The following is a 1,153,433-nucleotide window of genomic DNA, read 5'->3' as shown; positions in this document are numbered from 1 at the left end:
ACTGCTTTACAAGTGCTTATGGCAAATTTGCTTCTGTAATCATAACTTGAACCCATCTGGGGATGAGATTGGCTGCTAGCTTAGTATTTCCACTTAACATATTCATGATTAGCATGCACAGAAGGAGCAGAATTAGGATGAATGTTTTTGGAACAGTACAGATAAATCCTCATAAATGTAGTACAACAGCTCTGGAAATGCACAGTGCTGAAATGTAATGAAGCTGAACTCTGTGGAGAGCTTGGTATTCTCAGTACCATGCCTCTCCTAATGAACTCATTTAGATTAGAAAATGGATTTAATATTTTATTGGAATTAACCTGAGCCAGTAAAGAGGATTACAATTTCTTTCCATATATATGGTGATATTACAGGGTAAGGTAGCATGTTACATGAATATTAAACATTTTATGAGTATTGTCATGAAGCCAGAAAGAGTAGAAGGTAATTAAGCTTTAATTTAGTGATACTGTTCTTATAATAATTAAATTTGAAATGTAATAAAGTATATTTATATGCTTTGTAGATGTAAAATATACAAATTATATAGGTTTATATAAATAAATATTACAAATATATACATATTATATACTCATATGTTTGCATTATGTATTTATAATGTATTTACTGCATTTATAATTTCTATTTAAATCCGCTTGCAATGAAACTTACACTGTGTTTTTTCCCCAAACAATGAATTTCAACAGTTGTTTTTTTAAACCTGGAAAATTAGAAATATCAGAGTTTCTTAGAGTGGAAAGCAAGACAGGTTCTAGGGAGGAGAAAGAAGATAAGTTTATGCCATTTTCTTTATACCAGCAGAAGAAAACATAGAAATCGGGGGAATAATCTTGATATATATGCATTATGCAATGTGCAGAGACTGGATGGGGTGCTTGGTGCCATGGTTTAGTTGGTTAGATGGTGTTGGGTGACAGGTTGGACTCGATGATCTCAAAGGTCTTTTACAACCTGGTTAAATCTATTCTAGTCTATTCCACTCTGCTCTATTCTATTCTGTTCTGTTCTATTCTGTTCTACTCTGCTCTATTCTATGCTATGCTATTCTATTTTAATTTGCCTTGGGAATCCAAAGGCTAGTAGAATAGAATAGAATAGAATAGAATAGAATAGAATAGAATAGAATAGAATAGAATAGAATAGAATAGAATAGAATAGAATAGACCAGACCAGGTTGGAAGAGACCTTCAAGATCATCATGTCCAACCCTTCAACCAATCCAACCCACCTAAACAACTAACCCATGGCACCAAGAAGCCCATCAAGTCTCCTCCTGAAAACCACCAATGATGGTGACTCCACCACCTCCCCAGGCAGCCCATTCCAATGGGCAATCACTCTCTGTACAGAACTTCTTCCTAACATCCAACCTAAACCTCCCCTGGCGCAGCCTGAGACTGTGTCCTCTTGTTCTGGTACTGGCTGCCTGGGAGAAGAGACCATCATCTGTCTGTCTATAACATCCTCATACTGTTCCTTCTGTCTGTCAGACTGTTTTTTATACTCACAAACATATTCTTAATCACAGTCTGTGTTCCTATACTTTTGAAGGTTATTTACTGGGGGGGGAAAAAAAACCATAATAAAAGACTGAATCATTGTTGTCTTAGTTATCTTTATAGGTGCCACCAAAAAAAAAAGGAAAATAAAACCCAACCCACAGAGTGAGAGTACTGCAAAACCTTACTGATATTTTTTGAGCATTAATGCAAAAGAAAACAAAATTAAATTTTATTTTTTAGATTAAATTTAGGGCCTGAAATTGCCTTTCAATATAAACCCTCTGTAAAAATTATGCCCTGCATATCCAAACAGTCACCAATTTTAACGGCTGAAATGTAGTGTATGCTGGGCTGGAGAGTATCTCTGAGCCTGAGGGAAGTACAGAACAAATACAGGTGAAGGTGAACAGTTCAGAATAGCTGGAATGTGATATGCAGGCTGACACCATCAAAGCTTTTCACTTGAAATGCCCAAATGCACAAAATTAATTTGTAAGGTCACTAAGAAGGATTGTTGATGTTGTAGGAAACTTTCAGCGATTCAGTTCAACAGCAGAGTATCATTTACAAGTTGTTTAAGTTATGGGAAAACAGAAACAACAGGAACCCTAGCCCAGTTAGTCCTCAGGGTGATGGGTTCTCTGCCGTTAAAAATATTCTTCAATACAAAGTGTTGGGATGGGAGTATGGAAAGAAAATAATTCTAACAAGTAGGATCTTTCTGAAGTGGACAGGGAGCAGCTGAAGTGGTTAAAAGGAAAATATAGTGTTTCATGGTTATGGTAATTGCATAAAATGAAAGTTCAGTAGCGCTATTTAAAGTGATGCTTTTCTTTTTTTCCCAGTCAGTCCCAAAATGTATATTATGTGACAACACAGAATCTGCTCCAAGACTGCATGTGTTTAATCACTGCTGCCTGGCCAGGGATTCATGTAGTTCAGGAATTCTGAGTCCTAAAACTCAAAATTTTGCTGCACTGAAATCTGGGTTGAGTAATGGCATAAAAATGTAGAATTGTAGAATCATTAAGGTTGGAAAAGACCTCAAAGATCATCAAGTCCAACCTGTCACCCAACACCTCATGACTACTGAACCATGGCAACCAGCACCAGAACAAGAGGACACAGTCTCAAGCTGCCCCAGGGGAGGTTTAGGCTGGGTGCCAGGAAGAAGTTCTTCCCAGCAAGAGAGATTGGCCATTGGAATGTGCTGCCCAGGGAGGTGGTGGAGTCACCATCACTGGAGGTGTTTAAAAGGAGTCTGGATGAAGCACTTGGCACCACGGTTTAGTTGATTAGATGGTGTTGGGTAATAGGTAGGACTGGATGAGCTTGAAGGTCTTTTCCCACCTGCTTAATTCTGTATTCTGTATATAAGTACATCACTTATTTTGCATTACTGCCATATTTCTGAAGTGAAGTTTCATAATCATATATATATATATATATATAACATTAGTCTATTTGACCAGCAATTAATTATGGCACCTGTCCTTTATTTTATTGTGAGTGTTACCAATCTCAACACTTCTTCAGGGAATCTGCTTCACCAGAATTAACTCTCCCATTTCTCCAGCCAGATACTGTGGGTAGTGAGAAGGCAAGGAGAACAGAGTGAGAGAGATGGAAAGTAATGAAAAGACCTGCTGAACAGTTTCTTCTTGCTCCTCTCTCCTTAACTTTGTTTATATAATTTAATTTGCTTACTGAGCCAGTTCTGACAGCAAATTGTTCCTGAAGAGGTGGGAAAGTGGCAACAACAGCCTCCCCAAGGAAATTTGCCTCAAAACAGGAATGAATTTCTTCAGAAGGCTAAAATATTGTGTATCATTGTATGAGTGGCTTCTCTTTGCAGGGAAATCTCGAGAGGTGGCACATCTGTTTTAATGATTTCTGATCTCCCTATGCTTCAAGTATAGTCACAGGTAAAGTGCTTTGGACTTGAGCAGTAAGAGAGTAGCTTACCATGACAAACCATAGAACTAGAATTTTAGTAACAACATCTTAATAACACAGCATTGAGTTGTAATTGTCCTTTTGTCACAAGTATATTTTCTTCCTTGGGCTTTTATCTCTGTTCTCACACATATTTCCCCCCCCCCCCTTTTCATAATTAATTAAAATGGCAATGTTCTATAGCCAATGATTGAATTACATGATATTACTTGCCTAAGGCGATCAAAATTAATCAAAATAAGGAGTGAAAGTTTTGCTATTTTTAATACAGCTGATTTGATTCCTGGGGTTTTGATCAAATTAAATGAAGGCTCAAATTAACCAGTGATTAAATTGAGTAATAGGCTCTTTGCATGCCTGAAATATATTTTAATTTAATTAATTTTAAGACACAAAATATTAACCGGTGTTTTAAAAATTCATTTGTATCTCACTGTTTAATTTTCTAGACATTACTGCCTTCTCAAGGTTAGAATCTTCTAGAAGAGAACGAAAGAAAAGAAAGCCCCACTTTAAAAATATTTTCCTGCTTAATCCTTTTTTGTTTTCCCCCACATTTTTTATGCTTGTAGAAACCCCTTTGCGCTCATGAACTCATACTCCAAAGCTTCTGGACTCAGCCTACAAAGACCTGGCGTGCCAAAGGCCAGTTTAGCAGAAATCTGAGTCTCCCTGGAACAGAAGAACATGTTCACCTGAGCAGGCAGTTTTGCCTGCAAAAGATGTGGAGCTGTGGCCATCTAACCTAAACTTTTGCAGACGTTTTACCATTTTCACAGAATCACAGAACTGTTTGGGTTGGAAAAGGCCTTTAAGATCATCAAGTCCAACAGTTAACTCCGTGCTGACAGGTCACCACTAAATCATGGCCCTCGGCACCACGTCTACACAGCTTTTAAATCCCTCCAGGGATGGGGACTCCACCACTGCCCTGGGCAGCCTGTTCCAGGGCTCTGCAACGCTTTTGGGAAGAAATTGTTCCTCAAGTCCAACCCAAACCTCCCCTGGCACAACCCGAGACCATTTCCTCTTGTCCTATTAGCAAGAGCAGCAAAGGAGGCTGAGGGAAGACCTCACTGCTCTCTACAACTAGCTGAAGGGAGGTTGTAGTGAGGTGGGTGTTGGTCTTTTCTCTCTACTGTCAGGTGACAGAAGAGGAGGAAATGGCCTGAAATTGCACATAGAATTTCATTTATGTTTTGTCACAGGCAGTTCATACCATGTTTGTCAAAGGACATGGATAGATTTTTACTGTACACCGTTATAGGTCTCTTACAGTGCAAAAATGTTCCTTCACATTTTTTGTTTGTCTGTCTTGTAAAAAGACATAAAAATGCTTGAAACTGCACTCTAATGGAAAGTAACGGAAAGTATCCTGCACTGATGGAAGGCAGCTGACCTACCTAGGGCACAGCTGCAAGTTAAGGCTACCAGTAATTTTCTTAAAGGGGGTTTTTACTCAACATTTAATGTTCCTCCAAACCAGAGAATAACATAGCAAAAAGGCAAGGTGAAGAAGAGAGTTCAGTTTTGTAAGTTACAATAGGTAAGAGCCACCATATATTGAAATGCTTCTTTTCTGCTCTTTACTACTAATAGCAGTGAAATAAAGCCACAAATGTGCAAAAATGTCAAAGATTAATACTTTCATATCAGGGCTGAGTGTATTTATGCAGTTGAGGCACTTAAAGATTTCAAGGAGAATGTATTGGTTGGAAGTGGAGACTAATCTCATTATTCTTTAAATCCTGGAAAAGGAATAACTAAAGGATTAGATCTATTTAGTGTGATCAGCATGGTCAGTGTGTTCCAGGTGCTTTTGATTAATGCATTCTCACAAAAGGAAAAAAAAAAATGGTTTAATGGGAGGAAAGAAAAAAATGAATATAGCCACTTAGAACAGTGTGAAGGTGCTATCATACTCAGAGTAACATTTCATAGTAACTTGTGGTGTCATTTTGAGAGTTATCAAAAGGTGAACAACTGCTGTAAACTGCATCCTAGCTTAATCTGTGCTTCTATGCTCAGAAATGATGATCACTGGGGAACAGAAGCTGTGAGATACAATGTTGACAGGTTGATAGTCCTCGTGATAACCTCAGAAGCATATAAGAAAGGAAAAGGCACAAGTTGCTGAACAGTTGAGAGATTTATGTCTGATAGAGCCAAAAGTTGGAAAAGCAACAGAGAATCCTAACATAGCATAGTTTATAAATATCGGGTTCTTGGCCTTGAGGATAAGACCAGCATTAACTCTACTATCTTATGTTGCATGTACTGCTCAGGACTCAAACTTTAGGATGAATGCTTTCTTTGGGTCTCTGTTTAACGTGGGTATTTTGAGACTGAGAGGAGCTATTCAAGAAGGACCTTGGGATTTATGAAAATCTGAATATGAGCTGGCAGCCAGAAAGCTAACCATGTCCTGAGCTCCCTCAGGAGAAGCATGACCTACAGGTCAAGGGTGGTAAATCTTCTCTAATCTGTGTTTCTGAGACCCTACCTGGTATACTGCCTTGAGCTCAGGGGCCCCCAGCATAAAATCAACATAGTGGGTTCAGAGTAGATAATTAGATGGTGGAGCAGCTCTGCTGTGAAAACAGGCTGTGAAAGAGTTGTCATTGTTCATCCTGGAAAACACAGGGCTCTGAAGAGACCTTATAAGAGTCTTTCAGTACTCAAAGGGATCTTACACACAAGGAGTGTAGTGATAGGACAAGGAATATTGGTTTCAAACTGTAAGAGGGTAGATTTAGATTAGATGTAAGGAAGAAATTATCCACTGAGGGTGATGAGCTTGCCCAGAGAAGTTGTTGAAGTGTTCAAGGCCAGGTTGGATGGGACTTTGAGTAATGTCATCTAGTGGAAGATGTCCTTGCCCATGGCAGGGGGTTGGAGCTAGGTGATCTTTAAAGTCTTTTCCAACCCAAACCATTCTATGATACAATTCTATTTTTCTGTTTTGTTGGGATGCACAGTGCATACATGAAAATGAGAACATGGCCACTGGTGGCAGCTAAGTCTGCAGGCACCTGCAGTTTTCCAGAGCATTTTGCTTCATAAAAAAGCATGGTCTTTCAGAAAACCTACATGCAGGATCCCTTATTGAATCTGAATTGATTTTATGTCACATTTTTTATTTATATCTGATAATGAATGTTTAATTCAGTGGGAAAAACATTTTGAGGTTCCTCTTCTGGCCTTACTATCAATTTGGAATAGGGTCTGGACATGCATTCCAATAACTTTTCCTTTCTATTCACTGACCTGCAAAAATGAATATAACTGTGTTTATTTTTTTTTAGGTGGCACTAATGCATTTTAAGATCCTTGGATCCATCAGCAAAGTGCTTTTACAGTGCTTGCACTGTGCATTTTAAAACTCCAAATAAAATATTTGGAGAATTTGGTTTATTAGTGTTATCAAAAGTATTTTGAGAAATGGTTGGAACTGCAAGCAAGGTTTGATGCAAAAGGTCAGGTCCTGTTGTGGTTTAACCCCAGACAGCACGAAGCACCACGCACCCACTTGTCCTGCCTCCCTCATGGGTTTGCTGGTAGAGCTGGTAAGATGGATAGGATAGGATAGGATAGGATAGGATAGGATAGGATAGGATAGGATAGGATAGGATGGGATAGACCAGACCAGGTTGGAAGAGACCTTCGAGATCATAGAGTCCAACCCATCATCCAACACCATCTAATCAACTAAACCATGGCACTAAGCACCCCATCCAGTCTCCTCCTAAACACCTCCAATGATGGTGTCTCCATCACCTTCCTGGGCAGCCCAATCCAATGGGCAATCACTCACTCTATGAAGATTTTCTTCCTAACATCCAGCTTAAACCTCCCCTGGTGCAGCTTGAGACTGTGTCCTCTTGTTCTGGTGCTGGTTGCCTGGGAGAGGAGACCAGCCCCCTCCTGTCCACAAGCTCCCTTCAGGTAGTTATAGAGAGCAATAAGGTCTCCTCTGAGCCTCCTCTTCTCCAGGCTAAGCAGCCCCAGCTCCCTCAGCCTCTCCTCACAGGGCTGTGCTCCAAAGCCCTCCCCAGCTTTGTTGTCCTTCTCTGGTAAAGAAGGTAAAACCTGTGGGTTGAGATAACAACAGCTTAATAAATGAAATTAAATAAATTTCAAAAAGAGAAATAAAATCCAACCAAGTGATGCACAATACAATTGGTGACCACTTGATGACCAATACCTGAGCAGCAATTGCTTCCCTGCAGCCAGCCAGATCCCCCATTTCATATTCTGGGCATGTGTCAGAGTTTGACTTTTAATCTACTGCTGATCATACCATCCTGCCTCATGCCAGTTTCAAAATGAAAGTGCTTTAAGCTATTACAGCATGACATCTTATGGCATGGACTATCCCTTTGGCTAGTTCAAGTCAGCTGTCCTGTCCATGCTCCCTCCTAGCTTCTTGTGTACCTCCTCACTGGCAGAGCATGGGAAACGGATAAGTCCTTAACTCAGCATAAATGCTACTTAGCAAGAACTAAAACATCATTATTCTCACACCAAATTCAAAACACAGCTCTGTGCCAGCTACGAGGCAGACAATTAACTCTATCCCAGCTCAAACCAGGACAGGCATATAAATAATGTTTTATTGCCTCCTTGACAACTAGAACATCTTTTGTACCAGTTTTAACCTTGAACATCAGTTTTATGACACCTATGGGTTCCTGAACTTGGTTCAAGATTTTATCAAATCTCTCTGGTTTATCAAAGTATTTCTTCAATCAGTCACATTTCTTCCATTAAACTTATTTCTTCCTACTTTCTACTTAATTTTAGCAGTAAACACTATTTAAAATTCCACTACCTACCAGTTATTTTCTTGTGTTCTTTCTCTGATGGGCATAATCAACATTTTCCTGCTTCCTCTTTGGTGTTATGTTCTTTACATGACATCTAGAGGCCAAAATTGATGTGAGATGTAATTAATCATTCTGTGAGGCATTGGGAAAGCAGAGATAGGAATCACACTGTCTGCATACATAAAATTATTGAACATCCCCAAACAAATCTGCATTCAGAAATGGTATTTCATGGTGTCATCATCCAGCAGATGTAAAAGATCTGCTGAGGAAAAAAAAGAAGGAGGTATGAAAAACAAAGGCTACATTTGTTTTATGTGCTATCCCCTGTGCAATTCATTCATTTAAAGGTTGTACAGTAATCTAATTAGAGCATCTGACATTTACCTGTGACAGTCAGAACCCTTCAGGTAATCAATAATGCTAATATAAAGTGCCTGATTAAATGCACCTTCATTTCCATCTGTATTCTCAAGCTGATATGCAAATGCACGTTTGTTGTATAATTTCTAATACCTGTCTTCTGATCCTCGCTTTTAACTATACCTGCTACACCCATCAAAAGTCTAAAAGCACCAAATTTCACTATATAGAGCAACATAAAATATGCATGTGCAACTTCATATGCATTCTGTGAGCTGCTTCAAAACATCTCACTCAGTAAGCTCGACTTCCATTAAGTCATTGTTATGTATTTGTAAACTTATTGCTAAATATAGCAAGTAGAAAATAGCTCAGGTTCCTAAATAACAACTCATATGCCTTTAGAGTTTAAGTTTACATAGCCCCAATATGGATCACAAACAATTACTTTCTTTTAATTTTAATTTTTCTGCTTTATTAACAGGGGAGAATAAAGATTCATTCTGTGATGATGCACACAGGAAGCCTTCCCTCTTATGAAGAGAAAGAACACTGCAGGTGTTCAAGAGGAGACTGGATGAGGCACTTGGTGCCATGGTTTATTTGATGAGATGGTATTGGGTGATAGGTTGGACTTGATGATCTCGAAGGTCTTTTCCAACCTGGTTAACTTCTCTTCTCTCTTCTCTTCTCTTCTCTTCTCTTCTCTTCTCTTCTCTTCTCTTCTCTTCTCTTCTCTTCTCTTCTCTTCTCTTCTCTTCTCTTCTCTTCTCTTCTCTTCTCTTCTCTTCTCTTCTCTTCTCTTCTCTTCTCTTCTCTTCTCTTCTCTTCTCTTCTCTTCTCTTCTCTTCTTTTTTCTCCTCTATTCTATCCTACTCTACTCTACTCCTATTCTATCCTACTCTACTCTACTCCTATTCTATCCTACTCTACTCTACTCCTATTCTATCCTATTCTATCCTATTCTATTCTATTCTATTCTATTCTATTCTATTCTATTCTATTCTATTCTATTCTATTCTATTCTATTCTATTCTATTCTACCCTATTCTTTTCCACCCTATTCTTTTCCACCCTATTCTATTCTACTCTATTCACATGTCAAATTAGAGCAAAATGGAACACTTGGTTCTGAGTCACAATTTCTACAATCTCTGTGGACACAGTGCTGCTTCCCCAGCAAGGGAATGGCGTGAAAGGGAGTATTTCAGGAAATGTTGCCCAGGTAGGATGTGGCCATGTAGTATTCAAATGCTATGAGAGTGCAGCTGAATACTCTCCATGTTATATTTCTAACACCTTTACCTAGTCTCCTTCAGACTTGATAGATTACAAACATCAGAACTTTTGCATGCAAATTTTGTTGACTGTGATGTTGCTAAACCCTACCAAGTATTTAATCTTACTGTGGTTGTATAAAATTAACTAATTATAACAGATAATAAACACAGCTTTTAATTTTTACGTGAGGATTGTGTACAGGAATTGAACAGGTTTTAAAAGATAAACTTCAAGGGTGTATAATATTTTCTTTTTTAGTTCATTAGTGGAAAGAGACTGACATATGCTAAATGCACCAACACTTCTTCTAAAGGAGTAAAATTTTAATTAACTTTAACTCAGATTAATTAACTACCTTTTAATTTCTCAGAAAAAATTAATTGCCCTTACAGGCTGTGTAGCAATTTCAGGGATAATGGGCTGCATTCATCACTCAAAACAAAGTCCTTGCAAGATGGAACTTGGTCAATAGCAGCAGTGCCACAAATGAGATTCCCCTTGAGCCTTCTCTAGGCTGAGAGTTCCAGTTCTCTCGCAACCTATCCTCACAGGAGTGAGGCTCCAGTCCCTTAAGTTTCTTTGTGGACCTTCCCTGGATTGTCACCATCTCTCCATCTCTCACTTGTACTGATAATCCCAGTACTAGGCATAATATTCCAAGTGCACTGAATAGGCAGGAAGTATCACCTAGCCTGTTTACAAACATTACAAAGCTTTCAGGAAATAAATGTTTTCTCTGTTAGTGACTTGGAGAATCTTCCACAGAATCAGGTCAATATCATTGGGACTTCTTTTGATTCAGTGCCTCTTGGTAGGCAGTGGCTAAGCAGAATGTACAATGTAGAACCTCATTGCTCTCTACAACTACCTGAAAGGTGGTTGTAGCCAGGAAGGGGTTGGTCTCTTCTCCCAGGCAACCAGCCCCAGAACAAGAGGACACAGTCTCAAGCTGCACCAGGGGAAGTTTAGGCTCGAGGTGAGGAGAAAGTTCTTCACTGAGCGAGTCGTTCGTCATTGGAATGTGCTGCCCAGGGAGGTGGTGGAGTCACCATCCCTGGAGGTGTTCAAGGGGAGATTGGATGTGGCACTTGGTGCCATGGTCTAGTCATGAGGTCTGTGGAGACAGGTTGGACTCGATGATCTTTGAGGTCTCTTCCAACCTGTGATACTGTGATACTGTGATATAGAATATAGAATAAACCAGGCTGGAAGAGACCTTCTAGATCATTGCGTGCAACCTATTATAACACGATGTCAGTTAATATATGGTTAATGTCAGTGACAGTAGATAAGTGTTCTCCAGATATAGCCATAAGGCCATTTTTTGCCTCCACTGTATCAAGTTTTGAACTAAATTCTCTTTATTAGAAAGATGTATTGAAAATTAAGACATGCAACATTTAGGATGAATTCAATTGACTATACACAGACATCCAGTAACATTTTAGCAACATAGAATACCCTGGGGAGTAGCATATATTTATTCACACTAAATTCTTAGTTAGAAACATACTCTCAGGCAATGTATCTTTCAAGGTGAAAAAAAAAGTATAATACCCAACTTATCTCATTATTACATCTTCCATAGATATTTCAGTACTGTGCAGTGTAAGGAAAAGTACAAAACTCCTTTGAAGAACCTCGAAAGGACCAACACCATTACAGAAAAAAATAATTTCTACAGATAAAAGTAAAACATTGCAGTGCCTTATTTCCATAGAGCTAACACAAGCAAATATTGACTCAGAGGCTGACCCAATTAAAGGCACAAAGTCCTCACACTGTGCAAGTGAAGTGCTGCAAACCGAGGAGCTAAACTAAGAGATGTCAAACCAGAATTTATGTGTAAAAACAAACATATACAGGACCTGAATAGGTAAACAGTTTACCTGAAAATTGCAGAGACAAGACGATAGCAATATCCTACTCTATTACTATTTCAAATGTGGAAATGTATATACACTTATTTGAGTGTCTTTACGTAAAAAGGGGGAAAGAAGACAGAGTTTCACTTGGTAAGTAGAACAGAACAGAACAGAACAGAATAGAATAGAATAGAATAGAATAGAATAGAATAGAATAGAATAGAATAGAATAGGACCAGACCAGACCAGATCAGGTTGGAAGAGACCTTCAAGATCATTGTGTCCAACCCATCGTCCAACACCATCTAATCAATTAAACCATGGCACCAAGCACCCCATCAAGTCTCTTCCTAAACACCTCCAGTGATGGCAACTCCACCACCTCCCCGGCCAGCCCATTCCAATGGGCAATCACTCTCTCTATGAAGAAATTCTTCCTAACATCCAGTCTAAACCTCCCCTAGCACAGCTTGAGACTGTGTCCTCTCGTTCTGTTGGTGGTTGCCTGGGAGAAGAGACCAACCCCCACCTGGCTACAACCTCTCTTCAGGTAATTGTAGAGAGCGATAAGGTCTCCCCTGAGCCTCCTCTTCTCCAGGCTAAGTACTGAGATCTGATCTCATAGACCCTAACCCAAAATTGCATCAATTTTTTCTTGTAACCTCAGTGGATAGTGCCCCTACCATACAATTTTATCAACTCATTTCCCCATGTTCAGATAATCATATGAAGCCAAATTCTAGCATAGGAGGAATTCATAAATATGTTAATATTATTTACATCATAAACAGAATATCTTATTTAAAATATTGAACTGTGTCACAAATAATTATTCCTGCCATCCTGGGATACATGTCACTTCTCTATTTTATCATAGAAATTTCAGCACAAGTGATGTGATAAGTAAGTAGATCTTTCAGGAAATTTATATTTATTTATCAAGCTGGTAAAAAGTTTCGTTATTTCTACATGAGTACCATTTGCTTTTGGTATTCTTGATTATGAACATTAAAACCAGAACTAGACTGGTCACACTAATTCAGTGTTTCCACTAGCACACAAATGAAAATAGGTAGTTGAGTAAGTCATGGAATTATAGAATCAATAAGGTTGGAAATTACCTCAGAGAGCATCAAGTCCAGCCTGTCACCCAATACCTCACGACTAACTAAACCATAGCTCCAAGGGCCACATCCAATCCTTTTTGAACACCTCCAGGGATGGTGACTCCACCACCTACCTGGGCAGCACATTCCAATGGCAAACAACTCTTTCTGTGAAGAACTTTCTCCTCACCTCAAGCCTAAACTTCCTCTGGCACAGCTTGAGATTGTGTTCTCGTGTTCTGATGCTGGTTGCCTGTTCCCAAAACAGTTTCTCTCTTCTCACTTCTTCTCTCTGGGAGACACTAGCTTGCTTCTGCTTGACCTTGGCTGCATTGTGTTGGCTAAGTCTAACTTCTCTGCTCCTTTCTCTTCTCCTTATTATACAGGGGGGTAAGGGGGAGGCAGAGAGGGAAAAGCTACTAGCTTCCCCTGGTCCTTGGCCAGGGGGATCCTTGTGCTGTTTATTAATTGTAAATACTTGTAAATATTGTAACTCCTGGATATTTTGTACAGGTGAATCAATTATTACAAAGATCCCAACCTTTTTTGATGCTGGGCAACTGTTCATTGATAGACCAGGAAATGTTTTTGGTGTTTTTCTGGTTACCCATGATTGCAGTGTCTTAAGTATAGATGGAAATTTTGAAATTGAGGGGAAAAGGAAAAAAAAGAAGTTGTAAATTATGAAGACAATACAGAAACTTCAGTTCAATACCAGCCAGAATAAAGCAATTAAGATACAAATGAAGACTTCCCCATTTTCAGGAGGCTCTTAATTTAAATAACAAAAATGAAAGGTCAGTGGTACCCTGCTTGATGCACCTATAAAGAAAAATAAAGATATGGAAAAATTTGAGGTGCTGTATCTCTATACTTATTGATGTAATTAATTATATTTCTACTAATGCAGATTAGTCATAATACTGGATCATCAGTGGTGGGTAAGCAGAGCAAGATGATGTGGGTAAGGTGGCTTTGGAAGTCCCATTTATGAACAAGCAGATGTGGGCACTTGCAGATGTCAGTAGCTGCAGCTGCATGTGAGGAGAGGAATTCACAGCACGGTAAATGAGTTAAAATTAGAGTTTTGTTTTATGAGCCAGCTGTATTGTTTCATGAGGAAAAAAGGCAAGAAACCTTTGAACGAATCTATAAAGGAATAGAGGTGGTAACTCAGTTCAAGATCCCCTGTAAAGCAGATTCTGAATGCAGCTAACCCCACAGTCTTCTGTTTATTGCAAAGCAAGCTGTGTTTTGTAGGCTGTAAAGACTCAAGGATTAAAGGAGAGGGAGATGAACTTGACTGCTTATTAGTGCCTTGAAACCAGTGAAGAAAGAAATCCTGTGTGACACAAGTGTGCCTTAACAAGGGTGAGAGGTTTCTCCAGTTTAGGATTTTGCTACATGATTATTGTCTGTTTTCTTGAAGGATTTTCAGGAGTATTCATGTCTGTGAATTTGGTTTGGAAACAGAGCAGGTGTGTTTGTAGTGATCAATTAAATAATAAAATACAATTATGAAGGAACAAAGGCATTTTGATTAAGTTTTATATTGAAGGATGTTGCTCAAAGATGTGGTGTGCAGCTCTCTGTGCAGAATCTTGCAGGGAGAAACTTCTAGCTAGCTGAAGACCTCTGTGTTTGTGCAGTCATCTTTATATACACAGAAGTTAATTTTCTGATATCTGAACACATGGAACAATAGTGTGGACAAAAGCAAAGTTTAATTTGAATAGTAGTAATTTTAAGCAGAATTTGTAAACCTGATATAATTGCTTAAACATAATTTCTTCATATATAGACCATGCATATTAAGTCAGGAAGATTCCTTCTAAAAAGTACATTTCCTATGCCTAAGCATATTTATTTTCAAAACCAAAAGCCTGAGAAAAGAATCAAATGCAGTAACAAATATGACTGTTGCTGAAGGGAGGCTATAGCCTGGTGGGGGTTGGTCTCTTCTCCCAGGCAACCAGCACCAGAACACGAGGACACAGTCTCAAGCTGTGCCAGGGGAGGTTTAGGCTGGATGTTAGGAAGAAGTTCTTCCCAGAAAGAGAGATTGGCCATTGGGATGTGCTGCCCAGGGAGGTGGAGTCACCATCACTGGAGTTGTTTAGGAAGAGACTGGATGAAGTGCTTGGTGCCATAGTTTGGTTGATTAGATGGTGTTGGATGATAGGTTGGACTCAAAGCTCTTTTCCAACCTGGTTAATTCTATTCTACTCTGTTCTATTCTACTGGTACTTACAGTGTCAATAATATACCTGGAAAGAGTAAATAACATCTGCAACACTTGCAAAGATGTTATTCTGCAACCTTCCCTGTCTGAGTTATCTTAGAGTAAGTCAAGAAAAATACTGGAATTTTGCAAGTAGTTATTCCATCATATGGATTATGTTTTGTTTCAATACATAAACCAGATTGATAGCAACATTCTTGGCTTAGTACAGTTCAGTTGCAATGTGTGCTGCATCAGAAGCCTTTACCTTATATAAGGCCATATTCTTTTTTCCCCCCCTATAATTTTCTAACCAGCTCTCCATAGTATTTTGTGTATTTATGCCTTCTGTCAAATAGTCCTTGCTTCGCTATCTTTCATTTCAAAATGAAATAAAACTTTACTGGGCCATGTCTGGGAGGTGTTTGGGTCTAACAGTTTATTAGCTTTTCCCTGATGAATTTTGGAGGGTTCACTTCTTCCACTGAGATAGGCTTGCAGGGATCGATTAAGTGCAGTCATTCCCTAAGCGGAAAATCAAATTAAATGCAAGCCAGGAAAACAGAATGGTGAAACCAGGCTGCTCTGAGGTGAGCTTGAAGTGGGTATGGGAGCAGGGCTGTTATTCTTGAAGATGCTACTGTGAACATTTCCTTTTCTTTCTTGCCTATATGATGTGACGCTCTAAATAGTGGCATCTTTTGATGCATTAGTATTGTGTTGCTTCTGCACATAGAGCTGACTTGCTAATCATGCTGGGTTCATCTCACACAGAGCAGCAGCAGCTCACCTGCAGCATGGAAATTGAGAACTGTTTGTTTGGTTTCCACACTTTTGTAATACTCAGGTATATATGACCGAAATGGAAGAGGAGGTTATTTGAACTTACTTAATCATCCAGATGATTGAATTTTTGTTCAAAGTTTACACATAGTTTGAAATTATTTACAGTTTGGAAACTCAGCTTCTGAAAAGCTTCTCTTTAGGAAAAAAAAAAAAGGAGGAATAGAAGAACACTGAAATACAGCTCCTTCTGAAGGTGCAATATTGTCAGCACTCTTCCACAATGTCTGGCACAGTGAATTCAACTGCATGTTAAACTAAGGAGTCAAATTAATAGCCATAAATGTGCCAGTGATTTTAAATAGCCAATTTTCTGGGCTAAGTACAAAGCTATTTTAAACTGCTATTTCTCCTAAAGCTTTTTTTGAGACAAACACTGGAGAAATGAGGTACCCAAAAACACCTTGAGAATTATTAGGGGTCTGATGTAAAGATAGGAGAGTCTCAATTAATTTTAAAAAGACACAAGTTAACCTCATTCCATGGTGCTATTCAGGCTGAATTCCAAATCAAATTACCTTGTAGTGGTTATATTCTGCATGCTAGAAGCAGAAGTGTTCTTTCTGAAGAATATTTTCACTTAGCAGTGAACTGCTAGTCAAAGTTAAGCAGACAAGAAGACTGAGTAATGCATAAGACTTGTGACACAAACAGGGGTACAATCCCTGTTTCCAGGACCCTAGTCTAATACCTTACCCATAAGATTATCTTTTGCTGTCAAGATTGTTTGTCTAAGAATGAATTAATAGAAGTAGAAAATATAGAAGGGAAATCAACAGAGCTATAGAATGGCTTCTGTATAAAGAATAATCTTACAGACAAGAATTCTTCAGACCGATAAAGAGAGCAATGAAGTGGGGTATCATAGAATCATAGAATCAATAAGGTTGGAAAAGACCTCAAAGATCATCAAGTCCAACCTGTCATCCAAGATGTCATGACTAACTAATCCATGGCACCAAGTGTCACATCCAATCCTTTTTGAGCACCTCCAGAGATGGTGACTCCACCACCTCCCTGGGCAGAACATTCCAATGGCCAACAACTCTCTCAGTGAAGAACTTTCACCTCACCTCGAGCCTAAACCTCCCCTGGTGCAGCTTGAGACTGTGTCCTCTTGTTCTGGTGCTGGTTGCCTGGAAGAAGAGACCAGCCACTCCTGGCTACAACCTCCCTTCAGGTAGTTGTAGACAGCAAGAAGGTCTCCCCTGAGCCTCCTCATACATAACAGAAAACTATAAAATCAGGACTGTGATAAAGACAATTAATTAATTATGTTTCTCACAAAAGAAGGAGGGAAATGATTGTTAAATGGAACAAAGTAGATGCTTATTCATGTAACAGGTAGATAAAGAGTAGGATTGCCATAGGATGCTGTGGCATTAGGCTGATTCTAAGATGCTCACAAACATTGATGAAATAAAAAAGCAATTCAGTGCTATTACATGTAACTATTTTAAACACATAGATGTCTGCAAAGATGATATTTAACATTTAATCTGTCTCAGAAAGTCAATGAACTGTAGAAAACTGGAAGATACCAGAGTACCCAGCATAGTTTGAGTGCTCTGTCCCTGAATGCTTGTCCAGAAATCCTCTGTTGTGAACTCCCAAGTGACTTGGGTAGTGGGCTAGGAAGGCCTTTGAAACTCACTTTAATGGGAATCTGCTAGGATCTGATCCTGAATGTAGGCTGCTGATGACTCACTAAACAATATATTGGAATGAGAAATTTAAATCTTGAAACTTAAATGTTTGAAATTAAATGTGGAATGAGATAGCACAGTAATTATTATCTCAATAATGTTGATTCTGTAGGAAGTGACAATTTGTCATCTGTGTAATTATATGCTTATCAATTACATGCTCATTTAGCTACAGCGGCTGTCATTCCAGGCTTATGATGTGATGATACTCCATGGATATTTGGAGACCCTTTATGTGGATTATTGCTCAAATCTTAGTTGTCTAAAACATTGTTTAAATTTTCAGCATTGTTAAGAGGAATATCCATAGAATTATACCAGCTGTTCTGCCAAGAGCTGTTTTTCATTTCTCCTTCCAAATACGGATTAAGGGAGAAAACTCCATGGTTTTGTGACATGGATTATGTTTTTTGGTTTAGTTTTGAGAACTTTAGTGGAACTGTAAGGCTTTGTTCTTAAAATTAATTTGAGCTTTCAGGTTGATGTGTTTTGCCTAGGTCACTCTACCTACTTCTTTCTGAAGTGGGTTTTGAGAGGAGATGAAAAGATGAAGAACAAGGTGCACTTTATCAGCCATCCCAAAAGAAAAAGATTGGAAAACATTCTGTAAAAGCCTCACTGTATATATATGAAATAAAACTGGCCATAAATTAGAATGTTTCTGAGCTGTAAGATTGGTATCCACTGGATCAATCCAGTTAGTCCTGTACTCTGTTTTGGAAAGTGACCAAAACAGGCTGCCCAGGGACGAGGGGAAGAAAAGAATGATCAGGCACACAGTAATACACCCTAGAATGCTCTCCCAGGCTCCACCAGCTTGCTGCTCAGGGACTGTCTGACCCAGGAGTGTCTGTATGGAAGTGTATAGTTAATAATTTATTGTGGTCCTCCACTTTTTGTGAACTTGTTCTGTTTTCCCTTGGCATTGTGTAGCTTTTTAGCATCCATCACATTGTTTTCCCTCTTGGTCCTTTCCTCACCATTCACCCCTTTCAAGACTACAATTGTTGTGCTCAACACATGGTACAAATAAAAATGTGAACATAGATACTGAACACTTTAAGTATGAGTAACTGTAGTTATATGTTGAACAACACAGAACATTTAAGGACAATAGTGTTAACCATAGTCTCTGTCATGATGTAACCCCAGCCAGCAACTAACCACCGTGCAGCTGCTCACTCACTCTTACTTCCTGTGCTGGTGCAACGGGGAGGAGGAATGAAACAAAAACTGTTTTAATAATAATAATAACAACAACAACAACAATAATAACAATAAAACCAATAAATCATTATTGTTGTTGTTAATAATAGCAATGAAAAGGAATGCAACAAAAAGGGAGAGGAAAATAAAATCCAAGAATCATAGAATCAATCAGGGTTGGAATGGACCACAAGGATCATCTAGTTCCAACCCCCCCTGGGCAGGGGGGGCAGGGACACCCCACAATAGAAAAGGACAAGTTGTGCACAATGGAACTACTCACCACCTGCTGACTGATGCTTGAGCAGAAATTGCACTCCCTGCCCAATTCCCTCCATGATGATCTACTGTATGGAACAACCTGTTACCTAGTTTAGGTTATGTGTTTTGGCTACACTTTCCCCCAGCTTCTTGTACTTCTGCACACCAGCAAAACACAGAAAAGTCCTTGATTTCCCAGCAACAACTGAAAGCATTCAACAGTCACCTAGTACTGAATCCAAAATGTGCCAGTATTCTAGCTACTAGCAAGGTAAAATAGCTCTATTCTGGCCAAAGCCAGCACTATGTCAAAGGTCATTTTACATCACCACTTTTTCACATACAGCTTTTGAAGGCATTGGTCAGATGCTGAGATCTGCCTCCAGGGCCAAAACCACCCTTGTGTGTGTACTGGTTTGTCACTAGGGCTAGCCTGCCTGCTCCCCCAACACAAAAATGATGGGAAGAGTAACACACAAAACTCAGGATTTGAGACAAGGAGATAAGAGCTTAATATAACATAAGATATCATAATCACAGTGTTAATAATCTAATTAATCCAATCATAGAATGCACGATCACCTTATCTTGGCCTATTTGCAGAAGCAGCACAGTGAAATACATAAAACAGAAAACCTAAGCCAGCAGCTACCCAACTCCCACCCATTCCACTGCCATGCCTGCATAGAAGGGCCCAGACCCAAGAACTCAGAACCCAGAAGCAGCGACTGGAACAGGAAGCCTCCCATGTTGCAAAGTGAACTTCAAGCCCTATAATACTTTCCTACAGTTAGCGTTTTCATTCATGTTCAGGTTCTTTAGGTCTTCACTTGCAGTGGGCAGGCTTTAATTTTCCAAGTTCTTACTTTTACCTTCTGTAACTTGGGCAATTGGTAAGAGCATTTGCTGGTGAAGACTGAGGCAAAGTCATTGAGTACTTCAGCCTTCTCCTTATGCCAGATGGTCAAGACAGCTGTTTCCTTCCAGAGAGGGCCCACATCTTCCCTACTCTTTTTTTTCCTTTCTTTCTTCTTTTTTAATTTAATCACTGCTATAGCTATAGAAGCTTTTCCTTTTGCCCTTGATGTCCCTAGACAGGTTGAATTCTTTCTAGGCTTTAGTTTTCTAGACAAATCTGTGCTCCTTTCATGATATATCTCCACCCTCTGTGTGCCTCCTTTTTGTGTCAAACACCACCCAGGAGTAACTTTTTCATTCACACAGACCATCTGGTGTTTTTTGCCTACCTTCATCTTGGCTGCAACACTTTGCTTTAGTATTAACCAGATTTCTTGGGCTTCTCTGCCCTCCAGGGCTTTATCCCATTGTACTCCTCCTAGCATGTCCCTGGAGAGGCCAAAGTCTGTTCTTTGTGTGTTCAAAATAGTGAATTTGCTTCTCACTCTCCTTGTTGACCTAAGATCCTGTACTCCACCATTTGGTAGCCACTGCAGCCAAGTCAGCCTTTGAGTTTCATGTTCACCACCAGCCCTTCCTTGCTGGAGAGAGCAATTTCCAGCATAGCACCTTTTCTCATTCTCTCCTCAACCACTTGGAGAAGGAAACTGTCATTAAGGCATTCCAGGAACATCTTGGAGTGTGGCACTTTCAGGTGCAGTTTGAGAGATCATTGAGGCCAACCAGAACATTTTTTTTCACAGAGACAGACTTACTGTTATTATGTGGGAAGTTTTTAGAGTTTGAATGCAACCAGCAGCTAAATACTTTAATCTTAGGTTTAGAAGAAGGAACAGGACAAAGCCACATGAGAAACTCTGCGATAAAATAGCCTTATGATGTAGCAAGTTTAATTTAAAGGTTGTACTTAAAATACTGTTTGCAATATTCTGGGACTATTAAATGCACATTTGTCAGGAAATTTCTCTGCCTTTTCTGTGCAAAGGATTTTACATATGCTAATACTGTATTTCACTTGTTGGATTATTACTGATTTTTCATATGGTTTTAAGATAACCAAATTCTACCTTATTCTTCAAAAAATGTGTGTGTGTGTGTGGTTTTGGCAAAGGGCAGTGTAATGACACTGAATTCTAGGTAATGTTAAATACTGACCTCCTCTTTACACAGTATTATGTCTGCAAGGATTGAAAGTCTAGTCATTATATGGTAGAGAAACAGATCATAGTGAATAGTTATGCACTGAAATTTCAAATGACAGCCCATACCTGAGTTTCAAACAAGGTTTGGTTAAAAATATGCATTTTAAGCCACAGTAACAGAAGATGTCTTCTTTCTCCTCCTACATTTCTGAACATGAAACATAGTAAGTTGGATTTTATAGATGAGAAGAGAGAATATGTCACTTCTACCCACATGATTTGTAACTCAGCATTGCAGATCTCCAAGATTTCATAATAATCTAGGTATGTATATGTATGAGAATACAAAGGTAAAGAAAAGGAAGGATGACAGGATAAATATACCTACTTTGCCCCTACTGATTAGCTCCAACTTCTTTCTGGAGTATAGTATGGAAAAAAATCTCTTTTCTTAGGAACTTAGGAAAGGAATGACTGCCTAACTTCTGATAAAAGAAAAAGAGGTTTTAAACCCCCAAATTCTCAAGGTATTGCTACATCTCTTATGAAAGTATCTTGCATTTCTTCCAGTATGCAATCTCAAATTTATAAGGTAACTATGCAAAAGTAAATTATTATTTTTCTTCTGATGATGATTGTAAAGTTTTGTGATTTAAAACAGATGGGAGATTTGCTCTTCCAAAATTATGATTTCCACAATCTTATCCTTCCAAAGTAAGTACTTTTGCAATTAGTCTCCATATCTCCGTAATATAAAGGGGGAGCACTAATTATAGAATCATAGAATCAACAAGGTTGGAGGACCAGAGTGAAATAAAGTCTCTTCTTTCCCTGGCCTTTTCCTACCTCCTGCAGAATTTTGAGTGATGCCGCAGAAACAAATGAAGTTCAGTATGGGGCTGACAGGAGAAAAGCACGCAGGCTCTTCCGAAAGGAATGCATTCAATGCCAAGACTTCCCATGATTTTCATTGCAATTGTGGATTTACTGCTAATAGTTGTATTGTTATTGTTTAAAATTTCGTTTTACATCAGCACAACAGCTGTGAAAACCTTTTTCTGCAGTCTCTACTCCTACAGCCAAAGCTTCTAAAGCTTGAAGGCAGGAGGGAATGTTTGAAGCCCAGACCAAGCTTTATGGTGATCTCTAGTAGCATACTGCATGCAGACTTAATCTAGAGGGAGATATGATCAAATTCTTTGTTGGGACTTTTTTTTATTATGGGAGTAAACAGTGGAAAATGTACAGTAGAGTTCTTCAGTGTCAGGATCTAGACCAAAGGTCTTAGAGCCTTGACATGATTATACACAATATTCTACAGAAAAATGGTTTCCCTCCACCCTGTTTTGTCTAATCCAAAATAGATGACACTAACAAAGCAGTATGTTGTTCTTCACAGAGAGAGTTGTTAGCCATTGGAATGGGCTACCCAGGGAGGTGGTGGAGTCGCAGTCCCTGGAGGTGTTCAAAAAGGGATTGGACGTGGCACTTGGTGCCATGGTCTAGTAGTCATGAGGTGTTGGGTGACTTGATGATCTTTGAGGTCTTTCCCAACCTTGTTGATTCTATGATTCTTGCCACCTACTCAGGTAGGCATATTAGATTTTCGGTTCCCTTCATTTTACTTTTCAGAGATTCACTCAGGAGACACTGTTAATGTTGACAAAGAGCCTAGTGCCACTAAGCTCATGCTAATAAAGACAGACGAGAGACAGGCTGTTCCAAAGCTTGTTTGAAGATTAAATACATCTCAGATCTATACCAGGAGGTTTTTGCTTTGAAACCATGTAAGGTGCAGTGACTCAATGTGAATCAGAGATGAGGCAGCCATAGCTGCCTTCCATCATTAAGAAGTATTAATCTAGAATGCTGTTACACAAACTCTTACCTACTTCTAATGGAAGTGCCTCAAGCAATTATAGAAATAATACTTGGAGCAAGAAGATCTTGGAGTTATTCAGAATACATGGACACCATATCATCTTTTGATGGTCAAAATCCAACTAGTATTCAAAGTGAAGAATGGATTTAATTTATTTGAAAAGTTAGAAATGTAAGAGGTAGAGATTGCAGTAAAACATCCAGAGAAAGTTAGCACTGACATTCTGTTTTCATTATCTACCTTATTAAACTCACAGTATCTTTTGGTCTCTATCAATGAATCAAAAGTTGAGATAAAGACTGCTACCTTCCATTCATATGAGCCAGAGAAAATAACCCCATTCATGTTGATGAGTACAGATGATGCACTGTTGCATTTATAGTGAGTAGCAAGTTTCAAGAGTAGGCTATCCGACCAAACACAAGCAATAATAGGTTGATTCTCCTTCACTGACAACAAAAATTGTACTTGCTTATGTAGTACTAAGTGATACCAAAGTGGTCAATTATGCATACCAGATGATGAAGTAGAGTGCCAGCCCAAACAGTGGTTTTCACAGTGAATTCAGTGTAAAGACCAGCCAGTGATATTAGATATGCACAAGTTTCACAGCTCAATAGGCGATTCTGTGCTGTTTTACAGAACAGGCAATTTGAGAAGAAGTTTCTGCTCTTCCTAATTACCCCTCAAGATTCAAGTTTTCCCTGACAAGACAATTTTTCTTATTACTTTGTGGCTTACTATTCTTCAGAACAAATTAAGACAGCCAATGGCATCCTGGCGTGCATCAGGAACAGTATGGCCAGCAGGAACAAGGAGGTCATTGTGCCCATGTACACTGCACTGGATAGGCCACACCTCGAGCACTGTGTCCAGTTCTGGTTTCTTCAGTTTAGGAAGGAGGTTGACGTGCTGGAGCGTGTCCAGAGAAGGACACAGAGAAGTTGCATTCGCCTTCTTGGCCAACTTTTCATATTACAGACAATGGCACTGTCAGTGGAAGGTTAATTCTTCAATATTCAAACATCCTATGTTTGCAGGTTCCCCATTTTTCATTAACCTCTTAATTCCAATAGGAAATTCGAGTAAATAACATGTTATTTCCATTATATTAATATCTATTTATGTTCTGTGAATCCATCATTTGATTCTACTCATCTCTATGATATTCTGTGAATTCATCATTTGCTGCTATTCAACTGTATGAAATGTTGTTGATATAATTGCATCTGCTATCTATTTTCATCTACTTAGCCATCCCTCCCCCAGCAGCCCCCTATCATTTAGCATGAAACCCAAACATGGTTTTTTAATCATTTGTGGCTAACCATCAGTAGTTCAAATGATTATTTCTATTGCTCCACAAATATTTACTGTTTTCATTATTATGCTTCTCTTCTCACCTACCTTGACTTGTAAACTTCTTTCACTTTTTGTATCATCTATAGAACATGTCACACATCTTTCATGCAAAAAGTAGAAGCTTCTTTTATCATTCAAAATCATGAGTGCAGCTGTAATCAGAGATTACAGACTGCAGAAAATATTGTCTTTTTATGGCGGCCAGTTACCCATTATTCACAGAGGATTTACTACAGTAAAAGTGAAGGCTCTTCTGGATAACCTTTAAAGTGTTGTTTCCACAAAGATTGACTCAAATTCTTACTGAGGCTAAGTGTTCCAGCAGTGGAAAAACAAGAAGAGAAGTTCTGAATCATGGGCCCATGCCACATTACCTTGCAGATATCACCATTCACACTTCAATCTGTCAAATGTTACTATGGGGAGTAGACACTAATGCAGCCATATCCTGCTAAGGACATAAAGTCAAACATTTTATCCTGTCACATATTGAAAAGGGAAATACAGTTAAAGATAACCTCTGGACACTTACCATGTAGCTGGGTTATAAAAGGCAAACACTGAAACACTATGTGAGTGTTCACCACTGAACATATTGTTAAGATTGGATGCTTCTGTAACCAAAATGGAGTTAAATGAAGTTAAAAGCAGGTAAAAGTGAAATCAGGTTATCTTGTTTAAACTGCAAGAATACATGGTCATATGACATGGGTGTGAGGTATGCAGTTAAATCTTCAAAGCACTCTTGTGCATTACCCCCAGCCATGCCCATTGTGAGCCAGAGGCTTTCACCATGAAGAACTTCCTTTTTGAAATTGAGATTACAAACTTTGGCATAAGTGTTGCATCATCTACTTCTGCTGTAGATACAAAACATCGCTTTCTAAGGGTAATAATGTGATATGAAGACTTACTGTTCATAGCGAGCTAGCTTCCTTTCTTTTCAAAATGGAGTGACTACTTCAACAATAGTTTCAAGCAGGATGAAAGATCAGTATAGGAAAACAACCTGTGCACTTTGCTATGTAGGTTGGAGAACTTCCATATATCTTGCTTCCCATTATCAGCAGAAGCTTTTGGGAGAATTTAATTGAGCTTCAATCAGGCTATCATTTCATTTATTTATTTTTAAAGAATCCCTACTTAGAGGCTTTGATTTAAGGGCTATCTAGGTTTCAGAAAACGCTCTTGGAGAGTGGAATTTTGTGAGTGAATTGCGAGACTCATTGACTGGAGCGACCCCTTTGTAAATCCCTGGCACACAGTTGACTGCAGGCAACTTAAGAGCCGCTTTAATGGAGTGATATGGAGAAAATGGAGCTGAATTTTAGCTGAGTGACAATCCTACATTCCTGATTTAAGTCTAACACAGGAAGAGGTACAAAATGGACTCTGGTTCTTTGAAGTTATTTCCTTCAATATATTTGTAAAGGTTATATTATTAGACTGTCTTAATGCAAAATGATCAGCTGAAACTAATCTCACTAATGAGGTTCATTTGTTCTTTGACAAAGCAATAAATAGTTTTCTCAAGAAAAACCTTAACTAATAGTTTAGCCACAGCCTTATAATTAATTTTCTTCTCCAGTGCTAGCAAGCATGGCAATAAACAGTAAATTTTTCATTTATTCATCTCTTTAGAGCAACTGTTTAGCACAGATATGCTTGATTAATGGATTTAATTTGTTCCTTTCTCCCATAGTCAGTTTTCATATTACACTGGTTATCAGAGGCTAGGACAATAATGTGGGCACTCTCATTGTACTGTATTCCATCAGTGTCAGGGCTGCCTTCTAGCTCTGGGTCTGCATCTTTAACCTTTGCAGTCTTGACGAATCTTTCATCAATCTGTGTTACAGTCACCTTGGGAAGGAAAAGCAGAAGCACTCAGTCAGCACTTACAGGTAGTAAAGTGTGTCATTATTTCTTACAAAATGCTGGCAGCAGTGCACCTTTCATTTCCCACAGAAATATGATTTGTGAGATGAGCAGCCCTACAGTTAAGAGAGGAAAATGTAAGTTAATAGTCTGCTTAGTACCTGCATTTTGTATTTGTATTTATGAGTGGGTGGGTGGGTTTGTGTATACCAATGTATTTGTAAGAATAGAACAGAATAGAATAGGATAGGATAGGATAGGATAGGATAGGATAGGATAGGATAGGATAGGATAGGATAGAATAGAATAGAATAGAAAAGAATAGAATAGAATAGAATTAACCAGGTTGGAAAAGACCTTCAAGATCATCCAGTCCAACCTATCACCCAACAACATCTAATCAACTAAACCATGGCACCAAATGTATGTGTATAAATCATATCTTTTGTTATTATTTTTTTTAACCTAGTGGGTTTTTATACCTGTATGCATGCTCTATTTTGATGACTCTAAAATTTATTGCTAGTATATATTTTATATGCCTGGTTTAAGTAGCACTATAAAAAGTAAGATGGGCCTCAAAAAACTTCCCTTTCAGAATGTTACTTCCCTCCCAGTGGAACACATAAAATCACCGAGACTTGCTAAGGTTATTCCAGGTTTCAGGCCAGCAGAGTGCTGCATAATTAGAAGGTGCCATGTTCCTTCAGTTTCTATTATATTCAAAGGCAGTTTAACTGACTTTATTGGAAAATATAGCAGGTCTGTAAATGGCATAGTGCATGCTTATACAGTAAATCAGTTTTAACAGATTATTAAGAATTACTGAAATAAAAATACATTTTAGAGTGCCACTGTAGGAAGGCATTCTTTGCATTTTTTTTGATGATGGCAAAAAATAACTTTAGTGAACTTGTAATTTATTTCCGTAATTTAGTATTCTGCATCTATATAAATGAGTTCCATGTCTTCTGGTGTGTCATATGCATTTCAGGGCTGTGTACTGAGTACTGTGTCCAGTTTTGGGCCCCTAAGTTTAGGAAGGATGTTGAGTTGCTGGAACGTGTCCAGAGAAGGAGAGATTCAGGCTGGATGTGAGGAGGAAGTTCTTCACCATGAGAGTGGTGAAGCCCTGGAATGGGTTGTCCAGGGAAGTGGTTGAGGCACTGTCCCTGGAGGTGTTTAAGACCAGGCTGGATGAGGCTTTGGGCAGCCTGATCTAGTGTGGGGTGTCCCTGCCCATGGCAGGGGGGGTTGGAACTCGATGATCCTTGTGGTCCCTTCCAACCCTGATACTATACTATGAAGGGCGGTAAAAGCTGGAGGAGAAAAAGGAAGTGGGAAGACATTTGGAATGAAGTCATTTGACTTCCCAAGTCATCATTATGCATGACAGGGCTCTGCTTTCATGGGGCTGGATGAACTCCTGCCTGCTGATGGGAAGTGATGAGTGAACTCCTTGTTTTGATTTGATTGCATGCACATCTAAATCAGAGAATCACAGAATCATGGTAAGGGTTAGAATGGATCTTTGCAGTCATTTAGTCCAACTCCTTTGCTAAAACAGATTTACCTAGAGCAGGTTGCCCAGGTTTGCACCCAGGCAACATCTCCAGAGAATAAGACTCCACAAGCTCTTTAAGAAGTCTGTTCCAGTGCTCTGTGACCCTCCAGGTAAAGAAGTTTTTACTTAAGTTCAGATGGAACTTCCTGTGTTCCCGTTTGTGCCCGTTATCCCTTGTCCTATCACTGGGCACCACTGAAGTGTCTGGCCCAACCACCTTGATTCCCACCCATTAGATATTTATAAGCATTGATATGATCTCCTCTCACTCTTCTCTTCTCCAGACCAAACAGCCCCAGGTCTCAGACTTTCTTATAAAAGAGATGCTACAGTCCCCTGATCATCTTTGTTTCCCTTTGCTGGACTCTCTCAGGTAGTTTCCTCTTTCTCTTGCACTGGGGAGCCCAGAACTGGACACAACGCTCCAGATATGGCCCCACTAGGGCAGATTAGAGGGGGAGGAAAACCTCACTAAACCTGCTGGACACACTCTTTTTAATGCAGCACAAGATATCATTTGCCTTCCAGGCCATAAGGGAGCATTGCTGGCTCATGGTTAACTTCTTGTCCACCAGGACTTCCAGGTCTTTTCCCCAGAGCTGCTTTCCAGTGGGCCAGCCTGTAACTTCTACTGGAGCAGGAGGTTATTTCTCCCTAGGTGTAGGACTTACCCTTGTTATGCTTCCTTTTTGCACAGTTCTCTAGTCTGTCCAGGTCCTGCAGTCTTCCAATGTATCACCTATTCCTCCCAGTTTTGGATCAGCAAAGTTACTCCATCCCTTTTTTCAGGTCATTGATGAATATGTTGAACAAGACTTGATCCAATACTGACCTGAAGTGAACACTGCTTTCAACTAGACTCTGCCCCACTGATTACAACCCTCTAGGCTCTGTCATTCAGTCAGTTTTTAATTCACTACACTGTCCACAAACTCATTTGACCCACACTTCCCAAGCTATACGGATGTGTCCTGGTTTTGTTGGGACAGAATCACAGGCCAACTATGGGCTGCGGGCCACTACGAGTCAGTCAGGATAGCTGACTTGAAGTGGTTCATGGGTATATTCTATACTGTGAACATCACACTCAGCATAAAGGAGATTTGTTGAGGAGAGAGAGGCTTTCTACAGGAGCCTTCTGCTTGGCCTTTTCTGATCTTTAGGACTATTTTCCTGGATATTGCTGTGCTTTTAGAATAGAATAGAATAGAATAGAATAGAATAGAATAGGATAGGATAGGATAGGATAGGATAGGATAGGATAGGATAGGATAGGATAGGATAGGATAGACCAGACCAGACCAGACCAGACCAGGTTGGAAGAGACCTTCAAGATCATCGTGTCCAACCTATCATCCAACACCACCTAATCAAATAAACCATGCTGGGCTGAGAATAAATTTATATCCTTTTTCTTGACATTGGTGCCATTTTGGCTGTTTTATTAAATCTTAGTTTCTTTTTCCCAGGCCTAACCCTAACCCTAACCCTGAATCTCTTCCTAATTCCTCTTTTCTGCTGAGGAGGGGTTATTGGGTGATGGAGCAACTCATATAATTTAACCCCATGTACAGTCTAAATATAGACAGGGTGTTATGGCTGAGAGTAGCAGAAGCCTTGATGAAGTTAAGGTAGACAAGACTCACTGCTCTATGTTCATCTGCCCCAGCCAGGCTTGCCATCATGGCAGACTGGGCAAGCATGATTTCCCCTTCCAGTGTTGAGCACTGTTTTTATCTCAACCTAACAATTTTTTGCATTTTTATGATTTGAATTGTCTTGCTCCATCTCACTCTGGGGGAAGAGAGCAAGAGACTGTGTGATGCTTAGCTGCCTACTGGGATAACAGCAGAACAAAATATGAAAATATATATCCTGCTGAGTATCACACAGTAATTGTGAGATACAACACAAATGCTTACTGCTAAATGTTTTTCATCCCTACCAGAGGAAATGAAGAATAATATAAGAATTAAATTGTATTTCAGAACCATGGTTCTGCAACTTTCCAGTTCAGGAATACTTTATCTGAGGAGGTTGGTGATGCCTTTTTTTTCATGTGACACTGTGTGTGCCCATCCCCCTGAACACATAACCTGACACCTATTCGAACTCTGTCATTATCATGAGAGCTAACAAGGTTGGAGATGACTTAGTGAAAGGTCAGGTGCTTCATTAAAACCACTTGTCAGCCATTGGAGGATTCTGCACAATTAACTCTACGGAAATCAGAGGCAATTTAGAAGAACAGTTGTGGGACTACTCAAGATGAATTATACTTCTCTATATTAAACCAAAGTACCCCACTGCCTGGGCAATTAAAATACTCTAGTCTGTATAGGAATGACCATTGTGTCAAGCACCTTGGGCCTGTAATCCTCAGTCAAAAACCAGGATGCTTTTCTCAGAAAAGACTATGGAAATCAGAAGCACTTCTACCAACATCTAAGTGCTGGGTGCTGCACTTTGGTCACAACAACCCCATGCAGTGCTACAGGCTGGGGGCAGACTGGCTGGAGAGTGGCCATGCAGAAAGGGACCTAGGGCTACTGGTTGATAATAGGCTGAACATGAGCCAGCAGCTTGCTCAGGTGGCCAAGAAGGCCAATAACATCCTGGACTTTATCAGGAATAGTGTGGCCAGCAGGAGCAGGGAAGTCATTCTGCCCCTGTAAATAGCACTGGTTAGGCCACACCTTGAGTCCTGTGTCCAGTTCTGGGACCCTCAGTTTAGGAAAGAGGTTGAATTGCTGGAAGGTATCCAGAGAAGGGCAACAAAGCTGGGGAGGGGTTTGGAGCACAGCCCTGTGAGGAGAGGCTGAGGGAGCTGGGGTTGCTTAGCCTGGAGAAGAGGAGGCTCAGGGGAGACCTTCTTGTTCTCTACAACTCCCTGAAGGGAGGTTGTAGCCAGGCGGGGGTTGGTCTCTTCTCCCAGGCAACCAGCACCAGAACAAGAGGACACAGTCTCAAGCTGCTCTGGGGGAGGTTTAGGCTGGATGTTAGGAAGAGGTTCTTCATAGAAAGGGAAATAATGCAATTTTTCCACTTAGATAAAACTTTTTGCTATTGCCTTTTGTAGTAGCACAAATGCACATAACAATCAAACACAGAGGGAAAAGCAGGAAGCAAATGGAAAGAAATGTCTCTCTAAAAAAATTTCATATTAACATTCCTGGAAATAAATTGAATTTATTTTAACAATCAGAAGTTGCTGCCATATAAGAATATACATATAAAAAATACATGCCTGTGGAGTTAGGTAATGTTCTTGACACATTTTTCAAGCTCTCTTGACCTTTCTTTCTAATGGTATGGGAATTTTCCTTTTTTTCTTCTTCTTTTCCCCAAAACCTGAAAATTCAAATTAATTAATATGGCATTTTCACAGCCTCACTATGATTCAGAAGCCTTTTACTGTATGCTCCTCAACTTCAGCTGTATTTATTTAGCAGCCTGCAGAGTTCTCTCTCAAAAGTAATATTGAGATGAAAAATCATAGAAAAGACAAAGAATAAACCTCCCTCTTGTTCCCAAAGAAGCTGCAAGTGCCAAAGAACTTTTCCTAAGCTTCATCCCATCACTTTCTTCTTCAAATATACTGTTTGCATTTGAGAACAGAGGAAGACAGATGATACTTTAATTAGTTGCTTTTTTGAAACAGATGTGAACATGTACAAATCAAATAATAAAAGTCTGCTTTCTATGATGAACAAAACAGTAAGAAAACCTCTCAACAAAAGGTCACATGAGTCCTGACCAGAGCCATATGACTGAGGAAACCATCAAGAGGAAAGAATAGAATAGAAAAGAAAAGGAAAGAATAGAAAAGAAAAGGAAAGAAAAGAAAAGAAAAGAAAAGAAAAGAAAAGAAAAGAAAAGAAAAGAAAAGAAAAGAAAAGAAAAGAAAAGAAAGAAAAGAAGAAAGGAATTAACCAGGTTGGAAAAGACCTTTGAGATAATAGAGTCCAACCTATCACCCAACACCATCTAATTAACTAAACCATGGCACCAAACACCCCATTCAGTCTCTACTGAGTACCATATGGCCACTCAATCACTTCTATCCACCCTGCTGGGAATGGGAAGAGAACTGGAAAGAAAAGTAAAATTTATCTGTTGAGAGAAGAACAGTTTAATAACTGAAAAAGTATGTAACAGTTATATAAACAATGACAAGGAATATAACAAAAGCATAGAGAAATAAAGAACCAGAATGACAAGCAAATCTCAATGCAATTACTCACCCCCTGCTGACTGATACTCGAGCAGCCAGCTGTAGGCCACTTGACCAGCCCCCCCAGTATATATAGCAGGCATGATATTTTATGGTATGGAATATCCTTTTGGCTGGTTCACATCAACATGCTTCTTGTGCTCTCCCTTGCCAGCAAAGCATGGGAACCTGAAAAATCCATGGGTTAGGATAAACACTACTTAACTAGACCTAAAATATCAGTGTGTTACCTACATCATTCTCACACTAAATCTGAGACATATCACTTTGCCAGCTACTAGGAAGAAAATTATCTCCCCCAGCCAAAGGCAGAGCAGTTCCCACTTTCACTTTTCTGTGAAAATGCATCTAGAAAATATTCTCTATAATGCTTTTGGTATTGTTCTTATTAACCAAGAAATTAATCTTGTACTGTTTGCTTAATGATGTATTTTTTATGGAGAACAAAGACTTTTATGAGTCGCAGAGGCTATTTATAATGTGTGTTTATATACTGATACCATTCTAATAGGAACTGCAAAGAAAGATATTTTACAGGCAGACTTCATTTTGGTTTATTTTACTTCTACAGAAGATAATATTAATGTACAGCTTTAAACTGAGGTGAGTGAGATCTTGTCAAGGATCACAGTGAAAGCATGACTATGCTCACAGCATATCTCCAAGCAAGTGCAGTCCCTCTTATGAATGGGAACAGTGACATGAAGTGTGATATGAGGCAGATTAGCTGCATCTTGGTGTCTTCTGGCAGCACATTATGTTCATGTCATGTTTCTGAATTTCAGTTGCAGATAAGCTCTGTGAGTAATTGTAACATGCATCTTAAAATTGTAATCTATAAAATTGTAATCTAGTGTTGATGTATGGAAACATAGGAAATTAGATTGAGAGTATCTTTGAAATGACTTTGGATGTTATTTATCTCTTCAACACACATTTTGTTCAAAAATATTTTCTTTCACTCCTTCTCTTTAGGTATTCTCAGTCTCCTGTCAGCCTATAATTTAAGTTAAGAGGAATAAATTTGTGGCCACCAGGCTTTTCAGTAGGTTTCTCTTAGTGCAATAAGGCTGAGGTTGTAGCCAGGTGGGGGTTGGTCTCTTCTCCCAGGCAACCAGCAACAGAACAAGAGGACACAGTCTCAAGCTGCCCCAGGGGAGGTTTAGGCTGGATGTTAGGAGGAAGTTCTTCACAGAAAGAGAGATTGGCCATTGGAATGTGCTGCCCATGGAGTCACCATCACTGGAGGTGTTTAGGAAGAGACTGGATGGGGTGCTTGGTGCCATGGTTTAGTTGATTAGATGGTGTTGGATGATAGGTTGGACTTGATGATCTGAACGGTCTTTTCCAACCCGGTTAATTCTATTCTATTCTATTCTAGTCTAGTATAGTCCTTCAACTATGCAAACCACTGATGCAGGCTTTTTCCTCTTCCATGCAAAGACAAGACATTGTAGGAGACAAAACTCTTTCATGGTTAATTTATATACTCCATTGTTGGGGAAAATCTTTCTTTACAGAGCAGTTTTCTATGAAAATGTTTACCATTGTCAAAACCAATCATGCTATAAACTCAAGCCTTCAGAGAAGGTGTCATTTGATTTTAATCAGACCAGCATAAATTCAGTAAGTACCAATGATCTGCTTTAATATAGCACATTGATGCATACTTTACATTTCTGAGACAGTCCCATACAGCAGTACAACAGCTCTGGGAACATGTATCATTTGTGTATATAAAATAAATAACATTTAGAGGGGGATTTTGTACATGTAGATACATACACTTTGTTTATTAATGGCTATGATTTGATGAATTACAGATATTCATATTTTATTTGTACAGGAAGAGCACTTTCAGCTTCTAAATCTTAAGTTAAGCTGCTGTGGACTAATAAAAAAAGAAAAAGAAGAAGAAGAAATAAATTCTGCTGAAAGAAATTGCCTCTGAAATAGATTTAAACTTTTTAAGAATTACCAGTCTCTTACATCTAGTGGAGGAGGCAAAGTACGAAGGAACCAGTAAATTCATGTCTTAGTGATTACAAACCAGTATTTCTGTACAGATTGAGTTGCACCTGCTGCTGTTATTCATACCAGGCCAACTTCAAAAAGTGGAAGTGCTAAGTAGAGCAAAGTATTATAGTGCTTGAAGTTCAGAATGCAACAGGGGAGGCTGCCTGCCCTGGTTGTTGCTTCTGGGTTCTTGGGTGTGGGCTTTTTCCTGCAGGCACGGTGGTGGAAGGGGTGGGAGTCAGCTAGCTGCTGCTTTTCTGGTTTATGTTGGTTTTTTTTCATCTGTATTTCTTCTGCAAATAAGCTAGGGTTATCTTGCATTGCATTATTAATGAGATTATTAGCTAGGATAATTATGTATTGTGATTATAATATTTTATATTAAATTCTGATCTCTTTATCTTTGTGTGTTACTTTTCCCCTCACTTTAGTGCTGGGGGAGCAGGGAGTTTAGCCCTTGCACTAAACCATTACCCCGCAGAACATGATATTTCAACCCTCTGAGATGTCTGCAATGCTGAGGAATCTGTAATGACTAAGGGAATTAGCAAACAGATTAAGGATTAGGTTTCTTACTAGAGGGGCTAAAAAAATCAGTTACTCTCTCACACCCGAGGGAAAAAAATGCATAGCCCAGACTCCTCTGTGAAAGATGGAGAATGAAAGAGTTTATCATAACAGAGCAGTTCAGTTTTATGGATTTGTTAAATAGACCAACTCTTGTCTTTCTCCCCAGAACAGTGTCACCCAGCTGCAGACTGTTTTGGATTCAGAAAGAATTCTGCAAAGTGTTGTTAAAATATAGAAATAAATGCAACTGAATCATCAGTATATTCTGAGCATATTCGTTCAGAAAAGCATGTGACGCAGAAATCTTGATGCATGCAAGTGGGTTACGAATACTTTTGAAGCAAACAGTCTTGTTTGGGTTTTTAGCCACAAGATTATTCAAGAGAAATCCTGTATTTACTCACAACTTTTTCTCATAGACAAAAAAAATGCAACCACATAATTCACGTGTACTAGAACAAATGCAACCTAAGGAAATGGCTTCTAGTCACTAGTTTGAGAGTAAATTGAGAAGAAAGATTGCTTTGAAGCACAATACTAAGTGTTGACCCATGCTTGAAAATATGGAAGATATTTCTGAGCAATAATGGTGATCACATTGTGAAATTACAGGTTCAAAATACTTCTATTCCATTAGGGGCTCTAGCACTAGTTATATACACTATTAGGGCCAAACAAAGCATCTATGCACCCTTATTTTCCTTCCCTTGTGACTCCATAGGTTATGCTAGCACCTGTGAGGTAATCTATCTGTATTGCCAGTTAGCAAGGAAAATGGATAAAATCAAGCAAACCATGACATGTGGCATGCAGCACATCTATATTAGACGAAGCACAATATCCTTACTATGTTTCAGGCTGACAGCTCACACACACATTTTGTTTCCTGTATATGATGGCAATAAATCCTGCAAATTGAAATATATTCTAATTAACGTTTTCCAATTGTTTTTTGCCACAGGTTGGAGGATCACACTGATGCAAAATCACCCAGCTGTAACTTGGATAAATTTCTATATTATGTTGCATATATGTGTGTATTAGTTCTGAAGGTACAAGAAAAATGAGAAGAGAAGCCATTGGTCAACACTTAAATTATATGTTAAGAAATCTGCTCTATTTTCTTTTATCCCATTCTTTTCAGTTTTTCTGTCAAAAAATCACACAGAAGAAGACAGATGCCTTGAACACGTGCATAAAAGAAATTACTTCAAGAGCAACAAGGCCCCAGAACCATCTCTTGAATTTTCTCTTTCCTCTCTATGCCTCTAAATGTATTTGTAAACACAACTCTATGTCAAAACTGGAAGCATATCCTCTTCAGTCTGCTTCTCAGACTGGAGGCATGGAACATTTAGCAGCTTAATGTTTAAAACTGCCTAGCTATCATGAACTTTCTAACCAATATGATCCATGATGCTTGTCATTGTTTGGATTTAACTTGAGAGTAGTATGGCAGATAAGGTGGAGTAATTTTTAATCCTTTTTTGTTGCTCTTGATTGGCTGGGGTTTGTGTTGTTTTGTGGTGGGCTTTGGGTTTGTTTGCTTGTGGTTTGTTTGGGTTTTTGTGGGGTTTGTTTGTTTGTTTCCTTAACATGAAGGTAGACACATAACGTGTGAACTGAGGGACCTATTTAGTAGGAGAAAGGAAACCATCACGCTGTGTACAGATGTTAAAGCAGACAGGATGCTTGGAAGTGACAATGACTCTTAAAGGAAAAGTCATGCTAAGATATTTGACTTAATCTTTACTCCATAGGAATTTTAACTTTTTTCAAATGATAGCTAAGAGCCCTGTCCATAAACCTGCATATTAGCTGAGAAATTCTGTCTCTCTCTCTGTCTTTCTGAAATTAATTAGTTCCATTACTGTTTAAAGGGTCATATAGCTTGAGCAGAAAGCAAAACTCACTACTGCAAGAGATGACACTGTCACACTGTCATGCAGCAAGACTGATGCGAAACCAACATAAAGTGATCCCCAAGTGTGTAATGTCTCCTCTCCCTTTTAGTGCATTAAATGCAGGATATTTGTTTTCACACACTCTCAGCTTAAACAAAGTGATACACAGATCCTCTAGCTGATTTGTACTCTCTCCTTCATGAGGGCACACTTGCACCAAGTGACCTCAAGAATGAAAGATGCCCTTCTGTGGGTAGTCCTTCTTGTCTTGCTCAGGGAGAAGAGCATGACAGAGGAACAATGACAGAGAGAGGAGTACCAATATAACAGTCTGCTGGAGCTGTGGCCAAGTGGAATTCATCCTTTCTCTCCAGCCAGCTGTACAAAAGGATTGTTGATTTTTCTGTTTGTTTTAAAACTCCATTTTACTTCTAAAATGGATGATGTGCAAAGGTAAGTGGCTGCCCCACAAATGCAAACTACATCGGACAATATCAGTAACCTTTGTAATTTACTCCCTTCTTGAATACTGAGATTTACTTTCTGCCTTTATCATAGATACATAGATTCATCATGGCCAAGGAAGTATCAACTGCCCCTAGGCAAGCTCTAGTACAGAGGTTGTGAATACTCTCACAGCTCTGATCTTTCCACTGATTCCTGCAATAATGATGTTTATGTCTTATCCAGAGAGGCATCTTGTTTTGTGGGAAAGGTGGTTGTGACCAGTAATCATTATACATCTGCACAGTAATTCACATCCCTTCTCTCTGAAATTCAAGTGAAGAATGGAAGCCTGAGCACCAGAGGTGGTGCTAGCCTGAGGGAGATTATTGACTCAAAAGATATAAACAGTTCCCATTTAAAGGGGAACTTATCCTCATTAACTATAATTTTACTGATACTAATCTGAGGTCAGATCACATGCATGTGGTCAGTTTGCATTTATAGTCTTCTTCTGACAACCTCAAGTGAATTACTAGGGAAAAACCCCCGTAAGCTATGTTTGTAAAAGAAGCAAAGCTCTGAAGCAAATGGCTGATAATTTACACAGCAATTTATTTTGGTTTGGTTTTACCTCTTCAAATACAAATTTTTGTTCCCCTGTTCACTGCTGCATCTGATATTTCCTGCATTGTTAAGTGTGGGAAGGGTATTCAGTAATGTGCTTACCATGTAGTGAAGAGATAAGAAACATGGATGCTTTGGCTTATTAGCAGAAGAGTAGATTAAGAGAGCAGTACTTACTTGGTCATGAGTGTTATGGTACAGGAGTATATAAAACTAGAATTTTGAGAAACTATCCTTTTGTAAATGTTGATGGCATAAAGCACTATCTTCTTGCTATGGATTGTGATGGTGTCTCAGAGGCTAAAACCTCCAGAATGCCCTTCAGGCCTGCAGTGGGCAGTAGTGTCCTCCCTACTCTAGTCATGAGGTCTGTGGTGACAGGTTGGACTCGATGATCTTTGAGGTCTCTTCCAACCTTAGTGATACTGAATAGTACTGAATACTGAGAATGAAACCTGGAGGTATTCAAAAGGGGATTGGACGTGGCACTTGTAGCCGTGATTTAGTAGTCATGAGGTGTTGGGTGACAGGTTGGACTTGATCTTTGAGGTCTTGTCCAATCTTATTGATTCTATGATTCTATGAAGCATAGAGGAAACCATTTACAAGTATTCCTAAAGACTTTCTAAATCCACTGAGTTTTTTGTGCAATTTTAATGTATATGATTTTGAAAATACCATTTCTGATAATTAAAGCAATGGATAAGACCACCACTACAAACATAAATTTAAGGGAGGATGAGATAGGAATAGAATAGAATAGGAATAGGAATAGGAATAGGAATAGGAATAGGAATAGGAATAGGAATAGAATAGAATAGGAATAGGAATAGGAATAAGAATAGAATAGAATAGAATAGAATAGAATAGAATAGAATAGAATAGAATAGAATAGAATAGAATAGAATTAACCAGGTTGGAAAAGAACTTCAAGATCATCAAGTCCAACCTATCAACCAACACCTTCTAATCAACTAAACTGTGGCACCAAGTGCCCCATCCAGTCTCTTCCTAAACACCTCCAGTGATGATGATTCCACCACCTTCCTGGGCAGCACATTCCAATGACCAATGACTCTTTATGTGAAAAACTTCTCCTTAACATCCAGCCTAAATCTCCCCTGGTGCAGCTTGAGACTGTGTCCTCTTGTTCTGTCACAGGATGCCTGGGAGAAAAGACCAACCCCCACCTGGCTACAACCTCCCTTCGGGTAGTTGTAGAGAGCAATAAGGTCTGCCCTGAGCCTCCTCTTCTCCAGGCTAAGCAACCCCAGCTCCCTCAGCCTCTCCTCACAGGGCTTGGGCTCCAAACCCCTCCCCAGCCTCGTTGCCATGAAGCATTTAAGTACATTTTAAAACATCCTATTTAGCTAAAGCTGAGTTTCCTCACAGGAAAATTATAGACACGGGAAGATGAACAAAATTTGCACATAAATTATCAAACTGAGTCTCTTTGTAGTATGTGACACAGTAATAAAGCCATCTAAATATAATATATACTGTCTTACAGCAATTAAGTACTTGGAATAAGGAGTTTTGGGTTTTTTCCCCTTTAAATTGAGTATTTTAATTTGATCAAGTCTTGCCCCATCACTTATATACTTAAATTAAGACTCAAAATAGAATCAAAAAAGTTTTTAACTTCTGGAATGATTTCTAAGCATAAAGAAAATTTGCTTTGAATCAGAAAAATAATTAAGGTAATTAAGACAATAATAAGAATAAGGGAAAAAAAAAAGTTTAATGTGTGTATGTTTTGAAAGGTATTTTTTTCCTGTCTAAAATGGGGATTGATTTATTGCAATCTTCTCCAAGATCAAAATCTTCGACCTAATAAACATTTGAAAGGCAGTATCTGGAAACAGCTCTGCATCTATCAATCCCTCTGGGACAGGACTGAAATGATCCTGATTCTAATGAAAATTCACTGAAGTTAATAACCTTCTCAGATGGAGATGCTGAGTGCACTGAAAACAGTCATTTTCAGGTAATAAATTCTCCTTCCACATGGACAAAGATTCTGGCAAGTATTTTACTTTAAAAAGTGTACCTAGGACTGGGCAGGAAGCCCAACTGTTTTGGTTTATGGTTTTGCTCCCTTCTCTCAGAAAAACAAAATGCAGTAACAATAATTATATGAGGCGCTCTCTACCTTTATTATATGAGGCTCTCTCTGCCTTTGAGCCAAAGAGGAACACTCTCCTCCTCCTAAAAAAAAAATAATATTTGGATTTGATGTTTGAATCTAACTTACAGTCAGGTTTGCTACAGCAGCATAGAACCACAGAATGGTCTGGGTTGGAAGGGACCTCTGAAGATCATCTAGTCCAACCTCCTCTGCAGTCAGCAGGGGCATCCTCAACTAGATCAGGTTGCCCAGAAACCTGTCAAGCCTCATACTGAATATCTCCGGGGATATTCAGGTTACCTGTCCCAGTGTTCCAGTACCCTCATGGTAAAGAACCTATTCCCAACATCCAATCTAAATCTGCTTTTCTCTATTTTGAAGCCATTGCCCATCATCCTATCTCTTTCCATCCTTCTTGTAGCCCCCCTTCAGGTACAGGAAGGCCACTGTTAGGTTTCCCCAGAGCCTTCTATTTTCCAGGCTGAACAACCCCAGTGCCCTCAGTCTGTCTTTGTAGCAGAGGTGCTCCAAGCCCCTGAGCAGAGTATTGCTGTAGGCAGAGATGTTGAGTTGCTGGAACGTGTCCAGAGAAGGGCAACGAAGCTGGGGAGGGGTTTGGAGCACAATCCCTATGAGGAGAGGCTGAGGGAGCTGGGGTTGCTTAGCCTGAAGAAGAGGAGGCTCAGGGAAGACCTCATTGCTCTCTACAGCTACCTGAAGGTAGGTTGTAGCCAGGTGGGGGTTGGTCTCTTCTCCCAGGCAAGCAGCACCAGAACAAGAGCACACAGTCTCAAGCTGTGCCAGGGGAGGTTTAGGCTGGATGTTAGGAAGAAATTCTTCACAGAGAGATTGGCCATTGGAATGTGCTGCCCAGGGAGGTGGTGGAGTCACCATCACTGGAGGTGTTTAAGAGAAGATTGGATGAGGCACTTGGTGCCATGGTTTAGTTGATTAGATGGTGTTGGGTGATAGGTTGGACTTGATGATCTTGAAGTTCCTTTCCAACCTGGTTAATTCTGTTCTGTTCTGTTCTATTCTATTCTATTCTGTTCCACTCTACTCTACTCTACTCTACTCTACTCTACTCTACTCATCTCTGTAACAACCCAATCAACTCTGCTGGTTTTCACTTCATTTTTCAGGTGTTTTAAGCCTATAAGGGTACTGTGGATGCTGTAGAATGGGATCAGAAAGATGTAAGATAAAATAGAAGGCAAATAGGAAAATGAAACAGAAGGCCTGGGAAAAGTGACTAAATAATGTCTTTTGACTGGGAGGCATTCTTTTGAAACTTTGAGGGGTTTATTCTTTTGGTGTACTGTTAAGTTACTGGGAAAAGTCTTGATTTAAAGATTGAAGTCAAGGAAAGATTATCACCCACAATGGGATGCTTCAGTTTTGATTCTAATTACGATATTCTGCAGGCGAACTGGTCTAGAAATAAAGATTGCTGTACACAGTGTGAATGAGATTCTTTCTGTTATAATTCATGTCTGACTTTTCCCAAGGACTTCTTTTTACATCTGCAAGGTTTGCAAAAAAATCATAATTTAAAAAAAAATATAAATCTATGCATACATAACATCAGCCCTTTCTGATCTAATAATGGAATAGGGAGCTGTACAGATTCAATTTAATGAAATCTATTTCTTTCTGGATTCCCAGGTTGCACTTGTGAAACATATTCACCATTCAGCCTTCACAGGCTACACCATAAGCAGAGAGATGTGTACTTTATTAAAGTGCCCCTTGACTGTAATTCTGAAGCAAAGTGGGCAAACTATTCTTTTTTTCTTTCTTTTTCTCTTTTTCTGAGTTGTACTTTCTTTGCTGAAACCAATTACATGTTCTGTCACTGAAAACCCAGTTCAACTTTTATAGCTTTAATGAAAAGCAGCACTTTTTTTCAGGATGTTTTGAAGAAGGATGTGATTTTCCCTCAAATCTCCTTAGATTATCTGAAGGAAGCATATTCCCTGCCCAGGCAACATGTTGTCAAGGTTGCCACAGAAAGCTGACTTTGGTCTCAAGGACATGCTCTATATACCCCTAGTATCTCTGGGCCTTTTCTTTCCTCACTCTTGAGTGCTAAGTACAGGCATGGGAAAAACCACATTGACAAAGGCACTCTTAATTTGAGTTGTTTTCACACAATCATAGAATCACAGAATGGTAGGGGTTGGAAGGGGCATACAGAGCTCATCCAGATGCCCCTACTAGAGCAGGTTCACCAGGATCAGGTTTCACAGGAACATACCCAGACAGATTTTGAACGTCTCCAGAGAAGGAGAATCCACAACCTTCCTGGGCAGCCTCCTCCAGTGTCTCCTCAAAATAATGAAGTTTGTCCTTATGTTTAAGTGAAATATCCTGTGTTCTAGTTTGTACCCCTTGCCCTTCATCCTATCACTGGCCACCACTTCAGAGCCTGGCCTCATCCTCTTGAGTCCTACCCTTTAGATATTTATAAGCACTGCTTAAATCACCTCTCAGTCTTTTCTTCTCCAGACTAAAGAGCCTCAAGTCTCTCAGCTTCTCCTCATAAGAGAGAAGCTTCTGTCCCTTGATCATTTTTGTGGCTTTCATTTTGACTCCTGCCACTAGCTTCCTGTCTCTTAAGCTGGGGAGCCCAAAACTGGACATGATATTCCAGATGTGGCCCTCCTAGGGCAAAGCAGACAGAGAGGACAGCCTTGCTCAATCTGCTGGTCACACTCTTAATAAACCCCAGAGTACCACTGGCCTTCTTGGCCATGAGGGTACACTGATGGCTCATCATAAACATGTTTGCCTGCCAAGACAAGAGCAAATGGCCTGAAATTGTGCCAGGAGATGTTTAGATTGGACATTAGGAAAAAAAATATTTATGGAAAGGGTGGTCAGGCATTGGAATCGATTGCCCAGGGAGGTTGTGGAGTCCCTGTCACTGGTAGTGTTCCAGAAATGTGTAGGCATGGCACTTTGGGATGTGGTTTAATGGCCGTGGTAGTGTTAGGTCAATAATTGGACTCAGTGATCTTAGAGGTCTTTCCCAACCAATTATTCTGTTATTCTATGTCTCCCATGTTTCCTGATACATTGATCTGGGAAGGAGAACAAGAATAGAGGATGTTTCCATTGCCATGAAAAGTAAAGCCTTCCTGAGCTTACTGGACACTGGCTTCAGATACAGAGCTCAAAACCCTGCCTTAAGTTCCACAAAGGCATATCTATGCAGCTGCCACATACAGATCTGTTTGACAGATGAAACTGGTGAGGATGTTTTGAAAAAGCACATTAACAAGGTGAAATTCAATTAATTTATTGTGACTAATTTCTGCATGTACTCTGAAATGATGTATTTTTCCTTCTGAATGCCATCCTGAATGAGTGTTAACATTTTCTACAAACTCCTCCTGCAAGTCTATAATGGAGCCTGGAAGAGTGTTTAACGCTACCTTTCCAGTCATTTTTTACTTTGACTAATGACTGTCTATCTGATCCGAGAAGAACAAATGTAGCTTGTGTTATGTGCTGCAGACTTTACTGGTTTATTGTGATAACTTTGAAAACTTAACTAAAAAAGGCCATTTCTGTAGGGCAGAGATACTACAAGGTGAAATCAATCTTGCTGCTGATGAAAGAAATTGTATGCCACACAGTTTGCACTTTAAATTATTTAGAGTGTTAAGGCTTCCTTGCCAGCAGACATAATTGATTTGAGAGTTGGTTCACTAAAGACTAGCAACATGTTATGTAAAATTTGTGAGGTATTCTATATTGGCAGCTCACCATGCTTCTAGGCTAAAGAAATTGCTTAGAATTGCTGCAATTCATAAAGGAGTTCCAGGCAATGTCACTGTGACAATAATACAGCAGAAATAAAATGGTCACTAGCTCTCCATGATGCTGGAAACAGGGTTTCAGTCTGCTCAGTAGACTTCCTGCTCCCAACCATCCTTCAAACCACTGGTAAGTTGTCTCACAGATGTAGGTCCTAGAGCTAGAAAGGAAAGTCAGGCAATCATCAAATGGAACGGAATGAAGTGACAAATTTCTCTTTGGCTCATCCCCTCAATCTAGATGACTGGAACACTCAGCATGCAATAAGTTACAGCACATTTAAATGATTTCCTGTCTGTAGGCCAGATGAAAACAAAAGTACATGTTACTCCTTGGAAATCTAAAATGGCAAATGGTTAGTTTTTCAGTCCAAAGGACAAGCTATAGCCAAGCTGATCACTCCAGCCTTTGGCTGATGAAAGACTGCCCATCAGGTATCTGAACCAAATGAAATGGAAAAGCCTGAAGACTACTGCTTTCATTGCATGTACTGTATAGATGTCTATCCATCTTGTCACTCAAAAAGGCTGAGAACATCTATATTTTGTGACTTATCAGTAACTCATATCTAAACCATATATATGCCTTCCTGTGCTCTTGGAACTGCTGCCATATATTTGGCCCATCAATTCCAGCTGTATATTAACCCAGAAAGAAACAATTTGAGTAAAAATAGTTGAAATCTGGTTTCATATCTTCTCACTATATGCTTATTAGCTTAACTAAGCCATTTGAAGACCTCTGATCTCTATTCAGGAAAAAATCCTTTTACACATACTTTACAGAGAGGATTTTCACTAGGTAATCCTGTGTTGGGCATAGGCTGAGTTTGTCAGTGTTGTCCAACACTACAAAGACAATAAGTTGATTAGTCTGTAATAAATATGTGTTTAGGAAAGAAAATAGAACAGTGAGAACATCCAGTTCAGCAGTTTAGGCCTATGCATGTATTCAAGACTTAATGAAAGATAGTGAAGCATGTCATGGCTGAATGCAGATCTCAAATAAATAATTTACTTGTCCATTTGGTCTCATTAAATCTTCTTTCTTCTCTTTCCCTTGTGACAATGTCATTACTCCCACAATTTACTGTTTTTATCTGTCAGTCTTTATAATTGTCTTTCATTATATTGGCTGTTCAGATGAAGCAAAACATTCAGAGCACAGGGTTGCTGATATGACCAACAGAGTTTTTGGTTCCTGCCTGTTCTAAGCAATTCAACAGTAAAAAAGTAAATTAAAGGTAAGAAACAGCAATTGAAAAATCAGAGGGTGGATGGTAAGGTCTATCCTTTGTTCAGTTAGTATTATCTTGGAATATTGAGCTCTTCAAGGTTTGCTATAGGCATAAAGCACTAAGCCTCAGCAGGAAATATTTTTTCCACAGCTCGTAAGTAACTCTCTCCGATTTTCTCCTTCTCATGCACGCAGACATCCACATCCATATGCATACATATTGCAGGTACAGCAAGAAGCTTGGTAATTTTTGTGGCGCTTCTCCGGACCCTTTTCCTGGAGCCATGGTTAAACAAGTGATTGCATTTGTTTAATTGGGGTGATGATAGCAAGGGGACAGGTAAGAGCAGCAGAGAATGGGATTTACTTGCACCACTTTTGTTATGATTCAGTGATCATTCCATATCAGCTAGAACAATTCCAGGGCCTGGAAGACAACAGCAGGTTCTATAACCAATCTGAAAGTTTGCTGAGTCAGCAAACTACTTTTTGTACAGTTCAGAAAGAGACTGAACAATTTAGATGAGCAGAAAAGAATCAAACCCGTCTGTTTGCTTTAATCTTAAACCAAATCTCTCCGATCCACTGTCTGTGAAATTCAAATTCTGCCTTCACCACACTAATAAGATTACTAGATTTGCATGTTTTATTAATTGTAAAAGCTTCTTTTAATTTGTATAGCCTTATTTACTTTCTGAATTAATTGTATGAGGGATGTTCAAAGTGTACATAGCTGATACTATCTTTATTATTGCATAATGTTTACAGTGCAACAGAGCCACAAATGATTGATGTCTCTTGTGCTTTAGATTATGAATTCACATGAGAGGAGGTGAAAACAGGTCTGCACACTTAGACAATACCTGGTTAACTCTCCTCTCCTCTCCTCTCCGAACCTCTCCGAACCTCTCCTCTCCGAACCTCTCCTCTCCTCTCCGAACCTCTCCTCTCCGAACCTCTCCTCTCCGAACCTCTCCTCTCCAAACTTCTCCTCTCCTCTCCAAACCTCTCCTCTCGGAACCTCTCCTCTCCTCTCCGAACCTCTCCTCTCCTCTTCGAACCTCTCCTCTCCTCTCCTCCTGAAGAGGCCAAAGAAACAGAGCAAATGAAGAAGTTTCATAATCTTGTGCAATTTTAGGAAAAGAAACCTACAATAACAACAAAACAGCTCCCAACAAGGAGTCGTTTCTGTGGTGAGACATTTAGATGATACATAACTTAAACCAGCATACACAAGTATAAAATCTTTATTCTAGTAAAATTTTTGTTTGAACTAGAGCTAAAATATGTCAAAATACAGAAAGTGCTGTCTTGGAAGTGTGTAGGAGAAGGTATGGCCATAAAGAAACTCTTCCTTGACAAGAAGATTATACAATAGAAAAAAGTCTCTGGATAGTTAATTCAGAAACTGTCTATTTCAAAGAATACATGCATGGATGATGTTATACTTTTTATATACATATATATATACACACACACACACACAGACAGAGACACACACACACACATATATATATATTGCCCAGGGAGGTGGTGGAGTCGCCATCCCTGGAGGTGTTCAAGGGGAGATTGGACGTGGCACTTGGTGCCATGGTCTAGTCGTGAGGTCTGTTGGGACAGGTTGGACTTGATGATCCTTGGGGTCTCTTCCAACCTTGGTTATGCTGTGATGCTGTGATAAAATCTGTTAGGAAAAAATTCTCCCAGGGCTCAACTCTTACTTATTAAATGTTTCTCAGTATTTATGTGCTCAATACTGAGTTAGGCATCATTTCATTTAAATCAGTGTTTGAAGATGAAAATTTGAGACAGAGATTCTTTGTTTAATTTGCAAACAAACACACAGTTCTAGTTTAAGATTGGAAATGCCATGATCTCATTGCTTTCTAATAAGGTCAGGAGTTGTTTAAACTTTTATGACCTTCAAAACATTAGAAAACTGTGGCCACACTCCAACAAAATAAAAGTAATTTTCCCAAGTGGGAGCTGAGGTATTTAATTTATAAGAACCTTTAGTGTTGAAACTTCATTGCATAAACATAAGGTATTTTCCATGTCAGGCAGAACATTTGTCTTGTTAATTGCTTAAATGATGTCCTAATTACAGTTGAATAATCCACTGAGGTATGTGCAGACTTGAACTTATGCCTATTTCTCTAATCAAAACTCTTTGATTAAGCTCACTCCCTGTAAAAGGCAACAAAAAAAAAAGTTATCAGAAAATGCTATTTTCTTGGGGTATATTTTCTGATTTGAGGTCTAATCACATGAGGCATTGAAGTTCCAAAGATTTCTGCAGTGCTTAGGTACTAAGATTTTTTTTTTCCCTGATTCTCTGAAATGCATTTTCAGTGTTCACCTTTTAAATTATTACTAAATCTCAATTTAGGTTGGAAAGTTGCTCTGTGCTACAAGCGTTTGACTTATGCAATGACCTGGGGAAAATATGATTTAATGAAAAAGGGAACTATGGCCCTCTAATCTTCCTAGAAGTTTGAAGAGGCTCTGAGAAGCCCCTCCCTTTTTCTGCCTCTCTATCCTCTCTCACTTCTTCAAATGCATCTGGCAAAGCTTATTATTGTAACCTGTGTTGCTCATATGAAAATTGCTGATGAGTTAGGGTAGGAAGTAGATAGGGGCAAACATACAGTGCAAAGCAAGTTTTAATAGTGCTTTTAATAATCTTTTGGGGTTCCAGTCTTATAAGCCTGGCTTTTGGATCTACCTCCTTTCCCAGTAACCCACAAAAAGAGAGAAATCATAGTAGCACTTCTACATCATGATGAGCTGTAGGCACTCAGGGAGATTCTTGGAGTGCCTCCAGGATAAGTTTTTAAGTCAGGTAATAGACAGCTGTGCCTGATGGGATTCAATCTGTGACTTGATGGTCACAAGTGTAAGTGAGCTCATCAGTGATGTCAAGATTGGAGGCAGCCTGGACTGCAGTGATCATGCATTGGTGGAGTTCACAGTCCTAAGAGATGGGACAGGTGAGGAGTTTAGTCAGGAAAGCAAATTTCCAGCTCTTCAAGGAGTTAGCCAGTAGGATCCTCTGGGAAATAGTCCTCAGGGACAGGGGAACAGAACACAGCTGTTGGATCTGTAAGGATACCTTACACAGAATGCAAGAGCTCTCAATCCCCATGTATAAAAAAATCAGGCAAGGAAGAGAAGGACATGGCTGAGTTGGATCCTGCTGGTCAGAATAAAGAGCAAGAGGGAACTGCACAGACAGTGGAAGGGGGGACAGGTATCCTGGAATGAGTAGTGGAAAACCACCTGGCTGTTTAGAGATGAGGTCAGGAAGGCCAAGGCATGGCTAGAGATGAACTTGGCATGAGATGCAAAGAACAAGAAGGGCTTCTACAGGTACATCAACCAGCAAAGAAAGTCCGAGGAGTGAGAATGGCTGGTGCCAACAGAAAAGGAGAAGGCTGAGACACTAAATAACACTTTTCCCCCCTTCGTCTTCACTGCCAACCTCTCTCCTCACATCTCCTGAGTGGATGGACCACTCAGTGAAGACCAGGAGTGTAAAATCTCTCACTGAAAGAGAAGATCAGGTTAGGGACCACCTGAGCAACCTCAGCATAAATAAATCTATGGGACCAGATGAGATGCATCCGAGAGTCCTGAATGAATTGGCTGATGTAATTGCAAAACCACTCTCCATGATGTTTTGATGGTCTCAACAGTCCCTGCTGACTAGAAGAATGGAAACATTGCACCCATTTTTTTTTAAAGGGTAGAAAAGAGCACCTGAAAATTACTAACCTATCAGCCTTACTTATGTGCCTCCCTTTGCCTTGCAACAGGTAAGAAACTGTTACCAAACACACCATAGAGTTCTATAACACTTCAGAAAGTATGTGAGTTTCTCTCATTTACAAACAGAACTTAAAGCTTCTGCCTTCTGTCAGTGGGTAGGTAGCCAGACAAACCAGAGCAAACAAACAAACAAAAACTCAGGCAAAACCAAACCCAAGTTTGTTTAGTCAGTTTTAGTCAGTTACAGCCTTGTTATCAGATCGGCATACAGACTTACTGTGGTTTGGACTATATGATTTATGAGGCAGTACTGAAGTGAGGATTTTCTCAACAACCAGGCTGTACTGTGAGCCAGGACTACAGTCCAGTGTCTTGGTCCAGAGAAGGAAAGATTTTCTCAACAGCCAGGCTGTACTGTGAGCCAGGACTACAGTCCAGTGTCTCAGTCCAGAGAAGGAAAGAGCCTCAGTTCTTTTGAATATTCCTGTGGTATGAAATTCGAGGCACAAACGAGGCCAAAACATCAACAGCCCTTGAGGCTATTTATTAACAGAATAAAGTGGGCAGAATAGAAGGAGGGAGAAAGAGAGAGGAAAGATAGAAACAGGGAGAAGAGGGAGAGAGCAGGGAAGGGATTATATTACTGTTGGTCAGAGGTGGAGAGAGAGTTTCCAGCTTGCGGTGTCATCTTCTTTCTGCCAGTATCACTCGAGTCTTTTTATACAGTTTTTAGTCCTTAGGTATGTGTCCAGCTATTGTCCCCCAGGAAATCTTCCTGTGTATTCCTTGTGTTTGTACTGGGGTCAGGATGAAGTAGCGGGGGAGCCCTCTGCCTCCTCCTTCTCCATTTACCTGCCCACACACATAATACACATCATGGACCAGGTGGTGAATCCATTGTCCTCGCACCATCCTCCCTTTCCAGAGTACCTGATGGGTGGAAATGATCTTGTTTTACGCTTATTCCATAGAGTTTTAATAGCAGTGGTATCTGCCCATTGTTGTCAGGGCAGCTGCAGTCTGGTGAGTCTTCATCCCTTGTTGCACATCTCAGTTCATGATACAATCACAAGGTGATTTGCATCCAGGATTTGCAGACAGGATTCCTACATCCAGTTTCCAATCTTTCCTGCATGAAGCCCACGTGGCATGTATTAGAAGCTACTACTGCATTGATAGGATTTTTATTATCCAGCATGGTCAAGTTTTCTTCTAAAGACATAACTGTCATTGTGTATGAAACTTGTAGACATCCATCATGCCTTTTTTGACACGTATAGGTGCATGTATATATAAAAATAATAAAATCCAGATCCTTTGGCAGCTCAGCAATTCCAGAGCAGCAACTGTTCCTGTTTTATTTTCTTTTCTTTATGCTCCAGCACCTTCTCAAGTGATGCTGATTCTGCAGGTTCAATTCTGCTATTAGTGGCAACATTTATAAATTACAGTCATCAAAGCAGGAAAAAGCACTTGTCCTATAGTTGTCCCACTTTGCAGCTGAGACCCCAATCCACTCAATAGGCCTACTCTGATACAGCTAAGTACCACAGACTTCCAAAGGACCCATGATAACACTTTGTCATATCTGTAATACAAAAAAATCATTTAATCTGATACTGTAATCTTCAGGCTGGAAAACTGCAGCTCTTAAATAGCACATAGAAACATTACACAACAATTTTTGTACAGGAAATTAAAAGCAAAGTCTTATCCAGATAAAAGTGTGGGGAAAATATAGATGGGTAGGAAAAAATTATCACTTGTGATTGAATTTGGCAAGGACAGGGAGGATAACTCTACTCTTGTGAAGAGTACCACGGGATCTTTAATGATCAGTCACTAAGGGACCTGAGTTGGCTTCATTGCCCAATTACTGTACAGATTAATGGAAGATAAGAGTAATCAAATATGCTTCTCTCTTTAATTCTGCTAATGAATCTTATCTCCTACCATGAATTCCTCTGGTCATAAATTTAAAACTTTACTGGGGGTGGGGAATATATTCCTTTTGTTACCTTTCATAAGTTTTGTGAATGCTAATTCTGTGCCTGTGGCAGCAGTGCAAAAGGAAGCACAGTTTTTTGGGGGGAGTTTATCACTCAATAGTGACTGTTTTCCCATAGAGCCCAAAAAAATCAATTGCTGCTCAAAATGCCTGTGCAGACAGAAAAATGCATTGAGTGTCTTGCTAGTTAATATGTCTATGTGATGGGGGGGGGGGGGAAATCAATACATTTGTCTTAAAAAGGGTTACTGCAAGAAGAGAAAGAAGTTTATCTCTGTCTGATTGATGAAACTGCATCAAAGTCAGTTATTCACCATTAAGCTACATATTTATCCTAGTCACCTTTCAGACTGCTGGAGTTCAGTTTTAGGCCAGTACTTCCATTACATTATAAGCCAAAGTTGGGAGAACTTGGAAAACTTAGGGGAATTGGAAAGTTTTATTGAAAGAAATGTTAGAATGGGAAGCATGGGAGATTTAAATAAGTATAAAAATAAACATTCTAAGGGCCAGAAAAGAAGACAGAACCTTGGCAGGCAGAGGTTACTGAATTTCTCAGGAGATGATATATTCATGGGTTTTCGGACAGCCTGCAGTCTCAGGGATATTACTCTTGTGAATCTCAAACTCATCTTTGCTCCAGAGAGACTTGGGGCTCTCCACTCATTTTTTCACTGAAGAAAACTATTGACATACCAAAAAAGGAGAGTTAAAGACAGTTACTCATACTACTGGAGTGACTTTGCCTTAGCTTTAAGCTTCCTTCACATATATGCTGTAAAATGTTGTAAGAGACTAAATCTTGTTTCGCTTTGTCTTTGCTCCTCCCCCAAACAGCTGCCCAGGAAGGGGATAGTGAAAAGACCCTCCAGAATGTCCAACAAAAGATAAGATTGTTGTGAAGGACCTGCCTGATGGCTCAGCTCTGCCTACTGACAGCGCATCTGGCAGTTGCATATGCGTTAATGTGACTGGGGTGTGGGCCAGGGGGAGCTGCAATCAACTGAATAAAAGACACTCAGCCTTAGCAGCTCGGAGAGAAAAGGACTGAGAGGAAAAAACATCACCATGAATATGAACCATGAACATGAACCATGAACATAAGGACGCAGGACAAGAGGACACAGTCTCAAGCTGCACCAGGGGAGGTTTAGGTTGGATGTTAGGAAGAAGCTCTTCATAGAAAGAGAGATTGGCCTTTAGAATGTGCTGCCCAGGGAGGTGGTGGAGTCACCATCACTGGAGGTGTTTAGGAAGAGACTGGATGGGGTGCTTGGTGCCATGGTTTAGTTGATTAGATGTGTTGGGTGATAGGTTGGACTTGATGATCTTGAAGGTCTTTTCCAGCCTGGTTAATTCAATTCAATTCAATTCAATTCAATTCAATTCAATTCAGTGCTGTGCTATCCAACCTAGAATAAGTAAAACTGAAGGGTTTTGGTACAAGAGGCAATGTAAATTGCACAAATTTATGGGGAGCAAATTGTAAGTTTATGTAATTTGTCATAATTTGTTTGATGTCAGTTACATATTACACTTGGTAAAGACCTAGTCCCACATCAGGGTTTTGGGTTTTCTTGTCAGCTGTGTAGTAATGCATCTGAAAATAAGCCTTTACTCCTTAATATTTCTTAAAATTTATCTTTTCAATTTTTTTCCTCCCTTCAAACCTCTATCCTACTGCTTCCACATCTTCAGTCAGACCCAGAAAATGCCTTAATTCCATGTTTACCTTCTTTCACGCTGTGTAGCTTTTGGTATTGCTGAGCAAAAATTGCTATGTAGAATAATGTGGGATAGAGTATTATGTAAGAAAGTGCTCTTTAAAAATAGGTCCTTGTACTGTACAAAGTAGTGCAGGGAAAGAGATAATTTCCTACACAGGGAAATAGGTAATGGTAATGATGATGGTGATAGGAATCACAATCGTATAGGAGGATGAAACAAATGCCCGGAAAGCAAAAATTAATTCACCGGTTTGAAAGCCTCCCTGGTCTATTGTGAGCCACCCAAATGTAAAATGACATCAGAAATTATCATTTGAAACACTGTTTTTAATTACTAACAGACACATTGATTGTGATGATGTATCTGTTTATCCCCCAACAAAATAGGTAAATCATAAATTCTATTCAACTTTCTCATCTTAACTGCTCTCGGGGTTTTTTTGAGTGGATGAATAAGCTACCTCCTAATTAATTTTAGTTATGTTAATAAATAGCTATTAGACTACAGTGAAGCTATTTGTTAAGAAAAGCTGTTATATTAATTAAGAGCTTGTAGCAACCCTAAGTATTCTTATTACAGATCTGTGTCTATTCAGATTGATAATAGGAAGATGAATGTAGTTTCTGCAACACTTAGAATCCTGTAAACACTAGGCCTGTAAACTGGCTGAAGCTCAGCCTCCAGCCAATCTCTTTTGCCCAGTCTGCTGAAATTCAAGGCTTACCTTTGTGACTAAGAATAACTTCTTGTGGTACTCAAATAAAAGTGTCTGATATAGAAGAAGCATGATAAAATTACTAGAAAACCATTTTCAGAGGGACTAAAACTCACCCAGCAAATCTAGGCTCTTAAGGGATGTGATTCCACAAAATGGACATTGTCTACAACTACCTGAAGGGAGGTTGTAGCCAGGTGGGGCTTGGTCTCTTCTCCCAGGCAACCAGCACCAGAACAAGAGGACACAGTCTCAAGCTGTGCTGGGGAGGTTTAGGATGGATGTTAGGAAGAAGTTCTTCACAGAAAGAGAGATTGGCCACTGGAATGTGGTGCCCAGGGAGGTGGTGGAGTCACCATCACTGGAGGTGTTTAGGAAGAGACTGGATGGGGTGCTGGGTGCCATGGTTTAGTTGATTAGATGGTGATGGGTGATAGGTTAGATTCAATCATCTTGAAGGTCTCTTCCAACCTGGTTAATTCAATTCACTTCAGTGCAATTCAATTCAGTTCAGTTCAATTCAATTCAATTCAATTCCTATTCTATTCTATTCTACTCTACTCTATTCTATTCTATTCTTCCATTCTATTCTTTGCTTAACTTGATTGAACCTAAAATTTGGAATATGGAACAGCTCAACTACTATCTGCCCCCAAAACTTTCTAAAACACACCAGCATTACACAGTGAGTTCTGCAACCATCTGAAACTTTCTAAGAGTAGGACAGGCTGTCCCCACAGCACACCAAAAGCCTGGCAACCTATACACGTAAAGCATGCAGCTTCCCCCCGTTTAAGCTGGCAGATCAAAACATGCTTTTTCTTATTGTGAACACTGCCAGTACAAGACAGTATGATCTACACACAACAGATTCCTGCCATGTAGGCATAGCCATGCTCTTGTTGATATTCAACCATGCATGGCTTGTCTAAAGCTAAAAGAAGATTACTATGATACCTGTGATGGGAACAGCTAAAGGCTATGCTCATTCCTCTTTAGGTATTAAGTGACCTTGGTCTTTAACAGTGGTCCAAATGAATCAGGTTCAAGTACTGATAAGTCCAGGCATCTAACTGTACTTATCAAATACTATGCTTCCCAGCATGCTGGTCTCCCATGTCCTAGTTCAAAAACCCTGTTCAACAGAGCAACAGTCTGAGGTGGGACTCTTTCACCTCTAGTGGTGTTCAGTTATGAATTAATTATGATTAATGAGAGAAGCAGAAGAGCAGAGCAGATTTTTTTGCTAAAAGGTTGTAAGACTGGATCTCAATCTTTGCTCCAGTTTAACAAAGGTTAAGTTTGTTCCCCTTTCCTGCCTGATGTATTTTAAACATGGCTAAAATTGTACTTTGCTGAAAGAGTCAGGAAAATATGATTTGAGAGATGGTGATTCATGTTCAAGAGAGGCAGCTGACAAAGCCTTTGCCTTAGGCAGCAGTGGGAGGCAACAGTTCCAGCACCTCCTCTGCAACACAATCTGAAAATTAGCAGGAGCAGAGGGGCTAACATTCTGCAGTTTAAGATACAAGATAGCTATGAGACAGGATACATGTTATATAAAAGTGGAATGAGTGGAGATGTGCAATAGGAGGGAGGAAAGGTCAAGGAATGTGAGATGAAAAACTTGATTGAAGGATGCAATGTGTAGGAAGTAGATGAGTGAGGAGTGGGGCAGAGGATGAAGAGAAGAGGTAAAATGTAATCTTCATTCACTGAAACACATGCACATGAAAATCAGCAGTTGTCTTCTATTCAGGGTCATTCTATTTTTAGGGAATTCAGTATTTAATAGAAAAATGCAATTTGAGGTACAAATTCTCACTTATCCTTTTGAAATCTTCATTCTCTGTAGATAGCGAATTCCTTTCACGGTAGCTGCCAGACTTCTGTTCCTGCATGGGGAACAGCTATGAGGATTTAATCTGTCAACTGATAGGATAAAGTCAGAGTAGGAAGAGAAAATGCAGATTGGAGGTACTGAATTTGAAATGCAAATAAAGCTTTAGAAACAATAACATAATTTCAGAAGTTATTGCAGTAATGTGTTTAGACACACTAAATATTACATAGCATTAAAGCAAGATGGCTCACTGTGGCTCTTACAGTAGCAAGTATTTCCAAGGGTGATCAAAGGAATAAGAAGACCAAACCAGAACTCCAATGATTCTTAAAGGTTTGTTGAATTTCTCACAGCTGTAGTCCTGTGGGAGAGGGGTTTTTTTTAGCTTCAAATAAGGGCTTTAGAGTAGGAAATTTCCTGCACATTTATTTGTACAGCTGTTACATGGATGTGATTCATGTAGGTTTCTTTCCCAGATTCCCCTCTTTGCTGCCCTTCTTCACTTCATCCTCATATACATATTTTGACTACACTTAGAGTAGGATATCAGTTTAACATGATATATATACACACCTATGTAATCTCCAGTGCATTTAGATCCCTGTTTAAATGAGTTCTAATAATTCCATGTAAAAAATAAATAAATCCTACAGATATTACACCATGAAGTGGAGGGAGGGGGTGTGTGTCTGTGTGTCACAGATCAGAGCACGCCAGGATGAATTATATATCTGCACAGCCTCACGTGGCTGTTCAGCAGCTGATGAATGTATACTGGGCCTCCTCCAAAACACCTTGTTCTTGATGGGAAGCAAATGTGCAGAAAGATATCCTACTGTTTAACAATCTGTATCCATGCTGGTTTGTACAAGTATCACTATGCTAACCTTCTTTCTTGGCTGATTTTAATCTTCTGGCTCCATCACGCAGTTAATTGTTTCTCATTTATCCATATTAGGGGAAGATCATATGAAATCCATGTAAATTAGGCTGTGAGAGCTTCATTGAGGATATTTACCAAGATAGATTTTTGTCAACAGGGCAGGCTCTTAGCCAGTGGCCTCTTTTTGAGCAAGGCCAGCCTGGTGTGGTGCGTGCCCCACGTTGCATACTCAAGGGTGATGCCCTGCAGTAGTTGTGCTTAGAGTTTGTTGCACTAGGAAAATTTTCTTAGTTGACTGTAGCTTGCATTTACCTGCTTCTTCCTCTTGTGAATATGACCTTCTTGGAAAGCAGTGGCTTTCAAAAACTGAACCTATTATCCTTGCCTGGAAAACACCTTGAAATAGAAAAAAATGGCATCACTTTCTATGGGCTTCTGGTCCTGCAGGGAGCTCTGTGTTAACTGTCATTGAAAAAAGCTAGACAGAGCACTGGAAGGAAATGTCTGTACTTTCTAAGCAGAATAGCAGGCAATTTGGACTAAACTTACTAGTGCAAACCTATAAACAATGTCAAAATTCAATTTCATAGAATCATAGAATCAATAGGGTTGGAAAAGACCTCAGAGATCATCAAGTCCAACCTGTCACCCAACACCTCATGACTAACTAAGCCATGGCTTCAACTGGCATGTTCAATCTCCTCTTGAACACCTCCAGGGATGGTGACTCCACCACCTCCCTGGGCAGCACATTCCAATGGCCAATCTCTCTTTCTGTGAAGAACTTCTTCCTAACATCCAGCCTAAACCTGCCCTGGCACAACTTGAGACTGTGTCCTCTTGTTCTGGTGCTGGTTGCCTGGTTCCGTGTTTGAATTGTTTTGGAGGTGGGGTCTTGGGTTTTGTTTGGTTTTATTCTTTTCTTTTGGGCTGGTTTTATGTTGGGTTGATGTTTTTATTGGTGTGCTTGTTTTGTTTTGGGGTTGGGGGCGGGGGGGGAGGTGTTTGTTATGTTTTGGTTTGTTTCTAATAGCTCTGATTCTCTGCTGTCTTTCAGTGTGTGATTTTCTGACTGAGTTTGTGCAGCCTACTTGTGATGCCTTAGTCCTGGGGTTTTAAATTTTTCCCCCCCTTCTACTATAAACAGATTAAATATTGATACACAGATAGTGAGGAAAAAAATCCCTTTGATCTTAGATTTTTGGGGGGCTTGAGATGAACTTTGCATATTCTGAAGCCACTTCACTTTTTTCAATTAAAGCCTTATGAAGACATAAAAGCTTAACATTTTACTTCTGCTTTACAAACCATGATAGTAAAGAATCTGTATCTTTTTTTGCCTTATAGCAGGCAGAATCACTCTGTCCTAAATTTTATAGTTGCCTAAAAATGCCCACATTATTTCTATTTTTCAGGACTGACTAGGTCTATATAATTCTTTCATTTTGGAAGAGGAATTCTGAATATGGATTCTTCCTAAAAGAAGCCCAATGCTGTGTATTAAGTAAAATGATGGATTTAGAATAGAATAGAATAGAATTAACCAGGTTGGAAAAGACCTTCAAGATGATCGAGTCCAACCTATCACCCAACACCATCTAATCAACTAAACCATGGCACCAAGCACCCTATCCAGTCTCTTCCTAAACACCTCCAGTGATGGTGACTCCACCAGTGAGACTGAACACCCTGCTTTCCCCTACAAACAATTAATTGTTTGTCTGTCTTAGAGAGAAGAATGTAAGATTGGAAAGCCTGTGGACTGAGATAGACTCAACTTCAGGGTTGTAGTAGGTCCATAACAGTTTTTTTATGCAATTCCTTCTTTTTGGTGTTTTTCCTCCACTCCAGCATGCATCCACAGGTTCATAGGCTCATAGGATGTTAGGGGTTGGAAGGGTCCATTGAAGACCTTCAAGTCCAACCCCCCTGCCAGAGCAGGACCATAGAATCCAGCACAGGTCACACGGGAATGTATCCAGATGGGTCTTGAAAGTCTCCAGGGAAGGAGACTCTGTGACCTCTCTGGGCAGCCTGTTCCAGTGCTCTGACTCTCACAGTGAAGGAGTTCCTCCTCATGTTGAGGTAGAACCTCCTGTGCTGTAGTTTATATACATTACCCCATTTCCTATCACAGGGTGTAATGGTGAAGACCCTCTCCCCTTCCCCCTGACACCCAGCCCTCAGATATTTATAAGCATTTGTTAAATCCCATCACAGTCTTCTCTTCTCCAGACTAAAAAGCCCCACAGCTGTCAGGATCTCCCCATAGGGCACATGCTCCGGTCCCTTAATCAGCCTGGTAGCCCTCCATTGGACTCTTTCCAGTAGATCCCTGTCCCTCTTGAACTGGGGAACCCAAAACTGGATGCAATATTCCAGGTGAGGTCTCACCAAGGCAGAGTAGAGGGGGAGGAGAACCTCCTGCTGGACACACTCCTCTGAATCCACCCCAGGATCCCACTGGCCCTCTTGGCCACAAGGGCACATTGCTGTCCCATGGATAACTTGTTGTCCACCAGGACTTCCAGGTCCTTCTCCACAGGGCTGCTCTCCAGCAGATCACTTCACAACCTGTGCTGGTGCAGTTTATTATTCCTTCCCAGATGAAGGACTCTGCATTTATCTTTGTTGAACCTCATTAGGTTCTTTGCCCAGCTCTCCAGTCTGTCCAGGTCTCAGGTTGTAGTTCTTCATAATAAACCTGCTTTTGCATATGCTCTTTGTGGCCTGTAGCTTCCTTCAGTGCACATCCACCTGTTCTGTCCACAGGCTGCAGTGTGGACATCTGCACCATTATGGTCGTCTCTACAGGTTGCAGAGAAATGCCTGTTCCATCATGGTCTGCCAGGGACTACAGTGGATCTCTGCTGAGACACCTGCAGCTCCTCCATGTGGGGCCCACAGGTCTGTTTCTCACACTTTTACCCTCTCCCCAGGCAGCATATTGCCTTCCCTTACACAGGCTTTCCCAAGGCACCACCATTGCAACTGCAGGACCCAAACATGTCCTGTGATGGGTTTGTTGGAACATATTCAGAGAAGCTCTCCTGCAGCCTCCCCTGCCAGCACCTGGGCACCTACAGAAAATACTGTGAATTTCCAGCATTTGCAGAGCCTTAAAATCAACTTAGGTTTTTAAAGTAGCTTTACTTTTTCAAATCAAGATGATGGAAAAGCCAGTACTTTCCTAACTTAGAAAGATATAATGTTCCCATTATAAGCAATAAAGACAAAGCATTCCTGAGAACTCAACTCATTCACCCAGAAAGGAAAGGTGTTCGCATCCAATGTCCCTGAATTTGTGCTTTCATACAGAGGTGCCCTAGAGAACAAAAAGATGAAAACAGCACAGGTAAGAGGTTAGTGGAACATATAATGACTTTCTCAGAACAAATAAAGGACTTGGAATAGGCCTCCTGTCCCATTAGCCTGCTTCTTTTTATTGAAGGTTTAGCCTTTCCTAACCTCTGCCTGTGGCTGAAGCACACGGCTAAGCACGTCTGTGTGCTGCTCCCACAGTGTCTGTCAGCCTGCCTGGCTGCAAACAAAGACATAGCAATATATGTGAGGTGGAAATTCCTGGAAACAACTTTAATTTGCCATGTTTGAAGAACCCAAGGAATGGGAACTAAGAGAACTGCCACAGTCACATGGAACAAGTCAGTCATCACACTAACTAATGTTCTTATCCTGGGTTGATGCTGATATCTCGTATTATCCGTGAAGAAATTCTCCTACATAGTATCAGTTCCCAGTCTGTGTTCAGACAGGCTATGATCACAACAGCAGTGTGCCCAGCTGGCCAAGAAGACCAATGGCATCCTGTCCTGCATCAGGAACAGTGTGGCCAGTAGGAGCAGGGAAGTCCTTCTGCTCTGTACTCAGCACTGGTTAGGCCACACCTTGAGTCCTGTGTCCAGTTCTGGGCACCTCAGATTAGGAAAGATGTTGAGTTGCTGGAAGGTGTCCAGAGAAGGGCAACAAAGCTGGGGAGGGGTTTGGGAGGGAGAGCAGAAGGGCAGGAGAACCTCTCCTGACCTCCTGATCCCACCCCTTCTAATACCCCCCTGAAAAGCATTGGCCTTCTTGGACACAAGAGCACATTGCTGGCTCATGGTCAATAGTGTATATATATGTGTTCTCTAATTGTGTTCTGTAATGTACCTTACTTGTTCCATATTCTATTTTAGGCTGGATGTTAGGAAGAAGTTCTTCACAGAAAGAGAGATTGGCCATTGGAATGTGCTGCCCAGGGAGGTGGTGGAGTAACCATCACTGGAGGTGTTTAAGATAAGACTGGATGGGACAATTGGTGCCATGGTTTAGTTGATTAGATGGTGTTGGGTGATAGGTTGGACTTGATGATTTCGAAGGTCTTTTCCAACCTGGTTGGTTCTGTTCTATTCTATTCTATTCTATTCTATTCTATTCTATTCTATTCTATTCTATTCTATTCTATTCTATTCTATTCTATTCTATTCTATTCTACCTTATTCCAATGCTGCTTCTATCCTAAGAACTGAAAAAAGACAAAAAGAGGGACTATGGATATATTCTTACTGCACCAGATGTATGCTAGATAAATATTGCACCAAATGTACACCAGATAAATCTTGCCATTGTATTTTTTTTTCCTTTTTAACACAGGGGGAAGGTGTTTGTATGCATGCAAGGTAGTACAACCACTATCTCATATCTATAGATATATAGGAAGGAGTTTTTATTGATTTTAATGAAAGTAGAGTCAGACCTTGCATTTGGCAGCAAAACTTCACACAGTAAAAGCACAATTTATAGATTTTGTTTTGCCTGGAGTTTTAGCTAGGTATGGCTTATTGCAATTCTCAAACTGCACCGAGGTTCTGCTGGATGCATTAAATCAGCTCTATGGTTGGCACCATTTATTTTTCTAATCTGTGTAACATGGACTTTTGTAACACAGCCTTTCAAGCTTTTGTGACTTCAGGGTGGTGCGCTAACATCAAAATACAAATTATTAGCCCAGAGCTGTTTAATATTTCCACAGACTTTAAAAAATATTTCAGCAATCTCAGGAAGAGAAAGAATTTATGATTTTCAGCAACTGCAGTTGCTCCTACTGGTTAGCACTAGCGTTGAGCTCAGAAAACAAGGAGTTCTTTTTCCTTATCCTTTTAAATGCAGCATTTAAACAACCCAAGGCAGCAGAATTGTTTTACAAAGTGTAAGATGCAGGAAGGGTTAAAGCAGTTCTGCAGAATCCAGGCCCAGCCACATCTTGCCAGATTACACTACTGTGTATGTTTTGATGCATGCAGATTTTTGAGAAGACACTAATTCTATTCTTGTCAGGCATAAACTACTTTTTGGGCTGTGTCTCCCTCCAGAGGCACGTTCATAAGAATGTGTGCCTATTTTTTGATTTCATGATGTTGAATGAAAACAGGAAAATGATAGCTAGTTCACAGTGTAAAGGGTAATTATTTATCCAGCAAAGTATTTTATTCACATTATGGGGACTTCTTGAAAAATAATTAAAAAGAGATAAATGGAAGGCTGGGGGGAAGACAAACTGCAATTTATAGGCTAGAGGATGGTATTGCTTGTGGTAAGAATGAATTAAAGGATATCACTTCATGCTTCCTATGGAGAGAGATACTGATTTATAAAACTCTGTATCAAACTGGTATGTAGTACTCTTTGTGGAGATAGAAATGCCTCCTTTTATTCCCTTTCTGATAATGTGATCCTAAACACACCAAAGACAGCAAGGATCATGGACCTACAGGTCATAAATGAACAAGGAGTGAAGGGTGAGGAGTCAGGATCCACCAGCGGCAACTGGATCGAGTCACCATGTGTCACTTGGTGTAAACTGCGTAATTTCTCTCTCTGTTCAGTACTTGAGTTTTAAATAGTCACAGCCTGGCAAGAGAGTGTTAAGGCACTTCCATGGGTCTGAAAGCCCTATTTGATCTGTGAAATGGACACCAAAATGGTTATGGTCTGTTTCAAGGAAGACGAAACGTGGTCTGCCCAATGGCAAACGGCAAACTGTCCACACCCAAGACATGCCTCCTGTGTCTAGAGCAATGGCACCACAAAACCAAAGAAACTGAAGAGAAAGTACTAGAGTTAGCAAACCTGTCAGACTAGTGAGCTCTTGAAGATAAATGGCATGGTTTCAAAGAAGAAAGGAAGATGACTGGTGGTAGGGTGTGCTTAAGTGGCTCAGATTTAAATCCATTGCTACTTCCAGGTCACAGAAAGAATGTTTTCTGCTACAGAGAATTCATCCTGTCTAGTACTGCTGTATATTTTGTCCAATGTTATTGTACTTCTATTACTTGCCTTAGTAATACAAGTAGGTTCATCATGTTCATATTTATTCACATGCTCACCTTCTAAATGTCCACTCCTGATTCTGAGAAAAACAATAAATAACTTTGAACACATATCTTAGGTTCAGCAATTCAGACACATTTGTTCTTTCAGTAAATGGTCAGAAAATCATGCTTTTTAGCTGAAATTACGTGTAACAGCTTAGGGCAACGCACTCCTATGCCTATACTGCTTCAGCATGAAAGGAAATCACCAGCTGCCCCATAGGTATGTCTAGTTAAATATGCACTAGCACAGTTGGTGTCACTAAACTGAAGTTTAAAAGCAAATCTTGTATTAAGCATTCCTCTAGCTCTTGGCTCAGTGACCACCTTTTTGTCCTTTTTCCCCCCTGCTTCTGACTCCCCTCTCTGCAGCAATGCATCTCTGCAGCAAACAGTTCATCACAGCTGTCACTCTAAGAACTTTTTGGAATTGTGGAGTTTTGATGTCTCAGCAAATCAGACAGTACTTTCAATTTAGTACATGGCAGAACGTGTTTTAGAAGGGACTGGAAGACTTGGTAATGGAATATGAAGCCTTTCAGCTGCTTAAATCTATTTCAGGTTGATAGTGACAGAAAATTCATTACCAGATCTATTGTGAGTAAGTGCAGATATTTGGAGAAAAGAAGGTCTCCATTTTCCTTCTCCCACTATACTCGGATTCAAAGAGGTATCACTAAATTCAGTTTTTATCATTAGCCAGTACTTGTCTAACTTTAAAGTATGCTAACTAATGATGTTCTTTCCAACCTTTCAGCTCAGGTATGGATTCCTTAATGGTCTGGGAATTAAGCAATGTCAGTTCTGAACTGGACCTAAGAAGTGCAAAGAATATTCCCCTTCATAACTTAGAGGGCTGAAGTCATGGCATAGCTTGGGTTCAGGGAGCAGACCAAAAAATCTGATACTTGTGTGCCCGTCACTACCCTGAGAACTCTCAAAATCACTGCATTAATACTGAGTCCTCTGTTCTTGTATGATTGTGTAGGTGCTACAATATTTTTCTTTCCACATATTTCCTTTGATTTGATTTTGATACTTCCATGCACAATATTTCCTCAAAATCTGAAGGATTTTTGATCATCATATTCATCACTTAATCTCAGAGCTCTTCCTTACTTTTAACGGAGGAGACTCTGTGTTTCTCTTCCAGAGTTATGCAATGGGCTTAAGGAGGTCAAAGTTTTGAGAGTACACATGGTACACTCAAACTTAGCTGATGGAGAAGAAAAATTCGGACTGATCATGGCAATGAATCCAAACCCCTTTTTCCCTCCTTCCAACCTCCTCCCCTTTCCCCTGCTTCCCCCGGGGAGTTGGGATGAGGGTGACAATCAGAAGCTGGGAAAAGGGATAAGGAGAAAAGCTGAAACCTGGGCCCCTTCCCCCAGGTCATGACAGGGGCAGGTGATGCAGAACCTGATGCTGATCATTTTCTTGCCCTTTTTTTGGCATGTGAAATATGATCTGTGCCATCCACCACACAGGACACTTGGGCCATGAGCAGATATAAAATGGGTCTGATAGAGAGCACTGCAGGTCTCTACCTGGGATTTTCTCCCACACATGTGTGGATCACACACCACAGTTCAAAAAGGATTTCTCAAGCAACAGAGACACCAAGAGGACTTCTAACAACTGGAACCAGTCTTCTGAGTATATTTGGAACTTGTCTCAGTCCCTGGGGAATACCTTCTCTTGTTGGTAGGGGCAATATATAACTCATGGATTCAATCATTTTCCAAATACTGTTCTTTAAAACATTTGTAGCCCTTCCTATACCCTGGGAGACATTGTGCAACTGAGAAATGAACCTGTAAATAGTATTTTCCTAATTTGGTGGTGGGATTTTTAAATTAATAGATAATTTGGTGCCATGGTATGGTAGTCAGGAGGTCTTGGGTGACAGGTTGGGCTTGATGATCTTTGAGGTCTTTTCCAACCTTGTTGATTCTATGATTCTAAAAATCACTGATTGACATCTATTTTTATTCTTAAATAAAATAGAAATCTGCCCCTTTTTTGCTTTAATCCTCTCCCCTCTATTCTGTGTCAAAAGGCCAAAGGAAATGGTGCCACAGGTAAACTCTTTTGTACTGTGCATCTCTCTCAATAGCTTCACCAAACTGAACATCAAGTTGTGTTTGCTGTTTGTCACAATGTAATTTCCTTCCCCATGCTACCAGTCCTGCCTCCCCTGCCACTACTTATTGCTATGTAGAGCTCATTCCACTAGTTGTTGATAGTCAAGGTCTGATGATATGGATTGCATCCCAGTTCAAATTAAAACCCATACAATTGCAAGTCTCCATACTCAGATGTTCTGGGTGAAGCTTCAGCGGCAATTTCACTGCAAAATTAGAAGAAAAAACTTTGAGCATGGTTTGTTTCATGCAACCCAAGGAAAATAGGTGACTAATTCTCATGTCTCAGCCTTTGGACTAAGGATGAATGATATGTCCATGCCCGTGCTCCCTAGTTTGAGTAACAAAGCTTTAGCTATTACTGTGCACTTCAACCAAATACACTCTGCAAAGCAGCAGGGAGGAAAACAGCTTAACCCTACCTTAACACAGATGGAAATGTCGCCATCAAACTCTCCTGGGAGATTACACAGATTTCCTATATCCCCTAGAGGAAGAAAACTTAATGAATAAAGCTTTAATTGTTATCTCCAACATTTACTGCACAATGCAGAGAGGTGTGGAGTTTGGGAAAAGGTCTTTTCAGTGTATCAGTGATGTCTGGCCCTGAAATAGATATGAAGGGAAAGTTGTTAACCACAACTTACCAAATCGTTTCAGTGCGTTTCCCCTCATTAGTGCTGTGACAGCCTTCTGCTATAGCACATTAAACATCCAAATTCTATAGTTTCTGTAGGACAGTAATTTGTGAATTGATAATTTAACTCACCAGCTTTATAAATGTGTATGATTTAAAGATGAGATGAAATATATTACTTGAGTTCTTAATATTGCTGGCAGTTGCTAGCCTGTCAATCACAAACCTGAAGTCTTTAAGATGTTTCAAGCTGCAGTGGACTTTGTTTCAGTCTTTTTAGCTGCATTTATTACAATGCCCAAAATTGTATGTATGCTCTAAAAGAAGTGATCATTTCATCTGACATCATGTATGTGTGGTGGTTTGGCCCTGGCTGCATGCCAGATGCCCACCAAAGCTGCTTGTTGGATGGGCAGGGGAGAGGAAAATATAATCAAAGAGCCAGTGAGTTAGGACAGAAGTAATTTAATAGGATGAAAAGCAAAAGCAAAGGCCATGTGTGGAAGCAGAAGTAAATAAAAATATCGTTATCTACTTCCCATCAATGTTTGGTCACTTCCTAGGAATCAGGGCTTCAATACCCATAGCAGTTGCTCCGGAGGACAAATGCCATCAAAGAAATGTCCCCACACTTCCTTCTTCCACTTGGCCTTTATATCTGAGTTGATGTTCTGTGGTATGGAATACCCCTTTGCCCCAGCTGTCTCACATCCCAAGATCTTGCATATCCTTCAGCCTACTGTAGGGGGGGGAGATGTTGAAAAAGCACAGCCTTGGTGCTTGGCTCAGTAGTAGCCAAAACGCTGTTATACTATCAACAGCCAGCTACAGCACTACAAAAGATAGCAAAGATACCCTGGGGAGAATTAACTCCAGCTCAACCAAACCCAATACAGTATACTGTAGTCCTTTCAATTATGTTCATACAAGCCAAGTGACTCTTTTCAGCTTAATCACTGAATTATCTCTTTGAGGCTGAGATGACAATGTCACATCTGGCAACAGCAAGGTGTTATTAGTATAAGTGACCCAGACCCACTCCTCATGTCTCTGATACCAGAAGTATCTTATACATTTTCTCTTGGTCTACTTCAGGTTTCTAATTTGTACCATTATGTCATGCGATAAGATTCCTGCTGGGTTCACCATGTCTCATGATCAATCAAGACTAAATTCATTGACTTGTCATAGATGTATTTCATATCCAAAGTTGCTTGCTTAAGTGGCAAAGTTTTGGTGGGGATTTATTTGTTGCTATCCTGCTTTGAGCTTCCAGCTCAAGAGAGAATGTAGAATTCACTCCAGAGCTCATCTGCCAGGAGGGCATAGGGACACTCTGCAAGCACCATCCTAAAAGCAAGGGTTGCTCAGCCTTTTCCTTATCTTTTCCTAATCTAACAGAACTACTTTTAGCTACTGGAATATTTTTCAATACTGTCTTCTGTTGTTGGGCCTCAGAGGTCTTTTCCAGCCTCAATAATTCTGTGATAATTCTGTAACTATTGTGTGGAGGGATTATAAAGGAGTTGACATGGTAGCCTGCATGGAAAGCCAGAGTAGAGTCTCCAGAAGCCTGTGAAGAGAGGACACATTCCTCTTGAGCGCTTTCTGTAGGTGTAATGGAAACATCAAAATATAGTTCATCTGTGTCTTGCAAGCAGTTCCACTAAATTATAGCCCAGCTATTTTCCAAAGTTCATTTCTAGCACAAACTATCCAGAATGGCCTGCTGCTAACACAAATTAATTTCTCTGTAAGGCTCTACAGCCAAACTACACAAAACAATATTTTGTCTTATTTTTGAGAAGAAAATGAACTGTTTTGGTTTAAAAAGGAGAGAATGCTGAGAAAGATGTTTCCTCAATAATTATCTACTGATGCAGATGAAGAAATTGCTATTAAGATGAACAACATTAGTTGCCACTTGCCAAAAGAAGAAGAAAAATGCAATTTTGCCTCCCTTTCCATTCTAAAATGCTTGATGTAGCAGCTGAAATCTAATAACTCCAAAAGCAAGAAATTCAAGCATTAAAATTCTGTCTAAATGCTGTATTGGTTTGTCCACTCATCTCACTATACCAAGACTCCTGCAATTTTTCTTTCTTAAAGCTGATTTGCAAATAGGATTCAGAGAGCTCCATTAGCTCTAGCATAACATACAGAATAATGCATCAAGCACTGTGTCAGGGTTGAGAAAGGGTGCTCACATGGACTTGAAACTTCATTTTTCATATTTTGTTTTCTTTCTGATACAACAAAGACATGGATCACTGCTCTCCTCTCTGTGTGACGGCCCCAGCATGCTCTCTGCCATGTAGTTAGTATTACACCTACCTTGGAAAATCACTGGACCACACAGCTGGCCCGTGGGAGTCAGACAGGTGGCCCCTAATTAGTGTATTGCATGGCTTTGCAGTTTTTCTAAAGCTTGCAAGTGCTGTGGTGGTATTTATCACTTCAATCATTAGGCTGGTCCTACTGAAAATCAATAGAACCAAATGACATGACTACAGTAAGAATATTCATGTACATGAGCTTCCGTTGGGTTATAAAGGATTGGCACAACAAGGACTTCCAGCCTGGGGTTTTATTTGTTTGTTTTCTCTTTAGTTTTTTTTGTTGTTATGGTTTGGGTTTGGGTTTGTTTTGTTTTGTGGGTTTTTCTGTGCTATTTTATTATTTCATCTAACTGAAATCTAATTTATGTGATTAAATAAAGAAATCTCTAGCATTAGCAAACAAGCCACAACGAGGCCACAGATTTGGGCAGCAGTTTGTCTCCAGTTGTTTAGTGATTTGTTTGCACAAGTGTGTATAGCTTTTTATATGGGGTAATTATACAATCCTTAGCTATGTCATTCAAAACAGCTCATATATACCGTGCTGTGCAGGCTGTGTTTCCCGACAGGCTCTTTAAAGTCTAACAGACCGAGATAGCCTGACACTGGACAAAAACACTGGGTTAAAGGAAAGCATGTTCTGCCTAGTACACCTCTACCATACATCTGCTTTTTCAGATTTTAGTGCCCTTGCAGAAAGGATACCTACAGAAATTCAAAGTGTCACTGAAAGCTTTCGTATGGGAGGACAATAAGATTTCTATTCTATCACTGAAACCATACAGGAATCTCATAACTTAGGCCCATGACTTTTTTTTGTCCATTTTTTGTTGGTCTTTTTCTTTTTTTTCCCCCCTCAGACACAGGAGCTAAATAAAAGTGAAGTTTCTCATTTCCTCTCATAAGGCTGCCAGAAGTGATGCCTATTATATGGAATAATAAACTTTAAAGTGAGGCTTCATGCAGTTTGCAGCCTCCATGCTTAGTGGGCATAAATCAGGCTGAAGGTCATTATTCCTCTTCAATACAATTAGAATCACATCATTAAAGAGAATTTTGATAGCTTTAATTCACACCTAAGAATGACATCTCAGCTGAATGTATTCTGAAGCAGACCACAGAACTAAGTAGATTTTCTTTAATATGTACTTCATTTAAACTGCTTTTCTACAAGTCTCATCACTGTGTGAAAAAAAAAAAAGAAATCTTACACATTGTTCCAACCTCTTAATTTTCCTCTAAGCAAGTAAAGGGATAAAGACAAATGCAGATTTTATATCTTTTTGGAGGACAGGGGAGCGTGGGCACCAGAAAACCAAATGCCCTTCCACTGTGCATATAACTCATGCTGATGAGCTAGAGGTATCTATAGTTCTGGGAGGAGCAGTATTCCTAGTCAGTAAGCTTATAACTCGATACAGGTAAAAGGCAACATCAGAATTAATCAGGAGCATACCAGGAGGAAAGGCAAATATCTATAACAGCATTGCCAAGAAAGAATTGCACAAATTCCTTGAAACTCATAAGGCCAATATAGGAAGATCCCAACTTCAATAATTAGAGGCATGCTGTGCACATAATTGAGCATGTTTCAATTTGTAATTGAGGTTAACTTTTAAACTATGTGAAGTGGTAAAGGTTTTTGGATGTATGCAATAACTCTCACCATTAGGAAACTGCTGACATTGCTTCATAGCAATACATTTCTGGGTTTTGTCCCCATGGTTAAACTTTTTTCTTCTTTTCTGTGTTTTCCACCACTCCAGTCTTTCTGATGGCCAATTTATAAGTCTCTTGAGAAGTGAATGATTTGAGGCTGCTGCTATTTCTCTCAGTGATGTGCTTGATATATGCAAAGTAAATTTTGTTCTCTTCTTTGAAACACAATGGAGAAGGGATTTAGCATTCATTGTTATGCTCATTAGCTCCTTTATTACCATTAGAAAGGCACAAGCTCTTGGCACTGGGTTTTGTTTGTTTATGAGTGATTGCACATTGGAATGGGCTGCCTGGGGAGGTGGTGGAGTCGCCATCACTGGAGGTTTTTAGGAGAAGACTTGACAGGGTGCTTGGTGCTGTGGGTTAGTTGCTTGGGCGGTGTTGGATTGGTGATGGGTTGGACGCGATGATCTTGAAGGTCTCTTCCAACCTGGTTTATTCTATGTATTCTATGTATTCTATTTATTTATTTTCCCAGGCTGTGTGCTGTGTTTGAATAGGTGTTGTGTGGTTGCCTGTTGGGTTTGTTGTCTCCTGCTTGGGGACAAGCAGATTTTTCCTTTCCTCTTTTTGTGTATTAACTGAGGAGTAGTTCTCTTTTTGGGTGTTCCTTTCCATTTCTGTATGTGGTAGATAATTGCAGGTCAGGAGACAGAGTTGGTGGTATAATAACGGGCATACATGAAGAAATACAGTAAACAATGTAATTGTTCATCTGCCAGCAATGCAGTCTGGAGGGAGAGAAAATGAACTACCATGAAAGCAGCTGTTGTATCCAAGAAAATAATAATAATAAAAAATAGGCTGTGGGAATATCAGGAGGCAAAGAAATGGACTGTTTTTCATCTGTTTAAAGCCACCATATCCTTGTATGCTGGGTCTTTGAAATCTGTCTTCTGTTTGTCTTCCAGCTCTCAAAGGCTCAGTGGATAGTATTCTGAAAACAAAGTTTCTCAGATAAGGATAAAAAAGACATTTTATCTTTCCTAGTAACCTCTTGCTGCTGTCCTCTTGTCTATGAAGTGACTTGAGTGGACTTTAGGAGCAGCAGAATACACCTTTCTCTTAGCCTTCCAAGCTTTCGTTGGTCTACAAGGTAATTAAAGTACAGGCTCTGAAATTTGAATTTCCCTTATAATTAATCTGCTTAAAGAAAAGGACTCCAAAGAGAGTCTGACAACAATATAGATAAAAGGAATACCCCACCTTACATTTGATGCACAGAACTCTAAGACATCATGCTCCTAATTCAGGCCACAAATCAGCATTTTACTTTAAGGCAGGAAGGAACCTGCTGCATTTCTGAACTACTGATTATTTTTCCTCTAAAATCCTAGACACTGGGCATGTTCAGAAATACACATTCTTAGATATTTTCTTTGACTTTCAAGTCTTTATGTTTGCTTCCAAATTAGGATCAAGTGTGCCAATTTTTTTGTAGTGTACCCCTGTCTGCATCAGCAATGGCTGTGTTAACATTCCAGAGACTCTGTGGTGCTCTATTAAGCATCATCAAAGGGTAAGCCATCATTTATGAAGCTTACAATGAATAAAAGTCTGTGCCGAAATATCTGTCTCCATAGCTGGTTTGCTTTACAGGCATGTCAATGCAATACAGGGATGTGAAATAAATCAGTATGTAAACTGCTGTAGCGATTTCTTCCTTGGGTTTTGAAATGCAGCCATATTTTGGTAAGATACCAGCATACATACCTGTATCACATTGTGATTCAGGAAAAAGAACAAGAGGATATAACACAGAGAGAATAGAACATATAGCTTGCAGTTTGCATAGTCCTCAGGGACACTAAATACCAAAAGTTTTGCTACTGCCTTTCTAAACAGCTGCAATGCTTTTAATTCATAGTTTGAATACCATTATCTTGTGATACTCTACCTCCTATATTAATTAACAACTGCAACAAACTGTATCAGTTCAAAGCTGATATGTTTCAAACTAGAGCTGTGTTCAAAGTGGCCTTCTTTAAAACAAAATTCAAAAGCCTTATTCAAATCTCACATACTGTCTACTATTCTTTGATGATATATGAACTTCTTCCTAACATCCAGCCTAAATCTCTCACAGAAATCACAGAAAGAGAGATTGGCCATTGGAATGTGCTGCCCAGGGAAGTGGCGGAGTCACCATCCCTGGAGGTGTTTAGGAGGAGACTGGATGGGGCACTTAGTACCATGGTTTGGTTGACTAGATAGTGTTGGGTGATGGGTTGGACTCGATGATCTCGAAGGTCTCTTCCAACTTGGTTAATTCTATTCTATTCTATTTCCATAATATCCAAAACTAGTCTGTAAGAAAGGATTAAGACAACAACTGCTTACTGCATTAAGATTAATTCAGTACATTAACCCGTTACTATCCATTAATTTCTACAAACATAAAGTGTAATCATGCACATTGGATTACAAGCTAGCAGTTTAGAACAGCACCATTTAATAACCACTACTTTGTGACTGCAGGATTGTATTTTAACCTTGCTGCTGTTGTCAAAACTGCTCCATCAGTTTAAATCCACTAAATGTTATTTTCAATTTTTTTCACTAATATGGAAAAAGTTATTGAAATATTTCAGAAAATTCCCACATTCACACTTTATTGTAGTCCATTTATTAGATTTCAATTTGTTTAACTTCATTTCATATTACATGAATTTATTCTGTAAGCTTATGCATCTCAGACTATTTCATGAGGGCTAAAAGGTTCCTCCCTGCAAAAGATAATTTAAATTATTTCTGAATAAGTAAAGTTTAAGGGAGTGATAAGAGGAGCATGGAAAACTGTTGGCTTACACGGCTGGATTAACTTAATTTCCTGATATGTTCTTAGAACTACTAGAAATGTCTTTCTTTATATGCTCCACATCTGAACCTTTGTCCCTCCTGAGTTGTTCCATATGCTAACACGAGTGAAGTTATGATTATAATGAAACACATATGGTATATGTCAGGAGCAGAAGGGAGTTGACAAAAGGTAAACTCAAGAGTTGACACAGGATTTTTAAATAGAATGGATCAGTTTTAAGTTGTTTCTGGTTATGCGACATGCAGCTCTCAGACACAGCTGCAAGCAACTCAGTGGGACTTAAACCTCAATAAAGGTTAAAACAAAGAGCAGAAAGTAATAAAGTAGCATATATGTCTGTTACAAAAAGGACCTTTGATGGAATAATCCAGAAGCACATTTTTTGAGAAACCATTCCTAAAATGCATTTTAGAAGTTTTATTTCTTCTTTGTGTCCAGTTGTGGGCCCCTCAGGTTAGGAAAGATGTTGCTTGGAACGTGCCCAGAGAAGGGCAACAAAGCTGGGGAGGGGTTTGGAGCACAGCCCTGTGAGAGGCTGAGGGAGCTGGGGTTGCTTAGCCTGGAGAAGGGGAGGCTCAGAGATGACCTTCTTGCTGTCTACAACTACCTGAAGGGAGGTTGTAGCCAGGTGGGGGCTGGTCTCTCCTCCCAGACAACCACCAACAGAACAGGAGGACACAGTCTCAAGCTGCACGAGGGAAGGATTAGGCTGGATGTTGGGAAGAAGTTCTTCATAGAAAGAGAGATTGGCCATTGGAATGTGCTGCCCAGGAAGGTGGTGGAGTCACCATCACTGGAGGTGTTTAGGAAGGGACTGTATGGGGTGCTTGGTGCCATGGCTTAGTTGATTAAGTGGTGTTGGACGATAGGTTGGTCTCGATCTCAAAGGTCTCTTCCAACCTGGTTAATTCTATTCTAAACACTTTTTCCCGTGCAAGTTATACTTTTCTTACTGTATCTGCTCCTTTGATAGTTGTTGCAACAAATATTTGACTTAGTCTGATTTCAAGTGTCTTTCATGAAGAAATGTTGGTAATCCCTTCTGCTTTGTGTGGCTCAGTTTAAACAGATTAATTTTGAAATTTCTTTTATAACCTGTAAGTGGAACTTGTGGTATGGTTTCACATTGCAACCCTCAACACCTGGAACCACCCCTGGAGATTCCCTGACTCCTTCATGAACTGAGCCAGGGACTTAAACATGCCAAACATTAATTTTACCTGACAGGACTGAAAAGTGCACTTTGCACTGATTCTCTGTGTCATGTCATTCTTGGGCAAGCTCTGGTGAAATCAAAACGGTAGAAATACCAGGCCAAAAATGGGCCTTTTCAATGGCAACTTGCCATTCAATCCTCTAAGCTATAGCTGCAAAATGTCAAGACTAAGGTTATAGTCTCTGTGAAAAGGATACCTCAACATTTGAATGAAAGCAAAGTAAAAGCTTTTGGCCCTAGGTGAGGAAAAGAAATACCACAGCCTTTGACAAGCTTCAAAGAACAAAGAATCATTTTCCTTCAATGTGCTTCAGGAATTGTAGGCATTAGTATGAGTATCAGTACCAGAGCTAGCATTGTGCTCATAAATGCATTCATCAGCAACAACATAAGCAAATTAGCAACTGAGCCTTTATTACCAGCTGTTTGAAGAAATAACTGTCCTTTGAGGGGATGTATTGAGTACTTGCACCTTTCTGATAACAAAGTTTCCATTAGCTGTGTGTATGGGTCTGCAAGCATCATAATTTGTCAAAGCACTGCGTGATAGGAAAACAATTTCAGGTTCACTTAGATCATTTATCATCTTTAAAATTGTCTGCTTCATCATTTCATTTTTTAACCTGAGCTTTTTGTATTAACAAAATAAGACTAGAAGTTATTTCCTGTATACTCTGACAATCAGTTACTATCTTCTTTTGTTTTCCTAGAAAGTGAGTCAAAAGTTATCTAACCATCAGTTGCTCCAGAAAACAGTATACAAAGCAGCGTGATAAAACAAGCTGCACAGAAGAGATACACATTCTAATCAAACTGTTTAGATCATATTTTTTGATGCAAACATGTGAATGTTTTCCAAAATAAACGAGCCTTGGATGTTATCACTTTGTTTTCACAGATGCATTTCATCTATATTCAGCTGTATTTTCCTTTTTAAGTTGCAGTCAGTTATCTGCTTCTTACAACCATTCCTCATCTTTAGAGAAAAATCCACATACAGAATGAAACATATCTTGTGACCTGCAATGTTGTCAAATAAGGTAATACATTCCTGCATTTTTTTTCTTTTAGTTCATTCCTCCCAATCTAATGAATATTAACCTTAGTTCATCTCTGTAGTCAGATAGACTAGTGTGGGTTGGCAACCTGTGACAGAACAAGAGGACACAGTCTCAAGCTGCACCAGGGGAGGTTTAGGCTGGATGTTAGGAAGAAGTTCTCCACAGAAAGAGAGATTGGCCATTGGAAGGGGCTGCCCAGGGAGGTGGTGGAGTCACCATCACTGGTGATGTTTAGGAAGAGACTGCATGGGGCACTTGGAGCCATGGTTTGATTGACTAGATAGTGTTGGGGGATAGTTTAGACTTGATCTCAAAGGTCTCTTCCAACCTGGTTAATTCTATTCTATTCTATATGTTGATCCTGGGCCTGCCTGTCTCAACACAGAGAGCAGAAATACAACTGATGAACCAGTTGTGAGGAGGTGACCACTGCTGCAGGGTGGGCCAAATGGCCCAGACCCACAGAGCCAGTATCTATTTATTGAGATGCACATGAATGTTGCAGTTCCCCTTTCCCACAGCCTGCCTCATTAAGCCCACTGATTTACCTTTAACAGGTATCTTCCTCCCCAATTGCCTTCCCATCTTTTTCAAAGATGTAACACTTTGTTAGCTTTTACTCCCATCCTTTTTTTACATGGTTCAAAGGTATAACATCTCTTATCACATCCAGGACCTCACAGACATGAAGGCCATCTAAACATTTCATTATCACTCCCTTTTTTGGGTTCCCACAACTAGCATGGCCAAGCTTACAAACTGAGTTAGATGACTTCATTTTTATTTATCTGCCAGCTCCAGATAGAAGAACTTCATTTCCATTGGTCTAAACATGAAGAAATATGTCTCTGTCTCTAACAAGTTAAGTTAGAGTTAGCCCAGGTTTCAGCCATCTGTTGCAAAGATCTATATGGAATTATGACTATTGCCCTCACAGTAGTCTTTTTGCCTGATAGCTTTTCTAACACAGCAATTATAAACACTGTAATATTTGAATCTATTCAGAATTAACATATCTGAACTGGAAATTTTCCTTTTCTTGCATGCATGCATATTGGAAGCAAAAGGAATTATTTGTATACTCCTAAGTTAGTTTCATTTAAATTTAACTAGCTCTTATTAAAAAAATATCCATATAATTAGATACAACCTTGTAGCAATCATAAGAGCCTGAAAATGACACATTTAAAAGCAGGAATATAGTGCATGAAATATATTTTATTAGAATAAATAGGCAGAGTCATGTGCACAGTATACAAATATTTGTTCCCACAGGAGAAGAGAGTCACTCAGCTGGGAATGACTTCACAAACTGCATGGTACAACAACTCCAGAGCTGTTCTTTCAACTGTACCAATAGTAAAATAGGTCTAATGTATCTTAGAATAGAATAGCCCAGGTTGGAAGAGACCTTCAAGATCATCGTGTCCAACCTATCATCCAACACCACCTAATCAACTAATCCATGCAACCAAGCATCCTGTCAAGTCTCCTCTTCTTTAAAAGTTCACAGGAAGAGAGGGTCCCTTCATAAGGACTGTAAATCACAAGTGTCAGTGAAAGCTTCTCTATATGGTCAGTAAGATGCAGGTCATAAAAATCTTGCTTCCACGTCTTTTCTTTCCCTATGGAATCTTCTTGGAGGAATCTAAGATCTTCCTCAGTGTCCCAGTGACTGTCACAGGTTGTCACATTGTAGTATTTTGAGAATAACAAATTTCTTAGCAGTGCCAGATACAAATACACAGCCTGTCAAGAAAGTTGAGAATCAATAGCATATCCAGAAACAGAATACACCTGCTGAAAAATGTGGCACTGCCTATTTTGTGGCTATCTTTCTGTCCTTTCCTCAAAAGACATCAAAGATCCTTGATAATTAATATTTCATCTTTTCTCATTTATGTATGTGTATGCATGTATATATATATATGTGTATGCATGTATATGTATATATGTGTGTGTTTTATTTAAGCATTTGGCTGATCTACTGTATTACATAACTATCACCAGGGAACATGTTCTTTCCTCAGAGAGACAGGGTAGAATAGCCTTAAGGCACTGTCAGTTTGCTACTATTACACAAATAAAACAGAAAACTGAACCCTCCATAGAAAAGCTGGTACAAATGTGTGAGGTGGTACTTGTGGTACATTATTTGTTTATGACACAAAATGCAACATAAGGAGAGCTGATTTCTAAAACATGTGCCTGCATAATACACTCACATTTCCTTATCGCTGTAACTCATTGCAGTTTGTTTGTAGGAGTTAGAAGCTGAATGGGTGGTAACAGAACTGCTTCATCATGACTGATGAATTTACCTTTTAGGAACTGAGCCAACATTGATGAAAGCATTGACATTCAGAATTGCATTTCAGCATATTCATAAATATCATACCGATTAGAAGCCCTAGCATTCCTTACCATGACCTTTAGTTGTACTTAGCATTACTAACAAGATCAGCTGTTAGTGTTTGGGTTTTCCCCTGCTGTATGTGTTATTTGTTCTAAGGAATGTACAGGGAAAAACACATTGCAGGAGAATGATGGAAAGATGAAAATGTTTCTCCTATGGGTTACTCTCAAATGACCTATCTGATAGCCTGTGTCAGATAAACACCTACTCTGAGGTGAAGAAAGAACTTTTCCTTCAGCTGAGACTCTCTTAAGAATCTCTGAAACATCATAGTTAGAGTTACATCTGTTCTGACCATGCTGTAGGACAACTGAAGGGTCTGAAGCTAGCTTGATACACTTTTTATGTTGTTTGGGGCTTTTTTTCCCCACAGAAAAAGTGCTATGGGGAGAATGCTGGCTCTACAGTGTCATCCATGTTTCTGATTTTGATCTAAATTGTAGTAATGTAGTATTGAGCATTCACTTGTCCCATTTACAGCTGCTGAAGTCTAATGTGTCTCAAATCTCAGGAAATGTAGTTGCATCAGAGAAGACATGAAGAAAACTTACTTGAATTTAATAGCAGATTTCAAAACCTCCTTGCCCAATAGCTGAAAGATAGGGTTGCACCTCAAGAAGATACACTCAAAGTAATCTCAGGCAAGCCTATGTAGACATTAATAACAATTAAATCTGACTTCTGTAATATTGTTTAATCATCTAGAGCAACAACATACCTTGCTCCTGCTTCCTTCACATGCAGGAGAGTATCACTGAAAGATGGAAGTTCCATGAAATTCTGTTCTTCAGTGAGGTCTTAAATAAAATGATCTCCAACACTCCTGAACTGTGGAGTTTTAGGAAAATTTGTGAGCCTTAGATAGTTTTTAGCTAGAATCATTTGGCCCAGCCAGCACCCGTGGATGATATTGGAATGGCAATCAATTCTCTTCCTAACAACCGGGGGGCCACCAGGCCCCCCGGCCTTTTGTCACCACCACCATCACCCAGTGTGCACCATGGGCACTCACCAGTGATGAGAGGAGGATCCTCAGCCCAGATGGGCTCAGCTTAGGGCTGCTGCCCTTCCTGTGCTGGATTAAATAGGGGAGTGGGTGGGGAGGACAAAGTGGCCACACCTGGGGTGGGAGGAGACTGTAAGAGAGCCCAGGTGCTCTGGGATTTAAGGGGCAAAAGGGGGAAAATGGGGCAGGTGAGGGACTTTTAGTATGTCAGGTAATGATAAGACTATGGGGAATGGAAGAAAAATAGAAATGGGTAGATTCAGATTGGATGTTAGAAAGAAGTTCTTCCCCATTGGCCATTGGAATGGGCTGCCCCGGGGGGTGGTGGAGTCACCATCACTGGAGGTGTTTAAGAAGAGACTGGGTGAGGCACTTGGTGCTATGGTTTAGTTGATTATATGGTGTTGGGTGATAGGTTGGCCTTGATGATCTTGAAGGTCTTTTCCAACCTGGTTAATTCTGTGATATTTGGGTAGAACCATTCATTCATTCCTACCCACATCTTTCCTTTTGTTTTATACTTATCCTCCCAAGGAATCCCTGAAATTTGAAAGGGTTTTGTTTTAATCTTAGCTGGATAATCAGACAGATGCCCTGCAGTGACACAGTGGCTTTTGAGGCAGCTTCAGGGTATATTAAAGTTATTAGAAATGTTTTGATTGACTTCTCAGGACTGCAGATTGATAAAGCTTTGAACAAGGTCTTCAAACCCACACACCTCAAGACACTTTTCCAAAGCTACATTAAAAAACTCAGGACATGCAAAAAAACAAATCCAGTGTGTGTTGGGACTTTGCTTGAATGTAAAGCTCGATAACTATTTGCAGAGGGCACATAAATTACAAAGCCCTTTGGAATAGTTAGAATTATAGAATAGAATAGAATTAACCAGGTTGGAAGAGACCTTCAAGATCATCATGTCCAACCTATCATCCAACACCACCCAACCAACTAAACCATGCAACCAAGCACCCCATCAAGTCTCCTCCTGAACACCTCCAGTGATGGTGACTCCACCACCTCCTCAGGCAGCCCATTTCAATGGGCAATCACTCTCTCTGTGTAAAACTTCCTCCTAACCTCCAGCCTAAACCTCCCCTGGTACAGCCTGAGACTGTGTCCTCTTGTTCTGGGGCTGGTTGCCTAGGAGAAGAGACCAACCTCTGCCTCTCTACAACCTCCCTTAAGGTAGTTGTAGACAGCAATAAGGTCACCCCTGAGTCTCCTCTTCTCCAGGCTAAGCAACCTCAGCTCCCTCAGTCTCTCCTCATCGAGTCCAACCTATTTCCTGACAGAGACAGTACAAGCTAAAAAGGAAAAAGCAAGGCGTTTATTTTTATATTTGAGCTGTCCCTTACAAGCATAATTGTGAAACCCTAATAGCAGTTCGAGAGCGATTTGGCATACTAAAGCAAAAAGGGAAACCCGTGATACTTCAGTAAACGGACAGCAGAGGGCACCAGTGGCCTGCAGTGGAGAAAAAAAAGGACCGCCTGTAAATTTCTCAATACATCCTTTTTTTTGGACTTACCAGCTTAATGCAAGCGATATGTCAGTCTTTACAGATTCTTCAGGCTGACTGTTTCGGGTGTTTCAGATATGTGTGTGTTATGGTGGGGCAATTTTCACCATCTGATGCCAGAAAGAAACAAGGAAAAATATCTAAGCATTGTTTATCAAAATATATTGCTTGGACGTTTGTTAAAGTGTAAACTCTAAGTCCAAGATCTTTTTTGCTTGGGATTATTTTAGCCTTTCTCTTCCCCCCCCCCCCCCCCCCCCCCCCCCCCCAAAAAAGGTATTTATTCCATATGCAAAATATTTGGTGCTTTATTTATTTGCAACCTCACAAGTTTTAAAGCCTCAGCAAATTGTGATTTTTGATAGTTATTTTCACACAAACTAACAAAAACAGGTGAGAAAGTATTTTGTGGCTGAATTCTATGCATAATTTACTGACATCTCCACAAACTAAAGCAGACATGGTTGCAAAAGCTAAGAAGACACAAAGACTGTTCTTCGCCTATTTGATATTAATATACATGTATGAATAGACAGCACCTCCCATCAGAATATCAGCCTGCTGTAGATCCCTTGTGCCTCTAAGACATTCCACTGTTGTCAGGTACAAAAGGTGAGCAGGATGTGCTATAGAATCTGTGTATTCCTATGAATAGTTCGAAACATATCATGTGGACAGTTTAAGAAGGACATTGAGACACTTGAACGTGTCCAGAGAAGGGCAACACACACAAGCACAACCCCTATGAGGAGAGGCTGAGGGAGCTGGCGTTGTTTAGCCTGGAGAAGAGGAGGCTCAGGGGTGATCTCATTGCTCTCTACAACTACCTGAAATGTGGTTGTAGCCAGGAAGGGGGTGGTCTCTTCTCCCAGGCAACCAGCACCAGAACAAGAGGACACAGTCTCAAGCTGTGCCAGGGGAGCTTTCTCCTCAAGGTGAGGAGAAAGTTCTTCACAGAGAGAGTTGTTAGCCATTGGAATGTGCTGTCCAGGGAGGTGGTGGAGTCCCAATCCCTGGAGGTGCTCAAGAGGGGATTTGACGTGGCACTTGGTGCCATGGTCTAGTCACGAGGTCTGTGGTGACAGGTTGGACTCGATGATCTTTGAGGTCTCTTCCAACCTTAGTGATACTGTGATACTGTGACATTTTCTTGCATGCTTTTATGGTATTGAATTCTACTTTCAGGTATAGGCACCTTTGCACATGTTTACCAAACAGTTACTGTATTGTATTATGTTTATTTGCATGGTGTCCCTAACCAGATGAGAGTGGAGCACATTCTTTGCATACAGCATTGATGCTGGGTACTATTTAGGCGTGTACTGTGATACTGTATGCAGACAGCACTGAAATCATCAGTTACTGCAAGGCCAGTGGTTGAAAAAGGAATAAAGAAACCCATCTCTTATTCCTTTGGCCTAATACTATTTTTATTATTGAATTTTCATATTTGTTTATTGAAAATAGCCAGGTGAAGATAATGAGCTGAAGATTAGTCTTCATTTCTTGGCAATCTCAAGCATCTAGTCTCCGAGGATTTCAAAGCTGGCATGCTCTAATTTTGTAATAAAATACCCTTTTAATTGCTAAGTATAGAAAATATTACTTTTATAAATATTTGATGAACAGAGATGCTTTATCTATTCATTAGGCTCCAGAGTAATATACGTTCATTAGCAGAAGATGAATAACAGCATTTAATAGTCATTGTTTAGAACAGAAGGTCACATGGAAGAATATATTAATATGTAAGTTGTGACCTTCACACTTTGTCAGTTTTAACAACAATGGGTTTGGTTTTTTTCCCCTTTGTGTGGTCAGATTTGTGTTTGATTTCCAGCTTTAATTAAAGCAATTAAATTCCCCCTCTGTGACAGGTGAAATTCATTATGATTGATAAGACTGATTTGGTTGCTTATAGTCTTAAAAAAAAAAAAGAGGAGAGAGTTGAAAATCCTTTTTAAGAAGAGAATTATTTGTTCACATGCCACAGACTAAAATTGCAATTTGATAGTGATTACATGAGTTATTAATATCAGAAATAGTAGGAATTAGGAATAACATCAGATTAATTTTCTATACAAATATATACTTTAGTAAGAAATCACTATCATAGGAGACAATACAGTAGGTCTCTTGCATGGCTTATCTCAGGCCTGAGTCATGGACAAACTCCAGGTTCACAAAGCCACCAGACAGCACAGCTCTGTTTAAAATTGTATGATTGGCAAGTGTATTACACTTACAGCTTTCAGGCATGGTTTCATAGAGCACAGTAGGGAGGAAAAAAGAAACAGTAGGCTAAAAAGAAATGAGGCTTAGAGCTCATCAAAAGCTGATTTTGTCAGATTGGTTTTTGAATGGGATTGTGATTTCTGTTAAATCATGATGTACTTGAAAATTTTACTCTGCAGTTATTCTTGGGAACTGGAGCCCATCCAGACAACAGGCTAGAAAAGAATCATGGAATCACTGAGCTCAATTAAAAAGGCAAAACAAAATAAAATGCTATTTTTCTTATACTGATTTTAAAATGAAAAGGAAGTAACAAAGGTAGTGTTTCCTCCATGATGCACATTCAAATGTCAGATCAACAAGTACTGAAAATAAGTAATTCTAATAATAAGTTTGACTTTGTGGGAGGTGAGCAAGGCAAGAACTCTACCTGTGGCACAAAGGCTTTCTATAATATATTTTGTTAATAGCACAAAGATCTCAACATGTTCTGCTTTTTTTCGTATGAGAGGCTGAGGGAGCTGGGGTTGCTTAGCCTGGAGAAGAGGAGGCTCAGGGGAGACCTTATTGCTCTCTACAACTACCTGAAGGGAGGTTGTAGCCAGGCGGGGGCTGGTCTCTTTTCCCAGGCAACCAGCACCAGAACAAGAGGACACAGACTCAAGCTGTGCCAGGGGAGGTTTAAGCTGGATGTTAGGAAGAAGTTCTTCAGAGAAAGAGAGATTGGCCATTGGAATGTGATGCCCAGGGATGTGGTGGAGTCACCATCACTGAAGGTGTTTAGGAAGAGACTGGATGGGGTTCTTGGTGCCATGGTTTAATTGATTAGGATGATAGCTGTTGGATGATAGGTTGGACTCCATTACCTCAAAGGTCTCTTCCACCCCGGTCAATGCAATGCAATGCAAATGCAATGCAATCCCCCAACAGAACAAAGCAAGCCCTCCCTTATATTTGTTTTGCTCTGATCCAGACTTTTCTGTTGCATGAGACATTTAATTCAAAATATTATTTTTTATGCTAAAAGGCCCAATAAAATGTCCACTCCTTGTATTTATCATTTTATATCCCTCTCTAGATTTGTCTCATTGAGTTTAGACTCTCAATAGAAACCATTTATGGCTTTTTGTATTTAAGATATAGGATTTGTTGTCATGCTGGAAGTGAGGAGAATTAGTTTTTCATATCCTTAGGCCACAAAACAACAACAACAACAACAAAAGAACTATCAGCTGAGACACAGCAGCATGAAGGATTATTATTAACAACAAATAAAGAAATCAACAACAATAAAGAAGGTGGACACCTGCCATGATATACAACAGGAAATTCACCTCAAAGAGTTTTCATTAGAAGCAATGCCTGCAAGTGCAAAAGCTCACCTACCATTCCAGAATGTCCAGGGGACAAATTTGACCAAGATTTTTTGGGTATTTTCTTTCCCCTTCCTCATTATTTCTAACTGAATAAATGGTTAGGTTTTTTCACGATGGAGCTTAATAGCACATTTTGGATATTGGCTCAGCTTTGAGATACTGCCACTCTTTTGGAAAGAAGCAGGATGCATCCAGGCTCGTTACCTGTGACAAAAATATTAGCAATTCTGATGCATTTCCAACATGTAGAGAGGATACATGAAAGTGTAAATGGTTTCTGGTGTGGAATTTTTGGGCTGTCTTCGTGGAGATACGTGAAGCATGCCTTGTTTGGGTACAGCAGAGACAGTTTGTCCAAGGTTATTCTTAGCACAAAGATCTGTGCATTTGGGTATGCATTTTGGTACATGTACCATAAAGGTAAGTAATTCTTCAGCAACATCAGAGCAACATGTTGGGTTTTTGTTGTACTAGATCTACCTGCTGTCTGCTCTGCTGCCACTTGCTTTCTTAATGGGACTGGGACAAGGAAAAGTAATAATGCAGATGCTCTGTAATGGCTTTTGCAGCATTACAGGTAAGACAGTGGATGAATATGCATCCCCAGGAAGTTCAAGAGAGTTTACTAAATGCTAGGATTTAAATAAACAGAGGACAAATGAGAGCATCATTAGGGTACTACATAAATGGCCTCCAGATTTTGGCCATTCTACGTAGTTCTGATTTCCTCATTCAAAGCTGCTACAATAGAAAGAGCAAAAGGGACTATCAAAGATAAGCAGCAATTTCTCTAGGAGAGATGACTACACTGACCAGGATGTTTTTGTATGGAAAACATGAAATGACAGAAAGTATGATAAAAAGTCCATATAAATAATCTCCAGGCAGATGTATGACATCTTGGTGTATAAAATCATGACAGGAATGGCAAAGGTGAGTGCAGGGAAATTATTCACTGTCAGTTCCAAGGCAAGAGCTTGAGACCATCAGGGGAAATGCACCACTGGTACCCGGAGCTGAGGATTGTGAAGCACGAAGATGCACTTTGGAGAAGTTTGTCTGCAAGGGAATCTCTGATGCAAGTATGTAGAGACAGGCACTAAGAGTATCATAAGTGGAACTTATGAATGGCTGCTGCCTTTTTTTTTAATCTTTTTTTAAAAATCATAATCAAGCAGAAGTCAAGATGATAGATTCAGTTTTCCTTTTGAATTTTCAGTAATAGCACATATTATGGAATAAAGTGCATGTGGTGAAACTAGAAATGTTGCCATAACATAACTGTGTTAGAGTAGAATACAAACCAGTCTGAGTTAGAATAGAATAGAGTTAAGCAGGTTGGAAAAGAACTTCGAGATCATGAAGTCCAACCTATCACCCAACTCCAGCTAATCAACTAAACCATGGCAACAAGTGCCTCATCCAGTCTTCTCTTAAACACCTCCAGTGATGGTGACTCCCCCATCTCCCAGGGCAGCACATTCCAATGGCCAATCTCTCTTTCTCTGAAAAACTTCTTCCTAACATCCAGCCTAAACCTCCCCTGGCACAGCTTGAGACTGTGTCCTCTTGTTCTGGTGCTGGTTGCCTGGGAGAAGAGACCAACCCCCGCCTGGCTACAACCTCCCTTCAGGTAGTTGTAGAGATCAATAAGGTCTCCCCTGAGCCTCCTCCTCTCCAGGCTAAGCAACCCCAGCTCCCTCAGCCTCTCCTCACAGGGCTGTGCTCCAGACCCCTCCCCAGCTTTGTTGCCCTTCTCTGGACACCTTCCAGCAAGTCAACATCTTTCCTAAATTTCAGGGCCCAGAACTGGACACAGGACTCTGTATATGTAAAGCCTGAAAAACAGTCTAAAGCATAAACATTTAGTGCACAAAGCAAGAAAAGGTACTACAGATCCAGGACTGAAAAATGCTGTTACTTCAGATCTTTTCAGCAATCAATATTCCTGAAAATGGACAAAAATAACAATTTTTAAAGTCACTACCACCAAAAGTGAAAAAGTGCTACAGACTGATGAAAAAAAAACTGTTAACCAATGTTTTATTTCATATGTTTTTCAATTAAAACACATACAGCAAGATTTATTAACACTTCTGTCTGAGAAAAGAAAAATGCTTAAAAACGATAAAGGGTAGAAAAAAAAATACCCTTGTGAGAAATTCAAGATTTATGTTAAAAGTTCTGTGAATTCTTTTAAGATGCAGAAGAATATTCAATAATCATGTGTAAGGCAGTTTGTCAAAGTCACTTGCTTTGCTGGAATGCAAGCTTTAATATGCAAATATCAAGTGAAATCGTTACTACTGCTGCATATAAATACTATCACTCGCTTTCTTGAACTTAATTTCTGTGTTGACAATGGAGAAATAAGAGTGTTTTTTATTTAATATAGCTTGTTTCATTATGGATGTTATTCAGCTATACATTCTTAAATGACAGTTTGATTTGGTTTCACTTGAATATTTTGAAGCTTTTTGAACTGTAAAGCTATAGTACGCAACAGAGGAATGCTTTATCTGCATGTTAATACTCAATATTATGTTCACAAATTGAATTAGTCAGAGAGCTGCAACTCCCACAGTAAAGCTTCTTTGTATAAAAGATACAGCTTAGTGCAGGTTTTGTGCTATCAAGCAGCTTTACTGTGGCTTTGTTTACCAATTCTATTTATTATGCATACTTTCAGATGATAGTTCAAAGACAGCTCTGATGGAGCAGCCTTAGAAAAATAAACTTCTGTATTATTTTTGAAAGTATGAAAGTCATTGGTACTGGAAAACATGTATTAAAAGTACCTGAAATTCCATGTTCAATAGCAAGTTCTTGCTTCTGAGACAAAGCTCAGTGAATCATAGAATCATGGAATTGCTCCAGTTGGAAAGGACCCCAAGGATCATCTAGTTCCAACCCCACTGCCACGGGCAGGGACACCCCACACTAGATCAGGTTGCTCAGAGCCACATCCAGCCTGGCCTTAAAAACCTCCAGGGATGGGGTAAAAGAAAATAATTGGTTTGACTCTGACCAGCTTGAATTCAGGCTTCAAACAGTGAAAAGCAATTCAAAATACTTTTCATTGACTAAATGTTTAACAAACAGAATTTTAAAGGCATATTCAGTAAGGATTTCATTCTGTGACAGTTACTGCTCTTTTTTTTTTTGGCAGAAAATGAGGACATAAGAGGGGACAGCCTGTAGCCCACTCCCCAAGGGAGAGTCTGCCTGAAGATGCCCAGGTAGGTCAGCAACTCCTAACAATTGTCCATATTCCTCCTGACTGCAGTTCCTCAAAGTCTCTAGCCACTTTGAAAACTCTCAAGCTTCTCTCATCAACTCTGCAGAATGAGTTCTCAGATTTCCCTGTCACCATCTTCAAATTCTCATTTTCACCTTTAAGTGTTCTAGTCAGAGCCCCTCCCAGCCCTTCTCTCACTCCAATGTTTGACTAGTCTGTTTCTAACCAAGGTATAATTCCTGTGGGTATCTTGCTTTCTAACTATCCACTCTAAACCTCTTCTCACTTCAGAACCTTCAGGTTTCATGTCAAAGCCAGGCCATATGTTCCATAATTTATTACAAAATAAGGACAGAGGAAAGGCAGAGAGTTAATAAAAATATAAATTATTAATTCAAACCCCACCTCCCAGGTAACAATATACAAGTTCTGAACATCATATACAGGGTCACTACTCGGTGGTGAATGTCTTCAATGTCTAGAAAGGTTAAATAACTGAGGACTGATATTTGGAAATGATAAAATCCACAAAGCAGTGTACATTCCCACTAGTGAGACAGGCTTTCCCCACAGACTCTAGGAAACTCTCAAATCTTTACTCATGAGGTGCTGTTGGTAGCTATGAGAATTCCTCTTACAGTTTCCTATTCTTGGAAAGTCTTCCAGAACTTCATACAGTCCACCCACACATTGCAAAACAAAGCCAGGCTGAGCGAGCAAAACCGAGCGAGTGCAGTGCTGCGAGGAAGCCCTTTCCAGCATGGGAACAATTGCTGGAATAATATTAACAAAGAACACATAAAAAAGCTAACATCAGCAAAAAATAGATTATTATATGGACTTTCCTTCATCCTCAGTTGCTAACTCATACTGTGGGTGCTGAAGGTCACTCTAACCTTACATAAAAATGTTAGAGTAGAGTAGAGTAGAGTAGAGTAGAGTAGAGTAGAGTAGAGTAGAGTAGAATAGAATAGAATAGAATAGAATAATAGAATTAACCAGGTTGGAAAAGACCTTCAAGATCATCGAGTCCAGCCTATCACCCAACACTATCTAATCAACTAAACCATGTCACCAAGTGCTCCATCCAGTCTCTTCTTAAACACTTCTAGTGATGGTGACTCCACCACTTCCCTGGGCAGCACATTCCAATGGCCAGTCTCTCTTGCTGGAAAGAAATTCTTCCTAACATCCAGCCTAAACCTCCCCTAGTGCAGCTTGACACTGTGTCCTCTTGTTCTGATGCTGGTTGCCTGGGAGGAGAGAACAACCCCCTATAGCAACCCAGGTGTGCCAAAATGCATGGCATGGGGAAGGGTCCATGTGTATGGACACTGTCCCCAGATGGGAAGGCACCTTTCTCCTGCCCCCCTTTCCCACAGTTTTCTCTTTCCTCCATCCTGACTCCTCGAGGGGGAGAGGGAAAGGAGAGTTTTTGAGTGCATTACCACACCATCCATTTGTTGCTGAGCTGTAAGTTAGTTGTCCTCTCAGATGTTTAGTGACAGAACCCAATATTGAACTGATTGCCAAAGACTGTGTCATCCTTGTGGTTGCCATAGACTGTGGAGTTCCTCCTGCCTCAGAAACTTTCCTGTTTCTAACCCTTCTGTATAGCCCTTGCCTGAGGAATAAAATAACAAATAAATTTGACTACGGTCAAAATAAAAAGGAGCACTGGAAATAAAAGGAACACTGAAGGAAAAAGGAAGGGAAAAAAAGGAAGCACAAAATAAAAGGAACACAATCCCAGAACACCTGCTTTCTGATACATGTAGCATACATTTCTTTTCCCTCTCTTTCCCTGTGCAGGCAAGCCCCATTCTCTGCATCCTGCTTCCCACAGGGAGAGTAATGGAGATCACCTTTGCTGTGTTGAGGTCTCACAAAAGAGTTTCACCAAAGCTACAGAATAAAGTCATTGAAGGGCAGACTTTTCATGGGTGGTTCATCTTGAATTGCCAGCCTAGAGATCTAAGTCTGTTCTCGGCACCCTCATTCAGGCAGACTCACATAGCATACTATTTCCAATTTTCTCCAGAACCCCTGTGCAGAAGGTCTCTAATTTCCAACTGTTCCCTCCTGCTTGGATGCAATTTCTGATCCACTGTGGCCAGGTCAGAGAAGTGCTTCTCAAATCTATCCTTTCTTTCCTGTCTCCATGCAGGTATGTATTCATACTTACATAGAAAGATGAAGACTACCTTTGAGGACTAACAATACCCCAGCATCACCATATAATTTAAGTTCTGTAGCAATTTAGTTTTAGAGGAGGAAAACTTTGTGTGAACTGCTGTTTCAACAGTCTAGAGGCACCTCCTTTAGAGAAGACTTCAGCTGCAAAAGTCATAAAAAGTTAAATGCAATATTTCATGTGAACAGCCTCTTATCACATCATTAAACACTGAAATTATGAATTGAAATGTCTTTGAATAGCAACAAAATGTTGAATATGAATGACTTCAATTTGGAACACAACTTTGAAATTAGTATTAGTTACAACTTAACTGTACTTAGAAAGTACAGCTTTGTACTTAGTCACAGAAGAGAACTTAAACATTAACTAGAAATATTCATTATGGTGTGAAGCATTGATGTGTTTAAAGACAACCTGATGTTGACTGAGTTTTCTGTAACATGTAATTGTGGTAATGTTATCATATTGTAAGCTTCTGAGCTAATTATAAATAATTCAGAAAGCATGAAAGCCATGTACTATTCATTGTTTTGCTTTGAAATATGTGATGTTAGATGTTTATTTAATGTTCCCCATGATCAAAAATAAACCACAGAAACCAATCAAACAAACCAAAAGGAAACAAAAAAAGCAGGATTTTCTCACTGAAAAGAAATAGAAAACATTTTCTTGCAGTAAGAATTTTAAATCCTCATTTTTCTGCCACAGTTTTAGCAAGATCCTATAGAAAGACCGAAGTGAAGTACATAACCTTCTCTACAAAATGAACAAGAGGCACTTAAAACAAGTTGCCATTATATGCAGAGAAAAGCTGCACAAATTGATGTCTTCAGGGTCTTATTGTTGGAGAAGAGTTAAATAGTTAAGAGATTTAATTGCTGCCTAGACAGAAAAAAGCCTGTATTATGCTATCAGTGGCAGGTGTGCCCCTTTATACTAATTTGTGCCACTGGGTTTTAAAATATTCACATCTGTGTTAGAATAATCTGAACAATTCTGCATCTATGTTTATTCATAAACTTCTACCTGGCTGCTGAGTTGCCAAAAGGAATGGAAACGGCCCAATTTCCACCACTCTCACGCCAGTCTATCCTCAATGAGTTCAAGTCTTCAGCAATTTTGTGCTAGACAGAATAAGAGGAGGATCGATTAAATGACTAAAAAATTAAACCTAATATCCTCCCATCAATTAGCTCAAAAGATCAGTGAAGACATTTTAATGTGTACAATGAATGTACACAAAGAAATCTTAATGTATAGAAAAAATATCTTTTCATGCACATAATACTTCTGCTTAATATTATGCAATCAAAATTGGCAGTGAAACTTGTTTCTGGACTTTTCTTACAGTCTTCAGATACACATCCACATGACATTTTTACCTGTGCACGTCTCAGTTCACCTCTATGGCTGAAAACTACTAGATCTTTAAAGTAAATAATCACAAACTTGCATATTATTTTATAGGCAGGCCTCACTCTCTATTTAATTCAATATTTTTATTTGTTGGGTTGTGGGGTTTTTTAGATTGAAATATACATATTCAAGTGTTCTCTGCCCAGAAGGTAAAAAAGGGGTGAGTAAGAGGAATAGGTGGTTTGTTTAGTTTGCACCACTTGGTTAGGTTAGAAGTACTGATCATCTAGAATAGAATAGAATAGAATAGAATAGATAAGGTTGGAAAAGACCTTCAAGATCATCAAGTCCAACCGATTGCCCAACACCATCTAATCAGCTAAACCATGGCACAAGAGCCTTATCCAGTCCCATCTTAAGCATCTCCAGTGACGGTGACTCAAACACCTCCCTGGGCAGCACATTCCAATGGCCAATCACTCTTTCTGTGAAGAATTTCTTCCTAACATCCAGCCTAAACCTCCCCTGGCACAGCTTGAGACTGTGTCCTCTTGTTCTATTGGTGGTTGCCTGGGAGAAGAGACCAACCCCCACCTGGCTACAACCTCCCTTCAGGTAGTTGTAGACAGCAAATAGATAAAGACAAAATCAGGTCAACATCTACATTACCTCTGCAGTCTTTTGTTACATATGCATTCAAATCAGCAAATAGAAGTTAATCCTCCCATGTGTTGAGAATTAATGAACATAGCTTTTTAGACTCATGTCAAATAAATCTCTACTAGTTAGTGAGATCTCAGAAATGATTAGTCCTTAAGTGAGGCTGTGATATTGAGGATTATTGGGGTTTTTGCTTCTCATGGGTATGGGTAGCACAGAGTATATTAGGAGAGCAAATGACAAGGTAAAGTAACACAAAAAAACCCACCCTCCAGGTTGAAATAAAGAGCTTTACAGGAAAATGAGATGCTATAACTCACAATTACCTTAGCCTTTTTCAGAGAAAAAAATGCAGCAAAATACAGAAGCAGCAGCAGAATCCAGAGACCAATCACCCCCCTACACCCAGCCTGCAGCCAGCCCAGCGGACAAGACCTGGAAAGTAAAAGCAGCATCTGGAACAGAAGCCTCTCATGCTACAAGCTGCTACAAGCCCCATGATTTTGTGTTCCAGACAGCACTTTCATTTTGAAGCTGGCTTGACAGGAGCATGATACTGAATATCAGTAGCAGATTCATCTCAACCCAGGACACTGGTATTTGATGAATGTAAGTTTCCTTGGAGTTCCTGTGAAAAACACCAATTTGCTTGAGTGTTCATGTAAAACTATAATGAAAAGGAAACAAATACAGGAGTATTTTATTGGTGTGGAATTCTGTGAAAATTCATATTGCAACATCAGCCTGGAGAAGAGGAGGCTCAGAGGAGACCTTATTGCTCCCTACAACTACCTGAAGGGAGGTTGTAGCTATGTGGGGGTTGGTCTCTTCTCCCAGGCAGCCAGCACCAGAACAAGAGGACACAGTCTCAAGCTGCGACAGGGGAAGTTTAGGCTTGAGGTGAGGAGAAAGTTTATCTAAGCAGTTTATTTTTAGTATATTTTGTATTAAAAAATGCTAGGTTGTAAATACCACAGAGTCATAATTGGTTGTAAACACCACCATAATATCACAGAAGCTGGCAGAGCTATTCTACATTGTGTCAGCTGAAGGCTAAATATAAATATGAACACTTATTTATCTTGAATGAAGAGAGCAGACCTCAAAATCTAGAAGGCAAGTGGGTCCACATGGCATGAACCTCACTTTAAATCACTTGACATAGCTAGATGGGAATGTACTGGAGGAGCTTAGTCTGGATATTAGAAAGAAATGCTTTACAATAAGTGTGATGAGACATTGGAACAGGTTGCCCAGGGATTTTATGGATGTCCTCTTCCTGTAGGTGTTCCAGGCCAGGTTGGATGAGGTATTGCAGAGGTTGCCCCCACAAATAGGAGGGGAGTTGGAACTAGATGACCTTTAAGGTCTCTTCCAACCCAAGCCATTCTAAGAATCTATGAATCTACTTCTTACGTAAGATTTCTAGTAGTGCTGAACATTTTGACACTTCTTATGCAAAGAATCCAATAACAAAGTGAAATTTAATTTCCTAATGTTCAGAAGTAATTTTTGAGGCCTTGCATTGCATTCTATTTTTGTAGACCTTAGAGACCTAAAGGTCTCATTTAGCTTTTCTGTTTTTCATTCATGTAGATAATTGATTTTATTTTTCTGTAGACTATATATCTAGCAAAATGTAGGTTTGATTTGGTAAGCTTTATGATTTTCTTTTTTTGGCATAACAATTTATTTAATGGCTCTGGCAGCTTTGATTTAAAAGTAGCTTAATTAAAAGAATAATTAATTTTCTTTTTATATGGTAGTTAATACCTTCTTGTCTGGAAAATCATTATCTTGTTTTCCCTAAAACAAGGGTCTCTTCTGTCTGCAGTCCATAGGACATGTCACTGAAAGCATAACCAGAGCATATGCCCTTTGTGCCTGCATAAGGGAGATACTCCAAGGACCATTTGGTACTGAGATCTATGAAAACACTGCTAATTATTGCTGACCCAGTGTGTGACACTATGAATTAAATCACGCAGTTTTGAGCATAAACTGAGAAACAAGCTGTATCATTATACATCCCTTACCCTCCTCCTTGGGACACTGTGGGAGAAGATTAAAGCCCATAACACATTTGGAAGGCATTGTGCATGACCTCTGAACCTCGTAGTTAATCTCTGTTGTCTGAGGAGCAATAAAAAACCTCTTATAATCTGTGTTTTTTTAGCTGATATCATTTATACTGTAATAGTATTTTCTGTTCTTTGACTCTGGAGAGAAAGGTTTATGAGCAGAAAGAGATGGAAAAAAGGGTATTATAAAACTAATCACTCATACAAGATTGCAACTTCTATTTATATTGGGTATGATCAATAATAACTTCTGCTAGTTTTTTTTTCTCCCCCCTCACAAGACTATATATTGGATTTTTCACTGGTCTTTCCATAGTTATTCTATGAACAATAGGAAACATGGTTGATTTTTTCCCCTTCATTTTAAACGATATCTATTAATTATACAGTTTGTGTCATTGTGGCAAGCCTGGAGCTTTCTCATTCTTTGGATTAAAAAAAAACAAAGGCAGCTCTTTTGCAGTCTCCAGGTCCTTGGAGATGCTTGGGGTTATTCCCTACCAGTTTGTAGAATAGAATAGAACAGAACAGAACAGAACAGAACAGAACAGAGCAGAATAGAATAGAATAGAATAGAATAGAATAAACAGGTTGGGAAAGACCTTAGAGATCATCAAGTCTAACCTATCACCCAACACCATCTAATCAACTAAACCATGGCACCAAGTGCCATCTCCCTGGGCAACATATCCCAATGCCTGACCACTCTACTTGTAAAGAATTTTTTCTAGTATTTCAGGACATTTCCTCTTATCCTGTCACCTGATAATAGGGAGAAGAGAGTTGTAGAGAGTAATGATGTCTCCCCTCAGCTTCCTTTCTCCAGACTAAACAATTTGAGTTCCCTTAGACGGTTTTCATAAAAGTTGCTCTCTAGACCTGTCACCAGCTTTGTTGTCCTACTCTGGACATGCTCACATGGCAACACAGTGTCCTTGTCCACCTTTGAAAGGCCCAAGATTGAACAGAGTATTCAAGGTGCAGCCTCACCACTGCCAAGTACAGAGGCGTGATCACTTCCTTACTGCTGCTCACCACATTATTCCTGATACAAGCCAGGATGCTGTTGGCCTTCTTGGCCACCTGAGCACACTGCTGGCTCATGTTCAGATGGCTGTCAACCAACACCTCCAGGTCCTTTTCTGTTAGCCAACTTTCCAGCCACTCTTTCCCAACGCGATTCAGCATCATCTGCAAAGGGTGCATACAATTCCTTTGCCCAGATGATTGATGCAGATAGTAAGGAGAACTGCCCCCAATACTAAGCCCTTGGGAACACCATTAGTGACTGGCCACCAACTGAATTTAACTCTATTTGCCACCATTCTTTGGGTCCAGTCATCCAGCCAGGTTTTAATGCATCAAAGCATTCACCCATCCAAGTCATGTGCAGCTAGTTTCTCTGGAAGGATTGTGAAATTCCTGACCAAATAGAACCCTCACTGGAGGTGTTGAAGAAGAGACTGTTAAGTTACTTACTATATATTTTTAAAGTGAGATGACATTTTAAAAGGTGATTGCTTTCCTCCAAACAGCAATGGGAGAAATCCTGTATTGTCAGTACGTGTGGATTCTCTTTGAACAAAGCTTAATGGTTTCTCTGATGGTATTGTCATTAATTTCATTGACTGATCTAGCCTTCCAGGTTTGCCAAAATCAAGGCAATTAAAATCCTCTTACAAACAACAGGGATAAGCTTGCAGAGTCTGGAGCATTTTGGCCTAGAAACCAGGGAGATGAGTTATTAATTAAATGAGCCATTGGATGGTAGTCTTCCATGAATTTTAAATAGAGTTCTCTAAAGTTCTCATGGGTAATAGGATGTGAAGTGACTTGTATTGACTTATCAAGAAAACTGCAAGGTACTTTAGCAGAACATTAGCTTAATAAAATAATTAAATTTGTGAATACACCTCTCCAGAGTTGGTTTACATTAGCTTTCTGGTTTAATTTCTGTTCTCACAGTTGATGTTATTCTACAAAGCGGACACTCTTACCATAATGATACTCCTAAGGTCCAGCCTGGGTAGTGATGCTGTATTTCACCAAACTCAATTGCCTTTCAACTTTCAAGTGAGGACTAATCATTGCTCTTCTCAGGTCAACCACAACAAGTACTGAAATTAACGGGATGACTCCTGAGGCTCCTAATTTCATCTTTGTATATGCAAAGTCATAGCATCATAGTATCACAGTCATAATGAAGACTTAAACAAAAACTGAAAGAATCAGAATGTGGCCCAGAGGATCTGTCCTCATGAAAAAGATGAATAAGATTAAACTCTTTTTATAAAACCCATCTTTACATCACTTTTCTGGTAGGTAGCATTGATGTTTGCAGACAAAACAAAAGGACACAGTCTCAAGCTGCACCAGGGAGGTTTAGCCTGGATGATAGGAAGGAATTCTTCACAGAGAGATTGGCCATTGGAATGGGCTGCCCAGAGAGGTGGTGAAGTCACCATCAGTGGAGGTGTTTAGGAAGAGACTGGATGAGGTGCTTGGTGCCATGGTTGAGTTGATTAGATGGTGTTGGGTGATAGGTTGGACTTGATGATCTTGATGGTCTTTTCCAACCTGGTTAATTCTTTTTTATTCCATTTCTATTCTATTCTATTCTATTCTATTCTATTCTATTCTATTCTATTCTATTCTATTCTATTCTATTCTATTCTAAAAGTGAGATTTCATACAGTTAAACAATTCCAGAATGTAAAAGATAACAGATTACAAAACCTGATGCTGAAAGTTCATTATTATTAATAAATAAATGAAAAATGTATTTCATAGTTTCAAAGAACCGTACTACAGAGAGACTTTAGACTAAAAATGGATGAATTTGCCCTTACTGTATTCTGAAAACCCAGGCTTCTTTTTTTTTTTTTGGTAGGATATAATCCTTTCATTTCCACTGAGTTTTGTCATTTTACTGCACAGAATTCCTTTGGCATATATTTTTTTTGTCTCCTTTGTAAGTATGTGATACATAGGATCACACAGGGTACTGTATATTTAATAAAGTCTTTTAAAAGTAAATGTTCCCAGCTTTTCTTTTTTATTCAGTCTCTTCTTATAGGAGTCTAAATGTCTTTTGAGGCAAAGTAAAGTTATGCCCTGTAGCAAATGAGGCAGTGCTTATGAAATGAATAAGCATATAAAGTCTTTATCTAGAGAAGTGTGTTGTAATCTGTACACACTGTGTTTCAGTTTCCTAATTCAGCTTTGGTGTCTTTCATACTGGAGATGAATGACTGAACTTTAAAAGGCCAAATGAATTATTTGTTGATGGAAGAAGTTATTTTCAGGATTTATGGAATATCATTGGATTTCACATCTTAGCTAAATCTTAGGAGAGAAAGTGTGGTTTGTGATCACAGGTAATTACAGAAAGCAGCAGAACAGCAGAAACTGCCATTTGCCCTCTCAGCTCTGAGAATCAAAATTTCCAACTCAAGGCACCGTACAAAAAATGGTTTTGCTGATGAATTTGAACAGAACTACAGCAGAGTCCTGCAGCCAGTTTGGGTTAATCAGAAAAAATGTTATTACCTTTTTCCCCAAGGATGCCATTAATATAACACTGGCAAGCTATCATTAGTGCTGTGTGAAATGACTAATTTTCCCTCAGGAGGTGCTCACATATGAAGCATGGGGTTTTCCATGAGAATTCATGGACCTCTGTGAATCACAGGTAAGACTTTTGCTGCAAGTGCTAAGAAAAAGCTGCATATGGATTGCTGAGATTTGAAACACTTACTGCAATATCAAAATTCAACCTTCAAGATTAACTTGAAAAAAATAAATAAATAAACAGACACCTTTACATCTCCAGAAATGATTGCCCTTGCTCATTCATTTCCTACTTGCACCTGTGTAAAAAGACCCTCTGCCTCCTTCAGGATTCTGCTCAAGCTGAGGACTCTCTCTTTTTTTTTTTTAAGCAAAACTAGATGATAAGAATAATAATTAAAAAAAAAAAAAGAGAAAAGAAAGAGAGAGAGCGAGAGAGAGAAGATAAACTCAGCATCTAAAGAATAAACTTCTGCTTCCTGTTTGTCAAGGCTTAGGTCTGGGTCAGCTGCTAGACAAATGACAGATGCTGTCTGTTAACCCACCCCCTGCAGACCTTAACCCACAACAGGGTTTTTGATTGTTTGCTTTAAATAATCTTGTTTCTATGGAATTACATAAGGATAGAACAGTTCACATAATTCTGTCCCCATCTAAGTACACCTAAAGTCCATAGAAACAACTGCAAAACTAAACCAGGACTTTCCAATGATAAGCTTGAATAACTAAAGGTTTTCAGATTCTGATTTTCAGGGTTTCAGCACCAAAGGAGAGATTGTTGGCATGTCTCCTGACAAACTTATCCCACACCTAGCAGCAGAACTGGACTACTTAATGTGCCTATGACGCACCTGGAAAGCAGGGTAATGGAGTTTACAGTTTCAGAAACTTTGGAGATGGGATTATGAATCCTGTTGAAGTGCTTCTAGCAAAACAGAAACCACAAGAAGAAAGCACAGATATTATTGAAACTAACTCACAGTAAAAGTTAAACTGCCTGAATTTCTCAAATGAAACGAGTTCCATTTGTAAATGCCACTTTGAATAATTTCTCATTATTCTTTTGAACACTGTTACTCAAATCAGTCTGCATGTTGCTCACGTTTCTTTCTCCAGAGTGGCAGCTGCTTCCTGCAACAGGCTGTGGGAAAACACTTTTTCATCAAAAGAATCTAGGATAAAAAACCCGAACCTTTTGATTAAAGCCCTGCTTAGCATACTGAAAGAGAAAGGACACATGTGAGAGCTGATTAGCAAGGGGACTGAGGTCTCAAAAAGCTGCAGAAAACAAGCCTGGAGAGAGAGCGGAGATCACTTGCTCTATCCTCTGGTGTATGCAGAAAGACAGGTAGAATGGGAGTTCCCCGTTTGGAAATGATCTGGGCCTGAGGTGCCCATTCACAAACCAACCCTGAGGGTATCTGCTCTGGTCTCTCAACGCTGTAGTCATTGGCACTGGTGTACTGCTGCCTGCACGCAGCCCCTCTCTAGAGCTGGAAGATGATGGAGCTGTGCTGCTCCAACCCCTCTCTCCTGGATCCCATCTCCACTTCCCCACTGCCTCACAGTGAATGGGTCAGGGCAAGGAGGAAACCCATCTCCTGCCTGCTTCCAATGGAATTCCTACAGGTGTCCCCAGCTCCCAGCAGCTCCAAAGGATCACACTGAGCATTAGTACCCACAGGGACCATACTACTATGTCTCAGGAGATCTGGACCATAACAATTTCCTTTTGCCTGGAGGTAAACAAAACTATTTTTATATTATATTTCTTAAAACGGAAATGCATTTTTAAATGCAGGAACTCCATTGTGATGAAACCATTGGGATGGTTTCAACTTCTTAAACACATTTACCATAGATTTTATGGAAAGAAATTACATCCATCAAGTTAGTTGGTGTGTGTTTGATCAAGGCTGAGTGGTAGATAACATGGTGCATCATATATACCAGTGAAATAACAGAACACTGGATTTTAAACATCATACTGCTCTTTCCTGCAACAACATTGTCTTCTGTAGTGAAAGTTTTGACATTATTTCGGTATTAGAAGATTTAAACCAATGTAGAAAATATCTGAATGTCAAGAGATACTGTTTATAAAGGATCCTAGAAGCTGAGTCAGCATGTATTAAAACAATTAAAATAACTCTATAATTTTTAAAGAGAGAGATCACTAAACATTTTTGATTTATAGAATTCTGGTCACTTATCTTGAAAACAGAAAACGACTCCCAGGATGTGGTACTGAAAGGTATGAACATCTGGAGATCAGACTGAAAGGCTTTGGTTTCTTTGTTCAGAAAGCAACAAAAGCATTGATAGATGAAGGCACAGATGAGAAATACCATCTCTTTCTGTATTTTTGGCATTGTGGATGACACTGATAACCATGCTAATAGTGAAATTGCATGGTGAATCCATTGCATGGTGAATCCATTGCATGGAATAGTTAATCTGATTTATTATCTCACTACTCTGTGGATTTTGCACACTAAGATAATACTGGAATTCTATTAAAGATTTTATTTCTTTTTCAGGGAGGGTGACACTCTGCATAACTAGGCTTTAAAAAGTTTACCATAAACAGGCTAATTGCCTGTGAAATATTGCTGAGATCACTCTAAATAAATTGGGCACTGTATGGATACTACTTTGTGAAAACCTTGGCGCTAATGTCATCTAATAAATGCCCCTGTAGCTTGACAATTTCCAGTCACAGACAATGAAAGCACACTGCTTGGTTCAGAGACAAACACTGCAGACTCAACAATATTTTATCTTAATTTAAACCTTAATCCATTTAAATAGAATCTGCACTGTAATAGTAGCGTTAAATCACAGGAACAGGAATAGTGTTAACAGCAGGACATTATCTTTTATTGAGGGCAAGCAGTGGGGTTGCTGCTAATGAGGACATCATCAATTTATCAGTTAAAGGTCAATCTAAAAGGATTTCTGCCCTCTGCCCTTCCCCCACCCCCCATGTTTTCCTCTCTATGCTATTGCTGTCTGGACACTGAATCATTTTTATCAATCTCTCTCTGCTATGGCAAGAGACATCTCAACACAAAGTCCACATCATGTTTAGAAGTAGTACAGATTTGTGCAACCAGGAAATACTACTTTCCACTTCCTCTCATCATTTACCAGCTTCCTAAAATACCTCCTGCTCCCTCCTTATTTCAAAGGTTAGTTAAATATTTTTTCTAACCTGCCATTTTTATCCTAAGTTGCTGGCTGCTTTTAAATCTTACTATGAAATGAATCTTTGATGGTGTGAGTTTGTTGGTGACTGATATGTTTGTTGGTTACTGATATGTTTTACTGGAATAAATCTTGCAAAAGGATTCATCATCCCCCACATATTTTGTGCCTATCAAAAACAAGAGCTTCTTAATTCACTATTGAAAATGACTGGTGCTTATCTTCAAAAGGGGTTTTCTTTGATTGCAAAAATATCCAGTAAATAATATATGACTAATTGATTACAGTGGTATTTTAAAGATTAACGCATTCATTCCACAGTAAAACAAAGTTTAGATTTTATCATAAGAATTTAATTATGTTTTCCCCCTCCCACGCTTGCACCATGTATTAGCTACAGCATGGCAACAAGAAAGAAAGCAATTTTATGTTTCTTCAGTGGAGCTGTTAAACTCACATGATCCATTTTCACAGTGCATGCTGTGTGGTGTGGTTTTGCACGTGCCAAGGAACAAGACACTGAGAATGAACTAAAAGAAATAGTGTGCTTCCTTGCACCTAGTTGGTAAAATATTGTTCAGTTTGAAGTTGCAAAGCAGCTAATCACTTGTAATTTCATCATCTCTGGACACAAGGCACTTGGTAATGGTGATGCTTCTGCTTTCCATAGAATCATTGAATGACTTAGGTTTGAAAGGACCTTTGAGATAATCTACTCCCACCTCCCTGCCATGGGCAAGAACACATCTAATCTAGACTTGGTTGCTCAGGGCCTTATCCAGCCTGGTCTTAAACACTCGCAGGGAGAAGGTATCCACAACTTCCCTGAGCAACCTATTTCAGGTCTTTCCAACCCGGTTAATTTCTATTCTATTCTATTCTATTCTATTCTATTCTATTCTATTCTATTCTATTCTATTCTATTCTACTCTACTCTACTCTACTCTACTCTACTCTACTTCTATTCTATTCTATTCTATTCTATTCTATTCTATTCTATTCTATTCTATTCATTTCTCATAAGTACTACAGTGATCCTAATTCTGTCTTGCTGCTCTCATCTCTTAAAAAGAATTTGTACATGCACAGACAATTCTTAAACAACTGTTTCAGGTCCAACATGTGTACTGTCTCACTGACTTGATGCACCTCTGAGGTAACAGGTCAGCACTGTATGTTGTACCATTCAGTGAGTGTTCCCATTCTGCTACGTGCTCGTGAAATCTCAGTTCCTATTTCTTTCAGAAAACAGATCTACAGTCTGGGCACATCCTAGCCTAGAAGAGAGTCCTTTTCTTTCTAGATACAAAAGGGTAAATAACAACCTTCCTTCCTTACTCCTGCCTGCAGGTAGGCCATTCCACAGTAGGCTGGTGTCTAGTCTTATATTATGTATACTAGGCTGATAGATTGTTTTAGGAGTGTGCTAGGGTAAGTCCAGCCCAAGAGAGGGTGAGCTGGGAAAAAAAACTAACCTCAGGTGGACAAAGAAATTTGACCCAGGTGGACAGAGAGACTTGGACCCCCTCCCGGGGGAGGGGTCCCCGGGTCAATTTCTATTCCATTCCCACCTCCTGTCCACAACCCCTTTTAAGGGAGAACCATTTCCTGCCTCCCTCTCTTTACCTGCCCTAACTTTGCCAGCATCCTGCTGCTGTTAGCTGTTTAACCACTTGGCTGGGCATGTTCCATGCTGTTCCAGACTCCTAAGGGAACTGCATCTAAAGAGAATCCATCATACATCCAGAGAATCCTTTGGCAGCTGCATCTGGTTTTGTGTATATTTTTATTTACCCTTTTTCCTTTTACCTTTGTAACCTTGATTTTACTCAAATGCTGTTTATATTGTGTTAAACGTACTTTTTTTCACTTCCAAATCAACTCAAGACTGTTCTTTTGTAATTTTACCTCTCTTTTCTCCTCCTGCATTATTTGCTTCTCTACCAAGAAAAATGGGAGAGGAAGGAAACCTAAATCTGTTCCATTTGGGGCTTTTGGACTCTGGGAAGAGCTTAAACCACAACAAGGAGCTTTGGCAAATAACACTAAGGTTGAGCTTGTTCCCAGGTAAAATGGCATAGTTGGATAAAGGCCTTGCAAAAATGCAGGACTCCAATCTGAAATAAATTGGTAGTATAGTAGAAACTGCATGCAGAGGATCCATTGGTTTTTGCTTGGTGGTTTGTTTGGGGGTGTTTTCCTTTTGTGCAAAGCCAGAAGCATAACTGCTGCTTGGTAAATCTCAATGATAATAAAGATCAATACACATGAGCATATTTATTGCTGTTTGTACACCAAAAGTATAAAATAATACCCAAACTGCTGTAAAAAGTGTTGATGAGGCCCATTAAATTCATGGAGATGGCCGCTATTTTGATTCAGTGGTGGCACTGGGATGACAGAAACATACATCTTCTCAAATTTACATTTGCAGCAAAATAAGAGTCCCTAGAAATATGGTTTTAAGAGTAAGTTTGCTGCTAGTTTACAATAGCAAAATCCTATTTTCATTGGATTGATAATGAGAAAAGCTCCCGTTTAAAATTTCAGTCCTGCACAGCGTGTCACAAGTGCCAGGAGAATGCTGCAGATGAAACTGGGTGCCAGTGCCCCTATAGACACAACATGACAGAGCAAATACAAGTGTAGCAGGCTTCATTTTAACAGCTTTAGATAATTTACTGTGGCAGATCCAGTTGTGGATATTTCTCATCTGAACCTCCCAAAATCTGAAAAGGGCAAAAATTCACAGATACTGCAGTCAGAAAGAGGAGTTCCTTTTTAGACTCCTTTTCAGTTCTTTCCCCCATTTCTTTTTATATACATTTCAGTATCTAAAATGGTGCACCCACTGCTCCTCTTGGCTCCCCAACACCTCTCTGTCCCCATCCTATCAGGAGAGGCTGAGGGAGCTGGGGTTGCTTAGACTGGAAAAGAGGAGGTTCAGAGGAGACCTTATTGCTGTCTACAACTACCTGAAGGGAGGTTGTAGCCAGGTGGGGGTTGGTCTCAGGCAACCAGCAACAGAACAAGAGGACACAGTCTCAAGCTGTGCCAGGGGATGTTTAGGCTGGATGTTAGGAAGAAGTTCTTCACAGAAAGAGAGATTGGCCATTGGAATGGGCTGCCCAGGGAGGTGGTGGAGTCACTGTCCCTGGAGGTATTCAAGAGGGGATTGGATGTGGCACTTGGTGCCATGGTTTAGTCATGAGGTCTGTGGTGACAGGTTGGACTCAATGATCTTTGAGGTCTCTTCCAACCTTGGTGATACTGTGATACTGAGATTCCAACACCTCCCTGGGCAGACTGTTCCAATGCTCTGTCACCCTCAGAGTAAAGAAGTTCCTTCATAAGTTTAGATGGAACTTCCTATTTTTCAAGTTTATGCCCATTGTCTCTTGTCCTGTCACTGAGGACTGCTGAGAAAATTCTGGCCCCATCTTCCTGACACCCACCCCTTAGATATTTGTAAGTATTAATAAGATCCCCTCCTTCAGTCTCCTCCAAGCTAAACAGACTCTGAGCCTTTCCCCATAGGACAGATGTTCCAATCCCCTAATAATCTTAGTGGCCCCGCACTGGACTCTCTTCCAGTAGTTCTTTGTACTTTCTGCCCTCCTTTCCAGTACAAGTAGGGTAAAGGTATCTTCCTGGAAATGGGATGTGGGAGTTTAATCTACCAAGAGAAAAGAAGGAATGGAATTGATGTTTTCTGTATTTGTCTACTGAATTTTGATGTGCTAACACATTTCCTATTCCATTCCAAACTCATCAGGGTTACAGCACTTGTGCAAGGCATCTGTTTGATACATGTGCAACTCTCTCACAGCAACTTGTTCCCAGCTCCCCACCGCACAAGAGCTGAAACCTAGGGAACAGGTCAGCCTCTGATCTTTACATGCCTGTTAAGTGTTTGACTGAGGTTTCTGTAATTAATTCAGTTAGGGTTACAGCCTGTATAGAATCTCAGAGGAAAAGTGAAAAGCTGCAACTCAGACAAAGCTTTCCAAAGATAAAATCCCCAAGCAAAAATAATAATAATACAACAAAAAAGCCCAGGAAAACAAACAAGCCAAACTGCTGACCTTGTTGCTTGAGCAAGTTTACACCTAGTAGCCTGGCTTCTCAGAGCTCACTGGGTACATTCTGATCCTCTGTATTTCTTAAATCCCTTGGCTCAGGTCTGTGATTCCATGTAGAGACTACTGCATGATATGCACTAAGCTGTGGATATTGCAGAATGCAGAAGAAATGTAAAACCCAGGACATATTTTAGAAAGAGGGCTGCTGTTGCATTTGAGGGAAAATGGGAAAGTATTGTTTTGAGCAGAGGCTTATCGATGAATGGGAAACTCAAGTGTTTGGTGAACTAAAATCTTATTGCATTGTAAGAATCCTCATTCCTGCCTAGCAAGGCTAAACATGGTGAATTGGAAGAGAATTGGAGATCTAGAATGTTAGAGATATTTAATAGAATTCATTCTGAATTTATTTTAACATGTTCAAACTTTCCTGGTTCAAACACTTCATAAAGTTTAGGGTATTTTCTTCTTCTGGTAGAAAACAGCTGAACTGATCAGTTCTGTTCTGTGAATCTCTGAAATTGTTGCTGTTTGGAACTAATACATTGCAACTGCGTGACAGCTTCTAAATGAGACCAAAAACAAATCAAAGCTTTGAAGGGTTGCCTTGGGCACCTACAGAGCCTGGATGATTAAGTGAAATTGAGTGAATAATGCATAGTGAATAATGCATTCACATAACCGTTATCCTTTTATTATTCTTTTCTCTACTGTTAATATAACTGCAATCAAATTGTGATTTGTACAGGTTTCTGTTCATTTTAGTTGGCTCTTTCCTAGCAGTAAGTTGGTTTGTTGTTTTTATTTTATGGGCACATTGTAGTTGCTCCTGTAGCACAGAGAAATCTGCTGTAGTTATAGTTGAAAGTGACTGACCACTTAGGCCTGTATTTGTAATTTTCTTTTGACTAGATGTGAGTTAGGATAGATAATATTTGTAATTTTCTTTTGACTAGATGTGAGTTAGGATAGATAAACACATACATATGTTTTTTTTAATAACCATTTTGATGAATGCCTTTGCAGAACATGCAGGTTAGGATGAATGCCTTTGCACCACTACAGGTTGGGAGGCGATCTGCTGGAGAGCAGCCCTGTGGAGAAGGACCTGGAAGTCCTGGTGGATAAGAAGTTATCCATGGGTCAGCAATATGCCTTTGTGGCCAAGATGGCCAATGGGATCCTGGGGTGCATTAAGAGGAGTGTGTCCAGCAGATCCAGGGAGGTTCTCCTCCTCCTCTACTCTGCCCCAGTGAGACCTCACCTGGAATATTGTGTCCAATTTTGGGCTCCCCAGTTCAAAAGGAACAGGGATCTGCTTGAAAGAGTCCAACAGAGGGCTAGGATAGTGATTAAGGGACTGGAATATGTGCCCTGTGAGAAGAGGCTGAGAGACCTGAGGCTTTTCAGTCTGGAGAAGAGAAGACTGAAAGGGGATTTGATACATGTTTACAAATATCTGAGGGCTGGGTGCCAAGTAGGAGGGAAGATGCTCTTCTCAGTGGCACCCTGTGGTAGGACAAGGGGCAATGGATATAAACTACTGAGGTTCCACCTCAACATGAGGAGAAACTTCTTCACTGTGAGGGTCACAGAGTCACAGAGCAGTTGAACAGGCTTCCCAGAGAGGTTGTGGAGACTCCATCTCTGGAGACTTTCAAGACCCATCTGGATGTATTCCTGTGTGACCTGCACCAGATTCTAAGATTCTGCTCTGGCAGGGGCATTGGACTTGATGATCTCTGGAGGTCCCTTCTGAGCATTAACATCCTGTGATCCAGGATTATCCAATGTCATGTGTTTATGAAAGTGAGTGATACTGACATCAGTATCTTCAGAAACAGCTGTAATCTGGTTGTGTTAGCCAAGTACTGCAGCTTTAGCATTTTTGTCTGTGTTCTGTAATGGCAAATTTCCTGGTCATGAACATGCCCCAGAGCATTTGTCCTGTCACTGAAAAACACCAATAAGTTGTTTTTTGCTCTGTAGCATTTGATGGATAATGGAAGTAAGCTGTCCACAAGTCCCAGCAGTATGCCCTTTCTTTGTACAGACTGGTTTAAACTTGACAACCAAGTTGAAAAAAAAAGGTAGCAGTAGGAGCTCAGAGTTAACAGCAAAACTGGATTTGATGAATGGAAAGAGGGATATGTTTGGTTTATTTTTGGTCCTCTGTTATAAAATATTCCCATCAGGAATGAGCAACAGAGATGGCCAGAGGGCTGGAACACCTTCCTATGAGGACAGACTGAGGTAGCCGGAGCTGTTCAGTCTGCAGAAGAGAAGGCTCTGAGGAGTCCTAATTGTGGCCTTGTAGTGTCTTAAGCAGGACTACAAGAAAGCTGAGGAGAGACTTTTTAGGGTGTCAGGTAATGATAGGATTGGGGGGGATGGAACAGAAATTGAAATGGGTAGATTCAGATTGGATGTTAAGAAGAAGTTCTTCATCATGAGGGTGGTGAGACACTGGAACAGGTTGCCCAGGGAGGTAGTAGAAGCCCTATCTCTGGAGGTTTTTAAGGCCAGGCTGGATGTGGCTGTAAGCAACCTGATGTAGTGTGAGGTGTCCCTGCCCATGGCAGGGGGCTTGGAACTGGATGATCCTTGAGATCCCTTCCAACCCTAACAATTCTATGATTCTATGATTGTATGTAGGGGCATGTCCTGGCAATATTTGGGACACAATTTTGGACATAAGCATCGTTCACCACATCCTCTTAATTTAATATCACACTGATGCAATCATTTCTATGGTGCCACAGGAATGGCAGACATTTTGTAGGCAGACAGTAAGAGAGGGTCTTGGCCCCAGCAAACCTGCAATTCAATTTAATATTCCTTCAAAGTTCAAATAAAGGTCAATGCATGATATAACTTTATTCATGCTTAGGGAGTCAGTGAATATAAATTGCAACTACATTATATGTGTATTAATTCTCTTAGTGTTTTGCTCCAGGTTTAAAATAGTAAGTCAATATTTTGTTATCACTGGAGTACAGCCTCAGAAGCAGTGCAATTCTGATTTTAATATTGATTTCTCCATTGTGCAAGAATTAACATGTGTCCTGCTTCTTGAATCACAGATCTTATTTCCTTTATATACATCACAGAAGAGAATTGGAATATCAATGAGTTGTTTCTCATTTTACCGGTTTAAATGGGGGCTGGGCATATGGCAAACACAGAAAATGTAGACATGTATATTTTCCCCACAAAATATCATGAATATGTTTTCCATGCTAGCTGCAAGAATAAATAATGTCTCTGGTTTGGCACAGCAATTGTCATAATTTGTCCGAGTCTGTATGAGTTGACTTAAAACTTGGCTTGCCAGGAAAAGCAGAGTAGAGTAAGGTAGAATAGAATAGAATAGAATAGAATAGAATAGAATAGAATAGAATAGAATACACCAGGTTGGAGGAGATCTTCAAGATCATTGAGTCCAACCTATCATCCAACACCATCTAATCAACTCAACCATGGCACCAAGCACCCCATCCATCTTCTCCTAAACACCTCCTGTGATGGTGACTCCACCACCTCCCCAGGCAGCACATTCCAATGGGCAATCACTCTCTCTATGAAGAATTTCTTCCTAACATCCAGCCTAAACCTCCTCTGGTGCAGCTTGAGACTGTGTCCTCTTGTTCTGGTGCTGGTTGGCTGGGAGGAGAGACCAGCCCCTGCCTGTCTACAACCTCCCTTCAAGTAGTTGTAGAGAGCACTAAGGTCTGAGGCTGAGGGAGCTGGGGTTGCTTAGCCTGGAGAAGAGGAGGCTCAGGGGAGAGCTTATTGCTCTTGGTGTTTAGGAAGAGACTGGATGAGGCACTTGGTGCCATGGTTTAGTTGATTAGATGATGTTGGGTGATAGGTTGGACTCGATGATCACTAAGGACTTTCCCAGTCTGGTTAATTCTATTCTATAAATAATGGGATGATTCAAATTTTTTTAATGTAAGTCTTTGCCTGTGCCCAAATGTTCCAAAAATATGCTTTTAATATCTATACTTTCTTAAAATAGACTACTACATATAAAGAGGCAGTACTTGGGATTCAAATTCTCTGGTAACCTCATGTAATTTCTTGGTTCTCTCAGTGTTAGGATGACATACCTCCATCCTGCTAGCCCTCTACTTCTCCTGTAATGTATCAGGGTGTAACTGCTTAAAAAAGACAAGCAAAATTTAATTGCTGCCCCAGAATGCATCCTGGTTCAGTACAGTTCCTTCTCTTATTCCTGCAAGAACAACTATCTTCAGAGAGATGGAGGAAGAAAAGTTCTACGATCACCCCCTTTTTCTCAAATCACACTCTCCCCAGGAGACACCAGCTGAATATTGCATCTGGAGGGAAGTATATTTGGAAGCTTAAGAGATTCCCAAAGAGAATCCACCTAATGTTTCAGAGATGACAATGAACTTTAAATCACTTCTCAGGGACATACATCTGCAGGTTTGACTGTTGAATTTCCCCTTTAAAATGTGGCATTTTATCAGACATGCTAGACAGATGCTGATTCTTTATGCAGTTTAACATTTCCCTTCAAGGATGTGTTGTTTCTATAATTAGTGCTATACTTTTGAGGCATCCAAGCATAACTTTCTGTTGTATCTCACATTTGTTTTCATTAGGTTGCCATGGAAATCTTGGAAATCATTGACTTATAATGTATTTCTTCCAAGTTCAGCAGCTATATAAGTAGATGTGAAGCATTCTAGCTAGGATTGCTTCCTCTAGATTATACAATGCTACCCTCTAGTTCTTTTACACTACAATAACACCATCCTTCAATTCTTTCTATTGGTGTAACAGGCTAAAAATATGTTTAATAAATCTGGATTAATGCTTTTTTGTGTGCGAATTTTTGCTGTCAGCTCTGAGGACCAGAATAACACTACTTCAGTGCATCTAGTGTTGAAGGAAAAGAGCTTTCCAAGAAGGTTTGTCATCAAAATTAGAAATGAAAGTTGTTGAAAATGTTTGCTGCTGTGGGAGGACAACATTAACTTGCTGCTTGTCTTTTGCTGTTGCAAGCTATCTGAAGACAAACAATGAACAAATGCTTTCCTCATACTTTTGGAGCTGTGCTGATCTGGCAATGTTGCATTCTCTACTCTTCCTCCTGATAAGCGTTCAGCTTTCAGATCCAAATCTTTTCAGGAATAGCAACAGGAACTAAGGTAACCTACTGCCAACACTACCTTTTTAATCTAGTTATGAAGTTAACTTGAAAATAAAGTGAATTGTTGATTTCATGAACTACCTTTATAGGTAAGAATTGTTCAAACATAGTGGTTTTCAAGTGTTTCACACAATCAATATCCAGGTATTTTGGGATACTACATAGTATCTCCTGTTGTGCTTCAAAACTTGAAACATATGATTAAAATCATTCTGTACTATTGATCAAGATTTCATGAAAAGAAGGTGGTCACTCATCCCTTTTCCTATTTGTCTCACTACTCTGGACATACCAATATGGCACAAATCCTTACAAGTGCATAAACCCCCTCCAGTCAGATACTGTTCACTCCTTTGTATATCACAAAACAGAACAGCTGGAGAGATTTTCAGAGAAAATAACAAAAATAACACAGTGGATATGCAGGGGTTAATATTCAATTACTACAGTGTCTTATACACACCTTCCTTCTGCAGGCTGGGGCACTCTTTGTTGGTATAAAAAAACATTTGAAAAACAGTATTCACCCTTAGTGTAAGTCTTGAAAACACCTTGTTCAAATTAGTTTCAGCACAACAATGTTCAAACATAAGCTCTCTTTACCTTTCACTTGAGAGAAGCCACCTGGAATACCAATGATTTGCAGAAATGTAGTAAAGTGGAAGGAAAGAGAAATCTAGTGTTCATTTTTTGAGAGCATCTGAGTATTTAATGTCAGTATTTGAGATTTTTAATTTTCTGAACTTAGAAAAAAATCTAACTCTGTGCTCAAAAATACTGCTGATAGTTTTACTAGATTTAAATATCAATGCATGCTGCCTTTTCTTCTATATACACTTCCATGTTGGGGCTTTTGGAGTGCATGTTGTACAAGTGGCTGAGGGAGCTGAGGTTGTTTAGCCTGGAGAAGAGAAGGCTAAGGGGAGATGTTACTGCTGTCTAAAACTACCTGAAAGCAGGTTGTAGTGAGGCCAGTGTTAGTTTCTTCTTCCAAGTAATTAGTGGACAAAAGGAAATGGGTTTAAGTTGTGCCGGGGGAGGTCCAGATTGGGCATTAGGAAAATCTTTACTGAGTGGTGTGGCATTGGAACAGGCTGCCCAGGGAGGTGGTGGAGTCACGATCCCTGGAGGTGTTCAAAAAGTGTGTAGATGTGGTGCTTCAGGAGATAATTTAGTGGTCATGGTAGCTGGGTTATAGTAGGTCTTGCTAATCTTAAAAGGACTTTTCCAACCTTAACACTTCTATGATATGATTCTATAATGACAATGTTCCTCAAAATTGAATTATATCATGGGGGTTTCCAGTCTAAAAGCAAAAAATAACTATTTGATGAAATTAATTAATAATAATGTTACTGGAATCATTAATAATAGCAATAGTTAATAACAGTTAACAAATAACTCTCTAACAATTTAAGATTTGGCTCAAAATTTTACTTGAAGCTATGTAAATCTATTCTGGGGCATACAGTATTGTTTAGGATTTTTTTTAAGGTGCATCCTGCATCCAGCTGTCCTGAAAAACATGTTTGCTGAGTGCTGCTATTTCAGTGCTCAAGCTCCAGAGCTACTGGGAACTTTAAGGTATAAAGGTACTGCAAAAGCAGCATGACTGAAACAAAGAATAATGGGTGATCATTTGGGGGGTGGGGGGAGGAAAAAGTTAGCAGGAATTTCAGATGAGAGTTTGGTGTGTACTGGTTGTCTCAGTTGTAACTGAGAATTAATTTGGTGCTGTATAATGATTTTTTAGAATGGATGGACTGTCTCAGACTTACATTTTGATAATTTTTCAAAGATGACAGTTTTAGCCCTCAGTTTTAGCCCCTAATGTTGAAAAATCTGGACTTGATGAAGTAAAAGCATGTGAAAAATATAGCTGCTTGGATTCATCCATCCTTGATTGTCTTTTTGGCATGGGACAATTGTATGGGAAAGCAGCAATCAGCTCACAAAAAGATCTCACTTGAATTATTACAAATGGTCAAAGAAAGGAGGGACAGATTTGGAATTTGGCTGTTACTCTTCTTCTTTGGTTGATTGGTTGGGTTTTACATAGATGAGACGTCTGTTAAGCTGAAAACCTTGTTTATTTGTTGTCTTTATATGCTCCATGTCTTCTGACACACAGTACTGTGCGTGCAGAAGTGCTAATGATGGCAGGCCCACAAGCAGGAGATGAAAATCATCTTGAATTTAACTTCTTTATGAAAAAAAAAAGAATATTAATGGTTCTGCATCAAAAGTTCAATTGAATTGAGGTGGTGTTTAGAATAGAATAGAATAAACCAGGTTGGAAGAGACCTTCAAGATCATCGCGTCCAACCCATCAACCAATCCAACCCACCTAAACAACTAACCCATGGCACCAAGCACCCCATCAAGTCTCCTCCTGAACACCTCCAATGATGGTGTTTCTTATTGTTTGTTCAGAGACAATCAGAAAACCATGAATTATGTATTTTGACTCGTGGCTGTTTCAGCAGTATGTGTTTGCCAGTAGTTTACAAGGCACTTCCACCTTTTGAAAAGCTGCTCATCTCAGGGGATATTTTATTTGGACCAAAAAGAAGAACAATAATGAAGTACTGATTGATGGTTCAGGGTCTCAGGACAAAAATCTAACTATCAGATGATCTATTAGATAAGTGTATATCTACAGAAGACAAAAACTAACCTTGTTGAGTTGAATATTAACGTTCCACTAGCAAAGTCTAGACAGAAGGCAGCTGTGGCTGTGTGTAAAGGGATCAGTGAGAGATGGTTACTGCACCTATGGAGCTGTAGTGAAGTCAGCAGCACAGGTGCTGATATCAGTGAATTAAAGGGCAGAATCACATACTAAGGAGTGATTGAGAAATTGTCTGAGACTAGTTACTATATTTTGATGTTGTATTCTTTGGCAGGAGAGAAATTAATCATGGAGTTCTACAGCTCCATGAACATCATCTCTCCTAGTCCCACAGCAGAATTTTAATTCTCATGCCAATGGCAAAAAAACCACAAACATTTCCTGTAGATAGATGGATCTGGGAGTTGCTGAAACCCTCTGAGACTCCTAGCTGCAAAGAAAGTGCAATACAACTTCTCTCCAGTCTTTTCTTGTTCTCTTTGCTTTCTGTTGTTTACTCTGCTAGCTCGCCTGAAGCTGTTTGTTCTGCTTGGTTTGTATTTGCTTTAGAGGATGTTGCTTAACACAGATCGTGTCGTTTGCTTTTATAATTCAAACACCATGCTGCTCTCAGAGTGAAAAAGTTGTCTGCAGTGCCAAGAATTCAGACAACTCATCCTGAAAAAAAAAAATAAGATAAAAAGTCCCTTTGATTGTGCAGGAAACGAAATGTGGTAGCTTGCACAGTTTCAACATGCTAGGCAAACTCTAACTATGCTGAATATTTGTCTAATAAGGCAAACAGAACATGGTATTTCTATTAATATTTTCCAAATGGCTTTTACTCAAAGGCAGAAATTGTATCACTGGTTTTGTAGCTGCAAACAGTGAAGCAGTACTTACTTGTTTCTTCATGCTGGGGATGTCCAGCCTGCAGCTACCGCATGAAATGCAGCTGAAGAACAGTTACGGTACAGCTTGTGAACTGCAGGGCTCTGGGGCAATTTCTAGCAGGAACCTGCACCCAGGCCTGTGGGGGGTTGTGGGTGGGAGTGGGTGTTTGCTGCTGTTGCTGCTATGTTTAATTCCAAGCACCACAGGAAGCCATCTAGCAGGAGCTGAGGCACTGAGCTGCATGGCCAAGCCCTTTGCCAGCCCACAGGAAGGCAGTGAGACTGCGAGGAGCCAGCTATCTCTTACTTCTGAACTACCGTCAGCTCTCGGTGCAAGGAGATGGGGCAGCCATATCACTGAAGCTCGCACCACAAGCCCTGTCCCACATGCTGCTCCGGACTGTCCAGTGGCACAACTCTGACAAGCACCATGTGTAGTGCAGTGGGAGTGCAGCGGGGTTAATTTTAAAGGTCACACAGATTAACAGTGCTAAGAGCTTTTATGGACACAAAATTATTTTATGTCAGCATTAGCTCCTTTTGGTTAGCTATCAGAGAGTTCTGTGAATTCTTCCAAGAGAGCAGAAGAAACAGATAATGAGCCTTCAGTGCTATGTGGATAAAAGTCTCAGGAGTAAATCTACTCCCTTCATTTGCTTTGGTGCAAGAGATGTGTATCACAGATTAAAAGCAGGAAAATGACAACATCTCTAAATGTAAAAAATCTTTGCAGTCTCTTCCAACCTTGGTGATACTGTGATACTGACCTCAGAGATCATCAAGTCCACCCTATCACCTAACACCACCTGACAACTAAACCATGGCACCAAATGCAACATCCAATCCTTTTTTGAACACCTCCAGGGATGGTGACTCCACCATCTCCCTGGGCAGCACATTCCCATGGCCAATCACTGTTTCTGGGAAGAACTTTCTCATCATCTCCAGCCTAAACCTCCCCTGGCACAGCTTGAGACTGTGTCCTCTTGTTCTGCCACTGGTTGCCTGGGAGAAGAGACCAACCCCCGCCTGGCTACAACCTCCCTTCAGGAAGCTGTAGAGAGCAATAAGGTCTCTCCTGAGCCTCCTCCAGGCTAAACAACCCCAGCTCCCTCAGCCTCTCCTCATAGGGCTGTGCTCGAGGCCTCTCCCCAGTCTCGTTGCCCTTCTCTGGACACGTTCAAGTATCTCAATGTCCTTCTTAAACTGAGGGGCCCAGAACTGGACACAGGACTCAAGGTGTGCCCTAACCAGTGCTGAGTACAGAGGCAGAATGACTTCCTTGCTCCTGCTGGCCACAGTATTTCTGATCCAGGCCAGGATGTCATTGGCCTTCTTGGCCAGCTGGGCACACTGCTGGCTCATGTTCAGCCTACCATTGACCAGTACCCCCAGGTCCCTTTCTGCCTGGCCGCTCTCCAGCCGCTCTGACCCCAGCCTGTAGCACTGCGTGGGGTTGCTGTGGCCAATGTGTAGAACCCAGCACTTAGATGTGTTAAATCTCATGCCCTTGGACTCTGCCCATCTGTCCAGCCTGTCAAGATCCCTCTGCAGAACTCTCCTGTCCTCTAACAGATCAATTCCTGCCCCCAGCATGGTGTCATCTGCAAACTTACTGGTGATGGACTCAATTCCCTAATCCAGATCATCAATAAAGGTATAGAATAGGATCAAGCCCAACACTGAACCCTGGGGGACACCACTAGTGCCTGGCTGCCAGCTGGATGTGGCACCATTCACCACCACTCTCTGGGCACAGCTCTCCAGCCAGTTCCTAACCCAGCTCAGAGTGCTGCTGTCCAAGCCATGGGCTGGCAGCTCGGCCAAGAAATTGTTATGGGTGAAGGTGTCAAAGGCCTTGCTGAAGTCCAGGCAGACTACATCCACAGCCTGCCCCACATCCACCAGGTGGTCACCTGATCATAGAAGGAGATCAGGTTCAACCGTATGTGCTTCAACAGAGCACCTAATTTTCGCTGCACCTCAAATGATCATTTCCAGTCTCCTCAGCAAGTGTCTTCCAACCCTCAGTTTGAAATACGGAGTGACAAGCTGATCTTGTGGAGTAGGATGTCTATAAAACATAGGAATGAATGATTAATATATAGATTATTTTTTTTAACAAGGGCAGAAGACTATTTTAGAAAAGTGGTGTTCAAAACTGGTTGTGCTGCACATTTGTATTACTTTTGGATAAGTCATGCTATTGTATGAACTATGTTCCTAAAAAAAAAGAAAAAGAAAAGAATCTGTTTAGCTGTTTTCCATCTTCACTCCTTTACTGGACCCAAACAAAAGAGAAAAAGGAGAAAAACTAAAAGTAGGAAAATGGCATGTTTCAGTATGAGAGGAATGAAAGGTTATCCCAGAACTTTGTGCATTTATCATTTGATCATCTGCAAACCTTGTTCAGTGCAGGGATAAACAGAGTCACAATAAATTTGCTGTGAGATCAAGCCTCTGACAGTGCTCATTTTATCAACAAAGACAAATGAAGGAGCAGAAATTGTAACACAGCCTCTACTGTTTCATCACTGTCAACCTTAAATACAAGCATTCACTGCTGATAGGTTTTTTGTCTTCCTTCTCCCACTAACACTAAGCTGTCAGAATCCTTCTTGATATGGTCCAGAGCCTCAATAGCAGTGATTAAAAAAGAAGCAATGAAATTAGCTTTTTTAAATCTCTCTTGATAAATATCCTATTTTCAGAGAAAAAAGCTCTGAAATTTTCCCTGTCTTGTTGTAGCTGCCATAATCATCAAAAAGAAGTCAAAATAAATAGCAGAGTGATTTGACATTAAAGGTGTATAGAAACTGGTGATGAGAGGTATCACACATTCTCTGAAAAGATGAATACTGAAGAAGAGTAGAACCTCATTTATCAGCAGATGTTCATCTTCTGCAGAGAACTCTACATGAAATAGCATAGAGAAAGATACAGACAGTTAGAAATTGCCCAGGCCTGATTGGTTTTTCTGGTAATGAACTACATTGACAGATTGATCTAATGACTCCAAGGAATTACCTCAGAGAGTAGCAGCACTTCAGCATAGAGGGTCATAATCTGACCCTAAATAGAATAGAATAGAATAGAATAGAATAGAATAGAATATGGAAATTCCAGTGTTTGAATTATTTTTCTTTCCTTTTATTTGATTTTTAAGTTTTCCTATCAAATAATGGTTTGCTTGTTTTTGATCTTTCTTTTGATAATGGAAAAAATGTTGATTGACAAGCTCAAGAAGCTCAAGGATAAAAATTACAGAGTTTGCCAGATCAGTCTTTATCTCAGCTACAAGCTTACACAATCCAAGCAGGTGTTAAATATTGCCTTTTCCTTGCATAGGGAAGATTGGGTCAGGTCACATTTATGATAAAACAAATTAACTCAGGCCAGGCATATTTCAGAATTACCTGTCTATCTTACCCTTACAAATCAGGATATGGTTTGTCATTAGACTGTTCACATCTTGGGTGAGATAGCTAATACAGAAACCAAGAACAAAGATGTATTTAAACAAATTTGCACACGTTTGCAAATGACACTAAGCTGGGTGGAAGTGTTGATCTGCTTCAGCATAGGAAGTCTCTAAAAAGGTATCTATGCAGGCTGGATCAGTGGGCCAAGGCAAATTATTTGAGGTTCAGCAAAGCCAAGTACCAGGTCCTGCACTTGGCTCACAGCAGACTCATGCAGCATAGTGTGCCCAGGTAGCCAAGAAGGCCAGCAGCATCCTAGCTGGTACCAGAAACAGTGTGGCCAGCAGGACTAGGGAAGTGATTGACCCCCCATATTTGACACTGGTGAGACTTCACCTCAAATACTGTGTTTAGTTTTCAGCCCCTCACTACAAGAAGGTCATTGAGTTGCTAGAGTATGTTCAGAGAAGCACAACAAAGCTGGTGAAGGGTCTGGAGAACAATTCTTATGAGGAATGGCTGAGGAAACTGGAGTTGTTTAGCCTGGAGAAGAGGAGGCTGTCTCTCTTTACAACTACCTGAAATGAGTTTGTAGCAGGACGGGGATCAGTTTCTTCTCCCAGATAACATGCAACAGAATTAGAGAAAATGTCTTCAAGTTACATCAGGGGAGGTTGAAGATAGGATATTTGGAAAATGTTTTCATTGAAAGAGTGGTTGAATTGCCATCATTGGAAGCATTTAAAAAAATGTATAAATGCAGCACTAAAGGATGTCATTAATCATAGAATCATAGAATAAATAAGGTTGGAAAAGACCTCAAAGATCATCAAGACCAACACCTCATGACTACTAAACCATGGCTTCAAGTGCCACGTCCAATCCCCTTTTGAACACCTCCAGGGATGGTGACTCCACCACCTCCCTGGGCAGCACATCCCAATGGCCAATCACTCCTTCTGTGGAGAACTTTCTCCTCACCTCAAGCCTAAACTTCCCCTGGCACAGTTTGTGACTGTGTCCTCTTGTTCTCCTCTGCTGGTTGCCTGGGAGAAGTGACCAACCCCCACCTGTCTACAACCTCCCTTCAGGTAGTTGTAGACAGCAAGAAGGTCTCCCCTGAGCCTCCTCTTCTCCAGGCTAAGCAACCCCAGCTCCCTCAGCCTCTCCTCACAGGGCTGTGCTCAAGACCTCTCCCCAGCCTCATTGCCCTTCTCTGGACACATTCAAGAGTCTCAGTGTCCTTCTCAAATTGAGGGGCCCAGAACTGGATACAGTACATTTAGAGGTGAACTTGGCAGTACTGGTTAACAGTTGGACTTGATCTTGGAGGTCTTTTCCAACCTTAATTATTCAATGATTTTGTTATTCTGTAAATAACACACAGTGAGTTTGAAAGATCCTGCGCTTTGCAAATGTAAAGAAAGGGTCAAACAATCATCTGTTGCCACAGACTACACAAACTACCATGTCCCACAAATTCTGACTAAACAATACAGAAAGCATGTGTTACAGTTTGAGGTTGATACTTTAGCCTAGTGTCTTAGTTATAAACAGCAGTATGAACTTTCTGGACATCTTTGAGTAAAAGGTAAATACAGTAGGGGATTTGATACAGAATAGTAATATAGATGTGTCTATATCATTGCATGGGCTTGCTGACTAGGGTATAGCTTGCTGCACAAACTATTATCTTTCCATTTCACTGCTTCTCTCTGCGGCTTTGCATGGCTTGATCCCTTATCTCTCTCCTGACCTTGCTGCCGCGTATTGTGCCTGTAAGGTACCGGGAAGGAAAAAGTGGGTTGAAGGAGGCTGTGAGCAGCCCTCTGGGCTGTCCAGGGGTGTGTGGTTCTGTGCAAGGGGATCCTTGCATTTGTTTTTCAAAATTGTGAATATATGTAAATATATTTTGCACATATTCATTGCATTTTTATCCTTCTGGATTTTAGCTTACCTTTTGTAAATACAACTTTCTTTTTGCACCCAAATTCTGAATTTGGGGTTTTTTTCTTTGGGGATTTACTCTGGGGGTAAATTCCAATTAGTTGGGGGGTAATCTCAACCCACCACAGCATAATATCATAGAATTCAATCAGTTACCATCACAAACATTTGGAAGAATTTTTCTCCACAAGCTGAAGCATGTGGTAGTATATTAAGTGGGCCCCTCAGTTTAGGAAGGATGTTGACTTGCTGGAGCGTGTCCAGAGAAGAGCAACAAGGTTGGTGAGGGGCTTGGAGCACAAGCCCTATGAGGAGAGATTGAGGGAGCTGGGGTTGCTTAGCTTGGAGAGGAGGAGACTCAGGGGTGACCTTATTGCTCTCTACAACTACCTGAAGGGAGGTTGTAGTGAGGCAGAGGTTGGTCTCTTCTCCCAGGCAGCCAGTACCAGAACAAGAGGACACAGTCTCAGGCTGCATCAGGGGAGGTTTAGGCTGGAGGTTAGGAGGAAGTTTTACACAGAGAGAGTGATTGCCCACTGGAATGGGCTGCCTGAGGAGGTGGTGGGGTCGCCGTCGCTGGGGGTGTTCAGGGCGAGGCTTGACAGGATGCTTGGTTGTATGGTTTAGTTGATTGGGTAGTGTTGGATGATAGGTTGGACATGATGATCTCGACGGTCTCTTCCAACCTGGTCTATTCTATTCTATTCTATTCTATTCTATTCTATTCTATTCTATTCTATTCTATTCTAAGTGTCCACAAATTACTTCTCATTTGTTGTCTATTTGCCTACATTTAAAAATTTCCCATAGCTCTTTTAGGCCTTAATTTTCTGCAATTTTTATAAAGCTCAAAATGTAGCTTCATGACAGGGTTCAGAACCAAGTTCAGTCACAGTTCTGCATCCACAGATAGCAGCACAAAAGTCCTGCCAAGTTTTGCTGAACACATTTCAAGGGAGATAACACCTGATGTTACTGTAACTTTGCTTCAAGGATTTGCAGAGGTGAAGCAAATTAAGGGTGACATTCACCTCCCAGCCTAGAAGGCTGCACACCTCACACATTCTTTTAAAGCTCCATTCAAAGATTTTAAGCAGGGTTTAAGTGATGCATAGGCCCTGTTCAGGCTAAGAGCACCAGTGTGAATTTCACTTGAATGACCTGCATGTCAATAGAGTTAGACTAATATAAGAGTGGAGATTCACTTAGAAGGCCCCTACGATACTGAAGCACTATGTGTTATTTAAATGTGTTGCTTTGCTGTGCATCTGTATTAAAATAAACAGATTTCTCCTCCACAGGATATAACAGCTATACAGAAATATTTAAAGGGCAATTATAACACCAAAAGGCTTTTCAGATTTAGGATTTTGTTGTTAACTCAGAGAATAAACTGACATTGAGTGTGAGTAAAAATTATGGTTTTCAATAGTCAGTACTGGTTTTCATCTTTTAAAAATTAATGTTCTGGCATACTTGTTGCATGTTAGCACAACCTCTTGTTAAGCCTTCAGACCAGCTTCAGAAATGTCTTAGTAACTGAATACAAATGCTGACATCAGCCTCAGACTTCCAGGATGCAATATCAGAGGAATTAAAAACCACTGATATACTTTCATGCAAAACAATGATTTTAAAGAAAGAGGAGTAGAAATAGCAGGTACCTTAGGTCATGTAAACAATGAAATGGAACAGATGAATTTACTAGATCCTAAAAACCAGCCTGATAGTCATGTAATGGTTGCTGAGAATTATGTCTACATTATGAAAGCCACTACTAGAATGAGAAGATAATCTTTCTGTGGTGGTTCAGCAGGCAAACCTAGGGCAATACCGAATGAAAGGCTGGGTGTCAGGCTGAATGTGAAATCAAAGATAGGGCTTCTTCTGAAAAGAATAATTAAATGTCTCAAGATGCCAGCCTGTGAGGTTTCATTGAAATGTAAGGGAAGAGAATTATTTTTCTTCTCACCTGGGATGGACCACTGAAAATCAAGGTGTGATATTTTTTCCCCCATTCTTTTATATCCAGGGACTTCTCTAAGAATATGCTTATTTCTGTGGAATCATTATCCAGATGGAACTACCAGTAGGGTACATGAAACAGTTTAGTTCATTGAAGTATTCTGAAAATACTGATGCTTTGTTTTGCTTGCCAGCTCCAACATGCAGCCATCTTGGCAAGCTTAGTTAACTCATTAGCATGCAAATAATGGAGACACAGAATAGAATAGAATAGAATAGAATAGAATAGAATAGAATAGAATAGAATAGAATAGAATAGACCAGACCAGACCAGACCAGGTTGGAAAAGACCTTTGAGATCGTCAAGTCCAACCTATCATCCAACACTATCTAATCAACTAAACCATGGCACCAAGCGCCCCACCCAGTCTCTTCCTAAACACCTCCTGTGATGGTGACTCCACCACCTCCCTGGGCAGCACATTCCAATGGCCAATCTCTCTTTCTATGAAGAACTTCTTCCTAACTTCCAGCCTAAACTTCCCCTGGCACATCTTGAGACTATATAGTACACTATTTGATCCAGTTTTACATGTTTCTTTATGATAAAGGCAAACACCAATATGCTTGATGAGTGGAAACTCTTCTGAAGAAGCATGTCTCAAAAGAGTTGCTTGGTACTATTGTGTTTTGTGGATTATAAGAATTCACTAATTAAAGATAACTAGATAACTAATGCTGTGACCTGTCCCTGGCTGCCAGTTTGAGGAAGAACTATTTACTACCAGCCTCTGTGTATGGCCTGTCAACCAGTTCCCTACCCACAACACAGTCCACTTATCTAGGCTGTAATATATCAGTTTCACTAGGGGGAGGTTGTGGGGGACCATATCAAAAGCCTTGCAGAAGTTCAGACAGATACTGTCAACTGCTCACCCTGCATCACCTGAGTGAGAACTGTTATAGAAGGTGATCAGGTTGTCAAGAACGATTTGCCCCTGCTGAGCTCATGTCGGCTTTTCCTAATTATGTGTTTCACTTGACTTGTAACAGTCCCCCAGAGGATTTGTTCCATAACCTTCCCAGGGACTGAAGTGAAGCTAATGGGCAGATAAATACCTGGGTCCTCCTTGGAACCCTTCTTGTAGATGGAGGTGACTTTAGCCTTCTTCCAGTCTTCAGGGATGTCTCCTGATCTCCATGAGTTCTCAAAGATTGTGGAGAGCAGCCTTGCAACACCATTTGCCAGCTCTCTACCAGCTCTTTTAGCACCCTTTGTGTGGATGGCATCCAGACCAATTGATTTGTAGAGGTTAGGTTCCTATAATAGTTGACACATCAACTCTTCCATCACTGAAGATGGTTTTATTTCCATTGTCGTTTTTTTGGTAGTGGTGGGTTTGGGGCTTTTTTGGTTGGTTGGTTTTGCTTGTTTGGTTTTGCTTGGTTTTTCCTTTGTTTGGGTTTTGTTTTTATCCAAAGAAAAGTCTGTGCAGGGTTTCATTCAAAAATTTCTCTTCTGTAAGGAAAAAACTATTCAAATGCACATTAAAACCCACAGTTAAGTGACAGCTGTGTAACACTACCAAATTCACTTGTTCTTTGAGAATAAAAACATATATAAAATATTAATTGTTTGCAGATCAAATGTCTATATTCCTGGCTCTGTATGAACAAATGCTGGGGAAAGGAAGCTCTGTATTTGATGTTGGCTTCAAAGGATATTTGGGTAGCCTCACCCTTTTTTTTCCTTCCAAATACTGAAGCAGCTCTTTAGCTGGCATAATTTGTCATGAGTCCCTGGCTGCCTGTGGATCTACAACTGTTAATATCAACTGGCCAGGGAAATTTTACACCTCAGTTCATTCTCAGTGACTAATCCCTGGTTAATCTAATGCTTGTAATTTTTCCAACATGATTTATTATTGGGGTTTTTTTTAATGCAAATACCCATCAGGAATGTTAAAATAGTTTTACAGGGGAAAAAAAATAAGTGTAAGAGAAAAGATCACATTTCTCTCCATTGCCATACTGTTTGGAATATGCCTGTCTTCTTAGGATAGAGCAGAGGTTATCTTCAACCCCTCTGTCATGAGCAGCAATGAGTAAAGGATGGAAGCAGAAGGAAGGGGAAAGGAGAATTGCAGAGGAGGCATGACAGGAAGGTCATGAAGTTAAGCTGAAGGATTAGTCAGGAATGGGAAGAAAGGAGTCATACATGGAGGGAGAAACAGAGTTGTGTGATGTACTAAAATGTTATAAAAGGGACTGGAAGTAAGGAAAAGGGATTCTATGAGGTATGGATGGAATAAAATTAGAAGGGTTTCTGGAAGATAGATAGGCAGGTAGATAGATCAATAGATGGATGGATGGATGGATGGATGGATGGATGGATGGATGGATGGATGGATAGTAGTTTAATGGGAGAGAGGGGGAATGTTCACTATTACTCATAGAACAGAGAGGGGGGGGGGAAAAAAAAGAAAGAAAATATTGCAGTCATTTGGACATTTATGCACTGGGAGTTACCTGCAAGAACATTTTCAGATGCCTTTTTACTTCCCATCTGCATTTTTCCAGTTCCACTGAGAAGCATTTAATTTTCAAATCCTTAGCATTCTGGCTTCTGCATTTACAAGAGTAGAAAACTAACATTGTTTTTACTGGTGAAATTTCTAGAGCATAATGAAACATTAACTTCACATTAAATCTGCTCAAACTGGGACAGTTTAGCATATTCTTTCCCAATATTTGTTATTCTTAATAATTCCTGTTGTGTGGATTATTTGTCCTTGCTTTATTGCACCAGGAAATATTTCAACTTTAAGGAGAGCAGCTCTCTCTCCAAATGGCTCTGCCTTTTAGCTAATGATCCAGTAAGCTAGAGATTTTTTTATGTGTACATATTGTGTTTCAGGTCTCAGTGGGAAGTTGCCAAGACCTTTATTGAGTGGTAATATTTCCCTCTTGCTGCTTTTGGATTTCTCTGAGGATCAGCAGTTAACATAGTGTTTTCTGTTACAATTAAATTAAAGTGCCAGAGATTTGGTTTTCCTTCATTCAATTTTTTTAATTGGGTCATTCCTTAAAAGGTTATCTTAATATAGTAAATGCACTACCTCTGTGAATGAGGCATGCTAAATGATGCATGGATTTTTGCCATTAGGGCTCTGTACAAAAGACTTCTTTATATAAAAAGTCACACCCTGGCAGAAGTAATGAAACCAGTAAGTTACAGAACAAAGTAGACTGTCCTTCACAAGTGCTAACCTCACTTGTAAACAACATGAAACACACAGAAATAAAAAGAATATCCTTAATCTCTTAAGATCAGTGGCCTGTCTCTAGTACCAATAAACTGGTCTGTGCCCCTTTTGGTAAGCAGTTTTGTGTTGGCTTATACTAATTATGGATCTCCCCTAATGGGCTGTGCAGTTGGTCACTTTGGGTTTAGTATCATAGTATCATAGTATCAGTGAGTGTTGGAAGGGACCACAAGGATCATCTAGATCCAACCCCCCTGCCATGGGCAGAGACACCCCACACTAGATCAGGCTGGCCAGAGCCTCGTCCAGCCTGGGCTTAAACACCTCCAGGGACAGGGCCCCAATCACCTCCCTGGACAACCCATTCCAGGGCTTCACCACTCTCATGGGGAAGAACTTCCTCCTCACCTTCAGTTTAGTTTTCATTGATACTGCTTCAACATGTGAACAGCTGCAACATACAGCATGAATGTTTTGATTGGTATAGTTTTATACTCTCGTGACAGATCTTTATTTGAGTGGTAGTTGTGACATGTTTGGGTTAGTTGAATAAAGTTACTGAAAGCTTGCAAGCCTATCTGGTTTAGCCTAAGTTGCAAACTGTTACTGCTTTTGTTTGCAGATCCTCTTCAGTCTTCGAGTTTTGTCTCTCTGCTAATATAAAGAAATAACTATAGACTGGTGAAATAAACCCTCAGCCTTCACCAAGCATCATGGATTGTGTTCCTGCTATATTGCATAAGCCTTTTTCTCAAATTAAGCATAATAACCATACTGTAATCCCTCAGGCAGTTCAAAGCATTATATTGTCAAAAAAGGTATCACAGAATTACAGAGTGTTAGGGATTGAAGGGACCTCCAGAGACTGAGTCCAACCCCTTGCATAAGGAGCAGTTGTATTGTCTGGGTCCAGAGAGGGAAAGAGCCTCAGTTCTTTTGAATATTCCCCTGCTATGAAATTAGAGGCACAAACGAGGCCAAAATATCAACAGCAAGGCTATTTATTATATAAATAAAGTGGATGGATCAGAAGGGGAGAGAGAGAGAATAGAGAGTGAGCGGGAGAATAGAGAGTGAGAGGGAGAATAGGGAGAGAGAAGAGAAAAGGAATTATATTACCACACCCCTCATCCCTCCAGGACAGTTTAAGTCTGTGGAGGAAAGGTGCTGCAGGTTGGACGTAGAGGAGATGTTGGGTCTGTAGAGGAAGGGTGCTACAGCTTTGGCTGTAGAAGAGATGTCCTCTGAGCAGCCTCTTCAGCTCCATGAGTTGTAGCAGGCAGAACTTAGGACATGGAGAGAGGGTTCTTCCAGGCTACATGGTGATGTCTCTGTCTGTGGATATGTTGAACTGTGTGCAGCTAGACTAATGTATTTACAATAGTCTTGATAGACACAAGTGAGAGGAAAATTAGTCTGTAAATATACTGACTGGATGGAGCCATTGCTTACTTTTACTGACTTAATCATCATATTGGATCAAGCAACTGAATGGGTCAAAGTCCATCTTCAAAGAGAAGCTCTAATGGATACTATGGATCCACTGGATGAAAATTAGTTTGGACAAAGTTTGTGAAATGTTGGCTGAACAAATTAAGGGACAGGTTCTGACACTTTTATATGTGTGATAAAGTCACAATAATTATTTTTTGTCATGAAATGTTATAAATGGAAACGTATTTAATGCATTTGTTTGGCAGTGGAAAACTGTTTTATGTGCAGTACTTAATAGCATTTAGTCCACTCTAGATTAGAAGTCCAAGTGATGAAGCAATACATAATTCTTCCTCATCAGATATCTGAGCATTGTCCAAAATATCTACCAGAGCTTTGTGAAGTTCTTTTCAATGTCTAGTTTTCAGCAATTCAACAAATGAATTGCATTTTCTCATATGCTTATCAAAAGGTTGGTGGAAAGCATCCCTTTTATACTGTGCTGTATTGAAAGGCAAATATTGTCTTTGTCTTCCTACACAAACCATATCTGTACTCTTGGGGATTATCATTAAATCATTACAGATAAGAATATTTTTTAATATACCATAGACTCTGTGTTCTGCTTACTAATAGAAAATGTAAATGCTCCTTCCTTATCAAAAGTGTCATTCATAATGTTTCATTTTTCTGCCCATTAATTCTATTCTTCTCAAATATTTAATAAGTGCAGTAATGATTTTGAGTCCTGATACAATCATTCTAATAATATATTTAAAATATAATCATTTTAGCTAACTATTTTAAACTCCTGTACATCTCTTTCTCCTTCTCTGTGTATGTTGCAGGTCCTGAGAGGATTCAAGGTGATAAGCCCTTGAGAAAACCATGATGTGATTATCTTGCAGAGAGGTGCTAGAATAAATAAGATTATCCATAACAAGCTTAGCCACTGATGAGTTCAAGCTGTGCTGATACAGAATGTCCTGACACAATTGTAAGGTAATAGAAGTGTGTGTTTGCAAAGGATAGAATACTGCTTGAACTCTGGTACTCCCATGATTAATGCAAACTCACCTACCGGCTTTTACATACAAGCTACTGTATTATCCCCACTTCTTTCATATACGTATCCCAGTGTGGGGTTTACATCTCTGTATGCATATCAAAGCTGATATTGTTTAAGGTGTAATAATTTTTATCTAAATTCACTTGTTTGATTGACTTTAAGAGCATTGCAACCTTTCTTTGAGTTTGGAGTTACCCCTAATCTGTATTTGTGGATAAACACACCATAATAATGAACAGATTTTGATAAACTGTGTTTATATGATCACACAGGTCATAAAAACACCCAAGCCTGAAGGCACCTACTGACTGTTCATAGAATCATTGAATCAATAAGGTTGGAAAAGACCTCAAATATAATCAAGTCCAACCTGTCACCCAAGACCTCATGACTACTACACCACAGCTTCAAGTGCCACATCCAATCCCCTCTTGAACACCTCCAGTGATGGTGACTCCATCACCTCCCTGGGCAGCACATTCCAATGGCCAATCACTCTTTCTATGAAGAACTTCTTCCTAACACCCAGCCTAAACCTCACCTGGCACAGCTTGAGACTGTGTCCTCTTGTTCTGGTGCTGGTTGCCTGTGAGAAGAGACCAACCCACACCTGGCTACAACCTCCCTTCAGGGAGTTGTAGACAACAATAAGGTCTCTGAGTCTCCTCCAGGCTAAGCAACCCCAGCTCTCTCAGCCTCTCCTCCCAGGGCTGTGCTCCGGACCCCTCCCCAGCTTTGTTGCCCTTCTCTGGACTCATTCCAGCAACTCAACATCTTTCCTAACCTGAGGGGCCCAGAACTGGACACAGGACTCAAGGTGTGGCCTAATCAGTGCTAAGCACAGGGGCAGAATGACTTCCTTGCTCCTGCTGGCCACACTATTCCTGATACAGGCCAGGATGCTATTGGCCTTTTTGGCCACCTAGGCACACTGCTGGCTTATGTTCATCCTACTATCAACCAGTACCCCCAGGTCCCTCTCTGCCTGGCTCTTCTCCAGCCACTCTGACCCCAGCACTGCATGGGGTTTTTGTGGCCAATGTGTAGAACCTGGCACTTAGATGTGTTAAATCTCATGCCCTTGGACTCTGCCCATCTGCCCAGCCTCTGCAGAGCTCTCCTATCCTCTAACAGATCAACTCCTGCCCCTAGCTTGGTGTCATCTGCAAACTTGCTGATGATGGACTCAATGCCCTCATCCAGACCCTCAATAAAAATATTGAACAGGCTGGGGCCTGGCACCGACCCCTGGGGGACACCACTAGTGCTTGGCTGCCAGCTGGATGACATTATTACAGAAGAGAAGGAAGTGTAGATGAAGTGTAGATGATGCTGTGTGAACCAGCAATTGACACCATTCTTTTTGTTTCTGAAGTAAAATATTTAAGCAGTTCATAATATAAACCAGAAAATAATATTTTGACAAATGTGTATTTTGTTGTTGTTGTTTAAAAAGATACACTGGAGGGCATATAACACACTGATATCTTTGCAGTCAACTGAAGTGTGAGCATGGTCAGAGTCAGAGTACTCTTGGTGAAAGCCGCTGTTACTAGACTGCTGCAGAGGCTTTGGACATTGGATGTCTGTTCATTACTGTCTGCAGAGAAATATGTGGCCATATAGACAATCAGCATCCATGGCGAGGTTACATAGCTGCCACCTGGTTCTCTAATGAGATGGAAGGCAATTAAAAATAATTACCACTGCAAACTCATTAAAATTCTGTAGGTTTGTTAACCTCTGACCCCTCATAATTGCTGAAGAACATTTTAGTGTATCTCAAAAATTATAGTGAAATTCTGTGCTATTTTAAATGAGCAATTGAGAGCATGAATCACAAAGGTTCATTTCAAGAAGGTACTTCATAATTACAAACTGTTATGGTATGGTACTGAGAAGATGAAGCTCTTGATATTACTGGAATGGTAGGGGTTTCATCATCTAACCAAATTTGAGTCTCCCTGTGTAATATTCTGAGGTAAACTCTTTTGTATATGCATGCCCATAGGCACACACATGGTTTTGGTTCAAGTGCTTTTAAAAGTAAAACTACTCTAAAGTTTTTAAGTTTTCAGTACAATGTAGTAACAGAAAATATAATGCACATGTTAAAGGAAGAAAAGCACATAACTTGCCATGCAATCGTTTCTGCAAAGTGATTCACTAGTGATGTTGTAAGAAGAGGAGGCTCAGAGGAGACCTTGTTGCTGTCTACAGCTACCTCAAGGGAGGTTGTAGCCAGGTGGAAGTTGGTCTCTTCCCAGGCAACCAGCACCAGAACAAGAGGACACAGTCTCAAGTTGCACCAGGGGAGGTTTAGGCCGGATGCTAGGAAGAAGTTCTTCATAGCAAGAGTGATTTGCCATTGGAATGTGCCCAGGGAGGTGGTGGAATCACCATCCCTGGAGGTGTTTAAGGAGAGCCTGGATGAGGCACCTGGTGCCATGGTTTATTTGATTAGATGGTGTTGGGTGATGGGTTGGACTTGATGACCTCAAAGATCTTTTCCAGCCTGGTTAATTCTATTCTATTCTATTCTATTCTATTCTATTCTATTCTATTCTATTCTATTCTATTCTATTCTATTCTAATTCCATTCCATTCTATTCTAATTCCATTCCATTCCATTCCATTCTATCTGTGGAAGGACTCTTATTTCAGGGACAATGGGAAAAGAATGTCCCCTCCAGGTAAGACTCTAGTAAGTGCAGCCTCAACATGGGCTGCTCTCCAGCAGATCAACTTCCCGCCTGTACCGGTGCAGTTTATTCTTCCTCCCCAGATGCAGGACTCTGCACATGTCCTTGTTGAACCTCATTTGGCTCCTCTGAGCTGAGCTCTCCAGTCTGTCCAAGTCTTGCTGGATGGCCACTGTGTTGCAACAGCCAGGGAGACAGTACAACCTATTAGCAGGAGAATGCAAATGCTCTTCAGCAATGTGTGAGATTCAGAGAATGGAAGACTATTTTAGTGGGCCTTTCATAGTTATAGTAAACATGTTACTGAACAGTAACAGTAGTGGAACACAATTCCAAAGGCCTGATAAATTAGCTTTTTCTGTGCCTCTGTTGAAAATACTACATTCAGCAGTTTCAGCAATGGCAAACCCATCTCATTAAATTAAGTGCCTTAGCCACCAGCGCCAACAACACTTCATAAGGTTTATGCACTGAAGTTTTGTGATATTGCTCATCTGGCACATATCCCAAAGAGATGATCATATGCATTTTAGAGAACTACAATCACATGCAATAAATACTTGAGAGTCACCAAAGGTAGACAGGAGGTTTCTGCATTGTGGTGAGGAAAAATGAAAAATGTGATGAGTTTTCTAGATTTGTGCATAGAATATTGTTATACATCTCTCCAAGAGGAGTGTTCAGTTTATATAAGGCCACATTTCATTGCTTTTATTCATCTTAAGACATAGTGACATTGGCTTAAATGGTATTTCTCTTGCAGCAAAGTGCTCTTCTCTGTTACTGTAAAGGGAGAAATACATCTTTATGTTAGCTCCACTATAAATACATTTGGAAATGTAGACATAAACCTATTTCAGAAGTACTCCCATCATTTCACTCGGATGAACTGTAGAGAAAGGCAGGGTATTGTTCAGCTGCAGCGTATGAAGCACGGTGCCCAGGAGTTGGCATGGGGGACCGCAGGGCAGTATCTGTGAGGACAGGCCTATAAATATCTGAGGGGTGGGTGAAAAGATGAAGGTGATGGTTGCTTTCTGGTGGTGCCCAGTGATAGGGCAAAAAACAATGGGTACAAGAGAGACCACAGCAAGTTTCACCTCAACACCAGGAGACACTTTATGGTGAGGGTGATGGAGCACTGGAAGAGGCTGCCCAGAGAGGTTGAGGTTGTGAAGTTGCCTTCTCTGGAGACTTTTGAAACCCACTTGGATGTGTTCCAGTGTGGCCTGCCCTAGGTGGTCCTACTTTGGCAGAGGGGTTGGACGTGGTGATATCTGGAGGTCTCTTCCAGCCCCTAACATTCTGTGATTCTGTGAGTAAATTTGATCCGGGGAAGGGATTTTGAATTTTGGTTTTATATCTCACTCTTTTACTACGTTATTAATTGGCAATAGATTAATTTTCCTAAGTAAAGACTCTTTTGCTTATGATGGTAATTGGTAACCAATCCCCCTGTCCTTATGATCTTTTCCAGCATATTTTCTTCCCCTCTCTTACCAAGGAAGGGTTGTGAGAGCATCTGGGCTGGCCTTCAGAAGCAAGCTAAGGTCAACTTGCCATAACTGAGAAACTTCAGGATTTGATTGCAAGTGACATTTCTGGAGACACCCAACCTTGTGATTGTTTGAAAAACTGAGAACTGGTGAGTACAAGGTGTCTGAAAACTGAGTGAGAAAACTTAGATGAATTTGAAAATGGCTACTAAAATTGCAAATTTGCTATCATAGAAAAGGAGTTTCCAAAGTGGATTGTGATCTTAAATTCTCATCCTCCTTGCAAGAGGAAAGCAAAGGAAATGTTGGAAATTCCCTGACTACTACTTCAATTTGCAGAGTGTTTAACTGTGGGAGCTGTCTGTTGCACTAGCTAGGTGACTTCTAATTGGAAAGGAAATCTTAAAGGCATCTGTCATTCAATTAAGGTGGTATAAGTGCAGCAAGTGTAAGCACTTCACATCTGAATAAAAGAGTAAGCAACTAGATTTTAATGCCTGAAAGTCAACTTTCCATGTGTGTCACTATTGTGCTTAAAACACAAGCTTTACATGTAGGTACCCTGTAGGTACCTGACATAGGTAGGTACCAAGCCATAAAGTTTCTTAGCCAGGCCATCACCTTGAAAATCTGAATCTAGATGATCCCAGGGGCATCTCCCCTTTCATAATGCTAAACAGCTCCCCCACTACTTGGCTTTTGATCATAGGTTTTCCTTCCAGATACCTTCCCAAGGGTCTCAGGGGAGATAGGCATTGACATGTCCACTTACAATCCTACAATTAGAATCTGCAGCAATCTCACAGGCTCCAAAAGGCAGTCAGGTCTGAAGATCCACCTCTGAAAATAGACCTTGAACTGAACTACTCTATCACTTTATTTCACTGTGGCCCATTAGGCTTACCTATTACTGGTCAAATTAAGTCTTTAGTGATTTTTGAGTTAATCTTTAACCACAGCCAGATGAAAAAATGGGAATGTCCTGTTTGATTTTTCTGTAGACTCCTCACATAAATCATGCCTGAAGGGACTGATAAAACTGATGAGGAGATTCTTCTTCTTCTATTTACTTAACAGAACAACAATACCACATTAATCAGGAGACTACAGCTTTCCTCAAGTTTATGGGTTTTGCACTGCCAGATTTTTATATCCTTTTGAATCTCTAGCTAAGGAATCCTGGAGGAAAGGCAAGTTGTAAGTCAGTGCTCTAGCATATGCTAAGAGCACTGCTAGCATGCTAGCCCTTGTTATGAATCGATACCCTCATGATCAGCCATCTTCTTTAAAGGTTTCCTATTATGTTTTTCTGTTTCAATAAATTTTCTTCCTTTACTCTTCTCAGGCTTACCAGTACCTTTTGCAGAGCATGCATAGACTGTAAAAACAAAGGGTAGTTCTTTTGATTTTATCCGACTGATGTGGTGATGAATTTGGGGGTGCTGGTTGATAGTATGCTGAACATGAGCCAGCAGTGTGCACAGGTGGCCAAGAAAGCCAATGGCATCCTGGCCTGTATCAGGAAGAGTGTGGCCAGCAGGAGCTGGGAGGTCATTCTGCCCTGTGCTCAGCACTGGTTAGGCCACACCTTGAGTCCTGTGTCCAGTTCTTGGCTCCTCAGTTTAGGAAAGATGTTGAATTGCTGGAAGGTGTCCAGAGAAGGGCAACAAAGCTGTGGAGGGGTTTGGAGCACAGCCCTGTGAGGAGAGGCTGAGGGAGCTGGGGTTGCTTAGCCTGGAGAAGAGGAGGCTCAGGGGAGACCTTATTGCTGTCTATAACTACCTGAAGGGAGGTTGTAGCCAGGTGTGGGTTAGTATCTTCTCCCAGGCAACCAGCACCAGAACAAGAGGACAGTCTCAAGCTGTGCCAGGGGAGGTTTAGGCTGCATGTTAGGAAGAAGTTCTTCATAGAAAGAGTGATTGGCCATGGGAATGGGCTGTCCCGAGAGGTGGTGGAGTCACCATCACTGGAGGTGATTCTGTTCTGTTCTGTTCTATTCTATTCTAATTCTATTCTATTCTACATAACACACCAGCAAACTAATCCATGTCAGCACTACTGAGTAACATCAGTTGCTTTTGATAACCAAAGACGATTGAGTATCCCATTCAATTGTCTCCAGTCAGTCTTTCCAATGACTTAAACCGGAATTAGCCCAGGAGGACATAGGTGGCAAATGGGAAAGAAATCTATAAGGGATGTGGAGAAGTAAAGGTGTGCTGATATTTATCAGACAAGGCAAATCCAGAGTCACAAAGGTGGGTAGAAGGAACAGAACTGTCATCACCAACATTTCCCCAGACAGAGCTGCAGAATCTGTTCAACAGGAGGGAGCAGCTGCTGCCACAGCAGGATCCATAGTCACCAACCAAACAGCACATTAAATCATTCCAGTTGATGCCAGTGGTGGCAGATGTATCTCCAGCAACCTGAATGTCCCATAACATTTAAGTTCATGTCTTTACAAACTTTAGGATATCTAATACCACACAACAGGAATAGGCACTCTTAGGATTTCTACATTTAAAAACTGTCATTGCTGACTCTTAAGACTTCCTTGCTTTCCAAAACAGAATCCTTCCAGAGGCTCATTCACCTTTGATAAACAATGATTCTTCAGATTGGGCATGCTGATTCATTTCACTAATTTATTTTGGAGTATTTAATGGCATCAGATACAGATAGAAGCATACTTAGAGAATAATGCATGCTCCCTGCAAGTGATCACAGTCTAGATTACATATGAAAGTTAATGAGAAATACATTGATCAATCTAGTGGCTTTCCACAATGGAGTGACTACCTCAGTGGATGAGGAAAGGGCAATAGATGTCATCTATCTGGACCTTGATATAGTCCCCCCACAACATCCTTCTCTCTAAATGGAGGGATATGGATTTGATAAGTGTATTGTTCAGTGAATAAGGAATTGTCTAGATGGTCACATCCAGAGGGTAGTGGTCAATGGTTCGATGCCCAGATAGAGAGAGGTGACAAGAGGTATCCCTCAAGGGTCTGTGTAGGGTCCAATGCTGTTCAATATCTTAATCAATAATATAGACAGTGACCAAGCTTGCAGATGATACCAAGCTGAGTGGTGCAGCTGATAAGACTGAAGGATGGTATGCCATCCAGAGAGACCTGGACAGGTTGGAGAGGTGGTCTGGGGAGAATCTCATAAAGTTCAATAAGGCAAAATGCAAGGTCCTGCAAAGCTGGGGCAGCCCTCAATATCAATATATGCTGGGGGATGATGAAACTGAGAGCAGCCCACAAGAAAAGGTCTTGGAGGTACTGGTGGATAAAGTTGGAAAAGACCTTTGAGATCATCAAGTCCAACCTATCAGCCAACACCATCTAATCAACTAAACCATGGCACCAAGTGCCCCCTCCAGTCTCTTCCTAAACACCTCCAGTGTTGGTGATTCCACCACCTCCCTGGGCAGCCCATTCCAAATCTAATCATATCTACAATACAGACTTCCTACAACATCGATATTATAGAGAGTTTTTTAAGAAGAGATTAAAGGTTACTTTATATAAGCATAGATTGAGTCATTATAGGAAGGAAATAAGAATTTTAGTGCGGGATAGATTCTGATATCTTGAGAGAGGATACTTATTAGAAGGACCTTTTTGTGATGGCAGATGTCATAGATTTATGACTGTTTTTTCTGATAGTAATATTAGGCATTGAAGAAAGCTTAAAGGAGGTTCTCTGTCAGTATGTGTGTCAATGAAAGATCCTACTGTCAACAGGACTAACTCAGTCCTCAGGACTTAAAAAACCAATATAAAAAATATTATTCCTTTTAAAAATGCCACTCAGTTGAGCAAGACTTATTTCAGTTGACAGCATTTTCAGCCTACCAGCAAAGAAGAAAATGACACCTACAGAGTCACAATTACAGTAATCAAAGATTCCAGTTACACTAGAATTCACTGCTACTGTCAGAATGACCACAAATAAATAAACCAGCAGCTAGTACAAATTTCACGAGGGAAAAGAACTCTTCACTTACAAAACATTGGTAAAGAATTGCTAAAAGTATAAGAAAATTCTTCCATGTCAATAGGAAGAAGTGGGAATAAAAAAGATGGATTTTCCCATAGCTTACTTTTTTTTTTTCTCCTTTCCTCCAGTTATTAGGTTGCTGTTGAGATTAGCAATTAATTCTAGTATATTTCACATTATAATGTGACTGACTGATGATCCTCTGCCACTGAAGAAGTCTCAGAGGAGGTAGGTGAGGGTGGTGTTCCCCTGGAGCTTGAGGAGAGATGCAGGTGGAGACCTAGTGCACATATAGTGCAAAGCAGCTGCTGTCTCAGCACAAAGGGGACAGACCCAGGAACATTCTTTCCTTGTGATATACAGCCCTGTCAGCTGTACAGATCAGCTGGTGGCTGGAAATATTTCTCCCTGATTCATTAGAAGAATGTGCATGTCTCCCTGAGTTAGCCAGGCCATCATGGAGGCAGTGTATGCATGGCTCAGCCTAACACAGAGCAATGATTAACCAAATAATTTGGAAAAGAATGTCAGGATTGAGCTGGCTTCAACTCACATATACCATAGAATGGAATGGAATGGAATGGAATGGAATGGAATGGAATGGAATGGAATGGAATAGAATAGAATAGAATAGAATAGAATAGAATAGAATAGAATAGAATAGGTTGGGAAAGACCTTTGAGATCATCAAGTCCAACCTATCACCCAACACCATCTAATCAACTAAACCATGGCTCCAAGCACCCCACCCAGTCTCTTCCTAAACACCTCCAGTGATGGTGACTCCACCACCTCTCTGAGTAGCCCATTCCAATGGCCAACCACTCTTTCTATGAAGAACTTCTTCCTAACATCCAACCTAAACCTCCCCTGGTGCAGCTTGAGACTGTGTCCTCTTGTTCTGGTGCTGGCTGCCTGGGAAAAATCCTTCACAATGTCACGACAATGGAGACTGATGTGTGGATACCATAGGTATGGTAATTGTTGTGTAACATCCAGTATCATCAATTGAGTGTATGTGGTATTAAATAATACCCCCTTCACATACAGAATATCTAAAACAAGGTCAAAAGTACTGGACCTCAGGGGAGGTTTAGGTTGGATCTTAGGAAGAAGTTCTACACAGAGAGAGTGATTGCCCATTGGAATAGGCTGCCTGGGGAGGTGGTGGAGTTGCTGTCATTGGAGGTTTTCAGGAGAAGACTTGATGGGGTGCTTGGTGCCATGGGTTAGTTGTTTAAGTGGGTTGGATTGGTTGAGGGGTTGGACGTGATGATCCTGAAGGTCTCTTCCAACCTGGTCTGGTCTATTCTATTCTATTCTATTCTATTCTATTCTATTCTATTCTATTCTATTCTATTCTATCTATTCTATTCTATTCTATTCTATTCTATATGACTGACATGGAGAATTTCACTGATACAATTTCCTGATTCACTGAAAATAGAGCCTTGTTTATCAATGCATCTATTAAAGAGATTAGATTTTCCATGCAAAAAGTCATACAAACTGAATCCTCTCATTTTCTAAAATGCACCGAGAACAGCTTTTTCTAGACCATTGTTAGCATATTATAGAAGTCACACAGCCACTGCTTGTGTGGAGATCACTTGGTGTAGCTACTACCTGGAAACCTGCTGATGACTTCGAGACTTGCCAATTTTGGTACATTTTGGTTTTTTTCAGTTTAACATGCAAATTATTTCTGAGACAATGCTTTCTTTAGTAAGAAGTGAGTCATTCATACTCTACATAGAGCAGCAGTGTATTCGATGCAAAAGAGGATGATTAAGATGTACCGCTTTAATTAGCAAAATGTCTCCAAGAACAAAAATAGAACTGTTTTTAAATCCCCTTCTAATTTACAGTCTGAAGGGGATCAATAGCATCTAACAAAAGGCATGCACTGCTCTTGAAAGTGTCTCTAACTCTGCCTATTGTTTGTGTATGATCAGAATCGATGACTGACTGCTGGCTGGCTTTTCATGTGTCTGAGTATATTTTTTTTACATAATTAGTGAAGAGATGTCAAGAACTAAATTTATAACATATAGCTATTTTAATGTAGCTCAATACTGCAGACAGCTCTGAGTTTTTTCTTTTTTTTTCCTTTTTTTATTTTGCCTCCATGCTGGTTTTGCACTGGCCAGCATAAAGGAACACACAAATATTTCATGCACAATTAGTTAATAAGTTTAAATAGGTATGGTTATTATTGTAGTCCATAAGTTATTGACAATATGGATAAGTGTAGGAGAAGGCTAGGTTTAGATAGCTTTGGAAGGCTGTGGGGAAGATTTGCCTTTGTTTGAATTAGAGAAGGCTATGTTTAGTCTTTGACTCAGAAAAGAATGCAAACGTCTTGTAACTGAAGGAGAGAAATTGGGCAGAATGTGGTAGGAAGTGTTAAAATATTGTTTTGTTATTTTAGCCTATTGTATGCCTTAATTACACACATGCCAGTAGAAAATGATCAGTTAAGATGTGACCCATGTGCCTTCTGATGGACTATACAACTTTGCTGTGTAACATACTAAATGTCTTCTCCTGCTTACATCTTGTCCTGGAAGCTGTGCTCAGGGTGAATCGAACATCTATACAGCAACAGATAAGCATCAGGGCTCTGTATTTACAGTGCTGTCACATCTCACCATTGCAATGTTTTCAGTATTGAGGCAATGCATTGTCTGCACAACCCCTGTTAGTGTTTTGGGTTGGTTGAAAAGTCTTTTTTTAACAATAGGGAGGATCTTGAATTCTCCCTGTACACAATCCTTCATGAACTACTGACTATAGGAAGGGAAATTAACCTTGCTAAACTGAATTAGTTTTCATGAATACAGCCTTTCCATCATCTGTCCTTCATCAGATCACAACCATAGCTTACACAAAACACAAAGCAAATACTCCAGTGGATGCCAAATATTATCTTTCCCTCCCAAAAGTGATGGTTGCTTACCAAGGTAATGTTTTCAGTAGAGTTGTAAGAGTAATTGGCCCCTTAAGAGCTGAAATGCTGCAGCATGAAAGCTGTGTTTTCATTTAAGGGTAGGTAATGAGTCCTGATCAAATTATATGAGTAACTGTTTCTCACAGACAATGCCCTTAACTGCTTTTGTTGGCTTACTGCATTAAAGGCTCATCAGAGTTATGGCTCTTAACAGTATTAATTGCCACTGGAGAGCCTCAACTGGGACAATCACCAGGGTATGTTCACAACATCAAGAAGGTGAAGCATTTTGTGAAGAAGGTCGGCATTATCATTATTGCATTATCATCTGTAAGACAGCAGTTCTACTCTATGATTTGTGAAGTGTCAAAGACATGCCATGACTAACTTGATATGCAACAACTGTCTCAAGCATGCATCCCTGCAGGACTTCTCATTTTAAGAAATCTACTTGTCTTTGAGGCCCCTACATGTGCATTAGGAACATTAGGAGTTTCACAGAACTATTAGATTTCTAAAAGAGCAATGTTTTATTTTTTCCTTTCATTAATATTTAAGTTGGTAGAGTCATATCCACTAATAGAGTGGTAAACAAAAAAGTGACTACACTTACGTGCTTGATATTCAGAGGACTGAAAAATATATTATTGCCCAGATTGGACATGCACAGAATTCTGTCTACTTGTGTTTAGTCTGGCTGAACCTTTACCTGCAGCAATATGCAATAAATGTATCATAGTATCATAGTATCAGTCAGGGTTGGAAGGGACCACAAGGATCATCTAGATCCAAGCCCCCTACCATGGGCAGGGACACCTCACACTAGATCAGGCTGGCCAGAGCCTCATCCAGCCTGCTCTTAAACACCTCCAGGGATGGAGCCTCAACCACCTCCCTGGACAACTCATTCCAGGGCTTCACCACTCTCATGGGGAAGAACGTCCTCCTCACCTCCAGCCTGAATCTCCCGACCTCCAGCTTCATTCCATTCCCCCTAGTCCTATCACTACCTGATATCCTGAGCAGTCCCTCCCCAGCCTTCTTGTAGACCCCCTTCAGAAACAGGAAGGCCACAGTAAGGTCACCTCGGAGCCTTCTCTTCTCCAGAGTGAACAGCCCCAACTCCTTCAGTCTGTCCTCATAGGAGAGGTGCTCCAGCCCTCTGCTCATCCTCATGGCCCTTCTCTGTGAAAGCAGTGTGCATAACATAAACACATCTGACATATATCACTGATTAGATAGAGCTTCCCTGGTAGATGTGATCTTTTTATAAAAGATTGTGTGTGTGTGTGAATAGAATAGAATAGAATAGAATAGAATAGAATAGAATAGAATAGAATAGAATAGAATAGAATAGAATAGAATAGAATTATCCAGGTTGGAAAAGACCTTTGAGATCGTCAAGTCCAACCTATCATCCAACATCATCTAATCAACTAAACCATGGCACCAAGCACCCCATTGCTGCTCCTGTTTGAGAGTGCAAATGTATCTATATCTGTTTAAAATATTTTACAGATGCAAGCCTTCAGAAAAGAGGTATGATCAATAAGTTTATAGTTGCTGGATTACTTGGGAAATGATTTAGTTCTTGAATTTTTAGATTTTAAGTACCTATTTACAGACAATAACAAAGTTGTTTTTTCCCCCTATCTACCTTTTCCATACTTGTCTTTGTTGTTTATAAATCCAGAGTCATGTAACTGTATGTAATGATTAATAATTTTATATGAACCAAAGTGATTCTTTTATTTCTTTTAAAATGCTGGTTTATGCTTTAGGATGGTAGGCAATCTTTTATTTATTATTTGGGTTTATAACAAAGGGTTTAGAAGAGATGCTTATCAGGACTATTAGTGACCCTAGGGTTCTTTTGGCCAGGAAAGCAAGCCAGAACAAAATTATAAAACCCCAGCATGCCTTCAATCAGCTGCAGCACACCCTCTGTGGGCTCAGAGAACATGGTTCTTTGCCAGGAACTTCTGGCTTTCCAAAAGCTGATAATAACTTTGGGATTCCTGTAACAAAACCAGACAAGAATTATAAACCCAGAAGTATCTTATGCATTTTTTGTTTGTACTAAGTGAAAGAAGTTTCATTTCTTTAGGGATGAAGATCAGAATGGGAAGGGCTTGCCAGTAAAGCTGGCCTAAACAAATTATTCAGCAGATACTCCCTGCTGCAGCTGGAAGAAAAACTTGATTCCAAGTACTTACCCATTCTTACTCAAAAACATTAAAGGCACAGCCATCCTGGTAATTATAGTTAGAAGTGGTTCTGCAGGCACCAGGAGGTTTGATTTTTACCTTGATTTACTAAATACATTGACATCTGTACAGCACAAGCATGCAGCAAGAAGAGAGAGGGGGTTTTATAAATGTCATTCAAAAAGGAGCATATCCTGTTCTGTAAGCAGAATAACTAAATAAAAATAAAGCAAGTTCATGACTGAAAGAAGCTCGCTCTTTGTACATTCTCTAGGGATTGATTCCACTCTCAGTCCAAGCACTGTCTTGTTTCAAGGTATGATGCATTTCATAGAGGACTTGCTCACACAGTTTAAGTTTTGCATGCACTAAAGTAACCTGCTGCATCAGGGTCAATGTCCTGTGCATACAGGAATATCCATCTGTGATGCAAACATTGTTACCTGCACGCCATAGGTGTGAGGTCTTTTAAAGTACTATGCAGTATGTTTTGTCACCACCAGAATTTAATGCACTTTTTCTTTATTTCAAAATAACTGAAATTTTTTAGACTGTTATCAAATGCCTCCCTGAAGGGAGGTTGTAGCCAGGAGTGGGTTGGTCTCTTCTCTCAGGCAACCAGCACCAGAACAAGAGGACATAGTCTCAAGCTGCACCAGGGGAAGTTTAGGCTCGAGGTGAGGAGAAAGTTCTTCACAGAGAGAGCTGCTGGCCATTGGAATGTGCTGCCCAGGGAGGTGGTGGAGTCACCGTCCCTGGAGGTGTTCAAGAGGGAATTGGATGTGGCACTTGCTGCCATGGTTTAGCAGCCATGAGGTGTTGGATGACAGGTTGGACCTGGTGATCTTTGAGGTCTTTTCCAACCTTGTTGATTATATGATTCTAATGTATTGGTAAAACACCATTTTTTCTGTGCATACAGATGAGTGACTTTTGTAAGTGCAAAGGAGAATGCTAAATTGTACTAAAAGCATTATCAAGTTCTTAGTACAAGAGTCAACTCGGATCTTTCACTGAGAGTATATAGATTTGCCCTTGCTAGAGGCTGTAACTCTCTGCCAAGTAATGCATAGTTATTTGTATAGCAGTTGGAATGATGGCTGGAATCAGGTCTTGTGCACAGCAGGAAAGCTCTTCAGCCTCAGAAGGTTGTTAGGCAGACAGTGGCAGTCCTGTGTGTGGGAGAGTGACACACAATGAAAGGAAGACTGAGGCAAGTGTGATTAAGTGCATCATCATTTATAAGACAAGAATCCAAATTTGCTAGTGTGTGTGGGTGAAACCTCAAAGGCCTCAGTAAAATTTGTCATCAAATAACTGTTGTAAATTAACAGTAGCTTGTGAATATGGATCTGAATTCTGTGCACATACTTTATAAGCAGGCTTTTCTGAACCATAGCTGCTTGCAGAAACTAGGTGCATTTTGCATTTGGGAGAATGTTTAAGTCTTAATTTTTCATCAAGTGGTAAATGTAACCTGAGTTAAGAGGTAAATATATCCTGAGTTAAGAGGATTTCTTTAATGTCCAGGGGTTAATTTTTCTTGTTCTTTGCTTGTTTCATTGCTTACCCTCTTTTCCCAACTACACAACATAATTCTTTGGGTATTTTTCCCCACAGGATCACAGAATGAAAGTCACTAAAGCTGCCTCCTTTTTGGAGTTCAGTATATTCTTCATTTACATAGCAATAAACTATGGCTTGTGGCCTTTCACTAGGAAACACCTTATAAACTATTTACATTTTGGGAGATTTGAAGACTTACAAACTAACTTCTAATTAACTCTCATAAGAAATATTATATTCTGTGTTGAGCATAACACAGAGCTACTTAATAGTACATTCCCCATATAATTGTTAAAATTCACTGTTTTCATCCCTTTACCTCTTTTCTGGTTTTCATTTCTACTTTTATCATTCATCTTGACAGTGCCTCAGTTCAGCATAGCACTGGATTATTGCATGCTAACAGCCACTGGTTTAGGAATGATGTTTTCCTAATCATAATGGAATGAGTGGCTAAGTATCCTTAGCATAGCTGTTTCTTTAGGCCCTACTGAAAAACATAATTGGATCTGATGTTTGAAGTACTGACCTGGGTGATCAGAAGCCAAGGAATAAACAGAATTGACAGACTTTAATATGACTCGTGATTAAAACCCCCGTATATATATGTGTGTGTGTGTGTATAAAACTAGTAATTAAAACAAAGCTAAACAAAAAACACAGCACAATGCAAAATGTTTCATTCCCCAAGGCAATTCTATCAAAACTCTGAGTATTTTTTTAAGAGAGAATGTGTCAGTCTATGAAGTGTTCTTTCATAGCTGATGTTTTCATGACCTGCTGGCTTTAACAGCAACACGTGAAATTACTGCCTCTGGTGGGTTTCAGTTTTCTGTCCCACAATGGTTGATGTAGTTGTTTGCAAACTCACAGATGAGACTAGATTAGTGTGCAGATTCCAACTTCAACCTCTTATTGTGATCAAATTTATTAGCTTTTCCACATAGTGTTTTTTTTTTCACTGTAGTGAAATGACTGGCAGTTTGAAATATGGAGACAGGAACGAGAAGTCATATTCAGGAAAGTAATTCATTATGCTGGCATTACCACAGAAAACAGTCTTGGTGGCAAAACAAGGGGACACAATTTTTTCCTTCTTTCAACAAAACTGTCAAATACAAAGCAACTGTGGAAGAAAACTGAGCATCTGTTGACAGCATCAGGAACCAAAATTAGCTGTTCACTTGTGGCTTTCTTCTTTGATTCTTTCAGACATAGCCTCTCATCCTCACTTTATAATATCACCTGGCTTGACAGTCACCATTACTAATCATCATAAGGCCAGAAAATCTTAGGTATGGCTGTACTGGGTTAGCTGAGCCAGGTATGACGAAGAGTGCCCTGTCTCCAGCAATAGGCAATGGACACAACTAACAAAGAGCATAAGAGGATCAAGATGTTGTAAGACTTCCATTAATAGTCTTCAGCAAAGTGCAGTTCTGAAATTTGCAGAGCCAGTGGTATTTTTGTGTTGTGTAGCCTTCACTGGGTGGTTCTTTTATGTTGTTTGCCATTTTTTGCAGATGTGCTGCACAGCATCAAGCCTCTGGACTATTCAGAAACAAATCTGCGATGCAGCAGGTGGAGCCTGCCTTGAACTATAGCTATGAAATTGATTTTATAATGAATCAAAGATCTTTTAAAGATATTAGTATCTGTTTCAGTATTTGAAGTGTTGTTCACTATCTCATTTTAGTAGTGCTTACCTGTGTCTCTAAACATATATTGGAACCTAAAATATGCAATAAAAATTGCTGTGTAATAATCACACAGGATTAATATAGAATGGAACAATAATAAGAGTAACTAATGAAATTACGTACAATTGAATTAAAAAACTGTTTCTCCTGTCACTTGTACATGACCAAGTCAAATTTTGAATCTCCAGAGAAGAAAAATTGATTCTTCACAGCCTGTGCTAGTGAGAGGGAAGGCAGCTTTTGTGATCGAGGGAGCAAGTGACTGATGACAGCATTGTCTGGAGCCAAGTATAAATTGAGTAGCTGCAATGCAAGCTGCCAGACAGAGTACTAGTCTGTGGTTGTGAACTATTATTCTGTGTTAGTCATTTAGTAGCAAGTGAGTGATGTGATTTGGTGCACATACAGTGACACAGTGGCTTTTTTCTAATTGAGACAATATTAGAGGAGTTTTCTTTTGCTTAGTGATAAAGGACAATCTTTATTGTACCTAGCTCAAAAAAATACACAATGGAAAAACTTATGCCACATCTAGGCACACCAGATTTTTCTTTCATTAGGCCCTTGGCAGCTTGGGGAAAGAGAATCTACCATGCTAAGCACACACAGAAAGTCCTGACATAGTACTCCAGGTGAGGTTACACCAGAGAAGTGCAGCAGAATCACTTCTCTCTACGTGCTGACCACCATTCTTTTGATGAAGCCCAGGATGCAATTTGCCTTCTGGGGTACAATACAAGTGCACATTGTAGACTAATGCCAAACTTCTTGTTTACCAGTCCCCCAAGTCGTTTTCTGCAGGGCTGCTCTCAATTTCATCATCCTCCAGTTCTAGTTTGTGCTCTTTGCCCCTTGTCCTATCACTGGGCACCACTGAAAAGAAATGGTTCCCATTCTCTTGACACCTGTCCTTTAGATATTTATTAGCATTAATAAGATACCCTCTCAGTCTTCTCTTCTCCAAGCTAAACAGTCCCAGCTCTCTCTCAGCCTCTCATCATAAGAGACATTCTCCTTTTTAGCAAGAACAGTCAAAACACAACTGAGCAAAGCAATATATACCTTTGCAGATATCAATAATCTCTTAAGCCAGTGTCACTGGCACCAGTTTTAAAACTACTTAGATTGGTCCTCAGAGTTTGACTTCGGTTGCAGAATGACCTCTTTAGGGTGACTGTGCTCTTTTTGCTAAGTATGGCTGAAAGTTTGGTTGCTTACTCAGGCTTCTGCTCAGAATGATTTGTTCTTCACTGCTCATAAAAGTGAAATAAACTGCATGACCCTGTCTTCCATATAACTTCTCAGGTTACTTTTGGATTTTCTTTCAGTTTTTCTGGGTTCAGCATGTTCTCATCATTAACACAACTCTCTCAAGATTCAACGATTTTAAGAGATATCGGCAATAAAATATCCGCTTGTGTTTAGGTGGACAAAGTCCTCAGCCCTGTATTTTCAGAGACAGAAGATAGTAGATGAAAGTGGAAATGCCAAATCACAGACAACCCCTGCCCTGAACAGTGGCACAAAAGCCCAGTGCCACATGATGGCTGTGTGCTGACAGCTTCCACCCTGCATATCTGAGTAATCCTGCACATAATGACGTGTAGAGATATAGCAGAACTGCTGCACCTGTACAGGGCAAACAGCCAGCATGTACACAACGAATCTGACACATCCTAGTCACAGATTGACTACAAATAATCTTCTGTGAAACTGGAGGGGCTTAGGGGGCTCCAATGTACTACTCACAGAGCTAACTCCCTGCTGCACTAGGCATGAAGCGTGCATGGCAGAACAGAAGCACTCTGGCACAGTACTGTGCACACACTAGACATTTAAACTCTGCCATCTGTTCAGGACATAAGGGCTTTGAGCAGCCTGACAGACATTCTGAACATCTGGAAATTCTGGACTGAAGGGCTAAAGTAGATGGTGTTAAAAGCTAAGAAATATAAGACCCTTAGTCTTTGCCTCAATCTACAGTATTCTGTGACCACACAGCTTCACAATCCTCTGTTCATAAATGACTCCTGAAGTATGAGATAATGTTTTAGGACATTTTTTTTTTCTTGTGAATGAATACAATGAGGGTGTTTTTCTCTCTTTTTTTTTTTTTTTTGCAGCTTACAAGCATTTCAAAAGTCATGCCACTTCAAAATCCATTCTTATTCTATGATTTATGAGGCATTACATCTCATTATTACCTGATAAGATGCATGAAGAGAACAAATCCTCTAAATAAATTCATCGGCTGATGCTAAAAGGATTCAATTTTTTACAGGGATAACCCAAGCTTAGAAATTCTTTAGAAAATTCCCTAGAAAACAATGATCTATGTGCATTAGTAGAACATTTTCAAGCATATGAATAGGTCATATGTTAAGTTTCCTTTTCATTGAGGGGACACAGTCTCAAGATGCACCAGGGGAAGTTTAGGCTCGAGGTAAGGAGAAAGTTCTTCACAGAGAGAGCTGTTAGCCGTTGGAATGTGCTGCCCAGGGAGGTGGTGGAGTCACCATCCCTGGAGGTGTTCAAGAGGTGACTGGACATGGCACTTGGAGCCATGGCTGAGTTAGTCATGAGGCGTTGGGTGACAGGTTGGATTTGATGATCTCTGAGGTCTTTTCCAACCTTATTCATTCTATGATTCTATGACTCTATGATTTTCTGACTGAACATCCTCCAAGTCTACATCCAAATACTTGTAGGAAACATACCCAGTGTTTTCAGATCTTTTGTATGATGCCAAATGAGCCCCATATTGTATAATAATTAGTACTCATGGTTCCAGACATCTCAGGTCTGTAATGGGCCCTTTGTATAATATTTGGTAACACGGAAATTAGAATAGAATGGAATAGAATAGAATAGAATAGAATAGAATGGAATAGAGTAGAATAGAATAGAATAGAATAGAATAGAATAGAATAGAATTAACCAGGTTGGAAAAGACCTTTGAGATCATCAAGTCCAACCCATCACCATCTAATCAACTAAACCATGGCACCAAGTGCCTCATCCAGTCTCTTCTTAAACACCTCCAGTGATGGTGACTCCACCACCTCCCTGGGCAGCACATTCCAATGGCCAGTCACTCCTTCTATGAAGAATTTCTTCCTAACATCCAGCCTAGGCCTCCCCTGGTGCAGCTTGAGACTGTGTCCTCTTGTTCTGGTGCTGGTTGCCTGGGAGAAGAGACTAACCCCCACCTGGCTACAACCTCCCTTCAGGTAGTTGTAGACAGCAGTAAGGTCTCCCCTGAGCCTCCTCTTCTCCAGGAGGACTCCAGACAGTAATGGACTATTCCAGTCTGTCACAGCTAAAGAGATAGCTTTAAGTCTTTTAAAGCAAATGTTCCTCCTTTAAACTTAAGCTGTGTGAGAGCACTTTTAAATGTGACTATCTGAACAAAGTAAGTTTTAATTAAGGCAACTCACACGAACTGCTCAGGTAAGTTAAAGACTTTGCCTAATCCCACAGAGTTTTCTTACTCAGAACCATTTCTACTTTATTTGAAAAATCCTTCACATAGTTCTTTGGTGACATTTAATCTTTTTTTTGTCATCATTAGCCAATTCACCAGAGCACTGCACTGTTGCAGCAGAGCATTGTCCTCCCACTTGTTATTTACAGAAGTCTTAAGTATTAATCTTATGCTTATCATCTAGAAATGGACTTTGACAAATTAATTCCAGGGCATCTTGCTCCAGCAGCTTGGTGTGAATACACAGCAGTCTGCTCTGCCAGAGATTACCATTCTAGTGGCAGAACCAGTAGGAGAGACCTTCTGACCATGGCTCATCTGCTTCTGTGCGCAGTCTGTGAACCTCCTGTAACTGATGCTATTATAGTGATCTGAAATCCAATATAAATAAGTTACAGTAGATGACAATGAATGCAGCAAGCCACTTGTCATAACTGCAAAGTATGTGCAGCTTTTCAAGCGAAAAAATGGGGCTAGGGTTATGAGGAAAACCTTACAGTCAGTGTTTGAAGGGACTTACCACAAAATACAAGAGAGAGGCTGTTTTGTTCATGACTTGAAAGCATGAAGAGCAAAAGAAAGGAGAATTTATGGAAATACATAAAACGTGGAGTGAGAGACTGTGGAGGCTGTGAAATAGTAATGAAAAAGAAATTATGAAAGCTGCTGCATTTAGTGCTTTAAAATTAGATTTTATGAGGTAACACGGAAGGAAAAAGAGGCAAACTGATAAAAGGAGCACTCTAATTTCTTAATCCTAAGGCTAGCTGAGCTTCATTTATGCATCTTAACAACACTCACCTAGACTGATCTAAATCACATTGATAGCAACAGCTCCCAGTACACAAAAGGCATGCTGCTTCTATTGCCAGGCTGACAAGAGGAAGAACAAAAGATTTTGAAATGAGTGTTAAATTCACCTAATGTAATTCAAATAGATTATCCATTTAAGGACTGTTTCACCTTCTCAAGGTGGCTGGAAATACTGGAACAAATTTCTGTTTTAACGTCGCTACTCACAGTAGAGATTCATCAAGTTCAAGTTTGGGCTGCACCAGGGAAAGGGAGTGGCAAATTTCTCATGGCTTGCTCCGCGGTGGGTTAGTGTTGAATTTGCTCAGGCCTTTGCTGGGTTAAAGGTTATTTCCCCTTTTCAATTTATGTGAAAACATTTTAGAATCTGGCTTTTATTTTTCCCATCCTGTTCACTGAGGAAATACTCAAGAAGTTTTATTGGAATACGGGAAAATTTGCAGAAAACCAGACCAAAAGTGAAAGGTTATTTTTCACACAGCTGTTACTACTCAGAGGGCTACCCCTGCTCTGTAGTGACTTTGTACTGTCTGCACTCTTGGCTATCTTTCTATTCAGTGAGCTGAATGAGTAGTCAGTTTAGTTTCAGAGAAATCATGATGAGTTATCATGCTTCACTGCTTCCTTAGAAGAGCTTGCAGAGAAAATTGTATTTGATGCAGAAAGAAAGAGAATGCAATTTACCCTGCTTAATTTTTCAAAAGACATATAAATTACAGCCAAAAAAAAAAAATAGTAAAAGATACCAAATAGCCTTAATTAGACCAGAAATATTTTTTTGCCAAAACCAGACCATGGTTTCTTTCAAAGGACTTGTGGAACCAATGAGTTCAGTAAAAGTTACCAGTATTTCTCCAAAAAATTTATTGTTAAGGGTGCAGTATATTAGCATAGAATAAATGAGAGGATAAGAGGAAGCTGACTAGAGGCTCAAAGATAAAGAGCAAATTGATTAAGAAAATATTTTCTGGTGGAATTGCAGAACTGGTAAAAAAAGTTCAGGTTTAAATCAGTTTTTATTAGTTATAAATTTCATGTGCTGCTTGAATAAAAATGATGGAAAATTATCTACTGAATCTTTGTTGGCAGTACTAACCAGAGCAGATGCAGAATATTTTAAGCAGATAAGAGGACCAGTGAGATTCTTCTCTTGAATAGAATAGAATTAACCAGGTTGGAAAAGACCTTGGAGATCATCAAGTCCAACCTATCATCCAACACCATCTAATCAACTAAACCATGGCACCAAGCACCTCATCCAGTCTCTTCCTAAACACCTCCAGTGATGGTGACTCCACCACCTCCCTGGGCCATTCCAATGGCCAATCTCTCTTTCTATGAAGAACTTCTTCCCAATGTCCAGCCTAAACCTCCCCTGGCACAGCTTGAGACTGTGTCCTCTTGTTCTGGTGCTGCTTGCCTGGGAGAAGAGACCAACCCCCACCTGGCTACAACCTCCCTTCAGGTAGTTGTAGACAGCAAGAAGGTCTCCCCTGAGCTTCCTCTTTTCCAGGCTAAACAACCCCAGCTCCCTCAGCCTCTCCTCATAGGGCTTGAGCTCCAGACCCCTCTCCAGCTTCGTTGCCCTTCTCTGGACACGTTTCAGCAACTCAACATCTTTCCTGAAGTGAGTGGCCCAGAACTGGACACAACCCAGTGCTTTCTGGTGGTTTAATAAAATGCATAAAGGTTGTGTTGAATGACAATTAAGTGGAGGACATCATTCCACATGTCTTAGAGTCATAGAATCATTAAGACTGGAAAAGACCTCCAAGATCATTGAGTCCAAGCATTGAAATATGATCTTTCTTTGGTATCTTTGAAGAGCAGAGAAGAGAAGAGTGTGCCATATACTTGTTAGTCAAATGAGACCTGAGGGAGGGAGTTAAGCTTCTTTTATATAATCTTCTTTTATATAAATGTTAATCAGAAGGAAGGAAAAAAACTATTCTGCAGTGCCACCTACATGTTAATATTACAAGTATGAATTGGTAATAGTCTCAGTGCTTTAGTCCATTTCTGATGTTTGTCTAAATGGCTTTTGTTGCTACAATGGTCATAGAAGATGTCTCTGTTGAAAACATAGCACACATTGTGCATATTAACTACTTCCACATTCTTGGAAATGCTGAAAAATATTACTGTCAAATGTTCCTCTTTTTGGCATCTGACATAAGCAAAAAGACAGAAAAATGAATGCTGTCAAAAACTCAAAAAGTGTAAATTAGATGGATTGAAACTACACAAATCTGAACAACTCAAGAGAATGGTCATTCAGAATTTGTTCTGCTGGAAAAATATGGTTTTTTAACAAGTGCAAGCCTGTTAAACTACTCCATTATAAGAAACTGATGCTATCAGAACCTGAACAGCAACATTTCTTTAAAAAAGTCTGCCTACAAGATGTAATTGTGGTCACAACCTCCAAACTGGGAGACTAGGTCAGTAACAAAAATAGTACTAAGCTGAAAAAACAAAGATGCTATTTCTGTGAAATGAAAAAGAAAATAGAAGAGATGCAAAGCAGAAGATGATGTGTGGTAAAGAATGCTAGAAGGAAATGATAAGTGCAGAAGCAGGTCATTCTGGTTCCTCTGCTAAAGAAGGATTCTTGCTCTGCAGTAACCAGTGGTTCTTTAACTCTTTAGAAGCTCAAAAGGGCTGTCAATTTAGCCAGGCTCCCTCCAAACTGAGGCATTGATCTAATCATCAAAACCCCACTTCCTTTCTAGAAAGGATTGTTATTCCTGCCCAAGGAAGCAGGCAAGACTCTATTTGGAGAGGCAGAAGACTGTAGCCCAAGAATCTTTTGAACCATAAAATTAACTTTTCTGGTATTATATGGGACTTCAGACATTTACTCCTGCAATAGATAAAGCACACTAATAGGCACACCTAGATAGACACACATAGATAGAGGGTGGATACACCTTTGAAACAGACCCAGCTACACAGGTGGATGATGCACACAAAGTCCCCTTCCCTAAAGTCAGTGTCAGTGGGAACAAGTGAGAATTTGCAGGTTGAGTACACAGTACACCACAGTAGTAAGTCCCACAGTAAGTCCTGCCCAGAAAGCATATCATTGAAAGTGATAGCATCTTGGTTACTTGTAATGCTTGGACCCTAAGCTACAGTTCAGAAAATCTTAGTAATTAACTTTTTTGTATATTTTATTTTTATTTGTGGCCAATCTAAACACTCCTTGAACTACCACATTTAGAAAATACTCCTGATTAGAAATTGTTTTAAACGTGTTTGCTTCTGCTAAAACCGGTAAGGTAGAAGGACATATTTAATGCTCTCACAAACTTAAGTAATTTACTAGATACTGCCAGTACAAGTTCAAAATAAAAATTGAAAAAAGAAATAAAAAGGAAAATAAAAGGTAAGAAAAGAAGAAAACTAGCAGTAGATAAATAAACACAAAAATGAATTGGGAAATTGTGTACAAGCCCTACAAGGAGAGGCTGAGGGAGCTGGGATTGTTTAGCCTGCAGAAGAGGAGGCTCAGGGGAGACCTTATTGCTCTCTACAGCTACCTGAAGGGAGGTTGTAGCCAGGTGGGGGCTGGTCTCTTCTCCCAGGCAGCCAGAACCAGAGCAAGAGGACACAGTCTCAAACAGGGGAAGTTTAGGCTGGAGTTGAGGAGAAAGTTCTTCACAGAGGGAGCTGTTAGCCATTGGAATGTGCTGCCCAGGGAGGTGGTGGAGTCACCATCACTGGAGGTGTTCAAGAAAAGATTGGACGTGGCACTTGAAGCCAGGGTTTAGTAGTCATGAGGTGTTGGGTGACAGGTTGGACTTGACAATCTTTGAGGTCTTTTTCAACCTTGTTGATTCTATGATTCTAACTTCATTCACAGCAGTTTAGATCAGAGCCTGCTTCACTCAAGTCAGTGGAATTATAGTCAAGTGTGAAATCAGGAATGATTATATTTGATTATGCCCCAAATTATTGACTATTCTGTAAAATGAGAGTAAATAAGATGGGAACAATTTTCTGCACCTGCTAACAGAAGAATTCGCTGTTGTCTCTGGGTCTTCTTGAAAACCATTGAAGGTAATTATAATCTTCCCAAGAGCGGTAGTTCACTTGTAGTTGTGCTTTCAGGAAGGTGTCTAAAAGACAAAGAATATACAGAAAAATCAGTCTCTTGAATGTTTTTCCAGACTTTCTTCCTTGCACTTGCATTGTAATGCGGATGTTTGAGCAACACAAAACTGTAAATACATCCTTCAGGAAAATGACCTATTGATGTGTTTCCCCCAAATCCTCTGCTGACTGTAGTGTGGAATTTAATGCCAATTTTGGTCTGGAATTAATTATAAGTCCTGCAAGGCATGATGAAAAATTGCATTTTCTGTTTGGATATTTTTATTATTTATTAGTATCAATATATTTATGTTGATTCCTTTTGAATTGTGCTTACAGTTTTACTGGTAAGAACCTTCAACTGGTGACACTGGTGAGGCAACAATAAGCAGTGTGAAACATACCTGAATGTACTTGCTAATGGTTTATGATTAACTGTACAAAATACCAGATTTTTGAACAGCTTATCTTCCTCTAACATCCCTTGTTGTGTCTCTGAGGGCTCAGGTTTTATATAGTAGGGACAATATATGCTGCTGCTCTTACCATGAATAGAAATTAAAACTACAATTTATTTACAGGACATTTTTATCACTGTGTATAAGTGTGCTGCTGGTCATAACCCTGTATAAGGCTGAACAAAAATGATTTGACTGTAAAATATGTTACACCTGGTATCATATGGTGAGATACAGCACTTCATAGAGTGCATTAAAAAGTCACCTCCAATACCCACAATATTTCTAATAGAGAGAGGATTACATTTTCCATCTGTATAGGGATTTTTTTGTACTGCTTTTTTTAAGAAGCTGTCTGTTAAGAACTTAGGCTTCAGAATATCAAACATAATGCTTTACCCATTTTTAAAAGAGCTTTTGTTGCAGCCCCATCTAGCCTCAGAGCTTTTTCACTTTCAGATGGCCCCAGGCTGAGTGAAGCATCTAGGGTCAAGGCTTTTTTCTCAGACCGGGTAGCTTGACTTTGCATCCAATATCTGATGTACTAGAGAAGACTCAAGCTCCTAGGCTTTGAAGTTCTGGAACACTTGAAAGAAAGCCCTAAGGCAATACCACAGGAAAAGAAATTAAATCTGGTTTGGAGAGGTGAAGCAATATCCCATAGCCACCAAGGGAGGTTTCATTGCCAAAACTATGTTAGCTTCCTGTTCTGCCCCAGACCATCCTCTCATGTTCTCTGTCAATAAACTTGCCAAAACCAATTCCAATGAAGCCCTTCATTCAAGACATAGCTTCTATTTTTTTCTAAACAGATCTTTTTAACTCAATTGATCCTGTTTAAGAAACAAATATCCAGTGTAGAGATAAAGTAGCAGCAGAATGAATAAAAACATCTTCAATATGCTGGGAGAAGAGATATAAATCAGAGAAAGAAGGAAAACCATGATTCTTTAGTGCTCTGCCTTTTACAAAGCATATCGCTGCTCTGATTAGCCTCTTCCACTCAATGGTCCATGAAGTCTTATGTGGTTTCCAATCTCTTGTGGAAATTGCTGAATTTCTACTTGCCCATGACAAAACACTGACCTTGAGGAATAAATAAATAAATAAATAAATTACGTATTACATTTATCCACAGGGATGATGTTGGAACAGAGCCAGCCAGCCAAAAAAATACGGACATTAGGCAGTTCTGCAGCTTAGTGTCCAGGGCACCTCTGTACACAAGTCCTTAGAGAAAACTACCAAAGTATGAAAAAAGTTGCAGTCAGATTTTATTTTTTTTCTTGCTCTCAGCTTCTTTACTGCCTCCAATTTTGTTTTCCTCCCTGAAATTGTTTTTCCTTCTGCCTCAGACTTCTCATTTCGTCAGGTGGCTCCATCATCTATTTAGTTTTTGTTGGTATATTCTCTTTCCCACAACCATTTATCAGTCTTTTCTCCCAGAGTCTCTTGTTACCAGTCTTTCAAGAACCATACAATCCAAAACATTTCATCATGGTATACCACTGACTCGAATTTCTGGAATATGAAGGACAGCTGCAAAAAAACCATTTTCTTATTGTAGGAGCACTGTTTGTTTGATCTGATGCAGATCCTGTCACACACGGAAACACAAATTCTAGATATTCTGCTTACCCCCTTTTATTCCACAGATAAACACAAGCATTTTCAGCTCATATCAGTAACAACTTCAGCACTGGACATTTCTTTGGGTTTAATGACCCTTTCCATGGTTATGGATCATTGGCTCCCAGGAGAGTGTTAATTCTCACAAAAATCTCTGTTCCTCTACTGTCATTGCTTAAATAACTTGTGTGTAGAATTGCTCACTGCCATGCAGCATAAATACTGGAAAGAAAAAAATAAGGCAAGTTCCCAGCTGAGCAGAAACAGGCATGTCTGAAATTAGCTATACCTTATGCTATCTGGCAGCTGGATATTAGCAAGCACACACACTGTCCATCCTTATTTTAAGAAAAACAATCAGGACATAAGACTGCCATTTACTTTTCCTTTATAAAGGACCTGGAGATCAATTGTCCACAAAGCATCAGATGCCTTTTTGAATCATGAAATACATAAAGCCTAACAACTAATTTTGGTCCAGTTATGGGCCCCTCAGTTTAGGAAAGATGCTGGAAGGTGTCTAGAGAAGGGCAACAAAGCTGGTGAGGGATTTGGAGCACAGCCCTGTGAGGAGAGGCTGAGGGAGCTGGGGTTGCTTAGCCTGGAGAAGAGGAGGCTCAGGGGAGACCTTCTTGTTCTCTACAACTACCTGAAGGGAGGTTGTAGCCAGGTGGGGGTTGGTCTCTTCTCCCAGGCACCCAGCACCAGAACAAGAGGACACAGTCTCAAACTGCAGAAATCCCTCACTTCTCACTTCTGCACCCCGCTGTGCAGCACATGGAGCTCCTGCAGGCACACACTGTGCCCCAAGCCCAGGCAGTAAGGGAGCTGGGGGAAGGCACAACATTCCCAGGCTCCCAATCTGGTTATGAATTGCTGTGTGATAAGAGGGGCCAATAAGAGCTTCCATGTGAACATAAGGAAAAACTTTTCCACTGTGAGGGTGCCAGAGGCCTGGAGCAGGCTGCCCAGAGAGCTTGTGGAGTCTCCTCTGGAGACATTCAGAACCCCCCTGGATTTATCACAGTATCACAGTATAACTAAGGTTAGAAGAGACCCCAAGGATCATCAAGTCCAACCTGTTCCAACAGACCTCACAACTAGACCATGGCACCAAGTGCCACGTCCAATCTCCCCTTGAACACCTCCAGGGACGACGACTCCACCACCTTAGCCTCCTCCAAGCTAAAGAGCCCCAGCTCCCTCAGTCTCTCCTCATAACTAAGATATTCCACTCCCTTCATCATTTTCATGGTTCTGCACTGGACTCTTCCAAGCAGTTCCCTGTCCTTCTAGAACTTAGGGCCCCAGAATTGGACAAAATATTCCAGATGTGGCCTCACCAGGGCAAGTAGAGAAGGAGGAGAGCCTCTCTTGACCTACTAAGCACACCTCTTCTAATACACCCCAGAATGGCATTGGCCTTCTTGGCCACAAGAGCACATTGCTGGCTCATGGTCAAACCTCCCATCCATTAAGACTCCCAGGTCCTTTTCCCCTTCACTGCTCTCCATCAGGGCAGTCCCCAGCCTACAGTGACACATGGGGCTGTTCTTTTCATGGTGGTGGAGACAAAATCTTGGGTTTTTTTCACATGTGCCAAAAGCTTTCCAGAAAAGTCCAAAATATACCTTGACAGTCTGGTAGCAAGAAGATTATTCATCAGTTGCAAATAGTTCTGACCCAAGAAGATGGATTTTCAGTGTCTTGCAATATTACTGCTTTGGCTAGAATTCTTTCCTCACCAATATTTTTCATTCTTTGTTACAAAATCTAATTCCTCTTAGATGAGTTACCTAATTAAAAATAATCCTTAGTGCAAACACGAAAATGAGATTTTCTATAGCTGCCCACTGCTTTTCTGCTAAAGAGAATAAATGTAATGATGTACATCATCTATCAGGTTCATATGACTAGTGACAAAAGCATTAATTCCAAACACATTTCTATTTCAGCCACTTTTTTGCACCCTGTTGAGGCATGACTGTGGAGTTATGGTGACATCAAGTGGCTAGCTAAATGATCCCTGCAAATATAGTAATATTGATATATACTCCACCTGTTGGGGTGGAAGACATATAAGGAACTATCAACAGGTAATATTAAAATAACTTATGTCTGTGGTATGTTAGTGAACTTCCAGCTGCACATGATGGATTGAAATCTAAATATTAGCTGTACCATCAGGGCATGTATCATTAAATGCCATTAATGAAAACCAAACCATCATATTTCATTCTTGAGACAGAGTTCAAATGCAATGGGCTCACACTGGGATGAAAAATGGTGCTCAGTACCAAATCATTGGATCTACTCTCTTTTACCTTATGTTAAAACATGGCTGGACTATTCAGTCAGGTGCTGTGCACTCATGAAACTGGAGAGCATGAAGATCATCTTCTGAAAGGATTTTTCAATTTCTCTAGGGTTCTCTGCTCCCCAAACTGATACTTCTAACCCTTTTCAGACCACGACTGATTCATGACTATGAAGGTATGCATTTTAAGGGTTTCCAGTGAAAGAATTTGCTCAATGAGCTTGTTTTCACTTTCTTAGTGGAATGACTTTTCCATTGGCTCTCCTACAGTCAGATCTTTCTTCTGTATGCTACCCTTAACTGCTCAAAATGAGCACAATGGATTTGATCACTCACCACCCTGACACTGAAGGTCAGTGTCATGCTAGTTTTGTACTTCAGTGCTTGCTGGAGTCCACTTCTTTGGATGGCCTCCAAGAGAATTTATCTGCAGAATGAACACTGAATATGAAATCAATAAAATATATGATTTCTGCAGACCAAAGAGGAAAAACAGAATTTGGACTCATCAGAATATTGCCAAAATGGTAGGTCATCTCTAACCACATGGAAGAAAAGAGGGTCATTACGAGGTGCCAACATGGATTTCCTAATGGGAGATCATGCTTGACTAATCTGATAGCCTTCTATGAAACCATGACCAAATGGGTAAGTGAAGGAAGACCTGTGGATGTCATATACCTTGACTTCAGTAAGGCTTTTCATACTGCCTTCCATAACATCCCTGTAGAAAACCTCAGGATATGTGGCATAGACAATTGGTCTGTAAGGTGGATTGAAAACTGGCTTGACAACAGAGGTCAGAGGGTTGTGATCGATGGCACAGAGTCAGCTTGGAGGCCTGTGGCCAGTGGTGTTTCCCAGGGATCAGTACTGGGCTCAGCTTTGTTCGGTGTCTTTATTAATGGCCTGGATGAGGGGATTGAGAGTATCCTCAGGAAGTTCACTGATGGTACAAAACTGGGGAGGGTGGCTGACACCCTGTCAGGCTGTGCAGCTGTCCAATGAGATCTGGACAGGCTGGAGAGCTGGGTGAAGGCAAACCTCATAAAGTTCAATAAGGACAAGTGCAGGGTCCTGCACCTGGGGTGGAATAATAGCAGGCACCAATAAAAGTTAGGGGCTGCCCTGCTGGAGAGCAGCTCCACAGAGAAAGACCTTGGAGCCCTAGTGGACAGCAAGTTCTCCATGGGACAGTAATATGCTCTCGTGGCCAAGAGAGCAAATGATATCCTGGGGTGAATCAAGAAAAGTGTGTCCAGCAGGTCTAGGGAGGTTCTTCTCCCCCTCTACTCAGCCCTGCTGAGACCACACCTGGAATACTGCATCCAGTTTTGGGCTCCACAATTCAAGAGAGACAGAGAACTGCTGGAGAGAGTCCAACAGAGAGCCATGAGGATGATTAGGGAACTTGAGCACCTTCCTTACAGAAAGAGACTCAGAGACTTGGGGCTGTTTAGTCTTGAGAAGAGAAGACTAAGAGGGGATCTGATCAATTCCTATAAATATCTGGGGGGTGGGTGTTAAGTGGAACTTTTCAGTGGTGCACAGTAATAAGACAGGGACAGCTTCATCCTGTGCCTCTGAAACTTCCTTCTTGAAGAAAACTTGACATGAACTGTGTACTTTTTAGTGGGGACTCTCACAAAAATATTGTGTATGAGAAGCAATATGGAACAAAAATCACATGGCTACATTACTTTGGAAGACATACAGAAGAAAAAGCATTAATCAGTCTGCCCACAAGACTATTTAAACCAGAGATCACATGAAGTGCTTAAATTGATTTACTCCTCCTTCTCCCAAAATAATATAATAAAATTCCTCAAATGTCTATTAAATCAGACAATAAATAAAGGCAGATAAGTAAAATCCTTGGGGACAGGAGGAACCTTAAGGCCATCTGATTCATATTTCATATCTCTTCCATTTCTCCACTTATTTCTTTTGTTGTGGTTTGGTTTTTTGATCCTCGTTGAAATTCATACGTACAGGGTGTCATAAGCTAGTTTCAGTTTGGATTCAATTTAGTTTACAAAGAAATGAAATAATAAAAGCCACCACAATTCAAGTGAGCTGAGACTAAAATACTCTAGTGAAGTAATGGGATTTTTTTCATTTATATTCACTGCCATGTCTCTCCACTGAAGTTAATGCATTTCCCCTGAAAGGTAATTCATTTCAATTTAAATCAATACAGTGTCTTTGAACCAATGCTTTCCAGAGCTGCCATGTTTGAACAGTGCTATTTTTGTGTAAATTATGAAATTTTTTGGTAATTGTTTAAAAGAAGAAATGTTCAGGAAGAGCTTCTGCTTCTAAACAATACAAAGCATGAATATAAACCAAAATTCATTTTGCTTTGTTTTTAGTTGGTGTTCAGGGACTTTAATATAGAGGAGGGGAGGAAAAAATGTTTTATATATCTAAATGCAATTAGTTACAATCTTGCCTAAAAATGAGAAACAATACTGAGATAAAAGTTCATAGTAAAGAGCAGTATTTGACCAACATCTCATAGACTTCATTATAGAATAGAATAGAATAGAATAGAATAGAATAGAATAGAATAGAATAGAATAGAATAGAATAGAATAGAATAGAATGGAATAGAACAGAATGGAATAGAATAGAATAGAACAGAATGGAATGGAATGGAATTAACCAGGTTGGAAAAGACCGTTGAGATCATCAAGTCCAACCTGTCATCCAACACCATCTAATCAACTAAATCATGGCACCAAACACCCCATCCAGTCTTTTCCTAAACACCTCCAGTGATGGTGACTCCACCACCTCCCTGGGCAGTCCATTACAATGGGCAATCTTGTTGTGAAGAACTTCTTCCTAACGTCCAGCCTAAACCTCCCCTGGCACAGCTTGAGACTGTGTCCTCCAATTCTGGTGCTGGCTGCCCGGGAGAAGAGGTCAGCCCCCACCTGGCTACAACCTCCCTTCAGGTAGTTGTAGAGAGCAATAAGGTCTCCCCTGAGCATCCTCTTCTCCAGGCTAAGCAACCCCCTACTTCCATGAAAGGAGTGACTACTTTTTGAGTTCAGTTTTTTTTCTATACATTTCAACCTACTGGGGAAAACTGGCCAAGGCTAGTGCAGGAAACCTAAAAATCCACCTTGTTTCAAACCTGCACTTCCTAACAAGGCATAACACTTCATGAGAGAATATAGGGATGACAGTCTTCTTACTTTGTCACTTCTTGTTTAGCACAAGCTAGTAATGTGTTCAATGAACAAAGAGACAGGAGAGACCCAATTTATAAAATAGTTGACTGTCATCCTCAAGTTTCTCATGCAAATAAACTGAAAGAGTTTTCCTTTGAGCAGTGCTTCTCAATCTGAAAAATATCATCCCCTTGGAGAGATTAAAGGGATTATAAAATGCTGGGCAAAGTTGCCAATCATTCTGTTCCTTCAAGGGAGCTGAGGAAAGCAGCGACTGCATTTGCTGGATGAAAATGCTTGCACTAGCCAGGGAACCAGTAACTGCCTACTGGCATTAGCTCAGTGCCTCTTGTGACAGGGGAAAAAGAGGGTATGCCATTTCTAATTTTTTTAAATCCCAGTTCTGGACCCCTCAGTTTAAGAAGGACATTGAGATGTGTCCAGAGAAGGGCAATGAGGCTGAGGAGAGGCCTCAAGTGAGTCACTCAAAATCTCAAGTATATACTTCATCCTCCAGTTTTCGTACTGTTATCTCCTTCAGCCCATCATTCAGCCATCATCCTTTCCTAAGATGGAGAAAAGGTGCAGAGGTGTGGTGATGTGAAACATATTCTAAGTAATTTTTTTTCCCATTACTCTATTTTTTTTTCCTATCTCTCTTTTTGTGTCCAGTTCACTGTACGGATGGGTATTGATCTTTAGTACACTGACTCTAAGTCTTTCTGTGTGCTTTCAACAGCTTCCTTATTTATTAATTTTACCTCTTTTTTTAAGAAACCAGGAGCACTTACCACAGCTCTTCCTTGAGATATCATTAAAATATGCTAACTAAGGTAAGTGTGTAAGAGAGAATGCAGACATTTCTTAAGGTTATGATCTGTGACAATACTTCTTAGCTTTGAAGTTAGTTTAATTGAATTAATTGTAGTGTAGAAGAAGCTGAATAACAAAGATAGCTCTGACTCTGAATATATTAACAGGAAATATTTGACCTTTTCAATATATTACATTTTGATTGGCACTGCTTTCATTTAGAGCCCTCTTAATGGTAATTCCTTTCCTCTTTTTTTCCCCTAAAAATGAGGTAGGTGTGTCAAAAGGCAAAGTATATCCGAGATAATTGGAAAGATCCAAGAGGGGAATTGTGTGAGTGTATGTGTACACATCCTTCCATAATTCAGAGGACACTAGCAATGGGGGTTTCATTTTGTTGGCAAAGCTTTTAGTGAAAAGAAAAAGGCAGACCAAGACAAGCTTCATTTGCTGTGTAAGAATGATAATTTCAGGCTCATTTTGGTTTGCAGAATCTTAGAGAGGCATTTCTCCATATGTTTATTTTTTATCTGATAAAGTCTGTTTCCAAGAATATGTAAGAATAAAAAGCAATTGTCATGTCATTCTGGTTGTTTACTAATAGATCTATCTATCTATATATCTACTAATAGATCCATCTAAAGGCAGAATTACCTTTTAAATTTGTGTTACTTAGTACATTTTTTAACTCTGTAACATTTAATCAGTTTTCTCAAAAGCATTAGGAGTTTCACATGTCATGACATTTACCCCAGCCTATAAATTTTACTTGTACCTCCTCCTTCAACTTCATTACTGGATATGTACTCATCCTGGTTTTGTATTTTGTTTCTCTGTGTGCCAGTCCCTTGCTTCTCATTGTTATGTGTGTTATACAAGAGAAGAATAGAATAGAATAGAATAGAATAGAATAGAATAGAATAGAATAGAATAGAATAGAATAGAATAGAATAGAATAGAATAAACCATGTTGGAATAGACCTTCAAGATCATTGAGTCCAAGCTATCATCCAACACTATCTAATCAACTAAACCATGGCACCAAGCACCCCGTCCAGTCTCTTCCAATCTCTCTTTCTGTGAAGAACTTCTTCCTAACATCCAGCTAAACCTCCCCTGGTGCAGCTTGAGACTGTGTCCTCTTTTGTTCCTGTGTCCTCTTATGTTTCAGAACTTCAGTAAGTGGCCCCTTGTCAGCCTAGGAGAGTTAGCCCTTTTCCCCTTCAAGTTTATATAGCCTTGCTGTAGTCTGAAGACTTCAAGAACAGCTCCCACAATATGCCATAGCTACTAAGGGGGAAAAAAAATCAGGGAGAAAAGTTTCTTTACCCTGTGCACTGTTTCCTTTCTTTAGTTTCTAGCAGAAAACTTTACTGCTGAATTTTTTTACATTTTTCTCATGTTAAAAGAAAACAAAATGAAAGGAGGCAGTGTGATGGCTTCTGATATTTGCTGGTTTATTGAGAACACCCAATTAACGCTTTACGTACAAATCTTCCCTAAAACCTCAGGGGTTAGGAAAGGTATATTTAAACACAGCCAATATCTCTTTCTGTAGTGCTGTAATTCTATGCAAAACCAAGCCACAAATTATTTTTTCTTATACAGATTAAAGCATGCTTCAGGCAAAAATCTGGTCTTGTTTTCAGATGATGAAGATTTTGTTTGTGAGCTACATAAACATGATATTCCTGGGCTGCTGATGCATCTCTTTAACATCCCTGCAAATGGTTTAGAACAAAGTACTCAGTTTTGTTATCTGATCAGTATTTTCCCCATGAGGAGTTGAAAGGTCACTAAGTGTATTGAGCTGGTTCAGCTTAATTTATTGATACTTCATTTCAAATTGCCAAAACATTCACAAATAGCCTCAAAGCATGCCTTTGCTTGTTTAGGAAGGATAAATATATTGTAAATAAATTTCCACCTTCATTTTAAATTCCTGTCTTCTGGACTTCACATCCAGCCCATCACCAGAGCATTTTAACCTCTTTGAAAATGCATTTCAGGAGCCTTGATATATCTCTTGCTGAGCAATTGACCTTGTGAAAGTGTATTCTTCATGGTAAAGGAAGTGCCACATGCCATGATCTGTCAGAAAGTGAACAGCAGTTGCCATGGAAGGTTGAAGCAGATCATTTAGCATTGTGGCATTATTTGTGAATTTGGCACTAGAAGAGAAATTTTTTGTCTTGAATATGGTTGATGTTGATCACAGAAACACAGAATGTTAGGGGCTGGAAGGGACCTCAAAAGATCATCCACTCCAATCCCCCTGCCAGAGCAGGATCATCTATAACGAATCATAGAGGAACGCATCCAGGAGGGTTTGAAGATATGCAGACAGGGAGACCACAACCCACCATGGGCAGCCTGTTTTAGAGGGGCTGTGCAGTCTCCCATTCTGGAGACCTGAGGGTATGAACATGACTGGCTGTATCCCCAGTGTCTGAAGTGTTCTGAAGTATTCCTTCACCTAAAGTTATCTAGGCCGCTGTCTGAAGCCTTTTAAGACTGGGACTGACAGCACCTCCTGCATGTGGTACTCCACTGAAGAGAACTGAATGGTTGTGATGCCTGTCCAATTCCCTGCAAAGCAATTTGGAAGGAACCTAGCTCCACTTTTATTAACCCCAGAGGTCTCTCCATTTGTTTAGCTTTACCACTCTGTATCCTCCTTTCACCATTCAGCTAAATTGACAGAGCACAGAGTCCTCTTTCATACAGCATGTGTCTTTGTAGGAATCCCTTTAAAAGCTGTAGCACTTAAGAAAAATCAATAGTGCTTATGATGTCTTGCAGGCCTCCCCTCTCCTGCACACTAAATTCCTGTCAGCCTGTTATTAGCTTGCCTTGAGTTACTGTTGGAAAAAAAGAATAAACATTGCATCTTAAAAGCACTCATATGGCATTGCACTTGAATAGCATTGTCTATCAGTCCTTAATGAATTTAGTTGAGCTGTTGTTGGTGTATTTAGGAAGTGAAAGAAGAGTTGTGCAAAATGCATTGAAGACACAGAGCCAGATATATATACACCCATTATATACAAATTCACTATGTTCATTGAAGTAAAATGAGCCTGTACAAATACTGATATTTTAAATGCAACTTGAAAATGTAACTTCTATTTTTACTCAAATGCACTTTTAATAAAAGAAAAACCAACAACAGACACAAAACCAAAGACCTGCAAAATTAACCTGTGATTTATTACAGAAAAGAAAATGTAGACATAGAAAAAATTAATGAGTGAAAAACTGCACTCAAAATATTTATCAGTGAAAACCACGAAATGCAGAGACAAGTTTCAAACATCCAGCTCTCAAGTGTTATTTTATGGTTCCTAAGCCTGGGAAGATTTATCTTTTCTTGGGAAGAGATCTAGAAGAATTTAACTTGGGCCACATTCCTCAGGACAGGAATTAAAGCTGGAGATACTACATCAGGATTTTACGTGATTTACCTGCTGTTCAAAGTTCAGAGTGCCTGCTTGTTTGTCATATACAGCCTTTACATCTCTACATGGATGTCATTCCTTCTTTTTTTCTTCCTTATTTTTTCCCCTTCATGTAGCATTGCGGTGGTTAGAATGGTATCGTAGACTATACAGGTCCCAGTTTCAACAGGCAATTTGCTTAATAGCTTCAAATCATAGAATTAGGCAATCAGATGGGTCGAGAGGGATCTCTAGAGGTTGTCTAGTCCAACGCCTCTGCAGTGGGCAGGGACATCCTCAACTAGATCAGGTTATTCAGAGCCCTGTCAAGACTCACCTTGAATATCTCCAGGGATGGGGGCCCAACCACCTCTCTGGGTACCCTGTTCCAGTGCTCAACCACCCTCATTGTAGAGAACTTTTTCCTAACATACAATCTAAATCTACCATTGTCCCTCCATACTGGTATTTTACTTGTAGCACCAGGCACCAGGTGATATGTACAGCAAAAGCACATTAAAAGTACTTCCATGCCCACTGCACTTTGTCACTATCATTTATATTGCTGCAAGACCTATTCTGTGCTCTAAACCTGACCAGAAGGAATCCTTTAAAACAGATGCTTCATGAGAGAGTTTTAGTCAAAAAACAATAGGCTCAGCTTGAACATTGAAGATTTCATCTCAGCATGAGGAGAAACTTCTTTACAGTGAGGGTGACAGAGCACTGGAACAGGCTGCCCAGGGAGGTTGTGGAGTCTTCTGCTCTGGAGACTTTCAAAACCCACCTGGATACATTCCTGTGCAGACTACCCTAAGTGATCCTGTTTGGCAGAGTGGTTGGACCTGATGATCTCTTGAGGTCCCTTCCAACCTCTAATATACTGTGACACTGTGAGATTATAACTATCTACATTGGCATAAGTGAGAAATTTGAGGAAATGGCCCTCTGTGTAGTAAAAACATATGGAGAAGGCTTCACAAATGAAGAAGCTGTAAAGTGGAATGACACCTTCAGTTTATTTATAGCCTAAACCTAGCATATTTACTGTCAGACTAAAATGCAGAGTGAGATCTCTCCCTGAATCTGTTTCTTGTGGAGCAACATATTTTTTCTCTGGCTCATGTTACTTTTACCATCAATATTGGCAATCTTTTCACCTTTTTCTTAAATGCTAAAATGAATGGCATTTCACGCCTACCCTGCAAAACCAGTAGCTTTTAGTGTTTCCTATGCCAAAGAGTGCAATGAGAAGCATGCCTAAGAGAGTTTTTGGTTGGTAACTATAAGGAGCACAATTTTTCAGACATCTTTGCTGCCCTACTGACAAGGATTTGCGTTGACAGTAAATTTAGGATCAGTTGCTAGTTCCTTCATGTGTCATCTCATTCTTTCATATGCAATATAAACTGTATTCAATATTGCCCACGCCGATACACCACAATGGTCTGCAACATTCTGAACTGTCCCAGATTCAATTCCAAATCAGGTTATGATAGTACCTTAAATAATAATAATAAAAAGGCAATTTGTTCTTCTTTATAGAGCAATTTCATAGAATCATAGAGTAACTCAGGTTGGAAGGCACCTCAGAGATCATCTACTCCAGCCCTTCTGCCACCCTCGTACTGAACAACTTCTTCCTAAAGTCTAGTCTAAACCTAACTCTCCTTCCATTTAAAATCATTCTCCTTAGTCCTGTTGCTGAACATCCTTATGAAAAGTCCCTCTCCAGCTTCCCTCTAGGCTCCCTTCAGGTATTGGAAGGCAGCTATAAGGTTCTTCAGGAGTCTTCTTGAGGCTGAACAACCCCAGCTCTCTCAGCCTATGCTCATGGCAGAGGTGCTCCAGCTCTTCGATCATCCTTTGGGCCCCCCTCTGGACTCCAACAATTCTATGTCCTTCCTATGATGGGGACACCAGGACTGGATGCAGTATTAGACATGGGATCTCACAAGAGCAGAGTAAAGGGGAAGGAACATCTCTCTTGACCTGCTGGCCACACTCACAGAATCACAGAATTGTCAGAGTTGGAACAGACCTTAAGGATCACCTAGTTCCATCTCCCTGCCATGGGCAGGGACACTTCCCATCAGATCAGGTTGCCCAAAGCTACATCCAGCCTGGTCTTAAAAACTTTCAGGGATGGGGCTTCTACCACCTCCAAGGGAAGGGAAGGGAAGGGAAGGGAAGGGAAGGGAAGGGAAGGGAAGGGAAGGGAAGGGAAGGGAAGGGAAGGGAAGGGAAGGGAAGGGAAGGGAAGGGAAGGGAAGGGAAGGGAAGGGAAGGGAAGGGAAGGGAAGGGAAGGGAAGGGAAGGGAAGGGAAGGGAAGGGAAGGGAAGGGAAGGGAAGGGAAGGGAAGGGAAGGGAAGGGAAGGGAAGGGAAGGGAAGGGAAGGGAAGGGAAGGGAAGGGAAGGGAAGGGAAGGGAAGGGAAGGGAAGGGAAGGGAAGGGAAGGGAAGGGAAGGGAGCTCTGAATTTTCAGTATTGTCCTCCTATCCTCAAAAAAATCCCATTTTCCAAGAGTTGTTAGGAAAATCTAACTTGTCTCAAGCCAGACTACATAACTGCAAAAAAAAATCTTGTTCTTCCTTGTCATCATCGTATCATATGTATGCTATCCAATCATGTTTATTTTTCATCTGCCTCTCATGGATATTATTTTACACATATTACAAGGTGAAAATTTCTTCCAAATTCTTCTTCTATGTGTACAAGAATCATAACCACTCTCTTAGTGTGCCATGAAAAGCGTTTTGTTACATAGATAAATGTCTCTCCAGATCATAAACTATTCATTCCTCTTGAAACAGCTTCTCCAAATCAACTTTAAGTCCAAACATAAAATAAATTGGTTTATTTTGCTCAGATTGATCTCCAGTATCCATATCAACACCCCATTTAACATGATGGGTAGTATTTGTTTAGAGGAAACTCAGGTATACAGCAGAGGCATATCAGCAAATATGTTCAGGGGTAGTTCACCAGTGTCCAGTGACACCAACACATCTTTCATAATATTATGAGAGTAATAGAGAAAAAAACAATAAGAACTCAAAAAACCCCCATCATATATAATATCCATCTCTCTTTGTTCTCTGGTTTTGTTGCTTTTACTCCATATATTGATTAAGGTCAAAGACTGCCAGTTTAAATTTTGTGCAAACTGACAAACTGATTTAAACAAAAAAAAATAAAGAAAAGAAAATTACTTTCAAATCTGACAGACAGACAGTAGGCAACCTACTGCATCATTGGAGAATATCACAAACTGTGACACAAGATTGTGTGAAGGGGTAAGCCCACATGTTGTTTTCATTGATGTTGTAGTATAACATCAACAATTTGGCAAAGTACCTCTGCTGTTTTATTATTGTTGTAATACTGAAACAAGCCAGTCTGCAGCCTTTCCAACACAGAAGATGCAAATTCTCACAGCAGCTTTCCAGAAGGTTGTTTTATATGTATTTATATACTGTACTGCAGGAACATTGACTTACCTCTCAGTGATGGACCCTGCCTTTCCTTTACAAATGCCTAGGTTAAACCAAAGTTATTAAGCTTTATTCATCCATAGACCTTCTAATCAGATCAACTACTGACCAAAAAAACCCCACTCAAACCCAATGAAAACAGAAACAGGAAAATCTCCAAACAACCACACAACAAATAGGGAAATGAAATATACTGGGAAAACCTTGTTTGTCTTCCTCTGCCATTGTTCTGCCCACTCTGATGGGTAATCATTTCGCACGGCTTCTCCAGATATCTTTTGCCCTGTGGGAGAGATGACAGTGCTTTTCATCCAGTCTTCAAACTAGGAAAAATGGTGGTCAGATATTCACAACTGCCAACTTCAAAGCAATTTTTTCCATGGCAACCATACCTCAAAAGCCTGGAGTTGCAGAACTTGCCAATTAGCAACTCCAAAGGGGGCCATTAGCTCCTTCAAAACCAGAGCGGACACTGTTTTTAATCACCGGTTGTTTTCAGCAGTACAGCAAACACTACGTGAAAGCTAACCATACAAGTGTGAGTCTGACTACTTAGAAAGCAGTTGATGATGCATGAAAAGAATAACACATATCAAGCTCCATTTATTAGAAAAGAATAATTACCCCCAGTAAATCATCACTTCTAATTTATTGTTGTTTAATTAAAGCAAGTCATATTATCTCGTTATTGACCATGGTAAAATGTGTGTAACAGCCACAGGACTTGCTTTCAGTAGGAATGCTCAGATATAATGCTGCTTGAGAATGAACAAGTACCATAAAACAAGGTCTATCCACATAAAGAGAGACCTGCAGAAGAGCCTGACTAGCTGTCTAAGGCTTCTTTACAAAAAGGGGAGACAGACTGGAGAAAATAAACATACAAGAGTTAGTAAATATGGACATCAAGGACAATGGCTCCTTAGCTCCTAAAATCTTTCTGACTCCTTTGAAGTCTATAGAAAGTTATGCTAATAGAATAGAATAGAATAGAATAGAATAGAATAGAATAGAATAGAATAGAATAGAATAGAATAGAATAGAATTAACCAGGTTGGAAAAGACCTTTGATGTCATTGAGTCCAACCTATCACCCAACACCATCAAATCAACTAAACCATGGCACCCAGCACCTCGTCCAGTCTCTTCCTAAACACCTCCAGTGATGGTGACTCCACCATCTCCCTGGGCAGCCCATTCCAATGGCAAATCTCTCTTTCTCTATGAAGGATTTCTTCCTAACATCCAGCCTAAACCTCCCCTGGTGCAGCTTGATACGGTGTCCTCTCGTTCTGGTGCTGGTTGATTGGGAGAAGAGAACAGCCCCCACTCGGCTATGTTTCCACGTGCTTGTGCAAGTAACCATCAAAGATTGTTTTATAATATCAAAATCAGCTACATGCTCTACAGGCAGGTTTAGCTGTGAAATGCCAGTCACAGTGCTTCAACACACACACACACACATGTGAAATGAAGCTGATGAAATTTCCTAACAATTCAGTTGGACAGATAGTGCAAATTTTCTTGTGTGTTCATTTCACTGTTAGCTGCCTAGCTTCACAGAGGAGGAGATATCATTGCTAGTCCACACCATGGGATTTTAAAAAATACAGTTCCTATAAGCAAAGCTTAATGATGTACCCTTTCTCTGAGGCTGACATGTGGTGCTGGAGTCAACAGAGAAAGGACAGAAGTCATAGCAGCATGCAGGCTGGAAATGGAAGCCTCAAGACCAGGAAACAACTTCTCAATGGGAAGCATTTCTCTTCTCCAGATAGGGAATGTATTTTGACTGGTAATTGTATTATTTTTGTAGTGCTCTCACTTAACTGCATGTGATAGTATGCTAGCAGGCCCTAGCTGTATAAAAGCGAGACCATGATTTACTTGAGGGGAAGGTTAAGATTGTCTCACCCAGGCTTCCTTTTAAATGAAGTTCCTAACTCATGTGAGTTTTTCACTCTGAAAGAAGATTAAAGAAATGATCAATAAAAGAGGGGGGAAAAAAATCACTTTCTTCTTTCTCTGCACTCTGTCTTCTCCTCATAGTTGTTGTTTTAAACATATTCTTACTTTGAGAGAGCAGGTTGGAGAAGACAGTAATGAAGTTTTTAAAGAAAACACCATGCCTTTTAAAGACTAAAGAAAATCAAACAAGGAAAAAAAGCAAACAACAAAGAAAACAACCCACAACTTCCTGCAAAACTAGCAATGCCAAATTAATAGAATACATAATCTTGCTGCTGTGATTCACGGAAATCTGCAACAAAATTGTTTTCCTGAAGTTATGCTACTTATCCAGGGAAGGTTATGGATGCCATCATAGGCCAGTTCTGTGTTGCCTTTGTGTGCCTAGTTTAAACCTGTTTCTTCTTAACTGAGGGTGTCTTCAAATCCCATGAGAACACTGGACAAATGACTCTTAAGGAACTGTGCCCCAATGATTCTGTAGTCTGCCAAGATGCAGGTAGAAAAGAAGAAATCTGTATTTGAAACATCATCCTTTGCTAATAACAGTTCTGCCCCAGACCCAACCTTGTCTTCTCTCTCCATGATATGGTAGAAGCAAAGAAAGATGAAATATATCCTGAGAAAAAGCAAAAATGTTGTCTCAAACTAGTAACAATGCCAGCAAAGGACAGATGTGTGCCTCACTCAGCTGTGCTCAGGAAAACAACTCCTGCCCTGAAGTTCTTTGTCAGTGCTTCTGCTATAAGTTTGAACCTTGACCAATGTGCCCCAGCAAATTCAAGATGCTTTTCCATGAAATATTTAAGCATTTACTGGACCAGAACTAACAGCTACGTGTGTTAAGTATCTCAAAGGAATTACCTAGGTCTGATCTAAAGCATCTCTTTGTGCTTTCTTTTATGTCTCTTCAAGTAATTAGTGAAAACTGGAACGGTCTCCCCCTGTGATATGGGAGCATGACCGGCTTGGTGGGTAGGACATGCATCTGCCATGTGGTCCCAGTTGTCTGTTATCTGTTATTCACATAGCCCTTGGTGGAGGTAATTAAAATCCAGTGGAAACCTTTCACGTGGTCTTTCTATCATCATATTCATTACTCTGTCTAGAGAATATTCATTTTATGCCTGTGATATGATGTTATACAGCACTGCTGCTTAAAATCTATCACCATGAGACTCAAGAGGAGCATGTACTACCACTTTAGTCCCAATGCATATGTAGCAATCATCTGCCTTTACAGTACTGTGTTTTTCCTATATCCTGTTCCTGACAAATGCAGGAATGTGTGTTACATTTAGCAGTATGCAGTATGCTGTCTTCTCTTCTACATGTGCCCTTACACCTCATTTCTTTTAAGGTTTCATTTATAGCATAACTTTATATCAAGTGCCAAATATTTCTAAACATATTTCATCACTCATGTGAATTCCTTCATCATGAATCAATAGCAGAATCAATCCCAGGCCATCTTGATTGCCCTCACATCCTTTTATTTCTTTTCAGTCACAGTGCCAGTAATTCTATTAACCTTCTTGCAAGAGCAGTGTGAATTCGCTATCACATTCAGTACATCTTGCACCAAATATCTGAATTTCACTTGCCTTGTGGGGCAGAAATAACCTTAGTAGTGACATTGGAACACATAAGAATTAAGAGAAAAATATTCCCTGTGTCTGTACCCTTGACCTGTGCTCTCCCAGTCTCAAGCTGCACCAGGGGAAGTTTAGGCTGGATGTTAGGAGGAAGTTCTTCACAGAAAGAGAGATTGGCCATTGGAATGTGCTGCCCAGGGAGGTGGTGGAGTCACCGTCACTGGAGGTGTTTAAGAAGGGACTGGATGGGGTTCTTGGTGCAATGGTTTAGTTGAATAGACAGTGTTGGGTCATCGGTTGGACTTGATCTCAAAGGTCTTTTCCAACCTGGTTAATTCAATTCTATTCTATTCTATTCTATTCTATTCTATTCTATTCTATTCTATTCTATTCTATTCCACTCCACTCCACTCCACTCCACTCCACTCCACTCCACTCCACTCCACTCCACTCCACTCCACTCCACTCCACTCCATTCCATTCTGCTAAAGCAATCAGCAGATATGTCATGGGATCAACCAGCATAACCAGCTAATGATATTTGATTCCATGTTGACATCATGCCATCTTTATAAGGAAAGGGCTGGCCACTATTCCCCCCTCCCCCCCCCCATACAAGACCTGCAAGGTTTTAAGAACAGATAATTTATATGTTCAAAGTGCTACCAAAGTTGAGAGAAAACCAATTAAGAGAGGCAGATTAAATGGATTTATCACAGACTCTGGAGACATGTGTCATTGTAGATCTCCTGGAGCTTTTCTATTTCATTCAACCTATTTAAATCATGTTGCAACCACTAAACAAAAGAATCATTTATTTGTCTAAAAATGTTTTATAAAAAATTGGAAGAGAATCAAAAGAAAAGGCAAATGATGGGATTTTGGAATCCCTAATAGCCTAACCACTAAAAGACTTTGATGAGTGATGTGGTTTCTAAATATATGAAGGGCAAGTGTCAGCAGGATGGAGCTCTCCTCAGTGATGTCCAATGACAGAACAAGGGGCAACAGGTGCAAACTGGAGTGTAGGAAGTTTCATAAGCAAAATCTTTTTCACAGTGAGGGTGACAGAACACTGGGATGGGCTGCCCATAGACATTGTGGAGTTGTCCTCTCTGGAGACATTCAAAACCCACCTGGATGCACACCTGTGTGACCTACTCTAGGTGATCCTCCTCTGGCAGGGAGGGTTGGACTCCGTTATCTTTCAAAGTTCCTTCCAATGCCTAATGTTTTGTGATTCTGTGATTCAAGACTCCTCAAGTAGGGGAAGGTTTCAAATGTAGGTATGAAGGTGTGAGCCAAAGTATTCCAGACCCAAGACAAACAAATTAAAGAGACGTCAGGAATCCCTTTACCTGTGTTGTATAACAAAACTGAAAATAAGAACAAAAGAGTTATTCTCAAACCCAAAACCAATATGTGAACATTCTTTAAAGAAAACAAACACACAAAACCCCACAACCTTTTTGTAATGTAGTGCTCATCTCAGCTGATTTCTATGCTATGTGGATAGTTCTCTTCTTGCCCACGCCAAATAGTTGGCTCCACAGATTCAAGCATAATCCTGTGATGTCCTCCATGAAGAATTAATATAGCACAGTAGGAAAAACACTTTTAGCTTTTCTGTATGCATTCTAGACATATTTAACTGTAAAATCTTAATGTCAAAATCATGCATACCTAAGTGTCCCAACTGTTCTATAGTTGAATGTTCAATTTGTTGCTGTCTCAGCACGTTCATGTAGGGTTTTTTCAACCATTTCAAGTCACTTTGTATATAATTATGTGCATGATCTTGTAGGTATTTTTTCATTAGCTCTCTCTGTTATTTTTATGTAAGGATAACTTACCCTGATAATCACAGCTACTGGAAGGAGATCGCTAAGAGAGTACGATCACAGTGCAATCTAGATTGGAAAAGTGACTTTTTAGAGCTACTGACTTCTCCTTAGGCAAGACAAATGTTCTTGATAGCAGCCCTAATGATGACACCTGGTGTCTTATTAAACAACTGCAGTGAAGATAACTCTACAAGTTATTTTAATGAGTGTACAAATGTGATTAATAAGTCCAGTTACCCTTATGCAAAATGTAATTTGCATGTTTATTCATAAGTCTTAGCTTTCTAAATAACTGCACAGACTCAGTACAATACCTGGTTCACTTGAAAACATGGCATGAGTCTGTAATGGAGAAGAAAACAGTAGGCATGATATCATGGAATGGATCAAATACTGAGTAACACCCGACATTCACATCCCCGTGAGTGGTAGATGTGGGCTGATAATACCCTATCAGACACAAAATGAAATCTGCAGTCATATTCTGTCATTTCACCTCAGTTTTCAGGAGATTACCACACCAGGTTTATCATAATTCTTCTTGCAAACATGTTGTTTATGTGTTAGTGTGGCTTTTTCAACAATCTGTTTGTAGTGAGCAACAAAAATTAGTTGTGAGTCCACTGTCACAAGGAATAGAAATAAAAGGACAAACCTATGCAGACTGAGAATTGGTGTTTATTGCTTACATAAGAAATTGTCTTTGAGGTGGACAGGCAGAGCAATGAATATTATTAAGGGATACAATTCAGCAGGTTGCTGGAGCAGACCACTTTCCTGCAACAGCTGTGACTGATGCTGTCCTCCATGTCAGTAAACATTTACCAGGGACCTAACATGACCCAGGCCCAGCAGGGGTTTCTCCACAGCAGTTGTGATAAATTGTTCTTTCATTTGAACAGAAATCAAAATTTTGATGCCTCTTACCTGTGAAACTGTTTTTTTGCTGAATCCTGCCTATTTGTAGCTCCCCTACTATCTGCAAAACTTTTACCTCATTCTCTCCTCTTCTCCTTTTTCCATAATTTTTAGATAAACAGTCATGTTAGGACCACCGAAGAAAGAATCTTAATAAAAATCACATCATTAAGACTCTTCAGGTATTCACAAAGTACTGAAATATGGATAATGGCTGGAACATGTCAGTAAAATGATAATCTGTCTCCAATTAATATTGATGTATTGCAGTTGCATAGGCTTTTAATGATCCCATTACTAGGAAATTATTGCTGCACATACAATTTGTCCTTATAATCATGTATTTATCATAGATGCAAAAGACAAGCTCCCCAAGAGGACTATTGAAGCCCATATTCTGCTGATTCTTAATTGGTAGAGAAGACAGTCTTTACACTTATGTGGGGAAAAAATGTCTTTTTGTCAACACAAGTGCCTCTTTTTAATTGCAGTATATATATGCTGTACTCACTGTATGTTTTATGGGCACGGGATGTAACAACACTTCTAAAAAACAACTGTATGGTGTGGAATAGATAACCACTTAGGCAAGAATCAGCCTGAATAACTTTCAGAAATTGCCTTTAGAGAGGAAAGGGATGAACTAAAAGTATTAATAGTGTTTCTTAGCCTGCTTCAGGGACTAGTTCTATATGTGGTTATTCAATCACATAATACTTGTGTAACTCATGGCTACAGGAATGGGATCCTGAAGTAATGCCACAGGTATCCAAATGGTGTGCTCAATACACTAGATAGATTTCAGGCCATTGAATTTTATAGGCTTAAAGATAAAATGAGGGCACCATGGCTAATCACTAAATCTTACTCTGCAAAATGGGTTCCCTTGTCTGATATAATTGCCTGACCGACTCCATAAACAGATTACAACAGTGTCGTATCTTCCATCTGGTTCTATCAGTAAATTAATAATATACATGGCCATGCAGTATACTTTTTATTATGATTAAAAATCCTGGAGTCCTGAAATTACAGTTTGTTGGGTATGTAATTTAGAGAGCTGTCTGACGGAGCCTTTTCCTCTGCAATTGCAAAATGTGTCAGACTTGAGGCCTACTAACTATGAAATTCACTGGTTTTGTTCCTGCACTCCTATGGCAGAAACATATCCATCAGTCTCAGAGAGTTATTTTGCTTATATGGACTGCAGTGCCACACACAACTATAAAACAAGAACTTTGAATTGTGAAGTTACTTTGCAGATGCCCTTTTCTTTGGATTGACTAGTGTAAGAAAAAAGCTACTGGTTAAACTCTGGTCTAGTGATGTTCATGGTCACTTTAAATATTAAAATGAACATGCAGAGAATGCAATTCTCTATTAAGCTTTCTAATTCTGAAATTTCCTTTGGTTGCATGCTTGCCACGATTCATTCAGATCATTTCTTACAGTGGAGGCAGGAAATGCCTTCAGTGCAGACCTGAAAAGTGGATTAAGGCTGCTGTTTGCTGATACATTACACCTATGAGGGAGATGGGGAGAGAAGCTTGGCAGGTCTCAGCAATATCTTGGGATATTCCCGTTTGGCATATGGCACTGGGTTAACATAACAGCCACTCCAGCTTGAAGAGCCAGGGGCAGATGCCTGTTCTCACTGCTCTGCCCAGAGTTATCAGCAGGTGCTCATGATCTGCACTTGCCAGAAACTGCCCTCATATGAACAGTAGTCTCCATTTCTGCTTTGTTAGCTGTGTATGACAAGCCAAATGATAGTCTTTTCATCTACCATCTCCCTGCCACTGACATTATTTCCCAGACAGTAAGGAGACTGTATGTACCTTGGTCTTGCAAGGTCTCGCATGAAATCACCAACCCTCCCTTAACCCTCATAAAGATCATTTGGAAGATTGACTGCATCTTTTTTTGCCTTGGGTTCTGTGCTTTTATTATACAATGTTCAACCCTTTTTTTAATATAGTTCTTTATTATAAAAAATACTTTTTTATTATTATGTTTTTCCTTGGGGATGGTTTTATTTCCCCCTGTGTTTACCTCTAATTGTGTGTCTAGATTCCCCCAGGGAATTCAAGTGGACTCTTCTACAACATGTGTCAAGCTTCATCAGCTAAGATTATAGGTTTGTTCTGTACTCTACTTCTACCTAAGATAAGTTATTTGCATGCAAGCTTTCACACACATGCAGATTAATTGTCAGCTACCATAATTGTTTCTCCCTCAAAAGTTGCCAGGATTGTTTTGTTGTTTTTTTGTTTTCTTTCATAAATATAAAATACACATGTCCTTACAGAAATTGCAACCTTCCTTTAGAAAAGAAACAAAATGGCTGATAGTCGTCTAAACCCCAATGAAATCACTTAAAGCTCAGCAGAAACCTAACTCAAGTCTCTGCAATTATCATGCTAACCAACACTGGCAAAATGTTTTCATGATGCCTGAAGATGGAGAATATATTTTACCTTCCAAATGGAAGTGTGAAATTATTCCTAAGTATATCTAAACATTTTTTTTCCCTCTCTCTCTCTAAAATAGCAAACTTTAAGCAAAGCCATCAAAACACAACATGAAAGAAGGAAATAACAAAGCAAACCAACCAAAACACTACACCCCCCACCACACAAACAAATAAACACCCCCCACACACACAGTACTGTACTGAGAGCTTATATACTTTGACAAGTCACAAAATAGAGGGAAACCAGAGTGACATCATATTACTATCTAGAGTAGGACAATCAGGATGTTTGTTCCACCAGAAGAATTTTCATTTTGAGGATATCAAAACAAAAGTGTCATTCTCAGACTAACCAAAATCATGTTCTTACCCTCTAGTCACAGCATAACCTATATCAGCTGGTCTCAACCTTTCCTGCTGACATGACAATTCAACATAAATAGATAAGATCCCAGGTAAGGATCTCAGTTGTAAGGTTAAGGAATCACACTAACCTATCTGCTCATGGGTTCAGTTAACACTGGTGTTATAACCCATCTTCAGCAGGAAATATTGCAGCTATCGTAGTTCTAAATGCTCTGAAGTCTGTTTCATATCATAGTTATACAAGGAAAGAGATGTTGGGTCAAATCCTTAACCTGAATAAGATATTGCTTGTCTCCCCTTGTGCAAACTTTTTCCCAGACCTGCTTCTGCTGCACAATATGAGATGAAGTTACCCCCTGCATTTTGTTAGAGTGGAAAATATGTTAAGTATGCACTGAGGTACTGAGGAAGCTTGGGGATGGCTGAATGAATGACTGATAAACTCTTTGAGAGGATTAGCCAGGAAGAGTGTAACCTTGTCTCCCAGAAAGGCAGAATCAGAAAAGTAGAACCAACGAAGAATTGGTGTTAGAGATCTTGATAAAGATATTGAAGGCTTCAAAAAAAGAAGAATGCAGGTTTACACTAAGCCTTTTCTTCAGGACAGAAGACACAAGTAAAGTCTCAAGTATGGCTTTCAAAACTTGAAAGAGTAGTTGGCAGTTCTGTGCAACTACAGAAGCTCTGTTTATTATCAGGAAGGCAAGGTTCATTTCCAACTAATACCTCAGAGACCCGACTAGGAGCTTGACCTTTTCACAGCTGAAATTAGAAAAAAGTTCTTCTATCACCACACATTTACATACAAATGCTTAAAACCTAGTAGAATAGAATAGAATAGAATAGAATAGAATAGAATAGAATAGAATAGAATAGACCAGACCAGGTTGGAAAAAACCTTCAAGATCATCAATTCCAACCTATCATCCAACACTACCTAATCAACTAAACCATGGCACCAAGCACCCCATCCAGTCTCTTCCTAAACCCCTCCAGTAATGGTGACTCCACCACCTCCCTGGGCAGCACATTCCAATGGCCAATCTCTCTTTCTCTGAAGAACTTCTTCCTAACATCCAGCCTAAGTGTGAATGCTCTCTTTGTATCTGTGCTGTCATTTTTCACGTGAAGTCAATATCTGGCCCAAATGACACTGAATTAAAGCAAAACAAAAAAACAAAACAAAACAAATGAACAAAAAACCCCACCAAAAAAAAAAAACCCAGGAAAGAAGCCATATCTCTCCTCACAAACATTCTAACTTTCAATATTCATTTCCAGTGTACCCTTTTAAAAAGAAGGAGACATTAACTGTTTCTTCTTGCAAAGCAGAGGAATTAATAGCAGTTACATTTAAATACTGCTTACATTGTTTAACTGGCAGCCTTTTATAATGTCAGGTTAATGAGATTGCCAATCAGGGAGAAACACTGTGTGTTAAAATATGCAAATTATACATTAGCATAGTGAAGTTGTTGTCGTCTCTGAATTGTGCAGCCGGTGCGAGAACTTTTCAGGAAATGACCAGATTTCAATGAAAAAGACAAACCTAAGTGACTACTAAATCCACAGTGTTTGTTAGTTCCATGACATTTGAGAGAAGAAAGTAAAGCCAGAACATGCTCAAGCATCATTTCAGCTTGTGTAATGGGAACAAAAGCCACAGTTCATGGCGTCTTTAACATAATGTGATTGCAATTGAGTAATAGTTAAATTTGGGGGGAAAAGCTAACCAGTCATCTCTGAGAGCCATGAATTACAGAAATGGCTTATAGTGGCACATTTTGTTTGTATTTCAGGAGCTGATTTATTGCTTTTTATTTTAACCAAGTGCTGAGAGAAAGTAGAAGCCTCATAGTCAGGTTCTGCAGCAAGGAGTCAGGAAATTCTCCTAAGATTAAGAAAGCTGGGCTCTGGTGAAGCTCTGGGCTTGTCAGAGGTTGTGCAAACAGTTTTAGCTAAAAAAATCCTTTCTCCAGGCTCTGCACAGAGATGTTTATATTACTGTCATTTAATAATTAACTGTCAAAGCGAGCTAGGTTTGCCCTGGTGAACAGTAATTAGGATGCATCATCTGCATCCTGCCACGTAAAAATCTAGTCCTGACTTGGCTTTTTTTTTGGGGTACTCTTTGAGTGGGGAAAGCAAAGCTCTGAAGACCCCTGTGGCTTCATGCTCTACAGAAAAATAAACTTTTGGACCAAAGGGCCTGACATATATCAGTTGCAAAGCTACCAGTTCCCAAAAACTCAAGGCTTGTGAGGTTCTGGCTTACATCTTCAGAGCTCTATTAGCTCTATTAGGATATGTGTGACATAGTATACAACAATTTCACTTGGCTGTACCTGATATTTTAGTTCAGGAAATATTTTACATTCCAAGGAATCCAAATTTATTTAGTTGACTTGAGGAGTTTGTCTGAATGTTTGTTTTATTCTGGATTGAAAGCTCAGAAGTTACTGCCTTGCATATTCACCTGGAAAATCTGTTTCTGTCCCTCATTTATTTACAATTGTTAAAGGGAAATTATTGATTTTAATGCCAGCTGAGTTCAGCATGATTCATGTTCTAATAAATGCCAAAAGGTACCCTCATGACTGTCTTATTATGTTAAAGAGCTTCATTATCAGCAAAATTATTATTTTAATATGGCCTCAAATGTCAGCTGCTTAACACATATGCTTTGCACACATTATATGCATTTAACTCTTTAACATAAATTTTAATTTAAACCTATCATACAGTTCCCTGCTTCAGCCACACATAGCCCTCCTGCACTTCCTTTTTTAATACAACAGGAATTTTAGGAATAATTCCATTTTCTTACAATATGGATGAAGAAAGACTGCTAAATCCTTCAATGTATTTTTTTTCCCCACTGTGGAAAAAAAAAAAGAAAGAGTCTGTATTTTATAGTTCAGCTTAGATTCTGCCACCTCATCAAGCAGGTTTCTTTTGTGCTTTTCAACAATATTGTGTCAGTAAAATAAAACGTGGGAAAGATGGAAATGGTTGCAGGTCCCCTTCTGTAAGAAATGTGTCTTCAGAATTTTCTCTTAAGAGAGGCCAAAATTCAGTGTTTATGTCAATGATGACAATGATGAATATATTTTGTCAACACTTAGTATTTGTCAGTACAACCTGAATTAATCATCCAGTGGTGATTTATCTGCGTTCTACATCTTTCTGTTCAAGATCTGTGGAAAAATTTCTAGGCACAGCCTTAAACTACCACATTCCCTCTTCCTTCATGGTGCTGGGGAGGCTATGAAACTAGGAAACTTGAATAACATTTTTAAGTTGCAACTTTACCATCCTATTTTAAGCAGGGCAGTGCTAAATGCCCTGGATGTCAGATACTTGCCAAGCGCTGATCATTTATTTATGCAAAGGGAATTTTGCATCAATTTTGTTAGAACTTTATGAAACCTTTTTAATTTTAAAATGATATTTCAAGAGTTTAGAGTCATGTCTTGTTCAGCAGCTGTTATTTAAAGGATCACTTCTCGCCTGCGGTTTCAGTTCTCAAAGTAGTTTACAGCTATTCTCAGACTGGCACAGGACAGCAAATACAAGAGAGAAGGATTTCAGTAGTAAGAAGCCTATAAATGATGACTTTGGAAGGGGATAAAATGATAGCATAGCAATTTTTCTTTGGGTTTCTATCACTGTATATATATATATATATATATATATATATGAGATTTTTTTTTCTGAGCCTGTGGACATTTAAATATTAAGCTGATGGAGGACTATTATGGGAAACCTATGCCTACAGTCTGGTTCTTAATTCCAGTCTGCAGAGGATAGACACAGTCTGTGATTCATCAGTAAAGTAAATGTGTATTCTTAAAATAAGACACAGTATAACATGAAGACCACTTCATGTTGGCTGAGTACTTGAATCTGATTCAAGCAATCCTAACCACAGCAGATGAAAGAAGGAGAGACTTCATTCCACTGACAGTCTGTGTAAGCTTTCTTTGTATTTTCTGGAAAAGAAGGAACTTTGTGTGGGAAAGTAGAATGCCATGGATTGAATTGACCTGCTGCTGTGATTCATACTATGCTGTAGTCATGCCAGCTTCAAAAACCAACGTGCTAACTGGACCAAAGCATTATGGAGTTTGCAGTTCAGATTGCAGCAACATGGGAGGCTTCCTGTTCTGGTTACTTCTTCTGGGTTCTGTCTTCTTGGATGTTAGCTCTTTTCTGCATTCAGAAAGAATGGGAGTCAGGTAGTTTCTGGGTTTGGGGTTTTTTGTTTTATGCATGATTTTTGTTGTTGTTGGGGATTTTTGTTTGGTTGGGTTTTTTCCCCCCTGTATTTCACCGTGCTTCTTCTGTAAACAGGCTAACCTAAGGTAACCATGCATTGAATTATTAGTTAGATTAGTAGCTAAGGTAATTACACATTGTTCTTATGATATCTCATGGTATACTGAACTCTTAATGTCTTTATCTCAGCCCTGAGTTGTGTGTGTTACTATTCCCCTCACTTTTGTGTTGCGGGGAGCAGGCAGGGTAGCCATTGCACTAAATCATTGCATACACCCACCCTAGAATAGAATAGAATGGAATGGAATGGAATGGAATGGAATGGAATGGAATGGAATGGAATGGAATTAACCAGGTTGGAAAAGACCTTCCAGATCGAGTCCAACCTATCACCCAACACTATCTAACCAACTAAACCATGGCACCAAGTGCCTCATCCAGTCTCTTCCTAAACACCTCCAGTGATGGTGACTCCACCACCTCCCTGGGCAGCACATTCCAATGGCCAATCACTCATTTAAGTAAAGAGAAAGAAATTCCTGAATTGAGAAAACACTAGATTTCAGTTTTCCAGTGCAAACTTTTATTAAATCACTTATGTGCCACTTAGGAGGAAATTTTTAATTAGATGACTACCTTGTGTATTTTTCCATGAGGTTCCCCACATCTGCACACAAGATAAACCTGTGCTGGTGATTAGGGAGGGTATGCAAGGTCAGTCAGTTTCCTTGCTGACAGTAGAATATACTTACAACACTTGTCTGACATGCCAGGTACTGGAGGAAAGTAGCCCACAGTGTATGTATATACTGTTTATTTATCATTGTCTTATATCCATCCACCAAACTTGATTTTGAGCTCTGCTTTATTCTATCTGATCTAGTCTTTTGTCTCAAATATTCCTATGTTGTTCCTCAATCAGCTTGCTGTAGTCTCTTAAGTTCTCAGTCAGCTACATCAAGGAGTTTCTCTTAGCTATGTGGGCAAGGTGTCTCACTTTCACCTAGTCTAGCTCCGCTCTTTAAAGTTCCATATGTCCACTCTCCACATCCTAGTCCTTGCCCCTATTTGCCTGCCCTTCTACTTTCAATTGTTCCATCCAGTTCCTCCCCCGCCAGGGGACTTCATCCTCAGAACTGAAAAGTCTCCAATACCTTTAAAATTCCTCAGCCCTTAAATGTCAGGTCATCACTGTCACAGTCATCCTTTGTTAATCCTCCTCTCACCTTTCTTTCACAAAACCTACAGCCTTTTCTATTCTCCCTTTCTGTGAAATGGTATATTCTTTCGTGTTGTGAACTGTCTACCTCCTCTCTATTTGTCTTTTTAATAATCATTCTCCATCATCCTGCAGTCACTGCCTTGCCTGCAATAAGGAAAGGACAGAAGATACAAATGGGAACCTAATCTGCTGTGTCCCATAACTCACAACACACTTGACTGTCCTGGTAAGTGACAAAATGGACAATGAAACTATTATGAAACAGTGGAAAATGTCTGATTTCCTGCATCAGCATTCAGCACTTTTAATAATACTAATAGCATGAAAAGGAAAATGTGTAATTGTTACACCCATGGATCCATCCTGTGTTTCATTTTATTACTCTTCAAGCTCTCTTTGCCAGTGAGGGAGGCTAGATAACCTCAGTGTCTTCTCAGCCATCCTTATCACAAATGATCATTCTGTATGTCCTGTGTTAACAATCCTCACCCATCTCCATCTCTCACTGTTACAATAATAGCTGTCAATTATGCACAGTTATTGTTTACACAATCTCTAATTCCCTTCATTAGACTAGTGAGTGGGCATAATTATTATTAGAAGTTAGCCATCCATTTTCTCAAGGACAGTGAGAAACGCAGCACAACATGTGTATGGTTCCACAATAACATCTTTAGAGTAATAAAAAAGAAACTCTGACTCTACAGAACCCCATGACATCCAAGGGGAGCATTATTAATCTCTTCTTCAAGTCTGTGTGTTCAGTGTGTAAATTCATCACAGTTTTTGAAATCTGAGATAGGACACACAGAGAAGAGACACACATTTTTAATTTGAGTATCACCACTTGCCATTTTAATGGGAAAAAATATGAATGCTAATAAATTTGTGCTTTAGTATGTAACAGCTAAGACAGATAATGAGTAGTGGCAAGGGGCTCAGTCTTTCTTAGAGCAATTTTGAGAAAAGCTGGAGGCTAAAGGTGATAAGAGGACACACAAAGGGACACATAGTTTATTAACTGAGACAAGCAATCAGAAAACAGTTACAATTTAGCTAAAAATCTTGGTGAATTGTAGGAGCACTGCTTTAGAAGACAATAAAAAAAGGAGATTGAGACACTTGAACGTGTCCAGAGAAGGGCAATGAGGCTGGTGAGAGGCCTTGAGCACAAGCCCTATGAGCAGAGGCTGAAGGAGCTGGGGTTGCTTAGCCTGGAAAAGAGGAAGCTCAGGGGAGACCTTATGGCTGTCTACAACTACCTCAAGGGAGGCTGTAGCCAGGTGGGGGTTGGTCTCTTCTCCCAGGCAACCAGCACCAGAACAAGAGGACACAGTCTCAAGCTGTGCCAGGGGAAGTTTAGGGTTGAGGTGAGGAGAAAGTTCTTCCCAGAAAGAGTAATTGGCCATTGGAATGTACTGCCCAGGGAGGTGGTGGAGTCACTGTCTCTGGAGGTGTTCAAAAAAGTATTGGACAAGGCACTTGAAGCCATGGTTTAGTTAGTCATGAGGTGTTGGGTGATGGGTTGGACTTGATGATCTTTGAGGTCTTTTCCAACTTTATTGGTTCTATGATCCTATGATTCTATCTGCTTCATAATATGACTCTGTTAAAGGTGTATAACTTTTTCTGTTTCTCCATACTTAGGAAAGCAATAATTTCCATATTCACACAAATGTGGCTTTTCAAAGACAGAGAATAAACAAAGATGTCCATTCTCAAAGACATGTCTTCATAAGGGATCTATTCCACAGTATCACAGTATAACTAAGGTTGGAAGAGGATCATTGAGTCCAACCTGTCTCCACAGACCTCATGACTAAACCATGGCACCAAGTGCCACGTCCAATCTCCTCTTGAACACCTCCAGGGACAGTGACTCCACCACCTCCCTGGGCAGCACATTCCAATGACAAACGACTCACTCAGTGAAGAACTTTCTCCTCACCTCGAGTCTAAACCTCCCCTGGCACAGCTTGCGACTCTGTCCCCTTGCTCTGGTGCTGGTTGCCTGGGAGAAGAGAACAACCCCTTCCTGGCCACAACCACCTTTCAGGTAGTTATAGAGGGCAATGAGGTCACCCCTGAGCCTGTTCTTCTCCAGGCTAAACAACCCCAGCTCCCTCAGCCTCTCCTCATAAGGCTTGTGCTCAAGGCCTCTCACCAGCCTTGTTGCCCTTCTCTGGACACGTTCATTCCAATAAATACAAGCCAAAAACTGTCCAGTATCTGATCTGTTCACACAGAAACAACAAACATTTGATTCATATTTCTCATCAAGAGATTTTCTGAAATTAAAACAATGCAACATATTGAACAATTAGTTAATAAGTGGAAATCTCTCCATAATTGCAACACAAAAAGAGATGATTTACAAATAAAATGGCTTGGCTAGTCCAGCAAAAAGGGTGACTATTTTGTAATTGATTATTTTTTACCTGAAGCTTTCTTTTGCTCAATATATAGAATCAAAATGCACCTGTAAGTAAACCATCATGTAGAGATCCTTTCACAAAATGGGAAACAGATGAACTTTCCTTGGTAACTATTCAATTAATACTTTAAAAAGTTAACCCTGGTTTATATTTAAGGCAAATCTCAATCTATTAACGTTCTATTCTGGTTTTAGTCTTTAATGACTGTCAACTACTTTTCCTCATTTCCTATTCAAATAAAGACAGTGGCCCATATGCTTCTCCAGTAAGACGAGTTCGCTGCTGAGCATTTGTGTGATTTGACTCCTGGGACACTCTGCAGACAGATGTTAATTTTGGAGTTTAAAGTTACTGGAAATTTTACCATTAACTTGTACATGATGTAGCAGGATCATGTTGCAATGGGCAAAGCATATGGGGAAATGCTGTCAGAGAACCACTAAACCAGAGAAATCCGTGTAATTTAGACAGAGGATAACTGTTCCTACATATAAGGTCATACAGAGAGTTGCCAGCTGTGCACCTGACACCCAAAATTCCTGATGTTACAGGCTATATTAGTCTCTTGGCAGTTCTCACTGCATGCACAATGTTGAGTGATTCCTCGAAGCTAGACTACTTTTGAGGTGAAGAGGAAACACAAATAAAATGACAAAGAAATGAACTGTTTCAGATATCTTCTGTGTAATCTACAGCGATTAAAATCTTGTCTCTGCAAAGTGGTTCAACACTTCTGTGATCTATGCTCTAGGCTTTCATTTAGGAAAACAAGATCCACCAGGATGGATCCCCACCAAGCCTCAGCCTGAAGAAGACTACGTCTGTTGATGAGAGCAAGGATAGCTCAGGACACAGAAGTCTCAAAACAACACATGAAAAAGTAACAGATCCAAAGCCAAAGGACTACAGATGGTTTAGTGAAATGAAAGTAGTGCATAGAAATAAATTCACACTAGTGGACTTATCTAATGCTGAGCACACTTGGCATGCTCAGTAAAGGAGTGTTTCAATAAAGGAGTGCTTCATTCTTTGATAAAATATTTGAGACTGAATCTGAAGATATGTGCAGAAAGAGGTGTGGGAGACAAATTATTCAAAAGGCATGGGAATTAAATACCCCATAAATTAATTTCTAATTGAAGAAGCAGTAAGCACTGACCAATTAAAGATGATGAACTGTAAGTTAAATAGCTCTAATTCTGATAGGGCTTTTGCAAAGTAATATTTTTGGGTATGCAATATATGTGTTAATATTTTGAGAACTGCTGCATTACTCTTAAGTTCATTTGGATTAGCAGAAGCTCAAATGACTTGCAGCTGATTAAGGATGGCATTTAAAAGAGGAATGCTTTCTTCATTTGTTCAGGCCTTCTGTTTTGAAATGACAATGTTGTCATTATCTCAAAAGTGTCTTTTGGGGTTTTAGGATTTGTCCCCAAAAGCATGCATTCCATTCATGCACTTGCAGTGGAAACCTGTATCAAGATATTACAGCTACAAAGTCTCATTTAAATGTTATTTAGGGCAACAAAATCCACAGGGTTAATTAAGACAGCATTATATAGTCCACTACTGAGGAATGGACTAATGACTCCAGACCTTAGGGGACAGAACCAGTTACACAAATATAGGACCTAAGAGGATAATTTAATGGGAGTAGTAATAAAGTGAGAGCAGAAAATGTTTACTACCCACTGAGGGTCAATAGTCTTCCTAACACAACATCTGTGACAGCTGGGATGATTGTGATTACCAGCAGTCACCCTGAGTTAAAAATTTGGCTAAATAAGACTCCCAGAATTTTGTTTGTTTGGTTGGGTTTTTCCTGAAGCCAATAAGACAGTCTGAAATTCTGAACTTTGGTCCACGAGGAACTCACTTCATTCTGTAAAAATTGTTGAACCAAATAAATTATTATTCATAGAAGGACTGGGAGTCAAGAAAACCATGCTGATTTCATAATCTGAGTATCTGGTCTACTAATCTAGAACGGAAGCAAGCTTTAAGAACAGTTTAGAGCTTGAGCAGTTTATGTTGAACTCCCAAGGACATAATTTCACAACTAATTATTCCTTTTTTAATTGTATGTGAAAAGCATGGGCATTCAAACCCAGAAGGCTTAACTTTGGTGTGCAATGGACAGACAGTAATATAAATCTGTGCTGACCATATCAAAATTATGAGATATATTGAAAATACATTTCCAACCAAAATAATGATATTTATTATTATCTTTTTATTCTAGTAAGACCTGGAATTTATGGAGTTATATTTCTTGCAGACATTTTCCTCTCCCAGTCCTCGTGTACATATTCATTGCATTCCATATTTCTAGATTGTAGTTTTTCTTGTAAATGCAGCTTCATTTGCTTTCAACAGAGCTGGTCTGGCAATTTTATGTTGGGGGTTATGTCCAACACCACACTGCCTCAGACACTATTGCTATAACAGTGTTGGTCACTAAGAAATGTTTGTTCAGGCCAGTTATTGTGGGATATTCTCAGATTATCGATTATCTTCTGAGGGGAGACCTTATTGCTCTCTACAACTACCTGAAGGGAAGTTGTAGCCAGGAGGGGGTTGATCTCTTCTCCCAGGCAATCAGCACCAGAATAAGAGGACACAGTCTCAAGCTGTGCCAGGGAAGGTTTAGGCTGGAGGTGATGATTCTATGACCGATGTCAAATGAGTGGAATTTCCCTCTGCTGTGTCCCCTTGCTAAAGCTGTGACCCCTATGATCTGTCTTCTGCTCTTCTATTGCGATTAGCTTGTGAGAAATTGAAAGGTTATCTTTCATATTTGCATATTTTAGGCAAAAGCACACAGAACTCACTGGATAAAAATGTCTGGCTCTCCTGGTAATTTCCTGAGATGTAGTAATGGACATCAATCTTTCCACAGAAGAAAAAAATAACCATAAAGCACTGCTCATGATTTTAAAATGACAGATTAAAACAGCTAACAGGCTTTAAAAGGACATCTAAATATATCATAAACCTTATGTACTGATAATACTGACTACCACATAGACATTGATTGTGGAGCATGCAGTGACAAGATCAGGGCAGTGGCTTTGCAGTACCAGCTCTACTAGGAATCATCTGGACATCCTGAGGTAGTTTTCTGGAAAGGGAGAACAGTGTCTCAGTATAGACCCAGGCAAGCATACTAAACAAAATTGAGTTGTTCTTTTTCCTCATTTGTAAAACAGAGGTCCAAACAGACTGCTCCTAAAGTAGTGCATAATGTGCCAGGTAAACCTTGGACTGCTTTAAATGTATAGAATCATAGAATCAATAAGGTTGGAAAAGACCTCAAAGATCATCAAGTCCAACCTGTCACCCAACACCTCATGACTAATAAACCATAGCTTCAAGGGCCACATCCAATCCCTTTCTGAACATCTCCAGGGACGGTGATTCCACCACCTCCCCGAGCAGCACATTCCAGCGGCCAACAACTCTCTCTGTGAAGAACTTTCTCCTCACCTCAAGCCTAATTTCCTCAAATATTCTAACTTAAATAACACTTTTTAAAGAAAAAAAAAAAAGAAGTAATTTTAGAATGAAATAACCAACCAAACTCCACCAAAATCCACATATGTTTCCTGCTACTGTCAAAATATTTGATAGTGTGTAGCATCTCAGAGTGTCAGAGTGGCTGGAGAGCGGCCAGGCAGAAAGGGACCTAGGGGTACTGGTTGATAGTAGGCTGAACATGAGCCAGCAGTGTGCCCAGGTGGCCAAGAAGGCCAATGGCATCCTGGCCTGTATTAGGAATAGTGTGGCCAGCAGGAGCAGGGAAGTCATTCTGCCCTGAAGGGAGGCTGTAGCCAGATGGGGGTTGGTCTCTTCTCCCAGGAAACCAGCACCAGGACAAGAGGACAGAGTCTCAAGCTGCACCAGGGGAGGTTTAGGCTGGATGTTAGGAAGAAGTTCTTCAGAGAAAGAGAGACTGGCCATTAGAATGTGCTGCCCAGGGAGGTGGTGGAGTCACCATCACTGGAGGTGTTTAGGAAGAGACTGGATGGGGTGCTTGGTGCCATGGTTTAGTTGATTAGATGGTGTTGGGTGATAGGTTGGACTCGACGATCTCAAGGTCTTTTCCAACCTGGTTAATTCTGTTCTATTCTAATCCTAAGAAAACTGTAATTCCGAGGCACTATGGTGGTAATAATTCATTTCTGACACTGTCTGTATTTCTTGTAATTTTAGTGGGTTTGTGGGTTCAGCTGTTGAAGTTATTTCAATACAGAGACAAGTTCTGCCTTCTGTACTGGCGATCTTACACAGCTGTTGGCAGGCTGGAAGTACCATGCATCCAGGGTTTGCAGAAAGATGATCCAACTGTTTTGTAAAGAATGAAGACAAACAGGAAACATTCCACAGAGGACGAATAACATAAAAATTCAGTAGCTGTGAGTTTGTCATACCCACTCCTTGGGCTGAAGAGGGAATATCTGTCTGATATGTTTGTTCAGCTCCTGGCAGATGGGATGCTGTGCCATTTGGCCTCTAGATGGTACCAGAATATAAAGGTTTAATAATAGATTCTTTTATATATTTTTTTTGTCTCTTGAGTCAAGACTTTCTTTCAAAAAATCTATTTAAGTCAAAAATCCCTCAAGTCTGTGGCTTTTTCTTTTGTGTGTGTGTGTGTTCTCTACAGCTCAGTAATTCTTACTTTGCTGCTAGTGTTGTGTCTTGCTTCAGTTAGGTTTGCTTGCTTGCTTTGTAAATGTGAAAACATTTTGGTCATCTCAGAACAGTTCCAGAGAGCCACATTTGCACACAACAGAAATCACTTGACACAGTTAAAATTAATTGAATGCTAACATTTTAAACATTCATAAATTGCTTAATTGTATGGTCTTTCTCACTCTGAGATACTCCTCAAAACTTATAGGGGAAAAAAAAAAAGGAGCTGAATTAGTGCAGGATTCTGGGCTAGATTTTCCCCCTGTTTTAAATATACTATCTTTATGCTTGCTGCTTCCCTTCTTAAACACATCCTAAAATGTTTGTGTGTCACACAGAGATCATTTAAAATTCTCATTACCTACTTCAGCTCATAAGAGAAGGGCAACAAAGCTGGTGAGGGGCTTGGAACACAAGCCCTATGAGGAGAGGCTGAGGGAGCTGGGGTTGCTTAGCCTGGAGAAGAGGAGGCTCAGGGGAGACCTTATTGCTCTCTACAACTACCTGAAGGGAGGTTGTAGCCAGGTGGAGGTTGTTCTCTCCTCCCAGGCAATCAGCACCAGAACAAGAGGACACAGTCTCAAGCTGTGCCAAGGGAGGTTGGATGTTAGGAAGAAGTTCTTCAGAGAAAGAGATTGGCCATTGGAATGTGGTGCCCAGGGAGCTGGTGGAGTCACCATCACTGGAGGTGTTTAGGAAGAGACTGGATGGGGTGCTTGGTGCCATGGTTTAGTTGATTAGATGGTGTTGGGTGATAAGTTGGACTCAATGATCTTGAAGGTCTTTTCCAACCTGGTTAATTCTATTCTATTCTATTCTGTTCTGTTCTATAATGTTTCTGTGTTTGTGTCTTTTGCTTTGATCTTGATCAGCATGAAGCCTTTGTTTCCACCAGTAGCTTTTGGGATACCTTTTGGGTCAGGCCTGTTATACTTTTCATCTGTTGCTAGCAATTGCCTTAAAGCACATACATTTCTGTGGCAAATTTGCTTTCAGAGTCCATCAACCAATTTCAATCATTAATGAGTAAGAGGGAGACTAAAGAAAAATGAAGTAGTCAACTTGATGTTTTAACTTTGTTTCAATCAGATAATAATCAAATGAATACAATATTGTTTCAGTTGCAACATAGTGACTGAGTGTCTTACAGGATCATTTTTGTTACCAAAATGTCATATGTGTTAGATGTTTTAATACATTTCAGTTCCTCCAGTGGGTAGTTTGATAATATTTTCCCTCAGGGACAAAAGGAAACCTGATCATCCTTATAAATCTGACCTGACATACTGAGTTATCCACTTGAGATAGGAAATGCAATGGAAGCAAAATGAAGTTAAAAGAAAAATATTAATTGTCCTCAGATTTAATGGTTGCATAATTGAACAAACAAAATGCTTCAGGTTTTGAGAGTAAAATATTCAGCTGTGAATCAGAAGGATCTCCTGGTTTTAGAGCTATCATTCCACATTTATACTCTCATAAACGAGAATAACACCTAGCCTTTGTCAAACCCTAATGACATGTATAGATCTTCATCTCCCACTGCTTTTTGCTGCCTTGAGCTTTTTCATCCTGAAAGAAGTCTCATGTGGAACAGGCACATTATGGCTCAGGCAAATCTCCACTCCAAGTCCCATTTACTAAATAAAATTCAATACCCTTTTTCCCCGTGTTTTCTCTTCAGGATAGGAAATTCATCTCACTGTCAGCCAGAATGCTTTTAGAATTCTTCACTTCAATGTATCCCTGTCCCTGCTTTAGAACACCTGAATTATGAAGCCATGACATTACCTTTCATTTGAAACGTAGTTTTGCCTTAGCAAAAAGATCCTGAATGCCATATGTGCTTGAAGACAGGTATATTTTACACAAAAACAATGCTTATATTTTCTCATCAATTGCTTGTTTTCTAGCACTGCTTTAAGATTATATAACAATTTCTGACAAAAGAATTGCATATATATTATCCTGGGTAAAAATGCCACGTAATATGTGCTCAATTTGCTAGTGAAGCAAAGCCCCCATTTCTTTTCCCAGCTGTCAGGTCAATTAACTGCAGCTCACAGATCAGCTTATTCTTAATTGTGATATGTTAAAGACACCATTGGATGGAAGCTGAAGATGGAATATATACTAATTAGCCTACATATGATCTCTAGATAGCACAAAACTAAATCCAGATGGAAAGAAAGAAATTGGACATCTGAATTCCTTACAGTCCAAATGAACCTGTCACCATCATTGGATGATCAGCAAAGCAGGATTTAAGGGAGAGCTGGACCTGTGCACTCAATGTCCATTCCCTGTGCAGCCTGATGGCACATTTTGGAACATGTCTGATGTATCATGTTTGACCTGCAGAAGCAATGACACCCAAGGTGTGTCATACTCAGTACCTTGCACTGTGGGTGTGCGTCAACCCTCTGTGCAACAGCCAGCTCTCTGCACAACACAAGTGCACGTTTATCTGTCCAGACTGAAGGGAGTGCAGTGATTGCAGTGCCCTCAGGCAAGCTCCACAAATGAAGCTGTTTGACTATCCATGGGAAATCAGTCTACAAAAGAAATCTGAATCTGTAGTCACTTTGGGCAGAGTTCATTTACTTATTGCCTATTTTACTGCAGATTTACTGTCACTCACTAATATTTCAGCAACAGGAACACAAATCAATGCAGAAATTCTGGTGCCTTAAGTTGCCCAGAAGCAGATAGGTGTAGAATTTTGGGGCCTAAATGATTGAAATATTTTAATCATAGCATGTTGCTGTTATTACATCCTGGAACATGTAGAACAATTTCAAGTATTATTAGCTTTCTTCCTCTGTGGAAAAGCAGTCATATTTTGATTAAATATAGCACCTGGATCAAAAGAAAACCCCTTTTTTTTCTAGTAACTTTTTCTTTCCTGTTTTTCTAACTTTTTTGGTTTTCCTCCTGTGATTAAGCAGACACTCTCTCACCTTTTCATATAAAGCCCAAAGTACAACAGGTCAAGCTTGCTTAAAATTGCATCACCTAAACACCTTTCAAAGAAAAACAAAGGGAACAAGAAAAACACCTAAGCACGAGGAAGCATGTTTGACAGATGTGCAGGGTATATAGCATGTGCTTTATCAGTGTCACTGTTTTAGCACATACTAGTGGCTGCAGAAAGGATCTGAGTTGGAATGGAAAAGCAGCAATATGCCATGGAAAGGCAGCAATATGCAAGCAAAAGCAGACAGAGACATCTCTTTGTAAATATGTTGTTGTCGTTGTTTGGTTTTGGTGGTTTGGTTTTGGTTGTGGTTTTCTTCCTTTGGTTTGGTTTGTGGGGTATTTTAGGGGAGGGTTGTGTGGGGGTTTTTTTGGTTGGTTGGTTTGGGTTTAGGTTTTTTTTTGGTTTGGGGTTTTTTTAATTCAAAGTGCAGTCTTAAGTTTTACATGCAAGATATTGGTTGTACGAGAATACTGCACAGTCTCTGTCATTTTAGAGTCATCCAAACACAGACACTGCAGATTCATTTTAGTGTTACATTTATGGACTGAGTAGCAATGTAAACTGTACAAATCCAACAAGTACTAGAAAGCCTAAGGCATTTTCCCCCTCCCCCTCCAATGGATAGTGCATTATAGATTTCTGAGAAAGAAACAAACAACCCAGGCAGGAATATAATTGGGCCAAGGAAATACTCGGAGGGTGCAGAAGAATGATCACCTGGCAGATATATGTGATGGCCCTGATGATTGATACCATGTCTAAGAGCAGGAATAGGAGACATCAGAACAGAAAACATTTCCTATTCTCATACTATAAAGAAAGAAATATGTATGTAACATTGTGAATCTTATGAAAGGTAAGAGAAAGATATGGCTTAGAAAGAGAAAGAACAGGGAGTAAGATGAGCATTTCTAGTTATAATAAGTTTAGTAAGAGGAAAGGAAGTTAAGAAAAGTTCTTTCAATGGTTTCTATACATTTTTATAATCTATAGTATGTATGAAGTTCTTGTTCCCCATTTAGCATCCAAAGGACTGGTCAATGTTAACCTACAAGAGGTTTTAAACAAATCAGGCAACAGTCATACATCTGATTGTATCACCTGATTCAGAACATTGTTTCAATCGCTATAAAACTGAAGGAAAGGAAAAAAAGGAAAGAAAAGTAAAACAAAAAGGCTGTGAAATGAAGCATGGGGAAAAAGAGCTGAAGTGACACACTTGTATTTATAGACATCACTATTGTTAAAAGCTGGCTGATGGCTTTGGCTATTTATTAGGTTACTTAAGAGACTGTTCAATTTATCTGAAGGTTCTCTAGCCTCTTCAGAGAAAAAAGGCCCTGAAAAGTAAATGAAAGAAAGCTGAAGAAGTGCATCACAACTGTTTATCTTTCCTCTATGTAAGTTCATTCAATTCTCTCTCTCTCTTGAAATGATGCAATTTTGTTTTCTTCTCCAGTCAAGCCACTTCCAAATATAATGAATAATGTCTCTCAGTTATAAGCAATTCTTCAACAGCAGATCAGTATGGACACACAATGGAAGACAAAATATTAAGTTTAAATATTTCTAAAGCATTAGTAATGAAATGAAAAATGCCAGGACACTGTTAATGTTATCTGGCATTATATTCACAGCCTTTTGGGCATTCAGACCACTAGTAAAGATTTTCATTTATCAATTTACAGTTCTGATCACTTGGGTCCTAGTCATAACAAGGCATTTGACATGTCTGCTAAGGAGCAGTACTGTCTTCTGGCTCAGGAATCCCCATGAAGAATGCTTTAAGTGCTACTAGTTCCCATGAGTCAAGCCTGGGAAATGTGTGGTGTAACTTAATGATACGAATAAAACTCTCTGAGCTCTTCATTCATAACTATGCAAATACTCAAAGTAACATTTTTTTAACCATATGTTGCCTTTTAAGAACCTGCAGTTAAAGAGAAACAGCTATATCTCACTCATGTGATAAATCTCCCTATGAGCAGAGGCTGAGGGAGCTGGGGTGGCTTAGCCTGGAGAAGAGGAGGCTCAGAGGAGACCTTATTGCTGTCTACAGCTACCTGAAGGGAGAGTGTAGCCAAGTGAGGGTTGGTCTCTTCTCCCAGGCAAACAGCACTAGAACGACACAGACTCAAGCTGCACCAGGGGAGGTTTAGGCTGGATGTTAGGAAGAAATTCTTGGCAGAAAGAAGAGATTGCCCATTGAAATGTGCTGCTCAGGGAGGTGGTGGAGTCACCATCACTGGAGGTGTTTAGGAAGAGACTGGATGGGGTGCTTGGTGCCATGATTTAGTTGATTAGATGGTGTTGGGTGACAGGTTGGACACAATGATCTCAAAGGTCTTTTCCAACCTGGTTAATTCCATTCTATTCTATTCTATTCTATTCTATTCTATTCCATTCCATTCCATTCCATTCCATTCCATTCCATCTTCTTTCTCTGTTGGCCTGTAAATAATGGGAAAAGTCATGTAATCCACGTTTGTACTTATGTTTGTTTTTCAAATACAATTATGACAGACCTGACTTAGTTGAAGTGGCTTCCAGACTTTAACTTTTTGAGAACTTTTCATTCACTCTTAGAAACATGTAAGGAAACTAAAGTATAGAATTGATATTGAAAGGTCTATCAGTATGTTATAAATGGCTGCAATGCTTTAAGGAAAAAAATAGCCATTAAAGAAAGAATGATCAGAAAAATATGACAATTAGCAAAAATACACTTCTTTGAGGCAGAAAATATGACAATAAATATGTTGGAATGAATAGAAAAAATACATTTGCATTAATACAACTTCAAAAAATTGCTATAAAATATAAGCAATTTTACTCTTCTATTTGTATTAGTCACATGACTGTGTGGTTAATATGACAGGAGATGGAAAAGGGACAAAAAAGGCCACTGATTTAATTTATGTGTTGCACAATGACAAACCCTTGATTTCTGGGTTTGGAAACTGCCTTAATGGATGTAGTCTCTCTGTCCCTTTCACTCCAGGTAAGAAGAGCTCTCTTTGAACTCCAATGAAGAATTGCAAGTAACTCTGTACAGGGAAAACTGTGAAAAAGAAAAAGTGACAAAATATGCTCATTTTTCTAGTGGTTTCTGAGCCAGGAAATGGAGGGCACCTTTTTCACAGATTCATTATCATTGCTACAACTATATCTGAGGACACTGTGTATATTGGTACAGCCTTTAATAAGCAATAGCATTCTGACTGCATTCAAAGCAGAAGCAAGCAAATCTCTGTGGGTCTAAGAATTATGTTGCTGAGATGCATGCATTGGGCACAATTTTTTATTGGCACAAAAGGAATCCAATTTCCAGGTTCATTACCCAAAACAACATAGACGTTTGAAACAAGAAAACATTTTAGTGCTTGAACTATAGATCAAACTATAATTCATAGGCCACATTCCCTCATGGATTGTGAGGATAAGGAGAAGGCAAAGGAAAAAAGCAATTTTTCTGACCACTTGATCGATGTTCTATTTGACCTCTGAAATGCCCTCTTGCCACAACCTTTTAAATACCATCTGCTCTTTTTGTGAAGAGTGTGATGGGAAGGAGTCACTTCCAGACAGCAATTGATTATAAAAGCATTAATCAAGAGCATGGATTATCTGCAGCATGACATTGTATGCTGTAGTTAAGCAATTTCTCCTTAAATGTGATTGGAAAGGTTAATCCCGTTTCTCAAGACTAATTCAGACTTTGTATCAAACAACACAGGACATCATGAAAACAGCTGCAGCAAACAGGGACTGAAAAGTTGTCATTTTCCATTATAAAGTCTTGCAGACGTTGGATCTGAGAATGGATAAGCAGTAGGTCTCTAATCATGTTCTTCAGGTTTTCAAAACTGGACTGAAATTGCCATCTTTCCCTCTCAAGTAACTGGAATTGTTCTTCCTTCTGCAAGTCAAAGTAAATCCTTTCCCAATACCTGATCTTCTTGAGTAACATGAATTGTTTTCTACCACTGAAGGATTACAAAGTCTTTTCTGTCATGCATTTACCCCCAGAACACCTAGCACCGACTTCCCACTGGGCCTACTACCTAGGTGGGCAAATCTCAGCAGAGGCAGGTGTAAAGGACATAGACAAGGCAATATTCAGCACTGGTGCCATAAAAAACTGGCAATACAGATCTAGTTCCTGGGGCTCTGCTTTAGCTGCACTTTATCATTAACTTTGTCCTTCACGTTTTAGGGTGATGTGTGAGAAGCTAGCTCATGTAAGTATGGCAGTTGCTGATAGAGAATACTGCAATAAATATGTGTCAAGTATATTGTAAGGTAGAAGTAATAGGTTTTTTTTAATCTGAGAGTCCAAACAGGCTGATTATGCTATGAAAAATTAGGATATTCTGTACCTTTCCCAATATCTGTTGTCACCATCTTCAGATACTGCAATTTGCAATTAATAAAGGGATCTGTCATTGCTATTACAGTTAAGTAATCACTAGGGAGCTTGGCAATTTTCAATTCAGACAGCTGTAGCAGGAGGAAGTGCACGCCTGAATCAAAGGACAGCAAAAAATAGCACCAGCCACGTTGTACAGGTTCAAGGGAGCTGGATCAAGGGAGAAACACAGAAGCTCTAACTGCTGATAATGGCTAAAGTCACAATCTTCCTGGTTAAATCGCCTTCCTCAAGTGCTTTGCCATTTCTTCATGTCCATCTACTGAAGCTTACCTTGCTTCCCCAAGAACCATTGGGTATCGTCACGGAATTCAGCCTTCTCTGACCAACATAAAATAATACTGACAAATAAATATACTGCAGGAAATAGGTTGTTTTAATCTTCATATCTATCTTCTGTTTAATTGCTTAATTTCCTGTTCCTGCAGGCAACATCAGGGCATCTTGTGGTCTGTAAATTATGGGTATGTTTCACAAATGAAAGTCCTCACCTCAGAGACATAAATATCACAGACCAGAAGCAATAAACATCAGAAGAGTAAATGCCAACACAGCACTGAGAGTGTCAATAACCCTTCTAAATGAAAGTCCTGTATCCTCATTATATTATCCTATATATATACAAAAGCAATATAAAACTTCTTGTAGAGCAAGACTAAATGCTATAATGTTGCTCCCAAGAAGAAATGTGGAGCTTGGTGTCATTTACTATTTCTGTTGATTGATTATTTTCTAAATTGAAAGCACTGTTCTACAATAAAAACTAGAAGCTCTCAGCTCCTTCACATAAAGCAGATCAGTTAGTAGCACCTCAGATTTCTCAGATGTGACAGGAAATCATGGTCCCAAAACACCCATTGCTGCAATTTCTCTTTCTTTCTGGTCTTTTTTTTAACTTTTCTTTTCTCAGTTTAAGAATAATGATCTTTATACGCGTTCAGCCAGCATAAAGTACATCTTGAACACAGCATCAATGTCAATGCAGTCTTCCTCTTGAGAACAAATTTCACTTGTAGATGCAATGATGGATACTGACAGATACCTAGTCAGTGGTGGATTTTCTTAAAGTTGATCTGTAAGATGCAGGCTTCATGGAGAAGAGGAGGCTCAGAGGAGACCTTGTTGCTGTCTACATCTACCTGAAGGATGGTTGTAGCCAGGTGGGGGTCAATCTCTTCTCCCAGGCAACCTTAGACAAAACAAGAGGACACAGCCTCAAGCTTCACCAGGGGAGGTTTAGGCTGGATGTTAGGAAGAAGTTCTTCACAGAAAGAGTGACTGGCCATTGGAATGTGCTGCCCAGGGAGGTGGCAGAGTCACCATCACTGGAGGTGTTTAAGAAGAGACCTGAAGGTGTTCAAAAAGGGATTGGACTTGAAGCCATGGTTTAGTAGTCATGAGGTGTTGGGTGACAGGTTGGACTTGATGATATTTGAGGTCTTTTCCAACCTTACTGATTCTATGATTCTATGGTGAAATGACTGCATAACATTCAGGGCAGTAGCGGAAAACTGGATCCTTCCACTGAAGTGGAAGGTCCTGAAGTTGTATAGCCAACAACCTGACAAATGAACTTCTGCTTTTCTTTCCTGTCAGTGTCTTTGAATTTAATTAAGCAAGACTTGTAATAGAAATAATACACCTTCTACCTCAAGTATTACCTTTCCATTTAAAATTGTGTTTTAATTGCTAGGTATGTACCTCTGCCTGCAACAACTGTCTGCTTGCAGGTGCTGGCAGAAAACTGCAGGCAGTCTGTATGTCCATCTGTCAGAAAGTGCTAACACATAGCTGGCAACTACAAGTGTGTGTGTGTGTGTGTGTGTGTGTATGGTATCTTCTTTCTTGTAATCTTTTGTTTTTAGAGCACTTTCCAATGTCTTTTAGAACAGAGAACAAACAGATTCAGGGAAGACCAGAAAAGAGTTTTCCACAATAAATTACTTTCCACTTTTTCTGAATACACTCTTCCCACAGAGAATACCTTTTAAAATTCCTCAGAACAGTCTGGCTACATTGACAAGTCCTGTAATTAGACCTCAGACAATAGAAGGCAAAAAGAGCCAGTGGAGCTGCAGAAATACTTGTACAAAGGAGCATAATTAGAAAGCTAAACTAAGGAGCAATGAACAGCTGCATAAACGAACTACAAAGTCATTAAAACAGTATTCTACTGTTCACTTAACATCTATTACTGAAAAACAAACTATGCAGGTCTCCACTGTTGATATTGCCATTATTCATTATTTAGGTTGTTGACAAGAGGAGTTTAAAAGTGTTCACTTACTGATACGATCTACTCTATAGAGACTGCGGACAAAGAGCCACAGTTAAATATCAGAGGATGTCTTAACAAAGAGCTGTAAGCAAATCATTACTATGTATTTCTAGGTGTGGGCATTTTTCACACTTTTAAGTTTGACTATTAAGGTATGTTAAGGTAAAAAAAGTAAAAGACAGACTGGGACTATTATGCCAGACTGCAATAAGTGATTGCAAAACAAAAAAAAAGCCCCAGAATGTTGCCATCTCTTGCAAATTGAATTTTAGATCTTATGCCAAAAATAATGCATTTAAGTAAGTGCCTGTCAAGTAAGCAATGTTTATTCAGCCATTCTAAATTAATGACTCTCAGATGCTTGTCATAAAGTATAAAGCTGGTAATATGAAAAACTATATAAAGCAGAGAAAAATGATCCTGAAATAAAGTTATAGATTTCTGTAACCGTGAGGGAGAGTTTACATGCTAAAAGACAGAAATATTAAGCCAACCCTAATAATGCCTATTCTTCTTTCATTGCAGCATATGTTAATTTCAGGGGGTTGCCAACTTCAGTGGGCAGGTATCTGGGGATAATGCAGAGTCTTTGCTGAGTATATCATGTGGCCAAGCAGCCACTTAGTGAATAACAGGGGAGACTCTTCTTTGAACAGAATGAATTCAAGTCAATACTTCAAGGTATGCTGCAACCTTGCTGTGAATCTTTTGACATGATGATGCTGTGACAACCTGAGATACTTAATGCCTTTTTTCTTTCACGTTGAGAATCTCTCACAACTTCTTAAGACGTTTTTGCAACACTTCATGGCTACTTGGGGTAAACTCTCATTGGAACATTGCCTGAAAAATTGTTTTAGTTACTCAACCTAACTGGAAACTTTTTGCTCACATAACACAAGCATCATATAGTTGTTACATGAAAGAGTGTCAAGATCCTGATTTTCCACTTAAAATGTTCAAATCCAAATTAATATGGCAGTAAGATGAGATGCTAATTAGCCCTACCTCTGCTATCCAGTATGTATATATATGTATATGCATAAAAATAATTTAAAATGATATATACATCTATACACATACACACAACACACCCCCCATAGATGTGTATACATATATGGTGATTAAAAGTGTTTGTGTAATTTCTGGGGTTAATTTACATCCCAGCATAGCAATTACACATGACATGACAAGGCAGGATTGGGATGCCACTGAGTTACCCTGCTCAGTGAAGCATCTGTCATTTGAAACATTGACTATTTAGCAGGTGAATGACAGAAAGCCTGGAAGGGAAGTGAATATTTCACAGGCAACCACAACAGGAAAAACCTTTCTTCCAGCTTTTAAGTAGGGTTACCATCATAGTAGTACTAATATTGCAGAAGAGAAGGCTCTTTTTCATTTGCTTCTTAAATGAAAAGCAATACAAGGTGGATGTTAATTGTTGGGATTTTTTTGGGTTGGTTGGCTTTGGTTTTGTGGGGTTTTTTTATTGCCTTTTTTTTTTTTCCCACTAAAGAAGCTTTAGATTTTATACGGAGTGGGAGAAAGGGAACAGGGAGTATGCCAGATAAAAATGCCAGAGGCCAAATCAAACAAATGTCTGCACTTGGCACACAGATATTACTGCAATAGAAATATTATAGATTTTTTCCAGCTCTAAGGACAGCTTATACCTTTTCACTAAGTCTTTGGATATGATACATATTGGCATGTACAATAGAAGCGCAGCTTTTCTTCTTGTAAGACAGTGCCTCCTCTCTCTGTGATCCCTGCATTCTCGCCCATGTGATGGTCCCCAAGAAAAACAGGGTGCCACAACTATTTTATCCTATTGTGTGGTGAGAGCAGCACCCTGGCTGTCTCACTGGCAGACGTGAGTTTGTTCATTGATATGAGCTAGGCAATCAGACTGAGCAAGACCTGCTGTCCTTACTCCCCACTTCCAGACTCAAGCCACTGAGATCCTGTACAGGAGATGGGCATTGTAGTAGTAATAGTAGTAATAATAATAATAATAATAAACAACCGGGTTGAAAGAGACCTTCAAGATCATCACGTCCAACCCTTCAACCAATCTAAACAACTAAACCATGGCACCAAGCACCCCTTCAAGTCTCCATCTGAACACCTCAAATGATGATGACTCCACCACCTCCCCAGGCAGCCCATTCCAATGGTCAATCACTCTCTCTCTATAGAACTTCTTCCTAACATCTAACCTAAACCTCCACTGGTGCAGCCTGAGACTGTGTCTTCTTGTTCTGGTGCTGGGTGCCTGGGAGAAGAGACCAACCTCCACCTGTCTACAACCTCCCTTCAGGTAGTTGTATAGAGCAATAAGGTCCCCCCTGAGTCTCTTCATCATGAGATTTGAATGAAAAGGATTTACTTTGAGGTGAATCTGATTATTTTGAGGTGTGTTAACCATGATTCAGGAGACTTGGAAGTGCAATGTGCAGGTTATGAATCCCAAAACAACTTTAGACTGCAAGGTCTGCAACTTGAATAAGGTCACACTGTCTTTCATTGTGTACACTAAAAGATTAGCATTTAGGTGACATCTTACAACTGGCATATATAAAATCATCCAGACTTATAAAGTTTATGCATTCTGAGAGCCTGAATCCCTTGAGGGCAAAGCAGACCTGAGGGTTTGAAAGTTTTAAGCTTAAAATGGCACATTCTTGCCTATAAGCATTTGCGAGGCTTAATTGCAATTCCGAGCACATATTTCTTTCACTTCCAAATCTATGTCAGTAAATTGCATTTGTAGCACCTTATTAAGATTAGTAAGAAAAGCAAAAAACTCAAACCACACACCAAAAAATGAATTTTAAACTAACTCCCCAAAGTGTTTTGCTGGGGAAAAAAAAAGAGGAAAGTGATTGAGGTCATCAGCCAGAATACAAATCAAATCAAATGGTGGTGTAGAAAATTATAGGCTCCTGCGGCTTAGCGAAATACAAAGTAATATATCTGAACATCTGAAAAAAAATAGAGGACTCTCTGTGGTTTTTCTGAGCTATCTAATAGTCAGACTTTCCTGGCTAACAATACCTTCTTTTTACAGGGACTAAAACGTTACTTAAACAATTATATGCTATTAAGTAAAAGATGAATTACACAGAAAATTGCACCATTAGTAAAATTTAAGTTCTTAACTTCATGTAATAAAAGATGGTAACCTTTTTGTAATGGCATTTCAATTTACCATTTATTATCAAAGTCTAATTTAGAAGGCAAAATGAATTCTGGTCCCAGTCTTATTATTCTGGCTGTTACTTTTCTATGCAGGTTTTAACTCCTAACAAAGCTCCAGCAAAATTAATGAAGAATATTTTATAATAATTTAAGATCTTCATTTCAGCACTGAAGTATACTAGAGATAATACCCTTGATAAAAAAGGTAAGGCAATTAATTTATGCATAAGGAATACGGAGCACTTCTGGTAGCTAAAATACATCTCCTATCAGTCTTGTTTTGTTCTTACGAGCCTTTCAAAACATCATGTTGCAGTGCAGTGTTACAGTAACAGCTGACAGCTTGGTTTCCTTGTTCTTGCTATAGAATCATAGAATCAGTCAGGGTTGGAAGGCACCACAAGGATCATCTAGTTCCAACCCCCCTGCCATGGGCAGGGACACCCCACACTAGATCAGGCTGGCCAGAGCCTCATCCAGCCTGGGGTTAAACACCTCCAGGGATGGGGCCTCAACCACCTCCCTGGACAACCCATTCCAAGGCTTCACCACTCTCACAGTGAAGAACTTCCTCCTCATGTCCAGTCTGAATCTCCCCACCTCCAGCTTCATTCCATTCCCCCTAGTCCTAGACCTGATATCCTAAGAAGTCCCTCCCCAGCCTTCTTGTAGGCCCCCTTCAGATACTGGAAGGCCACAATTAGGTCACCTTGGAGCCTTCTTTTCTCCAGACTGAACAGCCCCAACTCCTTCAGTCTGTCCTCATAGGAGAGATGCTCCAGCCCTCGTGGCCCTTCTCTGGCCCATTCTCTATGAAATGTTATTTCTAGTATTAGGAAGTTAGTTAGTCTTAGAGAAAATAAAAACTTAATGAGTAATTGTTTTAATTTTAAAGCCCTCATTATTACTATTAGCTTGAAAATACCCTTCTGTCTCTTTCGAGGATCCTTTTTTATTAGTCAGTTTTGCATATGAGAAGGGAGGAGGGATGGAAAAGAGGCAACCATTTCAGATAGCCTTTTTCCTGTATGAACTGAAGAAGAGTATTTTGATCAGAGCCATCCAAAGTTTTTTGAAAGCTCATCTGAGCAAAGACCTGATTCAGTGCAGCCACAGTGTGTGAATATGGTAAGCTTCATTAAAGTAGCTGTTAAGAAATGTGGCTTTGGCTGAAGAGCCAGAGGTAAGCTAATTGTAAAACAGGCAAGCCCTTGATGTTATTTCTACTGCATGATTTGAGACTTTTATTCTACCCTTTCTGCAAAACACATTTTGAAACATTCCAGAAATTACTGTTTAGAAATAAGGAAAGGAAAACATGAACCAGGGAGCAGCAACAATGGTGTGAAGTCTGAGGCACCCCACTTGCTCATATCACTGTAAGTACATTTTCTCACGTGTGCCAGGGTTCTGCTGACACCTAGGTCTTTTTGGCTTCTCTGCCTGCCAACCTCTAGGCTACCAGGGGATAGAGAGGTGGCCTGTAGAAGTGTTTTGATGGACCAAATGTCACTTTGACTTATAAGAGGTTCATGGCACACACCATTGCCACACCTACAACTGCCCACCACACTCCTTTTTGGTTGGTGGGTTGGACACGATGATCTTGAAGGTCTCTTCCAACCTGGTTTATTCTATTATTCTATTCTATTCTATTCTATTCTATTCTATTCTAAGGCAATACCTGCAGCTGTTGGAAAGGAGCTCACAAGATATAATTTTCAGTGTCTCCTTTGCTAACCCACACCTCTTGCTTCCTTCTGTCATTGCAACAGTCCAAAAGGGAAAATGCATGTTGAAATCTAACCTAAATAACTATTTATTTAGAGTTCTAACAGATTATTTCTGCATCCAGAGATCTGTAGGAGATTTCAGTGGGTTTACAGCAAGGGAGATGCATTTCACAAACCGAGTCATCTTTATTTTCACCATTGCCACATTGTGGTGCACCTCCTGCATACTTTATAATGTTAATAGCACCACATTAATAAAAACAAATGCATCCAATTAAAAAAATAACTCATATTTCTGAATGCCAAGCCTGAAATTCTTCCATAGTCAAATGATGAAGTAGGAATGGTGCCTGAACCATCTCAGACTGAGTCTCCATGAATCTGTCACCAGTAAAAAGACACTATGAACACACCCATGTACCTGAGACACCACAGCATGTTACAAGAGTTCTGATACTAGAGCAGGTAATGACCTTTGGTATTTCAAAGCTATTTTTGGAGTGAGAGCATACACATACATACTGCACCATCTTAAAAGGCTGACTTTTTAATGCTGACAGGTATTCCTTGGTGAAATCTCACAAAACAAGGCAGGGTAGTTTCAGATCTGGCCAAAGAATAGTTTGGAATAAAAGGCAGAAATGTTATTTCTGCTTGCCAGAGAGTCCTCTGTTTCTAACACTGTGCTTTATGTTTATGGGGACTCAAAACATAATAGCAACTAAATATTGGTGATTTGTTTTCAGTATTGTAAGCTGACCAGAGTTAGACTATCATATCTATCCTGCCCATTGCTGAGGAGAGCTTTAACATCTGATTTCTCCTTTTGCTCTTTAGGTTGTTTACAACACCTAGCAAATAGAAACTTAAAATATTGCAAAGATATACTAAAAATGAATTTTTGTTTCTTTGGGCTTTTTTCGCTTGGCTGTTTCACTTTGGGGGGGGCTTTTTTTGGTGTTTGTTTCTTATTTTTTTATTTACGTTAGACCTGTACCTTGGCAATTATAGTGTGTGCTTAGAGTAGAGAATTCAGTCCACTGGCTTTACAGGTTATACAGCCATATGACCAGGGAAACAAATGAAAAGAATGTAGTTTAATAACCTCTAAAATTTAAGGAGAAGGTCATCAGCTTTGCACAATGAAAAGATATGTTCTTTGCAATCAGGGGCTATACAGTCATGGTTACCTTCAATGGCTCCTCTCTACATAATCCTTTTCCTTTTCATGAAGAGACATGAGTTCATGATATTGGTTTTCCTATGTTGTTGTCATTTTTTACAAGATATATATTCATCAGGTTATCACCCTGGTATAACTGTGATTTGCTCACAAGGGCAAATGAATAATGCTAGCACCATAATTCTTTACTGGACCATCCTCAGGGGTGCTTTATACTTATGCAACTCCTGATTTCACAGAACAAAGCAAACTTTGTCATCAGAGTAAGCAAAGAGATGCAAGAATGTAAAAAAAGGATTTTTTTCATCAGTGATATGAGAGTTGCTGCTTTTGAAAAAATCTTTTAAAGTCTGAGTTTAAATGGAATGGAATAGAATGGAATGGAATGGAATGGAATGGAATGGAATGGAACAGAAATAGAATAGAATGGAAATACCATAGCATAGCATAGCATAGCATAGCATAGCATAGCATAGCATAGCATAGCATAGCATAGAATAGACCACGTTGGAAAAGACCTTTGAGATCATTGAGTTCAACCTATCATCCAAATGTGGGTAGGGATATTCCAACATCTTATACAAATGGAGCACTAAAGACTTTTCCTCAGTCCTTCTTGACTTTATTATAAACTAGAAATCTTTCTTACACAGACTCCAGCAAACCAGTCCCACTCTAAGGAAAACCACTCTTCAGCAGAAGCCTAACAGAAGTTAATGTCACTATCTGAAACCATGGGCTACTTTTCATCATTCCCTGTGTGATAAACTCTCAAGAATCACTTTCTATTTACCGTAGAAAAGTGAGTGCAAGTAAGGAGTTACCACGGAAGAGCTTACATGCTATGAAATTGAACATTTAACGTCTTTAATGTGACCATACACTACCATACCTACCATTACAATTTTGCATTTAAAAGATTTTCTGCATATTAAAGTAAGATGTTGTACTTCTGCCCAGGGAGGTGGTGGAGTCACCGTCCCTGGAGGTGTTCAAGAGGGGATTGGATGTAGCACTTGAAGCCGTGGCTTAGTTAGTCATAAGGTGTTGGATGACAGGTTGGACTTGATCTCTGAGGTCTTTTCCAACCTTACTGATTCTATGATTCTATGAAAGAATGAAAAACCTCCAATACTGGGGGAAAAAAATATTTGAAAAGCCCACAAAGAAACACCAACAAAACCCACAAAACCAAAACCAACCAACCAAAACCCCCAAACACCTCAAAAGAACCCAAACAACGCCACATTCCCTGCAGTGTCTGTCCCAAGCATCTCTAATTGTTACCTAATAGAAAGTGTTTCAGGCCTTTACTTATTTACCCACTTAGAAATGCAAGCACTTGACTGTAAAGAGAGAAAGGCTTCCATAAAGGCTATTTCAAGTCATTTTATTGATTTAATATGCCTGATATTGATACAGCTGGTAACATTAAGCAGAAATAAAGGTGTGTTTGTTTACTCATAACTGCACAAAGAGGTCAAAAATTACCGGAGTGTTTTGCAACAGCTATGCATCTTGACAAAAGAAATATGCAAATATTCTGGTGCATGTGAAGATAATCTGACTTCCAGTCATGTAAAGAAGTTATAGATTGGATTAAGTCCTTTTTTAAGCCATAAAGGATGTATTTGTCCCTATTAGGGTACTCAGGTTACAAAAGCATAGGTCTGGGAAAGATGCTGGCTTCTTCACTCATTGCTAATACCACTCTAGATCAGGAGTACAAAGTATAAGGCAGTCACACTCCAGTGACCAGATGCTGTGTTGATATCAGACATCCCAGACCACCTGTTTTCACATCCTTGCACACTTTAGTCTGTCATTCAAAACAGTCTTGTGCTGCAATTTGGCATCAGATATGACTATTGCTCTGGCAGTGAGCCAGGCTGAAGCACAATGCTCTCTATCTGTCAGTAAAATCTAAGCAAAGCTATGCAAAGCAAAACTTCCATTTTTTATAAGCATCTGTTTGCAGAGAAAAAGAGAGGAGGAAGATGACTGATGGAAAATAAATGAAATGGTTAAACCTCTGCAGTTACTTCATAATCCATTCTTGTTAACATTTGAAATTTTCAGGTTCCTAAACATCTCAGACACTCTGTTTCTCATCATTCTCCAGATGATCCACAAAACACATGCTTGTCACAGCTCCCATGAGCTTGCTGCAAACCTGGGAGCATACCAAGGGAAATACCAGCAAACTCTCTTTGCTAATATGATTCTTAGAGACAAGAAAATACATTAGAGCAAGCTCTCTTATGCTATATACCAGATATACATATTAAGGAAAATCTTTGTAATATTCTAGCTTCCTGGAGCATAGTCCAAGTCTGGGCTTAGGTACTTCTATCTGTAAAATTTCAAATGGATAGATAGCTAGATACACAAACATAGCTGAGTAGCTTGTGAATAGTTAATCTGCATATGCAGAAGGCAAAGGCCTCTTTTCTAAGACTTCTGGAAGTAGGAATAGAATAGAATAGAATAGAATAGAATAGAATAGAATAGAATAGAATAGAATAGAATAGAATAGAATAGAATAGAATAGAATAGAATTGAATTGAATTGAATTAACCAGGTTGGAAAAGACCTTTGAGATCATCAAATCCTACCTATCACCCACCACCATCTGCATCTCAGCAGAGGAGAAAGTCCATGTATTGTGAAGCTCAGCTGCAGCAGGGCTGTGTGGCGTCTAAAAACCCTGAAGGAACAGTGAAATTGTTTGAGGCTCTTTTTGCCTAGGCAAATCAAAGTCTGCCATCAGGGTCTAGTATATCATAATTTCCTCAGAGATGCTCTGTGTAAGATTTGCAGATGTTGTTGCTTAAAGCAGCCTAACTGTAAAGTGTATATGCTCCAATTGTAATCCATCTCTAGCTCTACCTTGGATAAGTCATTGCTAAGTTATTTAAGCTTTTGATATTTTAGTTACTTAACATTTGTTTAGGTGAGTCATGGTACTGTTGTTACACCTAAGTCTCAGCAAGCCCTAAGGGTCTGTTCCCAAATCAATGACCTATCAAGTCACATGGTAAACAGAAAATAAAAGGAAGCAACAAAACAAAACACAAAACAAAACAGAAAAAGATATTCAAGCTTAAAGCTTCAAAGGACTGGTTTCATTTCTCTCTTGTTCAGGCTGGATGTTAGAAAAAAGTTCTATACAGAAAGAGTGATTGCACATTGGAATGGGCTGCCTGGGGAGGTGGTGGAGTCGCCATCACTGGAGGTTTTTAGGAGAAGACTTGACAGGGTGCTTGGTGCTGTGGGTTAGTTGCTTGGGCGGTGTTGGATTGGTTGATGGGTTGGACGCGATGATCTTGAAGGTCTCTTCCAACCTGGTTTATTCTATGTATTCTATGTATTCTATGTATTCTATGTATTCATTTTCACATGAGGAGGAGGGACCTGAGGCTCTCTTGCAAAAGTCCATGCCAAACAGTAGATTAGTATCTGCCAGTGTTCCTTTGTAAGGCTGTTTTACTTTTTATAAACCAATCATTATTCACTGGGGTAAGAGAGAGACTGATCTGGTCGTTCTCAGCAGGTGGAAGTGAGAGAGTAAGAGATTCCAGCCCTTGTTCTCACCCAAGATGCATTGTGCTGAAGGGCCACATTCATCATCTGAATACAAATAGAGATGTATACTCTGAATTAAGGCTCTCCTAGACTTTAACATAGTGATCAAAGTGTTCATGCCATTAAACATTATGGGCCACAGTTATTTAATCTCTGTGGTTTTCCCCTTCTTTCTACCACGTGCAGCTTTATTCTAAAGGAAAGGGTTAGGGAAAAGAGCTAATTGTCTTCCTTCACATAGTTTTCTCATCTTACCAAAAAGTTGTGGGGAAAAGCTTATTAACTACCTCTCAATCTTTCTTTGTTATTGCTGTAGGCATTTTTTCTTCATTCATTTAATGATGGTTTATATAACCTTTGGCCTTGTGTCTAGAAAAACCTGCTTTAAAAGCCAGTTGTAACTTCTTATATATTCTATTAGGGGTAAATCTTCATCTTTTCAAAGAAAAACTGAGTGTTCTTGTGTCCTGACCAATGGTGTTCACATTAATCAAAGTCACATTAAATAATGAGGAAAGTAGAATGGCTAAAATTGGTACCACACTCCCAAGATGAGGCAAGCACTACAGAGCAGACAGCCAAGAGTCAGGCTTCTGCTGAGGGCATGATGCTGCCACTTAAAAAAATTACAGTTACAACAACAAGTAACTAACATTATTCATCCATGTCCAGGTGGAGGCCAGTGACAAGTTGAGTCCCTCAGGGAGCAGTACTGGGAGCAGTCTTGTTTAACATCTTTATTGGTGACATGGACAATAGCATTGAGTGCACCCTTGGTGGGTTTGCTGATGACACCAAGCTGTGTGGTGCGGCAGACATGCTGGAGGGAGGGGATGGCATCCAGAGGGACCTTGACAGGCTGGAGAGGTGAGCCCATGACAACCTCATGAGGTTCAACAAGACCAAATGCAAGGTCCTGCATCTGGGTCTGGGCAATCCGAAGTACCAGTCTAGGCTGGGCAGTGACTGGCTTGAGAGCTGCCCTGAAGAAAAGGATTTGGGGGTGCTGGTGGATGAGAAGCTCAACATGAGCCACCAGTGTGCACTTGCAGCCCAGAAAGCCAATCACATCCTGGGCTGCATCAAGAGAACCACAGCCAGCAGGTCAAGGGACATGATTCTCCCCCTCTACTCCACTCTGGTGAGACCCCACCTGGACTACTGCCTCCAGTTCTGGAGCCTCTATTACAGAAAGGATCTGGAAGTGCTGGAGCATGTCCAGGAAAGGGCTACGAGGTTGATTAGAGGGCTGGAGCAGCTCTCCTATGAGGAGAGACTGAGAGAACTGGTACTATTCAGTCTGGAGAAGAGAAGGGTCCAAGGAGACCTAATTGTGGCCTTCCAGTATCTGAAGGGGGCTACAAGAAAGCTGGGGAGGGGCATTTCAGGGTGTCAGGGAGTGATAGGACTAGAGGGAATGGAACAAAATTAGAAATGGTTAGAAGCCTCATCCCTGGAGGTTTTTAAGGCCAGGCTGGATGTGGCTCTGAGCAACTTGATGTAGTGTGAGGTGTCCCTGCCCATGGCAGTGGGGTGGGAACTAGACAACCCTTGAGGTGCCTTCCAACCCTAAACAATTCTGTGATTCTATGATTATTCAATTACACATAAATGAGTGTTTTGTACTATCTCATGTTGTAATTCCCATAAAGTAGTCACAGAATATCAAACTAATAGATGAGGAAGAAAATTTTGTGGATTCTCTAATAGGTCTGGTTATGAAACCAACTATGAGTTCTTAGACAAGCTCTCTCAAGGCTTGTGCACAACAGGTTTAACTGTAATCAGAGGGTAATAAAGTTCAGAAAAAATTCTATCAGAGAAAAGAGTCTTCAAAATAGAGATGTGGGAGATTCTATTGAATACTTTAAATTAGATATAGATTAGTCACGAATCACTGAGAGAGCTTAACAAGAAATAAAAATCACTTTCTCCAGTATAGAAGCTCCTTGTCAATACATGGCTCACTAATGTGCTACCTGATCAACATTTCAATGTATTCCACCCTACACATCAAATGAAACCCTGGATGAGCTGATGTGGTATGTTCACTCTTTGATTCAGTGCTCAAACAACAGTAAACACTCTAGCAACATTATGGTGCTAGAATTTGGGTGTTTTAACCACTCTGTCTCTTCTGGACTACTACCAGATAAAATATTTGCAGGAGTACTGTTCACATTGGATTTTTTCTATCCTATGAAAGCATATCACAAACATGGTCTGATCCACAGTTTACTTTAATCACCATGAGATTTCTATTTGTCTTGAGAGGTCTCTGGATAAAAGATGAAGTATATAATATCATTTTTATGCCATTATCATTCAAAATACACGTGCCCTTAGTTCACCTCAGCCAATTTTCCTATAGTCTTTTACTCTCCAGCTGGATTATAAAATGATTCAGACCTCCTAAACATGGAATAACTTCCTCCATTCCTTTAAGCTTGAAAGATAGGGTTCACTTGTCATAGAAAACAATGTTTCTCTGATGATTTGAACTTACATGGCAACTCACTTTTTGAAAACCAATCCAAACTAAAATCAAACCAACAAACTAACAATAAAACCCCAAACAAACCAAAACCAACCAACCAACCAGCCAAAAAACCAACAAAAAACCCAACAACAAAAAACCACCCACAACACCCACCCACTCAAAAAAAAGGCAAAAAACCCCAAAAAAAGTAAACTTGGAGTCAAAAATAGAGAAACTCTGAGTCACACGATCATCTGAAACTCCAATGTCAGATGTGATTTTATGCCTTCAGCAGAGCCTGCCTTTGCAAGATGCAAGTAATTTAGGCTACATTTCAGAAAAGCATTTTGTATTTTACATTAAATAGATAAAAAATCCCATTTAACATGGAGTTATTCACTCTAAGGTGCCTTATGTTTTCCTAGCTCCTTCACCTCCCTCTTCTGTGCAACAGATTTCCCAGTAGGGTTTTCTAGCAGCTGGTGCAGCTTTAGCTGAATTCAGATTCACAGAAGGCCAACATGCTCCATACCAGAGCTGTGCACGAAAAAGGACACTGCCAAGAGCCCACCCAGATTTCTCAGATCTAATATCCACTTTTACCTTGAATACATGCCTAATTCCTGTGGGCTGCACCCACGACAGGGTAAAATACACAGCATGTCAGAGGAAAGGGGAGAATAAAGGACATCTTATCTAAATGATAGAGAAATTATTATCTGCAGCTGAAAATCTAATTGCTGACTTAGGCAGTAGTTAATTTTCAATGATGTATTTGTTAAACAATAGGATAGGTTCAATCCATTAGAACAGAAAATGTCAGACTGAAATATTGCTAATGAGCAGATTTGAGCTATATGCTAGGCAATAAGCAGGAGTCAAGCTGGCTGGGTGCTGAAACAAAACTGAGAGATTTCTCGGTATGTAATCAGTGTTCTGTCAATATATCATTAACCCAAACTAAACAATACCAATTAAACTTTTGCCTCATGTAGCATGCAAGCAATAAGTACATTTTGAATGCCATTTGCTATCTTTTTTTCTGTTATACTGTTAGTTTTTAAGTGCTTCAGGACTATTTCTGTAAGCACAAAATTGTGTATCAGAGGGGAATAGTATGCAAAGGTAGAATTTTGAAGTGAATAAAGTGTTCTTAACAGCCATTAGTTTGGGGAAAGAGGCAACATAATGCCAGGTTTGACTTTTTAGGCTTTTTTATGCAAAATAGGTATTTTTAAGTCATTCAAGCAGGCTCAGTTTAGAGAGACACAATTTTGTAGTACTTCAGGAAGTGAGAGAGACTTACATTAAGACTTCTGAAGGCATGACTTGATTTTTTTAGCCCTTTGTCTTACACTTCAGTACAGTCTTGACCTGTCTGACTATTCTGGATTTCAGTGTTACTTCTAAGAACATGGTAAACAGGAACTGGTTTCCTTTCTTCCATTCACCACCAAATATTGCTCTGCAAGCTTAGCCCCTTAGCTCATTTAGTTTAAGGAACCCAAAATCTGCTTACAACCTGGTCTTTCCAAGATGATCAGACTACCAGGAATATAATTCAAGAGATGCATCTGATTTACTGGCAAAAAGACTTTTCAGTAAGGTGTACTTTTTATTGAAATGAGAGCTACCCATTCAGATGACTACTTTAGATGTCTTTTAGATGTCTATTTCAGTTTGTAGTGTCCATCAAACTTCTTCACATAACACTAGCAAGAGAATGGTAACTTTTTGCTTGTTGACAGTGACGTTTTGAGAAATATTTATGAACATTTGGCTATCTTGAACAAGAGAACTGCTACATAAGCATAGTTTCTATTAAGCTGATGGAAGCACTTTCATAACCTAATATTACTATAAAGTTTTGATTTTATTTGCTTAGCTTATGGTCTCTTCAGGAAGGCTTATACTTTGTCTCATAAGTCAAGAGTGAAATGTTCAGAGCAGTATCTCTGCATAAAATAACTTCTTTGTAAAAGAAATAGGGTGCCCCACATTCATCTTCATCTTTACCATTCACTTCTGTTACACAAAGGCTGAAATATGCAAGTAGCAGAGCAACAAAGAAGAAAATAACTTTTATGAAAGGCATCCTTCTGTAGAGTGATGGATAAATGGAGTGGGACATTTTTTTTTCCTAAGGCAATTATAATAAAGTTGGGTGATTTACAGGAGGGATAAATTTGGTTCACTGTCTTCCACGCACAGATGAATTCTTTCATTGAGAGCTCCTCTTAGCAACTGTAGCCACAGTCTCGTGGCAACAAATTGAATCTATGATAAACTTACTATAGAATATAATTGAAATGAAGCATAATACCTTTCCATACTAGACTGTTATTATGGAGGTTCTTATCTGGAATAATCATGATGAGGTAGAGAGGGGAAAGAAGAAAAAAAACCTACCTCATTTTTGGAAGTGGAGAAGAAATCAATGAGGTAGTGCTTTTCATTTCTATTCCCATTAAAAGGCATCTGACCTTACTTGCCACATCTCTGAAGAGAGACTCTTAAGAGAGAAAATATTCACTCTACAATGTGGAAACACTTTATTGAATATTGATATCAGTCTGTAATAATTAAAAGAAGGGTGGAAATGACATTTCATTTGGAGAACATGACTGACTTATCAATCATTCTTGTGGGAAAACCAAAATAAACCATCTCCAGTGGCATCTTTTGAAGACTATCATTGCTCACTGAAATTTACACAAAAATAAAAAGCTGTAGCAATCCCATCCTACCTTTCTCCTCCTACCCTATTCAGGTTTATATTTTTGGGGTTTGATTTGGATTAAAGCTTTTACTGCACTACTTCTTTTGTCAGTGTTAACATGCTTACTTAGGAGTTAGGATTTTCCCTCCCTCCCCATCCTATAGTCTGTCACAGTGGCCTGACAGTGTCTCTCTGTGCTGAACAGCTTCGAGGTCAAGTGAGGAGTGGGATATTACTTGGCCTCTGTAGTAATAAATACTGACATTCACAGGAGAAGTCAATATTTAAATATTTGAATAAATTAACAAAGAATGAACCAGGGGTAGGGTTGGGGTATTTCATAGCATAAAATGTGAAAAATAACTCAAACTTTTAAACACTTATTTGACTTTTTGGAGGACCTCTTCAGTGGAGGAGTTGAAAAGAAGGGCTAATCATCACACCACTATTAGTCACCTTTGAGGCTTATTTTATACATTATTTATTCTCCACAAAATCCCCCAAGAGAGGAGGGGGGGAAAAACCCAAGCAACAACTTCCTCTGAAGGACAATTCAAAAAGGTTTTGATTTGCTTTTTTTGGCCATCCATTCTTTAGTGAGTATGGAAAGCCTGAGGAAATCTGGACTGCTAATGCATGTGCCTGCTGACATATTTCAATAATTTGCCCAGAAATGACAAAAATTCCCCCAGTTCAGCAGGTTCTGGGTGATGCTGTGGTGATGGGCATAACACAGAGGCAAGCAGCAAAACATTTCTTGTGCAATCCAACAATTCTGAAAAATTAAGTTGTCAAAAAGCAAAGCTAATTGAGTCCAGAGTGGATTTTTCTCTGTGATGATGGTAACTTGGCATAGAGGTTCATGCATAAACCAAGTAAACGTGTGTGTGTATAAATATGCATGTGTACATGCAGAGGTAAGGCAATTTTATATGGCTGCCTCAATCACAGCCTCCTTCCATACATGTTCTGGCTTATATCTTAAAAGGATAATAAGATCATAACCTCCTTCAGATGTGCCAGGCACACAGCTCTAGCAGTCCTGTCCTACACTTACAGGATATAAAATACAAGCCTATCTGTGATACCTAGCTCATAAAAATGGGCTTTGTACGTCCAGGATGGCCTCATGCATTCATTTGCTTGCACAAAGCAAGCAAGGCACACGGTGAGCAGCTCTTAGATTTAAGCATTTTAAGACCCAAAGGGTGCGCAGATCATTTGTGTATAATGCAGGATGACTGAATAAAGGAGGATGTTACCCCCTCTAAAAGGAATTAGTATTATCCCAAGACTTTCACATGCATGAAGCTTTGCCAGGGTCGTGTCTGTCAACTCCCCACTTAGCAGCTCAGGTAGGTGATCATTTGCTTGGTTTCTGAGCACAACATATATGACTGATCACATCATTCCAAAATAATGTAATGTTTTGAACCAAAATTAAACTAAAACCTCTCCTATATTACCTAGTATTTTGCTGAAATGTAGCATTGTTAAAAATAAACTCTTTTAGAAGCATCATTACTTTTTAGTTTCTGAGTTTTCATGTACCTATCATAATAAAATGTAAAGGGTGCTGAGATATTTCCAGAGATGTTTTAGCATGGCAGATGCAACAGAAATGATCAGACAACTTCCATTTTTTTCCTTCTTTCCTTTCTCCCCATACTATAGTTTGGTCATTGACATTTCATAGCAATGCAAAATTTTCCATCATATAGGAAAAGGATTTAAACCAGTGATTCTCAAATTACAGTCATCTGCAGTACTCTGCAGTTGATTTGACTGGCTTGCAGTTCATTACCAAAACAGTTAGTAAGATCAAGGCTGAACTAAAGCAAAAAAAGCAAAAAAAAGCCCTACTGAAGCTAAGCAGAATCTGTTTGAAATATTTGGCTAATGTATCTCTCACTACAGTGATGTCCTTTACAATCCATATTCTCACAGTGCCCTGCTTTTCCCATTAGTTCAGATAATTTGTCCAGTCAGCTTTGTACTACTTCACTACTACCAAGCCAACACACATTAATTCTTCACCCAGCTTCCCAGCTGGCAAACTACTTTTGGTTATTTCTATGCCAATGTTAATAGTCCACATGAATTAAACATTTTGGATAAAAAAAGGGGAAAAAGTGAAAAAAAAAAAAACAACAACACAAAAACCCAACACCCCTTCAATATTAAATGAAATTCACAACTTACTGCTGTGTATACTTCTCCAGTATTGAATGATGTTACAAGCCTAACATATTAGAGCTGAGATGAAAATGAGCTACCTTAATGTGATGTTTGCCAAAGTTACTGTAGGGACTCCCAACAGCTTTGTCACCAGCCTGCAACTGCAAGGCACAAAAGAGAGACAAAATAGCACAGCCCATGATGAAATAACTCTAATAAAAAGCAACAAAGAAAAACAATTGGTTATGGAAATTCTTAAGGATGGCATTGAATATTATGCAAAAATGCCAGCACAAAGGGAGGTGATTAGGACTGTGTGTATTCCATGCAGCAGAGTGGATCTCAAGCTGTTAAGTGTCAAGAGTGTATCCTATAAATTATTTCTCAGTGTCTAAACAGAAATACAGAAATATCACCACCATTACACTTGGCTTTACTACTCAAGGTATCCTGATATGATTTATGAATATCAGTTTTAGACATTGACCTCTTTCTACAGGTAAGCAGAGTGAAGAAAAATGGAAAGAAACTGACTGAAGGTTTTAAAACCAAATAATCTTCTGTGCTTTCAGCCTTTGAGGCAAAGGAGATTTTGAGACTCTCTTGTAAAAACATATACCAAAATCTCTCCCTTGTTACCAGATAAAATAGTTTTGAATATTTCTTTTTGCTTACATGCAAGTTTGTACTTGCAAGTAAAATGTTTGTTTTCAGCATAGAAGCCTGAAGATAGCATATTTGAAACCCAAAGAAAATATTTTTAATAAAGAGAAATATTAATAGGATAGAGGGGAGCAGGAAAGATGTTAAGATAAAAAAATAAATGTGTGAGTAGTAGACAAAGTGTTCCTCACTGGTTCTTAGAATCATAGAATCAATAAGGTTGGAAGAGACCTCAAAGATCATCAAGTCCAACCTGTCACCCAACACCTCATGACTACTAAACTGTGGCACCAAGTACCACATCCAGACCCCTCTTGAACATCTCCAGGGATGGTGACTCCACCACCTCCCTGGGCAGCACATTCCAATGGCCAATCACTGTTTCTGGGAAGAACTTTCTCATCACCTCCAGTCTAAACTTCCCCTGGTTCTGCTGGAGACTATGTCCTCTTGTTCTGGTGCTGGTTGCCTGGGAGAAGAGACCAACCCCCATCTGGCTACAACTTCCCTTCAGGTAGTTTTAGACAGCAATAAGGTCTACCCTGAGCCTCCCCTTCTCCAGGCTAAACAATCCCAACTCCCTCAGCCTCTCCTTGTAGGGCTTGTGCTCGAGGCATCTCCCCAGCCTCATTGCCCTTCTCTGGACACATTCAAGAGTCTCAATGTCCCTCTTAAATTGAGGGGCCCAGAACTGGACACAGGACTCAAGGTGTGGCCTAACCAGTGCTGAGTACAGGGGCAGAATGACTTCCCTGCTCCTGCTGGCCACAATATTCTTGATGCAGGCCAGGATGCCATTGGCCTTTTTGGCCACGTGGGCACCCCTTTAAACTACAGAAACAGTGTCCCTGATAATGATGCTAATGGACCTGAAAAACATATCATAGCTAATATGTGTCCTAACAGAACACATTCCTAACTACGGAAACCTCACTTCTTGTATCCAAAACAAGTGATACAATATTCTTCTCAGCATTAAAACGTTGTTAGCGGTTTCTAAACTGCTCGAAGTTTGCAATATGATTATTCATTTATTTTCAGTATGTAATAAAGACTTTTTTTAAGGAACATTGTTTATGCAAAGTGGATATCAATCATTTAAAAATAGTAATAATTAACAATTAAGATACTGAATAAATAATAATTAAGATACTGGGGGAAAAAAAAACACATTTCAGTGCATTTGACATGATTTTTTAAGATAATCAGGAGCTTTTCATCAGCACCAAAAATGATGACAAATAAGCAGTCAAATGGAATTGAAATGAGTGCTTACTCTCAAATACCAATCTTTCTGCTCCTTCACAAAAGCTTAGATTAAAAGAAAAACATGGAACTAAGGGTCAATTGATCTGAATTATTTCAGGGCAGGAAGAAAAGCAGACTCCATCCACAAACCTCTCCATAATCTACTGTCTTTGAGTTCTCAGCATGCCCTGAAACATGTGTCAGGAATTAAAGCTCACACTCTACCCACACACTCTTTGGAGCTCTTTTTGTCTTTAAAGAAACATAAAACCAAAAATTGCCAGGGTCTTCTGCCTCTCTAAAGCAAACTAATCAGTGCAGCTGCAACACGTGAAGATGTGTCCCAGCAGTTTCAGAGATGTGGATGAAGAGGAAGATTAGACTATATTGACAAACAACATTTTAGTGTAAAACTTACATCAATTTTATAGTTCTTCTCTAATCCCTTCTGTGTCCCAGTTTCAGCATAGTCATATTCTAATCTTATATTGTTATTGATTATATGACTTTTTTTCCCCCCCCCCAAGATAGTTTTAAAATACACACATCTTGATGGCTGAAATGCTTCATTTGGAAATTGGTGCAGGAGACTCTTAGCACCTCTCCAATTATATCTTGTGAAACAGACCCTCAGGGGATTTTCTGTAAAATGTTCCTTCATTATCACTCAAATTACATCTTCACATTCATTGACAAGAATCCTGAAGAGGGTGAGTTTCTGCTGCAAGTCAGCATTCACCATCAGGAGTAAGGATTTCAAGACACTGTATATTAAAATATAAACTGCAGAAATCAGAATTCTTGCTCTGAGGAATGCTACTGGGTAAGTGGCTATTCTATAGCACAGATCACGGTGTCAATGCTGGAAATTAATAGCCTTGTTTACCATCAAACAACATTCACAAGCTGAAAGATGTAATGATGGGTTATTAGTTAAAAATCTCTTCACAGATTCATGTAGGGAATAAATAAAAACAAACAAACCAAACCAAACCAAAATCACCCAGGAATAAAACCATGACCAGATTTTGAGCTGTGTTTCAGCAGGAATTTCTTTTGTTTGCTGTAATAGATTTCCATTCTTTCAAAGATAATATCTTTCATTTGGGGCACCTGGGGAAAGAGGCACATAGAGACACAGGCATTTAAATGGGTTTCTAGAATGAACTTCTGATTTTTGCTACCTACTCCCAAACTCCGCAGAATCCTTTTAGGATGTGGTTTGACAAACTTCCACAGCCTTCTCAGATTCATCCAGACTCAGAGTAATTTGAATTCATGTAATTAAAAATTAACATCTCAGCTGAAATGTAAGGGGCTTTTTTACTTCTCATTTGACATTTAAGTAAACACATTTAGCACACAAGGAAAGGACAAGTTAAAAAAAAATAGCTTTTGTGAAAAAACCACCAACCAACCAAAAAACAAACTCAAAAAGCACACTATTTTAGCTGTGTAGGAAATTAATTAATCTCCTGTATTAAAATAAAATTTGGATACACTTTGTATAAAGAGTCTCAAACTCCAGAAGTTTCATCTAAGACTGTGCTGGAGAGAATACAATAGAATAGAATAGAATAGAATAGAATAGAATAGAATAGAATAGAATAGAATAGAATAGAATAGAATAGAATAGAATAGAATAGACCAGACCAGGTTGGAAAAGACCTTTGAGATCATTGAGTCCAACCTATGATCCAACACTATCTAATCAACTAAACCATGGCACCAGCCGCCCCATCCAGTCTCTTCCTAAACACCTGACCCAAAGCAGGAAAGTAGATTGATTTATTTTTTCCATTCAACTTAAAATAAACTTTTTTTCTTAGACTTTTTGCTCTCCAGTCATGATGACATCACAAACTCATTATTCACATAACTTTCACTGTAGTGTCATGCCTTTACAAGTTAATTCCACCTTACTAGAGCAACTGCAAGGATACAAGTTGGAGAATAACTTGTCTTTGACATAAAATTATTATATAAAATAGCCCTGTTCCGTATTTTCTTTCTGAGAGACTTTATTTTTATTAAAGTGAGAATGACAAAGATGTTATGCTGCAGGTCTAATCCTGCCAAGTAGCTAATAAAAGGTGATGCAATATGAAACATGACTACCTTATCATATGTGACAAATATCAATCCCACGATTTGTGCTTAAGACTCTTAGTGATTTCAGCAGACACTTTACATGACCAAAGAGGTAATACTGCATGGGAAACTGCTGTGACCCCAGAGATACTGGTGCCTGGCAACTGGTTGCCAGTTATGTTCTCAATGGCCCCTTGGGGAACTCTCATTTCTACTTGGCTGGCAAAAAACTCTTTAGCTCTAAATTCACCTGGTCATCTTTTTGTTTTATTGTGGCTGACATCTTCCTTATAATTGTTTATAAAGGGTAATGAAGAATCTTCTCTGGTTTTACTGTGAATCTTGGGGGTTTTAATACTGTTCATGAAGGTTCACAAGTTTGCAATCTGTAGAAGTCTCAGATTTTTAAGTGCAACCTATTTTTACTGTTGGGCTCACTAATAAGCAGACAATAGCTGAGCATAGGTTGGCTGTCATTTTTGTTAGTTCACAAAATACAGACATATCCCAGGCTCTTCATGATTTCCTGGTATTTACCTGCTTTCAACTGGCTTTCTTGATGATGTACTTCCCTTTCCTCCTAGCTAGCTTTTCTCTAACCATGTCGTACAATATTAGCAAACTCATTTAGAATGAGGCACCCACTATTTTACTCTCTGTCATTCTCGTCAGTTACAGTGGCACATGGATCTCCTAATCTGAAAGAGAAAGAGAGGGAAGGACAAAGAATTGATGTTAACAATGAGGTAGGTGTTAACTTAGGAATCTTTGATTCTTTTTCCAGCACTCTTTGGCCAGGCTGACTGTTCAGACTATAAATCCTACCTCTTCACACTACTGTAAAAGAGGCTGTACAAGATGTACATCACTGAATGCACCCAGAATGGTCAAGAGAGATTTTACCATCACAGAATTCAGAAAATCCATGGGCTAAATAAGGGGCAGGACACATATATTACCCCTGTCTAAACATATGATGACAAACTAGCAGGAGAGAAGCAATATTGCATGAGCCTTCATAAAGATATAGACTGAAAAGACGTAGCCCTTTCCAGATAGTATTTGGTCACATTTGCAAGGCCAACAAGGTGTGTTAGGCTTTTCAGTCAGGGAGAACATCTGACCCCAGAATGCCAGGACCCAGAATGGACTAAAGAAAGTAGCACTTAGCAGCCGGAAGATGAAGTAAAATGCTGTGGGGTGACTTGGAGACAAAGAAGAATCTAGGGGACAGGCATCAGTCCTTAAGGGAAACATTAACTTAGTCAGCTCCTTCACAATCCTGCTTGTCATCTACAATTTTTGAATACTAATTATTGAACACTGATTTCAATTCAATTAATTCATCTCCCCTCTTTGAAAAATATGTGTGAATCAGGCCATCAGGTTTTCAGGAGCAGTTATCCATCTGACTGAGGAAACCAGAGGTTGGGAATATCCGGGTGTATATATTGAAGCATAACCTTGGCTTTCATTGGCCTTTCTTAAGAGAGATTGATTGGTATGTCTCAGCAGGTTGTGATGTCTGCGTGCAAGAAACCAAAGCCAGAAAGTGGCTATAAATTGCCTTTTGGGATTAGTCCAGAGAATCAGGTTTTGCTGTTATCATCCTTACAGGACAGAGTTCTCAGCTGTGCTTGAAGCCAAAAGGATCAGTCCATCGTGTGTGGTCTTTAAATCTCCATTCTTATTCTGAATTAATTTCTAACATATCATCAGCTTACACTGGCTAAAACACAAGATGTATCCAAGTAAAAGCTTGATAATCAATTCACTTCTCTTTAAAATACTTAAGAAAAGTAACTGAGATGAAGGAGGTTAACAACAGAGCAGCAGCAAGATGAGCAGCTTCAGACACCTCTTTATGTTGACATAATGGCATAATGTTGTAATTACATTAGTTCAAACACATAATACCTGAGTAGTGGAAGACTAATCTGACCTCTCATGTTGAGCTGCACAAGTATTACTTGAGCCTTCCTCCCATGCTTTTCTATGCTACTGCATATATGCTAAAGAGAACGAAAGACTTGTGTTGTGACATGGTTTCATAATCAGATGTCATTCCATACAGAAACCAGGCTGGGAAAGACATGCAACCAGTCAAATAACTAGATTTTCAGTATGTTATCCACTGGATGTGAAAAACAATCTAAGCTGATTACCTTTTAGTTGTTTGTCTGTTAGTATCTTCATTAGCTATAAAGGATCACTTTGCTAAACTTGCAGGGAAGCAAGAAACCCAAACAGGCTGCTTCACGTGCAGGAGCTGGAGTAACTGAGAATGCAGTAACGGAATCACAATATTCATTAAATGTGATTTACAAAGTATGCAAAGATTATATCAAAAGTAGGTAAAGCATGGGTCTACTATTATTTCATTGGATTATGGTAAATGCAGTGGTTGCAATGAGCCTTTTTATAATGCTATAAAATATTCCAATCTATTTTAAGAGCTTTATTAATAAAGGACCTCCATGGATTCAATTGGAAAATACTGAAATACTCAGGTTTATAGTGTATAGGTTCCTAGAAACTGTAATTTTAAAAGGCTTTGAATAAATTGAGCTTAACAGAGAGGTTGTTGGATTACTATGACTGTGACTAAGCAAAGTACTTTTATGTCTAGGTTTAAGTGTGATTTTAATTGCATGCACAATTTTAAGCACATACTTAATGGTTTGATATACAAATATATGCGATTACTTTAGTGTTTAGCTCATCTGTGTATTATCCACTTCTTTTGTGACCTTGTGTGTCAGCAGACACAACCATTTATTTAAATTAACGCTGGATGGGCTAGATTGGCTGTGTGAGGCTAGAAATAACACGCAGATTTGCTAAACCAGTCAGAAAGAAACTGATCAATAATGATACATTGACCAATTTTGACTCTGCTGCAAGAACATCAGACTGAATGATTCTATCTACATCAACAATTTAATACAACAAAAGCAAAGTAGTAGTAAAAGCACATCATTACAGAATCATTATTTTTTCCTACTTTGAGGCTAGTTTTCTCAGAAAATGCTGCACTTTCCCCAAGAAAATTCTGCAATCAGCATTCCAGGCTGTTTCATGCAAAGTTAAAGTTTTAACAGCATTAAAACAGAGTTTCCTAAGAGTGTCCTTTAAAATGCATTTTTCATATGCTTTCCACAGAGGAACAGAATTAAATTCTCTTACCTTTCAAGCAGGGGATGTAAAGTAGTCATATACAAAACCATTCTTCCACTCTGGATGCTGAATATTGCTACTATTTTTCATTCCTCTCTTATTTCAGCCTTTTTTAAGCTGACATTACACTTTCCTGCCATACAGAGAACTAAGCCAAGATTAGAATTTTTAAAAAGGACTTCTTAATGGCTTTTCATTTTTGTGGTATGTCATAAATCATGCTAATTAAAAAACATTGGTAGATACGGTAGAAAATGCTACTCACTCTTCAGGATAATATTGTGTTATGAATATAGTGACCAGAACCATTAAACACTGCAAACAGTCTAACCTAGACACTACTATTTGCTTCATCCTTGCCAGGTGTCAATTAAAAACATCCATGCTGCCAGCAAGGAAAGCCTTTTCTTGTCAAAGTCAGAGAGGCTGCAGGGAAGGGAGTGAGTCTCCACACTGACAGCAGCACAGTCATGAAGAGGTCAGCAGCCAAGGAAGTGACTAATCATGCTTTGTTTGTTTATGTATCTACCTAATCTTTCTGAGCCATTTTTATGGCACAGCTATTCTATTACCACCAAAATTATAACACAGCTGACATATGTTAGGTATGGAGGGTAAGTTTCAGAGGTACAAAGCTGAGGCCACTAGTTAAGAGTGTTTCTGGAGAATGACCTCTTTTCCGTTCTCTTTCTTTTCTGTGCTGCTCTATAAACAACAGCTGAGTTGAATTTTCTTAAAAATCAGAGAAATCAGACTGCAGCAACTGAAATGCCAGAGTCAGAAAGATGGCAACTAGGCTACAAATAAAATTCAATTAAATCGTTAAAAGATTTAACTGGGATTAAGAAGAATGTAGTCAGAAAACTTTAATTTTCACATGACATATCACAGACAATGCATTGTTATTTGGTGAAGGCTTTATATTGCCTAATGAAATGGATTTTCTTTTAACTTCCATACAGAAAAGCTTTAGAGAAGCTTCCAGTGTCAAGCTGTGTCAAGGTTGTCTCCTTGCATTTCAGAAGTGACCCTCAGTAAAGAGAGAGGAAAGTATTCAGGCTGGATGTTAGGAAAAAGTTCTATACAGAAAGAGTGATTGCCCATTGGAATGGGCTGCCTGGGGAGGTGGTGGAGTAGCCATCACTGGAGGTTTTCAGGAGGAGACTTGATGGGGTGCTTGGTGCCATGGGTTAGTTGTTTGGGTGGTGTTGGATTGGTTGATGGGTTGGATGCGATGATCTTGAAGGTCTCTTCCAACCTGGTTTATTCTATGTATTCTATGTATTCTATCTCTGCTCTCTTAAGTATCTCTGCTCTCTACTACTACCTGAATGGAGGCTGTAGACAGGTGAGGGTTGGTCTCTTTTCCCAGGTAGCTAGCACCAGAGGGCACAGGCTCAAGCTGTGCCAGGGGAAGTTTAGGCTGGAGGTGAGGAGAAAGTTCTTCACAGAGAGAGTTGTCAGCCATTAGAATGTGCTGCCCAGGGAGGTGGTGGAGTCACCATCCCTGGAGGTGTTAAAAAAGGGATTGGACGTGGCACTTGAAGCCATGGTTTGGTAGTCATGAGGTGCTGGGTGACAGGTTGGACTTGGTGATCTCTCAGGTCTTTTCCAACCTTTTTGATTCTATGATTCTATGATCTTACAGCCACAAGTGTTTTGCAAAGAAAGCAGAACAAAAATCTAGAAAACTCTGAAGTTTATGCAGTGTGCTTATGCCATAGTGTACTTCTGTCTGGGCACAGGCTATGCTAACCTCAGCCAGCAACATTTTGTGGATTGACTTTTGCAAAAACTAACATCTTATCATGCTTGTTCCCCAGTGAAATATTCTTTACTTTTGCCCTAGTTTTAGAATTTGTGGTGAGCAGGCTGGCTTCACTGCAGTCTGAACGCAGTAACACAGTCATATGCAGACAGCATTGTAGAACTTCGGTTTAACAAGGCATGGCATAACACAGAGCAAAAGTAAAATGTGAAAGTCAAGATCTAGGCATCAGAGCAATTGTTCTTCATGTGAAAGGACTGAACTTTGTATACACCTACTGAATACTAATAGATTTTGTTGGCTTTGTTTCCACCAAGACACAGATTGTTTTTTGGGGTCATTCTACCTGCTTTATTTCTTGGGCAGTGTATACAGAAAACAATGAACTATTGGGCAAAAAATACAGATTGCATTCATGAATTATATGCATTGCTATGACAAATTAATTCTGCTATGGTTTTTTTCCCAAACAATTGTGTCAATCTGTATTCTGCCAAAGATTTGTTAGAGACAAGCTTTTATTCAGTACTAATACCCCCAAACACTGTTTTCTCTTCCTTTTTATGTCAATCTTACCTTTCACTATGACAAAAAGGAACACCTTTCTATTTACAGTAGTGGTTTTTAACCCCCTTCTTTGAGAGTGTACTTTTTTCCCTAAATATTTGCAGTGGTTAGTGGCCTCTGTTAGGATGTAGGCAAGACATTCTGTGGACTCTTTGAATAAAACATCTCTTTTCAGTTGCTTTTGACTGTGAGAGTAGGCCTCAAGTGCTTCTCTCAATCCTATTGCATATGAACATAAAAGTGCAACAACTTATAGTGCTTTTTCTCTCAGCAAGACAGCTTTTAATGTCAATACACTCTCACCCAAGCTGTAATGGAAGCAATAATCAAACATATCATTTGCATTGTTCGTTGCACATCTTCTTCCTCTTTAAGCATGGGAGATTAGCTAACACAGCTGTTTGGTACTTTTTTTTCCTGAGCTGAGCAAACAAAAGTCCCTGCTGTTGTCACTTCATCACATCTTCCCATGATGGATCAATACTTCCCTGCCAGCCTGTCAGGGGAGAAGAGCAGCAATCTGGACTTAGACTATAGAGCTCTCAGGAGAGAAATGTTGCAAAAAAAACACCCCAAAACATAACTGTACACAACTGCTTGTCCTGTCAGCTGTTAGTTAAAAAGACCAAGCCACTTCACAATATAAGACCCTAACAGTAAAGTCTGTTAATGGAGGAAAGTCACAGATTCTGTTCATAGATTGGCTGTGCTTCCAGAAAACTATAGTCTACGTGAGCAACATATGCGTTTGTCCCCAAGTGTCAGATTGAAACCGAAACCTGCTCCAAAAATTGCCTGGAATTTACATGTGAATCTACCTCCCTGCTCCACTAGAAATTATCAGTTTGGGCACTTTGCTAATTACCCCAAGTAACAAGGGTACATTTTTAGACTCCTGCAGTCTAAACAGACTTCTCTACTTATACAAGTTCCCAGAAGTACCCACTGATGGGTACTAAGCAGCAGCAGGAAATTTGCCAACAGCAAGTTACAGAAACAAAGGATATGGAGGTATTGGAGTCACCATCATTGGAGATGTTTAGGAGGAGACTTGATAGGGTGCGTGGTTGCATGATTTAGTTGATTAGGTGGTGTTGGATGATGGGTTGGATGCAATGATCTTGAAGGTCTCTTCCAACCTGGTCTATTCTATTCTATTCTATTCTATTCTATTCTATTCTATTCTATTCTATTCTATTCTAATCATCCTCAGTTTAACAATAAATTATACCTAGAAAGCATATTCTACCATTAGATCTAATATTGGCCAAGGATGAACACAGGACAAACACTGAAGGAGAACTCCTTTGAAAATTTATGTCCTAATCTAGACTCTCAACCCTCCACAGACAGTGTCAGAACAGGGTGGTCTGAAAGTGAAGTTGAAGATGTGCAGAATACGCCTCTTTGTCTGCAGCTCCTGCCTGTCTATTACACTTACAATAAAAATAAAATAAACAAGCAAACAAACAAAACAAAACCAAATGAAACCAAAATGAACAAACAAACAAAGTGCAACCAAACAGAAATAGTTTCTTTGATTCCTGGTGCACCTCCTCATTTTCCATAGCTAAGGGTCTGCCTATGAGTTTTTAGAATCTACCAGTAGCAAGGACTGATAAAAGTTAAATAGCTGTAGGCAATCCCCTGCCAAATATATGTAGGTTCTCATATAACAAAGTAAAGCTTTACAAGTTACTGGACACTTCAGGAAAAAGAAAATTAATTACATTTAATCTGCTCCTACTTGCAATTGATTCTTCATCTCAGGAAAATGGGTATGAAACATCAGAATTTCCTTTAACCATACATTATTCACTGCTTTTATACTCTTTAGGGCTTATGAGGTGTCACATGTAAGAAAAGTTCAGAGTTTGAGATTTGTTTTCATGTTCCACTTCACAGCTGCATTTGTTAGTGTAAAAACTCATTAAAATTCCCTGCACATCTCATGGACACTATGCACATAATGTGAAAAGGAATAAATCAATTTATGTGAATGTTGTAAGTCCTAAGAAGGGAAACACTGTTTCTGTAGTTGTAGAAAATTTGTATCTCATATATGAATGTTTTCTATATTACTTAAAACCCCCTTACAAAGCCACAAGGACTACTGCTCATATTTTGTAGTAAGTCAATCTTTCTTTCAGACATCAAGAGATGACCTCTTAAGACCCAAAGATTTATCAAGTCAGCAGTTTATTCCCTTAGGCCACCATCTTCAGCCTCTTCCTCTTCTAGTCACGTCTATTGAAGGACTTTGCAAACCCCCATGAGGAAATGGACTAATCTACTTCTTTCTAAAGGACAGGAATGATGCCTATACTGACTGCATTCTATGGGATGAGAAAGCTAATAAAGGGAAGGAGACTACGTCTATTTGTGGGAGATTCAGTGTGATGTTTGTATTATAAGAGACAGAATTCGAGCGCTGTACCTGTCAATCAAAAAAACAGATACTGTTGCCCAGAATCAGCCACCACTACTGAGAAATTTTCAAGGAAGTTCATTTGTCATTTTACTTTATAAGCACAAAACATTCCTGAACTAATTGACAAATCAAAGGCCTGTTTGTATTTAAAAATAGAGGCTTTAATCTTTCTCTTCTCTCCTGTAAATCACTTGATTCCTTCATAGGTACATACACATGATAATTAAACAGAAAGCCTCAACTGTTTTTTTTTAGAACATAACTTACTCATTTCCAGCATGTGATTGTCCATAAGTGTTGGTTGGTTGGTTTTTTCCTGTCTACTTGGAAAAAGTCACCTATTCATTTCACATTGCTATTTGTAAACATTGCCACTGTGTAAAAGAAGTGGCAATACATGCACAGCTGTACCTTCATCAATGTATACACAAAGTAATTTCCTACATGCTGAGATAACCTGGTCAGGGAATTATAAGCAAAACAAGAAACAAGAGACTTTGTCTCTTTTATCCAATCACTACTTGCCAATAAATGAATTCACACAAACTTTATGCATGTTAAATGAGTGAAAAAGCTCTGCATTACTCTTTTCAAACAGTTGCACAGGTTGATCTGTTTCATGATTAACTTCATGTGCATGTCCCTCTATTGTTAGTGCTGACTTCCTGTGTTATGCCACCTGCCTTCTTTCTAAATACAAACAAAATTAACTTGATCTCCTTTTCTTCACATTCCTCCACCAAGACATTTTTGGTTTTAGTCATGGCAGACAGCATCTGATTTTCAGGTTCAGAAATGCCCCATTATCTACTCTGCTGGCTGCTACTGTGCTGAAAAAGTGTTACCATGGGGAAGGATAGAGATCAACCTGCAGGGCTCTGATAAGCAATACTTTCTGTTTATTTTTAAAAATTCTATGTACCCTTTCAGTTGGAGAACCTAAGGTATGAAAATATCTGAATCTAACCAGCTGGAATTTAAAAGAAGAAAAAAAGGGTGGTTTGGTTGTTTCTTGTCATGTTCAGGTTTTTTTTCGTCTTACTTCAGATTAATATATAGTGGATCTTACAATAATGATGAAGAATCTTCCTCAGGGAAGGCACAACCATGCAAAATAGTTTAAGCTGAGGAGTTCTGGGATGTGCTGTGAGGAGCAAGAAGGAGATCAGATTCCCCACTGCCAAGGATGGAGAGACAGAGGGCATCAGTTGAAATAAAGTAGCAATGACAGCAAAGACAATAGGGCAAACAGCATCATGTTTTAAGCATTCAATAACCATGTTCTGAATCATGTTCTGTAAATCATAGTAAACAAGCAACTGTGCTACGTCAATACTTACATTTTCATTCCATTCTGGGTAATCTTCTACCCTTTATAGAACGGTATTCCTCAGGGTCAGTATGGGGACTGGCCTTCTTTAACATCTTTGTTGGTGATGGGGACAGTGGGATTGAGTGCACCCTCAGCAGGTTTGCCAGTGATGCTAAACTGTGTGGTGCAGCTGACAAACAGGAGGGATGGAGTGCCATCCAAAGGGATCCTGACGGACTTGAGAGCTGGGGCCGTGCAAACCTCATGATCTTCCACAAACCTAGGTGCAAGGTCCTGCACATGGATTGGGGCATTCCCAAAAGCAAATGCAGCCATTAGGTTGATGAGTGTATTGAGAACAGATCTGCAGATAAGATTTTGTGGGTGCTGGCTGTTGAGAAATCAATGTGTCCTGACAGTGTACACTCACAGCTTTAAAAGCCAGCCATGTCCTGGGCTGCATCAAACGAAGCATGACCAGCTTCTACTCCACTCTCACAAGACACTCTGGGGCTCCCAGTATAAGGAAGCCATGGACTTGTTTGAGCAAGTCCAGAGGAGAGAGGAGTGCCACAAAGATCATTGGAGGTCCGGAACATGTCTCCTCTGAGGACAAGTTGAGAGAGTTGAAGTTGTTCAAGCCACAGAAGACTCTATTGAAACCTTATAGCAGCCTTCCAGTACCTGAAGCGGATCTACAGGAAAGCTGGGGAGGGACTTTTCACAAAGGCTTCTTGTGACAGCACAAGGGTAATGGCTTTAGACTAAAATAGGGTAGATATAGATAAAATGTAAGGGAGAAGCTCTTTGCAAAGAGAGTGGTAAGGCACTGGAACAGGTTGCCCAGAGGCTATCCATTTGAGTAGTGACAGCTCCTTAAAATCAACTAACTGAACTCATCAGCTTTCTTTAGCAGATTTATTGTGAAATAGTCAGATTCCTGCTTCTTTCAAATTTCAGAGAACTCTGGAGGACATACTGATGTCTTTCTACAATTACTTGTCAATTAAAGACAAGCAGCTTAAATTAGAATGAATGTTGCTAAAGGGAACATTGTCGCTTACTAGGAAGGAGTTAAAATATAGCAATGTAAAAAACAACATTGTCAGCCGTGTTCCCATTTCCTAACTAGACACAGCAGAAGATGTTTACAAATACACAACATGCATACTAAAATCATACAAACCACCCATAAGTGCCCAATGTTAATTAACTTGCTAGATACATAGAAAATCTGGTAATCAGACAGAAATGCTTGGGTCAGTCAAGTTGAAATTGAGGATCCATTCACAAACATCTAAAACCAAATAAATTGGTGAGAATAATATTTAATTTATGGGTAGTGTTGGTTTGTATTCTGTGAAGGTTTTTTTAAGTAGATCACTGCCTAAGTTCATTAATTTACAAATTCCAGTCTTTGCTGTCTCAGACACCAGTAAAAAAATGTGTATTTTAGTTTAACCATATGACCAAAACATCTGTTACCTGTTATTATGTTTTGGACCTTGAAAGCTGCCTCTTTTTCAATAGGTCCCCACTACGTGTTTTACAATCTGCAAGTGGCACAAAAGTACATAACAGATGTTACTTAGTATTGGACTGCATGACTTCCCGTTATCCAAGGCAGCAAATCTTTTTTTAATTCATCACAGAACATAAGGATGCTTCCATAATCCAGCCTTTAATACAACAAAACCATCTAAAGAGACAGTCATGGCTTACAAATGCCTTACAAAAATCCTCTTTTCTGTGTTTTGTTCCCTGAGAGCAGCAGTCAATAAAATAGCTGTCTCTGCAGTCCTCCCACCAAATAAGTCTCTCAAGCCCTTTTCTGCATATTCACCATTGACTATAACAAATTTGGCTGGATTAAGACTTTTAATGTATTTTGGCCTGCATCTCCTCTATAAGAATCATGTTTATTCTGGTTCACTGTGATCTACATTCTCAGCAAAAGGTAGAATGAGAAGTTGATGTTATCACCAATAAAATTCTACCACTGTATGCTAAATTTGCAATGAAAATTGTGTGTTCAGCTAATTAAATCCCTGGGTTTCATTAGGAAATTCAGGAAAAATGTTTACTGTTTTACATCAGTTCAAAAGAGCTGGAAACCCATTCTCTTAGTCACTTTCTGGGCCCTTTCAAACAACTAGTAACAACCAACTGAAAGGTGAAAGGAAGCAGCCTCCTAAGATGCATCTCAGTTGCAACTTCTTCCTCTATTGTGGTGCATTTATGATAAAATAACTATTTTTTAGACTAATTTCTATATCTATGTCTACCTATCCTACCTGCTAAATTGAAGTATTGTTTTTATGATGACAGGTCAATCAGCAACCCTCTGTGGATGCATTCTTTACAGAGACACAGCATTGTTCCAAAAATTCCCTGTCTTTCAGATGCAGCTTATTAAACTGATGTGAAATACATTAGCACTGAGATAATGGAAAGGTCATTTTCATTTATCCTCCTTTACAATATTTCCACTTGCTTTTGTGATTTTTTTCCCCCTTTTTATTCTTTTTTAGATATATAATATTCCAGAATTCTGCATTCTGGAGAGTTTGTTCTCTGATCTGCAGGCCTTCCTCCATATTCTCCAATGTTTTCACTTACACATGCACTGCCTCACCTTACTTTATGTTACCTCTATTTTCAAGCAGTGATTAATGAGAAATCCTGTCTATTGGGAGAAAACTACTAAATGTTTGACAAAATAATATCAAGAAAAACATTCCTAGCCATCTAAAGAGTCAGTTGTCTTTTGTTAGTTGCTGAACGATCTTCATCAGCTTCTGCATAGGGAATGGAAGTGGCCATGCTCTGTTTCTTGAGAGCTAGTATTTTAGCCAATTTGTTCAATTTTTGGTGGGACACAGCAGCAGCTGTATCATTAGAAACACCCAAGAGAAGGCTTAGGAAGTGATTTCATTCTATTATTTGCTGTCTTTTAAGTGAGATAAATGTCTGGTTCCAAAAGTGTGACTTGACTTAGCTTAAATGTGTATAGCGATGTAGCTACACACGCTCAGGATGCTGAAGAGCTTATTTTGAAAGAGCTAGGGATAGAGAGCTTCACTGCACAAAGGACAAATACAGTGTGATATATTTTTTTTTAACAGCTTCCAAGTGATTTAAAGTCTAAAATGTTTATTGTCTTCCAATAGGATTTGCATTATTTGTGCCTACACATTCGCAGGCATTCAGCTCCCCAGCCCCCAGTGAAATCAAGAGATCATTTCAGGCTATGAAAAATACATGATTGAAAACATGTTAAGTAGATACTTACCACTAATTCTAGACTCATTAATTTTTAATGAATGTGTGTGTACATTTTCTGCTGAAATAATGAAGGACATGATAACTTAATAACTAAAATAGCTCTTTTCATGCAAAATACTCTGGTAATGCAAATTAATCAAGCAAATGCTAGCACAGGCAGAATTCCTGAAAAATCATTGTTCTAGAAGTACAGAGATGTTGTTTTAGTTCTTAGCTATATCAAACTGGATTGTTCAGCTTTGGGAAGGTAATTAACCAACATCTAAATCTATGTTTAGTGGAACTGAAATTATTCTGAATGTGGTACTAATTCTTGTTTACAAGGATGCCTTTCTAAGAAGGAAAGTATTACTCTCATACCAGTGTTTGCTAATTTGAGGATTCCACAGGAATTCAGTCTGACTAAAATTACTTCTTTATGAAAGTTGGGTTTTTTTCTTTAAATGGTAAGCAGAAAGAATATTCCTTCCTTATCCAATCTTTCATTCTTATTCAGGTGTCTGATTGATTTTTTTCCTTCTGAAATATAACAACTTCTAGAACTTGATGAAAACAGTAAAAAATCTGAGGTCTTTAGGCATTTCTTAACATTTGCATTAGTTAACTAATAGAACATTAATCTTTTCTTCAGGGTTCCAAAATGTCAATAAGGATGTCCTGTACCAAAGGGAGTACTGCTGAAATGGAATACAGCCGGCATTCTGGTTGGAGACAGTTTTCCTTGGGGGCCTTTTCATTGCTTTAACACTAATCTGTGACAAAAAGGCCTTGTCCAATTCTTATTGCATTTAAGAAGCTTTTGGTGAGATTTGTATTGATTTGGAATAAGGCAACTGACAACACTGCAATAAACTTTTACTACTTAGTACTGATCAATATGGATTTTTTCAACCTTTCTCAAGAAAATTGCTTTGTGTTGCTCCAGATATGGCCAAGCTATTCCTAAGTTAATTGTATCTCATGCAACAGGTCATGTACTTTATCTAGTTCTAGTCTCTGAAATGAAACAATTTAAATTTTTTGTGCCTATACCTAAAAAAATCTGAAAAGCTGCTGCTCTAAGAGGACTGTGCTAGTAGCAGTCTCTCATTTACTGCAAAATGTTGCTGCTGTATCAGAAAGTGAAAATTTCTGCCACTAAAAAGCTAACCCACACTCTTCAAGGTTTTTCCCTAGTGTTTAATTTAAGTGTGATTTATTTTACTCAACTAAGGATACTGCAGCAGAGTTTATGCAGCACTGTAACTCTAGCTGGAAGGTACCCAGCTGTGTGTAAGAACAGCACATCTGTGCTGTCTGGCACTCAGTGATGTGGAGATCTCTGCCCAATCAGCTATCAGGACTACATGCAGTATTGAATCATTGGCTGCCTTCTGCGTGAGCAAGTAGTGTGGAGCTGGGAGCACATATGACCCACACAGAGAAAACTTCTGTGTTAAGGAGCTGACAACTATACTATCAGCTATACTATCCTAAAATCCTGTTGAGTTTACTACATTGGGCTAACTCTGGTCTGGTTCTGTATACTTGACATCTATTCAAGGTGACAGTCACTGGTAGTGTATCATTGAGGTTAGTTTCATCATAAAGTAGAACAGTTTGTATTCACCAAAGCACCCATGGCAAATCAAAGCACAGATGGGAGCCTGAGATTCTTTCCAAAAGTAAGCTTCTGTTCCATTAAAAAAATGCTACTGGGAGAAACCTGTGTAGGCCAATAAGCAGCTTATTCAGACACTGCTTGGATGATAATGAAACAAAGCAACAGAGGGAGGCATCTTGCATTTTATGTCAAAGTGTTTAAAGTTGGCTGTTAGTACATCAGCTCAGGTATTGCTGAAGTGCCAATACCATATAATCTAATGCTATCAAACAGACCGCAGGACATTTCACTTAAACTTATAGAAAAGCATCTTTACTTTAAGAGGGACAGAGCACTGGAACAAACTGCCCAGAGAGGTAGAGTTTCTTTCTCTGGAGACTTTTTAAACCCTTCTGGATGCATTCCTGATCTAGCTGAACCTGCGTTAGCAAGCAAGGTTTGACTAGATGATCACCAGAGGTCCCTTCCAACCCTTACCACTCTGTGATTCTAGCCTTGTTCCCATAAATAAATGGCACATGACTTCTCCTCTAAGGGCACAGCAATTTGCAGAATATGCACCATAAAAGTATAAAATCCTGAGGCCAAAAGGAAGACATTTTTGCTCTGCATAATCAGCAATTTCATATTCCTTGATGATCTAAATGTCTCACAACTGGCAAAATTGTCACAATATAGTTAAGTTCTTTGGGGAGAAAATGAAGTCTAATAACTATGCAGCCAAATTGGAAACCACAAGAAAAAAATCCTGTTCAGTCAGTAAAGAAAAATAAATATAACTTCTTATGTGTGAAGAAAAGGGGGAGGGAGGTGGAAAGAAATATTGCAGAGCTTTAATATGCTCAGCAGGAATTAACAGTATTCTCATTGACTCATGAGGGACATGGAGGCAGATGGGTGTTCTCAGAAAAGCACAGGAAAACCTAGTCATAGTCACCACTTCAGCAGATCTCATGATGAATGGATCAGTTAATAGGGGAAACAGATCTTTTATTTGCCCTTCTTCAGCCACCTGTTACTACACCTGAGTAGACTGATTTTAGAGAGTAAAATGAGCTGCTTGCCACGACATCAGAGAATGTCTAATCAAATAGCTCACACAGTGTCTAAGTTAATGATGAAACTCTTATAAGCACTATATAGAATGTGTCTTATATGGATTTATCAGTTCATCTTTAGGAGGGAAAAAAACACACAAGAAACATTATTCCTTTAGAAAATAGTATTTTAATTGAAACACTTAAAATCTATATCTATTGCATGAAAAATAACTGTCAAACACTGCAGTTTGAATTCCTGACATCTGAAATTACAGTGACTGCAGTAGCAGTGGCTGTGTCACTGTATGGATATCCATTTTCTTATCTATCAAATTCCATCTAATATCATTTTCACTCAGATCAGAAGAGTACCCTCAAGCCCCAATTTCTCATCAGACAGATGTGGATGTTTGCTTTGACATGACCATAACCTAGTTCTGAGAGATAAAATGGGTTACTTCAAATTGCTTTTGTTGGTTTTAAACAATCATATTGTCAGTTGGAGCAGGTGTATCTCAAGATGCAGCTCAGTTGTGGCTGCCCCTTGTGAAGCCAAGCACAGTAGAATTGTATCAGGCTGCCACAAGGACCTCTTCTCTTGTTAACCTAGTAAAATCTGTGAAAACAATTTGAAGAATATAACAAAAATTACTGTTTGAGATAAAGTTCATAGATATGCTTTATTATAGCTCAATTTAATTTGAAATACAATAATTAATTAAAAGAGTTTCATTTCAGTGGTGTTTTATAGATGAGATAGTAAGTAAAACTGACTTCTGGGCATCTCTTGGTGGAATGTTGGAGCTGTTACCAAAAATCAGACACAGACCAACGTTAGTTTCATTTCTCTAAGCATATAACCCGATTTACTGAAGACAATTTTTTATGCTCTTTCTCTCCAACTAAAGAAGCTGTAACATATCTTGTAAGGCTACATGCTACAGCTTGCCTGTCAGTTCACTTTGTTCTGGTAAAAAGAGGCTTTAGCCTTTACCAGTTCAAACTTGAATTCATGTGTATAACAATGCATACAAAAGATTGTGCCAGATGAGATGTGCTTACTGGACTGCAAGCTTAAGTCATTAAATAGTGAGGACTGAATTCATTACTTCATAGTTAACATAGCAGCAAGGTAAATATGAAAGTTAGAAATACAGGAAGTGAAACAGAACAAAAATAAATATGGAAAATACAGGCTGAATGAGAGTAATTGTTTTAACATTCTCCAATTTCTGAACAATGCTGAATAAAAGAAGGAGCTAAGTCAAATTCATCACAGTGAAATGCTGTCCCCAAAATATAGCCCTTTTCTTGTTAAGGGAAAGCCTCACTGCTGCTGCTGCAACCAGAAAACATGAAGAAGCTGGAACTGCCTCAGCCAGCAGGGATTTTCCCTCCTTATTCTGATTGCTCTGAATAACAACCTGGTAGCTTCTGATGCAATTTACCTGCTCTCAAGAAGACGCACATGAAGGAATGGCAGAAAGTAAATGGAAAGACCATCATCACAGGGATAACAAGTTCTCATGCCCAATCATTCCTCCCTGTCAGAGCAATCTCTATTTGAAGCATTGCTCACATGCAGGGAAATCAAAAGCATTTACCTTGAAAATAATTTTTAAATCTATCTCAAAATGAAGGCTTAGTGAGTCAAGCATAACTTTTTCTTTAGCATTTTGGCTCACTAACAAATTTCTTAGTGTTCAAAAGGGGTGATTTCTCTCAGTATTTTATACCAAGAAAGGTATCTTGAGTTAGCTTGTCTTGTAGGACAACTCCTGGCTTGAGTTAGAGCTCCAGCCTACCACAGCCTAAATACAATTTAATTTTAATTTCATTAATAAATTGTACATTATGGCCTGAAAAGACCAGAAACCTCCAAGGTAAGAGTCACAGGTTTTTTCCAAGTTCCATGAGTCTGCCTTTTTTCCCTAATACTATAGCAAACTGAGCTGTTAAGCAGGATAAGCAACACTTGGAACAATATCTTCAGAAACAGTATTTATCAAACCTTTATAGTATCAAAAATCTGTGGTGGATAAAACGAGATGCAAATCCAAAGATATACATGTAAGCCTATATTTCTTCATATAAGTTGTTAAATAACTCTCCAAGATTCTAATCATAATGAAAAGAAAATATATTAACAGTCTGCCATTTTACCCACAGGCAACTCATAATGAGACCCCCACTAATTAAGCCAAGACTTCATTAAAGTGTTTCTCATTATCATTTGCAATATTTTATGATAATTATCTGCCTTTTATATAACAAATTAAATTAATGCTTTTAATAACACCTTTAACCTTAGCTTAGGTAATTTTGCATGACAATGTAATGAGTACACTTAAATGCATATTTTAATTGCCCATCACATTAATTATTTTATCATGAAATAACTTAGGCAACTTATTCTCATTATTTGTTCCTTTTTTTTTTTCCATTGCAATTAAACACTCGATATGCTTCATGAGCAGTGTTAATACAGGCTTAAATCAGTTCAGCTGCATTAGTCTCTTTCTAAAATATCAACATGGAAGGATTTTGCAGGTGACATTTAACATTTCTATTCCTTTTACACTGTTAAGATTGCATTAGATTGTGCTAGAGAAGCAAAATGAAGGTTGAGTCCCACTTTTCCATCAGATAATAAGCTATGGCATCATCTCAGTAAAACACTGCTGCCACAGACTAGTGACAACATTGAAAACTACCAGACATGAGCACCTTCCCAGGGAGGTGGTGGAGTCACCGTCCCTGGAGGTGTTCAAGAGGGGACTGGACGTGGCACTTGGTGCCATGGTCTGGTCATGAGGTCTGTGGTGACAGGTTGAACTCAATCTTTGAGGTCTCTTCCAATCTTGGTGATACTGTGAAAAGAAAATGAGCCTTCTGTGACTTAGACCTAAATCATCTATTTTGCACACCATCTCTTTGGATCTCCTGTAGCTGAATCATTTGAATTCCAAATCTCAAAAGACCCTGTGGAAAACTGAGGTTTGCCCAGACATGAACTGTTTTAAGGTTAAGAATCATAAGGCAGAAACAAGCAAGGTCTGACCTTGCTTTCAGGCTCATTGAAGTAACTTCCCCTCTACCTCCTCAACAGAGAACAGCATCTTATCAAAATCAGTCCAGTATGGAGCTTAACATTGTGTTACTCAGCTGATAGTGTAAAGTTATTTCACCTAACCAGAAATTTATTGGGTAGCAGACAAATGAGAAATACTGCACTTTAATGATCACATTGGCATCTTCTGAGTACAAACAGCAGCTTTAAGAAAAAAAGTTTAAGAAGGTAAATGAAAGACTGAAATCCTTTTTCATCCTGCCAGAAAACACAAAAGCAACACATTGGCAGAACTAGAATAAAGCTAACAGAATGGCAACTGCAAACTAATTCAGGGAGGGTTCAGGAAACAAAGAGTGTAAGATGTAGACAGTTTCTTTCCCTGACATTTGCCTGCAACAGAATAGTAACAATAATATGTAGATTACATAATAAGATGCAGATTTCAGGTTTTATGTCATGATCCCAGCTGAGCTGCTTGTCTCACCAGAACTGACATTAAATAGATACTCACATTTTTAATGTCCAATTCTACATATCCCTCACTTGAACTGGCACACAAACTGGATTATTACTATTCATTTAGTTAAGTGTCAGATATTCCACTCACTATTTTTGGAAGTGAAAAAAGCAGTAAGTTTCCATAGGCAAATGTGCAAACCTTTAAAAGGATTGGTCAACTCAGGTAACATTAATTCTCATCAGAGCTAGCTGTTTCATTTTACCCTACACTGAAAGGCTTTCCCCTGTTGTGCCAACTTTTTTATCGAACGGCTATTCCACTAATACAGAAGCAGTGTAGATTAAGTTTGTCTTGACTTTGCTTCCTCAATATAGGTAGGTGAAAAATGACTTCTACTTGACAACATTCTTAATGTTACTGCAGCAGCAGGTGTCACCAAGCCATTTGCTATTTTCTTACTTACTTCAAATCCCAAAATATTTGCTGTAGGATTTTCTCAGAGATGATTTATGAGACACACAATTTGTAACAAGGCATTTCAGAAGAAGGTGTAATTGCAACTCTCTGTGAATATCAATCAGCTGATCAAAAGCACTCTTCATACTAGAAGTGCAACTGCTTCTCAACCACTGCAAAATGCATTCTAGAGTATTTCCAGAAGTCTTACATCTCAAACATTTAACTGATTCTAATATCTAAATATGTCCAGACATAAGCTGTAAGTATCTGGACAGACTTGGCCATAACATATACTGATGTCCATTTCACATAAACCTGTCAGTTCTATGAAAGAGCATCCCCATGTTCATCACAAAGAACACAGACATAAATAAGAGGTCTTACAAAGAGCCTACTTATATACATGTGATCAGTGTACAAAAAAGCAAAACATCTTTTTATTCTCTCTTCATGCAGTTAGAATGATAAGAATGATACATTGATTCAGCATTTCTTGAGTGAAGAGCTGTTTCATTGTATATCTAGACTGAAATGAGACACCTCCAGCTGGGCTCAGGAACTCACTCCCTGTTAAAGCCAACAGAGAAAAGCAAATACTTTCAAGACAAGGCACTTTTGGTCTACTTAAGATACTTATTCTAGAGTGTAAACAACAGTAGGTAGGGGTGCCAGCACCTTTCACTGATACAAAAAAAATGGTCAGCTGTAGATATCTACATGTTAGATATTCCCACATACTGTCTGTTCTTGGAGTGATGATATGCATGAAACCCCTTCAGCTCTCCTTACATGCATCAACATACAACCTCATACATAAATCAACATAACATGGAAGGTTGAATGTTTAAGCTTATGAAATTCCTCCCACACTTGTGGGAGGAAGAAAGGATGAGAACAGAGTATTGTTATCAAGAATTCAGTTTGGGACACAAAGTAAGTTACAAAGGATCCTCCTTCCTGCTCATATGACCAACCATAAAGATCTTGTGCTTCTCAGGATTACAGAAGTGCCAAAGATCCCAAGACTTCTAGGAATCCACAATCTCTTCTCATCGCTAATCCTGCAGATTCCCTATTCTTTAAGATAGAAGAAGGATAAATCGCTCCCCAAGAACATGAGCAGCATGTGGAAGGAGCAATACAACCTCCCCCCCTCAGCTTTTGTAAACAAATATGGATGAGGATATATAAAAATAAAAAAATTCTGAAGTATCTTTTGATAAATCTTCATTGAAAATGTTCCTTGAAAGAAACAGTGCTCAAATCTGCTTCTGACCTGTATGTTTCCTTTAGGTTAGAGGAAACTATGGTTAGGTATTGGTATAACCCAGTGTGGTATTAAGTACGTGGTTCATAGTTCTAATCATTGCTGTATTATACATAGTTAATTTTAACAGAAAATAAATAAACTTTGGTTTTAAATTGTAATTTTCAGCATCTAAGTGAAGCAACCAGAAGAGGATAAGACCTATAAGGACACTTCAGAAGCCTCCTACATGCTGTCATCTGATGAGAAGACATAATTCCAATTGAAATATCTTGCCTCACAGAGATATAAAAGTAAATACACACATGTGCATCTACATGCATACATATACAGATTCATACCTACACGGATACCTTCAGAAGTCTCAATGTTTTCATCATTTATTAAAATGAGTAATAAAATCACTTTTCTTCATTGAAAGGAAATGAGAGCAAAGTTTTGAAGCAAGATGTAAAACAACTTTCTGATGCTGCCTCTACATTGGTCAGTAAATAGATCTAAAAACTAAGTGTTTATACACACTTAACCTCAAACGTAAGTAAACCTCCCCCCCCCCCCGAAAAAACCCACAGAAAATTAAAAGCAGTTCATGTCATTTTGTGTAGGTATATAAAACACATTAAATTAAACAATAGATGCAGAACTGAATAAGGTATAGAACACATTATCCATTGTTTTCATGGTGCTTTTTATGCAAGATGCTTGGATATTGCCAAAAGAGTCATGTATCCACATGGAACATCAACCGCTCATATGTACAAACTGTCTTGTGGAATATTCTGTGAATTCATTACCTTGGTCAAAATTGTGACTCAATATGTCTAAATCCTGACCTCAACATTCTGTCTCTGGCAGTAGACAATTCCTGGTCTTGAAGAACCTTCGATACAATCCAGCATGGTTCCTCTGTTCTTAGGCACAGCCCCCTGCTATGGGCATTAACCATGAACTCTGAGGGATGGTAGGCATGGCCAAGTTAGAGAAATAAGCCTTTCATAAACCACAATTAGGAGAGAGATAAAAAAAACAATGGCTATTAGTTGTCCAGCTACCCATCACATTTTCTCACCCACTTAAGTAAATCTACTCTTCTGTACTTTCATTTAAATCCTCCCAAAACATTTACCCAGAAGTGGCAAGAATTTATATATGAAATTGGGGTTTTCCTCTTTTAATCCCTCAGTTACATGAGGGATTAAAGTTAGGCAGTTACATGTTACCCTAGTTATAATTTTTACAGTATCTTCCTGAAATTACCCAGGTGCATCAAGGACCAGAATGCTGACCCTTGCAGTAACTCATGTTTAGCCAGAATTAAGTCAGCTGGCAAATTAGCATCTTAACTTTGAAATACACATAGTAAGGTGTATTTTGCAAATATTTCTGCAAGTGCTGTAACAAACAAACAAATTTCATTGCTTTGTGTCTGGTTGTTAGATGTGACCATCAGAAAAGAAAAAGCCTTTGAGGGTTTGTGGTTTTTTCTTATTTTGATTAAGTAAGTGTAAAATAAAAGCCCTGATATGGGGGATGAGGATGGAATACTTGCAAAAGTACTTACAGCTTGGCCCTGGATCTATGTTCCAGTATGCAACCTCTGTGTGTTTTCAGACACAAAGTAGCTGATGTCATCAAATTTCATGAAAAATAGTATTAAGTTCATTTCCAACTTGTAGAAATGCAACTTTAAAACTTTAGTCTGTTACAAGCTTGCAATTATTTCTTCTGTTGTTGTTTGACTGTCTAAAGGATATATCCCCCTCAAGTCTGCATTTCAATGGATGGTCAGCACACATTCACATCCATGCACTGGCATCTCTCTTGTTTGGTTGGGTTTTTAATCCTACACATGCAGTAAACTCTGTTGTCTTTTCAGACAACTGATCACCTCTAATCTGTTGTGACATCTAATAGGAAAGCCTCAGCAGCTGGGGTCATATTCACAGCATGGAAAAAGGACAAAAGCAATATCGGACTACAGTGGTGGAAAGAGAAAGTCTGATACAAAAAGAAATCAAAGAAGGAAATGCCTAGCTGCAAAAATTATGTGTTATTAGCAAGTATCATGAGAAGACACATTAATAATTTGCCATATAATAGAGTCCTTATCTCTGTAACAAGCTTATTTTATGATGCCCTGTGAGTCTCACCTTCTAAAAGGTCAGTGGCAGAATTCCTGTTTAACAAACTGAAGAAGGGTATTAGAAAAATATCCCAAGAGCAGTAAATTGCACTGCATCTTACATTCTATTCCACGAAAAAAATATGCTCCAGCTTCATTTTTGCTCCCTCAGATTTTGACTTTAAAGAACATGAACCAGGTTTCTTTTTAGTGCATGTATAAGATTTCCCAGGCAAGTAGTGAAACTCCACCGTAAAAGGCAGCTGTACAAAACACTAAAAAGGCTTCTGCAGGGATGTAGCATCTGGAGTTAAAGACCTCCAGAGCCTGTTTGTTTTTCCCCTTTTGTGAGAGGCATAACTTCCACAACCATCACTCATTAGAAGATTAGGAAAACAAATACATATGTAACCTTACTCAAATACTTCCTGGATAATTATCACAGTTCACCCAGATAAAATGTCCTCTTAGAATAGTCTTAGAGGAAGATTGATTACGCTCATGAACCACATGAGGATGAAAAGATTTAATCTAATTAATAATTTCCTTTAATCCTAAATGTTTCACTTTCCAACCTGCCCCTCTTCCTGAAGGCTTCCTGTTCAGAGTTGCTTGATAAGTGAATGTGTTGTCCAGATATGCTTTATTGCTTTTTCCCCCCCTTCTTTCCTTCCTTGTTTCTGAAAGGAAGTAGTGAGGGGAAAGAAATGGTCTGTAAATGAGGCACAAAAGCAAAGATTTACTGAATGATGAGAGCAGACTCAAGGAGCCTCCAGGTAAAACCAGTGTAATTAGCATAATGTCATCTGACTAAACAGGTCCTGCTCCACCACCATCATTCTTGCACCCATCCCAGAGCCAGGGGCAAGACCCTCACCACCCAAGATACCACACAGAGGAGCTCAGCCCCAGCAAGGAACCCCAGCCAGCACCCATGGATGATAGTGGAGAAGTAATCAATCACTGCCCTACCAAACCGGGGGGCCACCAGGCCCCCCGGCCTTTGTTGTCACCACCACCAACACCCAGTGTGCACCAGGGGCACTCACCAGTGATGAGAGGAGGATCCTCAGCCCAGATGGGCTCAGCTTAGGGCTGCTGCCTTTCCTGCCGGGGATTAAATAAGGGAGTGGGTGGGGAGGACCAAGTGGCCACACTTGGGGTGGGAGGAGACTCCACCAGAGCCCAGGTGCCCTGGGATTTGAGGGGAAAAAGGGAGGAAATGGGGCAGGTGAGGGACTTATAGGGTGTCAGGGAGTGATAGGACTGGGGGGAATAGAAAAAAAAATAGAAATGGGTAGATTCAGATTGGATGTTAGGAGGAAGTTCTTCATAGAAAGCGTGATTGGCCATTGGAATGTGCTGCACAGGGAGGAGGTGGAGTCACCATCACTGGAGGTCTTTAAGAGACTGGATGAGGCACTTGGTGCCATGGTTTATATAATTAGATGGTGTTAGATTGGACTTGATGATCTTGAAGGCCTTTTCCAACCTGGTTAATTCTGAGATGTCCTTTTTCATGCAGATTTTATCAAGAGCTATTTTTAACTAGTTAGAATAGATTTATTACTTTTACTCTAGAAAAAGGCTCTTGGGTTTTTTTCATCCTTTATGTTTGAACCCTAAACGAAACAGGGCAGAGAAACTCGTTTCCTGTCTTTCAAACATTAGTATGCCATTTAAAATATTTCAGTATGCAGACAGTCCTATTTTACCTACCATAATTTTTAATCCAATATATGCAAAACTCCAATGTCATTGTTCTGTGACACCTCTATTTACACTAAAAAGTCATATCTAGACTTCTATGTATCACACAAACCTGAGCAATCAGTTCTGGCTGACCCTGCTACAGCTGGGGTTTGGATCAGATCTGCAAATTCAGCTGTTCTGTGATTTTGTAATTACTGCAAAATGAGGGACAAAAAAAAAAGTTGGTGTTTTTTTTTTGTTGTTGTTCCATATTACAAAAGAAAACAGGAGCAGACACAGAGTGACTTTTCAAAGCCCCTGATGAGCTAATATATATGCTTGAAATCACTGCATTGTGATTTTGAAGTTATATACCATTGCAAGAGTTTCTGCAGGATATTTTCATTTACTTTTAAAGTGAGGTTCTGCAGCAGATGCATATGTTCAAGTCAGCTCTCATCAAAATACATTCCACTTCATTTTTGAAACCAGATGTTACACTCCCAGAGTTCAGCATATTGAACGCTTTCTGCTGAGATGTCCTGGTCAGTCTGAGAAACAAGAAAGAGACCTCAGTATATTTCTATTCTATGCCTCATCCACAGCTGTTAATTTATGTGAAAATGTCCATATAAGGTATGAATGTTTGTATGGGGAGGTTTTGTTAGATGCTATGAATCTCCTGAATTCTTTTGTGTCCAATAGTATACTGTTCTGTTCACAATAAGAAAAATAGCAAGCTGAGTAGGAAAAGCAAACACACCATAATCTTTGCTAGTTTTATACTTTGAGAATTCCTTAGGCATAGTACATTTTTCCCCAAGCAAACTGTGTTATTAATAGCAGTAATCTTCTGGTACTAGTTCAAGGGATCCACTGTAATGCACTTGTTATTTCTGACAGCGAGACTTTTGAGCAGGAACCCTATCCACTGAAAATGACTGGTCGTGCTACACATAAAAAATAATTGTCATTAGAAGTGCCCTTTGGAAACAAAAACAACAACAACAAAAAACCAACCCACAAAACAAACAAACCCCCCCCCCCCCCCAACCCACCAAACCAAACCACAACAAAAAAACAGGGAATAAAAACCAAACAAAACCAAACAACAACAAAAAAGAGCAAGCCTGCCTTTCATTCCCAATAACTAAGTTAAATATAGCAATTAACATTAACTAGTTAGCTGGCAGATCTGCAGTGATCATCATCTTTTCCAAATAGGTAAACTCGTCACTGTGTATTTTTCAGCTTCAAGATTAATGTATTCCAAGAACACACTGCAGAATAAAGGTACTTCATGGCTGTCTGATTTCAGGCATCCTCCCATCATCCTAAAGTGTAATTCCCTGGAGTGATTATGTGTGAATAATTTAGAAAAGTGCACAATGCCTGAGGTTTACAGGCATAATGTAATCCAATATTTGTTCAGTGGCATGTCCAGAGCACTCCAGATAGACTGTAATGATCTTGCTGAGAGTGCAGTAGACAGTCCACATACATAGGCAACAATTTTTAACCTGAGAGCCTTGTCTTGTCTTGATAAAAACAAGGACTGCAGTATAATGGCTATCAAACTTTCCTGTAGTGTATTACAAAGTAAATAAATCACCAAAATGTTGCCTAATAAAAATTATAGAATGTAAAAGAGAAATTGAAAATAAAACCCAAACAGCAAAGAGATTAAATCTAATTTTCAGTCTCCTTAGAAGCTTAAATTCCACTGACTTCTAACAACAGGGTTCAAGTGCTCGAGTATCTTTTGAAAGTGATGTGACCTCCTGTGTCACATAGGTGATGCATTATGCATTTATTATTCTTCATTCTGAAGTGAACTTTGCACAATGATGTTGCACTGTCACAGTATCATTGGAAATAGCTTGTTTAGTTTCCCTCCTAGATGCCCGTTTGTGGGACTAAATCTCCTTCCATTTAAAATAGAGCATTTTGTTCAGAAATTGCACAGAATTTCATCTCTACAGATGCCTGAAACACCAGTTTAAATCTCAGTTATGTATGGAACTGTAAGGAATTAACATGAAAGGGGGATGAACACTCAGGAAGAAAATTTATGCTTGTGAATGGACTGGAATGGACTAGACTAGACTAGACTAGACTAGACTAGACTAGACTAGAATAGAATAGAATAGAATAGATTAGAATAGAATTTACTAGGTTGGAAAAGACCTCAAAGATCATCGGTCCAACCTATCACCAAACACCATCTAATCAACTAAACCATGGCACCAAGCACCCCATCCAGTCTCTTCCTAAACACCTCCAGTGATGGTGACTCCACCACCTCCCTGAGCAGCACATTCCAATGGCCAATCACTTTTGCTGTGAAGAACTTCTTCCTAACATCCAGCCTAAACCTCCCCTGGCACAGCTTGAGACTGTATCCTCTTGTTCTGGTGCTGGTTGCCTGGGAGAAGAGACCAACCCGTACCTGGCTACAACCTCCCTTCAGGCAGTTGTAGACATCAATAAGTTCTCTTCTGAGCCTCCTCCTCTTCTCCAGGCTAAGCAACCCCAGCTCCCTCAGCTTCCCCTTACAGGGCTTTGCTCCAACCCCCTCACCAGTACACTTAAATTTCTTTGTTCAGTATTGCTTTACACTTTCTACATTAATAAAACATTAGAAATTTTAATCAAGACTGAGACATTTATAGATAATCCCAAAGTATTATCTATTTTGTCTAGTACTATGTACTATTTTTACATGTTAACAATGAGCTATTGACTGTGAATAGAATAGAATAGAATAGAATAGAATAGAATAGAATAGAATAGAATAGAATAGAATAGAATAGAATAGAATAGAATAGAATAGAATAGAATAGAATAGAATAGAGTAGAGTAGAATAGAATAGACCAGACCAGGTTGGAAGAGACCTTCAAGATCATTATGTCCAACCTATCATCCAACACCACCTAATCAACTAAACCATGGAACCAAGCATCCTGTCAAGCATCCTGTCCTGTGTTGGCATATTCTTACCTAGAAAGCACACCAAAAAAAATTCTTTATATCAGAACAGCACCAACCAAAAGACATATCTGGTTTTCCTTTGCTGCAGTGTGCAACACCTTCTGAAGTTCCTTTTAACTCAGGAGCTGTAGAAAGGATACATACTACCTTTGATACCTTTTTTTTAGGTTACTTGTTATCTAAATGAAACAAAGGTAACATTTGACTTAAAATACTTTGTGTTAGCTTGCCTGTAGTGACCTGCATTACAGTCTACTGTTCTACTTGGCTTATCTGAATTAGAAAAGGTTTATTTCTCATGATACCACAGGAGTTTAACTGTTACTTGGTTTGCTGAATTTTCACCCAGTGAAAAGGGAAAGGGAAACCATTAGGGTTATGGGAACACATCCTCAGAATTCAAGTACTTATTTCAAAATAATGTATGTTTTAGCTGATTTCTTTTAATTTTATTTAACTGTTTGAGGTGTTTTTTTACCATTTTAATGTTTTATGTTTATTCAATCTCTGTAAAAGACACAAATGACCAAAAGAAAAGGAAAAGAGGTTCATTCTGGAAAACAAAGATTTATACTCTCTGTCTCTGACTTCTAAATATATTGTTTGTAAAGTTTATTTTAAATTATTTTTCCTCCTTTTTTTTTTGCTTTATCTGTCTAAGCAAAGAGATGATAACATACTCCATTTTCTCATTCACATCAGTTTAGATTTTTCTTCAGTTCCTGGGATGGCCTTAAGCCATCCTCTGTTGAAATAGGTAATTTTGAACTGTCATCAGCTCATTTCACTTCTTTTTTGTTCAGAGAATTTAATCAATACACGCAATTCTTTGTGCAACAATGACACTTGCAGTTATAAAGGGAATCTCACGTTGGATTATCTATTTTTGCATTACAATCTGAATAGGAAGAAATATTCCTAGCCAACAATATTTGCTGCTGAACACCTTATTAATTGCAAGGACTATTACTCTGCTTAGCAGAACCAAGTTCCATCCAACACACACCTGACCCTTGAGCAGTACAAAGAGAGAGGAAAATTCTCCTACCTTGGAGCAACCTCCCAAGCCCCACATTGGTCCCTAATAACTGCCAACAGCCCAGAGAGGGAGATCCACATGGCAGGGGGCTTTTATCCATGTCTCCTTTATAACAATGAGGATGGCAAATGAGGATGGCAAATTATAGTCTTGGGCCATGAATAGAGCTGCAAGTGAAAGTGGAAAATTTCCCTGGCTTTCACACCCTAGCTGAAAGACTGGTTTGGGGTTTTGTTGTCTCCAGGAGCAAAGAAAAATGACAGAGCTCCACAGATTCACCCTGGTCTGTCATTTCTCAGTGGTGCTGAATTCAAAATTCAGATCCAAATCTAGCATTCTTGCTATAGAGATCTGGGAGTTGCAAATAAGTGCCAATGTGTAGCATTGGTTGGATTTATAGGAGCTCTTTCAGCACCCTGATGTCTTCAAAAGGATGCCGTGGGCCCCAAAATCAGACCCACTGAAAAGCCACTACTCCATGAAGAAAAAATGTCTTAAAAACCACTTTGAAGCCTTTTGACAGAGTTTCACCAGGTGTAGTTGAAAGTAGACTGGGTAGAATATATAAGGTAGAAGTCCTTTCAGTTACAGCTCCTTAGAAGTGTTAACAATAATCACTCACTTTTGTCAAAGCTATGGGTGATACTGGCTTGCCAGTTTTGAGCATGGATTAATGAAACATGGCTTGATCCTTCCCTTGAGCAGTGTTTGCCCAAGAAAGTTTATTCAAAGATCATGTGGCAACACTTCAATTACTCTCAGATAAAAAGTAAATTAGAGTTCAGGAAGCTAATTACTCCACTGTTTGGGCTGTCTGTCAAAGAATCTGTTATGTTTTAAATACAAAATCTTGGATTCAATCCATCTTACACCTTCTGGGCCTTGAATGACAAAGCAATCTAGCTTCCTTCAAAGGTCAGTTTATAGCTCTGACTTTCCAACAGTGCAAAGAAGTGTGGTAGACTTCAGAAAGACATAAATTACAAACAAACAAAAATCCTCAAACAAACCACACAATTATTCTTTGATTGACACCAGGCAGATATAACTTTTGTGTATTTTGCCTTGCTATACAACATTTAGAGAACCAGCAATATGTTTTGATCTAGGACACATTTTTTCTCTCCCCTCCTTTCTAAGCTGCCTTATTTGTATGTTATAGTAGCAGACAGCTCTTACAAGTGTCATCCCAGCACTCACAGGGAAGGAAAAACCCTGGGAAACATTTGCTAAGTTTTGTTACCTCAAACATAGAAAACACAAACCCATTAACTGTAATGTGCTTTCAACAGCACACAGTAGGATAATACTTTTTATATCTTGGGTAAGATCTACAAGTGGCTGCAACATGTGACTATCCTTTGCTTATAAGTATCCAGTTCTGGGCCCCTCAGTTTAGGAAGGATGTTGACTTGCTGGAGCATGCCCAGAGAAGGGCAACGAAGTTGGTGAGGGGTTTGGAACACAAGCCCTATGAGGAGAGGCTGAGGGAGCTGGGGTTCTTTAGCTTGGAGAAGAGGAGACTCAGGGGTGACCTTATCACTCTCTACAACTACCTGAAGGGAGGCTGTAGACAGACAGATGATGGTCTTTTCTCCCAGGCAGCCTGTACCAGAACAAGAGGACACAGTCTCAGGCTGCACCAGGGGAGGTTTAGGTTGAATGTGAGGAAGAAGTTCTATACAGAGAGAGTGATTGCCCATTGGAAAGGGCTGCCTGGGGAGGCGGTGGAGTTGCCGTCATTGGAGGTTTTCAGGAGGAGACTTGATGGGGTGCTTGGTGCCATGGGTTAGTTGTTTAGGTGGTGTTGGATTGGTTGATGGCTTGGACACGATGATCTTGAAGGTCTCTTCCAACCTGGTTTATTCTATTCTATTCTATTCTATTCTATTCTATTCTATTCTATTCTATTCTAATCATGCACATGCTACCTCATAAACATACACAAATGTAATGGGAAAAGCTACACATGATAGCATCAACTCTTCTTTTCTTCCTGCAAGGTTTTCAGCAATACCTCAAATCTGTTTATCTAGAGTAATTAATTAATGGCATGTTTAAACTTCTAAGCAAGATTGAAACTTGAATCAATTTCAATAGATGTTCAGTAATTATCATTACCACCACATGAGGAGTGCTAAAATGAGCACTTATTATTCTGTGCACCTACACAACTTCTTTCTTTGTACAATACATAATGCTAAATCCTTCATTCAACCTTCTGATCTTCAGAGTTATAAATCTTTGAGCAAGCTACAGAAGAAACTTGGCTAGAAACTCAGTTAGCCAAGGTGTTTAATCACAACACAGTCTCATAGATCAGAATGTTCAGAATTTATCACAGTTTCAAATTTAAAGCATGGAATTCAGCAAAGATTATTTGTTTCCATTGTTCCTGACAGAAAGCTAGCTGAATTTTCATTGCTTATTTTGTTCAGTGGTAACATAATAGGCTCACAAGATTTTTTTCTTGAAAAGGGGGGGCATCTTAAAATCAACTGAATATGAGGCTGTAACAATGGAGAATTAAACATAGAACTATCTGAAGAGGACCTAGGAAAGTTCATAATCTATGTAAAGAGTAAATAAACTGTAAACACACACTAACTAAACCTGGGTCTAATGAATGAACTCTGAGTTCTTGCTCTACTGACTCTTCAGAAACTGCCTTTTCTTTCTCACAGTGTGGGTTTCAGTGCTCACAGCCCAACAAACTGACTAAAATCTGGGCTCAAGTTCTGATTGACACCATAGCTCCTGACTCATCTGGCTGTTTTATACCCTGTTGCCTGGCTCTGTCCTGCACAAGGACAGAGGATCTGCCCCATTAGTGCTTTGTGACCCCTGGAGCCCCACAAAATCTCCTAGAGCAAAACCAACCTGCCTCCCCCAAAGACCCCAACACCAGGCTACTGCACAGTGCTCATTTGACAAGGAGAAAGATGTTGGGCAACTTAACAGAGCAACAGACACAGAAAGGACTTTGTTACCTTCCCCAGCTTCTTCACATACTGTAAAAAAAGCAGAGCCTCCTTGCCCCACATGTTGTTGCTGAAACCTGCCTTAAATCCTATAACACAAGTTTAGTTTTGGAAAAAATGAGGGAAATAGGAACTGGTGGGCATCATATTTACCACCCCTCCCCCACTAATAAGAAACCAGATATTATGGTATGCTGCCTTATCAAATGCTTTCTTGGGGAAGGGAATAAAAAGAAGGGGGGACTTGGGGGGGGGGGGGGGGGGGGGGAAGAGGGGAAAAAACAAGGAAATCAAAAGGTGAGTTAAAGAAAATAGAAATGGAGGCAGCTATACAACTAGAATCTTTGACACACATAGACCAGACCCCATGCAGCTCTGTAATAACAATTGTCTCCATTTCTGATTGTTCTTCTTTCCCTTGGTACTCAATCTGAAAGTCCAATTTGCCAGAATAATGTATCTGGTGTGAGAGACAATTTCTGTGACTGAAGTAACAGTTTCTTAGCAACCAGAAATGCTCTAGGAACAGGTTCCTTTTTCCCCCGAACCCACTGAGAAACAAAACAATTGTCAGGGTAATTATAATACATTTGTGATGATTTACATAGCTGTTATATAATTATTTATAGAATTACTCAGTAAAATGAAAAGGTTAATTGACCACAGCAACCATGATCAGCACGATTTGCAGATAGCCACTAGAAATCAGACTGAATTACAGATTAGAGTTACAGTTGGCTATTATTTTTACACATTGCTTTGCCTTTTTTTCCCTTTTTTTTTTCAATCACTGTAATACTGAGAGATATTCTCAACCTCTTCCTTACCCTGCCTCCCCTGAGGTCACAGTGCTCTTACATCAGGCACTGCACACAGACATGCAGAAGAGCAGCACATGACCTAGAAGCCATATGAAGCACAGGAAAAGGAGAGGGTTTTCCTTCTCAGCTTACAGACAGAGAAAACAAAGAGACCTCAGGGACCAGGAACAGGGTGATCTTGGACAAAAGTTCAACAGGTGGTTTAGGAAGCTTTGTAGTTCCAGCTTTCACTGTAGGAAATAACCTAAAATATGTTCCTCAGTCAGATACTACAGCTGGGGTCATGTAGATGAACATCCCCGCTACATCAGCTGTGGCCCCAGGACACTCCAAGATGGTTTTACTGAAGCTGCTACAGCCAGCTTTGCAGTGGTTGAAGGCATGTTCCTTTCTACTTGCAACTGGGTTGCAGTGTGGTAAAAAGGTTCAAGGAATGGATCTGGTAGGAAACGAAGTTTAGGAATGGTATTGAGCTGCTGGGATGTGTCCAGAGAAGGGCAACACAGATGGGGAGGGGTCTGGAGCACAGCCCTGTGAGGAGAGGCTGAGGGAGCTGGGGTTGCTTAGCCTGGAGAAGAGGAGGCTCAGGGGAGACCTTATTGCTCTCTACAACTACCTGAGGGAGGTAGTAGCCAGGTGGAGGTTGGACTCTTCTCCCAGGCAACCACCAACAGAACAAGAGGACACAGTCTCAAACTGTGCCAGGGGAGATTTAAGCTGGATGTTAGGAAGAAGTTCTTCCCAGAAAGAGAGATTGACCATTGGAATGTGCTGCCCAGGGAGGTGGTGGAGTCACCATCATTGGAGGTGTTTAGGAAGAGACTGGATGAGGCACTTAGTGCCATGGTTTAGTTGATTAGATAGTGTTGGATAATAGGTTTGACTTGATGATCTTTGAGGTCTTTTCCAAACTGTTTAATTCTAATTCTAAAATGCAGTGAAAGAGAGCAAATATGTCATCAGGTTGGTAATGTGGTGTAATTCACTGCATAATTACTGATGACACATAGTGGAGGCTGGAATGTCTCATAGGAACAGAATGAGAAGACAAGCAAGTTCACTCATTTTCATATCATCCTAGTTTGATAGCTTAAGCATGTGACGTATTTGTAGGTCTACAGACATGGCCTTGTACCACTGCATGATGCAATACCTAGCTCTTAGTATCAGAATAATACATACATAGAATACATAGAATTAACCAGGTTGGAAGAGACCTTCAAGATCATCACATCCAACCCATCAAACAATCCAACCCACCTAAACAACTAACCCATGGCACCAAGCACCCCATCAAGTCTTCTGAAAACCACCAATGATGGTGACTCCACCACCTCCCCAGGCAGCCCATTCCAATGGGCAATCACTCTCTCTGTATAGAACGTCTTCCTAACATCCAACCTAAACCTCCCCTGGTGCAGCCTGAGACTGTGTCCTCTTGTTCTGGTACTGGCTGCCTGGGAGAAGAGACCAACATCCGTCTGTCTACAACCTCCCTTCAGGTAGTTGTAGAGAGTAATAAGGTCTCCCCTGAGTCTCCTCTTCTCCAGGCTAAGCAACCCCAGCTCCCTCAGCCTCTCCTCATAGGGCTTGTGTTCCAAACCCCTCACCAACTTTGTTGCCCTTCTCTGGACTCGTTCCAGCAAGTCAACCTCCTTCCTAAACTGAGGGGCCCAGAACTGGACACAGTACTCGAGGTGCAGCCTAACCAGTGCAGTGTACAGGGGCAGAATGACCTCCCTGCTCCTGCTGGCCACACTGTTCCTGATGCAGGCCAGGATGCCATTGGCCCTCTTGGCTGCCTGGGCACACTGCACTTATGTGCTTGCAGTTACAGATCAACCACAGTGGCATTTGGGACTCCTTTTAAATAAAAGCATTTCAGATAAACAGGTAGCTAGGAATTCAACAGTCAGTACAAAAAGAACATGCCAACATTGTTTCCCTATTTCCTTTGAATAACAAAAACCCAAACCCAATATGAACAACAAACCCACAAAAAATCAAACAAGCAAAAAGAAAAGCAACCAAAAAACAAGCCAAAGAAAAAAAAAAAAAAACAGAAAAGGAGACAACATACAACCATGGAAAATCTCATGAGCAAATGCACAAAATACAAGACATGTATCATTACTAGATGAGAAAAACAATGCATTTCCAACAGCTGAAACAATGAAGACACACATTGTACCATTACAGTTGTGAAAGGCTGCTAAAATCCAGGAGATTTATCTACACAGAGGTGTTCTCTTTTCAGAGATGATAGAATGGGACCTCCTTACTGTGATAGGAATCGTTCCTGATGCCAATGTTTGGGGGTTTTCAGCTAGTACAAATCTCCAGGATGAAACTAGCACGCAGAATGCTCATGCTCAGTCTGCAGGGCATTTACTCTTTCAGGTGGATATGACAGACCTCTCAATATCCATGAAGACAAACATCTCTGACTGTGCCATTACATCAATATGATTTGCTTAAAGAAATTTAATTGACTTTCATATTTTGACTGGGTTTGCTGCTTTGCCCCTTACCTCTCTTATGATTAGATCCCCAAACAGTGTGTTACTACGTTATAGCTTCTCTCTGGGTTGCGTGCCAAAATGGCCCTGGGCTCTGGTCTCCCAGGTAGCTGTAATATCCTTTTGTAAACCTTCTGTGAATGATTATGGTAAACCTTGCTTGCAGCACTTTTGTGTTCCCTCTAGCATTTTTCCCACCCTCCTGCTTGTGCTTTTCTTTGGTGTTTTGCTTTGGCTTTGTTTTGTTTTTTATTCTTTCTTTGATTTTTCAGTTCCCTATTTTACCTCATACCCTATAGCTTAACAGGGTGTCACAATACACCTTTTTCTTCTGCTATTTCTTTATGTCAGTGAAACAGTATGATTTTTCAGACTTCCCAAGCTAAGTAATTTTTGTGCTAAAAAACAAAGGTACCAAGCATCCACAAAAATCATATCATGGAAGTAAAATCATTTTAGTAACAGTTTAGGTGCTGCTGTTCCTCTGAACTGCACTTCAAATATGTAACTGTTCTTCTTCCTTTCATTGAACTTCTGTAACAAAGCCAACAGCTCAAGTGCTGAAGTAAAATTGTTGCCCAAGTTAAGTTTCATAAAGTCTGAAAGTACTTTACAATGTTAATAGTGATTATTTTTAATTGTTTATTTATAAAGGGGGAAAAAAAATCCAAATTGTTTAACTCAGTCCAGGTGGATACAAACCTACCACAGTTGTGCCAGCTGAAAACTGGCATGTAATACCAGCGTTTAACAACAAATATTCAACACTTTGGGGAAAGTGGGGAACACAGCAGACTCGAGCATCTTGAAGTACATGATCTGCAAATTTGGGGCCACTCAATTTAAGAAGGACACTGAGACTCTTGAACATGTCCAGAGAAGGGCACTTGGTGCCATGGTTCAGTTAGTCATGAGGTGTCAGGTGACAGGTTGGACTTGATGATCTCTGAGGTCTTTTCCAACCTTATTGATTCTCTGATTCTCTCTGATCTTTCTGAGCTGCTCTGGAATTTTAGTGACAGAAGACATGGTAGGGCCTCATCTCCATACTACAGCTGGGGGACTCTTAAGACAATTACTAGTAAAAATTGCCCAAAATACTGAAATAGCTGAAACTTATAATCTTCAAAATCAGCAAAGAAATAAAGGACAATGACTGCTTATTCAGTCACTGCCTAGATGTTTTCTTATGTGTCCTCAAAGCATTTTATGTAAATATAAGTGATAAGTGTAGAGGAATCACTTCAATTACATATGAAAGCAATTGTTTCTAGAATGGAATACAGCACCTGATTAATATTAGGCATCATTGCTCCAAAATACTTTTAGTTGCAACAGTCTCCCACACTCAAAAAAATTACATGGATTAATTGGGTGGGGAATGGAATGGAATGGAATGGAATGGAATGGAAGAATAGAATAGAATAGAATAGAATAGAATAGAATAGACTAAACCAGGTTGGAAGAGACCTTCAAGAGCATCATGTCCAACCCATCATCCAACACCATCTAATCAACTAACCCATGGCACCAAGCACCCCATCAAGTCTCCTCCTAAACATCTCCAATGATGGCAACTCTACCACCTCCCTGGACAGCACATTCCAATGGGCAATCACTCACTCTATGAAGAATTTCTTCCTAACATCCAGCCTAAACCTCCCCTGGCAAGGGGTGGCAAGTAGCTGGGTGTCAGATGAGAGTCTCAGACTAAATATGCCTTGTGAAACCAGAAATGTGAAAAAAGGAATGATTCTCAAACAGAAATGGACAAGTTAGCAATAAATAAATAAGGGCCTTAATTATTAGCTACATATCTCAGAAATACAAAATAATATTGACAATGGATTTTTGGTTTCAAAAGTAGGAGTGAAACTGATTTTTCCTTGTGTCACAAAAGCTAGCTACATAATATGTATACAAAAGTAAGTGGAACGATTTCTTTTGTGGCCTCTTCGTGAGACCTATTTTAGTCAGTCGGAATGACTGCTGAGTTCTCTTAATTTAATCTGTTGATGTGGACTGCATGCTGTTGTCATAAGCAAGAGATGGCAGCCAGCCACGGACAACCCATCAGAGCACCATAGCTGTTTGGGTAGTGTAATGGGCCAGCATTCATTACATGGCTATTTTCTAAAATGGACTACTTCTGCAAATTTTGATTGTGTCTTGCTCCACATTAAATCACTGCCCTGGCCATGTGCAAGTTGGAGCTTTATAAGCCTGACATTCTTCTTCATTTCCGAAGTCTGGGACTTTGTGTACTTCTTAAAGGATATGCAGAAGATTTATACCTAAACAAGACCAGCAGTTAAAGGCAAATATTGAATCATAAGCCAGACTCAATAAAATGACAATTTCACTTAGTTGCAGTATTGGTTTTGAATTTTTCACTTTTGAAGGCAGGAAAAAAGCCACCAGTTTAAGTGATGAATACTTCATTTAAAACTTCTTCTCTAAAACTGCCATTTATAAAGTTAGCTACATAAATCATTAGTGCTGGAAATCTGCTGAAGCATCATGTTGAAAATTGTCAGTACCTTTAAAGATCTGCACTGTGCATTCTAATCCAGGATAATGCCAAATTGGATAGGATATAAATTTTGATTCTGTGCAGTCAGAATGAAGCCTGACATCCACCATATATTCCACAGGTGTAGGCTATTTGTGACATTATGCATTAAGGAAGCAATTAAGTAAATGCCTCATAGCCCTGGGAAGCCAAACCAGGGAAGCAGGGTACAAAGCCAATAGCTCTGGAAATATGGTTGCTGCACTGTTGAAACAGAACAAAGTGAAATCCCACAAAGTGCTTGCGCTTCTTCATCCCAAGCAATGGAAACCAGAGTGCAAAGTAACTAAAGAAATCAAGAAATTCTCAGTACACAGCAGAATAAAACTTTAAGTCCTCAGATACTGCGAAGCTGCAGCTACAATGGGCAGTAGCAAGCCTTGTGCAGGTATGTTGAGCATTCAGGGAGAAACATCTGTTACCAGATTCCTCCCAGGTACTGCAGGTACTTCTAACCAGAGTATTTTGTTCAGCTTATTTTCTTGCTTACTTTCAGCTGTGATAGTCATTCCTTTGTTGTTGTTGGCTTCTTGCTCTTCACAGCTCCTTGAAAGATACCTTTTCTTCTCCCAGAAAACAAGCGATAGGACAAGAGGAAACAGCCTCAGGTTGCACCAGCGAAGGTTTAGGTTGGACATTGAGAAATATATCTTCCCTGGAAGACTGGAACAGGCTACCCAGGGCAATGGTGGAGTTTCCACCCATGCAGGAATTTAAAAGCTGTGCAGATGTGGTATTGAGGGACATGGTTTAGTGTCACTGGCAGCGCTGAATTTAAGGTTGGACTCAATGATCTTGGTGGTCTTGACCAGCCTTAATGACTCTTGTGTTTCTCTTGCCCTTACCCTTATTCAAGAGAGAATTTATTCAGTGAAGACTTAGATAACTTGTTAGAGACAAACAGTAAAATCTCTGAGAATACTTTCCAAGTGACTGAAGCTTGGCTACTCAGACTGTTCCTAGATATTGTCACTTTGTAACTATATGATAGTGTCGACACTAATTGATCTTCTGCCAAAGATAAGCCACTTCTCTTTTTCACATAGATTTGATTTTCCTCTTAGCCACTCTGCCAACAACTATCCATTTTCTATATACACTGAGGCAGTGATGAATAAGCCATGGCAATTGTTATTTTTCACTTAATAATTTCCAGTGAGATAAATATTCAGTTGGGTTTTCTCTCATTCAGCTCAGCATTTATAATGAAGCTTCCCTTTTGCTTTCAACCACAAATTAATTGACAAAAATGCCCTCACTTCTTATCCATGACATTTTTTTTTCTTAACATAAAAGTTATAATTTAATCTCATTTTAATTTAATTTAATTAAATTCAAGGCTCTTTACTGACTACTGATATGCTATCCCAGCAGTGGTTGACTCCTTCAGAGAACACAGACAGATTTGTGAGTCATGGCTTCCCTTTACAGAAGCAATATTGACACAAGCAATATCACTCACCTTTATTGTCCTCTTCTCAAGGTCTCAGTTGACACTGTAAAGAGCAGTGACTGCTTTCTAAAAACACCCTCTGCAGTGCCTTACTCTCAACCTGGCTCCTTTATTTTACTCCAGGTTTTTCAGTTCAGTTGTGCTCATTCTAAAAATGGTTTCCCTTATTACTTTGCTGATGAAGCTGCTGATGGAGCACAGCCCTATGAGGAGAGGCTGAGGGAGCTGGGGCTGCTTAGCCTGGAGAAGAGGAGGCTCAGGGGAGACCGTATTGCTGTCTACAACTACCTGAAGGGAGGTTGTAGCCAGGTGGGGTTGGTCTCTTCTCCCAAGCAACCACCAACAGAACAAGAGGACACAGTCTCAAGTTGTGCCATGGGAGGTTTAAGCTGGATGTTAGGAAGAAGTTTTTCACAGAGAGATTGGCCATTGGAATGTGCTGCCCAGGGAGGTGGTGGAGTCACCATCAGTGGAGGTGTTTAGGAAGAGACTGGATGTGGTGGTTGGTGCCATGGTTTAGTTGATTAGATAGTGTTGCGTGAAAGGTTGGACTCAATGATCCCAAAGGTATTTTCCAACCTGGTTTATTCTATTCTATTCTATTCTATTCTGTTCTGTTCTGTTCTGTTCTGTTCTGTTCTGTTCTGTTTCATGATTGCCACTCACCAGTTCTATTCCACAGTGAGAACAATAGCTGCTCCACCAGCACATCAGCCTTCTCCTCTCACCCCTCATGGCAAGAGAGCGTGGGATGACATTTAATCTCAGGAGAGGAGACAGAGCTGCAGGTTCCAGGGCAAGAGCTGAAGGAAGCACTAAATATATGCTTCCTGGGGCAGGAAAAGGGAGTTAGTAGTGTAAGAATGACAGACTTGCAAAGTTGAGGGAAGAAAATCAATAGAAAATAAATCCCATGACCTGACAAATAAAAATCCCAAGCCGCAAACCTAAGGGAAGAAAGGAGAGGAAACAGAAGGAGAAACTATTAAATATGTAAATTAAAGTATGTCTTTCTCAATTAATTTTCCAAGGAATATTTCAGTCACCTTTGACATTCAATAAAAATTGTTTCTAAAATCTTTCAAGCCATGTTTGGATAATATTGGAATTCTCCAGTCCATGAAGATCTGCCTGCCACTTGAAACATGGAGTTCGCTCAATTGATGATACTTAAATATATTTATTTTTCATGATGTAATCTTTCTTTTTCAAAATATTCAAAATCTTTGCTAAAAATTGAGACCATTTTTCTTCACCTGCAGCCTTCTGTGATACTCTTGTTTATTTTCTCTATAAACTAACTTTTCTTCTTCTTCTACTTCTTCTTTTAAATGGCTTTATCTGGAAATCCCTGCTAAGAGTTTTGCTGCTTTTTCATTCTGAGGTAGTCTAGTTATCTTGTATTCATAAATATGCATAAGGATACATGCAATTAGCAGAACTATTAGCACTGAATCTATTTTATGCCTCTGTGAAGATTGGTAGAAAATAACATTGATTTTGTTTCATTATAAGTACTGTTGCATATAATTATCTCCATATTCCTCTTAGAATGCTCATCAATACATACTGCATATTCTACAGTTATACCAGTATATGCTTCTGACAACTGTAGCCTTTGAATCTATGTCAGAGCAGAAGATATTAATTGATTCACACTACACCCTAGAAGCAATTTGGAATTGATGCTCATCAGATTTTTAATGCACTACAGTTTCCAACTGTCATTAGTGAAGAAAGAGAACCCATGTGTGTTAAATGCTCACTGAAAACTCTACACGAAACATGAAGATATAATTATATGTGCTGCATTCTGCCACAAGCTCCAGTACAGCCTCTTTGTACAGCACACATTGCACTGATACTTTGAAGTTATTCTTATCATTTTCAGAATAGAATAGAATAGAATAGAATAGAATAGAATAGAATAGAATAGAATAGAATAGAATAGAATAGAATAGAATAGAATAGAATTTACCGGGTTGCAAGGGACCTTTGAGATCATCGAGTCCAACCTATCATCCAACACCATCTCATCAACTAAACCATGGTACTATGTGCCCCATCCAATCTCTTCCTAAACACTTCCAGTGATGATGACTCCACCACCTCCCTGGGCAGCACATTCCAATGGCCAATCACTCTTTCTGTGAAGAATTTCTTCCTAACATCCAGCCAAAACCTCCCCTAGTGCAGGTTGGGACTTTGTCCTCTTATTCTGGTGCTGGTTGCCTGGGAGAAGAGACCAACTTGCACATCAGGTTTGCATCTGTCTAACTAGCTAAATCAGTGGTGCTGCATAGGATTTGTTCATAGTTGAGAAGAAAACTAAGCTTATTTTCCGGTTTCTTTTCAAGGTTAGTGATACATAGTGATGCAAAGACCTAAATTTAGTACTTTGTTTGGTGGCTGTAATGAGTACATTCTAGTTCCCAAAACTCTGTTGTAGAATATGGTAGAACAAAGAATAAAATTTCCAAGACTGCTGTGTTTTTTTCATCCTTATGATCAGCACTTAGATGTATTCCCAGTAAGTTTGCTAAAGATATCATATCTGAAAAGACAAAGCACATTTGCACAGCTCTGGGAGAGACAGATGGAAGCTCAGGCATCCTCCAGTTATCCTCAACTTTAAAAGAAAGACTTGTCAACAACTGCCTTAGTTTAGGCAAGAAAACTAATTCCAGTTAGAAATAATAGGGGGAATATATGTTAGAAAATTATTAAGGCTTTGGAGTTTTTTGTTTGTTTTAATGTAGTTCAGAAGAGGGGAGAATCATAAAATCAATAAGGTTGGAAGAGACCTCAAAGATCATTAAGTCCAACCTGTCACCCAACACCTCATGACTACTAAACCATGCCACCAAGTGCCATGACCAATCCCCTCTTGAACACCTCCAGGGACAGTGATCCACCACGTCCCTGGGCAGCACATTCCAATGGCTAACAACTCTCTCTGTGAAGAACTTTCTCCTCACCTCCAGCCTAATCTTCCCCTGGCAGAGGATCCCTTCTTTTCCCTGTGCACGTACTCTTAAGGACAGTAACACAAACAAGCCAGGCTTTCACATCTCTGAACGTTTCCAAGGCCTAGAATACTCATCAGAATTTATTAATAGCTATGCAGTACTTTTATGGATTAGTATTGCTCTTTCTCCATTATTAGAAGCAATATTGCTATTCTTTTTCACTTCCCTACATCTTTATGCAGCTATTCACAGATTCCAAGGTCACGAGGTGGTATAGAATACATTGCAATTCAGTTATTCTAAAGTTGCTCTTCTTTTATTGCTGGAGTGCATTGCCCTTTATTCTTTATATTCCCAGTGATGTGTCATCCAGTAGATTTCCAACTAGACCCAAAAATAGCAATAAGATTTGTCAGTTTTTGTCAGGATTTTTCCGCTCAGCAACTACATTCACCTTGGAAAATGAGGCAACTTAAATAAATTAGATAATGGCAGTCCTTTTCCTCATCATGGCCAAAATTTCAACTATGTTGATTAAATTAAACCCATTGTTAAAAATAGAACACTTTAGCTGTATTGAAAGAGATGGCAGCTGCTCAACACATCTCTGGAGTCAAGTTAATGGAATTTAGATTCTGGAAAGTCTTGGCATCATTATCTCGAGGTTTGAGATATCAAGCCTCCCCAACACCAGTATTTTCTGGTAATTGTTTGCAGGGAAGAGCAACATTCTGAAGCTGACCTTTGTCAGAACTGTGAGGGACAACACAGCTACTTAATAAATCCCAAAGGTGGGTACCATCATTTTATGAAGTCCTGAGGTTGTATCAAAGGCACCTTAATAATTGCAGACGTGAATCACACAGTCCACTTGCTATGGTCATAAAGACAACTGAAAAAAGCATCACTGCCGTCATCCTCTTTCAAATTAAACTGTTGCTAATTTAGAATTATTTTAAATGAGGCAGTTTAAGTATAACAAAAGCCTAACAATCATTAATTAAAGAGCTTTTTGGCTGTCTCGTGCACCACAGATCTGATGGTGAGTGTGCTGTAAACATGTGTAGGAATTTGAACAGTTGCCTTTTAGGTTTGTGCAATAGTTGATAATAAGCTTTGCAATCAAGTGGTAGTATATAGTTTCAAGAAATGTAAATCTGAGTTTAATATTTCTGCCCATTTTTGTGAAGAAATTTTGTTTAGCAAATAGCCTGTTGAAAGTGGACAGATTTTTATACTCTTTGTCACTGACATAACACATCTGCAGTGTGTGATTTATATGAGTGATCAGGTGTAGGATCATACTGACAAAAGAAATAAAAGGTCTACTTCTTTCCACTGAGTGACAGCAGAACTAAGCTTTGGTGCCATGGGGTATTTTAAACTCTGTCTGTTGACACTGAAGGAATTAGTCAGTCATGCAAGAGTAATTGCTGCTACTGATGGGATTTTTATTGTATAGTTGACCGTGGCATAGTGTTATTAATATAAAACAAAGCAGGCATTTAGTTGATATGAGGTGGCATGATGCTTCCCCAGGAACATTCTGCAATATTTACTCCTGTCCTTTGAGCTCCCATGCCAGTGCTTGGGAAAACAGCTGTCATCAACCTTCCTCCCCTGCCCTGCCCTCCCCTACACTCCACTCCCTTCCCCTCCCCTCTCTCCTCAGTTTTAATTTTTCCTTCAATCTTTTGGAGCATACCAACAGTTCTGTGTTACTGGAGATGTTAAAGACTGAAGCATGAGTGATAAATCTCTCTTTTTGTGTTGTCATCAGTACATTCCCTTACATTTTATCAATATGCTCACAGAATGAGCAACAAGGAGAATTTTGAATAGTAAATTAAATCTGAAGATGGATTCTTATGAAAGAAAGAAATCCTGTACATCAGCAGACAAACCACCTCGTTCTGCTTCTGCCTTCTCTTGTAACTAAATTCCCAGCTGAAGTCCAAAGCCTGGAAGCTTCAGGAAAAATAATGAGTAGTGTCAGATACAGAAGGTTAATTCAAATCTGACACTACCTAAAAAAAGAAAAAAAAAAAAAAAAACAAACAAAAAAACCCCAACTAAATAACAAATAAACAAAGAAACAAGAAAACCCAAGACCATAAACAAATGTTGTGGTTAAGACATTTTCTGTTAAGTTTTGAATATTTTCTTCATACTTACTTTCTTATAGCACAAGCAGTTGAGGGGATGAAACTGAAATGCCTGTTTCAACAAGCTCTCTGGTGGGTATTTCACTTTTGTTCCTGTGACTTTCACATTCATTACTCGTCTGTGATACTGCACAGACAAGAGAAACTGTAGAGGTAGATTGCTGCATTCAGACCTTTGATATAGTTGTTTTATTATTTTGGTTGATTCCTTCTTTTGTACAGTGAAAATTTCAGCAGCTATGATAGGATCCATCAAAACAAGTGGATTAGGATTCCCTAATATAGACAGGTGTACCTGAGTTAATCATTCCAGTTTCCCTCAGAAGATAAAAACCGCTACTTTAAGGCTATATTCCTTACAGCTCTGAGCAGATAACAATCTAAAATGATTTGTTTCTCCTTTGAGAACAGTATGACATGACTGGTTCAGATGTAGGTACTGCATTGTAAATACTTAAACTGTATTTTAAAAGAAAATACCACATTTCTTTAAGCTTTCTTTCCTTCGCCCTGAAAATTACCTCATTTTGTTTTCAATAGCTCAGACTTTGTACTGGATAGGCCAGTATATTCCCTGTGATTTTCTTGGCTTCACTGGAGCTGTGATAATTTATGCAATCCATTAAACAATCTTCATCCATAAGTACTCCTACAAGCTTTGGAAGAATTACACCAGAAATACCTGACTTTACAGTGTGAGCGAGAAGAGCAGGAATGGCTCATGTCTAAGGAAGTAGCTTTTTTGCATGCATCATTCAGGTGAACTTAACACTACAGGTATGCATTATTTCTGCAAATGGTGCCATCAATATTAACCCAAATTAAAAATGAGACAAATAATGATGTAAAATTTAAAAAAAAAAGGAAAAAAGGATAATTTCCTTTCCACTTTCACAGGGTTAAGGGTCCACTGCACACTGGGCTCACCTTCTGACTTCTAAACAAAACTCCTCAAGCTTGTTTTTGAATATTAGGGAGATATTTTCTGACCTGCTGCTGTACAAGTGTATAATTATTTCCATTAGGAAAAGAATAATCAGAACAACAAAGAGCAGAAAAACTGGGAGCCAGAATTTAACTACTAAATAATGAATGCCTATTCTTAATTTATAGTTAATGAACTAAACTCTCCCAGTCCACATATTAATATTTCATAGAAGTTGTGAAGAATTTAAAGAAACATTGAGCATGCTTGCAATTTACAGCTGGCTGGTAAAATCAAAGCTGAGTATTTCATGTACACCTAAATCAATCTAGAAGTCAGTGTATGAGGCAGAAGGAGCATTTTTAATTTTTTAAACCATATAATGTATTTAGTTGCTGCTTTGGGAATAATTTCACTTTAAAAATGCAAAGAGCTTTTCCACAGTGTTGCAGAAGCAACAGAATAATTAAGTTTCCCAGCCTTTCTGCTTTACATTTAAAGTTAGAAATTAAGGAGTGTGTTTCACTGAGGTACATGATTCTTAGAAATGTCCTTTTCCAGCTATTTCAACAACATACTGCGTGCATATGTTTTCTAAGGGCTTGCAGAATATGTGTCTGTTTGTTTTGGTTGGATATTGCAGGGCATGCTTGGAACATGAAGGGGTTTCCAAAGACATGGAGTTCAAAATGAATGACATGAACTGAGATGTCTTTCTGGATGGAGATGCAATTGAAAACATAAAATAGGGTAGGATAGGATAGGATAGGATAGGATAGGATAGGATAGGATAGGATAATTAGACTAGACTAGACTAGACTAGAATAGAATAGACAAGGTTGGAACCTGTCATCGAACACTATCTAATCAAGTAAACCATGGCACCAAGCGCCTCATCCAGTCTCTTCCTAAACACCTCCAGTGATGGTGACTCCACCACCTCCCTGGGCAGCACATTCCAATGGCCAATCACTCTTGCTGTGAAGAACTTCTTCCTAACATCCAGCTTAAACCTCCCCTAGCACAGCTTGAGACTGTGTCCTCCTGTTCTGTTGGTGGTTGCCTGGGAGAAGAGACTAACCCCCATCTAGCTACAACCTCCCTTCAGGTAGTTGTAGACAAGGTCATCTCTGAGCCTCCTCTTCTCCAGGCTAAGCAACCCCAGCTCTCTCAGCCTCTCCTCATCAGGCTTGTGCTCCAAACCCCTGCTCAGGTCATATGCCTTTCTTTTGAGCTCCAGCTTTCTTTCCCTTTACTTCATTCTAATTCTGTTACTTACCTTTTAGTCCTTCACAACACTTACAGTCTGCAAATGGTCATATGATAATATTACAGCTTTCATGTGCCTAGCTGAGTCACCAGGATCAAAATGCGTTGAATATTACCCTAGCTGGTGCAATTACCAATACCACTATTTCTCTGCATCACAAAGAAACACTTGAATCCCATATTTAGTCAGCTTTAAAGTGTCATTCATTTAAAATATTCCCACTTGCCTGAAGCAGAGTTCCTAATTCCAGTACAAGCACTCCATATATGCCTCAAATCCTTTCCTCCTCTGGTCATTCAACCTTCACTTTTCCAGCCTTTTTCAGTTCCTTCTTTACTTACGATCAGCAGAAGTAATTTAGCTCTCCTTAGAGACTCCACAGTCTAATTTAAGGTATGAATCAAAAGTGTTACTGCTCATTGTCCAAAATAATCTAGCAATCATCATCATTACCCATCATCACCACAGTACACTCCAGGTGACCAGCTTTATGACAGCCTTTGAAATGTTTTGCATTTGAACTTTTTAAGTACTTTTGCTCAACAAGTATATTCATTACTTATTCTGCAGATATAAGGCTGTTCCAATAAAAATTATTGGAAGGCAGGATACAGCTCACAAAATAGTTTTGCCTGTTAATCTGAAATTCTAAATGTGACATTTTCCCCAATAGTTACGGCTGCCGTGGCTGTAAATTGTGAGGCAGTTGTGTTAGTGATGTTATAAAGTTAAGCTGTGCTGCATCTTTCTGTTTGTGTGCTCAGGAAGAAAAATACAGTAAATAATTTCTGGTTATATAAAAAAAGGCCTCAATGTGCTGTTGCATAAAGGGCAGCGCTCACACAAAAGTTAACTTTTCTCTATTCTTGTTAAAAGAAGTCGTGGATAAAAAGAATTCTGCAACAAATATGAAAGTCACTGCGTGTTAGCTGTTTCATCTTTGTTTGTTTCCAAGCTTAAAGAAAAAGAATGATTGATGAATCTGTGAGAACAATATTCCTGCTACCAGTCCTGCCATTCAGCCATCTCTCTGTGCTTTTGTGTTGTTTCTGCTAAGCACAGAGGTCAATGGGATACTCATGAAGATGTTTATGGTTACCTCAATACAATATTTTACTTTTAAAATTCTATGAATTCTCATTGTAATGGATGCAACCACAAAAAATAGATAGACAATGCAGCATTCCAGCCTTGGTTAATCCACAGAAACAATTGCGCTGGACTAGGGAAGCACAGATGCATTTGCATTTGACCTTTCTCAATAAAAAACCCCACTCTGATGTGAATTATGGCTTTTTAGACTCTGTGTGTGGTTATAGTTAAACATTTTTCTCTGTTCATCTAGGAATAAATAGGGAGATTCAACCAAAACAGAGAGACTATTTCCATCAGTGAGATGACTTGCCCTTGTAAGATATTAGCATTTTATCCAAGGGAAACTGCCTTTTGCTTATCCCCCAGGGATCAGTGCTGGGCCCCATCCTGTTCAATATCTTTATCGATGATCTGGACAAGGGAATTGAGTCCATCATCAGTAAATTTGCAGATGACACCGAGCTGGGGCCAGGTGTTGATCTGGTAGAGGGTAGGAGAGCTCTGCAGGGGTACCTTGACAGGCTGGACAGATTGGTGCAGTCCAATGGCATGTCTTGTAACATTTTTCTGCCTGCAGTGCAAGCAGCACTTAATGGCTCTTCTGTGTTTCAAGCCATCCCAGATTATAACATCTTCAGCTGGGCAAGAAAATCAGTGAGACTAAGAGCGGAAGAAAGAAAACTCAGTATTTGTAGTTGAACATTCATTTACATTTCTCAGAATAGCATCTATTAATTGCAGAGGCTAACTAGATGAAATATATGATTTTAAAAGACAAAGACTGAAGGATTTGGTACGTGTCAAAAACGTAAGACAAACCTCCTGAAGTGATATTCTCGGCTCTTCAGGCATTCTGCTTGTGTCATTTTTGTTCTACTTTCTGTGGACTTTTTCTCACTTATTAGCAGGTTATATTTGTAAGAAAAGGACACATTGAAAAAAACCACAAACAGAACTAATAAAAATAGGCTGAAGGATAAAATACCCAAACAGATGGAAAGAGGCCAAGCAGATCTGCAATACTGACTGCTTTATACATTTCACCTTGGTTGAGTTAATGGTTTCCAAGTGAACTGATCACAAGTTGTCCTCCTTATTATTATTAGGGAAGAAAAAATGTAAAACACATGTGGCAAATAGAGCTGTTGGTCTAAAATGACTTGAGCCATTGCAAACAAAGGATGCTACGCTGTACATATAACACTTCTGCTATTTTTGATTCTTTTACTAAATATAGTACCCTATCTATTTACAAGAGGTACGCTCACATTTTCAAGGACTGTGCTGTGTAAATCTGTAGGGCCTTGTTTCCTTTCTGCTATGCTTCTGTCATGTAATTAGTCACAGGAGGAGAGAAGGAGAATGTATTTCTCCTTGAAGCATACCAAGATTCACATTCTGAAGAAACAGTTTTGCAATCCTGAATTATTAACTGATCACATGACCTTGAAGCTGCCTGAGTTAGGAGGCAGTGCCCATTAAAAAGTTGACAAAATACCATCTTTGTCTATGAGCAGCAGCAGAACACTAAGATGTAAATGTTGCTCAGCAGCAATCAGCCAAGCTGTAAGCAACTAAGCAAGTTTCATTCTGCTCAGGACATATCACAGTATCACAGTATAACCAAGGTTAGAAGAGACCCCAAGGATCATCAAGTCCAACCTGTCCCAACAGACCTCACAACTAGACCATGGCACCAAGTGCCATGTCCAATCTCCCCTTGAACACCTAAGAAGCTGGCAGACAGCTGCAGATGTGCTGTTCTCCCAAAAAGGCAACTCTTGCACCTGCGGGAAGGCTTGGCCTCACTGCCTTCTCCCAGTAAATGAGGCAAAGACTGCATTCCCAGTGTTGCATTCCAGGTCTGTAAAAAGGTTTCCAGTGTCAACCTCAACAAAATCAGGAACTTCAGAACATCTAGTCTCAGTGGGGGCTATGTTTGCCTAGGCTCTTCAAGATCCAGCTTTATATTTGAAAATGACCTTTCTAAAGAGAAAAGTACGCTGCTGAGAATATGAGTTCTATTAAAAATAAAGGGCCCAATTCTTCAGCTCATCACTTCAGGATTACATTAATGAGTTTCTATGGACTTAAAGCCTATGAAAAACTCTCCAGATTTGCACCATCATAAACCTTGAGTAATATACTGTGGAGGGTTTTGCCCATTATGTGTGGGGAGTTATGTGCGTAGCTGAATATTTTCCAGGATGAAAGGCAAGGTTTGGGTGGGAGTAGAAGAGTGGGAGTAAGCCTCTATCTCCTTTTCCATTCTCTTCTTTTTTTGTGTATTATGAACATTATGTGAAATTAATTTGGCTATCAAGTGTCTGATGAAAACACCATTTTAGTTACTCTATGAGTTACCTGCTTGAATAAATAATTTTTCACAAAGTGAAAGCAAGCAGGAGCAGATGGCAACTGCATGAATATCTACACAGTATTATCTCTGATAAAGTTGGCATTCATTGGAATGTTAGACTTTACAATGCAACTATTTTAACAAAATGTTAGTGCAAGGCAGCTGATGGTTTATTTTCAGGACTTTGGAAAAAAATATAGTTTGAAAATCTGTTGTTAATGTTTGACTGTATAAGAGGAGATAGCTTCTTTGGCTATAACAGCTTCACTTACTGTACTAGACTACTTCTTTATTTACTATGTGGAAAGGAGTACAATATATTCACCCTCTTCAATGGCTTTATTCACATCACTTAATTCAATATTTGGAAGGCAGCATTTATGAGATTGGGTCATAACACACAATTCTACCACCAAGTCAGAAACAGCAGGAGACAGAGAGGAGAAGTCACTTTACTGCACCAAATCTGCAGCAGTAACCTCTCTGAGCAATGAAATTGAACTTGTGGCCAGTTTTACAGATACTATCCCTTGGTTTTTCATCATAGCACACAACAACTAAAATTAAACTACTCCTGGAGCTATCAGACCAGTAAATATTTTTCTTAATGCAAGATAAGGCAAGACTAAGATAAGAAGTTTCATCCGTTTTTGGAAGATGAAAGTGTGTTAGTGAAAGTGTAACTTTTTTTTCCCCCTTATACTTCTGAGGGCTGAACCTGAAATTGGTTATTGCAAGCTGTACACAAGACATATGAATAGAAACAAAGGAAGCCCTTGGAAATGATGAAAGTGCACTCAGCTGATTTGTCAGAAGCATAGAGTTTTTAGTGTAAATCTACTGCAAAAATCTTTCTCTCACCTGTTTTCCATTTCTATGGAGCAAGACTGTTGGAAACATGAATAGCATAGGAGCAGTCAATACCAGCATGGGTACCAGTCAGTTCTCCTGGAAACAGCCCATAAGGTGCTGAGAATTGTTTTTTCTCCATATTGCTCTACAGTAGCAAAAGGATATTCAGATGGTATTCAGTCAATTTTCTTCCAGATGGGCAATGATATGAACATGTAATCTCACACATGGATACTAAGTACACAAAGGAAATTATTACTGCAAGGTGCTGCATTAAGGCCCACATACTCTGAACTTTTTAGTCTTACACCACTGACAGGATGAAAATCAACACCTTGAAGAAGAAAACCAGCAAGGAAAATGTCAAAAATAGACCATAAATAAAGATGCAATTACTTGAGTAATGATTTGAAAGCAAAGAAAATGGGAGCATGGTTTGGTCAGTACATTTAACAAAAAGATCAACATCTAAAAGCAGAGTCCAGATTCTCTGGTGGTTGCTGCTATCAAATGAATAATCCATTGAAGGTTTAAAAGGTATTAAAAACAATTGACAAGCCTGTGGTTTAACAATAAGGAGTATAAATACGTGTTTGTATTAATAGAAACAGACAAAGGCTAAATTTGAATATTAAAAGAAAAGTCTCCAGTTAGATGAGGGAGGCAGGAGCTAAAAAATCCCATTACCACAAACAAACAAAACCCCCACTTTTGTCTTTGTTAAAAATAGAGACAATCAAAGAAAACAAAACATATCTTTATTCTGCCTGTTAATAAGATAATTCATAATGTCTTCTTATTCATATGTCTTCTTATTCAGGCAATAATGGCCCAGAGGAGCTGGTTCCTCAAACACTGTAAGTGACAGAATATAGGTCAGTACACCATGGGAAAAAAACATCAATAGAGTTGTTATCACTTTAAAATAGTTGAGGTTCTGGCTTTACCTAGGGATACACAGAACACATTAGTTTATGCATTCAAAGGAGCCACAAGAACCACACATGGCAGCACATCTATAATGTTCACAAAACATGTTGTGCCATACCCTTAAAAACGGGCCTCTTCAGGAGTAGTGGATGACAAAAGCCATCAAATCAGCAAATCTACCTCTTCAGATTAGGAGTTCTGATGATTTTGATGAACCTCTATCACAAGTTTTCACACATTATGCAGCATGAGAAGTGAGGAGGAAAAGAGCAAATTAAAGCAACAGTGCCTACATGTGAATTTCTCATCAATGAGCGTGAGGATGGAAGCATCAGCAGTGTGTAATTCCTAATGGAAACACCTCAACTTTGCAAGAAAACTCCTTGGATCACAATTCCAGCTCTGACCCCAAACGGACTAAAGCTATTAGCAACTGTTGTGAAGGGAGCCTATGACCAGAAATACGCCCCAAATATTGTCAAAACTTGTCTCAACACGTTTTGTTCACATCCCCCATTCCCCCTCCTCTCTGGAGTGGGCACTCAGCCCAGGGCCAAGGAAACAAAGGACCAGGCATCAGCAAGCCGGGGTAAAGAACCCAACCTGTCTTTTCAGCATTAACAAGATGGTGCACCCACCTGATGGGATGCTCATGAAATGCTTATGTTCTTCCAAGTTTGGGCATAATTCTAGCCACACGTTTTGCCATTGGCTAAATGTATTACCAAATTTTGACTATTGGCCAAATTCAAGCCTCCAGCAGCCTATAAATATTGCCCCAAATTGGAAACAAGTTACTTGTTGCTCTTTGCTTAAGCTCTTTGCTCTTAAGCTTATTGCTTTGGCTATTAAGTACCACTGCATGTGCTCTGCCCTCATGTATGTCCTGCCATCTGCAGTCCAGAAATAAATCAGCAGCCAGGGAAGCACCATCATGTCTCAGTTTACCCAGAAGCCTGGAGGTGTTTAGGAAGACTGGATGGGGTGCTCGGTGCCATGGTTTAGTTGATTAGATAGCGTTGGATGATAGGTTGGGCTCGATGATCTCAAAGGTCTCTTCCAACCTGGTCTATTCTATTCTATTCTATTCTATTCTATTCTATTCTATTCTATTCTATTCTACCCTACTCTACTCTACTCTACTCTACTCTACTCTACTCTACTCTATTCTATTCTATTCTAATTAATTGCTTTTCATCAGACTTCCTGGAAAGGAAAATGAAAACATTGAGTTGGTTTAGAGCTGAATACAAGTTTAAATGTGGATATTCCAAATGATCATGAATGTTTGCTCTTGAGCTGCATGAATTTTGTGAGCAGTATGTTGAAAAGTTGAGTCAGTAGGGTTACTTGTTTTCTTTTAAGGCTGCAGCTAGGATTGCATGAAAGGGCAACTTTGAAATAGTGAAGACAAATGTCAATCTAATTAACCTTTTTTTTCCTAACAAAAAATAAGCTGTTTAGAGACTTAAAATAATATTTTCAGTGAAAAAAACCCACAACAATGAAAACTTATTGACAAAATGTGGAGGAGGCAGGGTGCTTGTTATTTGAAACTTCTACAGGAAAGTTCAAAGGAATAAAATGCCTGCATGGGTCCAGGTTCTTTAGGTTGTGGGGGAGCTGATCTCTGTGTACCTTTTGTTGAATTGCCCTGTGTAGTGCAGTCTGGCACTTGGTTTTGATACCTGTTAAATGCTGAAGTGGTTTTCTAAACAGTTCCAAATAATAAAATCCTCTGTAGAAGGTGGGGGGAGCAGGGGGGGAAGAGAGTTTTTTACCACAGCAAGGAGACAATTCCTTCTTTACAGCAATTTAAAAGAAAATTTGAGGCCCTGGGAATGGGGGTGGGGAGGAAGCCTCATGTTCCTGCTTATTATTTATTATCAAGCAACTTCTAAAACTGAAGGTTTTGGGTTGGGTTGGTTTTGGTTGATTTATTTTTTAAGACTTTACTCTGAACTGGAATTGTATGAGACCACAACATGGATGTAACTTAGTGACTACCTTTTGAGTTCCATGATGGGTAAATTTGTATCTGCAGAGCCAGTCATAGCGTAGTTATGAACTGAATTTCATGGCAGTAAATGTCTGTCTTCACCGTGCTTACACATGTAGGACAAGCAAGTACAGAATTTGCCTTGCTGAACACTGCACACACAGAGCAAAATAAATTATTTTGGGTGTCATAGATCAAATTCCTGAACTGCTACTAGCACTGAAAAAGAATCAGATCAATTTTGTTCTCAATAAGATAGTGAATAGCAATCTCATAATCCGGTAGGCACATTGTCCCCAAATTCTTACCCCAATTTCATAGTCTTTCCTTTTGTCTTTACATGACCTATATCTTGGTCCAAAACATAATCTCCACTACATTTTCCAGCTGTGATTTTATATTTTACTATTCTGCACTTCCTTTGGGGCTCTTTCTTTTCTAATTATCACACTAAGTAGATCTGGCTCTCTTGCTCACAGCTTGATCACTTATTTCATGTGTGATACCATCTGCCTAATAGGCCTCCTTATCTGGTTTAAGAGGGGGGCTGCTCTTGTAGATTCTGCTGTCTATCCCCAGAGATCTTAATCCATGGGGTTTTATTATTTTAAAAAAAAAATTAAAAAATCCCTTCTCATTTTGTAGCTGATTTCAGCAACAAGTATTTTCAGCCTCACATAACAGAATATGCCTTTTCTACAGCACGTGCATACAAAGTTCATCACAAGACTGTAGATGGTTATAATATTTTCTATAGCTTCAAGCAGAGAGGATCCTCCTACGCATACCCCAAAAGACACATTTATTTTGTCTACTGCTAGGTTAAAATTCTCACTTAACACAAATCAGTCAATCTGATTGATTTCATAGATTTTAGCAATGAAATGCTGATTATGAGACCAGACCCTAATAATTTTCTGATGATTGTTTCTGTTATACTAATTAATAATAGAAATTCTCTGAGAAATTAAATACTCAGGTGCCAGTGGGGACTGTGGGTGCCTGGGGCTGAATTAAGATGAGCCTGTACAATTCCATATCCCTTCTAGAAGAAGGATTCTGTTCTTTGTGTGCAACAATGCCTGTGGCATAAGAGCCAGTATATTACTGGCTAATTTATTTACTGCATGATTCATTGATTAATCATTTATTTGTATTTAGCAACACCGAATGCTGCAGAAATCTTTGTTAAAGCACATTGATACAACTCCCCCCCAGCAGAACTGCTTTTGCATATCAGGAGAACTGTGTAGAAATAAAGCAGACAATAAATAGCAGAAAAACATTATTCTGCACACAAGGAAATGTCTTAGTGTTTGACCTTGTGAAGGAAGTTATAACTGATACTTGGAAGTAAAACTCAATATAATTCAGCTTGTAACAGAATACAAGAAAATAAAGAAGGAGCATCCTTGTTTTCTGAGGCTCACATCAACAGTTAACAATTAGAAGCAGTTATCACACTTTTCTTCACCCTTTATGAAATCCTAGCCCGCTCATATTCAATGACAAAGTCCCTCTTGATTTCTTTTTAATAAATGCCTACAAATGCCATTATGCTTATATAAAAACTGTGTTAAGGACACAGCTGCAAATACCTAGCTTCAACTAAAGAGTCCTCAACAAGAAGTGTGGCTGAATTTTTAAGGAATATCAAAACACATATGCAAGGAAATGGTACTCAGAGAGACATCATTTTATCACATTAATGGATGAGCAGCAAAAGGGCTCTGGAAGGCTTCTCGGCGGGTCTGATAGATGAGATAGGGCATCTATAATTGTTCAGATTTCAGTTGTGTGGCATATGTCTTACAGGCACTTGCTTTGATTGAGGTCATAACACAGATTAAGATTAATTCCTTGCTTTGACTAGTGAGGATGTGTAGAATCATCATTTTCTGTTTGAATTGATGCTTTCATGTTGGAAGAAATCCATTTACCACACTTAGCGCAGAGTTTAAGCCAAACTTGTCCTCATTGCTGTTTTAACCCCAATCAGGCAACCAGTATAGACACATACTGAATGGCAAGCAGAATGATCAGTCAGTGCAGACAGCATAGGACTAGTGCAGGAAAGTCACAAGAATTTGGTGAAGCTAACTATTTCTTCACCTTATGTGGAAATGTAGTTCTGTTCCAGTCATCTCTGCTGTTTCATCTGAAACACACTGCAGTGCACTATGCAATTCCTCTGCCATCTACACAGTGCCAATACAATTAATACACAGGGAATTTGGATATAGCTACAAATACATTAATTGCAGTGGTAACCCTTTTTCCCAAATCAATACTGCTTCAGCAGTTCCTCTATCCTCTAACCTGAATGCAATGCAACAGAAGCCAGTAAATCTTAGTTATTCATTAATTCTGTCATCAAAGGTTCCATACATAGCTCCATTTTCATTACTGCTGCTTTATTTGATATCTCTGTGGATATTGAATAGATTCTCATGAGTATTCTGAAACACTCTACTGAATTGTTTGACTTTCCACCCATTTTTCCTTAGAGACTACAGTCTGACATAATTCAATATCTATTACCTGTAGGTTAGCTTGAGTCCCTGTGAAAGATATTCCTTCATTTAGCTTTGACTTAGAGAAGCCTGCTAATTTTAGAACTGTATTGTGAGTAGGCTATCTCATTGAGTAGGATATCTCAAATTTATATCATAGTTATTCAAATATTGGACTCCCAATGTGTATTAGATTATGGTCAGATACACTCCACTCTTAATTTATCCACTATCATACAAAAATAAATGTTTTTCTGTATCATCAGGAAGATTGGCCTAAAATTCTAGATGGGGAGATTGGAGATTGTAGTACTCAGAGATAATTCTATTATTAATTGTTTTTTAAAGATGACTATTTTCCTTAGAGTCCTGAATTTTACAGTGTACCGTGGACAACATTTTAGCATTTCTACTGACCTCAGGTCTTCGTAGCACAGATGAGCTGTAACTCCTTAGCCAACCAGCTCATTCATGACTTTCTTTCAATAGCTTTTGCAGCAAGCTGCATTCAACCTCAATAGTTCAGAGTAATTAATCTTTCTTATGCTGTCCATGACTGCATTTGCTCAACCTGAGAAAGCCAAGATATTTGTCCCTTTCCTCACTGCAGTGTTCTGACATATTTATCAGTATTTATGGCTGCATTTTGAAAACATTTTAAAATCTGGCTTAGGGTCTGGAACACAGACTCTAATTGAACTTCTGGCATTGCTTATAATATCACAGTCCCCCATCCAGGAGGAAGTCTTGCATTACCAGTTTAGTCAGGCATTAAAAAAATGTTTCATCGGTAAGCACATAACAGAAGTGCTGTCATTAAAGTACTTTTCTCAGGGGAAAAAAATAGATTTATTTAAAGTAGAAAGAAAGAATTTTAAAATTAGTTATTCTTTTCTTTGACCATATTCAAGTAGATTGTTGAAAACAAGAAAGAAAGAAAGAAAGAAAGAAAGAAGGAAAGAAAGAAAGAGAGAGAGAGAGAAAGAAAGAAAGAAGAAAGAAAGAAAGAAAGAAAGAAAGAAAGAAAGAAAGAAAGAAAGAAAGAAAGAAAGAAAGAAAGAAAGAAAGAAAGAAAGAAAGAAAGAAAGAAAGAAAGAAAGAAAGAAAGAAAGAAAGAAAGAAAGAAAGAAAGAAAGAAAGAAAAGAAAGAAAGAAAGAAAAAGGAAGGAAGGAAGGAAGGAAGGAAGGAAGGAAGGAAGGAAGGAAGGAAGGAAGGAAGGAAGGAAGGAAGGAAGGAGGGAAGGAAGGAAGGAAGGAAGGAAGGAAGGAAAGAAAGAAAGAAAGAAAGAAAGAAAGAAAGAAAGAAAGAAAGAAAGAAAGAAAGAAAGAAAGAAAGAAAGAAAGAAAGAAAGAAAGAAAGAAAGAAAGAAAGAAAGAAAGAAAGAAAGAAAGAAAGAAAGAAAGAAAGAAAGAGAAAGAAAGAAAGAAAGAAAGAAAGAAAGAAAGAAAAAATAGACCAACAAAAAACCCCCACAAACAAAACCCAAAACCCAGCAAAACCCCTGTTGTTTTCATCCAATTTAGTTTATGGACTAAATGGAGGAGTTACTGCTGTTAAGTTTCCTCAAACATTCTATATATTTTAGGTACTTTGATTTGCTAAAGGGGCCCACTTGCCAGAATCTCCATCACACACAAATGGCAGATATGCAGTGTTACCATAGAAATGGGGCAGCAACACAGAAAGAGACATATAATCATGTGTATAGAACTGAAGGCACATAACTATGCATGGGAAACCAGCATGCTGGGATTACTTCCTCAAATGATCATGGAATTGCCTCTAAAATTACTATTCATGATATCTGCAGTGTTTACAGTGATTGACACCAAAGCAGAGTACAAAAGGGGAAACAAAAGAAAACCTTCACTGAGACTCCATACTGAGGATACATACAGATAAGGAAGGAAAGACCAATATATGTAAATGTAGCAAATGACAGGCATTCAGTTAAAAAAAACCCAAATATTAAAAAATACTAATTTGAAGAATGAGAAACTGAAGAAATTCTGAGAGTGAAAAGGAAAGGGAATATAAGCAAGAAATGAAGGGAGAGTGGAGGATAAGAAACCTAACAGCAAGACAAAATGTAGAGAAAACAGATGTGAATGGGAAATAGAAAAATGAGAGGCAGTGCTGGAAAGTGGACAAAAAGAGGAAAAACAGAGATGAGAATAATAAGGGGAAAGGCCCTGGGAGAAAATGATGGCTAATGAGACAGTGAGAGGAAAAACAGAGGAGGAAATGCCAAGATATAAAGAAATTGTAGCACAGGCTGATTTCATGAGGAAGCTACATATCCTATACTTTGAAGGCATAAAACTCAGCAATAATTGTGGGGGTTGTTTGTTTGTTTTTAATAATAACATAGCAATATTGCAACTACCACTCTCAGGGGTTTTCCAAAGATCAGTATTATTTAAAAAAAGCCAAAAAAACCACCACCAAAATTAGAAGAGTTTGCAAAATGTTACCACATTTTCTATTCTGGAAAGCGATCATCTGTGTTTCATAGAATAATTATCCATGTCTCTGACTCCTATTAATTTTGCTCATGGTTCTTCCATCATTTAAAAACCAAACAAAGCCTGTACCCTCCCAAAACCAACCCACCAAAATGGACCAAAAGCAAACCAAAACAAAACACCCCCTACCCACCCACACAAGAAAAACAACCCCAAACCCTGCAAACATAAAAATTTCCACTGGTCTAAACTTAAACCACTGAACACATATTGAGATCCTACATACCTGTCATCTTTTCTGATCTTTTAAGGGCCCTAATGGGAACTGACAGCAACAACAGCATGTTTTTTAATTTTGATTGTTTATTTACATGTGCAATTAAAAGATATGGGCTCTCTGGGGTTTTCCATTTCCTTTCTTTTTCTTAAGTTTAGGTCTGAAAATTACACGGAGAGTGAGGATAAGAGATTGCAGACAATTTTTAGATAAGCCAATAAGTAGCTTAGCTTTTTTTGTTGCTATTAAAGACTAATCTATTTATAATTTTTATCTTAATATCATCCACTTTTACACTTAGGAAAATGATGTGTGGTGTGTTCATGAGAAGGTTTTTCAGCTTCTCTCTTGGATGTTGCCTGTAATTTTTGTTGGAAAATAAAAAGTTGGAGCACAAGCCCTGTGAGGAGAGGCTGAGGGAGCTGGGGTTGCCTAGCCTGGAGAAGAGGAGGCTCAGAGGAGACCTTCTTGCTGTCTACAACTACCTGAAGGGAGGTTGTAGACAGGTGGGGGTTGGTCTCTTCTTCCAGGCAACCAGCAGCAGAACAAGAGGATGCGGACTCAAGCTGTGCCAGGGGAGGTTTAGGCTGGATGTTAGGAAGAAGGCCTTCACAGAAAGAGGGCTTGGCCATGGGAATGTGCTGCCCAGGGAGGTGGTGGAGTCACCATCCCTGGAGGTGTTTAGGAAGAGACTGCATGGGTCACTTGGTGCCATGGTTTAGTTGATTAGATGGTGTTGGGTGATAGGTTGGACTCGATCTCTAAGCTCTTTTCCAACCTGGTTAATTCTATTTTACTCTATTCTATTCCATTCTATTCTATGTTACACTTATTTTACTTCTAATTTGTTGAGACTCAGCTGGTTTCCTTGACTGGAGATATTTCCAAAACTTCTGTGTCTTTTAAATGTGTGTCTTTATGAAATACAGTGTCATGAAAAAACTTTTTTAAACAATTAAAATTATCTGAACCTGTGGGTTTCATAGATTTTCAAATATTTTAAAAAACAGTGGAAAAAACAAAATTAGCAACCATTTAATGCAAATTTTCTTAATCCAGCCTTTAGAAAAACTAAATACAAGCATGAAATTAAATAGTTATAGCTGCCTGGTTTTAGTATTACTTTTAAAGCAATAGAATAGAATAGAATAGAATAGAATAGAATAGAATAGAATAGAATAGAATAGAATAGAATAGAATAGAATAGAATAGAATAGGAATAAACCAAACCAGGTTGGAAAAGAACTTCGAGATCATCAAGTCCAACCTATCACCCAGCACCATCTAATCAACTAAACCGTGGCACTGAGTGCCTCATCCAGTCTCTTCTTAAACAGCTCCAGTGATGGTGACTCCACCACCTCCCTGGGCAGCACATTCCAATGGCCAATCTCTATTTCTGGGAGGAATTTCTTCCTAACATCCAGCCTAAACCTCCCTTGGTGCAGCTTGAGACTATGTCCTCTTGTTCTTTTGGTGGTTGCCTGGGAGAAGAGACCAACCCCCACCTGGCTACTATTCCCTTATAATAATTTATTCTTTTTTTGACATAACACATTGAGGAAATTAAGTCTGGAATATGAGACAGTGAAAAAAATGAGGCTTAATGCATATATAGCTGAAGGTCTGACAAATGATAAATTAGGAAGTGAACCAATCTGTTAACTTCTCCCATGTTACACTCAGGCACAAATCTCTGAAGACACTTGTTCTGTTGTCAAAGTTTCATTAAGACACAGAATCCTTCCCAGGGTTCTTCAGGTGTCAGTTTGATGGATGTGCACTGCATGATGTGTTTCTGGGCACCGAAGTGGGTTTCAGTACCTACTGTACAGCTGTCAGGTGTTTGTTAACTTGAGCTCTTAAGCACCAATGGCCATGTAAATGCAGGCTAAAAATGCAGAGTAAATAAAGGTATAAAGTTGTGCAAGAAGAAGTCCATAAGTCTGAAGAATTAAGATCATTATAGGGAGAAATTAATTTTCTGTTTCCACTATATTTGTAAGATATTCAAAAACTGGGTTTGAACTATGACTTTTACAAGTTTTTATATAGATTGTTCAGAAACCTGAATTCATTTGCAATACAGTCTTAATCCTCAAAAGCATCAATTCACTGCTGCTCCAGTTTTACCTAGTTATAGCCTTGTTATATAAAGAAAAATCTAATGAAAATGTGTTATGTGATAAAAAAAGGTGTTAAAAAATTAATTATTAAGTTACAAAGTTACAAGTCATTTTCCATACTGTCAGGTATGAAAAATAACATTGCTGGAAGAAAACTCAGCCTAAAAATACATACTTCTGTTGGTGGTGTTAATTATCTTCCTAGTAATAAAGAGAGTAGTGATAATGAAGGCTTGCCCTTCTACTTGGATAATCAAATATGCAAGAGCAATATTCCTTTTCTTCAATTCCTATCACTTTAACGTTTATAATTGAAAATAGATTTGTTTATTTAAAGAATGTGGCTCCATTATTAAAGGTTGAATGAAAAATGTTATAGAAATACAGTAATATAGTTGTCATTGCATATCCCTGTGAATAAAATTAATCACGGTGTGTAATTAATTTGTAACCACTGTAATGAACACCATCCCAATGACATCACAAATATACTGAGCAGAATTAACAACTTTGGAAGACACAGCAGTTATGTTAGTGGCCTTGTTACTCAATTAACATGTCAGAAGAGAGAAAGTATGTGAATGGATTTTAAAGGCCTCAGCAATCTTGTTTCACTACCAACAACCTCTAAGAGTAGGATTTACTCAAATTTCATTAGATGGAGTTGGATGATGGGTTGGACACGATGATCTCAAAGGCCTCTTCCAACCTGCTTGTTTTTTTTTTATTATTATTATTATTATTATTATTATTATTATTATTATTATTATTATTATTATTATTATTATTATTATATTCTAGTCTATTCCATTCTATTCTATTCCATTCTATTCTAATTCTATTCTATTCACATTTGAAACCCAGGTTATTTTAGAGAATGCAAATTCTATTGAAAACAGCCTTTAAACTTTGAAACACACATTGAACATTTTTGAAGTCTACTTACAGTATGTGCCTTTGATCCAAGCAAAGAAAATTTGTTCATTAGTACCACATAAAATATATTTGGTGCATTGAAGTGCACTGATCTATTTGAATGAAAGTAAACCACACTTAAACTCACACATTTCAGCTTTCGAAAGGGCAAATGGAGGTGCTCTTGCTGAAAGATGAAACACTGATTTATAAAGTTTTTAGCTGAAATATCCTGCTGCACATTCAGACTCTCAAGAAGAAGGGAAACAGCTGAAAAGAACTTTTTCCTGCTTTAGGTGAGTACCTCAAACAGTCCCTTCTGTTGTCTTGCAACATAATACCACATCCCATTACATTCCCAACACTTACTTCCTTCCTGTTATTGCTCTAAGCATTTGAAAGGTGCTTTTAATTTTTATATTTGCTGAGATTATCTCTATTTGTCCTTTGACAAATGTTATCTTTTAATTGAGAAGAATTTTGACCTTCTCCATCATGGTCTTTCATAAATTGCTTTTATTTTGCTAGGCCCTTTCATTGTCCCCATAAACAAGGTTCCCACTTCCTCAATCATTGTCATATACTTTTACTAAATCTTCTCAAACACGAGCAATAAGAAATGCACACAGTGCTGCGAGTGATATCTCTTCTGTCTTCTGTATTAAAGAGCTAGAATGTTCTATTTGTGCTGGAAATAGCTCGCTCAATACAACTTCCAGAACATCAATCCTATCCAGGAAACAAACTCGCCTCCCTGCCATGGGCTTCAATTCAGAGACAGGGATCTCTGATGAAGGTCTCAAAATGCTGGGCAATACAATACCAGTGACCTCAGAAGGTTTGGGGGACTAACCCTTGTATTCTGTCCTGTTTTCTTCCTCTCTGGTTGTTTTCTGTCTTCTGAAACAGACATAAGAATCATTCTCTTACATGCAGGGCTTTCTTCCTGTATCCAGTATGTTGCTGCTGGTGCAGCTTCCCCGAACTTGGAAAATGTCTGTGTGCTAATTCTATGCTTTGTTCATGCTCTGTGTCTCATAGCACACTAATTCCTGTGGTTATATATGGCTTCCTATCTGTTCTTCTCTCAAATGATTCAAATTACTTTTCCAAAAGTTACTGAAATTCTGTGGTTGTTTTGTTTTGTTTTTCTCATTTATTTCTGTATTTATTTCTGATGCCACTCTGATGCTTCCTACTTTGGCACCAAGCCAACAAATTTGATGGGGCATTAGTGTATATTTTATTATCTTCTAGTCTGCAGTAATTTTTGCAACATCTGCTCATCTCACAAGCTTTCTGATTTTACATGAGAGAAGATTATGTTGCCATAAGAACAACGCTCTTAAAGAATTACATAGAAGACTGTTGTTTCTCTAAATGCTCCTCCTGCCTCATGGACACAGACAATTCAAAATTCTGAACTCAACACACTGCATCACAAAATTGATATGAGGTAATATAAAATGTTATGAGCAAAAGAATCCATGTTTTCCTCTATTGTTACACATAAGTGCACAAATCTCTACTCATATTTATAAATACTTGGAATATTTGACTCTTCAAATCTCATTCAGAAGATTTTAGATTTGCTGTTTCTTCATAGTGATATCAGCTAAGGAAGACATCTGTTTAGCAAGAAATTACTTAATAAAGTCTATTTATATCTTGAGAGATCAAAAAGGGATATATTTTTAACTGCCTGTTGGATTTATATCTGTACCATGTCATTTACTGAAACTCAGATGGAAAGTACAAACTAACGTTTACCAAGCTCTTCAGAATCCACTGTGATTATTCCCTAGAAAATATTTCTTGTGAGGAACCACGTTTTCTCCCAAAAAATCAACATCTGACACCTGTATTTGTGATTGAACTTCTGTAAGACAATAAGTTGTTTCATGGGGTGGGAGTGGCAGTGCAAAGCAGGTAGGGTTTAGCCCTTAGCTTCCAAAAACCCTTCTTCCCAAATATGCTGAGCACTGTCTGGGACTCGTGCTTGAGCTCTCACTGGAAGGAAGAGAAGGGAAGAGGGAATGCCTCCAGCTCCATCTGTGCCCTGCCTGCTGGAACAACTTAGAAATAGGAGAAGTGAATTGTAGGATAAATGCAGCTTTCCACTTCCTGAGCAAATACTCTAACCATTATGAAAACAGATAAAGAGTACTTTACATGTATAAAATATGGATGCTTATAATCACAATCACCACATTATCTTAACAGTGGTCTCATTTTAAAGGGAAATGTGATACATTACAGCTGCGGATATCACATGGTGAGGTCTGGAATCCATCTTGGTCCAAGTGTCCAGGAAGGAGGGTGAAGTACATGTCAGTTTTTTTTGCCATTGCTATTGGTTTTGTTTGGTTTTCATCTGTGGGGTGCTTTTTGTTGTTGTTTGGGTATTCTTTGTTTGTTTGCTTGCTTTTTCAGATTTTGGGGATGGCAGTGCCAGGTCATATGAACAAACTAACGTAACTAGTGACTTTGGCCAAGTATTTACAGTCTGTGTCATTTTGTGTCCAGGAGTGTGCAGCAAATGTTACTAAGCATGTTGTCTGACTATGGTGTTCAACAGCTGTAGATAGATCTCCCCATCATGCTCTAGTTTGAAACCATTGCCCGTTGTCCTATCACCACAGGTCCTTATAAATCATTAATCTCTCTGAGCTACACTACTTAGTCACTTAATCTTCAAGTGCCATTAAGGCCAAGTACCTAAAAAGTAGATGTTGCAGCACTCAGCCAGTAGATGCATACATTGCCTAGCCCTGGGATGCAAGTGTTGGGGGATATTTTACCTGTAACAAGTACCCCCCCACAAAAATGATCTATACATCATGAATTGGTCCCTTCCCCATGAAAGGAAAAAAGCTGAGGACTTAAAAGTGTGATTTTATGCAGCTGTTAATTTTTGGCAGAGATGTAGCCACTACATACTGTGAAGAAATACCTCCCTAAACAAATCTTATGCTTTTTACTGCGTGAAGCACTTTTTCCTTCTTGCTTTGCTGCAAAGAGATGCTCAAATGTGCTTTATCCATACCTCTAATATTCCCCAACATAAAGATCTTAGCAGAGCCACATTAGATGTTAGAAAAAAGGATGGCATACATCCCATCATACTTGAAAGGAGACTTAAATTTCCTTTGTAATATTCCCTGGGAGAAGGATGATTAACATCATTGGTATGAAAATTATGCCTGTCTATTTTTCACAATGATTAGTCACCACAAAAAGTTGTTTATAGGCTGAATCATAAGCAGCCTTTCTTTTCTCTATTTCCATTTCAACATGGGTGTAAGTGTACGGGTTCTGATTGTAAAACATCTGCAGTGTTTGTCCATGCCTCTCTTACTGCTTATTTCAAAGCCTTTATATGTTTACTGTAAAATAATGAAGTTAAATATAATAAACCCATTCTCAGAGTGCTCTTAATAAATAATCTGAATTACATTCACCATTTTACAATTCAGTAAGAGATGAAAAGCAATAAAAGTGATAAGAAAGCTAGGAACTCTAGGAACATTTTGTTCTATTATAGTCCATCATGGTGGTATTTTGCACATTGATGTTACTGAATTTTAAAGGAGTGACATTTTTGTCTGGGCAGTAATGTTCAATTTATGCCAGCAGATTTTTCTGACTTCTTTAGCAGGGACAAAAGTTTGAATTTAATCTCTGACTCAGGAATGTCAGGCACAGCACTGCAGATTGAGTCTGCTGCAGGGAATTAGAACATCTAAATTGTAATAGAATGGGATCAATTTCACTGGTTATAGAGAAGAAAAGTTACTTTCTGGTACAAAAATAAAAGGAAGAAAGAAGAAAAAGAAAAAGAAGAAAGAAGAAAAAGAAAAAGAAAAAGAAAAAGGAAAAGAAAAAGAAAAAGAAAAAGAAAAAGGAAAAGAAAAAGAAAAAGAAAAAGGAAAAGGAAAAGAAAAAGGAAAAGAAAAAGAAAAAGAAAAAGGAAAAGAAAAAGGAAAAGAAAAAGAAGAAAGGACAGAAAGAGGAGAAATAACCCTGACCCTGAGAGCTACTTTCACCCTGAAACCATCACCTGAGTCTTGGATAAAGGCTAGCAACTCTATCCAAACTGTTCATGACAGTTTTCCATTTTACCAACACATTTTCTTCATGTTCCACAACACCATGTATGGAAATCAAAGAAAAGAAAAAGAATGATATGAAAATGTTGTACAGCTGCATGTATACTAGGAAATCTATTTAGAAAATTGCTCTGAAATGTTAGTATCACTTCTTCCTTTAGGATAAGAACAACACAATCAACTAATCTATGGCACTAAGTGCCTCATCCAGTCTCCCCTTAAACACCTCCAGTGATGGTGACTCCACCACCTCCCTGGGCAGCACATTCCAATGGCCAATCACTCTTTCTGTGAAGAACTTCTTCCTAACATCCAGCCTAAACCTCCCCTGGTGCAGCTCGTTTGAGGGAAACATTCACATTGAAAACAGATAGACTTCTAGATCTTTTTAATCATAGAATCAGTCAAGGTCGGAAGGGACCACAAGGACCATCTAGTTCCAGCCCCCCTGCCATGGGCAGGGACACCCCACACTAGATCAGGCTGGCCAGAGCCTCATCCAGCCTGGTCTTAAATACACCCAGGGATGGGGCCTCAACCACCTCCCTGGACAACCCATTCCAGGGCTTCACCACTCTCATGGTGAAGAACTTCCTCCTCTCATCCAGCCTGAATCTCCCCACCTCCAGCTTCATTCCATTGCCCCTAGTCCTATCACTACCTTAGATCCTGAGAAGTCCCTCCCCAGCCTTCTTGTAGCCCCCTTCAGATACTGGAAGCCCACAATAAGGTCACCTCGGAGCCTTCTTTTCTCCAGCCTGAACAGCCCCAACTCTTTCAGTCTGTCATCATAGGAGAGGTGCTCCAGCCCTCTGATCATCCTCATGGCCCCTTTTACATACATACAAGCATTGTGTATGTCAACAAATATAGACAATACATACAAATGTGTGTATAAACACACATACTCCTATGGCATTCAATGGCTTGTTAAAACCATGGCTGGTTCAAATATTATCTCCAGAATGGCCTTCTACTGCCTCTTGCCTGCAACCCAACCTGCAGAAAACCAGGGAACCTATCAGATACTGTCTGTACTGGAACACTAGTCCAAATCTCACTTTGAAAGGGCCTGCTGCAGTCCACAGAAACATGTTCCTGAATATGTGTTCTTTATTATTAGTCATAAAGCTATGATATAGATCAGATCAAGATGGTAAAGAATAACATTAAAATTCCTAATACTTATATAAATATTTTCACCATTAAATCAGTAATAACAAATACAATTCAAAGGGGGAAAAAATGATGAAAAATAAAGATGTCCATAACAGTATTCATAACCAATTTTTAATGATCTAGAAAAGGTTTCTTAAAATTATATTTTGCAGCTAAGGGAAAAAACCTATAACCATTGTATACTAGAATAGCATAATCTAAGAAATGGTAAGCAAATTACTATTTACAGAAAAATACAGTGACCTTTTCTCAATTAACTAATGAAGAGCACTACTACCTATTCTACAGATGCCTAAAAGTAAAACATAAATGTGCAAGAGAGAAGAGAAGCGACCATTAAAAGACTTCTAGTATACGAACCACAGGAGGCTACAGTAGGTGTCTGATGCAGTTGATGATTTTCAAAAGAACAAAGAGAATGTGAGGGGCTGTTAATACGTTTTTCAAGAGAGCTGGACTTGAGCCACAGTGCTTGGTCTGCAAATACTGTGTTTTAAAATCAATTCTTTGCTTCACAGGAAGCCAATGTACTTTTGTCAAAATTAGAGCAACACGAGCATCTGTCTTGGAACCAGTTAACCATCTCACTGCTTGTGTTTTTCTGGTTTCTCCCTTTCCTCCCATAATAGAGGGAGTGGCACTGTAAACAGCCACAACCCCCCAAACATTAATACATTTACAGCAGTGCTGCTGTATGAACACATTTTAGTGTGTTTTCTGCCACTGACAGTGAGAGAAAATACAGACGCTCATCGGCGCAAGAGGGAACTTGAGCATACAGGGTCTCAAAGCAGAAGCTGAAGCCTGAATAAAGTTAAAAGCAACAAAAAAGTGCTGAGGATCAATGAGAAAAGAGTAATTTGGATGTCATTTCACATTTTCTTAATTACCCCTTAAAATAGGACAAATATTCTTTTAAGAAGAACCAGCTACAAGATGTTGATGATAACGTTTATCTTGCAGTGTATGCTTTCAGTTAGGTGTTTTTTCCCAAATACAGGCTATGACAGAAATTCTGGGGGCTTTTTTAATTAATTTTTTTGTAGACATAAAGACATTAATAAAGGGGGGGGGGGGGGGGGGGGGGGGGGCACACTGTATTAACAAAAGGTTAAAAAATAAAACCAAATCAAGTAATGAACCAACACCGAACCACAACAGCAAAAGAAGGAAGGGTCTTCCTACCAGGAATCTGTTTTGGTTTCAATATATCCATATCCATAGTCATCATCCAAAGGACTGAATGCCCACTACTACAACCATTGCTCAGTGGATGATCCTTGTCCCCTTCTTGGGGAACTCACATGTGGATGCAGATGCCATGGTTAAGTGCAGTATGATCAGATTCAGCTCTACTTTCTGAATTCTGCCCTGGAGACCACCTGCCTAAATACTTGCATGTGGCTGTCATTCCCAACAATGGTATTGCTACTTCCTTCTCTGGGGCAGGATTTTGCCCTAGCTATTCAAAAACCATTTTGATGCCATGTTTAAACTGTGATTACTGTGTCATGAGAGAGAGAGGGAGGGATGCAAGTTAAATATTCCTTCAGCAAAGCTATCACACTTGGGACTGAAATAGGACAGAAGGCTGCTTCTTGAACCTCACCCTCTTAAAATTCTCAAAACCCCTCAGCAAGCTGCAGCTTTAATACCTCAGCCTCAGTGGAGCAGACCCACCATGAATATTGTTTATCACTGGGCATACAAAGGGAAGAGATGAGATGCTTGATCTCAAGAATACATCAAATTCTCATGCAGCACTGCCTGACCCAAACTAAAGTTTGAAATAGTCACTGCCACATACACCAAAGGTATGCTTAGTTCCCATTGCCTCAGCCTTCATAAACTACAACCACTTACACACCTGGAACTGCATCTGTTAGAAACCTTTCAGTGCAGAAAAGGATTTGTAACACAGAAGAAACACAGCTACCGGCTGGCTTGGCTGTCCCTTGTACCTAAGAACAGTCAGATAAAAGAACCTCATGAACATGCAAGCTCAGGATTTAGCTGTGCTTCTGTGATGTAGTTGGATTCTTGTTCTTTTTCAGGGATGTGAAGAGAATAATGAAACTGAAAAGTATATTTTGATAGCTTGCACTATCCTTTCTTCTTACTGGAGGGACTGAATTGCAAACGATTCACTGACAACCATCAAGCTCCATTTCCTCCCGTAGGCACCTGCTAAAGAAATTTTTACAGTATACTGATCATAGCTCTTTCTCACTTGGAAACCAGCTTCTGCTGTCTTTCCAACTCTTCTCAGTTAATAAAGCAAGCTAATGAAAAGAGCAAGGTGCAAATACAGATCCTTTGACTGCCTTAGCAGAACTGCACTGTCTTATAGCAGAGCACAGTATTTCCATCTCTTCCCTGAGTGCTAGCTCATTAACCATTTTAGAGTAGTCTTTGCAACTTAAAATTCATCATTATACCACACCTTTTGGGAGAGTCCCAGAATTTTATAACTTGGGGCATTTGATGTTAATAATAAAATACATTAATTTTTCCTCCACACACAAATAAGCAGAGAAGGCAATAAGCAGGGCTAAAGGAATGTGATTATGACAACTTGTCATGGAATATTAAATAAAGTAGCATTGATATAATTAAGGATCAGAGATAGGGATACATCAAAATAACTTATGCTAATTATTTCATTTGAGAGTTAAGAAATATTGCATATGTATCTAGGCTCATGTTTGTGTCCTTATTTACATATTTATAGCATTTTAACTATACTAGGACAATGGCTATTTCCATTTTGCTCCTTACAGAGCCTCCCTGCAGCGCTAATCAAATCCTGACATCTGACTCTAACACTAAGAGTTTTAAGATAATTAAGCACTTTAACCTAATGAACTTGCATTTTAATCCACTGTATTTGTTTAGGGAATACCCAGGAGACTAGTAATGAGATATGAAATTTTATATACTGAATGTTCAGTTTAAGCCAAGGTCAGGAGCAAGACAGATCTGAAACTTCATCTTGTGGTCATAGCACAGCACAGCGATGGCAGAGTACATTAAACAAGATTAGATTTTCCTTGCTCTAATGCAATGCATTAGTTGTTTCGATATATTTCTGGCATACAGTTCCCCAAACTAAAAACCCACTGCAATTGACTTTAATTGATGCTCTCAGCAGGCCAAACACTGAATGGAAATGTAGCCTGCATAAGTTTTTTATGACTGTGGCTCTGTCAGAGAAAGTGTGAGTCCTGCAGATGACACGGTAAAGGGAAGCTCGCAACTGCCACTGTCATGTTTTTGGATATCAGTCCAAATGTCTGTTTCATCATCACTGCATTCCTTTACACAAAACAATATTGCCAAGAGCTAGAGGCAGGCCTCTGGCATGCTCAAATCCATGCTAGTGGGCTGAGTTTTCAGGAAAAGAGCTCCACGGGGAAATTAATTATTTGCCTATTCACAGCAAGGCTCACCAATGAAAGGGGATATAAGCTGGCTGTGTTTCCTCAGCTTCATAAAGACTTACCTCTCCTAGAGGAAAAACAGCTCCAGAAAAGAGATTGCTTTGCCATCCAACTTTTCTTTTCTTTTCTTTTTCCCTTCATTCCACAAAAAGTTTTAAAAATTCATATATTCTTTTGTTCCACTGCAGCAAACCAAGACTTTTGACAAGGAAGATAAGAGACTATCTGCTTTCCAAAATAATTACTGCTCTGCGTATGATTCAGAAAGAGGAGCTAAACTTTATTCTTATGCCTCATGGAGGCATCTCCAAGTGAACAGGATGTGTTTATTCCAGCATGAACTCTTTGGAGATTTCCTCTTAGGAGCTCTTCTGGGTTTTTTAACAATAAAACATTTTTCATCATGCTGACTCTCTAGCCTCATAAAACACTGATGCATACGAGACAGGCTGAAGTCGTTGCAGCTGCAAGCTGGGACGTTTCTGAGACAGACTAAGACATCTATACCGCTGAACACCCAACAGCCTGACAGCTGGACCACTCCCCTGGGCTACAGGAGACTGGTTTAAGTTACTGTGCTCCTTCAGCACGTGCTTTTAGGCAATTGACACTAAGTTAGGATGTGTAGTAAGACAGCTTCTAAGCATTCAAACGTAGCAAGCTGATCCCCTCTCCTTCAGCACCATAATTCTCACGTTACTACATGTTGTTCAGTCTGGAGAAGAGAAGGCTCTGAGGTGACCTAATTGTGGCCTTCCAGTATCTGAAGGGGGCCTACAAGAAGGCTGGGGAGGGACTTCTCAGGATATCAGGTAGTGATAGGACTAGGGGGAATGGAATGAAGCTGGAGGTGGGGAGATTCAGGCTGGAGGTGAGGAGGTAGTTCTTCACCATGAGTGGTGAAGCTGTGGAACGCGTTGTCCAGGGAGGTGGTTGAGGCCCCGTTCCTGGGGTCTTTAAGCCCAGGCTGGATGAGGCTCTGGCCAGCCTGATCTAGTGTGGGGTGTCTCTGCCCATAGTAGGGGGGTTGGAACTGGATGGTCCTTGTGGTCCCTTCCAACCCTGACTGATACTGTGATACTATGATGCTACTATTCCTGGTTGTCTGTTTTCTTCTTTTAAGGCTACATTTTCAAAACTTTCACCACTACCCATGAAAAGTGGAAGATTTGGGAACTTCTGCATTTCTCAGCTAAACCTGCAAAGCAATTTCTGGATTTCACTTGACAATATTTTAGTGGGTTTTTTTTATTAATGAAAAGTTTAAGACTCTGTAAAGAAAATAATGACACAAATGTGAACTGATGGACTGGATGTGGAATTCCTCCTTCTGTAGCATACTGTACAGTCAAAGGTGGGAGGCAGTAGGAAGTAGAAGCAATCTTACCACCAGGTGATCATGCAGTAAACTCTAGGAAACACTCAAGCATCAGAGATTTGCCTCTGCTTGCAGTCAAATCCAGTAAGCTGATGGTTAAATATGATGTTCTCATTAGCTTTATACAATACATTTTCCTTTGTTAATTTTGGGGGGAAAAAATTTGTAGTTCCAGGATTTGCTTCAGTGGAGAATGTCAAAGGAAGTTTTGCTTCATTCTGTTCTGTGTCAAAAAAATGAATAAACTATAATAGAATCATATAGAATAAACTATAATGAATCATCAAGATTGTTCATTGTATTAGTACTAAGCTTCTTTCCCGTCCTGAGATGAAATTCATTATATATTTTACTCTTCATTTTCCAGTGTTCTTTATTTTTCTGAAAGATGAATATACACTATATCTCTTTGATATATTTGAGCTCCATATTTTATACCAGAACAGTCTGGGTTACTTCTTTAAGTCTGTCTCCCACAGCTAAGCCAGGGAACAAACCTGCTGTTAAACTCTCCTTTAAGTTTGAAAATAATGAGCAGAGAGATCCCCAAAAGTAACTGCAACAGGAGCAAACTGACTACAGAACATTAAATATTTGTACACACAAGTTAACGAGCCAATGTTAGCTGGTGTTCTTATTGTTCATGCCATCACTCAGGTTTTGATATAAGAATTGTGGCCTGCTGAGATCACTACAAAGAGCCAAATGTTTCCGATAAGAGCGCTTAATGCGGATTATCCATTTATACTGTAGCTCAAATAGATTATCTAGCAGAAATATAATCAAAGACCTCTCCAGCCTAAGTTTCTTGCAGATTAAGCTAAACTTTCCTCCCCCCCACCTTTTAACTCCTTTTCTTTTCTTTTTTCTTAAGCAATCTTAACATTGTGATCTCTCTCTGAATTGCCACCCACCATCACCACTGTCACAAGCTTGCAAGGCTAGCCCAAGCATGTGATCTAAAGTGCTTGTGAAAAAAGTGTTTTAAGGATCATACATCAATAAATGCACCTATATGCCTGCATTAGTTTTAGGGGAAAAGTGGAATTACAATCTCTCTGGTCATTGGCTGAAGCTTCCTGTGACAGAACAAGAGGACACAGACACAAGCTGCACCAGGGGAGGTTTAGGCTGGATGTCAGGAAGAATTTCTTCACAGAGAGATTGGCCATTGGAATGTGCTGCCCAGGGAGGTGGTGGAGTCACCATCGCTGGAAGTGTTTAGGAAGAGACTGGATGGGGCACATAGTACCATGGTTTAGTTGATGAGATGGTGTTGGATGATAGGTTGGACTCGATGATCTCAAAGGTCCCTTCCAACCCAGTAAATTCTATTCTATTCTATTCTATTCTATTCTATTCTATTCTATTCTATTCTATTCTATTCCATTCCATTCCATTCCATTCCATTCCATTCCATTCCATTCTACAACTTTTCTTGATGTTTGTAATTACAAAGACAAAATTATTTCAAGATAAATACAAAGAATTACATCCAATTATGAAAACACAGACATATTAAAGGTGAAGTGGCTGTGTTACTGCTGCCTGGTATTTATGTGCATATGTGCGTGCACACACATCCATCCATATATTTCTTTACTTTGGAGTTTTTAAGTCATAACGATTTGAAGTTCTAAAATGCATTTCATTATGTCATCTCCAGTGAAAATACACATCTTCTTATTCATAAAATTGTGTACCACTTCAGTTTTTTGAGACAAATCATTCTAGTAATGAAGCTGTGCTATTGAATTTTACATTGAGCACTGACTTGAGACAAGTCAATGGTGTACATGATCAGAGCAGTACTGAGTAATCTCTGGCATACTGTAAAGAAGGTAACATATTTAAAACACAGAAGTGTTTCATTAATTTTTTGTAGATTAATGGTGTAGCAAACAGTTGTTTGTTTTCATTTGGTGGTGATACCATGAAACTGTTAGAGGTCCAGCTCCAGCTATTAGTCACAACTCTGTGACAACAGAGCTCCAGAAAAGCCAAATGCAGCACATCATTGTGTTGTGCTGCACTGAAGAACTGATTAAATATTAATCACTCAGGCTCCACATGCAAAATGTAACAAAAAAGAAAGTCACAATAAGAAAAGGGGGAAAAAAAGGCACAGCAGGGGTGCTGTATATTAACATCAACAAGCTACTTTGAAAGGCTAAAGCAAAATTCACTAACCCTAGCCCCACATGTTTGTAATTTTAAGACTCTTTGTCGTAGCTAAGTAAAAGCATGGCCACAGCAGGATACACCAAAATTAAAGGTAAAAGCTCTCCTAAGGGGTGAGGAGAAGATGTAATAGTGCCAAAACAGTCACTGGGAAAGCCATTTAGCACGTTTTGGGTTGGTGGTTGTTTTTTTTTCCTTCTTCTTTTTTTGAGAGAGAGCTCAAAACAGAACTAGATTCATTACAAAGATTCATTTACCGTTATTATTTTTTCCCTTTTTGTCTCCTGAAAGCCTTTGACTATTACTTGCTGTCGTAGACATTTGCCAAGATGTAGGCATTTGGTCACTTAAACATATGCCAGCTCTTACTGACATGGAAATGAGGAGCGCTCTGCAAGTGACACTCATCTCCCCAGCTCAGGGACTGGTTTGGATTAGATACTTCAGGAATCTATGATGACTTACTTAATTAAAAAACAAACAAAACCAAACAAACCAACCCACAAAAAAAGAGGAACATAGTGGCTGCAAAAATGTTGATGGCAGAAATTTTGCAAGTCTTTATGTTTCTTAATGCTTCAAAAATGAGAGATAAAATAATCATTTGTACCTTGTCCCTCTCCTCCAAATGTGCTGCTGACAAAATATTTCAAGGGCAAGCTAACACCAGTCTCATTTCGATTTCATGATTTCACCAATTATGTAGTCCAGCAGTTACACTGTCCTTTGATTTTCTGAAGGCTCAGATGTCAAGAAAACCTTTCAAAATTCCTTCAGAAGAGACCTCTCATTTTCCTACCTTCATCAGAAGTTTTGTTAACTATTACAAAACTATTGCATTAGATAATGGTTTCATATGATGATATAATTTTCTAAATACTAACCTTGCTGGCTCCTCAGTAGTGAGTAGACAGCAAGTATCACCCCATTCAGGCCATCATCTTACTCTTTTTAACTGTCACAGTTTAGGACACAAGGCTGTTTTCCATATTTTCTAAGTGAAAATGTTCAAATTAGATGCACATCATTGTTCTCAAATGGCACTTGGATCCTAAAATAAGTCAATACTTATAACATTTCAGCCTTTCAACACCATCAGGATTTGCATTAATCAGTCTTGCCCCTTCCTGTGAATCTAATATCTAAGAAATAGCTACCACAGACTTTTCTAGGTGTGCTTATTCAATGGGGAATTAGATCAGCCACTGAGCTTTTCCAGATACAAAGTTATATAGGAGGATATTTGGACACTGTTCTCTTGTTTAAGTGCTGGCCTCAGTCATACAGAACTCTTTTACATGAGAGTTTCATAACCACGTGTTGTTATAATAGGACCATCACTTCTCATCTTTGTATCTTTACATAAAGAACCAATAAACAGAAACAATTTCAGTCTAGGATTATTGCCAGTGTTCATTGGTGCTTGGAGGATCTTTACTGATTGTGAAATTCCAGTTACAGTGGAAGCCATCAGTGCTATGAGCGGCAACACAGAGACCACCATTTCACACAAAACACAGATTTTGAATGAACATTGTGGGAGCTAAACATTTGTGTCAGGTTATATACCAACCCTGCTCACGGCTAATTAAATTTAAAGTGCAAGCAGGTTAGCATTAATGTGAGGGAGAGGAAAAGTAAACACAGGTAGCAGCTGTGTCTTTGTTAAATTATGCATTGGTTTAACCAAAAGCTGGAAGGGAAAAATAGTCAGTGTGCATTAAACTTCAGTTTCATATAAGATTCAAACAAATGTTAACTTCACTAAGGCATAAACTAGGTGCTTATGAATATAATAAAATGCATTACAGGTAGAGGAGGGAGGAGAGCTTTCTTGATTTACAATGGTGTTTTTTAACTATCAATCTAAGCTGCAGAATTTCACTGTTCTCTGTTATTTTCCTTCTTTCTATTGCATTTTTTTCACTCAGACAGGGCTTTCAAATGCACAAAAAGTAGTAAGAAAGAAGGCAGTTAAATAACAGAGACTTTTTTTTTCCATTGTGTGACTTACTATTGGCTGCTAGAATGCAATATAGGAAAGGTGACAGTAAAGGGACACCATAGCTGGAGAAGCAATAATTAAGGAACATCTAGGGAAGTGTCCAGTTAACTTGTAGACAACAGTGAAAATCCTCTTTTTCTCTGATACCAGCTTCAATCTTAATTTCTTCTGATAGCTGATTATGAAGCCTCGACACCTCTCCAGCTAGACTGATTTTGTTGCCAAATACATGAATGAAAGGGGAGCTTTCAAAGGAGGGAAAGCATATCAGCTAGAGATATGCAAAAAAATATTATAATCCCCTTTTTTTATTAAATTTAAACTCTTGTACAACTGGCACACCAAAGGCTCCAGCCATTTGACCTCCACCCTATCTGTCAGTTTTAAACCATTTAGATATTAAGCCAAAAGCCTGGAGATTTTGCAGATTTCTTGCAGCCCATAAGATGTCATTCTTTTACATTTCCCAATGAAAGGACCAGACTTGTATTCACCTGACAGCACAGGGCCACAGGGCTTGCATGGGTTACATTATCACAGTATAGCTAAGGCTGGAAGAGACCCCAAGGATCATTGAGTCCAACCTGTCTCCACAGACCACACGACTAGACCATGACACCATCTGCCATGGCATTTACTCCTAGCAGTAAAGGACTCTGGAAGCTAATGAATTGCTGAAAGCCCTCATCCTCCATCCTGCTGAACCTTTGAGAGTAGGAGGGGACCTCAGTGGTAATTATAGCACTGAAAATCAGGGTAGGAACTAGCAAATTTTTGCATAAAAAACTTACATTCTCATCAAAAATGTTTCTCTGCTTTAATATAGTTGAAAGCATTAGTACAGATGGTATGATTGCAAATGGACTGAAAGTAACCATTTGGATTTTTTTGATCAAGACATCATGTTTTAGTAATGAATTGTCACTATGGGGAACTGTATTATTTTTGAAGGCAAAAGAAGTTTATTTTCAATTGATTTCTCTTCAAATCAAGAATGAAATAGAATAGAATAGAATTAAGCAGGTTGGAAAAGACCTTAGAGATCATCAAGTCCAACCTATCACCCAACACCATCTAATCAACTAAACCATGCACCAGGCGCCTCATCCGGTCTCTTCCTAAACACCTCCAGTGATGGTGACTCCACCACCTCCCTGGGCAGCACATCCCAATGGCAAATCAGTCTTTCTGGGAAGAACTTCTTTCTAACATCCAGCCTAAACCTGCCCTGGTGCAGCTTGAGACTGTCTTCTTGTTCTGGTGCTGGTTGCCTGGGAGAAGAGACCACCCTGGCTACAACCTCCCTTCAGGTAGTTGTTTCTTTAGTTTCAGTTGCCATCTAAGATTGGCATTTCAGTAGGTTAAATACTTTTTATTATGTCACTAAACAGCTGCACCTTGAAAAATAGCAATTATTTTGTAACATCTAAAAGTGTAGAAGGCATGTGGTAGCTGCACCTTGAAACCATCTTATGCATTGCTGCAGCTCAGGTTCAGTGATCTTACCTGCAAATCTGAAGAGACTTTCCCTGCAGCAAATAGGTTTATATCTCAACGGAAATACAGTATACACAGTTACCATATTGCCTGTTTACTCATCCCAACTCCACACATGGAGAACACATCCAGCAGTCAATACTGTCACTTTGCACAAGGACCAGTAAATAAATCTGAGAAGGGCCTGGTTATAAAATGATGGTCTGGACATCCCCAGTTTCTAATCACATGAAAATCAATAACAGTTGACAAGTATGCCACAAGTACAGCTTGACTACTTTAAACTGCCCCCTCATGTGCTTTTTTCTATAGTCTTCCTTTGTTATTGTGGATCTTCAGATACTAAAAAGGATCATGCTTGATGCTGCCCTATATTGATTTTATGCACCTATTTAGTAAAATCTGTAAATTATATTTAACCATTAATAATTCTTAATTTGTTTAAGAAATGCCCAGTAATGCTTTCTTCCTGGGTGGTGAGGTAGCGACTTGACTTGAAAAGGTTCCAGCTCATTAAGAGACTTGGTGTGGTAAACCATGGCTCATCTCATATTGTATTTGGATTAACTGGAATTGAAAACAAAATCCCAAGAATACATTAAATGGGAAATAAAAAGAATTCAAAAAGGAGCAGTCTCTAATATGAGAACCTCAGTTTTGCCTTTTGTTCTTTTTCACCTCACCTAGCATGCCCACCTTCACCAATAAAGTCTTGGCACTCACACAGGAGATCAGTCTGGATGAAAATATTTTATTCTTGTAATCAGTCACCAGTCCTTTGCCCCAGTTCATTATGCAGAAACATTAGAAGTGTGCAGTCACCTTCAATTATACCACATGCTTTGACTACTAAAAGGTAGGGATGAGACTGAAGTCTCAGGCACCCATGAGAACAAACAGATTTCTGTCAGGCTCTCTGGTGGTAGGAGCAATGGCAAAACAATCTATTGACCACATCAAGCTTGCACAAGAAGATTCCTTTTTCTCTTTGAACTTCTGCCTACAGAACAAAGAGAGTGATAGTTTGTTGGGTTTGGGGAGGTGATTTGCATTTTCTCCAAAATCAAAGCATTTTTTTCCTCTCATGTCACAATAAAAAAAAGGCTGATCATCTTGAGATAATATATGTGTGTGAGACAGAAAATTTATAGTTCACAAAGTGTTATTTTAATAATTCATTCCTTGGTGCTCAAGGGGAAGCCATGCTTTAGAAGCTCCTTTTCCTGCATGGTTGTCAGCATGAAACAGGTAACATTACAACTGCTCTAACATTACAACAGCAACTGTTGGGTGGGCTCTCTTGAGTACTGAAACCAGGCCTTTTTGTTGTTTACAGAAAAAATTTACCTGGAGTCCACCAAGACAGAAGCAGAGAAACAACAGCACGTTTGCAAACAGACCTAAGCCCAAGCATCAGCTCACAGGTCTAGTCGTGAGGTCTGTCGAGGCAAGTTGGACTTGATGATCTTTGGGGTCTCTTCCAACCTTAGTTATACTGTGATACTGTGATTGGAAGTCACACCCACAGCTGTTGACTCCTGGTAGAGTCTACACCATCAGATGTCTGATGAGAGCCACTACCCCTTTCACATTCTGAAGGCAATGCACTGGGCTATCTTGGGGTCACCTCAGTATCTGTTGGCCCAATGGAGACTTCCTAATACAGTGGAAAGATGGCAGAATCAGCCCACATGGATGCTGGCCCAGCTGCTGCAGCTGGCATTTCTGTTTAGAGCCACCCCAGAGACTCGCTGGTTAAAATCATCAATGGGAGATTATGACCCACACTGTTTCTCATGGTTGCTGCTGGTGACATGCTGTAGGTGCTATAAAAGCTACTCTTCTTGCAGCAGTGAAAGAGGAATGCAGTGAAACAAAAGATACTTTTGATGCTTGTTTCCTTGGTAGACAGACCGTTGTTGAGCATATTTGGGACATATTTAGCAGAAGGCTAAAACAAAAAGAAAAAAGAAGAAGGAACAACTGCAGCTGTTATTGCAGCACTTTGCAGTCCTGCTGAATGCAGCAAATAAGGAATTTTAGATGGCTAATAAGCAGGAATGCTGGTGAAACAATAAAGAAGTTTTTATCAGCACAGCTTCCTCTTTTGTGCCATGACTCTACCTTAAAAATAACAACCAGCTGTAAAGTACTACAAGAACTGTACTCTAGAACATGTGAGGTCACATTCTAAAACATTTATAGATAAATGCTTAGTTTTGTCATTTTTCAGAGCCAGCCAGCAGCCAAGCCCCATGCAGCCACTCATACAACTGCCCCCCATCTGTGGAATGGGAGAGAGAACTGGACGAAAATGGTAAATCCCGTGAGTCAAAATAAGGAGAGTGTAGCAGAACTGCACAAGGAGATAACAACAATGAGAGTAAACAACAATGCTAATAAAATGGCATACACAGTGAGTGATAAAAAAGCAGCATTGATTGCGATGGTCTGGCCTGATCCTGTCCCATCACTCATGCCACACCACAATTACCTGCTCAAAGGCCCCCTTGGGAGCCCTGGCCTTTTAGCACCAGTACTGTATCAGAGAGTATAACGAAACCTCATTGTCTGGTTCAGCTGCCAGTCTTGGTTGTGGCCCCTCCCAATTTCTTGTGAAGGGAAAAAAATACTTTCAAAAAACCTCACAAAAACCCAAACATAACCAAACCAAACCCCTTCCCCCAAAAAACCAACCCAACCAACCAAACAGACAAATGAACCCTACCCTAGCCATACCCAGGACAAATTTTTAATCATATAGGCCTTAGGTTATTGAAAATTAAAATGGCAGCATACAGAATTAGCAGATAAGGTACAAAAAGGATGGCTTCAGGAAGTGGCTTTACAGCTCAGCAGAAAGGTAAACAAACAAACAAACAAAAGCCCACAAAACCCAAGCAAACAAACAAACAAAAATTCTTAATGCAATGATGTGTTCACATAAACTTACAATTCTTGTTCCTTATACAACTCATTCCTTTTCTTACAAGCATCTTAGATGCCTGGGACCACTTAAATGGCAATCAGAAATGTAAATGCTAGAGACACAAGGAACAGAATCTAAGAGGCAGTGTATGCAAAAAAAAACTCCAAACAAACAAAAATAGGCAAACCAAACAAGCCACAAACCCCAAATCACAACCAAAACCTGTGATATCAAATTAAATTAGTGTCTGCAAAAAGCAGAAGGAGGGGAAAAATATTATTTTAGGGCCTAGGCTAAAGTGCCCTGCAGTCTGTAGAAACACTTCCTCTGACTTCAGTGGTCATTTACTTGTATACTGAATAGAGTACTAAGAATCTTATTCTGGATATAACATTCAAAACTCTTCCACTAAACTGAAATTAAGCAAAAATCACAAAAGAAAACTCTATTAAACATAAACAAAACTTCTCTTAAAATCCCAACTACTTTACCTATTTAAAAAAACATGCACTGCAAGGTTTTGAATAGTAAGGGGAGCAGTCAAGCTGCCTGACCTCTTGCAGAGAACAGCTTGTTTCCAAGATCTGCAAGTGCAGTCTATTCCATGGATTCTTGCCAGTTGTGAAAGAGAGGAAAAAAAATCCATCTGGGACCAAATAAAGTCATTTAACTCATCTAATTTTACTATTTTTGTGTATTTGTTCCTGATTTACTAGTAAATCCACGTCCACAATTGGAGGAATTGTAAGCTATAACATTACAGCTTTAAAGTGCACACAGGTTAAATCTGAAAAATACCTGCTCTTTAAAAACCCTGCATTAGTCAGTCAAAAGGATGACCTTAGAAGTTTGACTTCTTTGCAAATTGCTGAGACTTGATTAATTTTCCTGATGAACAGGGGGAACAAAAGCAAGCGTGACTAACCATCAGGAGGCAGAATCTCCAACCAAGACCAAGGATCCAAGATCTGGCGCTCCTCAAAGGATGCTAATTTGGCCTGCCCGGTTCCAATAACTGAAGCAGAAAAATTGTCCTGTTTAATTCAAACAAAATATCAAGATAGAAAAGGTTTTACAGTTTTACAGTTTTTACAGTTTGGAAATTTAGTTACAAACCTAAAAAACTCCTGTTCTAATTTCACTCTTCAAATTTGGATCTAGAGCTGTGCATCAGCCACACCCAGCATAAATTCTCTGAGACAGCAAGTTGGAGAGTAAGTGCTTTGAAAGTCATTTTGTTGCATCTAGGTTTCTAAGGACACCATAATGCAAGTGTCCAGTTCTGGGCCCCTCAATTTAAGAAGGACATTGAGACTCTTGACCGTGTCCAGAGAAGGGTAACAAGGATGGGGAGAGGCCTCAAGCACAAGCCCTGTGAGGAGAGGCTGAGGGAGCTGGGGTTGCTTAGCCTGGAGAAGAGGAGGCTTAGGGGAGACCTTATTGCTGTCTACAACTCCCTGAAGGGAGGTTGTAGCCAGGTGGGGGTTGGTCTCTTCTCCCAGGCAAGCAGCACCAGAACAAGAGGACACAGTCTCAAGCTGCACCAGGGGAAGTTTTGGCTCAAGGTGAGGAGAAAGTTCTTCACAGAGTTGTTAGCCCTGGAGGTGTTCAAGAGGGGATTGGATGTGGCACTTGGTGCCACAGTTTAGTAATCATGAGGTCTTGGGCGACAGATCGGACTTGATGATCTTTGAGGTATTTTCCGACCTTATTGAATCTGTGATTCTAGGATTCTAAGTGTTCAGCTCCAAGACAGATACAATACTACAAACAGTGCACTAAGTGAAATCAGATTTATGCCCAGTACCTGTGGACTCCTGCTCTCAGTAAAAAAAATCAATTTTCCTTAACACAAATGTCCTTATCTCCTGCATAAATTAAATGAATACATAAATAAGTACATCTCTTTTTTTTGGTAATGAGAAGTTCTCTGAAATTAATGGTTCTGACTTCCACTGAGATATGGAAATAAGTGGGGAATTAAACACCAGAGTAGAGGTCAGGATTATATCAGCACAGTGTGGAAGTATTTCTTCCTTCTAGCACCAACTCACAAAGCAATAATTAGGGGTAAGAAGCAGAAGAATTAGGGGAAGAAGCAGAAATGGTGCAAAACTCTTGTGACTTCTGTTTCTCTGGGCAGCCTACAAGCTAAACTGTGCAAAGTGTCATATTGTCAAATTTATCAAGCAACTGATACACATCCTGCCCTTCCCTACATCCCTCATGAGTATCTATAAAGTCTGTTCTGAGTCTGCCACAAAGCAAAATTTCTGGTACCAAGGCAGTGCCCCAGGTGACTTTAATATTATGAACTTTGTATATGCAACATGCCCACCAACTTCTGTGGGGCTGTGGCACATACAGCAAAGCCACACACTTTGCCTCCTGGTTAGGTTTTCAACCTTGTGCAATGAGACTGCAATGGCTGGAATTGCTAAACTCCATTGTGCAGAAAATGACTATGACTGATTATAGTGGGATAACACCTGAGCTTAATGATAGAGATAGGCATTCCAAGTTATGTATCATGGCTTTGAGAAACGTTAGATACACTTTCCCTATGTCTCAGACAGCAACTATGCCCCAACCAGCCATGCATTTAATTCCCCCAGGTTGGATCAGGGAAAGAATCACAGGGGTAACAGAGAAAAAAATCATGGGTTGAGATAAAGATAGTTTAGTGGGTAAAGTAAAAGCCACAGGAGCAAACAAAGCAAACCAAGGAATTTATACACTACTTCTCATCAGCAAGAAGGGGTTCAGCCATCTCCAGGAGAGCAGGGTTTCCTCACACAGAGTGGTGACTTGAGAAGATAAATCTCATCACTCCCAATGTCTTTCCTTCTTTCTTCCACAGCTTTTGGTGCTGAGCATGACATCATATGGCATGGAATCTCCCTTTCTTCAGTTGGAGTCAACTGTCCCAGTCCTGTCCCACTCCACCCTCTTGGTGGGGGGGGTAGGGAGGGTTGGGTAAGAAGCAGAAAAAGGCTTCTGTGTACCCACTGCTCAGCAGTAACAAAAGCCTAAGTCCCCATGTTATGATCACTGTTTCCAGCACTAATACAAAATACAGCCCCATCCTATCTACTATCAGGAAGTGCAACTCCAGCCCAGCCCAAACCAGAACAACTTTAACAAAATAACAAAATTCTGCTAAATACCTTCTTAACTGTAATGGAGGCTATTTGCCCTTATAACAACAATAGCAACAACAATAGGAAGTTACAGAAAAATAGACAAGGAAATTACATCCAAAATTTATGTTAAACATAATTAACATAGTGACATAAACTGACAAAAGCCAGGAAATTGAAAGCTAAGGCTGATTCTTTATCTATAATGCTCTCTGTTTTCCCATGACATGACTTAAAGCCAGAGTTACAGCCTTTACTTTAAATTTCCTGTCTTTTGTTCTTTTATGTCACAACATTCGTGCTATTTAAATATAGGGTTTGTGCATTTGGTTCTATATTGCCTTTTGCTGCTGATTCACGTTTCAATAAGCTTCTTTAAATAGGTTTGAAAAACAACTTGTATGAGTTTGAAGTTGTCAGTCTTGCATTTGATCTTCACTGCCTTTCTCACATTTAAGTTAGCAAAAAATCTTAACTTTTTTTTTACTACATTGTGAAAACAGTTATTTTATGCTGTCAAATGTATTCATTTCCTCTAGAAACAACATGTAAACAAAATAAATCTCTAGGAGAAAATAGCAAGATCTATTTTCAGTGGAGAAACCACGTTTCTTTATGACAATTAATATCATGATTCCTATATATTGCATTTGTAGATCCATCTCATATTAACAATTTCATTTTCTAGGGTAAAAAGGATGATAGCAACAGTTTCTGTGGAGTTTGGTATTCACAGGATCACAGGAAGTTAGGCATTGGAAGGGATCTCTGGAGATCATCAAGCCCAACCCCCTCGCTAGAGCAGGACCATAGAATCTAGTGCAGATCACACAGGAATGTGTCCAGATGAGTGTTCAAAGTCTCCAGAGAAGGAGACTCCACTACCTCTCTGGGAAGCCTGTTCCAGTGTTCTGTGACCCTTGCAGTAAAGAGTTCTTCCTCATGTTGAGATGGAACCTCCTGTGCTGGACTTTATATATATTGCCGCTTGTCCTGTCACAGGGTACAACTGAGAAGAGCCTCTCCCCTCCCTCTTGACACCCAGCACTCAGATTGAACTGAAATTAGTAATTCTCTACATCTCTGGGACAAGTTTTTACAAGCATAGACACTGCCCATAGACACAGTATCCTTTTAAGATTTTTTTTTACTGAGCACTAAGTTTACAAGGTGTGTACAAATAATAATTATTTCTTCACCATGAGTATCATGAGGCACTGGAACAGGTTGCCCATGGAGGTTTGGGAATGCTCCATCCCTGGAAGTATAGAACATACATAGAACATACATAGAATAAACCAGGTTGGAAGAGACCTTCAAGATCATAGCGTCCAACCCATCAACCAACCCACCACCACCCAAACAACTAACCCACAGCACCAAGCATCCCATCAAGTCTTCTCCTGAAAACCTCCAATGATGGTGACTGCACCACCTCCCCAGGCAGCCCATTCCAATGTGCAATCACTCTTTCTATGAAGAACTTTTTCCTAACATCCAGCCTGAACCTCCCCTGGCGCAGCCTGAGACTGTGTCCTCTTGTCCTGGTACTGGCTGCCTGGGAGAAGAGACCAACATCCATCTGTCTACAACCTCCCTTCAGGTAGTTGTAGAGAGTAAGTACTTAAGGCTATGTTGGAAGGGACATTTAGCAAGCTGGTCTAGTGAAAGGTGTCCCTATCCATGGCATGGAGGTTGAAACTATGTGATTTTTAAGTTCCCTTCCAAGTCATGTCATTCTGTGATACGACTACAAATACTCTGCATTGACCTCAGATTTAGAGTATAAATAAGATGCTAGCCTTCAAGAAAAAGTTATTACTGTTGCGTTCTTTTAAAGCAGCAAAAACAGACAGTGTGCTTCTAAACAATGTCAGCAGTTCCAAAGCAGCAAAGACAGAGACAGTGTGCTTCTAAACAATGTCAGCAGTTCCAAAGCACCACAAAAACTCAGTAATATTTATAATATATTTTATTCTGTTCTCAGTAAAGAAAAAGCAAGACCAAATTAATTCCTATCATCTACATTGTTGTTCATGACTTACTATTTTACTCCAGAATCTCACTTTTTCCCTACCTCTTTGTAGATCCTAGGGTAGCACATAGAGATGCTAATTGAAAAAAATTAAGAATATAGCTTTGTTGAGCCACACTACAGGCTGCAATTACAATTGTTTGGTATAGGCATCTATATTTTCTAATAAAAACTCATCAAGATTTTAAGACAACCTAATCCTTATTTACTGCAAAATATTTCATAGTTTTAAAAGCAGTGTAATGTAACAGAGTAATAATGTTGGCTGTGTAACAAGAAAACCAGCTGACACCATCTTATTATTTCTAATTCAGACAGTGAGTGGATAGGAAAGAGCACATTAGGAATCTCCTTCTGCAGGCCAGTAACATTGTATACGAGGAAGCTAGACTACTTCATATGTGATCAAAGAGACACATTTATTCAGTGAATTCATAGGAATTACATCAAGATTCTTCCTTTGAGAATAATTTTACCTGATGGTGCAGATCTTTCTCGGGTATAAATCCCAAAGGCTAATTTGACTTGAATTATGAATGCTAGGAATGAGGCCCGTTGCTCCTAAAGAGCAGAATTTTTGTTCCTCATCACCACTGCCAAGATGAAAAGTAAAGGAATCATAATTGTAGAATTGGGTAAACACTTATTTTCCCTACATTTATTTATCTAGTCAGTACTTTTTGAATAAACAGTTTCTGAAGGCCTGAAGAATGTTACACATATTTAAAAATACAGCCTGCTAGATAAAATAGAATGTAATAAATTAATATATTTCTAGAGGGGAAAAAAATCTCTTTGACCTTAAAGAAAATTCATTCACATCAAACCTCTGGATACTCCAAAGTGCTCATGCACACAGGATGTGTCTAATAAGCAGGCAAGTCTAATAAGATAGTCCAAGGTTCACCTACCCAGAGCATACTTAGATCCAAAGACGAGTCTCTGTATATCATCCCATTACCCGAATACATGGCATCTGGCCCGGGCTTGACTGCTGGTAGCTGAATTCCAGGACAATTTGCATTCTCTGAAGAGTTCATGTGTATAGTAAATGAAGAAATAAATTAAGAAAACAATTCAGCTGTGCTGTCTCTCAGCTCATTTGCGTTCACAGCACCAACTCAGTAGCGTGACATACCAGTGGCCATGGGAGAAAGATTCACCTGGCCAATGTAAACACCAAAATCTGAGCTTGCCTCTCTAGGCTGCCTCTAGCATCAATGGGAAAATGCAAACACTAGCAGCATTCCTGATGCAGTGCAATTGTCAAAAACAAGTTAGCTGACTTACTGGAAGTGTCAGTTCATCTCTCTTGACTTAAAGGCAGGTCAAAGTGTCAAGTTCAGGTACAGATGATAAAAATTGCACCTTAGGTAACTGAAATTACACCTTTTTTTTTTCCTTTTTTTTTTTTCCCCCAAATGCAAGTAGTTTAAAGACACATGCAGACATGTTTGAAAGTTTGTCTTGTTCTTTAGTTTTGTCTTTCAAAGTCCTATGCTTTATTTCACATCGTTGGAAGACTCCGCCTCCTTAGCTTTTGTCCATAGCTTTGTACACACTACCATTGCAGAAACTGATGGAGGAATGGATTGAACAAATGGCTAATTTCAAATAGAAGCTGCAGTGTATGTGAAACATGCTTTCTCCAACATGATGCAGAATTACCTTTGAATTTACATTAAGGACATAACTGATTTATATGTAAAATCTATGCTTTTTTTCCTCCCTGCAGACCACTGTTGGAGAGCCTGTTCTTTCACCAGTTTTGCAAATCTTTCATGTGCACTGAAGATTTTTTTGGCAATAGTTGAGAGGCTTCCTCCCTCACAACTTCTTATGAACTCCATCTGGCCAGAATGAAAGAATCTAAGTCGAACAGTACATAGAATCCCCAAGTGATATACTCCTAAATCCATTGTTTCTCCTAATGTTTTGAAGGATTGTCCTTGATGAAGGAAATTGAAGGGCTTTAGAAATACATTGATAATTAACACAGCAGATGTTCTGTAAGTCTTGGTTACAACAGCTTTTCTTTCTGAAAAGAAATTAAGTGTATTAAATAACAATAAGGATATTTTAGTGCCATCATTTTAGTTTGGTTGGGTGGTTTTTTTGTTTGGGTTTTGGTTTGGTTTGGGGGATTTTTGCTGTTTATTTGTTGAGGTTTTCTTAACGTAGTTTAGCCCTATACATAGCTTATTTCATGTCTAAAATGAAATAAACAGTCCTCACAATCTGTTGGGTCTGGGTTTTTTCGGTCTTTTTTATCTGTTTTACCTTTTTCTCTTTTTTTCCTTTTTTTTTTTGGTCTTATTTCATTTAAGTTCAAAATGAATCCATATTTTCTGAGATTTATTGGGTAACATTGCAAGAAAGGCAAGACAGTAACCTCAGGCAAACCATATGTAGTGAACAGGTTCCAGAGACATTTTATTGCCTTCTACCAGTGGTAGGGTAGCACTGGCTGTCTTCCTTCTGAATAGGTTACAAGTGATATCAGATACATCTGTTCAGCATTTTACTGCAAAGGGAATGAAATGCCAAAATATTGCTAGGCTTGGATTGCCCATTTCCTGAGATTACTGCTCTCAAAAAGTTCACATAAAGTTTTTCTCTCTGCAACTTTAACATCTGACAAACAAAATCTGAAGCAGTATTTTCATTTCATACATTATCCATAAACTTCTGCAGCAAATAGTATAATCACTGGCATCTGCCAGAAAAAGAAATAATAACAATAATAATAATAATAAAAGATTCCAGTATGTTTTTTGTTGCAGTTGCTTTATAGCCAGGTGGGGGCTGGTCTCTTCTCCCAGGCAACCTGTAACTGAACAAGAGGACACAGTCTCAGGCTGTGCCAGGGGAGGTTTAGGCTGGATGTTAGGAAGAAGTTCTTCACAGAAAGAGTGATTGGCCATTGGAATGTGCTGCCCAGGGAGGTGGTGGAGTCACCATCACTGGAGGTGTTTAGGAAGAGACTGGATGAGGCCCTTGGTGCCATGGTTTAGTTGATTAGATGGTGTTGGGTGATAGGTTGGACTTGATGATCTCGAAGGTATTTTCCAACCTGGTTAATTCAATTCAATTCATTTCTATTCTATTCTATTGTAATGTAGAAAGTTTATATTGCTATGCTCTCACCTGTTAGAATTTTCTAGTCAATTGCTTATGTTATTCTAATGGAGAAATAGTTTAGACTTTATATCACAGAATTTAGCTGTTTTCAATAACATTTTTAGAGGGATTTTATTTCAGAACTGACAATCTTAATAGAGTATTTCTACTCTGTTTTGACAGCATAAGCCCACACAACCTTACAAGCACACCTCAGACAGTCCTCATGTGCTCTTGACAAAAAAAACCCATTAAACTAACAGTTAAGGCAACAATCACATTAAAGTCAGTCTCACTACATATATCTTCCTAAATGTCAGTGTCTTCCCCTCTGTACAGAAGATCATGAGACAAAGGGATTAATGGAGGCAAAGCCTGTAACCTGGTGGCAAGATGAAGGTCAGCTCTGGAAATTCTCCCAGTGGCTTTCTCTTGCTGTGCCCCTGCAGATTCAGCGGCTCAACAGAAAAGAACTGGGTTTTATAGTCATGACTCAAATAGTTTACATACGAATACCTAGTGCCAGTTTTAATCCTCCCAAAATTAACTTTGTAAAGCACAGGTAATTTTTTTATTTAGCTTTTTAATTACATGAGTACTCACTCTGGTGGTACAACACCTCCAAACAGATGGCCAGCTGTAGTTTGTGCTAAACATGTACACGACAATGCATACACAATGCCACTGGCCACATGTGGGACAGGGACCTGCACCATCTTTGTATCTGTCAGGGCTCAGCTACTGGTACCATCCTGCACAAGACAAATCACAAATCACACAATCCTTTCTCATTTTCTGACTTCTCCAGCCTCCACATTTCACTTTTGACCCACTGCTGGGTAGTGTTCCATCATTTTGTGCAAAATGAGACATAATGAACAAAAAATACCTGAAGAATGATCAGAGCAACAATTTTCCTTTTATATTCCTGCCTGAACCCTGTGTCCCCATACAAGTGAACTGGTGACTGAAGGAAACAGAAAATTACTCAAAGCAAGGCAAGGAGTCATCTTCCAAGGTGAGATGTACTAGTTTTAGCTGTATTTCCAACATTTAATTTAAGACTGGAGGACAAATAGTCCTGCTCTTCTAAGAGAAACATAGAATCATAGAATGGGTTTGGTTGGAAAATTATTCTATCTCCATCAGAGGCTGAACACAGTACTTACATCTTTTATCTCCCATTATTACTCTGTACCAGGTTTTCCTGGAAGAGTGGGAAATATATAACCTGGAGTGAACAACAAGACCTATACATTATTATAGATATCTATAATTACTAGCACTTCCATTAGTCCAGAGTGTGAGATTTCATGAATGCAATTTTTGTGGGCTTTCAGTGAAATAAGAATACTGGCTATAGATATTGCTTTTTTAAGCGCAACATATTTTCTTCATATGAAAATTTCCTGCTCCCTCTGTTTTAGAGGAAATATTTTCTTTGGTGACCCAAAGATTAAACAGTTCCATAGCATCTCAAATTAAGCACAAACTCTTCTCAAAAGTATCCTGCCAGCCCAGATGCATGTGTGGTGATGTACATCTGCTGGAGCAGCTGACAGATTTTCCATGACCCTTAGGAACGAAGCTTGCAGTCCACAACCCCTCAGATTCAGAAAAGCCAGAGGACAGGCATGTATAGTTATATTCTGAAATGGAAAAAGGACTGGAACAAAGCTTTCTCTTTTCCTGTTTCATGTATATAATCTACACAGGAAGCCAAATCAGTTTAGTTTGAATTATGTTGTCCTCTCAGTTTAAAACTTGTCCACGTTCCTCTTCATACTACAGAAAATTTACCCAGAGGATATCAAGAGCACATGTAAAGACTCACTTTTAAATACACTGTTAGTTGTTCTTTTCAGAAATAGCATTTTTGTGATAGATAATCTTGAAGTTTTAATTTCCATAACCCTCTTGAAAAGCAAAATAGAAGAACACTACATGGTGTATTTACCATGATGTTCTAATAACAGTGGGCAGTCAACTAAGAGGACAGTGATCTAGAAAGCTACCAAGGTTATGGTGACAGAAGTGTCCAACTGTGTTCTTTATGCTAATAAATATTTTTAATGCAAATATAAATATTCTTTATGCAAATAAATGTTTTACATCAATATACATTAACCTCATTCAATAAAGTATCTGAGATTAACATTTGCTTTAAGTCAGTTTCTGTAATGTGTTGCAAATATATTTTCCTTCTTGATTAGAATGCTTAAAACTGAGTTAGTTCACAGAGTACTCAGCAGTAGCTGTATCTCCATCTGCTTCACATGAAATAAGAGTTTAGGACACATTTCTTGGAGCAGATTTCTAATGAATGACCATGCGTTGACTGATACCTGAGCAACCCTTGAGAATTACTTGCATTTCTTTATCACTGTGACTATATGTCACCTCTACTCATCCAGTTAAAGTTGTAACTATCGTTTCAATCAGTTATATAAATACAGAATCACAGAATCTATCTGGCTGGAAGAGACCTTAAAGACCATTTAGTCCAACCTTTGACCCACCAGGTCCACAAGCCACTTGAACACCCCCAGAGATGGTGACTCCACCACTGCCCTGGGCAAACCATTCCAGTGACGAAGTACCTGTCTCTGAATCAGAGAATTCAATAGTAATTGTATCAGTGCCCCTCAAACGGTCAGGTACATTAGTACTGCAGCTAAATAAACTTCCAGGAAGGATTATTTTGGTTTTTTTCCTTTCTCATAAGAAAATCTTTGCAAATTGTCCGATACAGCAATTCATAAGCCACTGGCAAAATCATACAAGGCAGTTAACATCCTCAGCTTCCTATCTCAGTGCAATTCAAAGCTGATATTCAGAGAAGCACATTAGGCATGCACTCAAATTATATCATAAGGAAATCAATTGTACTTGAGCCTGTTCTCAATGTTTTTTTTCTGAAGGCTTGATTTGTGCATGCTTGGCCTCAGCATTTGTGTGGATCAGGATCTGCGGGGCAGTTTTGCACTACTCAACATGGCTCCTAATTAGTGGCACACATATATCCTAGTCCAAAGAGACTCACACGTGCAAAACTGAGATGAAAAACAGGACATGCTCCACTCTATGTTAACATAGTTGGTCATAAGCAAATGGACACTGTCCTGAAGCCACAAATTAGACAGCAGCAGTAAAACAGGGAGGCAGTGTCCTGAATCCTAAACCCTAAAGCCCCAAAAGAGCCTTTCTGATTCACCCTGCTTATGCAAAAAAATGTTGTGTGAACATTCATTTTGAAAGACAATACCACAAGTACTGACTAAAGCCTAAAAGAAACTAATTCACATAGCTTCACAATGCAACAGCAAACTAATACTAGTGTGGCTGAAATTGTTAGTAATTCCTGTGGTACCATACATTGATTAATACCAAAGTATACATAGGTGACCCACTCTGGTTGAAGAATCTGAAAGCCAGACTTTTTTCTTCTTGTTTTCTTTTGGGGGGCGAAATCCAGAAGAGGTTAAATCTTTCATAGCCTGGATTGAAATGCTTTCTACAGCAGAAAAAGACATTTTGGCATCTGTTTTCCTCCTAAAAACTATGCAGATAAATTGCAGATTATATTAAAAAATTTTAAAACAACATTGAAAAGGCCAGAACAAAAGCGTGCTCTAGATTTTAGGTCTACATGCCAGAACTGTTGAAAGTTCATCCAGTGTGTTGATATTAGAGGAAGGAAATAATAAATTCTATCTGTGATCAGGCATGGACCTTGTATACAAGGTCCATACAATAAATCCTCTTGATTTATTGTAGATTTTTTAAAGCATTTTTTCATAAACAGTGATTAGTGTAATGTAAAGCAGAACACTTTGCAAGTGAAGCATGCCAACTGACGTGAGACCAGCCTAATCTCAGACACTAGACAAGCTGTTAATAGATATTCAAATCTCAGTGCAGCTACATTTACTTTCCCCTGCTAAGTATAAATGTGTTTGGTATTCTCTGCAGCTGGTGTTACTACAACGATGCTAATGCTAGCTTATCTGCTTCCCACTCTTGCATAGCTCAATCCCTATACTTAAATCAGTGATGCCAAAAAGAAAATTATACAATATATCCCAGATCTAGACATGAGGGAGCTGGGGTTGCTTAGTCTGGAGAAGAGGAGACTCAGGGGTGACCTTATTGCTGTCTACAACTACCTTAAGGGAGGTTGTAGACAGGCAGAGGTTGGTCTCTTCTCCCAGGCAGCCAGCACCAGAACAAGAGGACACAGTCTCAGGCTGCACCAGGGGAGGTTTAGGCTGGAGGTTAGGAAGAAGTTCTACACAGAGAGAGTGATTGCCTTCTGGAATGGGCTGCCCAGGGAGGTGGTGGAGTCACCATTATTGGAGGTGCTCAGGAGACTTGATGGGGTGCTTGGCTGCATGGTTTATTTGATTAGGTGGTGTTGGATGATAGGTTGGACATGATGATCTTGAAGGTCTCTTCCAACCTAGTTTTTTCTAGTCTATTCTAGTCTAGTCTAGTCTAGTCTAGTCTATTCATCTTCAGCTCTGGAATCACCCACTTGAATGTGCAAAAATATTCTGCCATTTGGGAGATGCAATTACTTTCATAAAAAACTCGTATAGATTTCTTCATTATCTCCTTAGACATTGACTTTTACACCTCTGATTGAGCAAAAAGAAAAGTGGTTGGTTCTATTGCTTTCCTTTCCCTTCCCCTTTGCTGGTAAAACTAGTTTGTTGCCTTACATTGTATATTGCTTACAGGAATTTGATTTTCATTAGTAAACAATCTGAAGCCTCTCATGAATGTTAGGACCATGAGGTATTTGTTGAAACTTATCCCTCTGCTGCTTCCAGATCCATTTTCTTATTATCAGTTTCTCTCTTCTAAAACCAGAAGTTTCTCTCCCACTTTAATGTTCCATTACTGACAGGAATTTCTCCACAAGATAATCTCTCTCCAGCATCTGAACCAGCTCTGTACAGTCAAATGACAGATGTAATTTTTGTTTGTTTGTTTGGCATCAAGACAGATTGTTCAAGTTAATTTCAGGATCATGCAGATTTCAGTAGTATGATTCAAACTGATTATCTCCATTCAAACGATGTCAAAGTAGCTGTCTGCTAGGGTAGGAGTAGCTATTACACCTTGATAAAAAATAAAATGTGGCTTTTGTTTCCTCCTTTGAAATTGTCTTTTTTCTATATAAATACAGTCTTGATTGAACACAGTTGGACTTTGAATAAGTTCTTCCAGATTCGAGGGAGGTTCAAGTGGAATAAGGCTCTTGCAGGAACCTACTTGATTTGTCAAAGCTACTATCACCATTACAGAGCAAAGACAAGGAGGATATGAATAGAGGCCTAATTGTATAGGCTTCTGTTTCTTTACTGTGTGAAAAAGAGTCTTGACATTTTGGGACAACTTGTAGTTTCTCAGTCTTACCTGCCTCATGCCACCCCAGGTCCAGGACACCACAGAGTTGACCGTCCAAGCCTTGATGGAGGACTGGGCTTTGTAAGCAGAAACTTGTTCCCTTTCAAATCTTGTTCAACTCAGTAGTGAAGCCACCATTTTCCACAAATCACCACTTCTTCCACAGTCAGCTCAAATCACTAGGCTGAAATCCAAATAAATAACTAACTAAACAAATTCATGTTCTCTGTTCAAACTGATTTCAGGGCTTTACAGCATCTTAAGAAACCTCTAAATATGGCACCCTTCCAAAAAAACTCCAGCAGGGTTTTTGTAGAATTTCTTTTAAATATACACATATATAGATTGTATGGAAATTACAATGCAAGCCTGCAACAGAAACATAAGACCTGCAGCCCAAATGCAGAAACTAGAAGCAGCAACTAGAATAGGAAGCTTCTCATGTTGCAATCTGAACTTCAAGCCCCAAGATACTTTGCTCTAGCCAGCACTTTCATTTTGAAATTGGCATGAGAGCTGCATGATATTGAATATCAGCAGCAGATTCAACTCAGCCCATTACAGATACCTAATCTGGTCCTAGACCCAAAGTAATATGCTGAGCTACAGAGGTGTGTCAGCCTTCTCAGGGACAATGCATTGTGGCTGCTGCAATACAATATATTTATTGAATTGCTCTATACTGTGCACCCCAGGGATATCCTATAGACTGCTGAAATCGTCATCAGTCCTCTTGTCTATTCAATCCATCCCATAATTCCTATGCAAGTATACATAAAGAATGAGTCATTAGCATGGTACCACTGATATGACATTATCTGGAGCTTAGATATGGTAATTTTGACTTAGGAGGAAAATACTACAAACCTGTTACCAGAGCTTTAATGATATTTCTGTACAATCTGAAGCCTTATCATGTAACTAAGGCTGATCATGCAAATAACATGACTGTAGAAACAAATAAATATGTTTTAAATCATGCAGATTACAACTGTCATTTTTTATGTAATCCTCATACACTCAATTTCAGTTTCAATGCTGATTGTAACCCCAACACATGAGCAAGCTACACAGCTACAATATACAATTCATTTACAAAAGACAAGTAGATGGAAACACGTATTTGTTCTATAACAGTTTGGCAAATTTTTGCTCACTGAACTTGCTGAAATCACAGAATCACAGAATCATTGAGGATGGAAAAGACCTCCGAGATCATCAATCCAGCCTATGACATCAGCTAAGCCATGCCACCAAGTGCCACATCCAATCTTTTCTTAAAGAACTCCAGTGATGGCATCTCCACCACATCCCTGGGCAGTCCATTCCAGTGCCCAATCAGCCTTTCTCTGAGGATGTGCTTCCTAATATCTAACTTAAACCTCCCCGGGTGCAGCTTCATAGTCACCATCACTGGAGGTGTTTAAGAGGAGACTGGATGAGGCACTTGTTACCATGGTTTAGTTGATTAGATGGTGTTGGGTGATAGGTTGGACTCGATGATCTCAAAGGTCTTTTCCAACCGGGTTAATTCAATTCAATTCAATTCAATTCAATTCAATTCAATTCAATTCAATTCAATTCAATTCCATTCCATTCCATTCCATTCCATTCCATTCAATTCTATTCCATTCAATTCTATTCTATTCTATTCTATTCTATTCTACCCATGCCATGCCCTCTTGTCCTGTCACTAGTTACCTGGGAGAAAAGTCTGAGCCCCACCTGACTACAGTCCTTCCTCGCCCCACCAGTCTCATTGCTCTCCTCTGGACCTGCTCCAGTACCTCAATATCCTTCCGGAAGTGAGTGGCCCAGAACTGCACACAGTGCTTGAGGTGAGGCCTCACCAGTGCCAAGTGCAGGGTCAGAATTACATCCCTAGCCCTGTTGGCCACATTATTCCTGATACAGGCCAAGATGCCTTCCGTGCCACTTGGGCACACTGCTGGCTTGTGTTCAGCTGCTGTCACCCAGCACTCCCAGGTCCCTCTCAGCTGGGCTGTTCTCCAGCCACTCGTCCCCCAGTCTGTAGCACTGCATGGGGTTGTTGTGGCCAAAGTGCAGAGCCCTGCACTTGGCCTTGTTGAATCTCATACTGTTGGCCTCAGCCCATTGACCCAGCCTGGCCAGGTCCCTCTGCAGCATGACTAATACTTTGCAATGCAGTGAATAAAAATTATTAATTCACCATGATGATTGATTACTGTGAAAACAGCAGAAAAAAAATAGACATCTGCATCTGTGCCAGTAAATTTTCTTGACAATTTTGCAAGGCTATATTATGCAGTAATGTGAAAACAATTTGCAGTAAATCAATTTCCTACTCTTCCCATTAAGTTAAAATTGGTTGAAGTCAAATATTTTCTTGACTCACACTTACTGAAATACCCTTTTGTTTTCCTATAACTGCATCCATGTACATTCACTATTTATCCACATTATGGGTTTCACTATTACCAAAGGAATTTGCCTTCAACCAACCATAAGGCTTTTGGGGTTTGTTTGTTTTTGTTGGAATTTTGTTGTTGTTTGGTGTTTGGGGGGGATTTGAGGGTTGGGTTTGGTTTTGGCTTGGTTTTGTAAGAGAACCAAACCATGTTGTGAGGTCGTGGTGATGGGTTGGCCTTGATGATCTTTGAGGTCTCTTCCGACCTTGGTGATTCTGTGATTCTGTGAATTAGAGCCTGATAAAAATCCACAAAGAGAAAAGGAAATGATAATCCATGTGTTGGTTAGGCAGCTTTACTCAAGTAACCTTGAACAAGATAGTTTTACTAGTATTATTTCCTAAGAGTTCTTGCCATTGGTGTCTCAAATAACCATCTCCTTGGTTGTTGTATGATATTAGATCTTTTTTTAGTATAACATGCTATGGCTTCAGCTGGCAAAGGAGAAACAATTACTTTTCCTTCACTTTAAATTTCTGTTTCTGTAAGTTCTGATATTTCCATGCTGAAAAATGGTGGTTTAAACATCCAAACTTTTATAATCCCAATGCAATGATGAAAGCTGAATATGAGAAAGCTCAGGAGATGAACAAATGTTTAATGAAAAACTACAAAAAAATGCAGGTTTATACAGGGATGTCCAGTATGAAATAATACATCATGAAAGTGTATTCTTTGAATGCCATCTGGAGCCTGGGCTTTTAGGTTGTGTTGTTTCAAAATCAAAAAAAAATTAAAAGGTTTTCATGATTTATCAAGTAAGACCCAACAGATTTACAGCATGTTTTATCTTGTCCTTTCAGCCATCAAGCAAATATTAGGCAGGAAGACAATGAGAAGAGTCTGGGAAAAAAACATCTAACATAATATTAGAATTATCCAAATATTTTATAATACTGATTTTACTGAATGATTTGGTAGCATAGTAGATAAATAGGTAGATCAAATACACACTGATGCCTTGTGTGTAATTATATTTCTATTCAGATAGACATTTTTGGGAGTCCTATTGCAGCTAAGTATAAGGAGGATAATTAATTTTGTGTTGTACAAGTTTGTTCCCACTTTAAAATAGCAATATGAAAGATAAAATAGGAAATACAGTTTGATAAAACTCAAGTCTACTTTGGCAGCTTTATGAAGCTTGGCTTATGTATCCTTTGTAGTTGACTATATTAGTTTATGTGGTGACACTCAATGTGAATACAATTGTCTTATTCTGTCACATGCTCTCAAGATAATTCAGCAATCTGGGCTAACATAAAAGAATGAGAACTTTGTCATTTTGAGGGGCCTGTTTGCACAGGGCTTTTGTTCTTTAGTGGGCTGAGAAGTACTCTGTTCAAGGTTTACATTCTCTCACTCATTCTTGAGATATATATATATACACACTTAGGCTAAGTTTAACCTACTCTGGGCTCCTCAGTTTAGGAAGGATGTTGACTTGCTGGAGCGTGTCCAGAGAAGAGCAACCTGGTCTATTCTATTCTATTCTATTCCATTCTATTCTATTCTATTCTATTCTATTTCAGGCTTTATGATATTAGAGGAATCATCATCTAGCAAGCTCCAGCTTCCTTTTGGACATAATAGCAAGGTCAAGAGAAGTCCTGGCCTTAAAACAGAGAAAGCAGCACACGGTTAGTGGAGTAGTAACTTTTTTTAACTAACTGCAGTAAGTTTTCAAAAGCATCACAAGGCTGGAAAGGAAAAACTGAAGCCTTTCAAACAAGTGATTTTTTTAATATGAGCATATGCATTACTGCAGCTTTAAATCACATTTTGTTTGTTACTCTCAAAGAAATACATATGAATTTGTCAACCAAGAAATATGCTGGTTGCTTATTTGCTTGATGACAATCCTTTAGGCCAAAGCTGAGAATTAGCAATGATACAAGACCTGAGATGCAAGGGCCAGACGTTGAACAGAGAAATCTGCTGTAGCCAGTTACCATTGCTTGTCAGTCTGAGTAATGATCTATATTGCACAGAAAGGTAAATACCATCTCAATATCAGGACTGAAATGTTTCATACGGACCTCTCAGAAACAAAAAGGGATGCCTACTGTCTTCCAGTTTGTGCAAATTTTATGACTGTGCTAAAGCAGTGTGAAATACAGCTTTTCTTTCTTGATAAAGTTTTAAGCTCTCAGGTTTGAAGTGCAAGTGATGGTAGATGGCAATGGTCTAGGAGATGCTGCCTCTTTTACAGACTGCTTCTATATTTCCTCCTTTTTTTTTTTGCTTAAACTACCTTAGGAGTTTGGAAATAGGATGATGGCAATTTCTGAACTTGGAATGCACATTGTGCACTAATGAGCTGTAGTAATACCTACTTAGCATACTTTACATGGATTTATTTCTTATTCATGCCTGTATATTTCAAAATAAGATGCTGATAAGAGAACCAAGTTCACACTGAAGGTAATTATGAGAGGTTTTTAAACTTTAATTCTATACAGACAGATTCAGAGATTTCTCTCTGCAGCATTGTCTTTATCTACAGAGCAGGCCCTAATTTTTCATCTGCTGTTGTCATTTATGTTAATGAAATCTCTTCCTCCACTTTTCTGCCTTATATATATAAATATATATATATATACACACACACACACACATATATATGCAGAAGAAACCATCAACCTATTTGCAATTTTAATTTAGTGACACAGACAAACTCCTTTGTACCAAATGATGAGATCAGGCCAGCCAACCAAAAGCTAAAACATTATTTTCGTTCAATCTAGGGTGTCAGAAAGCACATTTCAGACTTTGGGGTATATCTGTGGTTCCTTCAGTCATTTTACAATGCACTGTCAGCATTAGGACTTCATAATGCCTTAGGCTGGCAAAACCAAGGTTTGCAAAATGCCTCCTGACCCCATGTTAAAAGATGTACTGGAGCTATCAGACCTTTGGCCCCAGTTCTCACAGTTCTGTTGGAGCAAATGCAGTCTTTGCAAAAAACAGTATGGCACTGACTGTACATGCACAGGTTGGGAACCTGAGAGTGAAAGGAAATGAGCTGTAGTGCTGAAGAGCAACAGAGGAGTATTAGAATGCTTGGATTCCGCGCAAAGTCCCTTCTCATTCTCTTATGCACCATATTCACATGTCCCCATGTAATGCTAGAATATAGTGAATAAACAGCTGTTTGAGAAACATACACCACCACATTAATTGAATATATGTTTCAGCTGTGTTATTTAACATAGTAGGGGAAATCTGTGTCCAGTTCTGAGCCCCTCAGTTTAGGAAAGATGTTGACTTGCTGGAAGGTGTCCAGAGAAGGGCAACAAAGCTGGGGAGGGGTCTGGAGCACAGCCCTATGAGAAAAGGCTGAGGGAGCTGGGGTTGCTTAGCCTGGAGAAGAGGAGACTCAGAGGAGACCTAATTGTCGTCTACACCTACCTGAAGGGAAGTTGTAGCCAGGTGGGGGTTGGTCTCTTCTCCCAGGCAACCAGCACCAGAACAAGAGGACACAGTCTCCAACTGTGCCAGGGGAGGTTTAGGCTGGATGTTAGGAAGGAGTTCTTCACAGCAAGAGAGATTGCCCATTGGAATGTGCTGCCCAGGGAGGTGGTGGAGTCACCATCACTGGAGGTGTTTAGAAAGAGACTGGATGGGGTGCTTGGTGCCATGGTTTAATTGATTAGATGGTATTTGGTGATAGGTTGGACTTGATGGTCTCAAAGGTCTTTTCCACCCTGGTTAATTCTATTCTATTCTAGTCTACTCTATTCTATTCCATTCATCGAAGAAGTCACATCCTTCCATTTCATATTTCATTTAAATTTTGTTATCTGACACTTCTGTTCTCTACTGGGGAAAAAAATAAGAAACATAATTACTTAAGCACTTTCAGATCTTGTTAGGGTTTTTAAATGTCATTCTAAAGTGTAAGAGGCTAGCAATGCTGCTCACTAGTGAATGTAGTGCTCCATGTCTTTGTTGCATAACCTATATTTCTTTAGTTACAGTTTCTCTTGTGTCTGCATTCACTGTAAACTTACAGCAACTAAAAATATCTATAACCTGATCCAGATGGGGGGTGTTCAAGGCAAGGTTGAATGAGGCTTTGAGCAGCTCAATCTTGTTGAGATGAGTCCCTGCCCATGGCAGGGAGTTCAGAGCAGATGATCTCTAGTGCCCCTTCCATAGAAAGCCATTCTATGAAGTATAGGACCAATCTTAGAAACGGAGGGTCTGGACCAAAAATAAACAACCGAAAAACCCCAACCAACCAACCAAACAGGAAAGCTGATTTGATTTGTACAAATACTGGATTTTATCCTGCTGAGGTGGCAGCTCAAATTATGACATCCTCCTGCCCAAAAGAGCTAATAATTTGCTTTGCTTTTCCCCTTCCTGATGACAAGATTTCTTTCACAAAATCATTCTAGAGACTGATATGGATTATCTCTGACAGTTCAGACAGGATTTTCTCAGTTAGATGAAGGAATGTAGATACTTAACATCCCACCTTAATTTCTACATTTACTGGATGGCCTATAGTTTTTTGTGTCAGTTAACAGCGCACTTCTCTGACTTCAACACACGGTCAAGAGGTTTCTATTCTGTGCTTGAAAGTTTCTTTTTTTGTCTGCTTGGTTTTGGTTTGTACAACTGCTAAAGTATCACCCTAATATAATTATCAAGGATGACAAAGATTTAAAGGAGAAATCTAAAAATAGGTTTAAACAAGGTCAGTGAAGGATACTTACTTTGGAACACAACTATACCATGGTCATAACCATTTACTGAGATTCTTTGCATGGTTTTAATCTTTGCAATTTAATAGACTTAAACCTTACATTTCTGTTGGCACAAGACCCAGTGGTAAAAGTAACACTATATACATTGAAATGTCCTTCCTTCTCTTTACAGATTATGAAGGGGAAAGGGAGGGAACCATACTTCTTTAAATGAAAACAGAGTTTAAATCCAAACCCAAACAAACCAGATCTCCGGAGCAGCAGCTTCCTCTGGCTGTTTGTAAAAAAGCCTGAACAGCTACCCAAGGTCAAAACAGTGTAGTAGGAAGGGATTTATATTACATATATATATATATATATATATATATATATATATATATAAGATTGGATGTTTAAGTTCAAGGTCTAGACTTTTTCATTTACATCTGCAGTACCTCTGGCAAAGAAAACAACCTGTTCTTTTTCACAGTTTATATGACCATGTACATACTATTACGTTTCAATACACTAGTGTGTTTACAAGCAGGCAGTAAAATACTAAGAAAACAATGTTAATAACTGTCCAGATATCAGGTTATACATTAAATCTTCAGTTATTACAACTTGCTGTGGAAACACAGCAATTTAAGTGCTGAGTATTAAACAGTTCGTGGTGTGCCATAAATTTCACTTGCATTTATATTCTATAGTACTGTGCAAATCACAATCTGAAAGTCAGTTTCATTTGTGCAATGTGTACTTTAGTGGAAGAAAAACAGCTCAAGCACGCATGTCTTCCATTTTTATAAGGATTATTTAAGTTGAAGGAAAAGCAGCTTCTAATGAAATTTGAGCTATAGTATGAAGAAAGGATCACAAGCAACAGCTGTGCTGGCTAAAGACATAGTGACCAATTTAAATACTTCTTTTAAAATTCCATTGGAGGAGGGACACAACTAAATTTTTTTTATGAGGTACTTGGAGCAATGCTGTCACATAAATAGTTCCACCTGGCTCTGTGTTTTAAGGGATGCTGTTCAAGTCCATTCTCAGCTACTGATTATTTCAATTCATGGTTGCTTTAGTAAGCAATATAGCTTCGATTCCTTCAGCCACAGAGGAAAAGTACCTTCCTTGGTTTTGTCTGCAAATAAAATCCTGGGTAATCTGGGAAGAGAAAAGATGCAAAAGGAAGAGAACACTTGCTTCATTGCTTGCTCTTTGCCTCTTAAGAAATCCCCCAGTCAAGACAAAAGAGAGTGGATCCAGCAAGAAGCTAATTTCCACAAGAAGCACGCAGAGGACCAAGCACTGTGCTGATACCGCTGGACATTGAATGAGCTTCAAAAAGCAATTCAGGAATTGCTCTGCCTGTTGCAGAGGCAAGCATTACAATTTCTATTCTATCCTATACTACATAGAATAAACCAGGTTGGAAGAGACCTTCAAGATCGTCGTGTCCAACCCATCAACCAATCCAACACCACCCAACATCTAACCCACGGCACCAAGCACCCCATCAAGTCTTCTCCTGAAAACCTCCAGTGATGGCGACTCCACCACCTCCCCAGGCAGCCCATTCCAATGGGCAATCACTCTTTCTGTTCTATTCTCTTCTAAAACATACTTTTTTTTTCCTGGTAATTCTAGAGCACTCCATCTTTTTCTTTTGGCAAAATCTAAGAAAAATAATAATTTTTTAAAAAGAAAATAAAAAGAGGGAAAAGAAGGGGGGAAAACCTTAAAATCAGGAAAAAATGTGTAAAAAGGGGAAAAAAAAATCCCAGCAACAATCAAAAATCCCAGAGGAACTTGGCAGGGAGTGGGGCAACACCAGTAAAAAACACCTATTGGGTTTGGGTCTTTTCAGGCGATCAAAAGATCATGAACCAGTGGTAGGGGAAATTGAAGTGTTGTACCAAGATGATTCAGCATCTGAATTGCCAGCCCTACACAGACATGTTTAACATTTCTTGTGGCAATACAGGAACTAACCAAATTTCTGACTGAAGTAATCAGACAATAATGACATTGTTGACTTGGTATAAACGTATTTAGCAAAATATGCATTTAACATTCTTCACGCTATAAGGTGAATACATCAACAGTGCTGAAGCTGTAGCAGTTAGGGAGCAAACCCCCCAGAGGCAACAAATGATTGGTCTGTGAGGAATGAGTACTTAAGACCACCACCCCCCCAGTCATGGAGATCTGAGGGTAACTAAGATTTGGGACCAACCACAGAGAAGCAGTGTCAGAGACCACAGCAACTAATAAGTGATTTACAGAAAGAAGCCCCACCTTCTCTCCCAGGTTACCTTAATATCTCAGCTGGGAATCCCCCACAGTGGGAATGTGGATTTGCCTTGTTGTCCCAAAAATGGATTCTTCACCCAGTGTACAAAGACCAATCCCCAAACAAAATATGAGATATCAAGTTTATTATGATCCTGAGTGGGATCAGATGCTAGAAGGGTGATGTCAAGAAGTTAACATACCCTCTAGGACATAAACTGCATCTTATATGCAAAATAGTAGCAAAGCAGGGAAGTCACTTTGCCACTCCAAACTTCACACATGAAGCCAGAAATCCACCATTCCTCTACCTTAAAGCTTCTGTTATATTATGGCACCACCCAGTTTACTGGTTGCAAAATATGAAACCTTTGTTAACCCTTTTCCTCTTGAGGATAGATTGGTTCTGAGGGGTGAAGTACTCACACTGTAATCAGCAAGAGAAATGGGTAGCATTCCAGCAATCCACATGCCATCTCCTCTGTTCACAGGACTCTGTCCTTTCCCAAGTCCAATGTCCTCAAGGCTTTTCCTGTCATTGTGAAACATCTTAGTCTACTCTCCAGCAAGGCCAACAGAGGAGTCTTGCAGACCTTTGCAAGCTGGGAACACTTAGCAAAGAGGAACATTGTGGGTGCCTGTCATAGTTTATGTTACTGTAATGCTAAAATTTACCAGAGTTATGAGCCAACAAACATATCCATTGCAACCGTTTGTGACTACTGTTCCTGAGGAATTGCAGGTGTGCCTTGCAAGGCTTATGCCATTATAGGATCACTGCCATGTATATTTCTATCTTATCATGGTCTCTTTCTTCCCTGGATAATGACATTCTTGTGCACATTTTTGCCTCCAGCCATCTGTGTGAATTGTTCTTCAGCTAGTAATTTCAAGGAAATAGAGATTGGTTTGCATTTGTATCGTCACTCACTATTGTGAAAAAGGATGTGTTTTCTCATGGACAAAGGTCCTGAATGTTGCCTCAGTTACAGGATCTGGCCAAAAGAAAAGGATCCTACATAAAACATAGCCTGGTAAACTTTAGAAGCAAGCCAGTTTATTTATTTTTAAATAGTCCAGGGCTCTTAAGGAGAAGGAATAACACTGCACTCCTAGTAGAGCCAGCCTGACTGGTAGATTTGAAACAGACCACAGAAATATTTCTTTTATCCTGTACAAGACTTCTGATGTTTTGGGATTAACGGCTAAATTCTAGCTAGCTGCACTGCAGAAATTAACACTCGCCCACTGTTCTTTGCCAGCCATTATCATTATCACAAGAGAGTCAGGAGAAACTGTCAGTGACAGAGCATTTAAGCTAAGACAGTATACATGTTTGCTCCTGCTAACATTGCTGAGAGGCAATAAACTCATGGAACAGAGTGCAAAACTGAGGTTAAAACCTAAACTGCAATGCCAAGGTTTGCCAGTGCTTGTGAACAGCAGTAGGTAAACATGTTAATTCAAAGTCACTTTACAATAATGCAGAAGTTTTATATATATTAAATGTTAGTCAAAATGTATAGCATTAACAAAGCACTGGTTCACATGAGTAGAAAAGAATGCAGCACCTTCGGATAACTATCCATCTAACAACACTTGAGAGGCAACAGAAGGGCTGACCCCTTGTTGAACTCACTCGACCAGGTTGTCAAAGAGGAAAGGCCAGAGAAAATGAGGAGGCAAAGGATTTATAACTGTTTTGAAAAGCTGATTCTTCTTTGGAGAATGAAAACTTACTGTTAAGAAATTGCACTCAGATCAAGACCATTTCTACAGTTTATAAAGAAATCCAGATTCCTAGCTTCCAAGGCAGGACTGGGACAGACTTGAATAAAATCATTGTGAATGTAGAGATTTTGTTTGTGGCCACTGTTAGTGTATTGTGGTCCCACCGTTAAACAATGTTTTGAGACACTGCCTGGTCACCATTTTTGTCACTGGTTATGAACTTGAAAAACAACACTGGAAGTTTAACCTGCTCTAGGGATTTCCCACACCAAATACCAAGTGTGTTTACATTGTCTGCCAGGATCAATAACAGCCCAGACCTAGTCCCCATTGAGGTATGATCAAAAAATGAACAAAAGTAAAAATATCTCTCCAGCCAGAAATGAACTTTGGCAAATGATGTTTGGATAGTACTTTTCATCCGGGAGTGCCACCTTTGATAATACTACAGAAACCAATTGTAAAATTAGCCATGCTTCTGTAAGGTTTGCTTCTTTGCCTTATGCAATTTAATCTAGAAAATAAAATCACTTGCCATAACAGCCTTCATTGCCCATGATAGCCCATGATAGCCTGGAGAAGAGGAGACTCAGGGGTGACCTTATTACTCTCTACAACTACCTGAAGGGAGGTTGTAGACAGACGGATGTTGGTCTCTTCTCCCAGGCGGCCAGTACCAGAACAAGAGGACACAGTCTCAGGCTGCACCAGGGGAGGTTCAGGCTGGATGTTAGGAAAAGGTTCTATACAGAAAGAGTGATTGCACATTGGAATGGGCTGCCTGGGGAGGTGGTGGAGTCACCATCACTGGAGGTTTTCAGGAGGAGACTTGATGGGGTGCTTGGTGCCGTGGGTTAGTTGTTTGGGTGGTGTTGGACTGGTTGATGGGTTGGACGCAATGATCTTGAAGGTCTCTTCCAACCTGGTTTATTCTATGTATTCTATGTATTCTATGTAAAATTTCCTCATCAACACCCCTGATATTCCTTTCTCATCCTAACAAGATGTCCTCAAGCAAGTCTGTACTAGCTTCAAGATTAGGGCTGGTGATGGTCTGGAGTAAAAAATTGTTTTCTATTTGGAGTATTACATATTTGTGTTATGCACTCAGCACATAACATCCTTGAAAAGCATTTTAAAAGCATAAAAAGATTCCTGTGTTCTCAAGCAGATTTATCACTCCAGAGCACAGAATCACAGAATGTTAGAGGTTGGAAGGGACCTCAAGAGATCATGGAGTCCAACCCCTCTGCCAAAGCAGGATCACCTAGGAACGCATCAGGAATGCATCCAGGTGGGTTTGGAAAGTTTCCAGAGAAGGAGACTCCACAACCTCCCTGGGAAGCCTGTTCCAGTGCCCTGTCACCCTCACTGTAAAGAAGTTGCCTCTCATGTTGAGATGAAACCTTCTATGTTCAAGTTTTTATCTGTTGTTCCTTGTCTTATTCATGTGCACAACCAAAAAGAGATTGGTCCCATCCCCTTGACACACTCCCCTCAGATATTTATATTATATTATTCAGATCAGATTCCCCCCTGAGTCTTCCCTTCTCACGACCAAACAGCAAAGCAGATTGTATATTTTTCCAGGAAATTTAAAAGTTAAAATAGATTTTCAGTCATTAATCAAATCTCATCCTTGCAATGGAGATATAGAATAAGCCTACAGTTCAAATTATTTAAACTTAAAAACCTCTTAAGCTTCCTTCTCTGAAACTATCATCTGTTGTTAAGTGCTTTTGTAAATAAATCCACTTTCAGAACCTGGGTCATGTTTTTGCTGTCACTTGGGGACTGAACACACTGATGAACCAGTACAGAGCTCTGGATGAAAACAGCTGCACACCCGGGCCAGGGGACTGAATTTCCAGCTCACACGACAAGCAGCGTGCGAGTACTGCGGCGCTGATGTTCACGCACCTGATTCACCCCACTTGAAAACAACACCAAGGATTCTGGCAGATCTTTTGCAGCCACTTCCAGTGGTTATTACAATATAAAAGTGAGCAACCAACTGAACATAGAGCCCGATGGCTGACAGATGATAGGAATAATTTTTCAAGCAAATCTTTGAGTGGTGAATCTTGGAATATAAACTATTAAGCCTGATTTAGTTGACTGACAGGTTTTAGTATCCGAGTAGTTAAAGAGCTGTGAAAATTCTTCACTTCATAAGCATTTTGATAGTGATTTCTGACATATAAACTTTTGGCAGCAATTTTCAAGAGGGTCAGCTAAAATGACTGATATAGTAGTTAGTGTGATGCAGGCACAGCACATTTAACAGTCACTGAGCTTCAGATATGACACAGTATGATCCTAATTGCAGCACTGCAGCAAGACATAAAGGAGTTGCTCACAGTGCTTGACATATATTTTATGACTATAAAAGGAGAAAAAGGCTTTAACTGCTAAAATCAGGATATGGTACAATACATCTTCTACATTTTACAGATGAGAAAATGCTATTTATTAGCATGACCAAGGCCATTAAAAAAGAAAAAATAAGATAAAGCCCAACTTATTTTAGTGTTTTTGTTTCCTTTTCTTAGATGCTAGGTCACATATATTCTATTCTCAAATGTCACAAAATTATTGCAGCATACAGTTCAGGTTTTTCTATTTGCTAAGAAATATTGAAACTGAAGCAGTTAAGATTTGGATTCTAGGATGAGCTCCCATGCTGTGCCCAACTTCAGTGACGTGAAGAATTGCTTCTTTTACGTGTTGGTTTGCTGTGGCAATGCACATGATTTATGCCAGCAAAGACCTTGGCTCTGTGGTTTTAATTCAGTGAATTCCAGTGAATTAAAGAATTTAATTTAGTTCCACTGAATTAAAGGTTTTTCACTTGAAGTACTCAGTGCACATGAACTCCGTGAGCTGTTTTTGTGAGGAGTTTTGCAGATACCAAAAGGCTAATCGGATTGCACCATTAAATTCCACCTGGAAATACTATTTCTGAAGAGAATCTGGAGAGCCTTCCCATCATGTTCTGCACAGGTATGCAATGTGTGAGGTCCAGGAAAGCTACCTGTAGACCCACACCCTGGAGGTGTTCAAAAAGGGACCGGACATGGCACTTGAAGCCATGGTTTAGGAGCCATGAGGTGCTGGGTGACAGGTTGGACTTGATGATCCTTGAGGTCTTTTCCAACCTTATTGATTCTATGATTAAACCAATGAATGGAAAATACTTCAAATCTCATCATGTCTTCTTTGCTGAAGGTATTGCCAATGAAGACTCCACACTATATCTTTGAAAACTGATAGTGTATTTTCTGATATGCAAGTTAAAAAAATAAAATTGGCTAGAGCAAGCCTTCATGTTTGTTTTCCTGTCTCACTCCTAAGAAATTTACTATTTAAGCTTATGACTTTATTCTGATCTTGTATTTTCTTCAGCTTCTCAGAATAGAATAGAATAGAATAGAATAGAATAGAATAGAATAGAATAGAATAGAATAGAATAGAGCAGGTTGGAAGAGACCTCTGAGATCTTTGAGTCCAACCTATCACCCAACACCATCTAATCAACTAACCCATGGCACCAAGCAGCCATCCAGTCTCTTGCTAAACACCTCCTGTGATGGTGACTCCACCACCTCCCTGGGCAGCCCATTCCAATGGCAAATCATTCTTTCTGTGAAGAACTTATTCCTAACAGCCAGCCTAAACCTCCCCTGGCACAGCTTGAGACTGTGTCCTCTTGTTCTGGTGCTGGTTGCCTGGGAGAAGAGACCAGCCCCCACCTCCCTTCAGGTTGTTGTAGATGCCAGATTCATTATCCTTTTGAGGATGTTAGTTCAGAGTTGGGCTGGTAGAACTATAGGAAGTCATGGTGATATGTAAGCACAGACTCCATAACGTTCTGGTTTGTCTTAATTTTCCATACTTATGTTTACAGATTTGTTTGAGGACTAACAAAACTGTGAGCAATAGTCTTTTCTGTGTCCTTTTTCTTCAAACTGCTCTTTCATTCTGTGCTAAAATTCCTCTCCATTACTGTGTTGGCCCAGTAATTTAAGGTATATCAGATTTGTGTTTATCTTTAAACCAGAAGTACTCTGCCAGACTCTCTGAAGCAGTATTTCCAGTGCTGATTCATTCACATAGACACTTCTGTTTTCTCTGCTAGTAATTGGGATCAGTATTGAGCCCAATCCTGCTCAATATCCTTATTGATTAGAGTGGAATACTGCATTTTTATGTGTGTGTGTGTGAAGTTTCGGATTACAAATCAAGTCTATTCATGCACAATAGCAACAAGAAGCCCCTACTCATGCATCAGGACACTGTGCAAAAAGATGGTCCCTGCCTCAAATCAAATCCTAAATGAAGATGAGGACAGGGGAGTCAAAACTGTGAGCTTTAGGGGAAAATAATTCAAACATAATGTTCCATATTGGTTTTCCAGACACATTTTAATCTGATTATTTTTCCAGTGCTGTGGAATTTGCTAAAGAAAACAGGTTTCCTCATTTTAATATGGAGAAGGATAATGGTTTTTTTACCCTCCAGGGTGCCCTATTAGTTTAAGCTGTATTTTAATCATCTTATTTACTCAGAGCATCTTAAACATCATGAAGCCTTGTCATGTATCCCAATAAGCCCATGATCCAATGTGAGCATATAGAAGCACATGGATAACCAAATCAAATTAAATCTGTGAAGATAGTTGCACAGAAGCTGCATAAATGAGATCTGTGTATCTGGAAGGCTCATGGGAAGGCTGAATTATTTCAAGATTGATGCAATGCAAAGACACAAACTGAACAAGCTGAACTATTTTTCTCACTTTCAGCTTTCCAAAATGAGAGACAGTGCTGACTCATGAATTTTCCAGAGGTGATAGACACATGGAGAAAAGTGAAAAGCAAACAAACAAACAAAACACCAAAAAATAAGGTTAATTTAAAACCATCCATTTATTCAATACAGAGGAACTGCTGGTGGATGGAAGCCTCATTGCCCTAAATGTTTGTCTCAGACAGACTGTTTCTCTGGTATCTTTTCTTTGTATTCAAGCAGCCATTTGTGATCACAGGATCACAGAAAACCACAGAAACATTCAGGTTGGAAAAGACCCTGGGGATCACCAAGTCCAACCAATAACCCTACTCTACAAGGTTCACCCCTAAACAATATCACCAATCATCTCATCCATAAGACCTTTAAACACATCCAGGGTTGGTGACTCAACCATCTCCCTGGGCAGCTCCTTCCAATGCCTGACCACTCTTTCCATGAAAACTTTTTCCCTAATGTCCAGTCTAAAACCACCCAGTCAAAGCTTGAGGCTGTTCCCTCTTGTTCTATCACATATCACCTGTGAGAAGAGACCAGCACCAGCCTGCCCACAATATCCTTTCAGGTCTCTTCTCAGCCTCCTCTTTTCCAAACTAAACATCTAGCATCTACTTAAAGTATCCAGGAAATAATTCATAAATCTGAGTGTATGCATTTTCTATGCATGTTCATATGCTTTTGCAATATAATTGCAGGTTATTTCTTCATGAAACCTTTTGTGTTCTCTGCTTGTCCATTTCTTGAGATACAGCCTGCCCTGATGTTACTTTATCTGAAATGAAAAGTGTTCTCAAGCAAACACCAAGGAATTCCTTCTAAGAAAATACTTTTCTTCTGTATGTATTTATGGTTGCTTCCATTGATAGGCACATAAGTTTACTAACCCAGAGGTATGCATTTACTCAACTGAAGGTAAGTTACCAATTCAAATGCACTATTAATTTCCAGATTGTATTGACATTAGCAAAATATTTGAATATATAGAATAGAACAGAATATTAGAGTAATGTATGGACATTAATACCAGCAAGGCTTGCAAGACCACCAGGACTTATAGAATATAATAGAACAGAATGGAATAGAATTAACCAGGTTGGAAAAGACCTTTGAGATCATCAAGTCCAGCCTGTCATCCAACACTACTTAATCAACTAAACCATGCAGCCAAGCACCTCATCAAGTCTCCTCCTAAACACATCCAATGATGGTGACCGCACCACCTCCCTGGGCAGCCCATTCCAAAGGGCAATCACTCTCTCTATGAAGAATTGCTTCCTAACATCCAGTCTAAAGCTCCCCTGGTGCAGACTGAGACTGTGTCCTCTAAACGTGGGGCTTCTAAACGTAGGACTGTGTCCTATCAGTTTGCCATTTCTACCTAGTATTTTTCTCAATGAAATATAATCTGTTGGATAGTTATGCATAAAAAGCAAGGCAAATGCATTTTAAAAATTACAACATTTATCATTTTAAAGAAATAGAACAGGTTTATGTTTTTTCCCTTAAAAATAAGACCCTTGTTGACAGCAGCTGTAGTTACCATCAGTACTGCAAACTGTCTTTGGAAACGGCGATCAGCAAATCTGAACTACAAAACCAAGTCAAAACCCAGAGACAAACGTTTCCAAAACTGGTGGCAGAATTCAAGGATGTTCTAGGAATCCTCAGACACAATCAGAGTTTTGGAAGTATTTGGGTGTCAATCCCACCCTGAAAGCTTTCAGGGTTCCATTTAGCAGCTTTGTGCAAGCCACGTTCCGTTGGTATGCTTTTCTCTATGCAGGGAACAGTGTACGCCATAGCAGGCAGTTCTGCCTGGCCAGGCACATAGGGCTGTCAGTCCTGGGATGCTGCTGAAGCCAAGTGCCACCCAAGCTAACCTGTGGAAGCCCTGGCCAGAGGCAGTCACAAGTGGGTAATGAACAAGCTTTTGAGAATGCTGCTGCTGTCCACTCTTAACTTATTTCCCATCTGCTCATCAGGCCTGCTTGAGAATTTCAGGGGTCAGGCTTCTAAGCCACCATGGGGTGTACTGGGCAAATGATTAGTGTCTGAAGCTACCTCCAAAGAACATTTTATTCTATTAATTCTAGATTGATGGAAGATGGAGTATTTGCTGTGAGATCTCACTCAAAGGTCCTAATCTGGAACTATAGCCTGAGACCCATAGGTACTTATGCACCACTAGGTTCCAAAAAGGATTAAATCCTATATAAAAATTAGCAATTTATTTCCCCCTCAGTGCTCGTAGGAATAACAAGCTTGCTTTTCCTTTCAATGGCAGTACTTCATGAACTGTTGTTTAGCTTCTTTGACCAGCTAAACCTGATCCAACAGAAACATTCTGAGAACAGAGAAGAGAAAACTGTATACAAAAGTTCCCTGGTAATGGAGTTTCTTTTCAACTATTTACATGAATCAAAACATTTATTATAACTATTGACTCTAAAGATCTGGTTTGTAACTCAGCAATGTATCCAGAAACCAAAATCTGTTTTCTCGGTAGCTTCATTATTTTCAGTTAAAATAAAGGCAATAACAAAACCTGTACCTTTAGGCTCACTTTCGTTGATACATGATAAGGAAGAGAAATTAATCATGCTGTTATTTTCTGGGGCCAGATCACCTTTTTAATTCTTTTTTTTACCTGGCCTAGGGCTGGTGGGACTAACTTTCTCTATTACTGACTAACCTGCTGAAAAGTAAGCAATGTCATATCTCATCAATAGGTCAGTAACAATTTCTTTCCAGAAAAACAGGTTTCCAATCCCACAAAATTACCTCAGGAGAGTGCACTGACCAAATACCACTTTGCTTTGAGTTGCCACAAATGTCATGCAACAGTCCTTAATCCAAAGTATTTCAAAATCACTATTGATTTATTAGATTTCTCTTTTCATAATAAGGAAATTTGTCATAGAAACATTTATACTGTCTAGGTAACTCAGTTATTGATATATTAGGATCCATATCTTTGGTGACACCATGAGTTTGTGGGGGTTTGGTTTTTTCCAAGGAGATACAGACACAGACATGCAATAACTACGTAGCGTTTCATCCTGCTATTGATCTGTGCTCAAAACTCCCATTGATATGCAGGATCAATCATATCTTTGACAGATGGGTTTTTCCCAGCCTAACCCCTTGGAATTCCATAGTGCTATGTAATGGCAACACTTACAGCACTAATAAAATAAAAAACAAGTAACAATGACATTTCATTGTAAGCTCAGATTTGGTTAAATCCTCAACTGGACAGTCCAGGAGAGAATGATGTAAGACTCATGTGTATTGTTATATATAACAGCCTCTCCCCATCCTCACACAGCCAGAAGGATTACAAACCAGTGTCTACCCACATCACATTGGCCTGACTCACAAAAAAAAAAAAAAAAGGAGTATTTTATTTTCACATCTATTTACTTTCTGCCTGTCAGGCTGTCAAAGAGCAACCATCTGTGACTATAAGGAAAACCAGTCCCCTGATCAAAGTACTGAAGTACAGTGAGCAGAGAAGTGGTAACATCAAAATGATGATTATGAAGGTCCCCATAATCTAACATGAACCACCTGTGAATTTTCTGGATTAAAATGAGAGTAGGAATAGTTCAGCAGGTGCCTTTAGGCTGAGAGATCAGCACAGCTGAAAAAAAATAATTGGTCCCTTGGCGTTCACATGACTGCAGTGTTTTTAAGCAGTGCTGTCTTCTTTCAGCAGGCTCTGCTACAGGATTAGCCTTTTTCTAGGTTGTTATGGTATTGGTCTGTTGTATTGACTCTTAACATTATTTTCTGTGAGATCCCACAGCTGGGAGAAAATAAGAGCTTTTCACCTTCTCTTATGTTTCTGCTGTACTGAAACAAAAGACATTCCTCCCCACACCAACATACCAGGTTACCATTCCTTGTATACTGATATTTTTAGGTGGTAACACCAGTTGAGTATTCCCTAACTCAAATTACCCCACTGATGTTCTCTAGCCTGATAAAGAGAGAAAGAGGCACTCAAGGGTGCAGTTCCTTGCCATATGATACCTTTTGACTGCAATGCAGTTGTTTACATTGTCTGCACATTACCCAGTGCAAAAACTGCAGACTATGAATTCCGCCCGTGTACTGTTCTGCCCCAAGGGAACAACCAGACCACAGGAAAATCAAACAAATGACGACAATCCCAAGGCCAGGATGACCTTCTGCTTAGGCAGGATGAATGACTTGCACTTCTGAAACTCCATCTCTGGTGACCTGAGTGAATCAATTCCTCCTTCCCATCACTTACCAAAGCCCAAGCGTGACAATGTCTTTTGATCTACCAGTGGTCTAAATGGCACCACTGCAATAATGCCACTGGTTTATTGGGGAGTCATTAATTATTATTGAAGGGACTGAAACACAAAAATAAATATATAATCTATTTAACATTAATTCTTCAGCAAAAGACCTGAGAGTTCCTCTCCTTAGCTATATTCATATCACTTTTGGCATACCTTAAGACACATAGGACCTGAGCAAAGGGGGAGCACGTATAAACATATAGTCAGATTGGAGTAGACCTGAGTATACTGGAGCCACACAGTTCAATGAAGACTCAGAAGCATCACTTTGGAAACAGCATATTGTATATCACCATAGGATTAGTTAACAGAACTCCTAGGCTTGTCCTACCCCATACAGAAACAGTCCTGCACATTCAGTTTTGAGGATGGTTGAGATTTCTTTGGCATCTGTGTTTGGACACAAAGTTACCCTCTTCAGAGTAAAACAAATATTCAGTACCTGGGCACACTGCTGGCTCATGTTCAACCTACTATCAACCAGTACCCCCAGGTACTGCCACTGGACTCTGCCCACCTGACCAGAAGTAAATGTCATTCTGAAAAGTATAATATATGGACAACAAACAAATGCTGAAGAATGTTTCTTTTCAGCCAAAGATCCTCAAAAAGTAAAATTGGCCTTGAATTTTCTAAACTGCTGTCTTGGATTCTTCTGGCACCACCCTACCATATTTCAGTCAGAAGTCTTTTCCTAGCTTTTCCTTTTTCCTTTGTAACTGAGAGCCTATGTCGCAGAAAGCTCTAGGATCAACATTTTTCAGAGACCAAATTCTCGTCTGTATTTAAAAAGTGTTCATTCCAAAGCCAAGATTAAGGTCTTGGGCAGGGCAGGATTCAGAGGATTCAGTGGCTGCATATCATTCTGGGCTGGTTTCATGCTGCTGCTAAGATTTTAGTTGCCATGAAAACACTATTTTTCTTCAGTCAGAACACACAGCTGGAAAAAAAAAAAGAGAAAAGAGAATAGGGGCAATTGAATTTCTTAAATGGGATTGCTAGATTCAAAAGAAAATTGACTTGGTTACACCCATACAATATTATGTAGAATGTAAATACCTTTACTACTAATAATGTTTTTATGTCTCATTTTTACAAATCTTTAAAATCTTCAGTGAATTCTCTTCCCAAAGACCCCCAATCCTTGCATAAAATCTCAAAGACAAAAACGTATTAACAGACAAAAATGAGACATTTTTTCACCCTTACCTAAAAGCTGTTTCCTTTCATCTTTCTGAGTGCCTTTTTAACCAACACAGCTCACATCTGCACTTGAGGGACATGGAAACAGAGGCTAAAATTTCTAGCATAATAAATAGTCTGGGTTAACAAACAGTGCTGAAACTCATATGACTACAGAGTGCCCCCAAACTCAAACAACAACATCAAAACAGCAGGCTGCACTGTTAACAGCCCAGGTCATTGCCAACTGTGGCTCTGCTCTGAGACGTAAACACAACAAAGCAAACAATACTCCAAAGACTTTGCAACAGCAAGAGGTCAACTGGTCAGCACAGCAATAAAGGACATCTACTAACTTAGAAATACACTGCAGCATTTTTAGAAAGAGGCTTGTGTGTCTTTTCCTCAGTCTAGAAGTTTACTGGTTCACTATTGGTAATGGAAAAGCAATTGAAGGCTAATATTCCTGAAGTAGTATCATGCTCCTCTGAGCAAATGAGGAGGCAGAGGGAGAGGGTTTCTTGCACAGGCTCTCTTTGACAAAACTGCTATCCACTATGGTCCAGATAGGAAAACAACTGCTTGCAAAGCACATTGCAGCTCTCCTGACCAGGTACAGTTATGATGTAAAAATAGATCAGCACATACTAGGCAAAACTGAAGACTGAAAAAAGGCCATGTTGATTTTCCTGATGAGCTGCCCTGTATGCTCCTCAGCTGTAACAAACAATTAAAGCTCTATAATCTAAATTCCAGTACATACCAACATCATCTTTGTTGTACACTAATTAAGATTCTTTCTTCTTTTTCATGCTTAGTTTTTTCATTCCAGTTTTATCTTACACTTAGCATATTTCACTTTGCTCAGTTCCTGAATGGCAGTGAGGCACAGGCCTATATGGCACCAAGCACTGTGGATGTTTAGAACAGCCATGGAGAGCTCGATCTAGGAGCAGCAACAGAATATAGCGTCTGCCTACATGAGCCTCAAGGTGGATGCTACCTCATTTTGAACTTCAAAAGATCCTGGTCATTGCCATTTTTTATAGAAGGGTGATAACTGAAACTCATCCTATATCCAAGCTACTTCAGGAAAAAGTACCAACAGCAACAAAAGGCATAGGAAAGGACTTTGCTCTGGAAGATGAGGAAGACTGATGGCAGGCTTCTCAGCATTTATTGAAAGTAATGTGCTAGAGTTATCAATACATTGAAGCAAAACAGAAACAGAAGAAACTGTTTGAAAACAACAGATCTGGGAGGGGGGGAAGGAAGGAGAAAGGAAGAACTCTAATGAGGCAGTTTTCTATCTCAGTATCAGTCAAGAAGGACATTGAGACTCTTGAACATGTCCAGAGGAGGGTAACAAGGCTGGGGAGAGGCCTCGAGCACAAGCTCTGTGAGGAGAGGCTGAGGGAGCTGGGGTTGCTTAGCCTGGAGAAGAGGAGGCTCAGGGGAGATCTTATTGCTCTCTACAACTACCCAAAGGGAGGTTGTATCCAGGAGGGGATTGGTCGCTTCTCCCAGGCAATCAGCACCAGAACATGAGGACACAGTCTCAAAGTGCACAGGGGGAGGTTTAGGCTCGAGATGAAGAGAAAGTTCTTTACAGCGAGAGTTGTTAGCCACACCATCGCTGGAGGTGTTCAAGAGGGGACTGGATGTGGCACTTGGTGCCACAGTTTAGTAGTGATGAGGTCTTGGGTGACAGGTTGGACTCAATGATCCTTGAGGTCTTTTCCAACCTTATTGATTCTATGAATTCTAATAAATCATACTGAAATACACAAAAACTAAGATGTAATTTGTACTTGAAATGTAAGCCTATGGTTGTGTGAAATATTCACTGTACTAAAGTGAGTATAGCAACACCAATATTAGTGTTCCATACAGCATGCACAAAATAGGTTTTACATTACATGTTTTCTTGCATATTTTGCCTTCATACCCACAGCTAAATGAAAGGCAGGGAAAAGCCTTGATATCTCCCTGCTTCAGCATATGAACAGATTGAGAAATGTATCATCTGCACATGTTACTGCAGCAGCCTTCCCTTTGTTGTCAAACTCAACTCGGATTCATTCCAGAATATCCAAGTCCAAACCTAATTTCTGGCAGGACCTGCAGGATCAGATATGTCTCCTTGGCATTCATTTGCTGCGAGAAAGCCTCAAAAGGACAATGAATGACAGCCAAACTGATTACCAGTTTCAGTGAGTGAAGGTCAGTAAGTGTAACATCTGCTTTGCTGGTGCTTTCCTACATATTCATGCACAACTTTCTGCTCATCCAGAGGTCACAAAAACCTCACAGAAGGAACAGATCCCCCTGGAACACTCTGCTTCCACTGACATCCAAATGTTATAATTTAACTGACTGAAGGAGCTACATGGGTCAAGATTACTCTGGATTCAGATTTTATTGTTTTTTATTTGATGATGCAAAGATTGGGAGGAAGAGGATGCCAGGCATGTCACAGGAATATTTATTCCACCTTTTATTCCACATAGTGATTCACTAAGACAAGAAAAATTACTATTATTTCCACAGTGCCTTTCCTACAGGAAATGGAACAAAACAAAACAAACACACACCACGGCAAAAAGACAAACAAAACCCCCCAAAAAAACACTTGCAACCAACCAAACCACAAAAATTATATTAAAAACAACCCCCAAAAAAAGCTACCTGGAACACTTTGGATCATACTGCCCCTATAAGGGCAACAAAGCTGGGGAGGGGTCTGGAGCACAGCCCTGTGAGGAGAGGCTGAGGGGGCTGGGGTTGCTTAGCCTGGAGAAGAGGAGACTCAGGGGAGACCTTGCTGTCCACAACTATCTGAAGGGAGGTTGTAGCCAGGAAGGGGTTGGTCTCTTCTCCCAGGCAACCAGCACCAGAACAAGAGGACACAGCCTCAAGCTGCACCAGGGGAGGTTTAGGCTGGATGTTAGGAAGAAGTTCTTTCCTGAAAGAATGTGCTGCCCAGGGAGGTGGTAGAATCACCATCACCAGAGGCGTTTAGGAAGAGACTGGATGTGGCGCTTGGCACCATGGTTTATCTGATTAGTGTTGGATAATAGGTTGGACTCAATGATCTCAAAGTTCTTTTCCAAGCTGGTTCATTCTATTCAAGGGCCCAGACATGGATTGGCATACAGTCAGCAGTGGAGATGAAGTATCAGTCAGTACTGCTCTGTTTTGAGCACATTTTCCACCATGTTGCTGGAAAGTGGCTGTGTATTTACAGAGTCTCCTCAGCACCCCAGCTGTGAGAAAGATGATCAGTGTGAAAGATGATCATTGTTAAAAATGGGAAAAACTACAGACATCTCAATAAATGCAACTGTTCTAGAAGCTCTTTCTTGAGGGATCATTACATGTTCTCATTCCATTTCATGCTTTCCCAGTATTGCTGCTAAACAAATTAAGGGAAATTCTGCTCATCAACATGGGAGATGAAATGCTTTAGGTTCTTGATGAAGACTAAAAGACATAAGACAAAATCATATGTTTGTTAACTAAAACTGAGCATTTAACAGCTAGAAAATGTTTCTACCTACATTTGGCATATTGAAAAAAACATAAGTATGTCTAAGTGCAATTAGAGTACTATAAAAACAGACTGTGGAAGGCATATGCAAAATGAGACATTAGGAGTTGTGTAAGGCAGCTCCAGTAGACTGGCTGGAAAATTTTGTTTCCTAGAGATTGGTGTAACTTATCTCATGCCTGAGGCAACAACAAAACCACTTCCCTTTCTCAGACAAATTTTATATTCTTATAAGGTGGTGACATTTCCTGGTTTTGTATTGTATTATCTAAACATAATAAAGCCAAGAGACACCAAGATGAGACAGACAGGACTAATGTCACATCTCCATTTGCTGTAAGGCATACAAAGCACAGCAAGCGATATGCTTCTCATGAAGTTAGAATGCACAAACCAGAATACTTTTTCTTACTTGCTTAATGTAATTTCACACACACACACCACAGAGCTTGAGTGTCCTGACTCAGAAGTAAATGAACTTTTTCATTAAACAGGTGTAGCTTTCCCCTCCCAAGTCCTTTAATGCACGCCACAAAGCTTCACAGAAGCTTCATTTACAGTAAATTATGTGAATGTCATGTTCCTTTAATCTTTATCCTTCAAATAAATTAATGAGCAGCTTTGATTAATTACTAAAGAGAAAGTGTTTGTTATTAATGGTCATTCCCTTGTCATTGTCCTGGATTATATCAAGTGTTTATTAAAGGGGAAAAAAAAAGAAAGTCATTATTAATAGCTGTGTTTATTATGGCAAATTCTAATTAACCTATAGATAATGTACTCCAGTGTTGTAACTGCTTAAACACACAGTATAAAAGAAAGATATGTAACATAAATAAACTGAAGAATGCAATTGCAGGAGCCATCGTGGCTCCACAATGTGTCAGGAATGCTTTATTTAGCAAGGATTACCCAGCTGGAAAAGTAACAAAGGAAGAAAGGGCGACTTCACCAGAGGAAAATAGAGGAGACAGGAGAGCAACATGGTTTAAAGTAGAGCTGAAGAACAAAGTCAGGTAAAAGACAGCAACCAGAACAGGAAGCCTTCTATGTTGCGATCTGAACTTCAAACTACTTTGCTCCAGTTAGCACTTCGACTTTTTGACGCTGGCTGACTGCAGCATGGTATGAATAACAGCAGAAGGTTAATTCGATCCATGACAGGAGCATAGCTCCTTGCCTGGTGCAGGCAGTAAGGGAGGAAATTTTGATTTCTCAAGCCTTTGGGGCAGGTATGCCTGTCTACATGGTGTTTGTCAAGACTTATTTGAGAACAACTTCTGTTCTAGTCCACCAGACTCTCCCTCACCTGCTTAACTGCAAATACCTCAGTGGAGCTGGGAGGGTTGAGGGACGTATATGCTTACCTCCTAGCTCATGACCAGTATAGGAGATGGTTTGGGAATGAGGACACATCAATTAACCATATGCTGTAAACTCTTAGATTTGGTTTTCAGGTTCATTTCCCTAAGTCTTTGTAACACAGCCCAGTTTTTCTCTTAAGCTAATGAGTGGTGAAAAAAGAACATTAATGCATTAGGAAAAATCTATTCTAAGCTAAGCATCCTATTAAATCTTAAAGTCTTCAGCTGAGTAATTTATATGTAGTGCATGAGGTCAAAAAATTTACTTTTTTCATGGTTAATTACAACTTTTGAAGGAATCTAAAAGGCCCTCATATTGTGTGTCTGCTAATAATTACCAGTAATGTAATTAAAATCATGTTTAATGCATATCTAAATTAGCTCATTACCTTGTATGGATGTTTGAAAACCTCCAAAGATTGAAAAACACTCAGCTTTCATTACAGTACTGATATTGATCTCACAGACTGTATCTACAATATTCATTACTCCCTGCATACACAGTACTGTATGGAACATCACTTGTTTCAAACCAATTAGTATGCAAATCCCAATTTTGCTTGCCACTCCCTGGCAACAATCTTGTTTGGCTTAAATAATCATTTGGGAACCATTTACACTGTGAATGAATGTTACAGATATTGTATAGTAAGAAACTATATTTCCTTTCATAAGAAAGCAACAGGAAGCAGCAAACAGCAACCAGGAGAATATTTTCATTTTCCCTGCAACTAAGTTCTGTTACTTTGCTGCCCTTTTCTGGATATGTTATTAGATGAAAATAACAGACTGGTCTAGGGTAGTCTTTTTTATGCTGCCTATTTTTCTCATACTGAGAAGTTTCTTATCATGGACCGATTTCAGTGACAATAATGAGAGGTAAGTGCATTTGATAAGAACTTGATAACTTTATTGCTATTTCTTCCTCCTAAAAATATAAGACGACAGTGAGAGAGAGATTTTCTTTATCAATAGGCTTGTGCAAAAATATGATAAGACAACTTCTGTCTTGTAAGGTCACAGCAGATGCATAATTCCATATCAATATAACATAAAACTCTTTTCATTAATATGTGCAAATATATACCTATATACATTTGAAATTGTTAGAGATATTAAATGTATTGTTTATTTTAATGCCTTTTTTTCCAGTTATTCTGCATGACTGTTTGAATAAAACCTGCATTTTGTTCTCAACACCAAAGTTTAATCTGTATATGAAATGCAGTCTTTAAACCAAACCCTTTAGAGTTTCTTCAGAGTAGTTGTTTAAAGCATAGATTTATGATCATATGCCATTTGTCTATTTTTTTTTCCCTAGAATAAATTTTATATCATACATGCTAGAGTTCCTTTTTTTAATTAATAATGTATTTAAGGGGGGGGAGGAAGAAGAAAATAAAAGACAATTTAATATCACTCATTAAAACCACAAATTAAGATATAATTAAGTAGATTTCTGCTGGCAAAGCACTGCAACAAATTAATAGAGGAAAGCTTTTTGCTCTAACTTCTCCATTGCCAGGAGAACATTAACTGTATAAATAGTGCTAAATATGTAGCTGTAAATTTTTTCAGCATCCAGAACTGCTGATGTATCAGTTTGTTATTAGGTAAGCCTCCAAACTTTAATGTGTGTTTTATTTGTTCATCCTCATCTCTAGCTATTTCTAAGAAATGCTCATGTCATGAGCAAATTTAGCAACCAGTTGTCAAATCTTTACAGAAATAAAGCACATAGCTAAATCTCTTCCTCTGTACTACCACTGGTTCCCACATTTCAATATTTTTTCTTCGGAATAGATGTAGGTTGCATTTTATTTAACAGCCTGAATCATTTCAGATCTAAAATACAATACCCAAAAAAAAAGTCTGTAATTCAACAAAACTAATTTTGTTGCCTACTAATCATTATCTTTCCAGACATAATTCAAACATGATCCATATAACCATTAAAAAAGAAAATAAAATCCACCAATATTACTACTCTATTCAGATGGAAGCAATTTGTCTTCAGTATCTGTCCACTTCTAACTCAGGATCATTCCCAATCCATGACAAAGCTCTTTCAGAAGTGATCATCAAAACCACATCTTCTAATCTTTGCTGTGTAGGTCAATAGTACTTGAGGTAATTGAGAATGTCTCACCTCCTGCAATCAGGAATAGTCTCTTATGGTTCTTTCAAACACTTCAATTTAGATGTAGTGGCTATTTCAAGAATTAGTAGAATTCACATCAATCTCTTCTTGTTCCCTCCCTTCAATGTGGCTTTTTATAAAATGGAAGGACTATTGTCCTGGAAATGATAGTTTCTGGTTTTTCTCAGTAAAACATTCTTGAGCATTATAGCATGCACAGGACCCAACTCTTCCCTGAGGAAGAGAGTCCATCTTTGTTTTATTTCAAGGTTCAGTTTTCATATGCCCTTTGTGCTATCTGTACAAAGTAATTATTTATAAATAAGAAATAGTTTATGTATGTTATCCTTCAAAAAAATACTCCAAGCCATTTTGCCTGCATGCTTATGCAGGCTAGAAAATACCTAAACAAAAATAATGGGTTCTACACAGGATGGTATACTGCTCTGACTCAAGCTTGTGTTTGTATTTGGATCCTATCACTACAAGCCCTTGTAAAATATCTCTTCCCAGCTCTTTTCTAGGCCCCTTTCAGGTTCTGGAAGGCTGCTTTAAGCCTTCTTTTCTCCAAGATGAACAGCCCCAACTCTTTTAGCCTGCCCCCATAGGGGATGTGCTCCAGCTCTCTAATCATCTTCATGGCCCTCCTCTGTACCCACTTGAGCAGTTTTATGTCACTCTTATTCTGGGAGGCACCAGAACTGCATGCAATAGTCCAGGTAGGGTCTTGTGAGAGCAGAGGGAGAGAGCCACCTCCCTCCTCCTGCTGGTGACACTTTTGATACAGCCCAGGATACAGCTGGCCTTCCGGGCTGCATGCACATGTTGAGATTCTGTTCAACCAATATCCCCAAGTCCTTCTCTTCAAACCATTTCTTGCCCAGCCTGTATTTGCATTTGGGATTGCCCCAACTGAGGCATAGGACCTTGCACTTGGCCTTGTTGAACTTCATGAGTTTGGCTTGGAACCACCTCTCAAGGCTGTCTAAATACCTCTGGATGGGATTCCTTTCCTCCAGTATGTCAGCTGGACTACACAGCTTGGTGTCGTCTGCAAACTTGTCAAGGGTACACTCAATCCTACTGTACTTGTACTCATTGACAAAGAAGTTAACACTGCTCCCTGAGGGATGCCACTTGTCACCCCATTTGGACACTGAACCATCAACTGCAACTCTCTGAATACAGCAATCCAGCCAGTACCTTATCCTGTAAGTTGTCCACCCCTCAAGTCCATACTTTTCCAATTTGGTGACCAGGATTGTCACAGGCTGAGTTGAATCTGATGATAACATTCAATACCATGCTGCTGTCATGACAGCTTCAAAATGAAAGTGCTGGCTGGAGCACTTTCCTGTTCAGGGTGCTGCTTCCAGTTTCAATTTTTTTGGGGGTGCTTGTCCTTTCTGCTGGGCTGGCTTCTGCATGCTTGGGTGCGGGGAACTGTTTTATTGTTGCTTCTGATTTTGTTGCTCTTCTCTGCAAATAAGCTCAGGTAATAGTGAATTTATTGAGAATACAATGCACAATCTCAATCAAATTTCAGTATGTGTTACTTTCCCTTTCATCTGCATTGGGGGTGGATTCTGGTTTTTATTATATATAACCATTCAAAAAGCCACCCAATCATTTAAATGACAGCTGCAGGTTCATTGAAGACAAGGTGCTTGCATGCAAAGATCATAGAATCATAGAATTGTCAGGGTTGGAAGGGACCTCAAGGATCATCTAGTTCCAACCTCCCTGCCATGGGATACCTCACACTAGATCAGGTTGCTCAGAGCCACATCCAGCCTGACCTTAAAAACCCCCAGGAATGGGACTTCTACCACCTCCTTGGGCAACCTGTTCTAGTGTCTCACCTCCCTCATGGGGAAGAATTTCTTCTTAACATCCAATCTGAATCTACCCATTTCTATTTTTTCTCCATTCCCCATAGTCCTATCATTCCTTGACACCCTGAAAAGTCCCTCCCCAGCATTCTTGTAGGCCCCCTTACAGATATTTTGCAATGGTCATAAAGCTTGGTTAGTGTACTTATAAGCAGGAAACCTTAAGAGTGGCCCAAGATACTTGCTTCTCATTTGTCTATAACAATATCTTTGCTTTACTGTGAGGAAAAGACATGCATAAAGATTGAGGTACCCAGAAAAAAAGCCGAAGTGGCACAACTCAGAAAATGACACACCATCAGTCATTGTGTTATGACCTAAAAACATTGCCTTTAAAATAATACCTTTATGAATAGGAGTAGAATCATTTAAAACCAGTGTGACAAATATTTCACTTTCAAAATATCTTTCAACTGCAAAGGCTTCATTCTTTGACTGTTATAATTCTCAGCCTACTTCATTACCTCAAGACAGAGAGACCATATAATTAAATTAACTGTGACTTTGCAACTAACATGGATGTTTTTAAAAACCATATGGTACCTTTCATGGGACATTTAATCTGTTCATTTATTAAAAACTTTGACCCTGCAAGTATTTTCCTCAGTCAAATTAAAAATCTATTATACCATTAGTCCATGTATCACTGTCATGTAGTTATCACTACTCAACACAAGGCAAACATAGTAGTGGAGAGTTGAGGAAACCTTGCTTTAAATGCAGTATCACAGCATGAAATCTTCACAGTGAACACACTGTCCTCTTTCTTCATTTTTTTGCAAGGCAATTTGGAATGTTTAGCATTATTTTCATTTTTCTGAGCACTTACAAAGTCCATATGATCACTGATGAGTGCCAAAGTCTCATGAGCCTTTAAGAAAACACAAATGTCTGGAGCATTATATTGGACCAGAAGAAACAAGGGTGAGTCCATCATCAGTAAACTTGCAGTTAACACTAAGTTTGGAGCAGGTGTTGATCTGTTAGAGACTAGGAGAGCTCTGCAGAGGGACCTTGACAGGCTGGGCAGATGGGCAGAGTCCAGGGGCATGAGATTTAACACAGCCAAGTGCCAGGTTCTACACACTGACCACAACAACCCCATGCAGTGCTACAGGCTGGGGGCAGAGTGGCTGAAGAGCAGCCAGGCAGAAAGGGACCTGGGGGTACTGGTTGACAAGAGGCTGAACACAAGCCAGCAGTAGGCCCAGGTGGCCAAGAACCCCAATGGCATCCTGGCCTGCACCAGGAAGAGTGTGGCCAGCAGGAGCAAGGAGGTCATTCTGCCCCTGTACACTGCACTGGTTAGGCCACACCTTGAGTCCTGTGTCCAGTTCTGGGCCCCTCAGTTTAGGAAGGAGGTTGACTTGCTGGAACGAGTCCAGAGAAGGGCAACAAAGCTGGGGGGGGTCTGGAGCACAGCCCTGTGAGGAGAGGCTGAGGGAGCTGGGGTTGCTTAGCCTGGAGAAGAGGAGGCTCAGGGGAGACCTTCTTGCTGTCTGCAACTACTTGAAGGGAGGTTGTAGCCAGGTGGGGGTTGGTCTCTTCTCCCAGGCAACCAGCACCAGAACAAGAGGACACAGTCTCAAGCTGTGCCAGGGGAGGTTTAGGCTGGATGTTAGGAAGAAATTTTTCACAGAGATTGGCCATTGGAATGTGCTGCCCAGGGAGGTAGTGGAGTCACCGTCATCTTTAAGAAGAGACTGGATGAGGCACTTAGTGCCATGGTTTAGCTGATTAGAGGGTGTTGGGTTGGACTCAATAGTCTCAGAGGTACCTGGCTGATTCTAGTCTATTCTAACAGGTAGCCTAAGTAAGCAGTAGAAGCCCCACCCTGGAGTTTTTTAAGGCCAGGGTGGATATGGCTCTGAGCGAACTGATCTAGTGTGACAAGACTCTGCCCATGGCAGGGGGGCTGGAACTAGATGATCCTTGAGGCACCTTCCAGCTCTAGCAATTCTATGATTCTATGTGGGAATAACCAACAATTCTCTTCCTAGCTAACCGGGGGGCCACCAGGCCCCCCGGCCTTTGATCCCTCCACCAGTCACCCAGTGTGCACCATGAGGACTCACCAGTGATAACAGGAGGAGGATTCCCTCAGCCCAGATGGGCTCAGCTTAGGGTCTCTGCCTTTCCTGGGGGGGATTAAATAGGGGAGTGGGAAGGGAGGGCAAAGTCTCCACACCTGGGGTGGGAGGAGACTCCAGCAGAGCCCAGGTGCTCTGGGATTTTACACTGGACATTAGGGGGAAAAAAAATTACAGCAAGAGTGGTCAGGCACTGAAATGTGCTGCCCAGGGAAGTGGTTGAGTCACTGGCCCTGGATGTATTTAAAGGTCGTTTAGATGTGGTGCTTGGGGATATGGTTTTGGGGTGAACTTTGCAGAGTAGGGTTATTGGTTGGACTTGGTGATCCTGAGGGTCTTTTCCAACCTGAATGTTTCTGTGATTCTGTGATTTCTGTCCCAGTCTTTTCTTCCTTTCCTCTTTCATCATCACACTTCCACTTATTTCCTTGCACTGTTGCACGCCATTGTCAGTTTTCTCTGCTCATTTATGGCTGTCTTTCTAATAAACTTCCTTCCTTGTCATTTCTGCTGGGGTTTTTTTGGTCATACCTCCTTATTCTTGGAGAGAGCAAAATCTGGAAGATTATTACCCCCCTGCTTCACTGCAAAATAAACTCCATTGCCCTGCTGCTTACATAAGCTTCAGACTCAATATTCTTTCTTTTTTCTTTTACTTTTTTTTTTGGTTGGCTCTATTTTATTTTAATTTCAGTGGTTTAAAAGGGCTAACAGCCTTATAGCTTCTCTTGGGTTTTGTGCAACATCTCAAACTTCCCCCAGAGAATCGTGGATAAGATTTTATATTATGACAGGCTTTAAAACTTTCAACTTCAATGTCTCCAATTTAATCACATGTAATGGGGAAAAAAACAACAACCACAACCAACCAACCAAACAAACCACAAACAAACCAACCCCTTCAATGTCTGCAACCTATTGCAGAACTGCTATGCAGATTTACACTTAGACAGTGAATGTTACTTAGGGCAAACCCTGTCACACATGTTATCTTTTGTAATAATCTAGATAAAATTTGATGTATGCAAAGGATTTGAACACAGAGACTAATTTGGATGCTCTGTGAACGTGGGACAAAATACCATTTAAAGTGTCTCAGAAACAATAAACAGTGCTCAGTCATGGCAGTTTCCAGAACTACTACTGCATTGGTTTTGTGATTATTTCTAAGGAGTGGATATGTAATCAAAAACAGTGCACCACCTCCCTGAGGCAGCCCATTCCCATGGGCAATCTCTCTTTCTGTGAAGAACTTCTTCCTAACATCCAGCCTAAACCTCCCCTGGTACAGCTGGAGACTGTGTCCTCTTGTTCTGTCACAGATTGTCTGGGAGAAGAGACCATCCCCCACCTGGCTACAACCTCCTTTCAGGTAGTTGTAGATGTCAGTAAGGTCTCCCCTGGGCCTCCTCTTCTCCAGGCTAAGCATCCCCAGCTCCCTCAGCCTCTCCTCACAGGGCTGTGCTCCAGACCCCTCCCCAGCTTTCTTGTCCTTCTCTGGACACCTTCCAGCAAGTCAACCTCCTTCCTAAACTGAAGGGCCCAGAACTGGACACAGGACTCAAGGTGTGGCCTAACCAGTGCAGTGTACAGGGGCAGAATGACCTCTCTGCTCCTGCTGGCCACACTCTTCCTGATACAGGCCAGGATGCCGTTGGCCTTTGTGGCCACCTGGGCACACTGCAGGCTCATGTTCAGCCTCCTGTCAACCAGTCCCCCCAGGTCCCTTTCTGCCTGGCTGCTCTCCAGCCACTCTGCCCCCAGCCTGTAGCACTGCATGGGGTTGTTGTGGCCAGTGTGTAGAACCTGGCACTTGGCTGTGTTAAATCTCATGCCAATAATATCTACTCTAAACTATATCATTCAGATAATCAGGATATCGTTGGGGAAATAATTGACAAATGTTGCAAATAGAAGCTTCTTCATGAAACGTGCCTGAACTCAGAGAATACTTCATTTTGGCCTAAACAAGAAGTCTTAAAGAGTGGGGTGACCTTACAGCTGCCTTACAAAGGGCCAGTTGATGAAGATACCATGCTTTTGAAAAGGTAAATCAAGTGCAGATGCAGAGGAAATTCTCTGGCATGTAAATTCTTACTGTCCAACAGGTCACTGGTAAATTTGATAGATAGGTAGGTAGGTAGATAGATAGATAGATAGATAGATAGATAGATAGATAGATAGATAGATAGATAGATAAAATTTGAGGCCAAAAGGTAGATGATTCTGAAGAACTAAAACCAAAATATTAAACCAGAGCAAAACTGGAAAGCAGAGAGAACAAAATCCCATTTAGTTCTGGCAAGAATCTGCAGCCAGTGAGGAAACATTGCCAGCTGGATATCAGCTGTAGATAGAAATATGTTCTAACAACTGTTCTGGGTGGATTCATACCAAAACAGTTTCTTCTCTCTTCTAAAAAGGTACTTTTCTTATGGTGAACCATATGCACACATCCCCTGAAATCTATCCATTTTAGGGAAAGTTAAATTTTAGGGAGACCCAAGAAAATGGAGAAAGTGTCATGAATCAAGGCAATTACAGGCAGCCTGTGAAAACTGTGTGTTGCAGCAAAATCACCAGGTCTCACTTAGAGGCTTTCCAAAGTTCCCATCAGAAATTTACCAGAATGATATTCAACATGAAGCCAATTTCTAAACCTCAGGGAATAGGAATGATTCCACATACGATACAAAGAAGGTCAACTATACCATTTTCCACGTGGTTTCCAGACAGGGTTGTATTCAGGACAAAAGAATATTTACCATTTTCAGACATGGTACATTCCTGGAAGAACATGGGAACATAATTTTCTAACCACTGAAAAATACCCAATAAAAAGAAAGGCAAACAGCAGGAATCATTTATTTATAATTCAGTAAGCAGATAACACTCAAGAATTGTTCATGGACTTTACCCTAAAACTGCATTGCTACACTGCACACAATCTATTTATTTAGGTGTTTTATACATCCCTAAGCAGCAGTATTCAGGATCAGGTTTTCAAAATACTGGAAATACCTATAAACATCCCACTTTCTGTAATGTATTGGAAGCATGTTATTTGAATCCTTTAATTATTGTTAATATTTATCATTCCTTGCAGGATTCAGACATCACCAAAAAAAAAGTGTGGCCCATTGATAAAACATCTTTGAACGATTCACATTTGTAGCTATTCACCAGTGCATATTCTGTCAGTTTGCAACTGACAGATTGCTAAGAATATATAGTAACCAACCCTGAAGACTTTCGAGGCAGTCATATAATTATTTCCACTTCTCAAATATTGTCAGACCTATTTATGAGCAAATGAAAGGCTTAAATCTCTTCCCATGCAGACCTAATACTTCCAGCAACCCCCCTACTATCATTTTCTACTCTCTTCAGGACACACTGAAAACCACCAGGCTAAAGACTATAAGCTCCAGTATTTGGTAGGATTTGTTAGTGCATATAAGCTAAAATTTTCATTACTTTTTGAGTGCATCTGTGCTTGATTTTCAAGAGGGCTCAGCTTCTGTTTCAGCTTCAGGAAAAAGTAGTTACCTGTAAACAGGCAGTTGGCACACTGAATGCTGAGCACTTAGGAAATCCCAATCAATTTGCAAACATTGAACACTTGCAAACCTGCATGTGCAGATTAAAAAGAAAATCTGATTTCTTGGTATAGATTAAAACATCTGCAGCTCCAGTTAATGGAACTGTTTTTTGTGTGATCATAAACTGATCATCTCTCTCCAGCCCTGACCTCTGACAGAAGTTCTATTTCTGTCTTCGCCTCAAATCTCCCTGCTTGTCATGTAGTTTCAGAAGCACCTTTGATATGAGCCATGGGACAGTCTTAAGTAATTGTTTCTTTTCCACAGCACCTGCTCAAAACTTTCCCTTCTTACTAAATTGAAAGAGGAAGCCATAAAGATGGAGGAATATCTTCTGCTTCCTTGTGCTGTTATGGAATTTGCAATAAACTAGACTAAAATTCAGGTAAGTTTCCCTCTGCATGCAGAAGTGCTTACCACCCTCTATAAACGTGAGATTCATCCACCAAAGAAAGAAATACATAAAAAGCTGCAAATGAATGAGCTGCTTACACCTTTCTGGTCATTTGCCCCAGACCTTCTTCCTAATATATAGCCTGAACCGCCCTGGCACAGCTTGAGACTGTGTCCCCTCGTTCTGTTGCTGGTTGCCTGGGAGAACAGACTGATTCCCAGCTGGCTACAACCTCCCTTCAGGCAGTTGTAGACAGCAATGAGGTCTCCCCTGAGCCTCCTCTTCTCCAGGCTAAGCAACCCCAGCTCCCTCAGCCTCTCCGCATAGGCCTTGTTTTCCAGGCCCCTCACCAGTTTCATCTCCCTCCTCTGGACACATTCCAGCACCTCAACATCTCTCTTGAACTGAAGGGCCCAGAACTGGGCACAGTACTCAAGGTGTGGCCTGACCAGTGCTGAGTACAGGGGAAGAATAACCTCCCTTGTCCTGCTGGCCACACTATTCCTGATACAGGCCAGGATACCATTAGCTTTCTCAGCCCTCCTACCCTCCAACAGAACAAGACCTGCTCCTAACTTGATGTCATCTGCAAACTTACTGATGATGGACTCAATCCCCTCATACAGATCATCAATAAAAATATTGAACAGGATCGAGCCCAGCACTGATCCCTGGGGAACACCTGTGGCCCTTTACACATTTCTGTTGCCTGGGAGCAAAGGTGATTTTTGTCTTTTGTGATTCACATCAAGAGAGACAAGATTTAGTCTCTTACAAATAGGAAAAGGAAGAACAGGGAAGGTGTGGCTCTGCTGAACGAGAAGGCAGTCCTGATAACTTGGTGATCCTGAGGGTCTTTTCCAACCTGAATGTTTCTGTGATTCTGTGAAAGAGCAGACATTCTTTGTCAACTTTGTAATGCTCAGTTTTCAGACAAGAGGGGAAGCAAAAGATGATGAAAACATGATAAAGCTTGATCTACTGTGAAACAATATAAAAGGTTTTTTGCTATTTGCAAGACAGCACACTGCTTTCACAGCGAGAGAGTGAAGCAGTTTGGAGGTTGAGCTTCCATCCCAGCACAGATTTCAAAGATTTTGAAGATAGTAGATGGTTAGAGAGAAAGGTAGCAGAAATAGCTTTCTTCTGAATTTATACTTTAAAAAGGCTTGCAAAGTCTCTATTGCTAGAAATGCCTTTGCAGGACTAATGCTTTCTGGGTGACTTGGAGTTCAGACACACCTTTGTATTTTTAATTTTAAGTCCTCCCATCCTGGCTGCTGACTCAGGGAGACATCAGTTACATGCTGGAGATGCTTTCAAGCCTCATTCCCTTCCCTCCACAGTGGTGAGTATTGTCAGAAAAAAAATAGAAATATTAAAAATGGAAGCCAAGATTATCACTTTTGCTGTAAGCCCAGGCTCTTGGCACTGGATATATTTACATTTTAATACCTAGTCCAGGTGTGCTCTTCTCTCACTTCTCCCACAATAGATGTATTAGTTTGTAACACTCTTTGCTAGCAAGCACAAAGAAGATACCAGTTCTCCCAATGTTATATCATCCGAGACATGCAAGATATTTATTTTTCATATAGCATTCATCCAACTTATCTCCACTTCCCAGCCAGCCCAGGATGCTATCAGCAACCTTCTTAAAACAAAAACTTATTTTTCTACCAGTTTGTCTGGTTTTCTTTATGCTTCTTTCTTGGACCATTTCCCAGGCTCACATATTCTCTTTACACTGCTTCAGTTAATTAGTTATATCTGATGGCTACCTCTGTGAGCCCTATTACTTATTGCCACTTGTGGACTGCTATAATGTAAGGTGTTTGTCACTTACACCAAGGTCATAGCTAGCCCTGTTATCATTTGGTTGCATTCCCTATCCTAGTAATATTGATGATGGTACAGTATGAAGCATTTCGAGCTCAAGCTGACCCCATACGAGCAAGCACTGTGTATTCACCTTACATTACTTCTGCTGAGTAAGCCTTTAGTTCTCAACAGTGCAGTGCTGCAAATGTTAACTGTAAGTCATGGTGGTGAGCTGGGAAGCGACATAAAATTTCAGTTGCTGCAGCTTTTGTGGCTCAAAAGGTGACATTGGTCATTTCCCCCCAAGCTTTTCCTGCTTACTACTAATCTTTTCTATCCACAGGGCCTTGCAAGTGTGAGTAAAAATAATATGTTTCATTCTTTAATGGCAACTGTGACACAAAACCTTTGTCTTTTTTTTTTCTCTTTTCCTTTTATTTAGAAGGATGTTGCTCACTTTTACATTCTAGTGACTTCTCTTCTTACATTTACAGGGTCTTGATTATTAGTATTCTATTCTGGTTAATTAATAATATTAGCAGCTCTATTAACAGTTCATAGTTTAAAATTTGGGAGTTTTGACTCCAGATGAATTTATGTACTCCTACCTGCTTTCAACCTATCCTGTTGCTGTGCTTTAACATGTATTATCAAAGTGTTAAGCTTTTACATGTCTTTTTTTCTGCATCCATCTGAATTGTACACTGTTCCCAGAACTGTCATACTCCAGCTGTCTGTGAACCTTCTTGCTTTTGCCATACATAGTCTCTTTCTCAAGAAAGATGATGACTAGATGAGGTTTCATATTGTTATTGTTTCTTGATATCAGCAAGACAGTAGGGTGGATAAAATCATTAAGAATTTGTCTGTATGGCTGAACAAAGAAGAAAAGGAGTCGACCTTCATTCAAGCTGCAAACATCATTCAGCTCAATGGCATTCTGGCCAAGCAGATACCTTATCTGGCTCTCACGTATGACACGTCTGTCAGTGCCATTATACTAGCAACTGACATGGCTGGTGGCAGTGAGCCAGTCACCAGGCTCCCTTATCCCTCAGTTTTCCTATCTGTAAATAGGAAAGATAACAATTCTGAATTCCTGCTTTCCATTTTTTCAGCCCCTTCTTAATAAAAAACAACAACCAACCAAACCAAACAGAAATCCACCAAACCAAACAAACCTCACCAGTTTTGGCACATGATCTGTGTCCTTAAACAGCTTCCCTCTTCTTTAAGCTGTACCACTTTCTAACCAGTTAAACCAGTACAGGCATGCTTTTTCTGCCAATAGGCTAAGGGATGCATTTTGGGTACCTGGTTTTTCTGGTTTTACCCAGTAAACTCTCTTCTGATGTCACTTCTTTGTGTGTCAAGCCCGAGTTTTAGTGTGTTACTTTTCCCTCACTTCTGCATCAGGAAAATAGAAATAGACAGGTTAGCCTGCTGATTTGGTTTGACACATTTATTTCTGATTTAAACCATTACAAAGTCACATCCTGAGCACCCATCCTCCCAGCCACTCTCCTAGTAGCTCATGCTAACTGGGGATTATTCTTGGATGAGGGAGTGTTAGCCTCCATTACACTTGACCTTGTCCATGCTAGCTCACACCTGTGCCTCATCAGGAAGCTTGATCTGCCTGCTTGGACCTGGGGCAGGACGAAAGGACCCTCTCTCTTCCTGCACATTTCCTGCTTTAGGGTTCACCAGCATGAACTACTGTACTCTAGAGCCCTTCACCTCAGTGGCTTCATCGAAATGGCAGCTACAGCAGGGCTTAAACTGGCACCATCCATCTTATTCCTGCCCACAACAGCTTGTGGAATAGTGTAATAACTGGTGGATATTGTACACTCTGGTTGATGAGGAAAAGTGGCCAAAAATGGGACTAGTAAATACAACACTGTTTTGCAGCTTATGCTGTTGTGCTAATGGGAGGGGGCATCCTGGCCCTAGCTCCACAGGCTGTTCTCACTGTACCTGAGCCCTTTGCAGCCCCAAGAGACTTGAGAGGTGCAGTAGGAACGAGGTGAGGCTGCTCCCACCGTGAGCTACTGCCACCTGCAATCTCCTTGTCAATGTGTCCACAGGAGCAGCAGGCCAGCACAGTCCAGATTGTGCTTTCCCTCTCCATTTTGTCTCCTCACACAGAGTTGTTCTGTCTCCTGGCCCTTATCTGTGAAACAAGTTTTTCTTCCAAAAATTCAAAACTGTAATATAATGTACACTGCTAAGAGCATTGCTCCACTGCTACTCATGTAGCTGAACACCCATGAAATACGCTGAACTGTGCAGTTCTGTCAAAGCTGGGTTGGTTTAGGGAAGCATGTAAAGAAAAATATTCGATTATTAGGCTTATTCACCTAATAAATTTTATGTTCTTCCAGACTGTGGGAGCTGGAAGACTGAAAGTTCTCAACATTATAATACTGAAATTAAGCCATAAATTTTTCCTGTGTGCAATTTCATGCAATTGTGTCCTTCTTCAGTACAGTTTAAGTCATTTGGATTGCCTAAATGTGGATAAGCACTTTGGGTTTCACTGCCTTTATCTGACAAAGCTTACTAAATGACAATGTTATGATTCCAGCTCCCTATGCAGAGTTGCAAGTGCATTAAAATAATTTTGTATTCTATGACATGCTAACAAGAAAGCTTCCTAAATTCACTGTTTTTAAAGCAAAGCTGGCTTAGTCGAGCAGAATTTTGGCTATCAAATTTTGAATAGCGTTGGCCTAAAAGTGTGCCCAAAAATTAAAGCTGGTGAGGGGTTTGGAGCACAGCCCTGTGAGGAGAGGCTGAGGGAGCTGGGGTTGCTTAGCCTGGAGAAGAGGAGGCTCAGGGGAGACCTTATTGCTGTCTACAACTTCCTGAAGGGAGGTTGTAGTCAGGTGGGGGTTGGTCTCTTCTCCCAGGCAACCAGTACCAGAACAAGAGGACACAGTTTCAAGCTGCACCAGGGGATGTTTAGGCTGGATGTTAGGAAGAAGTTCTTCACAGCAAGAGAGATTGGCCATTGGAATGTGCTGCCCAGGGAGGTGGTGGAGTCACCATCACTAGAAGTGTTTAAGAAGAGACTGGATGGGGTGTTTGGTGCCATGGTTTAGTTGATTAGATGGTGTTGAATGATAGCTTGGACTCAATGATCTCAAAGGTCTTTTCCAACCTGGTAAATTCTATTCCATTCTATTCTATACAATATAGCAGACTGATGATGGCCAGGCTGTACCTGGGATCTATTTCAATCACAATTTAATATATTACTTAGGATAATAATCAGTGTTAAAAACAGATTCCCAAGGAAAGACAAGATTTATGGGGAAAAGATCATTTGGTAGGAAAATGAAATAGGCTTTGAAAACACAACTTTTCCACGTTTTCAGCAGAGGATATTTCAAAGATGCCTACAAGTTTCAAACAATTAAGTTTAACTGCATATATTACTCAGACCATCTGAAAGGAAGATGTTTTCTGACTCCAAAGCAGAAAACACTGTAGAATTAAAAAAAGGTTGTTATCTTTCCAAGAGAAAATCCATACTGCTTGTGACCATCGAATAGTAATTATAGTAGCAGGGAAAAAAAGATGGGAGATAGAATCCTGAAATGGAAAGAGTGCACCATTGAGGCTGACAAGCAGCTCTGAGATTATCCACTGCTACAAACTTCAGTAAGGTGGTGTATCTCTCTTCCTCCTATGGTAGCAGTGGTCTTTACTCAAACTGTCATTCTAAAGACAGAAAAAAATCCAGTTAAGGATAAGAAGCCCTGAAACTCCTGTAGAACTCTCCTGTCCACTCTAAAAGAGAAACCTTAGCAGAAAACAATCAAGAGTTTGCCCAGACTACTTTCTACCTCCAAAACCCCAGCAGTTTCTCCAATTAGTTGAAAAAGTTCAATGCATCTCTTACAAACCAATAATTACTACTTACTGATATTGTTACTATAAAAGAGGCAGCAGTAGTTGTTCTCATTAGTGATTATATATTCATTTGCCTATGTACAATGGCATGAATAATATGAGACATACTTTCCAATAGCACCATATGTTTTTGAAGAGAACTGTTGTGATGCCACTCATCCACCTGACAAGTGTTCTGGGAAAATACCTCCCATGGACAAGTTTTTTTAACAAACCTAAAACTCATTCAGAAGTTTCAATTTTAAAAGCTATTTCCCAGAAATTCCTAATTTTCAAATAGCCCCTGTTTATCATGAAACTCCCCAACACATGGCATGCATCACATGTGACTTGCCCACATCTAGGAAAGAAGCATGAAGTTGGCCAACACCAGAAGACACCTTGACAGAGAAAAAAAATGCCCCGTACCAAATCCATGCTCTGTCCAACAAACAGGGTACATCACCCAAAGCACCAAATAACGTTCCTCAAATTGCTTGGGTGAAACAACTTCCTCATAATGACCTTGCAGAGACAGTCAATGAAAGGCATGGGCAGCCAGGGAAGAGCATTTATCACGAGTCAGCTTTGACTCCCACCTCCTCCCCTCCCAGGAGGCTCTGAAAAAGCCTGTAAAACATGAACCAAGTCCCATATGAACTGGAAACTAGAATTCATAACACTAGAGGATACTCACAATTATGTACTCAGTAGAGGCTCTATTTTTATAGAACATTGCAATTTCCCTCCATTAACCAACAATGTCCCATAGATGATAAATTCACTCTATCCTTTTCTTGTAAGTCAGGAAAAAAGTAAAGACATGGTTAACACCTCCATACAGACACAGATGCCAATTATCTATTATCCCATGGTCTAAGTAACACAGCTAATTAAGTTAGAATAATTGTTTTTAAGTGGTATTCAGTTGTAAAGATTGCTGTTGCTCCTTCAGATAGGAAGAGCATATACCCCGACAAGCTGCAGGTTTTCTTTCAGACTATATTTGTTGGCCTAAGATGCTACTTCGAGCCAAAATATTGTAGACTGTAACAGCTACAATAGTGCTGCCTTTGTTACAAAGTGCTACATAGATGTAAGAAACCTAACTGACCTGAAGATGTTAAACTTCAAAACACATAGCTTTAAGAGAGACAACTGTGAAGGTAATTTTAGGCCAAATGGGAATGAAAGTAAACATAAACTAAGACTTACAGTCACTATGCTAGCCTGCTAACAGACTAGGAAGAATCAAACAGATGAGAAGGAAAAAGTGAGAGCAAAAATTGTCTTATAGAAAAGATACATCAGCTAAAATAGACTCTTCAAGCGAAGAGCTCTTACTATCAGAAAGGAATATGAAGGAATAGGAGTGAATTAGAAGACAAAATTAGAGGATACAACCACCCATGCAACTAAGATTTATTTCATCACTATGCTCCTACATTATGTTGCATATCTCAAGCAGGAAATGAAAACTAAAGCTATGTACCCTAACTGCTGGAAAGCTATAAAATTTAGTTTCTGGACCACAGAGATTTAAAGTCCTGAGCTTTGATAAGAGAAAAAAATTCAAGCTGGTTCCTGAAAATATGCAGGTGCCCTCAGAACGCTCCCCAGCAATGCAATTTGCTAAGATCACTTTGTTGCTGCCGCTGCCCTTTCCAAACCATTACATACACTGGCAATGTTGTCAGTGCCAGTTCCGCAGTATTCAAAGAAAAATTCTCAGGACAGTAAATTTCTAAGAAGGGCAGATTTAGACTAAATGAAGACTGTTATACTCCCTTCACTCAGACCACTACTTCCATTAAGATCTCATTAGTCAGCCAATTGCCTCATCCTACTTAAGGTATTAAAGAAATGAGTAGGTCATAAAATCCTCATAACCATTCATTTGTATCAGTGTATCTTTGCAGTAGTATACTTCGTACCCTCTGATGAATAACAGCTCAAACTTCACTCTGCACATTGCGGAGAACTCCATTAAAACAAGGTCATTTCAGTTTGAAATTGGTAGAATCAAGCTGGATTATATAATATTTCAGACCATTTTGAGCAGCTATCTGTATCCAAAGACAACAGAAGCATTTCAAAGAAGGGCAAGAGCAAAACTTCTTCAGAACCCAGAAACCTGTCCTTATGTATAGATAAAGCATAAAGCAGGCTCAGACCAGACCACACCACACCACAAGTAGTTTTAAGTATTGACCTAAGTCCCCAAACCCTCACAATTCACAAATAAATCTAGCCTTACTTCTCTTCTCCTTCTCTTTTCTATTTCCTACTTCAGGAAAGCTCTTTAGTTTTCCATCCAAAAAGTTGAGTCTCCACCTGAGACCACACTAGGTTTTGCACCTAGTTGTATATACCTAATGACTTGCATCCTAGTAGCTGAAAAGGGACAAATTTTATCTATTGCAAACAGAATCATTGATGAACATCAGTTCTCTACCTGTAATTTAGGCAGAGCACTGAATTCACCTACTAGCAGCCTGACTTTAGCACTAATCTACTCCAGATGCTTGAGAGGAAGGAACAAGGGAGTCATAAGACATACACACAGTGGATTAGTAGCACAATTGAAAAGGTAAAGTGGAGGTGGGATGAAAAATGAACAGCATGATGAGTCACACTGGGGAAGACAAAAAATAAAAATGAAGGTAAGTACCCTGTGATCCCTACCATCCACCTGCTGTCCAGCATTGTAAGAGGCTCCAGAACTGGAAAAAAACCTCAGCTGTCCCACAGAAGAGACAGGAACATTCACCTTTCAGGAAGGGCATGCATATCACAAACTTCTCCAGGTTTTATCCTTTAAAAATTTAAAGTCGCAATAATAATAATAACAACACAAAACTCCAAACAAACAAAACCAGAAAGAAAAAAACCAAACCCCCAAACCCATCACAAAATCAGCACCAAAAAAGCCCTCACGCAACTGCATATCCTTAACTTTAGAAATAACCATCTCAAAACTCAACTTGAAGGCCTTACTTCTCACTTCAAAGATTTTAACTTTAAATTAAGTAGGATTTAAAATTGTCCTCTACCAATAGACATTTAACAATTCAACAGCATTACAGAGTTAAATAAACCTGATGGCTCTCAGCAGACATAGATTTTTCTGTTAACAGTTTGTTATATAACTAAATTGTTTGCAAAGCCTCAGCAAGTAAGTTTGAGTTTATCCTTTACCCAAACTGAATTTCTTTTTTCTGATCAATAGCAATTTAAATGGCCTTCTTCCAAGAATAAAAATGTCAAGCTTGGCTGTCTGTTTATTTCATGATTTTCAGGTGGGACCTGCAATGCAATCATATTTGTTCTTGCACAATTAAGAACCGAGTGAAGAAGAATGTGCAAGAGAGCAAGAAAGAGAAAAGAAGACCTGAATTTAAACCTTGAACTGGCTCAGGTCAAGCCTGAAAGCTTGATGCTAACCTGTTTAAAACATAATTTATAATCTAAACCCATTACAAAACCTTAAAAAAGCTGACACCTATAGATGGATAAAGCTCACTCTGCTAAGACTTCCCTGAAATAATTTTAACTAATAATAAAACTATTATGAGACACAAGAAGGACTAAAGCACTCGTAGAACATTTATGTTCGAGGATTTCATACAATCCTTACTAATACCCTTTTCCTAGTGCACCTGTAAACTAGAGAGTTCATAGAAATGTTAGACTTAACATTGTAATGGGAACAGTACCTCTGGATTTTATCATATTTCTAATAGTGCTGTGAGGTAGTGATTAGAGGTCAGGGTCTCATAAATGCAAGCTTTAGCCCTGACTCTACTTTCAATGAACTCATAAAAATCAATTACACAGAATCCCAGAATTGTCAGGTTTGGAAGGGACCTCCATTTCCAACCCCCCTGCCATGGGCAGGGACACCTCACACTAGAGCAGGTTGCCCAGGGTCACATCCAGCCTGGCCTTATAAACCTCCAGGGATGAGGCTTCTACCACCTCCATGGGCAACCTGTTCCAGTGTCTCACCACCCTCATGGTGAAGAACTTCTTCCTAATGTCTAATCTAAATCCACCCTCCTCTAGCTTCGATCCATTCTCCCTAGTCCTATCATTACCTGACACCCTAAAAAGTCCCTCATCATCTTTCTTGTCGGCCCCTTTCAGATACTGGAAGACCACAATAAGGTCTTCTTGGAGCCTTCTCTTCCCCAAACTGAACGCCAGCTCTCTCAATCTGTCTCCATAGGAGCGGTGCACTATCTTTCTGGTCATCCTCATGGCCCTTCTCTGGATGTGTTCCAGTGTGTCCATGTCTTTCTTGTAATAGGGGCTCCAAAACTCGACACAGTACTCCAGGTGGGGTCTCATGAGAGTGGTGTAGAGGTTGAGAATCAGCTCTCGTGACCTGCTGGCCACACTTCTCTTGATGCAGCCCGGGATGTGACTGGCTTTCCGGGCTGCAAGTGTACACTGGAGGCTCATGTTGAGATTCTCATCTACCAGCACTCCCAAGAGCTCTAGAAAGAGAAAGCAAACACCTTCATGCTGGAAGTGGTTTGGCAGAGCTGCAGAGCTGCTGTAAAGTGAGTAGAATCACTAAGGTGTATAATCATCTATACCCACTACTTCATGAGAGCTCTCTAGAGAGTTCTACAGCTATTTTTGACGTGGCTCATATGATTTATGTAGCACTGCACAAGATATGGATAAAAGTATCACTTCAGGAGCCAGACATTTTGATGGGATAGATTCACAAAGACGATACAGAAGCATATTTGGTTCAATAGCTCCATTTAATCTTGCCTTGTCAGTCACAAGTTCTTGAGTTTACAGATGCTAGAAATAAACTTGAGAAGACTGGAACTTGTGAAAACTTTAATATGAAGTTGTGAATACTTAAGAGTATACAAAGTAGAACCTCTTTGGAATAGTTTAATTTTTAGTCAGATTTTATCCTGGCTTGTTCAATTCAAACTGAAGTTTAATCTTAAATACATTAGGATTTGCTCAGTTCAGCAATTTTAACATTTTTTTAAGCTAGCAACTCTAAAGAGAAGTTCAACTGGTTATCTGGGAGGGATCTGAGACCTGCAAGTTTTTTTCAAACCCCATTTTTTTGTTAAATCATTCGAAGGCTTAATTGTGTAGTTTACTTGCAAACATTAAGTAGTTCCAATTAATAGGCATTAATGGACTATTTGCATAACTTAATGACTTGTGTGGGTCATGAGCACACAGCAAATACTAACCTCTAATCACCTACGAATTTCTGGAACACCAAAGAACTGAAACAAAGCAACATAATGAGCTGAGCTTTGTTTTCTTCAGTTCATTGATATGACCAGCCTTGTGTTGGATTTTCATGGAGATTTCCTCAGTCTGAATTTGCATTACACATTTTTATTCTTATCAGTATTAAATGGATATACAATACTCACATGGCTGTAACAATGAGCTTGCAGGCTCACTTATTCTCTTTTATAACTCACTATTGTAGTGGAATGAAAAGCAAATATTTTGCTATAATGGTTATGCTAATTGACTTTTAATGTTGTTATATTTTCCAGCTTCTCACCAGTAGTCTCAAAAGTTTAATAAAGCTCAAAACATTTAATTTTATTGCCTTGGACTATTGATTATCTGTTTAAAACTAAGAACAATGTGATCTGTTGTCTTTGCCTTGGTGATTGCCTCAATTATCTTGAAGAAATAAGAGATGTGCATGAGGGGAATCTCATGCCATAAAAAATGTCACTTGTGTGCATTACTCATGGCTATTGTTCAGAATGCAGAAGCCTTTAATCTCACACTTGCAAAGGAAAGGAATTTTATTGTTTCACAACCTAACTCAATATTCCCCCAGGCATTACACCCCCATTTACATTTCTCTTTCTTGATTTTTATTGCCAACATAAGCTTATTTAAAGGAATGAATAGCATGCTGTCTACTTGGAGACAAGTATTAAAATAATACTTCAACAACATTAGTAGATTATTACAGAGAGTTTATTTCAACCCTAGGTGTTAAATTATTAAGAAAAACCACACCTGTTTCAAGGAAATAACAAAAAGAACAAAAAATAATGGAAGGGGACATCCATTCCACCATCAGGAAATATTTTTCAGTTAGCATAATGTGTGTATGAAAACCTGGGGAGTTGGAAGGCTGAAACAAGGCAGTCACAAGAAATAATGTGTGAGTTTTTTAGGAACAATTTATCAGAGTGTAACCACATTTCGAAGCAGTTTGTCAGAGTACAGGGTTTCATTACAATTATCTAAACATTTTTTTGTGTGGAAGTGTATTTTCACTGCCTGCTATTTACACTTTTAGACAGAGCTAGTCACTTCAGCCAAATTTATGCAGCTCCTGTCTTTTTGTGCAGTGAGTTCTTTTGGAAGCTGCCACGGTATTGACTCTGCTGCACCAGTTTGCTTCTTGCAAAGCAGAACAAATTCCTGCTTGTGTGGCAGCACGCTAGGATTCTGTGACACTGTTCTCTTTCCTAGACTACCCAATGATTAAATAGTTAAATCTTCTTTTGATGGAATTATATGGACAGAAGCTTTAAATTTATCAAGTATGTAGGAACTATATTTGCATTAATTAAAAAAGAAGAAATCTATACCTTACTGATGACAAGATTTCTATTGGCATTTTTCTTTGAGAAGAATCCACTAATTCAGGTCTTCAGTCATGATTCTCCTATAGCACAACAGTTCTTTAAAATGATTTATCCCTCAGGCACTGCAGTTCTGTGTTTATTCTCCAGTTACAAACTTGAAGTTCTGTCTCAAGGCACAGAAAATGATTACATTCTCTCTCGCATACAAAATATTCACAGCAGAAGCCATCGTTAGGATTAGCAATTTCATCATTTGTTGTGTCTGTGGTTTTAAGAAGGAATCGGATTTGTATTTCAGATATTACTCTGGGCCTTACATTACACTACATTTTCTCCCTTGGTCTGGACATTATCATTTCTTACCGTCTCAGCCTCTGGGGATTCAGCTTGGCAGTATTCTTCACTGTTCAGTTTTCCTGCTGAGGCCCAGAAAGATCATGTGTGACTCTCACTAGTCATTACTCATCTCTTCAGTCTGTGTTCCTCTACTTTGGTCTAACCTCTGAAGTTAGTCCAAACAGTCAGTTCAACAGCCACAGCTCTCTCACTCTCAAACAAACGTTTGCCCTTTTTCTTTTTTCTTTGTTCCCAACATGCTGCCTATTACTCACTGCTTGGGACACTTCCATTTCTTTCCTTAAAGTCATGGACTTCTATCAGTTACTCTTAAACACAACCTTAAAGTCTCCTCATATGCCCACTGAAGTTTCAGTTCTTGACTACCAAAGAGCTTCCTTCACCTTCTCAGTTGTCAAGTCTCTTTCCTAACACAGAGTAGCTATCACTGCTAGTAGATTGTCAGTGCTAACATACATTGGTTTCCTGTATTCTCAGGGCTGATAGCTTTCTTGTAAATCTTCACTGCAGAAAGAGTTGTGTATTTACCTGGCTTATGAACAAATGCCAGACTGCATCATTACTACTGAAAAGATTACATGGGTGATGTGCACTTCACAGAAAGAGAGAATGGAAGACACTTTCACAGTAATGAAATCTGCATGGTTCTCTGTTTCAGGCAAGCTTAGCTTATAGTTTTCCAGAAGCCTTCTAGGCAATTTCTCCCTTTGCCTTTGGGTCTCCTCACCCCACTAGGTGACTGTTTTTACATTTCCAAAAGACTGAGAATGGCAGTAAGTGAAAGACTACAGAAAACTAACCGCTGACTATTCACTCGGATTCAGTTATATCTCATTTTCATGCTATTCATCTTCTGTTCCCACTAGAAGGAAAGAAATGTCAGGTTCAAGTTGAGCAAAATACAGCAATAAGAAATGTCTGTTCATTTTCTAGAGACCACCATAATAAAAGACATCAGAATAAGTTACTATCTAGTGTATTTTTTTTTAATCTTATAAAATCACAGAGGCTTGTTATTGATCTTCTGACCACCCTCAAAAACAACCAACCCAACAACCCCAATTATGAAGAAGAATTAGCAAAACTAAACATCATTCTTCTGCCTAAAACTCACTGCTTGCAATACCTTCAAATTTTAACAGGCTGATAAAAATATATCTTCTGGACTTAATGAGCTAGTATCCTCACACAACGGGAAAATGGGGAGGCTTAACAAGCAGTACTTACATGAAGAAAGATGAGAAAATGGTGGTAGGAGAAGAAAGAGATTAATGCAGAATAACAAAACCCTTTTTTGCCCCCTGAAAGCCAGATCTATTTAAAAAATCAGTTGCCTCACCAAGACACATGAAAAGAAAATGTGGCAAGCTGCTCCCCTCCTCCCACACTAACATCCACCTCAGAGTGCACAACAGGGGAAACTCTCCTCCCATGGTGAGTCCATTGGTCTGCTTCTGACTTCTTGGGAGAGTCGAACTGCCTTTCATGCCACTCTAGTCCAAGTTCTTCTTTGCTTAGCTCTCCTTGCTTCACCACCTGCTCCAGTTAGATGCTCTGTTTACACCATTTGCTCTGGTTAATGGCTGCAGCTCTGCCAAGAGCTTGTGTTCCCTCTCGAGCACATGCATGAGACTTCCAAATCCAAAGATATCTCTGACAGTCTTTTTGATACTCTTCCATGACCTTCACAAGTCTACATGTCACTGTTTGTGATTATTGACAACCATCTATACCACTAAGATACAGCTAGTTAGCCCAGGTATGATTGTGCTTACATGGTTTGCTCTATACAGAGAACATGTTTTGGTCTTGGTGGTTTTTTTTAATGAATATTATTAAAGCATATATATGAAAAGACATGAAATGAAACTTAATTATTTCAGCCCTGTCATTCATATTTCTTTCTTTCAGGATGCCCAAACAATATCTTTCTCTCAGTAGTTTCCATATTGAAAGTACCTATAGTTTCTGTTTGGCCAGTGAAATAAATGTCTTTTGATCCACCAGAAAAAATAAATAAAAAAGCAGGAAAGATACACAACAAAACTTTCTTCTTCTTTTATAATTCCTTCTAAAACTGGAATGCCCTTTGAGAACACACTCTACAAACAGCTACTTCTCCATGTAGGCCAAATGAGCTGTTCTTCTAGAAGTATTCATTGATCTGCTGGCAACACTCAGGATACAGTTGGCCTTCTGGGCTGCATGAGCACACTGTTTGCTCATGTTGAGTTTCTCATCTATCAACACACTTAAGTCTTCTCTTCAGGGCTACTCTGTACCCAGTTTATATATGTGCCAGGGATTGGCCTGACCCAGGTGTAGGACCTTGACTTTGAGTTGTTGAACCTCAAAGTCCCACAGGCCCATTTCTCAAGCCTCTCAAGGTCTCTTTGGATGGCATCCCTCCCCTCAAGTGAGACACCACACAGCTTGGTGTCATCAGCAATCTGCTAAGGGTGCACTCGATGCCACTGCCTGTGTAGCTGACAATGTTGAACAGCACTGGACCCAGAATAGACCCCTGAGGAGCTCCACTGGTCTCTGTATGGACATCGAGCTGTAAACCACAACTCTTTGAGAGTGACCTTCTAGCCAGTTCCTTATCCACCAATCCATCCATCAAACCCATATCTCTCCATCTGAGAGACAAGGATGTCATGTGGGACAGTGTCAAATACCTTGCACAAATCCAGGTAAAACAAATCCGGTGTTGTCACGATCCAGGAAATATTCCAGATGTGATGGGGTTCAGATTTCTTGACCTCAGAATTAAGACATGAATGGTGTTAAAAGCATGTATTAGCTTTAATCACACTTGCACAACTTACACACACAAGGGTAAGGGGGAGAGAGAGAGAGAAAGAGAAGTAGGGACGGGAAAAAGGAAAGACACGGGAGAAAGAAGTACCACTGTGGTGGTGCTCCAAAAGGGGTCAGTGCTCCGAAGGTCCACTTGACAGACTGGGTGGGTGGATGTCCCAGACATGAAGTCATGCAGGAACCCTTTATAGTCCTCCTTAGAAGAAAACAACAAAGCTCCTTTCCACTTTAGGAAGGATGTTGAGTTGCTGGAACAAGTCCAGAGAAGGGCAACAAAGTTGGTGAGGGGTTTGGAACACAAGCCCTACGAGGAGAGGCTGAGGGAGCTGGGGTTGCTTAGCCTGGAGAAGAGGAGACTCAGGGCAGACCTTATTACTCTCTACAACTACCTGAAGGGAGGTTGTAGACAGACGGATGTTGGTCTCTTCTCCCAGGCGGTCTTCTCCCAGGCGACCAATACCAGAACAAGAGGACACAGTTTCAGGCTGCACCAGGGGAGGTTCAGGCTGGATGTTAGGAAAAAGTTCTATACAGAAAGAATGATTGCACATTGGAATGGGCTGCCTGGGGAGGTGGTGGAGTCGCCATCACTGGAGGTTTTCAGGAGAAGACTTGATGGGGTGCTTGGTGCCATGGGTTAGTTGTTTGGGTGGTGTTGGATTGGTTGATGGGTTGGACGCGGTGATCTTGAAGGTCTCTTCCAACCTGGTTTATTCTATGTATTCTATGTATTCACTTGTGGTGGACAGAAGACAAACAGGTACTTTCCAGCTGTGGTTTTCTGTACCCATCACATCTATCTCCATGGTGGGAGGTAGGTGCGAAGCTTGCTTGGTCCCTGCAAGCCATGCTGTCACTTAAGGCCCAGGCACGTTGCTTCTCCAAGTCCAGCAAGACAGCATCCACCTGGGCATCCTGTATCCATGGGATTGACCTTCACTGTCCAGTCAGTGTTATGCATGCTCAGTACATGCATGGGGTCTGGCCTCATTTCGGGGAAGGTACATAAACAGGGGTCTGCAAAAACAGGATGCCTCTTTTGGAACTCAGTTCTTGGAACTCAGTTCAAAACAAGGGTTTCACAGTAAAGCTGTGGTATGTGGGTGGTGTTGGGACATTCTTGCTTTTCTAAACAGCTCAGTCTCTGACAGATGTCAATTGCTTTCCCCATGTCAGCCAGTGCTGTAGCTCTGTCATAAAAGGCATACGGAATTGCTGCCTGTGAAATGTTTGTCAGATGAGTTTTGCAGCATAGTCATAAATACTTTAAATTAAGAAACCTTTTTCAATTCTTTGTTGGTTCCTATTTAATCACCTAACAAACCCAGGACCTGAGAAACCCTCACAGATACTACATTATTCCATGTTCATCCTTTAAAACATATTCACAGTCCAGTTGAGTATCTTTGTTTCCTTGTCCTTTTTGTTTCCAGTTTATATCCTTGCTTCCCTGTACATAGGGCATATATATACTTAAAGACAGACCTTAAGTTATGGTACTAATTTACCAGATTAATGAAAATCCTAACATAAACTAAATTGAACTAGTTTAGTCAAGTTTATTTTGCCTTTTAACCAGAGCAAGCTTTTCTTTTCCTGCACAAAGTAACAAAGGATTCACTCCTTAAAGTCTCCAGACTCAGGAAACTCTTGTGTACCAGAGTAATGGTAAGGAAAAAAGGGTTCATAAGCAGCCTGTGTCATCCATATACTTACCTGTACCTGTTCTCAATGGCAGAACTCCTTCCACAAGAATTCTCCCACGTTTCTCAGTGTCTTCTTCCTGTCTCTTCCCTCTCACAGGTCTCTCTCAATGTTTCCCAAAGAAAAAGGAAACACCTGCACACATCAGCAGTGACTTAATGAGCATTTTCCACCAGGAGTTTGGTAAGGAAAAGCAGACCCTTTACTATCTTCTAGCTCTGGCTTTACTCTTCCTGTACGTCATATGGTGCAGCTAAGTATGAATTCCAGGTTTTGAAAGATAGTGTCTTGTAAAGCTAGTTCCCCACAAAGAGCCTCCCATCCACACCTGCCTTCCCTATTGCCAATGGTCATTTCTCCCTCTCTGTCAAAGCATAGGGGAGTACTTTGCTCTTAAAACAGATCCTGAAGCTAATAAAAAAAATCACTTTCCATTCAAAAAATGCTTTCTGTGCACAAGAAATGTACAAGCCATGAAGAAGCACAGCTTACAAACGAAGACCAAAAGGATTCAGAAGTGTTGAAGCTGTACTTGGGAGAGATGTTTCTGAGACAAATTCTAACTTCCTTTTGAACAGTTGAAATTTTGACTTTCTAGAGTTCAACTTTCTGATAGCAATCTAGAATTTCCCTCAAAAAGATCTACTTTTTTTGTTGTTAAATATTTAATTCCCTCCCCAAAATATTGCTTTAACAAAACATTGTTGACCAACAGCTAAATACATCCATTGATGGGGAAAGATTTGGCTTCTAAACTTATCATAGTTTTATGGAAAAACTTCCTGCTCTTTTTCTACTTCCTAAGAACAAAGATATGAAACAATATAGGACTTTATGTCATACCCAGCAGTAAACCTGCTGACATAATTACTCTGTATTGTAGCCCCTCGGTACATGCACACAATGCACACATAACCAAGAATTTGATGTATTATACTGAGTTTCTGACAAAATCTCTTCTGCTGTACACACCTAGGGGCATTCAAATACAATCAGGTGTGGCTGGGATGAGTCATCCTTTACACACCATTGATTAGCAGGGTGCATGCATGCAAACAAGACAGTCTGCTTGCTCTTCATTAACTTTGTCTCATGACTCATGACCCAACCAGATCTTAGCAAACATAAAAATAACAGAGATAGAAAAACTAGAAAACTAGAAAAACCATGCTTTCACAGCCACCTTTTCTATATCTCTTACTGCTCCAGAAAGAGCACAGACTGAGCTGAAGGACCACCTTTGCTTGTTAGCAGTGGCAGCAGGAGATTCATACACACCTCTAGAGAATAGAATGCCTAGAAGTCAGCTGCTCCATGACTAGCTGGTATGCAAACCCTATCATCAGGAGAAATCTAATCCTGAGGAACAGAGGTCTGCAACAGTGCAAAGATGTACATCTGTATCGCTGTAATGAATATTGTATTTGGTTTCTATACTGCTGTCTCAGTTTTTATTGAAACCAGCATTATCTGCATTCCATAAAAGAGAATTGTGCCATTTGGACTTCATATCTCAACTTGCCTCAGTGTATTTTGAATTGCAGAACAATTGTCAAGGTTTCCTATAATATTGGAAGTTGAATTGACCAAGGAGTACTTTTCTAAGCTCTTGTTTCAAACAAATATACAAGTTGTCATGTTGAATCAATTTTATTCAATCTTCATTCTCCTTTCTATTTGCTAAAAGGAAAGGTTTCTCTCTGGAACTTTACTTTCCTCTGATAAACACTTCTGAAGTTCTTATTCTCTCCCACACTCTTTGAATAGCACTAACTCATTTAGCTTTTTTCCTGACATTATCTTTTCCCTGCAGCCCTCACTTAAATGAATATATGTTGCTTTCCCATTTTTCACAATTTCTTAAAGCTCACTTTAACCTTCAGGTTTTGTGCATGCACCACTACAGCACATAGGTTAGTCTTTTCATTTTGTATATTTATTTCCTTGTTTATTATTAAGCTCTGAAAAAACCCTAGGCATACAGCAAATAGAATGAGCATCCAGTGGTCAGGTTTCCAATTCCACAATATATTTCAAAAGATAATACCACAGAGCTACAGTAGAAAACATCCAAGTAGTTAATTTCTCCTCCACAAGAGCAGGGAGCCCTCACTTCCCCCAAATTTAGGAATCCACTTCCCTGTGCTTCAATTCTGCATGTCTTCACATATAACAAAATGAGAGTGCACTCTTTAGCCCTGTGACATTTTGTTAATCCAGAAGCAAAAAGCAGAACACAGATCCTGAAATTGTGGACTTTGGTCCAGAACCATCTCAAAGCATGAATACAGAAGCCCCACTGACAGGTACGGCAGGCCTGCAGCGCACGCACAGCAGGTTTGTAAAGTTGCACTAATTTGGAAATACTAAGTCACTTCACATTATCTGTGCAGTGAGACCAGGCATAAATAGTACACAGGGGCTCAATTCTTGTCCAGGTAACACTGCTTTGGTTACAGAGAACATCGGTAGAGCTAAAGGCTCCCTTCTGGTTAACTGCATGTCCTCAGCCTTCTCGTAAATGAGTTTTAGTCAAGATGCTTTCCTCTCTCTCTCATCTCAGACATTTTTAGAAGAGACTGCAACTGGATGGGGAAACTGGGTGGGCAAAGTGGATGGGCAAAGCCATGTTATAAGCCTACAGAAAGTACCTAATCTCTTTACTAACTCCAAGCCCAATAGCACTATCTGAAAAAAATAAAAAAGGTAATAGCTGAGAGCCCACGGAGTTGTCGTCTGCAACCATTTCTACCTGTTGGCAGCAGGGGTCAATCACACTGGAAGTGTCTTGAACTTCGGAAGAAAATAATTGCACAGTGGGCTAGGTACATGACTGCTGAGTGAGGTGAATGGGGTGCTGAATGACTGTTCCTCGTCAATTATCCTCCTTTGTGCACTGTAACAAAGACAACTGCCAGCCTGAGTTGCATGAAATCAGTATTTAAATCCACCTTTGTCTTGTTATTCGTTATTATTGTCTACTCTCAGTTGTAAACCGATGTTTCTGTTCAATATTTTGTGCTGTCTCTCTTCAAGTAATTTTTGCAGTCTTAATTAATTAACCTTTCTCCATTCCCTTCACTTCCTTCCTACATTTTCTGACAACTCACCACTAGACATGCTGGATATTGGACAGCACAAGTTACTTGAGAAAGGTCCAGCCCATTATTCTAGCAGAACTTTAAAATCCAGTTTCACACTCAGATATCCTTCAGAGACCATTTTACTGTTTTCATTGCAAAATTTCTCTACAGTGACTTTCTGCCTTCATCAGTATGTTCTTTCTGACAGTCAGAAGACATTTATTGCTTTTATATATGGGAAAGGAGGAAAGGGAGGGGTCCTCATTTTAAAGGTTGTTTCATCCAGAAGTGATGAAATGTCAGTAGTCTTTCAGTCTTTTCTTCAAACAGACTACAAAACACAGAAAAGCAAGGATAAAAATTAAGTGCAAGTACACAAGTGAAGGAGGGTTTTAATGTGGATGGTACCCATGTCTGTGGGAATAACAGGACATAAGAGATCTGGTGAGGTTTCGTGTTACTTCTGCAGGAGCACAAATTCTACTGTTTCAGTAGTACGTTCACAGATGTAAATGTCTTCAAACTTGTATGTTTTCTAGTTACTCACAGAATCACAGAATGCTAGGGGCTGGAAGGGACCTTGATCTAGTCCAACCGCCCTGCCAGAGCAGGATCACCTATACCAGATCATACAGAATGCATCCAAGTGGGTTTTGAATATCTCCAGAGAGAGAGAGTGACTCCACAATCCCCCTTGTTCCAGTGTTCTGTCACTCTCACAGTGAATTTTTTTTCATCATTTTTACATGGAACTTCCTATGCCTCAACTTCTAGCCGTTGCCCCTTGTCCTGTCATTGGGCATCAGCAAGCAGAGCCTGACTCCATACTTTGGCACTCACCCTTTACATATTTATAAACATTAATGAGGTCACCTCTTAGTCTCCTCTTCTCCAAACTAAAGAGACCTCTCCTTGTAAGGAAGATGATCCACTCCCTTGCCCTGGGAAAGGTAAAACAATTTGCCAAGTGTGTGTAATATTTTTGCATTAAAATGATAAAACTAATCCTAATCATGCCATTCTGCAACTGGATGTATATACTAGTCGCCCTTCATTTGCGTCTTCATACCTGAGAAGCTCACTGAAGCTCACCATGAGCCTGCTTCTACCCAGTCCTACTCAACTTCTAACAGAATCTGTGTTGCTATTAAGCAACATAAATACATTTCCACACTGAATCATCCTTACAAAGTGTTTATTCCCTACGAGTTAAATTATACTGTGAGAATATTTCCATAGATGAAATAAGTATCATATTTGAGCAGAACTTTGGATCAAAGGGACAAGGCTGTCCATCACCACTGACTTTGGGTCAGGTTATTACAAAGCACTCACTCTGAAGGTAAGCACATTATTTGCTTTTATACTTTATTTCATAGAAACATGTATGCTACCATTTACCTTCCTATATAGTAATGCATGCTTTGCTGATTACTGCATATAAAAATGTAATGCTAATATATGATGGACACAGTTTGCTCTGTTACTGCCCTAACAAGCCCCCTGACCATGTCAACTCCAGTAAGCACCCATTATTTTCCAAGGGCAAGCTGGAAACCTACATGTGATGTGTCATCACATATTGACCTTGGAAAATATCCAAGGGCAAACTGTTCCCAAACACCTTTGTCTGGGAAATATGTAAACCAAGGAGATTCTTAGACATCTAGAAGGCATTGAAATCTATTATATCAGTAATCTAAGCATGTTAGCTATTTACACATAAATAGCATGAATTTACACATAGTAAAGTAGGAATTATCATAGAATCAGAGAATGGTAGGGGTTGGAAGGGACCTCCAGAGATCAGCAAGTCCAACCCACCCCCCCCATCACTGTAGGATCATTAGGAATGCATCCAGATGGGTCTTTAAAGTCATTACGATTATGTACAATTGATATTTACATACTGCTACAAATAGATGGCTAAATACATTATATATGCACTATATATCTATTAGGCATAAATGCATGCAAATCAGGAACATATATGTACAGAGATATTATTATTATCATCATACTTTGGTTAGTGTAATGTTTTATTTATTTGCTTGTCCTCCATCAGAGTGATAATTGATCAAGCAATTGCATTTTAATTGTGGTAATAGAACAGCATTGTGATTTATTCCTCTGGTTTGTTTCACTACAAAGTAATCATCTTCACTCAGATGTTTAACCACCCACCCAATTTATCTATTGAAACAGTTTCATGGCCATATTTCATTAATCTCCATAGGCTCTACCACAGCATGGCAATTTCTCTACTTCACAGGGTATTTTCTTAATTGTGATGGTGTTGGTTATTGCCTCTGTAATTTGAGCTTATACTACTCTACTACTTCTGTTAAATTTGCAGGTAATGTCAATGATTTTACATCATTTTGTTGAAGGCAACATGCCTGAGCATGTCCTCATTTAAAGTGATGTTAATCAGGCATCTCCTTAAGGTTATGATGGCAAATGTAAGGCTCATTGAAGTAACAAGCTATGAGAGGTGAGAAGCATATCTTGAACTCTTGGGTAAGCAGAGTTTGTCTTAAGCAGACCTGGAAAGAAACAAAACCAAAACAATGAACCCAAATTTAGTTTAAACTGCAATCAGCTACAAATTCTACAACTACCTGAAGGAAGGTTGTAGACAGTTGGTCTCTTCTCCCAGGCAGCCAGCACCAGAACAAGAGCACACAGTCTCAGGCTGCACCAGGGGAGGTTTAGGTTGGATCTTAAGAAGAAGTTCTATACAGAGAGAGTGGTTGCCCATTGGAATGGGCTGCCTGGGGATGTGGTGGAGTCACCATCACTGAAGGTGTTCAAGAGGAAACTTGATGGGGTGCTTGGTGCCATGGTTTAGTTGATTAGGTGGGTTGGATTGGTTGATGGCTTGGACGCGATGGTCTTGAAGGTCTCTTCCAACCTGGTTTATTCTATGTATTCTATTCTATGTATTCTTCCTTTACAACTTGTATTTACTGGTGTAATAGTCATCTGTTTTCAAATTATCATAACTGAAAGTTAGCTTCCTTCTATTTAAAAAGAAAAAACACTGTGCAGTCATAACTGAAGAGTATATTCATAGAAGCTTTTTACTCTGAGAACAGAACTCTGAGAACAGAAGTGCTACTCTTTGGGGATATACTTGTTATCTGAGTGATACCCAAAAAAAGCAGCAACAGAATTCAAAGAACAAGGTGTTAGAATCTGCTTCCAACAAGATGCAAGGTCTTAAAGATGCAAACTATTAAGCAGGTCTGAAATCCAGCACCGAAGACCTGGTTTTTAACTCATACTGTAGTATTTATCTTGTCAGAAGCTACAGATGTACAAAAATGCCGATTCCCTCCTGCCTGCCCTGTTGCTCTCCAAGGTGTGCAGAGTACTTCCGTCAGTGTATGATTTTGCTGCTACTGTTCCTTCTCAGAGAGCAACAGTTGCTTAAACATTTTTATTTTCCTACATGTTTTCTTTTAAACTTATTTTGTCTCTTTCTACCTATTGACCTGGTGAAATAATGTATGTTAGCTTGAGCTGGACATGTGACTTCCCACACATATTTGTAAAAATACAAATTTGTGATAGTGTCTGTATTTATGTCAGCAGCACCCAACCTCGACATGCTAAGGATACCCTACATGCAGGACCTTTTGAACCATGTCCCCTTGTCATTGATTTTCACTCCTCTGTGTAGGACATGCAGGCATGTTTAGACCTTTAACTTCATTATGCACAGCGATATTTTGCAGGCTTTATTTCTAGATAATCTTCATACACTATTCAAAAGACTTCATTAAATACTTAAAGCTTTAAGCCTATTAATGTTTATTATCTAAATGTATGCTTAGTACACACTGTATATTATCTACAAGACAGTAGCAGAAGTTTAGCTATATGTGATGCTCTTGTATGTGCATGCAAGTGCTCTTGCTGTTTTCAGTTAGGTTGACCTATGTCACCATTATCTGATGTTTACTCTTCATTTAGCAGTCAATACATGAATGCTGCATCAGTTTTTTGTTTGTTTCATTGCCTGAATTTTCAAATGGGATATTTTCTTTCAATCCAGTGCTTTCTTACATCCAGTAAGGACTGTAATTTGAATACTGCTGACTTGCTGTCTTCAGAAAGAGAAGAGGAAAATTACCTTGATCTCCCCCCCTTTTAAAATTAGGAATAAGTTGCTTAGATTTTAAACAATATTTGTTTACCCTCTTTAGACAGCAGGGCCTTGAAAAGCCATAACTTGAGAAAGAAAAAGCATAAGTAAGCAAAATTCAATGAATGATTGAAGACAGAAGCAACTACATAATTATTAGGGAACAGATAATTTTGACAGCATAGGAATAAAAAACCTGCTGTAGACAAATAAAGCCCTGTCCTTAAAAATCAGACACATTTCTCACACCAGACTGCACAAAAGCCCTGCAAGAGCAGCTATGGAAGGGGAGATGGCATGACATCCGTTTATAATGTGGCTTTCTCCCGCTTAAACAGTGCAACATGTATTACAATACCCGAGGTAACGAATCAATTATGAGGGACTCGGCCCCTGCAGCCGCCCTTCTCTCCTCTTCTCCCGCCCACCCTCCCATTCCCTCAGACCGTGCCCTCTCCTGAGCTGCTCGCTGCTGCTCGGCTTTGTAGTTTCCCCGCGCCGGAGCAGTAGGACCCAGGGGCCCTCCGCGGCCACCAATAGACGCTGCTACTTGGATCTATTTGCATGCAATGCCTCCTGCTCTACGCATTAATAGTAATACAGATAAAGGGTCTGAAAGAATTCTCTTCTGAAGAAGGATTGGATTTTCCAGAGTACTGATACTGGGAAGAAACACGGTTTCATCCCCCTTTTTATTCAAGTCTCCCGAATCGCTTGTCGTCTTAAGCGCGCTCCCCCCACCTCTCTTCATACAAACACACAGAGGTATTCTCGCTTCATGCAAGGAAAGTTGCGAAGGACTGTCTGGATGATGGAACTGCTAGTTTTCTGAGAGCCTTTTGATCTCGAAGGGTAAGTCCCCAAACTACTCTTGCAGGAGTCCGGGCGGCAGCCGCAGGGAGGGGGCGGCCGCTCCCCGCTCTGCCGCGCTCGGGTACCGGCTCCAGGCGCGGCAACAGTTTCCCGGAGGCGCCGGGAGAGGTCACCGCGGGAGAGCGCGATGCTAAAGTAGCGAGTGCGCAGGGTGAGCGGAGGGAGCGGTCCAACAAGTTTTTGCGCAGGTAGCGGTGGCGTGCTTATTGTCTGTAAAGTTGCCGGGGTTTCCACGGGACGGCGGTTCCCGCTTCCTTGCCACCCTGTGGCTCGGTCGTTATTAACAAAGAAGTTTAGCCGCCTCGCAGCCAGTATCCCTCGCTGTACCGGCCGGCGCCCAGGCCGATCTCGGGGCGCCTTCCAGGTTGGCCTCCCACCGCGGCAGTGAAGTAGGGGTGGTGAGAATCCGCGCCGCAACTTCTGGCGGGGCGGTCGCCGCAGCGCGCCGGTCGCGGCCAGGAGGCTGGGGGGAGAAGCGCCGGCTTTGTTTTCGCCGCGTTGGCGATAACCTTTTCCCTTCTCTTGGGGATGCTGCCGCCGGGTACCAGTTCTGAGGGGGAAAGCTCCCTCCTCTCTTCTTTCCCCGCCTGCGCCCGATACCCCGCCAGGCGGACGGGCGGAAACCTAAATTCAGCAAGGGGTGGAGGTGATATGCATACATATATACGTGTGTGTGTGTATAGGTGTATAAATATCTTTAGAAATGGCAAGCGGCAGCATGGGAGGGGGGCTGTGATAGCCCGCCAGCGCTTGTCTGGGTCCTTCTCCCCAGGGGCGCTGCGGCGCTCGGGGAGGTGTGTGTAGGGGGGCAGTCCGCGGCCTCCTCCCCGCACAAAGGAGGGCTCCCGGCGCGGCGGGGGTGGAGGAGGGAGGTCTCCGGCTCCGCTGCAGCAGCTGCTCCTGCTGCTGCAGTGCCGCAGCCCCGCACCGCCCCCGCACCGCGGGGCAGTGTCCCCGCCGAGGACGCTCAGTGCTGTGGGGCCGGCGCGTTGCCGCGGCTCGGCCCGGCCAGTGGCTGGTACCGAACCTCGTGCTGCGCCCGCCGGCGGCGGAAGGTAAACGGCCTCCCCCGGCCCAGGAGTGGCTGTTGGGGCTGAGGGCGGCGGGGCTGGCGACCCCCCTCGGCCTCATCGCCAGTTCCAGGGGCTTTTTTGGTGGCGCAGGAGGGTGAACCGCAAGCAGCTGCAGCTTTCTGTGCAGGGTCAGCAGCAGAGGGGCTGCCGCACCTGAGCGTGAAGCTATGGGGAAAAAAAGGGGGGGAGAAATGCGAAATACGTATAGATGCGAAAACGAAGATGCCGCTAAATTTGCATTTAACACGATCAGCATTTTTCTTCTCTCCTTTTTTTTAAGTGTTGAAGCTGAATATGTTCACTGGGATACTGGGATGTGTTCAGGTTAATTAATGATTGCTGACTCAAGAATGGATGTAAATGGGCATCAAATGTTTTTCATTTTAATTTCACTTGTTCATGTTTCACATTTTAATCTCAGAAAGGAAATCTGTAAAGTTGCTGGTTACTCTAAGTACACTGAAAAACTTTATAGAGGCACTTTTTTGGGGGGAAAAAAAGGCAGAGCCCTCCTCATTTTTGGTGACATTTTGTGACACACCTGTGTTTCACTGATGTGTGAAGAGCAGGGACAGTTCTCTAATCTAGACAATTGTGCTGTACATACATGTTGAGGTTCAAGTGATAGGCAAGAACTGGCATTTGAGAAGCCTTGTTATTAAATTGAAGTTCATACTCTCCACTGAAGGAAAAAAAAAAAGCCTTTGTTGGACACAGTTTGAGAATAAAACAGGTTAGGAATGTCCTGATGTATTATGGAGTAATAAGGCCAATCCCCAAACATGATATATGACTATTTTTTTGTTTCGTTTAACTTTTTTCCCCCCCTACCTGCTCCTTTTCTTCATTCATTTTATATTTCTCTCTATGCATGTATACTTATATCTTACAGTGCTGTAAATTCCAGGGTCATTAAACTGGTTTAAACAGGCTGTAAGAGCATGAAAGGAAACTTAGCTTTTGCTGATTTAGGGACCAGGTAGAATGCAGAAAGCTAATAAAATTCTTCTAGTGCTTCTCATTATTTTTCCATCTTTCAGCAAACACCACCAAACTTTTGCAAATTGGATAGCAATTGTGTCCCGTGCTCCTACAATAACAGATTACCACAGGCATCTTCAGTACCCTGACTGACACCCAGAAGCTGCACTGATTTCCATAAGAATCCTCATAAAAACAAAGGATGCTGTTCTGGCAATCTGAACCAGCTTGGTGGCTGTTAATTGACTTTTTAGTCAGTGAAAGGAAATTTTGTTCCTTACCTTTTGCTTTCCTTGGTAATTTTGAATCCTCAATATTGCATATTGACGAGCTGAATATTGAAGAAAGGAGAACTCTATACCAACTGTGCAATGGGGTGTCTGCAAGCGTCTTCATTAAGGTATAAACAAGTTTATTAGACATAGCAACCCCACATTTTTAAAGACAACTAAGTTCTCAACAGTGGGGTAAGATACTTGAGTTTTGTTGCTTTCCTTTATTGTTTCATGTATTCCTGTGGTTTATCCTTTGTTGTTGGTTTTTTTTTCCCCTCTGCTTTTGGACATTTCATATTATGGAATCATAGAATCAGCTAGGTTGGAAAAGACCTCAGAGATCATCAAGTCCAACCCATTATCTAATACCTAACACCTCATGACAACTAAACCATGGCTTCAAGTGCCACATCCATTCTTTCTTTGAGCACCTCCAGGGACGGTGACTCCACCACCTCCCTGGGCAGCACATTCCACTGACCAATTACTAAGTGCCTCATCCAGATTTTCCCCTACTCGAATTTGGATCTGCTGTCCATGTACTACAACCACAGAACTGCCCATGGTAGAGCAGTGCAGCTCTCCTGATGGAAGAACGCTCTGTTTGCTTTAGAGTAGAATAGAATAGACTAGACTAGAATAGAATAGAATAGAAGAATAGAATAAACCAGGTTGGAAGAGACCTTCAAGATCATCACATCCAACCTATCAACTAATCCAACACCACCTAATCAACTAAACCATGCAACCAAGCACCCCATCAAGTCTCCTCCTGAGCACCTCCAATGATGGTGACTCCACCACCTCCCCAGGCAGCCCATTCCAATGGGCAATCACTCTCTCTTCTTCCTAACATCTAGCCTAAACCTTCCCTGGTGCAGCCTGAGACTGTGTCCTCTTGTTCTAATGCTGGTTGTGTGGGAGAAGAGACCAACATCCGCCTGTCTACAACCTCTCTTCAGGTGGTTGTAGAGAGCAATAAGGTCACCCCTGAGTCTCTTCTTCTCCAGGCTAAGCAACCCCAGCTCCCTCAGCCTCTCCTCGTAGGGCTTGTGTTCCAAACCCCTCACCAACTTTGTTGCTCTTCTCTGGACTCGTTCCAGCAAGTCAACCTCCTTCCTAAACTGAGGGGCCCAGAACTGGACACAGTACTCAAGGTGCGGCCTAACCAGTGCAGTGTACAGGGGCAGAATGACCTCCCTGCTCCTGCTGGCCACACTGTTCCTGATGCAGGCCAGGATGCCATTGGCCCTCTTAGCTGCCTGGGCACACTGCAGGCTCATGTTCAGTCTACCATCAACCAGCACCCCCAGGTCCCTCTCAGCCTGACTGCTCTCGAGCCACTCTGACCCCAGCCTGTAGCTCTGCATGGGGTTGTTGTGGCCAATGTGCAGAACCCGGCACTTGGATGTGTTAAATCTCATGCCATTGGACTCTGCCCATCTGCCCAGCCTGTCGAGGTCCCTCTGCAGAGCCTCTCTACCCTCCAGCAGATCAACTCCTGCCCCCAGCTTGGTGTCATCAGCAAATTTACTGATGATGGACTCGATGCCCTCATCCAGATCATCAATAAAGATGTTGAAGAGCATGGGGCCCAGCACTGATCCCTGGGGCACACCACTGGTGCCTGGCTGCCAGCTGGATGTGGCACCATTCACTACCACTCTCTGGGCTCGGCCCTCCAGCCAGTTCCTAACTCATCGCAGTGTGCTCCCATCCAAGCCATGGGCTGACAGCTTGGCCAGGAGTCTGCCATGGGGGACAGTGTCAAAAGCCTTGCTGAGGTCCACGTAGACTACATCCACAGGCCTCCCCACATCCACCAGGCAGTCACCTGATCATAGAAGGAGATCAGGTTGGTCAGGCAGGACCTGCCCTTCCTAAATCCATGCTGACTGGGCCTGATCCCTTGGCCATCCTCTAAGTGCTGTGTGATTGCACTCAGGATGACCTGTTCCATAATCTTGCCTGGTACTGAGGTCAGGCTGACAGGCCTGTAATTCCCTGGCTCATCCAACTTTACTGTTGTTTGTAACTCCTGCACTTGTGCCTGTAGACAAGGGGTTTCCATCTCATATCCAGATTGTCTCCATACTCAGGAGAGACCACAGGGTTCATTGTGGCATGGACTGTTCCTGTTTAGCTGTAGAGAGTTCAACTGCCAGCTAAACTCACTGGCTCCTCTTCAGCTCAGCAGTGTCTTGGCTTCACACAGCCTGCTCTCAGAAGCAAGCCCCCTTCCCCACACGCAGATGGGTGGGCAAACAACAACAGCAGCAACAACAACAACAAAACCCCTCTGGGCTGAGATGGTAATGCTATACAATTACCTTTGCAGAAGCTGTGTGGGTTTTTTTTGGTTTATTGAACTTAATACTGGCCTATCAAAATCATGTTTGGGTTTGTCAGTAAACTATCTAATACCCAAGAGTAGTTGAACATCCTGGAAGTAGCCAGATTAAGCATCTAACAATCACTAAAAGTCAATAATTCCTATTTGAATATTATTTTCATATCCATTCTTTCTCAACAACCATGGTTTCACAGTCTGCCCCTTTTCCACCCCATTTTCCCCTCAAATCCCAGAGCACCTGGGCTCTATTGGAGTCTCCTCCCACCCCAGGTGTGTCCACTTTGCCCTCCCCACCCACTCCCCTTTTTAATCCCTCCCAGAAGAGGCAGAAGCCCTAAGCTGAGCCCATCTGGGCTGAGGATCCTCCTCTCATCACTGGTGAGTTCCTCTGGTGCACCCTGGGTGATGGTGGTGGTGACAAAGGCCGGGGGGCCTGGTGGCCCCCCGGTTAGGTAGGAAGAGGGTTGATGGTCACCCCAATGGGTACTGGCTGGACCTCCTTACTGGGGCTGAGCTCCTCTGTGTGGTATCTTAGCTGGTTGAGGTTCTTGCCCCTGGCTCTGGGGTGAGTACAAAAATGGTGGTAGTAGAGCAAGAGCTGTTTAGGCAGGGTGGAGGATGGTGTTAAAGGAAGCAGGAGCTGCTTTGGGAAGATAAGGGTGATGGTGGGGGAGGCAGGGTGGGTTAAGCTAGATGACCTTTGGAGCATGACAAGCAAAAAAAATCCACATGGAAGTGAAATATACAAAATATGTTCTTCAACTAACTTTTCAAGGCTCATGTGTGCATCTGTACTTTGGCTTAGGCAACAGAAGCAAGTGTGTTAGCCACAGAAGGCTTGGATTTTTCTGGGTAAACCATAGGAAATTTCAGTGTATATAGATGGGCAAGTGCAACATCCCTTCCTTGTGTCAAGTATTACATAGAACTGAGTTTAGAAGTCTTCCTCTTTCATCTGGCTTGTCATGACTTTTTTGTTGTAGCATATTGGTTAGGTATAAATTCAGCAAACCTGTAGAGTTCAATAGATAAGTGTGTAACAAAGGAGAGGTTTATAAAAAAAGAATGTGGGCAGAGTAAAGAAGTTATGTGTTCTTGTTAGACAAGGAATTTCATGGGCAGGGATCCTTCTAGTGTGGAATCACCTGTTAAGCAAAGATGTCTTTAGGTCAAAATATGAAAGGGATGGAGAAACTGTGATTTTGTTTGCCCAGTTCTTTTCACTCACCCTTTTAAGTGTGTTCTATGTCTTCAGAAACATTATCAATCTCATGTTGCTTTTCTTAAAGCCTCAGTTGGACTCCTAGGTAGCAGGTGACAGAAATTATACTTGCAATGTGTTAATCCATCTAGGCTACAAAACTGTGTGAAAGAAAAAGAAGAATTTAGTAAAGTAGGCTTAAACTCTACTTTTTCCAGGTAGCCTCTTTTGTGGCTTAATGTACCAATTACCATACGTTTTTAACATACCCTTAGTCCTTGTGCTCATATGTTTCTGTATGTCATCTTCACTTTCCTAACTACCTAATCTTGTATGTAAACAAAAATGGGCTTAAAATAGTTGTGCCTTTCCTGCTGAGGAAAATAAGAACATAATTGCAGGTCAGGACTGAAGTTTCTTGGTAGCATTATTTGTGAGCACTTTATGTGTAGTAGTTGAGAGTGATGAAATTAAAGGTTGGGCATTTGGCCCTATGTTTGGGGGAAACTTACGGTCTGATGTTCTTCCTACCTCTTTCTGTGTTCCATAATACTCGAACTTGGAGAAGAGAAGGCTGAGGGGAGTCCTTATTGCTCCCTAAAACTACTTGAAGGGAAGCTGGAGTGAGGGGGCAGACAGCCTGTTCTCCTTGGTGGCTAGTGACAGGATTAGAGGAAATGGCTACATGTTGCACCAGGGGAGGCTCAGGCTGGATACGAGAGCATGTTTCTTCACTGAATGGCTTGCTGAATATTGGAATGGTCTGCACAGCACAGTGGTGGAGTCACCATGCCTGGAGGTGTTTAAGGGGTGTGTGGACCTGGCCTCTAGGGACATAGTTTAGTGTTGACCCTTCAGTGCTGGGTCAAAGGTTGGACTAGATGATCTTGAAGGTCTCTTCCAACTAGATATATTCTGTGAACTCAACCATTTAAGTGGATTTGCATCCATATATACCTTTGAGAGGTAAAATGGCCTCTTCAAGAAAACTTAGACAATTTCAAGTTTCTAGGCTCATCAAAGTGATACATCACACACTAGAAATATGAAGAGAAACATTCTGTGTCCTTGTCTACAGTTATAATACAATATTCTAAAAAACACAAACAAAAACCCTGTAGGACTGTAGAAATGACAGAGAAAATTAATAAGCCTCTAACTCTCCAAAGACTTGTAAGGCCAAGTATACATGGCTTAAGCACATAAGCAAAACATGCAGCAGCACCATAAGGTTTCAGAAGACTTAAGTAATTCTTACCCAGCGCACAGGGGGACATAATGAAATATTTCCTCCAATCTACAAGAGACTTCACAGATATCATGTATTTCACCTGTAATATTCTATCTAAAGTGCTCTGGCCATAAATTTTTCATTCCTTATCCATCTTCTAATCACTAGTCCTGTCAGTTCTTTCTCACCATCCTCTGCCAAACACATCAGTCCTTTGCCTCAATTAACTCTCTCTGTCCTTCAGACTTCACTCATTAATCTGTCCTCATCCATCTTGAAGTCCAAGTGTGTGCCATTCTCTTGCCTTCTCTGTGTAACTTCTATAAGGCTATCTTCATTTGTTTCCAGTCCTGTATTATCTATCTTTCCACAGACATTTCCAGGTTTGCTAAGTCATGAGAATTTCTCGAGTTTTCATACAGTATATTTATTTTGCCAAGGTGTCCTTTAGCTTTCTCCTTTGTCAGTAGCGAACACATTGGATATATTGTTCTTGATCCTTACACAAACAAAATGAATGTGGTAGGAGAGAGAAAATGGGTTGATAGGATACAGCAGGGTAACTTGGTAGTGTACTGGTTGTTCCCAGCCAAGGGGAGATATTACTACTACTCACTCTTCAGACAAATACTGTGAGATTATAATGTTCAAAATTGATCTAAGGAGTAGCATCCAAATCCCTGAGTCTTATCTTCAGCCAAATGCTCAAGTTCCCGGGCCTCACACTTTTCTTATGTTCCGTTTTGGTGTGTCATCCTTTTGTCCTTGCAGCCTGTCACAATAGGGATGGAAGATGACACTTCCCCATCTTTCTTGAACCATAACCTAAAATAGTTAAGTTAGGGCTGAGGAGGTATCTACTGAGAAGAGAAGAGCTGTGAGACTTGAATTGCTGGCAAGAATATAGTTGGAATTGAGGTCACTTACTTCAACATCAAGTAATTCCTGCATGGTAGATCATTCCTTCTTTTTCTCCTCAGTGTTTTGAAGTAAAGTAGCTGTTGTAATTTGTGTTGTAGCTCATGCTGCCTGGTTCTTCCTGTTGCTCAGAGGGCAGTATTTCCTTCCAGCTAAAGAGTGGCACTGAGTTCCAAAGCTCTTTCACTTTGTTTCTGTATCACTGCACAGTTAATCAGTTTTGGGGAAAGGGTTTGTCACGAATTCCACCACATGCTCTGGATTTTCCTCACAGAGCCCTTGATTGGGAGAAGAAACAGTTGCATGGGGGTCACAAAGAGTGAACTTAAGTATACAACTTTGTTACTTCCTGTAACAATAAATCTTTTCCGTTCTTAAAAAGAGCATGAGGAAGAATTTGACTCATCTGGTAAACCAGAATTCAGTTACCAACAGTGGAGACTTGTCACACTAACAAGTTTACGATAATGGAGAATATGTATTCAAAAAGAAACATTTGAATGTATGATCTAATATAGTGCACTTTGATGCTTCTAGTATTTTATGCGCCTGTTTGAGCTCAGACATGCTTTATATATCTTAAAATTTTGTTCCAGATCTTTCCACTCTAAAAGGAGCTGTAGAAAGGTGCTGGAAAAAACTTTAATTCAGGATGCTGACTGGGATCATGTATGTGCTAAGCTGGTGTAATCACACTTGTTAGTGTCCTGCAGGGCATGGGGATGTGGGGGGGAGAGAGATTTAAGGATCACTACAGTCATCATTAAGACTTCTACACTTAAAATAATTTACTGTTAGACAGCATCAAAAACAACACTAAACATGAAAGGTAGTGATCCTCAAAATGATAAACATCTAAGAGCAGATCCTAACTGCAGGAGGAGAACCACTGCAAATGGTGCTGCCCTTGGCAAGTATGGACACCTAACCAAATGGCAGTAGTGTATGTAGCTTCCCTTTGCTCCAAGAACACATAGAGTTCAGAAGATAACTTTGTTGTGAACAGCTGGACAAAACCATCTTTCTGATTCCTTATTAAACTTTCCAAATTTACTAACCTCTTTCTAACTGCAAGTCCTGCCCCACCCAGCTTAGTATCTGAAATGCTTCCCTTTCACTCATTTCTCACCAGTGGTACTTGTGACTTGGATAAATTATTCTGTTAATTTATGTCTCAGATCCAGCCTAGTTGTGTCAAGAATTTTATTAGTGATAAATGTGTTTAAGGATATGACTTGACTCCTTGAACCCATGTTTCAGTTTTTATAGCTGACAGCTTTAAAAAAAATCTGTTCTCTGTTTAAAATTAAACTGGAAAATTAAACGTGTTGTCTGCAGACACTTCTAATGGAATATTTGAATTAAAAAAAAAGTCAACTCCAGTCCCTAGTTAAACCTCTGATACAGCTAAGCAATTTTGGCTAATAGCATATAGAATACATAGAATAGAATACATAGAATAAACCAGGTTGGAAGAGACCTTCAAGATCATCGCGTCCAACCCATCAACCAATCCAACTCCGCCCAAGCAACTAACCCACAGCACCAAGTACCCCGTCAAGTCTTCTCCTAAAAACCTCCAGTGATGGTGACTCCACCACCTCCCCAGGCAGCCCATTCCAATGTGCAATCACTCTTTCTGTATAGAACTTTTTTCTAACATCCAGCCTGTATCTCCCCTGGCGCAGCCTGAGACTGTGTCCTCTTGTTCTGGTACTGCTTGCCTGGGAGAAGAGACCAACATCTGTCTGTCTACAACCTCCCTTCAGGTAGTTGTAGAGAGTAATAAGGTCACCCCTCAGTCTCCTCTTCTCCAGGCTAAGCAACCCCAGCTCCCTCAGCCTCTCCTCGTAGGGCTTATGTTCCAAACCCCTCACCAACTTTGTTGCTCTTCTCTGGACTCGTTCCAGCAAGTCAACATCCTTCCTAAACTGAGGGGCCCAGAACTGGACACAGTACTCGAGGTGCGGCCTAACCAGTGCAGTGTACAGGGGCAGAATGACCTCCCTGCTCCTGCTGGCCACACTGTTCCTGATGCAGGCCAGGATGCCATTGGCCCTCTTAGCTGCCTGGGCACACTGCAGGCTCATGTTCAGTCTACCGTCGACCAGCACCCCCAGGTCCCTCTCAGCCTGACTGCTTTCCAGCCACTCTGACCCCAGCCTGTAGCTCTGCATGGGGTTGCTGTGGCCAATGTGCAGAACCCGGCACTTGGATGTGTTAAATCTCATGCCATTGGACTCTGCCCATCTGCCCAGCCTGTCGAGGTCCCTCTGCAGAGCCTCTCTACCCTCCAGCAGATCACTCCTGCCCCCAGCTTGGTGTCGTCAGCAAATTTACTGATGATGGACTCGATGCCCTCGTCCAGATCATCAATAAAGATGTTAAAGAGCAAGGGGCCCAGTACTGATCCCTGGGGCACACCACTGGTGACTGGCTGCCAGCTGGATGTGGCACCATTCACTACCACTCTCTGGGCTCGGCCCTCCAGCCAGTTCCTAACCCATCTCAGTGTGCTCCCATCCAAGCCATGGGCTGACAGCTTGGCCAGGAGTTTGCTATGGGGAACGGTGTCAAAGGCCTTGCTGAGGTCCAGGTAGACTACATCCACAGGCCTCCCCACATCCACCAGGCGGGTCACCTGATCATAGAAGGAGATCAGGTTGGTCAGGCAGGACCTGCCCTTCCTAAACCCATGCTGGCTGGGCCTGATCCCTTGGCCATCCTCTAAGTGTTGCGTGATTGCACTCAGGATGACCTGCTCCATAATCTTTCCTGGCACTGAGGTCAGGCTGACAGGCCTGTAATTCCCTGGCTCATCCAACCGGCCCTTCTTGTGGATGGGTACCACGTTGGCCAGCTTCCAGTCAGCTGGGATCTCTCCAGTGAGCCAGGACTGATGAAAAATAATGGAGAGTGGCTTGGCCAGCTCATCTGCCAGCTCTCTCAGCACCTTAGGATGGATCCCATCTGGTCCCATGGACTTGTGGGGGTCCAAGCTGCTGAGGAGAGCTCCTATCACTTGCTCATGGAACACAGGGAAACCATGCAGCTCCCTGGCTCCCTCTGCCAGTTCTGCAGGCCAGCTGTCTGGTAGACGTTCTTTCCAGCTAGTAAAAACTGAGGTAAAGAAGGTGTTAAGTACCTCTGCCTTTTCCTCATCCTGTGTTACAACATTTCCTTCCATGTCAACCAAGGAGTGGAGGTTGTCCCTGCCCTTCCTCTTGCTATTAATATATTTATAGAAGGACTTTTTGTTGTCCTTCACATCAGAGGCCAGTTTAAGTTCCAAATATGCTTTTGCCTCCCTAATTTTCCTCCTACATGCCCTAGCAACCTCTTTAAACATTCCATGGGTTGCCTCACCTTTCTTCCAAAGATTATACACCCTCTTTTTTTCCCTTAGTTCAATTAAAAGTTCATTACACAGCCAGGCTGGCCGTCTGCCCCGGCGGCTCCTCTTCCGGCACATTGGCATATCTGAATGTTTTTAAAATTAAGGAGGAAAATAAAGCTCTTATGAAAAACATTGCCTGCATGAGCTCTAAAGAAAGTGAAAATGTATTGCTGTTTGTTTTATCGTGGTATTGCAATAATGTTTGACTCTCTGACATCAAAATGAAGCGCTGAAAAAAGTGTTTCCAGTTTTAGATTAGGTGTGCTGCTTATGGATGAAAGCAAGTCACACTTCTGAGCTATCTATACTCTGTTATGAAAAGATAGGAATACTCCCTCTGAGTGAAATAAGAGGAATGAAAGAATTGAAAGTATGGCAGAAGGAATTACAGGGTCCCAGTATGCTTCATCTTGCATGAAGACACTACAAGTTAATTTTATCTATTCACTGAAGTGTTTTGGGAGCTTATTGCCCCTGTGCATTAGCAAATCTCTTTACAGAAATCAGCAGAAGAGGCTCAAGGTACAAAAAAATATATTTTTTTGAGTAATAACAACTAGGTGGCAAGTAAAACCCAGAAGCATTCTTTCTTTTCTGAAAGGAAATGTTAGGTTTTCCAAATGCTCTGTGATGGTGGAACAAAGAGTATTACGAGTCCAGAGAAGGGGAACAAAGTTGGTGAGGGGTTTGGAACACAAGCCCTATGAGGAGAGGCTGAGGGAGCTGGGGTTGCTTAGGCTGGAGAAGAGGAGGCTCAGGTGAGACCTTATTGCTGTCTGCAACTACCTGAAGGGAGGTTGTAGCCAGGTGGGGGTTGGTCTCTTCTCCCAGGCAACCAGCACCAGAACAAGAGGACACAGTCTCAAGCTGCACCAGGGGAGGTTTAGGCTGGATGTTAGGAAGAAGTTCACAGAAAGAGTGATTGCCCATTGGAATGGGCTGCCTGGGAGGTGGTGGAGTTGCCATCATTGGAGGTGTTCAGGAGGAGACTTGATGGGGTACTTGGTGCCGTTGTTTAGGTGGGTTGGATTGGTTGATGGGTTGGATGCGATGATCTTGAAGGTCTCTTCCAACCTGGTTTATACTATTCTATCATTTGAGTTGTCTTCAACACATTGCCCAAACCAGGATTTTTAATTTCCTAGCTCCTGAAGAATGTGTAGAACAAGTGCTTTTGCCCTACCCTGAGGCAATATCTCAGTAGAAAAAGTTAAAAATAAATAACCCAACCTCTTTAATCAAATCAGAAGAGCTCTGTCCCTAACATTTTAACTTGAAATACAAAACTTGGCAATCTTGAAATGGTTGTGTAAAGCATACCATACAAAGTTGGCATGTTTTGAGATAATGGGGCTCTTAATCTTAGAATTACTAGTAATAAATACTGAACTCTACTAAGCATAAATGGCTAAGAGAAGGATGGACATTTTCATGCCTGGCCATACTTAAACATCATCTATATTCAGCTTTTATTTGATTGGAGAGAATTGTTGTGTTTCTATCAGTAGCTTATGCGATTAAAATATTTTTGCATGTGTTTGCTTGTAAATAATGTGAGAAATGTGATTGCCTTTTTTTTTCCTCACTTTTTCTCTGTAATGTGAGCAACCATCCTGGCTGTCAACTTCTTGAAGTAATAATTCTCCCAAAATCTTTGGTGGGAGAAGTTTGAAGTAGGCAGTCTGCATGATTTTCTCTGGGGAACATGACTTTCATCTCAGTAGCACTCCCTGATGTCATGTGTGAGAGAGCCAATGTGCAACAATATAGTTCACAACTGTAGTTCTTGAAGAAGAAAAAAAAATAATTAAATATAGTTAATATAAATACTGCAACCTATTTTTCAGGGATGTTTATCCTAAATTTGCTAGTCTAAGTTTCTTCTTTATTACCTGAGCTCACAGCCATGTACTTGTATGGGGAAAGGGTCTAATTTGCCTGTAGGCTCAAAGCAGCTTCCTGGCAGACAATCTTAGCAGCCCTTCCTTGGTTATTTTAGGGCAAATCATACTGAATATGTATTTGTTTCATTCAATAGATGGCTTTAAGTGTACCTGTTCCCATTGATTTCATGGCAATGACATTATTTTACTTTATGCAAGTGGCAACAATAAGCAGCACTTTAAGAGGTGAAAGTGATGGTGATGTATGTCAAGGTATGCAGAATATTGTAGAACAAACTGTGTGATATTTTTGGAAGGCTACATGGTTTATAATATACTGTTGTTAAAGTACCTTCTATGCCCAGCATCACTCAACTCTGACTAATGAGACCACAAATTCTGTGCTAATCAGGAGAGATCAAAAGAGGCAGTGGCCTTAACCTTGCATTGATCCACAGTCAGCCCAAGCATAAATGGATAATATTAGTCAGATATTTTTTTTTCTGACAACAGGAACCAATTGTAAATCCTATAGCTTTTCTACTCATCTGCCTCTCCTCACAGATCAAGACATTCAGATGGGGAATTGGTATACTTTATGAATAAGGGAATAATCCAGATTTTGTCTCGCTGATCTCCATATGACTCTGCAGTGCATTTCTAATCTCGGACTACAAGTCTTCTTATCCTGATGTCAGGGATAAACTGTAATAAAGGCAGCCACTAAATATTCCTTGCAGTATGATACACAACATTACTGCCCTGTTCTGCTGAACTGGTTGTGGATGACTGTAAAAGTCTTTCTGGTCTTATTCTGGCTGGAATGTAACATTGCTTGGAGGAATGGTTCAAACTCCCCCAATATTTCTGGGAATGCAGGAAAATTTCAGCTGACCTCAGTTACTCAGATTTTCATTGATTCTTGTCTGAGCTACAGTAATGAGAAACATGAAAGTTTAAATATGTAGAAAATACTAGGCAGTGCATTTGGTGCTGGGGCTACCATAAGTATTTTAACTCTGCCCTGTATCCTGTGAAGTTCTAGGCTTCTTAACATCCAGGAAGCTTAATGTCTTTGGCTTAGAATATCCAGAAAATTTTTAAGCTCTGCTTATGTCTCCATCTTTCTGGCCTGGTGGAATGTGCTGCAGAGAAAGTTAAAGTACAGTATCTGTAAGAGACAGGCCTTTAGAGGGGTATATGCCACAGCACTGTGAAACTAGTTGTGTAAGGAGCTGGGAGTCAACATATAACTGCACCTTCTTTTCCAAATACCTCCTCTGTGTTAGTCTCATCTAGGTTGATTAACCAACACAGAGCAGGTTTGTTTCTTGTAAGACTGTCTCTCATTCAGCAAGGAGAAAATTCAAGTGTAATAGTTGTTAGTCAAACCCAATCAGAAGGCAGTAACCTGCTACTGTGCTTAGCATGGTATGGAAGTCACATGCATGGATGCCATCACAGAATGTCTTAAAGGTGAGATTGTACATTGATTTGCCTGCAGTTTTAGAGGATGGAGAGGAATGCATGCCAGGTTCCAGTTCTTCCATACATGTCCTCCTCTTCTGGCACAGCTATTCTTTATCAGATGAGATGGATAGGTTAGACTAAAAGCATTGTCTCCTTGTAGCCTGGCTTGTCTGCATAGATCCAGCTGTTTTAATTAGCTTGTTTCCTTTGCACAGGACTTGTTGCAACCAAAGTTGCTAGAAACAGCTGGAGTAGTGAACTACCTTAATCTTTTCATTACACTGAGTTGCCATATAGCTACATGCAGGGTTCCATATAGAAACTCTTAACATGGGAGCTTTGTAGTTCTTGAATTTTCTTAGCTAAAAATTAAACTTTGCAATCTCTAAGTCCGTTCTATTTCAAGTATATTTGGGAAGAAATACTGGAAGGAGAAATATTATTATCCATGTTTTACAAGTTATTAATTATCTGTACATTCTTAAATCTGTTTTCAGATGAGGATAGTATCTTGTTACCAAATCATATTGATAAGAAGTCATAAGAGACTATATGAAGCCCTTTACAAGGGCAGAGATAAGTACAAATTGCTGCTCTGTTCCAAGTATTTTATCCCAAGGTCAAAGGAAAGCACAATCACAAATCTAAATATAACATGAAATACATGATCTGTAACTAAACCCACATCCTACTTTCAGGAAAAGCAAACCCAAATGTACCTTCAATGAGATTCTTCCTTTTTCTTAATTTTGGTGGTGGTTATAAAATTTCTTTGCATAAATGGATCTTCATGCTCCAGCTTTGACCTTTCAGGTCTTTCTGACAACAGATTATCCTTCATGTAGGAATAAGGCTGTTATTGTAGATGGAACTGGAGCACTAGTAGGAAATTCAGTTCCTGAGCCTGCTCCTCCCTCTAGTGGAACAGATACTCTTCTCATGAGTAGTTCTGGAGAAAAGTAATGGAAATATATAAGCTTGGGAATGTAGGTTTCTTCACCAAAATTTCTTAATGGTGTACAAAACTGAATGCTTCTACAGGCAGCTAAACCAAGCTGAATGTTAGTCCCTCTGACCTACCTGCTAACATTGCTGGAGTGTAATGTTTTGCCCTGCTTTGCTTCTGGGAGTGTTTGGTGATAGAGAATATTCTGGATATATGGCAGTGAATTATATGCCTCTGGCAGAGATGCAGCATCCTTCTCCACACCTCAGCTTCAAAGTAAAATAACAGTAGTGAAATGCCTGTACAATACTCTTCAGTGTGCTCTGTTCCAGATCAAAAAAATGAGGACCAACAGTTACAAACTTCATGGTATTGAAGACTGAAGTGAAGCTAATGAAGGAGGGACTCTTAAGGAGAAAATGCTGCTTGTTGACCCTTTGGTGCTGGGTCAAGGGTTGGAGTGGATGATCTTTGAGGTCTCTTCCAACCAGATGTTTTATGTGATTCTGTAATGTTTGCTAGGAGAATAGAGATGATGCACTTCTCTTGGGTTCATGTATACAATGTAATATGTATATAAAGAAGAAAAGACAAAGCTGGGTGTACAGTTCCTGTATTAACTGTCAGCAATTTTCAGTGGTTTCCATGGGGGAAAATACCTGAATACTACATAGACAATTTGAAAAGATAACCAAAGGTCTGTTATGTGCCTGGCTCAGTAATGGCTGCCAAATGCTTGTTTGTGAAACTGAAGGCTGCTCCCACCTGCTTCATTACTAGTGTTAGTCCACAACTTTCCTTTGACAGTTGACTGAAGTGTATCACAGCTTTAAAGGCCCAAAACTGTCTGTGTGTTAATGGAGTTCAGTGATACACTATTTTACTAATATGGTTTTTAAATGTTAGTGCCTTTTTATGCTAGTTACAGACCAAGCTACAATTTTATATTAACCTCAAGTAGCAGCAACACAGTAAATAAACACTATTATCATGGTTTCAACCTGCAACTAAAGAACCTAAACTTGTTCTTTCAAGGTTAATAGAATAGAATTAACCAGATTGGAAGAGACCTTGGAGATCATAGTCCAACCTATCATTCAACACCATCTAATCAACTAAACCATGCAACCAAGCACCCCATCCAGTCTCTTCCTAAACACCCCCAGTGATGGTGACTCCACCACCTTCCTGGGCAGCCCACTTCAATGGGCAATCACTCTTTCTATGAAGAACTTCTTCCTAACATCTACATTCACTAGAAACAGATCTTCAAGGAACACCAATAATCTAGATTCTCTCAAGCAACAGAAACAGTACAAATTTGAAAAAGACTGAGTTTTCCTGAATTTTGTCAATGCCTTTGAAGCCTCTTGTATGTTTGCTTAATTAAAACAATGTTAAGGCAGAAATGCACAAAGAAACTAAGGATAATAAATAGGTAAGACATTGCACAGGACTTTGTATATGTTTTCTTAAGTATATTTTTCTTTAAGTGGCACATGATTTATAGAGCATGCCTGTGTGAGATGTACCTCCCACCAGTAGCTTCTCCACATAGAGAAAGAGCAGCTTATTGCAGCTGTCAGCTAATGAAATGACTCCTGCAGTTCAAGTAGTTGCAGTTTTGGGCTGAAAACTGTTTGTGACCTTTTTAGCAATGTATACTAATGTCCTTGTGGTACGGGGCTTTCATTTTATCATGATGTATATCTACTGCAGTGTGCAAAGACCATGAAGACTGGAATAGCAGAAATCACTTTATCATTAATCTGCTGTTAATTTTATTTTTTCTGAGAAGCAGAAACTCTGCCAAATTCTGTGCAGAACATAATCTTGGAGGTCCATGCAGTTTCAGTATGTATGATTAATTCCTTAAAATGTCAAGCTTAAAAATCAAATAGTGAGAGGGAGTTGAGATTGCCTTTATGGGGGGCAATCGTATACCCGTGTTGGAGCCACGCTTTGCCTCTCTGGGCACTGGAGGAGTTACCATTCATGTGATACTAATACTTCTATTTGTAAGGCCTTTGGGTCAAGAATTGTCATCTTGAAGGTATGATGCACCTAAATTCTTTTGAAAATTAGCAAGTCCAAGTGTTATGCAAATGAATGAGTAAGGTTGCTGGAAATATTCTGATTGCTTCTCTGTTTATGGCTGTGCATGTAATTCAAAAACAGATGACTGCCATGCTAGCACTTACACCTTTATTTCCGAGTGCAAATGCACCTACAGACCTTTTATTACATTCTAACTGGAGGGATGGTGAATAATATCAGCATGGTTGAGCAGCAAATGTTGAAGGATAATTGGATCTGCAAGAGAAGATACTATGAGCATGGAAGGCCTGATAGGGAAGATGGATAGGCAGTTATTTTATGTTGTGTTTGAGATCTACTATTTGTTTGTAATTTTATGTGGAAGGTAATTTACCTTTAAATGCTTAAAATTATAAGTTTTGATTCAAATGAAACATTGAGGGTAATATCTTTGTAATCATAAGCTTGTGAACAGAACAAAGATTATAAGCCTTTAATTGAATTGTGAAGCAATTTATACAGTGCTTTAAAAGGGAGTCTGTGAATGGTAACTTCAAACATTAGTTTGGTGATATTAAGGAATTGTTCTACAGAAACAGCATACTTGCTTATGGGTATTTGTTTTTTTTCCTGCTAAGTGAAAGTTCAGTGCATTCTTGTATATTAAAAGACAAACAAAAAATACTGCTGAAGTATCCTGGATATATCTCACCTTCTTCAGCTCTTTACAAAGCTGTTAGTGGATTTATTTGTTATTACTAATGCTTGCACAAGTGCTGCTACACTAAGTCTTCACTATTGTTATCCTTTAGTCACTTGTCTGTCCATTCTGCTTGCTTTTTGATAAACAATAATGAACAGAACAGATTTCTTATCTTAGGACACTTAAGCTCAGGGTAGGATACTTTTTATTTGCAAAGGTATTTTATTGAACACATTTGATAAAGGCTTTAAGATAAAACTTGTTTTAGAGGACAGGAATACCATACAGATGATTCTCATTCATGCTGTTACTCATACTAGGTTTCACAGCAGTGTTGGCCAACATATATGGGGTCTAGCACCTGTAATTGGAATAATTTTACATTCTCTACTCACATGGTTCAAAGAAGTAAAGAAAACTCGATCAATTACAACAACAGTCATTCTCTGTTTGTAGCTAGTCTTGGAATCTGTTAGCCAACTATTCAGTTAAATTTGCTACAGATTGGTGTTCTCTCTGCTGCTTATAGGAAGAGTTATCTTTGAGATCTGAAACTAATGTCCCCATTACCACAGTATTTACCTATTAGTCTTGCTGAATGATCGATCAGTGTATACTCCTTGGCTGGCTAATAAGAACAGAGCAGCTTCAGATCAGTCCTGGATCCTTTCCTAGTTAGGCCCTCTGAGTGACTGTATCATGCACTGGTGGGAAATTGGGAATTGTGGAGCTGAGTTGACAATGTGCATTGTTTTCACTGTGATTGGAAGGAAGTGGAATGAATTGTAACTGAGTTTATTGTAACAGAACTGGAGAAGGGATTTTTAGACCTCAATCTGTAGGAAGGAAGGCCTCACTGCACAAGTTGTTTATTGCAGTCATCCACAGGCTCCACCTGTTAAATTTTCCAGAGGAAGCTGAATTACACAATTTTCAAAGGAGAGGAAAAGGGGATAAAATTAAAGTAGTAAAAAAAGTGTAGTCACAGTCAATAGTAGTTCCTGAAAATGTGAGAATGTTCTCTAGGTTTGCTGCCATGAAACAGCCGTAAGTTGGCTTTCACTCCATTACAAATACATCTACTAAACCTCTCTATTGCAATAAAAGACATTCCATGAAACAGTTTTACTTTGGAAGTTGGACTGAATAAAATGAAGTATTTAGCCTTTTTCACTGGGAGAAAAGAGTTACAATGCTTCTAGCTGCTATCGTTCATTGTTAGTATCTTAAATGAGCAGTGCAAAATTCATAAAGGTGGTTTTTCCACTTTAATAGATGCATTTTATATCTGACTAGGAATCCTGCTTTGTAACTGCAAATAAATGACAGAAACTTTGAGCAGTGTGATGTAGAACATCACCAAACACAGGTGAAAAGGAGGAAAAAAAAGGGAAAAGAAAACAGGGCAGGCAAAAGATATGTAAAGTTCGGGATGGATATCACAGAATGCCAGGTTGGAAGGGACCATAAGGATCATCTGGTTCAATGTTGATAGTGTAGTTTAAATGAGATGGCCTAGCACCCTGTCAAGCTGAGTCTTAAGTGTCCAGTTCTCTTGGGAGATTATTCCTATGTCTGTTCTCATTGTGAAAATTTTTCTTCTGGATTGAAATCAGAATCTCCCCAGGAATAATTTGTACTCGCTACCCCATGTCTTTTCCATGTGACTCCTTATGAATAGGAAAATATTCTCTTCCACTTCTGTAATTATAATCTGTCCATTTTCAATCAAACTTTCTTATGAGTGAAGATTTCAGGATTCCTTCCAGGCTTTGAACAGACTCAAACTACTTCAAACTATTGAAACTGAGATATACAGAATATGAGAGCAGGAATATGAGCTTCAGCCGAACTTTTTTGGTTTAATTCTTGTAGCAGTTACCTGTGATTCAGTCCTTGGATTCAGTCTCACATGTTACACAGTAATTGGCACCCAGGACGTCTTGAAAATTGAACTAACCTTTGGCTGGAGCGTTCCTGTTGAACTGTATAATCCATAATACCATATTGTTGCACAGCTTTGTCATGGAAAAAAGCCTAAGTGAGTTTGATAGTGTTGCTGAGTGTTTCACGACTCTTCTCTGCCACATTAGTGATTGAGAGGTAAATCAAAAGGCCTGCATTAAACTTACTTGAGTTCATTGAAAATTGGCTTTCCAGTCAGATGTAAATTACTACTTTGCTTTCAGGCTTGTCAAACACCATTAGCTAACCCTTGCTATACATACTTCTAGTACTCAATTCTGCTACTTTTACACCTGTAAAAGTAGCATCTGTGTGGTTGTGATGATTTTAGTCTAAGAAAAAGATGACAGCAGAGTGGGGATTTTTTGTTGTTGTTATTGGTTTTGTTTGGGGTTTTGTTTGTTTCTCTGTGTGTGTGCATGCATGTGTGGTTTGGGTTTTTTGCTTTTCCTTTGTTTCCTTCCTAAGGATCAAAAGCGATTAGACTGCATTAAATGATGTCTTAAAACATCAGTTCTCTGTGATTATTTTTTGGTTTTAAGCAAGCCCCTGAAGATCTGTGTGTGAGAATGTGAACTAGATGGTTTGGTTCACTTGCACACAAAACATGTCAGTGTGGTTAAACCTGTTGGGTGTGGACTATCTCCTAATAAGCATCCTAATCCAGCCCAGTGATCAGTATGTGCAAGGCTTCCCCTCTCCGACTCTCCCTTCTGCCTTGCTCCTGCCTCCCCAAAAGCAGGGAAAACAATGTTACAAAGCAAGCTTGCCAGCATCACACCTGGTACAAATCTGTACGGCTACATGGTTTTCATGAAGCTGTGCCAAAGGACAACAGTTTTGGATCCATTTCTTTGTCTGGAGGTTGGATTTAGCACTGTTATGTGGAATTTAAGATACCACAGAAATGTAAGATACAGCAGTGAGATCAAATGTGCTCTTGAGCATGATCAGAAGGAAAGTAATGCTCATGAAAATGTAGAAGGAAGCATTCCTTATTTGACAGGTGAAATTGTTAGATTTTGTTTGTCTCTGGATGAATTGAGAACCCCTCAGTACTACCAAAGTTGCGATGGTAGTGTGTGGCACCATGTTTACCATGATGTAAATGCCCATTCTTTTTTGCAAAGCGCTGCTGGATAATAGTGCCCTATTTCCATTGATCTCTCTGGCAACAGGATGAACAGATTTCAAGTGATGAGGGTGATAATTGTGGGTGTGTTTCTCCACATATGAAGTGTCTGTATATTCTAATTTTTTTTTTTTTCCTGAACTGACTGCTGGAGCCCACAGGAGGTGTTTTAATAAGTAGGACAACAGCTAATGAAGATGCATAAGTGTTCTGATAGGTATTTATAAGAAAAAGGCAAGCAAAAAAACCCCAGCAACCTAGACTAAAATTGAAAAGGTGTACTAGTTAATGCTGAACATGTAGAGTAAATACATTATGTGCATTTAATGGAAAAAGAAAACGGTACCAACTCTTTGCATGCTTCTTAGACAATTATTTTAAAGACTTTACCTTTGGGAATGAGAAAATTTAAAAGCTAGTATACCATGAATGGAAAAAACACTCCAAATGTATAATTATTAAAATCTGGAAATGATTTCAGTGTGGCAGAATTATCACTACTTGTAGTAGCAAAACTGCGTTTTCTGACTCCTCAGCTGAAAAGTCACTCCCATGATATGCAGGTTAACAGCTGCTAATCAGAATACTGGGATCTGTGTGAGGGCTGTCGAAAAACATCATAGTGGTTATAATTAGTGGTGAAAGAATAGAAAATAAATAAATAATCCCTTTATCTCCATTGACAGATGAAAAATCTTAGGCCAAATTATTCCTGTTTTCCCAAATTTAAAACGAGTAAAGTGCGGCAATTGATTACTGCTTTTGCATTCCCTCTGTTGTAGCACTAGCTTTATTGATTGGCTTCAATTAATGTATGCCAACAAGTAAATTAACATAGCACCTGAGGCATAATTCTCTGGTGGTTCATGTACACTGACTTCTTACTATGCTTGCTGTTTTAACTCCTAGTGAGCATATTGCTGGGAGCTACAATATTTTTCAGTCTGGACACGGACATTACCCATGGCTCTAATGACAGGTCATTTACAGCAAACCCATGTTTCACTGCAGAGATGTCTCTTTAAGTGACATCTTATCAATGGCAATTCAATTAGTCAACCTTAAGTCTTTGAGATATATCTCGCACTGTGTCACACAACACTAACTGCTTTGCATTTTAAATGTTAGCTTTTGTCATTGTTATACTTCTTTGGTATACATAAAAAATACATTGTCAGTGCAATTCTTCATTCAGAGCTCCATGGAAAACATTTTCTGTATTAAAACCAACTGCCTTCATCCTCAACAATGCTGTCAGCTGACAAGACTTGTGGACTTGTACTGTAGACAGGAGCTTTTCAAGGCTGGTGCTTTGAATTACTGTATTAATTACTCATTAATTACTGTAAATACCATATGATACTGGCTGAGATATCAGAGCATCTAAGTGTCTAAAATATGGTGGACACAATCTATACATACAGACAGAAATAGAAGGGTGTTAAAAAGTAGCAGAGAATTAAAACCAAGTCCTGACTTATTTATTTTTTCTGGGATAGATACACAATGAAGACATCCTAATAAGACGTGGTCTTACTCTGTACCAGCCACCTGAACTCCTTGGGGATAGACCAGATTGTTTTCTATGGAAGGTGGTTGCATGCTGCAGCCCTTGGGAAGAAGGTATTTCCTAGAATACCTCCTATAGCACAGTGCAATTACATTGTTCTTCAGTGTACAGTCCTGTATGTACTGCACACCCTCTGATCAGTACACATAAATATAAAGCAAAGGGGATGTGTTAACAGTTTGTGCTACATAAAAACCTGAGCAACAGTGCCCATGTGTGAATACACTTCTTAATTAGGATGGGCTCTAGATGCCTACTGAAAGCTGCCTCTTGGGAAATGGGCAACAAACCTGAATTTAAAAACAAAATATCTGCTGGCTGTACAAGGTCTCTAACAGAAATCTTGACCAGTGATCATTTAAGCTCCCTAAATTCTGTCTTCTAACTTCACTCTAGTCAGTATGGATGACTAAACACACAAGCCCTTTTCTTCCCCCCTATCCTTATATGTGAAAAACTGTTTCTCAAACTTCCAGTCATACTAAAATGTTTTGTGGGGCTGCTCTTGCTGAATTCTAAGAGTATATTCATATGCTCATGCTTGAGTTTGTAGCATCAAGGAGTCAGAATTTAGAGCTAATTTTGTTGCTGAGAAATAAAGCATGCTTGTTATTTGTGGGGAGAAAGTATTGTTAAGGCAAATCAGCTGATGTAGTGGCAAGACTGTAAGCTAAATGTGCACCGAGAGCTTCCCCAATAAGCTATGTGGTATTACAGAACACCAACTTGTTTACAAGTATATGCAACATCTAGCTAAGTATTCCAAATTCCATAGTAATGAATAATTTTAACTAGTCTCAAATTATGGATTCACTGTTCTGAGATCAAATTTGTTTTCATGGATGAAAAAAAAAAGTATGATAAAACTTATGAAAAGATTTTGAAATTTAATTAGACTGAAATAAAATAAAAACAGTGGGAAAACTAATCCTGACAAGGGGTCTGATGGTTGGTAGTAAACAAAGAAAATGAACTCATGAAGAAAACAAATAAATGATACTCATCAATTTGTGCTGGAAACACTTTTTACAACATATATGTATTATTAACATAAATGTTTTTGTGCATGCACATGTTTTCAGGGTGCATCTTTATTGGTGTGTTAGTCTGAATCAAAAGCATGCTTTTGAAGTGCATATTTGTCTTTCTTTCCTATTGTGCTTTGGTTTACATCATGTGGAGCTTTTGCAGTGCCTCAACTTGATTCCTTTCAGAGGAAACCAGGATTCAGATTTGGAAGATTTAGCACACTCCAGGAGTGTAACTAATGCACTCCAGCTGCAAATGGGCATTCGGTCCATAGGGCCAGACTAGAGCTAATCTGAAACAAAAAGCCTTGAAAGGTATATATTATGGACACATGTTGTCAGCATCAACTGTTTTTCTCTACAGGGTTGCTGCTATCCATCCATAAACCATCTGCTAACCTAGACATAGCCTTTGAATTCTTGTATGCTAATTTGTTACATTTTTATTATTTATTTTATGAAAGGCACTATTCCTACACAGTTGTAGCAAGCACTTACATAGTACAGAACAAAATAAATATATACAGGTATTCAGTGTGATAGCTGGTCATAAATCTTCATTATTGTGTAATATGTTGCATAACCTTCAGGATCTGGAAGCCTCAGCCAACACATCTGTGGCGTGAGCCATCTCTTGCTGATGTCTATCACTTTTAAAAGCTTACCCTGCAGTTTGATTATCCTATTTACTCTAAAGTACTACTAAGCTAGTTAGGACAGTGTTGGAGTATGCCACACAGTCCTAAAATGCCTGGTGCTGAACTTAATCCCTTGCTCCAAAGTTAAAATTCCAATGTGAAGAATATTTCCTATCATTATAAAGAGGAATGTTTTAGATTTAAGGTTAGCTACGTGTTTTGAGTTACCTTCAGTAGGAACTGCTTTGCAGAGCCTTTTTTACATTTGCATGTGCACAAGTTTTAAGGCACTTCAGATGTACTTCTTTCACATCTCTCTGAAGCTGTGTGGTTTATTACTGTGCTTTTTAAAAATGCTTTGCTTTCATGCATTTGCTTACAACTGAATCACTGGGGAGTATTAGCCCACATGACAAAATCATCATGTAACTTGGCAGAAGCATAGCGCAGTTGACAGAGCCTGCTTAGTGAGAGCCCCAGGACAGAGCTAGCAGAGGGAATAAATTCACCTTTGACCAGAAGCAAAAGCGATGCTTTTTGGATTGAGAATTAAAGCCATGCTGTAAAACATTCCATCTGGTCCAACACCAAACATAAATGCTTGCCACAAGAGCACTGAAATCTGAGCTTTTCAGAAACGTACAATAAATTATGCTATTGCTTATATCCTTAAAGTGAAATTATTCAGCTACTCCCATATTCTGAAAAACCTGATTGCGTGCTTAACTTGATTTATGTCAAGGGTAACTTCGTGGGCCTCAGCAGTAGGAAAAATGATTTCATATGACTTTGTCTGATTCTCTAAATAAAGTTGTAGGAGCACGTACTTCTCTAGTCTTGGATGGCCATTAACCATATAAAATGGAAACAGCACTGTGATTTCAGAAAAATTAAGACTTAGCAGAAGACACCACTGCCACACAAGACTGGTGGCTCATTTTAGTTTAGGTCTGGTCTTGCCAAGGATGGTTAGTGTATTTAACTTCAGTGACTTCCGTTTGCCACGTTGTCTCATTTTGTAATGAGCATTTTGGGGGTTTAATGTTGTGACTTTCTATGTGGGTTTTATTTTATTAGCCAGTTTATAGATACACCTATTTAAGGTTTGGTTTTGCTTCACCTGTTCCTGTCAATAGGGAAAGTGAAAAAGAGGCACGAAGGACAAAACTGCAGTTAGAAATGAATGGGAGGTAAATCAGCAATGTGTTGGCAGGCAGAACTGGCAGCCTGAGCCCAACATGGAAAAAAAAGTTCTGGTATGTAAGAGAAATTTTTCCTAATATATTTTAAAAATCTCTCTCGTCCAAATTATAGATCTCTGAATGACCTGAAGCCAGTTCCCTTCATTGCAGCTTTCCAGTGTTTATTCTGCTTTCAAACTTCATTTTGTGACTTTGAATTGTTTGACTGGAGCCATCATAACTTCTGGCTCTCAGCCTTTTATAAGAAAGGAAAACTTTGGTTACAAAGCATGCCAGAACCAGAAAGCTGAATCTCTGGGCATTTCCACTCAATGAATTAACCTCAGATTAATCCCAGGGTAATCTCCATTCATGGCCTAAATGGATACATCTCAGGAGAAAGCTGGTTTATGAAACAGACCCTCAGAACCCACGTACGCACATTAAGAACATGTGTGGTGTATTTCATCTTTAACTTAACCAAGATGTTTAGTAGTGCTAATATACAATAAAAATACACTAGTTCTTGTGGGAGAGATTTCTGGAATTGATAGGGCATATATGTCATTGTGCCTGCCAATAACTTGTCAATAGGCTCCTTGTTTAATGTTTATTCAGCAAAAATAATAGCTTTGCTAACAAAATAGTACATGAAACCTGATCATGATTTGTGAAATTCTTTTACATCCCTCCATTCACCAAATGTTGGGCTGTTAGGTTCCTAGAACTACAGGACCAATACAAGGTTAAGAAAACACATCTACAGAATAAACAAACAAAAAACCCCCCAAGTGAGGTAACAAAGTTCATTTGGCTAAATGGTTAGTTTTTGAAGTCCCCTTGATGTCCACATGTACTACAGGAACTATTCCATAATATATTTTGCTTTCTAAATGTTAGCATTTGATAACCTTGCATCCGTAATTTAAGTGTGTTTCTCTTTGTGATAGTGTCAAGGATTACAAAAGCTGTACTTCCATTCATAAAAGGGTAATCTGAGCAGCTGAGTGGCTAAAATAAGCATTCACTGCAGTTAGAGCAACACAAATTCTCCTTTAACTTTTGAAACAAAACAAAATGTTTTTGTTCTAGACAGCAGCTTCTGTTAGGAATTCAGTTAAATGTTGGATAATGCTCACTTCAGAAAAGAAAATAATCACAAATTAGAGCCAAACAACCTATGAAGAACTGGCTTATTTCTACTAGAATGTGAAAAATAAAGACCAGTGGTTTTATTCCTGGCAAAGGGAAGCTTACCAGTAAGTATGCAACTAAGGTGATGCTGGGGGAAAAAAAAACCCTTCAACTTTGATTAACTAAATAGAAAATAATTACCTTAACTGTAGGATCTTACCTGGGTTTATTTTGGAAAAAATAATAATATATAGAAACATTTTTTTCCTCTTTTTTTCTTTGTTTTTCTTATTTAAATTGCTGCTTTGCCCAATAGATGATGCCATTTGAGGCCACGTAGTATTCAGATGCTTCTGCAAAGCTCTGTATTTCATAAAGCATTGTTACTTAGTGCTGTACTACTAACCACAATGTGTGGATGAAAAGAGAAACTTACATGATGGAAAAAGTACATTCTAGATAGGGAGGCTAATCTGTAAGAGAAACTAAAAATGTATTGTCCTAAGTTGAATTCTGGTTACGATTTTAAACAGAACAATTAAAGTACCAAAAGGAGTTGTTTATTGCACTTTACTAAGAGGATGTATTGCAATCATGTCCTATAGCTCCACGAGGAGAGGCTGAGAGAGCTGGGGTTGCTTAGTCTGGAGAAGAGGAGACTCAGGGGTGACCTTATTACTCTCTACAACTACCTTAAGGGAGGTTGTAGACAGGCAGAGGTTGGTCTCTTCTCCCAGGCAGCCAGCACCAGAACAAGAGGACACAGTCTCAGGCTGCACCAGGGGAGGTTTAGGCTGGATGTGAGGAAGAAGTTCTATACAAAGAGAGTGATTGCCCATTGGAATGGGCTGCCTGGGGAGGTGGTGGAGTCGCCATCATTGGAGGTGTTCAGGAGGAGACTTGATGGGGTGCTTGGTGCCGTGGGTTAGTTGTTTGGGTGGTGTTGGATTGGTTGATGGGTTGGACGCGATGATCTTGAAGGTCTCTTCCAACCTGGTTTATTCTATGTTATGGTCTGGATAACCCACACCTCTATGGGGCCAAGTAGTGCAGGTAATGTTTCTGGCTGGCATAAGTCAGAAGTGATTTGAGTAAATCAGTTCACTCTTCATCCGGGCTCCATCTGACTGCAAAAGCGTAAGCATTGTCAAAGACAATTTGATAGAAACACATGGACAGTTTCACAAGTGTCTTTAATAGGGAAGAGACAGGAGAAAGGCAACAACAAGGGAAACGGAGAAAGGGGGAAAGTGCTGTTTGTTTTTTTTTATTACCCTTTTACATGTACCTCTCTGTGTAACATCCAAAGTAATGTTTGTCTAGAAAGACTGACTGTGATCTTTAGTGGCTACAATACATAAAAAAATGACAAAACACTGGCTTTGTCTGTTTAAAACTTGACTGAAGATGATCTCAGTGCTTGTGGAGATGTCATCTACATGAAGAAGAAAATGAGGCTGTAATTATGAGAGTACACCAATATGAACTACAGTGGACTGAGACAATAAGCATTAGGAAACTATTTTAAAGTATGCGATTTGTCCAATGGGTACTGTTCCAGCAGCTTTTCAGGGTTCTGCTAAATGTAGGTAAGGATTTATTTACTATATTTGGAACATTGTTAGAAGCTATGGTGGTAAAGGTGGTGGAGTCACCATCCCTGGAGGTGCTCAAGAGGGGATTGGATGTGGCACTTAGTGCCATGGTTTAGTAGTCATGAGGTCTGTGGTGACAGGTTGGACTTGATGATCTTTGAGGTCTTTTCTAACCTTATTGATTCTAAGGGGCGCAGAAAATATACAAAATTTCAACTTCTGCATACAGTTTGGGTTGCTCCTGCCTTTATTCAGGTCCTGGCACACAAGATAAATATTTATTTTTAATCTTGGAGCCTCTGGAGGTTGCAAACATTCTAGAAAGACTTTGGTGTGATATTTCATTTACCCATCCCAATATCAACAAACAAAATACCCAAACCACCCTCCAACCCCCTGCCAGAATCTGACTGTAGTGTACTTAGTCTCCCTTAAATTAGTTGTCCCCATCTCTGAACCCTTATTGGAGTCAGTTGAAAGACTTTGTCTTCTCAGTGGGGCATTTGTGGTTCAGTGCCCCACCTGCCAGGATGAAAGGTTACCATCATCATGGGGCTCTGATTACGGAATAAAACTGCTGTGTCTTATTTCAACTGGTCAAAAATCCATTACCAAATATTTATGTGGAGTTGTTATTTTTATATCCCCACTGTCATTCATAAAAAAAAAGAGGAATGTGGCAAAGCTAGTAACAGAGATGTCCTTTTTGACTATGAAACTGTGGAATAGATTTCTGGGAAGAGTCTGGACATTTTCTTTCTAGTAGAGGTTATTTACGGTGCTAATAGAAATGTCTGAGGCACAATTAAAGTCAGGGCTATTTCCTCCCGGGTGTGCAGACTTTAAACCCAGACCTTTTTGGAGATATGCCAAAGGTTTGAGCACCCTATAGCAGTATTTTTTGCTTTGTGAGCCATAGAGCACTTAGATCTGGAGAATATAAAATAAGAGTGAAACCAGATCGAATGGCAATTTACCAGCTACAGCCATCAAACCCAACTAGTGCTGAAATCTCTTTCCCTAAGAGAGTTTATTTATGTGAGGCGTAGTATGTTGCTGTAATTTTAAAGCAAAAATTTCGAACTCACATGCTTCATAAATGTTGCCAACAGGTTGGTCTCCAGGCTTCCCATACTGCTGTGGCTGATGTGATGTCTGCCTTTAGGCGTGCTGGAAGCAAAAAGTCTTTCAGTGGGTTGCTTTATTATGAATTGAAGGATTAAAGTGAAAACCATAGGTCTGTTTGTATTTCTAATTTGGCTTTGCTGCTGGAAGTGTTTAATGTATATGTTCAAAGTCAGTCTGAATTCTGGACTGACAGGATGGCTTTCATTCACAGTTGGAGCAAATGCCTTGATAGTTTTGTTTTGTTGTGGCTACATTTAATAGCATAAGAGCTGGCATAACTTCTCTCAGTATCTGTGGAAGTCTTTGTCTCCTGATGACACTAATGAAATGTTCCTCCTGTAAGGCTGGTGTGAACACTTAAATTTTGTTGTCTGTTTTAGGATCAAGTACTTAAAGATTGCAGCAAATTGTATCGTCCAGATTTGACGCATCATAAATGTCACTTCTTAGATCTGTTGCTCTTTTAAACAAGTTTAGTTACAGACTTTGTCTCTTTCCATCCAAACATTTGAAGTGTGGAATGCCCTAAGCTGCTATGGCTGTACAGCTAGAAATTCCAGCAAAATGTATGTCAGGCTCAGAGGGAAAATGATAAAGGTGTGTTTAGCTATGCTGCCAAATGACTGTCCATAATTTCAGCTCTCAGTTTTACCTGGCACTCCCTATGATAAAGGGCTATCTCCATGTTGCTTTGAGACAGTTTCCAAAATCCACTCCAGCCAGAGATGCTGTGTCAATACAAGATGCTTGTATGAACTTGTGGAGGCGAATGATACTTCAAATTAGAGTCCTTTCTTCTTTGTTCTTGAATTTTCTTTATTCCTTACTCCAATGATCTGCATGTTGGAGAGTTTCCATTATGACTTTCCAAGGTAAATGAGGGTTTCTGGCCCCTGCTAGACTAAAAATGTAATACATTTTAAAAATCACTTTGAATTTTAAGTCAGTACCTGACTTTGTCAAGCTCACTGTGCTTGTGGATTTAGGCTTTTACTCAGAAGTAGAATAGAATTAAGCAGGTTGGAAAAGACCTTGGAGATCCTCAAGTCCTACCTATCCCCCAACACCATCTAATCAATTAGATCATGGCACCAAGTGCCTCATCTAGTCCCCTCTCGAACACCTGCAGTGACAATGACTCCACCACCTCCCTGGGCAGCACATCCCAATGGCCAACCTCTCTTTCTGTGAAGAACTTCTTCCTAACATCAGCCTAAACCTGGTAAAATATTTAAAGCACATACTGTGTCCACTGAGGTCATCAAAGTCACAATGCATCTTGAGTCTTGGCCTTAAGATGAAAATAGGGAATGTCATCAACAAAGGCTTTCTGCTGTTTGTTTTGATCAGAGTTCTCTCACAGGATCACTCATTTCAGCGAATTAAAATGCTAATAAGTGAAGGTCTCATAGTGTTGCCAGTGTGATTTGGAAATGCATGTCTACTGATCTTCAGACATCATTGGTTTGAAGTATATTATTTCTCTCCCTTGACTTAAAAAATAATTTAGATTAACAAAGTCCAGATGGCTTAGAGCTCTTAGTAGGTACAAGTTCAATGAATTATTTATCTTTTGAAAGGAAGACTCTTTTTTTTTTTAAGTAGTTCTTGCATCTTATTCAGAGTTCAACAGTTTAAGGGGTTTTAGTTCTTTTGAAGAAAGTCCATTTTCTTTAAGATATGGGTGAGAGGGCACACTTGGAATTAATGAGAATGGATTCATTTAATGACTGTCTGATGGAATGCACACAACTTTCAGTCCTTCCAGAAAATTCAGATTTCCTGGAGATGCTTAATCTTCTGAACATCAGTTTCGGTATTCAGAAGTTATTTGAAGGATACATGTTATCTTTTGAACAAAAAGAGGACAATGCTTGAACTATAACATGGCATTTTTAATCATTGATTGCTATAAGGCATGTACCAAACATTGTAGTTTTGCTTCAAAGTTCAGGCCATTATCTCTTATATTTTTTGCTGAAAAATAATCTTAAGTTAGACATTCTTGTCAATATGTAGAAGATGAAGTAAATATATGCAAGTGTCAGATTTTCTTGAGTTCCTTCTCTCTATTTAGTTGGTGGGTGTTGCATGACACTGAAGGAACTGTGAAATGCATTTTAATCAAAAACTATGTGAAGAAGTCATCTTCTCTCTTTTCCACAAGCCATATTGTTCTCAATTTTCTTAGTAAAAATCTGTGACTTTACAATGAATAAGTTTTTGCTTCTCAGTTTTTTTTTTTCTTCTGCATGACCTAGCCACATCCTTCAACATTTCCTGGGCTACCTCCCCTTTCTTCCAAAGATGATACACCCTCTTTTTTTTCCCCCTTAATTTGCTCAGAAGCTCACTGCCCAGCCAGGCCAGACACCTACCCTGGTGGCTCATCTTCTGGCACGTAGGCACAGCCTGTTCCTGGGCCTTCAGGATTTCTTTCTTGAAGTGGGTCCAGCCCTCCTGGACCCCTTTGCTTTTAAGGGCTGTTTCCCAAGATACCTTCTGAGTTAGTTCTTTAACCTGAAGTGCAGAGTGGAGGTTTTGTTGCTGCCCCTCTCAGCTTGGCTGCATATTGAAAACTCAATTATCTCATTGTCATTGGAGACCAGCCAGCCTCCAAGCACATCTCCCACCAGCCCTTCTCTATTGGTAAAAGGAAGGTCAAGCAAAGCCTTACCCCTGGTAGGCTCATGCAGCAGCTGTGATAAGAAGCTATCCTTCATACACTAAGAACCTTCTAGACTGCCTCCTCTCTGCTGAGTTAAGTTGCCAGCAGATATCAGGCAGGTTAAAGTCACCGACAAGGGCTGGTGACCTTGAGACAGCCTCTAGCTGCCTATAGAATAATTCATCAACCTCTTCATCCTGGTTGGGTTGTCTATAACAGATTCCAACCAGGCTGTCAACCTTGTTGGCCTTCCCTCTAATTTTTATCCACAGGCACTCAACTTGATTATCCTTGATCTCTAGTTCCATGGTGTCTAGAGCCTCCCTGATGTACAGGGCCACCCCTTCTCCCTCACCTGTCTCTCCTGAAGAGCCTGTAGCCATCAGTTATTACACAGCAGTACTGTGAGTCAACCCACCACCTTTCAGTGATGACAACTAGATCATAACTTTCCTGCTGCACCCAGGCTTCCAGCTCCTCTTGTTTGTTACCCATACTGCATGCATTAGTGTACATGCACTTCAGTAACTTGCAAAAATAGCATTGCTTTAAGCTCAAACACCTCAGTAGAACAGAATCTGGTATACTAAGTTACCAGAAATTATTTGGAAGTGCCAGGAAGCAGAAGCACATTCAAATTAGTGGAAACTGATTGTGAAGTCTTTGGGTGTTCTGGTGTGGTTATTAGTTAGGCTTTTTTTTGCTAGTTCATTCTAATATGCTAAATGTTTAATAGCACTTCAAAACTTATATGTGGAGCTATTTCTTTGTTCTGTCCATAAACAGCAAAACTGTTTTGGTAGAAAATCAGCTAGGAATATAGGTATGGACATATCTGGACTTCTGTGGGCTGTATTTTCTCTTCTGGCTTTATATCCTGGGTTTCCTTTTAGGCAGCAGTCAAGGTGGAGCAGCACTGCTTGCCACAGCAACTGATGAATGATTGCATAGCTCTAATGGGACAAATAGAAAGAAGAAATGAAAGGGTAGAGAGGCATCCCATCATGCCTAGTTAGAACAGTACCCTGTACACTAATGTTATGTTTTATAGTTATTTATCCCCTGGCACTATTTAACACCACCAATTTTAAAGATAAATGTAGCAAAAGCATTTTTATCCTGCTGCTATGAAAATGTGCTTTTAATAGATTTAGGTTTTCTCAGGTCATAAGGAAGAAATAGAAAGATTTTGGAGCTTTCTAAAGGACTGCATTATATACAGAGTTTAAAATGTCATAAAGCAGCTTGAAACACTATAGGGAGCCTGTGCAGTAATTGGAAAAATGTTTCATACTAATGTTTGGATTGCATTAGTGTGAGCCGTTGGCATACATCTCCTGACAGTAAACATGTCTCTGCTTAATTGTAATTATAGCTTACAAAAGGCTTAAAGAAGGAAACAGAGAGAAAGGTACTTTGGTGAATATGGATAATGACATTTTAATGCACTTAAGGCACAAGATGACACTCCTAAAGACCAGTGCTAACTTGCATGCACAGTTGATAGACCAGCTTTTGGGGTTTTGCTTAATAATATTTATCAAGGCTGGGGAGTTTGAGACTTCTCCATGCCCTCTCCCTCTCCTCACAGATTAACAACTGCTATGGCAGCCAGCCTATGTCTCTTCTTCTGATTAAGTCACTGTTAACAAAACCTGAGCGGATTTTAATCCTTATTCGGTACTGAGCTGTGCCAGGTTTTCACAGGTGATGTTGTCTTCATGTTACCCTCCTACATTTTTAGGCAGAATAGGAAATGCCAGAAGAAACACTATCTCCCACTTTTGAGATGTTACTTGAGGGGAGAAAAAAACAAACACCAACCCAAACAAACAAAAAAACCCAACAAAACCAAACCTGAACCAAATGAAAAACAAACACCCCCCCAAAAAACCCAACCAAACAAAACCCCCAAACCCCAAAACCCACTAGCAAACAAAAGGTACAAAAATAACCCCCAAACCTACACACCCACCCCACACTACCAGCCAAGTTTAGAACTGGTAATGGCATTTTGTGCCCTCATAGTATCTCATTGTGAATGCAAAGTTGGGCTTTTGGTTGCAAATTTTGGCCTTGTGTACTGGGTTTACCTGGCAAGGTTTTGGGGTGGGTGTGAATGTAGTGTGCTGCTCCAGGGCTGGCTTCTGTAAGGTGTTGGAAGCCCCCTTTGTGTCTGATAGAGCCAATGCCAAACTAGCTCCAAGATGGACCCACCACTGGCCAAAACCAAACCCATCATTGAGAGTGGTAGATAACAGATGTAAGGAGAAAAATGACCTCTCCAATTGCAGAGGAGAAAGAAAATGTGGGAGAAACAACTCTTCAAAGTCAGTTGAAGGTGGAGCAAGTGCTCCAGTGGCCAGAGAAGAGATTACTCTGCAGCCTGTTGTGAAAAACCAGTGAGGCATGCTGTCTCCCTGCAGCCAATGGAGGTTAATGATGTGGAAGATATTCCACTGTGGGTAGGTGGATTCACTCAAAGGAAGCTCTGACCCTGTGGGAAGCCTGCATTGGAGGAAGTTCCTGGCTAGGCATGTGGACCCACAGGGGACCCATGCTGGAGAAGTTCATGAAGGACTGTCTCCTGTGGGAGGGCCCCCATGCTAGAGCAAGGGAAGAGTGTGAGGACTTCTTCCTGGAGGAGGAAGAAGTGGCAGAGAGTGTGATGAACTCATCATGATGCCCATTCCCTGTCCCCTTGCATTGGTGGAAGGGAGGAGGTAGAGAAAAGAGTGAAGTTGTGTCCAGGAAGAAGGCAGGGGTGGGGGAGGATATTTTTAAGATTTGATCTCATTTTCTCATTACTCCACTCTGATATCATTGGTAATAAATTGAATGAATTTTCCTCAAGTCAAGTCTGCTTTGCTTGTGGTGGTAATTGCTGACTGATCTTATCTCAACTCATGAGCCTTGGATTATATTTTCTCTTCACCATCCAGCTAAGGAGAGCAGTGATAGACTTTGGTGGGCACTTTGTGTCCAGCCAGGGTTAATCCACTACTCTCCAACTTCTTCATATGTTCAGAGTTCCATTTTCAGATAACTGAAACCACTAAGATTAAATGCTGAATCATAAGCAATCAGGAAAGCTTCTAAAATTGTAGTTTTTTTTCCTGTTGTCACTTGCTTGATGAAAGATTGAAACAATTTTAGAACTGGCCTTGTTTCTTGCTTGGATCAGAATAGGTTGTTGCTGGTTATTCTGCAATCAAATGTGTATATATAGTTCATTTGGTTTCTTTTCCCTCAGAGTTGAATCTCTTCAGGATTTTAGGAGCTCTGAAATGAATGTGGTAGGACAATGACAAAGTACCTAACAGTTTTTGAGTCCTCTTTGCACAGTTTTGAGCTGTAGCTGAGTATCTTTCCATACTAATTTCAGTGCTACCAAATTCAAGTCTCTGTCTAATGTTCTTGAGGTCTTTTTCTGGAGTGGAAATTTGTGAATAACGTGGCCACTTGGGAATGGTGAAGTAAGCTGCATAATCCTTAAATTCTGACAATTGGATAAAAGAAAAGTCTTGGCAAGATCTGCTAGAACCTTTAATATGCTTCAGGTAACTTTTCTTCTTCCCATTTCTGGGGCACTGGTGAACAGAAACTGATTCACTGACGCTCATCAAGACAAAGTTGTAACAGCAGCACTTCTTTAACTTAGTAAATAAAATCGTTATGCTACAGCAGAATACTGAGATAGTCTTTAAATTTGTATTTTAATATACTTTCAGGACTAACCTCTAAAACTGAAAGCAATAATTGTACTTTTGGGGTCAGAGTGAAGACCAATAATCCCCGTCATAGCAACAGTAATGAGGCATTTCACCCTGAACTTGGTATTGATGAGGGAGAATTGCTATTTAAATACAACCCCCACACTTATTTTTAACAAATGCATAATTATCCTTCATCAAATAATTTGAAATTTCTAACTTTAAGTGAGAAGAATTGCTGTCTAGTTGTGGCTTGTGTCCAAGTCTTAACAGCAAGGCAGCTCTGCGTGACTGGGTCAGAAAATTTAAAGAGAAAGATATCTCAAGTCCCATGTCCAAACAGGTGAAACATTACACTTGTGCATGTAATATGAGAAGCTAAAGTAGCATGCTTTTGGGTTGGCTTGCATTTTTAAAGGAAGTTGAATCTGTAGCTGCTGTTTTCTCCATCTTAAAAGGCCTTAAAAGTAGTGTTGAACAGAGTAACTGCCATATAGCCAAAGTACTTGTAATTACAGCCTCTGTGCAATGTCCTGGCTTCCATAGGTAACATGGATCATGGCAGAAATATGGTTAATTGAGCTTCAACATGAGCTACTTACCCAGAGTCCTCATGACTTTATACTTGGTCTCTAGTGTGCATTACAGCCCACACCTTCATGTGGGCACTTCTGTTGGTAGCACTGTGAGCTGGGTTGAGCTAGCTGATGGTTTAGTCATGAGATCTGTGGTGACAGGTTGGACTTGATGATCTTTGAGGTCTCTTCTATCCTTGGTGATTCTGTGATTAACACAGCACATGCAGTACCCTGTCTTCTGATTGTTGGATAGCTGTATTTTAAACTTTGTGCTGGGCTTGCCATTCCCCATCCTGTCCCTGCCTTTTCCTTTTGCAGGTAGAGATAGAGTGATGCACAAACAACAATCTGTCATTGGGCATGATCTGCTGTGGAACACTTTCTGTGTAGTGAAACCTGCTGTATATGAAAAATGTGGAATCAGTAGGAAATCAAACATACAATTTTAATCCTTTTTTCTATAAACTTTTATGCATACAATTTTGATATCTCTTACTGATATGCTTGAATTTGAAGTTTTAATCATCTTTTATGTGCATGATATAAATACTTTAAATTAAAAAAAAAAAAAAGGAAGACAAGATCTGTCCCTTAGTGAGATGCAGTCAGTCTGACTGGATATTTGTACATCTTGGGTTTACCTGTCCTCTGTCAAACCTCTAGAGGTGGTAATGGAGAAGCAGCAGGAAGAGACTTGGAAAACAGATCAATTAAAATTATGGCTCTGAAGAGGAGGTCTGTCATGCAGAAAGCAGCTGTGAATGCCAACAGCCAATCCACTAAGTCAGGACAGACTGGGAGACAAATGTTTATAGCTCCTTCTTGTCCCACTTGCTGCACCAGAAAGCTTTTTGATGTAGCTGTGTGCTAGTATTGGCATCCCTGCACTAGCAGCACGTGCTAAAAGGCAAGGTGCTGTGCCTTTGGCTTTGGTAATCAGTACCCTGTGTACCACAGGTGGAAATAACACCCTATAGGCATGGTGCTACTGTGTATGCCTGAATTTCAATGTTAGTGACTTTACAACATTCAAGACACTAGAAAAGAAAGGTGAGAGTGAATATAGTTAAGTGGTGTGTTGTAAAACCACATACTTTGTAAAGCCATCATACTTTGTCTGGTAATACATTCCTGCATCTGTTTTATGCCTATGTCTTGAAGCAGATTTTGCCAAAGAAGTATCAGAGACTAGATATAACTTCAGAATAAGTATATGTGGACTCTTACTCCATAGAAGGTGTCACCAATGCCACCTCAGGAACTCCTGTACAAGAGTTATGATTGGAGGGAATCACTTACTACCCAGCTCATCTTTTTTTTTTCCTTGTTGAAAATGTTGGTACTCTTCAGAATGATTGTTTTACTTCCTGTGCCTCTAATGTTTTATAAACTTATACTAATGGGTCCAGATTGAATTTTCTGGTAACTCTGTGACTTCTTCCTCCAACCTCTTTTGTGAACCTGCTGTCAGAAGCTTGGAAACAAAGCTGAACTGCATGTATCTGTCCTCTCCAGGCTGAGCAACCCCAGCTCCCTCAGCCTCTAATTCTTTAATACAGAGGACTTGCTATCCTTCCATACCTCAGGACATCTTTTCATGTACCACACTTTTGTAGAGCAAAATGGCTAAATGTCTTTATTATCTGTATGAAAAGATTAATGACCCCATATTTGTTTTCAAGAGTTTATTAACCCTGTGTGCCAGTGCCTCCAGAACATGATTTCTGTGTGTTTTGGCTACATATTCTTCTCCTTAGCCCTGCTTATGTGAAGCTGAACAGATTTCATTTGAATATTCAGGCCTTGCCTCTCTTCATTTGAATATTTAGGCCTTGCCTTTTCTGAGAACTTCACTGACAGTGATTATATGTTCTGCTTGACTGACAGTTTGCGTTAGGGCAATTCATTAGGGTAAATTGAATTCTGAAAGGGGGGGAAATATATCTTTGGACATGAATATGAATTATTGACAAATAGCATAATGCATATGCTTATATTTTTCAGAATGTGTAATACAGAACAACAAAGGTAATTTCATGTTTGAAATAACAGAGTTAAAACTCAGTGGAGAATTAAAACCAGCACTTTTTGCATCCTCATTAGCAATCATGATTGTTCAGTCGATAGCAGGCAGAAGTGACACAAAAACCTGCATCACTGCTGAAGCAGAGAGCATATTGACATTTAAACAAATGCTTTAAACATACTGTGCTTATGCTGCTAATTTTAATATTAAAAGCTAGTGGGGGAGCTTGTCTTATTTTGTCCTTTATCAGTTTATCATTCACACACAGCAAACGGGGTGGTTCGTTCTTCTTGTTTTCTACATAAAAGAGAATCTCAAACCTACCAAACCCTCCTTTTCTTTTAAGAGATTGAAACCTCTGTATTTGAGGCTTGGTTGACATTTCCATTGATCTCCATTTTTAGGAGCATGGATAATAGCCAGAATAACCCCTAAAAAAGCAACCTGCCAGGATTTCTTCATCCTAATGATTCATATCTAAAACTTTTCAGCAGCACTTTTGATAGAATGTGTGTCTGGAGTGATTTTTTTGGAAGGAGAGAGTTACACTGTATGAAAAGATGAAAAGCATAGCTAGTTGACATATGCCATCTAGCTTTCAGCTGCAGCTCTGGCAGGGTGGGGGTCACCCAGGGCTAGCTGTATGACAGTCTACCTGGATTCCCTGCTGGGTTTCTGCTGCAGCTGGCAGCTCAGCCATAGTGTTGCCCTTTGAAGCTGTTCCATTTAGGTGAGGATGCTTCTGCAGATGACAAGGAGCAGAAGGCAGATGAGTTTCTCTCTAGGGCTTCAGGCACTTAGTAACAAGCAGGGAATAAGCCGTTGTTGTAATGGTGTTTCACAGTCCTCTCTTCTGTTCCAGAATGAGTGCTTGTAGAGCCAGGTAGAAGGGTCTCTCTTATCCCTCCATTTCTGCTTGTCCTCCTGCTGCTCCTGTGGAAGTGCACACTGAATTATTTCAGCTGATGAGACTGAGTCCCCTGATGGCAAAACATCCTGATGCAAAAGAGGTCCCTGAGAGATGTGATTGTTTCTTCAAAAAAAGAAACTTGAAAAAGGGAAATACTTTTGAATCCTTGCTTGTAAAATTGCCATGTTCAGCAGAACCTGCATTTTGTCTGAGCACTGGAAAAATAATTAAACAGAAGGAAAAGGAAGTTAGACTTCTACAGTCATAGAATGGTTGGGGTTGCAAGGGACTTCCAGAGCTTGAGTTCAGCCCCACTGCAAAAGCAGGATCACCTAGGGCAGGCCACATTGGAATATATCCAGGCAAGTTTTGAAGGTCTCTAGAGAAGGAGACTCTGCAACTTCTCTGGGCAGCCTTTTCCAGTGCTCTGTCACCCCCACAGTAAAGAAGTTTTTCTTCATGTTGACATGGATCTTTCTGTGTTCCTGTTTATGTCCATTGCCCCTCCTCCTATCGCAGGGCACCCACTGAAAATAAGCTGGCCTCTCCTTGACATCCTCCCCTTAGATATTTGTAAGCATGAGTAAGATGTCCTCAGTCTTCTGCAGCCTGAACAGCCCCTCTCAGCCTTGCCTCATAAGACAGCTGCTTCAGTATCTTAATCTTCCCTGTAGCCCTCCTTTGAACTCTCTAGTATTCCCCTGTCCCTCTTGAACTGGGGAGCCTACAACAGGACAAAATACTCTGGATCTGGCAGAATAGTTTTGTCTTTTTCTTTTAACTATTTGCCTTTTAATATATTTTATTTTTTCCTCTGTGTTACCATTTCATCACTTTTAATTCTTCAGCTCCTCTGAGGGCAAATTCCATACTCCATTCCCTGCAGATGACCGAGGGAGGGTGTCTAACTGGTATGTTTGTCGTGAATGTGGGCAGTTATCCCTTTTCCTTTCTGTATGTTTTTGTTATAAAAGTTGAGGAAAGGTTTTAATTCGCTCATCCTTTTAGGTTATGGGGTATGTATAAGGCCAACAATAACAAGCTGAGGTCTAGAAAGCAGTTGTCTTTTGTCACTTGATTCTCCTTTTCAGTGCTTAATTCCGAACTAGCTGTAAAAGTATCTATCTAACATATTGTTGGGGTCAAAACTATCTCAGCCCTGGGATATTTTACTTAATTTGTTGCCAATTAACACAAACTTCTAATGACTAATTTGTCTATTGAGGGAAGAAAGCTAGCCTAAGCAATTAAGCACTAAAGCAAATGCCTCTGTCTTGCTGGGTGCAGCTGAAGCTGGACCTGGCTCCTCTCCAGCCCCAGCCTCTTCCATACCTTCCATCTTGGGTCCCTGTGGGCTCTTCTGGCTGTGCCTCAGTACCTGTGTGACCACAGAGCATGGAGACTTTTCCACCTCCCCTTCTGCTAGCTGGTGAGAGTGAGTAGCTATTCTTTCCCTCTATTTCAGTGGTGTCAGGGTCAGCCTGATCAAGCTTTTACAAAATGGTTTTCCTAGAGAGAAGCATATTCCTTGCAGGTGTTATTTGGGTGGGGAACATGATAGAAACACACACCACCTCACCTAAGCAAGCAAGGAGAAAGAGCAGCTTCAGAGTCACCACCAAGCCCATGAGGTTCCTGAGGCCACCAGAGCTTACACAGGCAAAGGCATCACTGCATGGTTAGTCACAGACATCTGTCATTGCCTGCTACTAAGTATTTATAGGCAAGTGCTTCTGCCATAGTTACATTATTGAAAACAATAGTTTTTAGGTTTCGATTTCTGTGTGAAACTTATGTTTAATCCGACTTGTTTGCAGCAGAGGAAGAAGATGAGGTTTTGCCCTGTTAAAATGATGAATTGCATCTATTTAAAGGATGATTATAATTAGTTGAATAAACATCTAGAAAGTAATGAGCTGTAAAAGTACTACTATCCCACTTTCACATAGAGTACAGGAAATTATTGGTGTACTGAGTTACCAACAAAAATGACTGCTGTGCAGGATATCCTTAGTGACATTAAAAATGTGTTGTGGTTTGAAGATTCTTCTTTGTAGGTTTGTGATAAGTTAGTCCAACCAATTATAAATTAATCAATTATTTTGAAGTTCTTTGTAGGTATTGTCTTTCACCATGAATAGTTTTGAGTATGTGTTTGAGTGCATCAAGCATCAAAGGAATCAAACTGAGATTTTCTTATCACGGCATAGTTGAGCAACAATGCTTATCTTCAGTGGAAATGATTTCAGTTTGTCTGTAAGAGTGTTGTTCTTGGATTTAAGGATAAAACCAAGAGATAAAGGTTTAGACTTGTCTGAAAGCCTATGGGGTTTGGTTTTTGTGGTGTAGCTGCTGGTGCAGTAGTTGGTACTGCATCTACTATAAATCTAGCCCTGTGGATTATCTGTGTACTGTGATAACTGTAGCACTACATTAAATACAAATGTAAAAACTATTTAGAGTGTGTAGGTGTATTAGGCTAAGATCTGAGTGTTAGTTAAATAAGGCAAGTTTTACAGTGTTGTTTCTTCCTCTCATTCTTACATTGTGCAGGGCTTTCTTTTGTGTTTGATAGATGGTTTCTTCAGTAGGGTTATTCAGACTTTAGAAATGATGCTTTTCAGAGTTTACTATCCTTGTATCTCAAAAGAGTTTACAAGTTCACACGTGGCATACGATGGGTTTATATTCCTTAGAGAGAAATGCATAAAACAGTATTGTATAAGAAATGAAAAAATAGCAAGGGAATCAAGGGCAGACAAACGGGCTTCAAGAAAGGATCTGATTCTGGAATGCATATAGCAATTTCTTCAGTTTCAAATCTGGGACCTGCTTTGTCTAAGAAGGCAATTTTCACCAACTGACCTAAAACAGATTTAAATACCAGTTTAATTGAATAACTAAAGTGTCAGGTTTTGAGCAGTTACAGCTTATGACTGTCTATTTACTGATCCAAGGTAAATCAATATGACCTTCATCTGAACAACATTAAAGGATATTAACTGGAGGCTTGTATTAACTATATGATTGCAGATAAGCTGATGAAATTTGTGTGGACTAGAACCTTTCCAATCTGTGGACAAGCATAGTAATTAATTTGGAGTTCACTTTTAAACTATGCAAAAGGCAGTTCTTGTACTTGATTGTATTAGTGTTTATGTGGTATCAGGAGTGACTACCCAAGCTGTGGTTAGATGAGAGGCAAATGTCCATAGCGAGAGTAGCTAAGGAGTTCCCATCTACTTGCCCACCGTGTGTCCTGCCAATACAACCTGCTGTGCTCCAGGCTATGAAGATAATCAATACTTCATGGAAAAAGTGCCTTTTGAAAAATGGGGAAGTCTTCATTTTCATAGCTGCTTCTAGCTTTACAGATAGTCAATATGATGAGTAAACAATCCTAACTTGGATCATTCCTAAACCCTAATATTTTTTTAATGCTCTACCTACTTGTGCCTTCCTCCAGGAGTCCAGTTCTTATCTCCTCTGGACCAAGAGGCTGTCTAGCTCTAGGGTCAGTTACTATCTTTTACTGAATCGGATCTGTGTATCTCCAGAATAGCACAGGAAGCTCCACAGGGTACACTCCAAATGGGGAGTTTTCTAACCCCTGGTTGACCTACCCCTTTCAGCATATGAGTGAACCGTGCTATTGCCATGTGGCTTCCTCTGTTTACATTTTAAACTGCTTTCTGGAGTGTTCCCTGGGGTGTTATAGAGAGAACTTTAATCTCATGGCTGTGCCAAGAGGCATGAAGGCGGTCCCATGGCAGTTGCTCCTGAAAGGGAAATAGATGCTGCCTCACAAAACAAGTTTGAATTGTACTCCCAAAGTCTCTAGGCAGTTCCTTCATAGCTTAGCTAAAAGGCACAGACAACACATTAAAAACCATCTTAAAACAAACATGAAAAGAACTTGGGTAAGAACAGGATTTCTGCTGATTCTGGTTTTGGAATCATAACTTTAAATCTGCTTAATGAGTTCAGGTACTTTATTTCCTTGCTTGCTTGTTTATTTCCAGCTTGAGATACAGCCACAAAGTGTTTTAAAGATTTCTCAGTGAAAATTTATGGGGATGCCCAGGTTGTCATGGCTTTCAATCAATAACCACTCCTTTAATAATGCAGTAACTTGTTGAGAAGAAATACAGTGGAAATGTCTTTCTGTAAATCAGTTAAAGGGGATGAGAAGAAGGAATACAAGCTAAAGTTCCCAGATCAATGGCTACTGTAGTGTATCTGTCACCTCTTCTGTGTGGCAGAAAGTGTAATTGAAACAGAAATAATTATTGATACATTTTCAAATGCTCATTTACCTGAAGATACTCAATGAGAATTTTTAGCACACCTGGTTAGTGTCCCGAGCTTTAATGATGTACTCCGAAAGTCACTACAGGTTTTGGATTATTCTCCCTCTCCCCTTTCATATCCATGGATCGATTTCTCCAAAGGAAATGGCTTGTGTAAGACAGCACAGAAGGTCATGGGTGTAGTAGTTTCTCCAGCTGCAAGCAAGTGCTCTAAGCATCAGTTTACTCTTTCTCTTTTCCAAGGGAAGAGCCCTGTCTGTATGAAGCTGCTGAGCACAGGGAATGTTATGCTGGCTCTGAAACCTCTGAAATACAGTGGAGACAGAGACCAGGGGAGAGGATGAATGAAGCTTTAATTATTGAAGTTACTGTGGTTTACCTAACTGGGCAGGACTGTTTTCTAGCTGTATCTGTGATTTCTGGTGCTCTTGCATGTCACTGCACACCCCTCTCACGGCTTTCAAGTGGTAGACCTAAAGCAATTAAAAACCATTGTGGGGGAGGAGGGAAACAAGATGCAAAGTAAAACTGGAAGATCTGGAAAAGTGTAGGTATTTTCTGTAGCAAGAATGTCTCCTGTCTGAAGTAAACAGGTACTATTCACTGTCTTTCACGAAGCTACACGACTTACACAAACTGAGGATGTCTCTGTTATTTGCTGCCTCACTCAATGTGAGTGTTTGGAAGAGGAAGCTCACTAGAAAAGGTAGGAGGAGAGCAATAGAATATATTAGGTCCTTAAAGGTGACCTGCAAACCAATTTGATTTTAATGATACACGCTTGGTGCATTCAATAATACCATGCTTTGGGCATATTGTTATCCAGCCTTGCCTGGATCACTGCCCTCTATTCATAAACTGGCATCATAACAACTTTCCTGGACTGTGAGGCAAGCTAACAGGCAAGTGTCTTTCATTGAACTGCATGCTGTGTTAAATAGGTCTAAAAAGCTTTTTGGGCAGAACTGTACTTCACAGGATGGAAACTCATAGTGGTGGGGAATTTTACATCTTAAACCTGAATATGTGTCTCCTCATGTTTGTGGCCTGATTGGCAGGGAGAAGATTAGTGGGAACCTTAATACAGTCATACAAGTGGAATCCAGGACTTGCCTGATACTGGGTTGCCATAGAAAGGAAAGAGTTCTTTGGTAAAAGCATTAAGGCCTTTCAGCATATTGGGATCCTGTGAAACTATTCAGAATGAACCCAAGAATCTGCTGGGCCAGAAACATAGTGTAATACATTTGCAAGGAAGAGGAATTATGCAGTAGAAAGGAATAAGATGATCTTGGAAACAAGATTTTGATGTAGAGAGGGAGGTAACTAGATTAACTCCTGAGGTGAGAAACCTCAGTCATGCAATCAGCCTTCACATATGCAGACAGATGCAAATGAACTATTTTCCTTGGTAATATGGAAGACTTCCATGTGTCCAGTTCTGGGCCCTTCAGTTTAGGAAAGATGTTGACTTGCTGGAAGGTGTCCAGAGAAGGGCAACAAAGCTGGGGAGGGGTTTGGAGCACAGCCCTGTGAGGAGAGGCTGAGGGAGCTGGGGTTGCTTAGCCTGGAGAAGAGGAGGCTCAGGGGAGACCTTATTGCTGTCTGCAACTACCTGAAGGGAGGTTGTAGACAGGTGGGGGTTGGTCTCTTCTCCCAGGCAAGCAGCACCAGAACAAGAGGACACAGTCTCAAACTGCACCAGCGGAGGTTTAGGCTGGAGGTTAGGAAGAAGTTCTTCACAGCAAGAGAGATTGCCCATTGGAATGTGCTGCCCAGGGAGGTGGTGGAGTCACCGTCACTGGAGGGGTTTAAGATGGGGTGCTTGGTGCCATGGTTTAGTTGATTAGATGGTGTTGGATGATAAGTTGGACTCAATCTCAAAGGTCTTTTCTAGCCTGGTCTGGTCTGTTCTATTCTGTTCTATATCATTACAAATGAAAATATTTGGCAACTCATGAACTGCCTGTGGATCAACCTATATAAGCTAGCAGATGGAGAAGTTCTGCTTAAGATTTCTGAGACAACCTAGTACAGGAATCCATATAGCCTTATTACTAATCCTTATCATATGTCTGCTTATGCATTAATAGATAAAGTGAACTGTATATGAGTTTCCTGTGCCTCAAGCAAAGATTGCTTCCACCTTCTTTGAAGGTGAATTGTCTATCTCTCTAATCCATCAGAACAGGATACTTTGTGCATCAGAATTATTAGCAAATGCGCTGTCAAAATTGAAGTCTTTATTGGCAAAACTAATCTTTTAAATCCTAATATTAGTAAGAACTACATCCAGACACACTGCTAGATGAAACAGCAGTCACAACTCTGAAAAGTATACACTCATCCAGTAAACACTGATGAGGTGTTCAAGGAGGGAATAGGATCAGCCCTCTATGGAGAAGCAATGCATTATTCAATATAGAAAATGTTAACATAAAATTAGGTTTTTCAATTTGGTTGTAAAAGTTCTATTCAAACCCTCTGTATGGGTACTGAGGTTGAGAAATGCCCATTATGTGTCCTTAACTAGCAATTTGTTGCATTTACATGTGCAGAGAATGATGCATTATCACAAAGGCCGAGTTCCACATGTAAAATATGAAACTATTATGAAGATATAGTGGCCAGTTTTACGGAGTGGAATTGCCTTATAATTTTGAAATACAACAAAATGACCCAGGGCATGCTATAAAAATCTTCATTTAGGAAAAAGTGTATGTGAAAGTGATTTGATGGCAAATGGTAATTATTTTCTTCCATATTGCTTTAGCCAAATTGCTAAGAGATGGATTCTGGTTTTATTCTCATATAAAGTGTTGTGTTTGTGTGTTAAGCAGTACCAGAACAAGAGCACACAGTCTCAGGCTGCACCAAGGGAGGTTCAGGCTGGATGTTAGAAAAAAGTTCTATACAGAAAGAGTGATTGCACATTGGAATGGGCTGCCTGGGGAGGTGGTGGAGTCGCCATCACTGGAGGTTTTTAGGAGAAGACTTGACGGGGTACTTGGTGCTGTGGGTTAGTTGTTTGGGCTTTGTTGGATTGGTTGATGGGTTGGACACGATGATCTTGAAGGTCTCTTCCAACCTGGTTTATTCTATGTATGTATTCTATGTATGTATTATGGGGGTTTTGTTTCTCTGTTTGGGTGGGATTGTTTTGTTTGTTTGGGGTTTTTCCCCCCCTTGTTTTAATAAATCTGTTTTCAGCTGGAACTACCTAGTTCCAGCTTAAAGCAAGATTTCTGCAGTCAAGTTTTAAATCCCTTGATGTATCTGTGTTTGTAATGGAAATACTACCATAATCTTAGCTGTTACAGGGCAAGCAATATTGCAATAATAAATAATGAACAAAGTGGTTTAATAATTTGAATCAAATCATGTCACAGGCCCGGCAAGATTGTATGACTAAATTATATGGGCAGGAACCTATCAACTGACAGACTGCATAAATGCCGTGAATGGATGGACAAAGGCTGTGTGTTGATGAAGCTGAAACTATAGTTTTCACGATCTAGAAGATAAAATGCTGTGGGAGGCTGTTAGAAATTGGTTGGAAGCCTTAGGCAAATCAAAAGGCAGAACGAATGATCAATGCGTCAGTTTTTAATCAATGGCTATTATCTCTAGTGCTAATGATCTGTACAGTGCCTTGCTAAATCTGCTGGGCTTCTGAATATGGATGTTTTGGTTAATGATCCTTTATGTGGCCTGTTGGTCTCTCCTCCTCATTGCAAAACATCTTTTTTTTTATTATTATTTTTCTTCCTTTCTTTTCAGTGCTGTGCATAACCTGGCTGGATGTTTTCCTCTTCACAGCTTAAGGAACAATAGGACTTGCCCTGGCAGGGTTTGGTTCTGGCTCAGAGTAGTGTCTTCTTTCTGACAGTTGCTGTTCTCGCTCTGTACATCTAGAATGATGAAACAACTTACAAAGTAGGACACAGCTGATTCATTTGCTCCTTGTTTTCTGATACCAAGAATGAGTTTCTGGAGTTACAGCTTGAAGGACATCTGTTTTCCTTCAGAAGGTGAAGTGCTTCATCATCAGTTAACCCTTTTCTTTGGCTTAGATCAACAACAACAACATAGGATGAGGATAATAATCACAGATATGCCTGAGGTTACTTGCTTTTGAAGTGATGTCTATAGTTAGGAGTATAAGAATAGGCCAGATGCAGGAAATAGCCCAATTTTGGTGGCACTGCCAGTACAGCTTCTGCCCAGAGCAGGGGAGGATAACAAAACAACTGTGAATCCATTGCACCAGCTCCATATTAGTCAGGAAGGGCCTCTGCATTGGCTGTTTTCTCAAAGGGATTGTCAAAAGAGCAGCAAAAAGACTCTTTATGTGGTAGTTCAGTACTTGGGAGACCTTCTATAAATAAAAGTCCTTTTTTCATACTACAGTGACTTCTTGTGCAGCAGGGGCCACAAGAAGTGGTGATAGAGCTGAGATTTTCAGAAAATTGTAATTCTTTTAGGTTTGTCTCAGCAAACACAGTATTTTAGAAGGTAGAATTTCAGGTGGTCAGGAACTGTGGGATTCTGGTTTTGTGGGATGCTTTGCAACTGGCATTCAGAAATGCCTTGGAGCTGCACAGCAGCTCTTCACAAATTCCTAGCACGTTTTTCTTTTACTTGTGACAAACAGGCACAAGCAGGTCATTATGTTACTGTTAATGCCCTCATTTTGCAACTGATGCTTCTGCAGGCCATACCAATGGCAACAGGATTGCCAGGCTGCTGTAAAGTCAGAAATGGGGACTGCAAGACAGTAATCCAGCATAGTCTACAAAGCTAGGGCTAAGGCGATGGGGTTAGACTACCTGAAGTCAATTTGTGAAACATGTTTCATCTAGGAATATTCTATTCAGTGAGATCATGAAATCTCAAAATCCATGAATTTGTCTATTGCTTCATTGAGACCTTTCTCTGATCATAGGCCTCCAGGTAAAAAGGCTTCATTGTAGTTTGAACATTGAGATAGGAAATGCTAGTTGGTGATCATGTTGGTATATGGAGTTTTCTGGCCAAATTACATCTTGGAGATCCTGGTTTACTGTATTTCCTTAATACATTAAATCATGTTGTGCGGGGTTCTACACACTGGCCACAACAACTCCATGCAGTGCTACAGGTTGGGGACAGAGTGACTGGAGAGCAGCCAGGCAGAAATGGCCATTGGAATGGGCTGCCCATGGAGGTGGTGGAATCATCATCAATGGAGGTGTTTAGGAAGAGAGGCACTTGGTGCCATGGTTTAGTTGATTAGATGGTGTTGAGTGATGGGTTGGACTTGATGATCTCAAAGGTCTTTTCCAACCTGGTTTGGTCTGGTCTATTCTATTTCATTATTATTTAGTCATGATTGTTTATTAATCTGTCTCTATGCTTTAGATGTTCAGAGATGGCCCTTTGTCTGTTTTCAGGGCAGCCAAGTTAGGGCACTGATTTGATGCCACTTAATATTCCCCTCAACTCATCTATTTACAGAAAAGCACGGCAGATGTTCTTTAAACTCTAGGGAGGGCTCTCTGAGCCTTTACCAGGAAATTTGTGCTCACACCCTGTCACATGGCAAGAAAGGGGTCTGCTTGTTGGAGCAGCATACATGGGTTCTTAATATAAGCAAACAGACTCTCCCACAATTCCATGTCTTGATTTTGTGAAAAAAAAGAAAGGGAAAAAAAAAAACACAAAAAAACCCAAAAAAGGTTGGGAGGGGAGAGGGGAGAAGAAGTTATAAGCATTTCAATGCTTGTATACATTTATGTATATTCTCCAAACTTGTCACTTACACTTAGGTAAGGTAAATGCAGAAACTTACCCTCTAATAGGACTCTGTCCTCCCTGCTGTGCATTAACACTGTGTATTCAACTCACATTTTCTGTCATTATAGTTTAAGTAGCTTTACTGATTTAAGATTAAATTGTCAATCCTATTATTATTATATTTCCTTACTAATTATTAAGATCCTATTTGTTTTTCTCCTTAAATTCTGAATTCCCAGGTGTTTTCTTTATGCTCAACATCTTCCACATCACTAGTGCTCTAAAACATCCAGCTAGAAGGATCTTCAGAATTGGCCGATGGTTTTATTCCCAACTGAGACCGTAACCATTTACATCGTGTCTCTTGCATCTGAGTAGAATAGAATAAATCAGGTTGGAAAAGACCTTTGAGATCAAGTCCAACCTATCACCCAACACCATCTAATCAACGAGACCATGGCACAAAGTGCCTCATCCAGTCTCTTCTTAAACATCTCCAGTAACGGTGACTCCACCACCTCCCTGGGCATCCCATACCAACGGCCAGTCTCTCTTTCTATGGAGAACTCCTTCCTAACATCCAGCCTAAACCTCCCCTGGTGCAGCTTGAGACTGTGTCCTCTTGTTCTGGTGCTGGTTGCCTGGGAGAAGAGACCAACCCCCACCTGGCTACAACCTCCCTTCAGGTTCTGGCTTCTTGGGTGTTGGCCCTTTTCTGCAGGCATGGCAGTGCAAGGAGTGGGAGTCAGGCAGCTTCTGGTTTTGTTTAGGTTTTTTGTGGGTTGTTTGTTTTGTTTTATGCTGCTTTGGTTTTTCACCCCTCTGTATTTCACTGTGCTGCTTCTGCAAATAGGCTTAGATAAGGCAATTGTGTGTTGTATTATTAGATTAATTAGATTAGTAGCTACAGTAATTACACATTGTGCTTATGATATCTCATGTTAAACTCTGAATCTCTATCTCAGCCTTGAGTTTTGTGTGTTACTCTTCTGCTCTTTCATCTTGGGGGAGCAGACCATTACCAATACTATCACAAGCACATGATGCCAAGGATTCTGGAAAACCCTCCTTGTGTCTTTCTCTAATGCAGGGCAGGTGCTTACTCTCCCTCTTAAAGTTTCATTCCTTGTACTACAGACACAACATCTCCAGTATAAATTAATTTTGAGCATTTTATCAACTGTGCTGTGAAGACCTCATAGAAATTATTTTGATTGGATTTTTAGTTATTTTCTGTCTCTGAATAATAATCCTTATTCCACCTCCCTCTTTTAAAAGAAGGTGTGGGGGGGAAGTTGTATACTGGCATAAATCTGATAGCTGAATTTGGCACTTTGAAAGACTGTAATTTTGACAGATGAACAAAGGCAGGCATTGGAGATTAGTCATTATTGTCTCGTTCAGACAGCTTGAAGTAAAGCTTGGGAGGAGGAAGGTTGTCTGACATACCTTGGAGAAACAAGTGATAAGAATTATGTTAATACCAAGGTGTTCAAATCCCATACTGTAACAATGTGCCTATGCAAGATATTGCCATTTAAAGTGGCAGGATCTATTCATGTGCTGCATCAAACATGCTAATAGCTCTTGCAAACCTTCAGGAAAAACTTATCTGTCCGTTTGGCAGCATTTGTAAACATCTGAGGACGACAGGAATGGATCAGGCACACAAGGTGGTAAGCATGAGGTTGTAAGTGGGGAAAAGGAAAAATTAACAATGAGGAAGAGCTAGTTGCATTTGGAAGGAGTGTTGTGTTTCTGAAAGCATGGTGTGGTGTTGGCTGTATTTCCAGGAAGGAGAAATGCTATTACATGCTCCATCTGCTTCTCTTCCAACTCTGGCTCTGCAGAGCTCTGAAAGATCAGCTGAAGGCAGGCACTTTGCAACATGATGGTCCGTAACTGTGACCATCCGTAACTGCTCTCTGATCTCTCTGCCCTATTGCTATCTCTTGTTCCCACACTCACCGGTTTCCAATAGTATTTCATTTGGATTTCACATCTGTGAGGTCTGACCTGTTTGATACCAGCTGGTCCTCTGCTGCTGCTCCTTTCTCCTGCATGCCTTTGCAGCTCTTCCCCTCTCACCTCTTGCAGTTCACAGAAATCATCAGGTTATGTGGTGCTTTTTTATCTGTCTTGCTTTGTCTTGCTGATACGTTCTGCAGGCAGAAAAGTGTCCTGAAAGGCTGGATTAGCAGAGGTTGGAAGGTCAGTAGTGGAATGGAAGAGGAGGGAAATGAGAAGGGAAATGGAGCCCTTTTTGTCAATAAACAAGAACACCTTAACAAATTTCTTTTTGCACTTCTTGAACACTATTCTCTGAAGAATAAATGCCAATTTCCAGATTTTGTTTATCTTGTCAATACATTTATTTCAGAAATAATTTGGCAGGTATCTGGAATGAATTATTATTTAATTGCAACCTGTTTGCCATGGGGGAGGAGGAAGAGAGTTATGATGGGCCAAGATTTCATTTTTTTTTAATGTGTTTTGTGTTGGCTTGCTTTCTTAAGGGTAAGCACAGCAGTCTTTCCTTTTACCTTGTCAATCACATGTAATTAGTACTTTCTGTGCACAGAGGATTTTCACTGTCATGTAGATTGACTGGAAAAAGGCATGTTCTCTAAGGCCTCAGTTCTGTTGCTATTCAAGTTAGTAAGAGCAGCCTTTGCATATTACATATATATAATTTCTGCAGTATTTGGAAGGCTTCTTGGGCTTTCATGGGGTTTAGATCTGACTCATAATGCCAGTTATCATAAACATAAATGATCCCTTATATTGAAACACTTGGCAGTATTTGCCATCAGAAATTCCTCTTTGCAGAATATACGCTATTTTCTGCCTTCTGCAGGCTCTCACTCAGAATTTGTATGTAATTGGCACCTACGCCCTATCGAAACCATGTTCCACCTTGTGTGTGGGCTGACTGCCACGCTGACAGATGGACATCAGTGCGGTACGCTGGAGAGCCTGCACTGCATGTGAGTCTGAGTGGCTACATTTTCCTATGCACATAGTGAATTTGAAATTCGTAAGAGGGCTTTCATGTTTAAGGTGAAAAGGATGCACCAGTGGCTGGAGAGCAGGAAAAAATACTTTGGCAGTATGAGACACATGTTTAGCTTTGGTTAGCCAGGGCTGCTGTTCAGAGGGAGGATTATCTTCCTCTTCACCCTCAATTACCTCTTCACAGGGCACACTCTGACTTTAGTGACATTATTTCTGTGGCTAAGCTGAGTTTCTTGCGGACTACCTGTGTTGAATACAGAAATCGGATCTGTCCTGTGTCACATATGGGAGTCTATCTATTACTTCTGCCCAATAAAATCTTTATAAAGACAGCAAAAGAGCATCCTTCAAATGTCTATTTAACTCCTCAGTGAAGAAGCTAGGATGTTTAAAAAATAAAAACAATAAAAAAGCAGTGAATACATGGTAGTGTTATTCTGCAGCATTTAATACACATCTCAGTATTTCCTGTTCAGCATTTCATTTCCTTCCTTCAGGCAATTAGCTGCTGAGATATAAACATAATAAAAGCTAAACAGTGCAAGGGAGAGGTTTTCATCCTTTCGATAATGCAAGTGCAGACTTTAAATCTCAACCTCAATGCTCTTCACAGATTGACAAGGGTTGCATTATTCTAAGTCACTCTGTATTATGCGTGAAGAGTGCCCCAGCTGTGTCACTGCTGAGGTTAGAAGGTGTTAGTGCTTGCATCTTTTAAATGAGCATAGTAAATGAAAGTGAACAATTAAGTAAGAAATTTGGCTTGCTATCTCTGCATGCTGTGTTTTATTGTGGTGTTGCCAGCTTCTCTGAATGAAAATACAAGAGCAAATTAAACAGTTTTATGAACTCACAGGAGGAGCAGTTGTTCTAGTGGCTTTCATACAAATGTCTAATTAATTCTTGAAGTAACCCAAATTGTTCTTTTGTGATCTGTGAATGGGAATTTGTGGGGAACCTGTGCAGATGAAACGAAGTGAAAGGAGAGCTGGGATTTAATGATTAGCTGGCAGTTTGCAGTTGCTGGGTCCAGAAAATTTTCGTTATCTTTCTCATTAATATTACATTACGAAGTTAATGAAACATTTGGATGAATATGTTATAAGTAATAAGGCATTAATGTTATTTTTCAAGCAGTCAGTTATGCTAATGGGCATCTGTCAATTTTTCTTCAGGGTTTGTGTTACTTGGGAAAATCCTAAAATAAAGATACGTTGCCATTAGAAAAAACCCAACCATTTAACAACAATCTAAATGTTGCTAGTAGAAGTGGACTTCAGTTACTGCTTTAACAGAAAGACAACATTAGTTTAGCAGAGAAGTTCCCAACTGTTTCAACTCTTGCTTCCTTCCTCTAAACATGTTAGAAAGTCTGTTTAAATTTCTTGTGAGATGGGTTCTTTTTGTTCAACGCTGAATGCATGAAATCAAACGTTCCTTTGGAAATGGATAGAAAAAAGTCATTGTTCACAGCCAAATACATGCTGCCTTCAAAGATGCACTGAAAGCACTGAATTAGCAAAAATTATTTTAATCAAAATAATATTTCTGTTCACTGCACCAATACTGCAACCTTAGTTTGGGAGAAAACTGAATGAATGTCGTTGTGTCAAAGCACACAGATTTCAGCAATAGTACTGTTCTTTTCCCAGCTAATAGTAATCACTTATTGTATTTCCTTTTGGTAAGCAAATTTGATATGCATAATGTCGAGCATTTACAGCACAAAGTGCTGTTCTTTAACATGTCTGAACAGTTAAAATGAACTGATACTAGGTAAGCGCTAACAAAGTGACTTTCTACACTGTCTGGAACCCAGCACTCCATGAATGGCATGTGGACATTTTCATTAACAGGTCTTTTTATAGAGAAAGATGGAGTCAAAGAATGGGTAAAACATAAATAGAGAAGCTTGGTCAGGATGCATTGAAGTGTCTTAAGGTGCAGGCATTTATAGATGTGAAATAACACCTGTACCTCTCCAGTACTAACACTGAAAGGAACTACTTTCTTTTGAGAAGGAAGAGCTTGCTTTCTGCATCCTCCATTAAAATATGTAATACCTTATGATTTCTCCTCTACTGTATTTCTAGGAAAGCTTGGGATTTCCTTTTTAACTAAGAATTTGGCTACCATATTTGGACTGAGCTTTACTGATAAAGCATAACTTAAATGCTTCTTGCATTTGTATACTTGGTGATCCTTTTTCCTTTAAAACCTCATGTGCATGTACATACAAGCTGAAGAAATAACTTAGCTGAAGATCAAACTAAGCTCATCATAGTTTTAAAATCAGTCTGATTTAATGTGCTGTTTTCATGGTGGGGATATAATTTAACTCCGTGTTGTGTGATAGCTGAGAAACATGGAACTGGGCTGTGTTTCCATAGCTCTGCAAAGATTTATCCAGCTTACCCACAAAATGGAAGCAATTCCTTGCAAATCTCTCCATTTTACTGAGGTTTAAAATAAGCCCCTCAACTCCTTGGTTCTTGTTGAAAGCTGTAGCAAAGAATTGCTTTGCATTTTCAGGAAATGCATCCTGGAATAATGACATAAAATAATACCCAGCCATGATGAATGTAAACAAGATTTCCTTTTGAAAAACACAAGGTCTTGAGATCTTCTGGAGATAAAACCCACTTCCACTGCAGATGTTGCAAGGGAAGAAGGTACTGATCCAGGGGAAACATTTAAATACTGTGATAATACAATGAAATCCTTAATGGATAAGCTAACATAGTATTGTGTTCTATAGTAGTAACCATGAGTGAATTTATATGGCCAGAGTTGCTCTTGGAAATTATAGGAAATGTACATTATCCTGGTTTGATCAAAGCAGTGTACCTGGAAACATCATAGAGAGATTGGCCATTGGAATGGGCTGTCCAGGGAGGTGGTGGAGTCACCGTCACTGGAGGTGTTTAGGAAGAGACTGGATGGGCTGCTTGGTGCCATGGTTTAGTTGATTAGATGGTGTTGGGTGATAGGTTGGACTTGATCTCAAAGGTCTTTTCCAACCTGGTTTATTCTACTCTGTTCTGTTTCCCATTGCAACAGATTGTCACTAGTTGGTTGAATTCATGCCTGTTACAGCTCTGAATCCAATATGTTAAGTAAAGGTAACCGTGCTGCAGCTGTAATTGTAACTTAAACATTGTTTTTCTCTGGCCCTAAAGTATTTATAGTCCTTAAATTCACAGAATGTCATATGAGGCTCAGGATTTCAGGTGTGTATATGTATGATACATGTGTATTTGCACCACAGTGGAACTTCTCTTTTTTTTTTAGTGAGAGATCTGCAAAATCACTTCAAAGAAATGAGAGCTTAACAAAGTGTCTAAATTGTATTTTCATACAAAAGCAGACTTTTATTTTACACCAAGCAACAACTGATGGATATTGTAAGGCCACCTGCTTGTTGATAGAGTAATCTGGAGGAGAAAGGACAAAATCTGTGTTTCCTGAGTTACGTAAATCTGATGTTTAAAAATATGTATGAACAAGCGTATTTTATAATGAGCACCTCCAAGAGCTAAAGATGTTGACAGCATCAAGGACACTTGATGGATTATAATGATCCATGCTTTATTGTATCTGACTTTGTGTAAATCTATACAAGTTGCAGAAGTGAGTGTCAGAAATACAAAATAATGAAAAGCACTCCTTAGACTGCTCATATCTGCTTCTCAGGCATAAGCTGTGCTATTGGGATATGCATTTATAACTTGTAGGGCAGTGAGTGAGACTGGCACATGCAGGTCTGAAAGAGAGAGTTTGGCCCCACTGCCATATAAGTAAATAAACTTAATAGACTTTATAAGTCTGTGTGTGTATATATATATAAGACCTGTATACATATACATCTAATGTCTACTGTATGTTTATTTAACAGAGGTAACAGCCCCTTGCCAAATTGTCGCTCTAGCAATACCTTATAGTTTCTGGAAGGCCAGAGCAGAGTTGTGTGCTTTAATACAGTCAATATTCATTCAGTCATCCTTTGCCAAGTACAACCATATGTGGAATTACTAATTCTGTATAACCCCTTCAGCTTTCTGTCACAGTTATTGCTAATGCACTATATTATTTTCCTGAACCCATGACTTGCCTACGATCTCCCATGGGGCCATAAGTGACAGCTCGGTAAAGACACTTAATGCCTTCCATAGCTGCATGTCAGCTGTAATGCACTGTTTTGCACCTTTATTCAGTAATGGTGATGGTGCTCCATAGCAACGTCAGCTTCCCAGCTGTGTGGAGGTCTGCTGTGAGGAAGCCTATTGGGAGCTATTAGAGCCTATGGAAAATCTCCAGGAAAGATGCAAGGTGCAGCATGCACAAAGCAGTAGTGATAGAAACTCTGTGTGCCTGAGCACCATAATCACCGCTAAGCCCTCATGAATATGCTCAAGTGTTGCCAACAGCATGCCTTTTGACAAAATACTCTTTTCTATTGATTGGAAGCCGAGGACAAATATTAATTTATAATGTAATCAAAGGTAGAGCCCAGAGTTGCTACTGTGCATGACAACGGCGAGATTTGCAGGAAAGATTTCCTTATGCAAACTAAAGAGTCATCATCTGCATGCAGGGATTTTAATGTGAATTTGGACCAACTGTGGCTGAAAATCCCTGCAAGAGGAAAGGAAACCTTATTGCTTCCACTGTCTTTGAAATATGCCCTGTGTTCCCTACAAATACCGTACTTCTTGAGCCAACAATATGTAAAATCCAGTGACAATCTCAAACTGGAGTTGTCCCCAGTTACCTGAACAACATAGGATGTGTAGAGGTTCTAATTAAAGGAACTAACTTCTAGCAATGAAGTCTTAAGACATGATCAGGCTTCTTGTTCATTGCCTGTGTTCATGAAGCTAAATGGGGCTCATGTACAAATCCACGCTTCTGAAAATGGTTAAACTGGAGCTGAAGTGTAATAGCATGCTTCATAGTAATTTAAGACAGGAATAGAAGTTACTCACTTTAAGTATTAACACTGAGAATAGCTTTTATGCCCCCCCTCTTGATTTTCTCCCCAAATTCAAGTTATTCCAGATGATATGAAACTTTGCACAAAAAAATGTTTTGTGGCATTTTACAGTGAAATTCTGCAACCTGTTGGCTAGGGCTATCTGTGAGACTCTTTCCCCTTCTGACTTCCCCCCCTCACCCCCCCCTTTTTTCTTTTGTATTAGCCAGCCATGATATTTGAAATCAGATAAAAAACAGGAAAGTGAAAACATAGCCACAGAAACACTAGGAAATAGATCCACTGGAGAGCAGCCTATAGCTAGCTTTTTGCTGATTATTGGACTCTGCAGATGAAGACTTGAAAGAGGCTTCTTAATTTTAGATTTGCATTTGCGGTTTTAATGTCTTTCCTATTCTGTGCTCCTCTCCCCTCCCCCCCCATTTATTTATGCTGAACTTATTTAATACAGGGAAGTTTGGGTTTTTCTTCTCTAATTTGATGATCATTTTGGATTGTGGCTAAACTGCAGCTCACAAGGGATGCTAAAGAGAAAACAGACTGAAGTAAAAAACACATGTTTTGGGGGGTAACCTCTAGAGTATTTTATCTACCTGGAGGGCTATAGCTTGTGATAACAAATGCAATCATTTTTTTGGAAGATTTTTTTTCCCATGGAAAAAAAAAAAACAACAAAACCAAACCCACAAAAATAATGTGATCAATATCAATGTTTCTTTGCTTTCTAGTGTGCAGCTGTAGAGATCAGTGGCTCAGGGACACCTGCTTTACTTATCTCCATTTATAGATCTGCGGCCATCAATGTAAAGTGTTTCAGCCTTCTTTTCACATTGGAAGCAGCAGGAGGGTGATTGACCAAAACTGACCATATTGTCCTTTAGATCAGCCTGCTAAGAGAACAGGCTTCAGAAGGAGCATTTGAAAAGATCCAAAGTGTAGAAGTTTCATACATCTCATCAGGAATGGCACCATAATGCCTGTGGTCACATTAAGCAGCATCCTGACTTGCTTGTGCTAGAGTGCCAGCTTCTCCATGCTTCTTCCACACTGACCTTCAGGCACCAAGAATCAGCAAGTAGAGGACTTTCTGTCTATAAGGAGAACCACAATAGCCAAATATGATTTTGATTCATGGAATCTGGTATTTCTGTTTCAGCACTACACTTAACAAATGCAAAGTAGTTGGGTTTTTCAGTATGCAAACCACACTGGAAAATGCTGTGGTGGCCAAAATGGATTAAAATATTGATTAAATACTTTCAGGAAAAGAAAAATCTATACTGGGAATTAAGAGAAAATATCAAGGCTTGACCACAGACATAGGAACCTTCTCAGCCAGGAACAGTAGGAAGTTGGGTGTCACATCACAGAAGCATCCCTTGTCCTTTAGACAAACCATTGGTTTGACACATTCTAGCTGGTTTATGGTTTGGTTTGGGGTTTTTTTGCCTATTTTTTTGCTCTAGATGCTTTTCTCCTCATATTTTGCAAATATATGCTTATTGATTGACTGTGTGGCCAAAAACATAGTTTGTATAGACAATCAAAGTAGCCCCCTGACCTTGACATTTTGGTATCTGATAGCTTTCTCTGTTGCTGTTTATTACCTAGAGGATTGAAAGTTTTAATCTGAGGCAAAGAAATTTGTTGAGTAGAGATAGTTGTAGAGGACAAGGTTAAATGCTTTGCTGAACTGGTATTCCACTGCCTACGCACACAAGTCTTCCCAGATTATTAGAGGTGTAAGTAACAGTTTCTAGTATGTAACCCAGTTCCAGAATTCCAGAGCAACAGTAAATTTGCACAATAATACTCCCTGTTCTTGCAAAAGGCCCTGAGCAAGGACTTATCCTCAGTCGTTTTCATATATATGAATGTTCACCATTACCTATGTGTTGTCAAAGTTTGCAGGATCAGATCCTTAGTTCAGCATTTGGCCTGAAGTGTTAGTGACCTTCTGCACCAGTAATTTTGTTTTGCAAGGGCTGATGTGAATTTTACTTACCTTGACATGTGCAGATTAAGGTGTTCTTTGCTTCATCACCCATGAGAAGTAGCATCCTGAGCAAAGGATATTGACTCAGCAATTTTAAGGGCTTTGGAGGTCTTAGTATCCACATAAATTCTGCCACCATTTTGTTGGGTAACTTGGGATGCCAGGATAAGTGAGGCAGTAACACGAGACAGAAAGAGTCCTTTTGTTGTGGAATAGTTTCCTGCAGTCACTTTTCAGGTTTCTTCATCTGTCTGGATTTGTCTGCTGTAAAGAATACCTTATAGTCTATTATTACTTTGTATAGAAATACAGCCTAACAATAAAAATTATGCAGCAGATTTGATTAAAAACTCCTTAAACCCATCCAAAGATCTTGGAAACAGGAAGAATTAGTATGTAACACTGGTTTTATACTCATGTGTCGGTGTAATGGTTCTGTTTTTATTTTCAAGGGAGGCTGGGATGTGTATTTACTTTTTACATTGCTGTTAAATCTTATCTCTTTTTCTTAAGCTGCTACATAACTCTTTTTCTTCCCCTCTTATTTTTCTTATTTTAAAAATTATGGATAGGATCTTGATTTGACCTTATTACTCAGCATATGGCACTACAGATGGAGAGTGAAGCTGCAGATGAGTGACAATGAGGAAAAGACTGGGAATGAGCAAAGCCTTTGATATGCAGAGAGGGACTAGAAAACTATCTGGTTTAACAGTTTTCTGGTGGGCTCCCTTTTAAGCTGCCTGTGAGAAATGGCTTTTTAGCACTGTTGAGGATAACACTTCTATTTCCTCCTAGTTTTCAATTGTACTAAATTGTAAGTATTCTTAGTGGGAAAGATTCTGCCATCCTAAGGCTAGACTTCGACTATAAGCTCTAACAGGTTAACTAAAATTCAGTGGGGACCAGTGACCATCTCCAGAAAGCAACTTCCTCCTAAAATAGGTTTAAGGTGCATCATGTACCTGAACAATGGAATGGAATAGAGTGGAATGGAATAGAATAGAATTAACCAGGTTGGAAAATACCTTCAAGATCAAGTCCAACCTATCACCCAACACCATCTAATCAACTAAACCATGGCACCAAGTGCCTCATCCAGTCTCTTATTTCTACATGTTTAAGGTCAGGCCTAATATATTTGCAAATGGCTGGCCTGTATTGATATTTTATACAGCCATGTAATTTCCTAGTCTGCTTTTTATTCCATTCCAAATTCTTCAACAACTGATGCACATCTAAAAATCTATTAAAGGCCAGAAGTGGAACAAGACAAAAGTGTAATGTTATGGATGGAAATTAATTCTTCACATCAAGTTATTTAAAAAATGAATCCCTTCAGAGCTGTGATTCTGCCTCAACTTGATTTACTCAGGGAAAGGCTGCCCATCATGCTTGTCTGGTAGCTTTAGCTAGAAAGCTGCAGGCATGCCCTGTGATCCATAGGTTTATTGGGATGAGTCCTTCCATGTTCATTTTAAGGAGATTTTTGGGCCAAGCTGTTAATATTATAGAAATAAGAAATCCATGGTTTTTTCCCCTGTGTGACATAATGCAAACTGGAAACTTGTGGATTTTGTACATTCAGATGTACATGAAATGTAAAAGACAGCAAACAGGTAATTCGCCACATCGCGTTCGATTAAAAATCGAAACAAAACAACCAACCAACCAAACCAAAATGACAAAGAACTCCTGAACTGCAGGGCTGAATCTGTCTGCAAGTGATTACATGTTGTAAATGAGACTACCTCTTGTTTTGCTGAATAAATTAAAGGCTATTGTTTAAATGATCTTTAATGTCCTTCTAAATGTTTAGTAGCCTTCTGCTATGAATAACAACTCTGACCTTTCTGACTTTTCTCATAGTATGAGGCGCTATCCAATATGCATGGGACCAGCAGGAATCTATCGCTAAAGGAGCCCCAGTGAGATGCTTTATTTTCCCCCCACACCTCTCCTTTTAGTTCTGCAGTTTAAAGTTGTAACAGGCTCTTTTCTGAAACATCCTTCCTTGTGTCAGCGTAGCTTATTCCCGAACTGGAACACTGGAAAGCCTTTTGTGGCATAGTACCTGAATTTTTCTGATGATTTAAAGTCTACATTATGTGATGCACTTCCATGTAAAAAAAGAAAGAAAATAATTAGCTTGATAATTTTTACCACATGCAGGTTGCTATTAAGTTTCCAGAAATTACTTTTGTGAGTTGTATGCTGTAACGTAGGGCTTGATATTAAATACTTACATTTTAAGGTGCTTTTCATTATTGCTAAGTTTTATGTCCTATATAGTTATTTCTTCCCTCTTATTTCATGGCTTTTGAAATGGAATGATGAAAGTTTAATCTGAATTTCATATCAGAAATATCAGCCATTGCTCCAGAGACTTGAGGTGCAAGGAGTCATCTTCACAAGAGCCCTTTCAGAGAAATGCTCCTAAAGTATTTGTCTAAGTTGTTAAGATTATTTTTTTTTCCTGCCTCTTTTTTTGTTGTTGTTGATTTATTTGGTTTGGTTTATAAATGTGGCACTATTTTTATTCCCATTAGCTAATTCTTTGGGTTGCACAGATCAGCCTCTGAGACTTGCATTCACAACCCAACAGTAGATCTTCCTCTGTGCAATCTGTCTGTAGCAGGGCAGCTAAAGGCATATCTGAGGCTAAGAGGTTGTTCAGTAATGTCAAGTGAATCCCTGGAGCCCTGCTCTCTGTCATTATTTTCTGTGACTGCTGACACAAATGAAGTGAAGCATTTATTTATATTCATATGCCTATTATTATGGTAATGGAATTGCTATTGTAGTATCAATAGGAGAATTTAAATATACGGGGTGTAACTTTCTGGGCATTTTCTATGATTAAGTCACCATTCTTTCCCCCCCCCTCAAATTAGAAAGGGAAGCCCAGATGGAGTGCTTTTGAACAACTAAGGAAGGCAACTGTTTGAGGGATTAAAGCAATTATAACTTAGGTGAGGGGCAATACTTCCTGCATCTGTGTAAGTGAAATATCCACTAATGTGTGGCAAGCTGTGTGATTGCAAAGGATAACTTCAGCTACCAATATGTGAGGCAGAAAGAGAATACAAGTTTTCTTTCTAACCCAGAGAAAAGTGAGGCTTCTTTGGGAGCTCCATTTATTGAAGTGCATTTCTACACTTGTAAAATGCTTTCTGGATATAGTTCAGAGGAGAGAGGAATTTAACTTCTGACTTGCAGAAACATCCAAGCACTTAAATTCCCTTTTAAATTTCACATTGAAACATGTAAAGTATCACTGCCACTTGTAAAGGAAACCAAATTTAAATTGCTTCCTTGACTGAAAAAAAAACACACTAGTTTGTGCTGCTCAGCTCAGACCTTTAGCTGAATGATGCATTATTGTCATGGGTTGAGTTGGAAAAAAATCTGATGTTATTTAAGACCATCCTGCCTTATGCCACCTTCAAAATGGAAGTGCTAGCTGGAGCAAAATATTGTGAAGCTTGAAGTTCACATTGTAACATGAGAGGCTTCCTGTTCTGGTTGCTGGTTTTGGGTTCCAGGTCTGGGTGTTGTGCTTTTCTTAAAGGAATGGCAGTGGGGTGAGAAGGAATTGGGTAGCTCTTGTTTTCTGCTTTATGCTGCTGCTTTCCTGCATTTTAATGGGTTTGTTTCTTTTCCCTGCAAACAAACTAATTGCACATTATCTCATTTATATTAAACTCTGTGTTTCTGGGAAACAGGTGGGTTAACCCATTACAATCATGCTTAATTATCTTTGCAGTTTTCATTGTTACATTTTGATTGTGGATTTCTTTATAATCAGATACTTTTTTAAAAAGACATCTATAATGATAATTCTTTCATTTGTTACTTTTGTCAAAAATTTGGAGGAAAAGGGACCTAGGGGTACTGATTGACAGCTGGCTGAACACAAGCCAGCAGAGTGCCCAGGTGGCCCAGAAGGCCAATGGCATCCTGGCCTGTATCAGAAATACTGTGGCCAGCAGGAGCAGGGAAGTGATTGTGCCCCTGCACTCAGCACTGGTTAGGCCACACCTTGAGTCCTGTGTCCAGTTCTGGGCCCCTCAATTTAAGAAGGACATTGAGACTCTTGAATGTGTCCAGAGAAGAGCAGTGGGGCTGGGGAGAGGCCTCGAGCACAGCTCTATGAGGAGAGGCTGAGGGAGCTGGGGTTGTTTAGCCTGGAGAAGAGGTGGCTCAGAGGAGACCTTATTGCTCCCTACAACTACCTGAAGGGCGGTTGTAGCCAGGTGGGGGTTGGTCTCTTCTCCCAGATAACCAGCACCAGAATAAGAGGACAGAGTTTCAAATAGTTTAGGCTTGAGGTGAGGAGAAAGCTCTTCCCAGAAAGAGAGATTGGCTATTGGAATGTGCTGCCCAGGGAGGTGGTGGAGCTACCGTCTTCAGAGTTGTTCAAGAGGGGATTGGATGTGGCACTTGATGCCATGGTTTAGTAGTCATGAGGTCTTGGGTGATAGGTTGGACTTGATAACCTTTGAGGTCTTTTCCAGCCTTATTGATTCTATTCTATGGTTCTATGAAAAATATGGTGTGTCTTAGAACTTCTAACTTACTATTATGCCTACAACTCTGCTTCTAACTCCTATATAATCTTGCATATCTATGGAATTAAGTAAACTAAGTCTTTTAAATATAGCTTTCTGATGTGAATTCTTTCTCTTTTCACACTTCCACTTCCCTACTTGTCCATTAAGTTTAGAAGGATGGCATGAACACATAGTTGTAATTTGAGGCTGCTAAATGCTTGGTATCCTTTCTATCCTTGCTCCCAGATGTCGGCCTGTCACCCACCCTCATTGCATTGAGGATGAAATGATTTCTACCTATTCCTCTTCTATATTGTTTCTAGTTTTTGGCATCTCTAGTGTATAAATATATAATTGCTTTGACAGTTTTCTGTCTTTTGATAGAGGTTGGTAGTTTTGTGGGGGGGTTTGTGGTTTGGGATTTTTGTTGTTGTTTTTTTTAACTCTCCACTATATCCTTCTGTGATTTTTAGAGTTCTACAACATCCATTGCCTCAGGGTACATTCAGTAAAATCCTCCAGGAGTTTGTTGAGCCTTTAAGAGGTGTCAGTTTGTTAATAATATTACAAGACTTGGAAAACAAGAGAAATGTGATATTTGCAGGAAAAGGAGTTCATTCTCTGTGTCATTTTTGGCAGATGTAGTGATACATGGTTTCTTTTAACTCGGTGCTTTTCTGTCAGGATGAACTCTATGCTTTCTCTTGTTCAGTCACAGTGCTAGTAAACACTAAGTACACGTGAAGCAAGTGTGTGTGTGTATATGTACACTTACAAGATGCAGCATTATGCTTTATATTCTTGTCTTCAGTTTGAATTTTAGTCCTCAAATTATTTATATTCTATATCTCAGCTATATGGCAGCATGTATGCACTTTTTCCATGCTGCAATTAAGTCTTTATGTAGCCTGCAATTGTCCTCTCCCTGGTTATGGATGGCTGAAAGGTGCACCAGTCAAAGCCATCTTGCTGGATAATCAAGCTTTTGACTTCTTTGAAAGAAGAAAAAAATCTATTTGGTGGGAAGTGAAAGGCTCAAGGGTCTCGCTAATGAGAGAAGGGAAGATCATGAGACAGAATATTTCACTCATGGGTCACCAGTTCAAATGCAGGCTAGCTAAATAGCTAGTGCAAATTGTTACCATCTGACAGTTGCTCCATAAGCAACAGAAAAAGGAGACATGGAATGGAGAAATGGGAAAATTGCCAGATTCTAGTTTCTCTGGCATCTAGATCTAGTCATAATTTGCACAGGGACACTTAATTAGCTTTATCTGTGCACTTGGAGTAAGTGGGAGATTAAAATACTGGCTGTAAAGAACATTTGAACTTTCTTAAAATATTTTTCTGTTTGACAAAGTTGAAAGATGTCTGAAAGCCACTGTGAGACAGGCTACCACCTACCCCTGCCATGTATAGTGTTGACATCCTTGCAGAGTTGGTTGAAGATAACCAAGATGCTCGACATCAGATATCTCCATTTTTCCATTCAACCAAGTGCTACGTAAGCATCAAAGGCAAATATTACTGCAAGCAGGGAAGAGTGAAGCAAAGAACTTACTGCACGTGTCAGCAGTGTTACAGTTCTGGTCCATTTTTTGATCTCTGATTTGGAAAAATAATATTCAGACTTCCATGGGCAAGATTAATTTTTAAAGTACAAAGTACTGTCAGCTGTTCATGTCCCCTTTGTCATCTGTCTGCTTACATGGAGAAGTTGGAAACTTAAGTGCCTCTGTTCCATTCATCAAACTACAGCAATCATAGATATTAAATGGGCTAAGACTTATTTTAAGGCTTCAGATTTGCTTCAAATTAGTCTACTTTGTCAGTTTCTTAATGACCCAAGGCCACAAGCTTCATTATTAGCACTGTCAAGCATCTGTATATCCTTGTAAGTGTTCAGTGCTTGTCAAGTTCAGACTGGCACTCCATGAGGAGTTCCATTTTCATCTGTCTAGATTGATTTTGCTCTTTGGTGCATCTTGTAAAGGCTCATCAGATTAACAGAAGCCCAACCCAGCTGCTAGGAATAGGGAAACATTATTTTGGAGTGGCTTTAGCTGTTATAAAGAATGCATAGTCCTGATAGGTATGTAAGTGAAAATAATACCTGCTCTCTGAACTGATAGGGCACATGTGAGCAGCTGCTCTTTATGTGTGATTAGAATTACTTCATTAAAATACAATTTGCAGCCAATACATTAACAGAGCATGGGAACTGGTGAGCATAAACCAGGTTTGACTTATCCACACTGCCCTTTCATTAGCCACACTTCTAAATTATTGCTTTTCAGCTTCCTTGCTCTGGGAGACACTAACTTGTACTTCTGACTGGCTTTGCTGACCTTGGCTCTGTTATGGCTGAGAATCTTAACAAAATAACTCTCTGCTCTTTTCTCTTGTCCCTTGTGTACAGGAGGGTAGAGGGGAGGGGGCAGTGAAGGGGAAGCTATTAGCAGCTCCCCTGGTTTGTGCCCAGTGGGGTTCTTATGCTGTTTATAAATTGTAAATAGCTGTAAATCTTGTAAATACTGTATATTGTGTACATATTCATTGCATTACACTGTAGTTTTGCTTGTAAATATAGCTTCATTTGTTTCCAGCTGGGCTGGCCCAGCAATTTACTGTTGGGGAGAATTTTCAACCCACCACAATATCTTTCCCTGTATTTATTCACTCATATCAGGAGGTTTTTGATAATTTTTTTCCCTTCGAGTTAAAAAAAGTAACTAGAATTTAAGGACAAGTGTTTCCTCTTTATTCTGTTTTGAAGCTGAGTATCCAAATGGCACGGTTATAACCATAAAAAGATGTAACTTTTGTAACTTTTAATTGTATAAGCAGGCCTTGACAGGTAACTTGGGTCTCTTCACTTAATTTTTTTCATATAGGTACTCACAAAATGAGTAGTGTAATGTGGGAAGGGAGATACTGCAGGCTTCATGTAAGTCAGTGATGGGTAGGGCAAATAGACATACTTTTTCAGAGCTAATTCAGTGAAAGCACTAATGGAAATCTCTAATGGACATCTCTGTTCAGGTGCCCATTTCCACCACATGGAAGTGTGGAAGTTTCTCTCTGAGATAAACTTCCCATCTCCCTGAGATAATCTTCCACCTCCCATCTTACTACAGTTTATGAACAGATCCAATATATGTTTTGGGATTCAGAGTACAAGGCATATGGCTGCATAAACCTTGTTTTGAAGGAAACCAAGGGAGAAAAGTAAGTCGGATTTAGTCACAGAATCACCAAGGTTGGAAGAGACCTCAAAGATCAAGTCCAACCTGTCACCACAGACCTCATGACTAGACCATGGCACCAAGTGCCACATCCATTCTATGTATGTATCCAATCTCCTCTTGAACACCTCCAGGGACGGTGACTCCACCACCTCCCTGGGCAGTCCATTCCAATGGCTAACAATTCTCTCAGTGAAGAACTTTCTCCTCACCTTGAGCCTAAACCTCCCCTGGTGCAGCTTGAGACTGTGTCCTCTTGTTCTGGTGCTGGTTGCCTGAGAGAAGAGACCAACTCCCTCCTGGCTACAATCCCCCTTCAGGTAGTTGTAGAGAGCAATGAGGTCTCCCCTGAGCCTCCTCTTCTCCAGGCTAAACAATCCCAGCTCCCTCAGCCTCTCCTCGTAGGGCTTGTGCTCAATAGTCATTTTGGTTTAGGCAACTATTACTGGGAAAAAAGAGTTTCTATTGTGTATAGCTTCTATTCACACATTAAGGTATATTTTTACTGTCATTTCCATGCCAGTTTAGCACTTTGTTTAAACAAAAGTGAAAGCTCCATTCAGATGTATCTGCTTCCGTAGAATTTGAGGAGAATTCTGGTTACACAAAGAAAAGATAGGAGAGACACCAAGAAGTTGATCTGCCTATAGTCATATGGAAAGCCAGCTGCAGATCTGGGACAGACTGTGGCTCATTTCAGGAATGCAGAACTACTTTTTATTTTATTTTTAGTTTAATTTTGCAGATGAAGGTGTCAGTATGCAGATACCTGAGAACAGGTTTAAGTGTCTAATACTTTGCAGTCAAAGTGGCAGTGAAAACTGAATAAAGAAGGCATATTTGCAAGGAATGTGTATCTATTATGTTGTATTCAAAACCTGAATGGGCAAAGGCAGAGATTTTGCAGTATGTGGTTAAAGCTGCTGTCTAATATATACTGGCAACTGAAAAGAATTTTATACTTTGAGTAGGTGAAGGAAAGGTCTCTAAAAGAACAGAAATTGCAGCTTGAAAAGAAAGCTGAAAACGGGTAAAGAAGAGATATAATTTTCACTTGCCTAAATTAAAGCATACAATGAATATTGCATTTCTGATTGAAATTCAAGCTGTTCTTTTCAATAGTTTGAGAGATTTTAATGAAAGCATTGGATAGTACAGGTTGGATAGTGCTTCTCTCAATCTCTCTTCCTGCATTCAACTTTTCTTTTGTAATTTATGTACTTACAGATAAAACAAAGATGGGAGTTTATAGCTTGCTATTGATTAAACTGCTTTTCCAGTTGATTTAATTAGTTCCTTTGCTTCTTGAAAGTCTGATCTGAAGCTTAGATACAGATACATTGCTTCAGGCATTCAGGCCAAGGTGATGGGAGGAAGTGATGAGTCCATTGTGAACGCCTTGGAAAGGGGAGTAGTGGGGGAAGCCAGGCAGCAATCAATCAGCACTGCTTGCCTTGAGTAGAAAATTCTCTAGTGCTGAAGTTACTATTGGGAACAGAGAGATGCAAATGAAAGGATATATAGCTGTATAAATGGAGACTCACAAAGAGGGAGATTTGGCACATTCTGTATCTATTTGTATTCAGTCTTTACAGGTTGAGGATTGTGGTGTGTTTTTGTTTTTTTTGAGAGGAGATGGAGGGCTGAACATGATTGAAAAATAACTCAGAGCAAACTGGCAAAGCTGCCCTTTACAGATACATGACTAAATGAGCTTTATGTACAGTTATTCTAAATGGGTGCAAGGACATTCATAGATGTGTGTGACCTACTGACCAAGAAGAAAGAGAGAAGTACTATAAAGCAAGATCCATGGATATTTCACAGTATCACCAAGGTTGGAAGAGACCTCAAAGATCGAGTCCAACCTGTCACGACAGACCTCATGACTAGACCATGGCACCAAGTGCCACATCCAGTCCCCTCTTGAACACCTCCAGGGATGGTGACTCCACCACCTCCCCGGGCAGCACATTCCAGTGACGAATGACTCTCTGTGAAGAACTTTCTCCTCACCTCGAGCCTAAACTTCCCTTGCAAAAATAAGTAATTTCTATCTGATAGTTGTTATTTTTGAGAATGCAACAAGTGACGAGACTCCAGTTAATCTGACTACTGCTTTCTAGCATCTTGGACCAGTTGTGGAGGTTGTTTCTCTCCAATATTTAAGATACTAATTTTTCAACTCATTAATATTCATATTCTTTCAGGAGCAAGCACAAAAGCATCTTTATATTCCCTATTTTCCCATGAACTAAGTAGCCACAGCTGTGTATCTATAGGCTATAATCCTAGCTCTAGAATAGAAACTTATTACTGCATAGTTAAACAAAATCAAAGTGAGAAGAAACAAGATTACTGTGTTTCCTAAAAGCATTTGAAGAAGTTTCTTACCTTAGTAGGCTGTGTACTTTCAAATTAAGTGCAAGTTATTTCAAACTCCAAGTATCCCTATTAAAATGCTGAAATTTATATGTAATGTAATCCTAAGATCACTTAAGCACTGCATGAACAGTATCAGAACTTTTGTCAGGCTCAGACGGGGCATTTTGAAGCGATAAAAATTGTCTCAGCAGAATTATGTTTACAAAGGCTATAACGTAGAAGGCCTGTCGTGGAAAATGATCTTTGTTACTTCAAACATGGTAAAGTATAGGGATGTTGTCTTTTGTTTCTCATACACTAGAGCTTGAAATGTGAAAGCCAGTGAACATCTTTCTAGTCAGGTGACAAGCAAAGAATTGCTATTAATGAGCTGTAACTGTGGGGAAGTGGGAGATTGTTTTCCTGTGTCTTTGTAGTTGGAGCATGCATGTAAGATGAAATATGTTCAAATTTCAGTAACTGGCAGATGGTTAGATCCTATGCTGAAGGCAGGGCTAACTTCAAAGTTCAGATGCTTGATGTTTTGCTCTATTTTGTGGCTATTAAAATAAAGATCTTGACTTAATCCTGAGGCAAGTTTTCAGTATTCAGTGGGCAGGAGAGAAATATTTTCTTATTTCTGATGCCCAAGTATATGTGGCCCATGAAAAGCATGGGAAGACTTCTACTGTTGCAAATCTTCCTGTGGCACCAAACTAGGTAACACAAACTGAATGCTGCCATAGCTTTGCCATAAGAAGATGCTTTTGAGAGGCAATGTTCTGCGCTATGACTTTGTGCTGTATTTCTCCACTTCTAATGTGACTGGCTCTTTCCCAGCCCTTACATTCAGGCAATCATAGTTTTAGAGGTAGAGATTCTTTGTATGTCTCCAGGGGTTAAAGTTACACAGTTTCATCTTTATTCTTTTATTTAAAATGCAAGCAATTGGCCATTTTGCTCTACACAGGAGTGTCTTATATTTTCATGCATTTGTTAACACAGTATCTCTTAGCAGGCAAGAGGATAAATGCTTATAACTATACTGTTTGGGCTCCTCTAGAAATATAGCCAGAAAAAACAATGCCTTTTTCCTGATCTTAACCCTTCTGTCTCTTCAGTAAGGTGCGTTCAATGTGGCAGCATGCTTGTATGTCTGTAGTTTAATTCTGGCAGGTAAGATAATTAAATTCAACAGAAATTTATGTCCAAGAAATTCCCAGGGAAGTCCATACCGTTACTCCCACAGGCTTTCAGCCACAATTTGGGACCAGTGGAAATATGCTAGCATTGTTATTGGCACAATTTATAGTGCTCTTTGCTATGATACAGTTCAAAGTAACTAAGTCATATCCAGGGCTGACTGTCCAGGAGTGTTTGTGGGAACTATGTTCACTTCAAACTAACAGAGGAATGTGAAGGAAGTTTTCTCCAAACTTCTGGAGAGGTGCAAGAAAGTATGAAGCCTAGCATGAGGAACCATCTTTATGAATGAGTTGTCAGTGGTGATACTCTCACGTGAAAAAATATTATGTGCTCACAGCTGCTCCTTCTGCCACAAGATGTAAGGAAAACCCATTTTGTTGGTCACAAACAAAACTCATGAGAAACTAGGGCATATGCATCTTAGAGTGAGAGTCATTTCTGGGCCCCTCAGTTTAAGAAAGATGTTGACTTGCTGGAAGGTGTCCAGAGAAGGGCAACAAAGCTGGGGAGGGGTTTGGAGCACAACCCTATGAGGAGAGGCTGAGGGAGCTGGGGTTGCTTAGCCTGCAGAAGAGGAGGCTCAGGGGAGAACTTATTGCTGTCTACAACTACCTGAAGGGAGGTTGTAGCCAGGTGGGGGTTGGTCTCTTCTCCCAGGCAAGCAGCACCAGAACAAGAGGACACAGTCTCAAGCTGTGCTAGGGGAGGTTTAGGCTGAATGTTAGGAAGAAGTTCTTCACAGAGTGATTTGCCCTTGGAATGTGCTGCCCAGGGAGGTGGTGGAGTCACCGTCACTGGAGGTGTTTAAGAGGAGTCTGGATGCCATGGTTTAGTTGATTAGATGGTGTTGGATGATAGGTTGGACTCAATGATCTCAAAGGTCTCTTCCAACCTGGTCTATTCTATGGTATTTTATTCTATTTCAGTATCCAGTACTGTCTGGATCTCTTAGTTGCATCTCCTAATGTAAGTGGAGCCTTAAGAGTCACGGCCAAGATACACTTAGCAGAAGACCTGGCAAAGCAGTTCTGGTTGTACATTGTTATAAACCTCAAGTCTAACTCGGCTCCAATGCCATTTCAGCTAGCAATAATTAAAGGCAGAGAAGTACATGCCAATATACAAAAGATAGTATCAGATGATTGATACATGTGCTGGCCATTTTATTCCATCAGTGAAAATGTGCTGAATTAACACTTCTGCTAGAAATTTCTTAATGCTTCCTCCCAAAATATATCTCCTATGAATACTTTTTGGCTTTGGTACTGCAGTGTTTTACCCAGGCTTCTTAATAATACATATTGAAAAGGGCAATTCATATTTCTTTGATAACTAGAGCCTTGGATTCAGTTGTCTGTTTTTCCTTAACTGCAGGCAATGCATGATTTAATAAAATTACTTGAGCATTCCCTTCTGAGCACTGATCATGATAGAATAATACAAATGATTGATGCTCACTTTCTTTACGGTAAGCCAAAAAACCTTATCATAGTATCATAAAAAAGAAATTGCATTTTATAGCAGCAATCAAAGTTGAATGAAAGCTAATGAATTAAAGTGTGAAGCTTTAGTACCTCTTTTAAGGCAAAATTCCCAAGTACTTTATGGGCTACATTTATATAGGCTTTAATGTAGGGTGCTTTTCATGGAATAGCTATGAAAGGTTTTGCCGGCACATTTAGTGTTTATCAAAGGCATTCTAACAGCACAACAAAAGCAACAAGGTTTACTAAACAGCAGGTGTTTTGGTAAGAATAACTAAATATTTCTTTATTTTATACCTGTGAAATGAGTATATAAATGAAGGAACATGTATTTTCTTTCTGGATCAAGAGAGCTCTGCAATTTTTCTTGAGGAATTTCATGTTATATAAAGCTTACCTGCAGAGTGCTGAATATCTTCTCCATGGGATTGTTTTGTTGTGCTACAGTCCTTCACCTATGTATACCTGCAAAAGTCTATTCAGAAGGCAGACCTTTAGTATTAATAATCTCTCTGTCTGAAGCCATGGTCATTTAGTTTGGCCCAACCATGACCTGTTGCCAGCAGAGGCAATTTCTCCTTCCTTCTTCCATAGTCATAGCTGCCTACTCTTACTACGTCCTTCATGCTCCCTGTAGCATTTATGAAGCTAAACCACAGACTGAGTGAAAAACTTATCCAATAAAAAGAAAGTGACTAACTTGCTAGATGCCTACAGAAATTGTAACAGCATCAGAACTGAGCAAAGGTTTATAGATGGATAGTCTTTTTCACAAGGACACACACTTAGACATGTTGAAGATGAAATCTACTAATGGTGCTATTTAGGGGCAGCCCAATCCACCAAACAGAGGAGGAATTGCTGTTGTCATTTTGATGTCATGATTCTGATGTCATACTTGTGTTAATTTAGACTTCAAGGACAAAAATTCCTATTTAACAAAGCCTCCAAACCGCATTGTTCATAGGGAGGCAACCTCTTCCACGTGCCATGGGTTAGAAGTTGATGAACACTGCCTGAGGGCCATGGCCCACTAACTGCTCCTGTCACCGCTTGCTATTTCATAACAACACAGGGCCAGATATTTTTTCTCCCTCCTTAAATGTCCCTCTGTGATATTAAAAACATTTTGTTTAGTTCAAGACAGACTGAAGGAGGAGAAACATTTCACTTTTTTCTTTCTTTCTTTGTGAACCACTGTTGTTAATTTACTGCTGCCTCAGGGTAAAGCACATAATCCCTAGGCATTGTTTCTGATTAGCACTTTCTATTTTCTTCACTTAATCTCAAACCCAAAGATTTATAATAGTTAATTCTGCAAAATTATCCTGTGATATATGAGAGAAGGGAGTTCTAGGCAGAAACAATCAGGAAAGAATGAAACTCTTTTTAATATTTACATATGGTTGGCTTTAAAATGGTCCTGTTGGGGGGTTGATAATTTTTTTACATAGTCTCTGTGCATGAATTATTAGAAGTTACAGCTTTAATAGATATTGATAGATGAATTATTATTCCAAGTGAAGACTCAGTCTTATTTTGAGACAAAAGACATAGACTGGAATGTAAAATCATTGTAAAAAGGGTGACAATATGCTAGCAGATTTATATTGTTTATATACCCATATAGAAACGTACCTTTATATAAAGCAGTTAGTTGGTTTGTTAAGTTTTACACACTTAATGCTGTAATATTATCTGGCATTAGTCAAATGCTTCTTAGAACTAGATGTGCTGCTAGGGAGGAAGCTCGTGGAGGATGTTCTATGCTAAAGGCATGAAGTGAAATGGACTTTTAGACATTTATGGGAGAAAGTGGCAAAGCTGTTTATGAAATAGATGGTATCAGAAGTAGAATTTAAAATGCCAAGAGAGAAGATGATCCAAAAAAAAAAGGACAAAGTTAAGAAATTATATGGAAAAAATTGTTGCATGAAACACAAGAAAGTGGCAGGAGGATTGCAGGACTGGATGAATGTGTAAAATTGTCCCATTTCCAATATATTTAGGGGCTGATGTGCCATTGTGAGAGAATCTTTTGTAGGTTTCATGTGTCTAATAATAATTGACATCTTTAGCTGCATGAATGCTTACAAAAATGACCCATATCCATTTAGAATCCTAAATGGATTCAAGGATTTTGGGTTTTTAGGCTGTTTTGTGCTTTTGGAATTTTTACCCATTGTGTTAAAACCTAAATGGAGATAAAACTAAAAATTGTATTTAGGATGGGCTGAAAGGGAATGGTTGGTATGATGTAATGGGGCTCAAGAATAAATGAATCTAAATGAGAACCAAAAGCTTAAGTGAGCATTTAGTTGTGCAGGCAAAAAGGAAGAAAATTATCTTTAATGTGTAGAAGCAGCAGCAGAAAGATTTCTTTATGATCTGGATTAGGAAGGCTAGGGAAAGATGAAAGAAAAATAACATTTTTATTACAGGCATGAGTGACAGGGAAGATGCTGATGATGCAGGGCCTGAGTGAGAAGACATATCAGTTTTTGCCATGTTGAGCCAATGGCATGCCATCTAGGTGAGGTATCAGTGAAACAGTTGAGGTAGAAGGATTGGAGAGGTTAACCTGTGGTTTGTCAGTAAAGCTGCATATGTGTTCTGCTTAGGAAATTTTTTTAAGCCTGTACCAGAATCACAAAAATGAGCAAACAGCAAAACCCAATTAATCAAGACCCCCAAAAAAACCCAACAACCAACCAAGAGCCATTGACTTGAAGATAGATCTGCTACCAGAAGTTCTTCTTATATCTTCTGTTATTATAACATAGGGTTTGATTTTATATTTGAATGGAGACAATGATCTATTAAAATAAACTGCCAGAGTATTTGCCTAACAGATCAGATTGACTTTCATGTGGGACATATACTGGTTTAGACTTAAGCAAGTTGCACTAAGTGGAAGAGCAATAAAACTGTATTGTATGATTCCTGCACTGTCTTCTTGCATCTCTTCTTCCACATTGTGTTCTGAATCTGCTGTGTCACATGGAATCGTAGAATCATGGAATCAATAAGGCTGGAAAAGACATCAGAGATCCTCAAGTCCAACAGTGAGCATTCAATTTGGCTTAGTCCATTTAAGATTTTCAGAGAAGACATTCATTTTCTGTGTGATAAAACTAAAACAGGTTCTTTACCTATTTTACAGAGTAAATAAACTGCTTAAAGAACATGCTGATGTAGTCAGATTAATTTCTATGTAAATTGAGCAATGCTGTTTTAGACTAGTGCAGCAAACTGCTAAAAGAGAAGTCACTTAAGTATCAGCTTTTGAATCTTGGAGTCTGAGTGTTTAAACAGGAAAAGTTTGTTTTTGCAGGGAAATTTGTTTTTCTGAATTCCATTTGAAAACCAGCTTTTGTTCTTACCAAGGACTGTTGGCTTTCAAACTGCTCTTCAGGAGCTTTGGATTTCCATATTTTTCACTGTTATTGAACCTGCTGCAATTTCTGTTCATGTGCTACAGGTTGTATTTGTTTTACTTTTCCTTGCCGGTGTGGTAGAGCAGCATCTATTCATCTAGTTCAAGAATGCCAACAGCTTACCAGTCATGAATTATTTTGTATTTGGTTATGTTTTATCTGTGAGAGTATTTCTAAGCTGATTTTATTGTGGGAAGGGAGAAGAGAGTTATTTTCTGCAGTCATCATAAGGGTAAAATTTTCCCAGTGTACTGATAGTGCTGTCTTCCAAACCACACAGTACTGTGCGCCCCAGTGTGTGTCTTTGGTCCACTGCTGAGCACAGCAGCGTATTATAGCGTGGCCTTTCTTCCTGGCTGCAATTTAACTTTCTTGTTTCATCAAAAGCAATTTCAGATAATAACTTTAAATGCTGGGAGAGGTGGTGCTCGTTCTATGAAAATGAGATTTTGATTTGTCATCTGCTGGTGATTCAGTTCATGCCTCTTGAGCTATTTGAGTGCTCAGCATAAGCAGTCTGTGGATGTAGAAGGCACCTTGAGGAACCGAGAAATCGTTTCTCATGGAGGCATCACTTCAGCTGAGAGAGAAGACTCCTCTGACTGTAATTGTTACACATGCCCTTGTGAGGAACTATTTCTAAATAAATAGTTTAAAATGCTGTGCAAAGACCAAGATAGTTGTAGACCTTATGCTTATGAACAGATTGTCCCATTGTTTATCAGGAATAGTGTGGCCAGCAGGAGCAAGGAAGTCATTCTGCCCCTGTACTCAGCACTAGTTAGGCCACACCTGGAGTCCTGTGTCCAGTTCTGGGCCCCTCAGTTTAGGAAAGATGTTGAGTTGCTGGAAGGTGTCCAGAGAAGGGCAACAAAGCTGGGGAGGGGTTTGAAGCACAGCCCTATGAGGAGAGGGTGAGGTAGACAGGGTCGCTTAGCCAGACCAAGAGGACGCAGTCTCAAACTGCACCAGGGGAGGTTTAGGGAAGATGTTAGGAAGAAGTTCTTCACAGAAAGAGAGATTGACCATTGGAATGGGCTGCCCAGGGAGGTAGAGGAGTCACCATCACTGGAGGTGTTTAAGAAGAGCCTGGATGGGGTGCTTGGTGCCATGTTTTAGTGATTAGATAGTGTTGGATGTTAGGTTGGACTTGATGATCTCAAAGGTCTTTTCCAACCTGGTTAATTCTACCTTATTCTATAGTTATGATTTTAGTAAAGACACAGTCTACAAGATTTGTGTTTGGATGCTGGTATCTCTGAAGAAGATAGTAAAAGTATGGCTATGGAGTGACATATAAGAAGAGTACCAGGAAATAATCAAAATATCTTGGTTTAGATGCTCAAATTCTTGAATTAGTTTCTGGTTATTAAAAAAAGAACCTTTGGCATTAGTTATTAATGTAGTAATTATGATAATATGTTGTTACAGGTGTCATTTTTAGTGCCTTCTGTGCAAGGTGCAGCCTTATACAATACACACACCACAAATATGCTAGTGCATACTCATTTTCCTAGGAAAATATTATTAGCTGTTAGGTTTTTTCAGCTAAAAATTTTATGGATATGTTGTAATCTATAGAAAATACTCTATCTGATGTGCAGTAAACTTCTCTGTGTACTGGAGATCTGCTTGGTAAAGTGAAAATTAATGAAGTATCCATATTTGAGGATATGAATGGAAAGGGGGTTGTGATATGGATTGGTGCAAATGGTAGCAGTTAAAGTTTATTTCCCTCTCACTAATAGGAAAAGAACTGGAGAAGAGTAGTTCTGAATCAGTTTAATGTGAGTAAAGAATGTGACTTTGAGGCACATTAGGAACCTGAGCATTAATAATGATTAGTTCATCTGACTATATGAAGAATTATGTGCTCAAAATGCTACTAATTTATATTGCAGTCATGTGAACTTTTAATTCACTGCTTTCTCTCAAGGGCTGTAGCACTGGAGGGCTGCACATAACCTATCTACATGAATTCTGGTCTCCAAACCGATCTGAAAAACAAAGGAGGGGAAGGGGTTTGGGACAGAAAGGTGAGGTAATGGAAATATTACAACAAAGCTATAATTTTTAATGGATATATTAAACCAAAACTATTTCAAAATTAAAAGTACCTTGAGTCAATTTTTTACAGTGTCCTTTCACTAACTTAAAGTTGCCTTTTTTTTTGGGTGCTAGAAAAGCAATGTTGCTTTCCCAAAGTGCCAGTAACACAAGCCAGAATATGCATAATTTTTCTCTAACATCTAATTAACATTCTTCATTTCAGTTTTCAATTCGAAGAGGAAGGTCTATGATATTGCTGTCTTGCTCCACTGATACCTTATTTCTGATAGTATAGGGCTTGCTAGGAAATGAGTAATGCCACTTTGTATCAGGTATTTCCAAAGAGACAGCTGCTTCAATGAAAGTAAAAAACAAACAACTTTTTCAGAAGTCAGACAGAAATGTTTTTGTTTAATTGCTCTTAGCTTTCTAAAACTTCTGCTGTCACAATGACTTCATGGTACTCACTCCTCTGGGGTTCCCAGATAGAGAGAATGAAATATGCAGAAATACTTAGCAGTGTGCTGTAATGAATACACAATCTCTGTGGTTTCAGTTTTTGCTTTGGTTTGTTCCCCCCCACCCCAGCTAATTATTCATCCATTACAAATTAGTTTGGTCATTGTATTTTACTGCTAGGAAATCAGTTGTCTACTTCTATAAATTTTGGATGTGTGTTTCTACCTAAGTCAGGAACATTTCAGCTTTATTCTCTGAAGGTTTAGGAGCTGGCAGCTTAGTTTTTTCATCCACCTTTTCAAATTCCTGCTGAAGTGACTGAATTCAGTGAGTCAAGATGTTTTATTCTCTTGCCCACCTCAGAGTGATTATACAGCAGTTTCTCTATTAGGAAAGGTCACAGCATTTATGTCAGACACATCCATAACTTTTGAAATATGTTTATAGCAAGTGTCTGCTGTAGTTACAGGGAGCATGATACATGTGTGAGCATCTGATTGTGCATCTGAGAGATACACAATGAATGAGGATGCTTGCTGGAAACTGGGCACCTACCAGAACACTAGCCACTTAGTCTAAACTTTTTGTATGTTAGATACTCTGATGAAATTAAATCCTTTTTGTCTGAGCAGAATTTTTTCTCTCAGGAATTTTCATTGCTTTGGTAGGAAAAAATATGAAATAAGATTATTAGAATAGGAATAGAAATAGCAATAGGAATAGAATTAACCAGGTTGGAAGAGACCTTTGAGATCGAGTCCAATCTATCACCCAACACCATCTAATCAACTAAACCATGGCACCAAGCACCCCACCCAGCCTCTTCCTAAACACTTCCAGTGATGGTGACTCCACCACCTCCCTGAGCAGTCCATTCCAATGGCCAATCGCTCTTTCTCTGAAGAACTTCTTCATGACAGCCAGCCTAAACCTTCTCTGGTGCAGCTTGAGACTGTGTCCTCTTGTTCTCTTGGTGGTTGCTTGGGAGAAGAGAGCAGCCCCTGCCTGGCTACAACCTCCTTGCCATCCTCTGGTTTACTGTGCTCTCTAGGTAGCTGAAACCTCAGAATTTGTTGTTGAGAGATGAGGGTTTTTTAATGCATTCTTTTCTAGAGAAACATTATTTTGCTTCAGAGTTTCTAAGATTTGATAGCCTTTCTGAGACATAAAACCTTCGTTCTCTGCTCTGTATCTGTTCTGGTTTCCTGATCAGGATATTTTTAGGACCTTGACCCTTTATTTTTCTAGAATAATACTTAGAAGCAAGCATAAACCACAGAGTCTTGTTTATTTCATATACTAATGGAAACTAGCAGTTTCTCTCTTTCTAATAGATGGGAATAATGGTCTGGGATCATCATCACATGGGAAGTTTTCCAGGCCCAAGTATGCAATCTATCAATTTGAATTCTTGTTAGGTCTAAAGTTTTCTGTTACAGAGCTTAAATTATGTTCCAGAACTGATAAGATTATTAAATATATGCTTTAAGGGAGTCTCTTAAAAGAAGAAACCAAGGAAGAGTGGAGGTGGGGGGAGGGAGGGAATTATTATAATCTTTTAAGGAGTGACCTGCATTTTCAAATTAATGTTCAGAATACATTATTTTTTTGTCAAGGCTTCAGTTCCATAGAAATGTTAAAAATGAGATTTCAGGTCTTGTCTCAGATTCTCCCTCCCCTCCTACTTGTAGGAACAGGGAGTCCATCACTGTATGATACATTAATTTTTCATAGGTTGTGGAGAGCACATAGACTAAATAAATCCCCTTCAGAAAAAGATTCCTCCCCTTTATGGTATAGACAGGATAGAGCTTTCCAGAGGCACAGCTAGTCCCCTGTGCCCCCCTGCAAAGACAGTTTGGCTGCACACTGCCCTGAACCTAAGCTAAATGCCACCAACTTGTCTAAGGAAGCAGAGGATAGGGTTGCTATTCACAACCATAACAACCTTATCAGATCAGTGTCTGTTTCAAAGGGCTTCTGCCACTCTTCCAGTATCTTCATGAAAGCTGGCATCTCCTTCCTTTCCCCTAGGAGTTAGCATTTCACACAAGTCTATTTAACCAGTAAGCTGACATGGTTGAAAGTCTTTATATTGTTTAAACTTCACATTTACTGGCAACCCCAGAAGGGTGAATGCACTGTAGGGGAGAGCTGAATATTGTTTGGATTCTGATGTAGGAGTCTACAAGAAAGTTCACTTGGTAGTACAGTGTCTGCAAATCATTACTAATTTCTTCTGTTCTTACTAAGGGCAAAAGCCAAGCTGTTTTTCTTTCCCTCATAGTTGAATATCAAGAGGAAAAGAGTTTTGGCAGGCGTTTTTGCTCCAGAGGCTACAGTCCGTGGTGCCCAAAAGGTTATTGATAAACAGCTTTACAGTAGAGAGCATCCCTGGTTTGTTTTGTGCACAAAGACTTTGTCAGATATTCCCTTTTTATATTTCATGGAGTTGAAAATTTATGAGGGGATATTTAGAGCCCCTATAAGCCCTACGAGGAGAGGCTGAGGGAGCTGGGGTTGCTTAGCCTGGAGAAGAGGAGACTCAGGGGTGACCTTATTACTCTCTACAACTACCTGAAGGGAGGTTGTAGACAGATGGATGCTGGCCTCTTCTCCCAGGCGGCCAGTACCAGAACAAGAGGACACAGTCTCAGGCTGCGCCAGGGGAGGTTTAGGCTGGATGTTAGGAAGAAGTTCTATACAGAAAGAGTGATTGCCCATTGGAATGGGCTGCCTGGGGAGGTGGTGGAGTCGCCATCACTGGAGGCTTTCAGGAAAAGACTTGATGGGGTGCTTGGTGCCGTGGGTTAGTTGTTTGGGTGGTGTTGAATTGGTTGATGGGTTGGACGCGATGATCTTGAAGGTCTCTTCCAACCTGGTTTATTCTATGTATTCTATCTGTCATCACAGAAGCCTAAGAAGCTTAGAAGCCAAATGAACACAGAGTTTTCACCATGTACTGAAGTGGAGTTTGCGCTTGCATCGAGTGGCTGGCGTAGAGGTGTCTCTTTGGTAAATTGTTGCTAGGGAGAGAATTCTAAGGGAATTTAACTTTCATATTTAAACACACATTCATGACACCAGTTATGCCAGAGCTGTGATCTCAGGTCAAATCTAATTTTCAGATGAGCATAACTCTAGGACATTTTGTTGCCTGTGCCACTGAATGCATGTGCCTGATTTCTAGAATGTAACTGCTAGCAGAATGTCAGCTCTTCTTGGCTAGCTTTAATTCATGTTTATCTGCAATGTGAATAATAACACCTACAGAAATTCTGTCACTTAGTAGCTGAGAGTCCCTCTGTTCTTCATAGTGATCATTGTTGTTCCACTCTAGAGCAAAGACAACCAGCTTAGTTTAAATCTTTGTGCCCACACTGTGTGCTTAATAGGCATTTACTCACCTCTCTGCTTACGGATGTAACTCTCTTTTTGTGTGGTTTTGTTTTTACATCATGTAAGTGGGATTTGCAGAAGTGCATAAATCTATTTCCCTGCATTTGGAAACTTCCAATCGATTTGCTCCAGTCTGGAGGGAGAGCTTAGGTCAGCAATGTGTACTTGTGTTATTACCATCCCAGATCTGTTGCATCTTTCATACAGCAAACACATATTTAATAAAGCTTGAGGAATATATAACTTGTTCAATTTCATATTGTTGAAGCATTATCAGTAATCTTCTGCTCCCCATCTGTGATTCTGAACTCTGCACCACAGTGTTGACGTATGCAGCATGAGCCAACACTTCTCCAAGCACAAGGAATTCAACAAGATTGCAGGACTGGCTTTTCCAATGTAAATTTGAAAATGGATTCACTGAGATGCTATATAGCTCTGCAGTGGTTTGGTTTGGTTTGAATTGGTAAAGATCATTTAGAAGGGAAGCTATTTTGTATTTTTAGAAAGGATTGCTGGATTACCATTTTTTTTTCCAAAAAGGATGAGATAGTTCTTTAGTTCTTGATCACTGGTATTTTACAAATCCTTTGCAGGCTGACATATAAGACAGTAATTGTTTAAGATCAAAGTTTGAATAGAACAGAATTAACCAGGTTGGAAAAGAGCTTAGAGATCGAGTCCAACCTATTATCCAACACCATCTAATCAACTAAACCATGGCACCAAGCACCTAATCCAACCTCTTCCTAAACACCTCCACTGATGGTGACTCCACCACCTCCCAGGGCAGCCCATTCCAATGACCAATCTCCCTTTCTATGAAGAACTTCTTCCTCACCTCCAGCCTAAACCTCCCCTGATGCAGCTCGAGACTGTGTCCTCTTGCTCTAGTGCTGCTTGCCTGGGAGAAGAGACCAACCCCCACCTGGCTACAACCTTCACTCAGGTAGTTGTAGACAGCAATAAAGTCTGCCCTGAGCCGCCTCCTTTTCCAGGCTAAGCAAATCCAGCTCCCCCAGCCTCTTCTCATAGGGCTCCTTTGCCACAGGATAGCAACACAATTTACTGCAAAGCCATTTTCTTATTATACAACATTGTATATCAATGTGAGGCAAGGTCAGATTGAGCAGTGTACAAACACTGTCAGGAAAAATTAGTGGCTTAAAGGACTTGAATATTTACCACCGTGGCTTTTGGAATGTAATTGTTCTTTATTACACAGTCCTGGTTTATTTGAAAATTAATATTTTACTTCTCTAGTTAAATATTTATTCTGTTCACTATTTCAACATTTTATGCTTTATTTATTGTTTTTCTTTGGGATCTTTCTGTCCATTTTATCAGATGAATAAATTAAGTAATTCACAAACCAACTGCCTCTTGCTCTTGATGGCTCTTGGGGACATTGTCATTCCCTATAGCCTTTTCTCAGGCCCAGCTGTGGGGCTTTGAAATCACTTGGCTGGTAATTAGGTATTTATCAGATTGTTTCTGAACAGGAATGAGGCTGTTATCTGACACAATTATCTTTGAAAATTGAATCCCTCTTTTCTGGTCCTGCTGAGGACATTCAAAGGTAGTATGAATCTTTAAAGCTCAATGCCTTTGAAAAATCCTTGCTTTTTTAGCTCAGGTATAACAGAGAATTCAAAATGCAGTCAACAGAATTGATTTGTGTTTTAAGAACCTTTCAGGAACTAGGTTTTATTGCTGTCAAATGTTGTTTCTTTTACACCCGATTCTGTTTGGAAGTACTTTTGAGCACAACCACTTTACTTCTTCAAACATCCATAACTTGATAATGTTTCAATATGTTTTACAAATCAAGAAATTACTAATTATGACAAGACATTACTAATGATAGTATCACAGTATCACCAAGGTTGGAAGAGACCTCAAAGATCGAGTCCAACCTGTCACCACAGATCTCATGACCATGGCACCAAGTGCCACGTCCAATCCCCTCTTGAACACCTCCAGGGGTGGTGACTCCACCACCTCCCTGGGCAGCACATCTCAATGGCCAATCACTCTTTCTGTGAAGAAATTCTTCTTAACATCCAGCCTAAACCTCCCCTGGTGCAGTTTGAGACTGTGTCCTCTTGTTCTGGTACTGGTTGCCTGGGAGAAGGGACCAACTCCACCTGGCTACAACCTCCCTTCAGGTAGTTGTAGGCAGCTTATCAGTTTTTCCATATAGCTTTGGAGTCTCCACATTTATCTGGACTACCTATTCCACTGTCTAGTCACCCTCACAGTAGATACAGTTTTTTTCTTATGTTCAAGTGGAATTTCTTGCAGTTCAATGTGTGCCTTTTGTTCTGTCACTGGGCACCGCTGACAAGAGCCTGGCTCCCTCTTCTGTGTTCCCTCCCAGAAGGTATTTATCTGCATGGGTCAGATCCATTTGAGCCTTCTCTTCTCTTAATTGAACAGTCCCAGTCCCTCCCCATTGACAGATGCTTTCACCCCTTAATCATCATTGTGCCACTTTGCTGAATTTGCTCTGCCCTCAGTCTTGTACTGTAGAGAGCAACACTGGATCTTGTGGGAACCCAGGGGAGTAACTAACGGGATGTTGATAACTGATGGGACATTTTTGTTATACCTCCAATTGTGTGAGAAAGGATGGGAGTAAAGACAAAATCCTGAATCTTTGAAGTGGGTGGTAAAGGCAGTTGGGGAGAAAGCCCCCTGTTAAAAATAAAGATAAAACAGCAGGCTTAACAGGGGTAGCCTGTGGGAACATGGCATGTACCATGCACAAACTCCTCACTAAATAAGCCATGGGCTGGGTAGATCGGCACCATTTGGCCCACCCTGAGGCCCTGGTCACCTCCTCACAACCTGGTCTATCAGTTTGTATTTCAGCTTTCCATGTTGAGAGTGGCAGGCCTAGAATCAATGTATCCCCTGATTCAGTGAGGAAAACTGGCACTTGGGCTTGCTGAACCTCATCCCTTTGGCCTCAGCCCATCAATCCAGCCTGTCTAGATCTCTCTGCAGTGCTGTCCTACCCTTGAGCAGATCAGCACTCAAATTGATGTTGTCTGCAAACTTGTTGAGGGTGCACTCAATCCCCTCACCCAAATCACTGATAGAGATATTAAACAGAATTGGCCCTAGTACTGGGCCCTGAGGGACACTGCCTGTGAGCAGCTGCCAATATAATTTGACTTTCTTTACCACAACCTTTTGGGCCTGACCATCTAAGCCAGTTTTTAATCTGGCAAAGAGTACAACTATCTATGCCATGGGCCCCAAATTTCTTGAGGATAATACTGTGGGAGATAGTGTCAAAGGCAATCAGGCTGGTCAAACAGGACCTATCTTTCATGAACCCATACTGTCTGGGCCTGATGCCGCTGTTATGGTAGAATCATAGAATCAACAAGATTGGAAAAGACTTCAGAGATCATCAAGTCCAACCTATCACCCAACACCTCATGGCTAGCTAAACCATGGCTCCAAGTGCCACATCCAAGCCTTTTTTGAACACCTCCAGGGACAGGGATTCCACCACCTCCCTGGGCAGCACATTCCAATGGCCAATTACTCTTTCTGTGAAGAACTTTCTCCTCACCTCCAGCCTAAACCTCCCCTGGCACAGCTTGAGACTGTGTCCTCTTGTTCTGGTGCCGGTTACCTGGGAGAAGAGACCAACCCCCGCCTGGCTACAACCTCCCTTCAGGTAGTTATCATGTACTTGCCGTGTGAGTGCACCCAGGATGAACTGCTCCATAATATTCCATGGTAGCAAGGTCAGGCTGTGAGGCCTGTAGTTTCCCAGATCCTCTTTTCCCAACATTGTGTCATAATTGTTAAAAGTGACTTAAGAATTGGTTCTATCAAAGTAAATGTTTAGGAATACTAAAAGATTAATTGAAGTGAGCTTCATGAATGTCTGCTGAAACTGTCACTGAGAGGATCAGTCAGATCCATAGATGCTCTATACTGATGACTACTGGGGTTTAAATAGATTTATATTTTTTGAACTGCTTTGATCTTAGTAGAGCTGATTTACATTATAGCAGAGAAGGAGCTGGCCAGACACATTTGCCCTAGCTCTTCATCAACCCTCTGTCATTCTTGCTCCTAAATGGAAACAGTTGAGACAATGTATGGCAGTGCTTCCTTCTTTATTCTCCTGAAACTCCAAATAAATTTAGTTTAACAAAGACAGGATGTTTAAAATACTAGAAGGAAGTTATTTATTCCAGCAATAGATAGCTTTAATGATGGTAATGCATAGGAGGAATAAGTTTAGAAGTGATATCAGTCTAAACAGAAATGACCAGATAACTGGGTGTCTGCCTAACAGACATCAGGACTTTATAACAAAAGGATTGGAAGTATAGGAAGGTTCATCTCATATCAGCACGCTAACAATGCATGACAAGCTTTAAAAACTTTCTGCATTCAAAATGAGTTAACATTGTTTCAAAAGGAAGATTTTCCTGGGTTTTCAGTGAAATGTTGCCAGTCTGCTCCTTTGGGTACACGTCAAGTCAAAATTCTGTCTCATCCTGTAGGTAAACAGTCTAAACAGTCATCTTGAACATAATACTTACCTACATAGATTTTTTTTTTTTTTTTAAAGAGAATTTAAATGAGTCCTGAATTACCTGACCTTTGTGTCCTCCTTTTCTGTTTAATATACTGGCAAAATCTAATCTTGCCAAACAAACCAAACAGGAACGTAAATGAAAACCAGTAAATGCAAACCAGCAGTGGTTTTAGTGTTGTCTCAGTGTCTTTGCCGAATGCTGCACTGACTGTAGTGATAAACAGCGTTATGCTTGGGAACTGGAGGAAAGTAATTGATTAGACCCTTCTCCTGCATTTACCACAGTGCTTCTTTCCCCTCTGGGTTTGTGCAGTTTAGTTTGCCATTGATTCCTTAATGATTATAGTGTCATAGAGGAGCCACTGTTTATCTTCATTGTGCAGTCTGGACAACACATTGGACTAAATCTTTTCTTGCACATTCTGGTGTAGGTCTGCAGTCATTTGATATGGAGTTAAGTGAGGTCTCAGGCCCGCTGAAGTTTATATGGTGAGTGCATCCTTCTTCTGTCACTGGCAACATCTAATTAGTGTCAGTCCTTATCCTGCGATATTCAGACCTATTGCAGAGGAGGACCAAACACAGCTCAGTGTTATTTAAAAGTTAAATGTTATGACACTGAGAGATTTGTATATAAACAGGAGTTCTAAGGGTGTTTGGCTCAGGATGTGCTAAAGGAAGGAGTGTTTTAAACTGACAGATAAATCCCTTTGGTTGTGATACGTTTCGGTGGGTTTCTTCCGCTATAGTACAGCACTTGAATTGTGGGACTGTAGCAGTAGACTATGATGGGAAAGATCATATTTCTCTTCTGCTGAATTCCATTTCTATCTGAAAACCTTTTTGCATTCCAGGGACATCTTTTTCTGCCTTATCTTTCCTGTAATCAAGGCTACTATTTCAGAAGAAAGCACTATATTCCACATACAGAGAATTAGCCTCCTGTTCAGGATAGTTTTCCAGGAATATCTAGAAGAACTGTTTTTAAACTGTAGACTTTAGCTTTATTTTTGTATTAGAGTTACTTGGCTTTATTAAAACCAGCTTCACTAAACTTCTCATTAAGAATAATGTTTTTAATACCTCTGAAATAATTTCAGGTTTCAATAATTTCAGGTTTCAGCTTCTATAATTGAACATTATGTTTCAAATGTAGACCACAAGCAGAATTAGAGGGCAGGAAAGGTTTTAACAAAAAAAGCAAAGCAATCCTGTTCTGAGCTCCCTGTGGAGCTCTTGCACACAAAGGGATTAAAAAGAACTCATAATCTACTGATGTAAGTAAATGGAAAAGGGAGAGATGGAAAACCCAAAACTTTGAGTTTACACATGAGATGCCTTCACAGGGCAAGTGACATAAAGTATCATAGTAGTATCATAGTATCAGTCAGGGTTGGAAGGGACCACAAGGACCATCTAATTCCAACCCCCCTGCCATGGGCAGGGACAGTAAGTTGATGGGATGCATCTCTCACACCTTAGCCCATAACTTTTTAGTTTTGGTGGATTAACCTTGAATCCTCTCTGCTTCTCCTTCCTTCTCATACTTGTCCTCTGCTCCAGCATGTGTCCTTTCCATAGGCTGTACTCCTTTAAGACAGACATGCTCCTGTGTGAGCTCACTAAGAGCTGCAGCTTCCATCAGTTGGCACCTACTCCAGCCTGGGGCTCTCCACTGTAGCTAGCTCCAGTATGGTTTTTCCAAGGGCTGCAGAAGAATCTGTTCTGGTGCTTGAAGCACATCCTTCCTCTCCTTCTGCCTTCACCTTGTTGTTCCCTCTTCTGTTTCTGACCCCTGTTTTCCCTACTCCTCTCCCTGTCTGGCATTTTGGAGCAGGCTTTCTGAGAGGCACCACCATCTTGGCCTGTCAGTGTATCTGGTGGATCCAGCTGTGTCTGGCACGGGCAACTTGTGGCTTCTCCTTAGAGAGATCACTGTCAGCAACTCTGCAGCACCTTACCACATAAATCCAGTACAATTTGGTCCACAAATCAAATTTTGTCTCCAAAATGTATGATCTTAACTCCTATTGACATCAGTAGGAGTTGTGTTACTGCCACTGAATGGGAAGACTTAGTGAATCTCTAAGTGCTTGAATCATTTTACATGTATTATCAACATAATTATTTCACATTGACACAAATTATGTGAGCACCTCACAGTCTTATACTCCTTCCAAGTGGCCAGCCCCTCCTTCCATGATCTGTAGACTCTCTTCTTCCACTTGAGTTTGCCCATAGCTCCCTACTTAACCATGTGGGTCTCCTGGCTTCCTTTCTCGATTTCGTACTCCTTGGAATGCTCTGATCTTGAGCTCAGAAGAAGTAGTCCTTGAATACTGACCAGCTATCTTGGGCCCCTTTGCTTCTAGTACCCTGTCCCACGAGATGTCCCCTAACAACTGCTTGAAAAGGCCAAATTTGGTACTCCTGAAGTCCAAGGTTGTGATCCTGCTTGGTATTCTGTTCCTACCACACCATCTCACGATTACTACAGCCAAGGCTGCCCTCAACCTTCACTGCTTTAACCAGACCCTCCTTGTTAGTGAGTATCAGGTCCAGTAGCGCTCCTTACCCAGTTGGTTCATCCACCATTCGCATCAAGAAGTTACCATCAATACACAGGAGGAACCTCCTGGACTGTTGATGGCTGGCTGAGTAGAACTTCCAGCAAATATCTGAGGAGTTAAAATCCCCCATGAGAACCTGGACCCGTGATTGCAAGGCTGCTGTCAGCTGCCTGTAGAATGCTTTTCTGGCTTCAAAAAAGCCCCCAGAAGAGCTTTTCATCACCTGTTTTTCCTTCAGATCCCTTCCCCAGTGCAGTCCTACCTGCCATGAAGCTGGTCTCCACAGCAGTTGCTGTTAACTCTGCTATTAAGAGCTGTCAAGCTGTTTGCAACAGAAGAGCAACCATACAAGTGATTGGGGAAATTAAAAGAATGGGAACAGAGGGAACTGGGGTTTTCTGTGCAGTGCTGATGAAGTTTAAAATATAATAATAATAAAGAATTAGGAATCAGGTAAGAGCAGCATCAGGAAATCAAGTGTTATTATTTCTAGTTGTTCAAATAATAAAGGCACAGGTGTAACACAAGAAGCAAATGTGAAGTGCAGCATGTCATTGAATATGTTAATATTTAACTTATGCATTTTGGAACATCCAGATGTATCAGATGACACAGAATACTCCCAGTAATGAAACAGCTCTTCTATCTGCAGTCATTAAATATATATTAGTTTACAGCTGAAAATTCTCTGTCCCAGCAGACTGAAGAAGTAACTGAAGACACTGTAGCATTTTTTCCCCCCACTTTTATGATTCTGTCTACTGGCATTTAGGTAATTGGTCGTCTCAGATTATGCCTTCTTAAATACAAGCAGAACAAGTATGAAGAGGGAGAACTGAGCTGTGCAGCTGTAACATTATGAGGGTTTAACAAAGTTGAAGTTTAAAGTTTGTTACATCAGGCAGTTAAGTTCATCGGGTAACTTTATAGACACTTTGGAAAGCACCTCAACTGTATGAGGTTTAACAAGGCTGAGCACGGGGTCCTGCACCTGGAACACAACTCTAAGCAAAGCTATGGGCTTGCAGCAGAGTGACTGGAAAGTTGAGTGGCAGAAGAGGACCTAGGGGTGCTGGTGGATGGCCATCTGAACATGAGCCAGCAGTGTGTCCAGGTGGCCAAGAGCAGCCTGGCCTGTATTAGGAATGGTGTGTTCAGCAGGAGTAGGGAAGTGATGGTGCCTCTGTACTCGGCACTGGTGAGGCTGCACCTGGAATACTATTTTGTGCCCCTCTCTACAAGAAAGACATTAAATTGTTGGAGCACATCTATAGAAGTGCAATGATGCTGGTGAAAGTCATGGAGAAAAAGTCTTAGGAGGAGCAGCTGAAGGAACTGGGCTTGTTTAATCTGAACAAGAGGAGGCAGAGGGGAGACCTTATTGCTCTCTACAACTACCTGAAGGGAGGTTGTAGTGAGGTGGATGTTGGTCTCTTCTCCCTGGTATCAAGTGATAGGATGAGAGGAAATGGCTTCAAATTGCACCATGGGAGGTTTAGATTGGATATTAGTAAAAATGTCTCTACTGAAAGAGTGGTCAGCCTGCCCAGGGAGGTGGTGGAGTCACATCCCCAGAGGGATGCAAAAAAACCCCACCAATGGCAATTCAGGACTTGGTTTAGTGGCCACGGTGGTGTTAGGTTGACAGTTGGACTCAATGAGGTTTTTTCCAACCAAAATGATGCTATGATTCTCTTGTCCTCAAGAACTTGACATGAACCATATGCAATATATTGGAGATTGCAGTCACACACACTTTGGTTTGTGTTGAGATGAAAGCCCCTATAGAACAAAAGCAACAAACAGAAAGCCTCAAACACCCCCAACAAAACACCAAGTTCATTTGTTTACAGATTGTGTGTATTTAATTAAAGGTTGTCTAAAAGTCATCTTACTGTGTTCAGAAAGCTATAAAGAAATAATTAGGACAAAGAGGTGAAGTTATGAATACCTTTCCAACCTACAATTGTGATGGTCAGAAAAATGAGTGTAGAAGTTACGTTTTGATTCAAAATATTTTCTTCCTTCATCAGATTTCATTCTCCTGCTAGTTAAATTAAAATTTTCTTCCCTTAAGAGCACAGGACTCACCAGAAAGTTACCTTAACAGTTAAGAGTAATTGATAGAATTATCCCTAATCCTCATCCACATCATAACAAAAGGACTTGTGTAAAATTTCACCTTTACTTGTACAAAAAGCTAAATAGCTAGTATTGAAGCATTTCTAATTTAGGCGTGTTTGAGTATTTCCTTGAACTGGGAGAGATTAAGCCTGTACTGAATTGTCTTGCTATACTCATCAATTTCTTTAATAACTTGGATTACATGACCAAAGGACATGCAGCACTCTACATGTGCACTGTGGGGCTTTTCGTGTTTCCCTTTAAAATGTGTTTTGGGGTTGTCTGGTTAGCAAGGATAGTTAATAATGCTTACAACTTTGTAATTATTAGAAGATGTAACATTATTTTAACAGCTAAAGCTGTATTGCAACCAGCATACTTTGTAGAGTTGCATTGAACAAAAATATTTGGAAGTACCTTACATTTCTCATTAATTGTCTATTCTTATTTCCATTGTGTATTGCAGGTAACATTTACGTTAGCGCTGCTGAGTTGGTGTAATGCAAGGAAGGACACATCATGACATGGAAACATTATCCTTTTTTGGTCATAGTAGCTGTATTCAGTCTTTCCAGTTGCCATCAGTTACTGGGTCAACTCATTCCAGGTAGGTACCTTCTATTTAAATATAAATGTTCATGTTTTTGTCAATCGTTTTTGTTGACCATGTGAATATGTGCATGCATATACCTGGAGTTCTCTTTCCATGTATTGGAGAGTGTGTGTGTGTGGGGTTAAATTTATCAGCATATCTTCACACTTAAAGCAGGATTTAATAACTGCTTCATTGTCTGTGCTGCAATGAGTTGCTTTTTTTTCAGTTGCAAAGGAAAATATAGTGGCTTGAATATATAAATATGAGAAGGTTGAGGTGGCTGTTAAAAGCTTTCTTTTGGTTAGTCCTGTTGGTGGAGGGAAGAAATAGAGAATGCAGAAAAAGACTTCTTGTAAAAGAGAACAGGAAATCTATAGAGAACCTTCCTGAAGAAGGAAATAGCAGCAACTATTTCTATGTAGCTGAAATTCAGTGTTTTTCAGGGAAGTCCTAGAGAGAAGGGGTTGTTCTGATGCTTGCATGTGGCAAGTCTTGCTAGTGCAGAGAGGAGTAGTAGGCATGCATAAAAATGGCAAGATATTATCCAACTTTTAAGTAGAATGTAGTGGTAAAATGAGTAACCTGTATCACTTCAATGAACAGCAGATTGTTATTGAAGTTACACAGAGAAAACAAAATCTGTTTTATTGTGTGTGTAGGGTTGGGGGTTTGGTTTGGTTTTTGTGTGGGTTTTTGTTGGGGTTTTTTTGGGGGAGGGTGTGTGGTTGTTGTTTGTTTGTTTTCCCTACAATAAATCTGTGAAAACAGCTTCTTATTCATTCTAAATCATCTTCAAGATTTCTTATGAAGAATCCAACCAAACCTTGATGAGTAGTGCTAATAATGCACAGCCTTTTAGTGAAATACAGAAAAACAACAGGCAGAAAGAAAGTGGCATGCTGATTTTGTGTGGCTGCTTTTTTTCTCTACATTGTGTCTGCCTGATAACAAAGAAGATTCTACTGGATGGATTCTCAAGTTGAATTTGTTATTCATGCAGAATTTTGTGGCTTTACAATTCTCTCTATATAACTGTGGGCTTCTATTTCAAATTTAGACTACTGAATGTGAAGAGAAAGGATTAGATGAGTTTTCCTGTAGGGGTATGTTGACCTATAATGAATGGTTGTTCGTGGAAAGCAAATTATGGAAATTAATTGAGTTTTTGGATAGTTTTATTTCTGGTTTTGTTGATTTCAAATGTGTTATGCAGGAGAGGCAAAAAGATTTCAGAATAAAGGAAGATGTAAGTTAAAATTATCATTTTAAAAGTTTGACCTCAGACTTCAAACACCATTTCAAAGCAATTTACTTGTCACAAAGACATCTACCACTCTTTTAAAAAGGAATGCCTGCAGTTCCAAATGTATTTGCATGATAGCTACATCCATCCACTTCTATTGGTTTCAATTTAGTCTTAGTATGGTACACCCCACTAAAAAGGCTGTTTGCATTGCATTACTTTTCCCATCAAATTAGTTTCAGCACAAAATCACAGGTGGCATTTTGATTTTTGTCCCTGCTTTGTAATTTTCATCACAGACCTCAGACTTGAACCAAGAGATTAGTGTACTTGGCCAGACGTCAGCGTGCTCAGCCTTGCTGGCAGGGTGCCAGGAGTGTGATTATCACAAAAGATCAAATAAAGCAGGGTTTTTTTTATTTCCCTTTAAGCAGTCCATCCCATTCATTTTGCTCTTTTCATGTCTGTTCCTTACAAATATATTTCTCTCATACTTTTGTTTTAATGCAGAGAAAGACAGAAACCTGTCTAAAATCTCAGATTTATTTTACTGTGTTTAATGGAGGGGGGAGAGTTGAGGGGAGGTGGAATAAAGGAAGAAATAATGATTCTTTGGAATTCTTCTGTATCCATAAAAGATATCAATAGAGCAATATGTAACAGCTTTTTCTAGTAATTGCTAGAAGTACCCTAGTATCTGAACCAGCTGTGATCGTAGTGTTACTCCACTGTTATTTTATGTCACTAAAAAAATGCTTTCTGAATAACAGATTCAATGAAGTTATTTTTAGATCATCACCTTTTAATAATGAAAGTCTAGGTTTTCAAACTCTCCAGTTCTGTCCTATGCAAAAACCTGAACATTGCTCCAGCTTATTGATGGCATGACTTTAATTTCATATGACAAACTATCAGAAGTGTGTTAAACCTTACCCTCAGAATTAGAATTCTCAACTTCAGTTAAATGTAATGAATTTTAATGGTGGTCTTGTAAGTTTGAAACATTTGTTGTAGTTTTTGCTCAATCTTTTCATATATTCTTGTCGAGTCTCCTTTAGCATATGAGGTCCACAGGGAAGTACTGTCTCCCCCCTTTATTAAAATCATGGCTGAGCCTTTCATCTCATGTCATTACATCTTACCTCTAATTCACATATAAAATACACTTGCAATTCCACTATGGCTGTCTCCTGGGGCATAAAGTATCTCTGCCTTCACACATCTTTATTTAATCAGGGGTTGAGCATTATCTGGGAAGGATGTGATTTTTCCTTCCAGTTGCTGTGCATATTTTAGAGCTGGAAAACTTGCTAGTCGATATTGGATTGTGCTAGTGTAAGAAAACATGGCACTAATGCTGTATTATCTTAAGATCCATACATTGAGATCTGTGGTTTCAGTTAAGTCATTCAATTGTTTTAAAGTTCCCATTTACTGCATTGTCAAAAAAACCCCCACCAAACCCATAGAACTATAAATCTGATATGCAGCAAGGTTTTAATAATTTAAACTGATTATGTTTTCCATTGCAATGGAAATGAGTGCAACCTCTCAGATTTGTGGTGTGCTGATATAGACAGTAGCTTCGGATCAGATCCTTTCACAGGGTGTATTGTGGAAGTGTTCTCTATCTGAACTGGAACAGATGCTAGAAATGTGGAATCTAGTCAATCCTTGAGCTTTACAGAGATATCAGGACAAAAAAGAGAAAGCCTTGTAAAACCAAATTTTGAATGGTCTTCATCATTATGAGGTTTTAGTAACACAATTCTCTCTAGATCTTGGGGAGAGGAGGATGAGGAAAACACTTAGTTTGAACCCACATTTTGGAGACATTTTGACAGAAGCTTGTAGAATTCCATGGTATGCATTTATTGACTCTCAGTACCTGAGCAAAGACCAACAGTGCACTAGAAAGCCCCATATAGTTCCATCATTTTCAAGTGAAAAATATTACTTTGCTGATACTTTTATTTTTAAATCACATTGTTTCTCCAGGAAATAGATTTCCTCTAGGCCACACTAATGTGCAACAGGGCCTAACATATATGGAACATACATAGCACATAGAAATTTGACAAATATGTTTCTCTAGTATACATTTAAAAGACAAAATGATGACCACAAAACAGCTCTCTGATCATGGATGCTTACTGAAATCCTGAAGAGAATCAGCCCAGGATGTGACCTCTTATAGGGTAGACAAAAGAGCAGCAGGAACGAGAGACAAGAGTGGCCAGGCAGAAAGGGACCTGTGGGTACTGGTTGACAGTAGGGCGAACATGAGCTAGGAGTGTGCCCAGGTAGCCAAGAAGGCCAATGGCATCCTGGCCTGGATCAGGAAGAGTGTAGCCGGCAGGAGCAGGGAAGCTGTGCTGCCCCTGCACTCAGCACTGGTAAGACCACAGCTTGAGTCCTGTGTCCAGTTCTGGGCCCCTCAGTTTAGGAAAGATGTTGAGTTGCTGGAAGGTGTCCAGAGAAAGGCAGCAAAGCTGGGGAGGGGTTTGGAGCACAGCCCTATGAGGAGAGGCTGAGGGAGCTGGGGGTATTTAGCCTGCAGACGAGGAAGCTCAGAGGAGACCTTACTGCTTACAGTTTTCCTGCAACCTTTGAAGATACCTTGAAAAAATGGTCCCTAGCACCGAAAGATCTTAATTTGCTGCTTCATTAAGAAGATCAGCATCTTGTACAACGTGATGTGTATTCTTTCATTCTTCTGTACTTTTAAGTGCCTGAATGAATTTTCAGCCAAACATCCAAAATAAATCTCTCAATGATATAAACAAAGGCAATGGGTAGTTCAGGTGAAGAATTTAGAGTTTTTTATGATTGTGCAGATTTATTCTGGAAATTACATTGAAAAAATAAATATTGAATTAAACCCAACTCAACCCACAATTTAACTGATGCTGTCTTTTGACTCAGAAGCTCAGATCTCACATAAGCCCCTGATTGTGAGGCTGTAAAGGAAGAGTGAAGATTCATCGAGCTAAGGCAATTAAATGACCGGTATTCCTCTGACACCTCGCAAAGAGTAGGGGATATGAATATAAATTCTTCCAGCTGGGAGATACTTGAGGATTGCTTTCACCCTTTCTGAGCAAGTGATCCAACAACTGAACTCATATCTTTAAGGATGGCAGTTTGGTTATAATTTTGTGTTGTTTTAAAGTAAACTGATGTTCATAACTGTTTGGCGATGCAGCGAGTAAGTATTTCAGAGCACCTGGACAGCAAAGTCTAGCATGTAGACCACAGGGGAAATCAGGCAGAGAATAGAAGCCAAAACCCTTAAAACTTATGTAAAGCTATGACTTGTCAGGAATAGAGCTTCAAGTCCCAGAGGAATGTTAATTCTAAAGATGGAAGGACGTGATTTAACAGGGTCAGATTTTTAAATAGAGGTCCTCAAATTCCATGAAAATTCCACTCAATCTTTTGTTGAATCTCAGCCCAAGTGAAGATAACATTTAGCTACTTTTGATTGAAAACATACATATAAATATCAGACTGGAAGCATGTAGCTCTGTTGTAAGAACTCATAGATTCATGGAAACAAATAGGTTAGAAGGCACATGGAGGTCATTTTAGTCTGGGTTGTTTTAATTCTCCAAACAATGCTATATTCAGAGTTACAAAGGTTGCACAGGGCCATGTCCAGCTGCATTCTGAGCAGCTACAGAAATGGTCATTTCATAACCACTTTAAATGAGTCTCAAGGTGAATTTTTACTTCTATTTAGAGGCAGCAGGAACTTTTTGCATTGCAATTTGTCACCCTTGCATCTTGTCCTTTCACTGTAAGTGTCTGAGGAGAGTCTGTCTCTCGTGAAAAATTTCTTTAAGGTAGATGAAGACTCTAATTAAAGCACTACCTTATACTTCTTCCTTAGCCTCTCCCAGTATCTCATACACTTCAGCCCTATAACCATCTTTGAGTCTGTCCTCTGGGCTCTCCCTTTTCCTGTTTCTTGGAATCAGTGGCCCAAAACTAGAAGTGCTCTTCCATGTGCAGACTGGAGGCAAGCAGTGACAACTGGAGGCAAGCAATGACCCTGTAACCTGCTGGATATGGTCTCATTAAAGCACCTCTGTTTGTATTCTTCCCTGGACTGAGGGCACACTGCCAGCTCAAGTTCAACTTACCACCCAGGACCACAGGTTGTCTCTGTTATGTTCTTAACTTTCCATTATATAACTTCTCCTCTTGTAAGGGCCATCTTCAAGGACACTATTCTGTTGACAAACTGTAGTTTTGGTGCGTCCTCTGGTAATTTTGTTTTCACAGGTTTATAAAAAGTTACTCTTGGCCAAAAATTACTTTTTTGGGTTTGTTTTTTTTGTTGTCCTGATTTAATATAACTGTGACAAATATCTCTGTAAATGATGTTTAGCAAGGGATGGTGACTTAATATGCTGTTTCCAGTCATAACTGCCACCAAGTTTGTAGATTATAGTATTCAAGGTGTAATTCAGAGGGAGTAGGCAGGCAGTCTAGGCCTTGCTGCAGTCAAGGACTATTTGGAAAGGTGTGCTTCTGTCATCCACATCCAATTAAATCAAAGCAGATAAACAGTCATTGATTCAGATCTAAAAAAAAAAGATAATTAATAATAAACCAAACAACAACAACAACCAAACACTACCCCCAAAACTAAACAAACCCCTCTCACATTTTGACTGGCCCCTGAAAAGAAGGGACTCTATTTAGAGTGACTGAATGACATTAAAATTTAAAAAGATGAAAACTGACACCTGTCTAGGCTGGCTGGTGGGAAGAAATTCCTCACAGAAAGAGAGATTGGCCATTGGAATGAGCTGCCCAGGGAGGTGGTGGAGTCACCATCACTGGAGGTGTTTAAGAAGAGACTGGATGAGGCAGTTGGTGCCATGATTTATTTGATTAGCTGGTGTTGGGTGATAGCTTGGACTTGATGATCTTGAAGGTCTTTCCCAGCCTGGTCTACCCTACCCTATCCTATTGTAAAGATTGTGCTTGTGTTCATGTCAGCCTCCTCTTTCTCTCCTGTCTATGCAATGTTTGTAGGCCATACTGGAATCTCTTGCAGAGAGGAGACAATACCAACTGAGGTCCTCTAATTTGACCACTGTGTATTTCTATACATGTGTCAGTATACCTAATAGCACAGAATTACCAGTTACTAACTTTTAAGAAAAGTTGCCTCATGGAGTATTCAGCTTTCTTTGAAGTGAAGGGTAATATGACATCCTTGAAAAATATTTTTCACTCATTTATATTCCTCTATCTTAATATACATGAATTAATGCTAGGTCACATTATGCTATGATACAAGATATTTGCTATCAAAGAACCACGTTTCCATGGTATGATATTACCACATATAATTTCCTTTGTGACTGTACAAACTAGGTTACTTAATAACACAAGAGATCATAATTTCTTATTATCACAAAATAGAAATTGAGTAGTAAATCTTCTATATAGTTTTCAGTTAATTTCTCTGCATAATGATCATGCAATTTATCTGGTTGTCCATCCCCGCTGATAGAAGTAAAATTGCATGGCTGGTTTTTTCCTAACTTGGAATGTTGTGGCTATATTTGCCCTGACTCTATCAGATATATGCCAGCTGATTTTTACAGTTTTGTCATTTAACCAGCTTTTTTACTTTGGTTGACATCAACACATTTTCAAAGTACTCAGATTGTTTCACATTTGTTCTCTTTATAGTGTGACCATAGGTTTTCCCTGTTATTTTGGGGGGTTTGAGACTTTTCTCTTTTTTCCCCTCTCACTCCTTGGGAGAACAACAAAGATGTGTAATTCCTATTGGTAAAGCTGTTGTGCCTGGAAAGAGGGTATATTAAAAGCAGGGGCAGGAAATCCCAGCATGTGCCTTGCCTTCCAGAGATTGTCACTGTGTATACTGAAGTCTTAATAAATAAGAAGATTGCCAGCTGTACTTCAATTCACAGTTTCTTTATTAACCTTTAAAAAGAGATAAATAAAGCATGACACTTTATTTAATTGTCTGAATAGATGGAGACAAACCATGAGGCACAGTCAGCTGTAAGACACTTAATGAAGAAATCCCTATTTTTAATCTAGCTGTAGAAGGCAAAACTCTTCTCCTTTGATGATGTGTCCTTTGTGATGAACCTGGCTGGAAACCACATATGCTGCGCCGCCTTCCTAATTAAGTCATCAAAATGCACTGGAGCAAACTGGGCGACTTGCGTAGATCAGTATAAGTAATTCTAGTTCCTGTTTCGTGGCTAATAGAAAGTGGCAATGTTCTAGATTATGGCTGAGAAAGGTTAGATACTACAGTTGCTGTTATTGTGCCTGCAGGTAGGAACCTTTCTAAGCTGTTTCTTTATCTGTGTAAGACAGCACACTTGGCTTTGTTTCCCTTTTCTTTCAAAATACTTTTGGAGGACACAATCCAAGTGTGTGCCATTTCTTCTGTTTTCCTTTTTTCACCTCTAGAAGTCTCTGGCCATGATTTTCATGCGATATTCTACTTGTTTTGGATGCACTGATAGTGCATGCACCACAACTGATCTCAAAAGTAAGGTTTGAGGAAGGCTGCCCAGTAAAATAAATTAAAAACTAAGCAGGGGGGAAAAAATCTTCAATAATGACAATTATGGTCATGTAAATATATATAAAAAGAGAGTATATACAATGAGGAAGGAATCAGTTTTTCTCTTATAGGCTCAGCTGGCCACAGCTACATATTTTATATATTCATAGACCAGGTTCTGAAGCTTTTATTGGTAAAATTATTGGTGAATTCTCCTTTCTTGCTTTGTGAATAGTCTTGAAGCTCCAAGCTGCTTAGGGACAAAAATGTGCTGATTATGAGAATGGTATAATCAAGCTCTGAGTACCTAGATGTTGAAAAGTTTTCCTCATTTGCATAATCTGTGACACTCCAAAGTTGGGAGCAAGGCTGCCATACAGGCATTTGCATGCAATAATCTAAGAATGCATTTGCTTGAATTCTTCTATAAAGACCGTGTTTCTTATGGTTGATAGAGACACTGGCATCAATGCTGTGTGTGTGTCTGTAGGCCAGAGCATATTCACCAGAAGTTCAAATTAACGAGAATAAATGTTTCTTTACATAATTTGTCAATTATCCTGAGAACAATATCCAGTTACAAAAGTAGAACACAAAATAACAGTCTCTGTTGAAGCTAGTATTTATTTAGATGATGAATCTGTTAGAGCTTCAAAGCAATTTAACATCTTTAACATCAATTATAAAACTAATTCCAGTCATATCAGGGAAAGAATGTAACAATTTACAAGGATGTGTTCACACTTACAACTACTCAAGGGGTTACTGTAGGCATATCTACACTTGCTAATTTATTTTCAGTGATGTGAAATAGTGTCTAGAGATGCTTTACAAAGTATTTTAACAAGTGTCAAACACACTTGCACAATTTCTGCCTTGACAAAGAGTGACTTACATGTACCTGTATCTGCAGAAAAAACACCCTTTGGTGAGACATTGCCACGGTATTTTTGCACAAACTAAACAGGAAATTACTGCCTTCAGTCTGAATTTTAAATCAAAGTGGAACTGGTGAATGCAACTAAGTCATATATTGTAAGCTTTTTATTTCCTCAACCTTATTCTGTTAAGTTTGGCAATGACATTGTTCAAAGTATTTATTCTTTATAGAATAGAATTAACCAGGTTGGAAAAGACCTTTCAGATCATCAAGTCCAACCTATCACCCAACACCATCTAATCAACTAAATCATGGCACCAAGTGCCTCATCCAGTCCCTTCTTAAACACCTCCAGTGATAGTGATTCCACCAGAACAAGAGGAAACAGTCTCAAGCTGCACCAGGGGAGGTTTAGGCTGGATGTTAGGAAGTAGTTCTTTGTAGAAGGAGAGACTGGCCATTGGAATGTGCTGCCCAGGGAGGTGGTGGAGTCACAGTCACTGGAAGTGTTTAAAAAGAGACTGGATGAGGCACTTAGTGCCATGGTTTAGTTGATTAGAAGGTGTTGGATGATAGGTTGGACTCGATGATCTCGAAGGTCTTTTCCAACCTGGTTAATTCTGTATTACACAAGTATAATTTTGAAAGATGTGGTACCCTCTTCTACTCATCAGTTTCTACTTTTATTCATCAGTATCTACAGTCTCCTTTTGCCATGTCTCTTAAGTACATTTGCTCTTGGCCTTTACCTGGCTATTAAATCAGGACTAAGGTAATTGGCAGTTGGAGTTAGCAGAGAGATTAGAGGCTGTGTACATTCACAACTATATCTTCCACTAGGGAAGACTGAGAAAAAGTTTACAGATGGTTGTGAGCTCAGTCATCTCTTTGCTATTTATGTTCAGTTGCCTCTAATCTGGTCTCCCCCAGTTCGTACACAGAGTCATTATTTTCTATTCCCATTGATTGATTTCCTGTATTTTACAAATTCCCTTGCTTCTGTGACTTGTAAATAACATTTCAGAAGTCTATCCTTCAGTTTTGACTTGTTTACAATCCAAACCACTCGTGATTAGCTTCATGGCAAACATTGGATTTACGTCAGCTACCTTTGCACAAAGAAGCTAACATCTGTTTTGAAATATCAGTGCTTTGATAGCCTGCTTCTGCTAAAGAACTCAGGAAGTTGGAGCTCTTACTGGGGCAAAAATTTTCTTCTGCATTAGCTTTGGGTTAGCATTTGGGTGGAACAAAGTAATTTGAATTTGGTTCAGAAATTAATCATGGCAATGACATACAGATCACAACTGCTGCTTGACTTTGATGGTAATCTGTTCTAAGATTTTGAAGCACACAGACAATTCTGAATTTGAACTCAAATGCGTGAAACTTAGGACTCGGAAGAGGATAATGGTTACTACCTGGTTAGTTTATTTTCTGTTCCTTTAAAACATACCTTTTTCAAAATTTCTCTGTCCTTGAAAGTGCTGGCTACACAGAGAGGTCAGAATGTTAACTAAAATTTGTCATTTCCCAGCATTCACCCAGCTTACCTGAGCTCCCTGCTGTCACAGTAAGATTACTTCTGGGACCTTAGCTTGCTTATTTAAAGGTAGCCTGGGACCTTGACTTTACGGTGCGATCTGCTGTTCTTTCACTGTCTGCTGTCTTTATTTCATAGTGCTGCTTTTATTGCCAGGCTTCATGGTGTTCTCTCCTATTGTAGACACTTTAAAAGTTAATATAGCTTGTAAATGAAGCTGACTTCTCATTCCTGGGGTTTAGGGCTTTTTTTTTTTTTTTTTTTTCAGAAAAATTATGTTATTAAAGCGTTTTGCCTCCTGTGGTGGTTGAAAGGCGCTGCAGTGTGTTTTAAACACTGCAAGAACAAGTTGCACTTGCTTTAGCAGGAAAGTCTGAATCATCTAGTATTTCAAAGAAATTAAGTACAGTGAGAAAAAGGATGGTCTGAGGTCAGTTGTAGCTTATGAAGGTATTCAGTCAGTGTCAAGTCTGGCTTTGAGCTCTAATTTGAAATATTTAACCTTTCTATTGCTGCAGAAAATCCAATCAATCTATGTTGCAGTCACCTTGCAAGAAGTAAGTGAAATTCCTTGATCAGCATTTGCAGAACAGTCCATTTGGCCAGTTTGAAAAGACTTACAGACTGTTGATACTAGAAATAAACCAACTGGTCTATCCTCTCTTCAAAAAAAGGGGAAAAAAAAAAAGACTAAAAACATGTATGATATATATATATGCCTATATTAATAACATGCTTAAAATTCTTAAAAACACATTTTTGAACCTAAAGAAAAACCTCTTTATTTTGATAGTTGATGCCACCAGCATTCTTGTAAACAACAAAGCAGGATCAATGTTTTAATTGCACGATGCCAAAGTAACAAAGGCCACTAAAGGGCCACAGGACACTTGGAATCAGCATAAAACTTGCTAGTGAATTTACTTCTGCCAAAGTGAAATGCAGGGAAAGAGTCAGGGAATGTTTGTGTTAAGAAATCAGGAAAATGAAGAGATTCTGTTGTGGAATTTGACCTGATAGGTGAAAAACCAGAATGGGACAAGGTCTAGGATGTGGAAGAGGAGAATAGAGAAGTGTTGGTGCAGGATGACTGCTACTGTAGGCACAGCAGTCCTAAGCATTTGAAAACAAATATGGTAAGTTTGGGTCTCATCCATTACTGCCTTGTGCTTTTCCTTGTTAGATCATGTAAAGAGATCTCTATCTCTGTCTCCTTCCACCTATAAGGTAAAGTAGAGACAAATTCCTGATAAAAGGAGGAGTTGTGTAGCCATTCATACTGGGATAACTCTAAGGACATACCAGATGCTGTTCAGGAGTTAGGAGGCATCCCTGGACTACAGTACTTGATTCTGAGGCTGTGGTTCTTCATGATGAATTATAATAAAAGAACATTTGAGTCACAAAATTAAATGTTCAGCTTGTCAAGGACTTGTCACCAGGTTTTAAGAGAAATGAAAGAATGTTTCCAGTGTCAGTTGCATACAGCCGGGGGGAATGGAGGGCAGAGAAGGAAAGAAGGAAAAGAAATGCAGGAGGACAGAGAGATATGGAGGAGAAATGAAGTCGCTGCTGAAAGGATTTCAGAAGGTATTTCATAAAGATTTACTGCTTATGGAACTATATTTTTTCTATAATACAGCCCTGTCTTTAAGGACATAGTGCTTCTGAAATGCAATCAAAGTAATATCATAAAGAGCTGCTGGTTGCCTGTGTTGTTTACTGTACAGCCACAGGGAGCTGGAGCCCATCTATGCATCTGCCCCAGGTTTCTTAAGTGCTGCTGCACAAGAGCCTTCAAACAAACTGCCAACAAGCAGACACTGACAATACATACCTTGTTTTATGAGTTGTTTAATTTGACTCCCAGGACCATATTTTTCTGGAAGGTTGAGGCATTCATTCATTCATCATTAGAATTAAATAAAATCTCATTTTTTATCACAAAAGAAGGTATGAAATACTCTTTAAAAATGTGATTTACCCTGTCTCAGTTTATCTGTACAGTGTTGGTGGAAACTAGGTATTACAGATGGTAGTTCCCAAATTCTTTCCAGCTGTATAAGGAAAGAAGTACTGCCTTCCATAGGGAAAATCATATTCTTTCTAGTTATAGTCTTTGTCACAGCACACTATACTCTCAAAGTACCCAATGTTAGGATAATACAATAGAAAAATATCTCACACTGTTTTATATTCTAACACATCTACTGATTCATAGGCCTGATATTTTTTGTTTATAGGATTTGAGGGAAAATGCCAATAGTGGTTTACCAACAGTTACGTCTCAGTACTGCTGCATGCAGAACTACAGTTGGTGTGTCCTAGGTATATTCTGGGGGCTTCCCTCTGCTCTCTCTCCTTACTAAAAAAGAGTATGGATGTAGCTCTGGTCAGATAAATCCCTTGGTGTCTGTTAAGTCTCTTCTGACAACTGGGCTGCCTCTAGACTAAACACTTGATATGCTGTCATTTATCTTAAACATAGGATGGTTTGAGTTGGAAGGGTCCCTAAGGATCTAGCTGCCCTGCCATGGGCAGGGACACTTTCCACTAGACCAGGTTCCTCAAGGCCTCATCCAACCTGGCCTTGAACACTTCCAGGGAAGGGGCATCCACAGCTTCCCTGGGCAACCTGTGCCATTGTCTCACCATCCTCACTGTAAAGAATGTCTTCCTAATATCCAGTCTAAATTTACTCTCTTCCAGCTTCAATCCATTCCCTCTCACCCTGTTACTACAAGCCCTTGTAAAACCCTGTTCATCCTATAATTATCCCAATTAGAGATACAGGAAAGTATACTGTGGCTGTCTTGTAGCCCTTGTGTTTCTGTTTTCTTTCCAGGAAAGCAAAGGCCAAGGGAAAATGATGCTTGCCTGAAGTATGGGCTAGGCGGAGGATGTACTGCTTGTGTCAGTATTTTAGGTGTAGTGTAGAAGTCTTCATCAGGTTGTAAACATGAAACCATTTCCATTGTCAAGTTGTCGAGAGGCCTAAGGATGATATATTGCAGGAGAAGTACTTTCCCCAGCCTGTTCTGACAACAGCTCCAAATCATGCAGAAGGGCGGTAGTGCACAGAAGGGAAGTATTTGGGTTTCACTGGTGTTTTCAGAAGTAAGCAAGGCTGTGGGAACACGTGATATATTTCATGGTGTTGTTTGGACATTGTGTTTGAAAGCCATCATGAAATCTTCTGCATTCTTTTATGCTCTTGTAAGGGACTCTGGAGTGAGCCTGCTGAAAACCTTGAAGCATGCTGGACAAGAACTTCTTTGGTCTCAGAGGGGGAAAAAGAGTTATAAGACTAGGGCTTATAACTCCAGGCACAGTGCCTGAAAGCTAACCAAGCTCAGGAAATATAAAAGCTCAACCATGTTTTGCCCAAGGAAATAAATTAGGGAATAGTTAGGAGCATCTGAATTCATTCCAGCTTATGTTAAGTGGAGATGCCTGAGGTAGACCTCACCTCCACCCTGCTGCAGCCAAGGTTGAAGTGGGATACATTATTCCTTGGCTACCTGTGTCTTGCCATTGACTAAAGAAGGAACCAATGGTGATGTCAGATGTATCAAGTCCTTTTTTCTCATCTAGATGCTGATAATCCTCTTTAGCACATAATCCAGCTACATGCTCTTGATAATAATTGCATTCTTATTTTCTAGACAGGAAACATGCATGTTATGTAAGAAATATTCCCGATGTTATAAAGCAGCTTTGTACATCACTTATTCTAGTATAGATGATGCCATTGTTTTCACACTCCTCAGAACCCCAATCATCTTCTGATGACAGGCTCTGAGGACAGTTCTGAATTACCTTAATTCTGGTTTTGTCCCAGAATGTGCATTTAGTGAAAACATTTGGGGAAACTGCAAACAACTTACTTTTGTGACTACTTTTCACCTCTTCTTGAGATTGAAAGCTGCTTAAGAATGTAGTTTAAGGGAACAACTTCACAAACACTAGAGGAAGTAATCTATTATCAGCCTTTGGCTTGAATAACACATAAAACATTAATTCACAATATGAAAGATGACAACAAAATGAAATACTGCAGCTAAGTCTTGTGACCAATGTTCAGCCTATGCATTGAAAGTAGTGTTCTACCATGTGCATAAACTTTACAATATTACCATCACTGGAGGTGTTTAGGAAGAGACTGGATGGCGTGCTTGGTGCCATGGTTTAGTTGATTAGATGGTGTTGGAGGATAGGTTGGACTCAGTGATTTCAAAGGTCTTTTACAACCTGGTTAAATCTATTCCACATATGCAGAATAAAAGAATTGAAAGAAAATAAGGTTCACAGTATCAGTATCACAGTATCACAGTAACTAAGGTTGGAAGAGACCCCAAGGATCATCAAGTCCAACCTGTCCCAACAGACCTCACAACTAGACCATGGCACCAAGTGCCACGTCCAATCTCCCCTTGAGCACCTCCAGGGACGGCAACTCCACCATCTCCCTGGGCAGCACATCCCAATGACGAATGACTCGCTCAGTGAAGAACTTTTTCCTCACCTCGAGTCTAAACCTCCCCTGGCACAGCTTGAGACTGTGTCCCCTTGTTCTGGTGCTGGTTGCCTGGGAGAAGAGACCAACCCCCTCCTGTCTACAACCACCTTTCAGGTAGTTGTAGAGGGCAATGAGGTCACCTCTGATCCTTCTCTTCTCCAGGCTAAACAATCCCAGCTCCCTCAGCCTCTCCTCATAGGGCTGTGCTCAAGGCCTCTCACCAGCCTTGTTGCCCTTCTCTGGACATGTTCAAGTGTCTCAATGTCCTTCCTAAACTGAGGGGCCCAGAACTGGACACAGTACTCAAGGTGTGGCCTAACCAATGCAGAGCACAGGGGCACAATGACTTCCCTGCTCCTGCTGGCCACACTATTCCTAATACAGGCCAGGATGCCATTGGCCCTCCTGGCCACCTGGGCACACTGCTGGCTCATGTTTAGGCAGGTGTCAATCAGCACCCCCAGGTCCCTCTCTGTTTGGCAGCTCTCCAAACAGGTTTTTACAGAAAACTATTTACTGAGTTTTCCCAAATGTTGTTTCACTTTATAATTTACTCTTCAAATAGAAAAAAAAAAAAGAAGAAAAATAACACTCCCCCAAACAAGCAACCCACACCAAACACTCAAGTATACTATCCTAGTTTTGCAGAAAGCCAACAAAATAATCAGTTTAGTTTTGAGGTTGAAATCAAGCTTTCTTGGCATATTCTGTTCCATAATATTCTAATAATAGAATAGTAAAATAAGGACAAACAAAATTGTGCATGAAGACAGCCTCCTTTAGTTTAAGTTTGCGTGCTTTGGTTGCTTCTACCAAAACAATTAAGCTCTTCCCAAGGGTTTAGTTCCATATATCCTAGTCATGAGGTTTGTGGTGACAGGTTGGCCTCTGATCCTCGAGGTCTCTTCCAACCTTGGCAATACTGTGATAATACTGTGATACTTTAACAAATTTTTACCACACACACCTGTTCCTGCATCGGTCTCAAACGTGCCAGCAGAACTGTTTCTGCTGTTATAGAGTAAATGGGGTAAGTAGTATGATTAGTTTGCATGGGAACCTCTGCAACTACCCTGCACCTTTATAAATATGGTGGTGGCTTTGGAAGGACAGACTGCAGAGTAGGGCATGGTAGCTCTTCTCAGAAGCAGTGTTGTTATAAGGAACTGTTTGTGCATGGTATATGTGAGAGAGATATCTTGTTCAAGTTCGTAATGGGTTAGTACAAGGGTTAACCTGCCTGCTCCCCCAACACAGAAGTGAAGGAAAAGCAACACACAAAAACTCAGGGTTGAGATAAAGAGATAAGTTAAGAGTTTACTAAATAAATGAGATAACATATATGCACAAGATCTCAGATATCTTTTCCAACCTGGTTTATTCTAATCTGGTCTATTTAATCTTCTAATACAACACACGGTTACTTTAGCTTAGTCAATTTGCAGAAGCAGTGCAGCAAAATACAGGGGGGGGGGGAAACCAGCATAAAAGAAAATTGGCATGCTACCCTACTCCCACTTGTCTCGCTGCCATCCCTGCCAACACCCCAAAAAACCTGCAACCCAGAAGCAGGAAGCAGAACAGGAAGCCTTCCATGTTACAATCTGAACTTCAAGCCCCCATAGTACTTTGTTCCAGCCAGCACTTTTGTTTTGAAGTTGGCATGAGGCAGGATGGTATGGACAGCAGTAGATTAAAACTCAACCTGTGGCAGAGCTTCCTTGGCATCGGACAGGGAAACAGAACACTGTAAAAGCAGGAACTAAACTGTGACATTAGGCTGTGTGCATTGCCAAATGCAATAATTTGGTGGTTTGGTTTGGTTTTGGTTTGGTTTGTTTTAATTGAATTAATTTAAATTTAAATTGAGAAAGAAGATGTGGGAAGTACTTCATTTTGCAAGCTGCTGAAATTCAAATGTTGGTCCATTCTTCTCACAGGCATGAAAGTAAAGATGCATATTCCAACTTTACAAGCATGTCTCAGTTCCCTAATTTACTGAACTTGCATCTAGAATTTGCATAATTGCATCATTTTACATATAGGCACTTTACTCCCACAACATTGTTTTATTTCTTGGTGCTGTGCTTTTTCATCTTCCTCCTACACTCCCAGTCAAACTTGAAAATGTTTACTTGTCTCAAAATTACTCATGATTGAGCATGTGAACTGTTAAAAACCTTATACTTGTGGAATCCATAGTGTTTTCCATACTTTTTTAAATACATATTTAGTTTGCTTTACAGCCTAAAAATATTCAGGGACTTAACCCCTGGAATTACTGTCTGACCAGCAGAGGTCACAATCCTTTGCATACTCATAAATTGATCTTATCATCTGATTAATGACGACTCCACATGCAGACATTAGTGTTTTATTGTTCCTACATTTTCACATATCTTGAGTTATAGTTACCTCCCAATTTTACAAGCATAGCAAAAATATACATATAATTATTGCTCTGCTTATGGTACTGTTTATTATGCAGACTTCTGCATGAATGGTTTTATTTCTCTATTATTAAAAGGCTCTTTAATTTGCACATGCAGGAGTCATTGCCTCAGCATGGTTCAGATGTAATCTCCATGTTAGGGCTGTAATTCAGTGCAGTTGTTTGCTGAAGCAGTCAGCATCCATACCTAAGGATAAGAAATGCCAAATTACTTACTAAATCTGAAAATTATATTGCATAATTCAGCCAGCAAATTTTAAACACTCATCTATGTAAGGGAGCAATGATCTCAGTTTTCATGCTGGTAATGAAAGGCAGGTGACTGGCTTTCACTGCAGACAACCTGCCATTTTTAAATCTCTGAATGGCTATTTTTCTATAACAATTTTGGGCTTTGACTTTTGTTTTGGGGAAGTGAATGCTGCCTCTGCTGAGCTGTTAATGAAACTACACAAGACTGAAATTTATGCAGCAGCAGAAAATCCATTAAGTAATATCTACATTTTATTAAAAGCTGAGTGGATTAGGAAAGAGAAGAGTTCCTGTCTTGTGAAATAGCTGTTTCCAAGTCCTCAGTGTAGCATGCATTGTACTATGGAGCCCTACTCTTGTGAACTTAGTAGGGACAAAGATAGCACAATATACATGCATTTTGAGAATTACTAGTTAGGGGAAAGGAGAATTCCTAGGTAAGTAGTTAAGATGTGTTAACTAAACACACCCATGAAGTTAATTAAGGAAATACAGTAACAGAAGAAAGAATAACGACAGACGTCCTGTATTTTTCCTCTTTAGAGCAGCATTTATGGCACGTGCTCACTAGCTGTTAAAGAGAATATTTGGAGGCCAGTGAGCAACTCCAATATGAGAATTACAGCTGTGGCCCAAAGGTGAGAGAAAAAGGGGAGGGAACCCCAAGGACATTGTCTAAGAGAAAAATGAAGTAAAAAGAAGATTAACTAAAGGATTCACCAGTGTGTGGTAACATGTGTGGTGACATGAATTAACCTCCCATGTGCTGCTCAGAGAAACTTTTTAGCACTCACAGTGCAATTCAAACAATGTCAGCCAGCCACTGAGTCTTTCTCAGAAGTCTCTAAATGCAGCAGTAGCTCAGGCAACTATCATGCGTTCTGATAAATGTTCAAGAAAATGTGCCTCTAAATTAATTCCTCATGCAAGAATTTTATTAGCAAGTTTATCTGAAGTCACAGGAATTCAGAATATTAAATTATGTAGTGTCTCAATTATTGCAGTAATAAAGAGTGAAGAAGTATTAAAAAGTCTATGAAGAACTAGGGGTTACTGTTTACTGTTGAACCTACACAGTGTTAACATAGAGCCAGGTCACCAGGACTTAAAATGATGAATGGATATTACAGGACTTTATAGCTGTTAAAGAAGACAGAGGAATTTTGCACTAGGAGATGGCAAAGAGAAGTTTATCCCCTAGTCAAAGGATTATTACTTAGGATAAATAGATAAACTGATTGCAAGAAAGATATAGTTTCAAAATACCTCTTTTTTATTATGTTTTATTTCATAGATGATAAATTGTGGTGACTTCATAATACAGCTTCAAATAAATTCTAAAGGGTGATACCAGCCTTACAGGAAAATACATTAGAGTGCCTCTAATAACTCAGAATGCTGCAAGATAAAGATTAAATTTCCTTTTGCAAGCAATTTATATTATATTTAACTACAATTATTTTTCTTTATGCTGTTTCAAGCAGTTTAACAGGAATTCTTGACAGATTATGTGAAGGAATAAGTGGGCTCTGCACACAAATGTGTGACAGCAAATATTGCTGAAGAACCTAGTCTGTGTATTAACACATATTTGTATCAGTAATGAAACAATACATGCACAGAGTTTTCCATTTGAAGAAGAAATGTTGATTTTGTTGATACAAAATTCCCCATCTAACAGAGTTTAAAATGATACTTGGTATAATATAGACTCTAAAAGGATCATTTCTTAGCTTCTCCTTAATGTATGGGTCATTCTTTAACATGCAGTGATATTGTCTTTATATTAAACTTCTCTGGTTTATACCTTTTCTGTTCTTTGAGGAGCTCTTTGCTTAGATTGAATTGCATTTGAAAAAAAATTAACAGAATGTTCACAATGTTAAAAATGGCCTCTTTCTAAATGTATATAAATCCTTCTGACACAGCAGAGAAAAGTGTAAATCACCTCATAATACAGGTCTCAAACAATACAAAATGAGTTGATTCAGTACAAGATACCATTCTGATTACTGTGTTCTGGTCACTCTTGTCACATCACTGAAAAGAAGTCGTATACAGGGCCAGAGATGTCTTCTAGGGTTTTCCACATCTAGAGGAAGTGTTGGAAGTTCATGAACAGCATAACCTCTATTAATTTATCCTACATCATAAACACAATTTCTCTTAGCCCTCGTATGGCTGTATTTTCAAAGGACCCAGGTCAGCAATGAGGAATAATTATGGGTTAGAAAATGATAAAAGAAGGAGTTGTGCTACCTCAGTAAACATGAGATTCCATTTCCCCCAGCCAAGTTTCCATCAGATTATTCTAACACTGACTTTCAAGATAGCTCAGGGTTTTGCAGCGTGCCTGAACAGGACGCAGCTGGGAGGTGGAATTTGAGAACACTTTTTCCCTGAGCTTTTCATATAAATCACAAATATATGATTTGAAATTTCCTGAAGGACTGTGAATATGAGAGCAAACTTTGGAAGAGAACTCACCAAGCTATGGGATGAGAGCTTTTTATTTTCACAGAATACAGTGGCAAGATGAACTGAGTTCACACTAGGGAGTTACCAGATGCAATTGTATGTATTAATGGCAGAAGTGCTTTCTGCCCTTGCTTCCTTGTAAATGCAGTGAGGGATAAAGAAGAGGCAGGAAAGAATAAAGAAAGGTCTTTTATTTGGACACTTGCCAACTCAGGAGGAGGCACAATACAGTGGAAGGGTATAAAAAAACAGTTCACAGAAGGTAGCAGTGAAGTGCTAAGCAGTAACAAAGTAATACAGATCAGTCAGACAGTAAAGGGAGTAAAGGCCTGGGGAGTGAAAGGAGATCTGTGAAAAACGTGAGCACATAGTGTCAATGGCTTTTATCTATCTATTTCTAAAATTTTCACTTACATATATATATTCTATATAATTGCTTTTAAATTATTTTTTATCACCAGTCTGAGGATTTAGAACATATTCTATTGATTCCTACATTAACACAAAATTCTCATAGTCAGGTACCTGATACCAGACTAAGAATAGAATACAGAATTAACCAGGGTGGAAAAGACCTTTGAGATCATCAAGTCCAACCTATCACCCAACACCATCTAATCAACTAAACCATGGCACCAAGCACCCCATCCAGTTTCCTCCTAAATACCTCCAGTGACGGTGACTCCATCACCTCCCTGGGCAGCACATTCCAATGGCCAATCTCTCTTTCTGTGAAGAACTTCTTCCTGACAGCCAGCCTAAACCTCCCCTGGTGCAGCTTGAGACTGTGCCCTCTTGTTCTGGTGCTGGTTGCCTGGGAGAAGAGACCAACCCCCACCTGGCTACAACCTCCCTTCAGGTAGTTGTAGACAGCAATAAGGTCTCCCCTGAGCCTCCCTTTCTACAGGCTAAGCAACCCCAGCTCCCTTAGCCCTGTGGAGGAGAATTGACATACTTGTATTACCTGTCACACAGCTTACAATTCTTATTCTTGTATTCTTTCAGTCAATGTGAAAGTCACCACATGAAAGCAAATCTCATTCCAAAATATGATAATGCATTATTCATATTATCTTAATAGTCACACTTTTCCCCCCAGAAGATGTCAAAAAGCAGTAAAAAGAAAAGACATTTATAGGCAGCCTTTCTGTTCAAGTTAAATCCTATATACTTCAATATATGTGTGACATAAATCAGGACATGGTACCCAGTATATGTTTTTGAGGAGATTGTGGTTGCATTGTGTATCATCTAGGCAGAGCGTGGGCCATGTGTATGTATGTGCCTGTGTACACACTCACACTTGTGTCAACACTCCTAGGCACCCAAAAACTGGCTGGGTTTTTTTTTTTGCAAGGAAGCTATATGAGAGCTGGATGACATAACCAGCTTGTAGATAGTGTCCTGGATGATCATGAGACTGTAGGATAGTTCAAGCTGTTACAGTCTTGGGAGATCACTAGTGCAGACTTCTCTTCATCCACCACCAAGTGAGGACAGGTTGTTCCTGTTTGTGTCCAGTCGGTTCTTGGAAATCTCAAAGGACTTGAGTTTGCCTAACCTGACTGGGCAATCTTCCCCAGTGGTTGACTGTCTTCATGTGGAAAAAGGTGTTTTTTTTTCTTACATCCAATCCAAGCCTGTAATGTTCCTCATTTTCCCACCTTATTAATGGATCCTGACTTTTTTTGTGTACCAGCATGATAATATAGATACATCTTTCCTGATAACACAGATGATCTGTAGCATTTACAAGAGCAAGAAGAATCAGTTGAATACCTGTACTGAAGATTCTTTTTCATGTTTAAACAAAAACTTCTTACATGGCTTATGAAAATATAATTAGTGGTCACACACAGTTTTTCCAAAGTGGGACTGTTACATATCAGAAAGGGAATGATGGTGATTAATCCATACCTTTAATAAAAGAACACATGGCACAGTATCACCAAGGTTGGAAGAGAGCTCAAAGATAGAGCCCAACCTGTCACCACAGACCTCATGACTAGACCATGGCACCAAGTACCACATCAAATCCCCTCTTGAACACCTCCATTATGTTTGGATGCTGGTCATGTTATGCAGTATCAAACTATGTCAATTCATGTTATTTTCCATTAAAATAAATCAAGGGAATGCAGAATTGCCACTCAACTGCCATGACCCACTATCTTATATTCATGCTGTGAAATTAATTGGGTGTAATACTACCTATTTCAGTTTACCTGATGAGGCCATTCTAATAAACAGGGTAGGGAAAGGCTGGTGGGACAGGCTCTTTCATCTGTCCCTTTTAATTCTAGGATTTAAAAGGAGATTTCAAGTGAAAGATGCTCACAGAATTGAGGCTGTGTCTGTGAATAGAAAAGGAAGTTTCTTGTATGGATTTTCTGCTGTGTTGTCAGGTGCTTGTACATCATGTTACACATTTTATTGTAGTCATTTTATTTTCATTTTTATTTTAGTTAATCTTTGAAGATTTATTTCAGATTCCTAGATGTGCTTAATATATATTATGCTGCTACTGGTTCTGTTTCCTTTGATAGTTTACAGAGAAGAAAGTTGGATCTCTATATAAATATTTGTGGTATATATTTGTATTGCCTGTGCTGTTAGCCAGTATGCATGATGATTCAGACTCCAGTTTTATGCCTGTATTGTTAGAGAGCAATGAAAGATTGCTAGCAAAATCTATTTAAGAGCTTAGCAGGGAGAGAGCTGAGAAGCTGAAATGCTTTTACATACTCTTGGGGGAATGTGTTCAGGTGTTCAAAATTACTGGTGGATAAAACACTTAGGAACATTCATCAAATTGCTGGGATGCACAATTTGTGTTTCTCTCTACAAATGTGAGGTGTATATAAAAGATGTCATATTAGATTATTTGAAATGAACTGTCAAATGCAGATTAGTTCAGCACTTTCTGTTTTTAACGACTTTTGAGGAGCAAGCAAAGGAGACTATAATAATGGAATAAAGAAAACATACTTCATACAGTTATGAGAAAATGCATTCAATAAAAGCTGCTTATTTGCATTTGAGGCTTAGGTTTCTTATATACCTCTGTGTGGGCAGTACTGACCCTCCTTCTGTCCAGAAGTTATCTATTTCAGTTGTTGTTTTTGTTGTAGAAGGCACTGGATAGCAGTGCAGAATATTACACAATGGCATTGGACAGATTTTATGCAAAACTATTAAAAGAAGGGGAAGAGAAAAAGCTGAAAAATCTAGGCAGAATTCTAGCCTCCAAGCAGAGACAAGTCAGTCAGGAAACAGAAGGTAGGAATGTAAGGTTGCTTTCGCTGATGATACCAAGTTTTTCAACATAATATAACCAAAGGCTGTCTATGATGAACTGGAGAAAGATATTACCATACTAAGTGAGTGCAGTAAAATAGGAGATGAAATGCAATCTAGACCAATTTGAAGTGATGCACATGGGAAATAAACAATTCTAACTTTACATATGTAATGATGGATTCCTTGCTGACTATTATCACATGGAAATGAGATCTTGGAGTTATGATTGATAGGTCTATGAAAATGTTAGTTCAGTGCTCAATAACGGGGGGGGGGGAGGGAAGGCAAATCAAGTGTTAGGTGCTATAAGGAAAGGCATACAGAATAAGGCAAATACTAATATGCATAAGTACAAATCTTTAGGCTGCAACATTTTGAATACTGTCTGAAGTTAGTTCTAGTCTTGACACCTCTAAAGCATGCAGCAGAGATCAAAACTCTGGAGAAAGGCAGTGGGTATAATTGCATGGAACAACTTAACCCATCAGGTGAGGCCTCTTCAGGCCTTGATAGGGATGGTAGAGGTAGATAGGATGGACATTCAGAAACCATCGTGATAACAGAGACTGAGTTTGGAATGAATGTCAACTAGCTTTTCAGATTTAAGAACTGGAAACATTCAGTAAGATTTGCAGGAGAAAGCTGATTTTTTTTTTTCTCCACATTTCTGACACAAACAAGGCAGGTTATTCTTTTATGTAACATTTAGTGTGACTGAGGAACTCCTTATCACAAAATATCATGTCAAAAATTGACTGAAAAAAATGAATGAAAGAAAAACTGCTATTACACAGCAAAAGACACTTTCAGCACTGGAAATCCATGCCCTTGTAATTTCTGGATATAGGGAAAGCATATTTAGGAAGGAACACTACACCCCTGACATTGTGATTGGGGTGGACTATTGGCTGCTATTGAAGGCAGGAGTTAGAGCTCAGCAGAGCCATTCATATATAAGGATATATTCTAGGCAAGACCTCTATAAAACTGCCTCCTTAGTTATTTACAGTGCAGGTTTTTTCTTTCACCAAGTGCAGAGCTAAGTGCAAAATTCTGGGCTTAAACTTCAAAAAACAAGCCTGTTTTATGCTACTACTGATTTTGGGGTTTCTGATGCTAAGTAACTTATATAACATTTGTCAGAGCCTGTGCATTTACAGTGATATTTGTCTCTAAAGCACTAATTATCCAAGATGCCAAGTCTACCTTTGCCTGGTGTATATATATAGCTAACTAATTGACTTATCTTTTTCTTTCTTTATTACTCTGCCAAATTTTATGCTTAGAAAAAAATTCATTAAAGCAATTATTAGAAGCTACATGCTTAAATTTGAGCTCTTATCAGAACCAAGGTACCAAAATGATTCTATGAAAATCATTTTATCGTTCTTCAGAAGCACAGCCTTCCTGAATAGTTCAGAGAGCTCAGACTGGCTCATGAAGTGAGAGAAGTTTAACCTTTCCAAGGCTCACTTCACAGGTTCCTTAGAATTTTCCTTTCCTTGTGTTCATGTCACTCGTTCCCATACTAATTCTGTTTTGCATTTATATTAACCCATGAACCTGCATTTGTATTTGTTCAGCTGAAGTCAGTCAGTATTTCACTTCTGACTTCAGTGGAAGCAGAAACGATTCACAAGCAACAAATATTGCAATACCTGCTTTTCAACCTGCACCTTGATGATTTCTTGCATGGGCTATAATTGATAATTGGGACCTCAGGTCTGTAGTTTGCAGCTTAATAGTTTAAGAAGCCTTTTGAGTTAGTACAGACTGGTGAGAACAGAATTATAAGGCCACCAGTATGCCTATTTCACATTTATATTTCACAGCAACAACAAAACCCCAGAAGAAATTCCAATGCTCTATGGTCAAGCAATATTTCTTCTCTGTTGCTAGGTATTTAAATTGCCTTCTGCATATACCAAGAATTTGCAGTTTTACAGTGTATCTAACCAACCAGTAAGCAAATATATGTGTTAGAGTATCATGTGGTTCTTATTTATTATCAATTGTGATGTTAGAGCAGATAACTAAATTGTTCCTGAGATCACAGAAGAACAGAAATAATTTTTCATTTCCTCACACTCCATTTACTATGACAGGGAGGAAAATACGGGAAAAACATGAACTGGTGTCTTTAGGAACCCTCTGCAAAGTTTCTGACACCCAAAAGATACATACAAGAGCCCTTTTCACATCAAAGGTGTTTCTTCCTGTCACACAGGACTAGACCATTTTTGGTCAGCTGCATAGTGAGGCCCAGCAGCCTCAGCGTGAGCTGCCTTGTTAATCAGCCATTGCAGTTGCTCAGGATGTACCTGAACATGGATATTCTTTTGTAGCTCTATTCCATTCTTTTAATGAAGATGTGAATGTTCATCTCTTTAATAGTACTCTCTGCTTGTTCTTAGGAGATATTTGTGCACTGAATCCCCACTGGCTGGGCTGAAACCATGATGACCCTTCTGCAGGTAGTTCCTGCCCGAATAAGATATTCCATCCAGTGGCCACAGGGCTTGCAGGGAGGCTGGGCAGACAGTGGGGTTGCTCACATAGCTTGGGAGTAATGGTATCTCTCTAGAAAACATTCTTTCATGAAACAAGTATGTCTTTGTCTTCCTGACTAAGCAGTCTAAGGTGGTTGAACTATACCTCATGGGCTTCTTGACTTAAGACAACTATGGGCATTTTTGGAAGCATGGTTCCAGACACCATGAGAGCTGCAAAGCCAAATCATGCTTGGATGAAATGAAGAACAAATTTTCATCACCTCAGTTCTACTTATCTTAGTATAGGTCCATAATTTTTTATTAGGCAGATACCTTTGCCTGACTTCAACATCTGAAAAGAAGGATTGTTTTGTACTTCCTGGTAGGTGTATTATGAAGAAAAATATATAAACCATTAATGAGATAGCTTAAATACTGGGCTTATCCTGGGCAATGTCTTTGCTGTGTTACCTTTAGGTGGGTACATGGAGAGAATCTGGGTAGCATCCTCTTCAAGGCAAAGGAGGAAGGATGAAAAAGTAGGCCTTGGCTTTATACATGTGTAAGAAAGTGAGTCTATAAAGAAAACAGAATGCTGTAAATGCAGTTGCAGAGGTACCATTTGATCACTTGCTGAGAGCTTGAATTTGCTTATTGTATTAAGAAGTACTTCCTTGATAGACTTCTATATGTTGTGTTTTACTTTCTAAAAGTGCAACCTAAAACTCAAGTCAAAGTTATTTACAAAAGTAAATTAATAAAAACCCCTCGGAGCAACAGGCAGAGAAAATAAAACTGATGTTTGCATTCAGAAGATGTATTTTCCTTGTAATCATTAAATATCAATGCATGTCAGCTGTATTTCTCACTTTCTGGCATAAAATCAATGGGAAATGAACACCAATCAATTTCAGTCACAGAAAAGAAGTCATCATGACTTCAGGCATTAGTTTGTCATTATCCACGGTTTATTTCAGAAAGAACAAGTCTTTGTGACCCAGAGTTCTATGGTTTATATGTTTTTTTAAAAGGAATATGGTGTCATTCAAAATGTCACAAATCATTCAGGAGCAAGCTCTCAGCTGGTGTTTCCTGAAAGGCACTTTTAAAACATCTAGGAATTTTATGGTTTTGTGTGACTTGTGTTTGATGTAGTTAGGTTTTCTATTAGAGGGAAAAAAAGCAACACAAAATATTATATTACCTAGTTAGTAGCTGTGCTACTATCAGATTTTAATATAATCTCCTCATTGCCTGGAAGTTGTAATCCAAAATTTTGTGAAGTTATTGCAACCCATTGAGTCCTTACACCTGTTGAACACCTCTTTAAGCAGGAACTGAAGGGCATTCTAAGCACAATTAAAGGCACTTTCATACTTATTTTATTTAAATCTGATTAATTTAATTTGTTTTATTAATAATAAACTTTAAGTTTTAGCATATCAGGGCTATCAATATGATGTGTCAAGTTAACACATAATGCTGCATCTGATAAAAGTTTTCCTAGAGGCCCTAACATAACAAAGAACTGTTTTTTAATTTTCTGAACCTTTTTGTTGAAGTGATAATGCTGACGGAGAGGAAAGGGACCAAGGATAGGTGGCATGTGCCTATACAATTGGTAGCCACAACTTCCTTTCTGCAAATCATTTGTGCAGCCCTATAGTCAGAAGAAATAACCTGCCTTAGAACTGTTCAAAAGGATAAGAAGGCTTAGAAATGATTCTTAAGGATAAGAAATCAGATCTTTCCTTTTGAAGAGATTAAAACTAGAAAAGATTGTGAAACTGTGTCAGTATCCAAGTTTATTGCATTAAGTCATTATTTTAAACTGTTCAGGGCTGAAATTATTAAACAGCAATTAAAATATTTAGAAACAAGTTTTAAAACTGTGTTGTAGTGAGGATATGTTTCCTCTATTACTAGCAAGTATTATTGAACACTTCCTTGATGCATAGATAATGTCTCCCAGAGGAAGTATCAGCAATGCTCATGGGTAGAGCACTTAGGGATGAGTATTCTCTTTTATTCCTGCTGTGGTGTTTTCGGTTATACTGTAAAGTTAGAAAGTAGTAATTCTTGAATCATAGTTACATGCAAGAATAAACATACTAGCAACTGAAAAAGTCAGATTCTATAATGATTATATATTTCTACCCAAAAAAATCTTAAACATGTAACATTAATTATATTAACATTAACTAAATTAACCTTAGAAAAATGCTCATTGGAAAAACAGTTTATATAGATGCTGTGACCAAGTGATTATTTATTGATGGTCTTCCTTTTGTTTCCTTATAGAATCGAATTAACCAGGGTGGAAAAGACCTAGTGACATTTGAACTTATTTTTCTTAGGGAAGAGTAATGGATCTGTGAATTAGGCAAACCTTGACTGATAACTTTGAGATATAATGAAGGGAAAAGGATCAAAATTTAGCCATATGCTGTAACTTCCAAGTCTATTACAAGTATTTCTCTTTGGCCTGCAATGAGTGAAAATGAATTGATTTCACATGTTTCAAGTCACTGCTGATTTTTCATCTCAACAGAAAGCCTTTGAATGAGTGAAAGGAAATCAGTTGATAGCAGTTCACTCTCTAGCCTGTTTAGAGATTACCTAATGATAGAAGATAATCTGTGAAAATATAGCTGTGCCTTGAAAATTAGGGTGGGAATTAGTCTGACATCATAAATTTATTTCCTAACAGTTACAAATGACAATAGACTAAACTAAACATGTTCCAAGTTCAGGCTTGAAGCCTGTAAAATATGCAATTAAATCAAACCAACCAAATCTGTAGACTTCAGGATCTGTATTCATGATACCGGAGATGAAATTAGTGACTCCTGGGACAAGACCAAGCTCTGAAAGAAAGAGTAGATATGCTCACCCAATGTTTAGAGAAATTAAATGCACAAAGAAATGTGTGGTGGCTTCTCAGCATTTCAGGATTAATGTCATTTTGGAGAAGTGTAGCAATTTGTACGTGCATTAATTTTTTCCCATCTATAGAAACCATTGCCATCCATATGAACTGCCCACAGACTTGTAAAAAAGTCTTATTTTATAACTGAAACTAAATATACTTTTTTTTCCCCCCAATAATACATTTTCATAAATTCAAGAAATTGCTTTCAAAGCCAGTTATTGAGCAGAAGGATTTTTCATTAACAGTAATGAATCACTACTATTTTCAGCACACTTCAATATGTAGAGATTGTCTACTGTAAACATTATTCAATTTTCTATTAGCTATCACACATAGTCTCTCTTTTCTGTCTGGACACCAAGTCTAAATTCTCCCTTGTCATGTGAGTGTCTCTATATGCATGTTTACATTTGTATGATCGTTTATATACCATATGCATGTGTAAATATATGTATACAAATAGAGGGCTGTGTTTTTAAACACAGGCATATGAATGTATGTATTTTAAACTGCCTTCTGTGTTACTTATGATGTTGAGATGCATCACTGACTAAAGCATTCAGGAATCTGGTGAAGGAATGCAGAAGATGCTGGTTTAATCCAGTGAGCGGCAATAATATGAATTGATGGAGCAATGCACAAGCAGATTGTCTAGTATCTGTGTCAGAATTATTGAGCTTGAAATCTGATCAAAGATGGGAATTATTGAAAGCTAGTGTTTTAGAAGTGGAAATTCTTATTTGACAAAGCAAGACAAGACTGCAATAACCTTGACTTGGACACAGAAACAGAGCGATTCGAGTCAGTGCAAATTTCAGACGATAAATAAATGGAGGTGTCGAATCTTGTTTCAATCACCTTCAGTAATGACCTTGAATGCATGCAAATGTGAAATGTGCTCAAAGGGGACTCTGTGGCAACTCTGTGATTCAACTGTGAAATTAGAGTAGCTTGTACTTAAACTGGAATTTCACACCTGCTGAACTAGCAGTCTCTTTCAGAGGTATAACAGGAAGGAACGAAACCATTTACAAAGCCCTGTTTCCAATTGTTTATTTGAAGTAATTTCTTTTTCCTCAGTTATGATTAGGTAGGCTAAAAATAATTTTAAAACTCATCTGGGGGAACCTGAGACAAAGTGAACGTTGTGGATTTCATCTGAAAGCTATGCCAACTCAATCTAAAAAGCATTTTGGCAGTATTGAAACAAATATTACAGTCTTTTCAGATGCTTTATGAATAAGAAACCAAACCACCAAAAATGTTCTGGGTCTGAAAAAAACCAAACCCAAACACCTAAAAAACCCAAACAGAACAAAACAAACCCAAAAGACCCAACAATACTTCCACGCAGTTGATCTGATACATTAAGTAATACACTTGTTAGAATTACTGAAATTGAGAGTAATACATATATATAGAATAGAATTAACAGGTTGGAAAAGACCTTTGACATCATCGAGTCCACCCTAACACCCAACACCATCTAATCAACTAAACCATGGCACCAAGCACCCCATCCAGTCTCTTCCTAAATACCTCCAGTGATGGTGACTCCACCACCTCCCTGGGCAGCCCCTTCCATGGCCAATCTCTCTTTCTATGAAGAACTTCTTCCTAACATCCAGCCTAAACCTACCCTGGCACAGCTTGAGACTGTGTCCTCTTGTTCTGTTGGTGGTTGCCTGGGAGAAGAGACTAACCCTCACCTGACTACAACCTCCCTTCAGGTAGTTGTAAAGAGCAATAAGGTCTCCCCTGAGTCTCCTCTTCTCCAGGCTAAGCAAGCCCAGCTCCCTCAGCCTCTCCTCACAGGGCTTGTGCTCTAAACCCCTCCCCAGCTTTGTTGCCCTTCTCTGGACACATTCCAGCAAGCAGGTGAGTCAGCCTGTTTATTTCGTGACCTTGCTACAAAGAGAATGTTTTTGAGTGGAATGGAATATGCATTAATTGAAGAGTGGTATAGTGCCAATCACAGCCTAACCCAAGTGGTTTCCAGTGTAATTAGTCAAATATTTTTGCTGTAGACAAACTGCTTTCACAGCAGGGAATCTCAAATAGAATTGCATATTACAAAGCACTATTTTTGTAAGGCAGGATTGGCACTTTCTGATTTTACACATCCTCTGGAATTGCATCATTGCAGTGTTATTTCCTGTCCTGACCACATCTGGAAAGAGATTTCTGCTAAATCAGCACGCACACAAATGATGACTTACCGAAAATGTAACTGGAAAGTGGGATACTCTTTAATAAGATGCATATTCTTTTTTAAAAGATTTAATGGTTAGCTGCTTAAACTTTGTCCAACAAATTAACCTGACTCATATACAGTTTTATCCCATATGGGTAGTTGTTTTCTGCTGAGTAAGTTTTTGTACATTTTCTGTGAACACATTTTATTGTTCAATCATTGTGAATGAAATTGCAAACAACAAAAGAACAAATGCTTCTATTTTTTTTTTTTTTCAAATGATGGCTTTGTGAAGAACTACATGATACTGTGCAAAATAGAAGAATCTCCATTATATCCCAGAATGTTTCTCCTGTATGCAACTTAGTGCAAACGTCCTTGCTCTGGAGTTAAGGGGAGAATTATATGTGTTTTAGGAGACCTTTTGCCTAATCTGGCGGTTAAGACATCTTTCCAATCTTCAGACTTTAGCCTTGCTGCTTTTATAAAAGGGTTGAATTCAGGACATGTCCAGTCTCACAGTGTCACCAAGGTTGGAAGAGACCTCAGAGATCATCAAGTCCAACCTGCCCCCACAGACCTCACGACTAGACCATGGCACCAAGTGCCACATCCAATCCCCTCCTGAACACTTCCAGGGATGGTGACTCCATCACCTCTCTGGGCAGCACATTCCAATGGCAAACGACTTTCTCAGTGAAGAACTTTCTCTTCACCTTGAGCCTAAACCTCCCCTGGCGCAGCTTGAGACTGTGTCCTCTTGTTCTGGTCCTGGTTGCTTGAGAGACGAGACCAACCCCCTCCTGGCAGCAGCCACCCTTCAGGTACTTGTAGAGAGCAGTGAGGTCTCTCCTGAGCCTCCTCTTCTCCAGGCTAAACAACCCCAGCTCCCTCAGCTTCTCCTCGTAGGGCTTGTGCTCAAGGCCTCTCACCAGCCTTGTTGCCCTTCTCTGGACACGTTCAAGTGTCTCAAAGTCTGTATCTGTTCCTACCACCATTAGTGCTTCAACCTTGCCTGAGATGAAATCTCATATGTTGAAACCACTAGAAGAAGGAACTGAAACATTTGTAGAAACTTTTATGCCCAAGACATCTGACTGTTAAGACAAACCAACACCACGAGCTTCTTAATGGATCAAATACTGAGTCACCAAAGTGAAGTCAACCCTAATTTGGTTGCTTTTATTACAGTTGCCAAAAGGGAAAGTGAAATGTTTCAGTGTTATGTTACATTGTATGCAAACATGCAATTGGGGAATATCAGGGACAAATCATGCTTGACAAACCTGATCACTTTCTATGACAAAGTAACTTACTTGGTCAATGCAGGGCAAGCAGTTGACATGGTTTACCTGGACTTCTCCAAGGCTTCTGACATGGTCCCCCACTCTCCTCCTAGATAGATGGACATATTATGGCCTAGATAAGTGGTCTGTGAGGTGGATGGGGAACTGGTTGACAGAGAGTGGTAATAAATAGTTCTTTCTCAAACTGTCAGCCAGTCACAAGCGGGGTCCCTCAAGGATTGATACTGGCTGGGCCCAAGACTGCTCATTATTTTCAAAAGTGATCTGGATGGAAGGGTCAAGAGCACCCTGATGAAGTTGTCAGATGACACCAAAATGAATAGGGAGGTTGACACTCCAGAAGGGAGAACCACCCTCTAGGAAGACCTGGCCAGGGTGAATGAGTGGGCTATCAAGAACCTTATGAAGTTCAACAGGGACAAGTGTAGGGTCTTCCCACCTGGGAATGCATAACCCAGGAGTGCAGCTCAAACTGGGATCCACCTGGCTGGAGAGCAGCCCTGTAGAGAGGGACCTGGGGATTGTGGTGGGTAACAAGCTCAGCATGAGTGAACAGCATGCTTCATGGGCAAAGAAGGCCAACAGGATGATAGGTTGCATCAACAAGGGCATTACCAGCAGAGATTGTTTAATATGTAATTATTGTGAAGTGAACATGTTGTTTTGGTGGAGTTGCACAGAATCCATAGGCTTCAGTTTAGGAAGTGCCTTAGGCAGATGCTTATCTTCAGAATGATGAGCTCTGTTAACTTTGATAAAACTAAACTTATGCTCTAAGTGGTTTGCTGGATTGGGGCCACAGACTGTAATTGAGTTGGATTTTTATCTTTAATCCTTTGCCCATTTGTTAAAAATGTTGATGAATTTTGTCCTTTTACACAGAATTATCTTTATTTAATGCTACTGGTTTCCTAATGTAATTATCTTCCAGGCTTCATTAATCATGTTTAAAGTACTTTCAGCTATTCATGCATAAGTTCTGCATGTTAATTCAACTTGGTTGTTGGAATTTATCTGACGTCCTTAAATATCACAGGATGCACGTCTGTTTGTGTGTCCTGGTTAATGGACTGGTGTACTTCTCACATTTTAGGTACACTTATATTTGTACAAGGTTTACTTATAATGAACAGAGAGTCGCTTTTGTAGTGTTCAGCATTTTAACTGCAGACACATCCTTCATAAAACAGGTCTGCTGAAATCTGTACTTCTAAAAGTTTCTGAAGTAACTACAGGATAGAGGATACGCTCTTCTCACTGTGAACATTAGTTTGCATCAGAATCCATATCAGCAGTGATATTAGTGAGAAAGCAATGAAAAACAGATCAAACAGAATCTGGTATTCAAAAAAATAATATATTAAAGGGTGGAGAATATATTATTTATGCATACAGTTCTTTTCATAAGCACAAGGATTTGTTAGTAAACTCTGACTGCCTTCACGTTCCCCTTGTTTGTTTTATAATGGTTTTTCTGTTCCTTTGATTTAGAACGTCAAGGTTTTCATGCATGGATTGCTTAAGATATATATATTCTTGCATAGTACTGTGGTGGTTTAGAAATTTCCCACTACATTAACAAGAACATTAACTTATAAAGGCATAGCCTGAAACTGCCACAAGTATCTAGCATAATGATTCTAATTAACACCTATGATGCCTCCCTTTAAACAAATAATTATAATCACACAAGGAAGTGGATACACTTTGCCAGTCTTAGGAAACAAGAGCATCTGAGAACTACTGCTGCTTCAAATGCATCATAATAGGGACTGATCTTTTCTTAATAGGTTAATTAATGATTAAACATTTTAATTAGGAATTATTGCACATTATGAATTATTGCAAATTTCCGCTGCCTATGGAATTGGTAACAACTGAACAATGATTAACAAGTTTTGAGATAATGTACCTTGAAATGTATTTTCATTATGACCTACTTGTTGTGCTGAAAATGTTCAGAATTCACTTTGAGAATATTCAAGCAATTTAATTGTCACATTTTCCCTCTGTTGCTTTTAATCAAATAATAGAGATTTATGTTTTTTTTTCCCATCAAACCTGTTCCTTCTAAATTTTCATTAGTCCTTTTTTCCCCTCCACCAGTGTATCTACCCACGGTCCCTATCCTTGCCAGTTTACACTGTTAGAGATTAACATGATAACTATAGTTAATGATGAGTGATTACAAACATCTTTCTGGAAATGGCAAATACACTTCTAAATTGTCCTTTCAGTGTCCTTTAAACATTCATTTGTTAGATCCTGCACATTTCACATGCTTCAGGTAGAGAGAGATGAGGAGAGAGGTGCACAGATTCCCTCTTTAGGCTATATGTTTCTTCATACTCAAAAATATGCCAGGAGCGAAACTGTCAATGGCCTGGTGCTCCATTTGTAAAGAAACCGAAGGACATTGTGAAATTAAAGCAGAGAGCTCTGTGAACAGATTTCTGGTATTGTCAAATATGACCTGTTTCACTTGGTATCTTCAAACAGGCTCCTCATTTGAATTATTTATTTTTCCTGAGATGATTTAATGAGGAAGCTGTGCAGCATTATGATAGACAACTACTTTTACCCTGAGAAAAGTGTATTCATTTAACACTTTGTTTTTAATTCTATTTTCAAGCATTATGATTCTAAAGACAAAGAGCACAATTTGACCCCTGTTATGTTTGTCCATTTATCTATAGAATGCTAAAGCAGAAAAGGCATTTTGTTGCGGCTTATAGTTCTCCTGAGTTATGACTGTGTCTGGGTTAATGGTTCATCCCATCAAATCTGAACCTAGCTGATAAAAACAAGATTGTTTTTGTTCAGCAAATGTTAGTGCCTTGGTATGTATTAGATTCAGACTTGACTCTGCTGAACTGTTCACCTCCTCTTAATCATTACTCAATTTAGTGACAGCTTAAATGTATGAGCAACTTTTTTGACACTTGTATCGTACCTTTAATAGTGGAGATGAAATGTTTTAGTGTGATGCTTCCTGGGAAATGTGCTTTTCTGCATCTTCTCTCTTCTTTTTTATTCTGTATGTTTAAGGGTATATGGTCAACCCCAAGTAATAGGTTGTTTAACTGTCATTCCTTATAAGTCAAGATTAAAGACACTATATGTCCAATTTACTGCTTGATAATTTGCTGATGGAAGAAAGCTGCTGTTATTGGCTATGTGAACAGAAACTACCAGCAAACTTGACAAAGCTTCATTCCATGTCAGTTCCTATTGGTTTATGGCAAGAATGTAAATGGGTGATAACTTTGCAGTTAAAAGATCAGCACTGCTGAAGTAGTTGCTGGAAGGAGGCAATATTAAGTGTATGAACTTAGACTTGGGTTCAGGTGGTTTGGAAAATAATGTGTAACTTTGCAGGATGAAAATAATGATGTCCCCTTTTCTTAAAGTTACTCCTTTGGCTTGCTGCTAGAATTTTTCTACCTCTGGGCATGCATCTGTATGCCTGCATGTCTGTGTGTATGAGAGGCAGAAAGAGTCTGGTGGCAAGCACAGTCTTTAATTCTAAGAACTTTTTCAAAGAGCTATAGAGATGTCAAGCCCAGAGGAAAACGTGCACAAGCAGACGCAATAGACACAGCTATGACTTAGTTAACTCTGTATTGAACTTAATAACGCTTTTGTAGCTGTGTGATGAAACCATAAAGAAACAGAAATAGGGGGAAATGTGCTTTGTTAATGGACAAGGAATGATTTATCAGTATTTTCATTCAAGATTATGTGATGTGGGTGATGTTTTGAATTTTTAAAAAGTCCATTTCAATTTCTGACACAGCACACACAATATTCCCTGTAGCAGGAGCTGGGAAATGCTGCAGCCTGGAAGGTCTCCACATACAACATTAATTATATTTAAAAATAAGCTTTTTTAAAATTTTTAATAGACAGAAAACCCCTTTCTAATTTGGATATTTGTCTTCCTCTCAGGCTTTTATGTGCTTGTCAAATAGTTTTATTGGCCTGCTCATTATATATAAAATATACAGCACTATAACACTGCAGCAGAAACACTTCGTTTTAATTTGTTCAGACTCATCTGTGCAATTAATTTGTGATTTAGTTACCCATGAGTGACAGTCCCAAATGCACACTCATAAAATCTGTGTGCAAAACCATGTCATCAGCTACTCTCTGAAATGCTCATGTAAAACCAATAGATATTGTCAAGAAGAAATGTGACAAATTGAAGAGTGATTAAAACAATCAGTAGTGCTCACTTAATGTTCTTGGTTGTATGGATATAGAATGAATTTACTGCTGAGCTTTGAAGACGGATCTTCTTTTCCAGTTTGCTCATTCCTAAGGTGTCTCAATGATCTAGAAATACCATTGAATTTACGTTCACATGACTCCATCAGGGTAAAAGGGATGATGTTATTCTGATTTATAAATGAAGATCTGAAATACAGAGAGGATTAGATCAGAAGTACCTTCCTCGTGTCTTCTACTAGGAACACCTTGGGCCTAGTTTTTGTAGCTTTTGAAGCATTCAGAGCACAGATCTTGTCTCTTTGACTGGAGCTGCTAGCACTTGGCAGTTTTGGAAATCAGGCTTTACATAGCTGTGCATAGACCTGTGTATGAACAATTGACAGAGATCACTAGCATGAATTCTGCTTTAAATTACTTGGCTATCACCACGTAAGACAGCCCTCTAATCCATTGCTTTCTGGCAAGTTTAACCCCAGAACTGCTCTTTCTGCTCTTACCTCTATACCTTATTCATGTTTTCCCCTTCCTGTAACAAGAGAAACGTACCTGATGGAAAACTGTTCCTTTGAGTTCATAATGGTAAAGTGGACTCTGCAGAAAATGCTTCATGATTCTATGAGCAACCTGTTGCCATATGATGACTGTTGTACTGAAGTTGTGTCCAGATTGTGCGCTTGATTGGAGCTGCAAAGAAAAAACGTAAATCCAGCACTTCCCTACTTTTTAGGCTTCCCTGTGAAACGTTGTGAAGTGTGGTATTTGTTTCTTTGTATTTTCTAAATTTTAAAAACAAGATTTCAGCAGAGGTTTAAAAACTGGGGAAGTGTTGAATTTAAATCTGATTCCTTTTTTATGAACAGGTCAGTCAAGAACTTGGCTAAGGAGGAAGCAGAAAATGTTCTGTTTATATGCTTGTTTGCATGCTTTCTATGCTTTGTGAACTACAGAAAAGTTTAATGAGAGTACCTACATAGCTTAGTATGACTTTAAGTTTGATAATCTGTACAAAAATATCCCTCACTGTTTCATACAATCATAGAATCAATAAGGTTGGAAAAGACCTCAAAGATCAAGTCCAACCTGTCACCAAGACCTCATGACTACTAAACCATGGCACCAAGTGCCACATCCAGTCCCCTCTTGAACACCTCCAGTGACAGTGACTCCACCACCTCCCTGGGCAGCACATTCCAATGGCTAACAACTCTCTCTGTGAAGAACTTTTGCCTCACCTCAAGCCTAAACTTCCCCTGGTGCAGCTTGAGACTGTGTCCTCTTGTTCTGGTGCTGGTTTAATGGAACTCTTAAAAACACTTGTCAACCTCTTTTTCTTTAACATATTAATATATACATAAAACATATCATTGCCTTTTGTGCTATAAAGGCTCGTTCTTCATAATGCATTCTTTAGAGTTGCCAGTGTAAAATGAGCTTTAACTGTTACATTTTATACTCTTTATATTGGCAGGGAAGCTAAAAGCCCCTTTTCAATAGTCATAGCTTGAAGATGTGCTCATTACCAAGTTAAAGATGTGACATTATGCTAAAAAAACCCCAACAACAAACTGCAAAGTCATTTCCGGAATCTATAAGACTGCTGTGCACCCTGGGTGCTTTTGATGGTTGGGAGTGTGCTGTGCAGGCTCATGGCCATTGCCGTGCACATGCATAATCCCAAAATGTCCTGTGTAAAAGTTATTGTTCATAAAGTTGGAAGATTTACTTGTCTTGCCAGTGATCAATAAAATAACAGCAAAAGAAGCCTGGCTGGCTAGAAGTCAGTTACATGTCAACCTTAGTTACTACTATTAGCTCTTGCTAATACTACTTGCATGCTGCATCTCATTTTAAGGTACTTTAGATGTATATGCATGTGTATGTATATATAGATAGGTAGATATATACACACACACATGTATGCACACAAAAAATGTATTATGTATAAAAAGTGTGTGTATATCCATTAGTGCTGACAGTGCCATTGGTCCCATTCATTACTAAAAGGTGCTGTCAGAGCAGCAGACACTGCACTCTGAAGGTTGTCAATGATCTCCTTGAAGACAGACACATCTGTAAAGCATGAAGGCAATAATTTTAAGAAATTATTTTAACATTTATTAAAATACAGTATGCAGGTATGTACAGAGTTAAGTAAATAAAATGGACAATATTTCTTCCACAAAGGGAAAAAAAATTCAATCTATCATCCTTAGCCACTAAACAAAGCAGCATCTGGTGCTGAAAACACTAAACATCTCAGTTCACGTCTGAGAGAACAGGTTGTCTTTTTTATGTAACACATATTGTCTCCATGCTTTGTCTAAGAAATGATCAGTTCTGTGATGGTATTATTATTACCATTTACTTTCATGGATTTTGGTTAGAAAAAGGTGTGATATACTACTTTGTCTTTTTTTTAAGTTCATACTCACAATAAGGGAAAAGAGGCAAAATGAAACACATTTAGCATGGTGTTGCCAAGGCAACCAGTTTTTGAGCCTCCAAGGTGAGGTGTGACTGAAATGCATATGATGCCACTGCATAAAGATATGCAGTCTACTACACTTAGAACTAAAATCAGCTCTTTAAAACAACCAACCAACCAAACCCCAACACAACAATGAACAAAACAAAAAAACCCAACTATTTTTAATACCTGTGGCTATTAAAACAGTTTTATTTCCAACCAATAGCACCATAAAAAGAATGCATTTCAGGTATACTGGCCAATATACTTGTACTCCTCTGTAGATAAATACTTAAATATGGAAGGGAAGGGGTTCCAGTACTTTGCTTTGCCTTGAGAAAACTATTTAGGGATAAATACTGACAGAAATTGGGGAAAGGGAAACAAGAATTCAGGAAATGTATTCAGACCTCCTGTTTTGGTAATGCTTTGTGGGATGATTGTTAGAATCAAGTCTGGCCTGCATAAGGATTCTTTATCTAATCTGAAACGTGGTTACCTCAGAGCTGATCTTTGTTTTGTTGTTTGTTCTTTGATTTGCTTTTTGTTCTTCACTGGGAGAAAGTAAAGCTGAAAATGTCATATACATGCAACACTTTCTAAAGCTTTACAAAATCAAGGGATAGGTGGTACCAGTTTAGAGCAGGACAGATGCTCTATTGCCCCAAATGGAGCAAAAATATGACATTCACTCAAAGGGATTGGAAAGTTTAAATGGCAGAGCAATTAATATTCTACAAAGAAAACAAAGCATAGTGGTGAGCGTATCCCAAAGCATGCGGAGTTCCCTTACACCACACCTGAAAAAAATCCAACCTAACACTTCCCTTCTCCCCTCCTGGGGTGCACTGAAAAAAACCCAGGACTCTTTCTTCCCCCCCGCCATGGCTAGGCTAGTGTCAGGCTGTCCAGGCCTGCACCCCCTGTCCTCCCCCCCACCTCTTATCCTGGCATTAGACCTAAACAGGCCAAAAAGGCCTGAGATACTCCCCCACCATTTACCTGATAGGGAAGCATCTCCCATGGGAGCAGAGAGGAAAGAAAAACAATGACTTTGCAACCAGAAGTGGGCAAAATGTTCCCTGTCATCCTTGGTTCTTTAGATTAGGATCTTTGTGGGGGTCACACCATGTATATTATACATTGAACATTTCTACAAAACCAGACTTCTTTGTTAGGTCACCTTGAATAAGGCTGGACAACACCAGGCACAACAATTTAGTGTCTTAAGAGTTAACCAGTGGCTCTTGGCTGTGGTGCTTGATGCTGCAAGCTGATGTGACACAGCTTTCTGGTCATCTGCATTCCATGTTCTCTCTTGAGTCAAGTGAAGGTCCTTCTAAGAGGGACTCGGTGATTAAATCCTACTTCCACCCTTGGAAATTGAGAAGACAAAGAGAGTAACCTTAATAACGTTCCTTCTTGCCTCTGCTTTGTTCCTAGCTAGCACAAAGGGAACATAGGTGCTTTGACCCAAATCAGAGTTGATTACAATAGCAAAGGCACTGCTCCTTACTTAAAAAAGAAGTTCTTTCTACCAATCTTCTTTTTACCAATATTCATCCTAAACCATAAAAGTAGGGTTTTTTTGTTTGGCTCACTATTCTATTTGACTGTTGGTATTACAAACCAGAATGCATTTTCAACTTTCTTAATATTCATCTCTGGATAAAATCTCATGAAAAGGATACCATTTGATTTTTGCTGTACCTGATATAACAGTTGTGGCTATAGGTGATATATACACAAACCTCAGCAATAATACTTTTTAATAGGTGTTTCACCAGCAATTAAAATTAAAACCTATTCTTCACCAAATAAATAAAGATAAACCAAACAAAGGTGACAGTAAAGCTTATTTCTACACTGGAGTAATTGATAATTTGTGGGAGGTTGTTGTTGGGTTTTTTCCCCTCTATGAAGCCGGCCAGACAGGCAATTCCTTAGTGTATTGCAGGAGCATGCAGTACAGATGTAAGGGAAACCTAGGTGTCAGTCAGTAAGGAATCCTGTTAGTATGATTGACACTTAAAGCAAATTTTTTTGCCATTCTGATGTGTGCTTTCTTGCGGCGGGATATCTCCGAGACAAACCATTGGAGGAAACCCTTTCCGTTGTCATTTGGCCAGACTTTTATTTTAATGAAAGTGATCTGTCTTGTGTGCAAATACTAGTCTTTGCTGTTTGATATGCACAGAAATTCAATCAGATGCTTAATTATATCTTCACATGAGTTGCAAACAGCTGGCTAATTCCCTTGTTTCTGATTAAAGAGATTACAAAAATAAAATTTAACATTTCATTTACATACAGCTCTAAAAGGCAACACTTGCCCAGAAGTTTTAGTAATTCAGGAAATTCATGTCTTTTCAATGCTAAGGATCAAAGCTTTTAACATGATGAAATGCAGAGAGACAAGAGATGTTTTAAAAGAGGAAAATATAGCAAATTGAATTTGTCCAATGTTCTGCTAGTTGATTCTGGCAAGATTCAACCTGAAGGTGTGAGTCTATAGACAAATGCTGGAAGTATTCTCTTGCACAGTTCCTTATGAAAACATAGAAATTAAGTTTGCTTGCTAAACCATTGTGGTGGTTGAGACTCAAATGGTCACAACCATCACTTCCTGTGAGCCCAGAATAGATTTTGTCAAACAGGCTTGTTCTGAGCATCTGCACTAATTTGTTTAAAGTTGATTTATTAACTGTCACAAAGTCAGGTAGAATTTAATTTGTTTTCTGTCTTGTTTCATCTTCGAGTAGTTAATTTTTTAACCATTTTAAATGCAGTTTTTAATCAAAAGTATAGTTATTCTAATGTCAGAGAGCACTTGACATTTACATTTGTCTTCAGCTACAATAATATAAATATTCTGTGCCATAAAGCCAGATAAACTACTTTTATCTGTAATTCTTGTATCAGTGTGCACGCACCAGACGTGAAGCCAATCTGGGTAACTGCTAAATGGTAGTAGAAAAGAGATTTTGGATGTTGTCCTTTAGGCCTAATTGAGATTCCTTTACACACATTAAGAGCACTGTTATACACACAGAATTCATATCAAAACCTTTCTCTAAGCAAGAAATGTGTCGGTTATGTAGAAATAGGAAATCAGGGGAGCTACAGAGTGAGTGATAAGCAGGTAAACAAACTGTATGCAGGAGTCCCTGACACTGAAGGTTGTGAGGAAATACCTCCCCATTTTGGCAATAAAGACTGAGCATCTGGGGAGGTTGTGGGACTATTCACACTTTTCAAAACATGAAATAGAACACATTCAAGTCAGCTAAGAGAACTGGAACATCAAATGAATGAGAGACACTTAAAAATACGCAGGGGTTTTGGGGGTTTTGTTTGTTTTATTTTTTATTCAGGGGACTGGAGAGTGACACATATTGCATCCATATTTTACAGATGTCTGTGTTTGAACCAGGAGACTACTGGCCTCCAAACCATGTACTTCATCTTAGTCTATTAGTGAAAGGGAAGAGCTGGGGAGAACATGACATGAAAACTCTACTTAGAAAAGTCTGTGTGAAAAAGAAGAACTTTCCCATCTTGATCTGTTGACATTTGACAAACACACTAATAAATGAGCATATTAAGAAAATCATAACAGACATTTTGTTTAGACTCTTCTGAGACTTTGAAGAGATGTCTTATAACACCAAATGCACTGAATAGTCATACAAGTATCATATTGTATCATATCAAAACCTTAGATACAGAAGATGAAAACTGACAGTGAATTACCAGATGTCACTGTCAACCCCTAGTGTCCCTGCAGCCCCAGTAAAAATACCTAACACACTGAACAGAGGTTTCTACTTTAGAGCTTCTGAACTACCCAGAACAATATACAATTTATTAGGAGTGGGCAGTCACTCCACATTCCATCATTAGTTTCAAGAGCACCAAGGCCTTGCCTGTCTTCTCAGAGCCGCCTTCTACTGCAGGGCTTCATTGATCATTCACAATTTCTCTACTTTTGATGCTCAGAAGGTTTTGTGGCAATGAGGACTGTAATTTAAACATGTCTCAAAAAAAAGTTTATTCTTATTAGTTACTAGGTTGAAAACCATAAAAACAAAGAATAGCATGGAGATTATTTCAAAGTCACCTGAAGAGTCCTAGGCTACCCTATCTCTCCTGATGCAAACTGCTGCCTCTCTCCCATCAATTTGTCTTGCTCTTTTCTGTATTATTTCTGTTTCTGCTGTGTACTGCTTTTGTACGTAGTATCCTAGATGTGGGCTCTCTGTAGTTTCCTGTTGTGGCTAAGCACTGGACCCAGGTGGAGCCCCAGCCACCTGCTTTATTTTGTTCTATTGCCAGTGAGAATTGAGAAGAAAAACCAAAAGGTGTCCTGAGCAAACTGTTCTATGCAGAATCCTTCACTGGCTTATGTATTCAGTGTTGTAAAAATTGTATGCCTGGTTGGTAAACAAACAAAGTGGTAGAGGAATGAACGTAACCTGTCTGCCTAGTAAGGAGAGAAATCTGCTCCAGGTAATCATGAATGTGTATGTTTATCATAAAATCAATTAATTGTCTCCTTTCTCATCTAAAGAGATCATGGCTAGTTAATATTTTCCTGGACAAAACTTGTTAAATATTTTCTCAGTGATCAATGGAAAGTGTGTAAGCTATTTAAAGATTTATGCAACCACATGGAGGCTTAGAATTACCAGAGAGAGACCAGGCTGACTAAGAGCTCTCAATTCCATCTCTGAGCTATGAAATGCTTCTTGAGCTCTGCTGCTGGCCACCAAGGCATTTCCTTATGGGATTTCAAGATAGTGTGAACTCCCTAATTAAGTGAAAGTGGGAGTGAGATAGAAAATACTCTCTGGAGATGAATGCAGAGTGTCTGAAAATGCTAAGAAAGTTAACAGATCTGTTGGACCCCGCTAATTGCTTGCGTCAGCTTTTTTCATGATTTCCTAAGTATCTCAACTAATTCTTTCTGTCATATTAGACATACACTTGCATGCACCCTAGAGGAATCTAGTGATGCTTGGCTATGCTCCAAATTTGCCTTGACTTGTTCAGCTTGTTCTGCTCTTGTGACTTTGCCTTTTTTGTTTCTCATTATTTTTACCTCTCAACTTAATTCACCCTCCCTCTCCTTTCTCCCCACACATGTTCTACCTTAACTACCTTTTTTAAGCGGCACCTTGTGCAAAATCCCCCCAGCAAAGCCTTCTCTAGAAAGCATTTGGTAGGTTCACTATCACACTCTCAAGTTCTGGTTCATTGTGGAATCTGTTGCAAGGAGAAGTATTATCTTTATAAAATAAATGCAGCAGTTTAGGCTAACTGCAAAAAATCAGCAAAAGCATATTAGCTTAATGGAGGAGTAATGTTTCAATATACTTGTTATAGTTATTATTCTATTCCATAATAAAACACATAATCAGACTGAAACTTGATATTGGAACAGAGGTCAAGAATTAGTGGGGTTCAAGTAGTAGTTGGATATCCCAGTAAACCCAACAATATTAGTTGTTTAACTCTGAAAACAACAACTTGTTTTATTTAACTTTTGGCTACTGTGATGAATCTTTAGTAGGAATGAATAATAATGTTTTTATTCTTATTTGCAGTACACTAGAATGTTTTTTCTAGGGTTAAGGTTAATGTTCCTCCAATTTGTAAATGTCTTTAAAATTACCTTTTTGGTTTGTTCTGTAATTTTACTCCATTATTAGGAATAAGGAATTGTGCACTTGCAGCCCAGAAGGCCAACCATATCCTGGGCTGCATCAAAAGTGTGACCAGTAGAACAAGGGAACTGATTCTCACTCTCTACTCTGCACTTCTGAAATCCCACCTGAAGTACTGTGTCCAGTTCTGATGTCCCTGGCATGAGGACATTGAACTGCTGGAGCAGGTCCAGAGGGACACAAAGATGATCAGAGGGCTGGAGCACCTCCCCTATTGGGACAGGGTGAGAGAGCTGGGGCTGTTCAGCCTACAGAAAAGAAGTTCCTGGGTAGACCATATAGCAGCCTTCCAGTACATGAAGGGGGCCTACAAGAAAGATGGGAAGAGACTTTTTACAGGGGCTTACGGTGATGCGAAGTAATGGCTTTAAGCTTGAGGAAGGTAGATTTAGACTGGATATTAGGAAGAAATTATTTACAGTGAGGGTGGTAAGACACTGTAACAGATTGCCCAGGAAGGTGGTATATGCCATCTCCTTGGAGGTGTTCAAGACCAAGTTGGATGAGGCCTTGAGCAATCTGGTCTAGTGGAAGATGTCCCTGCTCATGGACTAGATGGTCTTCAAGGTTTCTTCTGACCCAAACCATTCTGTGAATCTATGAATAAGTTTTAGCTTGTTGCTGTGTAGACTAACTACTGTAATGGATGTTGTTACTAGAATGCAACAGCTCACCATAACTATGTAGTTATTGCTGTTGAAACCAATTTGCAGAAAAACATAAAACCATTCATCATAGAAAGCCCTGAAAGTTTAATTAACACAATTGTCAACTACATTCTGTAAGATGACATAGTTCTCTGCATGTTCATTATTTTAAAGCTGGACCTGAATATGACTTCTAAAGTACCAGGTAAAAGTCATTAGAGCAGTTTTTGTAAGGTAACATATCAGAACAAATCAGGCCACAGCTGATATTGTAGTGAAGTTATGGCAGCAATAGCAGTTCCACTGAGTCCATTTTTTGCACTGTTATTGAAAGTTTAAAAAAAGGCCCTGTTTTCATATTGATCAGAAGTAGGGCAACATTGTACATATGTAGTGTTCATAGAGAGGGTGATTGGCCATTGGAATGGACTGCCCAGGGAGGTGGTGGAGTCACCATCACTGGAGGTGTTTAGGAAGAGACTGGATGGGCTGCTTGGTGCCATGGTTTAGTTGATTAGATGTTGTTGGGTGATAGGTTGGACTCGATGATCTCAAAGGTTTTTTCCAACCTGGTTAATTCAGTTCTGTCCTGTTCTGTTCTATTCTATTCATTAGTTATTTTTTCAAGTTCCATGAGAACTACATTGGTGTATATTTTGCAGGCAGAGATACATGACACAACATCACATTGATACAATTTCTTTTCTGTACTGTCAACTAATTTAACTGCTTATATGTCTGCCCTACTAGAATTATCCTCTTTTAAAGCATTTACTTTTCAATCTTGGAGGCTTTGTTTACATAAATGAAGGCGCTTTCCAATTCTTACTGTTTCAGTGGAGTGTTCTGCATTGGAGTATTAAAGGTATTAAAAGGTATTAAACATTTCTTTGTTTTAAAAATGAAATCATAATTTCCTGGAAGTATCTGCAAACTGGTTAATTGACCTGTGAGTGTTTCCTTGAAACTCAGCAAATATCCCCAAAATCACTCCAAACCCAAGTCCAAACAAATCAGATCAAAGTATTTGAACTTAAGCACATGAAATCCTAGCCCTTTATAGACAGCTCTGGAACTGACTTCAGACAAAGTGTAATCTTACACAGAGCTTCAGCTCGAAATGACTCTGGGTGTGAACTTTCCCCAAGTGAAAGGAAAATGAAAACAAGACTTAGAGCTTGGTGTACACCTGTGTTCACAAGTGTGGAATCTTTCTCAATCAGTGGGGGTATGTTTGTGTGCTTATGTTGAGCTTCCCAGCAGTTGTGCTGCAATTATTGGAGCCATAATCTTCCATGTAAATGAGTGGATTCTGCAGGAAAGATGTTTGCATCAAATTAGCTGCAAAAGCATTACTGGTTTGTGAAAGCAAGCACATTCGGGTGTCCCCACAGTCTTCAATGAATCAATGGCTTCTATTAAAAGCATTGCAATGAAAAGTTATCTTTCTATTTTAATTTTTATAAAATGAAATGAATTTAGATGCAGACTTGCAGAGGCATGCAGCCATTGAATGGCTGTACAAGAAATATTATTGTTGTAAATGCATGAGAAGAGGTTCTACCTTCTTTTGTTTTTCTGGGGAAATTATCCTGTGTTTAGGGAATATAGTGTTGGTTCCTTTGTTGTCTTTAATGTTTTAGAGATCTGAATTGGGACCTAAATACAGACAAACTTTCAAGAGTGTTCTACTATATGGTAACTGCCCTGTAAGTCAGATAACATAATTTAGAATAATTACATTGACTGTATTTTCATTTTAGCCATACTACAGTATACCACAGTTACTGCATTATGGTAGTGGCACATTTGATTATTTTAGAAGCCTGAGTTAGTTTTCAAGACTACATAAAACTGAATGGATAAAACCACACAGCACATGACCACACTTGATTGTGAAATTTAACTTGAAATGCAAACTGCCACATGCATAAGCCATCTCCTCCAAAGGGCATTGCTTAGGCCCTCATGAGATAAGGGTTACATTTAGAAGATACAGAGGCAAGTCTCATGCAGAATATCATCACATCATAGAGTTGACAAGTAGCCAAGAAGGCTGGAATGCTGCCAGCCAGGCTTTATTTTATTTGTTTCATTTATACTGCTTGGTATGATACATGATCCTATCTTTTAATCTGGTTTCCTATATTTAGAAGCGGTCATTAGGGGGAAACAAATCACAGTACTGCTGCTTTAAAGAGTGTGTTTTATTATTACTAAAGAACAGCAATTTCAAAATTTGTTACTTTTTAAAGGACTCTTCTCTCCTTCTCCTCCCAAAATACACACAACCACCTTAACAAAAGGCTTGGGGAAAACTATAAAGTCCCAAGTCTGAGTGAAGTCAGTTTTAGCAGTTTTTGCTACAGACTTCACTGAGGCCTCTGCTACATTCCCAGGTTATCTTTGTCCTGCTTCTCTTTTATTATGTTTGGCCTATTTGGTCTCTAGCTCCTCTGTCAATTATCAGGCTGGTTTACAGAATCTTTGACATTGATCTACCCAATATTAATGTTTTAATGCTTATATAAGAATGGATATTTTCCTGCAGTCGTTTCCATAATAGACAGTGTATTAGTGCTACTAATTTTGCCATATGTATGTCATGTGGCAGCACAGATGAGCGTGAAATGGAAGTGGGCGAGTCTGTTTATTCAGCTCAACATAATACACCTTCTAGTGACGACCCTTCTGTCTAGCAGGTCATGTAAACTCTCCCAGGTGATGTATATACCCAGCCTTTGTTTGTATGTGAATCTCAGTGACATTTTACAGGAAGGCAAGAAAAAAACCACATACAGGATACTTTGCCAAGGATTTAGTCAGCAGTTTTCAAAATTACTGAAATTAAATTAGAAAAGTAAAATGCCTTGCTGTGCAAGAAAGAAAAACATGAAAGCAGAGAAGTTATTCATAGTATCACTTGGAACAGAGGTCTTTCAAGAATAAAAATCAGGACTGAAAAGATATACTATTTTGTATAAAGATTTTGTATTCTGCCTAGAAGAGATGTAAGGAAGATATGAATATGGAGTTATATAAAAGAAGTACATTATATATAGCAATATATAAAATAAATAACATGATTGGAAATGATAGGAATGATGAGATATTTATCAAATAATTTAATTTCTAAATATCTCTAAAATAACCATCCTTTTATATGGAGGTTAAGATGTAAAGCTACATTTAATACTGCATCTGTCTAATGAATCATTTCCCTTTATTGGGTTTCCAGTCTAGAAAGCAAAGAAAATAAACACATCTAAGTCTGACTTATTAGCTGATGTTTGTAAAGTAGCTGGTGAATGAGGGGTGTAAATGTTTAGTGCTATTACCACAGTAAGTAATCTTGTGCTATTTGCAAGAAAAGCCTTCAGACTTTTTGGGCCCCTCAGTTTAGGAAAGATGTTGAGCTGCTGGAATGTGTCCAGAGAAGGGCAACAAAGCTGGGGAGGGGTTTGGAGCACAAGCACTATGAGGAGAGGCTGAGGGAGCTGGGCTTGCTTAGCCTGGAGAAGAGGAGGTCTTACTGCTGTCTACAACTACCTGAAGGGAGGTTGTAGCCAGGTGGGGGTTGGTCTCTTCTCCCAGGCAACCAGCACCAGAACAAGAGGACACAGTCTCAGACTGCACCAGGGGAGGTTTAGGCTGGATGTTAGGAAGAAAGTCTTTGCAGAAAGAGAGATTGGCCATGGGAATGTGCTGCCCAGGGAGGTGGTGGAGTCACCATCACTGGAGGTGTTTAAGAAGAGGCTGAATGAGGCACTTGGTGCCATGGTTTAGTTGATTAGATAGTGTTGGGTGATAGGTTGGACTTGATGATCTCCAAGGCCTTTTCCAACCTGGTTAATTCTACTCTACTTCTGTTCTGCTCTGTTCTATTCTGTTCTCTCTTGGTGAAGAGTATGACACTTTTACTACTGAAATAATTAGGACTTGTTTAGGCATTAAGGGTCAGGAAAAGTATGGATTCATTAACCCAATAGAGATAGGAGATATGTTTTTCTAACTTTTTGTTCTTGAGAAACAGACATGAAAGTGACTATCCTAGACTATGACATAGGTAACAAGTTATCATGAATTTGCATCTCTTAAACACTAATCAAACCAAAAATCCAATCTTGTAAATTTGTTTCATTAGATTTTTATGATACCATTGTCGTATTTATCATTGCTCACCCCTTTGTAAAAGCATTCTACAAAGACATCAGAAATTTTCAAAGCTTGTTAGTGAACGCTTTGCACAGTGACAAATACTGAAGTATCAGGTCATTTTGCATATTGCCTTGTAGTTTGTCTGCTAATCACGTGCCAGAAGGAAGCTTGTAAGAATATCTTGCATGAAGCTATTCCATCATATTAGGAATTCTCTCCAGTTTGACCTTCCTGCAGGGGCATTCAGTGTCAGAAGTAGTTGATATAATCATCTGACAGAAATGGCTTTTTCTTTTTCCTTTATTCTTTTTTTCTTTTTTGTCTTGGGGTTTACTCTAAATATTGCATAACTACGACTTGAATACCTGGTTTTAGCTTGGGAAAAAACGTGGTTATGCTGCTTCCTAGCGGTGGATGAAAGAATATTTTCTTATTTGGTGAAACTTTTTCGGTGATGGTGTGTGGAGTGTTTTATTCTTTGGATTTGGTGCAACACCAAAGTATTTAGAGCTTTCTATTTTCTGTTGCCTTGGTTTATGTCTGTGGAAACTGACTTCAGTAAATTTGTCCCAGTTGATACCAGTATGTGTAAGAGAGCATAAAAGCAGAATGCCTTGCTCATTTACAAGGTCTTAGCTGAAGGCTACAGCATGCTGTTTACAATCAAAGGCAATGATTCCACTTGGCTGGCAGCTGTAATCTCTCCTGGAGGAGGGCAAGCAAAAAACTCTTTTAGCTCAGATGTGACTTACCTATGTTGGATAGCAGCAGGTGCTTCTAAACATATTTTCTAGGGAGTGAGAGAAAATGTTAACTCAGAATATGTGAAGATCACCATCATTGGAGGTGTTTAGGAAGAGACTTGATAGGGTGCTTGGTTGCATGGTTTAGTTGATTAGGTGGTGTTGGATGATGGGTTGGATGCGATGATCTTGAAGGTCTCTTCCAACCTGGTCTGGTCTATTCTATTCTATAATTGCTTTTCAATATCAGCTGGTTTTCTTACAAGAATCTCTGGCTCATGAACCTACCTACCATTGTAATGTCTCAAATTAGATGGTAAGAAAGAGAATTTGTAGTATCTCAGAATAGCTCTTTGTAAGAAGGGATGAATTAGTGACTGCATGTCATTTACAGTCATGTTTTTGTGTTGGGCATGCTCATGTGTTGTTTCAATCTAGTATGAAAACATACAAATAATGTAAAACAAGCTTGTGGTTAGTATAATAACCTACTGTTATTAGTATAATAACCTACTGCTGTTAATAGTGGTTATGTATATGACTCTGTGCATTAAAATGAAAATATATCCCTTTGTGTGTAGATAGAGATACAGACAGAAGTAGTGTTATGTAACACTGGGAATTTCATTATTGAAAATTAATTCAGCCTACAAAGCATCAAATTTCAGATATTGGGTTATCAGGATTCAAAATAACTGAGTCCTTATATATTTGTGGAAATTTTATGCCTTTTTCTATAGCCTACAAAAAGCTTGAAAGGAGTCATTTAATTCCTCTGGGCAGTAGCTTCCCTGTGTGGATTTTCTTTTTCCTCATCCCATTGCTTCCTCTGCCCATTACAGCTGCCTGTATTTATCTTCTAAATCCCACGTAATGGCTTCTCTGGGCAGTTGGTTCCAGAAGCTCCTGGGGCCTCTGTCAGCTGCCTTCGGGTTGGCTGGCTGGTGATTGTGAGCTGCTTTGTGACAGGCAGGCTGTGGAACGGGACAGGGGCTGCCCACAGGTAGAGCAGGGTCCCTGCCCTGGGCGGTGTGGCCTGGGGAGGGAGCGGCGTGGTCATGTGTAGCAGGGCTTCTGGGGGATGCAGAGGGGACTCAAAGCTCTGCCTGCTTCTGTGCAGTGCTACTGACACAGCATGATGCCACAGTGACCTGCTGCAGGCCTCAAACCTCAGGGAGCCAGAGAACACCTGGCAGGATGACAAGGAGGTACTGCATCTTTTGCATACTGTCCCATTTTCATAAGCAACAATTTAATCTCTCTTGTGGGTGTCGAGGGCTCTGCTTCTGCTGACTGGAGTCAGCCAGCAGTCTCTCTCTCTGGCTGGCTGGAGGCAAGAGGTGTAGGGCTCTAGCTACCCAGGAAGCTAAAATGGTACAAGGGCCTTGACTGCCTAGTGGGGGCCAAATGATGTAGAGCTCTGGGCTGGCCTGCCATTCAAAGTGGTCTACAGCTCTGCCTGGCAAGCCAGATGAAGCTCTGGCTGTCTAGCAGGGCCGAGTGGTGTAGGGCCTGACTCTGGCTGGCCCGGCAGGCCATGCGGTACATGGACCTGGCTTGTGGCCTGCCAAAGTGGGCTCTGATTGACTGGCAGGGCAAGTGACACCACAGGCTGCTCCTGGCTGGCCAGAGGTGCCAAATAGCATGGGGCTGTAGCCTGGGCAGAGCAGTACCACCAGAGTTCTCTTCCTCTTGGCTTGCTGCAGGGAGCCACCACAGGCCTGGTGTGTGCCACAGACAGCTGCTGGAGTGATTGGCATTCCTCTGGGCAGTAGCTTCTCTGTGGGGGCTTGATTTTGATTTTATTTCACCCCATCACTTTCTCTGGCCACTATAGAAGCCTACATTTATCTTTTAAATCCCAGTTGGTTCTGGAAAAATCTGGGGCTTCTGTCACAGCCACCTTCAGGTTGGCTGGTTGGTGATTGTGGGCTGGTTGGTGATTGTGAGCTGCTTTGTGACAGGCAGGTTCTGGAATGGGGCTGGGGCTGCTCATTGCTTAACAAGGGGCCCCTGCCCAGGACAGTGCAGCCTGGGGAGGGAAGTGGGATAATCATGTGTAGTAGGGTTTCTGGGTGATGCAAAGGGGCCTCAAAGCTCTGCCTGCTTCTGTGCAGTGCTACTGACACAGCATGATGCCATAGTGACCTGTTGGAGAGCTCAAACTTCAGGGAGCCAGAGGACACCTGGCAGCATGACAGGGAGGTACTGCATCTCTTTCCCTACTGTCTCATTTTTACAAGTCCTGTTTTAATCTCCCTTTGGGTTCTTCAGGATCCTGTATACTTTGATTTTAGTCAGACAATGGCCCATGTAATTGGCTGGCATGCTGTGACAAGTCATGTAGGGCTCTGGATGACTGGCCAGCCCAACTGATGAAGACCTCTTGCTAACATGCAGGGCAAGTGATGTAGGGCTTTGGATACGACAGGGCCAAGTGGTGTAGGGCTGTGGCTGGATATCCATCCAAGGAAAGAGGTGGTGTGGGACTTGCCAGGTCAACCAGCCAAAGTGGTTTAGCCAATACTGAGTGATTTTAGCCATAGATTCAAGCATTTTCTTCTCCCAAATTAAACTTTACTCATTTCACCAACTTTTACAGAAGTTACATACATACAATAATGGCTCTACACTTACTTTCATAATAAAGCCACTCCTAGCCATTTCTAATTTGCATAAAAATTATCAAACCTAAAGTGTACAGATGGTTTCTAAAGCCACTCTCTTGCAAACCTAGCTAAGGTGGTTAAAATCTAAAATGAGTAAGTCTCCACTATGTTCTTTGTATTTCTGCAAGAAATTATGTCACTCAGGGATTGCAGAGAGGACTATATTCTGGCACTCTAAGCATTTTAGCCTACAACATTAGTGTAAGATATTATTGTTTATATGCCTGCCTGAGCAAAATGCAGTGGATATTGCTGTCTGCAGAGCTTCGGCTTTTGCCACCCATTATGTTTTGCTGCTGCCTGCCTGCCCTAGCCCCAGCCCCAGCATTGCTTGTGGGTTTAAACCATTGTTTATCTCCAACAGCACTGGAGAATCTGATGGCTTGAATTCCCCTGTTGGGGACTAATATACAAGTTTTTCCAAGGGACTTGGATTTTTATTGCATTTATTTATAGAGACTGTTCTAGAAGTTTAATTGGGCCTGAAATTTTTTACAAAGCTGTAGGCAATTTCTGTAACTACCAGTGTCAAGGTGTTTCCTTTCAAAATAAAACAGCAAAGCTTCTGTAACTAGCAACATTATTTCTTTCAAGTCAGAAACAGCTATCAGCTTTCAATGGTAAATTACAGCTAAAATTATTCTTTCCATGTTCAGATATAATATGAACTAACTCATACACTGACTGATTCTGCTATGCTTAATCAGTTTAAATAATATTTTACGGTCCAAGAGGTCTTATTTAGTTTAATGAAACTAAAAGCTGTTTCTGCTTATGCTCACTGTTAGTAAGGATGACATATTTTTACCCATGGTTAGAATATTAACTGAGTTCAGCAGTAATTCTATTTAGTTAGGAATTTTCCCCAGTCTGAGTGAAAATACACAGAAAAAAATCCCACACAGGAAAGCCAGTAAAAGCTAGTGATTTTGCTAGGCTGAATAACCAGGGACAGCATTCTGCACAGACATTATTAATGAAATCTTTTCTTTAAAATAAACACATGTAAAGTCATGTTTCTTTAATAAATTCTATGCCAATCATTGAAATAACAGATGTAGGTTAACATGTCACTCATTATAATACACTGAAGCTTAACAAAAGTATGGAAAAGGCTATCACAGGCTCAATCAATGGCCTAACTTCATGCCTCAAATCCAAACCCATTAATGGCAAATGCATAGGTAATATAAGAATAAGGGAAGCTCACCTCCCTAAAACACTCCAAGGGAATTCCCAGCTCAAAGTACTACCCTTTTGGTTTAATAGTCCTTAGCAGGGGTGGAGGATTGTCCATTAATTTGTCCAAATGGTTTTTTGATATCATGTAAGCTTTGCACATCATCTTTGTTTTGTGTCAGTAAGTAAAATGGCTTCTTTGCCCTTTGACATAAAGAAAGTACTCTAGAGGATATAAATATGCCACCTACTGCCACTGACATTTTCTGTCCTGTGGCTCTTGTGTTGCAGCTGGAGAACAGGTCTTCCTAACCTCTTCTTAGCTATTTCTATTTTTACTCCAATCAACATGCTAGAGAGCTGATATTTCTGAATATGAAAGAGGATGTTGTGCTCAGTCAAGTGTGTAGGCTCTTGAACTTAGCAGATGTATATATGTGAGTAAAACTGTGGGCATCAAAGTGTTCCCATCGGTTTTCGCTCTGGTGTTACGTAGTCAGAGCCATATTTTGGTTCATCTGAGTTACTCAGACTCAAAACAAAACCTTGTTCTTTATCAGATATATATTTATTGCCTTTTTTTTAAGCTACTGAGTAATTATGATACAGTAGCAACTTGTCAACTGCTTGAAAGAGACTGGAATCTGAGGAGAAAAGGTGTAGGTTTCTGAAACAGCTGGGAGGATTGTGAGAGAAATTCTGTGAAATTACCTTCACCACAGAGTCTGTGCAGTGCTCTATGTTAGTAAGGAGAGGGTTGAAAGAGAGCCATGAGATGGATTCTTGGGTGTATAAGTAGAGGTCTTTGTATGTAAGATGAGGCATAGGAAAGCAAAAACATAAAATAATTGAGCTATCCAAAACCTACTTAATTATGAGGATTTTGGGTCCCACTCCCCTTGTAGTAATCCTACACTGGCTTGGCTGATTTCAGGTGATACACAGCTAATTAATCCCAGGGAAAGATAGAAGAAAGAAATCCCTGTTATATATTTGTCATTTGACATTTTGATATTTATGAATAGGGATGAGAAAACATCATTTACCCCTTGTTCTGCTTTTAAAGTATATATGGGGAAAACTTGTACTGCCTAGTTAACCTGAGCATTATCAAACCCTAGGCATCAAGGCTTGTGTGGCCTAGGTGCGAACAAATTTGAAAGGAAATTCTTATTGTCTTGCTATGATATGCTTTTCTTGCTGAAATTACCCTTGTGCATTACCAAGGCATCTGTGAGGAAAAAGAAAACAAGCATTAATCTTTTGAATTTTCTCTGTGATCCTTTTTCAGTCATTTTGGAGCTTGTTCATGTTGCTAGCCATTGAGGGTGCGGAGAGGGAGCTGGGCAAGGAGAGACTGCAGGAACAGACTCTGCTGCTGCAGTGTGAGGGGGATAGCGGCCCAAGAGACAGGAGAGTTGGCAGGCCAGCCATGTTCTTACCACTTCTACCCATTTGTGTGGAAATTACTGCTCAATTCCTGTTAAATGTGCCATTTTAAGAAGGAAGCAAATTCTCAGTAAAAGAACAGCCAGTGACTGGCATATATGGAGAAGGGCTTTTTCCTCTCTCCTTCCACCTCTCCCTCTTGCTCTCCCTCTCCCTCCCTCCCAGCCCCCCCATGCTTGTATGTTGATTCTTAGGAGACAGCACCATCTCATCCCCCCCAAAGCTGCAATCTCCAGCTTATCATTCAGCATCAAGCCTGAAATAAAGCAACATGATTTACATATCCGATTGCAAATGGTAACTGTGCTGTTGCCCAAGCCATTCCCTTTGAGTTTTGAAATACATTTGAGCCATTCCCATTTGAGCTGCCTGAACGTGCCTTCCTTCTCCAGCAGTGCCAGGAGCAGCTCTGTGTGAGGTGGGAAAGCTCTGAGCAGCTGCTCTGCCTTCCCTGAAGCAGCAGCTCAGTAGCCCTCCCAGACCATTTGTTGCCTCCGTTTGTGACATTTCTGCCTGTATTTTCATGTAGTTCATGTTCAGAGACCTCCTAAGGGGCTGAAGAGAAGAGCTCTACCAAAACCAGGAAAACTGAAGCTTCTAAAATGGAGCTATGAGGGTATGAAGAAATACAATGTGGCTAAGACAAGGCTTAGAATAAGAGATGATATCTGCACAGACTGCACTCGACATAGGTGGGCTGTAATGGATGCATCGCCACTATCATGCAAAGCCTTTGGCTACCACAGATGATGCTTACTACATGAGAATTAAAGGCAGACTTGGGGCACAGCTTTAGTGATATTTGCCATCCCATCTTGAAATACATTGTTAGCGCTGTTAGCGGCAAATCACACCCAGTGCTGCTCTGGTCCAGCTGTACCTAAATTCTCATCCAGTCCACGTTTTCCACTTACCCAACATCTGAGCTGCCCCACTGAGAGAGTCACCAAAGGCACAGTGGGATACAGGAGTCTGTGAGCTTGATTGTGAGCAAAATGGTATCCTAATTGCTTTCGGTGTCAACACAACAGAATCATACCTTGCATTTATTACTTTGTTTAGATGCATGAGGGTCATCAGGTGAGCCAGTGTATCTGCTCATCTTTTAATTGCTGTTAAACTCTTAAGTCAGTTAACATCATTTATGGAAGAGGACTTTCGATTTTTAGAGGAGGGAGTGCTTTGTGTCCTAGTATTGTTTCTGTGCGTCTTATCATTTAATTCTTTGATGAGATAAATCCCTTTCTTTAATCTGTACGCCAGTCTCAATCCTATATTCAGCTACTGGGCATTTTCAACTGCAGCACGCAGCACTTTAAAGTCTGTAGGGTTTGGTTTAACAGCGGAACTGACCCTGCGGCGCTGCGGCTCCGCATCCGCCCCGGGAGCCCAGAGCCCATAGTGCCGCAACTGAGGCCGTGGCGGCGGGAGCCAGGCGCAGAGGGAGAGCGATAGGCGTCACTCGAGTGACAACGCTCGAGTTTCTCTGTCAGGAAAGGAAAACATCATGTGCCATGTACGGGGAGAACTTTTACGTAATGACAGAGAGAGGTGAGATACAGCACCTGCTAACCTCGACCGGTTCCGTTGGGCATGCGCCGAGCAGGCAGGCGAGCTCAGCTCCAGCCTTGTTCTGCCATCTAGTGTGTAACCTATCGAATTTCAACGTCTGCAAATTCTATTTTTAGGACAAAAAATTTACAAATAAAAAAAAAAAAAAAGTTGAACATTTGTATGAAACAAATGTTACAAACATGGAGGACGATTCAATACAAATTACTGTTGTGTTTTACATTCTAAGTAGTGTTGGTCTTCTAACAGTAAATTAATCAGTCATTGTGGAGGCTAACATTTTCCATTGGTAGGGCTGTAAAAACTTTGGTTACAACCCTAGGATTTTGCATTCTTTTTTGTTTAGTTAAGAACAAATCTGCGATAACCCAGACGTTCCTCACAGTGTATGTCTTACTGTAGTCACCTGGAGCTGTGAATAATTTGCTCTCAGATTGTTTACTTTTCCCAGACTGTTTACTTTAGACTGTTCTATCCTGTACTTGTGTCACGACTGATTTCTGAATAATTAGTTGATTAGACAGGCTTTTGAAACTAGAAAATAACTGATTCTATTTCAGATCTTCCAAGGCAGAGTCTTCTTATCGTATTAATCTGCCTCAGGATGGTGTGAAAGCTTATTTCACTGGAAGCTACAGCGCAGCACAATTTTCTGTGTTGATGCAAGAGGCCCCTATTAAACTCTTGAACAAACCTCAACAATACCAGTCAAATACAATTTTTTATTGGACTTGCTTTACAGTTAATTTCATCTTGTGTTTCATAAAGTTTCTGTTTAGGAAAGTGACACTTAATGGCTTCTTCGAATCTTGCACGGCCACTCTTTGCTGCTACTAAATACTTCTTAAATGGCTGGCTATTCTTCTGTGTTGGGTTTTTCAGGTGTTTGGGGGGTTGTTTGTTCTTTTTTTATTGTTTGGGGTTTGTTTTTTAATTATTTCTTGTTTGCTTATTTACAGAGTTATGTGAACTTCTAACCAGTAGTAGTATGAGAAAAAAAACCCAAACCAAGCATTTTCTGAAATCTAAAGCATGAGGAAAGGGAGGAGATTGGAAAGAGGAAAGAGACTTCAATTTTTTACAGTAATAATACATTTAGCTATGGTAAACTGAGGGAAAGGCGTTGGGCATACTTGGAACCAGAATACGTTTTGCCTGGGAAACTAAGCTGTGCTGTGCCTTTCTAGATCTTGAATGGAAGATTATCTGCACCTTGCAAGTAAATTACATGCAAGAAATTATGGTGGAATGTTAGTCTATAAGAATGGGTGCAGTGGGAATAGTCTGGAGCAGCATCATCCCAACTATGCTGAGAGGAAAAGAACATGATGGGAGGATAAAGCAGTATGGAAGAAATACAGGGGGAAATTCAAGGAGAAATACAAAGCTATTAAAACAGGCAACATAATTTACAAGATTCTGTTCTTCACAGAAAGAGTGATTTGCCATTGGAATGTGCTGTCCAGGGAGGTGGTAGAGTCACCATCCCTGGAGGTGTTTAGGAAGAGACTGGATGGGGTGCTTGGTGCCATAGTTTGGTTGATTAGATGGTGTTGGGTGATAGGTTGGACTTGATGATCTCAAAGGTCTTTTCCAACCTGGTTAATTTTATTCTATTTAATAAGGATCCGATTCAGTTACAGTGAAATCATGAGATGCATTCCATACTCTTTCACTTAGGTGAAGTTACACTAATTTGCAGTTAGTGAAAAATCTTTCCTATTTCAAAATCTGAAAATCTTTCCTCATATGCTGAAGTCTTATCAAAATTCATTATTATTACTCTAGACTTAGTGGTAGCTCCAATAAATGTGTGCTATAGCGGGTATTTTTATTTCTGTATAGCACAGCCCATATTTTTATCATTTATCCAATTTTTTTTTTTAGCTTTTATTTTTACTAGTTTCTTTGTTCCAAAATATTTACCAGAAGATTGATATTCTGTTAAAATACTTCTCAGTCGTTGCTCTATTCCACTGGAATATGTTCAGATTTTTTTACAGTGATACTGTTCAACTTTGGGTCAGAATTTATCAACTCATTGGGACATTTCACCCACTTTTCATAAATTCTCCATTTCATTGGTTAGAAATAATAACTCAAGGAGCATCTTCTGATAAGAACTAGAGCAGTCATTTAATTTAACCATTCATGATAGTAGTCATTTCATCCTTTATGCACTTTCTTGGCTCAAGCATACCACAAGTTTGTCTTTCCTTCAGTACATGGACTGTTTGTCTTCAAAGTGTTTCTTCCACTACAAACCAAACAGCAGTAGAGCATGCTGCCATAGTGCACCTTTGAACTGTAATCCACAGACGTTGTATGTGAAATGAATTTATGTTATAAAACATTCCATGTTTGACCTTTTTATTTGTATTTGATGATATGAAGCAATTTATGACCAAGGGAAAGAAAAAATCTACAATGTAAAAATCAAGGCTAGAATGCTCAGTTTTGTGTCAGATGTGTTTTCAAGTTATCAAGGAGAGCTGCCTGCTGCTAGGACAGAAGATCCTTATCCTGTAAGTCAGGTCTCTGTGAGTGTATTCCTGCAGCTTTGTTAAAGTCAATTGATTTTACAAAGGTTCAGACATCCAAAAGTAACTCATGCAGTCTGAATTTTGTAACACTCAGAAAACAGTCTTTATTCTCACAATAACTTCTCAGCATCCAGTCATACCTGTATTCTTTACAGATAAACTAGATTATTTGTTTTAAAGTCAAGTATGTATGCATTATTTATGCAGTAGTAAAACCTCTGATGGGTAAGTGTGTTTGAATGTGTATTGAGATGGAACAACATAGCTCTGTTATTTTTCTAGGATGCTGCAGACAATTTTCACATTTCATGTGGAAATTTGCATCTCAAAAAGGGCTGATGTGTTTGCCATGCAGTAATCTCAAATCCTTTGTGGTTGCTTTTTTGCATACCCTATTGCTTTGTCATTTTGAATCAAAAGTTTTAATGTATGTCTCTTGAAAATTGTCCTCTTTCATGAAAAAAAGAAATAACAAATGATTGAGTAATTAGCACTAATGGAGAGGAGGAAAGAACATAAATTCAATTTCCATCTTACAATAGGTTTAAAGATGTTTTGATATTCAATTTAGTAATGCTAAAATAACAGATTTCTGTGCTTTTGTCCCCCAAAAGGAAACTTTTTTACTGTGAGATGGAACAAGTGCCCCCTCAGCGAGACCACCCTTCTAACCTTTCTGCATTATTGTGGTCTAGAGCAAAGCACTCGGTGTGTTTAAACATACAGTCTGCATTTTGCAGGAAACTTTAAGCCAACATGACATAACTCTAAAGGAGTGCAAGACAGAAGAAGGGAAGGGAGTATTTTGCCTTTAGTTCAGAACAACAGAGTGGTTTATCATGAAGCAGCTGACAAAAAAGGAACCATGGCCCAGATCTTTTTTCTCCCTCTTTATGCAACACATACACCTTTCAGTGACTGCATATTAAAGGAGGTTGTAGAGTGTTTTTTCTGTATTTTCTCTGTCCTTGTTGTCCCTTCAGTGTCTCCTGGAAGAGATTACATTTGCAGGCATCCATTTATTTTTTGTGCCACAGCAGCATTTCTGCCATAGCATTCAGAACATTTAAAGCACAATACTAAACAGGCCCTGCCATCAGCTTGTATTAGCTGATCCCCTCAAAATTAACAATTTACTGCTATAAACTACTGGAGTTACCTTTCAACTCTAGTAACACGCATACAGACTGTTTCTTAAATGTTTGCAGCTCGAATTCTATTGATAATTCTGCAGGGAGAGAAGAGCAGTGGCATAAACTGGAGGTTGTCCCTGCTTATTCAGCACGGGAATGAACATGAAAGGGATGGGGAGGGAGTGCTGCCCAGAAAGAGGCAGCAGACAACCACACCACTAAAGAATAGGATGGGAAGAATAAATGAGAAGGAAAAAAGAAGAAAATATATGAATGGATTTATTTTTTTTTTCCTAATTTTGGAGTAGAAAGGGCTCTTCAGGAAGGTAGAAGACAGGGCACCAGAAAAGACTACTGAGAAATTTATATAAGTACCATACCCTATTCTAATCAGTAGTAATTAAAAACTCTTATCCCCACCCCCCCTGTATATCACTATTAAAATATTCTAAACTCAAAGTTTTATTGGTTTCAGTCCTTGGTTTTCAGTCCTTGCAACCATTTCATCATCATATTCCAATCATAGCTGAGGTGGTGTACAACTTTACCTTTCATACTGCATGTGCTGGTGTCTTGTATGTACATACTACGGCCCATTGGGTTGCAGCTATGAAGGAGTTGCTGCTGACAGCTTCACAGGCTCCGGTGCTTCTTGGCTGCTTAAACCCATTTAAATATGTTATTAATTCCAAGTTAGAGTTTAAGAATTGTGTACTGTAAATAACCACAGATCTGACTGAGGTTTGGTTGTTGGTTTTTGGGTTGTTTTTGTAATCAATTTACATCGTTGCATTCTATTTTGCATTTGTCCATGTGGGCAACAAAATCCAATGTGATCCATCTTATTTCCACATTGAAATAAATACATTTATACAACTGCCTCTCCAAGGTGTTAGCAAAGCATCTACTCAATATTCAACCCTCCATCATTCTAAACAGCTGATGTTTTGTAGTTCATAACATCGATATTATTGGCATCATTTTCAATTGTCAGAAGCATTTGTAATGTTAATTAAGAAAAAAACCCAAACACTCTTTTGACAAAATAAACAGCTTTCAGAAGAAGTTCTCACCTAAAGAGATGTTTTTTCTTTTAAAAGCACGAAATTAGCTAAGTAACATAAAGTGTGTTTTCCTAGTGTGAGGTGTCCCTGCCCATGGCAGGGGGGTTGGAACTAGATGATCCTTGTGGTCCCTTCCAACACTGACTGATACTATGATAAAAGGGCTATTGCCTTCTTCAAGAAATGCCTGATGACAAAACACACCACTCTTAGTAAAAGCAGCAGTGCTCTCCCATTAACAGCATTTGCTGAGCCACTAGGTCTGCATATGTGTGGTGCGGTCTGTAAGGATAAACAAAAATGTCTCCTGCTTCATAGTTTGTTTGCTGATCCTTCTTTTGGTGTTATTTGTTCTCTGAAACTCTTGCACTGTCAACAGGCATTTCACACAGCAGGAACTGGAAATAACATTTTTGGTATTCAACCCTAACTCTGCTGCTAGGCATTGCCTATTCTCTGTGAAGGTCAGATTACCATTGACTCTACTTGGGTATGCAGCAGACAGAATATTTTTATTCTCCATGCTCCTCTCAGCTAGCTCTTGTTACCTAAAAGACTAGTTTTCTCATTACTAAATTGAGGTGTAATGTATTTCAAGATTTTTCTTCTGAAATAGTTGTGCTCTGGTCAAATACAACAAAAATAAGGTTCTGTAACCCTGTCTCTGGTCAAAGTACTTTTGTGGGAGGGTCCTTGCATATGTCTTGGTTCCAGTTACCTTGGTGGTTCTGATTGGAGGCCAGCTCTTCAGGATCCCCTGAAAGCTGTTCCCCCCTGTTCAGAAGGTACATAGAATTGAATAGAATAGACCAGACCAGACCTGGTTGGACCTTCAAGATCATCATGTTCAACCTAGCATGCAACATCGCCTTATCAACTAAACTATGCAACCAAGCACCCAATCAAGTCTCATCCTGAACACGTCCAGTGATGGTGACTCCACCACCTCCTCGGGCAGCCCATTCCAATGGCCAATCTCTCTCTGTAAAACTTCCTCCTATAGCTCCTTGCTCTGCTACCTGTAGGTAACAGCTTTTTTATGACTTCCTTGGAATTTGTATCCTTGAACTGAAAGTAGTTCTTCACTGAAGATCATAGAGATATTTTTAGGAAAAAAGAAAGCAATGAACCCAATTTTGCTCTGTTTCTCCTAAGACAGGCAATCTGTTAATAGCAGACACAGAAACTGGATGCTTCACAAGAGACAGTTTTGGAATATGATGTATTTTTTTGGAATCAGTATCCAACTGGCTTCTAGTAACTACATGTTCCTTGGAGTACTCCAGATATTTTGACTACATCTTGACTATGGCTGGTACAGTTTTAGGAAAAATGCAGAAACCTGAAGGGTTGGCCCCACTCTTAACAGCTGCTGTGCCACCCCAGAGGGCTGCCTGCCAGCTGAATCTAGGCAGGAGCAGGCAGCAATCTGGCATCCTTTGAGAACAGATGCAGCATTCCCCCATTCCAAAGGCAGGGAGAGGTGGAGTGTGAATAGCAGTTACTTCCTGTGGATTTTGTGCTACTCAGAAACACTCACATGCATAAAAACTACTACTACGAATATGTAAACGTGTGTTAGGTCAGGTTTTCTTCTCTTTCACTAGCTGATGTGACAGAAACTCTCTTGGAAAAAGAATTTGTTTATAAATGAATGCAAGGTAAAACTGCAGAGTTTAAAATAAAATCCAGGGAAATCTCCAGGCAAAATGAAGAAGATGTTTAGAAACAACTTCATTTTTGTTTCTGTGCCAGAACAAACAATGTATTTGAAATGTTTCTGTAGGCTATGGCTTTGCTCTGGGATGGAAAATTTCTTCATAAATTAACCCCACAAAGTTCTGGAGTAAACCCAGTGGTAGTTTTTCCATACCAGCAAGTGGGTTGGTGGGCTGACCTTTTCCTTTCCTTTGCCTCCTGTCAGAGCTCTTGTACAGATGACATTGATGGAAAGCTCCATTTTCTTTTCCATGTGCTGATTATCATCAACCATAATGGGCTGGAGCCCTGTAGTGGGTGAAGGTAATGATAATTTGCAGGCAGCTGGGAAGAAGAGTACTTGATTTTCTTTCTTATTTCAGAGTCAATTTCTACATGCTGATGACAATTTTTAGTTGACTGTGCAAATGCCAACATCTCTAGATGTTCCCAGCCCTTCCCAGCTGGTGATGTTATCTTGTATAACTTGCTCCTTCCACCAGTTGCGCCTTTGCTCCTAGAAATCGCAGAGGTGTCTTATAGGTGTCTCGCTTAAGTGATCATAGCAACACTTAAAGAACACTATCGATTGGAAACATTTGGGGATTTGGCTCACCCTTTAAAAGCCATCAGCCTAAAGACAAAGGATAGAGATCTTGAAATAGAGGCATGATGTTAGAGACATTTATTTTGAAAACGATGGAGAATGTTGAACGGGAACTGGGGAGGTTGCCAAATCTAGTTGGGAAGAACACTGTGGGGAAAGGAAAGGGTACTAAAAGAGAGGGAAAGAGGCTGAGTAAAAGCTATAAAATTTTCATCATGAGGGGATCATTCTAGCAAGGCTGACTCAGGGCTTCTCAACAATGTAGGCAAAAATAAATGTTGCCTTTCCAGCTGCTGTCAAGAAGAGCTTTGACCGAGTGCTGGCTTAGGAGCAAAGAGATGTTTTTTTTCAGTGTTATGCTGTCTATGCCAGTAGCCATTAGGTAGGCAAAAGGCATAATGGTAGCACCTTCTCCTGTGGGTGGAAAATTCAAAATGAGAGTTACATCCTGCCAACAGTGTCTGTTACCACCACTGGCCCCAGCCTCTCTGTTTGACTAACACTTGGACTAAGTTTCCAGGACTGTGTCATAGTCTAGCAACTCAGCAGACCCGTGTCTCTCCCTGGCAGGGAAGAGGAGGGGTGGTCTATGCAAGCTTTTGCTGCTCCAATTCTGTCTTGATGCAAATAATAAATAATTACCATAGAATCATAGAACACTTCCAGGGATGAGGCATCTCAAACTTTTCTGGGCAGCCTGTTCCACAGCCTCATAGCAAAGAACTTCTGCCTAATGTCTAATCTAATGTACCCTGCTGTATTTTAAAACCGATGTCCCTAGGCGTCTTATCACCACATGCTGTTATAAAAAGTTCCCCTCCAGCTTTCCTGTAGGCAGCCTTCAGTTACTGGAAGGCTGCTAAAAGGTGTCCTGAGAGCCTTCTCTTCTCAAGGCTGAGCAACCCCAACTCTCTCAGCCTATCTTTATAGGAGATGTGCTCCATCATTCTGATCATGTTCGTGGGCCTCTTCTGAACCTGCTTCACCTGGTCCATGTCTTTTCTGTGTAGAGGACTCCAAATCTGGCCCCATGATTCTAGGTCAGGGCTCACCAGAACAGAATAGAGGGGTAGAACCACCTCTCTCGAGCTGCTGGCCATGCGTATTTTGATGCAGTCCAGTATATGGTTTGCCTTCTAGGCTGCAAGTGCACGTTACCAGCTCATGTCCAGCTTTTCATCCACCAGTATCCCCAAGTCCTTTGATGCAGGGCTGTTCTGCATCTCATTGTCTCCCAGGCTATACTGGTACTGAGGATTACTCCTACCCTGATGCAGATCCTTGCACTTGGCATTACTGAACCTCATGAGATTCACCTGAGCCCACTTTTCCAGCTTGTGTGCCCTCTGGGTGGCATCCCATCCCTCAGTCATGTCAGCCATACCACTTGGTTTGGTATCATCAGCAAACTTGCTGAGGGTGTACTTGATCTTGTGGTCTCTATCATTGATGAAGATATTGAGCAGCACTGGTTTCAGTACAGACCATGTGCTCTAACATAGTTTCTAGGAGGATCTGTTCCATAATCTTCACAGGCACAAAGGTGAGGTTGGCAGTAATTTCCAGATAGCCCTAAGAAATGAGAGAGAAGCTGTACATCTGGGGATTAAAGAGATTAAACCTTCTCTTTTTACTGGGCTTTAACATTAGGTTCAGTTTAATCCTTGGCTGTTGCTGGAAGCTAATGTAGTAGTTCAGAACACACTGATTTGAATGGCTTTGTGGAGATTGTGGGCAAAATACTAATATTCCTTGTCCTTGTTCTTATATTCAGAATCAGGTTTGGTTGAATGTCATTATTCTTATGATTCAGTTTTAGAACAGAAACAGAAGGAAACGCTTTTCTAAGTTGCAGCAACGCTTTCTTCATATGCACCGTGTGTTAAGATAGCCAAAATAACATTCGATGTAACAAAACATCAGGTGCTGCTCTGCCAAGATGTTAATGCAAAAAATGAAAAGACCCAAGACACAAAATGAGAGCTGGAAATTTTACATTGATTGTATTTGTACATTTGCTTTGGATGCACATTTGCTGTGAGGCAAAGTTGGCACAGGACTGAACTATCACATAAATCTTTTACTATCTGTAAAACGGAGAGCACGTCAGTAGGGTAAATGTTGTGGCCTCTTGCCCCTTCCTACTTCCCATGGAGTGTGTTAAATAAAGATATTTTACTTCAGTTCTGATTAAAAAAAGAGGACTATGTTTTTTTAGCATTAAATATTTGGGTTAGTGGTTTTGGATACTAACATTGTGTATGGGGGAGGTAGTTTATAAAGTAATTTGAGGAGCAGTCCTGCATTTAATGCCTTCTTTTTAAAGCGCAATAACTCTTGAAGGTAAAATGTTTGAAAGCATATTGATTTCTGGAGAAGGAAAAATAAACAAAAGCTATTTTAAAGGCTTTTTGAGGCATCCAGCCTTTGGAAGGTCTATTGAACAAGGACCTTTTTTCATCCACCTTTGTAAAGGACGACAGCTGCTAATCTAAGTTTATCAAGATACGAAACATTGATCATGACCCATGAAATGTTTTATCCAACTGAAAGTACTTTGTATACACAGAATGGCTTTTATTTGTTCCTCAAAGGGACTGTTTGTAGACTCTCTTAATAGTTCTTGGGCTGATCATTGCGTTAGTAAAAGGGACTTGCAAGTAACAACTTGTGTTTCTGCATTGCTCAGTGGCAGAAAGCAGAAAGCACTGTTGATTTCTGGCTTTGAAAACCTGATTTTCAGAACATGTAAGATTCTGAGGAAGTTTTTGTACATTTGAAAGAGTCATCATGCCATCATTTAATCAATTACTATCCTAATTGTCAGTGAAAACTTCACATGCTGCCCTAGAGTTACTTCTGCACTGACCTGCAGTGGTGAAATTCAGCTCTAGTATGACTGTCATCCTACTTCTGTATTGCAGGTATAATCCTGACCATTTACTTGCCAAGCATGAAGTTAGAATCACACCTTTTGTCTTGTTTGGCATTCAAGTACAGGCTAGCTTTCTAAAATTTATCTGTCTTGTATAATTCATACTTACTCTTACATGTGGATAGTCTTCAGTTTTTGTCACCTAAAATTTGAGGAAATTAAGGAGATGGCAGGGATGCTGGAGCTTAGGACCCTCTCCCAACACAGTATTGAATATTGCCTAGTTTGGTGTTTCGTGGGGAGGGGGTTTTTTTGAGCATTTTGTAGAATCATAGAATGGCTTGAGCTGGAAGAAGCCTTAAAGATCATCTAGTTCCAATCCTACTGCTGTGGGCAGAGACACCTTCTACTAGACCAAGTTGCTGAAAGCCTCATCCAGTCTGGTCTTAAACACTTCCAGCAATGAGGCATCCACAACTTCTCTGAGTAGTGCTTTCCAGTGTCTCACCACCCTCACAGTAAAGAACTTCTTCCTAATATCTAATCTAAATCTATGTTGCTGTAATTTAAACCCTTTGCCCCTTGTCCTGTCACCATATGACCTTAAAAAAGTTCCTCTCCAGATTTCCTGTAGGTCCCCTTAAGGTACTGGAAAGCCACTATAAGGTCTCCCCAGAGCCTTCTCCTCTTCAGTCTGAACAGACCCAACTCCTGCCTGTCCTCATAGAAGAGGTGCTCCAGCCCTCCTCTGGACACTCTCCACCCTGTCTAACAGATCCATGTCATTCTTGTGTTGGGGGCTTCAGAGGTGGACACAGTACTCCAGGTGGGGTCTCACAAGAACATAGTGGAGAGGAAGAATAACCTCCCTTGTCCTGATAGTTATGCATTTGTTGATGCAGCCCAGGATCCAGTTAGCCTTCTGGGCTGCCAGTACGTATTGCCGGCTCTTCCCAAGTGCCTCGTCAACCAACACCCTTCTCTGCAGGTCTGCTCTTAGTCCAGTTGTCACCTAGCCTTTATTTGTGTTTGCCTGGATCTGACTTGCAGAGAACACAGAAGTTACTTTAGCTAACTGCAGATTTGACTTGGTGTTGTGTGTGTGTGTGGGGGTGCACCCTGTCTTCTGAAGGGCTCGGTTTCATTTATTTGTTCCCATTTCTGTAGGTTTTTGCATGGGTAACTTTCTTTTTTGGTGGATTGATGACTTTTCTGTATGAATCCTTTGTCAGAATCAACAGGAGTATTAATAATGGCTGTTCCTACATGACTGGTAAATGGTACCTATCCAGGATGATTTGCCATATGGATAAGATGAAGGTGTAAATTGCTAAGTGAGAAATCAGGAGAAAGTCTGTTTTGCTATTTGAAGTGAGAGCAATTACCACCCAGATATTTCTAGTTCCTGGTGCTGTACTTACGTCTGCTTTAGAGCAAGAATATAAAATCAGTGACCTTGATGTATGTTTTTATTTATCCCAAGTTTGGACGTTATGATAATTGCTTCTTAAGTTTCACAACCCATACCTTTCTGGTGTGATAATTGGTTCTGCTAGGTGATGCACCTTCGTGAATAAAGTTACAGGAGCTTGTCAAAATGACAGGGATGGGCTGTGTCAGTACTGCTGCTCTCTGTGAGCACGTGAACCTAATGCATTGTGATATATGTAGGTGTTTTGGGATTTTAAGTCTGGACATTATTGACCTTAAACCACTAAAGCCTCGATTCACCTAGGTCATCTAACTGTGGTATTGCCTCTCATCTCAATCAAGTAAAACTAAATTGACATGGTTCACAGGAGCAATGGTTGTGTTCTCCCTCGCGGTCTCTGCCAGGCATTCGTGCCACTTCCCTTGAGCCAGCTTTATTGCTTGTAAAGCTAGATGGTCAGTCAGCTCAAGGAATTGATCAGACTAGCTCTGATAAACAAGACCTAATTAAAAGAAAGAAACAAAATGAAACATAGATTAAGTTGCAGTCAGATCAGCTTCTCTCATGATAACCTAAGCTTTATGCAATAGCTTTGTTCTTCATTGATAACATTGGGATTATGTTTTGTTATATGTTTGCTGGCAGAAAAATCACAATGCATTAAAACCTGCAGATGCTATTTGCCTTTAACACACTTCTGTGAAGCAGAGGTAACTCAAGTAATTCGGGTCCAATGACCCAAAGCATGGATGAGTGTATCTTAGAAGATATATATGTGTATACAAACAAAAGCGTACACATTCTAATACAATAAAAGCATGGAACAAGAGTTAAAGAATGTTTTAGATAAATTTTTGAGGTAAAACTTGAAGCAATACAAGACTCTGCTTAGAAAACAAGGGTAGAAGAAACATGGAATCAATCTGAAGATGCTGGCAAGTTTTTTAGGGCCTTCCCTGTCAACATAACCTCATCTTTTAGGATGCTCATTAGTCATTCTTTTTCTAGAGCAGGTGGAAGTGTAGCCAAAAGCTGCAGATGGGAGAAAAGAAAAGAGGGAGTTGCTAGAAACAAAACAAAGCTGGGGGACTTACATTCATCCAAATATTTATTGATGACATTTTGGCCCCAAGACCATTCACAGTCTCCATAAACAATAACATATATTGAAAGAGTTCAAACATCCTGTAAATTGACTTCTTTTTTGTGAGACAATCCAGGGATACCAACCAGTTAAACTTTGAAGCCCCTGCCTCCTGGTTGATTTCATCCAAGCAAATCAAGTAGAATGTTTAGTTTGTTCCGGCACTAGGGAAGGGGTCAGGGAACGGGGTGAGCTGAGATATGTTAGGTAATCACAACCTCCCTTCATCCCCTTTTTTTAAACTAAGTAAAACCTCAGTGAGTGGAGAATAAAGCAATCACACCAAATCCATCAGATCTTGCAGATGTATCAGTGACACCTAGCTGTCAGCAGTATCAGAGGCTGTTGATAACATTAACATGGACACCTGACCTTTGTCCACAGTTGATGGAAATCTTTGATCAAGGGTACTAGTGTTGTGCTATATGGATTCATGTCTGAAATCCAGCTGAAATGGTAAAAAAGCCACCCAAAGAGGAAACCCAACCACTTAGAGGTATCCAGAGTTGCCCTAAATGTATTGCTATGCAAATGCATTAAAAGTAACTCACCTTGGGTTAGGACACGTTCTAAAGGACTTCAAATATTAGTATTTTTGAATGAGCAGATTTTCCCAAGGAAAATTCAGATACAGCTCAACTTTTAACTCTTTCAAAATATCTTGATAATGTGTTAAACTACTGTTGAAATTATTGATTCTTCTTTTTTTGCTTCATCAAAGTCATATTTTCTGGTTCTTTAGTGTTTGATTAAATGTTCAGTTCAGGCTTCCAATTTTTCTTCTTGGTTCATATGGAAAACATTTCTCTCTTTAGTATGTATTGAAAAAAATGTATGATTGAACATATCCTTTGAAAGTTAGTATCCTGATTGCTCTGCATTTGAAGAGTATGAGTGATTTGACAGTGAAATGTGAAGCATCCAAGGAATTCTGTTTATGCCGTATCTGATATAGGTAGTCGCAGTTGCAGGTGAGGTAAGCCTGGGTTTTTCAATAGCAAGCTCAAGCTAAAAATGCTAACATACACTTTTGCATGTTTAGCAAAAATTTTAACTTTGTCAAGGGTCTAAAATGATATGTTTATATTATAGATACATTTAACTTCCCTCCTCCTCCCTCCCCCAAGTGAACAAAGGAAATGTTGGCTGATACTCTAAATTACCTGGACTTGATTACCAAACATAGCTATTTACAGAAACTACTCACATCATGAATTTCCTATTAAAATCACTACGTTGTATATCAATGCAAAATCATGACCAATAATTACAATGTTACTTGTACTTTGTCACGAATTCCACAAGAGGGCAACATGTACCAGGCATTTAACTACAACAGCATTACTAAAAGCCTTTCATTATTCAGCAGAGTTGGAAGAAGTTCATTGATTTTCTATTTAGCATTCTTCTGTATTAATTGGGACTACATCTACCAATATTTTATATGGCACTGAACATGGGCTTTGTAATGTGTACTTACAATTAATTACAATTAAGGCTTAGTATGCATTTCATTTAGCACTTGGACTGTCTTCAGACAAGCATTGCTCTATTGGAAATTCCTTCGTGGCTACTGCAGGTCTACAACGTGTGTGAGAAGGTCACACATTAGCAGAGCATGTGCTAATTATTCGTGTTGGAGTAGGTTAATGGCAACATTGGGAGGTTTCTTGCAGGAAAGAAGGAAACCAACAGCACAGTTACACAACTGAAGTATGTAATCTTTGCAGAATATGGTAAAAAAAAAATTATATATATAAATGTGTAAGGGTGGAAATGCAATTGCCATCTGAATAATCCTCTTGCATTCCTCACTAGGGCAGGAGCCTTCATTTCTTACGCTTCCTGTATAGGACTTTTCCTTGCAAGTAATCACAGATAAATCAATTACATTCTTAATAGAATAAGAGTGATCCAACCTGATCCAATACAATTAAATCTGTCCTGAGGGACACTGACATCTGATCAATTGCATTGGCATAAAATTTGTCTTCAGAAACATACATCTAAGGGTTGAGCAATTTTGTTCCTCTACTTCCAAAGAATTACAAAGTTAAACTTCTCAATTTTTGGTCTGAACGTTTTTATATAGTCTAACCTTTGTTTTAGAGGAGTTGATGCATTGATATATCAGTGTCAAGATGGGCAGTACTGTTAGGTTACACAGCATGGTCATAAAACCCTGCCCAATACAATAGGATGCTAAAGCTCTGGAAAAGATATGTGTGAAATACTTCATTTTTCACACACTTGTCTCTCCAGCCTGACTAGGTGATGAGCAATTTTTTTGTGCTTACAGGATGTCTTAACACTATATGTCAGTACTTTGGAGTAGATATAGCCATCACTGCCTTCACAGAGCACCCAAATGGACTTCTTCCTCCTTTATATTAGTCTCACTGAAATGGGTGAAACTTTGCTGGAAAAAATTAATGCTTCCTGTCCAAAGTCTCCAGAAACAACTGATAGTACTGCTTGTCATGTTTTATTTTGCTCTGAGTAATGCTTAATGGAACAAAAGTAATAAACTATGTAACATTCAGTATGCTAGAAACTCACTGCTTGAAGTCAACCATGTGACAAACCAGCAAATCAATGTGCAGAGTGAATACCTGAATAGGACACAGACGTGATTAACTCTAGTGTACCTATTTTGCTGTATTTATCTTTGATGTTTAAGACTCTTGAGGTAATCATTTTTCTTTTTCTAATTAAGTGTTATTTTTCCTTTGCCTTCTCCTGAAGTAGTGCAAATTGGAGGCATTCAAGTTTGTCTCAAGTAGCTAATGCCTGCTTTTATAGTCTGGTGGCCTGCTCAGCAATTGTCTGATTGTTCAAACTGTGTTCCCAGCAAAAGTGGGAGTTCTGTCCTTAGATCTTCCAGATGCACCCCAACTGAATTAAAGACTCCTCTGCTTGCATGTCCTTATCCATGTGAACAAGTTCTTGATGCTGCTGCTTGTCCCATCGCTGTACATCGATAGGTTCTCTAACAAAACAAAAACCAAACCCAAACAAAAATCAGAAGTATAGTTTGCCTCTCTGCTTCTAAGAATCCAGCTTCATTTCTTTAATATTGTGTCTTTTGTTTCCGTGGTAATTATCTTCTGTGCAGTAATGGATTAAGTCAGTATGATCTTAATTTGTGTTTTCTCATTAAGATGTTCTTCCAGATTCAGAAGTTGCCCCATGCTTCTAACAAAATGAGCTTAGCTGTATTTCTGAGCTTTCACCACTGCTGCCCCTGATCACCTCTAAAAAATTTCTACCATCACATTTAAGGCAAGGTGATGTGGAAAAACTTTGCTAGGTGTAGTTTATTCTTACTTAGGAAGTTTTTGAAGTCAGGGTGTGTGAAATTTGAACCACCAATAGAGAAATTGTTCCTTGCAGACCCTGTAAGACAAAGTTTCATTTATTTTTTCCACACATAGTTCTTTATATTCCAAGTCTCATCTTGAACAAGCACTGAAATGAGGAACTCTCTCCTTTTGTTTGGTGTTGTGAAAGCTGCCTGTCCATGAAGCTGCTGGTCTTCCCAGGATAAGAATGTGAAGGCAAATGTCTGCTGTTATCACTGATACGACTGTTTATTCCCCATTGACAGACTGTCACGATATGTGGTTCATGAGGAAATATCTTGGAGTAAGTGCCTGGATGTATTTCATATCATGCTGTGGTCTTTAATTCATACTGGGGGGAGAGCAGAGCGCTGCTGCTGCGTCCTGCAATATGCACACAGCTCTCAGTACATCACTCTAACCCTTTCAAGGTTATGAATAGCCTGCTATATATATTGCTGCACTAGGAAAGAATATGATCCTTTTCTTTTTCTTATCTGAGAAACCTTTCCTGATGGCAGGTCAAGGGTGTCCCAAGAGTAATGCAATCTCCTCTGGAAATTTCAAAGAACATGATGATTATCTGCAATTGACTGAGGACATCTGTGCTGGCATACTGACACCCTACCTAATTGATTATCCCAGATTTGCACAGCTACATTCAAACCCAGGGCCCCAGCTGAACAGATGCCATGGCTAACACCCCCTCGCATTTCATCCAAAAGTTCCACAAGTGGTTTGTTGTCTGTCAAAGAAGGGAACATCTATTTATACTGATTGTATTTTATCAGATTTTTCTCTCTGTGGCTGGGAAAATCCTTATACAACTCAAGCCAGTAACTCAGAAGTATAACTAATTGGTCATTAATAATACCAGAAGCAAAACTGCCCTCTCCTCTGGCTATGAGGCAGCAATATTAAAATGCAGCTTTGTCCTTTAACTTAGGAGGTGCTTATGGTTCTGAGGGCAGTGCCTGGCAAGGTCTCTTGGATGCTCCCCCAGGGACTTTGTTTCTTCAATCCTCTGGAAAACATCTAAATATTTGGTAAAACCTAATACTAGGTGATTATTTCTGTCTTTCAGTGGAATGGTCACTTTGGCCTTGACCACTGCAGAAGTAGTTCTGCATCCTAGTGTCTGCAGCTGACCCACATGCTCTGATTTTATATAAACAGTTGAAGCAAATTCTCACAGCCTTCAGTAAGTCTTTAGTAAGTCTAGTCCCCCTCTATTGCTGACAGATGTTTATCATCACTTTTGCCAGTCGTGAACATGCTGTAAGTCCTTAATATAACATATGGGCTACTTTTCAACATATTTTCCATAGTAATCTATCCAGCAGATGAAAATGAAGAGTGAGTGTGTATTACAGCACATTTCTTAAAAGTTTGCTAGTACATAAGTGGGAAGTCCATCATAATAAATTGTCTGTCTTTAATTTCAGTAGCAGGTCATGCTTTTATGAAAAGGAACAGCACTTAATGGGTTGTAAGTTTATGATTCCTGCAGATACAGATCAAGTAGTTGTTACCATTACAGAAGATGTCTATTAAAAGCAAATTAAAAACATGAACTGCAAAATTGCATCCATTCTTCCCTGACTTATCTAACACACCTTTAATTTTGATGACTAAACAAAGGATTGATCTGCTTTTGGCTTGGATAAATATCACTTCTTCGTATGAAACTTTTCTGTGGCACCTTTGCATGTGCTTTCTGTGAAAATGGTTGGGTGGGCATCCACAGCAGAGCAGGAGTTCTTATTTTATACTTCACTGCAGGCTAAATTGAGTTTTACAGGTGATCTTTGCTTAGTATACTCTGACTTTCTGTGCTGATTATCAGAACTGGGACATCTCTCAGGTGATACAACCCCCACCATCTTGGTGAAGTCTCTAGTTAATAGAAGGTGAGGTTTTGTGGATTATTTCTGTATTTACAATCAGGTCACTGCAGTGTAGATTTCTTCATTCATTGATCACGGCTTCTGAGCTCTCTGCACCTGTTTCTACCTGTAGATTGACTATTTCATGACTTGCTAAAAGTCCACTGTGCTGTCTCCATTTTAGTAACAGGTAAGAGCTCAAAATGAAAACAAGTTTCAGTGGCCTTCTTCCTCTCACAGGAAAATATGCTGTGAGAAGTAGTCTGCCCACTTTGGATGTTTGATAGGTGAATCTGATTTAAAATCATAAATTAGTGCATAGAAAACTCTACAACAGTAACACAGAATAGTCTTGCATCTATCTTAACTTTTCACTTTACTTTTTCTGCTTTGGATCAGATTAAATTATAGTTTGGCAGACTTGATCTCAGATTTTCTCCTTCTTGTATCTTAAGTTAACTGAGTTTGCAGTGTGTTTTCTAGAACAGTTTCTATACTGAGCATTGCTTAGTTAATGGTTTAGTTACAGACCTTTATTTTGGTTTAGGCATTCTCATTGATTAGGAAATTTTTATGTTCAGCAATTACATTTGACATTGGCATGTGCTGATTTAAAGGACCTTGGAGGAACAAGAATGGAAGCTCCTTTCAAAAGATGGCCCCTCGGGAACTTGTGACCTTCTTCAGTTGCATTGCAAGAGAATGGGAAGGAAACTCCCACTTGTAAAGCAGAAAATACAAAGTTAGAACATGACTTTGTGCTAAGTTACTTTGGAAAATGCAGTAAGTACTCCACTGACCATTTTACTGTACTGCTTTTTCTCCAAAATGCCATCCAACCATTTACATAACTGCTATGTTGAAGTCTTTATGCCTAGTAAACAAACAAGGATTTTTCTGTGCTTATAGAATTAGCTGCTTGCAGCATTTCAGATGAAAATAATTTTTGTTCAATTTTGAGTTTCTGAATGTAGATCTCCTCTACTTGAAGTCCCTTCTTGTTGACTTCAATGCTGTAGAACATAGCAGCTAATGCCCCTACTCCAAAATCAGATTGGTATTATCTCCCAGAAGTTCCTATGATTTGTTCTGGAATAATCACACAAATAAACCATATGATTTTATTTCCTTTTTAGCTCTTAATGCATTTCAATGTTTACAGAAATGGCTAAGGACAGGGGAATTCCCTACAAGCTGTGGATTTTCCTCCATTTAGACTTTTGAGTCCAGGTCAGTGCAAATAGAATAAATATATTTCCCATCTTAAAGGCTTGTTATAAGTGCAAGGAAAAAGGGACATGGTAATAGATAGATAGATACCATGGTAATGCCATAAAAATTGAGTAAACAAGTCAGTCAAATTCCAAGGACAAATTTAGAGGAAAAGGTGAAGGAATGATACTTCTGCTTTGTGCTGCTATTATGCAGCAGTTCAGGGATAGACATAGCTTACCATGCCTAGGTGATTGGTACAACCCCGGACGGAAGGGGTTTGGCAGAGGAGTCTTATGAACGGTCATTATCCCTGGGCTCAAGGGGAAGAGCTCCAAGCACACATGCAAAATAGATTTTATGTGAGGATGAAAAAGATGGTCTTATTTGCTGAAGGCTTGCAGATGACTGAAAAGATGCAAAAGGGAATAGGCAATCTCATCAATTTGCTTTAGCTGCCTTGTGCAGGGGTTAGGAGACAGTGATTGTTATTCAGTCTCCCAAAGGAATTCAGCTCATTGTGAGAGGGACAAATGGTGTGCCATAAAATGGTATATAAACATCTTTAAGGAAGATCTACCAGTAACATTTTTTGGTTTGCATGTTGTCACAACATTCATGATAGCTGTTAGAGTATTGTTACCTACTTTTGCTGGCTCTTCTGAGAAAGGTGAGATAATAACTGAGTCTGTGTCAGTTTTGACTCACTGTAAAGCAGCTGTGATTCCCCTAACAGAGTCTGAAAAACCTGAAGCATCCTGCAAATATTTGTTATAAATTACAGTCTGGAGGAAAGGCAATTTCAGCTGCAGTCAAAATATGTAATTCAGCTTCTCCATTTTAGGGGAAGCTGCCTTCCTCAACCTACTGGCCTGGGAATATGAAGGAGATGCTTTGTATGGGAGGGGCATGCTACAGAATGTATCATTCACATCATAAAAAAGCTGGAGAAGAGAGATATTACAGAATCACAGAAAACATCCAGTTGGAAGAGACCTCAAAGATCACCCAGCCAGGTCTGAAAGGTCAATCCTAAACCATATCACTAAGCACCAGGTCCACACACTGCTTAAACACCTCCAGGGACAGCAACTCCACCACTGTCCTGGGCAGACCATTCCAACATCTGACAACCCTCTCTGAAGAGTTATCTCCTTGAACCTCCCCTGGCACAGCTTGAAACCTGTTACTTGACATCAAGGTGTGGCCCCCTCCTCACTTCAACCTCCTTTTAGGTAGTTGTGGAGAATGATGAGATCCCCCCTCAGCCTCTTCTTCTAAAGAATAAACAACCCCAGCTCCCTCAGATGCTCCTTGTAGGCCATGTGCTCCAAGCCCTTCATAAGCCTCATTGTCCTCTGAATACACCCCAGAACCTCAGTGTCCCTCTTTTAGTGAGGTGCCCAGAACTGAACACAATACTCAAGGTGTGGCCTCACCAGTGCCCCCTCTGCCGTAGGCAGGGACACCTTCTACTAGACCAGATTGCTCAAGTTCCCATTCAACCTGGTCTTGAATGCTTCCAGGGAGGGGGCATTCACAACTTCCCTGGGCAACCTGTTCCAGTCTCTCACCACCTGCACTGTAAAGAATTTCTTCCTAATATCCAGTCTAAATCTACCCTCTTCCATCTTAAAGCCATTCCCCCCTATCCTATCACAAGCCTGTGTAAAAAGTCCCTTCCCATCTTTCTTGTAGGACCCCTTCAGGTACTGGGAAGCCACTCTAAGTTCTCCCCAGAGCCTTCTTTTCTCCACCCCCAATTCTCAGAGCCTCAGATCTCATCTTTGTGACTCTGATACTGGCTTTGAAATTACCAAATACAGTGGTTGAATGTGCACAGATGTGCATTTGATTGAGTGCTTTGGGGGTTTTGAATAAGACACAAGCATCTAACTAAATGGATACTTTGGGTCAAATGGAAATATTTTAAGACATTTTTAAAAATATATATGCAGAATGAATAATTTAATACCATTTGTCCACATATATGTATTAAAATGAGTTTCAAAGTAAGCAATTTGAGTTAACAATTGCTAACTGGTAATGTCTTGAGCTTTCTTTAAAGCCACTGGTCAGTGAAAAAGCCACTTCAGCAATATTGAGCAAAGGATTATCCCAGAGTGTACTGTAAATTGCATTAAGATATCAGAAAGAAAGCAACCAAGCAGCAAAGGTTGCTGCATCCTTGGCTGTAGTCAGTGGGAAGGAAGCAGTAGCTAAGTTTATATTTTAATTTAGTCAGTCTGTGGCAGGAAAAATCCTGTTAGTCATGCATTGATTTGGAATATTTAAGTGCAGCCTGTGCTGCTGTGGTTGAGAAGTAATCCTGATTTAAATGTTAAGCTTCTGAGGGCTAGCTTAATTCAAAGAAGATAAACCTTGGGATTGTATAAGGTATTTACCACAAAGAATATGCTCTATAGTTGAGATACTACTTCACAGTTTAAAAAGCCAGAAAATAGGAATGCTGGGGATCTGTAACACTTTTTAACATACTCTGTTTGTGTGTATGTGGCAGTTTAGAGTGCCTGATCCATTAGACTAATTCAGGCATTTGGCAATTAAGGCAAGTCTTTCTTTCAGTAGGGACAGCTTCTGGTCATGGATCTAGCTTATTTTGTGCCATACCTGGAGGAGAGTGGTGTAGCAGATGCTCACCTGCTGAATGTCACAGCTTGAGAGTCCCTGCTCCAGGCAGTACAGCGCTGCTCTGGAATTCAGGTTTGCTCATTTCTATTCTAGCAAGTGAAGTTAATTTTTCCCTTCACATTTCTGTTCCTTTTGTTCATCTTACTTAATTGTGTTGTAGCATAGCATACTCATAATGAAGTATTGTATCCACCTCTGGGTTCCCTGTTTCAAGAAGGACAGGGAACTGCTTGAGAGGGTACAGCAAAGGGCTATGAAGATCATTAAAGGACTAGACTGTCTCTCTTATGATGAAAGGCTGAGCGACTTGGGGGCTTTTTGGCCTAGAGAAGAGTTGGGGTGCATCTTATCAATGCTTACAAATCCTTAAAGGGTGGGTGTCAGGAGGGTAGGGCCAGTCTTTTTTCAGTGGTGCCCAGTGACAGGACAAGAGGTAAGGGGCACAAACCTGAACATAGGAAGTTCCATCTACCCATGACTCCTTTCCTTTGAGGGCGGTAGAACGCTGGAATAGGCTGCCCATAGAAGTGGTGGAGTCTCCATTTCTGGAGTCATTCAAAACCACCTGAACACTGTCCTGTGCAGCCCACCCTATGTGAACATGCTCTGGCAGTGGGATTGGACTAGATGATTTCTAGAGGTCCCTTCCAGCCCTTATCATTCTGTAATTGTGTGTGTACCCTCTTGGCTAGGATGGCTAGACAGTTTTGTTAAAAAAAACTACAGAATCACAGAATGGTTGAGGTAGGCAGGGACCTCTGGAGGTCATTTCATCCAACCCCCTCCCCCCCATACTCAAACAGACCCTCAAACAGGGCCATAGAATCACAGAATGGTTTGGGCTGAGTCCCTGCAGTGAGCAGGGACATCTTCAACTACTTGAAGCCATGGTTTAGTTAGTCACGAGGTGTTGGGTGACAGGTTGGACTTAATGATCTCTGAGGTCTTTTCCAACCTTATTGATTCTATGATTCTGTTTGTGGCTAGGGCACATTGCTGGCTTGTGTTCAACTTGGTGTCCCCCTGGATCACCAGATCCTTTTCTCCAAAGCTGAAAAAAAGAATACAGAACTGAAAATATCTGTAGAAATTTTGATCAGATCATTACCCAGTATATATTTGCAGAGCAACATTGATGGGAATGGTCATAAGTATGTCAATGCACACATAATAATGAAATCAGTGATTGGCTTGAAACCATTGCATCCTTTGACCAGAAGTGAAAATCTTTCCTTTGAATATTTCTGAAACAGTTGTAAAGGTTAAAACATTTCATTTATTAAACACAATACAGCAATTTGGTTAAAAATAGGCTTCAAGAGACTTAAGTGTTTTGACATTCTGGAAACCAAACCAAAGTGATTTTCCTTTCACAAAAGAAAGAACTTGCTCTGCAAATTAATGCTATTGCTTTTAAATAAAAACACATCAATATATTTCAGAATTCTGTGATGTAAACCAAATCTGATTTTGAGTCACATGAAGCAATTCACACTGTCTGATATTTGGGGTCATTGCTGGCAGCAATGGGAAAAAGTTCTCTTTGGAGGGATGTCGTCTGGGGGACCATAAGAATCTGGAGACAAATGATAAGAATATTCAGGAAGTTGGCTGCTTTCAGAGGGCCCCAAAAAGGGCTAAATTGTGTAACCAAAATAGACATTTTACTGATGTCTATCAAGGATGTTTCTGTTGTTTTTATGGTAGCATTATCAAGTTTTGATAGCATATCAGAGAGCGAATGGTTGATTTAGTGATTCTGACCTTTGTATTCCTATTTCATTTGAAATATATACTACTTTCTCAAAGGAAAACAGCAAAACTGTGGTGACTTACTATCCTTCAGAATAAAACATGTGAGAGAGCAATGTGCTTTAGCTTGGGTAGTGCTTTATATTCCATACCCTTGGATTTCCTTAGAGATTCTGAATGGACACAGCTGAATATTTTTCATGGAAATAACCTTTTGTGATATACAAGTTGCCCTTGTAATGCAGTAAAAGATACTCAATACATATGAAATATAGAGGTTATATATAAAAGCTTGCTACTGAGGTGGCATTAATGCAGTCTATCTTTTTGAGTGCAAAGATTTGGACAAAAAGAAGCTAAGCTACTTTTTATTTTTATTTATTTTTTTTGTCCTACAGTTTAATATTTCATAGTATATTCCAGTAGTAGACTTAATGAAATTCAGAATGCCGAACAGATATCATAGAAAAACCATAGTGGGACATTAAAATGAACAATACCAAACATAAACACAAAGACTCCTTCAGATTCCAATTACTACACACCCATCTCTCTCCATTTTTTTCTGTTCCCAAGGAACACAAGGAAAACACAATTCAATAACATAAGACATGAATTAGTAGCAAGCTATCTAATTCTAGTATACACTAAGAATACCTTTGTAGAATAGAATAGAATTAACCAAGTTGGAAAAGACCTTCAGGATCATCAAGTCCAACCTATCACCCAACACCATCTGATCAACTAAACCATGGCATCAAGTGCCTCATCCAGTTTCCTCCTAAATACCTCCAGTGATGGTGACTCCTCCACCTCCCTGGGCAGCACATTCCAATGGCCAGTCTCTCTTTTTGTGAAGAATTTCTTCCTAACGTCCAGCCTAAACCTCCCCTGGCGCAGCTTGAGACTGTGTCCTCTTGCTCTGTCACTGGTTGCCTGGGAGAAGAGACCAATCCCCACCTGGCTACACCCTCCCTTCAGGTAGAGTTTAGTTTATTCTATTTTGTCCAGCTAGGTTGCCCAAACAAGGAATTAGTGTAAAAGAGCATACTGTAAATCCATGATTTCATTTGATGTGTAGGAAGTTTTTGTATAGATTTTTTGGTTTTGTTTCATAAGAGACCAAATTAAGCAGGGAAACAAACCATCTATTATTAAACAAAGACAGCCAAGATAGCAGAGTGTGCTTGTTTTAAGAATAGTGGACATTCCAACCATAAAGATAGGTGTGTTGGGTTTTTTTGTCTTAAAATCTATGCAGAGCTCTCTTAAAGCTCATTTCTGAACAAAGAAAGACAGAAATACTGACGTCATTATTCAAGCTTGGTACAATAGTGTCGCAGCACAAAATTAGAGACAGTGCTTTGAAATGGAACATGAATATAGAACTGTCATATGTAGATGTCTGTAGTTACGAAAAATCTTTAAAGATGAGAAGTCACAGAGTGTACATTGATAGTGTGCTGGGAACATTGTCAATATTTATGTGGTGTTGAAGAAGACAAAGAGGATGGTGAAGAAGTTGTTTAATTTGTTTCTACTTTCCGTTGAGCTATTCCCTTACTCATACCACTCCTCACCTTGGTTTTGTTCCTGCCCTCCCTTCTGCTGTGATTTATCAGCTCCTTTTTTAAATGCCCTCAATCATCATATTCTGTTGCCATTCTCTTTCTTTTCATGTTGCTGTTGGCTTCATGTTTGGATTTATGGATTACGTGGTGAATTTTGGAAAGAGCTTTCTGCTAAACGTATCATCTCTCAGATGGAAACTCTGGCAGATACTTTGTATAAAAGCCTAAAGACCTTTACCTGAGATTTCCTCTTTTCTTCCTGCCCCAGAGGGGCAGCTAAAGCTGCTGATGGCTTTCCATCAGTATCACATCGGAGCTGTGATGGGGCCGGGGGTAAATGTGTTATGTAAGCGGCTGGTGCCAGAGACCGCTCAGGTTTCATATCGACTTCTCCTCTTGAAATTCTTCCCTTTTTTCCTCCAAAATTCAAGGGTTAGGAAAAAATCTTTGACCTGTGCTACTTCCTTCCTGTCAGTCCTTTCCTTTTAGAGATGTGCTTCTGTTTATATTGTATTAATTATTGGTAAGAAAGCCTAAGATATGAAATAGAGGATAGCCTTATTATTTCAGGTAAAGCTATGGAAGTAAACATATTTGTTGTGTTGCTCTGCATGCCAAGGCTGCTAATCTTTCTTGAGTCTGTAAATGAAACTGAATTGTTGCTTCATAAAGGAGAAACCAATTCTAACTGCCATTTTGGAATGAAAGGTCCATCCTGAAGTTACATAAAAAACTGAAGGACAGGAGAAGCAATACTTACAGAAACATATCCTTGACATATTTGTGGAGAAACTAAAATGTGAATAAGATGAAAATAGTGTTCAGATACAAAGTTTTCAAGCTCGAGGCAGAGCAGCCTACTTATGGGGAAGAACTCTAGTTAGTTTAAAGAGCTTGCTATGGGGATATGTTGTTTGCTACAGTAGCTGAAATGTATTAAATATCAGGTCATAGTATCTTACTTGTGCATTTCACTAGCATGATACATTTGGGAAATTTCATCTTTCTCCTGGGTTGTGATACACTAATTTCATACTAGTTTGTAACTTTGTTTTCTCATCTTTCTCACTTTGAAGGCAATATATCTGTACTGCCCAATAGGCTTGAACCATTTTAACTCTTTCTTACCATAAAAGCAAAGCTCACGCGTCAGCCAGACCCTGCCCTGTGTCTGAATGTTCTTGCCAAGAAAGCAAGAATGCCTACCATGTGAAAAGATAATCTGGGGGTTGGGCTGCAGTGCAGACTGGAGTCCCAAGGTAACATGAAATTACAGATACAGTTCTGTCTTCATTCTCCATAAAGAGGAAGAAAATGGACTCTCACACCAGGGAAATATGCAACACACAAAAGGCAAAGGTTCATTCTGAAAACCTAACACAAAGAATCAATTCCAATCCATAACTGCTTGTCCCAAGTAGCTCTTTCATGCATGAATAATAATATTGAACTCAATGAGCACTCAGGTGATTGGTTTCTCTGAGATAGGTAAGTGCTAATTTATTTATTTTTCTGCTTTATGATTCCTGGAATGGAATTCTGTTCTCTTCTATTCTGCTCAGGATAATATACCATCTTGCTAAAGAACACAACTAAAATATTCTAAAAACAACAGACAATAATGGCCCAAACTTCTGAATATAAAAGATGAAACTACTCATATTTGCAGACCCTTGAGCATCTGACTATGTCTTGATATTACTACACCACATTTTGGTGCCTAGTCCAGCATAAAATGAGTTAACTGTCCTGAGCAGCAAATATGTTCCTTCATATTTGTGGGTCCCTTTGGCAATTCCAGTACTTACTAGGGAGGACTGATTTTCATCTGTGCTTGGATTGCTTGCTTAAGAAGCATGGTCTCTTCCTAAGCCAAAAATAGTACAATTCCATAGCAATGTTTCTGCTGTCCCAGCATTCTCTAGAACCTAAATCAGAGTGTGACACAAGTGTGACTGGCATAGCTCCTGATACAGCAGTTATGAAAGGACATTTTTCAGAACTGTAGATTGGCCTGTATAGTGCATCATCATACTTCTCTCCATTAACATTGATTTTAAGTAGCAGTCATTTCTTTCATTGCCATTTTCACAGGGAATTAATGTACTAGCTGCTAATATGCTATCTATCTCCAGGATGCTTGGGCAGCTGGACCTAATATTAGTATTTCACTGACCTTATAAATTTTGCCTTTGGATTTATTTGTGTTTTGTAATGGACTTTTTTTTTTTTTCCCAATATTTAAACTGTAAACCTTGTTTGATTTATTAGAAGACAAGTAACCTCTAATGAAACTGACAGGACTGTCCCTTTCAATTACAAAGACAAAGGAATCAATGGGACTCATTACACACGTTAAATGAGGCTGGTTTTCTTTAACACCACAACGAGGGACAATAATTTCTGATAAATTGCAAATGAAGTCCTGTTGGATTATGAATTACTTGGAGTGCTATGAAGGATTAATTAAATTATGTAAGAAGCTGAAATATGTAATGTTTTCTCAACTCTGCATCAGTTATCATACCATACAATGGCCATGTACACCATGCTTTTATTCTTGCTTCTCTGAGGCAGAGAAAAATCAAAACCCCCATTTGATATTTTTCTGTACATGCACTTAGGTAGACCAACTTTAGTTGTATGTGTCAGTAATGCAAGGAAAAGGACACATACAATTAGGAAAGAGGTCCTAAGGTAAATCTCAGATCCTGAACACAAAAGCTACCATTTATGTAAGACAAAGGGAATTCCATTGAACTATGTATATTAGGAATAGAATAGAATAGAATAGTTGGAAAGGACCTTCACAGAATCACCAAGGTTGGAAGAGACCTCAAAGATCATCAAGTCCAACCCTGTCACCTTCGCGATCATCGAGTCCAACCTATCACCCAACACCATCTGATCAACTAAGCCATGGCATCAAGTGCCTCATCCAGTCCCCTCTTAAACACCTGCAGTGATGGTGACTCCCCCACCCCCATGGGCAGCCCATGCCAATGGCCGATCACTCTTTCTATGAAGAACTTTTTCCTAACATCCAGCCTAAACCTCCCCTGGTGCAGCTTGAGACTGTGTCCTCTTGTTCTGTTGGTGGTTGCCTGGGAGAAGAGACCAACCCCCACCTGGCTACAACCTCCCTTCAGGTAGTTGTAGACAGCAATAAGGTCTCCCCTGAGCCTCGTCTTCTCCAGGCTAAGCAACCCCATGTACAAGATTAGTTCTCTTAGGTCTCTTCTCACAAGTAATTAGTGATAGAACAAGAAGGAATGGCCTCAAGGATTGCTTTAAACTGGGTGTTAGGAAAAAAAATTGCACAGCAAGAGTGGTCAGGACTTGGAATGCACTGCCCAGGGAGGTGGTTGAGTCACCAACCCTGGATGTGTTTAAAGGTCGTTTAGATGTGGTGCTTGGGAATATGGTTTAGGAGTGAACTTTGCAGAGTAGGGTTATTGGCTGGACTTGGTGAACCTGAGGATCTTTTCCACCCTGAATGTTTCTGTGATTTATAGGTTGATCAGGCAGAACTGCTGTTTCTCCAGGAGTCTGGAGTGGTGTTTGAGTTACCAGTGCTGGGTCTTTAGCCAGATGGTAAATTGTTTTGCTCCAATATCTTGCTCATTTCTTGTAGGAAGATCACCTGGGTTTGCCTCTGGGCTGGCTGCTCTGTTTTACCAGATGTTTTCTTTGAAAGTGTAAATGTCAGAGCCTGTAAAGGAGTTAGCCTTATTGCTGGCTGCCTGTGTGATGAGGATCTCTCCCTGACTCACCATGGCCGAGTTTACAGCTATTTTGTGACTTCCTGGCTCTGTTACAGGTAGGTAACACTAGCAACAGGATAATGTATCATAGATAAGATCTCTCCTGCAATACAGCACCTTGTTTTCTGTTCAGTCTGAGGCAGGCTAGCCAACATAAAGGAAGTGGTCAGACCAATGAAGGCCAATTTAAGAATTCATTTGGAGAAGTTACTAGATACCCTTTTATTCTATGAAATATGATCTGTAATGCAATATCAGTGGGAGTACTCAAGGTTTAAAAACAAAAAGCCCAAACAAAACCACACACCTTTTCACATGAACAAAGATTTGCAAGGAGGTCTTCTGTTATCCTGGGAAGGATCCATTATTTCTCTCCTCTTTCCGCTAGGACAAAAGACAGAAAGTTAAACTTGCAACTGGAAGATGTTTCCTAAGAGATAAAATTGTACTTTTGACTGACCTCCTGAGGTATTTATAATGTTGGGAAGTAATATTTCAAGGTTTTTATGCAACCTGCTTTGTAGTCTGTCGCTCCTTTTTTTTTTCTTCTGATGTTTCTTATGTGGTGATGAGAATGCAGCAAACTGTCAGTCAGGACTAGCTTATGCACATCCTCCTGTCCGTGTGCGTGTGGAGCACTGTGGAGATCTAATGGGGCAGGGGAATGAAAATCAGAAGGCAAAGTCATCCCTGTGTGACTTTGAAAAGTCACTTAGCCTTTTTAAACAGGAGCTGTCAGAAGTGGACTCAGCTGCGCTCATTCTCCTTTGTTGTGTGCAGAAAAAGATCGGTGTATGTTAATCAACACTTTCACCTCTTGCACTCTTATGTCACTCTTGAAAATCTTATCACTTCCTAGTTCTTACTAACATCATCACTTAAACCTTTTGTTTTTCTTTCCTTTTCCATTTAAGAGTTTTCAACTCTCTTGTAGAGAATAAACACTCTGAGGAGAGTTTATAAATTCCAGAGAATTCATTTTAAAGTCATCACCAGAAAACAGATTGCAACACAAGATCTGAACTGCAATTTACAATCTTGTCATATGAGAGGTCTTGTTGCTCAGTGGTGTATTTCATGGACTAATTGTTGTTTCTTTTGAATGGCCAGCAAATGTTTAACACAAAGCCAGCAAAAACTGTTTAATAAGAACCACAGAATGTGCTTAGGTTCTGAAAGCTGTAAAATAATTTTTACAACTCAGAAGAAAAGAAAAATCAAATTCTGTGACCCCACTACAGCGAGAATAAGCTTAAGAAAGGTTAATTGCACTGTTCTGACTCTAGCCCATCTATCAGCACGTTGACAGAACGTTTTCTTCGGTGGTGGGAACAATGGTAGGAAATAGCAGTGATGATAGAAAGGGAATAGTCAGGTTTTCATTTATATGCATGCACTTGCAAAAATAATGCACTGGGATTCCCAAGTTGTGACAATGGAGGAAGTTGTGATTAGGAAAAAATTGTGAGAAGGGGCTTGAAATGTTCAAGGATCTTTCACTGACATGAAATGCTGAACAAATTGTATTTAATAACCTCCTTTAAAAATTATTTCTAATTAGTGAGACACTTTGGCAGGTGTGCTTTCTCTTTCCTCTTTGAAACGTTACCTTTCTTTTTTATGTTTTTGACAGACTAGTCTCATAGTGATTACAGTAGAAAAAGGCAAAGCACCTAGGTCATCTAATCTGCAATTAACTCCTTTAATTTCCTGGAAGAATAAAAAAGATTGATGTAAAATGTTACAAATTACCTGAATCATGAGAATTATTGTTAAGCCCAGGAATAGAGCTTCAAGGCATATTTATTCTGCTAAAGGGACTTCACTCTAAGGTAAAGCTCTTTCACGTAAAATTCTTTTTTTAGCATATATTAGCACATACAGTAAGGTGAGACATCAAATCCAACTCATTGACACATCTTTAGCCTCTGAGATTGTAGTGCAAGTAAAAGAGATTCATCCTCTGATTATATAACTAATATATAACCCCAAAAAATTAGATGTGCATTTTCTACTTTGCTGCTCAACTGCTGAAGAAATCTTTTATGATGTTCTTTACCTTCAGGCATTCTGTGCTTTTAGAATCACTTTAGTATTGTAATGATGGAAGCAACAAGGAGAAGAAGGATTGGATGTGGCTCTTGAAGCCATGATTTAGTTGTCATGAGGTGTTAGCTATTAGGTAATGGGTTGGACTTGAGGAAGAAGTTCTTCACCATGAGAGTGGTGAAGCCCTGGAATGGGTTGTCCAGGGAGGTGGCTGGGGCACCGTCCCTGGAGGAGTTTAAGACCAGGCTGGACAAGGCTCTGGCCAGCCTGATCTAGTGTGGGGTGTCCCTGCCCATGGCAGGGGGGTGGGAACTAGATGATCCTTGTGGTCCCTTCCAACCCTGACTGACTGATACTATGATCTCTGAGGTCTTTTCCAACTTGGTTGATTCTATGATTGCTTATCTCAACTTCTGAATGACCGACATAGCACAGAGCCCACAAGTGCCAAATAAATAGCATAGGAGTAAACCATAATCATGCTAAGACTAAATAAGAACTCTGCTCTTCCTGAGTGTCAGCTGCCTCTTCTGCTATAGCTTTGAAAAGTGAAGTGGTTGGTGCGTGATCAAGGGGCTGGGCCACATGTGTCTTGTTCCTGAGGTGCAGTTCTACTTAGTGAATGCAAACCAACAGACCCTTGCTGTTTGTGCTGTAATATGTGCAAATATCCATCACGGTGGAAGGCACTTTCTCCTTTAAGCATATCCTTACACCATTTGGGGCTTTTTAGGTTGGAACTAACACACTGAATATTAGTGGTTTATCCTGTGGCACCGTGTAGATGTGCCCAGGGCACTGTTACAGCATCCTCCAAGCGTGAAATCCCATGTGTTATCAGAAGATCCCAGAATGCTGCAGTGGTGTTTACCTTGAATTTGGTGTGACACTTTGCCTAACATGGGATCTTTAGCAATGAAAGGGAGACCTTATTGCTCTCTACACCTTCCTAAAAGGAGGTTGTAGACAGGTGAGGGTTGGTCTCTTCTTCCAGGCAACCAGTGCCAGAACAAGAGGACACAGTCTCAAGCTGTGCCAGGGGAAGGTGAAGCTCAAGGTGAGGAGAAAGTTCTTCCCAGAAAGAGTGATTTGCCATTGGAATGTGCTGCCCAGGGAGGTGGTGGAGTCCCCATCCCTGGAGGTGTTCAAAAAAGGATTGGACTTGGCCCTTGAAGCCATGGTTTAGTTGTCAGGAGGTGTTAGGTATTAGGTGATAGGTTGGACTTGATGATCTCTGAGGTCTTTTCCAACCTGGTTGATTCTATGATTCTGTGAAATCCTCAGGAACAGAAACCATGACTAATTAATTGTGTGGCAAATTTTATATTGCAGAAAAGTGTTGGATTTTCAGCCAGAGACAGATCATTAGTAGAGCTGTATATTCAAAAGGAAGCTATGAGATGCAGCTCTTGTTTTCTTCTGAGGACGTCATTAAAAATTCCTGTTGCTTTTGGCAAAATCAGTTAAATCTGCAGTGAGCACTCCTGAAAATCCTGTCTTAGATGCTTTAGCTGCACTGGCCAATACGTACCAGATCTGTTCAAAGCCACCATTAACAGCAGCTTGTGTTCCCAAGGGCATTTGGAAGAGCATCAGTGTCAAACACTGTCTCTTAATTTTATGCGTGTGGGTTATTTACGCATGTGATGTTGAATCTTCTTGTCTTTCTAATCTTCCTGCTATCTGTCAGAGGAACAAAAGGACTCCAGTTTTTCACTGCCATGCCCTCATAGATTTCTTGTAAGAGTACTATTTTTGTGTAACACTAAGGCCTTTATTAGCCTTTAAGATTCCTTTTAAGTTGTCATCCAGTGGGTATGGGAGATTGGATATTCTAATAGGGACAGCCAAGGCAGGCAGTAATGCTTCTCCTTTTTGATTATTTCCTTCATTAGCCACAAACACTTTGTCTCCATCACAGTCTTCAAGTCCCTACTCCATTTCTGTTTTCCTGAAGTATTACTTTTCTCAACTCATTTGCTTTGTACTGTGCATCAACCCTTTCCCTGTATAACCTTGCAAACCCGGTATCAATCAAGCTCACCCAGATGAAATGAATAGCATCTGTTGCAAGTTATTGTCTCACTTGAGGGGAAAAACCAGAAAACTCCTCAGCTTATGCTACAGGGGTACACCTTTAGGAAACAGTAGCTATGAGCAGATAACTAAGAAAGACTCAATTTGTAATTAGAAATGTGCAGCTATAGATAAGTAACATTTTTTTTCATTCAGTGCTGAGTTCTTTCTAGACCTACTCGAGGTAATTTTTCTGCCCCTGGAAAATTGCTTCAAAAAATGAAAATGCAATGTATATTTGTGCAGACAAACATTGGTGTGAAGATTTGTGCCACAAATGTGTGGCACCCCTGTTCATTTGTCACTTTCCTACCTGCCATTTACATGTCCATCACAGAAACAATGCCAAGCAGTAATAGTAAATATTTGAAGACACATCTCAAACTTGGACCCTAAATACCTAAAGGTATGTTGGGATGCAAGGCATTCGTAAAGCAAAGAGAAAGAGCATTTGTTTAACAACTCTCATAAACATTACCAGTTTACACAAAATTAACTAAGCTTTAAATGGAAAGAAAAGAAATCATTAGACTAAATCTGATGTACAAAACCCTTGCACATGTTTAGCTAGCCATAGAGGAGAAGACATGAGAGTGTTAAACAAAACAAACGTGTGTCTCTGCTAGTCTCAAAGACAGAAACAGTAACAAAACCCTAGCTGAAGGTCAGGCAGAAAGTACTTAGTGCTGCTTGTTCTATTTTTATTTACTAGGCATTGTTGGATAGGGCTTATGAATTCTGACCACAAATTTCAACATAGGTTTCTGTTTTTCCTCCTCCTCCTCCGTGTGACACGTGTTTTTTTATCAGCACTGAAACATATTCCAGTGTGCATGAAGTACCTTGACAGCTAACAGGCAGGTTGAATAAATTGTTGCTGTGTGCCTGGGGGGTCTACATTTTCCTGACTCCTCTTTTCTTTCTGCCCTGTCCCCTCCCTTTCCCCTTTCTTCCCCTCATTTCCTTGTCCTGTCAGCCTTGTGTAGAATTCCTTTTTTAACGCATCAAGTGCAAAGCTGTGTGCATAGGCAGGCTCGTGTTTATAATCATACTTCACCCTTCTAGTAGCACACATAGTGATGACAACAATAATATTTTCATGTTCATATATACAAAACTTGTAGGTCTCATGCTGCCTAATACTGTATTATTTTAATATCAAATTCATTTCAGTGTATGTGGCATTAGTAAACCAGGCAGTTGTGCCTTAGCTTTGTTCTGGGTTGTTTATTTGATCACATCATGCTTTAAGGAGTCTGTTTGCCAGCAAATAGCAGTTACCCTGCTGACCTTGAAGAAGAATATTGTCCCTTCCCACTTCAGTAATGGCTTCTGTTTCCCACATGCCCAGGAGGATGGATCTTAAGAACTGTATTCCTAGTAGATTACACTGACAGGCAGTAGCTCTCTGGTGCTTACAATTGCATTTTTTCTTCCTCTTAGAATGAATATAATATTCAGTTTGGGTTTCTCTTTGCTGTGGTGTGATGTATTCACAACTTACAAAGATGTGGACATGGTCATTAGAAGAATTTTCAGTTTATTTCAGTTTAACACACCAGGACCTTCCAAAATTTGTATAGCATGTGATGTAGCTGGAACTAAACTCACTGGCAAAGACCCAGATTTTTAATTACTGGGTGTTTCTGTGGTTTCTGTAGAGATGAACAGGGGGAAGGATGAGGATGATTGTCCAGGGCACTGAAATATTTTAAAGGTATGGGGCTATTTGCAGTGTGGATAAGTGCAGACTCAGAAGCTGGCCATATACTTTTGGTCTATAGTGTCATTTGTTTACACTGGCCCAAAGCCTGGGCAAGTAAATTTAGGATGTTTTAAGTATGGGATATCTGGTGCTAATCTCTTCCCAGGTTCAATGGTACTCAGCCTGGGAGATTACCCTTGAAGGTGTTAAGGAAGTGTCATTCCTGCTCAAGAGATTCCTGATCATATGCCCAAGTGTTGCATAAGAGCATTGACATGGTAGGAGGACAGGCTGAGCTCAGACCTGAATTTGACAGATGAAAGTGACTGACTGAAGTTAACTAACCAAAGTGACCTGTGGAATTTCCCCCTTGTTGTCTTAGAAATGAAAGACTTGACATCCATGTGGCAAAGCGGTTGGCTGCATGTCAAGCAGTTACTGAACTGCTCACAATACGCTTTCGAATTGAAACACTGGACTGTAAATTGTGACATCTATGATCTGAGACAGTTTTGGTTTATCTGTCAGGCAGAAGAGATGGATGAAGATCATGGGCAATAAACTGATAAGCTTACCTGCGGTAACCCACCTTCCCCCATAAATACACTTCCTGAGCTTTTTATTGTCCAAGGCTGACTAATGACTCAAAAAAGGCACTTCTACTCTCTGTGGACAGATATTAACTACTTCACTATATCCCTGAGCTATATGTTGTAATGTAATTTCTGGAGAGCACAAAGATTAATTTAAGTGTTAGTTACACTTCATAATGAGATTTTAGAAAGTACAGTTTTGACATTCCTGACTTCTGTGATGTATCAATTCAAAATCTCATTTATCTTGGATGAATTTATAGTATATGGTAGTTTGAGAGATCACCTCTCTTTTATCCACTATAATTTCATCACTTTATTGTCATCTTTACCATTTCATATTCTGTATTCTATAAGTTATGTTGAAAACAGACCTTTTCTTCTCTGAGATAATTATATCTATAGGATATTTGCAAGGCTTTTATTTCATTTTTTGGAAATTAAATCAGTAGGCACTTGGTGAGGTCTGAGATTTTTTTTCCAGGACTGGCAGTTTCAATCTGCTTGAAGTTTCCACTTATAATCTACTGAGGATTATCTGTGATCAGATGGAGTGGAGTGGAGTGGAATGGAATGGAATGGAATTAACCAGCTTGGAAAAGACCTTTGAGATCAAGTCCAACCTATCACCCAACACCATCTAATCAACTAACCCATGGCACTGAGTGCCTCATCCTGCTTATCCTCCATCTTGTATCTGGAGAAATATTTTTAATTACATTCTAATTTTTATATACTGCTTAAGTTTATCAAAACAAGTTTGTGGTTTGGTTTTTTCCTTGATGGAAGAAGTGATACATTTGAAGCTTTTGATAGCATTATGTCATACTTTGATACTAACTTTTCAACATTAGTGGGATTTGTGTTGTATGACTATTTTCTTTCCCCACTCATCTGATTTAAAGGTCTTTTTGAGACACTGACACTTGATTGTTTCAAAGTCTTTGTCCAAATTAGATGTGAGTTAGAAGTTTGGTGTATCTTCTTTAGGATCATTCTCTTTGAAGGTCAAGTTTTACCTTTATAGCTCTTCTGTATCCATAATATTGAGAGAATGCAGGAGAGTGAGGAAAACAAAGAAACAAAACCCCACTCAACATTGGAATAGTGTTAATTTTTAAGATGGTTGAATTGGTTCATTGTGTGAGGTAGAAACAACTAAAAAGACTCCATGTGAGCATTTTGTGATATTTTGATCCTACTACCTCATCTAAGAAATTCATTTGAGTTTTATTATGTGCCTGAGAGCTATAAGATAGCCTCAAATCTCCTTTGTAGATCTCAGACATCTGGTTTTATTTTTGTGTTTATGGGGCTAGGAGCAGCCACCACGGCTAACTGAAGACTTGCTGCTGTGTTCCTGTTCTCCAGAAGAAGGTGGATGACCCAACCTCCACTGTGTGGCTGGAGAAAAAATGAATAGAGTCAGTCCAAAATGATACTATCCAGCATAGATGTTATTCCTATAATATTAAAACTGGAGAGATGCTTTGTAGAGCACAGCATACCGTGTTCAATGCAGACTGAGTGTAAGAACCTAATACTTTTACACTGGGAAAAATCAAACTTTGAAAATGTTTTAATGCCTAACTGGCAATTTTCCTATTTCATAGCTAATCTGAGAATGAAAATCAGGAACAAAAATAAATTTGTTGTATCACAGTCATTTTTTTTGGAAGAACAACTTAGCAAGCAAACTCCAGAAACATTTCTCAGAACAAAATTACAAGTGGGGGCTTAGTTCCAGTGGTGAAAAACTTTACTAGACTTAATGTTGAAACTTTTAGACTGCCATTTTGTACAGTATAGAATAGAGAGAGTTATGCTCGAGGCCTCTCCCCAGCCTCATTGCCCTTCTCTGAAGACATTCAAGAATACGCATAATAGCACTGAAATAGGATGCCTAGGGAGGTAGTTGAGGCCTCATCCTTGGAGATATTCAAAGTCAGGGTGGACAGGGCTCTGGGCAACCTGATCTAATGGAAGACATCCCTGCTGACTGCAGGGGGGTTGGACTAGATGATCTTTGGAGGTCCCTTCCAACCCAACCCATTCTATGATTCTATAAGGTTGTAATACATTTAATCTAGTCTTGCTTCTGTCTAGTGAGTAACATATATAGAGCTATATATAATATATAGCTATTTATAGCTATAGGATTATTGAAATCCAATAGCAATGAAATTGTTTTCTTTACATTAAAATACAGTTGTTTAAAACTTAATCTGGCTCTAATGGTGCCATTTATATTTGCTTTACTCACTTTTGATACGGTGACATCTGCAGTCTTCATTCTGTTAAAGAAACCACAAAAGGTGTTTTAACCTTAACAAAAGGTGTTTTTAAAAGCTTTCAAAACTGATTGCTTTCAAATTGTCTTTGGAATTAACTTTAAACAACAATATGATGGGCTTGAGTTAGTGATGAAATAATGTTGGGACATTTCCCTGTAGCTTCAAATTTAGTAGACTTAAGTACTGAGTAAGTTGCCCTTTGGTTATAATACCTGAGGAAAAAAAAAGAGTTCCTTCTTCCTTTTTCTTATTTCAAGTTTTGGTTGGGTTTTTTTCCTCTTTTATACCATTTTCTAAACTGTGGCATAGAAAGTTACAGTTCCTGATTGGTCTGCATTGCATTACATAATGAACACAGTAAGTGTGGCAATATATGAAGCAATTATATACATCTCAGAATCATGAATTTGAAATGAATTCAAAACAAATCAAGCAGCAATGTGGATTACAAATACAAGGGTACTCTGGGGATTTCTGTGTCTGGATGGCACGGTTTTACTGTGTGCTAACACTTGAAATTCGGTAAATGGACCTCACAGAGCGAAACTGCTAACGTGTGCTGTAAGTGGAGAATTATGTCATGTAGTGTTAAGGCTAATAGGCTAAATTACAGATAAATGGTAATGGATCCACAGGTGGCCTCGCAATGCCTGCAATGAAGTTTAGCAACTAGTTAGAGGAGAAACTATCACCTTATAAAACAAGATGCTAGGTATTTGTTTTATTCTCCTTTTCCTTTCTATACACAAATGGTAAATATATACAGCCTAATATATATTGTGCATATAGCTATCTCTCTGTATATATCTGTAAGGAAATATATAGCCATGAACTTCTCCAAAGAGAGGTAAAGAACAAATCATTAAAGAATCCCTAGGATCAACAAAATAGGCATGTTTGTTAATTCAATTGAGGATGACTGTAAGAAGATCCTCTGTGGTCTGAAAAACCAATCAACTTTATGTTAAATAAGTAAATTATTTAAACAAACCAAACTGGCATAACTGAATTATAGCATATGAGTTGTCCAAGCTGTCCAGTGAAGAAGTGTGAAAGATTGAGAGAGGAGAGAATGAGAAGGAAGATGAAGGAAAGTGAGAGTATGAGAGCAAGAGTGAGCAAAGGGAAGAGCTTTGTGCTGTTCTTGCTGGGTTCTTTCTCCTCTCCTTTTTCCAGATGTCTTGGTGTGTTAAGTGATGTGGCCCTGGGCAGCCTGATCTAGTAGGAGGTGTCCCTGCTCACTGTGTGGGGGTTGGACAAAATGACCTTTGAGGGTCCCTTCCAACCTGACACAATCTGTGAATCTGTTTGTGTGGGACTGAACTCTTCCCTGAAATTTACGAACCAGGTGCTTTTGATTTCTGTGGAGTTTGTTTACATCAAGATTGACTGTGGCTTCTCTTTGTTGTTAAAAAAACTTGAATTCATAAAAACCCACTGCACAACAAATCTAGCGGTAGCTCTTGGAAGATGGTGGGAGTAAAATCACTTTTAGAGGCAGAGGTTCACTCCAAAACCAATGTGAATGTTAAAGGTGTTTCTGTACAGGATGGCTAAGATTTATTTACCCGGTGTATGCTGAGTGTATCTAGAATTTAACATATCTTGGAGCAAGACCTCTGGGCTTGTATTAGATATATAGAGCTAGACTGCATCAGTCTGCAGGGGAGAGAACAAAATGTGGAGTGGGAGTCAGCTAGGAACACTGTCACCTACTTTCAAGGCCCCACTGGAAAAAAAGCGCATTCAGGTTGTTTCATGTATGAGCTTCCATCAAATCATCCTTGCCACTGTGTCAGACTGGAGCCTTCACAGGTGCACACTCATCCCAAGGACTGCCACTCACACAATGCACTTGTTCACCTCTTTTGTGTCACTTTTGGTCTTTATTTTTACTAATGTCAAGTCTTCAGTTTGAGAAGGCTGCAGTGCTTTGCAAGGCACAGGTGGGCTGTCATACTGCAGACTTCTGCAGGCTTCATTCTTGCATGTTAGCTTCCACATTAACGCTGCAGTGCAAATACTCTGTATGCAAGCTCACTCACTTTTAGAGAGTAATTTTTGCTCTTTCCATGTTATAATATAAAATATCCAAACATATTTTGATTTTTTCGCTAATCCTTAATAACTATACTTTTTATGCTATTTTTTAAATATATGTCATTCTCTTTATACTTTAATCTGGAAAGCTAACAGTATTTCAGAAGCTAATATATTTGAGATATGATTAAAATACAAAAAATTGATTGGCTCTGAATTATGGTTTTTTTAAAGGGGGGGGTTTTACAGACTCTCCTAAATTTGAAGCTACTGTCTTAACCAAGTTGTCTGAGAAATCATGTTAACAGCTTTCATCTTTAAAATAGCTCTAAACGAAGCTAGAATAGCTGTGAACAAAGCAGAGATCTGTGAGATATATCAGGCAACACGTCCACATGTAAGTGAGAAGTGAATGTGTTAGCTTAGCTAACATGGAAAATCACCCAATCAAGAAACACCACCACCAGCAAAGCATAAAACAAACCAAGGAAAAAGAGAGAAGAAGAATAGAGTTACTAATTAGAGAAAAACTAGATTTTTCCATGGGAGGCAGGACCTGCAGATGTTGAAGCCATCTTGAAGCATTCAGGTTACACTCATTTTCATCTACAGGGATTTATCCTGATCTGTAAGGCGATACTTGTCCTTTGCATCTTACAAGAAAGTATGATAATGTCTCTCTCGTCTTCCTTTACTAAAGTTGTTGGGGTTTTCTTTTAACTTTGATTATTATTACTCCTTTTTGTGTTATACATAATATTATATATATATATATAATAATAATAAAAAAACACACCACAAAACAAAGAAAGGAAAAAACCCCATGTCATACTGCAAGTTGTGTTACTACATATATCTGCCTCTCAAAAATTCCTCTTTTCCATAGCAACATTTAGCCATATTTCACCCCGGTGTTAGTCAGGAGGATTCCACACCCTCTGTGTTTGATAAAACCACCCATTTTTTTTTTTTATTCCCATAAACTCCTACCAGTAAATGAAAGGTGCATTTCTATTTTCTGGAAATTGCATTCTTGTTCTCCAAGGGCAAATGGTCAGGCTTGAAGGTCTCCAAAACATGAATTGATAATCTTCAAAACAGTCACTTGGATGTTCCCAGTGACTTCCTGGTTAATTTCCCAGTGACTTCACATGCTTAATTTGCAATGATTTCTCAAACTATAGTGTCTGTTTATGATAGATAAAGAAGATGACATGAACCCAAATGTTAAGCAGCACATAAAACATTTTATCTAACAGATGACAAAAGCACATTTAGGCAGAGCTTATATTGAAAGCAGTTGCTAAACTCTGTGAGAACAGTAATGATTTTATTGCTGAAGGTATTAATTTCAAGTAGCTCATATACTTAGGAATGTTTATGATCCTGTTTTTTAGTTACTGTGATATCATTCTAAAGACCAATATATTATGCTGGTGATTTTTTACATTAGAAATGGTGGAACTTGTTGAAGACACATGCTTTTGTCATTGTGCTCATTTCCATTAACACACCCATGTACAGTAGCACAACATGAAATGCCAGAAGTTCTTTTCAGTTTGACACATAAACAAAAGCCAGATGCAGTGGCCTATGTTCTCTCTGTATCCCAGCCTAGAGGAAAAGGTATTTGTATTTTATTTCACTTGAATGTAGAGCTGACATGAGATTTTAGATGGCAATTGTAGCTTCATGGTCTTCATGAGTTTTTATTTCCACATGTGTATCAAGAATACAACATTTTTAATTCCATCAGCTCAGGGCTCGCATTAGAGTTTAAGGTAAATGTTTTCATTTAGCTTATTGACTCTGTTCCAATTTAGGAGATTACCCCATAGCTCTAATTCACCCAAAGAATCTCACTGGGGAGATTTTCAAAGGCAGCAATAGAAGTCAGAGCACTGACTTCCATTGACTGCTGAAAATTGTATTACTGCCTTCTCTCTGGCTACACGGAAACCATTGTTCTCTTAATGGGAATAAGCATCCATCTTTCTCAAGGAGCCTTTGGAAAGGTTGATCAAAGCAGCGGACACCAGATGCTCAGTTTGCTCTAATTCTGCTGCAGTCAGTGAATTATTTGCACCATTTGGGACACAAGAGTGCCCTCCCTCGCTAAAATGATTATAAGTTACTTAGTCTTCTAATAAAAAAAATCAGCATTGAAGAATGAAGTTTTCCCAGACAACTTGGAGAAAAAAGAAAAGCCTTTAAAAATGTTTTTAATCAATGAATTAACACCAAAGCAATTTCCTGTTAAAGGTGTCCTTCAACTGCAATGTTTGTTTTTTTTTTCTTCTTTTTTCTTTTTTTGAATTAGTCTGCAAAATATTGCCCTTCGTTCTTGTTCTGAAGATCAGTATGGAAGCACTGCAGAGGACATGCCCTCACTGCATGGCAATCTGTATTGCAGTAGTGGCAGTAGATTCAGAAGCAGCACATCTGGACACTTATACCAGCTTTTACAGATTTTGTGATAGTTTCTCTTCTTTGCCCATCTGTCAAAATAATTCCCAATGCTTCTGGTTCCACCCACCCCAGGGAAAATGAGCTGATCTTGTATTCCAGCATCATGCAAGGGTGTGTAGAAAGCCATTGCTTTTCTTAAATTAATGGAATGAATACAAGGAATATCACTATCCTCTGGGATAACTATCATTGGTTTTGATACACTTGGCAGGCTGTTTTCTAGCTTTTGGAGATGAAAAGTAGAACAGGGCCAAGAACACAAGATGTATCACGTTTTTATCTCATGTCAACTACTCAAAGTCTGCTGCTGAGATTATGCCACTCTCACCTTGGTTTCTCACCGTCAGTTATTCACTCATGTTGGCACAGTTCTTAGCCCAAATATTTTTCCTTCACTTCCATGAGGTACCTCATTGCTGGATAGGGTTCATTAATTCGAGATACAGAAGAAGGAAGTGAGGAGCAAAAGGTATACTGGAAAAATGAGAGTAGCACACGGAGGTGGAGAATGAAGAAGTCAGAGCTAGGCTGAAAGGAAAAAAAAATATTTCAGTAAAGAGCCACTAAAAAAATGTCAGCATCTTCTCTGAATACTTTTGTGAAGCCCACTAACCTTGTATTTTGAGTGTCTGAGACAAACTAAATCTAGAGATGCAAATTAGGCCTGACTGAACAATCATAAAAAACCCAAATGAACAAACAAACAAAAAACCAACCAACCAACCACAACAACCAGTAAAAGGCTGAGCACGGTTTAGCAGTTCATTTTGAGAGCTGGCATATTTCTACATTAAACAGTATTAATTTCCATTTTCTTGTGTCTATTTTTGTCTGAACATATCCTCAGAGTTCTCCAACACTCAGTAAATACTCCTACATTTGCCTTTATTAATAGGATAAAGATTGACACTTTGTTAGAACAGATAATGATAAATGTCTTGCATCTATGATATGTATCTGGGACATGTTTAATCCCAAAGTTTTATGTTAGAAGCACCAACATTACAAGATGGTACTCTCAGCGTGTTCTTACAGTAGTCTCACATGGCTTTTCATTTATGTTAGCATAACACTGGCTATGCAGAAATGGCAGTTCACATAAAACTTTGTAGAGCTGTTAGTAGAAATCCCAAATATTCATTATAAGAAGACATGCCAGAGCTGCTGGTTTGAGCTCAAAACGGTTAGAGATAGAGAGCCTTTCAATGACTGAAGTGTGCCATGGTGTAAGGAGATGCTGAGAACTCTTGAGATGTACTCCAGGATTTTTGCTGATGTAGTACCAGAGCTAAGAAGGGATATTGAGATGTGATGCTTTCTTTTCTGACAGTTGTACTTTCTTTAATAATGGTGTGTTGAAATTCAGGTTCTGCTGGCATTTGTTGCTTTTAAAGAAGAAGCAATTTGGTGTGCAAATTATTTCTGGCTGTAGAAGGAGAGGATACAGAAAGTTGATTTGGCAGCCTATGGGATCATCAGCACCACACTTTTTTTTCCTTTTTCTTCTTCATAGTGACTGTAAATGCATAAACTCTCCTGGGATGCCATAGTATGCAGACTTCAGCCAGTTACAGTGTCTCAGGTGTCTGTGTTGCTTAGGATAGCTGATGTTTCTTTGGCTTGAGAGCAAGTTTGGAGGTAGCTCATAGGAACTTTGTATTGCTAGCAAGAAGAACAAAACCCCTTCTCTATTATGAGTTTATGGATGAGATTTTCTTTCATTTATTTTTCTAATGGAATTAATGTATCTTTTGCAAACAAAGAGGAAAAGATGTTATGAGATTAAAACAACAAAAAAGAAGGAAAAAATAAGATGGTCACAGTTGTTGCTTTTCTCATACTAGACAGGCCAGCAATGTACATTTCTTGTAAGAGGCACAGTAGTTGCTGACTTAGCTTTGCAAACTTTCTACTCTTTCTACTCTTCTGCAGCCAGATGCAAAAATTATATCCACTCACATTTAAAACACATTTGTCTGTGTTTCGAAGTCTCTTTCATAGTTGCTAGGCACACTTAAAAAAAAAATTAAACATTAACCAATTCTGTGTTACCTGGAAGCCATGAGTGGAAATGGCAAATTGATCAGAAAACTTAGCAAGGAAAAAATAATCCCTCAAAAAACAGATCATTGCTTCTAAAATTTTCATCGAGAGGAACTTTATTCCATGTTAATTGCATGCGATAAATGAATATATATGTAAGGCTGCTTGACCCAAACCAAGATTGATTGACCCAAATATAGAATAGAATAGAATAGGAGTTAACCAGGTTGGAAAAGACCTTTGAGAACATTGAGTCCAACCTATCATCCAACACTATCTGATCAACTAAAACATGGCACCAAGCACCCCATCCAGTCTCTTCCTAAACACTTCCAGTGATGGTGACTCCACCACCTCCTTGGGCAGCACATTCCAATGGCCAATCTCTTTCTATGAAGAACTTCTTCCTAACATCCAGCCTAAACATCCCCTGGTGCACCTTGAGACTGTATCCTCTTGTTCTGGTGCTGGTTGCCTGGGAGAAGAGACTAGCCCCCACCTGGCTACAACCTCCCTTCAGGTAATTGTAGAGGGCAATAAGGTCTGCCCTGAGCCTCCTCTTCTCCAGGCTAAGCAACCCCAGCTCCCTCAGCCTCTCCTCATAGGGCTTGTGCTCCAAACCCCTCCCCTTCTCTGGACACATTCCAGCAACTCAACATCTTTCCTAAACTGAGGGGCCCAGAACTGGACACAGTAAACTTAAGTCAAAAGGAAATAATATGTATCAATTTTTTATTTTCTTTTTAATGTGTAACTCTTGCTGTGTTTCAGTGTTTGTGAGTTGAGAAGCGTGAGCATGTATCCATAGATGCACATACATGCACTTTAGACATTTGTGCATGTGTATCTATTTATGCAGAACACATCTGTTTTGCTCTGCCACCAAGAAATTAAAAGGTGTTAGCAAAATGTATAATGCCATGTTTGAAAAAATGAAAGGCATGCTAGTAGAATGGTAGTTTATTTATTTACTTAAACTGTGTGCACTTTGACTGTTAGAGAAACGGTAGAGCCTGTTTTCAGTTCCCAGGATCTTTTGTGCGCTTGTTGTATTTCGTTTTTCTACAATGGAAGCAAACCAAAAAATCCCTACCAAGCTGATCTGGAGGGGACGTCACCAAGTCCCTGGAGGGGCCTTCACCAGTTTTCCAAGCTTGTAGGGGTAAAATGGTGTGTAGGTCCAGCCCACAGATACAGGACCGAATTGTGTGTGTGCCCCCTTTGCTTCACAAAACTGCAATGTTTTCATGGCACAAATTGCTGCTTCTGAGTTTATCTCTCCAGAGTTGTTAGAGCAATAGTGGCTGCAAAATAAAACATGGGTAATATTTAGCTTTAATGAGTTCTGTTTCCCTGTTGTGCCTTACAATGTCTATATGGTTGCCTTGATGGAGGCTCCCTGAGAGTCACCAGATTTAGTCTTTCTTCTAAAACGGGAGACTTCTTCAAAGACAATATAAAAACTGTATGTTGCAGCTAAGTACAGCTTGCACTGCAGAAATAGAGACCTGCTTTGTTTTGCAAACTTGATAAAGATGCCTTAAAATCAGGGACCCTAAAGGGCAGCTCATTACCCTCCACAGAAAGACCGGGAGAGAGCAGAGGATGCCCTTACAAGCTGACCCAGTCCTCCTGTGACTTTCAGGAGAGAATGACTCATGAGCCTGTGCTACGATGCTTAGGCTTTTTCTTGTCAGCCTGTCCTCTTTCAGCAGTAAAGCAGTGCACGACCTCTGTGAAAAAAAGCTTTCCCAGATCATCAATTTCCAACACAACTGGTGGTTTCATCAGAAGAGGCAACAGAGAGGTCCTAGTGTAAGGAAGTGACTTTGGCTTTGTTGAGAGTGGAGAATGACTTCTGTGCACAAGAGCGTTGACCTCACGGCCTTGCAGACTTCTAGTGATAGAGGTGTAGCTTTCATCATGTGTTCAGTGAATGAATCATCCCTGTGCAGAAGATTTTAAAAAATATAAAAATATTTCCAACTCGTCCTGGAAGGCTGTGCCAAGGTGCTGCAGAGAGCTCTGCTGCCCTTTAGAAGAAGGTAAAGGTGAAGTCTCTAATGAAGGGAGCGTGAACTTTAGAACAAGTTCTGATCTTTACGGATAAAAAGCTCTGTGGAAGATATCTGATCCAAGGGAAGAACTGTGCAGTAAATTGCTAGTGACTTTTATCTCTGGCACACTAAGCCAAAAATTGAAAGGCTGGGGCATATTGAAAGCTGGGGAGAAAAGGAATTAAATGCATCTGAAGATTTTAGAGAATGACATATATTAAAGCTAGATCGAGCTAGTGTAAGATAGACTATAAGTTAATTTTGTAGTTCTGTCTTCCAAGTCCCTAACTTCTGACTGAGCTGCAATATGTAAGTCAGAAAGGCATCCAGTCTTGGTGTAACATCTTCAAGGGATCCACTGCATCTCTGAAAAAGCTTTTGACGTGGCTAACTGCAGAAATAATTACATTGCTTTGAGTAAATGTTCAAACTGCTAAGGAACTCACACGAGCAGAAATCACAGAGCTGAAACTAGTTAAATGAGATATGAAACAATGAATCATATAGGAGTAGGCCACCATTTATTTGGCTTCACACTTCTGGATTAATCTGTTGGGTTTTACTTGCTGTTACTCTGATGGAGAAGGCAATTGGCATTGCTTCTATGGGGGAAATTTTCCACTACCCTGCTAATCAGCAACACTGCATGAGGCACTTTGTTAGACAAGGTCATATAAAAGCTTTTTTTCCCCTGTCTGATGACTTTTTGGTATGAATGAAGAGAAAAATAGTCACTTAAAAATACTGCCTTGGGCATCCCTTCACACCTGTTAGGATACAGGGTAGCTTTTCTGAAGACAACAGCTCCTTCTCCTGTGACAGGAAAAATGGATGCAACCTGTGCAAAAATGTCCATGCAAGTTTTGTTTCTGTAAAAGTACCCTTCCATTAATCTTGTGAGATAAAAGGTAAAGATAAAACTTTCCATTAACTCTCTGTAAGGTTGCCTACTAGACAAAACAACTGTGTGGCTTGAGAGCTCAGCAGACATCTGCTGAAATACCAGTCCTATGCACCAGTTTACTTTTGCACAGCACAAGGCTTGATAAGGTTTGAATCTGGAACCAAACAAAGGATAACAGGCGTTAACTACAAGGCAGGGGTTTCTTCTGTGAGGCAGCTCAAGTTTTTGGCTGAGATTATTTTCTGTCCTTCTGGAATTCTACACTTCTCTCTTTTTTTTCCCTTAATAAATCTTTACCTTCTGTCACTCTGACAAAATGCCAACTGCAAGATCCAAATCCTTTTGGTTTTGGTGTTCAAAACTGCAGCTGTCACTTGAGAAGATAATTTTTCTGCTTTCCGAAAACCATACTATTCCACATTACTGCTGTAGGACCAAATTGTATTAACTGAACCATCTTTTGATGCAGTGAACAATTTGGTACATTCAGGTGTCTTACATAACCAGCAACACGATGAGTCATCTTTAGACAGTGAGTATTGTCACACTTTCCTGGCATGAGTCCAGATGAAGCATGTGCAGTTAGAATGTGCCTTAAAAGAAGGCAATCTGAAATTCCTAACCATTGCTTTTAACACTGGATGTTGCCATGGACATAGCAACATTGCTATGGGGCAAAAGCCCAACAACATATACAGGAATGTTGCTCTGTTGTTCTTCAGCCCATAAATGTATGACTCTTGCAGGATAAAATCACGACAAAGAAACCAAATCTCCTCATCAGAACACTCTGATGAGATGATGACATAGTGACTCTCTCCCTGCCCAGACACAGTGCTGAGTTCTTATCAGAAACCAGCCCCTCCTGCTCATCTACACAGAGGGAACTGCTGAGGCAGGAGCTGCTGGGGTCAATGCAAAACAGAAGACTGGTTGTAATGTGTAACATCTGGGGGATTTGACTGATCACTGGTTCTTATGTCCTGTGCTGTAAATATTTCAGGTTTTGTACTGAAGGTAGTTAGCTCAAATTGAAATAAGAGCACATATTCCATCGTAATTTCTCCAACTGGTCCACATGAAGAATCAGTGTGTTCCTTTTAAAGGACTCATAGATAACTAACAGTCATGGAAAACTTTCTGTTCCAGTGTCTCTATGGTTGTCCAAAATCTGCCAGCTCCAGGAGAAAAACTGCTCCTGGCCTCTTTTGGAAAGTTACCATCACTGACATGAGGATGTCTTAAAATGAATGGTTTCAGATGATCACTCCTTAACTGGTCACTGTGTGGCACTAGGAATAACACTAATAATTTTGAGCTCAAATTTCATGTAATGCGGTGGCTGCAAGCACTGTAAATGAATAGAGGCATTATTAAGACTAAAATAGCTCATACTTGTCTTGTCCTTCTTGGTTATTGAAACTGTAGCTGGAAATTTATTCTGGTACTTTATGCAAAAAATCCTCTGCTTCTGCAGCCCAGTTACAGCTGGAGCATCTATACAGCAACCAGTGTGCCATGTGTGAGGCAGATCAGCGTGTGGAATGCTGAAGTCATTGCTATTCTGTTGAGAAAATAAATTTTCCTGTTGCATAACTAAATTACAGTTGTAAGTATTCCTAAGACTGATGCTTATGATGCTAAAGAAGCAGATATTTTGACGTTTCTTCTACTGAATATGAATGCAGACCTCATCCAGACTAAAGCGCTCCGTCCCTATGAGCAGGGAACACTCGGGTCTTATTATAGTGATTTTCAGCTTGTCAGGATGAGGCTTTACTGGGCCTGCACAGGTCATATGGGATGGTATGACTGTGGTGAAAGAGCAGATAAGTTTTGCTATGTTTTTTCCTTCAGACTGTTGCAATCACCATTGGGAAGTCCGTGATTTAGCTCCCTGGCACTGATATACATGGGGTTAAATAGCTTCCCACAGTACTGCTGTTAATGCTGCAAGCACTGGAGTCTGCTTGCACTGGGTACTGGCTGCCCAGAGGCTGTTGAGTTGCAGGGTGAAGGTTAGTTAGGTAACACGGATTATATACATGAATTCTCAGAGCTTCTCTTACTGTTGGGGAACTGTTCCACTTATGCAGCATCTGCTGACAGAAACCTGGGTGGGAGGTGGCATTGTTTGTGTTACTTTCCATAGGAACAGAAGACATTCATGCTGAATAGGAAACAGAGCTATTGAACAGCTTTGAAAATAAAAATAATAACTTTCTTTTTAAAACCTTTCTTGTCCTATATATGTTATTTTTCCTCTCTTGTCTTGCCCCACTTTGTGGGTAGAGGTGGAAACAAACTGGTTTCGAGCCCATTGATAACTGTAACGAGTTTTGAGTGTCAACATTAAAATGTTCTGTGTCATCAGCTCTGTGAAACTGCAGTGCAATATGCAAGTGAAGGATACAAAAAAATCCTCCCATTTCAGCCCGGCTGTGTCCCCTGCTAGGGTGCTTGTGGGGAATGTTGATAAACACTGGGAAGGGATGAGAGGTGGCAGAGGCAGGTGAGGAGCTGGTGGCTTCTGAGGGACCACGGAAAGCTGCCAGTACATCTCTTCTAGCATCTAAGTGCCAGAGGCTCCAGGCTAGGGGAAACCTTTCCGACTGTTCCGTTAGCACGTTCCCTGGATGAAAGAAATAAGCAAGGCAATGGACATTTTTAATAAACAGTTCTAGGACAAACAATATTTTACATCTCCTTCTGCCTCTGCTGAATAAGTGCTGTTAGCTCCAATTATTCATTCCTATGGAAAGTCTTCTAGTTCATCTTTATCAGGACTCCAGATAGAGGTGATTTGGGGTGTTTTGTTACCTGGCATGGCCGTGCTGTCACTGCTGCTGCTGCTTGGTCTAGCAGACATAACTGCTGCTGCGGACATCGTGCCTAGAATAAAAGCGGGGTCAAGGTGGAGAGGTGAAAAGAATCGTGAGTAACCCAGGCTTTTCCTTCTCTTCTTCTCAGCTCTCTATTTGAAGAAATGTCTCAGGCCTCCTTTCATTATGTAATTCTTCCTCCTTCCTGGGAGGTTATTATTTAATAATAACCTTAAGGCTATGTAATTTTAAGTATTTAAATATGCATGCAAGAAGCAGGGGCCACACCTTCTGTATGCTCCACACATCTGCAGTACAGTCCTGTATCTCACTGCTAGCTTTCTGAACTGCCTGGTCTGTTTAACTCCTCTATTTCCAGAGAGCTGTGAGACTTGCAGGGTACAATCAGCTGCAACTTTTCTGTTTATAGTATTACCATTTTGCATGTTGTTCCAAATGTTAGCATCGATAAAGGTAGCAAATTTTACAGGTCTACTGTTTGTGCGAAGGCAACCTTGTAACTGCAGTGATTATGGTAGGTAACTTTATGGGTATAAATGGGTAACTCCATCTTTCTCGATCTACATATGTAGAAAGGAGGATTTAATGCAGCATTTCAGCTTGTGCAGGGTTTTTCAATGCTGCACTTAGAGAAAAGAGCATTACTATGAGAAAAGGAAAGTAGATGAGTCATGGTAATATTGGGGAGTGAGCCTGCCTACTGCATGCACAGCTGCATGACTGAAATAGTCAGATGATTATTTTCATTTAAAGGGCAACTCAGTTCTTGCTTACATTATTCTTTGTTCCTGTTCAACTATTTATAAAGAAGTGTGCTTCTGATAAGCAGCATGTTATTATGCCTGGGAGGTTTTGTTGTGGGTTTTTTTTAATTCTTCCTTTAGCAATACATAGATCAGAAAAAGAGGAAGGAATACTGAAATGGAATGAAGGTTTTCAGTTTACTTCAGCTAAATATGATGCAGCTGCTTGGAAAATTAATGTTCTGGAAGCCCTTAAAGTAACCAGAACTGGGAAGGTATCCTTGTTGGTATCCTTGGGATGGATGTTATCTTGATAGTCATGTTAGCTGAAAGCTGATGTGAAGCTTGAGTAATACTTGTTTGTCCTAAAGTCTGAACATACACCTTAATAAATCTGTCACTTCACTCAGTCCCCCCCATTTAAAGAAAGAGGCACAGGACTGGGTGGAAGTGAGAAGTGCCTCCTTCACTCACAAGTAATTTACATTTAAAAAATATACTGGCCAAGCTAGCAGGCCATGAATGTGTGCCTAAGTTATGCACAAACCCAGCATCCTAGGGCTTATAAATATCTGAGTATATTAACTGATTGTGACTAAAGGAGCCCTTTACTGTACTGGATGTGGAAACTGAGGCACAAATGTAATAAGACATGCAATCTGTGAACTGAAATTTTTCCATGGCGTGTTCCTTCCTTGGTAAAAATGTTTTCCAAAATATGGTTCTCTTTCTCTTTTCAAATACTATCTTTTAGTTATAAAAAGGCCAGTTCCAGAGAGAAAATATTGTCTTCTCAGTTGAAATGTTATGATTCTGAGTGTTTAGTCTGACATTTTTTACTATGAAGAACTGAAATAGATGGAGATATAGGTGCCTCACAAAAGCATTAATGAGGTTAATTGGTTTAGGATGGCATTTAGCCATGATGAGTTGATTGCACAAAGATTCAGAAGTTCAAGAGCACCACAGGTCTGGGAAATTGTTTTGCAAGTATAATAGACTGTTTTATGTCATCTATAGTTTGCTTACACCTTATGGATTCAAATTGCTTGCTTTCTTCTCTCAGGACAGGGGGCTTTCAATCTAGCCCATTAGCCAATTGCTACTATTTGGTTAAAGAAAAAAAAACAGGAATCTAAATTAGTTTTTGTATCATATTAATTTTGTGATACTTAGTTGCTTAGAAAGCTCAGTTATGGGATATGTTAAAATCTGTTATCTGAATCAGCTGTCCTTGAAATTAAGAAAAGGTGTTTGGATCAGGCTTTAATGTTGGGTTTGGGTTGTGGGGTTTTTTGTATAACAATATTAGCAGCAGTCTCACTAAGAACAACAAGAGGGATTTTACTGGAATTCATTTGCATTGTATACTGTTTGGCTTTGCTGTCCATGATGTCACAGTCTCTCTAGTTGCAGAGTGCGGGTATGCAGTGCTGGGTTAAGAAGTGAATAGCTCCTTTCTGAGAAAGGAGACAGCCAAAAGGTTGAGTAAATTGTGGTTGATAGAATCTTTGTCAGTTGCTATCGATGTTGTATATTTGCCTGTCAGTTGCTACAGTACTAAAGATGTTCTTTTGCTGCTTTATTTTTGCACGTCATAGCTAAAATACTAATAAAAGAAGTACTCTGAAAAGGCTTGTGATTGTGCAATACAGTATGTTCATTTAATCAGATTACACTTGAATTGCATAACCCAAGTTGTTGGCTTATTTATTTATTTTAAGGACAAATAAAAGAGCACACAACCGGTTTCTGCATCTCTTAAGAGGAATTTTCACTAACACATTCAGATGTAGCCATTTAACCAGGCTGTAATATTTACAGTGTAGAGAGATTTCCAAGTACCATTATTCCAAAGGGTCTTTTACAGGATATAGTAACTTTGCATGTCTTCAGATTCTGTCATGCTTCTTCAAACAAGATCATGGTATATTAACAGGCATATATTAAGTTGTCCAGAAAAGTTGTGATTCAAGTTCTAGCCTTGCATCTCAAGGGTAAGACCAAAGGGAACCAGCAAGGACTGCAACAAAACTCTTATTTATATGTGTGGTGTTTGCTTTACCTCAGCTTACATCTCCTTGGACAAAGCTCTGTTCTTTACTTTCTCCAAGAAGGGTCTTGGAGCTGAAAAAGTTGTAGCCTGAGTCTTCTCCACCACAGCTCAAATAAGTGAAAGCAAATTTGGGGAGAGTGAGGAGAAATTGTACTTTCTGACAAATGCAACAAATTGCCACCAAAAAAACCCAACAAAAAACCCTAGTATGGAGAGAAAATAAAAGGATTTATTTCCATATGCATCTGTACTTTTCCTTGTATCAGCCCCTGGGTGGAGTGGGAAGGGAACAGCACATAACATTGATGTACTATTAAACACTTAAAATGCTTAAATGCATTAAACAGCAACAACAACAACAAATGTTTAATTGCTTATACTTTGGGGCCTTCTGGCACATGTTATTACTTCTTTGCATTCACTTCATTTTTAAGAGAGCCCATTATTATTATTTGTATGCCCATAGTTTACAGCTTACATGCTTACCACCATGGGAAATAATACAGAGACATCTCATTGTTATTTTGATACTGGAGCAGCAATGTATTAAAGCTATCTTACTGTCCCTCAGAAAAAATAGTATGGATGAATACCATGGTTGTTATTAATTGCCTGTGTAATGCATATGATGTTTACATTGAAGACTGTACAGGCATATTTTCCAGTTGCAGAACTTTGTATGTGTATTGGTGTAGTATATGTAATTAATTTTGTTAATGAATTTTTAATCAAAATTGTTTGTCTGCTCTGAATAAAATGTATTTTCTGGTTTTCTAGAGGAGAAAACTGTATTTGTAAGGGCAATGTTTGCAGGTCATATGCAAAGATAAGAATTCAAAGTTGTCACAGAGTAAATGGCTGGAGCAGCAAAGCAATGTGCTGCATCTTTTGCAGTATCTCATGTGTTGCCAACCCATGTGGCATTGAGCCCTGGGTAACCAGTTACCCATGGAAATGAGCAACCTGGTACTGCTGTGATCAATATTCTAGTGATCTGTATTTTTTTCATACCTCTTGGAGAACTGAGGACTCAGCTGATATATTCGCCTTCCAAGATGCTTTATGAATTGCAGCAAGATGAGGATTTGGAGTTGTAGGTTGGAGAGCTGGAAAATCTTGCTATCACCGCATGATTGCAAGTTAGAACCTAGCAGCATTTCAGGGTCCCTTGTATCGGCTGATAGAGATGTTTTAGCCAAAATAAAACCCTGTCCTTTCTATTTAATTTTTTTTATGAAAGTCTTAATTTCTGTATGATGATGTGGGCATGTGTGATTCTACATTGAGCAATACTGTTTACATGGATATTGTGGGTGATGCTGCTTGTGCATACCTGTCTCAAAGCTTCAAGAGAGAGGTAGATGTAGGAACCCAGTGGCACCCCGAAGACTTCCTTAAATCCATCTTGATGGTTTTTCTGTACAACATAGTTTTCCAGGAAAAAAAGAAGTATAAATTTAGCTGTCTGTTCATGTTATTTTTATTTATTATAACATAGGTTTTAAGTATTTTTCTGGCGTGACATTCATTTGGATTGTTATTTGTATGTTCTTAAAAATGACTGGTTGCCTGCTTCAGGTCTGCCCTCCAGTGAAGGTATTGCTTTGTAATGACATGATGCTGGATTGCTGATGTTATAAATCTGACCCTTTGTAAACAGATTTTTTTAAGAAATGAAAATCTCAAGACAGTGGATATGTCTAGAAATCCTCATTTCTGTGTGAGGCATTAATGAGTGAAGACACCACAATCAAGCCAAGATAACATGTACATGTTTTTTGAAGTGGAACTCAGTGTTAGTAAGGAGGTATTTTTATATTGTGAAGGGGTACATGTAGGAAAAATAGTGAAACTAATTAAGGAATATGAAGCTTGCTCTCTATAGAGCCCCTCCAGGGGAATATGTACTTCGTGTTTCCTGGATATTCTTTAGATTTTTGTATTGGGCTATAAAAACATTGAGTCAGGGAAGACTCTTCCAGAAGTGGAAGTGGTTGATAATGCTGCATTTCTTTCTTTTGCTATTTGAACACTACAAGAGAGCAAACTCAAGACAATTATTGGTACAAATTCTGAAGAAGAGCTTGTGAGCTTAAGTTATCTTCTAAATGGCTATTTGCTCAGTGGCCCTATCAGTGAAGTGATTTACTTGCTTTTTGCAAGCAACCAAACTAGGTTTGCTCACAAATGATTAGAGGATGACTGTTCTTTGTATGATTACCTGTATTTGCATTCTTGCAAGTAATAAATGACAAGTATTTCAACTGTTCTCATTCTCCTAAAAGTCTGCAATCCAATTAGGCAACAAAAACTGCAGTATACTACATGAGCAAACTTTTACACAAACAAACTTCTTACACATTTAAACAAATGTAGATTTAGCAATGCATATGCAGAGTTCATTCTTCAGAAGTGTATGGCCTATATTTACAGGGAATACATTGGTAAAAATCAGGATTACTTCTTAGACAACGAAAAAGGGCATGAGACCATCTATTTACCACACTAGTTTTACTTGGCACCACGATGCAACATTGTATGTTTTTCCTATGATGCAGTACAACTAAGGCAAACTTCTATGAGACACAATTTGTGCCCTGCAGAGTGCTTGGGATATCAGTGTTTTTTTACTTTTTTAATTGAACATGGTATAAAACAAACCAAAAGCAAACAAACAAACAGAAAGATTAATATACAGCAGAAATAATGAAGCCCAGAGATGTGTGTTTCAAGTTGGATGCTTTTAGTATCTGTAGAGGCACATGCATATACTTAGTTCCTTCCTCTTCCATTTCTGCTTGTAGCACAAAGCTCTGTCCTTGGCACTAACTTTTCCTGAAAAAAACAGGACACTTGTGGGGGTCTTTTTCTCCTGCTTAACCTCCTGTTTTCAGGCTGTGTTTAAGATCTCAGTGTCTCTGAAAAAATACTTTGTTTCAGGAATTTGGGAAAATTAGAACAAAAGCCTTTTTCAGTTGCAAACCACAGACTTGAGTGGAGCAAGGCACTGACCACACATAGTACACTAAAAGTCTGCATTTGAGTAACTATTGTGAAAATTACAATAATTACAAAAATCTGCAAAATTTAAAACCTGGATGTACTGTGTACTAACTATTTGTTTGAAAAATCTGTTTGAGATGACTTAAGGGGGAAAAATTGTAACTCCTATAGAAAAAAATCACTTATTTACTATTCTTTTACATATGTTCAGAATCAATCAGTTTGCTCTTCTCAATTACACTGCCTTTCATCAAGGTTTTTATATGTTTCAGCCTACCCAATGGACTGAATTGTCAGGCTGGGAAATTACCTCTGTGGAATGTTTCCTCTGATATATTGCAGTCCAGAAAATGGAGCTGCTTTTGTCCCCTCGATTTTTATTTGCATTTTCTCCTTAATAGGCGCTGCTGAAAGGAACAACCTTTTGCAGGTCTTACTCTCTTTCATTTTTGCTCTCCCAAATGCAGTTCTTGGCACAGAGAAAGCCCATTCTTGTTTTGGGGCTACCTTGGGTATCTTTTGCCAGCACAGGATGTGGAGACATATGGGCACTCTAACCAGAGAGTCAGTGAGGAAGAAATGTCTCCCAGCTGCTGACTCTTCTTCTATGTGCTGAATCGGAGCTGAAAGGCTTTGAGAATTTACCTAAATCCATAGAACTAATTTTTCTCAGAGAGATTTCTGTGACAGAAACAATGCACTACAGAAAAAGTAAGGGATTTAATGACAAACAGATGGAGCCTGTGTATTGTTAATGGAGAAAGACTACTGTTTTGTGTAAAGAGAAGCCAACACACGACATTAAGAATGAAAACAGAGTAGGTTACAGGACATCATAACAAGATATTAGTTTTACACTTGGTCTCTTAGATATTGCTTAAAATCATGTCCACTATGCAGTCTGTGTGTATGCCTTATTTAATAAGAAAAAAACCCAAAACCAAACAAGAAAAAAAAACAACAAAACACCAAAAAATAAACCAAAGCAACAGACCCACAGAAACCAAGAAATAGGTGTTCCATTTGTTGTTGCTGTTGTTGTTTCTGGTGCTTTCAATATACTTTTGCAGAAATAGTCTCTCTCTTTCTTAACACCAGTCATCCCTTTACAACAATATCCAAACACAATATTTTTTCTCACAATTAATTTTTGGTTGGCCTAACATATGTTGATGTGATTTGTTGATGTTCAGCTACCAATAAAGACCCTTTTTGCTTTTCTTTGTGTGTGTGTTCAGCAACATAAAAAAGAAGCTAACTGCATGTTTCCTTGAAAACAAAGTCTTGTGGACTTGGATTTTCTCTTCTCTTGAAGTCCTTTGGGAATATTACAGTTTTATATGTCAGCTACTAATGGGTTTATATCCAATATTTGACATAAAAATCACATGGGCCTGAATAGTAGTGTTTGGTTGTGGGTTTTTTTTTTAGGAAAGCCTGCTTAGTTTCATATAACACCATGACATTAATGTCTTATTTTTAATGACTGTAAACATTTGAGTTTGCATTTTGTATGCAGCACCTTTAAGCTTTAATTGGACATCTGATAGTCTGTGTACACAAGCACCTCCCAGATAATGTGGAAATTTTAGACTGAGAAGAAATGATGCTATTGTGCTGCTGGATGAGGAGTTCAGTCTGTTTTGTCATACTGTCTCCCAGGAGTGTCTGCCGTATTTCAGAAACCCTTTTCATATGAACTGTTAGAAAATATCAGGCAGGTGCCAAAGCAAGACTTGGGCAAGCATTTCATCCCATCCAAATTAGAACGTTCATACTTTAAATAAATAAGTTTTTAAAATGAAATATTAAATATTAAAAACTTAATCTGAGAGTCTGGTAAGGTGACCTCTGCATTTTGGTATGTGTTTAATTTATTATCATGTATTCTAAGTAGTGTCCATCATAATACTGCTGTAGATGCTTCAGCCTATGCTATACCTTACTTTGGGGGAATTCGTGCGGTAGCTAGAGAAATAGGAATGCTATTGATTTGGTTTGTGACAGACTCTTTGACAAGTTCTCCCCCTTTCCTTCTGCAGCTGCAGCACCTCCTGCTCTGTGAAAATGTATATTCTCAGATATCTCTCATTCTTACCCATTGTCACTACTTAATTTAACTAGAGGAATCATCAATGATCCCCTAACAGAGCTGGACCGAAAGGTGATTTGAAGAGTTAGTTCATCCTGGGATTCAACCTTTTGGGATGTATTTTATCAACAGAATTTTGATTCTGAAGTAGCCCCTGCCCAAGAAATATAGTGTAGCAACCTCGCAGCACTTGTAGTATCTAAAGACATCAATTGATCCATACTCTGCACATCACTACCGGGTACTACAAGTAGTAGCGTGTGTTGTCTTTACTTCATGGATTAAGTCAATGCTAGACAAAGCACGTATGGGAATTTGAAAAAGCCACACAGAACATTAGTAGTTTGATAGATTCTTGTCTTGTATTTCTAAGCTCATGAAAACTGGTGTTGCTAAAAAAAAAAAATGATGTATTGGTATGTCAGTATATAGTGCAAAGTCTATATATGGATATGCTCTTGTACATGTTTTTGGCTCGAGAGAGATTTTATGATAGCTACTGACAGTGTTGCCATATGCTATAACCAGTGAGGGAAATAAGGTCAATCCAGAAATATCTGGGCATATGTGATCTTCTGAGGACATTGCAGCAGAGGTAGAAAGCAAATGTAATTCTGGATCACCTTAAGCATTTTTTTTGTGATAAAATTGCCTTGGCACAGATTCCAGTAAAAGTTATATGTAATCTAGTGCACATATATAGCAGCATATTCTCTCCTGCAGTGTGAGAATATTCAGTACCTAGTTCTCACAAAGACAACAGCTCATGACAATGAAAATAAGCAAGAGAATAAAAATTGAAGTTACTATTTCAGGACTTAAACAGGTCTGAAAAATCTACAGCAGCTTTTTTTTGTGACGGAGGAAAATGTGTTTTCTCTGGGCTGCAGCAAAGTAGAATGATTTAATGTGTTTTGGAGTCCAAGAGACCAGATGTATAAGTCAATTAAGAAAGTAACTAAATAAGGGTGATATACCTATAAAGGCTGAATTTAGCTTAGCTATCCCCAAACTTCTCAGCAGAGGGTTTCCTTTGAAGGAGTCAGTAAGGGGAGCCTAGGGAAATTAACCTCATTAGGCTAAAGTTTGCCTTTAGACCACTCAAAGTGCAACATTTCTGGACAACATGTCTCCGCTACAGGCTTGAGGTCCTCAATAAAACAGGAAATGTCTTTGGAGCCAAGAACATATCTAGGGATACATAATTCCAAAGCAGTCAGGAAAAGGAGTCACAGCAACAGAGAAAACATGTAATAAAGCATGTTTCTTGGGGAATTGAATGCTTACCATCAGATCAATCTCTTTGACATGTGAGCCTGATGATTTCAACTACACAATCATGTGCTGAGACCACCTTAGAAAATCTGAGCTTCTGTGCAGTTATAAAAAGCCCTGTTTTACATTTAAGTCATATTACTAAGCAAGAATAAGGTATTACAAACAGTAAATCAAGCTTAAGATTACACACAGCAGTCACCATCAGTTATATGGCGAAGGAAGTATTAAAAAAGGCATCTGCTGGTAAATAGCCTGCCAAGCAGAACCTGCTCAGTGATTGCATTAATTACAGAAATGAGGGAATTCTTTTGTGACAGGGCCTGAAAATAAATGTATGGTACTTGTAGAGCATGCACAATAGCATGTATGTCCCTTGCATATATCATAAGCGTTTACTTGACAGTCGGAAAACTGTTACTTTCTCCAGATAGGAGTCATGAGCTATAAACTAAGTTTCCTTCGTACTGTGAAATGAGGCTCTGGAATAAAAAGAAGCAGAGACTTCTCATTAGTTTATTAAGAAAGACCCAAATTGTACATATATTTCCAAACATTCTGTGTTAAGTGTTAGGATGAAACCTCTCCAGTTTAGGAAGACTTAGACAAAGCTAAAGAAAGTCATAATACATCTGCATGAAATTTGGAGATGTGACATCACCCTCTGCAGCTGTGTTCTGTTTTTCTCAGCAGTTCCCATAATATAGTTGATTTATTTTTATTTTTATATATCTATGAGAGTAATCTAGCTCCATGCTATAGCAACTGACTTTTCCTACAAACAGGAAACAAGCATAACAGCTCAGTTTTCACCATTGTATCAGAGCAATGGAAAATGTGTAAAGGGAAATGGAGCCCAACAGACCAGATCTCCTCTAGGTATACACATATGTATCCACAAAAGATGGCAAACGTAGATAATGCCAACAGTGTCCAGCCTGCCAGCATGCTGCTGATTCTTTGTAGAACTCTTGGAAGATATATTGTATTCATACAGGTATGATATTTCAAATGGAAATGTTACTGCCCTGCTGCTGAGTTATACCTGTTTCAGAAGGTTAGCATCTGGATTAAAGTTAGAGCCTACCAAAGAACACACTGAAGCTGCCAGCTACGTTGAATGTGATCTCATGCTCAAATAGACAAAATGCTACTCATGTAATCATTGATGAGCACTCTCAGAAAATGTCAGAATTCAGGTGTAAAATCCAGTAATTAGCTATCCAGCTCCTTTGATTGTACAACACTTTTCCTGGTTTGTGCATATTCATAAACAGAATAGAATAGAATTAACCAGGTTGGAAAAGACCTTGAGCTCATCAAGTCCAACCTATCACCCAACACCATCTAATCAACTAAACCATGGCACCAAGCACCCCATCTGGTCTCTTCCTAAACACCTCCAGGGATGGTGACTCCACCACCTCCCTGGGCAGCACATTCCAATGGCCAATCACTCTTTCTCTGAAGAACTTCTTCATGACAGCCAGCCTAAACCTCCCCTGGTGCAGCTTGAGACTGTGTCCTCTTGTTCTGTTGGTGGTTGCCTGGGAGAAGAGATCAACCCCCACCTGGCTACAACCTCCCTTCAGGCAGTTGTAGACAGCAATAAGGTCTCTCCTGAGCCTCCTCCAGGCTAAGCAAGCCCAGCTCCCTCAGCCTCTCACAGGGCTTGTGCTGCTTGCCTGCTACTGTATTGTTAATTCAGTACAGCAGTTACAGACTTGGGCTGCAGTACTGAAGTGAGGGAGCATTCATGGGAAGAGTCATCATGAAGTTGTTTTTTTGGTTTGTTTTTTGTTTGTTTGTAATAGACACTTTCCTCAATCCCTTGTGTCAGTGTCAATACCTGACAAAATCTGTGGCTCCTTCAGTATCAGTTTTGCTTTTTTAAAGCCTTTTGCAAACTTTTTTACAGTTCTTCATCCTTTTCGTTCTTTATGCCACAGCATTTGCCTGTGGTAAGCCAAGTGATTTTACCTGTTCACAAAAGTGCAAATATCCACCCTAACATTTAACTTGTGTGGTCTAATTATCCCTGCACCTTCACACATTCTTAGGATACAATTTCCAAGTTCAGGAAAAGAGGCATATTTTGTGTACTTAATGCAAAATTTCCATGCCTTCATACAGTAATAAAAGCAATACCTTCCACAGGCAGGTGGGAGCAACTGCTTACTGAAACATATACCTATAGTAGATTTTATTTGCCAGATGATACCTGCTGCAGTTATTCAAAGGCAACACACTTGTGTGCTTACCAACATAGACAAATCAGTCTTTCACCCCAAATGGATGAAGCCAATTTTGCTTAATTGAAATCAATCATTTTCATGTGAGATGTCAGCATAGAAAAAATTCAGGATCTCAGTGGTGGAAGTTCAAATAAAAAAAAAAAATAATTGTTGGTTCATGGTAAAAAAAGGCACTAAAAGGGAAGTTACTCAGGTTTACCTCTAAACTGCTACTTTTGTGCTTATTAATAGTGTTCATGCGTTCCTCACACCTAGCAATTTAAGAGTTATAAAGTATAGAGATGAGACTGAAAGGATTATTGTGAAGCAGTTAATGAGTATTTGTTAGGAACTTTTAAGATTCTGTAGCATGCAAGGCACATTCAGTAAAATTCTTTCATACTGAGGCCCCCAGTCATAGTAGTTTAACTTTATAGTAAAATGCTTATATAAAACTGCAAAAAGTTATTAATTCTGAAACGGTAAGTGAGAAAACATTTCAACTTGGACTGAGCTTTTCAAGCTACATATCTACCAACTGCTATTCTGGTGATTTGTTTTTTAATTCTTCATGCTTCACAAGTGAGAGGAAAGTTTGCTTAATTTGCAAAACCTGCATACATAGGTTAGGAGTTTGGATTTCAGAAGGATGATCAAAATGATGTAGAAAAGCTCTATTCATGCGGTAATTTTTTTTCTAATGTAATTATTGAGGTGTAATATAAAGTTACAGTGGAAATCTCACTTTGTACAGAATGTTTATTTAGACAGTTGCATGTTAATATCTGAGACAAAAAGCCTTCCAGAATCCTGCTGCTGAAACCAGTTCACTATGTTCTCATTTCATGGAAAATGCAAACAGTATATTCATTGAGATGAGTATCAGTAGGTACTGATCTTAAAATAGTACTTGCACTTTTTATGTGAGTTCTGTGTGCAACAGGATTCCTATAATCATCAGATCCCAAGGGAAGGTGATGGAGAAAATAATGGCTTGGGATTTTTCATGCTTTGGAGTAGTCTGTCTGTATGGGTTCAGGAGTTTAAATGAGTTTATGAAGGAGAAAGTAAGACCGCTGTTAAACTGGCTGAGTGTTTCGATTCCTCGCTTTGAATTGTCTGCAGCCCATCTAAGGAGGGAAATAAGTGTGAGAATACCCTTAGATTGAAGTAATAAACCCCTACTCGTCATACACAAACTTGCATCTGATTTCAATAACTGCTTACTATATTGTCACAGATCTTTAAATTGTTTTTATTGTCAGGAGTTCAACAGGCAAACGTGCCAAGTCAGGTGCCATTTAAAGTAAGGAGAGTAGCTGTCAGAAACATAACCATTTCTGGACCAATTCTGCTGCATATGAGACGACAAATGATAGAATAAGTGGAGTATTTTCCTAGCTACACAGTAAGATGAGGCCACTTCCTCAGCTGGCAGAAATTCGTTTAGTGATGAGATTGATTTGTACCAGCTGTGGATGAGGCCTACTTTTAGGGAAGAGGGGGAGCAAAGGTAATCGGCCATTAGCAGACTCGTCTTGCTGTAATCAAGGCTTTGGGGCTGTGTGGGAGCTGAAGGTATGTCTCACAGACTTCTTTTGTACAACATGGGGATATCTTATGAAGATACTTTGCATTGGTTTTTGGCTTGGTGGCTTTTGCTGAGAGCTTTCTGGTCTGAGCTTGTTTTGGTCTTGAGCTGGTTTTTGTGAAGTCCTGTGACCCCGGTGGCTATGTTTAGCTGGTGAATATTTGCAATCCAGTCTGGAGAGGTTACTGCTGAACTGCTATGGGACAGGGATTAGATCATCTGCGGAGAAACAAACCTAATATGTGTCTCCTGGTAAGGAGAAGAAAACACCGGCATTGTAACAGTTTGCCCAAGTAGTTTTCCCTCAGGAAATAGTTTGGTGGGCATTGGCCTTAAGATGGTAACTTAAATTGACATGGGAAGACAAAGCTAAAATAACTTTTTAAAATGTATTGCTGGCTTTTATTTCCCTTTCTCTGTGTTGTTTGTGGTAAAAGCTTACCTTGTAGACTGGCTTTGGTTTGGTCTGGGTTTGTTTTGACTGATTTCTTTTTACTGTAGCCTTGCGTTGATTGCAGAGGCCTAGGTGTAGGGAGGTGAACAGTTGAATGCTGCTCATGGGGTTTCACTAGTTTGATCTCAGCAATCTAGAGTCAAAGCTTTTCTGGTTTTCGAGACATCAAAATGGGTAATCTCCTCTCTCTTCCAAAGCTTTTACCACTGAGCTTTATGGAAATGGTAGCTAACAGAGTTTTGAGTCTTGGTGATCTTCCTGAAGTAAGCTTCCTGAAAAACAGAGGAACCCTTTTGATTACAAGGGACTAAAAGGTACCTGAGGGGTTTTTTTCTGTCTGTAAGATAAAACTGTAGACTGGTGACTGAATAAGCTACATACAGTTGAGTTTAGAGGAGTCAATATTGTGCTTTGCCATTAACTGTAAGGCTGGCAAACTGTAATTGTGTTTAACTTAATGAGGACTGACTAATGTAATGTATTCCTGTTTGTGGTCTTTTTTGAACGTGCTATAAAAATGCCATTATTATTTGTGCTAAAACTTCTTAAATGCTAATTCTTGGTGTATTAAGTGCCTAATACTGTGAAGTTCTGAAATGGCAATCCTCACTGCATTGGAAAGTCCTCCATTATCCTTCCTATAAAAACATTCTGTGGAGAAGTTCAAGGACATAGCTTACCAAAATGGCTGTTCAGGTTTGTTGTTTTCCAGCTAGGTGAGGCATGTTGGCAGATAATTAGTTTGGGTGTGATGTGTCTATATAAAGATAACTAAAGATCTCTTTAGCAATTATTGCTGCTAACAACAATTTGGGGATACCTGCTCATATTCTGTAATCTGATTTTTGGTGTGCTTTATTTTTAATGTCAGCAGCTGGTATCTTAAAAAGCATCCTAGTATCTTTCTAAGTGGTCATAAAAGCCTTATGAAGCAGGAGATTGCTGAGTGACTCAACCATTATCCCTAGGAACCACACAATTTTCATGTGGTGATACTGAGTGTACATCAGCCTAATGTTTGGAATTGTGTTTTTCTCTCATGTTTAGCACCACTTGGCTTACTGGCTATTTTTTGGGGGTGTAGTGGTCTTTTTGCATTCAGTGTGGGTTTTTGGTTGGTTTTTTTTGCAGCCCATGTGTTTTGCTAAGGGTATAGGCGCTGAAATTCAGAAGTGCAGTTCTGAACTTGCTTCTTTTTTTTTTAAATTGCAATTTGCTTTGCAAGCTGATATGCCTAGAAGGCACAGTGCCCTTTAATTCTGGCATCTCTTTAATGCTGCTGGCTCTCTGTATGCCTTTAATAGCTTTAATGTATCAATATTTTCTATTAAGTATTCATACATGTAAAAAGTCTCCCTTGGAACTAAGTATTTGGCCTTTTTGCTCCACAGAATTAGCTCAGCTGTTGGGCTTACAGGTTCCTTGCCTTAAATTAAATTAACTAAAAAAGAATTAAAAAATAGAATTAGGTTCGGTGTTCATAATGCTAGCAAATATCAGTAATCTACCTACCACTGTGCCACAAGTATAAAACGGGCAACGAGGATGTGTTCTGACCATGATGGTTACTTTAAGGTCACTTTTGAACGATACTTTGTTTTTTGATCCCATTAGCGATGTAATTAACTCTCTTGAAGAGCTTCATCTGGTTGGGGGACGGAAACTCCTTCCATTAGTGACAATAGTCAGCAGCATTTACCTTGTTTTACATTTGAAAGCATGCCTCTTGAAATGGGTCCCTGAAAAACCTCCATGTGAACGGCGTGTTTAAAGCTGGGGTAGATCTCTTGGCTCTGTCAAGCAAACTCTGGGAAGCTGTAAATCAAACATCAAGGCCCAGATCTCTGCTGTAACATGAATATTACCAAGTTTTTGTGTTTAGTTCTGTGAAATCTTAAACTAAAGAGATCATATCATTCTGAAGCAGATAGCATCACTGAGCTAATTCAAAGGGGAAACAAAAAGCTGTGAAGATATGGCTATTATGGAGGTAGATAAGGACAGAAACAGTTTGAGAACATTCCTGAGGCTTGGCTTGATGAGGGAAATGCAGCCAAAAAAGCTAGGTGATCGCTGCTTTTTATGTGCTTAAAGAATTAGATGAGGCTATCCTGAGATGTTACCAGTGCTATGGCTAGGGTGAAAGTGTGTGAAATAGCACCTGATATCCTTGGAAATGCTTTAAGAAATGCAAGGCACTTCAACTGCAACACCACTGAGTTTAGCTCTTGTTTTACCTGTCACCAGGGTTTACAGCCAATTGTTTCTGCAGCAGGTACAGGCAGTATTTAAGAGAATGTGAGGACTTCTGAAGATAACATGATCTTCTGTTGCTGTAGTGTTCTTTCACTAAACTTGATTTTGCTTTCTTTGGTACTGAATGCTGAGTGAATCCTCCGGTTATTAAAGACCCTTGATGATGAACTGTGACAAAGGGCTACATTCCTGATCCTTAATGCTCCCATTGCACTATCTGGTTGATTTGAGGAGTGGAAATTAAGGATTTGGGTAGGAATGTAGACACAGGGGATTTAACTTCATCTAGCTCTACAGCCGTTCTAGCTAAGATTAGTATGTCCAAGACATAGGTCTGGGACACACAGTCAAAGATCTGGTACTTGCTAGGAACTTTATTCTATTCTAACTTCTCCAGATGGCGCGAGCAAAGAGCTGAACACAAGCTTTTGCATCCTTGGAGCGTGGGTAGTGTGTTCTTGCAGTTGTATCAGAGGAGTTATTTTCAGTGAAATTCGAGTAAGTGATACATGCTGTAGTCTTTGAAGAGTTAAGTTTTAGTTGTGAAAAAGACAAATTACTTGTTTCCTTATGAGTGGATGATAACAATAGGATTGTAATAGTGGGTTTAAACCAGCTTCAAATAGGCAATAGGTCATCTTCCTCAACACATCCTCATTTTCCATGTTTCACTATTTTCTCTGTGATTAAACTTGATTTTAAGTGAAACTGCAATGCTGGCAAATGCTGGGGAACTGTGGAAGTTGGGCTCCTTGCTCCTTAGTGTTACTGCAGAAATTCAACCACTAGAACACGAGTTCACCACACTACAGATTGTTCAGTTTTTCTTTTGTCTTTTCCAGACAGCTGAGTAATTGCCCATTCTCTTAGGTATAGAGCTTTGTGAATGATTGTCTTGTTATTTGCCTGACAGATGCTAAACCTGCTATAAATTAAGTTGTCTTCTCGTTTTACCAGGCGATCAGGACTGCATTAGTCAATAGCTGAGCTGACTGAGAAGTGGGAGAAGGAATGTGGAATGTTCACTGGAACACAAACCAAAGACTTGGTCCTGGCAGCCTTCAGGGACTGTCTTGGGTTTGGTTTGGTTTTGTTTACCCCTGATGACTTTGTGTGGAAAGTGGTGCAGCTCAAGTGGTAAAGTCATCCCAGATTTCTCTCCATCACTGATTGCTGGTTGGGGAAGCTAAAGAAACTGCATCGGAAAGTTGCCTTTTTGCAGATTACAGCACTATCCTTTGCTGATGCAAGGTAGATTACAGTGCAGAGCTGTTGGCTAAGCTTGAGGAAGGTGGGTCACTATAGTGGTTCTCTTTAGGTGTGGCTACCACTGGCAGGTGTTTTCCTGCATGTGTGAACCTGTTTGCTCAGCTTTGGTAAGATCATTGAATAGCCATGGTAGCTCTTAATGAGAGTAGAGGCTTGATGTGTCTGTATTGATGTTCTTCAAGTTGTGATACTTAACCGTTGCCGAAATACTGTGAAACTTTTTCTTATATGAATATTATCAAGCCAAGAACTTGTTCATCAGTGTTTAATCATGCCTGTAATGTCCTGTTTGTCTGTAAAACAGTTGCATTCTGCAGAAGGTATTAATTAATCTTCATTGTGGAACTATTTCTGTGCGTTTGTTTCCTCGGCTATGCTTTTTATCAAGCACATCAGTCATTACCCCTTCCACAACAGAACCTTCTGGAAAGGAGCAAAAGCTTCAGGGGGGGAAAAGGGGGGGGAGCTTTTGTCATTTTAAATTTCTCTCAGATTGCTCAGGGTAGCAAAACAATGAATGTTTCATTATTACCACAATAGATTAAAACATCTGCAATAAATAATGCTGATGGTTATTTGTGATGGCACGAAGTATTGTTTTTGTTCTCTTTCATAAAATTACAGCTCATTAACTGTCATAAAGCAAAGATACCATAAATAAAACAACTAGTAGTGTTTCATTTCCCAGAAATGTGAAAGCCTGCTGGTTAGGACCTTTGAAAAGTTTGTTTTCACAGCTGGAACAGTCAAGTATCCGAATAGGTTGGGGTCTGTCACTTTTGTGGCCAGAGAAATTACAAGGACCTGAGCAACTTTGTCCTCTTCGCAGTGCTAATACTGCTCTTATAATCATGAAGTGCTTTCTCTTTAGGCCACCTGCCACCTGTATTGATCAGCAAGTGAATATATAAGTACAACAGTGATTACAGAAGGTTTGCTATTTCCCAAAAGTAATTGGAAAGCTTAGCCTGACTTGCACTCTGCTACTCACCATGGTGTAGTTGCCTGGATATCCCCACACTGACCCCAATAACTCGTACTTATAGAGGTGTTTCAAGAAAAGACCTAATCATAACTGCAAGTTGTTTATAATAATCCAATTGGTCCTTCATCAGTGATCACCTCATCTCACCTGAGATCACAGAAGTTTTATGTGCTCTCAGTTTTCAAGCTGTGAGAACAGGCTTGCAGTGGCTCACTTACCTCACAGATGTGCAATGATATAATTTCAGATTTGTTTCCAATTTATTTCCCACAGACAGGCTTCTACAGGAAAAACGTTCATTTGAAAAGTAAAATAATTAAAACCAGCCCATCCTGTCTCAAGTTCTGAATGATAGCTGAGTTTTCCAGTCCCAGATTTTATCCTGCAAGGCTTGGTATGTGTGACAGATAGAATCATGTGGTAGTTGTGGGATAGCTCGGAATGTTTTTCACTGGCCAGGACATCAGCCAGGTTCATGCTGGAGCAGTGGACTGCATACATGCCATGTCTCATGGTGGGATGCTTGAGCCCACAGCTGCAGACTGCACAATAGGAAATCCTCCTCTGGATTCAAAGTTTCTCAACATAAAGGCTAAATTTGTATTTTGGCTATAGCCATCTGTATTTTGAAACAAGAGAGGCGTACAGCACTCTTTGTTCCTGAGGCAATTTAGGATTAGATTAAAACAACTTGTCTGGCAGTCTGCTCAGTTGCCTGCACAGTCTAATCCTCCAGTTCAAGGCCCAGCAGACATCAGGTGACTGTTTTTTGGGGGGAGTTGTGGTGTTGTGGATTTTTCCTTATTTAGGGGGGGAGGTGGAGAAGGAGGAGGAGGAAGGGATGCTTTTTTAATATGCGTAAAAGGGTGCTGCTTCTGCTACAAGCAGTTGCATTGCAGAATTGTCTCTTGGAATGTGAGTGTGGAGAAACTAGCAGGAACCTAAATAAGCTCTCCAAAATGTATCTTTCAGACTTCACTCAAGGAGGAAAAGAGCAAAATAAACTAAGCACACTTCATTAAATTAAATATCTCTGGCTTTGTAAATGCCTGTAGAGCACATTGCCACAAAGGGGATAGTGACAATTCAGGGCAAGTATCACTTCTGTGTTGAAGTGCACTTTCCTGGACACTAGTCTGAAATAGGATAATTGACTCTCTGATCTGTTTTGCTATCTTTATAATATTTACTCCTCTCTTTTTGCAATTGTGCAAAGGCAGAAAGATTTTATGAATTAATTTGGAGTTGAGTCCAGCTTGCTGTGAAGATTGGCAGGATAGAGCTAACTATTTTTAAATTATTTTTCTTTCTTTTTATCTTTCACAAACATTAAGCCCAAGGTTCCTTTGAAAGAAGCCTGTTGGGTAGCTGTAGACTGTCTACACCTGCTTCTATTAATGATGGTGATCCTCTGCAGTTTCACTTTAGGATGTGCTGCCAATTCTTAACCCCATTTTTCTCTCCTCAGGGCCATTGCTCTGATTTGTTTTCGTAAGTGTGGGAAACCTCCTCTTGTGCTCTTCTAGAAATGAGATGAAGTTCCAGCTTTGCTGCCATCCAAGGCAAAACTGAGCACTCGAGCTGATGCCAGTTAAACTGCCTTTGGTAGGGTTTTCTTTTGTCTTCTGGATAAATCTGTATTATGACTTACCCTTTCAACGTTGTGTTTTACAAAATGCATTTCTGCTTGACAAGTTCAAGACATTTTTCTGAGAAAAGATTGTGAGATGCTTTGAAGTAAGTGATTTGACTAGATATTTTACCTTTAAACTGGGGAGCAGAAATGCTGGGACAACAAATGGGAGTCAATATCCTCAGCAGTGTATAGCTGTGTTTCAGAATATAACACTGTATTGCATGGCACCTGTGGGGAACATGAAGTCAGGTGTCATTTGTTTTGGGGTGGGTGGTGGTGGTTGTTGTTTTCCTCCTTGCTTCTTTGTGATAATTAACTTGACATCTTTTAGTTCACTAGCTGTGCTTTTGGTGCCTCTTTGTGCAGTTTTACAATGTACAAAAACCAGTAATTAAATCTGTTTGTTGCTAATAACAGCTGCCCCAAGTGACTGTGCATACGTCAGAGCTGTGCAATACAGCTTTAGGCAGCCGGAGTCCTGAATGCAGCCCTGTCCCACTGCAAGTGGTCTGAGCACAGACTCCTCAGCCGCTTTTGGGTCTCCAGCTATTTGTTCAGAAGGAGCTAAGAAGGTTCTGCACACAGATCAGTATGATATGGTGCACCACAGATACTCTTTTCTTGACAAGACCACGTGGGCTTGATTTCAGTGGTCTGATACTTTTTTTGAACAGAAAGGGCATCCCTGTCACTTAAACAGTATCAGAGTCTTGTTAAGTGTATCTGAATTCACAGACAGAAACTAGATGCAGATTCATATCCATATGTACTTTAGCAGGGGAACTCTGGCAACTACAGATGCTTATATACCACTGATGAACAACTGCATTGCATGAAGCTAGTTGCTGATTTGTAAGCCTAAATAGTCCATAGCCTTTCATTCCAGAAAGACTGTAAAATATAGAAGGAAAGTATCTGTCTATAAGCAATATATCCTGATAGGGCTTGTCACAGAATAGACCACGTTGGAAAATACTTCAGACATCACCAAGTCCAGCCTGTCACCTAACACCACCTGACAACTACACCATGGCTCCAAGTGCCACATACAATCCTTTTTTGAACACCTCCAGGGATGGTGACTCCGCCACCTCCCTGGGCAGCACATTCCAAGGCAATCACTCTTTCTGTGAAGAACTCTCTTCTCACCTCAAGCCTAAACCTCCCCTGGCATGGCTTGAGACTGTGTCCTTTTGTTCTGGTGCTGGTTGCCTGGGAAAAGACCTCCTTGGCCACCTGGGCACACTGCTGGCTCATGTTCATCCTACTGTCAACCAGTACCCCCAGGTCCCTTTCTGCCTGGCCACTCTCCAACCACTCTGACTTCAGCCTGTAGCACTGCATGGGGTTGTTGTGGCCAGTGTGTAGAACCTGGCACTTGGATGTGTTAAATCTCATGCCCTTGGGCTCTGTCCATCTGTCCAGCCTGTCAAGGTCCCTCTGCAGAGCTCTCCTACCCTCTAACAGATCAATTCCTGCTCCCAACTTGGTGTCGTCTGCAAATTTACTAATGGTGGACTCTCTCCTCATCCAGATCATTAATAAATATATTGAACAGGCTGGGGCCCAGCACTGATCCCTAAAGGACACCACTAGTGCTTGGCTGCCAGCTGGATGTGGCACCACCACTCCCTGGGCTCAGCCCTCCAGCCAGCTCCTAACCCAGCTCAGAGTGCTGCTGTCCAAGCCAGGGGCTGACATCTTGGCCAGGAGTTTGCTGTGGCCCACATCCACTAGACAGTCACCTGGTCATAAAAGGAGATCAGGTTGGTCAGGCAGGACTTGTCTCTCCTACATCTCCTTTGACTGGTCCTGATCCCTTGGCCCTCCTGCAGGTGTGCTGTGACTGCCCTCAGGATGATCTTGCCTGGCACTGAGGTCAGGCTGACAGGCCTGTAGTTTCTGCGTTCCTCCATCCATCCCTTGTGGATAAACATCACACTGGCCAGCTTCCAGTCATCTGGGACCTCTCCAGTGAGCCAGGACTGGTGGTAAGTGATGGACAGTGGTGTGGCGAGCTCAGCTGCCAGTGCAGAGCATGTGGATCTAAGGAGAATTTGCATGCATCTGTGCTAGTGTGATACACAACCATCCCAATGGTCCACAACTTAATTTACACCATGAAATGTGCTAGACAGCCTTCTCAAATCTGAGAGATCCTGGCACTGAGTCCTTTGTCTGTACCTTTTCTCAACTCTTCTGGAGTTATTTTAGCTTCTCCTAGAGTAATGGATAGGAAGAGTAATCTCTATAGGAGCACTTGTTCCTACTGAGCAGTCTAAATGACATCTGTGAACATGACATGCAGACACAGCAATTCCTCTTCACTGCATAATCTTTGTGCTCACAACTAATTGCAGCTGAGGTTGGCTGAGGACACTCAAAGCAAAGTGTTTTACATCCTAAGGCGATTGGATTGGCTTTATTCATGCAACATTCCTGAAAAAAAACATTGCTTGTATGAAGCTTGGAAGAAACCTGCAGGGAAATCACATGGGATGCAGGAATATGTATGTGCACACACATGTCGGTGCATGCACACATGTATACATAACACTGTTACAATTTGGTGTAGCCTAAAGACATGGGGTTGAGAAGCTGGTGTTACCCAGATATAAATGGCCACTCCTTAGGCTCCAGAGCTTACATTTTAATAACTCTGGGAAGCCCTTAGAGCTGAGACTATCAGACCAACTGCACTGAGGATTGTGAGATTTCTTGGGTGGGGAAGCATTAAGTCTTTGTGGATGATCTCGTGTCTGGAATGATTTGCAAGCTGTTTCTATTTATGTACAGGATACTACTGATGGAATACTTTTAATTGCTGTCAGCTCAAAAAAGTAGATTAATGAACACAGCAGTCTGAAATACCAGGAATAAAGACTTTTCTCTGTGACCTATAGATGGCAGAGCAATGTAACAGATGAGAAGCATGCTTCACGCATATTTCCCTGACTATTAGAAACATAGTACCCCCTATTTATGAAGGCTTTTGTGGACAATAAATTTAACTGGGTCACTATAATATGCAAACACTTTTGCAGTTTCTTGCTCTACTAGAGAATATGTTCAAGATCTTTTGCATTGTGCTTTAAATTGTGCCAACAAACAAACTAAATCCAACAAGCTCTGAACTGGAAATGCTGAAGTGTCATTGGCTTTACCAAAAGATGTTGATGATTAAGGTGACATTTCCAAAGGTGAGCATGTGCAGGGGCATGCACAGATTTGCTTGTATGTAGTTTATGCCTTCAAATTAGTCTGTTTTTCTCAATAAGAATGCTGCATTTGTTTCTTCTGCCATCCTATGCTTTGTCTAAATCTAGGTGGTTGGTTTGTGTTTTTCCTATGGAAGACACCGATGATAGGTAAAACTTAGGTGAAAGAAGCATTTGGTCTGAAAGGAAGGAAGAATCATAGAAACAACAAAGATTTTGTTTTCTCTTCCACTTGGATAGAGAACTTTAATGGAAGATTTGAAACTCCTCTGCATCTTTAACTCATAAAAGCTGTAATTCCAGAAGCACAGAGAAAAGGCCAGGCTTCTGCTTAACTTGGAGGGAAATTAATTCATGGGGGGAGGGGTGCTGGGGATGGGTGGGGGTTAAGGCAATGTGGGATTTACCAACCTTGTCATTTAGTGAAAGTCTAACAGAACAATTGTCTTAAACTCCATACTCTTTGTATTTCTTACATCACATCATTAAAAAGGAGTTGGGAATATACAAGCTGTGGTAGGTCACACCTCTTCCATATCTTCAATACATATATTTATTTATTTTTTTAATGGCTAGAAAGCTAAATTCTCTTTAGTTTTGTTTTAGTCCTTTTTATTATGATTATTAATGTATTTTTTTATTGCTGTAGATTGCAATAGGCATATTTAAAGTGTTGCAAAGGATGGAAGTGATTACAGCCTGCCGTGCAAAGGCTCTGCTCAGGAAATTGGAAAACGGGGGCTTAAGAGTCCCCAAACAATGGCCTGAACAGACTTGCTCACAAAAAATACTTCCACAGCTTTTATTTTTTTCCTTAAGTAGAAAATATTCCATTTCAACCAAGTGACTGGAAAATATTTTGCTGTATTCTTATACTGTTTTCTATTATGGCAGTCAAACAAACTGTCAGGCTGGACTGTTCTTCAGGCAAGGAGGAGGAGTGCTGAGTGAAGCTGCACTCAGGTCTGTGCTTTGCTGTGCTGTCACAGCTAAGCCTGTCCTGAGTCCTGATCCAGAAGTGTTGTTCTGGCTTGTAAAAACCTCATGAAGGAAAACCTCCTAAACCTAATTCTTTTGGACATTGAATTTGCAAGTAGTCAGGAGGGTTGTTGTGTACCGTGCTTGTGTGTTGAGAAACCACGACAGAAAGGAGTCAGGGTCTGTTTTGACCGGTCTGCATTATCTGTTGTGCATTTCAGAGCAGGAAAAAGGATGAATTCCCTAGTATAGTAACTTAAATGTGACAGTGAAGTGTCTGGTTGCATAAAATCTGCTACAAAGTTGGCCCCCTTAACTCTGCTATTTGTCAGAGTAAGAGCCTTGCTATCTTTATCATAGGGCAAATGTTATTTGAGGAAACCTGTCTTGAAGATCTGCCTCTATCAGAAATCCAAATAAGAATGCTGAGGGAAGGACATGGTGAGGATAATGAAACCCCCTGGTATTAGGGCTAGAGCATCAACCTGTCGTATGCCTGGATGGTAGTTTGGTTGGGTAGTTTGGTTTTGCTTTGTTTGCTTTGGGGTTTTTTTGTGATTTTTATGAGTGTTTGCCTTTTTTAAAACTTGGATTTATATGCAATGAGAGCAAAAGGGGGACTTTGAAAATGGTTTCTGTCATTACACTAAGCTTTGCTATCTCCTGAGGTTTCTCAAACACTAAGAAGCAAACGAGGCTGTGTAATTAAATGTGAAAACTGAACAAATAAATTCTGCAAGTCTTTGCTGTCTCATGGGAAGGGGCTTCTAAATCAGTGGTAAGGTGATGCACTGGCATTGTATGAAATGAGCAACATGATGAAAAATTAGGATGTAATGACTCCTCAGTCTGTAACTGCCAGCCTCAGAACTGGGAATTCAGGTGACTAAAATGTGACCTGTATTTATTGTGCCTTTAGAAGAAACAGAGGTTCTGACCTGTTTTCTTTCTAATTCAGATTGCAGAAACTCTGCTTTCTCTCCCATATGCCAGCATAGTATTCATGCATCAACAACTGTATTGTCTGTGTCACATTGAAAGGTAATACTTGAAATATGCTTTCCCTATAATATGACCTAGCAGTTACAAAACAGGAGGTTAGTGAAGATTATGGGAACAGCTGCCTGCTTTATGCCACTCCCATGCATTCCCTGAGCTAAATTTTGAGGGCCTGACAAAGCAGGGCATATTACAGCCAAAATCTTTTCTTTTTTAGGATCCATGCCTACATAAAGAAGTCAAAACAGATTCAGCAGCAGCAAGTCATACTTCTTTATAGTTTACTCTGACTATTACCATGACATCCATAATTTGCAAGCAAATATGTGTGCTGCTGCTTTTCCCAAGCTACTCTGGGGAGACTTTTTCCCAGCCATCTATACAGGGAAAAAAAGAAATTAATAAGGACCAGTTCTGTTATTTCTCTGCAAAGCATTAGTTTTCTTAGACTGTAGGCAGAGTATAAACCAGTTTCTTTTCTGTCATTTTTTTTGTCTTTGAGTTTTTCAATGTTACTTTTATTTGATTTGTAACAGTAAGTGTAAGCTCTGGACGTGGAGTTTCCTGTGTGCATATGGACAGCTACACCTGTGTGGAGCCACACTGACTTCAGTGAGGCATCATGTAGGTACAGCAGGTTGCCCACCCATAAGTTGTAAATCTCGGGATGAGGAATTTAGCTTGTTTATTTAGTGTTCTTGAAGAAGTAAGGCATTGGAAAGTGCCTGTAGGGCATCAGCAGGTGCCATATGCATTTGTCCTTACAATCGTGCCAACGCACAGCATCCCTGACATGTAAGGACCCTCCTTGTGCATATGGTGTTCAATCTGATGACCATTTAGGACTGTGCTGCTTGTATCGAGGTAAGGCCAAAGCAAATCTTGCTGTGCTAGTTCTAGTTTGTACTTGGTATGATACTGCTAAAAGGCAAATTAATGGAATGTAACTTCCCAGACTTCTGCTTAAAAGCATTGTGCTTCATTGCTATTTTCTTGTATTGTTTAGGTTTGTGTATTCTTGCTGCAGTTCAGTTTTTGCCTGTATGCAATGTGCTGGGGACAAGTTGTTCTTTACAGCAAGGTATCAGGTAAAGATACTGAGCCCTAAGGGGAAAGCGGCACTGCTAATGCACCTTGCAGGAAAACACAAGAAACTACATCCACCTGTTCTAACCTGGCTGTACAGACCCATATGTCTTTTATCTATCTTATCTAAGAGTCACAAGTCTGGCTTGCTTGGGTACCACCATCAAAGGAAACCATACCCAAACAGCAGCTGCTTCCTGCGTTGGGCTAGGCCTCACACATGCAGAAGAGTCATGCCTTCTGCCACACCTGTCCTCTCCAGTTTCAGCCTTGCACTGAAAACTTTGTGATACTTCTTTTGTACAGCTTACTCTCATTCTGCCTTTTCTTATTTTATTTTTCCCCCCTCAATGCAGTGGTAGTAAAGCAGTGATGTGCAATGTAACATGGGGCCAAATTCTATTGATGGAAACTTGGAAGTTTTTGTGTATGTTTGGAAGCTCATCTAGAGTTTCATTATTTAATTGGGACTAAAAACTGCTCTCTGTTAATAATCAAGGGTATCAAAAGAGGTCTGTATCAAGTTTCTGTGTTTTGAGAAGACTGCAAATAATTATCAGGAGTCAGGTAATTAAATACATAGTCTTTTGTTTCTTTCTCATCTGAAATTTCAGAAGGAGAGTCTGCTTATGTGAAGTAGATAAAAGTATCAGTGGTGTATATGAAATAGACTTTTGGTATGCAGAGACATACTTCTTGTAGTGAAAGCGTTAACATCTGTGGGGAAGCCTTTGCTGGGTTCTTAAGTGGAGCAGCCTGACATTGACCAAAATGCTTTAAAACACTAACAGATCAAGTTTTGTTACAACATAAACTAGACCATTTAACTGCTTAAATAACACAAAATGAGATAAGACAACATAAAAGCACAAAGAGTTTAACCATGCCTGTCTTCCTTCTTGCTGTGTCCACGCAGCATGTGTCTGGTCTTGATCTTGGCACTGGAGAAAGGCAGCTGTTCTCACCACTCTGGCCCAGCACAAGGCTGGGCATGCTGCTACCCAATTCTCTGTGCAGGCAGCAGCCAGCTGAACCTGTATTCCATCTTTTTGTCTTCAATAACCACTTGCTGTTATGACTTTTGGGAGCTAAATTCTACTGCGTTCTCTTACAGAGAAATGAAAAGAGAATCTGACAAGTTGTCGGTACTGTGATTTCAAAGAACAGGCTCTGCTTGACTGTAGTTGAGCAACTCCTTCCATGCTTCCCAATTATCCTATACTGTGCCTGTGATTTAATTTCCATTAAATGTTGGTAGCAGATTAATCTCTTTTAAAATGATGAAGAGACAAACAAATTGCTGCCTCATTATTGAGTAATTCTAACACAGGTTGAGCAGAACCTAAAACAAGCTGATCTTGTTCCAAATCAAGAATGCAGCCTGGTGGGCAGGTGTATGGGGAAGGGGCTGAGAACTCCAATGTTTGTGTTTTCTGCAACTGTGTGTTGATCTTTGTCTGAATAAACAGTCATCCTGGTGTATGATAGAGCAGAAGATCACATATGTGAAGGATTACCATGGAATATGCAGTAAGCATTTCTCTCGTTTATAAACAGGCTTTTCAGGAGACCTGCTTGATTTTCAGTTTTTCTCTCAAGCTGCTTTTGTTAAGGTCAATTACACCTGGCTTGGATGGCTGCAGAGTTTTACCTCGTGATCCTGAATGTCTTAAGTCACTCCTGAACACAGTGGAGATCTTTTTCTTTTCTTTCTTTCTTTTTCAGTTGATTTGTGTGCAGTGCTGTGTTTGCTTTTGGGGATTGTTATTGTTGGTTTGGGTTTAGCAAGTATGTTGAAGGCTTTGTAGAACAGTGGAATCTAAGGGAACATAATGATGAATTGCCTTGCAATGAATTTTCCACAGTGTGAGAGTGAACTCTGGTAAAACCAATGGCGACAGCTTGAAGGAGCATTTCTGCTACATAAGAAGTGTCATAAAAAGGTGCTTTCCATGACCACTGGTACAACAAATTTTAGTGATATACAGTCATTTTTCTTACTGTCTCACTACTTCAATTCTACTTGAACTTTGCATGGTATTTTAAGGGAAATGAAACAATTATGATCTTTGCCAAAGTAAAAGTCCTTCTTTCCCTTCCCCTCCCAATGCTTTAAAGATCAGTTATCATCTGAGTTTGTTCATTACTTGGTTCAGACAAATAGAGCAGGTATAATACCGAATATGCTCAGAGAGTATTTGCTTAGATATAGAGTATCTTTTTCTGTTCTGCAGTTGCCCAGAGTAGCAATAGCTCTTTGGCTCTTTCAAGCAATTGAATTTCTTTAATGTACATGTTTTGGTGGGGGTTTTCTGCAACTTTGTCACCTTAGAGTGTCCTTCCTAGCTCCCAACTCCCTTTCTGGATTGCCATTAATGTCCTATAGGTCCTTCTTCACATAGGATATCTTGCATAGTCTGGGACAAATAAAATAGTCAGCTGGAAACTAGGAGGGATTTCATAAGCCATGTCACTATGTACCTGGGTTTAGACAACTTTATGCAGTAAAACTACAGGCAAGTCTCTTCCTTATAGTCAAACAGTATTATGACATGAAAATACTATTTTTTTTCCTTGGGTAATGTGCTTATCAAAGGGATGTTACTAGACTGATAAGGATAATATCAGATGTAATGTTTCCTTTGTTTAGAATCAGTGCTTTGAAAGAGTCGAAACTGTGATCTGAAAAACGGCTGAACTCCATACCCCAAAAGAAAACAAGGCACCTTTTATCAGAGTCAAATCACAATTGGCAGTGGCAGACTTTGATCCTGAAACCACTGAAGTCTTGTTCACAGTCACCTTGCTGCATTTCAGTTAGCAGCGTTTATACTCAAATTGCCGTAGCAGACGGAGGCAGTCGGTGTACGCATGTAAGAAAAGCTGGCAAAATGGGATCTGTGCTGCCCTCATTCCTCACAGCAAGAACTCCCAACAGCAGAACTGAACTGCCATTTGGGAACCTGTCTTGGAGACTCTGCAAGTCTCTTGTGACTGGTGATGTACAAAAGGGAAAAAAGGCTTGGAAGAATGGCTCTGCTGATCTTCCACGTGGTGCTGGCCATAGGGATTTTGGTATGGTAGGACAGTAAATCATGTCACGAGCAGTTGCATGCTATGATGCTTTTTCCAATCCAATGTTGTGTAACAAGAAAGATATTCAACTTAGGTTTCAATGCACTTGATTGCCTTGTTCCTAGCACAGAAAAGTCATATGCAAGACTACTGGAGGATATATTGCACGCTGCTGTATGTGATAGGCAAACTTAGGTAAACTGCTATCAGAGACCTGAGCTGTCCTGACTTCATCTCATATATCACCTTTGGCTTTAATCACTGATTCCAGACTTGGCTTTGCTCCTGGAGTAAAGTTAGGAATTTGATATGTTCTTTATGACCCACCGTGGTGTAGGTCTCACAACGGGGGACAGTACTGCTCAGTAGTTCAGGAGGTCATTCCACTTGAGGAAGTAAGTGCTTTTGCTTAATGGGCACTAAGGGCAGCAGGATTCATCTTTTTCAAAGCATTTGGAGAGAAGCAATTGTCTGGGAGACAATTAGGATTGTTTCTCTTCTCTGAATACTGAGGGAACCTAGGAGCACCATCTTTCTAAGCCTTTTCTGATTCATGCCCACAAAAAACCCCAACCCTTTCAGCCTGCATCTCAAGTGAATGAGGCTTTTTCATGTTTGATTGCCAAACAGGTACAATGAGTGAAACACATTTTTTCCTGTACCTTGTCAGAATTCTTTAGTTTTGGGGTTTGGTTGTGGTTTTTTGTTTGGGTTTTTTTTCCACTTTAATTGATTGTTTCCTGTGCTAACAGTTTAGAGGTCTTTGGTATAAGCCTCTGGTTCTAATGACACTGACACACTCCATGCGAAGGGCCTTGCTTTTTGCTTTGTAGGGAATGTTGTTTGTGTCCATTATGAGAGTTCACGTTTCTTCTTTCTGGGAAACAAAGGGACTCTTAACTGCAGAAGGCAATGGGTTCTGCAATGCTTTTTATCAATGATTGCTTACCACAACTGAGTCCAGATGAAGGAAAACTTCATAATAAGGCTGCTCTTGTGCTTTCTCGGAGAAATACATTCATGGTATTTATATAACTTGGCTGCACCTCTACATTTTAAACAAAACAGCCAATTGCTGCATATGTCTATCACACATACAATTAGTTGCTCTTTGGTACATCAGTCCTGGGAGAAGTTTTATCCATTTCAAGTTAATTAGGAGCAATACCTGTGGAAGGGCTGCTTCTGTGAGGCTGTACACAAAGGAAATGTTTTGTGTTATCGGTGTAAATTTGTCACACACAATTCTGTTTCTTGCTTCATTAGTTTCTCTTCATAGAAGTCTCTTAAAAGAACTGTAATGATAACTGTAATGGAGATAATGAGATAACAGACCATTAGAATGTTCTGGTTTGCACAGAAGGATGAGGAAAACTCCTTAATTACATCCTGATGCTAAATGACATGGAACATGTTTACAGAAAGTGGGCTGTATCTTTGCCTAAGAGAGCACCTAAGAAGGTAGCAAGCTCATGGCTTGATTTGCATATCTGGTATACATTAGGCATTATGCAAAAATCTCGCTTTGTTCAGCCGATGTGAGCACAGTGATTAGAAAAGAATTTGTACTGTCCCATGAGGATATGTTCTCAGTATCCCCAGAGAAGCCTTTTGAGGAGGGGATTGCATTTCTTGTGCTGGTTTTGGTTGTTTCAGGGGTTTGGGTTTCTTCTTTTTTGGGGGAGGGGGGAGGTGGAGTTTTTTGCCTTGGTTGATTTGTTTTGTTTGGGGTTTGGTTTGGTTTAGTTTGGTGTTATCTTTCCCATTCTCCTCAAATTGTAGAGGCCAGTTAAAAAAAAGGACTAGACACTGAATATTCCTTCTGCTTGCCAAATGTAGACATGCCCCTACCTTATCTTTGCTGAACTTTTGATGGCCATTGTCTTCTGTCTGTGAAGGACATTTCAGACTTAAGATTGTTTGGCAACACTGGCATTGGTTTCATTTTTCTGTATAGGAAACTGGAACATGAAAATGTATCTAAAATAATTTCCTATGTCTGTAGGAAGTTTTCCTCCAGGAGAAAGTTTGGGCTAAAGCATATACCTGCGCATGTATGCTAAAGGAAGCAGACAAAAATCTTGTGAAATGCCAAGAGATTACTTGATTCTCATGGTTTTGCATTTAAAAGTGGTATCTGATGTTATAACTGGTGGAAAAAAAAAATAATCTTCATTAAAGAAGTTCTGCATTTTTATGAAGATGAGAGGGTTTTTTAACAAATTACATTCTTCATTCAAAAAACCAAACAAAAGAAACAACAAAACAGCAATAAAAGTGCTGCAATAAGAACATCCAGAGTCATGCATTTGGAAAGAATGTAGATGATGTAACAGCAACAAGTTATAAGAACAAATTGTTTTTCCTTTTATTTAGAAGATGCACTGAGGAAAAATGATTTTTAAGTAACTTCACTCTTGGGGCATAAAGACAGCCCTAAATAATTGTTCACTGTTGTTTAGGTTATACTATCACTGACTGTGGAAATATTACCTAGAGTGCACGTTTGTGGTTTGGTTTTCCCATGAAACAGATGTGAGGAACTTTTGAGAACAATCAAACTAAATTATTTCATTCCTGACTTTTTTTTTTTAAGCTGATTTAATGGTTGTTGACTTACTATAATTATTACTTACATATTTAGTTGACATTAAATCAGCCTCAGTATGGGGTCAGGACATTACAAAAAGGAATATTTTGAGGTTTGGATCTTAATAGTGATTTTTTTAAATCCCCCCTGCCTGGTTTTGGAAGTACTACAGCAGATAGAGATGGAATCTCCTGAATTCAATAGTGGAGGAAGAGTGGTTAATAGAGTACAATTTTTCTTCTTAATTTCTCTATTGGGAAGTAACCTCTGTGAATAAAAATTACTGCTGATGATAAAGTAATCCCATGTACACAAGCCGATGCAAGACGCCTGATGTCTGTTTCTGGTTAAAGCATAGGCATGCTGTGCAGCTCCTTCAGTATTTATTAGTGATTGAAGGTTGGGTCTTTCTTGAAGGGAAATTCACTCAAAGTGTTTTCAATCCTTTAGGATTTAATGGCCAAATATTTGTTCTGATGCTAGTAAGGCTGGGAGAAATGGGACTTGTTTTACAAAGCAAGGTTCTAGGGAGGGGCTAGGAAGCCAGTAATATCTAGAATCCCAAATGTTAATTAAAGACTTTCAGATGTCACCCATGGATGCTTTAAATATATTGCTAGCAGTAATTTCTCCAGGCTTCTGCCCTCAGGCAAAACATGCTGAAGCTCTTGGATTCTAAGTTTACCTCAAACTTCTCACAGTTGTCCAAGAATTTTGAGACTAACATCTGAAAAACTGACAACAGCATTAATATCCTGTATTGACAAGAAACTTTACTGGAAACACCTGTAAGAAAACCTGCATTGGATACAGCATTTAAAAAACCCAAACAAATAATGTGCTAATGCACAACGAAGACTCTGGAGCTTGAAACTGAAACGAAGCAGTGTGGCTGTAAGGCATGCTGAACTATGACGGCCAAGCCTAAGATCCAGTATAACTTGTTCTTTTGTTTCTGCCAAGGAAAGGAGTGTTGGAGACTTAGTCCCAACAGTGTGTATGGTGAACAGATTTGCATTTCAAATACATGAATTTATTCCTGGTGCATGCTGGTATTTCCCTCCTCTGCGTGTCAAAGAAGTAAATAACTCCCCACCCTGTCAGCTCTGCAATGAAAGACAAATATGCTGCTGAGAGCTACTGCCCAAACAGAGACCAGCCTGGACTGCAGTACTGGCCAGAGCTTGTCTCTGCTGCCCAAGACCTGCTGTGGAGCCAGAAGGCACAGACTTCCACATAGCTCCACCATTTGGAAGGCCAGGTGGTTGTTATTGTAGTTCACTTTCCTGAGAGGACTAAGTCTAAGTGAAATTTTCATGACACTTTGGTCTGGGGAGTAAACTGGATAGAACATGGGAAGAAACTGTACCAGCAGATGCTGAATGCCTGTGAGGAGGACAAGCAAAAGCTTGGATGGAAAGGCAAGAAGAAAATCTTGTGAAAAATATGATGCACTGTAATGCAAAATCCAAGCTCAGCACTGAGGGTTGTTTTTTAATGCTTGCTCACTCAGTAAGCTTGTTTTAGTTGACTTGTCTCACACTCCTTACTGACTTGCACACCAGACTACCCTGCTTCTGAAATGCCTGCAGTCCTCATTATTTCTCTCCTGGTGCCAGGTGGCCAAGTTTGGCTGCATTCTGAGGTCCAGATCCCTGCCCCCTCTATCTCACTTCCTTTGTTCCTTCCTTCCCTCCTTGTGTCTTCTTTCCATATGCCAACTGCAGCCATAGTTTTTCGTACAGCACTGGACTGATGTTAGTCCTGACAGGGATTTGACCACTGTTTTTAGCACTTTAGTGAAATGATTGCTTTGTCTAGTGTTGGCATTCCAGCCCCTACACCCAAAATTTTTTTCTGAATCATTGATAATAGAACTATAAGAAGTAAGAACTATTTATTCATAGCTTGTAAAGCATAAACCCAAGACACTGGGCCAGTGTTATTGATGAAATAACTGTATGTGAGAGGAATGTGTAAGTGAATTTTCTCAATGCTCCTTCATTTCTTCGAAGAAATTACTTAATCTGTGCTAGAAGTTGCCAAATTCATTTACTCTGTTAGCAATTGTGTTCCCAGCAGTTACTCTGAGGACAAGGGTCAAAAGATACATCATTACTTTTTCCATCTATTGAAATAAAGAATAAACCTCAGCTTTCCCATCTGAAATGATCTGACTTTTGAAATGCCAGCATACATTATTCCAGTGCAAACAAATATAGGTCAAGATACAGCATTTGTCAGGTTAAAATATTTTTAACTGTCTAAGTCACCTAATATGTGAGGGGTTTGCATTGGTATTATAATGGCTAATGCATAAATATGTAGTAATTACTCTTAAATGACTGAAAAATTCACACTAAAAAAATTATTGCTGCTGTGTAGTATTGGTTAGAAACTGACCTGAAATGGGAATAATTTTTCAATCAATGCCTAATTCTATTGAAAGCTGTTGCTGGAATACACAAGATTGCAGAAAGGGAAATGACCTTCATTAGGAGATAAATGAGAGAGTGAGGAGGTGTGAAGGTGTCAGTAAATAAAGGTGAGATTTGATTATCTAACTTTCTCATGATTACTGAGAAGTTCAGAGCTCCCAGAGTGAAAAACAAAATACCATGTTTTCAACTTCCCTGTTCTGCCTTGTGGTTTTTATAGTCACTTGGCTGGGTGTTGAGTTCTTGTTTTCCTTATCTTAAATGGGCCAAGGAAGCGATAAATGCATTAGCACTCTGTATTCAGACCTGCTTGTAGGAAGTGGCATCTGCTGTTGAGACACTTGTGACTTGTGGTTGTTGTTGTTGTAGAAATAGGTCTCTTTAAAGATCAAGCATCTGTGCTTAAGTGTGCCCATCTAAATGCACAAGCTCTAACATGAAGTTTTGCCCATTAATGACATAATGTTGATGTATGAGAGGTCAGGAGTGAGGCTCATGTCAGCTGGAGTGCAGGCCTGCTAGTGCATGTTTCATGGTGAAAATACCAGACGCTGTACTTGGAACAAGCTGGGAGCTTGTGTGTGCTCAGGTATTATTGCTCAACTGATAAGTGCTAGCTCTTTCTTTTGGTTACCTGTTTATACCTAGAATTATCATGGAAGTTCTTAAAAGCATCTTGGCTTTGACAGATGCTACCTTACTCTGTTCAGATGTGCCATATTTTCACTAGTAAAGATTTGGATCCCCAGTGATAATATAAACAGCAATAAAAAAGAAAGGTTGACATGCTAACTTTGAAAATCACAGTCTAACTAAATATGAGGGCATATAGATGGCCTAGTTCACATACTGTATCCTTAACTTCTCTGTATTTCAATGCTATCCCTTTGTAGTTGGATGACTGATAGAAATTATTTTGTAATGCTCTGTGGGTTTGGTTTTGGTTTCTTTAGGATTTATTTTTCTCCTCCTCCCCCTCTCTTCAGAATATCTGAAAAAGTTCAGGTTAGTCACTTAAAATATATTCCAACAGTAGCACAAAAATAAACTGCCTTTGAGGCCTGCAAAGGAGGAAGCTGCTGTCAAGAGCAAAATGACATTATTTCTGCTGTACTCTTGTGCGTGCTTCCAGTTTAACTCTGGATATAATCCTTTGCTACATCTCAAATCAATCCAGCTTTTCTCCATGTTTTTACCAAAACCTCCATAAAGTTAGAATTTTAATCTGTAACCAATATCACCCACCAGACTGGCATGTCATTCTTGAAATGTGTTCATTATTCCCCAAGGCAACAGCCCTGGAAGGCTACCACTGCCTCATAAAAGTTCAAAACCTTAGTTCTTTTCACAACAAATCTGCTTTTTCCTTGCCAAGATTTTACTAGCATATTCTTCTGTTAAACATAAGGACTATTAGCAATCAAGAGATGGAAATACTTTTATAGACTTCAAGTGAATTTGGAGACATTTGATTATATTTGGAGAGGAATCCTGGAACTCCTAAAGGATGCCGCTGATAACAGCGCTGTGTTGAGGTGCCCAGCCCTTGCACCATTTGATAGCACTCTGCATTAACAATTAATCATCTGTCAGAGCTGCCAGTGCCAGATCCTCTCAGCTCCTACCCTGGTGTAAATCTGTGACATGGAGACTGACATAGAGAACCTATGACAAAAGCTATTAGCTCTTACATAGGGTGGAAAAAGATGGACTTTGGGGTTGTGCCCGCTTCTGAAGAGAAAGTGTCTTCTTCCTAGGGCACTAATCAGTCTTGCAGGCACACTGCTTTGGAATGTTAATATTCTGGGGCTGGTTTTTGTTTTCTGGTGTGGATAATGGGGTTGCATAAGGCAAAAAAAATTGTTCTCCTACGAAAACCACAGAAACCAATCATGGATAGGTTGTCGCACTTTGGTTGTCTTTTCCTCTGTTCTTTGTGATGCCAGGTGGAGATCTGTCTGCAGATCTATAAACTAGGAAGGAGTGTGGTGGGTTTTTTTCCTCCCTCAACCAACCAACAAACAAAAACCCAATTAAGGAAAAAAAACAACCACCACAAACTCCACAAAAAATACTTTCACAAGGAAAAGTAAGACTACTGTCTAAAGCCACAACAGAAATTTTTGTTCTCTCCCCAAATATGCACACACACACACAACCTCATAAAACAAGTGAAGGGTTAGACTTGTCTTTTGCATACCAAAGGAAGTTGTTCCCTCATCTCTGTTACACTCACTGCTTTCTGATGTATTTTTTTCTCTCTGACACATGAAGTAGCAGTGTTTTCAAACTGCTACCTACACATAATAATGAATCTAGATGAAAGTGGTAGTAAGCCCCTAAAGCATACTTGCTTCTAGTTTTGAAAAAAGCTTTCAAGTGGCACTAGAAATTGCTTTGTGAATAGCTATTTTTGGAAATGCACTCTGTACATGAACCTTTGCTACACGAGGGTGAGCTACTTTGGAGAAAATCAGACATTGCTATTGTTTCCTGGTGGCATAATCATGGTGGCATGAAATTTGGTTACCTACCTGCGGCAGTCAGAGTGAGGATTTGCAAGTGACTGAAAATCTCCTACTTTTTCTGTCTTGATCTTGTGTTTTGGTGGATGATGCTGTTCAGGAGATGCAGTCCATGACTGTTGGCATTTTCTGATGTTCTGCAGAATTGGTAAGGCACATGGAAGTCAAAGGACTATGCACATGTGCTTGGTCTTAGGAGTCACTAACATTTCTCATCTCTCTTGAGTTTGGTGCTGTGCTGATATTCACCTTAATTCATTCCAGTACACTAAATATGCTGTAAATCTCTATTTTGTAACATAAAACTAATATGTAAAGAAGAAAACCTGCAAACTCCTTGTACATTCTCCAACCTACAAGTGGGTGCTGTTTACCCAGGTATTTTTAGACAGGAGCCTGAGAGTAAAGCAAATAAAATAGAGATGCTCTTGCTGTGAGAGAGATTAATTCCAACAAAATGTTTCTGCAAATGCTTTTAGATGGAATATATCATCCAGATGTTGTCTTATGAGTTCAGCCCATAGGCAAAACATTCCCTTACTAAAATCTCCTTAAATCAAGAATACAATTCAGGAGATAGTAAGAACTTTATTTTTAATTGCTATGATAAGTTTTTCCCCTCCTGTTGTCAATTCTTTCCTTTTGCAGCTAAAGTCAGAATATGTTCTTGCTGTAGGAACCCAGTTAGTATGCTGGTCCTCTAATTAGCTGATCTTGAAGCCACGGTTTAGTTAGTCGTGAGGTGTTGGGTGACAGGTTGGAGTTGATGATGGGAAGATGGGAAAGGGCTTTTTACCTCAGGCAGTGTAGTGATAGGGTAATGGCTTTAAACTGAAAGAGGATAGGTTTAGATCAGTTGCAAGGAAGACCTTTGCTGTGAAGGTGGTGAGTCACTGGTGTTGCCGAGAGATGTGGATGCCCCCTCCTTAGAAGTGTTCAAGGAAGGGTTTGATGGGGCTTTGAACAACCTGGTCTAGTGGAAGGTGTCCCCACCCATGGAAGGAGGAGTGCAACTAGATGACCTTCAAGGTCTCCCCAGTCCAGGCCAAACCATTCTATGCTTCTATCAAGTAGTTTGTGTGTAAAGTTCTCAAAAAAAGTCATTCTGCTCTAGAGGCATGCTTGATGTGAAGATGTATTGCCAGGTAGTATGGAGCAGTCACAGATCTGGAGGGACAGAATCTGGTTTTCTGGTTTTTTTACTACTTTGTCCAAGTGAATTCTGCTCCCGGAGAAGTTTTTAGTACTATTAGTTAGAAATCTACTTAGTACTTGGTTAAATGTTAGACAGATTGAGCAATAAGATATGCACAACATTGCAGTTCTGAGAAAAAGGGGGAGGGGGAAATAAGACAACCCTCAAAAAGGCATAATCCTGACATCTTCCTTTGCTTACTGATGAAGGTCAGATTTATTCAAAGCAAGTACTAGCCATCTGATATAATACTGCTACGTTGTTATTAGGTATAATTAAACAAAACCTTTTGGTGGCGAATAGAAATAATAAACTTTTCTCTGAGGATTAAATGCTGCAGTGCTGCTGGGCAGAGTTGTGTATAGTGTAGTCAGTCAATCTTTCAGCCACCTTTCTTTTCCCAAATATTAAGAAAGTAAACCAAATTGTATGCAAGATGAAACTGTTGATCTACTGTTAATTTCCCTGTGTACTTAATGTCCCATTAAATTTGGATTTACATTTTTATTGGTTTGGAGGTCATTATTTGTATATGCTGTGGCCCTGGTTTTCTAAATTGCAACTTAGTGCTGTCAAGCATGGCCATTTTCATTTCAAAGGGGATATACTGAAAATGGGCTAAAGGGAGCCAACTCTTCTACAATGCTTTCCAAGGATTTTTCCCAGGACTTAATGGCCAGCTCTTTCTTTTGACCTAGAATGAAACCAGTACCTCTCTTATCTGAGTATAGGTCTCCCAAGCAGAAAATCTCCTACAGAAAAAGTAGTATTCTGCTGTAATTTTCTTTTTAAAATCACTGTGATTTAACTTGGACTAAAATGACTTAAACTCCTTGTGTTTACTGGGAAGAGATTGTTGAATGTTTTAAGTGAGCATCTGGTACACATGCAACTGTGACATATGCAATCCCAGTGTCTTTAGAAGGTGAAAGGCCAGTTTAGTGGTAATTTTGCCCTCTTTGCACCAGATGTTAAAGCTCTGCAATGTCCCTGAGTGACCATTAGATCACAGGCAGCTGGGATTGGTGGTTAATGTTTAATTTATTATCACACTATTAATCTGTTTGATTGTCAGAACTCTCTCTTCCTCATCATTTCCAGCAGTCCTTATATTTTAGGGACAATTTAATTTCCCTTATGATGGATCACTTTTATTTTGGCTGTATATTTACATAGATGAAGGCTGGCATCCATTTTTTGAGGGGATAGTATTGAGAGGGGTAATATATAAATCTAACAACTCATTAAGCTGTAAAAGCATGCCTGAATTCATTTCATGCTGCGTGCTATGGAGTAAAACACCTTTGTGTCCTGAAAAAAAACAAACACCCAAACCAATATGCTCCCACCAACAATGGTATTTTTCCCATAGTAGCTGCACTTAACTCTTGGACTCTTGGTTAGAGCTGACTTGCTTCATTTTGTATTTGTGGTTTTATGTGAGCAGAGCAGTAAGGGAGAGAGAGTGCTAGAGCAATGGAAGAGATAATCACAGCAATAAGGGCAAGAGGCTTGGAGTTTGCTAGTAGTATCTCTTGGAATATTTTAATCTAGTAGCAGGGAGAAATGGAAAACACTGTTCTAATTTGGGTTACCATCAAGATATTTTCTTCTTTCAGTAGTTTGTAGGCAATGTTCATAGTTTGACTTAAAGGCTGTTGACTTACCTTTATGGGAACAAAAAAGGGGGGGTGGAAATCCATATATTTGATTCCTGTGTTTCTACCCTTGCCTAATATTTTGCCCTATCAAGTGAAACCTCTATGCAAGTTAGATGTTCCATACACTGCTGAAAGTGATGGTGAAGTTTGCAGAATTAAATTACTCTGCCATTGTCATAGCTTCTGACTGCTCCCCTCATCGCTGCCTAACCTGTAGCCCAGCTACTGTAGGAACAGATGATGAGCGATCGGAAGGCACACATCGCTGTCAGTGGATCATGTCCTCAGTAACTCTAGCCCACTCTTCGAGCCATAAGAAATTCATAGTGACAAATTCACGTTTTGCTTTGGATTCAGTGTCTGTGTGACCAAGGTGCTGCCTTCAAAGACAGCCTTGACAGTTTTGTATTGAAAAAGATGCAGTGTTCCTCCCCCTAGCAGACTTGTAACTGTGCTGCATGAATGAAACTGGCTTTCACAGAAACACACAGTGGTAGGGGTTGGAAGCAACATCTGGGGATCACCTAGTCCAGCCCTGCCAATCAGGTTCACCTAGGACAGGTTGCACAGGATAGTGGCCAGGTGGGTTGTGAATGACTCCAGAGATGGAGACTCCACCACGTTTCTGGACAGTCTGTTTCAGTGGTCTGCCATCCTCAACATAAAGAAGTTCCTCCTCATGTTTAGGCAGAACTTTCCTATGTTCAAGTATGTTGCCATCATTGCTTATTCTGTCTCTGGGCACCACTGACAAAAGCCTGGCTGCGGGATATTGCCAACTTTTCTGGGTCACAAAGACTGAAACTAGTGTACTTTTGTCAGTACCACAGAACAGATGTTTCCAGACTGCTGCACTCATCCTAATGGGCTTATCCAGTCGTGGTAGGATATAGCACATCAAGAAGTTCTGTAACTGAAGGGGAAACTTACATGTTCCTTTCAAGACCCCAGCTAATTCAAAAGAAAAGCAAAATGAGGCAAGTTTGGGAAGTCTTTTACAAGTTAGGATTTCATTTTTTCTCTATGTTGTTAGATAGCTGATTCTTCTGATTGGGATGTGTGTGCATAACTGATAGCAGTTGCTAATCTGTAGAACACTCTCTATATGGAAAGGCAACAAGGCTGGTGAGAGGCCTTGAGCACAGCCCTATGAGGAGGGGCTGAGGGAGCTGGGATTGTTTAGCCTGGAGAAGAGGAGGCTCAGGGGAGACCTTATTGCTCTCTGCAACTACCTGAAAGGTGGTTGTAGCCAGGAAGGGGGTTGGTCTCTTCTGGTGCTGATTGCCTGGGAGAACAAGAGGACACAGTCTCAAGCTGCACCAGGGGAAGTTTAGGCTCAAGGTGAGGAGAAAGTTCTTCACCGAAAGGGTCCCTTGTCATTGGAATGTGCTGCCCAGGGAGGTGGTGGAGTCACCATCCCTGGAGGTGTTCAGGAGGGGATTGGACATAGCACTTGGTGCCATAGTCTAGTCATGAGGTCTGTGGTGACAGGTTGGACTCGATGATCTTTGAGGTCTCTTCTAACCTTAGTGATACTGTGATAGTGTATGCATGTTTGTTAGTGTTAATTGAAAACCAGCAATGTGCAAACTTCTATAAGCTGATGTCCTTTAACTGCTGTTAAGCACGAAGTGCTTGTGCATTGCACTGTCAGCTGATACAGTGCAGGGCTGAAGCACTACTGCTGAAATTCACCCAGGACCCAAATGAGTGTAAATATATCAGCTAACAAAATACAGAATGAGTTCTGTCTTTTATTGCTTGAGTGTAAACTTGTGCTGTATTTTGTGAGTTCATTTAAATTCCATAAAATCATTCACAGTGATTTGTAACACTGTTTATTGCACAAGACACATGAATCTTATGTTCTTCTATGATTAATGGCAATAAGAATTGCATAAAAACTTGGGGAAAGTTTATTTTTGTTATTCCCCCCCCCCCCTTTGTGTAGTGAGATCTCAGTATCTTAAAATATTATTTTAACTTTTAATGTTTGCAGTGATCTTTTGCAAGATTGGTGATCTCATTATTCAAATTATAGTTGTGTTAATTTGTAGTGAGTTACATGCCTGGAATTTGACGATAAATGCTCCATTTCTGCAAATGTTAAAACACTCCTAACAGAGAGCAGAGATCAAGCAGAAATCTGCACAGACATACAATTATTCATGTTTATTCACTGGGATAAAGCTGCAAAGATTACCATAGTGGTTTGTGTGTCTAATACCTAGCAAATATTATGTTTCTGTAATTACTTGAAAAAGAATTTATAGAGAGTTTAATGGTGGCCACTTAAATGCAAATGAGAAGAAATTTTCCCTAAATTAGCACTTGCAGCTCACTTGGGTCAGTGGCCAAACTGAAATTACTGTTTAATGAGTCTACGAGCCCTGTAGTTTGCATGATTCGTTGCACATATACCAGAAAACAAGGTCTCTGCCCAGCAAATCGCAGTGGTTGTGTTCGTTCTTATAGCTGTGTGTATAGGTTCCAATGAAGATAATCAAATTGCTGGTATTGCAGTAAGTGGAAGAGAAATTTGGCTTACTTTAATGGACAGTCTAGCTTTGAATCTTGTTGGAGTGCATACTACTTATGATAAAGGGAACTTTAAGCAAAAATGGATTTATCCATTGTGAAGGTTTTTGTATGGAATTAAATTTCACTGGTCTTTAAAGAAGGACCATAGAATGCTTTGGGTTGGAAGGGACCATAGAAGGTCATCTTCTTCTATCTCCCTGCAGTGGGGACATGGAAAGCAGGGACAAGTGTTCCAACCTTCTGACTGTGCTTGCTAGTTACAGCATACAAACAAAATAACCAAACCAAACCAAAAACCAAGAAAAGAAACTGTAGTTTTAGGTGAGATATGCCTGGCCTCAAGACCACTGCAATAAGACAACACATTTTTCTTGCTTGTGGAGAGTGCAACCAACAGAGGCAGGAGTTTACCTGGCTGGGGTCAGAAACTCAGCTGTAGACTGCTCGGGACTGAGGCTGAGGCAACAGTACTCAGTCTTCTGCCCTGGCTGGGGTAACTGTGCCAACAATGGCCTGGACTTGGCACAGCTCTGGGTGTTGCTGGCTGGACTTGGCTCTCCAGGATTGTATCAGGGTCCTCGCCTCCCTGGTGAGGTGAATGCTGCTAACAGAACTGCCCCTGCCAGGTTAGGGAGCTGCAATAAGAAGTGAACAGTTTACATGGCACTAGGGAAAGAGGGTGCATGAGGATCTTTACAAGGACCTTGCATACCATCTGCATAGCAGAAGGGCAGTGAAAGGCTTCCTGATTGAGCCACAAATAAGGATTGCCCTCACAACAAAGGGTGGAGACTTGTGGCTTCCAGCAGCAAGAGCAGCTCTGGTTGCCATTGCAGATCAGCACCTGCAGAACAGATGTTGTACCTTTGTGGCAAACAAGGGGCTGGGAGCTCCTTCTGGGGAAGTATCACAGGTGTCGAATCTCAACTTCATGTCCACCAGGAGAAGTAGTCCCAAGGGACTGTGGTGAGAGACTCACTGCTGCAGGGGACAGGGGCCCCATCTGCTCACTTGACCTGTTGTCCAGTAAGACATGCTGATAGCTTGGAGCTGGGATGTCATGGAGGCTGCCAAGGCTCATTTAGCCTTTGGATGTTTTCTCTTCTTCTCTTCCATGTTGAGCATCTGCAATATTGCGAGGGACACCTGGAGGAACAGCAGCTGTCAACACTCACCTTCAGAAAAAGAGATGTTCTGGGCAACTGCAGTCTGTGGAAAAAAAACAAACGAAAATACAACCAACCAACCAATAAAGCAACCAACCAACCGAGAACCAAGCAAAAAAACCCAAACCAAACCAACAAAACCCACCCACTGAGTAGAAGTTTTGAGCCCATGAAGGCAGTGGCTGGGAATGAATGGTATTACCAAAGGCAAATCATATTTGACCTGCCTGGTTGTCTTCTATAATAAAATAACTGTATTTGCAGATGAGGAAAAATCAATGTGTCTCACTTGCCTCAAATTCAGCAAAGCTTTTCCCAGTATCCCCTGCAATGTTTAGGTTACTACAGTTTGAGGGGATGGACAAGTATATGAGTAAAACACTGATAGAATGGACTTAGGCTGAAGGAATGGACTAGAAGGAACATCAGGAAATTCATTAAGGACAAATGCAAAGTCTTGCACTTAGGAAGAAATAGCTTCTGACAACATAACAAGCTGGGGAGCAGCTCTGCAAAAAACAATCTGCTTAACGGTGACAGCAAGCTGAGCACGAGCCAGAAGCTTGCTCTGGCAGCAGAGAGGGCCAGTGGTATCCTCAGCTGTATTTAAAGAGCACAGCTGGCAGATTGAAGAAGTGGAGATGGAAGATTTAAAGGATATCCTTCCTCCACTCTACTGAGACTTCAAAAATCAGAACACTTGTTGCAATGGACAGGAATAGTGCTTGCACAAAGGAAGTTCTAAGAGGACATTTCAGAAGAGAGATGTGCAATAGACTTTATTTCTATTTTACTTATTTAATACTGAAAAAAGAGAGCTAATGTCACATCCTTGAAAAGACCTGGGGTAACATCTGCTATGACACCTGAAACTTCCACAGGCCTAGCTTTTTATTTTAACAGAAGCATTTTGCTTCTAATTTCCTGTTCCTTCATGAAACCTCTAAGCATTGGTACTCTCTGGGTTGTTGCAGGGGGAGTTGTTTGGGTTTTTTATTGTTTGGGTTTCTTTGGTTTGTTCTTGGGTTTTAGGGCTTTCTACACCATGTAAGTTTCAAGTAACCTCTATTTAAACTTGAGAAGTGGGAAAGAGCAGTAGTGAGTTTAGAGTTACGATTTGAACTAAGATTGGGTAATGATTTTTCTTGGGTTTTTTCTCCATAAATACTGCAGTTAAGAATACCTGTTCCTTACCTTCTGCTTGAGGCTTTCATATTCCCAAACATATAGGCTGCTGGGATTTGTAGTAACTGAAGCTTTGGAACTGAGTATTTTTATACTTGCTGCAAGATATAGAGAAGTAAAAAAAGAACTTTTGGATTTTCTTTGTTTAATTTTCTTCATAAAAGGAATTAAGGTTGGACCAGTTGTTCCTTGAGGTCCCTTTCAACCTGGTGTTCTATGAATCTCTGATTTTTCTTTTAGTTTGGACACTTTGTGTCACTGGTAATTAAGCAAGCACTTAGTAGCCTTAGTTTGATATTGTCTCGTAGGTTAACTTGGAGATAGAAATCGATTAGCTTCGACCTCTGAAAAAGCCTTAGTCATTCTTAAACTTTGATTTGAATAGCAGGTTTTCTGGCATTGTGCTTTGACAAATGATGCTGTTCAAATACTCCTCACTTTTATATTCTTTGATTCATACTGAGCTGTACTTGGATAGCTGCAAGTTGCTATTGCTGTAATATAGAGCACAGTTCAAAAATCAGTTAGCATATAGGGCTTGTCTCTTCATTTGCTAAGAAACATGCAGAAAGTGAGGTTGAAAAACTAGAGCTGTATGGAAACAACCTTGTGTGAGTTGTCTGAATTGTCCCTTTATTTGAATCAAATTCTGCATTTTTGAGAATAGTAGCAGCTCTTGGAAATGTATTTCCTAGCCACTTCATTTGTAGCCATTATGTACCATGGCAACACTTAACTGCATTTTTAACACTGAGTGTGTTTCATGTTTCCTCCACAACTGTAATTAGTGCATGAGAATCGTGTGGGAACATAAGAAAGGAGAGTGTGTAGTCAAACATAGCCATGAACATGAGCCAGCAGTGTGCCCAGGTGGCCAAGAAGGCCAAGGGCATCCTGGCCTGCATCAGGAACAGTGTGGCCAGCAGGACCAGGGAAGTCATTCTGCCCCTGGACTCAGCACTGGTTAGGCCACAATTTGAGTCCTGTGTCCAGTTCTGGGACCCTTAGTTTAGGAAAGATGTTGAGTTGCTGGAAGGTGTCCAGAGAAGGGCAACAAAGCTGGGGAGGGGTTTGGAGCACAGCCCTGTGAGGAGAGGCTGAGGGAAATGGGGTTGCTTAGCCTGGAGAAGAGGAGGCTCAGGGGAGACCTTATTGCTCTCTACAACTACCTAAAAGGGAAGTTGTAGCCAGGTGGGGGTTGGTCTCTTCTCCCAGGCAATCAGCACCAGAACAAGAGGACACAGTCTCAAGCTGTGCCAGGGGAGGTTTAGACTGGATGTTAGGAAGAACTTCTTTATAGAGTCATTGGCCATTGGAATGTGCTGCCCAGGGTGGTGGTGGAGTCACCATCCCTGGAGGTGTTTAGGAAGAGACTGGATGAGGCACTTGGTGCCATGGTTTAGTTGATTAGATGGTGTTGGGTGATAGGTTGGACTGGATGATCTCAAAGGTCTTTTCCAACCTGGTTAATTGTATTTATTCTCTAGGACAATTTGGAGACAAAGTTCTAGCAGTACTTTTTTGTAAACTAAGTCTTTGAGGTTTGGGGTTTTTTGAAGTGGTGCACATAGTTCCGAAAGGTAGGGGTGGGAATAGGGCTTTTAATATAGAGAGCTGAGTAGTTCTGTTTTAACTGTATAAGAGGAGAAATTATTGGTCTTCTAATGTCACCAGTTTGATAGAGAGCACAAATCAAGTACTATAATTTAAAAGAAGAAAAGGGTATGAAAATGGATGTGATTTCTTTATATCAATTGTGTGTTGCAAATGTGCAAGTTGAAGTGAAATCATTACACCTGAAAGGTCTTGGGTGGTTTTTTACATTTTCAAGGTTATTAAAATAATGCTCAAAATACTGCAGTGGAAAAAATACCCCTAGAACTGTCATGCTGAGAACTTTTATTGCCTTTGATGTTAAAAAGAAAAACAAACAAACACAAAACCAAAAACAAACACAACACCCAACCAACCAACCAAAAAACAGCTCCCAAAACAACAACAAATAAATTAAACACTACATCATTTATTTGTCTACTTTTCTGTCACTCTTAGCTCATATATGTGGCTTTGCATTTTAGTATGCCTTCAGTCTCAATGCATCTGTGAGTGTTTTCTAAAAAAAATCCCTTTTTTCCCTCCCAGATATTATTTACACATTTAAAGCTTTATTGTGCTCTAAATGACCAGTCTGATACAATGTGAAATTGTCTGTAAAACAGTTAGCACTTCTCTTTTGCCTCTTTCCTTTACTATCCCTAATCTGCCTTATTCTGAGGGCCAAGCAAAAATGCTGCATTGACTTCTAATGTCTCAGGAGGAGCAAAGCACATCCGTGCAGTACTATGAAAAGAGCTCAGCTATACCCACAGCTGCCAAGCAGATGAGCAGTTTTTAATGGTGCTAAGACTCACAATGAAATCTGGGCCCAGAACTAATCAGATCTAATTAAGATGGACATGTTATGGTCCAGTAGTGTTGATAAGGTCAGGGTTCCTGTAGCTCTAAATGAGGCATGTTATAATTATGATCTAATTGAAAAGCTGGGCATGATACAGAACCTGTGTGCTGCTGGGTCTGAAAGAAAAGTTGTTTGGGTCCTGTTGTGTACCTTATTGGATTGTTAATGCTCAATTAGACAGCTGTGCATGTAAAGGAAAAAAGTGCATGTGACAGTTGCACATGGTTCAAAGAAAACCTGAGTTTTCCATTTCTCTTTGGCTTTGATTCATGGAGATCTACTAGATATACAGAAATAAGCTTCTCATTATTCTGTTTTATTTGATGTTTTCTCCTCGCAGGTTATCTTGATATACAGCAAGGCAAAGGGCTCTTAGATTATTTTATCATGAAATAAAGACAGTGCCAGTGTGTTTTGCAAAAGGCAGTATGCAAGTGCATCAATGAACAGTATGATATATGAAACTTGGAGGGCTTATTTTCTAGCTCTCATCTGTCACTGTGAAGCAGTCGAAGTGCCATGGAGAGGCTTTTGCATTCTAGAAACCATGGTGCCTTCATTGCTGTTGTGAGTATGACTTGACATGCGGTCTTATAAATTATCATGCCTTATCACAAATTGTCATGCACAGTTTTTTCCCTTTCTTTTTTCCTAGTGCAGAATTTATGGATGTGAATTCATTCATTTCTTTTTGTAAGACCATATCTACAAGGCAAAGCTCTGTTAGAAATCAGTTCTCACTGCACCTTCAGTAGTCGTTCACGCATGCACTGAGCGCGTGGAGAATTGCTGCATTGTGAAACGGAGAATTCCCCTCTGATTCACTGTGTTCTTGCATCGTGCATTAATTAAAGAGATACAGAGCCTAAATCTGTGCTTCTTAGCATGTGTTAGAGATCACTGACCATTTTCCAATCTTCAGGACATCTCAGTATCCTAAAACATTTTTGTTCTGTATTTTCAAGATGTGTTTTTAAAAAATTCTAGAGCTCTCTTATTCTGCTTCTCACCCAAATTGAATTTGAAAAGCCTGAGGAAGCTCTGTGAAGCCTTTTCCTTCTGCAAAGCAGTATGGCTGTAATGTTTGTTTGGTAGCTTAGCCTTGGCTAACAGCTAAATCCCACCGAGCTGCTCACTTGCTCCCCACCAAAGAAAAGAGGATGAGATAGGTTGTGGTCAAGATAGACAGGAAGATGGCTTACCAGTTACCAACACAGACAAAGTGATCTTGACTTGGATTAAATATTTTAAATGCATTGCTGATTAAAAACAGAGTCAGATATTGAGAAAGGAAGACAAAAGCTTGAACAGCTTCTCTCCACACCACCCCTTCTTCCCAGGCTCAACACTACTCCTTTGGTTCGTACCTCTCTACCTACCGCCCAGAGCAGCATGGAGTGAGCTGTGGGACTGGCACAATCAGCACACAATGATTTCTCTGATGCTTCTCGCCTCTCACAGTTTTCCCCTGCACCAACATGGGCTTTCAACAGGCCAGAGCAAATCTCTGCCTGGGCACCATGAGGCATCTCCTTCACTGACCTTGGTGTATTTTGCCTCTTCTGTTTCCCACACTTTCCTTCATTCCTCACCACCTACGCACCATTTTGTCCTTCCTCACACAGGCTTTCCCTGAGGCACCACCATGGTGGCCGTGGGAGCTCAGCCATGCCCTGCAGTGGGTCAGTTGGAGCTGGCTAGAACTAGCTGTGTCCTGCATGGGGTGGCTGTGACCTTTACTCAGGGAGTCTGCCTGCAACCCTCTGGCAGCACCTGGGCATCTGCACCTTGCACACCCTTAAAAAATGAAATATCAGAAACATAAAATGCTCAGAGTTGCTTTTCTAGTAGTAGTCAATTAAATGCAGAATGGCACAGACTTTGTGTCAGTTATTGGCTGGTTTGTGTGAAGCAGTCTCCAGCTGTGTGCTTTTTCTCAGGTTCAAGGAAAGATTTTGTAGGTGCCTTTGTGCATACACTACACGGAGCAGAGGTCTGCTGGCTTGAGCCTCCCTTGAATAATCAGCATAGTCATCTGAATGGCAAGCTAAGTGGTGAAGCAAGCACAGCATTCCCTACCTTTATAAAAGCTCAGGCTGCTTCTCCTTCTACATATTTCAAGCTAGTCCGGTAGCTCTTTGATCTGCTGCCAGAAGGCTCTCTCTTCTGTGTCTTCCTAGGGCTGCAGAGCAGGCTTACCTCCTCACTGGGGGGAATTAGCTAACCTGGGAGATGGCAAATAATTATGTTGAACTACTGCTGTGCTGATTTAGCAATGGCTTTGGCTGCCTCTAAAAAAAAAAATAAACCCAAACCAAACCACAAACCAACAACTAACAGAATTGTTCACAACTGCATTGACTCCAGCCATCTTTCTGTAGTCTTGGTTTGAATTTCAAGGTCTTGAATGACGGAGGAGATTTGAGTGTGTGGCTAGAGGAGGAGGGCATACTTCTGGCTATCAGTAGGATAGCTGTCCTCACCCATTGCTGAGTACCAGGAGCTGGAGAGAGCTGAAAGCAGGAGGGAATTGAGTTAGAAACTGCAGCTGTCTGGGTTTAGTCAATGAATCATTTTTTTTCAGACTTGCCACAATGTCTGGTTCTGTGCAAGTGGTTTGTGAGCTTTGCAGTGGCTACAGGAGGCCAGCAAAAAGGCAACCTAAACAAAGCCAGCTTGACTAGTGATGGGCAGCTGTGTGAGGCTTTTATTTCCTTGCAAGTAGGCAGCTATGTCCAAACTAGCAGGACATGTGCTTGCTTCCATCTACTTAACACTCTCGTAGGCCTTGATGCCAGTCCTCTTGCATATCTTGTCTTTTTTAATTGCTTTTAAGTAATCATAGTAAAGGGACTACAAGTTGAGTCTTAAGTAAATCCCAACCTCTTTCTCCTCTTTTTTTGCCCCCTTTTTTTCCTTCTTGCCTTTTTTTTTTTCCCCAACAGGTATGAAAAAGATTCCTGACACTCATTTATTATCCCTTTGTAACCTTTTCACACACACAGAATCACAGGTGCACTGTAAAGGTATTTACAAAAGAAAGATGCTGTCTTGCATCTTGATGGTTGACAAACAATGCTCAGATCTCCAAGAATTTATCCTTTCCTTCCTGTCCTAAAATTGCCATACAGTGAGCAGATGTATTTTGGTGATGTAACTATTACAATAGCATATGGAGAAAGGAACAGATAATGATTGACAGCAGTGCTGTGTAGTAACTGATGGAAAAATTGAGAACACTAACACAGGAAGCTATTTGTAGAATAAACATTCCTTCAGCAACTCAGTGAAAAATACAGAGGCAGATGTTTCCATGTTCTATTTAAACAATGTCTTATAGAAATTTGCGTACAGTTTCACTGCTTATTTTACTTATTATCATAAAGAGACTCTTTTTTGTTATGTATTTGTTCAGACACTATTTGTCTTTAGAATTACAGAAATGAAGGTCTGGATTCCTTTGCACCTCTCCAGGATCCAAACCATTCTCAATTTGATGTACAACAACTTCAAAAGTATATATTTAATGTGAATTTCTCTAACTCATTGTTTCTAGACCTTAGTATTAAAAAATTGTTAGATAGGAAATAGTAGCAAATCATAGACCAACCCCTTCTAGAAAGACAGAAAGGGTTAGGAAAGAGGTTAGATGAAAGAGGAGTTCAAGAATATGCTCTTTGATTGTTCAGCTGAATAGATTTTAAGAGATTTGTGTCAGTCATATTTCCTGACATTAGTTTTCATTAATTCTGAGCTGAAGCCCCTATAACATTGATGTCTATGTAATGTCATTTGCAGTTTTACAAGTCTTCCTGTTCTTGGTATCCTATGTGACTTGAGTTTCACTGCTCTCTTGAAGGGGAGGAAAAAAAAAAAGAAATCCCCACAAAACTACTTACAAGAAAATATATTCTTATGTATGGATCTTTCTCTTCTTATTACTTTTTAAACAGGCAACTCACATTAACAAAGTATTTTTTGTGACTATGCCTACACAGATTAAGGCTGCTATGAACCTGGCCCCTTCTATTGACACAAAGGTCTGGCCTATCTATCACCTACAGTTATTACTAATTATTTGGAATGTGTCATGTGTCAAGTGCTGATAAACTTCAACATTAAATTCTTTTCCACGTGAGTAATTATCAGTATTTCATGTGGGCTGGCAGGACGTAACATTTGCTATTCTCTTTTCCTTCCACTGCATTTTGCTTTGCTGTGGTGAATTACAGAGGGAAAAATATTTAGTGTGTGTGGAGGTATGCAGCTATAGGGCAGACTTATGAATGTTTGTTTTTTCCCTGGTGTGTTTATGTTGACTTTGGCAGAAGATGGGGTTTGTGTGTGTGCCTGTTTGGGGGGAGTCATTTTGGGGTTTTATTTGGTTGGTTTTAACTAGGACACTGTTAAGTGCAGGCTCTATCCCAGATTTTTCCTGAACATCAATTCTCTGTTAAGCACCCATGCCAGAAAGAATCACTCTGAAAGCAAGACAGTGTTTCCAGTATTTGATATTGAATGTTGTGGCCACTCTGCAGTCACAGAGCAAGCTCTACTTGAAAGGAAAAGGCTCTGAGGAATGGCTGGATAGCACTGATGACAAAAATTATAGATCAGGTTAAGGATATACAGTATTTCCCTTACAAGCTAGTACCTGGAATGTTGCTAGATGTACAAGCAGTTACTTGTTCAGTGTTCTTAATCCATAGGAAAACATGTTGGTTTTGATCAAAACTCAAGGCTGCAAGAAGCTAACTGAATAATGGATGGATCTAACACGTTCCAGCTTTAGGTTTCTTTCACCAGGGCTTAGTTTCCGTGACAACTGCGTTATCAGCTTTTCAGACCAAGGTCATCTTCCCCTCCCTCAGTACTTTCTGGACTAATTCTAGTTGAATCCAAATAGCCTTATTTATGGGGCTATAGCAGTAACGAGAAATTATTCTGCTGGAAGCAACTGAATTACAACCACATCATAAATATCATGAATTACAGCAGCCGTACTAGAATGATAGAGTAGAACAAGGCAGAAATATTGATGGGCTGGTTATATGTGTTGCTGCTCCTTTTTGCTCCAGGAAACACTCCTAAGATGTGAAAAATACAGGAAAGATCGTGGTTAATCATATTTCCTTGGAAGCCAAATCAAGTCTCAAGGGAAGGTTCCTATAGTTTTGCAAAATTAGAAATGGAAGGAAAAGAGGAGGAAGGAGTTCCTGTCTTTCTTCAAGGAAAGGTGAAACATTAAACTTTGGATGCTCAGGTATAGCTTCCCAGGGGCTTGGAGAAACTGCATCTTGAGGAACAGAGGACAGACAGAAGTATACAAGTGTGTGCTTTGCCACTAGGGCTTTCTGTCTCAACAAATAAAGCATCTCTTGCACAGAGGCGTTTCCTGTAAAAGCTGTTACCTATCACAGTAAAGCAGTGACTTGAAGTGTTTTATGAAGTTGAAGAAATTAAATTATTTGGCTAGAAGTTGGAAAAAAAATAATGTATTCTCTCAGTACTAACCCTGGGCTTACCTGCATCCCAAGCTGCATTGGTGGGAAGAAGAAAATGAAGATCTGTCCTACTCCTACAACTGACATTCCATGCCACAGATGGAGAGCTGTTCACAGTTTGAATGAGAAAATGTTCAGTGTGCAGCTACATTAAGTGATACTCTCTGAAAACAAGCACAATAGAAATACATGTACCTGGAAACTTAGAATGAAAACATGGTCAAGCAGTTTAATCACAAATATTTATGTGCAGCTATATTTTAAATTGGTTTATCAGTGTTTTGATCTTAGAGCTTGGCCTCAATGCTTAATAATAAAGCCAACATACACTTGTAACTTAGCTTTTGCAAGTTTTATAGAAAATATCCTCTAAAGTCTAAATGGGGAAAAAAAGAAAGAGAGGGGAGCACTTTGTACTGTCAGGGTGTAGTGTTCCTCAGACAAGGATGTCACAACACCTCTTGTACAAGAATAAATACTTAAAATTATTTCCTCAATGTGCGCTGAGTATTTTGGGATGTGAGGTGTGGTGGTTTTGTTTGGTGGGATATTGGCCTGCCTCAGAAATAGTGTGGCCAGGAGGAGCAGGGAAGTCATTCTGCCCCTGTACTCAGCACTGGTTAGGCCACAACTTGAGTCTTGTGTCTACTTCCGGGCTCCTTAATTTAAGAAGGACATTGAGATACTTGAACATGTCCAGAGAAGGGCAATGAGGCTGGGGAGAGGCCTCGAGCACAAGGCTGAGGGTGTTTAGCTTGGAGAAGAGGAGGCTCAGAGGAGACCTTACTGCTCTCTACAACTACCTGGAGAGAGGTTGTAGCCATGTGCAGCTTGGTCTCTTCTCCCAGGCAACCAGTGGCAGGACAAGAGGACACGGTCTCAAGCTGCACCAGGGGGAGTTTAGGCTGGATGTTAGGAAGAAGTTCTTCACTGAAAGAGTGATTGGCCATTGGAATGTGCTGCCCGGGGAGGTGGTGGAGTCACCATCCCTGGAGGTGTTCAAAAAAGGATTGGACGTGGCACTTGGTGCCATGGTTTAGTTGTCAGAGGTGTTAGGTATTAGGTAGTAAGTTGGACTTGATGGTCTCTGAGGTCTTTTCCAACCTGGTTGATTCTATGTTTTTTCAGTGGAATTTTTTTCCTCTTTGGATTCCCTGCTTAGTTGTTTTTTATTATAAAGATACCTTCAACTCTGTTAGCTTAAATCTCAGAAATCTGTAACCAGTTTCTGAATGTGAGCGGCATTATCTGCTATGCACAAGGCTTGAATTATCTTGTTCTATTAATTTTGCAAATCCCTTCTTTGCTTTAGCTACCCCAGTAGTTCAAGTAGAGCTAGAAAAACTGCATACTGATGGTCTGCTTGTCTTTGCCCTACTGCATCCAGTGACAGGATTTGTCAGCATGAATGTACTTGCAATGGTATGGATCCATTGACCATGAAATAGGTGGAGCCTGATATTCCCATTTCTGAACAGAGTTTGACAAGTATGCTGTGAACTCACAGACTTCAAATTGTAAAGCCTCATTGTCTCCTACTGTCTTTTACTGTTTCCCTTATCCATCAGTTCTGTAGAGGACAAGAATAGTACTGACAATTTTGTGACGCGATTGTTTCTCTTGTGTATCATGCAAAAGTTGAAGTGCTGGTATATTTTGCATAAAACAAAACTCTAGGGCACAGAAAAACAAATCCAGTCTTCCTGTCTCTGATGTGTAGTTATAACATTATTGATGAGAGAAGGCTTGGACTCCTGCTTCTGTAACGAAGAGCTCTAGCATAAGCCGTAACAGCTGTACTTCCAGACCAATTGCTGAAGGGGAAATTAATGTACTACTTACCAAAAAAATGTATGTAGCTAGTAAGTTAACAGGTAGTGTATGTATAAAGTAGCACTCTTCCTTTACTGTGAGCTAGGAGTGCTTCATCAATGAGAGGATGCTGCATGTGAAAAGCAAGCAAAAAGTTCACTCTCTCAAAACTGGTGCTAGCATAAAAGCAGAAATTGTCTCGAGAGCTTTATCTGATGGACTTGCTGAGGAATTCCTTTGTGGATGGAAGTAAGGGAACCATCTCTACCCAGGAACAGCATTATGACAGTTGTGAGGTTCTTTGACATTTATGTAGTTTATATGTAGATGGCAACTTTGATTTTGTAATTGATTCAGATAGACAAAAGGAGGAGGATTGATATCCATGGCTTAAGAAATGTTCCTTCAAAAGTTTTCAACATGATGAAGGCAAAACCCTTTCATACAAGTTTGAGAGATTTGGATTTGGAATGGGATTTCAGAAAAGCTAGAAGTCAAATGTGCCTGGCAAAACACAGGTGATTTTGTACTGGTTCCCTCATCCTCTTCCCTTCACTGAAGATTCTGAAGGCATGTAAATGTTTGAGGTTTTCTTCAAAATCCAAACTAATGCTGTGCCCCAAACGAATCCTCCAAGTGTTCATCCTGAGATAACCAAGCAGTGTTTGCAACTTGCTACTCTGAGGAAACCTGGGGCACTAAGACATAAATGGCAAAGCAGATTCTACCTCCTTTTAGCTTACCTTTCTGTCTAGCATGTATAGTCTGTTCCTCCTCCACAGTCAGTGCAGTTGGTTATTTTATTTTAGACCCCCCCCACATTTCATGTATTTATTAATAGCTTCCTTTGCTAGCAGTTCTCTTGTTTATTTTATTTTTTGCTTAGTCGAAATCCCAGTTCCAGTAAGTCTTAGTCAACATTAATTTGCCTCTAAACCCTGAAGACTGTAGTAAAGTCTTTAATCTCCTTTAGCACATTGAGGTGGGACACAATTGGATTGGCAATCATTAATGAACTGTCTGTATGGAGTGCTGTAACTTCCTTCTCTGCCCTTGCTTCAGTCCTTTGGTATTTGTAGGTTTTCCTATTTCTATGCAAAACAAAACAACAAACACCACCCCCACCCCCACCCCACCCCCTTTCCTTCTCTTTGCAGAGCTGTTTGCACTAATACTACTGCAGATTAGTCAGCTAGGTTTTCAAATGATGCCATTCAAGAACATATCAAAACAAAAATTGAAGTCATCCTGTGCCTGAAATGAAGTCTCATCTGAAGAGCTGCAGAAGGTTGAGGTATTCAGTCATGTGCATATTTTCTTCTGGGGCTTTCTCAAGCATTACACTTTATCAGTACATCGTATGAAGAAACCACTGTTGATGCCTGCTTTTCAGCTTCAGCTGCCATTTCCACATTGGCATTTGCACGCCACAAGAAAGTTGTTGCCTTTCAAATTTTTGTGGAGTTCCTTAAGTAAACTGCTGACTTTTATTGAATGTACTTGAGAGGGTTTTGCCCGTTGTCATGCGTGGAGTTGAATCTGCTGCTGAATATATTCAGTAGCTTCAAAATGAATGTGCTAGCTGGAGCACAGCATCATGGGGCTTGATGTTCAGATTGTAACATGATAGGCTTCCTGTTCCAGTTTCCAGGTTTGGGGTGCTGGACTTTGTTGCTGTGCTGCCTTTGCTTCTGCATTTTGCTGCACATTTTCTGCAAGTAGGCTGAGGTAATTGTGCATTGTGTTATCTCAATAAATTCTTTATCTCCATTTTTTCAGGTAATTTTTGTCTGTGTGCTACTTCCTCTCCCATCTGTGTGGGATCAAGGGGACTTGTGAGAGGGGGCTGTGTATATCTTATGCTCTTTGAATATGAGGTTGACAAAAACAAACAAAATCACCAAAACAAAACAAAAAGATGGAGACGTTTTTGATCTGCTGCCTTTTACTCCCCCACCCCCCAAACTGTGCTTGGTATGTAAAAAAACAAAAAAACAACAAAACAAAGCCATAAGGAAATGACTAGTAAGGGTACATTAGTGCTTTGTCTTTTGAGATGCTACTAGCTGTTGATTCTCTGTAGTTGCTAACACATTGACCGTGCCTCTTTCCTCACCTGCTCTCCCCTTACTATGCCTTTCCATGCTAGCCTAACAAGAGATTTTAATGTCACAAAGAGGTGTACCTCATGTAGAATCTGCAGAGTCAATTATATGCTTAAAGGCTGTTTGTGCTCATAAGGAAAAACTTAAGAGAGTTTGCTAATGGATGAGATTTTTCTGCTACAGCTTCAGAAACAAAAAATAGTCCTGAAGGATCAAAGTTCATCCAATAAAAGACATACCCACTCTTACCTGTGCATACCTGAGAAGTATCTCAGTGATGTTACCATATGATCCTGTCATATTTTGTTCTCAGAGACAACTAGTTATGGATTTGCTTGCACCAATTTTTGTGACCACACTAAATATTCAGAGGACTTATTCTTCTCATCTACAGGAAAAACTATGGAATCCTCTGGGAGTCATTTCCAGCCACCTTGACTTTGGTCTCATGAATACCAGCCTTGATCAGTGTAATGCTGTGTGGAGTTTCCCATGAGAGTCTAGTATGCTAAAGAAACAGGTTTCAAATGTTTGACCTGTCAGGCTGAGCAATCAGAACTAGATAAACTGTAATAGCTTCTAAATTTTGGACAATATGAACTCCTTGAAAACTGGATCACTCATACGTATTTCCTCTGCCTTGTCTTTTTCTCCATAAACTTCATTTTTATTCACCTCCTCATGCCCAACAACATCATATTTCTTCTTCAACTAAACCCAACCCCATAACCATAGAAAAGTAATTCTTCAAATGATGGCAAGATGGGGGACAGCCAGCCTCCTCCTCTGAAAAGCTGGAGACCCGAGGCTCCATTTCCTATGATACCATTACACTGAGTATGTTTCAGTGGAGCAAGGTGGTAAATAGATCAGTGTTCTGAAATAGATTATTTCTTCTTTTTTTTTCTTTCATCACTGAGAGGACTGGTACTTTATTTACAAGTGGTGTTCATTTTTCATGTCATTGTTCCCACGGGAATTAACATAAATCAGACGAGCTCAAATGTTCTCATTTCAGTGTGGAACCAGCAGCTGTTTCCCAGAAGTTTAGACGTGCAGGACTCAGTAAGTCACCAGTCAGACAGGCGAAGTCAGCTATATCCAGTTTCATGCCATGAGATATTCGTGCTGCACATGCCAGTTAAAGATTCTGATAACAAAAGGGTTGTGTAGGGCTTCCGAGAAATTATGAGTTTAAGTAAACAGTTAGGTAATTGTCTCCCTCGCACTCTGTAAATCATAGTGGCATAAACATGCAATCTGTGAGTGACCAGGTCTTTGGAGGTATGCAGTAGTGAACTGACATAAACATCAGTCATTGAGCAGTAACAAGAGCTAAACCACCTTTTGGTTTTCAGTTGGTGTAGGGTTTTTTGTTTTCTTTTTTTCCCCTGTTAACCTTATCTACAGAAACAGATAATGGGATGCAGCGTGTGCTTTTCAGTCCCCAAACCTAAATTATTAGAGCATCTGGGAGGAGGCAAACAATTTCTGCTTCGTTCTTCTCACCTATGATTTGACTGCTCACATGTAACGGACAAAAGCTTGCTACAAAGCTGTCTTGGGAAGGATGTATAGGTAGTTCTTTGTCGCTTTTGGGGTCAGAATTTCCTGGGTGGCCTCTTCTCTGCGTTAGCCGTGATTTATTTGCCAGCACGTGGAAAGAATGCGAAGGCACAGGAAGGAACCTTTATTATCTATTTACTGATCAGAGGTATTGAAATTTTTTAGTGTATTTACTGTGCAACTCATGTGGGAGTGTGCTGTGTTGTACAGAATTATGGAGAACAGTAAGTTAAGAAGAATCAGTTCTTTCTTGAGTTGAAATTCTCAATTTAAAACTCAGTGCTCAGGCCTGGTGATGAAGTCACCCTTCTTATGAAATCCTGAAGGTTCTTATCTCTGATACTGATAAATTTATCATTTGTTTGCCTTTGTGTTACACATATGAAAATGGAAAAGAGTGAATGGAGAATGCTGAGAGCGTTTGAGTCTTCTAGTTTCAGCATGGCTTCAATATAGGTGAGATTCTGGATTCACATGATAAAGTGTATTCAGTGGTACTAGTCTCTAACATAGACAGCATTTACCTACTGTAATGTAAGCACAAAGTGTAACCAAAGTTTTGTGTGTGGTTTTTGTTGTTTACTGGAGATTTGCTATGTTATGCCTGAAGGTTCCATTTGGCTATTTCATTAATTTAACTGATCTTTTGCAGAAAGCAAGCATTATCTTAGCTTATTTTATTATTTTTCCACAGTGTAGCTACTGTGGGTCTGTCTCCATGAAGTGTATGTTTGTGTAATCATCTCCTTTTTGTGACCCCCCCTCCTTGCTCTCTTATTTCTCTTGTTTCCTATTCCAAAAGCAAAACGAAGCAGGATGAGATTGATTAATGTAGGAATAAGGAGGTTAGGCAGACTGCACTTCTGTTGACTTTTGACTTTGGCCTAATAGAGATATATTGGGATGTTTAAAAATGGCAGGCTGGTTCTAAAGATTAATTTCCTTTTACTGTTCCTTAAATCTCTTCCTTCTCCTGGTCACAAAGCACCAGTATAAAACATCAAGTAAACAGATTTGAATTATGCATTCACGGGAAGTGGAAACCTAAGTAGCTGTTTTCATAGGGGGGAAAAAAACTGCTTTACAGCATATTCTGAGATACACAGGGAAAATGATTATATTATATTGCAAACAAAATTAGAGTGTATCATACTCAGAATAGGAGAAAATACTGGTAGTTCATAACCAGATTATATTACCAATCAGTTTAAACAAACAGAACCATAAGCAAATTTATGCAAGAATAGAAAAGTTATTTACTGATATTTCTCTTTAATGCATTTAAATGGTTACTGATGATATTTAACATGTATTTAGCAGTGTACCCTCATGAAAGCATAAGCATGATTTCATAACAGCAAAAAAGGGAGTCTGTCCTCATTAGATAGTGCTGTGAGCCTCCCCATCTCTGTAGGTAAAACAGACTTGAAGTACCGGCAGGGGTTGGAATCTTCTAACTGAAACATGATCAGATACAGGATGTAGTCAGGTGGATTTTGAAACCTGCCCAGACACTTTGGGACTAGTAGTTGCAAGATTCTTTGATCAGTCCAAAATTCTTTATCTGTGTCAACACGAAGGGCAGTGAAGGAAGGCAGGAAGTATGCTGTTGTTTCCTAAACATTTGTTTTCATTGTCAGGATAAGGGAGAGTCAGTAGCTGGCTCGGGGAATCCCTTTATTAATTAAAATGAAAAATAAATAGCTCTGCACCTCACAGTAGGGAAAGGATCTATTTATTCTCTTCTGAATTGCATCTGTACATCTTGTTCTCGGTGGTCGTAGGCATGGCCTTCCTGTAATCACGTAATATTCTCACTGCATTGAGTCTGATCAATTAGATAAAGTACCAACTATTAGTACCCCTATTTGCAATATACACAAGTGATGCAGCAGTAACTGGTTGAATATGAGTAGCTCATGTCTTCATATGCTCAACAAAAGAGCGGAAAAAAGGAAGGGGGGGTGGGGAAAAGAAGAAGGAAAAAAAGACAAGAACTGCTGATGTGTGCTAAAAGATATAATGTTAATAATCCTCGCAACACCAAGTCAGACAGAAGGTTGAAGGTCAGGCTCATGGGGGCAGCTGTGAACTTCTAAGGGAACTGGTTCAATAAAGAAAACCTCAGTGCTGGGGGGCAGGGGAGATTTATTACCAGACCAATAGATTCTGCATCTGCTCTCTTTGGTTTCATAGGGATCCAAAATCAGAGTTTTAGATTGCTTTTATCAGCACATGGGCTACGCTGCTGAGGAGCAATTTCTATCTGGGCCTCTTTCGTTCCTTCTTACGTAGGTAGATAATTTGTCTTTTTGTGAGACACAGAAAGCACTGTGGGGCTATGATTTCATCAGTCTGAATAGAGTGTGTTTGCATCAGAAATGTTGATTTCCATGCTAAGTTTCTGATAGCATATTGAGGAATACCTCCTGGTGTAGCTGTAGGGTAGAGCTGGATTGAGGGAAGGAAGCTAACACCACTAAGAAACTTCCTGCATGTGTCATCCATCTGCCCTAACAGCTACTGAGGAAACAAAACTTCTGTCTTTTCTTACTAACAATGGCTTGCAAATAGGATGCAGCTGAGCCCTGCTAGTATAGTTCTGGGGGTTTTGGCATATTTAGGAGATTCCTCTTTGCTGATTATAGATGTAAGTACCTTTATATTAAGAACTTCCCCAGAATAATAAATGCGTATGCTTTCTAAGTATAATGCTGGGTAAAAGGCAATATTTTGTGAATTATAGCTGTAGAAATTGCAGTATCTTTTAAAAAGTCATTTTATACAGGAAGAACTGCATTTAGAGTGTGCCACAGATAATCAGGACCTGTTAATGCTTATACATGCACTTAACAAGATTAAATCTGCAAGACTCTCGCTTGTCTCTCTTGTAACCACTTAAAAATGATCACAATAGATTTTTATTTTGTTGTTAATGGAGTAAATGTCAGTGGCACCAACCTTAGTTATGCTGTGATACTGTGATACTGCCGTTTGTGTGATAGAAGCAGAAGCTGCTACAGATGAGCACATCTGATACTTGAAAAATATGCTTTGAATTAGCTTGCCTTGCTTGTTGCTGGGGGTTTTTGCTTCCTTTCCTTTTCAAAGGCATAGTGCTTCTTGAAGATTTCTAGAATTTCTGGGGAATGTGCTCTAAGGATATATATATTTTTTTTTATTAGGCATTCCCAGAAGATTGGTTTAAAGATATTTCCCTCCAGGGTTAGCAGGTGTGAGGAAGAAATATCCATGCCTTTCTGCAATATCAGGTTTAGGATTTCTTAAGGGAATAAGACTGCAACCAAGATGGGTAATAGTTTGCTGAACCCTTTAAAGCCTGGAAGTTAACTGGGAAAATGGAAGAGTGTCAGTGTGAGGTGAAGTCTGTTTGGATTTCAGCTTCTCTAAATACAAACTTTGGAAAAGCTTGGATTATGGCATGTTGGGCAGACTCAGTGTTTGGGAAAGGCTCTTCAGTGAACTAGTCCAACATTTGCTCTTCAATCACTGTTCACTCACTGAGATGTTTCTGTAAAGCCAGCCAAGGTCTGTCCCATCTGTACTGCTATCATTGTGATGGCATTGGATCACTTGGTTGTGAAGACAACAACATGCAGTTGAGTTCCACCAGCCCCAACTCTTGCAGGTTGACCTTCTGCCTTATTGGGCATTCCAAGTTCTGTTGCATTGTATCTTCTACTGTGTGCATATCAGTGAAGTGAAAACATGACAACACATGGCTGACCTGATGTTACTTTGCAAATTAAACTTCTGCCTTCTTTTAACTTTTCTTATTGATTGTTAGGGAAAAAATGACTACAGTAGCCAAAAGTTAACACCTGAATCCAAATGCAGGTATGTGGGAATATCATGAGCTGTTTGTGTGCTATGCTGAATTCCTACAATAACTTGGTATGTAAAGCTTGCTAAATTAAAGGAAGCCTCTTCTTTTTGACCAGCTCTTTCAAGCACTTATCATTTTTTCCATACAAAACCCACATCCTGCTTGTAATTTCAGAAAGACTGTTTCTAAAGTACTTCAAAATACATAGCCAAAATTCTACTAAGTTTTCAGACCACATAGAGAGCTATCTAATGGTTGTCATCCCCATAAACAAACTCCCTCTTTCTCCCACTTATGGCATCTCAGAGATGACAGTGTGGCCAGCTGCCACTACATGTGAGGATAGTTTCTATGATTTGGACACCTGTCAGCAAGAAACTGAAACCCACATGGAACACAAAACAGCTGCCATGTGTGATGATTTAATATTAACATACAATAAGGAGCTGGGGCATGTTCCTCTCTTTGCATTGCACTGCAAAATGAATTATGTATGTAAATCACTTGTGATATCCTCCAGCATTTGGTATGTACTGTCAAGTGTTTAATAAATAAAATGAACACTACTGTATGAACACCTTGTTATATCAGGTTTTGAACCTCCCTTACTCTCTGGCATGCTGCAGAAGGTAGTTCTTCCCCAGTCCTGCATACTCAAAACCAACTGCCTATTTTCCAGAACATGCTGTAATGTGTGCCCATGTGTGTCAGATTAGAAGTGAGACACTGTCTTATCTGTCACCACTAAGAGCGTGACAGGGAGCTGTTCTCTGGGTATCCACAGACCAGAATGCTGCTGCACAGTATTTCAGATTGACTTGGTTTTATACAATTCTGTTGCAAACGCTTGTGGAACAATTGAAACAAGCCTTTATGTCTGGATAGTAAATCTTTACTAGCCTTCCTTTCTTGTGTTAATTTCATACATCTCTGTCATGCATTTTTCCAGTCTTAGGACTGCACCCTAGAAGAAGCTGTTGTCACCTGCTTTCTTTACTAGTTTGTACATTTTTGTATGCAGGGATTCCATGTGTCATTGCAAGGTTGAGGCTGAAAATATTGAATGATCCTCAGAAATGCATTGTAAGATGATAATCCTTAAAATATCATTTTCAATCAAAAATAAGAAAGCAGGGAGGTGGTGGAGTCACCGTCCTTGGAGGTGTTCAAGAGGAGATTGGACGTGGCTCTTGGTGCCATGGTCTAGTCCTGAGGTCTACTGAGACAGGTTGGACTTTGATGATCCTTGGGGTCTCTTCCAACCTTAGTTATACTGTGATACTGTGATAATACTATTACCTTGCAGTAGGTTATTCTGGAGGTGGTAAAGCATTTAATGTGCCACACTTTCTACACTTTTCTATACAGAGGGCAGTGCTTTCCAAAGTGTTAGTAAGGAAATCTTATGACTTGTTATCTATGATACTGCACTTGCCTCCCCATCTGATTGTCTGTGGCCATATCCTCGAGGGTTAAGTCAAGGGTGGATGGAATATGGCAAGCTGATTCACATCTTGGTTTAAAGCTAGCTTCAACGGTTTGATTTTGAGTCTGTTGCAAAATACATCAATTTGTACAGGCTGCCACTGGTTATTTAGTGGTTAGGGAGGGTCATGCTCTATTTTGCTTTCTGTTTAATTTAATTTCTGCTTTTATAATTTATAGTGAGGAAATACAAGAGGTCTGGTTAAAGCCCTTTTATTTTCCTCTGTGCAAATATTGACTAAAGTAATTTTAGCAATAAATCTGATTTTTAGACTTGACAGAATAAGCTGAGTATTTCCAACCCCTTCAAAAAGGGAAGGTCTAACACTGGAGCAATGGACTAGCAGACAGGAAAGCAGTATCATATATACTTGTGAGTGTGCTTGTTCTGACATCACATGAATGTTAAGTCCAGTGAACTTGATGGTATCTTTCACTGGTGCCTGTACCACTTTAGGAATATTCCATAATGTATTTATAATAGTCCAGACATATTTTCCTCCAATTTCTTTGGACTGTGTGAAACTGTCCCAGTAAATAGATGCAACTATAGGTTTCAGTGCTATGTTTTGTCAAGCACATCATCTAAAAAGCAATTTTTATATCACTGGTCTTCCTTCCTCTGTTTACCATCTGGAAACAAAGTAAAGGAACTGTTCAATAGTGAATAATTATTTTATTTTATATTTTTAGTAAACTACTTCAATTCAAGAAGCTTGCTTTTGAAAGCCCTGTAGGCATCAATTTCTCTTCTGCTGGGATTGGCTCAAAAGGTAGAGCGTGGGCTATAAGTTTTGCTAAAATAATGTGGGCAGTTAAAAGTGATTGTGTTGATAAATTGTGCAGGCTCATTCATAAAAAGGTTTTCTGTTTATCTGGGTTTAGGATTTTTGCTTGTGTTCCCAGGCATGCCTCCTTGGGGTAAGGAAAGTGTTGACTCCTCAGTGATGCCATTTTTCATATTGAAGGATTATACATTTTGAGGAGGATTATAAATGTGCCCAAAGTGACAGAGCCAACATCTAGAAATCTGGAAGTGTTTTTGACTAAGCTATTCACAGGGCACAGCTAGGTTTTCATCTGAATCCATAATACACTATAAATTTAGATTGAGTCAGTTCTAATTCATTTTTATACAGATTATACCTTCCTAAGCTTAATTACTATTTCTTTTTTTCATAATATGTCCCTGAAGAGCAGCTATTTTACTGCAATTATAGAAAATGAATAGGAGAATCAAATTCAGTAAGAGTAAACTAGGCTCCTCAACTGAGGACAGACTGAAGGAGTTGGGGCTGTTCAGTCTGGAGAAGAGAAGGCTCCGAGGTGACCTAATTGTGGCCTTCCAGTATCTGAAGGGGGCTACAAGAAGGCTGGGGAGGGACTTCTCAGGATCTCAGGTAGTGATAGGACTAGGGGGAATGGAATGAAGTTGGAGGTGGGGAGATTCAGGCTGGATGTGAGGAGGAAGTTCTTCCCCATGATAGTGGTGAACCCCTGGAATGGGTTGTCCAGGGAGGTGGTTGAGGCCCCGTCCCTGGAGGTGTTTAAGCCCAGGCTGGATGAGGCTCTGGCCAGCCTGATCTAGTGTGGGGTGTCCCTGCCCATGGCAGGGGGTTTGGAACTAGATGACCCTTGTGGTCCCTTCCAACCCTGACTGATAGTATGATACTATGGTACAGATTCCTTTTGGGGATCTGTTTTTCACTGGCTTTTCTTTTTCCTCCAGTGAATGAAAGATAGCTCCCATGTCACTGTGAATTTAACAGTCAAGCTCTTAAGAGTGATAGAACCAAATAAGTTCTTGTTAATATCTTGTTGATATTATTAGAGATAGATAGTGCTGTATTCAGCTGCTTTTTTTTTATCTCCTCACAGTAGGCTCAGGATACTTTTCAAATAACAAACATTAAACAGTGGTTTTGATGTAGATGCAATCATTGCTTGTATCTCCTGAGGGTTTTTTGACAAACAATCTGCAGTAGAATTATTAAATGAAATTCTTAATGATGCATTCGTTGAACAAATTACTTTAAATATCTTCAATTAGTGGCAAGTATCTGCGTGGAATGTACATCTGGAATGTAATTAGTGAATGAAATAGGGGCTATACTGCCTGACTTTTAATCCATGTGGTTTTGTGATACTATATAAGTAGTATAAGACACTATATTGTAGTCATGTGGGAGTTGGTCTCTTCTCTCAGGCAAACAGCACCAGAACAAGAGGATGCAGTCCTCTTATACAGGGGAAGTTTAGGCTTGAGGTGAGGAGAAAGTTCTTCCCAGAGAGAGCTGTTGGCCATTGGAATATACTGTCCAGAGAGGTGGTGGAGTCACCGTCCCTGGAGGTGTTCAAAAAGGGATTGGACGTGGCACTTGAAGCCATGGTTTAGTTAGTCACGAGGTGTTGGGTGATAGGTTGAACTTGGTGATCTCTGAGGTCTTTTCCAATCTTATTGATTCTATGATTTCCAAGGCAAAATCAAAAGTGATGAGATTTGAGCACCTGACCACAGATAGTGTGAAAGCTGTGAACCTGCAGCAAAAATGGTCTTAACCTTAAAGTTGCTTCAGTCAGACTTCAGGTATCAGTAGATCGTAAGTGGTCCTTTAAGAAATGTGAAAAGTTTTATTTTAGATATGTGTACACAGATAATCTCAAATAGCTATAGCAGGGGGTTGATGCCCTAGCCAGGCCATAGCCTTGTTATTTTTCCATCTAGGACTGACAGTAAGCAGGGGTTCTGAGTAACATATACTTTTACTGTGAGGAGTAGTGAAGAGCTATAGAAAAAAATAAACCAAACACAGCCATGCAAAATGTCCCCTTCCCTTTGAGTTCTGCAACTTCTTTCTCCTAACATCAAACCTGAAAAGGCTGGGTTTGAATTTGTGTTTCTTGGTATCAATTATCAGCCATTAGCTGCATTAGCTCTGGAGGCAGAAAGGAGACATAGGCGTTTCAGTCTTTGCCCAGCAGGCTTTATGATTAGTAGATTTTTGCTTTCCCTGTTTTTGTTCACTGGATGTAATGTCCTTGAAGATACTTGAGGGTGCAGGTGGTTAGGAGAACTGCTAGAGTATCTTATGAAGGTTCCACATGTAGTAGGAAAAATGAGACAGGAATAATCATTTGATACAATTTACTGTACAAAACACTTTTCAAAGGAGGTCATTATCACTTCTATTCAGAAATGCTCAAGTTTAATTTCCTGCAAAATTAACTGCACTGAGTTAGTCCAGGTGACTTTGTAATTGCTTAAATGATAGAAATGGCTGATAAAATACATCTAGTTAGGCAATTCAGATTTTTTTTAAAGCCTATACCTTTTTTTTTCCCTTGAAAGGTTTTATTATTAGCTTAGAAACACTGGATAGTTCCTTTAGAGGAATGAAGCATAAATTGGTAGGCATACCGGGACACAGCTCTGCTTCCTGTGGGGTGCAGCATTTCGCTGTGGCCATGGTACCCTTGGTACAGCTGTGGGACACCTAGTGTAGGCTACTGGCCCCCAGATTTTAGGGTAGACTACAGTTCTATTGCTACAATCTAAAAAACACTTTGTGTTTAAATCTGGCTATCTTCACCATTGAATTTTATAGTATCTCAAAGGAACATGAAAGAGTAAAAATAGTGCAGTTTGGAAGAATTTACACTTGTAGAAAAGCATTTACAGTTTTTTAACTCATGTTTTTGTTTCATCTAACTCAAATGTTGTACAAACCACTGTTTTTGTATAGACTGGGATAGAATTAACCAGGTTGGAAAAGACTTTTGAGATCATAGAGTCCAACCCAGCACCCAACACCATCCAATCAACTAAACCATGACACCAAGTGCCCCATCCAGTCTCTTCTTAAACACCTCCAGTGATGGTGATTTCATCCCCTGTCTGAGCAGCACATTCCAATGGCCAATCACTCTTGCTGTGAAGAACTTCTTCCTAACATCCAGCCTAAACCTCCCCTGGCACAGCTTGAGACTGTGTCCTCTTGTTCTGGTGCTGGTTGCCTGGGAGAAGAGACCAACCCCCATCTGGCTACAACCTCCCTTCAGGTAGTTGTAGAGAGCAAGAAGGTCTCCCCTGAGCCTCCTCTTCTCCAGGCTAAACAACCCCAGCTCCCTCTGCCTCTCCTCACAGGGCTGTGCTCCAAACCCCTCCCCAGCTTTGTTGCCCTTCTCTGGACACCTTCCAGCAACTCAACATCTTTCCTAAACTGAGGGGCCCAGAACTGGACACAGGACTCAAGCTGTGGCCTAACCCAGTGCTGAGTACAGGGGCAGAATGACCTCCCTGCTCCTGCTGGCCGCACTATTCCTCATACAGGCCGGGATGCCATTGGCCTCTAACAATACCTGCCCCCAGCTTGGTGTTACCTGCAAACTTGCTGATGACTGACTCAATCCCCTCATCCAGATCATCAATGATGATATTGAAGAGCATGGGGCCCAGCACTGATCCCTGGGGGATGCCACTGGTGCCTGGCTGCCAGCTGGCTGTGGCACCATTCACCACCGCTCTCTGGGCTTGGCCCTCCAGCCAGTTCCTAACCCAGCTCAGAGAGATGCGGTCCAAGCCACGAGCTGACAGCTTGGCCAGGAGTTTGCTGTGGGGGACAGTGTCAAAGGCCTTGCTGAAGTCCAGGCCGACTACATCCACAGCCTGCCCCACATCCACCAGGCAGTCACCTGGTCATAGAAGGAGATCAGGTTGGTGAGGCAGGAGCTGCCCTTCCTAAATCTATGCTGGCTGGGCCTGATCCCTTGGCCATCCTGTAAGTGCTGTGTGATTGCACACATATATTAGAAGCTAAGTATAATTTATTGCATTAGTCTCCTTCCAGCTATGACAGTTGAATTCACGTGACATAAGTACCTTAAAAAAGAAAAATAAAAAGAATGTGTAAACAATATTATAGTTGATAGGAACAAAAATCAATATATAATAAAGGGAGAGGTATCTAGTATGAAAACCACAATGTCAGCACAAATCAAGAAGGATGCTGAAAACCTGGGGAGAGCTGAGGAAGATGGAATCATCCATTCTGTCAGGTAAGTAGCTCAGGCCATGGTCATACAACTCTTAAAAGGCATTAAGAAGACATGTTTGAAGAGGACTGTGTATGTCAGTAAGTTCTAGCATTTGACTGTGGTCAGTAGAAATTCATCCTTCTTAAATCAGTGAACTTAAGCCTTACTTTTCCTTTAGGCAAACTAACATCAGGTTAGCAGTGAATAAGGCTACTGTTCCCTGTGATCACAGATGAGGCTTCTGACTTGCCTGTTGTCCTGATGAGACTTAGATGTATGATAGAAATATTAATAGTTGTGTTTTCCTTAGAGGCTAGGCAGATACCAGCCATGAGAGGTACTGCGGGGTCAGATGTGGCATGGACTCAGATGAATTGAATCCAAAGGGGTACAACACCTTACCCATTAGCTCAGGACATTTTGGGCCACCAGGCACCACACATGAAAACTGAAATAGGAAGTAGCAAAATTCCTGCTCCCTTTGGTCAAACCTAGGTTTTTAGGCACTGGGATTATGAGTGCTGTGTGGACTGATCATTTTAGTAGATAGACTGGATCTGGTGAATGGTTGGATATTTTTGCAGGTAGAGAGCTAGAGATGAAGCTGAATATGGGAATTAATTGGAAAGCTCTTTCTTTCCCTGCAAAAATGTGTGTTTTGAGTAACATGGTAAGAAACTGAGTATGGATGTAGCTGCATGTCAGCTACAGAAAGATCTTAAAGACAATCATGAATAAAGGTCCATAAATAAGGACTTCTAAATAATGGAGATGATTATGGTATTTAAATTACTTTGTGTACTTACTTCACAGATGGGAAATAAAATCTTCTACCACAACTGGTGGACTTGTTTTGATTAAGGCATAATAGAACTTGCAGCCTTTTTTGTTTATTAAGACTAAGATAGATAAATACACATCTTTGTAAGTGTGCTGAGTTTTTACTGGTTTGGGTGGGTTTTGGTTTGGGTTGTTTTGTTTGGTTGGTTTTGTGGCTTCTTTTTTTCCCCTTTTTTCTAATAGGCTAAAATATCTACAGGCATTTTCTTACTATGGTAAAAGATTTGCAACTGCTGTCCATATTTTGATCAAAAGCATTTAAATAGTAAATTCAGCAAGCCCTTGACTAGCACAAAATTATTACCTTTTATGGGATTATTCAAAGATAAAGGAAGTAGTCATTGAAAAAATAATATACAAGCAGTACAACTTATTCTAACGTCAGACGATGAGTCTTTTCTGTCCTGGAATTCTGAATATCATCAAGAAATGCTGAGAATGGAATTTCCAAGGTGCATTTGAAGTAATACAATATTTATGGTGATAAAGAATGTACCCCTGGCTTCCCACATAATCCCTTGAGGCTCGTTGGCTGCATAATTAACATAGGAATAAGTTAGATTTCAGTAAAATCAGATAAAATGTTTGTTCTAGCAAAAAGACAAAAACTCTGTTGAAAGGCAAGTGTCAAATAATTATGAAAGTAAGACTGCCTCTCTTTTTAGGTGTGTGTAAGTGGGACACTATCTTGAGGCAAAGGCAAAAATGGCAGTGGAGTAGTGCCACTTCTTAGTGGTTGACAGCTAAAAAGCAGGAGATTTCTGAGTGTGATAAAGAGTGATTGCTGTGGTCATTGATGAAGGGCTTTGAATATTGCACTGATTGATTTATTTTCCCCTTTTTCTTTTCCCTGTGAACAAAACATCCCATTAGAAAGCTTAATCATCAGAGCCAAAAGTCACTAATTTATATGTAATCTAACTTTAAAACTTAGATTTACCAGTTAAAGTTAATTATGCAGGAAGCTTGGTGCACAGCCTAGATATAGGCTAACTGTTCCTTTTAGGACTGGAATTAAAGGAAGCAAACCATCAATATGTCAAGTTGTTATGTATTGCCTTATCTGCATGACCTTTTAATTGTGACACCACCATCCCATTAGAATATATTTGTTCACTGTTGCCAGCCAGAGGTGAGATTGGTAGAGCAGGCACAGGTTTTAGAGGCAAAGCTAGGATACTATTAACTATTGGCTAATTTTAGCCTTTTGGATGCTTTCCCAATATTAGACAGCCATCCTCATTTTCCTGAGGAGCCATCAGGGTCTCCCTTTCAGTGCCTGACACCTAAGTGCAGGTAAGGCAATGAAATCTTGAAAATAAATGCTTAGCCTAAAAAGTTAAGAATGGTTTGTGAGGTCTGAGTCTGAGTTTCTCCATGAGAAGTTGTTTTGGATACGTGTCTATCAATTGTCCATACAGAATGATTTCCTTGCAACATAACAGATACTAAATGAGGTGGTACTTTGTGGCTCATTAAGAAAAAACACAGATTTTCTGTGGTGTTCAATTCAGCCATGGCTTCCTAGAAAGTTTGATGTTGTTTTTACCAGGTGGAGCCTGAGATAGATGCTTTTATAAATGTAAATGCTGCCTGATATTAGTTGTGTGTGAAAAGGATAAAAATGCAGGATTGTATTTTCAATTCTCACCATCATAAGCATCTATTGACCCCTCTGTCCTTGGCATCGTGTAAAGATTTATTAGCATCAGAAATGAATATTGATCAAAACTAAGGTGGTGGGTCAATGAATATTAAATAAAGGTATTTTCATCTTCCCAAGGTTAAGCTAAGATCTCACTCTAGGAATGCTGTCATCATGATTTTGCTTCTGGTTTCAGATATGCTGATAATGTAATTACAGATGCAGGAGACTAATTCTAGATGTGATTTCATATGTAACATTATGTTTCAAGCAGTGTTAAGACAGATGGAAATGATTATCAGAATCTTGCTAGCTGCTTTAAAAAAAAAAGGGTTGGGGGGGAAGGGGTAAGACTGAAGTATTACTGTACATAAAAGGTTTGCTACACTGCTATACTTTTTCCTAGATGTGACTGACATGATGGCAGATGCTCTGGTGGTGGATTATCTAATCATGATGCATGCCTACAGTCTGCTTTTGTGTACTGTAGCTCTATAGATCCTGTTGGATCTGTATCCCCTTCAGGAGACAGGGAACTCTCTTGCTGAGCTAGGAGGCTATCAGTGGCCTGCACAGATCATGGTTTCTCCTATTTGTCCCTTGAGGCTACCTCTTCCAATCTTTTTTGTTCTCTGGCTCTAGCCTATTTTCCTCCAAAGTATAACCAAGCCTGCTATCACTGATCATGCTCCCTGACCAAAATCCTTGACTTCAGTGTAGATGAACAAAACATCCTTCTGAACTACAGATAATTTATTTCATTTTATTTTATTTTATTTTGATAGTTTGAGTTTTCATTTGAAAATGTTTCATTTTACTACTAGAAGTTTTTACTGGTATAAAATACCTCTGTTGGGATCCACACCGGGATCTGACTGGTTTGATGCTTTGAAGCATTACTTGCCCACCGTGGCAGACGCTTTCAAGACTTTCTTGCTATGGCCTTTTGTTTATAGCTTCTCCTCAGTTATTCATTTTTGTGACTGAAGAAGAAAATCTGGATTATTTGTTTTAAACAGTAAAAATAATAAATAAAAAATGTCCAGCTTAAAATGGTGGCCTTGAATGAAAATTCAGCTCAGTGGTTAGACCTCAAGAATGTCTTCAAAGTGTCTTTATATTGTTACTGTGTGAACAAACTACTTTAATTTCCACTTTTTAAAAATAAATGTGTACCCTTATGACTGGCTGCAAAGGTAGACAATGAGTCTTCTGCAGCCAGTCTGGTGACCTAAAGAGCTATTTCAATATCTCCTATAAAAACAGTGGTGGGGGCTAAATAAAATTGAGTTTGACTAAGCTACAGTACTCCAAAAAGATAGGATGGGGAGGGGGAGAAATACCCAAGTCACTGTTCTGGCAACTGAAGGCAGAATTTGTCTTCCACTTTTGTTGTCAATAGAAGCATGAAGAGATGTTGGTTCATTCACCTGTCTGTGTTTTTCTCTCTTGTACTGCTTTGTGTTAAATGCCTAGATTTGGAGATGGAAGCACCTTTTGCAGAGTATGCAGTAATGAAAAATGCATAATACTACAAAGGAAAATTCTATTGAGATAAGTAGGTGTTTATTAGAGCACAGAGCTTCAGACTGAGGTCTGAAAGTTAATTAGGCTGCAGCACTACATAGAATTTTGCAGTGGGTGCTGGATACACAAGGTGGACAAAGACTAGAAGTTGTCATGAAGTGTGAAGCAACATATTGGGAGTGAGCATATAACATAGAGAGCTACAAAGTGGTTTACTTTATCAGTAACACCAGGTCCTGTTCTAGTTTCCTTGGATCTATTGTAGCTCACATGAGGTCTGGGCTCTACCTATAGGAGTGGGTAGAGAGGAAAGGAGTATGCAGGCAGTACTTCCCCACACAATTCTCCACTGCTCTTGCAGCCTCTCTCCAGACCACCAGTACCTTTGATAGGACCAGCCAAGTAAGAAAGGGTAAGGTTAGGAGAAGGTAATGTCCAATGACTAGGAAGTTTATTCTGTCTCCTTCTGGTTACGTTATTTCGTCTTATTCACAATTTCCTCCTGTTCTACACACAGGCTACCTCTTCCATGAAAACAGAAAGGTCACTGACTACACAAAGGTGTTTTGAATGGTTGTTTATTTTTAGTGTCCCCTTAACTTAGGAAAGATTTAGGGCTTTCCCTGGCTGCCACTTCTCATTTAGTTTTCTTGATGCTCAGGAACCTATTGATGAAACCTGGGGACAAGCAGCAAGACATCTATTCTGCTCCATTGCAGGCTGAGGCTCTGTGAATGTCTGTTTCTACAAAACAAAGCACATTGATACAAATTCTTTTTTGATAGCCAGTGGTAATACTTTGTCCTGTGCATGAACTAGAGAACCGGAACAGCTTTTATGGCTGAGCCACCCTCCTGGTTTTGGACTGGTTTTTGAAGCAATGCAATTACATGCTGTCACATGTATAAGGTTAATTTAAAACACAATTTTGCCCTTGTAACATGATGACTTAAGAGATGGGTTTTACTCAGTTACTAATTCAATGAGAATTCTCTATTTCAATGTCATGTCTGAAAACTGAAGTACCAAAACTGAGTGCAAACACATGGGTTTGAGATGAGATTTGCCTTTAATGCTCAACTTTGTTCTGTCAAAGAAGTCCTTGATATGTATTAATTTCCTGTTTCCTTTCTTCATTCTGCATTTTGGTTGAAGCTTGAAAAGTCCCTTATCTCGCTGACTTTCTTATCTTAATTTCTCTTTGATCCTTTTTGTTTTAGATGCTTTTTTCTCTTTTAACCTTTCTGCAGCTGTACATGTTGTCTAAAGCTGTTATTCTCTCAAAAAATCCCTTCCTTTACCTCAAGATAATTTCTGTCCTTGAATACAACTTTCAAAGTAGCTCAAGTCCCACATTCAGACGATACAATTATTGAGAAACTTTTTCTGTTGGAGAGTTATTGAACTACACATTAAGCTAATGACATCAAATGATTTATGTTCTAAGCTCACTTTTGCAATCTTCAGAATTTTGCCTTTTAATTTTTTTTCAGTTGTGTCTTGTTCTTTCCCTTTCTCCCTTGCCACTTTTTTGTTCTTTTCTTTTTTTCCCTCCTCTTCTTTACTACATAGGCTTCTGGCTTTATCTTGCCTATTTTCTTCATTTGTCACTCATGTTAATTCCCAGATTATTTTGTATTCTTTTTCTCTATTTATTTTTGTTTTACCCTCCGGCATATTCAGCTTCCTCCCCCCCACCAGCTCCTAGCCCCTGTCACATTTCCAGCATTGCTTTTTCCTGTGTTTCATCTAATTTTCTCTTTCAAATATGTTCAAGAGCAATGGTGGCATATTAACAAAGCAAGGGAAGGAAACAACTCTGTGAGGCCACCAAAACTAGTGTTTTATTCAGCTCTGCATAATCTGTTCATAAGACAACTTCAGCAAGGCAAGATGACAGCCTTGGAAGATATTTTTTTTTTAAACTTCATTAGGCATGGCTACAAGGCAGAGATACTCCTCCAGTTCTAATAAATTCCCCAAGCACTTTCTTCCCTAAGTTATTCTTTCTGCCAAACGGTATGAAATTGAGTCTTTTTTGGGTTCATTGTAGTTTGCTACACTGTAAATTACAGTCTGAGAATTTTAACCTCTCCATTCCTGATCCACATTCTTTCCTTAACAACTTTTATAATTTAAAGCTCACTGAGTATTATTCAGTGAAATCTGGCACTCCTTGAAATTGCATCCATCTATAAAAATCCTGATATGGGTATTTCCTGTGGAAAGAAAAGGTTTTATATGTTTAAACCAAAACATTACAGGGAAGCATTATTAATACAAACTTGGTAATGAGGTTATTCACCCTAAATTATCTAATGCCATTTACTCCCAAAAGAACTGAAAACAAAGCCTATGCATACTGATTTTTTCATATGTACAGTATATGTTAGTATGAGATATTAATTTCCATTTAAAAAAGAAGTTACACCTCTCTTAATATTTCACAGATTTATGGTTTCCTCCTTGCCATTCCAATGAAAGCCATTTCTTGAATTAGACCAAGACATTTAGTAGTATTTTTAGGAAACTTATGAAATTAATGTGATTATTAATAGTGAAACATTCATGGCTGAAAGGTCTAAGTCTGAGAAGCATCCTGGGGAGACTTTGAACATAAAAGGTTATGTGTATCCCAGCAAAGTTATGTTGTAATGGAAGAGTTCTTCAGACGATGGTTGGGTAGGCCTGCATCCCAGCTGTGAGCCTTTTGATCTTCTGTTATAGTAACTGGTTAGTTGGATAGGGAAAGAATGAAGCTTCTTGGAAATTAACTGGAGTACAGGTAGATGTAAGGATTGTTTCTCTGTGTGCATATGCCTTTCTGTAGGCACACTCTTATTTGGCATTGTAAGTGTAATGGGTATGTTGCTTTGTTACTTTAACATATCACTGATGTCTGCCAGGGCTGGTTTGAGGTTCACTGGCTTGCTGGTTTGAGGCTTGGGGACCTGCACAATTCTTGTGTTTTCAAAATATTTCTTTTGGAATAAAAGTTAGGAAAAAATGGGTTTAGACACATTCAGTATACAGCTTTTAGTTGTTGTCAACATTAAACTGACACTTTCCTTCTCACTATTCTGGCTCATACTCAGAGCCTGAAATGCCGTCGGTGATCACTGGTTCATTTAAGTGTTATGAGTGATTGAAGGAATAGTTGCTGGGAACCTTTTGTTAAAGTTTGGCTTTTAAGGAAAGAAACCAGAAAGAAAATCCAGCAATCTTAAAATCCAGGTTGTAGAATCACATTGGCACTTTTTGAGGTTGCCATGAACCTGCAAAGTTTCCATTCTGCCGGTGTATCCAGTGTGAAAATCTTTTGCCTGAATTAATGACAGTGATACACATTTGCAAGCTGGACCTCAGGAAAAGAATCAACTGCAGAATCAGCCAGCATTAGCAAGTCATATGCTCATCTTCCCCAAGTACTAGAAAAAAACCCAAACACAAAACAACAAGGGCAAACCAAACAAACAAACCCCACAAAAACCAAACCTGAGTCTCTTAAGTGCACTCTCAGCTTTGCCTTTTGCCAATGGTTTCCATGGTCTCTGTGTGGTACGTTCTTTTATTTAACTATTCTCAGATTCCTATTTGTTAAATACTTTGTTGTCCTCTTCCTGTATCGTGAGGTACAATGCATCAAAAAGCTCAGAGTTTTCTTGCCTGTGCTTGTTTTCATTGTGCTGTTGCATGAATTGTTTTACTCATCTCTTTTGAAGTCGAACACACTCTTCATCCTTGGCCCTACTTCTTACTTTAAATTCTTTGCTGGGCAGTTTTTAAAGAGAAAGTCTTAACGACATTTTCTACATGCCTGTCTGACATCTTGCCAGTGAAACCAGTTTCACTCTATTTCAAAACTTGAACTGCAGTTGAAAAAATATGCTGCAGAAGTGTGCATCATCTTCTATCATGAAACCACTTCAGATCACCAGGCCAGATGCCACCGAGACTGTTACTAGGTCATAGCAATAAGAGAACAAACTCCTGTATACTACATTGCCATAGCTCAGTTGAGTACTCCGACTGATTCTGCTGACTCCTGTGTATGATTCACCCAAAGAGAACTCAGTAGATTAAAAAAGTGGGTTCTGTGTGGTGCACCCTTCTTTGATGGATAGAAATATGACTCTGTTGAGGAACTGCAGAGGACCTGTGCTTGAAGCCTCTTAAAGCAATTTGCAGAAGACAACTTTGTTTAAAACTGGCATTTTGAAATTCACCTTTTCTGATGACTTGGTAAAATGTCAGATTATTTTAATTTCTTCTGAAAATAAAGACTACAGAGAGGAAAAGAGTCTGGCTTACTTTGTTCAAAAGAAATGCAAACACACTCTATGTGTAATTTATATGTGGTTCCGGTAGCAGCATAAGATCAAAACAGCATCGCAACTGTCTACAGTTGGAAGAAAATCTAAGGTTTCATTTTGTGAGTTCCACTGGGCTAAAAGGATCTGGTCATATAAAGATTTTCAGCAGGGCAGTGCCTTCCCAAATTTAGTGTGTAGTCTTGAGTCCACACTTCTTAGCCCCATTACTGTTTTCACTTGCGTCTGGTGTACAAATTCTGTTCTGTTTTTGTCAATTTTGGTGCTCTTACCTTTTACTTCAGGAGCATGTCCTAAGGCTTGCAAAAGATCCTGCGTGGCTTGTGAGCTTTTTCTTTCCTTCCTTATGGAATTCAGTGTTGAAAATGAGACATTTAATACAGTTGTTGAAAAGCTTCTGTTGTGAGCTGAGCTTGAAAAGAAAACAATACCATAGCAAGTCACTTGTTCTTTTATTGCTTCTCCCTGTGCAACCTGCTTTTATCTGTTTAGTTTATGCTGATTAAACAGGTTCCTTAGATATTGTTTCTTCTGCAAACATGGCAAATGCCAAAATATAAAGTCATCTTTTGAGCTTTGGTCAACCTGAACTTTTGCTAAGCTAGTCCCATGTACTCTCTAAATAATAAATATAACGTGATTTCATTAGCTTAATCATCCTACCACTGAAGGAGGACATTTGACCAAGTCTAAAGCACATTTGGTATTACTTCCTGGAGAAGTGTAAGCAGATGGTTAGGATAAGAAAGAAAAATAAAAAATACAAACTTGCAAAAAGCCATCACTTTCATTTTCAGACCATTATTTTTCCCCTATTCAACCTTTGCATTATCTTCCACCTTTTCCTGAAGTTTGGAAACAATTCTATGGATTTTCTTATTGAGGGGAGAATTTTCTGTTGTTCAGGGTAATGTTGTTTGTGTATTCCATTATTCAGGATAACAATACTATGGGATGTGCTATCTAGTGCTGGGCAGAAGCCCAATTGCCCCCACTGAGAGTTATTTTAGCTCTGGTAGGGGAACTTAATGAGCTAGCCATCCTCTGTCTTGCAGAACCACTTGTATACTTGTGCATTCCACTTCTCCTTGTGTCAGATTTGCTCAAGGTGGTGCGCTGCCTCCCTGGCTCTGCGCTAGTGCGGTACAGGATCACAGTGTCAGGCATCCCCTTGTTTCCCATGGTGTGACCTGTCCCTCTTGCTCACAGTTTGGCCAACCCAGGCTCCATATTCCCAGGGCTACAGGCCGAGGTGGTTCCTGAATCAATTCAGAGTGTTTGGTGTCATTACTGCCCTGCAGCCACCTGCTGCCACAGACTTGTCCTGTAAGCTCAGTTTCATGTACCAGGTGAGAGTAGTACATGAATGTGGAAGAATGACATGAGGCAGGCATGAATGTCTGAAACCATAGTAGGGTTGTCTAAAAACCATGTAAATCACCACTGGGGCAGAATCAACTGCCACTCTAATCAGTAATAAGTGATAAACCTCCAAGCTATTATATATTCATTGCTGTTCAATATTACCTTGCCTTGTGTACTTCCACCACTATGGCTAGAGATTTCAGAAGAGCATAATTCAGGAAGGAAAACAATGTTGTTTAGTATCTTGAATTCCCTTCCACCCTGGCAAACACTGAGCACATTGACTTCAACGTAGCCAGTTGTTTAAATATTTGCTGGTCCAGTGGTTCTCCTTCCCAGCTTCTTGGAGACATTCCCAAGTACAAAATTGAAGAAAACAATGCAGCTCATTATTTCATTGTTACCTGCCTCACCCTAGCTGTTTTATTTTTATCACTGGCAGAAAAAAGCCTCACACTCTGAGCCCCTTTCCTCTACATGTTCTCATTATAGAAAAATCTAACTTCACATCTGTGAGGATTTGTTCCACAGTGAAACTTGAATGCTTATGCAAGAATAGCTATAAGGTTTTGATCACCTCTGTATTAGATTAGATGAGGACCATTTTGTACTTACGACTCATATCCAATTTATCACTCTGGGATTTTGTCAGCAAAAGTGTGAGTTTATATAAGGACAAATCTAGAGGTTGAGTTAGCATTCTTTGTTCTTCAGATCCAAGTTGGTTGTGTGCCTTGTTTATATTAACTCGGCCTGCTACAAGCCAGTTATTATGTGCTCCAGAAATGCAACTTTAGGACAGCTTGCCAAGATATCAACATTTGAATCAAGACTCTCACATCTTATTTTCCTATTTTATATACTTAGAAACTCTTAAGATTTGTTGGATATGAAATTGCTGTCTATAATAACTGTTCTTGTAGTTGGTCTCATGCTTCATTACTAGATATACCTATGCTAGGTAACCTATGTGTTTTGGTGTATAGCTAATCACATGGAGCAATGGTAATGTACCTTAGCTTTCCTATTCATGAAAAACAATAAATAAAAAGTAAGTATATTGTCACTATGGAAAAGTAAATACTACTATAAAGTCATGAGTTGCAGTGCATAAAACAGTTAATAAAAACTTAACTGCATGTATTTTTCTTGCTATGTTTTCAAAACCAGCCTGAGTGGCACAAGCCCTGAGTAAGGGTAAATTGCTTTTCAGAAAGAGCTCCTATTTGCATGAATGGGACAGTTGTCATGGGACTTGTAACCAGTTCATCACTAGTACTTAAAGGCAAACTGCAAGTCCTTTGCTCTCCTTTTTCACCTCCTCCTCACTCTCTCTTATTCTTCATCACAGTTACTCTTTCCCTGCCTCTTCCTTGTTGGAGAAGCTTAAGGCTTTGTGTATGGAATAAAGTTTGCTAATCTGAAGTGACAGTCCAAGTGGTTACCTAGTTATCTAACATTACCAAAAGTCATAAAAGCCTACCAATAGAGTTGGCTGCAGGAGCAGCAACAGTAGGAATATGAGAGTGATCCTATGAAGGCCAGAAAGCTTTGGGAAAGGAACAGGAGGTGAGAAAAACGTGTGTGCCCAGGGCTGGGATGTGGCACGTATTGTGTGTGAGGAATGGCAGAGCTCAGCAGAGAGGAGAAGGGGTGTTGTGGCTGCTTTGCTCAGGTTATTTTGGTCCATCTGTTCAGTCTATCTATTGAGTTGCTATGATACTAGGGTAGATCATTTCTGTTCCTTATCTGCAAGGTGAAGAATGACAGCCTTTCTGTGATGAGTGAAAGTATCCCAGCTATAAAACACAGTGAAAGAGGCAAGCAGTACTATTTTGTCTGGGAGTTAAAATGGGAAGAATGACCTTCTAAAAATTGTCTGAAGAAGATTAGCCCCAAAGACCAATGTTAGGAAGGGGCCTCACTCATTTACCAGCCTCTACAGCCTGCAATACTTGAAAAGCATTCTGTAGTCCTGTACAAAATATTTTCCTACTGTTGAAGAAATAAACTTCATGATGGAAATGAAGTTCACTGAGAATTATGCTGATACTGTAGATCAGGATGAGCATGCATTGCTGAGGTTTTCAAGAAAGCTGTAGTTTGTTTCAAATTTTGATACTTTAACCAAACCTTAGAGGGCCCTGAAAAATTGAAAGGAAACCTTTAGTTCTTTGAGGGCTTTTTTTGTTGTGTGTGGTGGTGTGTTCCCCCCCCCCCCCTGTAAATTCTGGAATCCCTTATTTAATCTTTTCAAAGTGTAAAGTAATATGTAGTATTTCCATTCCAATTACCATATTTTTCTAGCACTTTACAAAAGTATATAAACAGACATGCTCTTACTCTAAAAAGCTCTGAACAGACTGTGGAAGGCTCCCCTCCCATTTTCCTTGTCTGATTTACAGCCAAAGTTGGCAGCAACGTCTATAGCTAAAGTTTCTTAACACTTTCTGTTACCACGTCTGTTTTCAATTGCTTACAATTTTGCCAGCTTCAGCTGCTTCCCAGTGTGTTTAGACCTTTCAGCTTGGCCAGTGGTTTTGAGCTTTTATGATACTGGTGAGTTACTTCAGAAGTTTTATGGACCTCATCCTGAGCCGATCTAAATTTGTGTAACTTGAACACTGGGCTTAGCTATACTTTCCTGGATATAATGCTACAGAAAGAAGACCAGCTGGTTTTATTTATTTTTTAGAGAGTTGTGATGTGAATGAGAATGAGACAGACAGTAAGGAAAATGGGAGGAAGTTGGGCTGGAAACTCTACAGTCATGACATGTAGTAACTTCTTTCTATTATTCTGCCTTTTCATGTTTCACAGGCATGTGGATTCTATTTGACTGTAGCCAGCTCTGCCCTTCATCAGGCTCAAATTTCTTGCTATTGCAAAAACAATTTTGAAGGGGTTATCCTAAAGGAGGAAAACTTCAATAAGCAACTTGGGGCATTTTTCACTGAATTCCTACACTGCAGAGGTGATAGAAAGAGTTGCCTCCTTTATTCAAGCAGTCCTGCATCAAAGACTCAAAGACTGAGCTACCCTGTTTGCAGTAGGAGTGAATCCTCAGGGATAGCTGCATTTCTGTCATTTATGTGCCATAAGACAATGCCTGTCATAGGTGGTTCCCCTTCAGTGAGGGTGCTGGAGAATGGCAGCACACTGAGTGATAGATGCTGCAGTCCAAACAAGCCTGATGTTGGAAGGTGGGTTGCCCCACTTCCAGTAGGTGCAGTAAAACTGCACACCTGAAGAGATTCACATGCCAGTGGCTACTGTGGGATCTGGGGCCAGGAGAGGTTTAGACTGGAGGTTAGGAGGAAGTTTTACACAGAGAGAGTGATTGCCCATTGGAATGGGCTGCCCAGGGTGGTGGTGGAGTCACCATCACTGGAGGTGTTCAGGAGGAGACTTGACAGGGTGCTTGGCGCCATGGTTTAGTTGATTAGGTGGTGTTGGATGATAGGTTGGATACAATGATCTTGAAGGTCTCTTCCATCCTGGTCTATTCTATTCTATTCTATTCTATTCTATTCTATTCTATTCTATTCTATTCTATTCTTTTTTTTTTTCTTTTTTAGATTTTATGAATTTAGACTGCTAATTCAGTCATAAGAATTTTGAGTTCTCTAGCAATCCTTTAGCTTATGAAAGTGTACTTAATCTGCACAGGTGTTGCTAGTCCCTCTTTACACACGACTTGATTTCTGCTGGGACAGTACCTGACCCAATTTATAGCTAAACTGGCCACAGCTAAAAATGAAGCCTCCTGCACAAAGATGCACTCTCATCTGTTCCAGAGCATGAGTCTCTTCCAAGCCAGCATCTTCCTTTTACTGCTGCCTTCCATATTGCCTGTGCCTTGCTTGGAATTTTTCACCAAGAAATCAAAAGTTCTGCAAAAGGAAGAGTTTTCACTAAAAGCCGTATGTGTGACTTCAGCATGTTCATTGTTGCATCCTGATAAGTTTAATTCTTTTGGGGGGGAGTAAGCCACTTAAATATCTGATAGAAAGTAGACTAGTGGGCTCAGGGTAAAATAGGGAAAAAAAGCCAAACATTTGACCCAATGTATGTTTTCTCTATGAAAAATTATTTCAGAGGAATATCTTACTGTGGATTTTGCAAGCTGATTAATCTTTTTCTCCTCGGGCTCTTGGTGCTTAGGACATATGTTTTGGGTTCTGTGACTCAGTTTCTTTATCTAGACATTTGTTTGATAGTTAAGCATGCCTTTAATTAAGAATGCCTTTGCAATTCAGTTTTTTAACCCTTTATTGCAAAGGCATGTTTGCACTGAATATTACTTTGAATTTTACTTACTATGGCATTCAAAAGCACTATGCATTTTGTAAACAATTTTAATGCCTGAATCCTATTTCATAGGATCAGTCAGGGTTGGAAGGCACCACAAGGATCACCTGGATCCAACCTCCCTGCCATGGGCAAGGACACCTCACACCAGATCAGGCTGGCCAGAGCCTCATCCAGCCTGGTTTTAAACACCTCCCGGGATGGGGCCTCAACCACCTCCCTGGACAACCCATTCCAGGGCTTCACCACTCTCATGGTGAAGAACTTCTTCCTCATTTCCAGCCTGAATCTCCCCACCTCCAGCTTCATTCCATTGCCCCTAGTCCTATCTCTACCTGATATCCTGAGAAGTCCCTCCCCAGCCTTCTTGTAGCCCCCTTCAGATACTGGAAGGCCACAATGAGGTCACCTCAGAGCCTTCTCTTCTCTAGCCTGAACAGCCCCAACTCCTTCAGTCTGTCTCTGCTCATCCTCGTGGCCCTTCTCTGGACATGTTCCAGCACATCCATATCCCTCTTGTAACAGGGGCTCCAGAACTGGATTTCCTTCAGTTGTTTTTCTTGTGATTTCAGCTTTTGGACTTTATAATCTTTATATCTTTTAGCTATTTTTAAACAGTAATCTTTGTTATTCAGGATCTGTACTTCTCTATTTCAGGCATATAAGGGTTAAAGCAGAGAAAATTTCTGTGTGCTATAATGAATTTGTTTCATTTCCAGTCCTCACTGAAGGTGTCAGTATTTTCAAGGAGACTCTAGTGTTGCTGAAAGTGTTGTCAGTACCGTGGCTAAAAGGCATATGCAACAAGTTAAAGGAGATAGTTAACTAAGTTTTACTTCACTTATCTGAGATTTGAGTAAGCCACATACAGTTAGTAACATTGCATTTTTCTTTTTGAAATGGGTGGGAGTAGGGCTTGGGACAGGAACTGAACCAGCAACTTTTTCCTCACGTCAGAAACATCTAGTTTAGCTTGACCACAATAAGGACATGATGTTCTGTTGTATGAAGAAACTCACTAAGAAAATAGATCCAAAGAAAGAAAAACACATGCACAGAACCCCCAGGCAGATTATTTTTAGCCTGAGTCTATGGTTCTTTCCGTGGCATGTCCACCACTGTCCTGGCCTGACCAAGGGCATGCAGCTCTGGGAGGAGAGATGCTTTTTCAAGCAGCACTGCTCACGCATGGCAGAGGTTTCAGTGTGAAGCAGCTGCACAAAAGGCACTGCCTGAAATTGAGTTTGTGTGAACCAACACATCGATACCTTGATATTGTCAATGCATTCAGCTATTCCCACTGTCTCTCTTGAAGAGAGACAGTATCAGCGTCATCTTCACAAGTTGTGCAACTTTGTACAGGAAAGTGGTTTATTATACCTGGGAGAGTAGCAGAGCAGAGGCTTACTTCTTGCTAAGTGTATAACAACCACAACGCCTAGATCTAAGACCTCTTGGATGTATTTAAGCTTTTATCTAGCGGGGGTTTTGAGCAAACCACGTCTTAAGTTTTTCAAGGACTGTTGTAATGTTTCCAAATGATTACTCTCCTTTCACCCTTCACCGTTAATGGTTCCAGTTCTTTTCTTTCCCTTTCTCTTGCCCCAGACAAATTCCTAGCAGTGGGTAACAAATACATCTTTCAGTAATGTGATCAATGCCTCTTATTGTGGGTGGATGCAGAACTCCACACTTTGGAGTTCAGACTAGCTGAACTATAGGATGCGAGCTGGAGCAGCTTTATCATCCCTTGCTGTTGAAGGCCTACTTTCAGACTGCTTTCAAAGGCTTTCATGCTACTGTGATATTTATTTTTTTCGTGAGAATGAGTTCAAATGGAGGAGTTTAAAACACAGTTGTGCTCTGACTGCTTAAACTGGATAACAAGGGTGTAGCTAATCATAAGATTCACTGTCACTGAAAGGATGGTCCACGGTCCAGAGGTTTAGCTGACCATTTGGTAAACCCAAAGCAGTTCAGCTTGCTGTTATGTCAGGTGGTTATCACAGTCGGTCTGAGAGGGGCACATAAGTGTGTGTTTGGGAGCAAAGAAGAAAAGAAGCAGAATCAGGAAACAGCAAAGGAGTATGTGAAGAACTGCCACTTACAGCAGCCTCTCTTGCCTGCCATCACTCAGAGTTTTATAGCCTTTTTATGCCAACAGAGACATGCAACATGGATAGAGTTTAACCCACAGCCTGGCCCTTCGTGTTCTTGAGAAAAATCTCTCAGAGAAGGAATAGTATTTGGAGAACTCAAGATGACTCTCTTAATGGACCATGAAGTGCTGACAGGCTGCTTTTAAAATAAACAAAAGCCCAAACCATCTTAAATCCACGCTTGGTTTTGTATTTTTTTGGATTTCAGCTCCCCCAACATGCATAGATGTCATGCACTTTGCAAATGTTTTAGCTCACCACTCTGTTGCTTGCAGGATTAAAAGTTTGTCTTAAAACCCATTGTGATCTGTCTGGAAGGCTGGTGAAAACGTATCCTTCTCCTAGTTGTTAATCTCCACATCTGCCCCTCTAGAATGCTTTCATGTGATCTGCTCCTGTTGTTTTTAAGCTTATGTGACTGATGCTAGATAAAGATTATATAGATCAAATGAGAAAGAAGTATGATTGCTTTACATACAATATAAAATTCAAAAAGCATGCTTTCATCTACCCACTCTTCAAAAAAACTAAAGGGGAAGAAAGGTGTCAGACCATACTCAGGGGCTAATTACCTTCTCCAGCACAGTGAGTTATAAGAAACATTCTCATCAATATGAGAATATCCCCTCAAGTTATAAAATGAAAAAAAGTAGGGGGTTGAAACTAAGAACAAAGGCTTCTCCACACAGCTGTATCCATTTTAGTCTGACAATGTTAATACTGTTCATAAGGAATTAGGCTAAGACTTCTACCAAAGGAATCGTGTGATCACCAGAGTGGACATTTGGGGAATTCAAAATACAGCAGCAGTGGTGGGGGCTTTGTGCAGTGAATCTGAACATGTCACCCGTGTTTTGGTAGGTTACACCACTCCTTCTTGTGTTCTGAACGCTGAGTGTCAGCGTTCAGAACAGCCAGGGCATTCCACGTGCCTAATATCTGAGAGATGCAGCAGCTGATGGGATGTTAGGTGGTGCACAGTCCCTGCAATTAGCCTCACCCTAAAACCTTGGAGGGCTGTGGTAGCTATTATTTGATGCAACCAAACTTTTAAAGTCTTTTCATCTCCTATGGTTTTTCCTGTGTTTTGATAATATTAAGTAATTTCCTGAGCTACTTCTGTGGCAAGCCTACTTAGTAATTCAACACAAGCAAAGTGTAGGAAGGATTCAGCTTGAGAAAATTGCTTGCAAATTCCTGTTCTTTTTTGCATGCAATTAACATGGTGTTGGCCTTTCTTAGTACTAGTCAGTATGATTGATGCCTTGCTTTCAGGTCAGTTGATTTAGTTTATTGAGGACTTTTAAAGAGTGACTGATAGTTCTGTAAGTCAAAGAAAGGGTAGTTTAAAGAACTGCCAAAAAAGGATTGAGGATTTTTTTTGGGGGGGAGTGGCTTTATTTGTTTCTTTGTTGTCTGTTGGTTTGGTTTGTTCAATAGCTGTTTTGATATAAATAGTTTGGGGTTGTTTTTATTCTTAATTGGTTAACATGTTGTGTCAGCATTCAAAATGAAGTTAAAATGTTGCTACTTGAATTTCCCTTATATAATAAAATATGTAAGTCCTAAGAACTGTTGTAAAAACGTTTGCTCTGTGTGGGACAACAGGTACTTTTAAAACTGAAAGTGCTAGGAAAGCCCAAGCTTCTGTAATTGTGAGTTGGAACAACCTCCTAAAGGTGTCAGTGGCTTGAATTTCACTTACAGTCACCGGCACCTTTGGGAGACTGCCTGGTCCAGCCCTCTGTTCAGAGTAGGATCGGTAAGAGCAGGTTGCTATAGGGATGGAGATGACTTCTTCAGGAATGCTCATTTTATTTGCTTGAAATACTCTCTGCTCTTGCTTGTAAATGTCATTGTGATGATCTTAACTCTCCCCAGGTATTGTAGATTGAATTCAGGTTAACAAACTTGAAGATGAACAGGTCTGCTAGGGAGCTACATGCACAGATTCACAAGCTTCTGTTACTTTGCACCTTTTCAACATCATAACTGCCATTTTCTTGTGGGGCTGAGGTTTCCCAGGCAGCTGAGATCCTCTTAAAAGTGGAATGAGCCACCAGAACACATGATCCAGCTATTCTCTTTAATATTTTGGACAGTGAACTCAATTCTTATCAATTATCCAGTTCCAGACTTAGTCCTGTGTGAGCTTATCTTTGGCTACATAAAGGATCTAATCTGGCTAAAACCAAACATTTGTGTTTTGTTTTGTGCTTTTTGAGGAACTGAGATTAGATTTTACCTGAATCTGTTGAAAGATTGAAGAAAAGCAGCCAAGTTGCTTTCTTTGGGATGAAGCTTCTGAAGAAAATTAAGTCTCAAACCAAAGGCTTGGTGCCTTCTCATTCCTATGTCCTGAGCTTTTGAAAAAGTGATACAATTTTACCCTGCTTACTTGCCAGTCTTTGTGTCCTTATAATAATCTCCCCTGTGCAGTAAATATGTAGCTGTTTGCTTGTACTTGGGTTAGCCCCAAGGTTTTAGACCCCTTAGGTTTTTGTGTTAGGTTGTGGGTTTTTTTTTAATCCCAGGGTTAGTAGTGGGGGTTTTGTAGTGGTAGTTCTCTGCACTAGAAACTGAAATGCACCTTGTTCTACAAATAAACTCTGCTTTAGCATGAAATATGGCCAAGAGACCATTGCAATGACAGAAATCAGCAGTAGGTTGGTTGATCTTGGCAAAGCCATGTGCTGTAACCCCTCCAATACAGCTATTGTCTCTACAGCAAGTGTAGTCATGCTTCTTTCATAGTCTCCATGTAATGAAAGTGATTTGTTGCTGTACTGTGCAACATAAGAATATATTCAGGTGATATTAGTAAGAATAAGGAGTATTTGATAGTGCTTGTAAAATTATTTTCCTATTTTCAGTGCTGGCTGGAATAAAGTGTCGTGGGGCTTGAAGTTCAGATTGTAACATGAGAGGCTTCCTGTTCCGGTTGCTGTGTCCAGTTTCTGGTTTTGGGGTGTTGGTCTTTTCTGCCGTGCTGCCTTCCACATGCTTGGAGGGGGGGAAGCATTTTAGCACTGGCTTCTATTGCTGCTTCTGCATTTGTGCTGAGTTATTTGCAAATACACTCAGGTAATTGTGTACTGTATCACTTCCAGTAAAAATCTTTATCTCAACCCAAAGTTTGTATCTGTGCTACTTTCCCTCCCATCTGTGTGGAGAGAGTGACTCGTGAGAGCAGGCTGTGTTAACTCAGGACAGCATCACATAACAGATATGTTTGTGTTCTTTAGGAGATTTTTTCACATTAACTAAGTGTACCAGTCCTCTTTTAAAAAGTAATGTTAGGATGTTGGGGTATTTTTATGGCAAAAAATAGCTAGCATGCATGTCCTTAGAAAGAAACAAATATGTTTATTTCTTTATTGAAGATGGGCTCCATCATTCCCTGTGGCCTTTCTTGGCTTGTTGCTTTTTGGATTCATGGTGTGGGGACAGTGGTGGACTTTGTGGAAATTTTGCAACAGGCATTCTGGTCATCTGCCTTAGGGCAGGTAAAAAACCTACAGGGCTAGTCATAGGGCATTTCACATGCAAGCAGGAGTTCCAAAGACAAAATGTCATTTTTCATAAACAACACAAATAAATGTACAAATCTGACAGCAAACAGAACCCACACCAGTTATGGTGGCATTTGTACCTGCTAGCAATAATTTCAGCCAGGGAGAAGAAGCTGCTTGGATTAGTAGGCATTAGGGAATGCTATTATTCCCTTTTCTACAGTTTCAGCAGAATGTATGGCTCATGTCAGAGCTCCTGCTTGTCCTTCACTGTGTGACAATGCATTGCTAAAAGAGTCGATCGGTGACCTGGACGAATCAATGCATTAGCTCTTCAACATTTCAGTGATAGGTGTGGACAAGCTGCTTGCTGTTAGTCAGTTTGTCTGTGTTACTAATGAATCTTCTCAGCCACAAGACACCAAAGGTTGGAGAAGAGGAGGCAGCCCAGGGCTGCTTTTCTGTCTTTCATGTTCATTGTGGCTGCCTCAACTCTGTCAGGCTTGCATGCTGAAAGGAGTGGGAGCAGCAGTGGCAGTCAGATAATTTTAATCTTCTTTGCCATCAGAAGGTCTTGTGGTTAAGAGAGGTGGAGAAGGGGGAAAATTGACTTGTAAGAAAAATGCTTTGTGCTTGTGGTGTTGCTTCCATTACCTGTTTTTAATGTGCTGACTTACCTAGAAAACTTTATCTTAGGAACCTTCATGCCTTTTTCTGTGCTCATGGCATAGTTTATTGGGATGTTGATGTGTCTGTGTATCTGTGGTGGGTTTAGGCCTTTAATTTAAATCCTTTATAAATTTTAATTAAATCCTTCAATTTTAGCTGCAGATTTCAAGTAGAAAATCTAAATATTGGGTGTAAAAAGGAAAACAAAAGATTATTCTTAACAAATTCATTGGATAAATGTCTGGGATATGAGGAGCTGTGCCATAACAATTCTTCACATTTCCCATTTCCTTTTCTCTTCTGATCTCAGCTGGCTTTGCCTTGCTCAGGAGAGAGGTAACGTGCTTCTGGCTGGCACTGCTTTCTCTCTCAACTCCTCCCTCTCTTGGGCCAGGGTGGCTGGGGCGGGGAGTGCAACACCCCTCCCTGGTCTTTTTGACCAGGGGAGGTTTTGTGTTGTTTGCTGATTGTGAATATCTGTATAATGCTGTAAACCCTGTATATTTTGTACAGCTTCATTGCATGCCATTGTAGAGTGTAGTTTTTGCTTGTAAATACAACTCTGTTTGCTTCTGAGTTGGTCTGACTAAAACTTAATGCTGGGGGGAAACCTCCACCTGCCAGAGTATCCCAGAAACTTTTAAGTGTGGAAGGGCTGCTATTCCAGATAATGAATGTGCTGGTTTCAAAGCATCAGAGTGTATTAAGGGTTCCATTTTCAGAAATAATGTGTACTTTTAAATCCATTTGAACTGGGTGAGAGTTTTGGCTCAAGGGAGAAGGCTTACTGGGGATTGCTACATTATTTTATTAGACTAAGTGATGCAGCTGGAAAATACAGATTCCTTGGTTCTCAGGCACAAGGTCAGAAATGGCAAACTTCAAGCTAATCACAGAAGTGAAGAGTTGCTTCCAGCTTAACTTAATTATATTAGGGAATTAAAGAGAAAACTCTTGTTGGTGCTTTTTGGAGCAGAGGTGAATGCAAGCAAGCAGAGACTTGTTAAGGTCATAGAAGATCTTTAATGCTTTGTAAATGAAATGTACTGAGAAGAGTGAAATGCTTTTAATAACAAATCTCTTGCTGTCAGAAAGAATAGTTATGAGACCAAAAAAAGGTACAAAGTCTGGCTTCCTCCATCTCTAAAGACTTGTACACTCCCATTCTTTGCTGCAGCTGAACTCCCCACCCAGTTTCTACTATTTTCCTTTTTAAAGTCACTCCATTATTTGCCTAGTCTCAAACATTCCTTAGTAAACTCCTAAGGCATCCTGAACATTTCTGATGTTTTCACCAACTGTTAAACACAACAGGTTTTGCAACACATTCATGCTGTTTGAGCAAAGAAAAATCATTTAGACTGAAAAGTTGGTGTGAGAAAAAATGATTATTACCAGAGGGTTCTTGTGAGGGTTCTGTTATGTATACAGTTCTATCAATATCCAAAATTTTGCAAAGAAAGGGAAAAATATTTCATCAGTTACCCTCTAAATTATACAAAGAAGTGGTTATTGAAACAAACAAACAGAACAAAACTCAAAATAATACAAGGGGTGGAAAAGTGTATCCTGTTCTAAAATACTAAATAAACCAAAATATACAAAGGTCTCTGCTTTGTCTTTTAGGAGAAATAGGGAAGGGAAAAATCAAGCAGCTTCGCTTAGTCATGTAAAGACATTTGTTTTCTTAGTTTAAATACTGCTTCATTTACCTGGACCTGAGCAAAGCCTTCAACACTGTCCTGCACAGCATCCTGGTCTCCAAAGTGGTGCAGTATGGGTTTGATGGATGGACCATTCAGTGGATAAAGAACTGGCTTGACAGCCACACCCAAAGGGTGGCTGTCAATGGGTCCATGTGCAAGTGGAGGCCAGTGACAAGTGGAGTCCCTCAGGGATCAGTACCGGGACCAGGCTTGTCTAACATCTTTGTTGCAGACAGGGACAGTGGCATTGAGTGCACCCTCAGCAAGTTTGCTGGCAACACCAAGCTGTGTGGTGTGGCAGACATGCTGGAGGATAGGGAGGCCATCCAAAGGGACCTTGACAGGCTGGAGAGGTGGGCCCATGACAGCCTCATGAGGTTCCACAAGACCCAAGTGCAAAGTCCTGCATCTGGGTCAGGGCAGTCCCAAGCACTGATATAGGCTGAGCAGCGACTGGCTTGAGAGCAGCCCTGAAGAAAAGGACTTGGGGCTGCTGGTGGATGAGAAGCTCAACATGAGCCACCAGTGTACACTTGAAGCCCAGAAAGGCAATCCCATCCTGGGCTGCATCAAGGGAAGCATAGCCAGCAGGTTGAGGGAGGTGATTCTTCCCCTCTGCTCCACCCTGGTGAGACCCCACCTGGAGTACTGTGTCCAGTTCTGGAGCCCCTATTACAGGAAGGATCTGGATGTGCTGGAAGGTGTCCAGAGAAGGGCCATGTGGATGATTAGAGGGCTGGAGCACCTCTCCTATGGGGACAGACTGAGACAGTTAGGGCTATTCAGTCTGGAGAGAAGGCGGCTCCAAGGAGACCTAACTGTGGCCTTCTAGTATCTTAAGGAGGCCTGCAAGAAAGCTGGGGAGGGACATTTTAGGGTGTCAGGTAATGATAGGACTAGGGACGATGGAAAAAAGATAGAAATGGGTAGATTCAGATTGAATATTAGGAAGAAGTCTTTCACTATGAGGGTGGTGAGACACTGGCACAGATTGCCCAGGGAGGTGGTGGAAGCCCCATCCCTGGAGGTTTTTAAGGCCAGCCTGAATGTGGCTGTGAGCAACCTGATCTAGTGTGAGGTCTCCCTGCCCATGGCGGGGGGGGTGGAACTAGATGATCCTTGGTGACTACTCTCTTCTTAAATTGAATTTGACTGTAAATCTACATACAATTAATATGAAGTCTGGCAAAGGGCTGATATGTATTCTATAAGGTTGTATAGAACTTCTGACTTAACTATAGAGACCTCAAGGCAAAATTTTGATTACTAAAAACTTTAGCTTCCTGATAGCACAAACTCATTTCCCTAGGTCTTCCCAGGTATGTGAGCAAACATTTCCAGCATGATTTTCATGAAGTCAGAGCATCATAAAATGGTTTGGGTTGGAATGGACTTTTGAAGGTCAGCTAGCCCAGCCCTCTCTGCAATGAACAGATCTGTCCAACCTGACCTGAAAGATTTCCATCTTTGGGCAACCTCCTTCAGTGTTTCAACACTGTATGTGAAAAACACCTCCCTCATATTTAGTCTAAATCTACCCTCTTTTAGTTTAAAACCATTGCATCATGTCTTGTTGCAACAGGCCTTGTTGAAAGACTGTCCCCATCTTTCTTATAAGTCCCTTTAAAGACTGCAGTAAGGTCTCCCCTTAGCCTCCTCATCTCCAAGATAAACAACCAAAACTCTCTGTCTTTCTGCATAGAAACGTTCCAGCTCTCTTACTGGTTTTGTGTCCCTCTTCTGGACCTGCTCCAACAGGCCTATGTCTTTCTTGGGCTGAGTTGGACACAATACTCCAAATGGGGTGTCACCAGAACGGAGTAGAGGGGCAAATTCCTCCACGAATTCCCCAATGCAGTGATAAAACTACATCAGCTTGGTTGCCAAAATGAAAGCTGTGAGAGTTCAGTAAAGCTGGTTGTCTATTTGTGAACATGCAGCATGAAGGGACAGTTGTGGACAAGAAACTGTCATTTTCCATATGCAGAAGGATTTTCTTATGTGCCATTCATTTCCTTACTTTAAATAGTAATATTAACTAGTAATGTTTAAAAGCATATCTGCTTCCTTGTGCACACTGTGAGTTAGACTAGATTTTCCAAATGCATGCTCTGACACTAATCCAAAGAAAGCATGGTTTTACTTCTAAGCAGGTACCAGCTTAAGACAATAATTGGACATTAATCTGTAGGTATAAAAAGCAAAGGTATGAATCTGTTCATTTACTTATGAGGGATAAGTAATTGGTTCTTGTTCTGACTTCCAGCATCTAGACTATTACAGATGTTAGCACAGAGTATACATGATGTAGTAGAAAAGACAGAAACTTTTAACATTATTATTGTTAATTTCTACATTATTATTAGTATTATTACTTTACAATATCTTTAGTTTATTTTTCTGCTCATATTATCAAGGAGATAAAAAAGAATGGAACCTCTGCAAGAACCAGAACTACTTCTGATGGTATGTGTTGCTTCATCTTTAAAGCAATATTAAGTTGCATAAATAAAGAAATCATACATCAGAGTTGATGGGGGAGATTGAGAGCAACATGAAATGCAGGACTGATTATTCACCAGAGGATTTAATGTATAATTTCTTTGATCATTTCCATCCAAACTGGTAGCAGTGTATTATCATAGACTTACTAGAAAAATGAACAGCGTGGCTCAGAAAAGCTGGACAATCAATTCAATGATATGCTTGTTCATCTTGCAGGTCAAGCAGTTAATTGTGCCAAGAATTGCTTTGAAACTATGCATGCCTCAAATCAGACCTTTTGCCTCCCCAGAGAATTCCTCAGGTCTTACTGCGTATCACGCTTCCTGTGGACGCTGGTCTAATGCTGGCTAATCCTATTAGCATGCATAAGAGATACAGAGATATCTGGAACTCTGAATCTGTACTTGGCAGTTCTGCACACACCAGTGCAGGAGAAAACTGCAATCTTTGTGGCTTCTTGAACGTGAGAGTGAGAGGAGATGGATGGTTAAAATTGGTGTCATGTGCTTTGATAATTCGCAGGGCAGAGGAGGAACTGCAAGATAGGACGAATGATTTTTCAGCTACTTTTTGTACATGTTAGATGTACACAGTGAAACTGTGTTTCAGTGAGCTCCATGCTGTTCAGCTTCCCATGCCCTTATGGGAATCTACTTTCCTAGTGCAGTTTTCCTTTTGGATTTGATGTTTGCATGCAAATCCCTGTCAGAAAGGCAAAACTGATAAGTGGCTTGAGTTTTTAGTTTGTTTTATGAGGTAGAAAAGGATTCCTTCGTTTTTAGAAAGCTGAATCTTGAGTCCTCAGAAAATGGATAGTCAATGGTATCATAGTATCAGTCAGGGTTGGAAGGGACCACAAGGATCATCTAGTTCCAACCCCCCTGCCATGGGCAGGGACACCTCACACTAGATCGGGCTGGCCAGAGCCTCATTCATCCTGGGCTTAAACACCTCCAGGGAGAGGGCCCCAACCACCTCCCTGGACAACCCATTCCAGGGCTTCACCACTCTCATGGTGAAGAACTTCCTCCTCACATCCAGCCTGAATCTCCCCACCTCCAGCTTCATTCCATATCTGATCTTTTGTAGAGAAGGTCTAACCATGCCCCCAGTTAGTGTGAATACAAATTATCATTAGTGTGGTAGTGAAGTAAGGCAAAGTTGTGTTGTAGGGTTCATTTTGGAGAAGCTCACAGTTGCAGTGACTCTTCAGAGAGATTCAAATGGATTTTAATGTGCGTACTCTGACATAAACAGATTGATATTGTTGTTATTTGTGTAGGCCGTTGTATTGCTCCTCAAACATAGATTTTATTAATGCCTATGATGATATTCAATACCATGCTGCCATCATGCCAGCTTCAAAATGAAAGTGCTGGCAGGAGCAGGGTATCATGGGGTTTAAAGTTCAGATTGTAACATGACAGACCTCCTCTTCTGGTTGCTGCATCTAGTTTCTGGGTTTGGGGTGTTGGTCTTTCTCTCTTGGCTGGCCTCTGTGTGCTTGGCTGGGGGGAGCTATCCCATCTCTGGCTTCTGCTGCTGCTTCTGCATTTTGCTGTGCTTTTCCACAAACAGGCTAAGGTAATTGTGCCTTGCATCATTGTCAGTAAAACTCTTTATCTGAACCCAGAGTTACTTTCCCTCCCATCTGTGTTGGGGGAGAGGGGCTTGTGAGAGTGGGCTGTGTTAACCCAGGACAAGGGTTATTTGGTTTCTCCTTAGGAGCTTGAAGTCAATTAACATACATAATTTCAAGAAGTTTGAAAATATTGCTATTAAAACCAAAATGTTGGTGGTGGTGGTGTGTGTTTTAATAAGAAGTTAATTAGAGGATAAGGCTGATGAAAAATCCCTAGCTCTCTATATATGTATTTCCTGAGATGGTTACAGAAAATCAGGATTTACAGTTTTGTAAATCTCTGTAAGTGGTGGCAGTTTCCTCAGCTGCCAGTAAGCCAACTGGCAACTAGGTGAACCTCTTAAGTGTCATCAAAACAATGACAAATGGACTCGTGCCTGTAACAGCAAAAAACCAATGTATTAGGTGAAGAATATACACAGCAAAGTATATTCTTGGCTACATCCCAGTGGTTGTAAAGATTTTTTTTCCTCTTCCCTTCTTCAAAGCAAGGAGAAGATGCTTTTCAATTTCCTGCTAAGCATTCCTTCTAGAAATGTAAATCTGTCTGGAATCAATATCTTTTCAGATTATGATCATATGCAAAGATCCTGTAGGATCAGCAGATCTGCTACAATGACTTCAAATAATACTATTAAATATATTAATCTAATACATATAATTTATAAGAGAATAGAAGGCTTTCTTCCCTCTAAGTCTGCTGGGAGAGAAAAACATTTTCATTCCTTTAAACAAAACCTCATTTAAATGGAATCAACTTTGTTCTTCAGTCTGGAAGGAGGATTAGATCACATTGTTAAGACAATGTTCTTTAAATAGTGTGAAGGCTTGGAAATAATAAATACAGATGCAGAAATATTTATCCCATAAGTGAGTATTGTAAAAGTATTTTCCCTGTCTTTATAAAGCTTTTCAGCCTCCACATGGGGAAAGAGGATTGGTTTTCCAAGGATCTTTTGTAGAAAGTCATTGTTTCTTGGCGTTATGTCTCGCTAATTATTAGTACAATGCCACAAATATACATAAGACTTTATAAGCCCTGTGGTACAGGCCATACATCTCATAACCATTTGGAGACAAAGCCTTCAGATTATGAATGCATTACAAAAGGGAGGGGAAGGAGAAGGAAGCACTTTAAAGAAAAAGACCAAAAAAAATCCAGTTGTGAATTACTGAAATTTGCTGACAATGTTGTTTGATGGAAGTTATTCCATGATATTTTAATGACACATTCTGCTTGTTTCAAAGCTAGCCTTATTTAACATGTCAATAAGAACCTCCAGTATTACTTTCTATCTTCAAAGAAGAAAACTTGAAATGTACAAGGTTTTTTCATGACCAGTGGGTATTTACTCCACGTGACTGCCAGAAAAGAGCTCATACTTACAATCATAGAATCAACAAGGTTGGAAAAGACCTCAAAGATCATCAAGTCCAACCTGTCACCCAAGATCTCATGCCTACTAGACCATGGCACCATGTACTCCTCAGGAAACCCTGATGTTTCCTTCATGAGAGGGCAGAATGGTGTCCTCACACCAGTACAGCTTGTACTGTGTTCAGTATTTTCAGTAAGGCTGATTGCTGAAAAAAACAGAGAAATTAACTCCTGATGAAAACTGATGTGCTCATTCAGATCTCAAGGTGTGTGCTCATTTACATCTCAAGGCTATGCTTTCACACTGCGTCTTGCTGTCATGGTTTGGGCCCAGCCAGCAACTGAGCACCATGTGCCTGCCTGCCCACTCCTCCTCATGCATCACCAATGGGATGGGAAGCAGAACCAGGAAAAATAGGACAGTATAAAAGAAAGTCAGAAGAAGCAAGAGGAATAACAGTAATAGTAAGTGATGTACAACACAACTGCTCACCACCTGGACCCCACCACCCAGCCTGGCTGCTCTGCCCACTTAAATTATGCACCCTTGCCCCATTTAGCTTCCACCCTTCTATATACTGGTCATGACATCAGTATGATAGTAAATACCCCATTGGCTGGTTAGGTTGGCTCTCCTGGCTATCACCCCTCACAGCTCTGTGTGAAAATTAGCTCTATCCAAGCTGACCCCAGGACACCTGATGACCCTCTTGTCTCACTCATTTGTTATTGATACAATGAATTCAAGTTACCTGTCCACAAGCTTTGTCCCTGTCTTACCTGTGGAGCTTCTAAGCTGTTCAGTAAGAGCAATTGTAAGTCTAAACCATGAAAATTATGTTCTTGCTAGCTGGAGTGGTGACTGCTGCTGTTGTGGGTCTTTTTTGTTCTCTTAAACTCTCTACTGCATGCAGTCAAGTAACCTGTTTGAGAGGCATCCCAAGCTCCAGGGCAAGGAATGATTTTAAATTATTTTTAAAGTTGTGATGAATGCACCACAGCTTGGAAGAAAGTAAGTAAGTGTGTGCTTAATGATTTAGCTGAACAGGGGTGCTTTCCTGGGTTGGGACCTCTATTGAATCACAGTCCTATTTAGTCTACGTTCTGAAATTCTTGCTCATTTCTCTTGTGAATACTTTCCTGCTTTAGTTCTTATGAATAGACTTCTTTGTTTTCTGGATCTGGAATTTAGCCTAAATAATGACCTCCAATGAAGTACTTCTTTAAGGTCACCAATGCTTCTCAGAACCAAGCTAAAGCAAACACCCTAAATAATGATTTTTATTTTTTTTTATGGACCTAATATATCACTGACAAGTATTGAAAGTTCTCCAGTAAGAGAACGGCAACTTACCACCTCAGTCTTATTGACCTTCAGGCTGCTTTTTCCTTCAAAGAGTTTAATTGCAAAGGCTTGAACTCCTGAGTACTCACAGCATAGATGGCTAATTTAAAGCCAGGAAGTTTGGGTCAGAAAAAAATTGGCTGATTCTGTATCAGTGAAAGTCAGTTCCTCATCCAGGCAGTGTAGCAGTGCTTAATTCTGAAGCACTTGCTTCTGATACGGTGGTCCTTATGCAGCCTCACACTGAGGTGCCTGAACAGATGACTGACTTTTTCCCCTAAAAGAAAAATGCTAAGCCAGTATCTTGAACAGTGTGCTACCCAATGCCATTATTAGGGAAGCCTGCAGCTGTTCCTATTTTTTCTCTGCAGCACGTGTCACTGTGGCAAATGGAAAATATTTTCATCCTCTAGGATTACAGAGCTGCTGAAAAGCCATAAACAAAACATAACTAGACTTGTGCATGGAAGTGACAGTTAATGCAATCTTTCAGAAGGTAAGGCAGAGAGGAAAAGAAAATACAGGACAGAATTCATACTTATGTTTTCAGTGATGCATTTCAGAGAGTTTCAGAAGAAATTCTCTCACTTAGTAGTGGCAATGTTTTCCATCTGTTGTTCTCAAAGTAAACACAAACACAGATCTGAGGGGAGGTGTGTTTGTAGGTATGTATGCATTTAAAATTAAAGCCCCAGTGTGTAAAGTGGGGATCCATTTGAAGTCATCCATATCAGAAAACCCACGCCAATGTTAATGCACTTTAATGGTTTCTGTTCCCAGGGTATCTGACAGGCTTGCAGGCCTTATTGATAAGGAAGGAGAATGTGTCAATACTTCCACTTTAAGACCTGATTCAGGAGCAAAGTGATTTTTTTCCAAGGTCAGACAGAAGGCCTGTATCTTAATTCTTGATTTCATGAGGCTAAGGCCCTAATCCTGGCAGCCTTACTCATCTCTTGTGAGAAAGTGTAGCTGTAGTGTTGACCACAGTGTCTCTGATCCTTTCCACATTCTATCCCTAATTTTCCCAACAGTATAGGTGTGCACCCGAAAATCAGTTACTATCAATTCATGTGTGGTTGCTGGTTAAAGTGTCTTGAATGATCATTGGCAGTTCATGCAAAAGAAGAGTAGGGTATTGCTATTTATTCAAACTCAGAGTAGAAGGCACAACATGTCCTCTGCATTTCATACTAAAGATGCTGATTATTACATTTCCTCCAAACCACCTCCCATGTATCTAGAGGTCTCCTGTCTCCCTTCCTTCCCCACAGTCTTGCTTCTTAGTGGAATGACATGGCAAAGCAGAAGCACATTACTAGTGTTTCCTAAACCTCACTTTCCTGCTTTCTATTGCATGCCCACTGAGGAAGGCCGCTGGCAGATTCCAATATTAGACTCTTCCTTTCATGGGGCATCATTTTGAAACTTCTACACAACAGTGACACAGATATTCCTGAATGAACACCACACATTGCTTGAGTGTGTGCTGCTCCTGCTGGGAAAAGAAAGTCTTCATAGCTGAAATAGAAAAGTGGTAGATGTAGCATGTGTGCAGGGGGATCAATTCACTAGGGTGATGTCCTAAATGCAAAAAAGATACAGCAGTGCCAGAAACCACTCATGTAGCTAATTAGGGATGACCTGCTAATCTGTTTTCTTCATTTGTGGAGTGTTTGAACAGAGAAAATCTAGGCATTAAAAAACAAGGGGGTGTGTGTGTGTGATTGGTGAGGGATGGCAGGAGAGGCTGGGGGTGGTGCTGCACTTTAGATACCTGCTTTTAGTCTTGGCATCTATAGGTACTCAGTTCCAGTACACAGCTGCTTGCTGGCCAGCCTGGCCAGGCTCTGCTGCCAGCCAGCCCTTCTCAGGGCAGAAAGAGTCATAACAGAGTTCACATTCTCTACTTGAAAGTGAAGATTATATTTGTTTCAAATACAAATGAACTGAGCCCCAAAATGGCATGGCCTTGTAACTTGTTACGGTCATGATGTTTCTTGACTACGAGTAGACTCAAAATAGGAAGATCTTTATAGAAGGCACTCCTTTGTTGCTAAGTATAGTCTGCTAATTCACCTCAGTTGCCTTTTCAAGTATTCAGACTAGTGTCTATAAATAAACTCAGATACTAGGCACTGGAACAAGAACAATATTTTAGAGTTTAAAAAGTTAACTCGGGAGATATAAACTGTCTCCTGTCTAAGTTTTTTAAAGTGACATTGCTACTACTTAAAAAGTAATCTGATGTGTGTGAATTGGTAACCAGCTGGGACTGAGTGTTCACCTCCTGACAGAGAGCACACTGAAAAAAACCCCACAAACACACACACAGAAACACCAATCAAGAGCAGGAAAAGGATTTAAAATGTTCTTTTCCTGCTTAGACACCAGAAATACCCCAGTCAGCAGGGTTGGAAATGTATCATGCTATGGACATCAAAAACATATGACATACTTCTAGCATCAGTTCCACCCATTGCATCAAACCACATTTTCAAAGATGCACTGTCAGATTCATCACTTTGATTCACCAAGTGTGTTTTGGTGAACAAAAGCTATGAAACTGGTTTTTTCCTTTCTTTCTTTTTTAATTCCACCACTTAGACAGCAGTGTCATATGAGTAGCAAATACCAGGGCATTCTTCATGAGGAGATCTTTATCCTTTTACTTTCCCTTTTGTTTGGAGGTGGCTCCTGGGAGCATACTGCAAGGTGAACAACAATTTTTACAATGTTAGTTCTAGGGCATTAGAGGAGTATAACTGTGCAGAAAATAGACCAAAAGGGGCATTCATATTTTTGAGAGTCTGAATGAAGTGAGGGAATAGTTTTGTATTTACAGTTGGGCCTTGGTTAAGATTCTCTTTTATTTGGTTTGGCTATTGTGTAATTACAAATTTCACTTTCATTTGCCTGGTGACCCAAAGTCATGATCTTTCTTCACACGCTGGTGCTGAAATACTGTTGGCATATCCACACCAGAGAGTGAGAGCCAGGACTCAGCACTCTCAGGCCCAGCAATGTTTTCAGTTCCTGTGATGCATTTGGGACTGGTTGGAAGTGCAAGTTTCCACTTTTAGCCCCTAATCCCAGAAGGATCCTGCAGCAGACAATAATTGCCCTTGCAAATATGGACCACATCTTATCCTGCTATTTTGTTCTTCCTTCTCTCGCCTACCATCATGTGCATGTGTACTACCTACTGTCTGTAGTATATAGTCAGAAAATTCCTCATCTATTTCTGACATCTCTTCCATATCCAGAAGGGGGAAAAACTCATGGCACAACTTGGCCAATTTACCTGTTTCGAATGTGTTTATCTCCTCCACTTTGGAACACAACTTTAGCACTTTCAAAGTAGCAATAGTGATGTGGTTTGGCGTGGAGACAGCTGAAGTCTGGATCCAAAGCGACCTCACAACGTCTGCTGCAAACAACTGGTTGTGTCTCAAAGCAGTTTGATGATGTCATTTCCTAGGGGGGGGAGAAAAATGCTGAGCTTTTTGCTTAGATTTTTTGATCCATCTGGAACAGACAGTGTGAAGGCATGAAACTTCATGACTGTCACAACTGCTTCAAAGGCCACGAAATCACCCTGCAGGATGGATATGGGTTACTACACAACGTGCGGTTCAAAAAGATCTGAACAATTACAAAAGCTGGTTTTATAATGACACTTTGTCCTGCATACTTCTGTCTTGCAGTGTGAGTGTTTCAGTTGTACCATGTAAGAGGGACAGTATCTGAACGAGAGGTTATCACATCACATATTTTTCTACCAAAATGATTTTTGCAATGGAATGGATGCTTGATGCTTGGCTAGCTTAATGAATTTCTCATTCAGTAGTGTGAGGCTAATGTCCATCTTAACAAAGGAACAAATGGCTTGTAGGAGCAGGTGGCTATTCACAAGAATTACTACAGCAGGCCTGAGTTTATAAGGGAATCAATATCTTGTGCTCTGTTTTAGTTCTGCCTATACAGTTTCACTACAAATGGCAGTAGCGGTTTCCTCAGCAAAGGCCTTCTAAAGATTTCACTGATAGACCATAAAGCAATTGTTTTACGTCTTCCTCAAGGCACAAAAAGCAGAACTGTGCCTAAGGAATTCCAAGATTCCTTTATAGTCACAAGAACACTGACACTGAACCATAACATGTGTAAAATACTGCATTCCTGTAACTCAAGCTTAATTGGAAATTATCATCGGATAGTATATATAGTACCTAGGGGTTTGGGGCCACGTCTATTACAATATTGTATTTAAACTTAGTTCAGTTGTAATCTTTATAACTTATTAGGGCAATTATTTCTCTGCCTCAGTTTGGGTGGGTTGAAAATTCCCCCCCCCAACATTAAATTTTCCAGACCAGCTCAGTTAGAAGCAAATGAAAGCTGCATTTACAAGAAAAACTACAATCTACAAGGGAATGCAATGAATGTGTACAAAATAAACAGTATTTACAGTATTTTCAGGGATATATAACTAATGAACAGCTCAAGGACTCCCCCTGGTCTCCCTCCCTGCTCCTCCTTACCCCACTGTACATAAAAGGGACAAGAGAAGGGAGTAGAGATACATTAGACTTAGCTAAAACAATGCAGCCAAGGTCAAGCAGAAGCACAAATGTCACAGTCATGCATGACTTGTGTGACAGCATCCATGGAAATGTCTATGGATCTGTCACAAGCAGACTGGTAGGTTGCATCTCTGTCTTGACGTCCTGTCGAATGGTGAGCCCACCAAGCTAACAGCAGTTTGCTTCGGTGTTTCCAGTCGAGATCAAGATCACAGTTTGTATCTGCTTGAGAAACTTTTGCAGCTAGATCTGTCTGATGGTTGTGGTGTTGGTCCTCACTAGTATTGCACAATCTGCATCAAAGTGTCTCACCTTCACTGGAATTCTCTCAATGTGAGCAGCAATGTCCTGCCACAGATCAGCAGCCCAAATAGGGGTTCCTTTCCTCTGCCAACCATTCTTCTTCCAGTCCTTTAGGCAACCCCACAAAGCATTGGCTACCATCCATGAATCAGTGTAGAGATAAAGCTTTGGCCATCTCTCATGTTCAGCTAAATCAAGAGCTAGCTGGACAGCTTAGGGGAAACTGAGCAAAGAAGAAAATTAAAAATCATTTAAGAAAGAGGAATAAGTGCCTGATGGGATATTGTTCGTTTTCTTTGCAGTATTTGGTAGAACCTCGTTGCCTCTGTGAGAGCTCTCTCTGTTTCTTCTCAGTCTGCCCAGCAAAGCGGCTGTGGTTGGTATCATTGGTACAGGGGGTGTTGTGACTGCTTCATGGAAATACGTGTCCATATAAGCCTTCAGATAATTAATCACATCTATTCTGTGTCATGTCTGGCACACTTACAAAACCATGACGGAGCTGGCCAGATTTTGGCTCTCCCTGTGGGAAAATACAACTACTGTATGTCAAATCTTGCCAAATTACTGCATGTAAAATCACTGCTCTTGCTACAGTGGTAATAAGTCATACTCACATGCTATTTTGCTACCATTTGAATGTGAATATTCAGTTAATAAAGCAGCTACTTTGTTCTTTGGGTTTTTTTTAATTAGACACTGCCTGCAATTGTTGATGGGAAAAAATGTTACTCAGGATAATATTGTAGACCTGTATTTCTAATGAATAAAAGCCCATTCATTTAGAAGGAATAGCAGCATAGTTTACAGTTATCTGGAATCAAGTGTTTCGGGTTTTATGACTGTTGTGGACATGAGTTAGCTGTGACTGTAAAGGCCCCAAGTGATGAGGCAATGCCAGCCAGTGTCTTCAGTCTGTGGAACCACAAGTCATCAAGATCCCAACACTAAAGTACTGAAATTTTAAAAAGAAACAATCAAAGGCAACCACCACCAACAAAACCCAACATACTGCTTCCTTTAAAACTCAATTTTATCTTACTTATGTGACATACAAAGGAAAAAATGCTTTGGAGTTCAGTGACATCTTGATTGTTTGCAAACTGCAGGCGATCATCTGCAATAGCTCCAGCTCGGGAAGACAAATCCCTGTACATGGGAAGGGATACGTTGCCTTGCGTCCCTCTGATACTTTCCAGAACTGCAAACTGTAGCTGACATTAAAGGCATTCTGTGGTGATTTTCTTGTAAATTTGACACCAATGATAAAAAGCAGTCCTGCAGCACCCACAGCTAACTGCTGAATTTCAGGCGCCAGTGGCACGGTGTTGTTCCATGTCCATGAAATTGCCCATGGCATGGATGTCCCACCCCAAAAATCCATAGGCATACCCGTAGGAAAGTGGCCATCCCCTCTCCCTATCTCAGAAAAAATGAACCTGCCTGAAGGTGGATGCAATGGTTAAGAACAAAATGTGATACAAGAGCATTGTAGTATCCAGAAAATTGCTATGCTTATTGCAACGTGAAAAAGAGAAGCAAGTCTCACAACCATCGGAGAAGAGAGTTGATTGGTTTAAGCTGAAGCATGTGGGGCACATTTTATTCCAAGATCTTCTTGGAAGCCTTGTTCTGAAATAACATACGTAGGCAGTGTGTCATTTCCCTCTGTATCTGCCACCTCATTAATACAGGCTGGCAGCAGGAAAAGAAGAATGTGCAAGCCTTACTACATGTAGTAAAAGGGGCTTTGAGTTTGTCTTCTGTGTTATCACTCCTGATTAGTGAAAAGAACACTTTCCCAACTATATGTCATTAGAATGTGACACCTATTTGAGCTGCTACAGAATTTAGCAACCAAACTATGAAAGCTTAGGCTTCGTGTAAATACCTAGTTTCAGAATGCTGGTGAAGTGAAACCCAAAGGACTTTTTTTTCCTCTGTTGTAGAGGGCAAGTGCAGAGTGTGTATGCAGACCCTTGCATTTCGTGTACAAATACAGAATTTGGATAAAGGATGTAGCTACAGATGGTGGGTGAGGGGTGGGAGATTTAATAATGCTTTGCTCACACCTAATATTGCCACACTAACAGCTGTGCAGCAAAGTTATTCGTTGGATTTCATCCTCGTCAGATGCATAGAGATCTTTTTGAGGACTGGGAATTGTCAAATGTGGACTATGGGGAGCTCATTTGCACAGGCTCCATAAATTGTAGCTGGAGACCTGGGGATTTTTGGTCCGCATCAGGACATCTGCAGCAGGTTTACTTTTCATCTGTGAAGTAGCTGGCTTGGTTTGCAGCTAGGGTCAGGCCTCTCCCAGGGGCTGCAAGGCTCACAAGGCCATGAAGGCTGTGAAGGTTTGTCGTTTACTTTGCCATTGTCATTGTTTTGGACCTGTTGAGATCCAGCAATGTTATTTTTCTTCTATCACTTGTGCCTGCAGGGATGAAAAACATGAATTCTGAATTCAGAGCAGAAAACTAAATTCAGTGTCCATTTGCTTCCTTGGTATTGACCCCGTGTTTTATCCAGTATGAGCTAAAGGAGGAGCTGCCAGGAGAGAGTACATGACAGTTAATTTCATGCCAAGTGGTTGTAAGGTGATTCAAGATGGTTACAGGAATATTAGACTGTGTCTCTCTTACACCTTCACATCAATTCGTTTTACACCACAGTAGCAACTGACATCTTCACTGATTTGTAAGGTGTATGCCAATGGAATGTGGCTTTTTACTTTTTAGTTAGTCTCTCTTTGCAACTTTTGTATGGAAATATTCGTAGTACTCTACATTTGATCAAAGACTTTGAATTTACCTTGCATCCTCCATTCGTATCAAGTATGTTCCCTGTACTTTTAGCACATTAGAGTGACTGTAACTTCTTGTTAATTTCAGGAATTTAGAGAGAAGGAGAAGTGCTACGGTTTCTATTGCTTTTAGGTCTTTTATGACCAAAACTGTTTTTCATCATAGAACATATTGCTACAACAGTCCTCTGAAAAGAAAATAGTGTTTACAAAGTAAACATTTTTTCTGGCTGCAAGATTGTTTGCTGTCCAGGAAGCAAACACATTCTAGTTCATTACATATATTTTGAGTGTATGAAAGGAAAATAAGTTTATACATTTGAAACGCACAGCTCACAGACTTTCCGGCTGGAACCCACTTGGGAGTCATAACACATTTCCAGGACCTCCCCTAGCGAGACTCCTCAGATATCAGAGTAGAAGTGACTCATCGACCGCAGGAGAGGCAATTGAATTAAAACTTAAATATTTATGTGTCTGACTCACTCAAGTTGCAAAACAAATACAGCCTGATTTCTGGGTGAGATATCAGTTGGAGCTGGTATTTCAAGAGCCTGAATTGGCTGTTGGCCCTTGTTTTCACACCACTTTTCTTTTTTTTCTCCCCTCTAAGTGGCTATCATAACTACAGTGGTTTTAGAACTATAGAAGTAGAAGCTTAGCTATTAAATGTCTGGAGTGCTTCATAGCAGTGACAAAAATGAAATTCCTCTTAGAGGATTCAGATGATTAGATGACTCTTTCACACTCATAACTATTGTTTTTGCATGTACCAAGGGCCTGAGGTAAGGCTGGCTGTAAACATTACTGTCTTCAAACAGCATCATTCTCACATCACTTCTCAGATACATAATGACTGTCTGAGGTGAAGTATAATGAAAAACTGAGCAAAGCAGGAGAATGCTGCATCTACTGCTGCCAAGCTGTGGTTGTGCCACGTACAGACATCGACAGTAACAGCCACCAGGTCAGATGTCTTGCTCTTCTCAGCACAGCACCAAGAATCTTGCAGGAGTTGAACTTGATCCTCTGAATTTGTTTCTGAATCTGGTCTTGCTAACTAAACACAGCACAGATGTCACTGCACCACCCCTTCCCTGCACAGTCAGATGCTGAGTCTGAAGTGGTTTCATACTTCCAGGTCGGTCTGTTTGCAGACAGCTATAATATATATCTAATTACTTTACAGCTAAGAAAGCCTTAACAGATCCTGCATATTGAAAACTGAGCTTGTGCTTGCTACAGTCATAATTTGGACCTAACTATTTAATTACACATTTTCTGGTCCAAAATCCTGATTTCCAGCTTGCCTTTGAACAAGAAGTGCAGGCACTTGTCTGTCATCAGCAAGATATGAGGTATTTCATAAGACACAAATAAAGCTGTTGTTCAGCAAACCCAAGAACAGCAAGTGTTTGCTTTTCTTTAGACAGCTTTCTGAACAATGCAAAAGTGTGATCTGAAAACAGGAATGAAGGCTCTGTCCTGTGTTCTTTATTTAAGGAATATCTGATGTGCTACTGCCAATAATTATCAGCTTGTCATGGCCCATGGAAAAAATGTGTGGCTTGTTCCAGTTGTGGGCTTTTTGCTGTTGTTCTTGTTTGGTTTGGGTTTTTTTAATGTTCTTATTTAGCCTTAGATCAGAAATATCTTCTGCCACTCCCATTTCCAGGTCTTAAACAAATGTATAGATTTGGCTGGAAAGATGGCATCAATATGCTGAAGTATAAATTTTACATGTATAGATGAATGATCCAGATGTAAGCCATAACACTGTCTCATTAGGCCCTCTTTCAAATAGTGGTTGCTCTGCTATGCAATGTGTGTTGGTTATCCTTTTCCTTCTACTTGGGGTAGGGATGATTCCACATATTAGATGAAAATCAGTTAAGTGAGATTTTTTTCGCAGATCTTCTATTCTTTGATCAATTTCAGCTTCCCAAATGCTTTGAATTAAATTTGAATGACTGATCCCATCCCTAGTTGTAGTGGTAAATGCAGCTTGGTATGGCACAGTCACTTAGCATGAAATAAAATTCACATTTAGAATAGAATAGAATTAACCAGGTTGGAAAAGACCTTCGAGATGATCGAGTCCAACCTATCATCCAACACTATCTAGTCAACTAAACTATGGCACCAAGCACCCCATCCAGTCTCTTCCTAAACACCTCCAGTGATGGTAACTCCACCTCCCTGGGCAGCACATTCCAATGGGCAATCTTGCTGTGAAGAACTTCTTCCTAATATCCAGCCTAAACCTCCCCTGGCACAGCTTGAGTCTGTGTCCTCTTGTTCTGTCACAGGTTGCTTGGGAGAAGAGACCAAGCCCCTCCTGGCTACAACCTCCATTCAGGTAGTTGTAGACTGCAATAAGGTCTCTCCCGAGCCTCCTCTTCAGGCTAAGCAACCCCAGGTCCCTCAGCCTCTCCTCACAGGACTTGTGCTCCAAACCCCTCCCCAGCTTTGTTGCCCTTCTCTGGACAGGTTCCAGCAACTCAACATCTTTCCTTGCCCAGAACTGGACACAGGACTCCAGGTGTGGCCTAACTAGTGCCGAGTCCAGGGGCAGAATGACCTCCCAGCTCCTGCTGGCCACACTGTTCCTGATGCAGGCCAGGATGCCATTGGCCCTCTTGGCCGGCTGGGCACATGTCCTTGTGACTTTCTGATCACAGGTGTGTGATATTTTAAAACAAATTATAGGCTATCATTTTTTTCTTTATTTTTCTCATCACACAAGAGCATTTGGCTAACTTTGAGACAGCTGTTTTTTAATACATTGGGTAGTGTTTTTCTTCAATTCTCTTGGCCTGGTTTGCAGGTAGGCTAAGTCTCTGGCTATTACAAAAAAAAAAAGCTAGGAAGAGTTTATCCAGCATAAAGCCAAATAAATATACCTTGCTGCTGCCATTTCTGAAGGTCATAAAAATATTACGGATTTGAGGGAATTTGAGCAGTTTACATAAGGGATTAGAAATGTGGTTGCCTGTAATACCAAGGGACTAGACTTGATGACCTCAGGTATTTTTTTTTCCAGTTTCTCATTATTAAAATTTAGTCATAAGAGAGAAAACAAAACTGTAATCGCTGATGCATTACATTAGGTGCTCCATATATGGCCTGCTGCTTCGACAATAAATGCAGTATTGCTGAAACCCACCAGGTGAATTACATGCGACGGGCAGAACGACATTGAGCGCTGCTCAAGCCCAGAATCATGCAGACCAGTGTTTCACAGATTGCCAGTTGCATGTTTGCACATTGTAAACAGGTTACGTGGAGAAGACCTAAACTCTAATCCGTGTAAGAAGGTGAAAAAATGCCAGGTGTTCCTCTGGGGCCTCTGACATCAGCAAGCTGAGAGAACAGTCTGTCTGCTTTGCTAGAATTTGCCAGCAAATGAACGGCATGTTTTGGTTCTTTGGTGTCAGAAGATGCTTATAGTGCTAATAAACACAAAAACTTGAGGGCAGCCTTTCCTGGGCTGTTTTGTTGGTCTGGTTTCAGTTCTATTTCCACATCGTTTCAGCCTGTTAAGAATAAACAGCAACTATTAGAGCATCCATTTGTTCCTGAAACTGACTTATTACTACTTCCTCACTAACTCTTTAAAGCCTGGAAGGTATTTCACCATTTAGCTTAATAATACCAACATTACTATTATTATTTTTTCAGTACAAAGGTCTACCCCTCTTAAAGGAAAATACTAACAATTGTTGCCAGTCTCTTGATATTTCTGTGCCAGCCTTGTATTTCTATTGGCTCCACACATATATGATGAAAGCAAAGCAAAGCAGTAGCCTATTTTGTGTTGTGTGTTTTACCAGATTTCTTTAAAGGCCAAAAATTAAATTGATACCTTTTCAGTATGCTTTCCAGGAGTCTATTAATGGCTTGTGTGCTTTCAAAGTCTTTTAGTGAAGCTTCTAAAGATCACTTAAAAGGTTTAATTCTATTATTTTACAGCCATTTTAATCACATCATTACTATTCTTTAGGAGAATTGAAAACCTAAGGTCTGTGTTGTGAATTACCCTATTCAGAATAAGGATAAGGAAGAACACGTGTAATTCACCGTGGTTTAAAAGTTGTGTAATTTATACATGGTCACTGCAGAGAAATGTAAATTATAAGCCTTATATTGTCTAGCATGACCCATGATTATAACTTTTTGGCATGCTTCATACTTTGAAAAGATAAAAACTGATTCTTTGCTGAAGGTAGGCAGACAAATTGAACCAAATCTTTTGAAATTGTGGAATCATAGAATGGTTTCAATTGGAAAGAACCTTAAAGTTCATGTAGTTCCAGCCCCTCTGCCATGGACAGAGAAACCTCCTGTTAGACTAGGTTGCTCGAGGCCCAAGCCAAACATGTTTTTGAGCAGTTCCAGGGTTAGAACCTCCACAACTTTTCCAGACAACCTCTTCCAGTGTCTCACCATCTTCATGGTGAAAAACTTCTTCCTAATGCCTAATCTAAGTCTAGCCTCTTCCATTTTGAAACCATTACCCCTCATTCTATTGCCTTTCAAAAAGTTCCTCTCCATCTATCCAGTAGGTCCCCTTCACATACTGGAAAGATGCTATAAGGCCTCCCTAGAGCCTTCTCTTCTCCAGGCTGAACAATCCCAGCTCCTACAGCCTGTCTTCATGGTGCTCCAGCCTTCTGATCTTCTTTGTGGCCCTTCTATGGACCCAATATAACAATTCTATGTCTTTGTTTTGGGGACCCCAGAGCTGAATACACTGTTCTAGGTTGGGTCTTGTGAGGGTGGAGTAGAGGAGGATCACAGACTGTTAGGGGTTGGAAGGGTTGAAAGATCATCTAGTCCAATGCCCCTGCCAGAGTAGGACCACCTAGAGCAGGTCACACAGGAATGCATCCAGGCATGTTTTGAATCTCTCCAGTGAAGGAGACTTCACAGTCTCTCTGGGCAGCCTGTTCCAGTGTTCTATGACACTCACAGTGAAAAAAGCTTTTCCTTATGTTTATGTGGAACCTCCTATGCTCCAGCCTGCATCTCTTGCCCCCTTGTCCTGTCATTGGACATCACTGAGATGAGCCTGTCTCCATCCTCTTGACACTCACCCTTCATGTATTTAGAAACATTAGTAAATCCTTTGATCTGCTGGCCACCCATCTTTTGATGCAGCCCAGGAAATGGTGGGCTTTCTGGGCTGCAAGCATGCATTGCTGGCTTACACTGAGCTTCTCATAAAACCACTCCTGCTCTTCAGGCCTGCTCTCTATCCATTCTCTGCCCTGGCTGTATTTGTGCTTGGGACTGCCTTGGCTGAGGTGTAGGACCTTGCACTTGGCTTTGTTGAAATTCATGAGGTGGCACTGGCACACCTCTCAAGCCTGCCAAAGTCCTTCTGGATGTCATCCTTTCCCTCTGGCATGTTGACCAGACCACACAGCTTGGTGTTGGCAAACTCGCTGAGGGTGCACTTGATCCCACTGATCATGTTGCTGACAAAGATGTTAAGCAGCAGAAGTGAAAAGCCAAACCCCCTGGCTTCACCTGGGTAAAGCTCTAGCCCAGTCACCTAGTTTTAGATTTCTAAATGCAATGAGATTCTTGTCTTCTGTAAAACAGTTTCAAGAAGTTCTAACACAAAATAAAACACAACCCACTCCTGGCAAAACTTTGGCTTGTAGACTCTTAGTTAGCATGATCATTTAGTTATCTTGATTCTTTAATCTACCTTATTTCTTCAGCTGATTTCTAATGTGCTGTGTGTGAAACCTAAGGTTTCAAATGACAGGCATTTCACAGAGAAAAGTTCTTGTTTCAGGAATATAGATGCTATGAGGGACAATACTTGCTCTTGTCAACAGGTTGTTACTTTCTCAAGGAAAATGTGGTTCTACATATGCAGGTGAATGGCAGGAAAGAGAAAAGCAGGTAGTCACATTTCTGTGATACAGCTGGGAGCTCATGTGAAAAAATATCTGAAAAATCAATTACAGCCAATGATGGAGATAGAAATAACTTCACCACACACTGCTCAGCGTCTCTCTTATCAAAAAGTCTTTCAGTGAGCAAAACAAAGTTTTAGGCAAATGTGCCAGGGCAAACAGAACAGTGGGAATTGTGAATTTTTACATTATTTTTCTGTCTTTTAGAAGTTAAGTACTAAAGGGTTTACTTTAATACAGCCTGCTCTTTTGTTTGACCCGTGGCGCAAGAGAGGTTCACCCTGGCCGATTCAGTGCCCCTGGATTTCACCATGCAACAAGTGGGGGAAAAAGCACAAGTGATGGAACACTGCTGCTTCAGGTTTATTGGTTTTACATCTTTCCACAGAACAAAGTCATCTATTTCTGTAAGCTAGCCCAGCGTGTCATCTCAGCAGGGATGTTAAAGCAGTTGTTCAGTAATACTTGTTTCACATACAGCAGTGAATCAATTTTGACTGACTTCTTTGTCTTTATGTTACTGTTTGATTCAGGTTGGTAGGGAATTGCAGTGAGCTCTAAGAGTGTTCAATTACTTTAGAATGTTACAACTGATAACACAGCATCAAATGATGTTTTGGGGCAGAAATATTCTTAGCTTTGTGTGCTGCTGCTTTTTTTCCTGATGGTTGATACAGACGTCAGTATTGTTTCAAGAGGGACAAAGGTGCCAGAGAGCAGCTGCGAGCAGTGGGAGCCTCTTCCCTAACAAAGGCTCTGAATTTGACACTGGGTTTCAGTCTTGCTTCAGCTCCCAAACTCGTGACATGCTGTGGGAAATAGGCTAACATGTAAGTGCTCAGGTGAAAGGACTGAAGAGTTTCTGAACAGGAAAGAGCTTATTTAGTGTTCAAGCATCCAGATCATCAGCCTTCCCCTAGGCACAGCAGGGACAGATCTACAGCTAGCTCTTCTAGGCGCTGAACTACTCCAGCCAGCTGCCATGAGTGTCCACAACACATGCTGCAGTTCACTGTCAGCAATCACTGCTGCTGTGCACATATTTTACTCATTTTTCTAAAAATAAGTCCAGTCCAAGGTGAATATGGGGTTCCACAAAATGAGCTGGAATCATTCATGTTCCAAACTGACTGACTTTTGCAATTGGCATCCAGCCACATGAGAGCAGTGGAAAATCTCTGGCAAAAGTTTAATATTAGGTGCAAATCTTGTTTTCAGGATTTCCTCACAGAGAGTTGCATTTGCCTGGGTAGTGAGGAGCAGGCATGCTGTGGCTGGCTCTGACTATGCTGAAGTCAGTCCCTGTCTCTCGCCTCAGTTTGCTGTGCTGAGCTAGGCCCTTCAGGAGGTGAACACTGGACACATGATACCTGTACATGTATAAATGTTTTTTTTTGTATTAATGATGGATCCTGGAGCATTTTGTGGTCCCTCCAGAAACACAAACCTCCACTATGGTGATCCTAATAATTGTGTAACTCTTACCTGTAAACAGGCTATTGTGTTTGACATCTGTGAAAGTCTGCTTCCTACTTGGGCATACTGCCCTCTCAGTGATGAAGTGTACTAAATCTTCTTAGCAGGGAAAATAACCTTAACCGGGAGAGATAACATAGCCTTGAGTCCATAGAGATTTATTGTCATCAGTGCAACCAAACATTGAAGTCCTTGTGTCATGAATTAGCTCTGACACATGCAACCAAACATTGAAGTCCTTGTGTCATGAATTAGCTCTGACATGTGTGTTGTTCTGCTGATTCTGGCAGTCTCTGATCAGATCCTATAGAAGTTTAAAAGTAGGAAATACACACAGGTAAGCATGTGGAGAATTAAACAGTATACAGAAATAAATGTTAAATTGTAATCTGTGTTCTGAATGCTGAATAATATGGAAACAACACAGTCTGAGAGTGTGCAGATTCAGTACAGCTGCAGAATGACACCACTCCCCAGACTTTAAAATCATCTTCCTGTAGTGATTCCTACTCTGCTTTGCAGCAGCACAGCTCTAACACATGGTAAGATCTGAGAATCAGCACACCTGAGGAAAGTGTCCTTGAAGGAAATTGGTAAATACATGTTTTACCCCATGCCATGACTTCAGCTGGAAAGTGCCATGTAAATGTTTTATCTTGGAAATAATTATTTTACAGATTTTCTTTTCAGTGTCAAGATTCACTTAGTTAATGACATACAAACCTATTCTCATCAACTAAATGTTCATCTCAATAGTACCGGGAATGTGCTTGTAAAGGACTTTAAGCTGCCTCACAGGGTACTGTAACAGTTTCCCCCGTGAGCTGCTCCTATGTATAATACCTAATCTTGCTATCAAAGCAGTCCTGTAACAGAAAGAGTAACCCAAGCATAATTACCTCCTGATTAATCAGCTCATTTGCATGTTTGCCACTCCAGTGCCTGTGGCAATATTCTGCTAAACACAGATGGGTTCTCCGATTCTCTTCACATTTATGTTATGGTGCAGCTGCACATGAAGCTGGTGGTGGGAATAGCAACACAGATGTAGCTACAACTAGTTCAGAGAAACTTGAGCAGAGCAGTTTCACCTTTATTGTGTGGAGCTGGAATTCTTTAGGGGTTATCTCCTTCCCTGCACATATTTGGAATTTTTGTACTAATCTTGCCCTTCTGTATCACATCCTAAATAGATTTAACATGTGGCAGTGATTTCTACTCCAACTGTGCTGTTTGGGACTCCTATTAGCAAGAGCTGCTGAAGTGTTTGGTGTGTCTCTGTAATGTGGAGTATGTTTTGTTCCTGTATAACTTTTCTTCTTTAAAAAATAAGTTCCCTCATTCTTTTGACCACAAATGGATTATAAGCAATCTTACTTCATCTCTAATAGCTAGATCTGATAGGCTAGGCATATTTTAGTTCTCTGAGTGTCCAGCAGGGATAGAAATCAGGGCTTGCTAGAACTGGTTATCAGATTTATTACAGCTGGTCCTGTATTTTGTCAGGCTCCAGCCACATTATAAAAAAATGCCAGGAAATAACTTTGTGCTCCATGATTTATCACTTGCTTGCACATAAAAAGACATCATTTGTATCCTTTTCAACTCTCTCCACCTCTTGTATCCCTCCCTAGATTAACTGGTTTGTAATTTGGTGGTTTAGATCTAGTACTCGTCTGTCAAAAGCAGCCACGTTCGTCCAGTAGGCTGCAAAAAGCAGGTGTTTGATATTATTATCCAATAGTGGAGAATAGGAGGCAGCCTTGATACAGATGTCCACAATTTTGCATGGTTTGAAAAGAGGTTTCATTAAGTTTGTGCTCTTTGAATTCATAAAGTATTACAAATTAGGTTGTCCTTTTCTACAAAATGAAATGTTCATGGTTTGGGATCTTTTTGGAGGGTTGTCTTAAATACTTCAAGTATTCTGTGTTATTATTTTAAACACATTGCAAACACTCCTCAGTTCCTTGAAAGCATTTTTCCTATACTATAACCAGGATAAAGCTACTTACCCTCTCTCTGGAGTCTGGAAAGTTGTATGGGGAAAACTGAAGCTAAGCCACAATGGAAGAAGCCATTTATGACAAAAGCACAGCAGAGCCTAATTTCTAGGTTTATCTTTATACCAATGAAAACTGCAGAAGAGGGAGGTAGGTACTTCCATCAGAAGAAGCCAGACCTACTGAAAATGAGTCCAGTAACTTAGAGTAAAAGATGAAGGATTTTTGCTGTGCAGATAAATGAGTCTCTTTTTAAAATGCACTGAATGAAACTCATTGCCTTATGTAAAGGTGGTAAAAAGTTGTGTTTTATTAGTATGTGGCTGAGGTTCTGAACTAGACAGCATTTTGTAATATGTGAAGTGTGGAGTGTGAATTAAAACATTTATATCACTCTAGTATTTTCTAGATTTAAATTAGTATTCTGGAGCCTACTAGTTTTAATTTTCTGTAGTTTGGGAGCCACTTAAATCTGTTCCAAAAAACACGCCCTTTCAATTCTGATGACTTAAATTATGCTGCTAGATGGTATTAGCAGAATCCTTTGTGTTTTCTACAGTGTAGGTGGTACAGAGGTGGCTTTTATATTTTCTCAAAAACTCTGGCCAGTGTGGGAAACTACATTTAGAAAGCAGCTTGATTTACTGCAGCAGTGAATCTGCTTCCTGAACATATTCCATACAGCTTTGTCTATGCTAGCACCAAGAGGTTGCACTTTGGGGTTCCTGGGGGTTAAACTCATTTGTAAATTATCATTTGTGGGAATATACCAGAAATCAATTCTAGCATGAGAGCTCTTAAATGAAAATCACAAACTTGCTGGTAATAACCAGCTCTTCTTAAAGAAAGAGTGAGCATGGCAGCTAGCATCTTCCTGCCCATTTCTGGCCTTTTCTTCACTTGTTATTTCTAAACTTCTTTAAAAAAACCCCCACAAACCAAAACTGAACAACTTCTTGCACACTAAACATCATGAAGGCTTTAAGTTTAAAACCCCCACTATTCATGCCATTTAATGAAACCCTCCAATAGTAGTAGCTTTAGGTTATATTCTTAGTAATCAACAAAAGAATAGTTGTCTAATGTCGATACAGCCTCATTCATTGTTTTGCAAGAGAGTTGGTGAACACTATTTATTGAGGTGCCTATTTTTACAAAGTGAACACATTTCCTAGAGCAGCAAAAATAATCTTTGCAGAGATGTTTCTGCAGAGTTCTAGAATGCGGTGCCAACTGACATTGAGTCGGTGTATGCGCTCATGCCGCATTAACATCCAAAAGGAAATGGATCTCTGGAATGTACGGTGCAAATGATGGGCAGCCCGTGCTTTCTAATGCATGCCTTCAGAATATGAGTCTTTATTAGAGAGGAGTTCAGTTCAGTTATTTTGCTACAACTACCAGCTGTTCCTCATCAGGAATTCTACTGTACCAAAATCTGTTCTTATACTTCTTACCTGTTCCACATGTAGTTCATGAAACAGTCGTTGCCTTGTGTTGGCTTTGTGTCACAATTCATCTGACAGAATTTGAACCAGTAACCTGCAGGTGATAGGCAATATATTCCTTAATTCTGAGTACTTGTATCCTGCCACTATTTTGTTCATATTTCAAGATTCAGAATAGATGAAAATTCAGCATATTTATAGCCCAATATGAAGAAAAGTTCTTTTCCAAACTCTACAGGTCAGCTTTGGGATACGTCCCAAATTTCTCCTCCTGAAGATCATTCCATATATGTTTTAGATCATGTCTACACGTCGTTATGCTAAAGGTTCAAGGTGACTTGAGTGCCTTTTTTTATCTATTCTAGGTCTGGAAATACTTGAAAAATAAGAAAGACTTTTTAAAACCTGAATGTATGTGCTTGGCTGTGCTGACAGATTAACATCCAAGCATGCAACTCTATAGTATGCTTCTCAGAAGGCTTCCACAGCCTCATCAGCATCAGTTTATAGCATTAGCACATTCCTTGTAGAACAGCCCAAGAATGAGGGATATTTTGAAGGAAAGCATCTTCCAGGATGTTTTAGCCCTCAGACGGTTCTGGGCTAGGATCTTCAGTGTATCTGTTCCTACCACCAGAGCAAAACTTGAAGATTGTAACCCACTGTCACAGAACAGGAGTGTATGTAAGGAAACACCAGCGGGTTAGGTCTCCACTTTGTTATGGGTTTGTGTTTGTTTCACTTTGCAGGCTATAAAAAAAAACCATCTATATACAACTTTATTATCTTTGTAAAAATGCCAAGTGTAGAATAATCACAGAATCACCAAGGTTGGAAGAGACCTCAAAGATCATCAAGTCCAACCTGTCACCATAGACCCCATGACTAAACCATGTCCGATCCCCTCTTGAACACCTCCAGGGATGGTGACTCCACCCCCTCCCTGGGCAGCACATTCCAATGGCAAATGACTCTCTCAGTGAAGAACTTTCTCCTCACCATGAGCCTAAACTTCCTCTAGAGCAGCTTGAGACTGTGTCCTCTTGTTCTGGTGCTGGTTGCTTGAGAGAAGAGACCAAGCCCCTCCTGGCTACAACCTCCCATCAGGTAGTTGTAGACAGCAATAAGGTCTCCCCTGAGCCTCCTCTTCTCCAGGTTAAATAATCCCAGCTCCCTCAGCCTCTCCCCATAAGGCTTGTGCTCAAGGCCTCTCCCCAGCCTTGTTGCCCTTCTCTGGACACATTCAAGTGTCTCGATGTCCTTCTTGAAACAATTATTTGGATGAAATTATTTTCATAATGTACTTTGAGCTATATGCAGTGCTTCTACTTCCTCCTGATTTAAAAGATTTTGAATACATTTGTTTTCTGTATGCAATAAATGACAGAGCTGTAGCTTTTCTCTCAGCAAGGTTTTACATTGGACTGAGGCATCTGAAGTGGTTTTGTTAGCTTGTATAAACAAGAAACTAAAACCAAACAGACAAATGAAAGGGAAGAGACCTTGTGAAATCTTGAATCATTATCTGAACATCCATTCACCTAAATCTCAAATATTTGAATACATCTTTCCTGCTCTTATCTGAGGGGTAAACAATAAGGAGTACCAACAGCAGGGCATCTTGCATAGCATGGGTGCCTTACACAGTTGTGCTTGCCCTGCCTTAGGTGATCTTGTTGTAGAGGTTGTAAGTATCAAGTACTGCATGTTTCGATTGCTTCTTTACAAACCTATGGATAAAAAGAGTTTTTCCCTTGTCCTTAAAGTGAAGGAAAACTTTTCTGAGAAAGCACAGAGATTGATTTTATAAGTAGTGTGTTGCCTACATGTTCATTCTGGCCAGAAGTACTCAAGGAATGATCCATTAAACAAAGATCAGGTGAAGCCTGGACATTTTAACTGATGACATGTTTCACTCAAAGTGTTGAGCTATGATTAGTGATTTCTATTTCAGTCAGCAAGCATCTTACTGTAGGGATAATGAAATAACACATTTTTGTTTGTCTTTAGATGCCACTTAGGTCTGTTCTCTGTGGAGAAAGGTCTCATACCATCTGAACACTTAAAGCAGGGCTTGGACATTTTGGTGATTTGCCTGAGTAGTTTCTGGCCACAGAGTTTTCCATTGGGTACAGAACTGTTAAGAAAAAAAGAGAAAGCAGAGTCTTTGATAGCAGATTGGTATAAAAAGAACCTGACATAATGACATGAGAATGGTTTATAGTGCAGCTTATTCTATGGCTATTTCTTCCAGTAACAGTAGCATGTGTTTCCAGAATGGCTTCATACAAGAACAAGGTAAAAAGAGAAAGCATAATCTTCCTTATTTGTATTTGCTAATAATGAAGGTATGTGTTTGGCTCTTGTAATGATGAGCATAAGAAAGAGTGGAAGTGGTGTAAAGCTGCATTGTCTTCTTCCATTACTACTTGCATCTCTACTACATCTGCTGCTCTCCAGAGGTCCCTTCCAATCCCTAACATCCTATGATCCTGCGATGGACTTACTTCCAGCTTATTTGATGAAACTGATACATTTCCATACACAAAATCAGTAACAGACAAAATTGCTCACATGCATAAGCATAATCACTTACATATCCCAGCTGTAGACATTCCTCGTGATGAGAAGGTCTCCACAAGCTACATTTCTTTCTTCTGCTACCACACAAAGTAATGCAGGCCTAATTTTGAGCATGTGAAGTTAATGCCTTCTGATTCTTTAGAATGCAGAGTAGGGTTTCTGCCAGGATGATTAGTTTGCATAGTGGGGTATTTCAGCCCATGGCTATCTTAGAGTTGGTTTTACTAGCAGCTAGAAAAGAGTCAAGGCATTAAAAGGCATGGCATGCATAGATGGAAGATTTTTGTCACAGTACCCATGATCTGGTGGTTTAATATAATTTCTGTTGATTTCTGAAGGACTAAATGTGTTTGTAATTTTTGTCTTAGTTGTGATATCAAAGCAGGTATGTATGATTTGTATAAATGGGATTAAGAATATCTCATTAAAAACTGTCATCAGTCATGATGAATGCAGATACTGGACCAGAATTAACTGGTAGTTTAGTCTCTCTTACACTCTTAGGTGCCAATATATTCTTTTATGTTACTGAATCTTTAATGAAGAGGCACTCCAGAAAACTCAGGGGGCTCTTGAAAGCATCTGTGGTGATAGATAAATCATAGAATCACAGAATGGTCTGGGTTGGAAAGGACTTCCAAAGGTCATCTACACCACCTTGCTCTGCAGTAAGCAGGGGCATCCTTGACTAGATCAGGTTGCCCAGAGCCCTGTCGAGCCACATCTTGAATTTCTCCAGGGACGGGGCCTCAACTACCTCCCTGGGCAACCTGTTGTGGTGTTCCACTACATTCATGGTAAATAACTTGTTCCTAACATCCAATCTAAATCTACTCTTGTCTGGTTTGAAGCCATTGCCCCTTGTCCTATCACTACAGGCCTTTGTAAACAGTCTCTCTCCATCCTTGTAGGCCCCCTTCAACATCACTACAGCCTTCTCCCTCTTCTTCTGCAAATTCTAGTCACCTGCATTTTGAAATAGTTCTCTTTGCAGAGTTCTGTTCTGATGGCTCCATGTCTCTTTTAAAGCACATTAATAAATTCATGTTTAAACATGAAGACATTTTTATTTGTGCTTGTGTTTAGTATGATAGCCTAGATTTTAATTCACATTTATTTTTAGAATGCCCATAATGGAAGATCTATTATGATAGCCCTGCATTCTACCATGAATGAAATGCAGGTCTGCTTAATTTGCTTTGGGTTTCTTTATGCATTTAGAGCTGATTTTCTAGAAATAAACCTGTAGATACATTTTATTTTTCAGGACCATTTAGTTCAAGGCATTCTGTAAGGAGACCTGAAAATGGATAGACATCATCATAGAATCAAGTGTTAGATAAATGCAAACAAAACTGAAGCAACTGATGGGCAAAAAGTCAGTCACATGTAATCTGGGAGGATCAATACTTCCCTGGTATCTCTGTGTGCTGCTTTGTATTTTGTCTCTCTATACATATGGTCTCATAGATACATGGCTTTAAAGTGTAGGTAAGCTTAAGGAAGACCTTCATATCATGTTTTCTCCCTAACTGGGATAGGAAAGGAAATACTGCAAGACATTTTTCTGTATCCCATAATAAAGTTTTCACAGCTGTGCTTTTATTGTCCTCAGACTAATCATTCCCTAAGGAAAATATCCAAATCCCGTTTGAGATTAGTGGAAGTCTTTGAATCCGACTCCAAGTCATAGAATAACATGTAATCTTTATCTTAAAATGCAGTAACTGTTATCTCATCCTTCAAGATAACTTCCCTGCATTGGCATGAGAGTGCAAACATCAAACATCTATAACAGCAGGAGAGTCCAGAGGATCAAAAACTACCCAGTGTCCTCTCAAGGGAGCTGATGAAGTGTAGTTACAGGAATTATATGTGGCTTTGCAATATCCCCCGGTTCAGCCTTTGAGAACTGGAATACATTTTACTGTGCTAGTTTTTTAGGGGAGGGTTTACAACAAATGATAAAACTCGAGCATTTTCCCCTGATTTTAAGCTAAACTATTTCTGTGCTGTCACCCTGATTATTTTATTCACAATTGCTTTTGAAACACTACTTGGGGGTGGGGGGAAGGGAAGGCCAAACCATCTGATGTACTTTGCCTTCTTTGTTGAAGTTCCACTGAGTCATTCTGAGATAAATGGAATTTTCTTCTTCAATCTAAAGCTTAATTATGGTAATTAGCCTGTGCAATTTGTAAAGTTTGGCAGTCAATTCAGCTCCTAATATGCATAAGCCTCTTTCTGTTACAAATTGAGTAGGTTTAATCAGTTTTAAAAAGACAGTGTCTCACTATGTCTGCATAGCACATTCTTAGATTTTCAGATTGGTTGTTATTCCAAACTCTGCCACATCATTAGCAGTTTTGATATTTTTAATATTCATGAAGCTTTCATTTTGGCATTAATCCCCAGCATTTGTGATTATGATGGGTACTTTTGGGATCTGTCTATTGTGTGTCTACTGAGAATGAAAAGCCCAGCGGTTCCTGGCAGTAAATTAACCCTCCCAATGCCAGTTGGTGCTGAGCTCCTTTTGAAATGTTGCCTTCTGCTATGTTCCTTTCTATTCAGATTTCACACGAAGGTCTGATTCCCTCATCAGGCACAGGCTTCATTTCAGCCTGACAGCCATCTGTGACACTAAGAATGTTTCCTTTTTTCATTCAAAGAATGTATCTCTCACTGTGTGGTTTTGTGAGGATTTTTTTGTTGGTTGGTTGGTTTGGGGGGGGTTGGTTGTTTGTGTTGGTTTTGGTTTGGGGGGAGTTGGGGGTGTGTGTTTGTTTTGTTGTTGTTGGGGTTTGGGTTTAGTGTTGTGTGGGGTTTTTTGTTCGGTTTTTTTTACCCCAAGATCAGGTATGGTAATCAAATGGGAGAAAAATAGAGCTCATAATGTAGATTTAGATCTTAAGTGAGAAGATGGAGGCATTAAAGAATGCTCTTTTTTCTCAGATTGAAGGAAAGCAGAAGGATGTTTTTTCTCTTTAATGTTCATGGTAGAGTTTTCTTTAGGAGGAGATTTCCTTGCTAAACTTCTGAGCATGGTCTTACAAAGGTCTTTGGCTATGTAAATGAAGCCTAGTCAATGGAAAATGGACCTTGGCTACTCTTTCCCTCTCTGCTGCTCATTTGTGGCATACATCAAATTAAGCCTTGGTTTCCTTCTTATTTAGAACTGTAAGCATTTTGGGGTAGAAACATTATTTACAGCGCAGTGTCATATCCCCTATTTCAAGCATGTCTTTTTAGATGCTTATCTCTAGTTGATGAGTCCTTAATGAATGAGGACAGACTATTCCAGCTGTAGATCAGGTGCTTTAAACCACTCTGGAGGAGTTTCCACCATTGAGGGATCCTCAGGAGTGTAGAATGCCATCCAAATTAGGAAAGCAAGAACAGATAGTGTAAAATATATGCACTCTTCCTGCTGTGCAAAGCAGGGCATATAAGTCCAACACCCCCTACATAAATTATGTTTTTACTCATTGCCATGATTATAGTGAGAAGTCACAGCTTGTCCTCCTTGTGCAAGATGTGGGGAGCTCAGTTCATGTCCTGAAGAAGTTCTGAGCAGTTAGGCCAGATTTGACTTCCTCTGTGGTCTCTCTTGTAGCTCCTCTAACATAGATTGCTTGAAGATTGAAGTAACACCTGGCAAATGTCACCTGCTCCTGATTGCCTTACCAGGCTTTGCTCCTGAGCTCTGCTACCTGATCTCAAGTGTGGTTTTGTCAGGGTTTGCTCTTTCATCTGTTGCTCCAAACCCTTTTTGTCTCAGGGTTTTTAAAGGCTCTGCCTGCCTGCTCAGGTTGAAACAAAATTTGTCTTAAAAATATGTACAGGTGGTTGGCTTTTAGCATGTTATAAGTAAAGCTGGAGGACTCATAGCTGGGCATACATTGGTGTGTTTAGTGCCTGATTGTGTGGCAATACTTCAAAGCTAGTCCAGGCATCCTGATAGCTTAAAAAAACTACACTGACACTGACTTTTCCATACTAACTCTTTCAATGTTTCCAGCAATTTTGACAGCAGGAGCATGCTGGTGTCTGGGTGGAGGTGTGTGCATCAGCAGGTGTGCAGTAGATGATATGTCCAGACTCTTGTGTCACAGCTTTTAGATTCCATTTTCTTCTCCCTTGTTGCATCATTGAAGTGCAGAGGACAGATTTTCCCTTGTCACAGCTTGTTATTGTGTTCTTCCCAGCTGTACAGCCTCTTCAGAATAAAGATCTGAACTCAGCTCATCCTGGGTTTTTAAGCTTGACATATTTACCTAGGTTTTATAGTTATTGTGCTGTTTGTAATTTCCTGAGAACAGTTTATAAGTAGATGTGAGTGCAAGAAAGCCCAAAATCCTTGTCTCTTTCCTTCAGCTTACTAGCTGCATTGTGTTGTGCATATCCTGTTTCTCTGGTGCTTTCTGGGAAATATTGGATATTCTGCTCAGGTTTGTGGGGATGCCCAGATTCCCAGGTGTCTGGGAATACAGGGCAAGTCTACCAAATATTTGCTCACTGTCTGGAAAACACTTGGAGAAACATAAAGTGAACATGCTGGGAAAGCTGCAGAGGTGTTTCTTAAGCCCTATTTACCTGACTCCATGCCTTAAACCAGAGGCTCTCTGCATGTTAGCATTATCTGTCCTAATGATGAGAGCTGAACTGGTGTCCTTCAAGTCTCCCAGCCTGGGTACTCCCTTCTGGCACACCAACAGCCACTCTGCACTTTCATTGCTGTGGTCTGCATAGAACATGGCTTGCAGCCGATCTCTAACATACGACCACTCTGCTACTCCCTGCCTCTTCACAAATAAGTGACACCATTACACTGCTTTGGTAGAATACCTGTCATGAGCTGTATTCTCCCAGTGTAGGCTCAGATTCTGTAGTTATCTGATCCCAAGCATAGCAATCATGAATAATTTCAAGTACTGAGGATGGAATTTAATAGAGGTTCAGTTTTTATTACAAAAGGAACAAGAGCTTTGCAGTTTAATAAATGAAAGAAAGGTGACAGGGGTGGAATTTGATTTAAGGAAGCAGGACTCTAAAACTTAATTCCTTCTGTGTAATTTAATAGCCATTGAGGAAGTACTGGAATCTACAGTATGTGGTCTGTTAATCTAATTAATCTACCCCGAAGGTTAAGTCACACAGCCAACAGATATTGGTGGATTTTGAACAAGTTTTACTGGGCCTATAAAATATCAAATCTGTGAGGATGTCCAAATTTGCTTCTGTTTGCATTGGAGATAGCTCAACTTTTGAAGTCACAGACTCAGGCACACACACAGGGGGGCATTGTTATTTAACTTTCTATTTCCAAACATAATATGTTGTAGACTTAAGAATTGGTTTTTATGGTGTTGAATGTCATTTTAAAAGTATGACATAAAGAGAAGAGAAAAGTGCTGGCCTTTGCCAGTAAAGGTGGGGATTAAAATGAGCATTGAATTCTAAAGCCTATTATTTTTAAGGATGTAAATGAGACCCCTATTTACCTCTGTGTCACACTTGTTGTTCCACAGGACTGGTGTCCTGGGTTTGCATGCACCCTGACATCCTGAGAAGTGCTGAAAGCAAAGACCCATCTTTCTGTTCTTGGTTTCTCTTCAGCTACAGCCAGGTTCCTGTTTGTGAGAAAGACTGGGCAAAGTTAATCTTTCTTCCAGGATTTCTGATGAGACTGTATCTAGCAGTAATTTAAATCCTGGTTTGGCTTAAGAAAAAACTAGTCAGGATCATAACAAAATCAGCTGCAGATACTCACGTGAATCTGTGCAAATCGGTAGAGGAGTTTGCTTGACAGAGACTTTCCTATTTGTTGACTCCCAGTCCGCATCCTCTCTTCTATCAAAACACAAATTCTGCTTCTCTCTCCATGCTTTCAGTAGATTTTCTGGCTTCCTGTAAACAGCATAAATACACAACCTAAATATAATACATGTGTCAATCCACTTCTCATTGAAGGCTGTCATTCAACAGTATTTCTGCTACACGTACTATTCAGTATTCAGTATTCAGTATCGCTAAGGTTGGAAGAGACCTCAAAGATCATCGAGTCCAACCTGTCACCACAGACCTCATGACTAGAGTAGGGAGGACACTAGTGCCCACTGCAGGCTTGAACTCACAACCTTCCCCATTGAAGGTCTTATGTGCTACCAACTGAGCCACACCATGTGGTAAACTATTGTTATGGTGACAACCCTCAAAGAAAACTGCACATGAAAAATGACTTCAGCAGGTGCAGTCTGCTCTTACTTTTAGGGATCTCCAAGAGGTTTTTGTAGCCTTCTCTTAACCTCTCATTTTTTTATTATATTTTTTTTTTCTTTATTGAATTCCACCTGAACATAGGGAAAAACTTCTTTGCTTTGAGGGTGGTAAAGCACCAGAAAGGGCTGCCCAGAGAGGTTTTGGAGTCTCCTTCTTCAGAGACTTTCAAAACCTGCCTGGATGTGATCCTGGACAACTTGTTCTTGTTGACCCCGCTTTAGCAAATGGGGTTGGGCTAGATAATCTCCAGAGGTCCCTGTCACCTCCTCTGAATCAGCACACCTCGTGCAGCAGACCTCATCTGTGGGGGAGCAGGAACAGCTACTGGTGAGGCCAGTGCTCAGGTTTGTTACAGGGGTCAGTTGCGAGTGTGAGTACATTGGCAGGCACACTCCCCGGGAATCTTTCATATGGGTTCACTTTGAAATACAAATTAATTGCTTACTGTAGGAGAAAATTATGTAATGAGACTCTAGAGAACACAAATGTTTAAACATGTTTTTAAATGCATTCAAATATGTGTGTATGGAGAGGAAAGGGGTTAGGAGAGGCGCCATAGGCAAATAAACGTGTTCGATATTCTATTGTATAATTTCTCAAGCCTGCAAATTCCTCCTAATTAGTATTTTGAGCTCTCGTGGTGTTACTAAATTATTGGCACCAGATGAATAAAATATTTAGGAAACTTTTTTATGATCTTATTGGTGCATTCACCCATATCAATGGCTGAAATTTATCTTGCTTTAGCAAATCAACAGATTTCTTTCTTCTGCTAAATGTTTTTGGCAACACAGATGGAAAAGGCAGCAGTCAGAGCCCTGCTCAAAGGCACCAGATAACTGAAGGGGTTACTTCCTACATTAAAACCGGCTTGTTGACTTGGCAAAGAGCCCTGGTCAAGTAATACAGCCAGTACTGCTGCCATTTGTTAATTCTGCATAATTAAACACCAATTATACATAGTATTGTTTTCTAGCAGGCTCCTCAGCTGGCTTTTCTTTATTATGATTCTGTGCCAGCTCTCCTCCTTATTACTAAAAAGGACTTTTAATTTGTTATTGTAATTAGGAGGTTCAAAAGATACAAAATTTTTCTAAAGAGAGAACAGCACACTGGAAGCTGGCATATCATTTTACAGAACAGGCACTGCGTGTCATAGAGATTTTGTTTCCTGGGTGTTATCTGCGGTATCTGCGCTGTACGATTACAGGGCTCCCCAGCACAGGTCTGCTAGTGAATATACAATAATAAATGGACATATTTACAAAACACTTTCAAAGGTTGTCTTAAAAAGATACCGGGAAATTCAGATGTAGAACCAATATTCATTTCATAGCGCTTTTATCCTCATTTGGCAAGGCATAGAACTGCTGCTGACCATGTGCTTCAGTCCTAGTGAAATGGCTGTAGTTTAAACATGCCTAAATGGGGAATATGCTTCACTGCTGTTTAAGGGATGAGCTTAAACATCTGTTCAGTGTTCTGCAGAAGCTGGAGCATTTTGCACATCTTCCATCCTATCATGTGAGTAAGTATTTGGATACTGAGTAACAAAGGAAGACTCTGACTGTCTTGGTGCTTTAAATTATCTTGCTGTCAGTGATGCACCTCTATTAGTAATGATGGTGGAGAAATTTCAGTAAAGGTTTTGCACTCTTAACAGAAAATTGTAGAATGAGAGTCTGGAAAATGTGTTCCTCTTCTCTTTATGATTGATTATGCAGTAATACCACCAAAGGGTGCCATACAGCCAAAATAGCTCTGTGAGCTCTCTAGAGACTTAAAGTGAATATTGTACAACCCCTAAACATTATTTCAGATCAAAAAGAAGATAAACTTTCATAGCTGATAGTCATTAGAATTTAAAAGCTCAGGAGGGATGTTAACTGCATCTATGGCTCTTAATCCATAGACTGTTCAACAGTCACACGTGTACTGAATCCATATGCAACATCCTCAGGAACTTTGAGCGATGTTTCTGTGAGTCAGCAGCTGGAACTCATTTCTCAACCAAACTTTTATCTTCTATCTTCATCGTTGTGATTCTACTCTTGTTATCTATCATGTGCATGTAATTAGTTGCTTCACAAGTAAAAATGCTTAGTTTTAAGCTTGGCAATTCATAGTTTTTTGTTGGGTAGACCACAAGTAAACTAAACTATAAAGAGGAGAAGACCTATCTGCCTGCTTAATCTTCAAAGCCATGAGGTCAGTGGGACTTCCCACAGTACATAATGGAAAGTACAAAAGTCTTTGCAAGGTGAGGCTTTTCGGTTCGTGTTACAGTTATGTCAGTGGAACCATTTTAAGTTGTAATTGACAGTAAAGTGATTTCTTAACTCTTTGTAAGGGAAGGTCAGCTGTTTCGAATCATGATGTCTTATGTGCGAGCCGGATACATTTCACATTCTGTAAAGGCAGTAAAACAATACTGCTTTGTCCTCAAGGCCTCAAGAAACAGGGGTTTTTTGACATCTTCTTCAGACCTTCTGTTGTCACAGTCCTTGCTCTTCTTGCCTTAGACATATGCTTTCATTTGAATTAGTATCTAAGTTAAAAAAAAAAAAATGTTTAAGAATTGCTTTCAAATATTGTGGCTGGATACAACAATGCTGTACTAAGTATGCCTTCATTTTACAACTTCATTCCATACAGCAAAATGGAACTAGTGATACATTTTCATCCTGAAATGGATTTCTTTAGCCTTTTGTCCTGAAATAAATCTTTCAGAGCGCACCAAAGAGGAACGCAGCAGAGATTCTTGAAGAGAAGAACTAGTGGGAATTACAGTGAAAGAGAGGGAGACATGTTTTGTTGTTCACTGGCAGTTCTTCTAAACAGCTCCAAGTTCTTGGGATGATATTTATTATTGATAATACAATAGAATACATAGAATACATAGAATAAACCAGGTTGGAAGAGACCTTCAAGATCACCGCGTCCAACCCATCAACCAATCAAACACCACCCAAACAACTAACCCACAGCACCAAGCACCCCATCAAGTCTCCTCCTGAAAACCTCCAGTGATGGCGACTCCACCACCTCCCCAGGCAGCCCATTCCAATGGGCAATCACTCTTTCTGTATAGAACTTTTTCCTAACATCTAGCCTGAACCTCCGCTGGCGCAGCCTGAGACTGTGTCCTCTTGTTCAATAGTACCTCAAACATGGCAGGTATTGAATTGTTTACCTGACATATAGTCAAACGTGTATCAAGTTTTAAAACATCCATTTGTAAGTCTAGAAAGCTGTGATTAGACCCCAGTTCAGCAAAAGGTGCTGCCACACACTGATCCTTTCTCTAATAGGTTGTCACTGATTTCTGTAGCCTTTTTAAAAGAATGCTCCCCAGTCATGATACTAAAATTTAGTTTTAAGTGAAGTACTTATATAAATCCTATTTTGGATTAGTATAAGCAGGCATGCATAAAAGTGTGTCACAGCAGTGCTATGGATGTGGCATGACTTATCTCCACTAAATGTCACTGATCCACATGCTTTTACAGCATAGTTATATGTGTGTATTCTGAGCCTGTTGTGATATTCCATTGATAACTGTAGAATAACGTGGTGAGTTGCACTTACAGCGCACCTGGGAATGCTCCCCTAAAGTTCTGTTATTGAGGCACATTTCCTGGAGTCACTGCTAATAGTCTTGCCAGGATCAAAAGTTGAAGGTCATCTGGCTAACAAACCATGAAGGTTAGAAACAGGAACATCAAAACATGAGAAAGGATGGATCCTCAGCTTCACTTGGGGAGAGCATTAGCCTCAAGGCACAGAAAGTCTCACAATACTAGGCCTTAATAATGTGCAGTTTTGATGCCTGGAAAAGCCATTTCAGACTATAGCTAATTGTTTTTCTCTGCTTCTGGATTCAAAAATAATTTAACTCTCCTTCTCCCAGATTTGGAAGAGAAAACACTGGCAAAAATGTTGATATATTGTAAAATAACTTTTGTGGGGGGAAAAAAGGGAGAGATTTTTGTTGTACAGTAATGACACAGGGAAACTCTACATGGCATTTGTAGATGCCAAGAAATTTGTTTGTCTGGACTTTAAGAATAGCCTGGTCATGCTGCAGCTAGCCCAGCTGCATGAAACAAAAATATTTAGGCCACACCACTATTTACTCTTTCCAAATTAGTATTTTTGATATGTTTAAAATGCCACCAGTTCCTTAAACTACAAAGGAATGAGCTGCTGTGGCTTCTTCCCCTACACACAATCCCAAAATTCAGTGTGGTCACAAGGGGTACCTCTGTGTAAGAGAGAATTCTACAAAAACCCACTGCACTGATTTTTGCAGTCCATTTCATAATACAGATTAGCAGACCCTGAGTCAACAGTCTGAAAAGCTGATTAGGTTCCTGCACATGTGGGATTTAAATTCAGCAGGACACTGGGAAGAATAAAATTATTTCTAGACTGAATCATTTCAGAACTGCACTGCAAGGCATTGTAAAATGTCAGCTTTAAATGCTGCTCATGGCTTCTGTAGTACCACACATATACCACACACTGTTTTGATACTAGTTTATAATAATGATGAAAACTAGCCTTTCAAGATGTGGTGTTAGCCTGGAGAACAGGAGGCTCAGGGGAGACCTTATTGCTGTCTACAACTGCTTGAAGGGAGGTTGTAGCCAGCAGGGATTTGGTCTCTTCTCCCAGGCAACCAGCACCAGAACAAGAGGACACAGTCTCAAGCTGCACCAGGGGAGGTTTAGGCTGGAGGTGAGGAGAAAGTTCTTCACTGAGAGAGTTGTTAGCCATTGGAATGTGCTGCCCAGGGAGGTGGTAGAGTCACCATCCCTGGAGGTGTTCAAGAGGGGATTGGACATGGCACTTGGTGCCATGGTCTAGTAGGCATGAGGTCTTGGGTGACAGGTTGGACTTGGTGATCTTTGAGGTCTTTTCCAACCTTATTGATTCTATGATTCATACTCGGTAGGCAAAGTTAGATTTTGTAGCTTAGGAGTCTCATACTGAGAAGGTTGAGTTTGAGAGTTTGAACTGTCACTTGGCCACTTAAGAGACTTGCAGACAGAATATTTTTAATACTTAACATATTAGCATTTTTTCTTTATGTCAAAGAAAGACCCTGCTGTTGCCTCTAAAACATGAATGGTGGTGTGTGAAAGAAGCAGCTGTTTTGTGGAATACAGAGGACCTCTACAAGTTCAACAAAGTGCCAGCTTTCAGGAGTAGTGGTCAATTTAGGCTTACTAAAACTGCTGCTTTTTACACGGTGCAGCAGCTGACGTTTCTGAAGATGTAAGTGCAATGCAAATAGAATGTTCTCTTCAAAGTATAGAATTAGTAGGATAAGAGTTGTACTCTACACAATTCTTAAACTTTCAGTGGTTTGGTTACAAATGCATATTTCAAAATTCAGAAATATTCTCTTGCCATTATATAGCCAGAGAGAGACCTGGGACAAGAGCCACAGAGATTTCTGGTATCTTAGTACCTGTCTGGATTTGAGTCCTATTGATCTGATTGTGTTAGTCCATCAAGAAATAGAATATTTGATTTCAAGACTTAGCAGCTGAGATGGTTTCCAAGCTAGCAGTCTTTCTTTCCAGGAGCCAAAACATTCTCTACAATACCTTTTCCTTTGTTTTCTTCCCAAGCAGTCAGTCTCAGTCATAAACTGTTTCCTTTAAATAAAACTAATCTTTGTCAACATGCCCTTATTTTCTGCAGCACATAGAGAGCTTTGCCTTAGCACATGCTACTTACAAATGGCAACAGGGTTTGTGCTTTGGGAGAAGCGATTGAAAAGAAGAAAGATAAAAAGAGAAGCCAGCCATCAAGACCTTTATTCTGTATTTGTTTCATGTTAGCCCAGCAAACATTAACCTTGATTTTTACAGACCAACATTTAAATTTATTTTGGAAAAGCAGTTGTTAAGTATCAGTCTTAATGAAAATATTACAGATTAACTGTTGTTTGCTTTAAACACATTTGGTGGAAGTGAGAAATGTATTTCATGCTTACTGATCCTTTCTCCTCTGTAGGTTAATCAATGAATTATTTATTGGTCTAGTAATATCCATTTGGACTTTATAACATTTTTGGCCTGCCTAGTCCCTTGGGCTAGCTAGGCTAACATTTTGAAAGTAGTCAACCTCTTACTATCAGAAAGCATGCTGAAAGCTCCAAACCACATTCAGCATCAGGGTATTGGAACATCATTGGTGTCCTCTGCTTTGTAATACCTCCATCATTACAGGTATTTAAACAGGGGGCAGGAAGCCTTAAGTGGTGGCTGCAATCTGAAGAAGGAGAATTCAGAAAACTTGACTCTAACTGCAATGGCATCTCACTTCTCCATCTTTATATTGGAGTGCTCCTCCAGTACCTCCTCCTCCAACTTGCATGGTTGTATTTGCAGAATGTTCAGCAGTGGTATCTGCAAACTGAACTTAAGTTACTCTGGGGCAGTTCACATAGCACAATGAAACCATCACCAGAGTGATACTTGGAATAGGTGCTAATAAGAACATGGTAAGGAAAAATCAAACACTGTATAGTTGTTTGTTGCCTGATCATCTGTTCTCTGCACTGGGAGATTACTTTGGTATGGCTGTGGAATGAATGACAAAGACATACTTGGGGAAGCTGTAACAAGATCAGTCCTGCAGCTTCAGTTCTCCGATTTCTGAAGTTTCAAGTTTGTGTCTTTGTGACTCTTAAGACTGTACTCGAGTCCTTTGACTTGCAAAGATTTTTAGTAGGGGAATGGGAGGTGTCATCTTGTAACTGCCTCTGTTTGATGCTACTGATTGAAATGAGTGGTTACCATGGGTCTGGCTGCATTCATTTCATTGGGGTTTGGGCAACAGTTTGTACTGTTTTCAATCCTTGGTCATTATCATTTTATTTCTACTCTCCACAGAAGCCTGCAAAGCAAAAAGACAGATGAATCAGGCTTTCAAGGGATGACTTTCATCCCACTAAAGCAATTCTTGAGACTATTAGAGGGATAAAAGTGAACTGTGGTGTTTTCATCCCTTCAGACAATCTGGTTTTCCCTCGTCCCTACCTTCCCCCTCCACGGTATAATATCATCTCCACCCTTTCCAGCAATAGCAGCAGCAGCAGCAGCTGTGACCCAGCTCTGTTGGGCCCTGAGGACACTCTCCAGGAGGCATCTCTGCACCTCCCTGACCTCTACAGGGCTCCAGACCCAGCTGCAGTGGTCGGGGGCTCTTCTCAAACCCAGGTTTTCCCTGTGGCTGAGAACTGCATGAGACACCAGCTGGATTTTACTGAAAGTCCTTGCCACAGGAGCTCTGGTTCTCTTTTTGTCAGACATACTTCTCAGTTTTTCTAGTAATAAAAAGCAATTGTTTCCTCAAAGGAGCTACAGACTGCACCAAATGTGTGCACTCTCTCTTCTCTCACTTTTTCCTTTCTTGAAAAGCTTTGAAAAGATATATTGTGTTGCTAGGGTAGTACTAAATAAGTTGTGCCGTGTTTTAGTCACATACTTGCATTGTCTTCTCTATATATTTCTGCACAGATTAAAGCAAGTTGCACAAAGTGCAGAGCATCCCTTGTCCCTGTGGAAGAAAGATCATTTCCACTTCTCTCAACTTTTCCAAACTAATGTGAGGCTAGCATTCATGCTCTGTCCTTGACATTTCAGTGAGAGCAAAACAAAACAAACTCTGTGAGATTCCTGTGAAATCAGATGTGCAGAGAAATGGATTAGTTTTACCCTCTACTCATCTTCAGATGTTGCTAGGCTCGAGAAACTCTGGTCTCAGATACCTATTTCACATTGTTCTCTGAATGATCAAAGATTGCCAAGCAATCCAGTACTCCTGAGTTTAGTGTCAAAGTGGCACTTAGCATGTATCAGATCTTCAGCTGAGAAAAGTCACTTGAAGTTCATTTTAGTTACTAGCAGTACACTACTTCCAGGCATCACCTAGTGCATATTATGGGGTATTTCCCACTGCAATTATACAAATATGTCTTATAATTTCAGTAGGGGGAATCTATTGCATCATCATCATCATCATCATCATTTTTAACTTTGGCTTCAAACATTGGTCGCTTAAATATTTTCTCTAGAATTAATATCTTGTGGTTTCTTTCACCTTGGTTGGATGACATATATAAGAATGAACACAAGAGAGAATCAATATAGTCATTAACTGACTCACACGTAGGATATGATAAATCTGGGGTCAGTTGAAACTCAACTAAGTTTTCCTTGATGCTATATCATCAGAAATATCTCCACGTGCCTATAGCATTTCTCATCAAGTGATTTTTTTTTTTCTTCTTCTTCTGAATGGCCTTTTATTTTCAATTGTAGAAATATTTACACTTGTGCAAATGATGGAATTGAAGTCATTTAGATTTATGCAATATGTAATTTGTTTTCACATTACTGATTCATATTATGACATAGAAGTAAATTCAGCTGGTTGGAATGGGGAAGGGCTTGGATATGTTTTAGGTATGTCTGATTATCTGCAGAATAAGCTTTCCATTATCACATCATCTGCATCTTTTAGGTATCCTCCTCTAGTGTTGTCTGAATTCCCTTGCTAATCTTAACCAAAGTCTTAAGTAATGATGGAAGAAGTCTCAGCCTGATGTCTGAATCATTGGGTATGAGATGTTAAATTTTGACTGCATATTAGGGCAAGATTTTACTGCACACTAACTTTTTTCTTTTGGTTGTCTTCTGAGAGGAGGAAGGCAGCAAGGAAACCAGGGAAGGTTTTGTCTAGGACTCTGACAGGAATGACTAGCGGGGCAGGACCCTGAGACACACTCAGGCTGAATCTAGTCAAACATAATTATGTTCAAGTTTCAAGCTGATTAGAAAAGCTTAAATGGAAGCTTACCTGGAGAGCCTTCTGGGGTATGAGTGCCAGTCACTGTAGAACTTGTTAACATTCAGTCAGTGATTATGGGAAAAAAATATTGATTTCTATTTTGCACCCAGTTTCTCTTTCATCACTATATATAACCTCATGTTGTAAGTGGCAATGCATTATTTCCTGAGACTAAATACATGCTCAAAAGCACAGCCATTTGCTATAGCCAGCTAGTAGAAGAAAAGCAATGGTGAAAGTAGATTATTTTTTGCATGACATTCTTTCTAGTGACAAATGCTTCTGTTCTTATTGCTCAGCCTTTTGTAGCAAAGAAATACATCTCAATTGTTTAACAACTTCAGAAGGTTTTGCTGATGTACGCTTCAAAGAGTCTTCATCTCCGATGTAAGCTGGTCTTAATGCTTCAACTGGCGTCAGTTTTGAGCACTTACAGATCACTTATCTCTAGCATTATACTTGTAAGGATCATATCACATGTCCTTGGTCACTCTCCAGTTGTAGGACACCACCACCAGAAGTTTCAGTAGAGTTAGACAACTGTAACACTTGAGGAATGAGCATTACTCAGGTTTCATAAACTGAGTTTAAACTGCATTTGGTAAACTCAGTGCTGTTTCTTTTGGTTTAAAGTTCAAATTTCCTCTCTATGTTTTGAGATTTTTCTTTTATTAGAGATATTCAATTGGTGTCATAAAACAATACTCTTCTGCTTTGTGTTGCTTTACTTTCTACCTAGTGTTCAACGTCAGATCAGTCTCTAGCTGGATATGTTATTTGATCCGATGTGTTAGTCTCTCTTTTCACATCTAGCACCTTCTGAAATTGCAGTGTTTTGCCTGGAATTTTCTGTAGTCTCTCCCCCTAAAACGAAAGATAGTTAATTAGGCTTAATATGCTAAATAAGTTTTTCTTTCTTTAGATTCTTATGTTTGTGCTTTGTTTTCTTTTCTCCTTTTTCCATAGTCTTTTATACCTCCATTCCCATCAAAATTGGTAAAATAAATGTGAAGTCAGTAAAAATATTAAAAGTTTTGTACATTTTGGTCTGTTGCATGGTGGAAGTTTAGTGTACTAGTTGAAATAATCTTGTACATACCTAGAAATACTTAATATCACAGTATGGTGAAGAGCCAAACTAGCAAACTTTTAAAGTGTGGTGAGAACAAAATATCACTGAACTGTGAGCCACAGGTTGGTTGAAATGGAAAGATTTTGTGTACAGATCCAATTCAACAGCTTTGTCTTTATTGGTGGCTTCACCTTCTGATACAGTCTTACATGGTATACTTATATCCTGTTCCATGAATTTAGTTTTGAAGATTCATTGCAGTGAGATAAAGTTTTTAGCTTGAGACATAACCTTAGTATAAGCTTCCTGATTGACTAGGCAATTAAAATGTTGCTGAAGCACATTTGATTTGTCTATTGGCATGTCTGCTGTGCTCCAATAGCCTATTGCCCACTGGCAGTACCCATCAAGGACTGGGAGCTGCTGGCCCCACTGCCACCGAACTGAAGCACCTCTGGGCTGAAGACTCAGTCATAAAGACTCAGAGAGGAGCCCTGAGGGCACCAGGGCATACTGGAGTTTGGAGGGGGCTGCTGATAGCCACCTCAGGGCTCAGGATGCATACTCTTATTGGCAGCCTGTGGGAACACGCAATGCTCAGATCAAAGCCAGGACATCCTCTTCTGTGCTGGAGTTTCTGCACTGGATAGCAGTTGTCCTAGCCCATGGGGATAAAATATCTACTTCTGACTTTTATCTAGTTTGACACGTTAAAATTTGCTGAGGAACTCTGCTAGAGGCGCTGGAGGGCCCCAACAATATGGAACCAATCACCCTAGAAGCACATGATATGTATAATGTTGCTTCAGAAGTACTTTTTATTTCCTGCCCAGAGCAGCTGCACCAACACATTTAATGAAGTTATGACAAACAAACAATCAGGATTTGCTAAAGAATTTTTTCTTTCTTTCAAGCTGTCACTCTTACAGCATTGTAGATCAGAGATATTAAAGCTGTGACCTAGTCAGCGATGATACACTGAGGAAACTTTCTACAAGCAAATCTGACACAGTGCATTCTTAGTCATCTCTGCATCCATTTTCAAGCCATTTGCTGTGATGATAATTGAGTCCCTTACTACACAAAGTCTAATTTCTCGATCTTTAGCACCGTAGGGGCTTAGGGTTTGCTTTTTTAAGGGTGACTTAACTGTTTCCTTCCATTGGCCATTTCGATCTTGCTCTGTATCTACCAACACAAACCCTGAAATTTCTGATAGTTTGTGTCTTACTGGGCATATCTCAGAGGCTTGGTTGTTTTGTTTTTAACATAGATATGTGATTTAGTTTGTCTTTGCCATCTTAATAGTCTTATCCATTAAAATTGTGGTATGGCTGCTTTTGTTTAGAGTGGCATTGTTCTCGGCATACTTGTCTAGTTTAAAACGTATCATTTTTCAGTGTTCATACTGTATTACTTCAGGCTCCATGCTTCCAGTTACAGCTCTAATTATTTCAGGGGTTTCCATGGATCTATTGAAGGTCCTATTTTGTTTCAAAATTACTGCCTCTAGCTAGTAGTTCCATGCCCAATGTACACAGTATTACAAATTGGCAATATCAAGAGAGATCTGTAGATTCTTGTAAATTCAAGCACCCCTTGCTGTGTTTTATGAATTCTTATCTGGTATTAATTTTGCAGAACCGAATTCTGACAAGATAGAAGATTTATTGGTAGTTCTCCTAGGCGATTTCATTTCATTGTCATTCTGTTTTGTCTGGAGTTTGAGTTCATAAACTTGGAGTAATTTTTGACCCTCTGCTTTCTTTTGAGGCTGACATTAATCACTCTGAGAAATTACATTCCCAGCTGGAAGATGCTAAAGAACCACCAGGAACTATTAAATTAACTTACCAGTATTTTATGAATCTTTCCCTCTTTGGACTGAGAATTAAGTTGATTGGGGCATATGTGTATGTTTCATTATGAGCTAGATAGTAATTGCTAATTCTTTCTCTGTGGCTCTTTCTCCCATTTCCCTGAAGTATTCACAGCTGTGCTAACAGAGCCCTGCATACAGTCAATGGGAGCATTTTGCTGCTCTAACAAGAAAGGACTTCAGGCTAATATCAAATTTTCCAGGCAAATGCTTACATGTTTCATCATTTGTTTTCTTAAGGATATGATTTTAGGCAGCAAGTAGTCAGCTCAGGTAAACAAAGGCAGGAGGAACACCTGTTCTGTGGCTTCTTTCCAAGGGACAAACCCCAAAACCTTTTTCATAGAATGCATTTCATTACGCTGCACAAAAGTGGTAGCTCTTAGGAAGAGCTCTACAGAATAAACCCCTGTGGTCTAATACTGAAAGACAAAAACTTCCCTGAAGTACTTAACCTCTGCACAGTTTGAATGAAAGAGAACATTTTGGGTTTTTATTAAGAAAAAAAAGTAAGCTGTGTTGCAAGTGAGTATCATTTGGTATCTGTGGGTAACTCACTGTCCTGGAAGGTGGATAGGAAAAGGAATTCTGGACAGACCTGATTTGCTGCTCTTTTGCAAGGATATGGATTTGTGATTTGATGACACTTGGAGCTGGCTGTATTCTTGTGCTGAGCTGTACTGACTGACATGGTATGGTTTCCAGCTCCATGCTTTTTTCAAGTCAAAGTGAATGTTTGTCTACCTTGCAGCTCGCCCTTTGGTTTTGCTTCAAAAAAGCTCACTGTACATTACTTAAATTACTGTATTCTCAGTCCACAAAGACTTTAATTGAAAACTAGGACAGGGTTAAAACCTAATTATTGTTTTTTTAACCCTTGAATCATTCTCTAGGATATAGCATCTCTGGATGTTTTAGCTGTGCAGAAAAAACATTAACTAGAATGTGAGGGCCTTTGAGTATGAAAGGAACAGGACCTCCAGAGCCTCTCTGTCATAGACAAGGGTTAGGATTATGGAAGGCAAAAAGGAAGGGCAAGCACAGCAAAACACCAACCAGACATATTTTCTCTGAGAAATCTGGGTGCTATGTGCATCAGTAATCACGATGTGGCTGATGTCACTGGTGGGAGGTGAAGAATGTGTGTTGACAATGGCAAAACCATTCAAAATGCTGTCATTCTAAAAAGAGTGGGGGGGGAACCAAACCAGGACAGCTAGAAGGGCAGCTAGCAGCATCTTCTGAGATAATAATTTTAAAAGGCCCTGTTGTTTTGAGGTGGGTTGGTTGGTTTGTTTCTTTTTGTTGCTTTTGGGTTTTGTTTGTTGTACTATCTGAGAGATTTCCTTGCTTATACAGCAATTTTAGAAGACTTGTTAGAGTATGCTCCCTTGATGGACAGTGTATTACTGCAAGTTTGTCCATTTTTTCTATAAACAAGCATTGGCATTCATTGATTTAATATTCTTCGTGCTGAGCTCTGCAGATGGACTAGTAAAATGTAAATGACACAGCTGTGCTGCAGATAGAACTTTGACAACTCAGAAGATGACTTCACCTATGCAGAAGAGCAAGGGAACGAGAAGGCTTTCTCAGCTCTTGAATTGCACACATCCCCTTTAACGTTCATGGTGTCAAATTGTGTGACTTCAAGGCTTTTGGGGTTGGTGTGTTGAATTAGCTCCTTTAGTCCTTTGCCTGTAATACTAATTAATGAGGGAAATTCAGCACCTTTCCTAAATGTACTGTTCAGCTGAATAAAATAAGCCTGATGGAATTCCTGCTGTGTTCCAGTTCTACATTAAAGAGAAAACAAACCCTTTGCTCCGTCCTGGGGAAGCTACTTGTAAAGCAGCTGCATAATTCAGCCTTTAAACAGCCTTCCAGGGCAAAAGTGAAGCAGCATCTCCAGGGGTTAATGCCTGGAGGACTGGGTGTAGTCCCATACAGTTGACTACAATGATTAGGGGATTATTGCACGAAGTTCAGTAGAGTTAGAGGATTGCAAGGGAAGCTTGCATAACCAGTTCCTCAAATGTACATGGCACTAGCTGCTATTATTTAAATGTCTTGATAGTAGTTCCCACAGTAATCAGAACTCTCCTGAGAAACATGTAAGTTGACTTGGAAGAAAACAAAATAAGAGAGCCTCTGAGGGAGAGGAAATTTCCTAAAGTAAAGGCAAATTCAGATCTTGCAGTAAAAAGAAAATGCAAAATATCGATATAAAGAAACATGTAACAAATGTGTCTTATGCATATGCCATACTGAACACAGATAACATTAGCACTTCAGACTTAAGTAATTTGTTTCTGTGTTTTCTGGAGAAACTTTACTTGTGTCTTAGAGAAGAAAATTCTGTTCTAAATCTGGTTGTCCCTCCTTAGCAAATGGCTCCTTGTCCTAATTAATCATAGCACCTTATGAAGGGTAGTGATGGGTGTCTTATCTACCCTTGCAACTAAAGCAGCTGAGGCCACCACCTGTTAACTCACTTCCAGCACCATTTAATTAGCTGGAATGGCTGTTACCTTCAGGTTTATCTGGCAGGAAAAGTAATGGGAGCAGATGCAGAAGAGGAGAGAGCTCCAAGGAACAGTCCAAGAAGTGCAAAGAAGAGCTAAGAAAAGACAAAGTGTGGGGGAAAGTAGAGAGAGGACATAAATAGGTTTGGGAGCATCAAAGACTTACAGTGCATGCTTACTTTCTCTCTGCCCAATACCAGTTTTTGAGAATTAAAGTGTTCAGTCTGCAATGTTGGTCTGTAATTATTTTTGTGTGGTTTCCTGCATGACTGATCCCACATAAGATTTCAGCATTAGAACTCAAAATCAAGTGATACAGACAAAAAACACCAAAGCAAAACCAAGCAAACCAAAACCAAAACACAGCAAACCAAACAAGTCATAGGTGTGCTATTCTATAAAGTATTGGTGGGTATGTGTTGAAGTTGCTAACACCTACATTTATAACCTACTTCCAAGATGCAAAGAGGTTGTTTACTGCTTATGCATAACTGGAAGTCCTCGTCTGTTTTTTACTAAGTTAAAGGCTGCTGCTGAATGAATCATGAAACTGAAGAGAGGTGAAGGTGTTTAAATAGCATCTGGTGCCGAGGTTTTGTCAGGATTGCAGTCACATGTGCTGTTCCTTGCAGATAACAACAACAAAATATACTAAAGCCATTAAATAAAAGCTGTGTGCTTCTTTGGATTAGAGGTGGGGGAAGGTTTGTGTGGGGACTTTTATACCACAACATACTCTGTTCTCATCAACAAATTGTCTCTCTTGTGTAACATGTGAATAACATTTCTGTACCTGTGCAAAAATGCACCTTTGAGTTGCTAGAACATGCTCTTACAGACTGTTAATAAAAGTATCCTTATGTGTTTATTTGTAATTTACTTATGCCAGATGCTCAGATTAAAGGTGTTAAGTGGGAATAAATCCTTGTCATCTTCCCTTAGCTTGAACTTAACTTTTAAGACGAGGCAGCTGAACTGTGTATACTTTTAATGAAGTTCTACCTAATTATTTCTGAAGTCTCTTAGCTGATGAAAATGGTCACAACTCCCTAAAATGTTCACATTTAAACAAGTGAGCTGGCTGAATGTGTCTAGGAAGTTGCTCTATGAAGCCTTAGGAAAAATAACAGCATATTTCATGTCTGCTAATATGAAATATCAACAGGGATGTTCTCTAGATTCATTCAGCAATATAGAATATAGGCTTTTTATATGGACCTGTAAGTGTTCACCAAGCTGTGGTAGTCTTAGGGTGGACAAATTATTCCAAATACTGTACCTAGGTTGAAGATTTTCCTCATTAAAGCAGATCTGAAGAATAGGTTTACATCCTTGAAGGTTTGTCTCTATTTGTTCTAAATAAACACACGATTTGAGATAGTACTTCCATCCACAAAAGTTAGTTTTCACAGATATATTAACTTGAACAGTAGTTCTTCTATGTGCTATCATTACTTTCTTATTCTCTGTTATAAAAATTATTTTGTCATTATGAAGAACCAGATGAAGAATTACAATTAAATCAAATATCCCTTAAGAAATATTAGAGTGTATTTCTGCTGTAACCTATGATAAATCAAAATGCTGAAAAAAAAACCCCAAAAATCAAACTTTAGTTCTTCAGCTTAGGGGTGTCACAGTTGTGGGGTCACAGTTGTGTTGGGCTTTTTATTTTCCTTTTTTCTCTTCCCTGATATCTCTTCCTGAATTCCTCTAGATCACTAGAAAGGAATCAATGGGAATTGATCCAATTTGTAGAACACAATTCTGATATTGATAGTAGTTTATATTCATTTGTTTCACCCTAATCTTTTATTAATGTTCATTCGCAAAGTGATGTTCAAGCTGTTTCTTCTCAGTTCTGTTACCCCAAGCTGATAATGATAGTGAAATTCAGAGAAACATAACAAGAAAGAATGATGTTATATAGTTTGGAATTAAATATGGCAAGGAGTTAGACATGTTTCAGTAGATGGCTTTCATTTCAGATAAAGAGTGACCAGTGTAGAAGTTCAAGTACATGCGATTGCTGCAGGAGTAAGAAGTTGTGCCTGTTTAGGCCTTCTCAATTTTTCTTTATGTCCTCCAGAAGGATGGGGCCAGGGCATCAATACTGAATCATTTGGGGACTTTTAAGGATGCATCATCAATAAAACATGTCACATAGACATATCTCCCTGGTACAAAAGGAGCAATAACTGATGGCATCACTTTGTATTACTGCTGGAGCAAAAAAAAATCACTGGTGACTTGTCTATGAATAGCAGTGCTGTGGTTAAAAGCATGTTTGATATAATGTTTGAGGATAAGATTGCACAGAGCACTGTAGTGTTAAGTAGCTGTGCAAATAAATGTGTCTGTCTGGCTTGAGGTGGTGTAGAAACCCAGAGAGTGAAGAACCATAAAAAATATTTAGTGTTCAGAATTTCTGGTTGTTTTGAATAGTTAAACATATGTAAATTGAAGCATAACTAGTGTTCAGTATCTTGCAGATTTCAGAGGACATTTCATTACAAAAGGCTCCTTGCATTCACTATAAATCTTGGGTGTTACTTGACCGCCATTGGACCATTTAAACTTGTTCTGAACCTCTATTATGAAGCCAGATCCTCCTGCTGCTTTGAAGGTATTGTCTGTACTTTGACTCACAAGCACATATAATACCTTCAGTTTGACTAAGCCTGAATTTTTTCCATCAAAAAACCTAAAACAATCAGTGCTGGTTGTGGTCGTTTGAGTCTTATCACTTTCCTATCAAGTCAATATAGGTGTTTGTTGGGGTTTTGTAAATGCTTAAAGGTACTTGCCCAACTTAATGAATGGTGGCTCCATGGTGGCAAAAAGAGGCAATGAGATCTTTTTTTGTTATGTCTCAAATTCCTCTGTGAAAGAAAAGTGTAATAGCAGTTGTGAAGGGGTAGTTGTCCCCTTTTTTTTTTCTCTTTGATAGCCAAGGAGTCTCTTTTCATCTTACACTTCCAAAACAAAACCCTTTGGCTTTTCTGAGCAGCAACGATATCAGAGACCTTGATTTAAATTCCTCCTCTCTGATACCCTAACCCTGGATGAGGGAAAGGATATGGATATTGTTCACCTGGATTTTAGTAAAGCCTTTGACACCCTTTCCCACAGCATTGGCCTGGAGAAACTGGCTGCTCAAGGCTTGGATGGAAGGGTGCTTTGTTGTGTTAAGGACTGGCTAGATGGCTGGGCTCAAAGAACGGTGCTGAATGGATCCAGTTGGCAGCTGGTCACTAATGGAATTCCCTAGGCTGGGAACAGTTCTGTTTAGTATCTTTATCAATGATCTGGATGAGGAAATTGAGTGAACCCTCAGTAAGTTTGCAGATGACACTGAGCTGGGGGAAATGTTGATCTATCTGCCTGAGGGTAGGAAGGATCTGCAGAGGGATCTGGACAGGCTGGATCAATGGGCCAAAGTCAATTGTATGAGGTTTAATAAGGCAGGGTCCTGCACGTGGGTAACACCAACCCCATGTAATGCTACACGCTTAGGGGTGGGTTGCTGGAAAGTTGCCCATCAGAAAAGGACCTGGGGGTGCTGATTGACAGCCATTTGAACATGAGACAGCAATGTGCTCAGGTGGCCAAGAAAGCCAATAGCATCCTGGCCTGTATCAAGAATAGTATGACCAGCAGGTGTAGGGAAGTGATCATGCCCCTGTACTTGGCACTGGTGAGGCTGTACCTCAAATACTGTGTTCAGTTTGGGGACAGTCACTTGAAGAAGGACATTGAGTTGCTGCAGTGTGTCCAGAGAAGGGCAGTGAAACTGGTGAAGGGTCTAGAGAATATTTCTTAGGAGAAGTGTGTGAAGGAACTGGAATTGTTTAGTCTAAAGAAGAGAAGGCTGAGGGGAGACCTCATTGCTTTCTACAACTCCCTGGAAAGAGGTTGTAGTGAGGTGGGAGTTGGTCTTTTCTCTTTAGTTTCAGGTGATGGAACAGAAGAAAATGGCCTGAAGTTATGTTAGGGAAGATTTAGACTGGATATTAGGAAAATTTTCTGTATGGAAAGAGTGATCAGACATTGTAACAGGCTACCCAGGGAGGTGTTTAAGAGACATGTGGACGTGGCACTTTGGAGCATCGTTTAATGGCTGCTGTAGTGTTAGGCTGATGGTTGGACTCAGTGAACTTAGAGGCCAACAGTAACTAGTTGATGTAAAATTGTTCATTATGGTTAGCAAAGCCAAGTGGAAAACTGCCTAATCCTTCAGCACAGTACTCATAAGAAATACATAATGTCTCTTTACTACAGAGTGCCTTCACAGCAGTCTCATGGTGAATGTGCAGTTTAAGTCAGTAGTATTTAATTCTGTTAGGTTTTCAGAGGGACTCCCAAGAAAAGGCAAAGCTGGATCTTCTGACAGTGCTGAAATTAAATTCACCCCAGTGCAGGTGACCAGAACCTGAAATGCAGGACTTGGGCATAGACTCATCATTCAGTGAAATGAGTAGAATTCACCCACAGCAAGAACTGAACTTCAGTGATTATGGTTAATGCAACTGATTTCCAGACAGGGACCATAATTTAAAATCAGTTGAATGTCTTGTCAGTGAGCAAATGGAAAAAATGGCATTCCTCAAACAATGAGAGAGTGACTAATGACTGTGTGGATTTTGTATGTGAATAACAAAGATACTGTGTAAATATCAGCACTGTTAAAAACCATCAGTGGAGGGACTGCAGCCATGATTTTAATGCCTAAATGGCTGCAAGTAGCCATAGTCTCTGTGACATGTGACATTATGTGCAAAATGCAATTGCATAACAAATTGATCTTTTTTTACCCAAAATACTCCTTCAGCCATGGCAATCCCAGCAATGGGCCATCCTCCTTGTAACATCTCACTAAACAACTGATGCAAGTGTCCTTTAGCAAGGCTGCTGTTTGGAGCAGTCTCCATTTCAGAACTGCTGTGCGCTCAATACACCCTCCAGGACACGAGAGGAGCAGCTTAAAAAGAACCTCCTCTAGTAGCTTTCAGTACATTTCCTTCCTTCCTCTTACACACTGCTCTCCTAGATGACAGCCAATCCTTCAAAATGATGATCAGCAGGTGTGTTGCTTGAAATCTTGGTCTGAGCTTTTGGTAGTTAGTTATAAACACAGAATCACAGAAACGTTCAGGTTGAAGAAGATCCTTGGCATCACCAAGTCCAACCAATAAGCCTTCTCTACAAAGTTCACCCCTAAACCATATCCCCAAGCACCACAGCCAGGGTTGGTGACTCAACCACCTCCCTGGGCAGCCCATTCCAATGCCTGACCACTCTTTATGTAAAAAAAAATCCCTAATGTCCAGTCTAAACCTACCCACCCCCAGCTTGAGGCCATTCCCTCTTGTTCTATCACTAATTACCCATGAGAAGAGACTGGCACCAGCCTCTCCACTACATCTTTTCAGTTAGTTGTAGAGGATGTTAGGAAGAAGTTCTTCATAGAAAGAGTGATTGGCCATTGGAATGTGATACCCAGGGAGGTGGTGGAGTCGTCATCACTGGAGGTGTTTAGGAAGAGACTGGAAGGGGCACTTGGTGGTTTAGTTGATTAGATGGTGTTGGGTGATCAGTTGGACTCGATACTCTCAAAGGTCTTTTCCGGTCTGGTCTATTCTATTCTATTCTATTCTATTCTATTCTATTCTATTCTATTCTATTCTATTCTATTCTATTCTATTCTATTCTATTCTATTCTATTCTATTCTCTCCTCAGCCTCTTCTTTTTCAAGTAAACACTCCCAGCTCCTTCAGTCACTCTTCATGAGATTTATTTCTCCAGGCCCTTCACCAGCCTTGTTGCCTTCCTCTGCACTTGTTCCAGCACCTCTTGTATTGAGGTGCCCAAAACTGAACACAATACTCACCAGCACTGAGTACAAGGGGACAAACACTTCCCTACCTGCCTACCATTTAACCTAAAAAATGTGGACGCAGTCTCTGCCTCTTAATTTAATAAAAAGTCCTGTCCTTCTGTCCTTTGCTGCTGCAATTTAAAACCCTGGCACAATCAACCCTTGAATGCAAATAAGTGAGCAATCTGGAGAAGCAGAATGTTGATCCAGGCGTTCTCCAGCCCTTTTCAGAACAGCACATTTTCATGTACGTGACACTGGCCATTAGCGAGCCGGCAAAGATGAATGGGCCAATAAGTGAACATATTTCACTTGTTTTCATCTGCCAAGATGAAAGACCATCTTGGTGTTTGGTTGGGGGGGTTTGTTGTTGTTGTTGTTTGGTCTCTTATTTTCTTAATTTGCACAACAGTATTTTAAACAGCATTCTATCAGTTCTTCAGCTGATGTTTTACAAGACCCACTGTATTCCAATAAGCCCATTTAAAGTGGACTGTCTGGAGGATTTTGGTATTCTTTTTGCTTCTTTCTTGCCCTTCATTAAAATGAGTTTGATTTGTAGGGATACTGCCTCTATGAGATTGTTTAAAAAAAACAAATGGAGAATCTGAATGCTTGTCATCATATTTTAAAAATAAGATTGAGCTACTGAAGTGAAGCATCTAGAAAAACATTGACTGACTTTTTTCCCTACTTTTAATTTCCTACATAGTTGCTTTAAGTATCTTGTGAAACTTCAGAATGATTTTTAGCAGCCTGTGCATTTATTATAAAGGAAGAGTTGCTTTCAGTCATTACAGAAGTCCCTGACCTGCCTGTTTGTGAGAGAGCAAAACCTATCTTTCCTATTCAGGCCTTCTTGGTAATTAATAAATTATATGACACCTGTCTACAGGAAAAAGCAAGCAGCAACCTATTGTTGTGGTAATGATGCTGCAGAGATATTTGCTTCATGCACGTTTTTATTAACACAAAATGTGTTTCTTTTTTGGCTGTTATCTGTTGGACAATACTATCAAAAAGTAAATTAAAAATAGAATTTAAGTTTGATGAATGGCTTCACGTTTAAGCTATATAGAGGAGAATACAAAGATCGCGTGATATTTGACACACAAAAAAAATGCTTTGGGTTGTGATTTGTTCCCAGAGCCACTGGGATTCATTACTATTTTCAATTTATTTTTTTTTTCTTTATTTAGGTTATTATCAGTTATCTTCACAGTGCTTTGTGGTGTTGTGAGCAGCAATTTATCTTGGGGATCTTAAAACACGTGGTCATTTATGTGTTTAGCTGACCAGCTGCCTTCGTGTTTTGTTTTGTTTTGTGTTTTTCCCTTATGTGACATTAAAATTGAGTGTTTGCTTGGAAAATGCGATTTCTTATGCTGCTGAACTGTTGCCTTTTCATAGAGGGGCTCTATGCCTTTCCCCTGCTCCATCTTCCAGAAGAGGTAGAGCGGCCCCTCCACCCCCTCCCGCATGCTTGCCAAGACAGTCATCCCCCTCGCCTCCTCCCCACAAAGAGGTGAAGTCCCCTGAGTCAGTAATTGCCAGGAGATGAAGCGATGATGGGGAGTGATCACAGTCAATAGCTTTGATTAACAATAAGGTGGAAAATTAGCAATGCTAGCATTCAGCTCCCCTGCCTTCCCATCCCCATATGCTCACTGCAGCCTGCACTGGCTGGTTGGCAGGGTGGCCTCTGCGCCTGGCGGGCTGCAGAGCGAGGCTTGGAGTGGTCAGACAGGGACAGCAAGCAGCGTTTTGGGGACCCCGAGCAATGTTTCTGGACGCCTTTCGCTGGGCACCACCACGTAGGCAGGGGAAGGACGGAGTGTGTCATGTGCTGGCACTGTGGCTGTTGCTGTCATGTGTGGATTTAATTGTGTCTGGACGTGTTGTGGTCGAAATGGCAACTACTGTTACTCCTGTGACCCCATCAGCAGCTCTGGTGTTGTTTCCGACAGACTCCGACGACCTAGAGAGGGGGACCGACAGCGGGACACCACTCCCCACCTCTGATAATGGCGACAATTCGCTGGGCTACACAGGTAGAGTGCATCTTTCCAAATTATTCTTGACTGCCTACTTCTGACACTTTCCACCTACATCTGCCATTACCACCTGTACATAGCTTCTTAATCATCTTTGCTAGCTGGATATCTCTCACCATCACCCGGAAAGTTCAGCAGTATTGGGAACTATTATTGTGTCTTTTGACTAACCCAGGTGACTGTCTTTTTGTGTGTCTTAGTACACTTTAATTAGTGAAACGTTTAAAGTACATTTCTTTTGTTGAATTAATGCACCCATTATTTTCCTTCTGTGTGTATTCCTCAAAACTAGTGCATGAGGCAATAGATCATCTCAAAGAAATGCTTCCAGTGACCCAAGGCAGGGATATTTTCCATATGTTTATTTGCTGTGATTTTTTGCTTTGTTTCTCTCACAAACAATGGTAAAATATATCACATTAGGGAACAAAACAAAAACCAGTCAAACTAAAATGCCGTTGGAGAAGAATCTGTTTTGTTGGCTTCTGCTTTGCATAAACCAGAGAAATGTGTCTCTAGGCCAAATAAGAAAAGCCACAGACAAACAGCACTATACAGCGTGCTGCAGCAGTGATCCCTGAGGGCCCCAATTCTGTAACCCCTCTGCACACTGAAGTGATACCCAGCTCCAGGAGTCAAGCGACTGGCCACAACCTGGGCTCAGCTAGAGAGCCCCTGAGTCTAAGGTTTTCATGAGCTACTGGTGGTCCAGATCTTTTATCTTGTGAAGGTAGGTAGTAATGGTAGCAACTTTTGGAAAAGGAAAAAGGGAAAATGAGTTGGACATTTAACTGCAAGAGGTTCTTTAACTACCTTGATGGTGGATCACTAGTGCCACTAATGCTCACACAGTATAAAATTGCACAGAGTCAAGTTATTAACAAAAATGTGTGAACCAGAACATAATGAAGGATGTAGGATACAGAAATTAGGTAGGTGGGTATAAGAGAGGGAATAATTTATTGTCCATTTATAAAACTTCAGGTCTGTTATACATCACTTACACTGATTGCAGCTTTCATCACCTACCCCTTGCAATCATCCCTGCATGTGGTTTAAAATCTTGACATGCTATTTTATTGCAGTTTAAAATATCTTTTTATCTAAGAATGTAAAAAGCAAAGCAATACAAATTTTCCCTCAGTCAAGAAGACAGATGCCTGCTTAGAAAAACATAGAATGGATTTTATGTACTCTGCTGCTTGTGCCCTCTTAGCCACAAGAGTAGTGAGGGCTTGGTCCAGGACTTCCCATGGCAGTTACACGGGGTGGGTGATAGCAATCAGAGGGTGCAAGAGCTGCAGGTAGTGCTGCTTCACAGTGGAGACTTCACTTCCCCCCTTGCACAGCAATATTTAAGGCATATATGCAGTGTTTAAGATAGTATCTTCTCTCTGAGCGTGAGCATGTGACATGACTTCCCAAGCAGAGTGCAGACCCTTCTGCATCTGTCCACCCAGAAAGATCTTTCACCCACATCAAGGTATGAATGCTTATCTGGGAACCAAATCTGAGGATAGGCCTATCAAGGGCTGTGCTAGTCAGCAGTCAAATATCAATGCTCTTTATTAATCCCTCTCCCTTCCCAAAGGGGAAAAGAAAGGGAGTAAGGATAGTGACTTAGGGGTTAGAAACTAAACCCAGCTTTAATTTAAAATAACAATAAATACAAATACATGCAAAACCAATACTGAACCCAACTTCCCTGACTGCAATTAGTCACCATCACCACTAGGCTACACTCAACAGCAGACTGGAAGTGGATTCAGAAGCTGGATTCAAGTACTGGGTTTAGGAACACACCAATTAGGATCAAAGGCAGAATGGACAGAGTCCTCCTTGGATGATAGCCATTGAAGAAGATAAGTTGACTCTTGTGATCCCTCAGCTTTATAATCAATGTTACATACAAAACCTCATTGGTCACTTTAGAGTCACTTGTCCTGTCTACTTCTCCCTGCAGGTGCAATCTCTTCCTGCAGCCCCAATGTGATACACAGTGATTTTGAACTGCATAGGAGTCAGTACAAGCAAGAGCCTTTTTGCACAATAATCCTTGGTACTAACTATAAGCATCAGGCATTATCACCTCTAGAAGCAGTTACTGCCTGCAAAAATATGCCACTAACTTCAGAAAATACAGTTACTTAGAAGAGACTGAACAGAAAAGTAAAACCCTGAACAGGAATTAGTTCTGTTCCGATTCAAACCAGGACAAGGCCTCTGCAGGGTCTTGTAGCTGTTTAACCTGCCTCTCAGAGTCACGGGGTCATTTGGGAGGACTGGCAAAAATCAGACCCTGGTATAGTGGTTCCCCAAAGGCTCCAGATCTTAACTTTAGGCTGTGTTTTTATAGGCATTTGTGAAGTGAGCACCAAAGTCAGGATCAAGTTAGACGCAAACACAAGCTGAACAAAAAAAGAAAACCCAGAGGGTGGCTGGGTTTATTTAATTGGAGATTTTATGCTTTTGTGTTTGAATTAGTACTTAATGAAGGAAAGACCAAGGATTTAATGGTTAAAGATTTAATATTCTGGTAAATTTTTCTCCACTACGTAATAGTAATCAGTATCACTCTGAGCGTATGCCCAGGTTGATGTGGAAAAGCCCTGAGGAATGTATGAAAATGACTCCAAGACGTTTCTATAGTAATTATTTTAAAATAACATTAACTGTAACACAATCTTACAGGTAAAGTTACATGATTTTCTGGTTTATGCACCCATTTGTGTGGGCCTTTTGTGGAGTTCCTGGGTTTTACAGGGGTGTTCTTAAACATTTTGTTTTTGTTCTCTCTTACCTATAGAATCCCATATTTCAAAAGAAAAAAACATTCCAGAAACATGATTGCACTGAAAATTGTCTGACTCATTCCTAAAATCACTCAGATAAAGTCCAGGATGTCTGGACCCCGGGGGCAAAGCCCTATGAGGAGAGGCTGAGGGAGCTGGGGTTGCTCAGCCTGGAGAGGAGGAGACTCAGAGGAGACCTTATTGCTCTCTACAACTACCCGAAGGGAGGTTGTAGACAGGCAGAGGTTGGTCTGTTCTCCCAGGCAGCCAGCACCAGAACAAGAGGACACAGTCTCAGGCTGCACCAGGGGAGGTTTAGGTTGGATGTTAGGAAGAAGAGAGAGAGTGATTGCCCATTGGAATGGGCTGCCCGGGGAGGTGGTGGAGTCACCATCATTGGAGGTGTTCAGGAGGAGACTTGATGGGGTGCTTGGTGCCATGGGTTAGTTGTTCAGGTGGGTTGGATTGGTTGATGGGTCTTGAAGGTCTCTTCCAACCTGGTTTATTGTATTCTATCTACACTTTGTGTTATGTTTAATTTTCCCTAACAAAGACATCCAAAGTAGTTTTCTGAAATGCTCTGTAACTATTCCTGTATCTCTTTCTACAAACTTTAAGGCAGGTTCAGGTGACTAGCAGTGAAGCAGATAACAACAAAATGACTGCAAGTGATCTCTTTTCTCCATCAGTTTGGATCTGGGTTCTGACAGGAGAACCAAGTGCTAGGACTAGAGAATAAAATGAAATATTAAGTTCTTTATCAAGTCTTTGTGGAGATACCAAAGAAAGATAGTTATGGATAGTTGTTTTAGAGTGGAAAGAAATTCTTAAGTTGTCCATTGTTGTATTTGTCATTGAAGTCCTGGAGATAAGTACAGGGATAAAACCAAAAAGGAAGGGAAGCAAGGAAGAAGATCTGTGAGAGTTCTCACTATATATCAGAATAAAAATATGGAAAACCATTCAAATAACATACTGGAGAAATGCAAGAGGTGGAGACTTAAAACAACAACACCACCCCCAAAAAATAACCAACAACACACACAAAAACCAAGAAGCAGCTCATGGAAAGAAAGGTCTTAAATAATGTCAGGATTTCCAAGAGAAGAGATTGTGATTAGTGATCAAATGGAGCAGATGATGTGCTGAATAGTATCCCCTAGTGCCCAAGGAGCTTTGTGAACCACAACGCTGCAGGAGGGAGCAGGGCATGAGGAAACCTGAAGGATAGCTTAGAATAAACCCCTTGACTGAAGCTGCTAAACATACTTTTCTGGTTTTACCTGTTAGTGCAGATTTTCAAGGAAAATTTGGGATTTCACATGTAGTTTGCCAGTCAGCTTAGCAAAGTAATCGTTCCCTCCTAGCTCATGGGCTTCATTTGTTTTCCTCCCTAAAACAGTGCAAGGGCAGTAAGCATCAAGTATGAGCCTCAGTTGTTTTCTACATAATTGTTGGCAGCAATATAATTTCTAAGATTGCTTTGTGCTGTGGTACTGAAGTGTGCACGTGCATCATATTTCAGGAAGTAGCACATTTCCTGTTAAATCAACTGTGACATAAATATTGGGGATCATTTAACAGATCACAGAGTATGACTTGTGTTACGGAGACCAGAATGATAGCTCGTTAAATTAACACTATGGAGTCAAACATTTGTGGGCAAGGATCACCACTCTTTGTGAAGTAGATTAATGGCTTTTTAAAGGAATCTTGCCAAATAAACTTTTTTGTTCATAGTTTTCTCAAAAGACTCTTCCAGTATGCAAAGAAGTCATGTGGTTCCCATTTGTGACTTAAAGTTAGCCATTGATTTCCCTCCCCCACCCCCCCCATTTAGTCATGAAATCATGTTGGTGGTGTTCCTTTGTATGACAAGGGATCTGATCCCTTTTTTTTTGCTTTACCTTTCTTTACCTTTCTTTTTTAGTACTATGTTTTTGTGTGATCAGAAGAATTGTTTGTACTGGATCACCATTTTCCCCATGTCAGATAAGACAAACTGCTCTTGGTGAGCACTTCAAGAAATGAAGGAGAGATCTGTCCTCATTGCATGGCTATTTCTGAGACACTTCTATTCCAGTAATTTTACACCATTTATCCTATGTATTATAGAGTGCTTGCTTTCAAAAGTGGTAGTTCTAAAAACACATTCAATAAAACACTTCTTTGACATTAGAGGTGGAAATCTACAGCAATGCTTACCCTGTGAGAAATTGAGTGATTTTCAGCCATTTCTTTTACTACATCTGCTAATCAGTTAGAAATTCACATGTGGATTTGGTGACTGAGTGGGGAGAAATATGTGATATGCAACAGGATTACAAAGAAGGTGGGAAATAGCTGTTATTTGATTTGATATTCCTTCTCAGTTATCATCTTTAGTTTAAGGATTATTTGGAAAGAGTGACACTGAGAAAAAAAAACAACAGACAGATTAAACAGAAGCAGTTTGGTTAATGGGATGCAAAAAGTGAATGAAGAATGATGTTGTAGAGTCTGGATGTTTGGGGTTGGGAGGAGGCTGTAATTTCAAAGGTGAAGCAGGTGGATAGCAATGTCTGAACAAAACCAAAGATCTTATTTCTGTACAAGCCTTCCAAGTAAACTGCCAACATGTGTCTGTTGCACTGAGTTCATCACGTCCAACAGCCTGAAGAGAAAACCAAACATGTTTGCACTGCAGAACCAATAGGCATCTGACAGAGCTGAATGAATCCCTAGATTAGATAGCAGCGACATCAATTGCAGTTACAGGACCCTTATTGCTAGTGGTAATAGGCAGCAGACTTCTGCTGGAATTTTGCATCTCAGGATACATGCAAAGCTGGCAGATGAGACCTTTTTTATAGTCTTCATCTTTTTGTAAACTTGCTAACTGAACAAGTGTGCTTGAGTCACTGGGAGAATAAACACACAGCCCCACGACACCAGTTTTACAAAGGTACTTCTTAGAGCACATCTGCACTCTAAATCCAAGAGCAGATGGATAGTTATGCTTATTAAATGAAAAGAAAAGGAAAAAGAAAAAGGAATAAATCCCCTGCTCTTGTCTATCAGCAATCTCTCCGTTCCCCATGTCAATCTAAGCTGCCAGAAAGGTCCTTTCAAACTTTTTGCTTCTGTTTGGAAGCATTCTTCTGATGCAGATAGTGAGGGTTTAGGGTTGGTTTTTATACAGCAGAAATGGATAGAATTGCCTGTCAATGATAGTGATGTTCAGGAAATAATAATTTAATTTGAATAGCTAGGAACAACATTGGAGCACACATAACCTCCCTTGCAGAAATCTTGCAGTGACAGTTTGCATGAAAACGTTCATAGAACTCCTCCTCCAGTTATTGTCTTACACTTCAAGGCAGAGCTTAAGTTAAAACAGGGAGCAATGGCAATGCCCCATGTTTCTTAACCAGTTAATGGGTTTTCTGGAGACAGCAGAAGAATTTAAAATTACACTGCTCCCACTCCCCCCCCCAAAAAAAAAAATCCCAACCCAAACCAAAACAACAACAACAACCAACCAAACTAAACCAAAAAAAAACAAAGCAAAGAAACAAACAACAAACCAAACCAAACAACACTATGTGAAGAATTTGTTCTTTGTTTAGTGATATGATGCTATACAGCTGACCTACTAGGGACTGTTTTAAACTATCACATCCCAGGAAGATGAATTGGAGTTTGAGAAGGTGCAGGAAAGGGCTATTAAAATAATCAAGGAATTAGAAAGCTTATTTTGACAGGGGCTTTATTGAAAGGGTGATGTGATTGGCATTTGGCCTCAGCCTTATGCTCTTAGAGAACACATGGGGGGGAAAAAAATCATCTACAGAGCACACTGCCTATACAACTTGAAGAAATGCACTTGTTGGTAAATAGCCTATCTTCAAACAGCACTCAGAATACATGCTCTTATAATGGGTGATGCTAAGCACTGACTTACACATTTCTACTTGTGAAAAGAATAAGCAGGTATAAAATAAGCCCTAGTTCAGGACAGAAATTTAGGATGTTTTACAGCAACAGATTCTAGAGCAGTTTTCAGACAGGAGTTTGAAAGCTCTTTTCAAAAGATTGAAATTTGTGATTCGGCTCTGATAGGCTGTGCATGCTAGACTGGTTCCCCAGGATCAACGTTTTAATCTTCAGTTCCTGTGTTCCTAATTAATTGTGAGACAAGTAAAATCAAAACAAAAGGCTTTTGCAGCATATTATACTTTCTCTTTTCCATTTGGACTGTCACAGACAGGAACCCCTGGAGTTGATGAGAGGCTTTCTGCTGAGGGCCTCCTAGCAAGAGTAAAGACAGAGCAAATTGCCATCAGACACTGCTGTCAGTTCAGTGAATTAAGTATGCAAAGCAATTTGTGAAGATGTTCAGAAGTGCAAATTTCTGCCAGTAGGTCAAAAGAGGTATGAATTATCACAGGATGAGAAAGGAAACTGATCATTCCCTGTCCTCATCAGGGTGTATTATACAAGTTAGTCTTTTGTTTTAGCCTGGATATTTTTATTATTATTATTATTTTAATTCAAAGAAGTAGGAAGCTAGCAATGCACATGGTCTTATTAAATGTTTAGCAGTAAAATACACTATATAGATGACAAGATCTGTTTATTGTGTCTAAAAGAATGCCCTTTCTGGAGTATTTTAAGAAAAGAGAATATTGAAAGGTATTTGCTTATCATTCAGATATTTTGCATTGTTGGTCATTTTTCATAACAATGACTATATAGGATCATAGACCTGCAGGATAATTCCGGCTGAATGCAACCCTTGGAGGTCTCTAGTCTATCTCCTGTGCAAGCAGGGTCAGCTATGAGGTCAGACCAGGCAGCTCAGGGATTGATCCAGTCAGGTCTTGAAAGCTTCCATGAATGGAGCTGGCAAAGCCATCCTTGGGCATCCAGCTCCACTACCTGCATGCCCTCATGTCCATCTCCTCAGTGACCTCTGTGTTGGTATGGGCATGTGGCTCTTGGGTCCCCCTATAACTGCCTCTAACCCAGGCTGAACAAGCCCCAGTCCCTCAATCTCCTGCATTGGGTTTGGCTGAGCTGGACTTAATTCTCCTCAAAGCCTCCTTCTAGTGGTGTATTTTGCAGTACTGTAGATAACATACCAGTGTTTTGGCTGCTGCTGAACAAGCATCCAGGCTGTGCTTTTCCAGCATTCCCCCACCCCGAGAGTGTTCTGAGGGGTTGGCAAGATCTTGGGAGGGGACACAGTCAAGCCAGCTGACTCAAACTGGCCAGAGGGGCATTCCATGCCATATGGCTTCAGCTTAGCTATAAAAAAGAAGTGAAGGAAGGAAGTGTGGGATATTTGCCCATGGCATTTGTCCTGTGGAGGAACCGTTACGCATAGGAAGCTCTGCGTCCTGAGACTGACCACTGTCTGCTGACGTGATGAAGTAGAGATTAACCTCTCTCTCTGCTTTCACTTCTCTGGGGTCTATTGCTTTGCTTATCATTATTATTGAATTGCCTCCATCTTCTATCTGGCTTTTGTTATATTTTCCCTTCTCCCCTGTCCATCTAAGAAGGGGAGTGATAGGGCAGCTTTGGTGGGCATTTGGCCCCCAGCCAGGGCCAAACCACCACACCTCCCAAGCAAGTGCTCTAGCCTTGACTGCCCTGGTGCCCCTATGTCCCAGTTTATCAATGTCTTGTACCGGAAGGCCCCAAAGTGGATGACTGCTGAGTAGAGGGAGGTAATCCCTTTTCTTGATCTACCACCTGGGCACTCATAAAGCCCAGGATGATGCTGGATGTTTTTGCTGCCTGGGCAGGCTGCTGGCTCATGCTTAGCTCTGGTGGACCAGAGCCCTGGTGCCTTCCCAGCAGAGCTGCTCTCCTGCCTGGCAATCCCCAAACTGTATGGATGCAGGGGGTTCTTCCTTCTCCCACACTAGGACTTTGCATTTGTCCTTGTTAAATTGTTTTCAGTTCCTGTTGGCCTGTTCCTCCAGCCTGTCTGGCTCCCTCCAGATGACAGCCCTGCTGTTAGGTGTGTGGGCTAGTTTTCCCAGTTTCATTTTGGTTGCAAATGTGAGGACCATGCTCTCCCTCTCTTCCTTCAGGTCATTGATAAAGATCTTAAGCAGTCCAGGTACCAGAACACACCTGGCAGTCCCTCTTGTTGTTGTCATTCAGGTAGGTTACAGCCCATTAACCATTACCTTCTGAGAGTATGAATCATGTAGTGTTTACTCATCTAGTGGCTCAGCCATCCAGACTATAATGTCCTTGCTTGGATACAAGAATGTTGTGGGACATGGTTGAACCCCCTACATGGGATTCTAAAGAAAAGAGGCATTATCAAAGTACAATTCATCAAAAGTGATCTCTCCTTTTAGCTCTTCTTATAATTGCATCTCTTGTCCCAGCATCCCAACTTCAGACACCAACACCGAGTGAGCAAATAAAAGTCTACTTCTGTCTGAAGATTTAGAGTTACTGCTGTCAGATCCTTCTGGAAGTACTACCAGACATTTATTGTAGTGCTTTCTGTGCGTGTGTGATTCTTGTACATTCCTTGTCCATAAATCATAACAAGTTGAACCATCACCTACAAGTGCTAAAACATCACAGAGAGCTTTTTAGAAGGAACTGTATTGATTTTCGATTTCCAGTGACCCTTGTATAAGAAAGAAGACATTTTTCTGTGGTACAATCTCCACTTTACTGTAGTGAAAAACTACTACTAAAACTCACTGCTACTTTCTTTATTGAAGAAATTTTTGTGCCTCTAAATATAGAGGCAGTGGGCACAAACTAAACCACAGGAGGTTCCCTGTGAGCATCAGGACACAATTTTTCACTGTGGGGATGACTAAGCTCTGTCATGGCTTGCCCAGAGAGGCTGTGTAGTCTCCATCATTAGAGATATTCACAGCCCACTTGGACAGGGTCCCGGGCAATTAGATATAGGTGGGACTGGACAAAGATGGTCTCCAGAGCTCCCTACCAACCTCAACCAGTCTGTGATTCTGTAATCCAAGAACTTAATTTAAAACCAAAACAAAATACAACTTTGTTGATCTTAAACTGCTTGAAGCTAACTGAATTTTCTTGGCCAAAATTATTCCTTGAAAAACTAATAGTTATGTGAGCAACAGCAAGATTATTTAGCTGCCCTTAAACTCCTGGATGCAGTCTTTGTCCTTCCAGAAAAAGACAAAAAAACCACCACTGAGGTTAGGAGCCATTTGCTCTTTCTTCCAGAAGCATAACCTGGAGCCCTCTTGCTATTGACAGGGATGTGTTTTTACCATACAACTGTGCAAGAATATGTTTCTATTGTTTAAGAGCTTTAATCTAATTAGGAAGTTATATAAACTAACAACTTCCATCACTTCAATATAAGTCAATCATAAAATGACATGTGTACACACAAGTGTGTCAGACTAGCTTGGCTGTGTGTTTCTGTGCTTGCCAATATGGATTCATAGATTCATAGAGTGGTTTAGGTTGGAAGGGATCTTAAAGATCATCTAGTTCCAAGCCCTCTACACCAAGGGCAGGGACACCAGGTTGCTGAAAGCCTCATCCAACCTGCCCCCCAGGGAGGGGGTATCCATGACCTCTCAGGGCAACCTGTTCCAGTGTTGAGTCTAAATCTTCTCTCTTCAAGCTGAAAGCCATTCCCTCTCTTCCTGTCACTACAAGCCCAAGTATCCTTTCCCAGCTTTCTTGTAGGCCCCCTTCAGATACTGGAAGGCCACTGTATGGTCTCCCCAGAGCTGCCTTTTCACCAGGCTGAACAGCCCCAACTCTTGCATCCTGTCTCCATAGGGGAGGTGCTCCAGCCCTCTAATCATCTTTGTGGCCCTCCTCTGTACTCCCTCCAGCAGTTCCATGTCCCTGGGAGCACCAGAACTGCACCAAAACATGCTTCATCCAGATGAAGACAGCCACAAATATTATCAAGAAAATAGGTGTCTGGAAGAGAGTGGAAGTTGTTTTAGGAAAACAAAGCAAAAAACATTCAACCAAAAAACCAACAACAACCAAACAGCACTCCAAACAAAAAAAAAGAAACAAACAACAACAAAAAGGATAAGAGATAAAACCAAGCCTCATATGTCTGCAATCACAGCACCTAGAAAGAACATACTTGGTGAGATCTCTTTTTCTCTGATGACTGGGTGCAGCGAGTTTAGAATAAATAAATAGTTAACTATTTTCTAATACCCAGAGGATGATTTTTTAATGAGTTTTCTACTTGTTTGGTTGGAAAATGTCCTTCTATTCAGGTTAAGGTCTTCTTGTAGCTGCAGATGCCTTTTAAATCTGCTGTCCAGAAGCTGAACTGAGATAAAGAGAAAGCGTCACGACACATTTATTTTGGCAGCCTGATCAAAGCGGGTGGCTGTACTTAGGCAGAGAAGTGTATCAAAGTGATGCAGCTGGAAATGGCTGAGCTATCATTCTTGAAACCATGTCCCTGTGATAGGCTCTGCAGTGGTGGTGGCAGGGTAGAGCAGTGTTAGGAAGCGCTGTAGATCCATCAGGACACAGCTTGAGCTGAATGCAGTGAGAAATTACGATTCACTACAGCCTTTTGCCACATACATTCATAACGTGTGTTCGCAGTAAGACTGATCCTATGCCCATCCAAGTGCAGCCCACTTAATTCAGCAACCAGTGGATTTAAGAAATACTATTCACAGGATGGTTGCAAAAAACTGCTAAAAAATGGGCAGGAGCCCAGCTGCAGCAGCACAGGGATCCAAGTCCTCTAGCAGCGTTGGAGATGTAGTTTCTTTTGTTTGTTTGTTTGTGTTTGGTTGGTTTGTTGTTGGTTGTTTTGCTTTGGTTTGTTTGTTTTTGTTTGTTTGGTTTGGTTTTTTGTTTGTTTGTTTTTGTTTGGTTGGTTTGTTTTTTGTTTGTGTTTGGTTGGTTTGTTGTTGGTTGTTTTGCTTTGGTTGGTTTGTTTTTGTTTGGTTTGTTTGTTTGTGTTTGGGTGGTTGCTGTTTGTTTTGCTTTGGTTTGTTTGTTTGCTTGCTTTTCTCTCAAGAGCACTGGACACTCTAGTCCACAAAATTGTGGAGCATTTGTTAATTATATTAATTTTTTGCTTGCTTATTTGTTTGACTTTTCCAGTGCAAAGGTAAAGAAAATACTTTCAGGACGGTGCCAGAGCGCTCAAACAATAGAAAAAGTTAATTGGAAAGCTGGCATCTATCAATATGTTTAGAGTTAAATTTGAAGTCTCACTCTTACAAGAAGTGGGTTTTTTTTACATATAAAAAGATAGAAGCCTTTACTGAATTTGCTTTGCAGTGTCTCAGAATCAGCAGGTTTTGTTTATCCTTTTACTAGATGAGATCAATGGAATTAAAATCTCTTCTGGGTTCTTCTGAAACCACCTGCTTCCAACATAGGCACCCAGAGTGCTTAGTCAGGTTTGAGTCTTGTATTGTAACACGGCTCGCTTATGAAACAGCCTGCAGTTTGGAATAAGGTGGAATATTCCTTTGAAGTAGAATATTTTTAGATAGCTGTTAAATAAAATCACCCACTGGCCACTTGTCTCTTCTAGTGTAATGGATCAACAGTGAAGATTTAGGAGTCTAAGTGGTTAGCCTGCTTTTTCCCCACAAAAAGGCTCCTTATAAATGATTTAGTTCGTGTTTCCTGCTGTGCCAGTGAGCTTGGTTGCTCAGTGCCACTACATGCAGGCAAGGAAGAAAATAGTATGGATAGAAGGAAAATGAAAGGCTGGGGATGAAAATGAGAAGGATTGGAACAGTTTGATTGTTTACTGTACTTTTCTGTATTCAAGCAGAGAGTTGGTTATAAGGTACTGAGAGTCATGATGGAGCACATACTGCATGCAGTCTGCTGATGTGTAGGAACTGGTAAAGCCCAGGAGTTGTTTCCTTCTCCTCCTGGGGCACCTACTAGCATGCATGCATTACCACACCAGAAGCTCTAAGATGAGAGATTCTGTATTTTGGGGTAGAGCCCCAGAAATGCTGTGGTTAAGTGTGTAAACCCTGGCCTCTACTCTTGCTCTCAATGAAGGGTCTTTGTCCAATGCAAGGTAATGGTGGGAGGTCTGGCATGCTCCAGAGTTACTCTTTTGCTTTTCCTTCTGTTGGGCAGTACAGCACCTGCTTCTTCTGGCCTTCCCACAAGGTCAGATCCAGTCCTCATCCCTTCTTCTCTTTTCTCTCCTGCACCTTTCCCAGCTGTACTCATCAAACCCAGATTCACAAACAGCTCTGTTGGTAGCAGATACAACAGAGGGAAGGGAACGTGCACAAAATGTACTGCAACTGATAAAGGGGGCAGGTGATCTGAGCTGAAGTGAAACCTCCCAGACCCTAGCTACAACTCTGATACTAGCTCTTTCCTGGGCTCTTGGGTCAGTGTTAAGAACATACTGCCTAAAACGTGCAGGTTGTCCATAGAAGTTGTAGATGACCCATTCCTGGAAGTGTTCATGACCAGGTTGGATGGGCCTTTGAGCAGCCTGGTCTTGTGGAAGGTGTCCCTGCCCATGACAGGGGGCTTGGAACTAGATGATCTTTAAGGTTCCTTCTAACTCAAACCATTCTATGATTCTAAAAATCAGATTACTGCTGCAGCTTGACCTGCATGATTCGCGAGGCTTAGTGCACAATGCTCAGAACAAAGCCCAGAAGAACTTTGATATTTATTTACTCATGACTGCTTCTTTAGAATATGTATAAAACCTATCTAAACACAAATATTCTAATTGTCCCTGAGCATCTTCTCTTTCTGACAGAGTTAAATAACAGCTGCCTTTGAGAAAGCAGTGACAGTTACAACTTCTTGTTTCTTTCTCTGGACCATTGTTCATAACGTTCAGCTCTACTCCCATTCTTGTCTTCACTATTTCTTCAGCATATTTTAAGCAAACCCTCAAGAGAGTTAAATAGGAAAGTCATCTTCTGAAACATATTAAAGGCTCTCTGGGTTGCCATGATGATTGTTGATTCCATCTGAAGAGGCAACAAGCCTGTGAGTTTCCATATGAATTGCTTCTTGCCTTTTTAAGCTCTGAATAGCTTTAGGCTCACTAATTATAGTGGTTCTGGCACTACTTTAACAACAGTATGCATCAGAACATACTTATGCATCAGATGGTCAGCACAGAAGAACTAGGTCAGAGACCTCTGGGGATTTAATCAAAAGGTTAGCAAACCTAGCAGCACACCTTGAGCACCAGCCACTGAGACTAATGAGACCTCATTTAAATAGTTTTTCAGAGATGTAGAAAAGATTACTTTCTTTAGGGAAATGAAATCTTACTCTGATGTTTTTATCAGATATCTAGTATCAGACCCTTTCCTCTTCCCGCCCTCCTCCCCCCCCCCCCCCCCCCCCCCAATTTTTTTGTCCTTATTCTGGCAAGGATGTAAGATTAATAGGACTTACCTAAAATATGCTGCCATTAGCACAGCAAACACTGCTTTCCTGGGACATAAAATCTACACCTGTCACCTTTTTCTTCTTTTAAAATTGAGTCTATTAGTCTATCACATTAATATTAGCTACTACATGAAAATAATACATGAAACTAATAACACACCTTTTCCATATCAGTGAATTCTCCAATTAAGAACATTCAGAGTATCAACAGAGTAAAGTATATTATCTATAAGGTCAAGATGAGAACATTTTTGCATTTTGTTGAGGCTGTTCTGTAAAAGAGCTAAATGCTATTCATCAAAATATTAAGGTCTACACACAAAATGTCAAATGTATTAAATGAACATCATTTAGTAAATGAAACACTAACATATCGAGTAATTCTTGGTCTTCATTTTGAATACCACAAGCAGACCTACCACATAAAGGTTCTTTAAACTAGTCCCAGTGAATCTGATCCTTCTGTGTTTTAGCACGGGAAGAGCTTTCAGCAAAACCTAAGGATGCAGAAAAATTGGGCCAGCATGGCTTCATTTCTTAAATAATCTGAGAACAATTTCCTGTACATATTCTAATTCAAAGTACCAATGTTCTGCAGAAGTAACTATGTTAAAGTTACTTTAATTTGACCTGCTCTGGGATAAGAAAGAAATGGGAGAAATGAAACAGTTAAACACATAATATTCAAATAAGCAGAAACAAACAAGAACAACAAGAAAAACACAAGAAAAATACAGAATAAGAGGAGTAAGCAGTAGCTTCCTGCACAAGCTGTGTGTCATTCTGAAATTGTTGTTATTTGCTGGGTGTCCTTTCACATGCAATCAAGAATCAGAACAGATTTCAAACGATTACAATTCCTTTAAAGAACAATGATCTAATGAAAGCCTGGGAATACAGTAGTCAAACAGTAGAAATTAGCTGTACCACTGCCCTCTAACTACATTTCCCAGCTTTATGTTTCCCAAGGGTACCCAGTATACATGTTGTATTCAGTCAATTTCTAATTTATAGATAGAAATTCCTCCTGACTATCAAATCAAGCAGAATGCTTTTTTGTTCCACGTTGTGTGGTGTTCAGTGTGACATGATGGAAAATTCTAATTCACTAAAGAGATTTTGCTGTAATACCTGATATATATCAAAAAGGTCTTTCAAAACCCCCCATTCAGCATGTTCTGAATTTTATGTGGTAACTCTCTACATCATTCCTTTTCTTAAATGATCTCCCTAGAGATTTTCTTTGTGTTCAAGTGAGTATGGAGTATTGAAGGGATTGCATTATTAGCTGCAACTTAAAAATGAGAATACGAGTGTTGTTCAAGAAAATTCCTGGGCCTTTCTTTTCTTTTTCAAGCAATTTGAAAACTAGACCACTGGACATATTTTTTTTAATCTTTGGGAAATCTTTCTGACTTGTATGAAATGCCAGGAGATAGAGCATTCCTTTGGCAAAAGTTAATTACCCAAGGTCAAAATCTCATTAAAGATCCCTTCTGGTGTGGGTAAATTTGTTTAGATTGGGCCTGTTGATCTTTTCCAAGTGCCATCTTGAATTATTCCATGCCAGAAGTGTTGCATGCACATTACTAAATGCTGTGATCCCATTTATATTGATTATTCTAACCTAGAGAGTTACAAATGAATTTGCAATTGTTTGTGAAGAAGTGGTTGGGTTCACAGGAATTCGCAGAGTATTCCTTTTCATTACCAGTCCTTTACTCTGCACTGTTCAAAGCAAGGATTAAGCCTCATAAAAATTTGCATGGATCTGTACCTAGAACTTCATCTAGCTGTGGATCTGACCCCTGCCTAACTCCACCCCTCCTCTTCAAATAAGTTCTGTAAGGAAACTAGTGGAAACAGATCTAACCGGCCAGCCTGATCTGCTCTGGCCAGCCTGATCTAGTGTGGAGTGTCCCTGCCCATGGCAGGGGGGTTGGAACTAGATGATCCTTGTGGTCCCTTCCAACCCTGACTGACACTATGATACTATGATAACTGGATTTAAATTATTCAGAGTTCTACCATGATAGATGTGCAAATATAGGAGTAACTAGTTGTCCAGTTCAAGCAGTGAACATTTAATTTACTCTGAAATGACCAGTTCCCTACACCTCTGACAACTCCTAAGAGTAGGGAGGAATGAATGTCCAGCAATCTGTTTAACTGGTATAGTAAACTGTTACATTTTTGACTTAGATTAAATAAGGTTTCTCCCTCCTAAAATACAGCCTTTGTTTGAAAAAAATAAAGAAACAAAAAAAGGGAATTCAAATGATAAATACTTTGATAAATAACTCCTACATAAGATGAATAAAATCTTACAGTAGTCAGTTTTCCTACATCCTCGTAATTATAAGACAGGTACACACACTATTGGTCCAAACCACTAAACAGATGAAGTTGTGGATTAGAACATGTTGAATTTCACAGATGACTGCATAACAAATAAATTTTCATCGATGAACTGTAAACATAAACAGAAATCAATGATGAAACAAACATTGTTTCTTCATATGTCAGAATTAATGGGTTTACATTTTGTTTCAGCATTGAAACTGTTACAGTGGATGGAGAATGCCTGGCTATTTATATAAGATTATCAGACGTGCTTGTCATAAACAGTTGCATAAAATGACAAGGCAAATGTCAGAGCTTTCCCAAATCACATAGAATATCTTGTTGGAAGAGATCTCAGAGATCATCCAGTCCAACCCTCGTCTCGGCACTGAAGTGCTGACACTAAACCATGTCTCTAAGCATCAGGTCCACACACCGTTTGAACAGCCCCAGGGATGGTGACTCCACCACTGCCCCAGGCAGACGATTCCAATGTTTGATAACCCTTTCAGTAAAGAAATATTTCCTGAAGTCCAGCCTAAACCTCCCCTGGCACATGTAGAAACCATTTCCTGTCACTAGTCATCCTGGAAAAGAGGCTGGCCACCTCCTAGCTCCAGCCTCCCTTCAGGTAGTTGTAGGGAGCAATAAGGTCTCCCCTCAGCCTCCTTTTCTCCAGACTGAACAACTGCACCTCTCTCTCATGCTCCTCGCAGGTGATATGCTCCAGGCCCTTCACCAGTCTCATTGCTCTTCTCTGGACATGCTCTAGCACCTCAATATCCTTCCAGAACTGAACACAGTACTCCAGGTGTGGTGTCAGCGGTGCTGAGTACAAGGGGAGGATCACCTCCCTGTTTGGCTTGGCCACGTTTTTAATAAAACAAGCCAGGATGCTATTGGCCTTCTTGGCCACCTGGGCACACTGCTGACTCATATTCAGCTGATTATCAACCACAACCCCCAGGTCCCTCTCCAAACTACAGCTTTCCAACCACACGTCCCCAAGTCTGTGTCTTACCATGAGGTTATTGTGACCCAGGTGGGGGACCTGGCAATTTGCCTTGTTGAAATTCTTACAATTAGCCTTGGCCTATTGGCCTAACTTGTCCAGATCCCATTGTAAAGCTTCCCTACCCTCTAGCAGATTGACACAGCCACCCAGCTTGGTGTCATCTGCAAGCTTACTGAGGGTGCACTCAGTCCCCTCATCTAGATCATTAATAAAGATATTAAGAGGACAGGCCCCAGTACTGAACCCTGAGGGACCCCTCTAGTGTCTGGACACCAGCCAGAGTTAACTCCATTCTCACCGCTCTTGAGGCCCAGCCAAGTAATCTTTGTTTGGAACTCACTGCCTGGAACATTTCATGATATTGATACTGTACATCAGAACGAACAGATACAAACCAAGAATAAATTCCTCAAGCAGAACAAACATCAGAAAACATCTTCTGTCCTTGCTGACTTCAACAGGCTACTAGTAGTATAACAGTAAGCTTCACACAGTATCACGTTCTACCTCAAGGCATACGGTAAGGAGATTTTCATTCTGTTCTTCTCAGTTAACCAAGACTGAGCTCTGCAAGCAATGGGCAACACAAGTTCTTAAGAAGGTTGTGTTGCACAGTTTGATTTGGTCACAGTTGTTTCTATTTTTCCTTGAATTTGTGGTCTGTATCATTCCAACTGAATAGGAAAGTGCCTCTCATATTCATACTCCTAAAGGAGGGCTCTGTTTTAAGTGGTGGCTGCAAATACTGCATATTGGAGTAAATATAATTAAAATGAAAGGATAATATTTATTAAAGGTACATTACAGTCTGATAAATGACAGACAGCTATTTTAGAAAGCAGAGTTAAGTAATGAAAACAGAATAACTGCTCAGAAGCATGATATACTGGAAATCATGAGGCCTCCCTAACGTTGTTATGCACTTTAGCATTTACTAGTAAATCTCTGCTGAAAAGCGAGGGAAGAAGGTCAGGGGGTGCTTCTCTGCAGAACATAAACCATAGCAATCAGACATTTTTGAGTCAATAAAATGTTAACCTGGCATGTTAAGTAGCAAAGGAAAAAAAGTGAATGCAGTACTTGCTTCAAAGGTAAGTCAAAACATAAAAATAATTAGAATATTTTCGAATGAGGGCAAAAGGAGGCTTTGTGTGCCTGCACTTCTATGGGAGCAAAACAGTTTGACCACAGCTCTGCTTTTAGCATTTGGATGGCAACTAAACTTGACAGAAAAGAATAGTCCTACATACTCTACAAAAGTCAGGTCCTATTCTGTTTGGACTGTTTGACTAATAAACACATCTCTGCAGAGTGCCTACAAGAAGGTGCTGACTCCTGCCAGCCAGTATCTCCAAAAAAGGTAGCTGGAAGACACAGGAGAGAACTAAGATATTACAGTGTGCAAGGAAGGCTATGGGAGAGCTGATGATAGCACATTACACTGCAGACAACACAGAGGTCATGAGAAGAGGACACACTAAATTGTGGCAATGTTAATGCTGGGAGAGGAGGACAGACACAAATCCTTAGGAAACCAGGTTTCATTGATCTAGCTGTTCAGGAAACCATTTGTTCTCATGCCACGTGCCGTACTGGTTATGTATTATTCATAGTCTATGGTGCTGTGCAATTACTGCATAATTTGAAAGAAAGCTAAAATTGTCATCATTTTAGATCCCCCCCCCCCCCAAGCTCTCTCACTTGGAAGCACTAGGTACTCAGCTGGCCAGATGTCCACATGGGCTTTCCACTCAAGCACAGGGACTATCACAGAGGTTCTTCCTCTTGTTGATCTCTTTAAAAACCTTGGCAGGCCTACCAAAACATTTTTGGCTCATGCCATCAGACTCTTCCAGCTGAAAGATGGTGATTGGATTGTCATTACAGTTACCCCTCTTACCTATCAATTTCTCTGCAAAGCCAGAAATACTGAAAATCTCTGTATAAGCAGGTATTTAAGATGCATTGACTTCAGAACTGTGTCAGTAATGGCAGACACTTCACTTTTCCTAAGTGGGCATCACTGCTCTAACATATTGCATACAACACACACACTCTACCCACAACAGAAGCCATCTGTCAGGATGGCTAAGTGCCTGCACAGAGCCAATAAGATCTTTGTCCCTACTGTATGGGTGCCAGCAACAATAGACTTGCTTTGGGAACCAGTGCAACCCTGTGAATAACATCTCATCATGTAGGAAGCCCTTCTCTCTCTTGGCATTGAAGCATTGCTACCACATGCATCTTTTCACTTGTTAACAGCTGCTAATTAGCAATAGTCATATTCTGAACCTCATTCATTAGACTGCATCTTGGCTAAGTGCTCAGCACACTCAGAAATAGAACTGTTAGAAATAATATGATATTGTAAGGCCTCTGGAGCAGAAATTGTCCTTTTCAGAGCATCATGTTGCAGTTGGCTGAAAGCAAGCTTTTGGGTGTGACTTTAGTATAAACTAAACATAAGATTTTCTTTTCCTGTGAGAAGAAACCTTTGAATATGAAGTTCAAAAACTATGAAAAATATGTAAGCAATGAAAAATTGTCAGTTTCAATTTTTAGATTGCCTTAGACTGAGAGGGAGCAAGAGCAAATAAAGGAGATAAGTCCTGGCAGCAGGACCCTAGACTTCAAAGCTTCAGTTCCAGATAAAAGTCTAATGCAAAAAAAGAAAGTCAGTTGCACAGTGCAGGAGCTGCATCTCTTATACAGAGATGGAAAATCCTATTATTGAGCATCTCTCTTCAAAAAGATGTGGGAAATTGTCAATTAACTACCTCTGCTAAGTGACAGACAACCTATGTGATTGCCCTGAGTGCATGCCTGTCTTGATGATCAGCAATGTCACATTTCTATGGTAGATTTGCTTTTAGAGCCTCTTTGAAGGTCCCAGCATCACATGCATGGACGTGATCCTCATTTGTAGCCCTATTTGCATTTCATCACCTCGCTTCTAACTTCATACATCAGAGGCCTAGATGAACAAGGTCAAAGACAAGGCAGACAGACTGCAACTTAAGCAGTTGTTTTACAGAGAGCACATGAAGTAAATATTCTGTTTTCTCAGTATAAGTACAGAGTCAGTCATGTTCCCTGGTCTTTTTTTTTCCCCCCTATATTTATTTTTCAGTGGTCATGTTTGGGTCATACTCTCCCCTGTACTGGGATAAAGCTTATATTCTGAGAGTCTATAACACTTTAAATTCTTCCCAAACTTGGTGTTACCACTATAGTACTGATGGCTTCTAAACTGTATTCTGTAGCAGTATAAAATCTATACTGTGTCCAGTTCTGGGCTACTCAATCTAAGAAGGAGATTGAGACACTTGAAGGTGTCCAGAGAAGGGCAACGAGGCTGGGGAGAGGTCTTGAGCACAGCCCTGTGAGGAGAGGCTGAGGGAGCTGGGGCTCTTTAGCCTGGAGAAGAGGAGGGGCAGGGGAGACCTTATTGCTCTCTACAACTACCTGAAGGGATGTTGTAGCCAGGTGGGGGTTGTTCTCTTCTCCCAGGCAACCAGCATCAGAACAAAAGGACACAGTCCCAAGCTGCGCCAGGGGAAGTTTAGGCTTGAGGTGAGGAGAAAGCTCTTCACAGAAAGACTAATTGGCCATTGGAATGTGTTGCCCAGGGAGGTGGTGGAGTCACTATCCCTGGAGGTGTTCAAGAGGGGATTGGATATGACACTTGAAGCCATGGTTTAGTTGTCATGAGGTGTTAGGTATTAGGTGATAGGTTGGACTTGATGATCTCTGAGGTCTCTTCCAACCTGGTTGATTCTACGATTCTAAGTTTGATCACTAAGCTGTTACAACAAAACATATTTTGCTTACCTACTTATTGTTATATGTTTGGATAAAAATATCCACTGTAACTGGAAAATTGCACTTGAACAAGAAGTACTAGGCCATGCCCATAGCTCTTCCTTGTTTGTATAACATTAGAGGTAGTAATGAAATCAGATTTCAGGTGGTCTATCAGCCTTAGTTCCCAAATGCTGTAACAGAAAGAAATTAAATATCATCACTTCTTACAACAGTTCTACATGCTCTCCATAGAAACTGATACAACAGTGTCTCTCTCCTTGTCTATCTGGTTTCTCCACTTTGCACAAGAGAGAAAAGGAAATGAAGTGAAAAGTAACAGACGCCAGACAGACAGTGAGCAAGACTATACTAGGATGAGGGTCTTGAACCAGTCTTGTCTTATGCTGACATCTGGCATCTCTGCTCCTAACTGAGATAGGTACTACACCTTTAGGCCAATGGGGATTTTAGAGTTTAAAATGAAAGAGATAACCATGAGAAGTACATTATAGCAGCGTGAAGTTTCATTATCTGATGAAGTAGCTGTTCAAGTCTGACTCTTACAGGAAAAAGGAAATGGAAATCTGGCTTTAACACAACATCCATTAAATAATGTTAAACCTAGTGAGGGGTGAAAATAAAGCTTATATGGTTGTTAGTAAACTCAAGGATGCATATATCAGAATCTGGTTTTCCATACATATAAAGAATAGAATACATAGAATACATAGAATAAACCAGGTTGGAAGAGACCTTCAAGATCATCGCATCCAACCCATCAACCAATCCAACACCACCCAAGCAACTAACCCACGGCACCAAGCACCCCATCAAGTCTCCTCCTGAAAACCTCCAGTGATGGCGACTCCACCACTCCCCAGGCAGCCCATTCCAATGTGCAATCACTCTCTCTGTATAGAACTTTTTCCTAACATCCAGCCTGAACCTCCCCTGGCGCAGCCTGAGACTGTGTCCTCTTGTTCTGGTACTGGCTGCCTGGGAGAAGAGACCAACATCCATCTGTCTACAACCTCCTTTCAGGTAGTTGTAGAGAGTAATAAGGTCACCCCTGAGTCTCCTCTTCTCCAGGCTAAATCATGGAATGGCAGGGGTTAGCAGGGGTTAGAAGGGATCTCTGGAGTCCAACCCCATGTCAAAGGAGGATCACTTTGGGCAGGTTACCCAGGAAAGCATCAAGACTGGTCTGGAATGTCTCTGGAGGAGACTCTACAACCTCTTTGGGCAGCCTGTTACAGGGCTCTGTCATTCTTACAGTAAATAAGTTTTTCCTCATGGGGAGATGCAAGATCCTTTGATCCTGTTTGCATCCATTGCCCCTCACAGGAGAGCATGGGAAAGAAACTAGCACCTTCTTGACAGCCACCCTTCAGATGTTTGTAAACATTAATAAGATCTTTTCTGATCACAGTATAACTAAGGTTGGAAGAGACCCCAAGGATCATCGAGTCCATTTTAGCAAAGTGGCTAATCAACCCTTGCAAACTTAATTCCCCTTCTCTTCAATATTGTGGATAATATGAATCAAACAGAAACTTCCTAGTTCATGCCTGGCACAGGGGGAGACTTTCATTCACAGGATCACAGGTTGTTAGGGGTTGGAAGGGACCTCCAAAGGTCATCAAATCCAACCCCCCTGCCAGAGCAGGACCATAGAATCTAGCACAGGTTGCACAGGAACACATCCATATAGGTCTTGAATGTCTCCAGAGAAGGAGACTCCACAACCTCCCTGGGCAGCCTGTTCCAGTGCTCTGTGACCCTCACAGTGAAGAAGTTCCTCCTCATGTTGAGGTGGAACCTCCTGTGCTGGAGTTTATATCCATTACCCTGTGTCCTATCACAGGGTAGAACCAAGAAGAGCCTGCCCCTCCCTCTTGACCCCCAGCCCTCAGACATTTATAAACTTTTATCAAATCCCCTCTCAGTCTTCTCCAGACTGAACAGCCCCAGGTCTCTCAGCCTCTCCTCACAGGGCACATGCTCCAATCCCTTAATCATCCTGGTAGCCCTCTGTTGGACTTTCTCCAGCAGAGCCCTGTCCCTCCTGAACTGGGGAGCTCAGTACTGGACACAATATTCCAGGTGAGGTCTCACCAGGGCAGAGTAGAAGGGAAGGAGAGCGTTCCTCAATCTGCTGGACACACTCCTCTTAATGCACACCAGAATCCCACTGGCCTTCTTGGCCACAAGGGCACATTGCCGACTCATGGATAACTTGTTGCCCACCAGGACTCCCAGGTCCTTCTCTATAGAGCTGCTTCGTTCATACAATTAAATCAGCTGTATACTCATCACACACTTTTACTCCATAATAGATACAGACTTGAAGAGCAGAAATAGAATCTAGCATGTTTAGAATAGAATAGAATAGAATTAACCAGGTTGAGATCATCAAGTCAAACCTATCACCCAACACCATCTAATCAACTAAACCATAGCACTAAGCACCTCATCCAGTCTCTTCTTAAACACTTCCAGTGATGGCGACTCCACCACCTCCCTGGGCAGCACATTCCAATGGCCAATCTCTTTCTGTGAAGAACTTTTTCCTAACATCCAGCCTAAACCTCCCCTGGAGCAGCTTGAGACTGTGTCCTCCTGTTCTGTTGGTGGTTGCCTGGGAGAAGAGACCAACCCCCTCCTGGCTACAACCTCCCTTCAGGTAGTTGTAGACAGCAAGAAGGTCTCCTCTGAGCCTCCTCTTCTCCAGGCTAAACAACCTCAGCTCCCTCAGCCTCTCCTCATAAGGCTAGTGCAGTACAGGGATTGCAGTTGTAGCAAAAATCACTACTCCATAGAAGGTAAGAGCTGAATAATAAATACATTTGAGGCCATTTGAAAAGAAGGAATGAAATCAGATTTCTATTTAACAGTAGACTCTCCCAAGAGCTCTGGGCAGTACTCCATTACTCATTTACAAAAGCAATGAAAACATTAATTGACCTCTTGATTACTATTTAAATAATAAATACCACAGTGGATTAATGTATTGGCCTTTTACCTCAAAGACATACTTTAAAACTGACTTGACAAAAAAATCAATGTAATGACATGATTCTGAAACTGCAGGTGCCATTAGGTGAGAGTTTCCATGCACACAGGGCCACACATCACATAATCATTCCAAATTTATTCAGTGCTTTCTCTTTTGCTTTTTTTTTTTGCCTTTTCTTTTCTTTCTTTCTTTCTTTTTTTTTTAATATTTTTAATGACTGCATGCATGGTGTGTGTTGAAAGAAAGCAGGCTGCCACCTGCCACAGAAATACCCCACAGAGCAACTGCCATCCTTGGGAACTAAAATACTTCTAGAAACCTGAAAACTGACACAGTTCCATTATCACATTTAGCTAATTAGAACAGATGCATTCTGGAGAGCAATGTGGAATGTTTTCTGTGGAGTGCACATTCTGTGGAATTCTTGCATGCATGGATTTATGGAAACTAAACTCAGATTTGGGGGTTTTGGAAGACCTTCAAATGCAGACGATGTTGGCCAGTTCCATTGAGTCTGAAGGTACTTGTTTGTATTCTATTAAAGAAGTTAATGCAAAGCTTTCCTTATGGCTTTGACAGCTGGGAAATATCATAAACTGCTCTTAGTGGGCTTCTACCCTAAGCGGTGGAAAGCTCATGAGGTCATCTGTTCCTTTGAGTTTTCTTTTATCCTAGTCTGAAACTTTGTAAAAACAGAGTGGCCAAGACACATTGGGAGGAGAGTCTGTATCCACGCTTGGATAGGTCTCAGCAGAAAAATCTGCCAGATCGGTTAGACTCTGCCTGCTTAGGACAGGCTCTGACGTTGCACATTTCACAGAACCACAGAGTATATTTGGTTGGAAGAGACCTTCAAGATCATCTACTCCAACCTTTGACCCAGAACTGCGAGGTCCTAAACCATTTTCCTAAGTGCCAAGTCCACAAACCTTTTAAACACTTCCAGGGATGGTGACTCCACCACTGCTCTGGGCAGACTATTCCTATGTTTGATAATCCTTTCAGTGGAGAAATGTTTCCTAATATCCAGCCTAAACCTCCCCTGTCACAGCTTGTATCTATTTCCTCTAGTCCTGTCCCTTGCCACCAGGGAGAAGAGGCTGGCACCCTCCTTACTTCAACTTCCTTTCAGGTAGTTATAGAGAGCAATAAGGTCTCCCCTTTGCCTCCCTTTCTCCCTACTGAACAACCCCAGCTCTCTCAGCCACTACTCACAGTACTCATAGGACACATGTGCAAGCCCCTAGTGATGAATACTTCATCATGTTTTAGAGACATTAGATCTGAACTCCCATACTGTGACTGTGAATTTTGGCTTAAAACAGTTAATGAAAGGTAACTTCCCTACAAATGCTCACTAAATATGTGGGATCTGAATGATTCAGCGTAAGTGAGCTTGCTGTGGAATCTAATAGATAACCCTAAATTTCAGGAAAAAAAAAAACAACCCAACCTTTATTAACCTGGTTGTTAGGTTTGTCCAAAGCTGGATTATTTTCTGAATGGATATACTCTGCTTCCATTTATGTAGGTGTATTTTGATGAGTATAATTATGCTGTTATTTCATCTGGATGAAATTTTCTCGCAGAGTTACTTTACACAAGACTGTGGTTTCATCTGTATTTGCAATCACCTCTCTCTCATAAAAATCTTTAACTTCTCATTGAAAATATTATATATTTTTTTTAATCATATTGACTGTATTTAAGCTTAATTTCAATGATAGTCCAGCATCTGTAGCTTTTACTTGTCTTTATGTTGGAATCATAGTACCAAATCAGGTCTAAGTGCTTAGTTTAAATGTGCACAAAGCCAAGTTTGTTTTCACAAATGCATTCACAGAAAATATTACTTTTAGAATTGCACTAGTACAATAGATCAGAGAGCCTACTAAATAATCTCTATATCCAATGCAAATAAAATTTGAAGTGACCTAAAGAAGGGCTGCAAAAATCATCAGAGGGGCAGAGCACATCCCTTGTGAGGACAGGCTGGGAGAATTGGAGTTGTTCAGTGTGGAGAAGAGAAGGTTCCAGGGAGACCTTATAGCAGCCTTTCAGTACTTAAAGGGAGCCTACAGGAAAGATGAGGAGTGACTCCTTATAGAAAGGTGTAGTGAGAGGATGAGGGGGAATGGAATGGAATGGAATGGAATGGAATGGAATGGAATGGAATGGAATGGAATGGAATGGAATGGAATGGAACTAACCAGGTTGGAAAAGACCTTTGAGATCGTCGAGTCCAACCTATCATCAAATGAACCATGGCACCAAGTGCCTCATACAGTCTCTTCTTAAACACTTCCAGGGATGGTGACTCCACCACCTCCCTGGGCAGCCTATTCCAATGGCCAATCTCTCTCTGAAGAACTTCTTCCTAACATCCACCCTAAACTCCCCTGGCACAGCTTGAGACTGTGTCCTCTTGTTCTAGTGCTGGTTGCCTGGGAGAAGAGACCAACCCCCACCTGTCTTTTCCAACCTGGTTAATTCTGTTCTATTCTATTCACTACAAATGCACCATTTTATATTGTGTTCACACTTTGGAAGTCTTGCTAAGAACCATGGACAACATTAGACTACTGAGAAACTATGTAGGTTGTCTATCCTGTTTCAGACTATAAAATATGCATTCAGAAAACAAAAATGTAAGGAACACATCTTTGTAAGGATTGTTTGGGTTTGGTTTTGTTTGTTAATTTGAAAAGTAAGCAAGAGGTCTGTTTTGAAAAGACAGATCTCATTGTTTCCTAGCATTGCCTCTTTTGCATAAAGTACTTTTAGATAGATGGCTTCAGGTGCTGAATATTTCATTAATTTTTGTAACTAACCTATTTTATGCTTTGTCACAAATCCTTCCTGTGTCACAGTTATTTGTTCACTGGCATATTCTTCTACTTGACCCAAAAGACACAGTCTAGCAGTGAAAGCTACACCTGCTTCATATAAGAGTCACTTAACTCTACTCATGAAAATGACATACGGCTACAATGTGGAAATTAGTGTTGAAATGATGTATTTTAATTGTATTCAACTGGTCCTTCTCAGCATTAAGCCTTTAGTCAAGAGGCAGATGCCCTGTAATTTGGGTGAGTGATGGGCAGATTCCACTCTAAGCAGTCCAAAAAACCATAGGTTTGCTGTAATTCATATTACACAGATGCATAGCTACGAAGGTCTGGATAATCTGCAGCTCTGTTTAGGCAAATGGATTTTGTGATGAAGTTTTGAACATATGACAAGTTAGAAAATGGGATGGCTGAAGGCCCACCAATTCCCATGTACAGATCATACAGATAAAATGGACCCATTCACACACAGAAGCATCTTGCTCATTTGGAGAAAGTTTTCTGGGCTTGACTGAAAATGCACTAACAAACCACCCCTTGATGTCAGTCATACTCAGACCCACAGCCTTTTAGAAAACTAGCAAATGACATCATCACCACCTGCTTAAGTGCTATTTAGGTTAAGCTTCCTAGATCTGACACCAAGGAAAACTACCACTGGAATGATATTAGTCATCTTTCTGACAAACTTTGTGAGCCCTTTTATGTGTTTCAGAACCTAGGAGAGAGAGCATTAACAATGCAAGCGTTGATTTGTGACAGAGGCAATGAAGCAGAGCTTATCAGCTGTAGAAATGCGATCTTTGGAAGTGGTAATCAGGATGACACTTTTTAAAAGTAGTATAATGTGTTTTGGCAGCACATAAGTGAACAGCAAATGGAAACAATGCTGTTCTGTCTGATCACTTGCCAAATGATTCAGTGTTGTGGCTTAAAAGTCATACAGGTGTTCTTTTTCTTCTTGTGTGGGAACAAGAAACATCACATTATTAGTGGTCTAGAATTTTCACAGCTTCATATGAAGTGTTGTGTGTGATTTAGAGATTAAACCAGGACTACTCCTTTATTAAAGGAAAAGAAAATATTTGGGTCAATAGGCTTATGGGATGAAAGTTGGCTTATTGGGGAAGAAAAAAGAAAATCTGGAGCTTGGTTCAGAACCAAATGGTAGCAGCTTCATTATTAACTGCCTTTTTGCCTGATCTGATCTCTGCCCCTGTACTCAGCACTGGTTAGGCCACACCTTGAGTCCTGTGTCCAGTTTTGGGCCCCTCAGTTTAGGAAAGATGTTGAGTTGCTGGAAGGTGTCCAGAGAAGGGCAACAAAGGTGGGGAGGGGGTTGGAGCACAGCCCCATGAGGAGAGGCTGAGGGAAATGGGGTTGCTTAGCCTGGAGAAGAGGAGGCTCAGGGGAGACCTTATTGCTCTCTACAGCTCCCTGAAGGGAGATTGTAGTCAGGTGGGGGTTGGTCTTTTCTCCCAGGCAACCAGCACCAGAACAAGAGGACACAGTCTCAAGCTGTGTCAGGGGAGGTTTAGGATGGATGTTAGGAAGAAGTTCTTCACAGAAAGAGAGATTGGCCATTGGGATGGGCTGCCCAGGGAAGTGGTGGTGTCCCCATCACTGGAGGTGTTTAGGAAGAAACTGGATGAGGCACTTGGTGGCATGGTTTAGTTGATTAGATGGTGTTGGGTGATGGGTTGGACTTGATGATCTTGAACGTCTTTTCCAACCTTGTCTATTCTATTCTATTCTATTCTATTCTATTCTATTCTATTCTATTCTATTCTATTCTATTCTATGCCATGCCATGCCATGCCATGCCATGCCATGCCATGCCATGCCATGCCATGCCATGCCATTCCATTCCATAAATTAGTACATGTTACCAAATCAACTTATATGGGACACACTCCCCCTTTTAAGGAGCCAAGCAGATAAATGCTGAGTTGAATTCTTTTTGCCATAAACAAACCCCAAGATCGTACCAGAGTAAATGACACTGTTCCCCGTTCCGCAGCCTGCCCCGTTGTGGTGAAAGCAGTACTCTGTGTTCGTAATGCCTATCAGAGTTCTGCAGGGAAAATAATCGGGGTTTGTAGGTGTATGATGAGTTTCTTTCATCTGTATTCAATGTCTGCATTTTTTTATCTGTGAACATTCTTATGCTCTCAAAATAAGGGAAAAAAAAAAGAGAGAGAAATGATAATTATGTAGCTGTTTAACCCTCCTGAGGGAAATGCTAAGTGCTCAAGCCTCTGAAGTCAGCAGGATTTTTCTGTCGATATTCAATGAGCCTAGGATCCCAGTCTTCATTCTAAACACCACTTCTGTGTTCAGACTCAAGAATGGTCCACCACATGTGCTTGACCACCATAATTTTATATTAAACAACACAATTATATATCCATAAAATGCTTATCACTATAGCTCATCTATGACTCAGACTCCCAGTGGTAGCTTTAGAAGGTAGATGAGTGGAAAAAATGTCTCCAATGTAAAGGCCAGACCAGAATCTGAAACAGAAAGCCTAACAAGCTGTCCTTTTGTGGCCATTTACTTTGCCAGTCATGTATTTTCTGTAGATTGAGATTTTAGATGCAGACATATAGGGTGGAAGGAATCCTTTATTTTGCCTTTTTAGTGCTTGTTATGTCAAAAAATGTTGGAAATGAATGCATGAGAGTGTCAGTCAGGCTGTTCTGTGTTTCCCACTGAAAGACTAATAATAAACTTGCTTTGTTTAGCTTAATTATCAAAAATAAGATCAAGGAGACATTTAATCACAGTGTCTTACTGTCCTCACTAAATGGCTCTTGATGTGGAAGAAGACCAGTGAGTGGCAGCTGAAACTAACCATTTGAGAAACAAGAGAGACATTTTGACATAATGGCCAAACAAGCACTGAATTCTTCATCATTCTGTGTCTTCAGATGCTTGAAATGTGAGGCCATGACAGTGCAGTTCATTCAGTGGTGCAGGTTATTAAGCACAGGTTGCAGAAAAAGGCATAAAATTCTACAGCTGTTTTATTTTAAGTAAATGAGATGATTTCATGGTCTTCAGGCTTAAACTACAGTTCCTGTGCTCATATTAAGTTTTAGGGACTGAAGCCAGCCTGCACCTGGCTTGTACTTCCCTGCAGAATGCCACAGACAGACTGCCAAAGAGGCAGGGATATTCACTGAGGTACCTTTCATGTTAGTCTCATAGTCTGCATTGGACAACTGAATCTACCTGGAGCGGTGGGACTTGCTCATATGTGTTCTTCAGTTAGCATCTTTGGTCTTCCCTCTCTTTTCCTTGCTTCACCTTGCCAGAGGGTATGGAGAGCATGGCCCCCAGTGAGCTGCTGGCTCAGCTGCCCCTGCAAATGCTCCCAAGTCACTGAGTGACACAGATGCACAAGTCACTGCTTCAGCTCACGGCATTTATTTTCACTGAGCATCTTAGGGAGCATCTGCATAGGAACCTGGCTTCAGCAGTGAGGTGTTTAGGCATAGACTCACGGATACATCAGCTTTGGTTGACACAGCTTCAGCTGAAAAAAAAGATGATTTGTGAAAAAGCACCTAGTGCAAGCTGGTTGCAAGCCACTGTGTTGAGTTAAACTGATTTACTGCCCCTTCTAAAGCTAATTATTATAAATTCCATAGGCTCTATGATTGCAACTTTTACTCTAGCCTCCTATATCCTGCAGTGGCCTGTAACAAACATTTTGTGTGCTCTGAATTGTGTAAGCTACAGCATGGTACTATATGTCATAATCCAAATTAATGAGACACCTCTGTGAGTCTACAGTAACATCAATACCCCATATTTATGAATAAATCGTGTTCCAGAACCAAGTGAGTGGAGAACATGCCTGTTTCATGCTTCTAAAGACAGCAGTTGCCAAGGGACAGGAAAAAATGTGCATCATCATAGCCAAGCACTTTGGTTATTTTGCTGTGAACTTTCCCAACGTGCTTGACAGAATGAAAGTGTTTAATGAGTCATCTATCTGCATATCAATGTAAATGCACGTGAAAGTAAATAGATACAAAAATGTATATATGCATGCTAATTTTCCCAGGCTACAGCTGCTACCTCCTGGATGGATAAATGATTTCATTTCTCTCCCTGGCAGTCTTTTGAAAGCTTGCATTTTATTACCTTGGAAAAGAGTATGTCATATGATACAAGGAATTGTCCTTTGTTTGTTTGTTTGCTTGTACTTCTTATAGAATCATAGAAGGGTCTGGGTCGGAAGGGACCTCCAAAGACCTGAATTTTTTGGATGTTCTAAGAAGTTTCTCATTTTGAATCTATAAAATAAAATTTGCAACTGAAAAATGCAAAAAAAAAAATGTTTCAAAATAGGTTTCTTAAATAGAAGCTGTTACAAAAAAGGTGCCTATGGTTCTAGAAATCAACACCTAGGATACCACTTGAATATCAGCTTTCTCAGCTCTAAGTAGCATAAAGGTGAGCAAAATCTGCTGCTCGCCAAATTTACATCATATCCAGCCTGGCCTTAAAAACCTCCAGGGGTGAGGCTTCTACCACCTCCCTGGGCAACCTGCTCTTGGTAAGGCCTTAGAGCAAAGCTGCCTCTTTCCATAAGCCCTGGCTGTGGTGGCACTGCCAGCTGCACTGCAACACCATTACAGGCACCTACACTGTGCTGGGTAGCAGCTGGGCCAGGTATGCATGTGAGTGCTACTTGAGAGCTCCTCTATAAATTGTTTTTCAGACAGCTATTACCACAGAAGATATTATGCAGAGAAAGGTGGGAAATGAAGGGCTGATACCAAATGAAGGGCTAAGACCAGGATGGATGAGGCTCTGGCCAGCCTGATCTGGTGTGAGGTGTCCCTGCCCATGGCAGGGGGGTTGGAACTAGGTGATCCTTGTGGTCCCTTCCAACCCTGACTGATTCTATGATTCTATGATTGAGACAAGGACAGCCAGCCAGAGATGTCAGCTTTTGAAAACTACATCCATTTACCAGGAAGTGAACCCAATTGATATCACATAGATTTGATTAACACAACCTTAGCCATTGACCTTCCAGAATGCATTGCCCCTGGTGATACCACTCCAGTACACTTTGATGTAAATTGTGAATTTTCTCTGGTTGTACTCTTTTGAAAATGTTATAGTGAAGTTGATTACCCTTCATGCAGATGTAGCTGCTGTGAGGCACAGGAGGAGGGCTGAACCTTCTGAACGTGGCATCATTAGCGCTCTCATGTTATTAGTGGCACTAATGTTTGACAGCTCAAGCAGGCTGGAGTCACTGCCTTGCACAGGAGCAAGTCAGGCTCTTGCACCCATGAGAGAGAAGGGCAGCCACTGGGTTTGAAAGTCATTTGGAGGGGGAAGCAAATACCAGCATGAGCACAAGGTGCCATTAATCACCTGACTGACAGTACTTTAAGGCAACGTGCCTGCCAACTTCAGAATTTTACACCTTCAGTTTTTTTTTCCCCTCTGTACTGTATTACTTATTAGAAGAAACAACAGTACCTCTACTAAGTATTTTGGAAGAAGGATAAAAGGGATTTGGAGATGTTGGGAGAGGTGTAGTCCACAGAACAGGGAAGTGTGTCCCTGAGTTCTCCTGGAAGTTGTGAAGTATGAAGAACAAAACAGTTTAGGGATTAAACTGAACTGAGAGGTGCTATTGACTCTCTTAAGAGACAAGAGGCCTTGTGAAGGATCTAGCTGGATTTGAGCATTGGGATGTGATAAATGGGATGAAATTTAACAAGTCAAAATGCTGGGTTCTTCACTTACGACCAAATAATTCCAGGGACAAGTATGAACTGGGAGAGGAGTGGCTGGAGAGCAGCCCTGCAGAAAGGGATCTGTGGTGCTGGCTGATAAGCTAGTCAGTATGAGTCAGCCATGTGCCTTGGAAGCCAAGAAGGTAAGCTGTATCCTGGGGTGCATCAAACCCAGCTTAACCATCCCATTAAAAGATTATTTCACTGTATTCAGTGCTGATGTGGCCTCACCTTGTGTACTGTATGCAGTTCTAACCCTGCAATTTAAGAAGGATGTGAATGTCCTTGAATGTACCCAAAGGCACCAAAGCTGGTGAAAGAGCTGAAAGGAATGGCCTGTAAGGAGTGGCTGAGGACTTTGGCCTTGTCTCATATGGGGAAAAGGGGCCAAGTGGTTACCTTATTGCTCTCTACAGCTCCTTGAAGTGGGGAAGTGGAGAGGGAGGTGGGGAAGTGGAGAGGGAGGTGATGATCTTTCCTCTTGGGTTCTAATGATAGCACACGTGTGGATGGTTCAAAGCTGTGCCAGAGGGAGGTTCCAAATGGACATTAGGAAGCACTCCTTTCCTGAGGTCAAACCCTGGAGCAGGCTTCCTGGAGAGGTGGTTGATGCCCCAAGCCTGTTTGTGTTGAAGAGACATGAGGGCAATTAGGACTATTGTGGTCTATTTTACTGGAGGTCAGGTAACAAGTAATTGTGTGATAACACAGACACTAGGTTTATGACATCAGAATTTAAAAATAAACAAAAAACAATACTCAGTTCTGGTAAAGCAACATAGATTGGATGAAATAAAGATTGCACATGCAGGAGACTGTACAGAACCTGCTTTTTTAAAGACAGAATGTGAAAAATACAGATAACAGATTTAGAAGCAATAGTTGCTTGAAATCAGTAGACTGTGAATCCCAAGCTGGACTACCTTCTTGTGTTCTCTTCTGTAGCATGGGGAGAAAAAAATGTATAGTGTACTAAAACTATTTATTTCCTTTCCTTTTCTTCTTTTTTTTTTTTTTTAATTAAAAAGTTGTCTAACAGAAAGTCACAGTTTTGATTTTTGGTCTCTGTTACTAATCAAGATCAGAGGTCCAATCCTGGACTAGGATGAACATGAGCCAGCAGTGTGCCCAGGTGGCCAAGAAGGTCAATGGCATCCTGGCCTGGATCAGGAATACTGTGGCCAGCAGGAGCAGGGAGGTCTTTCTGCCCCTGTGTTCAGCACTGGTTAGGCCACACCTTGAGTGCTGTGTCCAGTTCTGGGCCCTTCAATTTAAGAAAGATGTTGAGTTGCTGGAAGGTGTCCAGAGAAGGGCAACAAAGCTGAGGAGGGGTTTGGAGCACAGCCCTGTGAGGAGAGGCTGAGGGAGCTGGGGTTGCTTAGACTGGAGAAGAGGAGGCTCAGGGGAGACCTTATTGCTCTCTACAACTACCTGAAGGGAGGTTGTAGACAGGTGGAGATTGGCCTCTTCTCCCAGGCAACCTGTGACAGAACAAGAGGACACAGTCTCAAGCTGCACCAGGGGAGGTTTAGGCTGGATGTTAGGAAGACATTCTTCACAGAAAGTGTGACTGGCCATTGGAATGTGCTGCCCAGGGAGGTGGTGGAGTCACCGTCCCTGGAGGTGTGTAGGAAGAGACTGGATGAGGCACTTGGTGCCATGGTTTAGTTGATTAGATGGTGTTGGGTGATAGGTTGGACTCGATGATCTCAAAGGTTCTTTTCCAACCTGGTCTGGTCTATCCTATTCTATCCTATCCTATCCTATTCTATTCTATTCTATTCTATTCTATTCTATTCTATTCTATTCTATTCTATTCTATTCTATTCTATTCTATTCTATTCTATTCTATTCTTGTATTTCATTGTATACCAGATAGGCTGTGCTTGATAATAATATGGAAAGTCCTACATTTTTTTAAGCATCAGATATTATTTCCTCTTGCTTTGTAAAGGAATTAGCTTGAAAATGCTCAAGAAATAATTCTTTTTCCAGAGGAGGAATTTTATCTTTAAAATTATAGCTTATCTGAGTGCAAGCTAGGCAAGATTATTACCTAATGTATTCAGATGTAACAGGCAAATTATTATGGACAACTAACTTTTTTAACTCCTGCAATAATGTTTCTAAAATCTATGAAATAGAAAAAAAACTCATGATTGCTTGCAGTCACTGAGTAAAGTGCTTTTGTGACACATTTGGGGCATTTACAGAAGAACCCACACACAGTGACAGAAGATCTTTTGCACTACGTGCACATACCATGAAACCCTTTCGATTCGTATATATTAATGTAGATCTGTGTGTTCGTCTCTAGACATGCATTGTGTGATATGTGCATACACTTTGTTCTTGCCCATTGTGACTAGGTTGGCTAAATATCCCCATTCCATATAATGGATGTTTCACTCTCAGTTTGTAGGTATAGAATAACCAGAGTTATTTTAACACCATGAAACAAGAGAGTCATTATAGTCAGGCCTGTACCACTGCTTTTAAGAATGGAGGTTATTCTTCAGTAGGCATTGGAAAATCATGCAAATACACACAGAGTTTAGGGAGACATTCTGGTCCTAAAAGGCAGTGTACCAACAACATGGCTATGACTGAGTGGTAACAAGGAGCAAAAATCATAAACTCCAGGACTTCACATAATACAGCATCCTCTGCCTCCTTACATTGTGTCTGCATTATGCTGATTTCTTTCTATCAACTGTAAGACATAATTTCACTTTTTTATTGCTGTTAAATGATTGCTAAAATGATTGAACTGCTTTCTTCTTCAGAGAATTATCCTTTTTTTTTCTTTTCATCAGGGAGATAATCTAAAATCCATAAATATGGAGTACTTTACATGCTTATGTATTTCCTGAGCTATCAAATTACAGTCTATGCAATAAAAGATAGGGAACTCACAGAATCACAGAACAGTAGGAGTTGGAAGGGACCTCCAGAGATCACCAAGTCCAACCCCCATGCCAAAGAAGGATCACCTAGGGCAGGCCACACAGGAACACATGCAGACAGGTCCTGAAAGTCTCTAGCGAAGGAGACTCCATGACCTCTCTGGGCAGCCTGTTCCAGTACTCCATCACTCGTAAATTAAACAAGTTTTTCTTCATAGTGAGGTGGAACTTCCTGTGTTACAGTTCTTGTCCGTTTCCCCTCAGTGCCCTATTACTGGGTACTGTTGAAAAGAGACTGGCACCTTCTTGAAAACCACCCTTCAGGTATTTGCAAACATTAGCCACATCCTCTCTCAGCCCTCTCTTCTCCCAGATAAACAGCCCCATGTTTCTGCCTTTCCTCATAATGCAGATATTCTGTTCCCTGGAGGTGTTCAAGAGGGGATTGGATGTGGCACTTGAAGCCATGGTTTAGTAGTCCTGAGGTGTTGGGTGACAGGTTGGACTTGATGATCGTTGAAGTCTTTTCCAACCTTATTGATTCTGTGATCCTCATGGCCCTCTGTTGGACTCTCTTCAGTAGATCTCTCCAGAACTGGGGGGACCAGAAATCAGTCAGACAAAATCAAAATGTCAGCGCGATCCTTTAGCTGGATATTTATTTATCTTTTCCAGTCACATGAAGTCTTAATAAGATCATCAACTCCATTGTAGAAATTTTGTTTCACACAGTTTTCAAGTAACTGAAATCTGTAAGTTCTACTATAAATACACAAGCACTGTGAAAAGTCTGTATAGGGGGGTTCTGCTTACTTAGGAATGCCTAAAGAGCAGCAGACCTTAGGGAAAAATAGGATGAAGCTGCTATCAGCCTTTCTGGTTACAGCGTGGGTTTCTGCTTTCTACTGATCTCCCTCTAGTGGAGACCTGTGAGTCTGCACGCAATGAAAAGAGTTTCTCGAGACAATTTTTATGCAGCATAGCTCTAACACGAATCATATGCTACAAACATCTGTTTTCAGTAACCAAGACAAATTCTGTCAGTTCCTTTAGGGAAAAGCAGTGAATGTAGTATACACAGAGAGACTGAAGTTACAAAGCCTTGAAACTCAAGGGCCCATTAGAGAATGGTTAGGAATGTTATTTGTTTGCTTGCTAAACCAATTCCTTATGGATTGCAGCTTAAATTTTTTTAAAGAAATTGGATTAATATATGGGCTAGATTCTTTCTATATATGACAACAATATTGAAGGAGAAAGGAAAAATAGAGAAACAGGTGTCTACAGCCATTTCTTTATCCCTCATCCTTATGGGGCGAGCAGGCTCGCAAAGGGATAGGAAATAAAGTATGGCCTCACCTCGTCTAATCTCCACACCAGCCTGCAGTCTGTGTTTGGTATGCAGAAGGAGTACATTGCACCTCATAAATCAATGTCATGCAAAATATGCTCTTTCACTCACACCCATGTTTTGTGCCTTCAGTCAAGTGGTGTTCTCTAATGCAGAATGTCTTCCAGTTCCTGCTGCAGAGTGCTGCTACTCCGCTGCCCCAGGCTTTCCTTGGGTGGCAGTGAATGGCACGACAAGTTGCTCTAGAAGTATACACTAGTGATTCACATATGGAAATAAAACTATTTGTGCAGAGATTACATGTGGCAGCCTTATCCATAGCAAATCTGTGCTATGAATACTGTGGATAAATACATAAAAGCCATTCATTCACTGATGGATACCCTCAAATCCAAATTGCCAATCATTTTAAAGAAGACAAAGTAGCTGCGAGATAACAGAAGGCTGTTCTTCTGATATCTGTAGCATTAATCATATATTTCACTGTGAATATACCATTAAAACATAACTTTGATTAATGATAGTGTCAGTGTATTTAATCAAGTGCAAGCAACACAGCACTGGTTGGTTGTGATTATTTCTCCCCTTGACCTCATCTAGCTGAGGAGGAACGTGAGTAAAATCAGGGGTGTTCCACTGATTCAAACCTGGCACATAAGGAGACTCCAGGACCCATTTTTGCTCAGATGACTTTTCAAAACTCAAGAGAAGAAAACTGAATAGCAACTCTGTTTGAACCCACATGAAGCATTACAGTGATCAATTATAGGCAATGAAATCATATCTATGGATCCAAACTAAAAGCAGTGTCTTCTTGTCCTAAACTTTGCACTTGTGTGTATCAAGGGACCATTCAAAAGAGTTTCTTTCCAGTTATTGCAGACAAAGGTTGGGGAATGCTTACAGGTGCAAAAAAAGTCACTGACTGATGTGGACATAGAGTTCTGATAGCCAAGCCTCTGGTACACAGTCCTGTGTTAGATCTGTGTGGTTGGACTACAGCCCAAGCTCTTGCTTTGGCAGGGGTTTGAGCTCTCTCTCACAGCCTTTTATGTCAATTCATGGAGCCTTCCAGTTCTTGGAGGGTGTGTTACTACTAGCTGTGTGTAACCTCTAGTGAACTGACACTAGCAGTAGAACAGAAACAAGTGTAATGGGTTCACAAGTGAAAAAGACTAAACTCAAAGTAGTAAATCTCACAAAAAGGTAGCAGAAAAGGGAGAAGAAATATCAGAAAGGAATGATGGGAGAAGAGAGAAGAGATAGAGGAACATGTCAGCTGTAGCACTCATTGCTGCATATAAAGGAAATGGAGATTAAAATTGTGCACAGATCTATCTGAAAGGAAAGAGGTCTTTAAATAAAGAGCTTATAAAACATTGCAATAGCCCTAAACCCCACCCTTCCTTCCACCATGCTCGATTTGATCTGGCTGCTGTATTGACTTTTGTGTGCAGTTAGTAGTCGCTTTGGCAATTGCAATGGGAAATGTTCTAGAGAGTTGTGGGTATGGTGTAATATCAGTGAGCAGGAAGGAACTGTAAGGATTTTACCTGCCTGTGGCAAAGAGAACTAAAATGCCTCCTAGGGCACTTTGCCAGTATGCTTCAAAAGCACTACTTCAACTGCACCTTTAAACTGGGCAGCTTGTGCCGTTCCCTGTGCCAAACGAAAATTCTCTCAGGATTTTTTTAGACAGCTTTGGAGTCATGGTGAAGACAAAAAAAAAAGATTAGAAAAAGTCTCTAATAAGTGCTATTTTTTTTCTACTCACCACTAACACAAAAATGCTGAACAGATTGAAGGCAGGGGGATGGGAAGGGAAGAGGGATGAGTGAGGAGGAGTTCCATTGTGCTGAGACCAATTATAGAGGTCTCAGCCCAAAAAAAAGAAAAAAGACTCTTTTCAGAAAGTCACAAACAAATGAAAACAGAAGACTGTGGTAAATTGTGGCACAGCTTTAACATCCATGCATCTCTTGTTTCCCCAAAAGCTGTAATAATAAGCAAATTGTAATGGGTCACATCCCTCTGAGGACTGTAAGTTCAATCAGTATTTGCACACTGTGCACCTTCACTGTGTTTGTTTGAACAGTCATGAATCAGAAGTTTTTAACCTAAAACCCCCAAACCAACAAAAAAAAAATTAAAAAAACAACCAACCAAACAAACAAAAAAAACAAACAAAGAAAAAACCCAAACCAACACAAAACAAACAAAACAAATAAACCCCAACAACCACAAACTGGAAACATAGCCCATTTTACAGTGCATTTGTCTTCTGATACACTAATATTGGGAAAACCCCCAAAGCATCAGCTGGAAACAGGGCTTGTTCTGTTGAATGTGAATTCACCCACCTCCTTCAGTTGTGAAAGCTGTGAGCCTCACACTACATTTCAGTTGTTCCCTTCCCTTTTTCTGCGTATTCAGACGTGTATAGTCACAGAGCTTTCCATCTCCTTTGCCTCCTTGAACTCGTTTGTCCAATATGTTTTTCACGTGGCATATCCTTCGCAGTGTGTTTTCAGAAACCAGATGATAATCATTAGGATGTGGGAGCTGAAGGCATATATGACATAAGCATGTAAGCATAGTTTGCATCTAAAAATGTTTAAAGGGCTAACCAGAGTGGTAAATCTGTTCTGAAGATTGTTTGGTGATACCTATCAGAGGCGATCACAACATACAAGTTACAATCTGGTGTTGTCTTGACTATATCTCAAGGCAGTTTGGAAGACAGATTATGTCACCACTCCATTTCTGGTTGCCATTATTCGTGCTCCTATTGAATTCCATCTATTTCTGTTCTCAGCATTGTTAAAAAATACTGGATTGTGCCACCACAGTTGGGAATCAGTAAGGAGGAGCATGCCAGTTCTAAAAAAGGAAAGCTTTCTGCTTTCACAAGAAGGCTTTGTTAATTAGTGCTACACAAGGAGGCAAATGACAAAACTCCATACGTTTCCATTTAAATGTTTGTAAAAGTGATTTCGTTTCAATTTCACTGAGTGTAGCAGGAAATGTTAAAGCTGAAAGAGACCAGACAGAGCATACTAATGCCCTTTGGGGTGAGAGTGAGAGAGGGAAAGGGCCTAATGATTATATTTTCTTCATTTATGCTCTTTCATTTCCACTAGAAAAGTGTGGACTTTTAAAGTTTGTTTGAAAAGTATTGACTTGACATCCCTGAGGACAGAACTCTTTATACAAAGAGCCAGCACAACAGCAGCCACAGTATCAAACCCCTGTTCCCTGATGATTTGGGGACAAAGTCAGGCCACCACCTATGCAAGATGCCTCCTTGCATACAGAGCACCCTTACACCAGGATTCATCTCACATAACTTTTGGTGTTTAACTTGAGGTAACCTGTTTACTTGCTCTCTGCATGTAATAACTAAGGAGAGATTCTTCTAGAGTGTAAGTGAAATCTCAAATGGATTCTTCACTGGCAACAACTAAATAAAACCAACTGGAGGAAGTTTGCACTCCTAACTTGGATTCTTCAGTTATATTCCCCAAATTAGGTAGATGATTCTAGATCTCAGCATATCCATACAAGGAAGTGGTGTTGAGTAGCAAGTATACTTTTGATTCACATGCTAGTTCATAGTGCATTCATTTCCTCATATAGACAAGATACAACTCACAAATGGGAACTGTTGTTTATTAGGATGAATTAGTAAGACTCTGCTGCAGCTATACAAGATCATTTCTGGAACCTTTATTATTCCACTATCAAATAACTCATGATCTGTACACAAAAATATAACTTGCCTGAAGTGCAAGACCTTACTTTTTTCCTATAAAATCACTGTCGTCTGTGGAGGTAAAATTCAGTTTGTATTTGAGTAGTCCTAATACTATTTATTTATTAGTGGAAATGATAATACTTATTTTGGCAATGAATGTTGAGTTAATAAAACACAGATGTGTGAATGTAGCTATATTTGCATTCATGCAGGGATCTGCAGTTTATAGTCACCTAGGGGCTCCCTCTATCCACAGTAAGCCACAGGTGTTGACTCCATGCTCTGCAAAGCCACGGAAGCTTTTCTGCTTGGACTTTAGCTTCAGAGAGGGAAATGTGGATGTAGCTTTCAATATAATTAATTTCCCTTTCTCTGCCTCTTACTGTTTCTCTTGAGTAATTGGAATCCAAAACAAATCTCTCATGGCCAACTAACTTTTCTTTTTAGGTCAGAAATTAAACTACTAATATAAAAAAACTAATTTTCTCTGGTGAAGCCAGGAAAATATATTTTTAGCCTTTTCTATCCAAAGTGGTCTCTCCTCCACAAGGTAACCAAACATGTCATGTAACAATCCAGCAACTTTCTTTTCTTACAGCCAGTCAACATGACCTTGCTCCAACCACATTCATCCTGCAAATACAAGTACATAAAACCTGGCTTTATAAATGTCATGCCACTTGATGATTTCTACACCTATCACATCTTTTGGTGTTCCTTTGCTCCATATAGCTCAGTGAGTAAGTGTAATGGCAGCTCTCGGTATGATTAGAGGACACAGTCTCAAGCTGCAGCAGGGGAGGTTTAGGCTCGAGGTGAGGAGTAAGTTCTTCACTGAGAGAGTCATTTGCCATTGGAATGGGCTGACCAGGGAGGTGGTGGAGTCACCATCCCTGGAGGTGTTCAAGAGGGGATTGGACGTGGCATGTGGTGCCATGGTTTAGTCATGGGATCTGTGGTGACAGGTTGGACTCGATGATCTTTGAGGTCCCTTCCAACCTTGGTGATTCTGTGAACCCAACCTGATACTGTAAGAGCACTTCAAAGCAAACTTGACTGAGTTTGTAGTTCTTCAGGACTTTTTACCCCACAGGGTGACTGAACAATAGGTGTTTCTCATCTGTTCTACAGGTTCATCCTACAGCTCTTTCATGAATTGGATAATCTGCACTTGCCTGCAAAATTCTGGAACAAATTTCATGTTTTTCAGTAACAGTTTATTGCATTAGGTCATTTTTGTGTGTTTCCTCTGGTGTTTAAAAACCAGCATACTCCAAATCTCTGGGGCTTTTTTTTTTGGTTCTGTTCTGCTTTGTTTGAGGTTGTGGCTAATTAAATACTAGCATCACTAATAACACTGGGGTTTTTTAGCTATGTGTTTTAGAATCATCCTTGAAAATCAGTTACATTCCATAAGAACAGGTTTGATTCAAAACACTGTTGGAAAACAAAAAGTAAATGAGAGCAATTGGCTTGGGCTTGAATTGAGGCCACACTTTCTAGATAAAATCTAATCTATTTAGCTGAGTTGTGTAAAGAAACCTTTGAATATCATCTAGTCCCTAGAAATTCTTGAGCAAGACTTTTCACCTGATTTTCTAGAGGTGGACTGAATTTTCTAGAGCAGGACTGAATTATTGCCTTTGTATGAACCTCTGGTTCTCAGCAATTGTTTGTTGCCAAGCAAAATTCCATTTCCTGTAAAATGTCATGCATACTTTATCATTTTGCTAAATACCTAAATCTGTATCCCATGATTCTAATAGAACTTAGAATGAAACTCAGCCCAGATGTTTATTCCTGACTATATATTTTTTCTCCTTAAACTGTGTTATTTAATTGACTTCGTTGGCCATTTTGTTCTATCACGTGCAAAGTGTGCAACAGCTTACTAAAGTGGGTCATGAATTTGGCTTATGACATATAGGTGTAAAGCTAGTGTCTCAGCGTGAGTTCTCACCTTGCTGGCTCATGCCAGGAGGTATCAGCATAGGTTAAAGCAGGTTTGCTTCCCAGCAGAGCTTTCCACATAAAAAGTTAGCGGTGTGCATGTGATTCTGGATAGAAAAAAGCCCCAAAGTACTAAAAGTAAAGTTAGTTTAATGCTTCTCCATTAACTGCCATGTGCCTTTCTCAGGGACTCAGTCTGATCTGGCTGGTTTTGACTTGGTTATATGAGTAAATAACTGTGATTTTTCATGAGACCATGAAGTAAATTTATTCACAAAGAGACAACAGCATGCTAGCCTGCTTCAAAACATGAAGCTGCATTTTGGGCTTGCATATGCAAAGGTACTTTGCTTATGGTCCATTTATTATTTGATATGAGGTGTTAATAGACATAAAAAGAACAACTGCTCTTTTGTCCTATGCTACTGCAGTAAAAAGCAACTAACTGCAGCTTTTGAACATGTCCTTTGCCCTGAGTATCTCATTAACACACCAGCCTTAGTTGTGCTTATCTGTTAAATATTTCATGCAAAAATTCAGAGTGAAGGAGGAAGGAAAAGGAGAATGAAGAAGGATAACATGGAAACAAAAGGATATTTGGATACCAGTATGGACATATGCACATGCAGATTTTATGGTGTCTAAATACCTAGAGGGAAGGAGATAATAGTCAAATACAAATGTTCCCATTGTCTCTTGTGAGTGCATTAAGGCACTCATTAGATTGATGCAGAGACAAACAATCACAAAGCCTAAACTGAAAAGGGTTTATACTGTTTTCTGTCCATGTATAGATAATGTGGTATGCAGTCAAAGGAGAAAATGTACTTATTGGATAATGGAAAGCCCACAAGTTCATATGTAGCACTCCTTTAATTACTTCAAATCATTCCCTCCTCCACAAGGTATCTCTGGTATTGTTACATTGGTTTAGGGTCTACATCTGTGCGGTCGCACCGTGAATTGATTTTAATATATGGCATCGCTTTTACATTTTTTTGTGTGCCTTTCAGTTATAGCACATGATGTCAAATAAACTATCAAAGGATCAAAGCCCCAAATTCCATAAAATAAAACAATAAAGCATTAACATTTTCTCAAAATACAACCACCTGAACATTTTTGAAATAAAGATTATAGGTTTATTATACCCTCCCTTCAGGAATTCCACTGATACCAGGGATTTGTCCCTGAGTGTTATGATCTATGTCAACCATTTCCATTGGCTTTTGTTACTCATCCTTAGACAAATCAATAGCCATTTTAATAGTTTTCTCTCGGTCAGCACATATGCTCTGTGTATCTGCACCATGTAGTAAGGATGGGGGGGAAGATCTTAAAGCCCCACAGTTCATTAAAGATGCATCAGGCTTCATTATTATTCCAAAAAGAGGAGGTGGGGGGAAAAAAGAAAAAGAGAGGGAAAAAAAATAAGGAAAAAAAAAAAAGGGAAATGGGTGAAGAGGCCATCCTCTGCAGCGTGATGGAAGCCAGGCTCATATACAACAAGCCAAAGAATTAGTTCCTTCACCAAGGAATGACATGAAACCCTAGCCATGGTAGCTGTAAAAACAGTTAAAGGTCTTCTTTGTGTTCATTAGCACCACTGTGCTGGTATTCGGTGTTGGCAGCTTTTGGTTCTGCGGAGGCAGTCCTAAAGAAAGTTGTTACCAGCCTATATTCTACAGTTCACAGGCTCTCAAAAAGGACACATTAAAACAGCTAGAGTCCCCAGGGCAAGTGGGGAGATTAAGTAGCCCTCTCCCTTGACAGAAGCCCCCGCAGACAAAGCTTGGCATTGTGCATTCAGTACACTATCTCTTTCCAGTACTGAACTTTACTATTGTCCTCCCGGATCCTAGTTTACAAAGTGTTTGGGGGACTTTGCGTAACGGTTCACTGGCACCACCATTGACAGCCATCTGAGTGTGGGAACTGTTTTAAAGGACGTGATGCCCCCCAAATCATTGCCCTATTCTATTAGTCCTTAAGCAGACGCCAGTGGAAGTGTTTTAGTGTGTGTGTGTTGGGGGGGGGGGTACTTTGGAGCTTTCTTGGAGTCTCGTCTTTCACGAGAATACAAATTCAGGCCGCCAAAGCAAACATGGCTTATTTGTTTCCCAAAGGATCAGGCTTTTCCAGAAGTTTTAACTGTTCTGTGCTACAGAGCCCACCATTGCAAAGACCACAAGGTACCTTGGAATACTTCAAGAGTTTTGGATTAATATTAAAAACCAACTGGGGGAAAGCAAATCAGTGTGGGATTAAAGTGCTGTCCTTCCAGTTGTAGCAGCCATGAGAAGGATTCATTATCTGTCCTTTTATTTCTCTTTCCTTCTGTGCTTAACTTTTTCACAATTATGTTTAGTTGTTTTGAATAAAGAACAATGAAAAGATCTCATCTAATGCTAAAGCCCATTCCTTTTGATACACTGTTTTTTTTGACAGAAGACTTAAAAAGGACCTGGTATGAGAGAAGCAGCCTTCCAGGAAATACCAGATTTGGAAAGAATACTTCAGCTGAATCTTATATTTCATTTTCAGCTTGTTTTATATTCCAAAGAGACTTACCAGATTTTTTTAGCAGACTCCACAAATGGAGTCTGCTGATGCCTGGAAAATGGAAGAGGCTTGTTCCAGGCAAAAACGTGTTTAGAAGTGGGGTAAGTTCTGGCAAAGGGCAGAAACTTCACCCTTCTCATGACTGCTTTCATATTTGCCCCTCAGCCAGACCGAAAATCTCCACTGGTAGCTGAGGGTACAGAAAGAGGAGCCAAGCTAGCAAAATGCAGATGGCTCTCTGAGGAGAGGTTTGCAGTAAAAGTGATGATGGAGCAGAAGGGAATGGGCACTGGCTTGAGGTTCCCTGAGGTAGATAGAAAATACGGTGGAAAAGAGATGGTGATGGAGGACCATCCAGGAACCATCTGGAAAGGTTTGGTAGGAAGCTGGAAGTCAGTGTTAAAAACTCAAGGTGTAAGATATCCACCTCTTCAGCTCCCCATGCTTGCCTGTCACATTCACAGCTGTGTGCTGCTAATATTAGGTCGAAATCGGAGAGAAAGTGTGGTTTTGCATGGTTTGTGTTTTGAGTATGGTGGATGGAAAAAGGCTGTATGTTGACAGGCACATTGATTTTTTGCTGTAAAACCCACTATGATCACAGTGGTGTTAAATGAGATCCATATTTATGACTGAGAAAGAGAGGAGAAAGAAGTGGAAAAATATTCTTCTGTACTTGATGGCTATGGAGATAAATTATGAGACCTTGTAGTTTCATTTCAAAATTGATTCCTTCAGAGAAAAGAAGATATTCAGTACACCTGGACTTGCAATAGTATTTTGTTCTGTTCTATGTAAACAAAACTCAGAAGGGCACTGTAGAAGCCTGAAACTAGTATAAGATCAGTAAATTGAATAAATAACTCAAAGGGTGATGCTAAAAAGGAGAGCTAAAGAAATAGTGAAGCTGAAGTAAAGTTGCAGTGGAATCTTTAAACATTTTTGTCTTTGCTCTGCCCTAGATTACTTCTCCTATCAGTTGTTGTATGACAACATGATGTATGGTAAGATTTGGAGATAGCATAAATAAATATCAGAATATCATTTAGGGAAAACTGTATTGACTATAAGAACTGGCAAAACTGAAGTGGAAGTGGGTATGTGAAGGCCGAGGTCATAAACTAGGGTACTTAGATTATCTACCACAAATTTGAGAATTCATGATTGGGCAATGATAAAGGAAAAGCACCTGAGTGTACACATCAATCACAACATGACAACTGGTAAACAGCCATGCAGAAACAAAGCCGAGGGAGGAAAATGCTTGGTTGCTCTCAAGAGCGTTCATGAGGAGACATTCAGCAGAGGAGGAGAAGGAAATGATCAGAAAGAAAGATGATATGGGCTTAGTGCTAAGAAGGCATAAAGTGGCTATAAATAAACTTATAAATTAGAAAAAGGCATCTATGGAGCAGAGGAGCTGGATTCTGGCACAGCCTTCCAATAGGGATAGATGATGTAAAATCAAAATGCAATTTCTTTGCAGGCAAGTTAATGTGTGAAAGGGGTCTTAGTGTTTAGCAAACCGATTTTTCCTCTGAAATGGTGATCTATCAAAAGCAAAATATCAGTTAAAAAGAGAAATTAAAAATTAAAGCCTTAATGAGAGAAGGATGAAGACATTTACATTTTCTCCTTTTCTTTAAACACTTCTCACAAAGCTTATTATGCACTTCAGTAATAACAAAATTAGAGACTAACCTCCTCATCTGCCAAATTATTCAGACTTTGTCTATTTGATTTATTTGGTTCCTCAACAGGAGAAATATATAGAGTGGGAAAGTTCCTTATGAAGCCATGAGTACAGCTTCCATGCACCCCTAGTAATTCTGATAGAAGCAGCAGGTTAGTGGACGATGGCTCTGCCAGAAGCATTCAGAGAAGGGGGATGACTTTCTGGCCTGGATCCAGCTTGCTGCAGATTCCCAAATGAATATATGCTGTGGTATTTGGGAAAAAATAGTACATCACTATTAAGAGCATGCTATGCACCAGAGAGCACTAGCTGACTGTCTGCTCTGGGGGAGAGCGGGCTCAGAGCAGCCATTTTAAGGCAGGTGGTGTTATTGTGGGCGCAAGGCAAACCACCAAATGAATGCTTGCTGTAGTATATTCTGAATCAAAGGGTCTGTTATAAGACTCCCCAGGCGTCTAGCCATTATGTCCATAGTCTTAGCAAATTTTCAGTCTGTAAAGCCTGTGTAAACTCCTGATTATAGGAAAACAATAGGAATCCTCTAGTTTATAAATAAGGTACTCTTCACAGGATATTGTTTATTAATATAATGTATCAGTGGCATGGGAAATTAACCTGGTCTTCTTCTGTAGATAGGCTGTCTTATTTTGGACATGCTCCTGTGAGAGTAGATTTATTTATAGCCTCATACATACAAGCTTAAACTGGTATTAGTTAGAAATATGTCACCTTTGATCTTGAAACTAATTGGTTTATATGGACTCTGCTTAATTTGCATAATTTCCTCAGCATGATATCATTGCTCTTCTTTCATTTTAAGGGGAAAAAAGTCTTTATTTCAACAGAGAATGGAGAGTTTCAAAAACTAAGCCTTCCAGTGATTATAGGGTAGATGTAGTGTTTCATTTTATAGTAAAAGGATGCATTTCAGTCATGTACTTTGAGACCTGGAATCCAGTCAGAGGCTGAAAATATTCACAGGCATGGATCCTTGTTAAATAAGCGTTACCTTTGCTTTACCCTCTTCCGCACTGGGGATGTACGGCAAAATGTACATTCTAGTGATTCCTTACATCCCTGTGGCAATTACTGTAGAAAACCTGACTGGAGAGTCTGTTTCACACCACACTAACTCCCTGGCTGAGTTCCCCCACACCAGATGAGAGGTAATCTCAGCTTCCTCCTTAGAGCTGCCTGAATCTTTCATATACAGCATCTAGGAAAATAACTCCAACCGTACTCTAGCAGAAGATGCTATTTGTTGCACTTCCACTGGTTCACAGTAGCCTGCAGCTCGTGCCGAAGTTGTCCTTTTAAGTAATCGATAACTTCAAGCCTATTTTTGGCCAGCAGTGGGATTTAGCAGTCTTGCTTAGTAGTGGCACTTTCCATTTAAAGTAGCTTAGAAGAACTAACAGTCTAAAGCCTGAGGCTTAGGAAACAAAATGTACATAGCCTCAAATTATCTGCTGCTTTGCTTGAAAATGTACTGACATGCTATAGCACTAATAAAGACTTGAAACAAAATGGTGGAACAAATAGTGAGTGCTATTCTGTTGCACATGGAAGAAAATTAATGCAATAGCACACCCATTTCTTTGATAAGGAAGCAGAGTGACAAGGGTGGCATTGCTTGTTAGCTAACTGAAACTTTGGATTTAGCTCTCCTCTTAGTATTTACTGCTACTAAGTCTGTGATGACCACAGTGCATTTACACAAGAAACAAGAGGCCAAGAGTTGTTGAACAGCTCTCCTGTGTCTTGTTACTTCAGATGTGAAACATTGCTCTCATTCATTGTTGGAATATAAACCATACAACCTATTGTCATGTGGTCCTTATATGGACAGGTCTTGGCTTACTTGAAGGAGCCAAACATGTATTAAACATGTATTTTTGTAAGTGGACTACCGGCTTGTATGCAAATTGCAATTATATTTTATATATGGAGATGATAATGTAAAATTAGATTGGAGTTTAAGAAGGTAAACTCTGATGTCTTAGGTCTAATCCCAGCCCTCAAACTGCTTTTCCCTAACCATCCAACGCAATGTACTAAGCCACTGGGCAAAAAAAAATCTTTGTATTTATACAACCTACCTGTTTTGCTGTGATTGTCAGAAAAACAGATTAGGAAACTGAAGAAAATAATGAAATAAAGGAGAATTATTACTACTGTAATTTTGGAATATGAAAAGAAAGTGTAAAATATCAGTGTATCAGAAGAGGAAAAATAAATCCTCCTTTTGTGTCACTTCCTTTTAGGAGAGGGGAAGCATACAAATTTATGCTATAGGCACTGCAAAGTAAGTGGCTCATCCACATGCCTTGCTTCAAAGTGAAAATCTTTGACAGGGCTAGATTAAAAACAGCCAGTATGCCATGAATCTGGAATTAAATTACACTGATAGTAAGTGAAATCAGCACATTTGTGGTGAAGAATGCCAAACAGAAAGTGGACGGACATACATAAAGGTACTCATGCTTGGAATGTCGGGCAGTGGTTTCTAGGTAAATAGTATTGTTCAGACTGGAGGTATCTATGGCAAGTCCTGACTGCAGGGCAGGTTTTAGAAATCTGGTTTGCATTTTGGTATAGAGACAGTTTGATTTGCCAGTTCCATGTAATCTGACCAGTATGCTGAAATTCAACAAAGCAGCAACAAATCTCAGCATAAAGAAACTGAAACTGAGCAAATTAGATACTTGCTGTACTCATGCATCTCCTCGTGTTACAGTCAGATTGGAAGCTTGGCACTAATTTCTGAGGGTGTCCTAGAAAGGTGACAATGAAATCCAAGCAGCTTGATTTTTCATTTGCTGTTGCAAAATACAAATCCTGTGGAATATATTAATCCCCAAACAGTATTGCATAATCTAACATACAATAGCTGGAAAGTAGCTGTGTCATATATTTGTCACTGTGCTGGAACACAGACGTGATGCTGTGATAAACACGCTGCCAAGCACTTGTTAAGATAGCCCTTACCCCTAAGGAATGTACAGCCTGGGAGACAGAGATAAGATAAGGTGCACCTGGTAACCAAGAAGTGATGCTATTTGCATCTTTTCTGTTTGCTTTCTTTTCCCAGTGTTTCACCTCTTGTTTTATAATGAGGTGCTGGATTGGCTGATGTGACACTTGTGAGTCTCTAGGAAGAACTTGATTGAAAAAGAGAGGTGCTTGGCACTGGGCTTGGGAAATCATATTTTATGATAGGCAGCAGAGGGGAAAATGTAAGGACAGTGATGATTTCAGACAATTCTTAAGGCCCAGTCCCTGTCAGACACTGAACATTTTGACTCCTGTCAAAGAAAATAAGGGGGGAGTATTCTTCAGAAAGGGAAAGGGATTCCTGTATGCTCAGAGGGCATTTTTTATTATTTTTTTTTTAATCCAGATATTTAATGCATAAGCCAGTCTTCCTCTCAACAGTGCTGCAGTCTTTTTGATGAGCAGTGAGTAACTGTCATAACAATGGAATAAGAACTCGAGTGGTGCTCTTGCTAAAGATTTTCATTTACTTTGATAGCATCCAGACTAGATATGAAGCCTTGTTTAAGTTCCCAAACGTTATTAGGTTTCCCAGGGTTATTGCTATGCTACTGGACTTGCTGAAGTTATTCTTATCCTTTCCACTTCTCATTAGGGCATTGCTGTCACTTTTTCTCAGTTTTGACATGTGCTTGTTCCCTGGTTTCTTTCAATATATTTCATCCAAGCTGTCATCAGCATTACTTTGCCTGTTTCTCCTCCCTTCCTCCCTCCCTGTTCCCTTTATCTGGCAGCATAGTGTCATTAAATGATGAAATTCATGGCCAAGTTTTTGGATTCCTTTTGCTCCCTCTTACTCCTCTCTCTCAGAGAGCACTTTGTGTGACTATAACTTGCATCACCAGCCAAATCAAACCTTGTATTTTCCAATGTGTTCTTTGTCAGTTGCAAAGGTTCTTTTATAGTCCCAACTTGTTTATCTTTGCATTCTGCAATTATCTGTTATCTTTATACTGAGAAATAACAGGCTTACAACTCAGTGGGAATGTACCTCACCTGATTTTGTCATCTGGATAATTTTGCTTCCTGTTGTTGACCCCATTTAAAAGTGTCTTTCATAATGAGAAATTAGAAGCTGTCATTGGTTCTTTTGCCTCTCCTGCTAACAGCCTACTCCCATAAGAAAGTGGAATATATAACATGGGCTACAATCTTGCAATAAATGCTTAACAATTGTAGTATGTGAATATACAGTGCTAGTGAAGCAGGTAAGGCTGTGATACCAACCTCAGAAATATTTACTGTACAGGTTGGGTGTAGCCAACATAGATTAATAACAACATGCTTTTATGCTTGCTTACTGTAGCATAGTAGGTAGCAACACTTAAGAATCAGCTTGAATGTTCTCCAGATGCACTGTATGTTAGAATATGATATTTATGATAGTTTTCAAAAGATATGATACCTATAACCAGTCTAAAAACTTTGAACCATGCCCTCAAACAACGATTAGCAGTAATTTATCTGAAGAGAACATGAACAGATAAGCACCTCAATTGCCATAGTTACACTAAAAGCAAAGAGGACCTTGATTAATATAAAGCACCTGTGTTCTTTAAATCACTTTAAAGATGGCATCTGTTTCCTTACGAGATTATATCTATGTAGCATCAGTATTTTACCTCTAGCCTGTGTGTCTTATCATCTCAAAAGTAGTATAAATAAAACATACAAAGGAAGGGATTTGAAAGAAGAAAAAGAAAGACAGCAACATATATGTTTTCATAACAGTGTTTGTCTAAAAAGTTTTGGAAGAATTAATCCATGGCTTTGAAAACAAGCATTAAGGATTAAACACTTGCTTGGGAGTTAAAATTCAAAAGAGATGTGAAAATGAAGCAAAGCAAGAGGCAGCTATTTGTTATCATTTTCATCACACTTCATACATTCTATACAAAACAAGGCATTCCACAGGGGACTCAACTAGTTTCCATTGAGAATAACCAGATGTATTACTCTTTTCTTCACCTGCTTAGTGTCTATATGTAGCATGTTGGGAGACTAAGAATTGATTTTGATGCTGGTATTTTGCATAGATTCTCTACCATTTCTATGTCATCTTCACAAATTTCAAAGGAAAATGCGTCTTCCAAAATGGGACAAAAGAAGCAGCAACATTGCCCCCAGTAAAGGATCTCCTGCAATTTCAGGGTCATGGAAATGAAAAGACATCCTAGAAATGTTTGCTGTAAGAATGAACAGTACCATCATGTGCCTTGTTTACTTTACTAGACTGGTGATCAAAGTTTTTTCACATTGACAATACAATGTATGTAAGCCAAGAAGTAATGCAGGTTTATAGAAAACCACAAAAGGATGTTGTTCTGTTGATAGGCTATTGTGATATTCAACATCAAGGAGAGAACAGCCTTAATGTTTAATTAAGCATTTTGTTCAAAGGGAACTTAAGAGGCAGTCAAGACTTCTGATACAGACATTAGGACAAGATCTTAATTTCATGTAGACTTCATTATGGTTTCTTTTTGACATACAGGAATGGTTAAATGACAAAGGGGACAAATAGAGAAGCACACACATTGTGTACATGTAAAACTCAGTGTAAGTCCTTTATTATGGCTTGAGCAATTTTCTCTTGTACTGCAAAACTGCTGGCCAGGGAAATAGAGTTGTGTTGGTCTGTTTGTCCTTGCGTGACAGTGGGAGAAATGTAATGGTGTTAAAGGAAAGTGCAGAGTAATTAGTCTGTCCCTTTCCTACAGCCACTTCAGTTTTTAATTAATTTATGCATGCAGCCAGCTGATTTAGAATTTTCTGCAAAAATAATCAAGGAAACTGCCTGATTCAGATGATTCAATCAGATGACTGATGATTCAGCCAAACCACTCAGATTCAGAGCCCTTAGAAGTTTCACTGTTTCTTCATGGACTTTGTCTACAGCAGAGACCAGAGACCTCACATATCAGACTGAGGTCTCAGATATCAGAGACTGAGATATCAGACACCTGTGTTAAATGTATCTAAAGGTGGATATTGAAGGTGCCCTTGTGTGAATGTCTTTTTCAAGCAGAACAAGGTCCTTCATTCAAGTAGACCCATAGTGAAGATTGGATTTATCTTGCCTAACTTCAGGTCTATGAATTCATTAGGTCAAGTATAAACCACTAATGCAGTAAGAAGCACTTCGAGAAGATGATTTATCAGTTCTAAAGCAGGTGTTAAGATCTATCCAGTATACAAGACTTTAGAGCTGCCTGTTTCTCTGTGTTGACTGTAGTCTGCTGGCCTTCTGTGGGACACTATTCCATATCAGGTACACAGAAGGAAATGCAGAAAAGGAATCCTCTAAAAATCTTCACTTTTGCTTTAAGAAAGATTTGAAAAACATATGAGTAAAACAAATTGTCTTGGAATTTTCTGATGGAGGTAATGATTGATGTTTATGTCCATATAAAGGAAATCTGGGCTCCATAAGACAGGCTCTTTTTTGAGCCTCTTAGTACAGGGGTTTTGCTTAATTCAGTGCCCTCCTCTAGTCTCAGTGCTATCTGCAGAGTCACTAATGCAGTATTTCCACTTGCCTGTTTCCAATGCATGGAATACAAAAAAACCCCAAACAGTTAGGGTGAATCACCTCATTGAGAAGAGCTGTTGTTCTCTACACACTCTGTTAATTCTTGGGAAGGGTCATAGCATTTGAAGAATCATGGCAAATTCTCTATTAGGAAGGAAAATAGATTTCAGATTTGTGAATATAATCCATTTATTCAGAGTTCTCCCTTGATTGCAGTAGAAGCTTTATTGTAAATCTAACATCACTGAAATGGTTGGCAATGTTCAATTTAGGTAATAAGGTATAGTTTCATTTCAGACAAACTATTTCCTACTCAATGTGCTGATTCCACAAGAACGTATTCTGTCTCGGGTTTTATTCTTTCCCCCCTGCTGCCAAGTCCCACATGAAAGAATTCCAACTTTGCTGCAAATTAGTGATTTAAAATAAGCGCAATCTCTCCTTCTGAAATGGGAGAAGATGAGAAACATTCTCTGGCATGTGCCTATTGCCTTGATGTAGCTTACAAATTCATAACCTACTGACTTTTTAAATTGTTTTCTTCTTTTGTCTGATGGTGTGGCTGTAAGTTTATTAAGCTGGAGAGTATATTCCTCTTTCCATATAAAATGTTGATCAACAGTACTGAACAGGTGAGACCAGGGTAATGGCAAGAAACATAAAGTTTTGTTAATGTTCTATCTCCCAAGAAAATGATTCTTTTTATCCCTGTCTTAAATATGCTGCAGCAGGAAGATCATACAATCTGACCATCATCAAACATTATCTGATGTCACTTTATACTTCGAATAGTTCAACTTGACACCCTGTTTGGTTTACCCTTTAGAGATTTTACCCTAAAATGACCTCTTTGGCTTTGCAGTGGATTGTTTTAGTAAACAGATGGAGGATCATTTGACTCAAAGTGAAAACTAAAATATTCATTTAGGTCTGCAAATCATTTCTTTGAGTGAGAACAGTAAATTCTAACTGCCTGAGGCTTCAAACATTTCAGGAGTTGGAATTCTGCATGAAATTGGCTTGTTAGTGCCTTGCCTTTATTGTATGTGATTTATTCTTTGTAATCCATGAAGCTGCATACTAGACACTTTTAATTACTTAGGTAATGGAAATATTTGAGGACTCATATTTGTTTCATTTTATAGCCTTGCTGAGCAATGTCTGATTGCATTTAGTACAATTGTGTCACATATTTCATTACAGAATTTGTTTTCCAATCTTACTTGTAATCAACTGAAGATTTTACTTCATTGAAAGATATGAAAACTCACTCAACTTTTATAATTAGGAACATGTGTGTAATTAACTTGCATTATCATCTGTAAACCACAAACTGAAGAGGTGTGAAAGCAGTAACTCACTCCCATTTTGTGTGTATGGACTATCACAGTTTGGATTTAAGTTCATTTTGGTCAATAGAACAGGAAATAATCTTTTACAAGCTGTGACATGTTTATAGTTGCAAACACAAAAAAAACAATAATCCAACCAAAAATCATCCACCAACCCCCCCTTGCAAATTAGTTGTAGTATATAACATTATTGAAATACTGATGTTAATCTCCTGGTTAATATACTGTAAAGTATCAGTTGCATAATGTTTAGCATTTAAGATAGAAGAGACCAGTTGATTAACAAATACAATCTCATAAAAGTCATTTAAATATCACCCATTTGACCCCTGTACTGGGCTCCATAAAATACACTTAAGGCTTCCAGAAAAGCATCTTACCTTAATTTTCAGGGATGAAGAAATGAAGGTTCCACTTCTTCCCTTGACACTTCCTAAGCATTTAGCATAAATTCACCCCAAAAGATTTGTTTGGGGTTTTTTTTTAATCTGTGGGTACAAATACAATGTTCCTGGTTTTTTGAGGATATGACAGAAATAAGACTTTCACATTATTCCAGAAGTTATTAGCTCAAGCTTCATGGGGTGGAATTGTTGTGCTCTTATTTGGGCATGGCAGCGTTTCAGACAGCAAATGTTTGAAGAGCAAGTGGACGGAAGAGAAGTGTGTCGTTATTTTGTGTATGGACCTGGTTCCAACTTTATGGTTATGGAATCTCAGTCAGACTTAGGGTTTTTTCACCTACACAGCCATGAAGCATTGAAAGACAAGGCCTTTCAGTTTGCCTTTCTGGCTGTTGTTAGTGTGTGTTTCATTGTGAGATGCATGGAAGATTGGTATGCCATGGAAATGGCTGCCATGCCTGGAACAGCTTAAGTTTGCTCTTTACCAGGGCATCTCTTTCTCTTTTTCCAGAATTGAGACCTATGCTCTATGTAAATTGTCAGAGGAATATTTGGGTGAGGATATTACAGGATCACCATGCTTCAATTACATTGTTAAAAGTGCCTCAACAACCTGTGTATGTCTACCAAGATTTTAGAAACAAGTCCTCACATTCCTGTAACTCTGTGCTTCTGTCTCTCCACTATTCAATTGAGAAATCAGTGTGAAATCAACAGGTAATAAAGGAATATGCTATTTCTTCAAGACATCTTGTTTTAACCACTGGACACACTAAGTACTTTAGCAAGACATGGTTACACATAATTGGAACTAACATCATCTGCAACATTGTTTAACAGAAAATAGTAGAGATAAGAGACAATTCAAGAATGGTAAATTGGTAGACTATGTTGGGCAATGTCTTCCAAAAAAGCAGTAAAGAAAATCTTCACATAGACTAGGCATCACATTATTTCAATGGCAGGAATTCTGATCACTGATCAAACTGTCTCATTTAGATAGTAAGTTTAAAACCTAGACCCAAACAAATCAAAATTAAAACAATTACAATTATCATGAGAGCAAAGCAGAATTCAAAACCAACTTGGCTCTGCTATTTAAGATTTGTCTCCACTGTTGTCTTCACTGTAGCTTAAATGACATGGATAATTAGAGATATGGCAAATCATTAAAATGCTGGGGAAGAAAACAGATGGACTCCAGGTTTTCATACATATCTGAAAAGTGCCAGGCATGCCTCCCACATCTGCTCTCAGGCAGTGGCTTGTCACCTCAAGCTACTGCCAACTTAGGACAGAGCAGATCCAAGAACCTACAAACCTCTAAGGATTAGCCTAAACCTACACAATAGTCTTGAGTGCTAATATTTTCCTTTAATGTGTTTATTACCACATCTACTACATGCATTCACCATTGGGATTCAGTGCCATTGTGTCACACAATTCCACCATCTGAAATGATGCTGTGTCAACACAATAAAATGCCACCTATTGTATTACAGTTTGGTGCATGCAAACATTTTAGACTATTCAAACTCCTCTTTCTGCTGCCCTAAAATTGTCTGTGTTTTGGTTTTGAAACATACTGCGCGCTCAAACATGAGGAAGGCAGGCGGGGTTTGAACAAAAGCCGCTCTCCAGAGAAATGCATGTCCAAACTGTAATCAAGAAAATCCTTCATGTTTCCTGTTAATTGGTGATTTGCCCTGCATATCTGATGGGAAGATTTGTGGCTTCAAGCAAAAAAATCTCTTTGAAGGAGTTCTTAATAAAGGTTTAAGGGTGAAATTTTCAAGAATACCAAGGGGATTTCTTTCAGTGGCAGCTGAACATCCTCCTCTGCAAGGCACTTTTGAAACTCTCACTCGTATTTCCAGGATGAGAAATTCAGGCAACATTTATAATTTTCATTCTGTGCTCAGAGAGAACTGAGAGACAAAGCCAAGAGCATCCTAGGCCTTATTTTTGTCAGTATTCTAATTAAGGCAATTTTAACCAAGCTGCTGTGAAATACATACTTCATATGATATGGCACTTTAAAAACCATTACTTGATTAATCTTACTTCACAGAAGGTGTTTGTGTGTTTGATATTTATTCATGGGAAGTATTAATTAAGTCCTTGGGAATGGCTAGCATGTTTATATTCATTTCCTTGCAGTGTGTATAGTAATTTCCTTTCTTGAAGGAAGTGGCATCAGTCTACAGTATCTCATGTGTTGGCTGGGTAAAATGCAGGCCAAAAGCTTTCAAATTCCATTGGAAATACCAAATCTAACATGACAATTATGAGATTTTCACCGTCTTGATTTGCTAAAGAAGAATTAACCTCTTGACTTTAAATGGACGTCAGTTAATGCTTTTAGTAGGTTTTTTTCCTTTAGCCTTGGAATACTTCATAGAATGTGGAGAATTTAGCAAGTATTCTTTCTTCAGAAGACTTAGGAAGCCCTGACAACTTTGCGAAAAGATTATAACACATTTGTTATTGTTTAAGACCACTTTTGATGTCTTTACTGAAAAGCCTCTTACAGAATCTCACCAGCCTTGGATAGTGGCATAGTATTTTGAATCTTCAGTCTTTAAAACACTTTAAATAATCTAAGATGGAAATCTAAAGTGCTTTTACCATCTTAATACCAGCAGAGGGCATTACAGCATAGTTCACTAAAAGCAAAAACTGTTCCTTTTTGGAAACAAACCAGTTAAGAGCAAGACAAAGTACTGTGGAGGTTTGAGCAGTACTTTACTGAAAGACATGCAGACTCCTTAATGATTGCATTGAACTGACTGATAGGATACCCCCATTAGAATGATAAAAATCAGTTTTTGAAAACTTTGTTTGCTTCTTGGAATCAAAGTGCAAACACTGCAACACAATTAGTGTAGTCTACCCAAATGTGACACAAAAAGTAAGCATGTATATTTTCTTAAAAGCTGGGAAGCAAACTAACAGTTACACAATTGAAGGTCTTTGTAATGGGAATCAACTGAATATGCTTGAATGAAAACTCACCAACTTCTCAGGTGAATAGTTTCCCCTGCTAGTTAAGAAGAGGTCCCTTGCTAGTGCTACATATTCATGGCACTATGCTAAAGTTCCATATTGTAGCTCTGTCAATGCCAAGGCAATCTCCTCTGGCTGGAAGTTGTTATCTCTAATGAGACTATCAAATTTGAATACACAAAAGCAACAGTTTCCCATCATCATGAAGCAACATTTTAAAATGTCAGTTAAAGATAACCCCCCAAATAATTTATTAAATAAAGAATGTACAGCTATTGGGAATACTTTTTTTGTGGGTTTGTAGGTGGAGGCTTAGAATTAGGGTTTTAGCACATAACGTTTGCGTCTCGCAGCCGCCCTTCTGCTTACCCTCCAAAGAATTACTCTTACAGGAATCATATGTGGAAGGGGCAGATCCTGGGTAATACCCTCCCCTGCTGTGGTCTGTAAGGATTTCTCCTGAGACTTTCTTTGATCTTAGTATGTATTTAGTCTGATACTGCTGTCTGAGGTGCTGTTCCCTTCCAGCATTGAGATTGGAAGAGCAGTTCTTCTGTTCTTGTTTCATTCTTTGAGGCTGGTTTTATATCTGTGCAGCTATGGCTGTGCTCTCCAGCTAAATGTTGGATGTTTGTCCAGCAGTATAGTTGAGGGTAAATGCAGATGCACTGTATCTGTTCAGTAACAACTGGGCAAATACAAAATGTGTCTATTTATATAAAAGAGAATGGTGAGGGTTTCACTTTTTATCTGAAAGGAGATTGCTACGTTTTTCAGTCCTCTTCCAGCGCTCAGTGTGTAATTTAGTCTTGCATGTTAAGAGGTAATAGGAGAGGAAATTGGAAGTTGTATACCTATGTGATCCTTGCTTAAGATTGTGCTTTGTGCTTTGGAAAATGCTAGTACAGTGCAAAGGAAGTGATCCTCTGACCTAGTCAGCATTCCACAACTTTTCACAAACAGACTATTTTTTAAATGTTCTTCTTTTATGTCAGTACAATTTTTTTTGAGAGGAGCAACTGCTGGCTTTAAATTAAATGACAAAATAAGTGTGAAGAAGAGGAAGAATAGGCTGACAGCATGTCTACACAGTCAAGAGCAGATACTTAAGTGCCTGCTCCTTGCACATGGCAAGCCAGGCACACAGAGCCAGCTGCAATGAAGCAGCCATATAGCCATGTTATTACAGTAATGAGCCTGAGCTAATAAGGCCTGTTGAGACACAACCTGTGTTAGTTCATGCTTGGCACTAGGATAGCATATTTACTCAGCCTCTGGACTGGAGCTGGCTCATGTCAGGCCATCTCCAAGAGTGGGAGGAACAGTCATGTTACTGGATGCTCCTAACTATGTAGACATAGCCTGAGAGATTTGTCCTTTAGGAGATTTTAAGAACAACATATGCAAGACCAGTTTTCTTTTAATGAAATATTTAGCTAGGTCCTAACTCCTTCATTCTACTTTTTGTTTGGTTGGGTTTTTTTGGGTTTGGTGGGTACTGTTGTTTCCTGCAGAAACCTGACAGGAATTATTTTAAAATAAAATAGCCTGCTATATACAAGAGAGCACCTTCTTCCTTACTTGCCCTGAAGATTTTGTGGTTTATCAATGTCTGCTTCTAAACATCATGTATAATCACTTGGGAACTTCTCACCAGAATCCATTAGGATGTAGACCAAGAGTTTGGGGAAAAAAAGTAAAAACAGAAAATGAAAAGAAAACCCCCAAATAACTCCATGTATCACAGAGGAGATAAATGTTTCTAAGGGTATGAAAGCATTAAGTATCTAGAAGAATAAGATACTTGTGATCAACAGAACTCTATTCTCTGTTTTGAGGGTGGGGATTTAACAGGTTGGGTTTTTTTTCTTTTTCCTTTATTTCCTACCTCAAAAAATAGGGGTATTTGGATTTTACTCAAGTGCTTAAAATGCATTTACATAAATTTTTGGTTTGCTAATTGAACTAAGTAATAAACCTTTTCATAGTTCTCTCGAAGTGTGGGTTTTGAGAGCTTTTAATATGGATAAGTATTGCTACCCTTTTAACCTAGGGTATTCTGCAAGGAATTTTAGATTGCCTGTATGTATTCTGTGTATGCAGAAAAAGCTAAGGTTGGGCTAGCTCTTATATGCAGAGGAAGGCAATTCCACATGTTCATTAAAACAGACATATTACCACTTCAAGCAGGGTATCGACATCAAGGCCAGCGAAGCATGCTGCTAGTGTAAGATTTTTGCTGCTGCTTCCAGTAGCATACTGTGTCTGCTGACAGGTAATGCATGCTTCTGACACCAGCAAACAAGCATACCATCATGAGGCAAAGGCTGTCTCTTCTTTCCATGCTGGTCACAGAGCACACACTGAAAAATTTCAGGGGATGTAATAAAATCTATGCTCTAGGCACTAAAACAGGATGTCTCTATCATTTGTAGTCCCATCCTTACTTTTTTTCCTTCCCCCACTCAAGGGCAGAATGTAATGTTAAAACTATAGTAAGCATTTTTTTAATTACAAGAGGTTAAATATATGGGATCACAGAGGCTTTCATCAGGCAATTATAAAATGTATGCTGGTTATTTTACATTTCAACATGCAATTGGAATTGTACTGGGTGAGCTGGCTTGGGTATCTGCTTTGCATTTGACTGAGTTAATTCACTGCAGGTATTCGGTTCTTAAGTGGCGTCTGCTATAAGTATGTGCAGTAATTCAATCAAAGAAGTAAGATGGTTAGTTTATGTAATCCTTTTCATCTCCAGATTGCTAAAGTTAACCTTAACTATTCATGAATTATAAATGCATACAGCAATCTCAAACTAATACATGTAAAAAACCATTTTTTGATGGCCTGTTGAAAACCATGGAACAGTTCCTTCTTCTAAAATATAATTGATGGAGCCTAGAGGCACTGTTGGACATTGCTTCCATTTACTTGTAATACTAAACAAAATTCTTGTGCAAGTCATTTTAAATGGTCATTTGTGGTAATATCAAACCATTCCTCTGAGCCAGGAACATAGGTAATTTTCTCTTCAAAATTTTGGATTCATCATCCTTACAGCCCTTTTGAGTGCCAATAGATTCCGTGACATGAGTGGGAACCCAAAGGCAGATCTTACAGAACAATAATGCTCTGTTGAAGCCTTCACAATTCCTAGAGTAATTTAAAAATAAATAAATACAATCCTGTCTTTTTCATTTCATTAGCTCATTCAATGCCATTTGGATGCTTCTGCTTGTCCTGTCTTTTTCATTTCATTAGCTCATTCAATGCCATTTGGATGCTTTTGCTTGTTAGCTTTCTTATAAGCAGTCTGAACAATCCACTAGGTGACACCCTCATACTCTTCCTATAGTCTATGTATAGGAACAAGGAGATAGTGAGTCCTGAATGGCTCATTTATGAAACATTTAAAGCAAATACTGAGATTTTGGGGACAGGTCTCCCTTTGTTTAGTAATATCAGAGATAATGCTGGTTTTGTAATAAATGCTGCGTTGTTTGTATATAAATTGCATATTAAGCAGATTAGCATTTTGCCATTAACAAGAACAAAACCACAGAGCAGAAGTTATATGCAATATTTCCTATAATTATAACATTTATTAAAAGCATTTCAGCTAGTCTGCTGAGTAGACTGACTAGAAAATACACATTTTGTGACAGGGGAAGAGAAGGAATATAGCTTCAGCGATATTTTTAATGATTTTTTTTCCCAGTGGGAATGTGCTATAGCATCTTTGAAACAAAAATGAAAAGCCACATTCACCCCTAACATAAAGGAGCATTAAAGGACAAACTTCAATGGAATTGTGCATGTTTATGCCAGTGGTGATTTTTTCTTGTAGTTCTCTGCGTTGATAACATGCTTTATAAATCCTTTGAAGAAAGGATCTTTTGTCATGCTGTTTTTACACACCTAGCATAATGAGACTTGAGCTTGTTTAGGGCCTCTGTCTATGAATTCAGCATAGGAAATAAAATCTTGTATTTTATTGCTAGTATTCCTTACTCTGCAATGACTATGGGTACTATCCCAAATGTTATATGTAGTGAAAGACACTGTAAGTCTCAATTCACTAGTGGTGGAATTGAGAGTAGCACCACAGAAATAGGAGTTAAATCCAACATTTAATGTAGATAAAAGCAAAATTATGTTAAGGCCCTAACAGTCAAACAGAAGAAAATAATTTCTTTGAATAGCAGGTATAAACAGTAACCATGACAAGGAGGCAGAAATTGACTTATATGGGCATGGAAATCATAACAGTTTTTGTTTAGCTGAAATAATTACTCCACTTAATTATATGGCAACGTAAGGTTTGCAAGCTTCTGCTACCCCTGCACTTTTAATATTCAGCTACACTTTTCAGTGTTCCTTCTTCTATTTCACAGCCTGTTTAGCACTAATGTAGGAAATTCCATATATTTTTTCACTACAAAACACTGCAAAAAAGAACTGAAATCATACAGTGTTCTTCTGTCATGTATGTTCATTGACTTCAGTTAGGATTCTTACCATGGGTTAGGCCCATAATACAATCAATATACAAAGAGAGATATAGATGCTGTATGGTTTCCCTTTTCAGCTTACTAATGCTTAGACTTAGGGAAACAAATATTTTTTAATAGTTCTTTAAAGAGAGTTTACTAATAATCCAACAGATGACTTCTGTGATGTCCTAAATAATCTGGGAAGTAACAGGTTTTGAAACTGAAGTTATAATCTGATAGGATATTGGCAAAACCATGGTGGAATACTGAAGTGGTTGCCTTTTTAAATGAGTATTACATTTGGAGAGCTGCAAAATGTGATACAGTAACTTAAATGTATTTTAAACTATAGCAGCAAATAACTAACATTGAAGTGATTATGATATTAATAGGGGGAAAAAAACCAAACAACAACAAACACCACTACCGAGACACAAAGGACAGGACACATGGCGTTATGTAAGTTACTATGGGTGAATGGGCATTGGGTGTTTTGTGGGATTCTTGAATCAATATGGTTGATCATCTGGCTGGAGGCCCAAGCTTGGGGGGGGATGTCATGCACATCCTGACAAAAATCTGTGAAAATAGTTCTAGTTTGAATAAACTGTACAGACATCTTTGTAACAGTCTCATTGGTAACATTAACAGTGGGTTCTTATCTGAACTAGTACTCTGTGATGTCAGTGGAAGCCTAATTGGAACATAAAGAATAATGTGACGATTTTAGTTAACCTTGCTGCCAGCCTCAGAAGGCTCAGAATTATAAACTGTTAACATAAGCAGACATGTGCATGTGTGATCAAATACACACATGCCTGCACATAGGTATTTCTGGTAGTCAGCTCCTGGAGATAACTGGAAGGCTACACAGTACTTTTATGATCAGGAAGGCTAAGAATCATTTGACATTCAAAAAGGTTTGTGAAGAGATGGTGCACTTGCCCCCCTAACACATCCAAGGCATCACGTCTGCCTTTAGAAAGAACTACCCTCAGATCTTTAGTAGAGAAATTCAGGTTCTTCTGGGTAATATAAAATAATCTCCAAAAGCACTTTGTCCCTTGTCTCAGAGGCAGCACTGATTTCAGTCACTTCAAGGGAAGAGTGCCATCTGCTGAATCACAACTATCAATTCTGCAGAACCCTTTTTTTTCCTGGAGGTTTCCCAACCAGTCCTGTGCCTCAAACACAGGCAGCACGTGCAATTTTGTGCATAGGAGTAGTCCTGCTCTCTCAGCAATTACACTTGTGTAAATCTTAAAAATGGCAGAGAGTGGGTGAGATTGAGAATAAGAAAAATACCAGATTAAAAATGCAGTTCTTCAACTATTCTGCATTCAGTAGTGTATAAAATGTAAATCAAAAGATAAATGCTGGAAATATTTTCTCTGAGCTACAGATATGTGTGTGTATCTCAAATATATGTGTATGTCTCAGTATCAAGGACAATAAGGATGCTTGAATAGCACACAATTTGGATGCACATCTGCAGAATTAAAGATTATGTCAATTACAAAATATTCTGATGAATTTCTGGAGGCTTACAATTTGAAGATATTCACTCAGCCATGCAGCTGTTCTATATTATTACAATTTAAATGAACTAAAAATACTTTTTAAAGACAATTACAGCAGTGTATATCCACTCTGAGTAATTTTTCTGAAGTAAGAAAACACTGACAGCTAAGCATGGTGTTATGAAGTACCTGAGACAGTACGAATTGAACAGGTCTTTGAAGCCTTAGTATACTTTCAGCATAGGTACCTGAAGCAGAATGAATCTGTACTTCTCAAAGGATAAGGATTTCTTTACACTGATAGAAACAATGTTAGATTCCTGTTAAAGATGGGGTGTCTGTGGCACAAAAGCTTTGAACTGTTCTACTTATGCTCACCTCATGATCATATGGTAAGGTTATTCAAGCTTCAGAGCTTTCATCCACTGCTGTATTTAGTATATCTTTGTACCTGAAATGTGAAATTAGCATCATCAGCATAGGTTTTTACTGGCTTTTTGCTTTTTCTTTCTTTCTTAATGACCTAAGCAAAACCCTGCAGTTTCACTGATGCACAGAAAACAGATGTATCTTGAGGGCAGAACACACTCTGGAATTAGCTATTTTTTTTTATTTACCTTTTGTCTGCATCATGCACACTTGTTGCCATTTACCAGGTAAAAGAATTTTACACTTTACAAGTAAACAAATGCATGTACATATAAAGTATGTATGTGTATGTGCATTCACAGAATATGTAAGCCAATTTATTCCTTGTGGAAGTCTCCTAGTAGATGTGTGGTTTTGCTTTTTTTTAATGCCATCAATCCATTAAAATGTGTTATTTGATACAACATAAGTCTGTCAGGTATTGGCACTACAGAATGAATTAAACATGTCTTCAATTTGTTATCAGTGGTGATGATGTATTTCCATTTCTTCCTGGGGATTATTTAATCTAGGCATCAAAAAAAAATAATAAATTATCTGGCTACCTAGTAACTAGAACAGGATACCCAAAGAGAATATGAAATTCATTAGAAATGCATAATGGTGGCATTAAAAAATACTTGCTTGTGGGAATCTGCTTGTATTTGACCCAATTTGGGAACAGGAAGGTGAAGTAAATGAACTGTCCCTGCCCATGGCAGGGGGGTTGGAACTGGATGATCCTTAAGGACCCTTCCAACCCTAACAATTCTATGATTCTATGAATTCCTGAGGCTCATTTTCTGCTCTGCATGTGACTGCTTATTTAATTAAAAAATAACAACCTCAAACCTAATTTATTGAAATCTCAAACTTTTCACTAGTGTTCAAGGATTTTGTAGGACCTCTTCACTGTTTTTGCAGTGTGTTTCAATTTTGGAGGTGCTAATACATTTTTCTGTCATAAAGTTCAGAACTATGGCACGAGATCACTGATCAGAGAGAAAATGTTTGCTAGGTACAACTTGAAACAATTCCGCCATATCTAAAAGTTTTCACTGTTACTGATTTCATTATGATGATTGTTTTGTAACTATGTTTAAAAAGAGGACACTAATTTATTTTTCTCTCTGAGAATCAATGTCTGATTGGTGTTAAAACGCTAGATTATTTTTCTGACTGTTAGGTGTTTGGTCTATTTTCATCAGGTTTAGGAGAAAATCTTGCTAGTTTGTTTGTCAGCAATATATAATACACTGCATATGTACAACTAGGAACTTTCTTCTCTGGCACTATTGAGTTTTGCTTTATATTATAGAAAATCTGTCTTTACAGAGTTTGCATAAAAGTGAACTCAAATATATTCAATGCAACCTGCAGGACCCTTCCATTGTTGGGCTTCCTAGATTTTGATCTACATCACCCTGAGGGATGCAAAATAGGGCAAACAGTGGCATGCCAGCATGAGTGCAGTTTGGCTAATGGTGGCTGTGTCCATGTGTGTGCCCAGCTCCAGGAGCAAGGATCTGAGGATGCCTGTCCCAGAGGTTGGTCCATGTCTGGCACATGGCCAGGCCACAGGCACTAGAAACCATAGGGCAGACCAGCCTCTGCTTTCACTGGGAGTGCCAGACAGTGTTGTACCTGTCCACACGTGTCATTGATCATTGCAGCAGAGGAAAGGAAAGTAGGCAAACTTTGAGGGGAAAGGTGGGCTGCAGCCCTACCTGCTGTTGGTGGGTGCTGGTTGTGCAGCGGGGAGCGGGTGTCTGATGGCACGGAATTGCCCGGTAACGGTGAGCCAAGGGCTCCCGTGCTTCCAGGGAGGGCTCGCCACCATTCATGCGATTTTCCATCTGGGGCCTGGGGTTCCAGAGACACAAGCTGGCTTTTTTTGTTTGTTTGTTCGCTTGTTTTTACGGAGAATTTCAACTTGTGTTGTGACTGATGCTACCTCCGTCTCAGACTGGGCTCTCTTTCCCCTGCCCCGGGCTGAGACCGGAGCCGGAGGGGTGGCAACGCTGTGCCCTGGGGCGCAGTCCGCGGCGGCTGAGGAACGGCGGGGGCGGGAGCCGTCCCACGCGTTACCTTCGCGGCGGGAGGAGGGGGTGGGAGGCGGCGCCAGCTGCGCGCTGGGCGGGGCGGGCTGCGCCGGGCTTGAGGGGGTCGTGTTGGTGCTGCTCCTTTAAGGTGTCCTAAGGAGGCACCAAACCTGCCGCGGCGGCAGCGAAGGGGAAGGGGAAACCCACGGCACCGCGAGCGGCTCGACCTGACACCAGAAAGTTCAGGCGCGGCGGCCTTGGCCCCGCCTGACTCGTGCACCCCTGCCCCGACCGCTGGGGAAGGCGAGGAGCCGCTCCTCCTTCTCCTTCTCCTCCTCCTCCTCCTGCACCGAGGGCGGGCGGGTGGGGTGGGTGGGTGGCTGGCTGGCTGGGGGCGTTGGCCCGGGGAAGTTTTGCTCTCCCTCCCTCTCTCTCTCCCTCCCCTTTCTTTCTTCCTTCGTCTCTCTTGTGCCTTCCTCCGGGGCTGGGGAGGGGACGAGTTTGGGATTTCCGCGTGCAGAGGGCGGCGGCGATGCTGGACCGGGTGAGGGGCTGCCGCCAGGTCTCCCCCGTCCGCCGCCCCGCTTGACTGCGGCCGGGCTCCGCAGCGGTAGCCGACGCGCCAGACTCCTTCCCCCGTCATGGGAGCCGAGGCTGCTGCCGCTCCGCCGCCGCGCTTTGCCCACCGTTCGCCCCGTGCCGCCGCCCGCCCTTCTCCTGCGCCGGCTGCCCAGTGAGTTGTCGGGGCACTTTGCTGAAAGCGCTTCCCTGCCCTCCTCTCGCCTTCGCGGAGGGCAGCGGTGGCCGGTCCGTACCCCGTCCCGGCTGCGGTCCGTTACTGGCGCGTGCCGGGCGCCGAAGCAAAGTCTGGGGCCGGAGCAGCAACTTGTGATCGGGAGACTGCGGGCGTCGGCTGCGGGAACTCGAGGATCTTTTGTTTTCTTCTAACGCTTTGGATGGTCCTGGGAAGTGTCAAGGCGCCGCTTTAGAAAAGCCCGGGTCGGGAGAGAGGAGGCCAGCCGGAGCTGGCGTGCTGCTGGAGCCCCGCGGATCTGACAGCGCCCTCCCCGGAGGGGGCTCGCCCTGGGAGGCCGGCGGGATTAGAAGACCTCGTTTACGTTAAGCTTCTGTGGAATTACAACTGGGGGCTCTTCGTTTCACCCCCCGCTCTTCTGGCATGAGACTGCTTGCAGGCGCCACGCGAGGACAATGATCGCGGAGTTTGCTCACTTTTACCTCTTTGGATTCATATGTCTCACCTCAGGTAACCACCACGCGTAAGCGAGTCAGATAAAAGGTCGCTGCGGTGGCTGCGCTCTCGGCGCCCTCCCTCGTTTGGCGGGGAGGGGGGCAGTTGCTTTAGCTGGCCTCTCTACGCTTCCCTCCCCCTCCTTTCCTCGGAAACTGAGCTTGATTTGCACCCGGCGGGCGTTCAGACCGCCTTCGCTCCGGGTGCGGTGTCTGGAGCTGCCGGCAGCCGTGGCCGCTCCGCAGTCGGGGGCGGCCCGGGGCTGGGTGTGGGGACTGGGGTGCGGTGTGCGCGGCGCCGGCTGCGGCCCCGGGGCCACAGCATCCCCTCCCCCCACCGGCATCTCCTAAGGGTCGTTTGATGTAACCGCGGCTGGTGATGAGCCCGGCGGTGAGGGGACGGCGGAAAGCGACCGCATCCTTCTGCGGGAGGTGGGCTGCGCCTTCCGCTCGGCTGGGGCTGCCCGCGGGTAATACGCACCTCCCACGGCTTGTCCCTTAGCGGTCATTTCACCGCCTCAGCCGCTGGGGCGGACCGGGTCGCGGGCCCTTGGATGAGGGGTTTAAACCCGTCCACCCTCCCCGGATGGGGAGCGCGGCCGTTGTGGCGGGGCTTGGGGACCGGTTTTGCTTCACCTTCGTGGTTAAAGTTTACCCACGTGTGTGAAGTGAAGCGCCGGCGTGATAAATGGGAGCGGGAGAGATCGCTGAGGAGATAGGAGGGGATTAATGGTCATTAGCCACTGTTTGCGCGGGGTTTATGCATGTTGGGGCATCTTATCGTGTCTGCAGATTAAAGATAGGACCATACTAATAGGGTATTGTTGACAGCAGATTTTACTCCGTATAAGCACCCTATCAACCCGTGGTGTCGAGGAATGTGATAAAGGGATAGAGTAACGACTGCGGAGTGGGTGCGCATCCCTCTGCTTGGCGTACTCTGCCCGGATGCTGCCAGGCTATTCACGTGGACCGAGGTCGTCGTGAAGGTGTATGGGGTTTGTTTTTTTTGCTTCAGCATGTGCTTCCTGTTGCGCTCAGGAGGCTGAATTTGTTATCCTGCTGTATTCTTTCCCATTCTCGACAACACTTTGTCATGCATGAAGCCATGAGTAAATGCAAAACCCCCTTGTGTTAAGGTTTGTTTCGGCACTTACTTTTCTACCTTAATTGCTTTTTATAAGTTTGTTGAGGACCCTGTTGAGTCATTAAAGTTATGGTAGCATGAGACACCTGGTCAGTAAGTGAATGAATGAAGTTTTTGAAAGACTTAAGTACACTGCCTGAAGCTTTAAGTCTTAATTATGTCACCAAATGCAATAACTTATGTCTGTTTCTAGATTATGTCATAAAACTAGCTTTTATATTTTTGCTGTTGGGTATTAGGTTTGCTTCTTGTGGCTTTGAATACGGAAAGCTTTTCATCTCTCTCTTTTGAAAGAGTAACTCTAACCCTGCTCACTTTTGACTGTCAGTCATGCCATCTTTACTTTGCTTTTCTCTTTGTTGCCTACTGTATCTGATGGAAGAAATAGTTGCAATGGGCCTTTTCACCAATCTGAAACCATGTGGCAGTATGGCTGTAAGGATTTTAGGTTTTGTTTTTGTTGTGTGTTTTGTTTTTGTTCTCTCCCTCAGGATGAGGGTGTTGTCTTTAATAACATTGACTCCAGCTGAGTTGTTGGAAGGAAAAAAAGAAAAATAACTATGAATTTTTATGGCAAAGTCAGTACCAAAGATGGAGACAAACACCAGAGGCTAACTTTGTTCCAACTCCCTCACCAGCGGGGTTTCTTTTTCCCCTCAGCTAGAGTGTGATCAATAGTCAGCCCAGGACAATGGTGATGCCAGAAACCTTTGGCAGGATGAAGTTTGAGGGCAGATGGCTGCAGTGCAGAGGGAAGCATAGGAGTCATCTACAGCAGTTTCCACAGTGAAATCCTTTGAGATCTCCTGACAGCTGATCTGCTTTCAAGTTGATTGATCCTTTCCTCTCTTTCACACAGAAGCTTTCCCCTTCTCTCAAAACCAATCCTGAATCAATGAGTGTGGCCACACTATAAATTGGATGGTAGAAACTTCTAAGAGGTGGGAAATAATTGGTGGATGGGGAGAAGGAAAATTTTAATAATAGAAAATGAGTTAGTGTTTGTTAAAACAGTAATTGGTATAGCACTTAGAATTTTAAACCCCTGTTTTTCTTACTCTAGCATTGCCTCCCTTCACTATTGTGAGGTACCTTCTTTCATCTGAGCCTGTGGTTAGTAAATTTAAATATTTTTGAACACTGGGATATAGCAGCTGTCCTCTGTTATTTTCCCATTTTAATTTCAATGCTTTCTTTGCATAAAGATAAGAATAAAAATTGCTTTAAGGGGCACTTCTCTGGTGTCATTGTTTTCATGAATATTTACCTGCATTCTTCCCTTTTTTCCTCTATTTTGAGGCAGTCCTTACTTCATAATCCATAGAGTGTTCAACTCTCCACCCCCCTTCCCACCAAACAGTAGCATAAAATTTATGTTTGGAAAGGAAAAGCTTTCATTTATCTGAAGAGTTACCTGTACAATGTTTTTGCCAGGAATAACTAGGAATGTCAGGGTTCTGATTTTCCATGCGTTCACTGCTCTAGCAATTCTCAAGACCCAATATATTATGTTTGATTTCTCTGATCACTCCACAGAAATCTTTATATCTCTAAGAGGTATTTGATTGCATAGCTGATTCCCACCTGCTCATTGTGTTTTTCCTCTGTCTGTGATACCCTTGTATGCTGAACTTCAAATGGGATTGGTACACTTGCTCAAGAGGGCTATTCATGCTGTATAAAATAGGCAGCTCTGACAGCAGCAAGGCAGGCATGGTTTCCAGTGATAGTTCTAACCAGTGGAGGGCAAAATTGTCTCTTGTATTCATTCATGGAAGAATTAGCTTCTGATGGTTAATAGTTTAAGGGTGTCCATGGAATATCCCAAAGGTCCTTTCCAGTTGGCTAGCCTACCTATTGGAGTAAATAAATCAGTCTTTGCTTTGATACAGATTGTCTCATAAGCTTGTACTTCCCTTTGTGAAGTGGTAGAGTATTTCAGGAAATGTTTCTGCTCTTCTTCCACATTATCTAAAAGTAATAAGAAATATTAAATAACAAACAAAAAAAAAATTCCAAACCACCAAAACCAACCCCCCCCAACAACATCAGCAAGCCACCCTCCCAACCCCCCCCCCCAAAAAAAAAGACAACAAACCCTCAAACATAAACCAACCCAAAATGTCCCACAAGACAGTAATTCAAAGGGTTACAAATGTCTAAATGCTTAAGTTATAAAGCAAGTAAGAAAACATAAAATCCAGGTGGTTTTGACCTGTCCTTTCTGTACTACACGCTGTCATAAGGAAGTTTACTACAGGGATGTTTAAAGAACATTGAATCAGCTGCTTACAGTTGAAGAAGCTGGCCATGCTCGTGTTGTTTGAGGACTTGAGTCTAGAGAAGACACTACTGTATGTTATGAAATTCATTATTCAGTAGTTGTGAGGGAATATTTTCTAAGCAGTTTTGTATCTGATTCAGAACCTATTCTTGCTAGTGCTGATAGTATCTGTGGAGGTCAAACCTGTGAGATTTTTTTATTTTTGCAGTTTGCATTAATGTGGTTTTTGTTACCTTTCCACTAGAAAGTGACACTTTTCGTATGGTTTAGCATTGAACTTGGATACGTGTTTAAAATGCAAGAACACGCAAGCTGACTTTTGCTCACTGCAGTCTGTATCGTTTGTCAAGTGTTTGCTATGGGACTGTGTGACACTGAAGCAAGAATTGTGCCCAGTCAACAATATCTTCATGAGCAGGGATCACATGTAATGTTCAAGGTACTAAATTTTTGAGAATTACTATGTACTGTCCACAAGATTTTTATCAAAACCCACGAATTTGTGTGCAACCATACTCCTGAATCTCCTGGCCAAAGCCTACAGGCTAAAGGTCCTGACTGGATCTACAAAGATAATTAGCAGTGCTGTTTAATATTAAATGTCAATATGTGATAGAATCATAGAATCAATAAGGTTGGAAAAGACCTCAAAAACACTAAGTCCAACCTGACACCCAACACCTCATGGCTACTAAACCATGGCACCAAGTGCCACGTCCAGTCCCCTCTTGAACACCTCCAGGGATGGTGACTCCACCACCTCCCTGGGCAGCACATCCCAATGGCTAGCAGCTCTCTCTGTGAAGAACTTTCTCCTCACCTCAAGCCTAAACTTCCCCTGGCACAGCTTGAGACTGTGTCCTCTTGTTCTGGTGCTGGTTGCCTGGGAGAAGAGACCAACCCCCTCCTGGCTACAACTGCCATTCGGGTTGATGTTCACGTCAAATGATGCTGTAGTACAAAATGCTTCGGAAGTGATAGCCAAAGCAGTTCAGCGGGGGATCAAAACCTATCTTGTTTTTCTCTGAAGTAGAGGGAAAATATTTAGACATTCAAGACTGAGAAATCAGCTGTACTTAACAGTCTGAGAACCTGTTCCCACTCTCCAATAATATTTGTTTTGGTTTGGCACTTAACTCTTCCAGTTCTTTGCGAAAGTTCTGTTTCACAATCCTAAGTGAGTGTAATATTATGTCTCATTAAGGGATAGCGTTGTCTAATTAGTTTAATAATATGTTGGGGCTAGCATGTCCAGTCACTTGCTCAGCTTCTACAGTTCATTATTTTTTCATTGTTCAGTGTGTTGTGTGAATAACGGTCACTTGGCTTGGTGTCTTGGTAGCTCTTGTTGTTTCTTCTTAAATATTTATTTTTCTTAGTGAAATCAACATTGTCTCAGTTATTGTTGCAAAATCTTGTTTGGTGTGCCACCCCCCACACGCTGCTTGAATGCTTAGTAATGATTTTGTTTGTTGGTTGGGTTTGATTTGTTTGGGGTTTGTGTTGTTGGAGGGTTTTTTGTGTGTGGTGGGTTTTTTTGGTAAATAGTTGGTCATGTTTTAGGTTTATTTTGCAGTCAGGAAGTTTGTAGGAACCTTCCTCTTCCCAAGCAAACTAAAGGACACTTACGAATTTTATATGCTGAGGTCCTGACACATTTTATTTGTGTATTCTGCTATATAATCTGTTTTTATGGCAATAACCTCCCTTTTCATCTGAGTGCCTCTTCATAAAATTGTAAAGTAAATAGTGAAATAACTGAAGTAGCAGCTGAGCTGTATTTGAAGTCCAATAAATTGTGTAAACAGAGAAAATACTTTCCCATTACTGACTAGAAGCTTGACCACAAGGTGAGAATACAGCTATAAAAAATGTTCTTCTCAAGTATCTTGAAAGTTACAGGTGCTTTTAAGGGCAGATGATGTACTAGTTTGTACCTTCTCTTCATACCTTCGTTAGAATTACCTGTGTAGATGCTGATACTGCTGTTGGACTATGATACCGTGTTTCACACATAAATTGGTGACTTTTGGCGAGTTACTGCGTCAGCCATAAATCGGCACTAAAGCGGTGAGGGTAGAAGGGCTTTTTGTGGGAAGGTAGAAAATACCTTATGGGAACAAATGTTTTGCTCTGCAGGCATGGGACACAGATGGCAGCCAGTTATGTTGAACTCACAGTTGAGACTTCTATGGGAAATCTCAACAGGTGAAAAAAAGGAGTAGTTGCAAAGCTGATAACGACTTCAGTTTACAGTCAGCTGAATAACAGAATTCTGTGCAGGGTTTGGTTTTGTTTTGTTTTAATTTTGTTTTTTAAAGAGCTGAGTTAATCATGATACTGAAAGACTTAGGCCAAGCACTGGAGGTTACCTTTGCCTGAAGATGATGGTAAGCTTTTCTGAAATAAACTAGTAATGCATTTAATTTTGTATGGCAGAATGTCCTTGGTAGTTGACACAATGATTTCATTGGAAAAACTATGCATTTTCCTAGATTTACCTATGAAAACTAGGAAAGGTAGTTCTGGAACATTTTTTAAGAGGTATGCAGCTTCTTGGGCTAGAAACGTTTTAATTGGTGTTAAAAAGCACCAAGTCAGCCAGAGGGAGAGGCAGACAAATATTTATTCTCATTTAATTATCAGAGAGTATTCATTTCAAGTATAAGTAATAAGAGTAATGCCCTGTACTTCTAATAAAACAATGGGTAGAGGCTTAAAGAAAAAGTATATTCTGTTTCTTTCCATGTTGTTTGAAAATAAATAAAGCAAACATTTTTAGTGGGAAAGTGAAGGAGTACATGAGTGACTCAAGAAGTTAAATTCTGTCACATACCGAGAACTATTCTAGGGTTATGAAATGTGTAGGTATTTTAACGTCCCTCTTGTTCTGATGCTTAGGAAAGTTTCTGAACAAGACTAATGTGTGTGTATGACAGATTAAAGCAAAGTGGGGAAAAAATAGACGCAAGGTGAAGGATGGCAGGCCAGTCTAATTTAGATCCACCTTTTCATCTCAGCAGCTGCAGTTAACGGGAGGAGTTTTTTCTCCTTTGAGGACAGAATCATTTATTGAATGGTACATCCTTTAGATGGTTTTACAAAAGGGTGCAACTGTGCTGAGAAGGGGAACAGAAAACATTTTCCCTTCACTTTTTAGAATGGAAAGTAGTTAATTGTGTTCATCAGAAACAGAAACTTGGGAAGTTAGGAAGGAGGAGCTACCATTAACCAGCAGAGAATGCACTTGTAGGTCTAAATAAAGGATAAAGGTGTTACAAAAAAAAAAGGCAGTTTTGCATCTCTGTGAAAACTGCATTTGAGGTCCTCAAGCTTACTCAATACATGAATTTTGGTAGTAGCAAATTTTAATGCCACCTGCCACTTGTTTACTGTTCTTTATCTGTGCACATATATATAAACAAACTGCACAGCTAGTGCATAAGAACATCATTTTTCTTATAAAGACATCTTAGGTATTTACCTTCTACATACATATATATGCTAATATAAGCATTCTGTGTACTTTCACAAAGTAGTATGTTGCTGGAGATTTGTTGACTTGGCTTTCAAAGCAGTTCTGTGACGAACATCGGGGTTCCATATCTACACAAGAGGAAAGAACCTCTCCTGGAGGTAGAGGTAAATTCCACAATGCAGTCCCTTGTTTTCTGCCATCAGACTTTACATCTTTAGAGGGCCACAGGGCTTTCCTTGCTATGTTAGATGTTCATTTTTGTTTTATATTTAAATAAATCACTGTAAAGAAATGGGAGACTTGATGGGGTGCTTGGTGCCATGGTTTAGTTGTTTAGGTGGCTTGGATTGGTTGATGGGTTGGACGCAATGATGTTGAAGGTCTCTTCCAACCTGGTCTATTCTATTCTATTTAAACATAACTTACTATATATTTTATATATATAACTTAGTATACTACTTGTATGCAATGGCACTGAAATTGTTTTCAACAACTGCACTACTGCAGAAGAAATGCGTAGTCAGACATGCAAAATTATTCAATCTGCCCTTTTCTGTTGGCAAGCATTTGCTCAATATGGTGTTGTATTAGCTTAAGTCTAATGCTAACATAGTGAATGATTAAAATAATATGAACATCCTTTATTGTGGATTAAAGATCTCTAAAGCTGACAAGTCTGTGCTGAGCTCTGCACTTAAAAATCTTAAATGTAATATTTTATTTTCATCATCTTGCATAATGAATTGGTAGTTGTACAACCTATCTTCTCAGATGTGCAGTGCAGAGTACAGCTAAGGTTGGTTTTCCACCAATGGAATCTGAAGTCATCCATAACACCCATGTGAGAGAGCTGCATAGTCCGTTTACTTTCGATGTTACTCAGTTTTGTAGTCTTTGTCTTCTGCTTCTTTAACTGTCTTGCATATAAATGAGAATTGTGATGTCTTTAGTACTCTTAAACTGTCTCATGCTAGTATTCTATTAAAACTTGCTTGGCTAGCATTTTTGTGCATTCTGAGATGTGCATATCCTGAGGCAAGATATTTATTTTATGTTCTTGGTTAGTTATATTGCTGCTTCTCTAATTGCTTAACTGCCTTTACATTGAAGATAAGACTTCTAAAGCAGTTCATCATTTTAAATTCATGTATAGAAGACCTTAATTTTACTATTATTTTTTTTTTCTGCAGTGGCATAATAGACATTAACAGTTTCTCATTTTGGAAATTAGGATATAATATATGGCCATGGATATAACAGAGGCCTAAAGATGTGTATGGGATGAACTAGTGAACTTGCTTGGTTGTTTTTTTAAGTAGGTAAAGGGGGAAATAAATGAGATTTTGATAGTGACCAGATGGTGCTTGACTTTTGGTAAACACTAGAACTTGATAGTTGTAATCAGGATGTTGTGAGTTGTTGAAGTTGGGAGCTTACAACCTAACTGTGAAATCAGTGGTGTCTTTTGAAACTCCTGATTCTAGTGTTTAAATTGTGTAAAGTGTTTGATTTGGATCTTCAAATTAGGTATGTTTATGGATCTTTGTGCCTACTTAGCTCATCAGAGAGTTGAGGTTGTAGTGAACGTTTCTTTTAAGGGCCAGTTAACTTTGAAGTTGCAGGTGCATCTAGAGCTCTGAGAAGGAAGAGAGGCCAATCAAAAGTGTGTTTGAGTATGGGTTCTTTTAGGCTTTTTACTTTTGTAGCGCTTGTTACTTTTGCATTTTACTATTGTTAGCCAAAAGCTATCAGGGTCAGGTGTGGGTTTGTGGGGTTTTTTGTTGGTTTGGTTTGGTTTTGGTGGTTGGTGTGTGTGGTGGTTTGGTGTTTGATTTGTTGTTTTGGTTTTTTTTTAATTCTGTGAAAACTTTTGGCCCTTGATGTTAAACTTGGTACCTTCTCTGGCTTTGTACTGGGAGATCTCTTGGATGCTAAACATGTTCAGAAATGGGATTTGCACATTCCAAATGCTTCCCCTCCCTTCCCCCCCCCCCCCCCAGCAACTCTCTCAGTACAACTTTCTGGTTTTAGAATATAGCTGGTACCTTAGGTACAGAACTTGACAAACACTTCATAATCAAAGTATTTAATGGTAGGAGGTGATAAAGGAAGGTGGGAAAGAAAGTAGTGTGAAGAAGCATGGAGAAAAGAAAACAAGGTAAGGATAGTAACATCATTTTACATACTGCTGACCAAACCAGGTGTTGTCACTGGAAAGGGCAGAGTGTGGGGTTATGATGCTGCAGCAGCTGAATGCAGGAAAGAGGATGTATATAACAAACAGATTTAATGAAAAGTGTCTGATGTAACTGTGGAGTGGCACTTGGACTGTGCTGCTGCTCGGGCATAAATGCGATTGGCAGGAGGCCACAAGCAAGGAGTAAAATCCTGTCTCCACCATTGTAGAAAATTATGGCTTCAGCTGTAAAAGGAGGTAAAGCTTAGAAGGAATTAGCATATCTCTAGGACTGAGCGGCATCTTAAAGTGAATGGCTGGGTTAAATCATTCAGTAGTGATTAATGAGACTTCTTGCTTAGGTTATACAGCTCTTAAAAATTAAAGGGAATAATTGAAAACTAGATGCAAAGCAGAAAGAAGCCATTGTTGCTATTTACCTCTTCAGTGCAGAAGGTGGAAGAAAGTCTTCCCTTTTGTTACAAGAAGTTCAGAGACTTAAGAAATTGACTCTTGTACAGTCGTTCCTCAGAACGTTTTATGACTTTTAAAATGTGCATGCAGCAATTATAGCCTTGAAGGAGTGTCCAGGATGGAATTTTGCTGCTGCTGAGTACTTTGCTTCTTAGAAAACTTCAGAAAATAATTATTTCTGTTTTCCCTTTCACTCATGAAATCTGTGGTGTTGTTAATCTGTGTTGCCTATAGTGAAAGCAAAATACTGAAACCTGTAAAGTGAATCAAAATTAGAGACATGCAGAGTACTTTAAATTTGCTCAAGCTCAATTCTGGCAGTTACAGAGCTTGAATAGTAATGTAGCTGGGTATCATATCGAGAGTAATGTTCAAAGTGTTCAATGGCTGTCATTCTGTAGGAGGATTATAGTGCTGATAAAAAATACACTTCTATTTACTTCCAAGTTGTAGTGGAGGGAATAGAGAACCCAGCGAAGTTTGTTCAAATGGCTTCTTTTTTTAATTTTGCTTAAACTGGTTGACCTTTCTGCATCAACTTCATAGGGGTAGAAAATGAAAAGGAGCTCAGCCCTTCTAGAATAAGATACTGGCCCTCTGGGGCTTATTGCTGCAAATAGAATTCATCTCTAATCTCTACCAGCTAGAGGCTGAGGTTCTCTAAACTGCATTGCGGAAAACCTGTTCACAATGTTGCTGGCTTCCGGATCGCCAGTTTTGCCACTTGTCTGATGTTCTTCTTGTTTTCATTATTTAAAAGAAAAAAGAAATTGTTACTGCTGGGGTTGTTTGGTCCAGCAGAAAGCAAGGAAGTAAGCCTCCTTCAAGTTACTACAATTGCTTCTTTCTCATCCGTGCGTTTACGTGGTGTCCCCATTCGCTTGCCCGATACTCCATAGCAAATGGGTGTTTTTTTGTCCCTTCCTTTGCTGGGACAGTTGGGTTAAAAAGTTGGTTAGATTTGGGTTGACCTAGTGCCTTAATGTTGTGACCAGAAGGAGGTATTGTTATTTGCACAGATAGCTTTTGTTTTGTGTTGAGTCTTTATTGTCTCTCTTCCCCCCCTCCCCCCTCCCCCCCCTCCCCCCCCCCCCCCCCCCCAACTATAAGGATTATTGATACTGTGGACATATGATTTTGACTGTTAACTATAGTTATTTTTTGGGGGGGAAAGGAAATTACTATTTGAGTGTCAATTAAGTCAATTGTTATTATTCCAGAAAGAGTGGCTCTATGTCTGCATTCAGGTTGTTGTGTCTTCAGGATTGATATTTCTGTCTTTGACAGGAGTCTACAGTATGTTGTACATCAGTTAGCTAATGTAAAATTTTGCAAATTGAAAATTGTTCTTTTTAGAACCTGTTACCTTATTGGGGGAAGGATCATCACAGCTAGAAATTCATGATGACCTACAGTCCAGTAATAATTAAAATGTAGTCATTTAACTTGATCATTTCATCACAATTCCTGTAGGCTTCTGGCTGATTGTTTGTAATCTCATAAAATGAAATTTGGTTTTATTCACCTTACACAGGTCAAGTAGAAAGCCACTTCAAGTTAATAAATCCTTTTCTTTTCAATGAACTGAGCATGACATTTGCTTTTGTTCTAGCAGTCGTGAAATCACAGGGTGTTGGCGACAAGTCCATTATTGGCTCTGTGCACTATTTCTGAGGGCTTTTACTCCACCCAACGCATTATGTGTGCAGGGTAACGTACTTGTTAAAACTTGTTTTAAAATCAGGATATTAAAAAATAAAAAAAGGGCAAGAAAGAATAAAAATAGCTACCTGTTCTTTATTAGCATAAATGAAAAAGAAACATCAGCTCATTCCTTGTGTGACCTGAGGAAGAAAAACAAAACCTGGATGAATCCTCAGCCCCTTAAAGTCAGTTTAATTACTGATTTCACTTTTCGTCTTTCCCTTCAAAGGCTCCAGTTGTGTGTCACATTTCCACTACATGGTATTACATAGAAAAGCTTAAGGGGGTGGGGGGGGGGGTGGGGAAGATATGACTGATAATGCCACTTCTAATCTTTAAGTGAGCAAAACTTCAAGACTAATCAAATTCTACAATTTAGGATCTATTACTGTTTTGCAAGGCTGGATTTATTGCTTCTTGTTGGTGCTGTTAGTGTTTTTCTTGTGGTAGTCAGTCATGCTTCCTCTGCACCCAAACTGGGTTTGTTTTAGCTTCTCATTTTTATCTGCTTTAATGTTGTTTGCCAGTGTGATAGCTTTCCCAAAGGACTTTTAAAATTATTTTTTCCCCTCCCCCGTGTTGTATGCCTTCCCTCCCCCATGGTATTTACAGTATCACAGTATAACTAAGGTTGGAAGAGACCCCAAGGATCATCAAGTCCAATTTAGCTGGGATTTTGAGAGAAGTAAAAGGATTTGTTTGCATAGTTCTGATTTTGTTTATTTCTTTCTTTAATAGCAGAAATAGTCGACCGTTACTGTTGCTCAGGTTTGAAAATGAATACATTCTGGTTTCGAGTAGCACAGTATTTGAAAGGGGCAGTCGTATGTTCTAACCAGTGTTAGCACATGTCACTCGAATGCTGCTAGCCATTTCAAATTATTGCAAACCTATCAGTTTTTAGAATATGGTATTTCCTGTCCTCTACTTAACTTTTTTTGTCACACCCCCCTGCCCCCCAAAGTTTTAAATTACAGAAGAAATAAAGCCAGACTTTACTATGTGACTGTTTTTTGGGGGTTGGCGGGTTTTTTTGCTGTTGGGTTCCCCCCTCCGCCTAGAAACACCAGGTGTCTGATCAATAGCATGTGCTGGGAAGCATGAATTCCATCTCTGAGGAGACTTTAAATACACTTATTTTCAACTTTGAGCTGCAAGTTGGATGCCCTGTTTTGTTTTCATTCCCAACTGGGCAATGCTAGGTAGAATTTGGTTATTTCCCTGCTGATTTAAGACAGAGATATGTACAGATTTTTCTTCAGGCTTTTAAGGGCTCAAGTTTAAGTGGTAGATCATTATTCTACGCATCAAAAGTGAAGGGTGATTAACTCCGTCTGGGTGCATGCAGTGTAATTTTAGAGGCTACAAATGTTGTTACAAGTCAGGTTAAGGTTTAAAGGTGAAACTTTGGCTGAATGAGTTTTACAGCTTTAAGTTAATGTACGCAAACAAAGAAACTCTTGTTTTCTATCTATTTATGTCTGCTGAGCAAGTAGCTTGTGATAGATGAAAGAAAAGGTGAAGATCGTGCAGTTTGCCATAAAGTTAAAGCTACATATGTCTAATTTCAATTTAGAAATCCCATTAAATAAACTCAACCTAATACAACTTTTATTTAGGCTGTTCATCTTCTAAATGCAAAGCGAACGGGTAATGGTTTTGAGCTAAGTGATAATGCTAAACTAAATGATAATGGATTTAAACTATTGCAGCTTTCAACATTTAATGCATTTTTTGTAGATTTCCTTATGTCATTAAATAATTTGAAGAACTTGCTGAGATAAAACCCCAATAAATCTCACTTGGTGTGTTTAAGCCATACATCTAGACAATTCTGAAGTTCCGTTGGTAACTTGGCTTTTCACTGAGTTCTCTGACGTAACATAGTCTGGAAAATTTAAGTTCAACGGTGTGGTAAGAAAATGTGTATTGCAGTGACAGGGAAGTTACACAGAAAGGCTGGAATTACTTTCAGAGATATCAGCCTGATTCATGATGTCAAAATTGTGAGCAATGAGACACAGGCAGGACTTGTCCTTGACTGTATGCACCTTCAGTTTTCTTCAGTTTACATCAGATAAAAGCTAAATGTTGTGGATTTTTATAGGGTTGTATACTACTGTAAGAAGCTGTGCAGCAGCAGCTGAAGTTATACAGTCAGATTGCAATTCTGATTGCAAAAGCCAGAGTATATAAATTAAGCAAAATGGAAGTGATTAAGGAGAATAAAAATGAACAGCTTTCTTCATCTTGGTAAATGATACCTTTAAAGCACAGCAACCTTGTCGAACATAATTAAAGTTGTAAGAACTCGGGTAGGGTGAGTGGGCTCTATTCTCAGAGGTCATGATGAAAATACAGAGGTCAGGGTTTTGCACTTAGTCTTGTGTAAACAATGTCATGCCCTAGTAAGTGTAAGAATGGATTTAACAAGGTTAAGCAAATGTGGAAAAAGAAAACCCAACAACAAAAACCCCACCCTCCCCCAAACAAACAAACAGACCTCAACAAAACAAACAAAAAAGCCAACCACAAAAAGGAAAAGTGCACTCATTTGATACAAAAATTCAAATTCAGCCTCTATATTTTCCTTTAACCAGTTAATGAAGAAAAGTAAAAAGTGAAAGGCAAGTACAGGCTTTTATTTATGCTTGTTTGGTGATACCCATTGCTATTGAGTGGTTCTGTGCTGTTAAACTTTGTGCATTGACATCTCTACCTTTCACAGAGCCTGTTCCTTAAAATCTTCAGGTAGGCAGTTGTTTATTTTTGCCTCCAACTCAAAATCGGACTTCTTAGAACTTTTATTTCTAGGTATATCTGTAGAATAGTATTGTACTCTTCTGCGGAGCTTGTGTGCTTGCCCTTGCACTCTTGAATGGGGCAGTATATCTCTGCAGCTACAATGCATTAACTCTTTATTTAGTTCCAGTGGTTGTGGTGCCTCTTTTTGTTTTGTATGGGTGTTGGTGTTTCCCCCTCCCCCCGTCATTAGTGGTTTAAATTATGTATTCACACCTACATTTATACATGGTAAAAAAGGAAATTCAAGGGCTCAGAGGTATCCTAGCAGTTCTCCTGAACGACACAAATTCTCTTTCTTCCTCCCTGCCTCATCTCTGACTCTGCTTTGTGTTGAGACTCCTTTCATTATGGCACATCACCAGTCAGAAGGAACCACCAGCTCCAGACAGAACATGCCTCTGATTATTAAAAAAAGGATGGCTGGCAAACCCCATAAGAATTCTGTTGAAAATGGAGTTCTGTAACTTAGGTCTGGCAAGGAGAAGCACCACTCCCTCCTGTTTCAAGGGTGATTGCTCAGGCTTTCACAAGCTTTGTGTAGTCATCCCCCAGCTGTGAGCTGAGTGGGACTGACCAGTTAGAAATTGCTGCTTGTATAAGCCGCCACTTTGTAATCACTGCAGCCTAAGGAGGGCTGTAGGCCTTCTAAGAGGGAGGAATACTCCTACCTTCAGCTTAACTAGTATATGGAAGAAACGCACTGCAATTCCTGGCTTCAGCTGGTTTTAGGCAGATCGTCCAAAGTGTAAAATGTTATTTCAATGTAGGTCAGCTTTAACTGCTGTGAGTGTAGTTCTAGTGAAATCAGTGTGCCCATGTTAATTTCCTTGAGAATCTGCCCACGCAGATGAGCAACTGGCAAAGGCAAGCACATATCCCACAAGAGAAGTTCAAATCAGGTGTTTTGTATTTGTCTTCCTTTCTGTCTCTTCTGAGAAAGAAGTTAACATTCCTACATCCCAGTTGCGTTTACTGCAAGCAGATGATTATTCACAAAGGAGAAGTTTGTAAACTGTTGCTGTTTTGGAAATAAAAGGGTAATAGCTACTTCATGTTCTCATTCCACATCCTCTCTTTACTAATAACATGAGTGGGTGATCTGAACTCAGTTGAAGAATAGGTGATATCACAAAACTGTCGGTCATTCCACATGACATAATGAGTAGCTTCTAAGTGGAGGAGTTAAAGATTGCTTTCAGTGGAGGCTTCCTATCTTTCTCCATTCATAGAATAGAGGTATCATGTAGCCCAGCATTTTTTGGTATGTCTAGTAAAAATGAAATAAACACTGTTTTTCCCCAAAAGAGCTTACTTTGCTGTGTTACAGTTGGTGTTTACCTGATACACTTATGTAGCAGGATATAGACTACCCCTTTGGTCAGGCTCCTGAGGATGCATGCTCTATGCTCTGTCCATTCAAAACTATGTCAACAAAGACAGGACTGGATCAGCCTGGTACCTCTACATGCAAATACAAGTTACAGAGAATTGCACAGCTGGTAACACTTAGCTTTTGAACAACAGAAAACTTTACTAGCCTTACAGGTGAAATGGAAATTGTGGCCCTTCTAGCAAGCAAGGTAGCCGGTGACTTCAAAAACAATGTCAGAGTAACTAAACCATCAACTTGCTAACCTAGTGCTATTGAATGCTCTCCCTAAAAGCATCTGTTTAGTACTGGATACTATTTAAAGATATTACAGATAGAGAACTCCCCTTATTTCTGTAGTATACTACATACACACACACACCTATCAGGGAAAAAATGTGCAGTAAATGAGGAAAGAATATGCCGACTGACTCTTTAGTCTTGTTGTCCTTCACAGTTCAGCACTGTCTAAAGATTCTAAGACTAGATCCTTCCCCCTGATGGGGTGATTTGGTTACCTACATTTTATGTTGTCCAGAAATTAGTTTTGTTTAGTCTGAATTGCATCTCTTTCCTGCTGAGTACTTTGGTTCCCTCTGCGAACAGATCTATTGAAGTTTCTTAGGTATGGTGCTTAGCATACCAATGGCTCTGCTTTTACGCTAGGTGCAATCATGTAAAGTGTTTACTCTTTAATGTATATTTCCTATTTTTTTGTGATCAAACTAGTCCAGGAATAAGGCAGTATTTCAGTTTTTAAACATTCATAAATTATTAATCAGGAAGGGTTTGTAATAGCAAAACCATTACTATGTGCACAATGCTACCTCTTGTATCAGACCACAAGCATGTGGAGATTTTTTCCACCATGCACAGGCACTTCAGATGAAATCACAGGATGTCAGGGATTGGAAGGGACTTCCAGAGATCAAGCCCAAACCCTCTGCCAAATTGGGATCACCTAGGGCAGGCTGCGCAGGAACACATCCAGGCAGGTTTTGAAGTCTCCGGAAAAGGAGACTCCACAACCTCCCTGGGCAGCCCGTTCCAGTGCTCTGTCACCCTTGCTGTAAACAAGTGTCTCTTCATGTGGAGGTGGAACCTCCTGTGTTCTAACATGTACCTGTTGTTCCTTGTCCTATCATTGGGCACCACCAAAAAGAGACGATCACCTTCATCTTGACATCCGCTCTCAGATATTTATAGATGGTAATAAGATCTCCTCTCAGCCTTCTCTTCTCCAGACTAAACAGCCCCAGGTCTCTCTTAGTCTGTCTTCATAGGATAGCTCTTCCAGTCCTGCAATCATCTTAGTAGCTCTCCTTTGGACTGTCTCCAGCAGATCCCTTTCTTTTTTGAATTAGGGAGCCCCAAACTGGACAGGTATTCCAGGTGTGGTCTCACCAGGGCAGGGGAGGAGAACTTCCCCAGACCTTCCAGACATGCTTTTCTTAATGTACTGCAAGATGCCATTTGCCCTCCTGGCTGCAATGGCACACTGCTGTCCCATAGATAACTTGCTGTCCATTAGGACTCCAGAATTTAATCTGTAACATCTTCTGGGTGTTTCCAGATGGTATCAAGTGTCATCACATTAGGGGTTTTTTGAAAGTGGTTGACAGTCTCAGGTGGAAGGCGTGGTTGAATCCTAGTTGACTGTTTAAGACTAGTTGCCATTTATAGTTGGGACTCATAAGAGGAGCATTGAATAATTGCATTTCATCTGGCAGCTGCATGACTTCAGAGCATGTAAAGACAGTGAAATAGAAAGAAAGATTCTCAGTATTTATTTTTACTAGATCTGTAATGTGCTTTGTATATGTATGAAAACTTAAGTATTATACATTTAAGGTGACCTAAGCATAGTTCCTCTCCTTACATTCTCAAGGTTTGAAAATAGAGAGAAGTCAGATCTCTATCACATTTTTCTGTGATGAGCATGCATGTTCCAGCACAGGTACCTATTTAGTTTGGCCATCATCTTCTCAGCATAGGAGTTCTCTTGCCTTCTGTTTGTCAGTTGGGCAGCAGCAGCAATGGTCCAAAGGTCTCCCCTGAGCTGCGTTGCTGCTGATTAGGAACTACTTTTCTAGATCCAGGTCGGTAGGAATTTGAAGGCACTTGTATATCAGCAGTATGAGAAGCAGTGTTTAATACAGCATGCATGATAGAGTGGTGGAGATAGAGAGTTGGAGACCTATAGATCCTCAGTGACTTGAGATCTCTACTAATTAGTCAGCAACAAGCCTTGGGTGCAGGACTTCCTCAGCAGTTCCTTCCTCTCTGATTTGAGATTCCTTAGCACGGATTATACTGTGGGTGATTGTAAGAGAAGATTTCTTGGTTTGACTTGGGTGGCTGTGTGCTTGCTCTGTCATTTAGTGCATCACTTAGGGTTTTCTTTTTTTAAAGCAGTCTATCCAGACGTCTTGCTTGCCCTGCCCTGCCTGTAGGGATTCATTTTAATTACAGCTTGAGTTAGCATTTCTTTGAACATGTTAAGGTATGTCTCTAAAATACATATGTATTTTTTCAAAAGTCAGAGATTATATAATATACCTGCCATGTTTTGGACCGTGCATAGTTCCCTGGCAACTGCTAAGCAAAATTATGCCTTTACATATATTGTACTGGAGGAAATTATTGTTTTACTCTTAAGCTACATACCAAGTTTTGGTTGGGTTTTTTTTCCCCATTTTTTATTTTTAATATGAAGTATTACCCTTGGGGATAAAGTAGGATCAAAAGACATTTCTATTTAAGAAGCTGGGTTAAATATTGTCAGTGTTAATAGTACAATTTCTGTAATATTTAGAGTAGAATAGAATAGACCAGGTTGGAAGAGACCTTCAAGATCACCGTGTCCAACCCATCACCCAACACCACCTAAACAACTAACCCATGGCACCAAGCACCCCATCAAGTCTCCTCCTGAACACCTCCAATGACGGTGACTCCACCACCTCCCCGGGCAGCCCATTCCAACTGGCAATCGCTCTCTCTGTGTAGAACTTCTGCCTAACATTCAGCCTATTTGTACCCAGTGAAATGACTTGACACTCTTGAGGATTAATACCAAGTTTTTGGATCAGGTGTCAGACAGGACTTTTTCCTCTGAAAGTTTTTCTGTGTTGTTACAGACCGAGTCAGAATAATAGAGGACTCTTTGTATCTTTGGTGAATGGTCTAGTTGTGGGGTCTGTTGGGACAGGTTGGACTTGATGATCCTTGGGGTCTCTTCCAACCTTCGTTATACTGTGTGTGATACTGTGTGTGAAACTAAAGGAAACGGTGTTTCTACAGTTTGCTTGTAAAAAGTGTCAGAAGGAGTGGTCAGTGTGCACACACATGAAACACTGCATAGGAGGCTTCTCAATTTTTATATATATGGCCAAGTTCCAGAGAGTATTTATCTCTCTCTCTCTATGTGTGTGTATGTAAATAATATCTAGCTTTAAGCATATAGACTTAGAAATATTGAAGAATTGAGTAAAAATCTTGGGAAGACAGAAGGTATATTGGAGAGTTCTTCTGAATTTCAACCTGGCTAGGGAGGATCAAAATCTTTAAATAGCTTCTTTTGGAAACTGTACATTTCAGGAGCCATCTATTTTATCTATTCACCACTTCATGCTATTGTATTTGTGTGCAGGATGTCATCAGGTCTGTAATGTAAGGACTCTGTTTTAATTAGCTAGAATCTAGAAAGATTAAGCAAGCAGGATTTTTCTTCCCTGAATAAAAATGCTTTTAGGTACTCTTTTGGTAAGGGCCTACTGTAAATGGCCTAGTGTAATTTTGTTGTTGTTGTTGTTGCTTTTTAATGTGATTGAGAAATCACTAATTAGGATGTCATGAAAGCTATGGAGTAGGATCACAGCATCCAACAGTCAGAAGCAATAGCATTCTGGAAAGTATTCAGCAGTTGAGCTAATTAATACCTCTGTGTTAGACTGTTGATACATTGGCCAGCTTTAATTACATGCATTCAATAAAAAGTAGATGCTACTCAAGTTATATTTGTTTTTTAAGGTAATGTTTCTTGCATGAAGAATATAGTCTGAAGACAAGTTATTAAAATAGCTTCATACTGGCTTTTGAAATCTTTGCTGTTTTGGCTGTAGCATTGAAGCAAGTGCATTCAGCAACATGAAGGGAAAACTAGAGTGTGCCCAATATTATCTTGCCATAATAAGGAAGTGGTTTTAGTCTCACACTTGAAGGAATGTCATGTTAGGGATGTATATTTTAATATATTCTTTTAACAATGAAGCACTATTCCCATTTGTTGGTTGTATGTGTGTACATTTGAACCTGTGACTCATTAGTGTAAAGATATTACTTAAAAACATTAGTGTAAAAACCAAGCCAACAGAAAACAACAGAAGAAACCAAAACTCAAGCCAATTAAAAAAACCAATTTACAGAGTTCATTATCTATCCTTAGAGCATTCACCGCCTGTCATAGATTATTAAGAAGTATTGGGTAGTCCACTTCACTTAGTCTTCCCTTCTGCTGTGTATTATCTGGAACTCCACTGACATTCAGTTGTTAAAATATTACAAATTCTGCTTTCATGATATGGTTTAGTTACGTACTGGTACAGTTGGGAATGAGTCTGGTCATTTTTGTCCATGGTAGGAGTGCTAGCATGGCATTACCTTTACACTAGGCAGAAGTATTGCTAACAACAAAAGGTATCATTTGTTTTTTTCTTTTTATCTGTCATGTGGTGTTACTGCCTTCTTTTGGAATTGTATAGAAAGTGTTACACCTGCTAGAAATGTGATAGTATTAATCATACAACTGCTAGTATAGCATTTGTAATCGAAACGTACAGCGTCACTCATTTTCTCTACTATGAAAAAAACCAATCAATTTCAGGAGCAGCAGGAAGAGAAGAATTCTCTAGACTGCATTTAGTAATATTTTTCCTCTCACTAGTTTGAGGTCTCCTCACCAGTGATAAAATCTCAACTATTTTGATTGCATTTTTTTTTCATCTTTTTTTCCACTTTGAACAGTCTTAAGGAGTAAACCTTGTAAGGAGAGATTGTATTAGTTTCTAAAGATAAGCTCTTTCTCTCCTCCCTTGTGTTTTAGGAAATGAAAACAGTTTGTCATGGGAATAGACTTTAAAGTTAAGTCTGTAAATCTGATAAATAAAATCATGCAAAAATCATTAAGTACCTCTTAGAACAATCAAGTCAGAGGCTTCATACAGCAAACGGTTTTAGTGTACTCACGTCAATAAATATAATTGGGAGGGAACTGGATTTGAGAAGTGATAATATGACTAATCTAGTATGAGTTTTCAATTACAACAAAATGCAGGGTAGACAGATGAGATTTTATAGTTTGGGTGTGTTTGTTTGGGTAACAGGTAGGTAAATAGCCAGTTATTGGTCGGTTGTCCGTTTCAGCTTTATCTGCATCGTATTGCCTTTTGTTGTTGTTGTGTCCTGAACATCTTCCTTTGCCTACATTTTTGTTCCTCTTCTCCAAAGCTGTCTTATACAAAGTTAAATTGTTTTGTTGTATCCTGAACATGAGCATATATTGCTCATAATACATCAAATTAGAAAAGCTTCCTAGATAATGAGGAATTAAATTTCTTAAGGATAATACTTAATTATGTTGCATACTGCTGCGGTGTAATTCTGTTTTAGCTGTGGAGAACTAAATTGTTATTTACTGGATCATTAAATCCCAAACTCAGAGACAATTCACTCTGCTATGTAAGGTAAAGGTGTCTATTTCTTCTTTCCAAAATCTTTGTCTTACTTCAACTTCCTTCTCAGAGGCAGGTGAAAGGATTAACTTGGTCTTCTAGATCAGAGTTTTGTATTTAGGATACCTAGTTTTTTAATTTGAAATGGATTTATCCTTGCTTAACATACAAATATTCTTCTGGTCTGGTCACTTTTGTTTTGGTTTTGTTTGTTCATTTGTGTGTTTGTTTTGTTTGTCTTCCCTGCCAGCACATTCATCGTGCTCATGAATAGCTAATTTCAACAATTTTCTGCAACTGCCAGTGTCCATTATTACAAATACAAGTTTAAGTATGCTAGAGAAGGGGGGGAATGTTTTCTTTGAGAAGATCTTCATCCTTGAATAATAAATGAAGTGGCTCAGAGTGTTATTAAAATAAGGAAGCTTATATGTAATTAGGAAAAGCAAAAAAGGTATAATCTTTCATGTATATATTGAAAAAGTTTGTTATGCTCTGGGGTGCTTCAGAGTGGAAAGCATTGTTTACAAAATGTATTTTCTGTTCCATTAAAATAGAAAATGACATTTAGAAAATACATAATGACAAGCCATTCGTTGCCCCTCTTAGCCATAGTTCTAAGAAATTTTTCTGTGATTACTTCCACATCTGTTGCTTGAGACAGTAATTAGGACATAGCTGTGGCAATGCGCCTTTCCTTAGGAAATGCCACTGTTTGCTCTGCACCCGTCCCCTCATCTTGTATTCTGTCTTGCCTGAGTTTGCTGTGTGAACATGAGTCCACACTGCTCCTATTCCTTTTTCCTTCTGTAAAGGAAATGTTGGACCACAGCCTAAACCAGACTGGATTGAAATTTTACATAGCATACTGGTTACAGTGGAGACATAATTATAACCAATGAATCTTCTACAATTAAACCGGCAACTGTATGGCTTGGATTTTCTGCTAGGCAGGTGGAATGCTTTGTAGTGGGCAATTAAATTATAATTCTTCTGCCCTTAGATCCTGACTGTTTTCCAAGTTTTCCCACCATATACATTACCTGTGATAAGACAAACCCTGTCTTTGTTTGGCTTACGCATTCCTTTTCCCGTGGGTAACAAGCAAGATTATTGGAACTGTTCTCCCTGCGGCTGGCTGTTCTATCTTAAACATCTGCTTCTACCTTAAAAGAGCAGGGTTCAACTATTGCTTCTTTCAGTTAAATATCTTACTGGAGAAATAAAGTAGACTGATGACTTTGAGTGTTCTAAATATTTTTGAGAATTAAAAATTAAGCTTTTTCCTTCCTGCCACTGGAAGTGCTATTGAATGTTATTGGGACAACTTGACCAGTGATCTAGGAATAAGGAAGAGAGTGTCCTATGAATGTGCATTTAAAATATATATTTAATGTCAAACAGAGTGATGTTACTTTACATACACTGGTTAAATTTATCTAGCTGGCTGATATTTAATAGCTAATGCATAATTCTGCAAAAATGCAAAGTTGATTTTGTTCCTCATGCGTTTAGCTATTCTGTCAAATTCCTAGATACCTGTAACCCATCAGTACCTGGGAAAATGTTTTGTTTTTTTTTTTTTTGCTACAATGGCCATGTCTTAATTCCAAAATCTGTTTTTTGGTGTTATGAAACTTCCTCTCAGTAGAAGCTAGCCAAGCTGTTTTCAATTTTTGCGAAGGATTCTAAGTTCATGTGCTTTCATTTAAGGATGACTTAGGAATGCCTCATTTGTATCTATTGGCATCTATTATTTCTGGAAGGTAAAATCAGGTAATTAAACCAGAGAAATGTAAAAATGAAGCATTTAAGAGCTGATTACTTAAAATGTTAGATCACGTTAGTAGGAAGTAGACGCCCTGCAACGTGTCAGGGAGGAGCATGAGCAACCGTGACTTCCAATTTGAAATGGTGTATCAGTGAGAAAGAAGCACTATGTGTTGTTAGTTACTGAAAGGAAGCAAAAGTAAACATGCAAAAGGACTTTGACAGGAAAGACGTGAAGACTGAGCTTTTCACCTGTTAAGGCCAGCTGTCCCGTGTGGAGTTTTACTTTTCATTTGCAGTCTGTAAAAATTGCAGCAGAAGCTGCAAATACGAACAGTACATTAATACATTAATGTGATACGTAGGGGAAAGTGTCATTTACTGGAAAATCAAATTAAGTTTTAAATGTACTTGTCTTTTGTTTGTATTGCATTTTCTAAGCTGTATCATGTTTACAAGCTGTATCGTGATGCTGCTGCTGCCAAAGTGACTAATAGACACATCTATTGACACCATCTGTCTGAGGAATCCACAGGCGCTCTTTCAAAGCCTGGTTTAGTTTGCAAGAGGAAAGCATTCTTCATAGTAGGAATTATTTCTGTGTTCCTCTTTTTCTTTCTTCTTTACTCCCTCTCCCTTCTCAAGGATCCTCAGCGGTGATTCATACTGGAATTTCCCACAACTTCCCCTCCTGACTGCCTTTTGCACATTCAGTACATTTTTCTGTTGATTCTCCAGTATTATATGATATGTTGGCACATTTTATCATGGTATAGAAGCTGTAGGGCAATCTGGACAGAAATAAAACACGAGTAGCTCATTTTGCAGATAATTCCCTTAAATTGTTTTCTCTTTATGGAGACTATTTGATGTATATGGAGAATGTTTTTTTAGAGTTGAACTCATGGTGCATTAACTAGATATAATAGTGCCTTCTGAGAAATACTTTTGTTTAATAATAGAAATAGCTATTTCTGAAAGAGAGTTAAATTGTGCTTGCTACTTAGAATATCCAGTTGTATAAAAATCACTCTGAGTAGTATGAGGGTGTTTGGGAGGAGGAAAGCATGCATGGTTGATATGCCATGTTCCAGTAGTAACTAACACTGCCCAGTCTTGCTATTTGTGTTTGGCAGAAGCAGCATAATGCTCTAGGCAAATTATGTTGATAATTGTGATGATTTAGATGGGTAGTTATATACATTTGTATTAAAATGTAGACTTATGTAAAGAAGGCACTCTGGAGCATGGTGGAGCTTTAGCTTGTGGCTCACTGAGCCATTCACCAGTATCTGTGAAGGTCAGTCACAAGAGCAACAGCAATTGCTTGTGCTTGCTGAATCTTCTAGGAAGTCAATGCAAAATTTGTAGTTGGGAAATGAGGACTTATTCAAGCCTTATCATGAGTTGATCTGAAGAGTTTGAGAGAGAGAGAAAAAAACACCTCCCCCCAGTAAATATCCAAGTTGGCCCAAGTGTGAGCAGTGGCAGTGCACTGTGATGCTATTTGCAAGTGAGGGGGACTGACTTTTCTCAGGTAGTAGTTTAAGGTTTAATTGCTCATGATTGAGTTTCTTCTGTTTGACTGCTGCGTATTTTGTAATGTTTAACCTGGGTTAATATTCAACAATCTGAGTCTTAAGTCAGAAAGGAAATACTAATGTTATAGGTACTTTCTTGATGGAGCTGAAGCGCTTGGCCAATTTAATTTAGTGGTATTTAGAAATCTCCTCTCATGTGTTTACAGGTTCTGCAAGAGTATACTTTTATGTACCAAAAAAATCCCATTATAACAAGAATTTAATAGTACTGTGCCCAACTCTTCAACAAGTATGTTCTCACCATATCAATGGTCATTTCCAGTGTATTCTTTGAGAATACTTCTGGTTTGTGTCCGTTGAGTTTCTTCAGGGGTTACAGAAAAATAAACTATAAATACTTCCTAGTTTTCCTGAACTGATTTTCCTCACAGTGATGCTGATGGTTCTGAGATTCTTGTTTTCCTGTCCTGGAGATCTGGTTGACCTGCTATTTCTGCAGGAGTTTAGATTTCTTCTTTCTAGATTTGAAGGACAGGGGAGAGTAACTATCATATATTAATTGAGACTTCAAAACAGATTAACTTGCAGGAAATCGGCAACTGAGTTATGTTGTATTTTAATAATGTTTAATGAGTTATAGACTTTTTAATCTGTATGGATTGTTGGATTCAGAGTAGTTTCTGGTGCATGTGTATGGCCATATTGTCTGCAGAATTTCTTAAGGAAGTTTTGTTGTGTGTGGTGTTTTTCTTTTTTCCCCAGATGTTTAAGCATTTATATTTTCAGCTGCTGGAACCTGCCTGCTGCCCTCACTGCCCTCCTCCCTCCCAATGAAACAATTTGGGGAGTAGATTCCTTTCTCCAGGATGGAAGATTGAAATTTCAGTTCTTCTGGATTATTGTCTCCAGCAGTTTACTGTTTTATCTACATTGGAAGCAATGCACAATTCACCACTACTGTTGTGTCTACCCCTGCAGATTATTTTCTTTTTTTCACCAGTAGTTAGCACCAGAATTCTGTCTCAGTTCAGAGCCAGCATGCTGTAAACCAAGTGAGGGGAGTGAGAGAGACTCCCCTCATAAGGAGGGGAGTCATCTTAGTGAGGGGGATGGAAGAGAAGGAGTTAAAAGGTGGTGTATTAGTGGAAGAGAGCAGGTAAAATGTTGCATGGAGAGGGAGAGGCAACTACTACAATGAGCAATACTAATAAGCATGCAGTGCTTTAGGCACTTTCATTCCCAGCAGTGGTTTCTGGAGATGGCCTCTTCAGCATTATTCATCTTTCTGCTTCCCATCCCTTGCTAATTCATTCTCATCATCTTGAGAGCTTTTAACATAAAAGTAACGATTTTTAGTAATTCCTTCTGGGCTTTATGACAGCATTAACAGGAAAATGGGGATTTTTCCCTCCTGAAATGTACCAAGAAAAGCATTTTTCAAGGTCAGGGATAATCTGTATTATGTCTAGATTCTATGTATTCATATGAATATTCCATTTGCAATTAATCATTGCAAAAATACCTTCCACTCTGATTAAATACCTTTAATCTGCTGTTTTGCTTCAGAACACTGGTTAAGTTTGTGTTCTATTGAAGAGTTCAATTTAATGGGGATATAAGAGCATATAGTCTGCAATGACCTACCAAACTCCTGTAACTTCTCATGGAAGAAAATAATGTACTTAAGGAGTGTAAATAAGTGAGCCTGAAGAACTGCAATTCTGTTCTGTTGTTGTTTGGTTGGTTTGTTTTTGTTTATAGGGGGCATTTCAAAGAATTATAAGGTTAAGAAAAGAGGCATCTCTTTAGTGTTTAGTAAATGTGGAACTGAAACAAGATTTGACTTTATTAGGCAATTTCACACCAAGTAGGCTTTCTCTATGTAATTTTCTGCTTAGACTGTGGGGGGGAAAAAAAAAAGTATGTTACATTGAGTAATTTTATCTTTTCTCTGCATTCTGTAGGCATTATATGTACCTAATGGAAAATCTTAATTTTTAACTATACTTTTTTTCCCCCCTGCAAAGGCCAACCGCTTGATGTTTACAGACAGTGTTTTCAGGTAGGCGTGTAGCTAGAGAGGACTTTGAGTAGCTTCTTACTGTACAACTCTTAAGTTGCAAGAAGAACATATGGTTGAGTGGCACACAATGTTTTCTGAGAGCTTTGAGCTGCCTTTAAAGCCAAATTCATTTTTTTCTTGGTGATAAAACATGAGATTTGGGCTGAAATACTTGAAAGGTGTGGTTTTTTTTCCCCTTTCTTCAAAGTCTTACACACTTGTTTCTTCTCCATTTGTTTCTCATTACATTATCATTTCCAAAGTTGATGAATTAACTCAATTGCTCTTTTTCTGATAATGTTTCTCAGTGATGGTGTGCTTTGTTAAAAGATTTAAGAAGCTGATGCAAATAAAGCCTTCCTAGTCTTTCCCAAGTGTTTCCTTCCCAATGCTCTTCAAAGTGAGCTGTTTACTGCCATCCTTGCGAGCAATCAGATAGTGTTGAATCTGTCCTATGTAGCTTGGCTACTTACTTCAGTTTATAAAGCCCTAGAGCTATTGCAGATAGGCCATTTTATAAATACTTGCAGAAATCACAAAATTATGGAAGAAGAATAGAATTCCTATGTAATGCATAGAGGACTGACAATTTGCAGTACCATGTCTCAAAAGACCTTGAACAGACGCTTTTTTAGCAGTACTTAGCTTTAGCTTTTAATCAAAAGACTGAGGGATAATTTCCTGTTTATTTAAAGTAAGGATTTTAAATAAGGACAGATTGTCATTAAAAATGTCTTTATACTGATGAAAATGCTATAATGCTGACTAATTACTCATATAATGGTATATTGGAAAATAAGACAGTTATGATTAGGGCTCTACCTGTGGAGAAGGAGCAACTGATACTGGTTAATCAGTTGAAACCTCTAACCATGCATTTAGTTCTCAGCATTTGCAGAGGGGACTGGTGAGCAGCTGTGAGATGTAGTGGTTCTATCTAATTAGTACCACTGAAGGCTTTCAGCCTTTTCAGGAAGCCTTCATTTAGGTTGAGGGGCTTTGTTTCAAATAGCTGTTTATGTAAAGTGGAAAAGGCCATGCCTTTCAGCATTTAGAAACTATGCCATGGTTGCATTAAAGATGAAGAAAGATAACTAAGCTTTGAAAATCCTAATCCAAAAAAAGTCCAATTAAAACCTTGGAAAGACCTTTGCAAGGATGAAAATGAGCGAAACCACTTCCTTGTATCGACCTCTCAAGTCATGTTTGATAGTCAAACTGTGCTGTAAGAGATGGATGTAGCCCCTTGAACAACCTGTTTCTAGTGGTGCTAATTCTACATGTTGGCAGTAAAGCTCCCAGCATGTTTCCATCTTTTTTGGGAGGGATTGAGCAAATTCTGCATGGAGCAGCCATGGGAGGAAGGACAAAGGGAGGTAAGAGGTGTAATTAAAACTAGTTCACTTCCTAATAAATTAGAGAGGAATATGCAGACCTAGTGAACAAATAGGTTCCACGGCGAAAAGGAAGTATGAGCGTATTTCTGAGTAGTAGAAGATGAGATACTCAAGATTAAATTTGGTTCTTTAAATGAGCTTTTTCCTTGGTATTTCTACATCTTTGTAAAATGTGTTTAATTTTTCTGGAAGGAAAAGTCTAATAATATCATCATACCTTGGAATCCTATAGACTGCAAAAAAAGCTTTTTTTTTACTGAAGGAGCATACTTAACTTGAATTGTTTGAATCTAGCTGCCTGCTCTTTTATAGTTCATTGCTTTCTGTACAAAGCTCTCTCAACTTTTTGAACAAGCCTTATGCAGAGAATCTTATTAGATCTACTGATAAACTTGCAAAAAAAAAAGAAGATAGCATTTCTGGGCACACAGACTGCTCTAAGGCTTATTAATTCCTGGCATAACTTATTTTTCTTTGCTGTTTCAACGCCTTCCTTCCTAGCGTAGTGATTGCTGCTAGAAGTAATAATAATAATAATAATGGTGATGATTCCTTTCCCTTGTTTTTGAACAGCTCTTCTCTTTAATAATCTTGAGGCTTTGTCGTCATTTGCATTTATATGTATAAACCACACAAACCTCTGCCTGCTTGCCTATGGTGTTGTATTATGCATTATAATCTGCAGTCACACAGCTCCACTCTCCTGCATTTTCATTTACTGGTTGTTGATTTTGTTTTAATGTTTCTTGCACAGCTCTACAGAGCTCTCAAGATCTCTTTGTCTTCCCTTGCTTGTTTCTTACATTAATTTCTGCCACTTTTGACTCGGCCTCACGGTTGTTTAACACTGTTTTGCTCTTACCTCTCCTCTCATTCTTTTTTGCAGTTTTGAGCTTTGAATGTTGATCTACTACTTTATCATCACTCTAATCCCCCCACTAGAACCCCTTCTAATAGTAATTCAAAAGCTAGTTGCTAAACTAGCTATTGAAAACCTTTGCAATTTAATTGAAATAATTTAAAAGCATACAAAATAGAGAGACACTACTGACTTGTTTCTTTTGAGAAAATGTGGTTTTTTAACTTTCATACTGCTAATAATGTACTTCACTCCCTTAAATCTCATCTTCATTAACAAGATGCTGCCTATTATAAACCTTTTTTTTCATTCTGTTATAAGCTCCAGTAGGCAAAGTCAACAGTATTTTGTTTATCTGTAAAACCCTCACATTTAACATGCTATTTAAGTATAAACATTGTCTTCATTAATGTTCTGGATGTGTCAGAATTTGCTTTTAAGGTTAAAAATTGACTGAGGTGGGTTGCATTCCTCTAGGGATTTGTTAATAATCCTTTAAAAGGCTATTTCAAATATTTTGTTGTCTTAAGGATAACTGCCTGAAGTCATTTGTACTTCAAAATTCTGTTGTAGTACTTTTTCTTGAAGAATTTAATAACTCACTCCAAAGCAGTGCTATTTTAATAACTTCCTTGAATGTGCTTATCATACAGGAGGTCTCAAATGCTTTGTTTTAAAAGTTGAAAAGCATTTCAGGATGCTGAGCACTTAGGTTATTAGCTACTGGTTTTGTGAAGAAATCACTATGAATATTCAGGAAATATTCAGAGGTAACACTTCTTGTTACCTCTCTTGTCAGTAACAACTTGATAAAGTATGCTCTTCTTTTTGTCTTCTTTATTTTATATAGAGATGGTAATTGTATGTTTCATGCTTGAAGACTGAAATTAGTGTCTACAGAGTGCTTTAAAACTTTTAGATTTATTCTGAAAGTGTTTACTTTGATTCTTTTTTCTTTAATTGCAGATTGTATTGTAGGATAACATGAGACAAATATTAAAAGCCATCTTGCTGACTTCTTTATATATATGTAGTTGTGTATGTAATGTAGACTGTTATCAGGATGGCATGATGTTGAGAAAATTTAGAGGGTAATTCAGCAGTCTTCTAGAGATTGTGAAATAGAATCACAGAATCATAGAATCAATAAGGTTGGAAAAGACCTCAAAGATCATCAAGTCCAACCTGTCACCCAAGACCTCATGACTACTAGACCGTGGCACCAAGTGCCACATCCAATCCCATTTTCGGTAGAGAAATCACCACTTGAAAAATTCTTAAGACTAAAGGGCTTTATTCCATCCACTTCCTTACCTTGTTTCAGTCATACTTATCCCTTCTCAAAGACAAAAGTCTCCTATTCTGTGTCACTTCAAAACCCTTTTTTCCTCTGACTAAGCACCAGGCTGCAGCCTCCCAAAGGGCTCCGCTGATCTCTCTGCCACACTGAGTCCTGGCAGTACATTCCCACTTGTGGCAGTCTGGCTGGGATGGGGTTTATAATATAAATACATAACTTGTGGGTCCACTTAGACCCATAAGTTTTGCTTGGCAGAGTGCCCCACTGCTGGCTGGGGAAGCATTTCTTGTAGCAGGTACCATGGTCTGCCTTTTTCTTTGCTCTTCCTGTGGGTAACATTCAGCTTGTTGGCTGAAATGTCTCCCCATGCTCAACTATGACATCATGGAGAAATTTTACTGAGCTGCTTGCTTGTGCTTCTCCACTGTGTAAAAGTGTGATGTTTTCTACCACAATCACTCTAATATAGCTCTTGCAGTGAAATGTTTTTTTCATCTGTATGGGTCTTAATTTTAGTGTTTGGATAACTGAGAAGTCTTGCAGTGTGCATTGGTAGAGAAGGAACTTTTTGTCTCACAGCTTCTGCCAGAGAGCTTTCCATATACTAAGATTCCAGGTTCAATGTGTAAGAACAGTGGCAGAGATACTGGTTGAAATTTAAGATTTTTCACTAATGGTTTGTTTTTTTTGGGGGAATCATGCTCTGGGATGGGAAATCAGACCATGGATGATAGAGACAGCATCGATTTTTTTTCATTCCTCAGAAAAAATTGCCTCACTCAGCAATAGTTTTCTCTGCCCATACTATTGTACATTTAAGAAAGACCTGTGATGTGACTTGGTATGATGCCTGCAGTTGTATTCAACGTTAGCATTATAAAAGTATGCTTTATGGAAGGAAGGAAGTATAAACAATTGTAAAAGCAGTGGGCATGTGGAAGCTCTCTTGAGTCTCAGTTTGAATTTGGGACCAAAGAAAAGGTTGGAGAAACAAAAGAAAAAGACATGTTGAGGAACAAGAAACTCAAATACAGTCAAAGGGAGAACATTTCACAGTTGCACAGACAAAGATGATTTTGATGGCATCAGTAGCTGGAAGTTTATTTTAGGTGAATGTCTGTTTGCTGTTTTTCATATGGGTGAAAAATGGCAATAGACATATCTTCAGTCGTACAGTCAATGTCATGTTTGCTATGCCAAGTAACTCATGGCTTTTTAGTACACAAATGAGCTGAAATGTATTTTGGTGGGTATGTGATGAATCTGCATTTATATGGGAAGGTGAAATGTTTTACAAGTTCTCTGAAAATTCTCTATTGGTTCCTAGTTTATTGCTACAAGTAGAAAAAATTCTTGCTGACTCTTTGAGATACCAGTGTCAGCAGTACAGTCCTAATTGACTTAGCAGTGTTCTTACAAGTTCAGCAGATGTTTAAGCTCTAAACCAGTGGGATCATAGGTCCTTCCTCGCAAGAGGAGGTATTTTTACGGTTTCCCTTGTGAGCATGTTATGTTTTATGCTTTTCATACTAATTTAAGTAAACTATATTTGGATAAAAGCATGTTTTGGAAAGAGGGTAGGGATAGATGGCTTTTAAGGAAGTGGTTACTTGATCTTCGTTTGTGGCTGTGGTTTGTTTGGTTGGTTGGGTTTTTTCCTCTATTAATTATAAAATATTTCAATTGATACTAGTCTGTGCAATTTATATAATTATAAAAACTCATTTGAAGTAGATTTTAATTTGGAAGTAAATGTCCATTCTTTATCCAACTAAATTGTGACAGTATTGCATTACTGCAGTAACAACTTGCAGTTGAAAATGCCTGGCCTTTTTGCAGTTGTCCACACCTAGGTCAAACTGATTTATATGGAGTGAAAGAAAGCTGGTTTCATCCAAATTTTTAACATATTAAAATAATTACACTAAAAATAAGGAAACTGATCTCCTTAATAGTGTTGTGGTTGTTCTTCCACTGTTAACCCCTTCTAAATTATGAACATTGAGTAATTAGATTTAAAACTAACTCCTGAGCTGACATAACACTCCTGTTAATACCTTGGCATCTTTCAGCTATGGGAACATGCAGTTGATCAGTATGAGATTCAGTCTCTCAATGAATCTGGGCTTGGAAATGAATTAAAAGTTTGTGTTCATAAGCGCTGTTGGAGGTGGCTTTGAAAGGTCTGGAGGGATTGGGGGAGAGGGGAGACAACCCATCAGAAATAATATGGAGAGAAAGTGTTCTATTTGTTTTCATGACTAAATGATTTTTTTGAAGTAACAACCCTGAAAGCAGGTGTATCTTCACACAGATACTTATTTGAGTATGACCATCCATAAAAGTGTTCTATTTTTCCACATAGATAAAACTCAGCCTAGTGTGCTGTAATTATACCGCAGGTGAAATCTTTGACATTGATTGCAAAGAAACCTCAAGATGAAGTACAGTCAGTATGTCTGACATCTGAATCACTAACATAGAATATATATACAAATATAGAACACACTTAAGGTCTCTTCCAACCTGGTTTATTCTACTCTATGTAATTTTGAGTCCTAAGTATTTTCACTAAATTGGCAGTCTGGTTTGGTTCCTTGGGTGCAGCTGAGTCCTCCTTTGGTTTTGGTGAACTATCATTATTTTTCTCCCAAGTTGTGTTTTCGTGTCCCAGGTGGCAAACTTGCCAATGAGTTACTCTTCCTGTCTGGAATAAAACATGATTGAGGACAAGGATCAAAGACTGAGAAGAGGAGAGCCTGACTGTCTCCTCTTTGTTTCTGAATCCTCACTCCCTTACTGTTGAGTAGCCTTGGAAATAGCAATTTTCATGTGACTCACAGCAGCCTCTGTCCCCACACTTTCATGTTTAGTATGCCAGGGATTTTTGTTGTTGTTTTGGATTGGAGTGTTTGTTTTGTGTTTTTTTGTGGGGGTTTTTTGAGTGTGCCGGTGCAGCTGCTAACAACAGGTCTGTCAGGGAAGAAAGGGCAGCACTGATTGCTCTGACTGTCCCAGATCTTTCACCATGTGCCAACTTTTCTGTGTGGCTAGTGGTAATTTCTAGTATCTTTTCAACTCTGTTATATACAGAATTATCAAATTTTCATAAAATCCTATCACTTCAGTATAGTTTAACTATCTTATTTAAGTGACCCTCCAGTCACTCTTTACTTTAGCTCTGCCTAATATTTATAGCCTTTTGATAATTCTTTGCCACCTCTTATCCCACAACCATCCTCTTTTGCTTTCTTGACTGCCAGTCCAGAGTTTGTGCAGCTCTCACAGTGTCATGGTTTTCTCTGTTTCCATTGACCCCACTGCTTCATTCATCTGGCAATTTAATGAATTGAAGATGAAGATAAATCTTGCAATTCATCTTCAAGTTTGTCATTGCCAGGTTGTCACATCCAAACCTGCAAAGATGAGCTTGCCTTCCGGTGCATCTTGGCCAATTTCAGCCTTCTTCTTGTGTTCTTCTCAGTATCATCCCAGCATTACTCCAGCCATTCCAAAACCAAAATGAGCAATGAAGTAGGCATTATTATTATTGTGTTTGGTTTTTAATATAAGTGTGGTTGCTCACTGGTTCAGAGTTGACTTTGTGTAATTAATGAAAATACTCCTGTAATTTCATTACTGTTTTCTTTACAGGAAAATATTATTCCCAACACAACAGGTTGATGTGGAGTATTGTAAATTTTTTTTGAGTGAGGTTTGGTTTCCAAAAGTCAGTGCTTTAGATACTGCTATCTCAGACTATTCCAGTATCTGCTAAAGCCAAGTGAGACAAATATCTTACCAGGTAGCAGAACTGAGGGAAGGCAAAAGCAAAACCAAACACTATGCAAATGCCATCCTTCTACATAGCTCAGTATAAACATTATTGTTTGAATTGTTATTTTCTAGATAACTTCATGACTAACCAGGTCAGGATTTACTTGTGCTAACTGCTGGACAAAGCAGTAGCGTGTGTGCATGTAACAAAGACTGATTTGTAAAGCTAAGTCTCTGAAAGAGAAATTATTTTTTAAGAACAATTTTGAAGAGTTGTTTTTAATTTTGGATTAAGAAACTAAAGCATGACTCTTGCTGTTTTTTTTTTTAAGTCATATCAGGAAGGTAATCTCTCTTAGCATCTCGTGGGAAATATGTCTTCAGGTATTAAAACAAAGACTCAATGTTAATATCTGTGCCAGTGTTATTTAATTCCCACCACTCAGAGTGTTTAAGTGTAACATGCTGTGTGCATCTTCCCTGAAGCCTTCTTGGCTAAAAATGTGTGGGCTTTTTCTGACCTAATCATGTATGCCTAGAGTTACTACAGAGTAAGGGACAGAAACAAGACATGTATACCGACCTGGTTTATAAATGTTTTGGGTGTGAGGTTTTTGGTGGGGTTTTTAGTTGTTGTTTTAATTTAGTTTTATTTTTCTACTTTATTTAGCTTATCCCTTCAGCCAGTTCCTGTTGAGTTGACCAAGATGTGAGTTTTGTGTAAATTGAATGTCTACAGCTTCCAGTATTTGGCTTAAATCTTCTTGAAAAGCCAGGCACAAGATCAGTTTGGATTTGAGGCATATTTAGTACAGCTTCCATTTAATCTCTTGTTTCAGAGACAGATGTGGCTTAAAACTCCAGACTCTGTGGTTATTCTAGTTTCTTTTTTTTTTTCCCAGCCATAAGTGTACAGCAAATTGCTGGTTTCTGACATCTCCTTAGAGTGTGGTAACCATGACAGAAATGTAATTGTAATTCATAGTGTCTTAAGAATAAAAAAACTAAAAATAAATTAAGGTTATCTTTCCACATGGAAAAAATGTTTTGTGGGTGCCTACAACTGAAGTTTGAAAGCCACAACATTGCTTTTTATATTCTATAATCACAGTTTGCATTTAGAGTACAACTTGCTTGACTGAAAAATATCCCATAGTAACAGAAATGATGAAAAAACCCACATTTATTAATGAATCAACCTATAAGGAACAGGAGCTCCAATAGCAATGAAAGGAAGGAAACAAAATGATTTCTTGACATAATAGTGTAAAGTGCAAAAAGATCAACTTTTATAGGGAGCATTGTGGTACTTTCATGGTAGGAGTGATCTGTTATCATTCAGTGCTTTTCTTTTTGTTACATTTTGCCCACCTTTTTTAGTGTATGCTTAGAGAAAGAAATAGAAATACTGCTTTACATTTGAGATGTGTAGGGGAATTGCAGGTTCTACTGATCACAAGCAAGAGCCTTGCTTGTTGCATTTTGCAGTATCTAAGGTACTGGAAAGCCCCGGACCTATTCCCAGATCGGTATTTGGAACTGTTAAACACATCTTAAAATGCATTTCAATAAACCTATAGTCCTGGGTGAGCACTAATCAAAGGATATAACAGTGCTGTTACATTCCAACTATTCATTTTTCTCCCTAGTGCACTAATACTGGTCACTCGTAGACTAGCATCTCAACTTCCTAGTTAGTGGAAGTGTTCACAGTTATGACTTTGCAAAGTAATGGCAAGATTTAGATTAAAAGGATAGCACCCCCACCCCTGGCTATGTGTTCAGTACTCAGTTGTTAAAGCTGAACAGCTGTTGTAAATAAAACTGTACAAATATTTGCTTTCTGAGTGGGAAATGATACAGTGACCAGTGCTAGTCTCAAGTTGATGTTTCAGAAATATCTGTGCATTCAGTTTTGGTTCCTGTGACTTAGGCCAAAGTAGAGCTAGAATACAGCATTTCTGTTATTACCTAGCTGATTATTTTAGGGAAAATATAGCTAGGCACAGCATTACTGGCTTCATTAATGCATCTTTTTGGTTGCAAAGGTTGCACTTGTAAAGGAAGGTTAAAACCAGGCACACTCTGTGTGCTACTCTTGCAGGCTATGAAGCTCAGGCAATCAGGTGTACTTAGGTACTTAGGTACAGGTACTTAGGCTGAACAAGGATGGTGTATGGTATATTGGGCAAGTTGAGAGAAAGTGAATAAAACAGGATCTCTGTGGATCTTCCTATTTCCTTGAAAATGATTTGTTGTCTCTGAGAACAGGTAAACCCAACAGGTTATTTTTGCTTTCTGTCTTGGGGCAGAAGAGGCACTTTGAGAAAAATACCTTGATTTTTTCCTTTAGCCATTTTTCTGTCATAATGTCATGTGACATTGCTTTGCAGTCTGTCCTTAAAATAGCATTTGAAGTCTGCTTGCCTTTAAGTGTGTATGGTTTGTGTCTTCTGTGTTCAAAAAAGATGAATCCAAACTAGAATTCAAGACAAGGGGAGGATGAGTGAATCTTGCAAGGGAAAAAACCCAACTGTTTAGTGTGTTGGCTTCTAACAGCAACAAGAGCACACAAAATCCAAGAGGAGGGTAAAAAAAGGAAAAGGTTGCAACCTGCATGTCAAAGGCATAAAATCCCTGAAAACATGTGGTGAGTTTTGAGCTGAAGGGTAGCTCTAGCATGGTAAGGATGAAATATTTACTACTCAGAAGTGTGTTTAACCTGGGGGTTGGAGAAAGGTTTCTAATAGAGCAAGAGAGTTAAGGAGTTCCAGTCGACATAAACAAAACAAAATACTGCTTTGTGAAAAGTTTCTGGAAGAGGTTAAGTTATATGTAGTGGTAGCTTTGGGGAACTGGGAATGCTCTTCTGTTCTGATGAAGTATGATTGTTTCCAAGATTCACCTTTTTAAGCTGTGATTTTGCTTGCAAGCATTTTGCTACTAACTTTGATAGCAATTAGAGTGGTTACTTGGTTCTTATGTTACAATGTGAAGAGTTTCAATAAAAGAGAAGAGGGGAGTTCTTGTGCTTTACAAATCAGTGTTAAATGCTATACTTGTGAAATGGAAAAGAAATGGGGCCAGGAGGATACTGGGGTTTTGGCACAGTCTGTCATGCAGCACTTTTATAGGACACAGGATAAATTAATATTTAAATATATAGATCTTGGAAAATCAAGTGTTCCCTAGCCATCTGAGCTAAGTTAAGATCAATTGTAGATAGGGTCTGGATTTTAAACTGGTTTAGGCTGCACAGTTCAAATTTAAGGCTCTTTGTTCCAGTAGCACATGACATTTTAGTTTTCCCCTGGTGGAGAGCAGCACAGTGTCTGTACCCCTGATAACAGCAACTTTTCTATTTAAAGAAATACCTTGCTATTTTTCAACAGAGTATATTTGTATATGCTACCAACAGGAATGTTTCAGGTGGAAGTAGAGGCAAATCTTGCCTTTATGAGTTTTAACATTCATCTTTGAATGTTCACATCTGTTAATTTCAGTGCTCCAGTTTTGGTAAAAATAGTTGTGGCACAGTTCAAGAAACTGGAAACAGTTTCACATAATTGTTCTTTTAAGTAGCAGCATGAAATAATTAGCATGATATACTTGAATTGGTGGCATCCTGGTGTTTTTTTATGAAAGACTTGAACTGCAATAAAAGCAGAGAGCACAAATTGGTTAGTTCATATAACTCTGTGCTGTCATACTTGGAGGAAAGAAAAGGCAGCTCTGGCTACATACTGAATAGCAGATCCAGTGTGTAATAGGTGTTCTGCCTTCTTGTTGTTACTGTTAATCAAATCTCTCCTTGGGAAGAATTTTTGACAGGAAAATTACCAGACTGATTCCTGCTGTAAGATTAATGTTGATAATTGAAGCTGCTTCTCAATAAAATGTAAATGCAGTTTAAATAACTTGGCAAAAGGGGGGAAAAAAGAAGTGTAGATATGTAGAAAGATTGCAACTTGGTTGTCAAGGCCATTATAGCCCTCAGGTGTCTCTATGGTTTAATGCTTACTGTGTACCAGTCAACTGCTCACTCAACTTCTGTCCCTTTCTGCTTTAAGTAGTGTTATTTATTTATTTTTAGTTTTCCCCTAGAGAAGCATTCCTTTATCAAATGCTTCACTAATATAGGTCACCCATTGAAAAAGAAGTGTTTGAATGCATTTACTTGGGAGAACCTTGCACACAGTGAAGTTCATGAAGGTTTTGGATGGTTTGTATACTTTAAGGAGATGTTAACAACTGTTCTTATTAATTCTTGTACTGTGGGGGAATGGTTAAGCAGTTTTCTTGCAAAGCACAGTGATTGCACCTGGCAATGACCTTCTAAGGAAACTTTGCATTTTTATCTTCCAGGCTCCCGTCTTCGCCAAGAAGATTTCCCACCTCGCATCGTTGAACATCCTTCTGATCTAATTGTTTCCAAAGGAGAACCAGCAACTTTAAACTGTAAAGCAGAAGGAAGGCCAACCCCCACCATCGAATGGTACAAGGGAGGGGAAAGAGTGGAAACGGACAAGGATGATCCACGCTCGCACCGCATGCTGCTGCCCAGCGGATCTTTATTTTTCTTACGCATAGTCCATGGGCGCAAGAGTAGGCCAGACGAAGGAGTCTATGTCTGTGTGGCAAGGAATTACCTTGGGGAAGCTGTAAGTCATAATGCATCGTTGGAGGTGGCAAGTAAGTGCATCTTTTTATTCTTAGGTAACAGCCGCTTGCTTTGGTATAATTTGAAGATTAAAAATAACTGTAAGCTGCCTCTGAGGCATTGGATTAAACGTAATGGAGGAATTATGCTGTTCATTATTATTAATACAGAGATGGGAAAACGGAAGAGGTAGCATGTACAAATGTAAACGTTTTCCACGTGTTTTCACTACTTTTATGCTTCCATGCAATTATGAGTACTTGATCATCATTTGTTAGACTTTTGTATACTTACATTACTCATAGGTGACTCAGAAACCTCATAGGTGACTCCAGATAACCATGCAAAAGGCAATGTGTAATTGTGGGCAGAATAGCCAGGATTTGATCTACTAGGATACGTTTGAGGTGGTTGTTGCACAAACACACACTAGAATAAGTAATGGCGATTTAGAAACACTTTCCCCACTCCTCCTTCCCCCTCTAAAAGGAGTGGCCCATGAATTATCTCTCTAGTTCTAAGTAGCTGGCCAACGGAAGGAGCACTCAAGTATGTTCACATCACTTTGTAATGCTTATCTCTTCCTGTACACCCTTTAGAAGCTATGTATTTTAGAGGAAGAGAAGGTACATGAAAGCATTTTAAGCTTTCATATGGTAGAACAAGTGTATGTCCAAAAATATCAACTTTGGGGTACTGATACATGAGAGGAAGCCTTGAAATTCAGAAGTTAGGTATCTATTTCAAGTTACTTTTAAAGGCTTCCTTTGTAATCTGCAGCAATTCATCTGGTGTGATGTTAAAGAACTATCACAGAACTGTTCCAGTTTTCTAGAAACACTAATCTCTGTCTAAGCAATTGGCTGTTGTTAACTTGCTCTGATGAGGCTCCCAATTTTAGATGTTAAATGCTATCACTGGTGTATAACTTCAGAAGAAGGGCTAGGTTTTCTTAACTCTCATGGAAAATAAAGGAAAGAAACTAAATTTGTGCTTTTCCTTGAGCATTTTGCTGAGTCTTGCTTGCATTCACAGACAATACCAAAGACTTTCTTGATTCTTAAACCAGAAGAATCTAGTGCATTGTATATAATGAAGAAAATACATCTAATTAGTATCTGTGACTGTGCTGCTTCATCATTACTGCTTTTAATGCTAAAAGTAATCAGTGTTTGGTTTGCTGGAAGTATTCTTATCCAGTGAATGTGAATGGTTGTTAATGTTTAAGAGATTTTGAGTTGTTTATAGCACCTCTTATTGGTTATTAAAGATTTTCACATCTGTGCACGCAGCAAAGCAGCATGGACAGTTACGCTTATTTCACGTTCTTTTTCTTTGCAATGTGCCTTGAAGTAATGTGTGAAATGAATGTAGTTTTTCTGTGTCTTCCACAATTTCTCATCAGAACACAGAAGCATAAGGCAGATTTTAGGGGTTGGTACACTATGGCATGCATCAATTCTACTGGTATACAGGTGCTAAGTGTGTTTGCCACTTCTGTCTCAAGACTTCTGGTGATTATGGTAGTGAGTCTAACTGACAGTGCTTGAAGTGCAAGATGTTGACACTGATGCCATTTTTTAATAAGCCTCTGCCAACATGCAAGACAAAAAACTTAGGTTCTTAAAGAACTTAAAATGTACACCACCTAATGATAGTACAGCTAGCAGTAGCATTACGTTGTTCATTCAGCTCAAAATTACCCTTGTATCAAGGGCTGGTGTCAGAAAATAAACAGCAAAAATGATGCAAAGGAGGGAAAAATAACCACAGTCTATATTTGGAAATGAGATTTGTGGGTGTAATGGTATACACTTTTAATTGCATACCAGGAGATTGTAGAAAAAAGAATTTTAATAGAAAAGGTTAGGGTTTCAATATAAAAGGTAGTGAAGTGACAGTGGAAAAGCACCAAAACACTTTTAATAGCACAGAAGAGGTAGGGAGGAACAAGGGAAGAGGTGACGGCTGGTGGAATAAATCTGCATTAAATTAGAAATCTGTGCATTATAGCTGTAATGCTATTGTCATTATAAACTGGAGCTACACTCACAGTGGATTTCTGCAAACCAACAAACTCCTTTGCTTAGCCTCTCAGTACCCCTACTTTGAGTACCACAGCATTTGCATTTGTATACATTTAGTAACATACAATCACTGTTTTAGAAATCCCTGTGTTATAGTTAAATTTTTGTGTGTTTATAGAGTATCCATTTGATCATGTGTTTGGATGATGTCATTTTAACTGAAAAACCTTGGTGAAATGCAGAAAGCAGAAGTCTGGTTTGCCCTGTCACTCCTGACTCTTATTGGAGGAGGCTGCTCACATTTGCCCCAGTTTGTTTCATAATGTTGGGAATATATCCCAACATTTTCTTTCATCACCTCTTACAGTAACTAGACAATGTTCCTTCACTGTCCAATGGCTGTGTGGATTTGACTTCAAATTCAGGTTAATACTGAAAATAAAACTCCCAAGTCTGTTATCCCTTCACGCAATTTATTTCTTTTTTAGCCAGTTTTAGTGCTTATCTTTGAGACAGTATCCAAAGAGAATGTTTTGCCTATGTCATGAGATTGACACCTTACCATCAAGTACGCTGTGCATAGATGCACCCCCATTTACAACAAAAACCAAAGGGAATACAGCGGGATTTCACATCTACACAGATTTCAGAAATGCAATATATTAAAAGCTGCTTTATCTTCTTAAATACCTGTGTCTTTTAAGAACTTATAAAGTACCTTTAGGTGTGATTGCCACAACGTGTGAGAGACTGAAATGATAAATAATAGAACTGCAGAGAGAATTTAATCTCTGCTTTGTCCCATCCAATTTATCGACCTCTCTTTGGACTGAAGTCTGCACATCACTTCACCCACTCATATGTATCTTGGTCATGACCATGTCAGTCTTCACTTAGTACCATTGAGCATGATCTAAATACCATTTATTACCAGCAAATTGAACGGAGTAAGTCTCTTCCTCAGTTTCTGCCTCTTGTGGCCTTTCCAGGATGTTTGGAGATCCCATGTGCCTACTCATAACATGGGTCATTTGTTCTATCTTCTCCATAATATTGTTTTAAATATACATAAATGTATTTCTGAGCGGTTTCCTGCAATTTTGTAGTAATCCTTTTTAAACTGTGCCCCATCTCTGTCTGCAAAATGGCATTAAAAACAAGATGATCCTTTAGGCTGGTGAAGAATGGTATCTTTCTTCAGTCTATGAATGAGTACTTGAAGCCCCACTGACTGCATCCTGTTTAACTACGTTAGAGGGACTGTAAATGTCTGTAATCAAATAGTTAGCCCCTTGGTATTTCAAGGATTAAAATCTCTCAGACTCTTTAGTAAAATATTCTATGCTACACAGCCCTGTGCAAGATAGCTTTGTAATTTCATATTACATGACATTTTCTGTGTAATTTTAGATATGTAAGATCTTCATAAATGGGAAGGATATGTTTGCATAAACAGGAACTCAGTTGAAAGCTGACTTACAAATCAATTAAGAGAGATGTAACTCATATTTATTTGGAGGCTAATTTTTTTTTGTTCAGTTGATTGATTTCGCCTTTATTTGAAACATTATTCCCATAAAATTTCTGAAATGAAGATTCTGTGTGTGTGCAAACTTCATTTGCAGTAGAATGAAATTTCAGTAGGATTTCGGAAAGGATGTGCAATGAGATAATGAGGCAATAGTCTGTATTCATCCTTCAGATTTAGGCAGCCACAAGTTTATCTGCTTCTGTGTTTTGTTTTTGAGGAATGTAACTGGTTTTGGAATACTGCCTACCAGTGATGCATTCTCTAGTGGTTAAAGGTCCTAAAGAATGTGAATGAAACTGGGTAATTCTCTCTACAAATGGCAGCTTTACAGGTGGTGGCACAAAATGGAACCATGCTTGACCATCAGAGTTAGGGCTGGAGGTTTTGTCTGTCACACAAACAGTTGGGAAACAAAAGTAATTTTTCACAGTAGGGAAACAGAAGCAGTTTTGGAAAAGTGGGAAGGTACCCATGAGCAGACTGAAGGGTAGTGCAGCTGCTTCATATGCTTGAATGCCTCAGGATTTCCTGGTGAATGGTTGCCCCAAGATCCAGACCAAATCTGGTTATTGCTAGGTGGTAGTTTGATTCAGTGTGGGGGTTTGTTTGTTTGTTTTATTTTGTTTTCCATCAGTTACACCTTTTTGAGGAAAATTGTATCCCTGGATCTCATGTGTCTTTTGGTGTAGCATGGTGTAGAAACCTACCCATGTCAAGAGTAGCAACAGCACTCTAAAGTTTTTGAGGTTGTTAAGAAAAATCAAATGCAAATGAAGTTGGTGATGTTTGCTGGTCGGTGGCTTTGCAAATCTTTATTTCAAATCATGGTTTTCTGAGAGCTTATTTTCCTTTCATCATGAAATTCTTGGGTAGCTTTTATCACATTCCTATTTTCCATTCATATGTGGATTTGCTTCTCAAGAGTTATGCCTTTTGAAGAAGTATTTATGGAGTACACACGTGTGTGTTACCTCTAACCTGCATAACAGGATACTTTACACTAAGGTGCTATGTATAAAAGTTGGCACTCATTTCTTTTCAGTTCACAATGGATATTACTCCAAATACTGTCCCCATCAGATCCCAGGTTTCATCATATGTTCAGTGTGTATGGTGTTAGGCTACATTAGCAAACTTGTCTTCCTGCTTGTCGTTGTGAAGCATCAGTGTTTTCAGCCAAGCTGAAATCAATGAACACAAACTCCCAGATTGCTACGTGAGTTGTTACTGTCTTGCTGATAAACAAGTGATTTAATTTGGATATTTACATGCATATATTAAAAAGACAAATGTCAATTTTACAAGGCTCTCATTAAGTTTCTACATACATACAAAAAAACCTTTGTGAAGCCATGCCAACACTTACCACAAGTCAATAACACTCACAGAAATTGCTTGATGTGTAGAAGGTTTTAACATTAGTGCTTCTGCTAATGCATCTTAAGTTCTGCCATTTATCATTCGTAGGTTTACCTTGCACTGAAACAGTCAGGCTCTTGTTCCAGCTGCATAGCAAGCCTGGATTACTAGAAACTACCTCTGAGGCATATTTTACCAGAAATGTAACATCATTGGGGAGAAAGATATTTGCAGCGAGGTAAAAGTTACGTGCAAATGAACTACATTATAAAAAGTAGCAATCGCTACTCAAGGAAAACAAGAACAGATTTTCTAGCTCCTTTTACAAGTTTGTGTATATTACAGTCAGCTGAAGAACAATGAAGGTTTGAAGGTCAGTGTCGTCCTTGAAGTCCCCTGCCTAATTTTTTAAGATCCATAGAGCTTTATTTTCAGCCTTCAGCTATTCTGTTTCTTTCGGTAATCAACTCTTTGGGAACTGTGGAACTGAGTCATTTATTAGTACTGCTAGGAAATCCCACTAAAAACCACTGCTAGAAAGTTGGTTGTGCTAATGAGACTGTAGAGTGAACAAGAAAAATGTGGAGAACTGAAAAATAACTTCTTCAAAACTGGCTGTCATGTTTCTGGGTGGTAGTGTGGGTGTGAGCGCTGCAGCACATGCTGTCTCTTGCAACATCACATTAGTAGTATTGCATCCATGAAAGTCTGAGAAGTGAACCTTGTGCTTTTTTGTTAGCTGAAAATGATGTTGTCACATGTTGAGTTAGACCTGATGAGAGCAGTAGATGCCATACTAACTTTTTGTATTTTAAGTAAGACTTCCCCAGTTGTTTGCCTTTGTCTATAAAAAGGCTGAAAGTAAGATTGAAGACAAGGAATTTCTTTGTACTATGAAATTTATAACCAAGTGTACTGCAAAATGTGGTTAGGCTGCACCTCGAATACGGTGTCCAGTTCTGGGCCCCTCAGTTTAGGAAGGATGTTGTCTTGCTGGAATGAGTCCAGAGAAGGGCAACAAAGTTGGTGAGGGATTTGGAACACAAGCCCTGTGAGGAGAGGCTGAGGGAGCTGGGGTTGCTTAGCCTGGCGAAGAGGAATGGCAGGGGAGACCTTATCACTCTCTACAACTACCTGAAGGGAAGTTGTAGACAGACGGGTGTTGGTCTCTTCTCCCTGGCAGCCAGTACCAGAACAAGAGGACACAGTCTCAGGCTGCACCAGGGGAGGTTTAGGTTGGATGTTAGGAAGAAGTTCCGTACAGAGAGAGTGATTGCCCATTGGAATGGGCTGCTCAGGGAGGTGGTGGAGTTGCCGTCATTGGAGGTTTTCAGGAGAAGAGTTGATGGGGTGCTTGGTGCCATGGGTTAGTTGTTTAGGTGGTGTTGGATGATAGGTTGGACGCGATGATCTTGAAGGTCTCTTCCAACCTGGCTTATTCTGTTCTATTCTGAAAGAGAGAGGTTTTATGTTAATGCTCTACATATTTTTTTCTCCTATGTAAGCCTTCTTTAAATTCTGATATGAATCCACCGAACACAAAAGGTGATGGGGAAATGAGGCTGCACAGATATCCAGCAGTACAATTAATGGAAATGCTTCAATGTTATGACTCCTGTGTTACTCAGGTTTAATCATATTGCCATTATATTGCTAGTTTAGAGTGAGAAAAAATAATCTTCCATGATTGCTCTGGCAACCCTCCATGACTGTCCCTGTAACATGATTTAAAAGTGAAAGAATGAAACACTTAAAGAATTCCAGTCTGAACACATAGCACAGTGCAAACAGAAAATACTAATTTAGGAGTTTTAAAATAAGAACAAAAAGATAATTGGTTGATTCATCTCCTCTACTGGGTAGAAATAAGCTATAATTTTAGATTGTCTTCAAATTGGACTTTCCTGCCATGTGAAGGTAATGTGTTGAGTCTTCATGTTCATGCTCTTTGTGAACAGAACATACCTTCACGCAAGCAATTCGCATATGGCCCACATAAAGTTTCATGGAAAGTGGATGGTTTTATTTGATGAAATCTAGGTATGGCATCTTGTTTTGTACCACATTAGAATATTTCTTTTTCTTTCCCTCACTCTCTGCCACGTCCTAATGACTTTTTAGAGGCACATTTAGGACCAGGGAATGTGGCTTGCTCTTTTTTTTTTTTGGTGTGTGTACGTAGTTTTGTCATTATTGCAGTGTAATCTTCAGTAGCTACTAGATCACCATGCTAATTCTAAACAATGTACAGCTATTGAAAAGGAAGAAAAATGTCATACTGAGTAGGTGACTTACGATTAAAAATCATTCTGGTTGCTGTGAATTACAAGAAACAGAGTTAACCACCCAGTGGAGAGGATGGCTTCATCAGCCTCATTAATTATCAATGTTAAAATGAAATACTCTGTGGTGTTCTGAAATTCCTACGGCAGATGAAAGAAAGGTTATTACAAAATCTAAAGATCAGTGATGACCTCCCTGTACTTCATTTCCCTGTGTTATTCAGAATATGAGCTGTTCAATTAGCTGCAAAATTCTTTCTTGCCTTCCATTAATTGTAGGCAAGTTAGAATCTCCCTGAGGTGTTTGTATGATTAGCTGCAAGTTACCCAACACTGTCAAAATTCAAAGCATTTAATTTGTATAAATGTTCTGTGTTTTTAATTAAACCTTGTGTGCAAGCACTGGTGTTTTACAAGAATCTGGTAAACAACAGGTTACTTCATTCTTCAGTTGCATGGCATTGGACAGAACATTTTGGATACCAAAATTTCCATCATTTTAGACACCCGTGAACTCAGAGCAAAAGATAGCCTTCTAAACAAACTATTACTTCTTTTAGTCATTGATGAGAGGAAGTAAATAATTGTTGGTGGTATTTCATCTTACCAGGCCCATATCATTTTAGCATGGGGTGAACCTCAGCAGGTTGTTTATTTTCTGTTGTGATCCATAGATCTGTATAATGCCCATGCTCAACAGTGATATGTACTGGATAATGCTGATGTGGGGTTTTGTGTGCTTCTGACAGCTGCCTCATCTACAATATTTTTGCATTTCTTAGTAAGAAACTTGGAGAATTTTATTGTTGAGAGCTGTGCTTTTTTATTGACTTCATTCATTTGCATGCTTTCTTACCATTTACACCTTGGTAGATCAGGGGAAAGCCCCTCAACTTTTGACTACCTTCCAGTGTTTCTTATGGTATTTATTGTTATTTTTAGAATGATCTTTTGTCTCTTCGTGTTGGGGACGCCATCCACCCTCAATATTTGGTGTAATGTTGCTAACAGAGCCATGATCCATGTCTCTACTTCATTAGGTTGGTTAACTTGTGGTGATTTGTTTTTTCTTCTCTTTGTGTCCTCTTTGCAGTATGCCAGTAGACACAGATTACTGTGCACCCTGCAGCTTGCTTTTGGTGATAAACTTCTGAGAAGAATCTGTAGGAGTCTATCAGTACTTTGATACACAGTAACTCAAACTACATTTCTTTTAGGCATATTAATGCATTTGAAATTGTTTCCATTCCGCTGATGATAGTAACAATTTCTGTTTACAAAGTGCACATAATTTAAGGCTCCTTTGATTTTAAAGATGTTCCCTCCATGTCAGTTGTTTGTGATCAAGTCTGTTACATGGGATCTGAAACAAAAATTCTTTAGTGAAGGTGGCTAAGATTTACTTGATCACCTGGAGACTAATTTGGTAGAATATATATCTGTTCCTGCCAAGGTCAGGGCTTCATGAGCACTTACCTGACCCATGAAGTCTGTTCCCACATCTCTGTCTTCCCAGATCCTATGCAGAACACAGTATCTGGGAAGGAACACATACTCCTATATATGTTGCCTTTAGCCCACAAAGTTCGATCAGTTATGATACTGTGACTATGCAGATTATTTTTAAGCTGGTAAGTAATTTAGGATGTCATGGTGGGGTGGGTGAGCAAGCAAATCTGTGCATTTTGAAGTCTTGCTAGCAATTGCTATGCAGCTCAGCTAATCTTTAAGTCAAAGAGCATATTGATAGTCTTTCTGTGAAATGGCAGTTCTAATGGGTGAAAACATTGAACCCAAGCTGGAGAAGTTGGTTCTTAGAACAGGGTAGAAGCTATGCCTTGCAGATTTACAATCAGAAGTTATTTTGGAGAACTGAAAGAAGGAAAAAAGAAAAAGTAAAAAGCACAGTTGGAAAGGACCCTACCTTTCCAAGTTGGGCCTTAGATAGATGTGTAAGTCATTTTCCTGAATCCAAACAGCATAGTGAATTGGTAACAAAACTCTCCTTCCTAAATTTTGCTGTTATTGTTTCGAAGCCTGTGGAAGACAATTACAGCTGTTAACATCAAGTTTAAATCCCAGGAAAGGTAGGCATCCGAAGTACGTGAAGAAGGAAACAAAGCTTTTGATACTCGTTCCTGTTCTGAGTCTCTGCTGCATGCAATCTTTCCCCTCCCATGGTGTTAGGCAGTGAGCTGTTTGATGGGTCTCAAGCTGATATGGCCCCCATGGGCTATGAAAGATGGAGCCTGAAGCAGCATTGAGAGGGAACCCCTTGGTAGAAGTTACTAAATTAACTGAGACTGTTGACTATCTCTTCTTTTTCCTGCTTGGTGACCTTCCTCTGGACCAAGTTTTTATACACAGTTTTCAATTGATAGATGCTTAGTGTAGTTTTTTTCCCCTCAGTTTTTGCATTAAGCTCTTCATCTTTTTCTACTCTACCTTTCTCCCCCCCGGCCCCCAAGACATCTGGGTAGAACTAGATGAAGTGAAGGAGATCATGCCTATTTTTATGGGTGTTTACATTTCCATAGATGATGACATAAGACGTAGGCCTATGGGCAATAGGATACAGGCAAAACAATAAAGTCAGACCAATAAAATGCTAACTAATAATCCTCATGCATGGGTGGTTCTGATGGCTTTTTCACCCCCAGTATTACATTTCAAAAGATGTTTTCCTGACATGCTGAAAGAATTGCTCCTCAGCTAAAATTGGAGATGAATTTGCATTGTGCCAGTACAATTTTGTGTATGAATTTAGAACTCTTGACAGATGCTTCATATTTATGAGATACTTTATTATTATTTTGAGTTGCCATTCCTCCGAAAACAAAAGTATCAGCTGTGTTTAAAATTGTGAAGAAACTGGGTGGGTTTGTTCTTTTCACTGTCATCATGTTAAAGCCTTTCTTAAAAATCATGCTGCTGACAAAGACAGATTTGCATCTTTCTGTGAGCTGTTTTGATGAGAACTGCCTGACTTGACTTGCATCTTATATGTAAATCGATTTCAGCTGATTGCTTTGAATTAGAAAGAAATTTAATTTGAAAACTGCCCTATTCCACTCCCTGTGGTAGAAGATACTTCTCTACGTCATCTGTTAAGCAGTGCACAGTCAGCATATGGCTATTCCTCTCCTATTTAAACTGTTTTCTCTAGAGAAGGAGAAATTCCCTTTAGACCAGCCAGACATCTGCTAACTTTCTCCTACTAGCACAGCAACTGAAAAGATATCTTTCCCCGTGATTAAAAGAAATATGTCTGCAGGCGCTTAGTTTTTTGTTCAATTAATCAAAGATTAAACACATGTGGACTCTCTAGACTGGGCTGCTTTGTGCTTCCATGCTATCAAAAGTGATGGGAGGGAAGCTGTGTGCTGGAGCTGGCTTGGCTGAGATTTAGTGTGTCACACACTGTCATTCGGTTCCAAAAATTCTAATGAAAGGGGATAAAAACCCCAACACCAAGAAATCAGCTTTTATTACTTTACAACTTCAAAATATTCCTTAAAAAAGAGGGGGAAAAAAAGTGGAAGTGTCAACTATTTTTTTTCTAGCCTTTTAATAACAAACAAACAACAAACTAAAACCAAAACAGACGTGGGGTTATGTGACTGTGCTGCTTTCAAATACATAGTTGCCATTTTGGTTTCTGCAACCATTTCCAGCTGCAAAGGTACTCGTGGTTGCTTTTATTCCACAATTCTTGCTAGTAAATGCTTTACTGACAGAAACTGTTAGTGTTAAAAGTCTGGTGTTCAGCTCAGTGCCTTACCCTTAATCAACAGATACACTACAGATAGGCTGTTTAGTAAAAACCTGTCAAAAAAAAAAGAAAAAGGAATATTTTAGGGTTTTTTACACTTTGTACAAAATATGTAGACTAAAAATGCCACAAGGGTATCATGGCAATAATTAAGCAAATTCCTTGAATGCCATGCTGCTCTTAAATTTTTCATAAGACACCAGCAAGGCTCTCTGGTAGACATCTTTATCTGAAGATAATTTGCTTGGCTCCAGTTTTATTAGTGGAATTAGTTCTTTGGTGTAGTCTGTGGTGAGGTTTTAAAACAGGAAAGGCTCCACTGATAATGTATCTTTACTAAGGTATTTTAGGAAATTCTGTCTCCTCCTGGACTACACTTTCTAATAACAATGGTTTGGGGTTTTATTTATTACCTGATCAAATTTCCTTTCATGTATGGAAAAGTTACCTCTCCACCACTTTCTGAATCAATCTAAATTAAAACACAATGCAAAGGTCTGTCCTTTCATAAAGAAGCACCAATAAGAGTTTTTGGTTAGATACTTGATACCTGGCAAAGTTTCCTTACAAAGTAAGGTGTGCTAGACTTAACAGTTACTGAAGTAGTCAAAACTGCCATCGTGGAAATAGATAACAAAATGCCACAAATAACATTTTTCTCCCTGTGTAACTTTTTCACTATAAATGGGCTGAACCAGTCCTTCAATGTTAATGAAATGTGTAATGCTCTGCAGTGCAAATTACTTAATTTTGAAGTGCTAACACAAGTAATTAGGTTTTTTAAACAAAAATATCACCACCTGTCCCAAAATAGGGAAAAAAACACCAAACATCTTAAAAGCCAGCTAATTTTCATGAACAAAGAGAATCAGTGCATACACTGCAATTCCTGTTGCTTTATGATGCTTCATTTTGCAAGAGTACCCTCAAGGATCCCCACTCTGTTTGCAGTTTGTAAAATCAAGTATTTAAATGCATTTTATAAACAGTTCAACGTGCCTGTGCTTGAGAAGGTGGTGTTGCTACTGCTGTTCTCTAGATGGAGAAACTGATGCAGGTAGAAATTAAATCATTGTCTCAGAGGGTCATAAAGATGTCTGTCATCCATGGAGAGACTGGGAACTTGCTTACTGCTGTATTTGTTCCTCCCCAGACTGCTCTTCATTTGCTTTAAGGACTATTTGAAGTGTTTTATAGCTATTTTTAGCACTAACTGCAAGTAATTGGGAAATTTCTTTGAAATGTTCCCAAAATGATCTGGTTTGGGTGGTGCTGAGATACAAGTTGAATTCTCTAACTTGTAATTTTCAATTTTCCTTCCAAGGATTTATTCCTCTATGGTTATGGGCCACCTTTTTTTTTCCCCCCCTTTTCTTTCCCTCTCCATGCCAGCTGCTCATGGATCACATGAATATATCAAGATGAGTGTTTATTTAACACTCCATTGTGCAGCAAGAAAAGGCCACGAAAGAGAAATCCTAATAATATGTAGGTGCTGTAGAATGAGCTGGAGAGCCTGGTACGGTGATTCTTGGTTTTCATATGTGAATTTACTGTGTTCCTGCTGGGCTCAGGACTACTGCAGAAACAGATGACTGTCATTGATTTTAATTTTCTCTTTTGAAAGTCAGATCCAGCCTTTTTTTGCTTATGTATGTAGTGGGTGTGAGGAGGAGGACTTTGTGCCCAGACTATCTCTTTGCTACAGCAGTGTTAGCTCCCTTTGGAAAGATTGTAGATCCCATGCAGGAATGGTGCTGCCTTCCTCTCCTCTGTAGCTTTCAGAACACTGGTTCGCTCCTAGTCTCCCCTAGTAGTAGATAGAGCAAAGCTTCATCTTACAAGCAACAGCATGTGAGCTCAAGAGCCTGCTATGGTTGTGATGTAAGGAAACAATCCCTCTTCTGCTTTAGCCCAGTTCATGGCAGACCCTGTGAAGGAGGCAGCTGTGCTCTGTGCTTGCTGCTCTCATTCTAGGCAACTCAGGAAGGTGGAAAAGTGCTGGTATGATTACACTTCCAATTTTAGCCCGTCAGCCATCACCCACGCTCCTTTGTTCTTCCCACTCCTTACTTCTCACTCCTTTTTCTTTCTTTCCTGTTCTCCTGTGGGCCAAGCAAATTGTTTAGCACAGTACATGATGTGCAGTCTTGCTTTAGGCCATCATGGGAGCCAAGTAGAACCATCTTGCGGAGCTTGATTCAGCCTTCAGGCTGTCAATTACTTTTTCCCTGTTCTGGAGGAAGAATCACAACTCGTGCATATTTCTGCTCTATGTCATGGAATAGATGCAGAGCTTCAAAGTTAAGAGGCTAGAAAATGGGAGCAGTAATTAGGAGTTGCAGTCCCTGGTTTTGCTCCTTCAATATGCTGTCATCATTGAAATATTTTCTTACTGGAAAGAATAAAGTAAGTGTAGTCTTTTCCTGACATCAATTATGACCAAAAAAAGAAAGAAGCCTGATTTAAACCAGTCTTCAGAGGATTGCATGAGGAGAGCTTGTCCATAGAGAAGGGTAAACTAATGGGGGAAAAGTGTTTTAATTTTCTTCAAAATATCTAACTAATTTATAGAAAGAATCAAGCAGTGACTCTTCCCTCTAAACACACACACAAAAGTCTATATGCTTGCATTCAAATGCCACATCATGCTTCTACACCTGAATGGGGTGGGTGGGTGTTCAAAACTCCACCATTGTGGGACTGGAGTCATTAGGGGACTGATGCTGAAAAGGTCCTGGAATCCCATTAGGAAGTCCAACAATATTTTTCAGATTTATACTGGGAAATATGGGTAGAGAGATGAAGTACAGGTGAGAGGTATATTGGAGAGACCATTATTGGAACTCTGGGTCCACACATGAGTGAAGCATTTGAAAATTGAAATGGGCTCTGGAAACAGCTGCAGAGATGATTCCATGTCTGAAAACCTTGGTACATGTGACACTTCTGCTCAATCTGGTTTAGCTGTATTAAAGCAAACATTAAGGGCTAACTTGAGGCTACATGTCAATTCAAACTATATAGCACTTCCAATTAGTCATGTATTCATGTATACACTTACTGGTTATGGCATTGAAGAAAGTCTAAATAAGTAAGTCTAAAATAATAAGAAAGTCTAAAATAAGTAGGTAAAACATTGCTAATCCTTCATCACTTTGACTTTCATACTGCCCTGCAAACTTAAATGGCACTAGATTTTATTCCATTACTCTAATTTATTCTCCAATTAAGAACACAGTAAGGGAAGTTACAGGACAAGAAAGTGTGTGATTTGCTGTTCAGACTGTTTGGCTTCCCCAGTAACCTGTTTGTTCATATAGTGCACAAATGAGGGAATCCAAGAGAAGCAGAAGGGGCAGGAGAAAATCACAGTTTAAATTTCAGAAGCTCAACCTATCAGCAAACAGTAGTAACTTTTCATGTGCTGCTCTCCCATGAGAAATGCAGACTTCTTGAGTGTTTTTTTACTAAAATGAGGAGATGTGTGTGTTTAGGTTTTTGTTTTGTGGGTGTATTTGTTGTTTTATTTAACATTAGCTTGAAATATTTGTGTACTGAAGTGAGCTGGTAATGCACAAGACTGGACAAGGCTCTGAGCAGTACCTTTACACTTAGAAAAAGGAGTAGAAAGTTTGAAGCAATCTGTGGTCTGCATCTGAAGACATTAACTGTTCATTTGCTGTCTCTGCCTGTAATTCATCTTGATTGCATCCTGTAAATCCATAGACCACCAAAAGAGCAGGAAACAGTCAAAAGTAGCGGTTATGCCCTAGTCTAGCTCAGCAGATTTCATTTAAAAGCATCTTGATGCATGCACAGTACACAGAAAAGAAATGATTTTTTTTTATTCCTCAGCCATTTCTGCCCGTGGGCACTCAGCTATATTAGATCTGCCAGCTGGACTTGTGTGAGAAAATGAAAGGCTTTGCCCAGTAGCAGAGGGTGCCAGGCCCTCAGGGCTCCGTACCTCCTCCCTTTCCTCTCTTCATCCTCTGTTTCTGGGGATGCTTAAAACTGTATCTGTTATCTGATAATGCTATCTGTTGTACCTGCACTTTCAGTCCTTAATGAGCCATTTTTTAATTTTCTTTTCTGGATCAGAGGCTTTGATACTCTTCAGAGGGTAGAAATGGGCCTTTGGCAGCCCTGCAGCCCTGGAAGCTTAAGCTTGGACATGGGCAGATGCTGACACAGGAGGTTTTGCAGTGGGACTGGCCTGGAAATAGGATCATTACCCATAACAAACCAGAAAGCTGTTGTTAATGGATCTTTCCAAGCTACATACAATTTTGGCCCATCTATTATGTCCAAAGTTTTGGGCTTTTATTTTTCTTTTTAATTTTTAAACAGTGTTGGTGGCTTTTCTGGCATTCAGTAACTTCTCTGTGAAAGAGAATGGGGGATTGTTCCTGTGGGTGTTGCCATTGTGGCAGCGGGTGTTGCCATCCGTTCAGCATTGTAGTGGGGCTGAGATCTGAAACACAGGAAGGTAAATTAGGAGGAATGGTCTTTTTGTTCCTGACCTTAATAAGTTGAGACTTTGCATTTCTCTTTAATTGATCTGGAGAGATAAACAGTACTTCCCTTGAAGGGTATTTAGCAAAGATGATTTGTTGAGACATACAACGTAGTCTAAGGCCTGATAATTATTTGAATCTGATTGTTCCTATTAAAGATGTATTGGAGACCCTTCTGGTTGATGAGCAGAAATCATATCTGAAATATATATGCAGCATGGGAATAAATACTCACAGGTAGGCTCTTCTGTAAGTGGGGCAGACTGTCAAACTCTGAAACAAATGGCAATGCACTTTTATTTCCTTTTAATTGAACGACCAACATCAGTTAAATGGAACATTAAGACATGCCAGTGTTCATAAATTGAGTTGTTTGAAGTAATATCATTTTAACTTTAGATAACCATACCCTAAACTTCTTGTGGTGATCTTAGAAATAAAATGTATATTAGCATGTTGTTCTCTAAATGTTTAATTAGACATACATGTGTGGTCTGGAGCACAAGCCCTGTGAGGAGAGACTGAGGGAGCTGGGGTTGCTTAGCCTGGAGAAGAGGAAGCTCAGAGGAGACCTGAAGGGAGGTTGTTGTCAGGTGTGGGTTGGTCTCTTTTCCCAGGCAACCGATGGCCAAACAAGAGGACACAGTCTCAAGCTGCACCAGGGGATGTTTAGGCTGGATGTTAGGAAGAAATTCTTAACAGAAAAAGAGATTGGCCATTGGAATGTGGTACCCAGGGAGGTGGTGGAGTCACCATCACTGGAGATGTTTAAGAAGAGACTGGATAGGATGCTTGGTGCCATGGTTTAGTTGATCAGATAGTGTTGGGTTGGACTCAATGATCTCGAGGTCTCGAGGGTCTTTTCCAACCTGGTTAATTCTATTCTATTGTATAGTTTTCATATATATATATATATATCTCACTTAAAAATTCTGCACAAATTTACTTGGGCATCTTGTTCAAAGCTGTAATGATCTAATAAACCAAGCAACTCTACCTTTTAAAATACAAAATATATTTTAAATTACTGCATGCAATAAAGGTCTCTTATAATCCTGTGCATTTTATTTATGTATCTTAGATTTATTACATCATCTATAAAACAAGTGATATGGCCACTATAAAAAGTTATGGCAGGCTTTGCAGTTATATTAATTTTCTTTTTTAAGGCACTGACTGGAAAATGGTACAGATCTCATCTTCTTGAAGTTCAGACTGCTTGGAAATGAGAGAGCTTCTAAAGCAAGAGTCAGGAGGGACTAGTGCTAGACTGTGGCTGGTTAAAGGGAAAGAAGTACTCTTTATGAAGGAGGAATTTATCCAAAATATACTGAAAATTGCCATCTGAAATCCCTCACACTTTTTATGGACAGAAATAAAGATGATGCTGACAGATGTTCTATTTTGTTACGGTTATGAGAAGTAAGCTTTATGGCCGTGGGAAGGTAATTGTTTGATTCTGACAGCAATAAAATAGGAGCTAGGATGATTTGGGAAAACAGTAAACTTACCTAAATATTGCTAAGCATGCTATTTCAATGATGACTGTTCAGAGGGTCAGGACACAAATATGCCTCCTGAGCATGCTTTGCCATTTTGTCTAGAAAAAATAGTAGTCAGTGTAAGTTTGAAGTAATTCCCAGTAAGAGGTCCCTAGTAGAGCATTGTTACTTCTCTTGACGCTTTGTTCTGCAGTAAGGATTACTGGTGATGTAAAATAAGCCTTCTTACTCATGGAAGTCTCTACAATGCAGTTTGTAATTAAAACTGGTGACAAATGCAGGGCCTTCTATTCCAGTGAAAGTTGGAGATTTTGTTTATGAAGGAATTTTTTTATAGCAATTTTGTAATAACTTTTTCATGTACAAATACAGGCTGAGCGAGGAGTGGCTTAAGAGCAGTCTCAGGGAGAAGGCTTTGGGGTGTCAGTTAATGAAAAACTCAATATGAGCCAGCAATGTGCATTTGCAGCCCACAAGGTGGTCATGGGATGTGTCAAAAGAATTGTGACCAGCAGCCCCTCTACTCTGCTCTTGTGAGACCCCACCTGGACTACTGCATCCAGTTCTGGTGCCCCCAGCAGAAGAGGGACATCAAACTGACGGAGGGGTCCAGAGGAGGGCCACAAAGATGATCAGAGGGCTGGAGCAACTCCACTATGAGGACAGGCTGAGAGAGTTGGGCTGTTCAGCCTTGAGAAAAGAAGGCTCTGGAGAGACCTGAAAGCAGCCTTCCAGTACCTGAAAGGAGTCTGCAAGAAAGCTGGGAAGGAACTTTTTACAAGGGTTTGTGGTGATAGGGCAAGAGGTCTCTTCCAACCTGGTTTAGCCTAGCCTAGCCTACCCTACCCTAGAACTATAAAATATACAACATATCTTAGAAGATAAATCATGCTGATACTCAATCTTAGGGTCCTAACCTCGAAAGATCCCCTAAAGTGTTAAATTAATTTGTTCAAGATATTGGGCTTTGAGTTTGGGCAGAGATTTCAACTTAAGAAAGAGGAGAAATGTTACTGATGTTTTGAATGTTCTTTGCTCTGAAGTTGTAGTCATTAATTTCCCAGTGCATTTTAGGTAAAGATGAGCTTTCATAGAATGAAATACCCATCAAGACCTTATGTATTAAGTGTTTTGTAGATGCCTAATATTCTCAGAAGGGAGGTATGGTCTCATGTGGAAGGTGTTCTTGCTTGATTACAAAATTGCAGGCTTTTAAGTTTGAAGACATTAACCCAGAAAATGTCAGGGTTTGTATACAGACTGGAGGCCTGTTTGTGGACTTAAGACTACACACAAAACTTTCCAGTAAGATGTTAGTGCTAGCCTACTGCTGTTCTGTGTTGCAGACCTCAATCACAACACTGTAGGAACTCAAACCTGGTGTAATCTTTATAATAGTTGTGTGATATAATAAGTAATTACATAAAAATCAACTGTGGCAGAAATGGACTGTTCCTTTCTTCCTAAGTCTTCTGAAAAAAAAAGACATCTCTTACATTTTGAAATGCAGAAGAGCAGCAAGCACAGGCTATTTTGAGTGCACATGGAGAGAAATTCCAGTACTGTGGAGTTTACTTTAACAGATTGCAGCTGCTGAAGTACTAGACAGTGTAATCCTGTCAGTATAATCAGTCAGTCGCTCATGTTACTTTGTGGCTCAGAAAGTGTCTCAGCCCTTTCCTCCATACATGTGACCCCACAGAGCTGGGGAGTTTGCTAGGTGTGCCACTAACAGCTTTTCTGTCAAATTAGGTCAGATGTGCTCTTCTAGCTACAGTTAAGCCAAGCTAAGAGGTTTTGGTCCCAGCTGTTTACATCTGTCCTCCCACAGCATGCACTTAGATGCTAATAATGTTCAGCGCTGCTTGGAAGCTGGGGTTTGGCCTTAAAAGGGAGAGTACAATGAAAGCAGTGGTTCGTAGTCAATTATGCTCTGTCAGTTGCAGAATGTCAAGCTTGAAATTTACCTAATGAATCACAGCAAACTAGTAAAAAAAAAAAATAAATGAAAATATGATCTGAAGGCCTCTAGACTTAGCAGCTCTCATGTGATAAGTATCATGTTTCTGAATGTGACTTGGTGTATTCTTTTTTCCCTACCTTTGTTTTAAAATGTGTCTATTTTCAATGCTATGTTGTGTAGCCACCGTCAAGGCAATCTGTTTTGAGAAAGTGTGAATCAAAGCATGCTCTTTAAACTGTACAGAATTATTTTGACAAAGTTAGGTTAGGGGAAGGCTGTATGCCTATATTTAGGCTCACATATATAGACAGATCTTTTATCAGAGTGGATAGCTTTTGGTAAAGAAGTGTGAATAAGCAGCTGGAGGTGGCAATCTTCACCTTGTTGTCAGGGTAGCGTGCAAGCATATGGCATATAGCTGCCAGACCATAATTATCTCTTTGCAGATTTTGTCATGTATTTGTGACTTTTGTCTTCCTGTAGTGTATTTGTGCCTCTAGTTGGTGTGGTTTGGGGATTTTATGTTTGTTTGTTTGTTTGTTTTTTCCCTGGGGTGGCTTTATTCCAATGATCAGCTGAACTTTTAAAACTCTACCTATTGAGGTTACTTATTTTCACTTGATATTTTAGCCTTCAGTAGTGACATCTGGTGGGAACTGCTGTTTCTCACCTGGCTTACACGACTGTCTTTGTGGGTTTTTTGTTAACCAAAGGTCTAATCAGATTGAAGCAATAGAATTTTGTCTGCATAGAAGACTTACTCTTTCAAAGGGTGTGAACTAAAAATTATTTATAAGACCATATTCTAGAAAGAGACTTTGCACTGTTATGAAAAACTTACACATTGACTGTAGTAGCTAACAGAATTTGTGATTACAATGTTTAGTATGGTACAGTCACATCCTAGTGCAGGATTTTAGGCAAAATATTAGACTGTTCTACAGGCTATAAACTCTTACACCTGAAATATGAGAAAAAGCAACATTTCTAATAGTCAACTCAATTTTTCTGCTGTTGAATGAAATTCTGATGTGTAAAATAGCATGACATCCCTTTTAGTTTCTGGTTTTGTTTTAATAGTAACCCAAGAATGATTGCTAAATTCAGTTAAGCATTATAACCATTGTTTTATGGGCTGTTGTGATCAGACTTAGTTGGAGTTCCAAAAGCTGTCATTCTGCTAAGTTGAAGCAGAGCTGTATCTTTGGCACTTAAGTATTCTCTCTGGAACAGCTGGCAGGAGCACGGGCAGGGTGACACACTACCAGGGCTTAGAAGTCAGCTTAGTAGTTGGTCAAAGTGTTAGTAACTGTGTGGTTAACTTTTGTATACAATCCTTTTTGCTTGCAGTTGAATACACACAGGGCAAACACATAGTAAGTTTAAAAAAATCTGCATATACCTGGAGGTAGAAGAGGAGTGAATAATGTATCTGAAGTTCAGATATAAAATATGGGTTTGTATTTCAGTAGACTCACAAGTTTTATTTCAAACTGTAAGAAAGGTGAGTTTCCCTTATAGGGAAACTCTTAAGAAGGAAAATGAATTTATTTTGAAGTATCTTATCAGAGTTTTTGTGGCTGCAGTACAAGCAACATGTGAATCTCAATTCAGATTCAGCACAGGAAGAGGTTTGACTTGCTTCAGCTGAGAATAAAACAAATTTTGTCAGGTTCAATGAAGTGGAAGCGAATTCAGTGATCAGATATTTTAAGGCAATTTGTCAAGAAATTGTAAATCTCTTGCATGTTGAACTATGTTACAACACACTTTCATTTTATGACAGTTTTCTGTGTTCTAGCCTGTAATTTCTGATAGGAAATCAGATCTCAGTGTTGAAAATCATATTGTTCTGTGGATTTGGTTGGGATTTTTAGCAAGGTGAGAGTGAAATTATTTATTTACATTTTGCCAGCTCAGCAAATTAGTATTATAAAGTAAGTCAGTGCAAGCAATTAAAATATCTATTATGAGGAAATATGGTGACATTTTATTGTTTGACAATTGAGAATTTCTAAGTACTGAAAAGGTTAGATGGTGGATTTATGATCTATGTCATTGTTTTAGCAAAACATGTAGGGATGGATAGGATACAATTTTTTCACCCAGCTCTCACCAATTTCCCACCTGATCTAACAGAGCTGTGAGAAGTGAGTGGGCAGAGCTTTTGCAGGGAATCACCGATGCTTGCTTTCACTGTGAATCTTTCAAGGCTCTGACTATTTGAATTTTTTTCCCCAAGTGCAAGAAGCCTAAGTGAATTCTTGGTTCTGGGGTCAAAACCACAGCGCATTGTCTCAAAGCCCTGCAATGACTGGCAGTTTGGACTATGAGGCAATAGCTTCATACAAAAGAATTATTTCAACATATTTTTTTTTTTGTAAACATTTGATCAAACAAACATCTGAAGAGCTGTTAGAGCAAAGTATTTGAAGGGATTGACCAAGGATAGAGAGAACCCCAATTCTCTGAAATTTCAGTTGATATATTCCTGATATATTCAGACAGCCTTACTATTCCTCACAAATAATGCAGCTTGTAGTCGCTAACACCTGGCTAACAGACAGCAGTCAGCTGTATTCAGCTATGTTCCATGCCAACAACTCTCAAGGGCCTTGGTTTTTTTCACCTCTTTGTTTTTGTCTTTGACACAGAGAAATGGCAAAAAAGGAGTAATGCGAAGAGCCAGAATATTTTAGTAAGGTTTGTAACTCCTCTGAGATCTGAGGAGGATTCAAGGTTGAGTCTGCATCGTTGGCAGAGCTGTGGTTGTGCAGGTGTCAGAGCTATACTGATTATCCTTGTGCCTATTTCTTTATAAAGCTCAGATTGTGTTGCAAAACTACGTACTCAGCACCATGTTTCAAACATAAAACCACTCAGTTAACTTGTGAGAGTCAGTGTGCAACAGAAATTTGTTGCCAAGTCTGTTATTTGCTCTTCTTGAAAGTGCCATTTGTTTGTATCATAAATAGCTCATTCTGCTAACTTTGTAACACTTAGTGGAACAGATTTCTCTCTCTCTGTGTTGTTTGTTTTTGGTTGTTTTGTTTTTTTTAAGATTATAGAATACAGGAGGATTCTTTTTTCCTATTTGTCTTTTAAAGCTACAGTAGGATTTATGATCTTTTAACACCAGTACATAAAGCTTGCTGTTGTACAAGGCTGTGACTTAAAACAATTGTTTTTTTCTCAAAATCTTTTTAAATTTTAATATGTTTTAAAATTCTTTGCCTCCATTTGTGTGTGTTTGTGTGCATATGAGCTTTTTGTTGTTTGTGTGAAGCAGTGATGCTGACATAGCACACGGTAGATTAAGGCTTCAGGGAGCTAAAGTAAGCGTGAAGTTCAGCTTCTAACTAAACATCACCGCTGGGTTAATCTGCTCTTCACAATGATCCATCACGAATATTTACAAGTAGGCAGTCTAGTGCAAAACTAAACAGCATATGGGTACAGTTATTCCTGTTGAAATGACCAACGTGCCTTGTATTGTGTTTGGAAGATAACTGGACAGGTGGTAATCTGTCTTCTCTGAGCAGAGACAGCTGGTATTTTCCTTAGGCTTCGGTGGTGCTTTTCTGTATGTTCTCACCTACCAGCTGATATCTTGCTTGTTAGAACAATACCAAGTATATATTAACCCTTTTATCTATTCTTGTGTCATGTCCAAGTGGGGAATTATCAGACTGCCTGACTATAAGCGTGGTATCCTAATGTTTCTTGTCTTACTGACCTCTTTATGTACATTACTGTGAAGATGTGTATCGGAAGACAGAAGATAACAGAGTTTATCGTTTATATGGATTTTGATTTATATGTCTGATAAAGTTCCACACTGAAGGAGCAGTTCAGAATCAACCTCCTTGCATGTACTTTAGGAGAACTAAAAAGACATTTAGAAAAGAAATAAAATGGTTTCCTAACTTCACTTGTGTTTACTTCTAGCTATATTGCTTAATATTCATACATGTAAGTTTTCCTTTCAGAAAACACTAATTGAATTCTCAGCAGGAGTATAATGTGTTGCTGGGTTGTTTTTTTGATTGTTGTTGTTTCTTTGTTTTGTTTGTTTGGTTTTCCCCTGTAAGTAGAAATTAGAAATGCCTAGTGTGTTACTTAGAGTTGATTTTTCTCTGAAATGTTTACTAATAATTTAGGTTGGTAGGGAACTGGGTACTGACAGTCCATGAAAAGCAGTGGGCGCCACTTTGTCAGGACTGTCTGCTTTCTAATTCTGTGTCCTGGCAAGCAGGAGCCAAACTCGCCCATCTTTACATGGGGCTGTGTGCAGTTAATTGATAAAATTAACCAGTAGTTATTCTATTCCATCACCTGATGCTGTGGTTAGAGTCCCAGACAAGCTCCAGTAATCTTGAGCTACTGCATGAAACCAGCAGTGTTGCAGGACACGACATAGGTGAGGTAGGACTGGGAAGAAAGCTCGAGGAATAATCATTACAGAACTGGTCTTTAACACCCTGTCAGTGGTATCAGCTAACACCTGTCCTGGAGGAAGGAGGGGAAAGAGGAACATCTACTGAAGGATGAGATGGGATGAGGTGAGGGGGATGCAGGGATTGTAAATCTTGAGGGAGGCTGATGTTCAGGTGCTGTTTTTAATAGGGGATAACAAGGAATTTAATTTGTTTATCGGTATAGGCTGGTTAGAGGTGGTAATTGCTTTTAGAAGCCATGTTTATGCTTGGATTTGTGGCAGGTTTTGTGCTTAGTAATATAAATTAATAAACTTGGAAGGGAGAAATTGATTCAGATCTGAGTACAGTAGAAGGCTATTGTTTGAAAGAGAACCATTAGCTTCGTGAAATTGTAGCACAGTGAGTCCAGAGTCAGGGCTTAAATTTCTAATAATGATCAGACTGGTGAAAGCATCGATTCTTCACAAATTCTGATGACCTTACTAGAATGAAATTATTAGCTGGGGAATCTACAATAGAGGACAATAAATGAAATTGCTTAGAAAGCTCAACAGTTTTGTCAGCATTTTACCTGGTTAATTGCCATGTTGGTAACATTTTCTTTCTTTTAAATTAGAGCTAGAAGAAGCATTTGGTAAGAGCTGCAGAAACTCATCTTCATTGTAGAATACCATTGTAGATGTGGTTTCCTTCTAATGCTGTTTTCAGGTGAACCTTTTGGAGATACACACATATATATATACACATGAATCAGCCTAGAATTAAAAGATTATAAAATCTTATTAAATAAGGTACAGTATGTTTTTGTTTGGGTTTTTTTGTTGTGTTGGTGTTGGGGTTTTTTTTGGTGTTTTTTGTTGTTGGGGTTTTTTTATCATAAAAGAGAGATTTTTAGCTTTTGAACAAGTTTGGATTAAAGGGTTCCTGCAGAAACAGATTATGACTTGGTAGAAATAGAGTAGAATTAACAAGGTTGGAAAAGCCCAACCTCTCACCAAACACTATCTGATCAACCATGGCACCAAGCACCCCATCCAGTCTCTTCCTAAACACCTCCAGTGATGGTGTCTCCACCACCTCCCTGGGCAGCACATTCCAACGGTCAGTCACTTTTTCTGTGAAGAACTTCATCCTAACATCCAGCCTAAACATCCCCTGGCTTTTCAAACACCAAAATAGATGGCCAAAGAAACACTTGAATTGGTTTTGCTTGACTATTAGATATACCTCAGTGGTACAGTACACTAAATGTTGTGCTACAGCATTTGGAAGTAACGTTACACAATCTGTTTTCCAATGTAACAGTGCAAAAGTCACTTTCTTCTTCCTGGTTGCCCTGTGTTGCATGTGTTCAGGCAGCACATAGCCAGGCGGGGAGGCAGGAGCAGAACTTGGAGGATCTTCTGTTCTAGGGGATTTCACTTCACTTGGGTACAGATTGTTAATCATATGTGTCCTTGGAGAACAGCTTTGTCTTTTTATTTCCCCTCCCTGATTACTGTTCACAGATACACATATAGCAAATATTTCCTACGCAGAAAACAGTCTGTAGTGTTCTATCCCATCTTCCCATCTGTGTTTTCACCTATGATCAACTACAATGAGAGAATTTCTTTTCCTTTTTAATTTCTAGCAGTTATATTGGAAAAATCTCATTTTCTGTCTAGGCTTCCAGGATAAACTTGATGGATTTTAATATCCAGTATTTCACGAGCCAGTGCACTTAGATGCTAATAATGTTCAGCGCTGCTTGGAAGCTGGGGTTTGGCCTTAAAAGGGAGAGTACAATGAAAGCAGTGGTTCATAGATTTAGTCATTTATGCTCTGTTAGTTGCAGAATGTCAAGCTTGAAATTTATCTAATGAATCACAGCAAACTAGTAGAAAAAATAAATTAAAATACAATCTGAAGGCCTCTAGACCTATCAGCTCTCATGTGATAAGAAGAATGTTTCTGACTGTGACTTGGTGTATTCTTTTTCCCCTCTACCTTTGTTTTAAATGTGTCTATTTTTAATGATATGTTGCTTTCATTTGTCATTTAAAGTAGCAGCCTTCCCAAGAAGCCTCACCCTTGGTCCGGTGTGGCTTTATTTTCATTGTATGAAGTTCACTGCATCTCAGAATTCACTTGGGATAGAAAGCTATAATCAAAATAACACATTGAAATCTGCAGCTTGACATTCAGAGAATTCTGAAAATGGTGTGTTTTTCAACAGATTCTTGTTATTGTGGAATTGTTTGGCATGAAGTGCTAGAAATGTTACTGTAAGGAAGTGTAAAGGTACTTCTCATTTGAATTCATATACTTTAGTTAGTAGGCTTTAGTTAGTATACTTTAGTGTGTATTCAGTTAAAGCACAGTCAGTAAGAATGTACTTTTTAAGTTACAAAGGAACATGGCTAGAACAAGAGCAACAGTTGCATCGGTTCAGGGAGTCACAGAAATCCTGGTGGTGGAATGTAAACAATTTTTATGCTAGAAATTAGGAGAGTTCAAAGGTGGCAAAAGGAGATTCAGTGAAATGGGGCAAGTAAATGTAAACTTTGAGCTGGTCAGGAGTTAATGGATTTTTAAAAAATAATAATTACTTAGTGTTAATTACATAAACACAAACTTATCGCTGAACCCAAGTTAAAATAGTCCAGATGGCTAGGGAGAAGGTCCATTAGGATGTGATGATGCATGGGCAAGAAATTTTCCTGCTTCATTCCTGAGTAAAAAGAAGGTACATTTCTAAATGTTGCTAAATTTGGGAAGAACCAACCCCTTTTAAAAGACAAATCTTCTTGCCTAAATCTAGAGGATTATGGTTTATTAATTCAGTGATGAGACATGCCAGTGTCTCTAAAGGAATGAGATTCCATGTGCTCCCTGCCCAGCACTTGCTGGTTTCTGCAGAATTCTTCTGCTGTGAAAATTGGAGTGAATAGGTAGTCTAGATTCATGAAAGAGCATTAATGGTAAATCATAAGCACAATTTATATACTGACTCCAGGAGTGCAGTTATGAAAATCCTGTTATGTGAATCTGATTCTGAGCCATCTCTTCCTTTTCTACAGTGAAACAGCAACTAAGAACACTGAAGTCCAGTGTGGAATTAAAAGTTCTTGAAAAATAAATCCTTCTGTGAACCAAATCTTTCATTTTATATGAGTGAAATGACTGTACAGTAACGGTTTTCTTCTGACTCATTTAGCCTTTACCCTGTCTAGCTATCTTGATGAAAGAGGTTTATATTCCAAAGTAAATAAAATTTGTGGGTTTCTTGCAAATCAATAGACCATTCCAACTAAATTTTATCCATGGACTCATCGATGATATCTGACAAATCATGAAGGCTTTCACAAAATGTCACATCAGGGACATGAAGCCACAATCAGTCACAAGCTTTATGCTTCTCCTATCCATAACGAGTTACTTAATGTATTCCATTTTAATTGTTCTCTGGGAGTCTGTGGTGATCTCACACTGCAGCTACTGACAGGAATCATCAGTTATGTGTGTGGTGTTTTGCAAAATTGCTAGTTCACAATGCATCTCTCTTCAACGCCAGCAATGTTTAGCAGCTCATTAGCTTTTGGGCTATGCCTTCTGGTCAGTAGGTACTGTGAGCCAGCTTAGTTGATTTGCAGACACACATTAGTCAAGATGAGCACTACAAAATAACTGAAAGGAAACACAATAGAATGAAATAACATTTAAAGTAGAATTCTGATAGCAGGGAGATTAAAAGGATAATTAGAATGAGATTAAAACAGAAATAAAGTTGATGTGTTTTTTTTTCTTAGTCATATCACTCAAAATATCTTTTAACTGCCAAGTTTGATGGGTCTGATTATAAATTTTGAAATGGTCAATTTAAATCAATTTATAGTTGAGGAAAAGTAAACATAAAACTAGAAACTGTGTGCCGCAGTATCTTGTTCAAATGGAGTTTTTGATGTACAAGGCAATAACAGAAATGGCTCCCCTGTGTAATAAAATGGAGATTCCATGTAATATATTGTCTGTGCTTAGTTTCAGAGGTTTTGTTCAGATTTAATAACTTAATATTATTTCACAGAAGGTGGATTGTAACAGGAGTGTGTTAGTGCTGGATATGGGCACTGTGATATTGGCTGAAGGGGTGAGAAGAGGCTTTGATAATTCAGATAAATAGTAGGATTAATAGGAATTACTATTGAGGAACAATAGGGTCATGTCATTGGAAACTACAGATCAGGCTGAAGTGTTATCACTAAAAATACATGAAGGCTGTATTCTCTCAGAAGAGGCTAGGATTGGGAGTATTTCTTAGCTGCTTTTCTTCTTTACTGCATCTTTAATGCTAACTTAGTGAATGTGAAAGGGCCATGCTGAATCGGTCCGAAAGTCCAAGTAGCATGTAATAAATGTTAAAAGGGAAGAGGTTCAGTAAGCATCAGATGTGCTTGAAGCACTTTCCCAGGTACTGGTGGTGAACAGAATCTTGCAGCCAGATTTTGTCTTTTTACTCCACTCACATTTTGGTCTTTCATACTACTTTAGAATAGAGTAGAATAGAATAAACCAGGTTGGAAGAGACCTTCAAGACCATCGTGTCCAACCTATCAACCAATCCAACCCACCTAATCAACTAAACCATGGCACCAAGCACCCCATCAAGTCTCCTCCTGAACACCTCCAATGATGGTGCAACTGAACTGAGGAAAGAGAAACTACAAAATTTAACAATGTGAAGTGCAAACCCCTGCCTCTGGGGAAGAATTATCAGCTGAGGGATGGTAAGTTGGGAAGCAGCTCTGCAGAGAAAGACTTGGAGTCTTGGTGGGCAACAACTTGACCATAACCTAGCAATGCACCCATTTGATTTAGGAGAGCCACCACAACATCTGAACTGCATTAGGAAGAATGTTGCCAGCAGGTCACACGCAGCAATCCTTTCCCTCTTAACTATCATGAGACATGTCTCAAGTACTGTGGGCTGCCCAGTACAGAAAAGATAAACTTAATGGAGCAAGTCCAGCACAGACCCACAAGGATGGTTAAGGGACTTGAGCATATGCCATATGAGGTAGGGCTGAGAGAATTGGGACTGTTTAGCCCGGAACAGAGGAGGCTCAGGGTGGGTTTTAGCTGTGTCTGTAGATAGCTGGTGGAAAGTAATGGATAAGAGGGAGCCAAGCTCTCTACTCAGTAGTGCCCTGAGACAGGAAAAGAGACAATGGGCACAAATTCAACCACACAAAATTCCATCTGGAAACAGACCTCCCCTTTTTTACTGAGAGGGTGGAACAGGTTATCTGGAGAGATTGTGAAGTCTCCAGCTGTGGCGATATTCAAAGGCTTCCTGGACATAGCTGACCTGAGCAACCTGGTCTAGATGACCAGGTTTAAGCAGAAAGATTGGTCTAGAAAATATCAAGAGATCCCTTCCAGCCTCAATGATTACTTCTATTTTGGATCTGTTTACTAAATGCACTGTGTTTAGAAACAAACCCCCACAAAACCTTAATTTGAAAAAGATATGAGCAAATAAGCTGCCTGGTGCGTTTAAGGGATTGCGTTTAAGTTGTCTTCTGATGCTCTTTTGTAGAAAAACAAAAAACCCCTACCAAAACCATGCTTCTATGCAATTTCTGTAGTTTCCCCTTCTTATTCTAGTTCATTATTTCCCCTTTCAGATATTAATTGTAGTTATTACTTGTTGTGGTCACGGGAATAAGTCGTTCTTCATTAGTGATGTTCTTGCATTGAGACTATGTCAACAATTGTTTCTTTACAGGTCTTAGAAGGTAGCACTTTTTTGAGAGCTTTGAGCCTAATATCAACTGTGCTTGACTCCTTGTAAAAAGATTCCTCTTAATGTGGCTAACCAATTCTTGTTACATGTTAAGTTGCATTATGTCTCACTTAGAACTGATGAACTTAAAATGCCATCTTTGTTTCCTGTGCTTCTGAAAAACCTAGAAGCCATTGAGTTCTAACTCATTACCCCAAAGCATGCCCAGTTATACCTACATCATTATTGATGGATGGTTGCCTGAGCTGTTCTTGGAAACCTTCAGTAAGAAATCTGTAAACTCCTGAGTTGTACCTGTAGGTTCATTCCATTGCTGCTACTGTTGCTAGCTAAGGACTAGATTTGGTATTTGATTAGTAGTGTATCTATACACCCAATGATAAATGATCCTGGATTTACTCTTTTTAAAGTGTGTATGTTGGTTTGCTTTTTCATTTTAGCATTTACATTGGGAAGCAGAGTAAAAGTGTTAACCTAGTTAATGAAGACATCATCTGACAAATAGTATCTGACTTGCTACTTTTGCTGGAAAAGGACATGAAGTTGTGATGAAAGGGATTACAAAACTTTATTTTAAATGTTCTTTTTTGTATGTGATATTTAGGGTCATGTATGATTAAAATATGTTTTAAAGGCAATTGGCTATGCATTTATTTCATTGAGAAAAATAAGGGGAGACTCCTCCTGTAACATCTTCTGTGCCTTTCTGTGGTGTCACATCATTCCTTTTGGCTGGATATTCATTTTCTATTTCCAGTAGAGACTAACAAAGATTCTGAAGCTGCATTTATTTATAGGGAAATTAAATATTCTTTTGTTCTTCAGTTTCTCCATTTTAGGAAAGAAGTTGCATTCTAGCCATTAGCCCTGATTTATTGCTCAGTGAATATTCACTAATTTCTGGTGCCCAGGTGCTAAGGATTTCTATTAAGTGCTGTAGTTAATTTGCATTAATTGGCAAGCTGTCATCAAAGAAAGGCCAAATATTTAAGCAATAATTTTGCAAAATGCTGGAGCTCCTTCTTATGCCACTTTGAAACTCAGGAGTTTTAAGCATATGAAACTTCCTACTAAGTATGTATCCAAGTCTTTTGCTTAATGGGATCAATTTGCTAAATTGGAGCGTGAAAACTGGCACTGAATCGTCTTGCTGAGAAATCCCTCCTTTACACTGGTGGCTTAGAGTGGCATCATTTTTAATTACACAGAAGAAGAGATCTTGTTCTTTGCTGAGATTGTTCTGCCTCTGTTATGGCTAAATAGAACATAAGATTTATAAGATTACATTGTAAGTCTCATCTCTTCCTATTTACATACCAGTAATTTTCAATGATTTTGTTCATTTAATGTAGTCAGTGATAGTAATCAGCAAGCCTGGCATGCTTTTAAGAAGGGGTTGTATAGCTATTGATGATAGTATCAATGACATTGTGTGAAATGCAAGAAAATCTTGAAACCTTAGATTTAGAAACATTGGAGGAAATTTTCTCAATGGTTGTCACGCTTATCAAGAAGTTGTTTGGGTTTTAGTTTTGTTATTTTCAGAAAAGTTTCCTCTAGCTAACCAATTTTTGGGTTGTGGGGGTTTTTTCCCCCCCATTGTTTTGGGTTTTTAAGGGATAATGAAATAGCATTTGCCTTATTGCAAATTGTCCACAGACTTCAGCGATAATCAAGACCACTGTTTACCTTCTTATTTTTTGCTGTCTTCACTCTGCCAAATTAATTAATAGTGGTGTTTATAAACTAGGCATTTCTTCCCATATTTATTTTGTGAATATTTCTAATTATTGTTTTCCACAGATGACTGAAATAGGAAAACAGATTTTTATACTGTGAATTTTCGACAGTATGAGAAAATATATGCAGATATCTGTGCCTTTAAAATATGGGTTTGATGCAGTAAAAACTCAATTGCAATTATGCAGATTTCTTAAAGAAACAGGCATGTAAAATCTTAGCAAAAACACTTTGCTGCAGACTGAGTAGAGGTTTAAGGTTATCCAACATATACTGAAGCCAACAGAGGATAAGGAAAAGGAAACCAATTATTTGTACTAGTTTTATAAATCTCTCTTTATTGCCTAACCTTTTCAAACAAGAAATGGATTTATCCTCTGTGGAGACAGTAGTATATATAATGTCATTCTCTGGCTAGAAATGGTTCTAAAATCTTTTGCTCTGAAATAGGGTTGCTTAATTCTAAGTACATGCTGCTTTAGTATGTACACTCTTAACTAAATGTAAGAAAATTCCAGCTCTAAACAGTGTTGTCATTGTAGCATGGTGTAGTACTTAGTGCATTTAATTTCTGATTACTTGTGGTGGTTTTTTTTTTTTTCTGAAAACTAGGTTTACTTCTTCCTGACCTAGATCAAATCATTACAGAAGATGTTTAAATGAAAGATTAATAGAACAAGTGTTTAGTGCACAAAAGTTGTGCTGCAGTGACTTCTGAAAAATATTTGTTCTAAGTTGTGGATAAAGAAACCAACTACCTATTCACCTTCCCTTGAACGTGGCCATCAAGTGTTGTACTTCTTTAATAGGATGGTTGATGAACTCTCCATGATGAGCAGAGATAACTGTTATTTCTTGTGGTCATCATAGCATCATGAAACTCCTCGAGTACGAGCAGTTGTTAAAGGGAACTTTTGAGTTGCTGTGCTGACTTCTACAGAGGCGATGGCCTCTAGGTCTTGGAGATTTTGCTGCAATATGCGTTCTGTGAATTAGGTTTTTCTAGCAGGAGTAAATCAAAGATAGATAATTGCAGTTTATTAAATATTGATTTATATATTAAGCTGTTTCCAGTCTAATTGTACAACAGTAACTGGAGACAAGAATATTGCCAGAGGAAGACAAAATATAGGACAATAAAGCAGTTATATATAAAAGTCCCAACTTTTATTTATTTCTGCATTCTTTTTTCTTAGATTATATAGAGGATGCAAACATTTGTTCTGAGTTTTCAGATAGTAGCTTTGTGCTTTTAGTTATAATTTCATCTAGTAATATAAATTGGTTTTCATAGACTTGAATAATTAGAGATTATCCTCTACAAATGTGAAAAGTGACTGATAGTTAAACAGTTTTTCTCTTAATTACCTTAGGTGAATAGAATTCTCCTTTGGCCAGTCAGTCTTGGGATTTGGGTTCAGTCAGTTCAGTCAGTATCACAAGTCAGCTCTTCAAACTTATGGGCTGGCTGTGTGAAGCAAGAAAATGTGAATAACTGATGTCATCTTGTCTTGATGTGTGGGGTTTTTGTTGTTCTTTTTGTGTGTGTGATTTTGTTTGTGGGTTCTTAATGTTTATGTTGTTGTTCCTTTAAATAGACAGCTGATAAGAGGAAGACACATGCTCATCTTTGTGATTTTAAACAAGAAAAAAGAAGTCACCATTTACAAATAGCATGGATGATTAAGGGGTATATTCAAGAAAGCTGAGCACAGCATTTGGGACCTGCAGGAGCCAAATGTTGCCATCTCTGTGTGTAGTTGTTGCTGGGTTTTTTGGTTGTGTTTTGTTCTGGGTTTATTTTTTTCCCCTTCTCCTCTCTTTTTTAATGTATCTTAAGAATGATACCTTGCCCAAGGTTTTGCAAGATAAGCTTGAAATTTAATTTTTTCATCTTCCAACAGCAAATTAGAGAAACAAGCATGACACATGGATGTCTCTTGTCCTTTTAAATTAATTTGAAGCACTCTCAAACAAACCCAAAACCCTCTTCTCACTACTTTTGTAGGAGCACCCTGGGTGGACTTTTGGCACATTTAGAACTCAGACCCATTGGGGGTTTATAAATGCCGTAGATTTTTGCATATGCACTTCTTACCACTTTTTGTTTACTTTTTAAAGTAGGTTTTGAAGTTGACTTGTCTGAATAAGTTTAGTGTCCCAGCTGAATATTTATCCTGGTTTCAAACTGCTTATGTCAGCTTGGCTTATTTCTGTGTATTTACTGACACGTGTTAAAATATACAAAGCAGTGGCAAAGCCATTAGTGTGTCAGCACGCAAAGTTGAACTGATTTATTAACAGTCCAACTTTGTATCTGGACCAGAGTTGAGTTTCCTTAAGGATATTCTTTGGACAGCTCTCCCTGTGCCACTTGTCTCGTCTCCCTGTCCACCTCTCAAATCGGTGCTGGTAGTTCCAGAACTGAGAATGAAACAATTACTTCAGATATGTACCAGTCAAGATATTTTTGTCCTTCAGTTAAGAAAGTGAAAAAGTAATCTATTCATTCATCAGCCAATGTATTTTTTTTCTTGAATTATTTTCTTTTTCAAAGGTGCATAATCTGGATTATTTTTGTGCCTGCTGGAGAAGAGGCTACCTCTATCAAAAGGACCTTGCTTGGAATAAATATTAATTTAACAGCTTATGTTGTAATCCTGCTAGAATTTCAGGAGTCACAGAAATGCATAACTGCACTTTCACAGTTCTTGTGGTTGAAATTGAAATTGCCAAGTCCTCTGGTTTCTGCGTTTTCCTCCAGCTCCGATCACATTTCTGCCTGTGAGAGCTTAGAAATAACAGGCTTACACTTTTCAAATTCCCACAGGCCTCGCTGCTTGCTTTCACCACGGACTGTTTTTCATGTGAGCAGGAATTCTTTGTGCTGGCAGGATATGAGGCAAGGCCAGTAGCTGCTTTTGTTCTGTTTTTGAAAGATTATTTTTTATGACTTAATTTATTTTTGTGTTTTTTACACATAGAAATGTTATGGTAGTCTTGATTTACAGGCAGGGTTAGCAGTCCTCCTATAACTCTTACTCCTCTGAGTAGTATCAGTAAAATCATCTGAATTGTTTTGTGACCCAAGTGTATGCCTGTGGTGAGTGCTTTCGTAATCTTCTCCCAGGACAGCCCAGGTAATAAAGATGAAGTTGCAGCTTTTATGAATTACTGACATTGATTCAAGAACTAATAACACTTCTGAAATTGAGAGGCTGCATCACCATTCTTTAAAGTTTGAGCATGGTAAACAGACTCCTATTTATTAAAAAGCTAAATATAAAACCAGGAAAAAAACCCCCACCAAACCACAACAATCTCTTTGTTGATCAGTGAACTGAACCCATACCCATGTATGTAAAATGCATGCACTTTGACTTGTGGAGTTCAGTCGTGTGACAAACAGTTGTCACATGGGAAAGAAAATTTCATGCCCATTTGAATGTCTCTCTAGTTTATGGGTTGCTAAAGCATTATCAGGCCTTTGAGGTTCTATAATCCTGAACAGATCAATGTGTCTTCCCTTCAACTGATGCATTTCTTCCTCAAACATGACATCAGCCTAAATACAAAATAGAGAAGCTAAATAAACTATGAATATCTGATGTAAAATGTGTTTTGTCTCTCCCTGCCCCCTGTCCCTCCCTCAGCCTTGTATAGCTGGGTCAGGTTTAATAAGGCAGGAGAGAACTGCCACATCACAATGTGTGTACTGAGTTACTTTTTGGAAGGTTGTACTGGCCACTTGTCCTTGTGACCCCTTTGACTTCAATAAATGTCAATAAATGCTAAGGATGAACTATGCAGGTTTCATGAGGGCCACTGGGAACGTTGATTGTTTAAGTTGTTAATTAAAGCTGGTGTTGAAAAGACTATGGTCTGGCTACAGGCCTGCTCTTTCTCATTTGGGTCTCTACAGTAGGAATAGTCTGCTTGATCCAAGACTGACTCAGACCAGGCTGCAAGGTACCAAAGGAAGCCCTTAAAACAAAAGGGAAAATAAGTAATTTATGTCTGCATCAAATTCATTGGCTAAGATCAGTTCAATGCAAAGTACAGCAGCAGAAACAAATGTCACATTTAAAGTTATATGGTGCAGCCCAAGTAACAGCATAAAGTGTTCCATTTATCATTGCTTACATGCTGCAGCCCTGAGACATCCATTGTTTGAACTTGATGTGTAATTATTGAAAAAATGAAGTACTGATCCTGAATCTAATCTGTAAATACTTTGTGGAGGTTTATTCCTTTGTCCAAAATTACAAACAGAAAAAGATACAATTGGTTTTATTTCTGTAGGTTTATTCTCCTGTGTTCTTATTAACTTGAATAGGATTATTCTACATATGGATTCTTGTAGTTTGAGCAAAATCTGGATGATAGAGTTGGCCATGGATTTGATCTTAGTATACAGAGTTGTGATTAAGACAAATGTCTTCAATTAAAATGTCTTCTAAGAGCATTAGTTTACCAATGAAACATTTTATCAAGCATGGACTAAATGTATGGATGGTTCCATTTCACTTTTAAAGGACAGCTTACTTGGAGATCTGTGAGGTTTGGAAGAGATCTTCTGTATCATTCACTAACAATAGATTGCATGTCTTCAAAGATTCCTCTAGGGCATCAACCCTGTTAACCAGGCAACTCCACAAATGACTGGGATTTTTAAGAGATAGGATTAAATGAAAGGAGTTTAAATTGAAATACTTCAATCCTATTAAAGAATTATAACTAATTTATACTGAGAATTTTCTTTGAAATTAGCTTGTGTAACAAGCTTCTTTTTTTCTTTTTTAAATCTCCAAGGTTAAGGGGGAAAGTTCATTTTTAAGGTGGTTGGGCATTTTTAGCAGATCTTTAGAAAATATCATCTGAGAAGGTCAGTTTTGCATTTCAGTAAAATTATTCAAGAACAATATTCTAGAGCAACACAGTTGTGTTAACTAAGAGTTTGGGGATGAAAATGTACTTTTTGTTTCATAGCACATTGCAATTTTGATTTTTAAATATAAGCCACTTCTTCAACAGCTTTCCAATTAGTATTTCAGTGTTTTATTAGCAAATTCTTTTATTGCCTTCAGGTATCTGTCAAGCATCAATGTGTATTTAGCCATAAATGAGGGAAAAAAGGAGCCATTGCAATATGTCACCTGTCTGAATGACAAATTAAACCTTAACTTTTTTTTATGGGTTTGTTTTGTTCTCTGAAAAAACAAAACAGAATCTATGAGCTTTTCTAGTCTTCCTCTTGTGCTATCATGGTACAGCTCTTCTAGTGGAAATGTACATCATTACAATCACAAATTGTACCTTTCTCCTTTGGAGAAGGTCTCTTGAGAATTTCAGCTTGGAGGATCTTGAGTCTTTAGCCCATAGGTTACCACTTCACATTGGAGTCCTGGTGATGGTACTCAAAAGCTCAGAAATTCTGTTGCTTGAGTGACAAGATGTCTTCGATTTAGACACTTTATCTGCATTAACAAAACGATTGTTTTTATAAGAAGTGCCTTTGTCAATGAACTCATTGCAGGTCAAGGAGCACCTGAGTGCTCTACTTTTGCAACTGCAATTGTGGACCTTCCAGGTCTCTTCAGGATTTACTGCAGTGGCTAAGCACAGGGCATATTTGCATGGATGTGTAGTGTTTCCCTCTTATGTTTTAGACCTACTAGTTAGAAAATTATTTCCCTGAATAAAGTAATCACTGCTACAACCTATGATGCAACTGTGAGGAAAACACTATCTTCTGTACAGTTAGTAGGAACTATGTATCATCTAAGCACAATATCACAGTATCACCAAGGTTGGAAGAGACCTCAAAGATCATTGAGTCCAACCTGTCTCCACAGACCTCATGACTAGACCATGGCACCAAGTGCCACATCCAGTCACCCCTCTTGAACGCCTCCAGGGACGGCGACTCCACCACCTCCCTGGGCAGCACATTCCAATGACGAATGACTCGCTCGGTGAAGAACTTTCTCCTCACCTCCAGCCTAAACTAACCCTGGTGCAGCGTGAGACTGTGTCCCCTTGTTCTGGTGCTGGTTGCTAGAGAGAAGAGACCAACCCCTTTCTGGCTACAACCACCTTTCAGGTAGTTGTAGCGAGCAATGAGGTCACCCCTGAGGCCATTTGAATGGCATCTAGTGAATACTACTTTTCTAGATTCTTCATTTAGCAAATCAGTAAACAGCATACACATGCAAAGCTTCAGTCTTGACTTGCCTGTCCTGCTCCCTTAATTTTAATAGGGTCTTTGTAACCAGATAAGGCTAGTAGACTAATTTGTGAGGTAAATATATATTTACTTAAAGAATTTAGATTTAATTAGCTTAATTTCCTCTGGGTGGAGATTTGATTTCTAAGTATTATGAGAGATTTAATAACCTTTATCCTCTATTGTTCTATTTCATCCTTCAGTCTGGTTTTAAAAGGGACCCTTATTTTAAATTGTTCTATAGGTAGCTAAATATTGGATTCTTTGCTCTTTATCATCCTCTTCATTCTTGCCTTCCCCCCACCCCCAAGATTACTGTCACTGGAGTAGCTAATAAATTCTTTATGGCTGATTTCAAAGTCTATTTTATACATGATAGGCTTCAGACTTCTGGTTTTCTTTGCTTTTTCTTTGTGTTGCTATTGTTAAAAAAAACAGAGTGTTTAAAAAATACCACAGTGAATGATTATCCAGACTTACATCAACCCAAGCAGCACTCTCTACATTTTGTCTCATTATAATTCTAATTTGTACATTCAGTGATATTAGAGAATCTTCTACTGGTGTCCTTTTCAGTTTCACTTTGAACCAAGTAACTATTAGTGTAGTTAATGAATCTTCATATATAGTAGTTTATAATTTTACTAATGGCTGCCTCAAGCCTGTAATCCTTCTGGAATCTCCAATCTTCTTCATGGGAGGTTTTCTTATGAATATGTTTCACATTGTAGACAGACGGATGTTGGTCTCTTCTCCCAGGCGGCCAGTACCAGAACAAGAGGACACAGTCTCAGGCTGCGCCAGGGGAGGTTCAGGCTGGATGTTAGGAAAAAGTTCTATACAGAAAGAGTGATTGCACATTGGAATGGGCTGCCTGGGGAGGTGGTGGAGTCGCCATCACTGGAGGTTTTCAGGAGAAGACTTGATGGGGTGCTTGGTGCCATGGGTTAATTGTTTGGGTGGTGTTGGATTGGTTGATGGGTTGGACGTGATGATCTTGAAGGTCTCCTCCAACCTGGTTTATTCTATGTATATTTTCCAGGCTCATTCCAGTTTTCCCCCTATAGCTCATCATTAAACTGAACACTTTTTTTAACCTCGGTGCAGAATATATTCCACTCACTGGCTTGATGTTGTTCACTCATGTCTTCAAATGTGATGCCTTTCTCTGCTTCTGTTCTTCAATGCTTTTACTCTTCTTGATTGCCCTCCATTTGCAAATATAATGATTATAGTCCTGCTTTCTTCCAAGGCTTTGTAAGACATAAATTTGCCATTCCTCGTGGAGGTAATTTTTTTTCTAGTTTCTGTAGTTCATGTTTGTTATTTTTTAATTGCTAGACTTAGTTTTATGCTTCCCATCTCACCTAGGTTAAGGTATTTAAAAGTATGTATGTATGTGCATGGGTACATAAAGATTTACTAATGAGTGTGTAATGTAACTATTCATAGCCAAATTCTAGGAGTACTTTTTCTCATTTTCTTGTATTTAATTTGGGTAATTTAAGAAGATGCCCTGAACTTTGAATTGCTTTTGTCTCTAATTCTGAGTGACATCCCTTCTTTGGGGAATATTTTAAACCTTCAGGTCCATTGAAGTACAATATTACACTAACCAGCCATTTAACTGAAACCTAGTGCTCAGTTTAATCTTGTAATTGTTGCAGTCTCATTTAATAGCCTTACAGTGCAATGAAAAGTAAATGTGTGTTGTGTTTTATGCCTCCTCATTGTGCGTGCATTCCATTTAAAGCAGAATTACCAGCGTATACGGATCCTTTAAAACAAAGCAACATATTATTCAAGCAAATGTGAAGACTCACTCCTTGAATGGAGATCACAAACCTAAATATCCTAGAAAGAGAAGACAAAGTGCAATTGTCTCTTGTGGTTTCAAGCCCAGCTGAAGCCAAGCACCATGAAGCCATTTACATGACTGCCCACCCCCCTCCTTGGTAGGATGAGGAGGAGGAATTGGGAGCAAAATGCAAAGCCCTGTGGGTTGAGACAAGGAGGATTTAACTGGAAAGAAATAAACAACAGGAATAACAACAACAGTAAAGAAGTAATGTGTAAAACCAAGTAATATAAAATGCAACATGCTCACCCAGAACATTGTCCACAGGCTATCGTTACATTTCCTTTGAGTTTGCAGGCAGATCACACAAAAAGCCATTAACATTAGCATGCATTGCACAGATGGTGCTTTGCAACCTGTACTTCGGGTTGGTATCAGAATTTATCTGGTGCGCTTGTGACCTCTGGCTGTTGTCGTGGGATTTGTATTTTGAGTTGCAGTGACTTCTTTTTCTCTTACTAAAACAGCTTCTTATTGTTTCTTCTTTGTTCAGTGTGTGTGTCTTAAGAAGTCCACCATGCCATTTCTGTTATTCTTGTTTGCACTGATGTATCTCATGGGAAAAAAAAGAAATGAAAAAAGGAAAACAAAAATTTAAAAGGAAAAAAAAATGTACAAAACCCTCCCAAAAGACTCAAAGAACTAAGTATCAGTTGTGCTGTAGTGGTAGTCTTGCTTTAAAAATGATCTCAAGATAAAATTTAAATATGAACTGCCCTGTAATAATAGAAAAGGGCTGGTAGTTTTTTTCTAGGATGTGTCATGAGGGGAAAAAAAGAAATTAGAGTTTCACAAATGTGTGTCTAATTTTGGTCAGAGAGCTTTCTGTCCTTCCTCTCTTCTTGAGCAGTGTTTAAGACCACTGAACTTATTGAGAAGATTTACTGTAGGGCATAGGCACGTAACCAGAGAAGAGGTGATTTCAGTGACAATTGTAGTTAAACTTTTAAAGCAAAATTCCCTAGGCATAAAAAAAAATAAATAATAAAAGATGTTTTTGAAACTTCCCTCTCAGAGTTAAATTGAAAGAATTTATCCAAGACTTCTACAACCATAGGAACATGGGAAATTGGTTTTATTTCTCTTTGTTTAAGGACGCGCAGCTTTAAAACTTCTGAGGGAGGTGTAGACATCTTAATTTATAACCTCGGTTCCAGGCACTTCTAAGTGACATTTAGGACATTATGTATATATAATAGCAGTATTCATGACTGCATGGGCTTTAATTTTCTGGAGTCTCAGCAATTACACAATTCTGCTAATCAAAATGAGGCATTCAGTCCCTCGGGGATGCTTCATGGACGCTTGCTGAGGTGATTGCCGACACTGAATTTCCTTCCTGTGGCAGTTAAATGATGCTGGTTTGACTGTGCCCCCCTACACCCAATGCTATGTCCCCATTCTTCTGTTTGTTGGTGGCAGCTTCCAAAGTACCAATGTGTTTCATGTCCAGGGCATGTTGGGCCCGGTAATAAATCACCAATGAATAGCAAGCTCTGTACTTCTGTATTTAAAGGGATTCTGAACATTGATTAATGTGGCTCTTCAGAACAATGCTCAAGGCACATATGCACATGAAAAGCTCTTCTAGTGCAGGAGACAGCTTTGTCCTAAGTGCTCCCCACCCTTCCCTTTAAATGATTCCCTTCCTGGGATGACCTGGATTTCTAATTGATTACCAGAACTTCAGACTGGCTGAGTTTGGCCTCAACCTGAGTGAGCAGTGAGAGGGTTTGGAGAGGGCAGCAGCACGTGTCACAGCCATGGTCCTCAACACCACAAGGCCACTTACTGCTCAGGACTACTGACTGTTTAATAAGTGATCTGGGGGCTTTTCTTTTCTCAAAACAGATATAATGAGCTTCAGTTGGCAGATGACTGAGACAGTAAGACTAGATTTGAAGTAAGATGTTCAGATTTAATTTGTTGGTTGTTTGGTTTTGTGGTTTGCTTTTGTTTTGTGGTGGGTTTGGGGTTTTTTTAGTGGGTTTTGGGGGGGTGTTGCCAGGTTTTATTTTAGGCTTGGAAAGAGGGCAAGGAAGGGGGATATGTTCAGTAGTTCTTTTGCATTGTGACAAGTTACTGTTCTGAACTTACAGGTTTTTGTATATTGCTGCTTTTTTGAAGCTGATCTCTGTGACAAACCTTGGAGAGCAGGGCCTTTCCTGCCCTGGGGAGGCGCCTCATTCATTAGCTTCAATTAATCATCTGATCAATCCTGCACAATTCAGCCAATTAATGGAGCAAAGCCAGTAAAGAACAGGAGGGTATTGTTACTCTTTTAAAAGCTCTTCATCCTTTCCAATACCTTATTTTAAACTGTATTCACACAGAATTTAAACATATATAAAAACAGCTAGAAATGGAGAGGTGCTTATTGAATGTAAAATGGTTGCCACAAGCTAGTGACTGTCTAGTAAAATCAGCTACTGCCTAACCTTTTAATTGACAAAACAGCTGTCACACAAAACCCTGTTCCTCGGGTTACTGTGAGTTTAACATAAAAGCTTTGCACCTTACCATTTAGCAGGCTAAATCCTTCCTTTTGCTAGTCCATGGTGAAATAATTTTGTGATATGGCATGAGTATAAATAATGAAAAGATGTCTTTTAAAAAATAAAATATCCTCATCTGCTAATCAGAAATGTCTGCAGTCCAAAATGTGATTCCTCTGTGGTCATGGTTGTTAGTACTGTAGGTGTATTTGTAAAGTACTTGATGCTGTATTTATAATGGAGCTGGAATCGTAATTAATTTTGCATACACTGGAATTGATAACTGTAATTACAGATGCAAATGTTGTGTGTTTTCTTGCTATTTAGTGACTCATAGCTCATACATATTTATAATTGTCTTGAGTACACATGGTTTGGGGATTTTTAAATTTCTACCTCCAGAAGAATTAGTATGGTCAAGGTCTTTGCACTCAAAAGGTTTCAATGGATCCTAAAGTTCTTATCATTTCAGGGATGCATTTTTGCTCTGTAAGTTTTTCGCTTCTTCAAAATTCTTTTAGCATTAATTTTAATGCAGGAAAAGGCAGCAGCTTCCTCTCTCAGTTCATCTTGTCTGCAAGTCTAGGAGCCTTCACTGAGCTCCTGTTTCAATATTCAGTACAAGAAAGAATTCTTTATATTTCTTTGCAAGCTTCTCAGAGATAAGTGTCTTTTCCCAAAAAGAAACAGTAGAAGTTGTGAGTTTTGCTATGGCTTGTAACTCTATCTCAAAATTCTGATTCCTTTTGCCTTCTCTAGTCTTCACCACTCTTCTGCACCATTGATGACTGACTTTCCCCCCTTTTGGAAACCTCCATGTTTTATAGGACAGTCTCAATATCCAGTTGTGGGCAGCATTTTAAGGTCTTTTGCTTGTGATAACTTGACCGTGTCTTTAGATCTTCTTCAAAGTAGAGAAAAAGAAAAGCTGAGATTGACACAGCAATATTTGACTGATGTGCCCATTAGAAAAAGTAATCTTTCTCTTTCTCAAAATGTTAATGCTGTGCTTGTGTTTTAATGTGAAGTTGACATGATGGAATGCTATAATGATGAAGTTTTAAAACACCTGATGGTTCTGTCTGAACTTGTGTCTAGTTTCAAAGCATATGTCACATTTCATATTTGCAAGTGTCCTGGTGGCACTTCACCCGAGAAGCGGCAGCAGACTGAATAAATTTTGCTTTGGGAGATTGGGACTGCAACTAAAATCTGCTGCCTTTTGATATTTTATGTTCCATGGCATTTGGGGGAAAAAAAAGGCAAAAAAAAAATCTTGAGAATGGTTTTGGGGGTTAAAATAATGAGAAAAAGGTTCATCTAATGAAACACTATTTCTTTCTTTTTCTTTTAATATGGTAAGCTAATGTCACTTCCTAAGCACCTACTCTGAATATACACTTCAGTCAGTATTAGAAGAGACTGTGGCAGTCTCTATAAAAGACCTGGTACAAAGGAGCTGACTTGGAATATTACAAGTGTCCTCCTGTCATTAGCATCTGAACCACTGTTACAGGATGCTCTTACCTGTCCTTTTGCATCTACCTAATGTTTCCTTAATGCCTGACAGCTTCATTGGATATGAGATTGAGCTATAATTGGTTAAACTCTGATAACATAAGCCAAAGGGACTTAGCAAGGCCATGATTATACTGATATTGACAAATACTACAGTGTAATAGAAGCAGAATGAAAACGTTTGTGGTTGGGCCCTGACGTCATCAATGTTTGAGCTTTAGTGCTTTTACTTTAAACTGGTCTGGTCCGGATGCCTAGCCTGAATGACTTTTGCTCCTCTTCAGAACCCTGTCTTCTGTCTGAGCTTCATCTGAAGAGAATCTGGTTCATAGGCTGCAGGACTGCTATGTGGCACAAACTGAAATACATTCAGTGGAGATGTTTGGGAGTCATTTCAAAAGAAGACAAATCTAAATTGAAAAACGAATAATGCACAAAACTTAAGGAGTAGCAGGGGTAACAAACACTTTTTTCCTGGAGCTGAGCAGTCCTTTTGCTGTGAAAGGTGACCTAGATAAGCAGATCCATCCTCAGTTTGCAAAATACAGAAAAACAGAGGGCATTTTTAAAGTGCACTCTTCCCTAGTAAATGCCTGATCTACTATGGTGTGAAATACATTACTTCAGAAGACAAGTAGGAAGGTATTTCCCATCTACTTCATAGAATCACTATGATTGGAAAAGACCTTTAAGATCATAAAGTTCAACCATTATCTAATTCAGGGCCAATACTGCATCATATCTAGTTGGCTTTTAAATATGTCCAGAGATGGCAATTCTTCTGCTTTCATTGGGATCTTGTTATGTAAGAAAAATAGATAGGGCTTTGAGGAAATCAAGCTATCTAAGGTAGCTGATGGGTTTTTGTTTGGTTGGTTGGTTGGTTTTTTTGTTTTGGTTTGTTTTTTTCTTTAACTTCTGTGACCTGTAATGGTGCAGGAGTCTTGTGAATTGTTCAAGGAGATTCCTTCTTACGTTAATATTCCCGTAAAGGGTTTATGCGTGGCAGTACAAGCTTGGTTTGGCATTCTGTGGCTAAAATGGCTAGTTGCAGCCTGGTCAAAAATGGACTGTTGAGAAAGGAATCCCAAGGCTCTGTCTAAAACAGGATTTTCTGTAAATTAGTACATTATACTACCTCCCCAAGCTCTACATAATTAGCTCTTCCCATTTTCATATGTTCATCAGTTTGCATTCATTGAAGGATTTAGAAAATTGGATAAGATACAAAGTTAAAGCTTAAACTGATTCTTAACAGCAAAAGCATTTTTGGGGAGGGGGTGGGCTAGAAATCATGTAGGCACAGTGGCAGTTGCTGGCTGAAGCCAAAAAAGGATAATTTTGCTCCATTGCTGATTTCTGCACCCAGCCATAAGCTTCATGCCTCTCCTAATTAACTTCACGCTAGTGAGCAGATTGCGAATGGCTCTAGTCAGCGCTAAAACTGCCTGCAAACATGCTGCTTTACAGCCCATTGCAAAGTTGCTGGGGTTTTTCTTTCTTTTTTTTTTTAAATCACTGCCAAAAGCCACAAGACAAAGATGCATATGTTTCATGCTAATCACAAAATAATAAGGTAATTGATATTCAACAATTTAAAACAACAAACAGAGCTCATACTCTGAATCTGGCCGACTGGTTTTAATTCACGCTGCTGCCCGCTGTTTGAGCAGAACCATAAAGGAAATGGTGGGAACATGGTTTTGAAAGCAAACATGTTACAAAATGGTGATAAACCATTTAAATAACTCTGTGTGTGTCCAGAAAGGCAGCTGACAAACTGTCCTCCTTTCTCTGTTACTTACAGTAGATTTGAAAACCAATGCGAGGATCTAGGAAGGTTGAACTCTGAGAAGGTCTGGGAAAGGTTTTGTTGCTTTCACCCAGAGCTGAACACAGTACTCAAGCTGTGGCCACACCAGTGCTGAATACAGGGGACCATCACTTCCCTACTCCTGCTGGACACTGTTTTGATACAGTCCAGGATATCCTTGGCCTTATTTGCCACCTGGGCACACTGCTGTCTTATGTTCAGCCAACCATCTACCAGCACCTCTAGATCCTTTTCCACTGGGGGGCTTTCCAGCCACTCTTCCCCAAGCCTGTATTGTTGCTTGGGGGTGTTATGACTGAAGTGCAGTACCTGGCACTTGGTCTTGTCTAAATGTCAGTCTGTTGACCTCAGCCCATCAATTTAACCTGCCTAGATCTCTCTGTAGAGTCTTCCTACCCTCAAGAAGATCAACTCTCAGTCTCAATTTAGTGTCACCTGTAATTGTGCTGATGGTACCCTCAATCCCCTCATCCAAATAATTAATAAAGATATTAACTAGAGTTGGCTCCAATACAGCATCTTGGGGAACAACGCTTCTGACCAGCCACCAGCTGTATTTAACTCTGTTTGTCTCAACTCTTTGGGCCTGGCCATCCAGCCAGCTTTGCCTGGCAACAGGAGGAGGAATCTTGAATTCAATTCTGCTGTGTGAAGCATTAGAGCATTACCTTTGTTAGCTCAGCTAGTTTCTTTTGGCTATTTATTTTGTTTGTGTGTGTTTTTCTGCTTCATTGTATGTTTGGTTTTAAATAATGTAGGGGAAGACAGCTGTAGAAGTATGATGATGAACCTTGATGAACCATTCTCTTGTCTTCCTTGTCTGCCCATTCTCCTTTATGGTAGTGATTGCCTCATAAAACCTTACATTTTAATCTATGAAATGATTGCTGCACAACACTGTGTTGAATGATTAACTGGCTACTTCCTGGTGAATTGACAAGATTATTTGTTATTGAAATAAAACCCATGATACTTGGCCAGGTTTTTTGTTGTGTCTTAACTAAAAAGTTCATCCCCCCCCCTTTTTAGTTATCCCTTCGACTGGGAATACAATTTTTAAAGATTATGTAGTTTCTGAGATGACTATCAGAGAAAAGAGATTGTTTATTTTCTCTCAACCCCACTCAACAGAGAGTGATGTATTCTTTTGCTTAATTGGGGTATTGTTCTGGAGAAACTGAAGAAAAACAGCTTGCTGGTTTGGAAAATTTCAGCCTGTTATTTGGTTGGTTGCTTGCTTTTGTCTGTTGGTTTTCATTTTGTTTTTCCATCTAGAATGAAAATGGCTTAATTGGTGCAATTAATACACAAACTTTCCTAAAAGAGATAAATATCTCTGAAGAATAGATCTGCCAATGGCTACTAAATGTGTAAGTCCAGATGGAAACTCTTTCAAGCCACAGTTTCTGACTACCAGAAGCTGAAGCCCTGTGAGGAAGAGGCTCTAGGAGGAGTGGTCCTATGGGGAGATGCTGAGGAAGCTGGAGTTGCTTAGCCTAGAGAAGAGGAGGCTCAGGGGAGACGTTATTGCTGTCTACAACTACCTGAAGGGAGATTGTAGCCAGGTGGAGGTTGATATCTTCTCCCAGGCAACCAGCACCAGAACAAGAGGACACAGTCTCAGGCTGCACCAGGGGAGGTTTAGGCTGGATGTTAGGAAGAAGTTCATCCCAGAAAGAGATTAGAATGTGCTGCCCAGGGAGGTGGTGGAGTCACCATCACAGGAGGTGCTGGATGGGGCACTTGGTGCCATGGTTTAGTTGATTAGATGGTGTTGGGTGATAGGTTGGACTCGATGATCTCGAAGGTCTTTTCCAACCTGTTCTATTCTATTCTACTCTAGTTCTACTCTATTCTATCTCTGTGTATTAGGAAAACAATATTTCTATCAAATCTGTTACTTAATAATCTGTGACTCACCACTAATGGGAATGTGATACGGAGCAAAGAAGCCCTTGAGCCTAATCCTGCAAGGAAATATTTTGTGGGTTTATTTGGGTGGTGGATTTGTTTGTTTGTTTGTTTCCCTGTTAAGGCTAGTGGAGAAACAACAAAGAAAATTATAGTATGTGGTATTTTCTGAAAATATTCAGTAGAGTTCTAAAAGGGACATGAAGAATACAGCCTGGAGGAAAACTCAAGTGTCTTTACATTGTCTTTGAGCCTGCCAGACCCTCTCTTGCCTTGGGCTCTGTTTCATTACTTAAAGAGCCTGCTGGGACCACTGCATGCACTAGTTTTCCCAAGGGTACAGAATCTCAGGAACCATAATGTAGCATTGTCAGCTACTGAAGTAAACATAGTTGGTCTTTTTAAAAAGTGTTTAAAAGTGGCATTTAGAAACATGGTCAAAAATTGAGGAGCCACATTATTAAAACTAAAGAACTGTTGACTTACTGCAGGTGATCTACGGAGAGGAGTGCCGAAATTCTTCCATACTCCTGCTGTTGTTGCTCACGAATTTAATTTCCTCTGGATTTTTTCTAGTAAATGGTTGAAAAATGAAACCATTTTGTCTTTGGAGAAAGGAGAAGAATCTGAGAGTGTTTTGCCCTTGCATCCTGCTCTGACGCCCATGGATATGCTAAATAACCCAGATATGGTGTTTGCCATTCTGCAGCCAGTTTCTTATGTCTCTATCTTCTGGACATGCTTGTAGCAGTAACAGAATAAAGCCAACTTTCCTCATTCTTCCTGCTCCTGCTACAAAGCTGGAGTGCCAACACTTGGCATTGCCATTACACACTGCAAAGGCCTGTTCTGTCACAATCATGAATGTGGGACTCATGACAAACAGTGTTGGCGGAAGAAGGAGACTCTGGGAAGATTCATTCCAGTCTTAAATAGGTCATCTATTTAGCCTGAGAGCTTTTTAAATGCAATATTTCTGAGAAAATATGAAGTTGTATCAGGTAACCCAAACTGGCAGAGATTGTAATGAGCAGCTCAGAAAGCATGAGTGTAACGTTGGAAGTGTCAGTTGAAAAGCATGCTTGGCAGAATCAGGAAAAAGGAATAACGAGGTTCCAGTTCACTTTTGGAATAGGTTGTTTTTTCCTGCAGACACTTCAGCAGTTTAAAAACAATGACTCTCATGCAGCTTCTGAATCATCTGCTGGCTTTAGGTAATACTACTTCATTTACCAGTACACATGGTATTATTTTAGTTTCTGCACCACTGAAGAGTATTATTTGACTTTCAATTATTTGACTTTCAATTATGTTGCGTTCAGTACTTATATTTCCATTTCCTCCCACATCAGTGGAAGGAAGCTATCAGTGCCCTCCAGGGATTTTAGCTTAATTATGTTAATTTTTATAAGTAGCCAAAAATGAAGGTCAAGGCTGAACAACAACAAAGTAATAAACCAAGAAGACGGAAGATTTTCTGGAACTCAAAATATTGTACAAGTTCTATATTTCACTTTCAGGTATTGTGCAAATGGACGTTTTATGTAATAACTGTATAGCTTGAGTCTGTAAAGTCCATGTCTACATAAAGAAAATAAAAGTTGAGTATAGAACTTTTGATATTTCTTTCCCTACTGAACCCAAAGAAGGCAAACTTCTTCATGTCGCCTCGCTTACAGTTTCACACTTAAATACTTTCACTGGCAGTAATGCTTTTATTAACAGGCAAACAATGAATGTTGCTAGAGAGATGTTTCTTCTTACAGGCAGTACTTAAAAGTTTGAAAGGTCTGTTTGTAGCTTCCTTACTACAGGTGTTAAGGAGCATTTGCAATTTGACATAGAATAGAACAGAAATAGAATAGAATAAACCAGGTTGGAAGAGACCTTCAAGATCATCGTGTCCAACCTATCATCCAATGCCAACTAAACCATGGCACCAAGCACCCTATCAAGTCTCATCCTGAACACCTCCAGTGATGGTGACTCCACCACCTCCCTGGGCAGCCCATTCCAATGGGCTCTCTCTGTGTAGAACTTCCTCCTAACCTCCAGCCTAAACCTCCCCTGGTGCAGCTTGAGACTGTGTCCTCTTGTTCTTGTGCTGGTTGCCTGGGAGAAAAGACCAACCTCTGCCTGTCTACAGCCTCCCTTAAGGTAGTTGTAGAGAGCAATAAGGTCACCCCTGAGTCTCCTCCAGGCTAAGCAATATGTAGATTTTGTAATAAGTTCTTGGTATTTCTTTCTTGTGTTACTGATTCTGGCTGTCCAGCTAAAATCATATTTAAAATGATTAACATGTATTAGGTTTAGAAGCAATTAAAAAATTCTGTGCTGGCTTTTTCAAGTAGCTGTTAGAGTTCTGTTTTGGTGTAGAATAAGGTATTTTGGTCTGGAATGTATTAGGCAAAAGGTAGAGAGTGAAGCAGAGTAACAAGTGCCTGTTTTTAGCAGTTCTTTGACTCAGAAAGCAGGTAAGAGGAATTTAGTACTACCTTGGCTCTGTGGTATTGAACTGGTTTTCAGGAACAGCTGAGAAAGCTTTGCTTTCCTGATATAAAGCAAGACATTTCTTACAGGGTATTGAAAATGGAAGCAAAGTTGGTGTGCATTTGTTATTTCAGGTTTTATTTGGTGACAATAAAAATTTAAAGCACAGTCAGTCATGCATTTCTGAGCATGGCTATCATGCCAGTTTAGAGCTTCTGGAAGAAGGCTCCATAGCTTGCACTTTATTTGCTTTTATTACCCTCACTGGCTAGCTTTGTGTCCTTGACTTTAAATGTATATATATACAGTGTTACTAACAAATTTCTGTGTAAACATTTGAAGGGCAAACAATGGTATCCTGTAAAGGGTAAGTGGACTTTTCTGAGGTGAATAGCCTATAGGTAATGTGCACTTGAAAGAGCATTTTGGCAGAGTTCTGACTTTTCCAAGGCTATCTCCAGTTTTCTAGTTGTCCTTGGCCTTGCTCAGGATTGTGCCATCAGTGTTTTCTTCCAACTGTTGGAGAAGCAAATAAACCTTTCCTTTTACTAGAGACATTTACTGCAGCTTTGCCTTTACTGCAGCTTGAAGCAGCAAGTCTCTTCTGGCAACCATTCATAAGCTGCATAAGCAGCACCCTCACACTTGTTGACAATGTGAGTTCATCGTGGAAGCCATTGTCTGAGAAGACTTTAGTGTGTCCAGAATGAGAGGGGGAGTATTAGTCACTAACAAGTGTTAGTGTCTGAATTTGGCCACTTTGAGTCAGCTTCTCACATGGCAGAATATGGATGCAGTATTTCTTCTCTTTCTCCAGTATTTAGTAGATCAGCTGGAAAAACAAAGCTCATTATACTAGGAGAAGCCTGTCCATTCTGGCTTGGCTAGTTACTGAATATATGCTTGATCAGAGTTGTACTTTTTATTGTAATGATATTACTGGAATTTTAATCAAAGCAAATCATTTTGGAAAAGTTAGTAGAGCTCAGATTTTTCAGACTACTTTAAAAGCTACCTTAAGTCGTTAAGTTGTGTTTGGGGATTTCTTTTCTTCTAGATGTCCAGCTATATCTTACAAAATCACTTTAAAATATTAATCCTTGTAAGCAGTCTTTGCTTCTCTATGGCAGTGCTTGACTGAGCAAGGGTTAACATTGAAAAGTAAAATTAACTTCAGTGATGTAATAGTAATCACATTGGAGACCTTAACTCTTACTGCCTTCAGTCATTTCCTCCTCCAGCTTACTTATTGCGTGACATCGATCATCTTTGTTATTAAATGGTGCTATGAAAAGGTACTTGGAATTTATTTGAGCACAGGTAAAGACCTGATCCAGTCATGGCAATGGTACTGCAAGGTCCTGGAGATCTGATGTTCCCTCCCTGTGCATTTATCTTGCACTGCGTTGGTACGTCATTCTGCCTTTTTGCATGGCATTCTCCTGGCTGTAAGATAAGGCTAGCAATGGGCATTGCTCCTCTGGAACACATCCTCCACTCAAACCACGTTATGTGGAAAGCCAAACCCTACACTGCACTGCACTGAGACATTCCCATGGGCTCTGGGGCAGTAAGGCAGTATGTGCAACTATTTAATAACTGAGCTTCATCTCAAAGGCAGTGCCATTTTCTTACTCTGAGCATGGCTGAGAGGGGGGAGGTTTAGGCTGGATATTAGGAAGAAGTTCTTCCCAGAAAGAGAGATTGGCCATTGGAATGTGCTGCCCAGGGAGGTGGTGGAGTCACCATCACTGAAGGTGTCTGAGAAGAGCCTGAATGAGGCACTCTGTGCCATGGTTTAGTTGATTAGATGGTGTTGGGTGATAAGTTGGACTTGATGATCTCAAAGGTCTTTTCCAACCTGGTTTAGTTCTGTTCTGTTCTATTCTATTCCCATAGTTTAAAATATATATACTGCTCCCACAAATACACTCTGACTTAGTTCAAACAAGAGCACAAATTTTAGTCAGTGGTGGATAAGATATACATGTGTGTGCAGTCAAGAAGCAGGCCAATTGCATAATTGCAATTCATGGCCAGTCTCCCATTTGGATTTTTCTCTATTCAACCTGAACTATCAGCAGCCACTACAGAAATGGTAAAAAAACCTAATAATAGCCAAACAAATTATTAAACATGTTAAACAAATGGAACCCATCTGTTTGTGAGCATTTGGTGCGCCAAAGAGAAAAACATGTTTTGAATGTGTATTTCTAGACAAGTTCATTGCTTAGCTTTACAAATTTCTGTCAAATGGTGGGATATGATATAAGATGTTGAAACTTGTCAGAATTCATGTTCAAAATACAAAGATCTGCTTTTTCCTTTAAGGGTCTTGGTTGCATGTTGTTACTAGCATTCATAAATTATCCTGTGATTAAGAAAGATGATGAGACAAACAGTTTTACCTTGATGGTGAAGCACACTAAAGAGTGGCTCTTTTATGAGAAGATTTCTTTTTACATTTGTAATTTCTGTATCTAAAATTGGGTGGTTCCAAGCAGACCTTTGGGTTTGTGTGTGGTTGGACTCTTTTTATGTACTCAGTACAGCCTTTACTTAGGTTTATACCTCATTTATTTTGAGAACTCACTTACGTGCTTTTATCATTTAGTTTTCTATTGTTGGTGCCAAATCCTGAAAAATTGGTCCCTGTAGTATCCTGCAACCATTAAATAGCAGTGGGTTGCAGAATATCATTTGAACTTATTAGAATGTGATTCATCTAGTGCCAAGTTTATTCACAAGCCTTGCGCTGGGCCAGGCATTATATATCAAGGGAGAAAACATGCAAACTCCCGTGGGCAGAGCTGAACCACTAAATTCTGTAAGGGTAGTTAACTCCTGTCTACACTGAGTTCAGGATGCTGCTGCTCTCCTTTTTGTTCTTCACTTGTGATATTTTTCTGCAGTGGCTGAAGGCGCTTGAAGACGTGAGCGAGCGAGTGAAACTTCGCTGTTCCTAATCCCCTAATTAGACTATCTCGCACAGATGGTATTTAGATTCCTTTTTGTGTGTGAAGATAGCATGTGGAAACAATATTCATGAATTTTTATAAGAGCAGACATGCTATGTAGGTTTTGCTTGCCTATTTCTTAACCTTGTATTTGGGCCAGACCATAGGGTGGAAACAAATGTGGAACTGAAGCTAAATACACGATGAAATTCTTACCAAATCACTTCACAGCATGCAATAAGTAGGGAAATTCATTGCACCACAGTGGTGGTGTCTGTGACAAGGCAACAAGTTTTTTCATTATCTTGATTGTTGACCCCAAAAAGTCAAATTCACTGAAGTTTGCATTGCTGCACTCATTCCAGTGCTATACCCAATAGGATATTCTAAAGGACCTATGCTTTACTTTTGTTTTGAATACTAAATGCTGACAGAGACATACATTGAAGTTTAAAATATATAGTAGGTTAATTTTCTGTGAAATGATTTAAGCATCTTTGGACAAACATTATATAGATACCAGAGAGAGGTGCATTGATATAAGGTTTAGTTGATTAGATGGTGTTGGATGATAGCTTGGACTTGATGATCTCGAAGGTCTTTTCCAACCTGGTCTGGTCTGGTCTATTCTGTTCTATTCCACTTGTATTGTAAAGTCATTTGCAGACAACTTTTTAAAAACCTCTATCCACATGAGCCAGCAGTGTGCACTTGCTGCCTGAAGACCAACTGTATCCTAAGCTACATCAAAAGAATTGTGACCAGCAGGACAAGGAGGTGATTCTCCCCCTCTACTCTGCTCTTCTGAAATTACACCTGGAGTAGTGTGTCCAGTTCTGGAGCCCCCAGCATAAGAGGGACATTGAACTGCTGAAGCGGGTCCAGAGGAGGGCCACAAAGATCATTAGAGGACTGGAGCACCTCCCCTGACAGGCTGTGAGAGTTGGGGCTGTTCAGCCTAGAGAAAAGAAGGCTCTGGGGAGACCTTATAGTGGTCTTCCTGTACCTGAAGAGAGGACCTAGAAGAAAGAGAGGAAGGGACATTTTACAAGGGCTTGTAGTGATAGGAAGAGAGGGTGGTTTTGTTCTTGTTCCCAAAACGCTTAGATACTGTGCTAAAAAAGAAGTTGGAGGCTGAGAAAGGACCTCATGAGAATGTGTAACACAATCACAGAATCATTTAGATTGCAAAAAAAACTTCAAGGTCATTGAGTCCAAATCTTAACATAGCATTGCTAAGTCCACCACTAAACCATATCCCTAAGTACCACATTTACGTCTTTTAAATACCTCCAGGGATGGTGATTCAAGAACTTCTCTGGGAGGCCTGTTCCAAAACTTAACAACCCTTTCCATGAGGAAATTTTTCCTAATATCCAGTCTAAACCTCCCCTGGTGCAGCTTGAGGCCATTTCCTCTCCTCCTACAATGTGTTACTTGGGAAAAGAGACCAGCCACCACCGCACTGGAACCTACTTTCAGGTGGTTGTAGAGAGTAACAGGGTCTCCCATGAGACTTCTCTATTGGCTAGCTGCTTCAGTTCTCTCACAAGATTTATGCTCTACATCATTCAGCAGCTTTATTGCCCTTCTTTGGACACATTCCAGCACCTCAGTATCCTTCTTGTAGTGAGAGGTCCAAAACTGAACCCAGTATTTGCAGTGCAGCCTTACCACTTCTGAGTACAGTGGGAGAATGACTTCCCTTCTCCTGCTGGGCCATACAGTTTCTGGTATGGGTCAGAATGCTGCTGGCCTTGGACACCTTGGTTACACTGCTGGTTCTTACTTTGATGACTACAGACCAACACTCCTAGGTTCTTTTCTGATGGTCAGCTTTCCAGCCACTCTACCCCAGGCTAGTAGTATTGCATGAGATTGTTGTAACTGAAATGCAGGGCCAGCACTTGGCCTTGTTGAACCTCATATAATTGGCCTTAACATACTGATCCAGCCTCTCTGAGTCCCTCTGTAGAGTCTTCCTACCCTCCCTGGAGACTTTCAAGACCCATTTGGATGTGTTCCTGTGTGATCTGCTGTGGTGATAGGGCCAAACATGCCCAGCACAAACCCAGACAGGTCCTGGTGTGTCTAGACATGGTCCCCCTTTCCCCCCTCCCTCCTGCAGGAGTCTGGGGAAATGTGGGAAAAGGGACAAAAGAACAGGCCCCAAGAAGTCTGGTAAATGAAAGTCGCCCTTTAGGGTAAGAGCATGTGCACTGGCTGTGCTTCTCCTAGACCAGGCCTATGTCTTTGCCTTTTATGGCCACAACCTGGCAGAATCCTATTTCACTGGCTAACTGTTTGCTGGCTTCAGTTGCCCTATTGGCCCAAACTGAATCTCAGGCAAATGATAAATACAGGCCAAATTGCATTCCCCTTGCCTTGACTCACCTTACCTTGTCCAAGACCTGGGGGAGAAGCCACAAGCCTGATCCTGCAAGCCCCAGAGCCAAGCCTCGCTTGCCTTGCCATTTGGAATTTTGCCATGCCTCGGTTCACCCAGAGAGACAGCAGCACCCTTCACAGGAGGGGCTGTCAAAGCCCCAGAGCGGACAGACCTGTCTTGTTGGCGAGGGACAAACTCTGAGTGAGCCAAGATCCCAGGAACCTTCCCCTTTGCAGCGATAAGCTGCTACCAGTAGAAGCACCCGCTTTGCAAAACCCAGGACAGCCTGCAGATCCTGGGAAGAAGCTTCACCTGCAGTCATGCTGAAGCCAGGCCAGACATCGACCAAAAGCCAGCCCAGCTAGCACACAGTAGCAGCACTGCCCTCTCGACCCAGCTTGGGTGGAGCTCGGTGACTAGTTTATTACCTCCTTCATGTAATGGTTTGTGTTGAGTCTCTCCCTGTGGTTGAGTGCTGTATTGCACTGGAGAGTCTCTGTCCCAGTTTATTTGTACAGTTTGCTTAAAATTGTTTAAATTGTTAAATATTGCCCAAATACTGTACATTCCCACTGTAAATATATATACCAGCCATACACTGAACCTATTGATAAGGTTTTGGCAGGTTTTCATAGTAATAAAAAGTTATTATTGTTTTTATTAATATCATAGTTGCCCTATTGATGTATTCCTAAATCCATAAACCATAACACCTGCACTGGATTATATGGTTACGTAGCCCTGCTCTGGCAAGGAGCTTGGACTCGATGATCTCCAGAGGTCCTTTCCAACCCCTGACATCCTGTGATGAAGCACCTTGACACATCTCCACTTGGCAGTGTCTGCAAACTTACTGTGGGTGCACTTGATTCCCTCATCCAGATCATTGGTCAAGATATGAAACATTTTATTGGAAAGGAAGAATGAGTGTCTGTAGTGTTCTATGTTTGAAATTTTCTGTGCACAGCAAGATGATTCCTCTTGAGGAGGCAAACTCCCTGTGTGTTACTAGAAACAGGGAGCTGATGGTTTCCATCTGGAAGATAAGCTGCATGCAGTGAAATTCAAAGGTCAAGTTCTGATATGTGTGCTGTCCCACATTTGGGAGTATTAGATTTTGATTCCAAAGAGAAGAAAAAGAATAACATTTGTTTTGTGATGAGACTATCAATCCTTTAAAGAAGTGACTCTTTACTCTCCTTACATTAAGTTTATATGTTAAGTGTACTTAGTTTCACTCATTTGGCATCACAAGTGTTAAAAAAAGAAGTATAGGAAGTTGACAGAAGCCAATTTTGTTAAACATATAAACTCTGTTGTTCCATATGTTTATGATTATATTGTAAACAAAGTTGTAGTTGTTACTTGATAAGTGTTGGCATGGCCTGTCTTGTGTTAGCTTGCTGCAGATTACCACAGTTTTTCTCTTGTACTACAGGCAGCAAACCTTGCACAAAGCTTTCCTTTAAATTATCTTGTCTCCCAAGGAAATGAGAATGGACAGTGTGTAAAAGCTACACATTCATTGTGAATGTATATAGCAGTGCCATATATTTCAGCTGGTTGATGGGTAAGCCTGAGAGGAAAGTGCCAGCAGGAAGCATTCTCTATTACTGTTCAAGAAGAATTGTAAGGCAGATCTCTTGAATCAGTCTCCAGTATTAATCTTGATGTCTGTGTAATCCATTTTTAAAGATCTGCAATGTTGGAGACTCCACTGCTTCCCAAGTGTAAGTCATTCTACTATTCATTGTCTCATTCCTTAACATCTAACCCGAATGATCCTTGCTGTAATTTAAATGCACTACTCCTTGTCCAGTCCACTCGGGACACCAAGAGTTCTCTTTCTTTGAAGGGGCCTCTGCACATTTGAATATTGTTACTGTGGCCCCATACCACTTTTCTCCCAACCAAAGGTGTGGGTTTTGAGATACTGATATAATTTACATAAATCCTATTTTCATAAGTCTTGTGCAGTGATTACAATAGCAAAATTAATAACAGGAAGCATTGACCTTCCTGTGAGGTAAAAATGGCCCTACAGCTCTATTGGCAGCAGGGCCTTTGCTGTTTGTCCTGCACATTAGCCCAGCTTTGTTGCTTTCTTATTTCTGCACACTGAGAAAGCGCAGAGTGTCTATCTCATTTTGTCCTTTCACACTACAAGTTTCATATAAGCCATGTCCACAGGGATAGAGCTGCAGTATTCTCGGCATGGAGGGTCATGCCAGAGTGGGAGGTGGAATGTGGCCTGATCTCTGTTCATTCCAGCTGCCAAGAAAGGAGGTGAAAACTTGAAAAGATGAGTCAGGTGCCAGATGGAATTACAAAGACAAAATTTGGGGTACAATGTGCTAAAACACAGATGCACGTGTTCTGCTTAGGCTGCTACTGAACAACAATGCATGCTGATACCAAATACCACTGAATCAGATACATACCACTCTTTCTTAGTTGGACCATTCAGTATCCCTCCAGAATATTCTTCTTCTGTAATATACCAGCACTAAACATATTCCAGAGGAAATTCCTGTTTTAAAAAAGTTCTCAGCATAGTGAGCTGATGAGTGGAAGTGCTAAGATTTTCTTAACTCACTTCCAGGAGGCAGACAAGTGTTTTCAAACAGCAGATGTGAAAAAGTAGCAAAACCTCTCCTGCAGGAAAAAAATAAATGGGACTATGTCACACTCACAGACTCACTCATTGAAGGGGAAAATGCTTGTTTTATACATCAGGCATATTGCATGAAAGTGAATTAATTCCCTTGGATTCAATCACACTGTGCCAACAGATCAGACTTTGCTGATCCCGAGGGTTGTTGGCAGGTCTTTTACTATTGAGGTGTCTGATTTTTAATCTGGCTAATGAACTATCAGGATTGAAAGGAACCTTGAAATAGATGAATTTTTCAAACAATTGTTTAGTGATCCCAGTGGTATTGAAGTGTTTATACTGTAGCCTGGGAAAAGAGGGAGACCTGGTGCAGGCATACTACTGTAAACAGAGCTTCAGTTGATGGACAAAGGAATACGGACAACCCAGAAATCAGATCTAACAGTTTAGCTAGCCTGTCTATTTCTCTTTTGATGGAAGAGAGACAGCAAAATCTGATCTGTCCAGAGGGAGATAATAGTGCAAACAAGACAATAAATCCCTCTGAAAGTCACAGTTACCTAAGTTCTCTTGGAAAAAGTGAATAGCATAAATCAGATGTGAGAATAGCACCCTTTGTCAGGCTGTTTCTCCTTTGCAGAGGAAGGACAACATGCAAATTGAGGAAAATGAGAAGTGGGAAGATAATTTTAATTGAGTATGATAGTTTAATGCAATGGGTTTATGAGTATTCAATGTTTAAAGATTTTTTTTTAAGACTGAGGATAGGACTGGGACTTAAGTACTTTTTTTTCCCCATTAGTTCTATGTTGTTTTTCCTCAATACTGAAAGATATGGGAAAACTGAAAGTTCAAAATAAAAATCAATGGCTAAATGTTTTACACAGAAAGGAAACTCTATTAGCTTTTGCTCAATACTGTGTGAACTAGCAAGAAGATAAAAGTGCTTTCAACCTTATGTAACATCGAGGAAAGTTACAAAGAGACTTGTGGTGGGTTGAAATTCCACCTCCCCACATTAACTTTGCCAGACCAGCTCAGTTGGAAGCAAATGGAAGCTGTATTTACAAGCAAAAGTACAATCTACACTGTGAGTGCAATGAATATGTACAAAATACACAGCATTTACAACGTTCACAGATATCTTACAATTAGCAAACAACACAAAAACCCCTCTGGTCAAAGACCAGGAGAGCTGTCCCTCTCTCTGCCACCACCCCCTCTCCAAAAGGGAGAAAGGAAAAGAGAAAATAATTAAGTAGCTGTTAGAACTTCACCAAAGCAATGCAGCCAAGGTCAAGCAGAACAGGGTTGGTATCCTCTCCAAAGCAATGAAGCGATCTGAGAAGAGAAGCCCACAGAATGTTTTGGTACAGCCAATCTTATAACATAGATTTCCAATGGAATCATTTAGAATCATCTTTCATTTTCCTTTTCACACCCAATAGTGGTTTATTTACATTTTTTTAACCTTTCTGCTCTAAATCTGTAACAACATTTTAAAGGCACAGCCTAAAACTACCAGAAGGCTGGTTTCAGGAAGCAGTCCATAGCCTAAAACTACCAGAAGGCTGGTTTCAGGAAGCAGTCTGAAGTGTACATCATTAGTGTTAGCATCCCTTTATTTTTTTCTCTTTCTTCCTGATGAAAAACCTTTTAAAATGTGAGAAGAGTAGTTATCATGCACACAATTTCTGTAATTTGTTCATTATTTTTGACACTGAAAATGGAGGAGCTTCAACAGCACAAGCTGGGAAATACTTCAAGTGGAAAGGCCCAGTCTGAAACCACTAAATAGATTGAAATTTTATGGAAAGCACCACACGTCTTGGGATTGCATCTTGTAAATACATGATGTTACAAACAAATCTTTCTCTGCTCTACAGCAGTGATAGCATGAAAAATGTGAGTTTTATGTCCTTGAGAGTGAAGCAAACCCCAGAAGACCAGTTTGTCTTTAAATTAGTCTGTGGTTTATGGTAATGAGCCATTATTATGAATTTGCGGATTTGCAAGCTACTGGCTAAGATCTCCTTTGCAAATAGGGAATCCAAAGTGCCTGCTTTAGGGGCAGGAGCAAGATTCTTTTCCTGCTTTATGTGCTAGAATAGAATAGAATAGAATAGAATAGAATAGAATTAACCAGGTTGGAAAAGACCTTTGAGATCATTGAGATGAACCTATCACCCAACACCATCTAAGCAACTAAACCATGACACCAAGTGCCTCATCCAGTCTCCTCTTAAACACCTCCAGTGATGGTGACTCCACCACCTCCCTGGGCAGTCCATTCCAATGGCCAATCACTCTTGCTGTGAAGAACTTCTTCCTAACATCCAGCGTAAACCTTCCGTGGTGCAGCTTGAGACTGTGTCCTCTTGTTCTGTTGCTGGTTGCCTGGGAGAAGAGACCAACCCCCACCTGACTACAATCTCTCTTCAGGGAGCTGTAGAGAACAGTAAGGTCTCCCCTAAGCCTCCTCTTCTCCAGGCTAAGTTGGATTTCCCCCCCTATTTTTAACTATAAAACATTGTCACCTTTAGTCTTCTGTAGAACATATTAAAAATATCACAGTTGTGGTGGTTTGTTTTGTTTTGAATTACCCCATTGAACTTGTATTTAATTGAACCATTGACAATGTAAAACAAAACCTTGTGTCCTGCCAGTGGGATGCTTGGTGGTTTTCATTCCCAGTGATTGTCACACAACGGCAAGAGTACTATACTGTGGCCTTCTAGTGTGCTGTTAACTATAGTTCCTTGTGCATTTCTGTTCCCAGTGTTGGCTGTAGATGGATAATTACAGGTAACAGAAGACAGCTGTGATGTACCAAATAGTCTTATCTTTACCTTCCATGTTTCCTGTGAGTGGGTAATTCTGTCCCTGTCCCCAACAGTGAAAGCTATAACTAAAGTTGCAATTCAAATTCTGTTAGAAGTCTGGTTTTGTTCACAGAGCTTAAGCATATTTTTTTCTCTTTTATTTTTCTTTTTGATAAAGTTGATGATGTTTTCTTTGTCTTGCAATAGCATCCTCAAAAATCTTGCAGTCGTGTGCATGAAGCACCCCAAATACCGGAGGAATTTCTGTGGCACTCTCAAATGTTTGTCCTGCATGTTGTCAACTAAATCTAGCTGCTTTTTTTTCTTTCTTTTCTGCCTACATTTGAGGTAATAGTTGAAACACTTTTTTTCTGCTCCCTGTGTACTAACACCCTATATATGTCCAGTCTGCCTTTAGTGTTCATCCTTGAAAAAAAAAAAAGAAAAGATTTCATGGGCCCAGCATTTCTTTTGTTTTCTGCTAATGGAAGTCTGGATAACTGTTTGAGTAACCTGGTCACCTCAGTCAGAAAGTTTAGTCACCTCTGTCAAATAAAGTGCAAGATAAATCCTTTCTGCATTGATGGAATTTGTACATCTTATGTACAGAGCAATCCTGCAGATTCCAAGTGCTTTTAATTTTCTGTGTGTTTGTAAAAAGAAAGCTGCCCATTAGTCAAAATGGTTACTCATTCTTCCTTGCTAAACGTCAGTTGTACCAAAAGCTTCACAGTTGTACCTTACTGTATGGCAGATTCACTTCAGTCTTAGTTAATTGATTAATGAAGTAAATGGAAAAGTTAATAGGCTCTGTAAAGGGAGAGGATTTGCTGAGGTGGCTACAGTCCAACATGCACAAATTCTAGATTTTAAAGCTTTAAGAAAAAATTGTTGTCTCCAGGTAAAATTTGAGCTACTTATTCCTATTAATCTCTGAATATTAAGTATAATTAGTTAAGTTTGATCACCTAGTTCTTTTATAGTCAGCATTTCGTAAGGTTTAGTTGAAAAACCTCATTTATGAGTCAGTTTTTCTTCTGTTTTTTTTGAGAGGACATTCAATGGCTTTTGTCTGAATATACATAATTACTCTCTTTAATTGCAACTGCAGCTAGTTGTATGCTGACTGCTTTCCTACGTGTTGCATGTTCTAGCTGAGAGGGTGACTTTCCAAGTCATTCAGAGCCTTCTGAATCTTTCACTTTATGTACAAGAAAGGACATGTAAAAACTACACAAATGTGCCTAGCCTGTTTTCTCTGAAGGGAGGGAAGTCCACTGCTAAATTCACTTTGCACTCAAGTGTTCATGTCACAAAGTCTAGCATGGTTGCACTGATTACCTTGCTGTCTTTCGAATGAAAAGTAGCCGTGTTATTTTTGCAATAAAAAGAGAAAGGAAAAAAAGGAGGAAATTTTAGACAGGAATAGATTTGCTTCTAGGCTTTTCTTTGGCTGTTTTTAAAGGAAAACCTTCTGTATATTTTTTTTTAATCAGTTAGGCTTTCTGAATTTTCTTTGGTTTGTGGGTTTTGTGGGTTTTGCTGGGGTTTTGTATTAGTTTTGTTTTGAGGCTTCCCTATGACAAATCCAGCTAAGTCTTTGGGTTAAATAGAGGGAAGCTAATTACTTTATCTGAGTCCCAGGATAGTCTAGTGTGAAACAGTGGTAATGATAAGCAGCTTCAGTGAGTGCTGAGATAGGCTTAGTGCAATCCCTTACTACCTTTGTGTTGTGTTTTACTTGTATTTACAGTTTTCTTATCACAAGTGCCATTGCGATAATTTGCTCTGCGCCTTTCCTCACTTAATTGTATGTCAAAACTGAAACTTCAGAAGCAGAGAGGAGTGGCAGGGAATGCATCTCAACAGAGAGCTTGCTTCGAAAATCTATTGGTTTGTTTTTCATCTGTCCTTTTCCACTGAATATTTTCCAAGGTATAATAGAAAATTTTTAAGGCAGTTGTTTAATTAAAATCAAACTGCTAGATCTCTTCCCTTATCTCATATGCAACTCCTTTGCCTTGACCTGGAGATCTACTGCTTGTTCATGTGGTGCTTTCTCTGAGATGACCTGAGTTTCTCCTGCATGTATAGCAGTGCTTTGTTTCTTTAGGCTATAAACTGTCTTGTATGAAACCAGCCAGACAGTGTAACAACTGTTCATGTCTGAAGAGGAACAGTTTATAATGTTGATTATTTAATGAGATGTTCACAGTGCTTGCTGGTGTGCCTAGTTGACATCCACTTACCATAATAGATCAAAGAGAGAATCTAAGATACTTTTTATAGGAAGACTGAGAGAAAAGAATTAACTTACATGGAATTTATAAAAACCAAAATGTTTTCTGGGTTTTGTCCTCTACTCCAAGAATGGAGTGTGTACTGTGATACTATGATACTGTGTGTATGTCTAGGAATTAACCTTGCTGAAGGAAAAAACATTTATTTTAGTAAGGTATTAAGTGAAAAGATAGTTGACCAGAGGTGCTGAAATGAAGCCTTGTGATCTCAGTTCTTGGAAACAGTGTAGAATGAAACAGTATCACAGAATCACTAAGGTTGGAAGAGACCTCAAAGATCGTCGAGTCAAATCCATCACCACAGACCTCATGACTAGACCATGGCACCGAGTGCCATGTCCAATCCCTGACAGGCAGAGGTGGAGAGAACACCTGTTGGGTGAAACCAGTGAGAATTAAACTGCTACTGAAATTGTATGAAGGAACATAAAACATCATCTCAGAGCTGATGTTTTTTGTAGTAGCACAGTGATGTGCTTAATCCACGCTGAAGAAGTAGGTGACTTGGGTTTTGTCTTGGACGTTTGAAGAGTGCAAAGCCACAGAGGAAGCTAGTACTGGGAGCTGACTTCGTCTGCTGCCTTGCAAAGCAGGACAGAGTTGAATGAGATAATAATCATTAGAAAAATGCTATATTTGAATCATGTGAACTGGAACTTTTGGAAGGTCTTCTGGAAAGAACAAACCTAGTAAATTGGTTTAGAGAGATTTATGTGCAGGATACTTCCCATCTGATAGATAAATAATGTTTAGACTTATGTGTAAACAACTCAGGTTTTCAGTTGGCACTTGGCTATAATTGCACAGCTCAATAGGGTCATTCTCAGAATAGTTCCATTGTCTGCTGGCACAGCATGGACTCGGATGAGGTGACAGAAAAAATCTGGGTTCTGTACACCACAGCAAGACCAAGTCAGATGTTTCCATTCCTGTCTGCTGGAACCAATTTTTATGCAGATTTGGCTTTTAGTGTTTTAGTAGCAACTTCCAAAGGACCAGTGTCTAGTGTGGTGACTATGAGGGTGGTCTGGTTTAGTAGCTGCATGATGTAATATCTAACTTCCCGGCTGGTATCTTTGCAAAGGGAGAGAGAACTGTTTTGTGACTAGTTTGTTGCTGGGAGGTTTATGCCGTGAGAATTGAGAAGACAAATCTTCATGAGGTCCAGGCACTTTGTTAAGGCCAGTGATATGTATGCTAAAATCAGCAGGAAGTATTTGCAAGTGATAACTGTTATAGGAGACACCTGGAAACATGAAATGCTTACCTAGGCATCTAGGTGTACACTTGTTGATGCACACAACATCAAATACGTAGAAGCACATACAGTTATTTTCTTCATAGCTAAATCATTCTTAATAGAATGGAAGAGGGAAAAACAAAGCCAAAATTGTCCTACTTCTGTCTAGCTAGGTGAAAAGACTATGGACTCTTGAATAAATTTTTGCTTAGTGGTTGTTTCCTTGCTTATTCCTTCCCTCCTTCCCTCCCTTGTCATCTTTTATCCCTTAAGAGATAAGAATAAGCTTAAAGAGGGTGAAAGCTTTAAGACAGAACACATCAATAAGTAGCTTTCAAAATCTTTTTTCTTGAAATAATTGTAATTATTTAAAAAAATTACTGCCTTCTTTTTCCTGCAGAGGTTCCAGGCTTTTTTTTACAAAGTGGCTTGTAATTTTTTTTCTGTCTTCTTTTCAGAGCACATGATTGTTTAACAGAAGTAAGAACTTGCACAGTAAGATTACTAAAAGTACAGTTAGAACCTGTGTTATCCTTATAGTAATCAGTTATATATATTAATACACACAGATTACATGTATAGATTGTACTCTTGTATCTTCCAAGGACCTAATTTCAGACTGTTAGTTGTTTTAGTGTACATTCTACTTCTATAGGTACTAAGGTAGCATTGATCTTTTAGAGAGACTTAGTCATGTTAGAATAGAATAGAATAGAATAGAATAGAATAGAATAGAATAGAATAGAATAGACCAGACCAGACCAGACCAGGTTGGAAGAGACCTTCAAGATCATTGCATCCAACCTGTCATCCAACACCACCTAATCATCTAAACCCTGCAACCAACCATCCTGTCAAGCCTTGCCCTGAACACCCCCAGTGACGGTGACCCCACCACCTCCTCGGGCAGCCCATTCCAATGAGCAATCACTCTCTCTTTGTAAAACTTCCTCCTAACTTCCAGCCTAAACCTCCCCTGGTGCAGCCTGAGACTGTGTCCTCTTGTTCTGGTACTGGTTGCCTGGGAGAAGAGACCAACCTCTACCTCACTACAACCCCCCTTCAGGTAGTTGTAGAGAGCAATAAGGTCACCCCTGAGTCTCCTCCTAGGGTTGGTTTGTTGTTTGCTTGTTTTGTTGTGGATTTTTTTTACTAACAAGTTTTTCCTATATAATGCTTTTATAAACTTACCAGATTCTTGAGTCTGATAACATCACAGAACTTGCATAGATCCTTAGCTCTAGAGAAATGGACTTTGTAAATTGTGGAGCTGGTATTTCAGGGGGTTTTATATATATATAATTAATTTCGCTTATATCAAAGTTACTATTCCCAGCATCACAAGGACAAGCTTTTGTGGACAGTAGACTTAGAGAGTTTTACGTTAAAAACAAACAAACAAACACTTGTAAAACTTTGATGTGTGTACACACAGTGTAGACTAGAGCTTGAATGTTAGTTTTGGTTTTGTAGCTTGAGAGAATTATCTTTGATCAGTACAGTTCTGAAAGAAGAGTCACAGAATTTCACAAATGCTGTACAAACAAGGGTGACCTCTAAGGTGGAAAGGGCCTTCTGCTAGACATGGATGGATGTCTTATGGGACTTCAGAAATGCCTTAGCAGCCATTTAGATGAATGAGAAGTTATCTAAGATAAAGAAAAATTGGACTTCTGAAAGTGTGTTGTCACCTAATCAGCATTCAGGCCTATGTGAATATTTAGGTTCTTGTAGCTCTGTTGGTAGGGCTGTCAGCACCTTACTGGCACTCATCTTGGGCAAAGAAAATCGGTTGTTTCTCATTATTGAGAAGAAAAACTTTATCCAAGAAAATGCATAAGTTTGGAAGATGCTTTTGTATGGAATAATCCCCTGAGATTCTAACATCCCCTCTTTCTGGCTAGAGCTTTGCATTCAAATAGTAGATTCTCGTTTATAAGAGCAAATGTCTGGTTTTGTCCATGCCGTTTCTTCCATGCTTCCCTCAACTTAATGACTTTTTTTGGTCAAAACCCCACAAATAAGCACTGTCAAAACCCCAAATCCAATATTTATGTAAAATGATGCAGGGGAGATAGAGCTGAATGTGCTCATTTTTCAGCACATTCAGTGTTTTTTGTCTGCTCACTGAGCGTGAGATAGAATTTTCAACTAGCAATTTCATATAGGCTTCCAGCTTGCAGAAACTATTTTCTGGCAGTTTGGAGTGTACCCAGCCTTTGGTTGGGCAAGCTAGAGACATTGTATCTTGATGGGATGGCTTGTCACTCTGTGAGCAAGGTGCCCTGTTTGGGGCTGGAAAATAAACTGTGAACCTAATAAAGAAAACATCTTCTGTGTATGTGAATGCCTATGCACCTGTGCAAATATTCTGAGAAGAAACATTCTTCACCTCTGCTAAATGTTGCCAGTTTTTCATTTGCATTAGCTTGTTCAGTTTCTTCAGGATTTGTTGGTCTCATCCAAGAGAGTATTTTGTCTTTTGAAGAATGAAGAAGTTACCTCAAGATTTTCTGTTTATAGCCCTCTAGGTTTGTTCTAAGAACATATATGCGGGTTACTACAAAGTATTCCTGTTTAGGCTGAGTAACATTCATATCTGAAGAACCTCAGTGTTGTGTTCTGAATGTTGATAATGATATTGTACTAATAGAAATGCTGCAGGCCCTGAAGTACAACAAAACTGAGCTTGGTTGCAGTTCCAGCATGGGTGCAACTTACTGCACTCGCGTTCTATCTGACTTTTAATCACCCACTGAAATGAAGAGGAAACTCTGAACAGCATTGATTCAGATCTGAAACGTTTCATTTATGCTAAATGTCAGATGCAGGCATTTCATGTTTAGTTTAGTGAGGTGAGAAAATGACGATTTTTATGATTTTTGAAATGACTTTTTGTTGTTGTTTTGCTTGTTTTGATTTTGGTGGTGTTCTTTGGTTTCTTTTGCTTGTGGGTTTTGTTTTTGCCAGGAAGAGTTGGACCAGACAATTCTTCAGATCCCTTCCAACCTGGTATTCTGTTCTATTATTATGTGAAAACATAAAAATTAGATGAAAGGTGAAGCACTTTGGATACTTTTGCAGATTCCACTGATTATCCTGAAATATATTTGATTATTATTTCTTACTAAAATAACAGAATAATTCTGCTGAGTTTGATGCAAGAGGATACTGAAACTCTCCAAATCTGTACTATGGGCCTTTATTGAAAGAGATCTTTCAAATGCTGAATTAGATTTAATTTCATTTGATACAGTTCAGTAATTTTCATTTACTGAAGATAACTCTTGTTTAATGTTGGGGTTTTTTTTTTAGTTGTTTTCTATTATGCTTCAAGTATTTCAAAGTGTATCCCATAAGTACTTCACCTTGGAGGCCAATAGTGTTTACCTTTTATCTTTCTTGCATACTTCAGAGTCATAGTTCATGCAGATTTGGTTATCAGTGAATTAATACCATTTGCTACATCTAAAAATCCAAGCTTTTTACCTAAAGGTCAAATGCCTTCTGTCAAAAATATCCCAATGTGTTTTGGAGGAAACTGATATTAGCACATAAGCACTGAAGAGGCATGCTGTGATTTTGACATCATGTGGAGTACTCAACAATACAACATAAATGTGATTTCCATGCAATTACCGCTGACAGTATTTTATACTTTCAACCAAAAGGCTTCAAATGGAGTGCCAACAATTTCTTTGTGATACATCTTACTTCAGTATCATACCTCATGTTAAGCTAGCAGTCCTTACTAAGTAGAGGCAAAGTGATATAAATAGTAAGTATTCTTGTTTTCATCTACTTTTAAATAGGATACAAAACCATTTTGGATAGTGGATGAGATTTAATACATTGTAAAAACTGAGGGGCTTTGTGTTGTGCTTTGGAATTCTGTCATACCACTTTCAGGGCTTCACTATAAGATACTTGGCTCAGAGGATAAATTCAACCACTTGCTTCTGATGCTAGCACTCGGCAGACAGACTGTCTTTTACACACTAGCCTTACTTTAGAAAACATCTGCTTGTTAGACAGAAAAGCCAAATATTTCAAGTCTGTTACTCTGTTCTAAGCTTTGCCCCTTTCATCAAGAGGAAAAGCCATTTTTACCCAGGATTTAGAGAGCACATTCTTTCAAGTCCCAGAAAATATTTTTGGAATTAAAATATTCAAAGAGGCTTCAGTTTAGTCTCCTAGCAGCTGCCTGTCTCAGATGAGCCAGAACAAAACAACTTCCTGTTAGCCATTTCTTGACAAGTTTGGCTTTTGAACTGTACGGTGTAGTTTCTGTTTTGTTTTGTTTGGGGTTTTTTGCTTTAAACAGTCTCATTTTCTGCATGTGCCAGGATGTAATCACTACCTAATGTGGCAAGGAAAAGGTTTTGCAAAATGTATTTTAGGTTTTCTCTTGCTTGACAAGCTGCCCTTTGTCCTTGGCTTTCTCGGTTTCTCCTCTGTTGGTATGTTTTTCCTTTCCTTCTCTGTTCGTAGTTCATGATACACAAACCTCCTGAGAAAGCAATCTAGAAAGGAATTATTTACTGCTTCCTATCCAGTAAATCTAAACCAAATTCACTACCTATAATTACTAGAATAATGTCATATGTGTTGCTTTGCTGATTTCAAATCTCACTGTCCTTTCTTTGTGTCTAGCTAAGGACAGTTGGTAAAACAACAGCCTAGGAGATCTGCTGTTTAATAAGACTTCCTTGTGTGCTGTGTTATTCCATTTGTCTTTTATTCCTTCACCTTTATTTATAGAAATACAGAACATCTTGGGAGTCTGCATACAGTAATGGAACCTCTCATGAGTGAGAGCTGTCACAGCCCACAGCTCTGCATCAATCTCTCCCTGCTATTCACCAAGTGGTTCTCAGTGAAGGGTGGCACTTGGCTCTTCCAAGGAATCCATGCAGCCCTGGAGGAGAACAACAGTTAGAGCACCTGGACTTAGTATCTGTTACACTGTTCCTCTGACAAGTCTACTCTAGCAGATTTCCTGTAGGTTAGTATGCAACATTAGTGAAATACATAATTTCTCCTCTTCACAGCAATGAACAATGTTCAGAAGTATTTCATGTTTATTTTTATCAGGGCTTTAGTGGAGTGAGACTTTAAAATGTACAAGTGGAGGCTGTACTTACTGGCCTGGTGGTTTCAATATAAGTTCCCCTTTTGCCTTAGAAAAGCTTACCATGCAACTGGCTAAGTTTACTTGAAAAATCTGTTTTAATTAAGCACTAACAATTAAAAATAAGTTTATACTTTGAACATAGACAACTTGAAGTATTGAAATCACTGTTGTCTTTGTGGAGTACTTTTTATATTGCTAGCTTTCTGACACTGACTGTGAACATTATCATTTAGTTACTGTGAATAGTCGTTCAGATACAGATCTCAAAGGACTTAGTATTCGTGTTTCCTGTGATTTTTTTCACTCCATTTAAATCCCAGAAATGCAGAGAATGCTACCTTTGCAGAAATGACAGAGTCCTATTTCCTCTAATACAAGTTGGAACAACTTTATTGATTTGAAATTAGTCATAAATCAAGATTTCACAGGGAGGATTCTTCAGTGAAAGATCAAAACTCATGTTCCCCTTCTGACTTCCAAGCAGTGCTTATTCTGTACATTAGAAAGAGGGGATATGACCACTGCTATCCATTTCTTTTCTTCTGGGATCCTATTTCTACACTTAGGATGAAGGAGGTTCAGTGAAGCCTGCAAGCCTGTTCAATGCAAGTCACAGTGTGAGGTATGTAGTGACAAATCATGTGTTGAAGGCTTTCTTCTTCAACAGCTTTCATTTCAGATAGCTATTGTGAGTGAACGAGGGCAGTTAGTTTCATTTCAGCAGGATGAGACAATAAGTCAGGTGGTGAATTTTTCATAATCATCCCAGTCTGTGAGGAGGGGAAGCAAAACAAAAGCTGAAGCTCTTTTTTCCATTTAGAATTCTAGCACTAAAATTTGCTTGGGCAAAAGTAATTAATAAAATATAGTTCAAAAGGTAATGTGTTTTCCAGAATAAAAGGGAGAGAGTAGTAATGCATCTTTTAAAGGGGATTGACTCTTTGTTGTTAACTCAGCTTAGTAACGTCGTTTCACTCAAATTTACACTTGCTTGTTCTTCAGTTGTTGCACTTCATAAGATACTACAGTTTGTTTTCCCTCTGGCAAACTGCTCAAGTACAAGCAATTTTTGGCTTCAAAACCCAACAAAACAATCATCAAATCTGAGTTTGTGGGAAGGTAAGCTACTTCCTGGCACATGCTGTAAATTATGTTTGCCTTCTCAATCCCTGTTTTGAATACTGTGGATGTATTAACTATGCGTGTTTGGAAGGATTTTACTTAGCATAGTATTTTTGCATTGCAGTAGTAGATCTACTGGAAAATGAGTCATTAAATGTTATTAACATATAATTTCTGCTAGGGAGAGACAAGCTTGAAATAGCATTGTACTTCCCACAACAGTAAAAATGAAGCAAAGACAGTATGATCTGTTGGGTTATGTTTGCAATAGTTTACTGCAGTGAACAACAGTCTTTGCAGTTTGAATTTTAGTAGCTTCTGATGAGCTGTCATCTTCATCTTTATTCTTCCTCACAAAGCCTTTATAAACCCCTGGTCATCATATAAAGGAAGTCTGCAGAACTGACTGTTATTGGGAATAAGTATTTTACAAACCTTCAGATGATTACTATGCTTGATTACATAGATCCTGTTAGTTTCACTTTAGGAACTGATGACAACAACCTAAAAAAAAATCATCGATAATCTTTACCATTCATTTCCCCTCTGCTTTGTCGGATTGCAGTACTGTTATTTTTCTTCTTCTTCATTTTAATACAGTAGAGTGAGTCAATTTATAATTAAATAGCTTTCTTTTTGAAAAATGATGTCACATCTGGAATTGTGTTAAGAATAGTATTTCCTTGCCAGTATGATAAATGTGTGACACGGAATGTCATTGAAAAAGTTCAACATTTTCACTTTGTACTTCCTGTCAGTATAAACTTCTGAATGTAATATATCAAGCCTAGCTTTTGGGTATAAAGAAATATTGTTTAAGAAATAAGTGTACTTAATGCCACAGACCAAGAATTTCCACACATTCTTCATGTCTGGTCTTATTCCCTCCAATCACTTCTTACTGAATTAATGATAAGAATGTAAGAAACAGAATTATTGTAATTGTATGCAGAGAATATATTTTATATAGTCCACAGAGGTTGGTACTCTCTGACTCTAACAGTGTTTGGCTGAATATTATGAAATATTCATTGCTGGAGAAGTTGAGAGTCAGCATCTGATTAGGACTCAGATTTGGAAATATATTAAAAGCTGTTGAGTGTTTGATCTGTGAACACTTAGTAGGTCAAAGACATTTAGGGGTCACTGCACTTCCACAGATAAAGACATCAGAGTAACCAGGGGAGTTACATAAATTATGACTGAAGTTCTTCCACTCTATGTCTAGAAGATTTGTTTATTGTTTGGTTGTGGGGGTTTTGGGGGGTTTTTGTTGATGATGTTGTATTGTGTTTTGTTTTGGTGTAAGCGGTCTCCCAAGTTACAGTGAGTGAAAGGGCTATTTTGTTCTGTAAATCCTACTATGAACCTTGCTCTTTCTGCTTTCCCCATTTGGAAACATTTTGTGATATAATGAGCTTGAGCAGTGGATGGAAGAAGATTTAGATTGCTTTTATACATGCTGCTGGGCTTGTAACTGCAATGCAGACAAAAATGAAAGTGTGTTGTAGAGGATTTGCCACAGGACTTCTTAGCAGCCTGTGCAGTGTTTGGCTATTAATGTTTCCTGCCTAGAAGCAGCAGCAAAATGTCAGGCATCTATTTAGTCCTAGTTGCTCTCAATCACTCAGTTACATGTGTAGAACTACTGCACAGGAGTTGTATTCTGAGTTTGGAAAAAGCAAGTTGAGTATCTTTCTCTTTTGGAATTGTGCTTTTTTTTGGTCTTTTCAGCCCCCAACCTTTCCCTCTTTTGTTGTTTTTTCAAGTGTCTTTCTGTCTGTCCTTCCCCAAAGCAAATACTCTCTATTCAGAACAGCAGAAATGGCCTGATGTTATTTGTACAAAATGCCAAACTGACTGGAGAGGCAAGCTATTAGTGGGCTGGAACTGTTTACTGATATTTATGGGCTCTCAGATGCCATTTGTTATAGCAGAGCAATCACAGCTGAAAGATACGTGCAGGATGTACAGCGTGTAGCATGTTGTTGTGCCAGTTCAACTTCTGCACGTCTGGCAGAATGACTGAGATGATCTGTTGCCAAAATGCTAACAAGGGCCTGTGTGTGTATCTTTTCCACTGAAATATTTTCTGAATCACCAGTGATCCATGTGGCAGACGCTGAATTCAGAATGCTTTGTTCATGCAAAATCCACTAAATCACAGTCTAAATTCCAGAGTGTTGTACTCCATCATCCCTTACTGCTCTTTCATCATCTAGGCAAATGTAAATATTGCAACATTTCTTTCTAAGCGCTTCCTGGGTGGAGGAGGAGTCCTCCAGGCAATCATGGAGTTAGTCTTGCTGCAATCTCTGTGCTCCTCCGTGATGGCATATGCTTTGACGTCTGATATGTTGTGTAAAATGACTGGTCTGTAAATGAGCAGACCGGCTTAGAAGTGGAGTACGTGGCCTTTAGTCATTTAGAAGCTTCAAGGACTCTAGGTCTTGCCTGGAGTGAGCTTTTGTAGCAATTCTATTGTACTTTTCATGCAACATCAAGACACCTTCAAATTCAAACATTTGCACCATTACAAAAGGCTCTTGTGCAACATTGTAAGCTTGTATGCTTTTACAGAAATTAATTACCAGTAATCTAAGATACTGCCTCATGCTTTGTAGCCACATGAGGTGCTTTGCATGCAGGAAGTTTGCATATTATGGCAAAGGCCACCCTGATGTACCCTGCTGTGGAGATGTTGCTGTAGACTGGCTGGAGGAGCAGGTTTTTGGACCACTTTTCAGTTTTAACCCAAAAAGAATAGGATCCCAGTGGGTGAAAGTTTTGCCTCATTAGTTCTTGGCAAATCTCCACCACAAATCGGTTGTATAACTGAGAGTGCCTTCTAGGAAAAACTGTCATTAATTTAAGCAAAATATAGGCTCTCTGGTCCTTTTTCTTAGAATATTAACTCTTATGTATCTTTCCACCTCTCCTATTCTCTCTTCTATATGCATATAAAAGTATGCTGTCAATTGTCATTTGTTTTGCCCGATTTATCTTTTGCAAGGCTGCTCACTGCATGGGGCTGCTGGAGTGGCAGCACGTTAGCTCTCACGTGGTGAACTGCAGGACAGCTCTTTGGCCATTGCTCTGTTCCGAACCCTCACGCATTTCCCCGTCGTGCTATCTTTTAATGCTTCAGAAGTTTTATCCTGTCTAAATTGGCAGAAACAGAGAATGAAATGTTACATTTTAATTAGCGATAAGAGCAGCGCTGAGGTCCTTTTGGAGAAGAGCCATGACAAGCTTTAATGAAAGTGCTGTATCTGTGCACTTAGTGCCCTTCTCAATCAGTGCAAGAACCTTCTCTTTTGTACACAGCGAATGTAAGGCATAGAGCACAATTCTATTAACCTGAGCTGCAAATTCTGAAAAATGTCAATGTGTTATTCCCATGCAGGAGAGTACTTGAGAAGAACTGAGATACTTATGTGGGGTTTGATTGGAATTAGTTTGGGAATTTTACAGATCATTCACATCAGTATGCTTTTAGGACTGAAGAGACATTAGTTGTCAGTTGTGTGATTGTCTCTCAGCCGAAGGGAAAACTAGTGTTGAGTCTTTTATCAAGAGCAGACAGCTCTTCTTTCTTCTCCCATCTTCTGTCCTATGTCTGCTGTGAGGCAACAGGTGACATTGCAGTCCCATGATTTCTTTCTATGCCTAGTACCTAATTTCTGAGCACATCCTCTCCTTTTCTTTAAGTTTGTTTAGTATTCAGTATTCAGTATTCAGTATCACTAAGGTTGGAAGAGACCTCAAAGATCATCAAGTCCAACCTGTCACCACAGACCTCATGACTAGAGTAGGGAGGACACTACTGCCCACTAGCAGGCTTGAACTCATGACCTTCCCATTAAGGGTCTTATGTGCTAGTGGCCATCCCATTATCCTGGCAAGATTTACTTTTCCTCTCACCTTCTCCTTGTGTTCCACTAAACCAGTCTTCATTTTGCCCTGTCTTTTCTTGCTCACCATTTTACCCTTTAAATCTGTACCTCTTTACCCCACAAGTCTGCAAACCCTTCATTAAAAAACCCCACAAAACAAACAACAACATGGTTTGCTTTGTCTTTCCCTAAATGTAGTCACAATATCACAAGCACTTTGGTTTCCTTCCAGTCATATTTTCTGCTATATGCTTATTTATGAATGGTCTACAATTAAAAAATACATATTTTGATTTTTAAAATATTACACAAAATAGTCTTTAAAATATAAAATCTGTTAAGCTAGTGCCAGGTACTTTGTGTGAAATCATGCTTTCTTTCTAAGGGAGTTGAGAAGCAACACTAGAACATAGTTGCATAAATCTAGTGCATAAATCTTTAGAGGGCTGAGGTTTAAAAATCTATAAAAATGATAACAGTGATAAATGGTTTTGAAATTGCAAGCAAATTATGAAATAATTGTAGGTCTGTGTGATTAAAATTCATTCTCATTTGAAATTAATAATAGCTTTATTATCCCTAGTGAAAGCATGCAGTTTAGACAATGATAAACTTTTGATTGTGAGTGAATAAAGAAATACTCATTTGCATGCCTTCATTGAAGAGCTGCAAGCATTGTCAGAGAACTGCTGAAAAAGAGGTGAATAAAATGGCTTACAGTGTTTGCATTTTCCAGGACAGAAGTCAGGTTCCTGAGCTGTAGTGTTGCCATTCATTTTGGTGACTTTTGGATCACTTATTCTTCTCCCAGATTTCATTTCCTTTGAAAACATGTGTAGGTTGTTCTGTTGTTGGTGTGCTGGAAAACAGTGAGGCTGTATCATTGCTAGCCTTCATGATATTTAAAATACATTCTTCCTATGACAACATTGAAATAACAGTTAAAAAGGGAATGTTGAGAGTGGTAATTAATGTGATTTAGTTGGAAATGACTGAGTCAGGCAAATATATTTTGAGTGGAAAACAGTGTTTTTGATAAGTGCTTTTCATGACCTTCTTTAAAAGATACTAAACCACCTTCAATATAATGTGGCAGAGTTCTGAGTAAGAACCTGAAAAGGCTTCAGCGGTGGCTGCGAGTTGGTGGCAAGCATGAGAAAGTTTGAGTGCCTTCCAGAACTGGTGTTTCATTTGCTAGCTTCTTGCACCAAATCCACATCTACTGAGTTGCACAAGGGCCATCTGGACCGTAGGCAGAGGCGTTATGTTATATATAGTGAGGAATGTTTGTGAATTAATTGCAATATTTAGAAGAAATTATTAGTCGTGGAAGAAATATACCTGTTTAATGCTGTAGTTTTGGGTGTTGAGCTTACATAGAAGAAGAAACTAGTTACAGATGCTAGATATTAACCAGTAAGGTTAGCTTGCACTTGCTTTGTTTTGTAACTTTGGTTTAGAGATGATATTTTTGGATGGCTGGTTATTCAGATGGATACTGTGTGGCCTGTTAATGTTGCTGGGACTCCACATGCTTAGAGTATCTCAATATGGTAGGCTTTTCAGAGGAAGGGCAAAAAAAATGAAGAGTGTAACATGCTACTTAATGAAAAGTCTGACATGTAATTACTATAATTCTACCTTTGTAGACAAATGATTTGAAACAAACATATGATTTGAAGCTTTATTATTTTCCTGCTCTTAATGGAAATACTTGGAATGCAGCGATGGTGTCTGTGACAAAGTGGCTTCACTTGCTTTTCTAGTAAGTTTAGGTTTAGCATATTTTGTGAGCACAAGCAAAATACAATGAAGTCAATACCTGTGCCACTTCCAGTATAGATGCTAATTCAAGTATTTCTCCATTAGTTTGCTAAACTTAAGTCTACATCAGTCTGTTACAGACAGTTATTTTAATGGATTGTCTTAGAAAAGAATCATTGTGATCATGCACTTGGAGAACAGTCTGCTTGATGTGAATAAAAAGTGCAATTTGATAGGGAGATCTTCAGAACACGGTAGACAGAGATCTAGAGGCTGTAACTTTGTGCAAAGCCCAGTATACTTGTGATACCAGGTGTTAGGTTTGAAATTTAGCATAGGTCAGAGATCCTTGATCAGCTCTTCACAGATAGGTTTTAGCCAGTATTTATCTGATTTTGGCATCGAGGGTGAGATGAGAAGCAGCTTTCAACAGCTTTCCCATGGCAAAGCCTCTTGAGAAATAAAGGGGGAAGACAAACTGTTATGTCTGCTGGTCATCTCCATCTCCCAGTCAACAACTTTGTTTCCCCCCATGACTGACCGAAATAACACCACATTTTAGGTCATATCCCTCCACCAATAATGGTGTTTCCTGACTTTCTTAATGCTTGGATTTATTTCCAGGCATTTGACTCAGCAGTAGTGTGGCATTGGCATAATTATTTTCAGTGCCCACAAGATTCTGTACAAACAATAGCAAAGCCTGAGGAATTTTCTTCATAGAAAGAACACTCACAGATTATGGTGGTGGTGCATTTCTAATTAATATCCTGCTTACATTTACCAAAAAGAAGTGCAAGTATTTTAAAGCAATGACTTAAATTGTGCAAGTAATGTTGAAGAATTGGATCTACAAAATGGCAACAGAATCTTTCTTCTTAACCCAGACAAAGATTTCAAAAAAGCTCTATCAAGTTGCTGGTAGGGTATGCTTTTTTCTCAGCTACTTTGTGAGTAGAGTAGAGTAGAATAGAAATAGAAATAGAAATAGAAATAGAATAGAATAGAATAGAATAGACCAAGTTGGAAAAGACCTTTGAGATCATTGAGTCCAACCTATCATCCAACACCATCTAATCAACCAAACCATGGCACCAAGTGCCCCATCCAGTCTCTTCCTAAACACCTCCAGTGATGGTGACTCCACCACCTCCCTGGGCAGCACATTCTAATCTCTTTCTGGGTTGAACTTCTTCCTAACATCCAGCCTAAACCTCCCCTGGTGCAGCTTGAGACTGTGTCCTCTTGTTCTGGTGCTGGTTGCCTGGGAGAAGAGACCAACCCCCACCTGGCTACAACCTCCCTTCAGGTAGTTGTAGACAGCAATAAGGTCTCCCCTGAGCCTCCTCCTACCCAAGTAGCAGCTACTGCTGCTAAGACATAAAAATGTTGAAGGCAATTTTGTCAAAGCTGCTTCACTGCTGGACTTTTAAAGCATAGTATTTTAATGCCATATGTTCAAAGGAATTATTAAGGTTATAATATGTTAATATTCTAGCTCTTTGAATTAGAAGAGTTTTCCTGATACTTACTCCACATCTGAGAGCTGAATCTGCATCTTAATGTACAACACAAAAAGTGAGAACAAAAAATTGTTTGTTTGAGGTTTTTGTTTGTTTGCTTGTTTGCTTTAAGTTTTCATCAGTATCTGTCACTGTAATGGTGTTGTATAATGAGGTCCCTGACTGGTGAGAACCAAGTGTGGTCGCTACAGAAAACAGGTTTTAACTAAATACAGAACTAGAGTAGAGTAGCAGTCTTCTGTAGGAAGACTAAGGAGCTCTTGGGTATGATCTGCACTTTGATAGTTTTTTGCCAGTTATTTTTTGAAGTGTAGTCTACCTGCAGAGTATTAGAACATGAGCATCATGAACTGCTCATGGATCCTATAGAATATGAAAGTTTCGCAGACTTAAGCTTTTTCCCTCTCAGGGCCGGATGTTCTCTCATCAGTAGGACATGCTCTGCTGTTCCTTCTGTGACACTTTCTCTTGCTTTTGGCTGTAGCTAATGCTTCATGATATCTGCTTAGACAATTGCACCACATGCTATAAAAAACAACAGAAATAAGTGATGTGGTGCTGTGATGTGCAGACTGCTGGATGTAATGAATCCACTTCAGTGGAGGCTTGATCTTTTGCAGTGAAATACCAGCAGTGCTGCTCATACTGATACAGGACATTTCTAAAGCCTGAAGTGCCCAAAATGTGGAAGCCAGTTGCTAGCTTAAAAAGAAACATACTTTTGAAGAGTAGAAAGAAATTATAGGCCCACAGAAGCCAGTTGTTGTCTTAATTAAGTGGGACCAGAATCCTACTGTAAACTAATTAATATTTACCTCCTATGTCTGCATTTTTCAGGAAGGTTACTCTTGCCTTTTTCTTTTTGTGATTACCTCTTGAAATTTGAGGATGTATCTGAAAGCAGTTTGTCTGAAATCCACCTTCCAAATATAGGCTAATTAAAGCCAGCAACATTAAAATTAATGACTTCCCAGACTATAGAAACAAGAGCTTCAAGCATTTAGATGTGCATTTGAAAGGATATAATAATTATCAGTAAGTACTCTGTGTAATTTATTTCTTGAGCATCTGCAATAAAGTGTACAAAATCCATTGGTAGACACAGAGCTGCCACCTTAAAAAAACACACACACAAACAAAACACCAAAAGCAGAGAGTTTATCATTGAGTAACAAAAAGGGGGAAAAGGTTAATTTCTGTTGGTTTTAAAGCCTGCTTTATGGAGATAAATGAAGAATGCATGGTTACATTCTTTTTAATCAAGACTGATTCCTTCAGGATATTTGAACAAAACATAACTTTGGCTTTATGTATGTGGTACATAACGAAGCATATGTGGTTTCTCTGTGTTCTAACAGTAGTTTATGCTGTATGTATCTGTTCCTTCATGGTTCCTAAATGAAGTGTTCTGAGGAGAAGGACTCTTCATTGCTTACTGTTTTAATTAAATATGAGCCAAAAAGTGATGGTTTTGTAAAATTACATTATCCATCTTGTGATGTAAACCAGCGCTGATCACATTCTGGATAAAAACCAAATTGTCAGTAAATAGTTTTGCAATTTTGACTTTCTAAATGTCTGTGTTCTTGCATATTGACTTGCAGCTTTTAGTTTACATTGATTTCCAAGAGCCTGTATGGTTTAGCTAACTGAAAGCTATGATTACTTTGATACAAGTGGTTATATGCTTTCAGCTTTTTCACTGCTGAGGAAGAGAGAATTCATGAATGAAGTCCCGAAGAAGACCTTTTATCATAGTCAGTGCTGAGTTTCTTAAGAAAAATAGAAGAAAAATAATTTCAAATTAATTAGGGATAATTTGAAATACAAGAAAATGTTGTTAGTTTGGCTGATGTCAGAGGACTCATCAACTTCATAAGCTATGTCCTGGATGACTCGAAGAAAGGAAAACCAGTTTTCTGCTTGGTCTGATGTAATATCATTACGTCATCCTTCAAGTACAGCTGCTGAATTTCAGTCCTTAAGTTTTTCTATCATTTTGAGTTTTCGTCCAGAAAACATTTCTGTAGAAATATAATTTCCAGTTTTCTTTAAGAGAGGATGTATTTTGTCTATTAAAAAAAAGAAAAAGCCCCACATATGAAATACCACCACCTTCTTCTTCTTCTTCTTAAAACTGTCTATGAAGCACTACAAAATAATTGGACTATAAATGTGTTTTGAAGAGGCTGTTGGTGTTATTTTCTTTGCAGAGGGTGTTTATTTTTTGACAAATGCTTGGTTGCCAAGACTTCTGTGGATTAACTCCAGTAGGCACCAAGCTCTCTCCTCAGGAGAGTGCAGGGAGAACTGGAAGGGTAAAAGTGAGAAAACTCGTGGGTTGAAAGGCAGTTTAATAAAAACTTTTTAGCATAAGCTGTGCCTGCAAACTAAACAAAATCAGGAATTTATTCACTACTCCAAATGTATGCAGGCAGGGGGGCAGTCATCTCCAGGAAAGCAGAGCCTCCACCATGTGTAATGGTGACTTGGGAAGACAAATGTCATCACTTCCAGTGTCCCATCATACTCCTTCCTTAGCTTTTGTTGCTGAGCATGATACCATATGGTCTGGGATATACTTGCTGGTCAGTTGGACTCAACTGTTTCAGCTGTGTTGTCTTCACGACCTGCTGTGCACTTTGAACCTACTTACAGGTGAGGCAGGGTGGGAAGCGGAAGAGGCTTTGGCACTGCACAAGCACTGATTTCAGCACAAATCCAAAACATAGCCCCATACCAGCTGTTTTGAGGAAAATTAACTCCATCCCAGGCAAAACCAGCACTTTGAACAAGAATGCAAAACTGCAAAAGGCATGTTCCCAGATTGCTCTGTTAATATTTAAAGACCTAAATTGAATTATCATCATCATTACCATGTTCAGAAGTTTGTATTATCCTTTAGTTGCAAACTGAAACCTTTTTGTAAATGGAGTCTGAAAATTGGAATGTGAGTTTCTGATTTGGTACTTTCTTCTATGCTTTAACAAAGTTATTTTCTGTGCCAGGATCTGGTTATATTCAGTTAAAATAATAGGAATTTTCATGTTGGTTTAATAGACGTGAATGCCTTAGCAAGACCTCTAGCTATGCTACCATTTTGTTTTAAAACCAGTGCTTGTTTTGTAGGTAAGTTCTGAAATTAGCAGTGTTGTTGAAGTTACATGAATGGAATAGGATGCTTATTTTTTGTCCAATATCCATATTTATGTTTCCTCATCCTCACCTTCCAGCTTTGTCCAGAAGCTCCCAAAGGGGAATGTGCAAGTATCACGCAGTCCTTTGTTGAGCATTCATTGCTCACGCAATCACATTTGAACGGTGATCTGAAAGATCTCCAGTCCTTTCCACCTGGGCTAATTACTGCTGAGGCTTTTTGGCAGATGTGTCTGATGTCACACTCTCTCATTGTGTCTGCCATGGGCCACATTTAATAGTATTAATTTGTATTTTTTTTTTTGCTCCATAGCATTCCACAAGAAACTTTTGAGAGTTATTTCATGTATGTGCTGCTGTATAGTAGTTAAAATAATTGGAGAGTTTCACATTAAAAAATGACTGTCATTCAAAAAGAAAAAGTAGTTTGTACTGACTCACACTGCTGGCAATTTTATGCAAAATCATAGAATCCATAAGGTTGGAAAAGACCTCAAAGATCATCAAGTCCAACCTGTCACCACAGACCTCATCACTACTAAACCATGGCACCAAGTGCCACGTCCAATCCCCTCTTGAACACCTCCAGGAATGGTGACTCCACCCCCTCTCTGAGCAGCACATTCCAATGGCTAATAACTCTCTCTGTGAGGAACTTTCTCCTCAGCTTGAGCCTGAACTTCCCCTGGAGAAGTGGTAATTCAGGATGTAACACAACCCAATTTCCCTAAGACTGGCCTGTTTAAATTTCCATAGCTAAAAAGCTTGGTGCTTGATTAATTATTTTGATTTTTTTTTTTCATTCTATTTAAGGACTGTTTTTATTAATGCATTCCTCAGACTGAGATGTAAAACATTATTGCTTTCTCAATCACTGCAGTAAGTGTTGAGGTCTGAGAGGACCAGCTGTAGCAGCTGTGTTCCGCCTTGAATCTGGAAGCTAAGAAACTTTCATCTCTGTTGCTGTCTCAGCTGCCCATCTCAGACTGTGGCCTTCCCATAATTCAAACCAATTTCAAAGTAATGTAAGTAACCTCACTGGAATGCTTTTGGAAAACCACAGGAAAATATTTTTCTCTCCTTTTTTAAATAGTGCCTGCCCATAGTAAATTAATGTTTCCATTTTAAGGTAATGTATGGATGATGTCTGTTGTGAACTGGCAGACCCATCCTCCAGTCAGGTTAGGAATTTTATTGCTGTTTTTTAAACAAAGAAAATTCACAGTGTTCTAGCAGGGCACATGGCATGTAAAGACTGAGCTTAACAGCTTTGTTTAAGTGTTTTTGATAGTTGCATGTAAGGGGGACCTTTGAATCAGTTTGCAGACAGTATTGCATTTCAGAAGATGATGTTCTTGAAAGAGATAGAAACATTTCTATAAGTTACATTGACATGTTTGGCAGAAATGCATTAAACAATGCATTTATAAATATTATAATAATAATACATAATAAAAATTACAATGACAAAAATAAAATTAATAAAAATAATAATAATGAAACAATGCAAAAGCAGTGATAGGAGAGCCTGTAAGACCATGTGCTTACATGGAATTTCCTCACTTCTTGGTGTTTCTGCCCTCAGAAAGAGCCTCAGACTTTTCAACCTTTCCTCACTGATTACAGTGAAGTATAAATTATTAATAATAGGTGACATTCCGGGAAGGGACAAATTCTTGCTGCTGGCCTTCATCAAAGCTGAGAGACATTTTTCTTTGCTTCTGAATCCTAAACCTATGATTTTCTCCAAGCTCAACAAATGGAGAAAGCCTCTCTTTCCCCTGGAATGTAGTGACAAATTGGCTTACAGTCTGGCTAATAGGAATCTGTCAATAGAGGAGAAGCTGAATGGTAACTAATCAGAATGCTGTCGGTAGCACAAAATTGTTGAAACTAATAAAACTTTAATAGATCAAAATAAATCATCAGATAAGGCACTGCCTTTGTGAATGCACTTGCAACTCAAACACAGTTACAGAATTTGTGCCAATGGAAGAAACAGTTACAACTCTCTGAAGGTTTAATTGTATCAAGTAATTTGTGGCAATTTATCTCAAAATAAGAGGTGTCTTTTCCAAAAGATCTGCATGAATTAGCTTTATCTTTCCAATGTAGGCAATGGACATGTTTCTAGCTCACAAAGAACAGTTAGAGCTGCTCTGGATTCATCGAGACATTTGTATTTTCAGAGTAAGTGCTGTCTTCTAACCCAGCCCTGAACTTTCTCCTGTTTGACCTGGCTCAGAGCATCTCTTTGTGACATGATGATTAGGAAGGCAGTGCTGTAGGAAACATTATCTGAGTACCAGAAGGATTTGCAGTGTGGAAATCCCTCCTCGTTTGATATAGGTTCAGCTAGTCCTGCTCCAGTCATCACTTCTTGTGTAATTGCAGCTGTATCCCGTCACTAGTGGCTCATTGCGGATGCAGAAAATTTCTCCGTGCACGTAGCAAAAGCATGCTTGAGTGGCAGACTGTCACTGCTGACTTTCACTTTGTGGCTATTGACCCAATTAGTAGTCTCATGGTGAATTTCAAATTAAATGGTATTTTTGCAGCACTAGCACAGCACCAGTAATCACTCTCTTAGGCCATCAGGGAGAGGCATCATCATCTTAATTTCTGGTGTCTGGGGAACTTTTGGAGTTTATGGATGATGGTTTCTGCCTCTCTCACATTTATGACTGGTAACCAAATGATTTATAGTTTATCATTTCATCTTTCTATTCAGTAGAGGACTAATATAGGGAAAGTATATTTTGAGAGCGTAAAACACGGGAAGAGCTTGAGCACGAGGTTTCATTACTGTTCTTTGAACCTTCTAAATGATTTGACCTTTATCCATAAAGCGATTGCTGTGGTCAACAAAGGCTACTATTGATTTACAGCGCAGCTAACCTGTCAATTCTAAGCTCAGCCTTTGACCTTTTGTTTTGTTGCTGGAAAAATTATGGTGCATGCCTGAGTCATACTGTTTAATAGTGTTGTTTGTTTTTTTCTATAGTCGAAAGGCCAGAAGGCTCATTCTAAATAAATCAGCCAGTTTAATAATCTAGGTGGCAGGAGAAAGCAAACTGTCAATAATTAAGAAGTTCATGAAACCTGGCTGCCAAGAGTATTTCATAGAATTAAACATATTTTTTTTTAACATGCTAGTAAATGTGCATGTTGCACAACAGGTAGCTGCCCTCTGTTAGCACATGCAATGTATTTTCCATCTTACCTGTCTTTTAACTCACATCTCTACCAATTAAAAAAAGAAAGGTAGACAAGATCCTCCTTGCTGCATTTTTCATGTTGTAAGCTTCTTCCTTATTTTATTCTTCTTCACAAAGAGACTGCCACCAAGAGGGTCTGTTCCCTTCCTACTACCCCTTCATAGAAAAAGTATATGTTTGTCCTCTTCTCCAGAGCAAGGTATAACGCTTCACAGCAACTTTAAACTCAAACATGTGAAAGATAACATTTTTTTTTGCCAGGATGGCAGCTCAGGGAGATAGTGTTTACATTGTTCAGTCATACGGCTCATAGATGTGCTGACTGACCATTTTAGTTGTGCAGATGGCTTCTTTTCTTTGGTTTGGCTTTATTTGGTTTGTTTGAAATGGTTTGTAAAAAGCAGTTAATGGAACTAGCCTGAATGAATTATAGTCCTTGCTCATGTGCCCTTAACCCACACCCCCACCCCTACTGCCCCCAACCTCCAAGAAAACCCCCCACAAACCCCAGAAAAGACCAACATTGCATGCTAGTTGATTATTTCTGTGAAGTAGTTTATAATGTTAGCATTGCAGGTGTATGGATATATAGCATTATGCATATATTAGTCTCAAAGCTTCTTATCTCTTAGTTTATGATTTCAGTCTTAACTTTCCATGTGAAAGGAGAGTACTTACATTAACGTGAATAAAACTTCCAGGGAATGCAAAATGATTCTAAATGTAATTTAGACCAAAATTAACTTTTATATTTTGAAAGGAAGAATGTATTTGGGTTTTAGAGAAGACAAAAGCCATAAGAGTTAGGAGTTCTGAACTAGGTTATTTTCTCCTTCTGAAACAATGGGAAACAGAACTGTCCCACGTCCCTGCCAGAAACCACTTGGAGTTTACATGTACTTCAAAATAGCAAATGGATTAACTATGAGGAAAAGCTCACTATATTCTCTTTGTTACCCTGGGTGTTTTTACATAGTTTACATAGAAAAATAAACAAACCAAATCAACTAACCAACCAACCAAAACCCAACCAAACCAAAATGCAAAAACCCCACACCCACCCAAACAATCTACAGAAACAAAACTAATGAACAAAACTAAAACAAACTTCTTCTGTTTCTTTTAAAGTGGATGGCAACCTCTTGTTATATTTCACAGGTAACTCCTAGCACCTTCAGGAATATTCTTTCTGTTGAACAATGACTGTCATTAATGTAGTGCTCTGAATATCTGGACACCACCTCACCCTCACCCCAGACTGCCCATGTGTAGATGCAGATATGCTTGCAGGAACACACTGCTGTATCAGAGATTTTGTCAGTACTTACCTCCCTTTAATGATCATTCACTTTGAATTCTAAATTTAAAGTGATGCTTGAATCTTGTTTCCATGACTACATTTACCATTCTCTGAGATCAGTAATATTTGATGCCTATTTATGTCAGTAGTTCATGTACTAGAAATACCTGGATAGGTGTAAATTAATATTGGTTTAGGTTCTCCTTTCTGCAGAGACTGGAACAGAACAGCGTGACAGCCTAATATGTAACTATCAGGCATGGTGCTAGAAAACAACGTGAGGATATGTAGTTGTGTGCAGTATTAATATACTGGAAGGAGTGATATCTAGACTTGGCTGATATGGCTAGGCAGGCAGGCTCCCTTGTTCTACTTACCCCAGGGAAAACAGATGCCAATGCAGAGGAAGAGCTTTAATAATAGCAGTAGATTTGCCATCTGTCACCTTGCTGGACAAATAATCAAGGATTAAAGATTTAACGCCTGAGAGGGTTTGGGGTTTGGGGTTTTTTTGTGTTGTTGTGGGTTTTTTATTTATTTTTAAATTTCTCTTCTGGATTTTGTATGTAAATCCTTATGAACTCTGGAGTGGAGTTTATTGTACTTAGATTTTACTGTGGGGAGCAACCTTCAACAGCCTTCTCAAATACCACCTTTCATAAGCAGCTTTGGAACACATGGCAGAGATCTGGTTTGATTCCTTTGCAACTAGATTTGTCCCTCTTCTTTATTTCCATTGAAGAAAAATAGAAATGGAGCAATTATTTCTATGTGTTGCTACTAAACATGAGATATCAGACTGTTTCAGGGAGTCTGTTATTTGCTGGAATTACAAAACCCAAACACTTCTTTCTACTCTAGTTCTGTAGGACCTGAGTGTGCTAAGTTTCAGTTTTACCTTACTGAAAGGTTAGACAGTACATTTTGAATGTAGGTGTTAAAGATAGTTCCTGCTTTTAGGAAGGGCATTGCCCCTCTGTGGTTTATTAACACCGCTGTCGTTTAAGTCATTTCAGTTGCTAAACCAAGAAAGAAAAGAAACCATAGGTAACGTGTGCTGTTTACAATAGCACACAGTGCAGGTAGGTCTGTGATGTGAGATAGTAGATGGATAAGGAAAAGACAACCGGAGGGAATATAATATAATAATGAAAGAAGTAAATGGTAAGTGATGATGACATCCCATCAGCAGCCCAGCAATTTTTGAGTCCTGTGTCAATATCGTAACAGGACAATTCAATAAAACTGCTTTGTGACCTTGAGACTTTTGTGGGAAGCATTACTGTTACAGGGATACTGTTTAGAAATCACAGAGTTAGTGGTTCATGGGGAAAATGGAGTGAAAGAAATACTGATTAAACAGAAGACAAATGGAGGGGTAAGATGTTAAAGGGCCTCAAAAGTTAAGGGTATCGTAGAAAATAGTACTTGAACTTTTACCATAATAAAACTGCAAAAATGGTCCTCGTGCACTCTTCAATTGTCTGACTAAACTCAGAGGATAAAGAGAGCAGAGTCTAAATACCTGATCCCAGTTGTGAAACAGGTTATGGGATAGGTTCCAGACTCAAAGAATACTGAGGTTGAAATTCTTATTTTATATTTTTGGTCTGAGGTACTTTGTTTTTCTGTGCCAGAGATCTGATATGCCATTTACCCTTTTCAATAGTGTTTAAGTAAATGAGTGTAAAAACATCAGAAACACTTCTCCTATCATGTTCTGTGTCTTTGAAACATGGAAGCTTCCAAGTCATGTGCATAACTTTATCCCTTTGTTTAGAGACAACTGGCATGGTTAAAGTGTCAGAGGAGTGTGAGAAAGGCTTGCAGAACAGGAGCGGTGCGCTTCTAGCTGCAAGAAAACATATTGATTTGTAATGCTTACAGTTTTGATGCCTTGCTTTTCCCAAGAGAGCCAGCACTGAGAGTTACTGGCAATTCCTTCAGGGCCGTGGGGAGAAGAGAGTTCTTTTGTTGCCTTCTCATAACTGTGACCCTTCAGTCAATGTCTGTTCTTTCTAGTCACCTGTGTAGTCAGCCAGGAGGTTAGAATATCCCCTGATACACAGCTGATGAAATGTGTTTCCTTTCTGTCTTTCTTTCCTTTCTGTCATTCTGTCTTTCTTCTCTTACTGTCTTTCTTGTTGTTCCTTTCCTCTTTGGCTCTGTAACATCAGCGTATTTTCAGAGAGAGGCGCTGAGCACTAAAAGAGAGGGTACAAACCCCACCCCACCCTTTCTGTGAATCTAGATATTGGGCTCTAAGCTAAAAATGGTTGCCACATGTAGAAGAAGGGTCTGGAAACAAGGTGCTAAAAGGGGTTTGCTTTTCCAAGCAGTGTGAAATATAAACTACCTGACAGAGTCCTCTGATCATGTTGCCTAATTGGTTCTTTGACATTTCGGTGCTACAGCATTTCAGTTTCTCCAGTTCTTTGTATGGGCTACAAAGCAGGGTCTAAAAATGGAAACATTTTGGCATAGCTGCAGCTAATGAGTTTGTTATTACACTATAGAAATCAAAACTAACTGTATATGCAATATTCACTTGACCTTATACACTAATTTGATATCCCTAAAGCTGATACCCTTGCAGAGGATATCATCCCTCTTGCTCTCACTGCAAAAAGTCCCATTCTTTGCTTTCCATATATTATTTACAGCTTCTTAAGACTGGCAGCAAACTTAACTGAACCAATATGTTCAGTTATTCAGTTGCATCATGAATTGAATGCAGTATAATTGCAGTCTTAGTTTGACTTAGGTGAAAATGATATAAAGATTAGTTAGTGTACCTGTTACTGACCTCACTTGATTTTACCAAATAGCTTTGAGAATTTTGAGTTCATCTGTAAGGGACAGGTTGTGAATTGGTCAGCATGGTGGTTCGCTTAGAATGAGGTAGAATTCCTTTTAATAATATGTGCAGGTTATGTGTGTCTGCAAACAGGGATTACAGGCCTCATCTGGGATTTTCCTTGAAAGGACAAGTGGACTCCTCTGGAGCTAGTAGCCTCATTTTGCCCAGAAATTTATTTTCTTTTTTTTTTTTTTTAATTACTGGGCTTTAAACTTACTGTGTGCAGAAGAATTAAGGAGTGGGATTTTCAAAACACTCAGCAATGGCCTAATCTGTACTCAGTGAAGTTAGTGATAAAACACTCAAAGCTGGATTTGATAGGATTAAGCCGATTTACACCATCTGTGAATCTGGCCCCCATTAACTTCAGTGGTAGCAGATTTAACCAACATTGAGAGCTTTTGAGAACCTCATCCTAATTTGGTACTAAATACTCTGACAAAGAGGAGTTAAAAATAAATCAAGTATTTCTGAGACATCAGTCTTGGCTTCCTATTATCCTTTGTACTTACATCTTTCTGTCTTGTTGTTCTCATATATCATATAGATAATGATGGGGTGTAGACCTATTTATTTCTTTCTTGGTTTGTTCATGTTGACTACTACTCTTTTGGTGTAGCCAGTCATGGACAATTTCAAATCACAGGTTTCCAAATCTGTGGAGCCAAATATATAAAGAATACAATTTGGGGGGTTGTGGTATGAGTTTGTGCATGCTTGTTCTTTTGGAAGAGTGAAGGTGGGGAGGGGAAAAGAGCAAAATTTCTCAATAATAATACAGGAACGGTGTTTTGGTACTTTATTGCTATTACTTTGGCAGTAGGTAATAATCATATAACCACATAAAGCTAACTTGCTTTGTATATACATGCCTTACATGCCTGTGTATTTCTCTGTGGGTATGCCTATGTATTTTATTATATCAGTTAGACACAGCTCTTGTCCAGCTCTATTTATTTTGTTCTACAAAGTGTGAATAGAAAGAAGAAAAAAAAGAAAAGAAAAAAAAGTGGTTTATAACAGTACTTCAGGGATTGGTGATATAACATCAGAAAATGCATAAAGTAGTTTTGCTTATGTGGAATCATCCTAATTTGTTTATCTGAGGACCACGATAAAACGTCAAATACTTACTTTCATTGTACTGCTGTAGAAATACTTGCTAAACTGATAACTAGCCAAGTACTGTAGTTACTGTCTTTTCTCCCTTTGTATTCAAGGTGGTGTAAAGTATGTGTTTTGAGTTATTTTATCTTTGAGTTTAAAAATTCTCTATTGTTGACTCACAGATATTCCTGTATTAAATTCACCGCATTTGGAGATGACCACTGCCACTGCTAAAGCTTGTCATTGAAGGCAGACCAGGAACAAAATGGCATTCTGACTTAGTGATTTTGGAGCCTTTTCATCAAGTCAGCATGGCTTCTTAAATTATTGTATCTAAGATTAGAATTTATCTTGAGATATTTAGCCCTGACTTGGAACAGTTAAAAAGCTATCACCAACAGGTTTATGAAAAATACTGCAATCATTCTTCTGCTGTTATTTGGATCCAAGTTACTTGCTCCACAAAGAAGAAAGTACCTTGCTAAAGACAGCCTTCAAAAAACACACAGTATAAAAAAAAGTCTCCATCAACACCTCAGTTTTCCAAGTGGTAATTTGGATTTTAGGAACAAGACTCTGCTTGACTGTACCTAGAGTCAAATGACTAAAGCTCTGTTCACCTCCTCAAACACTTACTCATTAAGGGACTTAGAAGATGAGCTCTGTGATTGCTCAAGTGAGAAACACAGATCTTTTTGCACATTGAGCAAATTCACTTCTTTTGGCTGCTTACTGTATTCTGCCTTAATCTTCATTTCTTCAGCAAAAGTTTATGGAAAGAATGGAAAAATTGGAAGGTCTTGAAGCAGGTTTTTTTTCAGGTGCTATAACACTGAGACATCATGTAATTTTACTCCTTCAAACTAACTTCACTGTATTTTATTTGTTATCTATAGACTTTCAAGTTATTGCCACAGTGCAGATTCTTCATATTTAAAAGCTATTTTAAAAGGTAGTTGAAATATAGCATAAGGTCCTGCTACAGTTTTTTCCATGTAAATGAAAATAAATAGATAAATAAATAAATAAATAAAAGCAGGGCTACTCCAAGGATGTTTGTAAACTGATGTGGAGTGGTGTTTTAGTTCAACAGTTGAGTTGAACTAATATCAGAGGATATTAGTATTCCACTTACTAAACTTGACTGAAATAGGTTTCTCCTATTCTTAGTTTCTGTTGTTATTGTAAATTGTTTAATTATGGTTAAAATGAAATATGGATTAAGAAAAAAAGAACACTGAATGGCATTACCTATGTCTGTGTGATGGGGCACAGTGCAGCCAACAGTGATTGTATCCTATGGCCTTAAAATATATATTATCATGGAGAAAATGGAATTATTCTTGTGGTTACAGCACTGCAGTGATGAGGCATACTCTTGCTTTAGAGACCCAAACTATCATTTTTCTGGAGTATTATGCTGAGGACTTGGCAGGACCATTTGATTCAGGACTACCTTATTAATAACTCCGACATAGTCTTTTGGAATGACAGAGCCTAACATGCAAGAAAGCCAGTAATAATTCATTATTATTCAGTCTTTTTATGATGTATCCATCACTATTCTGTGCTCACTATCAGTCCTGTTGCTTTACATTGTGAACGTAAGCAAGTTTTCAGACCACAGACTTTTGTTAATAGGTTTTGGAACAGATCTGAACTAGAACTTCATAGCAGATGACACTCTTTTTTCCAGTTGTTAACTGACACTGAAGATGTCTAACTGGTAAGTCAATATTTCTTCTTTAGGAAAAAAAAATACCCACAGCACAAAATGTGGCAATAAACTCTCCTGATTTACTGCTTTTAATTAGAAGAAATGGAAAACTGGGATGGATAGATACAGCCTTTGAAAGAGACACAAATTTTCCTTGTCGTCCAGTCCCTTTCTTATTGCATTTGCTCACTGAAACTTGGGATAATTTACAGAACATGAATAAAATGAAGCAGTTAGACCATTAAACCCAAAATATTTTGCTATTATATTGGCTTGATAGGTTTGAAAGATCAAGAATTTACTTATATAATGGTACTTTCCATTCACCATGGAACGTGTCACCAAGCTTCTCACAGCAACAGGGAAGTGCATCAGAGGTATTTTCCTCCTCTGTGGCATCATGACAAGATTCCCTAACATTAGGGTGGCACACTGGAGTGCTCTGTCCTGATACCTGGAGTTGTTTTGTTAAAACACAAATCAAGAAGCAAAGGCAAAAATACTGTTCAAGGGAAAGATAAGTTCTGGTGATTGTTTCCTGGTTCTTCATATAGGGATAGGTACACAGGTTACCCCACTTAGTTGTGATGCTCAGGTAAGCCATTCAGGTTATTGTAGTTAATGTATGTTCATGCTGATCAGTGACCCAGCTACTGCATCAAAGCTTTGATTACCTTGTTCTTTCTGCAAGCATTGATTTAGACTCTTCTGGCTCTAGCTGCTCACTTTCACAGAACTTATAGAAGTGTAATTATCTCAGAGACCATAGTCTGATGTTAAATTTGGTTGAAAGTGACGGTATTCCACATAGTTATTGGAAGAAGACAGATAAGCAGACAGGTAGACAGACAATCTCTCCATATACATCTTGCATCTTTAGGAAAACTTGTGCAGCACTGAATCTCTTAAATCATCTTATGTCCTGCAGGTATAACATTTAGGAACTGCGTAGGAACTTGTTCTTACAGACAGCATTCTGTAGGGTGGAAATATCCCCTGCAGCAATGGCAATGTTTTTAGACTCCAATATTGAACAGCTCTGTGTTGTATAAGTTTTTGTAGTGCCTTTACCATTGAAGTGCCTTTGAGTTAAGTATTAGGCAACGTAACAGACAGTGTTTCTCTTATCCCTCTTAGGGAAATGGTGTAGCAAATATTGCTTTTGATTTGGTTATTCTTATAAATTCATTTTGATAGCATATTAACAATAAGGAAGAAAACACCCAGTGAAAACACATACTGTGTTTGGTTGCAGAAGGGCCTCATTGGAATAGCCCTCTGAATCAGAATAGGGAGCTCTCATTGTCAGAAGTTAGCTTTCCACATAAACTTTGTTCACTTAGGCATATTCATATAGTGCTACATTACTCCATCATCATACTGCTGATGTTTTGGGAGTTTGTAATCATGCACATGCACACACAAATCTGAAATGGAAACATTTATTTACTGTGTCTGGTAATATGAAGAACGGCTTTGGAATTCTCATCCCTGCCAGACTGCTGTTTTACATATCTCTACATAAAACTTGTTAAACCTTTTAAATAGAGTGATTTTGCAAACTATTGTGAAACCTCTGAAATTAGCATTTAACATCTGTTAACTTGCTGACATATTCCTATGTTCATCCAGAAAAAAAGCCATAAATGAATTTACAAATGGGGTGAAAAGAATCCTGTCTCCAGATACTATCATGACAGGCAGAACCAAGTTTATCTGCTGTAATGGCAAAGAATTGTGGGGTGCAGTTCATGGAAATTAGGACTGCTTCTATCAGTGACTTGTTTGTTAAAAACATATGGTTTATATGCCTTTTTTTTTTTCAGTTGGTGATTCAAAGTGAGTATGTGAAGAGCACTTAAAATAGCGCAGATGTCACAGTTTCTGCATTACACAATAGCAGGCTTTAATTCCTTCTGTGGCATCATTTTTGGATCAAGATTTGTTGCATCGTACCTCTTATCTGTATCTTCAGAAAGAACAAGCCTTAAGGGATCATCTTGTCATCCTGACAGAAAGTTTGAACTTGATTTGCTTAATGTTAATTTTTCAATAGCAGAGATTTTTGACGCTTGAGGTGTTCATCCAGCTATTGGCTAGATAATAGTCTTGCTCTTCACATTTTGCTCCCAAGCACAGAAGGGATGCTTTGTAACAGCATGCGGGACTTGTAAGATAACCTTTCTTCAACCATTCACATCAAGTCTGCTTCCAAATCTCTCAAATGATAATTAAGTCCAAATAAAACTTCTCAGCAATGTTTAAGAAACTGGAATGTGTTTGATATATTACTGAGTTACAGGAAAGGAATTTTTGCCTAAACAAAGACCGTTAACATGTTCTCTTTCAGCGTTACCCATTCTTTGGAGCACCATTGCATATTTTCCTCTGAGGACACATCTACAATTTCTAGTTATCCTATTCAGGTCTGTTTTTTTAGTTATGGTGTTAGCTGAGACCTTTTCTGAAGTGTCATGACAAAACCCAATTTCCAGCTAAAATCCTGATAGACTAAGGGGGTTCAGCAGACAACCAAGGTATTTGAATTTATTACAAAGTTGGATCCAATATGGTTATATTTGATGAATTCTTTAGTTGAGAGCGCAGTATGGGCAGGGATTTAGGGAGGAGAGATGAACAGGGCTATTGTTTTAACAAAGCTGTTGGAAATTTCCTGTTTATGTTGCTCTTCTTTCTGCTATTAGTTTACAAAATATTGCTCCTCAGATATGTTTTATTCATCAGTACGTTCCATCTCTAAATAATATGAACAACATTACAGCTGGTAGATATTGTCCCCTGCTCGAGCCAGGATTTTTTGAGAATTTATGATCAGTGGGCCATTTACACCTGTGTCTGTGAACAAGGAAATGTGTTTCCCATTTTATTCTTTGTTTCCTCCATTATCTACTTCTAACATTGCTTGCTCTGTGATAACAGATTCTGTAGTGCTGTCCCATAGATCTTCTACATGTTACACTGTTAGACAAAGATAGCTGCTGCTATCCGAGCCCATTTTACCCAGGGGACAATAAAGAGAAGTTTTGTTTCCTAAACCTCCAGAAATTCATTTAAATGACTTCTTGTTATAGCCTGGTTGAAGCAAGTTGCAAAAGCAAAAGAATAATGGGAGTGAGGCAGAATTTCTGGGCGACAGGATTTCCTCAGCAGAACGCATCATTTAAACAAAGTGCTGCACTAACTCTAAGCAAGCCCATCCCATTGCCTTCTGCTGCTTTCTTTAATGGCATTCAAAAGGTATTAAAACCAAGTATCTTTTGTCCTCTAATTAATTAGCCCTTTCTGTTGCACCTGAATTCCTAATGAACACTTAAGCTTTCATAACAGGGTATGTCTTTAGCACAACGTTAAAACACATCACTGTGCTGTTCCAGAATGTTTAATTTGACTGTCTGGGTAAATTGAAATACTGGCAATTAATACAGTATTAAAAATACAATGCAGTGTTCATTTCCCACTCGCTTTAATACAGACAGCTTGGAATTCCAAAGTTGGTATAATTAATCAGTTAGACATACTGCCTCTGTAATACTCAGGTTATATAATTTCCCAGTAGGATTTTTCCCCTAAAAAAATCCTGCTTTATAATTTACCACTAAGTGTTCCCTACAGAAAAATGAGAATGCAATCTCGTAACGTAAACAATGTCGATTACTGGTGTGTGGCCTGAGTTCAGTCCTTATATTTCTGCCATGTTCCCAAAATTGATTGTGAAGGTTATGGATTATGGTGAAGCTGATGGACAAAATTTTCCAAGGAGTCGTGATCTTTTCTCAGGGGACTTTTCCTTACGTTCACAAGAATGTCCAGCCAAAATTGTTGCTTTGTGGCTGTGTTTCTGGCATCTAATGAGCAATGCTTTTCTTTGGATTTCTTCAGAAAGGCAAAATGTTAAAATGTTTTCTAAAGCACAGGAAATTAAAGTGCATGGATTGTAGTGAGGGAGAGAGATTTGCATTATCTGACCACTTTAAAATAAGGAAAAAGACACCTTTCACAAAGAAATAAAACTTCATGTAACCTATATCTTGAAGGTCTCTTCCAACCTGGTTTATTCTATGTATTCTATTTAGCTGTTTTGTCTTTAGCTGTATCAACAAAAACTGCAACCCCCAATTGATTACATTCCCCTGGCTACTGATTTTACTGTATTGTTTTCCACTCCTGCTACTCTGTTTGTATACACAATTTAGTCTATGTAGAGATGCTGTAAATAGACCTGCAAAGCAGATGAATGACCTGTTTTTAAATCCTCATTACAGTTGAGTGTATTTTGTTGGAGATGATTTCTGACCTTGATTTTGTTGTTTGTTTGTGTTTTGGGTTTTTTTTAAACCACATACTTAAAGCCTTCTGGCATGGGAAACATTTAAAATTTATGGGTTTGCTTTATTAATTTATCACAGTGACAAGAAAAAGATGTGTGTACCTTGAACCATTGGGTCAGTTTAAAACTATGTTCCTGGAAATGAAATACTCTAATGAGAATTCCTTGGAGGCACTGTTTTCTTTTTAACTTGATGTTAGGAGAGAATAACTTCAAAGACTTCTGCTACTTCAGCTGATAGTGGAGCAACTCCCTAAGGCAATCTTAGTATCGGCAGCTCCGGGATGGTCGTTCAGTAGTGGATAAGTGAGTTTGTGAAGTTAATAAGTAATTCTGCCATTTAAAAATACATTATACTCTTATTCCTTGATGAGAATTACAGCTTTGACATCTTAGTTCAAAAAAGTTGAGTGAGAATAAGGGAACAGTGTTGGTCCTGTAAGAATGATCAGAGGTGATAGCACCATAGCACTGGCAAGGAAGCATTTTGATATCAAGTGTTTTTCCTTCCAAAGGCTTATGGAGAACAGAAATTTTTTTAGATCATCCCATCACCAATGCAGTTACTTCCCAAAGGAGAGTAATTAAGTTAACATTTAAATTACTTCAATGTTGGTGCATCTTTCATATCACTGGAACAGTTTTCCACAAGCTAATTGCACATTTAATAGTTTCACACTTCCTCCTACCCCACTTTTTTTTTTCTTCCTATTTGCTGTGATTTATTTTCTTCTCTTGCATTTATATTAATGAGCCTGTTTGAAGAATGACCATATTCCAGCATAACACTTTTTAAGCTGCAAAAGGCTACTGTGTCAGCAAGAGTGAGATGTCCACAGCCTGTAGTCCCTAACAGGTCCGTTCCTGTGGGTTAAAAGCCTGTTTGGTACAGGCTGCCGATGCCAAAGACTGCCAGCATGTGAGGTGTTGATAAGCTGCACGGTGCAACCAGGCTTTTACTGATGGCATGTCCACATGAACTGGGCTAGAGCTGAGAACTAGTAAGTGCAGTCAACCCAAAATTTTATTGTTTCCAGTTCCTTTGTTCAGACAGGAGCTTCACTTTTGCTATGCTCCAATGTACATCAAAAAGTTGATACACTAAGCATCCATCAGAAAGGAGTAGGGAAGCAGCAGTAAAAAACCCTGGATGGATAGATATGAAGGAAGGCTTTTGGGCTGCAGTGTCTGAAACACAGATGAACACTTGTCACAGCCACAGAGGCTGGCAAGCAACATGGGAAGTTAACCTGGGAGAACAGGTTATCCTAAGATGTTTGTTCCTGGAGTACTGTTGTTTACATAGGCAAGGTCACCTCTGAAGCAGCCCTCCTTTCTCTGCAAGGCTGGTGATGCTTGGCCTGGCTCCACAGCCTTCTGAAATCTGAATAGGGGATGAACTGCCTGCAGTTGCCAGCTTGGTGCCAGCCCGCTCTTAACAGGAGCAGGAGTGGAGGGGGAGGGAAGGGTTTCATAACCCTGTGGACTTCAGAGCATCTATTTACACAGCACGTAGCGCTGAGTCAGCCCAGGCTGGCTCATATTGGACTTGCAGTATCTGGGGGCCTTTGTGCTCCATAGCTGCTCTTTAATAATGTATGCAAGTTCTGAGCTTCACTTTAAAGTTCAAAGCTCAATATGACTGTCAATGTAAATAAGGCTACTGGACTACTACAGTCTAAGCAGACCCTTTCTTTTCTGCCCTTGATAACCAGAGTTTTCTTCGTGGTTACATTTCATGTGGTCTTAGCAAATGGAAAACTTAGGATGTCTGTATACTTCACCATAAACTGTCTCTCTTAAGTTGTTTTATATTGCTGCCCTTAAATGTTCACCAGTTTGTTAAATGTGTGGAGTATTCTTTCTTTTAACACATCTAGCACTGTGTATAAAGTGTCATGTCATGGAGACCATTTTGCTTTCATTTATTATAAATCTATTTTAATCCCACTTAGTCTTCAGGGGAAGGAAAACACATACATAGGAGTAGGTATCTGTAGTAGTAAAAAACCCCTTGATTTTTAGTAGTAGTAATATTACTCTAAGCTTTTCATTAGAGCTATATAATAGTAAGCTGAGATAGTGTCTGAATGACACAATGACAAATTGATTAAGTAACATCTATTCCTGTTTTTAAAAGACTGTAAATAATAGAGGTTTTATAATCCACTAGTGTATTTTTTGGAGCATAGGTACTCCTTGCTACATTTAGAAGAGCATTGTAATACAAAAAGGTAAATTACCATTATTTAAAAGAACGAGACTGCAGTCTGTGTGCCTGCATTCCTTCTTTCTTTCTGATCCTCAAGAGCACACATTGACTTCAAAATTCACAGAAATCAAGTTAAGTCCTGTTTAGTTTCAGAGTGCCTTTCGTCTCAGTATAAATGTAGAGCAGGAATGGACCTCCTGTACAACACAGGCCTTAGAATTTCACTCCATAATTTTGACATCCAACCTGCAATTTGTGGTTGAGAAAGCATATCTTAAAGACAGGCATCCAGTCTTAATTCAAAGATTTAAAAAGAGGTAGAATCTATGACATTCCTTGACTATTGAGTGTTCTCTGGTTTGGGGACTGAATTTGTCCAATTACAGCTTCCAGCACCTGAACTTTATCTCTTCTGTTTGATGGATTAAAGTGTATTTTTTTTTCTTTCCCCTAGAAATATTAATCTTTTAAGATGCTTAACTAGGCAGTAGTGGTTTAGGTTTTATACACTGCAGATATAATTAGGATGATGTTAAAAAAAAAAGTGTATAAAGTGCAGTCCTTAACTATATTTCTTTCCATTGTAAATAGCTTGCAGTGCAAGGTCCTTATAATTCCTTGTATTTTCCATGCATCGTAAATATTTACAAAGGAATCCAAATACATGAATTCCTACATATATACACACTCACCAGGAAAGAAAAAAAGCTGTAAATACACAGAGTAAACTTGATATCAAAGTTTGAAAAAGTGAGATTTGTCTTAGAACAAAAAAGCTTTTATTTTACAGTCTGTGTGGTGTGCTGTTTCCTAGGCTTGTTTCTCCCTGGACTTTCATATGGGCTTGCTAATCTATCTTCTTACTGAGTTGCAAGTAAAGGGCAGGTGATAGAAATGTAGAAAATACAGTGTAGTTCAGTAGAGGGAATTGCATTTAATATCTAACAAGAATCCTCCAAGATTCAGTGCCAGTTATTTCAGTATCTGAAGATTGTCTATTAAATATGTTCCTTCCACCTGTCTTAGAACTATTGATCAGGTTTTTAAACTAATCTGTCTGATCAAAGATTGAAGAAATATTCATGTCTGTAGCAGTTGATTTAGAAAGGAAAACATTATTTTAATTAAGAGAAACTCACAATAAAAATCTTGTTAATGGCATTGCTCTGACAAATATATGCACAGACTTTCTTGGCAATAAGATTAGGAGATGGAGAGATCTACATCCTGACAAATTTCTTCATATTTTTGTTGTTAAAAAGCCCCTAAAATACTGAATTTTAGCTTGGTCCATTTTGTCTTAGGAAAAGCATTGTAATTTAAAATATGCAATACAAAAAAGGGGGGAAAAAGGCTAGAAATTATTTCAAAATCTCCATTATCATTACTCTGGCTGTAGCATAATCTCTGAGGATTGCCATTTTAATGCTAATTCCAGAAGCAAATGGAGCCAGCTGACATGTGCAGTATCAAGGGAAGAAGGTCAGCTTAGCAGCTAGAGACACAGGAAACAGCAGGAGACTGCATTATTACTCATTACATATATTACACTACACCACAGGGAATCCTCCTATGACCAGGACATTGTTATGCTTGATACTGTACAAATGCAGCAAGAGCAACGCATGGTCTGGGCGATATCAAAAGAGGAGGAAGCAAAATGTCTCTAAGCAAATAGTCTCTTAATTTTTGATATTTTTCCCCTTTATTAGCCAAAACAAGCTGGCATGTATTCAGAAAAATGTGAGAAGACTTTGCTGTGTCCTGTGCCTCTGGCTGTGGCTTAGATCTTTTCCTATGATGAGTGTCATTAGAGGAAGCATGGGGCAATCAATGGTTTTTGAATTCCACCTGATGGTGTACATATCTGCTTATACTCACATAAGCATGCATGCAGTAAAGACCATCTCAAACTCTGTGTGATGTGTCTGGCTGCATGCTCAGTCAAATGAAGTGAAAGTGGAAACTATTTTCTGTTGCATTGATTGATTTATTTTTTTACAGCAATAGCTGTTTTTTAACCAGTACCACCCCACCCCCAAACCATCATTAGCCACAATTGTTGTTTTCACCTGGGGATTCATCATCTTTCAAACCTATCTGCTATGCACACTAGGTCTGGCTTTCATAATGTTTAAGGCTGGGAAGGATCAGTAAGCCTTTTGGTCTCACTGGGACTGTGCATGTCACATCTGCTAAATTTCACCCAGTTATCTTTGTGCTAAGACTGGCAACTTTGTGTAAATATATATATGTATATTTTAGAACAGCTGAAAACAGCAGACTTAAACATTGTCAGTTTTTGAGGTCTATGCAAAATAATTAGTTTGCTAAGATGATCTCAGCAGGTGTGTCATCATGCATACTGAAAAGAGAGATGATTTGTTTCCTACATCCTTCCCTGTCAGTTAGACCTACAGTATATATCCCTTCTGATTATGCATGGAGGTGTCACCGTAACTGTCCATGGACAAGCAATGCACACAAGCTGGTATCTAGGAATAGTAATTCTTTGGCAGTTGGTGACCAATATGTAAAACTTTAAAGGAATTAAGAATTTTCCTTTTATTCCTGCTTTCCATCTTCCAGAAATGGAAAAAGAGTAATAAAATGTGGAAACTAAAAGCAGTCAGACAAGAAGAATGCCTGTGATCAGTTTTGCATAGCGATTAGACTTACTGGTGATCCAATGAAAAGTGGTATTTCTTTACAGCTCTAAGTTTAGCCTGGAAGTCTCTCTTAAGACTCTAAGTGGTGGCTATCTTTCTCTCTTGAGCTTCTGGAGCCAAAACTGTTAGGTTGCCTTCTGCCAATGTGTAGTGGTATAGCCAGTTTTTCACTTGTATTTCAGTTTCTCTTTGTATATAATCAGTGACTGATGTATTTTTTTCCTTTCTTTTGGTCACCATATTATATTAGAAACACATGTTACAGCAATTGTCTGCAAGCATTGTTATATGGCACGGGTTTTTTGATGTGGTTCTGGAAGCAGTGTAGCTATTTATTGGCTTAGAAGTTGGTCAAAGCCTGCACTGCTGCTGAAGGGAACGGGCTGTTCTTACTCCAGCCACAGCACACGTTCCCATTGCTCCTCCTGCGTTGTCTCGTGTACCCCAGTCGTAGCATGGTGAATCAAATTTGCTCATTTTACTTAATCTACCACGGGAAAAAATCCCACTCTTGTCTTCATTTGAATCAGCAAGTTGATCCAGCTGCCTTCTGGCCAGCAGTAGAAAAATTTGTAACCCCTTTTTCAGTGGTAGTGTAATGTTAGATTAGTTTCACTTCCTTGTGACCAGATTGTCTCTCAGTGCAGTATTGTGCCAAGGCTAGTCAGGCTCTGGCCTGGTGCCATACTGCTGCGGCTACACTTCTTCTCAGTCCAACAGTAGCTTGCAATCTATATTGTTTTCACTTGCGCTGTACAAAGAGATGTCAAACTTCAGGTTCTGTTACACTAAATTGTGTTTTAATCTCAAAGGTGTTGTTTTTGGTTTGTCAGTGTAAAATGTATTTTGTTGATTATAGCAGTCTAACCTGGTAGATTGTTCTGTAGCAGTAGCCACATCTCTTTAGTTCTTTAATTATGTATTTCCTAATCTCTCTGTCATCTCCGTGCTTGTGCTAGAGATTTTACATTTAGATCATTGGGGTTTTTTTAAACAAACACCAACAGCCCAACAAACCAAACCCACAATCTAAAACAGTTGAAAATAGTAATGTACTAAGAACAAGTCCTTGGGTAGCTCAAAACAGTTCTGCTCCTTCTTTGTGACCTAAAAATTCATAAAAGAGAAAACATGTAATGCAGATATTTAATAGAAGCAGGTTCAGTTATTAAACTGGAAAGGAAGCTAGGGTTTCCACACAAAACAGACCACTAACACTAGTCACAAAATAGAACAGTTTGGTATGCTAGTTGTGTTGGTTGACATTACTGATATTTGTAGGTCCAATCTATTTATTGTTAGAGCAATGAATTTTCTTCCAAGATTGGAGTAATTTGGTACTTAACTGTGTGATAGTATTTCCTTGGTGGGGTGGGTTGAAATTACCCACCATTTAATTTGGAGAATTATGCCCAAAATGAAAGTCCCAGACCAGCTCAGTAGGAAGGAAATGAAGCTGTATTTACAGGCAAACTAAAATCTAGAAATATGAAATGCAACAGATATGTACAAAATATACAATATTGACATAGATGTACAATGTATAAACAACACCCCCCCCTGGAAAAAAACAGGGGGTACTAGTAGCTTCCCCCTCTCCATCCCCTTCCCCCCTGTACAGGAGAAAAGAGAAACTAAGCAGAGAAAAGCAGAGAATACCTTGTTACTACCTAACCGCAACAAGGACACAGCCAAGGTCAGCAACAGCCAAGCAAAAGCTACCGGCTAGTATCAGCTAGAGTGAAGAGCCGAGAAAGAGAAAAAGGTTGTTTATACCAATAACTTTATGTTAGTTATCAGACCAAGGGGGTTATTTAGACCTTACAATTATCTTTGTTTTGCATCCAATGGTAATTTGTGTATGTTCCACTGCTTCCTGCTCAAGATCTGTAGAAAATTTCCTAGGCATCAGCCCAAAACTGCCACGCTTGGCTAAATTACTTTTCTTTTTCCTGCCCTGCCCCCCCCACCACCTTTTTTTGTTTTCTTTTTTTTGCAGTTAGTATACTTCTAGCAATCTAAACTATTTTAGAACTCAGAGATAAATAGAAAAGTGGAAAAGTGAAATCTTTGTGCAGTAGCAAATGTCTGGAAAAACTTGCAAAGAATCCCTACATTTTGTCTCAGTGGTTCCATCTTTCAGGAGTTTCATTCATTTCTGAGAGAATAAAATCTTCTACTAAATGCATTGCAGTCCCCATTTTTCCTGATTGCTAATGTAGATAGTGTATACAGTAACAAAACATTAGTATCTGGAAAGGTGAATTGATTATTGAAAAATACTGATTTCCACTGTTGTAAGAGAGCAATTTTGACAAGTCTACTTGCACGTGCTGCTTAATTAGAGATAATTGAAAACGGAGTGCAATTTTAGTCCCAGCCACAAAAAAAGTTAAGAGTTTGATCTTGAGCTCCACAGCATCCAGCAGAGCTGAAGGTGTTTCATGTGTCGTTGTTTTGGACACCAAATCTGCAAGAGACAGGTCTTCAGATAAACCCATTATAATTGAGAAATTCCATTCCATCAGGTGATGCAGTTGCTAGAAAATTTAATTTAGCTCCAGCAAATTCCTTAATATATTCCAGCTGACCAACTTTATTGGTGTAAATAGAAAATATGTTCCAGTTTTGTCTGTTTCCTGCAAAATAATCTTACTGGCTTACAGCCAAGTCAAAACACTCAGAAGAGCCTTTTTGACAGGCATCAAGTTTTATAGGGTGGCTCTGGGGTTCCCGGTACCTGCAACGTGAGTGATCTAAGTGCAGCGAGGAAGAGGAATGAGAGAATTTGTGCAGACAAAGTTTCACAGTTGAGATGAGTCACTTAGAGATTTATTATATTATTAATGTTGAGCATTGTGTCTAGACTAAGAAAACAGAGATTCACTGATTTCAGTTAAGATGTGCCTATGTAAACAAGGTGAAATTTTAGGTTTCTAGATTGAGTTAAATAAGAATAGAATAGAATACATAGAATAAACCAGGTTGGAAGAGACCTTCAAGATCACCGCGTTCAACCCATCAACCAATCCAACACCGCCCAAACAACTAACCCACGGCACCAAGCACCCCATCAAGTCTCCTCCTGAAAACCTCCAGTGATGGCGACTCCACCACCTCCCCAGGCAGCCCATTCCAATGGGCAATCACTCTCTCTGTATAGAACTTTTTCCTAACATCTAGCCTGAACCTCCCCTGGCGCAGCCTGAGACTGTGTCCTCTTGTTCTGGTACTGGCTGCCTGGGAGAAGAGACCAACATCCGTCTGTCTACAACCTCCCTTCAGGTAGTTGTAGAGAGCAATAAGGTCACCCCTGAGTCTCCTCTTCTCCAGGCTAAGCAACCCCAGCTCCCTCAGCCCCTCCTCATAGGGCTTATGTTCCAAACCCCTCACCAACTTTGTTGCTCTTCTCTGAACTCGTTCCAGCAAGTCACTGAAGTCACTGTCTCTGTCCATAGCTGTTAGCACAGACCTTCGAGTCTCTTAGTCATATGCAGATTACACCGCACAAAATATATTGTCCATGCATACAATACTGGGTAACCAGAAGAAACAAAATGGGTTCTGTTAAACTAATCTTCCCTGAATCTTTTTGCAGCTGAATATGCTAAAAACTCTGGATGAGAACTTAGTTGGTTTTGTATTTGTGGGATCAACAGAACATAGATTTTTTCTTTCAAATGAAGTGCTTAATTCAATCCTTAGTAGACTAAAATATATATTTTTTTCAGTCATAAAATTTGCATGTAGTTTACCTCTAAATTACTACAAAGGTGCTCCAAAGTATGTGTACAATCAGAGGAATTAAATTAGCACAGTGAGTACTCTTCAGACTCACTTCCTTGTGAGTACTGATCTCCAAACCAGAAGAGTTAGAAGGCTCATCTGACACTTGGTTGTTCATTGGTAATTTGTGTGACTGTGAACATATTTGCTCATCCGTGCTTAAGTTCTCTGACTGCAGAAAGCAGAAGTGTTTCCCTAGCTCTAGTATTATTCTGAAGTCTTCAATTACCATGACAAGCAAGATCAGAACACTCTTGCTTGATCACACATCATGATTTATGTATCCCCTGGATGTATACTGCGGACATCCTGTTTGGCTCTAACTATGTACTCAGGCCTCAGTCTTCTGGGAGACTCTTCCTCTGAGTCCTGAACGGCACTCCTCGAATAGTATTTCCCATACCTTTGTTCACTGTGAGATGAATTCAATTGCATAGGCTTATTAAGATTTAACTGAAACTTTGACTTTTTAATTTCTACCAGAGCACTGGAAATGTAAGAATCTGTTTAAACATCCCAACAAAAGGTGCTTGGTCTTTTCAAAACATCCCTTTCCCTTTTAATAGGAAACAGAGGACCATGGTTATATTCCATTACAGCCTTCTTACAGAGTTTTGTACAAATTCTCTACCTTTCATTAACTGTCTCCAAGGCTATTGATGCTAGCAGTTCACAAGTTTCTTTCTTCCTCATTCTTAGGATGAGATCTAATGACAATAACTTGGTTACAGTATCTCACTTCCATTGCCCTAATTCTTTGACTCATTAGAATTACCTTTCTTGCAGAATGCTGACCTCAGGAGTACATTGCAGTCCAAGACAGCTTTCACAATTCTGTATTTAAATCATTCTGTTGTTTTTAACCATCTGAAAATATCTTTAGAAAGCAAACTGCATTCTCCCATGACAGTCTTTCTCAAGTGACTTCCTTCCATTACTTAACTTTCGTTATTCCAGGAGCTCTCTTAACGTGAACCCTTTGCTGCCACCAGCTCGAGAAAACAAACCACAAAAACCAAAGCAAACAAAAAGAAACAATTTTTGCTGTCCCAAAATGGCAATATATTAAAAGAATTAAATGAGTAAACAATTATCAGTGCATAATTGTGCATTGGGATCATAGTCCTGCTTTTATAATGCAGCCCTAAAGCAGGTCATTTCAATTGTAGGGCAAGAATTTTCAGCCACTGAAAATATGGCTTATATGCACACCAATGATTAAGAGGTATAATTCTTGTATCCCATTAAGAATCCGAGGTATGCAGCTCTCCGTGATGAGTTGTCTTAAAATGTTTTCAGATGTGTTCTTTTTTGCTTGACTTCCCCTTGGGACAGGATGAGCATGGCTAAATATTTTTGTTACTTAATCTGCTGCAGTTTTAGAACCACTTTTTAGCATTTCTGCGCTTACATCCTGTGAAAGAACACTTCATACATATTCCTGGGTCACCTGCTTAGGTATAACCCAGGAGAATGTGGGTGATTCCAGTCGGTATGTACTTCTACCTATGTAAGAGGCAACCTCTGGGTTTTTTGTGGCTGGATCTATGAGGTGCTACATCTTTTCAAGGCTGCATAGCCATATTTTTCATGGTATTCCAAATCTGTGAATTGTTTGCATCTTCCATTGGTACTGACACTGTTGAAGCAAATCTGTGTCTACTATGTGTGTCCTTGGAAAGGAATAGTATTGTGGAACAAAGAATATGTGAGCTGAACCCCTAATTTTAAAGAAAGAACTGTATTTCCTAAAGGTAAACCTTTTTTTTCTCCCCGTGTAAGTTCTGTATCTGCTTTTACTGTAAACTCTCTTTAGTTTTGAAAGTTTGCCTTTTAGGGATTAATCAAAGCATAACACTTGAGGCCAGCAGACATACTGATAGTCATACACAAATGTATATATAGCATTTTCAAATGCCTGTATATCTTTCACCATAACCTCTATGTTTATAAACACATCTGAACTGCTGTTCAGTTGAGTTACCAATTCTGAGCATAATGTGTATATTTTAAAACCAAACATCTGGTTCATTTGGAGCAGACTCCAAAATGTGCACAATACAATAGAACAGACAGCGCTCCTGGTTTTTGGGGGTTTTTTGTTGGGTTGGTTGATTTTTGTTTGGTTTTGTTGAGTTACCTTGAGATCTGCTTCTTAGGCTACTTTCAGTTTGTAGTGTAGGCTATGTATGGAATATATTTCCTCAATATATTCATCACCTACAATGGGATGTAGATCTGAAGAGCCTGAAGTTTGTATTAGTCGTTGAACAGAATCTGCACCTTACAGCAGGTCTGTGCTGATGTACACAAGTGGGCTTCAAGCATCCACACAGTTGTTTGTTTCTTGAGCTTTCATATGAGTCTTTCATATGAGCACAGAATTAAGAATGCTTATCCCCCATGTCTCACACCTTCTATCACTCAGTTAGGTGATGGTACATACTGCTGCTTGGTAACAAAGGAAAGATCATGACAGATTTTTAGAGTGCTTGTCTTTTTAGCATCAGCTGGACCACAGGTCCAGAGGCATTTTATTTTTATTAGCTCTGTTACATAGTGGTTGCTACGATGTTCCATTGGCATGTGTAGTTTCTAGCGGTATATGACTTTCCAGTCCTCTGGGATCAAGAGACATGGCTGATCAAAGGTGATTGTTCTTCAAGGATGCTCTTAGATGAGTTAGTGTGCAAGACTTACCTATTCCCTCTGTATTGAACTGTATCACATGTACCTTTCTGCAGTATATGAAAGATAGCTATTTCTTCTGATCAAACAATTTTCTATTCTTTGCTTTTATAGGGCTTTGTCCATGTACCTGTGACTCATTTTGTCACACTGAGGTTAGAGTTTGCAGTATATTTTCCACTATACAAACCATCCAACAGCCATACCTACTGAAAAAGTAAAATCCACTTTATGATGTTTTTCTCCTCAGTACGTCAGTAAACAGTATTCATTTATTTGTACCATCTGTCACATCTCATATTTCAGGCCAGAAAGTATCAGGATTATGTCAGTTTTGTGATCTTAATTTTAACTTGGCTTCTTTGGGCCTTCGTTTATTCAGTGGTCAGGAGTCTGACACATACTTGTGGTCATAGATTCTTTAATTCAGGGAATGGTTCTTTAATTTGGAAAAGATTCAGCGACCAAGATTCCCTCTCACTATTTACTCACAGAATCACAGAGTTGTTTGAGTTGGAAGGGACACCTTCCACTAAACAGGGTTGCCCAAAGCCCCATCCAGGCTGGCACTGAGCACTTTGAGGGACAGGACATAAACTCTCTGAGCAACCTGTTCCAGTGTCTCACCACCCTCACAGTAAAGAATTTCTTCCTAATATATAATCAAAATCTACCCTCTTTCAATTTGAAACCATTACCCCTCAGTCTATCACTGCACTTCTTCATAAAGACTCCCTCCCCATTTTTCCTGTAGGCCATCTTTAACTACTATAAGGCTGATATAAGGTCTTCCCAGAGCCTTCAGAAGAAAAGGCTGAAGAACTCCCTCTCTCTCAGCATGTCCTCACAGAGGAGGGGCTTCAGGCCTCTAGTCATCTTTGTAGCCTTTGCTGGACCCACTTGATCGGATCCATGTCTTTCTTATGCTAGGGGCCCCAGAGATGGACATAGTGCTCTACGTGATGAGAGTAGAGGGGGAGGATCACCTGTCTCAACCTGCTGAACACCCATCTCTTGATGCAGCCCAGGATGTGATTGTCTTTTTGGGCTGCGAGTGCACATTGCTGGCTCATATTCAGTTTTCATGCACCAACACCCCCAGGTCCTTCTTCACACAGTTGCTCTCACTCCACGCATTGCCTAGCCTGTCGTTGTGCTTGCGGTTGCCCCAGCCTTGTTGAACTTCATGTGGCTTGCACGGCCCCGCCTCTCAAGCCTGACAAGGTGCCTTTGGATGGCATCCCTCTGTTGGCACTCGATTCCACTTTTCATGTTAATCCGTGCTGGTCCCACTACTGATCCCTGAGGAACACCACTGTTCACTGGTCTCTGCTTGGGCAATGAGCCATTGACTGCAATTCTTTGGGTACAACCATCCAGCTAATTCCTCATCCACCAAGTGGTCCATCCGTCAAATCCATGTCTCTCCAATGTAAAGACATGAGTGTGGGAAAAACATCAGCTTTTTGTTTCTTTCCAAGTAATATAGGTTGCTTTTGCATTAACTGTATTTCTAATGGCCCTTATCCCAATACAGAGTCATCTGAGTCTTTTAGGACTTGATTATTACAACTTGTAAAAGATGTTCTTTATTAAGAGCCACTGCCTTTTATTCTTTTTTCCCCTCATCTGTATGTGAGTGTTCTGTGTTTTTCAGACATCTTGTTAAGCCTTACTGTTTCTTATGAGGATAGATGCTTAATGTATAATCATAGTCATAACTTCTGACTTGGAAAGAAGTAGTTCTAAGAAAGGGTTGCATCTTCGGTACAGAATATAATTGAAGTGAAAAGTAGCCTGATTAAAGACAGCAGTATTGAGTTTGTGCCATTAGACTAGAAAGGCCGAATTGTTACTAAAAGCCATGGAGAAGGCGACTCTGGAATTTGTGGTGAAAGGAAACTGAAAAGAAACAGAACATTTGGATTCATGTTTCATGAAATAATGTGTGTGACAGAAAAGGAAGGCAGTCTGAGGGAAAATTGACATAATTTTTTCCTACAGCTAGGAAAGGCCAGATAAATATGTCAGTGCTAACAAATGAACTATTGTGTACTCGCAGAAAAAGATTCAGAACAATTTGTAAATATTAATTTTCATTGGCCTTAGAAGAATGTTCTGTGAAGTACAAAAATGTACCTTTTCTCTTTAGAGTCTTTATGAGCCCATGATAATGACAAATCTTTCTTTGGTATTCTTTAGTCTTATAGGAGCAGTTTTTGATTCAGCTTCACTTATCTTAATTATGAAGCTATAATATTAAAGATTTCCCAATGTATTTTGTTACAACCACACGAGAAATGGAGAAATGCTATAGTATTACATGTTTCAGATGGGAAAGAACATTAGAGAAAGATAAGAGATTATTAGATCATGAGTGTTAAATGAAAAAAGACAAAACCCCAAACCCAATAAAGATAAAATTGTGGAGATTTTGGGGTATTTTGGTAATGATATTCACAAGGTAGTGGAGACTACGGGTAACAAAAGTAAACAGGAAAATAATCACACCTCAGTAATTGGAATAGACTTTCCAAGTACATTAAATCACCAGACTATATAAATATATGTATAAAATATATATAAATGGGCAGAAGATAACCTATATTTAAAAAAAAAAAAAAAGGAAGAAGAAATAAAAGAAATTCAGTTTTAGCAGAAAGCCAAAAACTGGGCAGTGATCACCCAAAAGAAGTTCTGAAATTTAGTATGGAGAGTGACTAGATCACTGAGCCCGAGTTCACAGTAGCAGCATCATGATCTTGAACTCTGTATTTCAGGGTGCAAGTGCAAATTAGTCATCATTTCAGCTACTCTGTAACTGCTGCCAATATTTCCTAATTATTTTGGTAGTAACTATTTGAACTACCTTTATTATCCCTTATTAGTATCACTGAAGCATTTAGTTTTGTATATTGTTTCCACCCATTTACATTTAACTGAGGTATTTGCAATCTATAATAAGAGACAAATGAGGACTTTCTTCCTATGTTCCATTTCATGGCTTGTATTTAACAGCATGTTTCAGAGAAATTCTCAAGCATGATTCTGACTGTGGGTGGTTGGTGTCAGTGGGAGATCTTGCATGCTGAAGTTGCACACAATTTACAGAATCATGGAATGCATTGGGTTGGAAGGGACCTTCAAAGGTCATCTTGTCCAACCCCCCTGCAGCAAGCAGGGGCGTCTCTAAATATATCAGGTTGCTCAGGGCCCCATCGAGTTTGACATTGAATATCTCCAGGAATGGGGCCTAACCACATCTCTGAGCAACATGTTTCAGCATTTTACCACTCTCATGGTATAGAACTTCTTCTTTATGTCTGATCTAAACCTACCCTGCTCCAGCTTATAACCATTGCCCCTCATCCTGTTGCTACAGGCCCTTCTAAACAGTCCTTCCCCAGCCTTTTTATTAGGTCCCTTTCAGATATTGAAATGCAGCTATAAAGTCTCCATGGAGCCTTCTCTTTTCCATGTTGCACAGCCCCCAGTTCTCTCATCCCGTTCTCACAGGAGAGGGACTCCAGCCCTCTGATCTGCCTTGTGGCTCCAGCAGGTCCATGTCCTTCTTGTGTTTGGGGCCCTATAGCTGAACAGAGTAACCCAGGTGAGGTCTCATGAGAGCAGTGCAGAATCAGCTCTCTCAGTCTGCTTCTTTTGCTGCAGCCCAGGATGCAACAGGCATTCTGGGCTTCCAGTGCACATCGTTGACTTATGTCCAATTTCTCATCCACCACAAGATGTCTAGGAGTCTAGTAATTGGATATCTGTAGGAAGAGGAAGACTTAAATATGTCTGTGCTCTTGACTTATTGCATAGCCCTTCTTCATCTCTTGAGTTCAGTATTCAAATTGAGAAACTTTTTGGGTTTAATTTCTTTTATTTTGGGTGTTGCTTTACTTTTTTGTTCCTCTGCTTATTTTCGTTATCTCTCACATCATTTTTCTTCCTGAATGTTAAAATATTTCTTCCTGTATCCTCTAGTAACCTTTACCTTGGCCCCAGAATTTAGCTTTACATAGTTAGCTTCTCTTCCTTGGCACCCACAGAGGAATGGCTGATTCCCTTGCAAAGTTAAACATATTCACAGGTAGTTGGAAAAGTAGAGTATGTGACAGCAGATAATCCTCAGTTATGGGAATTCTTAGGTGAATTTAAGAAAAAAGATAACATTTATTCTGAGACCATTAAAATTGCACTGTGTCATTGCATAGTTTCTGTGCCTAATGCCCTGAGTTATTTTAGCCAAGACCAAGGAATGGGATTGGGAAAATGTTGGGTTATATTTTATAGAAGTTCAAAGTTGAGTTCTTTTGCTCTGGCTAGTGCTAGAACAGACAGATTGTTTGCTGTACAGTAGCTTGATACCATATTTCATTACCTCATTAAAAATGATACTCCATATCAAATCTCTGATAGCAGGAATAAAGAGATAAATCAGGCATACATTATTTTTAAAGAAGAGGACTGAAGGAGAAGGAAGGTGCTGAGCATTGCTGTATGTACAGCTGATTCTTTGTGGGAAGAGAATTTATGAGGGAAATCTTGACTGTGCTAAGTGAAAACAGGGTTGATTAAGAAGTAGATGGCAGTTGATTGGAAGTGGACAGACTGAAAAAAAAATGTCCCAAGCAAGTTAATAGGCTCAGCCACATCTGTTGCTGCTTTTTTATTGGAAAATTTCACATGAAAACTTGGTTTGAAAGCTGGAGTTTGGAATAACTTTTCTTTACATTGGACCCTGACTTCCCTGCAAAAAGCAATTAAAACCATATGTATCACTTTTTTTGGATGCAAGCTTCCCTTTGTCCCTCACAGACCTGGAAGCATTATGGGTAACATAAGAGCCGAATTGTGAAAGTAGTTGCAGAACAAAGTGACTTTCCCAGTGCATTTCACATTATATTTTTTTTCAGCAGATGCATTAGCTTGCAAAAAAAGCATTTCCTTAAAAAAAGAAAGGTGTAGAAATCTTGGTACCATGCTTCCCCTCTAGCCTTCCTAGGAGCAGTTCTCGACCTTAAACGAGTTTAATGGTTTTTAAATGCCAATCTTAAAACACAGGTTTGGTTATTTTACACCTACTGAGCTATTAAGCAAATGTGTACTGATTTGTATGGCTATGAAAACCACATGAGTAGAAGCTAATCATATTGATTGCTTCAGCCAATTATGCTTGTACAACACATGGTTATAGCATTTTATTCACTAATACGCAGTAAAGAAAGCTGGCAGCTAAGAGTTGTTACATGATGAAAGGCTCTTTGCATACTAGTCCGATATCACTGCTGTGAAGGACAAGGCTTGTAACATACTTCAAATCTTTTCAAGAATGCAACTTGGAGTTACTGAGACGACTCAAAAAATGTTGGCACAATTAGCATTTGGTTAAGAAGTAGCAGTTCCTGGCCAAATGAAATGTTTTAGATTAACATTTGGATTCAGCAATATATTTTGAGAGGAAAACCGTTGACAAGGCTACAAATATTATGAAGAGCTGTGGTGCGACAGGCTTGGTCTGGAATGGAAGCTCTGGTTGTCTCCGTGATTTCTGTTTGCGTGTCTTAAGACCTCAGAAACTGCAATGAGCCTGGAAGTACTAGCTTCAGCTAGATGAAGTGTCAGGAACCTACTTAACAATATATGGGCTTTGTTGCGTTCCACTGGAGACACAAAGCTAGGGTTCAGCTTAACAGAATAGCAAAGGAGTTAAATCAGTATGCAGATGCAAATGCATTTGGTTGAGACTTAGCTAAAAGTGAAATACTGCCTGCAGTCATGGGGATTAATTCCTGCATCCATTGTCATTTAGGCTCCCTCTTTTCTTCTGCTGTAGGATTCACCATTTTATAAATCGTTCTGTGGGGCTAAGATCTGCTTTTCAGCTCATATGAGCTACAGTGTTAGGAAAGAATAACCTCCTCCAAAAGGTCAAGCTTGTTGTTTATTGTCAATGAAAAGGTTTGGTGGTTGTTGTTGTTGTTTCTCCTTTAACTTCTAATTCTTTTCCATGCCACCAACTGGCTTTGCTTTTGTCTGCAGGGACCAGCAAGAATACTGTCAAAATTTATGTGGTTTAACCTCTTCTCTGTGAAAATGGCCAGTAAAGCTAATATCCTGAGGCTCTTTCTGAGCCTACATGCTCTATCCTGGTTAAAATAATATGGGTTTAGTGATGCTTGCCAAAACCTGGGCGGGAGAGGGGGAGGGAATTGCACAATCTTAATTTAGAAATAGCATCTCTGGAAAAGTTGATATTGATTCTTGTTTAAAATTTAAAATCTGGTTTTTATACAGGGCTGCAAATACCTGGAAGGGGAGGGGAGGCAGCTTAAGATTTTCTTTTCTAACATATTTTCTTAATGCTTTGTGTATGTGGAATATATTAGGTCTGCGCTATCCATCATTTCTCCGTTATGAAATCTCAGTTCATTAAGGCTTATCTGCAGCCTTTGAATAGAATGCAGTCTTCCTTTTTTAGTAGCAGGGCAGGTTGCTCTCTATCAGCTGTTAGACCTTGCAGATGTTTCCCTTGTAGCCATACAGAAAATGGCTGATAGGGCATGAATCCCCATATGACAAATAACCTGAAGTGCCAGAATCCTATTTTAGATTTCACTTCAGCTCCTAATCTCATGCACATCTTTCTCTCTGATATGACAATTCAGAGTTACAGAAGTGATTGGCAAATTAAAAAATTATTTACATTCAGGAATATTTACATCATTTTAATAATTAGTGCATGAAAGTTTTGAAGTGCCTGAAAGGGATTCATAGGGTATGAACTGTTGGTTGTAGTGCACAAAAAGGGACAAAGCTGTGTAAGGACCTGTGAAGAGTAACTGAATTTGATCTTCACGGGGGTGCTAATGTGTCTATATTAAAAATACAAAACACTGAGTTGGGCTGATGACATGTGACAGTGCAACCTGTGTCCCACATTAAGAAGAACACGTTCCTTACATTCTTGAAGTTGGGTTCCTTGCTGTCTCAGGACGTCACAGTGTCTTTGTGACTGTTACTAATCCCAAAGCTTGACAGATAAATGGTCACACAGCAAAATGGTAGGATGAATCCTTTTTATTAAATGCCGTGGAAGAGCTGTCTGTAAGAATCTGGTTGTGCTTCAGAGGTCTTTCTTTAACAGCAGAAAGCAAAATTATTGTGTATAACTGTTGGTGGATTTATAAGTCATATGTCTTTATAACAAAGACATTTTCTTTCCTGATTTCCTTAAAAGTATTTTTCCTCTAGGTTGCATAACCTCTTTTGTAGCACAGGTTTCAGAAAAGAGTTCCTGGCTTCCTTGCATTTCATTACAGCTCTGTAGATGCAACTCAGAAGAATGAGACAAGGATTAGATTATTTTACTGTGCCTGCTAGGATCCAAAGCCAGGTTCATTTCAGTGTTCCATAGCTGTATTGACTTGAGGTTATGAAAAAAAGAGAAACTGTCAACTTCAAGTGTGTGTTTGGGTTTTTTTTCAGTAGATGGAATCTAAACAGGCTTCCATCTTTCAACTGTTTCATGCCATATTTTTTTCACCAAACCTCATCCGTTTTTTCAGTGCGTGGATTTGCCATCTGAGTAAGCACCTACATCTGAAAGCTTGCTGGAAAGGCTCAAGATAGGGAATGAGCCTTAGGAGGAATCCTGAATTCCAGACAATAGGTAGCAAAGCTGCTGCTGACCTTTGTAACTCATTTTAAAGCTTGGCCTCATGTAAGATGCTAAGCAGAGTACTGCTAGTTAAAATAAGAGGACGATGAAGGCAGCTGCTGTGCTGAGACTTGCACCACAGATTGACTCATTGCTGGAAAGGACCTATGAAAACACTGGTGCCAGAATCAGCTCAGAAACGAGAAGAGCATGTAAAAGGCGGGACATGTGAAAACTGCTGTGAGTGTAAGGGTTTGGGAACTTGATCCAAGAAGCACAGGAAAGAAATCTAGAGGACTGCAGAAGGTAGGCTAGCCCAGAGATGGCTGAGCTGTTCATACAAAAAGATATGGGGAACCATAACTATTGGGAAAGCTTCCAGGAGGGAAAAAGGACTTTGCCAGAAGCCAGAATTACTTCCCCCCTCCCCCATTCTAATTCTTTTTCTTTCTAGTGAACTAAGCAGCCAAACTTGGCAAGCTGATGCAGAATGTGCCAGATCCTGAGGGAAATGCAGACCAAAAATCAGTCATATTTGCTTTACTTTAAAGATTCACAGAGGACACAGAAATTTTCTTACATTTCAGGTTTTGTTTTAATTTTGCTTTTTTAAACTGGAAAAATGTGGAGTCATTTTTTCTTCAGTAGAGAGGGGCTAAAATAACATTTTGATGTATAAAAGCATTTGCATGCGAGTTTTACTACAACTAAATGCATAGTATAAAAATTCCTGACGCTATCTTTATGTATCAGTATGCAACATTGGAATAAGCCAAAGCAATTTAAGGCCTTTTTTTTTTTCCCCTTCTATTTTTTCCTTCATATCCTTTCAAAAAACCAAAATGTAGCAAGTTTTGCTAAACTCTACAGCCAATGGGGTGCTCCTGGCATTGCGATTTGGCTTTGTGTTCTGTCACATGCAATTGCACAGCAGTTTGTATGCTGCAGTGAAGATCACTTGTTAGTGATCTGACAGCAGTCTCAAGCTAGTACTTATACCCTAATCCTGAAGAGTCCAAAACACATCTGAGAGGACAAAACCCACCAGGCAATATTTATGTATTTTGGGGCAGAGGGATATCTTTAATGTTCTTGATGGCTGTCAGGTCGTCTTATTTTATGACAAGATTATAGACACAAAGAAGCATATTCTAGCAAAGTAAAAGACTAGGCATGTGCTTACAAAATAAGAATATTAGAATGATAAAATGATTTGGGTTGGAAGATACCTTTTAAGGCCTTTTATTCAGGCCCTTCTGCAGTGAGCAGAGTCATCTTCCACTGCATGAGGTTGTTCAGAGTCCAGTCCTACCTGGCTGATCTTGAATACTAATAGGGATGGGGCTTCTACCACCTGTTCTAGTGTTATACCACCCTCATTGTAAAAATCTGCCTCCTTACATCTAGTCTAAATTTACCCTCTTCTAGTTTAAAACCATTACTCATGGTCCTGTCACAACTAAAAAGAGTGCCCTGCTAAAAAGATTGTCCCTATCTTTCTTGACTTCCCCCCCCCCTTTTTTTTTTATGAACTAGAATTCTAACCCAAACACTGAACAGGACTGGGTACTCATAATCTTTCTCAAGAGGGAGCACTGACAACATCACTCAACCATACACACCAGAGTCCAACTGCTCATGATTTCTGGCTTCTAATTATATTCCTAATACATCAGATAAACAGAGGCAGCAAGTAAGCCTTCACAATTATTCTGCACTCTCCTGCTGTCTCTGCAAACTAGTGACATCATAATGAGTTTAGTGTGTTGTTGAAAATACAATTGAAATGTTAGTAGGGTCATCCTAGATAGAGTCAGTTTTGATGTTTACATTTCATATCTTCATTTCCTGGCTTCCTTAGAACTTGCCTCTCCTGCCTCTCCTACCTCTTCCTAAGTAACTGGAACAATGGGACAGCGAATGCTCACTTCAAAGGTGGCATGGGTTTTGCCACAGAGAGCACTTCCTGCATTGTCATCAACTTTGAAGTACTTATATTATAAGACATTTTTACTATGCTAATACTTAATAGGCATCCAATCATAATTGTATCCCCAGTGTATAAGAAAGATCAAATGCAATAGAGTAGGACAAACTGGGAAAATTGAGAATGGTGTTTCAAACATGAAGGCATGCTGGCATTTACTGAGTTGCACTCAGTTTAAGTGGCTTCAACAGTTTAAGAGGACTTAGTGACTACTTTATTCATTCATTCTAATGTGGAAAATGATTGTCTGTTGTACCAAATAGAAATTACACCAGCAAAAGCACTTCTTTGTTTTGGAGAGAGTGGAGCAGTGCTTAGAAACTTCAGACTAAGCTGAAAGCAGTTCAGTATGGATAACTAATCCCTGTTCTAGCTAGCATTGAGATTAGTAATCATCAAGTTTGTACCACACTTCATACTAGCTGTTTCCTAAACATTGAGAGGTTGTGATGTGTGTATGTTAGCTGTGCTTCACCTTACATCTTAATTGTCTTTATTTTCAGATCATAGCCTGAGGATGTATGACTGCCATTGTGTTTATTATTTGATCACAGTGATCTTTAAAGGCCCCTTCCAACCCCAACCATTCTGTGATCGTAATGTTGGAGAGGAGAGCCACCCTGCAGGAAGTCTAGTACAGACTAGATTAGTGAGTTAACAAGAATCTCATGAAGTTCCACAAAAACAAGTGTACGGTCTTGAACCTGGGAAAATCTCATCCAGGAGGGCAGCACAGTCCGGGATCTACCTGGCTGGGGAGCAGCAGGAAAGGGACCTTGGAGTCCTGGTGAACAACAAGCTCAGTATCAGTGAGCAGTGTGCCACTGTGGTAAAGAAAGCTAACAGGATGCAGGGTGGCATCAACAAGGACATCATCAGTAGAGATAAAGATGTCATTATCCCACTCTACTCAGTGCTTGTCAGGACACACTGAAGGACTGTGTTTGGTTTTGGTTCCTGCTATAAAGAAAAGATGTGAATAGGCTGGAGAGGGTCCATAGAAAGGCAACAAAGATGGTCCAAGTACTAGGAAGCCTGCCTTATGAGGAAGGGCTGAGAGAAATGTGTTCAGCCTTGAGAAAAAAAGGCTTAGGGGAGACCTTATCACTATGTTGTGTTATTTAAAGGGTGGCTATAAGGAAAATGGAGACTCCCTTTTTCAAAGGAGTCACATGGGAAAGGTGAGGAGTACTGGATTGGACATGAGAATGAAATTTTGCACAATGAGACCTGTCAGTCATTGGAATGATTTCCCCAGAAGTGAGTCCCCAACATTGGACACTTGTATGATGTGCCTGAACGGGATGCTGGGCCATCTTGTCTAGGCTGTGCTTTTCCTAAGAAAAGTTGGACCAGATGATCCTTGAGCTCACTTCCAACTGCATATGATCAGTGCACTGCATAACTAAGCCCATGGTACAGGATTTCAAAATGCACTTGCCTGTTACAATTTTTTACTGCATTTTGCATAGAAGCTTTTTACTTCTGGAATTGATACAAACCCAGCAATTACTGTTGTCTTTTAGCTGAAACATTCAAACAGTAGAAGTTCTGTACAGGAAGCTTTCCTTTCGGAGTACTTGAAGAGGAAATGTAGCTCCAGTGATGTACTGGAAGCTAATAATGTCAAGCCATGTGTGAATAATATTCAGAATAGTCTTTTGCACATGAGATGTCTTTTGGGTGGGTTAATTAGAGTTCTGAGATTTGTTTCTTATCAATGCTTCTGAGGCAGTTGAGGGAAGAAATGCGGAATATAAAAGGTAGGTATGTTCTGGACTTCTGGATTAAATTTCTTGCATACTGGAAGAGGGGATGTTGAGGCTGGATTCTGTTAACCCCCTGCAAGGTCCCTCACAATCCTATGTTTTTATGTTGCCAGGATGACACATGTGACAGCATAATTTCCAGATAGCTTTTGAAGTTCCGTGTAATAGGGTTTGCTAAATGGTTTTCATGTTGGTCTGAGAGCCCAAACTGCTTTCTGTTGTCAGAAGCAATGAAAAGCTTGTCTCTCTAGTTAAGACTATTGGGCTATTCTGTGGTGACACTTGTTTCCAAAGGTCTTTGGCTTCTAATTAATTTTGTTACAGTGATTTTCATAGGTATTCTGTCAAGGATAGATTTTGGAAGTACTCGAATATTTTTAATGTATGCCATGCAGACATTATAAACACTTTATTAATATAAGTGCAGCCAGAGACAGGGGAGATATGAACAGACTCAGATCAATCAGAGAAAGAAATCCTGACTGCAGATTTAAAATTCAGAGATAAAGCTTCTGTTGACTGAAGTGGCTAAGAATTTGGGCCAGAGAAAATAAGAAACATGCCTTACACAAACTGATGTCAAGATGTGCATCCTCTGCCCCACAGAAAGAGGATATTTAAAATATTTATGTAAATAGTTCAAAGGCTTGCTAGTGGAGGTTTGTTAAAGGAACCTGGATGCATGTTGACCTTATGTTTGTTTGTTTCATGGCAAACTTTTGCAGCTGCTTTTCATGACTGTTCACATCTGCTGTCGCTATGTCATTTTTAGCCTGGTTTCCGAAGGAAATGAGATTTATGTGATTACACGATGTGTGCCTGGGTGTGCATGCACATGTGCCTCCACATGCATTTCCCACAATGGCAGAGGGTCTCTTTAAACATGCTAGTCAATTTCAACAAAATCTGAAGGAATAAGAGAAGGCCCAGTTTCTCCCTCATTCCATTCCTACAAATGCAGGCACCTAGGTGAGAAAGCCAGAGTGTTTGAAACTTTGGAGGAAGTCCTGTCCCCTGTGTTCAGCACTTACAAGATGCTGGAGAGCAAAGCTGCTGTTAAACAAGCTACAGTTGAAGCTGCTGTATTGTTAGATACTGGAGTAACTGGTTATTATAGATCCTGGCTATTAGAATAGAATAGGATAGGATAGGATAGAATAGAATAGAATAGAATAGAATAGAATAGAATAGAATAGAATAGAATAGAATAGAATAGAATAGAATAGACCAGGTTGGAAGAGACCTTCAAGGTCATCATGTCAAACCCATCATCCAGCACCATCTAATCAACGAAACCCTGGCACCAAGCACCCCATCCAGTCTCTTCCAAAACACCTCCAGTGATGGTATATACAAATCTTCAGGAAATCAGGTTTCAGTAATTTTACAGTGAACAAAATTTCTTTTCTAATGAATTATCTCTTTATTAAAAAAAATAATCTGTTCATTAGATTTTAGAGAGGAAGACAGCTTGAAGGGCTGGTAGTACTTTTTATTGGCAAGAGCTTTTGATGGTATTGGCTGTGAAAGTCATAAGTTACTTCTGCAGTTCATCCCCAAGGAAAGGTGAATAAAACCTTTATGTTACACCAAAACACCATGAATTCTCTGTGTCCCACGTAACTTGCATGGGGGAAAACATCTGCGTTCATAAACCTCTCTTGAATTACTTCTCAGTTTCATTGATGTTATTTCTCATCTCTTCCTTTTCTTGACTCCTCTTATAGAACAAAGTCACTTGTGTGGAAGAAGAAAATAAAATAAAATTATAAACCATAAATTGTAGAAAACTTTAAAAATGATCTAGTATAGCTTTCCCAGAAACAGGCTGTTGGAAAGAATGTGACCAATGTGAGGAGGAAGTTCTTCACCATGAGAGTGGTGAAGCCCTGGAATGGGTTGTCCAGGTTGGGGCCCCATCCCTGGAGGTGTTTAAGACCTGGCTGGATGAGGCTCTGGCCAGCCTGATCTAGTGTGGGGTGTCCCTGCCCATGGCAGGGGGGTTGGAACTAGATGATCCTTGTGGCCCCTTCCAACCCTGACTGATACTGTGATACTATGAATGTGTATACAGACATTTGTATTAGGTTGGGTGTACCTCTGTGTGTGTGTGTATATAGATAGATAGATAGGTATAGATAAAGGCACACATATCTATGTACATGCACAAAGAGAGTGAGTGAATAATTCAGAGTATAAGCAAGGTGTCTCTTATTGGAAAGGGAATTTGTAGCTCCATAAATGCTAAAAAGCAGCTCTTTTGAGCCTTAATGGACTGTGAAATATTATACTTTAAACCTGTCACTGTTCAAGGACTGAATATTGCTTGTCCTGTGCCTTAGGGGAAGTGTAATTTGGAGGGTGTGCATGAGGGCGTTTGGGGGCTAAAGTGGTAAATGGAAATTCCACAATGGAGAGAAAGAAAAGAAATGTTTCCTGGTAGAGAGGAGAGGCAGTATTATTTAAGAACTGACTGGAGATCTTCAAATGTTTAAAAGTTAGGAATGTTAGAAATGGCCTTAGGGAAAATGGATTAGTAGGCACAGAAGTACAGAACAAGTGAGCAGTCAAGAGAACATAATGAATTAAACTTGCTATAGAGTTACAGGGTTCATTACAGGATTTTTAGATTTATTATATGAATTGGCATTGTATTTGTCTTTAAAGCAATAAAAAGTAAAAGCAGAACCTTTGGGGCAGAGGTGGTGCCATATTTAGGCATACCTTATCTAGGATATTATTTGGTCTACCAAGGAAAATGATTATTCATTATTTTTCTTTTGTGTGATTAAATTTACAACAATAACCTCCCCCAACAAGAGTCTGTGCTCCTCCTGGTCATGCACATACTACTGAGAGAAAGAGGGGCAGTTTAGGTGGGTGCACACAGAAGTTTCTCAGAGGAGGATTTCACACTGTGTTGTAGGAATATCCTTTTGAAAACCAGGAGGAAAAGTCACTTTAAATCTTGTCATAGTTTAGCTGGAGTCTGTTGTGATGTAAGCTAAAAATAACTGCAGAGCATGATTAAATGGGAAAGAAAGACTATTACCTGTAATGCATCTCTCATTTCTCTGCACATCAACAAATGGACACTTCATTTCATATCTTGACATTGCTTTGTTTTTATGGATTTGGCTGGTATGTATCCAGGAAGACACATTGCAGTTTCTTTGAACTTTGTTGCTGAACATCTGTAAAAGTTTATTTGGCACATGGTAGCAATTTTGAGCTGTGTGTATGACAAAGATGTGTGTATGTCTCCATACAGAAGTTAAACCAGTGAATCTACTACATTTGTCTAAAGCATGTCATTTATCTAGCTTAAAAAAAATCCAACAAAAAAAACCCCCAACCAAACATAAAAATACATTGGAAAGATTTTTTTTAACTTAATGGTGAAAGAAAACACTATGTTAGGTCTAGAATTTTGAATGAAGACATATATGCATATATATATATAAATTCATGTAAGGGTGAATTTCATAATTCACTATAGACACAGAATCAATTTGCTTTTGTTCATAACCAGACTGTTTCTGAGATAAGTAAAAATGGTTGGACTTCTAGCATGGAATGGAATGGAATGGAATAGAGTAGAGTAGAATAGAATAGAATAGAATAGAATAGAATAGAATAGAATAGAATAGAATAGAATAGAATAGACCAGGTTGGAAGAGACCTTTGAGATCATCGCATCCAACCTATTATCCAGCACCACCTAATCAACTAAACCAAGCACCCTATCAAGTCTCCTCCTAAACACCTCTTTTCCTCCAGAATTAAGCTTTATAACTTCTTTTCCCATTTTTTTAGTATAATGAAGTCATGGTCATTTTTCCTCCTAGGATCAAATGTGAGATGCTTTTCATGCAAATGCACAGATAGTGTCTTAAAAGCTATTTCCTACATTTGTCACTGGGGTAAAAGGCTTTTGCTTGTAGTAGATACATGCTTGGAGACTCAGTTGCTGTTTCAAGGGACTTTCACATGAAATCCATAGACTGGAGAGATACAAGAGACTCTGCGTGGTAGTCTGTAAATTCAGGACCTTTTTTCCATCATATTTCCTTTTAAATAATTTATTGCAAAGTATAGGTAATTGTTGTGAATAAAGGGGCAATAAAGCAAGAAATTAATACTGTATTAGTTCTGTATTAACTTGATCCCACCTCCCATGGAACGTAATGCAAATGTTATAAAGGTTTGGTATTGGATTGAGACATTATCTTCACAATGGGAATGGTTACAAACAGTTTGTGAGTAGTATTTGGAAAAAGATAAATCCAAAAGCAGTATGTACCCCACTAACAAAAGGAAGGAAGTTCCCAGACACTTTAGGAATAATCAGTTACTCGCAATGCTGCTTGCTGATTGTGGGAAATTCTCTTTTTGCCTCTTTTTATTGGAAAATCCTTCTGAACTGCTGCTGCTGCTTACAGTCCACGTGTGTGAGAGGCAAAGACCCAAAGAGAGAAGAGCTCATGCTCTGCAGCTCACTTGTTTTATCAAGCCAGGCTAATTTTTGTGTCATATGTTACCATAAAGCATGCCTAAAGCTGAAACAAAAAAGCCAGAAATGCATAAGCATCAATTCTCTGCCTAAACATGCCCAGACTTGACCCAGCATGGGGCCTGTGCCTGGCAGGACATCTGGCTTGAGGGGAAGGGCTCAAGTGGGTCCACTGACCACAGTCCTGGAAGGGGAAGGGCTTAAGTGGGTCCACTGACCACAGTCCTGGGAGGGGAAGGTCTCTCCCCTGGCTCCCTTGGTCCCAACTTCCACAGCAATACATTCTTTTTGATTTCTGTGGTACTCAAGTACATAGTGAAGAAGATTGTCAGCTGTGCTGCAGCTGAGCTCTGTGGTGGAGCCCTGTTTACCAGCCTGTAGTCATTGCTTGGAAAGTCATTGCTTCTGTTCACAGACAGTAGAAAACACTGGAAACAACTTGGAAGTGGAAGAGGAGGCCCAAGAGAGCAACTGATTAAAGAGGATATGGAGGCGACTGTGAGCAAGGTCAAAGGGTGCATCTCTGGCAGAGAATAAGATAGAGGCTGGATGCAATATTTGGCAGTAAATATTAATTTGGTGCAGGTTGAAGCTTCACTTTTGAATGTTGTGCCATAAAAATCTTCTGACTTGATTAAACCAGCAAATCAGTCTACCCTCTTTAAAGCCAGGATTTATTGCCATTCATAAGGCATTTCTTTACAATGGAAATTTCGGTCTTCATTGCCCATTTTGATTGTAACTGGTGCTAATGAGTAAATGTGTAGCTAATGGTGAAACAGCACTAAAATGCATGTTGCTTGCAGAATGTTACTTATGCCTTAATGGCAGGTCCATGAACAAATGCAGAGCATCTGTGTTATGTTTCTGTCAATGTTCAGAGAAATAGCTGCATTTTGCAGTGACCCATTATGCTGATTTAGATAAATAAGCCAGGACTTTACAGACAATGTAGAGATTTGCCTTTTTAGTTCCATAGCAGTATTGTCAGAAAATACTGTGCTTAAACTGAATGTAAAATGCACATTTTTTATATTTCTTCCCTGTGGGGGGAAAATACAGTGGAGGTCCTTGATGTCAGTGTTCTGACAGTCCACTATTTGCATTAGGAAATGCTTCATATCTCCTAGTGGGAATAATTAAACTGGATTCCTGTGGTGTGAATAGATGCCCTAGCTTCTATTGTGCTCCATTTTTCCATGTGTAATTGAACAGCTTTATAGCAAGAGAACAAAGGTTAGGTGTGTGCAAGTTGTCTGGATACTATGATTCAATTAGAGGTAACCCCAGTTCCTTCTGCTTTTTCCAGGCTGTTTGAAGCTTGTATGCAAAGAACATGCTAATTTTGTCCTCTAACACTATACCAACACTGAGTTCTTTTTTATTTTTAAGCATGTTTTGACCTCAGATCCTAGATACCTGGGAAACATACAGGGAACAAAAGGTGTAGTTAAAAAGAACTTCGGGACCATCTTACAATATGCTTACAAAAGGCCATGGCAGGTAATATTTGCCCTTTTTTTATGATCATTCAAGCTTACATACAGCACAGCTGAAAATCTCCAGGGAGCAAATGAGCTGTGTCCTTTAAACAAAGGGGTTTAGCAGAGGTACTGTTACTTTTAAGGAGATGTTGTTATTATTAGATTTGGCCGCAAATGTTTTTGATGTCCCTAAAATAACGTCTGAATAGTTCCAGCTTCCCGTGCATTGACATGTTCAGTAGTGCAATGTGATCCAAGCACTGCTGTGTTCCCAGTTGCCTGCCTCTAACACACATCATGCCAAAAGAGAGAGGTTTGGTTTTGAGAGGGTTTTGGCTTTTTTGTGGTTTTTTTTAAACCTGATGTCATAGCAGCTGGCAGTTCCTGCAAATGAAAAAGAAGACCAAACCTTTGTATATTGTTTTACAGATTGCATCAGGTTGGAAGGACCCTCAAAGTTCATCTTGTCCAACCCCCTTGCAGTAAACAGGGACTTCTCCAACGAAATCAAGCTGTCCAGGGTCACATCAAGTCTAATCTTGAATGTCTCCATGGTCAGGGCCTCAACTACATTCCGGGGCAACCTGGTCCAGTATTTTACCACTCTCATTGTAAAGAATTTATTCCTTATGTCTAACCTAAATCTACCCTGCTTCATTTTAAAACCATTGCCTCTTGTCCTGTCACTACAAACCCTTCTAAACAGTCCTTCCCCAGCCTTCCTGTAGGTCCCCTTCAGATATTGAAACGTAGTTATAAGGTCTCCCCAGGGCCTTCTGTTCTCCAGGCTGAAAGTTGTGAAAGACTTTATTTTGTTGTTGTTTTCATTATGATTTCACCCTTAAAAAGTTTTACAGAAGACCCAATTTATCTGACTGCAACAGCACTTCTGGGTAATGCAGTAAATTATTTTTTCTTTATTTTTAAAGACAACTAAACTATGACAAAAAAAATATGGGAGGGCAGTGGCTGTAAAATTTACTAAATCCAGGTAAAAGGCAGCACAAATACGAGAGTAAACTAAGCTATGGCTAGGTACTGCAACTGAACTTTAGCAATGCAGTTCTGTATACACTGATGTGCAAAGGTTGAATATGTGTCTCCCAAGTCTTTCTGACACAAGTAAGTGCAGACACCCCTCAATGCTTGCTCTGAAAGCATTGGCTCTGCATTCCTGTGCCAGAGTGTGGGGCAGGTGGGGCAGGCAGTCCTCCATCCCTGCAGGTGGACCCTGCCATAGCCTCCTTGTCACACCTTCTCAGCAGAGCCCTGACTGGATGAGGCCACCCTCAGCCCCACCAAGGCTAGGCTGGTCCTGACCTCCGTGGTCCAGCCAGCAGGGGAATGCACCATGTGTCCCTTACTGTGCTGTCATGCTCTGAACTCAGCAGTCAAAACATATAGGAAAAAAGATGTCCAGGGAGCAATAAGTTTGTAGTTCTGCCAAGTTATTTTTGTGATGAAAGGTACATCTGAAAGAAGTGACCTTTCCTTTCCTCCAGCTGTACTTGTGTCAGAGATCAGCATAGATGTAGAACATATATTACATTTGGTCCCTGAGATGAGCCACAAATGACTTGCAATGAAATAAGCATAGTGAAAATACTTTTTCATGTTCTCACTTCAACTAAATGAAAGCAGCAAACCTTTTAAATGCACAGTAGTTTGTGTTTATGCTTTTGTAAGGATTATTTTTCCTATTTTCACTTTACAAAAGTGAGAGTTGGTGGCATTAGAACGTTGCTTTCGATAGAAGCAATTAGATGTGCTAACACCCAAGCCCTTTAGTGGGATTTTATGCCCTTTTTAAAAGAAAATACTCAGAGTGTCAGAATTTTTAATTTGGCATTCTAGGCATAGTTGTTGAGAGATATTGCTGTTTCCTTTCTGCTTGGAGACCAAGGCAGAGAGATGTGATGTGAGTTTCTCAGGGTGTCAGGAAAAGCTGAGTCAAACCAGCAAGGTCCTCTGACCCCACAGTCCAGCACCCCTCGGAATAGACCCCCTTGCTGTGCTGGAAAAAAAGGATGAAACCCTTTGTTTGACATGGAGTACTCCAGGCCCTGGGGTATTTGCACACTAATCCTTTGTGTGACAACACTCAAATCTCAGGCTTACAAACATGGGGGTGATGAGTGTGATATAAGTGTTTGGATAGATAAAAATAAAATAAACTGTTAAAATGGCTCCATTTTTTAACTTGTGAAAAAGGTCTCAACAAGACAGGATATAACCAGTGTTAAGAGCAGCTCTGAAAGGATGTCAAGATAGTGCTACTATCACCATGAGAGTTTGTGGTGATCCTTTAAGAAAAATAAACTGAGAAATAATTTTTATTCATTCTCTCCCCTGAGGACACATGGTCTAGTGATGACTTGTCTGGCTCAGCTCTGTGTGGTCTAATTCTCTTTATTTGCCAAGATCAGTCAACACTCATTAGAAGTAAAGTTCAGCACGTAGTTCAGATTCAGTAAATAGGTTTATTAGTTTCGGTGAAATACTCTTAAGTCCTCAGCCTCACCCAGATGACACAGTGAGCTCGTCTGACACAGTCATCTGGGTGTAACAAGGGAAGGAACTATGCATAAATCCTTCTGTCATTTGAATATCACTGAACTGGAGTTCAGCTTCACAAATTCCTGGTCTGGCTCTCCTTCCACAGAGATTCTGCTGTTGCAGGCCCAAGATTCACTCCTTTTATTAAGGTGTAAGCTTAGTTTTAGTTCAGAAAACTATTCCATCATGTGATTATCTAATGCAAACTTAAATGGGACTAGAGTCTGAATTTTTCAGACTCCTTCTGTGCTAGGATTAATGAAATTAATTTGTAGAACATAGATAATCTAGTAGTGCTGACAAAGCACTTCAACACAAAGGGTTACTAATTGTGTTAAAACCACACTGCACTTACTGCATATATCACAGAGTCACAGAATGATAGGGGTTGGAAAGGATCTCTGTAGATCATCTAGCCCAGCCCCTGCAACAGAGCAGGTTCACCTAGCATGGGTTGCACAGGACAGCACCTGAAAAGTTACTGAATGACTCCAGAAACAGAGACTACACCACCTCTCTGGGCAGCCTGATCCAGTGCTCCACCACCCCCAATTGCCTCTTCATGTTCAGATCAAAATTCCTATGTCCTATTGCTGTGCACCACTGAAAAAAAAGGCTGTTCCCATCCTCCTGACATCCGTCCTTTAAGTATTTAGACACATTGATATGATCCCACTCAGTCTTCTCTAGGCTAAAATGTCCCAAGTTCTTCAAAAGGGAGATGGTCTAGTTCCCTAATCATCTTTGTAACCCTTTGCTGTACTCTCTCAAGCAGTTCCCTGCTTTTTAAAAAGCAACAGCAAAACAAAACAAAACTCTCCAAAGATCAGCTTTCTTTTTTGTGGAGGGGGTGTTATAATGCTTGGGAATTTGGTATCATCCACCATTATCCTCAAATATAAAATCATAAAGAGTTAATCAGTGTGGTAAATAAGGCATTATATTTACACAGTCTCAAGCTGCACCAAGGGAAGTTTAGGCTTGAGGTGAGGAGAAAGTTCTTCACAGAGAGAGCTGTTAGCTATTGGAATGTGCTGCCCAGGGAGGTGGTGGAGTCACCATCACTGCAGGTGTTCAGGAAGAGACTGGATGGTGTGCTTGGTGCCATGGTTTAGTTGATTAGATGGTGTTGGATGATGGGTTTGACATGATGACCTTGAAGGTCTCTTCCAACCTGGTCTGGTCTATTCTATTCTATTCTATTCTATTCTTATTCTATTCTATGCTCTTCTATGCTATTCTATTCTATTCTATGCTATGCTATGCTATGCTATTTTAAACCAAGGAAACCTATGGAAGAGTGTAATAGTTGTGTGTAGTCCTCTCTCCATGAATACATTTAACTCCTCTCCTCTTTCTTCTTGTTATCTCTTGTACCTGTTCCTGAAATGTAACAATCCTGCTTGAATTCAAGTTAATGTAATTACTTCTATAACTTTAAAGTGCAGCAATAATTAGAGTACACATAGTATCAACAGAGCTTCAAGGAGCTCATTAAAGAATGTAAATTTAATTTGAGCACACATAAAATGGCAGCCTGGACCCAGGTACGGCAGCAGCCTCGTTATCCAAGAAAAATCATTGATGTAAAAATCCTCATATCTTTTGCCCCCAAAATCTGACAGCCATTTGCTCTGCAGGATTTGACAGTATGAGAGCAAATGAAAAAATGAGATTCTGATTATGGTACTTCTCATTTAAATTGGCATCTTTTTATTAACCTCATGCTCCCATTGGAACAGGTGAATAGAAATTATCAGACTTGCATCACAGAAATTATTACAGTGCTTTCCATGCTATAAACAGACAATAGGAAATCTCACTTGTACAGTTTCGGTGTGAGTTAAAACCATTTGAATGGTTTTCAGGTTTCATTTTGGAATTTAATGTGAGTATAACAAATACAGTGAAGCATCTTATTAATACCTTCTCAGGTTAAGGCATTGATAGTGTGGTCAAGAAAAATGTGGCTGCCTTTGTGGCAGAAGTAGGACCTTAAGCCCAGAGAGCTTTGAATAAGTTCAATTTCTTAACATATGTGCATGGACTTTTGGCAATATGGAGAGGATGGAAGGATTTTCCTTAACATAAAGCCATTTTAGTTTCTGAAGGGCTCAGTGGTATAAATCCTCTCAGTATTTATCTGTGTCTAGATCTAGGCCACGGTCTAAATCTATCTGAGATTTTCATATGGCCTTCACGTTTCTAATGTTTTATGACCTTTATCTGTGTGGTAAGCCACGTGTTTTTGCAGAAGGGAAACTGGGACTAGAGAAAGTAAAGGCCACATTTACACTTGCAGCGGCAATCGTCATTCTCTTCCCAGATCTGTAAATGTGACAAGTAGGTTTGTTATCTCAGGAGCCGGGTTATGTGCCTTCACTGATTTCAGATTTGTGCTGGAATCCTCCACATCGCTGGTACAGTACTGCAGTAACGTCCTGACCTGATCGTAGCTACTCTGCTGTTTGTTTGCAGGAGACAGATACACCTTGAGTGCCACAAGCAAGATGTAAAGGATGTTTGCAGTGGAACAGGAGTGGCATTTAGATGATGACCTGGGCACAATGGGCACTATTCCTACATGATCCATTTCTAATGTTGCTGATTTCTTGCAAGCTTTCAAAGTCATGAAACAAAGATGAATTAACCTGGGTCCTGGTCCACTCATTTTGGCCCACTGATCAGTATATACTTGTTGACAAAATTGTTTTGAAGAGCTTCACATTTGTTTGAAACACCAAGAGGTTAGACTGGGACTGGTTTTGTGTCACCAAAGCATGACATGATGACCGGTAAATGCCATATTGTGCACATCCAGCATGGTCAGTGAACATGTTATCAAAGCTACAGGTCCTATCAAAGTATATTTAACCATAAACTAGAAGTACCTCTTTATAAATCAAATACTGACACATTTGGTAAAGGAAATATCACTGTAAGAAAAGGTTCTTTTCAGTGCCCAATACTAGACTCATGAATGTGTCCACAGAAGGGCAACGAGGCTGATGAGAAGCCTCGAGCATAAACCCTATGAGGAGAGGCTGAGGGAGCTGAGGTTCTGTAGCCTGGAGAAGAGGAGGCTCAGGGGAGACCTTATTGCTGTCTACAACTACCTGAAGGGAGGTTGTAGCCAGGAGGGGGTTGGTCTCTTCTCCCAGGCAACCAGCACCAGAACAAGAGGACACAGTCTCAAGCTGCACCCGGGGAAGTTTAGGCTTGAGATGAGGAGAAAGTTCTTCACAGAGAGAGTTGTTAGCCATTGGAATGTGCTGCCCAGGGAGGTGGTGGAGTCACCATCACTGGAGGTGTTCAAGAGGAGATTGGACGTGGCACTTGGTGCCATGGTTTAGTAGTCATGACGTGTTGGGTGACAGGTTGGACTTGATGATCTTTGAGGTCTCTTCCAACCTTATTGATTCTATGATTCTAAAGCAGGTTGAAAGCTAAAACAGCTGCATGCTGAGTTATTGTGGTAATATGCCTAACTTTCTGCAGAGAACAGAGCTGACAAATAAGAATAGAATGGAGCTGCTAGTATTAGTTAGTTGGGTTTATTTTGTTTAGACAACCCAAAAGCTTGGTGGTTAAGATATTGTTCAGAAAGATAACTTTGTAAGCTTCTCCATGAATCTCAATGTCATTGCTGATCTATTGAGTGTGAGAGAGAACCTGCACGTGCCACCAATGAATTTACTATGGGAGTCAGTTCTAACACTCTTTCTCTCTGAGTTTTGTTTGAGAGGAAATTTAAGTATAGCTAATATGTCATTCCTGAAGTTTATCAATGTGTATTTCTTGATGTTATTCAGTGATTCCAGTCAAATCAAGAAGTAGTTCACAAAATTTCCAAAGCTGACACTTCTCCCAAGAGTGGTTGTTTTCAGCAGTGCTGTTAGAAGTGCATGCTGGGCAGCTGGAGCTCTGGAGCAAGGCAGGGAGAAGCAGCACTCTTTAGTGCATAGCTTAGCTGACATAAGTAGCTAACAACCTGAGGTTTTTGGGGGAGAAGAGTTAAGACTATGCATCAGACTTACTTTCATTAGGAGGTAATAAATAAGTTGTCCTCTAACTCCCCTCCATTTTCTTGGAGTAAGTGTTTGAAAGTGTAAGAGAGTGACAGATCTTGTAGTCATCAACGAAGCCTGTGGGTGTTAGGCCATTACACAGAAATGAAATGTTTCTTCTGACTTACTGTCACTTGCATATTTGAGAGATGAGCAGCATCTCAGCAATGTCTTTTATGAGCAATCCTTGACAGAACAGATTAGAGGGAAACTAAGTCCAAAGGATGTATATTTTTGTCTTAGCTTCCTGTGAAGCTGAATTGTAAAGTGAGGATGAGCTTAGCCTGTATTTACAAGTTTGTGCTCTACAGAGGAAATAAACAGGAACTGATGTTCCTCCAGCTAGGTAACATTTTGAAGTCCTGAGAAACAGTGGATTTACTCTTGCCATCTATAACTCCCAGTAATTATGTATTTGTTATTGTTAAGCACTTGTCAGATGGTTTTGATTGCTTTATTCTAAATGAGGATAAATAAAGCTCGTACTTTTGGCTGACAGGAAGAAAACAATTTCCATCCTTGTTCATTATTGTAGATCCTACAGGAATATGCATGCATAACAGTGCATGTATCATTTCAAAGTACTGACATACTCTGTTCTCTATCAGTATTCAGAACCCTTAGAAAAGGCAGATCCTCTAGTGTTTCTTCTGTCTAGGCTAACACTGAGCAGATGGCTTGTGGCATGATTTGTGAAAAAAAAAAATCAGAAAAAATAGCATTGATATTCAGTTGCAGTTTGTGCCATACATGGGTGTTTATTCCCTTTCTGACACGTGGTATTTGCAGTGAATAGCAAAGCAGTGCAAAGAGGCAGTAGTTAAGGAATCATATGACAGATATGTTCAGTAATGCTGTTAGGAACCAGTAATGAAAGGAGCTGCAAAGAGAAAATGATTTTGTGCAGCAGCTAGACACCTTGCAAGATACTCAGTTGTGAATCATGAAATAAATAACTGTACTTCTTGAAAAGTGCTGATAACTTTGTGGGTTATTTTCACTTGCTTTTCTTCATCCAGATACATAACCATCTAAATTTGCTGAGAAATGAGGCTGAAAGTAGCTAATCCTTACCTGGTTCCTATTCCTGTGTTGACTTTGGGTTTTCTTTTACTAATAGTAGCCTTAGAAATAATGGAGCCCTCAAGATAGAGAATAGCAGAGTGCTGTCCAAGTGTGACATGGATGCCTCTTAGTCTTTTTCATATTCATGTTGACCAAGAAAGAAGAATGTTTATTTCAAAGCAAATAAAAACTAGGACAAAAGTCTGGTTTATGATAGACACCAGTAATGCTCCTTAGCTGAGACTGGAGAAGGTGGGCAATGCTTGTCTCTGGTCTGTGCCTGCATCACTAGTTATGCAGCTATTCTTGAGATGCCAATTCTTGCACCTCTCAAAAAAAGGCAGAATTTTATGCATCTGTTAACTTTCCTTGTCCTCCTCCTCAAATACAAATGCTGTTCATGATGACGTACTCAAAGACAGGAAAAGTAACGTGGTGCAGATCTCAGTTTCTCTTCGCTCCTGAGTACACTGGTAGAGCATCTTCAGTCCAGGTATTTCTCAGTGTCAGTGAAGAAAGGCAATTTGATTTTCAGCACTGCCCATGGCATATTCTCTCACATCAACAGAAGCTCTGTTTCAACCCCCTTTTTTCTAATACACGTTATGATGCTCATTGCCAAAGAAGTGACTGCTGTCACTTGTCCAAAGGAATTCTGTGGTGGTCTAGTTTCAAACGGGTGCTCTTCTAGGCTCTTCACCACCTTTACCTCATTCTGTGCCTCCTTTTCTTTTTGCATCTCCCTATAACATAGAAAAATTTGTATCACTCTATTTCCATAACTGAAGACCGGTACCAATCTATGGTGACACAAGGTAATTGCTAGAGCTTATTTGTAATGCTTTGTGTTTGAGAATAAGCAGGGCAGTTTTGAAAACAGCCTAAATATCAAAAAAACTCCACTGGCAGCAATGCTTCCTGAAGGGGTTTGGGTAAAACACAAAATAATTGCTTGTAAGAAACGCAAAAGATGCAAACAACTTGGTAGAATCTCCCTGAGCAAACACAAAATGGAGAACAGCTTCCAAGGACACACAGAGCAAGGAGTACCTGTGGGGAGAGACAGAAGGGGAGGAGGGCAGGGGGTTGCAAGATCTGGAAAATGGATTTCATGAGATTCATGTGGGCATGGTTCTGCAGCAGTTTCTGATGAATATAAAGGACATTGCTCATGGTGACCTACCTTCATCCCCTTAAAATGCAATTTCTGCATTCAGTGATGGGGACCAGGAAATGTAGTAGTAAAATTAATTGCTGGCAAACATTTTTTAGCCTGTCAGTGCTGCAATTGCTTGCCTTTTGTCTTTCTATACAGTTGAAATATATTTTCTCCAGTGGATCTATCTTACATTGGAGGCCTCTTCAACAGCTTTAATTTAATAAGTATCATAGTGTACATTGTTATAATTTGCAAACATTGAACATGCATTTTTCCTATGGTGATGGTTTGTCAAGACTTTCTCTTCCTTAAAACCGAATCTTTACCATCACAAGAAGAATGTAATTTTTTTTGTTTTGTTTTAGAAAGATCTGTTGAAGATTCCCATTGTGTGTGTGCAAACGTGTGTAAAACAGGGCGTTTAAAATAGAAGTCATAATGAAACAAAAATTCTTTGTTTTCTGTCGTTTTGTTTGGTCAACTGAAGAAGAACAGCTGTACCACCATCCTCACTTGTAATTTTCCACCCTGGCAATTACCCATATGAGCAGAGATCATGTGCTATTTTAGAGAGCAGGGTGTAATTGTGCCGGGTTTCTGTTGAACTGGGTAATTTAGTGGAAAAACTCTGATTAGGCTGAGCCTGCCAAAAGGTAGTAAGGGACACATTAGGTGGTTTACCTGTAATTTAGATTTCTTTTAAGCTAAGTAGACATTGTCAGGCTTGTGTACATAAAAACATTAGTAAAATATGTATTATTCATAGGTACTGCTTCCTAATGGAAGCTTAAAACTTTTTTAATGCACAATGCATTCTAAATAAATCCAATGTGCCTAATATTTCTTAAATGTCAAATATATTTCAATGTGTTTTTAAAATAGTTGGATTTTTGCTTGGTTTAGCAATATATTTGAAAGTGCAGTCAGCGTTGTGAGTTGTTTTGAAAATGCATTATCTAGTTAGCAACTGAATGAAATATTTAGCTGGCATGCTGACATAAAGACACAAAATCATTGTAGTATAATTCTTTTCATGGAGGTCATAAAGTAAGGTCAAACTCAAATTTCCATTCATTCATAGCCACAGTATAAGGTTATTAGAAGGTCAGCTCTTGTGACTAAATAGAGCAGCAGTTGCTGTAGAAAACAATGAAAGCTGCTCAGCTGAATCTTTCACTGTTTATTCTATGTGCAACTGAAGAGAATTACAGCATTTATTAAATCCTATTATTTTGTGCATTGCAAGCTAGAGTAAAGAGTCTAATCAAAATATCATTACAATCATTGCGAGGATTAGTGCTTGGTAGGGCCTGATCCATCCTATTAGGTGTTTTGCTCTTTGTTTTTCAAGACCTTGGAGACAAATATGTCTGAACCATCCGCTGCAAAAACTTCTTGTTTCTGCAGCTAGAGATGCTCCTGCCCTCAAGAGGTCTGAACCCGCTTCCAGAAGCTTTGCAGTTTACTGTGATGTGTGTGACTTCCAGCCATTATCGGCTGATTGAGGAAATGGGCCTGACTTGGCTCTGGTGAAACTTTTAAGTGCAAGGACATAAAGCCTCTGGCAAGGGTTGGAAAATTAGCCAATAGATGAAATCAAGCACAGGTACAATCAGGAGTAGTAACTGGAGAGCTAAAGGAAGTACAAAGGAAGATCACAGCACACAGACCTCTCCTTCCTCTTCACAGGCACTCTGGCAGGAGATTAAGGCAAATCTGACTTTCAGGGGCTGTTCCATTTGTCCTTTGGAATTTTCTCTTACATCAAAATCCTCTTTTTGGATGATTTGAGTAAAAATGCTTCTCCCTGAAGTTGAATGTAGAGGACAGAAAGGGCCTCAAGTAGACAACACTGGTTATCTGCTCATCCTCAGTGTGCACCAGGATATCTTTGTAGCAGTGCCAAGTGATTCTGTCTGTCTTTCCTTCCCTCAGCCTCTCTCTGTGCCGAATGCTACCTGTGCTCCGAAGGTTTGTTGTTTTATTTTTCTTGGTAATGGTACTTTGAATTATAAGGTTTCTTATTTTGGACCACATGCTTCTTTTCCCAATAAATTATATCATTAGTAATGTTTTACTGTATGACCTTTGACTGCCTCAATATTTAGTATTGTTCCCCTCCTACTGCACTTGCTCTATGCTGCAAGAGAATACGACACATCACAAGGCATTCTTAGAGTAGTGTGCTGTCTGTCCTTAGTTAAATTTGTGGCTGAAAAGTCTGACATTACCCAATTCTTAATTCAATTAAGGCACCCTGGTTGTTGTAGACCCTGACTTTTTCATGGTTTAGTTTGGGTTTTTCCCCCCTTTCATCTCTAATGCCACTGTCTGTTGTAATTAAAATGGCCAGGGACCTAGTTTTTATTGCTGCTCTTCATCCAGAGCTTTACTAGTTAAGTGATGAATAGATCTGAAAATCGGACTCCTTGGGTGCATTCTGCTGAGCGTTTGCCTTCCATAAAAGAGATGCTCATGTCTTCCCCAGAAAATCCTGCACAAGTGCCTAAGAAACAGATTTTGCTGAATTAATGAATTGTTCAAAATCCAGTATGACTTCTATAATCCAAAAACACTTAGGGACGCATACACATCTTCCTGGGACACTTTATTCCTGCTCTTGCAGAAAACAGTGATAACCCTTGTGTTTGGCAGCTTTCAAGGAAAGCTTTCATTTTATATTTGCTGAGTGTGGCACCAGTGTTTCCATTGCACTCCTCCTAATGACATTTAGGTCTTTTCCCTGACTGCCATAATTTAATTTATTACTAGTATGTATACATGCATGAATAGTTCACATTTCATTTCCTAGATAGGAATTTGCACTTCAGGCATTTAATTTCATTTGCTGTTGTGTTGTGTGTTTTATAGTTTCTGACTGGCTTTTCCCTCAATGAAATGGTGCCAGCACGAAATAATTGGTATGGGAAAAGGCTGCACACATGGATTATGCATAAAAGGACTTAATTGATTAGCTTTGCAAAAACCCCAAGCTTTCCTTGCTAGATGCTTGCCCCAGTTCAGTCAATGATACCAACTTTCTATGAATGTCTTTGCACATCACAAAAATGCCTGCTCTATTCTCATGGGTTTGGATACTTGGCATTCCTGAGTAGAGATTTGCTAGACTGCACTTTGTAATTGCCAAAATATATCTCACAATCTGAAAAGGTTCGTGGGGTTTACTTTTGAATGGTATTTGGGTTGTTTTGAGGGTTGTTTTTTAATGTATACCAAAAGGACTTCTCTTTTTTCCTTCTGTTTGCACCTGAGAGCTACTGCAAGGCATTTCAATGCCAAATTGAAGTACAGCTGCTCTAGTGTTGCATAACACTGCTTTACCTTTTCAGCAGTGCCTGGGCTGTATGTGTTGTATAACATTCAACACTCACTTTATATGGTGTGAAAAACTTAGCTGATAACCTAATGTGAGGTATTAGTCAGTTATAAATATATATGTCAGTTAGGAAGAGAAGAAAAAAGTGGCTTGTGTAGTCAATAACAATTCTCAAGTAATTGTTTTATAAAACTACCCAGAACATTTCTGCAGAAGCTTTGAAAATCAAACAACCATTTTCCCATTTGTACTTGTTAAACTGTTCACAAAGTAGTATTATTACTATTACTATTACTATTACTATTATTATTAATAATAATAATAATATTTTGCCTTTGTGCTTCTGCCCAACAGTTGGGAAGAGAGTTCTGAATGTAAACAAACACAAACCAGTAGGAACATTGTTTTATTATTTCACTGGGAATTTCTGTACAATGTGTGAGCAACTTGTTACAAGCTGAGCAGCCGATTAAGGTTAGCCTTGATCTTTAGGCAGCCAGGTTGGCTTGCATTCTATCAGCAAGGGATTTAAATTCACTCGGACACATTTTAATTGGCATTTATGCAACATGCACTCGTGGATGCTGAATTCATTGAGAAATCCTGAGTGCCATCTGTTTAACTCTGTTTCCTCTCCATTAAAATGTAATAAAATAAGGCCAGATCCTTCTGGCTTGCAAATATATTTGTCTTTCAGAGTACAGTATTTTAATTGCCACATCGATAATGTGTTGGTTTGTGTTAGATATTAATTTCTGTGTTTAATTAAAAGCAACCTTATTTCCTTGGCTCTTTTTCAGAGCTGTGTTCTCCAAAACATTTAAATCAAAGATTCAGACCTAACATTTGTATCTGACATAAAATTGCTTTGAAAATGTTATATGATTGTTTCAGTGTATGCTCAATGTAGGTGCTAGTCATATTGACTCACAGGGAAACATAATTAGTTACTAAGAAACATCTAGCACATTTCTGAAGAATTTGGCATTTAAAAACATGATTGATTGTTATTGATTTATGATGTTGCCTAAAGTGAATGTGTGTAAGTTCTAGATGTATTTTGGTTTATGATAAAGGACACATGCAAGTGCTAGTCCATTTGGAAACATGAGAAACAAAAGGTGTTTTGCTGCTGGAACGTCCAGAGAAGGGCAACAAAGCTGGGGAGGGGTCTGGAGCACAAGCCCTATGAGGAGAGGCTGAGGGAGCTGGAGTTGCTTAGCCTGGAGAAGAGGAGGCTCAGGGGACACCTTTTTGCTCTCTACAACTGCCTGAAGGGAGGTTGTAGCCAAGTGGGGGTTGGTCTCTTCTCCCAGGCCACCAGCACCAGAACAAGAGGACACAGTCTCAAGCTGCACCAGGGGAGGTTTAAGCTGGATGTTAGGAGGAAGTTCTTCCCAGAGAGAATGATTGGCCATTGGAATGGTCTGCCCAGGGTTGTGGTGGAGTCACCATCACTGAAGGTGTTTAGGAAAAGACTGGATGGGGTGCTTGGTGCCATGGTTTAGTTGATTAGAGCGTGTTGGATGATAGGTGGGACTCGATGATCTTGAAGGACTTTTCTAACCTGGTTAATTCTATTCTGTTCTGTTCTGTTCTGTTCTATTCTATTCTATTCTATTCTATTCTATTCTATTCTTCAATGGAGTTTCTGGACAGCATGGGAATACATATATAAATGTATAGAAATATTCATAAGTTTGCTTGCTTGCTTGCTTCCTCTCTCTTGCTCTCTTTCTTTCTCTTTTTCTCTCTTTCTTTCTCTTTTTCTCTCTTTCTTTCTCTTTCTCTTTCTCTCTTTCTTTGTCTCTCTCTTTCCCTTCTTCCCTTCATCCTTTTCTCCCTCTCTTTCTGTCTGTCCCTGTCTCTTTCTTTTTCTCTCCCTCTCTCTCTTCATTTCTTTTTTTCTTCTTCTTCCAAGGCTTTCTTTCCAGAGTTGTTGTTAAAGGTATAAAGATAATTTACAAATTTTCCTGTTTTGCATCTGCAAGATATTTGTCTTTGATAGTGCATTTGTGATGCTGTCTTTATGAAAAGCTTTTTATAGCAGTACCTCAACTTTAATCATCTCTCTATGTTGAGTTATATTGAAATAATACTAATTCCCTTGCATACTATGCAATTAGCCTTGCTAGATGATATTGGATCTACAGATTCAGTTTCAAAGGAAACGTTAAGGCACCCTGAGTATCTTTTTCCTTTGAAGTATGCTGTTGAGACTTTGTCTGGGGATGAAAGGGGATGGGCTTCTAGGGCAGATGGAGCTAAAAGAAGAATGCCCATCTCAAATATGAGCAACTAGGATTGTTTCCATTGCTCTGCAAATAATGCCATATAAAGTACTGACACTTGAAAGAGCTGAAGACTTAATCAGATAGATGTTGATGGATATAGCAGATTCAATGTGCAATCACACCAGAGGGAAGAAAATCCATAGAGAAAAAAAAAACAGGCAATACCACAACAAAACAAAACCCATGTAAAATAAATGTGCCCATAGTAGGATTTCCTTGATATTTATTTCTTTGCTTGTTATCAGCAGTGCTAAATTACATGTATTCCTGCTTGGAAACTATCTTTCTAATTATCCATCTGTTTTTTCCCTTACTTTTTATTATTCTGTCTGAATTGGTGGTTCTGTGTGCTTCAAATGGTATGCAGATTAATTTCAGTTCTGGAAGTCTTACATTATTTATACTGTTTGGGAATAATGTGCATTTCCATTGTTTACAGCTCTGGTGTTTCTGATTATGTAGCATGAGTCTTGTTTTCCTGAGAGTGTCCTCTGTTGATTAACTCTCTAGATAGTTTGATAATGGCCTGTATCCAAATGATGTATATACAAATCCCAGTTGTTTCTATGAAACTTGACAAATTTGTGAGGTATTTGTTGCTGGGTTTTAGATGAATATGTATAGAGTTTCCACTTTGTTCCTCTGAGAGATCAGATTATTTTGCCTGTTGTACTGTTTTACATGTTAAAATAACAAAGGCAACCCACACATTATTCATCCAGACTTATAGTGAAAACAGGAGTTTGACATGATACTAGAAATAAATGCTAGTGACACTGCTTACTTCTGTTTACTGGTAAAAACACTGGGGGTTTTGGTTTGCTTTGCTTTTCCTGCTTACTGTTACATTTGTAGGGTTCCCTTTTTAGACGTTTCATTGCTTCAATGGATTTGTGGATATATAATACTACTATTTCTGTAGTGTTAGTAAGAACACAACAAATCTACTGCTCCCTCCTAACATGTCCAAAATAAAGAAACACATTTTGATGTTTAGCTGTAGTGCACTTAAACCTCATGCCATTGGACTCTGCCCATCTGCCCAGCCTGTCAAGGTCCCACTCCAGTGCCTTCCTACCCTCCAACAGATCAATTCCTGCCTCCAGCTTGGTGTCATCTGCAAATCTACTGATGATGGACTCAATACCCTTGTCCAGATCATCAAAAAAGATACTGAACAGGATTGGGACCAACACTGATCCCCGAGGGCCACCACTAGTGACTGGCTGCCAGCTGGCTGTGGCACCATTCACCACCACTCCCTGGGGTTGGCCTTCCAGCCAGTTCCTAACCCAGCTCAGAGTGCTGCTGTCCAAGCCACGGGCTGACAGCTTGGCCAGAAGCTTGCTATGGGGGACAGTGTCAAAGGCCTTGGTGAAGTCCAGTAGTAGTTGCAGGTAGCATAACCCAGTAGAAGTGTATTTATAGAGGGAGACAGTTGACCTGAAAAATGGCATCTACTCTGTGCACATTTCATGAGAACTGCATCTTGGTCCATTTCCTGAACATACATTGGAACCCGGTGTTCATCTTCTGGTCTAGTGCTATCTATCCACCTCCAAATAACCAGTTTTTCCATTCCAAGCTCCATCCCAAGCTATGAATCAAAGCCAGGCTGGTGTAAAAGATTTCCACATCCATAGTAGGACTTCTGTTTTACTTTCGAGTTTGATTTTCACTTTGTTTGGAAGCAAACTGAGGAGAATAGAGCAGCCAAAATAATTTTTACATTCCTTTTATTATACATTGTGCATTTACTAGAGGCCCATATAAATATGCAGACTGAATACATAACTAATTGAAATTCTGTTGTGCCTGCTGCAGCTTCTGTGTACTAAATAACTAGGTAGGGTAGGGAAACAGAAGTTGGAGGTCTTCCTGACTGTAAAGTGCTGAAGCCAATGTTGTTTTGCACTCAAGACAGTAGTGAAAATGACCTCTACAGTGCAATGCACTGGTAAGTTTGGAAATGTTCAACAAAGTAAGCAGCAACAAACCAGATGGAGTTTTTCCTTCCTAGAAAGTCCCATAACAACAGAAATGCATTCTCACAGTACATCAGCAAAACAAGTGTAAGGTTTCTGGCAATCAACACTTTATTTTTTGCCCTTAACTCAGCTGGTTTTAAGTGAATTATTGGAAGATATCAGTAGCTTTTTCCTTGCCACTCACTGTCTTCTTAGCATCCCAATGTATCTGCTGTTTAAAACTGTCCTGAAAATGTATGGCTTTCATTTCTATGCATCTGCTGATAATCTAGATGATGAAGTCTCATAATGTTTTCAAGCTTCCTTTTTCTGCTTAAACATACAGAAAAAGACCCAGTCCTCTGAACTTACTTGAAAATTGTATTCAGAGTTCATAGAGAAACAGAATAATTCTGGTTGGACACAATACCATGTTTATTTTTTATATAGAGAGCAGTTCTTACTGGGTACCTCAGGGTCTTGTGGTTTACTAGGAAATTTGGAATGGAATGGAATGGAATGGAATGGAATGGAATGGAATGGAATGGAATGGAATGGAATGGAATGGAATGGAATGAACCAGGTTGGAAAAGACCTTGGAGATTATTGAGTCCAACCTATCATCCAACACTATCTAATCAACTAAACCATGGCACCAAGCATCCCATCCAGTCTCTTCCTAAACACCTTCAGTGATGGTGACTCCACCACCTCGCTGGGCAGCCCTTTCCAATGGCCAATCACTCTTTCTATGAAGAAGTTCTTCCTAACATCCAGCCTAAACCTCCCCTGTTAACCTGTATGAGCTACTTGGGGCTGGTAGGAATTGAATTAACAAAGTTGGTAGGTCTTTGTAGAATTTATCCTGGCACCACACAGTTCAGACCTGTAATGGCAAGGGAAATCGAGCATAGGTGCTCCTGCTGATGGTACCCTAGGTCACATGGAACCAGGAAAAAAGTGTAGCTTCTTGAATTTTGTTCAAACTTAATTTTTGTCATTAGGACAAAATAGCAAATAAAAAGGGGGGTGGGGAAAGCCAACAGTCAAACTACTGAAGTCACATGTTACAATTTCTTTCCCCCTGTTGTTTCCGGGAAGGTTTCTAAGGAGATGCTCTGCACTGCAGTTCCTCACAGGGTGTAAATCAAAGGTGAAAGCAACATTTCCAAAACATGCACTCACTGCCTTGATATTTTAGACTTTCATATCCATTTCCATTACATTGGCTTGTTTGTTTGAATGCATTTGTAAGTTGCAATTTCCAACAGATGAAGCTAGTGTTACAGTCACCCACTTGCCTTTTCCTTGGCGGTGCCTGCAGACACATTCTTGCAGGCTGCAAAGTCCCTAGCAGCCCACGGTGCCTCACAGCGTTACAAAGTTGGACAGCAATGGGTGCCAGCATCTTTCTTGTTGTTTTTTTTTCCTTGTAGCTGTTATTAAAGATGCTATCTTTAGCTGCAACATCAGGTTATGCAACTTAATGCTTCCTGTGTATTAAAATATTAATGAAAACACAGGATTGAAAACAGTGAATATGACCCAACAGAAGAGGAAGCGTTTAATCAAAATTAAAATCTTCAGTAACGAAATCTGGACGGCTTTATGTGCATTTATGTTCATGCTGAGCATCGCCCTCTATTTCCTTTTGTTAAGTCTGACTCTGAACCAGACTTCTGGCTGCTGCTTTTCCACATGGGATGATCCAAAGCTTCATGCAGCCCTTCCTGCCAGCAATAAGACAGACTGTACTAGCAGGCAGATTTTTACATAGTAGCAATTACTGCGTGTTAAATACTTACATATTGACCAATTGGCACATTGCCTTTGAGTATCTCATAGGGTTGGAAGCCAGAATAAGAGTCTAAATGCAGAACTACCTTTCTGAATTATATTATCGTGGCCAAGAAGGCCAATGGCATCCTGGCCTGCACCAGAAATAGTGTGGCCAGCAGGAGCAGGGAAGTCTTTCTGCCCCTGCACTGGTCAGGCCACACCTGGAGTCCTGTGTCCAGTTCTGGGCCCTTCAGTTTAGGAAAGATGTTGAGTTGCTGGAAGGTGTCCAGAGAAAGGCAGCAAAGCTGGGGAGGGGTCTGGAGCACAAGCCCTATGAGGAGAGGCTGAGGGAGCTGGGGTTGCTTAGCCTGGAGAAGAGGAGGCTCAGGGGAAACCTTACTGCTGTCTACAACTACCTGAAGGGAGGTTGTAGGCAGGAGAAGGTTTGTCTCTTCTCCCAGGCCACCAGCAACAGAACAAGAGGACACAGTCTCAAGCTGCCCCCAGGGGAGGTTTAGGCTGGATGTCAGGAAGAAATTCTTCCCAGAAAGAGTGATGGGCCATTGGAATGTGCTGCCCAGGGAGGTGGTGGAGTCACCATCACTGGAGGTGTTTATGAAGAGACTGGATGGGGTGCTTGGAGCCATGGTTTCATTGATTAGATGGTGGTGGGTGATAGGTTGGACTTGATGATCTCGAAGGTCTTTTCCAACCTGGTTAATTCTATTCTATTCTATACTATTCTATTCTATTCTATCCCATTCTTGAGTATAAATCTCCAAGAGCTGCAATTCAGGGCTCTTGCTTGGTGGATTTGGTAATGTCCATTTACTTCAGAATAATTTTTCATTGCCATAGCTATTAACTACATTATTATCTTTAATACTCTACATAGAATTTTACAATGCTTGAGCCTGTTGGATGGTTGTCTAAATGCAGTGCTGTCATATATCATGAAGACAACTCCCTAGAGAATTTTCAAATTCTGAACAATAAAAAATGTGAGTATATAATCCTGCATCATGGTTCTTTATGCTGAAAAAGCAGAATGATTAGGATCTTGGAATATGCCTGAAATAGAGCACATGCCTGCCTGTAATGTTTGGGATCTAACTCAAAGCAGTTAATTGAATTAGATGAAAACTGTGTTCCTCTACGACCTTTGTGTGCGGCTGGCTGCCATTTCCCCCTGAAGTTATTTCCTGGAATGTTTTCTAAAACCAGCAAAAGTAATTTGAAAAGACTGTGTGATATTTAGCATAAAGGTAATTTTGAAAAGGTTTACCTGTTTCTACTGTGGCGTTTGGCAGTTTACACTGTGAACGTTTTAGGACGTAAAGACACAAGATAACCATACTGTAAGAATGATGAATTAATCCATTTGGGCATCCAGAATAGAAATGACAAAAGTTCCACTGTTTAACTCAGGTATGTCCTGCAGTATAGCAGTCTGCAGAGGTGAGAAAAGACAGTGGAGCTCTGTGGTCTGCAGTTCTTTTCAAGAGAATAAAATGCATGTAATGGCAACAGAACAATAGAACAGAATAAAAGTGACTGCAATAGTTTAGCAACACTTCTGAGCAGTGTGGCTTTGCTGTCGTGTCTGACACCAGCAAATGCTGTTCCTGGCTCTGCTGTTATTTGCAATTAGCCACTCAGCCATATGAATGAAGGGCCTGCATTTTGCACCTTCTGACTGATGTTTCACGCTTGACTTCAGATATAATGGAGGAATTTAATTTTCCAGAATATTGAAGATGTGACTTAGCTGTTTGAGTGGGATAATGATACTCTGTATTCTCTGGTATTAAAATGTCATCTTTTTCAACCACTTTAACAGCATAAAGGGAATTTTTTCATGAAAAAAGAGTCCTTTCAACAAATGTTGATCGTAGTGGTACAGTTGTAACATGCTAATATATGAATGCTAATCAGGACCTTGAGGCCGGACCTTAACAAAACAGTAGCACAGTGCATGTGCAGATTCAGCACTATGCATACTGCAGAAGCATTGTTATTACTGGCTTATGAATCTTTATTTCTTTGAAAATGTCTCCTCTCATAAGCTTTTGGCTTCTCCAGTGTAAAAGGGTGATTGGGAGCAGTTGTGAGGTTTAGACTGAATGTTAGGAAGTAATTCTTCATAGAAAGAGTGATTGCCCATTGGAATGTGCTGCCCAGGGAGGTGGTGGAGTTGCCATCACTAGAAGTGTTTAGGAGGAGACTTGAGTGCTTGGTGCTATGGCTTAGTTGATTAGGTGGTGTTGGATGATGGGTTTGATGCAGTGATCTTGAAGGTCTCTTTCAAGCTGGTCTGGTCTATTCTATTCTATTCTATTCTATTCTATTCTATTCTATTCTATTCTATTCTACAAGCATCAGCCATTTAAATCTTGACTGTAGTACAGAAACAGCACTGCCAGTTTCATTGGCAAGCATGTGGAATAGTTGTAGCTACTCTTTTAACAGCACAAGTTGAGACAAATCAGTTCCCTTCAGGTTTGTGAGGTTTTCCAGGATAGGAACTCTGGGAAGAGAGTCAGTTTTTCACATCTCAGGACAGCATAGCTTCTTATTTGGCAGAAACACCTTTTAAATTATGGGCAGTCTGGCCTCTTTAGCCAGTCCCATATGTCCTATCTTTAAGCTCTCATTGAAAATGAACAATAAAATAATAGTGAAAAGAAAATACCCATGAATATTTAAGAAACGTTAAGAGAAGCTATGTCTGTAGTCTGTACAGATGAAACTCCTGAATTCTGACTTATAGGTAGTAAATGCCTTGTCCTAGACCACAATATGTGGAAGATGTTCAGAGGGCTCATGTTTTGCACACAGTCAATCAAATTAATAATTAGGTCCCTGCTGCCTATCTATTTTCAATTTTCAATCAACCTAAGGGCTACTCTCAGAGTCGAATGCCTGAGGCATCACAGACCCTTCAGGGTTTAATTAGGTTTCCCAGTGCTGCAGCATGCTCTCTTAGGCCTGTCTCATAGGACATAAAATTTCTCTTTATATGACTTACTCCATTTGGTTTATTTAATTGATTCCAAATTCATCATCTAATTAGTTTACACTTTCTTTCCATGCGTGCCCATACTGTTAGAGGCTGACAGCTATGTTGCCCTGTATGATTCCTGTCAATGCTTAGAGACAAATCCTCAACCGGTGAAATGAAATCAGACTGAATTTAGGTGGTTTCCCTAAGGTTTTGTAATTATTGTTTCAGCCAATGTTTTATATGGAAATTTGGTTTCTTTGGTACCTGCCTCTTAAGTACCTGTTTCTTTCTATTAACAGTTTTAAGTTTCTTTACGACAGTAATGAAAATGTATTGATTTTAACAGCTTTATATGCCTTCAGTATGTTTATTGCCAAATGCCTTCGTATTTCATTGCTTTCTCAGTGTAGTATATTGCTTGATTAAAACATGTTGCTCATATGTGTCATCAGCACTTTTTAAAAGATGTGCTCCAGCAGATGTGGCTCTCCTTGATGTCTTTCTGCATTAATGGATCAGGAGCATGCAAGTGTTGTATTTGATAATGCACATTGCTGAATATAATAAGAAGTGAGACTTTTTTCCAGAGAAGGTAGCTGTCAACCTTCAGGAGATGTTAAGATCCCCTTTTTGGATTATGTCTTGGGTCATTTCAGTTAAGACAAAACTGTGTTTCTTTGTGTCTTTGACCAGCAGTGCTCTTTGTTAGTGCCATCAGCCTGGCAGTACTAAGGTTACTAAGGTTCATGAAGGAACTTAGTAAATCTCCCTGTCACTTTGAGTCTGCCAGCATTTTTACAACAGAATGTAGTATCAGATCTCAGTAAAATATTTCTCAGATCTGCATGTTTGATGACAAACAGGCAATTTCCCATTGCTGGAAATTCTGTGCTACTGTGGTGAGTAGGAGGAATGCAAGTTTTCTTAAGTCTCTTCACAGAGAACATTCACTTTTTAATTCATTCATTGATTATTTTTAGTTCATTCAAGCTAAGTAATGCTATTCTTTATCACTCTCTGTTCTTTCAAATTTAAATTACTGGTAAGATTTCTGTATGCCATTTACAATGTCTTCCAAGGTCTTAAAACTGAGGTAATTTCAAATTTGAAAATAAATCACTGAGAATATAGAATAGAATAGAATAAGAATAAAATAGAATAGAATTAGAATAGAGTAGAGTAGAGTAGAGTAGAGTAGAGTAGAGTAGAGTAGAGTAGAGTAGAGTAGAATAGAATAAACCAGGTTGGAAGAGACCTTCAAGATCATCGTGTCCAACCTATCATCCAACACCACCTAATCAACTAAACCGTGCAACCAAGCATCCTGTCAAGCCAGGCCCTGAACACCCCCAGCAACGACGACCCCACCACCTCCTCAGGCAGCCCATTCCAGTGGGCAATCACTCTCTCTGTGTAAAACTTCCTCCTAACCTCCAGCCTAAACCTCCCCTGATGCAGCCTGAGACTGTGTCCTCTAATAGAATAGAATAGAATAGAATAGAATAGAATAGAATAGAATAGAATAGAATAGAATTAACCAGGTTGGAAAAGACCTTTGAGATCATCAAGTGCAACCTATCACCCAACACCATCTAATCAACTAAACCATGGCACCAAGTACCTCATCCAGTCTCTTCCTAAACACCTCCAGTGACGGTGACTCCACCACCTCTCTGGGCAGCACATTCCAATGGCAAATCTCTCTTTCTGTGAAGAACTTCTTCCTAACATCCAGCCTAAACCTCCCCTGGCACAGCTTGAGAATGTGTCCTCTATTATGAAAGACTTGGAAGAGAAACAGCATAATGGTAAAAGGCAGGTCTTGGATTGTTTCAGTATTAAAGAAAAAGCCTTTTAAAATGTCTTCTTTCATTTGTTAACCTTACCATTTTTTCTGTGGTGACATTATGGAGGAAGTGTTTATTAACCAGCTGTTTAACGTAAACTACTAGAGGGTTTTGTGTGTGCTTGGGTTTGGGAGGTTTTGTTTGTTTGTTTTGTGGTTTGGGTTTTTAGTTGTGGGTTTGGTTTTTTTGTGGGGGTGGGGGGGGAAGGAGAGGTGGTTGTTTCCTTTAACTTTGATTTTTTGAACTTGAAAAGGTGATTTTGAAATACAAATAGATATCATGCTGTGATCTTAGTTACAAAGGTTCAAGTCAAGGACATCAACACTTACTCATACAAATATATATGAATACTAAGGAATTAAATACCACTTGATTTTAAAGTGCTTTTGTGGGTTTCCTGGCTTTGAGATAGCGAGGTTTGATAGAAAGCAGAGTTTAGAGCAGAGCAGGACAGCACTGCATGAATATATTGCCTTAAATGTAAAGTCAAAGATTCAAAACTGATCTGTGATAAGTTAAATGGTAGTCATCACTTTACAATCAGTCTCTTTACAATAAGCAGTCTCCTTTATCTGGAAATCTATTTCAAGTGAATTCTTAGGCTGTAATCGGGGAAGTCCAGTGTCCTTGGAGGGCTGGCTCTGTGAACCAGTTAAAACTGTTGGGCCACATGTCTGGTGTTTATATTGTTTTGAAGCTCAGAGAAGGCTGGAAGATGATTAGAGATCTAGATGCTGAACTGATTGGCATGTGCTTGCCTCTAGAAGACTTTTAGTCCAGCTGAGAAAGGTGTTGTGAGATCCAACTGCTGAGGTCAAATTGCTTCAAGGTAGGAATCGGATGAAGAACTGAAAAGGCTGCAAGTGAGGAGCCGTAGGCAGGCAGGCTGCTAAATGAAGTGACTTTTTACCTGTTGGAAACCTTATAAAAGTGAAGACATGTTTTGAAACAGTACCGTATTGCTGGACTCGGTCACTGTGTGAACTTACTGCCTGTATCACAGAGGCGATATTTTTCAGATGATCGTAACAGATGGTCCTTGTGTTCCGTTTTAATCACTATGTACTGTAGTTAACACCAGTGTTAACCATTTTTTAACATCTTCAGAAAGGATAGGATTGATTTATTTTTTTCAGAGAGCCAATTATTCCATAAACTTTACATGACTGAATGGAAACTTCTAGGGCATTGCCTTCAGCAAAGAATATTTCTCATTTGTAAATGATCAAGTGTTTGGTCAAACTAGATAGCATTCTAAAGAAGTTTAGTAAGGGCTAAAGTACATTTTGGTAACATGTTGACTTAAATCTGATCATGCATGCACTTTTTGTTTTGATTTCGTTAGGTGCTACACCACTCTCCTGTTAGTGGCGTGCATATACTAAAAATGATATTCTGACAACTGTGCGAATTTCATGCCAGTAAAATCTTTCAGCAAGGTACCATAGTTCTGGTTGATGCTGAAATTAATTGTAATTAAAATTAAGCATCTGCTTTGAAGCACTGTTCTAACAGACAAACATAATATATTTGAATGTCAGAAATGTTTGCTGTGCCTCAGTAGGTTTGAATTACAAGTTCAGTAGGCAGTGGGGAAGAGGGAACGTTGCTGGTCTTAAATTACAGGAACTGTTCAGCTTTTGAATAACAACTCAGTCCTGTCTAAGAAATAATTAGTTTGATTATAAATTCATGAGTTTAGAACTCCTGAATCCCATTTTTGTTTTCCTAGTCTTACATAATTTTAAAGCAGGTGTTGTCATTTTTGTTGTTATGCTCATCTTATTTTATTAGTTAGAGTAAGTGCTATATGGAAACTTACTTTGTAACGCTGTTGTTTGGTTGTGGAATAAAGGGGAAGCATTGAAATGCTTGCTATATATTTACCAGAATCACAGTAATACAGTTGTTGGGGGAAGGGAGGTGTGTGTGTGTCATTAAAAGACCTAAATAAATCTATTATATGGGATTTTTAACAAAATGGGCCTAAAGGCAGGGCAGTGGGCCATTAAGGTTGCATTGCTCAGCTTTACTATGATAGTTTGATGTTGGCATGTTTTTGTTTGCTGGGTTCAAGGTTGCTAATTTGCTGAGGTCTAGTTGGTTTTCTAAAGCAATATGAGGAATGAGTATTGCTTTTATTTATTTCACTTTCTTTCCCCCCCCCCCCCCATTTTTGAGGCACAGGCTGCAATACAAAGCAACTTATAAATGATCTTCATCCTGAAAAAGCAATGTAATTTTATGGTACTTTGACTCCCTGATCTGTTTTTAACAATCAGCCTTGCAGAATCATGAGCTTTGTCTGGGCCAGTGAAAGAGGGTTCTCAGGAAGCAAGTCTGTATTATGTCTTTTATAAGAATTGAGGTGAATTAATACTGTCTTGAATCTGATTATGAAACTGAACCCCAAATATCTTAGTTTTCCTCTCTTCACTGGGTGACAATGGACCCTGGATGTATTTTGATGCGCTGCTTTCATCTGATCTAGCTCAAAGTATCTCTAATAGACCAACCTGCAATCAACATGTTCAGGAGATTTTCTTATTTCCAGTTCTTAAATAGTACCACCTGTGGAGGCAAAATATCCACAATGACTGATGGCAGTTAGTGTCCCTTACAAATTCATTCTTTTCACATATTGACTGGAGCTTTCTGGTTGCCTTCATCTTTCTGTTTTCTTTATTTTTCTTTGAACCTAGATCACACTTATTGAAGGACAAAATAATCTTCTAAAAATAACTTCAGTGGGTAGATTAAAACCCCCTGTCTACCTACCCTTCCATTTCACCCAGTTGTCACTCTCTAGGCTTTTGTTTGTTCATTCGTTTGCTTATTTGTTTGTATTAGCCAGTGAAGAACTTCAGGGAAAATCACGTTTTCAAAAGCACTGTTTAGGATTTGCACAGAAACTGCTGATTCTGCTTACCTTGCTTGCCAATAAGAAATTATCCTCAAGTGGTTGCTGCTCTGGGGGAAAGATTGTCAGGGAAAAGTGCAGTTGTTTTATTGATTGAATAGTAGATAATATTAAATGGCTGTATGAGTAGTTGACTTCTAAGAAGAGTTTCAAAAGCTGCTCTTGAACCTTGATTAGCTCAGCAAGCGTTGCATAGAAATGTTTTCAGCACAAATACAGGAGTTCAGAACTCGCATAGCAGGATCACGGCGTTGTCCTAGCTATGCATTGACAATAATTACAATCATTATTCATTATCATAAAATCATAGAATCAATAAGGTTGGAAAAGACCTCAAGGATCATCAAGTCCAACCTGCCACCCAACACCTCGTGACTACTAAACCATGGCACCAAGTGCCACATCCAATCCCCTCTTGAACGCCGCCAGGGACGGTGACTCCACCACCTCCCTGGGCAGCACATTCCAATGGCTAACAACTCTCTCTGTGAAGAACTTTCTCCTCACCTCGAGCCTAAACTTCCCCTGGTGCAGTTTGAGACTGTGTCCTCTTGTTCTGGTTGCCTGGGAGAAGAGACCAACCCCCACCTGGCTATAACCTCCCTTCAGGTAGTTGTAGAGAGCAATAAGTTCTCCCCTGAGCCTCCTCTTCTCCAGGCTAAACTTTCCCAGCTCCCTCAGCCTCTCCTCATAGAGCTTGTGCTCGAGGCTTCTTATTTCAGAAAATATTAGAGTCCAATTTTAGAAAGCCTTGCCTGTAGTAAGTCAGAAATGTGGGAGAGAAGGTTTATATCTCTGAAGATTCTACACTGTGTTTAAAAAGGGAAAAGAAAAAAAAAAAGGCAGGCATCCTCTTAATTTATCTGTTTTCCTTCAAGCTGCATATATGTAGAAAGTGATACATGTGGTGAGATTTGACCCTTTGGTGACTGCAAGCACATGCTGTACTGGATTACAAAGTATACTTATATCTTCAAAAGGAAATGTATTCTTAATTTACAGAGAGCCTTGACTATGAAGGACAGAAAAGGGAAAAAAAATACTTTTTCTTTTCTTCAAGGGAAGAAACCTTTACATTATAACTTCATGCAAGAGTGCCAGAGCCTGAGGCAAAACCCAGAGCGTGTATCTATTTTACAGCTGCAAAAATAATTACGTGATGACTATCTGTGCAGTAGCCTCTAAGGGACTACATTTTGTTAGCATTTCATTATGTAACGTTAGAGCCAAAATCATTCATAGTAAATGAGGGGGGAGAGGGGGGTCAAACTTGGTTTGATGTAACTATGGCCTAGGCCTTTGATGTCCTCCTAAAGCATTCCGTTAAGCGTTGGTTGCATTTTGCGATGCCTTGGTTTACAGACAAGGTATTAGGATTCTAAAGCTGATTTAACACTAAGGAGTGTAGAAATAACTGGAGTGATTTGGTTTTATTATGCTAGAACTAGACTTCTTTGTTGCTTCAAAGGTGCTAAAAGCCATCTGAGGTGCTATCTCCTAGGCTTTCCTCTTAGATTTACGAGGTCTTCCAGGCAAGAAAAGCACTTCTGGTTTATTAAGATCACTTAATTGATTTTTATTTTATTTTAAGCTTAAGAGCACTTCATTTTATCTATCACTTAGCTTTATCCAAGTGATACAATCTTCAGCAGTAATGATAGACTTCTTACTTAGGGTCAAAACACCCCTTTTATTGAGTTGCAACGCAGTAAGTGGTGTAGAAAACACACTGCTGCGCTTTCATGTTCTGTTGGCACTGGGAACTGGATATATGAGAGCTTTTTGGTAACTTGGTCAACTTCTGTTTCTTATTCTTTTACATTCTTCAGTTTGAAGAAGGTAGAAAAAAAACCAACCAACCTGTAATATTATGACCAGTGGCTCCAAGCCAAACTGAGTCTCTATTAAAGTAAATAGAAAAAAATATTTGACTTCAGCAGAAGCAGTATCAGCCTAGCCAGTTAGCTACATGGCTTACTGAATCTGGATGGCTCCAGGGCTGCTTGGGAACACAAGAAGTCTTATCTGGTTATTAATGCCATACTTGGTATAAACTGAAGAACTATCTGTAAGATTTTCAGAGTATGTGAGTAGTGTTTTAACGCTCCCATACCCCAGATAATGTGATATATCGAATTTTGATGCATCAGTATTTAGAAGAATGTAGTAAGGAAGCTGTAAGAGACTGCAGGTGAATAGAATAGAATAGAATAGAATAGAATAGAATAGAATAGAATAGAATAGAATAGAATAGAATAGAATAGACCAGGTTGGAAGAGACCTTCAAGATCATCATGTCCAACCTATCATCCAACACCACCCAACCAACTAAACCATGCAACCAAGCATCCTGTCAAGCCTCGCCCTGAACACCCCCAGCGACGGCGACCCCACCACCTCCTCGGGCAGCCCATTCCAATGGGCGATCACTCTCTCTGTGTAAAACTTCCTCCTAACCTCCAGCCTAAACCTCCCCTGGTGCAGCCTGAGACTGTGTCCTCTTGTTCTGGTACTGGTTGCCTGGGAGAAGAGACCAACTTAATAATGTTTTGTGGAAAGCAGAGGGGAAGCTAAGGGATTGGTCTTTTGCCTCACCTTTCTGATTCACTAAAAATTGCATCATTCTTCTTTCTGAGAACATATTATTTCCTCTAGATGTAACCTGGATTAATTCTTCAGCTGAAAACATTTTCCATGTTCCCTAGTCTATACAAGGGAAATACCCATGTATTTTGCTTTTAGAGACAGAAATTGTTTGTTCATAGGTGGAGCATACTTCCTCAGTTTTTTGTACACCAAGGAATAGGTGCATGGGGGTTGTGAATTTTATGTTGCTTGGTTTACTTAATAAATAAACTTTCCAGGCTAGGTCTGTTTGAGAGACTTAATTCATCCAGGAGAGCACAGTCAGTCAGTAGCATCTCAGTGTAGACTAGATGGCCTGCAGAAGTCCATTCCAACCTTTTTTTTCCCTTTCTTTTTTTTAATTTCTCATTAAGTCCTATCATTCTGTTGTATTAGCTTGTGTTGTTAAACTGGCAGAGACATTGTACCCTTGATTATCCATTTTCTGTGCATGAGTATCTCCTTTTTGCAAGGCATCTAGAAACATCAATTATTAAACTATTTGAAAAGTGAGTGCTTGTGTATGGGAGGGAATTGGTAAATTTAGATGAAGTCTGATGAAATCTTTAACATACTTCAGCCTTCTTAGTGCACAGATGTTCTTTGAGACTTCTAGAAACTTATCCTGGTTTTAGATCAGTGGTAAAACATTCTTGCTTTTGATTCCCATCTGCCTTTATATATCAATCTGGCACTTTCCCTATAATGTTATAAATAGCTTTTCCTATTATGTAATAAAGAGCCAAGCTGGACACATAGGCCTGTGACTGTAGCTACTGAATGACAGAGTACCAGAATATGAGATAGACGTGCTTGAGAAGAAAAACCCAAAGACAGTCCTACTGAGTATTGACAGGGCTGTGTACCAATAACACTCCAACAACCCAGAAATTATTTTTACTCCATCTTCTCATTTTAGATTATATAGCATTTCAGGAAGTAGGTGTGAGAAAGATATATATCTTTGTCCCAAAGCAGATGACCTGTTTGCCCTCAGATCCTTTGAAAAGGTCTAAACAGAATGAAAGATCTTACAGAGGGGAAGGATTTGATGTCAGTACTGTACTTGGCAATCTGTAAGCACACCCACATTCCTTAATATCTAACAATAAATCACACCACACTTTGAAGCAGCATTAACAACCAAACCATTATTCGGTAGAGAATGTCCATATATCTGTGGTCCATGGCTCGGGGAATGTATTTCTGGCTGCATATTCTTGGCACTGTTTACTGTTGACACCAGATCGTTGCAGGTAGCAAGAGTGGCAGATACCTTTGTCAAACTCCACAGGCCTTTGGTTATAATGTCCCTTTCCATCACCGTATCATTTATTCAGTGTACATGGAATAACAGCAGTGGAGAGGATTGAAGTGTAATATTTGTTATCATTTGAGTTATTTATTTTTAGATAAACCTAATGCCACTTACTTGGCAAGACTTAGGAATGCCATTATTCCTGTAAACTGTCCCTGTGTCTGCTCAGCACAGTATGAGGTCTGTCCTGCCCCAAAAAGAAAAAATAATCATACTATAATAAAATTCATAGTAGATGACTGGAGGGAGCTAGAGTCTTTTGTGCCTGGGCTTGGCCAAAAGATGGGAAAGAACAAATTCCAGTAATGAAGCTGCAATAAATTGTTTTTTTTTTCCTACCAAAAGGTAGTAAAATTGACTTCTGCCGAATGAAGGCTGTGGTCTTGGCTCAAGATAATGGATGACTTCCAGAGATCAAGATTTTTGCTTGAAAAATAACAAGCCAATTGCTAATAGCAGTTTGGCTAAGACTGCACAAATGTTTGGCATGTTATAATGTCATCAAAGAACTTGGAAGTTTAGTTAGTCTGTTCATTTTGCCATAAATTCATGGATGGGTGCAATTCATATGGCCAGTGGCCAATCTTTAACCATAAACCTTTGAGCCTTGTATCTCAGGAGAAAAGGGGCAGAAAGCAATCTTTGCTGTGCTTCTCCCTGCATGACATTCTACCTAAGTACAAGGCATTGTGCCACCTTCAGCTGTGACAAGAATCTTGTGGTCACCTTCTAGGCAGACACAGTGCCAAGTACTACTAGTGAGACAGCATTTCTGTGTGGACAGTCCTATGTCCGTGTCAGCCTTTTGCCTAGCTCAGTGTTAGTCACTTGGCTTCTGTGTTTGAAGTGTGAGTTGTGAGTGACTTTTCTGTGTTGCTCTCTGGAACTACCAGAGACTGTCCACAGATGCTAAATTAAGTTTGTTAACTGAATTGTTCATTAATGTAAAGTAAAGTGACAATAGGGACCATTAAAGGCCAAAACACTTTGCTGTGCTGTCGATACATCGTTGGGTAGTTTCTGACTCAATTTTCTTTATTCTTTCAGTTCTGCGGGATGACTTCAGGCAAAATCCATCAGATGTAATGGTAGCTGTGGGTGAACCTGCAGTGATGGAATGTCAGCCCCCAAGAGGTCACCCAGAACCCACTATATCATGGAAAAAAGATGGAACCCCTCTAGATGACAAAGATGAGAGAATTACAGTAAGTACAAAAAAGTTTCCAAGCAACACAGAAATCAACTAATCTAAATTACGAGTCTCTTGACTGTGTGAGCACCCAGTCATGCTGTACCTCCTAGGATCTGCCCCTCTTTTCCTCAGAGGAATTAAGAATCTTGTGGAAATGAAATCTGTTATATTGCCACCGTTCCATAATTTTCTTGCCTTTCACCCACCTGCAAATTTCTGCAACCTATAATATCTGCTTCCTTCAGCTAGAAAGAGGAACTACTAGTGGTCCAGGTGAGACCTCTTATAAATACAATGAAAGAACCTGTGGAGAGAAGGTATGAGTTGTATTAGAAAAGCTAAGGCGGCTTTTGGGATATAGCCACATTTCTTTAGAGGCAATGACTTATCCTGCCCTCTTCAATTGAATGGCTTTGTTGATAGAATTGTCATCATATTCATTTGTATCTGCAGTGAACAGGTAAAGCAGCCTCTCAAGTCAGAATGCTATGCTGCTATTAAGTTTTGATGTGTGAAACAATAGGCTAGTGAGCATAAATGGCTTGAAGAAATGGTAATGAAAATGGAGCTCAAAAATACTTTGTATGCTGCTGACGTGGTGATACAAAGCATCTCTCCATATGGTGAGTAACTAGGAGGCTCAGGGGAGACCTTATTGCTGTCTACAACTACCTGAAGGGAGGTTGTAGCCAGGAGGGGGTTGGTCTCTTCTCCCAAGCAACCAGCACCAGAACAAGAGGACACAGTCTCAAGCTGCACCAGGAGAGGTTTAGGCTCGAGGTGAGGAGAAAGTTCTTCACAGAGAGAGTTGTTCATCATTGGAATGGGTTGCCCAGGGAGGTGGTAGAGTCACTCTCCCTGGAGGTGTTCAAGAGGGGATTGGATATGGCACTTGGTGCCATGGTTTAGCCATGAGGTCTGTGGTGACAGGTTGGACTTGATGATCTTTGAGGTCTCTTCCAACCTTATTGATTCTGTGATTCTTAAAGCACATACTACATGGAATCCTGTTGGTACTGGGAGGGTCACTACTGTAAAACAAGATCAAGAGCATCTACAATTGCTATACCTCAGTTGTAGACTGAAATGAGGGACCTTTTCAAGGGAAGAACACTTAAACCTCAGCAACCTAAGTAAAAAAAAATTACCATCTTCATTGGAGATTTAAACTGCCTGTTACTCTATTTGTTTTTTACAAACAAGACAAAGCTCAGGCATTCTCTAGTTGTGGCTATGCATGTATTAACATTTCTAAGTACCCTACAGAACCTACACTGATTGCTGACTATTAACTCAATTCCTCCAGTCATACCTGCTAAGAATTTGCAATTTCCTTTTCAAATCTCCTTCCCACTGTGACAAGTCAATTGACTCGAGATAAAGAGAAGATTCCATTGCTACTTCTTTTTGCCCTCTCTTTTTCAGGAAATGCTTTCTAAATTTCCATTTTCCCTTGCTATATTTTATTATCTTGAAGGATTTTCAGGTGTTGCCTGTTAAGTACATTTCGTTCCTTCTCCCAGCTGCCAGAACAAAGACATACTCAGAACAAAAGCAGCTATCACTGGCTGGTAGTGCCACCTGTATTTATTAAAGCCATGCTTATGCTGGAATTTTGATTTTCTTTTCTGGTGATTGTATCAAATATTCACCTGCATAGCATTCTTTCACCATGACATCTGGTGAAGTTACCCTGTTATCAGTTTCTGCTTCCAGAAACACAGAAATAAAAATGAGGCATAGATGCACACTTGTTTCATGTGTTTATTTTCAGAGGTGTAAATTGAGGGTGCTGCCATAGCCAGCTCAGCTGTATTCATTTACCTCCTATTTGTCTGGCATTGTCTTAAGCAGCACCATTAATATCATGGCTGCAAGAGACCCAAGCTACATTGTAATGCAGATTTTCATCGACTTAGAGCTGGAGCAGGATCTTGCCAAGTAGATGAATATGCATTCAGATGAGCATCTCAACAGCTTTGCATTAACCACCTGCATTATCTTGCTAGTGGCTGGGAGTCAAGGAGAGATTGGAACATGGAGTGGACAACATGTTAAAGGATGGATGGGCAAAAAATATGAATTCTGAAACCTGACTTAGAATTATTCCATTTCTGGTAACTTGCCTTACTTAGGTAATTTCCATTTCAGTTTATCAACAGGAACATAAAAAATTAAAGAGTACAGCAACTGGAATAAGGAGAAAGTTGTTGGCTTTTTAGTGATAGATTTCATTTTTACATTTACCTCCTCACTTCCATCCCAGGAAAGGTGATGGAACAGCTCGTTCTGGAGATCATCTTAAAGTACATGGAAGAAAAGAAAGTTAGCAGGCGTACCCTGCATGGGTTTTCAAATGGGAAATCATGCTTGACTAATCTGATGGCCTTCTATGATGGTGTGACTGAATGGGTAGGTGAGGGGAGAGCATTGTATGGTGTCTACCTTGGCTTCACCAAGGCTTTTGACACTATCTCCCATAACATCCTTGTAGAAGTGTGGGTTAGAAGAATGGATTGTGAGTTGGATTAAGAACTGGCTAAACAGCAGAACCCAGAGGGTTGTGATCAGCAGCAGAGAGTCCAGTTGGAGGCCTGTATGAAGTGATGTTCCCCAGGGGCCAGTATTGGGTCCAGTCTTGTTCAACATATTAAGTGAACTGGATGAAGGGAGAGAGTGTACCCTCAGCAAGTCTGTTAATGATACAAAACTGTGAGGATTGGCTGATACACCAGAAGGCTGTGCTGCCATTCAGTGAGATCTGGACAGACTGGAGAACTGGGCAAAGGGGAACCTAATGAAATTCAGCAAGTGTAAGTGTAAGAGTCCTGCATCTGAAGAGGAATAACAACATGTATCAGTACAGAGGTGACCTGCTGGAAAGCAGCTCCATGGGGAAGGACCTTGGAATCATGGTGTACAAAGGTATCCATGAGAGAGCAATGTGCCCATGTGGCCAAGAAGGCCAATAGTATGCTGGGACATATTAAGAAGAGTGTGGCCAGCAGGTAGAGGGAGGTTCTACGCCCCCCTCCACTCTGCCCTGGTGATAACACATCTGGAGTACTGTGCCCAGTTCTGGGCTCCCCAGTTATGGTGGGTTGAAATTACCCTCCAACTAATTTGGAGAATTACCCCCCAAAATAAAATTGTCAGACCAGTTCAGTTTGGGATGGAAGCAAATGAAGCTGTATTTACAAGCAAACTAAACTCTAGAAATATGAAATGCAATGAATACACAATATACAAATACAATATATACAATATATACAAAATACACAATATTTACATATAGTTACACTTTATAAACAACACAAGGATCCTCCCTGGACAAAACCAGGGGGATACCCATTGCTTCCCCCTGTCTGCTCCCTTTCCCTGCCCTGTACAAGGGAAAAGAGCAAAAGAGAAGAGCAGAGAGTAGCTTGTTAGTTACTTAGCCACAAGAAGAATGCAGCCAAGGTCAGCAACATCCAAGCAAAAGCCACCAGCTTGTATCAGCTAGAGCGAGGAGCTGAGGAAAAGAGAAGATAGTTTATCTTAGTTATCAGACCAATGGGATTATTTAGACCTTATCATTGTTTTCCCTTTACATCCAATAGTAATTTATTTACATTCTACCACTTTCCACTCAAGATCTGTGGAAAATTTCCCTAGGCATCAGCCTGAAACTACCACACCAGTTCAAGAGGAAAATATTAGAGAATCTAGCAGAGGGCCATGAGGGGGATTAAGGGTCTAGCACATCTGTCTTATGAGGAAAGGCTGAGAGACCTGTGGCTGTCTAGTCTGGAGAAGAGAAGATTGAGAGGGGATCTTATCTCAGTGGATGTGAAGAAGGGGAGAGTCCCTTTTCCTTGGTGCCCTGTGATAGGGCAAGGGGCAGTGGGTATGAACTGGAACACGGGAAGTTCCACCTCAATATCAGAACTTTTTTTTCCCACTCTGAGGGTGACAGAGCACTGGAACAGGCTGCCCAGAGAGCTTTTGGTTCTCCTATGGAGACTTTCAAAACCTGCCTGCACACAGTCCTGTGTGGCCTGCTTTAAGCAGTCTTGCTTTGGCAGGGAGGTTGGACTAGATCACCTCCAGAGAGGCCAATTCCAACCCCTACCATTCCATGATTAAATAAACCTTAAAAAAAAAAAGCTTTTCATTTAAGCATCTGTATTTAAAATCAACACCTACATTCATTGGATGACAAAGTTACCATCAACTCAGTGGCACTGAATTTCAGGTAATGTAGTTTACAAGTGTTGCCTTCTCTTTTTTAAGCCATGAAATTGCCAGTTCAGGAAATGTCAAAATGCATGTGTTGGGTTTAAATATGCATGTAATACCAGTGGGCATTTAATCAATGAAAATACTTTCATAGCTCCACTTGTAAAGCATTTCCAGTTGTTTTTATTCTTAAAAGCCTGCTGCTCTTTGACTCATTGCCATTTTGCAAGTTCTGTAAGTGTCAAAGGCTGTTTAAAACATTTCATATGAATTCTTTCCATTCTGACAAGAGGTTTAGAATAAACATTAAGACTGTAGATTTTTGGAATAAGGGATGATGCTTGGACACCTCCTTTTTTATTCAGCCTGGAGAAGAGGAGGCTCAGGGGAGACCTTCTTGCTGTCTACAGCTACCTGAAGGGAGGTTGTAGACAGGTGGAGGTTGGTCTCTTCTCGCAGGCAACCAGCACCAGAACAAGAGGACACAGTCTCAAGCTGCACCAGGGGAGGTTTAGGCTGGAGGTTAAGAGGAAGTTCTACACAGAGAGAGTGATTGTGCATTGGAATAGGCTGCCCGGGAGGTGGTGAAGTCAACATCATTGGAGGTGTTCAGGAGAAGACTTGACAGGGTGCTGGGTTGCATGGTTTAGTTGATTAGGTGGTGTTGGATGATAGGTTGGACGCAATGATCTTGAAGGTCTCTTCCAACCTGGTTTATTCTATTCTAGTCTATATCCTTAGAAAAAGACAGTATGTCCATGCAGCAACCTTATTTTTCACATATGGAAGCTTTTCTTTGTTATCATCTACAATGGCAGTGTTGATCTTTGAGTTAGGAGAGCTGGGCTTCATAGACCAAGTATTAAAGATGCTGGAGAAACAGTGGTTGTAGCTTGGTTCCCGACAGAGAGCTTGAAGTAAGAGATGTAGATAAATAGCAGTTAAATATGATCCAAGTTAAGGCACAGCTTCTTATGGAATGCAACAGAAAGAAAATAATCATTTTGTCCTGGTAGTGTTAAGGAAATTGATATGGTTGTGTAGGTGAAAGAATAAAAATCAAAGTAGTCTTTGCATTTTTGAGGTCCATTTGTAGGGCAAGTAAACATGCTTTGAAGAAAAATAAATTTGTATGTCCTTCAGGTTGTAAACAGTAATGAATGGAACAAAGAAGAAATGGAAGTAAGTGCATAGGCACAGCTGTCTGTGATAAGGATTATAGAGATAGGCATTTTCTTTGAGCACAACTCAGACTTGCTGTAGGCTCTTCAGTGTACACACATCTACTGAGTGTGCATCTGGTGAGGAATCATCATAAAAATGTGTTTCTTCTCTCTGCTCTTGAATATGCTGTCTGTGAACAGTTTTCTCAGTGCACTGGAGCTAAACATGATTCTTCTTACGTATGTTCTTTATCCCACAGTACGAAGGCGTATGCCTGATGTGGCTGATCCTTCTCCATACAGCATGAGTGAAGCAGGAATGAGAGTTTTGCATGCAAAGCAAATGCTTATCTTTAACTTCATTTGTTGAATTGAAATTCAATTATCCTGAGTCCAGAGCAGTGTGATTCTCTGCTCATCTGGTTAATTTTTCTCCTGGGATTACTGTGGAATTGAGAATCCCTCCTGTAATACATATAGCTGAAAAGAAGTGCTTCAGTGCAATCCAGTGAGTAGCTCTAATTTCTCACCTTGAAAAATCTAAAAAGAATTTTTTTTCCCAGTTTTAAAAATGTTCCATCATAGCACTAGGAGAGGCTGTGTGACTCTCCTCTATAAATGTTCCATCACAGCACTAGGAGAGGCTGTGTGACTCTCCTTTACAAATGTTCCATCACAGCACTAGGAGAGGCTGTGTGACTCTCCTTTACAAATGTTCCATCACAGCACTAGGAGAGGCTGTGTGACTCTCCTCTACAAATGTTCCATCATAGCACTAGGAGAGGCTGTGTGACTCTCCTCTACGAACTGAGATACAGTAGAGGAAGAAGATGAAAGGTCTTGTCTATGAGTGAGAGAGAAAAGAACTGACTAGGACGGGGAAGTTCCTCATTCTATTTCCAACCCTTAGTGGTGTTTATGCATTTGGAATTGCCCTCTTGCCAGCTAAAGTTCATAGAACCAAATAGTGCTTGGAGCCTACTCCAGGCCAGGACTCGGGGCTTCTAGGTTCCTAACTGGAACAGGCCTGCTCCTACCCCCATCAGTCTAGCCGTCTTCCTTGTATGGCATCCCAGTGTCATTAAGATGTAGCCATGTGTTTCAAGCACTTTAGCTTGGTGCCAAAAGCTATGTGTTTGCATTCCCTTGGGCTGAGGAGGAAGTGCAGTCAGTCTAGTTTCTGCTGAGTACTGTAATCTATGGACTTGGTCTTTCCAAATTTACTTTTTATAGATGTAGTTGGCAGGAGTATTGTTGACTGTGAGTACCATTTGCAGTGACTTGCTTGGGCACTCAGGGCAATTGCAGTGAATATCAGTTGCTTGTAAGCCTGTGACTATCTGAACTACACTTGCATTCACTTAGCCATCTTCCTGTTGTACCCCAAAACCTCCCATTACTTTTCAAATGGAGTCCCCACTGCTGTGTGGGTGGCCTCCACACACTGCTGTGAAATCTATACCTGTTTCCTCATCCATTTCCTCAGGCCTTTGCATCTACCCAGCCTTTTCTTCCCACCTGTCTGACCCCCACTCTGTCATCTGATTAGTGCTAACTGCTTGTGTGGAGATAACACAAGGTCAGATAAGCAAAAGCTTGTGCTGTATGTTGCAATGTAAAGACACTCCTCCTTTGGCTTTGCTGTTAATGTAAATGGCAGATATGCTGTGGTTTGTAATGCAGTCAGTGTTGTCTGTCTGCATCAGGTTTGCTCAGAGCCTCCCTTAAGGAACTGTGTTGCCACTCCATCTTCTTTGTGAATCCTAAATATGATTGTATTCATGTAATTTGCTGACGTCAGTAATCTTACCAAGATGGTGGGGCCTTGGAGCATATCTTTAGGCAAAAGCCAACAATAATTACAACCTCTTAGGAGCACAAAGCATTTCAAGGGGATTTTGTGGATCTCCCATTTACAAAGGGCAATTTCCATGTACTTTTGGATGTCTATATTTGCCCTATATTTTTGGGGCAAGGCCTGCATAATTAACTAAACCTCAGTAAAATCAGGGTGCGGAGTGCCTGTAATTATCCATGCTTGCCCAGTGGAAGACTGTGTGCGTACCTTGCATAAGCTCCAGAGCAAGTTGATGTTTGAGTCAGGTTTTGGGGATCAGGATTTCACAGCTGCTTCAGCTCTCACCCCATGACAAGTAGTATGGCATTGTTCACATGAAGTCATGGTGTAGGTGATAGAAGAAAAAGCTATGCATACTGAATATGACATTTTAATAGGGAAAATATTTTGCATATGCATGAAAAAGGATGCTGGTACCTGAAGAAGAAAGCCTTTGCAATTGAATACAAAACCCAAACCCTTTGCACTGAAATTTTGGTGCAGCACTGTGATTGCAAATTCCCCCTCTTTTGAATTAACTCTTATCTAGCAGTAATCCTGAGTCATCCTCATTTGATTTTTAAAAGAAGATGCTGGAGAAGCCACTTATCTTTCCTTGTTCAAATTTCTTTAGCTTTTAAGATCAAAGTTCTGGGATGAATAATGCATACAAGTTTTCATGCCATTTTTGTGTGACTGTCTTGTGACATCAACAGTTTTGAGTGACTTACATTGTTCTTTTAGATGAGTTGTAACTTGAATTCTTGATTCCTGGCCCTTACATGGGACGTTGCAAATATGAAGTATTTATTGTTTATGCACAATGCTATTTTCAGGTGAATATTGAAAATGTTCTAGAAACGTGAAAACAAAGCTCCTTTACTCTGCTGTGACAGGAAAACCGCTTAGAATAGAATAGAATACATAGAATAAACCAGGTTGGAAGAGACCTTCAAGATCATCGCGTCCAACCCATCAACCAATCCAACACCACCCAAACAACTAACCCACGGCACCAAGCACCCCATCAAGTCTTCTCCTGAAAACCTCCAGTGATGGCGACTCCACCACCTCCCCAGGCAGCCCATTCCAATGTGCAATCACTCTTTCTGTAAAGAACTTTTTCCTAACATCCAGCCTGAACCTCCCCTGGCGCAGCCTGAGACTGTGTCCTCTTGTTCTGGTACTGCTTGCCTGGGAGAAGAGACCAACATCCATCTGTCTACAACCTCCCTTCAGGTAGTTGTAGAGAGTAATAAGGTCACCCCTGAGTCTCCTCTTCTCCAGGCTAAGCAACCCCAGCTCCCTCAGCCTCTCCTCGTAGGGCTTGTGTTCCAAACCCCTCACCAACTTTGTTGCTCCTCTCTGGACTCGTTCCAGCAAGTCAACATCCTTCCTAAACTGAGGGGCCCAGAACTGGACACAGTACTCGAGGTGCGGCCTAACCAGTGCAGTGTACAGGGGCAGAATGACCTCCCTGCTGCTGCTGGCCACACTGTTCCTGATGCAGGCCAGGATGCCATTTGCCCTCCTGGCTGCCTGGGCACACTGCAGGCTCATGTTCAGTCTACCGTCAACCAGCACCCCCAGGTCCCTCTCTGCCTGACTGCTCTCCAGCCACTCTGACCCCAGCTTGTAGCTCTGCATGGGGTTGTTCAAGCTACCATCTACAGAAAGACATCTTTTTTGTTAGCCCCAAACTTTTTGTTAATGAATTGTCAAAGAGAATGTAATTATTATTCTTGGTGGAAGACCACTTACAGCCTCTTTGTGCTGTGGCAAGTTTAAAACTACAGAGGTGACCTCAAAGTGATCTCAGTCATAAGAGGAAAGAAAAGCAAAATGGAAGAAAAGACTTTGCCTATCAGTTGAAAAGAGAAAGGATTGCTTATATTTGAGAAAACAGTACAAAAAGGAGAAATAAATGTTCAGGTTTGGAAAAGGGCCTTTCCTTCCACAGTTAAACTGCATTTGGAAAAGTGGCAGAGGTGAGGCAAATCAAGAAAAAGCAAACAAAAACTGATCAAATTTGTTGTTGTGTGCTGTGCAGGAGCAATTGTCTTAACCCTTTAAAACAGCAATGCTCCTGACACAAGCCATACTGTTACAGTGCCACTCCAAATTAATTCACAAAGTTTATTCTTATTTACTGATCCTTAACCCTTTCACATCTTACTCTCCCCAAATTATGTATTTTAGATACATAACAAAATAATGCATATTCCTAAAAAAACCAATATAGCATTGTTGGTAACATAGTGTGTGCAGTGGAGAGTGCATGAAAGACCGTGGCCTGGGCACTCTGCACACAAAGCAGTGGGGGTGAGGGGCAGGGGCAGTGTCAGTACCTGCACTTCAGGGTTTTATTTCATTTTAATTGTTTTCCTTTGCAGGGGGAGGGGGGAAGGCAGGGAGGGGCAGATTAAAGGCTAAGCAGCAATTTCCTATATGCCCCAGGAGGGTTAGAAAGAGAAGTGATTTTTTTTTCCTGATTCCCAAATATGTATTTGTTGCCCCCCAGCAATTTCCTTCCTTGGCAGTCTATTTCCTCCATTGTGTCTGTTTTTATCACTCCCTGAGATGGTTGGCTTCCCAGTATCTCTTTTTCCTTTGTTGGCTGATCTCTGCAATGGCGGCTTCCTCGAGGATCAAGAGTAGCTTTTGTTAATGATTTATATTTCTTCTGCTGTTAATATTACTTCCTCTGGTGACACAACTGGAGCTGCTGTGAGTTAACTTGGCAACCCGAGGGGGGGGGAAATGTGTAAAAGATTGTGAAAAATAATTTAGAACCACAGAGCAGTCCCAGAGGATAGTGAGAATGACTCTAAATCCTGCTGTTTCTTGCTCTTAGGTTTTCCAAAATGCGACATTGTTTCTCTGTGCTCACACTTAGAGCTCTATTTCAGTGTCCCTGTTGCTCCTGCTGAAGTCTGCCTGCTCTCCTGATTCCACAAATCATTCAAAAAGTGTCTTCTGGACCATTTCCCTTGTCTTCTGTTCTAACCATTTCATATGCTTCTGTTGCCTCCTGCGTTATCCACCAGGGCACCTTTCCCATCCTTCTCCTCAGTTCTCTCTACGTGTCTGCCTTTTCCCAGGCAATGCCTATCCGTCTTGAGTTTCCACATCTGCTCAGCCGCTGTTTCTGTGTTAAGACAAAGAATTCTTAGACTATCTTCTGCTATGATGCTACTTCCCATGGCATTTTTTTGTTATCACAGGTCTCCCTGAGCTCTTTTCTGGGGTGTGTTAATCTTTGGTTAGCATTTGTATTGTACATTGTATGTGGGGCTTTTTTCCAGCTCATCTTGGAAAGCTGTAAAAAAAGCTAGTAGCTTCTTTTAACAGAAAGAAGCAGATAAAATATCAGACAAACTTTTACTTTTGCATTATTTTTATCTTCTTCTGTAGTATTTGGAGTGTTAACATACTCAAATCATTTTTTTAGGTTCAGCTCTTTAAGATGAAACTTTTAATCTCTAACACACCCTCAAGTGGGTTCCAACCCTGACCACAGCTGTTAATAGCAACAGCTTGTATTTCTTCAAGCACTGGAGTAAATGTGAACTGAAAATCCTAGTTTATTACAAGATTCTCTCCTTGCAGCTTTTTGCAGGTTTGCCATTTTAAAGAACATAGCTATGCAGACTTGTCAGGCAGATGTGAGCTCATTCAGTGCGCTCTTTGAATCGACCAGAAGCCATATGGCAGCGGTTAATGTGGCGCCAAGCTTGAGCTAATAAGCCCTGCTGAGAGACAGGCTAGATCACTCTGGCACAGTATTGTACTAATATGGCCACACAGCTTCTGTTGCTCTGAGGGTAAGGCGAAATGAGCTTGCATTGGCTTGAAGTCTCCATGCGCCAAGCCAAAGCAAACGCTCTGAAAATGCCCATGTGGGCATTCACTTCCTTTTCTACAGCTATTAGAGTCGACTGTCCAGAATAGATCATAGATCATAGGATGTTAGGGGTTGGAAGGGACCTCTTAAGATCTTCAAGTCCAACCCCCCTGCCAGAGCAGGACATAGAATCCAGCACAGGTCACACAGGAGCACATTCAGATGGGTCTTGAAAGTCTCCAGAGGAGACTCCACAGCCTCTCTGGGGAGCCTGTTCCAGCGCTCTGTGACCCTCACTGTGAAGAAGTTCCTCCTCATGTTGAGGTGAAACCTCCTGTGCTGGAGTTTATATCCATTACCCCTTGTCCCATCCCAGGGTGCAACTGAGCAGAGCCTGTTCCCTCCCTCTTGACCCCCAGCCCTCAGATGTTTATAAACATGTATCAAATGCCCTCTCACCCTTCTCTTCTCCAGACTGAACAGCCCCAGGGCTCTCAGCCTCTCTTCACAGGGCACAAGCTCCAGTCCCTTCATCATCCTGGTGTTTTCTGCTGTTATCCAGGGAGAAAATTCACTCTTGGAGAACTTCTGTTGTTGTTGTTGTTGTTAAAACTTGTTACTTTGACCTGAAAAGCACAGATTTTCCCACCAAGTGAAATGATACTTGCAGAAAGGTTTCAGTCTAATAGCCATCATTGTGCTTTGTTTTATGAAGTATTGATGGGTTTGTTCTTTTTGCATGAAGGCAAAGCAAACCCCAAACTGCAGTTGTGCATTATGGAAGATTTATGGAAAATAAAGTTATTTTGAAGTCCCCTTCATTCACCCCCCCTTTCCCACCATATCTGCCCCTTTTTCCACTCAAACCTTTTAGCACCTGGGCTATATTGGAGTCTCCTCCCACCCCAGGTGTGGCCATTTTGCCCTCCTCGCCCACCCCTCTTTTTAATCCCCACCAGGAAGGGCAGAAGCCCTAAGCTGAGCCCATCTGGGCTGAGGATCCTCCTCTCATCGCTGGTGAGTGCCCCTGGTGCACACTGGGTGATGGTGGTGGTGACAAAGGCCGGGGGGCCTGGTGGCCCCCCGGTTAGGTAGGGCAGTGACTGATAACTTCTCCAGTATTATCCACAGGTGCTGGCTGCCCTCCTTACTGGGTCTGTGCTCTTCTGTGTGGTATCTTAGTTGGTTGAGGGTCTTGCCTCAGTCTCTGGGATGGATGCAAAAATGGTGGTGGTGGAGCAGGAGCTGTTTAGGCAGAGTGGAGGATGGTGTAGAGGGAGCAGGAGCTGCTTTGGGAAGATGAAGCAGGGTGGTGGTGGTGGAATGGGTGATCAGGTTGTTCAGAGCCTTGTCAAGCCTTGCCTTTAATATATTTCTAGGGATGGGGCCCCAACTACCCGCCCTGGGCAATCTGTTGCAGTGTTCCAGCACCCTCAGGGTAAAGCACTGAGGTGGGAAGTGGGAAAACTTTATAGCCTTCCTACTGGAGCAACTTTCTTAAAGCTGCTCCCCAAAGCTTCCTTCAAGTCCACTTCAATTTTTTGGGGACAAGATGGTTTTCCCATTAGTGTGGTATGTTACAAGAATATAGTGAGGAAAAAGACCCCCAGTTTAAAGTGTTTAAGTCATTTTCAGTGATCCCCATTATTCTGCTTGTTTAAATGGCTCATTATTAGCCCTGAATCTTCTATTCAAGGTTGCTGGTTAAAGTGTAGGACAGGGTAAACTGTGAATTGGTTCACACTTGATGTGATGTGTCTTTTTAGTTGACAACCCTAAAAAATCTCATTCTGTGGAATTAATGAAAAGGGAAGGAGCACAATGATGAAGGGCCAGTGTAAAATGTCTGTGGACTGGGGAGGACACGATGTGCTGCAGGCTTGTGCTGGCTACCACAGCCTTGATGGTGCATGTAAGACCATATTGACTTCCCAAGGGCATGCTTGGTAAGGTTATAAGATGTAGAGTGTGCTTACACTAAACAAAACTACTCAGTTTAGGAAAGATGAGTTGCTGGAACATGTCCAGAGAAGGGCAACAAAGCTGGGGAGGGGTTTGGAGCACAAGCCCTATGAGGAGAGGCTGAGGGAGCTGGGCTTGCTTAGCCTGGAGAAGAGGAGGCTGAGAGGAGACCTCATTGCTGTCTACAACTACCTCAAGGGAGGTTGTAGCCAGGTGGGTGTTGGTCTCTTCTCCCAGGCAAATAGCACCAGAACAAGAGGACACAGTCTCAAGCTGTGCCAGGGGAGGTTTAGGCTGGATGTTAGGAAGAAATTCTTCCCAGAAAGAGAGATTGGCCATTGGAATGTGCTGCCCAGGGAAGTGGTGGAGTCACCATCACTAGAGGTGTTTAAGAAGAGACTGGATGGGGCACTTGGTGCCATGGTTTAATTGATTAGATGGTGTTGGATGATAGGTTAGAAGGCCTTTTCCAACCTGATTAATTCTATTCTAAATCAAAAGGCATCATAATTCAGTATTAGATTAAAAGGCTTGTTATGCTCATTTAATTGCTAGCATTTTAAACCAAGTTATTGCTAACTGTATTTTCCTTACAGGTAAGAATATTTCCTCTTCTTTTTTTTTTTTCCTCACAACTTCTAAGAGTACTACTTTGCAGCAGTGATATACACTGCTTTTTAATCTTCTCACAACTTAAAATGTTAGGCATTAGACATGCATAATGACGGTTTATCTGCATGATTTCACCAAACAATAGTGAAAAGCACTCCTTTAATGTAATGTAAATATGCATTTTTCTATGCTCAACTTTATTTCACACGGATTTCTACTTTTAAATATGAAGGTGAAGTGAAGAGGAATGTTCTTTTGCAGATACTCTGTGGACTTAAAGGAATTTGAAAACTTCTCACTGAGGCAGAATTCTCCATGGATTTCCTTTGTACCTAGTCATGAACTGATGGCCTAGATAGTAAAAGAAAATAAATGCCTACAGCAAATAGAATGTGTTTGGTATTTGAGTTTTGAGGCTTCCACAGGCCTAGACATTAGACTGTTAGGATTTTCTTGTTAAAATGGCTTAGTGAGAATTTTGAACCTCCAGAACCATCTGAAATTGCAGAAATGGAGTCTAGGAAGCTTCTCCTTTAAAAAATAACAAAATAACAGGTGGTTGTTATCTCAGACTAGGTTACTTGAGCTATCCAAAGCATGTAGGACTTTATGGTTTGAATGGTTAGGAGCAAAGGTGATTTATTATGCTGAGAAACTAAATTCTTTGTTTTATTTGGCTGGCAGTCTAGTTGTTGGGGTTTTGGGGGATGGGTAAGGGAGATGAAGAATGAATGTGGGAGGGAAATTATTTCTTCATTCATTTTATTCTCTTAATGAAAAAGAAACATTTTTGTTTGGATAGGTTTTTTTTAATCAGTCAGGAAAGGAGTATTTGCTTATATTATATGCAATAAAGATGAAGATGGGATTTAGAAAGTTAATTCTTTTCCTCTTCTCCATTAACTCTGTGGAAACCCTACATGTAGAGTGTGGACATTCTCCTCCAAGTTAAAAATCTGTTTCTGGAGACACCATTCTTCCCAGCCACTTAGTGACTGCTGTGCTGTGTGCCTTGTTTGACTCTTCATCATGAACAAAGCAACAGTCAAGGAATGACACTTTTAAAGCCCTTTATGAACCAGACACATTTGGACTCAAACTCATAAGTGTGCACACAGTATACAGGCAGAAAACACATTCAGAGCAGAGCTCAGTCCATTGGCCATGGGACTTAGAATCACTACAGATGAGAAGGAAAAAAGCACTATAAACTTTCTGCATTACAAGGTTCTTTCATGCAGACTCTTGGACCTGCAATTTTTTAACTTTATTTCTTGCTGTATTTGCATTTCTTGATACTCATACACAGTGATATGTCCATTAGTAAAGCATGGAAGACACCAGTGTCCTACAGAAGTCAATGTGGTATTTGTGGCAAGTCTGTATCAGTGAAGTGAAGCGACCCCACTCCTTCCTGAGTTCACTCATTTCCAAACATTGAAACCCTCTCCATTTGGGAGATGGGAGAAAAGTACATTTTTGTTCTTGAAAGTCTCTAGTGGACCTTATAAAATGGATTGTTCTTGGCATTTTTGATATTCTTAGTGGGCTGCACACCGTGGCAGGCACATGTTGCCACTTAAAATCTAAATATCGGGTAACTGCTAACTGAGACTGCATTGTGTGTCCTGCTTTTCCTAGGAATTAGTTTTGTAAAGTAAAAATGACACAAACTCCTAAAGCATGTTTAATAAAACCTCAACAATCTGTGTGCTGAGTTTGCACATATTATATTCTCATAATCAAAAGAAAAAAGTGGAATAAAAACAGCAGAGAAGAACAGTGCCCTTTTTTTTTGGGAGCCTTGAACAGATGTAAGTGATTAGAGCTTCTTTGATTTTTTTTTTGGTCTACTTTTTGAACATTCTGTCAACTTCATTTCTGCTTATTTCACTTTGTTTGGATAGTTTTGCCTTACTGAGTTTCCTGTGATGCTTCTGGTTATATGAAAAGTCTAGTCCAAATCACAGCACTTCAAAAATAATAATTTTTCAGTTCTTGGGTTTCCTCAACCCAGCAGAATACTTCTCTCTCTCCAGGTAATAATACACTCACAATTACTTACTGCCAAGTTCAGATATTCACCACGTGCAGTAGTGTGGGACTAGCATGCACATTTCGGGGTGTTATTCCAGCCTCCTGTGTAGTATAATGCAGGACAAAGCATGCCTTCTTATGGTTGCACTCTTTAAAAAGGGAAAGTGGGGTGGAAGCTACTTTTTTTTTCTCTTATCTAGCTGTAGGACAACTCATTCTGATACTTGTGCTGCCTTGAGCACTTAATTGATCTTTTCCTCCTGAAAAACCGTTATCTAACCTGAATCTCTTTGGCACATGGTCACATAAAGATTGTTCTTTTCTATAATGTGAGATTGTGGGTGGTTAGTTGATATAATTAGATGCAAATATTCTTTTTCTTCTAACTCAACAGCTTTGCTTTTGCCTCTTTGCTGCTGTTGTCAGTAGTTGACTTGCCTCTGGTAGGCCTCTTGGTTCTAGCTGCATGGGGAGAATAAATTACATGGGCGGGGGGGGGAGTGGGGGGGGAGAGGGGCAGGGGAGGGGAAGGAGTAAGTCCTGATCCTCATGTGTTCAAGAGAGAATAAAACCCCCAAGGCTTCCAGGGAAGATAATGCTGTGGGGAACAAAAACAAGGCAAGCAGAATTCCCATTTCTTGGGACTTGGAGTACTTCTGGCATGTCTTGTGTGAGATGGGTATGCTTTAATTAATATGATGATTGTAAAGAGGCTGGAGGACCTCCAAGAAATGGATGCTGTGAAGTGGATTGACAGCTGGATAAGTTCTGGGGGAAAGTAGAGAGCCTAACTTGCAGGCTGTGGGCTAGATGCTATAGGCTGGATAACAAGGTTAGGAAACAACATCCACACAGTCTCAAGCTGCACCAGGGGAGGTTTAGGCTGGAGGTTAGGAAGAAATTCTACACAGAGAGAGTGATTGCCCATTGGAATGGGCTGCCCGGGGAGGTGGTAGAGTCACCATCATTGGAGGTGTTTAGGAGGAGGCTTGATTGGGTGCTTGGTTGCATGGTTTAGTTGTTTAGGTGGTGTTGGATAATAGGTTGGATGCGATGATCTTGAAGGTCTCTTCCAACCTGGTCTGGTCTATTCTATTCTATTCTATTCTAAGCAAAACCTGAGAAAGTAAAATGCTTTTCTGGTGTGTATCTAGAAATATTTTTAGTGCTAGATGGAAAATTAAGTCATCTTGAAACTAGCCATAGGGATGTATGCTTAAGTAACTCTGCCTTCCCCCACACAATATGAAGTTTGGTTCCTTGAACAAAGTGATTATGACTCAAGATCTTTTAACTGTTGACTGAAGGTATCTAACCATAAGTCTCTGTAATTTGCATCATTGCTTTTTCAAGTGGCTATGACATTCAGAATGTCATGTTTTTAAAAGCAGATGATGTTGACATGGCAGCTTCGGATTTCCTCCAGTACGACCCACTCTTCAGACACAGCAGATCTCACTCCTCCTGTTCATCTAAAATCATTTGTCTCTTAGGACTACCTTGAACTCTGGTGTTCAGTTTGAGCATTTCTCTTAGGGTAAGACCTGACACAAATCAAGTAGGAAGAACGTGGCTTGTCCAAAGTAGAGTGTTGCCATAGAGGCTGGAGGCATCCAACTGAAGCTATTTTATGGTTCATGGTAGGTATTCCAGGAATGAGTGGTCCTGCTGCTTGGTGGAGCTGTACACTAAATAGAATTAAAGATGAGGTGGTTTTACTATGAGACTATACAGTCATTGCAATGTGATTTTTAAAAGTGAACTGCAAAACATTTTCCTGTAGAGAAAATTATTGTTCAGTTAAGGAAAGATTGCCTGGAGGCAGAAAGTCTGCAAGTCTAGCAAAGCAGATTGCTGGGCTGCTGCGATCTTTCTGTGTGATCTGGGGCAAGCCTCGAAGTTGTCCAGTACTTCTTAATCATCACTTCATAAGTTATGAGGCTGAAGTCATTCATACTTGTAAAGCAGCCTGACACCACGGTGACAAAGTTGTTTTGTGCCACTTTGCCAAAATGCAAAGTGGTATTACCTCCTAAGTCATGAAGAGGCTTGCTTGCTTTTTTTAAGGCAGAACAGCAGAGTAATATTCTCAGCTGATCTGGCTGTGCTCCACTCTAGGTGTTAGCTACACATATTTTGAGATTATCTTTTATTTTTGAGGAAGCATTTCTTCACCATTTCAGTTATATGCTGAAGTGTCAGAGTGGGCTTGAAATGATTGTTGCTTGTATTAAAGGATCTCAAGTTTATGAATAAACCAGGAATGTCTTCATAGCGACACTTTCCAGGATTATAACTTCTGGGAAACTTGCATTCACAGTGATTTATGGTGAGTGCACTTCATGAAATTTCACTTTACACAAATCCTCAACTCTCAGTGTGATATTCTGGCATTATTGAAACCAGTGTTAGTATTGCCATTGTCTTCACCAAGATTAGTATTTCACCCTTTCCAAGAAAGTATATAGTATAATTTATAGCAAGAGAGAAACCCCTCTGTGAAGTGCTGAATGACTTGACATTATTCATCTTTTTGTTGCTGCTTTGGTTACTGCTTCGCTTTTTGTTGTTACTGGCATGTTTGCCACTAAGTTACTTTCCTTTGCCAGCTGGAGTTTTATGGACACTCTCATTTCTCCATATTCATTCTCAATTTTTTCCTAATGAGACTTTCTGCTGAGAAAATGTGTGTGTGTGTGTTACAAATCTTGACTGTATCTCTTGCATTTGTCAGTCTTGTGTTAGGAATTACACAACTGGAGGTTACAGCTATTACTGTATTTTTTGTCAACCAGAATCAAAGGCTTTGGTGGTATAAGAGGTCATCTGTTGTATCTGTTATTTTGAAGCTAATGTGTTGGTAGTTGTAGTGGGTTTTCAGCAGCAGGAGAAAACTTAGTAACAGCAATGTGGGCATTTTAAATAGGACATGGGAAAATAGCTTTAAAAATCTTCTGGAACAGCCAGAGTGAATTAGCTTGTGAATCTGCTTTGCTAATTCTTTCTGATTCAAAAACAGAAAGTGAGCTTTGGAAATACTCACTTACAGGATTTCAGCTGGTGGTAAACTGTACTTTCCCTATGCTAACCATCTTAACAAAGGCCATTTCTTCTACTGACAACAAAATGAAGTACAAGAGGCAGTTCTTCATCTTTGTAACATATAAGTTTCTTAGTCTGCAGTGTCAGTTCTACCGTGCTGCCCTGTCAATGAGTTTCAAATTCACCTTGAAGGATCACCCCCAGGGATGCCAGCTGAACCTTTGACCCTGGATTCTGACTGTCAGCGAGGTTAACACATCATTACAGCTTTTGATGTTTGGGGTACCTGTTCATTTGGAGCTTTTACCAACTTGGAGTGTTTCAAACAACTTAAACACAAGCCTCAGTCTCTCATTGCTTTTCCACAAAAGTATGTGTTGACAATTTTTGAGACTGAATTCTATTTCTTCCTAATTTTGTGTTAAAATGGATGTGGTTTTGGTTTTTTTTTTTATTACAGCTGTATCTCTCTGTCCCTATTAAAATAACTATGACTATCAGCAAAAATAAAGAGGAGCAGATTCCCCTCTAAATTGTTGCTTTACAGTACTGCATAGCTACAGAGTGTAAAAAAGTGTGTGGAGAGAGACAAAAGGGCATCATTAAATACTGGATTTGTGGAATAGCTTATACCTAGTGACATATTAGGGACACGTTGTTTGGAATTGCCTTGCCAAGGTACCATGTTGGATAATTAGCTACTTGTAATTAAAAAATGGGGGTTAGTTTGCTAACCCAGGAAATCATATTTGCAAATACTGTTCTTGTCTGTGGGACTGATAACTAGCCAAGGGAATGCTCATATAAGAGATGTCTGTTGACACACGCTCTCCAAATACATGTTAAGATACTCCGTTAGTAAGTCATACCCAGTAAATGTGCTCTTAGCAGAACTGGGTTGTTTTTTCCCCCCGTGATTGTCCTCTGGTGAAACACAGACCACTTGATTGGCCAGATCTGCTTCTGGATACTGTTAATGGTTGACAGTTTTGTGTTGATGAAATGAAATCAATTTTGTTATCTATTCCTTTTCTTAGTCTTTTTCCTACATTGTTTCAAATGCCTTCCATGTATTTTCACTGAAGAATTCACACTAGATAATGTTAGAAAGCTTTATAAGATAAAGACAACCCTGTTTATTCCGGTGCACTGGACAACACCACTGTAATTTTTGTTTCAGGTAATAGAGGAGGTGGCTTAATCTCAAACAGCACATAGGCTAGTAGATTTTACCTTTCTATTCTTTCTTTCTGACATTCAGCAAAGTGCAGTGTTTAAAATGGGTAATGAGGTGTAAGACCTGTAGACCTATCTGCAATGTTTAGACTATATGCAAAGTTACTCCACATCACATTCAGTTGACAGGCTTGAGATGTCGATGGGACAGTGTTGCACTTTTCTGTCCTCTCTGTAAGCACATTGAACGCAATCATTTAGTTAAGAAGCCTTAAATCACTTACTCCATTCAGTTAGATTAATGTCACATTCCTTCTCTTAGACTTGTCTGGAAACTTACAATACTCAGTGTAACAGCTACAGAAAACCCAGTTAGGTGTGATCCAATGTTTGTTTGTTTGCTTTTTCCTTTGGAAGCATTTGAACAATAGTTGGCAATGCCACAGAAGAGGTTTCTGAAAAAGAAGTGGTTTTTGATTTAACCACATGGTCATGTAGAAAAAGAAACAACACTTTAAACCCCAGCTGACTGGTTCAGGATCTAAAATCTATTTTCTATAGAATCCTGGATGTATACCTTCTTATGGATCCCCACTGATTAATCTTCTTGTTTTCCACTCCTCAAGGAAATGTGCATCTCATTAAATCCCTTTTCCTGGTTTGGTTTTTCCCTCTTCTTACATCTCAGGAACAGAGTTGCTGCACTGGGCTACAAGTATGTTAGGCTCAGCAGATGCCAAGTCCTCTGCTTCAAGCTGAATTTCTCCTAAGCATTTCTACCATTAGGATCATAAATTCATACCTATTGCATATAGAATCAATGAGGTTGGAAAAGACCTCAAAGATCATCAGGTCCATCCTGTCACCCAGCACCTCATGACTACTAAACTGTGGCATGACATGCCACGTCCAGTCCCCTCTTGAACACCTCCAGGGATGGTGATTCCACCACCTCCCTGGGCAGCACATTCCAACAGCTAACAGCTCTCTCTGGTGAAGAACTTTTTTTTCTCACATCCAGGGAATCCTGCTAAGAAATTAGGTTGCTGTGTGAACAGATTGAGCCCAGCTCAAAATCTAACACATTATTAAAGGCAATTTTGAATACTGAAAATATGATGTTTAAATATTCTGTATGTGGAATGGCCTGCATATCAGATTATTCTGTGTGTTACATTTGAAAGTGCCAGTAGTAGTATCTATACTATAGCATTTATGATTTAGTTCTTACAGGTCTTGATCAAAAGTTTGAACAGGATTTTTCCAGAACTTCTATACTTATGAATTTAAGAATATTTATGTTTTTTAATGGAATATAGTGAAAATATTATACCACAAACTAGGTCTGGGGAAAACATGCAGCATTTTCAGTCCACTGAAAGTGGATCTCATCAAAGGCCAAAGCTTTAAGACTTTTGTGATGCTTTCTGTCCAATGTGTAGTAACACATGGAATGATTTGAAAGGTTAAAGAGAACACCTTTCTGTCTATATCAAATTTCTCTAACATTATGTCTTTTTTTGTTAATAGCTGACTTCCATTTTCAGTAGAATTTGGCTTTCTTTTCACTTGAAAAAAGTCAACATCATGGCTATCGTAGAGAAAGTCTGTATGAAGTAAATGAAGTATAATCCCTGGTATTATAATGCAAAGTACAAGGCGTAATTCTTGAAGTCTTAGTTCAGCTGACCATTTTATTTTTGTCATTATCATGTTTGAGGGATTTCAGAATGTTTCCCATTAATTTCTAAATGTTTATTCATGGCTTGCAAATGGCACTACAAGTCTTTAGTTAAAAATAAGCTTGCGGGAGTAGCAGGTTTCTTGATGTTTTCTTTACCTTTTCTGAACATAAATAAGTGAAGATTCTACCTTGGTGCAGACAAGAGGGTGCTGATGTGACTTACTGAAGTTTCTTTACATGTTGGAGTAGTCCTTGATCCTGTCCTGGTTTGTTTATGTTGGAAGAGGAGGCAAGACGACTAAGGAAGCTTACTGATGAGGTCTTTTGTTTGTAGATACTATCAGCATGGTCCTTTATATATTGTCCTCTGTGCTTGTTCACATATATCAACTGTCTCTAGGATTCTTTAATGTGTTTTTGTGTCATTTTCCTTACCTATCCTTGAGATGCATCAGCATGGGAAGGAAGTCAGGAAATGAGAAATTTGCAGCAATGGGAACAACACAGAGAAATGTCAGTCACACTTATTTTTCCAGTAAGTTTTCTTTGCATATCTGGGGTGCTGATTGGAGTCAATAGAGTGTCTCAGGAGTGGTGACTTCAGACCTTGGAGAGCCTCCCACTGAGGGCAGCTCTTACTTCTCCCATTTAAAAATGGTCAGGATCTGTCAGGATGGCAGTCAGGGTACTGTGTGCCATGGGCAATTGGCAGCACTTTTGGTGGTCTGCATTCAGGACCACATTTTAACAGTGGAATTGCAAACTGGATTAGTTTTGACTGCCTCTTGCTTTACCCAGCAACCAAGGACTCCTAACTTTTGCCATCCACTTTTGGAAAGGTTAGGAAGATGAATCTTTTAAATGCAAAAGTATGTTTTCTTTCATGTTTGTCATGCTAAGTAGCTGGCAAAACCAACAGCGATGTCTTTAAAAGTTAAGTGTTTACTTCAGACTGAACATTTGGGTTTGGAAGCATACTGTGGTTGTTTCTGTGTTTTTAGGGAGAAAATGTTTTATGGGAATAAAAGTAAAACTTCTTGCTGTTTAAAAACAAAGTCATTTGTACCAAAGGAAATGAAATGTGATCAGGTAACAATTTCCTGTAAAGATCACTTGCTGTTAATTATGTGTTTTTCACACTGCTCAGGTGTCAAAGCTTGCTAGGTTAGGATAGCTCTAGTTTAAAAATAGGTATGCATGTTGCTACAAGAAAAACCGGGAAAGTTAAAGTGCTGAGTAGTAATTTCTCTGTTTTCACATGCCCATTCCACCACCAGCAAACTGCTGCAAACAGAGACACTGATTGCCAGACACAATTTGCCCAGCTAGAGCACACTTTACTTTGTAAATACACATGGAAAAGGTCTAGTAGCTGTTTCCAGCATCCAAAACAGTTTCTCCCCACTTCCAGCTACTTTTTCTCCACCTTTTGCCACTGGTGCAGTTTACAATACCCTTCTGACAACTACCAAAGCTGTGCCTGGACTTTAAACCCACCGTGGCATCTGCGAGGAATATCAGGAAACTGCAGCAAAGGAAGTAATTATCCCAGCACGGCTCCAGAGCTCCCCTGAATAGCTCAGGCAGCCCCAGTCGGAGCAGAAGAGGCAAGGGGAGAGGCACCATTCATCAAGCTTCGGTCTCCTCATTCTCCTCGCTATTCTGTAACAACTTCATTTACATACTGAGCAATAAGTGGTGCGCTGCTCCAAAGGCAGGGGCTGAGTGGGGGGAACAGAACTGGATAGCAGCCCCTTCCTGCTGATGCTGGAGCTGTGCTGCTCAGTGACAAGCCTAGCAATACTCCACAAACAACAGCTCTCTGAGGGTATCATAGTTAAAGGATGGTGACTGGAAAACCGTGTGCAGCAGGGAGCAATGCTTCCTGTACATACAGAGAATGGGAGCAATAGTTGCTTTCTGCTTGATGGCAGCCTGCACTGGCTTACTTGGAGAGCAGCAGAAACTCCAAGCAGCTTCTGGCTTCACTGTGCATTGCTAAAGATGAGCTTATGTTGTATAGTCCCCCTGTGGCAGCAGAGGGATGAACATTTGTGAGCAGACTAAGATCTGCAGGTCACTCACTGCCTTTTGAGTCTGTGTGGAGCGTGAAAAGAGACATAATGACGCCGAGCTGTGCATATGTCGTCTCTTTACTTGTAAATTTACATTTTGAGGGCCGTGCTTGGAAGATGCTATCTGTTGTGGAAATGTCTAGTACAGGTGGCTTTTAAGTGTTCCTTCAGTAACAATAGAAGTTCTAGTCAGATTGGCTTTTGGTTGCCTGTGAAGGCAGATATTTTTAATCAGTCCTGGTGCACACAGCTTGTGTGCAGACCATGAAATATACAAGGAAATCTGTAATTGTCCTGCAGTCACAAGAGCTCCCCTGATCACTGGTGGAAGAATGGAATATGACAGATTAATATATGACTCTTGTGTTTAACTGTTCATGAAAAATGAATAATGTGGTGCATATTTTCCTTTTTATGACAGTATTTCACAAATTATCTGAAAGGCTTAATGTTATCACAACTTCATATGTCCAGCATGGTCGTTAGTGTTCTACTCAACTTATGCTCAGTCAGAGAAAAATGCAGTAGAAACTTAATCCAGGTTTACTTGCTTTTTTTTCAAGTGTGTGGTCTTATTTCCTTTGCATATCATCTTGGTTAGAAGTCAGAGAATCAGTAGTATTTTGTTATGTTAGAAAACATTTTATGTTTTTTTGAGGTTACATTTTTAAGGGTCAAACTCCCAAACATGCCCTAGCCCGGACAATGAGCTAAGCACCTGCAAATGTGCTAGCCTGGGCAGTTCCTGGGGTCCAGATGGTCAAGGTAAACGTATAGCATGTGTGACTAACATTGTAAGCACCTGTGAATGTGCAAACCTGGACACTTCCTGGGGTCCAGATAAATGTACCACGTGTAATTAACTTCGCAACACAGCTGTGTGAACGGTACATGTGCTTGGCCATGTTAAGTTATGCCCCATCCTATAGGTCCAGTTATCAGGGTTCTCTGTTACCAAAGGGCATTAATTGTCTTGGGACAGTGTTTAACCCAGCCAAGAAGTTGGGCAACTTGCCTTGCTCTCATGGCAGAGCCAAATTCTGCTTCAGTAGCAGCTGAAGAACCTGCTCTAGCAGACCAACAACTTTGCCCAGGCCTTGCACCTGAACCAAGACAGAAAGGGGAAAAGCTCCAAGGGAGCTGAATCCCAGAAGAAGCTGCAGCCCAGCGACAGAGCACACAAGAGAGAGGCCCCCAGTCCTCTTCAAGCCAAGGACAGCTCAAATTTTAGCCACAGCATCTGGAAAGAGGAGCAAGTCAAGAGTCCCTGGCTAATCTGCCACGGGATCACATTTGTGGGAAAACCACAGATCACAGCACTTGTATTTCCAGTTTGAATTGCTGTATTGGAAATGTTAGGTCTGTGCTTAAATCATGTAACTGTCTTTATATGTGCAGTGTAAATCCAAGTAACTGAATACAATTTGTAAATAAGTTATGGTGGTGTTTGTAAGATACCACTGCCAACAAATATTAATTATAAAATATATAAAATACAAACTTTTATTATGAGGCCTATTCTTCTTTGGAAGTTAACATGATTGTAAAGTTTAGAGAGAAAATGTTCTGAGTAAGAAGTCAAATCTGTCTCAAAATTTAATAGTCAAAATACCATCTTGGAAATGGATGAAAGAATCTGCTGCATCTTTGCCACATGTGACAATTTATTTGCATATTGTGGTTCTCAGTTTGTGCTCTATGCTGTAGAGGGCTCAGATTTAATCTGAGAGGAAGACAGAAATGCCTTTTTCCCTTGGGAAGCTGCTGTGGCAGCTCCAGGGAGGAAAGTTTTCACAGGCAATCAAGTGCCAGAAGTGCAATGTTTACAGGGAGGAGCCAGGAACTTGTAATTCTCCTTGCCTTCCATGATAAACCAACACTGGACAGTCAGTTTCAGAGGGGATAGGCCGTCTCCTTGAGACAAGATCAAATGCCATGTCCTGCATTTGGGTCACAACCACCCCAAGCAATGCTACAGGCTTGGAGAAGAGTGGCTGGAGAGCTGTCTGGCAGAAAGTTGCCTGTCTATTAGAACCCCCAGGTCCCTGAGTATGAGCCAGCAGTGTGCCCAGGTGGCCACGAAAGCCAATGGCATCCTGGCTTGTATCAGAAATGCTGTGTCCAACAGGCATTAGGGAGGTGATTGTCCCCTTGTACTCAGTTCTGGTGAGGCCACACCTTGAGTGTTGTGTCCAGTTTTGGGCACCTCCATACAGGAGAGAAGTGGAGGTGCTGGAGCAAGCACAGAGGGCAATGAAGCTGATGAAGGGCCTGGAGGATAAATCTTATCAAGAGTGACTGAAGGAGCTGGGGCTCTTTAGTTTGGAAAAGAGGAGGCTGAGGGGAGACCTCACTGCTCTGTACAGCTGCCTGAAAGGGCACTAAATTCTGACCTCAGAGCGAAATACTGACCTCTATTTGTACAGTCAGGGTTTCTGCATCAGCAATATCACAAACTTTTATCTTCCAGAGCACATAATATCACATTTTATTTAAATGAAATGTGACAGGCAGGGGATATTATCTGTGTAATATTGTAAATCCTGTATATTTTGTAGATATTCATTGCATTCCATTGTAGAGTGTAGTTTTTGCTTGTAAATACAGCTTTCATTTGCTTCTAACTGAGTTGGTCATGCTGAGTTAATGCTGGGGGAAAACTTCAACCCACCACACCAGGTCATTGTCGTGCCAACATTAACTCCAGGAAGACAGCATAGGTCAATACTGACAAGGGGAGTCAGGAACTACATTGAAATCATTCAATCTCATTGAAATCAGCAGCAGAGTCCATACCTGTCCGAAATGGCATAGTCAAGGTGCTTCTCCCTCCTCCACCCCCCTAGTGCTGTCTGTAGGGTTTAGACATGCGCTATGTGGTGATTTGCCCTCATCTGGGGGCCAAATGGCCACCAAAGCCACTCTGTCACTCCCATCCTTAGATGAACAGGAAAGAGGGAAAACGTGACAAAAGCTCAGGAGTCAAGACAGAAGCAATTTAATATGCAAAGGCTGCACAGGGAAGCAAGAGCAAACAAAGATGTTCTGTACTTCCCATCAGCAGATGATGTTCAGTCACTCCCCAGGAAGCAGTGCTTCAGTGTGCATAGTGGTTGCTCTGAAGGACAGATGCCATCAATGAATGTCCCCACACTTCTTTCTTTTACTTAGTTTATGTGTCTGAGGTGATGTCATATGGCATGGAATAACTGTTTGGTCAGTTTGGGTCAGCTAGCCCAGCTGTGTCCCCTCCCAAGAACTTGCCCACCCGTCAGCATACTCTTGGGGCTGGGGGATGTTGGAAAAGCATAACCTGCATGCTTGGTTCAGCAGCAGCCAAAACACTGGTGTGTTATCAACACCCAGCTACAGCACTAGAAAGATAATCTCAGGAGAGTTAACTCCAGCTCAGCCAAACCCAATACAGTCTGCAGCATGCAGAGTCTAGTCTGGTTATGTAAATGAGCCCTTGTGGTCCTTGGAGAGCTGCTCCGAAAACCTCCCTTGGCTCCATTCTTAGTGACTCCTCAACACAGCCCTGCAGAGTGGCCTCGTGCCTGTCTTCTGCAATGTAGGCACTCTCAGTGGGAAACAGACTGCTAAATTTCTCTGCAAATTTGGTCTGTGTTGTTGGGGTTTTTTTTATGGTAACCAGATAGGAATTTTTTATGGTTTAAAATTTATGATTTGATAAGCTTATTTTTCCATATTACATCTGTGATATTTTTGGTTACAGCATAAAAACAGAGAGATTTTGAGTGGCAAGTTAACCCCAGCTGCTCTGGGATTTTGTCCTTGGAGGCATGTAAATAACACAGTGGTGGCGATGCTTAAAAGAAAATTCCTGTGTAACAGAGACTTCAAATCATCTGACTTGCTGAAAGGGAGAGAAATGAAGAGATACCAGATACTGAGTTCAGTTCAAGTTCACTTTTATTTCTGATTTCAACCACTGATTTGTAGTGAAAGCTACATATTCACCAGTGCATCCAGAAATCGTGCAGGAGATTGAATTCATGGGTTTACAGAAATAATCATGTTATAACATGCTTTTGTTGTAGGAGGCTTTTAATCTTGGTTTGCAGTAAGAAAGGAAGTATTACATAGTAGATGTTTTGTACTGTAACTGAAAATATTTAAGGAAACCATTTTACAGGTTCAAGTATTTTCATATAAACATGTCTGTCTGCTCAGAAAGTAGTTCTGACTACTGTGAGCCAATATGGTCTACTTTTAATTAAATCTTCTTTTGTGATTAACAAAAGCTAAATGTTCGTAGAAAGTAAGTTTGAGATTTGAGTTACAGCTTTAAGGTTAAGAAAATTGGATGTGCTGAGGTATGGATTTTCCTTTTCTGAAGTTGATTTATGGCATTCTGCATGTATCTTGGCTGTTTCCATGATGCTGTTAGTTGCATAAAGTATCAAACACACATGGTAAATCTGATATTTGGTGTCTTGTGATAATGCCAAAGGCCGAATAACCCTCAGATGCCTCTGAAGTCACCTAACAATTCAGGACATGGATAACCCTTAAGCCTTTGTAGATATCCATCATGTTTAGGTACAGCCATTAATAATGAGGCCATAAAAGAGGGGAAGGCAGTCTCATGAGCAGGCTTGAGTCTGATTCTGTCTCTGATACATCCTACTGGATTTGCAGGGGTGCCAGAAGCAGCAGCTTGAATCTATTGTTATTTTATCTGCCTTAAATTCTCTTTCTTTTTAAGGCAAGCTATCTTTCTATGCATTTTGCACCATCCTTTATACAGTCTACCTTCAGGCCTGCCATCATTGTAGGACTGTTTTGTTGGTCTCATGGCAGGGGGAAATGATTGACTTGCACTTTGTAATGAGAGATTGCTGACACATGAAGACAGTTGAAAATGTGTTTTAAACTACTTTCAAATAGACTTTCTTGTGTGCTTGATCTGGAGAAGGTATCACATACTTTCCTGGGGTCCTATAGAATGTGATCAAAAAGCAAGAAAGACTCCTCTGTCTGAACTTTGGAGTTGAACAAAAAGTAAGTTTTGATCATTGTTGAGGACCTATTCCAAGCATGTTTTGATATCTGGTGGCTGATATTTAAGCAGACTATAATAGGTAAAGAAGAATACATGGGATCTATCACCCTTGGAACAAGATGCACAGCTTTAAATAAGAGTTTGATAGATACTAATTTATGCTCCTTTCTACTCAACTTTGATAGAACTACAAAGTTGCCTTCTGTTGCTGGCGTTCTATGCCTTAGAGTCTATGCCGCAATGTTAAGTCATAATATGGACATACTAATTTGTTTTGGGTTGTTAGACTGCATAGGGGGAGACAAGCAAATTCTGTGTTTCCTAACTAAGAAATACAAAAAGCTCCATTTTACTTGAATCAACCATTGGTGACACTATTAATTACAGTTGTCTGTACCTGCCTCATTCTTTCCTGTTTTATTGTCATTTATAGTTAGTTGTTACACTTTTAAAGCAAAGGCCATGTCTGACAGGTTAATATCCCATGCCTGTCACATTTCATTTAAATAAAATGTGATATTATGTGCTGTGGAAGATAGAAGTTTGTGATACTGCCTATGCAGAAACCTTGACTGTACAACTGGAGGTCAGTATTTCACTCTGAGGTCAGAATTTAATTTTCTTATGGATTTAATCTTCTTGAGAATTATTTTGCAGCACAACAGATTTCATTAATCAAATAGAATGAAATTAGCAGCTGGAGTAAAGTGGAAAAAAAATGCCAGTCCCCTTTACATGTGGACTTCCCAAAAATGTCTCTCATGGCTTCATTCTTCCTCATGTTTTGTAGCACATTCCTCTTAAAAGTAAATGAATCACCCCCATGTATAAAACTATTACTTAACACAGATGGACAGGTATGGATTTCTGCATACAGAAACGTACATGTACACACAACACACATAGGTATATAAAATATGGTCTTAGAAAAAGTGTGTACATGTGTACAGCTCTGCTGGGTACTTGGTGGTGTGTTTTACCCTTGGGTAATTTTTTATGAGTTGGATTTATTGGCTGACTGAGTTGATTCATTATTTGGTTTTGATCCTCTTTCTTTTTTTTTTGCTGCTGGGTGGCCATAATTTACAATTCTGGACCTATTTAACTCTGTGGGTGCTTAGAGTTTTCTGTATGAACATCTCCAACTGTTGTGTAAAGAACTAAATGAAGTGGACTTGCTTGAATGAGCAATTTACTCATGAAGAACAAAATCTGGTCAAGCCGGCAGGTCATAGAAAATAGCTGTCAGTTTGTCTTTGTAAGTCGTCATGCTATCATGTATTCTCTCACTGTGCATACAACAGTCCACATATGTTACAGGCAACAGAAAATCATCTTTGAAGCACCGATTACAGTCTTCTCTCTCATCAGTATTCAGTGCTATTTTTTTATTCTTTACTTGTGCAGCCCTGATAAATCTGCTGGTAGGCTTAGATCAGGACAAAATCCTGTAGAGATGTGAAAACCTAAAAAATGCCTTGGCATAACTTCTGTGCAAATTAAACATGATGCTTGCTTCCATCTTTGCAAAAATTGGCTTAAAGTTTCAACAGTTAGCAAAGCATTTCTTTTCCCATGGTTTGCCAGCATCTACCAGAGTCATGCTATATAACCATTTCCTCCATCATGTTCATGAGGAAGAAAGGACTTCTCTTTGTATTCAGTATGCTTACAACTCTTCTGGCGGTTTAGGCTGGACTATTACACTGCCTGTCACTTTCTCAAATTATTATATCTTTTGCTCCTGTAAAGTAGTGCTGGTGTATTCTGGGGCAGAGGCACCAATATCAGAAGATCATTCTAATTAAAATGCCTTGGTTGACATGTTAGGAATAAGTTCTTCACAGAAAGAGAGATTGACCATTGGAATAGGTTGCCCATGGAGGTGGTGGAGTCACAGTCACTGGAGGTGTGTAGGAAGAGACTGGATGGGGTGCTTGGTGCCATGGTTTAGTTGGTTAGATAGTGTTGGATGATAGGTTGGACTTGATGATCTCAAACGTCTTTTCCAACCTGGTTGATTCCGTTCTATTCCAACTGTTAAGTGTCCATAGACTGTGAATAGTTCCGATATGCAGAATTTCAGATAGAGCAGAACAGAATTACTGACTGGCTGCCAGCTGGACGTGGCACCATTCACCACCACTCTCTGGGCTTGGCCCTCCAGCTAGTTCCTAACCCAGCACAGAGTGCTGATATCCAAGCCAAGGGCTGACAGCTTGGTCAGGAGTTTGCTGTGGGAAACAGTATCAAAGGCCTTGCTGAAGATACTGCCCCCAATGGTGGTTTGACTCTTTACTGCTCCAAATACTGGATACAAATTTACAGTACCAGACTTACTGGATATAAATTTAGTAAGACAAAGAAATGTAGCAGAGATTCTTGCTGTGTTCCTACAAAAATTCACATGCATGTGTTTCATTCTGTACTTTGTTACTTGAGGTCCTTGGTATACAGTCCGTAGGATTTCTTATGAAGACAAAAAGTAGCAAATATTGTCAAGTTTGTCATAGCTGCAAATTTAATTTGCAGAGCTTTATTAATAAATTGAAGGCTTGATCAGTGTGAGGTTGTGGGTACCAAATAGCTAAAATTCAATGGAAACCATGGGTAGTGACCCAACAAGGGAAGTACATTTTTTTCTACCCATCTGTGAATGCTCAAGTTACAGACACTTCAAATTCTGCACGCACTTGTGGTACATTTTATTGTGACTGCAGTTCATCACAGTTTAATGTGGCATAGCCATTTACTGCAGCTGAAGTTCTAACTCCTCCTTTTGTTTTAAGGAAAGCAAACAACTAAGATCAACGAAGGAAAACCCCTAGGAAAACCCCAAAAAATGCATTCAGAATTCCATCTTTTGGAAAGAGCATCCTTCAGTAGGCATGTCACATCTTTGGAAGTCTGCCTCAACATCCATGAGGGAGTGTTTTCTCTGCCTCTCTCAGTTTGGAAGAAAAGCAGCTTTCAATGAATTTTTGATTGTCCAAATGTTGCAGCTTTAATGCTTCTCTCCATCTGTGCTTTGAAGAGAATCTTATGGTGATTCCTGTAAGAAATTTCTGGGCTAGTTCATGCAGGAGCTCTTAAGATGTGTATGAAAATAGTGGCTTTCAGTTTATATGGGTTTGAAATCATCATCTGAGTTGGTTCATTCCTGTGATATGTAAATGCATTTCTTTGTTAAACCCAATGTAAATGTTCATACATTTGAAAAGTATAGATTTCTGAGTATGTATCTGGTGATATATATATATATACACACACACACCCCCCCTCAAATTCATATGGAAATACTTATTTTTTAATCTTTTGCATGGATTAATTGCAAATAAATACCTTTCTGTGGTTTAGGGAGATATACAACAAGAATAAATGTATCTAGACGTCTGGTGATAGTTTATGTTCTCTTCTCATGCTTCCCATTTTAGGCAGTGAATAAAAATGCACACAGAATGTTGAAAATTCTGTATTTGTGGATCACCTTTACTTTTTCATTTGTTCCTGCCTCAAATCTCCACTGATATTTCAGCATTGCTAGATTTCTGGATGATAAAGGAGAGACCTTTTCTGCTCTCAAAGAATGAGCGCCAAAGGCAACAGAACGAAATTTGTATGCAACACTATCTATGTTACACATGTATGTTCATTTATCTCCATAACTGACTGTCAGCTTTGCTTGCACACATCTTACAATGATAATAAGTGCCCAACGCTACTCAAAATGTCAAATTTTCATGGATAGATTTCTAGCTGCAGGCAACAGGAACAAAATACCTTAAAAAGAGTCTCCTTGTCACTGACCGTATTAGACCTTTTCATGTAGCATCATAAATAGCTTTCATTTATTGTCTACTGCCTTGAACTACAGTGCTTTTCATATGTGATTTGATTCATAAACATGTGTTCACTTCAAGATGCAATTGATGTAATTAAGTAATGGGTTTTTTGTATATGAAACATGGTACACATTCAGTTGCCTACACAAATTCTGCTGCATTTTGGCAAACTTTGAAACTTTTCAACAGTTTTGGCAATCAAATTGGCAGATAAGTACTTCGAAAGGGGGTTCTTATATTTTCAAATGCATTTAATCCATGTTTTTTTCCCTTGTAAAATAATAAGATTTGGAATCACAAGTGGGAGGTATGTTTTCTACTTTTGGACTTACTGAAATTCTGTTGTCTTCCAAAAACTGAATGGAGAATTAAGACCAGAATGTTATTCATTTCCCAGTAAGGACTGAATTGCTTCTGCCCAGGTGCTAATCAGCCTTCAAAATTACCTATTTCAAGGTGAAGAACTAAAGAATAAAAGATTTTCTTCACTTCCTTAATGAAATTTGTGTTTGGTTTTGTTTTCATTTCTTAATAATAATGAGCATGACCAACGGCACGGTAACGTACACATATTTCTTGTCAAGAAAGAGTAGTTAAACCGAACTTATTTGATGTTCAGACGAGATTTATGAGCAGTGCTAATTTTTACCTGATTATATCAAACTGCGGAAATGGTAGTGCCGGCCAGCAAGCATTACAGAGGCTGTTGACCAGGCAGTATTGCGTTATGCAGAATGAAGAAAAGTGTAACAGGTGTCCAAATCTGAGAGATTTTAAAATACAGATGTAAAATTAAGAGGTAGTCTTTTTACATAAGAGAAGAAACTTGGATTAATAGTACTTCCCCCCCTACTTTTTAATAAGATTGAGAAAAACGCTGGTAACTTGTTTTGTTTTGTTATCTGTAACAAAAACTTTTCCCAGTTCATAAATATTATTAAATTGCTACTTCATATTAAAGTATATTTTGTTATCCTTAATTTGTCCTAGATCAGAGGAGGAAAACTTATGATCACATACACAAGAAAGAATGATGCTGGCAAATATGTTTGTGTTGGAACAAATATGGTCGGTGAACGTGAAAGTGAAGTTGCGGAGCTCACTGTTTTAGGTAAGATCTCTTCCTCTTGTGTTAATGAAAATGGTTATGTGGGCAAGCACAGAGTCCTGTACCTGGGGATGAATAATGCACCAGTACAGGTTAAGGGTTGACCTGATGGAAAGCAGCTCTTCAAAGAAGGACCTAGGAGTGCCGGTGGACAACAAGCTCACTGTGAGCCAGCAATGTGCCCTTATGGTCAAGAAGGGTAATGAGATCCTGGGAGGTTCTCCTCCCCCGCTACTGTGCCATGGTGAGGCTGCACCTGGAGTATTGTGTCCAGTTATGGGCATCCCAGGTCAAGAGGGACAGAGAAGTATGGGAGAGAGTCCAACAGAGGGCCACAAGAATGATTAAGGGACTGGAGCATCTCTTTTATGAGGAGGGGCTGAGAGACCTGGGGCTCTTTAACCTGAAAAATAAAAGACTGAGAGGGAATTTTATAAATGTCTGTGAATATCTAAAGGGTGGAGGTTGTGAGGATGGGACTGGGCTCTTTTCAGTGGTGCCCAGTGATAGGATAAGGGGCAACCAGTACAAATTAGAACACAGAAAGTTTAACCTGAACTTAAGGAAAAAACTTTTCTTCACTTTGAGAGTTATAGAGCACTGGCACAGGCTGCCCAGAGAGGTTGTGAAGTCTCCTCTGGAAATTTTCAAAACCTTTCTGGATTACTTCCTGTTCAACCTGCTCTAGGTGAACCTTCTTTAGCAGGCAGGTTGGACTAAATGATATCCAGAGGTCCCTTCCAAATCTGTACCATTCTGTGTTTTAGCAAATGGGGGTCATGATTCCAAATCATGGCGTGGACTGCTGTGTAATCTAGACTGCAAAATATTACTTGTGGCTAAACACTTGTAAGAGGGTTTTGTTTCAGAGAGAAGTCTATCTTTGCCTTTCTCATCTTGTTTTCCCCTCAAACAGAATTATGATTTTCAGCACAGGAAAACTAGTCAGGTTTTCTTTTCAAACGGGACAATAAAGTTCTGAATGTCTTCTCAGACAGTGTCCAGAAATGTTTAATACAACTTACTGTTTCAACTTGGGCCTTAGACAGGCATGAAAACGCATGAGCTGACTTCATGTATTAAAATCTTTCAACATGAATCTTCTTCTTATGGGGTTTGGTCATTTAGAGGTTGAACTTTTGCTTTTAGGTGTCTGCTTTAGATCAGAGGAAGGAATGCATGTCAGAAACTGTTTACAAAGTTTCAAAGTGATCCCTGCTAAGCTTTCTATCTATTTACTAAATAATCATGTGACAAAGACAGAAACTTAAATCAATGCTGATTTCCCTTGTCCCTTTAGGCACTGAGTAAGAGTGTTATGAATGGGCAGGCAAAAGCTTTTGAACCATTACTCTTCCTTTAGGAAACTGATCTAGAGAGCATTGTACCTCTTATGGGTTTTGCTGTTGTGCAGCAGTCCTGGTCTTGCCAGATCAGTCCTTTGTTGTGGTTTGGGGTGGGGTTTTTGTTTGTTTTGGGGTTTATTTTGTTGTTGTTGGTTGGGGGTTTTGGTCTGGTTTTATATAATTCACTGTTAGATTCACATCTGTAGGTATTTGTTTTATTTCTCACCTCTTGTATATGAACTGAGGCTTGAACTGACACCTGATCAATTTATTATTTCATCTATCTCCCTAGCATTGAAAGCGAAAGGTAGGTTTACTACAGCAGAAGTCACTAGCTGGTCTGAACATCCTTAAGAGTAAAGGGAAGCTTTTCTACAGGGTTTGGCTCAGTTCATATTTCTATTTTAGCCCTTTTGGAACCATTTTGTAAGATTTTATAATACTGAATCTCTCTGTATCTTTATCTGCAAAGTCAAAGTAATATCTGGAACCACCTTTTTCAAACGAAAATGCAATACACTAAGAATATGCTATACACTCCTTAACCTTCTGTCTGGTGTTTTTTGTACTACTATGAGAAATGTGTGGCATATTTTTGGGTATTCACACCTCCTAACTGTGCCATTGACTTCAGATTCTTTCAGTTCCAGGGAGATGATATTTATATCTTTAATACGTACAAGCCAATACATGTAACTGCCTTCTCAACTCCCTCAGAACTTTCACAGGTTTATAGGCAAAAAGGTCATCTGCCTTAGGCAAAGGAACTTGCCAAGCACTCTACTGTTAAACAATCTCTGTTTTATGGCCACCCTGTTGTTATCTGGTGCTGCCTTTCTAGATGGGTAATTCTTCCTGGAGTATCCCAGAATCTGTTCAACAGCACTTTTCTTCCTCTTCAGTGTCCAAACCTCACTGCACTCTAGCCTGCTATGCAACTACAAAACTATGAATAGCAAAACACTACAAAGCTTAATGCCCTGTTACAGGTAGAAAAGCATGTTGATCCCTATCCTGGTTTCCAGCTAGTAGCTGAGTTGCCAGAATAGCACAGACTGTTCCAAGATCCTGTTTTATTTCAGAAAGCCTGAGAAAAAAAATATGTAGCAATTAATCTGACTCTGGTGAGACAGAGCTTGAGTCTTCTGTATGAGGTACATCATTACATGTACAATATTGTGATGGGTTTTGGTTTGTTTTATTTTACCTGTGCTATTGAAAGAAAATGGCATCTTTCTAATCTAGCATTGGAAATGATTGCATCAAACACTAGCTGCTGGTGCTGCCTCTAAACTTGATAGATACTGTGCTAGGCCTTACTTGGCCTTCAAATTTAGAGGCACTATTAAGTCAACCTTCAGAGAGGCAGTGTTCAGCTTTTTGTCTCCTTGAAGCAGTGCAGCAGATGTGTGGTCAATTGTCTGATTCCTTGCAGCACACCTTCTGTCTGAGGATGTGTGTGTATTTAGGTTTTCTGTGTAGACTGTGTTTTTCATGAGCTACATTAGCTGTGACAATGATACATAAGAATTATGGAAGTCTGTGCTTGGATGCTGAGCTGCTGTTGACAGAGTCTGCATCCTGTGCTGAGGTTAGCAGTGATGGCCATCTACAGGGCTTACATATCTTCTGCCTGGAGCTAGGAGTGAGAGGAGCAGCAGCAGAGGCATCTCCATCAGATTATGTTACCCTGCTCCCCTTGTTCTAACAGGCACAGTTCACAGAAAATTGCACTTTGGGCACAAAACTACTGCTCTAATCTCATTTTTTCATTTTTTTCCTGTTAGAGAGACCATCTTTTGTGAAGAGACCAAGTAATTTGGCTGTAACTGTGGATGATAGTGCAGAGTTCAAGTGCGAGGCAAGAGGTGACCCAGTCCCTACAGTAAGATGGCGGAAAGATGATGGGGAATTACCAAAAGCAAGGTGCAGTACCTGGAGTTACCTTTTTATGACATCTAGCGTGGTATATGGCATAACCATTCAGCATTTGACATCTTGAATGAAAAAACACGGCTTGATGTACTAAGACATTTCCAAATACCATACAGCTGTATCTGAAATTGCAATTTATGATGAAGCTTATGAACTCAAGCTTTTGTTATGACAACACATGACGTACAACAGAAAAGAACATGCATTCAGTCTGAAATGCCTGCTACAGAGTCATCTAAAAATTCTTCTGTAATGGCTGAAACTTCTGGAGAATGTAGAACAAATAGTAAACAATAGATTACAATGTCAAGAAGTATACATTTTATTTGCCATTGATACAAAATGTAGTCTGGTCATGTGGAAAGCTGCCTAGGTTTTAAGTGTTTGTGTTGCTAGGCTTCCCACTAGCTTTTGGGTTTGGTTTGGTTTGGTTTTGGGTTTGGTTGGGTTTTTTTGTTTTTTGTTTATGTTGTTTGCTTTGGTTGTGGTTGTTTTCTTTTTGTTTGGTTTGGAGGGGTTTTTTTGGGGGGGGGGAGGTTGCTGGGAGTTTTTTTGTTTGTTTAGTTTGGTTTTTATTCTGTCACTGCTTTAATTCGGACAAAAAAGTAACCCACCTTCTTCAAATGAAATGCATTCTGTGATTGATGGGTAAATTGTTTACTTTGAGTTCTGAATGATCAGTTAAAAATGTATTAGGGGAGGGAACTGAAAGAAAAAACCCTGCAGCAGATGCTGCTGGCCAACCCAATCCAGCTTCATCTTAATTTAGTCTGTGGCTTTAATACAAACTATAGCTTTTTTAAGAGAAAGATCTACTTCCCATAAAGTGAAATGCACCGACTATTATACAAAGAAGATAAGAAAGATAATGAAAGGGGAGGAAAGGCCACAATGTTCTTTAAAAATATTGTCAAATGAATTATGATTTGTCTTGACTTTCAATCAATTCTCATCTTCTTGTAATTGGTTGGGGTTTTTTTCGACCCCATTAAAAAATCCTTCATTCAGATAGAAATAATGTACAGACACTAATTATCACATTTGCTTGTGGAAGACTACTAACAATTAAACCCTTCTGTTTGAACTTTGCAGTTGTATTACACCAGTGAAATTCTGGTGTCGGTAACACTGCCTCACGCTGGTTTTCGACGCTGGTTTTGGATATATTTTGCCTTTTAAACTATTTTTACATTTTCAATTTATGAGGATTTATGCATGTTTTTATTTCTAATGGAAATGTAGGAATAAAAATATCTGAGAGCAAACCCACCATATTTTTCACCCTTTACAGAAACTGTTCAAAGTTCTATTATTCCTATTCATTGTTTGTTACTATGTGTATTTAAAGATATGAAATACGTGATGATCATACCCTGAAAATCCGGAAAGTGATGGCAGGAGACATGGGCTCCTACACGTGTGTGGCAGAAAATATGGTTGGGAAAGCAGAAGCATCAGCAACCCTAACAGTTCAAGGTAAGAATGTTTATTTACAGAGTCCTCCAATCTAGAATAAAGTCGATGGGTTTTCCATGGAGTTTTACAGAGTTGCTATGAACATATTGGCTGAATCTGTGTACAGCTATTAGAATTGCATCTTGTGCGGGAGCTCTGATGTGTTGTGAGGTAAAGTTCAAATATATCAGTTTGGTTTGAATTGTATCTTCACATGTAAGATTTTTTTTCTGTAAGCAATCTCTACGGTACTGGGATGGGGAATGGAATACATTTTCAACTTCATTGTAATCAGAATCATGTCACTTGCAACCTTCGTATCTGAAACTGTGACAGAAAGAGGAAGCCGGTGTTGCTAAACTACATTGTTTTAACTCATAGAGTTGTGAGCTGAAAATGTCTTCCAAATCTTTTTCAGTGAAATATAATAAAGAAGCAGCAAATGATGAATCTATTTCTATGTCTTTTAATAGGCTAGCCCAGACCACTGGCATTCCTGTTTCTTTTTCATTATAAATGCGTATCACAGCACTACTGTTTCTTTGTAAGATAAAAAATTCAGTGGAACTTGGTGAACTAATATGTATAAAAATCCTTCATTGCCTTTATATACACAATCCAGATGTTCACTGCTCAGATAATCCCTCTCTTCCTTTCCTGGCTTGCAAACAGGCAATGATGTCATCCTGATGCTTTTTTCTAAGCACTGATGGTCTTTCTGTCCTTTTCTCTGTTCAGTGGGAGTTACTCATTATGGAGTTCTGGGAAAGTATGGGCTTAAAATCATTTTATTTGGTAACAGGCCTCCATTGTGGCACATTTACCGTAATAGGAAAGGTCTTGCCCTCAACCTGCACTCCTTTTTCCACCAGAAACATTGGGTGTCTCTAACATCTGTAGCTGTTAAGAAAATAAGAATTCTTCTGTTGAAGCTCCCATAAAACCAAGAATTTTGAGATGTTCTGTTTTATTAGTCACCGTGATGTTTATATAGAAAACTGATGCCTTATGTTTGCGAAATAACCAGCTCTTATGCTCAGTGTTTTAGAGTAGAAGATTAACACACAAACAGTAAGCTTATTTGAAAGACACAAATATTTTTCAATGGCAATTTGTTCTGAAGATGATGTCTTCTATCATCTGTTAATCTTGTAATATGTTAATATTAAGTAAATGTGCTGAATAGAATAGAATAGAATTAACCAGGTTGGAAGAGACCTTCAAGATCATCGAGTCCAACCTATCACCCAGCACCATCTAATCAACTAAACCATGGCACCAAGCACTCCATCCAGTCTCTTCCTAAACACCTCCAGTGATGGTGACTCCACCACCTCCCTGGGCAGCACATTCCATTATGTTTCTGGAAGTGAGATATTAGTAGCCCTAATCCTTTGCAGTCTTATTCAGAATAATAAACACTTGTTATCCTGTTTAAGTTAAAAGTGCTACTTGGATATAAAATGACATAAGTTGTAGGTGTTAGAGAGCTAGAGTGAGGTCTTTTGAATTTTGGTAATAAAATGGTAGTTACAAGTAGCATGATCATGTCTGGATTCAGCAAGATCTTTTTTAAAGTACTTCTATTACACAGTAGATATGTATGTTGTATCAGCTTTGGTCTGTGAATATTGTTAAGGGTTACTTTCTTTCCCATTGTGAATTGATTACCTCCTGAGCCATTTGTCTGTACTAATGTCTAGAAGTGATCGATGTGAGAAACTGTAATGTATAAGGCAAATGTCTGTATGGGAGTGTAGCAGTTATGATCAAAACCCATTTATTAGCGTATCCAGAGGACCGAGTTCTATAGAAAGGAGTTCCTTTAGAGCACAAGCATTTCCATTAGTATTTTTTTTCACATTTTCCCCTCTTTTTCCTCCTCCTCTTCTTCCTCATCTCCCTCTCTACCCATGTTTAAAACCTTTTCTTTTCTTTTTTCCCCCCAAAGTGTCAGCTTTTAGACTGCACTCTCTGTGACTAAAGAGTTAGATTTGATCTTGTTTCAGTGCTAAGGTGACATTGTTCTGACTGTTCAGCACACACAGCTCTCTGAGGACTGGTTTTGCTTTTTTCTTACGGGTAGTACTTCTTCTGGTTGATTTAAGGAATGAAAATGACAAGTCTTTTCTGCACTTTTAGTAATTGTTACATGAACTGTTGACTGTAGGGTTTAATAAATGTGTGCTCTGCTATGCCAAGTGGAGTTATTTCAGTTACATATTTATGAACAGAGGTGTATGTTGCAAATCGTGGCCTTGGAAGTTACAGCTGCCACCCTGCAGGCTTGTTAAATTCAGCAAAGGACAAAGAGGGCTTTTTGCTTGGTTTCTCTGGGGTTGTTGTTAGGTTTTTTCTTTTTTATCTTTTCCTAGGAGTTTGTTTTGGATTTCCCCCCCTCACTATCTCAGTAATAGGCTTTAGTGTTTTCATACCAGCCTAAATGGCAAAGAAAGAATACAGAAGTTGTTAATGGTCACCCCAGAATGTTTGTGGCCGTGTTAGAAGAGGGCAGTAATCATCTGTCAAGTGTCCACAGAGTGGAACCGCTGCACCAAACACAACATAGCACACAGTAGAAAGGCTTGTAGGCAGTGGGACAATGCTTGGGCCTTAGGGTTGGTAGCAATGCTAAGCAGAGGGCATATATTCTTCCATACTCACCACTTTTCAGGCCTCAAGCGCTGGGAATGATGTGTACAGGGTTATCTGGAGTGTTAAAAAGTGGAGCGTGCAACACTGGGGCTAATCGAGATACCTGGGTGTCGGGGATGTGTTGATGAAACGTGACGAGTAGCTAACCTGGTGTCTGAACGGAGAGCTACCCTGGATCTGGCTATCTTGTTAGCTCCAGGTCAGCTCTGACCCTATTTGATCTAGCAGATTTTGGAGTGCATAGTGCATGCCCTACAGGTGCTCCTTGTCTCAGCAAAACTGAGCTAGGCAAATGGGCCAAGTCTGTCTGTGAATTAGGAACTGTCAGCTTGCATAGTTCAACTATATATAACAGGATTCTAACTGTAGAAAATACAAAAGAGGGGAAGGAATATCAATTCCAATTTGATGTTATTCTGATTACTGTAATCACTGTTTTCCTTCATACTGACTCCTAACTTTGAGGGTTAGAAACATTTCCTATATGAAGTACAGATGCTTTCTTTTTATTGCAATTTCAGTTATATTCTGAAACAAATTGAGAGCTCTGTATTGACTTAGAAGTTTGAACCATTCACTCAGCCATTTACTGTTGGAGCTTAAAAGCATTTCCATCCTTGAAACAGTCAAGTTTTCTCCTTGGAAAATGAAATAGTTAAGAGGATCTAATCCTGCTGTTTGCATTTTCCTAAATTTAGAGTGTCTCAGCCCACTGTTTTCATTTTGCAGCACTGTGTAGTGCATATGAAAGCGTTCAGAGACGTTACTAAATACATGTGGAAGCACTGCACTCAGGAGATGATTAATTATTAAATAAATACCTCAGTCAATACAAACTGCCAGGAAGCAGCCCAAAATATAACACATTATATTTTTCCAATACTTCATATTTTACCCAGTATCTGATCTGCTTCAGAATAGGGAAACAATGACCAAACATATATCTCTGGTACCAGTGGTTTTCTCTCTTGCTCTAGCACTGAGCAAGTTTGATATAGTATTGTGCAGGTATTTAATATACATGCTTTTCATGTCTTTGTGGAGATTTCTATTATGTGATTTGTTTAGTTTTATGCCTCGAAGCAGAACTGTAGAAATGGTATTATATATTTAATTATTGTGTGTATAATTGAAGCCCATGGTCCTGAGACACACAAAATGACCAAAACTGCACACCTCACAATTTTAGTTCTAAAAGCATAATAGTTTTACCATTAATGTAAATGGCAGTGGGACTTCAACAATCTGCACATTGCACATTTAATCACAAAAATTTTCTAAGTGAATCTGACAACAAAAGGTTTTGCATATTTCCCCCGATGTTCATTTGCTTCACTCCCATTTGCAGTACTTAATTAGACCTTTTTAGCATCCCATTTTATAAAAAGTACCTATTTTATCCTGAAATGACCTTTTCTCTGATACAGGCAGAAATTATGGCTCCAGTGGAAGTCCTGACATGTAGCTGGCCTAGAACCATTATAGCAATGACAGTACAGTTGCTACTCTGAAGGAGTTGAGAGAAACATGTTAAGTAGCTCAGCTGACTTGAGAAGTTTGTAAGAAAAACACCAACACCGCAGCTGTTGGTGTCTATTGGTTGGTCTCCAGCATGTTGGTAGTGAACAACAATCATCAGACATGGAGTTTTTCTTAACACTTCTTCCTCGAGCAGTGGCTGTGAAGAAGCTCTCAAGACTTGCTGCAGTGCCCTGCCTTATGTGCACCTAAACGTGCAGCAGCTGTGACTGAACTGTAACATATAACTTTTGCTGTTTGCAGGCACAGTGCATTCAGTGTTATCAGTTTGGCAGCAAAAAAAAAGAAGAATTCCTGTGGAAATTACACTGACCAATCCATATTTTATAGGGGTGAACTTTGATATCAAGGATTTTGGTCTTATGACGTCATGAATTGTGGGGTTAAAAGAGCTTGTGTGGATAGTGAGCGGAACTTCTGATAAGAGACTTGTGGCTGTCATTTTGCTCTATTAATTAACTGACAAGGAATTTTAATCTGAAAAGGTGGCATATGCTTCAGATCTGGAATTTCCTCCTCCTTCCACCCCCTCTTTGTATGAAGTACCTTCAAGGCATGTTGCAAAAAGCATCTATTTGATAAGGCTTCTGGGTAGGGCTGAGAATCCCACCCGGAATGAAAAGGAATAGGATTTGCTCTTTTATCTGTCAGATACCATAGAAATGTTTCCACTGTGTCAGGCTGCCGGTGCACATTATAAGCACGCTGCAAGTGTAATTGCTTTAGAGGCATCTGAGACACCTCTGTTAAAATAACAAAGAGAAAATTCGAATTTTTATGGGGTTACACAAAGGCTATTGAGGTACAGCGTAGTTGTTATGTGTTGCAGTGAACACCTTACAGTATCATGGGTGAATTTAACCACCTGAACTTTAAAACTAGGATCTGAATTTAAATCTGAACTTGTCTACGTGGTCTGTCTTAAAGTCAATATATCTCCTCCTGAAATAACTAATTTTAGGCCATATTCTGTCTTCAGTCCCCATGAAAGGGGAAGGAGGAGCAGCAATTGTCCTATGAACTGCAGGATTTTTGTATGTAATAAGCATTTTGCAGGATGAATGAGGGAAACCATCTCTTGTGATTTGTGTATCTTAAAGAGACAGCCCTTTCCCTCCTTAATGACTGCTGTAAACTGTGACAGCATTTCAGATTTCTGTCAAGGATCTAAGGAGTTTGACTGCTTCTATTTCTGGTGAAAGAATATAAATCTTATAAGTTAATGAGAAGGAACTATCTGAAGAAGAGATTAGTACCCTGAAGGTGCTTGTTCTACTCATGGAAGTGATGAACAGTATGATACCTGAAGCATGTCTGAAATACAGGTAAAAGAAGAAATCAGTAAATATTTCAGTTGCTTCAAATCTGTGTAACATTTTAATAAATAACTGCTTCTACAGGCTTTAAATTTTTCAATGGAGATTTCTTATATTTATGTAGGGTCTCACAACAGTGATTGCAATTGCTCACAGGGAAGTAACACTTAGCAGCTTTTGAGAGCACCTCCAGCAATTTATCATTTTGAGACAAGGACTTGAGGCAGATGTTTCTGAGCAAGTATCATATTATCATAGTATCAGTCAGGGTTGGAAGGGACCACAAGGATCATCTAGTTCCAAACCCCCTGCCATGGGCAGGGACACCCCACACTAGATCAGGCTGGCCAGAGCCTCATCCAGCCTGGGCTTAAACACCTCCAGGGACGGCACCCCAACCACCTCCCTGGACAACCCATTCCAGGGGTTCACCACTCTCATGGTGAAGAATTTCTTCCTCAGGTCCAGTCTGAATGTCCCCACCTCCAGCTTCATTCCATTGCCCCTAGTCCTATCACTACCTGATATCCTGAGAAGTCCCTCCCCAGCCTTCTTGTAGCCCCCTTCAGATACTGGAAGGCCACAATAAGGTCACCTCAGAGCCTTCTCTTCTCCAGACTGAACAGCCCCAACTCCTTCAGTCTGTCCTCATAGGAGAGGTGCTCCAGCCCTCTGATCATCCTTATGGCCCTTCTCTGGATACGTTCCAGCACATCCATATCCCTCTTGTAATAGGAGCAGAAGGAGTCCAAATAAGTTGGGGAAACATTACTATAAAAATAAGTTGAAGCTAGAGACTTTATCCTGCTGAAAGGTTTTTATTTACTGTAAAGTTCCTTACAATTCTACCTTTTAATCTCGTATTGCAGAGAATTGAAAAAAGTAGATTTGGAAAATCTATTTGGATAGATTTGGAAAACTTGAGATCTAATTTATTTATTTATTATTCACTGTTACAGACTGGTTGGTGATTGCTATTCTAGAGATAAGACTTCAGTAATTCTGCCTTTGGAACAGACAACGTAGAATTTTACTACAGACTGCTGAGTTTGCAGATTTTGGGGTTTATGAATAAAATTCAGTAGAGCACAAAGAATAACAATTGTCATGAGTTGTGTTGATAAGACTGAAGGATGGGGTGCCAGCCAGAGGGATGTGGACAGGCTGGAGATGTGGGCTGGTCCTGCTTGCCTGAGAGAAGAGACCAACTCCCTCCTGGCTACAGCCTCCCTTTAGGTAGTTGTAGAGAGCAAGAAGGTCTCCCCTGAGCCTCCTCTTCTCCAGGCTAAGCAACCCCAGAAATGTTGTCTGTTGTAGGTTTTTCTGTCTGTAATTGAAATGTGCTAATATGTCATGGTTACCTTCCTGCTGATATTATTCAATCATAAATTCAGGTATTAGTGTCCCATGTGTAAACTTAGATTGTCTCTATGTGGGCATGTGGTGTCCCCATAAAAACAAGTCCAGTCTTTGAAATAGTATCTGTTTCTACTGGCAGTGTTTTCTACTGAGTATTGAATGCTCAAAGTGGCATTTTTAATGCTCAATAGTTACAGCACTGTAAAAAATTATTATCCTTCCATTTTAGTGAGTTTGGTATCCATTGATGATGGGGCTTTGACCAGATTTCACATACAGCTTTATATATTATCTTAAGGAGGTCGCTATGGATTTCAAGTACTTCTCTCCAAAAAGAAAACTGTGCTGTCATAAACAGCTGGGGGAAAAATCCCACACTGGTTCCTTTTCAGCTCTATTATCTTTTACTGCAAATTAAAAAAAAAAAAGAAGGGAAAAAAGGGAAAAAAAAGGCCATAGGAAACTTGTAGGAATTCTTCAGATAGTATTCAGTTATCATAATCTTTTTATACTTCTGCACAGCTTACTGAAAATTAATCTCTTTTTTCACTCTTTTAAAAGGGTTTTGTATAAATATTTGTAGCCATGACTACTTAGATTGCAGAAGTGCCCAAGATTATCTGTTCTTTTTAAACACAGGGGACGACAACTCTTCTCCAAAAAGAGAAGCCTGGGAAACAGAACTCCATAGTTTACTGCATTACTCTGGTTTCTAAAGAGACAGAATTAGACTCGTCTGAAGTGTGCTCTCTAAATTGTATTTGGTTTATAGGATGGTTTAATATGACCAAGAGCAAGGAGGGGTGAGTGGAGACTAGAAGAAGAACTTCTGGAAGACCTTCAATACCTCTCTCTGCGTCTTATAACCCCCATATATCAGATTTATCTTTTCAGCTCAAGGCAGATGACAGGATATATAAATGTCTTAAACTGCCTACTACATGTATTAACCTGAGAAGTGCTACCTATTAAAACCATACTGCAAGGTCTATTTTTATATCATAGATAGATTCATTGTATCCTGTAGAAGGGGAGATTATGAAGTTTCTTATTTTGTAGCTAGGATCAGGAAAATCAGTTGCAAATCAAAAAATCTCATGTAAGTACATTTTACAGTGTTCCCTTCCCACAAATTTTAGCAGTTCCTCCCCCACAGACACATGCAAACACATGCACACTTGTGTAGCCCTTTTCATCTTGACTTTTCAGTGTTTTAAAGGGAGGATTCGTTAGTCTGTTGTGAAGCAGACATTAAGATAACATAGTTCCATGACCAAGACACAGCTGAGACAGAGCCAGATTTTACTGCCCAGCCCTGGCATTTAAAGTTGAGGAAGGAAATTCTTCTCAGCCGAAATTAAATGTCAGAATGGCCAGAAATCCTCAAGGGGTCCATGTCTAGCTCTTGAAAACAGAAGAGCACCCAAGCAAGAAATTTGAGTCATGCGCAGATCTCACGCTATCAGCAGAGGGTGGCATTTAAGCTGCCAAAGAAGGAGAGAAGCTTAGTAACATTTTAATGCAGTAATAAAACCAACAAATTGCTTGTTTCTCTGACCACAGAGCTGAGAACAGAGACCTCCCTTCTTCCTGCAGTAGGGAGAGTTGCTGATTTTGAATCTATGGCATTTTAAGTTGATCTCTAAAATTAGTTCTGGACTTGATGTTGAAATGCCATGCTTGCATGTGTTGTGACATAAGTGTTTAGGTACGTGTTTTAAAGCTGTATCCTCACCTGTGTCTGTCCCTGGTGCCTGCATGTACCAGCTCTAAATGCACTTACACTTTGAAGGGTTTTTTTGTACTGTCAGCACCAAGGAATGATGCTTGCCTTTCTTCATTGTTGGATCACTTCTAGAGCGTGTTAGCTCTCTTGCACATACACAAGCACCTGCCCTTTTTTCTCTGCATACCAAGTTAAGAGGCATAAGCTAAATCCAGCCTGTCAGGCATGTGTCCTGTGCTCAGAATGAGACAATATATTCTGCCCTGCGTGGTCAGAATGAGTGTCATGGGGATGCAGCTTCCAGATTTCCAGACTGCAGCTGTCTTTTGGCCACTGGCTCTAAGTGCAGCTGTGTTAAGTGCCCAGTGAGAAGGCTCCAGCAAGCCTGTTTCTAAGTTGCTGCCCAGCATGTGACATGTCCTCACCATTCAGACAGATGAGATAATGTGTATCAATTGTAAGAAGTGAATAAATAAATAGAAAGTCAGGAAGTATGTTGAGGAGCATAGCGGCTAACTGGTCCTGATATTATCCCTTCATTAACTTTTCAATGCATGAATCTGAAATATTGTTAGAGATTTCTAGGTTTCCACTACTTCTAACAGTGATCTTGCTGTAAAAGTCTCCTTCTCAAGACCCACCTGGATTCATTCCTGTGTGGACTAACCTATGTGATCCTGCTCTGGCAGGGGGATTGGGCTTGCGAATCTCTTAAGGTCCCTTCCAACCTTTAATGTACTATGATACTATCAAATCTGTTTTTCCTAATACTCACTCAACTCCTTCTTTGTTTCATTCTTGAGTACCATTATATAAAATGATCAATTTGCTTCTTTTCCAAGCAGTTAGATTTCTATTTTCTTGCTCTTGGTAATTTTGAAGTTAACCGTAGTCCCTTTGTCCTTTAAACTTAAGAAGTGTTTATCTGACACAGCAGCAGCAATCCAAACCAGAATTTTTTGAGTCATCATGAATGTAATAAAACACAATCACTTCCTTGATGTGGGTTTGGAATTGCAAGTCATCGCTTCTCATTTGAAACGTCAAACATCTCGTGTAAACATTTTGCCTCAGCTATGTGGCTGTGGCAAGCTTGGCGATAGACTGTTAGACCTTTCCTTAGAGGTTTGTGCTGTCACCGTATCACACTTCATGCCCTGGGACTATGTTCTGTGAAAACATTCATGGTGATTAAGAGTGTCCCTGTCTGGTTCTTCATGAATGTGAATTCTAGCAGCAACTGTAGGAAAATATGAATTATTTATATACATATCCAGACCTCAAGAAGTGACAGCTGAAAATAGAGGGACCAATGAGGATGAAAACTATAAACTCCAATTCTTTTGTAATGTACGAGATGTTATCTTCCCATTTTTCAAAGCATGAAGCCAGGAGACAGCTGAATGGCAGCATTTATAACTTTTCAGAAGAAGATTTTTTGGGCTTTGTTTATTTCTCTGGAGAAAGTCCACAAATGACTGCGGAGTGATGAACATATCAAGAATATTGCCTGTTTCAGAGAGCTTTGATGGGAACAGGTAGCCTATGAATCACTGTATAGGAAGTGAAACATGGCACATGGTCTTCAACTGTCTCTCTTAACAATAGTTTTTGCAAACCACCAACATTAATGTCTGGTAGTCATATTGCAGAAAGACATTCAATGGTGAATGTTCAGACACTTGAGGGTAAAAAGTAGTTCATCAGAGTTCAGAGTTTAGCAGGCTTCACAATGAAACATATTTATGAACAGAGGAGGTTGGCAGCTTTTTACTAAATTTTTGTTTGCAATTAGGAAGCAATTGGAAAATACTTTTTTCAGAATGTTTAGGTTTGTTTTTTTAAGGAGAGAGCAGTCAGTTTGACTAGTTTGTTAAATCTATTCAGTCTCTTATTTCCTCTGTGTTTAGCTCTAGTACCCAAATGTTCTCTTCCCGCTCATTTCAGACAGAGGATATAAACAGTAGGTTTCTCACCCCCTCATTTCTAGTCTCTACCTGGCCAACTACATCAGAAATACCTGCTCCTGAGCTCCACTGTCTCTTCTAGCACATTGGCTCATTCCCACATCCCATCTCAGAATGGTTTGTTTCTACCGGAATATTTGACCTCTGATATTTTCCTTTGGACTGTTTTTAATGCATCACAAAATAAATTGAAAGCTGCCCAAATTTCATTGTGACAGCCATTTTCTAGATCAGTTGTATGGCTGAGGCTTCTGTATACACAAGCTAATGACTGTGTATGAGCTAGATTGTTGTCAGTAATAATTGGCCTGAAGAATGAAACTGTTTCATTTGTCTGGTGTAGAATTATGCTTTCTTGTGTGCATGTCAGGCAGTCCTTGAAGATGTGAAGCTCTTTATTTAAGTAATCAAAAATGAAACACATTGGATTTAAATCAAAAGTGTTCATGTTGTGTCAGCTGAATATGTTCTGAGCACCTGGAAGCTATTCATAAATAGTAATAGAACAATAATTAATGAGTATTTAATAGGCAGAACAGAATACTGTTGAGTAATTAAGTGCTACATTACATCTCAGGATCTCAAAAGCACCTTGTTAGTATAAATGAATGGAAGTGTCTATAGTTCTGCTCTCTTTGAGATAGATAATTACTACCACAGGTTTCAAGAATGGTGTGCTTGAATTTCATAGCTTGTGCAATATCAGACTAAGAAACAGATGCAAACCTCTATTATTTAAATGAGGAAAACAGTGAGTTAGAAACAGTAAATCAGCATTTGCATTCACCTTTCTGAGAAGGATTGGAAAATGTGTTCTTTAGAGGTGTAGGCATTAAACACAGTATGCTGAAACCTCATACGTACCTTGGAGAATGATGTTAGCATACCTTGAAGAAGAGGAGGCTTCAAGGGATACATAACTGCAGCCCCCCATATAGGTTGTTGGTAAGGACAGAACCAGTCTTGGCACAGTTATGCATGGTAGGAGGACAAGAAACAATGAATTTAGGCTGAAACAAGGGAGACTGAAGGAGGAGATGAGAAGACATTTCTTCACTGAACACAGTCAAGCAAGTCGCCCTGAAAGGCTGTACATGCTCAATCCTTGGAGGTTTTTGAGACACATGTGCATCAAGCCCTTATGCAACCTGGTCTCACCCCCACAGCTGACCTTGCTTGAGCAGAAGGTTGAACTATAAACCTCTGAGGTTGCCTCTAGCCTGATTATCCTCTGACCCTACCATACTACATCTGACAAATACAACGGTTGCTCCATTAATATCTGGCAAGTATATGAGCCTGTAGTTTAAACCCTAAAACTGCAAATTCCTATTCCTGTAAGTAGATTTAATGATCCCAGTAGTCCCAGCGAGGTTCTGGCAAGACTAAGGCATAAAAGATCACATCACTAGTCTGGAAAACACTTCTTTTTTATTCAGTGATTGGACATGTCTTCCCTGAAAACACTCGCAAGGAAATAATTTGAAAGGCAAAAATATCATTCCTTTGGTATTTGAAGTTTTACATGATAGCTTCCTATCTTTACAAACAGGTTATTACCCCTAATGACAGTGTGAAAAGCCATGATTAACGCTGGGAAAATGAATTGAAAGAGCTGTCATAAAAAATGTCCAACAATGGAGGAAAAGCTATTTGCTTCTCGGTTATAGTAACCTGTGGCCGTTTGACGACCACCACATAACCTTAGATACCAATAGGATGTAAATCAGAATGCAAAACTGGCCTTTGTTGTAGTTGTTGCTGTTATTGTTGTTCTTTTAAACCACATGATGTTCCTCTGACAGAATGATTCAAATTTTTCAATGAAATTTCACCCTTTGCCCTTGCTACGGGTTTGCAACCAGTGTGATGCTGAGTTTCTACAGGGATTTATTTATGTATGCTACATCAGTATGCATTATGTGTCATGTGTCAGTATCCCCTCTGTTTTTGCAGGTGGGCAAAAAGTTTATTGGCCTTACAGGGTTGGGTTTTACCTACAATATAAAAAATTGCCTGGTAAAACAGGAGAGGAAATTCAGCACTCAGAAGTTAATTTAATTTGTAGAAACATAATTGAGCAGCCAAGAAAGATTTATATCCATTAGAAATTTTCAAGAGAGCTTTCAGAAGAGATCTCAGCTTTGCATTACTACCCTTCTTGGTAGTTTTTTGGCACTACTCAAGTAATGGAAAATTGGTAATTTAGAGTTTCTTTCTCTGTTCAAGAATTGCATCCCATTAAGTCTCATATCAGGCTATTTCCTGTGAAATATGAGTTGTGTTTCATGAAGAATCATTTCTAATTCCAGAGCTGGTCAGACTGTAATTACAAGTTTAGTAGAGAGCTTTTCATTTAAAAATGAATGTTCTTGCACATGATCAAGAACATCTGAGAGCTGAGTCTAGGGATGGAGCATATTTCTCTGAAGATTTCTAGTGCATCATTGCCGACTCCTCGGTAGCTTGACTCGGATGATCTTAAAGGTCCTTCCCCCTCAAAATGATTCTATGAATAACATGCATTGTTTTTGCCTTTGAGAAATACTGAACCCACAGATGAAGACAGAATACCTTCTTAAAACTGAAACTTGCTTTCTTTCAAAATGACAATTTCAAATTCCTCTGTTAGGGATTATTTCCTAATGTACAACCCAGATTCTCTGTATGATCTGGTTTTAGAATAGTCTGTCCAGCCTGTCAAGGTCCCTCTGCAGACCTCTCCTATCCTCTAACAGCTCATCATCCTCAACAGCTGCCCCCAGCTTGGTGTCATCTGCAAATTTACTGATGATGGACTCAATCTCCTTGTCCAGATCATCGATAAAGATATTAAAGAGCATGGGGCCCAGCACTGATCCCTGGGGGACACCACTAGTGACTGGCTGCCAGCTGGCTGTGGCACCATTCACCACCACTCTCTGGGCTCCAGCCAGTTCCTAACCCAGCTCAGAGTGCTGCTGTCTAAGCCATGGGCTGACAGCTCGGCCAGGAGTTTGCTGTGGGGGATGGTGTCAATGGCCTTGCTGAAGTCCAGGCAGACCACATCCACAGCCTGCCCCACATCCACCAGGCAGGTTACATGATCATAGAATGAGATCAGGTTGGTAAGGCAGGACCTGCCCTTCCTGAATCCATCCTGGCTGGGCCTGATCCCTTGGCCATCCTGTAAGTGCTGTGTGATTGCACTCAAGAGGACCTGTTCCATAATCTTGCCTGGCACTGAGGTCAGGCTGACAGGCCTGTAATTCCCTGGCTCATCCAGCCGGCCCTTCCTGTGGATGGGCACCACGCTGGCCAGCTTCCAGTGATCTGGGATCTCTCCAGTGAGCCAGGACTGTTGAAAAATGATTTGGACACGTTCAGTTGCAAACTCTTGTCTTCAACATGAACCAAATTCCTATACCATATCTGATTCTGCTTCATTTGCATGATACACCTGGAGTCCTCTGTATTTAATTGAACAGTAAGCCAGTATCCCTACTGGATATTACTTGTTTCTCCCCAGATGTTTTATCAGAGGATTGCTTACCTACTTGATGTGAAAGTGTACCCTACTGAACAACAGCTGGTTTACTTTCAACATAAAGCAAAAAGTCCAGGCTGCAGAAGGGCTGAATATTTGTAAAATGCAGGAAAAAACAATTTGTATGTTTTCAGACTCCAACTGTAATTACCTTAAACCAACCACCCATTATTGATTGACATTTTTGTCAGTATCTTTGTGTGTTTTCCAAATGCATGATTTTTATGTTTGATTTTAAATCTGTTCTTTCAATTCATGGTATGTAGCTGGAATGCTTTCTAATATGCCTTTCTTTTATAAGCAAACATAGCCTGCCAGGGTCTGTGCCATTTCAAAATGTATGACATTTTTCAGCTAGGAAAATAATATCAGATAATTTACCACTGACAGTTGCTGGTGAAAAATCTAGTCTTTTGCAATCCATCTCTGGTTTTGAGTATTTTGGTGAAATTGAGGTTTTGAATGGGGCGGGAAGAAAAAGTTAAGAATCGTTTAAAATCAGTTTTAATTGAGGCTTATTTTGCATTTGCAGTTGAATAGTGAGCATTAAAGCTTCATACAGCGATCTTCTACTGAGGAGATTACTTTATGTGCAAAATGCCTCAGCACATTATTAATTTGTAAAGAAGCTTTCTTTGCAGTAACTGTTAGCCTCGGGAAAATGTTTTCCATTTGTAGATATTTGGATGCTTTTGAAGGGGTGTAAATGTCAGTGCTCCATTTCAGCGACATTGCAGACTGATATTTACTGGAGAGTGCAAGTTAATTTTACCATGGAAAGTTTTAGATGCATAAAAATAATGATAAAATGAAGAAAGAAAAAAAAAAAATCACTCAAGGTTGCACAACAGTTCCTTGAAAAGGCTTGAAGTAGAACCCAGGTTGCCTGACCGTTATTTCAGTGTGTTTCCCATTGTCCTCCATATCTTGCTTTCAGCATATGATAGAGAATTCTGCTTTGAAATCAAATGAAAAATACTGTGGTTCAACATTTAAAATACATGTGGGCTTTCTAAAGTCCTTGCCAAGGGTCCTTTTTATTTGGTTTTATTTTGCTTTATTCTTTGCTTTGTTTCATATCTATTCAATTTTATTTATTCCATGTTTTCTTTTTGTTTTGTTTTTGTTTTTAGTTGTGTCTGGTAAGTTGAAATTTTATTGGCCATCTTCTAGTCATCGTATCACTGTGACGGGAACTTCTCCTCCCCTTCCCATCCATCCCTTTCCATCTCCTTCAACCAATCAGCTCCCATCTTTTACTTGTTACTGACAAGACACATCGCACAGAATAAATTCTGCATGAAGTATGGGTAACTTAATGGCAAAGAGAAAGGTAATGGGTTGCTAACTTTCTGTCTGTTTTTACGTGATGTACCAAGTCAAATCCTAATGCCATGTTTCTCCAGTGACTGCATTAGTTGAACTTCAACATGTTCCACAAAAAAATGTTTTTGTTCTAAAGACCTCAAGGATAGAAGTTGTTCTTTCCTTAAGTGGATTATTGTTTCAGCATCTTTTGCAGTATATTCATCCCATAGCACATGTATGTGACCTAAGGTGAGAATGCAAACTGAAGTCTAAAGAAAGTCCAGTGAAAATGCTTCCATACAGTGAACATTGAATGGAATTTAACAACAGTGTTTCACTTAACCCTGTTTTAGTTCTTCTGACAGTGAAGCTAATAAGATTATCATTATTTACCTCAATGGCAATAGATTTACAATGATACACATATGCAGAGCACGCACATGTATTTATAATAACATACATACAAAATACATATATATTATAATATTTAGAGAAACATTTCATAAATTTGACCATGGTTTCCTAAAAGACTGAATTTCCCCTGACTTTTTTGTGTTCAGTATGCCCCAGATGCTCATTTTCAGGTTCTAACATTCAGCTGTTTCTCTGGTGGTCACAACTGTTTTCATCTCCTTAAAGTTGTACCAATTCTCAGAAATCTGAAACCTTATGAACCCTATGCACTAGGGTTTAGAAACTCTCAGTTCTGTTTTGTGTGGCATTGTGTCATAGGCTAGTACAGAACCAGCCAAGCCCTAAATTTAACTGTATGCTAAATTTATTCTTATAATCCAACTGTATAATACAGGTGCTTCATGCTCATCTCCATTTTCCCCATCATACCTTACAACCCTGTGGCAAACCCCCAAGTTTCACCTTTTGTTCTGAATTAAACATGCTGTCATGTCATAGTCTTCCCACATCTTCATCCAAGGTATTGATTGAATGGCTGTGAGAGAAATCTTTGGAAATCTACTAATCACTGTAGGTCAACCTCACCTTCACTTAGGGGAGTTTCTCTTCAGAGGAAATCCAAGGAAAGGTAGCATTGCTTCCAAATGTAAATAATAACACTTTGTGCTTTAAAAATTCCTCCCAAAGCAGAAGGTTTGTAGGAAGAGTGTATTCTAATACAGACTTAATAGGGAGCAGAGACACAAGGCATGAGGAACTGATAACTGAAAGTTCAAGCAATTTTTTAGAATGGACAGCGAGTGTTATTGAATTCATTCTAAATAAAGCCACAGTTACTTGATATTTATAAAACACTTGGACATGTTTAAATTATATGATTCACCCTCTTTAAAGGAAGATCTTCTAAGTGTAAAAATGTTTGAAAGAAAAAAATGGTTTTTAAACAGCCAAAATATTAAAGCTATTAAAAGTAACATTCAAAACGTCCCCTTAGTTCCCAACCCTAAGAGAGAGAGAGAGTGTGCATAATTAGTTTTGGACAGATGATAAGAATGAATTTGAAATGAATAAGGAAAAAGTCTTTCATTTGATGCACATTTTTCAAGAAGTGAGAGTTAGCAGCCAAAGAAACAGACTAAGATTATTTTTTTCTGTGCTGGCCCCATCAAGATATCTCATGCTGGCATCTATGGTGATGTTTTCTTTTGTTCTGTGACTGACATGATTTTTTGACATCCTCTTTACAACAGCATGAAGATGTTGTTGAAGGCTGTATAAATCAAGCAGTTTGGACAGTGCTGGTGGTATTTATAATATTAGTCTGAGCAGATGTTTCAAATTTATCTTCATTTGCATATACATTTTCTTTGAATATGTCTTTGCCTATGTAAATGAAGACATTTAGCTCTGCTGTTCCTTTAAATTCATACTTCTGCAATTGGACTGAAGATTTCAAATGGTTGTGATTTGTTCAGTGCTATTTCTGGGGCTTATGACTTAAAATGTTATTTTTTTGGAGACACTGACTACATAAGTCTCTTACATAAGCAATTAAGGGCTTTTTCTCTCTTCTGCACTCCTAACTCAAAGATTATGACTTTTATGCATCTAAGCCTGAACGGATAGTTTATTGCAGCCCATGACAAAGCATTGCCTGTGTGTCAGCTGTCCCTCAAAGATTTCTCTGTTCTGACTTGTAGCCATACTCCTCCTCTAGAAACCAAATTGTAACGAATCTGTCCCTATTGGTGACTGTTGCTCTGCAGATTGTTTTACTAAATTGGTAGAACTTATGAAGCACAATGAGACTTTTAACTGGCGGGACCAGTAACAGAAAAGTGATGCTGAAGTTGTGGCTGTTTAGAGACTGCTGCATCTTTGTGCTGCCCCTCCTTATGAAAGCTACAAATATTTTGCATTACACCATTTAAATTCAGTAGCCAAAATGTGCTTTCAAATAGGCTAACTTTGGTATTCTGATGGTGTGATTCTTTATTTTTTATTTGATTGGGGTTTTTTTTTCTGTTTGCTTGGTATTTTCTTTTCAGAGCCTCCACAGTTTGTTGTAAAGCCTCGAGATCAAATAGCTGCACTTGGGAGAACAGTGACGTTCCAGTGTGAAGCAACTGGAAACCCTCAACCAGCCATCTTTTGGCGGAGAGAGGGAAGTCAGGTAAAACAGGCTTTCTGCCCGCCCTTCCTGCTGGCATGTTCTTGAAGAGATGATGTCACATGCTAGATGTGGGAAATAGATCTGGAGCTTGGAGGTGGTGGATATTTCTTCTCTGCTTCTAAGCCACATGCATGCTAGGTGACGTCAGCCTTACTAAAATATGTATGTGTTTTGCTCAGTCTCCTGTATGATAAAAGAAATCTCTGAAACAACTGGAAACATTCCACATTTCACTACTATGAAACTTTCTCACCTAACAGGGAGAACTTTTAAGAGATGACTAATGCTAAAGTTTGTTTGAATTTCCAAGATCTCCCAAATTTTCAGGATGTTTCATGCAGCTATTAGTTTGCCCTGTGTATGTGTGTTTCTGCCAAACTGCAAGGTTTGTTCTACTAATCTCCAGCACTGCATGGGGAGGACTTTAGTTTGGGGTTAAGGAGATCTACTTTCCCACTCAGTCAGTTGGCTGACAGGTCATACCTGAATAGGTCACTTTTTCTCCCAACTTCCTTATTTGAATAGGAGGGCTTCTTTGAAAGCCAGTGGGTGAAACACAATATAGTACAGCAAGGGAAGCACAGTTTTCTTTCAGAGCCATCTTTTGAAGGAAAGATGTGACACAAAGTATTCTTTATTGAAAGATAAGAAAGAATATGGGATTCTAGTTTTCTCATGAATGAATGGTGAAACAGCATGTGACAGGGTTCTTTGTGTTATAAAACAATGGGCCAGAGAAATTGAGAACTCTTAGAGATCAGCTTCTTGACTCCATTTGCAACATTTCTGTCTAAATACCTAAGTTCAATTAGGTTGTTAACCAAATTTAGATTGCAATCTTCACTGGTATAAATATACTGCTATATTATGCCTATAGTTTCATATGCCCTGGATTTTTTTGAACTGTTTTATTTTTGCCAAGTGTTTTGGAGTACATTATTTTTCTGGCTCATTTTTGGCTCTGCAAAGTGGTGACTACTTGTGATCATTAAGGGAACTGAAGGGAGGGGTCAGTGAATAGAGTTTGCTAATACTGAAGGAGAGAATATTGTGTCCCATTCCTTTGGGTGATTTTTGGAAACACAAAATGCTGCTAGGCACGAAAGAGATGTGAAAAATAGTCTTTGTGATGTTAAAGCATTCTCATTCACAAGTTATTCAGCCAGAAGCAGAAATTCAGAATCAATATTTAGCATATATGAGTTGTATTTTGATTGTAATTATGATTTTTAAACCACTGTTTGTAAATACTTAGGTACTTCATATAAAAACTGTATTAGGTGGTAACTGGCATAGGATTTAATTTTGTAGGACACAAACACTACGATTAGAGAGACCTAAGCAGCATTTTCTTTTAAAAAAACCTGCTCCATTCTCAGGAATGCAAAAGTCAAAATACAAATAACCACATTTAAATAAAACCAATAGAATGCCCTCAAGTAAGTACTATAAAGGGATATTAAAGCAAATTACTTAGGTTCACCACAATTGCTTCCGCCATTATGGTATCTGTATGCATCACTTCTTCACTAGTTAAACTCTGTGTAAAACCCAGCACTGACCATAGAAAATGTTAGAGCAATCCTGAAACACTTGCACAATTATGTGTGCATATCTAAACCTATTTTATCACTAAAAAAATGCTCTAAAAGCTATACACAGTGTGGTATAGGCATACTTAAAATGTTGAGAGCAGTCTGTTTTATCAATAATGTGAAAAGATTGATTTGTTCAGGTATATTGAAGTTAAGATTATTGATGTTTGAATTTATTTAACCTTTTTTTTCCCCCCCACTTTCTTTCCTATACATCTTGTAGAATCTACTTTTCTCATACCAGCCCCCTCAGTCATCCAGCCGATTTTCAGTTTCCCAAACAGGAGACCTCACTATCACCAATGTCCAGAGATCTGATGTTGGGTACTATATCTGCCAGACTTTAAATGTTGCAGGAAGCATCATTACAAAAGCCTACTTGGAAGTTACTGATGGTAATGAATACCTTTATTTTATCATTTACAAGTTTTTATGTATCATTTGAAGATAGCAGTGGGATGATATGACACCACTTTGAAATATACTTTGCATGGATGTGGGTTACGTGTCTTTGAACATAAACCCTTTGTTTTGACCATCTCTTGTCAGGGCTTTAAAATCTTGGATATTGTGTAACACTGTATTTTCATTTTACACTTAGCAAGTGTACTTCAGTTTATGTATTTTTGTCACATCTATTAATTAATCTGGTATATTTTAGCTTTCCCCACTAGATTTAGTTTGCTTGCAGATTTCTTGCTGCCTAGTTCCTCACTGCCACTACTCTGTGTCTGTTTAGTGTTCCCATTTCTCTGTTTTTTTTCCCCTTTTTCTTTTGGTATAGCAAGGAAACAACCTCAACCTCTATGTAAGTCAGCAGAATAACATACAAATCAATATTATCCTGCATTCCTTTTTAGGAGCAGCTAGGGAAAAAAATAAGATGAAAAAGCTACAGGGAGCATGACTGCAAGCAGTAATATATGCTGGTGAAAGGCCAATTTACCAGTAATTGGAAAGACTTTGTATTTTTAATAGTCAGGAAAAATGATCGTTTTAGCACATAGGGAAAAAGAAGTTAATTGTAGTCTGTGGAGAGACTTTGAGGGAAGGGAAGCTGTTGTCTGAGGAAAGTTTTGAAGTACGGGCCTTTGCCCTGTAGAAAACAGAAATAGCTCCAGACTAGGAACATGCAGTCTAGCGAATAAAGTCATTTATTTCCACCCAACGGATTGGCATTGTTTGGAAGAACAGGACTGCTTTCTTCCTGTTTTCTCAGAAGTGGGTAAGTGACATTTCTTTATGGTTTTCGCTGGGGAGAAGGTGAGGTGAGAGAAAAATTATAGGAAAAAACCAAACCAAACCAAAAAAACCCAACCAATATAACTGAGAGATTTTCTATTATGTCATCTGAACTTTGAAAGAATCAAATCTATTGAAATACATTTCCTTTACTGTGACTATATGTTCTGGACTGATGTGACTTCAGGGAAGGGAAGAAAAGTGACCATACAAAAGCACAGTGGACTCTGTGAAACCTGGAGATGCAAGCCAGGTCCTGACTCTGGGGATCTGAAACAGAGTTGTTCTCCCTTCTCCCCACCGTACAGAACATTCTGGCCTTGCAGCAAGCCTGTGGAGCTACACACAGTCTTTCATTTTGTTGTACATTGTCTTAGAATCATAGAATCAATCAGGTTGGAAAAGACCTCAGAGATCATCAAGTCCAACCTACTACCTAATACCTCCTGACAACTAAACCATGGCTCCAAATGCCACATCCAATCCTTTTTTGAACACCTCCAGGGACAGGGACTCCACCACCTCCCTGGGCAGCACATTCCAATGGCCAATCTCTCTTTCTGGGAAGAAATCTCTCCTAAAAAATCTCGAGCCTAAACTTCCCCTGCACAGGTTGAGACTGTGTCCTCTTGTTCTGCCACTGGTTGCCTGGGAGAAGAGACCAGATGGGCACTTGTCTTGTATAATGTCTTAGGACAGTATTTTTTGGTGCATTTATGTAAGTGAAGGCAGGATATGGAGAATGATACCCCTGTATTCCTAAAGGTAATAGAAGTTGCCATCAACTTCAGTGGCACTTAGATTAGCCATGTATTTCGGTGCCATTAGATTTCTCACATAGGTGCACAAATTGGTCAGCCTGTTACTACTGACACCTGCAAAGCTCTGCCAAAGTCAAATACAAACTGTAAGTGAGCTTATTATGATTGTCTCCACACAGAATAGCACTAACAGCCTCACAGTACATTGCAATGGATTGCAACAGGTTAGGACAAGTAAAGGATAAATTATGCAGCTGAGAACACAGACTGTCATTTGAACATGAAAATAAAGTTGGGGGAGTTGAAATTTAGCCAACAAAAGCAGTACTAACACCCTGTCTGTTGATATGAAAAGTAATTTAGACATATCTGAAGTTCACAAATTACAAGAACTTCAGGTTTGTATTTCAGCTACCAAGCCAGTTCTTAAGTCCCCCATGACACTGATGAAAATATTTGTGTCATTTAACGTTGTGTCTATATTCAGATCATCAGTCCATGGCATGTTGGGTGGTACAGGTATAGGAGGTCACTGAAACACAGTGAGATAGCTTTTACCTCTTTTTTAAAAATTATTATTATTATTATCCATTAGACAATGGAAGAAAAAAATCATGGAGACAATCATTCTTTTTTCTGTGAATACTGAGGCTGCTTTTTACCCTTCTATGTGCTGTTACCAAATAACCCATCAATAATACTTAATTTTCATTGTGTGAAAAATGCATTAAGATGGGTGCACACAGTGGGATTCTCTGTGACCTTGAATTCCAATTGACAGATTGAGTCATCAAGGAATTAACAGGTAGAAATGACTAGAAAAAAATATTTCTTAGTTGAGAACTTCTAATATGGTCCTATTCATTAGCTTTCTCTGGCTTGGTTTCCTAACTGGGAGATGGCTAGCAGTGGGGTAAAGAGAAAGCAACGTTAAATGACACAAATATTTTCATCAGTGTCATGGGGGACTTAAGAACTGGCTTGGTAGCTGAAATACAAACCTGAAGCTCTTGGTTCATGGCACAGGATAAAAAATTTGGAAGTATATATTTAGCAGGTTATTCCCTGATTGCTATGTCTTTGAATGCTACTACATGGTAGAAGATGAACAAGGTGAACTCTGTGCCTTGACAAAGAATTTAAGAAGCTCTTTCTCATTCCTTTATTATTTTATAAAGACATTGGAATTAGGGAATGCCTAGCAGATGCCACTATGTAATATATTTATTCTCTGAAAATAATGCATTGTGTATCTGTAGCCAGGTGGGGTTGGTCTCTTCTCCCAGGCAAACAGCACCAGAACAAGAGGACACAGTCTCAAGCTGCACCAGGGGAGGTTTAGGCTGGATGTTAGGAAGAAGTTCTTCACAGAAAGAGAGACTGGCCATTGGAATGGGCTGCCCAGGGAGGTGGTGGAGTCACCATCACTGGAGGTGTTTAAGAAGAGACTGGATGGGGCACTTGATGCCATGGTTTAGTTGATTAGATGGTGTTGGATGGTAGGTTGGACTTGATGATCTGAAAGGTCTTTTCCATCCTGGTTTATTCTGTTCTGTTCGTTTTAAAATTCTGTAGTTGTGCATCATTGTAATGCACCCTGCCCTGAATAATGCACACCTCCCACTTTAATTACTTATTTAATTGTCTTTAGTTTCTTTCAAAGCCTCAAGCAAGCTGTTGCTGAAATGATTAGAAGATTGCTTCCACTTGCAGAAATCTCTTTCCTGTTGTTTCTTCCGTCAGTGATTGCAGACCGTCCACCCCCTGTCATCCGACAGGGTCCTGTGAATCAGACTGTAGCTGTAGATGGTACTTTAGCACTGAATTGCATGGCCACAGGCACTTTAATGCCCACTATCCTCTGGAAAAAGGATGGGATCCTCATTTCTACCCAGGACTCTCGCATCAAGCAGTTGGAGACAGGAGCATTACAGATCCGTTATGCCAAGGTAGCTTGGAGTGGCTATTATTTCACTTATTTTTTTTCCTTTTTTCACCTCTGGGCACTTTTGTTCTGGTAAATCCTGCATTTAGAATCAGTGACATGTTAAATTAATGTATTAAAAGATTTGATACTTCATCCTTTCAGATTGTTCATTCTTTATGCTTAACACTGTGGCTTATTTTTGCCTAAGTCAGGTAATTTCGGATTTCATAAGGAAAAATACTTTTGAGAGGTAGTATTTAAGGGTACTTAAAACATGAAGGGGAAGACAAAACATGGTATTTCAGTAGGATGAGTCCTTAAATCATTTAGGTGTACTGATAGATTAAAAGGATCTAATTATTTCAAGTGTTTATAAAGAAAACCTTTGTTTAGCACACTGCAGCAACAGAGCCATGTGCACAGGTTTTTCAAGACAGTTTTTAAAGTTGCAACATGGTCACTCAGCAGTGCAAACCTCCATTAAAATGGTTAACGACCTGTCAAATAGCTGGCTTCCTTAGGGAGATGCAGTGCGTAACTGGTCAGTATCACTACTCATGCCTTGCACCCTGTAAAGTCTTCTGAAACGCTGCTAAGTTTTAGCATGCTGACTGTTCTATCTTTTCTGTGGCTTGAAATGGAGCAATTTATTATTTTTTTTTAAGTTAGACTGAATACATCTCTTTACTATGTTCCCCTAGAGCTGCCCTGTTGCCAGTTACAAGTTACACTGGCTTAAAGTTTGAACCTCTGATTTTCAGGCATTTCCGTTCAGCTCATCTGCTGAGGCTGAGACCTTAGGAGGATAGCATTTCTTTTTAGGAAAGAAAAAGAATCTCTTTTGAAATGTGATGAAGTCACATATGGACAAATGATCCAACATTCAGAAATGGATGAGAATAGCATATGGAAGTTTCTTTTTGGATCTGCTGTGGAGTGAAAATTATACTAATACAGAGAACCCCTTATGTGCAAGGCCCTGTGCAATGTTTAAGCTTTTAAGGATGACACGCTCTCCGGTGCTGCAGTGCCGGCAAATCCCCAGACATTATTTAGGCAGAAGGTTGACAATTGCATGGGGACCTGTCATCTGATTTCCTTCTCAATTTGTTTTTTAGAAGCTCTGGGGAGTAAGGAATAAATGCTATAGGAACTGGCCTTCAGTTTGTTCATTGCAGGATAGGTAGCATTAAATTAGAATCTGCAGCTTTGCCAGATCTTGAACAAATGCTCAGAAAGAAGTATCCGTTTTCATTTTGCAGCACACAAAATCGTAACTCCTAATGGAAGAAGTTGCTGGTTCAAAGTTTTTGCAGCCTAATACATTTATCCATATTCATGGGGGAACATAGAGAGCTGTAATTACTTTTCTAGCCCATTGAGTGCCTGATTGTTTCAAATATTTATTCTTTTCTTTCCCTACTCAGCTGGGCGACACTGGTCGGTACACCTGCGTTGCTTCAACCCCAAGTGGAGAAGCTACATGGAGTGCGTACATAGAGGTCCAAGGTAAATCAGTCAGGGCTCCTCTGCATGAACAAAATACAGAAAGGAAAATTAGTAATTGGAATGCAGAAGTTATCTGATGCTGTCATAAATTTTCAGTGCAGATGTGAATAGCATTTAGCTTACAGCTGCTTTCTGTCTATACTCAGCAGTTCTCTCTTCTTTTGTTAGAATTTGGAGTCCCAGTGCAGCCACCAAGACCCACTGACCCAAACTTGATTCCTAGTGCTCCATCGAAACCTGAGGTTACAGATGTCAGCAGAAATACAGTAACGTTGTCATGGCAACCTAATTTGAATTCAGGTGCAACACCAACCTCTTACATAATTGAAGCCTTCAGGTATGAGAGTCTCATGTGATGTTGCTCTGCTTACGCTTGTGCATCATGCGCTGCTAAAGAAGCACATGTTAACCTGCTGGTGTGTGTGTGTTTTATCCTTAGCCATGCGTCTGGTAGCAGCTGGCAAACTGTAGCTGAAAATGTGAAAACAGAAAGTTATGCAGTTAAAGGGCTAAAACCTAATGCAATTTATCTATTCCTCGTGAGGGCAGCTAATGCATATGGACTAAGTGACCCCAGCCAAATATCTGATCCAGTGAAAACTCAAGGTAAGCTTTTGATACTGAACGTTTTAGGTGTCCACAGTGGCTGTCACAAGTTGACTGAGCAATGCCAGCTGCAGGAATTCCGGTAGCTTTCAGCTGCCTGCCCTTCCTGCTTAGACAACATATTGCATTGACAAAGGGACCTCTCATATCTCTTATGCAACGATCGTTACATCTTGCAGAATATCGTGTTAGCCACAAAAGTAGTCTCCAATTTTTGAAGTTGTCATGCAAATCCTTAAATCCCATGCAAATGTTGTTATGTCCAGTGAACCAAATAAGGCTTAAGACTGAGACAAAGAGCACATAATCTAAGTAGTTTTCTGCTCTTCTGTGTGGAAGAGAGAAGTTTAAAATCTGAAGGAATTTGGCATCAGTGAGCCAGTAAAGAAGCGGTTTTGGCAAGAGTATTAGAAGTATTTCAACTATACAACTATCAAAATTAAAGCAGTAGGGAAGACATAGAGTGCTTACAGACAGCCAAGTGGAAGAAAAGGCTGCACAGTAGTGGTTGTAGTCATCCAAAGACTCCAGCTATGACTGAAGTCCAGCTACAGACTGAATCTGGCTAGTAACATTTTGAGTAACTTTGTTCAATGTAGAGAATGAATTATATTTACGATGTTACACAGAGAATGGTGCATTGCAACTTTGCAGCCTGCATTTTCCCAGTAGAAATACTTAAGGTTATTCAGAAGGGGAAAACTGGACATACTTTTTCATACGAAAAGTTCCAGACATGACTTTTTCTTCTTCTGTTCCTATCTACTGGAGAAATTGACCCATTGGCTTATGAAGAGTGCCTGTGTTGTAGGCTTGTTTTATTGTTTGCATAATTAAGTACCTGTTTGTTTTGGAAAGGAAGTTGCTTAAAGGAAACAAAACATTTTCCTTTGGTGACTTCTTATTTTTTCTGAAGTTGGTCTGAGAGCAAGGCTTTTTCATCTCCCCTGGGAAGTTAACATTTTCGCATTGCTGTCCTTTGTTATTACACATTTCTTCTCTTGGGTGGCAATTTCAGTGGACATACATAGACAGCAGAATCATGGCAACATGGAAAACAGGGATTGCACAGACTCCTAAGTCTGTCAGCAAGGAGAGATCTAGTAACCTTTTAGTGTTTTCTGTATTCCTGGGAATAAGAAGCTGTGTTATTATGCGGTCAGGCTGCGGTGTTCAGCATGAGTCTGTTTTTCACGCAGCATAGGTTCGTTCCTGGAGATAAGATGAAGTATTGGTTCTAAAGGTCCCAAATGAACTGATCACTGACCTGACTCTGATAAATGGTGAATGAGCCAGTGTTCTGTTCACTAAACACAACTGAATGGTTTATAATGGCTTGGAAAAGCTTTACTGTCCTCTGGGCATGTAGTAGAGTAGAAGACCTGAGAACAACACAAAGCCTGAGTGAAAATAACAATCAATGGATACAATTTTCATCAACAGTAAGAAATGTGCTCACGTATCAAGTTCTTTAAAGCAGTTCTAGTCTTCTTCCAATAAATATCATGTTGTGGTCTAGCTAAGTTCAGAAATTTCCCAGTTCGTTTTTGTCTAGGGGATGGTATAATCTTGTCCTAAATACATATCCAGAACAGGAACCTAACCTACATTCATCTTTATTCTTTACCAATATTAACAATAACATACTCCTGTCTTGGAATACTCCATACTTCCCTGCCTTGGAAGTTTAAACCTGAAGCAAGAAAACACAAGTGTTTTTGTGAGGCACAGATCTGCAAATGGCCGAGCCTATTACTAGTTTGATTCATATGGATGACTCATCCAGCTAACAAAGATAGAACTAATTACTCTACTGACTTTTCTGTTACATTCTAAGCAGGGTGATATTTTGGCAACTCTCCAAAGAGAAACTTCTATCTTTAATGCTTTTGAAATCTGGAGGGAGGCAAATTCTCTGATAAATGGACTGTTTGGCAGAACATACTACATGTGGATACAGCAGTGACTCAGTGGAGGGTTTCTAGTTTTTGTTATGTTGTTGTTAGCAGTATTCCTTGCTAAGAATCCAGATTTGTCACCACTGACTCCATGCTAACCTCAGTTTGCTTCTTTAACTTTGAAGAAATCCCATCTTCTTGTGAATATGTTGAGGAAAGTGTATGATAAAATTTCAAAGTGGCATAGACTTTGTATTCCCAAATGAGAACTGTATCTCTGGACAGAAACTTGTCCTTATGCCCTGCCCTTACACAGTGTTAAAGTGGTTTTAATATTATTTAGGCAAGACCAAAAGCTGGTAAACTGAGTATGACACCACCATGCAAAAAGTATGCTTTACAACTCTTGTACTTGTGTCTTAATAAGTGTCTACTATGTCAGCACCAACTGCACTATCCAGACCTCTGCTTTCAAGATAGTACACACATCTACAGTGACTTATTGTAGTAGTTGTAGGTAAACGTATAGACAATTTCTCTGTACTTTCTCTTTGGTGCTTCTTGAAAGCAAACAGCAATAGGAATTTCCAAGGTTTTCAGAGAGCAGAACTCTTGAACATTTCCTGATCTTGCTTTGTCAGTAGATGTCAGGCAGGAGAGTAGTAAGCTGGAGCAAAGTTTATGTAATGCATTACTCTGTATCTGGAAGATTAATTTAAAAAGTAATAATTACTATATATAGTTTCCATTAATTTCCCATTCTGTGATATTTAGCCATAGTCAGCATGGTATTTGTTTAAAATTAAGTGATCAAAAAGAGATATATGAAATCAATACAGAACCCATGTTACTCTGCTGTCCGTAGTACTTGTATATTTTGGGTGTCTAGTTAGCAATTGCCTCATACATTTGAAACCTGACAGTCATTCCTTTTCACTTGAATATGCTTTATAAGAGCCCTGCATTCAGAAAATGTTTCCATTGTACCATTGCATATTTTAAGAAGAATTTGTTCCCCCCCATATGTATGAACAATTATTTTACCTATCAGATGGACCAAATGTCAGAGCTCAGATGCGATCTCCCTGCTGTCTACAGAAGTCACCAGGCATCAGAGAAGCTGCATCTATATAACTGATTTCTTTTTCTTCAGTTGTTACATTTATTTTGTAATTAAAACCAGGATGCTTGCTCATAGCTTTATCTGCAGTTACAGTTTCTGCTTTTGCCATTCTTTATAGGCTGCTTAGTCTCTTGGAATTTTCAGTGGGCAATATCACATTTTCTCCTCCCAGTGGGAAATAATAATATATGCTGCTGTAGTCATTTACCAAAGACATCCCTGAGTGTAATTTTGTTCTTGTCATACAGCCTTTGCCTCCTGTTTTTCTGTCAAAGAAATGTTGATTTGGTGCTACATAAGCATTGGTGATTTTCTCAGGAATACTTCATATCTTTTTATCCTTACCTAATCAAAATGTACTTAGGGTAAACCTTATTGGCAATAGGATGTATTAATTTGTATTTATGTATACTTGTTTTAACAATCATATATACTTGTGAGAATGGAATCTTAAATCATTACAGATGTTCCACCAACAAGTCAAGGTGTGGATCACAAGCAGGTCCAAAGAGAACTAGGTGATGTGGTGCTACATCTGCACAACCCTACTATCCTTTCTTCCTCCTCAATTGAAGTTCATTGGACTGTAAGTATAAGTCTGTATTACAGAAGTGGATATATATATATACACCCCTGAATCACACTGTGTGACTGCAGTGGAATTATAGTTTAAGCAGCGCATAGTTTGTATGTTTGCAGATGTTTTTGTCTTGAATGAGCATTACTTGGGCTTTACTTCCCTACTTCATTAAGTTTTGTCCTGTTTTCACCCTTTTATGTCTCCATAGAGAGTGCTGTTTGCAATATGGTAAGAATTCCAGAGTCCTCCTCCAGAAGCTGAAGGGCTAATCAAAGCCTTAAGTTGCTTAATTTAAAGCTTTTGCACTGCTTTCAGTAGAAAGTACCTTAATGAGATAACATGGGCACTCCCTGGCTGTCAGTCACCAGTGGAGAGAAATAATGCATGATTCTGTTTGGAAGTGCTACCTCTGTCCTGCATACATACTGCAAAACACACACAAACCCATATTGCCTCATATGAACCTATCCTTTCCCACGGTGCAGACGTAGTACAGGCAGAAGAGATAGAAAGAGCAAATGGTTTTCAGATGTTGTGTTGATGTTGCTCTGGCAAGAGGAAGCAGGAAGTTGGCCATGTGTAGAATATAGCAGAGGAAATGAGAGAGTGAGGAAACAATACTGTGGGAGTTGTGAAGCAAGGCAAATAGGAACATACATGAACAAAGTTTCAAGCAGGCTTACAAGGCTGAGGCCTCAGTGAGAGGATTTAGAAATGGCTTACTGTGGGAGATATTTGGAAATCAAGAGATAGAAATGAGGGGAAAGAACCACATTGCAAGTAAATTGCAAGTACCAAGCAGTGACATGAGAAAATGTAATTGAAAGAAGACCAGCTGTAAAACAGAATGCAGAATGAAGAGAAAAATAGGGATAATTATACCAGGTACAGATCCAAAGCTTTGAGGTCTTTTTAGGACTTCCATATGAATATGGCAATATATTGGCAAGGACACTGTAGGAAAGCACTGGCTATAGCCCTTGCTATGATGTGACAGAACACTTTTAACAGGAACAAAAGCTGTTTTGACTTTGTACAAGAGCCACAGCCTATTGGAGTTCTGATCCACAACCAGGCCTCCTAGGTGCTGCAAGAGTACAAATATCTGCTGTGTGCACAGTAATTACACTGTCACCTGCAGCACAACCACTTGCAGCAGGCTGTCTCCTGTTTTAACTAATAATGTTAAAACATCTTTGAGGTTCTTAGCACAATTTTGTTTGACCTTTACTTACAAGAACAACCTTTTCCAGACAGGGAGTTTGTTGTCAGTCTCTTGGGTGGCCTGTGGCTTCTCTGCAATTTCAAAAATAAGCATTACCTCAGTTTCAGCTAACATGCACACACATTCTTTATGGGATTATTCAAAATCAAATGTGTTGCTTTTCTGAGGGAAATTGCAAGCAAATGGTTTAATGATATAGCTGTATAAGATTTATAAAGTCTCATGCACTTTTGAAAAAAACCCAAGTAATAATTGCTGCTGTTACTGGACTCCTGTATTCATCAGAAATTGAAACCAGTAGTTAAAAAGATAGTGAATGCTTTACAAGAGATCACTTCTGTAAGGTAGCTTTCTTTTTCAGATGTAGCCAAACATTGAGTCCCACTCTCATTTACATCAAGAACTCTTTCTCCATGCACATGATTTAAAATTGCTTTAATCTGAAAAGCACTCAGAATCACTGACTATCGTTTTGATCTACTTATCCAAGTCTCATCTCTGTTACCACATTGAATTTTATGAGTCTTTCGGAGCCCTTTCAAAACAGCCTTTTCCCTCCATCACAGTAGCATCCCACTGAGTGGGTGGACATGGAGGAAGTCCTTGGATAAATCTACCCTGTGACAGAGGCCAGCCTAATCACAGTGATGGATTTAGTGCCAGCTGGCTGCCCTTTCAATTCACTGTCTCCAAAAGGAAGCAGGCAGGAAGCGGTGCTCATTTCGTGGATTTTGGGAGAGTTCCACACCTTGGGAGAGTTGGCAGGCTCTCTCTTTGATCTCCATATTCATCACTCTGAGTTGTGGATCTGTGTATTCCCTGAGCTTACCCTTTCCCCTTTTTCCCTGTGCCACCTGCCCTGCTGCTGGACAGATTCGGGTGGGCAGAAGTCTGGTCTGTGCTTAGCTCCGTTACTCCATGGATGCAAAGGCTGTTCATTTCACCACGCCAGGGGATATTATACAGCTCTGTTATCCCCTTTTAATGCCTCCATAAATCCACAGAAACCAGCACAGTTCTACCAGCATCTAACAGATTAATGGATTTGTGAATCAGGCCTGTAATTTGCTGTAATGCAGGGAGCCTGCCTTTATTTACTTTGGCAGTGTTGTTTACTTTGAATAAATGAACGGACAGTGCATAGTGCCACAGTCATCGTTCCTGTATTTGTTAAGAGATGTGGTGTGCATTTTGCTGTCTTGCCAGGTGGACCAGCAGTCCCAGTATATTCAAGGATATAAAATTCTGTACCGGCCTACTCCAGCATCCTATGGAGAGTCAGAGTGGTTAATCTTTGAAGTGAGGACTCCAACGAAAAACAGCGTTATCATTCCTGAGCTGAAGAAAGGTGTAAATTACGAAATCAAGGCTCGCCCTTTCTTTAATGAGTTTCAAGGAGCAGATAGCGAAGTGAAATTTGCAAAGACCCTGGAAGAAGGCAAGTAGGAGCTAGACTGTCTTCATCTTTCCTTTTTGAAGTAATAGTCTGGTCTGCTTTCCTCTGATATGTTCATTATTTGATTTTGTTTGAAGTGTGTGCTGTTTGAGAACAGCAATCTGCAGTAGAGGAGGCTGTGTTGGATTGATCATTATGTGAATTGTTTGGTGACACAGAAGTAAATATTCAGAACGACCTGAGAGAGACACAGAGAGAGAGAGAGATGTGCAAAATCCCCTCCAACACACAATGGGAAATGCGCTTTTTATCTTCACTGCGGTGTGAGCTCCTCCCTGCTGAGTTCAGGGTCTGGTCACAAGTGACTTCTGTCAGATTCAAGCACTCGCTAATCACTATCTTGAGTAGATAGCAGACACCACAGAAATCATCAAAGCACTACAACTGAGGGAATGGAAGCCACATTTTTTGAAGGCTTTTTTATCTGGATCAATCAGTAAGACAAAATGAAAAGATGAAGGAGGGCAACAAATACAGTGGACTAAATTATATATTTCCATCTCATACACATGCTAAAAAGAGAAGCTTCACGAAGCTCTTCCTTTTGTTGCTGCTCAGGCACAATGAAGTATGCAAGATGGCCAGTGCTTCTGAATAGGGATTTTGGTGCCCCTGTTGGGATGTGCACCCTTTCTCCTTCTCTCTCCCCTCTCCAGTGTAAAGGCTGTGCAGCTCACGTTTATTGCTGCAAGCAGTTCAAGAGGTACGCTGTACTGGATTCATCCTAAGCATCAGCCAAGCATCCAGTTTTTAGAAAGATTACATTTAGAATGTAAAACATCAATTAGTATTAGAAATGTGTTAATATTGACATACTCTGCCCTGGCTTTAATCTTTTGTATTACTTATTCTATACACCCGAGAGGAAATTTAGCATTCTGTTGGGGCAAATTGATAGACTTTATCTTTCAAAATTGTTGATCCTAGGTGAGATGATGTGAGATCAGTGAGGAATAAAGTGTTAGGGACTGTGACTTTCAGGTAGTGGCTATCTGAGTTTCGAGAGTCTGGTCACAAGTGGGACTTTTTTGCTCCTGCACAGCAAGACAACAGCAGAACTCAGGAGCCTGACTGCAGGTTCACACCACTTTCCTTCTGTGTCGTTTTATCTTGTGGCAAAGAACTGCTCTCAGTAAAGGGTGAGCATAAAAGAATGCATTTGTCTAGCCTAAAAAACCATTTTCCTCTTAAAAAAGCTCACTTCTCCCTGTGACAAACTGAACTGTTCAATCCTTCTTTTTTAACAGCTCCTAGTGCTCCACCTCAAAGTGTTTCAGTGACTAAGAACGATGGGAACGGCACGGCAATTGTGGTCGCCTGGCAGCCACCCCCCGAAGACAACCAGAACGGGATGGTTCAGGAATATAAGGTACTGGTGGCATGCCATGGTCCCCTAGCAGAGGGAATATTGGCCAGGTAGCGACAGGTTAGATTGTTGGTGGATGCTTGGCTCCATCTACTGGCTAGACAGAGCAAATAACTGAGAAAACCACTGAATCAAGCTCCATATTTTGTAATCCTGTCTAGATCATAGAAGACAATTAAAATAGCCTCTGGAAGTCAAACCAAAGGGTCGTCAGTCTTAATTAAAGCAACTATGTGCTTGAGTTATGTGCTTGCTTATGTCTATTTTAACTTGAGAAATGCACACACAATTTGAGAGGGAAGGATACCTGTTTAAGAAACCTTTTGTGTCTCAAAGACATTGATGGAGGTAGTAAATATAAACAGGCTTAGTGACTTGAAAAGCTCAGGGATAATAATTAACTGTGTTGATATCTGTGTAAATTATGTGTAACTGGGTGATTGAATGGAAAATTTTCAATTAAAGAATGTGCTTGTAGGACAATGTAGTGTATAGAAATTCTTCTTCACACAATTCTCATCATGCTATTTTATCTCTAACAAACTGTAAGTGCATTGTAAAGTGTTTGTCATTTGATTTTCGTTTAGCAGCATACACTGTATTGATTTTCAGCTCACATTGTTACGTGGTGACTTACATAGCAATGTGAAATTAAGCTTCATTTTCCTGAGCAAGCTGCAAACATTTTGCACATTTAGTTGTGGATATCAAGTAAACTTTATAGCCACAGAGAGGTAGGCTCTTTGGTTTCAGTCTTCTGCAAGTGCATGCTACTAAGAAAATTTTTCAGGTGAGAATGTTTTTGCTATTTTTCAAGTTAAAACATTGTGCTGTAGACATATATTCCTACCCATCAAAACTCATTCTGCTTTATTTTTTCTTTTCCTCAGTAAAAGTGGAAAAGGGAAGAGATCACAAAGCTTTAGGGTCAGTTTAGAATAATAAATTGCCTTTCAGAACCTGGTCAACTGGTAAAAAAAGCAGCTTATGGCTCAGTTTCTGATACATAATGTAATTGGAAAAAAACTTACTTGCAAAGTTTGAAGAGATGAAATTATTTCCATCCCTAAACTACATCAGAGGAATGTTAAGGTTGTAAGGAACAAAACATGCAAAAGTTGGGAAATTCACATTTCCAAGTGGACAAAATGCTAGCATTCAGAGGTATTAGGCTATCAGGTGTAGGAGCAAGCATCTTACAGTGCTTATGTAGCAATAGATAGCACAGTGGCATGTTTCATGTCTATGTCTGTCATTATCTTCTTTTGTGCCTTTTCACCATGGGCAGAAAACAGACACAAATAATACATATTTAATTAATACTGTAGTCTAATATCTGTGTAAATGAAGAACCCATAATTTAAGAACTGATGACAAGAAACAAACAAATGGAAGTCTTGTAAAATTTTCTTGGGTTTCTTTCCTCTTTAATTTTCAGTCTTATGTTTTCTCCCAGAAACAATGGGTACTTTCTCATATGTGGGAGAATTCTTTGCTTGGTCATTAACTCAGATCTTAGGATAATATAAATAGGAAGTGTCAGTAACATACACAAAACTCCAGAAATTCAAATCACAGCAGAAGTAATTTCCCCCTTCCCTAGCACAAAGTTAGGAATGCTTGTTTTACCCATTCTGTCTTCACTTATGTGTCTCTTATAATGTGAATTCCTCCTTCCTTCATAGCATTCTAAAACTTCATTTTGTTTCCTTTGGCCTTTTTTATACATATACTCAAATATAGTATGGCAAGTACTGAACAGCCTGGTGTTTAACCTAACATTCCTGTTTTGTGGCTTTTCCCATGTTTTCAGGTACCTAAGAACAAAACATTTTTATGAATTAGTGATGGATAGTTACAAGCACATAATAAAGTAGTTTTGCCACTTTGTACATACCCCATTGTACAAAGTGGCAGTAACAATTTTCGTTAAAAAGATCTAAGTGGCATTGTAGATTTAAGTCTTTTGTTCCTCTTTTTATTGAGCTCTTAGTTACATAAGACTATGGACCGTGCTTTAGCGTTTAAGAGCAATATTGGTAATAATTACACTGCTGCTGCTGACTGAAACATCCTCCCTTTTGTATCAGAATATATTAAAAAAAGATTCTTTTCATGTGCTCTGACTTGGTCTGCATAGCAGTTGTGTGTATGCCACATTGGGATTCTCTCTCAAAAGAGCACGAAACACATTCCAAATCCTCACAGTGTCATGCTAGCCTTGTTCTTGTCATCCAGAGGAGGAAAAAAGGTCTCAAAATGTCCTGAACATAAAATAAATTTCCAGTGTCTGGGTGAAAAGGGCTCTGCAGAAATGGCCCTAGCAGTTTTTCTGTATGTGAAACCTTAGGGCATTCACCTGACAATCTTCAGAGCAGCAGAACTGCATGATTATGAGCATCTATTCAGGTACTCAATGTTTTGGGAGCTACACGTGTCGGAAACAAAATCTTCCCTCCTGTGTACAGCACACAGTTTAGAAATGCTGTGGTTTTCAGAGAAGTTTCCTTATTTATAGATAAATACTGAATTTAACTAATTTAACTTGCTAGATAAATACATTTGTGTAAAGATAATAAAAATTAAATCAACATAGCTTGATCCATTTTTTAGCAAATCTAGAGTAGCTGCTACTTCACCTTTAATAGCAGTTAGGAGTTCAACTGTACTCTTAAAAGCATTTCTCACATCAATGGTGCAGGCCTAAAGAGACATCAATATAGCATAATGGTATTTCTCCCAATCATTTAATATCACTGATGTAATGTACCACTGGCGAGTGGAAGGACCTGTGTCCTGATCTCAACCAACAAATGAAAGCTGATATCATGCAGCTGTCCCTCAACAGAAGATGGCATATTACTCTATATATTACTCAATCCAGCATGACATTGGTTCTTTTGTGACATCATGTGATAAAAGACTTGCCATTACACTTGAGTGAAGAAAGCCTTGCTTGACAAATGATTCCTGAACAAGAGAATTGCAAATTCATTTAACTGAATGCTCTCACTTTGTTGTTTATGTGAACAATTCTTGGCTATGGGACTTCCCTTACTTGTTCCATCTCACTAATGCTTTTAGTTTTATTAGCGCTGATGTCACCGGTCAAACTGTAAATGAATTACAATAAACCCATTAAATAATTTTAGTACTTGGAGCTGATCTTTGGAACATGAAGTAACTTCTCAGTATTCATACCATGCCTAGGACAGCAATCCATGACTACAGATGTTAAAGTAGTGACGAGTTCCAAGTTTCTTTATGCAGCAGAAAGGAACGTGTCATCCTTCCTTCTGCCTTAGCCTTTGGTGTTGAATTTTGAACACTTATACATACCATGCACTTACTTCCCTGCAGGTTTGGTGTCTTGGGAACGAGAGTCGATACCATATAAACAAGACAGTAGATGGTTCTACCTTTTCTGTAGTCATCCCCTCGCTAGTTCCTGGTATTCGATACAGCGTGGAAGTGGCAGCAAGTACCGGGGCAGGACCCGGAGTGAAAAGCGATCCCCAATTTATCCAACTAGGTAAGTTTGTTAATAATCCTACCTATTAGTCTCAATGATTTTTGTTTGTTTGTTTTTTCTTTCATGGCACCAGAAGTACTTCCAAGTGAAACAGTGTTACTTGATCTCTAGAATAACAGGATTTGACATTTCTGGTTTTACACAGGCCTTACAGTTGCATTCTAAAGATGGGATTATAACAACACTGGTTTTTTAATCTCCCGGTTCAGCAATGCCTTTTGGTTATTGATTTTTCAAAATGAACTTTCATTCTTAAGACTGAGCTAATGAAACATGTAAGGGAATATGAATCACTAAGCATTGGCTCACTTTAGTTTTGTCTTGATCAGATTTTATCTTCATTTGTTGAAGGAAAACCCCCAAGAGCATGCTAAAGCTTGGCACAGTAAACATCAGCTATGTGTGAAAGCTAGTAAATAACCCGAGTACTGGAAGAAGAGGTACACATATGACTTATGGTAATCCTGACCTCCTAACTTCATTTACACTGAACATCTCTGTCATAAATGCAGATCAAGGGCATTGCTCCTGGACGTATCTGGGAGAAATGTGTCTTTGCTGTTGTTTAGCCTGGAGAAGAGGAGGCTCAGAGGAGACCTTATTGCTGTCTACAACCACCTGAAGGGAGGTTGTAGCCAGGTAGGGGTTGGTCTCTTCTCCCAGGCAACCAGCACCAGAACAAGAGGACATAGTCTCAAGCTGAGCCAGGGGAAGTTTAGGCTCGAGGTGAGGTGAAAGTTCTTCACAGAGAGACTTGTTAGCCATTGGAATTTGCTGCCCAGAGGGGTGGTGGAGACTTTATCAGGGTAAGATTTTTGCCTGCATCACAGTTCCTGGACTTTACTGACACTATGTTAGAAAGAGTGAAGCTGTCACACACACAGGTGTTCAGATGTGCAAGTCTAGTAAAGTCCATATATTTCCTTGTGGTTTTGATTTCCTTCCAGGCTGTACTGCTCGCTTCTAACTAACTGGCACGGCCAAATCTTCATGTACCGTAGTTAAAATCCCACAATTTGGTTGTTACTCGGCAAAGACCTGGAGACAGTCTTGTGGAGATCTGGGCCGCTAGAAGCAGCACAAGAGATGCACCCAGACAGTGTTGCAGTGCTTTTGGCAACTTCAGAACCCTGAACAGGTGTACCCTTTAGTAGCGCAGATCGACCTAAAATCACTAAGATAGAAGCATGACTGCAGTTTAGCTCACTGTACCCTGTGATACAAGCTCTTCTGCAGCCCCTGCAAGAAATAACATTCTTGGTTCTTGGATGTGCTCCCAGCGTGGGGGTGGAGCAGACGCCGGAGTTTTCTGGTAGCTCTTCTGAAGAAAGAACATTAATTTGTTGATGTCATCAGCTGGCACTTGTCACCAGCAATAAATTACATGGTTACAGAGAGAGGGAAGGGAGGCCAGGGAGGGGGAGGAAAGAGGACTAATGATGCTACTTTTAGAAGATTTTAGAGTCCTCACTCCCTCTACATATGTGCTCTAGGAAATGTATGTTTACCACTGACAACTTCAAGTTTCCACATTTCTGTCACTGATCCAAACAATTCCTTCAGGAAATCTTTTTCTGATATCTGATTAGTATAATCCTTAATCAAGTTTTAGCTAAATAAGAATTCCGTGTGTGGAAACAGGTTGTACTATTTGGATTTAGACATTCACTTTTTTTCTAAGAGCTTTTCATTAAGATAAAAAGTCTTCTCTTCTCACAGTGTGGTTTTCTTACAAAAGTGACTAGGTTGTGGCTGGCTCTGGAGCGTTGAAAGGAGAGGGGCTCTTTCCCCTGCATAGCCCGCTTTCTTGCACAAAGACCTCATGTTTGAGTCTGTACGCTGTGCAGGGTGCTTCCAGGTTAGTGACTGTGAGACATACCTGGACGGAGTTTCAGTGACACATGTGACAGGAGGAAGCTTCATCTTTTGGAGGCTGCCTTCTGGAACGAGAGTGGAGGACAGGAGACATTGGATTCTCTGAGAGCTGAGGCATGCAGTCGCAGACCCATGCATCAGCTGAGTTGTGACAACTGACCTCGTGCACACACTTAACCTGTTACAAAGGCAGGTACAAATTGTAAGCTCAGAGCTCTTCCATTTTCCATGTCTCAATTGACATGAAGCAGCTCACTGAGCTGTGGTACCCCAGACTTCCTATGCCACTAGAGACAAGCCAACAATATAATTGCTTGTTATTCAAAAACCACCTTTCAGTGTTTCAAGTCATGAGATCAGCTGAAAAATAATGTGGGTTTTTTTAAAAAACACTCCCCTTGGGTCTTCTGAATTTTCCTCTTGGTTTTTGAGTGACCTTTTCAAGCTTGCTGTGCTATTCCAAGAGCTGGAGAGCCATTTGCTGGTATCTTTCAAAAAGAAAAGTTGATATATCACATAAAGACTGAAGGAACTTTGGTGTTAAGGAAAAGCAATAAGATTTAATGAAAAGTAGCCGCAGCTCTCTATAGTGTGCTTACAATACTGCACTGTGGAGTAAAAATGATACAATTTTGATAGAACTTTTTTCTTGTCACAATATGTAGCTTTGGGACATTGTTTACAAAAATGCTCCATACAAAACAATGGGAATTACTGCAACAAATTATTTTGCAGGAGCAGGGAGGTCATTGTGCCCCGGTACTCAGCACTGGTTAGGCCACACCTGGAGTCCTGTGTCCAGTTCTGGGCCTCTCAGTTTACGAAAGATTTTGAGTTGCTGGAATGTGTCCAGAGAAGGGCAACAAAGCTGGGGAGGGGTTTTGAGCACAAGCCCCATGAGGAGAGGCTGAGGGAGTTGGGGTTGCTTAGCCTGGAGAAGAGGAGGCTCAGGGGAGACCTTATTGCTCTCTACAACTCCCTGAAGGGAGGTTGTAGCCAGGTTGGGGTTGGTCTCTTCTCCCAGGCAAAGAGGACACAGTCTCAAGCTGCCCCAGGGGATGTTAGGCTGGATGTTAGGAAGAAATTATTCACAGAAGGAGTGATTGGAATGGGCTCCCCAGGGAGGTGGTGGAATCACCATCACTGGAAGTGTTTAAAATGAGACTGGATGAGGCACTTGGTGCCATGGTTTCATTGATTAGATGGTGTTGGGTGATAGGTTGGACTTGATGATCTCGAAGGTTCTTGATTCTCTATTCTGTATGTTTGAGGAAACAGATGGACATTATGTTGCAGATTCCAGGTGTTTTGCAAGATTTGGATTGTCAGAATTGGCAGTGTCAACAGAACCTAGATCTTCCCATTTCCTGTTTGTGCATTTTGTACACTAAATGAGACATTTCATAGGTTGTGCACATGTCAAGGATGCTTGTGAGCTTGAGAACATGGAATCTGGTGTCTCTCTTGAATCTTTGACATTCCAATACAGATTGTCTATTAATCTTTTATCTAAAATTTAACAACTTCAATGTTAGGTTTTGCATTATTATTTATATAAACTTTTAAGAGTTGAGAATTAGAGGTCCCAGTTCTTCTCAGTGTAAATTCTAATTAGCTTTCATTGAAGTCTGATCCTTCGAGCACCAAGATAGTGAAATCTTTTAGCTTGTAAGCAATAGTCATAGCAACATTATCTGTAATTAAAAAGAAGGCTCTTATCTAGGGGTTGAAGAGGCAGGGATGAGTTACTATGATAATATGCTGATTTCAGGGAGTTGTGGGATCCACCTGCTCCAGCAACTCTGAGGCGTTTTCAAGCACCTTAAACTCTGTGGCTGCTGCTCTGGCAGTAAGATGTGCTTTGCTGTAGAGGGTTTATATTCACTTAATATTTTGGCACATTTCCCTGAGGAGTGCAAGTCAGAACAGGAATGTTGATTATGAACCATTTATATCTCAATCAGAGCTTCCAGAAATTTCCTGGGATGAAGAAAAAGGGTGGGGGGGTTTATTTGGTTTTGGTGTGTGTTTGGTTGGTTGGTGTTGTTTTGTTTGTTCATTTTTGTTTTGGTTTAAGAGCTTTTTTTCCTGACTGCTTATTCAGGATCTCACAGGACTGTTGTGGAGAGGGAAGATGCCCTACTCAAAGAAAGGCTTCTAAGATAGTGTTCCTGGAATTTTTTAGCAATGTAGGGTTCACTAGATTTCATTCCCTTTGCTTTACATTCAGCTTACTTCATGATGTTTTGAGGATTTTTAATTATAAGAGGAGCACAATATGGGTCAAAAGTGGTGTCTTGAAAGGCCTTCTATCTTCTTTTCTATGATGCTGTTATATGACTGTATATGAACACATATGCAATTTTCACCATGTGTGTAACTATCATTGGAGGTTTTCAGGAGAAGACTTGATGGGGTGCTTGGTGCCATGGGTTAGTTGTTTGGGTGGTGTTGGATTGGTTGATGGGTTGGACACGATGATCTTGAAGGTCTCTTCCAACCTGGTTTATTCTATGTATTCTATGTATTCTATATACCAGCTAAACAGTGTCAAAGGCTTTTTGGAGTCTAGGTAGACAATATCCATAGCCTTTCCCTCATCCAACAGTCAGGTCATCCTGTCACAGAAGGAGATCAGGTTGGTCAGGCAGGACATGCCCTTCATAAATCCATGCTGACTGGGCCTGATCCTCTGGTCGTTCTCTATATGTTGTGTAACGATGCTTGAGATGATCTGCTCCATGACCTTCCCTGGTACCGAGGTCAGACTGACAGGTCTATAGTTTCCCAGATCCTCCTTTCTTCCTTTCTTGTAGCTGGGCATTACATTTCCTACTCTCCAGTCCATTGGGACCTCCCCAGTTAACCAGGACTTCAGGTAAATAATGGAAAGTGGCTTGGATCTCTATCACTAACTGACTTCACAGGCTGCTGGGATGTAATGTCTCTAACAGACCATCCGTGTACAGCATGCTGTAAGCCTAGGTTCTTGAAAGCGAATATATTATTGTGTTGTTCTTATGCTTGCAAAGGCTAGTAAAATGATACCATGAAATGAATCTTAATTAAAAATTAGAACAATAAATAGTGAAAGATTCCTCAGTATTTTGTAGTCTTCAGATATGCATTGACTGAGCAATGCAAAATGTTTGCATATATTGAAATACGGTCATTCTGTATGGCTGAATTGTTGATATGTTTACAAACCATTCTTATTTGGCTTTGGAGATCGTGATTATATTTCCCCCCCCTGGATTTATAGTTTTCAGTATACATGTATTTTAAGGATTAGAGGAAAAAATATTTTTCAGTCCTCTAAATTTACTCAGGACCATAGGTTTTGTTCTATTCTGCTAAGATGCACAAGGAGCGTAGCTGTTTAAAGCTAAAGGAATAGTAGGCTTACTCATTTTGAAAAGAGACTGGTGATGCAAGTTTTCATATCTTAATGTGGCCTCAGCTGTAAGGAGACAAAAGATGAGGTAGAGAGTGACAGATTTAATTCATTGGTCACAGTATACTTTATACATTTAAGCCCATCTGGCCGCTTGTGAGGAACTTCACTTGGCTGTCTCTATAAAATGTGAAGCAACCCATCTTAACCTTGCACAAATAGGCGTGAAATCCATAAACCCAGCAGACACAAAGGGTGTATTAGTAAGAAAAGAATGAGTCTGCCTGGTGAACTTTCAGACTAGGCAGTGCACTTAGGATGACAGAAGATAAAGGCACCTGAAATATGGAATAACATTTCCAATAACACAGCAGTCAAAGGCAGTGGTGATTCCTTGGCAAAATGGCTATTTGACCTTGATGTCACAGAAACTGAAACCTGGAATTCTTCACTGGAAGTTGCTGTTGTTAATTTACTCGTTTTCCCTTCAAAAAAAAGTATCCTTGTCCAGGGGAGGTTTGTTGTTGGTATTATTTTTGTGTTTCTGTCTTCTATTTCTGTTTCAGTTTCTTAGATTTTATTTAGGGTTGGAATAATAGAAGACATCATTTAAAAAAACTAAGTTATTCACTGCTTAGTTTGTAAGGAGAAGGTTTTGGTTTTTTAAGCACCATTCTTCTTCAAACACTCACCTCTCATTCTGAATCTGATGTTACTACCCATACAATGAATCTAGCAATGAATTGCTAGATTTACACAAGAGTAAAAATGAAATTTTCAAAGATTAAGCCATGGAATGTATAAAACAATATCTGCTCTGAGTAAAGGTTTCAGTTTTGTGCCCTCACCTTGTGCTTGGTGGAATTTCTAGTAAGCACTCACTGTAGTGATAAAAAATCAGGAAGGCGAGTTGCTTCATTTCATTTGAAAGCATTGACGGAGTGGAATGGAATGGAATGGAATGGAATGGAATGGAATGGAATGGAATGGAATGGAATGGAATGGAATGGAATAGAATAGAATAGAATAGAATAGAATAGAATAGAATAGACAAGGTTGGAAAAGACCTTTGAGATCATCGAGTCCAACCTATCATCCAACACTAAACCATGGCACCAAGCGCCCCATCCAGTCTCTTCTTAAATCACTGACCAAATATTTTTACTGCTCTTCCTAGAAGGGTCTTACAGAAGTTCATTACCAAAAGGGCAGAAAAGACTGATTTCCTACAGGGGCTTCCTTTTTTTTCCTTTTTAAAAATGTATTTGTGTGGAAAAATGCATGCTCTTTGTTTCGACATAGCACATTTAAGGATAAACTGATGTTGAAAACAACTGTTTGTTAAGTAGTAATGAGACTGCTTGACAGTTTTTACCAAGTCATCCACATTAACAGAGCAGGATTGGTTGTTTTGTACTTCTTTACATCCTTTTATATGTTCAGTCTTTTTGTAATTGAGGTTAAAGTCAGAGATTGCAAAGGTACTTCAGACTGTGTAAAACAAGATTTAAGTCATCTGTTAGGAACTGCTAAATTAAAATGTATCCATCAATATTAACCTCACGTGAATGTACTTTGAAGGTGTAACTGTGAGTTATGAGTGGATGTTTGGATAGCTGACTTCTACCTGTTTGTAGAGCTCAAAGAACAGACTGCACGTTTCATGCCTGAGGTTTCTTTTACTTGCTCCCTTGTATGGGAAACAAACTGTTCCTATCTAGACCAATAAAAAAAGAGATTTTGAAGAACAGTGTTAAGTATATTACTTTGAAAAACTGGACTGTGGTTGTGCCAGTTATTTCCATGCTGCTTTTTACAGTTGGTTATTCAAATCAGTTGACTGCTTTTGGTGTCTTTTTTTCCCAGATTCTCACGGAAACCCTGTGTCTTCAGAAGATCAAGTCAGTTTAGCCCAGCAGATTTCTGATGTAGTAAAGCAGCCTGCCTTTATCGCTGGAATTGGTGCAGCCTGTTGGATTATCCTTATGGTCTTCAGCATCTGGTTGTACCGCCACAGGAAGAAGCGCAATGGACTCACCAGTACTTATGCCGGTATCAGAAAAGGTGCCATATTTGATATTTCAGTCTGCTGGCTGCTGAATGCCTGTTTACTGAATGTATATTTTATCATCAGTCTCTTTGTTTTTCTAAAAAGAGGAGTTATCAAATTATTTCAATAGTTTCAGCTAAGGCAGGAACCAGCATAAGGTGGTATACTTTATGTAAGTACCTAGACTAGCATTTCATAAAGACACTCCTACAAATGAGAAATACAAAGATGGATTAAAGGCTGGGAGCTTCCAATATGTCCTTGCTACCTGACACTGTACAAGCTGAAAATGAACCAGTGGTTCGTAGTTCATTGTCCTTCGTGTTCAGTCCTTTGCTTGCTGCTAAGAATACTAACAGTGGTGTACATTACAGTAGTGCTTTCGGTGTGTGTACTGACGTTTCCCTGTGTAGCAGGGAGATGTGGTGAAGTGGCTGTGTGCAAAAGCACAACAGTCAGTAATAATTTCAAAGACTATTTCATAAATGCTTCTGCAAGACTATTCATTGGGACTGAATTCTGGGACTATCACATCTTGCATCTGCATTTGATTAGAATGGCAGCAGTGGGACTAACTTAAGACACTCTTTGTTTTCATGTTATGGATACCTTTTATGTCAGATTGTCAGTGGACAAGCAGTGCTTTACAGTATGCTCTGTGACAAACAAAGCCCGAATCTCTACCTGGATGATCCTCTGGAATACAAACCTAATTTCTCCCAATTCAGTAATCTTTTGATAAACCCCTGGATTTAAAGCGAGTTCAGTAAGCTACAATTCATTACATTTCAAAGCAGTTAGATGCTCCTAGAGTGAGAACCATACATTCTGGAATTAATCATCATAAAATGTGAGGTCCTGCTTTTTTGAAGGGATAGAGAGAATGTTTTATATTTAATAATCAAAAGATAAACCTCAGCTTAAAATGTGCACACCTCTTAATGTATGAAATGTGTCATGAGATAACATTCTTTAGTCACTTCAAGAATGAATGTGTGATAGGCAAATATACCACAAATGTTTTTAAACAGTAGCAGTGTGTTGCTATAAAAAAAGAAGCAGTGGTAAAATAGCAAAGGAGTGAGTGGAAACATGGAAATAGTTCTGAAGCATTGCAGAGTTTGGGTGTCCTCCGTTGCTATTAAAGTATCACCACTCACGGTAGATTTCCGGCACGGTGGTTGTAGAGAAGTTGTAACCACAGAAATCAGGAATGAATTTCACCTTTGATTTTGTTCTGCTAAGCTTTCTTAGATAAGACAACCCCTGACATACTGCTGCATTGGCTTGCGATGTTTTTGTTTGACTAATAGCATGCTGCCATACTGCTTTTCTACAGTTCTATCACACTAACATCACTGTGCTTTCAGCAGTACCTATGATTAAGCAGAAGGCATGCAATTTGTCCTTAAAAATGGTTACTTTAATGACATCAGCTAGCGTTCAAAACAGCTGTGTTTTTCAATATCTGTAAAAACATCTTTTGTATATTTTGGTGAGGATTTTATTGAAAATACACAGAAAAAAAAGTAGGTTCTGCATCTCCATTATCAAGTATTCTTCAAGGGGAAAAAAAAGCCATCTTTAGTGAAATACAAATTGCAAAGTAGTTTGCTGCTCTGCCGTGCATCAACTCATCACTGCAAGCCCAAACTTTCTTCAGTCTTGCATTTATTTATTTACTTATATATTTAGCTTCAGGCCTGACATCTGTTAAAATACTTCACTACTCCCACACATACAGATTGTACTAGCTCTCTTACACACTCAGAAGAGTTTATTAATAGAAGCTCTGAGAACTAAGTTGTTCTTCCGTGTGGCAGCAATAAAGATTTCATTTAGCTGAACCTCTGTTCATCTGTTCCTCAGTTACTCTAAGAAACTAAACTAGGTTTAGTCCTTAGCTCACAGGAAAGTAACAAGACTCTAGTTTTATTTTTTTTCATGTCCTTGTGATTGGAAATTAATTTAGAGGCACTTGATTCTCTCTTGAATAGCTCTGGTTTAAATGCACCTTCTATTTTAATGAACACTTGTTGCTATGGTTCTATATTTTTGAACATAGCTAAATTAAACTGGACTGTGTGAAAAGGCCTAACTCAAATAAAATACAATGGAATTCCCAAGATAAAGAGCTGTGCTACAAATGAAGCCTAAAATGGGCACATGCTCAGAGGTTTTTCATTTTTCCTTAGTGCCATATCCCTGGGAATAAATCAGCTTAAGAAGAGGGAGAAAAAAACTAAACCGTATTCTGAATTAGAACAAGAAGACACAGTGAACTCCCCCCAAACATTGGAGTTATTGTAAAAATTAAGCAGTTAGTCTCTTAGCCAAGTGCTCTTTCCTTTCTGTGACAGGTTTGCTGGTCAAATTCTGTCTCAAGGCTACTTTTAGTGAATATTTCATTGTTTCTCTTAACATTTGTCTTTGCTGTCAGGAGATCAAAAAGGGCAATCTTAGCTGCCTTCTGCCCATCAGTGATGGAAAAGCTATACTGCGTTGTCAACAGGAGGGGGAGTATGTGCTAATAGGAAGAGCAGATGATGCTAGTGCTCTGTACTTGGATTAGAGACTATTGATCCAAAGAGGATTTATAGTAGCTGTGAGAGTGAAGATTGTCAAGCAACGCCATTGTTCTGTTGTTAACCTGTTCTTCTTAAAGGCAGAAAGGTGTTACATCTAGGTGTTACATCTTGTCTTTTTTTTCCCCCTTTTTTCCTTTTTTGATTACTTAGGAGAGAAAGATAATTACTGTTTAACAATCTCATCTATGGAAACAAAAAATAATTGCTGTGGTAGAGTTTAGTGTTTTTATTACAATAAGAGTTGGTCCCATTCTTGATTCAGAGACGCTAAACCAGCAGTTCTCTTTGTTCCTTTATATGATTATTATTTCCTTACTGAATGCTTAAGTGTGCTTATTAGTTCAGTGTAATGAGCATTTACTTAGTGAACTGCAGATAAGATTCAATAGGACCTTGATAAGGCTTTGTTCAGGAATTTGTCATTCTGCATTCTAAGATAATTAACAGTGTGTGGGGCTTGTTTGTGCTAGGTTTTTTTCAAAAACTTAAAAAAGGAGTATGGGAAAGGCTAAACCACAGTCCATTCCTCTCAGGAGCACAACAGAGTATCAAGGGGTTTGGGTTGTTTGGTGGGGTTTTTGTTTGTTTGCTTGCTTGGGCTTTGGGGTTTTTGTCTGTTTGTTTGGGTTTTTTTTTGTTTTCAGAATAGAACCCACAAAGACAAACTTCCTTCTGAAATTGCCAATTTTATTTCTGTATCAGTGTGACTCAACTACTGGGTTAGTTTAATATGTTTGTTTTATGTTCAGCAGTCTGCTAGATTTATACTAATGTGGTATGTTTCCCTTTCTCTCTTCAGCTTAATAACCAGTTTGTATTTTGTTTTGATTTTTCAGTCCCGTCTTTTACCTTCACACCAACAGGTATATATTTGCACTTTTCCCCCCTTCTTTGTTACTTTAGCATGTGTTTGTGATACTGTTTCTCTTTTTCTGACATAACATAACCAGCCCAGCTGTTCTGAAGGTTTTTTTAAAACAGTTTCATTAGTGATAGGTATTGTTCTTTTGCTCTCCAAGTAGCCTGTGTTTCCTTTGTAGCTGGCACTGCTTTCTGTTTGTGGGTACCATTTTGCAGCATAGCACTTGGTGCAAGCATGCCAATTGGAAGTACAGTCCTGTCAGTCTGTACAGCCCAGGCTCTCTTTTTGCATATTACACTGGAGTGGTGTGGCCTCCTGCATCTAAAGATGCACAAGGTGCTTCTGATGGAGGAGGTGTAACTGCAGAACTCAGATGTTAACTTGAAAGGGATTCAGAGGGATCATAGTTGGTGAAACATTTGCTTCCTTTCTTTCCTTTGAGTCTACATTAATCCATTGACCTAGAAGGTTTGAGCTTTGGAAGGTACAGAAAATCAAAAGTCTTATAGCAGTTAAATTTCTTTGTTTGCAGCCTTAAAACTGTATAAGTGCTATGAAATTTTAAAACAAGCATCTTAATCTATATAAATAGAGGTGCATTTCAAATTCAGGGTGAGTTTAAAATCATCTTCTGTTTCTTTCGGCTTTGAAATGTACAAAATATTGTATAACCTGAGCCATAGCCCACCAAAGTCTGTCAGAGCCTCTCCAATCTGTAGAGCTGACCTGCAGTCAGTCCCACAGTCTGGCAGCTCAGTGGCTTTTCCTCTGCAGTAGATAAAATCCAGCACATTCACTACCTATCAGTATACTGTATACATTCCTTCTAGCTACAGCCTGGGAGAACAGTCAAGTTATTTTCTTCTTGCTTTGGTCTAAATCCCTTATTTTCACAAGAAGTCTTTGAGACTTGCAGGACACATATCCAGGCAGGGTAACCCAACTACCCCCTTCTCTATACACTGATGCTAGCAGGACATAGTAGCTCAAAATCAGCACTGTACTAAATTTGCCTTTGGGCAGCAGCTGAGTTACATCCTTCTAAGTTGCAGCTACAGATGAAGCAGTCTTATGTCTGTCTGCTAGCATCCACACAGACCTAATCGTCATCAGCTAGAGTCTTATCCATGTGGTTTTAATCACATTGAATAGTACCATATTTCCAAAGTCATCCTGTTCTATTCAGTGGAGTTGCTTACTGTTAGGCATGAGTCAGAGTGATTCTTAATGTTTCTGAAGTCTTTCGAGATCCACAGTGGAGCCTAATTCAAACTATTATTATTATGCTGTTACTGTAATTGGCCTAACAGAGGGCTTCTATTGCAATCACAATTGTAGCACACTACTGAAATTCTGCAGAGGTTGGTAGGTTATCTAATACGTGTTTTCTCAGTTGGATTCTTGACAGTAAAATATCACAGTTCTGTAACATGTGTCAGAGTTGCAAAATAAATAATACTAAGATTTTTGAAGAAGAAATTAAAAAAATAAAATAAACAAACCTCCAAGTATGAAAAAACATTTAAAGGAAAACAAAAAGAAAGAATTGCTTTTTCAATCCAGGATCCCAGTCATTAGTTCCACTGACTTCAAATGTAACTAGACCCTCTTCTTTAGCATTACTTATAAGACTTAAAGACTTACCTGTAGCACTGCATCCTACATTTTAATCCTGTTATTGTAATCACTGCCAGCATTTATCTCTCTCTTGCAGACTCCTAGTTTGGAGTTCTTCTAAAGACCAGAATTTGGCTGCTCTTTTGCTACATGCTCCTAGCTGGGAAATGTAGAATCTGTCAGCATTTGCAGGGAGGCAATCTCCTTAACCCTTTGCCAAACCAAATTCAAGCCTGCAGAATTCTGCTTGGATGTTTGCATCCTAAAAGCTAACTTTTCAACCATTATTCTTCCAGTGAAGGATATGCAGTCCATGCCACAAATAAATGCATATGGGCATACACTTTATTAATATGTAATACATCTGAAACGCTAGGGAAACTGTTTCTTCTCATTGAGGAAGTACTCTTTCTAACAGACATTTTTAACCAAGTTCTATACATTTATTATTTTATTATTTTTTTAATGAAAAAGTATCAGCAATAAATCCAATTGTAAAAGATTATAAAATGGGAATCTTCTGTGGATTTCTAGAGTGGGTCTGGTTCCATGAGTAGAGTGCAGTTATATTCAGAAAGATCATGTGTTTTTGCAGGAGGTTCAACTGTAATAAGCCATTGTTTATGTTGGAAATAAGGTCTGTTAGACAGTCATGATACCTCTTTTATCTTACCAAAACAGTAAGGTAGCATCTGGCCATTCATGACATGAAGATATGACATAAATTCTTCCACAGAGTAACTCCACTGAAGCCATCAGAGTTGCGTTAAGCTAAACCTCTTGTATCTCTGGCTGCTTTTCTTAAGGGATACATGTGTGTGCTTTTCAGAACAGAAATGAAATCTAAAACTTCGTTGGAGCCAAGCCCAGCAGTTATCTAGCGACACAAATATTGTGTATACACTTGCACTTGAAGCAATAGCATGCAGAATGAGACTCAGAGTTAATGTATAAACAATGCGTGTTTATTGTCTTGGCTAAAATGAAACAAAGGCAAATGGAATACTGCTGTGTAAGGAGTCTTTTATGATTTTTACATGATTCCTTTATTTTATTTTATTTTTAACTTTTCCAGTAACATATCAGAGAGGAGGAGAGGCCGTAAGCAGTGGAGGCAGGTAATTATGTGGTTTATTTTTAAAGCTATAAATCATGTGCAACTACATTCGAGGATGCTAGGAATGCAATTATCCTTATAAGTGATGCAGAATAATCACTTGAAGATATGCGTTTTAATTCACTAAATCAATGTATGCATTTTTTCCTCATATATTTTTATCTTTAGAAGAAGGATATGTGGCTGAAATGTTTAGTTTTATTTCCAAAGAACGAGTTGTAATATTTCAGCTTTGTTAATCTGTAAATGTTGCATCTCAACAAATGAGCAGCAGAGGGGGCACTTTAACTTCCAAATAACCCGTTTACCAGCTGATTAAGGGAGTAAAAGTAATTAAGTCGTGGCATTTATGGAGATTAAGAAATATAGCCGGTTCACAAACAGTACAAAGAAGAAAACATTTATTGGGGGGAAAAAATGCTGAAGACATAAACAGCTTATAGGATGCCTCTTTAGGAAAAAACCCAAACTTGCTATGAATGCAAAACTGTTAGAGAATCACTTAAGAAGAGACAAGGCACAGGAGAGGGAACCAGGTATGCTTTTAATTAAAGCCCCCCGCTTTGAGACCCTAGCCCATTCCAGATAAAGGATTTTACTGTCACACACTTACTGGGTTGAAATTGTCGCTTCCTGGATGGCAATGGACAAAACAGTGAATTATACATTTTTTTTCATGTAGAGGTAGAGTTTTCTTCAGGAGGCAAAGTGATATTTTTAGCAAAAAGGCAGGTCAGCACACTTTCATTTTAGCACATCCTTTTTTTTCTAGGTCACATTCAAGCAAGCCTTTTTATAAGCATCTCAGTTAAGGATTTGGCATGACAGTGAAATAAACTATAAAATCTCAAAGAGCAGCTGGGTGATAAATTTCTATGTCAAATCCTGTTTCACAAGTGGCATCTTGTGATTTTTAATTTGCAAGACTGTAGGAAAATCAGTAATGGTAAAGATTAAGCATAAAATTAAACATTCCCTGTCTACTTGAATACTGTGCAGAGGTGAGGCTAATCTTGCTGCTGCTGAACCTGGCATCTTAAGAGCAGCTGCCAAATACCTCTGTCCAGCATTGTATGCCACTGTGTTGTTGTACCTATAAAATCAAGGAGGAAAACCTCTGGAACAGTTACCATGTGATTTTTTGAAGGGATAAATCAGTAAATCACTGAGTTGCTGCCTTCCCCCCAGGATAGTGAGAAAATAAGAGAGAACAGAGATGAACCCTCTCTTTTCCTGACAAGGTTGTTCAAAAAGATACGCAGTTAACACCCTTTGTGTTCTTTGTGCCGCTGTGCTTTCTCGCTCTTCCTGTAGCACAAGCTAGACAAAGCACACTCACACAGACTCAGAGGACAAAAATGAACCCAGTACTGTCTACATCATCTACAGTTATTTCAGTACTGCTGGAGAAGCAGCATCATTTTTTACTGTCCTAGTTTTAAGGATCAGTGCCACAATCTAGCAGTGTAATTGATTTGAGGTGCTGACATCTAGGCTTCTTTTGTTCATTTACATATATAGCACTTGCAAGATGTATAATGTTGTACCATATTTTGTAGAATATGAAACATAGTTCTTCAGTGTAAAAAAAGCCATCTTATTTTTTACATAATTTCCTCCAATTTCCAAATCTGAGGTTTTTGCATCCTGACATTATATTTGCAGTGCTCTGGAGAGGTTTAGCATTTTTGCCAAGTGCAGTTATATGAACATATTAAGGCGTTATTCAGAGTTCAAGATGCCACAATGATATATTTCAACATAAACCCCACTTCTATGGTGGGAAAATAGCAATTTCTCTGGCGATCCCTTTTCTAGAGAGAATTCAAGTAATGGTAGTTGTGGTGGATTTACTCTTGCCAGCAGCTAGGTATTCACACAGTCTACCCCCACCCCAGGCACAGTACAGTAATTGTAGGATTCCAGGCATTTTCTGCAAACGTTAGAGATGATTGGAAAATACCACCTCTAGTCTTCACAAGGCTATGGAGCTGTAATGTGAACATCTCTTGCTTACACTTAAACTGCTCCAATTAGAGTTTTCCTTTACTTATGTCCATCACACAGCATTTCTTATATGATAGCACGTGTGAATGCTATTTAAAATCTCTGTCCAAAAATCCAGTACACAGATCTTGAAAGTGCTGAAACATTCTCAAAAACCATGGTGTCCTCCAAATGCCTTGAGGTGTAGTTTTGTTGTAAGTGCAGAATGGTAGGGGGAAATGGAGATTATTTCAAATCAGAGAGCTGTGTAGTCCAGCCTGCAGGACTACATAGCTGCACCATTACAGATTTACAGAAAGCACCTGTTCAGTGTATGCTGGCTTGTTGGCCTAACAGTAAGCTTCATCACCTCCTGCGTTAAATTGTCAGATGACATACACAGTGCAGTAATACATACACATATACGTATAGATCATTGTCATTCCAAGGCTGTGACTTAAGCCTGAGGCACTGGCAGCCTATATTCCCCACAACTAACTGCATGCAGTTTGTATTCTCAACTTGCAGTTTAAGAGGATTAGCATGTTATATTTCTGGAGAGCATCATGCCTAATAATATGGAGACTGGTGTCTGCGCTATTTCAAATGGAAAGTTGCCTGTTAAATCCTGTAATGAAGGAGACTGTGCTCCTTTTCTCATATATATATATATATGAAAGTGACTAAATTTACCTTTTTTTAAAAGCACCTTAGCTATCAAGGGCAATTTTAAGCTTTTAGAGGATGCTGCTTACATGGGAGGTTATAGCATGCCACTGCACAGAGTCACCAAAGATTCTATGAAATACTGACTAGAGCATCTTTCACATTGAGTAGAAAAATTCAGCAGCTTGCAAACCAAGGAATGCTATTTCTTTCTGCTGATTGCAGGAATACACTTTATTGCAAATGCAGCCAGTATGCAGCATTAATATCTAAATATTCTAAAAGGTTTTGAGTATTTCCAGTTCCTTTAGACTTGGTTAGAAGCGAGTGGCTTACACTTTTACAAAGATATATCACATGCTCAGTATGCTTAGTGAGCTCCAAATTCTCCCAAGAGACAGAGGTTTCTGTAATCTGCTGAACCCTTTGATCCCCTGCTGTAGTACTATCTAGTGGTGAGAAAACTTGACTTCATGAGACACCAAGAATTTGGAAGCATTCACGTTCAGGCTCAGCTCTTATTTCCACATCCCCATCTTGCTTCCATGTGTGATTTTTTTGTTTGTTTTGATTGCTAATTTCCCCATTTTTCCTTTGCTTTCTTTAAGAAAGGGAGAAGGGACAGATAAATAGAAATGCAGCCATACCATAACAAGAAATATAATAAAGCCTCCAAACAGAAGGACAGGTAAAGGTTACACACCAGTGTGTAGTTCAGCAAACTGAATTGATATTGGCCATGGCTGGGCACTTCAAAGTGTCTTATCAAGGAACAGGTTATATAGGAGACTGGAAACCAGTAAATAATTGAGTCCAGCTGTTTTTTTTTTCCCAATGGCCAAGCCTTTAAATATGTGATATTATTTTTGTACTATCTAGCCTTTTAAGAAGAATACATTTGAAAATACTTTTGTTTAATTTTTGAAATGACCAAGCTCTCTTTTTAAAGGCCAGGACTCCTAAACATCAGTGAACCAGCCACTCAGCCATGGCTAGCAGATACATGGCCTAACACAGGGAACAATCATAATGACTGCTCCATCAACTGCTGCACCTCTGGCAATGGAAACAGTGACAGCAACCTTACGACATACAGTCGACCAGGTTAGTTGTGTTTCTACCTTGCTAAAGAATCTTCTTTTCAGAGCCTGAGAGAGCATGCAGTTTGTCTTCTTATTTCCAGTGCATTTAGACTTAATATAGGCTTTCCTTTATGTCATGATTATGCTTTTGGTCCCTTTTTAGATCCCTTTTTTCAGTTCTCCTTAGATAGTTGTAGCAAGCTGTAGGCTGAAGGAGCTCCTGCAAAGTTCAATGTTACCAAAAGCCACGCTGAACTGCCACGTTTCAGCTTCTGAAAAAAAGCAGATAAGGTAAATTTGCAGTCATTTTGTATATCCTTGTTGCTTGGATGGAGTTAAGGATAAGTGATACTGTGGCAATTTTCCTTTTGGTCTGGGTGTGATGAGAAGCAAGAAATAAAATATAGCTACAGTACTTCCAAGATAGCCTACTTTGCAACATTCAAAACCTCCCTTGGGCTGCCGTTCTGTACAAAATTGGATAGCTGGTTTTCTGTTTAGGGCATGTGGATGAGAAGGTTAATTTCAAAGTCTAAAAGCAACTGGGAAATGTTAGGTTAAGTGGTAGCTCCTGGGAGCTTGGGCAGGACTCAGAGTGCTCTTGTAGAAATCCCTGTGAAGTCCATGGGAATACAGTTGGGGTGACATATCTGAAAGCTCTACTTGTTGCACATTTTGTTTCAAGTGGACAGCCATTAACCTGGTTTGTGTTACTGATGAAGAATGAAAATTAGTCTTTTAGTCTTTTCTATACTACCAGCATCACTAGCTGTTTTTTGCCAGCAGCACTTCCCAGCAATTCAGAGAGAAATTGTGATTACCTGTAGTGAGGTTGTGTAAGTGCAAAACAGCATTACCTCCTGTAATTAATGTGAATCCAGCCATAATGTGATGGTGGTAATTCATCTCCTGCAATATGCTGTCTGACAGTAACCAGTGCCAGGTGCTTCAGAGGAAGGTGAAAGATTTTAACATTACAGACTTGTACCTTACTCTGCCTCAGGACATCACATCCACAAATAACTGCGTAAGAAGATCTCTAATACAGAGATATTTAACTGTGGCAAGTACAGACATACCAAGTTCTAGTAACTGAAACAACAAATTCAGAAAAGGAAGAGAATGCACATTTCTGGGGGTTGTAAAGTATTATAACACCTTGTCATGAGCTTCAATGGATTCTTGCTCAATTTAGCTTTTATATTAATCTTGGACATGTTGCAAAGTAATTCCTTCCTTTGAAGTAGAGCTTATGAGCTTGAGGGTCAGACAAGATGCTCACAGTTGTCTCTTCTATCCTGGAAAATCTGGCAAATACTCTTAATTATATCAGTTTGGGCTTGCCTTATGATCTGAAACAACAGAGTTGGATATTCCCCTCTATAGCTGTGAATATGCTAAGGAACTGTGCATTTAATTATTTTTTTTAAGTATAGTGCTCTCTTCCAAGTCTGCAGAATGGGAATGTGTTGTTCTAGAAGTACAGAATAAATCTTCTGTTATGTAGTTAAACCAGTTTGGATATTTCATGTAAGGAATTCTAATGTGTCTGTAAAAAAAAAAGTGTGCCTACTGAATATACTCTTAATTATGTCACCCTCCACACAAATTCAACGTGGCTGAAATGGGAGGAGGTAAAACCATACTGTAAGTGACTCTGCAAGCATTATAACAAAGCATGAGGTGTTAGGAATGAAGAATATGATGGATATATAATTGCCCAATCGAGTAGACTTGGAAAGGAGGTAAGACTGGCATGCTTTCAGTAGGTAAGAGGAAAAGAGGAAATGAAAGCACTTAAAAAGTAGAAATCAAGAAGTTGAAGACTGTGAAGCAATAAGTAACAGCTCACATAAGAAAGAAAAGTGTATCAGACAGTAAAGCCTTCAAAAAAACACAAGCTGAGGGGCATGAAACATGCACTTATTAGCTGTATGTGATAGCTTCTGATACTGTTCCTTAATCACCAAAAATGTGGATCAGTGGTTTTCTTCCTCGAGTAGTATTTTATTTCTCTGTTCCAGGATTATTATTTTTTAAAGATGTATGTATTAAGGATTATATTTTGAGATTGAACATAATCTATATTTAGTAGTTATTTGATATAATGATCAAATCCTGAATTCTGTACTTAATTTCACTTGGCACTCTCTCCAATAAATTAATTGTGGCCACAGGTAATGGACTTCAGGTTTTGAATCAAACTCATTAGCATAAATACCACATCTGTTAAAAGAGGAGAACTATATTCATGGTGACTGTTATGTAATTATTGATGCATTAATCAGCTGGCAAATGAGAACTTTTGCTTAATGATCGTTGAATGCTGGTTTCTCAAAGCCTTCTAACTGCTGACCCACAGGCTGTGTTACTCCATTCAGTATACTTCCAGTGGATTGGGTGTGGATAGGGGGGGAAAAATATGAAATTGTGGAGCTGCTGTCATGCAGAGCCAAGAGAATGCAAAAGTCAGGCACACTGGTTCCCACAGGAGTGCCAGAGCATCAATATATGTCTCATTTACTCTGTGCAATAAGTGGTGATCTCGTGATGCAGTAACTGTTAGAAGAACAAACTCATGCTGTCTATATAACACGTTTAGCATACAGGACAATGGTATCACTGTGTTATCTCTGGTTTTGCAACATCCAAAGCAATTAAAACTTAGCAAAAATTCCATAATGTTTTGCTGTCTTTTTGTTTCCAACCAAAATACAAGACTGTACAAGGAAACAACGGTCAAATAAAGACTTGCTACTAGGCACTGAGTTACTTTTCACATTGTACTCTTCCTCCTGAATTCTCTTATATGTAATAATTTCCAGACTGTTTTACACAAATCTGTTGTATCTCTGTTTCTTATTGCAAGTACAAGAAAGGCTAAATGCTGTCGAGATGACGTAAGATGACTGTCATGTTTAGTTATTCCCCATATGAGGTTCTGGTTAGTTTTTCCTTTCAGTGCAAACTATTTTAATCACAGTTATTGATTTGATATCTACACTGCTTTGAAAATAGTGTCTACAAATGTGAATGTTCATATGGCCACTGTAGAAAAAGCCCAACAAGGTAAGTCATTGCTGATACAATTCAGAGGGTCTGGATTTGCAGCGAATCAAAACAGCGACTGCTGCTTTTGAAGCAGTCACTTAGAAGGTAAATGATGTTCTGTAAATTATTTAGTTAATTACAGTATCTCTGCTTCATGGATGCAAACCATATAGTTATGCACTTTAAACATTTTTAAAGGGAATTTCATTGAAAGTATAGTGTAAGCGAACAGAATGACCTTTTCTTTTTTCTTTCCTCTGTGGTTAGCCGATTGTATAGCAAATTACAACAATCAGCTGGACAACAAGCAAACAAACCTGATGTTGCCTGAGTCAACTGTATATGGTGACGTGGACCTCAGCAACAAAATCAATGAGATGAAAACCTTCAATAGTCCAAATCTAAAGGATGGAAGATTTGTCAGCCAGCCTGGGCAGCCCACTCCTTATGCCACCACTCAACTCATCCAGTCAAATATCAGCAATAATGTTAACAATGGCAGCGGGGAAACGAATGAGAAACACTGGAAACCCTCTGTTCAGCAAAAGCAAGAGGTTGCACCCATACAGTACAACATTATGGAGCAAAACAAATTAAACAAAGGTGAAGAGCTTTTAGCTTGTTTCTCCTCTTTAGGCATCAGAGGAGTTTTGACCTTCTAGTGCTGGGAGTCTAAAGCGTTCAGGTTCAGCAGTTACAGACTTCTGTAGTGTTTTTAGGCTTCTCACTCATTAGGTTTAGGAATCCGCAGTTAATAGTGTCAGGAAGTTAATTAGCACCATAATAGCCTTCAGATATTGAACTTGTGATAAAAAGTAACAAGCTGTATCTTTAGAAAAGACTTAAATAAACTGCATTTCCTATGGATTTGAGATTAATCTAAATTTAATAGTAGGTAAGGGATTGGTTAGGACAGAGGCCCGATGTTTTATTCATAAGCCAGATGCATGGTAGTCACATTATACTCTACCTTAAATTTTAAATAGGTCAACCCACTCTTCCCAGTTGTGGATGGAGACTAATTAAATCTACATGTTCATGTAAACGAATGGAATTTTGCATATCAAACTCTGTAAAATTGTACCGTGTTGTACACTGGGGACTCAAATGGAGTGATCCAATTCATTTTAGATTTGTTGCTAGCAAGCCTTGGATTCATATATTGTGAGGCAATGCTAACACACACAGTTTTGGAAACTAAACTCCTTTGTTACCCTGACTGAAGTCTGTGGATCCAGAAGCTAAAAATAAATTGATTTCAGTGTTAACGGGAAAGAGCAGAATGTACCTTTATGGCCTCGAGGGCATGTTTCTTTAATATAATATGTGGGAGTTGGAAGAAATGGGTATGTGATTTCTTGCTAGTTCTTCAGGCTACCTGCAACCTCTTTTAATAACCTGATTTGCAAAACAGTATCCCTAGGAACTGGACCCATTCTGACTTGGAACTTTTGGCATGGATTCTTGTAACTCAAGTGATCGCATAGCGATAAGTTACCCAGTAAAAAGATGCGTTTCATTACAGGAATGTTGATTTCTCTTCTGGACCCATCTACTCACAGAGGAGTTCAAAGGGCAATGCAAAATGTGACACCTTCCCTTGACATGTTTATATCAAGGGAAAAATCAGGGTTTGTGGCTCCTTACTAGAGGGTGAAAGCTGTAATTTTTTGTAATTATGTTTTCTTTCATGAGCTCTGTATTACATATCTGGTTTGGAATTAAAACTTGTTTGGTTTTTATACCCTGGAAGATACTGCATCTTTCAAACTGTGTATATTACAGCTGCATATTCTCTAGCATATTGTAGTGTGGAAAGGCCCCCTTAAAGCATTGTCTGCTGACAGTTATATATACATATTTCAGAGTGTTGATTTGCTGTTTATCCTCTGTGTAAACACATGTGGTATGTAGGGCTTCAGCATGGTCTGGAATGCAACTAGGCTGAGAAACTATTACAGAATACACTCTGGTGTAGAATTTATCATTTTGCTCTTTTTCCCATGCTTACATTATCACAAACATTTCTGCAGCAGATGGGGACTGGATTCTTAGTTTTGTTTATTTTTTTTTTTTCCTTTTGATTTGCTATTTTATGAGTCAATTTTCTGATCTTGGTTTTCTCATTTCCTAAGTCAAAGCCATCTTGATGATTATACTAACAGCTTTTGTGATGGGAAATAACCGTTTTGATGAGTTACACGCTGTGCTTCATTGTCACTTTATGTCCAGTGGTTCTGTTTATGACACAGTTTTATTTGCTATATGAAGAGTAACTCAGGTCCTTTCTGTTCTATGTAAATTGTAATCCCTTTTGGCATGAGAGTACTGTTTTGTCAGATGATTATTTTACTTCTGATAAAGTTTTACAGATCGGGTTGCCAAATCCAGATTTAAAAGTAACGTGTATATCAAATGCTTTGGAACTGGAGAAGGAAATTACAGAAACAGCCATTAGTGAAAAAAGGCCCTGCCTTGTAGCTGCAACCTACATGACCCAGTGTAAATAGAAATCTTCTTGGATCCAGCAGGCATTAAACAAAGACCTCTTCTGTTGTAAACCTAATTCAGTGGAGGCGCATTGTTGCTCCAGCAGATCATTCAGCCCTTGTAATACAGGGCTGACTGCTGTGTGGGTTTGTCACCTTTGAAACACAAAAAGTAGCTACCACAGTCCATTGGTTGCCCTGCATGTGTAAATTAATCAGACACCATGGAAAATCAATCAAGGTGACAGTCTATTCATATGCAAAATGCTCACACATGTCATATATATATATATCCGTTGAGGCTTAATCGTTGCAGAGGCATTGGGACAACCCTGTGTGTAGGATTTAACTTTACTTCATTTTTACTGTGGAGCTAGTAAGTTCCCACTTAAAACATGACTATAGGATGATTTTCCTTTCAAAGAAAGAATTTATTTCTGTTTTGCTGTTTTCAGGAGATCTTACTTTGTGTTACAAAGCAGGTATAGAAAAGTATAAAGGGTAGCATTAACTATACTGTTAAACTTGCAGATTACCGGGTAAATGACAGCATCGCTCCAACTATTCCATACAACCAGTCATACGACCAGAATACAGGTGGATCCTACAACAGCTCAGACAGAGGCAGTAGTACATCTGGTGAGTATCTACAGTGTTTTCTAAACCTTAGCTTTTTGGATGCTCTAGCCATGGTTGGCACTTGTTATTGGACTTAGAGAGGGGACGATGTGGAGCAACCTGCTGACAGTAATACAGCACTAACAGGTGCCTGTACTTCTGATGTATCCTCATGATTGACTGGTGCCATCTAAATGTCAATTAAGTAATTGATTGTCCCCGATTGTGAAAGTCCTAAAATCCAATAGAAGCTGGATTTCCTGATACTCATGCCCTACTGGTTGATACTGTGGTCTCCAGATGGACAAGTCGTAACAATTCCTTTTCATCTGTCACAAAAGAGAGGATTTTAATTTATGTATTACCTTCTTGGTCCTGTACTAACACATGACAACTTCATTCATATAAAGGCTCGGGATACCAGAATATTAGATTGATATCTAACACAGCTACTTTAAGAAAGTTTTCTTTCTTAAAATTAAACCCATGTATTTTACTAAGTGAAAGAACTTTTATAGATTTCAGTGGCTTTATAGCAAAACTGTTCTTGTGCATCATTCAAATGTACACAGTAGATAACTAGTTAAATTTTGGTTTTTTTATCGGCAGCTCTTATGCAAAATATCTAAAAGTCTCAAAATCTTGAAACAAGACAGTTTTTTGTGCAGGAGCTTGCTGCCCAGGGCACTGAAGTTGCACTCCGTGCTTCAGAACTTCAGAATGTGGTTTTATTCAACATCTATTGCTTCTCATCATGATATAACCTGTTCACTTTCAGCTTTGATTTCTGATAAAGGCGTGTGAAATGTTTAGAGCTAAACCAGAAAATATCCACAGGCTTGTTTGGGGGGGTTGCAGTATGTCTGATATTTATCCTATGTTTATTTGCACCAAGCCAGTTAGAGGGGAGTTGTGGTCACAATCATCAGCACCCTGGACTTTACATCTACTAATCAAGATAAGGATTATTATTTCCCCTCCACACCTTTTGTTCTGCTGCTGCCATTGATAGTCCAGTTACCTGCACTCCATCTGGACAAACTGTGACTAAGGCACAGCAGAGGCATAAGCATGTAGATAAACCTGCTGTGCCTTTGGATGACCTGAATTTTCAGGGACTGGGGTGAGGTAAGCATGATTCCCAGTGCTGACAGCTGCTCAGAAGTGTTCTGGGAGCCAGCCTTTTGCCCATTCCCAGATCTACAACATCAGGGTGTGGTGCTGAGCCTGTGCTCGGTGACATTAAGACCTGAAATTCAGTGTGAAGCCTCTCAGGATTATGAACCCATGCAAATTAAAAATGGGAAGGTGGTATTCTCCATTCTGACACCTATTATGGTTATTCATAATGCTAACAATTTATAGTCCTATACGAAGAACCACAGCAGGAATGAAGCAAGGTGACAAGAGTTATAAATTAATTGTGCTGAACCTAGAATATATCATGGTGCTTAGAGTAGAGAATGCAGATGATAGTCACCCTGGGATAGCTAAGGTCTTGCTTGACATACTGAGATACCAGAAAAATAATTGTACTTAGCTAAAACATATTCATATCTGGCACCTAATGTGGGACAATAATAAGCAGAACTACTGCCTATAAGAATGGAAAATGTGAGACAGCAGATGTGAGAAAAACCAGCTTTCTAAATCTCACTGCAACTCATTTAATCGTGTGTATAAGGCTTAGCTATGGTAACATAAAGCCATGCCTCAGCTGAGGAGAGAAATGTGAAGGATTCTAAAACACACTCAAAATTACAGTGACTTTATCTGCAATTAAAGAAGGAACAATAACAAAGATGAATAAAAATATATACCAAAGAACAATGGTGGCATTAGTTCTCATCACAGCCAGGTCTAATACTGAACTTTAAGATCACTTGAATAATTGGTCTTATTCAAAGTTATTGGAACTGTTAAACCTGTGGTTTTCTACTAGGAGCTATAATTTCCCAGTAATAGTAGTAGAAAACATTTATGCCATATTTCATCAATCTTCTCTCTCTTTTCTTCTGTTATTTTAGTTCTCCCAGCAATTATTAACCACACCTGCCATTTAGACTAAAACAAGTAATTTCATTGTGCCTAAAATGTTTCAGTGGACAAGTACAAATTACATATATTCAGTGACTTAATGCAACAGTGGAATTTTAATAGATCATATCTGTATCATATTGTATTTTAGGTTCCAGCAATTAAATAGTATAAAGGCACTTTAGAAAATATGTCTACAGCTCATTTGTTTTAGATTATAATCTATAATGTAATTAATAGAAGTAGGAAGCTCACTCTTAATGACATTGCTTGTAAAATTCACTTATAGTTTTATCTCATTTTTCGATTTATTAACAAGTTGAGTTTTGTATCCCGTGTGCTTTTTTTGATGCTGTGTAATGTTTCTGATTAAACTCAACTGTTTAAGATGTGCAGTAATTCTACACAGATACAATTACAAATTGGTTTAAAAAGCAGAATGACAGTTTATTACAATTCAGCACAACAGTGAGTTCCCAGAGGATTCTGGAAGGTGTCCAGAGAAGGGCAACAAGCTCGGGAGGGGTTTGGAGCACAAGCCCTATGAGGAGAGGCTGAGGGAGCTGGGGTTGATTAGCCTGGAGAAGAGGAGGCTCAGGGGAGACATTATTGTTGTCTACAACTACCTGAAGGGAGGTTGTAGCCAGGTGGGGGTTGGTCTCTTCTCTCAGGCAACCAGCACCGGAACAAGAGGACACAGTCTCAAGCTGTGCCAGGGGAGGTTTAGGCTGGATGTTAGGAAGAAGTTCTTCATAGAAAGAGTGATTGGCCATTGGAATGTGCTGCCCAGGGAGGTGGTGGAGTCACCATCACTGCAGGTGTTTAGGAGGAGACTTGATGGGGTGCTTGGTACCAAGGTTTAGTTGATTAGATGGTGTTGGATGATAGGTTGGACTTGATGATCTCGAAACTCTCTTCCAACCTGGTTAATTCTATTCTATTCTATTCTATTCTATTCTATTCTATTCTATTCTATTCTATTCTATTCTATTCTATTCTATTCTATTCTATTCTATTCTATTCTATTCTATTCCATTCCATTCCATTCCATTCCATTCCATTCCATTCCATTCTATTCCATTCTATTCTATTCTGTCCTGTCCTGTCCTGTCCTGTCCTGTCCTGTCCTATTCTGTCCTATCCTATTCTATTCTAATTCAAGATGATTCTGGAGGGACTATGATAGTTTTGTTTTTCAAAGATAGCACTGAGGAGATACTTAAAAGCATCACAAATACATCCTGTTTTTTTGTCACAGGGAGTCAAGGGCACAAAAAAGGTGCTCGGACCCCAAAGGCTCCCAAGCAAGCTGGCATGAACTGGGCAGATCTTCTTCCACCCCCTCCAGCACATCCACCTCCACACAGCAATAGTGAAGATTACAGTCTTTCAGTGGATGAAAGGTAAGAAACATGAATATGTCATGCATTTCTCACTTTAATCACTAGTCAATTGAACTGTAATTTGCTCTGCAATCTGGCAATGACACATTCATTCAGTAGCATTCTGGTGCTCGTCATCAGGCTGGATGTTAGGAAGAAGTTCTTCACAGAGAGAGTGATTTGCCATTGGAATAGGCTGCCCAGGGAGGTGGTGGAGTCGCCGTCCCTGGAGATCTTCAGGAAAAGCCTGGATGAGGCACTTAGTGCCATGGTCTAGTTGACTGGATAGGTCTGGGTGATAGGTTGGACTGGATGATCTTGGAGGTCTCTTCCAACCTGGTTGATTCTATGAGTCTATGATTCTGTAGTGTGGCTCTTCTGAGGTCACTTACTATTGGTGATGTGTATCTACTCAGTACATCCTTACTAAGGTGTTTTCAAGACCACATATAACAGCAATTTTTTTCTGGTCTGTTTATACATGATTCAGCTATGCTAATGACACAGTAAAAATTTGAGTCTTTGTTTTCTTAAAAAAATAATTTTAGCTATGACCAAGAAATTCCTTGTCCCGTCCCACCTGCAAGGATGTATCTGCAGCAGGATGAGCTTGAGGAAGAGGAAGAAGATGAGCGAGGTCCTACTCCACCTGTCCGAGGAGCAGCTTCCTCCCCAGCCGCTGTCTCCTATAGCCATCAGTCAACTGCCACTCTCACCCCTTCTCCCCAGGAAGAGCTTCAGCCCATGTTACAGGACTGTCAGGAGGATCTGGGACACGTACAACACCAGCCTGAACGGAGGTGTGTCATTGCAAGAGTAGTTAGATGTGTTGAAAGTCATCCTAGCCCCACAGAAAATTCCTTTTGAATTCAGTGAGGCCAAGATTTTCCTCGTGATGTTTATTCTGTTAATACTTACGTTCTAATACAGGACACTAGGAACAATTTGAAACCTAAGAAATTCATAATTAAGTTGCTTTATTATTATACCATGGAAAGGAGAGCAGTGTATCATTTTGCGGTACAAATGATGCTGACATAAGTTAAATTCAGTCATCAGGATATTAAAGTGGTATCGTTAGCACAGCTTACCATATAATTACAGTTCCATTGTTTCCAATAGATTTACTGCATTATTACCATAAAATAGCATGCATTATTTCACAGTAACACTGCAATTAACTTGTCACCAATATGTATGAATATATATAAATATAGAATTTATATAACCTATAGATTTCCTGCTTCTCATAAATCCTAATACAGGAGATTATTACTTGCAAAATGTTCTTTACATTTCCACCTACCCTTATTTATTTAAGAATGACCAACATTACTAAAGCTAAATATTTGTTACAGGGAAATCTTCTTTCTCCTCTCAGTTGCTTTTAGTGCAAACTGGTTTGCATACACAGTCTCACAACTGCTCATCCATAAACAGTGAATTCTGAAAGAGACATTTTATGCATGGTGCTTACTTTCTTGGGTTTTGTTAAGAAGATGCAGCTTCTCCATCCCAATTTTATTTATTTGTATTTATTTTTCCTCCAGTGATTCAGAAATACTGTTTGTGACCAAATAGAGAAATTCATCTGCGATATTATAATCATACTTCCTGTTTGTAGTGAAATGCAAGCCTATTATGATGGATTGAATTTGATCTTGCTGAGTAGACTGCAGAACTTTTATATCTTTTGTTTTTATTTTGTAAAGAGCCTATATTTGCTTTCACTTTTGCTCCCCAGTTCTACTTGGCTTGCCTTGTTTTGCTTCCTTTATGCTGTAAGCTAACAGTTCTTGTGCTGTCTATTTCTTTTCTCCTCCTCTATCTTCCTGAATCTTTAAAATCACTCTTATTACTTGTGGGTAGCTACTAATATTGTAATGTCATTTCCACTGGCCCTGTTATGTTGGGGCACAGGAGTGTTAATCACTTGACTTTTCTGTGTTAAACTGATTGGACACTGATGGAAAAGGAAATGCTAAATGAGTGTTATGAGTGGCTTTCCAGAACCTCAGCTACCGGTTCTGGAGAGTGGGAGATGCATGCTGACATACAAAAGGAGCAGGCATTGGAGCAGCATTATGCAAACATGCATAAGCACCTGGAAACTGCCTGGCCAGTAGAGGGCTTGCTCAACAGTAAGATTCAGGACTAATCACCATAAGTGTCATCAAAAGTAGGGGCAGAAGTATCTAGGAGGATGCTGCAATTTAAACTCCTAGGCCATACAGTTTACTCATTGAGTGGAGTGAAAAAATAGAATGTGCATTTATTTTGTTCTTACAATGGTTAAATCTGGCTTTGCTGAAAGTCTTAGAATTGGTAGTGACTACATTTGTCTTTTTTATCTAACTTTTTCAAACATTGGGTTGGGTTGGTTTGGGGTTTTTTTTGGTTTTGCTACAGTCATGCCATCAGCTAAAAAAAAAAATCACGTAGTTGTATTTATTTGATTTGTAATGCTTGGCTGCCTACCTTTTCCATCTAACAGCATTGATATGACCTATGGCATTGCTGTTTAGGAGTTGGATGTACTGTGCTCAGCACCTATGGCCCATTCTTGAAGGGAGACTTCTGTTTTGAATATGGTGTGACAGTATTTTCTAATTAAGAATACTTTCTCTATTCTCTTCAGGAGTTTTGTAAATAGTGGTTTTGTAGTGAAAATAATGTCTAAAATACTATTTGTCTTACTTTTTATTAGCTTTACCTTGCAGTTCTGCTGAATATTGTTTCAATTTCCAATCAGAACCATGCATGATTCTGGTGGTGATGACGTGCTATAATATTTCTCTGTCCAGTTATTGATGGATGTGTAGCAGACTGAAGCAGAAATCGGTGCTCTGCAAGAGTGGACAAAGAAGCAAAAAACTAAAGATTTACTGAGATAGCAGATGATGTCAGTATTAAAGTGAGAGCTGAAATAGGAGGCGATGTCACTGTTGAAGCAGGAACCACTGCATCAGATAAAGTGAACAAAGTATTGTTAATTCTGTGTGCCCATGAACCAGCTGCTCCCAATTAGCCCATCCTTAAAGGTTGGCAGGCAAGCTATATTTTTCAAGAACCCTAACATATTTTGTAACCAGTTGGCTGTCTTCTAGTAACAAAACCTAGAGAACAGGAAGACAGGCAAATATATAACAAGGACAGCTGTCAGAAGAGCTTTAAATTAAGGTAGTTAAACTTTTCTGGACAAGGTCCCTTGTCAAAGGCAGGTAGAGATTCCCATGCAGCAATGGCTTCTGGGATTTGGGGGGAGGTTATTAGATGATAGTTGACTATATATCCCTAACTATCAATTTTTTTTTATCTCCCATTCCATTCAGTATTTAATATAGCAAATGGCTCCAGGCTGCTCTTGCCACAAAGTATTATTGTTTTCTTTCAGAATATATAGATGTCCCCATCTATTAAAAAAATTAAACTAAGAATTGTGTTTCCCTCCCCAAAAGGTGAGGATGTTAATTTATGAGAGTTACCATTTGTCAGTGATTTCAATATCTGAAGGGGACCTACAGAATGTTTAGAAGGGCTTGTAGTGGTAGGATGAGGGACAATGGTTATAAACTGCATCGTGGCATATTTGGGTTGGGTACAAGGAGGAAGTTCTTTACAATGAGAGTGATAAAATACTGCAATAGGCTGCCCAAGGATATGGTTGAGGCCCCACTCCTGGAGACACTGAAGATCAGACTCAAGGTGGCCCTGGGCAGCCTGATCTAGTTGGAGGTGTCCCTGCTGACTGCAGTGTGATTGGACAAGATGACCTTTGAGGGTTCCTTCCAACCTGATGCAGGACAAGATGACCTTGGAGAGTTCCTTCCAGCCTGATGCAATTTGTGAATGAACAGCTACATGCAAAATAAGCCAATTCTCATTAAAATGAGTGATTAAGGAACTGTATTTAAGAAAAAAGAAAAAAAAGAGATCAGATTTGTTTGTAGTTGATTTCAAACTATTTCACTTATAGTTCTGATTTACATCAAATATAAAAGCTAAAGAAAATGCAAAAACCAAACCACCAATGGTGAATCTTTCAGATATAAATGGTGTTGATTGAAAAAGGCAAGTCAAGCTTTTGGGGAAACACAATGTTTTAGTCAATCTGCCCTTTCCTCTGTCTATGTTATATGACTTCAGTTCTTTGTACACCTGTATTTTAATACAGACGTCAAGCTGTGAGTCCTCCGCCCCCTCCAAGACCTATCTCCCCACCACATACCTATGGATATATCTCTGGGCCCTTGGTTTCTGATATGGATACTGACGCACCAGAAGAGGAAGAGGATGAAGCTGATATAGAAGTTGCCAAGATGCAGAACAGAAGGCTCCTTTTACGTGGCCTTGAGCAGACACCCGCCTCCAGCGTTGGGGATTTGGAGAGCTCTGTAACAGGGTCCATGATCAATGGTTGGGGTTCAGCCTCTGAAGAGGATAACATCTCAAGCGGGCGGTCCAGCGTTAGCTCTTCCGATGGATCGTTTTTTACTGATGCAGATTTTGCACAGGCTGTTGCGGCAGCTGCGGAATACGCTGGCCTGAAAGTAGCCAGACGTCAAATGCAGGATGCAGCAGGAGGTGAGTTTGTCCTCTCTTTGATGGGAAAATGGAACAAAAAGGACAGAACAAGAGGACACAGTCTCAAGCTGTGCCAGGGGAGGTTTAGGCTGGATGTTAGGAAGAAGTTCTTCACAGAAAGAGTGACTGGCCATTGGAATGTGCTGCCCAGGGAGGTGGTGGAGTCACCATCACTGGAGATGTTTAGGAAGAGACTGGATGGGGCACTTGGTGCCATGGTTTAGTTGATTAGATGGTGTTGGATGACAGGTTGGACTCAGTGATCTCGAAGCTCTCTTCCAACCTGGTTAATTCTATTCTATTCTATTCTATCCTATCCTATCCTATCCTATCCTATCCTATCCTATCCTATCCTATCCTATCCTATTTACAACCACTCTCTGCATTCCTGTTGCTTTCTGCATTCCTGTTGTTCTTACAACATTTAGAAATTCAGGAAAGGATGTTAATTTACACTAGTGGAAGAGTCAGAAAATGGGTTTTGGTGAAACAGTTCTAATAAATTGCTGCTTTGCATTGTTTTTCATGAGTAAGTCCTGATTTCTTGGTCTCAATGGTTGTTGCCAAACCTCATCCCCAACGGTGGTTTTGAGACTGAGAGAAAAAAACGCCCAACGAAACAAAGTTACAGTCACTCTTCATGAGAGATTCAATCTCTTTGTATTGAAGTGCCTGAATAAACAGTAAAACTTGAGGGTTGTGTTTTCCCTGGACTTGAGAAGGGAAGGAAAAAAAGGTAATAGAAATGTTCTCCATGTTGTATTTTATTATCTGTAGGGAATAATGTATTATAGAGATGAACAGGGTTTGTGTTGGTTTCATTATTTGACAGCTGTTATTACTTGTGGTTTAGATTATAGATTATGCATATGAAGCAAGGCCTTTTGCATATACTACTTCTTTTTTATCACCTGAATCATCACTGGGCAGATGAATTATGATTTTTGAAATATTGTACAACATACTGATTACTGATAACTGGTATCAGTAACCTGACTAGGCCAGTGAATTTTGCTGTAGTCCAGCTAAGGAAAAAAGAATACCGCAGAGTGGGAGGTAGGTATCAAAGCAGAGTCATAAATGATTTGCCAATCAATCCTATTAAACTGCCAAACCTGGTGAAGAGCTACTCTGTCACAACTGTGTCCACCCTGACTCCACAGATTTGCAACCTTCCTCCCATTTCTGATATCCTCTCCCAGTTAACGGTCCTTTGTTTCATGTCAACACAGCTGCTCATCATGACGAGTGAGAGGGGAGGTAATTTAGTAATTCTGGATGAAATCCTGGACGATTGAAGTAGGTGGCAAAACTCCCACTCATACCCATGGGGCCAGGATTTTATCCACTTTAGACATATAAGGTCATATAAATATGTGTGTGTCAATTAGATGTATTTAGAAGAGATCTTTTTACATCCTGTTATTATTACAGGTGAATAATTTTACAGTACTCAATTTCATCTTCTGCAGTGGTTTTCCTGTGCTAATATTACCTGTACTGACTACAATTGCTAACAATGGGACACAGCTTATCTGCAAATAAGCTGTGATAAAATGCCAGTCATACATCCTCAGTGCACTCCTGGTAATTCACTCAAAGCAGTGGAGCGAGCCTCTGTACCCAAGACTGCTGGTGCCTTCCTCTGCTTATGGCATGGGTGACCTCATGCTGTCCAAGCCAGGAGAGGTGAAACCCATCTTGAAAGCTAAATGTTTTGTTGTTTCCAGAAAGTTGCAGAGAGCAGGAAGCCTGCTCCTGCTTTCCTGCTGATGGAGTTCACATTCCTGAGGCAGGAGCTACCAGATACCAATCAGTTGGATAATTTCTCTGCAGCTAAGCCAGCTTGCCTACTGATAGGATAGCAAATGCTTCTGTTTAGTTACAGCTCACTCTAAAACTGATTACAGGAAGGGATGAGAGCTTTATTATTGTTCCAATGATGCATTTTCAGTTTTCTTATAGCTAGGGAGTCTAATGTGGAAAAGAGAGAAAGCATGAAATATCTTATGTTATATATGAAAAAAAATAATAGTTATTGTTCTGTAACATTTTCCAGGCCGTAGACATTTTCATGCATCACACTGTGCTAGACCCACCAGCCCTGTATCTACCGACAGCAACATGAGTGCTGTTGTAATACAGAAGGTCCGACCTGCCAAAAAGCAAAAACACCAGCCAGGACATCTGCGCAGAGAAGTCTACACAGATGGTGAGTCCACTGAAATGGGTGAAAACATCAGTGAACCTTTCTAAATATGCATTCAGCGTGTGCGTGTGTGAAATTTTTCCACAGAGATAACATTGTGTTTCAGAATGGAGTGATTTGTGTTTCCTGTTGCTAAACACGCTGAACAGATTAATCATTTTAAATGCCAGAGTTCCTTGATACTGTACATTGATGCTTCCACTTCAGAGCTTTGCACCTGTTTTCTATAGTGTCTTAATCGGCTAATTACTGTCATTATTTAAGAGCCCAGAAATAGTACAGTCGTTGCAAATAATATGTGGTTAGGATTAAAACCTTCATTCACACGCCCGACTATTAAAACCTTCAGAATGAATATTTCCTGGGGAGGAGGAAAAAAAAAAAATGAAGTGAAATAAATTACCATTCAAATGGTGGACAACACAAATCAATGAATTTTAATCCTGACCACAGCATTGTTGCAAGCGGTTACTTTGTGAGTAAAAGCAAAATCTAATCATCTTCTCTCGTGCCTTCACACACAATATCTACTCTTTCTGAAACGGTAGTGCTTGTATTCTCTTGGGAGTGCAGGAGGATAATGCAAACATTGTGATGTTGTCTAGAGAGAGCCTTTAATGAAAATGCCTCAGGTGGTGCAGCTTTTATTAAAGCACTACCTTCCAGTTTTATAAAACAACTGACAGGCTTTGTTGGAAATTCATGTAAGATAAATTCTCCAAGACTTAACCCATCTTGACAAGTTTGCTGAATTTGCTAACAGGGGGGAAGGGAAGACAGGCATAGTTCCCCACCTCCTGGTTCTCTGCAACAACAATCTGATTAGGACTTTCATTACCAGTATGAAATTTTTCAAAGAGGGGCTTCATTTGCCATTATCATATGAAAGCCTAATATTATAGATCCTTATCCAGGGTTACAAGAAGGGAGTTTTGAGCCACTTCTCCCTGCTATTCCTGCCACTCGACAAAAAAATGTAATACAAAGCTCACAGCACGATGAACAGAGGTAATTTAGCAATGAGTGGTTGACCGTGCTATTATCTGTACTTTATTCTGAGTATTTTCTCTCACTAGCATCTATCTGATATTAGGCTGCATTAAATACTGGCATGACACAGTGCACCTGGGCCTCTTGGCTTATGCCCAGGCCCCTTCTGTCAGTGAAACCGAGCTGTTGGAATATGATCTGATTTCTAGAGGTTATTACAGTGGTTTTGAGCATGTTTGCTTCTGTGAAAGGACAATACAAGGTGTAAATCCCCAAACTGTACCAGAAATGTTACAGTTATGCGACACTTGTAATGGCATTTTGGTAAGATTTTATGGAGGTTTTATTGACTTTTATTCTCTTGAAGAGAATGCTTTTAACCGGATAAATGGCTGAGCATTAAACCTCAATACAAATACAACAGCTAAGACATCAGAAATAAAAGCTGAACAGGGGCTTTATGTGGTATTGTTTTTAAACCCAGGAATAAAATGGAGGAGGGCCTCTATTTGATGGCAGGCTTTTGTGAAGGCAATGAGACAAAGTTAAATCCTAGACCATAGTGGTTAGATACTGCAATAGATTTGACATCCATGATCAGTGTTTGTTTTGTGTTACAAAGCACCTGCTTACTTCAGCATATATTCTAATTAGATAAAAATTTCTGCTAACTTGTTTAGTGTTCAATACAGTGTGGTCATTCAGGGAACAGCAAATTATGGCTTTAATTTCTGCAGATCTAATCAAACCCGGTTCAAAGGTTGAAGGGCTTGTTTGGTTTAGATTTTTTTTTAGATTTATTTCTTTCCCCCCCCAATTCATTTATGTAAGCATATCTGTAACCCTGCTGAAGATTTCAGCCATTTATTTTAATAGCCATATCTAGTATATTGTCCCTTTAGCATTAGCTGTGCAATAACATCTAGTAATTGTTTTCCCTAAGTGGAGAAAACCAATATGGGAACATGAAAGAAACATTGAAGCACAACTGATCTTTCCCAGATTCACTTAGGTTTTACTATTGGCCTGATGTCATACCACTACTTGCCTTGTTTATAAAGGAGTACCTGATACAAGGGAGTTTTTTTCCTCATAGTGGATTAACATACATGTGTTTGTAGTAGAGCAAAGCAGGTATTCTGAATTTAAGCATCTGTTGGTGGTTAGAAGCATTTGAATAAATACTAAAATAAAAATAAATATAAATAAGTATATATCATTATAAATCTATAAATACATATAAATATATAGTTATTGCTTTGTTTCTTTCTCAGCCTTTTAAAATGGAATTTGTTTTCACAAAGAAAGAATTTTATACTGTCCCCAAATTAACATTTGGAATTACTAAATCAGTATTTGCTAGCAGTTTCATGAAATACCAATGTCATGAATAGAATAGAATTAACCAGGTTGGAAAAGACCTTCGAGATCATCGAGTCCAACCTATCACCCAACACCATCTAAGCAACCAAACCATGGCACCAAGTGCCCCCATCCAGTCTCTTCCTAAACACCTCCAGTGATGGTGACTCCACCACCTCCCTGGGCAGCACATTCCAATGGCCAATCACTCTTTCTGTGAAGAACTTCTTCCTAACATCCAGCTTAAACCTCCCCTGGCACAGCTTGAGGCTGTGTCCTCTTGTTCTGGTGCTGGTTGCCTGGGAGAAGAGACCAACCCCCACCTGGCTACAACCTCCCTTCAGGTAGTTGCAGACAGCAATAAGGTCTCCTCTGAGCCTCCTTTTTTCCAGGCTAAGCAGCTCCCTCAGCCTCTCCTCACAGGGCTGTGCTCCAAACCCCTCCCCAGCTTTGTTGCCCTTCTCTGGACACATTCCAGCAACTCAACATCTTTCCTCCTGGATTACAGGGGAACTGTGCTGTTCCCTGACTCCATCTGTCAGCTCAGGAAGCCAGTTGTCTGGAAGACAACCTATCTTGCTATTAAATATTGAGGCAAAAAAGGTGTTAAGTACCTCTACCTTTTCCTCATCTTTTGTTACTATATTCCCTTCCATATCCACTAAGGAGTGGAGGTTGTCCTTGCCCCTCCTTTTGCCATTAATATATTTATAAAAGCATTTTTTGTTGTTGTCCTTCACAGCAGTGGCTAGTCTAATCTCTAAATGGGCTTTGCCTCTCTAATATTCTTCCTGCATGACCTGGCAACATCCTTAAACATTTCATGGGTAACCTCTCCTTCCTTCCAAAGATGATCCATCCTCTTTTTTTCCCTTAATTCACTCAGTTCATTGCCCATCCAGGCTGGCTGTCTGCCCCGGCGGCTCATCTTCTGGCACACTGGCACAGCCCATTCCTGCACCTTCAAGATTTCTTTCTTGAAGTGGGTCCAGCCCTCCTGGAGCCCTTTGCTTTTAAGGGATGTTTCCCAAGGTACCTTCTGAGTTAGTTACTTAAATAATCTGAAGTCTGCCCTCCAGAAGACTAGAGTGGAGGTCTTCTTGCTGCCCCTCTTAGCTTGGCTGCATATTGAAAACTCAATTATCTCATTGTCATTGGAGCCCAGCTAGCCTCCAACCACCACATCTCCCACCAGCCCTGCTCTGTTCGTAAAAAGAAGGTCAAGCAAAGCCTTACCCTTGGTAGGCTCACGCAGCAGCTGGCATAAGCTGTCCTCTATACACTCTAAGAACCTTCTAGACTGCCTCCCCTCTGCTGTGTTAAGTTCCCAGCAGATATCTGGCAGGTTAAAATCACCCACAAGGACTGGGGATCTTGAGACAGCCTCTAGCTGCCTGTAAAATAATTCATCAACTTCTTCATCCTAGCTGGGTGGTCTATAACCGACTCCAAGCAGGATGTCAGCCTTGTTGGCCTTCCTTCTAATTCTCACCCACAGGCACTCAACTTGATTATCCTTGATCTCTAGTTCCATGGTGTCTAGAGCCTCCCTGATGTACAGGGCCACCCCTCCACTCATTCTCCCTCACCTGTCCCTTCTGAAGAGCTTGTAGCCATCAATTATAGTGCTCCAGTCTTGTGAGTCATCTCACCACATTTCTGTGATGGCAACTACTACATTATAACTTTCCTGCTGTAACAAGGCTTCCAGCTCCTCTTGTTTGTTACCCATACTGCATGCATTAGTGTACACGCACTTCAGCTGGGCCGCTGGTTTCACCTCTGACTCCAGCTTACATGATTAGTTGACAGAAAGGATATAGAAATAAATTCTTTGCAGAAATGGTTGAAAGTTATGAGTATTATCAGCAGCAATATGTGTAAGTCTGAAAATTTGCTTTGTTGGGTTTTTTCTTTATACAGCAAAATTTCTGAAAGAGATTGGTATTTATGAAAGTGTGTTTGCTGCTAATGCAGCAGTAAAAGCTCTTTGTAAGACTAGAACAGAGTAGGCCAGAGAGCAGTCTCCTCTGTTTATCATCTACTATTCTACAAGTAGTTACAATTTTGTATTTTCTGCTAACTTTGGTTCAAATCAGCTTCTGCTTTATGTGGAACAGGAATTCTTCTTAGGCTTTTTGTTCCTTGACAGTCATCCAGGCAGTGAAGTGTTCTCCATATTTGTTGCTAAAAATCTTTTCTCAGTAGGTGGTAAGGATTAAAATGTATGAATTTTTAATTGCTCTTCATCTAGCCTTTTAGAGACTTAACTACTAGGAGTGCATTACAAGAACCAAATAACAGATGTATCCTCCTTCTCAACATTGCCTGACCTACTTACATACTTAATTTAAGAAACCAAATTTTAAAAGCATAGTTTTTGTCTTGAACTGATTTGTTAGTAGTTACAAGCCCTCAGAATTGTAACAATATAGATTAAAAGGATAGAAGTATTTTGCTGTATCAATATACAGCAGAAATTACTCTGTTGACAGTTCACACATGATTTTAGATCCAAATTTAAGTTCAGTAAGGGCAAGTGTAGAGTCTGCACCTGAGGAGCAATAAGTGCACTAGTACAGGTTTGAGGTTCAACTGCTGGAAGGCAGCTCTGTGGATAAGGACATGGGAGTCCTGGTGAGCAAATTAACCATGTGCCAGCAGTGTGAACTTACGACCAAGAAGGCCAATGGTATCCTGCGGTGCGTTAAGAAAGGTGGGACTAGAAGGTTGAGGGAGGTTCTCCTCTCATTCTTCTCTGCCCTAGTAAGGCCACATCTGGAATACTGTGACCAGTTTTGGACTCCCCAGTTCAAGACAAGGAAGTACTGGGCAGAATCCAACAAAGATGACTAGGGCCTGAGGGGCTGCAAAGATGATTAGGGCCAGAAGCATCTCTCTTAGGAGCAAAGCCTGAGGGACCTCGGGCTGTTTAGCCTGGAGGAGAGAAGGCCAAGAAGGGATCTTATCAATGCTTATAAATGTCAAAAGATGTTAAGAGGATGGATCCAGGCTCTTTTCAGTGATGCCCAGTGGCAGGACAAGGGGCAAAAAGGACAAAGTAGAGCACAGGAAGTTCTACCTAAACATAAAGAAAAAGCTGCTTTGTTTTGATGGGTGGAACAGGCTGTGCAGAAAGGCTCTCCTCTGGAGACTTTCAAACCCAACCTGGACATATTCCTGGGCAAGGCGATCTAGGTAAACCTGCTTTAGCAGGGGAAACGGACTAGGTGAACCCCAGAGGTCCCATCCATTGTCTGTCATTCTGTGATTCTTTTGTCATACTGCTGAATGACAATGGAAAAAAAAATCATAGGTAACTGATAGAGACTGTAACTGAGTTATTTAGCTGTGTTATAAATGACATAATTAAGCTGAATTTCTCAAAAAGGACACCTTAATACCTGCTGACTATTTCCTCAAAGTTTCACTGTGAAACCTTGAGCCATAATGCGTGGCAGCATCATTTGTACTTCTGTTTCCCTCTGCTGTGCACAAATTTCAGCAAGGTAAAATGTACACAGGAATGCAGGTCTTACCTTGGCTGAAAAACAGCTGGTTATTGAATCATCATAATTTTCAGATACTTGCACACTTTGCAGTCCTTACTTCTGATTGCTCTGTGAGATACTTGTAAATGTTTGTTTCTGAGTGAGGTTTTGTGGGGTGAAAATTGTTTTGATGAAAGTGTTGCATAAATGTACATGCAAGCAAAACACCCTACAACCCAACAACCCACTACTGTTGCAGATCATATTGAGTCTCACTGTATCTGGTTATTCATCCAGTTATTGTGTACAGTTTGAGCCATGTTTCTTGGAAGATAAAACATGAAAATGACCAGTGCATGAATATAGTAGCTGAGGTTATGATGTCTGTAGGAGTCTTAAGTGATCCTAAAGCTTTACTGTGTGAGGAGCAATCTTGAGTTTTGTATGCCTGCATAAACATGAAATAGGGAAAAAAATAAATCACTTTGTATCTTCTCCAGTTTTGCATCAAATCCGTAACTCTGCTGTTTTCTTTAGAGTATGACTGTAGAGGTCTACAGCCTCATAGAGCTTCAAAGAGAGAGTTGCCTAATAAGGCTTACTTCCCTCATTTGCCACTGCTTATGAGTCATCTTTTTTTTCCTGCTTCTTCATGGTTTTTCCACTTCAGTGCCAAACTGACTTAGCAGATTATTCTTCCCCACTGGTGTTTTGCTTATCCCATGATTCTTGTATATGTTCTCATTTAGAAAATCACCATCACTCCTTTCAAATGACACACGTGTAAGGTTTCCCCTGTAGACCGTGCTATGAAATGGCATCCATTAATTGTTTGAGTTACGTGGGAAGCAACAGTAATACACAGACTCGAACGAAACACGTGAGCACAGCTGACCTTTAACAAATACCTCTGAATTCTTTATATGGGTTTGGTGTTGCTTTGTGAGTTATTTTGTATTCCTTACAATGGAAGCTTCCATTTTGCTTTTAATAAGAAGTATGACAGTTTGTACTTGAGGAAGCAGATTGAAGCTGGATTTTCTCTGTGATCGGAGCTGTTAAAATAAATACCACAGGGGTGTAATAGTGTTGACCTCTGAATTATTTTTTTCTCCACTATAAAGGATTCTTCTCAGTGAGGAGTACTGTGCTATAATGAAGATTTTTATAGTTTCCCTGCAGGTTGCAAAATTGTAAAGTGAATATAATTTTTCTTTACTTATTACTGTACCATAAAGCTACTGCTGTTTCACAAAAATGTTTATATCAGTGCATCTTTCCTTCCAGCAGTCAAAATTGAACATTGCTTTGTTCATTGTCCTTTGTAGGGTTCTTCAATAAATAGTTCACTCCAAGTTGTATTTTGTAGGCTACACGAAAGATGCTGTCCTTCCCATTGGTATTCAGACAGTGCATTGCTGTGTCACAGCTGCTGGAGACTGATTCCAAGGGTGACTGAAAAGGCTGATATTAAGTACCTACACTCCCTTTACATTGGCAGGCTCCACACAGGGGCTGTTTGGTGCTCTGATAACTTAGTACAGTAGGTGGGGAATGTGAGACACAAGATATTGCATGAACACCTGTGGTTCCAGAAGCCTACTCTTCTGAGTTTGAGTATCTTCATCCACTTCTGATTCAGTATGTCCTTTTCTGAGAGAAGACACGTTGTAAGTAGGAAGCTTTCCTCAGGAAGGAAAATATTGTTTGAATCTCCACAGGATAATACAAAGTTAATATTGTTTCTTTGAATCTTGCCCAAGCTGTGTAATCACTAGAACCACCACTGTCTTCAGCCTTGCTTTTGAAGAACACTTTTGCCTGATAAACTTGGGCCTAGATCTGACATGTCTGTTGCACTAGGGTTTCTAGAATAGAATAGAATTAACCAGGTTGAAAAAGAACTTTGAGATCCTCAAGTCCAACATATCATCCAACACCATCTAATCAACCAAACCATGGCACCAAGTGCCTCATCCAGTCTCTTCCTAAACACCTCCTGTGACTGTGACTCCACCACCTCCCTGGGCAGCACATTCCAATGGCCAATCTCTCTTTCTGTGAAGAACTTCTTCCTCACATCCAGCCTAAACCTCCCCTGGCACAGCTTGAGACTGTGTCCTCTTGTTCTGGTGCTGGTTGCCTGGGAGAAGAGACCGACCTCCACCTGGCTACAACCTCCATTCAGGCAGTTGTAGAGAGCCATAAGGTCTCCCCTGAGCCTCCTCTTCTCCAGGCTAAGCAGCCCCAGCTCCCTCAGCCTCTGCTCATAGGGCTGTGCTCCAGACCTCTCACCAGCTTTGTTGCCCTTCTCTGGACACATTCCAGCAAACATGCCACATGCAACTGGGAGGTCAGGGGCAGAATTCATGGTATGTTTTCACCTAGTTCTTGAGTTATAAGACATTATATAACTCTCCAGACCAATGACTTTTGGAACAAGTATTGACACTTAAGATTGCTTAAGGCCATGGGGCCTTGTGATCCAAACATTCAAACTTGTAGGCACATAATGATTTAAGTATCTATGGGACTGGGCAATACAGTGAAAGTGGCTTGGTTCACTCAGTGGTGGCTGGGAGCTCAGGATATTTGTAGAGGAGAGAGGCCGAATGATGCTCTAATGTCTGGAGTTACAGTTTCATTGCTAAGGTTTTGTATTGGACAGGGGTAACCTTGGTAAACCATGTTTAAACACTTTGGGATAACAAGGGAATCAGAAGTTGCTTCCCCATTTTACAGTGTTCTCTCAAGTGAGTCAGTCCAGTCCATTGCACACAGATCTGCCTAGATTCTTACTTTTTACTGTAATATTTCCCACTCCATAAATAAAATAATGTTGATTCAGCCACTAGTATATCCAAGTTTCCATCTAATTATGCCTTTGTAAGTTTTTGAAGTAACTGCTTATTCTTAAAGGATGTCTGCAAATGGTGTTAAGTAGATACTTAAAAGTGCCTCAGTATTCAATTGTTTACCTTTAGGTAATCTTTAAAATTGATGTTCCTCAAACTGCTGCAGTTGGAGAAACAAACTGCCTTACACAAATTGCAAGGAATAAAAAGTCTGTTTTCCACCTTGCTCTTAGTTAAGAGGAACAGAAGGAAACAAATTTCTGGTTAAATGGATTTGGTCTCTTATTCAAGCCATATTAGAACAAGGAGACATTTTCTTGGTTGCTTGGGGGCCTTTTTTGTTGGTTTGTTGTGGGGTTTTTCCCACTCCACTCTCCCTCCCCTCTCCCTCCCTCCCAAAACAGTGAAGGTAATGCAACAAGAATGGTGTTACAGGTCTTATTTACCTGATGTCCAACTTTAGGTAATGTACTTTATAAATCTTGATTCCACCTCAGGCAACTGATAAAATTTCCAGTCTTATTTAAAACAGGTCAAGTGCAATTCCAAGTTAAGTCAGCAGTTTAACAGGGAGGGTGATACCCACTGAGCTTGCACAGAGCACCGAATGCTGCTCACTACACCTTTCTGTAGGGATAGATCAAGACAGGTGTGTTTTCACAGAATCATTCAGGTTGGAAAAAAACCTGGGATCATCAAGTCCAACCATTAGCTCTACTCTACAAAGTTCACCCCTAAAACATATCCCCAAGCAACCTTTAAACACATCCAGGGTTGGTGACTCAACCACTTCCCTGGGCAGCCCATTCCAATGCCTGACCACTCTTTCCATGATTTTTTTTTTTCCTAATGTCCAGTCTAGACCTACCCAGTCACAGCTTGAGGCCATTCCCTCTTGCTCTATCACTAATTACCTGTGAGATGAGACCAGCACCAACGTCTCCACAATATCCTTTCAGATAGTTGTAGAGAACAATGAGGTCTCCCCTCAGTCTCCTCTTCTCCAGACTAAACAGCCCCAGCTCCTTCAGTCACTCTTCCTAAGATTTATTCTCCAGGCCCTTCACCAGCTTTGTTGCCTTCCTGTGCAGTCACTCCAGCACTTTGATGTCTCTCCTGTATTGAGGTGCTCAAAACTGGACATAATACTCGAGGTGTGGCCTCACCAGTGTCACGTACAGGGGGGACAATCACCTCCCTACTCCTGCTGGACACTTTAAAACTTCTCATAAAAGCTCTTTCCACATCTCCCTTATTCAGGAGTACTGCCTTTAGTCTTGGCCAAATTTAGTTAATTTTCAGTGGAAACGTTCTCTTGAATAGATTGTGAATTAGCTGTGTATAGAGTGATGCTGTTTGAAATGCACAGCTGCTCCCAAGAGTTTTGCAGAGGCAGAAAATGAGTGCACACTATTCTAAAATGCTGAAGTTACATTTTTAACGGTGCTGTTATTTATGGGTTTTTTTTTTAGCAATCTCACTTGAAAATATTAATCTCAGAAGTATATTCCTCATTTTTTTAACATGTTGTTCTCTTACATGCTTGTGGTTTGTTCCTACAGCTTTCTTGTGAACAGCTTTTGTATTATCACTTCCTTGTTTGACTTACATATTTGTTTTTCCCCTTCACTTCTTACATTCCACAGATCAGTATTGTATCCTGACAAATAGTTTACACATTCTAGTTTAAAGTCTTAATGCAGGAACACAAAAATTTAACTGAGTAAAATATATGTACCCCTTATAAGTCCTGCTTTAAAATGTAAACAATTTTACAGACTCTCAAGACATGTTAATTTAAGGAGATAAGTTCTTATGTGGGGGTTTTTTTGGTTAGTTGGTTTGGGTTTGGTTTTGGATTGGGGTTTGTTTGATTGATTAATTGATTGATTTGTTCTTCCTGGGAGCTGGTTACCTCATTGATTGACTGGATTTCTTTTATATCTCATGATATACCCACAGACATCAAGGCTGTGTGTCTTCGATACACCTATTGTTTTGATTTTGAAAGAAGGATAGGATAGGATAGGATAGGATAGGATAGGATAGGATAGGATAGGATAGGATAGGATAGGATAGGATAGGAGGATAATAATAATAATAATAATAATAATAATAATAATAATAATAATAATAATAAAAAGCAGGTTGGAAGAGACCTTCAAGATCATCGCGTCCAACCCATCAACCAATCCAACCCACCTAAACAACTAAACCATGGCACCAAGCACCCCATCAAGTCTCCTCCTGAACACCTCCAATGATGGTGACTCCACCACCTCCCCAGGCAGCCCATTCCAATGGGCAATCACTCTCTCTGTATAGAACTTCTTCCTAACATCCAACCTAAACCTCCACTGGTGCAGCCTGAGGCTGTGTCCTCTTGTTCTAGTACTGACTGCCTGTTGACCAGGTTGGAAAAGACCTTGAATGTAACCTTAAGCAACTATAGCACAAGCTGCTAAAGCAAAAATTGTAAATATCAGGAAAAATATGTTAATATCTTTCACTCTGTGTTGATATCCATAACTGATGTAATAATATATTACATTTATTACCTCTTTTTGATACAATTTAAAAGAAAACCTTGTGATTTGAAAAGACAGTGAAAGGTCTTTGCTCTGCATTTTTAAAGCTCAAGCTTTGTAATAGTACCCATCATCAGATGTAATAGTAGCAGAGTACTTCTAGAGAAAGGCAGAGGGAAGGATGAAAGTAAATAGTACATCTTTTTGTTCAGTTCAAGTTACATGTTATTTCTCGGTTTCACTAGTGCATGATGTCATTGTAATTATTACTCTTTCTCGACTTTGTAGACTTGCCACCCCCTCCTTTGCCACCTCCAGCTATAAAATCACCAACCATCCAGTCCAAATCACAGCTGGAGGTGCGGCCGGTCATGCTGCCAAAACTTGCTTCTATAGAAGCGAGGACAGACAGGTCTGCGGAAAGGAAAGGAGCAGGTTACAAGGGGAGGGACGGGCTGGATGCAAGGCAGCATTCGGACGTGCGGACAAACGCGGGAGAGCGGAGAGAATGCCAGGAACAGCAGAACGATGGGAAACTGCGAGGAAACAAAGCACCAAAACGAGAAGGCACACCAGCAAAAACTCATCTTCTTCAAGGTTACTTTTCATGCTCTGAGTTTACTGAAGTATTGGGTGTCGATGACAGGGAACAGGCCGGCTTTCTTCAGCTCTCATGCTGCTGGAGTGCTTGAAATCAGATCTGCTGAATTATGACCATTTATTATAATTTCACTGTGCTAATACAGGTTATGTTGCAGGTTCTCATTAGGGTAAAACTTAGCTGTTCCATATACCAACATGTATTAAAGCTCGTGCTAATGAAACCTTAACTGTAATATTCCTCAAGAGTTGTAAGGGTTGATGCACTTGCCCCTACCATACATTTATAGTCTAATTATATTTAATCTATCTAATAATAGTCTAATTTATGAGGGAAGTGACTGAATTCAGACAGTTGATCTGTAAGTCACATGTTTAACTTTTCTTCCAAAGAACTGGCACTTGGCCCATTTTTTCCAATTTCTAAAGGAGAAAGGGGACAGAAAGGTACCTGTTCCTTTTGGAAAACTAAGAAAGCTATAGAAGTAATGCATTAGGTATACATGCTGACTGATATGGCATTATATCAACCAGGCATGATCAGTGTAATCTCTTGTATATGGAAACTGCTAAGGTTACTAATTAATGGCACATGATTAATGAAATCTGCCAAGCGTTCACGAAGGCTTTTAACACAGATTCATACAATTGCTTGGTCATTTCTTCCTATAGGTATCCAGGGTCAGTATCAGGGTGATTGGGTAGTAAGTTGCTTAAATGAGCACATTAGTAAGAGGTTGGTTATGGTGGATTACACTAGAGAAAATTTATTAGAAGGTTACTTTAGAAGGTAGTGCTTGAATTGTAAAACTTGCCAACTAATTTTGTCTCAAACTCAGTCTGAGAAATGCACGGTCTAATGTTTAGTAAGAATGAGCTCCTTGTGAGTGTCATGCACGTATTGTCATTTCCTCCTACTCAGTCATGAAAAATATAATAGAAGGAGGTTCTTTTTCTTGATTTTCCTGCAGAACATAAGGCAAGTGTCGTAAAGTACAATGACATGGACAGTAATCATGAATTAGTTTTTCTGTGCCGAACGTTACTATGTGAATGCTATAAATTCCCTTGAGAAAGCTTCTCTAATACTATTATGGGAACAATGTATTTCATATTAATGTCAGGCATCACTTTTAACCCACTGAGAATCATAAAAAGTAAAATAAATCAACTGCATGCTGGAATTTTAGGACCACAGTATCTCTGGGCTTGTAAACATAACGGTGTATATATTTAATTATACAGAGGACATCCTACCATATTCTAGACCCACGTTTCCAACATCAAATAATCCTAGAGATCCCAGCTCCTCCAGCTCTATGTCATCAAGAGGATCAGGAGGCAGACAGAGGGCCGATCAAGCAAATATAACACGAAGGAATGTTGCAGAAATGCAAGTACTGGGAGCGTATGAACAAGAAGAGGAAGAAGAAGAGATGGAGGTAGCTGCTGTTATACTACTGAACATTAACGAGTAGTACTCACTACTAGTCAGTAAGGCTATTTTCTGTGCTTAGACAGGATGTCAAGAAAAAACACTTTTGAATGAGAAATATTTCTCTTCAGACAAATTGGTTCATTTATCTATTAACACTATGACCAATCCAAGAAAATGGACTTTGAGATTGTGTCAAAAACATAAACAAGTAATATTTAGCATAGTCTAACTGTGACCACACTAGAGCCCATGGAACAAAAGTTATAGAAATACAGGATTTACATTTCAGAAGGGTGAGTAAAGAACTGGAGCATCTAAGAACACCTTGACATAGCCTTTCACATTTTTTGGCAGCTCCTGATTCTGGTTTTTATTCGGTATTAAGGCATTTGTTTTCTTTGCTGCCTTACAATATTCATTCAATTTAAATCCTGATGGTAGAAAGAGTGTGGAGCACGCAGTCATGTTGCTGCATGTAATTAAAAGTTGTAATTATTATGTAAAGCTAACAAATCTCAAAGAGGTATGGGAAACAAATTTGAAATAATAAAATCAAGCATGTAGTCATTTACTTTTCTTGTGTTGTTTTTTTTTAATACAGGAAACAGAAAGCTGAAGACCACAACATGTACTGTAACAGGCTTTTAAAAATCTAATCAGAACAAACAAATCACTTAAGATGCCTCAAGTCTGATGATGTTTGACGCCAGAAATAATGTTCAGTGCAATCAGAGTGTACAATTTTTCATGTTTTCTTCATACCATCAGAATGCTATTTTTTGTTTTTCTCTTTCTTTGTAAACCCTCCTTCTTAGGAACAGCCTATTCCATAATGCCAAGTGCATCGCCTTCACTGCCCAAGAAGGCAGGTAAGCTGCTCTTTTTGGGTACTTGGGCCATCTGCTGCTTCAGGAGTAGAACAGACGGGGATTCCAGAGCCTGGGATCCCAAGGTTTCTCCCCAGTCAGGCAGTGCATACCACACTGCTGCTGCACCAGTGAGCCAATTAATAACATTGCAAGTGATACAGCATTGATTAAAAAGATCCCCAAAGTGAACATCGTGCGGAACATTCCTTTATTCTGGGGGTTTCACTGTAGTCTGCTGTTAGTGCAAAGGGTATCTTGCAATTTCGATACAGACTGCATGTCGTTTTCTGTCAGTCTCTTGCTACCTTTTTGCAGATGACACAGTTTTACAAACGCAAGTAAAATTTACTTGGGATGATGTGGCTCTTATTGTAAATAGGTACTCACTTCCAATCCCCTGTGGTACTTTGATTTGCCTTCCCATTTTCATCATTAACTACATTCTTATTAAAAATGTCCTTTGGGATAGGCAGGAGGTAAGCCAATATGATTGCTGTTTGCCTAACTGTGGCATGAGCAAGTTTATCTAAAACTCTTTCTAATTTTCAGCTTCAATAATGCTTGGATGCTTGTGGAAATAGGCAGGAAAATCAGTGGACATTTTTAATAACGATGGGGTAACATCATTAACTGTTACTGGCCCAAATCTCAGACCTCTACTTGTGTCAATTCACCTTAAAGAAGAAGTGCCACTTAAAGAAGTTTCGTTTGATCTTGGCAATTAATTTTTTATTTTTTTTTTTGTAATGCACTGCTTATCCTTTTTTTGTTTTTCTTGGTTTTAAAAGCACAATCACTAAACTTTGTTTGTAAACCATTGTAACTATTAACCTTTTTTTTTTTGTTGTTGTTGTTGTTGTCCTATTGAAAATGTTAAGCAATCGTTTGGGATATTTTTCATCTTTTCGTTAATGCTCTATGTTTGTATTTGGAATATTTGAATGATGACAGATGGTAAAGTAACAAAGCTAAGCGTGGGCCATAATCAAAACACTTCTCACTTTGCCTGGATTCACAGAAAGTTACCAATTTTGCCGTGGCCTCTCTCAACATTGGATTGTCATTGAAGCCGAAACAGAGGCATTAGTCGCGTTGGACCTGCCAAACGATGTCCTCTGTCTGTAGATTTGATGACCTTTTCTTTTGTAATTATAAAAAAAAATCCTTTTGTCATTGGTGCTAATGAAAAATGTGTGTTTGTTTATTGACAGCTATCAGGACTAGCCCCAATGGAGATTAAAAAAAAAAAAAAAAGAAAAAAAAAGTGTTTTGGTGTTTACCGAGGACTGAAATTTTTCATTTAGCTGATTTTTAAAGAAAGGTTCCATAGAAAGGGTGTGCAGTACTAAAGGAACAATCCATGTGATTAATGTTTTCATTATGTTCATGTAAGAAACCTCATATTTTAGCCATAATTTTGCATACTGAGGATTCAATAATCAGAAAAGTAATTTTTGTCACATTATTTATTAAAAATGTTCTCAAATACATCACCTTTCTCCTGTTGTTTCTTGTGTTCCCTGAAATGTAATTTTAGGGACAGCTCTCACCGTGTTTGGGATTATAAGACTCGGTCTCTTCCACTGGAATCATGCCGTTACAGTAGCACGAGCAAAGAGGAGAGCTGGATTCAGCCTAAGATTTTACATAATTACAATTGATTGCCTTAAAGATCTGATTTCTGGGTGCTTCATGAACTGTGATAACAAAAACATCTCTTAGCCTGCCAATTTCCAGAGAGAGATGATGAAGAAAATCTGTAACAACAAAAGCATTCACCTCAGGGGTGAGATACATTTGTTACAGAGGAAATAAGATCCAAATACGGGAAGGGAATTAATATTATGAGTGGTGGGGCTAGCACAAGTTCCCTTACCTGCCTGCTGTCCTCTGTGCTGTAACCATTCTGTGATTAGCAGATCCCTGCTGTGGATCACAGTCAAGTACATGATGGTCCCTTTTCTGCTCTTGCATTTTTTGTAACCCTATACTCTTACCGGCTTTTGCCCTTCCTTACCCTACCACTGTTATCCCATGGCTGGACATGGCAGCACATCCCATTTAAAAAGCCACTATATCACTTATTCAACAGAACCTTTTTGTTTCTTGTCTTTTTGACTGTCATACTTCTCCTTTCCCAAAAGTTTTGAATGGTTCAGAGCCCGATCCTGAGGTGTGTAGGGCACTTGCCACAGAAGAGTGCTATAGAGCCTTGACAACTTAATCAGGCATAAGCCTCAAGTATATATATATATATTTAATCATAATTGTATCTTTGAAACAAATATTAAGATTGTAGAATACTGAAATGTGTAACTTTTCTATATTGCTTGAGGTGTGGGGGGGTTCAGTGTCTTCAGTCCTCATGCCTGAGTTCAGCCTGCCATGTGTTAGAGCTGCCAACATAACCCAGACAGGAGCCCGTAGACCAGACTGTGCCACCGGAGACAGCCATCTGGCCTGCACCTTCCTTTGGAGTAGGCAGGAGGGGTTGATTTGATAGGCACAGACTGCTTCGGCAGCTGATTGTCTTTCCTGGCACTTGGAATGGCCTCATGATTTGGGACCATGCCATTGCCATAGCAGGATGTGGGGAATGAGGTGGATCTCAAAACAGGGTCCCTGAGCATGTCAGCCACTTGGCACAAAAGCGTAAGCCGCTGCCAGAAGTGGAGTGGTGTATCACAAACCTAGGAATGAGTTGCAGCTGCAGTGTGTAGACCTCTGTCAGGTATATCTTTCCAGAAACATTGGTGCTGCATGCCTCAAATTTAACAGGTACTTGTTTAAATCTTTACTGGCATGGTGACATACTGGAAAGCATGCATCAGACCCCAGCTGATGCGCATGTCCATCCGTGTGACTTCACTGGAAGTCAAGACTCCAGCTGAAGTTCTGACCTCAAACAGTGGTAAGTGAGAAATCTTGCCCAGTGAGGTCTTTTTTTTCATTAGGAATTAAAACCTTGTTTGATGATCAGTGATATTCCCTAAGAAGTTAATGTGATTGCTCTGCAATTGCATTCAGTTGTGATTAGCAGTAGCTTGAGACAATGCATCACAGAGCTGTCACAGAGCTGTTGAACCCACACTGTGTCATCAGTGCATTGTGATCTTAGCAAAAGCACTGTAATGAAGATAAAATACACAATAGCTTGCTCTTCAAATTTAACTCCTATTAATCAGTATTGATACACACTCAACTTGGTCTTTGACATTCATGTGGAATAACATTAGGTCATTTATGAACTGCTACTTTACATAAATAATTGGTCAGTGACTGGAAAGCCCAGACAACAGAAGAAAGTAGTGTTCAGAGGTTTTGATTACAAATGGAGAAGACAAGTGGTGTGCTGGAAAATCTGTAGCATGTATGTGCTAAATTAATATAATGGCTGTAGAAGTCTGATTTTTACTGTCAAGTGCTCTGTGAAATCCTGTATGACTCACAGTCAAATGACTTTACTAAGTATGTATTGGGATACTATGAAATATGTCTAAAAATGTCACAATGATAGTCTATATTCTCTTGTTCTATTCCATTCCATTTATTATTTAACGTTTTCAATTCCAGAAAATGCCTTGCACGTGGTTTAGCATTATATATCAGCTTATGTTCCAAAGAGTACTTTGAAGCACAAATGACAAAATGGTTTTATTTTAGGGTAGTGCAAATGTACCCTGGATTTGTATTTGCAAGTGTTTTAGCTGCCTCTGATCGTGAAACCTGAACAACATCATTTGCCTCAACTCCTGTGAATGTATTTGACCTCCTGTCTTACCACCTTACTTGCTGTGGTGCAGAAGCAGCTATTTGTTAATATACCACCCAAGTTAATTTATTGGTTTAGCTAGTCTGTAAGTTTTACACAAGGTGTTGCTCTTAACATTTTCTGCTTAGGTTTTCTGTAATCTATTATCTTCCCTGAAGATAACTTAAGGAAACTTAAGGAGGAAAGAACTTCCTTGGCAAAAATGTAGGCTCTGCCTGGCATAATGTCTCCAACCTCTCTATTCACAGATCCTAAAAGATTATTTTTTTTGCTGTCAACAGCAGAACTGTCTTTTAAAAACTAAAGCTTAACTGAATGCTTCCTTAACTGAAGCATTAAAATTAAAGGATCTCCTTGCAAGTGGAGAATATATCTTTCTACATTGGTTTTGCTTATGCTACAAATGAAAATTCTTTGTAAATTAAAGTCCTACTGCTTATGTAGAAAAGAAGAATTATAGGATGTTTAGTGTGTAGACAGTAAGGCACTGGTATCTGCAGATGCAGGTGTTTGTATGTACACAGTTTTGTATTGGCTGAGATTAAAGTTGGGAACTGAGAGTCTGTTCCAAACATTCAGTTGAAAGGTTTATGGGTGCCTGAAATTTACCCACACATGAGTAACTCTCATTGTTGCCGTGGACATGCTTTTCAACATCATCATTTTGTGTTGAACTAACCGAAAAATTCATAGATCTCTCTGTGAACCTGTGCTAGTTTAACAAGTTTAACACAGCCTATTTCTGCCAACACAGAAGCGAGGGGAAAATGACACACAGCAAACCCCTCCACGTCAAGACAAAGAGAGTGGGCAAGAGTTTACTGAATAAATGAGAATAGAAATGTACAATTACCTTAGCCTGTTTGCAGAAAAAAACACAGTGGAAAGCAGCAGCAAGCAGAAGCAAGAGAGCTAAAAGCCTAGGCCAGGAAGCTACTGCCCCATCCCGCTCTGTCCCTCTGGCATCTCAGCAGATGACAGCCAACACCCCAAACCAGGAATCCAAAAGCAGTAACTGGAAGAGGAGGCCTCCCATTTTACAATCTGAACTTCAAGCCCCATTATACTTTGCTCCAGCCAGCACTTTCATATTGAAGTTGGCATGAGACAGGATGCTTTTCAATAACAGCAGCAGACAGAACCATTTACCCAGATATACTTTTCTTTATGTTTTTGTATTTTTTTCATTGTACTTGGTGATCTTTTTCTGTTGTCTGTAAATCTATTTTTCACTCAAGATGGTGCATTATTGTGAAGCACTTAAAAGATTAGGAACATCATTTTTTAAGCTATTTCTTTTTTATCAAGAAACAAAAGATTTGAGAGAACACCATGGAAATGAGGATCACTTTACATGGCTATATTGAGGATGGGAAAATATTCCATCCTATTCAAAAGGAGGAAGGAAATTGGTGGAGCTAGAATCCAGTCTCTATGAAAGCCATAAAGAAAGAAGGCAGACTGGAAAAAAAGAAATTGAGGGGTATAAAGAAAACAAGCAAACAAAAAACCAAAACCTTGAGGAGCTGAAGAGCCCAAGAGTCATTGAAACTAATGGCAAAAGTGCTGTTGAACTGTCATGGAAGTGCATTACTTCTTTGCAGACTGGCTAACAATAGCTATCACAGCTCAATGAAACCTGGAATAAGAGTTAAATCCTTGCAGAGTGCTTGCTTTGTTCTTTGTACTAGCTGTATGCTAAATGGTCTCATTCTAACATACTGGTAGTGAAAAGTGGGGGGTTGATTCACCATGGTGTTCAGCTTTCTTGTGGCGTGAGATGATGAGGATGTGATCTATTCAGCTCTACTCTTTGTCTGGAAAAAAAGTGGAGCCAGTTGCTCTCCAGACATTTTTTAAGACTGTGATAGTCAAAGCTATGATGATCAAAATTAAGTTTTGTTTATTGGTTGGTTTTGTTTGGTTGGTTTTTTGGGGGCCTAACAGGGACAAATCAGGAAATGCAGAATAAAACCACATAGTACCTACTTCTATTCTTCCTGTTTCCCACTAGTCTTAAAAGCCCAAATGGGGTTCAAAGTCAGCAGCAAAGGGAAACAGTAAAGGAGCCCTTACAGAATTTGATGCATAGAAGAACAAAACAAAGCAAAACTAGAACAAACAAACAACAAATAAACAGAACAAAAAAAACCCCAACACAAACCCCACTTTCAGCAAGTGCTAACTAGTAGGATATTCCTGAAGCATTTGTTTGGCAAATAGCCTTTATTACTGCAATATGATTTAGAGCTGTACTGAACTGTAAAATTGTCTGGAAATGACCTTCAAGATCACCTGAGTCCAGCCTCTAACAGATTCAAGGATTTAATATATTCCTGAATGGATGTTGGCAAAAGAAGTTGCGCTTCTCTGCGCCGAGCACAGCACAATGCAGTGTCTCCTGTCTAGTAAAAGCCCCAAAACTGGAGCTGAGAACTAGGTCTTGCCACAGTCACCTCAGTGGTATGGCAATTCTCTACCCCACTGGTTGCTCAAAAACTGCCATCAAAACAAACCATTCCTTTCCATCGCCATGACTAGCAGGTATTACAAAAGTAGCAGTATTGGATGTTTTAGGCAGCTTCTAAAGATCTCCTAGTCCTGAGGCCTTTATTTCTTGGCTACTGGGACTTGAAATAATTGTACAGATAGTACAAAAATGCAAAAATGCAAGCCTGCTTTATATATCTCTTGTCTTTTTCTTGAGTTAATCTCATGTGATCTGTTTTGGAGGAACATGGATATTATCATACCACTGCTATTGTGGGGTGAATGCTTCATGAGGACCTCACAAGAGTCATCATCAGCTTTATGTGTACAAGATGTAAAGGGGAAAACTATTCATCAATATAAAATCGTTTGCCTTTCTGTGCTTGCATTATGACTTTCTTTTCACTTGTATTTTACTTTTTTCCCTACCAAACCTGCTTATAGAGTGTACAGGATGAAGATTAACTGTCTAGTTTGCTAACACCCTGCTTGCTGAGCAAGTCCGTGCCTTCGGTGAGTACTTTGCAAATGTTTCTCCTCAGGTGGGGTTTTTAATGTGTCCATTAAAACTCTGCACAGTGCCATGAAACCCTAACCACATCTTCATTAGGAATGTCATCCTGGAGAAATCACTGTGCCTGGCTAGAATACAGGCAGGTGATAAATCCAGAGTGCATGCTACTGATGCTCTAGCCTGCCTGTGTAGTGGTTTGTACAATTACAACCTTGTCACATTCCTGTGAGACAGGCAATGTTTTTACCTCAGCTATACAAAACACAAGCTGAAACTAATATCCTCACAGCACTTCTGAGAATTTATCAAAATTACAAAGACTAGCACAGTGCTGATGTTCATTTTCTGAAGTCTTGCAGTGTTTTCCTGTATTCCACATTGAGTGGCACAAATATGTGCTTGGCATGCTGATGCTCTGGGAGCACAGAACCTCATCAACTCCTCACTTACATCCCCATGTACTTCTCTGTCTTTCACAGCATATTGCCAACTGTGCTCCACAAAGAAATTTAGGTGGGGCAGCAATGTGAAGCTTTTCTTCAATGTAAGGCAAGGAGGCTGAATAAGGTGTTTCCAGAATATTAGTCTCAAGCCACAAAAGAAATTCATGGAATCATAGAATCAATAAGGTTGGAAGAGACCTCAGAGATAATCAAGTCCAACCTGTCACCCAACACCTCATGACTAACTAAGCCATGGCTTCAAGTGCCACATCCAGTCCCCTCCTGAAACCTCCAGGGATGGTGACTCCACCACCTCCCTGGGCAGCACATCCCAATGGCCAACAAGTCTTTCTGTGAAGAACTTTCTCCTCACCTCAAGCCTAAATTGAGGTATCAAACCCAAAACCATTTCATTTCTCCTAGCAGTTTGTTCTGTGAGGAGCTGATTGAGGCACTCAGGAAGGAGTTGGTCAGATATTTTATTTGTTCTGGAACAAAAATATGAAGTTGAAAAAAGGAGGTGAAAAAGGGGTTGTTAATGTGGGGGTTTTGTGGTTTGTTTTGGTTTTGTTTTTTTTCCCTGAAAAGAAAAAAGAATAAGTAAACACTTATATTCTTTATTGCTTATGAATGTTTAGGAAACAAATAACAGGTGCTATTTCCTATTAAGAGTGCCATTTTTTTACTATCACAGTAATGATCATAAACCTTTCAAATGAGACATTTCAGCTACATTCATTTCCTGCATAACTGAGAGATTAATAAGGCTTTGCCAACAAGATACCAACCAGGGCATCTGAGACCCATTCTGAAATGTAGTGAAAAAAAATCTTAAAAGTATACTCTCACTGAAATGACATGAGCTTAACTGTATTTCCAGCAGGAAAGGTGCTACAGGCACTTCTCTTTTTGGAGCAGATATGCCTCAGAACGGTCTGAGTCCCCGTGGCAATTAGAATTAAGATACAGTGGGATTAACTTAATGTCTATCAAGCACTCTGAATATGAACATTTCTGCATAAGCTGTAAGCAGTAGCAGCACTTCTGTCAGTTTTGCTTTATGTTCAGAATTGGAACGGTTTCTCAGTAGCTTTTGGAGAGCTTTTATTTAGTTAGTTAACCAGTCCACTGAAGTGCAATAAATCTATACTGAAAAAATAAAAGGAAAATAAAGAATAGATGTTTATGTGGATTCTTTCTTTTGTTATTTTATTTTTAATCCATGCTCACTGCTTGTAGGCTTGCTTCCTTGGATGCATGCACACTGTCACTATGTTTTGACATCATGTGCACACTGGGGAAATACAGATTCCAAGTGCCAGGAAAACACACGGACTAATTTCACTTCTTGTTGAGGGCAAACTGTGGAGGATGTTAGTCCAGCTAACTGTTGTGGCTGTTGAATAGAATAGAATAAAATAGGTTGGAAGAGACCTTCAAGACTATCGCGTCCAACCTATCACCCAACACCACCTAATCAACTAAACCATGCAACCAAGCACCCCATCAAGTCTCCTCCTAAACACCTCCACCACCTCCCCAGGGAGCACATTCCAATGGCCAGTCACTCTCTCTCTGTAGAATTTCTTCCTAACCTGCAGCCTAATCCCTCCCTGGTGCAGCTTGAGACTGTGTCCTCTTGTTCTGGTGCTGGTTGCCTGGGAGAAGAGACCAACCCCCATCTGGCTACAACCTCCCTTCAGGTAGTTGTAGAGAACAACAAGGTCTCCCCTGAGCCTCCTCTTCCCCAGGCTAAGCAACCCCAGCTCCCTCAGTCTCTCCTCATAGGACTTGTGTTCCAAACCCCTCCCCAGCTTTGTTGCCCTTCTCTGGACACATTCCAGCAAGTCAACATGCTTCCTAAACTGAGGGACCCAGACCTGGACACAGGACTCAAGGTGTGGCCTAACCAGTGCAGTGTACAGGGTTAGAACATTCTGTCAGTGAAGAACATCAAAAACTGGAGAGGTTGTAGAGTCTCCTTCTCTGGAAACTTTCAAAACCCACCTGCATATGTTCCTGTTTGGTCTTCCTTAGGTGAACCTGCTTTGGGGCGTTGGACTAGATGATGTCAAGAGGTCCCTTCTAATCCCTGTCATTCTGGGATTCCATGAAAATTTCATCAGCCATGACAATAGGCAGCAGGGTATCACTATCCATTTCCTTATGAGCTTCTTACAAATATCAATATTCTGCTAGATCCTCTTTCTTGTAGCTGTGTAAGACATAACAGGATTTTGATTTTGTTTTTCCCTCTCTTAATCTGCAAACAGCAGAAATTTAAATTTTAAATGATGTTCAATTATCAGATAATCTTCATTACCACTGCCATACCACTGTCTAGATTGTAGCCTCACAACAGCAGGATGCTACTTACAGCCTGTCTCGATTTATCTTGTCAGTTGAGATGCTTGGCTTCTCTGGAGAAGGCCTCTCTCTTACTGTGTTATTTGTGTGTGGTGTTGCAGGACTGAGCCTAGCATTGCTGCACTAATGTAAATAATACAAAATAATTAGTATTAAAATGCAAGGCCTAATGATATTCTGAAACTATCAGTGGAGCCTCCTGAGGATCAATTTGGGGACAATCTTATTTAATATTTTCATTAAACTACTTGGCACCAAAAGCAGGAGTCCGATAATGAAATGTGCTGATCGTGAAAGTTGTGAGCAATTCTGTGTACAGAGGAGGAGTGGGTCACCTTGAGGACTGGAGTGACAGAAATAGGATGAAATTAAGTAGTTCACTGTGCAAGGTTATACATTTGGGAATTAATATGAATGCCTTCTATACGCTGGAAATTCATCAGCTGTAAACAACTACAAGGAAGGAAAATGCCTGCATTTACTCTGAACATGAGCCAGCAGCATGCCCAGGTGGCCTGTATCAGGAATAGTGTGGCCAGCAGGACAAAAGAGGTAATCATCCTCCTGTATTCAGCACTGGTGAGGCCACTCCTTGAATACTGTGGTCAGTTTGGGGTCTCTCACTGCAGGAAAGACACTGAGGTGTTGAAGCGGGTCCAGAGAAGGGCAACAAAGCTGATAAAGTGTCTAGAGAACAAATCCTATGAGGGAACTGTGGTTATTTAGTCTGGAGAAGAGGAGGCTGAGGGAAGACATTATTGCTCTGTACAGCTACCTGAAAGGAGGTTGTCGTAAGGTGAATGTTGGTCTGTTCTCCCAAGTAGCGTGTGATAGGATGAGAAGAAACAGCCTCAAGGTGCACCAGGGGAGGTTCGACAGAGGAACAAATTCTTCATTGAAAGTGTTGTCAAGCCCTGAAACAGGCTGCCCAGGGAAGCAGTTGAATCATCATCCCTGGAGGTATGTAAAAAATGTGTAGATGTTGTGCTTAAGGACATGGTTTAGCAGCAGACTTGGCAGTGTTAGGTTAATGGTTGGGCTCCATGTCTTGAAAGCCTTTTCCAGCCTGAACAATTCTGATTCTGAGTATTTGTTGATCCCAGGAAGTTTTTATAAGCTCACACTGAAATGGTGCCAATAAAAACAAAGCAAATAAATGCAAACTTGAGATTTCTCATTAAGATATGTTTCAAGAAGAAAGAGAGGGAAATGCAGATGTCATTGTTTCAGCAGCTACAAAAGCAGAAATGGGATGCTGTGTCCAGTACTAGTTGATCATGAAGCTGATGCTGTGATGAAGTTTATAGAAAATTAGAAGCCTCTGTGCTCTGTAATCAGATATGCTTTTTGTAAACTGAAGAATTGGGGCAAAGAGATGTTCATTTATGTCATAGTGCAACTGTTTTGATAGGAACTATTCCAGACACAGAGAATAGAATAGAGTAGAATTAGAGTAGAATAGAGTAGAGTAGAGTAGAGTAGAGTAGAGTAGAGTAGAGTAGAATAGAATAGAATAGAATAGAATAGAATAGAATAGAATAGAATAGAATAGAATAGAATAGACCAGGTTGGAAGAGACCTTCAAGATCATTGTGACCAACCCATCATCCAACACCACCTAATCAACTAAACCATGCAACCAAGCACCCTATCAAGTCTCCTGAACACCTCCAGTGATGGCAGCTCCACCACCTCCTCAGGCAGCCCATTCCAATGGGCAATCACTCTCTTTGTGTAGAACTTCCTCCTAACCTGCAGCCTAAACCTCCCCTGGTGCATCCTGAGACTTTGTCCTCTTGTTCTGGTGCTGGTTGCCTGGGAGAAGAGACCAACCTCTGCCTGTCTACAACCTCCCTTCAGGTAGTTGTAGAGAGTAATAAGGTCACCCCTGAGTCTCCTCTTCTGCAGGCTAAGCAACCCCAGCTCCCTCAGTCTCTCCTCACAGGGCTTGTGTTCCAAACCCCTCACCAACTTTGTTGCCCTTCTCTGGACACACTCCAGCAAGTCAACATCCTTCCTAAACTGAGGGGCCCAGAACTGGACACAGTACTCAAGGTGTGGCCTAACCAGTGCAGTGTACAGGGGCAGAATAACCTCCCTGCTCCTGCTGGCCACACTGTTCCTGATGCAGGCCAGGATGCCATTGGCCCTCCTGGCTGCCTGGGCACATTCATGTTCAGCAGGCTCATGTTCAGCCTACCATCAACCAGCACCCTAGGGAAAAGCAGCTGTTTTCTGTGTTTATATGTGAAAAATTCAGAATAATTTCTATTTAGTCTCTGTAATTTGTCTAAAACATCAATGAAATCTCCCTTTTCAGTGGCAACCTTATACCAGCTGCAACTGTCAGGAAAGTCATGAAAACCTGAGATGCAACATTTTCCCTGGCAGTGGCTTCTGAAACAGGATGAAATGATTATCACATTCACTTTCAGCACAAGGCATTAAGGTTAATATTTCAGTCAAGCTATCTCATCTAAACCTCAACATAAAGATAGAAAGAGAAAAATGAATTATTTTAGTGGTTTGGGAGAAATGGCAGAGTGCTGATTTCTTGAGATAACCTATGGTGGTCAGCTTGGTTTCACTTCTCAAACAATTCATTGGATAGACAGAACATGGACTTTGTTTCTGTAATTAATGTATCTTTTGGAGGTGGATCCCAAGTTGAATGTTTCACCCTAACAAAGCTGAGCTAGAGGTATCTTAATCTGTTTACAGATAAAATGGCTGAGAGCATCTGAATTTCTGAGGTAGCACTAAGGAAAAAAAATAAGGATGTGAAAATAAAAATGTGTGGAGAAGGAAGAAGAAGAGCCCTTCAAAAGTGAAGCTGAAAAAAAGACCCCACTCAATAACATGGTCCAGAAGACTAAAGGAGGACAATTCTGTGAGATAATGGAAGTCACCAAGAAGCTGTGGAGAATAAATACCCTCTAACCAGATGGCAGATTTTATGAGATGTAAAGGACCAAGAGTGCCATGGGAGCAGTATCAGCATGGCATGAGGAAAGAAGTCTCCAGATCCAAGGAAGGCTCTGCTGAGCCCTCTGTCTTACAGGCGCTACATGAACTTCAGAGTAGGAAACAAATTCCTTCACACAATAGTTTAATGCAGTTAATCAGGCAGCTCGGCTTCTCCTGCAGCTGTGTTAGCCTGGTGCTTATTTTATAGGGTGTTGGCTGTCGTGATCTCTCCTATGGCTTTTGCCAGTGATGTTATACACCAGTGTGTCAGAGCTGTAGCCTGCTTTTTCAGATGAAATCTACCTACAAACACATTCAGGTACCACCCACTGGAAGGCTTCGCTTCTTTGCTTCCACCTCCTGAAATTGCCTTTCATATCCAGCTTGTATCATTGAAAGGGAATTAGATCCCACAGGCTCTGAAGCAGATCTTTGGAAAAAGTATTTTCCCTAGCAAGTCTTGGAGTAATTGCCTTTCAGCAGCCTCAGCACAGTGCCTGGTTTGGCAATATGACCTTAAACTCCAACCTCTAGTTTTTTATTATCATTTTTGTCATATCTGCTCCTCTGTCATTAAGAGACTTTCCACTTACACTCTATTCAGCTGGGAGCTTTAAACCCTCTGGCCCATAATTTCCTTTTCTTTTTTTGGCATTTCTTTTTCTCAGTCCTTTCATGAAACTTGTCTGCTGAGTGACATGCCCTCCATAAAACTTAAACCATAATTACTCTAGGATTGCTCATACTTGGCATAAATACTGTACTTGCAAGTATGTAGCTGATAGCAACACGTGTCACATTAAATTGCAAAGCTGCATCTTATGTTGTCCTTCAGGAGAAAGGAAAAAAGTGAAAGAGAAGGCAAATGTCTGAATAAATTTTCATTTAAGCTGCCATGTTTAGGCAACAACCTTCCATAAACTGGGTGTAGGGGTTCAGCAACGAGACATACTTTTTGCCTTCTTTTTTGATTTCCAAGATTAATTTTATGCCTTATGGGTAGGGCTGAAATGCTGTCCTAATTTTGGTGTTGTGACCTATACCCCATGGGTCTTGCAAGCTCATCACAGCAGACCTACACCTGTGCTGGGACTGTGTTCTGGGTCCTCGTATGGGAGGGAAAATGACACCTTCCCGATGTGACTCATTTCATCCTAAGATACATATCTAAAACAGGTCAAATAAATCATACTCTGACACTGCCTCTTTCTCTGATTGATGGTCTGTGCCAGGGGCCCAGGAGGACCAGCTTAGATTTAAGTATGTGCAGTGCTGATGCCTAAACTTGGGTAAGATTAATTTCATCCCTGTCAGCTTTACTTAAAAAGAAAGTTACAGTCTTAAGATACAAACTTTAATTGTACTACAGAGATAACCATTCACATTACAATGCAAACCACTTCTGTTTGAGTTTCTCAAGTAGTTCCTTCAAAAGGACTCCTGATTTTTGGTTTCTTATTTTCAGCTACTTCTATTGCCTTCATTCTTCTTTGGATAATAAGAATTAATGCTCTGAAAAAAAAAAAGTAACAGAAGCATTAGTTTGCTGAAAGACAGAAGTTTTATGGAGCTGTGCTGCTTCAAAGGCAGTTTTCTCTTGGAAACTGCTGAAAGGAGTTACTCTGAATTTCTCATCTTTTATCAGTCCTGTTTTGTCGCTGTGTGTTAACATAGCAAAAACGAAACGTTATTGATTTGAAAGACTTCAACATTCTGTGCATTGTAAGGGCTGTTTTTACAAATCCTGGCAGTGGAAAATTTTTGCAACACTAACCTTCATAAGGAATAAAAACAAACTCAAAAAGAATTTTGTTTTCTGTCTAGCTGTGGATTTCTTTAGACTCTGGAGCTTAAAAATGCTGGCTTCGGAAAGTCTGCAAGTTCAGCCAAACCCTTCTGGCTTTATGCAAATGCAAATACAATTGAGATCTCGATCTTGGTTGGAGGCCTCTAAGCAGAGTTTTCATTCAAAATCTAGGTCTCCTCAGCTGCCAGACTCCCAAGGATTTGAAGGCTGTTTGATTTCGTATCACTGTCTTTCAGGCTATCTTTCAAACTGAACTGAGCCATAATCTTTAATAATGCATAAAGGACAAGAGGGAGACAGGCATCAACAAGTCCAAGTGCCAGGTGCTGCACTTTGGTCACAACAACCCCATGCAGGCTGGGTTCAGAGTGGCTGGAGAGCAGCCAGGCAGAAAGGGACCTAGGGGTACTGATTGGCAGCCAACTAAACATGATCCAGCAGTGTGTCCAGGTGGCCAAGAAGGCCAATGGCATCCTGGCCTGCATCAGGAATAGTGTGGCCAGCAGGAACAGGGAAGTCATTCTGCCTCTCTGCTCAGCACTGGTTAGGCCACACTTTGCGTCCTGTGTCCAGTTCTGGGACCCTCAATTTAAGAAGGACATTGAGACTCTTGACCATGTCCAGAGAAGGGCAACGAGGTTGGGGAGAGGCCTTGAGCACAGCCCTATGAGGAGAGGCTGAGGGAGCTGGGGTTGTTTAGCCTGGAGAAGAGGAGGCTCAGGGGAGACCTTATTGCTGTCTACAACTACTTGAAGGGAGGGTGTAGCCAGGTGGGGGTTGGTCACTTCTCCCAGGCAACCAGTACCAGAACAAGAGGACACAGTCTCAAGTTATGCCAGGGGAGGTTTAGGCTGGAGGTTAGGAGAGAGTTCTTCCCAGAGAGAGGAATTGGCCACTGGAATGTGCTGCCCAGGGTGGTGGTGGAGTCACCATCCCTGGAGGTGTTCAGAAAGGGACTGGATGTGGCACTTGGTGCCATAGTTTAGTAGCCATGAGGTCTTGGGTGACAGGATGAACTTGATGAGCTTTGAGGTCTTTTCCAACCTTACCGATTCTATGATTCTAGTTTTAAAAGAAAAGCTCTAGAAGTTTGATCGTTTCATTTCTGAAGCACTCTGGAAGGTAGCTTCTCTCATCTCTTTGGTTAGAATTCAAATTTCAACATAATTTTCATTTTTTCCTGGGAATTCAGAAGTATGACTTTGTTAACAATCAATGTGAAATTGGCAATTATAAGATTTATCAGTAATGCATAACTCTTTCTGATATAGGCCATAATGTTTTTCATATTTTGTAATGCTCAGAGTATGTTTTCCTTAAGAGCTGGAAAATGAGATCTTAATGTTACTAAATTTGAATCATGGTCTTACTGTCACATCAAGCTAATTATACGAGAGTACTTCATGAAGAAGTCAGCAAAGGTACATAAAAATTACAGCAGACTCTTTACATATTTTTTAGGACAATGCAAATATCATGGTAAGTGTAAATGGCTTTTAATTCTGCACTGAATGTAATCAAGCTTTTCAGAATACTTTATTATGCTTTTTTAAATAGCAGATTGAGATTCTATAAATCCCATAGATACACATGACTCTGGTTTGTAAACCTGGATAATGCTACCCATTACTGGTTAGCCCTTTCTATTGTTAAAACAAATGCAACCTTCATTATAATTCACTTTTCAGGTATTTTCTTCTTGATGCTGTTTTTCTCTCTGAGTCTTGTAATTCACCTCTCACTGATTCCTTATCATACATGACAGCTGAAGGATTAGTGGGTGCTTTTTTTGTACAGTGTTAATATGGCCAATTTAAGGAGACATTTGACACAGAATATGTAAAGAACTATTTTATTGTTCAGTAGAACACGGCTGCGTTAGGGCTGCATCTGGCTGTGATAGATGACCTTTGCTTGAATGTAAAAATTAATGTTTTGTCTAAACTCTAACATTGAGGATTTCTCTGCAAATTACCAGTAGGCTTCTTTGATAAATAGTGGCAGCACTTTAACACAAAATGACTTTAAACATCATGGCAAAATATTCATTAATATATTTCAACGGGACATGAGTGTTGCATTTTAATTTCTGTTGGCTGTGGCATGTGGATTGTCTGAAAAAGCAGTAACTGGTTAGTATTTCCAAATCTACTGATAGTCCTTAAGCAGCTTTACAGGTCCTTTAGTTATTAATTTTTATTGCATCTCCTGTCATGAGCATATCTGCAAAATGCATTGACATCTGTAGCTGGAAGCTGCCCTAGCAAGAAAGCAGCTCACTTGAAAAAACAAACCCTTCCCTGTATCTTTATGTATAATTACATATAACAACTGATGTTCAGCACTTAGTAGTTTTCCTTTGCTACCTGGACACTAACTGCACTTCATTTCACAAATATTTGCTTTTCTGATTTTAATTATTTTGATCTTTTGTTCTGGTTTGGATATAAATAGAATTTTTTTGGTAAGTTGTTTATTTCATCTTTTCTCTCTCAGTCTGCCCTGTCTTCCTTGTAGCATCACTCCAAGTTTAATAATTGGATATCACTACCCTAGTAGTGTGTATCTTATCTCAATGATTTCCAATGTTCAGGTCATAAAAATAATGGAAAATCTGTGGTGATGTTTACCAGTAGGATAATTCTGATTGAACAGAGCTCACTTTGGATCCAAATAACACACAGAAGTCCCTCTTCTCCCCTCACTCCCTCATAATAGTACCTCACATTGCAATTACAGCAAGAATTTACAATGATCATTTCTGTTTGACATAAACAAGCCATGGAGCTAGCATTAAGAGAGTAAGATATGCTCTTAGTTCCCAATTCCAGTCACAGCACGGCAAACACTCAGCCTGTGCAAACCAAGTACTATTGATATCTGTATTAATATAATCCTTTTGAGTCAGATGCATAACTAAGTGACAAGTAATCTTTTACTGTTAAGCTTGCTCAGAGTCACTCAAGATTTTTACCTAATGGTGAATAAATATTGTTGTATTAACCTCAAGTTATGCAAGCAGAACAAGCTTGTAGCTTCTCTACCACTTGATTTTATTTTTGCTCTTCTCTCTATCTGTCAACAAATCTCTTTAGTTCAGATACTCCACTGCTCAGACATTGACTGCTTCATGATGGTGTCTGCCCAAGACTCAAGTTACTGGAGCTAATAGTGTTATCATAGTTCAGGAAAATATATTCCTCTCTCAAATGGTTTTGAACTATTAAACCTGTTATCCTGTTTACTTTCTCACTTGTCACCTAACATAGATACCAAAGCAGTCACAGGAAACAATCTTCTACTTGGTTTCGACAATGTGGATTATCACTGATTACTGATGGTGATTACTGATACATTTTGACATTCTGGTATTTTGAACTTTTTTGGGGGGGTTGTTTGTTTGTTTGTGGCTTTTGTTAATTATTACTATATTTTTTTATTTATTATTATTTTATTTTATTTAGTGATAAAGGAATTGAAGTTATTTCATCAGAAGAGGAGGCTAAGAGAAGACCTTATTGCTCTCTACTGCTGCTTAAAAGGATGTTGTAGTTAGGCTAGTGTGGCTGTTTCTCCCAAGAAATTAACAACAGAACAAGAAGAAATGGCCTCAAGCTGCACCAGAGGATGTTTAGACTGGATATTAGGAAGAATTTGTTTCCTGAAAGAGTGGTTAGACATTGGAACATATTGCCTAAGGAAGTGGTGGAGTTACCATCCCTGGAGGTGTTACATAAAAGGAGTAGATGTGGCACTTTGGGGTACGGTCTAGTGGTCATGGAGATGTTGGGTAGAAGTTTAGACTTGATGATCTTGGAGGTCTTTCCAAGACCTCATTATGGATCAAGCCATAGTGATTCTATGAATGTTTGAAGAATGTCTATGTTGCTTTTACTTTTGAGACTTATGGCACTTTTGTATTAACACTGTTCACTGTATGAAGCTAACAGAATCTACTAACATTAATAGAGCTTTTTTAAAAAGAATTGGATTTGAGCATTTTGAAACACAGGCTTATTTCGAGCTGCTCTGTGAAAGTGTGATACCTGTTATATATCACAACAGATAACACAGGGTTAAATGTATGTTTTCAAGTCTGTGGGATTTGAGCCAAATTAATCCCTGGTAATATAGCATAGGAGATTCTGAATGGCAATGATGGTGGAGGGTTAGCTACATAAAATAAAGAACAGTAGGGACATTATTTATTGGATTTTTAATGAAAATTCTACTTGCTGCTCTGTTTCATAATTATAAAATGGGCATGAGCTACTGTGCAATCTGATTGTCTGGAAGCCTTACAAACCATGAGTAATCAATGCTCTTCACAACACTGAACTTGCTTGCAGTGAACAGGGTTGATTACAGCTCCAGCCCACAACATCATTGCTTAGTTAGCTGTATAAATGCTTCTGGCTAGCATTTTCTAATAACAATAGGATGCAGTAGTACAAGTCTTGTGTGTTGTTGACCTAAGCCTGGCTGTACTGGTGCTGCTTGGCTTGTGTTCCAAGGTTAATAGAGTAGGCATGAATGAATGCAACAAAGCACATGTCCCGTTGCTTAATTAGCATATTGGAAATATGGAGGTAGCTGTGTGAGGTCCCATTAATGTCACTGAGCATCGTATGGCTGAGTCTTCCTTGTAGCATCTCAAATATTTACCCTACAGTGAGCAACTGAGCCTGATGATATGACTGTACCAACTTATGTTCACTCAATCTTTCTGTTTGCTAAGACGGTTCTACGTTTGCTGTGCTATGGGATGTTTTAAGTGATATAAATTACTGCATCATTAGCAGAATGATGTCACTGTCACCATTTTTGTTATGGATTCTGTCAACTTTTGTGACTCAGCTGCAAAAATTTCCTTTAGGTGCAGGTTTCATGTGTTGTACAAAGATATGATCCAGAAATAGCTGTGTAACTTTTCATTTGGTCTTCAGAAAAGCTGAGCTGGCCATTTTCCTTAGGTAGCTGTGTTCATCTCATAGGTGGTGATCAAGAAAGAGGGGGTTTGGGTATTTTTTCCAGTTTACTTGCAACTTACACACATATGAGTGATAAGCCACTATAAGCTAATTTCCAGAAAACTGAATGAATTGAAGGGTTCTGCACAACACTTTCCATCTCAGTTCCTTTTTTGAACTACTCCTAGGGAAATATCTGTTACCAAATTTCAGCTTGCAAAATGTTTCTGTGCCTTTAAACATCTTAGCAGCACCATTAAAGACTCCTTTTGCACACGCGGCCGCAATTTCTTCTCTGTCGGAAGAAAGACGTGAATGCAACCCACACTGAGGGGCGGTAGGGGGAGGATGGAAAGGAGGAGGAAAAAAGGTAGGATTGAAGGCCTGATTTTAACTTTGTTAAAGATCCAATTCTTTATTCTGGTAATTGCATGTTAAGAAGTATGTCTGTTATGGAGCAAATGAGGACTGGACAGATTGCAAGCTGCGACATGACTTTCATAAGGGCTCTTTAAATCATCTTAGAATAGGATAGACTAGACTAGACTAGAATAGAATTAACCAGGTTGGAAGAGACATTTGAGATCATTGAGTCCAACCTATCATCCAACAATATCTACTCAACTAAACCATGGCACCAAGTGCCCCATCCAGTCTCTTCCTAATCACCTCCAGTGATGGTGACTCCACCTCCTCTCTTAATCTACTTTAAACCTTTAAAAGCAGGCCATTTTCCCCTTTGTTTCTAGGAGTCACACTTAGTGTATTAAGCCACTGTAAGTATATGTATGAGTATATTTTTGGCACAGCTTTAAATTTGTTTACTCTTATTTGTCAGAACATTTCACTGTCTTAATGTCATTTCTAGTAGCAAATTAACACTAACTGCCTTGTAGCTGGATTTTTCAGCTTCCATGCTGAGCTGAATAAGTTCTGCTTTCAGGCAAAGCTTTTCCACAGTGACTGACAGGAATGGGTGGTAAGGGAAATTACAAGTCAGTGTTGTAGCAGACCTTAAATTGGTCATACTTATCATTATTTTGGATTAATAATAGTGCAAAGGTTTGTGTTTCACTGGTACACTGGTGTGAGGGCTTTGGGGACCTACCACCACTCTGAAATCCCTTAGCAGTACTGCCCTGTATCTACAGCTGAAAGATGTTTCCTTCCTCTGAGGGACAGAGGAGATAACAGAGTTGAAAATGGTTTATGTGACTCATTATCAGAGAAAATAATGTTTAAAAAGCTTAAAAAGTCCCCATAATAACTGGAAACAGTGCAAATTTCTGCAGCAGGAAAAAATTAAGGAGTTTTTCATCTTCATTTTTGTTTGTTTAAGACGGAACAGCTAGACTCTTTAAATCCCAAACACTGAGCCCTAGCTGTTTTGGGGGGTTTTGGTATTTGCAGTAAGCAACGAAACCTAAAGTATCATGAGGGTACAAACCCTAACAAATCAGAACAGCACAACACGAGATCTGCACTGCATTTCTGAAGTAAGGCAATCATCACAAAGGATCTTGGTCTCTTCCAGAGAGCTTTGTATCAGCTGTGTAGTACACAGAGGCAAGACCATGATGGACCAGACTCTTACCACATTTAGACATACCTAAAAAATTGGGAAATGAAACAGATTTGCCCTGAAAGATTATGTCTAGAAGTTCCCAAGTCAAGGAAAAGCAACATGCATCTGTCTTTTGTACAGCTCAGGGAACAACTTTGTTGGCAGAGGTGGTACTTGGACAAAAGATACAGTCCATAATACCTTGTTAGCCTATGGGAAGAGGGCCAGCTCTGTTGTCCCATTCTTCTTTAGTTTAGCTCAAGAAAAGCATACATGCACAGCACCATTTAACCCTGTAAGAAAACACATGAGTTCTGCTTTAAGTACCATTGAGTCAGGAATATTCCATACACATTTTTCATATGAAAACCAAACCAACAAACAATAGGTCTGGCAAACATGAAATCTAACTTTCCTGTGACCATAGGCATCCTTAAAAATTGCAGTCAAATGTTATAGCCCCTGTCAGACAGAGAAGAGAGAGATTGTAGACTTAATGGCCCGTATCTGTATACTTATTTCACAGATATGTAGTTTCTTGTGCTCTGTTTGGCTGGAGAGTCATCTGAATAATGACTGCATAGCCATTTCTGCCAAACCACTGTGCTTCTGCATCTTCCTTCACACTGGCTCTTCCACATGTGCACACTTCCACTGGTACTGGCTCCTTGCTGATGTGCCCACCCCACATCACTCCTCTGAGCTCTACAACATCCATCATCATGCCTGCACACTTCTTTTGCAGACCTTTAATTATGGAAGAGTCATAGTATGCTACAGCTGTCTAATGGAACAGGAGAGCACTTAAGCTGTCCCCACAAAAAAGGGTAAAGCAACGTATTGAATAAACAGGCACCAGGAAATTGTCAGAGAAGAAATGAGGTTAAAAATTTTGAAACAGAGGTTAGTTGCCAGGATATGGCTGGGGAATTTTGATGGTGGTAGGAAGTCAGAGACACATTAATATTCAATAAGCAATGCAGACATGAAAGAAAGAATAATGTGTTCAGTAGCTGCCTAGAAGTTTGGATCCTAGCAAGTTTTCAGTCCAAAATGCGTATTTCTCTGATAGGCAGAGGAGGAGGATGAAGAGTTGCAGTTTGAAGAACATGATAAATAAGGAGTGCTGGAGATTGCCACCCCTTTTACCTACCCCAGAACCCAAGGATCATTCTTGCAGTATTGTCCTTGAGTTGTGAAGCACACTGCTTGTCTCCTAAAGAAAGAAATGTCCCTTGTCACATGGAGCTTACAAAGATGTCGCTGTGATGAAAGGGACACGTTATTTTTACATCCTGTCTGGAAAGAAACGGTTTACCTGAACCCTGACATTGTGACAGCCAGCTTAGAACTGGTATTTTAGCTTTATTTCTTCCATTAATCGAGCAACAGCTTTCCACAGACTCATTTCACCTTTGGGTTGCACTTGTTTGTAAGCTATTTATTACACTGACTTTTTGTCCTCTCTGCGCTTTCTCTCCCCTTTGCACTTCAGCTTGCTACTGTTGGCTTCTGGGGCCAGAGAAAATATCTGTGTCAAAAGAGTAAATTGCTAATCTCAGCTATTACTCTGAGTCCCACTTAAGAAGTGTGAGGTGTCCCTGCCCATGGCAGGGGGGGTTAGAACTAGATGATCCTGTGGTCCCTTCCAACCCTGACTGATTCTATTGTATGATTCTAAGATGATGTAGGATTCCTTGGTGCATGGACTGAAAAGAACCTAGAGGCAGTGTGTTGCTGGAAGAAAAACAAACACACATAACTGAGCAGAGTAACAATGCAAGATGAAATAATAACTGTAAAGCTGGAAGCCTAATTAGTATCCTGAAAATGTTCAATTTTCAGTCATCACTATATTGCTAACAACAACTTTCAATGGGATTTGCTAAAGGAAAGGTTTTGGGGGTACTTTATGAGTGTGTTGTAACTGGCATGAGGAAACCTTACTAGAAGAAATGTTGAGATAGCTTTGTTATTCTCCCTCTGCTCTCCTCAATCTTTTCACATCTCACATTTTCTTTTCCATAATCCTGTGCTTTTCCTTCTTACTTTTCTTACTAGTCCACATTACAGTCCATTGCTTCAATTATGAGCCTGGTAAACCCTTTATGCATATAAAATCATATTCAATACAAATTATTCTGAATTAGAGATGCAGCTATTGATCTCTTATAAATTGTTTAGATCCTCCAGGTGCCACTGTTCTTTTAGTTATCTCTGTGAGGATGAGGGTGTTTAACAGCTCACACATTTAATAACAGCTGACATTATAGCCCAGAAAGGATAGAAAGGAGACATTTTCACTCCAGAGCTAGATATTTTCGTCTCTTTATCGGCATCATTAACACAATGAGCCATGTGTGCATATAGTCCTGTGTGCATGAATAAAGGAACAGAAAGAAAGAAGCACAATGAAAAGATATGCCTGCAGATCGTAATGGTATCCTCGTATTGTTGCTGATCAGGAATATTCTCCTGCCTGTGAGTGAATGATTTGTGACTTGGATTCCATCCCAGTGGATCAAGACATGCTTGGTAAATCCTGGTATGTCCTCTGGGGCATTTATAGGATTGTGGACTTTTCCACTGTGCCAAGCTGGCTACTGTTGCATGACAAATCATGAAACTCCAACTGTGAAAATTATGGACTCAGTCAAACTGTCAATCCAGTCCTGAAAAACAACTGCTGGTGGAAGTAACCTTAACAAAAATGTCTTCTAAATGTGGTAATATTTCTTACCTACAGTAGATGGATTTCAGTAGCAAGATATTCACTAAGCCTCTCCGAGTGACAAAATATGCCACTCCTAGCAAAAAAAAAAAGTGGGCAACACTTGTACTCAGTAGACACAGTGTGATGTAAGGCTCACATTTCTTGATGATTCCTGACTTTTGAGGTCAAAACCCCCTTCAGTTTGTGGTAGAATGAACACTATTATTATGCTGAACTGAATGTACCATTTTCATAATTGAAGCTCTACAAGAGTCCGTGTTCTGTTTGAAATTCAACTTCAATTAACACATCATATTTAATCTTCATGCTCTGCAAAGTTCTTATTAGTATTTTTCTTTTCTTACAGATGAAGTTATTTTAAGTACATTCCAGATTTACCAGGACCTCAAGTTAATAAATGCATTTATTTTTAAGAATGTGGAAGTGCAATTGTATGCATATGTTTTTCTATCAATAGGACTACAGATGAAACCCCGCTTTTTAAGCAAAGAAAACAAAGTGAAACAGCTATAGTATAACAATATATAATCTAAAGGAATTATCTTTTGCAGCTTAGAATCATAGAATCAGTCAGCTTTGGAAGGGACCACTAAGATCATCTAGTTCCAACCCCCCTGCCATGGGCAGGGACACCCCACACTAGATCAGGCTGGCCAGAGCCTCATCCAGCCTGGTCTTAAATACCTCCAGGGATGGGGCCTCAACCACCTCCCTGGACAACCCATTCCAGGGCTTCACCACTCTCATGCAGAAGAATTTCTTCCTCAGGTCCAACCTGAATTTCCCCACCTCCAGCTTCATTCCATTGCCCCTAGTCCTATCACTGCCTGAGATCCTAAGAAGTCCCTCCCCAGCCTTCTTGTAGGCCCCCTTCAGATACTGGAAGGCCACAATAAGGTCACCTCAGAGCCTTCTCTCCTCCAGACTGAACAGCCCCAACTCCTTCAGTCTGTCCTCATAGGAGAGGTGCTCCAGCCCTCTGATCATCCTTGTGGCTCTTCTCTGGACACCTTCCAGCTTCTAATGTATCAGTGAGAAACTCTAGGTTCAAGAGTCACTACACTTAGGTAGGCAATTTCTGGTGTTTTCCTAAGTAAAAGTAACTTTAAAAAATTAACAAAGCTTTTAATCTTATTTTTTTAAATTTGATGGATTTTCTGTATGGCACACCAAAAAGTTTGGAGCACAGGAGAGGCTGAGGGGGCTGGGGTTGCTTAGCCTGGAGAAGAGGAGACTCAGGGGAGACCTTATTGCTCTCTACAACTACCTGAAGGGAGGCTGTAGACAGACAGGGGTTGGTCTCTTCTCCCAGGCAACCACTGACAGAACAAGAGGACAAAATGTAGGAGAGGTTCCTAGACAAATATTACTTCACATTTTGTCAGGCCTTTCATAGGTGGAATGGGACAACTGGGACCATGCCTAGTACATGTTTAATCTGTAATTATTGCCTCCAATCTTTAGTCCATCTGGCTGCTTTATAAAATAAATGGTGGTTTAAATTGCAGAAGAGATACTTAAAAAAAAGGCTAAAGCCTGGCAAATATTTGTGACTCCACTGTGTTTTCTGCAGAAGATGAATGTTTGGTTAGATTTTCTCTTCTCTTTTAACTATTAAAGATGTTATGATTATATGAATCATCCCTCAGTCTTTCAGTGTTTTCATTTTAGAATTGCTTTTATAACCTTGTTGTTCTCAAAATACAACTGCTTATAATAAGGTTTGTAAACAGGTACCAGTCTGCTAGAAATAAAACTGCTACAATATTTGCCATGTCAGAAAACATCCTTCATTAGTACTTGGGGTTGTGAGGGAGGAGTGAAGAAAACAAAAGCTGACTACGAGCACAGAAGGTTTTAATGCCCTCAGTCACTATCCTACACCAGCCATGTTCATCTGAAGTTGGTGCTGGCCAGCATTCATTAGGGGATGATTTTAAGGCAATACAGTAAGAGAAAATGTAAAAAAAACAAAACAAAACAAAACAAAATGACAAGGATTTTACTCTTGTGAGGGCTCACCTGATAATAATTAGCATCTGGCAGTCCTGTGGAAGCTGGTGCAGGTTTGACATTTGATTCATGCACAGACTTGGTGCTAGAAGTGTTTCTGTAGTACTGCAGCGACGACAGCTGCAGGGGTGAATGTTTTGAGCAAGCTTGAGTCACAGGGAGCTTTGATTCTTCTCTCACAGCCATGCAAAGCATTTTCTGGCCTCAATTCTTTGAACTCATTGACACAATGAAATAGCAGAGACCACCCCCTTTCAGATATGCCTGTGGCTGTGCAACAACAGAGGACACCATTTGAATACACATGTACGTTCAGCTTTGGGGTTTATGTTGTACTTGACTCTGGGACCACTTTCAAACTCTCATGAAGCCAAACAACTCCTCCTGTAATTTCTCCAACAATGGGCCAGTGCTGGTGGCAGCAGGCAGTGAGCAGCAGTACTGAATACACAGATGGTGGTACTTCTGACAGTGTGGATGCTTCTGCTATAAAAAAATGGTTGTCACTTTTATGCTTGCTGTTAGGAGGCCACTTGTATTCAGTCTGCTCTTGGTCAATAGAAAACAATGGGAAATATGACTGTTGCATTGTATATTATATATTATGTTATATACAATGCATATCTACTCATTCAGTGTGTATATGTACATGGATGTGCAGAGGAATATGATTGAAAAGCACAAGGTTTTTCTCCATGGACAGCAGAAAATATGGAATTCTGATATGTGCAGAAATATTTCATCATATATCCTGGTTCTTAAGAGAGCTTCATTTATAAAAGAGTGTCTTTTTCAAAGAAAAAGATTTGTTTCTCTATTCTGTCAGGGGAAGGATGCTTATAGTAGTTATGGTGAAAACCAGAATTGTTCAGTATCCCAGAGTATGAGAGATGTGAAGCAGCTTGCAGCCATCAGTTTCTTTAAATCCAGCTTCCAGGTTAAGTGGATAGCCACAGCTTGCCTAGGAAGCAAGCTTGGTATCAGAAGTCCTGTCACTGATACTGATCTCACACCCTCACCCAGGTCTGTCCTCTATAGTTGGTTCATGGGAAAGGCACACTGCTTTCCCTGGTAGTTTCTGTCAAAGAAGATTTCTCCCCATGGATTTATGTATTATTGCATCACATTAGTCTGTCAAAAAGGACTGGAGTCTGATGAGGTGCATGATGTGATGATTCCAAAGAAAAGTTGTCGGTTCATCATGGAATCACAGAATGTTAGGGTTTGGAAGGGACCTCCAAGATCATGGAGTCCAATCCCCCTGCTAAAGCAGGATCATCTAGGGCAGGCTGCACAGGAACACATAGGTTTTGAAAGTCTCCAGAGAAGGAGACTCCGCAACCTCTCTGGGCAGCTTGTTCCAGTGCTCCATCACCCTCATAAGTGTCTCCTTGTGTTGAGGTGGAACCTCCTGTGTTCTACCTTGTACCCATTATTCCTTGTCCTACTGCTGGGCACCACTGAAAAGAGACTATTATCTTCATCTTGACACCTACCCCTCAGATATTTATAGATGCTGATAAAATGCCCTCTCAGCCTTCTCTTCTCCAGACTAAACAGCCCCAGGTCTCTCAGTCTTTCTTCATAGAAGAGATGTTCAAGTCCTGCAGTCATCCCTGTAGGGCTTCACTGGACTCTCTCCAGCAGGTCCCTGTCTCTCTTAGCAAATCCCTAATGAAAGGGTAAACATCAAAAGATTATAGAATCATATAACCATTTTAATTGGAGAAGTCCTTTAAGATCATCAAGACAAATGAGTAACAATCCAGAAATAAGAATCCACTCAAATAAAAACACAGTTATTTGGGGCAAAATGTTCAGCTGCTGCTGTTGCTGGGCTATGATAAAAGGCAAATGTGAGGTAGGTCTGCCAGTCTGTTTTCAAGACAAAAAAAAAGTCCAAGTGATGGGGACTTTGAGCCTCAAACACAAAGCTTTTCTGGTGTACAACCTAGAGTGTTTGCATTTGACACATGACCTGCAGATAAGGCTGAACTCCCATCCCTTTTGCTCTAACAAAGGGAGTCATAGTTGCTCTCAGTCCACTAACAGTCTCTACAGTTCTTGGGTACATAAAACTTCTACACATTAACATCTGGGTCACTCAGGGAGATTTTCTTCTGTCTTTTGAGGGCCTGTATGTGTACTTGCTTTTGCTTCTTCTTGAATATTTCTATCTTTGTCTCACAGGAGAGTACCTGCAGGCAGTGTTCCTCCTTTCTCCTTCCTGTCAGGCCATTTCGAGAGACAGAAATCCTCATAGCTGCACAGATGCCACACATATACACAGGTAAGGATCCATCCAGGAGACAGAGTACCACAAACCACAGCCTACCTTTTGGCAAAACATGAGGTACCCTCTCAGAGAGCTACCAGCAGTGAATAAAGATGATGCTTCTCCCATTAGAGCTGTGACACAGCATACTGATGACCTCTGTGAAAATGTTTTGATATATTTTAGGTCTGAAGACACTGATTTATGTTTTGTATATAGTTTTCATATTCTAAGCAGGGTAATGAGACTGTAGAGCTTTGTTTTTCAGACCCTTATCTGTTTTCCTGAAAATAACTTCTTTGACCAAAGTGGTACAAAGAAAACCTGAACATTGAGTGCAGGCTCAAACCATTTTAGTATGCAGCCATGACTTAAGAGTATGAGGCTTTCACTCTGTCACAGTTTGGTCTTTATCCATTTACCTGACTGAGTATAAAATGACAGATGCAGGCTTCTCTAATTCATGTGCTCCTGAAAATTCAATAGCAGGAAATCGATAGTGAGAAACAAGTACAGGAATTAAGATTCAGCACACAAGCAATTACTTGTGTATTGAACTCTGGAAGGGTGCTAGTCACCTGTAGGAATTAATAGATCTGTAGGACAATGGAACTGCTTCTTTTAACTTGCACTTCCCAGGAATGGTGTGATGTCCTCTTCACCCCAATCCCTAGGAATAGCTGAAAAATAAATGCCTTAAAAAAACCTACCCTTAATATTTTGGTAGGAAAAAAAACCACCAAAAAGTAGAATATAGAGAACTCTAACAATCAGAGAGATGTGGTTCTCTTAAGAAAGTGAAGTCCTGGAATGGGATCATATCTTGGAGGTTTTTAAGGTATAGCATTTAATGCAAGTGGATGGGAGAAGAAAAAAGACCAAAAAACCCTGCAGTCCCACACCTTGGACATTTTAATGGGTCACAAGAGGAAATGACACTTACAGTCCTCTGGTGGGCAAACTTTGGCTAGTAGTTTTCCATTAGGTTAAACAGAACTTCCTGAGGGTGACTTTAGATCAGGCCTCAAATCTACTTTTCCTTCATAGAGATGACCTTTTTTTCCTTTTTTTTCTTCTCAAGAGCCACTGAGAAATTCTTTCACATTAATATGTGAGATTAATTTTGAATGCCATTAATGATGCAGAGCTGTTTGGACATACAAGGATTGCTGGAGAAGAAAAACTGTAGCATCCTCGATTGAAAATACTGCACTGTGAGTTCATACAGTGCCAGACAAGAGAGAATCTACACAGATGTTCATTTAAGTGGTCTCACCCACAGAGAAAAGCTTGAGTCGGAGTTTACATCATCCTAGATGTGAAAGTCAATAAAACTTAATCCAAGGAAGCAAAGCCTCATTAGCTACCTCTTTTTTTTTTCTCCCCTTCCAAAAAGAGCAATCTTGAGTCAGGTTTTCTGGCTACATTATTTATTGAAAATAGTAGTCAATAATGTATGAGATGGTAAAATAATAACAGTACCATAATCACAATAAATTGAAACCAGTGTGGTGGTTTTACCTAAATGTTTTTTAGGATATGATTGATATAACCCTGTGTTGAAAGGCCATATCTAGCTTATGTTTGAATTTAAAGCTGTAATCCTGTCTGTGTTTAGCTCTAAAACATCATAGACTAAATCTCCAAATCTTCTTATCTTCAAAATTATGTCAGCAGCTATGACAAAATGACATCTGTTCTGAAGCTGTAGCAAGAACACCTCGTTACTTGACACTCAGTTCATTCCCATGGTGGTACGATGTCTGCCTCCCACATAACAGATGCAGCAATTCCTCTGCTGACTGTACACAATTCAGCTGATAACCATACCTAGAAACTAGTTAATAGGATAGGATAGGATAGGATAGGATAGGATAGAATAGAATAGAATAGAATAGAATAGAATTAACCTATCACCCAACACCATCTAATCAACTAAACCATGGCACCAAGCACCCCATCCAGTCTCTTCCTAAACACCTCCAGTGATGGTGACTCTACCACCTCCATGGGCAGCACATTCCAATGGCCAATCACTCTTTCTGTGAAGAACTTCTTCCTAATAATTAGTATTTGCTGCCAGTGAAAAACTTCAGTGTTACATATATTTATGTACTTGTATTATATATTATATACATTATATTTTATCTGCATTGTCAGAGGAATGTGAGATTTGTTTTTTCTGAAGTAGGGGCAGAGCAACACTTTTTGTTTGGTTGGTTGTTTTTGTTTTTTATATTATTTCCTGAACTTGAAGGTAGGAGAACAGCACAGCAAAAGCACTTGCTATCTCTCCTCACCATTCATTGTGTGCATTTATTCTGTCAGAAATGCTCTGCTGCTGCAGTTAATGCTGAGCAGAGATTGATTGTGGACTGTTGTTCCACAAGACATGGCTGAGGCAAATTAATAGTTTGTTGCTACTGAAAGAGGATGTGGGTCCCATTCCCACTTTCCCTATTCTTCTTGGTAATCCTGACCCTAGGCTCATGCTCCATACCTTGTCTGGGAAATTAACCCCATGGTTTCCTCAGACCCTCTGCATATCTTTGTTAAGGGGCTAAGGGGTAGTGAGTGAAGCTCACCAAAACCTGGGTGGATCTCTGGCAAAAGGAAGAGTAAGAGGAGGATGAGCCCTTCCCCCATTGAAGCAATATTCTTTTGATGAGCTAAGCTGTTCCTGCAGCTGCCCCCCATTCACTAATGGCACATCTGGCCAATAGTCCCTTCAAATCAGAGCACTGGATGTTTTTTGCTTTATGCAAAATCTGGCAACTCACTGCTACACAGCCCCAGTGGTTCAGCTCCCTGGCAACAACATTCTATAGGTACAGCTAATCCCAATCCTGCTTTCTCAGCTGTAGTGATACTGTAACAACAAAAAGAGCGGTGAGATTTCACAGATGCGTTTCCCCTATAAACCAGCAATGATCTTGTAGCCCCTGAAGTGCCTTGTGTTGTTTCACAGACATGCATGTTTCTGCATGGACACCAGCTCTGCTGTTTTTCTGGTGGGCCCAAGCCCTGAGGCCAAAGCAACGTCAGTCTGTGTGTCTGAAAGATTGGTAGGAGCATCACTTCTGGTCATCCTGTGCAAGGGATATTTGCTTTTTCCAAGTGAGCTTGCAAGACTGGAGCAGCAAGCTACAGGCCTCTGGTGCTAATTGCAAAGCGCCACTGCTGTCTGTGACCTTAGGACTACTCATTGTCCTGTTGGGGTATTAATGGAAATTTCCTAACCTTGAAGTCAAAGTGAAAATCTTGTCTTGCACATCTGGAAGGCCTCAGTGCCTCTCACATAAGTGCAGACATTCTTATTTTCTGATTTCTGTCAGACCAGACGTTATCGTCTTGCAACCTATATTTCACCAGTCCCAAATTGTAATCTAGCACTGCTAAATAGGGAGAAAGGTCTGCATTTAGAGTGTTTTTCCATGTTTCCTATTTAGATTTTCAACAGATTCTGTCAAGCCATGCAATTTGCTGAAAATTGCATAGTTGTACACACTGTTTCAGGGATAGTGGGACAGCAAAAAATATCTGTTGAACTGAAGTATTATCTAGTAAGACTATCTGAAGGAAGTGAGTCTAAGTAGTCTGTGACAAGGACATCATTTCTTGCAACAAATATAAAAATGTCAATGACTACCTGCACATCCTTTTTTTCCCTAAAAAAAAGATCTCCATTAATGGTTCAGTATTTGCTATAAAATGTCTTTGCATATATATATATATTTGAGATTAATAGAGAACCCTGTAGTATTCTTTTTAATGTTTTGTTTTGATTCTACCCCTAATGGACTTCGGATTTTCTTTCAGACCTCTTTATTCCCAATGCCATACAGACATCCAACTTACTCTCCTCAGGAGAATTCATTACATATTTCATGGTCTCACTCTTGGTGCTACATAAGACATTCCTGACACTTTGACTGTCAGGAGAAAAACCAGTATCAGTCATCCGCCCTTGGCTATTTGTCATTGTATGTAGTGAAGAACCTTTATTCATTTATTTTTATTATTATTTAATAAAAATATTAATTTTAGTGATCATAGAATACATACATAGAATACATAGAATAAACCAGGTTGGAAGAGACCTTCAAGATCATCGCGTCCAACCCATCAACCAATCCAACACTGCCCAAGCAACTAACCCACAGCACCAAGCACCCCGTCAAGTCTTCTCCTAAAAACCTCCAGTGATGGCGACTCCACCACCTCCCCAGGCAGCCCATTCCAATGTGCAATCACTCTTTCTGTATAGAACTTTTTTCTAACATCCAGCCTGAACCTCCCCTGGCGCAGCCTGAGACTGTGTCCTCTTGTTCTGGTACTGCTTGCCTGGGAGAAGAGACCAACATCCGTCTGTCTACAACCTCCCTTCAGGTAGTTGTAGAGAGTAATAAGGTCACCCCTGAGTCTCCTCTTCTCCAGGCTAAGCAACCCCAGCTCCCTCAGCCTCTCCTCGTAGGGCTTATGTTCCAAACCCCTCACCAACTTTGTTGCTCTCCTCTGGACTCGTTCCAGCAAGTCAACATCCTTCCTAAACTGAGGGGCCCAGAACTGGACACAGTACTCGAGGTGCGGCCTAACCAGTGCAGTGTACAGGGGCAGAATGACCTCCCTGCTCCTGCTGGCCACACTGTTCCTGATGGAGGGTACTAAGTCTCTTTATCCTTGGTGTGTCAACCAGAACATGCTCGTTGAGCCTACTTAGCTCTTTTAGTCCTTCATGTCTCTTTAATCATTTGTTGCAATATTTTCTGTGCCTTTTTCATGGCTTTATTGCACCTTGCAAATTCTGGTGGACCAAGACCTGACATGTTCTTCACCCAGAGATGTGTGTTTTCTTCTTTCATAAGGGTGTCTAGCCATAGGACAAGAGGGAATGGTTTTAAGCTGAGGCAGAATAGGGTTAAACTGGACCTTAGGAAGTTCTTCAGCATGAGGGTGGTGGGACTCTGTAATAGGCTGCCCAGGGAAGCTGTGGATGCCTCCTCCTTAGGGGTGTTCAAGGCCAGGCTGGATGAGGCCTCGAGCAGCTGAGTCTAGTTGAGAGGCATCCCTACCTATGGAGGGGAGGTTGGAGCCGATGGTCTCTAAGGTCCCTTCCAACCTAAGGCATTCCAGGATTCTATAATTCTTTGAAATTATTCTGAGTTTTATCTTTTCTCATTGCTAATCTGGACCATCATGCACACTTTGCCTGAATGGTCACGAACTCTGCTCTTGGGACATTCAACAAATTCTTGCTCTGTTGAAAAAAAAAATCAGTGTAGCTCTTTTCTTTTGCTAAGGGTGGGATATTGCCTTGGCATGGTCATTTTGCAGCAGCCTGTGCTACCTTTTGGAGACCCCAACTTTGCACAACATAAGAGAATTTTTTATCAAGTATCCCTTTGTGTAACATTTTGGATAACAAGTTACTTGCTTTTTTGAGCACTTTCTATCAACTGTTCCTGGTTGAACCAGTTGGAACAAAAGCCTTCTTTCTCAAGTTGGGCCTTTCACTTGGACAAAACTCCAGTTTTATTCCAGATTCAGTCTAGTTTCTTGTTCCTCTATAATTTTCCTCAGCTGAAATGGTTTTTCAGGTATGGAGATGCTCATGTGCTTTTAAGCAGAGCACCAGTGGGACAAACAAATAAACAGATAAAAAATCCCCAAAACCCCAACACCATCATTAATTTTGTTTACAGATTAGGTCTCATTTATTTGTCACTGAGTTCCATTCTTAGTCTCTTTGGCTTGCATTAAGTAGAAAACTTTTAAGACAATTCAAGTGCATCAGAAAACTCATAGCTGTTACCAGAAACAGTATCACTCATAGTTGAGGTTAGAACCAGTCAACCTGAACAAAATCCTGTTGACAGCAAGGCTGTACAGATTTTAACAGGTTCAAAAAAAATCCAGGAAGGTAAAGAATAAGATTCTGGGGGGATGTGGCCAGTTGCTGAGGAGCCTTTAGTGTGGGTTGTATCAGTCATTATATATTTGAGAGGAACTGGTGGGAGATTTTTGTTCAGTAAAATATCACTTCAGAGAGTGAGTCTTTGATGCCCTGCAACAAAGTGTGAATCACTCAGTCTTCCAAAGTATTATAATTTGTAAACTTTATAGTTGCTCTGTATTACAAAGGGGAAAAAAAAGTATTAATGTTGCTTCTACATCTAAGTACATGTTTTAATATTCTAGTGTACAGACACCTGAATGCTTTCTTCATGTATAACATACACTCAGTGTTGCTACCAATGACTTCCAAAATAAATCAGTCAGTAATCTCCAAACGGTGTCATAATTTAGGTGTTGTTATAAGGTCAATCAAATTGCATCACAGAGTTGTAATAGGTGACTTTTGGTGTCCTGTAACTGCTGTGATATTTCTTACTTATTTTGTATTAGTCAGCATGTATAATAGTTTCTTTTTCTTCTGGACCCTGGATGGGCTGTGTGTGCATAAACACATGTGAAACAGCAGCTCAGGAGAAAAAGCTCTGTCTAAATTAAAGGTATGAATGGAGGATTTCACACAAATACTTGTTTTTATTGAGGGTATTCTTTTTCCTTGAATGGCCTATTAATTCTGAAGGCCATGAATTCTTAATCTGAATTATGCTGTTATTCATGGCCTCATTTTGTGGGTTTATTTTGTCATCTTCTTTGTCTGATGGCTATTTTAAATCGGGCTTTTAAGAACTGGGTGGATGGCAACAAAAGAATCTGTTTACTTTATCCATTGTTATGGCCTGATTCCACAATACTTACCCTCACTGAGAGCGTCCCATTAATCCAAAAAAAACCTAACTGGCAGACAAAATAGTGAATAAGGACTCAAAGAATCCAGTTTTCAGTAATGACTGAAGGAAATGAAAATATGTCCATTTGGTAACTTCTCCTTTACTGCATAATGCCTAGATGTGAGTCCTATGCACTTGAATAAGAAGGATGGCCACTGTATACCAGAATAGATGTGATTTAACAAAAAAGATGAACTGTTTGGAGAGGATTAGACCTTGTGGTACTGAAGCTGAAATGCCTTCATGTGCTAAATAGAGCCTAAAGAATTTTCTCCATTCAGTAACCGGAAATATTTATGTAGTAGAAATATTTGAAACAGCATTTATTCTGATCTTCATGAAAACATATATGGAAAAACCTGATAAATTTGAAATCTCCCTCTTCTTCAGGAGCTTAGTTTTCTTTACAGTAAGTTTCTAGGCAGTGATAGATAAACTCTTTTACTAAAACTTAGAATAGAATAGAATAGAATAGAATAGAATAGAATAGAATAGAATAGAATAGAATAGAATAGAATTACCCAGGTTGGAAAAGACCTTCGAGATCATCAAGTCCAACCTATCACCCAACATCATCTAATCAACTAAACCTTGACACTAAGCACCCTATCAAGTCTCTTCTTAAATACCTCCAGGGATGGTGACTCCACCACCTCCCTGGGCAGCACATTCCAATGGCCAATCTCTCATTCTGTGAAGAACTTCTTCCTAACATCCAGCCTAAACCTCCCCTGGTGCATCTTGAGACTGTGTCCTCTTGTTCTGGTGCTGGTTGCCTGGGAGAAGAGACCAATCACCACCTGGCTACAAGCTCCCTTCAGGTAGTTGCAGACAGCAATATGGTCTCCCCTGAGCCTACAGTTAGCAGTGGAGATAAGCTTTTTTGGCAGTTTTCAGGTTCAAAGTAGAAACAGCAGATTTCAAATATAAGATGAGTCTAATTATCTGAATCTCAGTTAAATCATGAGACAAAAGATTAGGTCTGTTTGAAACAGCGAGACTATTACTGCTGGGGAGGGAAGATAAGGTGGAAAAGGTTAGTTCATACCCTCTAGAAGTTAAAGAGATTAAGAGTGCAAGTGAGCATGAGACGGATGGGGAAAGTTTTTAAAGTAATAGCTGTATGGGCTATGAAATTTTTAGGATTCAGCAGATTTAAAAACTTTAGTTCCTAAGCTCATATCTCCAAATGTTTTATACATTTCTCTTGAGATCAGGCCTTGGAGATCGCTGAAAGAGTGATTGCTTTGTGGGAAATACTCTCGTGTGAGTCTCTGGGGCTTTCTGTCTTTTAATCATCACCCAGAAGTTAATTCTAGTGTGTTCTCATCTTTGCAAAGACTTTCACTACATTGGGAATTGAGTATGTTGGACCTCTGGGTCCTGACAGCTGCGTTTTGGGGATATTTAGTATAATGATTTTAAAGGTGTGTCAGCAGGTTTACAAAAATGTGTGCTGTGGAGTTATTCAGCCCAGACTCTGGCATCCTCCTCCTATACATAAACATGGTCAGACCCATGAAGAGCTTGCTGTCTAAAAAGTTGAAGAAGGTAAAATATTGCACTAGTATGACTCAGTTTTCTTTTTCCCTCATGAGTGAAATGTAGCCTGTGCAATGCAAGATCAGCCAGAGAGATAAAAGTTGGCTCTAAACAAGGTGGCAAGTCAGTGGGGCAGGCTTTCTATGTTCTGCACATGCAGAAAAGCCACTTCATAATGTAATAATTACTCAAGGGTGGCATTACATGATGCCTATAGTGTAATGATGGCTATGCTGCATTCAGAACTTAAGCTAAATTGTCTTTAAGTCACAGGGTGTCCCTGACAGTGCTCCCTGCTCTTAATTTAGCGTTGTGGCATTCACTCTGTGCATCCTGTGAGGGAGCTCTTTGTCTTGGTAGGACTGATGGCCACTTTTCAATTAAATCCTTCAGCAAAGCACTCTTCTAACAAGAAATAATCAGCCCAAGAGAAAGTCACTTTCACATCTGATGTAAAATGGATTATCTCCATCTGGTTTGGACTCTCCCCTGGTATTTTATGTCTGACTTCTATTATCTGTGTCTGATTTAGGGGATAAACACCCTAGAGCAGTGTTTGCACAGCACCACATGCCATGACAACAGTCAATAAATTATTGGAGAAGGTGATCACACAGGATTGTTCCCAGCTTCACATCCCTGGTCCCACTATCCACAAATTCCAAGCAGCGCAGAGGAACCGTATTTTCTGAGGGGTTCATTGTTCTACTCTTGAACAGATTCTTCTTTGAAGTAATAATTTCATGCTAAGGGGCAAAATAACATATCTATTCATAATTTAAAGAGGGTTTTCGTGCTAGTTATTTACCTGTTAATAATTCAGATCTGTTTCAGATGTTAAGACAACAGTTGTAGACAGTCAAACAATAAAGAAATATCCATAGCAGCTCCCTTGCCCTACCTCAAAGCAAAATTACTTTTTCTCTCTCTCAGTCTCTTTTTCTTACAACCTTTGCTTTCATTCCACTCCTTTGCTCTTTACCCCCAAACCCAAGCTTCTCATGCAGTTTTTCCTCTTCTTGTGAGAGGAACCACAGATATCCATAATCATCTCCTTCAATATTTGAAAATACTTAAGGCATTACTGTAATACAAAAGAAACCCTTAATTGAGTAGCATTTGTTCTTAATTTTAGCCTATTCAATCTCTCCTGTAGAAGCCTGATTATTACACTTCCTGCATTTTCATTGTTCTTCCACAGGCACTAATGAAACACAAAATACAGTTGGTTCTGAAAGCAGTGTTTGCATTTAAAGGCCAGGATGCACAAGGTCAGTGGAGACTGTCTCATACAGTATTTTAACCTTTTTTTCCATCTTATCTGTTGGGTGTTATGGTAACCTGTTTTGCTTTATTCCATTTCCCTTACAAATGTAAAATAAATCTAGTAAGAAAAGCTGATTTCCTTGCCATCCTTCCCTCCCTAAATAGCAAACAACAACAACAACAACCCCTCTATGTGGGTATGTTAAAGACTGACAAATTACTAGGCATGTTGTTTAGTGGGCTATGGTTTCTTTGTGAAATGTATAGATTCCCTTAAATCACAAGTTGAAATCACAGCATTACTGAACTATGTATTCTCTGGTTTTCAAAGGCAGTTGGACTGAATGCATTTCTCCTTACTCTGCAGTTCCTATTAATGTTAACTGGCATATTTCTTGTTGCTTCCATTGGAGTCGACTGGGTAGACACGCGGGATCCTTTGATAACCTCTTAAAAAGACATCCTTCTGCTTTACATGCACTTTAGAGCTTTAATGATGTTTCTTTGTGTCTTGGTGGCCAAAATGTTATCTAATACTTCTTGTAAATAATACAAGATAGCTTTTTACTCTGTCAGTGACCTCTGCAGCATGTGCTAACAGTCTGTTTGAATATACTTTGCCTACAGGGCATTTTGTTGGAGTCGGGGGAAAGCATTAGGAAGCAAAGCAGGACTGCCATTCCCTTGTTTTAATGTGTCTCAGAAACAACTGTGTCTATTCAGCTGCTGGGTAAGACAAAACTCTGGAGAGGGAAAGGTGAAAGGAGGAGGAGCCAGTCCTGTTATCTTTGCTTTCCAGTTCATCAGTCCAAAGGCATATAGGAGCAAGTCATTCTCCTGGGGAGCCTCTGAGCAATCCTTATTTGTGATGGAGATTTTTTATATCTGCTTCAAAGGCCACTGTAAACACACCACAATGCCTTGTGACTCTGTGTGTATGTTTGTTCCTACTTCTATTTATAGATACAGTATTTAAGTCTTTGAGTTCTTAACTCACATATGCTAACCAGTTTCTTTAGGTAAATTTTCCAGAAAAACACAAAATCAGAGGTTTGGATTCCTTTCTATAGCTATGTTTTAGGTTGTAGGAAGTGTTAAGCAACTGTTGAAATACAGCCTTATGAAAAACTGTCTGATCTAAAGGTTTTCAAAGGAGTGGGCTGCAAGGCTTTAAAATTCTAGCTCTGGGAGAGCAGCTTTGCACCCTCTGCTTTGGCCATCAGGCAGCAGCTTTCCACTGCAGCACAACATGCAACAGAGCTGGGCTAAGGGAAAATCCCCTCCCTGAAGGCCTATGGCCATGTCCTTGTGGTGGGATCCAGACGGGAGAGGGTGCTTGCCCTTCCTCTGTGCTCTTGAGCCTCCTCATGCTCCCACCTCTCCTTGGCCAGCGGCAACAGGGGTTAAGCTGCAGCTTAGGATCTACTGAGTACATATGCGGTACTGTGATATGTAACATGGAGCTGGTGTCTGTTTTACAGCTGTGGGCAATGGAACAGATTGCTTTTGTAAATTAAATAAACCAGGAGGGTGATCGACATAATTCAGATCCAGGGTCTAATGGAGGAGACTAGAAAGGATGATACCTGCTGTGCTTCCCTTTGCATGCATGTCACGTAAGGGACACTGAACACATGCACGTGGCTTCAGATTCCTGCAGTTCTTGAGCTTTGTTTGATTTCAGTAGGAAGTGTGAAAATCTGAAGTAACTGATCATCTGCATGTGTAACATCAGAAAGCAGAGGAGTGAGTTTCCCCTCCATTTCTCCAAATATAGATTCTGTTCTGTTCCTGCTTACTACAGCTGGCCAGATAATTTCCATCTCTCTTTCTTTCCATTTTATGTGTCTCTGAGGGTGTCTCAGAAAGAACTGAACCAACTGAATGCTGAAGTACTGTCTCACAGCGTCATTTAAATCTCCTTGTCTCTCTAACCTGCACAATAACGTGACTATTGCATTTAGGACACATAAGATTGCTAGCAATATATTCACTACTTCTGACACAAGCAATCCTAGCAATAACTGTGTTTTAATAGTTGACAAAATCTAATTGTTGGGGTTTTTTTTGGTAGATACTTGCATACTTAGGCACCACATTACTATGAATATTCATTTTGGTTGCATTGCACTACCTCATCAAGGACAAAAAGAGATTAACTAAAACAATATTTTATTTCCTACTTTAATGATGAGTACATAGCATTAATTATATTATTAATCTAACTAGAAACTCTTGTTTAAAGCTATTTCAAGCCATTAGTTGCCCTGTTGTAATTGATGGATTACTGCATTACCATTTAATTTAGTATTGTTTTCAAGGCATTACATTCGGTTTCATTCAAGGTAATTGTATATCCAAATAAGGAAAGAACTTGCTTCATGAGCATGAGTGATACAAGCCTGGATTCTTCCTGATTTCAAATGTATAATGGGATGTGATCCATACAGCAATCCTGTACAAGGCCCTCTAGTTGACATTACCTTGCAATTTATGGCAACAAGAAATGAGGGAATGGACCAGAAGATTGCATGGCATTTGGATTCAGCATTGTGATAGTCTTGCCTGCAAATGGAAATTAACATCAATTATTCAAATCTAGTTATGCTTTCAACCCTCTTAATTGCAAAGTGTTTTCCACTCAGTGATCAAGCCCAATTCCCTAAACATAATAGCAATTATAACTGTGCATCCAGAGGAAAATATACTCTCTTTGGCCCAATTTTCAGCTCTGGTATGACCTCTTTATGCTGCTTTTTACACAGAGGGGTTGTTAAGCTGGAGCAACCATTCTTTTTGCATAGAACATATCCTGGGGCTATTGAGAAACATGGACTATAATCTTCCTTACTGCAACAGCATAAAAAGAGGAGAAACATAATGGGTGGGATTCAGCTGCCTAGATGCAAGCATGTAAACCGTTTTAGAGAGGTGCCCTTAGGTACCTGAGACACATTTACAAGGGCAGTGAATGTGGTGTAGAGCTGGTGACAGCTGGAGGCGAGGCTGGAGGCAATACTCTAGAGTATCTAAAATAGCTTAGTTGCCTCAATTATCCTGGTTTTGCCTGGTGACTGGGACCACTCTTCTGAGCTGGGCAGGGCTCAATGTACATTATATTATTCTTGAGGCTGAAAATTGATTTATGCACTGTATTGCATAAAGACATAATGAATCTTCTTTCTCCTTAGCTTTTCTGTGGCAGAAGTGATGATGCTGAGTGGTTAGTCCATAAGGGTTTCAGAATTTGAAAATACTGCCCTCTTTACTGTAAAGAAGTAATAATGCATAGTGTCTCCAATTGCAAGCAGACAAGGAGCACCAAGGCTTAATATGAAGTACTAGTCATCTGGCTAACCAAAAGAATAACTAGATCCTAATGTGTGCCATATCCCCTTTCAGGCACCTTCCCTGACTTTGTTTCTGTAGTAGGAGAACAGAAAGACCAGACAGCAACAGGTGATATGTTTGGCATAGACACGGTATCTTGTCTGATACTCACAGAATATTCCGTGTTTCTCATTCCTTTGCCTTTAATAAACAGTTGATTAAACATCAAAAAACTATTATGTTTTCGTAGCTTAACCCCAGCCAGCACCACACAGCCAGCACCACACAGCCTCTCCTCACTCCTCATTCCTCCCAGTGAGATGGGGAGAAGAATCAGGAGAAAAAAAAGTGAAAACTCATGGGTTAAGGTAAGAACAGTTCAACAACTGAACCAAGCCAAAATATAACAATAACAACAATAGTAAGGACAGTAATAATTAATAGTAGTAATAGTAATAGAATCATAGAATCAATAAGGCTGGAAGAGACCTCAAAGATCATCAAGGCCAACCTGTCACCCAAGAGCTCATGACTACTAAACCATGGCACCAAGTGCCACGTCCAATGCTCTCTTGAACACTAATAATAGAAGATAAATAAAATCCAAGAAAGACAAGTGATACACCAACACCTGCGTAGCTATCAGCTTCTCCTGGCCAACTCCCCACCATTTATATACTGAGCATGATGTTTTATGGCATGGAATATCCTTTTGGCTAATTTGAGCCATGCACCCTTCCAGCTTCTTGTGTACCTTCTCACTGGCAGAGCATGAGGAACTGAAAAATCCTTAACTCAGGATAAGAGCTACTTATCAATGTGTGATCTACACGATCTACATTATTCCCACACCAAATCCAAAACAGGATTTTAGCCTGGAGAAGAGGAGACTGAGGAGTGACCTTATTACTCTCTACAACTACCTGAAGGGAGGTTGTAGACAGACGGATGTTGGTCTCTTCTCCCAGGCGGCCAGTACCAGAACAAGAGGACACAGTCTCAGGCTGCACCAGGGGAGGTTCAGGCTGGATGTGAGGAAGAAGTTCTATACAGAAAGAGTGATTGCCCATTGGAATGGGCTGCCTGGGGAGGTGGTGGAGTCGCCATCACTGGAGGTTTTCAGAAGACTTGATGGGGTGCTTGGTGCCGTGGGTTAGTTGTTTGGGTGGTGTTGGATTGGTTGATGGGTTGGACGCGATGATCTTGAAGGTCTCTTCCAACCTGGTTTATTCTATGTATTCTATGTATTCTATGTAAAACATTCATCCTAAAACAAACAAACAAGAACCCTGAACTCACTCAATGCTATTTCTTTTGTTAGATTTTAGCTAGTGCTGATTGGCTTGGTTTTGAGCAGTGATTCCTCCTTCAACTTTCTTGAGCAGAGAAATGTGGTTTAATTATTTGTTTAGAACAGAAGTAGGTTGTTTTTTCAACCATATTCACCTAAATGGTAACTTTCTAGAAAAACAATGAAGAAGTGTGGATCATTGTTTTGGAAACTCCTGGGCTGGGTGTATTTAGACAACAGATTTTGTTGTCTACAGATGTTTACTCTTTGAAAAGAGAAAAGCTGCTTCTTAAATGTATCAGAGGTTGGACCAAGGATCAGTTTTATCTCTAACAACAATCTGTAGAGATTGGGGAAGTTGCCATGTTTGATGCCACTTTTCCTTTGTTTTCAAAGTTAGTCCTTCACTGCCAGAGGATTAGCCCAAGATCTGTGCAGCACCTTCTGCAATGTAAGCTTCATTTGGAAGGATTAGGGTGGATTTCAGTTTTGCCAAGAGGATTTCTGGTTTGTTTCTCTACAGAGGCATGATTTTCAAGCTTTGAAAGAACTGGAACTGCTGCTTGATAGAGGGAAGCTTGAATTCCACGCCAACACTTATACAGAAGTCTGCTTCTTTCATAAAAGCTGCTCTTCACGTATCCTGAAAGCTTTGTTTTGTATTTCTCTACAGATGCATATGGCAGGTTATTCTGTTCATTGTAATTGGAGTCTGGATGTAATTATAGACAGTGAGATTATAGCTTATCTCTTCTCATAACTTGTATGTATGCGTGCATTTCTAGTGGAGCGTGTTACTGATCTCTGGACACTGATCCACAAGAAATGAGGTGCATTAACTGTAGACTGTTGTCCTGAAACCCATTCAGTACAGTATGATCTGTTTATTCTAATAGATGTCTTTTTATTCATTTTTACTTTAGAACATAGCTCTCATACAAGGAAAGAAAGAAAATAAGGGGAAAACTCTGACACAGAGAAATTACTCTGGTGGTGGTAACACATGGAAACATTTGCCATGGGCATTGGCTGGAGTAGTTGTCATATATTTATGTCATGATATAATGGCATACTGTAGGCTATTCTTGTATGCATTCTCATTCTGGGCTCATTTGTCACTTGTCTGTGTAAATTCAACATCTTCCTCATCTGAGGGAGTTTATATATCTCCTTGCAGTTGACTGTAAATAAATTGCAAGTGCTGCTTGGCAGGTGACAGATAGATCCAGCTGGTTAGGTAAGGCTGTTGCAGTCTCAGTGCAATATGAAAAATTTACACATTTGAGAAATTCCAGACTGCTGCTTTCTAGTGTAAAGTTTTGGATATGACAGCAGATGTCAGATTTAAAAAGGAGAAGGAAATTCAGAGGGAAATTGAACTAGTTCATTTTATTCTTAGGAAAAAAGGTCCAGACATTTAGCTGGCTTGCTGCTGTAATTGGTTGCATTATGCACACTGTGTGAGATGAGCTCATGTGTGGGGACTGTGTTGCAACATTTTGCTATGGCAGAGTTTGGTTTCTGATGTTTGGCATATAACAGCCTCTGAGCTTTCCATGGCAGTCAAGCAAAAGCCTCTCTCACGTACGACTCGATTGAGATTGTTGTATCCTCCCCGGCTTCAGAGTGGCTGTGCACACACTGTCGCAGAGCTCAGTGGAGCCCTGGGGCCTCAGCATATCTCTCCCTTGGATGATGGAAAACTTTAATAACACATATTAAATTAATTTGGATCTTCTCCTAACACAGGACCTTGAAGTTAGGGGAAAGCACTGAGGATTTTTGGCATGCCAGCTCTTTGTTTCTGTGTATTCACCTACTGTACCTATTGATTGTGGTTGATGTGAATCACACGTTTTCATAAGCACCTCTTTTAATATGTGAAAGCTGTATGTATTTGTTACCTCTTGATGAGCAGCCTCCCACTTCTCAGTTGTGGTGAAAAGTGCTATACACAAAGAATACACTGGTAGTGTAGCTCTTTGTGCCTTGCTAAGATAAGACACCAGCCATATGGCTCCAGTGCTGGGCACTGAGAAAGTAGCTGAGAGCTGGGAGGTTTGGGGGTTTTGTTTGTTTGTTGGTTTGGCTTTATTAGGCACTCCTGTTAATTACTTCTTTTTTTCCACTGCTCATTTAGAGACCTTGTCATTCTGTATGCGATTGTTCTAGCCTTTATTCAGGAGAAACCGTGTGGGAGTCTATAAGAGCATAGGAAATGTTCCTGGCGTTGTCAAGGGCAGCTACATCCTGACATTTGTTATTTAATGGCATACACAGATTTACTGAATCCCCTTCTGACTTGTGCTGCCTATTACTTCTAAGGGAATTTTGCTTAAGAACTTCACTCCGCTGGAAATCTCCTCATTTTCTGTGCAAACTTATTCCTGGCCATGTTTGCCTCTTTCTGTGCCAAAGACTACACTGTCTTTTAGTGAAAATAGCTTTTCTTTTGAGTCTCATACTTCTCTTCCCGTAACACAAACACACACATTTTTTTCTCTACACTGAACAAAGGAAGGCCTCTTAGTCCTCATATTAACACAGACACCTTTCTGTTCCAGGTCGAATCTGTCTTCCTTGACTGAACATGATTTGAACTACATGAAGTAGCCTTAAGAGTATTCCATGTAAATTGTTGTCAGGATCTTATGCGGTAGTGTTAATATTACATCTCCCTGTGGAAATATTTGGTCTTCATTATTATACAATCATGTCAGCTGTTTTTAAAAATAAAAAAAATGCAGCAGTTCAGCTTCTTCCTGCTCATGCATTTTATGGATTCATCTAGTTTATTCTGATAATACACCCCTATTTTCTCCTCAGTCATTTAGAAACACTGATTGTGCAGAGTAAATTGTTTTAAAAGGCAGATAGAGTAATAGAAAACTACAGAATCCAGCACATAGCATGTGGCGTTGGAGACTGTAGTGCCTGGCCCTGGTAATTTTTTCCCCTCCAAGTATGTAGGAACTTCTCTTCCAGATGGTTTTGGTTTTTAATTTTGAAAATGCAAATTGTAACTCAGGTTATCAGGTTAAGCATTTTGAATGTTATTGTATAGTTAACAGGAACCAACCCAATTCATACATGGCAGTCAAATCAAGAGGCATTTTTATCGGTGATGACCTTGTATCAGGATTTTAGTTCAAATTTGTGTGAAAGGGTGAAAAGATGCTAAGAATTTGCTTACTATACATGATGTTGTATTGGAATCCATCTATTCCTACCAATAACACCTGTTCATGGAATCATAGAATCAATAAGGTTGGAAGAGACCTCAAAGATCATCAAGTCCAACCTGTCACCCAAGTCCTCATGACTACTAAACCATGGCACCAAGTGCCACATCCAACCCCCTCTGGAACACCTCCAGGGATGGTGACTCCACCAGTCCAACAGTTTGTGTAATTGTCATTTTGATAAGACTGTTTTACATCTTGAATTTACTTTCCATTTTAACCTTTACCAAATATTGTCCATAAACTTGCAAGTGTCCAGCTCATTGGCTCAATAGCCACACCACCCTCTGTATCAATTTTGTTGCCTTTCCTTACACTAAATCTGTTTAGAATAGAATAAAATAGGATAGGATAGGATAGGATAGGATAGGATAGGATAGGATAGGATAGGATAGGATAGGATAGGATAGGATAGGGTAGGGTAGGATAGGATAGGATAGGATAGGATAGGATAGGATAGGATAGGATAGGATAGGATAGGATAGGATAGAATTAACCTGTTTGGAAAAGACCTTCGAGATCATCGAGTGCAACCTATCATCCAACACCATCTAATCAACTAAACCATGGCACCAAGTGCCCCATCCAGTCTCTAAATAGCAGGTCTTGATTCTGATTTTGAAGTGTGGGTTTGAACAGATCCATTATAACCTTTTATATCTGTGTATTATCTAGCAATACATTCGTAGCATTAAAAACAAAACAAAACAAAACCACACCAAAAAAAGCCAAAATAATTGTAATGTCCTCAGTCCCTTTTTAATTGTTTTTTTTCTCTGCCTGAAAGTTTGAAACCCCTGCAAATCATCATTTTTTAACATGCTGAGCATGTCTTGAGTGAGAAAGTGCATATATGGGCGCATATATCTAGATAAATAAGGGTAGCTACCCAAAGGACTGGCTATGGATACATTATTTATTACAAGCTACTGATAATCTTATAGCTCATGAGTGACAGAGCAAAACAGAATGATGAGGTGGTATGAAAGCCCATCAATAACTTGAAGCAATAAATAATGTATTTGTCATCTGCCAATTGAATATATTTTTTTATGCATTAATATTGTTTTCCATGTGTTTAATAATTGTTTTGGTATAAGATAGGGAGTTACAGCATCCAGATCCAAGGAAGGATTTAAAAAAATCTCATTGTATTCTGTGGCACACCTTTTTCTTTTGTTTAAATTATACAGAGGCATAGTAGAGGTGAGCAACTAGTCTCAATGAATAATTTATTTGAATTTAACCTCCCTTTGTACTATTGGTATATTCAAACAATAGGCCAAAACTTATTCTGATTCATATGTTATTAAAATTTTATTTGACAGATGTCTTTTTGAGTTTTTATTTCATGTCTTGACAGTGACTGTTTGGAAAATGGAGCTGTGCATTCTGATTCTGCTGAAATAAATGGAATGTCTTTTATCTAATCCTTAATTAGCTGCAATTGGCCCCATGAATCCCATGGTACTTTCTGCCATGGCTGCATGAAAACAGAAGCAGTTCTTACATGAGCATTTTATGTACAGATGTAAAGTCTGGTTTCTACCAATTTTCCTGCATATAACTGTGTGCCAACTCGCATGCCTATACCTTGCTTTCAAAGAATATTTTGGTCAGGTGTGAAAAGCTCCTGCAGATACAGAATGCAATAACTTCCTCTAAAATTTCTAACATGTTTCCCTTGCAGGTTTTTACCTAAGTCCAACACTGAGTCTTCATGATTTACATAGTTTTCTCTACTCTGTATGGTAGGATCTGCTTTTTCCCCCCTTCACCTGGCTGGTCATAAGATGATGATCTTCCAGTAGCTGATTCTTTCAGTATATGGTGAAGGTGAAACTAAATGTTCTGGGTGAATCACAAAAAACCCAAAACAAAAGAAAGCAATCAAACAAACAAAACCCAAAACCAAACAAAAAAGGTGTTTCTGTACTCTGCCTACTCTTACTCTTCTTGTGCTCTGTACAAGGACAGACCATTCATTTAATACATATGAGTGAAGATATAGTTCACAAATCCCTGCTGGATAGAAATTTCTAGGCCAGATGACTTCCACCTAGTTCCTGTCATGTAACATGTTCCTGTCATGTTATATGGAGCTCAAAAGGTGAGCCACACTCTGAACGTGTTTATTTTATGATAGCCACCAGTTTTGTGTCCCTTTTCAATCAACAGAGAGACAAAGGAACCACACAGTGACAGTTTGGATCACAAAAGCTCTGGATTGTTTTCTAGATAATCTTGCTCAGTCTCATTGCTGATTATAGTGGAAGGCCAGCAGACCAAAACTGAGTTATATCTAGCTGAATTGTAGCTGACACTCATGGAACAGGAATTTCTAGACAATGATAAATATTTATCCTGAAGTAGTGCAATGCTGAGGAAGGTGGTTAGATTAAGCAGAAATTTCTACATTGCAGGTATCTGAATTTAGGTTAAATTAATATTTGCCTATGTTAGGTGCTTAAACACAATATGTTAATCTACATCACAGAATTTTTAATGCAGTGGAGTATTTGAGTTGGGATAGTGACAATAACAAATCGATTCTGCTTGGAGAAGCAACATGCCTTTTGACTCTCTGGGGGCAGCACTGCTGCTCACCACACTTGTTTATTAAGGTTTTGGTTCCACATTGCAGGTTTGATATATTTCTGGTCTGATGTCTAGGCCAAATTTCTGATTTGATTTCTACTCAGAACTTCAGAACAAGGCTTTGAAGGGAAGTGAAACAGCCCCATGCCCCATACTCCCTGGTACAGGGTGTATCCTCCTGATACATGATAGATGATAGATCCCAGGCTGTCTTAAAAAAACCTTCATGGGGCATTTGTTCCCAATTCATATGAAGTAACACAAATTATATCACAAAAATGAACTCAAATATATGCCCCTTTTTTCCACAGAGTCCCACAAATGGCTTGAGAAAATATATTTGGGGGAATGTTGGTGACAGGCAGCCTAATAACATCATTTTATTTTCTGACAGAGTAGTGTTTGCAGAATCTCAGAGGCAGACTTGCAGCTACTGTAATTTACTATCTCTCCCTTGGATTGCTACTGTTTTATTTCAGCTCAAGGAGCTGGCCTGTGGCTCTTGTTCCACTGCAACTTTTGTGATCCTTGTGTGTCCAATATATATCCCTATTTTTTTTTGAACCAGGCTGAGAAGGAGGGGCAGATTTCCTTTGTGCCACTTCAGAAATTCAAACCAGCTTAATTGGCCCAAGCAGGCAGGTTTACAGCTCCTTTATGGTGACAAAAAAGGCACTAAGGAGCCAGAAGGTCTGTACCTGATAGTAGTAAGGCATATTAAAGAATGCATGAATCATAAATACATTTAGATTTAGCAATGTCTCTTCTTGGCCCTTTTATAGAGCTGGATTCTTTTTCCATGGTTTTATTCACTGAAAGAAAAAAAAATACTTTGGGGAAAAGTTTTGTTTTGAATTGGCATAAGGGCTCTGCTGTAGCATGCAGACTGCTCCCCCTCCATCGTGAAAGCAGCTGAGAAGCCAGTCTGCAGTAATAGCCTGGTCGTTGTATTTTTGAGTTGCAGTAACACAATGGTCAATCCTGACAGCAGTTCGATGCAGTTTAAAGATGCTGCTTTGAAGATCCTAAAGCACTTGCAGACACTAAGAACTCCTCCCAGAAATCCTGCTGTCTTTAAGGACCTTTTCCTTGGAGGAAGGCTTTTTAATTAGGCTTCGCTCCAGTTCTCAAACCTTACATTTCAGAATACTGACAACAAGTATTCTTAGAATCAAAGTGCTTATGCCACTTTGGTAATATTTTTATCATAGCACTGCTGAAGCCCAAACAATTAAAAAAAAATATAGCAGCACATATATGTAGTTGCATTATGGGAAAAACATTCTGATCAGTCATAATTCATTTTTCACAACACTATTTATCTGATATTCCCTCCCTCCCATCCCCCTGTCTAGCCCTCAAAAGAAAAAGAGTGAAGGAGGGAGGATGAGAGTGAGTTCACAAGCAAATGAACCTCTGCCTCTTAAAAAGACTGCAGTTACTGAGGTCGCAAATCTCTGTAGTCCCCAAGCTACACAGAGGGTGCATCTGCCGTCAGCAGCAGTGGGGTTAACAAAAATATGTTCTACTGTATCTAGTTTATTTTATAGATCTCTGAGCTTTTTCAAAATTTCTGTAATGAGCATGTTGTGCCTGTCAGGGGCTGGTTTCCTCCGTGAAGCCTTCACAGCCGCTTTCATCCCCAAAGTCTCAAACTCCTTGTCAAAAGCTATAATTACCTCCCAGAGTCAAATCTGCCATTAATCAGCTCAGAAAGACTTTTGCTAAGCCTTATCACTCAGAGTGCTGAAAATGAGTAGGGACCTCCTGTATCCATGCCACCTCGCTGCAATGCCTTGTCCTGTTCTGGTGAAACTGAGAATCAACTGAAATAAGCTTTGCTGAAATAACAAGGCTTTCAAATGATAATAGTATATAATGTGAAGGTAATCCAGATGTCTTTCTTCCTCTTTCACTCTTCGGTTTTCATTCATCAAAGGTAGACAAGCACCTTCCACCCTTTGCAACAATACAGCTATAACAATTAGAGGGCGTATAACGTGTGAAATATTTTCCCCTGTGTCTATATTTTGCAGAAAAGTCCCAGTGAGAAGGTTAGAAAGAAATGGTAGGGGGCTTTCACCATTTGGATATAAAAAATCCAAGGTAATAGCTGTTACCAAGGTTGAATATTCCAGGGAGGGGAAGGGAACTTATTTAGGAAAAACCAAGCCTAAACAAAACCAACAAAACCAAACCAACCAACAAACCCCAAACATAGAATGAATCT

At 39.6% G+C, this 1,153,433-nt stretch overlaps 1 protein-coding gene across 3 annotated transcripts; it reads left to right on the top strand.

Moving 5' to 3' along the window:
- Nucleotides 1-571,818: 571,818 nt before the first annotated feature.
- ROBO1 (roundabout guidance receptor 1) lies at nucleotides 571,819-1,103,947 on the top strand. Of its 3 annotated transcripts, none has more exons than XM_054165775.1 (29): nucleotides 571,820-572,275; nucleotides 825,396-825,722; nucleotides 980,166-980,323; nucleotides 1,013,822-1,013,942; nucleotides 1,017,073-1,017,211; nucleotides 1,018,569-1,018,696; nucleotides 1,036,534-1,036,658; nucleotides 1,038,477-1,038,648; nucleotides 1,042,000-1,042,205; nucleotides 1,043,611-1,043,692; nucleotides 1,043,861-1,044,029; nucleotides 1,044,132-1,044,298; nucleotides 1,047,784-1,047,905; nucleotides 1,050,331-1,050,562; nucleotides 1,051,828-1,051,949; nucleotides 1,055,307-1,055,478; nucleotides 1,062,614-1,062,811; nucleotides 1,066,222-1,066,248; nucleotides 1,068,940-1,068,982; nucleotides 1,072,583-1,072,737; nucleotides 1,076,034-1,076,369; nucleotides 1,078,787-1,078,894; nucleotides 1,082,169-1,082,313; nucleotides 1,082,841-1,083,092; nucleotides 1,086,467-1,086,876; nucleotides 1,088,936-1,089,088; nucleotides 1,100,600-1,100,908; nucleotides 1,102,157-1,102,353; nucleotides 1,102,951-1,103,947. In XM_054165775.1, exons 1-29 carry the CDS (start codon nucleotides 572,167-572,169, stop codon nucleotides 1,102,963-1,102,965), a joined length of 4,899 nt encoding a protein of 1,632 aa, XP_054021750.1. In that variant the 5' UTR covers nucleotides 571,820-572,166; the 3' UTR covers nucleotides 1,102,966-1,103,947. The 3 variants fall into 3 exon arrangements, with proteins under 3 accessions (XP_054021751.1, XP_054021750.1, XP_054021752.1); XM_054165777.1 differs by lacking the exon at nucleotides 571,820-572,275 and adding an exon at nucleotides 786,316-787,171; XM_054165776.1 differs by lacking the exon at nucleotides 1,066,222-1,066,248 and having other exon boundaries at nucleotides 571,819-572,275.
- Nucleotides 1,103,948-1,153,433: the final 49,486 nt, after the last annotated feature.

This window comes from Dryobates pubescens, chromosome 12 (genome assembly GCF_014839835.1).
Source record: "Dryobates pubescens isolate bDryPub1 chromosome 12, bDryPub1.pri, whole genome shotgun sequence".
NCBI classification, from domain to species: domain Eukaryota; kingdom Metazoa; phylum Chordata; class Aves; order Piciformes; family Picidae; genus Dryobates; species Dryobates pubescens.
This window is presented reverse-complemented; position numbering and strand designations above follow the sequence as displayed.

Coding starts and splice junctions, on each gene's coding strand:
- ROBO1 (XM_054165775.1), top strand. CDS start 572,167: ATGGCCGTGCTGTCACTGCTGCTGCTGCTTGGTCTAGCAGACATAACT. Junction 1,038,649..1,041,999: donor CTACTTGGAAGTTACTGATG/GTAATGAATACC, acceptor TTCTTCCGTCAG/TGATTGCAGACCGTCCACCC. Junction 1,062,812..1,066,221: donor TTATGCCGGTATCAGAAAAG/GTGCCATATTTG, acceptor TTGATTTTTCAG/TCCCGTCTTTTACCTTCACA.